The 1,105,919-nt window shown below is 50.0% G+C and overlaps 14 protein-coding genes, 3 long non-coding RNA genes and 1 pseudogene across 54 annotated transcripts; 8 read left to right on the forward strand and 10 right to left on the reverse strand.

The window, feature by feature from the left end:
• The first annotated feature begins 28,669 nt into the window (after nt 1-28,669).
• Nucleotides 28,670-57,363, forward strand: TNFSF8 (TNF superfamily member 8). Its single transcript, XM_087869427.1, has 4 exons — nt 28,670-29,142; nt 38,939-38,981; nt 52,034-52,105; nt 53,574-57,363. Exons 1-4 carry the CDS (start codon nt 29,005-29,007, stop codon nt 53,966-53,968), a joined length of 648 nt encoding a protein of 215 aa, XP_087725553.1. The 5' UTR covers nt 28,670-29,004; the 3' UTR covers nt 53,969-57,363.
• A 72,520-nt stretch (nt 57,364-129,883) lies between these two features.
• Nucleotides 129,884-150,604, forward strand: TNFSF15 (TNF superfamily member 15). Its single transcript, XM_045791083.2, has 5 exons — nt 129,884-129,941; nt 130,167-130,423; nt 141,105-141,147; nt 141,912-141,959; nt 145,238-150,604. Exons 1-5 carry the CDS (start codon nt 129,932-129,934, stop codon nt 145,690-145,692), a joined length of 813 nt encoding a protein of 270 aa, XP_045647039.2. The 5' UTR covers nt 129,884-129,931; the 3' UTR covers nt 145,693-150,604.
• Nucleotides 150,605-161,367: 10,763 nt separating this feature from the next.
• Nucleotides 161,368-164,999, reverse strand: LOC123788104 (uncharacterized). The gene is made up of 3 exons (XR_006778411.1): nt 164,861-164,999; nt 162,182-162,320; nt 161,368-161,945 (listed from the first exon to the last, which is right to left on the reverse strand). It is a non-coding gene; the product is annotated as an uncharacterized LOC123788104 (long non-coding RNA).
• A 67,063-nt stretch (nt 165,000-232,062) lies between these two features.
• On the forward strand, nt 232,063-235,011 carry TEX48 (testis expressed 48). The gene is made up of 3 exons (XM_045791170.2): nt 232,063-232,294; nt 233,534-233,662; nt 234,767-235,011. Exons 1-3 carry the CDS (start codon nt 232,063-232,065, stop codon nt 234,868-234,870), a joined length of 465 nt encoding a protein of 154 aa, XP_045647126.2. The 3' UTR covers nt 234,871-235,011.
• Nucleotides 235,012-246,269: 11,258 nt separating this feature from the next.
• Nucleotides 246,270-274,627, reverse strand: TMEM268 (transmembrane protein 268). 3 transcript variants are annotated; one of them, XM_045791085.2, is made up of 9 exons: nt 274,496-274,627; nt 269,939-270,126; nt 264,868-264,977; nt 262,074-262,181; nt 260,826-260,975; nt 257,213-257,323; nt 255,061-255,141; nt 253,741-253,926; nt 246,270-250,518 (listed from the first exon to the last, which is right to left on the reverse strand). In XM_045791085.2, the coding sequence occupies exons 2-9, from the start codon at nt 270,045-270,047 to the stop codon at nt 250,339-250,341; spliced, it is 1,035 nt and encodes a 344-aa protein (XP_045647041.2). In that variant the 5' UTR covers nt 270,048-270,126; nt 274,496-274,627; the 3' UTR covers nt 246,270-250,338. The 3 variants fall into 3 exon arrangements, with proteins under 3 accessions (XP_045647041.2, XP_087725555.1, XP_045647042.2); XM_087869429.1 differs by lacking the exon at nt 274,496-274,627 and adding an exon at nt 274,202-274,283; XM_045791086.2 differs by lacking the exon at nt 274,496-274,627 and adding an exon at nt 274,173-274,270.
• A 6,595-nt stretch (nt 274,628-281,222) lies between these two features.
• Nucleotides 281,223-290,515, reverse strand: ATP6V1G1 (ATPase H+ transporting V1 subunit G1). Its single transcript, XM_045791088.2, has 3 exons — nt 290,312-290,515; nt 286,217-286,317; nt 281,223-283,089 (listed from the first exon to the last, which is right to left on the reverse strand). Exons 1-3 carry the CDS (start codon nt 290,391-290,393, stop codon nt 282,916-282,918), a joined length of 357 nt encoding a protein of 118 aa, XP_045647044.1. The 5' UTR covers nt 290,394-290,515; the 3' UTR covers nt 281,223-282,915.
• Nucleotides 290,516-341,743: 51,228 nt separating this feature from the next.
• Nucleotides 341,744-428,685, forward strand: WHRN (whirlin). 5 transcript variants are annotated; one of them, XM_045791089.2, is made up of 13 exons: nt 341,744-343,150; nt 365,517-365,735; nt 375,415-375,540; nt 407,640-407,842; nt 408,901-408,937; nt 410,164-410,376; nt 411,161-411,370; nt 413,801-413,833; nt 423,057-423,128; nt 424,394-424,931; nt 426,697-426,878; nt 427,439-427,561; nt 427,821-428,685. In XM_045791089.2, exons 1-13 carry the CDS (start codon nt 342,533-342,535, stop codon nt 428,001-428,003), a joined length of 2,757 nt encoding a protein of 918 aa, XP_045647045.2. In that variant the 5' UTR covers nt 341,744-342,532; the 3' UTR covers nt 428,004-428,685. The 5 variants fall into 5 exon arrangements, with proteins under 5 accessions (XP_045647045.2, XP_045647046.2, XP_045647047.2 ...); XM_045791090.2 differs by having other exon boundaries at nt 426,700-426,878; XM_045791091.2 differs by lacking the exon at nt 413,801-413,833.
• Nucleotides 428,686-432,483: 3,798 nt separating this feature from the next.
• Nucleotides 432,484-485,373, forward strand: AKNA (AT-hook transcription factor). 4 transcript variants are annotated; one of them, XM_045791094.2, is made up of 23 exons: nt 432,484-432,527; nt 438,860-438,970; nt 447,026-447,400; nt 450,443-451,503; nt 453,255-453,329; nt 459,059-459,215; nt 459,914-460,056; nt 462,629-462,688; nt 464,603-464,730; nt 465,213-465,420; nt 466,938-467,092; nt 467,186-467,380; nt 468,249-468,495; nt 469,450-469,556; nt 470,311-470,522; nt 471,958-472,120; nt 475,277-475,453; nt 475,989-476,104; nt 476,731-476,877; nt 478,063-478,158; nt 479,722-479,838; nt 480,112-480,304; nt 484,067-485,373. In XM_045791094.2, exons 3-23 carry the CDS (start codon nt 447,079-447,081, stop codon nt 484,329-484,331), a joined length of 4,344 nt encoding a protein of 1,447 aa, XP_045647050.2. In that variant the 5' UTR covers nt 432,484-432,527; nt 438,860-438,970; nt 447,026-447,078; the 3' UTR covers nt 484,332-485,373. The 4 variants fall into 4 exon arrangements, with proteins under 4 accessions (XP_045647050.2, XP_087725558.1, XP_045647049.2 ...); XM_087869432.1 differs by lacking the exon at nt 432,484-432,527 and having other exon boundaries at nt 438,509-438,970; XM_045791093.2 differs by lacking the exons at nt 432,484-432,527; nt 438,860-438,970 and adding an exon at nt 441,861-442,068.
• A 1,705-nt stretch (nt 485,374-487,078) lies between these two features.
• On the reverse strand, nt 487,079-490,354 carry LOC123788037 (alpha-1-acid glycoprotein-like). The gene is made up of 6 exons (XM_045791097.2): nt 490,200-490,354; nt 489,652-489,794; nt 489,354-489,424; nt 488,473-488,580; nt 488,224-488,327; nt 487,079-487,256 (listed from the first exon to the last, which is right to left on the reverse strand). Exons 1-6 carry the CDS (start codon nt 490,311-490,313, stop codon nt 487,182-487,184), a joined length of 615 nt encoding a protein of 204 aa, XP_045647053.2. The 5' UTR covers nt 490,314-490,354; the 3' UTR covers nt 487,079-487,181.
• Nucleotides 490,355-496,038: 5,684 nt separating this feature from the next.
• LOC148108564 (microtubule organization protein AKNA-like) lies at nt 496,039-501,166 on the forward strand. Its single transcript, XM_087869433.1, has 2 exons — nt 496,039-496,065; nt 499,828-501,166. Exons 1-2 carry the CDS (start codon nt 496,043-496,045, stop codon nt 500,090-500,092), a joined length of 288 nt encoding a protein of 95 aa, XP_087725559.1. The 5' UTR covers nt 496,039-496,042; the 3' UTR covers nt 500,093-501,166.
• A 1,673-nt stretch (nt 501,167-502,839) lies between these two features.
• Nucleotides 502,840-506,124, reverse strand: ORM1 (orosomucoid 1). Its single transcript, XM_045791191.2, has 6 exons — nt 505,968-506,124; nt 505,420-505,562; nt 505,119-505,189; nt 504,236-504,343; nt 503,987-504,090; nt 502,840-503,020 (listed from the first exon to the last, which is right to left on the reverse strand). Exons 1-6 carry the CDS (start codon nt 506,079-506,081, stop codon nt 502,943-502,945), a joined length of 618 nt encoding a protein of 205 aa, XP_045647147.2. The 5' UTR covers nt 506,082-506,124; the 3' UTR covers nt 502,840-502,942.
• Nucleotides 506,125-514,238: 8,114 nt separating this feature from the next.
• Nucleotides 514,239-648,750, reverse strand: COL27A1 (collagen type XXVII alpha 1 chain). 6 transcript variants are annotated; one of them, XM_087869436.1, is made up of 62 exons: nt 648,643-648,750; nt 640,437-640,507; nt 635,474-637,203; nt 627,536-627,589; nt 623,477-623,530; nt 613,042-613,095; nt 611,548-611,601; nt 603,375-603,419; nt 602,709-602,762; nt 602,192-602,236; nt 599,350-599,403; nt 598,460-598,504; nt 590,096-590,149; nt 587,961-588,005; nt 580,664-580,717; nt 579,868-579,912; nt 576,479-576,532; nt 575,191-575,244; nt 574,517-574,570; nt 571,681-571,734; nt 571,464-571,517; nt 569,799-569,843; nt 568,480-568,533; nt 566,678-566,722; nt 562,036-562,089; nt 560,216-560,269; nt 559,925-559,978; nt 555,767-555,820; nt 550,777-550,830; nt 550,186-550,230; nt 550,059-550,103; nt 549,733-549,786; nt 548,656-548,709; nt 547,695-547,748; nt 546,791-546,871; nt 546,345-546,398; nt 546,040-546,093; nt 542,162-542,269; nt 537,542-537,595; nt 537,314-537,421; nt 536,268-536,321; nt 535,306-535,359; nt 531,874-531,930; nt 531,638-531,691; nt 531,038-531,091; nt 530,735-530,788; nt 529,928-529,981; nt 529,738-529,845; nt 529,131-529,238; nt 528,133-528,240; nt 526,049-526,102; nt 525,467-525,529; nt 525,022-525,075; nt 524,844-524,879; nt 524,695-524,712; nt 524,423-524,458; nt 524,115-524,141; nt 521,371-521,436; nt 520,721-520,889; nt 519,675-519,784; nt 517,646-517,864; nt 514,239-516,295 (listed from the first exon to the last, which is right to left on the reverse strand). In XM_087869436.1, exons 1-62 carry the CDS (start codon nt 648,696-648,698, stop codon nt 516,149-516,151), a joined length of 5,613 nt encoding a protein of 1,870 aa, XP_087725562.1. In that variant the 5' UTR covers nt 648,699-648,750; the 3' UTR covers nt 514,239-516,148. The 6 variants fall into 6 exon arrangements, with proteins under 6 accessions (XP_087725562.1, XP_087725561.1, XP_087725560.1 ...); XM_087869435.1 differs by lacking the exon at nt 648,643-648,750 and adding an exon at nt 646,514-646,605 and having other exon boundaries at nt 521,371-521,433; XM_087869434.1 differs by lacking the exon at nt 648,643-648,750 and adding an exon at nt 646,514-646,605.
• Nucleotides 648,751-654,907: 6,157 nt separating this feature from the next.
• On the reverse strand, nt 654,908-690,469 carry LOC148108565 (uncharacterized). Of its 3 annotated transcripts, none has more exons than XR_015727338.1 (4): nt 690,339-690,469; nt 685,865-685,974; nt 677,299-677,475; nt 654,908-655,934 (listed from the first exon to the last, which is right to left on the reverse strand). It is a non-coding gene; the product is annotated as an uncharacterized LOC148108565 (long non-coding RNA). The 3 variants fall into 3 exon arrangements; XR_015727337.1 differs by lacking the exon at nt 654,908-655,934 and adding an exon at nt 656,807-658,397; XR_015727336.1 differs by lacking the exon at nt 654,908-655,934 and having other exon boundaries at nt 677,015-677,475.
• Nucleotides 689,394-697,122, forward strand: KIF12 (kinesin family member 12). 7 transcript variants are annotated; one of them, XR_006778400.2, is made up of 19 exons: nt 689,395-689,977; nt 690,048-690,113; nt 690,208-690,286; nt 690,469-690,596; nt 690,704-690,779; nt 691,133-691,267; nt 691,414-691,549; nt 692,382-692,566; nt 692,654-692,801; nt 693,479-693,597; nt 693,680-693,784; nt 694,319-694,427; nt 694,511-694,601; nt 694,809-694,895; nt 695,268-695,358; nt 695,432-695,530; nt 696,082-696,182; nt 696,277-696,579; nt 696,700-696,774. XR_006778400.2 is itself a non-coding variant. In XM_045791100.2 (19 exons), the coding sequence occupies exons 1-19, from the start codon at nt 689,952-689,954 to the stop codon at nt 696,837-696,839; spliced, it is 2,040 nt and encodes a 679-aa protein (XP_045647056.1). In that variant the 5' UTR covers nt 689,396-689,951; the 3' UTR covers nt 696,840-697,122. The 7 variants fall into 7 exon arrangements, 6 of the variants coding, with proteins under 6 accessions (XP_045647059.1, XP_045647058.1, XP_045647056.1 ...); XM_045791100.2 differs by having other exon boundaries at nt 689,396-689,977; nt 696,277-696,395; nt 696,700-697,122; XM_045791105.2 differs by having other exon boundaries at nt 689,396-689,977; nt 692,382-692,473; nt 692,621-692,801; nt 696,277-696,395; nt 696,700-697,122.
• A 40-nt stretch (nt 697,123-697,162) lies between these two features.
• On the reverse strand, nt 697,163-704,290 carry LOC148108566 (uncharacterized). The gene is made up of 3 exons (XR_015727339.1): nt 703,374-704,290; nt 702,658-702,801; nt 697,163-701,858 (listed from the first exon to the last, which is right to left on the reverse strand). It is a non-coding gene; the product is annotated as an uncharacterized LOC148108566 (long non-coding RNA).
• Nucleotides 704,291-706,823: 2,533 nt separating this feature from the next.
• On the forward strand, nt 706,824-719,245 carry AMBP (alpha-1-microglobulin/bikunin precursor). The gene is made up of 10 exons (XM_045791106.2): nt 706,824-707,048; nt 708,268-708,410; nt 709,909-709,985; nt 710,832-710,948; nt 711,421-711,522; nt 712,227-712,273; nt 716,669-716,750; nt 717,751-717,918; nt 718,246-718,419; nt 719,103-719,245. Exons 1-10 carry the CDS (start codon nt 706,932-706,934, stop codon nt 719,132-719,134), a joined length of 1,059 nt encoding a protein of 352 aa, XP_045647062.2. The 5' UTR covers nt 706,824-706,931; the 3' UTR covers nt 719,135-719,245.
• Nucleotides 719,246-722,340: 3,095 nt separating this feature from the next.
• Nucleotides 722,341-900,080, reverse strand: ZNF618 (zinc finger protein 618). 16 transcript variants are annotated; one of them, XM_087869454.1, is made up of 17 exons: nt 899,969-900,080; nt 804,603-804,646; nt 786,792-787,051; nt 777,497-777,592; nt 774,072-774,149; nt 773,457-773,495; nt 768,468-768,557; nt 767,505-767,540; nt 767,335-767,412; nt 760,502-760,561; nt 759,871-759,960; nt 748,939-749,178; nt 744,935-745,018; nt 742,885-742,929; nt 741,880-741,957; nt 730,483-730,584; nt 722,341-729,831 (listed from the first exon to the last, which is right to left on the reverse strand). In XM_087869454.1, exons 1-17 carry the CDS (start codon nt 899,999-900,001, stop codon nt 728,315-728,317), a joined length of 2,970 nt encoding a protein of 989 aa, XP_087725580.1. In that variant the 5' UTR covers nt 900,002-900,080; the 3' UTR covers nt 722,341-728,314. The 16 variants fall into 16 exon arrangements, with proteins under 16 accessions (XP_087725580.1, XP_087725566.1, XP_087725565.1 ...); XM_087869440.1 differs by lacking the exon at nt 777,497-777,592 and having other exon boundaries at nt 744,935-745,015; XM_087869439.1 differs by lacking the exon at nt 777,497-777,592.
• Nucleotides 900,081-932,167: 32,087 nt separating this feature from the next.
• On the reverse strand, nt 932,168-932,594 carry LOC123788106 (small ribosomal subunit protein uS12 pseudogene; annotated as a pseudogene).
• Nucleotides 932,595-1,105,919: the final 173,325 nt, after the last annotated feature.

The raw sequence follows: 1,105,919 nt of genomic DNA on the forward strand, positions 1-1,105,919 counted from the left end.
AATCTTTAAAAAAATAAAAATAAAAAAAATAAAGGGAGTGTGAGTGAAGTCAGACACTAGGAGACTTAATGCCGAGATGAACCCAGTGGCCCTTTGGGGTCATAAACAAGTCCATGTCACACAGAGGATCACCAACTGTATTTTGTCTCAAGTCTCAAGGTCATTTGTCGGTTTCTGAGACGCTATGGCTATATCTTGAGGCAGGGCTTGTGGTTGAAGGGCATTCCCCAGCTAACAAGGAGACTGATTAAGTAGCTAACAAGAGATTAATATCTGAGATCTATTAGAAAATCATGCAAATCAACAAGAAACAGCTGCCCCCAATAGAAATATGGCAACAGGATGTGAAGTCAATTTCAGAAGGGAGAGCCTCAACAGCTCAGAAACTGATAAAATGTATTCAAAATCATCAGCGAGGAAAGAAACACAAATGACATTTTGGCCCCAGGAAAAATGATAAACATTTCACGCTAGCAACAACTATAACCTGTGTTTTAAAAACTTTGTCGGCAAAAGAGGTGGAGAAATTGGAATCCTATACACTGTTGGTGGGAATGTAAGATGGTGCAGCTGCTATGGAAACCAGTATGGAAGTTCCTCAAAACACTGAAAATAGGATGACTGTGGGATCCGGCAATTCCACTACTGGGTATCTATCCAAAAGAACTGAAATCAGGATCTCGAAGAAATAGCTGCACTCCCATGTTCACAGCGGCATTATTCACAATATCTAAGAGATGGAAACAATCTAAATGTCCACTGATGGATGATGAATGGAAGAAAAAAGTGGGGCGTGTGTGTGTGTGTGTGTATACACAATGGAATATTATAGCCTTACAAAGAAAGAAATCCTGCCATATGCAACAACATAGATTAATCTGGAGGACATGATGTTAAGGGAAATAAACCAGTCACAGAAGGATAAATACTGCATGATTCTACTCATATGAGGTATCTAGATGCAGAGGATAGGATGATGGTTGTCAGAGGTTGGGAGGAGGGGAAATGGGGGATCAAGTTTCAGTTGTGCAAGATGAGTCAGTCCTAGACACAGTGCCTATGGTGAGCAATACTATATTGTGCAGTTAGAGAATCTGTCCCATTTCACTGTAAGTGTTCTTATAAAATAACAGTAAGAATTACCCAAAGAGGCACAAGAAAACTTTTGGAGTAAAAAAAAAAAAAAAAAGAAGAAGAAAAGAAAAAAAAAAAAACTGGATCAGCAGGAATGTGAAAATACCAATGTCCCTGTGATGGGCCATCTTGGGGGACAAAGTATTACTATTTCACCCCATTACATAGACACATACCCAGCAATCTCTTTCCAGGCTATATATGCACAAGCAGTTCTCACACAGGTTCATCAGAGAACATGCCTGGGGATGTTTGTCTCTGGGGCTTTTTGGGGGGGGAGGGGGCAGGGGGAGGGGAGCAAGAAAGAGGAAGGGATGGAAAATAATTTTGATGGCCTTCCCTGGGACAATGGGTAGGTAAAAGTAGGTAGCTACACGCCATAAAATACCACAAATTATCAGGCAGGCGTTCAAAGGAATGGCTTAGATTATTGTCATAGCAACACAGATAGATCTTAAAAACATTGCCCTTCACTAACTGGAATTAAAATTGTTCAAAAGAAGTAAAATAAAATAAAAATATTGCCCTTGATGGGGGAAAAGGAAGGAAAACGAGAATGGATACATTTATGGAGATTCAAAATATGCACATATATTTTGAGAGGACGCATAGGAAGAAAGAGAGGGTCATAAACTTCAACAGCCTCTCTTTGGCCTCCCCTCCTCCCACACTCCCGGTGTGTCTATACTTTCCATGCCAACAGTACTGAATGCTAGTAGTTCCACCAGCTCAGCACGCTATTTCACTACTGTCTTAGCCCTCGTACCTGCTGCTCCTTCCCCCAGCCTTCCCCTGTGGCTCATGGGGGATGGGCACACCGAATCACCCTATCGAATCGTTAGAACTCAGAGCTCGCTACGTGGGGCGGGTATCGCTGCTCAGCAGACAGGGCTGACTTGAACTCAGTTTGGACACCCTCATCAGGCCTGCCCTGCATCTCCAACCTCCACCATCCCTTCCCAGGCTTTTTGCTCAATAACTCCAGGTTGTCGAGTACCTTCTAAATCCCCACTCCACGCTGCGGTCTAGCAGGCCCACAACTGATGGTGGCGATTCCGGGAGCTCAGTGCGGGAAGAGGATTGGAGGGATGAAAGCTCCGTATGCTGCGTTTCATTTCATCCCCACCCATTTTCTATAAGGTACGCCTTCTTCCAACGGCACCTGGTACCCACTTGTCCAGAGCGCCCCTGATTGGCTTCCTTCAAGAGTAAACCTCCCACGATGGGCCAGGCCATAGGAGCATGGATGTTGGCTGCTGTGGTTGGTGGGGGTGATCTAGAGGTCCCTTTGCTTAGACAGATTTTCAACCACTTTGCCTGTTTTAAGGCTCAACTTCATCTATTGCAAAGTCCCAGGGTCCAGAATCTTTTGGGGGCTCCAGAGTGTAACTCTCTTTGCTCTTCTGTGTTTGCCAGCTTACGAATCAGACTTCTTGGGGCTGCTAAAATCAGTTGGGCCCAGTTGTCCACCTGCTTTCCAGCTTCCAGTGTTCTTACCATCCCTTCCTCCCTCTTTTTGTCTTTGAGAGTTGATGCCCTACATTATGCTAAAAGCCCAGTCACTGCCATTTTTTTGGTGAGAGAACGGTGATAAACGAGTATGTTCAGTCTATCATCATTAACCCAAAGCAGCCCATTTTTACATAACTTCAATGATTTTTTTTTAAAGATTTTATTTACTTATTTGGCAGAGACAGCCAATGAGAGAGGGAACACAAGCAGGGGGAGTGGGAGAGGAAGAAGCAGGCTCATAGCGGAGGAGCCTGATGTGGGGCTCGATCCCAGAATGCCGGGATCACGCCCTGAGCCGAAGGCAGATGCTTAACGACTGTGCCATCCAGGCGCCCCTCTCACCTCTGGTTTGACTTCATTCCAGCCTTAGAGAATACAGAGGGAGATGGACCCCAGGGGAAAATCTGACATCGATATCTGAGTTACCGTGATTCAGAGAAGTTTCTGAGACATTTCAAGAGAATAGTTGAGAAGTCATGAGTAAAATATAATCTGTTTCCCCTCCCCCACAGGGCATTGCAACTCCCGCTTAACCCAACATATTCAGATTGCTACTAAGATTCTACTGTTCCAAAGATCCAAATCCTGAAATGTGAGTAATGTTCTCACTCCTGTGCCCAGCAGTGTGCAAAGCTTTTACATATATTATGTCAATTCATTTATAATGTACAACCTCCCGAGTTTTAACCTCCTTTTAAATATAAAGAAGCGAGGGCTCAGAAAGGATTAACAGTTGAGCAATGCCACACAGCTGGCAAATCAGGTTTAAACCCGTATCTATCCTGCGATATCTATGATCTTAACCAGCTGGCACACTGGCCCTATGACCACACAGAGGTAGGTTTCAAATAAACCAGTTCCCAGTTCAGACAGGACTGGGTCACTCCAAAAGCTGTTCAGAGTTTTGGGGTGCCCAGAGCACACTCCTGATCTCCCACTCAACAATCTTGTTTATCTAACACATTACTGCATGTCCTTTGAGACCCCGTATAGGGTCACTTCCTCTGGGAAGTCTTTCCCACCAGGTCCCAACGCTGAAGCAGTCACTTATTTTATTCTGCTGTTACTCAGTTACCTGTCTGCCTCTCCCAGGAACCTGTGAGCTCTTAGAAGGCAGGACTGACCTTATGGCTTGCCTGGCTAGCACCTAGGACAGGGCTAAGCACATAGGATATAGTTAGTAGTTGTTTGTTGCTTCAAAAAAGAAAGAATGAATGGATAGGTGGGTGGTGGGTGGATTTCAAAGGAAAGTGTTAGCAGCAAATATATGTCTCTAGTATTAATAGTTCAAGTGTTAATTAGGGCAAAACCGAAGTGATTTATCCGCAAACACTGGTGCCTAAGCCTGGTGAATCTTGCCTAGCTGTCTCTGAAATTCTCTATCATTCTGCCTGCTGCTTATCTCCCCCTTCTCTTCCTTCTCCTTCTCTCCCCATCCTCTCTCCCTTTCTCTCCCTCTTCCCTTTAAATGCCTACAAGACAGAATGGAAACCATACATGTAATATTTTCGTTTGTTGTAATACATGATTCAGATATAAATACTGTTCTCCGTTCTTAATTTCAAAATCCAGTGGATGGAACATTTTTGTAATCTCTAAAAATAAGATCCCAAACACAAACACCCACAACTCTCTCCCTTGTATTAAGAGCATACACTAAATTGATTCTTTCTTTCTTTCTTCTTTCTTTCTTTCTTTTTGGTGAGTCAGCGACTATCAATAGGAAAAAAATTATCCACCCTGTTCCATAGTAGGAATTTACATGATTTCAGTACCTATGAATCGCCAGCCATGTCTTAATCATATATGTATGCTAAGTTAATCATAGGTATAATATATAAATCATTAATTATATATATATGTATAATATATTATAATATATATTGATACAGCTGTATTCTTATATAATATATATTCCCCATTTTCTTACTTTCATTTATAGGGAGACGACTGAGACTCAGAGAGGTTAAATGACTGTCGAATTATCTATCACCCAGCAAGGAAGAGGAGGACGTGGGATTCAAACTCAAGGCCCTTGCTTTCTCACTGGATTAAACATTCTCTCTCATGCAAAGAGACCGTACTGGTAAAAGGAAGAGGAAATGCCCCGCAGCTAAAAACAAAAACCTAGGATTAAAGAACACTTTTTTCAAGGCGAATACCAGATCCTCAGCCATGGTTTTGTAAGAACGGGTGTAACGCTTGCTGACACTCTATGATTCAGTTCTGCCGTCTTACTCGGCTCTTTGCGAAATTAAACCACATTTTAGAAAAGGAAACAATATCGGACTGATAATAATTTCTGTTTGAAATCTGATCATTTAAAACAAAGGTGAAGACCAATGGAATGACATAGATTTTTATCTCACCTTCTAGTCACAGAAACGTTGAGTGTGAAAAACACTGAATTCCAAATTCCAGAAACAAAACTTTCTTTGCTGGCTCTGGAGGTTTCTCATGCTGTTTCACAACCTACATGCCCCACACCCCCACTCTCACGGCCTCTGCTTCCTCTTCCTCCCTCAGCCCATGCGGTGAACCCAAAGGCAAGTTACGGGGGGGGGGGGGGGACTCGGTGGATAGGAGCCAGGAGTCCTTCCCTGCACGCGGCACCCCTGCAAATCTCCAGAGGCCACCTTCCCGTGATTCTCTCAGGTTGCTCTGGGCTGAGCAAGCAAGGAGGAAACCAGGCAGGATGTTAGCCCTGCTTGGGTTCAGAGAATTGCTACTTGGCCATAGTTTTCTCTGGTTTGAACCAAAGAAGCAGGAAGGGTAGAAAGTGTTAGAGAAGAAAGTGTTCTCGGGGAAGCCATCAGAGTGAAAGCAGGTGGGGTCTGCGGGAGACCTCGGCTCTGGCCAAGGCCAAGTCGGCTGAAGCTACCAGGCCTCCCCTCCCACCCAGATGATGGGGAGTCTCGCAGTCTCAGCGTTCTTCGCTCACACCCCATTACTTTCCGATTGCATTTTGCACCTTCATGCTTAAGAAGTCACATGTCCCATTGAATGTGAGTCTTGCCCAAGGCCAAAGCTAAGCCTGTACTCTTCTGCTTCTGACAAAGTTTTAGAGTGAGTACAGTCTGTGGTTGAAGATGGACTATGGATTTAGACAGATTTGACTTCAAATTCTGGGTCTGTCTATCACCATGCATGTGCCTTGGTGCAAACCACAATCTTCCTTCATGGCACTCTCTCCTCTGACTTCCAGTGAGAATGACGCCCTGATCTAGGTCCTCGTTTCCTACTGGCATAGCCGACTGCCTGCTAAACACATCCACTCAGAAGTTCCTTCATGCCTCAAATATGAACAGACAAAACCATTATCTATTCTTCCCCCCACCCCCAAAATCCTTTGTACTGCTCTTTTGCTCGGCCCATGGAAGCCCAGTCATGTTCAGTCAGAACATAAACTCTGCTGGTTCTTCCTCCAGAGTTCTACAATGCACCCCTTCCTTCCTCACGAGTTCTCATCAGTTCATGGAATTTTATTCCCCCACCTGTGTACTCCTCTCAGACGAGCCCTTAAACCACAGCCAGAAAAATCCCCTTGACCAAAATACCCTTCCACCACCACCTCCACCACCATTGAAAACCCATCAGTGGCCTTCCAACCAAGAAAAGAGTACACACTCCTTGGCCTGGCACCCAAGCTCTTCGTAATCTGGGCTCCGCTTCTTCTTCCAGCATCATCTCGCAGGGCTTCCCCACCTAAGGCTTCTGCTCCCGTCAGCCCACTCACTCAATATGCGTGCATTGATTCCATTCACCGAGCATCGGCAGAAGGCCCCCTCTGAGCCAGGCATTAGGGACGCATGCGTGAACAAGCAGACACAAACTCTTCGCAGTGCAGTAGAGTAAGCAGACAAACGACCAACTGTGAACTCCTGGTTCAACTTGGTAGACTGACCACAGCATTTACATGTTTTCCTTCCCCCTACGAAATGGGCAAAAAAAAAAAAGTAAGATATAAGTGGACGACAAATTATAGTGAAATTTTGGAAGACAGGATATAGACAGACGAGCAGCAATCCACTTAGCAGAAGGCAGAAGACGTCAACGTAAAGGCCTAGAGACATGTATGCTGACCAAATTCCGTCTCGCACCTTGCCGAACACCTGGAAGGCGAGGTTCTCAGACACCTGATGCCCCAGAGAAACAAGAGGTAACACGTGAGGCTGCCTATCTGGACACAGGAGGATTAAGACCTTTAGATTGTCTCCTTGGTCCCACAGAGCCTGATGGCCACCCTGCGGGGAGAAGACAGAAGAGCTAGTGTCTGGAGAAAGGGTCAGAAGTAGCTCCAGACTCCCGCTCATTAAGCACAGGGCAGGACAGAGATGAGGCCTGGGCCTGAAAATGTTCGTACTGAGGGGCGTCCCCATGACATTTCAGGGCTGCCCTGACAAAAAGATGATCCTTTAAGTTCCTAGATGGGGGGCTGGGAGAGAGAAGAAGATCACATGCACGCATTTACAAAGAAACAGAGTTGCAATCAGGCATCTACCAGAAATTCTAGAAGCTGGAAAATAACTGGAGAAAGCCTCCCAAGTTCTGGGGAAGTTTTTATTCTCAAATCCATGCCTTCACGACACTACCAAAAACAGGGGGTGCATATAGACATTTTCAGACATAGTAAGACTCAGAAAACTAACCTCCCATACACCCTGTTTTTTGGGAAGTTACTTGAGAATGTCCTCTAGCTAAGCAAAGGAATAAAGCCAGAAAGAGGAAGATGCAGAGACCCAAGAAATAAGGGGTCCAAAACAGGAAAGCAGTGAAGGGAAATTCCAGGATGCTAGCAGGCAGGACATGAACAGAACAAGAAGTACAGACAGGCTCGGCATGGAGGCCTCCAGGACAGGAGATGCAGGAGGATAAAAATAGCACACATTAATATCTGAAATATTTTAGCATTGAGAATGGGGGGTTGCAAACTCCCACCCATGGACCAGATCCTGCTTGCCGCTGGCTTTCCTCCATAAGATTTTATTGGAACATGGCCACACCCATTCATTTCAGTCCTGCCACTAGCTCTGTTACATAGTGTCCTTGACTGAGTTCCCTCTGCAATAGCAGAGCTGAGTAATTGCAACAGACTGTCTAGACTGAAAAGTATAAAATTTTTACTATGGTACCCTTTGCAGAAAGATTTTGTCAACCCCTGTTTAAAAGGGAAAAAAAAAAAAAAATATATATATATATATATATATATATATATATATATATATATATATATATATGATCTGATTGAATAGGTTAAAAAAAAGATAAGAATAGGTATAGAAAGAAAAAAAAACACACAAAAAATGGGGGTAAAGAGCCCATTGTAAACTCAGGAAATACAAAGTTGTACAAGAGAAGAAATGATCCTAGGATACTACTTGAACTCTGAAGTGAATAATATTTGCATTATCGTAAAAACACACACTGATTCTGATTCATTCACAAATTATGATAGAAGTATTAAGGAAAAAGGAGAGGAGAACTGAGATGTACAAAAGGCCTAAATTGTCATCTCCTATAGCAGGAAGTCAACAGAAGTCTGACATTCATAAATCAAGAGATTAACAATATAAGCATGTTTGGTGGAAATACAGAGGCATATGCCATAAGAAATAATGAAAGAGTTAAAAGTAGTTTGTCTGGTGAGCAGGACAAAATGCAGTAGGGATTGGTAAGCAGGGCACTGATGTTTTCATCATAAATCTTGCAAAATCTTTTTTTTAAAACTGTGTATATGTATTATTTGTTGAAGTAATAATTTTTCAAAAATACACAATCTCAAAAATTACAAAAGACAGTAGAAGGTTAAATGCTAGCCAGCTAGCCAGTTTAAGTGAAAGAACCTCCCAGACAGAAGGACTAGCATGTGCAAAGGGCCAGGGGTAACACTAAGTATGATGATTTAAAGGAGTGACACTGGATGGGACCGGCTGAAGGGGAGAGTGTAGATATGGAAGGATTAAGAACCAAACTAGCAGAGACAGCAAGAAAGAGACGAGGATGTCACCATGAAACACCTCAAAGGCATTGCTCAATCGCGGGCTGATAATATCATCAATGGATTCACAAGACTGTGACCAATATTTGGAGCACATTTCTTCCTTTCATAAGGAAGATTTGTGCATAAAAAACAGACTCAAATCCATGACCTAACAAAAGAAGTTGCTGTACAATCAGAAAGTTGAGCCAGATGGTATCTGTTTCCTTCAAGATGCTATGTCAAGTTCTTCTAGAAGCAGCGAGGGGACCTCCCAATATCCCTGCCAGCTTTGGAAGTGACCTGCCTTTCTCAAGTAAACTCTTGCTCCCACACCTGCCTACTCCATCCCCTTAATCTTTCTTGGCATTCTGGATGCAAGATTCCCTTCAATCTCTTCGTGAGCTCCCATTTGCCACTCTTCCACCAAATCCAAAATCTTGGTCTTTGCCATCACTTGACTGACTACCTAAGTGCCCTGTTTTCCACTCCATTAGCATTCTGTTCCAGAGGTCGCAAAACAGACCTGGATCTTTCAAGGAAGGACCCAAGAGATGTTCTCTCCCTACCTTCATGAGGAAAATGGGCCCCAGGGAAAGAAATGATTTTCCCCAACATCAGGTAGCAAATTGAGGGCAGAATCAGGGTCACAATGTAGTTTGCATCACTTTTGGTTTGTGAGGGCCTCCCTTCAAGACTTCAGGGAAGACAGTATGGAGGTTCCTCAAGACGTTAAAAATAGGACCACCGTATGACCCAGCAATTGCCCTACTAGGTATTTATCCAAAGGATACAAACACAGTGATTCGAAGGGGCACCTGCACCCCAATGTTTATAGCGGCAGTGTCCACAATAGCCAAACTATGGGAAGAGTCCAGATGTCCATCGACAGATGAATGGATAATGAGGATGTGGTATATATACACAATGGAATATTATTCAGCCATCAAAAAGAATGAAATCTTGCCATTTGCAATGACATGGATGGAACTAGAGTGTATTATGCTAAGCGAAATAAGTCAGTCAGAGAAAGACAGATACCATATGATTTCACTCATATGTGGAATTTAAGAAACAAAACCAATGAACATAGGGGAAGGGAGGGAAAAATAAAATAAGATCAAAACAGAGAGGGAGACAAACCATGAGACCCTTAATTCTAGAAAACAAACTGAGGGTTGCTGGAGGGGAGGAGGGTAGCAGAGATGGGGTAACTGGGTGATGGGCATTAAGGGGGGCGCTTGATGGAATGAGCACTGGGTGTTATATGCAACTGATGAACCACTAAATTCCACCTCCGAAACTAATAATACACTGTATGTTAATTAAATTGAATTTAAATTTTAAAAAAAGAAAAGACTTCAAGTAAAAAAGCCACTGCACAACAGTAGGCAAGAGCCTGAGATTGGGAAATTCTCAAAGATGAATTTCCTCTTTTTCCCCCTCTCTCACAGAGAATTTTTTCTCTATTAAAGAAATAGCAATCCATATTTGGGGAAATGTGTTCTAGTTATATTTTACAATTCATGCGCTTGGGTTAATGTGTGCCCAGATGTAATTATTTTTTGTGAAATAGCTGTTAAGACTCTGCATATTAACTCCAACTCTTTTAGAAGTAGCAGGAAGCCTCCACGTTATTGTTGTTGACATTTGCTTGTAGGAACTCCTAAGAATTAATTACAGATTATTTCTATTGTGCTGGGATGAGACAGCCCTGAATTAATAATGTGTCCTAAACATTAATTCAGTCAGTGATTCTCAGTCATTTTGGTTTCAGAACTCCTTAGCCTTTCAGAAATTGAGGATCCCAAAAAACTTGTGTTTGTATGTGTTCATCAATAAATATTATTCAAAATAAAAACTGAGAAACTTGACTTATTCATTCATTTAAAATTACCAATAATAAATTACATGTTGACATAAATGATATTTCTGTTTTTAAAAAAAACACGATCTTTTCAAAAAATAGAAAAGTGGACTTGATTTTCCATTTTTGCAAATCTCTTTCATGCCTGGCTTAGTAAGAAGCAGCTAGAAAGTTACATCTGCTTCTTCATTCAATTTTTTGCAGACATCCCACGTCATGCAGCCTCTGGAAAACTCCACTTATACTCACCAGTGAATGAGCTTGAAAAAGGCCAAAAACCTCTTGGTATTGTGGTAAAAATAGCTTTGACCTCATTTCATGGACACGCTGGAAAGGTGCCAGGGATCCTCAGAGGGCCCTGGACCACATTTTAAGAACTGCTCGTTTAGGGGTGCCCGAGGGCTCAGTCAGTTATGCGTCTGCCTTCAACTCAGGTCATGATCCCGGGGTCCTGGGATCGAGGCCTGCATCAGGCTCCCTGCTTGGCGGGTAGCATGCTTCTCCCTCTCCCTCTGCCTGCTGCTCTCCCTGCTTGTGCTCTCTGTCAAATAAGTAAATAAAATCTTAAAAAAAAAAAAAAAAAGAGGACTGCTTATTTAATTAAAATTTAAAGAATGTATTTATTTATTCAAACGTTTGTGTTTTCACAGGACGGGTTTTACTAAATCTTCCCAACCAAACGGGGAGGAGATATGTTTCTATCCCATTACACATAAGAACGTGTTTGTTAGTAAAGACGTTGGTGAATTTGTTTTTAAACATTTAGGTGCATAAGCCATGATTCAGGGTCTGTGGGACTCGTTGGGTGGACACCCGATGGCCAAAGTGATGTCACGCAAAGGTGAGGGACTTACCTTACTAAGTAGCTCTTGAATGTTCATTGTGGACATCAGTCATTCATTCAATAGCTTACCCCAATTCTATATCATCTGTGTGACGTGTAGAGACCCATTTCAGGAAGCAGGTTATCTTATTTTGGTGCCTCCTATGTTCTCGTTTGTGCCATTTTTGAGGGGAAGGCGATGCCCTATACTTGGCGTCTGCTGAGGAAAACAATAGTGCGGACAACAGTCAGTGGAGCAAATGTCAACGCGCCCTTTGCTGAGCGCCGGGGTTGAGGGCGAAGAGGACTACAGCGAGGAGGGATGTGTATGGTATCAGGACTGAGGTTGGGCACTGGTTTCCAGTCCCTTTCTGTCACTTACTGTGATTTGGGCAAGTCACAGGACTCTGTGAGCCTCAGTATCTCTGTCAGTGAAATGGGGATGACAGTGCCAGCCTCCCAGGTGGCCGGGAAGTTCCTACGGGGTGATGCAGGGAAAGTACCTACCGCCGTGCCCGGTGCCCAGGGCGAGCTCTGGTAAGTGACAGTCCTGACCATGTGGATCATGGGAATAAGGGTGCAGCAACACCCCGATGTTGGCCCAGTGGTTGACTCAAGGACCCACACTGGGGCTACCAGGCAGAAGCCACAGCCTCCCTTCCCTTCCATGTTCTGGCTACAAGAGCCACCTTACAGATCCTCAGTCATGCCAGGCTCCTGCTGCCTCAACATTTTCCCGAATGCTATGCCCTCTGCCTGGAAGCACACGAGCCACCCCACGCTCAGTTCCCCGGTGTCCCTTGTGTTCCACAGCAAAGCTCTCCAGGTTTCCAGAGACTCCATAAACAACCAGGAAGATTTTCCTTGACACTCCTGCCCCGTCTCCTCAAGGACACGATCCACCCTGAACAAGCCACTTGATCAGCTAATCCGCTTACCCAGAAAGTGTGCACGAGGGCCGCCTTTCCCACACTGCCCCCCGTGGTTCGGGTTTGGTTTCCCTCTCTCCCCTGCTGTTTTTCTCCCTTAAATCTTGTTTGGGACCTTTGTTCATTAAAATGACTGATCTCTTCTGCCTACAAATAAAGAGCATGCTGGTAATTCATCAAGTTTCTCCACATAATTCTTGGACGTTACTCCGAAGGTGATGAGCCCTAGTGAGACTCCGTGACTTGCCCGAGGTCCCACGGGTCACGGAGCCGACCGCAAGCCCTCCGCGTCTCCCACATTCAGCGGCAAGCTAGCAATTAGCACAGTGCAATTCACTTTTGTTCTCAAGACTTCTGTTTTAGTCCATTGAAGACCCCTGGCTTTATTCCAGCGTACCGAGAATGGAAAGGGAACAGGTGAAGAGCGGCACATTTAAACCACAGCCATCATTTCAAAAATAAAACAGCTCCTGCTAAATTGATGAAACCACAGAGAGAGAACTGACTCTCCACAGCGGCTCCCACAGTGACTTGCTCATCGCTGCCTCACACCTTCCCCCTCAGACTGTCCAGCCCTGTCCTGTTATATTATGTTTTTAAGCCCACAACTGGGGCATCTGGGTGGCATTAAGTGTCCAGCTCTTGGTTTTGGCTCAGATGGTGATCTCAGCCTCATGAGATCGAGCCCCGCATTGGGCTCTGCACTTGGTGGGGAGTCTGCTTGAGATTCTCTCCCTCTTTCTCTGCCCCTCCCCCTGCTTGCTCACGCTCCCTCTAAAATAAATAAATAAATCATAAACCCCCCACAGCTCTAAACTTGCCATTCTTCCCAAAATCTCTAATGTCCCACCACTGCCCACAGCCTAAAATCTCAACTCCTTACCCTGATAATTTGCATCCTTCCGGCTGCCTCCCACTCCACCAAATTTCCCCTTCTCTCTGTGACTCCACCTCCTACCTACGAATTGCCAGGTAGCCCCCATGCAAGACTGTCTTGATGAAGGGAGCACAAGTTTCTTACCTCATTGGTACATAGACTAGCTACTTTGTTTTTTTGTTTGTTGGTTTTTTGGTTTTTTTAAATTTTTTATTATGTTAGTCACCATACAGTACATCCTTACTTTTTGATGCAGTGTTCCATGATTCATTGTTTGCGTATAACACCCAGTGCTCCATGCAATATGTGCCCTCCTTAATACCCATCACGGCCTACCCCAATCCCCCAACCCCCTCCCCTCTGAAGCCCTCAGTTTGTTTCCCAGAGTCCATAGTCTCTCGTCAGACCAGCTACTTTGAATAGCACTGCCTAATACAGTCGTCTTTCCCTGGAATGCCTTCCACCACCAAAGGTAAGATCTATCTATCCTTTAAAGCCCTACTCGCATGCTGCCACCTCCAGGAGGTCTTCCCTATTCATCTCCACTGAAAACAGTCTGCCATTGGCACTCCCTCTTATACTACTATCATGTCTTATATTAACATTCTATATACCCATATCCTAACTCTTCCAGTAGGCTACCTGGTGGAAGGGCTGTGCCTTATATGCCTCTATTTCTGCCTCCCTCTCCCCCAAAATCTGTACAGGTCCTGGCACACCGTAAGTGTCAATTAATGGCCTTAAGCAAATTAAAAGACTAATAGGTCTAATCTGATTACGACACTCCGCTGCCTAACCTCTTTCAGTGGCTTCCCCTGCACTCAGATTAAAGCCAAATTCCGGGGCGCCTGGGTGGCACAGCGGTTAAGCGTCTGCCTTCGGCTCAGGGCGTGATACCGGCGTTATGGGTTCGAGCCCCACATCAGGCTCCTCTGCTATGAGCCTGCTTCTTCCTCTTCTACTCCCCCTGCTTGTGTTCCCTCTCTCGCTGGCTGTCTCTATCTCTGTCACATAAATAAATAAAAATCTTTAAAAAAAATAAAATAAAATAAAGCCAAATTCCCTCACAGCAGCTAGAAAGCCAGGTATGACTATGTCTGTTCACTCCCCCAGCCTCACCTGGCACCACGTCTGCTCTGTGCCTACATGTATGTCTCTCCCGCATATGTCACTTGAACACATAAAATTCTTGCTGGCCTGGGGGCCTTCACACATGCTCTTCCCTCTTTCTAAAACCCGCTTCCTCCCATTCATTTTCTAGTCCATAATTTCTGACATTTCAGGTTTCAACCTAAAAGCCACATCCTCAAAAAGACCCTCTTGAGTGTAGTTTAGCCAGGGGCCTGGCAGGAAACAAATGTCACCTACCGAGTGGGGTAATATTTTAATAAAGACCCTAACTACAAAGGTACGGCCAGGGTTGAGGGACGCCAACAAAAGATAGCTCAGTACCCCATGGCTAGCCCCAGCAGGTGCCTAAGGCATGAGGGGAGGGAACAGGTACCGGAATCTGGAGACAGCAGGTGCAAGAAGAAGGTTACCTGACACAGTTGCTGGTCTTCACTAGAGGGTCACAACGGAGCAGTAAGATCTGTAGGAGCTAAGGAAGTGAACACCCCAGCCTCCTGCTTCTCCCACTGCCCCAGTGGCCAACCCCCAGCTGGAGCCCTTGAAGGCAGCCCAGCCAGGCCAGCATCCCAGGAGGGTGGGAAACGATGGGAAGGATGACAGAGCTACCCAGCATGCCCTCCATTCTCAGGAAGACCCTCCAGTTATCCTGCCTCCCAGCAACCTGCTCTTCTTCTCAGTATTCAATAAAACGTTCACTCTTTCATCTTTTTTGCTGACTGTCGACAAGCAGCTTCAAACTAGAAGTCCCATGGCCGTGAAGGCATGAGTCTTGTTGGACGTGCTCAGTGCAGCATTCCCAGAATCGATCCTATCGTCGGTGCCCGATAAATACTTGCCAAGGAACACACGGACGCGGAGATCGGTCAGACATAGTACCACGTGTTCTCGTACACGTACACATCTCAGTTTCAAAGGGAGAAACGTCCTCTACAGAATTAAGAAATGCCAGGAAATTTCACATCAAAGTCAATTCAATGAAAACAAAATGCTGCCTAGCATAGAAAATCAAACTCTAACTTCAAAAAAAAGCTGATCATTTTCTAAGAAGAGAAGAAAAAAGTCTTTCCTATTAACCTGCTGTGAAAACACTCTGAACCAGACTAGATAAGCTATCGCTGTAGTATACAAAATTGTCCTCTTCCCCAATCCACGTTGCAGATTTAAATAAGGTCAAGGCAAGCGGGATTCTTTCTTTCTTTTTTTTTTTTTTTTTAAGATTTTATTTATTTATTCGACAGATAGAGACAGCCAGCGAGAGAGGGAACACAAGCAGGGGGAGTGGGAGAGGAAGAAGCAGGCTCATAGCAGAGGAGCCTGATGTGGGGCTCGATCCCATAACGCCGGGATCACGCCCTGAGCCGAAGGCAGACGCCCAACCGCTGCGCCACCCAGGCACCCCAAGCGGGATTCTTTCTTAAACTCTGTTTCCAGCAACACCTCGGCAGCTCCCATACCTGATTTACAGTTGCAAGAGAAGGAAAGTGCTAGCAAACCCCCATCCCCTCCTCCGAGTCTTGGGTGTTAATGCATCTCCCCAAAGTCTCGATTTCTCTGAACTCTTGTGGTAACATTACGAGGAATATAGATACAAAACTTTTAAATCAAATTCAACATGAGTTTGTTTATGTGGTAAGTGTATTTTATAGAGAGTTGAATTCGATATCCAACCACAGATGTCTACATTTGCTTCTCTCCTCTGTCCCCTAACACATTCACACTTGGCTGAGGAGGGAGAAAGTCTTTTTCCTTACAGCGTGTTACACATTATGATTTCAAAGACTTCATCCTTCTCTCACTTCCTCAAATGGGTCTTGGCCATATTCTCCCCAACCACAGGACTTTCCTGTTTGCCGCTCCCTTTCACTGGAAGATGCATCCCTCTTTTCTCCAACTAATTCTGCAAAAATGGGCTAATATTTGGACCTAGATCACACCGTGGTTGTGAGGAATCGTTGCGGTAAGAGTATAATTAAGGTAGCGTACTTAAGACACGTAAAACAGCTCCTGGCACATAGCACCAGGTTTGTTTCTTTGTTTGTGTAATCTCTACACTCAACATGGGGCTCAAATTCACAACTCTAAGGTCAAAAGCCACACACTCCTGTGAATGAGCCAGCCAGGCACACCATGATCTTGATAAATGTAATCGTCATCATCATTAATGTTTACTTCCAAATTCATCTTCAGATCTGCTATCGAACATTACTTGCTCAGGAAGATTGTATGTCCCCCAGATTAGATCGGGTGTCCCAATCGTGCCCATTCATGTAACTGAGTACCTTCCCTTCATAGCACTAATTACAGTCCATAATTAGTGTGATTCAAATTATCATCAAAATAATATATATGTCCCCGACTAGGCCAAAACAAACAAACAAACAACTGTGAGAGTTTGTGCAGCAAGTGAATTTATTGGTCACCATTCTATCTCTAGTTTGTAGGAAAATCTTTCACACTTAGTGGTCAAAATGCATGTGAAGTGAGATGAACAGACATCATCTCCTTTTCTGACTGTGGCACAATCATCACCACCTCTTTCCATACATTTCCTTCATATTTATTCTTTTAAGAGCTGTAAAGGTAAATATTTGAGGAAACAGATGCATCAAGAAGCACATGACCAGAGATTCTAGTTTCCAGCATCACAGGTAGACCAGAAGCCAAGTATCCATATTTCCAAACATATAGTGTCTTGAGTACAAGGGGAAAATGGCAGAAGGTTTCTGTTATGCACTGAATGTTTGTCTCCTCCCCAAATTCATATGTTGATGCCCCTAATCCCTAATGTGAAGGTATTTGGAAATGAGGCTTCAGGAGGTAATTAGGTTTACATGAAGTCATGGGCTGGGTGGGGGAGGTCCTCATAATGGGATTAGTGCTCTTATAAGAAAAGACCCGAGAGCTTGCTCTCCTTCTCTTGGGCCATGTGAAGTACAGCAAGGAGGCAGCCATCCGCAACACAGGAAGGAACTCTCACCAGAACCCAACTATGGTAGTACCCCGATCTTGGACTTCCTAGCCTCCAGAGCTATAAGAAATAAATGTCTGCTGTTTAAGCCCCTTTATCTATGGCATTTTGTTATAGCAGACTGAATGGACTAATACAGTCTCCTATGGAGGACAGGAGTCAGGGGGATTCTCTGCTGTATTCAAGAGGCCCTCTTACTACAATTGTGAGAGCCAACTGTTAAAGCATAGTTCTGAGAGTGTGTGTGGAGAAAACGCTTCCATTCACCACACTATGGCTTCTTCCTAGACACATGGAAAAGCTGCATTTCCCAGCCTCCCCTGTTCTGGGATTGGGGTCATATGACTAGTTCTGGCCAGTAGAATTCAGGCAGCAGTGGTATAAGCCACTCAAAGGCCTGATCCATTGAATATTTCATGTGCAATCCTTCACATTGTCTTCCCTCTCCATAGCCAACTTGGAGGCCACAAAGGTTATCTATCCCCTGCTAGACCTCATGTAAGTGAGAAAAACATTTTTATTTTATTAAGTCCCTGATGTTTCAGGACTAAGTTGTTACTGCTACATATCCTAGTAGTATCCTGACTAATAGAAAGAGACAGAGTGGAAAACTAAAAAGAGAAATGAAGAAACCAAGAATTTGAGGCCCAACTCTGACATCATTATAGTATGACATCGGAAAGTCATCTCTCTGGATCTGAATTTTCATCCATGTTACTCAGACATGACTATATCACCATGGATGGCCCTTGATTTTTCATATTACCTGGAAACTGCACTCAGTGCTTCCTATATCCCTCTCTCCCACACTTATACCCAACTCTGAAAGTGATGGCAAAACACATTGTTTTACTAAAGAATTTGTTGGGTGATAAAATGGATTCTATCTGGAGTGACTGTATGTGCTTGCTAGGACAGTACCCATTTAGACCCGTTGTCCCCATGTAATTCAGTGTAATTATTAATATAAGAGAATTCTTTTTTTTTTTAAGATATTATTTATTTATTTGACAGAGAGAGAGACAGCCAGTGAGAGAGGGAACACAAGCAGGGGGAGTGGGAGAGGAAGAAGCAGGCTCCCAGTGGAGGAGGGAGCCCGATGCCGGGCTCGATCCCCGGACCCCGGAATCACACCCTGAGCCGAAGGCAGAAGCTTAACGACTGAGCCACCCAGGCGCCCTTATATAAGAGAATTCTTGACCTCTAGGGCATCCTGGCTTAAACAACAAAATTATAAGTTAAGCTAGTTATATTACACACAACATACAGCAACTCTTACCCAACATCTCTCTGTTGTTTACCCTCTACCCTGAGACTCCACCATCCCCCACACAGCTTCCCTGGAGTCCTTTGCTGGATCTTCTGCACCTAGCTCATTCGCTGAGAAAGAGCTCAGAGAAATATACCAACTCATAACTCCTCATCGTATTTCATTGCTCCAATCTAGTCGCATGGCTCCAACTTACCTGTAAGGGAGAAAGATTATTGTAGACTTCATGGTGATCTTATGTGCTCAGAAACAAAAACAAATAGGTAAGTATGAGTAAAGGTTTAACAAAATGCCTTCACCCTCTCTGTGGGGAAATGACTATGGCTTAACCTCAACACACTGTTCCCCGATAAAGGTGGGATGGTACGGCTAATGGCGAAAATGACTCCTAATTGATAAACAGCCTCTATGTGGGGCAAACTCTACGTGAACTGTGACTACCTGGTGGAAAGGCATAGATTTGGAACTTGGAGGCTGTGAAAACAGATATTAGTTCCAATGGCGCTTGGGGTTTTTAAACCAGAGTGGCCCCTATACCCAACTGTGTAGTTTCATTATGAGGACAACACCTGTGTTATTGGGGGAGAAGGAATATAGACCCTAGACTGCCACAAAGACACCCACTGAGGAGACTCATCTGGCACTGTGGTCTTGGCCTGCCATGTTTCCTCTGCTGTGTCTTTCCAAGTGGAGTGGACCACTGCAGTCACGTGGGTATGATTATCTACTCACTCTATGCAAAGTATGGCCCTTGGAGAGACAACATCAGCATTACCTGGAACTTGTTAGAAATGCAATCAGCTCCACCTCACACCTACTGAACCGGAATCCACATTTTCACGAGATCCCCAGGCAATTCTTCTGCATGAAGGTCGAGAGGTGGTGGTATAGATGAACCCAGGACCAGAACCACTGGTCACTCAGAATGGGCGTAACAGTGGACACAAGCCAATCTCTGCCACTCTTACTCATTCCCAGGTCAGAGCAATATTCATGTATATTTTCCTCTTGCTGTTTCTAATTTTCACTTATAGTGACAAAATTACTGATGTTCTTCAGAGGGCTCTGTAAGAGAGATTAAGTCTTTTTATTTTAAGTTACAATTAATCAATGAGCCTTCAGTCCCAATGCAGCAAAGAGGCTACGGCTTCCACAATGTTCTAAATGCGTTAAGTTTGAAGGATTATTTCCGCTCTCCAAACATGCTTATGAGGCTCCATCACATCAAAGCAAGAGAAAGAGGAAAGAAAGGCAAAGCCATGTGGCCTCAGGCATAGACGCCCATGAAGGCCAGCAGGGCTGGACCAGTTTTGTTCAGTCCACTTCTTCGAGGGGCATTCACAGGGAAACCAAAGGCAAGACCTCACAAGAGCAGCTCAGCTCCAAGAGCCCTTTGCCAAGCCACACCTGAGTGCCAAGCCCCTAAGGGCAGGGGACTCATCTCCTAAGGTTTTACCAAATGGACAGATGAGCCCCTTGGACGGATCCTCTATGCTCTCAGTTCCCATAGAGGTTTTCCAGTTTGTCTAGCTTTTCATCAGCTACGCTCACATTTTCTGATGTGAAGTACAGAATGGGATACCAGACAGCAACTTCACAGAGGAAGGAGAAAAGGGCACACAGGGCTGTGTCAACCACTCTGTGGGCTGGTTTCAGAGGGAGAAATTTAAATTCGTATATATTCCACATTCCCTGGAAAGAGGTAGTGAAAAGTAGTCCATGGTATTCAGACAAGGAAATAATAGATTTTCCTATGACCTATAGGAAACTACATATATTTAAAAAAGTAAACAACATTAGATGTCCAGTAGGATCCCAAGATACTACTTGGGGTCTCCCCTCTGGGTACAGATTCAGGGTTGTTTCTAGTACCTTCTGCATAGAAAGCGATACGTATTCATTATAAACAATTTGGGACAAACAAAAACATATAAGCAAAATTGCAACTGGAGGAGGGAACAGAAGAACAAAGGTAGGATAGGACAAGTGAGCGAAGAGGGCAGGAAAGAGCTTGGGAGGAGAGACAGAGGGAGAATGGAAAGGGGGAATGACGTCTTCGGTGGTTGGACCAGGAATGACGGCAGAGGAGTTCGGTCACCTAGATGGGTACGCAAGGGTTTCTGTAGCTAGATTAGTGTCTAACACTTCAAGTCAACAAAAGGAAGGACCCGATCCCTTCGACAAAGGTAAACCAAGTGCTCGCCACGCAGCAGGAGGTGTTCTAAGGTGTTTTAAACACAGTATCAATCTTTTCACCACCCTAAAAGGAAAAATAAATGATTGCTGTCCCATTGCCAATGACAAGTGACACGGGTGGCCAAGCAGACCCCCCTTCCAAAGCTTTCGAGCACTTACCTCACAGCGAGTGCTCAGCAGATGTTTGCTTGAGTAGAAGGAAGGGGGAGGGGAGGGATGTGAAGTCAGGCCTGTGTTTCCAGAACACTGCTCTGAACCCCTCTCCCCTTGTGCACACTCTTCTGGGGCTTCGCCTCCTGGCCATGTGCTTCACAACACAGTCTTCCATTCGTTAACACCTTTTGTGGGCCCTGTCACTGATGAGCCCCTACAGACGCTCACATTTCAGGCTCTCCTTCTGCCAATCACCCCCTTTCTTTGCACGGCTGAAAGTTTGATGCTAAGAAGGCAAGGTTAGGTTGGGACTTTTCTGTTCTTCTTCCCAGTAAAAATAACAACCGCAAAAAGTGAATTGGTGCATTTTCTTGTGGTTGACATGTTTTCTCCTCGGGTTGTTGCTTCACAACTGGAAATATGTGACATGGTACAGCCAAAGCACCTGCTTAATTTGAGATCATTTACTCTGGGGATAAATCGGGTTTTACTTCAAAAGCAGGATCCTTTGAGCTTCAAATTTCGTAGAAATAAAAACAAAAAAGCTAGCCCACTTTAAAGAGAAAAGAAAAGAAAAGGTCATTTCCTGATTTTGCTACCATCAGGAAAAAACACTTCAGGACATCCACGCCCAGCGAAGTCCATAAACCTAGCGCCCCCAGAGGGTCAGGCTTGCACTCTACTCGAAAGAAGTCTGAGTAACTCAGAAATGAGCCATTCTTCTCTTCAAACAAAACAGACCCCGAACGTCTGAAAAGTTTCCAAATTCTCTTTCTCCCTCCCGCCCCCCTCTTTTTCTATTTCTCCTTTTCTCCAAATAGCATTTGTTCATCAAATTCTTTGCCCACCAATTATGTTCCAAGAAGCCACAGATTTCCTTACACATCTACGTGTCACACTTTCTGTCTGCTTCTATTTGGAGACATGTGTGTGCGTGTATACTTAGGGGCAGGGAATGGACTCGGGAGAGGGATGGGAATTTGGGAATGGAAGGCAGCAAGAGGGGAGGCCGCCGGAGAGATCAGACCTTGGATCTATTCTCTGCAACAGGCTCCTATTTAGACCTCATTTATGCAAATGGCACGGAGTCTTAAAATGAATGGTGTTTCCCCCAACGTTATGGGCTTAAAGTGGATTTATTAGGTAAATGGACCATTTAAACATGTATTGGGAGCCTGCTAGGTGTGGACCCTTGCAAGCCATTTATTTACTCCAGGGACGTGCTGTGTTCTCAGGGTGATGACAGTGCCGCTGGGGAGACAGAGCCCTAGGTAGTCACCTGGAATACAGGTAATAGAATCTCATGGTATTTACAGCCACCTGCTCTGCAGTCAGACAGCCCTGGGTCAGAGTGCCAGCTCCATCGCTCAATACCAGAACGACCTTGGAAGAGCCATTTGACAGCTCGGAGCTTTAGTTTTCTCTATTGGCCAGAGGGGAATAAGAGCGCTCTCGGGGTGATGTACAAATTAAGTGAAACTGTGAATGTAATGTGCTTAGCACACAACGAGCTCATGCTCGTTAAATGTAGGTGGCGCTTGTAATCGTAAAACCGTTACTCTCATCACTATTGACTAGAGGTAGAAGTGTGCTCTGAAATCCTACAGAGGGATATATTTCTTCCGAAAGTCGGGGGTGGACGCTCAGAGCAGAGACAATATTTGAACAGCAACTTAAACAAACGTGCAGAATTGCCAGAGCAAGAGATGTCAGAAAGGGCGTTCGGTGTTGCGGTAAGGACGCTGCCTGCACGACACAGGGAGTCAGGGGAGGGATTAGCCGGCTAGGAGAGCAGCATACACAGGGCACCCGGAGTGGAGCTAGGTTTTTAGTGGGATCAGAGGCCGAAAATGAAGCTTAGGGGACGGCCAGGGAGGCCCTGCAAGGACATGGGACCTGGACTCCACAGGCAAGGACAGATGCTGGAAGATTTTAAACTGAAAGAGGAAGGGAGTGAAGCGACCTAGTAGAATTTGGGTGAGTTTTTACTTATTTAACCAGTGTACACATCAAAGATGTCACCGCCAGGAAGCCCCTCGGGGGAATGATCGATGAGATTGGGTTTTCTCACCATGCACATATAATGCCCTGAATTATCTGGCATTAATATCCATTACATTATATTGTATTTACATATTTAATTGTCCATCTGGCTCCCCTGATTGTAAGCTCCTCGAAGTCAGGGATGATGTCTGTGGTGTGTTCGTTGCTATAGCAACGGTGCCTAGCACACAGTAGTGCCCTCAGATGTCCAATGGGTGGCGTAGCATAGAACGTGTCATCCTGTCTCTTCTCCTCTATCTTTTACTGAGATGGAAGGACCTTTCCTCAGCTTTGCAAAAAAATGCAAATTCGCCTCTCTGATTGCCAAAGGAGTTCTTAAGGACCATGCAGCTTAAGAGTTTTCTAGTCCTTCAGCTGTCTTGGAAGGTCCTAGAAACCAGGAAAGTGATGCTCTTTTTTTTTTTTTTTTTGTCTTGAATCCTCCACTGCCCTAGTGTTTGCTCATCTTCATTTCTGCATCACTGAAAATCATAAGACTATATATTTTTTTAAATATTCCAGTATTTTCACTTGTTCGGATCGGTTCTCCTGATTCATTGCGATGCCATGCTTTAAATTCATAGATTACCACCAGCCATTTCATAATATGCTATGTATTTCAAAGCACCTGTACAAGCAGCAAAGGGTCCATTTCCCCTTTTGAACTCATCTGCTTTTCATGATCAAAGAGCGTTATGCAACCCGGTATGTTTTCTTCTTTGCCCTGGTTACCGAGAAGCTCAGAAGCATACATGCTGTCCTCAACCGCTGAACACCGTCGTCTGCCAGGGTGTGTTCATTTCTTAATCCTTAATCTCTCCCTTCACATCGTGGCTCCTACCTTGTGCCTTGTCTTAATGGCTTCCGTTCCTAGATATGTGTGCATCTATGTTAAGTTGCCTCAAAACCTTTTTAAAGGAGGCAGGAGTAGTGTGTGTGTCTGCACATTCATGTGATGCATATGTTCACATATCTGTACATGAATATTGCATATTATTTATGAACACACACATATGCGTAATGCGGAAAGCATATCCATCTACGTATTTCCCAGATCTCTTCTGCCAGCCTCTCTCTCAGCTCCTGGGTCCCCGCCAGTAGTCTGTTTGGTCACGCACAAACGAGGGCATCTAGCTCCCAAGAAAGGACCTTCTCACATGAAGACATGAGTTAGCGATAAAAATATACGTGTAGATTTGATGGAGGAGTCTGAGGAAACATATTTCTGTTCTTTTCTTCAAATCCCTTCTTTTGTAACCCTGCCTGAGCTGAGTTTATTTTAATATTCGAAATCAGGGGTAGAAAACTTTTTCCGGGGGCGCCTGGGTGGCTCAGCGGTTAAGCGTCTGCCTTCGGCTCAGAGCGTGATCCTGGCGTTCTGGGGTCAAGCCCCACATCAGGCTCCTCCGCTATGAGCCTGCTTCTTCCTCTCCCACTCCCCCTGCTTGTGTTCCCTCTCTCGCTGGCTGTCTCTCTCTCTGTCAAATAAATAAATAAAATCTTAAAAAAAAAAAAAAAGAAAAAAAACTTTCCGTAAAGGGCTAAATAGTCATATTTTAGATTTTTTGGGCCGCGGGTTCGGTCTCGGTTGCAACTATTCAGCTCTGCATTGTAATGCAAACACAGCCATAATGACGCATCAACAAATGAGCATTATTTGAATAAACCTTTATTTATAAAGTAGGTGGTGGGCTGATTTGGCCCATGACCAGAGTTTGCTGTGACCCAAACCTTCCCCATCCACTGTATCTGCGGTCACTAGACCCTCAGGGCAGTGTCACTCTGGCCAACACAATGTCCAATCTCCACAAGTCAGACTCTGCAAAACAGAGGGCTGTCCGGTGAATGGGACAAGACTCGTCCTGCATGTTTTATTGCTTGAAAATACCCTGGAGAAGTCTGCTTTTCTCTCACATATACCAATAGTTTTTAAAAATGTTTGTTTCTACCACATACAGTGTTCACCACAAGAGAACTTTAGATAAATATTATAAATATATCTCCACCTGCAACAGTATTTTTACAGCCTACAGCCATATTTGAGTTTAGAAAGTGGACCCAAACAAGAGACAGGAAAACGAGTCTTCATGCCAACAATCTCCAGCTACATGGCCCTGATCATAACTTTTCTACGCCTCAGTTTTCTCACCTACACAACGGGGATAGGACTTCACCTGCCCAAAGGCCAGAGCCTGGACCAGATGATCCCTTGCAGACTCTTTCTGGAATTTAGACAGACTATTTTCCTAAACCAAAGATTTCCAGATGGTTTCAGGAATTGCAATTCCCTGGGGTACTTGTTAAAACACAGATTGCTAGACCCCAACCTGATTGAGTAGGTCTAGGGTGGAGCGAAAGAATTTGCAGTGCCACCAAATTCTGTGAGTGCTGGCCCAGGGACCACTCTTTGGGTCTGTATGATAGAGATCTCACAGTCCTTTATACAGGGAAACAATGGCAGGGCAGTGGCAGGCCGTCCTACAGCTGGTTCCTCTTCATTTGTCCAAAATGCCGTTCCTTCTGAGAGATTAGATCTGTTTGCTCAGAGTCTCAGATGCTACAGCCACACCCCAGCAACTTATCTACAGGCTGATGGTGACTTTTGCAGGACCACGCTGGAACGCAAAGGCCAGTGGGCAGTCAGGTAAGCCCTAGAGGAGGACAGAGAAATTGGGGACCATTGAGAAGTGAGAGACAAATACACCATCACACAATTCCTTGGTATTAACCAACCTTCTAGAACCTTCTCTTTCCATTAACACAAAATCAACACAAGCATTGACTGAGGGTTGATCATACATGGGTCCAGAACCACATAGTGCAGGGTGGGAGGCAAGGAAGACTGCCCTCAGGAGCTCTCAGTCTTACAGGGAAGGCAACAGTCACATGTGTTCACACACTTGACAGAGGTCAAAACAAGTAGTTAATTGGATACAATATTGTGTGGCCATGACCATGGAGTGTTCTGGAGAGAGGACATCGGTGGGCTTGAAAGCCCTGGGCAGGCTTCTCTGGGAGATGAAAGCAGGCAGCAGGGCCAAGAAGGGTGAGGACAGCCTGGCAGGAAGTGAGGCTGTGCCTGGAATATTAGCAGGGAGGGGATAAGAATGTGCACAGGGAACTCCTAAGCATGACTTTACCCCTTCCCGTGTGAACTCTCTCAACTCATCTCCACTTCTCTGCCTCAGTTTCCTGGTTTGAGGAATAAGGGTTTTGAGCTAACTTGCAAGTTTGCAAGTTTTATTCCAGCCTGGAGAGACGCCAGGCCATTAAAAGGTATATGAGGGTGCTGGGCCCAGGCTTCCTCTTCATTGTCCTGTCTCTGCTTCAGCCAGAAAAGCTCTGCTTTCTTATGTTTCTACACTCACTGCACAGTTTCGCTTCCAGAAGGGATTTGAAAGTCACTCAACGAGAAACTCTGTAAAAGCTCTTTCCATTTGTATATCGGGTGACCGAATGGAAAAGAGAAAGTAGCCAGGTAGCACAAAGGATGGGACCACCACGCTGGTCAGGCTGGATCCCAGAGCGGCTAGGCAGCGAAAGGGCCTCAAACCAGTGGGGTGGGATGCAGGGAAGCTTGCGTGTGGAGGAGAGGCATATGGACAACAGTGAGATCGGGCCCACAGGCTGCTGGAGAAGCAAACGGATCTGAAAATCTCAACTGCTCAGAAGGTTCTGAGTAAAAACAAAGGGTGATTTTTTCCCCCTTGTCAGCCTTCCCTCTCAGGACATTGTACTATATGCAAAACGTGTAACTGTAAGACAAACATTTTTTTCCACTGCCCTTCTCAGCCCCGCGGGCCTTCAGGAAGACCTGCACTTCAAGCAAAGCCCTTTTATTTTTCAACACCCACAGCTTCCATTCCATAATCAGAAGTTTTCCACCTTCATCAAAGAGACTGAAGACAGAGGCCAAGGGAGCGCTGTGTTCTCAGCAGCGCTGGGCAGGTTACAGAGCCCCCCGCTACCCACTCACTGTCGGTGCCCACCACCGGACACAGCCTTCTCACCAGATCAGCTACGTACACACCCTGGAGGACACTGGTGTGCTTCCTTCCCACCTCAGTCACCAGACCAAAGGAACACGTGCACACACTTGTTCCAAAACTAAGCCTGACTTGGGGTCCAGGGGGCGTCTGCTTCCTTGACTGTAAAATATGTATACTTTATAGCACTCTAAGTAGCCCAGGAAAACAATTTACCTCTTGATGGCTCGTCCATCTCCAGGATCTGTGATTTTATGAATTCACTGAGAAGGAACGTTCAGACCAATCCCTAGAGTCTGACTCAACTCAGATGATGCTCGGCGGTCTGGGATCCCTGCAACTGCAGCAGGAGGAGGAATCCAAGCTTGGCTTTGGATACGGGACCTTTCCTTAGGAGGAGCTGGGATTTCTGCTGGCTCTCTGAGATACACTGCAACCAAAAGTGAGCAGAAAGACAGGGGAGAGCAGGCGCTACAGAGAATCGGGTACTTCCGAATGAAGATTCCAAAGACCTACATCTGGAGGCACCTAGCTCTGCAGTGATTCATATTTTAAATGGAGTGTTGAAATGGAGATCGTTAGTAACCAGAGATGTGACAACTCTGTCCCCTAGAGAATCTATCCTATCTGTCCAAATTCTAGACTGGGCCCAGGGGACCACTGGGAATGGTTAACCAGGATGGGAGAACACGTTTGCCAGGTCTACCCCATTCATGGAACACCCTTACTTGACTCTCATGTGAAAGGCACAGCGGCTGTCCATGCGTGGGGGGACAGGAGGGGCATAAGGACCTGCACGAGGTTCCAAGGCCAAGAGCGGGCAGGGCTGAGAGCAGACCTCAGGTTTTCCGCCTTCAAGCGCAGTGATGATTGAATGATTTATCACGGTGGGGAGGTGGGGGGGGGGCGTACAGGTATGGCTACGCACCCGGGTGATTTCATTGATCGACATTTGCCACTTGGGTCGAAACAGTTTTCATGCTCTCTGATCCTCAATTTTGCCATCCGTGGAAAGGAAATGTGAGCTGCGTCAGAGGGCAGAGGTGAGACCGGAGTGAGGCAAGGTGTAAAGCTTTCCTAGCACCAGCGCTGCACCTGAGATCAGCGGGCTTCAGCTGCGTCACACACACACACACACCCCTCACACCACGCATAAGACACACACAACATGCACCCCACACCACGTACGCGCAGCACACACGAGCCCACAGCCCACGCCCACCGCCCGTACACCGCACCGGCTCCGCACACAGAACACGCCCCCCACGTTCTGCACCCCCGCTCCCCCCCCCCGCCTCCCCCCAGGGCCCTTCCCCTTTTCTGGGAGTGTGCTGGCGAACCCAGGTTTCTCTGCAGGCTTGACACCCTCCCAATGCAGGCAGCAGGAATTTCTGTTGAAAAGATCAGTGTTTCCAGATTCCTGCTCTCTTTGAATTTGCCCCCACATTTCATTCTGCCGTGGGCTTGCCCTCTTGGGGGGACAAACTTCCATATTTGTGGGCTCTCCCTTCCCAGGTGGTTGGTAGCATCTCCAGTTTTCAGCAGAAGCGGATACGATCAGACAGAACCCTTCTGAGTCCTTAGAGCCCAGGCCGAGGACCCCAGCTTCTCCGAGGCCCCGCAAAGAGACATTTTCTGCCGAGGTCTTCTGAGCTGCAGGCCTCGCAAAAGAGAATATGCGGCTTCTCGAGCAGGAAGGCGTTTTGTGGCTGAGTCTAAATGAAACAGAAGTCGCTTTGTGCACACACACACGCACACACACACACACACACACACCCCAGAGTAGGGAAACCGTCACTTTCCTCCTCGCCCTCTGACATTAACCGCCTTCTCTGGAGCTACGGTTGCTCTGCGCTCAAATTCATCCCTGGCAATGAAAAATGCGCCTCTCCCCCACCCTTGCTGCCGCCTTTCGCCTCACGCCCCCAGAGAAGAGTTTCTTCGTGTGGCAGCCGGTGAAGGTTTTTTTCCACGTCACATGATCCAGGATGCAGGGGGAGAATCCTTCTTGGAACAGAGATGGGCCCAGAAGTGAATCAGATGAGGAGAGATAAGGTGTGCTGCGGGAAGGCTATATAAGACTGGACCGAGGGCTGCAGCAAGCACTCTCCCGAGGGGCCCCCTCGCAAGACACAGCCATGCATGTGCCAGCAGGCTCGGTCGCCGGCCACTTGGGAACCACGGGCCGTGGCTATTTCTACTTCACTACCACGGCGCTGGCTCTGTGTCTCGTCTTTGCCGTGGCCACCATCATGATGCTGGTAGTTCAGAAGACGGTAAGTGCACTTCTCCTCGCCTTCCCTTTCCGATTTCTACTCCGTTTTCCCCAGAGAGTGAGAGCCTTGAGAATAAACTAATAAAGTAGTGGAGACGGGGGGGGGGAAAAAAACCGGTACATACATCATGTAGGAAGAGGGAGAAAAGAAAGAGGAACTCGAGTCTCTGAAATAATTTGACTTTTAAGAGAAAAATGTGTTCAGCCATCATCTCAAAACTTTCCAGAACTCGCATGGGCCGGAAGAAGAGAGAGGAGCTGTGAGTATGAAGACACTAAGATTTAAATTTTGCTGGGCTGGAGATGGAGATGCGAATCAAAGAAGGAAGTGATAAGGAAATCTGATAACGGATTCGCACGACTCGTGACTATGTCTTCAAGGTCTTCGGACCAGATTCCAAGGCTCTCTATTCTCAGTCCAAACGTTGCTGAGATCTCTGGGGCCTCTGCTGTTGCCAAGAGCTTTCCCCACAAGGAGCTAAGCTCCAGTGGCCGAGGTGTATAAGGGAAGGAGCAGGACAGGAGCCCAGGCTTAGCTCCTTGGAGCTAGGTAAGCCTACAGGGCAAGTTGAAAACTTTCTCTTGAGCCACTGCTTGGAGGAGCTTAGGATGTGGGGAGGAACCTGGAGCATGGGGGCAGAACGTAGAAATGTTTTTAACACCTGTTCCCTCTGAGACTGCTCAGAATACTAGAACAGCAAGCAATCATGGGTACCCACCATAGAGGCAAACGGTCTCAGAAAATTTACTTTGCTTGGAGGAAATGGTAAGATTTGTTGCAAAAACAGAAGAGACAAAGGAGGACGCTTCTTCATATTTTAGGAAATTGGTGTTTACAGAGAATCCGGCCAGGGTGCATTTTGTAGAAAATACCATATTGATAGTATATATTGCTCATGGATTTTTTTTAATATTGTAAAGTTTTTGTTAATTTTGGTAATTTGAGAACTCAGTCCCTCTCCATGCCCTGCCAGACTGAGAATGTTTCTGTTTATTCCTTCAGAGCTCCCATTTTTTATTACAATCCTGCAGAATTTGTCCCGGTTTCCCTTCAGTTGTCTTAAGCTAAATGTTCTATACCTCATGGATTGCTGAAAAGAACTAGGCTTTAAAAGATTTTGGTATCTGTTTCTCAAGTGTCATCAGCTTTGAAATTTAAATGACGCTTTGAGGCTCATGTCTCCATAAAAGTGAAAGAAAAAGGAATTCCTAACATTCGATTTAGATAGTATAATTTATGAAATGCGTCCTCGAATGGGCTCGTCTACATCTGCTAAAAATAATACTCTTGGAAATATTCTAGGGTTTTTTGTTGTTGTTGTTTTTTTTTTGTAGAGGCTAGATAATTTTCATAATCCTAATTTGAAGTAAACCAGAAGTATATCATTTTTTAGCAATGGCCAAAGAAAAGAAATTGAAGTGGTCTTTAAGAAGTTTTTTGGTTAAATGTTGTCGCTAGAACTGCTAAGAAGGAGGGAAGGAAGGAAGGAAGGAAGGAAGGAAGGAAGGAAGGAAGGAAGGAAGGAAGGAAAGAAGGATGGAAGGAAGGAAGGTAGGTATCAGGGATGATGGTGAAATATAAAGCTGGAGAGAGCTCTAGAAGGGCCCTTATTCAAATCCATTCTTTCCAGGAAGGAACTAGAGTGGATCCTTCTGCCCCATTTTTGTATATGTGGAAAATCAGGAACAGAAAGGAGAAGGGGCTTGAACTAAGTCATCCTGAGAACGTGATGTCAAGGCAGTGCTTGACTGTTCTATGAGAACAGCACTCCCTTGGCCAGTACAGCCAGCCACAGAAGCACCCAGAACCTTTGTTCCTACTCTTCTCTCAGGAGCTTTATCTTCTCGCGCATCCATTTCCGTCACTTACTCCTCATGTTAGGGTATGAAAAGATTCACTTCACAATCTGATTGTATGGTTTGGTGGGCTGTGGTTTCTTCAGTCTGGCAGATATCAGTTACTTGATTAAAAGCTAAGGCTTGTAATACTAATTGTGATATTAAGTGTTCAGTGTTTTGCACCTATATCATTTCCAATAAATTATTCAAACATGAACAACTGCAAGAGTTATCCCCTAGAGTTATCAAGGAAGGCTTCCTGCAGGAAGAGGCAATGCAGACTGACTTTAGGAAAGGTAGAATTTAGATAAACCGAGAGACTCTAACAGGACCTCTGGTAGAGAATCAATGGGAGAGATCCAAGACACTTAAACTCGCATCCCAATTATCAAAAAATGGAAGGGGTCGATGGCTATATAGCACTCTGTGTGAGGTTGGAAGGGGACAGGGATATTAGTACCGTGAGAATGGTTTTACTGGCCTAAGAAGTCACAGTTCTAGGTAAGAAACACATGAACACAAAATTTAAAACAAGACCAGTCATAGTATATAAGTGTATAAGGAGTGTTGGCAGGTAGCCACATAGGGTTTCCATGACACCACAAGTTAAGGAGACCGAGTGTTTTCCCGGATTTAAGAAACACTTCACTGGAGATTAGAGTCCCAGACTGGCTTGAGAAATTTAAAGCAGGTGGGGAAGGGGAGTCAGAGGAGAGGGCACTCCTGGCCAATGGATCAGCATGAAAAAGCGATGGAGAAGAGAAGACACAGGGAAGTAGGAAAACCCACAAAGCTTATCTCGAGATTTGGCCTGAAGATCAAAAAACTCCAAGGTCAAACTCCTTGGGAGAGACAAAGAAGAAACTTAGGTTTCAATCTCCAGTATTTAAGGGGCATCTTCTGTGTGTGGGACATTGTTCTAAGCAATGAGCATAGAGCTTGAACAAAGCCAACAAAATTCCTGCTTTTGTGTTGCTTATAAAACTGATTGTCTAGTAATGTCTCCATAGTCCCTGTGGTGGTTTTTTTTAAATTTACATTTAAGCCAGTATATTTATTATAACATATTATAGTCATATGGTTTAAGAAAAGTAAAGAGTAAACATGGGAAAAGGAGTTAAAACTCACTCACACCCTGCCCACCCAACCACCAATCCCTCTTCCCTAAGATAACCACCATTAATAGACTCTTCCATGTCCTTCCAAAAACATGTGCGTCTGCGAATATATAGTACAGCATGTCATTATACTAGCCTCATGATTTTGCACCTTGCACGGTAAATCTTGGAGACCCTTCCATGGCAATACAGGAAAGTCTGTCTCATTCTTTGGAAGAGTCACATGATATTCTATTGTATAACTGCTCCATAATTTACTTTACCTGTGCCTAGTAAAGGACACTTCGATTTTTCTCTGGAAGTTTTACCCACTGTGCACATCTGCAGGTGTATCTGTGGGATAAATTCCTAGTGATGGGAATTGAATGTATATTTTTCACTTCAGTAAATATCGTCAGTCAGCCTGGAAAGAGATTGTACCAGTATACTCTCGAGTCAGTAAAAGGCCTACCAACAAGAGATACCTCTTCAAGTCCGTATGCAAAGACAGAAAACTGATTTAGTGTTAAGTAAATACAACAGAGGGCATGCATATGTGTCAGGATGAACCTTCGTGTATTTTGTACAGCAAAACAAATGAAAAACAAGGAGATGTATCTTACTCTTCCAGAAACGAAGGGTTATATGAGGAGATAGGCTGCAAGGTTGACGGTAGAGGTGTCATTTCAAAAGGCTCTGAAGTCTTCCATCTAAGGGCCAATGCTATACACCTAGGGACTGGGCGTATCCAATCCCTAAAGAGATTTATTTACATTCCAAAAGGTCAGAGCAAGGGCTCAGGATCTCAGGATCATTAGGTTTTCAAAAAGACCCTTTCTAGAAAGAGAAAGCATCTGCCTCTTTTCCCTTTATAAGAAAATACCTTAAAAAAAAAAAAAGTATCCTTCCAGTACCACTCTACCTTCCCCACCAAGAATGGACTTAGCATCCGGTTAGGTGTAGAGATTGTTGGTGGTGGTGGTTTGGAGTTTTGGTTTGCTTTTACGTTCAGATATAATATAGGGGTGAGTTGAAATGCCCCATGATGCTTCTCTCTACCCACACTACTTTCTCCAATGCATTCAATTCATCAATTAAAAAAAAAAAAAGAAAGAAAGACCACAGAAAGTCTTCAGGCAAACCCTGTGCTAGGGTAAGAAGGGAAGACCCGTGTGGACAGGGCAGGACCCCGTTTTCTGAAGATTCTCTAAGTAAGGCCCAAACACCCAAGAGCTTGAGTTCAGGGCAGAATGGCCCAGAGTGCCATCGGTGGGAGGGGAGGAAGAGTTTCTGCTTGGGATGAGGGCAGGGCTTGCAGAAGAGCTAGAACAGAAGCTGAGCCTCCTCCAAGAATTAGAAGTCTGTCTTACGCCTGAAGTTTTATTTTGAAAATTTTGAAACCTACAGAAAAGTAGGATGGTAAACACCCACATAGCCTTTCACCTAAATCGGCTGTGTTAACATTTTGCCCTATTTGTGTTCTTTTTATGTGAATGGCAGGAGGGTGCGGACGGCGTGGCCTTTTACCTGCCCTGTCTCAGCACCCATCTCCTCCTTACTGCAAGGCCATCATCACAGCCAAGATAGTCAATGTCAATTCAGTGATACCATCTAATAATAATGCACGGTCCATATATCAGTGCCCCTCCCCCGTCCAAAAATATCTTCTACAGCTGTTGTGCCTTGTTTTGATTGGGGATCCTGAATCACACAGCACATTTGGTTACGTCTGTTTCAATCTAGAACATTGCTATTTAAAGGGTGGCCCTGGGAGCTCGTTGGAAATGCAGAATCCCAGGCCCCATTCTAGACCAACTGAATAAAAATCTGCTCTTTAATTAGGTCCCTGGGTGACTCCTGTGCACACTAAAGTTTGAGAAGCAATCATCTAGCAATTTCCTCTGCCCTTTGTTGTTTGTTTCTCAGGACACTGACATTTTCAAGGGTCCGGGCCAGTGCGCTTATAGATTTGGCCAGGTTTTGGATTTGGCTTTGTGTTTGTCATGATTATATTCAGATGAAACTTTGTTTGGCAAGAATAGTACACAGGTAATGTCACATCTTGTTGCGAAACACCTAGAAGCGTGTCAGGTTGTCCCATTATTGGTGATGCTGTTTGGTTACTTGATTAAGGTGGTGACCACTGGTGAACTCTTTCTTCTTTCTTACTAATACGTAATCTATGGGGTAATACTTTAAAGACATAGGACTATCTCTCACGCAGCAGTTTGGGCATGCCTCAATGATCCTGGTCTGAATCAGGGAATGCACTGAGGGCTGAAGGATGATGATTGCCCAATCCTATCATTCTTTCTGAATTTATTAACTGGTATTCTTCAGTAGAGAAGAGCTCTCCATTGGAAGGATGGTGGCAGGTGATGCTGGGGCAGGGCTTTCCAGGCGAGGCAGAGAGTGAGCAGAGACACAGCCCTGAAGAAGGCAAGCCTGGGGGTCAGGAGAGGAGTGGGGCAGGCCAGGACAGAAGTCATCCCAGACTGCACAGGGAAACAGCAGGAAGCAGAGGTAGCTGGAAGAAGCATTGGTGGAGGTAGACAAGAGAGTAGGACGCTACGTCCATCAGCGGAGTAGAAAGAAGATTTCCGAAACCTATGTATGAGCCCAGCCTCCTGTAGCCAACCCCCCTCCCCCCATTCCTTCGGGAAGGAAGACCTCAGGTGTTCTGACGGCCTAATGAGTCATGTCGTTAAGTCCTTGCTACCCTAAGTGCAGTCCATGGCCCGGCAGCCCTGGCATCCTCTAAAAGCTTCTTAGACATGAGAAACCTAAGGGTCCATCCCAGACCTACCGAACCAGAGTCAGCATTTTAACAAGATCCCTAGTGGGAAAAGCACTGCTTTAAGCTACTCAGTCCAGTTCCCACTTGCACTAACCATACCAAAACAGAGGCTGCCAAAAAAAAAATTGTCTTTCTCCTGTGGATTTTCTGTGACCTCCATCCACTTTCTCATTGAGTCTCGGGAGAATTGTCTGCCCCAGCTTCAGCCTGCCTTGCTCCAGAAAGCCAGCGTAGCATGGCATGGAAGAGCATTGCCTTCCAAGTCGACACACTTGATTTGAATCTTTTCCCTACTCTTCACCATTTGTAGGACCTTCTGAAATCTCTAAGCCTTCATCAATCACTAACTCTTGGGGTAAAGACCAAATGAAATAATGCATGGAAAGCATTTAGCACCCTCGTGAAGAGCTTCCTCATGCTAGCTTGAAAGTAAGGGAAGCATTCCTGGCCCAAAGCTCCATGGCCCACCTTACGAGACAATGTGAGGCCAGCAGAGAAGGGGATATGGAATCTCCCTGGCATATTCCAAACATTAAATGCCTTTGGCCATTTTCAATCAGAAAGGACATCTTTGATCAAAAGCACATGTGGTACCTGATTGCTGCACAGCATCGCTCTGTGAGAGAAATGAGATTTTCAAGGTATTGGGGCAAATTAAGGATGTCCTCAGGATCAAGAGAGTCACCAAAATAGCTATCATTTTGAGCACTTGCCAGCACTTTACATACAATATCTTGTTGTCTCTGCAACAAGCCAGTGGAGGGAAGGATGATTCGCCCTCTAATCACAGTGACAAAAAGAAACAGGAGAACAGAGTCCTGAGCAGGGAACATGATTGGAACTGAGTCATTCCACCTGGGGACAAGTAGGTTAAACGTGACTGTTCCTCCCTCCATCCACAGATACATTGTTGGAAATACCCATCAGACACCTGGAGTCTGAAACGGAAGAAGTACAATGAAGGCAGTGTAGCTGGTTGTTAACCATGGAGATAAAGTTTCCTGAGCTACTCAATGGAGCTGAGAATGACAGCCTGGGAGGGTCCGTTAGCTTGGGTCTGTGTCTAGTCTATGTGCAACTGATCACAAAGCCAAGTCCCTGAGCAAGATGGTCCACGCTTCCCCAACCAGGACCCAGATCCCCAAGCAAGATTTGGGAGAGAATGCTAGGACGGGGAAGCACCTTGCCAAAGAGGAGTGGATGGACAGCATTAGAGAGTGTCTAGGGCATAAACAACTCCCAGCAAATTGTAAAAGTTACCATCTCTTTACACCCTGCCTGTCTACCTCCAAATGGAAGGGTTGCCAAAGGGAGGGGAGAATGAGCATCATCAACCTTGGCTTCCAGAGCTAGCATCTCTCTTGGGGCAGTGGAAAGAACACCAGAGAATTTCAATCCAGGATCTGCCACTGACTCATGACTGTCTCGACTTTCTCTTCTATTCAGTTAGCCTGATGGGCTAAAAGATGCCTAGGTTCCTCTCTGGCTCTGCTTCTCTGATCTTTTCTACCACGGGCAGCCAGGGGAGCTATGGCAACCTCGTCCCAGGAGCTCTCCAAAATAGGAATAATCACATTTCTGTCTTGGATGCCCTGGGCCCTGGGTGCAGGTTTAAGCCACAGACAGAATTCTTTCCTGTACTAAGACGTATTGTTTTTGACATGCTTCCGCCTAAAGTTAGGAAACCAGAAAGCCCTCAAATAACAGACAGAGGCCTCCTCTGACCCTGGTATAAATGAGGCCCTCCTCCCAGATATCCTCTCTTACAACCTCGCCACGTACGCAAAGTGTGTTCCATGGGCCAGAAGCCTCAGCAACACCTGGGAGCTTGTCAGAAATAGAGGCTCACAGGCTCCAGCCAAACCAGCTGAACCAGAATTTGCATTTTAACCCACTCCCCAGGTGATTCGCATAAGCGTTAGTTTAGAAGGGTTATCTTGGCACGCATTGCATGGTGCACTGGGTGTTTTACGCAGCTAACGAATCATGGAACTTTACATCGGAAACCAGGGATGTACTGTATGGTGACTAACATAATATAATAAAAAATATCATAATAAGAAAATAGAAGGGTTATCTTGAAGCACTCTCTTCCTTTACGGTCCTTGCCTCAACTTGCCATTCAATCATATATTTATTTGTATATTTTTAATGACTGCTTTAATGACTAAGCCGTAAAATCCACAGGATGTCTTCCGGTGACTAATGTGGTTCGGCACACACCAGACCAGGTACTCATTCAACAGGTGCTGAATGTCTGACTTTCTGGTGTTTCCCAGATGGCTCCTGCAGGCTGGGACGGCCCCCGGGGTTCTGCCGTGCCAGCCTTCTCTCACTCTCCCTGGACACTTTCCCGGGTGCCCAACGAATTCAACCGTCTTAGCAGCTCATTTAAACATAGATGTTTTTTTCCGTCCGTTTATTTGCCCATCACACTGATTGATGATCATACTTGGTAGTAAATTAGCTGTTCATTCGATTTCAAAATGCTCTCTACAGTCTCGCAGAGGCAACACGGAGGGGAATTTTGTGATGTCAGGTTTTCCTGTGAACTGTATGCGTAATTGAGAGACCACAAATGTATGGCGTTGTTACTTCGCTTAAGAGCTTTCAACTAAAGCAATAAAATCATAGACTATTAGAGCCGAGAGAGAAGGACCTTCCAAGCCAAGTACACTTCCTTTGCCCTGAAAAGCTGAAGGCCAAAAGTTTATACTGACTTCTGCCATCTCCAGAGCAGTGCTAGGCTAGGGCTTTGCTTTCAGGAGACTTCCCCAGTTCATTACAACATACTTGGGCTGGAGAAGAGATCCATTTATCAGAAAATGAGCCATCCGTGGAAGGCAAAGGGCAGAGCCCCCAGGGAAATGGTGGACTAGAAGGGAAACTCCAGATGGTCCTAGGTTTTGAGACAGAACACTTAGGAAGTAAGATGTGCACAGCTGCTAACTTTCTTTCTCTGAAAGAGGTTGGGGGGCTCTTTTCATCCACATCAGTGTCACACCCTCTTTAGGTCTTTATGAATATTTCAAGCCAGTGCATTACAGGAGACCCCAACCTAGACAAGTCAAAAGAGAAATAAGATACTCGATTCATTATTGGCAAGACACCTGAGGCGCGGCTCCATGGCTGAGGCGGGGAGAAGGGGGAGGGAGGCTAGGGGTGAGGTCGTCAGTCTCTGAGGGATTTGTGAGGGGTGAAGAACTGTGCCCATCTGCTTCTGTTGCCTCATTCCTCAGAGCACCCCAAAAAGAGCTCTGTATCAGCCCCTTCAATCCCCCAGGCTAGGAGGCCCCCCTTCAGAAGACAATCCACTTCTATCAACCTCTTACTTCTCTGTATAAATATTTATATATATATATATGTTTATTACAGAATAGATAATATGAAATAATGTGAATTTATAAATACATAATATTCCTTTGTTAAATAGTTATAAATATTTGGATATTATAATCATATATAAATTTGTAATAAAGTCATGAGGGCAGGGACCCGATTTCGTTATTTAACGTATCGTCACAACGTTTGGCATATAAACATTCAATTAATTCAGAATTTCCAACCACAGGAAAGAGAGAGATGTACCTTCCCAGGTGTGTTTACGCATACTTTCACTGTTTGATGAATCAAATATGGAAAAAAACCCACATATATTTATATATTACACTTGCTCGTTCTTTTGTTGACCAAAGGGGGGAAAATATCAAATGCAGAAGTGAAAACAAAAGCCCTGGACAGGGCGATAAGTTGTAGATTCTGGTCCCCGGAGCCGCCATAAACTTTTCCTTTGACCTGCTCGGCCCCCAGTTCCACACCTATGAAATGTGGATAGTAACCCTCAAATTAGGTTTCTGATAGGCAGGTTATGGAGCAAATGGTTGAGAAAGCCCAATGTAAACCGGGTCAGCGAATTAATTTTTTTTAAACTTAAGATTCCAGTGGAACACAAATTCTCAATTGCACAGCCCTTGGAGGGCAACCAAAATGGAAAAGAAAAAGACAAGTTCTTTCCATTGGATGACGATCTCACGCTGCTGCTTTTTTTCTTTCTTCTCTTCCAGGACTCCATTCCCAACCCACCGGGAAAGTTCCCCCTTAAAGGAGGTAAGATCTTGAAATTGGTAGTCAATGTATAGTAAATCATCCATGCAACATCATAGTGGATTAACGACCAGAAGCATCCTAGCAGTGCCGACAGAAAAGTGGGTGGAGGGGGCGCCTGGGTGGCACAGCGGTTAAAGCGTCTGCCTTCGGCTCAGGGCGTGATCCCAGCATTATGGGATCAAGCCCCACATCAGGCTCCTCCGCTATGAGCCTGTTTCTTCCTCTCCCACTCCCCCTGCTTGTGTTCCCTCTCTCGCTGGCTATCTCTGTCTCTGTCGAATAAATAAATAAAATCTTTAAAAAAAAAAAAGAAAGAAAGAAAAGTGGGTGGAGGCGAAGGTGGTGGCTGCTCGGAGCTGAGTGGGTGCTTCTAGATTCATCCAAGCAGCTCTCCTATTAATGAAAATTCCACCTGTGACATAGGCCATCACATGGACCCGGACAGGAATGCCAAGCAGCCTTGTGTTAAGAGCTTGAAATCTGGAGTCAGGCAAATGTGGGTATGAATCTTGGCTCCACATCCCACCTGGGAGCCTCAGTTTTTAACCTATAAAATGGGAAGAATACTACCTACCTCATGAAGGAATCGGAGAAGCCAATCAGATCTCATCCATAAATTGCTTGGCATGGCCACTGGTATATTGTAATCATTAAATAACTGGTAGTAGCCGAAATGCATAACGAAGGTAGAATTCTAAAAACAGACCTTCTCCTCACCCCCTACCTTTCCTACCATTGCAGTCACAGGTTAGCGCATCGTCCCTACAAGCCCCAGAGGGGTTACGCAGAGATAGCTTCACACTGAGGAGGAGAAACTTCGCGATCATCTGGTGAATGTTTTCCTTGCACAGAAGAGGGAAATTAAGAGCCAGTGAAGTGTCATGTCCAAGGTCATATGGAGCCAAACCCAGAACCCAGATGTCCTCATCTCTTATCCAATGCTTTTTTCCACCCCAGAACATGAGCCCATGTCTGTCCTATAAACTTTAGAACCTAGGTAACATCACAGCTAGATAACCAGACAGCTCAGAGAAAAAAGTAAAAAAAAAAAAAAAAAAAAAAGTGGAAAATGATGGGCACCCATCTAGAGACACCAGGGCGTCCGTGGGACACGGTGTCTGAACACAGCCCTGCATACCAGTAGCATCTCACTGGGAGCTTCCTTCAGGGAAGGAACGTTTAGCCAGTAGAAGCAAAAGCTGCAAACAGGCAAGCATTCTGGATCTTTCAAGAAAGACTAATAACTACAGCCTTGTAACAATATGTTAACCTTGGCTAGAATTACTTCACAAGTGACCTCAATTCCCATAATGCCTCTGTAGGGCAGAACCAGCCCTAGCCTCTGAAAACCAGCAGGCACAGCTGTGGATCCCTACACCTTTATTTCTAGAATGAGGTGAGAGGCTGGCTGTGACGCACAGAGCAGACAGAGTCTGAGACCCTATTATGGAAACAGCATAGGCTCTGGAGTCAGAACGTGTAACACATTGCGAAACACCCAGGCACACTGAGTCACTGTCATTTCTCCTTCTCCGCTCCCACCATTCCACCACCACATGCCCCCGGATCTTCCAAGTTAAGACCAGATCTTCTCATTTCTTGAGAGGGAGAGAGAGAGGCAGTCTCTAAGGGGAACGCGATTCAATGTCAAGGGTAGTTGTGATGAGGCAACGTGACCCCAGCCATTCTGGATCACAGTTCCCTCCTTCACAGGTCGCCAAGTGCCGGGTCTGGCCCTGCGCTGATGTTCTCCAGTCCAGAGTGAAATAGGGAAGAGAAGGACAAGGTAGCCCCTTCTTCCCATAGTCAATTATTTTTAAGGTAAGGGGCACTCCTTTCCTCTGAGAGTACATCCTTCCCACAAGCATAAAACTGTCCTTTCTTTTATGACATGGAGCCGGTATGGATGCCAGTTAAGTTCACGTGCTTTTTGTCCGAGTTATTCTGTTTTGTTTTAATGGGCACACGAGACAAAATCAAAAGCTGCCCACTCTATATTGGCCACGAATTTTCATTTGGGGGTGAATTTCTTTGGTCCATGAAGCCCAAAATTGTGGGAGCCAAGGACTAGGTCCCTCATCAAATCCCTTCTGGTCTTGGTCATTACCGTTGCACGACATGCATGAACCCAAAACCAACCTCAGCTGGCAATTCAGTTTCTGCGACCATGTTTTAGAAATGCTAATAGTAATCCCCACCAGGGCTGTGAAACTTTCCTTAAGGATCTTCCCATGCCTCCCCTGGGTTGATCTTCACCTCAGTCCTGCGAGTGAGCATTGTGGGGGTTAGTATTTCCATATTGCATGAGAAGCTGAGGTCCAAGCCCTCAAGGTGACTTGCCTGGGGTCACCCAAGGAGCTGACGGCAGAGCAGGCATCAGAATCCAGGCCCCCTCTCTGTTTCCTGCATGGCGTGCTTCAGCCATGAGATGTTCGTGGCCAGCTGTGATGTGCTCCCCGGCTGTCTCCTATTCGTAACGCACACCTGCCTTTCTCCTAACGTGGCCAACCGTAGGCACAGTTCTAGGGCGGGGTGGAAAGCATATCACCAAGGAGCAAGGCTCCAGAACGGATTTTCATGCCAGCAGGCCGTGTTTCTCTGGGCAGGCTTCCTCCTCTCTGGGCCTCATGTGTAACGTAGTAACAATGTACTAACATGAGATGAAAGGGAACTTCCAGCGTTGACACTTTATGATACTTCCATTCTTGGTTCACTCTGTCAATAGAGAAGAAAAAAAGTCTAACAGTAATCTCTGTCGCCACAGCCCCTTTCTGCAGGAAGCCCCTCTTACACAGATACAAGCAGCACATTGCCCCCTTTAAAAAGCCACTGCGAGACCTGGCAGAGGGGAGCCATCTCCCAGAAAGCCCTGGGAAGAGGCTCCAGAGGCAGCACGTGGTTTGTCACTGGGGTGGACAAGGCAGAAGCCAGGCACTTTCTAGGGAGCCCTCTGCCACGAGCGAAAGCGAACCCCACGCCATCAGCAGGAAGCCAGCAGCAGCCCGGAGCCCGGGAAGCAGGCCCACGCACACACACTGAGGCACCTTAACACGGGATGACACTTCACTGCAGGATAACCACAGGAAAACAAGCCTGTTTTGTCAGGAAAGGATTTCTTAGTCCCCACACAAGTCCCCACTCCAGCCAGGAGACCGGTCACCAGCAGACTGCCACCTCACACTCATTCCATGGTGCTGAGGACACAGGGGACCATTCTGGGGCTTCAGCAGGGACCGTGGGCCAGCAAGACCACAGGGAGGAGAACCCTGCCCCACCTCCATCTCCTCTCATCTAGAAAACAGAGTTAATAAGGACCCCCCCACAGAGCCACCACGAGGGTGACAAGGGACAGCAAACACGACCCTTGTCTGCTACCTGGCTGAGCTTATGTCCCTTGGACACAGAGTCTACTCTGTTCTTTCAACCCCAAATGAAATGACTCTGTCCCATCCCGCAGAGGGTGAGTGACCAAGGTCGGGCTCCAGGGAGAACCTGGGCTTCTGGGCTTCCTCTCCTCACTTGTTATTCCAATTTTCCACTTCTGCCACGTTTTGAATGTCACATGTGCTCATGTTATATGGCCTATCTGTCTAAATCACAGAACACAGGCCCCTTTGCCCTGATGCCACCAGAGCTCCAACAGCGCCCCACCTTTGTGTCAAGCCAAATGTGCCGTACGATTTAGGGTACGTAGCGGAGCTGGTAGGCCATTGCATCCCATCACAGGGACGATGCAAACTGAGTACTAGAACCCTCTGTTCTTGTAAGACCTCTGCCCCTCCAGCCACTGGGAATTTCTCAAGGGACAGCTTTCCACACTGGGACTCAGCCCTCTGCCCTGCGTACTAACCCACTCTCCTCCTACCTCTTTTTTTCTTCCCCATTTTCATTCCCTAGCCCCCCCTTCCTCACAAACTTGGTCTTTATTTCATAGAAAGGTTTTGGCCACCTTGATGTCAGACCCTGGCCTTCCCAATATCCCAACGAGTAAATGCCAGTCTTTCCCACACCAGAGGAATTCTGTAGACAACTTTTCAACCAGTTTTTCTTTTATTCCCTCATTACACATGTATGAGGCTCTGGAGGATGAAAATGGTGGACACTGATGGGCGCCCAACTTGTGCCAGGCCCCGGGCTGAGTGCCTCGAGACTCGGCCAGCAGTCCTCACGACATGCCCCAGGGATATTGCTGTGTTATAGGGACGGAACCGGGAGCACAGAGAGGTATACTGACTTGCCTAAGAGTGCACAGCTAGAAGGGAATGGGGCAAGACCTCAAACTGCAGGCCCACTCTCCTTGGAGCGCTTTTGCTCATCCAGGATTATATTGCCAGATGCTTAGTAAAACACCACTGCGCTTCCTTCCAGCGCCCCTCCTGGCTGGTTCTCCAAGGCTGGGCACCCTTCCAGCACTATGGCTTCCTCGACACCTGCTCCCACAGCTGTTTGTTTTCTTGTTACGGAGTTCTGCAACAGTGGGGGGGCATAAACAGCCCACGGTAGGGAATCTGGAAGCTGAATTTAAGCCCTACCTTTGTGGCTGAGGTGTCATGAGGCTGGAGGAGTCCTTCCTTCCCTCCCCACAGCCTCCTGTTAGAAGATGTTGGCCTTTCCTGTGCCCCAGGGTTCCCCTCGCCACAGCTTCCTAGAGGCCCTGAGGAAGGGGAAACAGTGGAGACAACGCATGTGGGTCCTGACAGCCCCTTTAGCACATTCCCTGCCCTCCTCTGAATACCCTCTCCAGAATCCAGTACCCAGCTGGAGACAGGGGCAAAGAGAGAGAACCGGGTTGGACTGTGGAATACCTACATTCCAGTCCTGGGACTTGAAGCGATGCCTTTTCCCTCTCAGGGGACAGGAGGGTCCTGTTATCTAAAATACCAAGAGTGAGGGGAGTGAGCCAGATGACCTCGCCCTGGCATGGATTTCGCTTTGAGTCTGAAATTCCCAGAATTAGACAAATGGACTATTGACAATTTTTACGTGGCTTGGCCGACTACCCTCCTCTCCACTCCCTCTGCTAAAAAGAAAACGCGGGCATTAAAAAACATCAAGTAAGGATGGCTCTTCATTGTACCTAGTGAACCCACCCCCACACAGACCATAAAACCCGCCGTTGAAGGCAAGGAAACTAAACCACCACGGAGGCCGGCTTCTCAGGGATCCCCAGCCATCCCCGCTGTCCTGTGGCTCTATGATCCAGGTGGTCACAGCCCCACCAGGACAGCACACCGGCAGCAGAAGAGGCAGGTAGAGAAGCAGCAGCTTCCCCCATCCCCTGGAACGACCGAAAACAGCAGAAACCTCACTTCTATCAGATAGATCGATCTGGTTCGCAATTGCCCAATTCACCCGTTGTCGTGCGCCTTTTTTTTTTTTTTTTTTAACTTTTCGCAACAAGAGGGGGTCCTTCTGCTCAGGGGGCAAATTGCTTTTCAGATAGTCACAGGCCTTAAACAGCCTATTTGCTTCTCCATTTACTTTAAACACACGCAAAGCCCACTCTCACCCTGACTTTTTCTTAAGGAAGAGCTAAGAGGAGTCGGGAATCTCTCCGTAAGAAATAAACTAGAAAATGGGCCACTCAGAATACAGTGGAGTCAAGACCTGCGGAGGCCATCCAGAGCGCTCAAGGGACCTGTGTGTAATCCCTACCCCTTCTGCCGAGGAAAGGGAGGGGGAAGAGAGGGGAGAGGTGGGGGAGGAGAGGAGAGGTGAGGGAGGAGAGGGGAGAGGTGGGGGAGGAGAGGGGAGAGGTGGGGGAGGAGAGGAGAGGGGTCGAGACAAGAGGAGAGGAGAGGAAAAAATATTCAGACCACTGGGAAACGTATTAAAATGTATACTTGAATTTAGCACGTACAAATTATAAGTCTCTAAATCTAGAAGAAACCCCCATCTTTCCAATACTTCAGGGAAGGAAAAAGGAAAGAAAAAGAGGTAGGGGAAGGAAGGAGGGACAGAGGGAGAAAAGGAAGGAGAGAGAGAAGGCAGGACTTGGATGATATATTTTACTCAAGCTCTCTGGACGCTTGAATTTCTACCAGCCCAGCAGCACAAGCCCTGGACCAGGGAACGGGAGCCAACCATCACCTAGCATCCTTTGGTTGGTGGGCACCAGGCTCATTGCTATGCATGATCTCATCTGATCTTCCAGGAATTCTTCAAGGGGGGAGGATTCGAAAAGGCTGAGTGACCTATGCAAAGCCATAGGACTTAGTAAAGCGGAAGAGGTGGAATGTGAACCCAAGCTTGTTTGATCCTAAGCCTAACTTCCCACACGTGCTGTCATACTCCTACACCTAGAGGAGCTAGGAGGTGTTTTTAAAAAATTATTTAAAATGTTAGCAGATTTCACCATGCGACTTCAGATTCAGTTTGCCTTTTGAATTATACACTTTATATGCTTCTTAACTACCCCCAATAATATCAATTCCACCTGCCTTTAGATTAAGTGAATTCCAAAAAGCCACCCAGAGAGTCAGATGGGTTGATCTTACATACTATAATACCTCACGATTGAAAAGACTCTAAATTCTAAAAAACTGTCAAGAAATTCAAATGAATTCCTGCTTGACCTCAGTTTGTATCTACTGGTCACTGTCTATGTGCTCAACACTGAGCATGCGGGGATGAGTTTTCCCCAAGTGCTGTTTGTAAATCCAGGGTCACCTCCCTGTCCTTTGTTTAACAAATAGCCCATCTGGGAGTCCTTCCGCCACTAGTTGGCTTTGTGGCATTGAGGAAATGGTCTAGTTGAAGCCAGCTGAAATGACCCTTAGGTTAAAGATTCACTTTGTGGGTTTTTTGTTTTTGTTTTGTTGTTTTGTTTTGTTTTTGGGGGGCTTTTTTTGTTTTTGGTTTTTTTTTTAAGATTTTATTTATTTATTTGACAGAGAGAGAGACAGCCAGCAAGAGAGGGAACACAAGCAGGGGGGAGTGGGAGAGGAAGATGCAGGCTCCCAGCATAGGAGCCTGACGTGGGACTCGATCCCAGAATGCCGGGATCACACCCTGAGCCAAAGGCAGACACTTAACGACTGAGCCACCCAGGCGCCCCTAAGATTCACTTTGATACTAAATTCTACTGATAATGGAGAGACTCTCCCCTAGATGTCACTGTTGGGACTTTCCTGGCTCTTCCGCCAGAGGAAGGGACTGCCAGGACCTTGATAGATGCAGTCATTAAGATAATTCCTCTCCTTCTTGGAAGGCTTAAAATATTTTCAGCAGATGGAAGGAGCATTCTACACACACTTCTGGAAGCCATCAGACAGCCTCAAGCATTTATGCACATAGTTGAGAAGCTTCCATCCATCAGATAGCGCCATGAGCTCTGCTTTCATAAGCATTTCGTCAGCCAGTTCACTCTGCCGAGCGGCATGGCTAAGCTGTCTACTGCAACAGGACAAGAGGAGTAGGGGAGGAAGGGACTACCATTTCCTGGATGTCTCCTCTAAGCTACACTCTGTGCTACACTGGCCACCTTTTACATCCATTGCATCTTTGCAACGATCATTCATTTAGGTTGATTATTATCATCGGACTTTACAGATGCAGTAACTGGGGGTCCATAAGGGGAAGGGACAGCTAAAAGCCTTGACCAGAGTCCAGATGCAATGTGTCTATCTTGTCCTAATATCAGCCTGGAAGGTGCCAGGCACTCTGACCACATACCATCTGGCCGGAGTCGTTGGCGTGGTTTGTTTTGCCACTGTGGGCATTGCTGCATCCTGATGGAAGCCCAGTCAAGGCTTATGACTTATGACTTGGCAGGGTTCAGCACATGGCCCTGAAGTCACCTGATGGCATTCTTTTGTGGGAGGGAGTCCAGAAGGCTCATTGGTGCTCTTTTCCCAGCACCTCTAGCTGTCTCGTCAGTTTTCAGCCCACTGTGTATGGTGGCTGCAAACCCACTTCTTCCTACATTTAACCCTTCCTCCTCCATGGAAAGACTAACAGAGGACAGAGCCCTGGGCCAGGAGTCAGGAGCCATGTGCTCTGGACCCAGCTGTGCCACAAATCTGCAGTGACATCGTGGGCCAGACCCTCAGTTCTTTTGGGCTCAATGTCCCCACTCGTAGAACAGGGTCTTGGTTAAGTTGGCATCAAATCGCCCTTTCAAGTCTAGCATTTTGAGATCCCAAGGCAGGGTGCAGTCTTCAGGTTGCCATTATGCTGCTTTCTAGAACATGATCTTTCTTTTCTTTTTTTTTTTTTTTCAAGATTTTATTTATTTGAGAGAGAGAGCATGAGCAGGGCAGTGGGGGGAGTTTGCAGAGGGAGAAGCAGACTCCCCACTGAGCAGGGAGCCCAATGCAGGGCTCCATCCCAGGACCCTGGGATCATGACCTGAGGCGAAGGCAGTAGCTTAACTGACTGAACCACCCAGGCGGCCCTAGACACGGTCTTTTCAACCACCTTAAGCAATATCTCTCTCTCCCTATCTCTCTTTTCTGTAAAACTGGCCAAGAGGGTTTCATTGGCACATACTTCTCTCCAGGCTGCCAAACAATGCCCAGAAAAATTCCATGATCCTAGAGGAGGCCAAGTTTGGGCTTATAAATCTTGCCCATCTAAAGGCCTCAGTCCTCAGAAAAATTCACAGAGCACTTAAGTTGTTTGAAAGATGAAATGCCCCATAGAAGGGGTAAGGTGTCCAGGCTGCGGTCCTACCTCTGTCGCTAATTCACGGGGTGACCTAGGACAAGTGTGCCATGGGGGTGACGTTGGGGAACACATGTGTTATATGTTTACTAAGCCTGGACAAGTAACCTCTCCAGGAACTTCCATTTCTACAAACCGGGCAAATCCTTACAAAATCAGGCTGTTCATGACTTAGATTGTCCCCAGATGTAAAATGTTCTGTTCTAGCACTGTAGGTGTCTAGAAATATCCTAGAAGGGCTAAAGCAACATGCCCACAAAGACAGACAGTTGGAACTGGGACTGACTTTCCCCTGCTGCAGCAAGCCTAGCTCTGTAGAGCTGAGTCTGCCCAGCCTGGTAGACTACACTAGAAGGGCCTTTCTAGGCCATCAAACCCACCCTGCTCTTCATCTAGCATCTAGCTAAGGGTTCCAGGGCCCAGAGAGGGGAAATTCCTAGATTCTAACTCCCAGACCACCAACTCAGACATGACTTGCAAACAGTTCTCATTTCCCCCACCTGAGTGGTCCGTGCTTCCAACTAAACCCCTCCAGACATCACATTCAGCTGGGAAGTGAGTGAAACAGGGGTGTTTTGCTCCCCATGCTCCCAGCATTCAAAATTCCAGGGACAGCACAGGCTTCCAGCTGCAGGTCGCACCACCTATTTGTAAATCCCTCCTTCCTGTCCTCCTAACCAAAAAAGAAAGTCGTATCATGGACTCTCAGGGTGACACGTGCTGGTGAAGTGCCCATCTGGCTCTTGGCAAGAACTCGTGACCCTCAAAACAGCCCAACACATCTTTGAATAGCACTAACTGGCCAAATGTTTGACTGCCAGCTCTGTGATTGACAGTGTGATGTGTGTCCTTAGAGGTCTTCCCGTTGACTCATCTGAGAAATGGGGACAAGGGCCATGTTCGTTATGAGCTGAGCGCGTCATCCCTTCAAACCTCCATGTAGAGCCGTGGTTTCTGGGCCCCACAGAGCAGGCTGCACCGCCTCCCTGCTGACAGCCTGTCAGATGCGAAAGGCCGACAACCGTGCCCTCCTCTGGGCTCCTCTCCACATTCAACCGCCCCCTTCCACCAACAGCTTCACCAGTGTCCCCTTCCAAGGCCCCTTCCCTCAGGCAGCTCCAGCAACGCCATTTTTGGAGAGGGTCGCCCATGTTTTTCCTTTTGCTTGAAACCATCTAAAAGATTCTTAAAGAAAAACTAAAATACACCTTGCCATTTGACTTCAGGAAATGCAGATGCTTCAGAATGAGGGTTGTTGTGTTTTTTGTTTTTTTTTTTTTTCCATCCTTGGGTTTCTCAGAATTGCAGCTGAGGTCAACCAACCAAACATACAAAGACCAAAGGGGAAAGGAAAAACAGAACCTGCATGTGTGAGAGGCAAGCCCAGGCTTGTACTTCTCCAGCCACCCACCTGTTTACGGAAGCTCACCTGACAGATGCCACCACAAGTGACATGATGTGAGGGGGCCTCCAGCCAATGAGCAGCACCTGTTCTTGGCATGACGTGTTGGCCTCAGCCCAGGGCATGAGTCCTCTCCTCCCGTTTAATCAACACTAACCTGAAGAACTATGGGGGAACGAGGCTAGTGTTATTCCAGCCCCAAGGGGAAAGGCAAGCCAAGCATCCCCATTCACCTCACTCATGCCAGAACTCAGCTGACATCCACGGAGGGAAGTAAGAGGGAGAGACGAGATGATTCAATTCAACAAACATTGACAGAGCATCTTCTGGGCTGAGCAGTGGGGATATATAAATAGTTGTCTCTGCCCTGAGGGCTTACGGTCTAACGGAGGAGGCAAACAGGCAAACAGAGGGAAGGTCAGAGATGACTTCCAGGCCATGCTTTAAATAAGGAATAACTTTCTCGGTGAAGGGGGGCTTCCAGGTGGAGAGGCAGATTAACACGCACCACGGCCCCCAAACACCAACATAGTCGTCAGCAATGGAACCGGGCCATTCGAGTCAGACAGCCTGGGTTTGAACCTCACTCTATCACTGACGAGCTGTGCAAATGTGAAGAAGTCATTAACCTTTTATTTTTTTTTTATTTTTTTTTAAAGATTTTATTTATTTATTCGACAGAGATAGAGACAGCCAGCGAGAGAGGGAACACAAGCAGGGGGAGTGGGAGAGGAAGAAGCAGGCTCATAGCCTGATGTGGGGCTCGATCCCATAACGCCAGGATCACGCCCTGAGCCGAAGGCAAACGCTTAACTGCTGTGCCACCCAGGCGCCCCAGTCATTAACCTTTTAAAGCCTTTGTTTCCTTATGTACAAGCCAGAAGTCACTGTAGTACCTTTTTCATGGGGTGGTTGTAAGAATTAAGGGAAAGACTGGATGGAGCATGCTTAACAGAGGACCCGGAAAATCGCCATCACTCAGTCTGCATTAGCTATTATTGTCATCTGCACTATTGCTACTACTATGGGGATTGGGAGTACGGGGGAAGGAGGGAAGGTGCGGGTGAGACTGGAGAATGCAGGAGGGACAGAACACTAGGGACCATGAACGCCCGTGGAGGATCTGGGCCCTGATCCAGCAGGCACCGCAAAGTCTGAAAGGGACTCCCAGCAAAGAAGATACATGGCCAGATATGCCTCGCTGCAATGTTTTCTGACTCGATGTTCCACACCTCCAAAAAGGGGAAGCTGGCCAGGGGGACTCTCCTAACAGCACTCACAGTGCCTGAGAAAATGAGCAGCCCTCATGTCCTAACTCTGAATCTAACACCTCAAGAGTGTGGGCTGTGGCTGGAACAGGCAGGACAAGAAGGCCAGGTAAAGAGATGGGATCCAGAAAACGGCAGCTGGTCTACCAGCCCTCATCACCAAGGAGACCTTTGCGCCAGAGCGTCTTTATGGGTTGAGGGCAGACAAGGATCAAAACCCCCCACTGCTTCTGCAGGGGTTGCCGCGAGCAGTGAGCTTGTTCAGACAGCAGAGGGAACTGTTCGCTTAACTTCTAACCTCTCCAAGTCTCCATGGGGAAGTGAGGAAGGCCAAGGCCGGGAGGGATTTGCTCAGGCCTGGGGCAGAGAGGCAAATGGGGAATATTGTGAGCCCAACAGATACCACTCGGAGATCCAGGGAGCAAACACATCAGCGTGTGGCTTCTTCAACCGAACGGGCCCATGGCTGCCTAGTCTCTGGATGGAATGAATGGTCACTCTGATGACATCATCAAAAAGATGTCAATGTCAGGTCTTAGATCTCCCAGTTTTATAGATAGGAAACCGACGTCCAAAGAGAAGAAGGAATTTACCCAGAGTAAGTTGAATTCATGAGTCACCGCAGGAAATGTATAACTTGGCTCTTTGCATATAAAATAGTTTCTATAATAAAAAGCTGCTAAGCCAGCATCACCAGTGAATATATTAAAAATATTTTTGTTTCTTAAATACCATAATGACATAAACACCGTCTTTCTCCCCCGCCAAGGAAGCTCCAGATAGCAGGCTTCCTGCTTAGGTGTCTTTAATCCTATATCCTCTTAAAATTGAGCCCAAGAATGTGTTTATCTCTACTGTCTAGCAAATGGCTTTGAGATGGAAAACTGGTCTCTGGAATCAGATAGACATGGGGGTGAATCCAATGTTACCGCCAACTTGCTTGACCTCGTGTCATTGACTCTGTCTAGGCATCAGGGCACCCACTTGGCAGAGTTATTCGGAGAATTCGAACAGCAGAAATTTGTAAAAGTGCACAGATTAGTATCTGGTGCTCTCTCAAAAGGAGGATAGCAGAATTACTATTGGTGGTGTCGTTCTGGCCACCACTGCCCGGCTGAGTGACGTGGAACAGTATACTGCATCTGTCCGGTGCCCAGGCTTTTCCCCATCTGTAAAAGGGACTTAATAATACCACTCTCGGGGCGCCTGGGTGGCACAGCGGTTAAGCGTCTGCCTTCGGCTCAGGGCGTGATCCCGGCGTTGTGGGATCGAGCCCCACATCAGGCTCCTCTGCTATGAGCCTGCTTCTTCCTCTCCCACTCCTCCTGCTTGTGTTCCCTCTCTCGCTGGCTGTCTCTATCTCTGTCAAATAAATAAATAAAATCTTAAAAAAATAATAATAATAATACCACTCTCATTGGGTTGCTGCAAGAGTGAAGTGAAGTAAGTCAAGGGACGGGAAGGGCGCCTGTTACCTAGGGGAGATCAGGTCATCTTTGCTTCCCTTCCCCCAACTTCCAGTCTTTGTGGAATCAACCCATTCCAAAGAATTCTAAAGGACCTGATAGCAAAATGAGAAATAAACCGGTTTCCTTTTAGGCCCCCAAATGGAAACAGAATACGAATTGTCTCCATCCAAGGGTCATGGAAAAGGATCCGGTGTCCCCAGTTCCCCAGAGCAGAGAAAGACATTTAATGTGTGATCTCCTTATTTTTAGGAAACTGCTCAGAGGACATCTCATGTATACTGGAAAAGGCTCCATTCAAGAAGTCATGGGCCTACCTCCAAGGTCAGTAACGAATCCAGGAACTCTAGCCACCTGAGGGTCACTTCCTGTGGCCTTTCGGAAACCTCTAAGCCAGAGGGGTCACAAGGAGAAGTCCCTGGTCAAATATGACCTGCAGATGTGGTCTCTAGCCTGCATGCTATTTTTTTTACAATTTGAGTTTAAAGACTTTAGGGGGAAAGGGGAGAGAGCCACAAGACTCCTCCTTCCTCAGCCCCCCTCACTTTTCTGTGTTGTCAACCTGGCCTCCAAAGGCATCTGTGTCTGAACCTCATGCCCCCTCTCTATTCAGCCACCTGCAAGCCTGGGGCCAAGTGCACAGTACTTTTCCGCACGAAAGAGAAGGAGGTTTTCAGTCTCTGCCTCTATCGGGTTATTCCCAAGGGAACCACAGACTTGCCTTGTCCCCGGATTGACAACTTAATGAACGCGCTCGCACATGGCCTGTTTGCGTATTGCAATATGTTCAGCCAAGAGGCCCCTTCTAAACGAAATAATGCGAGCCACTTAGTCTGGGAAAGCCGAGATACGGAGAGGATGGCCAAGATCCTCTGAATAGCTATTCTGCCCACTTTAAAAATTCAGTTTTGCAGCTGGATTAGTTCTCACTCTTCAATTGAATTGCAACGAGGTTTAAAGGGAAGGCAGGGAGGCAATTAAAGCGAAGGCCAGCTTTCCAGTTCTGAAAGGCAGCCTGACTAATCAGTGCCGATTTGCACTTGTTAGAACTCAGAGAGACTTGGCTTTCCACACGAACATGTCGGCTCACAGGGTCTGCCAATCCTCTGCTTCTCGAAAAATCCCAGCTGGGAAAAGCCCCTCACTGTACACCTGCGTAATCTACACAATTACGTTGGCTGCCCTTTCCAAGAGAGGAAGACATTAAAAAATGGAGACAATGAATTGGTAAAGGCTGCATGTTCATGTGAAGATCAACAGGCTGAGATTCTCCTGGACATCTTAAATTGGTTACTAACTGAACAAAACTGAGTATCCTATCTCAGATACTTGACGCAATGCCTACCCAATAGTAGTCCCTTAGTGATGGAGCATTGATCGATTGATTGATTGATAGAACATGATAGTCCAGAACTTTTGGGGAATATAGTCCAGGAGCTCACGGTCTGACAGGGGTAGTTAATAATTATAATAATAATAGAAAAATAGAATATAATAAATAAGTGGAAAGTGATTCTATAGGAGGTAGGAGTCCATCACCATGTGTGTTCTGACCCTCCAGCTTGAAGCATTAGAGAAAAGGAAGAGCGTGGTTTAGCCCCTGTGCCTTGAATATTAAGCAGCGTCTAGAAGAGTAACATGGAAGACGTTCCGGATGGTTGGAACAGCAGGCAATGTTATAGAAAACACAGGTCTCGAATGCAATGGGAAACCTTGAATAAAGCCTTCACACTTTCCGATCTGCACCTGACATATGCCCAATAATTCTGTCTTTTTGTCCTTCTCTTTCCAGTGTCAAAGCATATAAACAAATCCAAGTTGTCTTGGAACAAAGACGGCATTGTCCATGGAGTCAGATATCAGGATGGGAATCTGGTAATCCAGTTCCCAGGTTGGTATGTCATCATTTGCCAACTGCAGTTTCTCGTGAAATGCCCAGAACATTCTGTTGACCTGAAGTTGGAGCTTCTCATCAACAAAGACGTGAAAAAGCAGACGCTGGTGACAGTGTGTGAGTCTGGAGCGCGAACCAAAAACATATACCAAAATCTCTCTCAATTTTTGCTGGAACACCTCCAGGTCAACACCACCATATCAGTCAAGGTGGATAAATTCCAGTACGTGGACACAAACACCTTTCCTCTTGAGAACGTGTTGTCTATCTTCTTATATAGTAGTTCAGACTGAGCCATTTCTTCTGGCCTTCAGGAAGAAAACCACTCTCTACCATACAGTACTTCATCCATCCAAACACTTGGGCAAAAAGAAAACTCTAGACCAAGACTGAAACCACAGGGGTATTAAATAATATGCTTCTCCTTCTGTCTCTTGGGAAGATACAGCTCCAGGGTTTAAAAAAAAAAAACAAAACAGTTTTGAGTGATGTATCTTTTTCAAATAGAAGGCAGGGAAGCAAGACAATATGGTGGGAAAAGCCTTAATGAGTATCAGAAGGGATGGATTTATGTCTTGGCCCAACCACTAACTAACTCACTGTATGACCTGGAGCTATCCCTTTACCCTCCCTGGAACTCTGGATTCATGTCTGAAAAATGAAGGGGCTGGATTTGAATCTCTCCAAAATCTCTTCCATCTCAGAAGACCAGGATCTCTCATCCCAGACCTGTGAACTAAGATTCCAGGCAGTGTTCTAGAAGCCCCAACCGAAGGGAAGGCCCTCACCTCACACCAGTATAAATCTGATGGAACTAGTGGGGTCTGGCCACATGTCACCTCAACAAACAGAGTCAGAATTTGGAAATGGGATTCAGGGTACCTTGGCAAATGATGTGAACTGTGGGATCTAAACCGTGTAAAAGAAAGGACTGTGCAACTGACCATCCCAAATCTAAGAGGCCTCCTGGTATTTGGAAAACCATCTGACCGGGCTTGACTCCTTTCAAGTTAAGATTGACAATACATCGACGACAGACAGCTTCCGTTTCCTATAGGGAAGGGCTGTGTGTTCAGCAAGCACTCCGTCAGCACGCAGTGGTCATGGTGATGCCGCCATTTGGTCAGGGACCAGCTGCTGCCATTTCTCGCATGATCTCTCTCTCTGCTCCCTGCTTCAAATGCCTCTCAGGAAACCATTTCTGTGGAGGACCATTAAAGCGCCCAAATGTTGCTGATAAATGATGATGACCCTGCAAATGGTGAGGACTTCTGAACAATGGCAACCGTGAGATTTCTCTAGCTACAGCGACCTCCCTTTACATCCATCCATCATTTCCAAAGGAGCACCTTACCTGTTTAAAAAGCCATGGAGCTTGAAGTATAAAGCCCCAGAGTTTATGCGTCAGAAGCAAAAGGGACCCTTCACTGCCATGCGAAAGAATGGAGCAAAATTTGCATTTTTCTCCAAAAAGGTGGAGGGAAAAGAAAAATGTAGGAAATCAGGAAAGTTTGTCAGAGAAAGACTAGAAAAAATTTAAAAGAAGAAAAGAACAAAGAAACCCAGCAGTTTTGGTGTGGATGAGAAGGACTTGGGAAAACAAAATAGCTGGAGGAAAAATTGAAGTCCTTTTCTGAGCAGTGTGCTGTGTTAACCCCCTTCCAGGCCTCCTCTATGAAACAGTCAGTAAAATCTACATTTCTCCTAATGCTTTCTATGAGTAGATTCTTTGGGAGGAGTGGGCATTGGAAGAGGTGCTGAATTCAGCAAGCCAAGTACGTAAACACAGAGACAGGTTCCGAGGACCCAGACCTAGCAGGTGAGAGAGCACCTGGCATTTGAGCTATGGCCAGACTCTGAAGGACAAAGGAACCTTGCGTAAGCCAACTCGTGCATTCTTGGGGCGATATCTGCAATCTAAGCTCGTGTACACTAAGCAAGGTTTCTACTGTCTCATACTCATACTTGAGGAAGTTTCCATTCCTTCTCTGAGCAGAGGCACCTGACTTTTATACTTGACTGGTTCCTGCTCTCAGTCTCTCTCAAGCAATGCTCTGAAAGCAGACCGCTGAAGACACAGGGGGCACAGCATTTGAAGGAGTCCTGTAGCAAGACAAAGAAAGGAAAAGAGAATAATCGTTAGTAACGCAACTGAAGATAATAGGGTGTGGCTACGCTGGAAAGCTTAAAACCAGGTTCTGTTATTCCCTGAGGGTTAACCAACCCCTGGAAATGTGGTAGCGTCTATGCAAGTAAAATAAATAATTTTTCTAACTGGGAACTCAGGCTACCCGAAACATATGTCCCCTGGGGAAAAACCCGGAATTCGCTCTCTCTCTCTCTCTCTCACACACACACACACACACACCACAAAACACAGTATACTTGCAGAAAGTGTAGAGAAGGGCAATGTGTAAGTTGATAAGAAACAAGTCAGTGTAGACTAAATGTGTTCCTGCCCTTGGGGAATTCATAAGACTTTCTTTCTCCACATTTAGTAACGTTTTTTTCACCCCATCTGTCTATCACCCACTGATGCCTCCTTAACCTACCCTATTCCCTCTCAGAATTCCCCAGTCACACAAAGGTTGGCTCAGAGGAGGTCCCTGCACCCCCAGGAGAGTGGATAGCAGCAGTCTCTAAAGGGAGGAAATGCTGAAGAGAGTTGGGCAGAATTTACCAAACAGGAGAGCCTTCTGGAATCCCTGGAATACCACTGATTATTCTGACACTTACATTAAGAGCATTGCGAAGTCAGTCAGTGTCGTCTCTGGAAAGATGCTGATTGAGGAGCTAAGCCGGTGGTGGAATGCATGCCCCGCAGCGGGCAGAGACTTGTCAAGTGCTCACGTGTGGTTAGTGGCAGAGCTGGGATTTGAGCTGGCAGTGGGGCCCAGTCGCCTGACTCCCCCTCCATTATTTCCCACCCGGCTTTACTGCGCTCATCCTGTAGCCTGTCTGTAATTCTTTGGGTCACATCTTTACCCTTGTACTGGGGCGGTCCCCAGCATTCAGGGACTTCCTCTGTTCTTCTTTGTCCCCACTCAGATCCTCCAGGATTATCGTTTGAATATGAGACACAGATAGAATCTAGGTTCAGTACACGGTCAAATTACAGAAAAAGGCCGGGGTCCCCATATATAAAAGTTCGATCTCTCAGAAACTGAAGACACAATTTACAAATTAAAAGCTTATTGTTTTCATCTGAATGTATACATATATGTGTGTATATGTATTCATGTCTGTGCTTGTATATATCTGTATATGTATGTATGTACATGCATGTGTATTACATATAAACATGTGTGTACTGTGTGTATACACATGTGTGTACCTCTGTGTGTGTGAGTGTCCCCGCTTTCCTCTTGTAATTGTTTTCAGGTCATCTGCTTAACCTGCAGTCAGGGGAGGAAGCTTTATTCTTGCCGTGGGCATTGCAAAATGTATGTACAGTTGTATTTATTTTTAATTATGAGAACAACAGAAAATAATATTTCTCCCATGCCTCACTGCTAATTTAATAACTATTAATATTTTGCCATATTCGCTTCTGCTTCTTTTTAAAAATAAAACGCTGTAGATAGAGCAAAGCCTCACTCCTCCAAATCCATTTCCCTCCACCCTCCCCAGAGATAGCCACTGCCTGGAAGTTTGCCCAGCCCCTTCACTTACATAATTTCATACTTGTTTTCCCATAAGAATCTATAGTATAATTTTGTGTGGTTTTAACAATTTCAATAAATGAAACTTTTTTCAATAAATGATATCGTACTTCATATCACATTTTGTGACTTGAAATTTTTCAGGTAATGTAAATTTTTTGAGATATATACAGACTGACACCTGTTCAGATCTAGCACACTCATTTAACTGGGATATCCTATTTCATTTTTGAACATGCTGGACTGGCCATGCTCCTACAGGTGAACACCTTGTTTGCCTCCCGATTTTGCTACAATGAGCATATGTCCCTGTACAGGTCACACCCCTTGTTGCCATTTTTCTATATGCAGAAATACTCTTTGAAAATTATAACTAGTACCCTAAGGCTACTGGGTCACCCTCTGCTAGTGAGTCTAGACTACCCTCTGTGGTCACAGCTCACGAGCTGGAGCTTTGGAATCTAAAAAGCTCTTTCCATCGTTCTTAGAATTTCTTTGGCTCTGTACACGCATTCCACACACAAGTCCTGAGGGCCAGCCCCCGTGCCAGCTGCTGGTTTTTCCAAAGCATTCTGGGGCTTCCCTGGATCCAGTTCTCTCTCTGGAGAGCAAATGAAAAATACCAGAGTGCAGGAAGGATAAGCACAACCCCAGATGGAAAATTCTCCCCCAAGTCCAAATGTCTGTATTTCTAGGTGTCTATCCCCCACCTCTTTCTCTTCACACTCCAGGCTGTCTCCCTGGATGGCTTACTCAACTTCCCCTTGGCTTCAATGACATCTTCTTGTCAATGACTGTATAATCTAGATCTCCAGTTTTGATTGCTCCCAAAATGCAACCCCATATTTTCAGTAGCCACTGGGCTCTACCCAGGAGCTCTTTCTGAGATCTTGCAATGGAAGATTGGCCCTCCACATCTAGGGTAGTGACTTTCAAGTTTGTTTGTTTGTTAACCATGGCTCAGAGGAAGAAATGCTTTACTTTGCAAACAAAGATGTGTATATACACACACCCACACACCCACACACAAAATCCCTAATACAAAGGTTACATTAAGTAATACTTACGACTTGTGACTAAGAAAAAAATCTTGTCGTGACCACCTGAATTGATTTTCATGATGCTGTCATGAGTCACAACCCACAGTCTGCAAAGTACTGTCCTAGCGTGACTTTCCCTGCTCCAAAAGCTGGAAGGCTCAAAATATACTTTACTAATTCTCTGGCAGCTGGAGTCCTAGGGGTGTGTAGTCCAAGGGGGACAAGATTTTACACCGTTGTCCACTCTGCCAGCAAGCCCAGCCGTGGAGGTGTTTGGTTTCTCTGCAGGTGTCTTTGCAGAAGTTCCAGTGTCAGATACTAGGTTGGTAGGTGCGGTGAGCCTGGTGTAGGGACGGGAGCATCCATTCTGCTGACATGATCTGTTGCAGATTCGCAGTGGTTCTAGATCTGACAGCAGTAGCGGCTTCCTGATCACGGTGGTTTCCTGTTTGAAACAGCCGGGTTGTGGCTCTAAAGGGGCAGCTTCCTGATTGCAAGAGGATTGAAGAGACAGCAGCTACCCTAGCAGCCCCGTTGTGAGGGGTACATTAGAGGTCGCTCCTGAAAGCTCAGCCCGGATTCTGTTTCCTCAGCCCTCTCGGCGAGTCTGTAAGCCACCTGACACGCTGTGAGAAGTGCCTTCCTGCTAACAAGCTGGAGTGACATCCGTTCTCTGCAAACGATCCCTGATGGATACAAGCTCAACATTAAAACTGACTTCACAAGACTCATCCCAAGTTTGTCACTATCCCTACGTTCTAAATCTCAAGGACGATCTGAGTCTCTCATGACCCTTCTTTCCTATTTCCCATCCAATCAACACCTGTCCAGTTCACCCATTTCTTTTGTCCCCACCAGCACCATGTCACCTGTTACCATGTTGCCGTTGTTACCTCCTGACTCACAACCTGGATCCCGTCTTACCCCTTACAAACCCCACCCCTAGGTGGCACCACCGTCCTGGGTACTGATAACAATACCTTCCGCTTACCAAGCTCCCACAGGGTCTGCACTCTTCACATACTTGCTCACTCCCTCATTTAGTCTTTTTTTTTTTTTAAAGATTTTATTTATTTATTTGATAGAGATAGAGACAGCCAGTGAGAGAGAGAACACAAGCAGGGGGAGTGGGAGAGGAAGAAGCAGGCTCATAGCGGAAGAGCCCGATGTGGGGCTCGATCTCGTAACGCCGGGATCACGCCCTGAGCCGAAGGCAGACGCTTAACCGCTGTGCCACCCAGGCGCCCCTCCCTCATTTAGTCTTAAACAGCCTGGGAGGCAAGTACTGTCCTCCCCACATTCCAGACAGTGACATTGAGACTCTGAGACGTTGAGTGGCATGGCCAACATCACACAGCCAGTGGGAGCTAGAGCTGGAAGTCAAGCCCTGGTGTGTGACCATCCCCGCCCAACATTCCATTCTCCAACCACTATGGACCCAGCCTTCCTAAAATCTAAGCTCTCCCCCTCTCCATCAAGATCTTTCCTTCCTCTCTCGCTTCATGCCACCTCCCACCTTGGGCTTGATACTCAAATAACATTGAACTTCTCCCAGTTTCTCAAACCTTCCGTGCTCAGCCTTGCCACCTGGTGTTTGCAGGTGCTCTTCCTTCTGCCTGAAATATTCACTTCACTCTCTTTGCCTGGTTAACTCCTGCCATTGCCCTGATCTCCTTAAAGAAGTCTTCCTGATTCTTCTGGCCTCACCTGATTCCCTGCTGTCTTCTTCCCCATTTGTCCCATCCTTTAGTGCATGACGTTCTTCCCTCTGGCTCTCTCTATACTTCCTCTCCAGCATCCAAACTCCTGGAAGGCAGGAATCCTATCAATCTTATTCAGCACTGGGTCCTCACAGCCCGGCACAGCTCCCGGGACATAATAGCTGTTCAATAACTATTTCTTAAGTGAATACTCAAAGAAAATCTCTTTAAACATAGGCCACATTCGAGGAAAGACACCAAAGAAGCCATCCAAAAGAGAAAAAAAAAGGACTATGAATTCTTTAAAAAGTATAGAAATGTGAATTAAGCTACCTTTTTTCTTAGGAAAGTTTTTCAGCGCTCAGGAGAGTAAGACAGCTATTAAAGAAAAGGGAAATTTCCAGATGCCAGAACCCATCTGTGCCATCTGAGAATTTGGAACGGAAAACAACCAAACATTCACTTGGTTTGTTGAACCCCCTCTATGAGCTAGGTGTAGTATATTCGCTATATAATCTATCTCCCTCTTGTCTCTGTGAGACAGCTCTATGCAGTTCTAATCATTTGGTAGGTGGGGATACTCTCCCTAGAGTTCAAATGCAATTTTGGTGCACTTTAGAATCAACCGAAAGATTTCTTAATGCCCTGGTCCCCGGCGCAGAGCCCAGATCAATTAAATTAGAATCTCTAGGGTTAAAGCCCAGGCATCAGGATTATTTTAAGCTCCCAAACCTTAAGTTCAAGAGTCAGTGGTTTAAATCCTCATTATCCGTACTGCGTCCTGAACTCAGCAGCCCTGGCATCACCAGAGAGCTTGCTAAAAATACAGAATCTCACCTCTACCCAGACCTACTGAAACAAAATCGCCATTTTGATAAGATCTACAAGATGGAGATTCATGGACACCTAAAGCTTTGAGGGCTGCTGGTTCAGATGATTTTCCCTGGTAAGTGTAGATTTCTCTGACTCCATTATGCTTCCCTCTTTCCTCCCAGCTGACTTTGGGAAATGGATTCTCCCTCCCCTTCTACTCTTTATGCAAATATGAGGGTCTAGACACTACCAAAAGCATCATTAAGTCACCATGATGGTATTCTTTTGTAATTATCACTGAATTTTTAAAAATTGCTTTTGGTCCAGCTCTTTCCCTTGGGTATCTTGGGCAAGAGCTGGGACAAGACTGTAGCCAGGATGTTGAAAGCTTGGGATGTAGTCCAGAGGAGGGGATGTACTCTACTATGGCCAAGGAAAGAGAGAACCAAGTCTGGGGGTGGCGGATGGGAACGGATGGTTTGGAAACCTGAGTTTGAATCCTAGCTTGGGCAGTGATTAACATGGCTTCTTGATGAGTCACAGACACTCTCCAAATTTCCTCAACTGTAAAACAAGAAGCATAATCTTTTCCAAAGCTGTGGGAAGAACATACAATAAGCTTGAAAAGTATACAAATGGGGAGGTCTTTTATTAACTTCCGTATCTGCAAAGGAGTTTCGTGGCGGGAGAGAAGCAGGAAAACGCTCAAGGGTAAAGGTGAGAGGAATGATGTTTCCTCAGACTCACTGAAGCCGGCGCCATGGGCATCTAGAAAAACCAGCCATTGGACGAACAAAGGTGTTCATGAGGCAAATGCCCATGAATGCTTTCATGTTCTAGGGAAAACTAGCCTGGACAAGCCTGCATAAATATTTGAGAGATGGAACTACTGGGGGTCCCCTCCCTCCGTCTCCCTCAGGACAACACTGCTCACACGTTGGAGTGCTGGTGATTGGGTGTCTTTTCCCCACTTAGAGTGGAGCACCTAGAAGCAAGAATCCACTCTGAGCCCCAGCACCCAGGGCAGGTCTGACCCAGAGCCCGCACTCGGGAGATGCGTAGACGCCCTCGCAGCCAGGCAGGGAATTAGCGGCAGAGGGTATCCGTTAAACTGGTTAGGAACATGCCGAATGGGGGTCTGATCCAGCTTCGTCAACAAAAAAGCTCCAAGGGAAAACCAGCTGAAGTATTTCATCATTCCATTCCCACTGCTGCGGGCACAGAGAACATAACTGCCGTGACCTTTCTGGGTTTGCCTTCCGCTCTCGCAACTAGTTTCATTTTAACAGCTGGCCTGGCGCACTCAGCATCAGGCGCAGAACTAGTCAAGGGAAGAAAGGCCATGACCCGTCATGGGATTGACACATCGAGATGAGGAAAAAGCAAGAAAATGCTTGAGGAAGCTTAATTCCTACTGCCCAAATGACTTTCGTACCCTCAAATACAGCCGTCCACGGAATCTGACCTTTTCATTATCGCCCCTTCATCAACTCTGGTGTGTTTCCTTAAAAAGCTTCGTATTACATAAATAGATCTCACTGCTCACTCTGACCGAGGGCTTCCTTACCGGGTTCCGGGCATCATACTGAAGCCTTCAGTACTGTGGTCTGTTTCATCCTCGACACTGCCTTATGAGATCAAGATTTCCATTCCCGTGGTAGGAGGAAACGGAGGCTCGGAGAAATGCATGAACCTGTCTAAGGAGCTCAGAGGCCAGGATGTAAATGCCCACGGTCTGACTCCAGAGTCTCATCCCTAAGGACGTTGCGCGGCTCCCTCTGAAGCCACTTGCCTTTCACATGCGAATCCCTCTGTCTGCCTGGTCCTTGCCCTCCCTTCTCTGCTTGGTTAACCTGACCCCATTCATTAAATCTCAACTCAGACCTTTTTTCTCAAGAATCATTCCCAGGCTAAGTTAGGCATCCAATTTCTGCCTTGACATCCTCTCTTCTGTCTAAACACTTACCACCCTGTACCAAAATTGTTTGATTGTAAGAACAATGTTTACACGGAGTTCACTTTCTGCCGATATCTACAAAATAAAACGATTCTTGCTTCCAAATTATTTTGGTTTGATCCTGCACCATTCATGCCCTACTCTGGATACTGGATGGGATCTTGCTTTTTGGAGGCCAGCGACTCTCCACCCCTGAGCCTTCACACTGGCTGTTCCAGAAATACTGATTGCTTCTCCTCTTGGTTGCTGGCTCCACTAAGGAGAAAACCATGAACTTGATGATACCAATCACTTGAGGGCTAACTCCACATAGCTAAGATACATCTCACTCCCCAGTGAGATTTATTTAAGCCTTTCTGTGACTTAGGATCTTGGCCCAACTCTTCCTGGCCCCAGAGAGAGAAAGACGTATGAACACCCCCAACCCAAAGTGCCAACTCATTTCCTGCCCAGAATTAACCACTTCCCAAAACGAGTGAACATCAATTCCTTGCAGGGGAACCCCCCCACTCCCACCAGGCTGTCATCTTACCCAATGACCCCAACCTGACAATCACCCAATAGTCTGATATCGGTACCCTTTCCAAAATGTATGTGAATCATTCTTACCTACTACCACCTTGTTGTTGTGGGTCAGCTCTGACACACAGTGGGCATTTGACATATACTTGTTGAATAAATGAATGAGTGAATGAATACCATCTTAGATGTTGGTATAGTATTTTCAAGCTTACAAAATGATTATTTCAAGTGACATGAGAGAACTAAGCTGTGCACTCAGCTGGTATGGGGCAAAGCTGGGGTCCCCTGGCATTATGAATTCTTGTCCAGACTATACTATATTTTGGGGTCAGCAAACTATAGCCTCTGGGGTGTCTGCATGTTTTTGTAAATAAGGTTTTATTGGAACACAACTGTGTCCATTCATGTACTTACAGTCTAGGGCTGCTTTTGTGCTGTGATGACTACAAGTTAAGTAGTAGTGCCAGAATGCAGGACAGCCCCCATAGCCTGCAACACCTACAATGTTTACTATTTGGTCCTTTATAGAAAATGTTTGTGGACTCTGCTATATATTACTGATGGCTCCATATATGTTCAGATATACATACCTACATACCATACATCCTAAACTCATCCACAAAGAGAACTTTTGGCCCCTGCCTTTACTTGAACTTCTCAAGAGGTGAGAGGGGAATGTGAAGTGTTTTGGAATCATGCAGAGACCATGTCGGTAAGTGCTGAGTAAGAGGTTCTATGGACAAATGCATGGGCTTTGACCATTGTGGTATCTATCCTAACAATATGAAGAAGTGACACATTAAAAGAAGGTCTAGAGTCAAGTCCAACCAAAGGCAATGAGAAGGGATCACTTCCAATAAGAAGGGACAGAAGAACCACGAAAAACAGAATAATGTTAAAATCACAACTTGGACTTCTTAGCTCAAGGAAATTCCTGCACAATTATTATTATTATTATTATTATTATTATTATTATTATTATTATTATTAATCTTGATGATTAAAGCAGCCAGGAGCTTTCTAATATCAGAAGCTTAAATTAACCTTTGAGGACAAGAGTGTTTTTTGTTTTGTTTTGTTTTTAGAAAAAAAGACAAACCATGAGAGACTCTTGACTCTGGGAAACAAACTGAAGGTTGCAGAAGGGGAGATGGGTGGGGGGATGAGGTAACCAGGGTGATGGACATTAAGGAGGGCACGTGATTTGATGAGCACTGGGTGTTATATGCAACTGATGAATCACTGAACACTACATCAGAGACTAATGATGTACTGTAATTGAATATAAATTAAAAAAACACTAACTGACCTTTTAGTTACACAAAAACAAAGTAAAGATCATGTTTTTAATAAAAATGGTTTGAAATGTGAGGAACTGAGCTTCTTTACAATAATGAAAAGATTTTTAATGAAGATGTCTCTTTCTAAATTATAGATTCAGAATGTACTGCTCTAGGACAATTGTCCGCTCTTAGATTTCTCTGTTTTTCTTCCTTCAGCCTCCCAGGGGAGTTTGGAAGCAGAGACAACATGATAACTGGAGGGTCTTCCATTTACATTAGTAAAGGCGACTTAAGTGAACTTTCCTTGAATTATGGAACCTTCTTTATGGCTATTTTCTAGCCTGAATAATCTAGACTTCCAGAAATATACTACCAGGCATGGGATCCTATGCAAACATGGGGTGAAACCCAATATCGTGGATGGTAGAACACTGTAAGTTCCCCCAAAAGACCGGATACCATTATTCTTCTTCTTTGAATCACAAAGTAGGTACTTATGAAAAATTTGTTGATCTGAATAGAAGCTAAAATCACCTTTTAAAAAACTTGCTATGTTGAATTTTTCCCTTTTAGTTCAATATCTTTCCAGCTGAAGATGTTCTATCCAAATACTCATTAAATGAGCTGTATGTACATATATTTTTAAAATAATTAACTCCGGGCCCCTTTTAAATAAAAGATTAGCAAGAATAACATTCTGTTTGAGAAGACGTGGTATAGGGAACAATTGTGAAAGACTAAAATTTAGAGAGAGTACTGACTAGTTCATGAATTCAGATTATTTTAAGCTTTCATTGTCTCTTAGATTTTTTACCACCCTAAAATTGTAGAAAATTGATAGTAATGCAAATAATTCTCACCCATAAAGATTCAAATTGTGTCTCGTGCACTGTAACTGATTATCATTCTGTGGATATTGACCACTTTTGCAAGTTTTTCATCTATTTGTAACCCTGTCCCCTACCCAGGAACATCTATTAGCATCTCCAGGGAAATTTCTTTAATAAACATTGGTCTATACCCTTTTCTGCAGTTAATTCGACAATGCTAGATACACAAACACACACACACACACACACACACTCACACATGATAACAGTACGGATTTATAGTAGTCTAGTGGTTCAGCTACATTTAAGTAATATTTTTGTTGAAGAAATATGATTATTTTGGTATTGTAATCTGAATACTGAAATATGGAAGAAAGCTCAATGTTGCACTAAAAAGGAGATATTACTAGGCCCATCTTATTGATATAGAGAAATTGAGACTCAGAGATGGAAATCACCTAGCTAATAAATAAATGGAAAACCCAGGACTCCAATCCAGATTTTCAGCAAACTAGTTTTTATTCTACTTCTTGAAAGCCTTCTTCATCTCTTTCTCTGAATACTTAAAGAAAGTAAAATCTCTGTGTATTAGAGACACAACCATGATACCCAAAATATCACCACTTCAAAAAAGATCAGGCCAATGTTATTTCAGAAATACAGGTAGAGGGGTGCCTGGGTGGCTCAGTCGTTAAGTGTCTGCCTTCAGCTCAGGTCATAAACCCAGGGTCCTGGGATCAAGCCCCGCATTGGGCTCCCTGCTCAGCGGGAAGCCTGCTTCTCCCTCTCCCACTCCCCCTGCTTGTGTTCCCTCTCTCACTGTGTCTCTCTCTCTCAAATAAATAAAATCTTAAAAAAAAAAAGAAAGAAAGAAATACAGGTAGAAAAACAATCCCAATACTATGATTTTGCTGTGCTATTGCAGACAGTAAATTTGATTAGCGCAAAGGAAATTCGAGAAAAGTACAAGACTCAGATTTGCTTTTATAGAGCTTAAAAACTAATTTGGAAAATAAGCTGCACGTACCTAAAACATCCTGATTAAAGTATAAAATGATATATTGAAAAGCCCAACAAATGCAATAAAACCAGCTAATAATAATAAGGGCTACCATATAATCAGAGCTTACTCTGAACCAGACATTAGTGTAAGTGCTTTTACATTCAAATAACCCTTTTAATCTTCACAGGTATCCAATGAAGGTGGTCCTATTACTAGCTCCCACTTAAAGATATGGAAATGAAGCCCTGAGAGGTTTATTTACCTTAAGGCCTGTCTGGGAATGTCCAACTAAGGGATGGAAGCAGGGAGATCAGTAGGAGAAGGAAGGGAAGAGGGAAGGGGGGGTAAAGAGAACGGGGAATGAACCACGAGAGACTATGGACTCTGGGAAACAAACTGAAGGCTTCAGAGGGGAGGGGGGTGGGGGATTGGGATTGGCCAGTGATGGGTAGTAAGGAGGGCATGTATTGCATGGTGCACTGGGTGTTATACGCAAACAATGAATCATGGAACTTTACATCAAAAACTAGGGATGTACTGTAAAACTAAGGATGGTGACTAACATAGCATAATAAAAAATTATTAATAAAAAAGGGGATGGAACATCTGTAATAACTGTAAGATTTGGCTTTGCAGAGCCTCAACCATGGCGCATCAGAGGACGAGAGAGCTGTGCATACGTGGTGGTGCATATTCAGTGGTGAAATAGTAAACATTTGTCCACTGGTTGTTAACAAGGCAAGGAGGCCCATTATTGCCACTTCTATGCAATACTGAGCTGGAGTCCTAGCCAGAGCAATAAGGAAAGAAAAATATATATTTTTTTAATGTCTTTAAATGTTATTATTAAAATATTTTGATAGTATATGAAAGACACAACCATAAAAGAATGATAAATTGGCATTCATCTAAATTAAGAACTTCTGTTAATGAAAAGACTCCATTATGAAAGTGAGTAGAAAAGCCACAAATATTTGGGAAGACGTTTGCTATATATATACGACAAAGGACTCACACCCACAATATATAAAAACTTCCATAAGTCAACTGAGAAAACAAACCAATCTAATGGGCAAAAGAATGGAACAGGACTTCAGAAAAGAGAATATCTGTACGGCCAATAAGGATATGAAAAGTGTTTGATATCATTCATAGAGAAATGGAAATTAAAACCACCATGAGATACCATGGTACATGCACCAGAATTGCTAAAATTAGGGTGATGGACAATGTCAAGTGTTGATGATGGTGTGAAGCAACTGAAAATCTGATTACGGGGGGAAATGAAAGTGGTAACATCACATTGGAAAATTATTTGGCAATTATCTGCAAAAGTTAAACATATGTTTGTCCTATGATCCAACCATTCTACTCCTAGGCATAGTCAGTCCTACGAGAATTAAGGTCGTATGGTATGTCCAGAAAAAGACAGGTACATGAATACATCAGCTTTATTTGTAATAGTCCCAAAACAAAAATAACTCAAATGTCCTTCAACAGAAGGATGGATAAATAAATAGTGGTATACTCCTACAATGTGATCCTAGGCATCAACGAAGGGAAGAAAGGCTACTGCCACACAAATAATATGAATGAGCCTCAAAGACATTGCATTAAACAAAAAGAAGCCAGACACGAAAGAGTACATTTCACTTGATTGCAGTTGACGAAAGGAATGCATTCATGTATGACTGTATCAGAATTGGTGAACTAATGTTTGTGGATACAAGACAAAATAGAGTTTGTGGAGAGGAGGGGTAAGTATTGATTGATGCGGTATGAAAGAAACTTCTGGGGAGATGAGAATATTCTAAATCTGTCGTGAGTGATGGTTACACAGCTCATATGCATCTATGAAAACTCATCTAAGTGTTCAATTAAACTTTAGGCATTTTTACCACAAGTGAAAATTTTAATTAAATTTAGAAATATTTGTAGGGGCACCTGGGTGGCACAGCAGTTAAGCGTCTGCCTTCGGCTCAGGGCGTGATCCCGGCATTATGGGATCGAGCCCCACATCAGGCTCCTCCGCTATGAGCCTGCTTCTTCCTCTCCCACTCCCCCTGCTTGTGTTCCCTCTCTCGCTGGCTGTCTCTCTCTCTGTCAAATAAATAAATAAAATCTTTAAAAAAAAAAAAAGAAATATTTGTAGAAAGAAGAAAGGAAAAAAACCCACCTATTGTCATTTCAATCCCATCCCTGAAGATAACTCTAGTAATTATTTGATGTGTATTCTTTTCCCTGTGCTTACTCAGTGTTTTCTTTTTCTCTCTACTCATCTATTTACCTGCCATATTTCCTCACACTCAAATCTCTATCAGTTGTAAAGTGTGCCATCAATTTCTGTGCCACCAAGAAAGAAAGAAAGGAATACCACTATCAATTAAACTGTAACACACCACGCATTGTAAGATACATATTGAATTCAGAGACTAGAAAAAATGAAAATTTAAGTCTTAGAATTGGGGTTATACATATAAACATATATATCCACATATACACATAACCATATATATATATACGGCACATAATACATTTTCTTTTACAAAAATGCAATCATGCCATACATATTGGTTTGTGATTTACTTTTTTTGCTGAAGAACATAGCAAAGACATCCTTTCACAGCGGTGCTTGCAGATCTGTCCTTGCTGTCATTGTTCTTTATTCTTTTAAATAACACCTAGTGTTTTTTTGTAAAAAGGTAATTTTCAAACCATTTCTTCATTGATGAATACCTTGTTTGTGGCTTTTGTTATTTCAACAGACCTGCCATCAACATCCCTGAAAAATACATCACTAGCTACCTAAAATACAATGAGAATTTTTTAAAGATTTTATTTAGTTATTTATTTGAGAGAGAGAGAGAGTGAGAAAGAGTGGGGGAGGGGCAGAGGGAAAAGCAGACTCCCCACTGAGCGGGGAGCCAGACATGGGGCTTGATCCTGGACACCAGGACCATGACCTGAGCCAGAGGCAGACGCTTAACCAACTAAGCCACTCAGCTGCCCCATATAGATTAGATTCCTGGAAGTGGAATTTAATGTCAATGGATATGGGCATTTAAGATTTTAAGAGATCATAAACTATCATTCACAAATTTTAAACCAATTCACTCTCCACCCAATAGTGTAGAGTGGTGCCCACCTCCCTCAATTACACCAGCCATGAGTACAACCAATCTGTATTATTCTTGCTAATCTAAGGGGCATTATATGACCTTTCACTGACATTATATTTGACATTTAAAAATAACTTAGTCACATATCTATGCTAATACGAACTAGACTCTAGAAATATTGCCATATTAATGAAACATGCTTAAGCATAAGCTACTGACCACGCTGTAGAGAAGGCTTCTGTTTTGAAAAGCGGCTGGGATTGTGTAAGGTTTTCTATGGGGATTCATTGCCCTAAGAGTATCTGTCCTGTCATTAGCCTTTGCCGAGGAACATAGTTCTTGGTAGCATCTTAACACGCAGAAACCACATTCTGGAGCCAAGTCATTGCCATTTGGCTTTAGGGGATTTAACTAGGGACAGGTTACCCATTGTTGAGCCTACAGGATGTCTGGTTACCTATGTTTTGCAAGTTTGGCTGGGTATACATCTCTATGCTGCATCGTACACGTCCTAATCTCACTCAATCCCTCCCCAACAAACCCTTCCACTACAACCCTCTAAAAATCCTATGCTGGGGTCAGTAAATATCTGTAAATCATCAGCTTTTCTTCGTAAGTTCTTTTTGCCTTTTTGCCTTTGCTGAAATCTGGCTGTTCTCTGAGACATCATTTCTCCTATAGCCCCTTGAATGGAAGGTGCTTTACTCTCTCATACCCCACACCATCAGAGTCTTAAGATGGGGTTCCCCCATCTTGTTCCCCTTTCCTTCTTCCACACCCTTCCTCACCCTTACTCTTATAAAACACTCAGGCTCTGGTGAACTCACACCTCCCTCTTGTTATTATCTACTAACCTCTTAATCACCCCCTTAACCCTTCAAGACCTGAGCGCCCTACTGTTTTCCTCTTCACACCAATTCCTGTATCATTTTCACTGGTCTCAACATCCACACATGCACCTATCCAGCACTTTGGCCTCCTACACTCCTTTACCTTTTCCTCCCCTCTGTCTAGGCTACCCACCGCCATGGTCACAGCCTGGATTTTCCCACCAGCAGAAACTATATCATACGTAAAATATCAGTGTATACACCCCACACTCTGACCACCCTACCCCATCATTCCAAATCACATGTTCCACAGCAGCCCTCCTCCCCCCACCACAATTCTTTGACCTTATCCTTCAATCCCTACCATTTTCTCACCACCCTTTAGTCTCCTGACTTCCGTTCTTGCCCATGCTAGATTGCATGAACATTTGTTTTAATTACTTCCTGGCAAATCTACTCAACTTCCTTTCACATAGCGCCCTCCAGTATTCCGGCCCACACACACCAGCCATCCCTCTCTCTATGGTGTTCTCAAGAGATTTCTGGAGAAATCAATCACACAACTGAGCTGACAGGGTTCCCATGAATGTAATAGTCCCAGGTATCAGTGGGCTTTCACAACTGCCCAGAGGGCTGACCATCTTTCTCTCACAGGCTAACTTTCCCACTCACTGAGGTGAATAATTTCTCTCTCCTCATGCCTCCCACACCTCCTCCTCCATCCACAGTTTCCTCTGATGACCTTGCCTCATACTTAGTTGAGAAAAATACAAATTACCGGAAGCAAACCCCCTCAACTTCTCACCACCCATGCTCAAGCCTACAGTATTCGTGATCATTTTCTCCTTCTCTTAGCCTACCATGATGGGGGAAGTGTTCTCAAGCCTACTAAAGGTCAGCCCTCCTCTTGGGCTCTGAATTCCACCCTGGGCTTCTCTCTCAGCTTCCATAATACCTCACCTTTTTCTCCCACTTCACCACGATATTTTATTCAGTCGCCTGGTTGGATCCTCCTCACCTCCCTGAACTTATCATTCTTCAGAAGATCTTTCTCATCTCCCTCTATAGTCCTTCCTTCCATTATCTCTTCTATGACCATGGCTACAAGTGCCATCTAAATGCTATGACTACTAAATTTTTATCTCCACTCCAGATAACTCCTGTGAGATCCACTCTTACAAATTCAACTGACTAGTTAACAGATTCTCCCTGAATTTCAAATACAAAATGTACCAAACTCCTTCACATCTTCTATTCCCCACCCCACCTCCCATTCTCTAGACTTCTTCAGAGTTATCCCATCAACTCAGTCACCCTTTCACTGATATCCAACAACCAAGCAACAAACAAGGGGTTTGTTCTACCCACAATCCCCTAGTGCAAGCTTACACTTTTCCTCATTCTTCATCTCTACTATCAGCACTGTAATCAAACCATCATTCTCACCCGGATTACTAGAATAGGCTCCTGCCTGTTCTCACCTCCTCCTTGCTGCCTCCTCCCCACCCCTGATGCATCCTCCACTCCTGAAGAAGGATCATGTTGTGATGAACACTGGGTGTTATACATGACTAATGAATCACTGAACACTACATCAAAAACTAATGAGGTACTATACAGTGGCTAACTGAACAAAAGAAAAAAAAAAGAAAAAAAGAAAATTAAATGACAATGGAAAAATAAAAATAAAATAAAATAAAATGAAATAAAATAAAATAAAATAAAATAAAATAAAATAAAATAAAATTGGATCTGGCATGCCTGAGTGGCTCAGTCTGTTAAGCACCCAACTCTTGATTTCGGCTCAGGTCATGATCTCAAGGTTGTGAGATGGAGCCCTGCTTCTGGCTCCATGCTGGGCGTGGAGCCTGCTTAATGTTCTCTCTCTCCCTCTGCCCCTCCCCCTCTAAAAACAATAAAAATAAAAATAAAATAAAATAACAATTGGATCATGTTGGCTTATTGGTCTCTCTCTCTGTCTCTCTCTCTCTCTCTCTCACACACACACACACAAACACTTTAGGACCCACCACTAACTCATTAAACTTGGAATCTCCGGAACCTAGCTCAATACTGGCACTTAACAGGAGGACTATAAATATTGGTTAGATGAATCAATGAAGTGGAGCTATCAAGGAATTCTACGATCATCTGAAATCCAGGCACAGTGAGCTGAGAAATTTACAAAAGAACCAGAAACCAAAGCACACACGTAAAGGAAGGTAAGATCACAGGCAAGAAGTAGTAAATAATAAGAAAAATAGAAATCATCAGAATTAGAAAGTGTTTGGCATAGGCCCTTAACAGGCCCGATTATAATTAAAGAAAAATGTGTACATGGTAGCTGAAACAGCAGCAGTGGTCAAGTGCTGTTCTGGAAAGGTCCTGACCTTTCCAATACTTTCATGATGAGCCAATCTTTTAGGAGTCAGCTGTGTACTGAGATTCTACTCTTCCTGATTCTTATTCACGTCCTTATAGCAGGCTGAGGGATCTCCTGAGTTGCCTGAATTTGGGTTATCTATCCAAGTAGTACTCTAATATCATCTCCTGAATTGACCTGGGAGTGTCTCTGTTCTTACAACTGGAAAAATAACACACTGATAGAACCTATGTGGTCCCTCCTGGAGTGACTATTCTGTCTTGTTCAGAATTCTGTCCCTGGGGCCAACACACAGCAGGAACGTGGAAAGCATATGTCGAAATGAATTCAACTGACCAGAAAGCTCCAAGAAATTGATTAGTTCTGGATTTTTGTATGATTTCCCCCTTTCTCTTCAAATTAAAGAGGGAATAAATTCTGGCAAAGTTTATTTTGCAGCTGATGAAGATTTCACTGCAATGTATCCAAAAGTGAAGTCACTAGTAGAGTCTTCCTTGGACACAACCCAAACTCCAGGAGACTCTTAATGGGACGCATGTCAGGACTGCCCCCTATGTGCGACTACATGCCGGACAAGAGGACTTTTCTAGCAAGAACCGGTGACACCCATCACGTGCCCAAAGTGCCTCTCATTGCTACCTTCTGAAAGGGGCCTTAAACAATCACCTGTTGTTGTTGTCTTATAAAGGAGGAGACTGAAGTTCCTAAAACTGAACCAAGATATGCCCGCCAAATCAAGGCAAATGTAATGATTTGGGCTTTTCAATTCTCTCACCTCCAAATGTCTATCCTTTAACCTGTGGACTTTCAATCATGTCGCCGCACATTTTATGGAACCAGAGTGATGACCTGGAAGTGCAATGGGCGTTAGAACCAGAATTCCAATCACACATCTACTATTTTGCTTTGAGGCCTTAAACAAAGCCACTTAACCTGGCTAGTTTGTTTGGTCATCTGAGAAGTGGGTATAATTATGCCAACCTTGTAGTGTGTTTCAAACGATTACAGGTGATAGAGGGGAGGTCCTGCTGCTGGGCCCACAGTAGGGGCTCAATACTATGAGCAATTAGATATTCATTGTACAGTGGTAGGTGTCTTTCTCCAGCTTGACTGTAGAGCTTGAAGACAGCATAGTTCTTATTTTTCTAATTTCTTTATTTTCTACAATGTTAAGTGCTCAATAGCCAGATATGAATCATAGCTACTATACTGGACAGCCCAGGTCAATACTCTTTCTCTTTGAAGAAATTATTCGGGTCTTTTTAAGTCTAAAATATGGTGAGGTTCTGTTCTATAGATGCTTTCATAACTATTTGTTCTTTGTTTGTAGGATTCAATATACTTGTGCTAAACATAGCTTGTAAATTATGTTCACACTCTCCTTATCTTTACCTTTGTAACTGCTGGGTCTGCCCAAGTTCCAAAGAGGTGTAACAATTTCCCATTACAAATTTGATTGTCAGGGCCCTTCCTTCCTTTCTTCCTTTTCTTCTTCTCCAACTTCTTCTGCCTCTCCCAGTCCTTCTCCTTTCCCCCTCCTTCTCCTTTCCTCCTCCTCCTCCACCTCCCCCTCCCCCTCCTCCTCCACCTCCTTCCTCTTCTTCTTCTTCCTTGTATTTTCTGAAGATTTTGCTTCTTACATTTTAGTATTATGTTCTTTGGTGCATGACTATTCATGACAGTATATTCCCTTATGAACCACATACTCCATCATTATAAAGAGTTCCTTTTCGACCTGTTCAACATCTTTGGCCTTGAATTACACTTTCCTGCTATTAATACTGAGATCCTTCTGTATTATTTTGGATTGCCTTGGCTTGTATACCTCTGCTCAGTCTTATAATTTCAATTCTCCATGTTTCTTTATTTTAAATCTGTTCTCTGAATCTCTTTAAAGGGAGCTCAGTAGTGAATCTGTGGGCCTAGAGACTCTGATTAAAAAATCTTCTCTTCTATAACCACATTATCTATTGAGCTTTGAAGAACCATGAAGTTACTTAGCATATTCTTCTTAATAACATCAATTCCCCATATATTTATAGCATACTGCAACCTGAAAATCATATTTCATTTGTTATCCCCTTATACTTCACAACCACCTTTAAAATAGTAAAAGAAGATATTGTCACCCATGGTGACTCTGAGCATAAGGTACTACAAGTATTATAGTAATGGGTGTAAATTAGCCCAGGAATTTCTGGGACAAACAGACGAATTCAGTGGAGGAAGGTAGGTCAGGCAGACATGCAAATCAGGGGAACAGGGTGACGCCTGGACAGCTGTACTTTTGCTCTTTTTTTGTTAAGTATAAAGGTTTGGCCTTTTCTTCATTCAAAGAATATGTATTGACTACACTGTATACTAGGAACTATGTCAAGCGGTAGGAACACAAAGTTGCATAAGACACAATCGCTGCTCCATGGCATTCACAGTGTGGTTTAGTGGTTCTCAGATTTGGCTAATTAGCACCATTGACTAGAAAGAATTGTATTACAGATTCCCTTGGTCCCCTCCAGGCACACTCAGCAGTCAGAGGGCTAAAACTCAGAAATCTGTACGGGTTAAATCTGCACGGTCCCAGACGGAGTTGAGAACAGTGGACATGCAAGTAACACAAGAAACTATGGATACCCCTTAGCAATTCCTACAACATTTTTGCTTATACCATTTCATGTAATCCTCTTAGCAACACAGTGAGTCAGGGCTTGGTTATATTCACTTTATAAATGTGAAAATTGAGAAGAAAAGTGGTTTTCCAAAGCCACAGCCAGTGAATGACAAAGTTCAGCCTGGAACTAAAATTCATTTCTCCAACTTCTGTCATCTTTGCTCTCCACCCACATATCATGAAACCAGAGGAAAGAATGGTAGTACCAAATAAATTCACCTGTCTTTGCCTTAGGCTTTGCTTTTGGGGGGGGGCAAATTCGAATAGTAGATTCTTGGCAAGTAGCCCTTGATCATACACAAAGATATCAACTTATCGAAAATGTATGTCATTCACTTCCTGAACGTAAAGAAAGGACTCACACTTGTTTCTATCTGGAGACCTATAGACCACACTGCCAGAGCCACAGGCTGGGTGACAATCCTGCGAAAAAGAACACTTGCTTGAGTTCTCATATTCCAATATGTGGGTGAGTCACGTCACATACCACAAATGGAAGACATCTAGGATTTTACGTGCAGGTGCCTTGGGTCAGAAGTAGTGATTCACAAGGACAACTCATCTTTGGCTTTTCTGAGCCATAACCTCTGAGACTGAGGTCTGAACCCGTGTATTTTTAACAAAATGCCCTTAGGTAGTTCTGTGCATCCAGTCTAACCTGCCCATTCATAGATGCAGATCCTGAGTAGGGCTGACGGGGCAAGAGACCCTTTCAAGGACCCATGGGGAATAAGAAGCTGAACAACTAGAACCAGATCCCAAGTCTGGACTTCCAGCCCTGACACCTGGCAGCTGTGTCAGAGCTGTGCTGTTGCAGCGAACTCCCCACCACCACTGCTCCTCTCCAGAGGACTGTGCTGGGCAGGTGAGAAGTGGAAGGAAAAGACTAGAAAGCCTTGATTGTTGCCCTGCTCTAGGAAGCTGCCTCTGAGAGAACCCGAATGTCCTTTAACTCATGCCAACGGTTCAAACAGGAAGTTCGTACTCAGGAAATGATCGTAAAGTACAGTGCTGGTGGAGGGGGGGCGGGTAACCCTTCATCCAGAAACCTGTTCCCCGGCACAGATCTTGGACTCTACCTCTGTCTTTGTTTGACAGAATAAAATGCTGGTGGTTTGTCACCTGCTTTGACGCTTACCACCAGGTATGTTATTTTTCTTTAAAAACTCATCCTTAAAAAACATTTCCTTTCTCCTTTCCCTTAGGTGAACCAAGCCTAAATAATAACAGAATAGAAAGACAATAAATATGCATGAACAAAATGAAGCTAGAACAGTACCAAGGAAAGGAGAAAATACCCATGGGGACCAAAATTATAAGGGGAAAATAATGATATCTAATTTTTGTTGAAACCATAAGTGTATTATTTTATCTACTTGTCAGAACAACTTCATGAGACAGATATTATTATTATCTTTATTCCCATTTCATGAATGAAGAAGAGGGATTCCATGAGAATAATTCACAAGCCCAAGACAATACAACCCAACAGAGTATTGAATCAAGAAGGCCAAGCTTCAGATACTTTCTTTCTTCAGAGTATCAGGCAAGGTTTTCTGAATGAGAAGAGTGTTTTCTGGGTCCCTGAGCAGATCTTGTTCAATTTGGCCCACATAACAAATATAGTTCTTTCTAGATGTGGTAGAACCTTTATGAGCTAGGTGTCCTTTGTCTAGGAAGGTGCCCAAACGATGCCATGATAGAGTCTTATATTTTTGCAAGGTTCTAGCTAGAAGAGCTCAACAAACTAAAACACATCTTTCTTTGAACAGATGGGAAGCCAAGGCCCAGAGAAGGCAAGGGACTTGCCCAAAACCACACAGCAAGCCAGTGCCAGAGGCAGCTCAAAGTTCACATCTCCTGGTACCCAGTCCAGCTTACATGAGGAAAGACGGAGAGGGTGTGTAAACAGTAGAGCCAAGTGGCCTCTGAAACATCTTCTGGCTCTGCAACTTCCCAAAACTTGGAGTCCATGATTTCATAAACGGAAAAATACAAACACTTTCCGCAGTAAAAACAGAATTGATTTTCCTGTGGGATGAAACAGCACATGCTTTGCATTTACTCAGAAAGTTCTCAGTAACAATGACAATTCTAGTGTGATTTTGGTTTCTCTGCTTCCTCCCATAGGTTCCAGCTAAGTGGAACCAAGAGGATTATTTCCCACGTGGTCCCGGTGGGCTGCTCTTAACATTTGCTGTGACCTGAACAGATAGTGAGAGCCCAGAGTAACCGTATGTGTTCTTTTCTTTTTCTCCAAAGCAAGCTGTACCAGCCCTACCTATACCACCACCGGCGATCACACCCTTAGTTTGCAATGCCGTATTCTTAGCCTCTGAGAACAAGAAAAACACTGTTAATGGAGCCAGATGTGATTTTCTTGGCTGATTCTTGGCTATGAAGAATATGGTGCAATTGAAGGAACAGTTACGGACAGAAACTGCTCATAATTTCATTATGATTATTGTTAGTTATCTTCACTTTTATCCTTTTTAATTAAATTAGGTCACTGTGAATAAGCCTGAGCCATGGGTTGTTCTTGTTGTTGTTTTGTTTGTTTGTTTATTTGTTTGTTTGAGTTTCCCACTGTGCAGCTTTAGGATTGGAACCACTGGTAATGTGTTGAGTTATATTTCCCAAGCTTACCTGTAATAAAAAAAGAAGAGAAAGTCATCTGACATGACTTAGAGGCACAGAACTTCAGATCCGCCCCCCACATCAGTTTATCTTGGATGGAGCCCCGGAATTTGTGTCCTTAACAAGTATTTACAGATAATTCTTGTTACTTGGGAAAGTTTAGGATCGGGCAAGTTTGGGAAACACGGAATGATGGCATGGACTTTTAATCACACCCAAGAGACATTCGCTGACCAATAATTTAGAAGACATAGGAGCTTTCCATCAGTACAGAAGAAAACCCAGTCTTGGACCAGGAGTTCCCCACCATAAGCATCTTTCTGCATGGAGGCAGGCCCTTGCCCTTCCCTACATCCTATGCAGTGAGAAATGAATGACCTAACTCCACAAGCCTGCTCATCTCTTCCCCCACCGGCCTGCCCCCTTTCACTCAACTTGGCTGTCTTAAGTCTTCCTGTATTTCCTGGTTTAGGTCAAGTCCCAGAATCCCTTACCCTACCGTTCCACACAATTTATCCCTTCTCTGAGCCCCTGCTCATGAGAATGGCTAAAAGAGAATGGCTAATGGTGACATCTTAACTCCATTCACTAGGATTTGCTTAAAGATTCCACACAGGTGTCTTGCCGCCCTGGATTATAAGCTCCTGGGGGGCTGTGCAAAGACAAAAGTAGACCCTGAGTCTAGCTGCTAAAGGGAAATCTGAGGAATGAATGCCAAGGATTTCTTGCTCCTCATTGAACCCCCAGTGCTTAATCCAGGCCCTGGCACACAACAACTGTTAAATAAATACCCTTTGAATACATGAATAAATAAATGAATATATTTCAAATTAAATACTTCAGTACATACAGAGTTGAAATTAAGATCTTAGAAGTTAACCTAGATACAACTCATGATTTGGATTTGTTCTGGTCTTTCTATACCAGCTGTCCTCACACTCTTTGGTCTCAGAAACTCTCTTCATTCTTAAAAATTATGGAAGATCTTAAAGATTTTGTTTATGTGGGTTATACCCGTTGATACGGACTGTATTAAAAATTAAAACTGATCATTTAAGAATATTTATTTCTTCTAAAATAACAGTAATTAATCCACTATGTGTTAAAGGATTAATGTATTTTTTAAATACATTAATACATGTTAAATACATTAAAAATAATGTATTTTTATGAAAAGATAGCTATTTTTCCAAAACAAAAATAATTTAACGAGAAGAGAGGCACTATTTTACGTTTTGCACGTCTCTTTAATGTTCCACGTAATGGAAGTCACCTGGATTTTCAAGTCTGTTTCTGCATTCAACCTGTTGCCTCTGGAAAACTCCACTGTGCACTCATGAGAATATGAGAGTGACGAAGGGAAATGACATCTTAATATCATTATGGAACTAGTCTTGACCTCATGGCTCTCTGCTAGGGTCTTAGGGACCCCCAGGGATCCCCAGACCATACTTTGAGAACCATTGCTCCACACATTTCATTATACAAGTTCTACACACAGGAGGGAAAATTAATCAAAGGATCTGTTTAGCTCACTAGGATAAATCCTTCTCCACTAGCATTCATAGCAGAGAGATTCAAATGCATATTCTCATTAAATGACAAAAATATCGTAGATGATAAAATTCACAAAAAGCTTATCTTCATGAAACAGAATATTCATAGTGGCACCACGAAACCACAGATTCTGCAATGGCCCTTCTAATTTATACCTTATCATCTTTCTGCATTTTTTCCTGGGACTCCCGAAGCAGCAGGTGTTCTAGCAAGGAAAGCAAGTATGGCATAAAATGGTAAATGAATAGGATTGTTAATTTCCATAACTGTAGATGGAGCCCAAAGTTTTCACCATCTAGTGTTTCTCCTTTTTGTCCTCCTGTCCCTTACAGCCTCAGATTGTTGAAAAAGTAATTTATAATGAATGGCCTCGAACTGACTGCTTGTCTCCTTGGTAGTCAGTAAAAATATGGCTTAGAGCTCACCACAGAATGCAGGTTCAGAAATCTAACTGCCTGGGGTTTCTCCACTTACTAGCTGTGTGAATTAAAGCAAATTACTTAAGATCTCTTGCCTCAGTTTTCCCCCATCTAAGATGAAAATGATCATGGGACCTATCTCTTAGAAGTGTTAGTAGGATTAAATAAATTAATACATGTAGCGTGCTCAGAGTAGTGCATGACAAGTAGCAAATTGTCAGTAACTATTGGCTATTAGATATCTTTCAAATTTTCTTAGAAAGAACAAGTACATTTCTGTGGTGAACCTTCTACCCCATAATTTAGCATAATTTTTAAAGATTTGTTTGTCGTAGTAATTTTAAGGCTGAATTCATTTAAAATAGCCTTACCTTAAAAAGATCAATTAATTGAGGCACCATTATGGAGTCATATGCTAACAAATCAAAAAAGGGGCTAGAAAATCTATACTATTGATGTGGGATCAGGGAGTTAAGATGGCGGAGGAGTAGGGGACCCCTTTTTCAGCCGGTCCCCTGAGTCGAGCTGGATAGGTACCAGACCAGCCTGAACATCCACGGAATCAGCCTGAGACGCAGGAAGATGCATCTTGATCTCTACAAATGAACATCTCCAGCGCTGAGTATTGAGGTACGAAGCGGGGAGCCATGAATCCGCACACAGATGTCGGAAGATAAACTGAAGGAGGAGGGAGCCACAGCGTTCAGGCGCCGGGAAGCCGTAGCCACCTGCACGGGGGAGCAGGTGGACTCGCTGATGGCACCCACGAGAGAGCAGACTGAGACCGTGAGCCGGGAACGCACGCACCACCAGACTGAAATGGAGCTCCGGTGCGCTCACTGGATCCAGACTGAGACCGGGAGCTCTGGAGCGCGCGCAGGGCGGCTGGCGGCGTTAGAAACACAAAGGACAGAGACGCGCCGGCCCTGGAAGTGAGGGCAGGGACGCTGGGTGTGGGGCGCACATCCCGGGACGCTGCAGGGTTGAGCAGCACCAACAGAAACAGAGTTAAAGTGGCCAGAACATCAGTGGAGAACGGTCCGCGATCCCTCTGTTCTGAGACAGGCTGGGATTCAGCCACTGCTGCTCTGACTCTCAGAAGAGGCACAGCAAACCGCCAGGGAAAGCCACCAGAGAACAAAAGCCTGGAAACACCGGCTCACAGTGTGCCCATCCCCATCCCCCCTCGCAGGGGACATGGAGACTCTACCCAAACAGGGTTGCCTGAGTATCAGTGCGGCAGGCCCTTCCCCCAGAAGGCAGGCTGAAAAATCAAGAAGCCCACATCCCTAAGATCCCTATAAAACAAGGGCGCATGGCCTGGGTCCCGGTCAATAATTTGGGCTCTGGGAAACCCCGCAAACTCTCCTCATCAGAATGAGGAGAAGGAGAAGTCCCCCGCCCCAGCAAAGACAAGACAATGAGTCTGTGACCTCTGCCACAGAACTAATGGATATGGATATAACCAAATTATCAGAAATGGAATTCAGAGTAACAATGGTCAAGATGATGTGTAGACTTGAAAAAAGTATTAATGAAAATGTTAATGAGAATATAGAATCTCTAAGGGCGGAAATGAGGGCGAATCTGGCAGAAATTAAAAATTCTATGAGCCAAATGCGGTCAAAACTAGAGGCTCTGTCGGCCAGGGTGAATGAGGCAGAAGAACGTATCAGTGAATTGGAGGATGGGTTAGTAGAAGAGAAAGCTAAAATAGAATCTGGACTCAAAAAAATCCATTCTCATGAATGTAGGTTACGGGAGATTACTGACTCAATGAAACGTTCCAATGTCAGAATCATCGGCATCCCCAAGGGGGTGGAGAAAAACAGAGGTCTAGAAGAGATATTTGAACAAATTGTAGCTGAAAACTTCCCTAATCTAGCAAAGGAAACAAACATTCGGGTCCAAGAGGCAGAGAGGACCCCTCCCAAGCTCAACCACGACAAACCTACGCCACGTCACATCATAGTGCAATTCGCAAATATTAGATGCAAGGATACAGTATTGAAAGCGGCCAGGGCAAAGAAATTTCTCACGTACCAAGGCAAAGGTATCAGAATTATTTCAGACCTGTCTACACAGACTTGGAATGAGAGAAAGGGATGGGGGGGGGCATTTTTAAAGCTCTTTCAGAGAAAAACATGCAGCCAAGGATCCTTTATCCAGCAAGGCTGTCATTCAGAATTGATGGAGAGATAAAGACCTTCCAGAATCACCAGTCACTGACCGATTTCGTAACCATGAAACCAGCCCTACAGGAGATATTAAGGTGGGTTCTATAAAGGTAAAAAGGCCCCAAAGTGATACAGAACAGAAAGTCACAATTGATGGAAACAAAGACTTTACTGGCAACATGGCATCATTAAAATCATATCTCTCAATAGTCAGTCTCAATGTAAATGGCCTAAATGCCCCCCATAAAATGCCACAGGGTTGCAAATTGGATAAAAAGACATGACCCATCCATTTGCTGTCTACAAGAGACTCATTTTGAACCTAAAGATACATTCAGACTGAAAGTAAAGGGATGGAATACCATCTTTCATGCCAATGGACCTCAAAAGAAAGCTGGGTAGCAATTCTCATATCAGACAGATTGGATTTTAAACTAAAGACTATAGTTAGAGACACAGAAGGGCACTATATTTTTCTTAAAGGATGTATCCAACAAGTGGATATGACAATTATAAATATATATGCCCCCAACAGGGGAGGAGCAAGATACACAAGCCAACTCTTAACCAGAATAAAGAGACATATAGATAAAAATACATTAATAGCAGGGGATCTCAACACTCCACTATCAGCAATAAACAGAGTACCGGAGCAGAAAACCAACATAGAAACAAGAGCTTTGAATGCCATACTCGACGAGTTGGACCTCATAGATATATATAGAACACTACACCCCAGAACCAAAGAATACTCATTCTATTCTAATGCCCATGGAACATTCTCAAGAATAGACCATGTTCTAGTGCACAAAACAGGTCTCAACCGATACCAAAAGACTGAAATTATCCCCTGCATATTCTCAGACCACAATGCTCTGAAATTGGAACTCAACCACAAGGAAAAATTTGGAAGAAACTCAAACACTTGGAGACTGAGAACCATCCTGCTCAGGAGTGACTCGATAAACCAGGAAATCAAAAATCAACTTAAACAATTTATGGAGACCAACGAGAATGAAAACACAACAGTCCAAAACCTATGGGATACTGCAAAGGCAGTCCTAAGGGGAAAATACATAGCCATCCAAGCCTCACTCAAAAGAATAGAAAAATCTAAAATGCAGTTTTTATATTCTCACCTCAAGAAGCTGGAACAGCAACAGAGGGACAGGCCTAATCCACGCATGAGGAAGGAGTTGACCAAGATTAGAGCAGAAATCAATGAATTAGAAACTAGAAGTACAGTAGAGCAGATCAACAGGACTAGAAGCTGGTTCTTTGAGAGAATCAATAAAATTGACAAACCGCTGGCAAGACTTATCCAAAAGAATAGAGAAAGGACCCAAATTAATAAAATTATGAATGAAAAAGCAGAGGTCACGACCAACACCAAGGAAATTGGAAGGATTATTAGAAACTTTTATCAACAGCTATATGCCAATAAATTAAGCAATCTGGAAGAGATGGAGGCCTTCCTGGAAACCTATAAACTACCAAGACTGAAACAGGAAGAAATTGATTTTTTAAACAGGCCAATTAATTATGAAGAGATTGAGTCAGTGATGAACAACCTTCCAAATAACAAAACTCCAGGCCCGGATGGTTTTCCTGGGGAATTCTACCAAATATTCAAAGAAGAAATAATACCTATTCTCCTAAAGCTATTTCAGAAAATAGAAACAGAAGGAAAGCTACCAGACTCATTCTATGAGGCCAATATTACCTTCATCCCCAAACCAGGCAAAGACCCCATCAAAAAGGAGAATTACAGACCGATTTCCCTAATGAATATGGACGCCAAAATCCTCAACAAGATCCTAGCTAATAGAATCCAACAGTACATTAAAAGGATTATCCATCATGACCAAGTGGGATTCATCCCTGGGATGCAAGCGTGGTTCAACATTCGCAAATCTATCAGTGTCTTGGATTTTATCCAGAAAGAAAAATTCAAAAATCACATGATTCTCTCAATAGATGCAGAAAAAGCATTTGACAAAATACAGCGTCCTTTCCTGATTAAAACCCTTCAGAGTGTAGGGATAGAGGGTACATTCCTCAATCTCATAAAAACCATCTGTGAAAAGCCTACAGCAAATATCATTCTCAATGGGGAAAAGCTGGAAGCCTTTCCCTTAAGATCAGGAACACGACAAGGATGCCCACTCTTGCCACTATTATTCAACATAGTACTAGAAGTCCTTGCAACAGCAATCAGACAACAAAAAGGGATCAAAGGTATCCAAATCGGCAAAGAAGAAGTCAAAATGTCTCTCTTCGCAGATGACATGATACTCTATATGGAAAACCCAAAAGAATCCACTCCCAAACTATTAGAAGTTATAGAGCAATTCAGTAATGTGGTGGGATACAAAATCAATGCTCAGAAATCAGTTGCATTTCTATACATGAATAATGAGACTGAAGAAAGAGAAATTAGGGAATCCATCCCATTTACAATAGCACCAAAAACCATACGTTACCTTGGAATTAACTTAAATAGAGACGTAAAGGATCTTTATTCTAGAAACTATAAATCACTCTTGAAAGACATTGAAGAAGTCACAAAAAGATGGAAAAATATTCCATGCTCATGGATCAGAAGAACTAACATAGTTAAAATGCCCATGCTACCCAGAGCAATCTACACTTTCAATGCTATCCCGATCAAAATACCGAGGACATTTTTCAAAGAACTGGAACAAATAGTCCTTAAATTTGTATGGAACCAGAAAAGGCCCCGAATCACCAAGGAACTGTTGAAAAGGAAAAACAAAGCTGGGGGCATCACAATGCCAGATTTCGAGTTGTACTACAAAGCTGTGATCACAAAGACAGCATGGTACTGGCACAAAAACAGACACATAGACCAATGGAACAGAATAGAGAACCCAGAAATGGACCCTTGGCTCTTTGGGCAACTAATCTTTGATAAAGCAGGAAAAAACATCCGGTGGAAAAAAGACAGTCTCTTCAATAAATGGTGCTGGGAAAATTGGACAGCTACATGCAAAAGAATGAAACTTGACCGCTCTCTCACACCATACACAAAGATAAACTCCAAATGGACGAAAGACCTTGATGTGAGACAGGAATACATCAAAATCCTAGAGGAGAACATAGGCAGCAACCTCTATGACATTGGCCAAAGCAACCTTTTTAATGACATATCTCCAAAGGCAAGAGAAACAAAAGATAAAATGAACTTATGGGACTTCATCAAGATTAAAAGCTTCTGCACTGCCAAGGAAACAGTCAAAAAAACTAAGAGGCAGCCCACAGAATGGGAGAATATATTTGCAAATGATACTACAGATAAAAGACTGGTATCCAAGATCTACAAAGAACTTCTCAAACTCAATACACGAGAAACAAATAAACAAATCATAAAATGGGCAGAAGATATGAACAGACACTTTTCCAATGATGACATACAAATGGCTAACAGACACATGAAAAAATGTTCAAAATCATTAGCCATCAGGGAAATTCAAATCAAAACCACACTAAGATACCACCTTACGCCAGTTAAAACGGCAAAAATTGACAAGGGAGAAACAACAATTGCTGGAGAGGATGTGGAGAAAGGGGATCCCTCCTACACTGTTGGTGGGAATGCAAGTTGGTACAGCCACTCTGGAAAACAGTGTGGAGGTCCCTTAAAAAGTTAAAAATTGAGCTACCCTATGACCCAGGCATTGCACTACTGGGTATTTACCCCAAAGATACAGACGTAGTGAAGAGAAGGGCCATATGCACCCCAATGTTCATAGCAGCATTGTTCACAATAGCTAAATCATGGAAGGAACCGAGATGCCCTTCAACAGATGATTAAGAAGTTGTGGTCCATATATACAATGGAATATTACTCAGCCATCAGAAAGAACGAGTTCTCAACATTTGCTACAACATGGACGGCACTGGAGGAGATAATGCTAAGTGAAATAAGTCAAGCAGAGAAAGACAATTGTCATATGATTTCTCTCATCTATGGAACATAAGAACTAGGAAGATCGGTAGGGGAAGAAAGGGATAAAGAAAGGGGGGGTAATCAGAAGGGGGAATGAAGCATGAGAGACTATGGACTCTGAGAAACAAACTGAGGGCTTCAGAGGGGAGGGGGTGGGGGAATGGGATAGGCCGGTGATGGGGAGTAAGGAGGGCACATATTGCATGGTGCACTGGGTGTGATACGCAACTAATGAATCATCGAGCCTTACATCGGAAACCGGGGATGTACTGTATGGTGACTAACATAATATAATAAAAAAACATTAAAAAAAAAAGATCCAAATCCTGTGAGGGACATAAAATAAAAAGACAGGTTTTAGGGAAAAATCCGAAATGATGTAAAATTTCTGTTAAAAGCATATGATAGTATTAAATTTAGAGTCTGTTGTAAAAAAAAAAAAAAAGAAAGAAAGAAACCTGCATGTGGACGTTTATAGCAGCTTTATTCATAAGAGCCAAAAGTCAGAAGCAACCAAGACATTTTTCAGTAGGTGAATAGATAAATAAACCTACAACTGCTCTTAAAAAAAAAGAAAAAAGAAAAAGAAAATCTATACTATTACAAACTGTGGATAAATACTGCCTTCCCCAAAAGTTTCTGTGCTTACAGTAGCAATCAGCCTTGCTCTAGCAATTACTAAATGGCGATTAAATTTAAGTTAACCCTTGGGTTAATTGTGCACCAAGAGGAATTTTTTTTTTTTAAAGATTTTATTTATTTTTTTGACAGAGATAGAGACAGCCAGCGAGAGAGGGAACACAAGCAGGGGGAGTGGGAGAGGAAGAAGCAGGCTCATAGCAGAGGAGCCTGATGTGGGGCTTGATCCCATAACGCTGGGATCACGCCCTGAGCCGAAGGCAGACGCTTAACCGCTGTGCCACCCAGGCGCCCCACCAAGAGGAACTGTTAATGTCAAGCATTTACTGAGCACTAACAGATTCAACAAGCACGCATTGAACATCAGTCCACATCAACCCCAGAAGGTGAGGAGGACACCTCAGAGCAGCTTGGAGCAGACCAGAGTCCTGCCCTCAGGGACTGATGGAAAGCTCCATGTGTATGGAACAGCGATCCAAGAAAGATGTCCTAAATACTCAAGCACAAATAACAAAAATGCTCATGAAAGAGGAAAGAGAAGGTCATTCTGACTTAAGGAATCTGGGAAGACTTTGCCAAGGTGGTAGCTTTTGAGGTGGGTGTTGAAAGATGTGTGTGATTGCACCAAAAATGTGTGAGAGAAAGGGAAACCATGCTAGCAGAAAGCAAGAAGAGGCATGACAGACTGATCTAATAAGAGCGGAAGGCCGGAGTGAAACTGAATGGAGCAGGTCTTACATGCTAGGCCAAGAAGTCTACACTTCACTCAACAGGCAAAAAGGAGATGAGCAAGAATGGGTATAAAGCTATGTCATCCACACCTTGGTGTTTTATCATCGATTACTGCAGGATGGGTGTAATGGAAGGCACTAAGGGAGAGGAAACCAATTATGAAGCCATGACAACAGTCCAAAGGGAGAAGTGGTTGGAGCATTTGTGATGGGAAGAGGAAAGGAGGCTGTGACATATATTTTAAAAAAGAATCCAGACGACTGGGGACTAAGTAGATGTGTAGGTGGAAAGCTACCCTATGCTAGACCAGGGCTGGGTTACAAAAGAAAGAATTTTTGAGACATCTCCAAAAAGGCAAATCTGGAAAGTATATTGGACTGAGGAAAAGAAAGAACTCGAGATTACCTGATTCAGAGTAAAGGAATAGGGAAGGAAATAATCCCACTAGAAAAATAATAAGCAAAGAACTTTTACTGATCAATAAGAAAAAGGAATATACCAGTAAAAAAACGTGCCATGGATATGAACAAGCAATTCATAAAAGAAGAAATAAAAATGGTCAAGAAATATGGACGAAAATGCCCAGCTGAATTGAGAAGCAAACAAACACACAAGCTATCACTTTTTGCCTCTAAGATGTGCAAAACACAGAAAGAATGGTAAGACAGACTACATGACAGCATCCTTCCTTGCCAGCAAAACTCTAGACTTTTTTCTGTTATCCAGACTCTTCCAGTTAGTTCTATATTTCTAGGTCCTAACCCAGGCCTCCTCCCCCAGTAGAGAAGAACCTTGATTAGTCTGAGCCAAAATTGGTGATTCCATTTTCTGTTGGTGGTTGGCTTGAGAGGGGACATATATTTTAATTCTAGCTAATGATATGTGACAGAAACATGTTGAGATGGATGAGAAAGGTCTAAGAAATAGTTTCTTAGGGGCGCCTGGGTGGCTCAGTCGTTAAGCGTCTGCCTTCTGCTCAGGGTCCAGGGATCGAGCCCCGCATCGGGCTCCCTGCTCGGCAGGAAGCCTGCTTCTTCCTCTCCCATTCCCCGTGCTTGTGTTCCCTCTCTCATTGGCTGTCTCTCTCTCTGTCAAATAAATAAATGAAATCTCAAAAAAAAAAAAAAAAAGAAATAGTTTCTTAGAGCTTAAAAAGAGAGCTGAAAACATTTCAATCCCCATCCTATTTGCCCCTAGATGCCTGAGGATGCAATGGCTGGAGTTGCTGCAACTACACTGAGAAAATGAGGAGACAAAACAAATATATGAGAATGGCATGGAGGAACCTGGTATTTGCTGTTCAGCATCAGAATTAATCTATCTTGGAATCTTCTTATCTTGGGATATCTTGTTATGTAAGATTATTTTTCTGTTTTATTATTTAAGTCACTTTTATTTGGGGGTCTTAGTTTCTTGGAAAGCTATCAATATCGTTTGAGCTTCTGGTAACAACAAATTTCTACCTACAGAGGAGCTGCTTGATAAGTATTTGCCGAGTGAATGAATGAATGCCTGACGCCTAAGAGAATGACAGTGGAAAGTGCCCAGAGGGATCATAAACTTCAAGCTGGGAAGGTCTTGGAGATCCCATAGATTTTTTTAGTATGTTCAAATTCACCCAAGGAATCAGTGAGAAGATGGAAACTAGAACAGGTTTGGGACTTCTCCAGCCCATTCTCCATCTAACTCATCACTTTCCAAGAGTACTGCTCCCCAAGTCCTGGTTTTCATTTGGCATGGGCTGAGCCACATAAGGTTACAAAGCCAAGGGCTCCCCTCGTGGTACAAAGGATTGGCTTTTCGCCAAAGGATGCAATGACATGAATCCTGAGAGGGGATGGATCTCCACCCAGGAGAATTGAGAAAGTCCCCAAATCTGGTATGTGTAGGAGAATCCCCTCCGTCATTTTCCCTGGGTGTTGCAGTACAACGTGTGGCAGGAATCCAAGTGGGCAAGTTTGCTGGGAGTCGCCCTGTGGATTCCTCTTTCATCACATAAGTTTGTTCAAACTAGTCCTGCTCAAAGTTGTGGATTCCACTGGTGAGATCATGAGTGCATCCACTTTCTCTCACAGAAGCAGTTCTTTCTCATTCCTTCCAGATGAGGCATCTGCTCGTTTCTGTTGCTGCATCATTAATTCTCTTGGATTCTGCAACTGGACATGAAAAATGTTCTGTCTTCCCTCCAAATTTAAAATTCAAATGTTAGTTAACTACCAGGGAAAAAGAACACGACCTTATTTCATGCTGTAAGTGAAAATAAATTTTGTAAGATTAAAAAATCAGATCTTAGAAAACTATAAAAGCAGTAAGAAAAAATACAAATGAATATTCATAACATCTTAGAGTAGTGATATATTGTCTAAATATGGAACTTTTTAAAGTAGTAGCCCCAAAACAAAAGGGATAATAAATGGATTTGCTGTAAAAAAAAAAAAAATCTTTTTTTAACTTCTCCGGGGAGAACTGAAGTCTGGGGGCCAGGAGTGAGAATGAGAATAACTTGTCATTGTCCTCTTTTAAGTCTGTAGATTAGCTTTTGAAATAATAAAATAATAATTCAAAATTCTGAACTTCTATAGTCAAAAGAATAAGACACAAATAATATACCGAAAGGAAAATATATTTTGCGACATCTACCACAGACATAAGCTATTGTATTTAATATATGGAAAGCTAATAAATATTAATAATGCCAGGTAGCCTTTTGCTCAGAAATGGACTTTGCAGACAGAGAGCGGGTCAGTTCCAAGGCTGCCTCTTGCCAAATGTATGACTTGCCCCGTATTCTCTCTTTGCCTCTGTTGCTTTCTCTGAAAAATGAGGATAATGCTCTTCTGTGGTATAATAAGAAAAATATTTGGTCTTTGTTCCCAATTCCTGGCACAGAGCTCCTTAAAACCCTGCGTAATGAGGGTGATAGAAGCATCTTTTGTTCTAATGAGGCAACTCTTCGTGGGCCCCTCGATAGCTTCAGAATGGGAGCTGGTCCCTAAATAGACCAGGTCTTGATTAGAAGCTTGGACCTAGCAGCCCCGCCCTCCAGTCTTCAGGGAGGGGAGGGAGCTGGAGACAGGGTTAATCACCACCGGCCAATAAATTAATCAATCGCGCCTATAATGAAAACTCCTAAAGGACAGAGTTCTGAGAGCTTTAGAGCTGGCGGGCACATCAAGGTGCTGAGAGCCTAAAACACCCCCACTCCACAGGAACAGGGCTCCTGCACTCCAAACCCTTCTGAACCTTACCCTATGCACCCCTTCATCTGGCTGTTCACTTCTCTTTTTTTTATATAATTTTTTATTATATTACGTTAGTCACCATACAGTACATCCCTATTGATGTAAAGTTCCGTGATTCGTTACTTGAATATAACACCCAGTGCACCATGCAATCCGTGCCCTCCTTACCACCCATCACCAGTCTATCCCATTGCCCCACCCCCCACCCCCCGAAGCCCTCAGTTTGTTTCCCAGAGTCCATAGTCTCTCATGGTTCATTCCCCTTCTGGTTACCCCCCCCCTTTCTTCTTCCCTTTCTTCTCCTACCGATCTTCCTACTTCTTATGTTCCATAGATAAATCATATGATAATTGTCTTTCTCTGCTTGACTTATTTCGCTTAGCATTATCTCCTCCAGTGCCGTCCATGTTGCAGCAAATGTTGAGCTGTTCACTTCTATCCTTTATAATAAACCAGGAACTGTAAGTAAAGTGCTTTCCTGAGTTTTGTGAGCCGTTCTAGCAAACCATCCAACCCGAGGAGGTGGTATTGGGAACCCCCAATTACAGCGGGTCTATCAGTGACCCGATACTTGCGACTCGTGTCTGAAGTGAAGGCCGCCTTGTGGAACTGAGCTTTTAAACCTACTAAGTCTCATGCTGACTCGGGTGGCTAGTGTCAGATTTGAATCGCATTTTAGGACACCTCGTTGGTGACGAAAGTTAGAGAAGTAGTGTTGGAAAAGACACCACGTATCTGGTGCCAGAAGGAAAAAAGCCTCTTACCTGCCCCAGAGTTCTAAGAGAACTGATCTAAGACATTTATCAAATAGTGCGCCCCAATCAAATATTAGTATTATCATCGATAATTAGGAAAAAAGGTGAACCCAGCATTTGGAAAACAAAGATCATTAATAGATAAAGCAGGAAAGAAGAAAAGCAAATGATCAACCAACATAAATACGATGTAGAACTGATCCATTATCAGAGAAATGCATCTGAAAATAAGATACCATTTTCTACTCCCTTAATTGCCAAATAGTAAAAATAATGGAGAATGCCCAGCGCTGGCAAGAAGTCCCTTCAATGATAATACAGATGGTATGAACTTCCTCCATAGCAAAGAGACGAGATGTGTCAAAAATCTTAAAACTGATATGCATACTCTTTGACCCCACTGTTTTACTTTTGAGAATGTATTCTAAAGAAGGAACGAAAAACATAAACGTGCATAAATATTTCTCTGTAAAAATGCTCACTATGGCACTAGTCAAAACAGCAAAAAAGAAAAAGAAAAACCAGAAAGAAAAACATAGAAGCATTGGATAAATTATAATTCATCTGTAGTGCGGTGCAGCTGTTACAACAGCAATATTTATTAGCAGGAAAGATTGTCATGATACAGCGAGGGCTGGAAGGAAAGTGATGGAGCCGTTTATATAGTTTGCTAGCGTGGTCCAGCTCTGGTGGGGATCCCCCTCTGTGTCGAAGACTTAACCATATCTTCCCACGAGGGCCAGAGCTCTCTGGGATTCCTTCTATAAGAGCAATGATCCCATTCACAAGGCTCCACCTTCAGGACCCAATCACCCCCCAAAGCCCCCACACCCCCATATCATGACATTGGGGGTTAAGATTAAGGATTCCAACTTGAATTTTGGAGGGCCGCAAACATTCACGTGCACTGGAGATAAGTTCCCTCTAGAGGTTCCTTCACTCTTGTGAAGACTAAAGGTGCAAAGTTTTCTGTTTCATTAAACGTGCTACACACCCAGAGTCAGCCACTTAACTGGAAAGAGGAAAACCACAAGTACAATCTTCGGCAGAGCAGTACTTTGCCAAATGAAAAAGCAGCACGTAACACCGCTTCCTACCTCCTACATGCACATTCTTATTTCAGGGGATAAAAAGTCAGGGAGAGGGGAATAAAACGTGTACAGGAACCCAGCGTGGCATTCAAGGAGTCACGTCTGCTTGAAATCTCTCGGTCAAGAGAAAGAACCAAAGCCCTATGGAACTTTCCCGTGTATTTAACTTGAGCCTGGGGAGGGCTGCAGTTTATTCCTGTGGTTGAAACCCAGAGAATCATCTCACTTTACCTCTATGCCTAGCCCTTGACTGTCAACAATGTACCAGGCACGGTGAGAAAGAACCAAAGCCCTATGGAACCTTCCCGTGTATTTAACTTGAGCCTGGGGAGGACTGCAGTTTATTCCTGTGGTTGAAACCCAGAGAATCATCTCACTTTACCTCTATGCCTAGCCCTTGACTGTCAACAATGTACCAGGCACGGTGCCCAGCGGAGGCTCTCTCTCCAAGGAGCACCCTGGGGAAATTTGGGAGACTTTCAGAAACCTCCAGTTGCCAGCAACGGTCACTCATCTGTGACTTAGCCATTCAAAGATAATGAACGACAATCCAATCTACCGCTTTCTCAGCTCCAGGGGCGAACCTTGCTAGATGGTCTGCAGGCTTATCTCATTTCACCCTCACAACCACCTGGGCAGCGGGGTCTACTGCTGTGGTTGTGGTTACTGTTATCTCCACTTCAAGATGAAAAACCTGAGGCTCAGAGATGTCATTCAAGACCTCAAGCCCAGTGAGTGGCAGCCCTGGGATTCTTGTCACCTCCCCCGTCTCTCCTCTTTTGGGACACTGCTCCCCACCCCCAATCTATTTTCTGGTCTGCCTGAGTTATTTGCACGTCATTTAAGACCAGCTGGGCAGTTAAGGGCATCCAGAAAAAGCTTCTACGCCCCAGGGTCTTCAGGTTAAATTAAATACAGAGACAGGGTTGCCTCTCTCTGAATGTGCCACAGCCATACTGATTTCTAGGTTTTATGAGTATGGTTTTCTGTCCACCGAAAATACTCTTTATTCCCAGGCACACACGCGCACACACACACGTGCACACATATGCACATACGTGTGCCCTCACACACATGCACGCCAACGCCTCTTTCCCCTAATCCTACTCATCCTTCCGGTATCTCAGAGGTCAAGGGCTCTGAGAAAGCGTCCCTGTTAGGTGCATATAGCCCCCTGCCCAGAGGGCGGCATCTCTGCTTCGTAGCCCCCACACAAGGGCTTCCTTCCTATCACACTTCGCACTGGTTTGTCATTGCTTCCACATCCTGATTGCACTTTTTCAGGGCGGCGACTGTCTCATTGTCCCCTGGGTCAGAGCCAGTCACCTAACTGCTGTTCGATAAATAGTTGTTGAATCAGTGACTGCTCACCCTGCCTGCAGCCTTCTTGGCCTGTGCCCCTAGGCTATGGAAATAGTGAATTATGTGTTCCAACATCTTGTTTCAGCTTTGGCTGGTATTGTCTTAAAACCGGAGGCCCCATGCTTTTACGGCAGGAAATGAAGACTCCTTTTTTTTTTTTCGTATAATAATATTTTTTTATTATATTATGTTAGTCACCATACGGTACATCCCTGGTTTTTGATGTAAAGTTCCATGATTCATTAGTTGCGTATAACACCCAGTGCACCATGCAATACGTAATGGGTAGTAAGGAGGGCACAGAAATGAAGACTCCTGGAGGAATAAAAAGAAATTCTTGCCAGGAGTGCTTTTGAGAATGAAACGTGCTGGCTAGACCATATCGTGTTTCCAACAATTAGAAATAACTTGGGCTGGAGGGAAGCGTTAGTCAAGAGGAGAAAAGAAAGATCTTCCTGAAAATTAAAGCCCTGATCCCTATACAAAGTCACCATGAAAAGTTGTTTATTTATAGGAAAACTTCACATGAGCTACTCCCTCCACCACAATGGTTCAGTAGTCACCTTGACACTAAAACACTTTGTTCTCTTTGAGAAATTGTATTGACTCACCTTATGCTTGTTAAGAGAAATTACACTGACTTCTCATGCGTATAATAGTTAACTCATTGACTTAAGTTCGCACGTATCTGGTCTTATGTAATCTGAGCAGTATTTAAAATGGTTGAGAGTCTCTTTGTTCTTCCATATAAAGTTTATGTACCCTTGATATCACAGGGTGAAAATGCCACTTTCCTTCTGTGGTCTTCCTCCCCAAAACCCATAACGCTAGTCTAATCATGAGGAAAATGTCAGACAAACTCTGATTGGGGGGGTATTCCACAGAACATCTGACCGAGTCCCCTCAAAACTGTCAAGGTCATCAAAAACAAGAAAGCCCAAAAAAGTGTCATAGCCAAGAGAAGCCTAAGAAGACAAGATGACTAAATGTAATGGGAGACCCTGGATAGGACCCTGGAAGAGAAAGAGAACGTTAGATAAAAACTGAGGAAATCCAAATAGAATACGGACTTCAGCTGATAATATTGTAACAATATTGGTTCATTAATTATGATAAATGTATTAGTATTTATGTATGATAAATTAGTATGCTAATGTAGGATGTTAATAAAAGGGGGAAATTGGTAATAGGTATATGGGAGCTCTCTGTACTGGCTTTATAATTTTCCTGTAAATCTAAAACCATTCTAAAATTTCTAAAATAAAAGGCTTATTTTTAAAAAAACATGCAAAATCACAACTTCTTTCCATGATATGTCTTTTCTTTCCCCTTTCCTCCAAAATGAATGCTATCCTGTTTTTTTTTCTCTCCACTCTTTTTTCCTTTCTTTGCTTTAATAAACACAGTCCTCAAGCAACTCCTTCAAGTGGTCATGAAAATGGCTTGTAGCAGAAGGATGACAGCAGGGGAATATATATGGTAGATTGGTTGGATTCATGGTCCAATATTCGTGCATCCATATATTGTGTCCTTTGTCATGTGCTTCTTGGTTTATTTCCTCACCCCTTGAATCAGAGCTGGCCTAATTGCATGCTTTGGCTAAGGAGATGTTAGCAAACAGGATGCCATCAGAGACTTGAGAAAGGGCTTGAGCATTTCAAGTTGTTACTGTAATATCTACTGTTGCCATGTGACCTGGCCTGAGCTAGCTTGCTGGAGGATGAAAATCATGTGGAGTAGAACCGAGCGGAAGCACCCAGCCTTGATCAACTAAGAGTCGGCTTACTCCCAGACATGTGAGCAAGCTTATCCAAGATCAGCAGAGCTACTACCTGACTCACAGCTGACCACAAACGCATGAGCAAGCCCAGGCAAGATCAAGTGTAACGCAGATCATCTGAATCCCATTGACGCCTGAGCTAAAGAAATAGTCAGTGGTTGGTGGTTACACAGCATTTGTGTGGCAATAGAAGACTGATACAACACCCCACTAATACACACATTTTGGTCCATCTTAACTGGATAGAGATTTCTTGGTAGAGATGGGAAGAAAAATCTTAGGAACCCTTACCCCCAGAGGAAAAGGCCAATAGGACATCATGACTTAGCCTTTAATTACCAACTCCAGCTTCATCTCCGACCACTTCCAGCATTTATCCTTACTCTCAGTGATACCAGACTCCCTAAATGTCCCTACCAGTATGGGCAGTCACTCTTGCATAGTGATTAAGCTTGCCAGGCTCTCATGTCAGACTGTGTGGTTTCAACGCATGACCATTGATTTGCAAATTACCTGATTAGATCCTTCATATATAAAATGGTGACAATGATAGTACCTATCTCATAGGGTCGAGAGGTTCCAATGAGGTGTAAATTGCTTTGAACAGGGCCTGGTACATACAGTTTACCCTCAGTAAATGTTAACTAATAGTTTTTGTAACAGTAGTAATAGTAGTAGTAGTTGTAATAATACTAGCGGTGGCGGTGGTGGTGGTGGTGGTGGTGGTATTCTCAGACTAACCTGTCTACCCAGAATATTGAAAGGACTCTTCTTCACCTGGGTAATTTCTAATCCTCCTTCAAGACTCTTGCTATCTCCTCCAAGGAGACTTTCTTGGCCCTCGCACAACCAATCTTTTTGTCCTTCCTTTGCATGGTTAGGACCCAGTAATTTTCCCTTCCCCTTAGCCTTGGGACATGACTTTGAGATGATCTCTTTATGTAATTGCCTTTCCCTCTAGGCCATAAGTCTCTTGAGGACAGAATATCTACCTTGTTGGTCTCTGAGTAACCCAAATAACAGCTTCAGAGCTACGGGCATTACACCTCTTAAGATCTAGATGAGACCGTCTTGAACCTCCATCACCCATCTTGAGGAAAGCACGGGGACAATTCCCAGGGAAGTAGGAAGTTGAAACCTCGGAGTCCCAGCTTCTACCAACTGAGCCATTTCACTTTACACTTTGTCCTTTTATCTAATACACGCTTTCTCCCTTCCTTACAAGTTGGTGCAGATCTGGCATTTGACTAATCTTACTGGCAATGCATGCACTCACTTGGTACAGAAAGCCGACTTTATGAGAGGTTTATGGAGATGATAGGAGTGAAGGCGATATTACATCACAGCAGCCTAAGTGGGTTAGAATTCTATAGCGGGCAACCCTGATTTTCAAACAAATTCGTCAACTGCTACTTCTCTCCCAACAGCCTTTATCCCTCTTTTCTCTTCTCACCCCTCCATGCCCAAATTCCTGCTGATTTCTTATACATAATCTTTTTGCAAGCTTTTTTCCCTCATCTCTAACTAGACTGTTCGGGAAGGGCTCCCTCACCCCAGGTGATACTCCTTAAGGAGAGTTACCTTCCCTAGGGGGGAGTTTCAGGACTGGTTTTTAATGCTCTTCTGCTACTACCCAGCACAGCACCCAGCTCATGGCAGGTACCCGTAGGTATCAATTTCAGTCAAATTTTCAGGAGCCATGTAGATAGATTTGGGTAAGAAGGGACTCAGATAAGAGATATGAGACAGGCAATGAAGACCAAGCAATAGACTGAGAGTTTACTTATGATTCTTATAAGCTTTAGTCTTATTAACTCTTCATCATCAAAAGGGAAGACGTGTCATGTGTACCAAGTTACAGGCAATATAGAGCCATAGCTAAAAACTCTCTTTGGAGTCTAGATGACCTGGGATCAAATTCTGGCTCTGTAACGAACCATTACCATCACCAAATTATTTAACTTCTTTGAGCCCCAGTCTCTTTAGCCACAAAATGCAATTTACAGTACATAGGTCATGGTCTCGTTGGAAAAGATTAAATGAGATGTATGTAAAATGTCTCCATAGCCCTAGACCACAGTAAGCGTTGCATGAGTAGTATCTCTCATTTAATGAGGATATGGGGGCTTCATACATAGGAATCCTGGGAAAGAAGGAAATCCCAAGAGATACAATAGAGAGGCCCTAAGGTATCCATTATACCTAATCCATTAACGTCTCTCCTCAGCATCCAGATGGGGTTAGTAATGAAGCACCCTTGGCAGAAATGAGAAAATAGTTACTCAAATCATTTTCTGTGTTCCATGGCTCAGATGAGGCTCCCAGTTGAGAAAGTCTGGAATAGAGAGAGGGAGGACTGAGGAGCTTGATTCCCAGATACATGGTATAAGAAGGAGGGTTTCTTGGATATTGGAGGCCTGGAAGGAAAAGAATGATCTAGAACTTTAAAGAGTAGAAGACCTTTTTGATCTCCTCACCTGACTCTCTTTTATGGTTTCTCTTCTCTCAGAAATCACATCAAGGCCCCAGCTTCATGAAGGACCCACCATGTAGACTTATTTACCTTAATTCCAATTACAGTTATACATCACCGACTGGTGCTGTAGGGATTGAAAGAAGGTGCTCATTATACAACTTTTCACTTGGCTAATAACCTAATCATGTTTTCTAGAAAGCTTGGTGATTGCCATGTAAGTCAAATATAAGTGAGAGGCCCCATTTTTCCTTAAAAAATACCAATAAAAAATATAATTTTGGTCAAGATGAATCTATAACTTTTTAGGGATACACAAAAAAGATTCATAGTTCTGTTCACAATATTTATTATGACAATTAAGTTATACCAACACATCTAAAATAATCTCCCATATAAAATCCTACTCATGTGGAAAGACTGCTTTCTCCCACATGCATCTTCAACATCAGTGTCTTTGTCATCACTAGAGCCATTTTTTTGCGTTACCTAACTCAGTTTTCCGGAGCATATCATCAACACTTCTGCTTAAGGGCTATGAGTTAATCACGAATCATAGTCACGCAGCAAATGTAACCTTAGCAACAGTACCCATTTTCCAAACATTCAAAGATTTTGTTTTCATTGGTCTCCTGGTATGTATCTGTGATACTCAAAGCATAACCACTTAGTTCTATTGCTTATGAGGCCATCTGTTAAAAGCCCATTTGCACTTTCACCCATTGTCTACATTTGGAAAGCAGAACCCAAGAAAACTTTTTGAATCTGGGTTAGATTCTAACTACATCAGATGAGCTCAGTAAGCATCTGAACTTTGCATTGTTTGAGGTCATTTCCGATCTCAATTGTCTTCCTCCACCATTATATTGGTGATGGAGTAAAACACATTCTGAACGCATCCCATAATCTGTGATACTTAACAAGGAGAGGAGTTGAGGATGAAGAAACCCCCTTCCCTTAGGGGTAATCAGGGAGTGAGCGGGTAAAGACCTTGCCTTATATCGGGGTATACACACTTAACACGTTTTATAAAGTCTATTTCATCCTATGAATAGCACAAACACATAGCAATGGATTTTTGGTGTTACAAATTCTAAGTTGTTGAATCTTTACATTTAAAATAACACAAATTCTATATATTTTTTTACATCTTTACTTGAACAGTAAGTCCCCCCAACATCAGCCCCTCTCCCCATACACATCTCCATCTTCTTGTCTTGCCTTTTTGCTTTCTCATCCACTCAGGCAACACTGAAATTTATTTGTTCACTCAAGCAACACTTCATAAGCCCCTGTACTCCTTAGTATCTTATTAGCTCACAAATCTCAAAAGACAGACTGACCTCGTGTGGCCACAAGTCAATGGCGTGTGATGCAAATTCATTCTATGGTATTTACCATCTTCATTAAACTCAGTTATTTCTTGTTCTAATTTAAGTAGAGTTGAGTTGTTTCTCTTGCTTTCCAAACAGTGCTTAAATCAGGTTCCTTTATCAATCTCTTGACTTTTCAGATAGCTCTCAGCATGACCAAAAATGGAAAGGCTGCAATGAACCAGACATTGAAGGGGAATTCAGAACACTGGCCTGCCCTAGCAGAAAGTTCATGTCAGAAAATCGTAAGAGAGAATGTGCAACAAGAGAACCTGACCGGATATTTGGACATTACTTTTAAGCAATGGGAAGCCTCTGAATAATTTTTAGCTGATAAGAGACATTAAAAAAAAAAATCTACAGGCCATTTAACACGACAGTTAAAAACACAGTCTTTGGAATCAGAGAAAACATTATATTCAAAACCGGTTGCTTACCTTTTTCATGACACATCCCCAAAGGCAAGAGAAACAAAAGATAAAATGAATTTATGGGACTTCATCAGGATTAAAAGTTTCTGCACAGCCAAGGAAACAGTCAGAAAAACTAAGAGGCAGCCCACGGAATGGGAGAATATATTTGCAAATGACACTACAGATAAAGGACTGGTATCCAAGATCTACAAAGAACTTCTCAAACTCAATATGCGAGAAACAAATAAACAAATCAAAAAATGGGCAGAAGATATGAACAGACACTTTTCCAATGATGACATACAAATGGCTACCAGACACATGAAAAAAATGTTCAAAATCATTAGCCATCAAGGAAATTCAAATCAAAACCACACTGAGATACCACCTTATGCCAGTTAGAATGGCAAAAATAGACAAGGCAAGAAACAACAATTGTTGGAGAGGATGTGGAGAAAGGGGATCCCTCCTACATTGTTGGTGGGAATGCAAGTTGGTACAGCCACTCCAGAAAACAGTGTGGAGGTCCCTTAAAAAGTTAAAAATTGAGCTACCCTATGATCCAGCCATTGCACTACTGGGTGTTTACCCCAAAGATACAGACGTAGTGAAGAGAAGGGCCATATGCACCCCAATGTTCATAGCAGCAATGTCCACAATAGCTAAATCGTGGAAGGAGCCAAGATGCCCTTCAACAGATGACTGGATTAAGAAGTTGTGGTCCATATATACAATGGAATATCACTCAGCTATCAGAAAGAATGAGTTCTCAACATTTGCTACAACATGGACGGCACTGGAGGAGATAATGCTAAGTGAAATAAGTCAAGCAGAGAAAGACAACTATCATATGATTTCTCTCATCTATGGAACATAAGAACTAGGATGATCGGTAGGGGAAGAAAGGGATAAAGAAAGGGGGGTAATCAGAAGGGGGAATGAAACATGAGAGACTATGGACTATGAGAAACAAACTGAGGACCTCAGAGGGGAGGGGGGTGGGGGAATGGGATAGACCGGTAATGGGTAGTAAGCAGGGCACGTATTGCATGGTGCACTGGGTGTTATAGAGAACTAATGAATCATCGAGCCTTACATCGGAAACCGGGGATGTACTGTATGGTGACTAACATAATATAATAAAAATCATTAAAAAAAAAACCGGTTGCTTAATAACTATAGGATTTTAGACATCTCATTTCCTATAAACTTCTGTTATTTAGGTGAACATAATAATATACACTTCAGAGAGTCGTTCAGTGAAATTTAAAAGACAATGAATATACGATGCTTAGCATAGAACCTGGCATATAATAGGTGCTCAATAAACGGTAGCTGTCACGTCATATTACAAAGTCAAGTTTGGGTAAAGTTAATCTGTTAGAAGTGGGTATGCACGATGGATTAGAGGCAGGACATGATTATAATATACAGGAAGGTTGGGATAATGGCTTGGAATCCTACAAGATTTAGTGATTAAGAGGACAGATGGGACAAGACAGAGGACAGACAAAAGATGACCAAGACAGTTAGCCATCTAGCCGTCTAAACCAGGGAGTGTTAGTGCCTTCCAGAAGGAATGTTAGGACAGAGAGAGAAGAGAGGATAAAAGCACCAAAGATAACTCAGAGAGCCAAGCTAACAAGCTAAACAAGGGAACGTCAGCACTATTCTGAAGGAATGTCATGACAGGGAAAAGAAAAGGATAAACTTGCTTTTAGACACATTGAGTTTAAAATGATGGTTGTACAGCTAAGGACACGTTCACTAGGAAGTTGAAAACATGAAACTCTCAGGAGATAAGTCACAGTAAGAAAAAGAGACTTTGAAAAGTCTTCCATTGTCCACAAGGAGTCAGGTGCGGAGCGGGGCGGGGGGAGGGTGGGGGGAGACACCCGAACCACATCACATCGAGTCCATGGGGAAGGCAGTCTTACCCACTGATTTTATTCTGATTTTACCTCCTTCCCTGCTCAACTCAAAGCTCCAAGAGAACAGGGAGCCTGTGAACAGGAATGCTTAGCACTGAATCTCTAATGCCAAACTCAGGGTCAGGCACAGAGTAGGCTCTCCCAGAATATTGTTCTTCTAATCCATCATGCTTGAGATAATGAGAGACCACAGCAAGTTTGGGTTTGATACTAAGCATTTTATATTCATTGTCTTTCAAATCTACTCAACAACTCTTTGGGCTGTATACCATTATGTTGTTATTATGTTTGCCTAAATAACAGCAGCTTACACGGAAAGAGATGCCCAAGATTTTGCAGTTATTAAGTAATGAACTTGCTGCGGTCAATCTGATTATCTCATGCACTTCGGAAGCTCTAATCATCCCCTCCCATGTTTTTGGTTTGTGCAGACTAGGAAAATAAATTACTAGCAGGAAACATCTTTCAAAACAGAGTTTTGTCAGGCAGCAGAATTGTAGCATGGTAAGACCACCTCTGATGGGGAAGAGCTGAAGCTCTTTGTGGGCAGGGCTTTCAAAGGAGAGGGGGTAGATGCAATCAAAAGCAACACAAAAGTCAAGAATTCTGGAGGACAGAAAGGTGTGTGATTCCAGCAAATGCAAACAGCACCATTTGCCTGAATGATCAAAACAGGCCCATCTTTGGGGTGGGGTGGGGGAGGGGCTGTAGAAGAGGATCTGGCCATGTCCCTGATGGAAGGGAGAAGGACGCAGCCCGAGTTGGAAGACCAGTTTGGCTCAGACCGCACCTGCTTGTGCAGCCCCTCCCTGCCAGGCTGGGACTCTCCTTGCTCACGCCTCACCAGCTCTGCTGGGTACTTTCCTCTGTTTCATTTCTAGACTCCCAGCCTGCCATGTCCCAGTGCCCCTGCCACTCTCCTCATCCAGCTGGAATGAATGCCATCCTCCAGGCATGCTTTTCAAGTGGAATCACCACTCACCTCTCTTTACAAACAGCAAGAGGGAGAGAGAAGACAGCCATGGAAAGCCCAAAATTCAGGTAACTGAAAATCAACCACATTCGCATGAGACAGGTTTTCAAGACATTTCTACCACCATCATGACAGAGGGAATAACTCTAGCTGGCCTAAGGAAATCAACACGACAAAGATCAAAGCGGACTGCACCTCTTCTACCTGCCGAAGGGTTCTATTGTCTGTTTCAAGCCAAAATAGAGGCTTCAGAAAATATCCCCCTTAGGCAATTTGAGTGTGGCTATAGTCAAGCATTCAGAATGGTCTAACCTTGCCCTTGAAGAAGCAAAAACAAAACAAAACAAAAACCCCCAATTACTAACTTTGCTTCCCCTCCCCCAAAAGGAGGACAGAATAATAATAGATCAGATACCTCCCCTCTAACATCGAAATCTGTCCCACAGGGTATAGAAGGGACCCACCCTTGGGATTGGCTGGTCTACAGCAGAGGTGACTGCCAAAAATAGGGATTTGAACCACAAACCCAAATAGGAAACCACAATTTGAGGAAACCATGTACGTACATACCTTTCTCCTAGTCCTCTTGCCTGCTAGGGGAAACAATTTGCAGACAGGGTCCAGGGCTACTTTTCCTTCGCTGAAGCAGTGACCCATCTTGTCTTACAAGAAGGAAGAGGGACTTTTGCTAACTCCAAAGGCAGGGATTGCCAAGTCTGGGCAAGGCCTGCCGATGCAGGAGAGTGCGTGATTATCACCCAGTTTTCCGAGCGTTAGAACCTCAGAATATGTTCTGGGGAAGCACTGGAAAGGGGCCTCGCCAGGCCTAAAGTTGACCCCCTGCTGGTCTCTAAGTGCCTCAAAAGCAGGGATTTTATCTCTCCTGTCCCCTGCTGGATCCCAAGGCCCTGAGACAGTACCTGGCCCACAATATTCACTCAAAAAAAAATCAGTTGAATGAATGAATAGTTGCCTCGAGTTTGGTTTCTATCTCGAGTTTTGGTTTCTAAAGTAATCACTAAGAGTAGTGATTACTTTAAACAAAAGACACCTGGCATATCACTGGTCCACACCAACAAGAGAGCTTTCTGGAGGTGAGAACAGATGTGTAGGATGGTCCACAGAGTTCCAGTGACTTCCCTTTCCACTGGCATTTCAGAAAAAGCACCGATTTGGGGTCAGACAGACCTGGACTCAAAGCCTGGCCCTACCACTTTTTCTCTGGGTAAATTTGGGCAAGTCATTCCACTTCCCCGAGTTTGGGGTTTCCATCTGTTTCATGGGGACAGTAATACTTACTTTTATGGCTTTTGCGAGAATGAAACAGAATAGGGCATGTCAAATGTCTAATACAGTACCAAGCCCATAATAGGCATTAAAGGTCAGGGACAAATAGTGAGTGACTTCCCAATGTCTGTTATCTCTACCCCTTTCCAGACATCATTCTTCCTCTGCCCAGGTTCATGGCGGCAAGAAGGAAGACCACAGTGGGCATTCAGTATTCTACAGGTCCAATCACCACAAACCTTCATCTATGTTAGCCAGTGCCAGGCTCCTAAATGGTAAATGCAAGGGGAAAAGAGCCTTGATCTGTAGCTTTTGCCAATTTTCATGGTGTAAATAATGGCCCTGTGGCCAATTTCAAGCTGCCAATATGATGCCACTGAACACAGAGGGAGGAAGAGACGAGTAATAACACATCTAACATGCTATTTTCACCATTCCAATACAGTAGCTGTAAATAATCTCAATACAATAGATGTAAATAATAAGGAAATGATAGTAATAGTAAAAAGTAGTAAAATAATTAAAAAGTGATGCCTTCGATATTCCTTACCTTTGCTTTCATCATAATTCATTTGACTCTAAGTTTATATACTGTCCAATAATGGCGGTGTTTCACAACCAGCTTGCAGAATTCTTGAAAATTTAACAAACGAGCCGGGACGAGCTGGCCCCAGCACACCGCTGATTCTAGCCACGTCTGCCTGAGGGTCCGTGTCATCAGAATGGAGTCGGGCATATGCAGTAAGCTTGGACACTAAAAGACTCCAATGACAGAATGGGACTTCTCCAGAATTCAAGAAAGCTTTCACGGAGATAAATTCTCCTTGGACCTCCTCTAAAAACACCTCCAGGAGAAAGTAGCCCTCCTTTGGGGTCCTTCAATGAGAAGATCATTCAGTTCCCCATGTTCAGTGCAAGTCAGGACACAGGAATACCGGACACTTAACCTGTCAAGTTGGAGTGACGGAACAATGTTTGGAGAAAAGGGCCCAGGCCATCACCTGCCTCTGCTCCCACGTGACGGTGTAGCTTTGGGCAAGTGACTTCATCTCCCATAGCCTCGTTTTCATCATCTGCAGAATGGGGACAGCACCTACCTATACGTGTGGCTGATGAGATCGTGTATTCCAGTTGGCCTTGTGAACGGCGAAGCGTCATAAAAATGTGAGGCATCACTTCTATGTGGGGAATGATACAGAAACCTAGAGTCAGAAAGAGATGGGTGGGGAAGGGAGGAGGAAGGAGGTAGCCTATTTCAAGAAGACAATGGAAGAAACCAGGAAGAGGAGTTTTGGAGTAGGAGGAGGATAAGGGAAGTGGGCGAGAGAGGGCAGTGAGCAGCCCATTGCGTTTGTAGGCATTGCCTCAATGTTTGTCCAGCCCTCTAGTCACACTCACTATAGCCGGTTCTTCCTTATTTCTTAACAGTTCCTGTGTTCATCCTAAGACAAGGCTTTTACACCATCCCTACCACCAAGAATAGATTCTGACTTTCACAGTCTATACTCTGTGCCCTTCCTGCTCATAGGGACTCCTCATCGCGATGGAGCCATCTCAGCTGCACTGTTGGCCTTAGAATTCTCTGGCTTCCAGAGCTCTGTTTTGACTTAAAAAAAAAAAATCCTTTTTGAACTCAACCATCTTTCTGTCTCTGTCTGGCGTGGCGCTTGAAATACTGCTGAGCCTCAAATGAGAAAAAATGAAAATCGATTTTAATCAAGGCAAGGGCTCGCTTCTATAATGCCTGCATTAATCAGGCATTTTTTGGTACAAGGATTCTTATGATACTCTCTTTCAACGACTACATTTTCTGGCCAAGGAGGGATAGAAATGAGACAGATGGGATGATATTCGGCGCTGAGACTTTTCAGGAATGGGACAGGCTATTCAGGAAATGAATGTCGTCTCATGACAGGAGGGACCCAGAAGAGACTGGGCAATCTTTCAGTGAGCATGTTGCAGAGGTGTTGAGAGCACCCAATACAACGGCTTCTCAAGGTTCTTCCAATCCTGAGACTGTCTTGCCGCCATTCACATGCACCCTTCCTCAGCTCCCATCCTTCAAGTTTCACAGCAGAGTTTTTTTCACCCTTTGGCAGGGCTGTTGTTAACCGCCCCCCCCCAACACACCCAGCCAATAAAATTATAGGGAGTCTACAAAATGGTATTTCTCAGGAGGCCATTTCTTTCCCAGGGTGTCCCCAAATCCCAGCCATAGTTACACTCCTTAGTAGTCTTTGAGACCATCATAGAAACTCGGGTTCAGAAATATTTTACTTTATAGATAGGGAATCTGAGACCTGAGGATCTCCTCTTAATTTTATTTGTATCTGTCCTTCTATCCTATTTTGCTGGCTGCCTTAATCATCTCTCAGCTGGACAAGTGCACTAGGCTTCCAGTGGAGACCCTACTCCCAGACTCTCTCACCTCTGACTCACCCTCTGCACAGCTCTGGAATGATTGCTCTGAAATGCACGAGTGACTGTGTTCTTCCCCTGCCTACAGTTTTTCCAGGGCTTATCATTGTCCACTGGTACGAAAGTCTCAGTGAGTTTGGTTTACTGGGTGTTTATGATCTGTGGCCTCCCTTCTTCCCTGCTTTCTTCTCTATATAGCCTATGCTCTGATGGTACAAATCACAATTCGTTGACCAAAGACACCATGCAACCTCATGCCTCCACGCTTTGTGCAAGTTATTCTCTCCTTCGAGAACAGTGCCGCCTGACCCATCATCACTCCTACTCCACCTGGTAAAAACCTCTTCTCCTCTTAATCCCCATCTCAAACACCACCTCCCCTTGAATACCTTCCCAGAGCCACTCCAGCAGATTCAAACCCCTCTCCCTTATGCATTCCCATAGAATCTGGTACACCCTTCATCTCAGCAATCGTAACTCTCATCTTTCATTCATCGGTGTTACCTAGCTGCAGCTCCCAGAGCTGTGCAGGCTGAGTTACACTCATCTCTGTCACCCAGGGGCATAAAACAGTGCATAGATCTTTTAGAAATGACTTGTCCAAGGTCACCACACTTAAAGCGGTCAAAGGTGAACTAGTTCCTAATAAACTCCTTTCCTCTCTTGCTTTGCCTCAATCCCTCAGATCCGACTGCTTTGTTTACCTTTCCTCATTTTCCTTTCCACCCTTCTGTAACACGAACTGACCTGAACAACCCTAATTTTCACCTTTAAGCTTCCCTGATTGGGTCATCCAAAGCAGCACCACTAACATCTGTGCTACTTTCTCTGCCTCTCCATCTGGTTATCAACTATGATCCAAAACAAGCATATCTGGAGATTTTCCCAGAGAGAGATTTCGAAGAAAGGAAAAAGATTTCGAAAAGGAAAAAGAATTTTTTTCCAGAATACTTTCATATTCATTATTGAATTCAACCCTCCTCACATCCACTCATCCCACTTCATTTTCCAGACGAGTCAGTAATTCAGAGAGAATGGGGACTTACCCAAAGTTGCAAAGCTGGTCATAAGTAAGACTACAGATGGCTTCAGGGTCTCCCAGCATGAGCCCCCAAGGTTCTTGTCCATTCTCTAAGAACAGTCAATTCATTCATTCATTCATTCATTCATTCATTCATTCAGTTCCTATCATAAACAGGGCACTATTCTAGGTACTGAGGATACAGCAGTAAAAAAACTAAGTCTCTGTCCTCATGAAGTTTACTCTGTAGTCCCTGGTCTTATTTTTTATGAATCCATCTGAACGACAGGAAAGACTTATTTTTCAAAGAAGCCATGAGCAAAAGGAAGCACAATGAATACAGAATCAGGAAACCAAAAGAGAATTTGTCTCCAACTATTGTTCTAGGCCACACGACATTTACTGGTGCTTTATAAGGCAAGACTCTGCCTCCCCAGGAGAATTCCTCCAAGGAAGACAACTAGCTGGCTTGGCACAACTTTGGGAAAAAAGAGACAGAATTTGGCTGTAAAAACTTCACGTGGTAAAAGTCAAGGTATCCAATGTAAAAATAATCAAAACTCTTTTTCCTCCCAAATCACATTGATTTAGGAATGCACTGAATTTCAGCCCCTAAGAACCCAAACATGAACGGATTACCGTACAGGTGCTTATTCCCCCTGAATAAGCTTTAGCTCCTTTCATTCTCTCGTTGATTCACCTCCTGCCAATCACCGAGGGGCAAGAGAATAGGGCTAGAATAGGGTTAACCATACCAAGGCAGTCCTTGTCAACCAAAAGCTATGGTGGTACCACGTTATAGAAAATCTTATACCAGATCATAGAGAATACCTGCTGCTGAGTCCCTGTGTCAAAATAGGCAGTCCTTCCCCTTCCCTGGGCCTCAGTTTCTCTTGCTGAGAATAGTTGGACCTCAGTCCAAGGGGGCTCTATGGACTCTGATAAGTTAAATATTCCTGGAAGCCCCATTCACTTATTCAGCAGGCATTCACTGCACACTGGTTATCCCCTGGCACTGTGCCAAGTGATCAGGAGACTGAGGCAGACCCAGTCCCTACCTACACAGGCTGATTCTTCCACATTTGCCTCTGCAGTGTGCAATTCTCTCTCACGCACTTCTCTCGTGGATTGTTCATTCTGTTCCTTAATGCAACAACTATTTATTAATGCCTTCTGTACAAAGCATGGCCCTAGTGTACTGAGAATTCAAAACTGAGTCTGTTATGAGACCTCTTTCCAAGATGCTGAGAGTAGGAGGAGAACATATGTACACACCCAGTTCATCACCATCAGGGTAGAAAGGGATAAATGGATCGAAGAGACACAGCAAAAATGTCATGAAAGATCAGATCAGAGGAGAGCGACTTATGGGTCCACTGTGACTTAGCAAACATCTACTTAGCCCAAACTCAGCAGTGCTAAGTGCTTTTATAGACATGGCCTCTTTGGAGCTTCGCAATAACCACATTGCTGTCCCCAGGTTGCCAATAAGGAAACCGAGGCTCAGAGAACTTCAGTGTAACTTGGTCAAGACCAGAGAGCTATTAAGTGCTGGGATTCACACCCAAGTCTGTCTGCCTCCATCACCCCTGTTTTTATGCCTGTGAAGTTTCCTGTTTTATTACCAGGCATGTATTAGGGCCTACAATTTAGGCACCATGTTGAGCTCTCGAGATAAAGAATGAAGAGGAAATTGGCTTCCAGTCTCATCAGTTTGGTCTGAAAAAAATGTGACTCTGAGCCAAATTTTTCACACTTGCAGGCATGGCTTTGGAATGGAGAAATTCCATCAGATGTAGACAGGGTGGTGCAAAGCAGAGGAACAGAGACATGAAAGATTAAATGACGCAGAGGTTTCCAGAAAACTGTAATTCACAGGGGAGACCCAAGGAATAGAGGTTGGCTGAGTGCTTTGGAAGCAGGCCATGCACAGCTTTAATTAGATCTCACTGCAATTTGGCTGAAGACAAATCTGAAGCCCCTGAGGCCATATAGGGCGACAAGGAAGAGGGATGAATATGAGTCTGAATTAGAAATTCACGGGGGATAAGGGGTGCCTGGGTGGCTCAGTCATTAAGCGTCTGCCTTCAGCCCAGGGCCTGATCCCAGGGTCCTGGGATTGAGCCCCACATCAGGCTCCCTGCTCGGCAGGAAGCCTGCTTCTTCCTCTCCCACTCCCCCTGCTTGTGTTCCCTCTCTTGCTGGCTGTCTCTCTCTCTGTCAAATAAATAAAAATCTTAAAAAGAAAGAAAGAAAGAAAGAAAGAAAGAAAGAAAGAAAGAAAGAAAGAAAGAAAGAAAGAAAGAAAGAAAGAAAGAGTAAAGAAATTCACAGGGGATAAGCAAGAATTGACTCCAGTATCCTCAAGGCTGACTTGAACTCAGATGGTCCTCCAGGCACCAACCTCCAGGACAGGAAAAGATCTACTAATTAAGATGAAAATTTGGTTTATTTTAGTCTCAAAAGGTGAAAAGCATGCCTAGGGGAAGACTTGGGGCATCTGAGAGATTCTGACGCTCATTTATGGCTTGGAGTAACAGAGGGGTGAACATAGCCAAAGGGGCAAGAGCTCTGCCAGGGCATGAATGCAAATCTTGACTCTGCCTTTCCTCACTGTTGAGCTCCACAATGTCCTTCATCTCTCTCTGCCTCGATTTCTTTGGTGGAAAAAGGGAGAAATAATATTGACTTCCTTCACAGAGCTTTTGCAAAAGCAAGTGAAATTGCTGGCACCTGGGTGGCTCCGTCCGTGAAGCGTCTGCCTTCAGCTCAGGTCATGATCCCAGGGTCCTGGGATCGAGCCCCACATGGGGCTCCCTGCTCAGCGGGGAGTCTGCTTCTCCCTCTGCCCCTCTTCCCTGCTAGTGCTCTCTCTCTCACACACACACACACTCTCTCAAATAAATATATAAAGTCTTTAAAAAAAACAAGTAAGTGAAATTGTGTATGTGAATTGATTTAGCAGTTTGCCTACACCCCGTTAGCACGTAATAAATGGTAATTGACATTCAACTAACATGAGCAACTTGTGTGAAGAGGAAGACTGAGCAACTATTAGACGCTCAGTGAGCATCAGGTGCTGATCGAACATTATGTTCCTCAATCCTCACAATGGCTCTTCCAAAAGGGCACTAGCATCCTAATTAAGCACCCTAAGAAACTGAAGTTGAGGTTATGTTTTGCCTAATCTTTTCTTTTCCCCCCAGTGTCACTTCAGCCATTCATAACCTGGAGCCTGATTGCTTTGGGATTAACTCCTAACTCCACTACTTTAACCTTTGGTATTTAATGTAACTTTCTGTGTCTTCAGCTGAAACTCCGTTTTCCCATATACACTGCAGACCCTTTCCCCCCCGGTTGTGTAAAGAATTAATGAGATGACATACGTCACGTGATGCCAGCCCCCACTGACCATTCAGAAATGATGTTGCCCTGGTGGTGAATTTGCAGGGCTATGAAGTGGTGGAGCTGGAGTTTGGACCTATGTCCAAAGCTCAGGTTCTTTCCTCTAAATCACATGATGGGGAAGCAACCCCAGCATGCAACTCCGTGCCCAATGGTAGGCTAAATGACCTCCAAAGATGGGGAATTTCCCAAAGGGATCTAGCTGCTCCAAAAGTCTTTCTAAACCTATCTCAGTGCTTCAAATTCCTACTATTAGTTTCATTTCATTGGGGCAGAGCTCAGTGAAAAGCCCATGTTTCCCTTGAGAGGTAAGGTGAACATATTAGTTCTTGCTAATGTGTTATGAACCTCCTTTTGCATTTGACAGCTGTCACCAAGCTAAAAGCAGGATGCAGGAAGTAGAAAACCAAAGATATATGTTTTCAACAAAATAAACAGAAATATCAGGAAAAGCCTATAATAAAGACTTCCTCCATCGGTTGAACAGATGTGGGGGGTAGTCTCCCAGAGTGAGGCAACTCAGGGCAGGAGATAGAATATCAGAGTCCTAATCAAGAGACGTGGGTCAGAACTGAAACTGATAAGTAAGTTCTAGAGATGTGCTATACAGCATAGTGCCCGTAGCTAGCAGCACGGTGCTGTATGCCTTAAATTTGCTAAGAGGGTAGATCTTATGCTAAGTGTTCTTAACATTATTATTACTGTGGTGATTATAATTACAATAACAAAGGTGATGGAATGAAATGTTGGGACATTTCCGTGGCCTTGTTGGGGGTGATGATTTCTCAGCCCCAAACTCGTTGAGCTGTATACATGAAATATGTATAGGTTTTCACATGTCGATCATACTTCAATAAAGATTTCATTTCACTTCTTTTAGAGAGAGAGAGGTGCGAGGCGCGGGGCAGGGGGAAGGAAGAAGGTAAGCAAACTCCCCACTGTGCGTGGAGACAGATACAGGACTTGATCCCAATACCCTGAGATCATGACGTGAGCTGAAACCAAGAATCAGATGCTTAATCAACTGAGCCACCCAGGCAACCCCCAGATTTTAAAAAGAAAGAAAGAAACTTGGGTCAATAAGGTCTCTTAGTCTAACTCACTGGGTGGTCTTAGCTAAGTCTGTTCCCTCTTCCAGGCCTCAGTTTCCCCCTCTGTAACAAAGGGTTCAGATAAATATTCTTAAGCACTTTCCAGCACTGACAGTGTAAGCTACTGTAGAGCAGACGAGAGGAGACTGAATGAGGTAGGTCCTCCCTGGGGCATCTTGAGAAGCTCTAAGAAGACAGCTGGGTTGGCCTGTGGAGACAGGCCTTCCTGAGCAAGCAGGGGCCTGAATCTCATTGCCTGACTACAGATACCAGGCCATTAATCTCCATCCCATTTCCTGGACCACTCTTAAGACAGAAACTGAACTCAGAAGTATCCAAAACATTTTGGGCTTGCATTATTCTATTACTTTGGATGAGAAGAGAGGTCAAGTTGATTCCCCAAAGTCAAACATCTTAAAATTGAATTCACAGAGAACTTAGAAAAAAAAAAGTTTTGTCAATTGCAGAGCTGGAGATGAACTTCAAACCCACCCCTCACCCAGTGCTCCTTTGGCTTTGCCAGATAGACTCCAATTCTGATTCCTCCGAAGCCGTGGTTTTCCACCTAGGCCACTTTTGTCCACCTTTGTCCCAATAGGGGGCATCTGACAATGTCTGGAGACGTTTTGGTTGTCCTAGTTGAGGTGAGAGGAGCACTGCTCACAGCTGAGGTGAGTAGAGGCCAGGGGCGCTGCTAAACACCCCACAATGTGCAGAGTAACCCCCACCACAAAGACGTCCCTGGCCCAAAATATCAACAGTTCCATGACTGAGAAATCCCGCTCTAGCATACCAAAAGCGCTTCTGGCTTTTCAAGTTACGTCATCAGGAAGCTCCTTAAATAAATTCTTTAACGGCTCGGCTAAAAGTGACAGTGCAGGTCCTGCAGCTCCTGGTTCTTTGACTCTCTTCGTCAGACTTTAACATCACAAACAACAATATAGGCTCCTTGTCAAGGGCAAAAATGGTCTCTTCTCTACCTTAATGTCAAAGATAAAGTCACCCTGAGCCACATTTCTACCAAATCAGATAATCTTCCTGTTGAATTCCTGGAGATTCAAGATGGAAAGAGGGGCCAAGCCAGTTTCAGGACTGGCCGTGATCTATTCATGTCAGTTTCTCTATGTCACTGCCTTGGTGTCTTCACGCTTTCTCACACCTTCTCTCTGATTGAGGCAACACAGCATATCATTCATTGGTGCTACAAACACCTAGTACAACAAGGTTCATGCTGGGCACTGACGGGGGTTGCAGAAAAAGGCACATTTGCTGCCCTTAAAAAAAAAGATCGCCGTCTGGTGGGGGAAACAGACCTGTCCACGGATGCTCACAGCCCAGCAGAGTAATTGCCTTGGTGGGGAAGGTCCAGAAAGTGCTTGACCAGGGTTAGGGATGAGAGAAGGTTCCCAGAGGGGAATGAACTCTAGGCCAAGGCTTGCTGGAGTTACCGAGGCCAAAGCAAAAGCGGCAGTGCTCTGGAGCAGGCGAAAACATGTTCAGATGGCTAAGAGAAGGGAGGGCGTGGTGAGCGCCTTCCAGAAATTCTGAGTGGTTCAGTATGGCCGAAACTGAGAAATCGAAGGGAAGAGAGACCCACGGTGAGGATGAAGAGAAGCTGGAGCCCAGACAAGAAACGTTCCAGTGCCAGTAAAGAACCAGGGTTTCCTTCTGGGAAGGAGGAGGCAGAGACCCGGTCAGAGGCACAGCTGAGAAGGATCATTCCAGCCGCGCTGTCTGGACGGATTGTGAAGGTCAAGAGTGGAAGCAAAGAACATCTTTCGGCACCCAGGGGAGAAGTATGTTGACTGGGCCAGGGCGAGGCAGAGAGAGGGAGATACACAAACCAATGCATGGCAAGTGTAACGGCGGGCTCCTGGCTACCGCTTGGCTATGGGGAGTGAGGAGGGAGAAGTCAAGAATGACTACCAGAGACCTATCCTGGGTGACTGGGGCCACTAAGAAAGGGGACACAGTACGGAACAGATTAGGGGCAATGTGACTGTTTCAGTTCTGGTTGTACTGACTACAGATTTTCCCACAAACCACTCTCTCTGCTGGTCTGGAGCTTAAAAGAAAGCCCCAGACACCCAGGACAGTGTGGGACAGGGATGAGGTGATACACTGTGGCCTGAGGTTTCCATCCACCCCGGGAGCACGACGCCATACTCAGGGCTGCGGGGAAGGACTGAAAGACACGTCAGCAGTATTTTTCAGTGTCGTCCAGGGCGTTATTTAGCTGGAGAAGGACCTGGTGTGCCAGGCGTCTCTCTATCTCATTTTGTCCTCCAACAACTTGCAAGGTTGGTATTACCTTTGATTTAATGATGCAGAAATGATGCTCAGGGGGACATGGTGACCAGTTCATTACCGTGGAGTTGACTTTCCAAACAGGTCTGCTTGTTTCCAAGCCCTGTGTTCTCATTAAACCAACCATATCCTTTGCTCTTCAAAAGATCCCCTTGCATTTAGAAACCTTTAAAGTGGTGAGGCTCTGATGTTGGGAAAACAAGGGTTCACATCCCAGCTTCATCATTTATTAGTAACTCTGCATCCCCATTTGCAAAGCAGAAGACATTCATATCCATTGGATCCTTATCGGATGAGGGTCCACAGAGAGTCCAATATGGGAATCTCTTAGCACTGTGGCTGGCATTAAAAAGTACTCGATAAATGTGATCTTTATTATGCTTAAGTCGTCTTAGGTCAACGGTTCTCACCGAGGGCAATTTTGCTCTCCCCACCCCCAGGACCTCGGGCAATGTCTGGAAGCATTTTGGTTGTCACAACTTGGGAGAGAGGTACTCCTGGCATCCAGGGGGTAGAGGCCAGGGCTGCTGCTAAACATTCTGCAATGCACAGGGCAACAAAGGCTTACCTCCCCATCACGTCAATAATGCTAAGGTTGAGAAATCCTGCTCTAATCTAATATAAATTACCTAAAATGGGGTGGGATGAAATACATTCAATTATAAATGATCTAATCTCCCTTGTGCATTTCACAGAAGAAAAAATGGAAACCAGAAAGGGAAAGGGACTCATGTCCTGGAGAGGGCTTGGATGGAGAGGCAGAGGGCTCTGTCGACAGAGCTGGCTGTGTGTAGAAGCTTCCCTGCAAGAATGTCCCCATACCTTTCCTGCCACGCTGTTTTGGGGCAGTGTCTGGGGCAATTCCTTTCCAGCCTCTTCAAAAAGAGAAAGGGTGGTCCAGTGGGGCCTCAGTTGAGGGTGTCCTGGCTCAGTCACCATGGTGGCCGCAACCCCATCCAGCAGCGAGTGGCCCAATCAAAGGGAGGGATCAGGAATATCTGTTGCACAATGTGGCCAGGACTTTATGAGCCTTGTGTCATTGACTCTGCACAACACGTGGTCCTATTGTTGTCATCCCACTGGGGCTGACGGGGACACCAAGGCCTAAGGAGGGAACATGGTTCACGCATGGTTACACAACCGAGGGATAGTGGTGGTGCTCCCGGGTCCACACTGACCCATCTCTCAAGATTGTCACCAGCAAGGGCCTGGCCTGGGCCCTCAAACCCGCCATCCCCTCCACATTTATGGGAAGCTGAGTGAGCTTCTTCCAAATACATGATTTGAGTGTCACTAAAATCCCACTCAGCCGGAATCACCAGAAAGCACATTTCACTGGAATAGCCCCCTCTTTTGATACACAGACAAGAACCAGTGATCTGGGTGGGTGATCAGCCCACTTTGTTTTTCCGAAGATCGGGGAGGGGGTGTGAAGATCCTGAGATCACATAGCAAAGGTTGTGGCTGGTCTCCTGACTCCTGTGTGTTTCATATTTGGAAACAGAAAAGCAAAAGGAAAAACACCAACTCTGAAAGTTGCCTTCTCTAGGGTGGGCAGAAGCCTAACCTCTGGGCAGTTTCCTTCTGAGACAAAGATATTTGCATGAAGTGATTCCCCAAAAGATCTTGGGGAATAGATTTTCTTATCTCCTCCCTCTGCCAGCTAGAGCAAATGAGACTCTGGGTTGTTAAAATAGCGACTTAAAAGGGGTAAGTAAAACTGCAGAATGAAAAAGAAAAGCTATTTGCAGATTCCAAGCCCAAACATCAGTTTCAATTCTGCAAATTTTCAAGCCAGGACCTAAAGATCCACTTTCTTTTTTAAAGAAGAGAAGGGACACTTAACTGGTTCCCCAATATCCCTTTTGCAGCAGCCCCCTCTCGGGGAGAATGACATTGATTCATTCATTATTCCATAGCTCCCTTCATTCCCAAAGATATTTTGAGGCAACAATCAAAAGTACAACAATACTGGGGCGGGATGGGGAGGAAGGGACCAGAGTAACGGGCAAATGAGAGTTAGACAGGAAGATGAGCCTGGGAAGTTAGTAAGCAGCAATGAACAGTCCTTATAATGCGCTTCCTGGTCACCAAGCCAATGATGAACACCAGTCCATGACCAGGCTCACAACGCTCGTAAGAGAAAAATAAGATTTGTTGTGCAGGAGAAAAACAGATTTTTCCTGACGTGACGAAAAATAAACCTTTATTGTTTAAGACTCTGAGATTCGGGGGGGCTGTCTGTTGCAGCAACTATTATGACTTACTGACAGATCCCCATTCCTCCGCCACCACTCCCAGCCACCCCCTTCCCTTTGCAGGTGCTCAGCTAAGTGTCGAGTGAAGGAATGAGCACCAACTCAGTGTCGGGCTCTCTGATTTCCAGGTGCTGTCCTGTAATCTTACTATTAGGTCAGGATGTTCCACCTTTCATTCCTTAGACCAGAGTTTCTCGACCTTGGTCATACTGACGTCTGAGAGTGGGCAATCCTTTGTTGCAGCGAACTGTCCTGTGCTTCGTAGGATGTTTACCGGCATGCCTGGGACCCATGAGGTGCCAGTAACACCACCGCCCCCAGTTGTGACAACCAAAACCACCTCCAGCTCTGGCCAAATGTCCTGCAGTTGAGAATCACCATCCCCGACCTATGATCTAAAAGGACAAATTATATATCCCTCTCTTCCAGCAGCCCCTACCTGCCAACACCCCCCCCCCCCGCCGCCCCGCACATCCGAGACACAGACAGGGCAGCCATAATCAACATACCTGCTTAGAAAGAAGGGGGAACATACAATCCTGCCAGGCAGAATTTTGGAAGGCTCCTGCTCTGAGTGAGGGACTGTGAATCTCTTCTCAGGGCAGCTCATGCTTGTCCATTGTTCTCATGAGCTCTCGGTCCACCCTCTGGAAGCCATGACCTTCCTTAGACTCCTATGAAGTGGCTATTTGGTAGTACGCCCCCTTGGGCATAGTTTCCTTCGTCTACTTTCTATTCCTGGAAGGTTGACATCCCAAGGGTTGTTTTGAGCCTCAAAGATTTCCTACGGCGTCTTTCGCATTGTTTCACTCAATAGCAGAAGAGATTTCTAATCTATTTGCAGTGACTACGGCCAAAGTTCTTTTTAAGATCTAGTTCTTAATTCTGTCCTTTTCTTTGATTTTTCACTTCCTTGCTTCTCGTTCTCTTAAGCTAATGGCAGCTACCAGAAATCTATTTGGAAAAAATCAATGAAGGGGCTGCTCTTTTCATCTGATCTGTGCTCTGAGTCATTTTTCCAACTGAGAAACTCTACTAGGCTTTTGCCACTTAAAGCTTTCGTGAATCCCATCCCTTATTGTGTAGTGTCTAAAGCAGTTACGCTATCTCAAATTCAAGGCCTCACATTTATGGACTCTCTCTATTCTACTTAACTTCTGTTTACAATCCACCTAACAAGTCCCTGAGCCCATCTCACACCTGTAATACCCCACCAAATGCAGCCATGCTACCTACAACTCTCCTATCTCCGGTTTTCCTACCCCTTCCCGGTGGGATGGTGAGTTCCAGGAGGACAGAGTCTGCCGTTCCAGCTGTCCCAGGCAGCAACCGTGCAAATACCTTTGCCACGGCATGCCCTGGCCCTCATCTTTCAGTGTCAAGTTCAATTTCCCATTACCTGTCGCCTGATCCTCCAGCCAACATCATATATTTGATGCTTCTGTTTTGGAGCCCTTCACTCCTTGTCCCAATCTCTGCATCAAAATAATGAACAGTAGCTGTCAAAACAGACACAACCTAAAATTTCAGTAGAGCAACACCATAAAGGCGGATTTCTCACTTAGTCAAAGTCCGGTGACGATAGGCTTCCCTGTTTTGTTTCGGAGCCGCAGACAAGCCGATTGCTTCTAGATCCCAAGCAATCAAAGATAAGATTTTTAAAACCGCATCAGGGGTATCCCAAGACCCAGCAAACCCTGGTAGAAAGATCAAACTGGAAGTGTGTTTCCTCTCCCTCTCTCTCGTTAGTGGCCTTGGCAGACTGTAGCTATAATATGGAGTAGACCCATTCATGGGTACCATCGCCTGGTGCCCCCAGGACCATCACTTCCCTCAATTTTCTTGTCCAGTAATGGCTCTCAAATACCCAAAGGAATATCAATAAACTTGGGAGCCTCCACAAATAAAGGACTAGCTTAGTGAGAAAGCTGGAGACTGTAGTGTGGGAGAACCAGTTCTGGTGGACTGTGTCATTGTCCACAAATATTTGTTGCCCCTTCTTGGGCACAGAGTCCCCATCCCCACCTCTTGGACATAAGACTCTGGTCAATGCAACATGATTGACAGTGACGTGTGTCACTTCTGCTAGAAGCTTCCAGGACCAGCGCATGGAGACTCACATCCTCTTTCTTCGACTACCCATGGATCAACCATATTTTAGGTAGAGGCTGCTTGCTCGGCCTGGGTCCTGGGGTGAATGGGAATCAGAGCAGTGGTCCCAGCCTGCAGTGAATAGACAGAGTAAGCAAGTGACAAGGAAGCAAGAGTCTCTCTCTTTGGCCAAAATCTACTCAGGGTTTCTGTGAACTCTCTTCTCAACTAGGCTCTGACTTTTGAGCTTTGGGGTTTGTCTCTGCACTATCCCATCTTAGCAAGAAACCTGCCAAGTCAGTCTAGCCAGAATCCTCCTTCCTCTGCCTCTGATCACTTTTTATATTCAGTCAGGCTCTTATCCTGTATCATCTCCCAGGCCACGTGTGCTCACCCTGGCCTGCCTTCAGTAAGAATCCTGTTGGGTCAGTCTAGCCAAAATCCCCCTCATTCCTGATATTTCTTCTCAGTGATTTTCCATCCACTGATCTCCACCCTACTCCTTAGCTATATAGATTGCCCACTTGCCCAGGCTGTCCTCAGAGCCACGTGCAATGTCTGCAAGGCCCCACTGAAGCGGTCCCTACGTCCACCGGGACGGCTCCCTTTCAATAAAGTCTACCGTTCTTTAGCAAGTGTCCTGAATAATTACCTCTTTAACAGTTAGAATACTATTTTTTCTTTAACACAAGAACTCAACTTTGGTTCCTGAGAGTCTCTGAGATCCTGGGATCATCTGTTACTGTAGTAGTAACTTACTAATACCAGCGAAGGAGCTGCAGGTGACCCTGAAGAAGAGAGAACCCAGAGGGAACACGGTCATTGCCATCAAGCACCGGAAGAGCTCAGTGGAAAAGCAGCACTAGATTTGCTCGTGTGCTGCTCCCTAACTGGAAATCACAGGGAGGTAGCCCAGCCGAGGCAGAATGTTCTGGGGGTCACTATTGAGCCATTGGTCATTGAATGTAACTGTGGAGGTGCAAGCAGGTGGCTGGGAGGGGAGGATGGGATGGCTGAGGTGCCGTGATTATAGGGAAAGTCTATATCGCAGGTGACTTTTTACCCTGGAGTTTCCACCTGCCAGTCAGGAAAACACAGAAACCTAGCACCAGCCAGTCCATCAGCTAAGCCAAGGAACACATCCTCCCAGGGAGGCCCAAAGGGCCCTGCTGCAGTCCTTCTCAGGGAACCCACATGTACTTTCTCCATCAGATGCAGCCACCCATTGGGTGTTTGTGTCACTGTCCCCCTTCCTCTCTTTGTCTGTCGCTATCTCTCTATCTCTCTGACTCTTTCTCTCACTGCCCTGGTTTCCATGAGCCCCTAGATCTCCAGCGTGTTATCTCTCTGTGTCTCTTTCTCCTTTACGTTTGTGTATTTCTGCTTCCATCTCTGTCTCTCTGTGTCTATGCATCTCTTCTTCTTTCCCAGCCTCCCCTCTTTCCCTCCTCTGTGTGCCTTTCCTCCATCAATATACACTCTGATGTTTTGGATGAAAAATGGCCCCCATGAAACCAGTACTCACCATAGCCGGTACTCAAACCCTCAAACCATCTAGTTGCTCGGCCACATCTTTAGTCTCTGATTCTTTATTACAACTTCCTTCTCATCTCTAGAGTGGGGCTCCTCCCCTAACCAGGCATTATTCATCTCCAGCCTCAGAGTCTCCAGCGGAAAGCTTGTGCTCAACCTCTCCCTTGTAAATTTTAAAATCTGGTTCCAAAATCCGGCCCTGGTTCCAGGACAGTGCCTTGCCCTCCTTCCCCGCCTGAGCCCTCTGTCCCCCTCCAGAAACATTCCCCAGAAAGGTCATGACAAGGGTGTGGCCACTGTGAACTTTATTGGGTGCAAAGGGTGGAGGTTTAAAGACTCCGAATAGAATGTCCCAGGCCAGGGACACCCACCCTGGCCTGGGGAGCTGCCCAGCCCTCTGCCTCGCCATCATTCCTGCACCTCCCCCATGAAGTCCCCTGGGTGCCTTTGACGGCTCCCGCCTCACGCCTTGGCTCTTGCCCTGACCTCCACTGGCCACACCCTCTCTGGGTGGCACTGTGACAAGAGGGCAGAGAAAACAGAGCACAGGCCCAGGACTGTGGAATTCTGGGTTCAACTTCAGCTCTCAGTCTACCACTCTTTTTTTGGGTAATTCTGAGCATGTTGTATCACCCCTCTGTTGGCTGTTTCCTACTCTTAGACACTGAGTTAGAATGTCTACCTGGCATGGTTGCGTGAGAATCAAATAAGACCACGTACAGAAAGCTCCTGCTGTGCACCTGCGATAAAGACGGTGACCATGTAACATTTATTCCCATTCTATCTCTTCACCCAAACCCCAGCCCCCCCCCCATCTTCCAGGCTGACCTGCAGCTAGTAGGCAAAGGGACAACGATACTGACTACTTGCCACCAGTCTGCTCTGATGAGTCAGAAGGCACGTCGTTGGTCTTTATTTACTTTGAATATCCCCATCCCGCCACCACCCACCCCTCCCCACTCTCCATCCTCCCTTCTCCATCCATGACACCCACTCAGACCCCAAAAGGTCAGCACTCCCTCTTCTCTGAGCTCCCCTGGACCCCCCTTAACCATGATCATCTGTCTCCACCTTGAGACCCACTCCCTGGGCACCAACAACAAGGTGTGATGAGTGCACAGTGTTCCCCCAAACTTCATTTAGCATCCACTCTATGCCCTAAATTGGGGAGACTTGACAATGAAAAAGACATAGTGCCCACTCTTGTGATGTTTCCCGGCTAGTGGGCGGGAGAGCTGTGTAAATAAATCATGACAATGCAATGTGATAAGACTTCAGTAATTGAGGTATGGACTGGACACACGGAGAGGAGGGAGCTCTCCCTTGGCCTGGGGCTGTCAGTGGGAATGCCACTTCATAGCTTAGCCTTCTGCCCCTTTAGTTGACTCAATCGAGCACTAAGAGCCAGTACTGGCCATGTTGAGAGGTAAGGCTACAACCATGGACAAAAGAATAGGGGGTCTTCTATCTCAGATCTGGGTCACGTCTGTATCTTCAGTTTCCGGTTCAGTTTGGGCCACAGAGTAAGTACCTGGAGAGTGAGGGAATGCCCATGCTCACAGCCAGGCCTCATAACCTAGCAGCATTCTCAAAACTGAGTAACAACGTGAAAATCAGAAAAGGGAGAAGAAGCGCAAGAAACAGTGTGGTGGCTTGGCCCGGCCGAGACTTCTCGGGTTCCATTTTGCTTGCTCCAAACCTGTAAGCACTCTACCTGGTACACCTTTCTGCCTCCGCAGCCCCTTGCTTCACTCCTGGACCTTTAAAGCCAACCCTCTGTCCACCTGAGCACTCAGCTCCCAGCTGGAGTGTGCCTATCTCTCCAGAGACAGGGCTCCCCCTACTTTCTTACCCTAACCAAATAATCAAAAAGTACACCATCGTAACTTCAGGCCCTTTTAAGGAAGTGCTTATGAGCTCTAACAGTGGGGTCTGGTTCAAGACCTTATTTATCTGGCAACACCAGTTGCCTGGACCAAGAATCAGGAACATTAAAAAAATAATAAATAAATGAAGACTTTCCTCTGTGAAACAGACAAAACAGACACCCTGGAATCTATGTACTAATACTCATCCACGTGGTTTGTTGGAAAGTCTTATCAGGACCACACACAGCACTCACTGACTCTTATTTCTTGTCTGGTTTTGGATCTCAGAAGGACAGAACTGGGACCGTCATCATCCCTGGATCATGGCCCACTGTCATCATGGTCCGTGCTTGGCCTGCTTTTTATTTAACCAGTTAACTAGTTATAACATTATAAAGACCTACCAACCCACAACATAAAATGAAAGCCAGGATGTTGGGGTGTCGGGGTGGCTCAGTCGGTTGAGCATCTGTCTTCGGCTCAGGTCATGATCCTGGGGTCCTGGGGTCCTGGGGTGGAGTCCTGCATCAGGCTCTGTACTCAGTGGGGAGCCAGCTTCTCCCTCTGCTTCCCCCTACTTGTGCTCATGCTCGCTCTCTCAAATAAATAAATAAATAAATAAATAAATAAATAAATAAATAAATAAATAAAATATTAAAAAAAAAAAGTAAACCAGAAGGTTGAGGGATATCATATGACACCCCTTGAAACCCCTCACCACCTCCACTAAACTCCCCAGCTCAGAGTATCCACCATCCTGAGTCCTGTGTTTATCAAGGCTTACGTTTTCATTTGTCGTATCTGTATGTATGTGTGCGTGCGTGGGTACACATTCACGTGCATGCCTTATTTTTAGCTTGTTATAACCTTTGCTGTATATAATCTTTGGGAACTTACTTTTCTGCGTTATATCATTTTGCTAAGACTCATCCCTATTGAGGCGTGTTGCATTTCTCCATCACCGGGACGGCTGTAGAGCACGATGCCGTAGTCACCACCTTTCCTGGTGGAAGGCACCAGGTGTGCATCCAGGTTTTTGCTACCACGGCGACTGCTGTAACAAAGGTCCTCATAGGCGCCTCCTGTTGAACGCGTGCAAGAGTTCCTCTTGGGTATGTGCGTAGGAGGGGACGAATCGGCTCTAACGGGTGTGAGAATCTTGGTGACTCTAAAGGGCAGCTAGATCCTAAGCAAAGCAGAGAGAAAGAGAGCAACTAGGGAAAAAGGAAAAGAAGAGAAGATTCTAGAAGCCTGATTTGAGGGCGCACTCAGAGTAAGAGCAACTGCTGTTTGGGATTCAGTGGCGGCCAAGGACCCAGGCTCAGACTTAGCGATGTTCATGGTGGAAACCAGAATTATCCAGACACAGTGAAATCTGCTTTCATACCCCACTCAGTAATGTAAATGTTGTTGTTTTGGGAAAATACCCAATCCTGGCAGAGATGAGGTGATGGGTGGTCCCACCTCTACATAGGCAGGCCCTCAAACGTGTTCATAGCCTCTGTCCTAGAGATGTCCCTCCTGGGATCCCATTCAAGACCCACAATACAACAACAACAACAAAAGAGCTATGTTTTATTTCTAAATTGATAAGAAACAATCCAAATGCACTTTAAGTGGGAGTTGTTAAAATGAACTGTCGTACTTCCGTTTGAGAGAAGGTCTACACAGCACTGAACAACTTTATTCCTGGAATGTTACTATTCAGTGAGATGCGCAGAAATCGAAATGGGATATACAAGGTGATCCCTCGTTTGAAAACAAGAAAGAAAAGCATAGAATAATTAAATTGGAGAGAAATACTGTGAAAGGTCAATACCAGTTTCTAGATGGTTCAGACCAGAGGTCAGAAAACTACTGCCCGCGGGTGAAATCCAGCCAGTCCTGCTTTTGTACGTTCTTCACACTAAGAACAGTTTCCTGTCTGCAAATGGTTGTATAAACACCCATATGATACCATCAATCTTGCCCCTCGGTTCACAAATTCTGAAATACTGACCATCCGACCCTTTGGCAGAAGAAGTCTGCCAATCCCCAGTTTAGGGACTGTGGGTAATTGTTTTCCTCCCGCCCCCCCCCTTTTTTTTTTTGATTCCTAAAGTCAAAATATGTTCCTTTCATAACCGGGGGGGGGGGAGTTGTTTTAAAGTTGTGAATTATATTTTAGAAAGGTTTCCATTCAAAATGGTTGCATTTTTTTAGCTTGTCCCTTAGAAGGCTGTGGGCCAGTCATTGAAAAGTCTTTCATCAATAGTTCATCTGTCAAAAGAACCAGACAGGGGAGGCCCTGCCACCATCTACACCATTCCAGGAAGGTGGAATTGTGGCCTAGATTCGCACTCTTGCAGCAAGCATGTGAATGTTGCATAAGTCAAAACACGCTTGGATGTCCAGAAGTCATTACTGAAAAAAATAACCTTTTTTTCCCAATTTGGGAAGCAACAGGGAAAACGTCTGCCTCCCCCTCCAGCTGCCCTTGCTAATTATTCATTGCATATCCTGGGAAAATTGCCACACGGCACAGTCTGGAAAGGGGGTTACTCAGCAAACAAAGATATATGGAGATAGGTGGGAGGAGCAGCCAGGGTACAGAGAAGCACGAAGACCCTGAAAACATTAATGCCAGCAGTATCCTCAGCAATCACAAAGCTCAGCCCCTTGGTCCCATTTTACAGATGGGGAGAATGAGGCCTAAAGATAGAAATGATTTAGAGCCATTTCTGTCTTAGTGAGATCAAGAGTTGTAAAAGAAATCAACTCTAATAACCTCTCCAGTAATTGAATTACCTCTAAAATATCCCACATGACTAGTCATTGCCTACATTGACAGAGTCTTAAAACTGAGCTGAAACATGCTTCTCAGTGCTTTCCACTCATCAGCCTGTTTCAACTCTCTGGATGCCACACATTCCAAAATCCAAAAAGTCTTAAAAATCTGAAAGCTGTTATAACACACTTGGCAGCAAAAGCTAAGTTGAAAGGGTGCGGGCATGCGTGTAAGTGTGTGTGTGTGTGTGTGTGTGTGTGTGTGTGTGTGTGTGTGTGTGGTCCTTACCTACTCCACTTAGCATGAGTGTGTTGGGCTGCAGAAATATTTCTGTGTTTGATTACAGGACACCGTTTCAAACCCCACTAAGAGTATTATGTAATATAAGGCTTATGGAGGGGATTAGCAAGGTGAACCATATGAAATTATTATTATTATAGATCAAAAGGGTCAGATAATGGTGATAACATATAGCTCAGCTTCATGCTTTTCCAAAACCTGACACCAAAGATTTTGGATTAAGAAATTAAGGACCTGTAATAGAGAGGAATGCCCACCCGAGAGCCCTATGCGCTAGGTGCTGTGCCACGCGAGATTCTCAGATTAATTTTGCACCCAAGCCTCTGTCTAGGCCCCAGATTCATCATCCACTCCCTCCTTGTCATGACACCTGTGCTTGGTGGTCCTAAAGTCACCATCTTGATCTGAGCCCAGAAGCTTCCTTTGCTGTGTTCACTAATGGCATCTCCATCTTTCCGACGCTCCAATCAAGAACCTGGAACCCAGAATTTTCTCTTCTCTTTCCCTCTCACCTTACATCCAGCTGGATAAGAAATTATGTCTGCTTGGGGCACTTGGGTGGCTCAGTCAATTAAGCGTCTGCCTTCAGCTCAGGTCATGATCCTGGGTCCTGGAATCGGGCCCCGCCTTGGGCTCCCTGCTCAGCAGGAGGGCCTGCTTCTCCCTCTGTCTGCTGCTCCCCCTGCTTGTGCTGTCTCTCTGTCAAATAAATAAACAAAATCTTAAAAAAAAAAAAATTATGTCTGTTCTATTTCAAAATATATCTGGAACCCACCATTTCTCGTCACCCTCACCATCACCGCCTTGTCCAGTCCACCATCTTGCCTCACCTGGATGATTGCAGTTGTTTCCAAACCGGTCTCCCTGATTCCACCCTTCCTTCGGGCTACTCTCAACATAGCAGCCTGGATGAGCCTTATGAAGCGAAATCAGAACCTGCCACTCCTCTGCCCTACATGTGCCAGAGCCTCCCCACCACACCGAATGAGAAGCCAAGTCCTACCCATGCCCAGAAGCCCTGCAGGCCAGCCTCCTCCGATACTGCTCTGCCCTCATTGCTCCCGGCCTCCTCCCTCCTCATTGCTCCAGCCTTCCCGGCCATCCCGATGCTCCTGGAACACAGCCGCTTCAAAGCCAGGAGCAATCTGCTCCCCAGACACCCAAGGCTTCCCTCACCTGGGGTCTCCATTCAAGCATCTCCTCTTAGCAAAGGTGGGCTTTTCTGACCACCCTATGTTAAAATGTAACTAAAGTAATGCCTATCTCCCTGCACACTTAACTTACTGTATTTACTGGCCCTCTCAATCCACTAGAATATAATCATAACAATATGGATTGCTGTCTGCTCTTGTCACTGCCGGAAAGTACCTAGAAACCAGTACCTAGAACGGTACCCTGCACAGAGTTGGCACTCAAGCACAATAACTCATCCTTTATCTGTAAGCTATTTACCTTCTGCTTTGGAATCCACAGAGAAGCAAGAAGGAAGTGAGAAGTAACTTTTAGCTGCCAAAATAGATGTCCGTATCACCAAAGAGTTTACAGATGGCAAAAAAGTGCACAAAAAGAAGTTTGACATTGTTAGCCATTAGGGAAATGCAAAGTAAAACCGCAGTGAGATGTCACCATACACCAACCAGAAGGGCGAAAACGAGAAAGAGTGATAACCCCAAATGCTGGAGGGAAGATGCAGAGAGGATGTTGGCTTTTTCACACATTGCTAGTGGGAAGTAAAATGATACCACCACTCTAGAAAAGAGAGTATGGCAGTTCCCTACAAAACTAAGCAGGTGCCTACCGTAATGACCGAGCAATTTCGCTCTGGGCATTTACACTAGAAATGAAATGAAGGCGCATTCACACAAAAACCTGTGCACTAATATTCATAGCAGCTTTATTCATAGTAAGTCAATCTTGGAAACAACCCCAGAGTCCTTTAATGGGTGACCAGTTACACAAACTGTACTATATTCATACCACGGAATACCACTCGGCAATCAAAAGAAATGAGCTATTGATCATGCAATAATTTGGACGGACCTCAAGCAAATTATGCTGAGTGGGGAAAAAAGTCAATAACAAAAGGATACAGACTACATGATTCTATTTATATAACATGTGTGAAATAACATGATTATTGAAGTGGAAGGCAGACTGGTGGATGCCAAAGGTTAAGGGAGGAGGGACAGGAGGGCGGGAGCAGTGGTTATGAACTATAGCAGGACGGACCCCTGAGATGAAGCTTTCTGTGTCTTGACTGTGGTGACTGTCACACACATCTACACATGTGACACATGGTGCAGAACTAAATACATAGACACAGATGAGTGCATATAAAACTGGTAGAATCAGGGTATCAATGTCAATGTCAGTTTCCTGGTTGTGATGTTATGCTCTTGTTATGCAAAGCGTTGCCTTTGGGGAAAACTGAGTAAAGGTATACAGGATCTTTCTGTTCTGTTTCTTACAACTACACGTGAATCTACCACTATTTCAAATAGATGCTCATAGGGCCACGCCCTAAAGCTCTTACTCTCTTCTCATAGGACATTCCCCGGGCACAGACTCGGGATCCATTGACCCTTACTCGAAACAGAAGTATAACAAGCTTAGTTACCAGGTTTTGTAAAATGAGGAGGGTCTGCTGGAGTTCTCAAGATCACACAATTGAGGGACTAAATCCCAGATCTCCAGATCCCTAGTCTGGTGTCTTTCATGTTCCCCATTGTTTGAGGCCTTCTTTTATTGTGGCTGATGATACATACTTCTTCATGTGAACCCATACAGCTAACACTTCTAAGACCCTGGTTTGATTAAGCATACCAACGTTCTAAAAAAGAAATACAAGAATAAGAACACATTTGTCAATTCCTTCAAGATAATCAGATATTAAGTGTGATTGTGTGTTTAAAAGTTACAATGGCAAAGATTTAGGTTAGTCTTAAAGAAAAGTTTCTCACTATGTTTGTTAAACCAAGAATGGGTAACCAAGGGACATAAAAATCATCCTTTGCTGGATTCTTTGGAAATATGTTAGATGCTTATTTCAACAGATGTCTGTTAAGACCATCATTACATTGGGAGCTACACCATAGGGAAGGGATGGGACTTAGCACCTGCCCTCCTACATCTGATGATTTAATGGGGGTGATAGAAAAGTAGTCAGTCACAGTCTAGTATGAAATATTTGGTGATAGGGGAAGAATAGGAAGCTATAAAAACAAAGATGATGAGCATCTCACCCAATCTTGGAGGCAGGTGACAAAGGGAAGGTTTTAATACAAAGTTTTAAAATAGGAGAGCATGGCAATATGAAGGGGAAAGACTGGAAGGTGTCACAGTGGAGGAAACAGCATGTGCAACAGTGTAGCTAATCCATAATGCTTTTGGGAGAACTGCAGCTTGGGAAAGTCATAAGAGATGCGGCTGGACACTGGGGAGGGGTGACGTGGGCAAGGGACCAGGTCATGAAACACCTTTCCAAGTAGACCACAAGGCTCAGGCTGTGAAGTAAGCAGAAGCAGCAACTGAATGGAGGTGCGAGTGGGACTGGTTTCCACCACATGCCACAGGACATCCCTAAGCTTTCCTATTTCTGTTACCCATCTTTTTGCAGGGTCCTCTACTCTTCTCTGATGTCACCCTCCATAAACTTCAAGGCCTAGTTCCAACACCACCTCTTTCTCCAGGAAGCTTTCCCAACCCTTAACTGGAAAGGATGGCCTCTTCCTGGGCACACTGGGTGTGGGTATCCGTGTACGTGCACAATACAGCAGGACGTGCGGTGTAGTGCAATGGTTATGACACTCCGGAGCCGGCCGACCTGAGTCGCCATCCTATGGTCCTTATCTGTCAAGTGGGAATAATAAAATTACTACGTCAAAAGATTATCTCAGGATTGAAAAACTTCACTGATACATTTAACTCCCTTAGAATCGTGACTGGCACCGAGGAAATGCTTAATAAGTGTGACCCCCATACACACCCAACCGTGGACAAGGCCTATCGCTTGTGCTCCACCAACTTGGAACTAATCAGAGAGGAAAAGTCAACGTCCTTTCCTCATGGACAGTCACCTCTATGACCTCATGCTCTTTGCTTAGACAACTGGTCAACTCAGGCTAGGTATGCACTCTCCTTTCACAGGTGGGTGTATAGTAGAAGCAAGAACCCCACATAGTGATTGAGAGGAACTAGCCCATCCTCCTGGCTCCTCTGTCTTAATCCCTGGATGATCAAAGGCAAGTGCCTTCCCTTTCCAGAACTTCGGTATTCCCAGCTGCGCAAGGAGAATGAGGTCCTATGAAGCTCGAAAAGACAGAGGGCCTGGCAGCATTTTGCGAAGTGGTGATGCAAACATGATTTCTATTTCCCAGTCTGCAAGCCACACCACACACCTCCCCATCCTTCACTTTCACTTCCAGAAGCAGCACACTCCCCAGACTGGCTTGGCTGGCAGCTCTCCAGGGCAGGGACAGCTATATTTTAATTCGCCCTGCCCACTGACTTGATGGATTCTTTTTCTCCTCCTCCAGGGACTTTCCTAACTTCCTTCTGTAAACGAAGGAAGGAGCACATGAGGCACTGTATATAAATACGCTTGGGAAAGCTTTCTTCTTCTTCTTCTTCTTCTTCTTCTTTTTTTTTTTTTAAACCAAACTTGGTTTCTGTTGTAGGCGGTGCATTCCCTAGCAGGGCGGGGCCCAGTGTGTTGCGGGGGGGAGGGGAGCGGCCAGGGGGAGGAGTAGGCCCTGATTAACGCACCCACTGTGAGAGCTTTCTTCTATTTAATGGAGGGTCTCTCTGCCCAGGGGGAGTCAGAGCCAGCTCCCGGACCAGCAGGAGGATGGCCGAGAATCTGGGGCTGGGCTTCGGGGAAACAGCCAGTGTGGAAATGCTGCCCGAGGAAGGCCGATGCACGCCCAAGGCCAGAGCCAGGCTGGCAGCCAGGAGCGGTGCGTGCTGGGCTCTCACCTGCTGCCTGGTATCGCTCCCCATCCTGGCAGGACTCACCACCTACCTGCTCGTGGGCCAGCTCCGGGCCCAAGGAGATGCCTGTGTGTTCCAGGTAAGCACTGACCCGGGTTCTGTGGACCCGCTGCAGGCACTTGGCAGGCCCTGCAGCTCTGGGCAGACCCCTTGACCCAGAGGGCTCCCTGCTTCCCCATGCAAAGGAAGGGGCACGTGAGGGCTGGAGAGGTCCCGTTTGGTGTTGGTCCTCAGTAATTCCAGGGGATGAAGTTTTTAGATAATTATAATCATCATGTACTGATAATCTGGGAACATTCTTTTTCTTTAAAAAAATAGTAAACCTCCTTAAATTGCATGACTAACACGTCCTTGAAGAAAGTTAGAAAACACAGACAAGGAAAAGAAGATAATCATCATTACCCACAACCACATAGAAGTGACCACAATTGACATCTTGGGGTATATAATTCTGTATTTTTTACTAAGATGAGATTAGTTTGAGTCTCCAAATATGTTATGGTTTTATTTATTGCTAGGAAATTCGAAGCAGCGTGATGACATAGATGGTTATATTATAGTCCTGTATATGTGTGTGCTGTAATTTATGTAATCAACCCCCTTTCTTGGGTTTAGAAATATTCTCTTTCAGTGTTCTTGCCTGGTTGTCTATCTCTCAGATCTTGCTGGGGGCTCGGGGTAGAGGAGTTTAGTCAAAAATGAATATCAGGCATTGGGAAAACAATGGTGTCAAGCGGGGGTATAGGTATCAAGGGGAAACTTATTCTGGACTAGGGACATCAAAAATCTTAAAGACTGAAGACAGTGTCATTCAAATAATACCATGTTTGTTTATATATATGTATATACACACACACACACGTATATATTTGCATAGTCTGTGATGACTGATTTCACTTGAGTCCAAAGTATTAAATTCCAGAGGTGAAAACAGGCTTTTCAACTGGTTTACCAGGAAACCTGTCTTCTAAGCAATGCTGGCTGACTTCAAAGAGGAAACCCGAGGAAGAGCAAGCAAGCCATGGCTAATGTGTAACTCTCCCCACCCCCTCAGGGTCAGCAAACAGACCTTGACTCAGGCGGCAGCATCTGCAGCCGCATGCCATCATTCAGAAAACATAGAAATACTCAGACGACCCAGAAATGCCATTCATGTTAGAGAAGAAACTCCAGGCTTGGCAAGTGAGGCTGTGACCTCTAGGCCCCCATGGGGCTGATTCCTACGAGGCCAAACCACAGTGTCTAGTCGGTGTTCTGGGACTCTGTGCCTGAAAGAGAGAGTTACTCTTGAATGAGGCACTGAGTGGCCTCCAGTAACCTCAAGTCTTCTGGGTGCTAGAGGGGAACAGGGCCTCTGCCGAAAATGAGGTCTTGAGATCCCCTATTTCGGCAGATGCCAAAAAAAAACCCACCTTTCTTCCTCTAGAAGACCATCAGGCTTTGGAAGCACCTTGGGGTTAGCAACCGTGGGAGGCCAGGCACTGCCTGTTGGTGGTGGAACGCCACAGTCCAGAGGGGCCGGGGACTTGCCCTGCCAGGAGGAGAGCTGGAAACACGAGCTGTCACTAGACAGGAAGCCCCACGAGGGAAGGTATGGATGGCTGTCCTACCGTAGCTACTCAAGAAAGGAAAAGGCTGTGGAGCATCTGGAGACACTTCAAGCAATCTCCCCGGAGAGCGGAAGCGCAGAGAAGGTTAGCGTGGTGGTTTGTCCAGACTGCAGAACTTCTCGGTCATCCGAAGAAGAGAAAGGGAAACAGGGGGGAGGCAGGGCCACGTGTAGCAATCTGAGTCCTGAAAAGAAACACCCGGCCCTTCAAACAAGAGAGTTTAAAGAAGAACGTATAAAGAGCTTGACAAAGGTTCAAAGAAGAGTCTACGTGCTGAGAGGCAGACAGATGAAGGGAAACCGGAGAGCAGGAAGCATCCTGGGGTTAGCAATGGTGGGAAGCCAGTCATTGCCTCTTGGCCTGAAGGGCTAGATGGAGGGAACAGTTTTAGGGGAATCCAAGGAGAAGGAAAACGTAGGAGAGGGCTAGCCTGCCTACCAAACAGCAGGGAGGGCGCGGGAAGAAGGATGGGAGAACTGGCCACGCTCTTCTCCCTGTCTCTCATCCTACTGGCCAGACTGGAAGTCGGGCTCAAAAGCCAGGAAGCAAGTGTGCCCAGAAGTCAGCCTCAAGGGACACAGGGCAGGGCCAAGAAGGGCGAAGAGAGGGTCCAGTGGGCTAATGGAGGAGAACCAGCTCAGAAAAGTGGAAGCTAGGACTCAGGAGGGAAAGCTAAGTCACGGAGGAGAGCGTGAGTGGACATAACTGAAATATCGTGGCTCGCGGACATCTGAGTTTGAATCCCAGCTCCGCCACCCCTGGCTGGGTAAGAATAGGCATGTGGTTTCATTTCTTTGAACCTGTTTCCTTTTCTACCAAAAGAGGATGCTAATTTCAACACTCCGGCGGCGCTAATAAGGCAGGTGCAGGAGCAGGTAGTCTGATGGGAATGTGGGGAGAGTTATCACACACCTGGTTCCTGGGACGGGATCATCATGGTTACGCCAGGCAACCCCCGAAAAGCAACCACGATTGGGGTAGGAATGTTCCAGGTTTTTATCAGCAGCAACAAAACAGTTACCAGAACTTAAAAATACGTATCTATTTTATTTTTTTCTTGTATTATTTGATATGTTAGTCACCATACAGTACAGCATTAGTGTTTGATGTCATGTTCCCTGAGTCATCATTGGCATAGAATCACCCAGTGCTCCGTGTAGCTATTTGAAACTGGACCCTTCCTTCAGGGGTTGTGTAAGGAAATACTCAATGCGATAAAGTCCTTCCCCAGGTAAGCTTGCAGAGCGGCAATCAAAATCAGATTTGAAAAGGTTTGGAATAACTACCTTTAGGGGAAGTGTCCCTAAATACGGCATCAAAGAAATACAGCCTGGGACTCCATGCAGTGAGAGCCTTCAGCTGCCACCATTTCTAAAAAATGAAGCATCTCTATATGTAAGGAGGGAGAATTTATCTAAGCTATATCATTAAGTGGGGGAGGAAAAGGTATAACAGTATATAGAATCGGGGACATTCATTTTCTAAAAAAAAAAATACACATATAAATATGTGTGTGTATATATATATATTTTTTTTCACATTGATGAATGTGTTTATAAATGCATAGACTATCTCAGGAAAAGGATAAGAGATTGGTTGTCCTGCCAACACCTAGCTTGGGGAACTGGGTGACAGGTAAAAGAGAGAGACATTTTTAAACTTACCCTCTTTTGTACAAAACGTGTATGTTACATCTACAAAAAAAGAGAGAGAGAGAGATAGAAAATGTTTAAGGATCGTTAGACTCCTGGAGAATGTCAGGTAGATTCACGTGTTGGAAAAATCAGTTTGAAATCTGGCCTGGCCACTTCTTAGCCATGTTACGTAACCTCCCTGCGCCTCAGCTTCCTGATGTATGAAATGGAATACTTAGAAATTAAGTATTTAGAGTGTCTGGCAGGAGGCAGGAGATGAGTAAATGGTAACAATTATCATTGCAATGACTGAGGAGCTTCCCTGCCCATAGACATTACATCACACCCGACAACTTCTCCACCTGCCCTGGAATCTGCCATCACCAGGCCAGAGAGCAGGTTTGGGCGCTGGAGGGCTTTCTTGGTCTCTGATATTTGCGAGCTATTCCATGCCTCCTTCTCCACCCTGGTCTGAATGGTCAACCCACACTCCGATCCATTCTTTACCCAGCTGTGCTGGACCACGGCCTGGGCCTTCTTTGGGCCCTTAGTGGCTTCCCTTGCCCTCAGGCTGGGTGCATGGGCCCCACGCTGGCTCACAGGTGCCCGGAGAGCAGGCTCCGTCTTCCCCAGGCAGTGCTCTGGCACACACAGGGTCTGGAGTCCAGGCATGACACAATGCACCATGCCGACTCGGACCCCAGCCTGGGGCAGAGCAGGCCCCCAGTACCGTGCAATACGATGGCAGGGGTGCCATAGGAGACACTGCTTCCTCGGACTGCACCACCGCCCCAGCTCTGTCCTTCCCTTCCAGTGCAACTTCTGGAATCCCCACACGCTCTCCCCAGCTTCTCCTTGTTTCCCTGCAATCTCACTTCCACCCCTTCCTGAAAATCCCTGCAAGGCTCCTAGCCCTTGATCGCTGCTCGCCTCTCTCCTGCACACCTGCCCCTGAGACCCCCGCCCCCACCCCGGTCTCCATCCTGACCAACAGGACCCCATAGGGATGCCAGCGGAGGCTTCAGAGTTGTGCAGGCTTGAGGCAATGCCATGGCTCCACCTCCCCACAGTTGTGACCTTATAATAACTTATTAGGTACCAGACACCGTTCTAAGTGTCTTCATGCCTAGGGTTTTGAGAGGAGTGGATGAGATCATCTGTATGAAGCCCTTAGCCTAGAGTCTGGCATATATGCATGTGAGATACGTGTGCTGTTATTACTAAATACATCATCCGGGTTAGTCCTTGAAACCACACAACGAGGAAAGTGCTAATATTATCTCCATTTGAGAGATGAAGAGCTGAGGCTTAGAAAACCTAAGCCACGTGCCCAAAGTCACACTGAGTGTGACACTGGGATTCAAATGTTCCTCCTAAGCCCACCACGCTGGTCTGCCCATGGCATTAACCCAGCAAATCATTCACTGCTTCAGGTGGTCAGAAGCATTTAATAAGGATTCCCTGTCACATAGTTAAGTGCTCAATAAATGCAAATCTCCTTCCTCCCCTGGGGGCACCTCGCTGTCCCTGGCACACAGAAGTCACTCACTAAGTGTTAGCTGGGTGGAGAGAGAGAGGAAGGGATAGACAAGGTATCTGACCTCCTTAAGCCATCCACTCCTATCTGTCAAATGGGGAGGTGAACACACATTCTTCGTAGCCCGGTGCTGAGAATTCTGCAAGAGGATGTTGGCAAGCTATTGCCATGAAGTAGATGTTCAACACACATGGTTTCCCTGCTTGCTCCATCGTGGGTGTGAGCCTTTTCGTCTCACTCAGGCTGTTTCCTCTTTGGAAACGGGGACAGTTCTGACAATCCCCTTCCAGTGTTGTCTAGAGAAAACAAATAGACGGTGGAGATAGAAGTGCTTTGGACATTGCAAAACACAGAGCACTCAGTGGCTTTGCCCCTGCTCTAGCCTCCGAGAGTCCTGGCCAACTCACTCCGAAGCTCAGGCTGGGGGTGAAGGGCAGGAAGACCGGAACTGGTGAAGGTGCGTGGAGGCGGGGTGAGCCCTCTGTAGGCATGAGTCCCAAACAGCTGCAAGCTGGTGACTCTGGGATCCGTTCGTCCACCTGTTGAAATAAACACACACGGGGCGTCTGGGTGGCTCTGTCAGTTAAGCATCCAACTCTCGATTTCGGTGCAGCTCATGATCTCAGGGTCGTGAGATCAAACCCCGCCTTGGGCTCCAAGCTGGACGTGGAGCCTGTTTAAGATTCTCTCTCTCCCTCTCCCTCTGCTCCTCTCTTCCTCTCTCCCTCTCTAAAAATATATATATAAATAAACACACACATTACTCCGTGCCCAGCACTGGGAGGTCCCGGGTCCTCACCTGCCAGACCACACGCTGTCCGGCTATAAGAGGTCATCTCCCAGCCTGGTCTCCTTAATGAGGCCCAGCTGTCGACAGCAGTAACAAGGGTGGGTTTTGAAACGGATGGAGGGTACATTCCATTCCCTCAAGCCCTTTGCACGGGAAGGGGCAGCAGTCCAGAAGCCCGCCGTAGGTGGAGGAAGCCTCTTCTTTGGGGGAAGGAGGAGGCCATCCAGAGCTCCTAATCCAAACCAGCCGCTGGTCATAAAGAAACCCAAGGAAGGCTTCTGGGTCTCACCGAAGCGGTGAAACCAAAGGGGACTTATGCAGAACTGACAACATGCACCACAAACATTGAGCCCAAAGAAAGAAGGAAGGCGAATTGGATATGCATGTATGTGTGTGGTCTTCCTTAGGCATCACGATGCTTCTGGAAGGAAAGCATTATTGCCTGCCATCACTGATGAGGAGACAGTCTCACTGAGGTTAGGCAACATACCAAAGTCAGATCACTAAGAAACCCGAGGGCTGGGATTCCCACATTTGCTCGGCTGCCAATACCACATGCTCGGCTCTGCACCGCTCTGAACGTTGGGTGTGAAGCCCTGTCCAGTGAGTGTACCGGAAGGGTAATGAGTTGAAATGGCCTTGGAATAAAACAGTTCCAGGTTGGATTTATCCTTGTGCAAGTACAAACAGAGAGAAGCGAAAGCCAAAACCAAGAAGGCAATGGCCTGTGTATTTCTCCTAGAAGTGCTGGGAGGATGTTTTGGGTCATAAAACATTTATGTTTTTGCAATTGCGGCATTTATGACGGCAAGAAATGGCTCTCTCTTCCTGTTTATGTATATACTAGACAGTGGGTATGGGACATGGGAGAAAGGCTAAATGGGTCATTAGTTAAAATACACTCGAGGAATTTTTTTTCTGGGGAAATGCCAATAAGAAGATCTCAAAGATCATCTCGCTTCGGGTTCCATGGCCCATGGTGTGTACTCAGCTATTGTTTATGGGGTTCCTGATACAGGCCTAGGTCTGCACTTGGTCTGAAGGTTCAGATCCCAGACCCCATGTACTCTTTGACCTTTGGCTGACAAAGCCTCTGAAAGGGTGATGCCCTCCTTTGAGAGTAACTGGAGTGGTAGACGAGGAACACACATAAACCCCAGTATAGGCCCTGGTACCCGGGGAGCACTCAACTAGATAGCAGTCTCCCTCCCTCCATCCTTCTTTCTTCCCTGGTTGAAGTGGTAGAGTGATCCCAAAAATGTGTCAGGGATTACCAATCAGCATACCAAAAAAAAAAAAAAAGTGAGAAGAAGAAAAGAAAGAAACTCTAACAAGAGTGAAAAATCCCCTGACCTATAGAAACCAAGGGGTAAAAAGCACCAGCTTGCTTTGCTCGGGCTTACCAATGCTGGTAGCCACAGGCGCCCCACTATTCTACTAACAAGAATCCCCAGGGGCATACACATTTGCGTTTTCTGTCTCTGACTCCTGCCCAAAGCTCATAACCTTCAACAAACATTTCTGGACCCATGACTATGCACCAAGCAAAGCCTGATGAAAATTTGGAGTCGCCAGTAGCTAAAAGATTATGGCCATTTAACTCTTAAATTAATTTTTTTAAATGTAAACAAGAACTCAAAACTTGGCATGCATTCTAAAATATAAAAGATTTTTTTTTCTCAGTTTTTTGGGTTGCCAAACTCAGGCAAAAGTCACTGAGGCCAACCTGTCTCCATCTCCGGCTCTCTGTTCTACCAGTCTTTCCGACACGTGAGCATCCGTATGTTTTGCTGATTGGGTAAACCAGCAGAAGTGCCAGGCACTGTCTGAGGCACCAGAAATCTGGTGGCGAGCAAGAGACAGACCAGGTCATTGCCCATGGGCTGCTTGGATTGTACGAGAGAGCGAATAGCTCTGCTGCCAGTGGCCACCTGGAGAGCAGGCACTGAGCCAGCTCAAGCATGTTTTGTAAACCTTCCCCCCAAATAAGCTGCTAGTTCTTTGTCTCAAATCTCCTCTTCATTCATTCCTGCTTCCTGTCGCAAAAATCTTCCTCCCACGAAGAGGCATTATTAAGAGAGGCAGCAATGGAAGGCTTTACATGTTGTTCTTGGAAAGAGAGTCCCAGCTGATGTTCTTGGAGACTCTTGGACTGTTGAGGTCTTCGACACCTGCCGGCTGGCGTTATCACAAGCTCCGGACATAGAGCGGAGTCTAGGCCACTGAAATCCATAGACGTCCAACCACACGTGAAAATAACGGTATGGCCAAGTTATAGAAATCCAGCAGAGCGAAGAGGGAAATGTGTTCACGTCGCAGATGCGTGCTAATGACAATGAGACCCTGAGCCAAAGGGAATGCTCCAGTCTCTTAGCTGAGTGTTTGCTTAGACAAAAATAAGCCGCCGTTCAAGAAGGTGTCTCAGCAGAGGACTAAATGCAGCAGAAGGCCAGCCAGGACGCTACCATCTCATACGTAAGAGGATGCAACCGTGCTCTCCCCAGTTCTTCCCCTTCAGTTTTCTGCCTCACCAAAGACCAATTATCAGCTCTGATAACAGCAAGTAAGAAAATAGGCTACAGAATGAGCTCATTTCTAGGCTTCTTCTCTACCCCACCCCACCCCCAAAGCCTATTAAGGTTATTGATGCTGGACAAGTTGTTGCATCAGTGGGGTCGAGGTTTTCCAAAGCAACTGTACCCACGACCCTGTGTTAAATGAAAAGCAGAGATTCTCGTAGTTTCCCAGCTACTCCCGTGCTTTGTCGGGCCTCCCTACTCTTGCATAAGCTATTAGCCTTGTCTGGAAGGGTCATTACCTTTTATCACCTGGCTAAAACCTGTAGGACCTGTAAGACTCACTTCAGAGGTAATTTCCCCTGATTCCCCCACTTCTGGGCCGGGTTCCTGTTTTCTGAGCTCTGTGTTTCCCCTACTGTCACAGTGCATGGGACTGCTGGTACTCATCGACCCACCTCACCAGCCGGGGAGCTTATCTGGAAGTGAGAAGGTGCAATGGCTTAGGGCCAGGGATTCTAGAGTGGATTAGCCTGGGTTAAAATTCTACTTCTCCACTTTCCAGCTGTGGGACATTGGGCAAGTTACTTAACCTGACTGCCCCCCCTTTTCTTTTCTTTTCTTTTCTTTTCTTTTTTTTTTAAGATTTTATTTATTTATTTGACAGAGAGAGAGACAGCCAGCGAGAGAGGGAACATAAGCAGGGGGAGTGGGAGAGGAAGAAGCAGGCTCCCAGTGGAGGAGCCTGATGCGGGGCTCGATCCCATAATGCCAGGATCATGCCCTGAGCCAAATGCAGACGCTTAATGACTGAGCCACCCAGGCGCCCCTGCGCCCCCTTTTCAATATAAGGGTAGGAATAGCATCTACCTTAAGAGTTGTTGCGAAGCCGAAGGCGATGATGCGTGTGAAGGGCGAAGATAAGTATTTGGGCCTGTGTCTGGAAGGCCCTGGGGAGCCATTGAAGGTTTATGGACAGGAGGGCACATATTGCATGGTGCACTGGGTGTTATATGCAAGTAATGAATCATGGAACATTACATCAAAAACTAGGGATGTACTGTATGGTGACTAACATAACATAATAAAAATTATTATTAAAAAAAAAAAAAAGAAATGTGTCCCCATACAGAGATGCCTTAGAAAAAGCACTCTGAGAGCAGGTGGGGGAAATGATTTCAAGAAAAGGAGAACCAGATGCAAAAGGACCAGATAAGAGGCTAAGGGGAGAATCCAGGAGAACAGCATGCTGAGGCTGGGGGGCGGCGGGGAGGGGGAGGCACGAATGAGAAAATCTGCAAAATAGAAATGGCAGCTTGTGTTTGTGGGAGGAGAAAGCAGCAAGTTTCAAGCCTGGCAATTGAAGGCAAACAGTTGCCGTGCCAGTCACAGAATGAGGAAGTAGACAATGGAGAGAGGAGGGGGTCTGTCATTCAAAGACAAGATCTCTGCCCTCGGGGAGCCTTCCAGTGGAGGTTAGGTAGCGTGGCTTGGAACTAAAAAGAGCCTGGCAGTCTGGGCTTTAACGAGGTCACTGCTGTCACAGACCTGCTCACAGTCCTGCTGAGCAATGACACAGCTACACCCACATGAGCACACAGACACGTGTAGAGACATCCATGCACACAGCACCACACCAGAGACACATGCAGACACAAAACCACATCAGTTCCTACCTCCCCCACTGCCGGAGCTGTCTTCCGTCACACCCACACGGACACACAACTCCTCATTCACAAGTACGATCTCACACACACGCAGATTCCAAGATATAAAACTGGTGACATGAGGATCACTGTCCGTCAGGACTATGTAGTTACAAGGACCCGATCAGAAGACTCCGAGTCGAGTCAAAATCCTATCAGAGAAGGTTTTTTGGAAACCGTGAAATGTAAGGTGGTGATTTTATCCCTAAGCCAAGGACTTAGCTTCACTTAGCTTTGCTCCTGAGTTTGGTGTTCAGACATGGTGATTCCTTCATTTCTTATGCGTTCTTTGCCCTGACTCATACATCTGATTTGATCCTTATCTCAAACCTGGGAGCTATCTGAGGCTAAGCATGTTATTATTCTCATTTTTCAAATGAGGACAGCAGAGCTCAGAGAGGAAAGGGGTCTTGCTCAAGACCATATTGTTAATAAATGGTGACGGCAGGACTCAAATTTGGGTCTGTCTGCCTCCAAAGCACTTCCTCTTCCTCTCCCGTGTGGTATCAGAAATGGCTCACAAGCTGGGATGGCAAGGATGGGCGGGTCTCCATGTAGTGCACGGAGACAAGGGGCTGGTGGGAAGGAGAATGGAGCCCTTATTGCTTTGTCAGTATCAATTTTTAAAGCATGGTGGGAAAAAGAAAATAAAGCAAGTGCCATCATTTGTTCAAATAATAGAAGCTGTGACAGATGTCAGAGTGTCCTAGAACAGGACAGGGAAAGCTCTCAGGACAGAACTTCAAAGTTGAGCTTCCAAGGCAAGCATAGGAGAGAGAAGGAGGAAAGCGGAGCACTCGGGCACAGATTCCCCTCAAGCGAGCATTCTCATTGCCATGTCCCTCACCTCAGAGTGCCCAGGTGGGGTAGTAGCAGAATCCTAATCATGCCCTTGCTATGGGCAGCTGTGGAGTTGGGTGACAAAAGGACCACAGGTGGGCTGAATCATATCTTTCTTTTCCAATAGACTTCAAAAGGACAAGAGTTTGGATCTTCACATCAGCGATCGTGTAAGTGTGTTTGTATTTGTTGCCTTTTCTTGTGGGGAACAGAGCATTATCTACTAGTTTTGGTATGGGGAAGGTTCAGAGGGATGAAAATCCAAAGAAGAAGTAAGGTTGCTCCCCAGTCACTAAAAAGACAAAATGGCGCCGTGGCCAAGTGCATGGCCTATGGAGGTGATGATCTTTGGGCAAATAATGTCACCTGTCTCTGTCTGTTTTTACTTACCTGTACATTGGTTATAACGGTACCTACCTTCTTGGGTAGTGTGGAATCAAATCAGTGAATTCCTATAAAAGTATCCTAACAACACTAATCCTACCCACTCCCTACCCTATTTCATCCAGGGCATCCAGATGCTTCAGTGGATATTGCTAAAGGGACCTTGAATAAGGCCAAAGGCCAGTTTGCTCCCCCTGAAGCAGTAGCAGGGAGGGAAGGGCAATGTGAGTTCATTGAGCATAGACCTTCGCCAGGAATCATGCTGAGCACTCTCCATTCATGCTAGGAATGGATGTGCCCATCTTCGAAATGAGAAAACAGAGTCTTGGGCAGGTTGGAAACTTACCCAAAGTTACGGGCCAAGATACATTTGTGTTCAAGACTCTTTCTCCTTCTCTGTCCCTGGAAAAAGGACAACAATCCACAGTGGACCAAGCTGAAGGAGAGGAAAGTTTCTCTCCAGTTGCAGGCACCACACAACTCCAAAAATACTGTCTTCCCTCCAGCCACCCTCTGACTCACACAGAGCATCTCTCTCTTTACCTTACAGATGCATCTTCTGGAGCCGGTGGGGATAAGCCAAGGGCACACCTGACAGGTATTTCTCCTTGGTGTGTTTTCCAGGAGATCATGTATGGGCCATGGGCCCAAGATTTCTTTCAGAGGATTTGCCAAAGTTCATTCTAGTAGCTTAAACCGGAAACCACACACCTTGGTAATAGACTTCTCGTCTCAGTTGAAGGTTTCATATGTCTTCCTCCCTTAAGGGGTCCAAAGGCCCATGTCTCTTGGCATTTTCTTTCAGATTCTATCAGTCCTCTTCCTCTCTCTCCTGCCTCTTCTTTCACGCACGCCCTAAGTCATTCAGAAACAGCTTCCCTCAGATTCAGAGATTCATGTAATTCTGAGTCTGGTCAAAGATGAAAGATCCCCTGAGCTGTTAAATGTACCGAGTCCATCTGTACCCCGTTCAAGACGAAGTGACTGGACATTTGCATTCAGGTAGACATTCGCAAAGAATTTTTGTTGATGTGAAGAGGTGAAGAGTGGCCTCATAATATCACCAGCGGCCCAGTTTTCCAAGACTAGCATTGAAATTTCTGGCATCCGATGCCTGGACTTGCATATACGTCCAAGACTCCAGAGAAAAGAGCAAGACTGTGCACTAATATATGTGAAAAACCCATTGGAAAACCTAGGGAGTTAAAAGCAAGCATACTCTCCTGACCTATAAGAAAATTTGCAGCCCATGGGGGGATATCCCTGGGGCCCAAGACATGTGACTTACATGTGACCAAGAGGAAAGTGTTTATGGTGAATCCTGAGTGAGGGTTAGGACCAGACAGACACCAAGTCACTAATCACGTACCACTTGCCTTCAAGAATGGGAGAGACTGAGCAAGCTGGGCAGGAAAATCCTAACAATGGAGTGTGGGGATATCACCGCTCTTCCTCCTGAATGGCAGAGCTGGGGGGCGGGGCGGGGAGCTCCTCACGTGTACCAGGCACTGTGGTTGGCATTTTACAACCATGATCTCATGGAGTCTGCATATCATCCCAACAAGGGGGGGAAACTGAGGCTCTGACAAGTCACTTTTCCCAAGTCACATACATGACTCGGAAGAGTTGAGATTCGAGTCTGACTCTTAGACCTGTTCTGTTTCCATGACAACCCACTTCCTACCTTAACTCCCACTTGCTGCCGTGTTGACATAGCGAATTGCATACCAGTTCAATGAAACTCGCTTGGTCTAGATGTTTTTGCATCATCCCAGAGGATTTTTTTAATCTACTGCGTCATCCACAAAGAAGGAGTGGAGATGATCAGGGATGATTAATAAAAATGCCTTCCACAGATTTTGCAAAGAAGCAGTAGAGCTCTCCAGGGCCCGCTGAGTGCAGGGGACAGAGAGACCACGTGCATTCTGAATGTGTGTCATTGTGCAAAATAAGCCAGAGTCCAGTCGGCATCGGCAAAGATGCTTAAGAAAAATCCAGGAACCAGGTTTCTAGGCAGCCACTGGGTGTGAAAGTTGCTAAATATTTCCTTAAAGATAACCTATCCCTAAATGGTGGCTGATGGCACATATCAGGGATCGCTATGGCTTTTCAAAGCAGTCGTAGGAAATTAAAATATGTTTTTCTTTTCCTAAAACGTGTTAGTTTTACTGCAGATTATCTTATTTGAAATCAATGGTTTGGTTCTATTCATATTTTCTGCTATACACATACTTCATAAAAGCACTCATTTATATGTCCGAGTATATAACGTATATTTGTAAACAACGCAAACATAAGAACATATAAAAATGTATATGATAAAATAGGCTTATTTTTTAATCTGTCAAAATGAGAGATGCTGGTTTATTTGGGAAAAGTAAATACGTATTGAGTACTCACCATAGGCAGCCTCATGATAACAATGTCCATGTCTCTTCTATTCACTTGATCTTCCAAATGAGACTAGGAAAGGGCTTTATCTCCAGCTCACAGACAGGAAATCAAGACTCAGAAAGAAGGGACCTACATCACTGATTAAAAACATCACACGTGAACGTTACATCAAAAACTAGGGAAGTACTCTATGGTGACTAACATAATGTAATAAAAATATTATTTAAAAAATAAAATAAATAAAATTAAAAACAAAAAACATCACACACCATAGAGCTGAAGTGGCCCAAAGCCCCGGTCCTTTACACTCCACAAGCCAATTACATCAGCTTGTATTTTGGTGTCAGAGAAGCATTTCCAGAATGTTCTGGATCTCTGGTTCCAATATCTGTCCTGCATGTTGATTTTTTATTAATCACTCCTGAATGTCAATAACTTTGGACAGTATCAGTGCAGGGGAGCTACAGGGAACAACTGACTGCCTAAAATGTTCTCTCTTTGTGGTAGGATGTGTCTGAAACAACAGGCTAATGAAAGTGAACGCGGTTTAGAGATTATTCCTAATAGCTGGGGGCTTTATACACACCACCCCTTTTAATCCTTTCCACGGGTATTTTTATATTTAAAAAAAAAAGGAAAGATATGTCAAATGAAAAACAAATCCTGATTTAGTAAGGAGAGAGTTTGTGCAAAAGGATTATTGCAAAGTGGCAGAAAGGAGGAGGAAGACCAGTGGCAACAGGAAGAATGTTCTGGCCAGAAGCTCTGCGAGGATCTCAAGGGTAAAGCTAAAAGGGGTCTTCCTTTACAGAAAGGAGTAAACAAAGCTAGAAAGAACCAGGTGGGAAGAAGTGGGATAAAGCTTGGCATGTTAGCGTCAGAGAAGGTTTTACCCGAAGGCCAGCCTGTTCTCAGGAGAGACTGTCTGCTGGCCCAGGCTGAGGGTAGGCCAAAGCTCGGGGGCCCGGAGGCAGAAGAGAAGCTTAACCAAAGTTGGGTTCACAAGCGTTATGCCCCCATGGGTCTTGGGGACAGTGCAGTCCAGCTAATCATTTATGAGGCAGAGAGTCGTGATTTGGAAGCTCTGCCGGCTGGTCTTGTCAGAGGGACCCCAGGAGGGACATCCACCACAGTCACCCAAGTCATTTGGAGAAGAGGTTCATCGCGGTGGCCCGTTTTCCAAAACACACAAGAGTGAGATTTCTTAACCTCCCCTGTTTTCCAGGATCACAGAGCTCAGGTAAAATTCTAAATTATCAGGAAAGAAACAGGCTCAGAGAGGCAAAGTCATTTGCCCATAAGATGGTCCTCTCTGAACAAAAGCGTGTGTCCGCTTATGTCTCCTCCGCTCATTCCTCCTCAAGGACTTGTTAGCTGTTGGTTTTACTCAATCACTTTACTCTGAACATAATAGGAGACTCTTTATGACAAAGTCCCCAGGTTCTGACATGAGCAAATTAAACCTCTCTCTTGTCTTTGCAGTTGTCAGGCAAAGTCCCACACAGCCCTTGAAACATCAGTTTCCGGCTCTGCATTGGGAACATGAACTTGGCTTGGCCTTTACCAAGAACCGGATGAACTATACAAATAAATTCCTGGTGATCCCAGAGTCGGGAGACTACTTTGTTTACTCCCAGGTCACGTTCCGAGGGACCACATCTGAGTGTGGTGAAATCCGCCAAGGGAACCGACCGAACAAGCCAGACTCCATCATCGTGGTCATCACCAAGGTAACAGACAGCTACCCCGAGCCGACCCAGCTCCTAATGGGGACCAAGTCCGTGTGTGAAATAGGCAGCAACTGGTTCCAACCCATCTACCTAGGGGCCATGTTCTCCCTGCAGGAAGGGGACAAGCTGATGGTGAACGTCAGTGACATCTCTTTGGTGGATTACACGAAAGAAGATAAAACCTTCTTTGGAGCCTTCTTGCTATAGGAGCAAGGCGGGCATCCTCGTGTGAAGTCCTCTGCCTCTCAGTTCCTAATTTTCTTCACTCATATGTAATGATAACAAGGGTTTGTTTTGTTTTGTTTTGTTTTGAGCATTCCACAGAAACAGTGGCTTAGCTATGAAATTTGAGGCCCAAAATTTCATACTTTATATGCCTTACTGGTGAGACGCTTAACCAGAAAAGGGCAGAACAGAGCAGACATAGGACCGTGGTTGTCTGGAAAAGGGGTGAGTTTCTAAACACTGAGACACTGATCACCAAACGAATGGAGGTCTACTTGGAACATTTCCACCCCTCCGAACCACACGTTGGTCACCAGTGGGCCCAATTATTGTGTGATTTGATGAGACATTTGCTTCAGTTCAGGAGCCCTTGGACAAAATCCAAAGCCCTAGAAAATGGTGTAAACCCTAGAGCAAAATCCTTCATCAGTTTCTCCAAACACATACTTTAATGCCTTGTCTTAAAAAGAGAAGAAGAGAAGAGAAGAGAAGAGAAGAGAAGAGAAGAGAAGAGAAGAGAAAGAAGAGAAAAGAGTGCTGGTATTTCCCATGAACATTTAAAAGAAGGAAGGAAGGAAGGAAGGAAGGAAGGAAGGAAGGAAGGAAGGAAGGAAAGAAAGAAAAGAAAGAAAGAAAGAAAGAAAGAAAGAAAGAAAGAAAGAAAGAAAGAAAGAAAGAAAGAAAGAAAGATAAAGAGGGAAGGAAGGAAGGAAGGAAGGAAGGAAGGAAGGAAGGAAGGAAGAAATTGGTTTTCATGCCATCTATGGCAAATGAGAAAAGCAACCCCTCCTTTTATTATGTACACAGGCATGAGAACAAGCAGTGTTTCACGTGCATATCAAAAATAAAATACCCAGCACAGTTTTCCTGATCACCTTTTACATTCTGGGCACTACCTTAACCCAGAAGATACTAGGAAGAATAAGACAAACCCCATTCAAAACTTAAATGAATTCCACTCTGTGGCTCCTCGTCAAATATCACTCAATGGACTCAAGTCCAACATACTTGGACTAACTCCAAGTCCTAAAAAAATATCTCATCTGACACTAGTATGTAAGATTTCTGAAGCTCTCCTGACTGCACAAGATATCCAGCTGATTAGGTCACTCAAGAAACTCGAAGACAGATTTCTAGCCAACTAGACCAACTCTATAACAAACCAGATCGATGCCAAGAGACAGCAGACTTATTCTCCAGAAGAGGGGAAAACAGTCAATCACCAAATCTAGACAAGTTAACTTAGATCGGCTTCGAGGTGTAGCTCACAGTTTTATATGCAGAGTGTTATCTGGGTATTTTTCTCTTAAAATATTCAAGGGATTTCAGTATGGGATGAGCTAATCAGCCCGGCCCAGGCTTCTCCCCTGGAGGAGAGGCTGGACATTAAGAAGGTCCCTCCTGCACTTTAGTGACTTCATACTCTTTAATCTGCATGATTTTCCTGCGCTGATATGCCGAGGGTAGGAAGGGTATCTCTGCTCTTAGCCTCCGTTGACTGTCTATAAAGTAGGAATCCACCAACGTGTTTCCCAGGATCAAATGAGCTCATGGGGTGACACGTTCGCTCCGAGCATTCTGTGTAGTCAGAGAGCATGTCAGCATGACATGGGCAATGACCTCCAGCACGATGGCCCCTATGGTCAGTGCTGCCTGTTGCGGGAGACCTTCACGAATGGGTCTAAAAGCAAACTTGGCACCCAAATCACTCTAACCCTTGTTGCCAGGAGACTGCAGAGGCAGGAAGGTGTGTGATGGGGCTTCTGGGCAGGACGATTGGTCTAGTGGCACTCGATCCATATTTGTTGAGTTATATAAAATGAAAATTGATTTCTGGTTTCTCAGTGAGGAGATTAGGGCTCTAAAGCCTTCAGCTTCTCAGCAGTGAGCACAGGGCTCCTCGGGAGCAGAGGGAAGGGTGTGGTGACCTCCACCTGATTCAGAAGAGTCTTCATAAAGGAAGTGAAGCCTGAACGCGTCCTGAAAGAGGGTGGGTGGACAGCAGATGGCCTTGGGGAAAGGGCATCTGAGACGGAGGAATTACCCTTTACTTAAAGCAGAAAGGAAAGGTTTCTCAGTAACTATAAAACCAGCTTGATAAGACAATGCTCCTTCAACCTACTCCTAGAACAATGTTTGCTGGCAGATGGGGATAATTTTATCAACAACGCCAGTGTGCCTCCAGGATCAGAACTCACACCCCAGGGAGAAAATAAAATGCTGTCTGCATTTGCACGCACGCCAAACAGCGTGGGGCACGGAAGAGGTTGTGCGTGGAAGAGGCCAGAGTGACCCCACTCACCTTCTTCTCCACTAAACGGAACTCTTGTAACCAGGGGTCTTCAGACCTGTCCACTGCGCCTTAGGGCATCTGGCGGATTTGAAAGTTCATCCAAGAGATGAACTATTCTAAAAGCCTCGACCACTTGCGGAAACTCCCTGTCACGTATTTATTTTGCTCCTGTCATAAGCTTGTTTATTGAAAGGTGTATTGTGCTGAAGTTGTCCCAGGTGAATTTGTTCAGTCCTTCTATTGTGTACCGTTCAGAAAGGGCCAGCGGAGCGTGTCCAGTAGGACTCAAGTCAAAACTTCTGTGTCCTAGGCATTCTCTCCGTGGCCGAAATTAGTGCACTCGTTTTTAAAATGCAGTGAGGGAATGCTTAAGAACGCGCTGGTCTCCTAAAAGGAGTAAATGAGATGCAAAGATTTGCGAGGGAAGAAGGAGCATGCCTCCGTGCTTCAGAAAATAGTTCATTTAGGGGGAAAAGGCTTTGCTTGTCTGATGTCTCTCAAAAGGCTGAATTCAAATCAATTCCACATTTACTGGGTGCCTGCTCACGCTGGGGACACAAAGAAAGATTATTTTAGTCTCAGACGGGTTCACTCTAACTACTCAGCACCTCCACGGTCTGCAGACCCTTTCATTTATATTTGTAGTATTAGCTAACTAATTAGCTAACTTTAAGAACGTGGATACTTTCTCATTCGGAAAATGGGTGCCATCCGATGAAGGATGGTCATTAACAACATGATTCGTGCTTACGCTAAGTGGTTTTTTAAATAGCTACTCACAGAGTTTTCCATTAATAAAAGGGGACAAAATAAAGATCCCATTGCCTATAGTAAAATCCATTATTGAAGCCACACATGCAGAGGGTTATCGTCTGCTGGACTTGAGTTTGGCCATCAACCCCCTTGAAAATATTAGAACCTGTGGATGAGCCAGAGGTGTTTTGGAAAGCCCTCGTGCCTTCAGAGGAATTGCGGGAACTGTGATCCAAACGCATGAGGCTGCTAGCATGCTGACCCCGTGGAGCTACTCAGCAGAACGGCATTGCTTCAGCTACGAAAATTCCTCAATGTTTTGACTAGGGTACAGTAGGACTTTCACATCCTGAAAATGTCTGGTTCCATTCAACAACAGGGCAGACCAAGTCCCTTGGCTCCATTTCAACCTAAGCTACGTCATCCCAGAGGAAGTTCCACCTCCACGCTCGTCAATAACCCCTCTGGATTATACAAGGTTGCCTAGCTTACTGTACGCGAGGCATGGCCCTTGCCAACATTCTCTTGCAAGGTACTTTCCCCAGTCCTTCCCCAGTCATGTTCCGGTGATTGCGACACTGGGGATTAATTGTTCAGGAGAGGATTACTTATTATACTCTGCACCTTTGCAAAACACATGCAGTAGTCTTGTCGCAAGATTTCTTGCTCTCCCAGGGCTCAGAGTCCTGACAATGTATGGCCGTGTAGCAGAAATTTTTTTCAGTGTGCCCGTGCTCCTGGATGGTCCCAGTGATTGCATCATACTGGCAACTGGGACAATGCAGCCGATGGCTGACCCCTGAACCCTTCTGCTCTAATGGTGAAGGAGAGGGTGAATCAGAGCAGTCACACGTGCCCTGCCCCACGCTGACAACCATATTTAGAGCTTCCCAAGCTCTGAGGCAAATTTGCCCCCCATCCTTTCCATCGCCCCATTTTAAGAAGAAAATGGCAGCCCAGATGGAAGCTACTTGTTCAGGGCCACACAATGAGTTCATGGTGGATCTGGAGCTGAGATCCCGTCCTCCTGAATCATAATCCTGGGCTCCTCCAGTTACCCTCTGCAAATAGTATTTGTTTTAATAACTGTAGGAGAGATTGGAGGAAGACGTGAGAAGTATTATCAAATACCTATGGGGGATGTGGGAGGGGGGAGAGGTCTGCTTCCATGTCCCTTAGAGGAAAGCGCTAGGGCCAAGCTGCAGTCGACAAGGTCATCATTTCTGGCCCGATACCCCCAAAACAGAATGTCCCCAGATAGTGATTTCTCGGTCTCTAGATATATTGAAGCAAAGGGCTTATCTCAAGAGTTCTGGAGAAGCCATTCCGTCATTGAGGTGGCAGGAAGGAATAGAACCAAAGGATGTCCGAGGTCTTTTCCAGATCTATGATTATGTAGCCATCTCTGTATTTTTTTTAACATGGGCATTCTGAATTGTGTTCTCTTGGATCATGAAGAACCTGGCAGGCCTAGTCAAGAGTTCGGTGGCTCCCAGCCTACAAGTGGCTGCCATTTCCCACTGGTTCCGAGAGTGTCCCACACAGAGTGACTGTCTGATCTTGAACAATAGAGAACGCCATGGAACTTTACAACCAATGGGATCTACAGAGTTTATCTACTCCAGGTTACATCATTTTAATGATGAAGAAACCCGGGCTCAGGAAGATGACATAAATGGTCCAATGTCAGCCAGTAGCTGGTAGCAGTGTTGAGACAAGAATTCATAGCTCCTGACACCCAGCCCAGCAGTCTTTGCATTTCATCCATGAATCAGTTTTGTGGGTTTTGGTTGGTTTGGTTTGGGGTTTTTTGGTTTTGTTTTTTGTTTTTTTTTTGTTTTTTTTTTTTGAGCATTTGTCACATGACAGCACTTATCTAGATCCTGAAGAGCAAGACAAGAAGGAACATGACTGGCAAGTCCCACTCTCCTGTTGTGCACATTTCAGAGGAGGGAGAAACACATGTTAAGCAAATGAAGCAGGTGAATTTAATTAAATGACTTTGTTCATAAAGTCATTAAGGTATGTAACTGCCCCCGCTTTTGTTCCAGGGGTATACGGATTGAACAAATGTAGGTATTTATGTGGTTTTACTGGTAAACCCCGGGCGCTTTCATTGATTCTATGTTTTATGTTAAAACGTCACAATCCCAAGGTAAAGTGCATATTGTATGCTGTTGGGTACTGGTAACTGGTGATCGTCTTACGTCTTCGGGCACTACTGTGTGAATTCTAATCACTGTGAATGAAATGTTGTTTGTGTTCATGTATTTAACAGATGTAACTTAATAAATTGGCACCGAAAGCTGCAGAAACTTAATAATGAGGTCGATTCTTTTGTGAATCTGTTCGTTCAACTTTCTTTCTAGATGAAGACCTAAGGCTAACCTCTTGGGATTTTTTTTAAATGCATCTAGTTCTCCATGTACTTGAATGCAAAATGGCAACTGATCTTTCACAAGGTGTAATAAACCTTACAAAAATTGTGAAGTCCCACAAATTGTGCCACTCTGGTCAAATGGGGGGGAGGGAGACAAGGAATCCACTGAGCTTCCTCTATGAATTAGAAGATGCTGTGGGTAAGTGGTGTATTCAACAACCCTAAGAGAAAGAGAAAGAGAAGCCAGAGAGAGCTCTGTTAGTGCTTGACGGAGCCCGAATTTGGACCCAGGACACTCTGACACTGTATCCCACTGCCTCTTACAAAAACAGCAATCAGCAAGAATCAGAAAAGGGTTCAACTCAGCGATCTGTTTTCCAGAGCAGTCGCTGGAGTCCTCACTGAGACCCAGCCAATATTACGCTGGGACCATATTAAATTACCATTTCTGTGGGTCAAAAATAGTCACCTAGAAATTCCATCTGTTTCCAGCTAATCGTTGCAGGTAAAATCAGACATGGATTAGGGGCGAAGAATAAGGCTCTTCTCCAAACTTCAGTCTCAAAACTTTCCCTCCCAGCGGGAAAGCCTATGAATGTAGGGGTACCCCTGGGAAACTCAGTTCTCACATTAGACTTGCACTCACTTCTGGAAGTGATGAGGGCAAAACATGTTTTATTCTTATGGAGAGAAATGAATCATTTGCCCTCAGCTTATTAAAGGCCAAATATCTGCAAAAGTCTTCATGCCAGTTCTCCAGATGAGAAAAATCGTTTTGTCTAATCCAGCTCACCAAAGTCAACATTTTGAAGATTTTTTTTTTATTATTCGACAGAGATAGAGACAGCCAGCGAGAGAGGGAACACAAGCAGGGGGAGTGGGAGAGGAAGAAGCAGGCTCATAGCGAAGGAGTCTGATGTGGGGCTCGATCCCATAACGCTGGGATCACGCCCTGAGCCGAACCGCTGTGCCACCCAGGTGCCCCCAAAGTCAACATTTCAAATCAATTCTCAAAAGGACTCTCCATCTCCAGGAACTTGAGAGCGCAAGGACAAAACTAACCGATGGTTAAGATATTTTGACTGCCACCCCTGTTTCCACTGCTCGCACTCACCCACACACATACCATAATAACAATAATCAATAATAATAATTAGTAATAATAAGAATAATAATGCCCAAGGCTGGAATTGTAGGAAACAGTGGATCCAGAGTCAACAGGCCCGAGTTCCAGGCCCACATCTGCCAGCTGGCAAATTCGGAGGCCTTGGGCCAACCAACGACTTCATTTCTGTAGATCGCCGTTTCTTTCTCTGAGAATCCTGAGCAGAGGTGGAGGAAGGGAGCTAAAACCCCTTCCCTGATCAGTTTACAAACAGGTCTCAAGAATTCTGTGCTTGGGGCGCCTGGGTAGCGCAGTCGTTAAAGCGTCTGCCTTCGGCTCAGGGCGTGATCCCGGCGTTCTGGGATCGAGTCCCACATTGGGCTCCTCTGCTGGGAGCCTGCTTCTTCCTCTCTCACTCGCCTGCTGTGTTCCCTCTCTCGCTGGCTGTCTCTCTGTCATATAAATAAATAAAATCTTAAAAAAAAAAAAAGAATTCTGTGCTTATAATGCCTGACTTTCCAACGGGCTTCCCTTTTTCAGGAGGTAAGAGGGTTTCTCCAAGAGAAAGCAAAATTCCCCTTGCACCTTATGCTACAAAACTCTCCCACTGGCATGCGGGGAATTTTCACCCCATCAGGGCAGGACACAGAAAGGTAACTGGAATTGAGATGTAAAGTCCGAAGTTGGGGAATACAGTTCCATTTTGACAACGATCTCCATTCCCCCTCTGGCTTAGAATCGGGCTCAGGGGCACGCATTCGCCATTCCACGGAACCCAGCCTCCAACAGCAGCCTTAGGGGAGACATTTCCTGTGTTCTTACCTTATGTCAGACCCTGAGCTCAACTTCCTATAGTTCATCTTACTTCACAAATGCGATGGGATCACAGTCTCAGCCCATTTTACAGATAAGGGAAATGAGGCTTCCGAGATGAAATCCCCTTATCCAAATTACTCGGCTAAGCCACAATTTGAACCCAGGCAGAATAAAAGTGCCCAACGCTCGGAGTTTATTGTTAGCGGTAAATAACAATAGCTAACATTTGTTGGGCACTCAGAGTGCTGAATAGTTCCCCTGCACCATCTCCTTTAATCTTCAGTCAGAGCCTGGTTCCCTATCACAAGTCCGTAAAACTCATCTTCGCCCCCAGAGATTGGCATTCCTGAGAATGGGCCTCCAAATCCACAAAAGATGATGGGGTCTTTCATTCAACGCAATAACCAGAGACTGAACAATCACTTTCATCCCAGGAGGGATCCAAGGATGCTGTCCCTTCTTGAATGCCACGTGTCACCTGATGTCTCCTTGCTGGGACCTACGATAGGAACACTGGTGCTGCTCCTATCTCTTATCCACCCAACCTTACCCACGTGTGGGTATCACACCAGCCCCAGCTCCCAACAACAGGATCACTTGGGTAACTTCTCCACTGGCCCCAGGCCCTTTGCAATGTTGCCGTCCACCCAGGATGACCTCCAGGGCCCCATTTTGCCTTTGTGTGTATTCTCTATTCTGCTTTGTCAACCACAGAAAGATCTGGGCACCCACCATGTGCCAAGCGCCGTGCTAAGCATGTTGCAAACACACTTTCCTTTCAGTCTCACAGAACCCTGGAGAGTAGGCTATCATTATGGCTGTTCTCCAGATGCGGAATCTGAGGCTCAGTAAGGTACAGTGACTTGCTCAGAGCCACACAGCCAGCGTGATAAATCCAGGGCTGGCCCCATCGGCCAGTCTAATTTCAGCTTCTCATTCACCGTCTTGTTCTGCGTCTCTGCCTCTTGCTCATGGTGTGGGCTTGGGCAAGTCGTCTAACTTCTTCAGACCTCAGTGAGAATCCCTAAGTTCACTTCCAGCCTTAAGAGTCTAGGATCCCAGCCAAGCAATGCCAGAATTGTCCTCAGCCCCATGCTACAGATGAGTAACCAGAAATGTCATCATCCCCACACCCAGATGAGTAACGTCAGGTCTCACCTTTTCGGGGGACATCCTACCAAGAACCCTCTCCTTTCAGAGCTGTGCATTCATCCCAGGAGGACACGATGCACCATCACCAAAGCCTTTCCCGGTGAGCCCTGCCTGGACTTGCTCCCGAACAAAGCTGTTTGACCGGCTCCAGGTATATCTCCTGCTTTTCAGGGCAATAATTTTCAATTTTGACTGCACGTTGGTGGGTGTAAGAAATAGGGATAGATTTAAAGACCCCAATATCCCAAGCCATACCCTAGACTCATTAAATCAGAAACCTCAGTATTGGGAGACAAGCAACCATATTTTTTTGACACCCCCCCCCCGATAATTCCAATGTACAGCTAGAGTTGAGAACCAGAATTTTCAAAGCACTGGCATATGAAGCAAAGAGCAAGACCCCGAAGCTAGACGTATCTGCGCACTATTCTCAGTTCTAGGACATTCCAGCTGTGAGACCTCAGACAGCTGAGCTAGTTAACTGAGCCTTACTTTCCTCATCTGTAAAATGGGCATAATAGTGGACCATGCTTCCTGGTGCCCTGATGCGGTTAAAATCAGATAATGCCCATGAAGGTGCATGACCCCTGGTCGGTGCTCAGTAAATGGCCATTGTCATTCTGTCAGATGCCTGGATTAAGAGGATGTGGTCCATATATACAATGGAATATTACTCAGCCATCAGAAAGAACGATTACCCAACATTTGCAGCAACATGGACGGGACTGGAGAAGATTATGCTAAGTGAAATAAGTCAAGCAGAGAAAGACAACTATCATATGGTTTCTCTCATTTACGGAACATAAGAAATAGCAGGAAGATCAGTAGGAGAAGGAAGGGAAGAATGAAGGGGGAGTAAAGAGAAGGGGGAATGAACCATGAGAGACTGTGGACTCTGGGAAACAAACTGAAGGCTTCAGAGGGGAGGGGGGTAGGGGACTGGCATAGGCAGGTGATGGGTATTAAGGAGGGCACATATTGCATCGTGCACTGGGTGTTATATGCAAGTAATGAATCATGGAACATTGCATCAAAGACTAAGGATATACTGTATGGTGACTAACATAACATAATAAAAATTACTATAAAAAGAAAGAAAGAAAGAAAGAAAGAAAGAAAGAAAGAAAGAAAGAAAGAAAGAAAGAAAGAAAGAAAGAAAGAAAGAAAGAAAGAAAGAAAGTGAGCTGGAAATTCTGTTCTCTATATTTCTTCCCTTCCACATTTAAGGAAACAAAACCAAATCGTGGAAACGATAAGATCGTTTTAAAGGGGGGCAGGGTAAATGATGGGCTGGAGGCTTGGTTCATTCATTCATCAGTTGATATTCAATAAGCCACCTCAGTGCGTGGGCCCCTGCTGGGCGCTGGGAGCGAAACAGGCATAGCTATTGGGCTCCCCAAGCTCCCACACCATTGAGATGAAACTGTGAGGAGAGACAGTGAAGAAATTAACAAACCAGACCACATTTTGGTAAGTGACCCTAAAGGAAACAAACGAGGTGTGAAGACAGAAAACAGGGGGTTCACATTCCATATGGATGATTGTGTTTGTTTGGCTTAGTTGATATTTGGACCTGGGACTCTGCAGCACCATCGCTGACTGATAGCCACATGACTCACTCTGTGGGGACTGCTAATGACTGAGGCCTTCAGGGGCAAAGAACAGGACGGCTGAGAGCTGGCCAGCTGCCAGCTGTCCTGGAGCCAAAACCAAATGAGTTGCTCCTTGGACTCCTCCCGCATGGTTGGTGATAACTACCCTACCAGTCCCTCCCACTCCACTCCACGCCTTGGATGGGAAACATTTCTCCAGTAGCCACGGTGTGGCAGGGCGGGGGGGGGGTGTCCCAGAATCCCTCCTGGACTCCCTACTGTTTTTCTGGAATGATGCCTATCTACACTTTGCTTCCCTCTGTGCCAGGAACTTTCCCAGTTTTCATCCTTGCCCTGGGGAAAGCCATCTGCCACCGTTAGAAAAATCACCAGCATGTGTCCCTTCTCCCAAAAGTTCCATGGGGTGTAGGTGACAATACCCATTTTACAGAGAAGTAAACCGAGGCTCAGGGAGGAGACCATCATGCCCAAAGAGTCATCGGCATAAAGGGAGCCACCTTCGGTCAACCCCAGTACGTGTTCCCAGCCCCATGGTGCTGGGATGGAGGATGCAGTCCATGAGCAAAAGGTCAGAGACACCCAACTTTACACAGAGAAAGTAAATCCCTATACGTGCTTCTGGATTTGATGCAGGGCGAAACAGAAGAGTAAGGCCGCATTGCACAGGGACATTCTCATGTGTCCAGGATACTGTCCCTGTCCAGCAACACTTCAGAGCCCTGTGATCTTCTACCAAGTGTCCCAAGGCAGGACCTGGGGCCGTCTTACACTGGTCACACCCCATGAGCCCCGACATTTAATCACTAAGGCTGACCCCATCTTTTCTTCTTTATTTCAACAGCCTGCTCACAGGTCTCCCTGTCCCACGTGCAGCCCACTCCAGTCCGCCCACCACACAGCAGCCCGGGGGGTCTCTCGATAACAAATCAGATCGTATAGCTCTCCTGCTTTAAAATGCTTTAGCAGCTTCCTATCCCCTTTAGAGGGAAATTCAAGCTCCTGAACTTGGCCTCCAAGTCCCCTCTTGGTTCAGCCTCTCTCTGCTTCAGCTGGTGCCCTCTTCCCCTACGCTGTGGGCAGCGGTATGCGGATAAATGTTTAACAACCAGCTCTCCAAAATAAAGCCCTGATCTGTACCACTTGCCAGGATCCACGGTGTAGATATTTGCACCATGATCACGTCCAAGCAGCTGATGTATGGCCACTGAATGGGGGCTGGGTGGGGGGGAGATAGGCATTAGGACACCATTACATCATATTTCTACCCCACAGATACAGCAGAAATAAGGAACCACAAGAGGAAAGAGGATAGTAAAATGTAGTGACAATTAAGAAGTGACAAGTTTTGAGTATTTGTGACCTTTAATTATAGTATTACCTTTAATATAATGTATGTAAATGGAAGTTTATGTAATTTATTTATTTTTTATTTATTTATTTATTTATTTGACAGAGATAGAGACAGCCAGCGAGAGAGGGAACACAAGCAGGGGGAGTGGGAGAGGAAGAAGCAGACTCATAGCGGAGGAGCCTGATGTGGGGCTCGATCCCATAACGCCGGGATCACGCCCTGAGCCGAAGGCAGACGCTTAACGACTGCGCCACCCAGGCGCCCCTATGTAATTCATTTTTTAATCATGGCTGTGTTCAATGACTGGCTCACAAAAGTGCTGAAATTTAACATCCAGCTCTTGCAAACTGGTACAAGTTAGCTTCTGCCCCACTGGTTAACGCACTGCTTTTTCTCACTTCTTGGCCTACTTTTCAGTCTGGGGGGGAGCGCCTGCCTTCCCCCCTACTCAAGGGGAAGACTCAAGTGTCACTTCCTCTCTGGAGCCTTCCCTGGATGACCCCCGCACAGGGGCTCCCTCGGACCCACCCCAACTCCCTCCTCCATCACAGCTCACTGCTTTTCTCTCTTTCCCCCATGAGATGGTGTCTTATTCCCTCTTTGGAACTAGCATCAAGTGGAGCCTAATTAATGTTCATGGAATCAACTATTACACGTAGTCCCTTCCTAATAACGTTTGTTTTCCCATTCCCAACTGGAGATTATTTATTGTTTGTTATTTGTTATTATTAATTTTATTATCTGTTATTCATTGTTGTTATTATTTTTTATGATTATTTATTTCCAATCAGAAATTATTACAGGATTTATCCAATCCTGTCTCTCCTGGAGCATCTCACGCAGAGTGAACACATGCTTTACATGGGGGCAGGAAGCAGGTTAGGGAAAGTGGAGGGGGATGTTTCGAACCAAAATCCACAAAAGAAATTTTGATCATTTCTGTTTTGGCAGAAATAGAAGTTCAGATGCCACCTTCCTCCCCACTCCAGACCCACTCTCCCCAGAAAGAAGACAGGAGAGAAAGTCCGGACAGGAGGAAGCTCGAGCCACCAAGCGGCTCATCCCGGAGCCTGCTCTCGAACTGGTCCAGAGCGAACTGGGAGAGGGAACTCGAGCACCTGCCAGACCAGGCTCAGGAGGCCACTTTCCATTTGCTCAGTTTTTATTCAATTCTCAAAATAATATCCATTCAGAATTATTGCCCCCATCTCACAGCTGAATAAACTAAGGCTTGAAGAGGTCCTGGGACTCTTACAGGTCAGGAGCTTGGGAACTAAGATTTGAACTGAGGGCTGGCTGATTGCAAGAACCACGTTCTACAGCTTTCCGTGAGTCAATCACACCTCAACAAAGCAGGTTCTATGAAGGGCCCTTAATCACTATAACAAAACATGCTGCTCCTTTGTCCCATTCCTTCCAGAAGACAAGGGAAGGAGGAAGGAAGGAAGGAAGGAAGGAAGGAAGGAAAAGGAAAGGAAAAAGGTACTGGAAGGGAAGGAGGGAGAGGGAGGGAGGGGGAGGGAGGGGGAGGAAAGGGAAGGGAAGGGAAGGGAGGGAAGGGAGGGAAGAAAGGGGAGGGGAGGGGAGAAGGGAGGGGAGGGGAAGAGAAGGGACACTCACCATTATTGAAAACTGCCCCTGAGGCAGGTACCACACTAGGTGTTTCACCCTCATTACCCTTCCCTAGAAGGTGGGTATTATTACTCCCATTCTACTCGTGAGCAAACTGAGACCAGAGAGCTTAAGAAAACTGAGGAGGGCGGCGCATCTCACAAGCAGAACTCAGCTTGCAGAGGCCCCACCATTCTGACCTGCCGGTCTTCCAGCCCCACTTCTGCTTGCAGCCGCTCCCGGGAAAGGGCAGCAGTACAAATCAGTATCTGATATCAGCTCCAAAGAATGGGAATCAAGAACACGGTTGCTCCCGGAAGACAGGCTCAGCATCAGGATTATTCAAGGAGACAGGAAAGTAGCCCGTGATTGCATCAGACGGTACTCGAAGCAGTGCCCCGCGGCTTTGTGAAATGAAGAAGGAAGCTAAGAAGAGAGTACTGAAACACTTGCTGGACATTTCCCTGTGCTTCCCCAATAGTCCCCCCGAAACGAGTCCTGAAAGGTTAAATGTGGTTTCATCACAAGTGTGGGTGTCAATCTCAGACAGAAGAGAAGAAGTCATTCATACGCTCCTTTGGCCTTCTTTCCACAAAGGTATGTTACATGAACTCTGGGCCCCAGCGCAGAACCACAGAGGGAAGATGAGGCCCCAGGCAGCACAGCACAGAAGAGCCCAGACAGAAAGACCAGAGACCCGGGTTCTCCATACTGCTCTCCCAAGTGCCCTGAGCCGGGCCACACAACAAAGTCCCCTGTGCGTGGCACACAGCAGAAGGAGCCACGGGGCGGGGGGGTGGGCAGGAGCGGAGTGGAGATCTCAGAGGTCACACACTGCAGGCTTCCTTGGGGTTGTGACCAGCCAGAGGAGAAACAGATGACTAGAAACCCAGGCATTTGATCGTGACCCCAGAAAGGCCGTTTCGAGGAGGAGTCACACCGCACTCCGTGTGTCTCATCCTGACTGGCCCTTAGAACCAGTCTGGATAGGATCAAGCCTGCCAGGAAAAAGCCCACCACCACCACCAGCTCAACACCTTTCAAAGGAAGACCACAAAAATCCAGGCTCTCAACAGCATATAGCAGCTATGTATGCAACATACAATAAAAGATCACAAGACATGGGGGAGAAGATCAGGAAAAATGTGACACACAATCAGGAAGAAAAAGAAATCAATAGAAACATACCTAGAAATGGCAGAGTTGTTGGAATCAGGAGCCATGTCTTTAAAACAGCCTTTATAGATATGTTCACGGTTTTAAATGAAAACAGGGGGCATAATGAGTGAACGCCTAGGGACGCTTAGTAAATAACTGGCAGCTATGGAAACAATCAAAAGCAAATTCTAGCAACAAAAAACACCATATCAGAAATTTTAAAATTCACTGCATGGGCTAAACAGCCTACTGTACATTGCAGAACAAAAAAAAAAAAATGTCCCGATGAATTCAAAGACAGGTGAATAGAAATGATCCAAACTAAGGCTTACAGAGAAAAAAAAAATACTGAAGGAGAACGTTAGTGACCTGAGGGCAAAATCAAGTCCAGACTATGTTTCATTCGAGTCCCAGGAAGAGAGAAAAAAAAGGATTGGAAGCAGAAACAATACGTAGAGAAATAATAGCCAAAATTTGTAAAAGAAAAAAAAAAAAAACCAGGGACCCAAGAAACTCGATAAGTCACAAACAGGACACATTTAAAAAATTAAAAAAAAAAAAAAGGAAGAAAGAAAACCAAACAAAAGCTTATCATATTCTAATGAATGAAGAAAAGACAAATCTTTAAAAGCAGTCAGAGAGGGGCGCCTGGGTGGCTCAGTCCATTAAGCGTCTGTGTTCAGCTCAGGTCGTGATCCCAGGGTCCTGGGATCGAGTCCCGCATGGGGCTCCCTGCTCAGCGGGGAGCCTGCTTCTCCCTCTCTCTCCGCCTGCCACTCCCCCTACTTGTACTCACATGTGCGCCCGCTCTCTCTCTCTCTCAAATAAATAAGTACATATTTTTTAAAAAAGGAGTCAGAGAGAAAAGACATTACATTGAGGCCAACAATAACAGGAGTTGTATCCAGCTTCTCAACAGAGACAAGACAATAGAATAAAACCTTCAAACTGCAGAAGGAAAAAAAAATAGATTAACACACAATTCTATATTGAGTGAAACTCTCCTTCAAAAACGAAGGCAAAATAGAGACAAGATGGTGGCACGGGAGACAGGAGGACCGTGCAGTAGTCTAGACTTGTCGAGGAATGGAATAACTCATGCCTCTCTAGCCCTTTGCCTGACATCCTGGGCGATGAGAGAGAAGATTGTGATTTTACTGACACCCTCCCCCCTCAGAAGGGCAATTTCTTCCCGTTACTCATCCAGAAATAGCTTTGGCCTACCAAAAAGTTTTGAAAACTTTTTCTGGGAAAAAAATTTCTTTGGGAATCTTGTCAAAAGATAGACAAAAACGCATATTTCTTGGGGGGTGCTGAATGGAGAGAGAACGCACAGGAAACTTCCCATCGTTCTGCGTCCTACCTTGAGGGTAAGGAGAACATCTGGACAGGGTTCTCATTAAACCAGCGAAGTCAATGTGATACTGTCTCCATGATCAGAAGGCATGGTGAGAACTGAGTAAGGAGGATTCCCTTCTTAAAATACCCCAGAGAATTTCAGGAGGGGAATTTTCCTGTGATTGACAACTTATATCAACAAAAGGACCGATGGGCCTGATGTCCCATTAGGAGGCCAATGCATTGCATTCACTCATTCACCCAACCTTTGGAGAGCGCCCCCCTTGTGCCGGGCCGTGTTCTATCTGCGTTAGGCTACCGTACCATTAGAATATAAGCAGGGTCTCTGCTCTCAGGAAGCTTACACTTTTGGGGGGGGGTGGAGAATTTTTTTTTTAATATGACTGTGAATAATGTGCATGCTATGTGTGGGCAAGAGGAGCGATGGAGAGAGTAATGGGGGTGGGACCGAGACTTTAAACAGGGAGATGAGGAGGATGAGGATGATTTTGAAACAAATGAGAGGAAAAAAACCAAGTGGAAAGGATGTTGATGGCAAAGATTTTAATTGTATCCCTAAGAGTCATCAAATCTCCCCATCTGAAGTCGTAGAGCCTCTCGCGCCCAGGATAACCCCTCAGATGGACGAGGGCCTCTTCTTAATTCTATAGCGAATAAAGCACGAGTTGCAGAATTAGCAAATCCTGAAACTCGGAATGTGGATGCCTGGAACAAGGTGGTCTGGATTCCTTATAGTTTGGCACTCTCGGGCTGTCCAGAGGATGCCGGGGGCCCAGAGACCACCTAAAGGAGTCTACTGTTGTGTCCGATGGTCCATGAAGACCCCCCCCATCCACGTTTTTATCAGTAGTTATCCAAAGTTGTGCAGTTCATTGATTACCTCCTTAGTGAAGCTTTCCCTGATCACTTGCCGCAGAGCCCCCATCTCTCTCGTTTCCTCCAACGTGCCTTGTGGAGTCTACTTTTATGTGTTTCTAAGGCAGGGGCTACAGTTGCCTTTCACTGCTGGATCCCAGTGCCTGGAAGATAGTGGGTACGTAAGGGAAATGTATTGAATGAAGGAATACTCAACTGGGAAATCGCTTACTGAAAGGAAGAAATATAGGTTTAAGCATCCTTAAATATTTGCACAAAGTAGACTTTGAGTGACTCACTATAGTGAGTCAAAGACTTGACATTTTAAGTTGAAATTGAAGCATAAAAATATAAACATGCTTACGAAGGATATTAATTCTATTCCTGAGACATACTAACACTCTGAAACATATAACAATATTGCAGCTTAAACATCATCACAAAGAAAAGTCTTTAAAGCCAGAATACACCTACACTTACTCCTTAATAGACAAGCTTCCCATATGCTGAATTTTAAGCACACACGAATTTGATTTTGGTAGCCTTAAGAATTCAAATTTTCATCTAACTGAATAACCCCCGTGATAGAAAAGAGCTAAACTAAGAGCCGAGGAATATGATTTGAAATGAAAGTAAACCTCAGCTTTTGCAAAGCCTTCGTTAAGACGGAGAGACCAGAAAGAGTGTCCACACAGAACAGAGGAAACTTACAACGCATGGAGAACACAGGAGGCCCAGGAGCAAAGAACTGCAGGTTTTCTCGACATTTGTAAACACTTGGAGAGAGGACCGATACATGCACACACGTACAACACGCACATAAACCTGGGAGCCTCGAGATGTACGTTATCTCATAAACCAAATTTACAAAATTTACAAGCATTGCAAAACCGAAATCCCTAGACAATGAGGGTCCTTGAGGGTTTCTCCGTAAAGAAAAATTTCCGCACCAGTCCATTCGAAAGGAAAGAGTAAGCATCTTCCCAAATGAAGCCCCAAATGGTCAACAAAGAATAAACCTTGGGAGGTGGGGTTCAGCGTGACGAGGCGAGCAAGGCCTGGAATCGATCACTCCGGGCTTTGTGCTCTCTGTCCGGCTCCTGGCCCTGCTGAGTGACTGTGGGCACGCGACGTAGGGCCTGGGAGTTCCCCCAGGGGCACAAGCACGGGCTTCGCCCTCTTCATCAGCAAAACGAGGATGATAATGACACCTGTTCATTCACCTGTGATGAGCGTGACATGAGACCCCGCATCTCAACTGCTCAGCCCCCTCTCCATTCTCCATAGAATGTTACCTACTAATATTACTTTATCTCAGACTTCCTATTTCCGTGGGCCAAACACAAATGTTTTCATGCCCTTCTCCCCATTTCTGCAAAATATTTAAGAAGGAAAAGACAGAATTCTCTTGGGGGATATCAGCTCACAAACGGCTTGAGTCAGCTGTCACGGGCCAGCCTGCGTCCTTTTCTTCCTTTTCTGCTAATGTGAGCACATTTCTATCTTGTGCGGTCTGCCGTGTGGACTCGAGACCATCAAAGCAAGTTAATTTAAATGTTACTACAAGGGTGACACAAGAATCCTGGGGAGAGTGAGATAAGCTGCCAGCAGCTTCTCCAGCCAAAGACACAAGTTTCGTGAAATCAGTATTAACTCCTCAGCTCCCGCAACGAAGTAGGACTTCAGAAAAGGTGTTCATGGTCCTCTCCTGTGTTGGCTCCCAGCCCTCCCCCTACTCCCATTCCAGCGGCAGGCACACGACACACACACATTCACATGCAATTCACCCCCATGCACACACTGACATATACACACACAGTCACACAGTTTGGCCCCATGTGCGCACACACACACACAGACACACACACACACACACACACCATTCAACACCCTGTGTGCGTGTGGGCACACAGACACATGCAGAGACTCTGGATCCCTTTGCTCCTCCTCACAGGGGACCAGTCTCCCACACCGGTGGCTTCACTGTCCTACGCATTTGGAGAGGGGGCAGAGAGACCCCCACCTGGTCAGTCCTGTTGCATTTGCCCTCGCTTCGGAGGTTCAGAGCATACTATGAGCTGGTGCCAATCGAGTGGAAGAGTAAGACTAATTTGAAAGTTGGATCTAAGGGTCTTTGTCCTCAACCACAGCAATTCTGCTACAATAGAAGCCAGAGTTAGAATGGAGGGGCACAAGGGCGCCTGCGTGGCTTAATCAGTTAAGCATCCAACTCTTGCTTTTGGCTCAGATCACGATCTCAGGATCTCTTTCTCTCCTTAAGGTTCACTTTCTCTCCTCTCCCTCTGCTCCCCCGCCCACCCCCCACCCCACTCATGCTCTAGCACTCTCTCTCTCTCAAAAAAAAAAAAAAAAAAAGAATGGAGGGGCATAGCCCTTCTCCCCAGGGAGCTCTTTGTACCATGTTCCCAGGATATCTACTCACTTTGAAGCACTCAGAGCTCTCCCTACAACTCTTCCACAACTCAGTGCCTTTGCACAGGACAGTCCAAAGATCTAGAAAGCCTTCCCTCATCTTCCGCTCCCTGCCCATTCTCAGTCTCCTCTGTCTCACTCCTGCTCATTGTTTGGGACCAGATGAAATGTCCCTTCTTCCAGGAAGCCTTCTCTGACTCCACACATACCAGCTGGAGTAGCTTCCCCCTCTTGGCTGCCCTGCAGGGCTGAGCTCGCCCCTGGCACTTACCCACTGTGCTGTGTCACTTCCATTGGGCTCTTCTACTGGCCTGGGAGCTCGGTGAGAGCAGGGGTTGTGCTGGCTTCATCTGGGAGTCCCAGGGTCTGTCACGTGGCAGGAACCCACTGTTTATGTGTGTGTGTGTCTTGTTATTCACAAAGGTAAACAGGAAATGGGGAGCTACTGGTGCGTGACCACTTTCTGGCAGATTTGGTTCTGATGTGTTTGGACTGAAAAACAGGAGGATCTCAGGGCTAGAGATCCGGAGACACTGAGTGGCACCACCTGAGACCATCTCTGTGGGTTACAGCTTCAACTGTTTCATCTCTTTTTGAAGTCTAGCACCTAAATTTCACTTAGTGAACAGTTGTCTAGTGAGTAGATCAATGAATGAAGTGAGTAACGCTGCCAGGAAGTGAAGAACTCTATGGAAAGCCCTGGCCTATAGGAATAAGGTGTCCAGGGTTCCAGCTTTACTAGGGCCATGGGATTCACTGTTTGAACCTGGGCAAGTCCCCTCCCTTGCCTGACTCTTAGCCTTCCATCTGCACAATTAAAGGATTGGACCAGAACCCTGGTTCTCAAACTCTTTTCCACGGAGACCTGGGTGGTCATTGAGCACTTTCTTGGCCTCTGTGGAACAGGAGGGGACTCTGCACTACCTGGACATTGGGCTTCATAGACCACAGCAAGGAGTTTGGGGTAGATGAGGCTGAAGGGCCAGATCTTTGTAAGTAACCTAAAGGAGCAAGAAGCCCAGCCTGGTGGAATATGTCGAGAATTTTCCATGTCAACTGGAAAAAAGCCGAGGCTCTAAAAGGGGCAAAACTTAACAATCAAGGACAGTGTCCTTTGACACGTGGTTTTGAAGCCTTCCGTTATTTAGCTCACAAGAGAAGGTTCTCCCAGACGGCAGTGATAGCTTCAGGAACCAGGAGAAGGTGCTCTGTACCTACCTGTACCAGATTCAGGAAGAAGAGTGAAACCTTACGTCAGGGCCTGGTGTGGCTTTGGAAGCTCAGTCACTTCCCCCATTGAAAAGGTTAAAGAAGTTACCCAAGGCATTACGGAAGCTAAAAATTTTAAAGGACTTTTGGGTGAATGTACTAATTTATTTCCCTTGTAGGTGATAAAGGCATCCCAGCCCTCCCTCGCAGGAAATGAAATCTCCAAGGTATGGGGCTTGGAAATTCTACAATCATACACCAATATCAATATAGACCAGCTAAAAAAAGAGGGAAGCTTTTTTTCCCCTATTTGATTATTACTAAGGAACGTATGCGTGATCCTAAATTCAAGACGCAATGGGAAAATCATGGAGAGCTCCGTGTAAGAGGAGGGAAACACCCATTTCTGTCCAATGTCCCATTTCTGCAATAATTCTCTTCTGACCTGGAGGCTCAAACAAACACTTTCTGGCCAGGAACTCGGACTTTATCTCCCTCTCTCACGTGCTTCTTACAAGGTATAAATAGGACATAAACCACTAGCCCAGTGCCTGAAATGCAGTAGGGACTCAACAAAACAATGATAGTAACGTTCAGTTTCTGACATAATTTCTGAATTTAGCCATTCTGTTGCATTTATTTAATTGTAAGTTTCATTCCCACCTAAGTAGGAAAATTCACAATTAATAATGTATGATCATCATTTCCCAACTTGTAAACATCTGTTGCACCAGGAGAACCAACTGAGAGACACTCAATCATAGCAGCACACCAGAAACTTCGAAGAGGGGGCCAACATGCCGATTTTGGAAAGCCTGATAAATCAGGATCTCTAGAGTCAGGCTGGAGAGGTATTACTTTAAATCTTTCTATGTGGTGTGATTCAGTACCTCTGGTCTATTCCTTCTGGAGGGTAGAGTAGACTGACCCAGCAAACCAAACATGAATAATCCCATTCTCTCTCTTGAAACCCTCCAACGGTGTCCCATTGCAATTAGAGCCAAATCCCTACTGGGGGATTTGCTGATGTGGTCTACCAGGTCCTACATAACCAGGACCCCTCCTGCCTTTGACCACTATCCCTACCACCCTTCTCCAGGGATACCCAGGAACTTTGCACCGGATGCCCTCGTGCTCATTGTGTTTTTCCCAGAATTTTGTGTGGTTTGCTTCTTCCCATCGGTTATTCTTAGCTCAGATGTCACCTTCTTGAAGAGGCCGTCCCCAACCGTAGCAAGCCCGATCCCTACCCTGCTATTGCTACTTTCTCCCACTGTCCATGCACACCATGAAGCAGTGCCCCAAATCATGTGTGTTTGTTTTATTGTCTATCTCTCTCCACCCCCCCTTAGGATGTAGGCTCCTTGAGAGCAGAGACCCTGCATACATTGTTCATGATTATGGCCCGATGCCTGCAGAACACGGCGTGACGCAAGGTAGGCCCTCAACAAACACTGACTGAATAAATGAACTGAGGTCATTGGCCTCCTAAAATGATGTTAAGTCCATCGGTCCTCTCGGTGGATATGTCGTGAATCTCAGGGAAATTCCCCTCCTGAAATTCACTGGGTTATTTTAACAAGGGATTGGAAATCCTAATTACTCCGTTCACACAATGCTTAATGAAGCTGCTTTCAATTTATTCAATTAAAAACCTTTCTTTCCCTTGACCTTGCTGATTTAATAGCCTTAAACTCTAAGAAGTGAGAATAAAAAGGGCGGGGAAGGCACCTCAATAGCATTCTTTTTGATCCTATGCATCCACATTTCTCATATTGTATTTTCGGCGCAAGGTGCTGAATTCCCGGCTCCTAAAACTTCAAAGCAATAATTACACTGCAGGCGTGGGGTCCTCCCCAAGACCTATTGCACGTGCGTATTCCATAATGCAAACTCAGCAATTTGCTGAAGTAGGAAGACAGTGTATAGAGCCATGGGTTGAACATGTTAAGAGCAGAGCCTCTTTGTTTAAATGAAAGGTGAGATGCTTTGGAAATGAGACACTCAGGGGGCAGGACCCCAAGCCACTATGGCTCCTGCCTGTGAACACAGACCAGCAAGTGAGATCACGTGGGGGTTCTGCTGGTCATTCCACTGGGTGAGCAGGTGTGATGCAGGGGTCTCAGCCCACATGTCTTTTAAGAGTAGGAGCTGGAGGTGGCGCCCTCATTTCAAGGCACGGGTGTGCGTTATCCAGGCAACATGCCCAACAGTTGGAGGACAATGTCACTCAGCTGAAGGTACAGCAGTTCCACTTAGAGACAAAACCGGCTGTGATGAGCCATTGAGAGTCCTTCCAAAGCCTCTCCAGAGCCTCTCGGAGCTGTGCCTTCCAAAGGGGTTTTCGCAGTCTGCCTCTAAAACCTCACCCTGGTTAGAATGGGATTCCAGCAGGTGAAAACAGATAAAGCAGGGCTGCTCGGATGAAGTGAGGTGGGAGAAATTCCAAGAGCCTTCTCCCCCCTGCGCAGCCTCCCCGGCCTCTCTTCTGTCTAGAGCCTGAGTCCAGAGCGCTCTGTAAGGTGCATGTAAGGTGTGGCGCTTGCCACTGGGAGGGCTCCGCGAGATCACGTGACCAAACAGGCCCAACTTGTAGCTAGAGTTCAATCAAGGTGTGCCAGCCTGTTGGCGTAGGGCTGGGTTGGATCGTGAAGGATCTGTCGAGACAGAAAAACAGGCATTTCCGTGGCGGGATCATCAACGTGAAAAATACGGGAACGAAGAGAAGAGTCGATACTTAGGGAGGAAGATGACTTCGCTGGAGAGAGAGATTGGCCCACAGCAGGAAGGCCAGATAAGACAAAAGCAGCAGGTGGAGCTGGCTTGGACCTCCTGTGCCTGGCTTTATTCTGAGAGTTACAAGCATCCCCGAGGCTGTTAGGCAATCGGGGAGACCCCTTTCATCTAGTGTGCTTCCTGCCCTAGTGGTTTGCTGGTGTTTCTCCGTTTAATGGCATTTTATTTATTTCTGGCTCAAAGGGAGCAGAAAAAAATGAGGAAATGAAATAGAAGGATCCATGACTATTCATTTCAATTCGTATCTGTTAAGCGTGTATTACACATGGGACGTTATTAGGATATCCAATAACTAAATAATAATATCTGGACATTATTGCCAGAGACACCATCGTGAGTAGGACAGACAAGATCTGTGGTCTCATGGAAATAATATTCTAATGGGGGAAACCGGTAACAAGCCCCTCTCTACCTGGAGAGCTAAAATATGGGGGTGGAATCAGGAGTGGCTGGGGGGGGCAGAAAGGGACCAACTTCAGTTCATCAAAAGAGGGACAATTCTAGGTACAGAGAGTAACTCGCACAAAGGCTTTAAAGTGTGATGAGCTTGAATGGAGAAGGGGGGAAGCAAGGCAGTAAGAGATGAGGTCAGAGCGAAAAATAGGGGTCTGACCATGTAGGGCTCTGTATAAGGAGAAAGAGTAGGGCTTTAATCCACAGGCAATCAGAATCCATTATATGTAAGCAAGATAGTGGGGCGCCTGGGTGGCTCAGTCGGTTAAGAGTGTGCCTCTGGCTCAGGTGATGATCTCAGGGTCCTGAGATGGAGCCCCACATGGGGTTCCCTACTCAGTGGGGAGTCTGCTTCTCCTTCTCCCTCCTCCCCTTCCCGCTCCCTCTCCCTCTGCCTTTCGCCCATCCCCCCTACTTGTGTGTACTCTCTCCCTCTCTCTCAAATAAATAAATAAAATCTTTAATTGAAAAAAGGTAAGCAAGGGAGTGACATAATCTGAGTTATATTTTCAAAGAGCAATCTGCCTGCAGTTTAGAGAAGCGACTGCGGAGGTGAAAGAGTGGAAAGAAAAACACCAATTAGGGGATTGTTTGGATGATCAAGGCAACAAAATAGGGCTATAGTCTATAGATGTAGATTCGAAAGAAGTGGATTACTTTGGATTATGTTTTTCAAATAGATTTCACATGATTTAATACTGGAATGGGCATGGGGGTTGAGGGGAAGAGAGGAGTCAAGCTAACACCTAGTCGTCTGGGCTTTAGCATCTGGGTGGGTGTTGCTACCATTTACCAAAGTGAAGTCAACCGATGGAGGAATGGCGTTGGGTGTGGGGAGAATCCAGAGTTACACTTTCACCAAGTAAGTTTTGTGATGCCTTTTGAACAACCAGGTGGAGATATCAAACAAGGAATAAGCAATACAAATCTACAGTCCCGGGAGAAGTCAACACAAGCCAATACATTTGGGTACCATCAACACAGGGATATTTTTTATGGAAGTACAGTTGACTAGCCAGAGGTATTTTTCAAGCCATGGGCTAAGTGAGGTCACCTAGAAAAACTGCACAGATACAGATGAAGAAAGAGACCCAAGACCATCCTGAGACATCACAAGATTTAGAGGTTGAATAAAAAAAAAAAGCAAAGGAAACTAAGAAGTGTCAGCCGGTGAGGTAAAAGAAAATCCAGGGTGGGGGGGTCATAGAAGCCAAGAGAAAAGAGCTTTTTAAGAAGCAATACCGCTGGAGACCACACAAGGTAAGACCCAAGAAGTGACCACATGGGATTTGACAACTTGCAGACCATTGGTGCACTCGAGAAGCAGGGTTTCAGTATAGCGGTGCGCATCTGTTTCAGCTACCTATCATTGAGCAACAAGTCACCAAGTACTTTAAAAGAACAAGTTACCATTTCTCATGATTCTGCGGATTGACGGGCTGTTCCCCTGCACGTGGTGTCAAGGGTGAGCTGGGATGGTTCCAGTCATCTGGAATCAGTGGCTGGAACATCCAGCATGGTTCCCTCAATGGGTAGAATTTGATCCTGGCTGTTGGCTGGGAGCTCCATTTAGGCTGTGGACCAGAGAGGCTACACTTGGCTTAGGTTTCTCACAACAGCTCAATTCTGAGAAGCAGTGTCCCAAAGGGGACCAGGCCATGAGATCACCCAGGCAGAAGCCGCAGGGATTTTATGAGCTAGCCTCAGAAGTCATGGAGCACTGCTACAATCGGGTTCTACTGATGAAAGTAAGCCCAGAATCAAGGGAGGGGAAACAGACTATTCTTTCTTTCTTTTTTATTAAAGTATAGTTGACATACAACATTACATTAATTTCATGTATATAACACAGTGATTTGACAAGTCCGTCTGTCACCCTACAACACTGTTACAATACCATTGAATTATTCCCTATGCTCTACCTTTCATCCCATGACTTATTCATTCCATACCTGGAAGTCTGCACCTGCCACTCCCCTCCCCTCATTTAGTCCGTCCCCCCAACCCCTTCCCTCTGACAACCACCAGTTGGTTCTCTGTGTTTCTAGATTTCACCTTTCAATAGATTAGCATAGAATATGTAACTATATTTAATCTTCCATAGGACCATAGCCTGATGGAAGTACGTTGAGAGGGAAATTCGAGGTGGGGAAGGGGAGCAAGAAACCTCAGATAACTCATAATTGCCTACCCACAAACTCATGAACTTGGCTAAAACAAAACAAAACAAAACAAAACAAAACAAGGTCCTTATCCTGATCCTACTAGTAATCCCTCCAAGCTTACTCCAAGCTTAACTCCCAATTTACAACCTACCGGAGCTGAGAAATATGAAATTAGATAGGAATAAAAAACCAGAGGTGCCTGGGTGGCTCAGTCGGCTAAGCGTCTGCCTTCAGCTCAGGTCATGATCTCTGGGTCTTGGGATCAAGCCCCTTGTCTGGTTCCCTGCTCAGCAGGGAGTCTGCTTCCCCCTCTGCCCCTCCTCCACCCCCCACTCATGTGTGCACGTGCTCTCTCCCTCAAATAAAGAAAGTCTTTAAAAGAATCAAACAGTGAAAGTACTGGAAGAAAATAATGATAAAAGCATAGAAAGGTGGAGGTCTTCCTAAGAGCTCTGACAGTAGAAGCCAAGAAGTAAAAGACATTTGCACTAGATGAATATTAAAATTTCTGTAAATCAAAAAGTAGGATTTTAAAAATCACCAACAGTAACTAAACAAATAATAAAAAATAAATTAAGGGGCGCCTGGGTGGCACAGCGGGTAAGAGCCTGCCTTCAGCTCAGGGCGTGATCCCGGCGTTATGGGATCGAGCCCCACATCAGGCTCCTCCACTATGAGCCTGCTTCTTCCTCTCCCACTCCCCCTGCTTGTGTTGTCTCTCTCGCTGGCTGTCTCTATCTCTGTCGAATAAATAAATAAAATCTTTAAAAATAAATAAATAAATAAATATAAAAATAAAAAATAAATTAAAAATCAACCCAAAACTATGAAACTTAATAAAATCACTGATGAATTCTTAAAAATCAAGAAGAAAAACAAGCACCCCAATGGAAATGGGCAAAGGATATACACCCCCGCACACAAAAACCAAACAGCCAATAAATGGATAATAAAACATTGAAGCTTCGCTGGCAACAAAAAAAAAATGCAAAATAAATTGTTGAGACGGCATTTTCTGAAAATATAATGGGCAACTGGTTTTAAGTCATCACTTGAGGTAGGCAACTTTCAAGGAAAATGGCACCACCAGCTACTGCCAGAGAAAGTATGAACTGGAACATGCTTTTCAGGAGGAGAATTCAGCATTCCTTATCAAAATTCCCAGGTGGATACAGGGTACTATTGCTCTACAGATAGTTCTCCTTTATCATCAGGCCTTTGCCAGACCCCTTGCCCCCTCCGGGATTCCTTACCCCCTCACTCCATTGGTAGGAAAATCCTATTTGTCATTTAAAACCCAGCTCAGCTCTGAATTCCTCCCACAGGACTTCTGTAAACCTACCTCTCTCCCAGATGGGAGAAGCCACACCCTCGCATGTACTATCTCTGTACCTTTCTCAAGTCTGTGCTGCTGTCACGCTGCCATAGAATTCTCCACCTTTTAGCTGGGCCATCTCCCGCAAGTCTCTTAGATGACCCTCAAGCTCTTCATCTGGAAATGAAATTAATCCCTATTCTGCAGGGTTGTGGGAAAAATTCAGATACTCTCAATTTGCTGATATGTAAACAACAAATGACTGCTTTTCAAATTCTTGCTCTTGTTATACTCTGTCCAGCTCTCCCTTGCTGCTGGGTAATGGGCTTCCGGAAGCATGGTTCAATCCAACTCTATTCTGTTCAGTCACCTTAAATATTAAAAACAGTCTCATTTCTGTTATTATAGCTTGGTCCATTTATTTTTTCATTCCTATCTCATAAAATTCTCCTCCTCTTTTGCCCTCCAGCCCAGTCATGCTTGCCGTCCTGCCCAGTCATGCTTACCATCCCAGCAGCCTGGGGCTCAAGGAGTTGAATGTGGTTCCTGCTCAGCCCTTCCCTCTTCCCCGCCCCTCTGCCTCCGCTATTGGTGTGGGAAGGAGGGAGAAGGAAGGCGATGTCGTCCTCGCCCACCTATTGGTGGGGGGACTGTCTCCTTTCTTCAATGCTCATGACAACCATTCCCTTGTGTAAGCAAACACATGGGGATCTTTTGGGGTGAAGGTGGACCCCCTCCTTGCCAGATGTCTCTGCTTCTTGGTCCATCTGGTGAGGGACTGGCTGTTTCTCTCTGGGGGCCAGTGTTCAAATGCAGCCTGTTTTGTAAAGTCACTTGTGGCCGTTTGCAGGGCTCTCTGAGGACTTCCCTCTACCCAGCCCCTGGTGTGGGAACCTGGGTGAAGTTGACATCTTCTACTTCTCCCAACTCCCCCACCCCTAGGCAGCCTGTCCTACACCCTCTGTCTGCAGAAGCTTCTTCCCCCATCAGTCGTCCCCTTGGAAGAATCAGCAAGAAGATTTAAGCCCCAGGCACCTTCCTGGGGTCCACTTCACCCAAGGGAGACTCCTCTATCATTTCAGTGGGAGTGCAGCTCCCCACGCTTTTCTCACATCCACTGGCTCTCACCTTCCCCTTCTCCACCACCACCACCATCAGCTGTAGGGGATCGGGTTCTCTAAAGGTCCAGATGCTCAAAAGATTTCAGAAGTGAAATAATCAGCCCTCTCCAGTTTTGTGGGGACGGGAGGGGAGGGGAACAGATGTCAGGCTTTCCCAGTTTTTAGGAAGGAGAGAAACAAGTCAAACACCCCTCTGTGAGGAGGGGAAGAAGGGAGTGGAAAGTCCATGGAATCAGCGCTCTCCACCCCCACACTTCCCCTTCTCCTGGCTTTCTTTTTTTTTTCTTCTTTTTCTTTTTCTTTTAGAAATAGAGTACGTAAGCGGGGCGGGGCAGATGGAGAGGAAGAGAGAATCTGAAGCAAGCTCCACGCTCAGCACGGGGCTGCAGGCGGGGCTCAATCTCAAGACCCTGCGATCATGACCGGAGCCAAAACTGAGCTGATGCACAACCAGCTGAGCCACCCAGGCGTCCCCCCCCCCCCCCGGCGCTATGCCCCACGCCTTCACTTCTCGCTGGCAAAGGCCATCAAGCTTGCTCAGCCTCTGGCGCCTGAGCGCGCACAGCAAGTCTTTCACCAAGAATCAGACCTCCTTTAACCCGGATTCGGAGGAATCTATTAACTCACAGGACGCTGTCTCCACTGCAAACCCAGTCCTGTCTGGTAACCTCCAGAGACATGAAAATACGCAGTTGCAAACTAATCTGTTCCTTCAGAGAGAGAAAACAAGTACCTGACATGGTGTTAGAATATGTGGTAATCGACTCCAGTAGTTACAGGGGGCTCTTTCAGAAAAGAGACTGTATGTTGTTAAAGTCACTTCAGTTCATTCTATTATTGATTAAAGACCTTCTGTGGCCTAAATACGTGCTTAGCCGCTATCTCAAGGAGCTTCCGGCTAGTGGGGGAAATAACAAGGAACCAGAGGACGACAGGAAAGGAAGGAGTGAAGAGGGCATCACAGGCAAGTTTCCCAGTGGAACGGACAATGGAGCTCCTCCACCGAGGCTGAATAGGAGTTAGGCTAGTGGAGAGAGATTTAAGTAGAAGAGAGAGCCCAGGCAAAGGCCTGGAGGTGCGGGCAGACTGTGGTGTTTGCGGAACTGGAGGGGATTTAATATGATTGAGAGAAAAACACTGGGAATGGGGCAGGGGGGCTCAAGGGGCACAGAGACAGATGAGGCCAAAGACACAGCTGGAACCAGAGATGACAGGCACTATAGGCCTTTCTCTGAAGGGTCCTGGAGAGCCATGACTCTCCATGACTTAAAACAGGGAAAGAACCTGATAAAATTTCCAGTTTGGAAAGATTTCTCTGGCCTCACTCAGGAGAAAAAAACGGGTCGGGGACAAGATTGGAGTCAGAAAGATCTATTGGACTGCAGTTGTTGTCGTCCAGGGGAAGAGGTGACAGTGGCCTGGACTAACGCACTGTCAGAGCGATGGAGAGACGAGTGAAGACCAGAGAAATCAAGGCACATCCAGCAACCCCTGGCAACTGACAGAATGTAGTGGTTGAAAGAGAAGGAAGCAAGTATGATGCCCATGTTTCTGGCGTGAGTCACTGAGGGCACGACAGTGCTGCTCTCAAAGCTGGGTGACCCCAGCAGAAAACGGATTTGACTCAGAAGATAGGAAGGTGTTGTATTTAATAGCAGACATGGTTTGCATCCCTCTTTCAACAGCCCTGTAGGACAGATAACACTCTTTCCATCTCAGAAACGGAGATGCTAACACTCTGAGAGGTAAAAGGTCATAAAACCAGGAAGAAGAGGAAGTGGGGCAGAACTCCTCTTAACTCCGGGGGCCCAGAAGAGGAACAAGGGAACCCCAACAGGCCAAATTCCCAAGACCAACTTGGGGCTGACCATCGTTAATATCACCCTGGAAGCTCACTCTTCCTGTTTAAAGGAACAAAGGCAGAAAATCCAAGAGATATCACCCACAGTCATTTCTGTCTATTTCAAATTCCCCACCACACAGGGTTGGGTTCTGGATTTCGTTATCTCCACGGCACAATTCGCCAGCCCTTCACCCGCGGTTAAAATGGTCCCTGTACGTAGGGAGGTAACGTCAGGCAAAAGGTAGCATTTCCTCTTCTGGGAGAGTTGTCCCCACCTATTCCCTAGACACTACACACATCCATGGTTCCTTGGCTGCCACGGTCTTGGTGTCACTGCAGTGTCCACTCCCCTCATGTCTTCAAGCAATCATGCAAAAAGGAAGTCATGCGCCACCACAATTATTAACCACTTCTCTCTGCTCAGAGACAAGCCTGGTTCCACCCCTGCTATCTGACGTCTGTAACTTCTGGACTTCTGGAACATGCAGACCCCAACCTTCTCCCCTCCCAGCAGCCTCCAACAGTCAGCCATCGGATTTGTATCAGGTGTCATCTCTGAGCCAGTCATCATGTCCGGCACCATGGAAAGCTCAGTCATGAAGACTCATTATAAGCCAGGGCAGTTCTGCGTAGAAGACCCAAATTAAAGTGATAGATTAACAACACTGTTGAGCACCTGCTGGAGGCCAGGTACCGTGTTAGTGCTTTCCATATGGTAACTCATTCTATCCTCATAACAAGCCATGAAATAGAAATTATTTTCCACATTTTTTATATGGTGGGAGATGAAACTCAGTGTAGCAAAGACTGAGTAAACCTCAAATAAGCTCATTTCTCTTCTTCCTGTTCATACACATAGACTCCATTTCTCAAACTCCCTCGTAGGTATCACTGTGGGTATGAGTCATGACTGATAGAAGTTACACATGTCACTCCTGGACCTGGCCCATCAAAGCTCCATGTGATCCTTCATCTTCCCTCTTCTCTGTCACGTCCAGGAGAAGCCTGCAAGTCACGTGTAGAAGACAACTGAGACTCTTTTGGCCTGAGTCCTTGAATCACCCCGTGGAGCAGAATGCCCCCTCGTTGGACTTCAAGACAGTGAGAAAAAAAAGTTCTATTTTGATAAGCCACCCAAAGTTCAGGGATTTATCCATTCCCATAGCTAACTTTCGTTAATGAGTACAGTAGGCCTCAAACACAGCAAACCAACTGCACAAAGTCCACCAACTGGTTAGTGGTGGAGAACAGATTCCAAGAAAATATGGAAGATAAACCTGGAGAAAGCTGACCTGCCAGAAAGTAAGAAAATGCTCCAAGAAACGAAAGGCTGGAGGCATATCCAAGGGACATAGGAGCCAATGAAAAAGAGCTCCCCATGTCCAAAGTCGGGACAATTTTGAGCAACAAAATCAATTGGTAGTGTTGGATTTTTACCCCAAAGTATAAATAAATACTCACGAGTCCAGGCTGATGTAAATAAGTGAGTAAATAAACAAATGTGCAAGAATAGCTCAATCTCCTCTGACAAAGAATTCCAGAGAACTTGTGCAGTCGGCCCGCAAGGCAGTGCGGCATAACTCCATAACTCCATAACGTAAGTGTGGCCTGAGCTGAGTGACTTCCTTCCAGAAAGCAGAGTATGGAAAGGGGGTGGGAGGGAAGGATAACTTTGGAGGAGAGAGAAATCTGACAAACAACATCTCAGCCAGGGAATCCGGTTTAACATCACCAGTAGTAAGTTGTGTTGATGGGTTGTACCCTTATCAGGTGATGAAGACGGCATTCCGGCTCTGTGGTCTTCCTTCCCAAAACCCATAACTCCAGGCTAATCACGACATAAACATCAGGCAAATCCCAAGTGAAGGACATTCTATAAAATATCTGGCCTCAAAACTCTCTAGGTCATCAAAAACAAGGAAAGTCTGAGAAACTGTCACAGCTCAGAGGAGCCTTTAAGAAAAGAGAGAGAAAGAACCAGAAAAGCATTACATGTCATGTGGTATCCTCAGTGGAATTCTGGAACAACTAACCAAAAAAAGTACATGAGGGGAAACCTGAGGAATTTAAATGCATTGTGGACTTACTATTGTATCAATATGACTTCATGAGTTGGGACAAATTGTCAACAGAGGGAGAACTGTAGTACTATTTTTGCAGCTTTGCTGTAAATCTAAAGCTACTCTAAAATGAATACTTTTATTTTTTAAAAGATGAATTGAAGTTCATGAATAGAAGGAATAAACTGTCATATCTTCATACAATGGAATCCTAAGCAACAGTATAAAGGAACAGACTCTTGGTGAATGCTACAACATGGTTGTATCCGAAGGCTATTGTACTGAGTGAAAGAAGCCAACCATGAAAGAGTACGTACCGTGTGATCCATTTACCTGCCGTTCTAGGATAGGCAAAAATAACCTATGGCAATAAATGTCAAATCAGTGGATATTTGGGAATTACCAATAAGGGCAGAATCGACCAGGAAGGACATGAAGGAATTTTCTGGGTTGATGGAAATGTTTGGCGTCTTGATCTGCATTCGTCAAAGTTCCTTGAATGGCATGCTTAAGATCAGAATTAAGTATAGAGATCAAACATATATTATAAAGAAGTGTAAAAATATATTAAAATAATATGACATTTTAAATATATAAGATCAATGTAAAATATATATTCAAGGGTGAAAGGAAGGAAGAAAAAAGGGAGAGAGGGACGAAAGATGTTTTTGAAGACTAGAACATTTGGAGTACAAGGAAAATTAAAATTCTAATTCCTTTGCTTAGATAAAGCCATTTGTTTTTAAACTTTCAGACACATATATAACAAAAATAGGATCATTCTGCTGATACTGGTTTGTAGGCATTTTCTACATTAACAACGGACCTTGTAACTTACCCTTCAGTAACATGGCGCCTACTGGGACACAATGGCTTTGTATAGTGTAATGGTATTTTATAACCTGATAGATATGGCAAAAACTGCTAGCTGCCTCCTAAGGATTATTCCAAGGGGTACTTGGGCAGGGACAGTCTTGGGAAATCAGTGATCATCCACGTCCATTTGGAGACTCCTAAAACTGACCTGCTTGAGAATGGACCTTTGTCCAAGGCAAGGATTTGGGTTTACCTCTCCGGGTTCCCACGTTCCCTTTCAAAGTCACTTTTTTCCCCACCATACAATAGAAAGACACACTTTCATCCATCCTGAATATTGTTATTGATATGATGATGATGATGATGATGGAGGTTGTCAAAAGGGACAATTCAAAATATTTGTGTCAATGTTGAGATCATCAGTGAACCTAATGACTGAATAACAAATCTCTTTGCAAGTCAGGTGACTTCCAACTCTTGTTTTCAACAAAACTGAAGGAGTGAGCTGTTGGCTGATCAGTGATTAAAAATAATGTCTGATGGGGCGCCTGGGTGGTGCAATCGTTGGGCGTCTGCCTTCGGCTCAGGGCGTGATCCCAGCGTTCTGGGATCATCCCAGCGTTCTGGGAGGTTCCATCAGGCTCCTCCGCTAGAAGCCTCCTTCTTCCTCTCCCACTCCCCCTGCTTGTGTTCCCTCTCTCACTGGCTGTCTCTCTCTGTCAAATAAATAAATAAAATCTTTAAAAAAGTAATAATAATGTCTGATGATACGCCCCTATGTGGTTTTTGATATGCACCTCAGAAGAGTTCGGGGGATGCGAGCAGCATTGTTCTAGAATAACCCTTTCCATCTCTATTTATTTATGAAACAAGGTTTTCAATCCTTGAGTCAGTGAAAAAAAAATCAGAAATATAATTGAGAGCTATGCCTACTCTTCCTAGTACCAATAGTCATCCATAGTCATATAAATTAGTTTTTTAAAAAGCCTCATTACTCTGAAACCAATATAACCACATACGTTAGTTATACTTCAAATCAATCAATCAGCCTCATGTTATGTTTTATATTGCCAAAAACTATGCTATGTTTATATTACTTTTATCAATTGAATAGTATCTATAACTATAATGTTAATTCAAAGAAAAATTTTAGTAGAGTCTTATAGCCACGTGAAATTAAAAGTAAAATTTCTATTTCTATACGTACTGTTGTGGCTGAGAGGTAGCCTAAAAGTGATCAACGAAAGAAGTTCAAGCAGAAAACAATATGCCAGGAAAAATCTGTAAAGGAAGCGGAACAAGAAAAAAAGGGAGACTAGAAGATTTCCAACTGGTTAAGAGCTTGCCTATTTATTTTTCAGATGGAGGATAGTGGCTATCATATCACAGCGGTTTTTTTTGTTCCATTTTTTAAGGTGATACAATAGTTTTATTGTGTTGTGTAGATATAAAAATGGGCCAGAAATTGTCTCCTTCACATCCACAGACACCTGTGACTAAAAAATAAATAAATAAATAATTTCAGGGGCAATCTAAAAATGTGTATGGTGGTCAGTAAGTTTTCAAAATTCTTTTAAGGGATGTGTGAACACAAATGTTTGAAGACCCCAGGCCTACCCAATACACATTTTTTCTTCTTTCTTTTATTCCTTAAGCCAGATCTGCAGGCCATGTGCCGAGCTGAAAACCCACCTTCTGGTTCTCTTTGCACATACATTTGGCCAAGGGACTAACTACTAAGGACCTGCTCACTTTTGCCACGCCTCCCTTCCACATGGGGTGCAAACACACGGCTGGAGCTCCAGCAGCCACTTTGGACCTTGCGCAGAGAATAGCGGTGCCAAAGGACAAGGATGACTTAATCACCCCTCCACGCCAACCCCCAAATGCTACCCCTCCAGGTCTCTTTCAGGTAGAGAAAAATAAACCCATGCATGTTTAAGTCCCCGTTATTTGGGGTTTTCTGTTACACACGGCCAAATCTAATCCTGACTGGTAGCGTGGCTACAGCATGCTTCGTATAAGCAATCGACTGTTGAACATGTAGGTTTTCTCCAGATTTTGCTACTTATTATAACCGATACAGTGATCCCTGGCAGATGTACCTTCAAACACATTCATAGCTATTTTTCTAGGAGACAGTCTCGGAAGTTAATTCTGGGTGAAGAATGTTTTCATACATAGTGCAAATTTTTTCCCACGCAAAGGTTAATTTACACTCACATCAATAGCATTCAAGACTTCAGAATTCCACACGCCTCGTCACCAAGGGGAAGTCTTCTTCTGAAATATTGCGATTTGAAAGAAAGCGGAAAAAAGGCTCATTTGTACATTTGGTACTAAAAAAGTCAACATTTTTTCCTGTTTATCTGCCATTGGCTACTCTGTAGTTTTATTATTTTTAAAAATTAAGGAAAGGAGCCATGGGCGCTTCTGCTCCAGATCGAGGAGCTGTTGGAGAATGAGAGGCGAAGCTATGTGTGGACCCCTCCCCCCCATTCACTGAAAGCTCCGTGGCAGCGGTGAGGTTGTCTGTCTCAATCTTTATGCAGCGCCCGGCACACAGCAGGTGCTCACTAAATAATGGTTTCGTGTATAAAAGCCAGTCTCTTATGATACGACTTGGAGCCAGCAACTTCCTGCTCTGGCCTCCGTTTCTGGTTTATAAACTAACAGGATTGGATGAGTCTATGCCACGGTCTTTTCCAAGTTCAAGGACTTCTTATCTGGAGAGAACCAAATCGAAATAACACCCACAGAGTGTCAAGTGGGAAGGACTCCCTTTCTTCAGGGCTAAACCTACTGCCGGGGGGACCCGAGGCACAAGAAAATGAGAATTTAACATTCCTTCTTGTTCCATTTTAAAAGTGTGACAAAGGCAGTAAGAAACATCCAGAAAGTCCCTCCTCTCCTGAAATCGCCCTCTGAAGACCAGTGATAAACCCTAGCTCCAGCCCAATGCCTGTTGGAGCCCAGACACTGAGGCCAGAAGAGCCTGGATTTAATCAAGCAAAAATCTGTAAATGAGGGACGGTGATAGGGATCCCGCAGGATCAATTGAGATAAGGTGCCTGACTAGCACGTAGGAAGGGCTCGGTCACCAGTAAGTAGTCCCCGTGGGGACCCAGTCCCCAAGCCTCGTAACTGTCAGGCAGCTAAGGCCCTGGTTTTTTCCTAGAAAAGCCCCCGCAGTGGGATTGGTCACGGTTTCTGGCTACGTAATTTCAGACTCTCGCTCTCTGGCCCTCCTGGAGATTCTGAGAGTTTCCTGATCCCCTTTCAAAAATTCCTTTGCCACTTGGATGAGCCCAGGTAGATTCTGCTATCTGCAGGACCGGGACCGGGATAGCCCCCATCAGCCACTGCACTTGACAGATGTTTTGGTCTAAATCCCACAGGCAGAGCTTCGCTGGAAGGAAGTTTTAGTCTATCCATGCAGTTCAGGACCTGTTCTTGACTCTCCCTACTAAATTCACATTTTGCCCCAATCTTAATGTGTGCATTGTCTTCGGGGCTCAACAGAAGCGTCTCAGAAACAGAGGCGGCCTCTTGAAGTCCAGTGGGAAATGGCCAAAGGAGTGAGGGAGAATGAGGAGGAAAAGTCTGCGTCCACCCATGGAAACCCACGTGGGCCAAGTGGGACTCTGGGCCCCGTAATGTGGGAAGGTAGCATCTGGTCCAGGCAACTGATGTGAGATCAAAATGACAATAGATCTGAAGACCCCTTGTCGACCGTAGACCTAAGGGACCACTTCAGCAGTGTCTTTTTTCATCTACCTCCCCTGGAAAGCAGGAGCTGGGTCTCGTTCTTTCCTCTTCCAGGACACTTACCATAGTGAGCCGGTCTCTCCGCCCAGGGGCGCCGTCAAAACACGGGCCAGAGCGCCCTCTGGTGGACTTAAATGGAAAGGGCATGGTTTTTAAATGGGTTAGAAAGCTACGAAGACCGAACTCAGAATTCTGGAATTCCAGAAGTGGAAGGGAGTTTTGAGATCATTTAGTCTCACTTCCTTACTTACAGTTCGGACGATGACAAAAGGCCTAGGAGGGAGAGTGACTTGCCTGAGGTCATACCAAGAATGAACATCAGAGCCAGGGCCAGACTCCAGCCCCCCATGCCCATCCAGAGCCAAGGTCATGGTCTGCGACATGAAGCACCGAAGCCCTTCCTCACTGCTCGGTGTCCATGTGTCCCTGGACCCTTGGCACAGCTCAGCCATGCCATCAGGGGACTGGGGCATTTCCCCTCCCTGTTACACTGTCAAAAATTACATTACTTCTATTTAAAACCTACCATGTTAATGTTCTAATTTTGATACAAACAAACCTAGTTGTAACTATGGCAACTTCTTAGCACCTTAAGAAGAAAATACTCTCAGGCATGACTGGATAATTCAAAAAGAGAAGAACAGAAGGACGGATTTTTCCATGAGCTAGAGCCGTCCGTTATTTGAGACACCAGTCTCTCCCATGGGTGGTTGTCGCTAAAGGTATATCACAGTCCAGAGGAATTCAAAGCAAATCGCCTTCACGTGGACATAGCTACCAACCTGAGCATGACTGACATAGACCCACATTCAAATGGTGTCCTGGTAGCCAACTTAATAAACGCCAAAGGAAATTTCTAGAAGCCTTTGCGTTAGCCCCTGAATCTTTTTAGAACCTGGAAAGGCCATGGCAGAAGACCTCATCCAAGGTAAGTCTCAAATAAACCACCTGGCTCAGTCCCCAGAGACAGCAGGTGGAATCTGGAGGGAATCATTCCCCCCCCACACACACACCAGCTCCCAGCAGGTCACTGCCGGCCTTATAGGGTCACCGAGAGGGTTTAGTGGGCTTTACCCCAGGATCAGAAACACCACAAATGTGCAGCCTATTAGTCTCCCAAGAAGGAAGAGCATGAATATTTCTTTTATTCCTTGACAGGATCCTGAAGCTTGGCTTGATTCACTCCTCTGTTTCTTTATTATTATTACTCGACAATAACAATGTCTGATGTTGAGTGTTCACAGTACCACTCTTCCAAGAGGTTTGCATGGCTTACCTTAATCCCCACCAGAGCTCGATAAAGAAGGCGAAATTATCCCCATTTTACAGATGGAAAAGCGGAGCCTCAGAGAGGGGAAGTCACTTACCCAAGATCAAACAGTCCGTAAGTGGAAGAGTGAGAATTTGAAGCCGAGACCACCCGACTTCAGAGTCCTTACTCAGTCCCACACTGAAGACGATCTGGGCAGGTGTAGACCAACTTGGTCACCACCCTAAATCCCAGTAGGGAGTAGGACGTCGGTCAGGGGATGGAAGATCACAATCACAAAAGGTTCTGTTTGCCTCCCCAAGGCATCTCTAGACTGGCTGTTTACGCTCATGCTAAGCATGTTTGCCCTCACTCTGCCTCCTTCTAGCAACACAGGTGCATACGTGCAATCAAAGGCAAGAGAGGAAGTGACACCACCTTGGGGGCACATTTGGCGTTTCCTCCTTCTGAAGGCAATACGATGTTTTCAGAAAGAATGAAGGCTTTGGGGTAAGACAGACCTGGATTGGAAACCCCACTCTGCTGTCTCGGCTGCCTGTTTGTCCTTGGGGATTTATTCACTCCAGATCTCATTGTCCGCATCTTGGAAAATGTGGACAAGAACGTCAACAAGATACGGTCGTTGTGACAATTAATTCAGACCCATCTGTGAGTGTCCAGCAGTGGCCGGCAGGCACATAGTAGGCATTCAAGAAACGGTAGCAATTAGACCACCAGACTGCTTTCACTCTCCCGGGATAGGGAGAGGGGCAGCAGGTGTTTTGAAGGGATGTTTTGAGCCGTGAGGGTGCTCCAAAGATTCCTAGGATTGAGACAAGAAGGTGCCGGGGCTCACGGGCAGAAGACCCTGAGCGATCTGTAAATGTCTCTAGGCCACAAAAGCAGAGAGGAACAGCCCTGCGGCCACAGGCAGGCCCGGGTGCAAATTCTGACCCCTCTCAGCAGCCGTGCTACCTGGCAGCGAGCGGCTTAGCCTACCTGTGCCCTACTTTCCCAGCAGTAGGAGGGATAATGACAGCATCTCCATGATAGAGTTGTATGAGGCTTACCAAAGAGAGTCCAAAACCATAACAGTCACAGTGCTTAGCACGTAGCAAGGGCGTGAGAGAAGCCAGCTCTCGTTGGCCCCGTGCCGCCATGGGAAGCCCGACTCTGTGTGGCCATCTGGACTCATGCCTAGGCCCAGGTCCCGCCAGCGGGGCCCCTATCTTTCTCAAGCAGAAGGAACGTGTGCCATGTCACAACAGCCCTTGGACTTGGAGATCCTCAGCTCTGTGCGTAGGGGAGGAAGCCAGCACTCGTACAAAAGAACTCATGCAGCTTCTCAGGCAAGGCGAGGATTTGAACCAGGTTTTCTGCCTCCAATAGGCGGGGTTCTTTTCATAGCACGATCGTCCTATAGAAAAATCTTTCTACTGGGGAATCTGTGTCCTTGGAAGGAAAAGTTTGTTTTTTAGAAACGCACCACAGACGTTTGAAGTCAAGATCGGCAAGAAGGTAGATTTGCAAGTAGACCCCATAGGAATTTGACCTTGAAATAAGAGAACAGACTTTGGGATCTGGACGTGTTGCCAAACTGGGCCTCTGTTTCATCATCCGTAAAAGGAGCCCGTTGGACAACGTGACCTTGAAGGGACCTTTGGGAAGGGTTTGAACAATGTCAACCCCAGTGGCCTCATGTTTGTGCTGGATGGATGTTTAGCTAAATCTTTTTTAAATTATTGTGGACTTTATTGTATAGGTGCTTCCAAAATAACCAGGATAATCACTTGACTTTATGGGCAAAAAGGTACGAAATCTTCCTGAGGAAAAACAACCCCCAACCATCTCCCGCCTCATCCCGTGATACTCCCCGAATTTGTTTGTTCGGCGACATAATCTCTAACATCTAAAATTAGCACCCAAGCTTCCCCCTCTCCCACTCCATCATCCCTGAGAGGTTCTGTAGATTGGAGAATTAGCTCATAATGACAACGGAATAACTCATTTTAAAAATTGCAAACTGAGAATACAAGTTTCCTGCCTTATCTTTGGGCCTGAAAGGAAAATTCTGTCTGCCACCAAATAAAGGGGAAAAGCAATTATCTGAGATGAAAACCCCCAGGCCATCACTATGCTTCTGGAAGATGGAATTCATTGATCAGAGTCAAAGTTCCGAATCTAAGTGGAAAAAAATAAGGTCCCTGCATCATTAATTTCAATAGAATTTCAAATAATAGGATACAGCCAAGCAAAAATACAATGCAATCTAATGTTCCCTGTTCCCCGTTCCCTTAAGTCACCTGCTCTCAGGGTTCAGGCGGGCGGGAGGTGCGCTCACACTCAGAGCTGCTCAGAAGGCTTTCAAAGCCACTGGGCTTTCTTCTCTGTTAATTATGATAGATTTCAAATATTTAGAAAAAGGGAGAGAATCACACCAATAACTCTAACCCAGATTTAATAAGTGCGGACATTTTGCTGTATACACCACAGGGCGTTTTCGGGCCGTAAAATGTTACAGATACCACTGAAACTTCACGGCCCGGCCCACCTCCCATTCATTTTACTACTTCCCCAAAATCACCACTATTCTGATAGGGGGGCTCTGCCGCTCTGAGCAGCTTTTCATGAACATTCACACGAGTGTCCTGCTTTGTTTTTCTCCCTGTGGCAAACCAGTCGTAATAAAAATTGACCACTTTAATCACTGTGGGGCATAAAATTCAGTGTGCATTCACAGTGTTGGGTAACCATGACCACTATTCAAGTCCAGAACATTTCAGCCTCACAAAAGGAAACCTCGTCTCCTTTCAAGAGTCACTCCCTCCTCTCCCCAGCCCCTAGCAACCACAAGTCTTCTCGATACTTCTACAGATTGGCCTATGGTCGTAGGATTCTTCCACGAGGCATGGTGTTTTCAAAGCTCATCCGTATGGTAGCACATGTGAGCCCTCTGTTCTTTTTCATGGCTGAATAATATTCCCTTTTGTGGCTCTACCATGTTTCATGTGTCCGCTCATCTGTCGGTGGGCATTTTGGTTGCTTACCTCTCGGAGCGCGTTGCTGGGTCGTATGGTAACGCTACGTTTAACATTTTGAGGAATTGCCTACCTGTTTCCAAGACTCGGCAGGTTTTTTTATCGGTTTCCTTCTGCATCTGCCTTTTCAACTCACCATGATGTTTTGGAGAGTTTTTCCAATTTTATAGTAGGCTGTCGTTCATGCAGGTGCCATCGCGTGAGCAAAACCGTCCTCCACTTGCCATTCTCCTATTGCTGGATATTTCAGTTGCTCCCAGTTTTCCACTGCCATAGATCATGCTTCCATGAAGGGAGTTTCCAAGTGTTTAGTCTGTGGACCAGATCTGTAAAGCTAGAGACCCTCATGGACCCTCACTGTCCTCTTATAATTTGACAGCCCCCCAAGTCTCCTCGGGTCATGATTCTGGGTTGTGGGTGGACACCGAAAGTGAGCAAGCAGCAGGAACACACCAGACCACCCCCCAAAGTACCTTAAGCTCTCAGGACAGAGGGCAGTCAGTGTGTTATTGTTCCCAATTACTGGCTGTCCTCCTTGGAAGAGAATTATCCAGCCCCACTCATGGCTCTGTGACCTGCACATGTCCTCAGAGGAGGGTGGTCCAGGCCCTGTCCCCACCCCACCCCACCCCAGACAGCAGGTGTGGCTTATGTGACTGGTGTGGCCTTGGGCTGTGAGCAATGATGGTATAAGCAAGACAGGAGCAGGAGTTTGGGGAGCCGTCTGCTGCCTCTTCCTCGGCTGGAGGAATGGTACATCCCAGAGGAGGGCTGCTTCCTTGGCCTGGACCCCCAAATGAAGTCCAGGCACGTGGAGCAGAGCCACAACTGGCCCACAGGGACCTAGAGAGTGAGCAAGACAATCTTTCATGGGTGCAAGCCTTCAACATGGTAACGGTGTCCATCCCCGCAGAATAGCTTAGCATGAGCTAATGCAAAGGATCTCTTCCTTATCCCCATTCCACAGAATTCTCGGCAATTTTGACCTGAAGGTCCTCCTGTCTAATGTTTAAACCCTTGTACGCATCATTCCAATTAAAATGCATTTACCAAGTTTGGACCCTTGGGATTGCAAAACCCGGGACAACCATCCCCATAGCTAACGTTCATGGGAATCTGCTCTGGGCCAGGCACGCTTGTGCGGACAGCGTGTCATCTGTCTCCATGTCCCTCGAATGAGGCAAACATTGTCGTCATCCCCGTTTTATTGAGAAGGAAATTGACACTTCCAAGTATTAAGTGACTGTCCTTAGGTGACACTTGATGTAGCAAGAGGTCACTGGAAGGACTGCACCCAGCACTCCAGCTGGTCCAACCTCTAAGACACAGAGCTTGCCTCCCACAAGCTCCCAGATGCCTCGTGGAGAGAACGTCCTTCTGTCACGCCCGCTGTGTCTGTGCTGGGGACTTGGCAAAGGTAAGCAGGCAGACTGGCACAACTCTTACCCCAGGGGAGAAGACCACATAGGAGAAAAAACGTTTAATGCTAACTTCATTCCATGAATGTGAACTACCCAAATAGGCAAATCCATAGAGAAGAAAGCAGATCAAGGTGGGGGGTGGGGGAGGGCACTGGGAGTCAGGGGAACAGGGACGGGGGCTGAAGGTGGGTGCGCAGATGGTGAAAAATATCTGGAACCAGATCACGGTGGTGGCCGAGCAGCACTGTGAATGCACTAAATGTCACTAAGCGTAAATTTTATATTATGTGTATTTTATCACCATAAAAATAAAGCTACCTGTACAAATGTATGTAATTGCCTTGAGTCCTGTAGGGAAAGCGTTCAGGGAGCCATCAGGCCACCGGACAGGGAGGCTTGCCTTCATCTGGGGGATCAGGGACGCTTCTCAGGGGAACCCCGTCATCACCCCGCAGTGTCCTGAGTGCCTCAGTAGCGATGAGATGGGTCGACCCCGCAGACTGCGCCCCCTGAGTGCTGCAAACCTCCCTCCTTGCAGGGGCCACAATTCCTTAAGTATTTACTCATTTGCCCACTGGAAGCCGACTTATTCGTTCAGTCACCAGGTATATTTCGAGTGCAGAGCCTGTATAGACCCCAGACTCCCTGGTAAAACAACAAAGCCCCTGCCCTTTGGGGGGGGGGGCGTCGGAGCTTGTAGCTTAGAGGGGGCATGGCCGATGGGCCAGCAAGTCAGCGCCAGGCAGTGGTGAAGGGAGCAGAGGAAAGAAACAAAATGAGGCCAGGAGAGAAAGAAGAGGCGGGCCGCACGGATGCCTCTGCCCCGGGGGCAAAATGTAAAGGAAAAGGAATGAGCGGGGCTGCATCGAGGTGGGGGGGCCAGGCATTGAGCGCCTGGCACAGTGCCCTACACCGCTCTCTTGTACTGGGAAGGACGGGGGAAGGAGGAGCTGGTCCTGGAGCCCCAGGGTCTGGATTCTGGTCCCAGCTCTCTTTCCCTCTGCATTATGTCCTCGGGCAAATCCCGGCACCTCTCTGAGCCTCAGTATGCTCATCTGTGAAATGGGAGGGGCTGCCACCTCTATCGAGGAGCAGAAGCTCAGCGTTGCCCACGGGAGCCCACGGGGAGCCCCCTCCCCTTCCCAGGGGCCCTCAGCCCCTCTCCCGCAGGAGGAGGGCAGGAAGCCAGCAAAATGCATGTGAAGACCTCCCTGGGCCCCACCCCTGCTCCCCTGCCAGACTCACAGACTAGGCACTTAGAAGAAGGGGCTGTGGAGGGGCTTCCCTGCAGCTTTGCGGGGAGGAGGCTCACCTTTGCCAAACACCTGGCCTGATAGAAAGTTCTTTCATTGAGCTGACATTTGCTTCTTGGGGAGTCCACCCTCGGACTTTGTTCTACAGGGAACTCCACGGAACTCCGCCTCTCCCTAAGAAAGCCCAGAACTCGGGTGCCTGGGTGGCTCAGTCAGTTAAGCCTCTGCCTTTGGCTCAGGTCATGATCCTGGGGTCCTGCAATTGAGCCCCGGGTCGGGCTCCACGCTCAGCAGGGAGCCTGCTTGTCCCTCTCCCTCTGACCCTCCCCCACTCACTCATGCACGCGTGTGCTCTCTCTCTGCCAAATAAATAAAATCTTAAAAAAAAAGAAAAGAAAAGAAAAAAGAAAAAAAGAAAGCACAGAGCTTGGAGTCACACACCTGTGTCTGTAACAGAGCTTACAATCGTAAATGGCCCGTCTCTCTGTGTCGTGGAAGATGAAGATGATTCTGTTTTGTTATCCTTAGTATTATTGTAGATACTGTCTCCTGGGTGCTTATTATATGCCAGACAATGTTTTAAGTGTTTTGCTTGCCTTATTTCACTTAATTATCACAAACAGCATTATAAAGCAGCTACCATTATCTCTATTATACAGTGGAGGAAACTAATGCCCGAGGTCACACAGCAAGGGAGTGACAGAAACTGGGCAGGATAGAAGTGTCTGCCTCTCCAAGTCATCTCTGGAACATAGCTAACTTTTACTGAGCCCTGACTATGCTAAGCACTTATTTTAAGCAGAATAATGGCCCAGCAAAGAGGTCTGTGTCCTAATCCCTAGAACCTATGAATATGTTACTTTATTGTGGCAAAAGGGACTTTGTGGGTGTGATTAAGTTTAAGGACCTTGAGATGGGGGAGATCATCCTGGATTATCTGGGCTGAATCTGGATGACCAGCCTAATCCCTGGGGCCTTGAAAGCCAAGAATCCTTCCCAGCAGTGCTCAGAAGACATGACCATGGGGGAACAGGTACCCAATAAACAGAATCTCCCCTCTTCTCTTGCCTTATTACCATCTTATTTTGGATGCTTTATCATGACCATCAGAAGTCATTTCTTCATGAGGAGGTCTCACCAGCAGTCCAGGCCCCATCCATCAAGACTCTAAATTCACTGGTCTCAGATGCCGGCAGACGTTGAAGTTTTTAAAATCTGCCCAGGGATTCTAACAAGCAGGCAAGTGTTTGGATCACAGGTCTGTGGCCACAGCAGCCATGATCCAGGACTCAAGTTGTTGACTTTTCCTTCCAAACCTGAATCAATGCACTGAAATCAGGTGCAGACCAAATCTTCCTCCAAAATGTGTTCATGAGCAAGAAGCTTGCCTGGCATCTTCTCCCTCCCCATCCTCCCTCTCCAGCAGAAATTCTGCAGCAACACTGACAGGCTCCCAGTCCTGGACAGTCCCCTTTATTGACAGCAATCCCCAAATTACTAGAAGGGTCAAATCCTTGAAGCCACATCCCGAGTAAGCAGCACAACATGCACTTCGACTACTAAAGCATCTTCTATCAGAGGCTCTTTGCACCGTCCTTCCACATGCTTGCCCCGGGCTGACTCCAAGCACCCATGTTCCCGTTTTGCAGACGAAACTTGGACGCAGTGACAAAATGCTTTAGGAAAGCACAAGTGATGCCAGAAGTCAGCTCCGAACCCAAAGTCCTGCTCGTTCACTCCTGTGATCTCCCTCGGCAAGCTCCTTACCTCCCTGAGCCTCAGTTTCTCCATCGGAGGCCACTGACACAATCTAGAGGGTGAAGCAAATGTATGTTGAGACCTTGGGGGTAAATGGGAACAGAACTTGGCCTTGCAGCCTCGCCCCTCGCGGGCGGCCCTCCCTAAGACCAAGCACAAGGGTGGCTCTAAAGAACAAAGCTACGGATGTTTCTACGGCAGTTGGTTCCCAGGATGCCAGCACAGGTTCCCAGGCCTCACCCACAGGGTTCCTGATTCAATAGGTCCAGGACAGAGCCTGAGAATCTGCATTTCTAATCATTCCTGAGAGACGCCGATGCCACGGGTCCCCTGACCTGGGAACCACAGTTTACTGAACATCCTTTACGGCTTTCCTGAAAGCCCTTTGAGGACGTGGAGAAAGGAGATTGACAGCTCCTGACATACACCAAAGTTCCTAAAAATACACCAACATTCCTCCCTCCTGCAAAGTTCTCTTCTTCATGGTGTCTGCTCACAGGGTCCTGTTCCCCAGTCTTTCTCCTTGGTTCAAATTCTAGAACCTTTTCCCTCCCCCTACCCTGGAGATTTCCACCCTGTCCCTCCCCACAGCCCAGTGGGCAACGCCAACCAAGGGTGCTTCTTGCAAGATGGAGGAGGGATCACCGGGTCAGCAAGATTCCTTCCATTCCTTCCATCACTTTTGCTGTCTTGTACAACGTCACCTTCAGACCGTTCCAGTCCATAAAAGTGTGTGAGGCACATGGTGTGTATCAGACACTCACTGAGGGTCCAACTCCTGCCCTTGGTGAACTCATGTCTATGGCTTTCGGGGGACAGAGAGACACCTACCGTGCCGTGGCCATCTCTATGGTAGGATCGGCGGGGGCCCAGAAATGAGAAGAAAGTCAGGGTTCTCAGAGAAGACAGCATTTAGGCTGACACCTGAGGGATGAGTAGGAGGTGGTCAGGTAACGAGGCAGGAAGAGAAGCTTCCAAGCAAAGGGAAATGCATGTACAGAGGCCTTGAAACAAGACAGAAGGGTAGAATATTCAAGTTACTAAAACGAAGAGGTGAGACCTCCTATGGACCAGAAGAATGTGTGAGCGAAGAGCCTGGTTTCCGAACCCCGGGGAGGACGACCTGCACACATCAGACTGGGTTCTGTGAGGATGAAGATAGTAAACAAAGCGGGGTCGGCCGGGCCCGATGTCCAGGAAAAGGAAGACAAGGGGGAGCCACCCCAGACCGCCCTGAAGGTGCCTGGGTCTCCAGATCTCTCCGCACAGGGGGCCCCCCCCCATGGAAGGGCTCTCCCCTCCCTACCCCACCTGGAACAGGGGCCCATGGGGAGCTTCAGGGGCACAGACCCACCAGTCCTCCCAACAGTCCCAGGAGGGGGCTCTGTGAGTACAGCCTCCGGTGTGGATGACCACTGAGCACCCACAGGTCACACCACTTGTCCTAGGTCATACAACTGGTGATGATGAAGCCAAGACTTCCATCCCAGCAGGCTGGCTTCAGGGGTGTGTTCTCCGAATCGCTTTGCCTTAGCGGCTCTGGAGATGAAGAACCAATTTCCGACAAGCATGGCTACAGGGAACAAAGTGCCCCTCCAGGCCCCAGACTGCCCAGACCACGTAGGGGGTGCGTTCTCACGCTTGACATTGGGTGTGTATCTATACCATTCTTTCTGAGCTGGTCGGTGTGACTCAGTTCTGGAGACACCTGGCTCATGCTCTCCCACTTGCCCCTGTGTTGGGGGGCAAGCCGGGGCAGCTCCATAAGCCTCCACGTCCCCATTTGTAAAGTGAAGAGATGGTGGTACTTGCCCTGCGGGGCTGCTGCGTACAGCACCAGGGACGCACCTGGCACAGGGGCAGAGCCCCGTCAAGGGCGGCTGGTGATTTCCATTCTCGGTGGGCTGACCCTGGGGGTTCTGAACTCACAGAGCTGAGGGCCGCCAGACCCCAAGATGGAGATCTCCCCAGGATACCTGCCACTTTGTGGGCCCTGGTCTGGTTGTCAGCAGGTCTCCCAGGCAACCTCGTGAGGCCCATTCGTCTCACACTCCTGCCTTCTCTGCATACCCCCCGGGTTTAGAAACCCTGTTCCCAACTCAGGAAATAACAGATGTTGGCAAGCATGCGGAGAAAGGGGAACCCTCTCACACTGCTGGTGGGAAGGCAAGCTGGTGCGGCCACTCTGGAAAACAGCGTGGAGGCTCCTCAAGATGTCAAAAATAGAGCTACCCTATGACCCAGCAATTGCACTACTAGGTATTTACCCAAAGGATACAAACATGGTGACCCAAATGGGCGCCTGCACCCCAATGTTTATAGCAGCAGTGTCCACAATAGCCAAACTATGGAAAGAGCCCAGCTATCCATCGACAGATGAATGGATAGAGAAGAGGTGGTCTATATATACAATGGAATATTACTCGGCCATCAAAAAGAATGAAGTCTTGCCATTTGCAGCAACATCAATGGAACTAGAGGCTATTATGCTAAGTGAAATAAGTCAGAGAAAAACAAATACCATAGGATTTCACTCACATGTGGAACTTACGAAACAAAACAGATGAACATAGGGGAAGGGAAGGAAAAATATGATAAGATGAAAACAGAGAGGGAGACAAACTAAGAGTTGCGAAGTCTAGGAAACAAACTGAAGGTTGCTAGAGAGCAGGTGGGTGGGGGGTGGGGTAACAGGTGATGGGCATTAGGGAGGGCACGTGATGTAATGAGCACTGGGTGGTATATGCAAGTGATGAATCACTAAATTCTACCTCCGAAACTAAAAAAAAAAAAAAAAGACCCCTGTTCCCCAAAATGCCTGTGACAACCGAAGGCGACCAGGTATCTGAGCTTTTGCCGGGACCGCCATGGCAGAGTACCACAGAGCGGGGGCTTAAACGACATTTATTTCCCTACAGTTCTGGAGACCAGAAGTCCAAGATCGAGCTGTCAGCATGGTTGGCTTCTTCTGAGGAAGGAACCCTCTCCTCACCTTGCAAATGGCCATCTTCTCCCTGTGTCCTCACACGGTCTTCCCTCTGAGTGTCTGTGTCCTAACTTCCGCTTCCTCTAAGGACACCAATCATACTGAATGAGGGCCCACCCTAATGACCTCACTCTAAATTAATTATCTCTTTTTAAGCCCTATCTTTAAAGCCATAATCTGAGGTACTGGGGGTGCGGACTTTGACACATGAATTTCGGAGGGGATGCAACTCAGCCCAGAACATTGGGTCATGAAGCACCTGGGGCAGTGCTTGGCATTTGTAGGCACTCAAGGTGTGGTACCAAAGGTGAGGGTGATGATAGAGACAATAACTCCCTCCAGACTGGGAACCACTGAGACAGGGTGACAAGCCGCAGCTCAGGAGCCATGGGGAAGTCCTTCCGGGTCAATGGGAGTCCTCGGAGTTGGGAGGCCGTGCACCTAATGACTTTGTGCACCCATTGACTTTGGAGTCAGAGCCACGTAGGGGTTCGGACCCTCATGACAGCACTCAGCAGCTGAAGACCTTGAGCAAGTCATCCCACGTAGCTAAGCCTCGACTTCCCCTCGTGTGTCAAGGGGACACCTGACAAGAGCCTGACAGGGAGAGGGGCCCCGGGCACAGGCTTTCATCCATCTGTAAGCAGGAAGAGGGGTCTGGCCGTGTACCCATCACGACCATGGGCAAGCCCCTCTCAGGGGTTCAGTCTCTGCAGCTCTTGACTGGGAATAATGATCCCAGCCTCACGGGGTTGTCGTGAGGTGGAAATGAGTCAAGGTGTGTGAAAGCACTTTGTCAACTACAGAGGGTTCTGTACAGGTCAGCTGCTAGCCTCCTTTGCGGACGCATCGCCTCCGAGGTCTTCGTGAGAGGGTGCTCACACCCACGCACCCGCTTCCAAGAAAAAACACAAGAGGTGGGGGCCGCGTGGTTTCGTCCCTCATGACTCACAGAGGCCACTCCTGCCGGCTATTCAAATCCTGTGGCTAGAGCAGTTGTGCATTCTGACTCTTCAACCAAGTTTGCTAACCACTCCCGAGGGCTGCACCTCACGCCCACTCTTCTCTGGTCCAGAGGGAGGGAGTGGAGGCCAAGGTGACAGAGAAATTTATCCCAAGGCCATGCGACCATCGCAGGGGAGGGGTGCCAACCATGTGACAGCGAAGCCGGAAGGGGGCATGAATCTTCTGGTCCGGGAGTGGAGGCTCGTCTCTGACAGCAGGAGGTCCACATAGAAAAGTCCAGAAGGTGGCAGGGGATGCTGGGTAGGGATGGGGTGGGGGGGATGATAAATGGGGATATCACCTGTGGTGAGGCTAGAATTGCAGAAATGAGAGTCAGAGGACAGAAAAGAGAAGAAAGAGAGGGAACAGGAGAAGAGGAGGGGAAGGACAGGGAGTGAAGGGGGAAATCTCAGAGAACACGGACATTCTGGATCTTAGGAAGAAAGGGGGCCAACGCGTTGATAGGTGAAGCAGCCCAGGACCAGAAGAGCAGAGCCATGAGGGGCTGGAAGGGGTCTCAGCTCTGGCACGGGAACGAAGACCCCAGGCTGGGCGGCTGAAAGAACCGAAGTGTGTTTTCTCACAGCTCTGGAAGCCAGTCGTCTGCGGTCAGGGTGCCAGCATGGTGGGGTTCTGGGGAGGGCTCCCCTCCCAGCTGGCGGACGGGCCACCTTCTCACTGTGTCCTCGTGTGGTGGAGGTGGGGGCATCTCTTCTCATAAGGACACTAAGGCAATTGGACCAAGGCTCCACCCTTACCAAGCAGATAACCTAATCCCCCACCCCCCGCCAATGGGCCTGGCTCCAAATACAGTCACACTGGGGTTAGGGCTTCAATATATCAGTGGGGTGTGAAGGGGGGACACCATTCAGTCCGTAGCAGGAGGGCAGAGGTGACATCAAAGAGGGACGCTGGCCTCCCAGGTGGGAGGTCAGAAGACACGCCACCAAGAGTGGCACCTGATAGCAAGAGTCCTGTGTCCAGACCTGCCTCTGCGCCTCCAGGCGGATGGACTGGACAAGACCCTTCCCCTCCCTGGTCTGTTTCCAGGTAGCTACGTTGCAGGAGGGGACCCTATTCTCCAAGATGCCCGGGATCCTATCAGGCTGTCACGTAAGGGGTGAGTGACTCTGGGGCTCAAAGAAGAATCCGATAGTTTTCAAACAGGCCCATTCAAGGCAAAAAGAAGGAAAGCGATGTAGTACAAAGGTTAGACTTGAGAGCTTCCTTAAAAGCGAGGGCGTCTGTCTCAGCTGGGCCCTGGAGGCCACTGGGAGAAGTCGCCTCTCGGAGGCTCTGTGCTTTGAGAGAGGCGGTGTGGGACGCTGCATTTCCCCACCCACCCAACTCCTCACTGCAAAACTGGTGGTGATTAACTTTAGATTAATTTTAAGAGCCATCATCTTCTCAAAAAAAGGTTTGGCTTCAGAGCAAACCCTGAGGCCCTTTTCTTTGCATGTTTAATTAGGGGAAGGCTGTTTGCCTGATGTGATTCTGTGGGTCTCAGGCTGTCATGCATCCCTCAGAGTCTGTCTGGAGCCCATGATGAGAGGCCCAGGCCATGGAAGGGCTCCCAGCGATGGGAGAGATGGGGCGGGGAGGGCTGAGGTTGGGGGAAGCAGTGAGGTCAGAAGGAGCACAGAAGAAGGGCATTTAACTGAGCCAGTAGGTGGGGGGAGGGAAGCAGGCCTGGAGGAGGTGATATCTGAGTTGGGAACTCAAGGCGGAGTTTTACAGGTGAGAGTATGAGGAGGGGAGGGCAGCCTTCTAAGCAAAAGCCCAGGAGTGAGAGAAAAGCTCATGCATTTGAGCTTGTCCCTGGTTCAGAGAGGAAGAGGGGACAGGCTGGCAGTGCCAACACTCCAAGAATTTGGAAGTTCTATGGGAAAGAGTGGACTCTTTCCTGAGGGCAATGGGGAGCCACTGAAAGTTTGAGCAGGAGAGCAGCTTGATCTGACTTGGTTTGTTCTTTCCTTTGCACATTTTGAGGAAGTGGGACTTGGACCTTGATGCAGGCAACATACTGCTGTTCTTCGTCCACCTTTTCAAAGGCCCCCCTGCTCTGTGTCCTCCACCGATTTACTTTTTGTTGAGGCAATAGATTTTTACTGTTTGGTTTCACCCAGCCTTCGAGGCACACATGAAATGAAATTACAACAGTTGCTTTGCGGAATGTAATGAAGAGCAAAAATTACCTAGCCCATGTTATAAAGCCGTTATAACCTTGATGCTTAAACCTGATAGGGATGGCACCATACAATAAAACGTAAGACACATTTAAATATGGCCCTAGACGTTCTCAAAATCTTTGATGAAATGCTCTGCAACTTGAATTCGGCAACGTGGACAATATCTTATGGTCAAGTATTACCACAAACATATTCCTCCAGATAATCCATTCATGGAATTTAGCTGTTATGAGCTGTACTGGGTCTCCCTCACCCCAAAAATTCACATGTCGAAGCCCTAACCCCCAGGACCTCAGAATGTGACTGTATGTAGAGATAGGATCCTTTACAGAGATAATTAAGCTAAAATAACGGTAGGTCCTAATCTTGGATTTCTGACCTCCAAAATTATGAGAAAATAAATGTCTGTCGTTCAGGTCACCCGGCCTGTGGTGCTTGGCAATACCCCGGCAAACTAACATAGCACCACAGGGAAAGAGCGAAGTAGAAAATCCATAGAAACCGGTCGGCAAATACAGTATAAGCGGTTAGTAAAATTCAACCCCTCTTTGAAAACTTTCTTTGAAGGGTAATGTACTCACGGGAAAGCGTGCAAATCCTTAGCCTACAGTCAATGAATTTTCTTTTTTTTTATAATAATTTTTTATTATGTTATGTTAGTCACCATATCCAGGACCGCCTTAGTTTTTGATGGAGTGTTCCATGATTCGGTGAATTTTCATCCACCACACACACACCTCTGTGACCAGCACCTGGCTCAGGAAACAGAAGGAGCAAGCATCCCAACGGCCTCCTCGTGCCCCCTTCAAAATCAGCGGGCCTGTTAGCTTCTGACTTGTTTCCCCCGCAAATTCACACGCTGAAGCCCTCACCACCAGTATTGCTGCATTTGGAAATAGGGCCTTTAAGAAGGTAATTAATGTTCCATGAGGTCATAACATAGGGCCCTAATCCAATAGGACTGGTGTCCTTATAAGAGGAAGAAGAAGGGACACCAGGGAGGCATGCATCAGAGAAAAGGCCACGTGAACAGAGCAGGAAGGAGGCCATCTGCAAACCCCGAACGTCTCAGGAGAAATCAAACCTGCCAACACCTTCATCTTGGACTTCTAGCCTCCAGAAGTACGAGCAAATAAATTTCTACTGTTGAACCCGCCCAGTCTGTGCTATTTGGTTATGACAACCTAAGAAGACTCATACATACAACGCCTCCCTCCTGTTTTATTTTTTACTGCTTTTTAGCATCGCCCCCACTTGATATATACCTAACTCTTTAAAATAACGACCTACAGTGGCATGAGGAGGAGGGTAATAAAAAGAACAGTGCCTGGTACACCATCAGCTCAGAATAAGCATTAACTTATATATCGTAGTCTTGAGCAAACAAAGCAAGACACAGAATGGATTTAGGGGCATGTAAAGCCCAGGTGTGCGTGTCCTGGTAAAAATGTGCACGCCTATGTTTTCAATTCGCCTACACAGCCTTTGCAAAGATAGCATTCAAAGCTAACTGTGTTCTCATTGATTTCTAATTTTTTTTTAAGATTTTATTTATTTATTTGACAGAGATGGAGACAGCCAGCGAGAGAGGGAACACAAGCAGGGGGAGTGGGAGAGGAAGAAGCAGGCTCATAGCAGAGGAGCCTGATGTGGGGCTCGATCCCAGAACGCCATGATCACGCCCTGAGCCGAAGGCAGACGCTTAACCGCTGTGCCACCCAGGCGCCCCTCTAATTTTTTTTTTAATAATTCTTACAATTGTTTCAAATCTACCCATGCTGGTGTATGTAGAACTGGTCTGTGGATTCTGGCCGCCACGTACTGTTTTCTTACATGCTTGCGCCATATGTGACTTTTCCGTTCCCCCCAGCGGTGCGCCCCGAAGAGCCGCAGTCATCCTGCCACCAAAGGCAATGCTGCGGGGAATATGTCTGAACATGTCCCCTTGAGGAGCTGTGCAGAGCGCTTGAGTGCTTGCCCGTGCCTACGGACACACCACTTTGTCCACGTTCTGCCTGGTGGCTCTCCCCAGCCATAACATCGGTCTACACCCCACCCATAGCGTGCCGGAGTCCCAGCTTCCCCACATTCCCGGGCACGCTTGACTTTATCCAACTCTCTCTGTTTGCCAGACCAGGGAGTGTAACGTAACAGGTCACTGTTGTGTTGATTTGTATTTAATCCTTAGGGACTTTGAGAGACTCTTCATAGGTTTATGAGCCATGAGGCTTCCCTTCTCTGTGAATTGCTTGTTTGTCAATGTTCTGTTGGGTTCCTTGTCTTCTCCTTAACAACTGATAGGACTTCCTGAATATTCTGGGTTTTAGTCACATGTAGGTTGAGCTGTGACGTCTATGACGCTTGCCTACAGCAGGGTTTCGCAATCTCAGCGCTATTGACATTTTGGCCAGATCCTTCTCCATCGGGGCTTTGTCCTCTGCGTTGAAGGATGTTTACCAACACGACATGCCAGTAGCAACCCCCACCAGCTGTGACGACCAAAATATCTCTCTAGATACTGCCAAACGTCCTGGGGTAGGGGACAAAATCACCCCCTGTTGAGTACCACCGATCTGTAGGGTGTCTCTCCATTGGACGCTGATCCCATTGATTAGAAACCCATAATTTTGATTTAAAAAAATAAAATTCATTCATTTTTCATGTTATACTTTGTATTTTGTGGGTTTTGTTTGAAAAGACTTCGTCACTCTCAGGTTATAAAAACCTTCCCCTACATTTATCCAATCCGCTTTATTGTTTAACTTTTTTTTTTTTAATTTATTTATTTGACAGAGATAGAGACAGCCAGCGAGAGAGGGAACACAAGCAGGGGGAGTGGGAGAGGAAGAAGCAGGCTCATAGCGGAAGAGCCTGATGTGGGGCTCGATCCCATAACGCTGGGATCGCGCCCTGAGCCGAAGGCAGACGCTTAACCGCTGTGCCACCCAGGCGCCCCTATTGTTTAACTTTTGACATTTAAGTCTTTAATTTATTAGGAGCCCACATTTGTTTTCCAGCTAAAGTAATGATCCCGTTTTATTCTGATATATGTCGTCAGCCAGTTTTCTAAAACCATCTAGAAGTCATTGGAAGCTTTGCTGTTGCTCTGTGGTGCTGTGTTTGTTACGTGTCAAGCTCCCTTCTAGGTGTGGTCTGTCTCTGGCTCTCTGCCCTCTTCCGTTGGTCTGTTTCCCTGTCCTTCCATCAGAATCATGTAATTCTATACCATGACTTTTTAATATATTTTAATATCTAAGAGACAGGTCCCTCCTCTTTTTAAAAGTTGACTCAGCTATCTGCAGACCTTTATACTTTTTAATTTCAGGATAAGTTTGTCAAGTGTCTCAATGTATCTGTCTGGAATTCTGACTGCAATTGCATCAAACTTAGAGATCAATTCAAAGAGAACTAACATCTGTACAATGTTGCATTATTCCATCCTGAATATGGGATAGCTCTCCATTTATTCAAAACTTCCTTTTCTGTCCTTTAGTTAAATTCAAAGTTTTCTACCACAGAGGACTTGTTTATTCCCTGACAAATGAGTCCCTGGGTATTTTGATAGCTCCTGTGAATGACATCATCCTTTCCATTTTATTTTTTTGTTGGTATTTGCTGGTATGGAGACACTCTATAGATTTTTAGTTGTTGATCTTGGGTCTGGTGACCTTGCTAACTCCTCTTATTAGTTTTAAAAGAGGGTCTGGGGGCGCCTGAGTGGCTCAGTCGTTAAGCGTCTGCCTTCGGCTCAGGGCGTGATCCCAGCATTCTGGGATCGAGTCCCACATCAGGCCCCTCCGCTGAGAGCCTGCTTCTTCCTCTCCCACTCCCCCTGCTTGTGTACCCTCTCTCGCTGGCTGTCTCTCTCTCTCTGTCAAATAAATAAATAAAATCTTTAAAAAAAAAAAAAAAAAAGAGGGTCTGCTGGTTCAGTTGGATTTCTTCGGAGATGATCACAACACTCTGTCCTTATTCCCAGCTGTGGGGACAGCTTTGGTGACGACTGGACCCCTGCATGGGATCGGCAGTAGCCCAGGCTCACACTTCAGGTTATGGCCCTTCAGTTCCTACTCACCAGCTCAGCGTGGTTTCTTGGGTGCCACCCTGTCAGGGGAGGAGGACACAAAGAATCACACAAAACAAGTTTTGAGCAGTGACATCACAGAAGCAAGGACAGCCATGGATTCTTTGGGCTCTTGAGCAGAACTCGCCCCTTACACCTTACACCTAAGAGGGTCCCTAAGATTCCTAGCCATTTGGGGGGTAGCACAGAGCCACCAGGGGGAGATAGGGAACCTCCTGCAAGGAGGGCTCATGCAATTCATTCAAAGAAATTATAAACAACCCACGTGTCCATCCACAGAAGAACAAATAAATAAATTATGGTACGTCCCCGTGGTGAAATACTATACAGCAGCGAAAAATGGGGTGAACGAAGGGGTTCCTTTGTAAAATATCATGTTAGGTGAAAACCAAAATTGCAGAAAAACAGACACAGCGTGACATAATTTAATAGAGTTTAAAAGCCCACAAAGCAATGCAGCACAGATTAATGCACGCTGGGGCAGTAAGATGGAGGAGAAAGGACGGGGGCCGATAAAGACCTTATTCCAGGAACTGGTTTCTTGTTGGGTGAAGAGGTGGTGGGGAAGACATAATAGAGAAGAGATACCCAGGGGTTTCCACAAGATTGGGAATGTTTGTTTCTTCGGAGAGGTTGGGGACGCCCGTCTCCCATGATTCTTAAGGCCCTTTGCCTTTAAGATAGATTTCCTAATGATTTCCTGTGACCATGTTTAGTCCCAAAGCTGAAAACACAAATCACAGTTATCGTATTTGTGAGCAAATCTGTCTCCCCGGCTGAGGCGTGCACACACACGCCCTTGAGACCAGACCCACCCAGCTAGAGGTGTCCCCAGGTCCCCAGGCCCGTGGGTTTGGGAGTCATTCTGTTACACAGAAGCAGAAAAACAATGACAAGGAAGCACTGAGTATGCTTGAGCAAAGAAGGGACACCGTGGAAGTGGGATTTTTACCAGGCTACCTTGTGGCCCCCAAAGACCAAAGATCTAAATTTATTTGTGATCTGCAAAGCCGTCGGTGGTTAGCACACACACCCAGAAGAGCCCGCAGCCCCAGACTTCGTGGGCGGGCCAGGAGCAAATTAGTAATTTCAGTGAGGCCACCATGTTTGGTGAACTCTGCACTTTTTTCCATCAAATCTACTTGTCTCAAAGGGACACCTCCCTGAGGACAAAACGTAGACCTCGGGCTGCTCTGCAAAGCTCCAGAACCGAGTTGGTCATAGGGAAAGGGCAGCTGATCTATGCTGCTTCCAAGGAAGTGAGGAGACTGGCCCCATCCCGACCAGGAGACACCCTGCGGCCATAAAGGACCAAGTGGCCAAGAACGGAACCACACACCCCTAACCTTGCAGCCTGGTAAGACACTACTCCAAGTTTGCGGCCCCATTTACCATCTTCAACCCCTGCTTTCCACGGAGTACGGAGGTGAGGGGTGGGGTCGTGGGGGCCAAAGGGACGCTTTTGAAGCCACACCCTTCAGGGAAAAGACAAAGCGTTGGGCAAAGGAAGCAGTCCTTTTCCCCCTAGGCTGTAGTTTCCAAAGCTGATTCAAAAACAAAGCTTGCTGCCAGGTAGAAAATGGGCTTTTCCCTAGAATAAGCTCTCGAAATTGTTCACCAATTGAGCTCTCGGGTAGAGGGAGAGGACAAGGTTGGTGAAAGAGACAGGTTCAGTCCCCTGGATGGGAAATGTGTGTGTCTTCCTCCCCATGTGCTCTTAGGAGCTCAGCTCGTGCCCAGGGCAGGGAGACTTCGCTGGTTGGGATCAGAGGCCTCCAAGCGAAGTCTCACTCCCCCATTTTGGGGGGTGGAGTAGAGAAGAAGGGTCAACCATGTGTGGGCACAGGTCATACTGTAAGAAGAAAAAAATGCCCTCCCCCCAACAACAGCAAAAAGGGCTTTGCGAGAGCTGTTGTTGGTTGACACAGATCAAAACTGAAAGGGCAGAGGAAGCCAGAACCTCCTTCATTCAATGCAGATGGAACAGCTGAGGTCCAGAAGAGGGAAGGCATGGAGCCAAGGTCACACAAAGATTATGGGTGGAGCTCAGAACAGAAGCCAGGGACCCCCCTGGAAGGGGAACCCACCATGAAGTGTTTGGGTCTTCGGTTCAGAGGGAGAATGAATGGGAGGGGGGTGAAGAGCTGTGCAGCTAGGGGTTAGCCCCTGCCGCCAACCCTGTCGGGGCCGGCCGGCCCAGGTCACACAAGAGGCTGGGGAGGGAAGAGGACTAGAGGACAGGTGCTGGCCCACCCGACAGACCACGTGCTCAGGAGCAGCGTCCGGGTCTCTGGGAACGGAGCTCTCGCACGTCTGGGCGCACCAGGGACTTCCCCAGAAGCTGGGCCTGGGGATGAATCAGGTTAGAAATATGGTGGGCGCACCACTTGAAAAAGAAGGGGTCCTGGGCTGAATGAAAAGGCAGAGAAAGGCAGCAGGGGGCGTGGCTCAGCACGGAGAGACCTGAGGTAAATCCCAGCTCTGCCCCTTCCAGGGGCATGGCCTCAGGCCTGCACGCCCCGAAGCTTCCAGTTCCTTCTCTCCAAAATGGAGACCATAAATACGCATCTTGCAGTGCGCTAACGGTATAGAAGGGCTTAATAAATGTTATTAGCTCCTGAACCCTGAGCTAAACAGAGAGCCCCATGCACAGGCACACACATCATCTACAAGACTTGGGGCTGTTTTCCGACCATCCCTGCAGCTGCCTTCATACATACGGGTCTTCTGATGATAGATGCTCTGGACACACCTTCAGTCTGGACCAAATCTGGCTCTCCAGTGGACCAGACCAAATCTCAGTGGGTTGTGGAATCAAGACACCCCAGGCTCTCCTTATCCCCTCATTTCCACCATCCGTGGCTGTGCCAATGACGGCACAGAAGACCGCAGGCAAGAGCATGGGTTCTGGAGTCAGGCAGTGCTGGGTTCGAATCCTGCCCCCGCCTCAAACTGGCTGATACACTTGGCCAAGTGCCCACATCTCTAAGGCTTAATTTCCTTTTCTGTAAAACAGCAATAACAACAAAGACCTATTTTGCAGAGTTGCCGTAAAGCTTGAAAGAGAAGTTATCAAAGCACGGCCGGCCAACATCCGCTGTGGTTGCTGCCGGGAATACCGGACGCCACGCATTCAGGGCAGGTGGCCAATGTGGTGAGTCTTAGAAATTCGGCCTGGGCTGTGTAGTAGTGTGCGGTCCTGAGCAAGTCACCGAGCTCCCTGAGCCTCCGTTTCCCTCCTATGCACGACAGACACAATGCTGCCCAGATCCCAGAAGGCATCTGCAAAATCCAGCTAACACAATGGAAATAAAAGCAGTTAGAAGACTGTGTGGCCTGACTCCATCCAAGGAGGATTATCACTCAGATGTGACAGGACATCTGTAATGCGAAAATGCTTTCATCCCACAATTACCCGGCATGTGGGCAGAAAAAGAGATGAAAATTAGTAATGAGAAAGCTAAGAGGAAATCAGAGGATTTCAAAACCTTCTAATGACATAAAAATTCACTTGAAGTAGGACATCAGAATGTCATCTGAACTGTTTCGGGTTGTTATCGTTCTCTTTCCGCTGAGATTTTTTGTTTATTTTCCAAGAACGTTTGTCTTTTCTCTCAAGTTACTAAACACTATCAACATTCCATTTAAGAGCTTCGATAAGAACAATCATCCATATGATTTGTCAGAAGCCAAAATAAAACCGTACGAGACAATGTACACAGGGTCATTCTAGAACAGCCCTGGCCGCTCCCAAGAACGCGATGAGGCATTCCAGAGCCCCTTGAAAGCGTCAGTTCCAGAAGTGTGCTGTCTATCCTAGGTCTTGAAAAGTGGCAGGGAGCAGGATGCCCTGCCTTCCTTTCGGCCTCTCAACAACCCAAGAAGGTCGGTGAGTTAGGATTCAGTAGCACCGTCTTAGTGTTGACCCAAAGGAGTCTCAGAGGAGTGAAGTGACTTGCCCAAGGTCACCCTGGGGATGAATAGAAATGAATACTTGTGTCCCTAAAGGGCTGGTTCCATGGGCCTCCAAGCAGGAAGCCACGAGTGCCAGTCCCCACACAAAATCCCCTACTCAGGGAGGAATTCAAGACCTCAGTCTCCTACTGGAGAGTGAATGTGACTCAGTCCCCCCGGCCCGACTCCCCCACTTCCGACCTCCCCACACACACAGAGCGGCCCTGCTGACCGCAACTGGGGCTTCTGACACCTGCACCAGGTGGGCAGGCCTGGCCGTGACTGGAAAGCCAGAAGGTTCTGCCCCACAGTTTCCAGGATCTGACGTGTCTGCCCGCTGCTCACCTGCCGCTCTCCCCAGACCTTGCCAGCAGGTTTACGGTAAAGTCATCTTCTGTCGCTTCCAGCCCCAGGCCCTGTTTAGTCATGTCCCCTCCCATTTCCCTTTGATATGGGAATACAGAGATCCCAGAAATGGGGGACACCACTGGCATTTTCTGAGCCCCACGAGGCCCTGTACATCTAAGCTACCAGCACCCCCAGACTTCTAAGAGTGGGGAAAAAACCCAGAGGCTATCTAATCCAGGGGTGGGCACACTTTCTCTGTAAAGGGCCAAAGAATAAGTATGTCAGGTTTGGTGGGTCACATCCATCCTCCATGGCATATTCTTCTGTTTTATTTTTTAAAAACCCTTTAAGACTATAAAAATCGGGGCGCCTGGGTGGCACAGCAGTTAAGCGTCTGCCTTCGGCTCAGGGCGTGATCCCGGCGTTAAGGGATCGAGCCCACATCAGGCTCTTCCGCTATGAGCCTGCTTCTTCCTCTCCCACTCCCTCTGCTTGTGTTCCCTCTCTCGCTGGCTGTCTCTATCTCTGTCAAATAAATAAATAAAATCTTAAAAAAAAAAAAAAAGACTATAAAAATCATTCTCACTCAGGGCTACACACAAGCAGGCCCGTGGCAGAATTAGGCCCCAAGGCCATGGGCTGTGATCTCTGATTCATCCAACCCTCCCATTGCACAGATAGAAAAACTGAGGTCCAAAGAGTTTACAGTTCATTTGTCCAAGGTCACTCAGCGATAACAACTGTCACTCATCCTCAGATCTGACTCCCGGGCCACTCTGCCTCTAGAATTAAAAATACTTCATTTTATTCTATTTCTTCAAAAATTTGTTAACCTCTAGTTTTTAACCAAAATACTTGATTAATTGCATTTTTGATATTTAACAGTACAAATGCTGTGCATGAACACAACAGAAGAAAAACATGTTATTTAAAGTCAAAACTAGCTGTGGCTGTCTCTGCCTTCCAAAGACAAACAAAGACATTCCTATCAGGACGCCTGGGTGGCTCAGTCAGTTAAGCGTCTGCCTTCGGCTCAGGTCATGATCCCGGGGTCCTGGGGTGGAGCCCCAGGTCACATCGGGCTCCCTGCTTAGTCCGCTTCTTCCTCTGCCCCTCCCCTGCTTGTGCTCGCTTGCTCTCTCTCTCTCACATACTCGCTCTGTCAAATAAATACATAAAATCTTTAAAAAAAAAAAAATTCCTATCAGAGGAAGGATAGATCTCTGCAGTGCCCTCTTCTCTGGCCGAGCTGGTAGGGAGAAAGGATAGGCTGACATTTCAAAGCCTGTCTTGGTCCCTTGCACCAGTGAAAAGGTGTGGGGGGTGTTGAAGAAGACTGCCATTGCTCTGCTGTCTTTGTGCAAAGGGAGACCCCCCAGGCCTACATTGTTCTACTTAATAAAAGGAGAATTAGGGGGCTCAGGGGTGGGGGTCCTGAGAATGGGTACCAAGAGGGAGTTAGAGGAGAAGTGGGACAGCAGAGGGATGTGAAAATGTGGTGCAGACAGAATGGTAAGATCGGGGATGTCTGATGTTAGCACTGAAGGACTGGCATTAATAGCATCTCACCCCCGCTTCACACCCCTCGAAACTCTCCTGGGGGTGCTGCCCACAAAAGCCTTCCCGTTGTTGTTTGAGCAGATTGAAGGCGAGTGGCCAGGGAGAGTGGGTATGAGGGCAGCACGCCCAGAGGCAACCCAAGGACTGAAGGAACACATCCAGCAGAGCTAATCTCAGGGGAGATAGCAGGGAAATATGAGCCTCTCCTCACCCCAGAATTGCGTGCTCAATATCCTTTCCCCTTTCTTCTTACCGTCAGAACCCCAGTCCTGTTGGGGGGGTACCAAGTGCCCGACCCTGTTCAAGATGGTCCATTTCCTAGAAGGAACCAACACGGCCAGCACCACCACGTTCTGTCTTTCTTCCTTCTCCGCACACACACACACACACACACACACACACACACACACACACACACGAGATCTACGGTGCAAAAGCCATCTTCTTTATTGAATTTTGATTAATCTAAATCTCAATAGCTACTTTCGGGCAGGAGCTTCCTTATCGGACAGCGGGGCTCGAATCATAGGATCCCTGACCCTCATTAGAAGCCGCGTACCCCCAAACTCGTTGGGTAAGAAAGATAAATCCCTAATTTTTAGGTCACTGTAAATGGAGTTTTCTGGAACCTGCAGCCAAATGCCTTCTAACCGGGAGAGACTGGGAGAGCCCCAGAGCTCCCACTGTCCCAGGAGCATTGTCTCCAAGCCATCAACTCCATTGTATTTGCATCTCAAAGGACATCAGCTAACATCAGGGTAGGAGAATATCCCACACAGAAGGGAAGGGTGGAATGGTGCCCTTCCCCCCTCACTCAGATTCTCTCTTTGACCAAAGACACGAAGGCCTAAACAGCCAAGGGTGGGGGAAGCTGGCAGCCTGGGATGGAAATGAATATGGAGGGAGAGGTACAGGGAGGCCGCTGGTGACGCTTGGATCGTTCACCTGGGGCAGGTCACTTCCTCTCTCTGAAGCTCATATCCCTCCGGTGTAAAGTGGAGGATAATCCCATTCTTCCTGCCTAGCTCAAGGCAATAATTTGTAGGGCCCAACTTGGAAGGGTTAGAAATACATTTCATACACAGAAAAGTGCTGGTGAGGACATCACGCTTCTAGAAGGACATTCCTGGAAGGACTGGAGGCCTCATAAAGTTCCAGCATCTGGTTTGAGACACAGGAGCACCTAACGTCCTGGTCTGGGGGGCTCTTCAGGCCCAGATTTCCATCTTTTAAGTTGGAGAGAGTTCCACCAGGCTCTCTAAGGGCCAGAGAGGAGATGCGGGGTGGCCTGGAGCTGGAAGAGTCCAGTTCTTATAAGCAAGTTCTGCAAAGGCACAAGGCACCCACCCCTTGAGGGACCGTGTCAGGAGGTCCCCGGAATGACCGCAGCTCAGTACCCGCAGACAGGTGTGACCTAACAATCCTGATCGCTGCCCCACGGGAGGGATTTACAGCCTCCCAGCCATGATGGGTCCGATCTGAACACAGAGTAGGTACGAGATTAGCAAGGTTTCATGGGTATCTTCCAAGTGGAGAGCTAGGAAGAAGGGATCCCCTCCCAGGGAACACAGAGAGAGAAATCCAGAGGGGGGCAGAGTATTTGTGGAAAAGAGTTTAGACCAGAAAAACATCTTCTCGGCGGAAAGTATAGAGAAAGGCTTCCATATGCCCCCTTCAGCCCTTACCTACCAACAATGCCAAAGAGACCAGTGCCATAGTTAGCTCCCTGTTGTTTAAGGACAATCCCCCTTTTTAGGAGACATCATCATGACTCTCACAGAAATATAAAATCAACACGTATCAAAGATTCTGTTTAGCTCATTAATTAGTGAGGGAGCCAGCGGGATGCCACGAGGGGATTACAGAATCACGTATGCACAAACAAGGAGAAATGCTGCAGTGAAATCACAGAAAGACACACAACTGGCTTATTCCACAGGGGGTGTGGGAACCCAGTTGTATTTCCACGGTGGGGGAAAAAATCCTTTGTCTATCCCTGGATAAGAACCTTCCGCTTTGCTCCCTGTTACCTACAACTTAGTCTTGAAATAGTTCAAAGGTAATGAAAGGCACGGAGGCCTCAAAGACACCTCGTTTTCCACTGAAGGCACTTAGTCATGTTCTCGGGCCAGGTCAGAGTCCCGCACCCTCTGCCCTTGAGCGTCTAGGCCGTACCTCTCAGAGACATGGGTGGGATCGGCCCTCGCAATGGATGCCAATGTTCCAGGAAGTTCGGGCTGGGCTCTGGAGCTGGGAGACGGGCTGTAAGCAGTGAGGCTGTGCAGCATAGGATTCGCTCAAAGAGACCAAATACTAAGGACTTTATCTGCTAGAAGCAGACACGGAGGCCCAGAGAAGGAAGGGTTTTTCCCAAAGACAGAGCAGGAATGACACTTTATCATTACCACATATACTTTTTAAGGCAGAAGGGCTGGAAAAAGGAGATGCCAGGGGGCCACTCCTGCCCCCTAACCTCAGGAAGGTGACCACAGAAGCCCACCCCCACTCCTTCCCCATGTTCTTTCCATCCCTGAATCATATTTGCAAAACAGGGGTGATAATAATCCTCCCTCCCCGTGCTGGGGTGATGTGAGGTTTAAAGGGCATGATTTAGATAAAATGCCTCCTAGCAAGCCCTGCTCCCCCGGAGTCATTTCCTTTCCCCCTCCTGAGTGGCCCTGTGACCCCAAGGCAGTGACAGGGGTCATTCTGCTTTCACTCCCCCAAGGGGTTGCAACAAAACAGAAAGACTACAGCTTCTTGCCTGGGATGAGTCACACGCTCCTTTCTGGCCCAGATTCAATTAGACTGGAACGGCCTCGGGCTACCACCGCATTTCCTGTGCCAAGCTGGCCCATTAAAATCAATTTCGAGGAAAACAAACAAAAAGAAGCAAGCACACAAAAAAGTAAGTGTAACAGCGGCTCCCAGCAGGAGGGGCTCAAGGGCGGGGGTCAGACGGTGGGTGGTAGAGCAGCAGTGGGACCCAGAGCCCCGAGGAATCGTCCCCTCCCCACCCCTGGCACAGGGAACCCGCAAACAGAGACACTGAGTTTGTTTCCCAGCAGGCTAAAGTCGGCATGACCTTCAAACAGCCCGCAAGGCAGGGCTCTGTGCGTCTTCTGGGTCCTGATATGACTGAGCTTCCGTCACATAACCGTGTTGTGAGCAACTCGGGCTCCGTTCTCTGCCACAGTCTCGATTTCGGGGCATCCCTGATTTCCCTCTGAAGAGGCCCCCGCTAGAAAGTGGTGGGGTTTTGTTTTGTTTTTTTCCAACACGCACACTCACACCAATGGGCAACGGGGCCTTTCCCCTTCTCTGGGAGGAAAAGTGGGCAAAAAGCATCAAAGTCAGACAGGGAGGGACCCCCAAAGCTTCGGGGATCCAGCCCGCTGACTTCTGTGGGGTAACCAGAAAACCCAGTGCGGGCAGAATCCTGGTTCTTCCAGGACTGATCAAAACACAGACCTCGGAGGAAGGCCCTTCACATCTCTCCTGACACTTCAGAGATTACAGACCAGTTTCTTGTCCCGTTGGAGAAAATCTGACCCTCTTATGCCAGATGAGGAACTGGGACACACAGCTAAGCCAGGACTAGAACCCATGTCTGTAGCGATGGGGAAGTAAGGCCAGAGAAGGAAAACAACCCACCCAAGGACACATAGTAGGTAGTCAGCAGGGCTGGGATTGGAAACTGTGTCCATCCCAGCTCAAAGCTCTTTGCATTCCACCACCTTGCCTCTCTCCTTGGAGATGTCTAACCATTGAAACTCTATCTCTGGCACCATGGACATTGCTTCTTGGCTCAACCAGGAAAATAGATTTCCTTTCAGGTGAATGGGTCGGCAATGGCTGCCTGGAGCTCCTTGTCGAGAAGACCATGGGTGGACCTGAGCTCAGCAGGGGAGAGGACACTTGCTGGTCCATGTCTGCCATCAGTATTAAAGGTAGATTGGTCACTCTCAAGTCCCTGTCCCTATCCAGATTCTATTCCCTCTCCCTTTTCTCCTGCGTTGAGTGGCATTACTGTAGGCAGACCATGAAAATGGCAGAAACAGGCCAATCTGGAGCTCAGTCTACTCCCTGAGGTTGACAATAAGGCACATGGTGAGAGCGGCCATCTTTAGAAGAATTCCAATCGCTCTTGGAAAAATCTAATTTTACCGCTTGAGTCCATAGCTACCCTGGGAGGGGAATGGCTCCCCAGTGCCTCCCACTGTGGGAATTTAACATATTTCTCTGTAGTGGAGTGGATGGCTACTCCCAATTCTTCCCCGCCTTGTAATTATTATTAGGACTGCATATTCTTTTTGCCTTGTGACTTGACACTACCTCTGAGTAGAAAAAGTAAAGTAAGCATCCAAGCCCATCAACACCGGACTTGGCCTCGAGACTTATTTTAGCCGATGGGCCATGGGTGGAAATGACAGTGTGCCCATTCCAAACAACAACCTTAAGAGGCATCATGTGCTTCTGCTCACATCTCTTGGACCCCTGCTGTTCACCACGATAAGAGTTTACCCCAAGTAGTTTCTGCCCCTTCAGTTCATGTCCCTAGAATGAAGACATGGGAAACTGACCCAAACTGACCCCCTTCCTAGTGCAAAGCCCTGTTGATCCAAGCTAAGCCCAACAGAGCCACATGGACAGAGCAAATCCATAAGAAAAAGATAAGTGATTATAAGCCACGGATGGGGGGAGGGTATTTGTTACGCAGCCTTATCAAGCAAAAATAATAATATAACACAGACGTTATTTACGTTATTCCATCTAAAACGTTATCTTGAAATTTATTTTTTTAAAAGATTTATTTATTTATTTGAGAGAGAGAGAGCACTAGGAGAAAAGCAGACTCCCCGCTGAGCAGGGAGCCCAATGCGGGGCTCGATCCCAGGACTCCAGGATCATGACCGCAGCCAAAGGCAGAAGCTTAAGGACTGAGCCACCCAGGTGCCCCTAATCTCGAAATTTAACCAATATTTTCATATTATGTAATATAGACAAGTGGACACATTTTTTTTTATTTATATAGGTTGTAAATTGACACCATGGCCCCTCGCTGCACGTCAGTCTCTTATGAACTTGGGCAAAATAAGTCTGCTCCCAAGACTGATCACCACTCAGGAGATCTTCGGGGGTCCAAACCAGGGCCAAGAACCAGGGATATGAAGACAGGATTCGCATATAAGAGGACAAACAGAAGTCTACTCACTGCTGAGATATTATGAACAGCAAAGGGCTTGAGGAATGATGCGAGTACAGAGGAACGAAGTTCTGAGATACCAAGGGTGGGCCATATTTCTAAGAGGTGAGAAAGAGTTCGAGCTTCCCTTGCAATCGCAGAATGCTTTGAACACAATTTTACATGTATCCTCAACTTACGAAGTTGATTAGAATTTGAGCTGCTTCCAGCTTGCTGCTCTGCTTAAAGCCAGTACGAGAGCCAGGGCCTTTCCTGTTCAGCCCGTGTCTGGTCCCCTGGGGTGATGGCTACATGGAGAGCAGTCCTAGCAGTGCGGAGACTGAAGGCAAAAAAGGTAAAGTGATTCTCTGTGGAGAATGAGAAAGCGATGTGAGGTTAGGGTCTCTAAAGTCTCACTCCAAACTCCAGTACCCCGGATGCCTCCCAAACCAATACTCTGGAGGTACTCATTTTCATCCTATTTAGAAGAACACAAACTAGACGTAAAGAAATCATTGCGAGTCGTGATCCCAGAGGCGTGCCCAATGCTGGCCACCATCAGCAAGTGAGACCGGGACTACTGCTTCTCTCCGAAAACGAAAGACTCCAGCTGCAAGGCTTTGACTCAAGAAATTAGCAGGTGCGTCTCCTGTATCAGAAGGCATCATTCTGCCCACAGGCGTCATCGTCCCATTTGAATCAAAGCGACAGGACCGGAGTCCCTGGGCCCCACTTCTCCTAAGATCTCTCTGCCCTCTGATCAAAGGAGCTTTGGGGCACTCCCGGGAGCCCTTCCATCTCACAGCTGTCCGCGCTGGGTGCTGACACCTTCAATCTCATTCCCGCCCTGAATTCATAATAACGTGAAGTCACAAACCATGCACCAAGGCAAAGAAGGCATCTCTTCGATATTCCAGGACAAGCCACGGAGGAAAGGGCTAAAAAGATTGAGACGGAATGAGACAGGCCCTGGATCTAGTTAACAAACTTACAGGGGTGAGGCTGAATGTGCTCCGGTAAAGAGCAAATGAAATACCTTTTGTTCCACTTTCCCCTGGGGCAACATTCTATGACATCGTTTTCTCTCTTCAGAAAGCAGACGGAGAAATATGTTTTGAATTAGTGCTTCTAGGAACTGGCAAGTCACCATTTAAAGGGACGTGACCTGTGTAGGATGGAAGGACGTGATCTGAAGCAATGTGCAGGGAGCCAAGAGGAGGATCCAGTGTTCCAGGTGGTCCCCTGAGACTTGGGCAAGTCTCTTTCCTCTCCGGGTCCTCAGTCTTCCCCAGAACTTGAGGGTTGGGGGAGGATTGGAAAAGCCCAGCTCAAGCATTCAGAATTCAGCTCCTCAGAAATTGCCCTGTTTTGGGTGCCCTTGACCTTGACCCTGAAAAACCAGCAGGATCTGCCAGCGCCAGAGGAATGGGATCTAATTCTGTTTGCATTTAAACCAACTAAGCAAACAAAGCATTTACTTTGTGTTGAAGATTCAGGAAAACCGCCAGAATCACTTCTACGACAGAAGGAAAATCACCAAGAGTGTTCATCCTAACACCGTCAAAACAAATTAAATTTTTCCCCGACTTTGAGGAAAACATGGTCACGCTTAACTGCTAAATCTCTTACATCGACTATTATGAAATTTAAAATCATTAATTTTCACATTAATGATGTTTTGCTTTAATTTCCACACTAACCATCATTTTATGACTTGAATTTTTACTCCAGGCATCATTTTATGACTTACACAAATATTTAAGCATTACTGTGAAAGTATTTGAAGCAACTAATGATAAAGGATCTTCAATACATATAATAGAAAACTAAATTACCAGATTTATTACCATTGGAGGAATGTTCATCTTCTTGAAGAATATATTATCAGGGGCCACCTGGGTGGCTCAACAGTTGAGTGTCCAACCCTATTTCAGCTCAGATCGTGATCTCAGGGTTGCGAGATCGAGCCCCACGTCAGGCTCTGTGCTCGGAGCAGAGTCTGCTTGTCCCTCTCTCCCTGTTCCTTCCCCCACCCCCTGCTCTCTCTCAAATAAATAAATAAATAAATAAATAAATAAATAAATAAATAAATAAATTTTTTAAGAGCATATTATCAGGAGCTCGAACATGAAGACTGAGAGAAAATATATTTTTTGTAGCCTCCTCGCTTGCTGACAAGTGCTATGTTACTTAGAAATTGCCCAAGAGAAGCTCATATTTGTGGTGTTATTTTTTCTGACTTGGCAGAGGCCACACTGAAACCCAGGTCCCTTGCTTCCTAGTTCAGTTCTCAGGCCACGGCACAACTGTCTTCGTGTTATGAATTAGCTCTCTCTGAAAAGGCTTCTTGTCTCCAAAATAGGACTCTTCCCAACCACTAGGTAAAGCTTGTGAAGCCTTTCATAATGACTCACGCAGAAGCAAAGATTCCCCAGCCCAGAAGCAAGTCATAATATAAACACCCCACAGCCTGGGGCTGTGGCAAAGCTCCAGTCCCGGTGTGCCATGGGCAGTCCCCAAACCAAGATGGCCCCAGCATGGCTAAGCCCAGAGAGCACGAGAGACTTAGGTAAATGCCCTCTGGTGCCTCCTTTGCCCTTATCATGGACACAGTGAAGAGAACTTCCTCTCCCTGTCTGCCTTTTTTCTCTCTCTCTTTCCATCCATCCTTCTTTCCCTTCAGTTGTCTGTCTGTCATAGATTGGACCCATTAAGGCCCCAATTCTCACCCCATCCTATGCCCATACCTTTGCCATGTATTAGTGAAGCGCTCCCCCACTCTGTCCTTGGCTCCTACCCTGATACTTGCTTTGGCCAATGGGACGTTAGACATGTCACAGCAAAGGCAAGAAAAATTACCTTCACGTTTTCACTCATTATTTGTGGTCTCTTCCACAAGCGTGGGCTAGCCTGGGATAGGAGAGACACGTGAAGCAGAGTCAAGTCACCCCAGCTACAAAGTCATGGCCACCCTTGATCCTCCAGTAGCCAGCCAACTCCCCAGACGTGTGACCGGCCCAGCCACTTTCAACAGAGCTGACTAGCTGACCACCCAGGCATGATAAGAAACAGGCATTGTCAGAAGCTACTGAGGTTTTGTGGTTATTTATTACTCTGTACTACTGTGGCAATAAATAGCTGATACAAGTTCCAGCAACGTTTCCCAGTGTCTTCTACGTCCTGGGCTGACTTCTGAACAATAGGGGAAAATCAGCTGTGGCTCTTCCTCCAGATCCCAGGCTCCTGGAAAACACACAGAGCACCTTGCTATCTAGGAGACCTTGTCCCACCATCCCTAGCAGAACTCCCAAGACCTAACTAACCTCCGTCCTCTTACCAACAAGAAAACTGATCTGAAGGCAGAATGAGGTAGTGGAATCTCATTAAAGACAAGGCAGGTGCAATTGACAAAGCATTTTAAAGGAAATAACAGCTGTTAAACACACAGGGTTTTATTCTCCCACGTAAAAAGCCCAGAGGTGGGCACTGAGGGGATTGTATAATGTTCTGCAAAGCCATCCAGGATCCTTAACTGGATGCTCTACCATCCTCCACATGGCTTCTGCCTCATAATCCATAACAGCTGCTCAAGCTCCAGCTGTTACCTCCACAGTCCAGCCAGCAGGATGGAGGAAGGGCACAAGAATGTTTCCAGAAGTCACACAGGACACCACCACTTATATGTCATTGGCCAGCACTTTGTCTCATGGCCACCTCTACTGCAAAGAAGACTGGAAGTGAAGTCTTCTTTCCAGACAGCTCCACACCTAGTCATACACTGGAGCTTCTATTATCAAGAGGGAAGTGGAGGATGGAAATTGGGAAACAATCAGTAGTTTCTGCTACAGGTACAAACAGGCTGTAGATCAAAAAGACCTAGGTCCATACAGGCAGCTCAACCAGGGGCTCAACCGCTAATCTTGGGAAAATGCTTTCCTCCTTTGGGCCCCAACATCCCAACCTACATCTTGGGGCAAGCGAGACAGTAGGTCTGCATGGCCTCTTTAGTCCCTTCTAGCTCTTTCCTTTCCAGGATCATAGAGTGAAGATTCTGAAGGGGATGGCCTTCCATCAGATGCCGACAGAGGTACACCTGTGTATACACGCAGGTGACATTTCCCCTTCAGTCTGAACGCATTTATGGACCAAAAAGGCGAGCATCAAGCACCAATTTGCGTCAGACATAGAGAGAAAGCTACTTGAGCTCTCTCGTGGCTGCTTTTCAAGTTATATGGAAGTGGCTGTCTTGGGAGCCTAGAAGCTTCTTGGCTGGCCTGAGCCATAACTTTTGTCCGAAAACAAAAATCTGATTATGCTGTTCAACTCCTGCCCTGGACTCAGTACAGGGAAGCTGTGTGACTCGAAAAGATTTGAGAAGGGAGCAGTCAGACATGCAAAATGCAGCCACGCGATGTTTATGTGGCCCTGTTTGGAGAGAGAAGAGAGAAAAATACATTTTAATTTACCACCATCAAATTATATAGCCTATATGTGCACTTTATAGGGAAGAAACCTTTGCTCAGAGTCTAATTAAGGCCTTCTACAAGTGTTATAAAGCCTTACAATTCTGTGATTAAACTACCTACTCCCTTGTGGGCTGGGACAATATCTCAAGGCTTTCAAACTTTATAGAGTAAAAGTGTCTTCCATCTAATATACATAAAAAGAGCTTCTTTCAAAAAAATACCTAGATCCATGGGCTTTGTCTTTACCTACCTGGAAATCATCGTTACTGGATTTGTGGCCAAAGTTATTACACTTTTATAAATCAGACTCATTGAATTTCCAACTCCGAAATCCTCTTACTTTGAGATTCCAGTATTTATCTCTCCCCTTGGGAGAAAAAAATAAATCCAGAATGGCCCTGAAACACAGGACCACAGAACATTCCGTCTGCTGTGAAATTCATGGTTGTCCTGAATTTCGTATGAAATGTCCAAATACCAAAAACAAAATGGCAACATTAGGTATGGAATGTTGACCCAGAACTTTGAGTTCAACGTCTCAAAGAATCCTTTAAAAACTCAAAGAGGGGCGCCTGGGTAGCGCAGTCGTTAAGGCGTCTGCCTTCGGCTCAGGGCGTGATCCTGGCGATCGGGGATCGAGTCCCACATCAGGCTCCTCTGCTGTGAGCCTGCTTCTTCCTCTCCCACTCCCCCTGCTGTGTTCCCTCTCTCGCTGGCTGTCTCTCTCTGTCAAATAAATAAATAAAATCTTTAAAAAAAAAAAAAAAACTCAAAGAGGTATTATGGTCTCATTTATAGGCATGGACATTGAAGCTCAGAGAAGCCACATAACACGTCCAAGGTCGCACAGCCGACATGCAGCTGAGCTGGGATCTCATCCTAGGTAGTGGCTCCGAACAAAGCACCGAGTACAGTCCCTGGCACACGGTTAAGACTCATAAATGTTCCTATTATGCCAACTCTCCATGAAATGATTCTTGCCTATATTTGGGCAAGGTGGTCCCAAGGTGGGCTCTAACCCCGTTGTCATGCTGACTTTTGTGGGAGAAGTCACTCTCCTGTGGGGTACCAGCCCCCCACCAACCTACCCAAACCAGAGGATTTGTCTTAGGTTGTTGGTTTCTGAGAATGTTACATTTCACTTTTTAGGGTTTCATCAGAACAGTCTTAAGAATTCATCTCTTCCATATCCCCAGGGAGCTAACAAACCATCTTGGAAATCAGGTAGAACGTTAAGTGAAGAATCATCATGAAAGGGGTGGAACTTCTCGGTGGTCTCGAACCTTCCTTCACCAAGAGCAGCTTCTAATGCATCCAGTGAGACCACTGATGAAGCACATTCAGGCGGTCAGATGTTCGAAATGGGAAAGGTGCTGCATGTTGCATGCCTATTACCGGACAGAGAAAGTCCTAGAAAAATGGGTGTGGAGACACCAGTAGATAAGTCCACTGACTTGGAAACCTTGAATCTCCTTCTTGACTGTTTCTAAAAATGTTTTTTCTGCAAGGATTTGGTGTTTGCCTTACAGTCCCCCGATAACTTACTACCATGTGAGAGGATGTTTTCTCACCTCCCCTCTGTTCACTTCTTTCAAGCAGCAAGGCAACAAGAAAGAGAGATTCTTACTCAAACCAGTTCTATTTATCCACCGTCCCCCATGTATAGATGGCACCGTGCTGGGATCTGTGTGTAATACAAGGAGATATAATCAACGGTATTGCTGTTCAGAGGAAAAGCTTGCCCATTTATCCCTCAGTCTAGTTACCCCATTCCCTCTGGGTCAGTAAAATGATGGAGCTTTGTGAGCATAAAAGCTCACAGAGGGAGCACAAGGATGTGGGTGGCCCCAGAGAGGCAGCCTGGTGTGACACCAGGGAGGGCACAGACGCCCTTCCAAAACACAGCACACAGAGCAGGGCAACAAGCAACTTCAAACACACAGGTCTTCTCGCCCTGGGCAAGGTGGGAATTGTGGCTGCCATCTTAGACATGACCAAAGGAGACACAGAGAAGGGAAGTGATTTGCCCTGAGGGGAAGAGCAGAAGTGTGACTCCACCTAAGTGAGTAATCTTTGGGCCCATGGACCTCCCAGATGACTTGGTGTTAAGGGGGAAACATCCTTGGAAGGAATGGGGGAAGCCCACGTTTTGTCTCTGCTTTCTATGCTGCCCTACACGCCCCATGGCTCCTCCATCTCTGCCCACTCTCCTAGAAGAGGAGGGAGGAAGACTATAACTCAGCACCAAGAGGGATTGCCCACCAGGCTTCCTGAGAAATTATCTGTCACTGCTGCACAGCGCCTCAGGTGAGAGAGACTTGCCGGGGGCATGCACCCCCTCTTCGGAAGCTCTGGCCTCTCAGTGGCGGCCCCCAAAGGCCCAGAATGAAGCCCTCTGTCTCTGCACCACAGTAAATCCTGCCACTGTGAAGTTTCACTGTAATAAAGAGATGATTCAGGAATGACTCAGAGAAACCATAGAATTTCAGAGACGTTCTCCTGGACCCGAGCAGGTACAGTGATACGAGCTTCTCTTCCTCCTCCAGCCTTTGTACTTGGTGTCAGATCTGAGTAATAAGTGATATATTAAATGACTGGTGACAGTCCTTACCCTTCCTTCCTCCCCACCCCCACCACACTCAGAAGCCCGCCAGCATGACAGAATTTCAATACCAAAACCTTCACCGAGAACAGTGAAACTTTTCTTCTCTTCATTTTCCCACAAGTCTCAAAATGATACTGGAAATTTTTTTTCTTTGTCTCCAGTGTAATCGAAAAATATGTTTTTATTTAGAAGCAATCCAAAAGTCAAGCCTATTTTTAGAATGTGAATTTACAGAGGATTTTTCCAAATGGTTCTTAAGTATCGATTGTGTAAGAGCTACAAAAGGGTTTTATTCGTGACAATCACCTTGGGGCTTTGGAGGGGGCCCAGGGGTTAGGATTCCTGGAAATTGAGAAGCCTAAATCCTTTGAGAGAATAAACCAAATTTCCAGCTCGAAAAGTATGGACAAGAGATGAGTTCACATTCAAAACGACGCTCTTCCACGAGCGCGGTAGAAGGGAAACATAAATTCGTCCCATAATGTTTATTATGTGGGTCACAGTCCTAAACTCCATGTAGTCACACAGCGTCATGCCTCCACTTCTTATCTCCACCAGCATGTTCTTAATCTTCTGCTTTAAACCATCTTATTCTTTTACACTAAAGAAATGTATCATCACTACCATCAGTGGAAAAGTTCCACACAAAAATAAAGATAACAGAAGCAAAATAAGGTGCTTAAATTCTGGTCTGATGTCGTCGTCTGCCAAAGACTCTGAGCCTATAGGCTGTTTTCTTTTTGTTGAAAAGGGAGATCAGGGGCACCTGGGTGGCTCAGTCGTTAAGGGTCTGCCTTCGGCTCAGGGCGTGATCCCGGCGTTACGGGATCGAGCCCCACATCAGGCTCCTCCGCTGGGAGCCTGCTTCTTCCTCTCCCACTCCCCCTGCTTGTGTTCCCTCTCTCGCTGGCTGTCTCTCTCTCTGTCAAATAAATAAATAAAATCTTTTTTTTAAAAAAAAAGGGAGATTAGCAACAGTTTATAGGCCTTACAGAGCGGGTAGCATCAACAGAAATCTCTCCCTTCGTGTAATTGAAAGGACTACAAAGGTATGATTTCTCTTATGTGTGGAAACTAAAAAATAAAACTAAATAAGCTCATGGGTATAAAGAACAGATGGGTGGTTGCCAGAGATGAGGGGTGTGGGGGGCTTGCAAAATGGGTGAGAGGGGTCCGAAGGTATAGCCTTCCAGTGATAAAATACGTAAGTCATGCAAGGCCATGTGGTTATTAGAGTTAAGGACACCGTATTGCATATTTGAAAGTTGCTAAGAGAGTAAATCTTAAAAGCTCTCATCACCAAAAAACACATTTTTGTAACTACTCACGGTGACAAATGGTAACTAGACTTACGGTGGTCATCATTTTCCAGTGCAGACGGCTATCAAATCTTTATGTTGTACACCCGAAACTCATATAGTGCTACTTGTCATTTATACCTCCATAAAAATAAATAAAAAGAAAAGCAAAAGGATTAAAAAGGTATTCTCTCTCCCATGCTGGGATTTAGTGCTACGTAATATCACGTCCATGCTCAACTTCACATCATCCTACTTCCCACCAGGGGACTGTGCCCTCACTTTGGGAAAATATCGTGGGAATGCCCACACCTATAGCAGACGTCCTGAGGACTCTAAATGATCAGAGCTCTTATTCAAACAGAAGTAAACTTAAAAGAAGGTGGAGAGACATCTCAGTCTGTCCTCTCATGTGGACAGTACTTTGTGTATGTAAAGACCTCATAAGCTGTGTCTCACTTAACCACAGCTGTGTGCAAGCCACCCCAGAAGTCAGTGGCGATAGTCACTTATCACCATTGCCTTGTGTGTGAGTTGCATGGGGGTTAACCGATCTCAGGTGGGCTTAGCTGGGGTGCACATCTGGAGTGACCCTTATCTATGTCTCTCATCCTCCTCCTGGACTAATGGGCTAATGGGGCCATGTTCTTTTGTGTCAATGACAGAAGAGGAAGAGCAGAAGTGGCTTGAAATTCTACTACTGTCCCTTTTGCCCACAAATCATTGACCAAAGCAAGTCATTTGGTCAAGTCCAAAATCAAAAGCAAGGAAATAATACTCTGCCCATCTTGGTGCTGTGGCAAAGGTATGACCATAGGCAGGAGTAAAGAATTGGAAGCAACAATGACATCTACCACACTCCATACCTCACTTAACCTTTCTGGAAATCTTCATTTGACCGTCCCTTACAATACCAACTGTAACATGCTCAGAAGTAAATTTAAGTGCCTACATTTATGGTCAACTGATTCTCCGCAAGAGTGCCAAGACCATTGAATGGGGAAAGAACAGTCTTTTCAACAAAAGGTGCTGGGATCACTGGATATCCCCATGTCAAACAATGAAGTTGGACCCCTACCTCACACCAAATACAAAAATTAATTCCAAATGGATTAAAGACCTATGTGTAAGAGTTAAAACTATATAACTCCTAGAAGAAAATATAGGAGTAAATCCTCATGACCTTAGGTTAGGTGGTTGGTTAGGTATGACATCAAAACACAAGTGACAAAAGAAAAAAATAATTAAATTGAATTTCATCAAAATTAAAACCTTTTGTGCTTCAAAGGACACTACCAAGACAGTGAAAAGAACAATCAACCAAATGTGAGCAATATTTATACATTAGATACCTGATAATGGTCTAGTAACCAGAATATGTAGAGAACTCTTTTTTTTTTTTTTTAAGATTTTATTTATTTATTCGACAGAGACAGAGACAGCCAGCGAGAGAGGGAACACAAGCAGGGGGAGTGGGAGAGGAAGAAGCAGGCTCATAGCAGAAGAGCCTGATGTGGGGCTCGATCCCAGATCGCCGGGATCACGCCCTGAGCCGAAGGCACACGCTTAACTGCCGTGCCACCCAGGCGCCCCAAGAATATGTAGAGAACTCTTAAAACTCAATCCAACTATGAAATGGGCCAAGGATTTTAATAGATATTCCTCCAAACAAGATAAACAAATGGCCAATATATACATGAAAAGATGCTCAACATCATTAGTCAGTAGGAAAACCCAAGTCAAACTATAACGAGATACTACCTCATACCCACTAGGATGGCTAAAATAAAACAGACAACGACAAGTATTGCCAAGGATGTAAAGTGAATGGAACCCTCATACATTTCTGGAAGCACTACAAAACGGTACAGCCACTCTGGAAACAGGTGGGCAGTTTCTCGAAATGCTAAACATAGAGTCACTGTATGACTCAGCAATTTCACTTCCAGGTATATATATATACATGTGTATACATCAGATATATACATATCTCCAAGAATTGTGCATAGAGATACATAGATATGTAGAGATAGAGATATCTCCAAGAAAAATGATAACACGCCAATTAAAAGACTTGCACGCAAGTAAGTACTCATAGCAGCATTATTCACGGAGCCAAAAGGTGGAAACGACGCAAATGTCCATCAACAGGTGAATAGATAAAATATGATATATTAATATAAGGGAACATTATTTGACAAAAGAAATGAAGGACTGCTACATGTCACGATATGGATGAATCTTGAAAAGGGTTATGATAAGTGAAAGAAACCAGACACAGAAGACTACATATTGTAGGATTCCATTTCTATGAAATGTCCAGAATAGGCAGATTCGTAGAGACAGAAAGTAGATTCGTAGTTGCCAGGGGCTGGAAGGAAGGGGAACAGAGAGTGACTACTAATGGGTATGGAGTTCCTTTTGGGGTGATTGAAATATTGAGGAATTAGACAGTGGTGATAGTGGCATGACTCTATGAGTGTAATAAAAACTGAATTTTCTAGAAGTGTGAATTTTGTGGTATATGAGTTATATCTCAATAAAGCTGTCATTTTTTTTTTTAAGATTTTATTTATTTATGTGACAGAGAGACAGCCAGCGAGAGAGGGAACACAGCAGGGGAGAGGGAGAAGGAGCAGGCTCCCAGCGGAGGAGCCCGATGTGGGACTCGATCCCGGAACGCCAGGATCACGCCCTGAGCCGAAGGCAGACGCTTAACGACTGCGCTACCCAGGTGCCCCAAAGCTGTCATTTTAAACATGAGTTTAAAAAACAATCCAGTTAGAAAATGGGCAAAAGGCACCAAGAGACATTTTACCAAAGAAAGTGCGTGGGGAACTAGCAAGCACAGTAGAAGATATCCCGAATCATTAGCCATTAGAAAAATGCATATTCGATTCACGATGAGATACCAACACACACCTGGCTAAGTGGCAAAAACAAAAAATAGTGGGAGGAAAAAACCCACTTGAGGAGACGCAGAAAAATAGGATCACTTGTACATTGCCGTTAGGAATGAAAAATGGGACAGTCACTCTGGAAAATAATTTGGCACTTCCTTTTAAAACTAAAACTGGGTTTACCATACAATCCAGCGATAACACTCTGCGGCATTGAACCCACCGAAATGAAAACTTATTTTCACATGGACACTAAGTCCTTGAGTGTTCATAGTAGCTTCGTTTGTGACAAAGACCAGAAACCACTTAAACATCTCTCGAGGCGTGAATGGTTAAACACACTGTGGTCCGTCTGGACCAAGGGTTATGACTCAGCAATTCTAAGGAATGAACGACTAAGACAGACGGTGACTTGGATGAACTTCAAATTATGCCGAGTGAGAAAAAACCCAGCAACCTCAGAAAGATACATACATGTTTCCACTTATGTAACATTCATGAAATGACATAATTATAGAAATGGAGCAGGATGGGTGGTTTCCAGGGATTAGAGATGGTGGGGAGAGAGGGGGGTGTGACAAGGAAGGGGTAATACACAGGAGCCTTGCGGTGACAGTAGTTAAGTGTCTTGATTGTGGTGCAGTCACATGAACCACACATGTAATGAAATTACACACAGCAGTGCACGAGCGCACACGCCAATGCATGTGTAACTGGTATACTTTGAGTCCGCTCTGTGAATTGTAACAATGTTCATTTCCTAGTTTTGAAACTGTTTGTGAGGCAAGATGTTAACATTGGGTGAAGGGTTCACAGGACCTCTCTGCCCGTTTTTTGACAACTTCCTACAAATTTGTAATTATTTTCCAAACGAACGTCTTTAAAAGCCTGAATCTGTCCTCATCCAAAATGGTAATCCTCTTGCTGAATTCTCCCATTTTATATCCACAGAAGCGAAAGCCAGACACAAAGGCATCCGCCCATCCTCCTCCTCATCCTTCCCTCTCAATGTGAAATAATAATAGTGACAAGGAAAAGAATAAAGCAATGTTTATTGAGTGCTTCCTTTCTACCCTTCTACTTCTAGCATGCATGGCTGAATTTATTCCTCATACCAACTCTGTTGCCTTTAAAAGCATCCCATTTTAAAGGTAAGGAAATGAGGGGTCCGGGGCTAATAACCGTGGCCAATAACCATGGCCAAAGTCTTACAGCAAGAAGACAGGCCTCTCACCTGGTGGTCCGACTCCATTGCCCAGGAGCTATGAAATCACCGGATTCAACACCCACCCCCTCAATGCCGGCCAGTGTCCTAGTTCAAGATTTCATGATTCTCTGCCTGGACCAAGAATCCGTACAGGAGCCTGCTGACTAGTCTCCTACCCCAGACTCAAAGGGAAGGAAGCAACCATACCCTATATCCTTGAAGGGTAAGTGACCCCAAACAGAAGACAATCCCCCAGTTTCTCGTGCAAAGAGGCCTTAGAGTATTTTTGCCCATTTGCATAGATAAATGTTCACTATGGGTGAAATAACTAAGTTCTATTTATAGGGACCCAATACGGTATGCGTTTACAATGGCGTATTACATAAAACACGCGGGTTTGGACATACCGCTATCCTCGCCCCCTTCCTGAACCAATTCCATCTACATGCTTCACAGACAACTTCAACATCAGCCGTCATCGAACACAGCTCTCCAAAGTATGTTCTCTCAATCTCTTACTTGAAAAATAGTGCTTTTGAACCCATTTATGGTGCTGTCCTTGAAAAGCTAAAAGGACTCATTCATACAACATCAAGAAAATGTAGGTTTTTTACCTTTGCTCTGTAGGTCAGTGGTTCTCAGCGCGGAAGGAGAATTAAAATCTCTGTAGGTCAGTGGTTCTCAGCCCTGAAGGGGAATTAAAATCGTATTGTATTTAAAAAGACAAGGAAAGGTCAAAAAAGTCATACCGTATTATAAACTTCAAAGCTGCTAAGACTGGATCTTCATCGTTCTCAGAGCAAAAAGGAAATGATAATTAGGTAGTTCGGTAAAGGTGTTTGCTACAGCTCCTGTGGTAATAATACTGGAATATATTCATGTGTCAAACAACACGTTATAGACCTCGAGCTTACACAATGTTATATGTCAACTGTATCTCAACTTTTTAAATTGAGGGCCTCACCTGGGAAGCTTTAAAAACTATCAGTGCCCATATAGTGAGCTTACCGGTGTGGAGAGGACACGGGGTTACCCCATTATTTCAAGTTCCTCTCGCGATTCCAAGCGCGGCCTGGGCTGAGAACCACTTGTTTACGGGCATAGAGATCTCTGCAACGTAATTCTGTGGTTCTCAGTCTTGCTTATACACAAGAATCGCCTGGAAAGTTGTATAAAAATCCCGAAGCCCAAGCACCACTCCACTGCCCCCCAAAACTCTAATTCAGTTAGGCCTCAGGGCATGCTTACATTTCAAAAACACCTCTCTGCAGCCAGAGTTGAGAACTTCCGACGTGGCCACTTACGAGTATTGCTTTCTCAGTGAGGCTCAAAAGACTGTGTTACCCACCATCAAATACTTATGACGGGAAGGTCACATCCCCCTCCCACCTCAGCCCCTGCCCCACTGACCCCATGACTGCAGAACCGTGTGGAATGGCTTTGCTGTCTTCTGTTTCCTGGGTTATCAGGTGAGCTTTATAAGCATCCAAACAGAGCACGGATGGAGAATGCTTTCACCTAATTTGGCTTCCCCAAATAGTGCCCGGTTTCTCCTAAATAAAGGAATCGAAAAGGCACCCCTTAAGGTGAGAGATTTTGTGAGATCTCGAATATAAATGCTCCTCTTACCTGAAAGACACTGGGAAGATGTCCCTTTATTTTTGCACGTATTATTAACAACTATTTCTTGAGCCCTTACTCTACGTAGGCACCATGTTAAACGTCTTATATCTACCTGATCTCACTTATTCCTAAAAGTATATCTAGGACATGTGATCAGCATTATTTCCATTTTGCAGCGTTGAAAACCGAGAGGCGAAGTCCGTTTGCCCAGAGACAGAAGGGGCACCCGGATCTTTTGTATCCAGCACTGTTCTGCCCCCTTCTGGCCCGGCCTGCCTCGAGATGCTTCCACAGGAAGCACAAGGACTTCTGTTCCAGTGCCCGGATGGACACCACAGCGGAGAGCATGGCATCCTGGACAGAGGAAAGGACCCCTGGAGAGAGGATCCACGGTCCTCCCCCCTCCTCCCTGATGTTGTGCTCCAGGCAAACCCCTCTGCCCCCAACATTCCCTGATTCCCTGGCTCTGTGACATCACTGCCTCCTCTCTGCTCTGCCAGCTGTGGGTGAGTGAGCCTCAGAGGTTAGACCTGAGAGCAGGAGGGGGTATTTTTTTCTGTACTTAAGGGGACAATGTGTCCATCACTCCTGGACACCTTTGCCATAGGAAGCAGACACCGCCCCTAAATTGCCTTGACCCCACCGTTTCTGTCTCTGGGCCCCAGTCTCCCGACCTGTGTTGGATGAGGCCTAGGGGCTCCTCCAGCTCCACAAGTCTTCCTGTTGGACCTCGTTGGGTCTTCCTTGGTCTGGCCCAAGTGCTGTGGGTCACTGAAGACCTGAGCCTCACAGCCCACTGGGCAGAACCCAAGGGCCCTTTTCTTTGGCTCCTGTCTCCATCTAGAGGCGGGCAGTGGTAGTGCAAGAAACATTGCCCCTTCTCCACCCTCCCCCACCCCCATCCCAGCCAGCGCCAACTCAGCGTCGTTGTCAGCATCAGCGTTTACGTTTATGAAGCTTTTGCAATGTACCAGGCAGCTGTGCTAAGCACTTTCCATCATTCATCCTCGCAGCCACCTTCTAGGGTAGATGCTATTATCGTCATCCTTGTTTTACATACGAAAAAAACTGAGCCTTAAGGAAGTAAAAGTCTTGTCAATTTCATAACTTAATAAGTGGTAGATCCTTAAGAATTATCCCCCAAAGAATGTGCCTGTAACTGCTACTCGACCTCCTTTGAGAGGCTTTCCATTTCTGGAGAGAGCTCAAAAGTCCAAAACTCTTTGCTACGAAGACTTAAAGGAGAAAGCATTTGTGCTTCCCCTTTTTCTCACAAAATTGCTGGCTGGAGTAAAGGTATGGAAAACATTGATGCTAGACTCAGACAAACCTACCTTTAAACTGCACTGCTCATATGGAGCAATCTCCGGGCTATTTGCATCTCTGTGAGCTGCTGTAGAGAAAGAGACCTCCCCTCAATGTGTCAGCTGGGAAAGGGTACCTACCCTACCGTTGTGTATCTCTTCCTTTCAGGAGAACAGTCACTAAGGCAAAGTTTCATTAATGAGTTTAAAACAGGTTCTGGAGATTAGCCATTAACCGTGGTTACAGAGCAATCGGTCTTTACTTAGGAGAGTGGGAACTTCTCTCTCCTTCTCAGCCTCCCCCTTTTGGTCCTCCCTCAACCAAAGCTGCGGGAGAGACCCTCAGGGATTGCACGTGTGTTCAACCACTGTTCTCCACTTTCCTTGAAGACACGGTTTCCCTTTCCACCTACAGTGATCTCAGATTCAGTCCGAGCATCAGCCAGCCTGATGTCTTTCGGTTTTATCTTTGAATCATCTGTGGAGCTGTATGTGGGGCCAGTGGCCCCATAAGATCCTTTGAATCTCTGGACAGCAGCCACTAAATGACTGTGAGGCGAACAATATTCATTAAAAAATAATAATAATAAAAGATTTTAATTATTAGATTAAATAATTAGATTAATTAAAAGAAGGGTCTGGAAGGCACTCCAGGATCATAATCCACAGTTTCCCAAGCGTGACCGAGAAAATAAATTTCAAATGATTCCATGTCTACTTTAGATGGCCAGATTGCCTTTTCTTAGGGCTTAGAAACCTCACCTGGGGCATTAATTGAGGTTCGTCATGAAGTGCTAGCAAAGGTGCGTCCTCTCTCTGATCAGCCAAAATAAAATCCAAAGGCATTCTATTATCCATAATTACTTGAGCTAAGATTTCAATTGGTTGGTGTGGGCTGTCTGATTTGCTATGTCAGCCAAGGTGTGAGAAAAGGAGAAAGCTTGGGTTGTCCAGCTCCTATGGAGGACCCTCCGTCCGCAGAAGTCTGGTCTACCTTTTGGTATTTGATAGCCCCAGGAAGGGTTTCATTCCTTCCAATGCCGTGTGAGACAACATAGTCTGCTGGGGGTGTTGGGGAGTTGTACACGTGGAATGGTCCATGTGTCAGTCACACAGAAGACTCCCGGTTCTAGCTGGCATTAAAGAGTCTGATTTCCACCTAAGAAACAAATCATGTCGACAAGCAGTATTGTCTATCTCAACAATTCCTCTTGAGCGTTTAGAGGAAGGGTAGGAATGTGTTGAGTGCTAAGATCTCCTCAGAGTGGCATCACTGGACAGATTTGAGACAAGAGTTCTTCCAATGGTTTTTTTTTTTTTAATTAAAAAATTTTATTTATTTATTTGACAGAGAGAGAGACAGCCAGCCAGAGAGGGACCATGAGCAGGGGGAGCGGGAAAGGAAGAAGCAGGCTCCCAGCAGAGGAGCCTGATGCGGGGCTCGATCCCAGAACGCCAAGATCACACCCTAAGCCGAAGGCAGACGCTTAACGACTGAGCCACCCAGGCGCCCCTCGATGGTTTTCTGCTCGCAGTAAATATAAGGGTCCTTATCAACAGGCTTCATATTCTTTATGGACAGAGGAGTTTGGGTTCTGTTTTTATTTCAGAAGCCAACTGTTTTCTCCAAGAGGCCATTTCTGGTTAATTTTGGAGGACTCTTTGAAAACGATGAGGAGATCTAAGTCGGCATATCCCATTCCAATTTATTTTATCTAAGTTCCCTAGTTTAGGTCTGAGCCTTTCGCAAAGCGAGAAGGAAAGGCTCCCTTTACTTAAGCTGTTGGTCTGCCCTAGAATTTCTTTGAAAGTGTCCTGAAGTCTATTAAATCTCCCAGTAATTCATCTTAACATAAGAGAAAGCCATCATAAGCCATAAGAGAAAGACTTTTGAAATAGGTTTACATGGTACATTTCCTATTTTTCTTCTCAAATCCACTTTTTTGAATTACGTGTGGATGGGTTGTTTAAATCTTCTGGCTTTTTCCATCCTGCTGCTCTTAAACATTTCCCCCCCTCATTGAAGGTCAACCATTAAGTGAAGCGATTGGTACAAATTCAATGGTCAATAAGAGTGAGAATAACTAACGGAATCCTGAATTTAATACAGCTGCTTTCTGTCATTCTGAAATTTGGGATGATTCTAAATCTTTGCCCTTCGACTCCATTGTTGCCCAGGGTTTGAATTCAACCTCTGTGCACTCACCCCCTGGTATAGGAGTTTTGGGGGATATTGCACAATGTTGATTGTACTTTTCTACAGAAATGAAGGGAGTTTAGTTAGGCAGTCACGGGAAGAAATAGAAAGAGTGTAAGTGGGTGGTAACGATAAAGCTGGGTGGAGAGAGAAAAAGAGATGTAGGTTTCAGAAGGTTTGAGTAGGAGTACTTTTTTATTTTCTTTCTGAGGCCAGAACACACCAATCAAAGACGCTCTCTCTCTACTGAATATTTGGTGTTTTTGTCTTTTCTTTTGTCTAGAGTCCCTCTGAAATCTCTTATTTTTGACATTAAAGGTTTGCCATCGTGCCCATTATTCCAAGTCATCTGGTGAAATTTTTCCATTTATTAATATACGCACAGACACGAAGGGACATATAGTGAGAAGGTACATACGAAGCAGGAGTTTTTCCAGGAAGAGGCAGCAACTTTAATGTGGGTGAGACCATGGCAAACAGGAGAGGATACACCACAGTTGACACAGTGATGTGTGGTGTCTTGAATTCCGTGGCCTGTGAGAGCCTAGAAGAAGCCATCTGATCAATAACCTGCAAATCACTCACTCCAGAATACGGGCTGAGGAAAGTGACCTTTCATTATGTTAACAAGACGGAACAGGTGTTCAGGAAGGTTTGGAGGGACCCAAGGCAGAGTTTTAGCAATTACCTTTATACACACTGATCACCACCCAGCAGACCTCCCACTGGTAGTGCTCAGGGCTGACCTGTGGTGAGAGCTTGTCAGACCTACGCTTCCATTCCTTCCTTACGAAACACTTCCTTCTACATTCAACATACGGGAGGCAATCTGGAACCAAGCAAAACCCCGCGAGGCAAGAATTTACATAAGGGAAATTGAAACTAAAGCAAGCAGCAGAAAAAGCATATTAATGGCAAGCATATTTGCTAAACGGTGCATCTCCAAAACAAAAGAACTCATTGCCTTATATAAATGTCTATCTGTTTATCAATCCTAAGAAGATAAGCAAGTTCATGAAAGAGAGCTCAAGGAAAGACGTCAGAGCTCAAATCGTGTCAAAATCTCACTTGGCAGCAAATCCCGAAGACTGATGGAAATGGGGGTTCACTGGACCCACAGAAGACCCCTTGGGTCCAAGGATCCCACAAAATGGGGACATTCATATGTGTCTAGTCTGCTGGGTGTATCTAGCCACTATATAGAAACTGTGCTATTATCGAATAGCGTTTGCGCCGGAAGTTAAAGGTTTTGTATTAATTTAAAAGATCAAGGGTAAAAGAAGCAAAGAGATCAGTTAGGAAGCTATTGTTCTAATTCAGACAAGAGATAATGGTGGCTTGGACCAGGGGAGAGCAGTAGAGAAATTGAGAAACAGGTGTCCATGAGTGAGGCAGCTCACATAGTGAATTGGGTCTTAGGAGGGACATCAGCCAAATACCATGATAAGAATTTCCTAAAAGGGGGTCTTGCCACAGAAAGGGGAGTGAGAATAGGAAGTATCCAGAGACAAGGAGTTTGGGACTAAAACAAGTTTTTATAATTCTGGACCATCAGAACCAGAAAGATCCCTGAAGACACCATCTAGCCTAACCTCCTCTAATACTGATAAGGTTCCTGAGACACAGAGATACACATGGACTTACCCGCAGCCAGTCAGCAAGTTGGTGGCAGAACCAGGACCTCAACCTGCAAGACTGTGCTTCACTGCCATGTTCTCCTGGAACCTGGACCAGCTGGAATATTCTGGAGCCAACGAACCACATGGAGGGAAGGGAAAGGGAATGGAGTGACTATTGACTGGGCGTTTCTTACGTGCCAAGCAGCACGGGGGTGACTTTTCATATATTTAACCCTTTACTTCTATAAGTAGGCACTTCATTCCCACTTTGCCCATGAAAAGAGTGAGGTTCGAGAAGGTTAAGGAGTCTATCCAAGAATACGCACCTAGAAATGGGGCAGAACACAGATCGATCTAAAAACTGAGCGTGTCTGCATGCATTTTGGCATGAGCTGGGATTTTGCGGTCGGGGGATTCTCTCTAGAGTGTGAGCTCAGGTAAAGGACTAGCATTTTTCATCCACAGTCTTATGTTTATTTAGCAAACAGTCCTGCTCAGGGAACTGGGTTCAAATTCAAGATCATCGGATTCAACAAGGCACCCCGACAGGCAAAGCTGGCAGAGTAAAGGCTTCGACTCCTCTCCATGGGTAAGAAAATTCTGTGTAGAATGGGAAAAATAGTTTTAAGAGAGGGCAACCTAGACAGAAGGGCCTGGGTCTGCTGGCCATGGGGAGCTATGCAAGATTTGGGAGCGGGGAAGGCTATTCTATCTTGGGAGAGGCTGACCCAGTATGACCCCCATCACGGTGAATGTCCAGTGGCCCCCATTCCTTTACCTCCTACAGCAGCCCACCAGAACCTGGCCTCGAAGGTCTTCTGTTTATGCTGCAGAGACTGTGAGGGACCCCATGCCGCAGATGACTCCAAGGTCCCCAGTCACACCCGAGAGCATCAGCCATGGACCTGCAGTAGGTAGCAGACAAGCACGCCCCGCCTGGCCTCTCTAGACCTCGTTGTGTTCATCCCCCCTCTGCTGAGATAGCCTCCCATTTCCTTCAGCTTTTGAGTGATAATTCCAACCTAAAATCAGCTGGGAGCCTCCAAACCCAAACCGATAAACGATAGGCAGGGAGACCAGTGAGGTGGCTGGCACAGTCCTATGAGGAGACGGAGCAGTTCAACAGCAGGAGAAAAATTCTCATGGCAGATTTTGCCAGAAATCCATCGTGGGGGTCTTTCAAATACTTCCCCTGTAAATAATTTCACAATAAAAACCCAGAACCTTCAAAATGTCAATCCCTTTTTCCAAGATAATAACCATGATAGTGACTGAGCCCCTATTACATGCAAGGCCCTGTCTAGGCATTAGGGACCCAGCTGTGATCAGGTAAGTCCCCCACTGTTTTAGAGCGGATGCAGGCGAACAGTGATATTATTTGATCCCTACAACGGCTCTAAGAAGGGGACATGATTACCCAAAATGGATGCGTCCTGTTGTGGCTCTGAAAACAGGCATGGGAGGGGAGTGACTTGCTGCAGCCGGGCATCTAGGAAAGGACAGAGCTGTTCATTACAGGACACAGCCCAGTCTGCTGTTATACTTTCAAGAACTTAGAAGTCTATATAAAAACAAAGTCTTATATACAACCGTGTTCACCATTACGGTATTTATGCAGTGAAAACAATCTAAACACCCAAAAAAAAAGAATATTGGTTAAATGACTCTCGAATTACCTGCAAAACAGAATATCATACAACCATTACTTCTTAAAACTTAGTGACCGGAGAAAAATGTTTCTGATGTATCATCTACGAAAAAAATAGAATGCCTACGTGACACACAGGATATAATGGGCTGTGAAAAAATATGCGTAAGAAAAGATGGGAACTGTGATCACATCTGAAGGGATGGGTGTTTGGGGCTTTCTAGTCCTACTTCATACTCTTCACTATTTTGCAGCTTTTCCGTAATGGATATGCACTCATATTTATAAACAGACGAAAGGGTAAACTTTATGTTTGGAAAGAATATATGTAGTTTGAACCCAGCACGTGCATATGAGGGGAAATGCTCAGAAGACTGGAGGAGGGAGACCCAGGGGGTCCCCACCCCCTAATAACCACCACTGGCCTGCGTGCAACACACCTTCGCCTCCGTCCCCTCTCCTGAGCCTCCCCACCTGATGGTGTGGAATTATCACCACCAGGCTTGCAGAAGAAAGAGCTGGCCAGCAAGAATTCCAAAGATGCTAGCAAAGCCTCCCGCTTGCCTCTGGGACAACCTCTGATCCAACCAGAAAAGAGAGCCTCCTCCACCAGCAACAATGAGTACGAGGGTGAGTCCCGAACTGGGGTCCTAACACTGACCAGGAACCCCCATGGTCCAGATGATGAAATCCCACTGATATCTGAGCTAAGCCAAGTGGGGTGACAGGAGAGACGGGACCACTCCCACCAGGAAGCTACAGTCCTATTCTAGAACACGCGGGAGCGATTCCAGGAGCCTGAGACCTGCCTGCCTGACCTCCCGAGCTAGGAAATACGTGAGGAGTGGCAGGTCTGGGAGGAAGGAACACACATCCGGCTTCTCTTCTAAGCTCATGCCTGCTCTGGCCACCAGAGGGTAAGTCCCAGGAGGACAGCTGTGTTCCCCTAAATCCAGCCAGGTGCATGGCAAGTAAACAATGCCACAACATGCCTGTGGACTAGAGTCGAGTTCAGCTGGGGGCAAAACACCTCAGGGGCATGGAGGAAGGACAGGAGCCGGGTCCAGGAAGAAGAAATGCCACCACAGGGCTGCGCACCGACCAAGCCTGGGTGACCTGGCTTAGCTCACGAGCACCCCGGGGGGCCGGCTGCTGGGCGCTAAGGACCAGCCCAGCCCAGACATCTCAGAATTCTCAAAACAGCTACACCCTCCTTGCAGACAGAACCTCACACAAAGCCCAATTGCAGTAAAAGACCAGAGGGGTCCTGCTGGACGTGAAAAGAGGGTAGGGCCTGGGAGCCCCACAAGCTCCGCCCCTCCCTCCCTCCCTCCTGCCTCCCAAGCCCCACAGGGCTCCGTGGAACACAGTTTAATTACCCACCTCCCATTGTACAGAGAAGACTGAGGCCCCCCGGGGGAAGGGGCTTTCCAAGGTGCACCGGGAAGGAAGGTTAGGGTTAGAACCAGGATGGGCCCATTTCTCTCACTTTCCAGGCCACTGCTCTTTGCCAGTCACCTGCTCAGCTCTGAACGCACTGATGAAGTACAAACACGGAACCTATTGGCATGTCCCTGTCACAGAGGACTTCCGAGTCCTGGTCTGGGGTCCGCATGGTTCACCCGGCATTCCAGAATCTGATCGTGATCAGGGGTAGAGGTGACCAGGGTGGTCCATCCAAGCCCGATGCAGAGGTTCCACCCAGCATCATAATTTCTTCCTTTCTTCCTTTAGGACGGAATACACGTGTTTGCCCAAGAGGTTTTTACAAGAGAAACCTAAACCGCTACTCTCAGGACCACTGGCCATTCCAGCCATGCCACATTGGGAGACCCTGAGCATTCTAGTCCACAGCTCCCAGGCAGGCCTCCAGGGCTGCACGCTGCTGGAGGGGCTCCGGGAGGAGGGGGGCAGGGAGCAGGGGCCATGAAGACAGATTCATAAATTCCCCCGGAGGAAGAGAAGACGTCTGAGCCACCTCTGTGCCACCAGCAAGAATCCCTTCAGCTCCTGAAAAAGCACTGTCGGGGGAGCTGCCTCCAATTAAAGCCCTTGGTGAAATCACAGGACCGTGTCTCCTCTTCCCCCTCCTCCTCACCAGGAAGCAGCTCTTCCAAACGCCTTACTGGTTTTAAATACATTGTCACGTCTAACTAACTTAAAACAAAAATTTCAAGCCTTCTGGATAGACTTGTTCGTTTTGAAATCATATATTTTTAAAGATTTTATTTATTTATTTGAGAGAGGGAGAGATAGCAGGAGCAGAGGGGCAGAGGGAGAAGCAGACTCCCCACTGAGCAGGGAGCCCGATGGGGGGGTTCGACAGGGGACTCGATCCCAGAATCCAGGGATCATGACCTGAGCTGAAGGCAGACACTTAACCCACTGAGCCACCAGGCGTCCCTGTTTTCAAGTCATCTTGAACTTAGTGAAGAGTTGCGATCCGACAAAGAACCCCTATTTGCCCTTTACCCAGATTCCACAATTGTTCCCATCTCCCCGCCATGTTCTACCCTGTCTTTTCTCTCTTCCTGTTATTTTTCTGAACCACTTGAGCCTGAATGGTGCACATCAGCTCCCATTACCCCTGAATACTTCAATGCGCATTTCCTAGGAGCAACGATATTCTCTTACATAACTTCAGCACAGTTCTCGAAAACACGAAATTCAACACGGATATACTATCCTCATCAATTGCCCCCAAATGTCTTCCAGCTGCTTTGATGCCTGGTGCCGGATCGAATTCCAGCATCATGAGTTCCATGGCATGTCCCCTCAGGGTTTTCTAATCTGGAGCAATTCCGTCCTCCATGAGTTTCACATTTCTGAAGCATACAGGCATGATTGTCTTATAAGGCGTCCCTCAATTTGTGTTTACCTTAAGATGCCAGTTTTGCATGTTCGGCAGGAAGACCACAGACGTGACACCGTATCCTCCCCAGTGTATCAGGTCAGGGACACGTGGTGGAGGTAGGTCCTGCCATTGGCAACATTATAGATCACTTCAAGGTGCTTTTGCTGCCGGGTTTCTCCACTGCAAATTACTATCTTTCCCCTTTGGAATGAATGAGTCATTTGGGGAGGGACTTTGTGAATATCCCATTGCTCATCAAACTTTCATGAGTTTAAGTGTCTAGAACCCCCCTGAGAAGAACATGCCAGCTGGCATATTATTCTAAAAAGGGTAAGAGTTACATGAGGCAGAACCACCGAGCTGATCTGATGGGCATGGTGGAGACCATGGCATCATGGACAGAGGAAGAGAGAGGACCCACGGTCCTCCCTCCCTCCTCCCCGACATTGTGCTCCAGGCAAACCGCTCTGCCCGCAACATTCCCTGGTTCCCTGGCTCTGTGACATCACAGCCTCCTCTCTGCTCTGCCAGCTGTGGGTGAGTGAGCCTCAGAGGTTAGACCTGAGAGCAGGAGGGGGTATTTTTTTCTGTACTTAAGGGGACAATGTGTCCATCACTCCTGGACACCTTTGCCATAGGAAGCAGACACCGCCCCTAAATTGCCTTGACCCCACCGTTTCTGTCTCTGGGCCCCAGTCTCCCGACCTGTGTTGGATGAGGCCTAGGGGCTCCTCCAGCTCCACAAGTCTTCCTGTTGGACCTCGTTGGGTCTTCCTTGGTCTGGCCCAAGTGCTGTGGGTCACTGAAGACCTGAGCCTCACAGCCCACTGGGCAGAACCCAAGGGCCCTTTTCTTTGGCTCCTGTCTCCATCTAGAGGCGGGCAGTGGTAGTGCAACAAACCTGGCACCCACCCCGCCCCAGCCAGCGTCTGTCCTGCATCATCCTCCAAACCCCCAACTCCCCCCCCCCCCCCGGTTATTAAACACTTACCACATGCCAGACACTGGCCTAAGCACTTCACATCTTTACACCACCCAATCCTCATACAACATTCTGGGGTAGGTTTTACCATCCCCATTTTGCAGATAGGAAAGCTGAAGTTCAGGGAGGTTAAATTGCTCTAAAAGACACAGCAAGGTACAGCAAGGATTACATCCCAAGTTATGGCAGTAATGAAAGGTACACTCTTGACTGCTACACCGCTCTTCCAAGCTTCAGGGGAGCCTTCCGTTTAAAAGCCACCTGCTCTCAACTTTCCAGAGAGAAGAAGATGTTTCTGAACATCTCTCCGCTCCTGGAAGTGCCAAGGTGAGGCCCTGGACAGCACAGGCTCGGGGACCAGACAAAACTATGTTAAAATCCCAGCAGCTCCTCTTGGCTGCGAGACCTGAGAGGCACGTTCATGGGGTTCCATTCCACCATCGGAAAAGTTAAATGAGCTCAGAGATGTCAAAAGACCTGCCCAAGAAGCTCAATGAAGGTCGGTGTCCTGGACGTTCTGGCTGTTTCTCTCGCCCTGTTAACTCCAAGACTGAAGTCACCGGAGACAATGAGGTAGGTACAAAACCAGGATGCTTCTATCCACTCCTATGAGCAGGGAGTAAGACGTCTGTCAGCGGAAGGGAGAGCAAGGATAATAGTGTGTATATTGTCCAACAGTCAGGGGGGCTCGAGTGTTTCTCAGGCCACACTGAGAGGGCACCTAACGCCGTGCAAAGCCCTGTGCCCAGCGCTGGGGTCGAAAGGTGAATTGGACACATCCCTCCTCTTTGAGAGGGGGAATCTGTCACTCATGTTCGCTGCCATACCCCTCACCTAGTGCCTGGCACCAGCAGTCCTCAATAAATATACACGGAACAAATTTTTAGAATCACGGATTGGAGTCGAGACTCTCACAACTAAGCAGGCAGGGAAAATAGCATCCATTCAACCAATATTTATTGAGCACCTGCTATGGTGTTATGCAAAGACAGGCAATGGCCATGACCCAGGGAAGCCCGGCGGTCTGTGGGAGCACAAGAGAGGCCCCCAATTCCTCCCAGGTGGAAGAGAAGGCTTCCAGGAGGGAGCAGCTCCTGGACTGAGTCTCCAGTGGGAGGGGTGAGGGAGTGAGAACATGGAGGTGGGGGAACGGCATGTGCAAAGGCACAGTGGTGACACACTGAGAGCAAGGGGCGAGGCTGGGAGGGAATGAGGCTGGCAGAGATGGCAGGGCCAGACCACCAAGTAGTTCCAAGTGGTAGAACAGGGAGGGCTCGAGGCAGAGGATGATGATGGGATTGGCAGTGGAGGCAGATAGGCTTGCAGGTGAGCCAGGGGCCAGCGGGGAAGCTGTGGTCATGGGGGTCCCAGCAAGGGCAGAGGCTGGAGGGTGGCAGGCAGTGCAGGAGATATTTGAGGTAGAATCACAATGCCTTGATGAATGACAGAATGTGGAAGGAAGGGGAGGCAGGGGCCAGGAGGAGAGGAGGATCCCCTCCTCTGACTCCAGACACAAAATGAACACTGGGACTTCATACCAGTATAGGGGACATGGGAGGGAAAGAAATAGATTCTTTAGGGGGAATAGGGGAATAAATAGGGAGAATTAAATAGGGGAGACAGGCTTAAATAGGGGGAGAAGGTCTCACAAGAAAAGGTGACCTTTAGGCCAAGCCTTGGAGGAGGGGAGGGATGAGTTCATGGATCTCCAGGGAAGAACATCCCAGGCCGAAGGTGCAGTTGGAACAGAGAGAAGGGGAGGGTGGAAGGAGACAGCAAGGGAGGGGTGGGTGAAGGTAGTGCTGAGATTATGGATTTTTTCAAGGGAGGCCCAGGGAAGGACTTCAGCTCTGATTCTACGTGATATGGCACGGGGAGACTCTGAGCAGAGGTATGACATGACGTGACTTACATGCTAAGAGGATTCTGCTGAGTTGACAGTAACAAAGACCAGGGTGGAGGGAGCACGGAGACCAGTTCGGAGGCCATTCCAATGACCCGGTGAGACATGGTGGTGGCTGGGAGAGGTGGGAAGCCAGTGCCCAAGGGGGATGCCCTGCAGTGAACCCAATGTGCAGGGAGTGAAGAGAGCCGCCATGATGGAAATTCCCCAGCGTGGGGTTTTGGCCCCAGGGAAAGGGCAATGAGAGCAGGAGAGGGCCAGAGGACTAGAAAAGAGAAAGAAGTTTGGGAATAAGACAAGGATGTACAACCTTGGGTCATCAGAGCTTGGAAGTATCCTTGGAAAAATGGTGCAGCCCAACCACTGCCTGTTAGATGGGAGCCTAGGCCCAGAGACAGACATGGATAAGTCCAAAGCCATACAGCAAGTTAGTGGCAGAGCCAGGACTTGAACCAACAAGGTTGAGCTGAGTTATCAGCTGATCTGCTGGCTCAGCAAGGCACCCCACAGGTAAAGACTGGCAGAGCAGAGGCTTCCAAGTCCTTTCCATGGGTAAGACAACTGTGGACAGAAGAGGAAGCCCTGGTCAGAAGTAGGCTCATGTAGGCCAGTCTGGACGTGCTGGCCACAGGGAGCTACAGGAGGTTTGGGAGGGGAAGGGGCATGATAGCTTGGGAGAGGCTGGCCCTGTATGACCCAGCGCTTAAATAACAATGGGCTTCTGGGATTGGGGCTGCAGAGCCAGACGCCCCAATGCCCTTTCCTCTTCCCACGGCCCACCAAGACATGGCGTCAAAGATCTTCTGTTGTTGCTGCCAGGCTGGCGAGGCGTCCTCTACTACTGTTGTCTCACGTAATCCAAGGATATCCCAGCAGTATGCGCCACGGTCCTTCAGTAGGTAGCTGGCAAGAACGCCGGAATTCCCTCTCCGGGCTCTGGGATCCCCAGCCACCCCCAGCTGGGACACATCAGATTTCTTTCCCTCTTTTGGGGGTGTGGGACGAGTCGCTCAAGCCCGTAACAGTGTAGCCTAATGATTATTTATTCGATATGAGATATTAGTTAAGATCACTGGTATTGGTCCTACATCCTAAATTCTGCCTCAGCCACTTCCCGAACTTGAGCATGTCACTGAACCTCTCTCTCTGAGCTTCCACATCCTTTTTTACAAACTGGGGGATAATGATAGTACATTACCTACCTTTCAGGTCGTAGGGAGGACAACATGAGGCAACCTATAGACGTGCCTAGAATATGGCCCCGCGTGGAGAAGGCATTCAGCAGACGCTGACTATAAATGCGTTTTGTTCAGGACTAGCAAGGTTACGCTGATGTAACAAGTAAACTACAAAATCTCACTCGCTTAACCCGGTTTGGGGCATCTTTCTAAACTTTTTTTTTTAAAGCCATCAATAACATGAGCAGTCCCCAGTTGGGATGTGACCGAGACTGTTTATTCCCATATAATTCAAAGCCTTTTTCGAGGATCAACATTGTCCTTCACTCTTTCAGATCTGAATGCAGATTCTCGCAAGAATGGTTTCCAAAAGAGATGCGCACAGCACCCCGCCAACAACCGGATGCTGAAAGCATGCACTCTTGGGAGACCCTGAGCATTCTAGTCAGCAGCCTCCATGCTGTGCGGCTGCTGAGCGGCTCCCCCGGGAGGAAGAGCGCTGTGAGCAGGAGCTATGAAGGCGGATTCAGAAACTCCCCTGGAGGAGGAGAAGACGTCTGAGCCACCCCTGTGCCACCAGTAAGAGTCACTGCAGCCATGCCGCGGGAGGAGCTGCGTCCAATTAAAGTCTCTGGTTGCATCACAGGACTGTGTCCTTCCTCCTTTCCCTTCCCCGCTCCCGCCCTGCTTCTGAGATTCCTTTGAATGTGGAGCCATTAGAACCTGGCATCTCTCGTAAAGAAATGCGGTTTAATCATTCTCAGGTGTTCTCAGTCACTCCTAACCAACCTAAGGAGGATGCGCTTAGGAGAGGCTGGCGAGTGTGACAGGTGGCTCTAAAGGGATGCTGTCATAAATGGCTAGAGCTTGAGGGCACAATCCTCATCTGCTGTGGGACACCACTTGGTGCTCAGGGCTGCAGTGAACAGTGGGGCGGGTGTGCACGACTCTGCGACCGACCAGGAGCCCTACACTGATGCAACACACCACCGGTGGAGAGGGACAGGGATGTTTGCGGAAACATGAGTCATACGCCGGAGACCCCACGTGGCTCCAGCTTTAGCCCGCGAACCAGGCACGGAGGCGTATCAGCTCAACATAATAGGACAATGTGGGGGTGCAAAAGAACGGGACACACGTGGCAACCAACATGGGGGCTTGGGGAAGGCTTCCTGGAAGAGATGGTTGCTTGAGTTTTCTGAGCGTTGAAAGGGAAGTCAGCAAGCAGACAGGAGGGGGTATGGTATTCCAGGAGGGGAAGCAAAAGCAACGAAGTTGGTTGGGGCGCCTGGGTGGCACAGCGGTTAAGCGTCTGCCTTCGGCTCAGGGCATGATCCCGGCATTATGGGACCGAGCCCCACATCAGGCTCCTCCACTGTGAGCCTGCTTCTTCCTCTCCCACTCCCCCTGCTTGTGTTCCCTCTCTCGCTGGCTGTCTCTTTCTCTGTCAAATAAATAAATAAAATCTTTAAAAAAAAAAAAAAGCAACGAAGTTGGAAAACAGAGGCACAATGTGGTGGGGGGGCGAGGGTAGTGAACTTCCACGTTTGATATGACTAAAGTGAAATTGTGAGCCAGGGTGTGGTGAGAGGTGAGCGGGGCAGAGGATTGTGAAAAGCTCCAGATCCTGGGAAGGAGGTTGGACCATACCCTGAAGGTGATGGGGGCACCACAGATGAGTTTCAGGCAACAGAATGACATCGTCCTGCTTCTGATTTTTGCAATATGAACCCAGAGAGTTGTTAAGAAGGCAACTTCTCCTACTAGCTCTCCCTGTGCCGCCCCTTACCACAGAAAAGAGAGGAAGAAAGAAAAAGGATGTCTTATGCCATAGCACTGTCGAATAAAACTCACACCTGCAACGGAAAGCCCATCCTGGCTGCGATTTGAAGGATGTGGAATTTGAAGGAGGGTGTAAATTCTGGTATGTCGCTGATTCTTCTAAGTGCTTTATAAATATCCACTCACGTAGCATGACCCAACAAAGTTTGACAATTACGGCACTGGTTTTAGAGTGGGAAACCAAGACACAGAGAGCTTCTAGAAGTCTCTGAAGCTTACACTAAAAGCAGTGGCTGAGCTAAACCTTGAACCCAGGAAGCCTGATTCTGGAGTTGACACCCTATAACCAACCAGTTATGCTGCCCTTCACAATGATGGGAGAGGGACATCCGGTTATTGCTCTTGGCTCCCAAATGGACAATTTATTGCCTGCCCTTCAAACAGGGAGCTGGGCCCTGGAAATCTTTTTCCTTTGGCAACTGGTGCAATGTTAAGCTTTGTCAGTAGGAGGCGCTGGAGACACGGGGGGAAGAAGGGCTTTCCCTCCTGGTTCTGGTGCACTCATCTTAGCAGGCCCCTGCAGCCCATGCAGTTCCTCCAATCATCTGGTTTTGGTAGTGCACGTGGCTTCCCGAGCACCCAGTTCCCGCTGTGCAGAAGCTTCTCCAACATCAGGCTCCTGCAGTGTAGACAACTTTCCAGCACCCAGATCCTGCATGGTGGTAGGTAGTACTTGGCAGGCCAACGGCTTCTCCCAGTGCCCATCAACAAACTGGGAAGTACCTCCATCTCTCTGTGATAGCTTTCCCTGGCACCTTAAAGTGCAGATTTCTAGAACATTCTATCAACACGGCAGCTCAGAGATTTCTCTGCACCCAATAAGCCACAGCTATGTCCATCCCAACAAGGTCCAGATTTCAGCTGGGGATGGGGTGTGGAGGGATCGTCCTTGGGGGTTCTATCTCCACCCGAGGGGTGGTGTCTGCTCCTTCCATGTGTTCTTCTATATTCTTTGGCATCTCTTTACTTCTTACTTACCAACCCATTATTCAACTTCCCTGTTACACTTAATCATTCTTTCTATCAAACTTCTCATATTCAAATGACCATGTAGTTTTTGCCTTCTGATTGGACCTGGACTGACACAAACAGCTCAGGAGAGGCGTCCGGGGTCTGAACTATGACAGCAGCCCCGGGACGGAGAGGAGAGCCCCGCGTTACAATAGCTTTCTCAGGCAAAGTCGGCCAGTTCCTAACTCAGAACCACACAGAGAAGAAGATTCTGGGAAAGGAGGTTCTTGACTTCTTCTGCCACTTGGAGAACCGAGAAGGGGGGTGGGCTTGGGGCCAAGTTGACAACACACAGATCGTTTCATCTTGGGCTAGGTTAAGCTGCTGGAGCCTATGGGATGCCTAGGGGGCCAGCACCAGAAGGAGGCTGGAAATATGTAGCCGGAAAGGGTAAAGGAACAATGGCTGGAAGGAAGCAAGAGGGCTTGCTAATTGCGTGTGCGTTATCAGTTCACAGGCTCAAGTGCCTCTTCCACTCAGGGGACCCCTCCCCAGCAGCGTCGGTCAGGTGGAGAGAAAATACACTCCCCCGGAGCCTCTTTATCCTCGGTCCTCGTCTGCTGCCAGCTGTCACACTGCACGCCCGGGACCCCCCCACTCCGACCCAGATTCTTCTCATTCTATGCCTTCCTCCCTACCTCCCATGCCAAGGGCCCACTTTCCTTCCCCAGGGAGCCCCCATGCTCCTGATGTGCTGGAACCGCTTCCCATAAGCGCTTCCTGCAGCAGGTGCTCTGCCCGTAAAAGATGCTCCTGAAATGTCACTTCCTGCTCTGACCATTTAGAAGCCTCTCCGCAGAGGGATGAGAAGAGGCTCACTTCTTATGAACTTGTCAGGGGTTCTTGGCCTCGGGGTGATCCTTTCTTTGAAGGATTTTCAAATAATAACAGTAAAAATAATAACAGAAGCCACAATTGGACTTGACCTCTGACTAAGGCAGACTAGTTTGTATCAGACCAAGCCTCCTGCTAAGCAGTTTAAAAAGCTGTAGTTTGGGGGTTTTTGTTGTTGTGCTTTTGGGGGGTTTTCTTAAATCTGTTTGAATGCATCTGAAAGCTCCTAGTGCAGTGAGGACTTGGACCCACATCCTGGAGAGAAAGGAAGTGCAGAGGGATGAAACGCACATTGAGGTCTGACCGCCTCGAGGCACCTGCCAATTCCTGAGCAGGGTCTAAGAGGCTGAAAAACTGGAGGGAACTTTCAACAGACTCACAGCACGGGGTAACAAAAATTGGAAGCTGAGGGCTCACCCTGAAGGAGGAATTCACCCTGAAGGAAGAGTCCGGGATTTAAAAAGTTCAAAACAACAACAAAAACAAAAACAAAAACAGATTTTCGGTTAAAACCCCTGAAAGGGGAAGTCAGAGCTATCCAGAAATAGACCGGGCCTCACTAGGACTGAAGCCCAGAGTCAAATCTATCCCAACCCTCCTTTCTCAGAAGCAAAAGTAAATCCACTCTAAAGGAATATCTAGAGTTTTGTATATCTCTTCAATTGTTCACTTTTTGAAAAGAGCCTAACATTCAATCAAAAGATACCAAGAACACTGGAAGATAAGAAAGACCAACTGACTGAAAAGCAAAAGAAATACATCTAACAGGACCAGAAACTGCAGTCAGCAAACATGCCCTTTAACGTATTGAAGAAAACAGGCGATGAGACGGGTAAATTTCATCCGAACACTGTAACCTGTATTAAAAACTCAATTAAACATTTTAGGACTGGATCCCAGGCAAGCTGAAATGAAGAACTCAATCGAAAGGATTAACAACCGATTGTAACACAAACGAGGGCAGGAGGAATGAAGTAGAACGTATCAGTAGCAAACGTTCAGACTCTATCAAGAACCAAAAAGCATGGGAAACGCAAAGAGCCATCGAGATGCAGAGAAAGGGTGTTCGACACAAGGCATGAGAGCCTCAGAGGGAGATGAGGGAGAAGGGGGTAGAAGCTGTGTCAGGGATTCCGGATGCGCCGAGGAGCCCAAGCAGGAGAAGCGGAAAGGAAGCCACGCCTGGATTCAGGAACCACACCTGCCAAAGCCCCCGGCAGAGAGCAGACCCAAACAGCAAACACAAACAAGAAAAGCCAAGGCCATCTTCCAAAGTTGGTGTGGTTGTGAGGTTTCTTTGACCCAAAGTTTTAAAGAAAATAGCTGTAGTGCCCTAGAATTCTTGACGCACCAAAAATAGATTGCAAAATTCGAGAAAAAACCGAGGCTTTTCGGCAAAAATTCCACCTGTCACCCGAGGGTCTGTATGGGAAGGAAAATACCAAAGGTAGTTCGAAATGTACTGAATGCTCTCCTGGACTAAAGAAAAATTCCAAAGGTAGTTCCAGGAAAAGGAGAATCGTCATGGATAAATGTGCGGAAATGCAGGAAGAAACAAAAAGTAAGACAAAGGTAACAGAGTAACAAAAAGTAAACATGGGGGGCGCCTGGGTGGCACAGCGGTTGAGCGTCTGCCTTCTGCTCAGGGCGTGATCCCGGCGTTATGGGATCGAGCCCCGCATCAGGCTCCTCCGCTATGAGCCTGCTTCTTCCTCTCCCACTCCCCCTGCTTGTGTTCCTTCTCTCGCTGGCTGTCTCTATCTCTGTCGAATAAGTAAATAAAATCTTAAAAGAAAAAAAAAGGAAACATGGAGATGAATCTAAATGAGTGCTGGATATATAAAGCAGGGATAATGGTGTCTATTGTGGTTTAAGATAGAGAATTGAGGGGCTCCTGCGTGGCTCAGTTGGTTAAGCGTCTGCCTTCGGGTCAGGTCACGATCCCAGGGTCCTGGGATGGAGCCCTACCCTCTGCTGCTCCCCCTGCTTGGGCTCTCTTGCTCTCTCTGTCAAATAAATAAATAAAATCTTTAAAAAGAGAGAGAGAGAATTAAAACCCATGATAACTGTATAACAGGCAGATGGTGAAAGGGCTCGAAGGTCTTTGGATTGTCCAGAAGGCGGTAGATGTGCTGTTTTGGACTTAAGTCAAGGATGCACGCCTACTCTAGGGTACCACTAAACGTGAAGAACGCATACCTCCTATGCTACCAGAGGAGAGACTGCAAAAAGCAAACAAAAAATCTCAATGCAAAAGAAGGCAAAAAAAAAAAAAAGGGGGGGGGGAACACAGAAAAGGAGAACTAATGGGAAACTAAGATGGTACATGCAAACCCAAATCTATCTAACGTATCCGCAAATAGAGACAGAATGCAAATGTATCTAACATAGCCTAAGGAATATTCCAGTTAAAAAGCAGAGAATTGGGGTGCCTGGGTAACTCAGTCGGTTGGGTGTCTGCCTTCAGCCCAGGTCATGATCCCAGAGTCCTGGGATCGAGCCCCACAACGGGCTCCCTGCTTGGTGGGGCGTCTGCTTCTCCCTCCCCCTCTGCTCCTCCACCCCCCCCACTTGTGCTCTCTCGCTCGCTCTCTCAAATAAATAAAATCTTCACAAAAAAAAAGAGAGAGAGAGAGAGAGAACTGATTCTTTTTAATTCCACATGTCCACAGGAGGGGAGTCTTAAATACAAAAACACAGATAAATTGAAAGTAAAAAGACGAACAAATATATACTGTATAATCCCTAATCCAAAGAAAGCTAATGTGTCAGAGTAGATTGTAAGGCGATAATCTAATAGAGATAAGGAGGGACATTTCATAAAGATGAAAGGGCCAACCCATTGGGAAGTTTTAACAATTCTAAGTTTGTCTGCGTGCGACAACAGAGGAAAATTGTCAGAAGTGAACTAAGATAAGTTCACACAATTCACAGAAGCCAAAAAGTAGAAACAACCCAGCTGAATGAAGAAGGATAAACAAAATGGGATATATCCATGTAATGGAATATTATTCAGGAATAATAAGGAATTAATAATTAATCATAAGGAATAATGATACACGCTACGACATAGAGGCATCTTGAAAATATTATGTTACTGCTAGAAAAACCTGACACAAAAGGACATACACTATATGATTCCATTTATATTCCATTATAGGGGAGAGGGGGGATAGGTAGTGACTGCTAATGGGTATGGGGTTTGGGGGGGAGGGGTGAAGGTGGTGAAAATGTTCTAGAATTCAATAGCTGTGATGGTCATGAAATCCTGTGAATATACTGAAAACCACTGACTGTATACTTCAAAATGGTGAGTTTTGGGGGTTGCCTGGGTGGCTCAGTCGGTTAAGTGTCAGACTCTTGGTTTGGGCTCAGGTGGTGATCTCAGGGTCGTGAGCTCAAGCCCTGCGCCGGGCTCCTCGCTCAGCATGGAGTCTGCTTGGGATTCTTTCCCTCTGCCCCTCCCCTCACTCACATGCACACACACTCCCTCTCTCTTCTGGAATAAATAAATAAATCTTTAAAACAGTGAGCTTTATGCTATGTGAATTACATCTCAATTTTTTTTAAAACAACGTAATAAAAAAATGTGTCAGAAGTAAAAGGCAAAACAGAACATCTACAATCATACTTGGAGATTTTCCTCCCTCAGTCACTGGTAGAACAAACAACCCGGAATGGGTAAGGATGCAGATGTGACAACGCAGGTCTAAGCCGGCACTAACAGACACCGGGAGCAAACAGCACGCAGCAGCTGCAGAGAAATGCGGTCATGGATGGAGCCCTGACTTTGGACCATACTATGGACCAGACCTTGTACTTCCCAAGCAACACCTCAGTGAATCCCCTATTCTCATACCCTCCCTATGGGTGGGGAAGTGGAGGCACAGGAGGAATGGAGAGGGGGAGCTTTTGGCCCAAAGTCACCAGCTTGCTGCAACACTGTCTCCCGGTACTGAATTTCAGAGAGATTGCACTAGAAGCTTTATTCACATAAACACACCCCACGGTGCTGGAGTAACTGAGGTCTGATGCAGACCGAATAAACATTAATTGTTAATGACCTACTACATCAATAAATATATATCCTGGGCATCTGTGGTATACAAGACATAGTGAGAGATTTAATATATATATATACATACATATATATACCAACAATTTATTGTGCTCTTACTCAAGCTTGCAACTCAAAGCTGCAAGTACTTTACATTTAATCTTCACAGTACCTGCCAAGGAGGTACTCTTATCCTCATTCCACATGTGAGGAGTGACACCCGAGGATGGGAAGGACGCTGCTCCAAGGCGCAGAACCTGGATCTGAGTCAGTCTAGAATCCACGCTCTGAGCCACGCCCTCCACTCCCACGTCAAGACACAGCAGGGCCCGCACCGCCCCCGTGCCTGTCCTGGGCACACATCCTTCAAGCAAAGCGCGTGTCCATTTATGGATTCCGATCCTCACACAACCCTGGGAGGTAGGCAAGGCAGCGATCACAGAATTTTCTAAATGAGGAAACCAAGGGGCAGACGCAGAGGAAGCAGGTGGGGGCACACCTGAATGCTCCGCCCACCAGGTGAGACCAGCAGAAACTCTGGAGAGGAAAGGCAGGAAAGAACACCTCCAGGAGGGTCTGTAAGTAAGCCCTGAAATGGAAGAACAGCTGCTCTGTCATTTAACAGACACATTTTTATTCTCTTACAAGACTTAGCAGGGTTTTACGGGGGGATGATAAAGACCGGCTTCTGCAGACCCCGTTCCCAGCCCGCATGTCCCCTGTGGCAGGTGAGAAGGGCACGACTGCCTCCGTGGGTTACTCCTACTGCACAGAGCTGCCCTCAGAGAAATGGCTAAAGAGAAACGTCGTAAAGTGCCCATTCCCAAGGGTGGGTCTACGTGCACCATTTCTCTTCTCTGGCTCAGAGAAAGCAAATGGTCAGACTGGTCTCTTACACGGCAAGTCACCCACATGATTACCTTTCATGTTCACCAGAGCCACTTATAAAGGAGTAAACTGGCCCTCAGACAGGGTGAGTGGCGTAGCCAACGGCCGTGCTTCTAGAAAGTAGCGTATCTGGGATGAGAAGCCAGGTCTCCCGCTCCCTAGACCCGTGTTCTGTCCAAAGGCCCATAGGTCTGGGACACCTCGGTCACACAAGGCTAGAGGACCTTCTGCACGTAGATACAAATGTAACAGATAGGCCAAGGGCTAGACTGGAACAGAAAAAGCCAGAACTTTGGCTTTGGAAGAGCAATCAAGAATCATCCAACCTGTCTACTATATACCCATTAATATAGAGGAGTAAACTGAGGACTGACCAAAAGCTGTGCAGCTGAAAATGTCAGTCAGGACCAGAACCCAGGTCTGGGCCAACCTCAGCATTCAACTGATAGAGAGGGCAATCTGCAAACGTTACTACGTAGATGACAAAGCACTCGATCCACCGGATGTGTTTTTCCTTAGCAGGTCCAGGCCATGCACAAAAATTATATGGTGAGATCTCTGGCCTTCAGGAGTTTAGTCTAGCTGAAAAAACACACGTGTGCACAGGAAAACAGAATAACATAAAAATTCAATAAAGGCAGCAGCTACGTTAAGAATTTAAAGGAGGCAGAGAAGCAGGGCATGTTCTATGTGGAAAGGCTTCCTGAAGGAGGGCAAGTAAAGCTGGGCTTTGAAGCATGCACAGGAGTTCAACGGACGCAATGGAATAGACATGTTAGTCCAGGAAAGAGTTTCAACTTAGCAAGAAGTTTTGTGGGAGATGAAGCTAAAACTACAGATGAGGGCTGGGTCCTGGAGGCTGGGGAAGCCTCTGCCTGCCAGGGCAGGTCTTCTGGATTTGGGCCTATGGAATAATTGGTCTTCAAACTTGCTCAGGAGCAGAGAACCCAGAAGCCCCCGAGCTCTTCATGGAACGCCACGAGTGACAGATCGATTCATTCCAGGACAGTGTTAGTGTCAGGAAACAGAGGACTGTGGCCCTAGGCCTGAACGAGGAAACCACAACCACAAGCACGCATGCCTTTAAACAAAACACATCCTCGGAGCAGACAGAACCGATCTTTTCCAAAGAGTTCCATCGTCAGTGACATGCTGTTGGTCTCTTTCTTCTGTCCCCTGGAAGTCTGTGTGCTAGCAAACAACACGGGGGTTTTCATAGAATGTAGGGCAGGAGAAACTTAAAAGTGGAGAACATTCTGAGAATTGACTTCCTTCCCTCAGATTAGGACTCCTAGAGGCCCATAGCAATGCTACAGAGAGCAGAGTCCTCTCCAAGGCTCAGTTTCCCCATCTGACATGAAGCAGTTGAGGATGCAAGCATCACCTGAGACCAAGCTTTGGACACATGGTTGGCCCAGTAGGGTCCTCTTCACATTTCCTGGGCTCTCCAAACCATGAAAGGCATACGAGTGCAGCCTTCCATCCATGCCCCGGTTCTAAACAACACTGAGAGTACCACCTCGGCAAGCAGCAGCTTCTGAAAAGGCCAGGGGTCAGCATGGGATGTCAACAGGCATTTCTGGGCAGAGTCCTGGAGTGAGCACGATACCCCTGCTGCTGACGTGACTGACACTCTTCAGAGCGCTCCCAGATGCTTCTCTCCTCACCTGGGGCTCGCCTTCAGCCGGCTGGGGCTCCTAGCCTTCCGGATGTCTCACCTCGAGTCTTGCAGGAAGCCGGGTGCCTTCCTCCCAAGGTCACCTGGCCAGGAAGGGGCAACACCCAGTGCCCAGGATATGGGCTTCTATGAGCTGGCAGGGGCAGGGAATCCCCGCAGAGTCTGTGTGTCGTGTCCCCACTGCCTGGGGGAGCTGCGAGGTCACCAGGAGCCGGATGTAGTAGCCGCCAAATACTGCCAGCAGCTGCTGGGCCATCTCCTGGAAGAGGCAGGGGAGCAGAGTGAGGGCCACCGAGAAGCATCGAATGCACGAGGGCAAAGCCAAGCAGTCCTCACAGCCTTGGACCAGCAGTGAGGCTCGCTGGGAAGAACCCTGCCAGCTCCTCGCCTGGGGCTCTTGGGAGACACCTGGACTGGTCGGGACCCCCAGCTCCGCTACTCACCCGGTGGGGTGCCTGCAGCCTCAGCTTCCCCACCTCCAAGATGGGTGACCTACCTAATCAGAAGCAATAAGAATAACCACAAAAAAGCTGCGGAGCCTCAAAGCACCAGAGAAGTGACCACTGACTTATACCAACCAATCACACGCATACGCGCACTGTTTCCAGCTTCAAATGACTGTGAGACTTTAAAGTGCATGGGGCGGGGGCGCGCCTGGGTGGCTCAGTTGTTAAGCGTCTGCCTTCGGCTCAGGGCGTGATCCTGGATCGCTGGGATCGAGCCCCACATCAGGCTCCTCCACTGGGAGCCTGCTTCTTCCTCTCCCACTCCCCCTGCTTGTGTTCCCTCTCTCGCTGACTATCTCTCTGTCAAATAAATAAATAAAATCTCTAAAAAATAAATAAATAAAGTGCATGGGGTCAAAGTAATGCATTTGAAGAAAATCATTAGTAAATAGGGGTGGGGTGAGCAGATCATCCCCATGATGGTAGGATCCTTCAAGTCATACCAGGCACCTGCTGGATTTCTCGAGACAAGTACTCCTACCGTAGTTAAGAGTCTGCTTTTAAAAAGCAGATCTTTCACAAGAAAGACAAATATCGTATATATATCTACTTATATGAAGGAGGTAGTAGTAAATTCAGAGAGACGAAAAGTAGAATGGGGCTGGGGGAAGAGGAAAAGGGGGATCGTGTTTCGTGGGTATGGAGTTCTGGTTTGGGAAAATGAAAAGGTTCTGGGGATGTCTGATGTGGATGGTCACAAAACAATGCAAATGCACTTCAGGGCCCTGAATTGTGCATTTATTTAGAAATGGTCACGGTGGCAAATTTTCTATTATATCTATTTTACCGTAATGAAAAAAAAATTTTTAACAGTAAAAAAAAAAAAGAATTTAAAAAACTGGATTTAATGCATGCTCTTATTAACCCATTTGGTCTCTAAAGTTCCATTTGTTGGACTGGCAGTTGGGATTCCAGACGAAAGGCTTCGGTCCCGTCGGCGTGGCACTGAGCCTTTTTCACAATCCCGGCGTCCATGTGAATGTAATACAGTTAGGTGCGGGCCACATGAGGCTGTTCACGTCAGGGGAGTCAGCGATTGAGAACAGGCTTCCAAATCCAAGGGGCGGAGTGGGCACTTCCGCTGGGCACCCCATGACACCCCCTGACAAGTCACTCCCCCTTGCTGCGCCCTTTTCTTCGACAGTAAAAGAGAGAAAATCACAGCACCTACTTGGTCTAGCTGGAGGGAGGACTAAAGGAACTAATCCATAGAAGCCCCCCACCCCGCGCTCAGTGTCCCCGATACCATCATCATTATCGTTATTCTAGAAAGCAGACACTCCACCTAGCTCTGGAGGGTTGGTGCTTTCTTGGAGTCACTCCTGGTGCTAGAAAAATACTGAAAACCTCAAGTAGTCTCCTACTCCCTAACTCAGATTGGTCTCCTGGCCAATCTACTCTAAAATCAAGCGTGTAAGAAGCAAAGAACTATGGCAAGAGAATTGTACTTAGAATTCGCAGGGCTGGCTTCCGCCTGTGGCTAGGCTATATTCTCCCTTGCTCCGTGACCTGGGGCAGGTCAGCTGACCTCTTGGAAGCTTATTTCACCCGACCAGGAAGAAGGAAAAATAATCCACACCCAGGAGGGTATGCCGACGGATTTTATGTATGATAAGAACTCTGTTCCAGGGTACGAGGGGGTAACTATTTCTCTGTCTTACACAGGCGCTGGTTTCCTATTGAAATATAACCATCTGTCTGGCCCATGCTGAGACTCGGGCACTGAATATATCTCCCCTAAGTTATAGAGGACAGATACTTTAAAAACATCTGCACACACACTTGATATTCATGACAGGATACTGTATTACCATCGGTTTGAATGAGTTTGAAAAAATAATTTTTAAAAACCCATCAGATTTAACAGGCCAGGTCACATAAACCCGGGCATGCCATAATAAAGTACACGACCTTATCAATCTTTTCTGTTCTTTAAAAAAAAGCCAGTGGGGGCACCTGGGTGGCTCAGTCAGGTCAGCGTCTGCCTTTGGCTCAGGTCATGATCTCAGGATCCTGGGATCGAGCCCCCACATCAGGCTCCCCGCTCAGTGGGCAGCCTGCTTCTCCCTCTCCCTCTGCCCCTCCCGCTGCTTGTGCGCTCGATGTCTCTCTCCCAAATAAATAAACAAAATCTTTTAAAAAATAAAATAAATTAAATAAACACAATTAAAATTAAAATAAAGTGTGGGATTCAAGTGAAGAGATTAATATATTTATCATTTTCTCTTTTGATGAGTCCCATTTGCCGGACCCTCTTACTCCCCACCAAGGCAAAAGGGAAAATCTGGGCTGGTTTGGGCCTTTAATCCCCAAATCGTTTGGCTGAAAAGAAAATGCAGGTGTGTCCTCACATCACAGAACGCCTGAGGTCACCCCCTGGGTGCATGTCTCCCAGACAGTGAGTCTGTTCTCATGGAGGACACAAGCTGAAAAAGCACATTATCAGATATCTGGTCTACCAGCACTTAGTCACCCCCCACAGAGAGCTTGGGTGGCAGGACGGGACAGAGCTCTGGGGCTGGGGGCACTGGAATTCAACAGAAATGCATGTAAGATTTATATATCCGACCGCAGTTTAAGTAGACGGATGGATAGATGACAGAATGATTGAAAAACAGATTTTAAAAATGACCCAAATATTCATGAACATGTTTATGGCTAGGTAGACTACGACCCATCAACAGCAACTAGATATCCCATGGAACTACCAAAAAGAATATCCAAGATATTAAAACATGGGGGAGAAAAACCGGGAAGTAGAAACTATTCCTATAAACTACTCCTATAAACTGTTTTTTGAAGTGCTAGAGTATAGGAAAAAAAATATCGAAAACTAGTAGGCTAGAAGATTTGTCCGGCCTCGACCCACTCAGTGAAGTCATGGCCCCTGGGATTTACAGCCTGAGGCCCCACACGGACTCCACACAAGCGTCCTGGGGGGGAAGGCGGCCCTGACCAGCCCCGGCGCCCCTTACCTCTGGCTCAGCCTCGGGAACAAGCTGGCGAAGCTCGGCCTGCATGAGGGGCCTCTCCTCGGAGTCAGGGCCGCCGGGCAGGAGAGGGGCTTCCTCCAACAGGTCCTCAGGCCCCTCGGCTGTCTCGGGGCTCACCCCGGTTTCCATGACAACACAGAGCTGGCTCAATCTGCTTCTCAGCAAGGACTGCAAAAGAGAGAGGGGACGCGGACGGTGTCCCGAGTTGGGAGTCCAGTTGGAGGCTGAGTCACTGCCTGGGCTGTAGACCCACAGAGGGCGGAGGGACCCACCCACAGACTCAGATGCTGACCTCAGGAGAATCTGGAACCACATTCGAGAAGTCAGATAATTGCCTACAAAATTCTCTACAGTCTCTGAGAGCTTCCCAAACACTTTTCCTTCCACGCTCTCCTTTGCTCTTCAAAGCAGCCTGGGTCACGGGCGTCTGGAGCTCTACCTTGCAGATGAGCAAAGCGCAAAGGCTTTGCCCAAAGCCACACAGGATGAATGAGCTGGGATCGGGCTCAACCACAATCCTGACCTCAAGACCCACGACAGCACTTTCAGGGCCCAGGGAAAGGCTGATCCCAGGGAAGGAGCCCAGGGCTCGGAGACAGGAGGGCTGCGCTCCAAACCCGGCCTCACCAACTGGCCCCGTGGCTGCCTTTGGGGCGGGGGGGGGGCACAGGACTTCTCAGAGGCTCAGTGTCCTGCTGTGTGGGTGTGTGAGATCAGAGCAAGAACACCCCGATCATAAACGGTAGGAAGGCACTTCAAACAAGTGAAAGTCGTCTAAAGACCTGGTACTGCCCTCTGCCAGAATCATTATTAGGATTATTATTATTAATTGTTAATATAATTGTTATCAATAAATTGCATGCACACTCTAGGAAATGTGGAAAATGTAATTAGTTGAAACGGAGACTAATAGAAATCTAGTTAAGGGGGCGCCTGGGTGGCACAGCGGTTAAGCGTCTGCCTTCGGCTCAGGGCGTGATCCCGGCGTTATGGGATCGAGCCCCACATCAGGCTCCTCCGCTATGAGCCTGCTTCTTCCTCTCCCACTCCCCCTGCTTGTGTTCCCTCTCTCGCTGGCTGTCTCTATCTCTGTCGAATAAATAAATAAAATCTTAAAAAAAAAAAAAAAAAGAAGAAATCTAGTTAAGAAGTAACAATTCCCTAGGCAGAAACAACCACTGATTCCACGTAGGCATTCTTCCTTCCTTTCCGTAGACATTTTTCCAACCTTAAGGACATACGATCTGTACAATTTGGCCTCCTGGATTATTTTTGCTTGTTTTTTCACTTATGCTGCCTTACCTCTTGGCTCGTCTTCATCTCTTGAATGTGGTCACACAGAAACCGCACACAGTCCTCCAGGTCGAAGTAGACAAACCAGAGCTGGGGAGAGAAGCCATGACGATGGAGGCTCGAGGCCAGCCCGACCTTGAACTCTCCGTCCCTGACACTACCTTCCACCTCCTGCCTCCTCGCTGGAGGTCCGCCCTTCCGGGGATGAGCACATTTATGCCAGTCTCTGGTGGCGCCGTGCCACCGCCCTCTCTCCCGGAGTCCTCATACGCGGCACAGACTCCCTTGTACGGCTGGTAGAAACATGGCTTTGCCTGCGCATTTGGAAAATGCCAAACGCTGTTCCAAATGGCTGCAGCCTACTTGCTCCAAGTCACTGAGCATCCCAGAGAAACGCCAAACCATCCTGGACATCATGTGTCCATCTGGGGCGATCACCTTCCTCCTCGGGGACTGGGGTGCCCTGCGGTCTGGAACCCCGCAGGCAGATGAGTGAAACCCTCAGTCACCCACCCCCACTGCTCACGGCCAGGCGGGAGGAGATGCAACTTGGGTGCTCCGGGAGGAGGGGAGTGGGGTAAATTTTTACCTCACCATTACTCCCCTTCCTCCTCAATCACAACAGGTCCCCAGAAGGTCAGGTGAAGCACAGCCAGGCCGGAACCCTCCTCGTTCACGCATTACATCTTGTTGGGTCCATACCTGCCACACGTCACAGCTGAAGTTCTGTGAGGACCTGGTGGCCCACGCCTCATGCCTCCAACCACTTCCTCTGGATCCCAGACCTCCATGCTCCCAGTGACTGACCCATGAGACCCAGGGTGGCATCCCTCTTGATGACCACTCTCTCCCATTGTCTCCGCCCCAAGGGAAGCTTTTTAAGATGAATTTCTTTTTGGCTTTTTATTACGAAATTTTCCAAACACATACAAAGTGGAGCAAATGAAGTCATTGACTTCCGGCTTCCCATCAGCTTGGATCAATGGTTCTCAGGTCATGGCTACTCTTGTTTCCTCATGACTCACCCCGGACACCTCCACCCCCACCCCCACCCCTACCCATCCCCGATGCTGCAAAAGAAAATCCAAGATACTCTATCAGCCCATCCTAAGACACTGCTCTGAAACTGAACTTATATTTTTAGTTATTTATTTCAAAAGAGAGCCTCAATTATTTTAAAGGATGCATCTGTTCATTAATGATCCATCTGTCCATGCGTTCAGCTAACACTGGCCAAGGCACTCCCATGTGCCAATCCATAAAAAGGATTTGGGAAAATATGAGGCTCAAAGGACCCCCAGATTCCAGGAGCTCCCAATCTGTGACGTCACACTTGAACGCCACAAATCTCGTGATGTCACTGAGTTCAACACACACATACACACACGGTGTCATGCAAGATCCCCTTCTGCCCTACCCCATCTCGGGTGTGCTAGACCCCGTAACACAGGGGTCCACGCATGTCTGTGCCCTGCTGCTGCCTCAGGACCTAGAACAGGGCCTGGCACATACGAGGCTCTCGAGAACTATTTGTAGGATGAACAGGTCACGTGCACAAGGAGGTTCTTCCCAGGCCCCACCCACATGCCCACCCCTGGGCTCCAACCAGGCGAGGGGGGTCGGTGAGAAGGCAGATGTGGCGCTGAGATCCAGCAATCCCAGCTGGCAGAGGCCAGCCAGGATCAGGAGACCTATGACCTGTGTCCCAGACCCCCTGTGTGACCTCATATTTGTCACTTCAGATCTCCCCAGTGCACTTGGAACAAAGAAAATGACTGAGCCAGGTGGACAAAGCCTCAGGGTCTGACCTGCCTCTCCAGGAACCTTGCGTGGGCCCCTTAGTGCCCTTGAAAGGAGGGCCTGGCCCAGAGGAGGCCCCCTCTGTTTGCTGAATAAATGCTGAATGAGAGGCATGGCTTAGACGGTCTCCAAGCTTCCTTCCAGCCCTTGCCATGTGCAGCTCCTAGACTGCAGGTCACCACCCAGAGATGGGTCTCCAGGAAGAAATGCTGGATCAGGGAGAAAGGGCAGGGCTATCCACGCTTGCCTCATTAGCAGACCCCAAGAGAACGTGTAGACTGGGGGATCCTGGGGCTCCCTCTTCCCATCAACCCAGCCCTAATGCGGGCCCCCAAGCCAAGCTCACTCCCAGACACAGTACCTGAATCACGCTCTGGCAGCCCTCCACCGTGTCCGTCACCCCCAGCAGCACCCGGTGTTTCAGGAGCGCTCCGTTGGCAGCCGCCAGCCTAAGGTCCGTGTTGCTGTTGGCCTATAAGACAAACACCAGTCTCGTGGCCAGATCTCCACGCTGCCAGGAAGCTCCTGGGCCCTGAGCAATACCCACTCTCTGTCCCGCCTCCAGACACCATGGGGCAATCCTGATCTTCGAGACATAGCCATCACCTCCCCCATAAAACGGGATTGCAAGGCTTTGGGGACAATAAATTCATTAGTGTCAGATAGAACCGGGTTGAAGCCCAGCCCTGCTACTTCCCAGCCGTGTGGCCCTGGACTAGTTATGCTCCTTCCCCGAGTCTTGCTTTCTTCAGTTGTAGAATAAGGAGAAAGGGTGTCCCTGCTTCCTAGGAACGTGGTGAGCTTGAACTTGACTGTGTGTGTGAAGCTCTCAACCCAGCGACCGGGACACAGTCCAGTGCGCTGAGAGACATCTGGGGATCTGGGAATCCATCTCCCCTCTTTCCTACCCAAACCAATCAGACGCCATGGATCTAGCTGGCTAAGCAGATGCTAATAAGCAGGCCGGGGGGGGGGGGGGGCGGGGGGTGTCGGGACCCAAAGTGCTGGTTTGGGGTAGAGGCCCCATAAGGATTTAGAGACACAACTAGATGATGACCCCATCAAGGACAATCAGTCCCCAGGAGGGCAGGACTCCTGCAGGGAGCTTCTGAGAATGCGAGAAGGCCCTGTGGTTGTCACAGGGATGGGACGGGCAATGCGGCACTTAGGGACAGGGACTAGGGATGCCTTCCGCTGAAGGCCATGTCCCACGAGAGACGGTCCCGCACTCGGAAGAGCAGTCTTCCACCCTACCCGGACTCCAGGTTCCCCACCAGGTGTGAACACAGGTGAAAAATCTACTTACGATTCTGAGCGGCCAACCCAGCTCCATTGGACATAGAAACCTAAAGTGTTTTTTTTATTTTTTAAATGGGTCTAAAATATACAGAATTTTCCAGGGATGCCATGACTATGAAAACATGGGGTGATTACATTATGTTTTGCCTGGAGCCTTAGTGAGGGTTGGGCACCCTTTCCGAAACCTGTGCCACCGGGAGTTCAGGCCCTGGCTCTGCCTCTCACCACCTGATAACCTTGGCCGAATTACCCCCACCTCTCCGTCTCCATGTCCTCATCTCTGAAAGAGGAGAAAAACGCCCTCACGATAAGGATGAAATGAGCCAACCCATTAGAACGCCTGGAAGAATGAACATGCAATGCCCATCAGCTCATGGTATCAGTTCAACGATGATACTGAGTCAAAAATATCGTTTTCCCCTGTGCCTCGTTGGCTACAAATGAGTATTTTGAGGAACTTCCCACATGCTATAGCAACGTGCTTTTACTCCATCCGCGATACAAGGCGGGGTCTTGTGTGCCTTCACAGACCTTCCAATCTTGAGGAGGGCTAATGACGCCCCGAACAAGGGGAAAACAAGGCAGTGCGTGCAAAATGCTGAGGCTCTCAAGGATGCTGTGGTACAAGTAGGACAGGGAGAGGGACAATGGTGGTCAGGAAGGGGGTGCTGCAAGTTCCCGAGTGATGAAGGATTCAAGCAGGAAGAAATCCTTGAGCTGAGGCAAGACCCCAGAAGGCTGTGTGACCACAGACTGGTTACTTAACCTCTCTGAGCTTTGGCTTCCCCACTGGCAAACAGAGTCAATAACCCTAACAGTTAATACTTACTGAGCCTTTACATTATACCAGATACTATTATAAGTACTTTGCACATATTAAGTCATTTGATTCTCCCAATAATCTTATTTTTTTTAATGTAATAAATTTTACAAATTTAAATAAATTTCAAATTTTTTTTAAATGTAATAAGCTCTACGCCCAAAGTGGGGCTTGAACTCACAACCACGAGATCAAGAGTCGCATGCTCTACCGACTGAGCCAGCCAGGCGCCCTGTGGGAGCTACTATTACTATCCCATTTTACAGATGAGGAAACAAAGGCTCCAAGGGGTGAAGTAATAACTTACCCCAGCTTACAGAGCTAGCCAACGGCAGAAGTATTCTGCCTTCTTGTCTGGTTGGGGGCCATAGGCAGCAGGTGCCAAACACAGAGCACGCAGTAGGTGCTCGTTAAATGGTGGTCATTATTAGGAGTGAAAGAGCCTCAGGTTCCCTGAACGAGCAAATACTGATGACAGGAGGGTCACTGCACACCCAGGGCCTCCGTGCTGCACCTATGAGTAAAGACACGGGGTCTTCATCTCTGTGCCATGAATACCAGCTGAACGAGGGAGGCAGAGAAGAGGGCGGATGGCCACCGCGGGCATTCTCGGAACGGCGCACATGACATCTGCAGCCTTGAAGCCCCCAACAAGTGCCAGGTAGTTCCCTGGCTCTCGCTAAGGCAGGATACTTCGCTATTTCCCCTCGCCGAGAGAAGTTTCTTGCTGCAGGGGCAGTCAGCTTAGTTTATTTTTTATATGCCAAGCACAAGAGCCAGGAAAGCTTCAACCGAGCCCCAGGGCAGCATTCTTTCGTCAGCCTTGTCGCAAAGCCCAACAAAGATCTTTTCAGGATGATTAAGCCATAAAGTTCCTAGCTGTCCCTGTGGGCACAGGAACTAAGCAGAATTCCTACGCCAAACTCTGACCACATTTCCCAGCATCCCTCTCCTCCCGAGTGGGGCAAGAAGGGATCTCCAAGCCCAACTCTGGGCCAGGGGCTAGGGGAGTTCCTAAGCAGCTGGGAAGACAGCAAAGGTATGGCAGGTGGAGTAATGGATAGGGGCCTGAGTCCTACGCCCCAGAACGTGTGACCATTTGTGGTACACGGCAAAGGGGAATTAAGGTGGTAGGTAGAATTCACGTGGCTAATTAGATGACCTTAAAAAAGGGGAGTTTGTCCCAGGTGATCCTGGCAGCTCAGCGCAATCACAAGAGGCCTTAAAAGTGGAAGAAGGAGCCAAAGAGTCAGAGTCAAAGATGTGGGAAGAACGAGACCCTCCATTTCTGGCTTGGAAGATGGACAAAAGAGTCATTAGCCAGAGAATGCAGAGGGGGCCTCCAGGCACTGGAAGAGGCAGGGAACACATTCTCCCCCAGAGGTTCCAGAAAGGACGCAGCCCTGAAGTACAGAACTCTAAGATAATACATGGCGTTGTTTTAAGCCACTATGTTTCTGAGACGTTGTCATCGGAGACGGCGGCCATCTGCAGACCGCCAACGCAGTCGAATACTGACTGAGACCATGACCTGGGATCTAAGTGCCAGCTCGGCCATTCTTAGCGTGCAAGGGCTCGGTAAACCCCAAGTGCCCTCCTCCCCCGTCCCAGACTCTCTCAAAACACAGCTCACTTCCAGAAAAACAACCCCCAGGGATTAGACAAGGAAAAACAGAGAGGAATTAATCACACATGTGATTCCATTTCTTTTAGTCACTGGGCACAAGGGCCCGCATGAATTGTCATGGTTCGGGAAATTCTCTGAGGCAGGGAAAAGAGAAAGATGGGATCTGGGAGTCTCCTGCCAGCGCACCCTTTCTGGAGGGAAAATGGCTGGGGTCTCCGGACAGCTCACCTTCCTCTGGTGTCTCTCGAAGATGAGTACGAGGGTCAGGGTCAGGCTCATGGCCGCCAGGGTCACGAGGAGCACACCCACCCAGTGGTTCCCCAGGGCAAACATCTGGCTGGTGGAGTAGATGTTGGCCCACACCACCACATAGAAAACCTGCAAGAAACAGAGAAAGAGCACGATCAGGAATGCCGGTGCTCGACCGAAGCCCTCCATTCAAAGGGAGACACCCTTCGGACACGTCTGACGCCCTCCTCGGAGACCAAGAGCTCACAGGGCCAGGAACGGACAGATCGGGGTCTGTGAGGAGGAGCCCTTGTTCCTTGTCCATAAGCAACAGTAGAGGAAAGGGGTCAGGAGAGTTCCTCCGAATCCTTGCTTACCCTGATTTTAGATAAAGCAGAAGAGGGCAGGGGGCCCGGGAGCGAGATAAATTTGAGTCAGAAACCCACACTGATCCTTCAACAGCTATGTGTGGCCTTGGACAAGCTATTAACAACACTCTGAGCCTCAGTTTCCTCATCTGTAAAATGGGGATAATACCTGCTTCACAGGTTGTTATAAGGGTTAATCGGACGCGTGTAACAGCCTAGCACTTGTTAGAGAATTAACAAACGCCAGTGGCCATTCCCTTCCCTTCCCTTCCCTGGCAGCAGACGTGGGAGTCAAGAGTGCTACTGGGCCCTGCGTACGTACAGAGAAGCGGCAGATCAGAGTGGGTAAGAGCACAGGTGCTAAAACCTGACTGCCTGGGTTCAAATACTGGCTCTGACATATGTATCTACGTATGTATGTGTATGTGTGTGTATGTATATATATGCAGATACGGGTGTTTATATGCATGTATCTTCTTACATATATATACACACACATACACGTACATGTTTATACACACTCATGTATGTATGATTAGAGCTGAAATGGACCCATCTGTTGAACAGATGAAGGAACCAAGTCCCAGAGAGAAGACAAGTCTTAACCAAAGCCAGACACTGAGTTCAAAGTCTCAGTGGTGGGTCCTTCGATTCCCAATCCCAAGCTCTGTCCTTAATAAGCTCGGCCTCTCGTCCTTTACACGGGGATCTGGTTACGACTCTCTCTCACCGATTTCCTTACCCCGCATCCAGGCCCGTGGGTACTGCTCCATCCCAGGCAGCTGGACCACCAGCCACAGGCTCCAGAACACAATGCCAAATTCAGCCGTGCCACAGAGGGCCGCAGCAGGGTCTGCGCGCAGCCCCCCTCCCTCCTTACCACAGCAAAGGCCAGCCGCATTGGCCTGGAGTTGTAGATGATGTATCTTCTCACTTGGGGCTCCAAGAGGGCGCTCTCGGCCAAGCTCCTGTATTGGTCGGCAGGGACCTGCTTGGCCGTGCGAGGGAAAGAGACCAATCAGCCATGGAGAACCACTCCCACCTCCTTCCTGCACGCAAGCAAGTCACTTCCAGTTCATGTGACCGTCAGGTGGAAGGGGGATCAGGCTCAGTCCAGACTACCCCGGGAGGCAGAATGAGTAGCTCAGAGCACTCAGACTGGCGAACACAGGATGCAGCCCTCAGCTCAGGGAAGGCTGGGTGCCACTGGGGAGGTGGGACAACTTGAGATCCAGAAGGACAGCCTTGGGGGGGGATCCTGCAGGCTCAGGGCTTCACGGCAGACCCATGATAACCTATCGGTTAAGGCACAGGCCCTAAAATGGCAAAAACTGACAAGGCAGGAAACAACAATTGCTGGAGAGGATGTGGAGAAAGGGGATCCCTCCTACACTGTTGGTGGGAATGCAAGTTGGTACAGCCGCTCCGGAAAACAGTGTGGAGGTCCCTTAAAAAGTTAAAAATTGAGCTACCCTATGACCCAGCCATTGCACTACTGGGTATTTACCCCAAAGATACAGACGTAGTGAAGAGAAGGGCCATATGCACCCCAATGTTCATAGCAGCATTGTCCACAATAGCTAAATCGTGGAAGGAACCGAGATGCCCTTCAACAGATGACTGGATTAAGAAGTTGTGGTCCATATATACAATGGAATATTACTCAGCTATCAGAAAGAACGAGTTCTCAACATTTGCTGCAACATGGACAGCACTGGAGGAGATAATGCTAAGTGAAATAAGTCAAGCAGAGAAAGACAATTATCATATGATTTCTCTCATCTATGGAACATAAGAACGAGGAAGATCGGTAGGGGAAGAAAGGGATAAAGAAAGGGGGGGTAATCAGAAGGGGGAGTGAAGCATGAGAGACTACGGACTCTGAGAAACAAACTGAGGGCTTCAGAGGGGAGGGGGGTGAGGGAATGGGATGGGCTGGTGATGGGTAGTAAGGAGGGCACGTATTGCATGGTGCACTGGGTGTTATACGCAACTAATGAATCATCGAGCTTTACATCAGAAACCAGGGAGGTACTGTATGGTGACTAACATAATATAATAAAAAAACATTAAAAAAAAAAAAAAGGCACAGGCCCTAGAGTCAGTAGCCTGGGTCCGAACCTTGGCCCTTCTATTCATGGGCCATGTGACCTGGAGCAAGGAACCCCACTTCTCTGAGCCTCACGGTCCTCCTCTGCATAATGAGGGTAATAAGAATACCTACCTTGTAGGGGTGGCTTGCGTATTAAATACCATACCACAGATACAAGTCTAACACATAGACTGTAAAGTAAGTGTATGTATAACGTGTACATATATATGGACATTTGGGGGGACCTTTGTTCTGCCTACCCCAGCGGTTATGTGTTACTTTGACAGATGTGTGTATAGAAAACTGGCATCTTCCTGCCCCAGAAAAAATGTCATAGCCCATAAAGACCCTACAAGAGCGGACTGCGAAAGAAAACAGAATTTAACCATTAAAGAGGATGTTCAGGAACACGGCAGAATAATACGTAAATTGTTCCCCACTTAAGAAAACCCCATCTGCAGGCAACAGTTGAAGAAAAATGTTCTTTTGGACAAAGGCTGAAAGGGACTGCAGGATGATAAACCAGCCACTGCCGCTGGTGTGGGGTTAGGACCGCCGATTTGCAAAGTTTCCCTTTAAATGGTGAGATGTTGATTGAAACAGGAATGCAATTCCGTTTGGAAGACGTGAACTCTAAAATCTTCAGAGTAACATCAGCAGGGTCTTTCCCCTCCATAACTGGTCCCCCCAGGCGGTGCAGGGGAGGGCCTGGCGACGTGGGGGGGCTTCGGGAACAGAGACCACCACCCCTAGCGCTACTCTATAACCACAGCGACACCTACACTGCATAGCACGTGTCCCACGTGCCAGACAGATACCAACTACTCCTCAAGCACTGTTTCCTTCCCCTTCCCAAACCCCTAGGTTATTGGTGTGAATACTGCCCTCATTTTATAAAGGCTGGTGCTGCCGCTCAGAGAGGTGAAGTCACCTGCTGAAAGTCACACAGGCAGGAAGCAGGGCTGAGAAGCCTGTGCCTCAAATCACTATGCTTGAAAGCACGGCATTACCATCGAATGAATTCAGGCGCTTTTCCTTTGAATATACAGTTCCCTCTCCTGGAATGCCCTTCCTCCGGTCTACCCAGCAAACTCCTATTTTCCCTTCAAGACCCCAGATTAAGCATCTGCTCCGCCATGACGCCTTCCGAACCAGCGCTCCCCCCGGGTGAGTTCATCATTTTCTCCCGTGAATGGCTTCAGCGCCTTGTACCGTCCTCTACGGCGGCGTTGAGGTCCTGCTGTCCTGATTTACGCGGCGAGAGGCCATCTCCCGTGCTGGGCTCTACGAGCAGTGTGAGCACCTGTGCCGGGTCCTGGTCACCCCCATGGTACCTAGCGCCCGGCTCAGAGCCTGGCAAAGGATGGGCGCCCCGGAACACGTGTCTGTTCGGTGAAGTAACTGAGAGGAGGGGATCTCTGTGATATGTCTTCCTTCCCGCCCCCTACCCTAGGGAGCCCAGAGTCGGTGTCGAATGAGTATTTTGTGAACAACTGGATGAAAAGATGGATGAACGGGCAGACGGGTGGGTGGACAGAAGGAAGGCAAAATGGCAGAGGGGCTCAGTGAAATCAGCACTCACCTGAATGCCCCAGGTCTGCAGTTGCTCCTCGGCAGCGCCCAGATCGAAGGAGATGGGGGCACAGGTATTGTCGATCCGGAGAACCGTGAGGACCTGGCCGTTGCGGAGCTCTGAAAGCACACCAGAAGCCTCACCTGGCTGGTGGGAACTACTGTGGACGAGCCCCGAGCCTGACGGCATCCCCTCCTCTGGCCGCGAGACCCTTCTCAAGGCAAGGAGGGGCAGGGTGGCCCCCTCATGGCAAGGAGGGGCATGGTGGCGGCCCTTGAATCCCTGTGCGGGAAGCGCTGAACTTGACAAGAAACCCCTGCAGAGGCAGCACTGGGACCAGAGCGCGGAGGCCATCCGACACAAGGCCAGACCAGAGAAGGAAGAACTTGCCAAGGAGAGCTGTCCACACGAAGAGCGGGAGGTAGCGAGCTCCCCATCACACAACAGACCTAAACAGAGACTGGACAACAACTACATGGAGAAGGTGACGGATCAGACACTTGTATGATCACCGCAAAGGAAGCTCACCCAAATATTACACTCCCGGTGGGCTCAGTCCGACTGGGGTAGGCAGAACGATGAACCCCCAAAGATGTCCCCGCTGTACTCCCCAGAGTCTGTGACCACGTTACCTTACACGGCAAAGGACAGCGGAGGTTACAGATGGAATCCAGGTTGCTAATCAGCTGGCCTGAAATTGGGAGATTCTCCTGGATTGTCGGGGGGGGGGGGATGTAATCACAAGGGTCTTTAAAAGCGCAGGAGGAAGGCGACCAGAGCAGGCGGCGGGAGCAACGTGATGGGGAGAAGCAAAGCACAGCGATGGAACCCTGCTGCCTCGGGAGGGGAAGGAGGGTTCACGGGCGAGGAGCGTGTGCGGCCTCCAGAAGCTGGAAAAGGAAACAGACTCTCCCCCGGCTCCTGTAGGAGAGCAGACCTGCCGACACGCGGACCAGGGCTGCAGCACAGGGACGCGAGTCACACTGCCAACCTCCAGAACTGTGAGAAGTCGGATCTGTGTTTCGGGGGCCACGATGTGGCTGGCAATTTGTTACAACAGCCACACAAAACACGGGTTTACTGGTGACCCCGGCCCCAGGGTATCTGCAACTCACTCAACATTTCAAAAGCACCAATTGAATGAAGCCTAACCTCCACAAACAGGCCACATCCACGGAGCCCGGCCACAATGGCTATCAAAACTCTCCCCACAGGACCAAGAGAAGGCAAGAGGCCAGACCAGTGAGGTCGGCTGGGGTGAAAGCCCTGGACTGAAACCCCCTCAGGCCCAGGGAGGACCGGCCACGGAATGAAGCCACATCTACCTTCAGTTCTGAATAGAGAGACTCTGGACAGAAGGATCGAGATCTCCTTCCACCACAGCCTGAGGCCCTGCGAGCCGCAAGTCAGGGCAGCAGCCACCACGGGGCTAGGGGTGGGTGGAGGCGGGGGGAAGCCAGTGTTCGGCCCTGCAAGGCTGGGGACTGGCTGTGCTGGCACATTTTCTGTGGGCAAGGCTCAGAAGATAAAGCAGGACGGAAGAGATCAACCATAAATGTGTTATCTGCTGGCCCAAACCTGTCCCCTCAGAGGCTAGCTCTGGGCAATACCTGGGTCTTTAAAGCAAAATGACTAGTCCTGCCTGCCTGGGAATTCCTGGCCCACCCACACTCCCTACCCCTTCACGCAGCCCCTCTCTGGGCCCTGCCAACAGGGGGCATTTCTCAATACCACGCACCTCCTGGCATGTCCACCACAAGCCCAGGCCAGGCTACCTTCCCCTTCCCCTTGCACCCTTGTGGTGGCCTCCTCATTGGTGTCTCCACACCTACTCCTCCCGCCTACAATGCACTCTGCACATAGCGGCCAGCACTCAAACTGGAGGACATTGATCCTCTGGGTAAAGAACTTCCAATAGCTTTTTGGGGCTCTACGGACAAAAACCAACCTCCTTACCACACTCTCCCAGCCCTTAGGACAACCACCAGCCTCCTGCTTGGGCCATTCAGTTCTGTGTCTCGCCACACCAGCCTCCTTTGTTCTGGGAACATGCAGTGCTCTCTCCTACCCCGGGGCCTTTGCATATGCCATTCCCTTTCCCTAGAACACTTCCACCGGACTTCACACACTGAAATCCTACTCTTCATGGGTATCCCAACTCATTAACCACCTCCTTGGAACTGCTCGTCTCATTAGAGATAAGTACGTATATATGCAATTATTTGCTTACATATGTATTTACTTCATTGATTAAAGTCTATCTTCCCCACCAGACTATGTATTCCCATACTGGTTCTACTCATCGCCTTATCCCCTGAGCCGGGTTGCATACAGTAGGCACTAAATAAATGTCTGACACATAAATGTGTCAGGGGCTCTGTGGATAGGACAGAACTCTGGTCCCCAACTCCAATAGGGTTCTTTTTTTATGCCCTGGGGTATCGCCTATGAGCTCAAGGGTGACAGAGCATTCGACCCCAAAAAGAGCTTTATTTGCTTTCCTCTTTCTTTTTTTTTAAAGGTCTTCGCAAGAGGTGAGGGGTGTGGAGGCAAGGTGGCGAAGCAGGGAAAGCACAAGCTAGATAGCTTTAGGATTCAAAGTGTAGCCCAGCCTCTCACTCACACAGGAGCTTTGAAGTAGTGACCTGAATCTCTGGCCGGCGTCCTCACCTGCAGGGGAGTCATATCCACCACAGAGGACTTTACAGAGAAGTAAGAGGATGAAAATAAAGGCTTGGCGCAACGTAACTGGTCACTATTCCTGCCAATTTAAAAAGCCAGCTTGTCAGGGGGCGCCTGGGGGGCACAGTCATTGAGCGTCTGCCTTCAGCTCAGGGCGTGATCCCGGCGTTATGGGATCGAGCCCCACATCAGGCTCTTCTGCTATGAGCCTGCTTCTTCCTCTCCCACTCCCCCTGCTTGTGTTCCCTCTCTCGCTGGCTGTCTCTATCTCTGTCAAATAAATAAATAAAATCTTTAAAAAAAAAAAAAAAGCCAGCTTGTCAGGACTCAAAAGTTACAAGAAAGCAATCCGTGCGTGAATTTAGTCGCATGGATTTAGTTGTTTGTTCTTACCCTCCCACACCTGCTCTAGGAAGGGCTTAAGGGGACTTCGTCAAAGTAAAATAGGACAAGATAACATCATAAAATGAGATTTAAAAAAAGCAAATGAGAGAAACTGGACAAAAAGAAAGGCAGAAAGAAGACAGAATCAGATAAAATAAGAAGAGCTTCCAGGTGCTGAGCCCTCCGCAGGCTCCAGGCACGGAGCTTGGGCTGCATGGGCCCAATCTCGTTTCATCCTCTGAGAGCCCTCAAAGCTGGACACCAGTGTCACGGAAAAGGGAACGCAGCCTCTGAAAGGCGAACAGACCTGCCCAAAGTTACCAGGGGAAATGAAAGTCAGAAAGAGAAGCAGCTGGAGCCCAGGCCGTGCCCAAAACGCAGGCAGTCAGGCCAGGCGGGGCCCCAGATGAGTTCTGCATTTCACGGCATAGAACAGAAAACCCACATGGACCAGGGAGGGCACCAGGACTGCGAAACATCAACTGCTCCCCTAGCCTGGCTCTTTGCACCCCGAGAAACGTGCCTGCCCCAGCAACGCGAAGACTTTTTGCCTTGTCTTTGTTTGCCTTTCAAACCAAGCTCCTGGATTCTTGACAATAATCTCTCTCATCTGTTCCTTAGAGTGGGAACAGCAAGTCTCCACTTAGAGATACTTTTTTTACACCTAGATAAGAAAAAGAACTTGAAAAGCTACCAAAGAAGTGGGCACGCACACACATGTGCATGTGTGTGCTTGTGTGTGTGCGTGTGTGTGTGTGCGTGTGCGCACGCGTGTGTGGCAGGGAGCAACTTTCTACAAAGGAGCAAGAACTGGCTTGCCAAAAACCAGTGGAGCAATGTCTTCAAGTTCTAAAGCAAATTATTTCATCCCATTTTATGTGTGTGCACACGCATGTGCGTGGGTGTGCACGTGTGTGGGTATGTAAACTGCTTTCCCAATACCAGCAGTAGTAAAAGAGACCCTTGTTTTTTTGACAGAGAGAGACACTGCCAGAGAGCACAAGCAGGGGCAGTGGGAGAGGGAGAAGCAGGCCTCCCCCCTCCCCCAAGCAGGGAGCCCGCTGCAGGGCTTGATCCCAGGACTCTGGGATCACGACCCAAGCCGAAGGTAGACACTTATTGACTGAGCCACCCAGGCGCCCCGAAATCCTTGTTTTCAGGTAGTCAAGTTTCAAATCATCTAAGTAACCAGCCACAATTCAATATGCCTACACCCAGCCGCCCATTCATTCTGTTCACTCAACAAAATACTTACTGAGCGTCTACTATGGGCCAAGCCTGTGCCAGGAGCTGCAGATGCAGGGATGAACAAGACAACACAGAGCCCCTGCTCTCATGGAGCTGACACTCTAGTGGGGAAGCTGGACATTCAACACTTTATGACACAGGTCGTTATTTCATTACAGACTACGATAAGTGCTGTGGGGAGAAGCAGGACTATATCAGAGAGTCCTGACTTAGGATTCCCCAAGGAACGGATATCTGAACTGAGCTCTGAAGCAGGATTAGAAACTAATCAGAGGAATGGAGGCAAGGAAAGAGTATGACAAGCAGAAGAAACAGTAGATGCAAAGGCCCTGAGGCAGGACAGCATGCCAGGAACGGAGAAGAGGGGCAGCAGGAGCCACTAAGGCAGCCCTCGCAAGCTGGTGATTGACAGATCTTCACACTAAGCCTTGTGGGAAACACCGAAGCAGAAAGCGACATGGTCTGTTCTGCATTTTTAAAAGCTCTCTCTAAATGCCATATAAATGGAAGAGGCAAGGAGGCGAGATCAGCTAGGAAGATTCGGTGGCAGGGGTCCAAGCAGAAGGTGACAGAGACTAGGTCTAACAAGATGGGGATAGAGAGAATGGGTAGAAATGACAGACTGGCCTGCAACTGTATCCCAAAGTGCCCACCCCTAGCCAAAGGCCGTTCTCTGCCCTCCACTCCCCTCCCTTCCATTGTGTTATGTGAGTCCAGCTCCCCATCCTGGGGAGAGGGGAAGGGGAAAAAGGGGTCATGACCTTACCTTGCCCCCAGCCCGGAGGACTCCCTCCAGGCAAGGCACTCCAGCCAGGAGAGGAGGTGGACAATGGGCTGGGTGCCCCGCTGGGGCCCGCTTGTGGGTCACAGGCCATAGCAGAGAGCCAGCTGGGCTCTACTTCCCCTTCTTGGAGCTGTGGTTCATTCTGGAGCGGCCAACGCAGCTCTGCTTGCCTTCGGAAAACAGCACAAGAAAGAACTTCAGGCCTGGGCAGGCTGGGCTCGTTGGCCTCTCCAAGGCCAAAGTCATCCCAAGGCCAGAGAGAGCCACAGAGCATCCTTCCACTGCCTTTGCTCTTTCCGTCATGCTGAGGGACATTCTCAGGAGTGAAGAAGAAGAAAGAAAACCCTCCTCCAACGGCGAACTGAAAACTTCCCTCTGGTCTTGGGTCTTCTCCAGCTCAGACACATCCAGGCACTCACCAGGAACTCATGAACCGAGCAGGCCCTTCTCCCAGGCATCTGGGATTTCCGTTCCCTTACCGAGAGCGCCCCACGCACCCCAGGCAACCAGGTGCAGGACCACTATATTCATCACGGGAAGCCTTGTTTATGCAAAGGATCTCAAAGAGCTTCCCAGAAGACATTACAAAATACAAATGAAAAACAATCAGCATGGTGGGGAATACAGATTACAAAAACAATAATAATAATAACAACAACAACCACGAAGGACAAAAATACTCAGCTATTCAGGCAATCAGGGTCCCTAGCAGAGGCAGCGGAAGTCTCTGCTGAAGAGCATGGGCTCCAGGTTTGGACTAATCAGCGTGAACAACACTTCTACTAGCTACCAGTTATGTAAACTTGGGCAAGTGGTTTAGCTTCCACGAGATTTAGCTCCCTATTCTCAAACGATGGCATCTTCCCCACAAGGCGGCTACAGAGAATCAGTGGGCCGATATATACAAAGCACAGACAACGGCAAGTGCAACAAAGGAGGCATCCTGCAAATACTGGCTTTCGCTGTTGCTGTTTAGAGGTTTGGCACAGTGGCCATGCCTGAGCCAAGAATTTGGTTTGGAGCTTCCAGGTGGCCAAAGCAAAAAGAGAAATACTGTCAGTGACGCAGAAGTGGTTCCTGTTATCTATAAGGAGACAAGAAACAGGGGGGTGAGGAAAGCAATGCATCTTCCGGGCATCTAGCTCCAAAAGACCTTGGAAATGCTTTTTCCAAAGCCCTGGGAGCTGGGTCAGTGACAGCGCAGTGGACATGATCAGGACCCTGAGACACTCGTCCGTAAAGTGGAAATGTCCTTCATGGGGATTTTCTTGATGCCCAAGTGGAGTCTCCAGTGCCACACACTCTGGCTGGAGCCTGCACACTTATTCTTTCTGTTACGTGTCCACCTAGGGCCCTGAGAATCACCCGTCGCCAAGGAAAACCATGCCTGAGCCGCTGGGATGACACGCCAGCCTGGCTGACCGTCTTGGTGGAAAGTGCAGTAGAACTGGGTTTTGCTGCCGTGGTTCCCAATGCTGGTTGAAAACAAGTGTCCAGTCGGCCCACATCTGCTCGGTTCCAAGCTGGCCCGAGGGCTGACCGCCACTGCGCCGGTCCCCTACCAAGGGGAGCCTGACTCTCATTGCCCCACTGCCCTCCATTTCTCCTTTAAAAAGGACCGGCTACACAATTTGTGGGGCCCAGTGCATAATGAAAATGTGGGGTCCCTTGTTCAAAAATGTGGAGAATTTCAAGATGATGACAGCAGAGCATTCCACCAGGAGACGGGGCGGCTTTCTAAGTGGGGAGCCCGTGTGACCGAGCAGCTGCAGGCACCTGGAGCCCGCTGTGACTTTAAGCTCCAGAAGATCGCTTGGGAGCCCCCACCACCAACCACGAACACACAAAAATGAGCCGTTGGCTACCAAGTATCGCACACCTGCCCCCGTACCCGGCTCTGGGGCCAGAAAGCAACAAAATGTTATGAAAAAGCAAGGACTCGAACACCAAAGAGCCTGGATCTGAATCCCTGCTCAGCCCTCCACACGCTCTGTGGCAAGGTACTTAACTCCCTGAGCCTTGCTGTCTGTAAAACAGCTTCAGGGAGTCCCACCCAGCACAGGGGTCGCAGGGATAACGGAAGGAGACACAGGGATGATATCCAGGACCCTGCTCACCCAACAGGCCTCTTGCCTCAGAAGGAGAGAAAACTGAGAGTCAAAGATGTAAAGAAACCAGCTCATGGTGGGGTGGCTGGGAGGTATAGGGCTAAGAGGGGAACCCAGGCCAAGTGGCTCCAGAGTCCAAGTCCATAATTCCTAGACCCTGAGCCTCAGGACCCAGGTCTGGCTGTCTCTGAGCCTGTTCTTTAAGCCACCTTTAAAAAAAAAAAAGAAAGAAAGAAAGAAAAAAGAGTGGGTTGAGGTAGGCCACCTCTCCCAGGTGTCACATACAGCAAACCCCTGCTGGCTTCTGAGATCCCCTCTCCCCCTCCCCTGGCCCAAGGCCTGCCCAAAGCAGGCATTCCCAAATACTGCTGAACATTCACCAGTCAGCACCACCCCTTCCTTCCTCTTAGCTTGCACCCCCAAGAGGCATAAAAGCAACAACAGCCCAAGAAAGGCTGCCCTGCAGTTGGCAATCTCAACAATCTCAGAAGCCCTTCCCTGCCTCCTCTGCTCGCCTCCTGGGCCCACGAGGCAAATATAATCCTTAGGCCCATTTCCCAGACAAGAAAACCCAGTTTTCCCAGACATCCCAGGGGTGTCGTAGCTAGCAGCCTGCAGCCCAGAGAAGCTGTACTGGAGTCCCAGAGAGGCCCGTGGGACCCAAGAGCCCACCCTCCCTCCCCTCCTCCAGGCAGGAGGGACCACCCACAAGTTGGAGCTGCCCAGATATCTCCCCCCCCGCCCCCCGTGAAAGTTTCTGTGAGTTGCAAAATCCCACAACTAGGCATCATCTCGGAGAAGAAATCCCAGCACCCCAGTTGGCGCAATTAGCCTCCTGCAAAGTCTCGACCGGAATTCATTCATTCATCTGAAATAACGAGTCATGGTTAAAAAGCACCTGTACAGTCCTGCTGTTTCCCACCCGTGTCATCTGGAGCAAGTTACTTAACTCTCTCTGCCTTGGTTTCTTTACATGTAAAGGGAGATAATACGGTAACCGAGGCTAGAACAGTTCACGCATGTAAATCACTCAGAGCAGCACTGGACAAACAGCAATCACCCAAGGAATATGGTTGTTACTATTTTTACTCCACAAACATTCCCTAAGAACCTTGAAGTGCTAGGCCCTGTGCTTTCTCAACTCAAACGCCAAAAACAAAATCTAAAGTCCTCAGTCAAAAAATAAATAAACAATAAAGTCCTTGGTCAGCCCTCCCTGCCGCGGATCCCATCTGGTGGGAAAGATGAACTCAGAAAAAGAGAAAAAAGAGACAATGACCAAACAAGGCAGTAGGTGGGAGCAGGCAGTACCCTGGGGTGGGAGAAAGGCTTTGCAAAGGTGTCAGTGAGAGAAGGGACTGCCAAGTAGAGAGAGGTACAGACCAGAGGCGAGGATGGGCCCAATGAGGGCCCTCTGCACTCACCCTGCAGCCGCTGGTCCAACCTGGAGGCTGCAAAGGGTGGAAGGGGGGTTGGCAACACTGGCCTCGGGCGGATGTGGACCCATCACCTTCCAGTGTGTCCTGGGCCCACCATTCTGCTCAGCCCTGCACCAGCCCCAGGGGACTTGGGAGACAGAACCAGACACCGGGGTGGAGGCAGAGCCAGCAAGAGAACACAGCCCTGAGGCTCCTGCAACTAACTGGTCATCCACTCCCCGGTTTCCTTAGTTTCCTTTGCTGATTCTGCATTTTAACCAGACCTTCCAGTCATGCTTCTTTTTTAATTAGCTGGTGAGCCCCTGCAAAGGAAGATATCCATAAGGCCCTGAGCAAAGGTCTCCATTTCTGGAGACGGAATGCCCGATCTCCCCAGGAACCGTGTGCCTCACTGGGATGGACGTGCGAGAGAGAGCAAGAAAGATCTTACAGTTTTCAAAAATCAGGTTTTGTTTTTGTTCAGTTGGAAAGCCCCAACAAAAAGCCATACGAGGGCCAGTCACAGAAGTTTTAGGGAGGAAAAGCCTTGAAAGACAATGGGTCCTAGCTCTCCATTTTGCAGATGAGGAAATTAAGACCCAGAAATGAAAGTGAACTACCCAAGGTCAAAGAGCCAGCCCAGGACAGAGTCCGAGCGGAACAGGGTTCATTCGGGATGTCCCACCACACCTGGCCTTGGCCTTGGGCAGCTGTCTCACCCCAGTCTCTGCCTTCAAGTCCTCTCCGGAGTCTGCTGCCCCGGGGCTCCTTCTCCCCGGAAATCCCCTCCCCCAGCCCCCGGCCCCGGCGCCCCAGGAGCCGCCCGAGAGCCGCTCCCACGCCCGACACGCACGGGAACACGGCCCCAGGCGCACGGACACCCGGGCCGCGCCGGCACCGCCGACCCCAGGCCGGGAGGGGACGCCCAGGCGGCCGCGCCGCTCCAATCTGGGCTCGCAGCCGCCCGTGCCCGCGCAGCCACCGGGAGCGCGCCCCGAGCCGCGCACACTCACCGCCCGCGCGGCCGCCGCCGCCGCCGCCGCCGCCTCCCGGGGACGCGGAAGGTCGGGGCCGCCGCAGCCCCTCCGCGCCGCAGCCTCCTGCGCCCGCGCCCCGCCCCGCCCGCCGCGCTCCCGGGTCCCGCCCCCGGCCGGGCCGCCTCGCGCCGTCACCCCACCGGGAGGGGCCGCCCGCCGGGCTCCTGGGGCCCAGAGGGAAACCTGCTCCCTTGCATCAGCCGGGCGCCCTCGGGGCCGCCGGGAAGCGCCTCCGCGCCCGCCGACCACGTGCACGCCCCTGGGGCCCGCGGGCACCCGAGCCGCCCCTCCCGAGCCTCCGCACCTGGGGTCTCCCGCCCGTCTAACACAGGCGGGGCAGCCGGCGGAGGCGGCGGTCTGGGGACCAGAAACTTCTCAGGGACTTGCTCTTTAATGAAAAATCCTCCTTGCATCACGATAAAGAGCGTCAGGCTACCTGAGCTCCAAGCCAATTCTGACCGCTTTTCGGATCATCCCCAATCAGGTCGTTCACCTCTCGGTGTCAACAGAACCATTTCACGGGACTGTGTAAAGCTCTAATGTCTGTCTGTATGACGTGTTCACAACCGCCAGACACAGGATAGCTGCTCCCGCGACGTTGGCTGCCGCGCCCACCTGCACCACTTGGGACTCAGAGGGGTCTACCGGGAAAAGTGCCCCTCTCCACCCACGCCCCGGGAACACGCGAACCTTGGGTATTTTTCCATGGTTTCCTGGCATTCACCTCATGCCAGAACACTCCGCTCTGCCTCCCTTCTAAGGGGTCCATAAACCTCCACGTATTGTAGGAAGGCGCTTTCTTTCCTGGAGGACACACGGCGTTCCCGCTGGCTCCCAGGCCTGGCTAGGATGGTCAGAACCACAGTGCTGCTACATGCCACAGCCTGCGTTTCTGCAAGTGGACTTGCTGAGTCAGAATGGGTGCATTTTTAATTTCAACAGATGTTGCCAAATTGCTGGGGGCCTCTGAGGCCACAGGACTTGGTTGGCTGTGGCCCAGCCAGAGGCAGAGGTGACGTGCTTGGGGGCAGCGAGCAGTGATTGAGGAAGAGAGCGGCAGATCCCGTCCAGGTGCCCTCATTCACCAGGCAAGTGAGGATCCAGGCAGGAGGTAACTAGAGATGAAGTTCATTCGTTTATTCAGCAACAGAGGACACTGGGTGCCTGCTAAGTGCCAGGCATTGTACTGGGCAGCAGCGAACATGTGAGTAAAGATCGCTATTTATGTGTCTGATTTCCTAAAACATGATTTGGGGGCGTGGGAGCAAGAGCCCTGTGGGATACTGGAGCTTTACTAACTGCTGATGGGACACCGAAAGGGATCTTTTGACCGGTGTGTGGCCCCGTCGCGCCCATCCAAATCCCACCTCTCCGGCAAGGCCTACCTCCTCCATGAAGCGGGATAGCGTCCTCCTGCCTCTCCTGCCAGGCGACCTTGACTCCGCATTCTCACGGCATCAGTCCCTTAAGAACTTCCGTGCGGACACATCCGTCTCCTTTGCTGGGGAGGCACAGCAGACGTGGGCCTTTGGAACTGGCCGTCCAGGCTCCATCACTCACTGGCATGTGAACTTGCACAGTTGGGCTCACCCCTCTGAGCTTCTGTTCCTTCCTTAATGGAAGGAGAACGATATCTGCTCAACCGAGTGATGGGAAGACTTAAAGGATGAAGTACGGGACAGAAAGTCTTCGGGGAAGTGAGCTGCACCCTGGGACAGCCAGGCAAAGCGCCTCTCGCATCTCTGAGATTTCAGCACCCGGGAAGTCCTGGCACCAGGGCATGAAGGAGTAGGGGCCCCCCCACAAATAGAGAAAGGTGAAGAAAATCCAGGAAACGGCGAGTAAAATCTAGTCAAGCTCTCTGAGGAGCAGGCCTCAGTAGCAATATCTTGATGGGTTCTCTAGGCTCTATGTGGTGAGCCCAAGCCCGGCCCTGCCCCAGCCTACCCTGGGCTCATGTTTACCCGCTCTCCCCCCAACCCCAACCCCAAAACTCCCTAAGTTCCAAGAACACAGAGCACTTCTCAGTTCCTCCTAAACCCCATGCCCTCTCTCACTTCCAGTTCTCAGCAGTTGCCATCCCTCTCCATCTGGAAAGGAGCCCCAAACCCCATTCCACCTCAACACCTGACTGGTGGACACATCCTCAGGTCTCAGGGGAAAGGGCCCTTCTTCTGGGAACCCGTTCCTGTCCCAGGCCCCGGCCAGTACCCTCCCCCACCCCCGTTCTCATAGTCATCCTTGTTTAGCCTACAGACACACCGAGCATGTGATGTGGTCATTGTTCAATGTCCCCTTCCCCAGAAAAGAAGAAACCTTCGGTGCATAGGGCTGCTTCTGCCTCGGCTCCCAGCCGTCCCCTGACGCCCGGCCCTCAGGGTCTGCCACACGCATCTGAAGTAGTGAATGAAGAGCTGTGAATGAAATCATCAGGGCTTCAGCTACAGATAAATCCAATAACCACGGGCCCCAGCCAAAGCCACCATTACTCAGCAGTTGCACCATCTGTCCTGCCGTGTTTGCAAGGGTTACAGACGCGTGTCTGAGGGCTGCTGCCGACTCTGCCAACCTGGATGCAGCGAGAAGGAATGAAGCTCTTCCCAGCCTGGCAGAATCTTCAAGTGTGGCAGCAGATGGGACCCGGGGGGCCTCAGAGCCGCTGGGTGAGTGCGAGTGAAAAAACAAAGCAGAGGAATTAGATCTTGTTTTTGAAACTGGGCTGCGTGTTATATAGATTTACTGACTTCCTGACTCTTTTAGAAAGAGAGCACTTAAGATGCTGCCATGGCCTGTACAGTTTGAACTAAATCACACAGAGATTCGGGTCGGGAAGCCAGGCAGACCCGGGTTCAAGTCCAGGTTGTGCCACTATTGGTTCTGCGACCCTGGGCGAGCGACTTTATCGCTGCGCGCCTCAGTTTCCTAATGTGTAAATGGGAATAATACCTGATCTCAGAGAGACAGTGGGAGAATTCAATTGTGTATACAAAACGCCGGGAATTTTTCCTGGTATAAAATTGATGCTAGTAAATGTGAGCTATTTTTAAAATTATTTCCAAAGCATGCCTGGCAGAATTTTCCTTGGCTAACGACTCCATTACGTTGATTTGAAATCTCGGATGCCGCGTTGCAGTGAGCTCTCCACTACGAGATCTACACAATATAGGTCAACAGCATGTGGGTGCTTAGACGAAACACACAGCTGTCCTTGTCAGGAGGTGTGCGGGCAATAAGACCAGTCACATGCTGTTTGTCGGGAAACCGGGTCAAAACCAGAAGAAATACTCTGAATTCCTGTCAGGAAGGCCTGGGGTGTCAGGCATCTGTTTTCTACACTGCGCGCAGGAAAGCAAAAGCCGTGGATGGGTACAAAGAGAATAAAAGAGGGCGAGCTCACATCTGGTTGGGAGAGGGGGGAGCAGCTGAGTACTCAGGCTTTAAACTAGAGAGCTCCACCCTCTGGTCTTTTAACCTTGAAAACCGCACAACAGTAGCCAACCCAGTCAGGTTCTTGGAACAACCAGCCTGGCTTCGCCCCTAATCTTATCTTCAGCTGCGGCCACATGTTCCAGAATGCTGCCACTATACCCTTTGTAAGTTACTTTCGAGTAGGAGAAAAGGGGGGGCTGTGTGCCCCCGGCCCTCCAAGCTCAGCCATCCCCCTCACTCATCCCCTCCAAACACAGGGAGCTATGGCCTTGAACTGACATTTGACCCACAAGCCAGTGTCATTTGAAGTTTTTCAAAAGCCAGAGATGATAGATGTTGACATGATCTGGCAGCTTCCTCTCCCGGAACCACTGGCCAAATCTTTCAGTAAAGACTGTGCCTCTCCTGCCTCTTAAGAGCAGCCTCCACAGGGGAAGGGGAGTGGAAGGGAGCAAAACTGGAGCCGCCTGCCTGTGTGGAAGCTCTTTCAGTAATTTCAGGGCCACTGAAGTGGTAGATCAGTTGACAGGAGAAAAACACTCTGAGACCTGCCAGATTGTCCCTGAAGGAGAGAAAAAGTACAAAAGGTGAAAGATGAGGAGCAAGCCAGACTCATCCAAGCAGGTCCTTTTCATCGAGCGGCTCCCACTGACTTCTGGTAGCATCAGTCTCCTGGCGTGGAAGGCCAAATGTGCCAAGAACGTTAGCTACAGGCTTTGAAGCTTTGGGAGGCTGAGTACTCCACCCACCATAGTCCTGGGAATGAGCCTCGGGGCAGAGCAGGGTTTTTCCCTTGCAGCCTTCAGGCTGATCCCATTGGACTTGATGCCCACTCTGTCACTTCCTTGCTCTGTGACCTTGGAGCCTTCTAGAAGCCTCTCTGGGCCTCAGCTTTCCCATGCATGGAAGTGGGATCCACAGCCTAAACTGCAGGGCTGTTGTATGTTGACCTAAGGGCCTGGAACACAGGCTCCCTCACTTGAAGCACGCAGAGATTCCACACGACAAACTGCCTCACCTTTCAGAAACTCAGTGGGAGGGAGCAGAACGTGGGAATGGCACATCTTCAGGGAATTTGTAGATATTACACGTAAGGTCTGACTTTCTAGAAGCCATTTTACGCCTTCTATCAAGAACTTAAGTAGGTCTGAGCTGCGACACCAGACAGAACGGTCAAAGAGTTTCTGTGCTTGTGATGGGCAATGCTGAGGGCATCCTTCTCTCTAGACAATGGGTTCACATGACACGAAACTGCCCGGAGGAGGGGCGCCTGGCTGGCTCAGTCAGTAGAGCATGCGACTTTTGACCTCAGGGTCATGATTTCAAGCCTCATGCTGGGCAGGGAGCCTACTTAAAACTTAAAAAAAGAAATTGCCCAGAGGAGCAATTAATCTAGGATGTGAGAGATGTAAAGAGAAAAGGATCACATAGGTGAGAAGCGTCAAAGGGGAGACCCACCTGCTCGGCGCCGAGCGCAGGCAGTGGTGAAACAGATGCTGGGCTAGACCGCCTGTCGCAGTCTTGGCTCCAGCTCTGCTCATCCTTGCAACCTCCCTGCGTCATAGCCTGCAAAACGAAGTTGCTATGAGGATTAGTTAACAGCCGTGCAGTTCTCAGAACATCAGCCAGCACGGAGAAAGCTGTTAACAACCGCAGCAGACATTCTTGACTCACCGAATATCCAAATATCCCTGGGCTCTCCCTTCTTAGACTCCTTGCAGTTAGGTCGGTTCATGTGACCCATGCTGGTCAATGGGCTCAGAACAAATGTCACATGTCATTTCAGGACTGAAGCGTGTAAGAGCTGGTGCCTGTTTGCCAACCTGTCCTTTCCCTGCCTCTGCCATCATGGAAACCACGTGCTAAGATGGTAGAGCGGCAAAGTGGAAGTAAACTGAGTCACTGACACTGCAGGAGGACACCTGCCTGGAGTCACCAAACTTGTATCCAACATTGTAAGAAATAAACCTTTACTACACCACTGGGATTTCAGTGTATTCTATCCTGACCAATAACAGCTAGTATTAAACATGTAAATCAAGGATGATTAAGAGGGGAAAAGGACAAGTTTTAGAAAATTAGGAAACATCTGCTGAGTACCTGGGATGTTCCAGGACTCATGGGTGGTACTTTTGTTTTTAAGAATTCTGTTGTTGCTGCAGGAGAGTGGTTCTTAACTGGGGAGTGGTCAGGGCACATCTGACAATGGAGGTATTTTTGGTTGTCACAGCTGAAGGGATACTACTGGCATCCAGTGGGTAGAGGCCAGGGACACTGCTGAAGGACCCTGTAAAGCAAGAGCACAAAAAGCAACCCTCCCGTTGCAGCCCAGACCTTGTCTTCTGAGATGAAAGACCAGTACCAGTTTCTTGTATCTTCTGTATACACAAGTACAGGCATGTGAATATCCTTTTCTTAGGCTCAATGGGAACAAATCACACACTCTTCTACATACATATGTATCTTGGAGTTCATTCCATGTCAGAACCAACATCATCTGCCTTAGTGGTCGAAGAAACAAACAGATGCTAGGTTCTCGTGTCAGGCCATAATGGAAGGCCCTCCCCAAGGGAGATTTTAAAACATCGTAGTCCTGGTCCCACTTCCAGAGACGGATTCAACTGGCCTAGGACACAAACACCCACTCTTTTCCCTGAGGACCATCAAACTTGAAGGCTAGAACTAATCCCCCCATCTGTGCTCTGGCCCCTGCAGCCTCCAGACACCTCAGGGATCTCATTCCACCCAGGTGTTCTCCGGTCTCGCTCCCTCTATTCCCTCCCCTACCCACATTTAAACATGTTCTCACCTCCCTTCAACCACCTCCACCATCCGCCACTACTGCCACTCTTCCTGCCTTCCCTTCACAGCCAAGTCTCTCCACTCACTCGACCTTCCATTTACTCTTCAGACCACTTAGCTTCCTCTCCCCAGATCACCAAGCTCTTTTCCGGCCTTATCTTTCCTCTCAACTGACCCTAGATCACACTTCTGAAGTACTTCCTTATGTTGCTTCTTCAACCTTACCACCATTCAGCTGGTTGGCTGGAAGTGAACAACCAGGCGGAATGTACGGAAGTACAGCCCTATGCACCCAGGATGAAAATACTGGTGGCAACCACGTTAGATGCCGCGGCTAAACTGGTGAATGCAGGCCTTGCTTCTTCACGGTCCTCCGGTTTGGGAAATCTGTATTTGCAGGAGGCAGAGATGGGAGTTTGCTGCACTCAGCAACACCAGGAGTCAAGTCCTAACAAAACTGGGTACAGTGTGGAACACTTTAAGGGGGAGAGGTTTATTAGATATCCAAACCAAAATAGCAAATACGCAATTGAAAACATCATCTATAGAGCTCAGGAGAGAGAAGCTGATACAAACTTGGGTCTTCAACAGAGATGGTATTTAAAGCCATGAAAAGAATGTGGGTTTCAATAAGGGAATGAGCGTAGACAAGTCCAAGAACAAATCCCTGGGAAAAGGTTAGAACTAAAGCAAGAGACAGAGGCGCAAAGTAACACATCACTGCAGAGCGAAGCTAAGAAAGTGGTTCAAGAAGAACTGGTCAACCCCGTCGAACAGGACTGAACGTCAAGTGGCAAGACTGGACCTCTCGATCTGGCCAGCACTGCTAACCTTGACACGTGCTTTCAGTGGAGTGGCAAGCCCGACTGGAGTGCTTTCACAGTCAAAACTGGAAAAGCTCATGTGGAAAACTCTTTTGAGGAATCATACTATAAAAAGGAACAGTAACTAGAGACGGACATGGCCTGAAAATAAAAAGGAACAGTAACTAGAGACGGACATGGCCTGAGACCCATCCTGAGTCTCATAAAATGTGATTTTTTTTTGAAGGGCATCTAATACTCTACTTTTTCAGAACAAGCAAGGAAATCCCACAGTGTTCTCTTGCAACTGTTTCTATCTACTAGAAATTATTTTGCAGACTTTCGGCTAATAGTCACAAAGCATTTCACTCTTAAGAGCTAGTGTGAAGTTCCTATAGGTATTACACATACCATTTAGCCCACCAGGGAGGAAATATGCTCGGTAAACTTGCGCAAGGCCGCCCCAGTCCAGGGTGCTCTAGAGAAAAGGCAAACTGCAGACTTACTACTGGTTGGATGCTGTTTTTCAAACCGACTGTTGGGTGAAATCACAAGTGATTTCCTTCCTGCTAAGATACATACCACGAATATTTTCTAAATATGTATGCACAAATGCGTATGTGCTACATGTGCTAATTTAATTTCCTAAGTAAAGTTCCGCAAAACATCTGGGTCAAAGTGCACTCTGCATTATCAAAAAGGATGAACCAGAGCGGGGGAAATGCATGACAAAGTCTTTACTTTTAAATGATTATCAGTACACCAAGTAATAACATGTAACAAGTTCTTGAATTCTATCATCTAATAATTTTGATTAAGAGTAACTAAAAGCAGCCTGAACAATATATACTAGTATTTGTTGTTCTACCCTTAGCCAGAAAGGACTATTTTAAGGCTGGCTGCTGCTTCGCACAAGTTACAAATAACTATTTACTACTTTTTCATAGATAAAGCCCCTGACCTTCAAGAAAGCTTTAGGGAAAAAAAATATTTAATCCCTTTCTTTCTTTAAACAATATGTTTTGTTCTTGTTTTTTGTTTTTTTTTTTTACTACATCTAAGAAAGAAAAAGTACTGATATATATGTTGCTTGAGCTACAAGGCAGAGGAAAACCGACAACGCATACACAGTAAATTTCTAAGACATATGAGGTAAAAGGAGAAAATCTTTGGGTAGGCTCTACGTTTGTACAAAGCAGCTAGACTTGTTATTCTCCAAAAGTGACGGGATCTACTACATAATATACAGAAATAACTTAATGCCTTTTCACAAGGATGTAACTACTCAAGCTTTGCTGAAGCTTCGTATTCCATGAAGGCATCTAAAATGCCAATCCGCACGCAGAGCTGCTCCTTCCTCCCCTATCCATTTATGCGGTAGTTTTCGTGGATTTCTGGCCGGATGTCACAGACAAAGGCCAGGAGGTTATCCAGGACTTCATCCCTGTTCTGCTGGAAGTACTTCTGGAGGATGGTCATCTTCTCCTGGGTCTCCTTCTCCACTTCAGTGCTGCAGCTGCCGTGGGATCCCAGAGCCTGGAGTCGGGGGCAAGGACACACAGGGAAGGTCAGGTCGGCACTCTGGCTGGCCAGCTTCCTTAGTTCTGGAGAAACCCAGTCTCCCCAGTGAATACAAATAATCAGCAACGGACAATGGAACCTTGTGACTGAAGAGCATGTGGGAAGGTGGTGTTCCCGGTTAATGGCAACAAAAACTGAGGCAATCGCTTTGGTGACCAACCTTCAACCATCTATCAAAAGGTAAACTGCACGGCATTTCCATGACTCAGAAATTACCCCGGAGAGCAATATATTCGCTCTCTCTAGAGTCTAATGTATAGCCTAACCGAAGACTGGAATGAACCCAAAGAGCCAACACCGAGGACTGGTTAAACAAATTATGGTGCATCTATACCAGAGAACATTCTCAGCCGTAAACAAAGATAAAGGAGATGTGTGCAGCGAGACGGAATGAACTGTAAAATATGCAGTTTTAGGGGAAAAAGCAAGATATAAAATGGTGTCAGTGTGGTTAGTAAATGTGTTTCCTTGTGTGGTTTTAAAAAGGAGAGATAAATGGTGGTATATATTTAAAAAAAAAACAAAAACCTCTTAAAAAAATAAACACAAAGGATGCAATTTTGGAGGAACACACAGTTTCACCGCTACCGGTCCATGCTCTAGCTCTTACATTCAGCAGCAGATTCACCAGTATTATGACTACAGGCATCTATTCTTTCAAATATAAATATTCGAGCAGAATATGCAGCAACTATTAATAGTGACAGTTTCTGCGGAGGACTGCAGGTCTGGGTGGGAGGGAGACTAACTTCATTGCTGCCCTATTTTACTGCTTGAATTTTTTGCCGTATTCATGTCTTACCCTTTCAATCTCCATTCACAATTTAACACACACTGACGGATAAATTTTATTCTATCCTCAGTCTTCACAGTATGGCCAGCTTTCTGTCAAGTTTATGCCTACTTTGTTAGAATGATTTTTTTTTTTTTAATCACTATAAGCCCTTTATTAACAGGTCAGTAACAAAGGGAGAAAGCTGTAAAAATACTTTTCTTGGAGGCCCTGGAGGGGCAGGCACTGTCAGAACTTACCAGGCAAGGGAAGGCAATCCAGCCAGGGGCTGAACGGAGGTCAGGGCCCTTCTAGGGAGCAGCTGACCCAGGGCGCTGAAAGGGGGGATGGCTTGGACCTCAGGCAGGGACTGTGCAAACGCTGAGGCCACTCAGCGAGTGATGGGGTGAGGGATTCCCGGAGGAGGCCCAGAGCACCCTGTTCCCCTACATGGCACACACGTGTGTCCTCGTGAGAGCCAGCCAGCGCCTACATGCAGCTTACAGACAGAAAGCAGAAGGAGGGGTCCCCCGGCAGGATTGGGGGTGGGGAGGGCTCATCCCAGAGCCTGAGGAAAGAGCTTAGGGAAGTCTTCCTATCAGGGTCTTGAAGACAAAACTTTTGTGTGTCTGACCCCCTCTATCTTCTAACCTGCTCTTGCCCCTTTCCGTATGTATTAACTATATCCCTCCCTAGCTGTCCACACACAACAGTGCGCAAGAAGAAAGCCTTCTCTCGCAGGTCACCTCGTCCTCCATAACCGGTACGGAGGCCACCACTCCCCTTGGGGAACATGCAAAGATTCTAACCCACGTTTCCTCAATTCAACCTTAGGACTCTTCCTACTTTATTGTAACTGTTCATATTGGCAAAATAGAGGGGCACGTTAGCTCAGTTGCTAATTCTTATTTTTAAAGGTTCAAAACCCTACTGGGAGTGAGGGGCAGGGGACGGGGGACACTGCCTCTGTTCTGTGAATATAAACTGTATGTCAGGCCTCAGTCAGTTGTGTCCAAGCTAAAGGGGTTACACTGAACACTGCTAGGAAACCTCAGAGCTCATGCTTGCACCCACAGCACCGCTCCTATCTCTACAAGCAACTGCAGCATCGACGTGCAAATAAGCCGAGGCAGCTGCCCTGACGAGAGGGCTTCCACACTGTTTTGTGGGCAATCTGACGGCTGACAGCACCAATCTCCCCAGTTCAAGAGTCAGAGATGTTTCAAGTTTTAACAGCACCGGGACAGTCCAGTGCAAAGATGAAGGACACTTTTGCTACTTACTGCAACGAGGGAGGCATGTGCCTTTAATCACAGGACTTGGGCCTGGGAGGGCGTGTGCCTGGAACCAGTGAAGGTTACAAGGGAGAACTTGAGAATGAAGCCCACAAAGACAGGGGCAGAATTGAGAGATGGACATAATGTCCTGAGAGCATTACTGAAGCTCCTGGATCAAAATAAAGTTAACCTTTCACCTGGGTCTTTAATTACATAAGCCAATGAATTCCATTTTGTGTAAAACCAGTTTGAATTGTTTTCTGTCACCTGTATCCAAGAGTCCTGCTAGAGTTTCTTTTCTCTGTGAAGCCCTCCTCCATCCTTTCCCCCTTCCAGAATTCCTGCTTCGTGATCTGTTGTTGCACTCTTATCGCACACATCTGCTGCGAAGTGTCTCCACCATACTGGGTGGGCTCCTGCTGATGGAGGTTATGACCACCACAGCCCTTCTCACGGCTGTGGGTCTGCACGACTATCCTTTTATTACTGAGTCTCCCTGACCATCAGACTGTTTAAGCTAAGCTCCATGAGGCAGGGACCGTGTCTATTTCTGTTCACAGCTCATCCCCTGGCATCTGGCACAGGTTAACAAGTTCAATACACATTTGTGAAATGACTAAGTGAAGGCTAGGACTCAAAGTTAGTTAAAAACTGATTATCTAGGGGCGCCTGGGTGGCACAGCGGTTAAGCATCTGCCTTCGGCTCAAGGCGTGATCTCGGCGTTATGGGATTGAGCCCCACATCAGGCTCCTCCGCTATGAGCCTGCTTCTTCCTCTCCCACTCCCCATGCTTGTGCTCCCTCTCTCGCTGGCTGTCTCTATCTCTGTCAAATAAATAAATAAAATCTTTAAAAAAAAAAAAACAACTGATTATATAGGAGACTCAGCCTGGACATCCAATAGCCAAATTTTCAAATTTCAACCAGAATCACAACCTCCAAGCTCTGTTGTATATTTTGAGAGCCTGGGGAAACGGGAAGAGGAGGAAAGCCTCAGGAAACTAAAGCAGTAATGAATATAAACCGGGCCCACCGCAGCTTCCTTGGCCTTGAACTCCTTCTCTCTTTGCAGGCGGTATTGTTCAATTTCAGCCTGAGCTTCTTCTTTGGCCTGCTTCAGCCTCCGGTTCTTTCCTGTTTTCAAAGGAAAAAGCTACATCAAGAAGTGGTTAAAAGACAAGGAGAAGAGGAAGCAGAGACTGAGATGGTAAATTCTAACAGTAAACAAGAAAAAAAAGTTTTAAAGGTACAGTCCCAAGAGACACACACAGGAAAGAGGGAATTCAGAGCTAACTGACAATATAGGTTCCTGCCTCCTCCAGGCTGTACTTAATTAGGAAGTGACTAGGTAAAGAGGACCATCTTCCATAACTACAGAACGTAAATGATGGACACATTCTGGAATGTGTCAGAATATTCTCTCACTCTCCACTATTAAGAACCAAGACAAAATGAGGGACATTAGCCATCTGGAGAACTCTTCCTCTTCCTAAGAAGTAAACACCTAGTGGAGCTCTGCTTAGAAGCTGAGCAAGGAGACTAATATGCTCCCAAGGGACATCAACCTAAAATGTAACTAATGAAACAGATGATGTAATATTGGAAACTAAAAACCATGCCTGTGCACAAGAAAGTAAGTAATGAAAGGGTTCTGGGAAGGAATCCTGAATGGGGAGCACTGGATGGTTAAGACTGCACAAGCATCTAAGAAGTGAGGAGACACAGGTCCTCTGGTTTCTTGAAGAGAATAAACATACAGCTGAAAAAACTCTCTAGATGCCATCAGAGCCTGTATGAAAACAGACCATGAGACCAACCAGCACATATTCTTTTCTTTGAATCTTTGCTCACTGATCAAACCTCTGATACCCAAATTGCGGGGGGAAAGGGGGAAGAGTCTTAGATGATCAACCTGGGCATTTATCTAATTTAGAGCATAAGACATCCTGCATCTAAAAGTAAGCTTTGTTAGACATCACTGTATATCAATTTCCCAAATCCCACTCAACCCACGTGGATGAATGAAACGGAATCTGACCTCCCACTTGCTAATGCAGAACAGGATCTGGATGTATAATGACCCCACGACATCAACACTCCATGATGTCTCTGGTAAAGCAATCAGAGCATCCAGAGACTATTTCTGCAAGTGTATTTTACTCCAGTCTTATTCAGGGCCTACTGCTGTCCACGTGAGCCTACTTCTACCCCTGTCCTCCACATGCCATCCCCTCCTCACCATCTATATTCAAAGCCGTATTTCAAAGCCAAAGATCTTTTCCAAACCAACAATATACAAATGATATTTATGGCTCAAATATTATGCTAGCTCCACATAATTTCACAATACCACTCTCCTCGTCACTCCCAACTACCACAGGTCTCTGAATTAAGATAAAATCACTCTCTGCCCGTCACATATCTTCAAAGTTCAATTCTGACAGACTTCTCTGAAAACCAAAAATATATATTTGAACAGAAAATCATGTTTCTTTTAAACCTTATTTTTCAGGGAGTCAATATTTTGTTTTACTCCATTGAAATAAACTGTAACACAATTAAGTTTTACGGTCCAAAACAATGATTTCATGAAAAACGTAGGTTGGACCATTTTGTCACATCATGCACTGCCTCTTCCCAATTCTTAACGGGCAAGTTAACCATAACCACAGATCAAGAAAAGTAGTGATTCTTTTCAAACTGTAGTTCTTGTCAATACTTCTGTTCCTAATTTCTGCAAATTCTGAAATGTATACCAGCCATAAACTCACTCCTTTAAAACAGATTCATTCAGTAAATATGGAATAGCTATCTGAGATATACAAGACCATGCACCAAGCTTGATGAGACAAGGAAAAATGTAAAATGTGATCCCTACCTCCAAGACACTCAGAATTATTTTTTTTAAATGATGTCAGTTCTTTTTTTTTTTTTTTTAAAGGATTTTATTTATTTATTCGAAAGAGAGAGCAAAGCAGGGAGAGTAGCAGGCAAAGGGGAGAGGGAGAAGCAGGCTCCCCGCTGAGCAGGGAGCCCAATGTGGGGCTCGATCCCAGGACCCTGGGATCATGACCTGAGCTGAAGGCAGATGCTTAACGACTGAGCCACCCAGGCGCCCCACTCAGAATTATTCTCACCATATTCCAAGTATTTGTTCCTGCACCTCCCCCAAATAATCTCACATGGTTCCTAAACGGACACAACTTCTGTTACTAATGAGCCATCACAGGACAAACTCTGATAAGTCATTATGGAAATACTTTATCAAGAGCACGATGAGAAATAGTCTATGAAGAACACAGAACTTTCCAGTCACCAGAGCAAGAATAAAAGGCTTGTTCCCATCTCCAGCTCCCTCAAAGAAAGCTTTTCCTATGAAACACAGAGCATCACACAGCCCCTAATCCAGAAAGTACAAGAGCCATGCTTGAAATCTACCTGGGTGTGGGATAAGTGTAAGACTTAAATACAGGAGAAGCACCAAGGAATCACTAAGATTAATAGTTCTTGCTATTTTATCCTTGCATGGAAAAAGAGACCTCTAGGCCACTGTGCTGCTTCCCAGGGTATGGTCAAATCATTTCTCGAAACCTCATTTCACCCATCTGTATAATAGGGATAGAAATACCTATCTCGCCAGATGGGGAAATGAATACATACAGCTGAATTACACACAGTCCCTGTAATCCAGGAGTTTAGTCTAGTGACTGCGCCATATAAAGAACCAAGTTATTGCACAGCGATGACAGACATAAGCTCTTAGGAAGGACTCCTGGCCTAGCCCGAGAGAAGGACAAGGCGGGGAAGGCTTCCTGGAAGAACTGCTTGCTGCCTACATTTTGAGATCTGAAGGGCGACTAAGTGTTAGAGAAAAGACAGTGGAAACTAGGGAAAAGCACTTCCAAGCAGAGAAAAGAGCTGTGCAAAGCCTTGCAGGTGAAATAAGGCATCACGGTGGTTCAGGATACCTGGAGGAGAGAACCTAAAAATGAGGTAAGCGAAGAATGCCCGATCCAAAAAACGCTGCCTACACCCTATGAAGGAATCTGGCCTTCATTCTGCCGGCACTAAACGTTTGTTGACTGTAAAGGGGGTGGGGAAGTCCTACTTGCATCCCAGGAGAGGGGGGGGCTCTGACTGAAGTGAGGAGAATGGACCTCAAGGAGGAGGCGGCTTTCTCCCACTCACCAGTCTAGATTAGATTCACGTGAAGTTCTTGAGCAACCTTACATTTCTCAACTCTAGCCCTCCTGGCACCTGCAACTAACCCACCCAGTATCTGCCTCCTTCACTGGGATCTGAATACCGTGCTGATAGAGACACTGGTGCAAGGCGTCTGGCACATATTAACCGCATTTTTAAAAAAAATTTTTTTTTTAAAGAAACTAACGAATCGGGCTGGTACCTGAGCCTCAGAAAATCTAGTGTCCCGGACTAAGATGCTAGCTGTAAGGATAGGGGAAAGTGAACAGCCATAAACACCCTGACGACCGACTAAACGTGGCGAACAAGAGAAGGAGACGTGGCAAAGAGAACTCTGTTTCTAGACTGAGCAACAGCGTGGATGGTAGCTCTGTACACTGAGAGCAAGCCAAAGGAGCAAGCGACGGGGAAAGACGACGAGTTCCGTTTAAACAGCCCACGTCACAAGCCTCCCAGGCCCCAAGAAGGTCATCCACCTACTATTGTTTCCTCGCCCTATCTACTGCCCCGCATCGCAGCTTCCAGACGACCTAAAAGCCTTCCGAGGGCGCCCGGGTGGCACAGCGGTTAGGCGTCTGCCTTCAGCTCAGGGCGTGATCCCGGCGTTATGGGATGTTATGGGATCGAGCCCCACATCAGGATCCTCCGATATGAGCCTGCTTCTTCCTCTCCCACTCCCCCTGCTTGTGTTCCCTCTCTCGCTGGCTGTCTCTATCCTGTCGAATGAATAAATAAAATCTTTAAAAAAAAAAAAGCCTTTCGGAGCCTCAGATCCAGAGAGCTTACAGACACACAAGCTTCCGCGACTGTCACCACCCCCTCCACACGGCAGTTTTGGGGGCCTCATCCACCTCCCACCTCCCGCGCGGCCTGGCCGCATTCTCCGCACCCGCGCCACGCCTGGTCGCCCCACCCCGAAACTCACGTTTGCGGGCCTCCGACACCTTCTCGGCAGCCCGCTTCTCGGCCTGCAGCAGCTGCTGAATGCCCTGCGACTGGCTGGCCATGGCGGCGGCGACTCTAAGGCCGAGAGAAGCGGCCTAAATCGGTTCGAGCGGGTGCCTCGGGTCAGCTGACCCAGCCGCCCAGGATCTGCGCCTGCGCCGTGAGCCGGCGCCCCGCCCACCGTCACGTGACGACCGCAGCGCCGCGTCAGCTGATTGCACTCGGCGTCTGGTGACTCGAGCGGGAAGGGGAGGGGCGGGGATGGAGGGGCAGAGCTTCGCGGCTGCGCCTGCGCAGGATCTGTCTTCTGTCTTCCACCCCACCCCACTCAGCCTCGTTCTCCTTGAATGGCGCCTGTACCTTGGCTGGTTCCGTTGCTGTGGCCGCACTGCCACGTCGTTATTGCTGTAATCCCTCATTTTGCAACATGCCCGCATTAAGGTCGGGAGAGAAGGAGTCAGGCCAAAACACAAATAGCTTCCCCGATTTTGCACTCTGTTTTACTCTCTCCCCCCCTTTCTGGAATGTTCCTTGACGCTTAAATGTATTAGGAGGCACGTTAGGAAAATTCTTACCAGGCACGGGGGATAGAGGTGGATTGGGAATAAGGTACGTGGAGACAGATCTGCCATTAATCTGCCGTGTCATTTGGGGGAGGATGCTTTCCCTCTCTGTACTCCAGTTCAGGGTCGAGTTGGACTGTTTTCCATAAATATTTGATGAATGCCTGCTATGATCCTACACCACTGTTGATACTGAGGAAATAGCAGAGAGCAAGACAAAGTCCCTGGTAGAGTGCATGGTTGATGGACCAAAAAAAAAAAAAAAAATGCAAACTGATAAAGTAATGAAGGAAAAATGCAGAGCACTGTAAGAAGAGGGGGATATGGAGGTGCCTGTGAAGGCTTTTCCACATAAGTGGCATTTAAAATGAGATCAACAGAGTAAGAAGTTAGCCAGGAAAAGATAGTGGGGGATAGTGGGGAGTTAGGGTTGATTAGTGGAAAAGGACCAGCACGTGGGGATTTGGGGGAAGCAATTTGGCACAGAGATATCCCCGAGCACAAATAGGTAGATAGGAAGCCAGTAGTTAAGTTTACAATATGACAGGTACTGCCCTAAACACTTGACTTGCTCCTGACAACAACTCTATTTTTTTTTATAATGATTTTTTATTATATTACGTTAGTCACCGTACAGTACATCCCCGGTACATCCGATGTAAGGCTTGATGATTCATTAGTTGTGTATAACAACCAGTGCACCATGCAATACGTGCCCTCCTTACTACCCATCACTGACCTATCCCATTCCCCCACCCCCCTCCCCTCTGTAGCCCTCAGTTTGTTTCTCATAGTCCATAGTCTCTCATGTTTCATTCCCCCTTCTGATTACCCCCCCTTTCTTTATCCCTTTCTTCCCCTACTGATCATTCTAGTTCTTATGTTCCATAGATGAGAGAAATCATATGATAGTTGTCTTTCTCTGCTTGACTTATTTCACTTAGCATTATCTCCTCCAGTGCCGTCCATGTTGTAGCAAATGTTGAGAACTCGTTCTTTCTGATAGCTGAGTAATATTCCATTGTATATATGGACCACAACTTCTTAATCCAGTCATCTGTTGAAAGGCATCGCGGCTCCTTCCACGATTTAGCTATTGTGGACATTGCTGCTATGAACATTGGTGTGCATATGGCCCTTCTCTTTACTACGTCTGTATCTTTGGGGTAAACACCCAGTAGTGCAATGGCTGGATCATAGGGTAGCTCAATTTTTAACTTTTTAAGGGACCTCCACACTGTTTTCCAGAGTGGCTGTACCAACTTGCATTCCCACCAACAATGTAGGAGGGATCCCCTTTCTCCACATCCTCTCCAACAATTGTTGTTTCTTGCCTCCTGACAGCAACTCTAAAGTCATGTTATTAACTCCTTTCTATAATAACCAAACTGAAGCTCAGGGAGGTTAAGTTAACTTGCCCAAAGTCACTACTCCCCTATTAACTGTTAGATGGAGTCTTTGAATGGAGCCAGGCTTGCAAAGTGAAACATCTGATCCACTGTGCCCTTCTGCAAGAATCTTGTGGACTATGGGAAGGACCAGATGGTCTCCTGGAGTCCGCCAAGCACTGGGAACAAAGTAATGCCAGACCATTTTGAAAGAAATATCTCTGCCGCCGTCAAGGAGAAGCCTCATTCAGGGCTCAGGACATTTTCCTTTGATGGATGTTGGAGGTGGGGGTTGGTAAGAAGGCTGAAATCCAGAACACCTATTCTTTCCTTATAAAAGAACCAGTGCTTGACTAGTCTCTGGGACTTTAAGCTCAGTCAAGGATTTCCTGGGAAGATTTGTCGTTTTCAGTAGTCTATGAAAATGTAATTTATCCAATCAATCAACAGAGGACAACACATACTTCTAAGAGTGGCAAAAGGATTAAGAGATGATGGTAGCTAAAAAGTGGAAATAGCCCAAACGCCCATCAACTGATGAATAGATAAACAAAATGTGGCATATCCACACAATGGAATATTATTTGATCACACACAGGAGTAAAGTACTGACACATGCGGCAGTATGGATGGTAACATTATGCTAAGTGAAAAAATGCAGGCACAAAAGAGCATATGTTGTGCCGTTCCACTGATGCGAAATGTTCAAAATAGGCAAATCTATAGACACTGAAAGTAAGTTCGTGGCTAGCCAGGAGCTGGGGGAGAGGGAAGGAGGAGTGATGGCTAACTGGTATGGGGTTTCTTTTTGGGATCATGGAAATGTGACGGAATGAGGTAGCGATGACGGTTGCACATCTCGTCAATGAAAATACTTAAAATACCAAATTGCCAACTTTAAAAGGGTGGATGGCACAGTATGTGAACTGTGTCACTTATGAAAAGAGAGAGATGAGGAGGAGGATGGATGTGAAGCCCTAGCACAGTTTCTAGTGTGTAGTAAATGCCAGGAAATGGAAGCGGATGTTTTTATCTGGCTGGGGGCTAATTGTTTAATTTACAAATGTGGTCCTCCATTTAACAAAAGCCTTCACATTAGGGCTCCTCTAACAGCCAGCTTCCTGAAAGCCTCGAAATATCTACACATTCCAGACTTTTTTCTCTTTTGTTTCTTTCTTTCTTTCTCTCTTTCTCTTTCCCTTTCTTTCTTTTTTTTTTTTCTTGCAACATTTCAAGAGTTTATTGTATAAAGAGAGCAATACTAGACAAGCCATCCTCTGAAATTTTCAGACTGGTTTGTATTTTCTGGTTATCTGAGTGGGTGTTAGTTGTCAGAACTTGGGTACTCTGGGGAAATGTCCCAAAATAACTAGGAAATGAGGTGAAGCAATTGCTCTTCAAGGGAAGCCTTGAAGTCTTGAGCCTGCCATCCAGAGCAAAGATTCACCAAGTCATCTGAAGGATCCAGAGTGGATCCCAGTTTTGTACCCCTGATGAGTGAAAGTATTAGCACATCTAAGAAAATCCTGCCCATTCGAGGATGTGTGGCTTTTCAAACACACGAAGGAAACAAGGTGAAGGAGCACTGGTGACCTTCACAGGTCCCAGGTCAGCAGTGACTCAGGGAGGTGGGGCCTCTCATTGTCTTGTTTAAGAAACCAGGCAGCTGGGTTCAAACCCAGCTCTGTCCATTACTTGCTGGGTGACCTTGAGCAGATTGCTTCAGCTCTGTGAGCCTCAGACTCCTCATATGTTAAAAATGGAGTTAATAATCATGTAATAGGGGGCGCCTGGATGGCTCAGTCCTTAAGCGTCTGCCTTCGGCTCAGGGCGTGATCCCAGAGTCCTGCGATCGAGCCCCGCATCGGGCTCCCTGCTCTGCTGGGAGCCTGCTTCTTCCTCTCCCACTCCCCCTGCTTGTGTTCCCTCTCTCGCTGGCTGTCTCTCTCTGTCAAATAAATAAAATCTTAAAAAAAAAAATCATGTAATAGGGTAATTGTGAAGGTTAAATTAGTTAATACATGTAACTAGCTTAGCATATACTCACTACTCCTAATAACATAGGCATCTCAATCCCTGTGATAGTTACTTCTCAAAGAAAAATAATCAATGGGCCTCTTACTTTTATCTATCAACCTAGTGTACTTAGGGAATGAAAATTGCCTCAGACCAAGTGAGCCCGAGAGAGACTTTGCAGGGCCAGCTCTATGGTGGAACAGGTTGTTCACTGCACAAGGAAGTGAGACCACGCGAGAATCCAGCCCCTGCCACACCTACTGTACCCAGAGGAAGCCCCTTTCATTCGAAGACTCCCTGTGGCCAAGTAGTAGTACCCTTAACAAAATCTAGGGCGGGGCAGGGGCGGGGCGGGGGGGGGGGGAGGCGTCTGACTTGCCCCATGGGAAATTCATAAAGGAAGTAAATGCCCCAGCCCCACTCCCAACCCCACCTAAGGCCTCCTATGAGACAGCTTCTTAGCCTCCGTATATACATTTTCCACATTGGAAAGCTGATGATTAATAGTTAACCCTTACTCTTCCTTGATTTATACTGAAAATAATTCTAAAGCGACTAAGATGACATTCTCAAATCCTCCTGGTGTTACATAATATTTATCCTCCAATGAACCCAGTTATCTGTGTTGCTGTGGTAGTGACAGAGTTCAGGACACACCAACCCAAAATATGGCACCTTGACATATTGAATATTTTAAACTGAAAGAATTTGAGAATCAGCAGGTGCAGGAAGGACTCTTTGACCCTCCCCTGAAGCAGGTCATGAGACCCTCATGTGAGAAATGCCCTCCCTATATCCAGAAGAAAGGAACATCCTTATCTCCAAGACCCCAAGAGGCTTCGAGAGGAGTCAGGACAAAGAGGCCTCGCTAAGTTTCCTCCAGTTTCCTACTCTTAGCTTATACCTCTTTTGTCCTAACATATTTTCCATGACTTTCCACTCTTTATCAAACCTAGTGTAAAAACACTCAGGTTTAAGTGATGAGGGAACAGAAGGCAAGCTGAGGACAAAGCAGAAGCTGACACCCCACAACCCCCCTCCCCATCGGATATTCATGACATTCTTTATGCTATTCCTGGCTGCCCTAAAGCTAAGGAAAGGAAAAACAGTTAATTTACAGAGATCACAATCCGGCAAGACCTGAGTCTCCCTCAGCTTAGAAATGTCTTAGCAGAGAAAGACAACTATCATATGATTTCTCTCATCTATGGAACATAAGAACTAGGAAGATCGGTAGGGGAAGAAAGGGATAAAGAAAGGGGGGGTAATCAGAAGGGGGAATGAAGCATGAGAGACTATGGACTCTGAGAAACAAACTGAGGGCTTCAGAGGGGAGGGGGGTGGGGGAATGGGATAGACCGGTGATGGGTAGTAAGGAGGGCACGTATTGCATGGTGCACTGGGTGTTATACACAACTAATGAATCATTGAGCCTTACATCAGAAACTGGGGATGTACTGTATGGTGACTAACATAATATAATAAAAAATCATTAAAAAAAAGAATAATTAAAAAAAGAAATGTCTTAGCAATTTACAAGAACAAAGCATTTCTATCAATAACCTAGCTTCCAGAAGGGAATGTCAATACAATTAAATGTCCTTACAATCTGCAGCCCATTGACAGATACTTGAAGCGGGCAAAGTGTAACGTTCCTTCAGGAAGCTCCCAACTATCTTACTGTTAATGCCTTATTAGAAGGGAAAACAACCTTAACTTGACAATGGCAAGGCCTCTGGTATTCTGTGAGTCTTCTTTAACATATGAAAATCCTTTTGAAACCTCCCTTTTTCCTTACCTCCCCCAACCCCATAGTATGTGATCAGCCACCCCTTACAATCCTGGGAAGCAGCTCTTTCTGCCCACGGGTCCTGTCCCCGTGCTGTAATAATCCACCTTTTTGTACCAAAGACATCTCAAGAATTCTTTCGTGGTTTCGAACCATAACGTCTTTCCTTGGTCATAAGCACTTCCTCTCGTCTTCATTTCCTTATGAAGGCTCCCATGCCACATAGAACTTACCTTAAATAATCTGGATGCTTTTCTCTTGTAAACCTGTCTTTTATTATAAAGACCCAGCCAAAAACCTAAGTTGGGTAGAAGGAAGATATTTTTCCTCCCTTACAATAGCATTTACTTGCTATTTCCAGCTCTTCACAGACACAGATCGAGAATCTGCCGGGGTAACATTTATTCCTCTGCTTTTCTGGAGCTAAGAAGCATGTCTGGAAAGTGGATCAAGGAACAAAGCATGGCAAATTATCCTAGAAATTAATTACAAATGAGTCCGAACAAAATCACGAGCAAAGAGATATGAATCGTGACACTTCATTCATCCATTCATTCATTTGAAAATGTTTATTGAGCACCTGGTCTGTGCCAGCCTTCAGCAAGCTACTGAATATGAGCCAAACAGACACATTCCTTGCCTTCTGGAGCTTGGAGTTCATGGGGAAGACGGCCAAACAGAAATGCCCACCAATGAATACATAATATTTAACTGAGTTCAGTGTTCTGCAGTTGGGCTCTCCAATGTGGGAGCCACCAGCCACATGTGGCTCTTGAGAAATTGAAATGTGGCTAGTTTTAATTGAAATGTGTTCTCAGTATAAAATACATACCAGATTTCAAAGGCTTTGTATCACAACAATGTAAAGCATCTCATTAATTATTTTTATTGATTATAAGCAGATGATAATATTTTAGATACACTGGGATGAATAAAATGTCTTCTTAAAATTAATTTGACCACCTCCTACCCATTAGGATGGCTACTCTAAAAAATAACGAGTGTTAGCAAGGATGAGAAGAAATGAGAACACTTGTGTGTTGTTGGTGGTGGGAAGAAAAAATGGTGCAGGTGGTGTGGACATATGTCCGGCAGCTTGTCCAAAAAGTGAAAAGTGAACTTATCATATGATCCAGCAATCCTATGTCTGGGTATATATCCCACAGGAATGGAAAGCAGGGTCTTGAAGAAATATTTGTACATCCACATTCATAGGAGCGCTATTCGTAATAGTCAAAATGGGGAAGCAACTCAAACGTCCCGGCATAGATAAACAAACCATACCATGGAATGTTCTTTAGCCTTACAAAGAAGGAAATGCTGCTCCGCTACACCAAGGAGGACACTTGAAGACATTATTCAGTGAAATAAGTCAGTAAAAAAGACAAATACTATGTGATTCCACTTACCTGAGGTGCTTAGAGTCCTCAAACTCCTAGAGACAGAAAGTAGGGTGGTGTTTGCCAGAGGCTGGCGGAGAGGGGAATGGGGAGTCGTTTAATGGGGAGAGAGTTTTGGTTTTGCAAAATGGAAAAGTTCTGCAGATTGGTTGAGCCACGATGTGGATGGGCTCAACGCTGCGGAGCTGTGCACTTGACGATGGCTCAGGTGGTATGTTTTATGTTACGTACATTTCACCATAGTTAAGAATTACAAAATTAAAACACAAAAATCTTGAAATTTTTTTTTACTTTTTTCAAATATGCTAATAGGAAAGTTTAGTATACTCATGTGGCTCGCGTTGTATTTCTATTGGTGCTGCTCGAAAGGAAAAGAATTTTGATCTCCATGGATTTTTGTTTTTAGGAAAAAGAATAACCATTCATTAAAGAGTTATAGAAGACTTATTTGCTCAAAATTTAATAGTGTTTCACATATCGTGTTTGTGAAACAATTTCTATTATAATGTCTATAAGCCAAAATTTCAACAGATCACAGATTTATGTAACAGTCACTTGTCAAACACACAGTTGGTAACCTTGAGGGGAAAATACATCAAAGGCATATGTTCAGTTATGTAAGTTCTTATTGTACATATAGCATGGAAGATACATTTATTTATCACTTTTTGCATATTCTAGAAGACACTCAAATGAAGATAAGTCACTTCAAAGTAGTTGATAAACTTCTGGTGGTCGAGGGATCTCCAGGGGGTTTTAACTAAGGAATCTGATCTGGAATCCGAAGAGGAAGAAGTAACCAGACAAGCCTGAAGTGTCTATACTGGCGTGGGGTTGAGGTCAGGAGGGCTGGAGAGCTTTCAAGGTGGAGAAAACAACTCGACTAGGGCAACAGTTTTTGGGCAGAAGAGAGCGTAGAACATTCCAGAAACAGCAATGAAGGCTGGAATGCATGGATGGAAAGGTAGAAGGCTCTGAGGTGAGGCCAGAGGAGCACGGAGGGCAGGAGACAGATCAGGTGGGGCCTGGAGGCCTTGCTCAGGACTTCGAACTTTATCTCAACAACAGCAGAGAGGGGACAAGGATGCATCTGTCTTTGGAAAAGATTGCTCTTGCTGCATCTGTCTGTATATGTGTGAGTAGTTTTGTTTTTACTTATTTACTTATTTATTTTGAAGACTTTATTTTTAAGTAATCTCCACACCCAACGTGGGGCTTGCACTCACAACCCAATGACCCTCCTCCAACTGAGGCAGCCAGGCACCCCTGTTTTTATTTTTTAAACAAATGAGGCATAATATGTAATTAAATGTAGTGTAATGTTTATATTTTTTCGTGAAATTGACAATGTTAAATAATGAGTCCTGTGGTCCTGGAAGACACCAGCCGTTTGGAAATCTCCCTAACCTTTGTTTTCCAAAATCCCCCCGTCCTTGTGTATTCCTAGAAATGGCTTACCCAAAAGAACCACTCTTCCCCTTGTAATTTAGATAAGAGTCCCTGTACTCGTTGTCATGACTACCACAAATTCACAGATGACTCTCGTTTACCTGTGACAAAACTGAACACAGATGACCCTCCCACTTCCCATTCTTTGCCTCACCAGTGATTAAGATTAGAATTGTTTGTCCCTCCAAAACCAGCCAGACACAAAGATAAACATTTCCTGTTCAGCTGGCCGAGACTTCCTCTGATTGCAAAACAATTCTAGCTCGACATCACCCTACCTGGACCCTGTCTATTCGTCCCTTCAGGTCTAAGGTAAAGCCACCCTGCCAAGACACTTTGATCTTCACGCCTGGATGGCTCTCTCTGTTGTGATAACTTGAACAAAAATATCTTCTTAGTTCCCCTGTGCATTTTGTCTCTGACCAGACCTTTCCGATAAACATTCATCCACCAGAACTTCTTGGTTTGGAAACTATGGTCTTATGTACCCTTCTGTACAATGCAGCAAGGATGGATTCAACTCAGTTGAACGCACCATTCATTGAACATCTTCTATGTGCAAAGCACTTTGTGAGGCTCTGGATTGTGGGATGAATAAATCTGCCAGGAGCAATATACAATTACCTCCTAAGTAAATAGTTATCACCACAATTTTCATTGAGCACTTCCAACGACCTTTTGAAAATGATACCCTCAAGGGGTGTTTGGGTGGCTCAGTTGGTTAAGTGGTTGCCTTCAACTCAGATCATGATCTCAGGGTCCTGGGATCGAGCCCCGCATCGGGCTGCCTACTCAGTGAGGAGTCTGCCTGGCCCTCTGCCTGGCCCTCTGTTCGTATGCGCATGCTCTCTCTCTCTCTCAAATAAATAAATAAAACCTTTTTAAAAAAGATTTCTCTTTTTTAAAAAGATTTTATTTATTTGTCAGAGAGAGTGAGCACACAAGCAGAGGGAGAAGCAGGCTCCCTGATGATCAAGGAGCCTGATGTGGGACCCCATCCCAGGACTCTGGGATCATGACCTGAGCCAAAGGCAGATGCTTAACCAACTGAGCCACCCAGGCTCCCATAAATAAAATCTTAAAAAAAAAAAAAAAAAAAAAAAACCGGGGATGTACTGTATGGTGACTAACATAATATAATAAAAAATCATTTAAAAAAAAAAAGGAAAATTATATCCTCAGATAGGCATTATTATCTGTTTTCTTAGCTTCTGTTTTCTCTTCTGTGAAATGAAAATAACAGTGCAATCCTACAGGAATGTGGCAGGGGTGGGGTTGGGTGGTCAATGAGATAACACATGAAATGTTAGCCTGTTATTATGGACTATGTTGGAAAACAGTTTTGTCTTCTGGCAGGAGAAGTCATTGTCTACAAGAAGAACCTCGATCACATTCAGTGTCTGTCACTCTCGAAACTCAGTTATGAGCCAGTGGCCAGAGGCAGATCCTTGCCCACAGGTCACCATGCCTTTGCTCATATAACCCTGCAACCCTGGTCTAGCAGAAGCTGTCATTGCCCCCACCCAGTTCCCCGTGACCTTTAAGGGGGCTCTAGCTCATTTCCAGCAGTCAGTATCTGCATCTCTCAGCCTGAAGATCTTTGTCTTTTCCAGAATTGAGGAATATGGCTCTTCCCAGCTGAAAGTGACCAGGAATTGACATCCCCAGGGAGCAGCCCTCACCCGGTGACGCTGGGGAGCTGGTGTATAAATACCCCCTACTCCTTGACCTTTGAGAGGAATAATTCTGAGGCAAATGTTTTGTGTTGGGTTTTCCCCAGGGAATTAACTCCAGTCTCCCACTGCAGTAGCCAGCTCAATAATGCACCTCCCCTTCCTTGGGTCCCTTCTGCCCTTCCCTACCAGTCTGCCCTGTACCTTCCCAATGAAACCTTGTGCTCCAATCATTGCTTCAGGGTCTGCTTCCCAGAGGACCCACACTAACCATTAGGTTCAACTGATGAGATAAAGATTGAGCCTTGATCGTAGACAGCCACCGATCTTTGGCCAGAATGCCACTCTGCACATGATTAGGATTTAGTAAAGCCACCTGATTCTTTTTCTCAGGGAGCAGAGAAGAAACTAAAGGAGGAAAAAGGAGACAGCCACAGATGGGAACAGCGGCCTGTGGCATCCTGAGGGAGGCTGGTGGCGGCTCTGCCACCCCCAGTGATGCACTTCCCTGGGTTTGCGCATATCTCTGCGCAGTTTATGCCGACTTCCGCCACCTGAGTCAAAGTGTGGTGCTCCTCACAGTTCCAGGAAGTCCGATTCACGCAGACCTCAGGGTCAGATGGACCCGAGTTCAGATCTGTTCTGTGTGGTCTTCAGCAAATGGACTAGGGCCTCTGAGCCTCAGTTTCCTTAGTTTTGCCTGGGATGATACTAGCCCTCTTGCAGGTTTTCGCGAGGGTTAGAGAAACAGATGCGGAGCAAGCTGGTACATAGTTCATTGTCGGTAAACACGGCTTCGCCCCTTACCTGAGATCTTCTGCAGGTATTGGCAGCTACAAATAGTTCCTGTCCTCTGGTCACCATGGCGACCCTAGACGAGCTCATAAATTTCCTCTAATGAAGCTGAGATATTTTCACTTTTCCCTGCTGTGCCTGTCTGTGTCTTGGATAGATTAAGAAGTCCCAGAGGAGTCACATTTTAGAGTTTGCAGTCTGGCCATTTATAATCCACATCGTCTATTGTGATATGGGCAAAACAGTCAAATAGGAAAAGCAGAAAAGGTTCGATTTAGTCTTCCCTGAGCACGAAGGGGCCTCTGTATTTTAGATGGTTCAGGGACATCTAGAGCGTGGGAATAAGAACAATTGTTGGTTGGTTTTAGAAAGAAGAGCAGCCTTTAGCCAGTTGGTGTCATTCAAGAGGCCACCAAGCTAGCTGCCTGCCTTGACGCCTTCCACTCTACCTTTCCTTGGGGTTTATAAATCATTTCGGTTCCTCTTGAGTACCTGATCATAGCAGGTCCTGAGCTAAGCAGGAGGATCCCAGATATGAAACTGGCCCGGACCTGCCCTGAGGAGCTCACCATCCGCGACACCATTTTCCTTCTTGATAAGATGAAGGCATTGGACCAAGTGATTTTTTTTTAAATTTTTATTTATTTATTTGACAGAGAGAGAGAGAGACAGCCAGCGAGAGAGGGAACACAGCAGGGGGAGTGGGAGAGGAAGAAGCAGGCTCCCAGCGGAGGAGCCCGATGTGGGACTTGATCACCGAACACCGGGATCATGCCCTGAGCCGAAGGCAGGCGCTTAATGACTGTGCCACTCAGGCACCCCGGACCAAGTGATTTTTAAATCCCTTCTCATCTTAAAATTCTGTGATTTCTTATGACTCTGAGGGCAGTTCGAGGAGGAAGCCCTGTGAAGAGAGGCTTTACTGGAAGGTGAAGAAAAGGATGGGAAATAACAGAAATATCAGGGGTTTGCGAAGAATCTAAAATATTACCAGAATCTTTCCCTAAGTTCAAAAGACTATCACATGAGTGGGACCCTAGCATGTGAATGAGCCGCCTGCACTGCTGAGATTCGGAATGTCTGGCTAGACATCCGTAGTCAGCTCGGCTTTAACCTTTGTTTTGAAATGTGAATTTGTCCCAATGCCAGTGAGACATTGGAGAATAATTTGAGCATAATACAAATATTTATTTCATCCACAAGAAACACTGGGTGAAGGCAGAACTCTGCACCCTCCTGAACCAACTTTGTGGCATCAAACACAAATCTGGACCGAGACAAGGAGACACTCTATTTGAAGGGTTTTTGCAAGAGTGAAGGAGGAACAATTGCGCTAGGGAAGACACTCCCACTGTGAGGCCTGCAAGACTTTCAAAAATTTAAGCAAAAGGATTTTTCTTTTATGGAGAGAAGTAGTCAAGGCCCGAAAGAACCAAGCATGGAGAGAAGGATGAAAGGCTGGCGTGATCACTCAGAGTAGCCCAGAGGATGTCAGCCTACACTCAGGAGGACCCAGAGGAGGGGCTGTATGCTGGTTCAGGTTGAGAGTGGGCCAATAAGGCTCGGGACCGGGGGGAGGAGAGAAAGCTTAACCAAAGTTTGGTTAACAAGCATTGTGTTCCGACTGATCGGTGGGACAAAACAACTCAGCTAACCATTTTCAAGGTGAAAAAAGGGAATTTGGAGGGTCTGTGTCTGGCCTTACCATAGGTCAACAAGAGGTCATCTGTGAGTCTTACCTAAGTCACATGGGAAGATGGTTCTCTGCAGTGTGCTGTTTCTGGAACACAAAAAGGAGAACCTTTTCTAGTCTTCCCTGTTTTCCAGGATCATAGGACTCTAGTTAAATTCGACATTGTCAGTAGGATTACGCAAAACGCACACATACGTACACCTCAAATGTCACCAGCTGCCTGAGTTCTTCCCCGGATCTGGGGTTACAGCTGTCTCTCTGACTTCAGATAACCCCCTCCCACCACTTCACCATAACTCACAAGCTGTAACCTTCCCCCACTTGTACAAGCAAATCTCAGGTCTTTCTCAAGGTAAGGGGCCGCGTGTATTGTGCTATTGATTCTTAACAATTTAATATGTGCAAGATTGTGACATCATCTGTATTAAGTTCCTTTCTTTTCTTTTCTTTCTTTCTTTTTTTTTTTTTTTTTTTTTAGTATGTTACTGAAAAGTTCTTGAGTGTGGTGCCCTAAGTCCGTTTTCCCCATCAGCCCTGTGGTTCGTCATTGCACAGTTTCACATCACACAAAGATTTTTCAAGAGCTCACGTCGTGTTAGAGCAGAACGGACCGTATTGGCAATGGGTCCAAGGAGCTTCCTAGGAGGGTAAGCACCCAGAGCAATGCTCTGGAGTGAATGAAGCACATTCCAGGGAATGCGGTTCTCGCACATTCTCTGTGGGCAGACTCAGTGGTGCTGCACTCCACCCGGGGCCGTGAAGCTTGTCTTGACCCAAGACAGTTGGGTCGGGTGGGGGCTGAGGTCCAGAGCTTGCTCTGCCGGCCAAGCCCAGGGCTCTGTCTGCTCAGAGGGAGTTCCCTGAAAAAGCAGGAAGGAGAGTGTGAAAAAGCAGGAGGAGTTTTTAATTGCATTTGGAATTGGAGTGAGTTAATTAAATGAACACAATTGTATCTTAAGCACCAAAATGAGACCCTACTAATAATGTAAAGAAGGGCTTCCAAACCCATGGAGTGAATTCCTAGCGTTCTCAAACTGTTCCCAAGAAGATGATATTTATTCATCACTCGTGGCCCCAAGCAACTGGCCAGGAGCTCTGACTGCCCCAGACCCCACCCAGCCTGCTCTGAGGATTCAGGGGACCCAGTGTCCCTGCACCTTCCGAGTCCAGTGTGCCACGGACAGCTTTGACCCAAAGAGAAGGTAAAATCGAAGAATCTCACCACAGCGTAATCAGAGGCTCCTGCACTCTGGGGCCTTCAGAACTTCACGTTCACACCTCTTCATCGGCTGTTTCTTTGTGTCCTCTATAAGAAACAGCAATAACATTAAGGATAGCATTTTCTGGAGTTTTGTGAGTCATTCTAGCAAATTAAAAAACCTGAAGGGGAAGAACTTGTGAGAGAGAGTTCCTGAATTTGTAGCCAAGCCAAATAAAAGGGGGGGTAACCTGGGGCCCCCAGACTTGTCACTGGTGTCTGAAGTGAGGCAATCTCATGGGACTGAATGCTGAAAACTATGTGGTCTAGCTCTGGGTAGTTCGTGTCAGAATAAGATTGAAATGTTGGACACCCAGCTGCTGTCTGAGGAGCAGACACAGCCATTTCAAGGTTTAATTTTAGCCCCCTCTAGAAGACCTACAGTCTCAGACAAATGGTTTGGGACTGATTTGAGCGACAAATGCCGAAGTGAAAATTGCCCCTCCCCCTCAACAATAGCGGCAGTGATCCTGGGCCACGTGCCTCCCTGATAGGCATCAGAGCTGCCATATTGTACCCCTCCCCGGGCACCATTCACCGTGTTTCATGGGAAGGTGTGGACCCCCTCTTCTTTAGCTCCTAGGAAGGAGGAACTCAGGACCACATTTCTGGCCCCCTCTCTGTCTGATCACTCCCGACTCTGCATCTCTTAATGATTTGCTTTTCCCCTGGTCAGGCAGTACATGAGAAGTTTTGCAAACCAGCCGGTTAAGTAGATGTCTAACTGTGCAACAAAATGCCAGTGTCCTTTGTTGCAGACATCCCAGCTGGAGTCCTGTGCTTGTCTTAATCTGCAGGCAGGAACGAGAGGGTCTCCCTGCCTGAATGCTACACTATTCACAAGGCCAACCACCTCCACCTCCCTCAGTCCCCTTCTTCTCTCTCGTGGGGAGGGTGTGGATCCATCCCATCTTAGTAACATTTGTGGGGCCTTGCACGCTCTGAGGAGGACATGTATCAACTATCATGGCAAGTGACATGGCTAACACATCTGCCCCAGAACCCTGCTGCTCACAGGAAGGGGGCTGAAGCTAACCAGGCCTCTGTTCCTAAGCACGTGTGAGACTCCACAGGGGCCTCCAAGAAACATGAGCTGAGATGTCACTGCGCGCTGGGATCCTGCATTAAAAATCGAATTACCCATTCGTTCATACACATAGTTGTGTGTTCCATCAACAACTATTTATGGAGCAAGTGTCTGTGTTAGGCACTGGTCATTTCAATCTACTCTAATGAAAGAGAAGGAAGAGGCAATCTTTTCGACCTGGCCCGAGGGTATTGCCTACTTTCAGCCTTTCTCCATCCCTCCCTTCATCTCCAGCTAGAGTAGATCACCTCCTTCTCTGAGCCCCGGTGGTAGACCAGATTCATACCCTAATAGAGACCTAAGACTTGAGGGCTTCACTTTCAGCCTTTAGGAATTTGTTTTGGCTACAAGTAATAGAAATCCCATCCAGACGTGGTGAAAGGCATGCAGACACTGACTACTGTACCTAATAAGATGAGGAGTCTGAGAATTCAGGGCAGGTCAGAGGTCCAGTGAAATCCTTCAAGACCCCAGTCTCTTCCTAACTTTTAGTTCCTCCTGCTTAAGTTGTTAGAGATTTTTTTTGTTTGTTTGTTGTTCTTCATTTTCACGTTCATCATCTCAAGGTCACACTATGGCCATTACAAGTGTAAGTCCTCATACCAACGTCCCAAAGAAGAAGGAAAGGACACAAGCAAAAATCCTTTTCCTTCTGAGGCTCTGCCTTTTTTCTAGGAAATGAGGGCCACAAGCAGACCTTCCCTCTGATCTCTTTGACCAGAAACATTCAGAAAGAGGGATGGAATTGCCATGGCTGCCTTAGATATATGGTGACTCACCCTGGGGCTGGGGAGGGATATCTCCCCAGGGAAGGAGGCAGAGGATAGGGAATGGCCACTGGGCTCTGAAGCCAGCCAACCTTGACCATGTATTTTCCTTTGCTGGTTATTCCTTCAGGGCCCGTGCCTCCATAATGCCAACACCCTTCTTGCAGACATCCAAAATGGTGGACCCTCCTCTCTTCTGTCTCCCAGGAATACTGCACTTCCCATAAGGAGCTGGGTAGTACTTGATTAATGTTTGTAAGTAAATGACAACTAAAAAGAAAAAAAGAAAGTTTGGTTTTAGGGAGGGTACGGGAAGAAGAATTTGGAAGGAATGCGTTTCATAGACTTGGTGAACAAATAGAACCCATAGGCCAGGAGTGCTTTGCCAGGAAACCATGACTGAGTGTCAGGGAGTTCCATGAACCCCTGACATTGTATGACATATTTGCATAAATGTGTATATGAATTTTGGGTGGGGTGTGTCCACAATTTCTATGGAATCCTGAAAGCTTCTGCAACCACCAAAAGACTTGGAAGCCCCACCTTCGATGGCCTGTGATGACACTCTCCAATCCGCCCTGGGCCTACCAGGAGCCAGCATCCTACGGTGAACTGGAACCTGACTGGAAAGAGCAGCCAGGACGCCCCTGGATTCCTACAACCTCTTCTCCAGGTCACAGACTCCATCTGTTCTATTTTTAAGAGGCCAGTCCAAATGGTGCTATTATCCCGTCTTCTAGCACAGCCTGGAAAGAGTCTCTCACCGTGACTCACCACCATCCTCCCCTGAATGATGGTCTGTGAGCTCCATTGCTCACCCTTGCTGACACATTGGACTGGAAAGAGCAGACTCTAAGTGGCTGTGCGGTATATGGAAGACTGAGGGCAGGGGCAGAGGGAGGACGGTGGGGTGGAGGTACAGCCAGTACCCACCCTCCAGATTTACCCTACCTGTTCGCAGGGAACGGAAATTTCTAGCTTCTGGAGGCTGGTGAGCTACCCGTTAAGTTCCAAGCAGCCTCTGCATGGCCCAAAGCTCGTATGTGGGAGTGGGGAACTAAAAGAAGCCCCTCTCCTCCCCTCCCTCTGTGCGCAGCTCCTTCCCACCGATCAGGACAGAGAACAGGCCATTGCTGAGTCCGCTTTGGGAGGCCGGGGAGCTAACTGGAGGGTAGCACCCCACCCCCATAATTCAGAGTAAGACCAGACCCGGGAGAGTTTCCCCTGTTCAGCCTCCCTGGTTTGCACCCTGGTTAAGCCCTGAACTTGTTATGTGATCCTGGGACACATGTCTGGTTCTCGGCTGGTTTCCTTAAAGAGAAAGTTACAGGGCTGGTTTTTACTGTTGTTTCCAACAGCCTCTGATCCCATGAGGTCCCTCTGGGAGGGTTCCAGTGAGGATCCTGAGAGGTCAGGAGGAGATGCACCTTGGAGGACTACAGGAGGCCCCGGGGAAGAGGAAAGAGACAGACCCTGGCCTCTGGACTTCTCATTCCTATGGTTTTCCAACCAGGCTGCTCTCTCCAATCGGAGAGCTTTGGGCATATCAGGATTGCTTACCCCTTACCTACTGACTCAGAATCTTGCGGAGGATGAGACCAGCACCTGGGCTTTTAGAAAGCTCTCCATGAAATTCAGAAGCAGTTGGTGTTGGGGATCCAAGATCTGAGCCAATCCCAATATACTGCTGACCGTCCCTTTCTAGCCACTCCACTGCCTGCACTGGAGATGCCCATTTGAGGGGCGGTCCCCACTTCGAAAGGAAAGAAAAAGCCTTCTGAAGCCAGGAATCTCTCAGAACAATGGGGTTCAGACCTCAGCCAGGTCCTCTGAGGGCCACACATCTCCTGCTTCCAGCTACTCCAAGCCCACCCAGCCCACGCACATCTGTTGCCCTGCACTGCCAGTCCCCCCCGAGAGGCATCATTCCCAGACCCCCAAGTGTATCAAGACCCTGAGTGGAAATACGTCTGTCGTTTAGCTGGTGATAGACACAATACCAAGAACAGCGTACTTATCATCACTGCAGATAGCAGACAGCTGAGATGGTGTGGGGAAGGGAAGGCTTCAGAAGCGGGCTGGGTGGTGGTTGCCTAGGGAAAAACCAGTATCAGCTGGAATTGTTTAGTTATCATGGCAGAGTCTATGTGGTTTCAGGGGAAAAAAAAGAAAAGGTATTTATTAGCATTCATGGAACAGCCCAGCGTTCTATCTGATTCAATGTCATAAGGAATCTTTCTCCGGCTCCTGATTCTGCTTTCCTCTACTGGGCCTTCGGTCTCGGCCAGGCCTGCCCAATATGGCGACAGGGATGGTCCCTGTGGCTCCAGGTGGAAGGGCTACTGGCTTAGCCACTCCAGGGAAAGAATTCCTCCTTGTCCTAGAACACCCAGCAACAGACTGAGAGTGGGATCTCATTGGCAGGTGTGTCATCTGGACACGTCAGAACAAAGCACAGTGGCCAGGCCTGGTGCCGAAAGGTGAGGTCAGCTCCACTCAAACCACGGGCAGAAGGGCAATGGCTTCTTAAAGGAAAATCAGGGTGCTGTTATTCAAAAAGGGGGGGCCAGATGCTGGGAAGGCACTCAGGAGCAGGAACGAAGAGCGTATGCTCTGCCTTCTCTCACATGCAGAGCTCGTTTCTACTATAGATTTTTCTAGATGGTTATTTCTTTACTCTTCCCCACTGGCAATGTGCTCTGGGTGTATCACCTTGACACTAGTGACTCGACACCTACTGTCTAGGAGGTGCTTAATAAATCCTAGTAGAGTGGTGTAAATAACACAGAACCAGGATTTAAGAATCCTGGGGTTTTGTCTTGATCCTGTCCCTAACTTGTATGTAAACTTTGACCAGTGCCTTCTTCTCCTTGGGCCTCTTTCTGATATACCAGATGAGGGGTCAGCAAACTTTCTTTGTAGAGCACCAGAGAGTAAATATTTTAGGCTTTGTGAGCCACAGGGTTCCCAGCTACTCAGCCCTGCCATGAAAGCACAAAAGCAGAAAAAGGCCATATGTGAGTGAACGGGCACTGCTGTGTTCCAATGGCATTCGATTTACAAAAACAGGTGGTGGCCCACATTTGGCTATCTAGCCATAGTTTGGCACCTCTCTCATACCTGATTTTTTTCTGTCCTTTCCCGATGGCTGTGTGACAGTCCACTCAAATATTCAGCAGCTTAAAATAACAGCGAGCATTTCTTTTGCCTGTGAACCTGTGATCTGGGAGACTTGTCCGGTATCCCTCCTCTCTGCTCTGGGCAGTTTCAGCAGAAGAAGCTCCACGGAGCCTGGAGGAGCCATTTCCAAGACAGCTCACTCACATGCTTGGCAAGCTGGTGCTGGCCGTCGGCTGGGAACTCCTGGGGGGCAGTTGGCCAGGGGCTTGATACCGTTTGCTGGGGGCTTCTTCATGGGCTGCTTGGACCCCAAAAGTTGTTCTCATCCAACAGATGGGAAAGTAGAAACTGTCAGAGTCTCAAGGCTCAAGTTCAGAAGCTGGCACAGTGGTGGACTCTTGGTCAAGTAGTCACAGAGCCCACCCAGATTCAAGTGGAGGACACACAGTGACCTCTTCTCAGTAGGAGGAATGTCCAAGAATTTACAGCCATTTACAATCTACCCTAGTGAACTCCAAGGGCTCTGCTAGTTCGGATGTCTCGTTTCTTGAAGGCTTAGGCTGACCCTGGATTCCAGGAATAATTGTCCAGTTCCCTAAACTGATTCTGTAAGAGCATCACCATCCCTCATACCTGAATCCCTCAGGTCCTTCCACCTTTATAATGTGCCGGCAATATCTCCGTCTTCTCCATCCCCGCCGCCACCACTCGGAGCAGCCTGAATGTTGCAGTGGCTTCTGAACTTGCCTCTTGGTTCCCAGGCTATCCATATCTGCTTCCAGAATTATCCCCCTAAAGCACTCCTCTAGTGCTCCCTAGTCAAAATCGTCAGTGACTCCCTCCTACCACACTAGGTCCCCCTTCCTTTTCCAGCCTTACTTCTGAATACTTCTTCCAGGCTGGAAAGTCACATCTTTTGTCTGAAATTTCCAATTCTCTCTTCCATCCTTCTTACTATTGAAATGTAACCCAGCCTTTTAGAGCCAACTTCTGAAAGCCCCCTGATGCTTTTCCTAATCCTCGGACTCTAATCTCATAGTTCTTATCATACGGCACAGGATGTTCACGATCTAGCCCTCGCCTACTTGTCTCTGTGTTGCTGTCAAATCTCTGTCCTTGGGTGAGCCTCCCCCATCCCATTATATCACACACCTCAGTCGCTCTGAATTATTTGGAATCTCGGAAAAGATTGAGCCTTTTGTTGCCTTGGGAACTTCACCTGTGTTCTTTCCTCTTCCTAGAACGCCCTCCTTACTCTGTCCAATGGAGACTCAGCTGTAATGCCACCACCTCCATGAAGGCTTCCCTCAATCCCTTCCTCCCCTCCCAACTGGTTAGGATGCCCTTACTTTTCACCCAGGGACCCCAGGGCTTCCCTTGGCCACGGCAACTATCACACCGTGCTCATGGCACCTTTACAGAAATGTCTGTTTTCTACTAGACTCTGATCTCTTAGAGGGTAGAAATTTGGGCTTTTTTTTTTTTCTCATAATGCCAATGCCTGGCACACAGCCTGGCATATAGTTGGCATTAAGCAAGTGTTTATTGGGTGGATAAATGTTTGCTCGTTACTTTTTAGACAATTTTGAAAAACAGACTAACAAATCTTGAAAATCAAATAACACACTGGGGAAAAAGACCAAACAGTCGTTATAGATATAGTAAGGAGCTAATATATCTATATGACGGAGATCCTTTAAAAGCCAATAAGGAAAAACTTAACCTCTGGAGAACATTAGGCTAAAAACACCAACAGAAAATAATAAACACAAATGGCCAATAAGCATATGGAAAAAGTGTCCCACAAAGCCTTTCAAATTAAACAGTAAACCATTTTATGTTTCATATTAGTAAACACAAAAAGTGGCAATACTTGGTTGGAATGAGATTATGAGGAAGGGAGTATTTTCCTTCCCTGCTGGTGGAATATTCTTAGGCTCATTTTCACATGTTCTACAAGTCTTTCAAATGCGCAGCCCCTCATAACCAACCGTTCTACTTCTAGAATTTTAATTCCAAGCAGCTAATTAATAATCCATGTGCATCTTCACATACAGGTCCCATTAATTCCTCAGTATTTTCAGACGGATCGCTCTACCTCTGAGAACAGACCATCATACCAACTGAGGGCCAAGAGCAGAAAGTCCCCGAGTTTGGTGGTGGTTCGATTATTGGACACCGGCCTGGGGGAAGCATTTCTAGGGTTGCTATAATAAAGTTGGTCATGATTTATAGAGGGTCAAGAATTCTATCATCGGCCGTGCCAGTTGGAAAACACTCAGCAATTACTTGAAAGATCAGTTTGGGAGGGGAATTCCGGCTTGGCAACTGGAAAGGAAAAGTATTTATTGAGCACCTTCTATGTGCCAAGAAGTTACTTATATGACTTCATTTTAGCTTTTCTTGGGCACCCACGATTATCTTATTTTACTGATAGAAAAACTAAGAGTGTAAGGAGGAAAACTAAGATATGAACCAGGCATGTCCCACTCCAAAGCCCATGAAAATTGCCCCTGGAATAATCCTGCAGAATTTTTCACCCTTGGACATATTGTTCATTGTTTATGCGAAGGAGATAGAGCATAAATCTTCTGGTTGTTCTTCATTAAATTGCACTGAGTGAAATATTGTACGACAGCCACGTTCAGCAGCCTCAAATCATCTCCCAGGTACAGAATAAGAACCTATCATTCAAATGGGAAGGAAATAATCTGATTCTGAGCAGGACAGAGTGGAACAGGCACTGAATGGATTCTCACTGGGGGCATTTTCTTTAAAGCAAGTTCTCAATAAGATACCTGAATATTTTGTGATAATTGACTGGGGACAGACTGCCCTGCCCTGGGAGCTTGGAGGTTCCTCTGAAATTATTCATTTTTGCACATTCTGTCAAATAAACACGCAAGCCCCAAATGTGCATTTGCATTCACACCATAAGCAAATAATGATTGTTTGGCTGATGCCTCACACCTCCACCCGAGCCATATGTGTGGGGTTTTCTTGCCTCCGAGGAGCCCAGTGATGGATATACAGATCCTGGACGGGGGTCTAGGACTGGGGTCTGCAGCAAAGAGGAGGGACAAGAAAATATTGACTAGTTAGAAATGACTTATGGGGTCTCTTGTTTTATTGTTATTATTTTTTTTAAAGATTTTATTTATTTATTCGACAGAGATAGAGACAGCCAGCGAGAAAGGGAACACAAGCAGGGGGAGTGGGAGAGGAAGAAGCAGGCTCATAGCGGAAGAGCCTGATGTGGGGCTCGATCCCATAACGCCGGGATCACGCCCTGAGCTGAAGGCAGACGCTCAACCGCTGTGCCACCCAGGCGCCCCTGTTTTATTGTTATTATTGTTGGGGGGGGGATTGGTTTAATTCAGTTCAACTTGCAAAAAATACTTCAATTTGGTTTGTTGGAGGTTCAACAAATACATGTTGTCAATTTGGTTTTGTTTTTGTTTTTTAAACTTGTTTAGGTTTGTTTCTGCTTGCTGTAAGCTCAGATACCTGCAGACATACACCCAGCAACAGAGCCAAGGAATATCACTGCAACCATTCACGATAAAGTCGAATGTTACCACTCACATCAGCTGTCTTCTTTCATCCTCTTGATATTCCTGCCTAGCCCCATTCTACAGATGGGGAGTTTACTGAAAAAGATAGTTAACTGACTTGCAGCTTGTCTAATATAGCCAGTGATTCTCAGTCTCCTTGTGGGAGAAGATGCCTTTGAAAACTGGAGTTTGGGGCAGGCCACCTGGGGGGAAAAGACTTAAAATGCCCGAGTGGGAGAGCATTCTAGAGCATCATTAAAGGTAGCAGTTACCACACTGCTTCCTGAAAGGCACCACGCCCTGCAACTATGCCCCTCACCATCTTTAGTGCCTTGACCGTGCCCCATAGATATTCTAGCCCCGCATCGTCCAATATGGCAGCCACCAGCCACATGCGGCCATTGAGCGCTTGAAATGCGGCCGTTCTGAATTGAGCTGTGCCGTCAGTGTAAAATACACACAGGATTTTGAAAATTTAGTACAAAAGAAGGAAGGCAAAATATCTCAAAAATAATGTTTTCTATCGGTTGCATGTTGAAATAACATTCTGAATGTATTTGGTTAAATAAAATATTAAAACTTCTGTTCATATGGCTACCAGAAAAGTTAAAATTACATATATTATTCACGTCATATTTCTGTTGGACTGTGCTGCTCTGGAGGTCAAGTTCTCCCATGTTCCAGAAAATACAGAACACCTCATTAGAGCCGGCTTGATGTTGCACTTTGCTTTTTACCTGTACCAGGGCAGTGCGAGGGACCAGGTTCCTGACGACCTCACAGGATTCAAGACAAATCCTGAGCAAGGAAAATGGGTACTTTAGTTTACCTGCTAAAGATGTACAGCCATGAATCAGTGGCATAAACCCAGAACGCAACGCATCCCAGCCCCTTTCCAGTTTGGAAATCATTCTTTCCACGGTGCTTTTTTAAAATTCCAATTTAGGGGAATTTGCATCCTTTCAAATTTTGCATGCAGTATGAAAGCTTAATGAATACATTTTTTTTAAAGATTGTATTTATTTATTTGACAGAGAGAGAGAGAGACAGCCAGCGAGAGAGGGAACACAAGCAGGGGGAGTGGGAGAGGAAGAAGCAGGCTCCCAGCGGAACAGGGAACCCAATGCGGGGCTCGATCCCAGGACCCTGGAATCAGGCCCTGGACCAAAGGCAGACGCTTAAAGACTGAACCACCCAGGCGCCCAGTAATGAATATGTTTTATATCACACCATTTAGAGTTCACAAAATTCAGATTTACTCGGAGTACGGGGAGAGGCGTGTCCTGATCCACCCTGCGTCTCATAACCAGTGTCCCACCGACAGAGAATACAGAGTAGCAACTTTTCTCAGTGATAACTAAAACTTTTTTTTACATAGTGATTAAGGCTTTACTCCAAACAGGGAGAGAGAATCCAGTGGTTGAGAAATCCTAAATTAGTCAGGACAGGAGCAGGGCAGGAAACAGGGCAGAGAACCCTTCGCACCCTCAGTCTAATGTATAATAAATAGCTCCAGTGTTCTGCATGTGAGCTTAGCGCCCCTGATGGGGAAGGGACCTCAGAAGTCTCAGGGTGGCCCTCCACCCCATGCAGGAGTCTCCTTGGCCTCAAGTTCAATAGCAGCCATGAGGCTTCTATTGGAACCTCTCTCATAATGGAAAGCCCCCTCCTACTCCAGGAAGCCAGGTGGTTAGGTTTGGGGGTTTGTTTCTGTTTTTAAGATTTTATGTATTTATTTATTTGACAGAGAGAGAGACAGAGAGCGAGAGAGGGAACACAAGCGGGGAGAGTGGGAGAGGAAGAAGCAGGCTCCCAGTGGAGGAGCCCGATATGGGGCTCGATCCCAGGACTCTGGGATCCCGCCCTGAGCTGAAGGCAGACGCTTAAGGACTGAGCCACCCAGGCGCCCCTGGTGGTTTGTTTTTAACAGCCCTGGCTGCGTGAAGTTCATGCTTATGATGAAAAATGTGGTCAGATATTCCCTCTGCAGTGAACTAAATGAGATCTACGATTCGGAGCAACCCCCCTACCCCAACAAGGATGAATTTGAACGCAGGCTTAGCTATTTATGTGTTTGCATGCCTCATAACCAATATTCAGCACCAGTCGCTTCATTTAAAAAAAAAAGGCAGGGGGGCAGTGAGAAGACTGAGATGAGTTGTTGTAAAGAGAAGGGAGGGGGGAAAATGCTAATGCTGCATGCGTGCTGGTCTATTCGGCTCGATTCGGAGGACCTACTTCTTTAAAACAGGCAGGGGCTGCCTTCCAAGTGCCCAGCAAGCTCTTGCTTTCACAAAGATGCATTGGCAATTCCTCAGCCCTGCTCTCATTTGGGCATTTACAAATTGATTTGTTCCCATGTTTCCAGGTACAGAAGGTAGGCGGCTGAGTAATGATCCATGGGTGAGGACTGGGAGTCCAGGGTGGGCTTTGTACAGACAGGTAGAGGTGCAGAGTGAGAGGGGGTGACCCAGAGACGCGCGGGAGAGCGGAGGCTGTGCCCATGGCATCTACTGGCTTCAAGTCAACAGCAAAAAACATAGAGAATGGGACAGAAAGAGCACTGGAGTTGGAGTCAGCCAGACCTGGGTATAAATCCTAGCTCTGTCACTTACCCGCTGTGTGGCCTTGGAGAAGTCCCGTCATCCGTTTGATTCTCTTTCATCTATAAAATGGGAGTAACAGTAGTTACCTTGCTGTATAAAGCAGTACTTCAGTGTTTAGCATCGGGAGCCAGATGGCAATTTATGAGCTGTATGACCTTTGGAAACTTGTTTCGTAGCAGATTTATGGAGGCATGATTGATATGTAATAAGCGACACGTGTTCAAAGTGTACAGTTTTACGAGATGTGACACGCATAAACACCCGTGAAGCCGTCACCACGGCCAAGACAGCGAACACATCCATCCCTCTGAGTTTCCCGATGCCCCTCCCGCCGCCCAGTGCCCTCACCTCCAGGGAACCAGCCCCTGCTTTCCGCCCTACACATCAGGTTGCGATTTTTGTTGTTGTTGTTTAGTTTTGAATCATTTCGATTGTTATGTCACCAAATTCATTAATCTCTGACGTCTAATGTTCCGTGAATCTCATCTGATGTATTTTTATCCCTGACGTGGCAGTTTTCATCTCTAGAGCCTCAGTTTGGGTATTTGGGCTTTTAAAAATATCTTCCTCGTATCGAGCCTGACGTGGGGCTCCATCTCACAACCCTGAGATCACGACCCTGAGATCATGACCTGAGCCAAAATCAAGAGTCCGACACTTCAAATCGGCTGAGCCATCCTGGCACCCCTCGTCCTTGTATCTATTTAACCTGTCTGATTGTCTGATCCTTCCTCTGGCTTCCAGAACATATGAAATAAAGTTATAATGACTATTTTCCTGTCCTTATCTGCTAATTCTATCATCGATGCCATTTCTGGGTCAGGTGTGATTGATTTTTCTCCTTATTTTGCTGCTCGTGGGTAGTTGGTCATTTCTTTCCCGGATGCCAGACATTGTAAATTTTACCTTGTCGTGTGCTGGACTGTATTGTATTAAACAAACAAACAAACACGTTTGAATAGATCCTATTTTAATTTAGTACACTTATAACTGCAAATGATAAAATGTGGTTTGTTTGGGTTTTTTTGTTTTTTTACTTTTTACACATTTAGTCCATCCACTTAAACATTTTCTCTGGCTAGGTCACTGATACATACTTCTAAAATGTATCTTCGAGCTGTTTTTCTGGGATGTGGTTCTTTTTTTTTTTTTTTTTAAGATTTTATTTATTTATTTGACAGAGAGAGAGACAGCCAGCGAGAGAGGGAACACAAGCAGGGGAGTGGGAGAGGAAGAAGCAGGCTCATAGCAGAGGAGCCTGATGTGGGGCTCGATCCCATAACGCCGGGATCACGCCCTGAGCCGAAGGCAGACGCTTAACCGCTGTGCCACCCAGGCGCCCCTGGGCTGTGGTTCTGTTACTGGGAAGCAGTTTGATCCTTGGAGAGCTTCCTTTTAAGTCTCCCTCGGCAGGGCTAGAGCAGTCTCTAGTCTAGTGCTAATTTTCCCCACCGCCGAGGCAATACCCTTCCCAGTGCTCGAGCCAGCCCCACACATGATGAGAGTTTCCCACGCTGGTGGTGGGGACCAGGCTCTAGTCCCAGTCCTCGGTGAGCTCTCAGCAAGCCATGTTTCCTCTTATTCTCTTGGGTGGGTCTTTCCTTCCTTGGACTCGGTTTCTTCACACGCAAGCAATGCTCAGTGAACCGGATACTCGTGAGTGACCGTTGGCAGAGCGCCAGAGTTGTCTGTCTACAAAGCAACCCTCTCTGGGGCTCTGCCCTGCAGACCCAAGCCTACCTTGACTTCCTTGGACTCCCGGTGCCGCGTCCTCAACTCGAGAATGTGCTGGGCTCTGCTCAGGTCCCCGTATCTGCACTGTGGACTGGAAACTCTCCAGGCAGCGAGCTGGAGCCTGCCTAAGTCTCGCCTCATTTGCTTCCCATCTCTCAGGGCCCACTGTCCTTCGTTCACGGAGAGCCAATGTTTTGAGAGCTGTCGCTTGGTTTTTTCAGTTATTTCAAGAAGGAGAGTAAATCTGATGCCTGTCTGCTATTCCAGTTTGGCCCGAAATAGACGCCAGGATATCTATGCATTTAAATTCTCTACGACTCCAATTCCTCACCTGTAAAATGAGAATAAGAATAGTGCATATGTCACAGAGCTGCTGTGAGAATTAAATGCACGAATACTTGAATTTAATGCATAGTCATTGCTCAGTAAGCAGAGGCTGCCATTGCTGGGATTGTTGCTGGCGGCGGTTATTATTAGTATTACTGTGAATCTGTAGACGGGTTTCTGGGATCTGTGAAACTCCTGAGTTTCAAACGCAGGACGCGACACTTCATTGGCGTTAAATATTTGTATCTTTCCTATTCTACCCCAGCCCTCTCCAGCACCTAACTCCTCATCCTCTTACTTTGGAGCAGGCTAAGAATGACCTTTGAGATCTTTAACAGCCATAATTTCTATGCCTCAGAGATCTAATTGATATTCTCATTGAGCAAATTAGCATTTGCAGCAAACACACTTCACTCCAGATTTATTATGCTCCCTAAATTAATGTAACAAGGATAGTCTGAAGAGCAAACCAGAGTTTAATTCATAGGAGTCTGGAGGTCAGTCTCTGAGTTCGCTGGAGGAATTCAAGGCAGGAAAAGAAAAAGCCGATTCCAACCCTTGCCAGGCTGCCCATCTGGGCAAATGGGACAGAGAACCCAGCTTTCAAAAAAAAAAAAAAAAAAAAGAAAGAAAAGAAACAAGCTATTTGGGATATGCAGTTGAATCAAAAGCTATGGTGACCCCAGCCCCTCAGTCCCCTTGATCTCCCCCTCCTGGCCTTCCTTCCATGTTGATGTTTTTGGGGTCAGACGCGAGGTTCCTAACGCTTCATGGACCAGACATCTGACTGGGTCCTCCTGGAGGCCTGGGGAAAGCCAGCACGTGAGACAGGTGACAATCTGAACAAGTAGGACATGCTCCAGGGCAGCGTCTGGCAAAGTCTACGTCTCAGTCTTCCCGTGAGACCTCCCCCCACCACCTGCTTCCACCACCAGAAATACGGGCTGCTCTCGCTTTTCCATCTGCCCAGGTGGGGCGGAGACTTCCGTCTCCACAGCTTACTCACGCCCCAGCCAGTCTCCTAAGAAGCAGGAGCCCCCTTGTACTGCTTTATCTTAAGAAAAGGAGTTCTATGTCAAGAACGAAAATCCTCACGCTCGCAGTGACGACTTGGTCCACCGGTTTCTATCATCGTACTCGCAGTTCATTAACAAACTGGCATTTGCTGTTTTCTCATCTCTGAAAGCAGGATAATTGCGAAGAGAATTTTCACAAATATCCATGCACTAAAAAGGATGAAGTCTGGTCCCAAAGAGTGTATTAGGGTTGATGGGGTATGAAAGGATCCATGAGGTTCAGGGAGCATGTCTACCCTTCAACCTAGGGCCATAGTTGAGGGCCTGCATCGATTCTTTTATTCAACAGTTATTAAGGGAAGGTCTGAGATAATCTCCTCTTCTCAGAGGGCTGCAGTTCAATGGGGGATATAAGACAAATACATAAATGATCGGAACTCACGGTGGAAAATGCTTAGGGCTCAGAATATTAGTTGTGAAGATTTGGAACTTTGGAGTCAGACCCGGGTTTAACCTACTGGTTTTGTCCTTGATGAACTGTGTGTCCTTGGGCAAGTCATTTGATTTCCTGAGGCATCGTATTTCCCATGGTTTCCTCTTTGGTAAATTAGAGATAAGAGAGCAGTTGTGTCAATCAAACAAGGTGAGATATGTAAAGTGCTTAGAACACCGCTCCGAGTCACCTAATATTATTAATTGTTTTTCCAGTCCAAAGGAGGACGAGATCTTTTTATTTTTTTTTTAAAGATTTTATTTATTTGACAGAGAGAGACAGCCAGCGAGAGAGGGAACACAAGCAGGGGGAGTGGGAGAGGAAGAAGCAGGCTCATAGCAGAAGAGCCTGATGTGGGGCTCGATCCCATAACGCCAGGATCACGCCCTGAGCCGAAGGCAGACGCTTAACCGCTGTGCCACCCAGGCGCCCCAGGAGGACAAGATCTTAAAACAGTTTCCCATAGGGGGTGGCAGCCACTTGGTGGCTCCCCTGGATTGGGAGAGAGGGTGGGGTTTGGGAAGCTGAGAATTCTGCTTCTACTCCCTGCAGCTTTCAGGGAAAATTCAGAATGGTTCTACTTCCATCTGGAGGCCAGAGCAGTCTTGGTGCGGGTTACACAAGCTCTGTGTTCACAGCTTTTTCTTGCCTTACGCTCCTTGACAATTTCATTTGCTCTTGGAGTTTGAACTCCCACCCTGAGATTTCATATCTCTGGACAAGACAGCTTGTCCCAAACACAGTGTTCCCCTCTCTGTGGCTGCAAACTCACTTATGATGCCATCATCTTTCCTGGGATCGAAGCTGGGAAACTTACTGACAGCCTTGGTAGTTCCTCTGTGTCCTTTCTCTTGCCCATTCTGCCATGCTGACCCCATACAATCAAGTCTTGTCAGTTTCATCTGCTAAGGAGTTCCTGAATCCATGCACACAGCCACGGTCCTCTGCGGGTCATCATGCCCCTTCCCTGATGGGCTGCTGCAGCCTCCCCCTGGTGCCTCTGCTATTGGCCTTGCCCCTTGTCAACCCATTCGCCACGCTGTGGTGAGGACGCACGAAATCCACCTGTGGGTCTGTCCTGCTGCGGAGTCTTCCATGGTTCTCTATCCAACCTTCTTCCTAATAACCTTATGTTCTTCCCCATTCTTCTTTTCTAATAGATCCCAATTTTGCTTGGGGCAGCCATACGCTCAGTTAAAAATCTTACTTTCCAGTCTTCCTTGAAGCTTGCGACCAGGTTCTGGTCAAGATGTAAGCAAAAGTCTATGGGCTGGGCTTCTAGGGACTTCCTGATAAAAAGGAAGGGATTCAACCGGTACAAAGCACCTTTTTCTCTTCCCTCTTTCTGTCTGGCGCACAAACTGATGCCTGTGGGAGCAGTCATCCTGACCCCAGGAGGATGAAAGCCATCCGGTAAGGTTGGTAGAGCAGGAAGCCAGAGGAAGCCTATTGGCTCGATGACTTCCTGGACAAACCGCAGTCACCCGGGACCCCCCAGCTCCAGATTTCTTGTTATGCAAAGAAAAGAAATCTCTATTTGGTTAAGTAACTGCATCTCAGTTCCTGTTAGGAAGTCGGACTCGGCCTTAACTAATCTACTGTCCCATCAACTAGAGGAGAAGTCTGCAAACTTGAGTGAGCGTCCAAATTGCTGGGGCATCTGATAGAAATTCAGGGTGTGAACCCCACCCCACTAGATTCCATTCTAAGTGGATCTGCAGTGGGGGTCTGCAACTGGTATTTACCGATGTTCCATGTAGAACAATTAGAAAAACCCCAAATCCTGGAAATTACACTTAGATGGTTAAGGAAAGAAACACGTGGATTTCGTGTTTATAAGGAATTTTATGAGCTGGCCTCTAAAACTTCTCCGGTCTCCTCTCTGGCCATTCCCACTTCTGTCCGTGCCCAGAACTTACCATTTGGTGACTTGACTTGTGCCATTTCCATGTCTGTGAAGCTCTTGCCACCCTCTGGACCTGGGCCTTTCCCAGACAACAGAGTAGCTTAGGTATCACTTGGGAAGCCTTCCCGAACCCTCTGACTGTGCTTGTTGTCAATCACTGAGGAGCCCTTGAAACGTTCTGGATGGAGAGAAAGTTTCAGAAAGTGGGGAGAGAAGAAATGGGAGGATTTGCATGCCCACCTGCTCCCACTGCTCTGGCTTAAATGTGGAGGTAGGAGGGTGGGAATTATAAATTACATTGGTTTTAGTTTCAGCCCTTCTTTTATAATAACTCCTGGAGATGGGCATCTGCAGCCGGAGTGGAATGCCTGCCTCCGAAAATTATTAATTTTAGTGGGCTGTTCTCTCCTTTTCATTTTTCATTTACATTTGGACAGTCAGAGGCAACACCAAGCATAATAGAAGCAATCAGATAGGCTCCAGTGGAAACCAGGAACATCTAATTAAATCCTTATATTTGCAGGTCTAGTTCTCAAGGGAGGACAAAACATGTGACTAGCTTGATATCTATAGAGTGCATTCATTCATTCAATATGCATTCACTCATTTATTCACTGCCTCACTCTGCACTGACAAGATTCTCTTGGTTACAAATAAAAGAAATACAACTCAAGCTGTGTTAAGTCAGACAAAGGGAATTCATTGGCTCCTGTACCTGGACAGTCCAAGAGTTCAACTGGTTTCCCACACTGGGGGCTTAAATGATGTCCCCAAATATGTCCTCTTCCTGTTCCTTCTTCTTCTCTCCCCATTTTCCCTTTTCCTTTCTCCTGCCTCTCTTCTTCCCGTCCTTCAATCAGGCTCTTTCCTTGCGGCAAGTAAAGGAGCCTCCAGCAGCTTCAAATAAACATTCCAGCAGTTTAGCAACTCAGGGAAGAGAGGTTGTCTACCGCTAGAATGAACCAAAAAGTCCCAAGGTGAACTCTAATCTGGCTTGTGTTATATGTCCTTGCTTGAAACCAATTTCTGTGGCCAAAAGTTTGGAATAGTCTGATTAGCTTGGCCTGGGATGCATGGCCAGGGTAGAGAATGTGAGGGGTCAAGTTCAGCCCCACCTGTCACAGGGAATGTATACAGGATACTGAAGAGACCAACAAATTCCACCATCCCATCCATCCAACAATCCATCTATTCACCCATTCATTCATCCACCCATCCATCCATCCTTCCATCCATCCACTCATGCACCCATCCATCCACCACCCATCCTTCCATCCACCCACCCATCCATCCTTCCATCCATCCACTCATGCAACCATCCATCCACCACCCATCCTTCCATCCACCCACCCATCCATCCTTCCATCCATCCACTCATGCACCCATCCATCCACCACCCATCCTTCCATCCACCCACCCATCCATCCTTCCATCCATCCACTCATGCAACCATCCATCCACCACCCATCCTTCCATCCACCCACCCATCCATCCTTCCATCCATCTACTCATGCAACCATCCATCCACCACCCATCCTTCCATCCACCCACCCATCCATCCTTCCATCCATCCACTCATGCACCCATCCATCCACCACCCATCCTTCCATCCACCCACCCATCCATCCTTCCATCCATCCACTCATGCAACCATCCATCCACCACCCATCCTTCCATCCATCCACTCATGCATCCTTCCATCCATCCACTCATGCAACCATCCAACCACCACCCATCCTTCCATCCACCCACCCATCCATCCTTCCATCCATCTACTCATGCAACCATCCATCCACCACCCATCCATCCTTCCATCCATCCACTCATGCACCCATCCATCCACCACCCATCCTTCCATCCACCCACCCATTCATCCTTCCATCCATCCACTCATGCAACCATCCATCCACCACCCATCCTTCCATCCATCCACTCATGCATCCTTCCATCCATCCACTAATGCAACCATCCATCCACCACCCATCCTTCCATTCATCCACTCATCCTTCCATCCTTCCATCCATCCACTCATGCAACCATCCATCCACCACCCATCCTTCCATTCATCCACTCATCCTTCCATCTTTCCATCCATCTAACAAGCATTTTGTTAGTGCATCTAACAAGCTTGTTCATCTAACAAGCATTTGTTAGAGCCTTTTCTATGCTTGGCACTGTACAGGCACTCATGCCGGGTCATCTACCACACAGCTAATGGGCAGGAGCAGGCCTTAGCACAAAGCTTAGCCCAAAGTAGGTGTTCAGTGTTTGAATGGGTTAATAGATGACCCGAGTCTTAAGCCTGGGTCCCTAGGATGATAGTGCCCCTGATGTAAAATGAGAATGTGGACAGGAAAAATGGCTCTGGGGTGAAGGGGCTATACCAAGCAGAGTGCTTAAGTGTCTCATGTTGCCCCCATAATGGATGGTGCCCCTCCTCTCCCCTGGTGGCAGGAGAGCCGGGCAAGGATGGGAATTCTCTGCTGCTCTGAACTGCCTGTCTCAGAGATTGGGGACTGAGGCAATTATTCTGAGCCATCAAATGAATAAATATTTTGGAATGAAAGTCAGCAGGGAGATGTGATGGGATTTAAATGCTGATATAATATGCTGGGCTGCTTTCAGGAGCCATAGTCATGGGCAGGACTGGGATTAGGCAGGCAAGAGTCCACCAGCCAGGGCACTCACACACCAGTAACCAGGGTCCTCATTCCCTTCCCCTCTTTCAGGGGATGCTCCCAGGGAAGGGAAGGACACTCTGCCCCGCTCTCGTTTGGGCTGTTATGTCCACCAGCATTTGGATCGTATCGGTGGATACTCTGTGTATCCACCAATGATGGGAATTCGCCTGGACTTTGCTGTAAGAACATCCATCACGATGCTTGCCACCCAGCATTAAATAAACATTAGCCCCACAGGCCGAATGGGTCGGAGCTCACAGTTAGCTGTAGAACAGGATTTTTCGAGCATTCTCAATTTTCAGCGAATTCATCTTTTGTTTGATTGTTAATTCACTCATAAATTTCTTTCTTCCGTCATTCATTCACCCAACAAACACTGGGGAGGTATATTATTAATACTGCACCTAGACCACTTCTTACTGTTTCTGTGCCCTATAGCTCACACCTTTGACTCTTGCCAGGCCTGTCCTGGGGAATGTACATCCTCCCCGTTCCCAGGGTGCCTTTACCCAGGCGCTGCAGAGCTCAGAAGTCAGAAAGCCCCAGATCCTGACTCTACTCAAGAAAACTGTGGATGCAACTTATACTCCAGCGGCCCAATGGGATCAGGCTGAAGCTGTCTGGGAGGGATTTTGTCTGAAATCACATTCCTGCCCAGAAGGCTGGCGGTAGGGTGAAGCAAGTGACATAGTGGGGCACAGAATTTAAGGGGACACTCACTCTGAGGTGCCTGTACCAACCTCCACATTTTTGCATCCTGGGTACCTCACTCAGCTCCCCTGGCCCTCGCCCTGCTTGCTGGCCCTCCTCCTCCTCCCGGTCTGCATCCCCTACTTCTCTACAGAGTTCCCGGGGAGCATTTCCATGATACCCACGTGTCTACGCATCTTCCTCTTGGGGTCTGTGTATGGAAGCTTGACCAAAGTCGACTAAGTGCTGTGTGCTGGAAACCGTCTGATATGCACGAGAAGGCACGTGACCTGGTCTCTGCCCTCCTGGGGCTCACCTTTCCGGGGGACCACATGGCGCAAGGCCCTCTCTCCGCAAATAACCGTGCCGGCGCTGGGTGTAGTCCAGAGGAAGGGAGAAGCACACCCAAGCACTCTGTTTGCCGGCTTCGGTGGCCTTGTTACTTAAAGCTGCCCAGGCCGCTGCTTTAAGGAGGATCACAGCATATGAAAAATTAAAACACTTTTTAAAAATAATTGGCTTTGTACAGTCAATTGCTGCAGACCTGCACGGATTTGCATGCTTTAAAGGCAAAGAGATTTGTTCTTTTTTTTTTTTTTAAGATTTTATTTATTTGACAGAGAGACAGCCAGCGAGAGAGGGAATACAAGCAGGGGGAGTGGGAGAGGAAGAAGCAGGCTCCCAGCGGAGTGGGGAGCCCGATGCGGGGCTCGATCCCAGGACCCTGGGATGGCGCCCTGAGCTGAAGGCAGACGCTTAATGACGGAGCCACCCAGGCCCCCCAAAGAGATTTGTTGTTAATGAACTCATCGTGCCGTATTTGGATTTGAGGTGAGTGCAATCCCAGCGGTAGGGGGACACGTGCCTCTTGTCCCCAAAGTGCCTTAGTGTAGAGATAGGGTGTGAGGCCAAGGTGTTCTGAAGCCTCCACGCAGAGGAACCAGGGAGTCAACAAAGGGATTTCAGTCTTGGAGTGAGCCCTAGGGGGTCCCCAAATTCAACCTGGTAGTGAGTGGAATGGTGTCCCCCCAAATCCATGTCTACCCGGAACCTGAGCAGCAAATCAGAGCCACGGACGGACTGGGCATCAAGAAATCGCACAAAGTGAGGCGCCTGGGTGGCACAGCGGTTAAGCGTCTGCCTTCGGCTCAGGGCGTGATCCCGGCGTTATGGGATCGAGCCCCACATCAGGTTCCTATGCTATGGGCCTGCTTCTTCCTCTCCCACTCCCCCTGCTTGTGTTCCCTCTCTCGCTGGCTGTCTCTATCTCTGTCAAATAAATGAATGAATAAAATCTTTAAAAAAAAAAAAAGAAAAGAAATCGCACAAAGTGACAACTGACTCGCAATCCGCACGTGCTGCCTGCCAGCCTCTGACTAACTCTTTATGACAAGGCAGAAAAACAGAAAGAGGCATAAAGTTCCCACCGATGTGGGGAACTAAGAGGGACCTTCAAATTAAGGCCAGAGTCTGCAAGGAGCTGACACTAATTCGGGGCTATTGGTGCAGGGGAACTGGGTAAAACCTACCCCAGGCTTAGGTGCAAGGTGTACCCTCCTTTCTGTCGAGGCGGGAGAGAGGAGCCCCTCCAGCCCGGGGACCCTGTTAAAATGCAGGTTCTGATGCAGCAGGTGGGGGGTGAGGCTACATCTCCACGGAGCCTCCAAGGTGATGCCGACGCAACTGGACCACATCTGGGCTTCGAGGCTGTCTTAGAACGAGGCGCTGCTCCTGGGAGGAAGATCCAATCACCGCTGATGGGCTGCTCACCGGGGCTAGTCTGCTGGACCCCGGCAGCTGAACTGAAGTGGTGGTCAGCTGTTTTGTATTTACTGTCCACAACATCGGATGGCCCTTCGTGCAGGAGAACGCACCCACCTTCCCCACGACTTGCTCAGGCCAGGGAGCTGTGGCTGGTGGTACGACTGCTGAGCAAGGCTTTTGGAGCAGCGCATGCTCCTTGGTCCCTCGGCCGTACGATGGGCTGTGCCGGTTACAGTCCCAGACCCACGCAGCTCTACTCTGCTCTTCTGTGCCAGCTCTTTAGCGAGTGGTTCCCTTTGGTTCCGCCGTTTACTATGATTGAACGTTTGTGTCCTTGCCCAAATTCATATGTTGAAACCTTAACCCCCAATGTGATGAAATTGGGAGGTGGGGGGAGGGGGGTCTTTGGGAGGTAAATAGGGTTAGGTTAGGTTCTGAGAGTGGAACCTTTTTATAAAAAGAGAAAGAGAGACAAGATCTGGCTTTCTCTGCCATGTGAGGACACAGCAGGGAGGTGGCCCTCACCAAGACCCCGACCGTACTGGCACCCTGATCTCAGCCTTCCAGCCTCCAGGACTGCGAGAAGTACATGTCTGGGGCCTGAGCCACTTGGTTCGTGTCATCGGGTGATCGCAGCCCTGGCTAAGCCAGCAGCAGTGGGCACTGGGGGAGGCTACAAGGCTGGGGGAGGGGAGAAGACTTCTCCTTGTGCCTGTTCGCCTGCTGATCTGCCTGCTGTCACAGCAGTAGCCCTTGGTCCTGCACGAGCCACTGCTCCGTTTCCAGGTGTTCTCGTCCTCCCAGAGCCAGGCCCACTGCGCCCCTGGTGAGGTGCCTGCCGGCGGCAGCTGCGCCCACTTTCTGGGGTTCTGCACACCAGTTCTGTGCTGTTCGCTTTGGGGCAGCTAGGCTCTGATGACTCCAAGCCTTCCGTTTGGTCCCCCAGACCCGGGGTGGTCTTTCTCTGCTCTCTGCAGGGCTGTCTGCATCACCCCATAGTTCCCTGTGATTTGTCAGTCCTCCGGCACTTATGAGCATGGCTCCCTGTATTAAATTCTCTCTGTTCAAACAACAGAGCTGTTTCTGTTTCCCTGACCCTGATGTCCCAGATGGGAGCTGTTCTGGGAGCCTTGATCCTGCCATGATGATGCAGCAGGGTCTCGGCCAACCTGCAGTAGACACGTGGTCTGAGCAAGAAATAAACCTGGGTGCTGCAGCCCGTCAAGATTTCTGGGGTCGTACTTTTATTTTTAAGGTTTTATTTACTTATTTGACAGAGAGAGTGAGAGAGCACAAGCATAAGGAGCAGCAAAGGGAGAGGGAGAAGCAGACTCTCCATTGAGCTGGGATCCCAATGTGGGACTCGATCCCAGGACCCCGGGATCATGACCTGAGCCGAAGGCAGATGCTGAACCAACGGAGCCACCCAGGCGCCCCTGGGGTCATTCTTGCAGGCAGCACAATCTAGCCTGTCCTGACTAACACAGAAGCCGTGAAGTCACATCGTCCTCCAGCCGGGCTCCTAGGCGAGGAGTGTCTCACAGCGCCCGGGGGCGCAGAGAACGGCACCCACAGCAAGCTACATGCTCTGGCAATTTTACAAATGCCCCAAAGTCTGGGCAGATCTTGCTGTGTTTGAAACTCAGCAAAAGAGAAAAGCCTGGAGTTGAAGCATGAATATTTTATTATATAAGCATTTTTGTAAATAAATAAGGAAGAGACAAATAGCCCGATGGAAAAATGACCTAAAGTTCATATGGGAAGATGTTCAATTTTACCAGTAATGAATCACAATTTCAAGTATGTAATCAAAAATGCCAATCAGCCAAAAATTCACGTATGTCATGCCATCGTTCTAAGTTGAATGCTGACCCCCCGCAACCCTGCAAGAGGGGGTTATACTGCAGCCCTAACCCCCGGTACTTCAGAATATGATCTTGTTTGCAAATAGGGTCGTTGCAGATGTACTTGGTTGATGAGGTCTTACTGCTCCAGGATGGGTCCCTGATCCACTATGACTGGTGTCCATCTAATAAGATGGTCATACGAAGACAGAGACCCAGGGAGAAAGCCATGGGATGACAAGGCTGGAGACTAGAGTTATGCTGTGCAAGCCGAGGAACACAGACGACTACCAGCAAACTGCCAGAAGCCAGGAAGAGGAGGGACCATCCCTCTGCAGTTTTCGGAGGGAGGGCGGTCCTGCCAACACCTCGATTTGGGACGTTAGCCTTCAGAACTGTGACACAATAAATTTCTGTTATTTTCCACAGTACTGTTTGAGGTACTTCGTAAGAACAGCCCTAGGAAACTAATAAAACCATTTGTTATTTTTCATATTGGAAAAGAAGAAATTACCCAGGGCTTAGTAGAATGTTGATGAGGGGTGAGGCGCAGGCGTTCTTACGCATGGCTGATGCGAGACCAGACTTGCAGTTACTTTTGATGGGTCAGTTGCCAAAATGTATCAGTAGCAGCCTTAAAAATATTTATATTGCTTTTGACCTGGCAGTTATAGTTCTACAAATTTATCTGAAGAACCAAGGAGACAAACAGATGATTACAGCTGTGTTGATAATAGCTGTAATTATCAAGGAAAGTTAAAAATAACCAGTGTGTACAACAATGGGGGATTGATTAAATAACTCATTGTATATTCTCTGCAGTCATTAAGGATGAGCATGGAGATTTATATGAATTTTCATAAAAAGGGATGTATGACATATCATTGGAATGGTAGAGAAATTTAAATGATAAAACACATATGTCAGATGATCCTGGTTTTCGTAGGAAATTATGTATGTATTTATACACATATACACACGCAAAGAAAAATGTCTGCAGGGTTTAGTAAAGCACTTGGCAATTGGTAGACACCGTGTAAACATCTATTGAATAAATTAATGACTAATTAAATGAATAAAAGTTATAAACCAAAATGTTAACATTAGTTTTCTATACGTGGTGAAATTATGGGTGATGGTTTTTTTTAATGTTTTTGTTTTTGAATTATAACTATTTTCTCATTTTTATACAATAAGCATGCATTATAACTATAATAAGGGGGAAAAACCCCTTTCAGTTCTGCCACGAACTTCTTTTCTGATCTGGGCCCCTACAACCCCAAGACTGCTCTCCTGCCTCAGTCCCCAGAAGAAGTGAGGGGCTGGTGCGATGACCCTCGGAACCTTCCCCAGGGGTCTGGTGGAGGAGGGGAGGCATGGAAGTCTTCACAGAAGAGGAAACGGGAATGAAACCGAACCGAGAACGGAAAGCTTCTGCATGAGGTCGATGCAAGCAGGTAGGTGGGGGAGCCGCCGGCCGTAAATCCTGCTGGAGCCTCAGAGGCCGATGGGAGGCCCAGGCAGAGAGAGCTTGCCCAAACCCCGTCGGCTTCACTGGGCCTGAAGCCGCAGCACATCTGAATCCTGGTTTAGAAAAAGCCGGCAAAGAAACAAAGCAAACAAGAGCAAAGAAGGAGCGAAAAGTTACACGTATACATGTTAGCTTAGAAGGCCCCCAAGGCTGTAAAATTCCAAGGCTCCGTGTAGCCACTTTGGAAACAGTCTAGCAGCTCTTGGAAAGGTTTAACGCAGAGCTACCATAGGACCCAGAAATCCTACTCCTGAAAGAAGTGGAAACGTGTGTCCACACAAAAGCCTGTACGTGAATGCTCAACACAGCTTGCTCATGACAGCCAGGAGTGGAGACAACCCACTCATTCCTCTACTGATGCATGGGTAAGCAAAGTGTAGTGTGGCCGTGCGGTGGAATATTGCTCAGCCACGGAGAGGAACGGAGAGCTGATACATGCTATCGCCTGGGGGAACCTTGAAAACGTTATGCTAAGTGAGAGAAGCCAGTCAAAGGAGGCCGAGTGTGGGGCACCTGAGTGGCTCAGTTGGTTAAGCATCCGCCTTCAGCTCGGGTCATGATCCCAGGGGCCTGGGATCCAGTCCCGCGTCGGGCTCCTTGTTCAGGGGGGAGTCTGCTTCTCCCTCTCCCTCTGCCTGCTGCTCTTCCTGCTTGTGCTCTCTCTCTCTCTCTCTCTCGCTGACAATAAAGAAATAAAATCCTTAAAAAAAGAAAACATTTTAAAAAAGAGGCCAAATATTATATAATTCCGTTTCTATGAAAGGTCCAGGACAAGCAAGTCTCTAGAGACAGAAGGTAGGCTGGTGGCTGCCTAGGGCACAGGGGACAGTAGATTGGGGGGTTAATGGCCAAAGAGTATGGAGTTCTTTTTGGGGTGATCAAATATGTTCCAAAATTGACTGCAGGGACGATTCACAATTTTGCAAATGTATTTACAACTATTGAATTGTTCACTTTAAGTGGGTGAGTTGAATGGCATATGAATAATACTTCAATAAAGCTATTGTTAAAAAGAAAAGAAAAGAAAAGAAACAGAATAAAGCTTCTAAGGTTGCCTTTTTCTCATCCATGTCATCAGTTCATCCTGCAGGCAAGTGTGACGTTAGCGGCCATATATTAGGGACGTCCCCTACACCCAGCACGGGTGTTAACCATGGCGCAGAGCTAAAGGACACGAGACGGGCAGCTCAGTCGCTCCTTTCACTGCAGCCAACAGCCGGCAAACCAACAGACATGAAACGAAGTCACGCTAGCTCATGCACCACCAGCCGACCCTCCCATTGACCTCTCGTACAGGAAGAGCCCAGCAGAGATGAGCCAAGCTGGGCCAGGCTAGAAGAACTGCCCAGCTGACCCACACAAGTGTGAGCTAAATCAGTGATTGTTGGTTAAGGTGCTGCATTTTGGGATGATTCGTTACGCAGCAGAAACTAACTGACACACTTTGGGTACAGATGAGTGAGAGTTCCTCCAGGGAATATATCAAGCTTTAGAGCTGCTAGATTTGGCATATCTTCAAGTGTACTAGATATTTCCAAGTACTTCCCATGGTGGTCGTGCCTGTTTACACCCCACTAGCCCTGTAGGCGGGATCCTCTTGTACCACAGTCTTGTGAATACTTGGTAGTGCCAGATATTTTGATTTTTGCCAACGTGGCAGGTATGAAAGGGTATCTTGTTGTTTCAATATGCAATTCTCCAATCACATTTCTTTTCTGAAGTTAATTGGTTGAGTGGGGTTTCTGTCAGACTTGTATTTTCCACCTTCTTGATGGGGTAAACCCCGAGTCATCCTTTCAGATGCATGAAAAAGTTAGGCTTCGCTTCCAGATTGCCCTCCACAATGCTTTACACCTGCTTCTCCTTTATGACTCAGCTCAGCACTGACTCCTCCAGCAAGCCTTCCTGACATCCAGCCCCACGTTGGGTTAGGTGGCCTTCTGTGCCGCATTTGCCTTCCTCTGCTTAATTGCCCACGTCACTGTACTCTCATTGTCTAACCCCCCTTCTGGAGCAGGGGTCAGGGGACCAGGGAGCCAGCACACAGGCCTCTCTTTCTAGGACCCAGCCCATCAGTCCAGTGCTGGGCTGGTTGTTGTCTTTAGGGCTTACAGAATGTTTCCAAGTTCATAATCTGATTTTGATTTAATAATAATAATAATAATAATAATAATAATAAGTATAGGGGTGCCTGGCTGGCTCAGTCAGTGGAGCATGTGGCTCTTGATCTCAGGGTTGTAAGTTCAAGCCCCACATTGGGTGAAGAGATTACTTAAAATTGAAATTTTTTAAAAGATAAATATATTAATAACTACATTGATTTTATATTTTGAAATGCATCAACTTCAGGTAATTATTATTAACCATGGGTATTAATTTCCTAGGGCTGCTTGGTAGATTACTGCAAACTGGGTGGCTTGGAACAACAGAAATTGATTCTCACACGGTTTTGGAGACCAGAATTCACAAGTGTGCGAGAGTACGAGCCCCAAGTTATGAATCCATAATTTTGAGATATTTGCATCAGTGATTTTGATGACCATGCCCACCACCGACAGCACCTAACACATGGTCAATAAGTCAATGTTGAAAATGGGTCAGTTGTCCCTGAGATTCCTTGGCCAACGACCGTTTCAGCCCATGGTCAGGTCTTCCTGGCCTCGTCACCCACAAGGAAAGAAGAATGACCCTGGCTTATTCCGACAAGCAGAAACAATGGCACAAAGCCTTCTCCATAGGACCCACAGAGGCCCCCACAATTCCTCTGGGCCGCCCTGCCCAACCTCCTCACTGTTGGGTAAAAGGCCTTCATTTCCTACAACTCTAAAATCAGAATGATGTGATTCTGAGACATAACTGCAATCTCCTTCTTGCTACAGGGCCTTTTAATTAGGCATCGAAAGCCCTGGAGATCATTCTGCTCCCTTGTAATGGTGTGTTCTGGAAAATTACTGCCATTGGATTAAATTAAAGAAAGGTTATTCAGCTGCTTTGTTAGCCATATTTCAGTGGCATTGGGATCCCATCAGGCATGGTGTTGCTGGTATTGTTAGAGTGAGGAGTGAACGATGTCCTTCTGGAAGATGTATGATGGGACAAACCGGTTCTCATGGAAGAGCTAGAATATGAGAGGCTGAGTAATCACACCTGCAGCTGGAGCATGGACATTTTCACCTTCGAAGGCGGAGGAAGGCGTATCTAACGTTAGCTGAGAATATACTATTATGTAATGAATTGCGTTCCCCCCCCCCCGCCATTTCCTATGTTGAAGTCCCAACCCCCAGCACCTCAGACAAACCATATTTGGAGATTAGGTCTTTAAAAAGGTAATTAAGTTAAAATGAAATCTTCAGGGTGGGCCCTAATCCAATATGATTTGTGCCCTCGTAAGAGGAGGAAATTCGGCAGACATGCCCAGAGAGACAGAGGGAAGACCACGGCGAGACACAGGGAGAAGGTGGCCATCTGCAAACTCAGTAGAAAGGCCTCAGAAGAAACTAACCCTGCTGACACCTTGGTCTCAGACTTCCAGCCTCCAGGACTGTGAGAGAATACATTTCTGTTGTTTAAGCCCCCCGTGGTCCTCTGTTATGGCAGCCCTGACAGACTAACACACTCATCCCAGAGGAGTGCTTGGTGTGTAATTGCATTTGGTTCTCACTACACTTACTTGTTTAAGGTCTTACCGGTAGGCAAGTGGCAGTGCCAGGATTTGAACCCAGGTCAGTGTGATTATGAAGCCTGCCACACATGACCAAGCTGCACCAAACTGAGGCGAGGAGAAAAGCCAGTCATTGGCTCACAGGAAGTTTAAAAGTTCCTTCCAACATAAACAGTTAACGGCTTGGGACGCCATGGAGGCTCAGACATATTTTGAGCAGACTCTGGTGTCTATCATGCTCTTAAAAGGCTGCCACTCTCCCCGAAGATTCTTTATGAAATACAAGTGCTTCTATAAATCTCCGAGAACGGTTAGAAAAGATGCTGGCTGCTCCTCCAGGAAGAATCGGAAGTCACACCTACAAACTGATGGCTCTCTGCTGTTTTTAGAATACAGTCAAAAGTGCTCAGCCCACCATCCCATGTCTGTCATGATTCGCGGCTGCCCACCTTCTCTCCAGCTAGATCTCTGGCCACATGCTTGCTGGGTCCAGCTATGCAGAACTTCCTTGCAGTTCCCTGAACGATTTGTAGTCTTTCCTGCCTTCGTGTCTTTGTCTATGCTGTTCCTTCTGCCCAGAGTGTCCTTTCTACCTTGTCCACCAGGTGACCCACCCCCCTCATCCTTCAAGTGTCACCCTTCAAATGTCCCCTCTTTCAGGAAACCTTGACCTCCCCTGGAAGAAGTAGAGGCTTCCTTCTCTGCACATCTGTTATCCTTTGTCCATTTTCTGTGTGGCAGACACACCCTACAGTGACTTGTGCAGTGAGTCACATCCTTATATAGTCAACCCACCTTCCACTTGGGCAGGACCGGGGACTTGCTTCTAAACTATGGTATGAGACAAAAGTGACAGGATGTCACTCCCTTGATTAGGTTACTTTATGTGACAGAGAGGATGGGATGGCACTCTTAAGATTACCTTACATTATGGAAGACTCCATCTTGGCAGACTAGAGAGAGAGAGATGTCCTTGTTGGCTCTGAAGAAGTCCATTGCCATGTGTGGACCACGTGGCAAAAAAACTGTGCCTGGCTTCCAGGATGAAAAAAATGGCCCCCCAGCCAACAGCCAGCAAAAAGGTGGGACCTTCAGTCATACTGTAACAAGAAATGAACTCTGCCATTGACTGAATTTGGAAGTGAATGCTTCCCTGGTCAAGCCTTCAAATGAGAACATAGCCCTGCCAATACACTGATTGCAGTCTTGTGAAATACTGAGCCAGGGGAACCACCTAACCCATGCCCAGACGCCTGACCCATGGAAACTATGAGGTAATAAATGTGTATTTTTTAAGCCATCAAGTTTGTAATAATTTGTTACACAGCAATAGATAACTGATATACTCTATTACAACACAGAGCCAGTATTACTCGTCACGTGTTATTCCCAACTAGATGGGAGGCATGAGAACAAGGACAAGACGTCAGCACTTTCAGCCCCCTTACAGTGCCTGACACACAGTAGGCACTCGAAACATGTTTGTTGATTGAATAAATGACTATGATCTTTAAGGTTCTGCCCGGCTCTAAAAAAAGTCCCTACAATTCCAGGATGTTGAAACTCCATTTATTGTTACCTTCATAGAAGGTCAATGAGGATATCAAATTTCCAAGGAATAAAGAAGAATGCAGAGAGCAAGCATTCTTCTGTAACAGTTATAGATTCTTTGACACAATTTGCCAAGCATTTGGACACACCGGGCCCTGTAAATGTAATAACGATGTCTGCCGAGTGTCTTTGAAGATGGTCAAAGTCAAAGGCAAAATCACAAAGCCTGCTGAAAGGCAGCTAGGACCATTAGCTGCTATTTGAAACCCGGAGGCAAAGAGACATTATGAGCCTCAAACCAGTCAGAGGAAGAGTCATCAGTCAGCCAGGGAGCCAGGGACGGAATTCTAAATCTAAGTCTGCCCAGAACCCCAGGAAGCTCTTCCTGCTTCCCCCTCGTCCTTGCCTCCCCCTCCCTTCTCCTCCTCTGCCGTAGAAACAAAAACACTGTTCTTAGAGTTAGAAAGGCTTAGAGATCATTGCCTCCAAGCCCCTCATTGTACAGATGGGAAGACTGAGGCCTGGAGAGGAAGGACTTGGCCAACAGTATACAGAAAGTCCTGGGAATAGCATTCTTTTTTCAGAATCCCCTGAAGACTGGAGTTAAAAATAAAAACAAAACAGGGGCGCCTGGGTGGCACAGCGGTTAAGCGTCTGCCTTCGGCTCAGGGCGTGATCCCGGCGTTACGGGATCAAGCCCCACATCAGGCTCCTCCGCTATGAGCCTGCTTCTTCCTCTCCCACTCCCCCTGCTTGTGTTCCCTCCCTCACTGGCTGTCTCTATCCTGTCGAATAAATAAATAAAAATCTTTAAAACAAAACAAAACAAAACAAAACAAAACAAAAAGCCTCCTTGAGGATCAGCGAGGACATGAAGCAATTAACCAGAAATTTAGCCACCTCATTATTTAAAAAAAAAAAAAAAGAAGTCTTACAGGATCCATACAGATAAGCAAAACTAAGTTATTTTCTCAAAGCAATTTTTTTTAAGATTTATTTATTTTAGAGAGAGAGTGCACACAAGAGGGAGGGGCAGAGGGAGAGGGAGAGAGAATCTCCAGCAGATTCCACACTGAGCTCGGAGCACGACATGGGGCTCCATCTCAGAACCCTGAGATCATGACCTGAGCCGAAACCAAGACTCAGTTGCTCAACTGACTGCCCCACCCAGGTGCCCCTCGAAGCAATTCTTGTAGCAGCGCAGAGCTGCCCTGGTCCCAGGCACAACGCTACGTGCTTTACCTGCATTATTTCCATTAACTTCCCAACCATTACTCTTTTATAGCCCTTTTTATAGCTCTTTTTTTTAATGAATAAAGAAACTGAGGCTCAGAGAGGTGATGCAGTTCCTCCAAGCTTACATAACCAGGAATTATTTCACCAAGTCTGTCCGCAGTCCGGATATCACTTTACGCTGATGCCAAAAAGCCTGAGAAGCTGAGGCTCAGAGAAAGAGATACCGGCTGGGGAGCCTTGCCTGGGACCCTAACATCAGAGCTCACCATTAGCATGTTTGAGGCTCACAACACAACAGCTCCTGACTGTCAGCTCCAGGAGGGCAGGAACCCTGGTGGTCTTGTTCCTGCTGAAAGTCTAGAACGTTGCCTGGCAGAATGGAGGAGGAGCTAAGTCAGGCTGAATGATGAATGAACGCATGGAGTGAATGCATGAATGGATGTCCCAGTTAACCATGCTGATGTGTACATGGTGAGGATGTGTCCTCTGGGAGCTTCTCTAATCTGTGCCAGCTGATACGTGGAGTGAATATCCGGGTGTAACCCATATATAATCCTCTGATTAAAGCAGCTCTTCTCTATGTAGCAATCGGATTACAGCATGGCATGCCTGATAAGGTCACTTCCACGGCTCTGCCTCTTTCTAGCCACAAATTGGCTCCCTGAAATTTATTATTGCCATCGTTATCATTTGTTATTTCCCCCAAAGCGATATGAGAGAAGTCAGCATCATTCCCACCTATCTTGATGCCAGGTGCAGAGAGGGCGCGTTTGGGTTAGTACTGTGGGCAGTTAACAGTACAGACTTTGGGAGAACTGCCTCATAGCTCGGACACAGCTTTCTTATCCGTAAAGTAGGGGTCATAATAATATCCATTTCACAGGATTATTGTGAGGATTAAAGACACGATGCCTGTAAAGTGCTTAGCCCTTTCATTGCAAGCTCTCAGTACATTTTCCCTTTAGCTAATAATGAGCCCGTGAGGGGCACCACCGGCGCCCCGTGGGACTGTGGATAAGACAGCAACCTTCTCTGGCCCTTGATTGTCCCATCTGTAACACAAGAGCGGGAGAGGGAGGGAATCAAGGATGCATTCAGCAACTAATTACTGAGCAGTTACTGTGTGTTTGCCCTGGGGCTGAGCACCGACGCAGAGAGATCAAGGAGTCCATGGCCCTGTTCTTGGGGGGCTCCCGTGTGGTAAGAACTTTAACCAAGATGGATGCAAGCCTTGTGGGAACACCTGGTACTTGCCAGGTAGGGTGATAAGGGCTGCGCATTCATGAACTCAGTCAATCATAATGCTGATGACAACGCCACCGTCCCCATTTTACAGGCAAAGGGCACAGAGGCACCTAAGACCTCCATGAGTTGCCCAAGTGAATATCCAAGACGGGTTTGAAACCTGGAGATCAATTCTATGCTCTAGCACCCTCCTAGCACAAATATCACAAAATTCTTTGTGACTATGAGACAGACTCTTTGGAGATTTTGCCAAGAGCAAGATAAACGCAGGTATCCCCCGCTTTTCAAAAGTTTGCATTACGTCACCTCACTTTTACAGAAGACCTACGCTGGCATCTGTTTTCGCTAACCCAAAGAAATTCGAAGAGGATTTTGCTTTTAGGGGAGGGAAAAAAAAAGGCAAAAAGCAAGCATAGCATATTCAGGGTTTGTTTTGCGGGGAGCTGTTTGCTACAAAGGCAGTGCATCCCCTCCCCCCCGCCCCCAGCAGCGAGCGCGGCCCCGCCCCCCCGCCAAGCTCCTTCCCCGGAAACCGCTCTCTGCATCTCAGGATCAAGCCAGCACAGCTCTGAGCTGGGTCTGTGAGCAACTGTGCTTGATCTGGACTTACTTTGTGCATCCGTTAGCAAGATGTGTCCTAAGGTAACAAAACAGCCTGGGAGAAGTTATTTCTGGGGTCTGAGGATGCTCAAAAGTTTTTCCATAGTAATGAATGTTCATTGCTTCTTTGCTTTACGCCGGTTCAGCCTCCAAAAGGTTTCACTGGAACGCTCTACTTTTGGATGGGGGCGGGGTGTCTGTACCTGTATCCTCTTTTCCAGATGTTTTGCTCTTTCTCTTTTTCTCGCCTCTCTCTTATCTCCCTGCACTTTCATCAATATTGTCTGCGTTGTCTACCAGTCATCGAGGTGAACATTTCCCTTTTCTCTGCTGATAGTATCCCCACTGACATTGTGGGGAAGAGATAGGCTGTGGGCCTGGAGCGGACGTGATCACTCCAAAGCTGGGAGATACGACTCCCTCCGACACCCTGCGTCTGATTGCTTTGAGCCTCTGCCTCCGTGTCCGGGCTGGGATCCCAATCCTCTCCACCCCCATCTCTCTCAATGAGGCGTTCTTTATTAAACACACCCGCACGCGTTCTCCCCTCCACCAAACGTCAGCTTACCAACTGGGAATCATTAGTATGTGGCTCTGACGTTCCCAGCCCAACCTTCAAGGAAATGTGGTCTTCATACCATTCCCATCTGGGGCCTTTTAGCATCTTTGAACTAAGCATTTGGGAGGCTGTGCAGCATAGTGGTTGAGCAAGAACTCTGGAGCCAGACTGCCTGGGTTCAAATCCCAACTCTTCCATTAACTACTGCTGCAATCTTGGGGACCGTTACGTCCCTATGTCCTGATTTTTCTGTTTTACCAGGATGATGATGGTGATGATGACAATGATGGTGGTGGTGGTTGTACCTGTCTTTATAGAATAATTGGGAGGATTGAATGAGTTAAAATACAAGTGTTTAAAATGGTGTCTGGCACTCAAGAAACATTAGCTGTATTTTTCTCTATGTCCCGAAGGAAATGCATCTTTTTTTTTTTTTAAAGATTTTATTTACTTATTTGACAGAGAGAGAGAGAGAGCCAGCAAGAGAGGGAACACAAGCAGGGGAGTAGAAGAGGAAGAAGCAGGCTCCCAGCAGAGGAGCCGGATGTGGGGCTTGATCCCAGGACTCCAGAATCACGCCCTGAGCCGAAGGCAGACGCTTAACGACTGAGCCATCCAGGCGCCCCCTGAAGGAAATGCATCTTAAATGAAATTACTCTCTAGGGCTTTCTACAGATACATTCCAGTGGATAAGAGGAAAGGGGAGGAGTTCCAAATGACTATGCAATAGAAAAAGGCTTTTTAAGATTGCCGTAAAAAAGAGGAGAAAAGAACTGACACCTTCACACTATTCTAAGAGTTGCTGTGTGTTTTCATTTACTGGACAGGACGTGGTGCTTGCAACTGTCCTTTGGGGACACAGGAAAGGTTTAGAAACTATTTTACAGATGAGAAGGGAAGCCATTTGTTATGGGGCACTCCACTAGTAAACAGACATTCCAGACTGGAATAATGATTTATTTCCTAATATCCAGAGTGCATTGAATACAATTCACTCTTCCCTCTGTCTTTCAACTGCTCCAGTGTCTTCAAGGTTCCAGAAAGTTCCATAAGAGAAGGGCATTGATTCGCCAGAGTTGGGGAACAGTAACGAACTGTCAAAAGTGACTTTGGTGAAGCCAGCCCAGGGAAGCCGCCGCATACACGGGAGAATAATACTTCCCTTCTGAAGAGGGCAGTATGCAACCAAGGCCAGGTCTGCTCACTGAGCCAGGGCTTCCTTCCAGGTCTGGAAGGCCAGAGGCAGTGTAGCCCTCAGGAGCCCAGGCATCTTGGGTTTCCAAGAGCTTATTTCTGAACGACAAACACATCTTCCGACATGAAATAGGATTCTTGAGGTTTGAGCCCCAGAGGGTACACAGTGCAAACTGATACTAACGCGGTTATGCAAGAGGGATGGAGGAAGCCCCAATGAGTTCTTTTTCCATGGTCTTGTACTTGTCTGCGCCCCTCCCTAGAAACTGGCCTCTATGAAATTAAAAGATAGCATGGCATCCCAGATGGTCTCTGATGTTTGCAGAAGAAAGTGTTTTTTTGTCTACTAAGATGTGTGTGTGATGTAGTTTCCACTGCCTGAAGCAAAATACCTTTTCGCAAGCATCCTTGCACAGAGAGAAAGTTGGGAATGGGGATCTTAGCTCCTAGGTGCATTTATCAAGCCAATCACAGTAATTATAATTAGAACCACAAACTAAGTGAAAGCCGAGCATGAAATACATTTGCAGGCAACTTGAACTGCATATAATTAAGCCCTGCTTGGTGTCATTTTGAGACATGCCATTAGTATATTTGGGGGGGTGGGGGAGATTGATTTTTTAAAAATCTAAATACCTTTGGCTTGTTACATCAAAGGCTTCAATGGCAGTTAAAAGGAGGAAGAACAATACACATCATTAACTGCTAAACTTCGGGCTGTGAGAGATATGTCCAAAGGTAGCTTAACAGGTTATTTAAAACACTCCGTCAAATACGTTCATTGGATATTAATTTAACCTAGATCTGTCATGGGGAAGTGAATAAGAGGCTTGAAGATTGGGGGTGGGGGGAATATAGCTTTGACTCCCAGCCTCAGCTTTGGGCATGCAGTAAGCTAACAGTGTGGAAAATCCTTCTGTGATTACCCAATGCCCAGAAAAGAAAGCCCATTCTCCTTAGGGGGATCTCTGTTCAGGTGTTCCCTCTTTGATTAAGTCCTTCCAATTTTCCCCTCCCCTAAACCTGGGCTCTCTCAGCCATCACAACATCTACCACACTGGTTTTTAACTTTATTTATTCATGTGGTCTTTCTCCCCTGCGAAACAGTGACCTCCTTGAGGTCAGCATTTCACTGTTTCTTAAGATTTTATTTATTTATTTTTCAGAGAAACAGAGAGAACGAGCACAAGCAGGGGGAGCAGCAGGCAGAGGGAGAAGCAGGCTCCCCCCCTTCCAAGGAGCCTGATGAGGGATTCAATCCCAGGACCCTGGAATCATGACCTGAGCCGAAGGCAGATGCTTACCGGACTGAGCCTCCCAGGTGTCCCGCGATTTCATATTTTTAACCAGTGTCTCCTTTGAATTGAGATCATATTTGGGGCAGTGTGGTGGGAGAGAAGAGCTCTAGGCCACACCTTGGAATATCTTCCCATTTCGTCTTGGGATGGGAAGGCACAGAATACTTTTCTCCCCAACCCCTTACATAAATTTAAAAAAAATTTATTTTGAGATAGTTGTAGATTGACATGAAGTTGTAAGCAATAATACACAGAAATCCCCTGTTCTTCCCCTGTTGACAAGATCACAACCAGTACGCTAACACTGATACACAATCACCCCCCTCATTCACATACACTCACCCGCTTGTGTATGCGTGCATGTGGGCTGTGTACACTCATATTTCTCAAAGCGGCTTTCCCGCCTATCAGGCAGGGGTCCAGCGAGCCCCTCGCGCGGGAGGTGGCTCCAGCAGGCTCGTATGTATCTCTTGCACCCAGTAGGTGCCCAACGATCGTCCATATAAACACTTGAACTCGTACGTCAGGGCGTGCAAGAGAGGAGCGCAGTGTGTCAAGGTAGAAAACCGAGCCTGGAGCGTTTACCATTTTAGGGGCAAAAAGTTGGCTATTTTCCCCCACAACTGTGAATTGGCTGGCCGGCTAATTGCTCCAAAGCGGTCCTGAGGCTTGGGCTTCGATCGCAAAAGAGCATAGGCTTGGAGCCCACCGCATCTCAACTCTTAGCTGGAGAAGTGGGGAGAGGGCTCGCAGTGCCCCCGTAGCTCCTCCCACCCCAACCCCCACTTTCACCCCTTTCTTCCCCTGGGCTGGACTGTTTCACCCCGTCTCCAGGCAACCGCCAGGCGCTAGGCGGGACGTCATTTCCTGAAGAGCCCGTAGGGGGGAGGGGGAGAGAGGGGGAGGGGCAGGGGGCGGGGCCAAGTCTGGGCAGGCGACGGCGACGGCGTCGGAACTCGCTGGAAGATCTGCCCCGGGCAGCTCAACAGTTCGCAAAGTGCCGGCTCGCGGCCGCGCGGCTCCGTCTGCGCCCAGGCGGCGCAGGAGCGCGGGGGTCCCGGGGCTGCTGCATCCCCGGACATGCCCCGCAGCCCCTGGCGGACGCCCGCGCGGTTCCACCCGCTGCGGTTCGGGGGGCTCTGGGACTAGAGCTCCCCCTACCCCAACTTATGACTTTGGGGTCCCCCAGCCCAAGAGGAACGGGCGGCCCGGCTGGGGGAGCCCCGGGCATGGTGTGACGGGGCGGTCCGCCTTGCTGCGCCCCCCACTCCAGACACCCGCCGTCTCTGTGCCCTCCAGAATGTAGCTGCTCTCTCCGCGTCTCTCCCCCCACCCCCCCGGACTCCAGCCGCAGTCTCCGCGACCTCCGGGCTCCAGCAGCCAACTCCTGGTCCCCCGGGACCCTGTCGCTGTCTCCGCTTTGCCTGGACTCCGGCCGCCGTCTCCTTGTCCTCCCGACTCCAGCCGCCGTCTTTGCACCCCTCGGACTCCAGGATCTCGACTCCTCCGTCTTTACGCGTCCGGGACTCCAGCGGCGGTCTCCGCGATCCCCCCGGGATTCTGCCACTGTTTCCTCGCCCCCCCCCCCCCCACGAAACACAGACTCCGGCAGCGGTCTCCGCGCTCCCCGGGCTCCGGCTGTCGCGCCGGTACCGGCGAGCGCAGCCGCTGCCCCTCCGCGCGCCCCACGTCCGTCCGGGCCTCGGCGGGGAGATGAACGCGCCGCTGGACGGCCTGTCGGTGAGCTCGTCCTCCACCGGCTCGCTGGGCTCGGCGGCCGGGGCGGGCGGCGGTGGGGGCGCGGGGCTGCGGCTGCTGTCTGCCAACGTGCGCCAGCTGCACCAGGCGCTGACGGCGCTGCTGAGCGAGGCGGAGCGGGAGCAGTTCACGCACTGCCTGAACGCGTACCACGCGCGCCGCAACGTCTTCGACCTGGTGCGCACCCTGCGCGTGCTGCTGGACAGCCCGGTCAAGCGGCGCCTGCTGCCCATGCTGCGTCTGGTCATCCCGCGCTCCGACCAGCTGCTCTTCGACCAGTACACCGCCGAGGGCCTCTACCTGCCCGCCACCACCCCCTACCGGCAGCCCGCCTGGGGCGGCCCCGACGGCGCGGGGCCGGGGGAGGTGCGCCTGGTGAGCCTGCGGCGCGCCAAGGCCCACGAGGGCTTGGGCTTCAGCATCCGCGGGGGCTCGGAGCATGGCGTGGGCATCTACGTGTCGCTGGTGGAGCCAGGCTCCCTGGCCGAGAAGGAAGGGCTGCGAGTCGGGGACCAGATTCTGCGTGTGAACGACAAATCCCTGGCCCGGGTGACCCACGCTGAGGCTGTCAAGGTAAGGCTGTGGTTTGGGGACGAGTACAGGACAGAGTGACAGGAGCTCTGCCTGTGTGTGTGTCCTTAAGGCAAATCTCCTAATCTTTCTGGGCCCCATTTTTCTTAAAAAAATGTTTCTTAAAGTCAGGAATATCTAGGTTTTGTTTTGTTTTGTTTTTTTTAGCAAATAGGTACCGGCAATGCGCACGAGGTGGTGGGCCAAACAGATTTGGACCCTGCTTTCGTGGGGGCATAAAGGCTAGCAGTGCGTGGGAGACAGACATTACCGGATACTCCGGCAAATGCGTGATTACAAAGTGTGAAAAGGCATAGGGATTCTTAGGGGCATTAAAAAAAAAAAAGGTAAGGTCTCCTCTTGGCTTAGGGTTAGTCATCAGTGGGTGGTCTCCGCTTCTGCTGTTGTTATTCTCGTTGTTCAGTCGGGTTTTGCCCCTGAAAGAAAGTTTTGTCAGCACCAGCGTGCCCCAGAGAGGCTGTGCTGGAGATCCACAGAGCTCCAACCTGACTCTGCTGTTCAGGTATCAGGCTGTGTATTCTGGGACCGACACTTTTCCTCTCCAAACCTCTGGATCTCCACTAGGAAAATGGGGCAACTGGACCTGCCAAGTGTCCCTAACCTTGTTGGAAGGAAGGCCCCTGCCTCAATGTCAGAAATAAATCCTCCAACCCCTTGAGAGTAGCTGCACTTTTTGTGTCTGTTAATTGAGAAAAATAACCTCATGACTGCAATCTCCTAGGGATTTAATCAAGCTGTTTAAAGCGGTTCCGTGTTTGCTAATCTCACGCCTAGGGCTGTTGAAAACCAGTTGGAGTCTGAGATGGATAGTGTTTGGTGTACATGTGGATTCGAGAATCCCTTGAAGGTGTTTACACACACACACACACACACACACACACACACACACACACTCTACCTTTGCCCACCTTTGTATAGGAAGTGAAGAATTTTGGGGGAGAAAACAGTGACCTACTCAGCTTGCGTGGGGTAAAGGCTTCCTCGGGGTTTAGGGTGCCCTGTGACCCAGCTTCTCACCACCACACCCTTTGCCCCTGCCTTTGGGTCCTCCTCAGTGCAGGTGACTGGGGCACCGGCTGAGGGCCTGCTGGCTGCTGGGAAGTAGTCAGGCAGCAGAGGTCCAGGGCTACTTCCTGTGTCCTCGTCGGTGACCCGTGGTCAGGTGTGTATCGAGCCCATTTCCTGACTGTTCACTTGGGGCACAACCATCTTCTCCCTGATTCTCGCTTTCCTTGTTTCGTTGCCAACCCTTCCGCCTGCTGCCCCTTGAAAATTTCAGACACTTCTCTGCTGTTTCTGGGCAAAGCCTGATGGGTTTATATTGTTCGGAGAGGGGAGGGTGTAGCAGACAAAGGCTCTTGGGGATTTCCATGCACCTGCCCTCCTCTCTGTCTCCTCTCCCCACATCAGTCTTTCCCCCTTCTCTGACATTCCATGTATTTATAAAGAAATAGTCCATTAGCCTTTGGCCCTAAAAGGTCTGGAGTTCCCAGATGATAAATTTATACGCAAAAGATACTTGATCCAGATGGTCAATTATAATTGTGGATTCAATTTTAGTGGCAATTTTTAAAGACTTGTGTAACTCACTCATCACAAGGTGACAGACTTGGAAAGGCCTCAGGTACCCTGGACTTTAAAAGCACGGGCCCTCCCGGCGGTCTGCATCCCAGTGTGGGGCGTGCCCAGAGGCTGGAGCTGCCGGGCTCTGAGCTAAACCTGAACTCTCGGTGGTGTGTTTCCTGAGCACCCAAAGGAGCAGAGCTGCCTTCGGATGTGTGCGGGAGCTCCGTGAGCGGAGCAGCCCCCTGGGTCCCTGACTATCGCTTTCCCCACGGAGGGGTCGGCAAAGGCAGAATGACCTCCTGCCTTGGGTGCCCCCCTTCCGGCCAACGCCAGACACAACCTGCCCGGAATGCACCCCTTTGGAACCTTCCGAAGCAACAGGCAAAATGAAAACTGCTTTGTGTCACCTTAACTCCGTGGGGAAAGGGGAACAGTTTAGAAGAACACCTGGGGCTGTTGACACGTCTCCACAAAGTTAAGGGCATTAAGTCCCCGAACCGCAAGCCAAGAGAGGCCCCAGCTTCTCTACTGGTTACAAACTACCCTTAAACCAGGATTTTCTCCACTTACAGCGCTGTAGGGCACTGCGTCAGAGATCTTATGGATTTTAACCGAACTTCCAGACTTTAGTCAAATACCACCAGTTTTTCTGCGCCATAGACCACACTGCATTCAGTACGAGACCTGTTTTCTTTCTCCTTCGGTGTTATTTTGTTTGTTAATTTATTCGTTTGTTTGTTTATTTCCTCCCCCAGCTTTCTGGAAGTAGAACCGGCAAATGAAAATTGTGTGTGATTAGGGTGTATGGTGCGATGATTTGTGCTAGTCGTCCATGATAAAAAGGTGACCACAGTCAAGCTAGTTATCCATCACCTCACAGAGTTATTTTATTTTTGTGGCAAGAACACTCGCTTAGCAAATTTCAAGCAAACAGTACAGAATTATCAATTGTCGTCACCATGCTGGGTCTTGGAGCCCCAGAACTTACTCATTTTGTAATTGAAAGTCTGTACCCTTTGACCAACATTTTCCTGTTTTCCTTCCCCCCTGGCCTCTGGCAACCACTGTTCTGCTCTTTGCTTCTGTGAATTAGACTTTTTTAGATTCCACGTAGAAGTGAGATCAGCTGGCATTTTTTTTATGGGTCTGGCTTATTTCACTTAGTATAACGTCCTCCAGGTTCATCCATGCTGTCGCGAAGGGCAGAATTTCCTTCCTTTTTTGTGTGGCCGAATAATATACCACTGCGCGCGCGTGCGTGTGTGTGTGTGTGTGTGTGTGTGTGTCCTTTTTCTGTTCATCTGTCAATATACACTTAGGTTGTTTCTGTGTTTTGGCTCTTGAGATGTGTTTTCAATCTTAAAACCTTTATTTTTCTCCTGCAGGTAGAAAGAGGGGGAAAAGATCCTTTGAGCATCCTGAAGGAGAGAGAGAGAGAGAGAGAGAGAGAGAGAGAGAGTGTGTGTGTGTGTGTGTGTGTGTTTGCATAATAAAAAGAAAATTAAATTTTAGGAATCAAGTTACTTAAGAGTTCATGAATCAGAGAGGGTCACCTCCTTCCAAGGAATAGAGAAGATTGAACATAGAAAGTTTTTTTTCCACTTCTCTCTCTCTTTCTCTCTCTCACAAATCAAGTATCCATTGTTGCTCAGAGCAGTTCAGCGAGGATTCTATTCCTCTCTCCAGGGGGCTCCCATCCTTCTCTTGAAGCCTATTTGCTAAATCATCAGTGACAGGTCCAGGTAAGGCAAGCCATTTACTATTTGCAATTACATTGAAATGTTTGATTTTTGAAAAATCTCTCTTGAATGAACAGGAGCCAAACTAATAATAAAAAAAAAAAAAGGAGACCTTTCGGAGGTTTTCAGCCAAAAAGCGTTGGTAAATTAGCCAGGAAGCCCACAGACCAGGGATGCTGCATTGGGCTCTGCCACATGTTGGCTGTGTGACCTTGGGCCAGTCACTGACCCTCTCTGTGCCCTCGGGTGGCTGGGCCAGCAGCTGCCCAGGGTCCCTTCCGGGCTCAGACAATCTGCGATTTGCTCAGTGTGTACTACCCAGAAGGCGTTTAGGGTGTCTAATCCGGTGTCTTCTTGTTCTTTTGGAATTGATTTCATTTAAGGCAGAGTTAGGAAAGTTGGCTGAGGATTGGGAGACGAGAATCTTGGCACACCTGTGTAGCCTCCTACTAATTCAGGAATTTGACGGGTTACACACTGAACTGATGAGAACTTGATTCCTCTCCCTCGACCCCAGAACACCAGCCCTGGTGCCGCTCCAGAGTAAATGAGAAGACGACCACAGGATTGTGGCATGCACAGCACTGCCCTGGGAGCGCTCAAAACGGCAGTCACTTACCCGCTTGCCCCCCGAATCCCTAATTCTGTGGGTGGCAGGCTGCGGGTAGCCGGGTGCTACTGGGATGTGTGTGTGGTTGTGTGTTTCATCTCGATAAAAATGAAATGGCTTCATTACAATCTCAGCATCCCCCCTGAACCCCCTGCCCTGGGTTCCTCCAAGGGGCATATTAGAATTTGAAATGTTCCAGAAGTTAAAAACGGCGGCCGGCCGTTTCATTTAATTAGCGTCATCACACCCTCCCCTTCTGCGTAATAACCCGCAAAGAAGCTGTCCATATTCAAATAAGTCATTGCATTTAGTCCAGCACATTCTAAACGACGCATTTGTCATTTTCCCATTGTACGTGGTTAGCTGAAGCCATTATAAATTATTACCACTTCTAACTTTGTATCTGGAAATGCAGCTTCTCCCCCTGGTGTTATTACTGTTTTCCAATTTGGAAGCCATGGGTAATGTGTTCCTGGGGACGCACAGACTTTCCTCTGTGGCTCTTCCTCTTTCTTGGGTCCTGTGGGTCTTGTCGGCAATGACGTGTTGAAAGCTCACTCGTAATGAACTCTGTTGAATAGATGTTTGCTTGCTGGATCCAGAGTGCAGTGAGAAGGTCCATTTCTTTAATTTAATCTTATTTATTTACATGGCCCAAGCTGATACTCAAGGTTTTAGACAATTACAGTGCCCAGGTAGGACAAAATCCTCTTGCAACGGGTTAGTTCTCCTTCAGATGAAGGAAGCGTTTTGTAGGCTGGAAGAGAATGCCGTTATCTTTTTTTTAGGAGTTAGGATATTATTATTAGAAGATTCCTGCCTCTTGGCTTTAAGCTGGACACGAACGACATACAGAATTACCCCAGCGCTAGCTGCTTGTTTTCCTGTCACCTCCCTCTTGCGACAGACCTGGCGTTGTTTATTACCTGCCATAGATTCATCATCTCGATGGGGCGGCAAAGATAAGTATGATCCTTTAACCCCCGACTAATTGGATTTTGTGTGTGTGGTTGCTTCCCACCTCTGCCATGCGGCACCCAGCCTGTATGCACCTGTCAAGTGCACGCCACCCCTCACACGCCTGTCTGCTCATGCGCCCAGCACATGTGCGTCTCCTCCGAGTCATAATCCGCCCCCCAACCCCCCCCTGCCCCGCCCTGCAAAGGGCTTTGCACTGAAGCAGGCGTCCATGGGGGATTAGGCTCCAACTGGCTTTCCAGCAAGGTTCTTTTATGACCTGGAAGAGCAGCATTTGGTCTCCACTGCTCAGGGACCCCAGACTAGTGCCCGGCAAGGACCAAAGAATTTGATTAGAAGGAATGACATTTAACGGCTCGAGGTGGTTGGAGGTTGAAATACAAATCTTTCAAAACCTATTCTTTTTTCTCCTTTTTTTTTTTTTTTAAAACCCCCGAGCAAGAATCGGATGTTAACAGGGAGCTCACACAGGCTTCTAATTGTGCCCCAGGGTGGGGGGCTGCTTTTTAGAGATTCCTGTGCTGCAGACATTTCATTTGACTTTTACGGCAAGGCAGGTGGCAAAGGGTGCCAAGAACAGGAATCAGACCATTTGTTTCCTGTGCACTCCTGGCGGCCGCTGCGGGAGGCAGCACCATGGGGCCAGTGCACTTGTGTTTGAACTTTGCTTTGCTAGAACGCTACCGGGAAGAGAGGAGGCTGGCGTCAGCGAGTGAGCACCCCCTCTGTGCCAGGTGCTTTCTCCTTCCCAGGGGAGGCGGGGAGGCCAGGAAGGTCAGGCTCCAGGAGGAGAAATTGACCAGCCCAGGGTCACCATGGGGATTTGAAGCGAAGTGGCCCTTCTGCCCTACCACGTGCCTGGAACCCAGCCCTAGCCGTTATGCAGCCAGCCTCCTGGAAGACAGAGCCAGGCCCCCCGCTGGAAGGCAAGCAGCCGTCGTACTTCGTGCCTGACATTTGGGAGCCTTTGAGGAACCATCCACAGACTTCATTTTATTAAGTGGGAGTCTGGAGCCCATGCATCAACGGCAGGTGGCATGTTTGAGCCCAGCCTGTCCTTGCGGGAGCCATTTATCCATGCAAGGTCTGAGCGGCACTTAGCGCCCCCAGGCCTGTGGCTGGTACTCAGAATTCAGAGACGAACGGTCGATGGCCCCTGCCCTTTGGGGAGTCACAGGGGTGGGGGGCACAGACCCACCTGGGGCCACAGGTCACCAAGGGTTTCAAGCGCTGTAACATCCACAGGCGTCCATATCCCTGCTACCCTTTCCCCAAAGCAGGCTCCCACACCATCCCCTTGTCCTGCTGTAATTTCCTTTAGCGCCGTGGCCACTACGAGAAGGACATGTCACCGTGTTCGTTTGTCGTGTGCCTTCCCCACTCCAGACAAGCTTCACGAAAACCAAGATTTGGTCTGCGTGCCTCCCTCACCTACCCCAGCACCTGGCACACAGTAGGTGCTTTAATAAATAAATTTTTGCCAAATGTATGGAAAGATCTTGCATCCAGTGCAGTGCTGGCGAGTTCAGGATTCCTTGGTTCCTCAGTGTGATATCCGAAGAAAATCCATGTAGTTGCAAGACAGTGGGTGATTGGAGAAAACAAAAAATCAAGGAATGCCATAGTCTCTAACGTATGCTTTACCGCGAAGCTGACGGTGTGGCTGTGAGCAGATCACGTGACATCTCTGGATGCCTCAGTCTTTGGAGCTGTGAAATGGGCATAGCCATATCCCCACTTGCCTTTCCCGGGGTGGGTATGGAATCGTATGACTTAGTAGGTACAAAAACATTTGGTAAATAGGAAACCCTATACGACTACTTCAGTGAAAGACCTTAAAACAAAAACAAAAACATGTGGTCTGTGCCTGGGTGGGCAAGAGCTTTTCCCATCCTCTGCGGCTCAGGCCACCCTACGAGAGCACTTTGGTTAGTTCATTTGTTGCTTTGCTCTTAATTTTAAAACCACATTCCCAGAAGTGGGTTATTTCTGCAGCCTGTGTCTGCGATTCCAAAATAGAATCATTTATGCATTCTGAAGCAATCAATGAACCAATTTTGGGTGAGATATATCTTCTGGCTTTTTGTTAAAAAAAAAAAAAAAAAAAACAGAAATAAAACCCAGCACTGTTCAGGTTTCAAGAAGCCCTAGCATTTCAGGTAGAGGCCAAGTTCCTGCTAATCACGCGTACGTTTAAAAGCTGCTTTATTCTTTACGGAGAATGCACAAGTGAATTTCTTTTTTCTCCTTTTCCAGCCCCAACCCCTTTACCTCCTTCCCCTTTGAGAATTTGTGTTCCTTCTGCTAAATTGGCTGTGGCTTTGCTTCAGTGGCAGCCAGTTTCGTAGTTATTTTTCCTCTCTACCTGAATTTTCGTCATCTCAGCATCCTCTCAACTTCGAATGCAAAGCAAATATTTCAGCCTCCCCTAAACCAGTCCCAAGATGTCTTCTTCACCAGATTCTAAAGCTGCAGGTTATGGGGAGGAACCCAGCAAAGGGGCAGCTAAAAGGGTGTTTCCAAGTACTCTAGAAATGGTGATGCAGAAATGTAGCTTGCCTGCGAATTAACAAGCTCCCAGGCAAGTCTCCCATCACACCGAGGTTTGGGGAGCACCGCCTTCCTTTGGGATTTGCCCCCATCCCCAGCATTTATCCACAGACAGACTTGACTGGAGAGGTGGACCCAGCCGGTCCGTCCACAGGTGCAAGGACAGCTGATAGGTTGGACAATCCAGGGAAGAGAGGTCGGTACCCAAGAGGTTAGAGATGGCTTTTGGAGATGGACCTGCGGTCATTTGACTGTGTTACTTGGCCGTGACCTTGAGCAGCTCCCTTAGCCTCTCTGTGCCGCAGACCGCCTCACCTTGAACTTGGCGCCTAGCCCACATGAACAGATTATGGTTGCTGTCGCACATGAAAAGTTTGAGAAATACGGCCACGGAGGCCCCACTGCAGGCATGGTGATGAAAAATGTTATCGACTGCATCCTTCTGGCTTTGAAAGTCTTCTGTTGTGCCTGCTTAGTCTAAAAAAAGAAAAAAAGGTGCCTTTGGAAGAAAAGACTGGGGCTCAGGGCCCTCTTGACGCATCGTAGCTGCTTGAATTGCAGAGTCATTTACTAAATGTGGTCAATATCCTCACATAGACAGAGTTTCTTTCAAAATGTAATTGCCCCCATTTGGGTTTTGGCATCTGCATTTTCTTTTGTTTTACAGTGATAATAAAGCCCGGGGATCGGGTGGAATTGTGTGTCCCGACCTCCCTTAAAAATGTGGGGCAGGTGCGTGGCTCAGAGAGCAGTGTGTGGCAGTGTGGTTCCCAGATCAGCTGCCTCTCTGTCCTTGTTCCCCAGCATCCTTCCCTGCTGGGCTCCTCAGGGGCCTTGATGAGAAGGGAGAGAAGGTGGCTGTTTTTCCAGAACCCATTAAAGCAATTAATGCAGGTTGAAAGTGGTGATTTGACAATATGGTATCTGTACTTTAAAAAAAACCAAACCCTGGAATATATTTGTACCACATCTGAAATGGTGTGTGAGGGTTCATTAAGAGGTTTCTGATTAAGAAAAGAGAAGAAAAGGGGTCCAGCTTTCAGAAACTCCCTTCCCATGCCGGTGCGGAAGCGGGGAAGTCTGGGGCAGGGTCTGCCTTCCTCCATTTCCATCCTCCGGGCCTGTGGAGGCTGTGGTGTCCTGCGGCGGGTCTGAGCCCAGAGGGACCTTCCTCCTTGCTCCATCTCTCCTGCTGCCTCCTCTTTCTCCTTAGGGGGCCCCAAGCCTATCCCAGCTTCTCCCAAATTCTCTTAAACCCTCTCCTCCCTCCACGAGTTCTTCCCACCCCTAGGGTTTAAGTCAAGATGTTCCATTTGTCCCCACATCCCTTCCTGTCTTCCTTGCTGTCTCTGAACAGGACCTGGGCCTCCTTTTAGTGTCTTTATTTATTTATTTTTTAATTTGTATTTTCAGCTCTTCCCCAGTATTAGGAAAAGCATTTATTTGCCTTGAAAGTCCTGGCTCCTTTCTGACCCTCTGAAAATACCTCATCCTCTTGCCCACAAATCGTGGACATTGCCCGAGTTAGTAACCTTGACCTGCTCTCCTCCCTACAGTCTCCCCACTGCGGACTGCACCAGCGTCCGGCCAGCTTAGACCCTCCAGGCCCGATCCCTCCCCAGCACATCCCAGACTACACTTCCCCCGTCCCTGCCATTGGAGGCCGAAGTGCAGCGGCCTTTTGGCTGTCTGTCTCCCTTCTTGCTTATCTGCCCACCAGTCCATTCAGAGTCCTGGAGGGAGGGCACGCTTTCGAAATTTGTCTCTCATCAAGCGCTGCCCTGCCCTGCACTGGAGCTGAGAGCCTTCAGGGCAGAAGCTGAGCTCCTGAACCTGGCGTTGAGGCTGCCCATGGTCTGATCCCCTTCTATCTGCAGACCGTCCTTTTCTCCGGCTGTTCCCCGAGTGCCATCCACACTTGACCAGACAGGCAGCATGCCCTCCTCTGAAAGGTGGCTCTGTGTCCCTGCATCTGTCGACAGCTGCGCCCCCGTGAGGCCAGCCCCCCCGTGGATCGTCCAGTCCACCATCTGCAGGAACCCCTCTCGTCTCCCCCAAGACTCCGTCAGCCTAGTGACCCTGCTTCACTTGTTGTGACACAGATTACACATCTCCGAGTGTTTCCTTGAATTGTTCTGTGGCCGGTAATAACTTCTGTATTGAGGGCTTACAGGAATCCCGATGGCATTCTCAGGACTTTCCGTGTATGAAGTCACTTGACCCTCACACTAGCCCAACAGGTTCAAAGTCGGTACCCCGCCTTTCTTGCTCCGTTGTGCAAAAAATCGCAAAGAGTTTGTCACTTGCCTGCTGTCACAAAGATGGAAAGTGGCAGAGCCAGGAATTAAAACCAAGTTTTGTTGACTTGAGGGGATGTGTCTGTCACTCCAATGCCAGAGAGAGGCGGCAGCCCGTGATGCCACAGCCTGGGCTCCCGAGCCAGGGGCTTTGTGTTCAAAGCCTGGCTCTCCCACTGTGCACCTGTGGGGCCTTGAACAAACTCCTTGACCTCTCTGATTCTCATGCCTCTTCGATAGCGTTGTCATGGGAATAATAGTCAGACGGTAGGCAAGTTTCTTAACTTCCCTATTCAATTTCCTCGTCTCTAAAACAGGGATACTGATGGCCATACAGGTGACCTTGAAAGCACTGGAGGCATGTATTGATTTGAATATTTCATGATTCCCTGCTATATTCACACAGCCGTGCTGGGGTCTTTTCCCTGCCAGATAAGACTCTTCGTGGTATAAAATATATAGCACCTGAGATGCTTCAAAGCTTGTAATACTGAGCCCACGAATAAATACGGCCCCCATGGACGGGCTTCTCTGTGCCACCAGGAGCTCTGCGAGGGCTTGTCGCAAATCTCCCCACCAACTCTTCGGCGCAGCCCCCCGGGGAGAGGAGGCCGAGCATTGGGAAGAGGAAGTGACCGAAGTGACCGGCCTCCAGTACACAGGGCGGAGGTGGCAGGGCTGGGATTTGAACTCGCGATCTTCTTGCCTCCGAACTGTGTGCGCATTGCCACCTTCTGGTGGGTGTGCAGCCTAGCACCGCGCTGGCCGGAGCCTTGTGTCAGTAAATGTACATTTCCTCTCCGATGTTTTTTTTCTTGATGGAAATGGCGTTGCAGCCAATTTGATCAGAAAACCCACGAGGGAGCAGACAGCCCGGGCCACGCCCCCCTGCCTTTTCCTGGGTGAGCTCTGGGCATCTTATTGACTAGACTTCAAGTACCGAGGCGGCACCGGGCACTGTTGGCCTTCCCCCCCCCCTTCTCCCTCTCTTATCTCTCTTGCCACGCCCCGGCCTTTGTCAGGATTGTACTTTGCGTGTAGTCTCTGGAAATTCCCTAAATAGATTAACCGTGACCTCAACTCCACCCCCATAAGGATAAACCCGTAACTTAGGAAATCGCTCATTGATTGGCGGAGGCGGGGAATCTGTTGTCTGTCTCCCGGGCCTGTATAAAGGGCCGGTGGTCGTCAACATCATTACAGAGTGGACAAAGGAAGGGCCATTTGGTGAGGAGCAGAGGAGTCCGCTTGCGCATTTAAAATAAAATGTGTGTGCGCGCGTGTGCGTTAATGACTCGAGAGAGATGGGCTCAATTTAGAGAACTCGGAAACCCCAGGAAAACACAAAGGAGAAAGACCCCCCCTCCCCAATCGTCGATGGTCTGCTCCGCCCAGAAATGATCACTGTTGACAATTTGCGTCTTTCCGTCCCCCATGTGCCTACGTATGTAAATTCCTACTGGGAATTTTCTACAGAACTGCTGTTCTGAACATAGTTTTTGAGCCTGTCTCACCAAACAGTGGATCCTAACTCTTTTCCGACCCTGATAAATGTTTCTAGGACATGGTTTTTCATGATGGCATCATGGCCAAGGGGCACATGATTTATTCGACTAATTTCTTCTTCTTGGACAGTTTGCTTTTTAAATGTGAGCCACATTGCTGCTTTAGACAATGTGTCCTGGCACATTAATCTGTAAGCATGTCTCTAAAAATTCCTTGGGCTGTCTTTCTAGAGGTGGCATTGGCTCTGGGCATAGGCAGATTTCTAAGGCTTGGGTAACTGTTGCCAGATTGTTCTTGGGGAAGAGTTTGCTATTTTATAGCCCCCTCTACCCATGTTAGTGGTGTGTGTGATGCTTCCCCCAGCCTTGCCAACACGGGATATTAGATTTCTTTTCCATTTTTGCTGATCTGATAGACAAAAAAGTATCCTATTTTAATTTGCATAATTTAAATAGTGAAGTTGAACTCTTTTGCATGTTTATTATTTCTGTAGCTGTATATACCTATAGTCAATGTGTAATAAATAGCATGTAGCAGAATGTTATATATATATATCATCTATAATACATTATTCTACGTGTGTTTGATATATATACATTTATTTATTTTTGATGTGTAACTTATTGATGTCCTATGCCCATTTAACCACAAGAGGGTTATATTTCCACGTCCTTGTGGATCTATCAACCTTTTTCTTTAAGAGATGGTTGTTGGGAGTAGCTGTTAGGTCGTTGATTGATCCACCTGGAATTCAGATCCTTCAGTCCGAGTTAAACTGGAGGCCTCTCCCTTGTTAACGGAATGCACAGAAAGTGATGAAGGACAGGAATGTTAAGTGTGCTCGAGGAGAATACACCCCATCTGTGTATCCACTCTTGGACCGAGAAGATGTTGATATATAATCAGATTTTTCTGATGGATGGCTGTGCCGTAAACACTGGTTCTAGATGACAACAGCTCCATTGGAAACCCATCGAGGCTCATCTTGAGCGATTATAGTTATGACTCCTCGAATCTTGTTAGTTCTTCCCAAAAGAAAAAAAAGACTAAAGAGACTGAATTTAAAAGATCATTTGTAAGGCAATTTACTTAAATTATAAGAGACTAAAAGCCAGGCTTAGTGGATAATTGAAGAATTGCATTAAAAAGGAATCAATATCTTTCTGGAATCTGCTCTGTCCTCATCTTCTGAGTTCTCTTGCAAAGGGATGGCCACTCTGTCACTGTCTTGCAAATTTCTCATAGCATTATCCCCAAGGACAACGTTTTCTTTCTCCCTTTGATCCTTCACGTTTTTTCCTTTTCCCACAGCCTTAACTCACCACGACATTTAGGAGCAAAGATACCAGAGATCAGGGGCTTTTAAAATGTCAGGCCCCTGTTCCAGCCTCTGGGATCCTGGTGTTCCCAGCACTGGAGCAAAGGCTTCCTTCTTTGTACCGAGCCTTTGGAGAAGGTCAAACTCATAAAGAAAGGACAGTGGAGGGAATGAAGAGTTGGTTTTTTGAAATCTACTTTGTAAGGCTCCAATTAAAGGCAAATTGAAACATTTAAAAAAAAAGACTCAAAAGAGGAACAGAAGATGTCGATTACTCCTCCATCCTAACTAGCGATCGTTTCTCTGCCCTGTCCCCTGGCGTTTGTTTCTGTGCGTTCGCAGTCCTTGGTGTTTGGATCGCCTGCTTCTGTTTATTTTTGCTTCATGCATATGTGGAGCTCCATCTCGGGGAAGGGGACTGCTCTGTGCTCCAAACTGGTTTCCCTGTGGATGTAGCCACTTAAAGGGGTGAGGTGGCCACAAAGAGCCAGAGCAGGAGGGCCACACGGTGGCAAGCTTTGCCCCAGATCCTGGCCTCCTGATGGGCACACGGCTGTCAGGGACACCAACATGAAGCCCCCGTTCTTTGAGACACAGTGAGTTCTCAGCATATCACTACCTGCTTACGTCAACATTCCAGTAGAATATAAACTAGCACTTTTTGGACTTTTATTTAAGGGGATGTTTTTAAATGACATGATTCTTAGACCAAAATCAGAAGCAGTAAAGTATTTCCGGGGAGTGGAAGGAGAGAGCAGGATGAGAAAGCAAGAGTTATTGCCCAAGCATCTATGAAAAATATCTCTGCCTCCAACTCCACATCTAAGGTGTCTGATCCTTGAGATGTACTTCGGCATTCATTCATTCGCTTGGCAGTTGTTTTCCTGAGCTCCTCCTATGTGATTGGTGTGATTTAACATCCTCTTCGAACTTTACATATCCTATTTACTTACTTGTTAATATATTTGTGATCAGTATTTCTTCCTACTTCAGAAATAATTGAGTGACTTAACCTAGAAAGTACATCACGAAAAAGGCACAGAGCTCAGAAACCATATTGGAAAGTGTGTATAGGTGTGTGTGTTGCCATTAATAGGAATTATAGTTCATATTTAAGTGGAGTTGTGAGCTTCCTAGCACCCGAGGCAAAAAGGGAAATTCGCATGGTTTAGATTGTACTAGAGAATTCAGTGGTATTTCAGGAGAGATAAAATTCTTTACTGGCAGTTTTTAAAAGGAAGGCAACCAATTTTAGGAGGAAGGCAATTTCAATCGCATTTCTTCATCGTCTCTCATTTTATGTCGAATTACCCACGATCTCTGGTCTTTCATATTTGTTGACACATCTGTGACCACAATAGAAATCCCCTGACTTCTCTATCTACTGAGAAGGATATAAGTAAAATAATCACTGTATACGTATGTTGAGATATGTACTTTCAGGGATAGGGAGCAGCACGTGCAAATAACTTGGAGCATTTGGTACTGTAAGGAAGGGCCAGTGGTAGGGACAGGAGATGAGGCTGGCCAGGCAGCAGGGCAGCCGCACAGGCCTGAGACACACTGCAAGGAGTTCACATTTTACATCAGAAGCCATGGGAGCATTTGGGCAGGGAGGGGACGGGGTCCACCTGCATTTTAAAAGAATGTCCTAGCTGCACAGCAGAGACTGATTTTAGAGGCTGGCAAGCTGTTGCCATCAGTGGTCCCTGTAAGAGGTAATTAACACAGATAAAAATGTGATGCAGAGGGAAGGAGCTCTGAAGACAGGGCTAATTTGGGCTTTACTTTCTCCTGACATTAAAATACGTCCCTGGGGCAGAGAGTCCACACCATTAATGTCTGTTCTTCTTCAAAGTGGGGCTGAATGGGGAGGGTCTTTCTAGCCCTTGTGGCTGAACCTAGCACCAGCTCAGGGTTCAAGAGCTCGGGGGGCGGGGGGAGGGGGCTCACCTGTTTACTGTCTGTAAGTCCTACGTCCCCTTTTCTGTGAGGCCAAGACAGAGGGTTGCCCTTGTGTATTGGAACCCCCTTTCATTGCTGGTGAAAGAAGCACGAGTTTGGAAAGGCCAAGATTCAAATCCAAGCCCTGCCTCTTACCCTCTTTCTAGAGTCTCTTGCCTCATCTGGGCAATGGGAAGAATAAAATGTGTGGTCATTTATATTAGCCGCCATGTGTTGGGCACCTGTTGGCCACCATCCCGAGTGCAAGACGCTGGGTGTACATTATCCTGTCAGTCCTCATTTTGTCCCCACAGTAACTCTCTAAGAGTAGGCTTTAGTAGCCCCATTTAACAGGTGGTAAAGCCGAGGCAACTTGTCTAAAGTCTCATAGGCAGGAAGAGATAGAACTTTGTTTGGGAATGGCTTTCTAGTGAATATACCTTTCACTGAAAAACTCTTGGGGGGGATCCTCACCCTAAGTAAGATACCTTTTAATTTGGTGCTTTGCAATTCTCTGATTTCCATGCAGTTGGAACATAGAGTCAAGGTTTGCCTACAACTAAGATTTCTGGAGCCCGTGGAAGAAGGTATAAAGGAGGGTGGATCCCTATACCTGAGTGAGCGTTGCTCTCGGAAAAGGCATTGGAAAGCCCCCACCCAGTCCCATCCACAGTGCTGTGGATGAGGGAATTAGGCCTTGTATAGGCACGGGTGTCATAGTGCTGCCCCCTGCAGGTGGTTATAGGAACTACAACGGGGGGACAAAGTTGCTTATGAAAAAAGATGCATTTTCTGCTGCCTTACGAATTCCACTTATCTCTGATCTAGAGAATTCGACCACGTGTGCGTCAAGATGCATGAAAAGGTATGCTATCGTAGCTTCGTTTGCAGTGACGAAAACCAAGAAACCATCTAAATGTCCGACAATAGAGGAGTGGGAATTCAGTGATGGGGGTGTGTCTCTGCCAGGGAGAGCGCCATAGCGCGCAAAGAAATGAACTGAATGCCATTGAACTGGTGAGCAAGGATCTTCAAAATGCATCTTTTTAGCTGGAAAAAACATGGTGATGAAAATGTGAAGTGTGAGTCAATTTATGTAAAGATCAGACAACAGTAGTTTTGTATATGTGCACCCACATATTTCTAAAATGCATAGAACATTCCGGAAGGACAGACAGTTGTTAACATGGATGGTGGGTTGAGACTTCTACTCTGGGTTCTCTATCATATTCATACTTAACCCTTTTGCAGCTCTTACCTGTGTTCCAGGCATTAAATGCTTTATGCAGATAAACTAATTTAATCCTCACAACCACCCTGTGATAGAATATTGCTCCTAACCCACCTTACGCCTGTGAAACTGGGGCTGGGACTAGTCACTTGCCCAAGGTTGCCGTTGGCAGGTGGCAGAGCTGGGATGGGAGTCTCAGTAGCCCGGCTCCAGAACTGTAGCTCCCAGCCACTCTTTTGCTTCTCTCACCAAATCCCACGTGCACCTGCGGTGTGTGTGCTCACATGAGTGTGGAGAAGCATGGGGCGCTGACCTAAGGCTGCCTGAGCCCTGGTCGAGGGCACTGATCTTTCTGCAGCCTCATTTGAACAGATTCCCTCGGAGCTGCCTGGCGTTTAGAAAGCTCAATAAATATCCTGTTGGGAGAGATTATAAAGAAAACAGAACATGCACCATGCCTCAAGGAACACATCTTGTAGTCTAGAGACAGGATGTATGAAGCTGATGCAGAGACTAGTATACATGGCAATGAAAACATAGAAGTGTGCTGGGTGCTCTTGGAGATGGAGAGTCAGTTGCAATCCAGGAAGGCTTCCTGCAGGTGGTGGGAATGGTCTGAATGTCAAAGGCAGGGCAGATGTGAGGAAGTGTGGATTAAAGGGAGGAAGGATGTTTTTGAAGATGAGGACATTGTAAGAGAGGCTAGAGTTGCTTCTGTATTTGTGTCCATGTAGATTAGAGCTTTAGAGAATTCTGGGGCTTGGGTTTGGGAGAAGGAGCTGGTAGACTCAGGAAGGAAATTCACATTTAGTACTATTGCGTGCGAGATGCTATATACTATACATAGGCAGTCTACATGATCTTTTTTTATTTGAGTTTGAATAACCTCTACACCCAACGTGGGGCTCGAACTCACAACCCCGAGATCAAGAGTTGCACGCTTCTCCAACTGAGCCAGCCGAGTGCCCCTAGGTTATCTTTTTTTTTTTTTTTAAAGATTATTTATTTATTTATTTGACAGAGACAGCCAGCGAGAGAGGGAACACAAGCAGGGGGAGTAGGATAGGAAGAAACAGGCTCCCAGCGGAGGAGCCTGATGCGGGGCTCGATCCCAGAATGCTGGGATCACGCCCTGAGCTGAAGGCAGACGCCCAACGACTGGGCCACCCAGGCGCCCTGCCCCTAGGTTATCTTAATAATGCTTACATCAGTTGCATTTTAAATGCAGAAACAGGCACAGAGAGGTTAGGTAATTTGCTGTGTCACACAGCAAGTCAACAGCAGAATCAGGATTGGTGCCCAGTAGGTCTGAGCCGGAAGCCCCTGCTGGGCAAGGCGGGGGGGGGGGGGGGGGGATCAGGAAGCGCATCCTCCTTTCCTCTCTTCGGGATCACTAACCTGAACCTGGGTCTCAGACGGGCTGAACATCTGTTCCTGAGAAGAGAAAACCTTGGCCCTCGAAGTTTGTGTCCTGAAATAAACTGGATGAGTCACCACGATGAGCCTTTCCCTGAGACTTCGGAATGCGCCCTTCGTGCACACCCCTGAGGACGGGAGCCTGGTAGTCCTGCGACCTCGTGGTCCACTGCACACTTGCGCTTCAGTGCGTGTTCTCGAACATAGGAGCATCCGTGCGTCTGCCGTGTGAACACGCAACGCCCCGCCCCCTTCACGCTCTGGCCGTCTCCCGTCGCTGTCTGTGCCCTCTGCGGAGCCGAGAATCCCGTCGCCTGGGCTGTGATTTGGGGGCTTGGTAGTCGGCTCTGAAGAGCTGAGTGAGGCAAATTTGCCTCCTGAGAGCATTAATCCAAGTAGCAAGTTATTAAGTTTGAAGACATACACATATAATTTACATTTCCATAATCATAACACGTTGCTGCGACAGTCCTCCGCCTGATGGCTGGTATCCGAGCCACGCCGTCTGCCGGGTCAGATCGAGACTTCAGGATCTGACTCCGTGGTACGCACGCAAGCCCTAGGTCAAGTTTTACCAGCTAACGCACGGTAACAAGCGTGGGAGCTTAGTGGTTTGATGACCGCTCCGCCTCCAGTGGGCTCTCCCCAGATCTCATGTTGTTTCCTTTCTAGCCACGGCCCCCTGAATTCTCCGGTGATAGGCACTGTGCCGTATAGGGCCCCTCTGCCTAAAGAGAGAGGGGAATTACAGTCTTCCTTCTACAGGAGAGAAGCAGATGAACAGAGAGGGTTAGTAACCTGTGTGAGGTGGCACAGCTCATAAGCAGTTGGGTCAGGAGACTGGCTGGTTGTGCGGGCTGCCACACAGGAGACAGGCAAGGGTGACAGTCACCAGCTTGCACAAGTAGAGCGCCCACGTTGCTTTAAGGTGGGTGTCGGATGTGGTTTTCCCCGCGCAGACAGCTGCCTGCAAGGAGCAGAGCCGAGCAGCCACGGTCCCATTGGAGGAATGTCCGTCTCCCCAGCTGTTGGGTCCCTGGGGAGGTCCGCGGCTGCCGGTGATAATGCTGAGTTGTGTGTGCCTCCTGCCGCACTTTGGATGCTCCGTCTGTCCTTCCAGTGTTGGTCCCTTCCGGCTGACAGGGAGCTTCGGAGTCCCCGGGCTCAGGATCTGGTTCGAGGACTTGTAGCAGCCTCAGCCCGCACACTCTTGAGAACGCACTCCCGGAGGGCTGCCTGGACCCCATCCCTGTGTATCCCAAAGCCCCTGATCTCTCTGCTGCCGTGACTCATGACGGTCCGGTGGGTAAATTCGGCCTTTCCTTCTAGATGGAGCCACTAACCAGAAGACACTGAAGTTTCCTATTGGGGCAGGACCTCAGCATTTAGTAAGTTCAAGCCGCTCGTTGCCGGTTGGCAAAACCGAGGCCCAGCGAGAGGAGGATGTAGCCCCGGGCCAGCCAGCGAGCCGGCGGCGCAGCGGGGACATGCCTGGGCCTCTGTTTCACAGCCAGAGTTCTTTCGGGTTTCCTCTGCCGCTTCAGCTGCGTGCTATCGGGAGGCTCGCTCTGGCCAGAGAAGCTGCTGGTTCTTCTGAGAAACGAATGGCCGAATGGTCAGGTGCACCTGAGGCACCCTGGCGCCCCAGTCTGGGGTGACCGTGCGTGTGCAGAGCTGGGGCAGGCCGAGCAGGGGAGCACGCGTCGGCCAGCTCTTTCTAGGAATTCACTTCTCTGTTCAAAGCCACTCTTTCAAAAAGCAAGTGGCTATTTGGAAAACTGGACACAAAAAAGCAGTAAGAAGACAGACACGAGCTTCTTGGACCCTCCTCGGCCTCCCTGTCTTCCCCACGTGACATACGCACGTATTAGCTGAAAAGGGGTGGGTGGAGCTGTTGGTGCTGTATCTCTCGGCCCCCGCACCCCTGCACCCCTGCACCCCGGCCGGATTCTGAGAGCCTGCTCTGGGGCAGCAAGTGCTGCTTCGGGAATCTTGGGTTTGTTCGGTTTGGGATGGTGATATTCTTGCTCTCCAGGACCCCACTGGAAGCCCCACATTTACCCAAAATGCCAACCTCAGAGTTCTAGGAGGGTCTCCACTTGAGCGGCTGTCAGATCTTCTGGCCCCTCAGTCTTGTGATGGGGAAGCCGACGTGCACAGGGGAGGGGGCTTGCCCAGGGCGGGCCTCCTGTGTGTCCTTGGCTGTGCTCTTCATCCTCATTCCCTCTCTGTCCCTTCCCACGTGGGGCTCCCACGGTCCCCTTCTGTAAGATACGGGAGGCGGGCAGCGCGTGGGAGACTCGGTGACCTCTCAGGCCCTCCCCAGCGCCCGCTCTCCGTGGTCTTCTCACTCACCTCCTCTCCGTTCTCAAGGTTGCTGCTGGCCTATTTATAGAACCAACCGGGAGAATTTGCTCTGGCCAGCAAGACAGAATACAAACCGCGCTCTCCGCCACCGCCTTCTTGTGTGACTGCTTGGACGAGGCTTTCCTGCACCCGGTTTCCCTTCTCAGTGCAGGCACTCCAGGAAGAGAGGCGAGCGGGCTCGGCTACCCGTTGAGCTCCTACTGTGTGCAAAGACTCCGGACCTCCTGCGAGTGGTCTCCTGGAACCCCCACCGCCCTGAGAAGGGGGTATTATTCTTTCACGGAGCTGCTTTGAGACGGGAAGCGCCGGCCCCGGGACTCACAACTCACAGGGGACAGAAGTACGGCTCACGTGCAGTTCTGCCTCCATCCACCGTTCCTGTTCTTTCTACTTGGTTCCTCTGCTCCTGATTCTGGCGTCGCCAGGCTTTTCTGAGACCTGCCAGGGGAAGCCGCGTCTCTCACCGGCTGCAGGTGCCACGAGGATGTGCCCACTTGCTCTCCCCAGGCCCGGCACACAGTAGGCCCTCAAGTCAACCGTTGTCGAGTGAATGGCGGGGCTCAGGCTTACAATCTGTCGAGGGAGGGAGCAGGGAAGAAGCAGGCCAGTGGGACCGGCCTCCAGCCAGCAGTGCCCTCACGGAAGAGGGAGCCCTGGGCCCGGAAGAGGGGTCAGAAGGCACAGGGTGGGGGGGCCTCACAGGTTTCTTAAGGCTGCTCCTGCCCTGCGGCCCCCTTCCCTGTTGGCTCCCCCAGAGGCCTGCTTGCTCGCTGGCCTCTCCATCCTGCCCCTCAAACTTCACACAGATGTTCTCTTCCCAGCTGTCCTACCAGGGGGAGTCCCGGGGACTTGCCAAAAGAGCACCAGTTCTCCCTCTGCTCATCTTCTCAGAAATCTTCTGTAAAAGCAGCTTTTGGAGAGCTGCCATATTCTCATTGTCCTTCCACTGGGGACTGGCATTTAGCTGTAGAATCGAGGGGCCGACACTTCCCGGCTTACCCTTCCTCCTCCGGGAGAGGCTCAGACCTCCAGCCGGGGCTCCCCACTGTGGGGGGAAGCTCTTCCCTTGGCTCCTTTTGTCTGTCCAAAGTACTAGGGAGTCAGGGGAATGCAGTCCAGGGCACATCCGGGCAAGCCTGGGGGACTCAGAGAGCTAGGTCCTCCCCTCCCCCCTTTTGAGGCATATTCTTGTTTTCTGAAGCTAAAAGCAGTGTATCCTCATTCTGGAATGTTTGGAAAATATTGACAAACAGGAAGAACAAAATAATAGTCACGCATAAACCTGCCACCCAGAGAGAGGCCCTGTTGGCCTGTTGGCACATCACGCCCCAGCTTTGTTTTGTTTTGTTCTTTTCTGGGTGATTTTTATCTTAACGTCACTGAGATCGTACTGGAAGATACGATTTACATCCTTTTGACCCCACCGCACAGTACAGCATATCACAGACCCGCGGCGTTACGTACTCCTCGTAATCGGTTATAAATGTGATTTTAACGGCAGCGTGGGCTTTGTGTGGGCAGGCTCCAGCCCCCCCAGTTGCAGGATTTGCTATGAATCCTCGCGCTAAGTGACTGTCCCTCGATAAACGGCGTCATTTCAGCTCCAGGTGCCCTGGAGGAAAGTGATGTGGCCAAGCTCCGCGTCCACCCCGGGCAGAAACTTTGGGCTCACCTCTCCTCGCAGGGCTTCCGTCCCCAGGCTGGAAAACACAGAATAACTCAAAATCAGTTGGTATGGAAAAGGAACCCCACACCCCCAGGGTAGGCAGGCGATTTCCATCTATTTCTTCATCTGAATCATGGACCTCTCCCAACGAGATTGGATTCCATGAGGATTTCAGGAGGAGACGAAGCATGCCAGGTGCAGAGCAGAGGGTGTGACACAGACAGGCTCTTTATAAATGTCCGGCTATCATTATCAGTCATTTCAGCTCTTGACTCTCTTGTCGGGGTCACTAAGGCCACCCCCGGGTTCTGCGAGGGCTCACAGGTTCGGTGTATAGCTGTACTTGTGGCTAAGACTGATGAGGCGAGGGGCGCCTGGGTGGCTCAGTCGGTTAAGCATCTGCCTTCATCTCAGGTCATGATCCCAGGGTGCTGGGATCGAGTTCCGCATCGGGCTCCCTGCTTGGTGGGGAGTCTGCTTCTCCCTCTCCCTCTGCCCCGCGCCCCTTGTGCTCTCACGCTCTTTCTCTCTCAAATAAATAAAATCTTAAAAAAAAGATTTATGATAGCAAAAGAATACCCAGCAAAATGAGCACAGGGAACGGGTGCAGGGGGCAATGTGTGTAGGAAACCAGACACAAGCTTCTGAGTCTCCCTTTGCTGCAGGATGAGCCCAGGATAAGCTGGGAAATGTTGTCCACCAGGGATGCTCCTTCGAGAATTAGTGCCAGGGTTTTTATTGGGGTCTGGTCACATAGGTCTCCTCCGCCTGGACCTACATTCCAGACCCCCACATAGTTTGCACAAGGAACCGAGGCACGGTAAGCCACCCTTCCCAATCAGGGAATGGGAGGAGCACTCAGAATCCAGGCTCCCAGATGGCAGCCAAGCAGGCCTTCCTATAAGGATGCGGTCTGAGGCCTGCTGTGTTAACTCTTCTCTGCACGGCTGTGCCGAGAGGTCATATTTCTTATGTTTGGACCACTTCAAGATTGGGATGGGCAGGATGTCCTTGTTTCCATAGGACAAAAATTGAGGCCTAGAGAAAATAAAAGGCGGGGGAGGGGGGACTCAGGGGCTGGCCTGAGAGAAGTAAGTTCTGGGTACTGGGAGGGTAGTCCCTGCTAATCCCTGTATCCCCCCCCCCTTCTTTCTCTCTAGGCTCTGAAGGGCTCGAAGAAGCTGGTGCTGTCCGTGTACTCAGCGGGGCGTGTCCCTGGGGGCTATGTCGCCAACCACATCTACACCTGGGTGGACCCCCAGGGCCGCAGCATCTCCCCGCCCTCAGGCCTGCCCCAGGCCCACGGCGGCACCCTGAGGCAGCGCGAGGGGGACTCAAGGAGCACCCTGCATCTCCTGCAAAGCGGGGATGAGAAAAAGGTGAGCTGCCGGGCCTTGGCCTCGGCAGGCCGGTGAAGGGCAGGAGGCTGGCGGGGGAGGCTGGTCCCCCAAGACCCCATTCTCCCTGCCAGACCCGAACAGGGACGCTTCTTAGGGGCTAGACAAAGGGGCTGGGTTCTTTTGGGGTACTGTCCTTCTCTCAAGGCCCTACCGAAGGGTTTCATCTTGTTTTCTTTTCTTTTTGACCCATGCAACGTATATTCTGATACAGGCTAAGATCCTGCAACCAAAGAGCCCAAAGACTATGACTTAAATAAGAGCATTTATTTCTCTCTGACCCAGAGCAGAGGAGACAAAGGGGGCTGGAGTGACAGCTGTGCTCCGTATTACTCTGGGGCCCACCCTCACCCCCATCAATATTCCCTGGGCTCTTGCCCCTTCTGATGGTTTAAGCTGTGCCACACCAGGTCCCCATTCTAGCCCCTGGAGTGCAAAAGGGAGGAGAGACAGCTCAGAGCTCCTCTTTAAATTCAACATGATTCAACTTCTCCGTGGTCCAGACCCAGGCGCACGGCCGCATGTAGCGGCCCGGACTCCGGGCTCCGCAGGGAACCGCTGCAGCTGTGTGTGTCCTGGGTTGTCAAGAACAGGCACAGGTGCTGGTCACCTTGTAGCAAGTGAGAATTGACCGGTGTGGGCAGTTCCAGAACCGAAGCAGCGGAGCTCAGGGTGCGCCTCCCAGGGGAAAGGGATTTCCACCTGTCAGCTCTCTGCCTCTTTCCAGGGCTGGGCGCTTTGGTGGCCAGAACCACCAACACTGGAGCGGGTGGCAGCAGGCTTGTGGTCGCCCGAAGGCCGGGGGGGGGGCATCAAAGCCCTCCACCCCTCATATCGTGACTTTCAGTTAAAAAAAAAAAAAGAGCGAGAGCGAGAGACCGGGAGATGCTTCCCCCGAGTTTTGAAGTGTTGCCGCAGGTGCTGTTTGCCTTGCACCCCGTGGTTGCTCCGGAGCCCAGATAGTGTAAGTCCTGCCCACGGCTCTCCCGGTGTTTTAGGACCTCGACTCCGGCACCGACAGCCCCGAGGCCCCGTGGCTTGGGGCTCCGGGCCAAGGCCTGTCGTCTGGAGACTCTTGCTCGGCTCTCCTTTCCCGGCCGTTTAGCGTGCTTCGTGCTCTTTGCACAGACGTCAGTCTGCAGGCAGCGGCTTCAGTGCTGGGCGAGAAGTGCAGGGAGCCCGTTGGCAGACCGCCCAGCATTCTTTGTGGGGGCAGCGCTGGGGGGGGGCGCAGAGGTGGGCTAGGACCCCCTCCCCGCCAGGCGATCCGTGTTGCTTCGCAGCAGGTCTCGAGCCAGCACGGCTGCCTGAGGTGCGGAGTCATTTTCAAGGCCAACCTTCCAGGGTTGGGCAGGGAACTGGCTTTATCTTTCCCTCGAGCCTCTTCCCTGCATGAGGCGTGGTGCTGATGGGTGCTGGGCACGGTGCTTACAACATCTTGGTGAATCGTCACCGCCGCCCAGCGGGGTAGCTGCCCTCGTCCACATTTCAAAGCCCAGGAATCCGAGAGAGACTCAGGGCACTGTGGCCACTAGGACCCTTTCCACGGGTCACCCCGGTCACCCCGTACTTAGTACTTAGTGAGCACCTGTAGTGCGCTGGACGCTGTGATGGGAGGGAGGAATAGAGAAATGGACAAGAGAGGTGAGGTCCTGCTGTGGAGAAGCTTCTGGTGAGTTTGGAGGTCACGGGAGGAGTGAGACCATAATCCAGAAAGGAGCACGAGTGAGCAGGATCATTAAGGTGGTGAAGAGTGATGGAAGGAAGTAAAATCCGGAGACAGGTGGAGGGTGATGGAGAGGGAGGCATTGCTTCAGATGAGGTGGTCAGGGAGGGCGTCTCTGAGGAGATGACTTCTGAGCTGAGACCTGGGAAGGAAGAAGGAGTTGCCATGCACTCTGGGGGCTGAAAAATCCCAGGCAGCAAGGACAGCATGTGCAAAGGCCCTGAGGTGGGAACCAGCTCATGTCCTCAAGGCTTAGCAAGAAGGGCCCTGTGGCTGGAACTGAATGGGTGGGAGGGCTGGGAGGAGATAAGGTGCCCTCTAGGAGTCTTAGAATAACTTATGTAGGAATATGGAAGGAAGAGGCTTAGAGAATTGTGCTCCAGAGAGGACCAGAGACCTCAGGAGGCAGGAAATCCCTTGGACCACACCAGCATGGCCTTCACAGATCTCACAGCTCCAGATAAGCTTCTGCCCTCTCTTCTGTTCTTCTTCCTGCTGGATGCAGCCTGGAAACCCCCATTTCCTGTTGTGAGGGGTGTGGGGAAATCTCCCTGGGGCCTGCACTTCTGTTCCCTGGGCCTGGAGCTTGGTGGGCCCTGACTCTCTTCTCTCTGTTGTCCTGGAATTGTCTAATATTCCAAGTCACCACGACCAGACTCCCAGGCTTCCCATGCCAACCTTCAACACTCCTATCCCAACTCCAGTGGACACACACCTTCTAGGGACAGAGTGCCCAGGGCAGTAGTGATGGAAACATCATCACACATCGCAAAACGACTTGGGAAAAGCACCCGACGCTGTCCACTGAAGCTGGTCCTAGCGTTGCTGCCGTTGCTAGGAACGCTGTTCTCCACGCTGAAGGGCGGGAGCCATCCCGTGCGGCTGAAGGAAGGAACAGAAGGGAAGAACGATGTAACTCTCTGGGAATCAGACCCAGCTGCTCTCAAGTTACGGTCACGTCCTCAGAGGCGAAGAGGGACAGGGTGCAGCACGGCTCACTGCTCTGGGTCTCAGTCTGGATTGCCCCTCAGCCTCCACAGATGCAACTGGAATAAACATCATTGTGGGGGGTTACGCGGGATAGCGTCAGTATGACAGGGAGGGTGAGACACCAGAGCCGGGCTGCCTGGATTCAAATCCCCGCTCCGCCGCTTGCCCACTGTGTGACCTTGGACAAGTGGCATAACTGCTCTGAGCCTCGGTCTCCTCTGCAAACTGGAGACAATGGTAGGGACCACTCTCCCCACCACTAAGTGCCGCGGCGGTATGGTTGTTGGTTCTGTGCCCTGCTACACTCGCAGTGCCTGGATCAGTGCCTGGCACAGCATAGGCGCTCAGTATTTATTACATGAGTGACTGAACTAAAACGAAAGCACCTTGCCAACAGCCCGGGGCGTGGTAGCAGCTCAGTAAATGCTTGCTGGGTGTGAATCCGAGTCCTGTGTGATCAGACCCTCACACAGGGCTCTTTGCAAAGTTACAGAGGAGGATGTGGCCATCTGTTTCCCCAGTTGGCATTGTTGTGGGGGTCTGAAGCGCTGCGACCGTGTGCCCTTGGGGGGCTGCTGCCCTACCCGTCGCTCTCCAGGGAGGAAAGGCACGTTCTCCGTCTCTGTCACCTCTCCTTCACCCACAAGGGAGGGGAGGCTCATCCAAGCTCAGCAGGAGTCAGACCTTCCTCTTTGGGGTTCTTTCCTGGTTAGTTGGGGCTGATGGGGGTGGAGCCCCCCCGGGGCCGTCCCCGCTGGGAAACCTGGAACAATGGCTTAGGGGCAAGGTGGTAGAATGCCAGTGCTCTGGGGTTTCTTTTAAATTGTGGCCAAACACACATCACATAAAATGTCTCCTCTTCACCGTTCCAAGTGGTACCAAGGTCAGTGGCATGAAGTGCGTGCCTACTGCTCTGTGACCCCATCTCCAGGACGCTTTTGCTCCTGCCCAACTCAAACCCATTAAAGGACAGTCGCCCTGCCTGCCTTCCTCTCTTCAGCCCCTGCCAGCCACCAGTCTACTGTGTCTCTCCGAATTGGACCACTCCGGGTACCTCGCATGAGTGGAGAGACGGTATGTTGTCTTTTTCTGACTCGTTTACTCCATTTTGCCTTCACGACCCCCGAGTTCCTCCAGGTTGTAGCACGTGGCGAGATTTCTTTCCTTTTTAAGGCCGATAAGGTTCCGCTGAACGGAGGGACCGCATTTTGTTCGCCTGGGGGGTCTCATCCTTCCGGCTCTCGTGGATAATGCTGTGTTTGTGGCTGTACACGTATTTCTCGGGGACCCTGCTTTCAGTCCTTTTGGGGAAATACCCAGAAAGGACGTGGCTGTACCGATATAGGTCCCCACCCCCCCCCCCCCCCGCCCCAGCGCACGAGGGTTCCAGTTTCTGCACAGCCTTGTCAACACTTGGTATTTTCTGGGGATTGTTTGCTTTGATGTAGCCATCCTAAGGGGTGCGAGGTGGTGTGAGTTTTCCCCAGTCTTCACGTCAGACTTAGTGCCGCAGCAGAACAGTGACGGTGCCCAACAGCACGCAGCCGGGAGGGGTGGCGTTCAGGGGCAAGGCCAGATCTGTCTCTTTCCAAGCCCTCTGTCCTGACAAGACCCTGTGCCGCCTCCCCAGCGTGAGGAGCCCAGAGGAGGCAAGCCGAGGTGCCCCAAGGTCCGATGTGAGGCATGCTTGTAAAAGGGACGGGGAGGGTGCTGTGGTATACAGAGGAGGGAGATCCTGCCAGCTAGAGAGTAGGGAAGGCTTCCTGGAGGAGGTAGCCTTTGGAATTTGGCTACATGGCAGTGGCAGGAGCAGTGGTCAGGCAGAGGGAAAGCTGTGGCAGTGGGAGGGAGGTTAGGAAAAACTAGATGGGTCTTGGACACCCTCCCCCCCACTGGTGTCATGTGAGAGTTAACAGTTGGAGCACAGAGTGCGGGGCTGGAGTGGCGGGCTGGGAGTGTGTGCGCCGGGGACACATTTTCCTGTAGGCGGCTTGGACTTACTGAGTGTCCTCCTGGCTGGCAAGGGAACAACGGTGACATCGATTCCAGGTCTGCAAAGACCTTTACAAGAGGAGGAAGAGAAAGGGGTGCTATAAGCTCACCTTCAAGGGCGGTGGGACTGGTTGCGGTAAAGGGAAAACCAGAAGAGCCCCTGGAGCTAATCATGATGTTATCATGATGTTTCTGGTTCTTGACGATGAACCTCAAAGGTGGGAAATAGACCTTGGGGGAAGGTTCCAGTTCCTGATGGCCTTCTGTCTGTGTGGATGTTTGGAGTGAGATTGTTCTGGAGCTGGGGGCAGGGGGCAAGCACATTCTTTCGAATGGCCTTCAAAGGCTTATATTCCTCTGTGTGTGTGTGTGTGTGTATGTGTGTGTGTGTGTGTGTGTGTTCAAATAAGTGATGTATAGTATATAGTAAATGGGATACACAAGAAAAGTCATGGGGACGGTGTATGAGTGGAATAATTCTAGGGAGGGCCAGGGAGGGCCTCATTGAGAAGATGACATAAGATCTGAGGTCCATGAAGGAGTCATCGTGCATATATCCATCCTGCCTGGGGCTGAATGTCCAGGCTACAGGACGCCTTGAGGAGTGGGGTTAGGTGGCCCCAGATATGGTTTGTTGGTGAGTCTGTCCTTCCTCTTGTTGGCTTTTGTCTTTGGCTTGTTGCTTCATAGCTGCAGAATGGCAACTGCTGCTCCTGCCATTACAGCTGTGTCCAAAGCAGAGTGGAAGCGGGGCAGGCAGGCAGAAGGCCCTTCTCATCCTGTGCCTATGCCTCTTTCTTCTCTGAGGGGAGAATCGCTCCCAGCATCCATCAGCAGACGTCCTCCATCATGTCCGTTGGCTAGAACTGGCCCAGATTACCCATGTCCCTGGCAGAGGGGAATGGAGTTGACCCAGACTGACTTCATCTTCGGGGGCTGCTCTGTTGCTTCCTGGATAGGGTCAGGGTTCTAGAGCAAGGCAGGAAGGCAGGGGGGCGGCAGTGCCTGTCCCAGGTATGTTGTTCAATTTTCAATTTACTGACGGGGAAAACTGAGAATCAGAGAAGTGGGCCCTGCCCCCTGGTTTCTCAGGAGTAAAGTGCAGACTCAGGATTTGAACCCGGGGCTGTGAGGAGGCAGCACAGCATGCTGGTTAAATGCCTAGGCTGGCCAGCTGCTGACCGTGTGGCCTTGGCCATGTCATTTCACCCCTCCTGCCTCAGTGTCCTCATCAGGAAAATGGGCATAATAGTAGAAACCACAAAGGAAGGGAAAGGATTAAATGGGGTAATGCAACCAGTGCCTGGGATTCAGGAAATAGTACGTTTAGTGACTAATTAATGAGTTGTTCATATTATCGGTGGGAGTGGCGTTCTCGCTGTGCAGCTCAGTGCCCTTTCCCATAGGTGAATTTCTTTCCTGCCAAACGCTGGTTGAATTCCAGCAAGTGACTGAGGCAGATTACCCCGTGGTTGATAGGACTGTTATTACAGCTCTGTGATACAGGCTCCATTTGACTCCCATGTAACGGATTTACGGGGAGGTGGTGGGGAGGCGGGGAGGTTTGTTTCCATCCTCAGTGTTCCGAGGGGGCTGCCGCAGACAGCCGCTGCCATCTGGCTGTCGTGGGGCTCCTCTTGGCTCTCTCCTCCCAGAATCTTCTGGGCTTGGAGCTGGAGAGCCCAGGTCGGGGAGGGGAGGGACTGACTCCAAGCCACCCCATGAGCTGGGCTGGAGCCTTGGCGTGTGGACCCCAGGCCCTGAAGGCAGAGCATGGAGGAAGGGATGCATTCTGCTGGCAGGGGATCCGGGTGGGAGCTGCACACGCCGTCCTCAGCCAGTCTCCTGAAGGTCCGAGCCCTGCCTCCCCCACCCCTACCCCACCACCGTCTCAAGGTGCACACCCTCTCCTGAAGGATCTCCAGGAAGCAGTCCCCTCTGTGGGCCAGTAGTCTTCCTAAAATCCGAATGAATCTGAGCAGGTCTCTCTTTTGCCTCAAGCCCAAGCTTCTCGGCCTGGCTCATGGCCCTGCACTGGCTTATCTTGTCCCCTCCCCGCCTTGCTTTAGTCACACAGAACCCTGTGGGACTCCTGGGGGCTGTGCTCTATCCAGGTTCTGAGCTTTTGCACTCCTTCCTGCCCCCAGAATACTTGTCTTCCCTCCCCCTTTCCCTGGCTGACCCCCTAGGCCTTCACAGCTTGGAGGTCATATTTCAGGGATACTCTGCCTGAGGTCGGGCTCCCCAGAATGGACTCTGAGACCAAGATTTCCCTGAGGAGGTCTCTAGGGGAGTGCCTGTGGTAGACAGAATGATGACCCGAGACTCCCACCGCCTCTTCCCTGAAGCCTGGGAAGATGCCCCCTTCCGTGGCCAAAGACACTTTGCCGAGGTGGGTAAGTTCAGGCTCTTGAGATGGAGAGGGTCTCCTGTATTCTCTAGGTGGGCCCAGTGCAGTCACAGGGGAGGCAGGAGGGAACGAGTCAGAAAAAGGGGGTGTCCTGCCCAGAGCAGAGAGAGGTGGGAAGGTGCTGCCCCACTGGCTTTGAAGTTAGAAGAAGGGGTCATGAGCCAAAGGCAGGTGGTCTCTGGAAGCTAGGAAAGGCAAGGAAACATTCCCCCCTCAGGAGCCTCTGGAAGGAATGCTGTCTTGTCGACTCACTTTGGACTTCTGATCTCCAGAACTCGTAACAATAAATCTGAGCTGTTTGAAGCCATTAAGTGTGTGGCCATTTATCTCCACAGCAGGGCAGTGCTCTGGGTTCAGCGCTGGTAATGGGGCATGGGCGACACGGGGCTAGGCCGGGGGCGCAGTGGCTGTGATGCCAGCCCCGCCCAGGCCTCGGCCGGTCCCACGGCAGCGCTGGGGGTGTGCTGGGCCTGCAGGGTTGTCCTGAATTGAGGCAGGGGTGGGGCTTTCGCCTGCCCTCTTCTCCCGGTCCCTGGATGTGAGCTGTTCTGGGGGGAGGCAGCTCCTGGCAGGGACTCAGCCGTGAGCGACCAGCCGCCACCACTCCCCGTCCTGGGGACGGGGACCCCATCCCATGCTCCTGTGATCCTGTGCCCAGCACGAGGCCTGGCCCAGACTGGGGGCCAGGTGAGCGAGTGGAGCGAACAGCAGCCACAGCTCAACTGCACGGCCCGACTCAGCCTTTGAGGCAGCAGCCTTGGGAAGGACCCCTCGGCCTTCTTTCCAGGGCACCCCTGTCTGTGCAAGCGAGCCTCAGGGCTGGTCGGCAAGGGCCACCGGGAAGATAAGACCAACAGCCAGCGTTTTCTGAGTGCCTCCGCTGTGCAGGACACAATGCCAGGCGCTCCAAGTGTGCGGACCCCTCGCCTCTAACAATGATGCAGTAAAGTGGTGTGAGTGCACTCCCTGTCTTCGTGGAGGATAAGAGAGGCCTCCGCACGGGGTAGCACACCCAGCTAGTGTTGCTGCTGCGATGACCCTCCAGCTGTTTGGCTCCGGAGCCTGCACCCGTAACCAGCACACTGTCACCCCCTGGGGGCCCAGACCCGCGCATGCTAGCAAACAGGGCGGGCCTCGAACCCACGTCACCTCGCAGCTGTCCAGGCCGCGGTGCTGTGCTGGGCCGGGAGGGGCAGATCACAAGGGCTGGGTTGTCTAGCCCGTCCTCAGAGCCTGCCGTTTCCAGCACGTCCATCTCGCCGACACTTCTGGGGGATCATTCCCAAGTGCCCCCTGAGAGCGTCGTGGACCTCATAGATGCTCTCCTTTCTGATGTGGTCTTCCTGTCGGACGAGCAAACCCAGAGCCGACTCTGGCCTGAAGGGGCTGGGGCCACCCCCAGAGCCTGCGGTCCTAGAACCCAGCGCCCAAGAGGCACTCGGTCTGTTGGGCTCTCTCCGGGCCACCGTCCGCCAGCCTGCAGGAGTCAGCCGTGGCTGTGCGGCCTTGTCTGGTTTTGTCACCTGCAAAATGGAGCCAACTGTGGCTAACGTTTATCAAGATTCGCTGTGCGCCGGAAACTAGCCTGTGGTCATCTCTTAATGTGACCCTTTCCGTAGGTCTCTTATAAGTCTATTTTTTATAAGCTTATTTTCATCCTCCTTTTGTAGGTGAGGAGGCTGAGGCACAGAGAGATTAAGTAACTTGCCCGAGGTCACACAGCGGGCTCCCCCATCGGGCAGTTTGACTCCTGTTCACCCTCCAGTCTCATCAGAGATGTCACCTTCTCTGGGAAGCCCCCCAACCACCACCCTCGCCCCCAGCCAGGGCCTTGCACCTTCTGTGCATCGTCGTGGCCCCTGAGCCACCCCGTCACGCTCTGATCACACTGTCCTGTTCTGCTTCCTGGTCTCTGTGCCCTTCTGCTGAGACCCTCGGGAGCAGGACTGGGTCTGGGTCGTCTCTTGGTCCCCTGGCCCAGCCCTGGGCCCTCACTCGGCAGGTGCTCCCTGTGTTTCTAGAAGGAAGGACAGCTGAGGCCACACTGCCGAGGGCTGCTGGGATGGGTGGCAGAGCAGAAGACTCCTGGGGGAAGCAGGGGACCTCTGGCTGGTGGGAGATCCCCAGGGAGGCGGAGTGGACTTAGCCTTGACCCTAAGGAAGATGGAAGGTGAAGGAGCCTGGGGCCAGGGCGGGTTCCCCCTGGCTGACTGGTGTGGTGAAGGGCAGCTGGGGGTCTGTGGTCCCCACAGTGTGGAGCACATGTGGAGAGTCGTGTCACTCTAGGGATCTCTAGAGGTCACCTCCTTCATCACCTTTCTTTTCCTGTACTTACAGCTGTGGCCCCAGGAGGGAGAGGGACTTCCCCAAAGTCACTCAGCAAGTTGGAGGCAGAGCTGGGGCAGGGGATCTGGAATGTTCCAGGCCTGAATCGGTGTGCCCTTTGGGGTATACCAAGGACTTCAGAGCCTGCTGTGCTGCCCCCCACAACATTCTTGTCACCCTCCAGGCCCTCAAATAGCAATCTCTTGTCCCTCCTGCAGGTGAACCTGGTGCTTGGGGACGGCCGGTCCCTGGGCCTCACAATCCGCGGGGGAGCCGAGTACGGCCTGGGCATTTACGTCACCGGCGTGGACCCGGGCTCAGAAGCGGAAAGCAGCGGACTCAAGGTGAGCGGCCCAACTCCCACGGGAGGGGATGGGTGCCAGGGCTGCATGCGCGGGGCCAAGGAATGGAAGGAGCTGTGTGTGGAGCTCTTTGCAGCTGATTTCGCTCAGACCTGCTGCGGGGCAGTCAGCACCCACCCGCTTTGAGGACTGGTCACTGCTGGGAGCCCCCCTGGCTGGGGAGCCCCCCTGGCTGCATGCCTCCAATTCGCATCCGAGAGCAAGCAGTAGGGGCCGTCCCCCGACCTCCCGAGCCCATCTCCCAGCAGTCCTTGGAGCAGGGCAGCCTCCCACGTGGGGCCGCAGGCCAGCTGAGCTCTCTGTGACTACTGTTTTGCCAGCAGTGCCGGGGGCTTCAGTGGCCCCGACCTCAGGTTTATGGTGGAGCACGGAGAAGGAGGCGCGGAGAAAGCGGGAGCTGGCTTGGGCTTGTACCCCACAGCTGCCGGCTGCCAGTCCATCAGGGCAACCCACGATGACTGAAATAGTATCGTTAGCACGTGCTTTAGAGAAGGCTAGCTGTGTGCCAGGTCCGGGGAGTTGACTTCACACATATGTCATTAAACCCTCAGGCTGCCCCTTGCGGGGGGTTGGCTGTGACCCGCATTTTCCAGTTGGTGAGGTGGACATGTAGAGAAGGTGAAAGTGACTTGCCAAGGTCACACTGCTGACGTTGCAGAGCAGGACTGAGCCCAGGCCGTGTCTGTTCCACAGCCCATGGCCTTAGCCGCCACGCTGTACCGCCCCGCTGCTAGAACTTGCTCGGGGCTTTGGGGGGGTGGTGACAGGGAGCGAGGCAGGGACAAGGACCTTGGGCCCAGGAGACAGATCAGCTAAATAAATGGCAGTGTGTGTTTGGGCTAAATCCTGATGGCAGGAAAGCCAGGGCAGCAGCGATGGGAGTGGTGACCTTGGGCCAGGTGGCATCGGAGCCTACCTTGCAGAATGAGACGGGTTGGGGGTAGAGGGGCTGGGGAGGAAGAGGGTGTCCCTGAGGGGGCCAGAAGGTTTGACCGTGGGTAACCACATGGCCGGGGAACGAAACACGGATTGTCTTCGTAGCAGAGGGCCTTGAACGCCCCACTAATGTGGGGGCACCTGATTTTCAATGCAGAGGAGAAGAAAAGGCCATGAAAAGGTCAAGGGCAGAGCAGAGTGGTGCTTAGGAGATGCCCTGTGCTGTGTCGTGGTGTCTGGGTGGGAGTGGTCGACAGAGGGGGCATCTGTCAGCTTCTTTTAGGACATACGATGCAGCTGGAAGAGCTCTGAGTTTGGAGTCCGGAAGACTGGGTTCGACTCCCAGCTTTGCTGTGTTTGCTTTCATAGCTGGGTGACCCTGGAGAGCCCCTGCACCTGTCCACGCTTCCCTGCCCTTGCGCAGATAAGCATCGTAAATAACACGTCTTTCTCAGGATTGTTGAAAGGATGAAAGGAGGAACGAGCTGATGATGACATTAATAATAAAGGTTTAATTTATTGAGTGTCGCTGTTAGGGACGGAATGCTTGTGTCCCCCACATTCATCTGTGGAATCCCTAACCCCCCCAACATCATGGCCTTAGGTCATGAGGGTGGAGCCTTGCAAATGGGATTCGTGTCCTTCTTAGAGGGTCCCCCACAGAGCTCCTTCCCCACAAGTGGGGACGCAAGAAGTGGGCAGTCTGCAGCCGGCAAGAGGGTCCCCACCAGAACCTGACCATGTTGACCCCTGGCCCCAGACTTCCAGCCTCTAGACCTGCGAGAAAGAAATATATGCTGGTGATAAGCCACCATTCTGCTCAATAGCCTGAGACAGGCTCCTCTTTCTGCTTTATGCCATTAAACCTCACACCCACACACCCCATGAGAGCGGCTTCTCGGGTGAGCCCATTTTACAGGTGCAGCAGCTGAGACCCAGAGCGTCATACAGCTAGTACGAGGCAAAGCTGGGATTCCCACACGGGGATCGGGATTCTGGTTCTAGAACCATGCTCGGCACCTGGCCAGCTGGGCTGATGGTAGCAGCTCCACAAACATTGAATGGGTCTGGTTGATTCTGAAACGCCCCCGGGTCCCCAGAGCGCATGCCGTGTTCTCAGGTAAAGACGACACCTCGAAGGGACTCCCGGGAGGAAACAATCTCCCAGTAGCCTGTGCACCCATTTTATTTAAGAAGCTCATTATTTTTAGATTTAATTTTAGATTTACTGAGAAGTCACAAAAGGATTTCCCATTTATCCTTCATCCAGCTTCTCCTAATATCAACATCATATGTAATAACCACGGTACGTCTGTCGAGGCCGAGAAACTGATGTTGGTACCATGCTATTCAACAAACCCACACTTTCTTCAAGGTCACCAGTTTTTCTGCTAATGTGGTCTATTTTATTCAGCCTACCACATTGCATTTGGCCTGTGGGCAGTTTTAATTCCATTTATTTCCCACTCACCCCCAATTTCAAAAAAGATGAGTGACAGCTTCTCAGCACCGAACAAAGATTTTTTTAAAATAATGAATGAGTGAGGAGATTGGGGAGAAGGTATAGGGGGGCTGAGAGAAAAGAGTTGAAGCCAAGGTGAGGGTCTTTCCCAGAACACTCACTAAAGGCAGGACAGAGATTTGGCCCTGAGCTTCCTGGCAGCCAGTTCAAAGAGGGAAGCAGGTCAGAGATGTCCGTGAGATGAAAACAGATCACCTGTGCTTGAGAAGCCTGGTTATTCCTCTTCCTGAGGCCTAAGAGCAGTTTTCCTCTCTCGCAGAGAGAATGCTGTGTGATGACGTGACAGGAAACGTATGAGCACATTCCATACTTTGTCCCCCTTCACCTGCAGGCCCCCATAGCCACAGAGAGACGCCGAAACAGGTAGCCCACCGGCAGGTGTTTTATGAGGAGGGAAGGGCGGAAGGAGAGTGGGAAGGCGGGAGGGAGGGGACATTACATAATGACAGTGAGTGTCCATGGCTGCCCCTCCTTCCCTTCCTTCGTTTAAATCAGCAAGTATATGCTAAGGATGCCTGTGTGTCAGACACAGTGCTCACCCCGTGGCTTCTGAGCTGAGCAAGACAGATGGAGTCTCTGATCTCTAGGAGCTTACTTTCTAGTGGGAAGATGGGGCGGGGCGGGGTGGAATTACTCAATTGTTTAATTACAATCAGGATAAGTAACAAGAGGGCAAAGCACATGGAACTGTGTGGGTGGAGATCGGCTCTGATCTTGGATATCTGGGAAGGCTTCCTGGAGGAAGAAACATTTCAGTTGAAATTTGAAAGAAGGGAAGAAAATTACTGATGTGAAGGAGGAAATGAGTATTCCAGGCAGAAAGAATAGCAAACGCTTAAGTAAATGGTGTGAAATGTGCCCGGAGGCAGAGGAAGGCCCGTGTGGTTGAGTGCAGAGGGCCAGGTGGGGAGAAGGGGCCAGATGATGCTGACAGAGTGAACAGAGCCCGATCACCCAGGGTGTGCGATTCACCCAACACCGTGCAGCCGTGAAAAGATGATGTTCAGAATCCGCAGTTAGTGACGGAAGGATGTCCAAGGTCTATTATTAAGTGGGGAACACAGGCTGCAAAACCGCTGACCTAAGAGGATCTCACTCAGACCGTAGATGTGTGTAAAAATATGCGCAGAGAACGGGAGAAACAGCCACACGGCCCAGTTACCGACATGTCAGCTGGTTATCCGAAGGCGGTAAGACCGGGGGCGAGTTCCACTGTTCTTTACATCCCCGCGCGGGCTCTCGATGGTGCGAATACTACTTTTATAAGCATGAAAGCAGCCACAGTAGGGCCATGCCCGTTTTGAAACAAGGCAGCAGAAAAATAATTCCGTGGAAGTTTTCCAGTCACTTCAGCTTGCTACCCGGTGGCAGGCAAGTCAGAGGCTTTATTTGCTCAGAAAATGCCCACCTCCGGAACAGGCCTTTCCTGCCTGGGTCCCCGCCACAGTAAAGCACTTTACATTCGCTGCCACCACCTCACGTCCCCCCTCCAAGTTCCCTCGAATGTGCTAGCACCTGCCCACACTCGCTCGGGCCTCCAGGACTGATGAATTCCGTGTATTGCCAATGCACTGTCAGGAATCAGGCAGAATGACATGAAATAAAGGGGCCTGGCTTGGTGGGTGGCGGAGCCAAGAACAGGCTTTATTTGTCAATAGGGCTCCTTGCTGCTGTGCAGAGCTTTCCCGGGGTGGAAACGCTGCCTCCTCTCTGCCTGGCCTCCATCTGCTCACTCCGCTTCTGAGGCCAGGGGCGGGCAAGTCAAGTACCAGGGGGAGAGGCTCTCAGGAGGAGGTCAGGCACTTCCCAGCGCTTACCCTGGGGGTGGCCGGGGTGGAGCTCGGAGCCATCCCACCCTCCCGGCAGGGGCTAACTCCCCCTTCAGCACTTACCTTTAGACCTCTCTTGTTCCTTTGCACCTACCTCCCCCCCACCCCCAGCTTCTAGCCCCCACCGCAGAACGGACCATAAAACCCTATTTGTTCCTTTGAGGACAGCCAGATCGACTGGCAGTTAAAATAATAATAATGATGGCAGTTGCTATTTATTAAGCAGTTATTATGAATCAGGCACTGCGCTCGACCCCGTAGGATACACTCCTACGTAGTCCTCCCGGTAGCCCCATGGTGGGCATCAAGAGTGCAGTTTAATAGATGAACAACTGAGGCTCAGAGACGGGCAGTAACTTGGTCAGGGTCACACAGGGATCTGGGGCCCTGGCCCCTCAGGCCCTGCAGAGGCCACGTGCTTTGCTGTCGCCTCCCTAGTGCCCTAGCTTGACCAGATAACGGAAGAATGCAGAGAGAGGAAATGAAGGACGTGTGTCCTTCTCAGAAGTCACCAAGCTTCTCAAGCCCAGTGCAGTTGTCTGGAGGCTGCCTGGCCGCACAGCCTTCACCCCTGAGGTCAGGCCAGGGTGGGAGGCCCATGTCGTTGCCGCCGGTAGGAGTAGGCTGCCATCCTGGCTGGGGTTCCTCTGGCAGGATCTCTCTTCCCAAAGTGTGTCACGTTTTGGGTCATCACTCCAATGCTTGTGGCTGTGGGACACGTGTCTCGTGCGGCTTCGGTGTCTCCGTGGCTAGGGACAGCCTGCTGCTTTGCAGACCTGCCCTGTAGGCTGGGCTTTGCCGGAGCCCACACCGAGTGTCGGCTGCACTGGGGAAGCCGCATGGGCTGGGGTGGCCCCTCCTCGGACAGGCCTTGCCAGTGTCTGTTCTCCCGACTCTCCCTCTCCAGACTGGGCTTGGGCGGCACCCCTTTGACGAGCACCCACCAATAGCAAGCAGGTGATCTACCCGCGTCACCCCTGGACCCTCGCCACAGCTCGGGGTGGGGGGGAGCGAGAACTCTTTCATCCCTTCGTAAATTGGGAGTATTTATTTCACGACTCTCTCTGTGGAGCAGAGCCTGCTCGTTCTTTAAACACTTCGTCTCCCCGCCCATGACAGAGGCTGGCACACAGGTGTTTAGGAAATATTTCTTCAATGAAGGAGTGAGTGTGGCCGAGGAAGGCCCTGAACCAGATCTTTTGACCCCAAAGCTCCTATCTTGACCGCTAGTTTCATTTGTGTTCTGGCCTGAACACAGCACAGAGCCTGCATTTTTTTTTTTTAAAGGATCAGATCCCACTAGGAAGTGTTCGTGGTCTTCACACTCGCCTGGGATGTGGGCTGAGCAGTCAGACCCTTTCCGTCCGAGAGGCTTGCCTTTGTGTTGAAGGAGTCGAGTAACAGCCATGGCCCACGGTGGGGTCTGCTCATCACAGGGGTCCCATGGGCATCAGGTGGCAGGAACCCATCTATGCGGACAGATTGCAGCCCCCAACTTTCCATTTTATACATGGGGATGCTGAGAGCCAGCAGGAGGGGAAGGGACCGGCTGAGGGTCATGGAGAGGTAGGCCGGGACCCCCGCACAGAACCCCTACCTACATCATTGGGCAGTTTGGCCTTGCCAGCTGACTATGTCCCCGTGCTTCCCTGCAATAGTTCTGCTGGGAGAGAAGAATGAGCGTGCCAAACTCTCCAAGGCTGCTTCCTGCTTATTCTTGGGGGGGGGGAGGGGGAAGGGGCATGGCTACTACGCAGTACCTGTTTGATAAGGATCCTCTAAGGGTATTTTTTTTTTAAAGATTTTATTTATTTATTTGACAGAGATAGAGATAGCCAGCGAGAGAGGGAACACAAGCAGGGGGAGTGGGAGAGGAAGAAGCAGGCTCATAGCAGAGGAGCCTGATGTGGGGCTCGATCCCACAACGCTGGGATCACGCCCTGAGTGGAAGGCAGACGCTTAACCGCTGTGCCACCCAGGCGCCCCCCTAAGGGTATTTTTATTTGTGATGGTGGCTGATTTTTACGGCAGTCCAAATGAGATAGGAAAAAATTGAATATTCATATTTATGTAATTACTGACAGTTGAAAAAATCTTAGATAATTAGGGCACATTACAATAATTCTCAGCCTATAAATTCTACAACTTAGATGAATAGACCAATTTCTTGAAAGATGTAAACTATGAACACTCAGAAATATAGAAAAACCTGGAGTTCTGTGTACGTGTCAGAACACTTGAATTTGTATTCAAAAACCGTCCAAAGTAGAAAACTCAGGTCTGAATGCTTTCACTAATGAACCTTTTTGAACAGTTAAGGGAAAAAAAGTACTATGCCGTCTCTTCCTGGAAATAAAAGATGAGACAATGCGGGCCGCCTGTGTGGCTCGGTCGGTTGGGGGTCCAGCTCTTGGTTTCAGCTCAGGTCATGGTCTCAGGGTTGTGAGATCGAACCCTGCATTGGGCTCTGTGCCCAGCAGGGAGTCTGCTTGAGATTCTCTCTCTCCCTCTCTCTCAGCCCCTCCGCCCCACTTACTCTCTCTCATAAACAAATAAATCCCCCCCCCAAAAAAAAAAAAAAAAAAGAGACCGTGCTTCCCAGCCCATTTTGTGAGGCCAACGCCATGTAATACCATGACCAAACACATGCATTACAAGAAAACCACTGACCACTACCCTTCAGGATATGTTGAGTGCAAAAAATACTCAACAAAATATTAGCAAATCAAATTCAGTCTATAAAAGGGATATCTACCATGACCAAGTGGGGATTCGTTTATCCAAGGAATGCAAGGCTTCATTGACGTGTGAAAATCAATGTTATTAGCAGACTAAAGGGAAAAAAAATATGCACGGAAAAAACATTTAACTAAGTTCGATGTCCAGTTACGATAAAAACTCTCAGCACACCAGGAATCAAAGGGAACTTCCTTGCCTCGATGACGGGCATATCCGCACAAACCTCCAGCTAAACGTACTAGTGGTGAGAATCAGCTCGTAAGCATCTACCACAAAGCTATCTTCTAAGAGAGAAAAAGGCTTTCTACTAAGTGCTTTCTTCTAAGATTGAAACGAGGCAAAAATGTCTTCTCTCACCACTCCCATTCGGTATCATTCAAGAAGTTGTCATCAGTGCAGTGAGTCAATAAACAGAAATAAAAGGCACACAGATATGGAAAGAAGACATGCGACCCTATTTACAAAGACTGATCGTCTATGTGGGAATTTCCAAAGAATCTCCAAAAAAGCTCCTAGAACCAATAAAATGAATTTAGCAAGGTGGAATGAAAGAAAGTCAGCCTACAAGGGGCGCCTGGGTGGCATAGCAGTTAAGCGTCTGCCTTCGGCTCAGGGCGTGATCCCGGCGTTCTGGGATCGAGCCCCACATCAGGCTCCTCTGCTATGAGCCTGCTTCTTCCTCTCCCACTCCCCCTGCTTGTGTTCCCTCTCTCGCTGGCTGTCTCTCTCTTTGTCAAATAAATAAATAAATAAATAAATAATCTTAAAAAAAAAAAAAAAAGAAAGTCAGCCTACAAAAATCCGTTGTATTTCTGTAAGCTGACAATGAATTACTGGGATTCAGAATTCATAAATACAGTTTAGGGTAGCACCCGAACGTCCTCGGGTATACATTACAAAACACGTGTCATATTTGTACGCTGACAAGTGCAAAACAAAAAAGACGTAAATAAATGGAGAGAGACACTGTGTTCGTGGACAGGAAGGCTCCGTGTGATTGAGATGTCAGGTCTCTCTCATTTGATCCGGATTCAGTGCAATCCCCATTTCCAATTCTGGTAGGCTTTTTTGTGGATATTTACAAGCTGATTCTGAGCCCTCAAATGGACAGACGGAGAAACTAGGGAAACCAAAACAATTCTCAAGCAAAGAGCGCTGTTGGAGATCTTGCTCCCTGACGCCGGAACTTACTGTAAGGCTGCATTAAGCAAGGTGGTGCAGGCAGTATTAGAGGACAGACACATCGATCAACGGGCCAGAGGAGTGAGGCCGGAAATAAACCTACGCAAATACATTTAGCTGATTCTTGCAGAAGCGCAAAGGTAATTCAATGGAGAGAGGATAGTCCTCTCAACAAACGGTGCTGGGACAGTTGGATGTCTGTGTGCAAACAAACGAACCTTTACCCAAACCTCCGCACCTTCCGTGAAAATGATCTCAAAATGGAGAAGATAAAGCCAGACGACTTCTAGGGGAATACGCAGGAGAAAATCCGTGCCACCCGGAGAAAGAGTATTTAGATAGAACATCAGAGGCAAGATCCATCAAAGAAAAATTCACAAATGGGATTTTATCAAAATTAAAAACTTGCGCTCTGCGGGAGACACTTTCAAGAGAGCGGAAAGACAAGCCACAAAGTTGGAGAAGAAAATGGGTTCTAATCGCGTTTTTGACAAAGGACTTGCTTCAAGAATTTGTGAAGGATTCTCAGAATGGGCAGCAGACGTGGGAGACGGTTCTGTACGGAACTGCAGTGCTGGGCACGTGGCTCCGTGCACTGGTCGAAACCCACAGAACCGTACGCCGAAGGCTGGATTTTACTGTATGTAAATTTTTAAAAATCAGCCAGGCTGTGGGGGGTATAGACGGAGTGCAGACTGAGCCAAACGAAGACAAAGGAATCTGTGTCCCCGAGGATTCACACCACCACACTGAGAGAGAGTGGAGAAGAAAGGCACTCGGCTAAGTAATGTTGGAAAACATTGTTTTGACCGATGTTGTAAGGCGAAAGACAAAGAGAACTATACACAAACACCGTATTCCAGGTGGCGGTTTTGGTTGTTTTTTATTTTTTTTCTCAAAAGCATATGGGGGCACCTGGGTGGCTCAGTTGGTTAAGCGTCTGGCTCTTGATTTTGGCTCAGGTCGTGATCTCGGTGTCATGAGATCGAGCCCCGCGTTCGGGTCAGCACAGAATGTGGAGCTGGCTTGAGATTCTCTCTCTCTCTCTCTCTCTCCCTCTCCCTTTGCCCTTCCCCCGCCCCCCCAAAAAGCATATGGATTAGGAATTCTGAAACTATTTCATTTGTGCACTAGGGTTAAAAAGCTAAGCAACTATGTTTCACATGAGGCGAGCCAAGTTCTCACTTTCAGAAAACATTACAAGTAAGGGAAGTAGGAAATAAACCTTGTGGGACTGAATCAAAGGTATCGATATGGACACATTTATCAAAAAAAGAGACAATATATATATGTGTGTGCATGCAGGTAAATAGACACAGACATATAGCTGTATGTGTATATGGGTGATTTAACACATGTATAGTTCTTTGCTCTATTCATGGAGAAGGGTGGGAAGCAGGGACACCCCACCTAGTGCCCAGATCTTAATTTCCAAATACTATTTTATAAATAAAAGGAGCCTGGGGGTGGGGAGCGGAGATTGGGGGTGGGGGACATGGCTCCTGGGTGGCTCAGTGGGTTAAGACTTCGGCTCAGGTCATGATCCCAGGGTCCTGGGATCAAGCCCCACATTGGGCTCCCTGCTCAGCCAGGAGCCTGCTTCTCCCTCTCCCTCCGCCATTCCCCCCACCCCTGCTTGTGCTCTCTCTCTCTAATAAATAAAATCTTAAAAAAAAAAAAAAAGACCAGAAGTCTTCGTAAAAATGGTGATTCCAGGTCTTGGGCAGGGAAGGTCCGAGAGGAGCCCGGGGCATCCTGTGGTAGGTCCCACAAAGCAAGAATGTGCTGCGGGAGGGATCACCGAACCCATCAGCCTATCAGAAGAGCTCCCGGTGGCCAGAGAATGCAGGAAACAGCCATGCATCCTACTAATGTAATTACGTAAAGAACGAAATAAATAGACGAGGGAGAAGCAACAACTCTTCCCTAAGGAAAAATTCCCATTAATAAACAAGAAGGAATAAGCGAGGAAGAAATCGCCATTAAAACATTACATTATAGTAACAGTTGCCACAGGCAAGATGTGCCCGTGGGTGTTCAACGGCGGGCAGAGGTTTAGACAGAAACAGGATCTAAAAAAAAAATTTGATTGCATAGTGTGAAAACTATCTCTACTAATATATCTTCTATCTGTAAAGATAGACTCCTGGCAGATACCACCTTGGCTACATGAAATACGTGTTTTTAAAAAATCTTTACCTTTTCTTTCTTTGCTAGTAAACGTAGTTGTAGAAAAGTCAAGTCATACCCCGAGTCGGTTGCGGTGACAGCCCGTCCTCCCGTCGTCCGGCCCCGGAACATGACGACAGTCAGCAGCGCGCATGTCTTTCCCGACCTTTTTCTGTCTGGCCTGTGGTACCCACAGTGTCTCAGCGACTCTTCTTGTTCGTTCTGTTCCTTTGATGACCCAACTATCAGCTTTTTAGAAGATTGCTTCCCTTTTTAGTTCAAAACCTGACATCTCTGATTGATCAGATTTTGAGGAAGTTGCTGCCATTTCAGAGCACTGAGATGGGCCTCCCGAAAATCCAAGCACAAACATGGAGCAAAGTGTATTTTAGCGCTCTTGTTATGATTGCTTTTTAGGACTGTGATTGAATGCCTTGTGTTCTCTCTTCTTCTGCCGGAGAGAGGGGAAACACGCCAAGGAGAAAGGGCAGAGTGTCTCCTGAGTGCACCTGTTTTCTCGTCTTCCTTGAGTGGGGTCTGTAGAGAGCCCTGTTGGCTGGATCCCGCGCCCCCAGCCCCGCACCCCAGGGCGCCGTGGGTCTCTCGTGTTGTTGGAGCACTGCCGGCAATGGAGTGGGTGCCAGGTGCTGGCGGGATGCATGTGACACAGCCCCTGGATCTGGGTCCCCTGTGTGCTCTGCGTGGAGATTGTGTTGAACGGGCAGAGTGGGCGTGAGCGACAGCTGACAGCAGAGACTCCCGGTGCCCATGGGAGAGAAATGGTGACAGCCAGCATCCACAGAATGAATATTCTAGGCCCGGCACCCCACACAGTGAATTTTATATTCCAACGAATCCCAAAACAGCCCCTGCAGTAAGTCCATGCTGGAATCATCCTTTACAGAAAGATGAGTAAACGGAGGCTCCAAGAGGTCGTCACTTGCTCAAGGTCACACAGCAAGGAAGTGGTAGAACTGGGCTGGGGATTGGCTCCAGAACTCGCCCGTGAGCTTCTCCACCCTTGAACCCTGGATCTGTGTGATGGCGGCCGGGCACTCAGCCCTTCCAGCTCCTGCCCAGGTTCTCAGCCATCAGCACATTAGCGACACCTGCCCAGGGTTTCCACACGCTGTGCTTTTGGACTTGGAACCTGGGGGAGGCTTCTGGCTGTTCAGAATCCGTTTAAGTAAAAGCGGGCTGAAAATGGCAGGAGGTGCGGCAACCTGAGGTTTAGTAATAATCATAATAGGGGACAATAATCATAGAAGGAAGGAAGTTAGGGCAGAGCAGTCTTCTGGCTCTTTCTACTTGACAGTAATAATCATAGTAATCACCAGCGCTTGGGGGAGTGCCCCCTTTGGGCCAACCAGGGTGCACAGTGAGTGCTGTGCCTACGCTGAGTCCGACCCTGTAGGAGGCACTAGTAGCACCCCCATTTCAGAGACAGGCAGCTGAGGCCCAGAGAGGTTAAGTAACATGGCCAAGGTCACACAGCTAGGAGGTGAAGGAGCTGGTATTGGAACTCAGGCAGGACTGGCGCTTAGTCATAGCAGTCCCATTTCCACCCTTCCCTCCCCTCCAGCCAACCCTGGAGGCTCTTACAGGACTTCAAGAGGTTGTCCCCTACGACGTGGTTCTCGGGCAAACTGGGGGAGGAGCACAGGACAGAGTGTTATTTCTACAGTCTGCATAATAACAACGGTCCGAGAGTAGTTGCCTAGTGACCACTCATGGTGGACCCAGTCCATTCTGGGTGCTTTCTGAGTCATGCTGTTCTGTCCCAATTGTCATCATCCCCGGTTTTTTGCACGAAGGAACCCGAGGCTTGGTGAGATTGAGCAGCCCGCCCCACAGCACGCTCTTAACTGGCAGAGAATGGGTGATTCAGACTCGGGGCCCACGGAGGCCACGTGGTCACCTCTGCACACTGTTGCCAACAGCGTGGCCGAGCGCAGAAGTCTGAAGGTCTGGGATTGATAGCGCAGGTCTGCTTGGATGTCGGGAAGGGCTTTGTCACCTTTCTCTGCCTCCAGATTCTCTGTCACTGATCTGCAGTCGGCTCTTTCGGCTCCCAAGGACAGATGATCAATATCTTGCCTCCTAGTGCCGTGTCATGAGCACGGCGGTGCAAGTGTTTGTACTCACATGGTTGCAACCCGGCTCCGCAAGAAAGAATACTTAGCTGAGCTGGGATTGCTGAGCAGTGTCTGTCATGGGTCAGGAAGGGGGACCCGTGGCCCAGATGATTGGATGCACGCTGCCCCCAAGTGAGGGCATGGGTCTACCTCCATTTTTAAGATTATTTAAAAAAGAACTTATAGCTACAGCCGTACTTCAGCATGAAAGTGTGATTTGGGGGGAAATTAATCATAGCAATAGCAAACACTCTCATATCCACGGTGCACCAAGCTCTGACATCATTACCAAACCATGTCACGTGGTGGCTCGATGCAACCACGCTGGAGTCAGAGTTACTGGCTGTGTCGCTCTCTCTCCCTGGACTCTGCTCCCTCATCTGCAAAGCTGGGATAATAATACCTCTTGGGCCGTTGGGAGGACAGAGCCAGAGAATCTTTATAAAGCACGTAACACAAATAAAAGTATTCAATAAACACAGGCTTTAACAATTATTTCTCGTTTTCAGTCTAACCGTGCATTAGTTCTGTTTGTGGATGAGAAAAATGAGGCTGTAAAAGTCAGAGTGATTTGCGAGGAAGGGGCTGGTCAAGGTCACGGGCCCCGCCCTCTCCTCTGACCCCCGGTGACGCGATGTCCACCGTGGGCTGCCTCCCAAGCGAAGGACCGGTCTTGCGTGGCCTCTTCGGGATGGAATAACCCCAAGGCTGTTCCTTCCGGTTCCTCAGTGTCATGCCAGCCTTGGCGCCCCCAGGACCCGCTTGGGAGGAACAGTGGCAGAGCAGCCCCTCATTGCTGTGGGGACTTGAAAGTCCCCTGACTCTTTCAGCAAGAAGCGGGATAACAACTTTCATGTGATTGCTGAGCTCCAACTTAAAGGACTGGCTTTAATTCCCTTCCAGAGCCTTTCCTCAGGGCTGCCTCTCCCTCAGGGGCACAGCGGCCGCCTCACGATCCTGGGCAGGGGTCCACCAGCTGTGTGCAGCTCAAAGTGGGTATCTTGCTTCCCTTCCCAGCACTGTGGGAGAGAAAGTGTGCTTCCTGTAGGTTCCAGGCTTTCTTGCTCGTGAGCATGCGTGCCGTCTCCCTATCAAGCAATCAAATAAAATAAAATAAATAAAATAAAATAAATAAAATAAAATAAAATAAATACCACCAGCACCTGTGCCCTTAGTCCTGTATTGTCAGGATGCAGCGAGCTAATGCGTGTGAAGCCCAGTACCTAGCACATGATAATCTCCCCCAAAACGGTAGCTCTAATTGTGTGGGTGATTTTCACTCACCCTGCAAGTGTGGTTGCTGATGGGGGAGACTGGGCTGTGCTGGCCTCTGAAACTCTCCAGCAGCTGATGAAGCTGGGCTGAGGCCCATCTTCCCCAAGGAGCCGGGAGGTGATGCTTTCCCGAGAACCCAGCCCATCCCAGGTAGCTGTTCCAGCCTCTCCGGCTGACAGCGCCACGTTCTCCACCCTCCCTCAAGATGCGCTCTTAGCTGGGTTCGTGACCTGGCCTCCGAAGGGGTGCTTAATAAATTGCAAACATTGAAGTTGCCTGGTCTTTGAAGGGGCCCCCGCTAGGGCAGTAATTGCTCCCAGGCAGGCTACTGTCGAAAAGAGAAACACTTAGTTTCTTCAGGGAGGCCTATTAGGGCAGGAGCCCCGCTGCGGCTTGCCCTGGTCGCAGGATAAGGTGAGCGTGTTCATTCAAGTACCCAGCCCGCCCCGCCCCCCCGAGCTGCCCTGTCCCCCGGAGGGAGAGATGGCCAGCAGGGCCTGGCTGCAGGTCTCCTAATCTCACATTTCCAGCTGGTTGAGGGAAGGGCCTGGAGTTGCTGAGTGGCAGCTGACTGACAAGGGAGGGTCATTAGTGGCCCCTCTGGCCTCCCACATGCCGTGCCAAGTTCAGTGCCTGCACCTCGAGAATGTGCGTGGTTTGCTGGCTCTGAGGTCAGCATGCTCCCCCATTTCATAGGGGAAGTAAGATCAGTGGGCATCTCCCAGCCCCTGCGTGGCATAGGGCCCAGGGGGAAGGCTTGGAGAGAGGTCAGTAACCATACTGGGCGGTGCTTCAGGCACTTGACCGTGCACACGAATCATCAGGGTCTTTTTCCAGTGCAGAATATGATTCAGCATGGGTTGCGGTTATTACCCCTGCATAACCACGCAGAACCAGGACATGTGCGTAAGCCACGGTGCTGCTCACCCCCACTGAGGGCCAGGAAGTGGACAGGGCACAGCAGGGCACATGGCAGCCCCATGACGTCTCAGGCCACAGCCAGAACGCTCAAAGTCTGGGCGTGGGAGCCATTAGAAGGCTCTTTTCCTTTCGTGTCTGGAGGTTGGTGTGGGCTGCTGGCTGGGGTCCCCATTCTTCTCTGCGAGGGCCTCCCTATGCCATCTTCCCACAGAGCTAATTCGGGCTTCCTCCAAGCATGGTGGCTCACGCGGGGTGTCTAGGGGCCCAGGTCCTGGGAGAGAAGCAGGTCAAACTGTATTCTTTCTATGCCCCAACCTCAAAAGGCATCAAGCAGCGCTCAGCTGGGCTCTGTTGTTCAGGGCGGGCACAAGCCCATGCAAGTTCACAGGGGAGGCAGTCACTCTCACTTCCTGATTAGTTTCCTAGGGCTGCTCACATGATCACAAACTTCGAGCCTTAAAACCACATAAAGTTTTTCTCTCGCACTCCTAGAGGCCAGAAGTTGCAAACCGAGGTGTGTCAGCAGAGTCGCACTGCCTCCCAGCGCTCTGGGGAGAACCCTCCCTTGCCTTTTGCAGCTTCTGGGGGGTCCTGGCCTCCTAGGTGTGTGACTGCACCCCTCCAGGGTCTGCGTCCGTCTTCACATGTCACATGGTCTTCCCGCAGGTGTCCCTGTGTCTCTGTGTCCTAGCTGTCCCTCTGCTTCCCCTTCTAAGGGTCCCAGTCCTCAGATTTGCGGCCCACCCCAAATCCAAGAATATCTCATCTTGAGATCCTTAATCACATCTGCAGAGACCCTGTTTCCAAATAAGGTGACATGTTCACGCGTACTAGGGGTTAAGGCCTGGGCATATCTTTTGGGGGCACCATCCATGCCAGCCTCCTGATGGGGAGGGGCAAGGTTCTGAGAGAGGGCACCGGATGTAGAAATTGCTGTGGCCATGGGGGGGGGGCGAGTGCAGTATGCCCCAGCAGATTTGGGGTGGAGCCTGGGAAGCTGCATTCCTCACAAGCTCCTATCCTAGGTTGTGGGGATCCATGGCCAACACACGGAGCGCAGAGATGCACAGTGCCGCTCGCCAATTGCCGACAGGCTAGTGAGGAAGAAGGAAATGTTAAATACAGCAAACTAACTACCATGCTGTGAACACCGACACTACCCCACACTAGAGCACGTCCCGTGCACCGCTCTGGTGGCTTGCGTGTCTGAGCTCCTTTCACCCTCGCAGCAACCTTATGATAAGGATTCTTACCCTTGCTCACAGATGTGATGCTCAGAGAGGTTAAACGACTTGCCCAAGGTCACACAGCCAGGAAGTGGTGAAGTCAGGACTTGAACCCAGGCAGGCTGACTCAGATTCCTCGTAGTTACCACCACGCTACCCTCCCTGCACTTGGGAGCTGGGAGGGGGTCATCAGTCCAGGGGGGGAGGACAAGCTGTGGCCGCAGAGAGAACCCTCCCACTCCACCTCGGTCCTGCTGGGCGTTCACTAGGTCAACATTGACTTGCTAAGTGCGTGTGCGAGTACCTGACATGCGAGCAGAAACCCAAAGACTCCCGTGCAGAGTGTGCGGTCTGGCTAGGGTGTTGACTGCGGGAGACGAGGCCGGGCAGACAAGTGTAGGAAGGGGTCTTCGGGGAGGGACCAGCAGGAGCAAAGCACAGAGATCTGGGCTGGTGTGCTGGGGGAAGGAGGAGCTGACAGAAAGGAGAGGTGGGGCGGGGCTGGGGCGCGGGGTAAGGCTCCAGCAGCTTTTCGCAGACCTCAGCAGTTGGCTAGACAAACCGAGAGGTGCACTTGGATTGAACGTATTACATCCAAAATCAAGGAGCTGTTTGCTGTAAAGCAGACGAGAAGAAGGCCCGAGCTTTCAGAGGGTTGGGTGTCCCCAGACCCACACAGGGCTATGTGCTGGTGCTATTACCCCAAATCCTTTGGGGAACATTGTTGGTTTTTTGTGTTTTTTTTTGTTTTTTTTTTTTGTTTTAGTTTTCTTCTCTCTTCTTCCCCCCCCCGCCCCCCAGCTACTGGAATAATAGATTCAACACATGACACGCACACACCCAGATGTGGAAACCAGGACCGGATGTCCTACCCCCTTAGGACGGCCTTTACTAGCATCTTTTATTTCTTTAAACAGAATTCACATACCATAAAATCCACCCTCTTAAAGTGTACAAAGCTGTGGGTTTCAGTATGTTCACGCGGTTGTACAACGAACACCACTGTCCAGTTCCAGAACATTTCCATCATCCCCCTCAAAAAAAGTCCTGGGGCACCTGGGCACAGCTCAGTCAGTGAAGCATCTGCCTTTGGCTCAGGTCATGGTCTCAGGGTCCTGGGATCAAGCCCAAGTCCGGCTCTCTGCTCAGCGGGGAGTCTGCTTCTCCCTTTCACTCTGTGCTTGTTCTCTCTCTCTCTCTCTCTCTCAAGTAAATAAAATCTTAAAAAAAAAAAATCCTATACCCATTAAGCAGTCATTCCCCATTTCTGATTCTGTAGATTTGCCTATTTGGGACATTTCACATCAATGAATCATAACGATGTGGCCCTTGTGTCTGGCTCACTTAGCATAATGTTGTAGCACATCTCAGTAAATGCCTTTTTTATGGCTGAATAATATTCTGATGTGCGGCGGAAGCACATTTGTCTGTCCACGCACTGGTCAGTGGACACTCGGATTGCCTCCATTGGTTTGCATCTCGATGCAGTTTCCTTCATCCCTTTCCCTGTACGCTTCTCACAGTCGATATTAACATGGCACGTACGACTGTGCATCCTGTATTTTTCACTTGCATTTCCCCCACGCAATTAGGCACTTCCCAGAAGCGCAATTTGTAATAGCTGCATGATAATATTCCATCCTGTGGCTGAATTATAATTTACCTAACCATTCCCTTGAAGTCAGCTGTGTAGTTGTTTCCAATTGAAATAAGGTTTTAAAAGGAGCAACAAATGAGAGAAACCTCAGAGGATTGTTCCAGAAAAGCTTAAACCGCCTCCAAGCCTATCTGTGCCAGCAGGCTGCTGAGCTCAGTGGGGGAACGGGAATGATTTATCCCGAATTGCTAAGAGACATGGATTGGACTGGGTGATATAATGAAGATTCTTCTCCAGGGTTGCAGAGCAGGCTTGCCAAGGGCCCAGCACATTCTTCCCCAGGCGCCCAAATGTCAAGGGAGATGTTATGTCATGCCCGTCACCCCCCACCTGGCCCCCGCCCCATAATTTTTACTTTTCTTTTTAGGATTGTTTTTCTTTCTTCCCTCAACAATATGGTCTTCCCATACTATCTCGAAAGCACAGAAAGTGAATAAAGAGCTTGAAATGAAAATTGCTTTCCTTATCTAACCTGAGAATGATTCCAGAATATCAAGGACTTGTTTTTAATTTCTGAATACGTCTAGTGAAATAACGAGATCAGGTTTTATCCTTTGGAAACTTAATTTCTCTAATTAGCAGAAAACCTTCGAGTTTGGCTGTTCCTGGTACATTTCCTTTGAGCATCTCCCAAATAAAAGGGAAAACACTTTTTAATTGAGATGTGACTGACATGTAACATTGCATACGTTTAAGGCGTACAACATTTCAGGAAAAAAAAAATCACCTGGACTTCACGACTCAGAGGCGCCTCATGTGAACATTTTGGCATATTCCTTCCCTGCCCCTTTATAATAGAGTTGAAGACCCCAAGAGATGGCAGCGTTAAGATAATTTCTAAAGCCTGGATTCAAAAGTAAAGCACGTCCGCTGGGGAAGATGGAGAAAATCCCACACTTCAAGGAAAAACCACTGCAACAATTTGGGTACCCGCCCTTCTGGAGCGTTCCCGCTCTCACGGATAAAAGTAGTTCTGCAAAACTGGGATCGGATTATTTGCTTTCCCCACCCTCCGTGACGGTGGAGCATTAAGATTCTCTGTGTCAGGAAAACCTTTGCAGAACAGTAGGTACGGAGTGGCGTTTATGGGATCTTGTTTTTGTGTTTTTTAGAAGGGAAACATACTGGTCAATCCCTAGTTACATGGATGGAGAGAAGGCGTGGGGGAATGCGCAAGACACCGTCATTGATGATTACTTTTTTTTTTTTTTTAAAGATTTTATTTGTTTGACAGAGAGAGAGAGAGAGAGACAGCCAGCGAGAGAGGGAACACAAGCAGGGGGAGCGGGAGAGGAAGAAGCAGGCTCCCAGCGGAGGAGCCCTATGCGGGGCTCGATCCCAGAACGCTGGGATCACGCCCTCAGCCGAAGGCAGACGCTTAACGACTGCGCCACCCAGGCGCCCCTGATGATTGATTACTTTCTAGTCTCAGTCTGAGAGCCTGAGATGGGGTTTTAAGGGTAGGGGCTTTAGGGAGCACAATTTGTACAGTTTTTATATACCCCCCCTTTTTTTTTTTTTTTACTGTTTGACTCTTTCCACTCTGTGGTTTTGTAATTTTTAAGAGGTTTCACTGGAAAAAATTAAAAATATTCTACAACATTGTTCTCTGTGGTTTTACGCTCTCACTGTATAGATCTACCATGTGGTATTTGATGGATTCCTAGACATTTAGGAGGGCGTCCGAATTATTTTTCTTTTTTTGGTAATTTTTATGTTTTGCGTAGCCACGATGACTTTCTTGGGGTTAATTCCTAGATGTAAAGCTGCAAAGGTTTTGCACCATTTTGTCAAATATTTCTTAGCGAGTTTGAACCAAGGTGCCTCCAGTTGGCAAAGTGCCAGATGCCCTGTTAACCCTTCTTCACCCAGCCAGGGCGGTAGAAACCTTTCAGTGTTCAGTTCTCTTTGGCTGAGTGCCTGCCGTGTATCGAGCACCAGCCATGTCGTAGGCAGAATAAAGGGCCCCAAGGATGTCTACATCCCAATCCCCAGAGTTTGTGACTATGTTGGGTTACATGACAAAGGGGAATTACGATGGCTCATCCGCTGACCTTCAGATAGAAGGGGAGGGATCCTGGATTATTCAGGTGGGCCCAATGGAGTCACAAGAGTCCTTTAAAGTTGGGAGGAAATCAGAAGAGAGAACAGAGAGATGGCCATGGGAGAAGGACTTGGCTGGAAGAGGCTGGCTCTGGAGGCGGAGGAATGGGGCCGCCAGCCAAGGAGTGGGGGTGGCCTCTAGAAGCTGGAAAAAGCAAGGAAATGGACTGTGCCCTCAAGTGTCCAGGAAGAAAGGAAGCCCTGCTGACGTCTTGATCTTAGCCCAGTGAGATCCATGTCGGACTTCTCGAGAACTGTAGGATACTAAATGTGTTCTTTTAAGCCCCTAAGTTGGGGGTAATTTTTTCACCTGTAATTTGTGTAGGAAACGAATACAGTGCATACCGCGTCCCCGACACCCAGCATCATGCTGGCCCTTAGGAGATGCTTGGCTCTCGTCCAGATGGTTCGGTGTTTACTCATTTGCCCAATCTTAGAAGACACAAAAGTGGTCTTCGCATTGCCCCGTGAGTGCCCCTGTGCAAAGCAAACCTAGGTAGAGTTTCTGCTATTTCTGCAGTTCCTTTTACCTCTAAACCGAGGGGTTCTAGGCAAAGGACTGTGTTACTTGGGTCATTTCTTTTTCCTCCTCCGCGGGGTTCTCTTATCCATTCGACACGGGTTCATTTTTTCTGCAGGCATTCAATAGGGTTTCTCCCACCTTTGTTGCTTTAATTTTACTTTTTGAGTAACTGAAACATCAAAGCTGTACCCCAAGAGGTATGCTCAGAGTACCCCTTCTCCCCCCCCTTCCCTCCTACTCGTTCCCACCCGCTCCTGGGAGGTCACCAACTCAACCAGGCTGTTCCGTTGCTGTGTCTTTGTGCAAAAATAGGCAGATACCTACATAACGTCCTTCTTTCTTATCCGAAAGGTGGGATGCTACAGAGGTTCTTTTGCACCTAGGTTTTCCCAAAATTGCTTATCCTGGCAATCCCTGCCTGTCAGTGCCCGGGAATCTCTGTCATTCTTTTCCACAGCTGCATCGCTCCCCCGCCCTCCCGCACCCCTGTGCGACTGCACCTGTTGCCTCATTCAGCCGCTCTCCTCTGTACCTGCCCTTAGGCTGTTTTCAGTATTTTACAATGACAAACAACGCTGCAAGAATAACTATACGCATAGGTCTTTTCTTACTTTTGAAAGTGTTTCTTCAGGGTACAGTTCTAGAAGTGGAATTTCTGGGTCAGACAGTAAATACATATATATGTTTGTTGGCTGGCGTTCAGTTGCAGTCGTGCTGCTCCACCGGCATTCCCACAGCTCACCGGACAGGTGCTGTCAGGTTTTTAACTGTTTCCAGTCCCATAGGCGAGAGATGGTTTTTTTTTTTTTAAGGTTTTGATTTTATTTATTTATTTGACCGAGCAAGAGAACGCATGCGCGAACCCAATCAGGGGGAGTGGCAGGCAGAGGGAGAGGGAGAAGCAGACTCCCATCAGAGCGAGGAGCCCCATGCGGGACTTGATCCCAGGACCCCGGGATCATGACCTGAGCTGAAGGCAGACGCCTAGCCGACTGAGCCACCCAGGCGCCCCCAAGAGATGGTATCTTGTCGTAGCTTTGTCCTGCAGTTTTCTTTGTAAGTGACGTTGAACATCTTTTTCTCATAGGACTAAGGACCATTTTTATTATCTGTAACTTGTTCAGTTCTTCCATTATCTTTTTGCGATCGGAATTTTGGATTTTTTTTCCTCTAAAATTTAAGAATTCTTAATATATTAGGGCTAATTAGTCCTTTATCTGTGATCTATATTACAGATTTTTTTTTCTCCCTGGTTGTTGTTTTCTTTTGACTTCTGAAGTGTTTTTTCTTTCCGTGTGAAAGTTGTTTTTTTAGTCATTTGGTTTAATTATCAGTCCTTTTGTGAAATCTGAGTTCTCTTTAAAAAACTTTTCCTTAATCCCAAGATATAGAAGATTGTACCCATTTTTTTCCTCTAATACTCTTAAGTACATTTTCCCTCTAGAGCTCTGATCTGTTTGGCATTGATTCTTGTGTAGGGTATGAGATATAGATCCGGTTTGATCTCTTTTCCAATGGCAACGTACTTATCCCTGTACTATGTATTAAAAAACCCAGCTTTGCCGTGGAGATTTGCAATGTCACTTTTATCATATACTCCATCCCTGTGTGTCCATGGAACTATTTCTGGTCTGTTCTGCTGTCTGTTTCTCTAGTCATGAGTCTGTGCCCTACCATCCGAATTATAGAGACTTAGAGCAGACTTTCGTATCTGGTACGTCTTCTTGTAGCCGTTCTGTATCAGGGTTTTCATAGCCATTTTTGTATTTTGATTTTTTAAACGATTTTATTTATTTATTTGACACAGAGAGAGAGAGAGAGAGCACAAGCAGGGGTTGCTGCAGAGGGAGAGGGAGAAGCAGGCTCCCCACTGAGCAGGGAGCCCAACACGGGGCTCGATCCCAGGACACCGGGATCGTGACCTGAGCCAAAGGCAGACGCTTAAGCAACTGAGCCACCCAGGAGCCCCTTGATTTTTTTACTGTAAAAAACAATTAATAGATTCAAATTTAGAGCAATTTCAGATTAACAGAAAGACTGAGCAGAAAGTATGGAGTTCCTGTATGCCTCTTTCCACCCACACCCCCCCCCCAGCCCTTCCCACAACCGGTCCCCCTATTATTAACGTCTTAGGTGTGGCACATTTATTACAATGCTGAGCCAATATTGGTCGTACTTTTGGTGTTGTACACATTTCATGGGTTTTAACAAATGCGTGATGCCAGGCATTCACCATCAGAGTCTCAGACAGAGGAGTTCCCCTGCCCGGAAAATCCCCCGTGCTTCCCTTAGCATCCCTCCCTCCTTCTCTGCACCCCTGGCAACTCGGATCTTTATCTGTCTCCATGGTTTGCCTCTCCCTGAATGTCCTAGGGTTGGAATGTACAGTGCGTAGCCTTTTCACAGTTATACACACAGAAGGTTCCTGTAGGTTTATTTTTTCACATGGACTTTGATATCCGCTTATCCAACAAAAAAGTTGGTGTCTTCACTGGGATAATGTTCAGTTTCAGCTGAGCGAGAACTGACATCCTAAGGATGCTGAATCCTTTCCAGGAACAGGGGAGTTTTTTTCTCCCTGTCAAGTTCGTTTTGAGTGTTTCAGGTTCTCGTCACCTAGGTGTTGCATGCTTCTTGTTACATTTCTTTTTAAGTATCTCCTCTCTTCTGCTGCTCCTATACACGGGGCCTCCCCTGCGGGCACATCTTCTGGCCGGTCACTGCTCCAGTGTGTGTGTGAAGGCTGGGGGCTTGAACTTGACAACTCTTGATTCTTGCCGGTCTGCGGAGTGGCCCCAAGCAGGGGATAAGGCTGGGTCCTGGGAGGCCTTGGGCCTGTGACATCTCAAGTCCTCACCCCGTGTTCTGTCTTCCAAAATGAGGGACTGAGTAAGTGTGCGCCGTCTCCCAGAGCGTAATTCCAGCCGAAACCGAGTGGTGATTCGTATTTTTACCTCTTTGCCTTCCATTTGATTGAAAAAAAATGGGACGTTCTTTCCCTGCCACGGTGTACAGGCTCGGGCTGCAAGCACCCAGCTCTCTACGTGCCCAGGTCTTGTCAAACTCAACCTTTACAGAAATGGGACGTGTCTCCTGCCTGTGTGCAGAAATCGGAAGGGGCCAGGGGACTAGCCTGCTTGTGTGTATACGTGCTCGGCGTTCACTGAACTGTTTACTCACTTGTTCACTGAGGCTGTCAGGCATTTGTTGGCCTCTCATATGCCATGCAAGGCGGATGCAGCTCACTGGCCCTGAACTCAGTGCTTCCAGCCCAGCATGATGTCAAGCCATGGTAAGAGCTGTGGGGTGTGCTGCCACAGTGCTCTGGGTGGGGACCAGATACACCTGCCTTGGAGGGGGTAATCAAAGAAGCCTTCTTGGAGGAAGCGTCAATTGAGCTGAGATCTGAAGGTCAAATAGGAGTCATCCCGGTAAGGAATGGAGGGAAAAATCTTTTGGGCAGAGAAACAGCATATGCAAAGGCCCTGAGGTGGCCAAAGGCTCCATCTGTTCCTAGAACTGAGAGAGAACAAGTGTGGATGGATCAGAAAATGCTGGGGGAGAAAAGTGTGAGATGGATTACCAAGGTAAGACCCCTCCCAGGCTAGATTAAGGAGCTTAGAGATCAGTGAGGAGTTTTAAGGAAGGTATGACAAGGTCAGATTTGCAGTTTAAACTGATCCCGTTGTGGGTGCCTGGGTGGTTCAGTCGGTTAAGCGGCTGCCTTTGGCTCAGGTCATGATCCCAGCGTCCTGGGATCTAGTCCTGCATTGGGCCTCCCTGCTCAGCGGGGAGCCTGCTTCTCCCTCTCTCTCTCTGCCCCTCCCCCTCTGCTCATGCTCTCTCTCTCTCTCTCTCTCACTTTCTCTTTCAAATAAATAAAATCTTTAAAAAAAGTTAAAATTGGTCCCTTTGCTACATAGGGAGGTATATTAGTTAGGGTTGTCCAGAGAAACAGAACAAGAGAGGTAGGTAGGTAGTAATGAAATTTATTATAGAGGAGTTGACCCATGTGATTCTGGGGACAGAGAAGTCCTACCCTCTGCCATCGGCAAGCTGGAAACCCAGGAAAGCTGGTGGTGTAATTCAGTCCAAGTCCAAAGGCCTGAACCAGGGGAGCCGATTATGTAAGTACAAGAGTGAAGGCTCAAAAATCGGGGGCTGGTGATGTAAATCTTGGCCTGAGTCCTAAGGCCTGAGAACCAGCAGCACTGCCTTCCAGCGGCAGGAGAAGATAAGGTCTCTCCACTTGAGCAGAGAGAGTGGATTCAGCCTTCCTCTGCCGTCTGGTTCTCCTCAGGCCCTGAACCTTCCTTACTCAGTCGACCAATTCAGATGCTAATCTCTTCCTGAACACCCTCACAGACACTGCCAGAAAGAATGATTTCTCAGCTCTGTGGGCATCCGTTAGCCCGGTCAAGCCGACACCTAAAGTTACCCATCAGAGAAGTGTGTTGGAGAGAATGCTGAGGGTGGGAGCAGGGAGGCGGGTTAGCGGCCATGACAGCGGTCCAGGCGAGGGTCCTCGGTGGCCAGGACCCAGGTGCATGAGTGGAGACGGAGGACAGTGAATGGATTAGAGACTGTTCCGGAAGGGAGGGTGATGGGCCTGGTAGGCTTGGAGGTTTGGGGATTGAGCACTGGGGTGGGAGCCCTGGAGAATGTCAACACCAGCGTGGAGAGCTGTCCCATTCAATATGGCAGCCACCACACTCATGCACCTATGGAAATGTATTTTTAATTTTATGTAAATTCTAAATTCAGTTAATTTAAATTTAAATAACACTGGCTACTGTGTCAGACAGTACAGATAGAGAATATTTGCATTATTGTAGGAAATTCTTTCGGACACAGCTGTTTGCAAGTGCCTTTAAGTATCTGAGTGAAAATGTTGAGTGGACAAATGTAAGTGTGGGGCTCAGAATAGCAGCTGGGCTAGGTTCAGATCCTGCGGTGCAACGTGCTTGCTGGGTGTGCTTGGACAAGTGACTTCACCTCCCCGAGTCTCGCTACCCTCATCTAGAAAATAGCGTATTCCATCCCGTGCCTCGTGCGGTGCTGCGTAAGCCTAGAGCTCAATTGTGGGAGGTGGCTGGCCCTGAGAGGCACTCAGTGGGGGTGGGTCTGACCTTTGTTATTGCTCTGATGTGTTTACTTGGACAAAAAGAACCCCAGAGAGGCTTCTCTGCCCTCACTCTGACTTTGATGCAGAGTAGGACCGTGGGCAAATCCTTTCAAGTATCTGGCCTCAGTTGTCCGGTTGGTGATGTGGGTGTTAGAGCAGCCCCTCCTGGCAGGCTGGCCCACGTCCCCAAGAGAATAAGCAAGTACGGACAGCGGCTGAGCTAGTGTCACAAGAAGGAACCAGAAGGAGGTGGGGGACCTACCAGAAGTCAGCATGCATCAGCTTTGCCAGTTCCGTCCGTGGTATTTCTGGTGGGATCTTGCCTTGTAAGCCAGAGGCTAGTGTGAAGAGCTCACCCCAGCCCAGCCCGTGCCCCCATTTGGCTTCAGGAGACTTCTCACCATTTATCTTGATCCTCTTTTTTTTTTTTTTAATATGGACGAGGTTTACTGACTTCTGAACTGTTGGGAAAAACTAATGTCTCATTAAAACTGCATTGCTCACTTGTACCAACCCCCCCCCAAAAGCCTATTAAAGTTTCATACCTGACATGGAAGACTATTAAAGATTCATAATTGCAATAAAATCCTTTAGTAGAATTTGAATTTTCATCGTGGTAATGCTACAGTCAGCGGGATCCTCATTTGGGGAAGCTGCAAAAGCCATTTCAGTAAAGACTGGGGAAGGCGGCGAAGAAGGCCCTGAAGGTGCTCCCATCGGGGTCGTTGCCCAGCGGCTGGCACTGGGGCCCGTGTCCCGAGGGGCTGGACTCCCGTCTCCCAGCTCAGCGTGCGGATCGAGTTGTTGGCAAGTTTCTCTCCTGGCTACCTCTGGGAAGGGAGCTCTGAGCTAACCGCCATCCTGCCACAGGTTCTTTAGGCTCATTTGTTTTCAGTTCCCTTCACCAGGCAGGAATAGAGCACCTACTGTGTGCACGACCCGAAGCCTGAAGACAGAAGGATAGGCTGGTTTTCCTTAAAGGAGTTGTGCCTGGCTCGAGCAGGGGCTTTGCAGGCTGGGAGAACGATGGCTACAGCCCAGCTCCGGTCACTTCGCTTCCTGGCCTCAGTCTCCTCATCTGTAAAATGGGGTGTAGGTGTGGTCAAGATGTGGCTCAGAGGAGGGGTCACTTCAGCCATGTAGGCATGGCTTCTCAAAAATGCAGCTAGCATTTATTGAGCACTTACTGGATGCTGTAGATACCGTTTTACCTGCTTCATATGTGTCCATTCAGTAAATGTCCATCGAGCACCCTACTATGTGCCAGAAGCTGTTTCAGGCGCTGGGGCTGCAGTGGAGAGTTTATTAAGTCATTCAGTCCTCAAACCCACAAGAGTAGGCACTGATGCTATCCCCATTTTCCAGGGAAGGCGACTCAGGCACAGAGAGGGTAGGGCAGTTACCCAAGGCCACACAGCTGGGATTAGACCCCGTGGGCGACTCCTCTGTCTGTGTTCCTGACCTCACGCCGCATGCCCTGTCACTTAGTCTGTGTCACTCTGTAGCACTTGGTGGCCTTATTCCGTTTTGAGGGAAGATATGCTTAGAACAGTACATTTGTTTTCCTCGAGAGTCTCGGGGAGTAAGAGGGGACCACCCCATCGAGGTGGGTCACTCCCAAGTCTGCCAACACTCCGTGCTGCTTGCCCCTCAGGGCTCCTGTGCCTGTCTCACACCCAGAGAGCGTGAACTCCCGCTTCCAGGGGGTTGGCCACGGTCGGGGGAAACCAGTGTCCTGTCCTTGTTGAGGTCTCTTTGTGCCCTCCTCAAGCCTGTCACTTGATGGGCTGTGGATGACAGAGGAGTTTAAGGCATCTTTCCTCTGCCTTAAAATAAAGGGCGTTCCCGTGGTCCGCCCCCAGCTCCCCCATCACTGGTGATAAACAGGGTGCCCGTGGTGATAAATAAAATAAAGCCACCTTTATTCGTTTATCTTTCTGTGTCCTCCCCATCGGCATCCGGTTTGCAAGCTGAGCAATATTAGACACTCGATCACACTGCGTGTGTCTCTCCTTTCTCCAGGGGGTCGTGTCCTGCTGAGCTCGGGCTGGCGTGGGTGTCTTCTTGCTCAGAGCAAGAGCCTCAGAGCCTGGGCTTTGCCAGGGCTTCGCTCCGTGGCCTTAGACACGTCCCCGTGCGGTCTGGGCCTCAGTCTCCCCGTCCGTAGGAGACTTTGGAAGACCCTGGCGCCATAGCATCTTTGTCTTCCCACTTGGTGCCTTGTTTACCCACATTGTCTAACTCAGGACTAGCTTCAGAGCAAGGAACAAACACATCGAACTCTTCGTCTTGGGGGGGAAGAGCCCAATCAAGCCCTTTAAACATGGCCACCTCCAGCTTCACATTGCCCAGACCCAGGGAAAGGGGCAGGTGGGAGGTGGCGAGGATGGGTGTCTCCGTTCTCTTCACTATTTACTGAATGTCTCCTGCGGGCCAGGACACGCCGGGATAAAGGAGGCAGCAGCGCGAAGAATGTGCAAACAGCCGGGCTCCAATGCTGGCTCTATTTTTCCCATCCTGTGTGACCTTGAGTAAGTCACCTGACATCTCGGAACCTGTCCCCTCCGTTTGGAAGGGAAGCGAATGAAAAGCCGTCAGAATGCTTTTATGTGCCAGTGGTCCCATTGGATCCTCGTGGCCTCCCAGGCCTTGCTGGTAACATCAAACCCATTTTACAGACAGGACACTGAGACTCGGAGTGTACCCAAGAGCAGTGTAGGGCCACACCACTCCTATTGCACGGCTGTCTGGCTTCGGAGCCAGGGGCTTCTTTCTGCTGCACCGTAGGGACGGGACTCCACACACTGCGGGCCACACAGGGCTCTGAGCAGCTGGGAAGATGCCAGGTTTGTTGGAAGGGGCTTGTGGACTCTCAGTGGTGGTGAGCGTGCAGCCCCCTGTGCTGACAGGGTCTTCGGACCTGGGAAGCTTTCCGGCGAGCAGAGGATGTGAAGAGAACGGATGTGAGGCGTGGGAGCATCTCAGACCCACTCGGTCTGTGGGAGGCTGTCTGGGGGCTTGAAGCCAACCCTGTCTAGAACTTGGGTTTTAAAACAGACGCTGGTTGGGGCGCCTGGGTGGCACAGCGGTTAAGCGTCTGCCTTCGGCTCAGGGCGTGATTCCAGCGTTGTGGGATCGAGCCCCACATCAGGCTCCTCTACTATGAGCCTGCTTCTTCCTCTCCCACTCCCCCTGCTTGTGTTCCCTCTCTCGCTGGCTGTCTCTATCTCTGTTGAATAAATAAATAAAATCTTTAAAAAAATAAAATAAAAAAAAATAAAACAGACGCTGGAAGAACAAGAAAGACAGAAGAAGATTGGAAGGAGATTGAGAAGATGGGCTCACGTCCCCCCATCCAGGACGGGTTTCCCAAACGCGACTCCCTTTTCACACCTGTTCCCCTGGTGGGCTGCCCACAGACCCCACGCCGCCTCCCACAAATCCAGTAGAGATGTATTTATTCAGCAGGTGTGAAGGGAAATGACGACTAGCTCAGCGACCTTGTGACTTCAGGGCCGTTAATGCTGAGCACGGGGCTGGAGTAATTCACAGCGGGTCATTCACGGCACTGCGTAAATGACAGGTGCCAGGCTCAGGGCCAGGGAGAATAACGGGGGAGTTTGAACACCACTGTGCTAAATCAGGGCCCACCCCAAAAAACCATTGTCCCCCCATCCCCCCATTACTGACACCGTACCCAGGGTTGTCAGATTTAGCGAATCAAAATACAGGATGTCCTTTTATATTTAAGTTGCAGATAAGCAAGGGATTCTTACAGTAGCGTCCCTACTTGCCGGGCAGTATTTGAGATGTTCCCCGCCAAGCCTCTCCAGAGGGCCAGGTAGATGCTTGTGGAATTGAGTCGTCCCTCCCCTGGCTCCCCCCACCCCCCGGAACCTGGAGGGAGAGGCTCGCGCCCAAAAGGATGCCCTGACGTATCCGGTCTCTCAGATGCTAGTTCCTTTAATTAAACTGTTGGGATGGAAATAAAGTGTGTGGGGAAGATTAAAATTGATTCCCTTAGCTTAACAAAAGCCAAAGCTCTTGAGAATGATACTTAAGGAAGCGGAGCCCTCGAGCAGATGGGAAGTGCAGGCTGGGCCGGGGGGCTGCGGGGTGGCGGGGTGGGCTCATGCTGGCCAGAGGGCAGAGGTGGAACCACTGGCACACGGGAGGCCGTGTCGTGACGTGGGTGCAGGGGGGCCCGGCAGGAGGGGCCGTCCGCCCTCAGCAAGGTCCGTGTGCCCACGGAAGTCCTTCGTCACAGCCCTGCAGCTCCATACCGGGGAGGCCAGGATGGGGCTGCCGAGGCAGGGTGGGAAGTACAAAACCCATACCTTCATGCACAAGCACTTACGGAGCACTGGCTGTGTGCCAGGCCCAGCCGCTGAAGTTCTCAGGAGCCTGGGTTCTCAACAAGGGAGCTCAATGAGGCGGCAGGCGAGAATTGTAGGTATCGCTGTTAGCCCTGGGAAACAGATGCTGATGACCGGAGACATTTGGAGGAGGGCAATCCTGGGCTAGCACCATTTTTACACCTGAGGAAACTGAGGCACAAGAGCTTTTGGGAGGTTTGCTTGAGCTCATGTGGCACGAAAGTAGCAGAGTCAGGATTTGAACCAGGTCTGATGTCTTTGAAACCCTTAACCTCCTGTATTGTTGAGGGGGGTGGTCACTGAGGTTTTGAAGCAGGGAAGGATGTCACGCAAACAAAACGTTGAGGGAAAGTCGATCAGGTGCCAGGTCTGAGGCCGGTTTAGAGGTTAATACACGGGGAAGGGGTGCTGGCTCAGGAACCGCTGTGTGAGGAGGAGACCCAGGTTGGGGGGCCACCAGGGATGGAGGGAGGTGAAGATTGGGTGAGAGCGGCTGATGGGTTACCAGGAGAATAAAGGCAGAGTTGATGATGGGGCGAGTTTTCAGATCTGGGTGCTGAGGGCAGGGCTAGGGAGCGATGGCAGGCTGATGGCTTTGAACATGCTGGGTTTGAAGCCATGCCATGTGTCCCCAGGCAGAGCTCCTGACGACAGCTCAGTAGGAGAAAGCATGAGGGCCTTGGGGCCATGCTGACCTGGGTCTCTCTCCTAGCTGTCCTCTTCACTGGCTCTGTGACCGCAAACTGTTTACTTAATCTCTCTGAGCCTCCGTTTTCTCTCTGGCGGAGTGGAGAGCAAGGATACCACCTTTGCAGGATGTTGAGGATATCAAATAAGGGAAAAAAATACGTAAAGGGATGAACAAGGTGCTCAGCATGCAGTCGGCATCTGGTAAATAGTGGCATGAAATTTGGGGCCCCAGGCTAGTGTCATGTGTTGGTCCCCACTGGGCTGCGGCGGAGATGGTCCTGGTGCTAGGAACAGGTGTCTGACTTTTCATTCATGCGATGGATTTTTGTTGAATTCCCACTGTGTGCCGGGCCCTGGGGACGCAGTGTGGGAAAACCCAATTACAGCGCAAATTTGAGCCCACTCTCGAGTGCGGTGGCACGAGAGCAGGAGCGGGGCTGTCTTGCCCAGCACGGCAGCCCAGCACGGAGCAGGGCACCTGCTCGGTGTGCAGTAAACATTGCATGGGCTCGCGGAGGCAAATGTGCTGCGGGACTTCTCAGAGCACCTTCAAGCTGGTGCAGAGGGGAGATGCAAAGTCTGAGTTTCCTTTTGCTTTCTGTACCGGAAACTCCCCTACCTGCAGGCAAGGCCTTAAAGGAAAGACGAGAAACTGGGGACCAGGGTTCTGATTCTCCGACTGGTCATCAGGTCTTCTTTTATCCTCTCTTTCTTCCAAATTCCCCCCGTGGCTCACCTTTTCCAAACTCCGCTTTGAAAAATGCTGGGAAAACCCCCTGGGGGTTGATCCTGAGCCATCAGCAGGCTGGGAAGCTGGGGAGAAGGAAAAGCAGGCGGGGACGATTGGCATTATGAAGCTGCCCTGCAAGGCCACGGCGGGGAGCAGCCCCGGGCAGCCCCTTCCCCTCCGCGGGCTCAGCGCCCCCTCCAGGAAGAGCAAGGAAGAGAAGCAGCGGACCCTACCGAGCAGAAGGGCACTGGGAGTCTGTCAGACGCCCCAACTCACTTTTGGGCATCGTCCCTTCCAGCTCTTGGAATTCTGTCACAGGTTTATTTTTATGGGAAGGCTACTTTTTTTCCTTTTTTTTTTTAAATCCTTTCACTTAAAAAAAAGTGTTTTTACATTACAAAATAGAACTGCCTGTTTGTTGCAAGAATCCAAGCGATATGTTATTGCCTTAATGGGAGGCTAGTTTTCTCACTTATTGCTTCTTTCTTGAGGTAAAGAAAATGTTGTTTGTATTTTAAGGGATTATGTGCATGCTTGGGGTAAAAATCTCAACCCCGTAGAAGCGTAAAAGGGAAATCATGGAAGCATGCCTTCGTGTCTCTCACCTCGCCCTTCCCCCCCCGCCACCCCTAACCAGGCCTCTGAGGTGGCTGTTGTCATCTAGATAAGGGGACCTTGGTGAATCTTGGTGTAGACCCATCTCTCTAAACCACTGCTAGGTTGAGGGGAGGTGGCCCTTCCTAGTGACAAGAGCATAGCTGAGTCTCAGGATTGGAAGGTTGGCTCTGCCATTGACTTGCTGTGTGACCCTCAAGCATCCTCATAACCTCTCTGAGCCTCAGTAACCTCCTCGGCAAGCTGGCATCAGGGCTCTGAAGCCCCGGGCATGGGTCGGTGTCCTGCGCGCAGCCCAGGTGACTGTGTTGTTTGGCGGTCTCGGCAGGTTGGGGACCAGATTCTGGAGGTGAACGGACAGAGCTTTCTCAACATCCTGCACGATGAAGCGGTCAAGCTGCTCAAGTCTTCCCAGCACCTCATCCTGACGGTGAAGGACGTCGGGAGGCTGCCCCATGCCCGCACCACTGTGGACGAGACCAAGTGGATTGCCAGTTCCCGGATTGGGGACACCACCACGAACTCGGCAGGGTCTGGCTGCACTCCTCACTCTGGGCCCAGGACCACAGGACCATTTCTGAAAGCCAGTGATGCCCCCTCCCGTCCCTTCACCACACCCTGATCTGTAACAGTCCTGAGAGCCTGGGTTCCCCATACCAAGGTCCTTTGCATTTGCGGGCATGACCTTGGGCACATCCTTTCTCCTCTCCCGGTCTGTTTCCCATGGAAAGCTGAACTGCATAATCCCCCTCTCTCATTCTTTATTTATCTCAGGCAAATCACTGACCTTAATTTTGGGCCATTAGTTGTTTTGTCTGAAAAGTGGGGATCATCGCCCCTGCCCCCATCCAACTCTGGGAGTGAGGACCCTGTGAGTTACCCGGAGAAAGGGTCCTGGGAGTCATAAGGTGACTATAGTTGCCGATGGCTGAATAGTTGCTGAGAGTGTCATGTGTCACCTTTGGATTTCCAACAGGAGTCTCAGCCTGGTTGGTTGGCCTCCCAGGCCAGATCCACCCAGAACATCTCTCCCTTTCTTCCCTCCTTCTCTCTTGCCTCCCTTCCTTTCCACCAGCACAGTATCATAAATGTTTCAGTTAGCTACCAACATTTAAAAAGGCATCAGGTTTCCCATGGAAAAAAACAAGCAGACCTGGATTTCTGGCTGCTTCTTTAAAATAAGGAATTCCGGGGGCTCGGGGGCATGTTTTTTCATGAGATTGGGATGGAGCTGAGCTGCACCTGTGAGTTGCCTCCCTGGGTCTCCGGTTCACCCCTATCTTCCCCCTCCCTGGGTTTGGCCTGACCCTGAGGCCATGGGTTATTGTCTCCTCTCCTTGTGTTACCTTCCTGGTCCTGTAGGGTTGGAAACGAGTCAGGAGTCCACCTTGCATGGGTTGAGAAGCGCTGCCCACATGGTCGATTGGGAGGCCGGAAGCTGCTCAGCTGTCCAGGGGTCACGTTCCTTGAGTAGCCCCAGCGAGTGGAGGCCAGGGCTCTCTCCTCCTGCTCCAAATCCACTTCCCCCTGGCTCGCGCCTGTCCAAACTGCTCAATCACACAGCTGAACACGTTTGTCTTTCTCCGTAGGTTTCTTGGGGATCTTCCCACAGAAGGGACAAACAAGGTAGGGCGCTCTCCATCCATGGCTATCTTTGGCTTCTTCACGCATCCCCATGGCGGGGGGCGGGAGGTGGGAGGGGGAGCTCCAGGCCTGGCAGGGTGTGCAGAGCCTCTCACGTGCATGATCTCATGCCTGTCCGTCCATCCTCCATTCCACCCACACACGTCTGTGAGCGCCACCAGGTTCTGAGTGCCACCAGGTTCTGGGCACCACCCCCAGCACCGGGGATGATGGCGCTGAACAGAACCGATCAGATCCCTGCCCTCCCGGAGATTATGCCTAGTGACGGAGACGCACGGAAAAACAAACGTGCCCGCATATCTAATCACTGAAGACGTTTGGCGCCATCGGGCCCGGTGCTGGATAGCACGCGAGAGAGGAACAGATGGGACATCGGATTTAGGTGGGGTGAGAGACAGAGGGGAGGGCGAAGTCTCCCTGAGTTGGTGACACGATGCTTGGGCTGCGTGCTGAATGGTAAACAGAAGTAGCCACGTCGGAGTCTGGTGTAGGGGCAGGAAGGGGTGGTCTAGTCGCAGGGCGCAGCACGTGCCAGAGCCCCGCGGTGGCAAGGAGAGCGCGAGGGGGTGTGGCGAGCGAGCAGGAGGTGGGAACAGAGTGACAACAGGTGGGGTCACCGGATCACGTGGGGCTTTGTGGGTCACCTAAGAGGTTTGGCTTCTAACCTAAAAGTGGGATAGTATGCAAGGGCTTAAGCAGGGGAGCAAGACGAGGAGATGCGTGTTTTTACAAGATGGTTTCAGCAGCTCTGCGTAAGTGATCGGGGAGGCAGCGGGGATGACAGGGGACACCTGACGGCGTCTTAGCCACAGCTCCGATGGTGCCAGTGGCAGTGGCGGGGAGGGGAAGGGGGTGTATGCACATCTGCGCTCTATCTCGGAAATAAAGTTACTATTATCCCCGATTTACCAAGGGAGATCCTGAAACCTGGAGAATAAATTGGAAACCATAATAAAATCGCTCAACTCTGAACGGTGACAGGATCTGATGAGATGACATGTAAAAGTGCTGTGTAGGGCATGAAGCCCTTTGCGACTGCACGAGGCCGCACCGTCTGAGAACGGACCTGTATCTCTCCTGCAGGGGCACCGTGTAGGCCAAGGCCACGGAGGACCCCCCCACCCCTGCACTGCGGTCACTGGCATCGCCCGGCCACGTGGCCCCAGAGCCATTCAGAATTCCCGGCCCTCTGTCTTCCTGTCTTTCAGCTGGTATTCTGCAAGGGGCCAGTGGGCTCCCAGGTGACCCTGAGCAGCCTGGGGAACCAGACGCGCCTGCTGCTGGACGAGCAGGCGCGTCACCTGCTGAACGAGCAGGAACGTGCCACCATGGCCTACTATCTGGAGGAGTACCGCGGCGGCAGCGTCTCCGTGGAGGCCCTGGTCATGGCCCTGTTCGAGCTGCTCAACACCCACGCCAAGGTGCCCCGTACCCCTCCTCGGGCAAGGCAGTGGCTCCCGAGGGCTCTGCATCCTCCCAGCCTCCCTCTGTCCCCCACTCCTTTCCCGAGAACCCGCAAAGAACTGGGTGGAAATGGCCCCGGGGCAGAGACTAGTGACCGAGGCGGCCGCTTGTCCCAGGGAAGGCAGCCCAGAGACTCCTGGGGAAATAGTCAGTTAACGTCCCCTGTGATGCGGGCCCTAACCAAGCGGCTGTCCTTGCTGAGCATACATTTAGAATCATCTGGATTTCTCTTCAAAAGCCATGCCCGGGCCCCGCCCCAGGCTGGTGGATTCCACACATCTGCGGGTGGGAGCCGGCCGCAAGCCCCCAGGGGCTGGCAGCTTTGAGAACCCTGCTCCAGAGGAGGTCTGGGGGTCCCGACGCTGCCTGAAGGAAGAAGGGATTAAACCCAGGAGCGGTTGCATGTGGGAAGGTTTAACAGAGGAAACGCGATTTGGAGAGAAGTAGGGAAGGGCATTCTAGGTGGGAGGGACCAGCACGGGCTTCCTGGTGTGTTTGGGGAGCTGCGTCGTGCGTGCTTGCTAAGACACCGGCGAGGACGAGGTGAGAGGGAAGCAGGTGTCAGGTGAGCCCGGCCCAGCATCCGGGCTGTGGCGCTTGGACTTCCCCTACGACAGTGGGGAGCCACAGGGGGTTAAGGAGGGAGAGGCCAGCAGTCAGGTTTGCATTTGGAGTAGCAGGGGATGGGTCCCCCCTGCTGTTGGAACTCCGGCTGAGTGCCCTGTTTGTCCCCATCCCCAGTTCTCGCTCCTGTCTGAGGTGAGAGGCACCATCTCCCCCCAAGACCTGGACCGCTTCGACCACCTGGTGCTGAGGCGGGAGATCGAGTCCATGAAGGCACGGCAGCCCCCAGGCCCTGGGGCCGGCGATGCCTACTCCATGGTCTCCTGCAGTGACACAGGCTCCTCCACAGGCAGCCACGGCACCTCCACCACCGTCAGCTCGGCCAGGGTGAGCTGCCCCTGCTCCTGGCTTGATGGCCAGCGGGGGTGGGGCGTCAAGATCTGGCTTTGCAGTGACATGGATCTAGGTGTGACTGTCAGTGCCACCCCTTACCAGGTCTGTCCCTTGCCTTTCTGAGCTTCAGTTTCTTCCCTTGGAAAAACCTCTTCGTTGTTGAATGCCTGATGTGTGCCCAAGCAAGGCTCTGGGAGGTGGCAGAGGTGGCCCTGCCTCTTGGGCTCACAGTCTGCAGGGGGGGGGGGGCGGGCTCGGGGAGAAAGGTGAAAAACACGGGTAATGAAACAAATAGAAAAAATAGTACCAGTCTGTGGGGGATCCCACCAGAAACCATGGCAGTACATTCATGGGGGTCGCCGTGATGGGATCTTCCCCGAGACACACCCTCTTGTCTTTGGAGCCCACCCTGACTTTCTTCCAGACTCGCCAGCCTCCCCAGAAAAGCATTCGGTCCATTCTGGGCTCTGCCCCTGGGATGTTCAGAGGCAAATTCATCCCAGGAGACCTTTGCAAGGAAGGAGCAAAGGCAATGCCTTGCTGCTTGGTATGGGACCCGGTTATCCCCTTCCGTGTGGCAGGAAGAGCCCGGGCTGGAGGTCAGGAGAGCTGGCGTGGCTCACACTCTCCTTTCCTGTCTTTAGATCTCTCATCAGCGCTCTCCTGGGGAAAGGGCAGGGGAAAGCCGCATTTCTCAAGCCCTGCTGTTCCCAGATGCTGAACTGGGAGTTCTTACAGGTGGAATCTCTGTAGACTTGGGACAGATGCAGGTCGCTGTCCCGCTGGAGGGGCAGAGCTGGGGGGTGCGGTGATGTCCAAGGCTGCACGCCGGGGGTTAGTAGGCACAGAAGAGCTTGCAGCCAGCAGGAAATAGCCCTGGGGCAGCGCCCTTTCCTTTGCGGACTGCACATCCCAGTGTAGCTTTTGTTTCTTTTTAGCTCTGGGGATCTGAGTTTCTGGGGAACTTCTATGCCTCTGCCTTCCACCCCTACCCTTCTGAGTCAGCTTCCTCCGCAGGAGTCCTTGTCCCCTCCTGGGGGGACCAGGAAGCTGCCAGGCATTCCTCTAGGGCTCTGGCTGCGGTGGCCAACGGTGGTGGCCATGTCATGCTTCGGGACAAGCAGATCACTTCTGGGGCAGGGAAGAGGGTGTTCCCCACTGGGGCTGTGTGTTTGGCCCTGTGCACGTGCTTTGATGTGGTTCCCAGGTGATGAGCTGACTTCAGGTTGCAGGGACCTGGCCCGAGGGGCCATTTCTCTCTGGGTTTTGCTCCCTTGAGGTTGGCCTTGGTAATGCCCATGTGGGGCTTCAGGAGCCGTGAGCCATTGCTCTGAAACCTGGGGGATTGCGGCTTGTAATTCTGGGATGGTCCCTTGAAAGTCGGGAGGAGAGATCCAGTGAGGGGGATGGGGTATGTTCTAGCCTGGGGGCAGAAGATGTCAGTTTAAGCCCCGGCTTCTCTGGGCCTCAGTTTCCCATGAGTAGAATGGCCTAAAGTCTTTGCCCGAGGCTCTGATGGCAGTCAGGGTATCTATTATGTCCAGCTCAGCACTGGCCTGCCATGGCCTTGCCCAACCCAGGGGTCTCCCCCAAGCCTGAGAAGTGCTGGTCCCCACCAGTCTCGGCCTCATGCCTCACTGTCCAGTGCCTCAGTTTCCCCACTTGCACTGGGGCAATGATGCTGCTATGCCCAGCTTGCTGGGAGGATTAAATGAGGAGTAACGTCCCTTTTGGCACCAGCATCCCAGAAATACTGTCCAGACCTCGAGAGGAGGTGAAGCCTCTGCTCTTACTTCCCCCAACCTGGCTGGAGAAAACCGCCTTGAGGATTTGCATCCAGGGCCTTGCAGACACTTGGAGGCTTCTGGAAAGTACTGGGTTGAGGATCTGCTACCCCCCTTCACTCTTATCCTGCCTCCAGCGCCCTCACATGCACAGCCTGGGGCTCCATCCCTCAGACTCAGAGCTTCGCTGCCGGCACAAGGCTTGGGTCTCTCTGCAATGCAGGTTTTCTCTGATCCAGTCTTCTGAACAAGGGCCTCCTTCAGGCTCTGCCTTCCATTAGCAGGTGTGAGCTTGGACAAGTCACTTCTCTGCTTCAGGCCTCTGTTTTCCCACCTGCCAAATGGGAGTGACGATCGCAGCCTCGCCTGCTGGCACGTCCCAGGGTTTCCTTCCAGAGGCAGTTAGGATGAAGGAGTGCTAGTTGTGGCAACAGGACCTTTTCTTCGAGCCTCCGGTATCCCTGCCGCAAGCAGCTAGAGGAAGCAGAAGAGGGGTTTTAGAGCACTGTGTTCATGTTGCCTTCTCTGTGTGTGTGCATGCGTGCGTGTGTGGCAGAGGGGTGGCTGCTGTGCCCACCGCATCCCTCATATTTATTTGATGTATTTTCCTTTTTGCCTTTTGCCCACCCTTCCTCCCCAGGAGCGGCTGCTGTGGCTTATAGACCTGATGGAGGTACCGTCCTTCCTGCCAGGTGGGGCCGTGGGAGTCCCTTAGCCGGGGTGGAGGTGTGGGGCGTGGCCCTTCCTGCCACCCCCTTATGTCTGCCCCCCAGCCCTGGTGGGAACTGGGATTCTTCTTGGTGCTCACTGTCTCTCCTGTTGGCCAGTCCATCAGGTTTCCTCAGGCTTTGGGGCGAGGATGCTCTCTGCTTAAACCTCAGCCCTGCCACTTCCTTGCTGTGTGACCTCAGAAAGGGGTTTTACCTCTCTGAGCTCAGTTTTAGGATCTGTAAGTTAAGGATGATAATTTCTGTACCGTGGAGCTTTTGAGAGACCTCTTGTCTTTTCATATGCTATAAACTCTGTCTGGAGTGTTCTCTTTCCCACTTCTCATGGCCTATCTGTCTCCTCCGTGGGCATCTGCCCTACGCTCACATGCCACCTCTTCCCAGAAGACTTCCTTGATTCTCTGACTTCCCTATGGCTCCTCCAGGCCCCCTGAGTGTCCCATTTTCGTGACTCTTGTCTCATTATATTCTAATAATGTGTACAAGCCTGGCTACTCCCCCTGACCACAGCAGCGATTGTGTCTGGCGTCACCAATGAATCCCTCGTGGCCAGCACAGAACCTGGCCCATATTAACAACTGGGGCCTTTCTTAATCATCATCATTGTTGGCATTTGTCGAGAGTTCTTCGTGGCATTGCGATAATGCTTTCCAGTCGTATCTCCTTTGACCTTCCCAGTAACAGAAGTGGCAGGTGGTGCCATGATCCCCACTGCACAGAAAAGTCAGAGAGAGAAGTGACTTGGTCCAGGTCACTCAGCTAGTGACTGGTGGAGTGAGGATTCGGTGTTTATCTACTCACACCAAGTGCCAGGCACTGGTCTGCGACCCCAGCACATGTCCATGAGCTTTTACTGCAATGATGCTGAACCCCCAAACCTATGTTCCTTTCTTGTGACCCAAATCCTGTCCCTCCTGGAGCTCACCTGCTTTCCTGACTGTTCAAACGCCTGTCACATGGTTCTCACCTCTTCTGAGTTTGTCTTCCCTGGTAAACAGGAGGGACCAGGGACCAGGCAGGGACCACGTCTTTCTCCTGTCTGTCTGCCCAGTGCCAGCCCAGGCTTTGGAAGTGAGTTGGGGCCCAGGAAATGTGGAGCAGAAACTGAAATGAATCCGCCCTCCCTGGCCACTCAGGGTTATCTTCTAACATCCCAGCCTTCTAACCATCTACCTCCCACATGGTAGGAAAGTGTCTTTTGCTCGGGCAGAGTGGCAGGCGGCTGGCTCTCGTGACCCAGATGCCCCAGACGGTTGCTCCAAATGGAGCCAGTTTCCGTTTAGCCCAATTTCTGCGGGCCAGGCTGTGCAGTTAGCAATCGCAGGTTAAACGTGGCTCATTCTGCAGCCATTTTCCCTTAAACCAGACAGAATCGATCAAAGGAGATCAGATGCAGCCTTCCCCCATTGACAAATTGTGTTTCTTTTCCATGTGTCTAATAGAGAGCCAGCCCTGGGATTTTTCCTGCCTCCAAACAATGTCATTGCCCTGCCATGGGGACGTCAGCCCGGAGAGCGGAGCAGAAGCAAGGCCTGTCTGCTCTTCCTGAGTTCTTCATGGGGCTGGCTGGGGCTGGCTCTCCCAAGTGGTAGCCATGTCACCTTGGGCAGGTGACTTTTGGAGCCTCAGTTTCCGCATCTGTCCACTAGGCGATAAGACCAGTCATCTGTGGGTTGTCGTGAAAACTCAGTGAGCTCAGTAGTGGATTTGCAGGTGGGGTACTTGGGATTCTGTGGATACTGTAAAGGCTGGCAAAGGGCACTACAGAGGATTTCAGGGGAAAGGGGGTTGTAGAGGCCAAGGCCAGCCTTGTACATACGAAGCAGGTGCCAGGGAGGTCCCGGGTGGCACTGGGACTGCCCCGCCTTAACCTCAGCCCCTTTCTGCCTGGAATTGAGAGGTTTGTACTATAAGCCTCTCATGTGCCTGGGAAGGGGCTCCCTGGGTCCGCCAAAGGATGCTGGGGTGGAAGCCCTGACTCTAGAAGCCTTACTGTCCGTGTCCCCATGTAGTATGGTGAGAAGTGGATGCTGGATGGGACTGTCAGCGCTTTGCTCCCCTGTGGCCTCTGTGCTTTCCTCCTCATCGGAGGAGGAAAAGTCCTGGTGCAAAAGGAGGGTGGAGAAGCTCAGGCCTGTCTCAGGCCCTTCCGGCTGCAGGACCCCTAACTGTGAAGGTAGCTCTTCGCAGAAACAGGGAGCAAACGATCAGAGGACCTTCTCCCACCTACTGTGTTGTGCGTTTGGTCCAGCCTGGATGGGTTTAGAGGGTCCTCTGCTGGGCAAGCCCACCCTCAGTGGGGGAGCAGGAAGGAGCCCAAGTATTGACTCCATCAGCCAAGCATTCACTGAGCACCCCTCCCTGCCCCCATCCCCGGCTCTGCTGACAGAGAGGTGCCCCAACGACAGCACCTGCTGCCCGGAAGCTTAGCAAGTCCTGTCAGGGAGGCAGCCTCAGATCAAATCACCTACGTAATTCTCGCCCTGAGAAGTGGGTCGAGGACTGGGGCCCTGACTGATTGATGCAGGGTGTCAGGGAGGAGATGTTTGAGCTGAGATCTGAAGTCATTGGCATCAGCCTGGCAATCCACAAGGCAAGGAGCTGAGGGGGCCAGATTGGCACGTGCAAAGGCCCTGAGCTCAAGGTTTATGGGCCCTGGAAGGAACTGTGGGAGGTCAGGAGCGCCCGAATGTCAGGGAGGAAGGGGGCAGGGTGCGGGGTTAGCACCAGGAGGCACCGGGGACTTGGGCTTAATCCTGAAACGGTGGAACACCAGTGAGGGTCTCCAGGCAGGAAGTGACGTGATTTTGTTTGCATCTTTTAAGATGCTTCCCCTGTGTGTGGAGAGAGCTCAGAGGTGCGGGAGATGGGGACACGGCGGGGCTATACTGAGGTCCGGGTATACAGGTCTGTCATTGGGCAGACTGGCTCTGCAGCCCCCGTCCCAGGAAGCTGCTCGGTGCCCAGCTGGGGGCACGGCCAGGCTGGAGTTCGTTTTTCTGCTTGAGGAGAGTAGCCCATTCCCCCCTCAGAGGCCTCGGCACGAGCGCCCTGCACCCTCAGAACCATAAATTCCTCAGGGACGTCTGCGAGCCTCGGTTTGCTGCAGCTTGGCCTCAGCCCGCGTCTGAAATAAGCAACAATCCTCCCCATGTGGGGACTTGGGAGTGCTGGAAGCTGTTTCCAGCAAACAGAAGCAAGTCCACGGAGGCCAGCCCTGCCCCTCCGGCGCCTGCACTCTCCTGGTTATAAAACAGAGGGGTCAGACTAAGCATTGACGTAAGACGGGGGTCTTTACCTTTCCTGTGCCATGAGCCCCTCTGGCTGGCTGGCAAGCCCTGGCCCCCCTTCTCAAAAGCACAGCCTTAGGTGTTTAAAAGCAAATATGTACGGGTTACCAAAAACCTCAAGTCATAGAGCGGAATGCCATTTTCGGAATACCAAACCAAATCGTAAACCGTGCCTTTCTTGACCAGCACGCACAACAGCAAAGTCTGACGGCGGGTCAGTGAGGCTGTGAGTGTGAAGCCGGCATGAGCACAAGTGGGGTTTTGTGGCATCTGCGACAACCGGGATGTGATGGGAAAGCTCTGGGGCCTCAGTTGGTGACAGTGTCTATGGCACCGACGATTCTGCTGGGTCACGTCGCCTCCACTTATAAGGAAGGAAATGTTCCATATGGGTTGGAGGTTCATGCAAAGAGAGAAGCAGTGTTTTCCCCTTAGCTGGGTTCTTGGGTCACCGCCTCCCTCGTGGAGCCCTGCTTCCCTGAGGGCCCTTCCAGCCCTGACCTGGAGATTCCGGGTCACGCTCTCTGTCCACGGAACAAAGTCCTCTTCCTGAGATCATTGGGAGGGTGATGCATGGGGGCAGAAAGTGGCACGTTCTGTCTGTGCCACACAGGCCTCCTGAGGACCTCTGTGCTTTGGTGGGCAAACATGGTGGCAGGAGTGGACAGATGGTAAAAGTGCCCAGAGCCAGCCAGGAGCTGGGCCGTTCCCATGGTCTCGGCCACGCGAGTGAGTGTGGGTTCCAGCCCTCTGTTTGGGGATCCACACCCCTCTGCCCTTCCCTATCAGCTTCCAGACTTCCCGCCCCACCCCTTGCTTAGAAAGCCCCAGAGCAGGGCCATCCTGTCTCCACCAGCATGGCCATCAGCCCAGGGTCTGGCTCCATGATCCTTTTGGACCCCCAGTCCTGTCCCCTTCACTCCAGGCAACCCCATTACCCCCCAGGAATGCCAGGACTCTGGCTCAACCCAACTGGTTCCCTCCCCCACCCCGACTTTCCTGGGGTGATGGCTTCTGTCTGCCAGCTCCAGCTCTTTCCTCTTTCCTTGCTCTCCACCTCTCCCTCCTGTCTTCCTTCTCTTCCTTCTCTCTTACTTCCACTCCCCTCTCTACTTTCCATCCTCTGTCCCTCCCCCTGGCCTCGGGCAGAAGTCTCAGCCAGTGGTGACCTTCCAGAACTTTTGTGACTCAGAGTCTCCATTTCCCATCTACAGAGGGGGAAGGCCCCCTAGCCTCAGGCCTCTGGTTCGTTTAGGGGCAGAGCTGGGGAGAGCCTGTTGTCCTGACATCAGAGCAAAGAAGTCAGAAGAACAAAGAGCTGAAAATAGCACCTTTATGTAAGAGCCTTCCCTTGTAATGAGGGGATGAAGGAGGAGATACCAGGGAATTGGGCTGGGGGAGGGGGGAGGGAGAGGAGCGCCTCGTTTTGCTGAGGTGACACCTGGGCCAGCATCATCGTTTCCAGAATCACGAGTCCACCTGGCAGAGGTCAGCACGGGTGACTGCCCTCCATGATTTCGTTGTGTTTTGGCCGCACACTTCCCTCAGACCGGACTGCTGGGATATCCGGGCCCTGACAGGGCCAACTCCGACAAAAAGAAGTTCTTTTCTCTGAGAGGAAAGGGAATTTTCTGAACCGTCACTGATTTGAGGAGGAAGGAGATGGGGGGAGCAGCAGGTCCGGAGGGCGTCCTGGCTCTTGAGACTAGCAGTCTGAATAACAGTCAGACCTTGAATACGGCTCTGCTTCCCGCCTCATCTTTGCTGTGTGACCTTGGGCAGGTGGCCTTCCCTCTCTGAGCCTCAGTGACCTCAGCTGTCGAACAGATGAAGGGCCCCCTGTAGCAGGACTAATTGAGCCACGGAGTCTAAACCTCAGTGGGTGCAGGAAGAGGGGGCCCTGAGCCGCCGGCGGGGCGCAATGAGGAGGCCAGGGGGCGCGGGCTGGCTCCTGCACGAGCTCTGACCTTGATCTTCCTCTCGAAGCCCGTTCCTCGAGCGTTTCTGCTGACACGTCCCCGGGGTTTGTAGCCTGCTGTCGCTAGCTATTTCAGACGCACAAGGAACATGGCTTGGGGACTCGGGGCTTCTGAGCGTCTGGATCGGGCAGATGGAGTCTGGCAGGGCCGGGCTCTGACCCGTCTGCTGTTTGCTCCACTTCAGGCCTTCCTCCCAGGGCTGGATATGTACTCCCCCCGCCCCTGCATCCTCACCCTCCCGACTTTCCATCCCTGCCTTACCCGTTGGCTCCAGGATGCTATTCATAGTGAGGAGGGGCTGAGGCCAGGGGCCAGCGATGGCTCTATTGTTTCATGTCAACGAGGGGCGCTCCCAGGGAGCTCTGGTTCCTACGATCTCGGGGCCCTATCCCATTCTGGGGTCAGGGCAGTGCTGCCTGGCTTTGAGACCACCCCTGCCTGGTCCGCTGTAAAATGTCCGTGTGGTCTTGGACAGGTCACTTCCCTCTCTGAGTGTAAACGTAAAAGCTGGGAAAGAGGGAGGATCCCTGGGCCTGCCCCATTGGAGAGTCAGATGAGATCATGTGAGCAAAACGCCCGGCAGAGGGCCTGGTGCGTCCTGCCCAGCGGTAGTCAGTTCTTCGCTGTACCTCTGAGAGCAAGTCACACCTGCTCTGTGGTCTGTGGCAAAGTCATGCTTGTGTTGTTGGGGCCCTGGATCCTTCCTCTCTCCCTCCCGGGGACCCAGTTACCACCGCCGGCCGCATCAGTGGTCCTGAGTCCGAGTGTATGGGCACCTACTATGTGCATGGCCCTCTGCGGGGTGTTGGGGACGCAGTGACCTGCGCACCACTTATCCCTGCGAGCCAAGGCTGCCTGATACATGCTTGTTGGCCAAAGCTCCCAGTACCAGAACAGGGCAGAATCCCATGGCTTTGGTCCCACCTTGGACTGTCACCTGAGCCCCACAGTGGCCTGCAGGTTGAATCCAGGGACAGGCGGCAGTGGCTGTGTCTGAGTGTGGCCGAGACCCCTCCAGCCTTTGCCGGAGACACCTCCTCGCAGGCCTCTGATCCCTCTCGGCACCTGCTGCAGAGGCCGGGGCTGTCACCGCCAAGTCTGGGGAGGGAATCACTGCACGCACCAGCCCTGCCCCGCCATTCGACTCTGGGCGGGCGGTGGTGCCCCGCTGCCTATTTCCAGGGAGCACTGGACTCATCCTGGTTTGGGAGGAGGGAGACGGCTGTTTCCTTTCGGCCAAAGTGTCCACATGGGCCCCGGGGGTGGGGGCATTTGCAGCCGTGAGGTGGCGGGGGCAGATTCGCCGGGTCGCAAGCTTCTGATAAGGACTGTTGCCTGCCCTCGTGTATTTGTGCCAGGCCCTGTTCTGCACACTTTTTAAGTGTTAATACATCAGCCCCATGAGACAGGGACTGCCGTTACCCCATGCTGCAGATGAGGAAAGCAGCACAGAGCCAATCAGTGATTGGCCATGAGTGGCAGAGCTGGGTGTGGTGCCCCTTACTCAGTGGCTGGGAGGGCAGCCCTATCACCCCCACCCCAAGGATCCCCTGCTGTCTTTGCAGCCCTGAGGCCGCAGCAGCGTCTTCCCTGTGCAGGGGACGAGGTTGGAGACAGTCGGGATGCTGAAGTTTGCATGGCAGCCTCAGCTTTGTTGGTCAAATGAGGCAGGTGTCCCAGCCTGACGTCACGGGACCAGATAAAGAGGACTGGGTACGAAAGGCTCCGAGCCGGGAGGGCCGAGTGCCTCCTTGGAGGGTTCCCACGACTTCGTGATTACGTGCCCTTTGCCTGCCCAGAATGGTCGAGGCTCCAGGAGCGTCATTCGAGATGGGGATCAGTGTGGAGTGGCCTGGCAGCCTGTGCCCCAGGGAGTCTGGCATCAGGGGGCCCCTCCATCCCTACCCACTGCCTTCACCCGAATCCAAGCCACTGTGACTGTTCTCCACGATGATCTGCAGGAGCGGCCTTGCCTAATTCTCTGCCTCCTGGGGCCTCCTCCATGCCAGCCAGAGTGATTGATGAGTTCATTCAGCCCTCGATTCATTTGCTTAGTAAATATTTATCAAGCAGCAACAGTCCTAAACACTGAGGATAGAGTAGGAACCAGGTGGTCACAAGTCCTGCCTTTGAGGAGTTTTTATCCTAATGAGAGAGACAAACAAGAAGCAAATTGATAATATAACATCACGTGGTGGTAAATTTATACAGAAAAATGAAGCATGGTCAGGGGTTAGACAGAGGGGTAGGGGTGGGGAGGGGTGCTGTTTTAGACAGGGCTGGTCCAGGAAGGCCTCAGTGGAGGTCAGCGCTAAATGAAGTGGGGGAGTGAGTCTGTGAGGGCAGGGAGAACAGTGAGTGCCAAGGCCCTGGGGTAGGAACCATCCCATCCTATTGGAGGAGTTAGCAAGAAGGGGCCCAGTCACAAGACACAATGAGTGCAGACTTTGGAATTTTCTCCAGGGAAAATGGAAAGACCCTGGAGGGTTAGGAGTTGGAAAGAGATATTGTCTGACTTATGTTTCAAGGATTACATCCTGGCTGCTGGGTGAAGGAAGTGACTGGTGTAAAGGAGAAAAATAAAGCAGGGCCGGGGGTAGGGGTGGCGATTTTAGGTGGTGTCATCAGGATAGACTTCTCGGAGGAGGTGATATTTAGGGAAGGTCTTGAAGGAGGTAAGAACGGAGCATGCATTGTGGATAGCTGAACGGGAGCATGTTCCAGGCAGAGGGAGCAGCCAGCGTGAAGGCCCTGACATGCCTGCATTGTTCCGGGGCAGCTGGAGAGGAAGTGAGTAAAGGGAATCTTCATAGAAGACAAACTTGACCACATCGCCATGGCAACCCACTGCCCTCAGCCTCAAGTCCCAGCAGCTCCATGCTTGAGTCACATGGCACTGCTTGAAGATTCTCATACCTCCTTCCTGCTTTATGTATGCCCTGCCCTCTGAAACACCGTCATTCCCTCCTTTGCCCAACTCACCCCCAAGACTCAACTTTAAGCCATGCTCCCTACTCCAGGAAGCCTTCCTTGATAACCCCTCCCCAGCTGCTTCTACGCCTGTAACTCCTCACTGTGCACAGTCTCCTCCTTGCTTGCTTGTGTCGAACCCACTTCCTCTAGGCTCCTGAGGGCAGGGGTGGTGTCTCACCTCCTCTGTGGCCCCAGGCCGGCATCTGTCCAGCACTGAGACTGCTCACTATGGATGGCTGCACTTGAGACGTGAGCCAGGGGTTGGTGGTGGAGGCTCGTTGCCATCCTGGGCTCTGTGGGGTGGAGAAATGGCTCCCCTGAGCCCTCAAGAGAGCTCCTTGAGAGAGGGGCGCTGCTCAGCCTCCCAGGGACAGCCTGCGGATGACCTAACGGCAGCTCAGTGTCACTTGAGGGAGTTTGAGGCTTCTTCCACTGAGTTAGAGAAGGAAGCAAGAAACGGGCATTTTTGCATTTTTGCAAAAGAAGGTTTCTTTAAACCTTAACCACCTGCCTCACAATTAAAACCATTAAATTAAAAAGAGAGAGCCTACCTCTCACTTGCATCCTGCCATTGTCACACCTTCCTGGGCTTCTGTCCAAGAGGACCTTTGGGTTTTGGAAGGCGCCGAGCGTGTGGAACATGGCACCCAGAGCCCAGCTTTGGGAGTGCCCAGGCCAGAGCCACCCCACAGAGAGTTGAGGGGACGCCTGGAAAGCCTCAAAGAAAAATTGATTTCAAAACGACCGGCAGGAAAATTGACATTAATTTTAATGTGTAAATCTCCCAAGAGCGGGGAATGTCTGGACAAGCAGAAACCACAAGAAGGTGTCACGGGACGCATCATGCATTCTGGTATCTCAGAGGGCAAACTGCTTTTCCCTTCTCAGTTTATATTTGCTCACATTGCTTTCTTCTCCGTTTCTAGAACACTCTGGACCTGGAGGAAACTGGTGAGGCTGTCCAGGGCAATATGAACACCCTCCCAGATGTTTCCCTGGTAAGACCCTCTCTGGCTCTTTCCCTGAGTTTTGCCCTCCCTAGTCTGCTTGAAGCCGGGGGTGGGGGCTGGCTAGCTCCTCAGTGAGAGCCACAAGGAGGGGACAGAGGCCCTCAGACCCGGCCCCAGGCCTGTGCACAAGGCGTTGCTCAGCTCTTTCCAGCGGGAACAGACTGTTTTCGCTCCTTCTGGGGATTTCAGGCAGGGAGTCAGGCTGTTTGCTGAGTGGGTGTTACTTTTGATACCTTATCTGAACGTTATCACAACAACTACTGACACGAGGAGTGTGTGAACTCCCTGCAGAGGCCATAGGACCGCACCGGAAATGGACCTTAGATGTGACCTTGGACCCCTATGTGCACATCCACAGGCCGGGCAGCGTCACTGTCACTATGACCCAAATAACTTCTGAATGGCCTGGACTCGAGCCAGCTGCCTGGGTTCAAATCCCACCTCTGCCACTGACTGTGTGACTCTGGGCAAGTTTCTTAACCTCTCTGTGCCTCGGTTTTCCCCTCTGTAGCATGGGGATAAGAATAGTGTACCTACCCACCAGTTTGTGGCAAGGGGGAAGTTAGTCCATGTAAGTAAAGCATTTGGGACAGGGCACTGTCATCAGACCTTTCAAGCGCCGGATGTTGGCCTAGGCAGAGGGGAAATAGCAGTGACCGTATCTGTCACTACGGCTCACCACGCACCTGCTGGACGGCAGGCACCTGCAAACACATGCCCACGGGGCTCCTCACGTCCCCACACCCCCGCTGGGCAGGTGCGGGTTTCCCACTGCCCAGAGAGGCGCTCCGAGAGGCGCCGTGCCTTGCCCAGGACTGCACAGCCCCCACTCCCATGTGACTGTCCCCTCTGTCCATTCTCTCTCCCTCCAGTCCCGCACATCTCCTCTCTCTAGTAGCCACGATCATCTTCTAAAAAGAAAAGCCAAAGAAATGCTTTTTGTGTTTTTCCATTCTCCACAGCCACCTCTAATTAAGTCTTGTTCCCTGTGACAAGCCCTGGCGGATGCCAAGAACTTCAATTCCCACAGGTAACGATGCCATCGCCGGAGACGACCGCCAGGATGCCGACGCTTATCAGCTGCTGAGATGGGGGAGCAGTTTTCCACTGGGGTGTTGCATTATTCAGAGCAGCGTGGCCGAGAGCTGATAGAGCGGGACAGAATTCCAGCCGCGGCCTGGGCCGCTCGGGACTCCCCTCTACCAGCCACCATGGGCTCTGACTCCTTCTACTCCTGTTGGGTCTTTTGGCAGGATGATGTCAAAGCCACCTCCGAGGGGCTGCCGAGCTGCAAGCCGCCGCCTCCCCCACCGCCTCTGGCCCAAGGCCACAACCGCCTGCCTGCCCAGCCCAGAAAGCCAGGGAGAGAGGACCTCCAGCCGCCGTCCTCCGCGTCTTCCCACTCGGGCATCGTCTTCTCAGCCCCCAGGAACCGCAGCCCACCGGCGGGCACTGCGCCCACCCCAGGGGCCTCCTCAGCACAAGACTCGCCCTCCTCCCCCATCTATGCCTCCATCTCCCCTGCCAACCCCGGCTCCAAGAGGCCGCTGGACGCCCACCTGGCCCTGGTCACCCAGCACCCCATCGGCCCCTTCCCGCGCGTCCAGTCGCCCCCGCACCTGAAAAGCCCCCCTGCAGAGGCCACGCTGGCGGGGGGCTGCCTCCCACCATCCTCCCCCTCCAGCCGGCCAGACGTGACAGGCACCAACCAGCACTTTGTCATGGTGGAGGTGCACCGGCCAGACAGCGAGCCGGACGTGAACGAAGTGAGGGCGCTGCCCCAGACACGCAGTGAGTACTGGCCGCCCCCGCCTGGGCTGGGCTCGGGCGCCCCCTGAGTGGTCTTGGGGGCATCCAGGCCGCTTCAGGCTGATCTGCCCATCGACATAGTTAGAGTGGAAGCATGTACAGGGTCCGAGTGCCCCGGGGAACAGGGTCCTGAGCCCGTGTGGATGCGGGTGTGAGCCCTCATTCTGCCACTTAGCTGTGTGACCACGACAAGCTGTGGGAGGAGATTCAGTGACAGCCCCGCTGGGTCGCTGGGAGGGTTGGGCTCTCCCTCCAGCGCCCCCAGTCCTGGCCACCTTGCAGTCTCCATCTCCCCGGTGAGACCAGGCTCCTTGAGGACAGGGGTGGCCTCTGTGATTGCTGTCCCCAGGGCCTGGCACAAGGCAAGTGCTGGGGGGAAAGGCGAGTATGGAAAGTACTGTCCCTCGACCCCAGGAGGTCTCCAGATCTGGGGGAGGGGGCGCTGCAGGGTCGGAGGGCAGGCTTGACCTCGCAGACACCTGGGACGAGGCTGCGGCCCCAGAGTTTCCAGAGTCCAGGCTGAGGAGGATGGCAGCGTAAAGCCTGAAACCTTGGCGGCCTCTGGATCTGGCTCACACTCTGGCTCTCGAGCTCCTCCCTCCCCTTAGCAGGTTGGGTGCATTGTGCTGGGTTCTGGTGCCATCTTGTGGCTAAAGCGATGTATCGGTCCAGCGAACCGAGTGCCTGCTGTATGCGAAACAGTGGGCGGGCTAGGATGCAGAGTGCAGGGACCCCAGGCTCAGGAGCTCGGCGAGGGAAGGCAGCTGAGGGGACAGCAGGCAGGATGTGGTGAGAGACACCGGAGGTATCACCTGGCCCTGAGCCCAACACAACAAAAATTAAAGCTGTCTGTCGTGCACAGTTTCCTGTGCACCAGATACGTTCTAGGGGCCCTGCCTCTCTGAGCAACTCATCTCAGCCTCCCAACAGTCCTGTGGGGCTGGTACTGTTGTCCCCCATTCTACAGATGAAAGAACTGAGTCACAGAAGGTGCCTGTGGAACAGTCTAGAGCAAGTGTGCTCTCTTGTGGGCCTCACACCACACATCGTATCTAATTAAGTCTTTATGCTAGCTTCTCCACGGGCATCAGTGCTCCCGGAGGCTCAGAGGCCCAGAGGCTGTGTAGCTCACCTGGGGTTGCTCGAGCCAGGCAGAGAGGATTCAGACCTGACCTGCTGGTCTCTAGAGGGTCTCCGATTCAGGGGCCCAGCCATCACACACACAGCAGAGCAGCTCGGAGCTGACTGGCAAACGAGGCTGTGTGCCCACCACTCAGCTCAGGCCAGTGGGGTTGTGGAGGGTACAGACCAGGCATGGCAAACCTTCCCTTGTTTTATTGAGAAGCTAGAAGTTTAATTTTTATGTGAAATACCCTAATTTGAATGTGTGAGTTGAGCATTAAAATTTGACAGTTGGAGAAAATAATAATCAGAACCCACATCCGTGGGCTGGGTTTGCCTCCTGACCTCTGTTTTCATCATTACGCCATGGGCCGAGAACTGGGTGGGGTCAGAGCAGAGGTCTTGGTGGCCTTGAGGCCAGCCCCGGGTGGAAGGGCAGGTCTCAGTGGTAGAAAGGTGGTAGGGAGTCTCCCTCCCTCCAGCCCTGTGATCCCTTCATTCCTCCCTAGTCCATGCCTGGGGAATCTCTACAGCCTTCCAGTCTGCAGCTCCATCATCTCCTCCAGGAAGCCCTCCCTGACCCCAGCGGTATAAACCACCACTCTCCTCCCGTTCCCCCTCCCAGCAGCCTCCACGCTCTCCCAGCTCTCGGACAGTGGGCAGACCCTGAGCGAGGACAGCGGCGTGGACGCCGGTGAGGCAGAAGCCAGCGCCCCGGGCCGAGGCAGACAGATGGCATCCACCAAGAGCAGGAGTAGCAAGGAGCCACCTCGAAACGAGAGGACCACAGAGGGGGCCACCAAACCGGTGAGCGAGGAGGATGGGATACAGAGGACTAAGTGGAGGGCAGGGCCCCCCAGGTGGAGCACAGGAGGTCCCCAAGCAGGGTTCAGCTTGACAAGTGACCACCACGGGGAGGAAGTGAGCCCCCACCGCTGGAGGGGTGTGGGTCCCCAGAGTGAACACTGTATCAGGAGTCTGGAGGCCCAGGTTAGGTCCCACCTTTACCACTGACATTGACAAGCCAAGCTCTAAAAGTTGGTCTTGAGGGTCTCCCAGCTCAGGTCTGAGTTGGCATGCTGGCTAAGGCAGTCAGGCCTGGGTCCGAGTCCTAGTACCACCACCAGGCAGCCTTGGGCTGGCCCTTTAACCTCCTGAGCCTCGGGAGTTTTTGTAGCGATTAGAGAGCTGGCAACACCAGTTCTTAGCTTAGTGCTAACATACTGGCGGCTCCCAGCCCAGGGCTGGAGTCTGAGCCCTTTTGACCCAGCGGCATGTCATGGCCAGTCCAGCCTCCCCCCCCCACCTCCAGCCAGGCCCGTCCACTGACAAGGCCTCAGGCACTAGTCTCCTGCTCACACCCACAGCCTGGACTCCTGGAGCCCACATCCACCCTCGTCCGCGTGAAGAAGAGTGCGGCCACCCTGGGCATTGCCATCGAGGGCGGCGCCAACACCCGCCAGCCCCTGCCTCGGATCGTCACGATTCAGGTACACCTCCGCGGGCCCCACTTGACCCCTGAGGGCCCCTCTCTCAGCATCCCCAGGGTTCCGCCCCCTTCCAGATGACCTGCCACCAGAGGCACACCCAGACCCTTTGCCCTCCCTGAGCCTGTTTTCCTCCAGGGCATCGGACACCCAGATTGCAGCCTGCTTGGCGGTGTTGGGCCTGGCCCGGTGGGCGTCTAAGGCAGGCCAGCCTCACCCTCGGCTGCCTCGAGTGCCCCTGCCCTGTGTCTCGCCCCTGCAGCGAGGCGGTTCGGCCCACAACTGTGGGCAGCTCAAGGTGGGCCACGTGATCCTGGAAGTGAATGGGCTGACACTCCGGGGCAAGGAGCATCGGGAGGCGGCCCGGATCATCGCAGAGGCCTTCAAGACCAAGGAGCGAGACTACATCGACTTTCTGGTCACCGAGTTCAACGTGATGCTCTAGAGGCTGTGGCCTGGAGGCCTCCTGCTGCTGCCCAGTCCCTGGCCCCGGTCCCTCTTCCCTCCTGGCACTATTAAGCTCCTGGAGGGCCGGGGCTGCATAGCCAGGGTAGCAGGAAGACATCCCCCCACTCTTTCCCGGCCCGCTGGCCCAGAACCAGGAGAAGAAAGCCGGGTGAGGCAAACAGAAGGCCAGGTCGGGATCCGGTGCCATGCCTGGGGTATGCAGTAGGCGCTCAGTATAAGCAGTGGGTGTTGGGAAAGAGAGAAAGTCCACCTGAGGCCTGCTAGGGCCTGGCCCCTGGGTTGGATAGAGGCACTGTGCCCCGTCCCCCGTCAGCTAGGACCTGGCCCCATCCTCAGATGTCTGAGCCTTTATCTGGATTGAGGCCACATGAGAATTGGTGGACACGGCTCCCAGCCCAGGGGGCATCGCGCAGGACCTTTAGTGCCACAAATAAACATCAAGCACCCCCCATTCACCCCCCTTTCTTCCTGGCTCCTTGTCCCCCCATAGTATTTATTATTTATTTCCTCTCTCGTCACCCCTAGGGACCCCAAGACCCCAGCTTCCCACCCCACCCGCAGCCTATCCCAGAGGCCTTGCAGGGGACCAGCGATGTCAGTGTATTTATATACAGAGCTTATGACTTTAATTTTTCAATAAAGAAACCTGAACAAGGTTAGGGTCCAGTGTGCTGTGTGGCCTGCCTTTGTGGCTGGGATTTCGATTGCTAGACCTGAAGAGGGGTGGGTAGAACAGAGCCATGCATACCACCAGCCTCTCCCCCTGCCGTTCGTGGCTCCACGTGGGACGCACAGCAGGGATACAGGGGCACCTGGGCCACACCCGCATCTTGGAGCACCTTACTTGAAGGTCGTTCACAGAAAATACTTTGAAATTAAAACACACAGGTATGTTCTGGGGCCGAATGCACAATGTGCATGGATGTGTTCAGACACAGGGAGGTGGCCTGCCTTAGGGGGGTCCCAGAAGCGGACTCTGACGAGGATCCGTACGCAGGTGATTCATGAAGGCAACGCTCCCACAGTAGACCAGTAAGGGAGTGGAGAAATCAGGAGGGGAAAAAGGAGGAAGCCAAGCAGGGGGCGGATTTCAGGCAAAGTCCTGGGATGGTGGCTGCAGCCTGAGCCCACAGGGGGCCCTGGAGTCAAAGTGGGCCCAGAGTCATTCCCACTCAGGGCAAGGGGACAGGACTTTCATGCTGTCGGCCTTTGGATAAGGCCTGGGGAGGGGAAGGGGGAGAGAGGCAGTAAATTCCCAGTCACATTCCCATTCTTCACCTGTGCAGGTCAAGCTGTTCCAGGAGCCAAGGGCAGTGGGTGTTAGAAGCAAAAACACATGGTTGGTTGGGGGGGTGGGGGGCGGCGCGCAGGGAAGGAAGGAGGCAAAAAAAAATGGTCTGCTACACAGCCCCAGTTCCGGTTTCCTTCAACCCCGGGTTTCTGTGGGACAAGAAGACTTGGGGAAGTCCTGCTTTGTCTAGCCTTGTGTTCAGAGGTCAGCCACAGGGGGGTTAGGGGCAGCTGAAGCCACAGACCTGGACCAGATCTTGCTTTTAGCTGCCCCTGTCCCCTTCCCAGCCCAAGGAGACCACCTGAGGCCAGGGCCCGGGATTCCACTTGATCTCCGAAGCAGCCAGTATCCCTGAAGCCCTAGCCCCTCCTGCGGGGACTCTATATGCCTCTCCCCCGTCCTAATACCCCTGCAGGGAATAACTCCCACCTGGCTGTCCCCCCACTCCCCTCCCCCAATCTCCTGGCATCAGAGGCCAAATCCTGCGTGGTCATGGGCCCGTGATCTCACCCTTCTAGGCCCCAATTCCCCATCTGGAAAATGGGGTGTGGTAGGCCGAATAAGGACCTTAAAGATAGCCAGGTTCCTGCAACTTGTGGATGTTCCCTTATATGGCGAAGGGACTTTGCCTGTGGGATTAAGGCATTTAGATGGGAAGGTTGAGCTGGATTTTCTGAGCGGTGCCCCATGTAATCCCAAGGGTCCTTGTAAGAGGGAGGCAGAGGGAGATTTGACGAGGAGGGGGGAACGATGTTGCGGGTAAGGAAGTGGAGGTTGGGCTGTGCTCTGAAGATGGAGGGAGGGACCAGCAGCCCAGGAATAAGGGTAGCTACTAGACACTGAAAAAGTCAGGGAAAGAGATTCTCCCCTTGGAGCCCGCAGAAGGAAACTGCCCTCCTGACACCTTGAGGGCAGGCCGGTGAGACTGGCTTTGGACTTTGACCTCTCTTTGTAAGAGAGCAAATGAGTGCTGTTTGAAGCCAGGAACTGGTGATAATTTGTTACAACCACCCCAGGAAACAAATGCAGTGGGGATACTGCTGCTTGCCTCTGATGGAGGTCGGGATGCTGGGCGTGGGCCCCAGGAACCAGGCTCAGAGTCAGGTTCAAAGTCAGCCCCAGAAAGACCATGACAGCCTGGATGATGGTGACAGTGAACCAAGGGCCCTCTGGCCTTAGAAATGCCACAACTTTTGCAGTCTCAAGTCCTGAGACTTGCTCTGAACTGAGAGGTTTTCGTCTATCGCCAGCCCACAGTGAATTTCAGCCCAGCTGCTGACCCGCTCTGTGAACTCTGGGCAGGTCATGACCTCGTGACCATCCGTGCCTTGAACCAGCCCACTCTCCACAAGGTCCAACTCCAGGAGACAAGAGAGCTCCCAGCAGCTGCTGCCCCCTGCCCCAAGTTTGAACTCTGAAAAAGTAGGACAAGAATGAGTTTCTGGAGCTGTCCTTTTAGAATTCTTGGGCCCCACTCTGGGGCTGTGGCCCATTGGGCGTTAGGGTCCCCCACCCAGTGGAATTTTAAACAAACTTCAAAAAAATTCCTTTGCCAGTGGGCTTTGAAAGGTCAAGTTTCTTGCCCAAAGTTGCATAGCTAATGGAAGGTAGAGGCCAAATTTGGACCCATGGCTGCTTGAGGTCCATATCATAAAGCCAAGGACAAGCATGTGTCCTGCTGTCTTCTGAAGGGATCCAATTCCATGGGTTAAGGCAACTTTGAATAATGGAGGAGGGAGGGGTCAAAGGTCCACTCTGGCCACCTGTACCTGTGGCCCTCACATCTTTATTCATGATGCCAGAATTAGGGCAGGGGGCGGTGTGGGGACGGTACTGCTGGAGAGTCTCAGGGTCTGCTGGTAGATGAAGAAGGCAGGAAGAGGGTGAGTTTTTGGCCTGAGCCAGGGCCTGCCCAAGCAAGTGCTGACTTGCCCTTCAAATTACCTGCAGCCCACTCTTCTTGGGAGAAAACAGGGTGAGGGATAGAATAGCCCAAAGTGAGGAGTACAAGGATAGAGAACAAGGCCCCGCTCAAAGGGTCCACGCTTCAGAGTCTGACATCCAGAATCAAATTCCACCTCTACTATTTCCTGGCTGTGTGATCTTGGGCAAGTCACTTAACCTCTCTGAGCCTCAGTTTCACCATCATTAAACGGAGGGCATAGTATTCATCTAGCTTGTAGGTTATGATAAGGATTTCCTAAAATGTTTGCCGCTGGCACAGTGAACAGAAGTTGCTGCTGTGATTATCACTGGGTGCCTGTAGGAGCCTCGGGCCTCCTGCGGAGCCAGAAAGAGCCTTCTGCCAGGGGGATAGAGACACACACACAACACAGCCGGTCGCAGGTCCTCAGGGAAAATCCTTCCTGTCTTGGGGCCTGTCTACCCTCTTGTGAAGTTGGGTTGGTGGGAGAGCTCTTGAAGTGAGCGCCCTTGGTTTCTTTCTTCTGGGCTTGCCGCTATGTTCACTTTATCCCCTCCCCTCAGCAGCTCTGTGAGGCTGGCCTCAGGGATCCCATTTACCTGAAGTTCAGTGGCAGACCTGGGGCGGGAGCCGAGGTCAGTTTGACATTTTACACCGCCATCCAAGGTGAGCGCTCGGTGGACAACGGATCATTTCTGTCCTGCACTCACCGCGCGACTCTGGGCAAGCTCTTGTCCCCCTGGAGACCTGAGTTTTCCCGCTTGCTAATAGTGATATGCGCTAGAATGGATGTGGAGGGCAGTGCCAATACCTACGTACCGCACGGGAGAGGACGGAGCACAGGACGAGCTTCCAACAGTTCTTGACACATAGGAGCTCAAGAAAAGTTTATTAAGATTCTCATTACTGTTACGAAGCAGTCCGCTTCCCCTACAAACGTGTGGCTTCTTCCTCACCGCGGCTCCGTGCGACCTTGCACAAGTGTCTTAGCTCTGGGCCTCACACTCCTTTCTGCACTCTGGCGGGTTCCAGAAGGGACACGAAATCTCCCAGATGCTTTTCAGTGCTGGGGCCGAGTCCGAGTCCCTGGGGGCGGGCCGCAGGCGGCCGCCTCTCAGCGATTGGTGGAGCTTCCCGAGGCCCCGCCTCCCGGGGCCCTCCCCGCCCGTCACAGGCCCGCCTCGGGGATTAAGCAAAAAGTCACCGCCCCGCCCCGCGCCGGGATTGGAGGCCTTTGTTTGCCGCTCAACTCCAGGAAACCACAGGCGCGCGGCCACAGCCAGCAGGTGAGGCGCGGGGAGGGGCTCGCAGTGGGTCCCGGACGGGTGCCGGCCCCTCGCTGGGTCTCAGTTTCTCGGCCTGGGGAATGGGGAGGAGAGTGGACAGCGCCGATGGGCTCCGATCCACAGGGTCTGCGCTGCTTTCGGCCTCTCCCACGTGGAAACCCCACGCGCATGGGAAGGAGACGGATCGCCACTCCCGGAATGGGAGGGAGCCCTGGACGCGCGATCAGTGTCCAGTCCTAACCCCGCCGGCTGCGGGGTTCCTCAGTGTCCACCTTCGGCCTCAGTCTCCACCTCCGCACAATGGGGGCGTTGGCTTCTCTCCCTCTTTCTCTCCAGCTGGGGCGGGTCTCAGGGCGGGGAGGGGTCCCCAGGGAATCCGGGGGTGGTCCTTGGCGGGGCCTCGGGCTGTGTTTGGGTTGGAGGTGTGGCCCGGGTAGCTGTGGTTACCGGGGAGGTGGGACTTCTCTGTCCTGGGATTTGTGCGAGGTTGGTTCACCCGGCAACAACCCGTGTAGCCTGACAACTCGGAACCGCACAGCCTCCCCGGACGCCTAACGCAAGTTTCTTTTCCTCTTTTTGGCAGGGGGAGGGAGGGAGAACAAGGGCCAGCAGTGAGGGTGGACAGCTCCGACAGTGGTAGGAACTGGAATGGACTCAGAAATCAGGGCAACCTTTCTTGGTACACAGACGGGGAGACTGAGGCCCAGAGAAGGGGCGCGTCTTGCCCGAAGCGCGCAGCAGGGCAGGCGCAGAGTTGGCCTCTCCCCAGTGTGATGCGGCTGCTGGCGCTGGCGCTGGCGGCGTGACATCTTGGACGAGACTTTTCCCGGCTCCTTTCGCCGCTTTTGTTGAAAGCCATGACAGGTTGGAGAGGATCATTACCTACGTTTCAAAAGCTTCTGCTTCTCAGTGATAAAGTTGGAAAGGAAAGTTGTTGATAACAAACCCGGGCTATTTTGGAGGGGAGAGGAGTTGCTGAGACAGGTTGCAGAGAAAAGAGACATTGTTTCTGACCTCTAGAACAGAAGGAGAAGAAATTTTGGAAACCAAAGCATGACGGACTGAGGTTAGACACGTATAGGGACTTCCCAAGAGACTTTTCCAGGCACCATCTCTGGAGTTCGTGGGTTTTATTTTTTGGCTGTTGGTTTTGTTTTGTCAAGAAAACAGAATCTCTGCCCATCTCTTTGAGGGGGCCTAAGTCCGGCGTAGGGGTATGGACCCCATGGTGTTTTGGGTACTTTCTGAGTTTATTCTCAAAGGCGGTCTCCGTTCTTCTGCGGGAGGAGAAGGTGCCCACGTGGGGCCTTCGCCTCCCAAAGTCCAGTGGTTTGCATTTGAAACATGTGATGTGGGCCCTTCTTGCGAGGGGATTTCATCAGCTCCCACCAGCCCGCACATCCCGCAGAAGCGCCAGGGTTGGGGTTAGCAGCGAGGCTGGGGTGTGGGGGGGGATGTTCCCGCCCACTGCTGCTGTCATGCTGAGAGCGTATTTTGGAAACTCCTGCCTGCCAAGGACGTTTCAATTTCCCCCCAGGAGGGGGGAAGAAAGGCTTTTTAAAGCATCCAACTGAATGACCAGGCAGATGCCAGGTCCTTTTCACGTTTCCTCAGCCCTGGGCGGTGGGACATATCTGGGCATGGGGAGTTAGAAGACCTTGGTTTGAATTCCCAGCCCAGCTTGCCTTCTGAACACCTCAGTTTTCCCCTCTGTAAAATGGGCATGGTAACACCCACCCCAGTGCGGCTTTAAGGCTGAAGTGAGGTGGAATCACAGAAAGTTTCATTCAGCCCGTATTCCAAGTTTGGAGAGGAGGAATCTCGGCCCCAGAGAAAGGAAGTCACGATAGCATTGACACCAGTTATTGGTTATTGCTTGCTGTATTCTAGCCATGGCGCCAAGGGTTTTCCTGCAGTGACTGAGGTCTGGGAGGGCAGGAGTTTTTGTCACCAGTCACCTACCCGGTGCCCAGTGTGGAGCCCTGCACAGAGCAGGTGTTGAGTGCGCTCTTTGATCTCCTAGATTCTAGCATTTAGTGTTCACATTGTTGCCAGGAAGTGGGTCCTGTTATTGTCCTCATTGAACACAGGAGAAGCCTGAGGTTCAGAGAGTTTAAGTCACTCACCTGAGGTCACACAGCTTTGCATGGGGGTTAGTTCGTCCTTACTTTGGGGCGCGTCATCTTGTGAGAGCTGATCGATCGTGTGCCTCTCTTTCCAGTGCCGTGCTAGTGATATCACATTGGTAGCTTGAAATTGGCCATAATACGGGTATTTACACTATGGAAATCAGCAAATCGGGCCGCAAATCGGGCGTTTTCTTTCCTTTCCTTTTCTTTTTTAAGAGAGCTGCATGTGAAGGGTGTTGTGGGCTGGAAGGCCAGCATTGCTCTGCATGGCAGCCAGGAAATGGAGGGTTTCTGGCAGTGCCGGAGCCCCAGGGGTGCCAGGCCAGAAGGCCCACACCCCACTGCAGCTCCCCAGAAGTGTGGGATTTGGGGAAGGAAACCTTTGTGAGAGGGGGCTCCTACTCTGTAACGTGAGTCATGCAGCACAGCAGCCGTCCGACTTGGGGGCATGTCAGTGTGAGCCTGAATTCCAGGCCAAAGTGTCTGGCCTTTAACCTGAAAGTGACAACAGCCATCCATGCTCTTTAAGCAGGGAAAGGCTTGATCAGAATGATGCTCTGGGAAGATTTCTCCAGCAGCGGGTGCTCAGGGCATGGGAGGCTGAGCCAGGGGTGGAGCGACTGGGAAGAGGCACAGGCTGACCTGGGAGCCAGGAGGAGGCTAACAGCGCCCCTCCTGTGTTTTCTGAGTCCCTCCTGTGTGCTGCGCATGCGCGCACACCCGTGGGAGCACATTGTCGCCTTACTTTACAGGCACTGCCCTGAGAAAAGGGTTACCCTCTGGAGGTGAGGAGATCAGAGGGTTTAGAAGAGCTGCCAGATCTGGACCCAGGCCTTTCTGCCTCAGCCCCTTACATTTTAAATTCCTGCGTCCCTCCTTCATTGCAGCATACAATCCCAACTCTAGTTGGCCAGGCAAAGTCCAGTTCAGTTGTCAAGGGTGACCCCTTGCTCCCAGGCCTGGTCCTCCACCAGCCCCTAGACCCTTGCCAGCATTCCCTATTCTGGGGGAGAGGCTGGTGATCGGGGCCAGAGTGGGATGCCCAGCTGGCAGTCTTCTCGGAATCTTGAGTCCACAGCCAAGGACCAGGGACCAGGAAGGGCCTCAGGGGCCAGGAGGCTGCACTCAGCCCCCCTAGGTCAAGGATTCATTTGGAGGATGATGCTTTACTTGTGGGTGCATACCCAACTCTACCTGTAATGTGCTGTGTGACTCTGGGCAAGTCGTATATCCTCTCTGGGCTTTTCCTTGTCTGTTAAATGCCTGATGGTGAGGATCCAATCAGACAACACATGCCGTACCCCAAATGTGAAGAGTGGCTAGGGCTAAGATCTCTTCCTTTCCCTTTTGTGATTTTCATACGTTCCCACATGTTGCATAATGGCTCTGTGTGCAAAAAAGAGCACATAGTATCAGAGTTTAGAAAGAGGAAGAGATCAAGTGTGGGAAGGGAATTACAGAATGTCACAGAGCGTCAACGCTCCAAAGGGCCTCAAAGGGCCTAAGCACTCTCCTGACTTGCACAGGCAGGGAAACTGAGGTGGGGCATGCCCAGGGTCTCGTCGGAACAAAACACCACACAGGTGTGCAGTGGGGACTTTTGCTTATTTTGCTTGTTGTTGTTTTCTTAAGAATAGTAAATACTAGGGGCACCTGGGTGGCTCAGTCGGTTAAGCTGCCAACTCACAATTTCAGCTCAGGTCATGATCTCAGGGTCATGATCTCAGGGTCATGAGATCGAGCCCCACGTCGGGCCCTGAGCTCAGCTAAGAGTCTGCTTGAGATTCTGCTTGACATTCCCTCCGCCCCTCCCCCTGCTCACGTGCTCTCCCCCCTCCTCACATAAATAAAGTCTTTTTAAAAAATCAGGATCTTAAAAAAAAGAATAGTAAATATTCATTTTACTCCTTTTGTAAAGCAGCTGTTATTTTTAGAAAATACACGTAGGGAAAAAGTAGACTTGCCTATAATTGTATTACTTGCTATATTGTGACCATCCGGGAACATCTCTCCGTCTCCCTTCTCGCTCCCTCCCTCGTTCCTTCCCTTCCTCCCTATTTTACTGTTTTGTTTTTTCTTTAAGGGATTCAAACTGGATAGAGATTATTTTATAACTGGCTCGTTCCCTCAGCATGTCACCTTTTTCCACATCACTGCGTCTTCTGCCACTTTGGGACTAGTAAGAGCTGCGTAAAATCCCTTCGAGTGGAGCTACCATAGTTGATTTCCACGACCCCGTTACTGGACACTGAGATTGCTTCCAATCTTTTCACGTACCGCAAGGTTCAGTCGCAAATGATTAAGACCGTACTGTCTAGATTCAGACAGCTTGGTTCAAAGTGAGCTTCCTCTCCTGTGAGATGGGGATACTAATTCCTGCCTCCTTGGATTGGCACGAGGATTAAATAATGACATCCGAATCCGTGGAAAGGCCTGATGTAATAGGTGCACAGTAAAGTTTTTCTTGCATGTGAGCAATGCATTCCTGGCATACACGCATTTTTTTGGCTGGATTCTTCCCTTGGAGCGTGAGTTGTGGGTGTCTATGTGTGCAAGAGTGTGTGCGTGTGTGTGTTTTCCTCCATATGGCCACATCCTCCTCGTAACCCATGTTTTGGTTGGCTGAGGAAGGCCTGCCTCCTCTCCTCCTTCACTGTTCAGGCTGCAGACATGGTGTCGATCTGGACTGGTGAACCCTGGAGTCGTTTGGGGGGCACAGGAAAGAGGGTCACAGGGAAATTCTCCACTTGGGAGAGCTAGCCATCCCTTTTTCTGTGCAAGACCCAAAGCGAGGGCTGTGGCTGATATTAGGGAAGCTCAGAGCCAGGAAAATTAAACTCAGGCCTGCAGGGAGCAGGCCATATGGGTGTTTCATGGATCTGGCCAAAGTCGTGTATTCATGAGCTCTGTGCCAGCTGGGCTGTGGGCCAGGACTTTAGGTGCGTAGTCTCATTTATCATCCCAATGATTCTGTGAAGTCGGTATTACCCCTCGTTTTACAGAAAAAGAATCTGGGGTTCAGAGAGGTTAAGCAGCCTGCTCAAGGCCACACAGCTTTCCCAAAGAGAACCTGGAGGTCTCTGCCCACGAAACACCTGATCCATAGACCCCTGTACCGTGTAGCCTCCCATCACCCTGGCATTTCCACCTGTGTTGGCAAGTGGAATCCAAGAACACAGGAGACTGCGCACTAGAAGGTCATTTCTGATAGCCTCAGAGATAATCTCATTAAGCCCCAAGGCTCCAAAGCTAAGAGCACGGAAGGCACGGAAGGCACGTGTTCATTCTCACTCAGGCTATAACTTGGGTCTGCACTTCCCTGGTGCTTCTTGGCCAGCTCCTGCAATCCTCCCCTGCCCCCCAGATTCCCTGTGGATTTTAACTACAGGGTAAAATCAGCAACGTGGGCCAGAAGGAGTGGACGACCTTAGGGAGGGTTTTCATTTCTTTCAAGGAAGGGACTCCCATGAATTCTGAAGTTGCCAGCCCCTGCTTCCCCCCTACCCGCCATGGCTGGGTAGCCTCATGCCCCCCCCCCCGTCCCCCTGGGCCCCAGGTCGTTGTGTTCAGGGCACATGATGCCAAAAAAGCAGTGCCCATCCCGGTCCCGGGCCATGTCCTGGGCTGCACCAGAAGGCTTGAAGAAAGGCAGACCTACGTTCCATTCTTGTTACCGTGCTGGGCACTTAGGTGGGGCTCAAGAGGACATGTGGAGGGAGGCCGGAGGGGATGGCTGAGTGGTGGGCAGGGGGAGAGTGGGTGAGGATAGCCTTCATGGTGCTGGAGCGTCAGGACCCAGGGGCTAGAGAGAAGGAGTGGCTGAAGGCTCGCTGGGCCCCTGTGGTCAGGACGGCAGGGTTGTGCGGATGCAGCAGGATGTGGGCGTGCTTCTGGTTAAAGGACTCAAGCCTGGGGGCCAGAGGATTTTGTTATTGTTTGTTTTCATTTTGTTGGGTGACCAGGAACTAATCCCTTCCCCATCTCCCGGCCTCAGTTTCCTTACCCGTAAACGCGATCGCACTCCTGTTCTGCCTACTTCCCAAGGCTGTTCTTAAAGCATCTAGTACAAGGACCAGAAAGCAGTTTAGGAAAGCCCCTGCAAGGCTCTGTATGGAACCAGAGCTTCATTATCGAGTTAGAACATTGCTTAGTGACTTGCAATTAGCCGGTAATAAGCTGCACTCCCAATTTTATCACACGCAGGTATTAATTCTCTCTGCTGGCTCCGTGGCGTGAGCACCGAGCATTGTCATCAAGAGGTGGATCTTCGTATGCTTCGACCTCCACTGGCACGCACCTGCTTTGTGCCTGCAGGCAAGTCTCTCGGGGCCTCTGTTTACCCACCGTAAAATGGGGACGTCATACCAGCCTGCCTGGGTTGCGAGGGCCACAGCCAGGCTTGGGCGACTGGTTAGAGTCCGTAGATGATCTAGCATGTGTTTGCTGGGCGTCCGCTGTGTGGCAGGCGCTGTGCTGGGCACTGGGGGTAGAACGGTGAACACTTCAGAGCTCCCAACTGCCAGAAAGACAGACCCAAGGTCTAATTCCCAGTCGATCCCCGAGGAGGGCCCGTGGGGCTGAGGTCTTCAGGTCCCCTGGAAGTTCCCAGGGAGAAGAAGTGGGGTTGGGTGATGTGAGGGGGGGGGAGCACCGTGCATTTGTCCTGGGAACAGCAGGGAGCGCCGTGAGGAGGGTGGAGAGTAGGGGAGAGGCTGGAGCAGCGCCTTCTTCATGGTCTTCCTCAGAGCAGTGGGCAGGATCGGAGGGTTGCAAGCCCAGAGGGACCATGTTTGCACGCTTCTGTTTTGGAACCAGCCCTGGGGTGCAGTGGGATGAACAGATTGGAGGGACCTCAGAGCTTCCCGGGAGAGGCCGTTGCAGGGGCCGTGAGTGGATACAGAGGTGGGGCGGGTTCTGGTGAGATTAAGGAGTCGATGATGGATTGTTTATGGGGTGTAAGGGAGAGGGAAAGGTCCAGAATGACGGTAGGTTCTGGCTTACGCACCTGGGCAAGAGATGGACCAAACTAGGGAGGGGTGGGTTTGGAGGGTGGCGATGTTGTGAGGTCACTTTGGGACTCCTTGCTTTGGTTGAGGATGATTTCGCCTGTGGGTGGCGTTGGTGTGCCAGGAGGGGGTACAGCACAAGCAAAGGCAGGGAGGAGGGTTGGTAAGGCCTGGAGGGCAGGGGGCAAGGAGATGCTCGGGAGGCTGTCTTCTCTGGTGTTAGGCGGCTGCCCCTAAGATGGGTTTGGGGTTATCCAGGGGCCGTGGGGCGTGCCTGGCAGCGGCAGCCACCTGGCACTGATGGGTTGATGGCGGTGCTGCCTGGGTTAATGACCAGGGAGGGAGGGTGAGTGAGTGACAGGCCCGTCAGGGGAGCCCGCCCCTCGCACAATGGCCCACATGGTTACCAGAGCTGGCAGGGAGGGGCCTCATTAGGGTTTGGCTCTGCTCCATGTTGGGCTGGGGGCTGCCAGTAGAGCCTGGCCGCCCAGATGTGGGTAGAGGCAGGCAGTGGGGAAGGAGGAGTGAGTTGACTGCTGGGATGAGGGCACCTGGTTCTAGCCCCTGGCTTTGCCAGATACTCACAAGCTGACCTTGAGAAAAGCTGTCCATTCACTCACTCATGTTCCAGGCCCGCAGCTCTGCGCGTTGCAGGCGTGACCTCATGGAATCGTGGCAGCAGCCCTGGGGGATGGCTCCCCTTCTTATCCCTGTTTTACAGATGATCAAACAGGCTTAGAGCCAGGAAGCCTCCAAGGTCACAGAGCTAGCAAGAGGTGGGGCTGGGATTGGAACCCAGGTCTACACTGACTCAGGATCCATTTTCCTCTCCTACACGGCTCGTTTCCAAACCTGGCTGCTCGTCAGAATTGCCTGGAGGGCTTTTTAGACAGTACAGAGGCCAGAGTTTCCGTTTTCTTTTTGTTTCCTGATTCAGAACCCCTGGATCCTCTGTAGGGCCAGTGTGAGGGGTCACATATATGGCGGGGGTGGGGGGGGCCCAGACCCTGAGCCTGCCCCTCCACCCCTGCACCTGCCTCTCCCTCTTGGTTCGCTCTGCTCTGGGTACACAGCCTTGCTGTTCTCAGGGAAAGCCCAGCTGGTTCCCACCTTGCCCTTTGCACTTGCCCTTCCAGAAGACTCTGCTGCCAGCTCTTCCTGTGGCTCGCTCCTGCCCTTCTCTTCCTTCGGTCTCTTGTTCGAATGTTACCTTCTCACAGAGACCTTCCTTGCCAACCCCAAACCCTCCTCTCCAACCCACTACTCTCTGACCCACAGATTCTCGACCTGGGCCACATGTCCCAATCACCTGGGACTCTTTACAGTTGCTAAGGCCCAGAGACTGATTCTGTTGGTCTGGGTGAACCTCAGGCATCAGAAAAAGGAGCCTGGCATGTGGATCGCCACTCCATCCCACCCTTCTGGGTCTTGTCCATACCTCTGTCCACGTTTGGTTTATTGCCCTGTGTTTCTGTTGAGAGTGGAGCAAGGACTTGGCCTATCTTGTACCTTGCCTTGTTCCCAACACCTCGGCAAGCTCCCAGCGGGGTAGCTCAGCAGTGCCTATCGAATGAGTGAATGGGATGAGGGAAGCTTGGGAAAAGGTAGCTTGCCCTCTGATAAGTCCTGGGGACAACAGGAGAAATTCAGCTCATCAGTCAATCCCCCACCGCCAGTGCTGCCGACAAAATCCCACAGTAGCTACAGGCCCAGCTTGGGGTGAGGACAGTGGGTGGGGTGGCAGGGATTGCTGCAGCCTCCCTAAGATGTTGGGTTGCAGGATGGCAGACAGGACAGAAGTCAGAGCCGGAAGCATCCGGTCTGAGCTCCCATTGTACCATGGGCACCAAGGCCTGGTCAGGGAGGGAGCCTCAGCCCAGGCCATGCCCTAGAGGGTAGAGGCTGCAGAAAAAGCTCCTAGAAGGTGGAAGCTGCTGGAGGCCTCCTTCCAGGCTTAGCATGCTGTGTGACTTTGGCCACGCCTCTGACCTTCTCTGGACTTCAGTCTCCTCAATCCGTCCTTCGGCCCAGATGGTCCCGATCCCCGACGTTGGGAGTCCCTGCAAGTCCTTCCCTGGGCAGCCAGACCCGCAGAGGGCCTACAAGGGGTTAAGCTCCTCCTGCTGACTCTCAGTCTGCACAGAGACAAACCCCCTCCTTCTGACAAACACTTGTAGGAAATCAGGCCGGGCGCTTCCTGCCCAGGCGAGGCGGCCTCAGCCGCAGCAGGGGCGGGGAGAGGTGGGGAGCGATGCTTGTCTGTGAGCCGCGGCTCGGGCTGGCAGAGCGGCCTGGAGGCGGGCCAGGGCGCCATGGAGTCAGGGGGCTCCCCAGGTTTGGAACAAAGACCTCACAGGCAGGTCCCCTGAGCCTGGGCCCGCAGGATGGTGGTGGAGCCCGAGAGAGGTAAGGGCGTGAGGCGGGCGGGGAGGCCGCCTTCCCTCTGGACTGGCCAGTCACAGACTCTCTGGGACGGTCAGGGCAGCTGGACCAGCCCAGCCAGGAAGTTACAGCTGTGGCAGCTGTTACTACTTCTCTCGCAGCTTAGGGAGTCTGGCCCCCGGGGCAGGGGTGGATTTTCGGGGCATTTCCTCAAGCTTCCGGGCGCTGGATCCCAGTCCAAGCTCTGATTCTGAGCTCTGTGGACCTGGACACGCGCTGGTCCCTCTCTGTGCCTGAGGCGTCCTCATCAGCACATGGAGAGCTGGTCCTCGGGCTGCTAAGGGGTCTCAAAGATGATGCTCGGATGAGGGGCAGGCCAGGAGGCAGCAGGGGGTCCCCCACTAGAGAGCAGGCCGCCTCTGCTGCATGTAAGGACCCCAAGGGGAGCAGACAGCCAGCTCTTCGGGCCAGTGGGGCTAGAGTCCGCAGCAGCCTGGGCACCTTTCCTCTTTCTCCTCGGCCTCTGATGTTGGGAGACAGCTGGGGGCGGGAGGGGTACATCCGGAGAGGGGAGCGCCTGGGGCTTCCTCCAGGGACTAATTTTTGGCGGGAACCCCTTGAGAACAGGAGGTCTGTGCCCAGCCAGCTGCTCCGGGAGGGCAGCCGAGTTTGGGGCTCTGAGCTCAGCCTTTCTGGAGGGGCCCAGTCACTTGCTGCGGGGAATCTCCCTTCCCCTTCCTCGCGTCCTCCCCATACGTCTGATGGACTTGGTTTCAGTGTCATGGTCCCCGGGTTTGAATCCCCCAGCTGCACTTCCTGTCCCCAAGGTCTTGTGAGAGCCAGCCAGCCACCTCTCTAGGAGATGTCAGGGTTGAGGTGGGAGCCGGGAGGGGGGGCCCCTGCATAGCCCCGGCTGGATTGGGAGGGGCATCATAAGGCTTGGGGAGGCAAAGCTAGGCTGCATGGCTGCAGTTGGCATGGGACAACCTGAGAGACTGAGCCACAAAGACAAGGGTCCTCCTTTTTAGAGTAGCTGAGGGGGGCAGAGAAGCCCTGTGTGTGTGTGGTGGGGGCAGACCCACTTGGGAACCAGAGAAAGAGATCAGAAGGGGCTCGTAGTCCCTTGAGAGAGCTGGGGGCAGGGCCAGTGGGGGGAGAGGGGGAGAGGAGAGGAGCCATACAAGAGGAGGGAGTGGTCGGTGCTTCCCAGTGAGGCTGGTTTCTCCAAGGCAGGCAGGGACCCTGACCCTGACAGCCCAGCGCCTGAGGGGATTTAGTGCTCACAGGGTTTTTTTGGGTTCAGCCCCCAGTTCCTATGGCTAGGGCCTTCACCCTGCAGCTGTCATGAAGGCTGACTGGAGCAACCCAGCCTTTGACTGCCATTCGAGAACCCCTGCCTATAGCTATCTGTGAAGTTCCATTCATCCTTTCAGACCTCTGTGCCTTTGCCTATGCTGTTCCCTCTGCCTGGAATGCCCTTCCCCATTCGTTGCCCAGCTGAATGCTTCCTTCATATAACCCTCGTTACTGTTACCCACCACCCCGAGTAGAAACTTTGGGATGCTTTGGCCCGTTTCAGGATTCCTCATGTCTTCAAGAGTGCTTGGCACACAGCAGAAGGTCATGGGTTTTTTTAAAGTTAATTTGTACCCACTGGGTGTTCAGTATACATCTTCGTGACTCTGTGGTGGGCCCTCAGGATGGAGGAGGGAGGTGTGAAGCTGTCGCCCTCAGGAGCCATGGTCAACCGGGAACCTCAAAGTTCATTCGGCTCCCCCCCGCCCCCCAGCCCACACTCGAGGGGCAGTAACTCCTTGCAGAAGCCAGAGCAGGGGGTGCTTTCCCCACCTTGCAGTGCGGGGACTTTCAGCACAGCCGTGGACGAAGAAGCAAGAGCTCCAGGCCTGGAACCTCGTCTCCACGCACCCGGCGACTTCTCTTTCTCGGCCGCCCGGCGAGGCCGTGTCCTCATCCCGGCCTGAGGTGGCCGTGTGATTGGCACCCGAGTGTGTGTGCTGACTGACCCACGGGCTGGCAGGCTGGGGCCGGGCTCCGTGGCACCGAGGGCCATGGCTTGCCCGGAAGCCAGCGGCCTTGCTCTGGAGAGGCTCGCAGGTGTCGGGGCCTGGGGAGCATGCGCACAACTCCAGCTCAAGACCGCAGCTGCCTCTGCCTCGCCCTGGGTTTCAGCGAGGACTGAGTCATCCCAGGAGACAGGATGTTCCTCTTTGCGCACCCAGGGGTCCCTGTGATTGGGCAGCCGGCTTTGCGGCAGGGCTCGAAAAAAGCCCTTTAAAAAGTCAAAAAACCACATGCCGCCCCAGCCCCTTCCTCAGTGGGGATTTCAGGAAGAGAAAAGCAGTGGCCCTTGTTAGCACGTCCCACACCTCCCCAAGCAGCAGGGCCCAGAAGGCCTCGCCGCCCCAAAGGGTGGGCCTCACCTGGGGTGTTCGCTAAATGCAGATTCCTGGGCCCTATCCCAGGGCCACTGAGTCTGGCTCTCTCCGGGTTGACCTAGGAATCTCAAGAACCCTCAAGCTATAAAGGCCCCTGGCGGGGATTCCCGAGAGGGGTGCAGGCCGTCAGAGGGTATGGGAAGCAAGGATTAGAGCTTCCCCTTAAAAGATTTATTTAATGTTGCATCTTTTAAAAAAACTTTGGGGGGATATATTTTTCCGAATACGTGTATTTTCTCTAATACATCAGCGTGAAGGTGCACATACGTAAAGGTATCAGGCTATCTGGAGAGAGAGAGCGTGCGAGCAAATACATGTTTCTGATGAGTGTTGTGACAGAAAATTGGAGATTACTGGCCCAAATGAATAGTTTCAGGTCTTGCTCTGTCACTAAGCAGCTGGGAGCTTATGGCCAAGTCACTGTTCCATGCCAGGCTTCAGTTTTCTCTTCTGAAAAATACTTTTCCTGTGACCCGCTTCCCCGTGTGGGGTGAGGGCAGATGGAGAACGCGCAGACGGGCACGGAGCGGGCACAGCGTCTGGGGTGGGGGTGGGGAGGCCCACAGGGTGATCTGGAGGCAGTTCTGGGGGTGGGGGAGAGGAAGATGGGACACAGGAGAGGGGATGAGGCCCCCCGAGGCCTGCTGCGGGCACAGGGGCTGCAGCCAGAGACCGTGCAGTGTGGTTCCCTCCCTGTCCCTACTCCAGCCCTTGAGAAGGCTGCAGGCTTTCTTGTGATGCGCTGTTCCCCGGGGAACTTTCTGTCCAGAAATAGTTGCCTGCTGACTTTTCTCAACCGTATAAATCAAGGCTCTGACCAAACCGCAAGTGCTCGCGAGGCTGCAGGGACGCAGACCTGTCTGTCCTCCAGGGAGGCCTAGGATTATAGACACCGTCTCTCCACAGCATGGGGGGAAGAGCTCGGGGCCTAGGCTCTGAGGTGACCTGTCACCCCAGCCTTGTCTTGCCCGATGGGTGGCTTTGGGCATGGGCCTGCTACTGTCTGGGCCTCAGTTTTCCCACCTGCAGAGTCAGGCTTTTGTATGAGCTAACCCGGAGCTGCTAGGGGTGTGGGGGGGGGCGGGGGGGGGGACCATGCCGCTGCTCTGTCAGCTGGGTGCTTGGGGACTGTTGGCCGAAGCACGGGGCTGGGAAAGAAAGGCAAGGGGAGATGAGAGAGAGAGAAAGAAAGGAGGGAAAGGAGGGGACGATAGAAGGAAGATAGAAGGAAGACTCCCTCTTCTGGCTCCCTCTCCCGAAGCAGTCAGAAACTTCTAAGCAGCAGCTCTGGTGTGCTGTCCTGAGCGTGGGATGCACGGAACGGACCTGAGAGGCCCTCCTGCCTCTGGTCACCACCACCTCTCCTTGCCCACGCTCTGCTCTCGGAGCCCCCAGGCCCTGCCCCAACCCCACAGCTGTCGGGGACACGACTGCCCTGTTGCCCCTTCTTACCTCCATGGTGCCTGGGGTGCCCCTGCCTGGACTTGCTCTCTCTCTCTTTTTTTTTAATTTAGGTGAAATTCACATACCATAAAATTAACAATTTCAAAAAGGGACATTTATTTAGTAGATGTGTAGTGTTGTACAACCGCCGCCTGTATCCCGTTCCGAAACATTTGCATGGCCCTGAAAGGGAACCTCATGGCCGTGGAGCAGTCTCTTCCCATTCCGCCCGCCCCCAGCCCCTGGGAAGTGCGTCTGCTTTCCATCTCAATGGATTTCCCTATTCTGGGTATTTCGTAGAAATGGAATCCTACTGTATGTGACCTTCTGTGCCTCACCTAATGTTGTTCAGATTCATCCTTGTGGTGGCGAGTGCCAGCCCTTCTCTCCTTTCGATGGCCGAGCACTGTGACGTTGGACGTGTACCCCACAGTGTTTATCCACTCACCCGTCGATCGACATTTGGGCCGTTTCCCCCTTTGAGCTGTTGCGAATAGTGCTGCTCTGAACGTGCGTGTACGTGTATTGGTTTGAGTTCCTGTTTTTAATTATTTGGAGTACTGGAATGTTCTTTTCACCCCCCCCCCAAGTCTGCATTCTTACCGAGGGGGGTCAGGGAAGGTTCCCAGAGGAAGTGGCTCCTGGACTAAGCCTTGCCTGCTTCCTAGGCCTGCCGTGTCCCCCCCCAGTCCCCCTGTGCTTCCCTGTCGTGCTCCCCTTGATTGGTAGTCGCTGACTGTTTGCTCCCTCCTGGGCTCTCTGTGTCCTGGCACCCACGCCTGGAGCCTGGGACACAGTGACCGTCGCTCACACACACGGAACTCTTGCCGGGGCTGGCCTCCGCCTCCTAACGCTGTATCGCAAGTAATTTACACAAGTCTTGAAGGAGAGAGGAATTATTTTCCTGGTTTTGCTATAGAGATCGAAGGTGCTGTGACTCGCCCCAGGTCACACAGCTTCAAGCGGTGGGAGCCAGGAGCAGCCCTGGGGCTGTCTGATTCCAGCGCTCCTGTTGGTAACCTGCTTGGAAGCTGGGAGGGGACTGGAGGAGTGATGCTGTCCCTTGATTGTGTCCACCACAGGCGGCAGGCAGGATGGCCGGTACTGAGAGAAGCTAGCGGTGACTCACGTGCCCATGGTGGCAGCTCTGTCTCCTGAAGATGAAGTGGCCCAGGTGAAGCGCAGGCTAGGCCCGATGGCCAGCTCCAGGACGGAGGTGCGCTGGGCCGAGCTGGGCCCGGGAAGGGGACCCCAGCGGCGGCGCTGGGCCTGGCCTGAAGAGGAAAAGGATGCCGAGCGGAGTGGCGGGAAAGAGGGGGCCTTTCCCAGTGCCACCAGCCCCGAGCTCCTGGAGGACTTTCGGCTGGCCCAGCAGCACCTTCAACCGCTGGAGTGGGACCCGGACCCGCAGGCTGATGAACGCCAGGATTCCGAATCGGGAGAGTCTGTGGGAGTGGGTGAGACTGACCCCCCAACCCCACCCCACAGGGGACTGAACATCCCACCTTCTGGTGGGAGGTGGGGGAGTGGAAGGTGTTTTAGTGATTTTTTAAAATTAAAATCCGTAAAGCCTATAATTTAAAAATTTAAATGATGTGAATTACATAAGTAGTAATGTTCATTGCAGAGAAATCAGCAAATTTAAGCAAAAAGAGAAAAATTACTTACTATCCAGATAACTGCTCTTTTCCATATGTAAATATGCAAATGTAATATGCATATGGAACAGCACTCTGAAACCATAGGGTAACCTGCTTTTTGTAACTTGATAGACACGCACACGTTCCCAGCTCGTCATATATCCCGCCACAAGTCATTCCTAATGCATGCAAAGCAATTCCAGGGGGTGGATATTCTGTAATTTGGGGGCCAATCTCTTGCTATTATAAATAATGCAGAGATGAATATCATTAGTACATCTTTGCACGTGTGATTTGATAATAACCTTGGTCATTTAAACTGCTTGGTCCCAGGGTTATGCCCATTTTTAAGATTTTCTAAAAATCCCAATTAGCAATGACAATGCTGCCATGCCTTATTTTCTAAAATGAGTGTTTCCTTTGCATGGAGACCAGCTCAGACTAAATTCCGAGTTTTGCTGAGAAGTCCCTTGTCTCTGAATTTTGGTTTGCCCATCTGTGAAATGGGAGCAGTAATACCACTGAGAATAGCACGATAACGTGGTGTCGGTTGCACTTACAACATGAACGAAACGCCCCGACTTCGGGTTCTGTGAATCAGGCAGGCCCCCGTGGATGGTGGAGAAGGCATTAGGCTGGTAGCAGACTGTGCCATGACCCAAAGTTCTTTATGCCAGGTCTGCTTAAAGTGGGGCTCCCACTCAGGAGCCACTTCCAGCCCGTCAGGGAGAGGTGACTGGCATACAGTGGGAGGAGAGGGCAAAGGCATCCCTTCCTAAGGTCACATGGTAACCCCTGGCTATGACATAATAGCCGCTGCCAATGTCCTTTGCCCTTACTGTGTGCCAGGCTCAGGGCTGAGCAGGGCACAGGCTGTGTCTCCTTCCCTCCTCACCATCTTCTGCCAGGTAGAAGAGACTAGCCTCCAGTCCAAGTAAGTGTTGCCAAAGAGGTCAGCAACTGGCCCATGGGCCCCAGGAAGGGATCAGAGGGGCCAAGATTGAACCCAAGGCTCCCTGGCTCCAAAGCCTGCTTTCCTCACCTTGCTGCATGACCCCCAGCCGCAGAGACTAACTCACCAGCATGGCTGGGACCTTGGTCCTAAGTCCAGGATTACTGTGAGCCACTGCACGGTCTTTGGCAAGTTACTTAACCTCTCTGGGCTTCACGTGTGCTGCTGTAAACAAGGGAGACTTGCCGTAGGAGTTGGAGGATGTAGAGGTGACAGGGGAAAGGCCATGGGGGAGCAGAGGGTGATACAAGGGTGATGACAAAGGTGTATCTCCCAGAGCGGAGAGTCTGTGTTTGATGGTCCCACACGTGTCTCATGAAACTTTGGATCTACCCCAGAGGCTGACATAGGTTCTAGGACAAAGTAGGTGCTCAATAAACATTGACTGCATGGATGATACACGGACGCATGCATGAATGGGTGGGTGGGTGGATAGGGGGATGGATGGGTGAGTGGGTGGGTGGATAGGTGGACGGATAGATGGATGGGCAGATGGATAGATGGATGGCTAGGTGGGTGAGTGGGTGGGTGGATGGGTGGATAGATAGAGGAAGGGAGAAAGGGGTGGATGGTTGCATAGATGGAGGAAGGGGGACAGGGGTGGATGGTTGCATAGATGAATGAGTGGGTGATGGATAGGTGAGGGGGTGGTGAATAGGTGGACGGATAGATGGATGGGCGGATGGATAGATGGATGGCTAGGTGGGTGAGTGGTGATTGAGAGATGAGTGGGTGGTAGACAGGTGGATGGATAGATGATTGAAAGGATGGATGGTTGAATCAATAGGGAATGGGTGATGGATGGGTAAGTGGTTGGAAGGATAGTGAATGGATGGGTAAATGGATATTTTTTGACCATATTGTCCTCCCTCCTTCCCTTCTTTCCTTCTTTCCATTCAGTCAACAAATATTGAGCACTTCCTCTGCAAATACAAATACTCTGCCCCCATGGAGATTTCAGTGTAGTGGGGGAGAAAAATACTAATGAAACGATCATGTAAACAAATGGAAAACAGGAGCTATGATAAGTGTATTAAGAGGTATTCGGTCCTATGAAAACCAATAAAAGGGAGAATCTGACCTAGTTAGGAGATCTGAGATTTCCCTGATGAGGTCAAGGTTGAGCTAATGTCTGAAGGACAGTTAGGAGTTAACTAGGCAAAGGGAGGGAGAGAGGACCCTGGCAGAGAGATCAGTGTGGGCAAAGGCCCTGTGGTTGGAGCAATGTGGCATGGCTAGAGCAGGGAGAGACTGAGGGGGACCATAGGAAAGAGATGGATTAGGAGAGCTAATGGGGTCTGGAGACAGGGATCTTAGGACCATACTCTGTCCAGGGAACAGGAAGGTATTGCTGAGTCTTCAGGCGGAGGATGAGGGGTGAGGATTAAGGAGATCATTAGGTGGCTACTGCAGTGGTCCGGGAAAGAGAGAATGTTGGCTAGAGCAAAGGTAGGTATTAAGAGCACTAGGTCAGTTTGAGAGCTCTGTAGGAGGTGATCGTGACAGGATCAGGGGGCAGAATGGATTATGGGGATTGGGTGGGGGTGGGGGGTGGGGGGTAGATGGTCAAGGTGCTGACCAAGCTTCTGGCTTGTGCAACTGGATGGGACGGTGTTCCCATTTGCTGAGACAGGAAATACTGAGGGGACAGCCAGGTTTGAGGACCAGGTTGGAGGACTCGAGACAACTAGAGGAGGTGCAAGGTAAGTACTTGGCCATACAGGGGCGATCACTGGGATTCTTGCCATCACTACAGAATGAGGAAATGAAAGCCCAGAGGGGTGAAATGACTCAGGTCACAGTGAGTCCAGACCTGGTATATCCTGAGCCATGACCTGTCTTTCCAGAGTTTGAAGTGGAGGATGTGGACAGCCCAGAAAATTCCAACTTGCCCCTCAACTGGCTCCCCCAGCAGGATCCTCACCTGGCCATGACTGAAGAGGAGCCGGATGAAGCCCTTGGAGGTCCTAAGGTGGAGGAAGCTGGAGAGAGTGCCCCAAGATTGGAGTATGAGACTGGTCTCAGCTCAGGGGGCAATGGAAACACCAACCCCATGGCTCTAGGGTGGAGTCAGGACACAGGCTGGGTGTCCTCTGGCAAACAAGCCAATGGAGACAAGCTTCCAGAACATTCTGAGGACAACCCAACTGTTGACCTCAGCTCTGTAAGATCCTGGAGCAGTGGGACCATGAGCCTCGACCACCCCAATGACAGCCTTGATTCTACCTGGGAAGGAGAAATGGATGTCTCCCAGCCCGTTGCCCTGGCAGAAACATTACCACAGAGCTCCAGTCACCACCTCCTAACCCCAAACACCAGAACTGGAGGAAGTGTTGCTCTGGCAACCCCCACGGAATTCCAGGACTCCTCAGCACCCCAGGCCCAGAGCCTCCAGTGTCCGGCAGATAAGTGGAAAGAAAGTACCAGCCTTTCCCACCCTCAGTTGGGGGACCAAGCCTGGAAACGGACACGGACATCACCTAAACCACTCCCTTCTCGATTCACCGGCTCCATCAGCCCCCCGAATCCACCTAGGCCAGGCCGCCAAGACAGGCTGCCACCCAAGCAGGGAGCCACTCTGGCTGGCCACTCATCTTCTGATGCCTCCAAGTACGGGCGGGGGCAGCTGAACTACCCACTCCCTGATTTCTCCAAGGTGGGACCCCGGGTGAGGTTCCCCAAAGATGAGAGCTACCACCCCCCCAAGGCCAGGAGCCACAGCAGGCAGCCTCGGGGCCCTGCCAGGCCGCTGATCTTCAAATCGCCTGCTGAGATTGTACAGGAAGTGCTGTTAAGCAGCGGAGAAACCTGCCCGGCCCGGGACCCACCTCCTACACACCCCATCACCAGGGTACCCCAAGAATTTCAGACGCCTGAGCAAGCCACCAAGCTGGTCCATCAGCTCCAGGTAAGCTGGACCCATGTCTATAGGCATGTCACCAAGGCACCTGTTGGCCCAGAGTTCGAGGCAGTTTGGGTAGGAAGTCTTAAGACTGGGCCAGGAATCCCCTGCTGGTAGAGCGAGGGTTGTCCCCGAGCTGGGAACATAGCCCTAAACCCTTTGCCCAAAAAGAGCAGTGCTTACACTCACGGCCCAAGGAGAATCCGCGTGTTTGTTTTTAACTTCTGCTGGGAGAAATTCAAAACATACAGAAGACAGAAAACGGTATAATGAACCCCCGTGTACCTGCCACCCAGCCCCCAGCAACCTTTTTCACCTATGGCCTCATCTCTTCCCCCACTCACCGTACTGGAATGTTTTGAAGCAAATTGCAGGCCTCAAATCATCTTACCCAGAAATATTTTAGTGTGTATGTCTAAAGATAAGGACTCGCTCCGAAACGTCACGATCCCATTAACATACCTAAAAGCCAACACCAATTCCTTAATATTCTCCGTATCCAGTCCATGTTCAGATCTCCCCTGTGTCTCATAAATGGCTTGTTTATTTCAGTTGGTTTGAATCACGTCCAAACACAGCTCATCTATTGCATGTGATCCATGTCCCTTTCAAGTCTCCCCCATCCCACCCCTATTTTTTTCAGATCTCTTTCTTCCTTTTAGTTTATTTGTTAAGGAAACCAGCCCTGTGCTGGAGGGTCTCCCACATTCTGGAGTTTGCTCACACACCATCTCATATCTCTTCCTATGTTCTACCGTCCTCTCCTTGTCCTGTATGTTGTCAGTCTGGAGCTCGAAGCTTTTTGGGTTGCAACCATCTGTTTATTTCCCCTCCAGACCACCCACTCCATGCGGGTAGGGATTTTTTTTTTTTTTTTTTTTTTTTGGCAAGAGCATGTCACGGGTGGTTCGTTGAGGAGGCACGGGATGCTTGCTCGTCTCTCATTGGTGATGTCAGTGGCCACCGATGGCCGTGGCCTTGATCCAGTCCTCCCTTTGGGGGTGACAAAGCGGTAGTGTCCTAATGCGATCATTCCTTCTGCATTTACTTGCTGGAAATCTTCTATAAAGTAAAACTTTCCCTCATCGACTATTTGGTGACCAAGGTCTTGTTCATGTGGGAAGCACAGGAGAAATGCTTGAGTCTGTCCTTCTAATTACCAGTCTGCAGAGCACTGTTCCCCGACATCCTTCAAAGGCGGCAGGTGCCGTCTGTTTTTGCCTTTGTCCTGTCGTGACTTGTTGGATGAAGCTGTTCAGTTTTGTTTAGGGCAAGTAGAGACTCTGAGTACATGTGATTGTGATTTCCGAGTCTTCTATGGGACCCTTGGATGATTCATTCCATCTGCCATTAAAAAAACCCACGTAGGAACACATGGTCCTCCAGCGCTGGGAGGAGAGCAGTGGGGCAGACGGATGTGGGCCTCAGCCCACAGAGCCGACAGACGCACAGGGAATTAGGACGGATGAGCAGACAGGTGCAGTCCTCTGTGACAGGGGTCATGCATCAAGGTAAACCAGCCCAGAGGCCCTCATCCCTGATGTACTGTCAGCGACGTTAGCAGGCTGTCCTGCCGCCTCTCCCACTCAGAATTTGGCCACGGGGGGCGTGGTTTGCACGCGAGCCTGAGGGGGTCTGCTCAGCTCCCACCTCTGAGCTCTTACACTCTGAGGAACCCTTTGGGGGGTGGGCTCCCGTGAGGGGTCTCACGGTGAGGGGCGTGGGCGCATGACCGTGCTGCTCTCCCTCTCCTGCAGGAGGACTACCACAGGCTCCTCACCAAGTACGCGGAGGCCGAGAACACCATTGACCAGCTGCGCCTTGGGGCCAAGGTACCGGCTGGGGCAGGGTGGAGGTGGGGGCCTGGCCCCTGCAAGATGACACTGCCCCGCAGTCTTTGCTCCTGCCTCCTGAGACTCCAGGGATACAAGAACCCAATCCTCAGTCTACCCCGGGGTCCCTCTCTGGCCCCGGGCATTGACCTTGCCCCTCTGCGCTCCATCTCCTTTATCACTGATGAGCTGTGATGTCCTTGAATCCAGGATTTTCACCAGAGCAGCTCTGGAGTCAGACCAGTTGGGCTCTGCTCCTGGCTCCATTGCTGACCAGCCGTGTGACCCCAAGCAAGTTTCTTGGGCTCTCTGACCCTCAAGGGAGTAGCACAGAGTTTCTGCTCAGCTCCTGGTGCTTATTTCCTGGGCCTGATCCTTCCCGAATGTCTCATGCACAGCCTCCCCCCTCACCCCCTGACTGAATGTCCAGTATGTAGCAGAGGGAGTGAGGAGGGGGAAACCCATCCACACCCATCCTGCTCAGCCCCCACCCTGACTGAGGAGGAGTCTGTGAATTCTCACTTGAGACCTTCCCCTTTCTGGGGGTGAGGCAGGAAGTGGGGCCTGTTGCAGCCCCTCGTGGCTTCCTGCTTCCCCTCCCCCGCTCTTGCCCCATCAGGCCACAGTGGAGGAGGGGGTAGGAGCTGAGGTGCAGAGATGCAGACCTTCCCTCTCCCTTGCCTGCTCTCTCAGGGCCCCCGCCTGGCCTGTCCCTGTCATGTTCCAGGACCCCTCCCCAGCCACAGGCTGCCCTCAAGCCTCCAGAGGCACTTCTGTGAAGTGTCTCCGAGGCAGCCCTGATAAGAAAACGGAGGAGGTCCTGTTCTGGAAGCAGTTGTCCTATGTTCCCACGCCCATCAGGACGCAGGCTGGTCCCTTCCATCCTGGCCTCCTAGGGCCCGTCGGCAAAAAGGGTTAATCAGACCTTCCTCCTGGGAGCCAGTGGGTTCCCTCTGATGTCTTAAGGCTCCCTTTAGCTCTCTGAGCTAAGGAACCAGAGTCAGGGTGGAAGGGCAGGGGAAGGTGGGGAGGACCTAGGTGGGGCTTGGTGAGGCTTCCCCCCTGGGGGAACCATGCCCACATGGCTGCAAGCTCCTAGAAGCTCCAGGGAGAAAGGAACTGGCCATTAAATCCAAACTCTCAGCTCCCCCATCTAACAAATTGGAAACTGGGTCCTTAGGAGGGGCAGAGGCTGCCAGAGTTCAAGGTCAGGGGCAAAGCCTTGGAGCACCTCCTCCCTCCCTCTTCTCCTTGCTTCCTCCTCTACTCACTTTAGAGAGTGAGTCAGTATATGGAAAGCACTTACCAGGGCTTGGCAAATACTTCCGAAGAGATGGGGACTATTTTTCTTTTGAATATTATTAATATGAAGGTGTTTATTGGGTGCCCAAGCTGGTGTGGGCAGGGACGGACACCATGGGAGCACAGCTGTGGTGCCTCCTGTCATGGGTGCTCCCCCAACCCAGTGGGGACCCGAAGTCTCCCCACGGGCGGTCACCTTGTCCTGCCTGATGACCCAGACTCACCTCTGGTGTGTGAGAGGAGCATAGGAGGGAAAGTGGGAGAGGCTGGGAATGGTTCAGTACCAGCTCACCCACTCTCACTACTTTATGGAAAAATGACTCCTTAGTTTGGGGGTTCTCCTCAAGAGAAGGGTGAGCACAGGTCAGCTAGACTCTTCCAGAAGCAGGATGATTCTCCCCTGGTCCCCAGTCTCACAGCTGCCCTGGTGGGGCTTACCGTCCTGGTGGGCTGAAGAGGACACGGAGCCCCATTGGGGAGGTGATGGCACGGTCCCACGGGGCCTGGGGGGTTCCGGCTTCCCGCTGGACTCTTCACCCTGTCCCCAGCTCTAGAGACTGTACCCTGAAGACTCAGGAGACCCCAGTGCGGCTTCCTGCTCAGAGCCCTTGCCGGGGAGGCCAGTTCATGGAGGCAGAAGTGTTACTGCTCCCTCAGACTAAGCCAGCGCAAGTGGACTCCCCAGGGACCTGCTGAGCTCACCCACTTCCCCCCCCCCACTCTGCTCAGAGCTCAAGGGGAGGGGTCGACCCATGTGGGAGAGAGCCAGGCTAGGGCGTTGCCCTCAGGACACCCAGGCCAGCCCAGTAGTGGGTGGGCAGCAATGGGCAGGGACCCGAGAGAAAGGAACTGGCATGTACTGAGTGGTAAAAAGGCCCCAGGCTAAGTATTACTAGGGTGAGCAGGATTTGGGCTCTGGTGCTGGGCATGTGGCAGAGGCACAGGGACAAGGCAGAAGGACAATGTTATAGTGACAATAACAGCAGTGATAGTGATGTTTACTGAACACTTTCCTGAGTTATTTACCGCTGGGGAAACCGAGGCATGGGGAAGCTAAGAAATTTGCCCATCGCTCAGCAAGCAGGTACCAGAGCTGGGGTTTGAGCCCAGCAGTCTGGCTCATAAGCCCACTATTAACCTCACCATCTCTAGCAGAACCAGACTAGGCAATGGTGGGTCCTGCAGCTGGGGAGGCTGGCGGGGAGTCCCAAGGCCTGGCCTGGGGGTGCCCCTGGAACCAGACTGGGGGTAGGGGCAGGGAGCCAGGGCTGCTCAGGAGTCCCTGCCAGGCTCTCTTCTCTCCCCCAGCTCAGCGCCAGAGTTGATGGTGATCTCACTGATTTGCTGCCTTGCTGTCACCTCCCCCCAGCTGCTGTCCCTGGGCTCAGCTGCAGGGGCATCTGGAGGGGCTGAGGAGACCAGAAGCTACCCCAGAAAGGGGGGGGGGGCACATAAACCTGCCTTTCCTCAAATGTGTGTTCTGCTGACCACTCCTTGGTCCAGGAGCCCCTGATGGAGGTGGGAGGCGGGGTGGGGGGGAGCATGGAGGTTAGTCTTCAGAGGAGTTGGGGGAAACATTTCCTATTCTCTCCACTCTCCCCCTCCTCGCCCCATTCATAAAGCCCATTAGCATTTTAAAGGCTGTGAGCAACCCATCTGTGCAAAGACTAGTCAGTTACTTAACCCCCTGTTTCCCACACTTGCTGGTCTACTGTTCACTGATTAACCCCGCTGAGGGAGCTAATCTAGCCTCCGGGAGCTCCACAGGACACCCTGGCTTAAAAGGAGCACCCTGGGGTACTGGAGTGGGTGCTGGCTGTGTCCAGACACAGATCCTGAGAGGGCGGGGCCTAAGCAGCTTCAAATTACCCACACTCACCCCAGTTCCCCCTTCCCAGGCCTCTACAAGGAATTTTGGCCCCTCTGCTGAAACAGTTCCCATTCCTGTTGCTCCCCAGGTTGGGCCTTGGTGGGCTGGGTGTGAGGCTGGGGGAGGGGCAGGGTGGGGCAGGGGACACATGCTGGAGGGCTGGGTCTTCCCCAGATTTGGGTCACCATGGGAGGAAAGGGGTGCTAGTGGGAAAGCCCCCACAGGCGGGTCTGAGCAGATGGCAGAGAGGATTATTAAAATCCAGCTATGTTCTCATCAGAGGCCGCATCTGAAGGAGGGGGAGGCACTGGGGGCCAGGCCATGCTGGGCCATTGTCCCTCACTTTGGAGTAAATTTTTCTACCACAGCCAGGACGTGAAGAGCAGCTTAAGCAGGGAGAGGCTGCCCGCCTGGGGGCTAGGGAGCTCTGTCTATCAGGCATGCCCTAAACTGCCAAGGTCAGGACCTTGGGGCAGCAGGGAGCAGTAAGATAAGCTGCCTGACCAGCTGGGGGACACTGAGGCACTACAGGGGAATAGCTTTTCCAGGGACCTGCCTCCACGATGGCCGCATAAATGACAATGGTGATAATGGTGATGTGATGATGATGGAGAGAACGATGATGATGGTGATGGTGATAATGATAGTGATGGTGATGATGGTGATGGTGATGATGGTGATGATGGTGATGGTGATGGTGATGGTGATGATGGTGATGGTGATGGTGATGGTGATGATGGTGATGGTGATGGTGATGATGGTGATGATGGTGATGGTGATGGTGATGATGGTGATGGTGATGGTGATGATGGTGATGGTGATGGTGATGATGGTGATGGTGATGATGGTGGTGATGGTGATGGTGATGATGGTGGTGATGGTGATGGTGATGATGGTGATGATGGTGATGGTGATGATGGTGATGATGGTGATGATGGTGATGGTGATGATGGTGATGGTGGTGATGGTGATGATGATGGTGATGATGGTGATGGTGATGATGGTGATGATGATGATGATGATGGTGATGGTGATGATGGTGATGATGATGATGGTGATGGTGATGATGGTGGTGATGGTGATGGTGATGATGGTGATGATGGTGATGGTGATGATGGTGATGATGGTGATGGTGATGATGGTGATGGTGGTGATGGTGATGGTGGTGATGATGGTGATGGTGATGATGGTGATGATGGTGATGGTGTTGGTGTTGGTGATGATGGTGATGGTGATGGTGATGGTGATGATGGTGGTGATGGTGATGGTGGTGATAATGGTGATGGCAGTGATGGTGATGGTGTTAATGGTGATGGTGATAATGATGATGGTATTGATGGTGATGGTGATGATGGTGATTGTGGTGATGGTGATGATGGTGATGATGGCGATGGTGATGATGGTGATTTTGGTGATGGTGATGATGGTGATGATGGCGATGGTGATGATGGTGATGATGGCAATGGTGGTGATGGTGATGATGGTGATGGTGGTGATGGTGATGGTGATAATGGAGATGGTGATGATGGTAATGGTGATGTGTAAAGATGGCAACAGCAATAATAATGGGGATGATGAATACGAGGGTGGTGGCTTCTGTTTATTGAGCACTCACTTTGTGCACAGAGAAGTTAGTTAAATCCCCTGTTCTAGGACTCAAAAGTGGCCCGCGGTAAAGCCCACTGGTGAACATTTTCAGCTTTGTGGGCCATACAGGTGCTGCGGTAATGACTCAACGCCGCCGTGCTTGCATGAAAGACCGCAGACAATGCACAAGCAAGCATAGCTGTGTCCACTAGAACAGTATTGACAAAAACAGACCGTAGTTGGCCAAGCCCTGCGCTGGCCCACCATCCCTACACCAGTCTCCTCTACTCTTGGGCTTCACATGGTCGTCCTTGGCCATGAGCCTGATTCCAGACTTCTCCCTCACACCCTGGGCTGTTTACCACTTGAAATCCACCCTCAAATGATGGAGACCCGCTACAGCTGAGAGATTAGTTTGTTCCCTTGTTGGTTTCCTCACTCATTCAAACAGCCATCAATTGCTGTTATTATCAATGGGATAATTATGATTGAAATGTTTTTATTAATAATAAATACTATATGATTATAATTATACTTGCTGTATGTTAAACACATTAATTATAATTGTGGTTACATTATAAATTATGATAACAAATATTATTAAAAATGATTAATATGGAAAACCATAGTCTTTAGGGTCACAACAGGGTTATAATCTCAGCCCAAGGATTTATAACTGGAGATTTTGAGTGAGTGACTTAACCAAAGTCTTAGTTTCCTCTTCTGTAAAATGGGGATGATAGTCCCTGCCCTGCTTCCCCTTCAGGACTGCCAGAAAGAGAGGATGAAAGGGCCTGTAAGTCCTTGGCCTGATGTTTGGCCCCCACCCAAGGGCTCCACTAAAGGTGGTATTAATTCTTACAAGCCATGTTTGTTGAGTGCCTAAGTGATGGTGTGAATGAAGGGGAGGCCTGTTGGGGGTTCGCCCCAAGCCTGACTTGGCTGTGCTCATGCCTCCCCTCCCGGACAGGTGAACCTGTACTCGGACCCGCCCCAGCCCAGCCACAGCATCCACACAGGGATGGTGCCCCAGGGGACCAAGGTCTTGTCCTTCACCATCCCACAGCCCCACTCTGTGGTGCGGTGGTCAGGCTCTGCTGAAACCCCACAGACCTCTGGGGCCTCAGGTGAGTCTGGGAGAAGAAATGGGACTGCAGGGCCTTTTGCCTGTGATTCCACTCCAGGGGCACTTGGTTCCCCTTGGGTGACACTGGCTTCAGGCCAGGGGAGGGAGGGAGATGAGGCCCTTCTCTGGGACCTTCGACGTGAAGAAGGCAGATGGAGATGGGGACAGCGTCTTGCCTAGAGCCAGAGCAGGCTGGAGAAGGCCCTAGCTCTGCGCTTGGCAGTTGGGTGACCTCAGGCACATTACAGAACAGAGAGGACTGTCACTATGGAGCCCACGTGGGGCCCAGGCTCTGCGCCAAGGCTTGCCATGTGCGATCCCAGTTAATCCCCACATCAGCTCCACTGAAAGTCAAGGAGAGGCGAGGACATGCTGAATGTCACATGCCACAAGGGAAGGGGGAGGGTGGGGATTTGAACCCACGACTTTCTGAGTTAAAGCCTGAAACACTGACTGGGAAACCAGAGGCCTGTCTTGGCCCCAGCTGTGCGTTCTAGGGCAGATCCAGACCTCGTTCTCCCCCATACCGGGGGCCGACATCACCCAGCCCGCATCCTGGGGCCCCTGTGAAGACAGTGTGATCGCCATGTGACAGTTGTAGCTTGATGATGGCGGGTGTGGTTCTGAGGTTCGGTGCTAATCCCTCAGCCCCAGGAAGGACAGTCCTTGGCCCCAGTGTTGAGTGGTTGTGCATTCCAGGGTGGCCATCAGCTCAAGGAGACCTGAGCCCCTCCTTGTCTGCCCCAGCGTGGCTTCTGGAGAACCCAGGCATCGCCCAGGACCAGCCCTCCGCAGAGCGGACCCAGGAGTTGGCCTCTCAGGCCAGCCGGTTCCTGGACAAGGTGAGGGGAAGCCCAGCTTTGCCCAGGGGACACACAACTCACCTGGAGAAAGTGGAGCCTGTGCCTGCTTGAGGGAGACGCTCTCCGCAAGGCTTACTTTTTCCTCCCTGCTGAACAAAACTTGGCCATCTCGAAAACAGGAGCCTCTGCCCCGTGTAGAGGCCGCTCGGTCTAGAGCCGCCTCCTTGTCACTCGGCACTGGGTTTCACTCCCTTTTTTGACATCGGGTCTCATCCAACTCCCTCCAGCTATGCTTGAAAGTATCTCCTGGGTCACCTCCCCAGGGGAGACTCTCAGCCCTTCCAGGATTCAGGAAGGATAACAGAACCTCCCCTCTACCTGTTCCTCTTCAGGATAAATCACCCCACTTTCTTAGTTCATTCATTACAGACATCCATTCTCAGTCACTTCTCAAAGGGCCTTTATATTTTCACCAAACAGTCCAAGTCACTGTGAGTTGTTTGCAGGTCTATTTATAGCTATACCCTTGGCCTTCTGCCAAAAGCGCTTTAAAGCTGCTGAGAAAATCCTTGCATTATAACCACCTTCTAAAGACGGAAGTAAGGAAACTGGGGGGCAAAGGGGAAGTAAGGGTAGAAAAAACTAGAGTGAACTAGTATGAAATGAATAAACAAAATGTCCTATTGGATGCTGAACGCTTTGAGCTTCCTAGCTGCCAGTGCAACAAGGGAAATGAAACAGGTACATATATTACTGTGTCCATAAAAAAATTCCTTCAGAGTAATACCATTATTTATTTATTTATTTATTTATTTATGGTAACAGTTTTACTGAGATAGAATTCACATGTCATCCAATTTACTCCTTTAAAGTTACTGCTTCAGTGGGTCTTACTATATTCACAGTCATCCCCACAGTCGGCCTTGGAACATTTTCATCACCCAATAAGAGACTCCATCCCCATGAAGGGGTCGCTCCTCATTGCCTCTGTCTCAGTCCCTGGCAGCCACTCGCCTACTTTCTGTCTCCACGGGTTTGCCCCTTCTGGACATTTCACTTAGAGTCCTCTAATACTCGTCCTTTTGCGTGTGGCTTCTCTCCGGGAGCAGACTGTCTTCACGCAGGTATCGTAGTAACATGAACAAGCACTTTATCCTGTGTAATCCCCACCAGTCTGAGTCCCGTCACAGAGGGATGTGGCTTCTTGTCCTGTGTGTTACAAAGCAAAGCCAAGGTCATCACCATGAGCAGGAGCTGGGGCACAGCTGACCCCTGATGACCCCGAGCTGTGTTGTTTGCACAAGAGCCACAGGTCATGTGGCCCCTGAGTACTTGCCATGTGGCCAGTCCAAACTGGGACGTTCTGTCAGCGGGAAACACGCTGGGTCGCAAAGACTTAATGCAACCACAGAATATAAAATAGCTCATTCATAATTTTTACATTGATTACATGTCAAAATAATAGTTTAGGGTCACAAAATGTATTATTAAAATTAGTTCACCTGTTCCTTTTTTACATTTTAAATACGGCTACTAGGAAATTTTATTTTATAGAAAATTTTAAATTGCATATGTAACTTGCATTACATTTCTATTATTTATATATATATACACATATATATATGTTATGGAATCTCATTGTATTATATAAATTTTGATATTCTGTTTTGGCACTAACCTAGAGCTTTCCTAGAAATCCCAGAAAGCCCCAAATCACCTTTGCCCTGTTTTTCGTAGTTAAAAGTTTTTTTGTGAAGGTCATAGATGCACGTGGTAAAGACCCTCACATAGTACAAAGGGCATATTCATGGAAAAGTCGGTTTTCCCTCACTTGCCCTTCTGTTTCATGCAAAAATGTTCAACACACACACATGGTCACGTAAGTATGTGTGCTACGTTGTACCTTGACTTTTTTAATATCCTAAAGTTGACTATTTTTGGGTAGGCAATGGATTCACTTCGTTCAAAGATCAAAAGACATATGTAATTGAAAGGCTTCCTCCCCTCCCTGTCTCCCACCGCGCCCTCCACCCAGTTCTCTGCCCCAGAAGCAATGAATGGTTCAGTTTCTTGCATCCTTCTAGAAGGCATTTATAATATACAGGCAAACGTATTTATATTTTTCCTTTTTTATTCCCTCGATATTTTGTACAGACGGTAGCATCTTATAAAGACTGGCCTGTCCGTGGACTTGACACTGGAAAGTAGGTCTTCCTTTATTCAGGAGCACGTGCACATGCCGCTTCCTCCTCTTGGTGGCTGCGTACTGTTCCACGGACAAGCTTTTAGATTGTTTCCCACTGCCCCCAGCTATGCTGCAGTGAGCACTCCTGTCTCGTAGGCCTTCGTGCACACGAGGGAGTGTGCTTTGCTCTCAGTGAATTCTGGGAGGCTTTACTTTGATAGTTCCAAAGTTGCCAATGCTGAGGCCCGGGATGGAGCCAATTTCTGGCACCCGCCTTTCCGTGCTTGGCAGAAAACCTACATCCTGAGGCGGGACCCAGTTCCTGCTGCCAAAGCGTGAATGTGACTGAGTGTGAGGGGCCTGAGGGACCCATCTTCCAGGGTCTGGATTCATGGAGCATGTTTCCTTTCCCCTCCCAACGTCCAGGTGGAGTCCTTCGCAGGACTGATGCAGGCTGGACAGCTGACGCCCCAGGACCAGCTCAAGGTACTGCCCACTGCAGGAGATGCCCTTGGAGCTGCCAGACGACGGCTCTGTCTCCCACAGCGGAGTCTCTGAAGCCTCGTCTGCCGCAAGACAGGCCAGAGAATCCCAGACACACTGTCTCCTTTGAGAGCAAACAGCCCCTGCTTAGCCTGCCATGGTCACGGTCATGATATCACAGGATTGCCACTCCTTAGGCACTGACGGTGGTGTGCCAGGCCCCGTAGCAAGCCTCTCATGCACACGGTTTCATTTTCTCGTAGAAAGCCGGTAAGGCAGTTACAGTCGTCACCCCCATTTAACTGGAATGGAATGGGGAAGCCCAGACAGGGAACGTGAAGGCCACACAGCTGGTAGGCAGCAGAGCCCAGATCCAGGTCTGTCTGATTCCCAGTTCCTGGGTGGTCCCACTGGCCTGCAGTGCTTCCCATGGACTATCCTGCTTCTCGGCCGCCAGAAGAAGACTTTCTCTTTTCTTTACTCTTCTTTATGATACAAGTAATTGCCCAATATTTGAAAACCAAGGGGAAAACGGGGGGAGACTTAATCTAACCATTATTGGCTTACTTCCTTTTGAACTTTGGTATTTCTAGGTAAACTGTAGCCCTATATAAAATCTAGATTTCTGCTGCCTCAGCCAGGACCCTGGGAAGGAGCAGGTGGAGCTCTCAAAGCTGGGAGTGAGGGGTCAACGAAGGGGCTGGTAGAAGGGCTGTGGGCAGGATCCGGGCATGTGACAACGAACTGGGAAGCCCAGACACTGACTGTTCTCTCCCATGGGGGCAGGACAGATCCCATGGGAAGCCAGCAGGTGGGGTGTCCAGCTGTCAAGGGAGGCACAGAACAGGGTGGGGAGAAGAGCTCAGTGGGTGGGGTGGAGAGGGGCAAATGCAACACACTTGGTTTGTAAAAAAATACTTTATTTTCACTATGTCATGACTCTGTTCCTAATCACTGTGTTAACATGTAGACATCATCCTTTTTCTAATTGCAAAATGCGTGCTATGTGTTATATTATCTCATTGAGAAGATGGGCAAGGACCTTGAACATCAAAAACCATTCCTTTCCTTCCCCTCTATCTTAATTCCCCCATATGCGGGAAGGTCGAGAGCTGTTGGAAGATCAAGCTTGCCCGGGAACTAGACTCTAGGTTGCCCTTGAACTCAGTCTGCCGTCTGCACGGAATGAGTGGGATGGGGGTGATAATAAGCCGGGCATGATGATCCATCCTCCCATAGTCTAGCCATCTGTTCGCTATCACCACATTTGCTCTGGAGGCCTGACATCATTGTTAGGCCCATGAGCGCTGAAGCTAGAGGACCCGGGTTCAAATCCCGACTACAACTTGCTTGCTCACTGTGTGACCTTCACCAACTTAAATAACTTCTCTGTGCCTCAGTTCCTCCTCTTTAAATGAAGATGATAAATGACCCCTCTAATTCGGATTGTTGGAAATTAAATGAATAACGCGAAGTGTTTTAGCGTTGAGCCTCGGTGCTCAGTAGATTTTAGCTATTGTTATCCGTAGTGTGGTGGTGATAAGACCATCTATCCTGAGAGTCTATAAGGATTCGGGAACAGAGTGACTCATGTTCCCAGATCCACAGTTTTGAAAAGAAGCATGAGGATCCGTGGTCTCTCAAGTACTGGGTCTTGGTGGGGACAGAGTGATGGCATGTTTGACACCAGGAGCATCAGGGAACATCTCAGAACTTGCAGCTCTACCCAGGAGAGACTGGCGCTCTCTGGAGCTTTTGCCAAGGCTCTAAGCTGTGCCTCCACCTTGCTAGTCTGATGGCAGAGGCTAGACTGGGGCGGTAGGTTTTAGAGAGTCCTAACTCCAGCCTTGCAGGGACTTGGGGGCCCAGAGCCCAGGGGGGCTGTGCACTCAGTCCTCCTGGCCTGGTCTGTTTCAGGTCTTCCAGCGCCTCAAGGCTGCCCACGCAGCCCTGGAGGAGGAGTACCTGAAGGCCTGCAGGGAGCAGCAGCTGGCCCAGCAGCTTGCCGGCTCCCAGGGGACACCTGGAAAATTCGATCCTGGCAGGTACATGCTGGGGAGGGAGGCCCCTGGTTCCCTTGGTCGCCAGGAAGGGTCACTTCGTCCTCATACTTCATCCGCTACAGGAACAGGGAGAAATCCTGCCCTGGTAGCAGCATATCCAGGTGGGGGAGCGCCTGAAGGCTGAGATCTGTGTCCTTTTGGACTCACTGCAGTGAGACGTGACCTTGGAGATGAGCCCGGAAAGCACTCACCAGAGTGGGGAACCAAGGCCAGAGGGGGAAGGGATTGACTCAAGGTCCCACATCCTGCTGGTGGCAGAGGGGGACTCAGGCAGAGGCCTCCTGGTTCCCAGTGGAGTCCCTTTTCACCTTGTTTTGTCGAGTTCTCCACATAATCCAAATTAGGACGTTGAGTGGACCCTCGGTCGGCATTCTCTGGGGTTTCTGCTCTCAAGCACGGCCTCCCGGCCCTGCCCAATGTGGCTGCTGTCACAGGCTCTGGGTGCTGATGTCTCCCCGTTGCAGGGAGCTAGAGGAGGAGATATTCCAGCTGGGAATTCGCCTGGAAGAGCTGAAGGACCGCATGGACCAGAACCAGCAGGAGCCAGAGCGAGTCGGGTCAGACTCCACTCCAGACAGCCCCCCAGCCTCGCCCTCCCTGCACCAGCCAGCCTGCCTGCCTTCTCCTTCAGGACAAGCCCCCGCCCCTGCTGGCCAGACCCTCTGCCCTCAGGTACCTCTTGGCCCAGCCGTCCTGGACCATCCTTTCCTTCTCTTCTCCGCTAATTGACTTCCTCACTACATCCTTGTGAAATACGTACCAAATGCCAGCACCCATGTCTCATGGTGGAAATTCAGTGGGAAACAAACAGAAACAGGTGGCCTCTACCCCCATGGAGTTTTCTGTCCAGCCAGACTAATTCTATTTTGCTCAGGGCTCCAAAGGAGAATTATGGGGCTCTAGGAGAGTGGGTAACAGGGTAACATGACCGACTTTAGAGGGCCAGAGAAACGTTCCTTGAGGAAGAAATGTTTTCATGGGATCAGAGGGTGAGTGGGAATTGCTTCACGCAGAAGAAGAGAAGCCGTGCAGCAGGGGAAACAGCCTGTGCAAAGGCCCTGTGGTTGGAGTATGGACTGTGACGGGGCAGATGTCTGAGAGCTGTGGCCGGAGCGCAGGCAGGGGCCCCATGCTGTCAGGGCTTGCGAGTCCCGGCAAGGGCTTGTCCTTAAACTCTGCATGGGTTTTTCAGCAGGGGTGTTAAAAGAGGGTGTGCAGTTAGGTGGGGTGGGGCAGGGCAGATGGAGAGATGTGTATGGACCTGAGAGAGGAGTAGAAGGCCCGTTTGCCCCTACCTGCCACGGTGGTGAGAGGAAGGGGGGAAGGGATGGCCTCTAGCGTCCCAGGGGACTATTCAGTCCAGGGGACTATTCACAGATCCGGAGACACTAGACAAGGGCCTGCGCAGAAGGGACTTTGTAGAAGTCTCTCCGGCCCACGTCACAAGCCCCTGGGAGACGATCACTGTTTGCGTGGCATATAGTTGAGCAGAGTGAGGGGACAGTGGTCACACCGGTGACAGCAGGGGAATCTCTAGACCTTGCTGCCCATGCTGCACAGACGTGTGTGTTGGGGACGGAGCAAGAGGAAGGGGCAGCATGGCAGGTGAGGTGGGGGCTGACGGTGGGCTGGGCGCGGCGGAGCCCTTGGCGTCCCCAGGGTGGGGGGAAGCTCTCGCACTGGGGAAAGCTCCCCCAGGTGCTGTCTCATGCACTAATGGGTGAAAACCTGAGTGCATCATCTTGAGGGGCTCCCATGCTCCCGCAGGGGAGGTGTTTTGGGGGTTCGGGGTCCATACTGGAATGCAGCGAATGAGGAGAAATGCTTCTGGCGGGAAATCTGGGTTTAAATCTCAGCTCTGGCCCTCGCTTCTGTTGTATGCTGGGGCAAATCATTTGAGCTTCAGTTTCCCATCTGTCAATGGGCTGTGGTAGCCGTCCGGGCTGGGCTTATGGAGAAGTGCTGTCTGAGCGGCGCCTGGCGGGGAGCAGATATGCAGTTAAGGGCAGTCAGTGCTGAAGATCGCACCACCCCGTCCCTACGCTCTGCCCACGCCTGAGGGCGATGGGGTTCGGGAGTCTAACCTATTACTCTTCGGCTCCCAGCATGGGCCTGGTGTACGGTAGGTCCCTACAGGGTGGTGTTTGCTTATCTGCTGAATCTCTGTCCCTCTGGCTTTCTGGCCCCAGCCTGATGCCGCCAGCGCGGGCCCCTGCGCGTCGCACGTGAATGTGGAGCTTAGTGCAGCCAGCAGTGAGGGGGACAGTAGGCCCCCGGGCCTCCCAGCAGCACTCAGGCACAAGGAGCTACAGGTGGAGCAGGGTTTCCACGGCCTCCTAGAGCGGTGAGTACCAGGAGGATGGCCAGGGTGTCGGGCCCAGGGAGCAGATCTCGGCTGCCCTCTGGGGCAGGGGTCATGCTCCTTTGTGTTCCCCAGGTACCTCAGCGTCAAGTCCCTTCCAGAAGCCATGCAGATGGAGGAGGAGGGGGAGGGGGAGGAGGAGGAAGATGGTCAAGGCCATATAGTGGAAGTTGATGGCCCGGCTCCAGCTCCAGGAAACTCTGAGGCCACCAGGATCCCCAGAAGGCAGCTTCCGGCCCCGGCTGAAAGAAGTCACAGGGCCCCCCTCAAGTATGTCTGTGAGCCTCCCCCACTCGTCCCTGAACCAACCCTGAAGCCACAGGGGTGGTAAGGGTCCTAGTGAGCGAGATGACTCTTTACCGCTTAGAAATGGTTTTCCCGATCTGTTGCTCTCGTCTCTCCAAGCCCTGGGACGAATCCACCATGGAGACCTCTGGCAGTGATTCTGGGTGGGGCGGGCATGGTTTTTGGTGGGACACAGGCGGCCTTAGATACAATTACTCTCCTTTTCAGTCTCAGACCTTCCAAGTGCATCAAGGGGAAAGTTTCAGTGCCATTACATCCTCAGTGCCTCTCTTGATCTTCCTTTAAAAGGAAAGAGAGAAAGAAAGAAAGAAAGAAAGAAAGAAAGAAGAAATGAGCAGGCCTCGGGCCCAGAGCCTTTGGCAGACGACAGGATCTATTGAGAATAGAATAAGACTGTTTTCATGTGTCTTCTGTTTATGTCTAAAGTTAGTTTCTATTTGTCACACGAAATACTGATCTTCCATGTCTAAGGATGACATAAGCCTTTGAGGAGATTGAAGTTTCTGGAAGGGGCTGAAGTAGGGAAGATAGGAGGCAAATTTCTGGGCGGCTGAGAAATGAAACCATAGCTCATTTGTTCGCACGCTGTTGCCCCTGTGGTGTGTTGGACGGGTTTTGTTGGCCATCCCCACTTGACATATGAGAAGAGTAAAGTTCAGAGAGGGGTAGTGCTTTGCCCAAGGTCACACGGCTAGAAGATGACAAGACCAGGGTGGGCCACCGGTGGTGTCTGGCACCTGAGCTTGTGTCCCAGACAGTATGACTCCCAGGACAGGGCTGGACAGCCCCTGCCAGGGCTCAGAGTCACTGTGTCTCTCCCCCTGCCTGCCAGGGAGACTGTGGAGCCGGTGGGGTCTGTGAAGCCAGCAGGCTTCCACACATCCGCGGCCAGAGAGGGGTCCCTCCGGGGCCTGGACAAAGCCGACGCTGCTCCTCCAGGCCCCAGCAGGCCACCCCACCCTCGGGGCACCAAGATCGCGGGATCACACCGGAGTAGTCTGACCAGCCTAGAGGGAAGTGGCATCTCTGAACAACTTCCACAGAAGTCTCTGCACCAAGCTGGGGGGCCCCACCCAGAGGTAAGCATGCACCTGGGGTGGGATCTCCTGGAGAGTTCTGGCCCCCAGCCTTTGCTCACACCCTTCCAGAATGCCTGCTGCTCCCAGTCCTTGCCAGTTAGAGTTCTGCCCAACATTCAGGGCTTATGCCCAGTGCCACCTCTTGCTGTCACTCCACCTACTCCTGTCCCCCTACCAGGAGCTCTTGCTTGTCCTCTGAGAGCTTGTGGCCCACTGTCTGCATTTCTCTGAGCCTGCTGAGCACAGATGGGGGCCGGGACAGTCTTTGACCGCATAGCCTGTTTGTGACATTAGAGCAGCAATTTTTAAACTGTTGCAGGAGTCACAGATCACTATGGAAGTGTCACTTATGCTATGGATCGTCCCATAGAACAACGCGTATACATGTGTGTACACACACACACACACACACCTGTAGTCTTAATGACCCTGTAGTAAGAAATCTGCACGAGACCATGAACTTGTTGAGGGCAGACACCTGTGTTGCCTGATCGTGTTCTTCGTGGTGTTGAGGAGGGGTGCACGTTGGATGAATTTTGTTCTCCCGATTCATTGGGCCGGGGCATTCTGCAGTCAGACAGGACCCTGGCATTCCAGGCCCGAGGGGGGAGACCTGTGGAAGCGTGACTCCCATGCCCAGGATGAGACCGCTTTCTCCTTCCTTCTCCTTCCCCTCTTCCTCAGCTCAGCAAATCTGCCACAGGATCTCTCCCGAGGGCCTCAGGGAAGCAGGACTTGCTCAGGGTCCTCTCAGGGCGTGGAGTCCCTGCCGTTGGCCTGCTGCTGGTCCTGAGCGCCTGAGGACCCTCACACAGGGGCCTGGCTGCTGGGAGCTGGGCCAGCCTCCCAGCCTGCGAGCCTCTGGAATGTGAGGCCCAGGCCCGGACTGGGAAAGGGCTTCCCAGCTTGCCTCAGGCACATTCCTGAGACTTAAAGGGACACCGCCTCTTTCAGGAGTCCTGGATGGCGTCCCCAGAGACAGACAGTGGCTTTGTGGGCTCAGAAACCAGCAGAGTGTCGCCCCTCACCCAAACACCAGAGCACCGACTCTCCCACATCAGGTACCCCCGGACCCCCCCCTTCCCCATCAGCATCGCACATGGAGCAGTAGCCTGGGAATCAAAGTGCCATGAGCTCCAGGGCAGGGGTCAATGGTCTGGGCATTCTCAGAGCCCTCACCTCATCCCCCAACCAGGGTTCCTTGCCCCCACCTTATGGATAGAGGGGAACCAAGGTTCCGAGAGGGAAAGTGACTAGCCCAGCGTCACTCAGGCAGTCAGCAACGGCCCGGGGCAAAAGTATCTTTTGAGCAAATGAATGAGTGAATGGAGAACGAAGATGTACAGGAGTGTGGTGGGAGGTGAGGGCCAAGGATAAAGGGCAGTCAGGGGGACAACCTGGGATGAGACGGGCCCGGAACCCCAAGGCAAGGACTGAGGAGGGGCCTCTGGTGAAGGGTGGACTGACGAGCCGCTATGTGGAATGACAGCCTCCAAAGCTGGTACGGCGCCCCGTAGGAGGCCTGCCCGGCCACCCAGGGCTGCGTGGGAAGAAAGGATTAGAAATTCTGTTGCTCTGTATATTTTCTAAAAATGAACTTGAGCTTTATAATCTTGCATCTGTGGGGAGGCAGGTGCCCAGCTCTGCCGTTTAGACAGAAATGCACGTATAATTGGGTGCACCCTCAGAAACCCTGTGCGTGCAGGGGTGCCAAGACTCAAGGTCAGAAGCTCACTAGCTTAACATGTGGAAGGGCTCGGAGGCCAGGGCCTGTCCGTGCGATCTCAACACGTCTCTCCCTCCACGCTCCCTCAGCACTGCGGGAACATTGGCCCAGCCTTTCAGTTCATCTGAGCACCGGGATGCAGCCTCGCACCCCCAGACCAGGGGTCCTCCAGTCCCCAGAAGAGCCACGGAGCCCAGCACACCCAGGAGCCGAGCCCAGAGGCGACCCTCGGGCCGGGCCAGTCCTCTGTGGCAGAGGGCAGCGAGCTTCCCCGCAGGGCGGGCGCTGGTGGCCGAGACGGGTGAGTGGACGCATCTGGGTTGGCCTGAACCGGGAGTGGCTGGATGGCATGGACTGAAAAATCAAACCAATAAAAAATTTCATTCCCCATTAGGATACAAAATATCCTACGGGTTCATGGCGGGCACATTTGAAACTACAGGGAAAAGAGAAATAATATGCCAAAAACCATCGCAGCCACATTTGGGGGTCGAACCCGTGGGCTGTCCTCCGTGCCCGTGTGTGTGTTTACTTGGATACACCGGAAACGGAAATGGGATGTAGTATCTATGTGAGTGTTTAGTAACCTCCTTTGACTAACATGATGTCCTGAATACCTCCATGTCTTTAAGTCCTGTGATTTCAGTTTTAAACCTTTAAAAAGATGCACATAAGCTTTTTCCTGAAATTAAACATACAAGAAAGAACATCATTTGATGAATTTTCACAAAATGAACACAGACCAACAAACCGAGTGTGATAAGAACCTCAGCTCCTCCCTGTCACCCCTCGCCCCTCCAAAGGCTCTTTCCAAGGCTCATCATTGAAAACTTTTAAAGTTAAACTTTAATTAAAAGTTCGATCAATTATAGATTCACATGTAGTCGTAAGACATCATCCAGGGAGATCCCATGTGCCCTTCACCCGGTTTCCCCCAGAGATAACATCTTGCAAAACCGTGGTGCAGATTTTGACCAGGACCCCTCCTGTTGCCCCTTTATGGACACATTACGTCCATGCCCCTCCTCCCTGCACGCCCTCCTTAACTCATGGTGACCTTCAGTCTTCGGTCTGTCCTCTCTTTCTGTAATTTCATCATTCCAAGAATGTCCTGTAAATGGAATGATGGAAATGATTTTGGGGTTGACTTTTTCACTTAGTCTATCTCTGTAGATTCATCTAGATTGTTCCCTGTATCGATAGTCTGTTCCTTTTTCTATTATTGATTAGTGTTCCAAGGGCTCCTTGGGTGAATGCATAGGCCAGATGAGTGGTATTTAACCTCTGATTGCCTTTGAGAGGCTAAAGTTTTGAGTCCTCTCCCCAGAAGCATGCACACAAGGCAAAGGTGTGATTATCATTTTAGGGGGACACAGGGGCTCTGGAGCCAGTCCCTGAACAACATGGTGATGCATGGCAGAGTCTGGGGAGCGGTCCATGTGAGGAGCAAGTCCTCATTATAGGGGAATGTTCGAGAAGACTCACATCTGATGCTGAATGGATTGATGGTGGGGGAGTCTAGGTAGAAACAGCTCTGCAGGCCCAGCTCTGCGCTCCAAGCTCCCAGCAATGACCACATCTTCGGGGTCTGAGGTCAGTGGGACAGTGACCTCATTGGAAACTTCAATTATGACCTCAGCCGGCACTGTCTCTGCCCATGACCTCTACCCGCAGAAATTCGTGCTGGGAAGATCCTATCCGGGTAAACTCACCTTGGTCTCTTTCTGCCTCCCTAGAGGTCCCTGGCTCAGAGTTCGAGGGGCGAAAGCGGATTTCCGAACAGCTCCCTCCAAGTGCGACAATCAGCCCCCCGCCCACTCTGGCCCCTGCAGCCGCCACTCTGCCCCATGGAGCAGCAGAGAGCGCCCACACCTTCCTCCTCACCAGGACAGGGCGAGAGTAAGTGGGACCAGCACAGAGAGGGGACGGTGAGGCCCGGGGGAGGCTGGGGCTTGCTCAGCAGTAATGCCCGGTGGTGGCCGTGCAGGGGCCCTCGGACCCTGCCTCCCAGCTCCGAGCCGCTCCGTGAAACCTCGGTGATGCTAACTTTGAGGACACTTCCCCAGCCAGTGGGAAATGACCTAGGGGTTCACCTTCCTGGTGCTGAGACCTGGCTCCCTGCCCCCCCAGTATTTCTCTTCCAAGGCTGGTCTACACTGCCCGGGGGGTTGATTTTCAGCAGTTGCTGCTGTCATTGTATGAACTGAGGAGGGGCTGGTCCTCGATTCTCTTCTTTTTAATCCAGGCACCATTGTTCTGTTAAGAAAGTTGCTCTTTGCTCCTTGAACAGAAGTGGGAAAATAGGGTGGCCAGCCCTGTTACCTCTCCTTTGAGTTGCTTTTGGCCAATAATCAATCCCATGCCTTTGTTGCATGGGGGTTATCTGTCCCAGGTGCATGGGGAAGGCTGCTCTGTGGGACCCCTTCGGAGGCCTCTGGGCCTGTGCCATCACGGGCCTGTCATGTTCCCTGTTTGCAAAGGCGGGTGACGGGCTGGCGTTTGGCTTCCGGGCCGGGGTTTAATAAGTGTGCTCCCGCTGTCTCCTGTTGCACCGGTGGTGGAATCCAGCTCACATGTCAGTGATACAGTAGGCCCTGGGGATACGATAGTGGACAAGACTGTCCTTGGCCTAGGAAGGCTCGCCGCCGCCTTGTAGGATGAACAAAGAAACACATGGTCATACTCCCCAGTCCAAGTGCAGTGGCAGCAGAGGCTCCGAGGACTGTGGGAACACAGACAAGGGACATGAGGCCCAGTCAGAGGCTTCAGGGAGGGCTTCCCGGAGGAAGGGGTATCTCAGCTGAGACCAGAAGGAAGGGAGATGGAAGAGTGTTCCTGGCAGGGGAAAGAGCATGTGCAAAGGCCTCTACGGGTGAGAGAGCACCCACCACCTTTGCAGAGCCAAGCACTCATTTTAGCCGGGTCCCCGAGCGTGAGTGCAGTGGTGAGCGCTGAGCCGTGGAGAGGGAGCCCAGGAGACCTGGGGGGGCCTCGGAGGGCCTCAAACACCATGGTGAGAGATTTGGATGTGGCTCAGCTCAGAGAAATGAGTTCACGGAGTATTCCTGAATGCATATAGCTGCAGCTGAGGATGAAGAGGGGAATTTTAAACAGGAGTGGCAAGGTCAGGTTCACGTTTTAGAAGTTCTCTGGCCACTAGCTGGGTGAGAAGGAGGCAAGGTGGGGAGACTGCCAAGAAGGCCGCTTCCCCAGGACAGACAGGATGGGGACAGTCAGCAGGAATGGGGGTACATTTGAAAAGAGACACTCAGGCATTGGGCCCATAGGACTTGGGAGCTGGTTAACTTTTGGGGGCATTCAGGGAGGGAGAATAGTCTCGAATGAGCCAGACTTCTGGCTGGCCAACCAGTTGGACACTGATACAGAGACGGGGAACTCAGCAGGGGAAAAAGTTTGCAGGGAAAGACAAACTGGAAATGCCAGCTGGCTCTCAGTCACTCAAGAATCAAGTCAGGAAGACTGAGATCCTGATAGAAACGCCCAGAGGGGGCAAGCGACACCCCAGTGGGTGTTCTGAGTCCCAGGCCCTCACTCCGCCACCTTTGCCTCCCACAGTTGCCTTCCAGTCCTGCAGGAGTGAACTGGTGACGTGAGCTCTCGCTCTCCTGCAGACACCCTGCTGTTGGCCTTGGAAACCCCAACAAACGTCTCCCTGGGGATTGCCAGGAGACCCAGCTGCCCTGGACACACACTGCCCGGGGCCTAGCTAGAGAGCTCTCAGCTCCCTCAGACACACGCTGAGAGCTGCAGGTGGCCCCAGGAGACACTCATCCTCCAGTCGAGGGCCACCAAGCAAGAAGTAACCCCGAGGGGGGCCCCGCGCGAGAAGCTGGCCCAAGGAGGACATGGAGCGTCGGCAGGAGCCCAGGCCGTGCCGAGCCCAGACTCTGACGCTCTGTGTGTAGGGGGTTTCTGTGTAGGGCTGTGGGGGAGGACTGTCTGCCCCGATGCCAGCGTCCGAATGCCGTGTGTCAGATGAGACTCTGAGATTCGGGTGCTGGCTGCACAGAGATGCGAACAGTACTTACTCCATAGAAGAGAGCGGCTCGTTGAGATACTTGCCAGGAGGAGGCTAGGCTGTGTTTGGGGGTCCCCGCAGATTCCAGCAGCCTTGCAGAGAGCGCCCTGCACCTCCAGCCTGCTCACGTCCAAGCGTCTTCTGCCACTGGCAGACAGATGGGCTTGAACAATCGGGGCAATGTTCAGGGGAAGCCAGGAGGGATGGGCTGAGTGAGTGTGTGAAGGCGCCAGGCCTGGGCTGTTAGTTAGCGTTTCTACACACAGCGGTAAACGAGTCAAGGACGGCGGGATCTGGGTGGCCCAGTCGGTTAAGCATCTGCCTTCAGCTAGGGTCCTGATCCCGGGATCCTGGGATCAAGCCCTGCAGCGGGCTCCTTGCTTCTCCCTTTACCTGCTGCTGTCCCTGCTTGTGCTCTCTCTCTGTCAAATACATAAATATTAGGAAGGAAGGAAGGAAGGGAGGGAGGGAGGGAAGGAGGGAAGAAAGAAAGAAAGAAAGAAAGAAAGAAAGAAAGAAAGAAAGAAAGAAAGAAAGAAAGAAAGAAAAAGAAAAGAAAAGAAAAAAGAAAAGAAAAGAAAAGAAAAGAAAAGAAAAAAAGAAAAGAAAGAAAAGGATGGAAGGCAGCCCAGGCAGGTCAGAATGCAGATTTTAAAGTGGACCTTCGGCAATGCCTTCTTCATTCTGCATCCTCCCCTCGATCTTGACAATGTGCCTCTGGTGTTTCAGAAGAGCTACCAGAGACCCTGCACAGCAGAGTGGGGGTGGGTTGGGTGAACCTCGAAGGATGTGCTGCTTTACCCACCAAATGTACAGGGATGTGAACTCGTAAGTGTGGAGATAGGTAGCAAGAAAAAAGGACACACGAGGAAGTTCCAGAATCAGTTCACGGCAGAGCTGGACCTGGGGCCCGCAGGAAAGGGACAAGCCTGGGGCATCGGGGAGGCCCTCTGGGGGTGGCCGCAGCTCAGGGCATTGTACATGCGCTCTTTGTTTCTGTCCCATCTCCACCCCAGCCAGGCCATCCGAGAGCTGCAAGAGGAGGTCTCCCGTCTCCGTCTGCGACTGGAAGACAGCCTGCACCAGCCAGCCCAGGGCAGCCCGGCGCGCCCGGCCTCCACCCTCAACCGCCCCGCCCGGGCCCGGGCCCGGCCAGCCGATGCCTCAGCTTCCTGGGGCTCCCACTATGGCAGGTGGGTGACCCCAAAACGCTCGCCCTTGTGCCCTGGTGCCAGTGGCAGTAGGGAGACTTGGCTGCCTCGGGGGCTCTCCACGCATGGGAACTCACAGCCCTCTCCTACTCTGACAGTTCTTACCGTGTAATATTTGATGCATCAAATATCTAAGCATGACCTGAACTCACCACCCACGTGAAGAGCCGAGCGTTCCCGGGATGTCCACCCGCTACTCCTTAGCTGGTCATCTCTGATGACTCTAAAATCAGCTCAGTGTTTGTTTCTAAGTGTTTCTATGGAAGGGCACTAAGCACGTTTTCATGCACGTTGTCTCGTTAATCCTTCCTGTAACGCTCCAAGGTAGTTGCTGTTATTATCCCCACTTGACAGATGAGGAAACGGAGGGTCACAGAGGCTCTCTGCGAGCACGACTCACAGTCTTTGATTGTGACTTCCGTGCTTTCCTCTGGGTTGGCTTGCTGGCTGATCATCTTGAAAGTCTGCATAAAACGTCATCCACTGACCTCGTCCCTCTCTCGCTCCTTTTTGCTAGTAAATCCACAGAGAGATTGTCTGGTGAGCCTGCAGGTGGGGAGCGAGCGGAGCCCACAGGAAGGCGGCGAGCCAGGTCTTCCTCAGTGCCTCGGGAGGTGCCCCAACTGTCCCTGAGTAAGTGACCACCTGCCTGGACTGGTTCCTGGAGGCTAGAGTCTGGGCCTGTGAGGTCAGTGGTCAGGGACCGTAACAATAGCCTTAGAAGGAGCCTTATCATAGTTCGCTGAAATACAATGCACTTCCAGTGATAGCCACTGTATGTCACGTGTTCTAAGGTTTCTAGAAGGGCTTTGTAGGGACCTCATCTCCATCTTCACTGCAAGTGGGGCATATCCCCCACATTCTGCAGATGAGGACGCCAGAGCCCGGAAGTGCAGGGGAATGGCCTGAAGGGGAAGGGGATGGGTTCATCCCACCTCGCTCCTTCCTGGCTGTGGGTGACCTTGGCCAGGTCGTTTACCTGCTCTGTGCAGTTAAAGGGACCGCTAACTCTGCAGTGATAAATAATAGTAGCTACGTGCTGGCATGGCTGTGAGGGTGCGTGCACGGCCTCCACGGCGGGTCCGGCCCAGCGCTTGGCACAAGGTCAGGGGTCCACATGTGTCGGCTGAGAGTACGAAGGGACAGATGTAGGATTAAAACCTGAGCTCCGCCCCAAAGCCTGAATTTAGGATTGGCTCACTCCCCGAGCTCTGCCAACCTCCCCTACCCCGTTTGCTGCCCCTCTTTTTCTACCCCAGGTTCCGAATCTGAGCCAACCTCCCCCCAACTGTTCTCTGAGAAGAGCCGGACCACCAAGGACAGTGCCCAGTCAGCACGGGACGGAACGAGAGGAGCCGGCAGCACCAGGCGGCTAGACAGGGTCACGTTCCAGGGCCAGTACACAGGTGGGCTGCGGGGCCTGGCCCAGCCCGCAGGGAGGACTCCTGTCATGGAAGTCCATGCGCCTTTGAAATATGATCATTTCTGTGAATTCCGTGACACAGGGAGCACCAGGGAGTGCCGCCTCTGTGACTCCATTCATTCATCCGCCAAACAGTCTCTGATGCCTGCCGGTGCCAGGGCCCACGGTTGCTTCTGGGGAAGCCCCATTAGCTGGTCAGTCACAGAGGGTTATGAAGCACCTACTGTGTGCAGGGTGGACACCAAATCACTTACCCCTGGCCTCCCTTCAGGTCTGATGCCCCAAGGTGCCCCTGTGTCTTAAGAACTAGGCCCCCAGCACGTAGTAAGACCTCAGATGACACACAGTAGGAATTTGGAGTGCTTAACATTAAAATAGGACATGGCTCCAACTTTCATGAATCTGACTGCATAGCAGACAATAACAAATAAGCGATTAAGTGTGTAAGTTACAGTAAGTAAATTACAGGTATGGCTCTCACCCATGCCAGCCCGGGAGGGAGGGCAGTTCACTGCAGACCCATAGGGCTGGGTGCAGGAGACCAGGGAGGAAGTGAAAGATGCGTGTCTACCCGGATGGAGCTGACAGAGTGAGGGGTTAGAAGTGGGAACAGTGGGCCGGTCCGGGGGCCCCCGAGGTAACACGCACACAGCATAGGAAGTGGGAAGCCCGCAAGGCATGGGGGAGAAAAAAGAGATGCGATCAGGCCACATTCTAAAGGTCTTATTTGAGACTCAGGGAGGGTCGAGGCAGCAGATGACAGGTCTGGGTAAAGACCCAAGCATCTGCCCAACTTGCTAACAACCTGGGCACGTTCCATCTGCCGGGTGCCAGGCAGAGCCCCACACGGGCACGGCCCCACTCAGCCCTTCCAACACGCCTATGAGACCCGTACTGTGACGGTCCCCATTTCACAGCCACTCGGAGCGCGGGGAGAAGACACAGCTGACCTCGTGCCCAAGCCATTCCAATGCCCCCCGGCAAGTGGGGGTCTAGGGCTGGGCAGCACTGTTTGTCCTTGCTTATCCTGTCCTCCAGGCCTGCTTCCCCCTGACGGAGCTCGGCTCTGTTGGTTGCTTCTGCATGTCAGGGAGAGGAGACAGAGCCTCCCCGACCCTCCCCAGTTCTCCGAACATGCAGAGAGCTGACTGTCTGGTTTCTTCCCCAGGCCAGGAGTACTGTGTTCTGACCCCCAAGACGGCCCCAAGAGGCAGTGGCGCAATCCCCTGTCCCAATTGCCGACACGCCAGGACCCAGGACTCAGGTGAGGGACGCTACCTGGAGAAGTGGTCAGTGTGCAGAGGCTGTGACTTCTCCCTTTAGGAAAGGGTGCAGGACGTGGGCCTGTCCTGAGCTCCGTGGCGGGTCAAGAGACAGACAAGGGAGTGGGATTGTGGGGGGCTCCTCAGCCCTCCCAGTGTGTCCTGCCCTCACACCTGTGCCTCCAGGTGCTGCTGCCTGATGCCACCTTCCTTGACGATGACTTGGAGAAACCCTGGACATGACTTAAGTCCGATAAGGGGGTGGAGGTGGGGCCAGGCCATGATGATTATGTCCTATCTTCCCTCCATCCTCCTTCCACTCTGCATCCTTCCCCCAGACCCAACAGGGAAGAGTCATAGGGAGAGCAGTGGCCAGAGAATATATAGCCCTGAGTGCTAGTCCCAGTCCTGCCACTGCCTTGCTGTGTGACCTTAGGCAAGTTCCTTAACTTCTCTGAGCCTCAGGCTTCACATCCCTAATGAAAGGATTGGAGATGGTCCTAAGGCCCTTTCAAGCAATGATGATGATGATGGAGTTGTCACTTTTTAAACCCCCACTGTATACAGAGCATCATGCTAAGGGATTTACAAACATTAATCCTCACAACCCTATGAAATAGGCTTTCTCCATTTTATTATTATGCCTATTTCACAGGTGAGGAAACTGAGGCTCAGAGAGGTTAAGTAACTTATCCAAGGGCACACAGCTTACTAGTGGGAGAGCCAGGACTTGAACCCAGGTCGTTGTGACTCCAGAGCTCTGGCTCTTCACCATTATGTTGCTTTGCCTTTGCTCGAGTCCCAGCAGGCTTCCCTGTTCTTTTGTTCATTGATTCATTCATTGATTCATCCATTCACTCACTCATTGAGCACCTTCCCATACCGAGCCGTGGACGAAGCAGACACTGATGAACCAGCGGTCTGAGCGGGGCTCGGAGAGCACAGGTGGGGCCGGGGAGCCTGTAACTCAGCACTGCGGGTGGGAGGCCTTCCAGCTGAGCTGAGGCTTGAAAGAGAAGTGGGCCAACCTGGAATGCCACCAGGTGACCTATTGAGGATTTGCTGGGGAAGAGAACAAGGTTGCCGACCCTCCCCCTGCTCCCTTAGGCTTCCACTGACCCCCTGGTGCCTGAGGGGCTACTGTGGGCCACTCCCACATGGACAATGGGCCTGTCTCAGTGCGGAGGAAGGGCTGTAGGTTCAGGGGCTGCATTCGGGAGAGCCCGGGCTTGGGCTCAGACTGAGCACTGCCAGTTTCCTACTCGGACATTTTGGCAAATCATTCACGCTCTTGAGCCTCAGTTTTCCGGTCTGTAAAATGGGGGAGTGATGTAGGAACTAGCCCGGTGGCTTGTTGGATTTGATAAAAGAATGCACAAAGGCCCTCAGCAGAAGGCCTGGTTCCTTATATGCTGACCCTCGCTGTCACAGTCCCGAGGGGAGGCTGCTTGTCACCTCTGCGGGGACCCCAGGGGGACGGTTGGTGCTGACGGACGTCTGCTTGGGGCTCCAGGCCCAGTAATCCAGACATAATCCTCTCCTGACATCTCTTCCTCCTCTTCTAGGTGGTTCTGTTACCAGGGACCCACCGGGACCTTCCCGCACTGATCCCCAGCGATGCCCCCTGTGTGGTCGAGTCGGGCCCCCCCCAGCGATGGATGGCCCAGACTCAGCCACCTCGGGTAGGGACAGACGCTCACTCTCTTCTCCCAGATAGACCCCCAGCTCTCCTTTATGGGGGTTTGGGGCCGCAGGGGCTGTTTCCCTGGGGTGACAACTCTCCCAGCCTGGGACAGAGTGAGCTGGGCAGAGAATTTGTTTCCCAAAGCCAGGCACTCCTGGCGTGGCCAGTCCACTGTCCAGCCGTCACAGGACATGGGCTGGGGGGACCGCCAGTTCTCGGCTAGGTCTTCCCAAGTGATCAGACTGTCCTCTCTGGTGTCCCTCCCTCCCAGGGCCAGAAAAGGCTGCCACCAGAAGAAACACACACACGGCCTCCAGCCCCACGCAGCGGACCAAGCGCGCGGGGTCGCCGGCCCGGCCGCCCCCTGGACTGTGGTATCTGGCGGCGGCGCCCCCAGCACCAGCCCCTCCCGCGTTTGCCTACGTCTCCTCGGTTCCCATCATGCCTTATCCGTCAGCCACCGTGTAAGAACCTTTCTCTCTCTTCCTCCCTGCCTGTCTCACTCCAGAATTCACGGTCAGACCCGTGTCACGCAGCTGAGAACCCGGGCGCCCCGTACCCCTGTGGTTCCCCCACGTGTATAATGTGCAGAGCAGGCTGGACACTCGTGTAGTCACTCAACAAACCCCAAATGCTCGCTGCATACCGGGGAGACAGCTTGCCGGTGGGGGGCCCGCAGTGAGGAGCCCAGCAGAGGGCCCTGTGCTCTAGGAGCTCACAGGGAAGGCGCCTGGGAAGCTTCCCGTTTCCTTGTGGGACTTCCCGGCAGGCTGCTAGGTGCACACTCACTGTCTCCTAATGGGCGTTCTTTTTGAGAACAGTTCTAGACGTATAGAGAAATGGAGCAGATAGTACAGACGCACACAGCTTCCCTCATTCTTCACATCTTACACTAATAGGGCACATTTGACAGTGAGCCAATATTAATACATTATTACTAACTAAAGCCCACAGCTTATTCGGGTTTCCACAGTTTTTACCTGAACCTTTTCTGCTCCGGGATCCCACCCAGGAGGCCACATAGGTGCCCCTGGGTTGTCATGGGTCCTTAGGCCCCTCTTGGCTGTGACCGTCTCTCAGACTTTGCTGGTGTCTGAGGGCCTTGAGCTCTGAGGAGGGCGGGTCAGGCCGATGGCAGGAGGAGCTCTTCCTTTTCCCGTGGATTTGGATCTAACATCCGCAAGAGAGCAAAGACTTGAGCAGTGGGGGCAGAAGTGGTTCAGGGTGTGGACTCCGAGCTGCGCTGGAATCCCGACTGCCACTTCCTGCTGCCGCAGCCTCAGTAAAGCTACTGCCTCTCTGGGCCTCAGTTTTCCCCATCTGGTAAATGGGGTAATAGTCTCGACCGGGGACGGTTGTGCGAGGATTAAATGAGGCGCGAGGCCAGACGCAGGTGAGATGTGTGCGGAACGTGTGGGGCGGTGCCGGCAGCCGCTCGCTGCCCGATAAAAGGGCGGCATTGTCCTCACAGCCGAGAGCGCTACGGGGCAGCACTGTCGTTAGGAAGAAGAAAAATGAGAAAAGGCGGCTTCAACAGGACAGGAAGGTGCAGGGGGAGAAATAGCCCTGAACCCTGAAATTAGATCTGTCATCCCGTCCCGACGATCAGCAGCTAGTGCTATGCCTCAGTTTCCCTCAGTGGGAAATGAGTTGGTCGGGAGACCGTCAGAAGCCTGTGTCTGTGGCAGCAAGAGGCCAGAGTCGCTGTGCGGGCTGCGCTTGCTGGGAGCGGAGGCACCAGGAGCCATCCAGCCCCCGTCCCCGTAAGGTCTCGGGCCTGCGACGTGGGTTCTGGCTGCCCTTGGCGGACGCCGGGAACATTCTGCCCCGTCAGCTGCCGGAGGCCGGACTGCATGCTCAGGCCCAGCAGAGGGGCTGGAGGCACCTGCCTGTGCTCCCGGTCAAGGGCAGGAGAGGTTTCCCTGGAATTTGGTGGCCCAGGATAAAGCTGCGAGTGTCTGCGGTAGGCAGGGGTCTCTCTGCTTCTGAGGCTGTTCCATACCCTTCCAGGCTCAGACCTGTGGACAGACCTAACCAGGTTGCTGCCCAGGCCTGGCCAGGCCATAGGGAAGGGGAAAGGCCCTGAGCTGTAGTGCCCACAGACCTGGCCGGTGGTAGCCATGGAACCTTGGGTGTGGGGGGGGGTGGTTGCTTTGTTCCCAGTCTGTGCCTCAGTTTTTTCGTCTGTGAAATGGGTTGTGGTAAGAATGAAATGAACGAATGCATGGAAAGCCCACAGTATCTAGAAGCTGGCCGGGAACCATAGTACTTCCAATGCTTCCAGAATTTGGGCTGATGATGCTCTGAAGTTTCTCCAGCTGTCATCAGTGAGACTGAGCATGCTCACTGACAGGCCAGGGGGCCCTTTAGAAAGTTTATGGGCCTGTGCTGCCCCCTGCTGGCCAGCTGCCTTATAGCCCCTGCACCAAAGGCTTGGTAGCTAGGAAGGTTTTCTGATTTGATTCTGTTTGGGTGGGGGGGGGGGGGCTGTAGCTTCTGCCTTAGGGGGAGTTTTAAGTCCCTTTGGGGCCAAGCGGGTTATCAAATGATTAGAAGGTAGGGTGTGTGGAAACCCTGTAGTTAGACCGGATAGTCCCTGAAGGAGGGAATTGGATTCAAGAATCCTGTTCATTGGGTTCAGATGGTATAAACTGGCATCTCCTGGTTGCTGATTAAGGAGCTCTGGGCGTGAGCGCAGCGCTGGCCCTGGCAGCTCTCTGACGCTGAGCTGACATTTACAGAGGCACTTGGAGTGCCAGGCAGCAGACAGAGCTTTTCCCCGGAATGTTCCTATGGGATCTATCCTGGGAGGTGGCTAAGTGTGGAATTTTCAGGTGGGGGGACAGTCCTTGAAGGGTGCAGTGCCCTGGCCAGGGTCCTGCGGCCACCCCGCGGAATGGCTAGGATTTGGGGCATGCCTCCTGCATCACTTTGCCTCTCTGAGCTTCTCTTGCTCGTCCATGAAATCAGCATGACTGTAGCCAGCGAATAACCAAGCTAAGCGCTGGTACAGAAAACACTGAACTCAGAGCCAGGCACCCGGGACCCAGGATGCAGTGGCATCTCCGGGTTAGGCACCGCCTCTGTTTGAGGAGCTGCCAGACCGGTTCCCAAAGTGCTTGCACCGTTGAACGTTCCCACCAGCGCTGTGGGAGCCTTCGGATTTCTCCAGATCCTCACCAACATCTGTCTTCGGGCTTCAGTCATCCAGTGGTGGCCAAGCGCACGACATGGCATCCCCTGTGGTTTTCAGTTGCGTTTTCCTGATGGCCCAATGCTGTTGAGCATCTTTTCACGTGCTTGGTGTCCATTTGCATATCTTCTTGGGCGAGACCTCTATTCTGATCCCAGCAAAGCCCTCTCTTCCCTCCTATGCTGTGCACAAATGTGGGTCAGAAGAAGGGGGGAGCAAGAATAAGACCAGAGTACAGTTTGCCAAGCAAGATGCCAGTGACAGGCTCCGGCCAAGTCCTCCTAACCTTATCCCGCTTCATTTAGGCCAGACCCTCTCTCTCCGTGTCTCCTCCACTCGCTTTCTTCTCCACACCCTCTTCCTGCCGGTTGCTGGTTTGGCGACGCTAGCTGTGCGCTGTAGTGAGTCCCTGGAGAAATCCATGCTGCAGCTCATGGCTCCTACCACATCCTCCCCAGCACGTTAAATGATACCCCACATCCCTGTAGGGCCGGGCCAGGAAGGACACCCTTCCACTTGCTGCACTGGAGGAGTGAAACCAGACCCCCCCACTCCTACAGAGTCCCAATAACAATCACGTCTCTTCACTGCGCCACACTTGGCCAATGGCCCCATGTTATGTTTCCGGTGAAGGGGGTTTCCTCCTGACCTGGGGTGATGCTGGTCTCCCTGCGATCTGGCTCTCAGGTTAGAAGCCCCAAGAAGGCAGCCGGTTCCCAGTGTAACCCCAGGGCCAGGCGCACTGGCTACCACATAGTGTAGGATCGAACAATATTTACTGAGTACACGGGGGAGATTGAGCTAACCGTTTTTGGGGACCTGATCTGGGTCAGGCCCCCCTGTTTCTCATCCTTCATCCTTCCACCACATCTCTCAAGTCGCTGTTTATGATTCCCATTTTAGAGCTGAGGACACTGAGCCCCCAAGCGTCGGGGCCAGGGACCAGCCGGGGCTTAGAACGGGGTGCATTCCAAGCCTGGTGCTCTGCTCAGCCCTCTGCGCGGTCCGTGAACGCAGCTCCCTCTCCCCTCAGGTATTACGTGCCTCCAGGACCTACCTCCGCTTGCTCGGCCCAGCCAGCCCCCGCCGAGTGGCCCCCCATGGCCCCCTCGCGACCGGCCAGGGCGCCCCGGCCCTCCATCCAGCTGCACCTGGAGGACCTGGAGGAGCTCAACAAGGCCCTGACCCGAGCCGTCCAGGCCGCCGAGAGCATCCGCTCCACCACCAAGCACATGAGCCGCTCCCTGTCTGCCGACCTGCGCCAGGCCCGAAGCCTGCGCGGCTCCTGCCTCTTCTGACGTCACTGGGGCTCCGAACCAGCTGGTGGGGGCAGGTGGGCAGGCGGTCTGCAGCTGTCCCCCGGGCCAGGAGTCAGCTGGAGCCACTCGGGAAGGCCCCATAGACCCCTCCTGAGAGGTCTCCTTCCAGCACGGGCCCTGCCTGCTCAGCGTCTTCAAAGCACAAGGGGTGTTGGCGGCTCATCGAGAGAAGGAACTTTCAGGGGCCCAGCCCCCACAGGAAGTGCTGGGCCCGAGGCCCCCTTCTGCCCAGATGCGGTCTCTGGGGGTCTCCTGGTCCTGCACTGTCCACCTCTGGCTAATAATATGTTTTTCAGATACAGATGGACAGATTTTTTTTTAAACGGAGTTTTCCTGGTCTTAGATCTAACCTCCGAGGCCCAATAAGCAGGGCTAGGGCCAGGGTCTCCGGGGCAAAGGTGTCTCCTCACCGGTGAGCAGCCGCTCTGGAGTCGGCCTCTCTGGGAAGGACACGGCTGGGCACTTTCCTCCTAGTGACCGATGGCCAGTAGGGCACGTTGGGGCCATGGAAATGTCAAGATGTCGAGCCCCTGCATGACGTGCGCCCAGCAGTCCGTGGCTGGAGAGGCCTTTCCCATGGGCCTGCTGGGAAGGGAGACCCCCGGCGAGGGCCCAGGAAGCTGTCCACCATGGTCCCTCTCTGTACCTCCTCCCGACAGCCCCAGTGCTGTCCCCGGGATGCCTGTGGGATTTGGCTTGTGGCCAGCTACCTGCCAGGCCCCGCTGGGCAGCGGGAAGCCAGCCCGTGTTCTGTTCCCCTCCTCGTAGCAGCGTGTACCTCAGCTTTTCTGGGATGTGTATGCATCAGTGATATTTGTATATTTGAGGTGTTTAAAAATCTATTTTCGTGAAGAATGAATATTGATCTTTTACAAAAAGAAGAAAAGAAAAAAAAACAACATTCCCAAGGCTGCCCACATCTGTGGTGTGTGTCATCGACTTGTGGTTTCTTAACTCCAGTGTGTGGGGTGGAAGATTCGATGAGGAGCCGAACCCTTCCTGCGGGGACCTTGCCCGTTTCCTGACTTTCTCTGCCTTCCTGTGCTGGCTTCTGTTTCTCCAACCTTCCCCCCTCCCTGTGTCAGGACCTGGAGCTTTTGCCTGGCGGGGCTGCCTGGCCAAGCCCCTCCTTGCTGAGGTCAGAGCTGTTAGGAGACACACAGCAGATCTGTGTCTGCCAAAGCACGAGCCTGGACTCTCTTTCCAGTGCTCCGTTTAGTAGCAAACAGCAACACCGGTCACCCTTTACGGAGCACCCACTAGACGCCGATCCCTGCGCTCGGTGCTCAGCACAGGGGCTCACACAGGGCACAGCCCGGCCTCCGGGCCCCCCGCCATGTGCCCCCTTTGGCGATGAGAGACGGAGGTTCTAGAGGGCTCTCTGCCCCACCTCACGATGTCTGACTCTGAAGTCTGTGTTGTTACCGCCGCCCGCTGCGGCTTCCCTTGCCTTTTTCTTCAGCCCCCCCTCACCCCCCACACTTGCCCCTCCTGCCCCCCGGGACCCGTTTTGATTTCATTTTTCAGCGGGTCTTTGTCAGTGGAGTGAAAATGGCAGTTCGCTGAGAAGGGACGATTTCTGGTGGGTTCTGAGCCTCCAGGTCCACCCAGTCCTGGGTGCCAGGAGGCTCTTCCAGGGAGATGAGGAGGGGAAGGGGGAGCCAAGGGTGCGGCGGTGCTGGGCGTGGGCCCAGGGCAGTGTCCCCAGCCTCAGTGCCCTGGGCGCGGTGTGGCTCCAGCTTTGAGCTAAGGATGCTGCCTCCTGGGTCTGTGCGGACTGGCTCTTGGGACGGCGGTGGCGCGTGAGCCACGGGACGGGGCGTCAGGACCAGGGCGATGACCCCGTCACTCTGGATGGCTTAGGCCGCTCCGGCACGGAATTGCCTCAGCAATGTGGCCCCACTTTCGGCCACCTGAGTGGTGCGGCTTCCCTCCCCTGCCGGTAACTCTCGTAGCCGCCGGGTGTGTAAGGAGCCGGCCTTCCTTGCTGGACTCCCGGTTTCGGGGGCTCCGTTTTCTCCATGCCTCGAAACAGGCCTGCCTCCGATGTGGCCCCATCTCCAGGGCTTCAAACATATTTGCAAGATGGCTGGTTTCTAGGGGCCGACCTCCCCCCAGGGATGTCCTTGTGGGCATCAGATGGGCACCCCGAGAACACTCCCTGGAGACACACAGCCCCTCTGGCCTCGGCCCCGAGGCCTCTCCCCGTCCTGCCCCTGCGGAGACAGCCTCCTCTTGCCAGGATGCTCGCTGCAGCCTCTGCAAGACTCTGCCTCCAGGCCGGCCCCTCCCAACGCTCTCCCCAGATGGCAGGGTGATGTCTGAGGTGAGGTCCTCAAGCTTGGCACCACACACCCAGGTCTCCCCCCGCCCCCATTTACCTGACCTCCTCCCAGGGCTCTGCCTCAATGTTTCTCAAACACATCCTCTCTGATCCTCGGCTTGCAGCTGGAGACCAGGTATTTTCCGCTCCATATCTTTCTAGACTGGTTCAGATGCCCCTTCCAGGAAGCCTTCCCAGACTTCCACTGCAGAAGGAACCTCCCCCGTGCTGGGCTCCCACAGCATTGTGTGCCTATCATCATCCCAGATGTGGTGGCTGTGACAGCGGGGGCTCTTCTCACCAGGGACACGGGCTTAGCCACTGATCAGCCAGGGCTCGGCTCAGGCCAGGCTTCCACATGCATGAATGCATGAGGGACAGAATGAGCAAACGACCACCTGCCTCCTGTTTCACATGCAGAAGCTTTATTGATGCACCTGAGATGAAAACGTGATGTGCAAAGGGTGGGCGTAGTGCTGACGACGGGCCCCCAAGTCCCCGAGGTCCTAACCCAGTGCTGTGTCTCCCTCCTCCTTCTGCCTTTCTTCCTTGTGCTGCTTATCCAGGGGTCCACACAGATCCTGGCAGACAGAGAGAGGGGAGCACGATGATGGGAGGCGCTCTTGTTGGGGGAAGGGTGCAATGAGCTCCAGACTCTGGCGCAATGCATTTTCCCTCCCTGAACCTCAACCTCTTCACCTCCGAATGGGGGCTCGAGGCTGTACGAACAACTGGTGTTTACTGAGATCTCGCCAAGCCCCTAGGTTGATCTGGATTCCTCATAGCCATAGTGCGGATGGTGAAACTGAGGTTCAGGGGGGCCATGTGGCCTGTCCATGGTCCCCAGCTCTTAGACGGGGGGGGGCAGGCTACAGGCCAGGGGCCAAGTGGTGCTGTATGCCCAGTCCTTCCCCGCAGCTCCCAGGAGGGGGAATGGGAGGTGGTTTATGCCACTGGTGGTCACGAGAGACGGCCTCAGGTGGCCAACGGAGACCTTTTTACTTTAATAATAATAAAAAGAATGTATGTCATGTATATCTAAAAAGGTATAGCCCGCTCATCAGCTCTGTGATTTCAGCTGTTATTGCATAGGACACGACCGAGGAAAGCCTCTCCCTGAACACTGGTTGAACAGAAAGTATTAAGGAGATTATTATATAGGTAATTCTCAGTTATAGCAAAAAACAGGGTGGTGGTCCTGGACTTGCGGGCAATTTGGGTGATGCAAAAAACCACAACAGGGACTCCCTACCCACGGGTGTCAGTCGTCTGGGGTGTGGCCGGCAGGTGTAAAGGATCATTATCCTTGTGTGTTTCTCTGTCAAGTTCCCACTGCCACCCTGTCCCTGCTGTTCCTCCTCCCTCGCCGTCCTCCCTGTTTCCCCGGGACTTTTCCCCCCTGGGCTCTCATCCCGTGGGCCCCTAGGGAGCTCAGCTGTCCCTGCAGGGAGACAGGCGCTTAAAGACAGGATGTCCCGCCTCGCTGTGCAGCCATGGCCGCTCTCCCTGTCTGGGCCTCCGGGGCTGCCTAGTCCTCCTTGCCTTCACCTTTTTCGCATCGGTGTAACTGATCTCTGACTTCTGCATGCCGATGCACGTGATGGCTTCGTGGAACACTCTCATTTGCTCCTCGGTCACTTCTGGCTTGTCAGCTGCAGGAGGGAGTAAGGGGGCTGGGTGAGCATGCCTGGGCCGAGCTGGGACGCCGGGGAAGGTGGGGGCTCTGGGGGCCCAGCCGCAGGGCACGAGGTCTGCTGCGTGAGGCCTGGCTGGGGTGGACGTTGCAGGGGTGCTTACTATAGAAGGACAGTCCCTTGTTCTGCTCATCTTTCAGGGAGTGGCCAAACATGAAGATCCCGGGATCCTTGGTGAGCAGGAGTTCGGCAAATTGTTCTTCGCCTGACTCTGGAGATAAAACCTCTGGGTGAGACCACACAGCACAATGGTCCCGGTCACAGGCAAGGAACCCTGGGTGTGCCCATGGCCCCGCAGCAGTCAGCAAAGGCCAGGGGTTCACCTGGGCCATGCGACCCTCGCTCCTACTGTGTGGCAGGCCCTGCGCTGAGATGTGCAATCGTAGGAGCCTCACGTGGACTGTGGCTGTCAGGGCCTTTCTCCCCATTTTCCTGATGAGGAAAGTGGAACCAGACAGGAGCCTCAGGGCTGCCCAGGCTGCTCGTTTCATCCCATCGGCATTTGTATGCTCCTACCATGTGCTCTCTCCGGGGTGATGGCCGGACAGGAGGGAGTCACTGTCTCCCTACATAGACTGCCCCGCTCAGATCCCAAAGGAGAAAGAGTAGTTGAGAGAGGCAGGACTGCAGCCAGCCTTGGCTTTGAATTCTAGCTCTAATTACAGGCTGTGTGACTTCAGGGAAACTACTTAACATCTCTGTTTCTCTGTTTTCTCAGCCGATCCCAAATGTCCTCTAAGGTTGTGAGTCTTAAGTGGGTTAATTCGAGTAAAGTACTTCAAACAGTGCCTGGCACTTAGAGCTCAAGTCTGTGGGCAGGTAGTACTGATTATTTCAAGTGCGGAGACACGGGGACCTGGGAAATGTACGAAGAGGGCCTATCCTGTGTTCTCTGTGCTTCACCCCAGCACCGCCCCTTAGGCTAGCCCACCCGCATGTCCCCATGACACACCCCAGTCCTCCCGCCTGAGGGCTGGTCCTCACCGTATTTGGACAGGGTCCCATTCTCCCGCTGGACCTTCAGATAGCTGGAGTTATAGACGCACTTGTCCCCACTAAAGCCAGACAGAAGAGGCAGAAAAACAGGAAGATCATGGAGGAGAAGTGGACAACCACTGGTCTCTATCATTGAGGGGCAAGAGTTGGTGGTGACTAGTCCGCCCTCCCCATTCCATGGATGAAAAGGCTGAGGCCAGGAGGAAGGAGGGACTTGCTCAAGGTTTTCGAGCAGCTGGGAACAGAAGCCTGGGGCTGGGGATGAGCTAGCATGTGGGAGTCTTACATGGTTTGGTAGTCTCTGAGCAGTACTATGTCATTGGTATGGTTGGGCTCCATGTAAAAGAAGCCTGCTTGGAGCGTTCCAGCAATCTGATTGACCTCCGGGTTATGGAAGGCCGAGGCGATACAAAACCACTTGCCAGAGATCTGGGAAGAAGCCAAGAGCTGATGATAGAGACCGGGAGCCGAATGCCCCTGTTAGCCAGCCAGGTAGATGCCCCCTCCTTTCTGCACACAGGGGCACTGGCGCCCCAGGTCGAGGAGTGGACGTGCAGGAACTCGCTCTGAGGATCAGTCCCTCCCCCAGCCGCTGGCTGGCCCCTCCTTGCCCCGTACAGAATGCCCCCTCTGGGGGACCCTGCAAGGAGGCTGCTGCGTTTGGAAGCAGAAGACTGCCGGCAGAGCCTGGTCAGAATGTCACCCCAGGACCCAGGAGAGAAAAGGGCAGAATCAGGCAGAATCAGGCAAGGAGGCCAACCACAAGCCAGCGGGAGAAAGGGAAGCCCAGGGAAGGAGGCAGGAGCCCGTGGCACTCAGGGGCTGGGGACGCACCTGGTCCAGGGTGGCGTTGGTGATGGGCTCCGCCGTGAGGTTGGCACACACCGGGCTCTGGGCGTCCAGCAGGGGAAGGAGGCTCAGGGCGGCAAGGGTCCAGGACAGTGCCATGGCCGGATGGAGAGGCACCTGGACTCAGGCAGAACTGGTGGCTGGAGGGTACAGTGACCTTTATATCGAGCCGTGGGCGGAGCCCTGGAGCCCCTTATGACGCAATCCGATGAGCGCTTGCGAAATGCCTTGCACAAATCCTTCCCTCCTTCCCCCAAAGCCGGCTCTAGCTAAGGCCTCCAAGCCTGGGTCTAATCAGAACTCTGACCGGAAGGGCTACAAGGGCCCTGTGGTCTGGCTGTTCAAGGCCAAGGTGCTGTGGGCTCGAGTGGTATTATTAAACGTGTAGATTTCCACAGAGGGGTCTCTAAGCAAGCTCTGAGGGTTTTTTTGTTTTGGAGTTTTTTGTTTAGTTTTATTTTAAAGATTATTTATGTATTTATTTATTTGAGTCACAGCAAGAGACAGCGAGAGCGGGTGGGAGAGGCAGAGGGAGAGGGAGAAGCAGGCTCTCCACTGAGCATGGAGCCCGATGCAGGGCTGGACCCCAGGATGCTGGGATCATGACCTGAGCTGAAGGCAGGCACTTAACCGACTGAGCCACCCAGGCGCCCCAGTTTGGTTTCGTTTTGTTTTAAAAGCTCTCATGTTTTTTTTACCCAATTTGTGTCCCACTGAACATCCAGACTTGAGTGAGAGCCAAGCATAAATCAAATGCTGAAGGCTATTTAGACAGCTCCCTGGCCTGGTGGGGCGGGGGTCGGGGATGGGTGGAGGAGGGATCCAGGGTGGGGGTGAAGGAGAAACATGGATTCTCTTCCAGCTGAGTGTGGTAACCACTGTGGTAGAATGAAAGTCCATTGGGGGAGGGGGGCGCCAACCCTGTCCCCGAGGCAGGAATGCTTCCAAAAGGAAGAGGCGTCAAAGTTATATGTCCATTTCCAGTAAAGTTAGTATTACATGAACTGGCTCCCAACATTTAAAACAAGAAATCATGTGCCCGTGGTCTCCACCCCGTGCCACGGGAGCAGGAGGGTGGCCTCTCTTCTCACCAGGAGCTCCCCAGCCCCGGACGGCACCCAGCACTGCAGATGAGGGCTGCCGGGCCCGCGAGCATTTCCACCGACCGGGCAGACCTTTAGCCCTATGAATAAGTACTTCCAAAGAGTCTTCTTATGTTACGCTTACGGCTTTGTATCCTTATTCATTTCATATATTTCGAGTCATTTGTCATGTTTCCGTGTGGTTAGCGGTTGTAACTGCAAAGGACGCGTACCCCTATCTTGCTATTCCTACATCCCACATACTTAATCATGCCCTCTTTTCATATCTGCAGCATTTTATTTTATATTTCCAGCTTTATAGAAATACAATTGCCTTTTTAAAATCATCTTGCCATTCAAGAGAAACAAAAACCTGTCACGGACAAGACTACAATGTTATTCAAAATAGCCCCAAACTAGAAACAGTTCAAATGCCCGTCATCAGGAAAATGGAAAAACACATTGTGGCATTTTCATAAAGGGACTATGACTTAGCAGTAAAAACCAACCAGCTACTGGTATATGAGACAACACGAATGAATCTCCAAAACATTCTGCTGAGCAAACGAGGCCAGACTTAATCAAGCTCATACTGTAGGGTTCCATTTATAGAACATTCTAGAACCGCCAAAAAACGAATCGAGAATGGCAGAAATCAACCCGTGGTTGCTTAGGGGCAGTCTGACTGCCAGAGGCTGTAAGAGCCCTTTCTGAAGTCGATGGCAGGACTCCACGTTTCCACTGCAGGGGGGGTTATGCACGTGATGTACATTTGTGAAAACTCATTGAACCGTAGACCTGAAATGTGTGCGTTTTATTGTATGCCAATTATACCTCAATTAAGTTGATTTAAAGAAAGGAACCTCTGTCCCCAAACAGAGAAGACAAAACATATGAGAAATCAAAACACACGAACGCTCTTTAATGTGGTGACAATTGGGCGACGCACAGATGCGTCTCCTTCTCCACATCCTTGTCAGAGTGGAATTCCCTTTCCTCTTTGTTTGTTTTTTTTTTTTTTGTTTTTTTGTTTTTTGGCTCTCACTTAGTGGTTTGGATTGTCATTGCTCTAATTCGAGTCTTGAGAAAAGGACGGGCTCATCTGCAGGGAAGAGTGGACGCGAGAGAGCGTGTGGCGCATGAAGGACCTGGGGTCCGTGTGACTGGCAGTGGGATTCTGTGGGAGGGACGGGGGCCGATGCTGAAGAGCTTGGCGGGAACCGAGCCTGCAGGGCACGGAAGCCGGGCTGGGAGTCTGCAGTGGACCCTGCAGGTATTAGGAGAAATGGAAAGATTTTCAGTGGGGTGGGAGATGCATAGTCAGATTTGCTCTTTAGAAAGATCCCTCTGTCTGCAGTGGGGAAGGTGGGGTGGTGTCAGGGTAGGGGACCGGCTTGGAGAGGAGTCGGAGGCTGTCGCAGTGGCCCCGGTGTGAGACCATGGGACTGCGGACAGACTGGAGACACTGCTTATCTCAAGGAGAAGCTGATTGTTACATGGAGACAGCACCACCATCACCCTGGGCTATCGGGGCTTCTGCCCAGAGCTCAGAGCTTTAGAGGCTCTCGCAGATCACACACACACACACACACACACACACACACACACGTGTGCACACACATACTTTATTAAATAACACAGATGCACGACTGTCACTTGGGATCTGGTCTCTGGTACTGGCACAAAGTGACCCACAGCCCTAAACACCCTGCTTCACAACCGACTCTGGTCTGGCCCCAGGTAAGCAACTCTTCCTCTCACACCGGATCCTTGAATCACATTCCGTGGCCCCACGTGTAGTGAGGGGCATAGAGAGAAATGAACGCTTGCTCTTACAGCCAGTAAATGGAACGCCTCTCCTCCGGAGGGAGGGGTCTTCCCTGTGGCACAGGTGCCCCTGGAGGTCTCCCTCTCCTCCCAAGTGGCTCTCCAAGGAGATCCTTCAAGTGCACCCAACACTCCCCCAACACAGTACAATTTTCTCTGTCTTCTTACATTTCAAGGATTCTTTAGTACCTCTGTGGATCGAGGGTCTGACAGCCCTCCCAACCCTGCCCCTCCATCTGGCCCAGGCCCAGTGTCACAAGAATTTTGGCAGGAAATAGGATGAAACGTTTCACACTCACCAGGGCTCTTGCTCACAGTAGGTGTGCAAGACGTCGTAGCTACCGTTATTTTGAAAGGTGCTCATTATTGGGTTGAACCACATGAAACTGCATTTTATAGACCAGTCGAATATCATTCAGTGTCAGATGATTCGCCCCGCTACTACAGAACCATAGCTCGGTCTATGGTAGCAAGCAGGGAAGGCCTTAGCACCCCCATTTTGCAGAGGGAGAAACTGAGACCCAGAGAGAAGGAATGACCCACCCAAGTCTATGTCCCAGTCAGGAAGGTAGGACTGGAATCCACCTGCCAGCCTCTCCCCTTCTTGCTTGCCCCCCCCCCCTTTCCCGGCACAGGGCAGCTGGTCATTGGTGCATTGGTGGCTTGATTCATTGTGGACAGAGCAAACACAGGATTGGCCCCACTGGGAAGTCCATTCTGGCTGTTCCCTGACACTCGGTTGTGCAACGGGAGACTGGGAACCACAGCGGCTGCCAGGGCAGGATAGGGCAGGGGACACATGCAAGAGCACTGGGCCTTCCCCAGATTTGGGTCACCATGGGAGGAAAGGGGTGCTAGTGGGAAAGCCCCCACAGGCGGGTCTGAGCAGATGGCAGAGAGGATTATTAAAATCCAGCTATGTTCTCATCAGAGGCCGCATCTGAAGGAGGGGGAGGCACTGGGGGCCAGGCCATGCTGGGCCATTGTCCCTCACTTTGGAGTAGATTTTTCTGCCACAGCCATCACGTGAAGAGCAGCTTAAGCAGGGAGAGGCTGCCCGCCTGGGGGCTAGGGAGCTCTGTCTGTCAGGCATGCCCTAAACTGCCAAAGTCAGGACCTTGGGGCAGCAGGGAGCAGTAAGATAAGCTGCCTGACCATCTGGGGGGCACTGAGGCACCACAGGGAAATAGCTTTCCCAGGGACCTGCCTCCACGATGGCTGCATAAATGACAATGGTGATAATGGTGATGTGATGATGATGGAGAGAACGATGATGATGGTGATGATGGTGATGATGGTGATGGTGATGATGGTGATGATGGTGATGATGGTGATGGTGATGATGGTGATGTTGGTGATGGTGATGATGGTGATGATGGTGATGGTGATGATGGTGATGGTGATGATGGTGATGGTGATGATGGTGATGATGGTGGTGATGGTGGTGATGGTGATGATGGTGATGATGGTGATGGTGATGATGGTGATGGTGATGATGGTGATGATGGTGATGATGGCGATTGTGGTGATGGTGATGATGGTGGTGATGATGGTGGTGATGGTGATGGTGATAATGGAGATGGTGATGACGGTGATAGTGGTGATGGTGATGATGGCGATGATGGTGATGGTGACAGTGGTGATGGTGGTGATGGTGACAGTGGTGATGGTGGTGATGGTGACAGTGGTGATGGTGGTAATGGTGATGATGATGGTGATGGTGATGATGGTGATGGTGGTGATGGAGATGGTGGTGATGGTGATGGTGGTGATGGTGGTGATGGTGATGATGGTGATGGTGATGATGGTGATGGTGATGATGGTGATGATGGTGATGATGGTGATGGTGATGATGGTGATGGTGATGATGGTGATGATGGTGATGATGTCGGTGATGATGGTGATGGTGATGATGGTGGTGATGGTGATAGTGATGATGGTGACGATGGTGATGATGGTGATGGTGACAGTGGTGATGGTGGTGATGGTGACAGTGGTGATGGTGGTGATGGTGACAGTGGTGATGGTGGTAATGGTGATGATGATGGTGATGGTGATGATGGTGATGGTGGTGATGGAGATGGTGGTGATGGTGATGGTGGTGATGGTGGTGATGGTGATGGTGATGATGGTGATGGTGATGATGGTGATGGTGATGATGGAGATGGTGGTGATGGTGGTGATGGTGATGGTGATGGTGATGATGATGATGATGGAGATGGTGGTGATGGTGATGTGTAAAGATGGCAACAGCAATAATAATGGGGATGATGAATACGAGGGTGGTGGCTTCTGTTTATTGAGAACTCACTTTGTGCACAGAGAAGTTAGTTAAATCCCCTGTTCTAGGACTCAAAAATGGCCAGCGGTAAAGCCTACTGGTGAATATTTTGAGCTTTGTGGGCCATACAGGCGCTGCAGTAATGACTCAACGCCGCCGTGCTCGCATGAAAGACCACAGACAATGCACAAGCAAGCATAGCTGTGTCCACTAGAACAGTATTGACAAAAACAGACCGTAGTTGGCCAAGCCCTGCACTGGCCCACCATCCCTACACCAGTCTCTTCTACTCTTGGGCTTCACATGGTCATCCTTGGCCATGGGCCTGATTCCAGACTTCTCCCTCACACCCTGGGCTGTTTACCACTTGAAATCCACCCTCAAATGATGCAGAACCACAATAGATGAGAGGTTAGCTAGGTCTTCCCAAGTGATCAGACTGTCCTCTCTGGTGTCCCTCCCTCCCAGGGCCAGAAAAGGCTGCCACCAGGAGAAACACATGCACGGCCTCCGGACCCACGCAGCGGACCAAGCACGCGGGGTCGCCGGCCCAGCCGCCCCCTGGACTGTGGTATCTGGCGGCGGCGCCCCCAGCACCAGCCCCTCCTGCGTTTGCCTACGTCTCCTTGGTTCCCATCATGCCTTATCCGTCAGCCACCGTGTAAGAATCTTTCTTTCTCTTCCTCCTTGCCTGTCTCACTCGCTTCAGAATTCACGGTCAGACCTGTGTCACGCAGCTGAGAACCCGGGCGCCCCGTACCCCTGTGGTTCCCCCACGTGTATAATGTGCAGAGCAGGCTGGACACTCGTGTAGTCACTCAACAAACCCCAAATGCTCGCTGCATACCGGGGAGACAGCTTGCCGGTGGGGGGCCCGCAGTGAGGAGCCCAGCAGAGGGCCCTGTGCTCTAGGAGCTCACAGGGAAGGCGCCTGGGAAGCTTCCCGTTTCCTTGTGGGACTTCCCGGCAGGCTGCTAGGTGCACACTCACTGTCTCCTAATGGGCGTTCTTTTTGAGAACAGTTCTAGACGTATAGAGAAATGGAGCAGATAGTACAGACGCACACAGCTTCCCTCATTCTTCACATCTTACACTAATAGGGCACATTTGACAGTGAGCCAATATTAATACATTATTACTAACTAAAGCCCACAGCTTATTCGGGTTTCCACAGTTTTTACCTGAACCTTTTCTGCTCCGGGATCCCACCCAGGAGGCCACATAGGTGCCCCTGGGTTGTCATGGGTCCTTAGGCCCCTCTTGGCTGTGACCGTCTCTCAGACTTTGCTGGTGTCTGAGGGCCTTGAGCTCTGAGGAGGACGGGTCAGGCCGATGGCAGGAGGAGCTCTTCCTTTTCCCGTGGATTTGGATCTAACATCCGCAAGAGAGCAAAGACTTGAGCAGTGGGGGCAGAAGTGGTTCAGGGTGTGGACTCCGAGCTGCGCTGGAATCCCGACTGCCACTTCCTGCTGCCGCAGCCTCAGTAAAGCTACTGCCTCTCTGGGCCTCAGTTTTCCCCATCTGGTAAATGGGGTAATAGTCTCGACCGGGGACGGTTGTGCGAGGATTAAATGAGGCGCGAGGCCAGACGCAGGTGAGATGTGTGCGGAACGTGTGGGGCGGTGCCGGCAGCCGCTCGCTGCCCGATAAAAGGGCGGCGTTGTCCTCACAGCGAGAGCGCTACGGGGCAGCACTGTCGTTAGGAAGAAGAAAAATGAGAAAAGGCGGCTTCAACAGGACAGGAAGGTGCAGGGGGAGAAATAGCCCTGAACCCTGAAATTAGATCTGTCATCCCGTCCCGACGATCAGCAGCTAGTGCTATGCCTCAGTTTCCCTCAGTGGGAAATGAGTTGGTCGGGAGACCGTCAGAAGCCTGTGTCTGTGGCAGCAAGAGGCCAGAGTCGCTGTGCGGGCTGCGCTTGCTGGGAGCGGAGGCACCAGGAGCCATCCAGCCCCCGTCCCCGTAAGGTCTCGGGCCTGCGACGTGGGTTCTGGCTGCCCTTGGCGGACGCCGGGAACATTCTGCCCCGTCAGCTGCCGGAGGCCGGACTGCATGCTCAGGCCCAGCAGAGGGGCTGGAGGCACCTGCCTGTGCTCCCGGTCAAGGGCAGGAGAGGTTTCCCTGGAATTTGGTGGCCCAGGATAAAGCTGCGAGTGTCTGCGGTAGGCAGGGGTCTCTCTGCTTCTGAGGCTGTTCCATACCCTTCCAGGCTCAGACCTGTGGACAGACCTAACCAGGTTGCTGCCCAGGCCTGGCCAGGCCATAGGGAAGGGGAAAGGCCCTGAGCTGTAGTGCCCACAGACCTGGCCGGTGGTAGCCATGGAACCTTAGGTGGGAGGGTGGTTGCTTTGTTCCCAGTCTGTGCCTCAGTTTTTTCCTCTGTGAAATGGGTTGTGGTAAGGATGAAATGAACGAATGCATGGAAAGCCCACAGTATCTAGAAGCTGGCCGGGAACCATAGTACTTCCAATGCTTCCAGAATTTGGGCTGATGATGCCCTGAAATTTCTCCAGCTGTCATCAGTGAGACTGAGCATGCTCACTGACAGGCCAGGGGGCCCTTTAGAAAGTTTATGGGCCTGTGCTGCCCCCTGCTGGCCAGCTGCCTTATAGCCCCTGCACCAAAGGCTTGGTAGCTAGGAAGGTTTTCTGATTTGATTCTGTTTGGGTGGAGGGGGGGGGGGCTGTAGCTTCTGCCTTAGGGGGAGTTTTAAGTCCCTTTGGGGCCAAGCGGGTTATCAAATGATTAGAAGGTAGGGTGTGTGGAAACCCTGTAGTTAGACCGGATAGTCCCTGAAGGAGGGAATTGGATTCAAGAATCCTGTTCATTGGGTTCAGATGGTATAAACTGGCATCTCCTGGTTGCTGATTAAGGAGCTCTGGGCGTGAGCGCAGCGCTGGCCCTGGCAGCTCTCTGACGCTGAGCTGACATTTACAGAGGCACTTGGAGTGCCAGGCAGCAGACAGAGCTTTTCCCCGGAATGTTCCTATGGGATCTATCCTGGGAGGTGGCTAAGTGTGGAATTTTCAGGTGGGGGGACAGTCCTTGAAGGGTGCAGTGCCCTGGCCAGGGTCCTGCGGCCACCCCGCGGAATGGCTAGGATTTGGGGCATGCCTCCTGCATCACTTTGCCTCTCTGAGCTTCTCTTGCTCGTCCATGAAATCAGCATGACTGTAGCCAGCGAATAACCAAGCTAAGTGCTGGTACAGAAAACACTGAACTCAGAGCCAGGCACCCGGGACCCAGGATGCAGTGGCATCTCCGGGTTAGGCACCGCCTCTGTTTGAGGAGCTGCCAGACCGGTTCCCAAAGTGCTTGCACCGTTGAACGTTCCCACCAGCGCTGTGGGAGCCTTCGGATTTCTCCAGATCCTCACCAACATCTGTCTTCGGGCTTCAGTCATCCAGTGGTGGCCAAGCGCACGACATGGCATCCCCTGTGGTTTTCAGTTGCGTTTTCCTGATGGCCCAATGCTGTTGAGCATCTTTTCACGTGCTTGGTGTCCATTTGCATATCTTCTTGGGCGAGACCTCTATTCTGATCCCAGCAAAGCCCTCTCTTCCCTCCTATGCTGTGCACAAATGTGGGTCAGAAGAAGGGGGGAGCAAGAATAAGACCAGAGTACAGTTTGCCAAGCAAGATGCCAGTGACAGGCTCCGGCCAAGTCCTCCTAACCTTATCCCGCTTCATTTAGGCCAGACCCTCTCTCTCCGTGTCTCCTCCACTCGCTTTCTTCTCCACACCCTCTTCCTGCCGGTTGCTGGTTTGGCGACGCTAGCTGTGCGCTGTAGTGAGTCCCTGGAGAAATCCATGCTGCAGCTCATGGCTCCTACCACATCCTCCCCAGCACGTTAAATGATACCCCACATCCCTGTAGGGCCGGGCCAGGAAGGACACCCTTCCACTTGCTGCACTGGAGGAGTGAAACCAGACCCCCCCACTCCTACAGAGTCCCAATAACAATCACGTCTCTTCACTGCGCCACACTTGGCCAATGGCCCCATGTTATGTTTCCGGTGAAGGGGGTTTCCTCCTGACCTGGGGTGATGCTGGTCTCCCTGCGATCTGGCTCTCAGGTTAGAAGCCCCAAGAAGGCAGCCGGTTCCCAGTGTAACCCCAGGGCCAGGCGCACTGGCTACCACATAGTGTAGGATCGAACAATATTTACTGAGTACACGGGGGAGATTGAGCTAACCGTTTTTGGGGACCTGATCTGGGTCAGGCCCCCCTGTTTCTCATCCTTCATCCTTCCACCACATCTCTCAAGTCGCTGTTTATGATTCCCATTTTAGAGCTGAGGACACTGAGCCCCCAAGCGTCGGGGCCAGGGACCAGCCGGGGCTTAGAACGGGGTGCATTCCAAGCCTGGTGCTCTGCTCAGCCCTCTGCGCGGTCCGTGAACGCAGCTCCCTCTCCCCTCAGGTATTACGTGCCTCCAGGACCTACCTCCGCTTGCTCGGCCCAGCCAGCCCCCGCCGAGTGGCCCCCCATGGCCCCCTCGCGACCGGCCAGGGCGCCCCGGCCCTCCATCCAGCTGCACCTGGAGGACCTGGAGGAGCTCAACAAGGCCCTGACCCGAGCCGTCCAGGCCGCCGAGAGCATCCGCTCCACCACCAAGCACATGAGCCGCTCCCTGTCTGCCGACCTGCGCCAGGCCCGAAGCCTGCGCGGCTCCTGCCTCTTCTGACGTCACTGGGGCTCCGAACCAGCTGGTGGGGGCAGGTGGGCAGGCGGTCTGCAGCTGTCCCCCGGGCCAGGAGTCAGCTGGAGCCACTCGGGAAGGCCCCATAGACCCCTCCTGAGAGGTCTCCTTCCAGCACGGGCCCTGCCTGCTCAGCGTCTTCAAAGCACAAGGGGTGTTGGCGGCTCATCGAGAGAAGGAACTTTCAGGGGCCCAGCCCCCACAGGAAGTGCTGGGCCCGAGGCCCCCTTCTGCCCAGATGCGGTCTCTGGGGGTCTCCTGGTCCTGCACTGTCCACCTCTGGCTAATAATATGTTTTTCAGATACAGATGGACAGATTTTTTTTTAAACGGAGTTTTCCTGGTCTTAGATCTAACCTCCGAGGCCCAATAAGCAGGGCTAGGGCCAGGGTCTCCGGGGCAAAGGTGTCTCCTCACCAGTGAGCAGCCGCTCTGGAGTCGGCCTCTCTGGGAAGGACACGGCTGGGCACTTTCCTCCTAGTGACCGATGGCCAGTAGGGCACGTTGGGGCCATGGAAATGTCAAGATGTCGAGCCCCTGCATGACGTGCGCCCAGCAGTCCGTGGCTGGAGAGGCCTTTCCCATGGGCCTGCTGGGAAGGGAGACCCCCGGCGAGGGCCCAGGAAGCTGTCCACCATGGTCCCTCTCTGTACCTCCTCCCGACAGCCCCAGTGCTGTCCCCGGGATGCCTGTGGGATTTGGCTTGTGGCCAGCTACCTGCCAGGCCCCGCTGGGCAGCGGGAAGCCAGCCCGTGTTCTGTTCCCCTCCTCGTAGCAGCGTGTACCTCAGCTTTTCTGGGATGTGTATGCATCAGTGATATTTGTATATTTGAGGTGTTTAAAAATCTATTTTCGTGAAGAATGAATATTGATCTTTTACAAAAAGAAGAAAAGAAAAAAAAACAACATTCCCAAGGCTGCCCACATCTGTGGTGTGTGTCATCGACTTGTGGTTTCTTAACTCCAGTGTGTGGGGTGGAAGATTCGATGAGGAGCCGAACCCTTCCTGCGGGGACCTTGCCCGTTTCCTGACTTTCTCTGCCTTCCTGTGCTGGCTTCTGTTTCTCCAACCTTCCCCCCTCCCTGTGTCAGGACCTGGAGCTTTTGCCTGGCGGGGCTGCCTGGCCAAGCCCCTCCTTGCTGAGGTCAGAGCTGTTAGGAGACACACAGCAGATCTGTGTCTGCCAAAGCACGAGCCTGGACTCTCTTTCCAGTGCTCCGTTTAGTAGCAAACAGCAACACCGGTCACCCTTTACGGAGCACCCACTAGACGCCGATCCCTGCGCTCGGTGCTCAGCACAGGGGCTCACACAGGGCACAGCCCGGCCTCCGGGCCCCCCGCCATGTGCCCCCTTTGGCGATGAGAGACGGAGGTTCTAGAGGGCTCTCTGCCCCACCTCACGATGTCTGACTCTGAAGTCTGTGTTGTTACCGCCGCCCGCTGCGGCTTCCCTTGCCTTTTTCTTCAGCCCCCCCTCACCCCCCACACTTGCCCCTCCTGCCCCCCGGGACCCGTTTTGATTTCATTTTTCAGCGGGTCTTTGTCAGTGGAGTGAAAATGGCAGTTCGCTGAGAAGGGACGATTTCTGGTGGGTTCTGAGCCTCCAGGTCCACCCAGTCCTGGGTGCCAGGAGGCTCTTCCAGGGAGATGAGGAGGGGAAGGGGGAGCCAAGGGTGCGGCGGTGCTGGGCGTGGGCCCAGGGCAGTGTCCCCAGCCTCAGTGCCCTGGGCGCGGTGTGGCTCCAGCTTTGAGCTAAGGATGCTGCCTCCTGGGTCTGTGCGGACTGGCTCTTGGGACGGCGGTGGCGCGTGAGCCACGGGACGGGGCGTCAGGACCAGGGCGATGACCCCGTCACTCTGGATGGCTTAGGCCGCTCCGGCACGGAATTGCCTCAGCAATGTGGCCCCACTTTCGGCCACCTGAGTGGTGCGGCTTCCCTCCCCTGCCGGTAACTCTCGTAGCCGCCGGGTGTGTAAGGAGCCGGCCTTCCTTGCTGGACTCCCGGTTTCGGGGGCTCCGTTTTCTCCATGCCTCGAAACAGGCCTGCCTCCGATGTGGCCCCATCTCCAGGGTTTCAAACATATTTGCAAGATGGCTGGTTTCTAGGGGCCGACCTCCCCCCAGGGATGTCCTTGTGGGCATCAGATGGGCACCCCGAGAACACTCCCTGGAGACACACAGCCCCTCTGGCCTCGGCCCCGAGGCCTCTCCCCGTCCTGCCCCTGCGGAGACAGCCTCCTCTTGCCAGGATGCTCGCTGCAGCCTCTGCAAGACTCTGCCTCCAGGCCGGCCCCTCCCAACGCGCTCCCCAGATGGCAGGGCGATGTCTGAGGTGAGGTCCTCAAGCTTGGCACCACACACCCAGGTCTCCCCCCGCCCCCATTCACCTGACCTCCTCCCAGGGCTCTGCCTCAATGTTTCTCAAACACATCCTCTCTGATCCTCGGCTTGCAGCTGGAGACCAGGTATTTTCCGCTCCATATCTTTCTAGACTGGTTCAGATGCCCCTTCCAGGAAGCCTTCCCAGACTTCCACTGCAGAAGGAACCTCCCCCGTGCTGGGCTCCCACAGCATTGTGTGCCTATCATCATCCCAGATGTGGTGGCTGTGACAGCGGGGGCTCTTCTCACCAGGGACACGGGCTTAGCCACTGATCAGCCAGGGCTCGGCTCAGGCCAGGCTTCCACATGCATGAATGCATGAGGGACAGAATGAGCAAACGACCACCTGCCTCCTGTTTCACATGCAGAAGCTTTATTGATGCACCTGAGACGAAAACGTGATGTGCAAAGGGTGGGCGTAGTGCTGACGACGGGCCCCCAAGTCCCCGAGGTCCTAACCCAGTGCTGTGTCTCCCTCCTTCTCCTTCTGCCTTTCTTCCTTGTGCTGCTTATCCAGGGGTCCACACAGATCCTGGCAGACAGAGAGAGGGGAGCACGATGATGGGAGGCGCTCTTGTTGGGGGAAGGGTGCAATGAGCTCCAGACTCTGGCGCAATGCATTTTCCCTCCCTGAACCTCAACCTCTTCACCTCCGAATGGGGGCTCGAGGCTGTACGAACAACTGGTGTTTACTGAGATCTCGCCAAGCCCCTAGGTTGATCTGGATTCCTCATAGCCATCGTGCGGATGGTGAAACTGAGGTTCAGGGGGGCCATGTGGCCTGTCCATGGTCCCCAGCTCTTAGACGGGGGCGGCAGGCTACAGGCCAGGGGCCAAGTGGTGCTGTATGCCCAGTCCTTCCCCGCAGCTCCCAGGAGGGGAGACGGGAGGTGGTTTATGCCACTGGTGGTCACGAGAGACGGCCTCAGGTGGCCAACGGAGACCTTTTTACTTTAATAATAATAAAAAGAATGTATGTCATGTATATCCAAAAAGGTATAGCCCGCTCATCAGCTCTGTGATTTCAGCTGTTATTGCATAGGACACGACCGAGGAAAGCCTCTCCCTGAACACTGGTTGAACAGAAAGTATTAAGGAGATTATTATATAGGTAATTCTCAGTTATAGCAAAAAACAGGGTGGTGGTCCTGGACTTGCGGGCAATTTGGGTGATGCAAAAAACCACAACAGGGACTCCCCACCCACGGGTGTCAGTCGTCTGGGGTGTGGCCGGCAGGTGTAAAGGATCATTATCCTTGTGTGTTTCTCTGTCAAGTTCCCACTGCCACCCTGTCCCTGCTGTTCCTCCTCCCTCGCCGTCCTCCCTGTTTCCCCGGGACTTTTCCCCCCTGGGCTCTCATCCCGTGGGCCCCTAGGGAGCTCAGCTGTCCCTGCAGGGAGACAGGCGCTTAAAGACAGGATGTCCCGCCTCGCTGTGCAGCCATGGCCGCTCTCCCTGTCTGGGCCTCCGGGGCTGCCTAGTCCTCCTTGCCTTCACCTTTTTCGCATCGGTGTAACTGATCTCTGACTTCTGCATGCCGATGCACGTGATGGCTTCGTGGAACACTCTCATTTGCTCCTCGGTCACTTCTGGCTTGTCAGCTGCAGGAGGGAGTAAGGGGGCTGGGTGAGCATGCCTGGGCCGAGCTGGGACGCCGGGGAAGGTGGGGGCTCTGGGGGCCCAGCCGCAGGGCACGAGGTCTGCTGCGTGAGGCCTGGCTGGGGTGGACGTTGCAGGGGTGCTTACTATAGAAGGACAGTCCCTTGTTCGGCTCATCTTTCAGGGCGAAGCCAAGCATGAAGATCTTGGGATCCTTGGTGAGCAGGAGTTCGGCAAATTGTTCTTTTCCGTACTCTGGAGAAGAAAACCTCTGGGTGAGACCACACAGCACAATGGTCCCGGTCACAGGCAAGGAACCCTGGGTGTGCCCATGGCCCCGCAGCAGTCAGCAAAGGCCAGGGGTTCACCTGGGCCATGCGACCCTCGCTCCTACTGTGTGGCAGGCCCTGCGCTGAGATGTGCAATCGTAGGAGCCTCACGTGGACTGTGGCTGTCAGGGCCTTTCTCCCCATTTTCCTGATGAGGAAAGTGGAGCCAGACAGGAGCCTCAGGGCTGCCCAGGCTGCTCGTTTCATCCCATCGGCATTTGTATGCTCCTACCGTGTGCCCTCTCCGGGGTGGTGGCGGGACAGGAGGGGAGTCACTGTCTGCCTGACATAGACTGCCCCGCTCAGATCCCAAAGGAGAAAGAGTAGTTGAGAGAGGCAGGACTGCAGCCAGCCTTGGCTTTGAATTCTAGCTCTAATTATAGGCTGTGTGACTTCAGGGAAACTACTTGACATCTCTGTTTCTGTTTTCTCAGCCGATCCCAAATGTCCTCTAAGGTTGTGAGTCTTAAGTGGGTTAATTCGAGTAAAGTACTTCAAACAGTGCCTGGCACTTAGAGCTCAAGTCTGTGGGCAGTTAGTACTGATTATTTCAAGTGCGGAGACACGGGGACCTGGGAAATGTATGAAGAGGGCCTGTCCTGTGTTCTCTGTGCTTCACCCCAGCACCGCCCCTTAAGGCTGGCCCACCCACAAGTCCCCATGACACACCCCAGTCCTCCCGCCTGAGGGCTGGTCCTCACCGTATTTGGACAGGGTCCCATTCTCCCGCTGGACCTTCAGATAACTGGAGTTATAGACGCACTTGTCCCCACTATAGCCAGACAGAAGAGGCAGAAAAACAGGAAGATCGTGGAGAAGAAGAAGTGGACAACCACTGGTCATTATCATTGAGGGGCAAGAGTTGGTGGTGACTAGTCCGCCCTCCCCATTCCATGGATGAAAAGGCTGAGGCCAGGAGGAAGGAGGGACTTGCTCAAGGTTTTCGAGCAGCTGGGAACAGAAGCCTGGGGCTGGGGATGAGCTAGCATGTGGGGGTCTTACATGGTTAGGTACTCTTTGAGCAGTATTTTGTCATCGGTATGGTTGGGAGCAAAGTAAAAGAAGGCTGCATGGATCGTTCTAGACGACTGGTTGAACTCCGGGTTGTTGAAGGCCGAGGCGATATAAAACCACTTGCCAGAGATCTGGGAAGAAGCCAAGAGCTGATGATAGAGACCGGGAGCCGAATGCCCCTGTTAGCCAGCCAGGTAGATGCCCCCTCCTTTCTGCACACAGGGGCACTGGCGCCCCAGGTCGAGGAGTGGACGTGCAGGAACTCGCTCTGAGGATCAGTCCCTCCCCCAGCCGCTGGCTGGCCCCTCCTTGCCCCGTACAGAATGCCCCCTCTGGGGGACCCTGCAAGGAGGCTGCTGCGTTTGGAAGCAGAAGACTGCCGGCAGAGCCTGGTCAGAATGTCACCCCAGGACCCAGGAGAGAAAAGGGCAGAATCAGGCAGAATCAGGCAAGGAGGCCAACCACAAGCCAGCGGGAGAAAGGGAAGCCCAGGGAAGGAGGCAGCTGCCCGTGGCGCTCAGGGGCCGGGGACGAACCTGGTCCAGGGTGGCGTTGGTGATGGGCTCCGCCGTGAGGTTGGCACACACCAGGCTCTGGGCGTCCAGCAGGGGAAGGAGGCTCAGGGCGGCAAGGGCCCAGGACAGCGCCATGGCCGGATGGAGAGGCACCTGGACTCAGGCAGAACTGGTGGCTGGAGGGTACAGTGACCTTTATATCGAGCCGTGGGCGGAGCCCTGGAGCCCCCTTATGACGCAATCCGATGAGCGCTTGCGAAATGCCTTGCACAAATCCTTCCCTCCTTCCCCCAAAGCCGGCTCTAGCTAAGGCCTCCAAGCCTGGGTCTAATCAGAACTCTGACCGGAAGGGCTACAAGGGCCCCGAGGTCTGGCTGTTCAAGGCCAAGGTGCTGTGGGCTCGAGTGGTATTATTAAACGTGTAGATTTCCACAGAGGGGCCTCTAAGCAAGCTCTGAGGGTTTTTTTGTTTTGGAGTTTTTTGTTTTGTTTTACTGTAAAGAAAGGCTTCAGAGGGGAGGGGGTGGGGGAATGGGATAGACCGGTGATGGGGAGTAAGGAGGGCACGTATTGCATGGTGCACTGGGTGTGATACGCAACTAATGAATCATCGAACTTTACATCAAAAGCCAGGGATGTACTGTATGGTGACTAACATAATATAATAAAAAAACATTAAAATAAAAAAAAGATTATTTATGTATTTATTTGAGTCAGAGCAAGAGAGAGCGAGAGCGGGTGGGAGAGGCAGAGGGAGAGGGAGAAGTAGGCTCTCCACTGAGCAGGGAGCCCGATGCAGGGCTGGACCCCAAGATGCTGGGATCATGACCTGAGCTGAAGGCAGACACTTAACCGACTGAGCCACCCAGGCGCTCCGGTTTTGTTTTGTTTTGTTTTGTTTTAAAAGCTCTCATGTTTTTTTTTACCCAATTTGTGTCCCACTGAACATCCAGACTTGAGTGAGAGCCAAGCATAAATCAAATGCTGAAGGCTATTTAGACAGCTCCCCGGCTTGGTGGGGCGGGGGTCGGGGATGGGTGGAGGAGGGGTCCAGGGTGGGGGTGAAGGAGAAACATGGATTCTCTTCCAGCTGAGTGTGGTAACCACTGTGGTAGAATGAAAGTCCATTGGGGGAGGGGGGGCGCCAACCCTGTCCCCGAGGCAGGAATGCATCCAAAAGGAAGAGGCGTCAAAGTTATATGTCCATTTCCGGTAAAGATAGTATTACGTGAACTTGCTCCCAACATCTAAAGCAAGAAATTATTTGCCCGTGGTCTCCACCCCGTGCCACGGGAGCAGGAGGGTGGCCTCTCTTCTCACCAGGAGCTCCCCAGCCCCGGACGGCGCCCAGCACTGCAGATGAGGGCTGCCGGGCCCGCGAGCATTTCCACCGACCGGGCAGACCTTTAGCCCTATGAATAAGTACTTCCAAAGAGTCTTCTTATGTTACGCTTACGGCTTTGTATCCTTATTCATTTCATATATTTCGAGTCATTTGTCATGTTTCCGTGTGGTTAGCGGTTGTAATTGCAAAGGACGCGTACCCCTATCTTGCTATTCCTACATCCCACATACTTAATCATGCCCTCTTTTCATATCTGCAGCATTTTATTTTATATTTCCAGCTTTATAGAAATACAATTGCCTTTTTAAAATCATCTTGCCATTCAAGAGAAACAAAAACCTGTCACGGACAAGACTACAATGTTATTCAAAATAGCCCCAAAACAGAAACAGTTCAAATGCCCGTCATCAGGAAAATGGAAAAACACATTGTGGCATTTTCATAAAGGGACTATGACTTAGCAGTAAAAACCAACCAGCTACTGGTATATGAGACAACACGAATGAATCTCTAAAACATTCTGCTGAGCAAACGAGGCCAGACTTAATCAAGCTCATACTGTAGGGTTCCATTTATAGAATGTTCTAGAACCGCCAAAAAACGAATCGAGAATGGCAGAAATCAACCCGTGGTTGCTTAGGGGCAGTCTGACTGCCAGGGGCTGTAAGAGCCCTTTCTGAAGTCGATGGCAGGACTCCACATTTCCACTGCAGGGGGGGTTATGCACGTGATGTACATTTGTGAAAACTCATTGAACCGTAGACCTGAAATGTGTGCGTTTTATTGTATGCCAATTATACCTCAATTAAGTTGATTTAAAGAAAGGAACCTCTGTCCTCAAACAGAGAAGACAAAACATATGAGAAATCAAAACACACGAACGCTCTTTAATGTGGTGACAATTGGGCGACGCACAGATGCGTCTCCTTCTCCACATCCTTGTCAGAGTGGAATTCCCTTTCCTCTTTGTTTGTTTTTTTTTTTGTTTGTTTGTTTTGTTTTTTGGCGCTCACTTAGTGGTTTGGATTGTCATTGCTCTAATTCGAGTCTTGAGAAAAGGACGGGCTCATCTGCAGGGAAGAGTGGACGCGAGAGAGCGTGTGGCGCATGAAGGACCTGGGGTCCGTGTGACTGGCAGTGGGATTCTGTGGGAGGGACGGGGGCCGATGCTGGAGAGCTTGGCGGGAACCGAGCCTGCAGGGCACGGAAGCCGGGCTGGGAGTCTGCAGTGGACCCTGCAGGTATTAGGAGAAATGGAAAGATTTTCAGTGGGGTGGGAGATGCATAGTCAGATTTGCTCTTTAGAAAGATCCCTCTGTCTGCAGTGGGGAAGGTGGGGTGGTGTCAGGGTAGGGGACCGGCTTGGAGAGGAGTCGGAGGCTGTCGCAGTGGCCCCGGTGTGAGACCATGGGACTGCGGACAGACTGGAGACACTGCTTATCTCAAGGAGAAGCTGATTGTTACATGGAGACAGCACCACCATCACCTTGGGCTATCGGGGCCCCATGCGTGGTGAGGGGCATAGAGAGAAATGAATGCTTGCTCTTACAGCCAGTAAATGGAACACCTCTCCTCCGGAGGGAGGGGTCCTCCCTGTGGCGCAGGTGCCCCTGGAGGTCTCCCTCTCCTCCCAAGTGGCTCTCCAAGGAGATCCTTCAAGTGCACCCAGCACTCGCCCGACATAGTACAATTTTCTCCGTCTTCTTATATTTCAAGGATGCTTTAGTACCGCTGTGGATCGAGGGTCTGACAGCCCTCCCAACCCTGCCGCTCCATCTGGCCCAGGCCCAGTGTCACGAGAAGTGTGGCGGAAATAGAATGAAAAGCAATCAGGGTCATGCAGGATGGTGGTGAAATAGTGTCCTGGCTCGACCACCTGCTAGCTGTGTGACCCTGGTCAAGTTACTTAGCTTTTCTGTGCCTCAATTACCCCATCTATAAAACGGAGATATGGAGAGTAGCTACTTTATCAAGTCGTTAAGCGGATTAAACCAATTCACACTTGTAACGTGCTTGTTAAATGAAACACTCTTGTTTCTAAGATTCTACCAGCCAGGAGAACCATCACCATCCGTTTAACTTCAAGCTGGGATGGGGAGAAAAACAGACGGACTCCTGCCTTACGTAAATACTTCTGGGATGGCAGGTTACTTTCCACATCTAAAGACATCAAAATACAAAAATATGTGGCTAGTAGGTTCGAGGAAACAAGATACTTTTTCCATTGGATGGATAAGGAAACAGAGAGGTCAGGTGAAAGGTGAGGTCTGGATCATCAGGGGACAGCACCCATTAGGAAGGCCCCGTCTTCCGAGAAAGCCACCGTATCCGTGTTTCTTCATCGAGGCCAGGTCTCAGCTCTGCGTCAGGTGACTACTGTGCAGTCTTCTGCATGAATGGCCATGAACAGTACGTGGGCAGAGCCAACGATCCTAGTCGGGAACTTTGTGTCTGGGCTGACGAAACACTCAAAGACTTGCCCGTGTTCAGATCGTGTTTTGTGATCTTGGCCAATTTATGTAACCTCTTTGAACTTGGCCTCCCTCATCGGAAGAGCTGGCGTAGTAACACGTGTCTCAGGAGGGTTGTGCAGGAGATGAAAACGTGTCACACTCACCGGGGCTCTTGCTCACAGTAAGTGTGCAAGACGCCGTAGCTGCCGTTATTTTGAAAGATGCTCATTATTGGGTTGAACCACATGAAACTGCATTTTATAGGCCAGTCGACTATCATTCAGTGTCAGACGATTCGCCCCGCTATTACAGAACGGTAGCTCAGTCTATGGTAGCAAGCAGGGAAGGCCTTAGCACCCCCATTTTGCAGAGGGAGAAACTGAGACCCAGAGAGAAGGAATGACCCACCCAAGTCCACGTCCCGGTCAGGAAGCTGGGACTGGAATCCACCTGCCAGCCTGTCCCCTTCTTTCTTGCCCCCCACTCCTTTTCCCAGCACAGGGCAGCTGGTCATTGGTGCAGGGGGACTGTCCGTGGCGGTGGCTTGATTCATTGTGGACAGAGCAAACACAGGATTGGCCCCACTGGGAAGTCCACTCTGCCTATTTCCTAACACTCAGTTGTGCAACGAGAGACTGGGAACCATAGTGGCTGCCGGCCCCCAAAGAGCTGTGTTCTGCTCCCCGACACCCTCCTACCTGCCCCTGCTGGGAAGGCGCTGGCCCAGCTTCAGAGGCCTCACTGGCCAGCTCCCAGAGGCCCTCCTGGAATGCCGACTGAGAGTTGTGAGTGCCACGGTTTCCACATAACCATCCTTCTCTTCCCCTCTGACCCTTCTTCCTGACCCTGTCACCCCCTCCAGGCTTCAGAGCCCTGCAGAGGCTGCCGACGCCTCTGGAGCTCTGACGCAGTCCTCTTTCCTGCCCTCCAGCTCAGCCAGCTGCCTCCTGGACAGCTCCACGGTGCCCCACTGTGGCTCAGACCCACCTCGGCCAACAGAACCGGACCCCGCTGTCCTGCGCAGCCTGCTGCGGCTTGTCCTATGCCCAGCCCAGGACCCCGTCACGTCATTTTGAAGAGCAAGTATACCGTTCCCCAAATAGGCAGTCCTCCCTTTACTTCCCAGCCTTGGCAGGTGCTGTTCCTTCTCTTCCCGATGTCCTTCCTCACCTGGCAAACCTTCATTCATCCTCTATCAGCCTCAGCTTGGGATGGTTACTTTTATGTGTCAAGTTAACTGGGCCGTGGGGTACCCAGATATTCGGTCAAACATGCTAGGCGTAGCTGTGAGGGTGTTTTTAGATGAGACTAACATTTGAATGCATAACCTGAGTAAAACACATTGCTTCCCCCGAACCCACCAAGTGTGGGTGGGCCTCATCTAATCTGTCGAAGACTTAAGTAACATTAAAGGTCTGAGTAAGAGAATTCCTCCTGCCTGACTGGTGGCGATGGATACCAGTCTTTTCCTGCCTTTAGGCGTGAACTGAAACATTGGTTCTTGCTGGCTCCCCAGCCTGCCAGGCTTTACACTGGAATGATACCATCTGCTCTCCTGCGTCTTGAATGGGCCAACTCACTCTGCAGATCTCAGGACTTGCCAGCAATCACAATCGTGTGAGCCAGTTCCTTACACACACACGCACGCACACGCACGCACGCACGTACACACACACACCCTATTGGTTCTGTTTCTCTGGAGACCCTGATTAATACGGAGTGTCACCCCCTGACTATTCTGTGCTGGGATGGCATCGGTCACACTCTCCTTTTGCTCCCCGCACCCCCAGCCCACCCAGTCTGGTCTCCTGCTCCTGGGTTTCCTAACCCTTAACCATGCAAGGTCCAACTCCACCAGTGGCCTCCAGCAGACTCAGAGCCCCTCAGACGCCCTGTCACACCTGTCTCTGGAACTCCAGTGCCCGCATAAGGCTTGGCACAGGGAAGGGGCTGCTGAGACATGCATGTCAAGGAAATGTTCCAGAGAAGGGAAGGGGCTGCTGAGACATGCATGTCAAGGAAATGTTCCAGAGAAGGGAAGGGGCTGCTGAGACATGCATGTCAAGGAAAAATGTTCCAGCGAGCATCGTTCAACAAGTTTGAGCGCCTCCAACATGCTGTGCTCTGTGGCGACAGCGGAGGACAAGATCCATCCTCTGCCCTCACAGAGCTTCCTGTGGGGACAACAGACGCCTGAAGGGCTGGATCTTCCGCTCTGCAGAGCTGGAGGTGTGATCCAACGGCGGGGCCAACTTTCTGGGGGTGACAGCAGGGGGCAGACCTCAGGAAAGGATTCAACTGAAGCAAGCCATTCTGTCTCCCTTTCATTTCTGATTTATTTTCAAAGAAATGAAAGAACATTCTTATCTCATTTCCAAGGCATCCCCCCTCCCCCCAGTTTTGGAAACCATTTTCCAGATTTAGGAAATAGCGCAGGGCCCCAATTCTTGGGACTTGAGCATGCCCTAGAATCCCTGGGAAGGCTTAATAAAACGTAGATCGCTGGGCGCCAAACCGGGAGTTTGTGATTCAGTAGGTTTGGACTGGGGCTGAAAATGTGCATTCGTGCCCTGCTCCCAGGTGCTGCTGGCTCTGCTAATCCCAGGGGGTCACTCTGAGACTCCCCCTGTCAGCAGTCTTGGGTTTGAATTGAGGCTTCGCCCTGGCCTCGGCAGGTGAGCTCGGGCACTTCCCTGGGCTTTAGTTACCTTCTACATAAAATGCCAGGGTGTGTCTGCGACATGGGAATCTCCAAGCCCTTCCAGACCACGAATTCTAGCCTCTGTGGCTGGGACTCTTCAAGCCACGGCAGAGCGGTAGCACCCGGTGCTTGCTGCCTGGGGCAGGTGCAGGGTGCGGGGAGGGGTGGGGAGACCCGGCTGCATGTGCACTGATGACCTGGAAAACCTGGAAACTTCTAGCAAAGTGTTAAAACTAAATAAAATTCCGGCTATAAATTCAACTGCTAATGATTTGTTCTTTCTCCTAGAGGAGAAGGGCAGAAAGGCTCTGGTTCGTTCAAGGTCCCAGGGTGGAAGGACCAAGCTAAGAAAGGAAGAACTCTGAATCAAGGGTCGGAAGATATGGGTTCCAGGTCCAGCAGGTATAAATGTGTCCTAATATGTCCCAGATATCGCATGGGGGCATAACTATGCTAAAAAAAGTAGCTAGTGTGTATCTGAAATTCAAACATCTGAGTGGTCCTGTTTATGTATTTGCTAAATCTGGCTAACTATCTCTCAGATTGTCACTCCGTCCCAGGCACGTGCTGTCGTGGCCTCTCTCAAGAAGGTAAGAAATGCTGTTATTGAAGCAGTGTCCACAAGCATCTCCAGATGGAAACAACCCAAGTGGCCGTCAGTGGATGAACGGATAATCAAAATACGGTACCTCCAAACTGTAGAATATTATCGAGTCATAAAAAGGAAGGAAGTACTGTATGGGTACATGTCACAAGGATGAATCTTGAAATCATGTTACCCGAAAGATGGTCATATATTGTGAGCTTTCGGGGTGGGGGGCGGCGAGCAGGGAGCAGACATTGAATGGACTGAACTTTCCCATCCGCAAAACAGGATTCTGTTGATGTGAGATAGGATTCTTTTTATGTGAAATGCCCGCAGTAGGCAAAGTCGGACAGCAGATTGGTGGTTCTCCAGGGGCTTGGGCAGAGGGGAGTGGGGAGCGACTGCTTCCCAGGTATGGAGTTTCCTTTTGGGGTGATGAGAATGTTCTGGAACTCGATGGTGGCACAGGTTGTACATGGTGACTCTACTAAATGTCATGACTGGTTAAGTCTTCTGTGTATGTTACTCCGCTAAAAAAAAGAAAAAGGAATTGCTCATGTTAACCTTGAAATACCTTCTCCCTATGTGTCACGGGTCGCACTGTGTCCCGCAAAAAGATATGTTGAAGTCTCAGGATGGGAAGTGGTCTTACGTGGAAATAGGGGCTTTGCAGACGTAGTCAAGTTGAGATGAGCTCATTAGGGTGGGTCCTCATCCAATAGGACTGGTGTCCTTATAAAAAGATGGGAACATGGAGCCGCACAGGGTGAAAGAAGGTCACGTGCGTCCAGAGGCAGAGAGACTGCGGTGTCCCAGCTAGAAGCCGAGGAATGCCTGGGGCCACTGGAAGCTGACCGAGGTGAGGAACCTCTCCTAGAAGCATCAGGGGGATGGTGGGGCTGCCACCACTCGGATTTCAGACTTCCAGCCTCCGAAACTGGGACAGCAGGCATTTCTGCGGTTTTAAGCCTCCGGGTCCGTGGTACTGTTACAGCAACCCTACGAAACCAATATGCCATGGGACCTGGATCCCCCACACCTTTAGCAACCCCTCCCCCGCTCTGGTGCCATATCTCCCCCTACTCACCTCCTTTGGGGGAAGCAGCAACCTGTGAGCATCTTCTCTCCCCACCATCCCTCATCCCCCAGCCCGGCCAGAAACCTCCCTTTGGGCTTTTCAAAGAAGCACACGGCCACGGATGCATCATTCCATTGCCTCATTTTTAAATATTTATTTAAAATCCAGAAGGGAAAAGGAGAAACAGAACCCACTGGGGTCTTAACACACTGACATGTGGACAGACATACACGAGGACAGCAGAAAATCCCAAGAACGAGACAGAGGCCAGGTGGAGACTGGCGGCGGGGTTGGGGGGGGGGGGGAGCGAGGGCTGAGATGAGGCCCGAGCCGCTACAACACACTTCCGTGGGGAGTGTCTGGGCTGGGGCGGGAGGGCGAGGCGTTCAGGAAGTGTCTGCGGGGAAGATGGGCCGGACTGAGGTATTAAATAATGAAAATCAAATCCAATTCCCAAAGAGACACTTTAGAGGAAAAAAAAAAAAGACACAAATAGACGTTCACATAAAATTTCCCCTTCTAGAAAAATAATTCCATACTTAAAATCACCTCAAAATACAAGCTGGGTGCTGACTGGTTCTCTGATAGAGGACAGCTCAGATGACCCTGACTCTCCCCATCAGGCTGAACCCCGAGGTCCCCAGAATTATTCTTTCTCCTCAGCCCACATTTACACTTGGAGCTAATGACGCCAGGTTTCTAGAGGATTTAATGACGATGGAAAAGCAAGAGTGATGGCCACATCTTGGAAGGGACAAGCTCCTGGAAGGGAGAATCTTAGGGAATAGTATGGCGCCTCGTAAGATGGCTCCAAATTCATATTCTACCTCCAAGGCCAGCGCCAACCCAACACCGCTCTTAAAACTGGTTTCTTCAAGGTCAAGGCTTCTCCCATGACTTTCCAGTCTAGATCCCAACTTCCAGGACAGGCCTAACTTCCCTCCAGGGCCATGATAGTCCAAGCCCAAATCCTTCATGCTCAGGCCTCCTCCTGCCTTAAGAGGACAAACATTTCAAAATCCATAAATTAAAAGATCAATATTTCTGCTTCTGTTTCTGGTAGGTTTTTTTTCTTTTCCTTTTTTTTTTTTTTCTTCTTCTTCTTCCTTTTTTTTTTTTTTTTTTGGCTTTGCTTTTTTTTTTTTTTTTCCTTTTTTCCTTGCCCTCCCCCCACTCAGTCGATTACCTGATGAGCACAAAGGTGATCCTAGGAACATTTTTAGATTCTCCAAACTTTGTCATTTGGAGGAGAGAGTAAAATGTGGATAATACCCCACATCAAAATGGTTCTTCAAAGACTGTGGCAAAAATGGTAGCACCTTCAGAATCTTAAATAGGCTTTTTTTTTTTTCCTTAAAAAAATCACATACACTACGAGACAATTGCGAGCACCAGCGATTTCACAGTGGGAGGTAGCTAGCATGGGTACCCCCAGCCCCAAGGGTCCGCCGCCCCCTCTCGGCCTCCACCGCTTCCCACCCCCTGGCTGCTCCTTCTCTCACCTCTTTCCCAGGTGAAAAAATAGTAATGCACCTTCTTTGTGTTTGCTTAAATAAAATATATATACTTCTTTCTTTCCTTTTCTCCTTTTTCATGTCTCCTCTCCAATATTGCACATCGAAGCTCCCTGGCAGGGACCAGCTGGCGAGATGCCCGTTCCCCTCAAGCTGGCTGGAACGTGGGGCTCTTTGGGCAGGAAGCTGGGGAGGGCAGGGGGTGGCCGCAGAGCTGGGAGACGGGCCGCGGGGCTCAGGCGGGTTGCAGGCCCAGCTCGTGCTGGCTGGCTCTTTGGTTGGTCTTTGGGGCTGAGCTGGGATCAGTTGGTCCCGGGGATACTCAGTTCCCTGCCACCCCCCCCCTTCTCCAGCCACTTCTACCGGGCAGACAACAGCTGGGGTCTACCCGAGGATCCTTGGGCAGGTGAGCGGCCTCTCCCGGGTCTGCCCCTGCCCCTAGGTCTCCTCCTTTTGCCTCCTCCTCCTCTTCCCTCCCCCTCGAGGCCTCGAGGAGCCAGGAGGTCAGAGGTCAGAGGTCAGAGGTCAGAGGAAGCACGCAGGTCCAACTTCGAGGCGGTACTGCTTCCCTGATGAGGCAGGAGGAAGGTTGTCCACGCTAACAATGGGCAGCTGCTGGGGGTCCTGGGTCCGGAAGGTGAAAAGCGTCTGATGCCAGCGGCCATCCTGGACCTGAGAGGAGAAGGAAAGGGGGACACACAAAACCATCACAACCCTCATCACCTACGTGTGCGTGTCCCCATCAGCTTTCTCACCGTTTGTAAAGGACACATGGCATTTTCTGTAGCAAAGACCTGTATTCGTCCACTTAGATTGCTTCTACTATGTCTATTCGGTAAGGAATGCGGTAACCAGTATCCCTGCAGCTAAACTTCTGTGCACGCTCCTCTCGTCTGCCTAGAACAAATTCTAGAAGCAGCTGCGTGGAACGATACGTTTCTGAGGCTTTGCATATACGTTGGGTGTACGGGCACACCTCGTTCTACTGCCCTGCACGTCCCTGAGCTTCCCAGATGCTGTGGTTTTGATCAAGTCAAAGTTAGTGGTGATCCTGCATCGAGCAAGTGTCAGTGTCACTGTTCCAACAGCATTTGCTCACTCCGCGTCTGGGTCATATTTTGATAATTCTCGCAACATTTCAAATGTTTTCAGCATTTTCGCATTTGTTTTGGCGGCCTCTGCTCTGTGATTATGACTCATTGAAAAGCTCAGATGATGGTTAGCATTTTTTATCGGTGACGTATTTTTTCATTAAGATATGGACATTGTTTTTTTTAGGCATGTTGCTATTACACTCTTAATAGACGACAATATAATGTAAACATAACTCCTTTATGCACTGGGAAACCAAAAAATTAATCAGACTTACTTTATTGCAATAGTCACGTTATTGCAGTGGTCTGGAACCAAACCCACGATATCTCTGAGGTATCCCTGTATTTATACAGCTGCTGTCCCGAAAGCCTCTACCAATTTTTTTCCAGATAGCTTTGTGCAAGACTGTCGGTTTCCCCACATCCTCACTAACACTGTGTATTACTAGTTTTGTTTAACCTTGTGAAACTAGTTTTTTGGACAACTTTCTGACTCCCTCTCCACCAACAACCCACGCCTTCTTAGGTATTTAAAAATAACCAAAAACGTTAACAGAAGAAATTAGCCTGGCCAGGGCGGGGGCAGAGAGAAGAGAAATACATTCTTCGACAAGCAGCCTTGCAAGTAAGTACAACACTTATCAGCTGTGGAATTTTTATCAGCCGATCTTCTCTCAGAAGTTTCCCAGAGAGGATAGTGAATAAAAGGGATTTTATAAAACTGTTGTAATAAAATTATTACACAAAGATAAAAATTATGTGTATTTACCAATATTAGACTAACACCATGTTAGCCCTATATGATATAATATACTCATGCGATATACCAGTAGGCATTACACTGACTGTTATATACTATTTTATAATAAAAACACATCTTTTCAACTTGTCCGTGCATGAGGGACCTATGAGGGGCCCCAGGGGTTACCTTGCAGCCATCCATTGAAACTTCCGGCCTGAACTGACCCCCTGCTTCAAAGATCTGCCCGTTCCAGGCCCGGAAGCGCACAGCCCGCTTGGCCGGGGTCTGCCCCGTGCCCTCCTGCCACACGGTCATGTTAAGGCAATGGATGGTGATATGCTGTGTCACCTCAGAGCTTAGCAGGTGCAGGAAGTTCATCTGGACCCGGCTGACAGCAAACTCGACCTGTGGCAGAGACGCAGAAGTGAGGTAGGGGCAGGCCGGCTGCCCAAGGCTCTCAGAAACCCTCCCCTCTCTCTGCAGGGCGCAGGGAGGAGCTCTTTCCTGGTAAGCATTTCCCAGCTTCGCTCCCAGACATGGGCGCACTTGAGACACAGGGCAACTAAGGTCTGTGTGAACTGGTCCACAGCCAAGGAGTAACAAGGAAGGGAGAGCGCCAAGGCCTGCCTGACCGCAAAGCCAGATCGATGAGGGTCCTAAGTCACCCGATCCACCCCCCACTGCATGGGTGTGTGGGAGTGGGGGTTGTCTTTGGAGCTGAGTGGGGATCCCAGAGCCCAGAGGGGAAGAGGAACTAGCCCAAGATTGAGAGGCTCTTCAAGTGCAGGAGAAATGGAAAGTGACCTCCCCACCCTTTCCAAGTCCCAAGATGCCAGAAATGGCAGTGACCTCCAGCAAGGATGGCATTTATGGCTTCAGTGGGTGCCCTGAAAGCCCGGACGGTTGGTTTGTCTTTGTGTAATACAAGCGCTTGACTGAAGCTCTGATTGCCTAGGCAGCCGCTCCAAAGCCGCTATCTCGAAGAAATGCTTTGCCAGCCACGGACTAGAGGAAGAGGCCGGCCGCCTCCCTGAGAGCCTACTTTGTTTTAGACTTCAAGATTCCCAAAGCTGGCCATCTGGGCCGCTTGTTTTTTCTCTTCCTGTGCTTTAAATTCCTGCTCTTATGTTTTAAATTCACCAATTAAGAGTGAGCCCAGGAAGCCCTAAGCCCCTCACCCTGGACCCCGATAAAAGCAGAACCCCAGGCCCCCACACACTTGTGTGCTCTCTCTCTCTCTCCCAGCATCCTGGCTGGGTGGCCCCCGGTGTGCTGTGCAATTTCCAGGTCCTATAGGTAGCAAACCTTTATTTTTTCAAAGTTTCTTGGTAATGAAGGGCATCTTGTGATCATGTAACCACAGGGCTGGTCCAGCCCCCAAGTTGGTTATTTTATGGGCTGAGACCAGTACAAAATGGTGGTCATTGTTCCTGATAGGGATGGTGACCCGGAAGGACAGTGAGGCCACCCATGCAGGTGCCAACACTGGCCTCACCCCTCTGCCAGGTGAGTTTGGCTTCAAGTCAGAGTCAGAGGGGGAAAGGGCCTGGCGGGGGGGGGGGGGCGGTCACTGGTGAGGCTACTGTGTTTCCTGGTAAATCCCAGTGCCTGACACAGTGTCTGGCATATGGTAAGAACCCAGCAAGGCCTGCTGACCGGCTGGCCCACGTAGAGCTTCCCAAACCCCGGGTCTGACCCAGTCAGCCTCAGGCACCTTCTGCAGCCTCCCCAGGAGGCCTGATGGGTCTCTGGGTCCCCACCTCCCTAGAGGCAGGTGGGCTCCTCTCCCTGGAGCCTGAATCCTCCCATACGGAGGACTGGCCACCCCAGCAGACCCACAATCCCCCGTGGGGTACCCCGGGCAGGGGAGCTGTGGCACCCCACAGCCGCCGGCCGCCCTGGCTTGCTGGTGAGCTGCCCTGAGCCACCTCAAGCGCTCAGCCCAGAGACAGGCCCGTGGAAAGCAGGCATTTGAGCATTAGCGAGAACCTGCATGCGCACCTCGGGCGCCATGACCTAGTTCGTACTGATGGCTCCTGGTCCTCTAAGCCCGGCCAGCCTGGCTAACTATGCTATTCTAGATATTTGGCGAGGGTCCCAAAGAAGCCACGCAGAGGACAGTCAAGGCTCAGACCAAAACTCGGGTGGGCGGTGACCCAGGGCCCGGTGGGCGTAGAGAGGGCCAGTCGGCGGCCGATAGGGAGCCGACAGGTACCTTGGAGGCCGTGATGGGCTTGAGACACGTTTGTCCACCATGGGTGAAGTTGCAGGAAACTTCGATGGTGTCAGACGAGCAGCCGAGGTTCGGATCCACCCAGTAGGTGCCTGCAGGCGGAGTGGAGGGGGGATGGTACATGTATGTGCGGGGGAGGGAGCCCAGCGCCTGGTTCAGCAGGTGGACCCTGAACCTCGGGACCCACTGAGCCCCAGTCGGGCCTGAAGTTGGGAAAGGGAGCAGAAAAGGATTCTAGGAGCCACAGAGATGGAAGGAAATGCTCTGGGCAGAGCTCACAGCTGGCAGAGCCCCGGAGGGGCCAAGTGGCTGAGCGCTTGCCCACGCGGCTACTGTGAAGGGTCCATTTTACAGAGGGGGCAGCCGAGGCCTGAGAGAGGCTGAATCACTAGCCCAAAGGATTTAGGGCTCATCTAGCTGAATGGGTTCTCCCCCAAGGCTAGTGATCCTCCCAGGGCTTGCTGGGGGAGGAGGGGAACCAGGCCTCCACCCCACCCGCTAGACACCTCTGCTGGCATCTGGTTTCCCCCCGGGGCTTCCAAGGGAGCCAAAGACCCCACAGCCGAAAGAGTGGGACAACCAGCCACTGGTCCACCTTCTTGTCAGTGGAGGGAAGTGGTGTGGACAGAAAAGGGGGAAATCCTGGCTCTCAGGGCATCAATGACAGCCCCCTCCCAACCCACCCAGTCCCCTGTCTCCTCCTGGCCCTTGGGGCCTTGTCCTGCCAAAGCTCTTGTCTCCTTGCACTGAAATGGTCGTCCCCAGCTTGCAGATCTGTGGCCTCTGAAAGGGTAAAACCACTCGTCCCCACCCCATGAGGCACAAGGTCTGCCATATTGCGAGGCTCAGTGACCGTTGAGCAGATAAGGGACTACCTCATGTGCCTGCCTCCCCAAGGATGGAAACTTGGCCCCAATGAACTAAGACTTGAATGCTCCCTCTCCCCACCCCTCCCGGAACTCCCCTGCCCCGCCTGCTCCACCCCTGGGGCAGGAAGCCCCCTCTTCAGACCCCACTGGCCCTCGTACCATCCACCATCTTCTGCTCACAATCCATGAGGTCCCGGCAGACCCGGGCGGGGTTCTCTTTGGTGCCCAGGGGCGTCTTAATGCTCTGGATGAGGTTGCTGAGGTAGTGTAAGGTTTTAAAGATCTCCCCTCCCTGGTCCAGCACCAGCCGGTCCGGATGGTTGTAACCCTGTCGCGAAGAGAGAGGGAGGCCACCGGCCGCCTGAGGTCTTGGCCTGGCCCAAGGGTCTTAGCCTCCATGGCCCCAAGTTCCCGCTACTCAGGAGACGTCCCTGAGTTCCTAGGGGCGTGATGGGGCTCCCTCCACTTGACAGATAAGGAAACTGGGGGCCAGGAACGGGGTGGGGGCTGCCACGAGAGGGTACAGGACACTGGGCTGTGGACTCAAATCCCGCAAATCCCCCCACGTCTTTCCACTGACCACCGCCGGGATGGAAGGAAGACAACGGGCTCTTGCAGGCTGCCCTCTCCCTGGACTGTGAATCCTCAGAGAGCTGACGCAGCTTCCACTTTGCCCAGCCTCCCGCTCAGGGAACCAAGAAGCCATGGCAATCTTGGGGCAGGCCACTTGGAGGCCACTGACCACACGTGAGCCAGCCTTTCTGTCTCCCCCAGGAAGGGATCCCATATGGGCAGGGGTCTCGGGGTACCTCTGCTTTCAGTGCTCCATTTGTGTCCATCCACGTCTGGAAAGCTGTTCCCAGGTCATCTTGCTGCTGTGCCAAGAGAAGACAGGGTGTGTATCCTGTCCCCTCCCTCCCAGGATGCCCCCGGACTCACTGAGAGGGAGACCCAGGGTCTGAGCACAAGCTCTCCCACCCACTTTCCTGGGTGGGATCGTGGCCAAGTCACCTGCCTTCTGTGCAACTCTCTGTCCTTCCTCCACTTACAAAGAGAGTCAGAGCTGATCCTTCCACTCCCTTTCTCCAGGCACTTCCATAGCTCTCCCCTGCCTGCAAGATTAAGTCCAAACTCCTCCATGTGGTTATAAGACCTGGCCCGAGTGCTGTGGCCTCTGGCCCAGCCTCTCCTCTCTGGGCCACATATGCTCGATGCACCAGACACACTATCGGACTGCTAAGTTGCTAAGCACCATGCTCTATCTGGCCACAGGGCCTTTGCACATGCTGCTCCCTTTGCCTGGAACGTTCTTCTTTCCCTCCAATGCTCCACCTGCCTATCTCCTCTTCCAGTGGTTCTCAATCAGGGACAATGTTGTGCTGTAGGGGACATTTGGTTATATCTAGAGACTTCTTGGCTGTCACAGCTGGAGGAGGGGGCAGGACATCTAGTAGGTAGAGGCCAGGGATACTGCCAAACATCCTACAATCACACGCAACAAAGAATCATCTGTTCCCCAAACATCCACGAGTGCTGCAGTTGAGAAACCCTGCCCTATACTCATCCTACAGATGTCCGCTTCGGGGGGCACTCTCTCCTGGTGCTCTCGCCCCCAGGCTGGGGGGCGGCCCCTTGCTCTTGTGTAACTCTGTCTCACACCTGCACCTCCAGCCCTAGCACAGGGCTTGCCAGAAGCGGTCTGGCTGTGCAGACAGTGACAGGGAGACTCTGATGTTGAGTAAAGCCCAAGAGGTCCAGAGCCCCGACTCGAGAGGGATTTCCCAAGTTCCATCTCAGCCTTGCTGCTCGCTCACTGCAGGATCTGGGCAGTTGCTTACCCGTCTCTCTGCGTCCGTGTCCTGAGAATGGGCATGACAGTAACACTCTCAGAACCACGAGGGAAAGAAATGAGCTCATCCAGGAGGAGCGCGCCTAACAGTGTCCGCCTATCACACGCACTGTATCTGCTACCGTGCAAAAAATTCAAAATCCTCGCATTTTCCTTTTTTTACAGGGAAAGCATTTTTTTTCTGGATCTTTTCCCTTTCCCTTAGCTGTCCGGCTTCCCTAGTGATGAGAAGGGCTAGAGAAGGTGTGGAGGGGAGGCCAGGGCCGACAGTTCATTTTCGTGGACGATACCTGGCTTGGCGGGGGGTGGGGAGGGATGGGGGTGTCGGATAGTGAGAAGCTGAGAGATGAGAAGAGCAGAGAATCTGAGTGGCTCATGACCCAAGGGCTCCTGCCCCCCCACCATTGTGAGGGGGACAGGGCCGGGGGGGAGGGGATGCTGTCAGGGCCTGACTGTAACCCTCAGCCAGTGCCGTACTAACATGGGGAGGGAGCCCTGGGGGGGGGGGCGGCTTGGGAGGAGCCATACTTTCAGGCAGGTACCCACCAGGGAGGAACGCAGCCTCCCTCCTCCAGTCTGCTCCCTTGCCCTGACCCTCTTTGGACTCAGAATCTGAGATGAAGAGACCCTGTGATACTGTGATTTATAAGAAATGGAGATTTGGTCTTTGACTCTCTTCCTGGCACCCGAACACTTAAAACCTGATAAAAGTCTCTTGTCATGTTAATGAGGGGACTCTGGGAAAGCCCCTAGGTAACCCACGGAAACACCCTTGTGACAGGTGGGTTGGAACCTTAGTCCCGACCCCCCCCCTGCACCTCCGGGGTGGGGAGAAGGCATAGAGGTTGAATCAATCACTCACGGCCAATGATTTCATCCTTCACGCTTACACATTGAGGCCTCCATGAAAACCCAAAAGGCTGGTGTTCAGAGAGCTTCCCAGTTGGTGACCGCGTGATGTAGGGAGAGTGGCCATCTGGAGAGGGCTACGGGGCTCTGAGCCCCTGCCTCCCACCTAGCCCTGTGCCTGTCTTCCATCTGGCTGTTACCGAGTTATTGTCATTTTTTAAAATAATAAACTGGCAATCTAGTAAGTAAAATGTTTCTCTGATCTGTGAGTTGCTCTAGCACATTAATTGACGCCGATGGGGGCATGGGAACCTCTGGTTTATAGCCAGTCGGCCAGGAGCGCAGGTGACAAGCTGGCATCTGGGGTGGGCAGGACGGGGAATGAGGCCCGTAGGACTGGGAAGCTGCGGGGTCTAATGCTCTGCCCGGTGCACAGTGTCAGAACTGAGTCGAACTGTAGGACACCCAGCTGGTGTCCCACAGGTGCTCTTCGGTATGGGGGACACCCAACCCCAAGCTGAGATTGACAGCAGAACCTATTTAGACCCTGGCCAATCAGCTGGTCTGTACCGAGGACGCTGACAGGACCTGGAGCCCAGCCGCTGCAGCATCTTCCCGGCTTCACAGTCGGGGACACAACCTGCCTACAACTGGGGTTCCCCACCCTCTGGCTCAGGGCTCCGTCTGCAGCTGCAGAGTCCCGGGTCCGGGATGGAAGGCCACAAGCACATGGGTGTCCCTGGGCCTAGCTTAGGGGTCTAGCTATTGTGACCCAGAAAGAGGTCAGCTGCCAACTACCCCCTGCCCTCCCAGACCTTAACCCAAAAAAGCAAAAGAGAACATTCTCCAACTTACAAAGTGATTAGGGCTCCCTGGCGGACCCTGCAAAAGAAGAGGATCAGTCACTACTTGAGAGGGACGGGGTGCGGGGGCCCGAGGGGCTGTCAGGAGGGGCCGTCCAGGCACGAGAGGACGTGCAAAGCTGGTCTCTGCTCGTCTAGAGGCCCGGTCCTGCCAGGGCTGCTCTATGCTCTCCTAGAGTCTGGGGAAGCTCGTGAGGTCAGGGCCAAGACAAGCACCTGCCGGCAAAGCCCTGGGTCTCATTCAAAGGAGCTCCGCCTCCTGCCTTGGAGTTCCTGGGGGCACTGTGCACGAGTACCTACCGGTGGGCCAGGCCGCCCTCTGGGACCAGGAGGACCCTGGAGGAAGAGAAGAACAGTGAGGCCCTGGTCAAAGGCCTTCCATCTTTCCCACCCCAGGCCTCCTCGAGACCCAGGGACAGTGGTGCCTCCAGCACAGAGGGGAACCGATGTGATGACTGAGGTCCAGAGGGAAAGAACACGCCTGAGGACTTCAGTGGTCATGGGCAGGGGAACCCAGAGCACCCATCCTGCCCTACTCCCCCAAACCAGCCCCCATACCCCAGCCCACTCACCCTCGGACCTTGCAATCCCTGGAAGAGGACAGAAGCACAGAGAGACAGTCAGGGGATCAGGCTGAGCCTTGCCTGCCATCATCCCCCAACCCCTCCCATCCCCCCCCCAACCATTGCAGCACTGCCCTCCCCCCAGCCCATCAACTCACCAAGTCCCCTCGGCTTCCTTTGTCACCCTTTGGACCCTGCAATAAATCACGGCCCCATAAGAGAGGACTCAGAGAGGAAGTTCTATTTCCAAGATGGGGAAACTGAGGCTCAGGCTGGCTCTGGGTCACAGAGACAAACTGGCCCCCGCAGTCTTTCTGGCTAGCCCCCTACACATACCGGGCGTCCCGAAGGTCCCAGGATTCCAAGGGGCCCAATGATGCCTTCCTTTCCCTGAAGGAGAGAGAAAGGTTTATGTGTCCTCATCCCAGGGTCTGGGGAACAGAGTCACAGGGACAGGAGAGGAGATGGCAGTCTGAGTGTCCCATGGCAATGGAAGGGAGACTTCCTCGAGCCGGGACCAGGCAATGCTCGCTCTGGGCCTCCCCTGCGTGCCTTGAGGGCGCTATGAGGGGGGAGGGGAGCAGGTGAAAGGGGGAGGGTGGCAGCCCCGCTAGCAGGACCGGCAGAAGCAAGGGGATGGCAATGGCAACGGAGGCTGTGGACAGAGGGGGCTCAAGCGTGAAGGAGCAGAAGGAGAAGGGCATGCATCCACCCAGCTGACGGCTGGCCAGCCTTGGCCTGGGTGACTGTCCCCGCTAGGACAGGGCAGGAGAGGACTCACCATCAAGCCAGGGGGCCCCCGAGGGCCCTGGATGCCTTTCAAGCCAATGTCTCCAGGGGGGCCCTGTGGGAGGCAGAGGAAGGGCTGTGTGCGTCTAGGGGCCCCTGGGTCGGGGCTGCAGCAGCTCCATGACCCCTGAGGGCTGGCCAAACTTTGCCCTCCCTGTCAAGAGAGGCCTTACCTGAGAGGTTCCAGGAAGAGTAACGAACGTCCACGATTATTAAGCAGGTACTAGCATGCCGGCTCTGTGCTACACGGCTGAGAGCCTCTGCTCTTACTTCACTGCTCCAACAACCCTCTATGCTTATCATACCCATTTTATAGATGATAATACTGAGGCCTGCAGCTACAAAGTAACTTGTCTAATGCACAGATCAGGAAAACTGGGGAGGTGGGCCAAGAACCCAGGCCCGCTGGCATGTGAGTTCTGGGGAACCAGGATGTTCCTGCTTGATTCTGGTAGCTCTCCAGCCCACATTGTAAGTGCTCAAGAAATCTTTGTTGAGTGAATACATGGATAAACGAACAAAGAGGTGGACGGATGGAACCCCAACAGGAACAGTGTGGAGTGGGGATTTGTACCTTGGGTCCGAAGAGGCCCGCCATTCCTGGGAAGCCCATCTCGCCAGAGTCACCCTGCGGGGAGAGCGAAATGAGATGGGGCGAGTGGGGCCAGGACAAGGATGCCCAGCCGATCACCCAGGACCTCGGCGCCTGCCTCCTCCCATGGACATCAGCGACTCCAGGTAATCAGATGAGTGTGGACGGCTCACATACTAGACACCGGTCAGCCTGGGCTCCGAGGGGCAGGAGCCTATGCCTGTCGCATGAGACAGTGGAGGCCAGCTCAGGGATTCCATGAGGAACGCTCTAGAACACTTAGGACCTCCTGTCCCAGGTCTTCAAGGAAGAGAATGAAAAGACACGAAGACTCTTCCTACCCATCACAAAGGCTCTGTTAAGGACTGCGTCCCTCAGAATCAGCCTATTGGCTGTAGGCCTCTATGTGCCAGGGGCTCTGCACGGACCAGAACGCATGTGGGTTCCTACTTCCGCCCGGGGAAGGCACGCCCTGTTCACAGATGAGAACACTGAGGCTCAGAGAGAGCAGGACCTTGCTCCTATTCACATGGATGCCATTGCGGGCAGTGATCGGGTGTGAACGATTCTGGACGCCCGGATTAGGTGGCAGGGGCATGCTTAACTTTGAAAGAAACTGCCCAGCTAGTTTCCAAAGCGGCCGTACGTTTTACTTTCCTACGAGCAGAGGAGGGGCGTTCCAGGTGTTCCACATCCTTGCCAACACTTGGTCTGCTCGGTCTTTTAAAATGTTTACCGTTCTGGGGCGCCTGGGTGGCTCAGTCTGTGACATGTCTGACTTCAGCTCAGGTCATGATCCCGGGGTCCTGGGATCGAGCCCCTCGGGCTCCCTGCTCAGCAGGGAGTCTGCTTCTCCCTCTGCCCCTCCCCCTACTTGTGCTCCCTCTTTCTCTGCTATTATAAATAGTATTGCTTTTTAGATTTCAAGTTCTGATGGTGCCTAGTGTATAGAGACACAGTTCCTTTGTGCATCTTGAGCGGATGTCCTGCCGTCTTGCTGTATTCACTGGTTCTAGTAGCTTTACTGTGGATTGGATTGTCTCTCTAGACAATACTTTCATCTACAAATGAAAAGATTCACTTCTTCTTTTTTGATATGAATGCCTTTTCTTTATTTTTCATTCCTTATGGCATCGTCTGGAACTGCCAGCACAACGTCGAATAGAAGCAGTGAAAACACATATCTTCCACTCGTTTCTGCTTCTTGGAAAAAACAAACGTACGTTCAGCCATTCACTATTAAGTATGATGCTAGCTGACTGTTTTTCAGGAATGCCCTTTTCCCAGCTGAGGAAGCTCCTTTTCCATACCAAGTTTGCCGAGCGCTTTTAGCAGACATGGGGTTGCATTTTGCCAAATGCTTTTCTTGCATCCACTGGGAAGATCAAATGGGTTTTCTTTCTCAGTTTGTTAATATGGTGAATTATACTGACTTATTTTCAAGTGGTATACCATCCTTGCATTCCTGGGATAAACCTCAGTTGGTCTTGACGTACCGTCTTTCTTCTACATCCTTAGATTGGTTTTTCTAAAACCGTGTTGAGAATTTCTGTATCTATATTTCTGCGGTACATTGGTGCTTTCTTGCAATGTCTTCTGTCCAGCTTTGAAATCAGGGTAATGCTGGATTCACAGAATATGCCGGCAAGTATTCCTTCCACTTCAATTTTCTGGAAGAGTTTTTGCAGAATCAGTATCACCTCTTCCCTTAACTTTTACTGGAATTCTCCAGTGAAGTCCTCTGAGCCTCGAGTTTTCCACGTGAGATGCGTTTTAAACCACAGACTGAATTTCTTTACTAGATATGAGGCTATTTGGGGATCAGCTCGTGATCCACCACCTGTCCTCGTTCTGAAGGGACCGCTCAGGTTTCATGCCTCGGCCTCCTCCCTCCCCTCCGCCCCACTCCGGGGAGGCAGAGGAGTATCTGGTGCTCAGAGAGGGTGTCGCTCTGCCCTCGTCACAGAGCAGGCAGGAGGCTTCCGGGCCTGTGTGCGCATGTGTGAACATGAGTGTTTGTGGGCATGCGAGTGCGAGAACATCTGTATTCCCTGGGGCTCACTCACCGGCCGGCCTTTGGATCCTGGCTCCCCCTGGCTCCCGGGAAGCCCGGTTCCACCCGCTGTCCCTCGTTTGCCAGGAGGACCCACCTGCCCGGGTAACCCACTTTCACCCTTAAAAAAACAAAACAAAACAAAACACACCAAAATGACCAGAGGGGAAAATGGTTCTAGGGGAGGGGGTGGGGGGGGCTAGGAGAGACAGAATAGTGATGCCACAGGGTCAGCTGACATCTCAGGATGCTGGGGCTCAGATGCAGGCCTGATGGGGGCTCAGAACCTTAGCCTCCTTAAGAGGACAGCCTCTTTTCTTCTCTGGAATTCAAGCTCCACATTCCTCTCCACTCTCCCACCCTGCCTCTCTTCTTCACTGTTTCCTCCCAGCAGACCATGAAGTTCCCACCCACCCCCCACCTCTGCTCCCGCCCTTCCTCCTGTCTGGGATGCCACCTGTCTTTCTCCCCACATTTAAATCCTCCCTGGGACAAGGCCCCCTCTCCCCCTGCCTGCCGTTCCCACAGAAGGTTCCAGCCTCTCCCCAACTAAACCTCGCGCTTGGGGAGGGCCAGAGGAGCCATGTCTGATTCATTCATCTCAATCTTCCCTTCTGTGTGCAGCCCTGGGCTCAGACTGACTCATGGCTGCCTCCCCCACCGCTCAGGGAAACTTGCTAAAAAGATGCCTTTTGGAAGAGGGTCCTGGAGGCAAGCAACAGCTACTGTTCCACAAATGGCCACAAGAGGGCGCCCAAGGACAACTCAATAACCAGTCGCCTGTTTTAAAGGCCTGGTAGGGCCCGGGATTTCTAGCTGCCTGGATAAACTTTCCTGTAAGTCAGGTTCAAGTTTGGGGCAGGGACCCCTGAGAAATGTCAGTGCCATGGACTCCATTTTCACAGAGGCCAGGACACGGGTGCCCATGTCAGCATTATAATCAATGTCACGGCAGTTAGTACCAAGGTTGAAGGGGTGGAAGGCTGCCAAGTCGATTAACAGGTGTCTGACCTTGAATCCTGGGGGCCCCTGTGCTCCAGGCAAGCCGGCCACACCTGGATTTCCTCTCTTCCCAGCAGGGCCCATGGGGCCAGGGTCCCCATCGTCTCCCTGCTCCCCCTGTAAAGAAAGAGGGCAAAGGAGGACCTCTCATGTTTCAGGAAAAAAAGGCAGCCCGGGGGCAGGATGTCTCATAGTCCCGATGAACTCTGGGTAGAACTGGAGAGGAGGAGGTCAGACCCCAGGAGGGAGGTCATCCTGCCTGTGCATGAGGATGGGGGGGGGGTGACACCAGTGAAACATGAGACCTGCGGATTTGTAAGTGGGGAGGAGGAGGGACCTTACAACCAGAAGTTCCACCCCCCCCCCCAGGCAGGGGAGGGCCTTCTGGGTCCAGGCATGAGTAGTTAGAAGGGCCACATTCCCAGGTCCCCAGGGATAAGGCGACTGCCCATGCAGGAAACTTCTGGATATGTTGGTTCTGCCCCTTCCAAGTTTCCAAACCTGCTTCTCCTGGCCCATGGCCTATGGCAGAACCACCCCCTGCCCAGACCCCAACACACACAACACACCTTGTCTCAAAGGGAGACACCATCTGTTAACCCCAAGTCCTGCTCACCTGCTGTCCTGCTTGACCATCCCTGCCAGGAAACCCATCTGGTCCTGTGACACCCTCGGGGCCCTGTCTCCCCACCACGCCCCGAGGCCCTGGCAGCCCCTGCAGGCCCTGGGGATATAAAAGAAGCTGATGAGGGCCTCTGTGGAGGGCAGGGAGGCAGGCGGGAGGGGACCGGTTGCGGATCACTCACCTGAATCCCCCTTCGTCCTGGTGCCCCAGCTTTGCCTTGCTTTCCCTTTGGTCCCTGAAATATCAAAGGACACGTGACAGAGGCTGCCTGGAGGAGGGACAGAACCCTAGGAGCTCTGGAAGGGGGTCTGAAAGGAGCATGGGCTCCTGTGTGGCCCGGCCCTGCCCCTCCCCCTCTTGGGTCTCAGCATCTGAATCTGCAAATGGGTCCAAGCACCCTGGCCCGGAAGCCCCGGCGCAGGGCAGGCCTTGGAACCTGCTGGTGTTGTCCCCACCCCTGCTCTGGGCCCTGTGCCCCCACTGGCTCCCTCTGCTGGCGGGGCTCTGGGCACTGGCAGTTTCCTAGGGGGAGCCTGGGCCCATGGCTGGCTGGGCTTCAGGATCCTTTGATTCTCAAGAGTGAGGCTATATCCCTGTGGGGGTGAGGGGAGATGGTGTGCGGGTGAAGGAGACACAGCTGGGGGAGGCCGAGGGCATGAAGACAGCCCTGGCTCAAGCTCAGGGGAGGCAGACACAGGGCTCTGGGTGCAAGGTGGGAAAGTCCTCGACCGCCCCTCAGTTCCCACCATCATCATCCCTGTCCACCCCTCCCTCCTTCCTCCGGACCTTTGCCTCTCCAAATTTTCTTCTGCAGTGGCTCTCGACTGCCCTGGGTTCAAATCCCACAGGTGGGATTTGTTGGCCCCACAGGTGGTCCCCTTCCTGGAGGCCCTGCGGGGTGCCCGCCAGCCCAGCCTCCTACTTGCTTGGTGCCTGGATGGGGGTATCCGCCCTTCCCAGGGTCCCCGGTGGACCTCAGCCCCCGTACCTCTTCCCCTTTCGATCCTTTGGGTCCCAGCCGCCCCCGGGGTCCCGGATGTCCCTGCAAACCAAGGTGAGAGGATGCAAAGCGGCCCCAGGATTCTCTCCCGGGGAGGCTGGCCAGTGTCCGCCTAGAGGGGGAGGGGCGGGAGGGGTTTGGGGCTGCAGGCTCTGGGGGTGCCCCCAGCATCAGGGCAGGAGAAACCAGAGTAGACCGCCCCAGGCCCTCCTGCACGGAAGGTCCCTTCCCTCCCCCACTGCTGCCCACCCACCTGGGGCAGGAGGGGGATGGGACGGGGGCACCACTCACGGGAAGGCCCTGCTGGCCTGGATCTCCACGCAGGCCTTGCACACCCTCCTGTCCCTGGAAGCCAAGGAGAGACCGGTGAGGGGGCCCAGCCTGGAGTGGCCAGGGGCCGGGGCAACTTCGGACCCGGAGGAGCCCCCGAACCCTTGCTCTTCCTATCCGTGTGTCACTGTCCCCATCTCAGATTGCTCATCTGCGAAGCTGCAAAATGATGACCCTGGCAGCAAGGATGGAGCAGGGGAGGAGAGGGGAGGGGAATGGAGGGGAGGGGTGGAGCCTGATGGGGGCCCTGTGCTCACTCAGCGGTTTCTTGCTTCTGTCCGGAGAGCTGTATCTGGCCAAAAACGGGGAGACTGAGGCCCTGTGAGGAGGGGGTCTCTCTCCCCAACCTCACCCTCTCCCTCCAGCCCTCCCCTTGCCGGCATGAATTCCGGCCTGAGCCCTCTTTCGGGGGGTCTGTGCTGCAAGCTGGACACGAATGGTGGGAGGGAGGGCTTGTCTCCTGGCGAAGGCTGTTTTCCTGCCAGGGGGCCGGTGAGTGGGGAGGGCTGCCGTGGCACGCCATGTGTGGCGCTGCCATTGGGTAGGAGCTGTGATACTTACAGGGTATCCAGGGTCCCCTGGCTCCCCGCGGTCTCCTCGATCGCCTACGGGGCCCTGAGTGACAAGGACGGCAACATTAAGTATGGGCTATCAGGTCTTTCCCTGGACGCCCCCTCGGATGCTTGCAGCAGCCTCACCCCTGCTCAGCCTCGCCCTCCCCACAGCAGGAATCTAGAGCTCCAGGAATCTAGGGCTCCACCTTGGCGGTGGCCCAGGGGACAGAAAAGGGGGCTTACCCGATCTCCAGGTGGCCCAGGGGGCCCCTCGGCTTTGCCATCCTCACCCTGCTCTCCCTGTGGACACAACCAGCTTTAGGACACACTTCTGGCTCCTGGCGCATGTGGGGAATTCCAGACGCTCCACACAGAGTGGAAAGGGCCTTCATCATGTACTTAGAGACTAAGGCCGGAGAGGGAACGGGCAGACCAGGGCCTTTACCCAGGGCTCTGGGACCAGGCAGTGCTCTTCACTGCCCCCTGCTGGACACCTCCGCGCAGGTGAGACCGCTGGGACACCCAGGCAGCTCAGAGCAGAGATCTTGGTCACACCCAGCTTTGGACAGGACTGGCTGCTCGGACCCTCCACAGGTCCCTTCCCATCTCGGAGCTCTTTTTTCTCAGCTGGGGAATGGGGCTGAGGTGGGGTGAAGGGACGATGGCGATACCCAGGGGGAAGTGGTGGGGATTCTGGAAAATGATGCAAAAAGTCCCTGCGTGGTGCTCAGCATGGAGCGACAATAATTCCGACAGCTGGTGGGCACAGGCACTCACTGAATATTTCCAACAACCCTCTGAAGCAGGTGATGGTATGCTCCCCATTTTACGGAGGAGGACACTGAGGCACAGAGAGGCCATGTGGGCTGCCCCATGGTTCAGCCCTGAAAAAGAGTCGCTTTCTCCCATCTTTGCTGGAATAAAGTGGGCAGAGAGCCAGCTTTAACGGGAGCCTTCTATCCTGGATGGGAGCCCCAGAAGCAGACCCCAGGTTGCACTCAGCTGTGGGCCAGTTTGGAAGTCTTGTCCATAAGACAGATTGCTATCTGTGAAACAGCATCGTGTTGCCCTGCAGAGCTGTTCTTGGGACCCAGGGCAGAGAGCTCGCTACCACCCACATAGTAGGGGCTCAGGTGGCCATGGACTTGGCTGTTGTTGCCAATAACGGCAGGGACGATGTGTAGTGTGGATGTAGTCCGAGGGATTGCAGGAGGAGTAGGGGTTAGGGGGGAGGTCCTTGAGCCCTGGCAGGCCACCCTGGGCCCTGGGCCACCAGCAAGACAGGAGGCTGGAGGCCGCATGCCAGCTACAGGGAAGGTGTAATCAGAGCAAGTGGCAGAGCCCCAGGGCGCAGAATGTTCCAGCTCCAGACAACCGGTGTCACCTCCCATGGGGGTGCATTCTGGGCAGGAGGCTCAAGTGGGGGCACCCCGGGCCCCCTGACTGTTGGCGGGGATGGAGGGGGATGCCCGAGAGGCAGGAGAGGGAGCCATCCCTGGGGCCGGAGCCCGTCCCGGGCCCAAATCAGTCCCGAGGGCTGGCAGCTCTAGTGCCTTGGCCCAGAGCCTCTGTGGCTCCTGTGGCCAGAGACCAAAAGCAGGAGGGACTTGGCCCGAGGCTTAGAACCAGTTGTATCCAAGGGGGTGGCCCAGGGAGTGGGGATTCCCTCTCTTCCCTGACCCCTCTCTATGGCTCTTTGTCCCAAGTCTCAGTCCCACCATGGAGGGAGACAGCTGGACGGGGGCGTTTTGGAGAAGGGGGCCGTGTTTACTGAGTGTATTGTGTGAGGCAGACGCTTCCGGGAGGTGTTCCATAGAATCTATACAGCATTCCTATGCTGCTGTGACTATCGGCCCATTTTACAGATGAGGAAACTGAGGCCCCGGGAAAGAAGGGTCTTAGTCAAGGCCACACAGAAATTGAGGGGTGGTGTGAACCGAAAACCAGCTATACAGATCTCCCCCACTCTCCCCACATTGTGGCTATAGTTCGGGGATGCATTTTTAGCACCAGGAAGCTGGTGGAGGCCCCCTTCTCCTTGTTCCCAGAGTCTCATTGCCAATCCCTCCAGACACCACCTTTGTAGACACACATGCCCCATGGGAAATTCACCCGCTGCGCAGCGTGTCAACTCATCGAAGTGCCCGTTTCCGGTTAGGGACGCACAGGCTGACATCAAAGTGTGCGTCCTGGTCCTGCCACCTTCCCACTGGTCCTGGCCTCGTCCTTAAGCATCCTGGAGACTCAGTTTCCCCATCTGTCATGTGGGACACTGACACCTCCTGCGGAGGGCCGTGATGGTGGTTGTGCTTGGGGGTCTCCCTTGGGAACCCCACCCCCACCCCAGCACCCTCCGGCTTGTGCCTGGCTCTTCACCCTTGCCTCTAGTTTCACCCTTGAGTTCTCTCGGGCACCCTTCTGCAGCCCCCAGCTCGGGGCCGAGGAAACATCACATAATCATTACACATCCGTAAATACCTGTCAGAGCCGGATGCACGAGTGAGCGAATCTACTCCTGACCGCTAAGAAAGGGCCTGTGGCTGACATATATGTGAGGTCCTGCTTAGCCTCGCATTCCTGAGGTACCCACCCACTTAACGGAGGGGGTACTCAAGGCTCAGGGAACCCGGGGGTCCCACCCAAGGCCCCAGCAGACTTAGGGCAGCTTTAGGGTTAGGTCTCATTCTCAGCAGCCACAGGAACTGAGCCTGGGGCTGCAGGTGGCTGGGGGTGGCAGGAGGCGTCCCCCTGTTTCAGGGTCCATGTTAACCCCTCCTGCGCCAGCTATGGCCGACTGAGGGCCAAGGGGGGGACTTGGGGTACTGAGCGGTACTTCCCGCAGCTTCCTGGGGGATGTCGGAGCCCACTGATGGCAGAGCTCTTCTTCTCCAAGCAGGAGGAAGGGACCAGTTGGACAGCAAGTCAGGCCAGAGTGATTCACACGGCAGTGGGGTGTAGTTAGTGGGTAGCTGGGGCAGCTCACGGATGGGAGGGCTGGGGAGGTGGGGGGAGGCAAGGAGACAGCAGGGAGGAGGGAGGCAAGAATAGGGAGGCTCAGAGCTGCTAAGGTAGGACTCAAAGGCCTGGGTCCAGAGCCAGTTTGGTGCTGCCTGGGAAGGTGACCTGGAGCCACTATCTTGGCCCGCTGGCCCCACGTGCCCACCTGCACCATGCGGCAGGGCACAACCATCAGCAAGCTGCCTTCTAGCAATTTCTCTCCTCCACCGAAGCTGGAGCCAAGCGGTGGGGTGTGGCCGTGCCCTCCCTCTACCTCAGTGGCTCCTTCCTGGCTGGGTGAGGCTGGCCTCGCCACCCCGTCCTAAGCCCTGCGCTGGCCCTCGCTGGGGGAGCTCGTCCTGAGCAAGGCTTCAATGCCCACATTCACACTGATGATGGGGTTGCAGTTCTCGTCAGTACATGACCAGAGTCCATCTGCCCTGCTCGACTGGAAGCGCCAGGCGGGCAGGAACTGTGGTTGTGTTCCAGTGCCCGGCATGGACCCGACACGCAGTCCATCTGTGTTGAATGTAGGTCTAACGGCTCCTGGCCAGCCGCGGTGTGAGCAGCAGTGAGCCACCGTGAACTTCTGCACTACCCCAGCCCCAGTGCCCCAGGGGCTGGCTCCTGCCCGCCCGCACGGGAGGGAGCGGCTGCTTCGCAGGACGGAGCACTCACCTTTTCGCCCTTTGGTCCAGGAGGTCCGAGGGGGCCCATGATGCCTTTGTGTCCCTGCAGGAAACAAGATGGCAAGAGGTGAGAGCATGGGGGAGTGAGGGCTCGAGAGGCACAGTGCTGAAGGCCAGCAACTCAGAGATGGAGACCCTGGGCTGTGAGTCTGGGCCCTGGCTCTGCCCCAGCTCGCTGTTTGACTCTGAGCCCGCCCTGTGCCTCTCTGGGCCCTGGCCTCCCAGACACACCTCTCAGGGGTGGGCCCGTTTGGATCGTACCCCAGCCTGGAGCAGACCTGGGGCCAGATCTCGGAGAGCCAGTGTGTCCCCTGGGGCAGGGGCAGGGGCAGGGGCAGGGGCAAAATGCTGGCCTCAGCCGACTTCCCCAGGCTATGGCAGGAAGCATACAGGCACGTTCCTCCTTTGGGCTCCCAGTGCCCCCTCTCCAGTTCCCATGTCCTCTGCCCTGTCCCTCTTCTGTCCTCTTCTCCCCGCTGTGCCTCCCCAGACACTGGATCCCACCTTCAAACTCAACAAGCTGTCATTAGCCTCCCCAAGCCTCAGTTTCCCTTTCTGAGCTCGCCCGGAGCCTCTCTGAGGACTAGTCGCCCAACTCTATCACATGAGTTTGGCTTAGCCGCCTCTGAGAGGGGTGCCAGCTTGGCTGCAAAAGCGAGGTGGGGCTCGTCCCTTCCACAAACAGCTGGCATGACGCCCAGACAGGACACATGCGTGGCACCCACCACGGGAAGGAAGGACTCAGCGAGGGCACGTGGAAGGGGAGGGTGTTTCTGTCTGCCCACCCCTGCTCTAGGGGCTCAGGTGCTCCCTGGGCCCGGGGAGACCAGGGATCTTCGGTGGCCCAACGACCATCCTCAATGAGGAGGTGGTAGGGGCAGAGGCCGAGGCCTGCCTGGGTCCCCACCTGCAGGACAGAATTCCAGGAGTGGGGAGGTGAGATTTTCTTACATCGTAACCAGCCAGTCCCGGTTCTCCTTGGGCCCCCATCCGTCCTGGAGCACCCTAGGACAAGAGCACACGCACGTTAGTACAGGTGTGGTTCTCAAGCAGTGACCTGGGCACTGGCTCCGGCCGCATTCAGCCCCACCGACCGGCACGTCTGTGGCCCAGAACCCAAGCTGCAGAGCTCCTCCCTGAGCTCCCCTCCTCCCTCCAGCCCTTCCTTCTCCCAGCTCCAGGGGTTCGTGCGACCCAGTGGCTAAAACATCTTCACTTTCGCGAGCCAATTTTAAACAGAAGCACTAGAGGAAGTTAAATTATATGAACTTACAGTTAAATCAATTCTATTAAACATGATGACAAATAATCAAAACTCCTCCCTTCCTAATAATTTTGCTCCATTTTATTGTTACCTAGGCTCCAGCTTATTGCCATCTATTGAATGCATGTGGTGGAACCAGCAGATGACGGACACTCCTGTGCGTCTCCTCCCCAGTGAGCAGATGGCAGGGAATCAGCCACGGTGGGAGCATTCACACCACGGATGCCGGCAGCTCAGAGATGCCTCGACTGCCTGCCTCCCGCCTGCTTCCTCCCTCTGCAGCCCGCAGACCCCTGGGGCCCTCCTTCAGGGCAGGCCAGCAAGAGGCTGCAACAGCCTCAGTCACCCAGGGACCTGCAGCCTGATCCTTGCGAACTTATTTCCAGTGGGAAAACTTCTTGTTCCATAGAAACTCTCCCGAGGGGCGGGTCCCCTCGCCCCACCCTAGAATGGGTGCTTATTCATCTGGGTCTGTAAAGGGCTTCGGAAGACCCAAGAGCACCCTTCAAACGGTCAGAAATACTTGGCGCTGTGGGTACTTTTCCAGGGAGAGAGGCGACAGCTTCTACAGGGTCCCCAAGGGATCTGTGATGCAAGAGAAGCGGCCAGGACAAGGGACAGCCAAAGGTTTGGCTGAGAGGGGGAGCGGGCGATACCTCTCTTTCTTCGATTGCCCCTCCACCCCTGCTCTGTGCCTGCCCACCCCACCCCACCCCACCCCGAGAGTTCTCACCGTTGGGCCCAGGCTGCCCCGGGACCCTTTAGGGCCTGGGGTGCCAGGGGGTCCGGGGTCTCCGGGGACGCCCATCTCACCCAGCTGTCCTTGGTAGCCCTTGGCACCCTGCAGCGGGAGGAGAGACAGGCTGTCACCAGGCCCCAGCAGGAGGCAGAGGGAGAGGTGGGGATGGGGGAGGGGAGGAGGGCCTGGGAAGATCACGGCCGCAGAAGGAGGGGAGCTCACCTTGGCTCCGGTCCGGCCCTTCTCGCCTTGCTTCCCTGGTTTTCCTTCGGGACCCTAAGCGGGAGAAGGAGGGAAGAAGGGTGAGAAATGAGAGGGACCTGAGGCAGAGCCACAGGGCATAGGGAGCGCCAGCCCAGGAGCTGTGAGGGCAAACTGCCCGGGTTCCAAGCTCACCCTGCGCTCAGTATCCCCCGGGACCCTGTGACGTGCGAACTTCCTGGGACGGAAGGCTTTGTCTGCAAAGTGGGGACACAGGTCCTGTTTGCCTCACAGGGTTGAGGAGTCAACCCCGGGATGGGGGCGGCCTCTCAGGCTCCCCAGGTGCCTGGCCCATAGTAAGTGCTGGACACATCCCTCTTCCACGGCAACTGCTACGCGCCCAGCCTGTCCCAGTGCGAGCAGCTCTCGGCACTGCCCCGTGCCACACACTGTTCCAGCCCCCCAGCCCCCGCGAGCCTGAGGCCCAATCAAGACCTGCTCCCACAGGTGGTGACCGCTGGGCTTCCCAAAGGTGAAGCGACTTGCCCAGAACCCCGATTCAACTGTGGATCTGTCTGACTCCATGCCCGGGGCTCCCGGTGCCCACTGAGAATGTGAGGCAGGCAGGTGAGGTCCTCCCTCATCTCTGAGATGCCATGGGGCGCTTCTGACCAGCCCGAGGCTGTGTCCCGCTGACAGGGGCTCCCCCCTTGGGGATGGGGGCTGGAGGGGCTCCTCCTAGTGGGGCATTGTGTAGGGAAGGTCTGCCGCCCTCCCCCACTCTCCCACTGGGGTACCCAGGCCACTCCCTCCCAAGGCTGCTCTGGCCCTCCCTCAAGGGGCATCCCTTTGCTCTCCCTTGCCCTGCTCTTGTCAGGGCCACTCAGTGGGGTGAGTGAGTGCGTATAAGCGTACATGTGTGAACATAAGACAGATAAGAGAGGAAAAGAAAGGGAGAGAAGAGAATCCCAACCCTGAGCCACACTGGGTTGGGATGTAGGGGGTAAGGCAGGCAGTGTTTCTGGTCTGGAAAGGACATGCTGATGGTCCCCTGAGGACAGTCTCCTCAAGACCCAAACCTCAAAGGGATCTGGGAAGAACATCTATGGTTTTGGCAAGCACTAAAGAGCTAGTTCGATTCAATCCCTTTGGCTGCATTAACAGAGGTACGTGCTGTAGGATGAGGGAGGTGATGTCCCCACCTTGGAATAGGAGGAGGCACTGACTAACTGTGATGGAGGGAAGGCAGGAAGATGGGATCTTAGAGGAGCCAGGAAACACATGGGCTAACCCAGAAGCACTCTGCAGATGTCTGCAACTCTCCTGAGCCAGGGGCGGCTGTGTTCTCTTGGCGGGGGGGGGGGGGGGGGGGGGCGGTGTCAGTGGATGGAAATTACAGGGAGGCCAGCTTTGAATCAACACAAGGACAAAGCATGGCAAAAGTGGACTGGAGAAGATGATTCTCTATCCCCAAGGGCAGTGCCAATTAGACCACCCTGGGGCCCTCAGGAAGGAGGGAGTGGAGGTCCTGGAAGGGCCAAGTGAAGACTGCCCTGCATTCTGGTGCTTAAGTCCTCATGTGACACTGGACAACCCCTTCCCTTCCGTGTGCCTCAGTTTCCCTGCCTCTCATATGTAGGTCTTGAACTAACTGTCCCGTCTGTGGCCCCTTGTCACATAGGGCTACTGAGCACTTGAAAGGTGGTGACTGCTATGGAGGAACCAGATTCTTAATTCAATCTAATTTTAATTAACTTAAAATTCAATTTAAATACGGACAATTCAGTTATCGTTAAAACTTTTACGTGTGTTTGGATCAACTTGGAGATATAAATCTACATTTTCAGCTATATATTTTATGAAATATAAACACAGATCAAGTATTTCCAATGAAAATTTAGCATCTGAATGGAGATGTGCTGTAAGAGTAAATTACACATCAGATTTCATAGATTTAGTACAAAAAAATGCAAAATCCCTGATTAATGATTTTTACATTGATTACATGTTGGAAATGTTCTTATTTTGGCTATATTGAGCTAAATAAAATATACTATTAAAATTTATTTCATCCACCTCTTTTTACATTTTGAAAATGTGAGTACCAAAAAAATTTATTTTATTTATTTAAAGATTTTATTTATTTATTTGTCAGAGAGAGTGGAGAAGCAGGAGGGGCGGCAGGCGAGGGAGAAGCAGGCTCTCTGCTGAGCAGGCAGCCTGATGTGGGACTTGATCCCAGGACCCTGGGAACATGACCTGAGCTGAAGGCAGACGCTTCACTGACTGAGCCACCCAGGCTTCCCTAAAAATTTTAAATTACACAGGTAGCTCGTCTTCTGTCTCTATCAACAGCACTGAACTAGACCATGTCCCAGTCTTTGTCTCCCCCAGTAATAAAATAGTCCCAACCAATAGGGCTTCCACCGCGGGCTAGGCACTATGTCTGCGTTCTGTGTCATGCCTCCCCTAGTTCTGGCCACGGGGCTGGGAGGAAGGGGTTATTTATTCCATTTAAGAACCAAAGACACAGGCACAGTGAGATGAAGACACTACCCACAGGTCACCTCGCCAGTTTCGAGTGAGACGTGGGTCCTCAGTGGGGGGGGCACCCCCGGTCCCAGGCTGGTCATAGCTGGGCAATCGTACAATCATGATACAGGGGCTGGTGGAATTTGTCAGTAGGCTGAGGTGATTGCTATGGCTGATCCCTTGTCAGAAGGAGAAATGAGTCAGCACTGAAGAATTCAGCACAGGGCCAGGACGCCAGGAGTCTCCCCCAGGACAGGGCGGCTGGCCACTTGTTCTGACAGGCCCCCTCCAGCTGGTAGCATCCCTGATGGTGTGGGAAATCCTGAGTAAGGGCTGGAGAACGCAGTGGGGTGAGGCTGTGGGGCCAGAATGAAGGCTTTTACTGGGCCCCCATCCATAAGGATATATTTCTGGAAAGGCTCTGATGGCTCATAAAATTCTATTTTTAAATCCTCCACTGTTTCTTGGCCAGAGTGGGAGATACTTGTCCTGTAGCCCTGATGCCAAAGAGACTCAAATACAAGCCTCTCACCACCTCTGTCACCCAACACACACTCAGTCTGGCCCCACTGAACCTCTTTCCAGTTCCAGTATATGAAAATTGGCAGATATGGCAAAACATGGACATAACTCTGCTGCCACCACCACTGCCCCCACCCCCATGGGCACTGTCACTACCACTGCCACCACTGCCACTGCCATCACCATCACCATCATTGCCACCATCAACATCCCCACCATCCCCACCATCTCTACCACCATCACCACTATCACCTCCACCATCACTATCACCACCCTCACTAATACCATCACCTCCACCATCTCCACCATCACCATGTCCACCATCATCACCATCACCACCACCATCATCATCACCACCATCACCATCTCCACCATCATCACCATCTCTACCATCATCACACCATCATCACCACCATCTCCACCATCATCACCATCTGCACCACCATCTCTACCACCACATCACCTCCACCATCACCATCACCACCCTTACTAATACCATCACCTCCAACATCACCACCATCACCATCCCCACCATTATCGCCACCATCGTCACCACCATCTCCACCATCATCACTACCACCACCATCACTAATATCATCACCTCCACCATCATCATCGTCATTATCATCACCATCACCACCCATCTCCACCACCATCACTATCACCACCATCAACACCACCATCTCCACCATCATCACCATCATCACCATCACCACCATCTCTACCATCATCATCATCACCACCATCATCATGTCCACCATCATCACTACCATCTCCACTATCATCACCATTACCACCACCACCATCACCATCTCTACCAACACCACCATCATCATCAATATCATCATCATCTCTACCTCCACCCAACCATCATTATTACCACCACTATCACCACTACCACCAGCTTCCAGTCATTTCCTCCTTCAGCTTCATAAAGATGATATTTATTTTCTGGCATGTTCTAGAAAGCACTTTCCTTTCCAAAGTCTCATTGACTCTTTAAAGATAAGAAAACCAAGGCTCACAGAGAGGCAGCAGTGATCTGCCTAAGGTCACACAGACCGTGGGTTCTCGAGCCAGAACTCAACCTTTGGACTCTAGGCCCACGGCTATTTCTGCTGCACATTGCCGCCCATTCCATGGCCATGATACTCAAGAGTTTACTAAGAAAGAGCCCCTGGAATGTTGGAATGCATTCCTTCCAAATCCTTCATCGTACCAAGAGTGTGACCCAGAGAGGGCAGCAGCAAGTTCCTAGTGGGGGATCGCGGCCAGCTAAGTCCCCCTGCTAAATTCAGCGTGGCTGAATATGGGACAAGGTCAGCCCGGCCAGGCTTGTGGAGGCTATGGAAGCCAGACTGAGGAGTGTGGTGCTAGTCTAAGGGCACTCAGGAGCCAAGGGAGGGCTAGGCAGGGGAGGGACATGGGCAGACTGTTCTTGGGAAACTCCCAGGTGGAGGAAGGACCACAGCGGAAGACCCTCAGGTGGCTGCCATCAAAAGACCTCCTGTCCAGCTGCCTGGACAGGCGTGGGCGGTATGCATCCCCAGACGCCCCCAGTGCTGGCACGAAGCCAGGCACACTCACCCGGATGCCAGTGATGCCAGGGGGGCCGGGGGGCCCGTCCTCGCCCATCAGTCCCTCTTGGCCTTTGTCGCCACGTTCGCCATCAGGCCCAGGGTCACCCCTGTCCCCCTAAGTTGGAAGGGCATGAAGAGGGGGGAGAGAGAGAGAGAGAGAGAATAAATTAGTCCCTCAGCCCATCAGAGGCGCTACACGTCAGGGCTCCATTTGGATGTCCACAGCCAAGCAGCCCCTGGATTCCCCCGATGGTTCCCGGAGCCACCAAAAGGGTCAGGGTGGCACGGCCTGGCTGGCGCAGGAATACCCCCGACATGGTACCCGGGCCAGGGAGAAAGTCACTCAGGAAACGCAGAACCCTGACCACTCCTGCACCCCAGAGTTCACAGGAAGGGGGCAGCTGTGGGAGACTCCGGCTCTTTCTCCCCAACACTGATGCCATGGAGAGCACACGAGTCTTAAGACGCTGAAGGAAATTTTAAAAAAGAAAATCAATTCACCCAATCCTGCCTCTCAGAACCAACTCCATTTTTCTGAGCTGCCTTTTCCACCCTTGCTTACGTGAAAAGAGCTGACAGTAATAGTAATAACAAGTCAGAGCTCATGGTTTCCATTGCTGGGTACCAGGCTCCCAGTGGCAGGAAGCTGGTTCGCAGTACGTGAAACTTTAAAGGCACAATCCCAACCGCACTGCTTGGTTTCATCTTGTTTTATTTCGGTTTTTTGCTATCTGACTCTATCGCGAACACCATCGCCCGTTGCTGTCTGCTCGGCATGGCTGTCGTTCTCGCCGGCAGCAGAGAAAGTCCTCGTCCGGTGGACGGCAGTAAACACTGACCCAGCACCTGCCACGTCCAGGCCACATCCTGGCAGGCTGGGCTGAGCCAGGCTGTGGGCAGAGCAGGGGTGACGGGTGCAGCATGGGCAGCGGCCACGGAGGGACAGGGTGGCGCCTGTCAGAGGGTCACCTCCATCGGGGCTGGCGGGCCCGGCGGGGCTCGTGGCTAGCCTGCAAGCGGCTGAGCTGGGACCGTTCAGAGAGACCCGTGGGAAAGGGGATGAAGTCATGGACAGGAGGAAGGGGTGGGCGGGGGAGCAGGCTGGGAGAAGGGGAGCGTGTCTCTGCCAGTTCTGCTTCCCGGCGCCACACTTTCCAAGGAGCGCTGATAACCTGGTGTGGGTCCAGGAGAACGATCGGGGTGCAGAGGACATGAAGCCTCGGCCTGGGCTCCGGGCACAGGACGCTGGTGCAGGGGCCTCTTGGGGTGGTTTCTAGCTCAGCTGGGGAGGCGGGGGGGAGACTCCCCAGGGACGAGGGGTCCAGAGATGGCATGGATAAGGGAGGGACACTCCAAGCTGAGCTGTGGGCCAGCGCAGAGCAGATCTGGGCACCAGGAGAGGGTCAGACAGGTTGGTGTGAGATCCCTTCCTGCTGAGATTCTCAGACTCCAAGTGTAGCCTGGCAGGGAGACGGGGTGCTGCCCTCATGGCCCTGCTGCAGACCCCGGCTCCAGGATCCCTCTTCGGGCTTCTCATCCCTGGCCCCTGCTCTGCTAGCTCTCCAAGGCAGGCAGCCTGTTCCAGGTGGCTGGGCTGCTCTTGAGACAGGGGCCCCAGCCTGGCACCCGCAGGGGCTCTGGCTCCAGGGACCAGGCAGACCCCCCCCATAGCCTGGGGTAGACTTTGCAACAGCACATGGAAGTCAGCGGCAGAGCACATGTGAGACCCTAGGGTTCGGGTGCCTTCGGAGTCCAAGGTTCTCTGCGCAGGGGACAATACCTCCCTCACTCCTGGGGTTATGCTACTTAAATTCGAATCTTGCTGCCACCTCTCCATGGCTGCGTGACCCTCAGCAAGTTTCCTCATTTGTAAAATTAGCAGCAAAGGGTTACTATGGGGATTGAAAGAGCTAATCCACGTAAGTAGCTTAGCAGCACGTCTGGCACATGAGTTCTGGACAAAGGTTAGTCTTCCTAGGAGTAACCCCCACCATCACCACCACCATCTGCTGGGTGCCAGCAAACTCAGCAGAGATCATCAGCAGAAAAGCACTCGACAAACTATGACGTGCGGTGTGTGTCCGAGAGGTGATTTTCACCATGAAGGTGATTCTTGGACGAACAGAGTGAAGAGAGCAGACTGTCTCCTGGGTTTCATGAGGGACCAGAGAAGATCAGCGCTGGGCATTTGCCACAACTACTCTGGCGCAAGGTCTGGTAGAACTGGCTTTGAAAGGAGTGGAAGAGGAGGAAGAAGCCAGCACTGAGAGAGCAGGAAAGAAGGCGTGAGACACTCACGCCTGGAAGCCCCTCCTCCCGTCCCACCTCAGCACGATTCCGAGGTGTCCTGCCAGAAACGGAAGAGGCCCCCGCACTGTGACTCAGTTTCCCCATCTGTCAAGTGGGGACAGGAATGAACCTAGCTCCCAGGGCGGCTGGGAGGATTACCCGGGTTCATTCATGTAAAGCTCTTAAGGCAGGTGGTGCAAGCACGGGGTGAGCACACAGAGCATTTTAGCTAGAATGTTCTTCAGTGTCACTGCAATTCGAGCAGGCTTTGGGCAAAGGGTGTGGAGGGGCTCTCAGGTGCTCCGGGTCTCCCCAGCCAGGACCCAGTTATACCCTAGGATGCAGCCAAGTTGGAGAGGAGAGGAGGCAGACAGATGGCAGACAGGGGGCGCTCTCGGCCTTGCAAGAAAAACCCAGGGCAGATGGGGAGCCCGCCAAGGGCCTGGCCCGGAGGCATCCTGGTAGATGGGGAAGCCAGGACCCAGGGCAGCTATGGGGATGGGGCGGTGGGGGTGGGGGATGGGGAATTGAGGGCTGCTTATCTGAGGTCACTTGGAGAGTGCATGGGTGACAGGAGGGAATTCTGGGATGTGGCACTTGGGCTCCTGGGCTGAGGAGCTGACTCAGTGTGACAGGTCAGCCCCAGGGAGAGCCCATCTACTACTGTGCCAGGGCGGGGCCAGGGCTGGCAGCCAGGGACAGGCCTGGGCTAGACATGGAGCTGGTAAGTCGGAGAGCGATGCCTGCCGGCCCCAGGGTTCCGGGGAGCCCTGGCGCCTCCTGAAAGTGCCAGCACCTGTGGCTGACTGAGGAATCTATGGGACATGGCAGGGCAGAGTTAGGCGTACACACTCGGGTGCCAGTGAGCCCCGGGTTTGAATGTTAGATTCTCCACTCACAGCCATAGACTCTGAATGAGAGCACCTCTGCCTCCTTCTGAGCCTCAGTCTCCTCACCTTTAGAATGGGTGCACGGTATAGAGAGGTAGCCGATGCTTGGGTCTTGGCTATGCCAATTACTAGCTGTGTGTCCTTGGACAAGTTGCTTAACCTCTCTGGGTCTCAGTTTCTTCATTTAAAGACTGAACTTACCTCGTAGCATTAATTGGCATGTTACATAACACAAAGGGCTTTAGCGTAGTCCCTGATACAACCGTGACTAGTCCACCAAAAATAGTGGCTCACAGGTCGTGGGTGGCGATCATGATTTTCCTGATCTTTTAGGATGTTTGGAAGATAAGAGACATCGAAGCTGCTGGCTCTGGGTCTAGCAGAGAGTGGGGTGCTTAGGTACTACCCTTAACCAAGAGAAGCTGTAGTTTTGAGGAGAAGGGTAGCAGTGAGGAGTGGAAGGTTGGATGGCTCCTAGTCCCATCTAAGCAGGGCAGGAGGCAGCGGTGGGCAGGGTGGTGGCGGGGAGGGGGTGCTGGACGAGCTACTTGCAATAGGAGCTAGAGGTCTGCTCTTGGAGTTTCATGGGAGCACAGTGCTTCTGGGAGAAAGCTGAGGTCTTGGAGGGGAGGGGGCTGGGGGCAGAGGTAGAAGGCAGTTCCAGAACACCCCCCCTCCCCAGACCCTACAGCAGCAGCACACTTACCTTCAGCCCATCGGGCCCTGCAGGGCCACTGTCACCCTCGAGGCCCGGCTCTCCCTGGAAAGAGTGGTGGGGAAAGATGGGGAGACATTCCTGGGGAAGGGGCCCAATGTGTTTTTACTTCCTTCCCCTCCCCGGGGCAGGTCCCCAAGCTCCTATCTCCGGGCAGTAGGGCCCTCGAGCGCCCGGCACACAGCAGGCGCCTGGTAACAGGGGCTGAATTAGTGAGTGAGCAGGGGGGTTGGGGTGCCCACTCCCAAGTGCCCCTCAGGTGGCTTTCCAGGAAGAATGAATTTGTTTCGACTTACCCGCTGCCCAATGAGGCCCTGCTCCCCAGGGGTGCCCAGAGGCCCAAGGTCACCCTAGGAGAAGCCAAACGCAAGTCCATGGGGGTGGGTAGGGCCAGTCCCAGCCCTCGCCTCACCTCCCTGTCCTCACCAGCTCTCATTTGGGTGGGGAGCTGGGGAAGCCCCTCCTTCCCAAGGACCAAAGCGACACTGTAAAATGCCAACCAGAGCCCCTGCTCCACGCCAGCCCCGGCCGTGTCGGGACCGCCGCGAACACCACCGCCACCGAGCTCACATTTACACAGCACTGCTCTAAGGGCCTCTCGATTTCACACTGAAACCTCACAACAGCCCTGCCAGAGAAGGGAGCTGCTTTTACAAACGGAGAAACCAAGGGACCACGCACGGGGGTTACGTAACTAGCCCAAGCCCATGAGGCTAAGAAGGGACAGAGTCAGGATCCAAACCTGGGTAGTTTGGCTCCAGGGAGGACCAGTGCAGGGTTGGCAACTCTGTGGCTGACCACCGTCTTTACTCTCCCTGAGAGCCTTGGAGAGAAACCCAAAGGAGGAAGAGGCCCTAAATGAGCCAGAAAAAATGTCATCTGCCCCCCAGAAGATCACCACACGGGGGTTTCTAAACTAGGCTCCCTCTGCGCTGACATCTGGTTGGGGGGGGCCAGGAGGAGGTGGAGTGCTGAGCCCCCAGCCTTGCCCCAACCAGGAGCATCCCATTTCTGTTTTATATATGGGGCGGTTTTCTGCATTGTTGGAGCAAAGGTTTCTGGAACTAAGCCAACAACTGAAGTCCCAGGGCTGGTCCAAGTCCCTCCGAATGGCAGGGAGGCTCAGGCACAGCTGGGGATGGGGTGTCTGCCTCTGGTCCCAGACCCTGGCGGCTCCCCCAGGCCCTGCCTAGCAAGGCCCCCAGGCTGCCAGCATGGCTCGTGGGCTCTGGGCCCTGCGTAGGGAGCTGCGTCCTCTCCCACAGCAGAGCAGGGCGAGCGCTCTCCCCAGAGCCCAGGCATCAATGGGCGCCTGTTTCCCTGCAGGTAATGAGGGGCTCGGGGGCTGAAATGCAGATGGTATCTCGGGAGGCCAGGAGGTATGGCCGCCTGGGCGTGGGGCAGGTGCCAGGGAAAACACCGCTGGGCAGGGGGCAGGGGGCAGGGGCGGGGGGGGGGTGGTGCAGGGGCTCTGGGCCAGCGGGGCCCACCACTGCGGCCGTAGCCAGGACCCGCTCCCTAGCCAGGAACACAGAGAACTCATTATCCCCACACAAGAAAGGCCCGTTTCTCTTCCGTGGGGAGGACATGGCTGCCAGCTGGGAGCTGGTTACAACAAGTCAGTTTTCTCTTGCATCCTGCCTTACCTTCATCCCGGCTTCCCCAGGAAGGCCCGGTTCTCCTACCGCACCGGGGGGCCCCTGCAAGAAAATGCCATCGGTCCCTCCTACAGCAAGGGCTGGCCTCGATTGTAAGGGAGGAGACAACTTAGGCAGGCCCAGAGAGGGCAAGGAATGTGCCTGAGCTCACACAGCAGGAGAGACACAGGGCTGGGAGCAGGCTGTGGCCTTCCCGGAGCTTGGAGCTGGGACCACAGGGAGGGTGGTGGTTGGGCCCGGGGTGCCGAGCCCTGGGGCTGCTCAGCGGCTGCTGGAGCCTTCTCCTTCCCCACGAGTGTGGTTTACCACATTAGGAGCCCCTTGGCGAGCAGAGGGAGGAAAGAGCATGATTCACATAACAACAGGGGAGGACGCCAAGCAAGGCTGTATTCAGCGCTGACAGATCCCCGTCCTTCACTCGTCCTTCACTCGGAAGCTGGGCCAGGATGACGAGGGTGGGAAGGGGTCCGAGTTCTCACCATCGGCATGGCTATAGCCCCTGCACAAACCCTGCAGCTCAGCTTCCTCCCCTGGATAAGGCAGCGGGGGGTCTGAGGCCCCTCTAGAGCTCCTGGCTGCATGACCTCAAAAGGGCTTCTTCTTAAGTCAAACCTCAGTGGGGTGCCGAGGGGAAGTCCCAGCAGGGGTGGGGGGTGGGGGCACTGCTACTTCCCTTGGTGCCACGAAAGAGGCACTGCCAACCCGCTTGAGGGTCCTGGCACCCCTGCATGCCGTGCGCTGCCCCTGGAACCGGGAGCCCAGCTCCTCGCCCTATGCCATTAGGGTGGATCTGCCCTCCCACCAGGGGGGTCTACCCTTCGGTTTCTGCGGACACAGGACACGACCATCTCCCAGGCCAGGCCAGGGACCCCCCTGCAGAAGAGGGCTGCGAGGGGCTAATATCTCCCCGGCAACATCATGGGACAAACAAGGGGTCCTCAGCGCTTACCTTGGGTCCCATCTCTCCCGGAGGGCCAAGTGGCCCCTGGGGTCCCTGAGGGCCCTGTAAGACAGACACATGATAGTTTTGAGAAGGCAGACTGGGCCCTCTCTGGGGCCTGAGGTCCAATAAAGCAGTCTGGAGGGGGAGGTGAGGGAGAGGATCCCCAGAACCTAGGGCTCTGCGGCCACACACCCCCCACCTGCCGTGCAGAGGACCCTGCAGCTCCCACCTCACCACCGGCCTCCTGCCACCCCCTCCTGCCATCTGCACTCTCTCCTGCTCCTCTGCCTCAAACCCGGGGGGCCCTCCCCCACTCAGAAACCTTCCAGCTCTTCCGAGCAGCCTCGCTCACTCTTCTCCCTCTGCCTGGGTGCCCTTCTACCTGGGATCCACATCTGGAAGCCCCCACCCTACTCCTGGCCAATTCACTGTTCAAAGTGGCCTCTCCTTGGGCCTAAAGATGTGGGACTTTAGCAAGGCCCTGGGGGTGGGGGGTGGGAGAAGCCTCCTGTCCTTCCAGGGATCCCTCCTCCTATGCCCCTCGAGGCTGTCCTCTCCAGTTCCTCTCCAGCAGTACCACTCCACTGCCTCCTCACGGGGCGCCCTGACCCTTGGGCCGTGCCCCAAACCCATCCTTCCAGAGAGACCCTCCTGAAGGGTTATCTCAGTTTCAAACCCCTCATTGGCTCCTGTCCAGACTCTGCAATTCCCATCCTCCCTCCCTTGGAGACCTGAATACTCTGTTCCCTCAGCTTTTCACTGGGCTACGCACCCTGTATACGTTTCCTCATTTCATCTTTACAACAGGATGGCATGGTAGGGACAATTATTACCATTTACTGGCAAGAAAACTAGGCTGGAGGGCAAGCGAGCTTAGACTCCAACCCAGAGCTCCCGAGCTCCCTGGCCAGTGCCCTCTCTACCCTCCTCCCCCCAGGCCTGTCCCCTCAGGGTAGCAGAGCCCTGGCCCTGTCCCTCTCCAACCTCCCTCTTGGATGACCACGTCCCCCACACCCAGGCCGTGGCATCTGACGCCGGCCTGCCAGAGGCAAAGAGGCAAAAGAGGGAGGAGAGAGCACTTACCGGTTCTCCTGGGAGGCCCTTGGTGCCTGGGGGGCCTGAGGGACCCGGGATGCCCTGTGGAGAGGAACAGAGGTGACCTGGGTCCCTCCATGGCCTCCTTCACCCTGCTCGGAAGTCTTTGCAGCGTGTGAGGGTCCCACCCCTACCCTCCGCCATGTGACCAATGGGGAGACTGAGTCTCAGGGGAAGGAGGCAGGCTGGAGGGTCTTCAGTGCAGAGGGGGCAGCCAGAACCTTTGGGGGTTCCACCGCAGGGTGGGGACTTGGTAACATGGCTCTTAGCTCCCGGCAAAGCCCCACGGAATTTCCGGAACTGGTGCTACTTACGGGGAAGCCTCGCACGCCCGAGTGCCCGCGCTCACCAGCCGCACCCTGGAAGCACATTTGGGGTCATTAGAGGCACGTATCGCCAAGCAGGGAGCGGGGAGGGGCTGGCGGCCTTGGCCTGACATACCTGCTGCCCGGGCTGGCCCGCTCTGCCCTGCGGTCCTGAAGGGCCCTGCAGGAAGCGAAGCGCGTGAGGCTGGGAGAGGTGCTTAGGAGGACCCTCCACGGACACAGGACCCACACCCCACGGGAGATGGAAGGAACCTGTGTCATCACCGATCCACCCCTCTTCCCGTCGTGCTGGTGGGCAAACTGAGGCCTGGCAAGGGGAGTGGCTGGCCATAGTCACCATCTGCTCTGGAGAAGCAAGGACCCCTCACTCGTGCTGGGAGTAGAAGCAATCTCAGCTCCTGGGGGCTCTGGAGGGGGCAGGGGCCCCAGGGAAGGGGCCAGAGGGCCCCTGAGGCTCCTTCCCACTCTCTCTTCCTCCTGCCTCCTCTGGCTCCCTCTTATGCACTACTCTCTCTCTCTGTGCTCTTTCTCCCCCGTCCCCAGGCTCAGGCTCCAGGGCCAGGAGGAGTGGCCCATGAGCTCCCAGCCTCTCCTGTACTCCCTGCCGCCCCCAGGGGCTTGGCTCCAAGGAACATCTGTCCCTTGGTTCCCGGATTCCTGACCCTGCAGGGGAGGCATGAGGAAGGGCAGGCCGTGGGGTTGGTACCTTCAGGCCCCTGGACCCCTGCTCCCCGGCTGGTCCATCTGGTCCTCGGGGGCCCTGGAATAGGAAAAAGGGACTAGCACGGTGGACAGCAGGGGTCTCCCTCGGGCTGGGAACCAGGAGGGCAGGGCTGCCCAGAGCCTCAGGCCTCTCCCGGCACAAGCCTGGGGCTCCCTTCTCCTCCCACTGCCCGTGCACCCCCACCCTGAGGCGGGTCACCCGTGCGCAGCGTGCCTGCTGAGACGGCGAGGCACGGAGGGACTCCGGAGAGGCCCTGTTGTTCTGGAATAGGGCTGGTGGTGCACGGAAGACCCTGTTTAAAGAGACGTTGGAGGTCAGGCGGCCAACGCACTTCACAGTCATGCAGGCTGAGGGCTGGACACATGCGGCCAAGTCCCCACAGTCAGCCCTTCAGCCTCGGCCGCTGCGTCCTCTTCCCTGAGCACACATGGGGCAGAAACTGGTGTCTGAGCCACAACCCCTGGGGGGACCCTGACAGCAAAGGACCCAGGGAGGGTCTGCTTGTGGCCAGGTGTGCAGAGCGGCCTCCTTCAGCCAGATGTGTGAGTTAGGCTGGCCCTGCTCACAGAGGAAGAGCTGACGTGTGGAGGGGCAAACACGGGGCAGGGGTCAGGCGGCCGTTCCGTGGAGACCCCACATCACCGCCCGAGGCAAGCCCTTCCCCCACTGCACAGAGGGGAACACTGAGGCCCAGCCAAGGGAAGTGGCTTGTCTAAGGTCCCTTAGCACATTAGTGGGTGTATCCCCTCCAGGGTTCTACCCACTGGCCCATGTGATCCCCTTACGGGGACTCCCACAGAGACACAGATGGGACGGGGTCCTCCGGAAAAGGCTGCACAGAGAACAGTGTGGTGTTTATCCCGCAGGGAATCAGAGAGGTCGTGTGGGGGAGACGAAGAGGGTCTCGTGCGGGAGGCTGGCCCACTCTGGCCTGGGAGTGTGAGGGCCAGCCACAAAAGGGGGCTGGGAACATGTCCGGGGTTGGGGCGGGGATGAGTGACAAGAAAAACAGCATGAAGAAATCATTTAAAAATTGAGCAAGGAAATTTTTAATTAATAATTGAGCCAGAAAAAGCAACAATTTTCTTATCAGCTGCCTGGGGCTCCCACAGCCTTGAATAGTGTCTCATGGATTCAGTAAACCCAGGACAGGCGACCACGCTGAGCCTCAGTTATCTTGTCTCTGAAATGGGGATGAGACTCTCTCCCTTAAGGCGGGAGATAACGCACACAGGCAGTTCGGCACTGGCCTCTAGTAAGCGCTCTCAGCAGCTCGCTCTGCCACAGCAGGCATCAGGCTCGCCAGGGCCAGGGACACAGAGGAACGGCCTGGAAGAGCTGGATTCCGTCCCTTCCCGGGAACAGGCAGCTTAGAGCCAGCTACAGAGAACCAGAGCAGGGTTTCCATAGACCCAACACAACACAGGGTTAGAAGCTGCAGGTGCCAGTCCTTGTTCTGCTGCTGGATTGCTGTGTGGCCCCAGGCAAGCCCCTTCCCCTCTCTGGGCCTCTCTCTCTCAGACGGACACTGTCAGACCAGGTGTTAGACTTTCCGCCCCTCATTCATGGACAGGTGCCTGGTGGAGATGGAGCCAGACTGAGGTGGGGACATCCCAGGTCTTAGGAGCTGGGACAAAGGCTGGGCCCTCTGGAGAGATGGCTTCTGGCCCCTGGCCTCTGTCTCTAGCCGAGGCATAAACCTCCCTGGAAAGGGATCGCTCCGGACTGCAGCGGAGGCCCAGAGGTGTTGAGGGTTTGGTGTGAATCTCACAGCACCCAGTGATCCCAGGAATCCAGGCCTTTCTGAGAGAAAGTTCATGTGATCTATGATAACAGTGGCAGCAACAGCAGCAACAGCAATGATACTAAAAGTTATTATCCTTATTTTGCCATAAGGAAACAGCCTATGGTCACGCTGCTGGGAAGTGGAGAAGCCAGAATTTAAACCCAACTCAGCCAGATGCCCATTTCTTTCACCACGACCTGTCACTGCTTATCAGTGTGGGAGTGAGCTCCCCGTCATGAAGGTGTGCAAGTCAGGGACTAGAAAAGCCTGCCATGAAGGCTGTGCCCTGGAGCAGGACGTTGAAGACAAAGTCTAAGATCCCTGGTACCTGGGCGATTGCAATCCTTCGGGAGACCAGAGAACTCAGGGAGAAGCTGGCACTGGTTGGGGGAAATAGGGCCAGCCTTTGCTGTCTGGAGGGAAGAGGAGGCAACGGAGCCCCAACCACCCTTGCTCCCTGGCTCCCCAGGGCAGGGACAGGAGCAGGGCAGCCGCACACGCTAACCCTTGCTCTGCAGCTCGTCCTGAGTCCCGAGGGTCCCCCAGCCCTGTGGCTTCCCTCTCCAAGTGAACACAGGCCAGCCAACCCTGCTGGAGACAGGCCTGGGTTTCCAGCAGAACCATATGTCTGTTCTCTCATAGCCAGTCCCCAGGAAGATGCTCGCAGTCAAAGCCGGAGCTAACTTTCAGCCAGGCTGGGACAGAGAAGCTGGTCAATTGCAGCTCTTGTGACAAAGGGATGGGTGCTCACCATGGGCAAGGTGCTTGCCAAGGGATTGAATCCCATGGCCATCCAGAGAGGTCGATTCTATGGTTCGCCCATTTTACAGAGGAAAACTAGAGGCCCAGAGAGAGGGAGACAGCGGCTCAAGGGCAAAGAGGAAGAGCCATGATTCGAAGCCAGGTCTGCTGAGCTCTTAGCCTCATTCATAGGAGCAGAGTCCAGTGTCAGGCATGTGAATCTCAGAAACCCCACGGCTCCCTCAAAGCGGTTGGTGGAGGGAGATAGTGGAGTCTCCCAGGTAACAGGCTTTTAGACATTGTCTTCTCCAATACCATGTCCCAGGGCAGAGCCTTCATGGCAGGCTTCTCTAGTCCCTGACTTGCACACCCCCACTGATGGGGAGCTCACTCCCACATTGATAAGCAGTGAGTGGTGGTGGTAAAGAAACACGGGCATCCAGCTTATGGGAGTTCAAATTCTGGGTCCTTACCGCCTCCTCCTAATGTCATCCACTAAGTCTTAGAGAAGTTAAGAAACTGGCCTGAGGTCCCAGAACTGGTAACTGGGAAGGCGGAGACTTGCCCCTGTCTGACCCCAGAACCCCCACTCTTTCAGCTGAGGCCTATGGACCCAGACCCTGTCAGCAGTTCTACCAAGAGCCGAGGGCCTGAGGCCCCATCTTGTCCCCTCTTGCACATCAGCAGAGACACAGGCAGGGCCTTGTACATTCCCTATGACACATATGGGGAAACTGAGGCTCCGACCGAGGCAAGGTCTTGCTAAGATCACTTGGCAGGCCAGTTGCTACATGGGGGCCTGCCCAGAACTGAGCTCTTTTGCAGGCACGATGGATGCCCCTCTAGGTATCCTCCGCTGCGAAGTGGCTAATGGTGGGCTATTAGGCCGGGGACCCAGGGGGCCGATCCCACAGGTTTTGCATTCCTGCCAAACGCAGCAGTGGGGAGAAGCTCATGTTCCTGACGCTTCTCTCCCGGCCCTGGAAACGTTTGATGTGGTTGGGAGCCTGGGTTTCCTCAAGCAGGACACACATTCTTGGAGCTGCCGCTGGGAAGGGGCGCTGGAGACAGCTGGAGGAAGCTCGGTGAGTCGAGGACCTGAATCTCCAGCTCATCCGGCTCCTGGGGCAGGAGGCCACGTGTACAGGGTCGCTGTGGAACTGGCTGCCAGTGGGCCTGGGTCCACTTGCAGAGACCCAGGACATGGCAGTGGGAGGGGCCCTGCTGGGCCAGAGGAATGCCTCTTAATCCCCCCTCTCCCGGCTGACTGCTGGCCATCTGGTTTGGGGGAAAATTTAAAACCACTTGAAATGCAGCCAGGAGGAGACTAATCACAGATCCCCCGTCAGGAGCTTGAATATCAAGCGTGGGCCGTTGGCCTACCTGTGCCATCGCGGTTCCCTTCTACAAGGCTGCCTGGCCCAGCACCCGCACACTGGTTGGGGGCAGAAAACCACTCCACCAGCCCTCCCCACACGACTGAAAATGAGCCTACATTCGCTATGCAAAAGAGCCAGATTACCTGGGTTCAAATCCCAGCTCTGCCACTTTCTAACTGTGCAACCTGAGACAACTGACTTAACCTCTCTGTGCCTTAGTTTCCTTGTGTGTAAAATGGAACAAAGCCTAACACCTTCTTTATAGAGTACTGCTGAAGATTAAATGAGTTACATATGTGATAGACAGCACCTGACACATAGTAAGTACCAGTGATTACCTCTGGCAACTGTGCTGAGCCCAGCCCTTGCTTAAAATCCTCTCTGGCTCCCCACTACCCTGGGAGCACAGCCCATAGGCCTAACTGTGGCTCGTGGGTTTGCCACCTGCTAATTCTTGGTCTCATCCCTCTCCCCTGACCCTCTGTGGAACCAACGGAGATCCCTAAACATGTCACGCCTTCTCTCCCCTTAGGGCTTTCCCTTGCCTGGAACCTGGCACAGGCTCCAGGACCCTCCCCTCCCTGAAGCATGATCTGATACCCTGTCCAGCTCCCCAGCTGCTTGTGCTTCCCCCTCCATGTGCCCATGACCTGATACTATCTCTTTGACCTACTTGATTGAGCCATGAGGGCTGGGAGGGGTCATGCCTCTCCCATTCTCTCATGGTACCTACAGAGCCACCAACAGTGGCTGGCACACAGTCAGTGCTAAATAAATGCTGGTTGAATGAATGAATGAACGAACAGATGAAGGGACAAAACACTGGTATCACAGAACCTGTCTGTACCCACGGGATGGCAAGGCCTGGTGTTCAGAAATGGGCCGGAAAACACAAGCTGGAAAAGGGGTGTCAGGCTGACAGCCAAGCCCAGGATGAGCCTGGAACCCTGCCTGATGCCATGAAAATCACAGGTCTCAGGGTTGGGCAGGGGGCAAGAAGCAGGAGGTAGTCTCTGTCAGGTGGCCTCGGCCAGTGCCAGCCTCCCCAGGGCTGGGCCCCACTTACCCGGCGTCCCTTTGCTCCCCTCATGCCTGGTGGGCCTCGAGATCCTGGAGGACCCTGTGGGGAGGAGAAAAAGTTTGGAGAAGCCTCCTTTCTGGTAGCAAGGGCAACAGGGAAGGCTAGGAGTGTGGGGAAAAAGCCTGGCTGCACATAGAAGGAAAAGCTGTCCCACTGGAAGAAGCAGCCCATGGGCTCTAACCCTCAGCACAAGTCCGTGCCCTGGGTTCACTGTGGTGGCCCTCCACCTCTCCCAGGAAGCTGGTAGTGAGAAGAAGTCTCCCTGGATGGATGGGCCATTTTCTTCTGTATCTCAAAATCAACAACCAGAAGCTACCGTGACATTCTTGACCCCTTTTGAGAATATGGCTGCCCATGTGCGGTCCCCAGCCCTGACCCTCCCCACCACCTGACAGCTGTCCAGAGGGCTCTGACCAGGGCAGAAAAAGCCCTGGGGTACAGCGGGAAGCAGCAGACCACAGCCCTGAGGGAAGGGAGGCGGAGGGAGAAGGGAAAATTCCTGGCGCAGGGAAGCCTGCCCGGTAGTTATCTCGGTTTGCTGCAGGAATGACAAGAGGCAAGGGAGAGGCAGGGAGACAGGGAAGGATGACACAGGGTTGCCTTTGTTCTTTGAACTCAACACCAGCACAGCACAGGCCCATGACCAGAATCGAGGGATCTGTTGGAGAAACTAGGAACGATCTAACAATGGAAGAGGGCAGAGGGGAGAAGGGGGAAAAGAGGAAGTGGGCTGCCTCATGCCTGATCTGCCTTCCCGGTTCGGGCCCCAGCTGCATCCCCCAAGCAGCGACTGCACCCCTGGCCGGCCAGGACCCCTCCAGGAGCCTCTCAGCTCAGCGGAGAGTCTCAGACTGGGCGTGCTCCTTGTACAAGCCAGAGGCGGCTCATCCCTTCCAAATACCAAGGAGAGGCCCAGCTCCATTTGGGGCCTCGGGAAAAACTTGCTGTCCCTTTTCTCTCTCCCCATGGCCTGGAGGGGTGCAGACCCTCAGTGAGCTACTGCTGCCGGGCTGATGTATGGGGCTGGGCTGGACCTGCCCCTTGTCAGCAGAGCACGCGGGGCGTGGACCCACACTGGGCCCAATAAGAAGGCAGATCTGACTCCCGGATGGCAGAGGACAGGAAGATTGGGGGAGACCAAGCCATTTTATAGCAGGATCTCGGACTGCAGAAGGCATGCAATGCGTCACTGGGAAATTTCAGGAGCCAAGTCTTGACTTTGAGGCAGTAGAATCGAGCCCTCAAAAGAACAGACTGCTTCCTCAGAGAACCAGGTTCAAATCCCGACTCTGCCGCTTCCTAATTCTGTGACCTTGGTGAGTGATTTCAACTTTGTGGGCCTCAGTTTCCTCATCTATGAAATGGGGTGAGAAGAATCCCTAACTCCTGGAGCTGCGGGGGAGATGAAATGACAGGGAAAGTCCTCGGTAAAGGGTAGCTCTCAGCTCTCTCAATGTGGGAGGGGTCAGAGATGGGAGGTCTGACTGGTCCCCAATCCCCCAGGCCATGAGCATATAATGATCTCAGCTGGCCTCGCTGGGCTGTAGGCAAAGTGGGAAACTGCTCGTCAGACGTGAACAGTGTCATCAGCAATGTCACCTTAATGGTAGTCGTCTTACAGGAATAGTGGTAATTAACCCATCTATTAAATAGTAATTATTACTACCGCTGGTCATTAAACACTTAGTACATGCAGACAGTTGGCTAAGCATGACGTCATGCACTGATATCATTGATTTCGCACAGTAATCTCATCATGCAGGGCGTTCTACGCTGCCCTACAGATGGGGAAGTGGAGGCGCAGAGAAGCTGCGAATACTGCCAACAATCACCCAGCTGGTAAGTGGCCAGGACTTGACTCCCATGTGTCTGATTCTGAAGTCAGATTTTTGGACCTTGGAGCTCCGCTGCTTCCCCAGCAGCACCAGGGCAGCTGGCTGGCCAGAAGGAGCCCCCAGAGGTCCCACCACCAGCCCCATACTGCAGCAGCAGCAGGGCAACGGCAACCCTGGGGGCTGAAAGCAGCACGTAACTGATTTCACTCAGTCTGAGCCAACCTCCAGAGCAGTGGGAAGTGCCAAGGACACAGCGAGGAGGAGGTCAGTGGAGCCCCGGAGGGAGGGGATTCAGAGGAGGCCAGGAGCTTCCTTCCATGCACTGGCTTGGATGGCCCCACTGTTTTCCCATCTCCCAGCAGCCTTCCATTTTGTCCCAGCAACTCCATTCCAGGCTTTCCTCCTCCCACTGGACAGATGGAGAGACTGAGGCCCGGAGAGGCTGAGGTCCAGGGGCCCGAGAGCTACAGTTTGATGATGGACCCTCGCCTGGGCATCTCCCACACTGACGGGTCCCCAGTCACTGCCTCTCCAGGAGCATCTGCTGGCCCCTGGGACTTGGGTCCTATGAACACTGGGGAGGGAGATGGGACAGCAGCCTTCAGGCTGGGTGGGCTTAGACCCTCAGATCATAGGTCGGGCCCCTCAGCCCACCAACCAGCCCGTCCAGCCCCAGGCCAGTAGGGGGTTCTCACTCCTCATTAACAGGGGGACATATGCATCAGGAGCCTGGAGTGCGGGCTCTCACCTCCCCTCTGCACTTGGAGTTTTCTACCTCATCCGAAGGATTACAGGGGACGGACAGAGCCACCTGCAGCTCAGCACCTGTCTTGGGATGATGGGTACTTGTATCCAGGCTTCTCACCCCTGGCTAGTCCCTCCATCTTCCTCCTCAGCACCTAGCACTGCCTGGCACATAGTAGGTGCTTGGGACAGTTCTGTTAATGAGTGAGAGGGTGTTTATACTTGGCGCTCCCACTAGACAGAATCTTAAAAGCAGATGTATTTCTTTTTTTTTTTTTTTAAGATTTTATTTGAGACAGAGAGAGAGAGAGAGAGACCACAAGTGGGGGAGAGGGACAGAGAGAGAGGAAGAGCGAGAAGCAGACTCCCCACTGAGCAGGCTGCCAGACGTGGGGCTCAATCCCAGGACCCTGAGATCATGACCTGAGCCACAGGCAGATGCTTAACCAACCGAGCCACCCAGGCACCCCAGGAGGTGTCCTTCTTATCATTCCTGAACCTTCAGGGCTGAGCATAGGCCCAGGACACAGCAGGTGCACAGAAAATCTGGGAACTGAGCTGGCTTTGCTTGCCTCATTGGCCCAGAGAACTGGTGTGTGCATGCTTCCGCTGGATTCAAACCCTCCAAGGCTCCCATGTCCTCCCTCATCAGAGTCCAGGCAGTCCCTCAGTCTGGCCTTTGGAGGGACCTGGGCTGCCTGAACTCATCTTCCCCCAGTCCTGCCCTGGGATCCTGCCTGGCCTGGTCCCCTTCCTCCATACCCTTTCCACCTGCCCAAAGCCCACCTCTCCACCTCCCCAGAGGGGGTTCCCAGCCCTGAGCCCGAGCCTTGGCTGAAGTGAGAGCCCCTCCCGGTCTCCATCCTCCATCGGCAGAGACAGAGGGAACAGAAGCTGCAAGGGCTCAAGATGAGAGCCACTCGCCCGCCCCCAATCCCACCCTCGGGAGAGTAGATGGGGTTCTCCCCACTTTGGCTACCCTGCCTCTCCCACCCCTCCCAGGCTTGGGATCCTCAGGAATGCCCCTGGTTCCTTAGTCATCACAAGAAGTCCAGGACCCCTGTGTCCTCACCCCTGTGCTCAGCCCAGGTGTCCCCAGCATTTCCCGTTGTCCCCCCTACACTTCCTCCAGAGCAGGGGTCATTTATGTATCGGGCTGTCTCTCCCCCAAATGCCAGAACAGAAGCTCCTAAAGGGCAGGGCTGTTTTCTGCCCTGCTGATGGCCGTACCCCCGGCTCCTGGAGCGGCTCCAGGCACACATGGCTGGGTACTTCCCGAGTGAATGAACAAAGCAACAACGGTGCCTTGACCAAGATGCTCTCGTGCTGGGAGCATCGCTGTGCCATGACCATGAGCTGCCTGGTTTCATCCAACCCATGGGACCACGCTATCACGACCACGACTATGTTCTGTGTTTCAGATGAGCAAAATTTAGGTTCTGAGAAGTTCAATGATTATCCTGGCAATACAGAGCTGGGATTCAAACCCAGGTCTGTCTGGCCCTGAGACCTGGCCTCCTCACTACTACTGGACAGTGGGTTTGAGCTCAAGGGCTTTGCTTACCGGGGGTCCGGGCTCTCCGGGGGTCCCAACGGCACCGGGAGTTCCAGGATGACCCTACCAAGAACGAGATGAGAGAAAAGGAATCAGCCGAAGCAGGTGTCTCTTCCTCCTTCCGCCTAGGCTGGCCCGGCCCCGGCCCCAGCCCGGGGCCTCAAGGGCAGCGGCCGGGCCTCTTGGAGGGAGGAGCCGGTCTTCCTGAATGCCCGGGTTATAAGGGAGTGGGCAGAGGAGAGCAGAGCAGTCACCACCCCTGTGACAGGAGAGGGCAAGGGGCACACACTTGCTCCTTACCATTGATCCCTTGGGTCCGGGTGCGCCTGGGGGTCCCATCATGCCCCGATCACCCTGTGATGGAGACAGCAAGGCGGGGAGGTCATGGCTGTGGGGTGGCTCCATGGGGGGCAGGTGCAGAGGCCTTCCAGAGGCCAAAGAGGGAGGGGTAGAGATTTATCCAAAGTCTACAGTCACATTACCCAAGGTGGTGACAGGGGAAGGTTGTTGGGATTTCACTCTGCAGAAGCCAGGAACCCAGTAAGCCCTGAAAGGTCTCAGTGTCCGTTGTGGCACGTCCCCCAGTGGGCTGCACTTAGGCAAGAGTGGTCCTGATCAGGGATGAGCTAATGACATTGTCCCCTTTGATGCTGACCCACATCACGTGGTCCTCAATGGGCCTGGCATCCCCTGGGCTGGGCTTGCTGAGGCACAGAAGACAAAAGAAGGCCCTCTTGCTCTCCCTATCCCCTGCCCAGACAGAGATGAAATGCTGGAGCGTCTGAGAAGGAACTCCTTTCCTCGTGACCCATCCAGACCGACCGGGGCAGAGATGGTGGGCGTAGGAGACAGAGACGGCTGAAGGAACGGGCTCTGGGTTTGAATCCTGCCTTTGCTTTTGTGAGGCTCTGTGTTTTGTACCCACAGACACAAATCACCAACACAGACACAAACAAGTAAGTGCAGTGAGGGCGCGGGACTCGGTGCCAAGGCCCTGCAGCAGGGGATCTGAGCCAGCAGGTGCAGGGGAGTGGTGGGGGCCTGCTTGACCCGAGACAGCTGAGGGATAACTCACCTAGGCAAAGAGGGAGGAGGGCCGGGAGGAGGAGGAGGGGTGCACCTGGCCAGGGGGAGGGGGCAGCACGAGCAGTGGTTTGTAGGTGAGGAGGGACACGGAACATTTGAGCAATAAAGAAGGCCAGAGTTGGTTTGATATTGCACAATAGTTGTGCAAGATGTGACCATCGGCGGCCACAGGGAGAAGGGTACACAGGACCTTTCTGTACTGTTTTTTGCAATATCTTGTGACTCTATAATTACTTCAAAATAAAAAGTTAAAAAGAAATAAGGAAGAGGAGAACATAGGGAAGGTGGAGGAGGAGAAGGAGGAGGTGGGGGTGTGGCCAGAGGGTCTGGGATGCGGAGTGATGAGAAGTAAGGCACAGGAAGAGCCCGGAAAGGAAAGTGGGGCTGGACTGGGGCAGAGGCTTCCTCTCTCTGGCCCTCGGTTTCTCCATCTATCCAGTGGGCGTGATATCGGCTCCCCAGAAGGCCAGCTTGCCGATCAGAGAAGCCCCTGAAAGGAAGCAGGCCCCCTCCAGAGCCCACGGTGGGAAGGCACGGGGGGGGGGGCTTGTGGGCTGTGAGCTGACACGAGGTAAAGCGCGGCCTCGGCACTGAACCTGATTCACATCCCAGCTCTGTCACTTCCTTTCTGGGTGACTTTGATGCCACCTCCCCAATTTGAGCCTTGGTTATCTGGTCTGTAAAACAGCTGCTGGGGGCTTCCTGAGGCAGCCTAAGGCACTGTGCCAATTTAAAAACGATGGCTCTTCCGCTCCCTTCTGTCGCCCACCCCTGTGAGGGCCCATGTCACGTGCGTGAGCTGGTTGTCACACGGGAGTCTGACTACACATAGCAGTGCTGACAGGAGGGCAGGGCGGAGCCCCAGGGGATGCTGGGAAAGGGGACCATGGCTCTTTAAGGGTCTGGAATGCTAGGAAAGCAAAGAGAAGCCAGAAGAAAGAAGACTGAAAGCCCCAGGGCAACTGGCCCCTTCATCTTCTTAAAATCTCCACCACAAGTTCTAGCTGTTCTGTATTCTCCCCAGCCTAACTTACCTTTTCTCCCCCGATCCCTGGCTCCCCGACCAGACCAATGAATCCCAGAAGTCCCTAGAAGAAACATGCACGAAAAGCAAGAAAAAAAAGGAAGCTGCGTGAATTCGGGGATGTGCAACACACCTGCCTCTCCCAGTCTCTGGAGCTCCTGGCCTGTGCCTCCTGCCCCATGCCTGGTAATCAGGCAGGCGTGGGGTGCCACGGAGGAGAGCTGCCTCTCTCCAGGCACTGTCCTGACTTCCCTCACTCCACCAGATGGTTCTGATTTCGGAGCCAAGCGGTGGGGCCGCTGCCAGCATCCCTGGGAGCGCCACACATTCTTCCCGCGCCAGAAGCAGGCTGGGAGGCGGCCATGTTTGGGGGGCGGGCTGTGGGGGGGGGAGCAGGAATGGCCCTTAAGCTGTGCTGGGAAGAGCCCTGCCTGTTAGAAATCTGTCCCCATCTTTCAGGGCTGCTTCAAAGAGAGAAACAAACCGGCTCGCCCGCATGGAAACAGTATCACGGCCTCCGCCAAAAGACTTGATTCCAACGTGGGAAGTGGAGGCCTTTATACTGTCTTGTGAAAGGCTTCCTCTCCTTTCTGAAGGGCACACACACACTCACACTGTGGTTCCTGTTGCTCTTTTTAACTCCACTGGGTGATAACTTGCCTCTGTGTTCCAGGGGCTCTTCTAGGCGGCTGCCGGCCTCGCTGGGCCGGAGGAGTTACGCACGCACCCATGGGGCGAGGCCCAACGGCCTGGAGCAGACACTCAGGAGAGCAGACAGTTCCCTGTCCAGGCCGCACGCTCTTCCCTGCTACGGAAGATCGGAGCAGAGGGCGGTCTTGTGCGGTCTGGAGGTGCAAAAATGGCTTTGGGAGAACTCAGGGCTGTAGCCGAGAGTTCCCGGGAGATTCAGGAAAGACGGAGGGCGGAGTGGCTCTGTCCCATCCGATCTGCTCCCTGTCCCCTAACTGGGTCCAGAAAGGAATGAGACCTCGAAGCTCAGCGGACACAGGTCAGAGGTGGCCGGCCTGTCCAGCTAGAGGGAAAACACGGTGCCCATTTCCAAAGGGTTAGCTCTGTGGATCTCAGAGACCGTTTTCAAGTGGCAGCTCCGGCCACGACCGAGTGTGTCTTGTGCTGTGGCCTGGGATTCAACTCTGTGGCTCCAAGGCCTATGCACCTGTCCCTCCACTCCAGGGCCTCCACAGCGTGTGGCCCTGAGCAGGGCACAGATCCCCCTGCACCCCCGCACCATTGCCATGCTGTGGAGGTCCTGGTTCCCTGGGTTCAGAGACACTTCAGGGCTGAAGTCCGACGTGAGAGGGATAAGGTACAAGGCATGAGGTCCCCACTAGTAAGTCCCAGGCAATAACCAAGTATTTGGCTTTTGCAACAACTCACTTTAAAAAAAACAATGAGAGCGTTTTCAGGGTGACAGCAATATTCATAACAACAGCTGGCACTTACTGAGAGCCAAGCGCTGCACCTGACACTTCTTCTGGCATCATCACTCAGTCTTTAGGTTTGGAGACCCTGGGCAAGTCACAGAGCCTCTCCGAGCCTTACCATCTGCAGAGGGTGGCACTTTCGAGAAAGGTCTCTCCCTATCTCCCGGGGATTGTTGTGAGTCTTGAAGATAATGCATGGCACATGTAGGCACTCAACAAATGTTAGCTCCCTCCCATCCCGTTCTAATTTATTTTAAAAGGGCATAGGGTTAAGACAGAGGCCCGAGCGCCCCACAAGGGAGCACTCAGACATTTAGAGGATGCCGAGCGACAGGAATAAAAACGGCTCTGTTAAAAGGCCCCTGCCTGACTGGCCCAGAGAAACAGAAATTTCATAGCTACTTTAAATTTATGAGTTGTTGGGTCCTGGAAGGCAGGCGGGTCATAAACCTCAAACAAGAAGCCAAACAGGATCCTAATGAATAAGGGCCATACAGTGAGTGCCCCATTTCCCCACCCCGGCCCCCAGGACACCCATGGGGCGCTGTCCCAGAAGATCCTGGCAGGCCCGTCCTGCAGGTGGAGATGAGGCTGACCGGGAAGCCAGCCCCGGAGGCCCAGGGCTTCCACCTGGGGGAGGGGGTGGAGAAGCAGCTCTGACCACTGCGGGCACAGCTGGCTCCTCTCAAGCCGGCACGAGGACACAGGACACGGGGGAGGAGGCAGCTCGGTCACCTACAACGGGCACTGCACAGGCAGGATCTGAGTCCCCGATTTTGGGAAGGGGGCTTCCCTGGTCCTCCCGCTGTCTACAGATAAAGGGCTGTTGTCTGCTTATGTCTGCTCTTCTCCCTCCTTCCTTCCCTTCCCTCGTATGCCATTCTGCGTGGCACTGGGGGTACAAGTGGGAATAAGAGAGCTGGGGGTCCTCTAGCAGAACAGGCATCTCAGGGGTGTTTGCACGCCCAGCCTCTCCCTGGATAGAGGGAGCTTCTTCCAGGCCAGGCCCAGGCCTGTGATCATGTCTGTGTCCCCAGCACCTAGGACAGGGCCTGCTGGCAAGCCCTCTGCACTCTCACTAGCTGTTACAAAACGGCAAGGGCTCAGGAGGCAAAGAATTATCCAGTCCCTCCAGGGCAGATCTTGGGAATCCAGCAGCGCTGAGGGTTTTCAACCTTGGCTCTGACACTTGTGTTGCTGTCCGGGAGATCTTGTCAAGTGCCCTAACTTCTCAGAGCCTTCCTTTCCTCATTCGTGAAATGGGGATACTAACTACCACCCTGGGGCTGCTGAGGGAAGGGCAGACAGGTACCAGAGCCTGGTACCTAACAGGAGCCGATCGATGGAGCTGACACTGCCATCCTAGGGAGGACCACTGATGCTGCCATGATTAAGAGAGGTCTGCCCCTTCCCACATGGGTAGGAAGCCAACGGACAGCTGGTGTGGCACCCCTGCGTGCCTGTTGGCAGACACAGGGCTCAGGCTCTGCCTCACTGTTCAGACAGGCCTCTCTTTCCAGCTGTGGTCCCAGCGAGCCAGGCAGCAGACTGGGGGCTCCGCCGACCAGGCAGGCCTGCAGCTGCTCCGGACCAGCCGTCCGCTCCTCCGGGCCCCAGCTTTGCGGCGACCTTACCAGGTCATCCTTGTTAATCAGATTGCCAACATGGGCTAGGATCCAGGGGTCCTCAACTGGGGTTTCTGGAAGGCCCCGTGGGTGGAATTCAGGGGGTCCCTGAACTTGAAGAGGAAAAAGAAAATCACAACTTTTATTTTCACTGACCTCGAACTGAAATTTAGCATTTCCCTCAAATCTGAGTGTAGGCAACAAACCCACGGTACCTGTTACTGTCCCAGATAGTTACATGTCACATTACAGTCATTGTCACAGAGATTTCAAAATATGTCACTAAGGCCTGTCACTGCTTCAAAAGTGAGGTCGTTATTAGACCTGCTGCTGGATCTCATCATTTAATGCATTAATAAGCCTACCTATGAGTAGGTCACATTTAACACACTTTCATAATTGTATTTCAATATAATGGATTTTCTTTGTAATCCTTCATTTTGCATGTCATGCATTTAAAAACTCTATTCTGAGAAGGGGTCCGTGGGCTTCGCCAGCCTGCCAAAGGGTCCAAGGCACTGAAAAGTTAGGACCCCAGGACAGAGCACTTTGCAAGGACCCTTCGTGTCCCGACGTTCTAGGATTCTGAGGATCTATTTCCCGAGGGCCCTTACCATCAGCATAACTATGAAATTAAATTTGCTGATCGCATGGCCTTTTTTTCCAATCAGGAAATATATCCAGGCCGCGACAGCCCTTCCAAACTCCCGGGCTTCCCACAGAATGCGCTCAAATGACACTGGAAAGGTTTCAAAAATCCAGTCCGCCCCCTGCTTTAATTCCTTTCTTCCCCCCAACAGATGTTGCAGGCCTGGTGAGGAAGCCCATCGTGCGCGACTCTCACGCCATTGATGGCGTTTCTCAGCCGAGGCAGATTCTTCTGGGTCTCCAGGATGAGGCGGCCCCTTGCAGGGTTCAGGGGGCTTCTTTAAGGGAGGGGAGGAGATTGCTACCTTTCAACCTGACGTCCAAGCCCCAGGTTAAGCTTTCTGGCGGTGCTGGGCTGTCTGCACCTCGCCCCCAGCACTCACAGCTGCTTCTCGGGAGCACCGAGGGCCCTGGGCCTCAATAATGTAGGTCGTGATTCTCAAACCTCCTTTTTCATGATGACTTGCAACCTCCTCTCCACTCCAGACCTCGGCCTGACTTCCCAACTAGCCAGAGCCACTGGTTTGAATTTCACTTTCCTTGTAGGTTAGGGTGGCCGGGACCAGGAGCCCCTGGGAGGTGGTTATGCTTTGGTCTTCAGGGGCCCTATCTGTAGATGGAACACAGCTGGGGATTCTTGAAGGCTCTTCCAGATGTCATGTTCTGGGAACAAAGTCATGTCACCCCTCTGGGCAAATGCTCCAAAAACATCCACAGAGCCAGGCCCTGGGACTGTGATTCATGGCTTTCTCATTCAGTGACTTCTCCCCGACAGTCAATGACCATCTCAATGAAATGGGGGACGAGCTAACCGACCCCAGGAGCTAGTGTGGGAATGAAAGGGGGATGCGTGTGGAGCGTTTTACCAAAGGGCCTGGCACACAGTAAGAGCTCGATAAAGAGTCCTCGTGTTCGGAGACCAGTATTGACTTACCTGCTCACCCACGGGCCCTGGCCGTCCAGGGTCGCCTGGCTCCCCCTGCAAAGAAAAGAGGAGGATCGCTTGGGATGGATGATGGGAGTCTAGCTCCCCCTCCCCAGGGAACACACCCAGGTAATCAGCCTTAGTCCCCACCAGGGAAGGACAGGAACCTCAACTCCAGAGTCTGGCCTTGTAGACCTCCAACTAATGGCAGAAACGATGGGATGCAGACAGAACCTCTGACCCCAGACACGGCCCCAGCTGCCCGTGCCCTCTGAGTGGCCCTTGGCAGATGACTTGGTATCCTCCGGTCTGTATCTCATTTGGGCTGTTCATCAACCCATTGCATTTTGTGGAGGTGGCAACTAAAGCTCAGAGAGGCAAGGAGACATGCTCAAGGCCACACAGCAAGCTAGAGGCAGGGCTAGAATTGGAACCTTGGTCCGACTCATTGAAATACCCATTCCTACTGGATCAGGCTGCCCACTGACAGAAAGAGCAGGGAACAGGGAGTCAGGGCCCTTGGATCCTAGACCCTCACCCACCAGAGCTCTGCCGCCAGCTCCCCACATGACTGGCGAGCCTTGTCTCTGCTCCGGGCTCAGCCTCCCCAGCTATAAATAAGGGAAATCAGACTCATTTGTCTCGTAGGCTATTTCCAGCTCTCACGCTTGGTGGCCTCTCGTAGAGCCTTGTCTGCCAGTTTTATCCCGTGCTGGGGTGGCTCCTACTCCTTAGGCAGCCGCGGCCGCCCTGGTCTCCCTGCAGCGTGAGCCAGAGAGAGGCGAGCGGCCCCGTGGGATAAATCCACCCAGACTATGTCACCGCGCCCACCACAGAAACCCAGCTGGTATCTGAGGGAGTGAGACCGAGACCTCAGGGGGCAGGACAAGGGCTAAACTAGCCAAACTAGCCAGGAGCTTGGCTCACAGATGGATGCGGCTCACCACAATCAGGGTCCGAGCCTCATCCTTCCCTCCAGTGCCTCCCCTAGACCTCACGCTCGTGGGAACCAGAGGGGCCAGACAGACGCATGGGCCATGTCTGCTGAGCGGAGGGGGACGTGGATGTCCTGGGCTACCCTGGCTCTGCCCTCACCCTCGTGTGTCTGCCCAGCTGTAAACGTGGCCCAACACTCTCTGTCCAGGACAGTTTGGAAAATCCAACCCACAAGAGGAGTCCTTGGAAAGCCACTAAGTGAGGTGAGGCTGCCCATGGGCCAAGGGTCATCACTTTTCTACCCAGGCCAGTTCTTTTTTGATAAGTTAAAAAGAAAAAAAAAAACTGTTACCAAATGTAATATATGACTACACATCATGGGGAAAAGCTAGAGGCCCACAAAAGAAAACGGAAATGTCCTCTACTCCCACCACCCGGAGAGAGCCCCCATCCACACTGCAGCCTCTGCTCTGAGCATGCAAGACCACGGGGCAACAGGTCCTCGCAACAGGCTCGTCCCTCCATCTGGAATCTGCTTCCTACTACGGCCACACCGCCACCTCCACACACACGGGCGTTCTCCCGTCTTGTAAACTCTTCCACTATACCGTCTTCGGTGGCTGTATTGCATCCCATTACTTGAACTCTACCCCACTGTTGGACATTGAGGTTCTGCTCATTTTTTCCTGTTACCAATATGTTATGATAAATGGGGACCATTGACCCCCTTTCCACAACTGCCCCTGGGATTGGGGTTCTTCCTGGGGCCCTCATTTGCTGGCTCCCCCTTTCTTCTCTTCCCCACTTGTTACACACACACACACACACACACACACCACACAAACCCAAGCCCAGTCACTTCCAGGTCCCCTCACCTTCATGCCATCTGGTCCGGGCCGGCCAGGAAACCCCTTCCTGCCAGGCTGGCCCTGCAACAGAGAGAGGTGAGTGAGGGGGGCTAGGCGGGGCGGGGGGGGGGCATGTTGCCATGGTCCCAGCCCTGGCCCAGAGGAGGGCTGCAATGCCCCACGGGGGTAGGGGGGAAGGGATGCAGAGCCTGGAGGGCCCCAGGCTACCGGCCAGTCTGGAGATGCAGGGGTGGGGGGTGGGGGGTCTCCAGCTGTGTGACCTCAGGGAAGTCTCCCCTCCCAGGCCAGTCCTGTTCATAAACGGGGATATTGAAAGCTGCTCTCAAGGAATGAGGAAGAGGAAGGAACTGGACAGAAGATACAAGGCCCAGAGGAAATGGGAGGGTTTATGCCAGTGGTTTTCAAAGTGTGGCCTGGGGATCACTGTGGTCCCTGGGGCCCTCTCAGGAGATTCATGACATCAGAACCAGGTTCACAATAACACTAAGACGTGGTTTTCCTGTGTCTCTCTCATTCTCATGAGTGTACGCGGAGTTTTCCAGAGGCTACATGACATGTGGTATCGTCAACAGATTGAATGCAGAAGCAGATGGGAGAATCCAGCTGACTTCTATTAAATCAGACATTAAAGAGATTTGCAAAAACGGTAAAACAATGCCACTCTTTTCATTAGATTATTTTGCTTTGGAAAATATAGCTGGTTGGTTGTTTTGTGTTGTTTTGTTGTAAAACTATTATTTTTGTGAACATGAAATGGGGTTATTATTACTTCAAATAAATTAACAAATTCATTTAAAAGTTTTCAGTTTTAATCACTAATATCCACAGGGGGAACCCACACAAAGAACAGCATTTTGGGTCCACAATCTTTTTTTTTTTTTTAAGAGGGTAAACAGGCCCCAAGACCAAAATATTTGTGCACTGCTGGTTTATGCCCTCCCTGGCATGGGCCTTGTGGGAGCCGACTAGGAGCAGAGCAGTGGGGAGGGCGCAAGGTGAGGTTCTGGGCTATGAGACACGGGGATAAACCCCTTGCTCTTTGAGTCTGATGGCCGTGGGTGAGACAAGGACCAGCAATGGCACTCTGGTGGAGACTCAAGTGCATGGAAGCGGACGTAAAGCCCAGCACGTGGCAGCTGGGCAAGCACAGCTGGTCAGTTTCCTGCCTCTTGTCTCTGTCCTTTGCGTCTGTTCTAGTCCCTTCTCTGGCTGGCCCAAGGCTCCTGCTGAGGACTTCTCTGCAAAGCGCCACCTGGGTGTTGCCTATGTGCACACAGCGGGCTCAGGAAGGACAAATCCCACCTCCCCAGGGCCATGGCACTCACCTCTAAGCCAGGGGCCCCAGGTGGCCCCATGTGTCCCTCATCTCCCTAAAGTTGGGAGACACAAGAGAGGAAAAAGGAGAAATTAATCCAGTGAGGGTCTCAGAGAACTTGACCTGTAAGGAGGCAAAGGCGTGGACAGAGGAGAGCCCTCCTGGACCAAGAGAAATGGTACGCCTGGTCCCCCCCACCCCTGGGCCCCCACCCAGGCCACAAAGGGACTTCCACATGAAGGGGGCTCCCAGTGTCGTCTGAATGTGACAGGCCAGGGTGTGTGGCAGAGCTGGGCAGAAAGTCAAACCCCATCATACGCTGTGGATACAGAGCTGCGACTGCAGCTCAAAGATACGAGCTCTATTCTGAGCGCCACCATTGATTCAGTGGCAGACCTTAACCTCCCGGTGCCTCAGTTTCCCCATCTGTAAAATGGTGCCAAACGGAGAGGACCATCCTAAAGTATGACGACTAGCCTAAGCTGAGTTCCTAGAGGACAGCCATGAGGCCCCATCCACTACTCTGTCACAGACATCATTCAGGATGGGTGTGCAGTGCCTCATGGATGTGTGGGGCAGTAGAGGTGGGGGTAAGGGCCGTGAGAGAGGGAGGAGATGGAGACGTGAACGAATGTAGGGGTGGATGAATGAATCAATGCGGACATGAGCAAGTGGCAGGCTCTCGGGTGGTAATGTGGGTGTAGACAGAGGCACGTGGCTGGCGCCTTCCCTCCCTCCTCGCCCCTCCCTTTCCACTCTGGGCCCTCCCGCAGGCCAGGGCAGCCTCCAAAGTGGCCCCTCTGGCATGCCAGGCCTAACCCAGAGCCCCCCTCTGGGGCCACCCCCCAACCCAGCTTCCAGGAAAGCAGCCCCACGTGGCCGCTGGCAGAGCCAGCGCTGGGACCCCGCCAGACCCAGAACCAGCCTGCAAAGGGATCCATGTTGGCTGGATGCCTGCCTGTGGTTGTGGTGAGTCCGGGCCTCCTGTGCCCTCAGCTGGGGCTGTCTGTGTGTCACGGGGGCCTTGGGATCTGAGCCTAGGGGGGTGGTGGGGGGCCTCAGGCATAGGCAAGATCCGGGGCCAGCCCGTGGGGTGCCCAACAGGCTCCCCCCCAGAGAACTTCTCAATCCCTCTCAGTGTGAATGAGGAAATATGCAAATCCCCACCCTGCCACTTCCTAGCTCTTCAGGTCCTGTCCTTCTTGGGGATGCCCCCGGGCAGCTTCCAGGAGCACACAGTTAACAGCATAGGGTCTCGGTCATGGGCTTCGGGCTCAAGCAGACCTGGATTTGAATCCTGACCCTGCCTGCCACTGCCATGGGACCCATCACAGTGTCTTTACCCCAAGTCTCAGGGCCTCACCTTCTACTCTCCCACACCCACACCCCAGGAAACGGCTACAGGCAGGAGCAGTGGTCTCCAGAGAGAAAAGCCCTGGGTGGAGGACGCAGCGAAGGCAAAGAGTCACCTGCCAGACAGGCCAGGCCAGAGAAAGACCTTGGCAGGGTCACAGGGTAGGGGCTGTAAAGGATGAGCTGGAGGGCCAGCCTGAGGCGGCCCGGGGAGTGGTGTCCTGGCTGAAGGGCCCTGGCCCCCAGCGGAGGCCTCTAGGACCCAGGATGGAGCAGGCAGGGCTGCAGGGGACAGGCAGGGGACAGGGCCAGACGGTCTCACCTCGGGCCCCAGCTGCCCACGGGGTCCCGGCAGGCCTCGAGCTCCAGGCTTACCCTGGTGAGAAGGGAACAGAGAGAGGTCTCAGAGGCGGCATCTCCACGTCCATCAGAGGCTGGCAAGACCCCCAACAATTCCAAGCCAGGCAGCCAGCCCCAGAGACCTGTGGCTTCCTCAGAGCAGGGAGCTTCAACCCTAGCGACCCTGGGCAGAGACTCACCTTCATGCCTTCTGGGCCGTTGTCCCCAGGGGGGCCAATGTCTCCAGGGAATCCCTGAGGGGAAGCAGAGAGCAGGGGTCACCCATGAGTGAAGGGAAGTGCTAAGAGCATCAGTCTTGGAGGGAGATCAACTCAGGTTTCTGTCCCTTCCTCCGTGGGATGGGACCCCCAGGCAGGTCCGTCTGGACCCTACAGTCCTCTGTTTTAGAACAGGGATCTCAGTAATAGCCCGTACCTCTCGGAGAGTTGCTGAGAACATTAAATGAGATAATGAGAAAATACTTAACACAGGAACAAGCGCACATACACAGAAGGTTATATAACCCAGAATTTCCCAAGTCCTGCTCCTGCAGCCACCAGAGCCCCAAAGCCAGCCCTCCTCTGCTCCGAGAAATGGCAGCCTTTGAATGCAGTGATCCTGCAGAGATGAGGCTGTTCCAGGTTTGCTACAACTTTGAAGGGCTTGCAAAACGCTGGTCTAATGCAGCTCAGCTCCTCCCCTCCGAAGCTGGAATGCCCCCTGCATCCTGGCCGCGTGTGCTGGACTCTGCCCCACACCACCAAGGGGGGCTCGCTGCTCCCTGACCAAGCCTGTTCCCGACCGCTGGCCGTGCAGTGGAGGCTTCTTCCTGACATAGGGCAGAACCCCCCCCCTTTCCTCTTGACAACCTCGCACTGCCCCGTAGGACCGCACAAAGCACAGGGGGTGGGAGTCCTTCTTTCCACAGTGGTCTTTGCACAATTTGGAGACCAGTTTTCCCCACCCCAGAGGCCTGCCCATTGCTGTTCCTTCAGTGGCTTCTACTCTAGGGCCCAGGGTGCCTCAGTCTTGCCACCTCTAGTCGGTCAGCTTCCACTGTTGGCAATCACTAGGATGCCGGTGCTTCTCTGGGTGTGAACAGACCAGCAGAGGCCAGCACAGAGAACATCCCCTTCCTTGTTGTAGGTGTAATACCTCTGTTAATTCATCCTAGCGCCGCATTCACTTGTAGGGAAGCCCCACTACTCCCTTAGTTTCCTGACAACTAGAAACCAAAATCTTCTTATATGAATCCCTGAGTCCAAAATGCTTCCTCCCATGTTGCCTCCATAAGTGGCTTTTTCCCTTCCTCTCTGATCTTTTGGTGACTCCCATTAAATTCCAGCTCAAACATCCTCTCACACTTCTTACTAGCAAAGGCAAGAATGGGTCTGGATTTTGAGCTAACGCAGAAAGCCAAAGCTACCACATCTTTTTCTTCAAATCAAGAGGCTCAAAGTCCTGTTCTGCCACCAACGCACTGTGTGACCCCGGGCAGGTTCCTGAGCATCTCTGGGCCTTGGCTTGCTCATCGGCAAAACGGTGACGACAACATCACCTTACAGGGCTGTTTGGAGGCTTGAAGGGAATAATGCAAGCCAAGTGCTTAGTTCAGCACCTGGTAAGTGCTCATTAAAAATCCTACATCCAAAAGGATGCAAGGCGGGAGCCACGCCGCCCACCCCCCCACGCCGACCCCCCCCCCCCCCAGGCATGGTCTCAGAAGGAGCAGAGACCCAGGAAGGCGCTGACACGGTCTTCAGCTTCTGTCTTCTCTGGACACGGAGTTAGCCAATCCGAACAGAACACAAAGATGGGAGAGGCAGACCCCGGATCTGTCCAGGGACCCGGGAGAGAACCAAAGCAGAGCTTATCGCTACAGGTAGCAGTGACGCTGAGGAAGGCACTTCACTGTGCTGTGACTCAGTTTCCTTATCTGTAACACGGTGGCGGTATGACATCCCTCACACGGGAGTGGTGGCATTTCAACACATTCTCATCCCGAAGATACCGCACAGCCTGCTGACACGAGGGGGGGCCCAATAAATGTGAGGCAGCGTCGTTCCACCCTCAGTGGCCGGACTGCCGGGAAACCTGGACTGTTAGAAAAGTCTCCTTCCACAGCGGCCAGGGGAAGGAATCGAGGCCACGGAAGAGAGGCCAACTCCATTCGTCTAAAGATAGGACGGTGTCACGGCCAAAGTCAACACAGTGGGAAGTCAGAACTTGGAGCTTGCAGGAAACTATCCCTCATCTATCTGGGTGATACCAGCAGTGATCTTTGGAAGGGTCTGGAGAACCCGGCAGAGCGAGACTTGTGCAAGACGAGGAGGTACATGTGTGTATACACAATGGGGCCTAGACCCCCAGAGAGCCCGGGCGCTGAGGATCCCAGGCAGATGGCAGCCCCGTTCTTCAGAGATGATCCCTCTTGGATGGACAGCAGGGGGAGAGCCCAACCGGCTGCCTCATCCCTCGCGTGGGAGCTGTCAATGCTGCCCAGAGACAGGAGACCTGTGCTAAGTCTCGCGCGCATCAGAACCTCTCAGGCAAGTTGCGCTCATTGCTAAATCATCCTTCATGATTTCTCATTCTCCATTCAAACACCGGAATTTTCATGTTTGCCTCTTGCTCCCCATTCCTTGGAACCTGGAGCCCTGAACTTTTTCCAGGGGGAGTGTGGGTGTTTGGAAAAGCTCCAGGGCTCAGGCTAGAGAAACAGGAGCTCCTGCTAAGGGGGCAGGCCCAAGTGCAGAGGGCTTTCCTGATGTTTTTTCTGGAAACTATAAAGGTGACTACAAAGCGAGGGAGGGTCTCCGAGGCCGGCTTCTGTCCCACTGCCACTGAAAGCCGCCAGGGACACAGAGGCAGACAAGGAAAGGTCTCCGATCTCAGAATTTCTATTCTCGGCCCCACCTCTCGTTTGCTGCGTGGCCTCAGGTACATACCCCCTCCTCCCAGTCTCTGGATCTCCGTTTCCCAAGGACCACACCCAGTCCCGATTGTAGCCGGACTCAGAAATACGGCCTCACATACCTCGGGTCCAGGAGGCCCAGGAAACCCAAGGGATCCCTTGTCTCCAACTTTGCCCTGGGGAAGAGAAGAGATGACAGTGGAAGAAGGGGTAAGCGAGGGCCTACCTTCCATCATCCTTTGTATTAGTCCCCTGGCTGTGGGTGGCTGGAAAAACTCAGACGCATATGAATGAGATCTCCCTAGATAATCAGGAGCTACTGTTCCCACCCCCCTCCTACACTTACAGCCATGGGATCCTGGGCAAGACACTTCATCTTGGAGAAGCTCAGTTTCTCCATCTGTAAGATGGGAGGGATAATAATACTCTAGCCCTTGGGGTGGCTGGCAGGCTTCAAAGAAGTATGGGGTGGGAAGGAGCTGATACATCGTAACATTCAAGAAATACATGTTATTAATGCTACTGCTGTTTTCAAGGCTTTGGGAGCCCCAGATCTTGATTCTCCCCAGAACTCTGACAGTGACCGAGGCCTCTCTCTGACGCTGGGTAAGTTCCTGCCCCTCTGGGCCTCAGTAACCTCCTCTGTAGAAAAGGTGACTCTCATTCCTGTCCTGCTCTGCGTGGCTCCCAGGCAGCTGCCGGAGGAAATGCGGTCCAGGATATGACCGTGTCTCTGGCCACATTTCATGACTGAAGAGTACGAGGTTTGGGGGGCGTGAGAGCAAAAGGTACTTACCAGAGGCCCAGGCTTCCCCCGTGCACCTGGGAACCCTGGCAATCCCTGGCTCCCCTGGAAAAGACCAAGCGCAGGCTGGGCTTAGTAAGGAACAGAAATGGCCAGGTAAACAGCTGCTCAGCCATCCTTGCCCGCCAGGGGCCTAGAGAACACCCGCCTTCGGGGAAGATGAGCTCCCCCGTCACTTTCCCTGCCTGCAGGTTCCAGCTGGGCAGCCCTGAGGGCTGGGCCTCAGGGATACAAAGGTGACACAGCAGGCCCTGTCCTCACCAAGTCATCCTGGAACCTGGGACCCTGGGGGGGGGGGGGCTCCCAGCGAGCACAGCAGTGCCCTTTATGCCTGAGGAACTCTGGAGACTGGGGCCCAGCAGGGGAAGCAGCCAGGCCCGCATGGCTCGCAATGCATGGCTCGCAATCTGGAGACACCGAGGCTGGGTCGGGACAGGCCAGCCAGGAGGGAGGGAAGAGGAAGAGGGAGAGTGAGCCAACATCTGGGCCTTGTTGACTGACTGGGAGAGGTCCAGATGTGGCCACATGGTGCCGGACACAGGCAAAGAGGAGCCGGCCTCGGCAAGCTGCCTTGGTTCATCCGTCAGTCAGTAAGGCCGGTTACTCACTCACTTACTCAAACATGTCCTAAATGTTCACTGTTCTGTGCAGGCCTCTGAGCTGAGCAATGCCAGGGCAGTCTGCGGCAATATCCTTAGGGAGCTGGTGGAGTACAAGTCCCCCTCAACCAGGTGCTGCCACAGATGACAGACAGACAGGCTGCTCGGGGCCCACGGAGAGGGAAGTGGCCACTGTCCAAGCAGGTGGAAGAAATGGCATCTGAGCAGGGTTCTGAAGAATGGGGCCGTGCAGAGACTGAATGGAGGGCGTGCCAGGCCAGGCAGCAGTGTGAGGGGCAGAGGGCCCTTCGGTGGAGCACGGGGCTGTGAGGGCAAGGGACAGGAACTGGGTCCGAGGGGCTTGCTCACTGGGGTCCTGGGTGCTGGGGTGAGGAGCCAGGACTTCACTCTGGGAGTAGTAGGGAGCCATGGATGGTTTGTGAGCACAGAGCAGAGCTTTGTGGCAGAGAGGAAGACAGAGTGGGAGAGAAGGGGCAGGGGGCCTGACGGTAAGTCAGGAGGCTGTTGTCAAGGCCAGGGAAGACATGGTGATGGGGGACTGAGACTGGAGAAGATAGGGTTATGTGGAAGGAAGCCATTTTGCAGGGGGGTCCCGGCCCATGAGGGACCAGAGAAGAACAGGGCGGGGACGGGGGAGGGGGTGAATCCACTGCAATTACCTTGTCTCCTTGGAATCCAGTATCTCCTGACACACCTGGAACCCCTTGTTCACCCTAAATGCACATCAGCAAAGAACGTTACAATGGAGACCACGGTGGGTTCCGGAAGCCTCCCCACTTCCAGACCCACTGGCACGGTACAGCTTGGCTGAGGCTGTTCCCAGAGTGGACCTGACCAGCAGCAGTCTTGTGAGAGTAAAGGGCAGGCCCCGGGGAAGCTTGGCTGGGGAAAGCAGGTCCTGGGGGGCATGGAGTCGGCCTCGCCGCACACCTGCTTGGGGTTGCTCAGGTAGCTGGAAATGCCACTGACAGAAGCCACGTTGCCTGGCCTTTCCTGGACAGCTGACACTTGCACATCAAAGGAACTGTTTCTAGATCCTTCAACGTCTTCATCATCAGCTTCATGTCACACGTGGGCAGCTGCAGCCTGTACAGTGCCCTCCCCCCCATCACAGAGGGTTCTGAGCGTTCGCATCTGTTGCTTGGCATTTTTCACCACCACGCTGGGAACTGTCCCTTCTTCTTTCTGTGGGAGTCTCTATGCCGGCCATCAGCTTGGGGCCACTTCTAATTAGCTGCCTGTAATCAGCTATAGCATGAGAAACCAGCTCGCCTGGCTGGCTAAGACTATGTGTAAACAGCGAGTAAACAGGTCTCGAGTTAGTTCCGAGTGTTTTCTTTCCTAAGGTGACACAGATTCTGGCTGTCAGGGGTCTCTTCTGGTCCCTCCCTATTTTCAGCCACATCCTGGTAAACGAGCTGTCGGAGAACCCCACGGAAAGACGGTTCTTCTTCCAGCTGGAGTCCCATCGCGCAGCCCTCATCCTCTCCAGCTTGCCATGTTGGACATTCCCAACGGCACCCTGGCCCCAGCATTCCAAAAACATTCACAGCCCCGGGAGCAGTCAGAAGGATGGGGAGGAGACCCAGGAAGAATGGAGACTCTTAGAGAACCCACACCGTGCAGCTAAGGCCATGAGCCGGCAAAAAAAAACTTCCTTGGTAAAACAAAAGCCAAAATTAAAATAGCTAAATAAATAAATAAACAGCTTAAAAACAAAACAAAACCAAAAAAACAAAACAAAACAAAAAAAACTTCCTTTGGTTTTTCCAACCTGGAAAACCCTGTACAATATCCCAAAGGTTTGGGAGCCAAGATAGTTTTTGGCGTGTTTTTTTTTTTTTTCGGGGTGTGTGGGTGTGTGTGTGTGTGTGTGTGTGTGTGTGTGTGTGTGTTTAATGTCCAAAGGAGGAGCAAAGGAGATTTAAAAAAAAAAAAAAATTTAAAAAGACACCTAAGAAATCAGGACAACGGATTTGGGCTGGAGCAGGAGTCTTGGTTCCAGAACGCTCCTCCACGCAGGAAGACGGAGCCAAGTGGTTGTAAGTGGGACCACGGCCAGGCCGGGTCATGGAAAATCTGGGATTCTAGGCAGGACCAGAGAACATGAAGGGATGGCTCACCCCAGGGGAGCGCCGGGGGTGGGGGCAGAGGGGCCCATCACAACCTCACTCTCCGCAACATTAACACCCCTCCCCAGCCAAAGGGGCAGAAAAGAAAGTCCTTTTTCTTTTCTTCTTCTTTTTTTCAACCCCAAAGACTTATTTGATTTTCTTCAAAACTATGGGCAGGAAAACAATTTCCTCCACTTCTTTTTTTTTTTTCCAGAGCTTTCACATCTCGAAATGAGCCAGGCACCAGCAGTCAGCAAGCCAGCCGAGTTCCATGTAACACACGTTTATTTCCATGTTCCTGAAGGACCAGTGAGCGGGAGGCCAGCTCTGCAGAGGGGCCTATAAAAAACTCAATGCCTACACCCCCCCGCCCCCCCACTTCCTTTCTCCCTTGCACATGACTTCAACATTTCCAGAGCGCTGATGTCTCAAACCCCAGAGCAAACAGGTAGCTGTGGGGGAGAGCCCCCGCCTCAGACAGAAAGCCCCTCCATCTCTAGGGGAAGGCCACAGAAGAGGGGGCTTAGCAGCCCGAGGGGCAGGGCCAGAGGCGGAGCAGGGGAGCCGCGGTGGGGGGGGGTTGCAGCCAGAGGCCTGGGGTTCGGGCAGGGGACAGTGAGGAGGTAGAAGAGGTGGAAGCAGATGGAAAAAGCACAGCACCCCTGGCTACCTAGGGGTGGGGTGGGTAGGACATCTGGGTGTGCCCACTGCAGGCCCCCATCTTCCCTTTTCTAAGAGTCCAAGGGCCGAGTTTCCTTTGATGCATCTCTTCGAACTCTCTGGGGCTGTTTACCCAGCCGTGAAATGGAGGTGCTGGAGAAGGTGACCTCCAAGGGCCTTATCAGCTCTGCCCTCCCGCCCTAGCTCTGCTTCGTGGTCGAGGGCTCTGGAGGCACAAGCCTGACTTCACAGCCTGACGCTCCTTACTGACAGTGTGCGCCCCAGGCAAGCTTCCTAGCTCCCAGAGGCTTGGAGGGGGGACGGGGGTGGTGGTGAGTCCCCACAGGGCACTCACATGGTGCCCAGCCCTGACACCTGCTCCTGTTGCTCAGGTTTTATGAGGAGCGGAGCTATCTGAAGACAGGTGCACGGGGACCCCGCCCGCGGGAGCGGCACTCAGCAGCTCCGACCCGTGGAAACTTGGATGCGGCTCGAAAGCCCTCCCACACCGCTTTGGGGAGCCCGGTTCGTAGCACAGGGAATGCGGCCCCCAGCCCTTCACGTCTCTGTCCCTCGGATACCGCACGACAGGGCCAGGTGCTGCCCTGCTCTGGGCCCCGGGGATCCCACCGACCCGCGTCCAACTGCGGTCTGGCACAGGGTGAGCGCAGCAGCAGGACTGTGCGGAGGACACGTGGCACGGGTGGCCTCCCCATGGCAACTGGGAGGAAAGCGGGTCAGGGGCTCAGAGGCCTGGGCCAGCTTTTCTGTTGCACACTCAGACCACGTGCTCTCTGGGGGTGGGTTCCCAGGTCTAACTGGGGCGGTTTATGTGGATTTGTTTCTTCCTGTGGCTGGGAGAGGTCTCTGGCCCCCACGCCATACCTGCCTGCTGCGGGGCCTGTCATTTGGGCAACACTACCCCCTCCACCCCCACACCCCCGGCTTTGGCCTCCAAGTCCAGATGCTGGCCCCAGCTTTGCTCTCCGAATTCAGAGAACTGCCTTGCCTTGCCTTGCCCCCAACCTGTGCCTCAACAGCCCCCCATGCTCTACCTTCCAAGGTCTGCACGCCCCAGACCACCTGCCTAGGCTCCACCTAGTTACAAGAAAGAAGCCGGGGAACACAGATTTAGGGGGGCCAAAGGGGAGACAGGAGGAGTGCGGGGGAGTGGACCTGGTGAGAGAGCAGCAACAGCGTTGGGGGGGTTGGGGGGGCAGAGGGTGGTTCGCATGCAGATAAAACACAGTGCAACAAGGCAGTATTCAGATCACCTTATCACCTTTCAGTCCGGGCTCCCCCACGTTCCCCATCAGTCCCTGCAAGACAAAGGCCAGATCCTGCTGGGAGGGGGGAGGGGCTCAAAGCCACGGAAGCTGAGCGCCCTGCCCAACTCCCACTGGCTTGCTGCACCCACCCGGTGCTCGATGCCCCACCCAGCGCTCAGTTTTCTCATCCGTGAAAGGGGACAATGACCCCCCCAGCTCGGAGGGCCACGGTGTGGACCGAAGGAGCAGGAGAAGGGGCAGCTGACTCCTGAGCCATGGCACTCTGAACACATCCAGGGGAGAAGGCAACTCATGGGGACAGATGGGTTCCAGGAGCATTGGCCCCTGCATGTTGGCCACACGGGATCGCCCCCCAGAATGAGGTCCTAGCAGTTTGGGTCCATCTTTTTCCTGCATGCTCATCCCACCCAGGGACGTACCAAGCTCACTGGTTTGCTGCTACAGTTTCTCTGTCCCCGGTGATGCGCCGCCGCCCCCCCGCCCCCCGCCCTTGGCCTTCCAGTGCCCTGACATCTGGAACAACACGAACTCATGCTCAGCTCAAGGACTGCTGTCCAAGAAACATGTCAGCCATAACTGACCTACGGATGATGCCTGGCTCTCAGGCCCGGCAAGAAGTGAGCTCCTGAGCTGCCAGCTCCCACCCCAGCACCCCTCGGAGGCCCCGCCCTCCCCTCCCCCCACACCGTGCCCGGGCACACTTCCCTCTGGGCTGCCATGGGTCAAGGGGGGGGGTGCCTGGCTGGGACGAGACCCGGATTCAGGGATGACTCTTGTTTACCTTCACGCCCTTGGGTCCTGGATAGCCAATCGGACCCAGTGCTCCCATGTCGCCCTGGCAGGAGAAAGAGAAGAGGACATGGTGAGAGGTGACTCCCAGGAATCTGGCCTGGGAGAGATGATCCCCAACGTCCCCTAGCCTGGGCTTCTGAGGACACAACCCCACTGGCTCTGTCAGACCAGCTGGTCTCGTCTCTCCTCTGCTGCTCGCTCTTTGTGTGGGGCGGCTAACGTCTCCGTGCCTCAGTTTCCCCGTCTAAAACAGGGATCAGTACTAGGTAACTCCTAGAGTTGCTTCAGGAAGAACTGACTTACGGGTACAAAGTACTTGGCACAGTCTGGAGGCATTTGGGTTGTCCCAGCTGAAGGGGCTCTACTGGCATATCGTGGGTGAAGGCCCCACAACACAGAATGATCTGTGCCCATAGTGCTGAGGTGAGAAGCCTGGTCGAGAATGAAGGGGGTGCTGGGTCCTCTCTGCACAAGCCCACCCTCTTCCCCTCACAGGTCCTCAGCTCCTGCCTGCCCCTACCGCTACCACCTCGAGCCGTGGCCATAACGGTAAGCCCACGCCCAGAGACAGGGAGCCCCCGAAAATGCTCTCTTCTCCCCCCTTTCCATCTGCTGTGACTCGTCAAAGTGTCTGGCTGCTATGTGCACTCAAACAATGTGCTTGACCTGTCTGGGCCTCAGTTTCCCACGTCCCTGCATCGGGCTCCATGCGGTTCCCTGGCAAGTGCTCGGAAGCTCTGGAGGAAGGCCAGCTGCCCCCAGGCTTCCTGCAGGAACTGCCCGGAGATGTCTCCATCGCATTCCTGCCCAACTGTCACAGAAGGGCCGACGGACCCAAGGAGACAGATGGAGGGATGTCAAGTTCACAGACGGTGGCGTGGTCTACTGGGGCACTGTCAAGTCCCACCCCCAGCCCCTGCCACGGCTCAGATCAGCTGACGCAGACACTGGAGTCTGGCCACGGCCCTGCCAGGGAGGGGCTGTGTGACCTTGAGGAAAATCCTTGCCCTCCCTGGACCTCAGGATCCCCACCTGATTAGGTCAAACCAAACCCAGCCGGACCTCTGCCAAGAAATGGTGCTTTCAGCTCCATCACGTAATCTTCTCCTGAAGGAAGGAAGGTCCCAGCAGGTGCCAAGACTCACACAAACGACACAGCCTCCTAGGCGTGGAGCTCAGCCCCTACCTGCCTCCACCCGAGGACTCCTCACAACAGCCCCTGGAGATTCACCTCCTACCGTCCCCATTTTACAGATGGGGAAACTGAGGCTCCGTAAGGTTAGGACTGGCTGGAGCTGGGATTCACACCAGGCAGTCCGACCCCAGAGCTTCTAGGCAATCCTGAAGTCGTCTTGGGAGAAGAGGGAGAGAGGGGAGTGAAAAGGCCAGGAACACTGGCCGGGAGAGATTGGGGTCCGAGGAAAAGCCAGCCCTTCAGAGAAGTGTACCTCCCTCGGCCATGCCGGCTGCTGCTTTTCTCCCTCTCTTTTCCTGGATGAAGGGTGCCAGGGGTGGCCTGCCCAGAGTTCCCCGTGATCCACAAATAAACAGAGGAGGCTCTCCTGGCACAGTTGGCTCCCGCTGGGGCCCGGGCTGTGGGCAGGGGACCAGTCAGCAGCTCCAGGAACACAGGCTCCTTCTTCCCACTGCAGGCCCAACGGTGGCTTGTGTGGGGACTGAATTCAATGCGGGCCTGACACCTGGGGCCCCCGGGGAGCCACAGCAACACCACACTTGCCGCCCCTGCAGGCAATTCCAAGAAAGTCTGTGTGTGGTGGGGGGCGGGGACTTGCATGGGTATCCAACCCCAAGGGGCAAGGAATCCGTGGAAAAGGGACTCTGGCTGCAGGGCACACGGGGAGAAGGTGCCGGCTTGCTTAAGGCAGGCCTTTCCCATGTTGGCAGCACCCCAACGCTGGTCTCTAAAAGCACTCGGGGGAGGAACAGAGAAAATTCCAGGCTGTCCCCCCCCCCCCGCCCCAGTACAGCCCACAGAGCACCACTTGGCTCCGCGCTAGACACCCTTGTGGGCAGCCTGGCTGAGCGACACACAGCATGTCATGTCCTCACAGGAACGAACAATGAGTAATGCCCTGAATCTGGATCATGTTCCCACTTTTCCCTAAGCTCCCAGACACCGCTCTAAGCATCGTGCCCTTCATCTTGCTGACTTTCACCAAAACACAACCAACCCCGTCTGCAACCGTTTACAGAACTCCTACTGTGTCCCAGACACCACGTTCGGGACTTCAGGGTCCCGTCTACCGCTGTTAACGGGAGCTCACGCGGGGCCCCGGCTGGAACGTGCAGTTCTGGCCCTCACCAGCTGTTCATGGTAACCCCACGAGGCCCATCTTGCAGAGGAGAAACCTGAGGCTTAGAGAGAGGTGAAGTCATTCACCCAAGACTAAGCAACCAACAGGGGACGTGGGCAGGATGAGAACCCAGGGCTGGCTGGCTGGCTGGCCTGGTGGTCTGTGCTCACAGCCCTGACCTGACTGTGCTTACTCCAATAAAGGACCCTGGGATGCCTTTCTCTTTGCTCTCACTCACAAGTGACGGGGCACGAGGACACACTTGATTCAGGAAGAGGCATGAGCTCTGCTCCTCCGGCAAATGCCCACAGGTGTCCTAGTAGGGTCTGCCGGGGACCCCAGCAAGAAAACCTGGGAGACGGAGCTCCCAGCACCCACCCATCATGGCAGACACGCTGGCAGGCCCTCCTACCACCCCTCACACACGTCTTCCCTTCCTGCCCTGCCGTTCCTCTGCAGCTGTGACATCCCTGCCCACGGGTTCCCATACCCAGAATGTTCCGCCCTGTGCTTGCATTGTTCACACACAGTCATCCTTCTGCCAAAGTGCCAACACCCCTTCCCTGACCCCACGGGCCAGGTCAGGCCCCTGCGGTCAGGCCTCACAGCCCTTGCCACACTGGCAACCATTTATGTGTGTGTCTATGTGGCCACTGCCTGCCCCCCGCCCCCGCGGAGGTGCTCGCTCAGAGTGGCTTAACAACCGGGTAAAAAAGAAACCTACTCACGCTCTCATTTACAAACCCTCTAGGGAGAGATCTCGCCTCCGTGTTCCTAGAACTGCCTTTGAAGGCCACGAGGCCTCTTTCCAGAAACTCTGATAGGGATCAGTGGCTTGGGGGCAGGGACGTGGGGGCTGTGGCCGGTCCTGGCTCCTGTGTGGTCCTAATAAGCACTATCTCTCACACAGAACAGCCCCTGGCGCAGTCCACAGTCTTACACATCTACTGTCTCCATTCTCGTGTCTCCAGAAGTCACACAGAGCTGCGTGTGTGATGCCGTGGTGAAGTCCGTGACCTACGGACACAGGCCCAGGTCCAGCTTTTTGCTGTGTGACCTTGAGCAGGTGTTTCAGCCTCTCTGTGCCTCGGTTCCCTTGATTGTACCATGGTAATCCCACTTCTTACCCTCAGGGGCTTGCTATGATCATTAAATACTTAGCACAAGGCCTGGCACACAAGGGGTCAGCTAGTGAGTCCCCTAATCTTGCTTCATCACAAGGAAACAAAGCCAGATGATGGTCAACTGGGGGATTGACAATATGGCGGGCCCATCCACTCTACCCCACAGGCTGGGTTTTGGCCAGACCACATATTCTTTGGGTCTCATTAGGCCCACGGAGGAGCCAAAATTCCCTCTCTGTCACTCAAAATAAAAAAGACAGAAATCTTCTTTGTCGGGCGGATTCTGGAATCAGGCACACTTTTCTTGAGGGCCAGAGAGTTTCTGTTACTCAAAGGGGGCTGTTCTGAGGCGGTCTCCCCTCAGAGGCTGCAGGGGTCCACCAGGAGCTTATTGGGATCCCGGTCACACGGACCTGAGTTGCAAGTCCTAGCCAGTGACCTCAGGCCCCAGCCTCCCTGTCGGGGTGACTGGCCTGCGGCCTCACGTATCTCAAGGCTTCCGCAGCCTAGTGCACGTCAAGCGTACACAAAACAGAGAGACGCCCCATAAACTTTAGCCTGTCTCCTCACCCCCTTCCTCATGCCTGCAAGGACCTAGGGGGGAGGGGAGGGTGACAGGGGAAGTTCTGGCTTCGGTCTGCATGCAAACTGCTTCAGCTGACTAGACAGAGGCATTGAATAAACCTGAACGGCCACTAAAATGATTATCAGTCTGTGGAATCCCCATTTGCTCTGCCAAAAACCCACATCCTCTGGGAAACCAGAGGTGACTCATTATCCCTCTTCCCCTTTAGCTCCCGGTTAGAAAATTCCTTTTCTCTCCAACTCTCTGGGGAGGCCACTATGCTTCCTACGCCCCAACCCCCCACCCCACAAGGGTACAGAAGCTGCTGTTGCCAAAAATCCAGGGCGGGAGGGCGTCCTTGGGTGAGAGAAGGTTCTCGTTCGGGAGCGCTGGGGATTTGGCCAGGTCAGGTCCGTGCTTGGGACCCCCACCAGCAGCACCACAGGAGGAAGGGAACCAGCGGAGGGAATTTTAAAACAGGGACAGTGAGGCTGAACGTGGCAGAGAAAGACACAGGGCAAGGGGGAACCACGAGGAGGCCCAGATCAGCAGTTTGGAAAGGGACACCATGAGGGGGAGCACAGTCTGAGGAATATGTAGGAACACCCCAGCGCAGGCCCTTCAGAAGCGGGGCAGCGGGAGGAGGGTCCTGGACTAGGAGCTGGAGGACATGACTTTCGGTCCTGCCTCCATCTTCTCCTGCCTCGTGGGTGATCTTGACCAGGGGCCTCAGTTTTCCCATCTGCCAAATGGGATTCTCCTAAGAGCTCCTGTGACTAGGGCTGCCAGGTTGAGCAAATGAAAATACAGTCTGCCCAGCTAAATTCAAATGTCAGATAAACACCGAGGGATATTTTAGTATAAATGTGTTCTAAATATTGCATCTGAAATTCAAATTTCACTGGGCGTGCTGTATTTTTTCTGCCAACCCTCGCTGTGGAAAGCAAAGAGGAACAGAGGTAGGAAAGAGCTTTGTGAAGAGTCAGGAGGGCCAAGGGCATCGTCCAAGTCTCCACAGCCTGCATTCGTTTGGCCAAATAATATTCTTGCTCCTCTCAGGACCCAACTGAGTGGACACCAGGACAATGACAAAGAGAAACACGCGCCAAAGGTGAAAGCTGGGATATGTACACATCCCTTCAGGAGAGCATTTAGCCTGAAGAAGGAGCCTTGGCAAGGACAGACAGCGACCATCTTTTCATCTCGAACAGCCTCTCCCAGGGGCAAGGGAATGACTGGGGCTCAGTAGGCAGGAACACTGCCCAGAGCAAGAGCTCTGTAGAATGGCCTGGGCTCCCCCCAGGAAAGAGTGTCCAACGCCAGGCTGTTCGAGCTGGGGTGTCATCACCGTGTGACCAGAATGTTCCGGAAGGCATCCCTGTGAGCTTAGAGGAGACAGGGCTACAAGATCTTGGGGGTCCTCATAAACTGGGGTTCTCTAACTCTCGTTGTGGATATTCCTTTTCCAAAGCATCTAGGTCGGTGTCTTGTGTCAAAGAAGATACCCAGCAAAGTCCTGCTGAATGGACATCGGGGACAACAAATGCACAACTCATAGTGGGCACTTCACTGTCCCCAGCCAAGGAGACGTCACTCATCGGTCACAGCCCCTGTCTCCCACTAAGTTCCAACGGGACTTTAAAATCTTTCTCCACACAGCAGTCCAGAGGACTGCTACCACGCATAACACACACGTGTGTGTGTGTGTGTGAACTAACAATGACTATTATTAGTAGGACTAGCACTTCTTGAGTCCCTACTGTGTGCGAAGCACTTCCTATGTACTAATTTCTTTAAATCTTCACAACAAAAGTCTGAGTTGGGTACTACTAATATCCCCATTTTATAGATGAAGAAAGTGAGACACGGGGAGGTTAAGAAATTTGCTCAGAATCCGAATCCAACTCGTGATAGTCCTAGGATCCGGCCCCAGCTGGTCTGGTGGCAGGGACCGCCCCCTGAGCCACGGGACCGCACCGGACTGTGTGCAACCGTGGTCCCCACCAGAGCGGGCACAATGATCTCATCTCATGGAGGGGCTCCTGAGGCCACAGCTGAAGGGCTCAGAACCCGGAGGAGGCGAGGCTGGGGTGCAGACACGGGTGGATCGGACCCTTCGCCGCTCCCCACCCAGGTTCCGCACTCACCCGCCTGAGCAGGAGCACTTGGCCGCTGGGGACCGCTGGGTCCTCTTGCCAGGACCGGCCTCCCCTAAACAATGGGGTCCCTGAATCCGCTGGGGTCTTCTCCAGCCTCCCTCTGAACAGAATTTCTCGGCACAGTTGCTGGAGTGCCAAACCGGGGAACCGCCTACTTCTGTCCCTCCATAGCTCCCTAGACTCAAGCCCCACGAGGAATGACCAGAGGACAGAGCAAAGGGGGCATGAGACCCTGGGGAAAGCTCCTAGAGTCATTTCCCAGGCCTGGACAGCTCAACGGCTCTTGTGGCCAAACCCGAGGTCAAGGCCCCACTCTGAGGGCCCAGCAGGAGGCCCTGGTTTTGGCTCGGGGAACCACTCCACAAGGCCTGCCCCAACCTGGATGGAGTCAGAGGTCTGCCTGCCCCCGCCTCCCTGTGTACAGGCCTCTCTCACTCCCAGGCATGTCAGGAGATGATAGCAATGATTAACCTAACGATATTTTCCTCTCATTGCACACTTACTAAATGCTAGACCCTGGGCCAAGGACTGCACGCGTAAGGCCTCAGCTAATGCTCACAACCACCCCCAGAGTACTCCATCATCACCCCCATCTTACAGATGAGGAACTAAGGCTCAGAGAGGGTTAGTGACTTCACCCAGGTCACACAGTCAGGATGGGGCAGAGCTGTGACTTGAGCTCAGGTGGTCTGGCTCCGGTCAGCGCTGTGAAGGAAAGGACGAGGAAGACGGCCCGACATGACCCAAAGCCTCAGCTCCTCGGCCAGCCACTTCCTTCCTCCTAGACCGGAAGCACCTCGCCCGTGAATGGGCGTGCGATCTCCTGCCTAGACCTCCTTGCAGGGCGGTGGACAGGCAGCAGGTGTGAAAGCACATCCACATGCTCATGCTCCAAGCACCTGTCCTCATTTAACTAATGAAGAAAGGGGCTCAGAGAAGGTGGGCGATCCACCTGAGGCCACACAGCAGGGCTTTCTCCCTCTGCCCCCTGGCCAGACCGATATATCCGGCTCCCCCAGCTCCTCCTGGGGTATGATGAGAGAGGGACCTTTCCATCAGGACTCGTCACTTGCTCCCCACACCCTGCTCCTTGCCCCCACCACCCAGGCATCTGTGTACTTACAATGAGGCCGGGGACTCCTCGGGGCCCTGGCAGGCCCAGTTCTCCCTGCAAATAGGAAGAGAGCAAAGCGGTTACTTGCCCTGTCTCCCTCCCGGACTGCTCCCTCCACGCTATCCCCCTATGGGCATCTGGTGGAGTCCTCTGGAGCTGACCATTCCTTGTGCCTAATTAGTGGCTCTCGGGGCCTGGCCTCAAATTTGGGCCAGACCCTTCCCCCTTTGCCCTCGGCTTTCCACTTCTGTAACATGGGGAGGCTGGATTTCCAGCCCTAGTATTTTCCACTTGTAAGTGTGAAAGAAGAGGCGGAATCCTGATCAGGGCAATAAAGAGGGGCCGGGTGCCTGGCTCAGCTCTCACTTCGCCCTCACTTTATAGGTGGCAACACCGAGGCCCAAGAGTTACATATGTGCCCAAGGTCAAGTGCCAGGAAATAACAGTGGCGAGGGCTCCAAGCTGAGATGTGGCTGTGCGTGGCATGGGCAGCTTTCCATCTCCTCATCTCTAAAAACGGACCTTCCATTGCTTGCACCCGAAAAGATGGGTAGAGGGGTCTGGATCAAGTTTAAGATGCAAAGGCATGAGTAAAAATGGGGGGGTTCTAGAAATGCCGATTATCGATGAGAATGGCCAGCACCCTCCACGTGTTTGTCTTGCTTCATGTAGGCCCAGGCAGGAGGCCATCACTACAGCCACCCAGAAGAAGAGGACGGGAGAAGCAGCCTTGGCTTTAAAATGAGGGAAGCGAGGCCCAGGGAAAGGAAGTGACTTGTCCAAGGTCACTCAACAACTGCGTGGCCAAGCCAGGGCCACTCATCAGGCCCTCTTCCCGCTCCCCCAGGACCTGAGGGTAAAGACGCCGCTGCCCCTCCCCAAGGAGGCTTCGGGGATGCCATCACATATTATAACGCCCGATCCGATAACTGATATACCGAAGGAGAGGCTCCGATTTTTCACCTCTGTGCCTTTGCAGGTGACCTTCCCTCCGCATGGAATGTCCCCTCACCTCTCATCCCAATCCAAAGTCACCTTCCCCAGGAGTCTCCCTGCTCCTCTATTCCCTCCTCCACAGCACCCGGGGCCTTTGGCCCCACACATCTCACTCTGCCTGGTACGATGGGCCCGAGAGACAGCCGTGAGCTCCCTGAGGGCAGCGATGTGCCCGCTGTGACCTACTCCTTACAACCGCCCCATCCAGGGAACACCTGCCGTGAGCTGACCACCTTCCCACCCTCTCCCATTTCATTCTTACGCCAGCCCTCTGGGGCCGGCATTCGGGCCCCGGAGTTCCAGAGAGGGAGACTGAGATTCGGAGAGGGGAACCGACGTGTCCAAGCGACACAGCAGGATTCAAACCCAAGTCCACCCGGCTCTGAGACCAGGACTTAAGCCCCCAGGGGAGTTGGGGTTAGCCCAAGTGGGGTCAGGCTCAGGGAACATTTGTGGAATTGAAATGACTACACCATCAGGGACGGATCGTGGATCCAGCAATCCCCTTTACAGAAAGCAGACCTGGCCACAGCTGCTTAGGTGGGAAGGCCCAAGAGAGATGGGGGAACATGGCAGGTGTTCCAAAGAGCTCTGGACTTAGTCTGCTCCCCTGGGACCGAGCACAAGCTTCCTCTCCGGCCTGAGCCTGGAACAGGAAGGGAAAGGCGGGCTCAGCACCTCAGGGCAGGCTGACCTGGCTCCTCAAGGACAGGCCTCTGATTATTTACAAACTCTATAAACACGCCTGTGCTTAAGATTTCTTTAGAACTCAGCTCTTCTCTCCACACAGGGCCTGCAAACCATCTACTCCCCCAGGGCGCTGCTGTCCCATAAACATTGCTGAGGCTTTGTGAGATGGTAGTAGCCCTGGCTTCCCCAGTGGGGAGTGACCCATGAACCTTCCTGAGTCCTTGGGGATGCGGCAGGATCTGCGGCTTTAGAACCAGGGGCTCAATGGGACTGGAGGGCTTTCCTGGGCATGGGGCGAGGGCCCATAGGACACCCACAGCAGATAGGAGCCTGGGTTTCAGAGGTGGCAGGGCCAGGATTTGACCCAACCTGTCTGACCCCAAAGCCTGGATGCCTCAAACCTGCTGTGTGTTTGCTCTGGAATCTCTTTCCTGCTCCCTAAGACTTGAAATACTCACAGGGTTTCCATCCAGTCCAGGAGGACCTCTTTCCCCAAAGTCTCCAGGAAACCCCTGAAGGCATGAGAGAGAAGAAACAGCGGTAGGTGAGTGTTTATACCTGTGGGGCGGCTTCCATCCAAACCCCCAGGGGCACACAAGGACATGTCCACGCAGTCTCACTCCTTGGTTCTGGGATCTGGGCAGGCGGTGGGGTCCCCAGTCACGCGGTGCCCTCAACAAACACCTCCATGTGAAGAACTTCTCAGGGACCGGCTCCTGGGGAGGAGCCCACAGCTAGGGAGCCCTTTTCTTATCAACATAGAATCTAAGAAGAAATGAGTGCCTGGCTCCGCAGCATGGACATACCCCCCCCCCCCCAAATCTGAGACCCGGACCACGAAGGCGGGAAGAATGAGAGCTGAGGTCAGGAAGCCGAGTCTAGGCCTGAACCAGCAGCTGACTTGCTGAGCATTCTAAGGACATCGCTTTCCCCGTGGGCCTCAGTTTCCCCACTAGTCGAAGAAGGGAAGGCCTCTGCAGCATTTTCCAGCTCAGACCTTCCGCGGCTGTGACATGCTCTTCAAAAGCCACCCTATGCAGTCACAATCCCCATTTTTACAGGTAAACAAAGCCAGACTCTGGAAGGGTAAATGTCAAAGCTATGCGAGGTCACACGGTTGGTGACTATCAGCCCCGCTGACAGAGGTAAGTTTCAGCAGCCCAGAGAGAGGCCAGGCCACCCGGCCCAGGCAGGTCTGGCCCCCTCATCCCATCCCTGACCCCCACTCCATACTCTCTGGGGAGACAGGCAGCTGGAAAAACATCAGCTGTGGGGACACCTCTGGGGACCAGGGTAGGGGTAGGGGGCAAGTCCACTTCACTTCAAAAGGAAAAGAAAGTCCTCAAGCTTGGAATTTAGGGAAACCTGTTCTTCTCCCCTGCTTGAATTCGAATTGTTGTTTTTCCAGGGAAATTTAATAAAAAACACAGCCCATGTTTTTCTGACCAAATGGATGCCTGAGCTGTTCAGTACAGATTCCTTGCAGAGAATAATTTGTGTCTGGTTTCTAACCCAACTAGGGGAAGCCAGGGAATGGATTAAACCTAAGAACAAACCCCAAACAATGACGTCTGTCCTGGCTGAGCAAAGAGTCCTTGAGATGTGTGTGCACCTAAGCCTTTGTCCTTGCCCTGTCCAGCTGTCCTATTCTCTTCAGATCCCTCCTCTGTCGGGGAGCCCTCTTGGATCAGAAGGGAAGGGCTTGGCATTCATCCCGCTGGAGGTATGGCTTCATTCAGACACCCAAAGGAGGACATGAGGACCGAAAAATGAGATTCAGACCAAGCCAGTCACTTTACATGCAAAACTTCATTTGCCTTTGACATCTACCCTTGAGGGAAAGGTTATCAGTCCCATTTAACCGATGGGGAAACTGAGGCTCAGAGAGGCAACATCACTTGGTTAGGCAAAACAAAAAAGAAAAACAAGTCTGTGGCAGAGCTGAACCCAGGTCCCCACCCCTCTGAACCCCGTCTAGTTTGTATGAGCTGCACACGGGCAGATCATGGCACGTAGAAGCTGCTAGAATGTGTGTTCAGCTGGTTTCAGAGAGTGGCAAGGGTGTGTGTGTGTGTCTACAGGCCCATCTCCAGGTCAAGTCTTTGTGGGGGTACATCTGATTCTATCTAAGATTCCTCTCTCTGCATACTTCGGGTCCCCCCGGCAAATTTCAGCCTCCCCCCAATCCAGCCCCCCTTTGTCAAGCTGTAAGGGAGATCCCTCTCCCCTCCTGGGACCGGAGGCATCGGCTGGGTGGACTGTAGTCAGAGGAGCCTTCTGAAGGCATTGCGCTTCTGCCTTCATCTCTGGAGGCTGGGGTTAGGGGCCTGGCAGGAGATGAGGACCATCCATCAGGGTACAAGGCCAAAGCTGTCCAGCCAGGCACCTGGCCAACTCCACATGGGCAGGACTCAGGAAGTCTGCACTCTGCTCGCCAAGTCCAGTGTCTGGAGACTAGCTTTGGCTCACCTCCAGACTGGCTGTATGACCTTGGGCAGACCCTTGCTTGACCCACTGTCCTGCTCAGGCTGGGGGAGGGGGCTGTTCTCTAAGAACACTTGTCCCAACCCCTAGACGAGGCCTGGAAGGAAGGAGCCTCTTCCCCTACACACAGGAATGCCACCCAGCCTGGGGCAAGATGAGGACCTTGACACCATCCCCCAGGCACACATCCTGGCTGCAATGCCCAATAGACTCACACTAAGCAGCCCCCAGGCAGTACCAAACCCATGGGTCTGCACTCAGAGGCCACTTCAGGCTGGCTCAAGGACTCCCCTTAGGCCCAGCTGCTGGGCCAGCCTCCCCCATGAAGCTTTGGAAGCAGGGCAATCCGATGCCAGTCCTGGCTCCACCACCCATGGGCCTCTCCAAGCCTCAGTTTGCTCTGCTGTACAATGGGGCGTACAAACAGGATGAGCTGAGGTGTCCCTTGCCAGCAGCAGCAACGTGAAGGCACATCTCTGGGGCATAAGCAAGGGAGAGACCATCAGAAAGATCAAAATCCCAAAGGCAGGCACTTCTGCAGACAAAAGAGCCCAAAGATAGCCAGTGGCCGATAACAGCAGCATAAGAACAAAGACAGTAAGAGCAAACTCCAGCAGCCCAATGAGATGAGTAATTAAGAGCATAATGGCTGAAAAAAAGACAGGAGCTTTAAAAGTGCTGGAACAAATCTGCGATTGGAACAATCTCTAAGATAGAAAGACCCTAGCTGTTCTTGACAATCCACACCTCATTGCACCAGTGGGGAGACTGAGGCCCAGAGCGTACTCAAGGCCCCATTACCCACTAGCCTACATCCCCCCTCCACTGCTGGAGAAATATCTCATTTCCGGCACTTGCCCCGGGGCCCCGATGCTTGGACCTTCTGGATCTCAGAGAGGCAGCCGCCAGGCTGGACGTGTGGCCCTACTTGCCTCCCACTCTGCTTCCCTCTGTTTGGCCGTATCTCGTCGTGCATGGAGTGCAGTCCCGGCCCGGCCAGCAGCGGGACCCTCCTCCGCGGGCCTCCGCTCCCGGCTGCAGCAGGCTGGCCCGAGGCCCAAGGAATGAGCTCGGCGCCCTGCCGGGGCCCCAGCCACGTGGTGTCTCCACTTCCCCAGGTCGGGGCCCCCGGGAAACTGGACGCCTTGTACTTTGAGCAGAACAAGGGCCAGGAGGAGACAGAATCAGGCTCCGGGACGGGACTCCAAATCCTGTCTTAGCTACAGCAGTTCAGAGAAATAGATGTGAAGAGAAAGCGGGCCTTGTCACCACATCCACAGCAGGATGCCAAGGTCCGAGGAGGCCGCTGAGGGCCACCTCAGCCACTCCCCTGCCTCTGGGCGGGGTCAACCCCATCCGTCTGCCTCTGGAAGGTAGGCTAGAGAGGCAGAGCAGGCATGAAGCCTCCAGGCTCAGAAGTCCCGCTCACGCCTCGAAGGCTCAGCTCCCTGACCTACGAAATGGTCCGTCCTGCCAACTCCCCTAGCAGAGCTGGGCCGAAGGAGTGAGATGTCGTAATGCAGCCCCGGAATGCTCTACTGAGCCAGGGCATGCTAGCTCCGGTTTACATCAACAGTGGGGATACAGAATAACCTCTCAGAAGAGCCCGCAGAAGGATCTGGGGGGGCGGTTTACAGTGTTGAGATTCTCCACAGTCAGGAAATTCCTGTGCAAGCCTAACCTGCATCCCTCCTGCCGTACTTGCAGGAGAAAAGCTGTAGTCCTTTCTAGAACACATATGCACTCTGAGTGTGCTGACGTAGAAAGACCCCTGGAGGTCACGATGCTGAGCGTGTTTTCACCCTGCCCATTTGGAATCCACTAGGGAGCCCCCCCAGGAAGAGTCACCTCAGGGAACAATGAGGAGATAGGTAGGTCAAGTTCTCACCAGGATCCCAGGGTCACCAACAGCCCTGGGAAGCTCTAGCCCAAGTATGGGACATGGGGGACCATACCCCACCTCTCACAGCATCACCACTGTGAAAAGCTTTCATCTGTCTTGGTCTCAGTTTCCCCACCTGGAAACACGAGACCTCTGTCACTTAGCTCCCTGTTCCCCACAGTCTGAGAATTGGAAAGGGCCCTGAAACTCAAATGCACCATGGTAGAAGCTCTTCCCACCCCCGATGGGCGTGGGGCCTTGGGCAAGTCCCAGTTGTCCCCGAGCCACACACCGAGGGAGTGGGAGCCAGGGTTGGGCCTTTCCAGCTGTAACCTTGAGGGTCTGCCGGCCTGACTCACTACGCAAGACCAGCCTTGCAGGCCCGGCCAGAGGCCACAAGACACGCTGTGAGCAGTGGCCGGCCTTGCCAGGCATTCCAGCGGGCTTGATAGTAAGTTCACAGAGTGCCCGCCCAACAAGAGGATTCACTGTCACATCTTCCTAACTTCTGGGAGGGACCCTTGTCCCAGCTGCGAGTGTCACTGTGCCATGCCCAGAACAAGCCAGGACAGCCCAGGAGAAACCCCTTTGGCTCCAGCCAAGTTTGCAACATCTTATATCTGGACCCCTCCTCAGAAAACCACAACACACTTTTCATTCTAGCAGATGTGCGGAGATGAGAGCGTTAGCCTAAGCTTTCCTTTGGAGCTAAAAATAGGAGCACAGAGAGAAGTGTAAGGTAAAAAGGAAGCAAGCGTCCTGGGGTTGAGTCCTAACTCTGCCATCAACTTGCTGTGTGACTTTGGCAAAATTACTAGCCTCTCTGAGCTCTGTCTGCCTATCTGTCTGACAGAGAGGTCGGGCCAGCTCATCACTAAAGTTCCTGCAGCTCTGATATGCTCTGACCTCTAGCATCTCCTTCAGGACCCCATCAGCGAAAGATTCCCACACCCTCCTTCCTGACCTGATGCTAGGAGGCCGCGTGCACGAGCCTGAAGTTCTGCTTGCTGGAGAGAGATGAACTACAGCAGAATCATCACCGGCCCTGCCAGAAATGAGGCCAGCTGCGATCTGGCATAAGGGAATTCAGCTCATTCTTCCGACATTTCCTCTTGTTAATAAATGCCTAGAAATTGCCTGGCCCAAACCCTCACAAGAGCACATTTGCAGAAGGAGCGCCCCCCGCCCCCCAGCCCCCCAGCCAGATCAAGGGCTCAGGAGTATTGGCAACAGGGGGATGGCCCCAAAGACCGCTTAGGGAACGTGTGGGCCGAGGACGTGGCAGACTGAGGCCTGGCATGGGCAGAGACAAAGCCATAGGGGGACTTGGTGACACCAAGTCTTGCTCTATACACTGTCATATCCAGTGCAGCCCTTGCCCATTTGCTGGCCATGGCAGCTGGACCGGGGCCAAGGGGACTTTCACGGCCCTCGGGGGTATTGTGTGGCCCCAGGATTGTTTTGCTGAAGAAGGGGGATTCCTCCCACCCATGCCTGACACCGCAGTGCCAGGCAACACCCCCATCATGAAAGACAGGGCAGAATCTTAGGAAGTTAAAGGCAAGGAACAAGGAAACAGAAATGAATTGTCAGTTACAGGGGTTCGGGTCTGGTGAGGCCCCCAGAGGGTGTCTGAGCAAATGGCTTTGACTGGGTCTTGGTTTCCGAGGCTGGAAAACAGGTGTAGTCCATCTCACCTTGGAGAATCAGCGCGAGAATCCTATGTACTTCAGATGCCATGAGAGCAAAAGGGCCTCAATAAATATTGCTCTTGGAGGGTATGTTTTGGCTACAAGTGCTATCCCCAGCACCTGGCACCTGGTAGGTGTCCAGTAAATTCTTGTGGAACGGAAAATGAGTGGTCTCATCTCACGCGCAGATAGCAAAATGGCGCCGAGCACCTCAGACTGAGCGGGCGCTGCCTTCCTGGCCACAGCTCCAAGGAGCAAACAAGTACGTGGCAGGCAAAAGGCAGATGAAGAGGCCACTGGAAGGGGGAAAAAGGGGGAGGTGGAAGAGGAAAGCTGGAGCCTGGCCACGAGAGGAAGTCCTTGTGGCAGCAGGGTGGAGAAGAAGCCATCATGCCCGGGCTTTCCAAGCACTTCCCTCCTCCGTGCTCACGAGACTCTAGAATCCATTTGCTCAAGAGCTACACTCTGGGGCAAGAGGCGAAAACTCTGGCTGCTGTGTTTCAACCCAACAATGACCCTCAGAAGCCTCAAGACCTTGGCTACGTCATTCAGCCCCCGAGCCTCCATGTCCTCATCTGTAAAGAGGCAATGCCCGGTACTCTGGCAGCCTCCCAGGATAGAGTCTGAGCAAATCCCTCATGGGTGGGCTCTGGAGGCTGATTTGGCTGAGGGGATGGCGCCAAGCTGAGATCATCTCAGGAAGTTACCTGCCCCTCCCCTGCACCTTAGACTTCGGGGAAAACAGGTCCAGAGAGGTGAAGCCATTGGCTCAAAGTGACACAGCACAGACAGCCTCAGCCACCCATTAAACTACAAACAGGAATAATGACTGCTCCTATTTATCGAGCACTTACTATGTGACAAGCAGAATGACCCCATGAGCTAAAAGCTATTATCCCCATTTCTCACAGGGGAAAACTATAATTCAGAGGCTTTGAGCCAACAATGCCCCAGGGCCTTTGCACCTACTACCTCCTCAACCTGGAAAGCTCTTCTCCAGATAGCCACAGGGCTCCCATTCTCACCTCATTAAGGTTTCTCAAGAAGTAAGGAAGATTCCTGAATACCTCAAGCACTCACTGTCTCCTTACTCCACTCTATCTTAATACTCAGCACCATCTGACATTCATTCACTCACGCTCATTCCCTTGTTCATTGTCTATCTGCCCATGAAAATGGAAACTTTGTCTTGCTCACTGCTCAGCACTAAGCATAGTGCCTGGCCCACAGTATACACTCAATATTCACTGGATGGACGGACGGATGGATGAATGGATGGATGGATGGATGGATGGATGCGTCTCCTTGCCCAAGGTCACCTGGCTCGAGGAGCAGATCTAGATGCCAGCCCAGCCCTCACAGTTGCCAGGTCCTTGCCCTGAAGCCAGAAGCATTCAGTGCTACTCCTTGCCCAGATCCAGGTGTCAGGGGTTAGACGCCCCAGGCACAGAGGGGCTGTCAGCCACAGAAAGGTCTAGTCTGAGGGTGAGGTGCCCCTCTGGTCCTTGAGACCAGGACCTGGATCTTGCTTTTCTTTGCATACCACACTTGGCCCCATAGGCCCAGACCCATACACTATAATAGGTAAGATGCCCCGATCACGCATGTCAACCCCAGAATCACAGACAAGCCCCTTTCTGGGCACCGCTGAGTGCTCCTGGCCCCCTTCCAGATACCTCTCAAGTTCCAAACTCCCCCACAGTCCCTTCCCCATCAACCACCAGCAGAGGAAAGACCAGACCCCAAGCTGACGATGCTTCCAAGTCTAGGGGTTAACCTGTGGACAGCCGCATGGGACCTTAAGCCACCAACGGAGGTCAGGCCCGAAAGAAATATGCCTCCATTATAGTCTGGGGTCTCCCTCCGCTGGCAGCAAGGGTGCTGGACATATCACCGCAGGCGGGGGGGGGGGGTGTCTCAGCTTCCCCTTGTGAGTAATGAGAGCATCGGAATTAATGTCTCGCCCACCAGGTGAAGATTCTGGGGCATCTGTTTCTACGACATTATTGCCAGTCAGTGAATCTGAGATCTTGATCCACCATTGAGATCAGAAGCCCTGCAGGCGAATGGCGGTGTTAGAATCTCGGCTCCCTTGTTGACTGTGAAACTGTGGGCAAGTGACTTAACCTCTCTGTGCCTTGGCTTTCTCTTCCTGCCCTGCAGATGCCCAAGGAGGAGGAAAGCAATCTCTGCCACACTGGAGAGTTATGGGTGAAGCTGGTGAACCTGGGGTTATGGCCAGCCCCTCTTGGGGGTCATACCTGCCCTGGGCCTACTCACATGCCCCACCGCCCTCTGGCCTGGCAGGTGCACATGTGCACATGTGACTCTGGTCACCCCCAGACAACACAGAGACTGAGGGTTTTCAGAGATAGGAGCCCAGACCTGGGTCTAGCCCTGATCCCCCAGTCCAAGCAGGCCCATGGACACTACTGACCCAGACAATAGAAGCCCCTGGACGCAGGACCGCACAGCAGAGCAAGTATTACACACACACACACACACACACACACACACACACACACACACAGAGGAGCCATCCCAGAGGGGCACAGAGCCACAGCAGGCCCCAGCTCCAGCCAACAGCCGCCGGTCAGTGTCCTGGTCGGGATAAGCCCGCATGCTGGCTCACACACTCAGAGCAGAGCGACGGCCGAGCGGACAGAAGCAGAGAACGCCCGGGCTGCAGGTGCATGGGGCGGCGGGGCCCCCGGGACGTCAGATTCACCCATAGAGTCTGCATAATAGACACGGAAAATCTTTACCGGCCTACCCATCTTGCCCCTCTTGCCAGGAACACCAGGCAGGCCCTGTAGGGGAGAGACAGGGAAGAGGTCAGGACAGGATTCCTCAGGGGACAGCCAGCGCTGCCCCAAACCAGCCCCAGGGCCACCCACAAGAGGAAGTCGCAGAGGGCCTAGCGCACAGGTCACACCCAGTAGGTGCCAGTTACGTGCCCATCACGTGCATGGTCCTTGCGCTCTGCAGTGGACCTGAGCTGGGGAAACGCCTAGGAGAGTGCCCAGTGTCCCTGGTACTCAGCAGGTGCTCTCCCAAGGTCCTCCCTATCCAGCTTGTCGATGAGGTTACGAGTGAGTTCCCCAATGTGGGCTCAGGCTGGGAGGGGACAGGGAGGAAGAGGCCCTTGGGCCGCGGGGTCTTCGCCGTTATACCACAGGTAAAAGTGGCTGGAGGCAGCAGGTAAGCAAATTAGCATGGTTGTGTTCAATAACACTTTATAAAAACACTTTATAAAAAGATGACTTGCAGACACTTGATCTGAAATATAAAGTGGGCCCATTTCTCATTTGCTGAAAGCCCTCTGAAGCTATCCATGCTCTCAGAATCCAGTCCCCTTCCTGATCTGGGCCCTGAGCGCCCATGTCACTTCGCCCAGGTGCCCCCTCCAAGCTCATCTCCTATCATTCCTGCCTTGCGCTCAGAGCTTTGATGGCATACCCTGTTACACGTGCCAAGTTACCGTACTTCCCTGACTTTGTACCCCCTATCCCTTAAGTCTGCAAGGGGTCTGCCTTGACCCTGTGGCAGACTCCTATTCAACTCAAGGGCACCTCATCCAGGAGGGACTCCTGGACTTCTTCAGGCGGAAGGGGTGGGGAGGTAGGTGGGAGGTAAACAAAGAAAGCCTACTCACTCGCTCTCCATCGGACCCTGGCAGGCCGAAGAGCCCTGGGAGTCCAATGTAGCCCTAGGAAAGAGCAGGTAGGGGGTCAGAGGGACCGAGTAGTGGGGTGTGGCTGGCCCGACCCGTCCCAGTCCCCCTCGCTGCCCTCCCACACCCAGGCTCCTCTTCTTCGCTGGTGGCAGCAGCAGCTCTGGCGGCTCCTCGATGACACAGGCCTTGAGGCAAGTGTATATGCCCATGGACTGCATGGTGCTGGCTTCCACGATGTAGTCCAAAGGCACATACCCTCACGCCAGGGAAGGGCGCGGGCGCTCTTGGGGGGGAGGCCCGCCCCGCACCAGGGCTCCTGGACCTGCAGGAAGGAAGCTCTCGGCTGGGTTAGATGCTAGAGGGGCACCAGGTTCCACCTGCTCTGAAGGATGCTGCCAGGGGCCCATGGCTTCCACGATGCCTCCTCCTAGGCCACAAAGGCCCTGAAAATGGGGCTCACATCCACCCACAGCTGTCTGAACGCCAGCAGCAAAAGCACCTGCCCCTCTGGCACGCGTTCGCCTCTGCATTCAACCCCCCCAGCGACACCGCGGACTGGCCGTCCACTCCCCCGCCACACAGACACGGAAACCAAGGCTCTGGAGATAAAGCGACACAAGTAGTCGAGGCAGAGCTGGGAGTCCACTGCCCTCAAATGCACCTGACTTTCTGCCTCCAAGTTGTGCCCGCCACCGGGCATGCCCTTCCCACCCCAGCGACGGCACAGCCATCCCCTCCAAGCCCAGCTCCAATGCCCTCGCCTCTGGCCAGCAGAACCCGTCCCTTCCCTCCACCCACGCACCATATTGGCTCCTCCGTTAATAGGATTTACCACTTTCTCTGATGTATCTTCCATTATCTGTGTCCATGTTTCATGTCCTCATTAGCCTGGGAACTGCTCAAGGGCAGGGACCTAGCCCAGAGCTCCTATCGTTCCCTGCGCTCTCTAGATGATTGTGGAATGCTTTAAGAATAACGCTCACAAAAGTTAACATTTACTGAGCACAAACTGCGTGCCAGGCCCGGTTCTCAGGGCTTCCCGTGCATTCAAGCATCTGCTGTGTCCCCACTACAGCCCCGGAAGCAGGGTATTATCAGTCAGCCCCCTGTAAGGGTGAGAACACCTAGGCCCAGAAGTGAAGTGACTTGCCCAGGGTCATACGGCTGGATCACGGTCAAACTGGTATTGGAATTCGAGTCAACTGACTCCAGGGCAGGCCTCCTAACCACTCAACTACACTGCCTCCCACGAACTAGCAACCAGTGCAGGCTCACAGCCCTCTCTCCCTCCTTAGCAGGTCAAGAAGTCATTGCGCCTTCTCAGTGTCCAGTGCGATGAACGTCTTTCACTGTAACGAGGGACACTGATCCTGCCAACCAGGGCTTATATTCCAGATTTACAGATGAGAAAAATGGGCTCAGAGAGGTCCAGCAACTTGCCCGCCATCCCACAGCTAGTTAAGGGCACAGCAGGTCTTAAAGCCAGTTGCCCTAATTCCAAAGCCCACGCTCTACCACTTTCCCAACGACGAGGCTGGTGGTGGCAGGGGCGGGAGGGCGGCTTGAATGATTCCAGCTCCCCCAGGCTGCTCAGGGCCCTGTGACCCAGAGAGGAGGGTGCTGGGGCCAGAGCAACTCTGGCCCACATGTGGTCTGAAGATGCCATCAGCATGGCCACCAGCAAGCAGCCCCAGATGTCAGCAGCATGCCTCTGGGGCCACAGCTGGTGGGAAGAGCCGGATACAGGACAGCAGCCTCCCCAGCCCCTGCATGACATCGCCACTGTCATCATCACCAACATCATCGCATCTCGAGAAAACTTGCCCACCCACCTCCTTGCCCACCTCCCAGACGCTCTAACGGCCACATGTCAGCTGCAGGGCTTAAGGCCCAGACTGGGGCCGTAAATAGCTTTGGCTCGGATGTGGAGGACACGTCACAGCTGACCTGGCCTGACCGAGGGCTGTGTGACCCACTTGCTGGGCATGCTTTGAGAGGCAGCAAGGCCGGCCCTCAGGACACCTGAGTCCGCATCCCAGCTCCACCTTAGACGTGCAGAGCGAGCCACGGCTGTCCGGTCCCCGCCTGAATCCAGTTTCCTTGTGTGTAGACAACGGGATTCCACCACATTATCTCTTAGACTTTCAAACTCTATCTACCCCCATTTGGTGCACCCAGAATCTTCTCCACCACCCACCTCCCCACTTGGGAGCCCCTCTTCAGCAGTACTTGCTTCCAAATTCTTGGTATCCCCATAACCATGTCGGAGGTAGGAAAAGACCTCACTCCCATTGTAAAGATGGGGAAACTGAGGCTGCTGGCTACTCAGGGTTTGCTCCACCAGAGGAAGAGCAGACGCTCCACCAGCCTCCCGGCCTGAGCAACACCACCCATCAGCCACCCCTGCTCTCTAAAAAGGGTAGGGAGGGGAGCAGGAGAGAGGCCTCTGAGGATTGTAACGGCAGGCAAAGCAGCCCTGACTTAGGTCCCCTAGCACTTGGGATGTGCTGGGGGCCACGGCAAGCAAACGCCTGACCACGGCAGCCAGGCCATGGCTGAACACCCAACAGAACTTTTGCCGCCCAGGCCGCCAGGCATGGACACCAAGCCGGCTTACCTGGCTCAAGGATCCCCCATCGCCTGCCCACCCTGCTGCCCCTTTGCTCTCCAAAGAGCACTCAGGTGGGAGGGCAGATGTGCCGCCCCCTGCCAGATGCTGTATAGAGACCCTGCACACCTCACCTCCCACCAGGCCCGTTCGGGGGACAGGTAATGACCACCCAGGGCCCCACCTGAGTGGCACTTGCCAAGGCCCACTTACCCGGCTGCCTTTGGGGCCAGGGTCTCCTACCGGTCCAGGTAACCCCTGAAACATAAAAGACAGAGGGGCAAGGACATAGGGAAACATTCTCCCTGCTGCCAACAACCCAGGGAAAGTCCTGTCTCCTCGGGGCCTCAGCTGCCCCCTCTGTAGAAAGGGAGTGGGGTTAGACCTGCAGTCTTTACACTGAGGACCCCACTCTGCCCCAGAGTCCTGGGGGAGTGGACGGGGGTGGGGGTGGGGAGGGGGAAGGAGAGACTAAGTGGGAGGAGCCTCTGAAGCCCCACCCCCACAGCGCCAGAAGACTTTCTTCTGCTGCCTCCCGAGCATCCTGTGCCCTACTGCCCTCAAACAGAGGGTTCCTTGGTCCAGCCCCCTGAATAGCCCTTTCTTTGGGGCCCACCCAGCGGGCACAGCTCCTCGGCCCCCAGCCTGCTGCTTCCCTCTGCCTGGGGGGCACCCGTGGCCATCTCCACACCACCATGGCCACCGAGCTTCCAGAAGCCATATACTGCACCTGCCTGCCAGGGTAACCTTTGGCCCCTGGGCTGCCCTCAGGTCCTGGCCGCCCCTGTAAAGGAATGAAGAGAAACATAAGGGAAGAGGAGACCCTGCCCAGCTCTGGGTCTGGGGGCCGGTGGGGGACCGGGGCTCACTCACAATGGACAAAGAAAAGGGCAGGAATGCGAGCTGAATGGGGAGGAAGGGGAAGCCACGGGCCTGCTGGGCCCCCAGCCCACCCCTCTGTGAAACCGGTCCGACCAGCTTAGAAGGACAAACCAAGCCCCCTTTGCTGGCCGCCCAGGACTGAGAAAGCTCTGAGAAGCCCTGGCTGGCTCTCCCACGCTGGCAGGGGCTGCTATTTGACTTGGGCCAGTACAGCCCAGATTCCTGCAAACCCCGTGGCGGCGTGCATAATATCCCCTAACATCGTCCGGAACAGGCCAGCTATTCATGGCTCTGACTGCAGTTGAGTGGCTCATGCCAACGCCAGGTCGGCGTGGACTCCAGCTCTTTCAGGCAGATGGGGCTGGCAGAGAGGTGGGGTAGGCTCGGGGCCCCCCGCAGTGTGGGAGGTACTAGGGTTCACTGGTGGAATGGAGCCCAGGGGAGGAGGCCAGGGGCAGAGAGGGGTGGAGCAGGGGGAGTGCAAGCAGGGCAGGGCTGAGGCCGAGGCCCTCACCTGTTCTCCGGGGTGCCCCGCCGGTCCAGGATAGCCCTTGTATCCCTGTGGGGGGTGATGGGGGGAAGAAAAGGCATCAGGCCAGGAAGGCCTCTGGGCCTTTGGATCAGGAGGCAGAGGCCCAGCCGCCCTGCCTGCCTTTTCAGCACCGCATGCTCTGTGGACGGCAGGCGGGGAGTGTGTGTTCAGTGACCACTCGCTGAATGGACACAAGGCCGTCAGGGTTGGCACCTGCTATGGCTTCTTCTGCCTCCGATGGCGCGCAGACCAGAAGTCATCAGGAGAGCTGCTCACTCCTCCCACAGCGCTTGTGAGCTGCACGGGGAGACAGCCCCCCCTCGGCAGAGTAACGCTGTATCCCAACCATTCCTTCCAAATCCAGACAGGGGTGAGCCCATCCGAAGCAGGGGCAGAGTGAGTTCTCAAGGGATGGGTGGACCAATTAGGACCTTCAGGTCTGGGATGTGATGCTGGGATCCGTGTCAAGACCTGCTCCTTCTCATAAACCCCCGTCAGAAAAGATCTCACCCGTACCGACCAAGTACATCGACCACAACAGTGGCCTCCCTTCCTCTCACTGGTCCCAGCCCCCATTCCACGGAGGAACAGGCCACTCAAATGTCTGATTGAGAAGTACTCTGGCCACAAGCCAGTACCAACCCTGACCCTCTGTCCCCACGGCCCAACCACCAGGTCTCTAGGTGAAGAGAATCGAACCAGTGTGTGCTTACCCATGGCCCTAGGGACGACCACCAGAGCCGTTTCCTAAGACTTAGGGGCTCTCCGAAGGGAAACCCGGGACTTCAAACTTCCATCAGCTCAGGGCAGCTGTGAACTAAGACCAGGCAGGGGCGGCCCCACAGATCTCTGTTAGACCCCCGGCACAGAGAGCCCAGGGCTTGGCTCTGACACCGTCCCTCACCTACCGTGCAACTCTGGTGGGATTCCCCCCTTCTCTGGACCTCAGCTGAGGGCACGAGAACTCTCAGGCCCCCTCGGCTCTGGTGTTTGCGAACTCCGAAGTTCTACGGCTCCCCCGGAGCGCGATAAACAAGACGATGCCTGTAGACCCCCTCTGTGTACTGCTGTTGACCCGAGACCACACCTGCATGACCCCCTCGCCCCCCCCCGAGACGCCAGCCAGAGAGGTGTGTGTTGGGGGGAGGGGTGGAATTATCATCTGCACTTTACGGAGGAGAAAACAGAGTCTCAGAGAACTCACTCCAAGCCCCACCGCTAAGTAGCAGTGGGCTCCCACTCACCGCCGGGTCCTTCTGGCACCTGAGGCCACACAGAGAGCCCTGCCGACATTCCAGGCACAGTCACCGTTCACGCATGTCCACAAACACACACCGGCACACGCACTCAGCACCCCCCGCGGACCCCCAGGAAGCAGGACTCTTAATGATAAACAGCAGTGTCGGTTGGATCCAAGAGGTCTGGGGAGTTTACAAGCATTCCTTCTGCACCTACTCATACCTCAGGACCGCTCGGCGATATGATTACATCTCACACGCGGGGCCCGCGAGACTGATGCAACGTGGCTTGTGAGTGTCTTCTACCTGGGGGGGTACGTTCTTTTCCCCAGGGAGCAAACCGAGGCGGAGGCCACAGCCGGGGGCTCGCACATGGAGTGGCTGAGACCTCTTGTGTCAGGCTGACCTGGAACTATCCTGCTTTGCCTACTGGATGGCTGTGTGATCTGAGGCCACTGGTGTCACCTCGCTGAGCCCTGGCTTCCTCTTTCGTAAATGGAAATAGAAGGACTGGCACATGGGTCACATGATATAATGTGTGCAAAGCACCTAGCACAGTACCCAGCATTAAATTCAGGGGCCCCGTGAAGACCTGCTGCTGTCACCATCGTGACCTTCATAGTTCATTCATTCATTCAACAAACACTTACTGAACTTTTATGTGCCAGCACCATTCCAGGCCTGGGATGAATGAGAAGACAACATCCTTTAGCCTTAATGGAGTTGACAGTCTAATTAAGGAGATATAAAAACAAATAAATATAAAAGGTAATGTCTGGGGGAGGGGGAAATGGGGAGTCATTGTTTTCGTGGGTGTAGAGCTTCAGTTTTGCAAGATGGGAAAGTTCTGGAGATGCCTTGCACCATGAGGATGTGAATGTGCTTAGCACTGCTGACCGTGCCTTTAAACACAGTTAAGATGGTAAATTTTATGTTGTGTGGTTTTTGCCGTAATTAAAAGTTAAAATTTTGAAAATGGTGACTGTGCGGTAGTGACCAGAGCTACAATGAAAAGTGAGCAGAGTCAGAGGACAGAGAGAGGCCGTGTTGGGGAGGGGTGGCAGCTGTGGCTGGGTAGCTGGGCAGGTGCTCTGAGGAGACAAATGACGGGAGCCTGAAACAGGGCTGGCCCTCTGGGAAAGGCATTCCCAGCAGAGGGAACAGTAGGTGCAGAAGCCCTGAGGCAAGAACCCTCTCAGGTGGGTTTGATGAAGACCTAGGCCCCTGTGACGGGAGCAGAATGAGCGAGGGGTGAGGCAGAGAGGGGTGGGTGGTTAAGAAGAAGCCAGAAGCCAGAGAAAGGGGACCAGGGAGCCCCTGAGCATCACCAGCTCCTTTGGCTTCGCCTGCAGTCAGGAAGGAATCTGCTGGAAACCAAGGCTCCAGCAGAGAAGTGTTGCCAGGGAGATCCAAGAAGATTTTAAGTAAACCCTTTACTCAGGACACAGGAAAAAGGAAATGCATTATCTTCAGGGATAGGGACAGTAGCCGGCCCTTTGCCTGGCCTGGTCCTAGAACTTTAAATAGACATATCAGCTCATCAACTCTTTGCGATCCCCTAGCAGGTAGGAGTTACCATACACAGTGCCAGACGAGGAAACAGAGGCTCAGAGAGGTAAAGAGACTTTCCTGAGGCTACACAGCTCTCCAGGGGCAAGGCCAGGGTGTGACTCCAGTCCTTAAACCCTAACCACCCAATCACGGGATAAGACATACTTGAGGCCCAAGGCCCACGTAGAAGAGCCACAGGGCCACACAGGGAAAGACCCCCTTACAGACCTTCCTCCCCAGGACAGAGTGTCTGGCTCAGTACAGCATTTCCAGGGCAGAGGACCGTCACAGAACCCTGGAGTATCTGAGCCATCAATCTGCCCACTTTTCTCATTGGACAGACTTACCAGGGGGAAGGGACTTGCCCAAGGTCACTTAGCAAGTTATGGCCAAGACCAGGCTATTCCCCAGGACTCTAGACCCCCGGGCTGTGCTTTGTCCAACAGGCCACGATTCCTAGGTCTATCCCAAACAGTGGACCTTGAAGGGTCTTGCACGTTGCTGTGAACTACCCACTTCTCCTGGCTGGCTGAGAGCAGCAGAGGCTGAGCGAGGCCAAGGCGTGGGGGGGAAAGTGGGGGGAGGTTCCTATGCTCCCTGGAAGTACCTTAACAGTGTTTACCAAGCTGGGGCCAGCCAAATAGCTTCAAATGACAGGGCCCCAGGACCTGGAAGAATCTAAACCATTATCTTCTCCTGGGCCCCAGCAATTACGGGGTGAGTACTAACCGCAAGGTGGACCCACGGGCAGTGATTTCCCGCCTGTGTGATCGGTGCCTGACTGGTGCTAGGGGAGAGCAGACGCTTCAGGGGAGCTCCAGGGACCACAGAGTCTGTAAGGGGCCTCTGGCTGCCCAGCAGGCGGGTCTCCACAGGACCCGTGTTTATAATAGAACTCGGTCTATATTTTGGTTTGGGAGCCAGATTAATCATTGCTTACAATGCACAAGGAGAAACCAGACATCACCTCACTGTTGCTGCAGACAGCCTCCCCGTCGGCCGGGATGCTATTTGGGCTTTGGGCAGGGAGCGTGGGGGGGGGGGGTCCTGTTCTTGCCTGGGGGTCCTGGGGAGCAATGTGTGCCTAGACCTCAGCCGTTCCCCTAGCTCCACCTCAGTGTGCAAGGCCCCAGTTTCTCTTGCAGTAACACGGAACTTACCACGCTTGCTGAGCGCTCCATGAGACCCCCTAAACTTCTCGACCACCTCCACAGCCCATCGGGGGCAGTCAGCAGGACAGAGAGCCCCATTTGACAGAAAGGATCAGTGAGGAAGAAACAGGCCAGGAGGCTGTGACTCATTACATGATACTGGCCAAGTCCCTCCTCCTCTCTGGACCTCAGTTTTCCCTGTTGGCCTCTCAAAGCATTGTGTCGGTTCAGAAATTGTAGGGATCAGAAATGTGTGGTCTGTCCAAAAGTGCAGTCCATCATGACGCAGCCAGGCACCTGCCATCAAGCTCTGCTCAGTGGGTACCTGGGACAGGTCGGGCAGGAACACATCATTTCTGTCTGGCTCATTCATTCAAACAATTGTTCATTCATTCAACTAAGGTTTGCTGAACCCCAGACATGACCCTGTGTTAAGCATGAAGAATACACTGGTGAACACAACAAACTCATTCCCTACCTTCTAGAAGGTAACACATATTAAGTGGAATGAAGGAGAAGCATTGCATGCTAAGACAGTGTAGATAGCCAACCGGAAGTTGTGGCATTGTAAACAGGCTCGAAGGAGGGGCCAGGTTGGACAGCAGAGCTCAGAAACGGCGGTGGGCCTAGGCCCCAGAAGCCCAGGGCAGCCCAGCAGCAGGGGAGCCTGGAGAAGGTTCTAGGTAGGGGCTCTGCATGGAAGTGGCCAACTCAGGTGGCACAAGGAGGGCCTGTGGGCAGGGTGAGGGTTGCAAAAAGGAGCTGGGAAGAAGTTTCAACTGGAGTCCCAATTTCATTCCATTAGTCATGTCTACGTGGGGCAATGTGTTAAGAAGGATTCTGAGGTCACATCAGGGCTTGACAGGAAAGATCAATGAGTGGTGTCTGCCACAGGCAGGGGAGGAGGGAGGTATGCGACAGGACAGATGCCTGTGTCCCGCACTGTGCTAAGCGCCTCATAAGGAGACAAGGGTGAACGGGGCCTCTGTGCACTTGTTCCAGCTGACAAATGCGCCAAGGACACCAGACAGTCTCCCGCCAGCCGAATGCTCGGAGTCCTGGAAAGGCTAAGAAGGTGGGCCGGGTGATCAGGGGAAGAAGGTGTGACTTTTGCCTGGAGGTTGCTGGGAGGGCGCTCTTGGAGAAGATGGTGTTGGAGAGTAGAATTGAGGGACAGATGCGTGCAGATGAGCGTGGAAGATCATGCCGGGGGAGGGCACAGCATAAGCAAACGCAGGGAGACAGGAAGGCCCAGGACGGAGGGGGGCTTCCGTACCACAGTTTCTCAGCCCGGGGCTCTACTGACACCGTGGGCCGGGTTAGTCTTTGCTGAGGAGGGGAGGCTGTCCTGAGCATTGTGGGAAGTTTAACAGCATCTCTGGCTTCTACCTGTTAGAAGCTGGTGGCCCCCCTCTCCCAGCTGTGATGGCCAAAAATGTCTCCAGACATTGCTCACTGTTCCCTGGGGGGCAAAATCACCCCCAGCTGGGAAGCACGGCTCTAAGGAGAGAAGGCAAGGTGGTCGGCCCAGGGACAGCACAGGATTCCACCCGCCCGAAGTGCAAATAGGATTCTGGTAGCCTTCTTGGCTAGTGGAAGGTGGTTAGCTGGTAACTAGGCAAGATGACTGATGGTCCCACATGGGCAAGACCTTCAGTGCTTTTCCTTCATGATCGTGATCATTCATTCATTCAACAAACATGCATGCAGTGCCTACAAGTGCCAGCCCCATGCTAGTGCTGGGGCTAGAACATCTCATGTCACCCAACCTCTCCCTGTATCCCAACTGAGGCTCAGTGAGATGAGGCCACTTGCCCAAGCTCACACGGCAGGAGAGGGGACAGAGCTGGGTTCCATCCAGGTCTGTCCGGCCTGTTCTGTGCGCCTGCCCAGCCCTTGGGAGTTGGCTTGGCAAAGGCCCTCAGCAAACATCGCAGATGGATGGCAGACAAATGAACCTTCTCAGCCGGAGAGGCTCTTTTTTTCCCACTTAACGGGGCCTCTCTTATTTGAAAAGCTGTCTCAATCAGCGTTGTGCAGAGAAAGGGCTTGAAGGCCAGAGACCTGGATTCAAATTCCAACTCTGCAGCTTAGCAATTCTGGAAGGTATTTCATGAAACCAGTGGTTCTCAGTCTCGGCTGCACAAGAGAATCTTGTACCTGGGTCCCACTCACACTAACGGGACCAGAGTCCCTGCCCACAGCCCCCAGCCGGTTCTAATGCACAGTGAGGCAGGGGCGGGGGCACGGGGAGCACAACGACAGAACTCCGTCTCCACGAGGCCCTCGATAAGCTCGTTGGCCTTTAACACCAGTGTCAGCACTGGTGACCTGGGCGAGCCTGGGACCTACGTGCTTATTTGCTGAACAACTGGAAGAATGAACGAATGAACGAATGAATGAATGAGGTCAATTTGAGCCTCGGTTTTCTCAGCTGTAAAACAGGCGTAATAGTGCTTTAACTCTTGGAGGTTCTTGTGAGGAAACAATGTGACAAAGGACAGTCACTCCTTGCGTCACCTCTAATTGGCCATGGGAACCCTCATGGGAACCCTCACAACCAAAACTCCCTTTCTCCCGCCTATTTTTGTCCATTTTCCATTTGTCCTTCTATTTTTTTTTTTTAAGATTTTATTTATTTATTTGACAGAGATAGAGACAGCCAGCGAGAGAGGGAACACAAGCAGGGGGAGTGGGAGAGGAAGAAGCAGGCTCATAGCGGAAGAGCCTGATGCGGGGCTCGATCCCATCACGCCGGGAACACGCCCTGAGCCGAAGGCAGACGCTTAACCGCTGTGCCACCCAGGCGCCCCTGTCCTTCTATTTTTACTGTTTTTCTTTTTATTATCTGTCGCCCCACCACGCGCACAAGAATGTGAGTTCCAGGGGGACAGGGATTTTTGTCTATTTACTCAGCTCCACACCTTGCCTCCTGCCTGGCACATGATAAGCGTTCCATCACTTCTGTCGAATAAATGAATGAATAGGATTATTGGTGTCATGCTGAGGTGACACCCCAATCCGACGGGCTAGTGAGCAAAGAGGATGCTGACTTCACCTCTCACCCACTGACGTCCCCTCTCTCCCAAGGCTCCCCACACGAGACGATGCAGAGAAGCCACGGAAGAGCATCAGGGCAAAGTGGCCGCTGTTGTCACCGAAGAGGCTCATGGGAGGAGAGGGTGCTTACAAACAGTGATGATTCCAGTACCATTCTACCCGATTGGTCCTCCTCCCCGGCCCTCACGACTGGTCAGGGGTCCCGGCCTTGGGACCTGAGCCCCGCCATGCTCTGCCCATTGGCCTGCCACGGACAAACTCCTGCATGTTTGCCTGAGCTGGGGTCCGGGGCCACTGTGTAAATGCCTTTTTCAGTTTCCTAACTACACAGAGACTCTGCCTTAGTTGGGAAAAGATGCTTCTCCCTTCTCAGGTGAGCTGGTCCCTCTTGGATGGGGGCTCTGGGCCTCCCTGGACATCTGCTGAGAGCAGAGAGCCCTGGACCCCTGGCAGGAGCAGGTCTAGTCTGCTTTTCCCATCTCCTGCCACCTCTACTAGACTCCCACCCCCACGCAGAGCGAGACCACCACGGGCTGCTTTATGAGCCGGTACTGGAAAGAGACTTTTCCACTCACACCTCATCCATCAGAAAGTGCTGGAGCACGGAGGGGAAGTGAGTGGGGAGAGGGAGTCCCTGTGTTCTCTGAGCCAGAAAATCCCATGTTTCCTCAGCTCACAGACAGCCACAGACTCCTGTCTGGGTCTGGCCTCTTCAGATTTATGCTCTGGCCATGGAGGGTGGAGAAGGAGATCCAGGAGACCTCATGCTCCAAGTGCCACAGGGACCCTCAGAGCAAGGACAACATGGAGCCAGGAGACACTACATCTGTTCAGACAAGAACCAGATGGCCCAGAGAGCAGGGGGGCTGCAGCCACAGCAGGGAGCCAGGGCGCAAGCCGAAGACGTGGCCTAGTAGCCCTAGGCCGATACACCTCCTGGAATCCCCACCAGCAATCCTGCAGAACGCAATCGACCCTTGGCCTGCACGGTCTTCCCCACCCCCACCCCCATTTCCTGAACACCTACTATGCACAGGCCCTGTGCTAGGCTCCGTAGGGAGAGCACCAACCAGATTCGCACGGTCTGGTTGGTGAAATAACCAAGCTAGACAGAAAGCGCACTGGACAAGGCAAAGCACTGAAAGCAAGGTGTACCTTTCGTCCAAGAGGTCCTGGATTCCCAGAGAGCCCAGGCAAGCCCACGTCGCCCTGCAAAACACAGACGAAGGGGTGAGGCGGGGGGAACAGGAGCAGAGACGCTCATGAAATGGCAGGCGTGTCCTCGCACGGCCAACTGTCTGCAAACGGGACTCCTGGAGGCCCAGAGGGCAGCCGAGTGGTTGGGCACCCAGCCCCTCCCCGCTAACCCAGTCACTCCATTTGATCTATTTTATACCCCGGACGTTGGCACAGGATATCAAGTAAGGAACGGGGTCTGCTGTTAAAACCGTGTTTGAAAACCACTGCCCCTCGGGACACACAACTTGTCTGCCTCGTTCTAGTCCGCTCTCTCTCTCTTTGCATTCCTGAGACACCTTCCCTTCTGCCCACTCCTCATCCTCGCTGGGCATGGTGGGCAGTAGGGGGCATTTCTGCTTTGAGACCTGAGAACGGACAACACAGGAGCAAGAGAGAAGCCCAGGCTCTTGGACTTTGTCAGGCCTGGATACAAACCTGCTCTGGACCTGACCAGCTCTGTGACCTCCAGCAAGCCACCTGCCTCTGAGGCCTCTCTGCTATCTCATCTGCAAGCTGGGCCCGTCTGTCCTGTGTTACAAGGTCTCGACGAGGAGCACGTGGGCATTTATATGAATGCTTACACCTAGTAAATGTTTGCTGCGTGAAAAAAATGTGAGGATGTGAAGGAATGAGCCACCTATATCTTGGGGAAATCAAAGGGGGCTGTGTCTTCTATGTGCCCAAGCACAGGAGGCCAGGTTGAGAAGCAGTGTTGTCTGTCAGGAGGGTTCTTGGGCTCATGCCCAGAATGAGCCAGACAGACTCGAGTGTTCCGTCCAGGATATGTATGTTTGAGAGCTGGGGGTCTTACTTAGAGTCTGGGTTTCCCTGTTCCTACCTGTCCTGTGCTCCTTCCAGGCCCCTTAATCAGTGTATGGGGGGATGCTTCGGGGATGGACGAAGTCCTCTGGCCTAAGTGTTCTTTTTTTCCTCGAGAAACTTCTGGTCCCGTAGCCCTTCAGAGTTAGAGAGCCCTGAATCTCTGGCCCGATCCCTTCCCATCTCCTAGAAATCCACAGACCTGTCTGCTCAAATTAACCTCAGAGGGGATTTTGAATGTTTGTTGGAAGCTTCCTGGGTGTATGCTAGCAAAAAGCTTCTGGATGCCAAGGGTCACCTAGAGGGCCCAACAGAAACGCAGGACATTACACAAAAGGTCACTCACCAACGGTGGGTCCGCAGGCAAAATCTTTTGTCAGTCTTATTGGTTGCACCCCCAAAGAAAGTACAGGGAATGACTTTGGGTTTGGCACGGGCTGAAGGACTTCAAGGAAAGCACCCAACCACACTCCTCCCTGGCTACTTTGTCACCTCCTGCCTCTGACACACAGTGTCTTCTGCTGGGGCACGGTGGTTTCCCTACTGTCCACTCCCCCACTTCCCTCGATGCTGGGGTCCCTGGAAACCTACCTTCACCCCATCGAGGGCCTTTCCTGGTGAGAGCCCTGGGTCCCCTTTCTGTCCCTGAAAGAAAAACAATTCTTTCTAGAATCATCTAGAGAGGCTATCTCCCCACAACCTCTGCTCAAAGTCCTATCCCCTGCTAAAATGCCCTCCCGCCCATCCCCCCCGCTCACACACCTCCAGGGGGGTCTTCTCCAGTTCCGTTCCTCCCTGCACTAACACCTTCCATAGCTCCCCACTGACTTCATGAGGACACCTCCAAACTCCTCCTTCCGTGACCCTTGTCCTCTATCATCTGGTCCCACCCACCCTCTGCAAACCACTTTCCAGTCGCCAAACTCACAGACAGGGTCCCTCTGTTCCTCGCCAGACCACAGCCCATCGTTAGCAACGCCCTGCACTTCCCTGCTGCCAGGTCCTGGCTCAGGCTGTCACCCCCGCCTAGAAAACCATTCCTCAAGCAGCATTCACCAAACCATAGACATTCTTCAAGATGCAGCTTGAATGTGTCCTCCTGACCAGCCGGCAGAGCTCTGATGACCAGTCCTTGCATGTGCGTGTGGCTAGGACTGCCCCCTGACTTGTTCCCCTGGGCTCTCAGAGCGTTTCTGAGAGACACATCAAAGAAGCATGTCCGATTCTTCTTGAATTTCTAGTATGCTCACCTCACTGTTCTCTATTTACTGAGGGTCTGTGCGGTAACACCACTACGTCTGCGCACAGCCCCTCACAGTGTGCAATACCCTGGTCTCATGAGATTCTCACAGCCTGATGAAGCAGGCAAGGGAAGTGTTATTACCCCCACACACACATCTGGGGAAACTGAGGCTAGGAGGAGGAAAGGGACGGCCTGAGGCCCCAAGCTGAGGCCCTGGCAGAGCTAAGACAGACCCCTGAGGTCCGTGTTCAGGGATGTCCTGGGACCCGATGAGTTACAATAGGCAGTAAATAGGGGAAAAACCAAGAAGCAGTGGGTTCCCCGTCAGAGACAAGCAGCCTTTGTGCCCAGCATATGGGAGGGTCCCCGTCGCAAGGGTCCTGGCTCTCCGAGCATGAGGCTCAGGGAGAGGACCTGTGGGTACACCAGCTGCGTCTCTTACAGGGCTGCACAGTGCTCCCGGCTGCCAGCCCACTCCTCGGGCCCCACATGGCTCAGTTACTCAGAAAACAGTCCTTTGGAGAGTCAGTCCACCCTGGTGTCACCTTCCAAGAACCCCTGATCTCTGCCCTCATGCTCGCTCCCACGCTCCCTCCCCAAGCTGGGCCCTGACTCAGAAGTCCTGGGGTGAAGGCATGGAATCCCAGAGGGACCTCGGGCAAGTCACTTCACTTCTCTGAGCCTCCATTTCCTAGCCTTAAAATGGGGGCTGCACAGCACACACACGCACACACAGACACGGGCACACACATGTGTGAGGGCACACGCACACCTACTCACACCTACACATACATGCACATATTCACATGCAGGCGTGTGCATACACATTCTCTCACACATAGGTGCACACACATGGGCACAATCACACATACACACGGGTGCGTGCAAACACACACAAGCATGCGGGTGCACACACACGTGCACATGGGTACGTGCTCACACACATACACATGCACACGGGTGCATGCTAACACACGCACGCACATGGGTGTTTGCTCACATGCACATCGGTGCATGTACACACACATGCACATGGGTGAGTGCACATGGGTGCATGCTCACACACGCGCACACAGGTGCATGCTCACACACACATGCACATGGGTGCATGCAAACACACACATGCACACGGGTACATGCTCACACGCACGTCGGTGCATGCACACACACATGCACACAGGTGAATGCTCACACACACACACACACACACGTACACACATCCATCATCATCTTAGGTTTCTTGGCAAGAAGCCAGTGAGATAATGGATGCGTCGCAAGGGAGAGGTGGTTTGGCCAACTTTAATTAGTTCCCATTTCGTTCCTTTCTTTGTCAGAACCCGGCCCTTCCAAATCCTGGCTCAGCTGCTCTCCACAAGAAGTCACTACATTCCAACGGGACAGAGCCTGAAAGAGGGCAGGTCCTTCAGAGCCACCTACACCATGTCCAACACTGTGTCCACTCGTCCTCTCAACACCCACTGGCTGCAACTCAGAACCGAGCTGCAGGTTCCGAGAGGCCAGGTCACTGCCTGGGGTGACACGCAGATAAGAGGCAAGGTCTTCCCATGTCTGGCTAGTGCCCACTCGGTCTGACTTCGAAGCACTCATTTACTCCTTTATGAATGAGAAGCCTGGATGCTTCTCCAGCACTCCCTCTGACCAGATGACAGCTGCCCCAGGCGAGAGACCAGCCCCTCCTTGTTGGAACACCAACTGTCTGTCCACCTGGGCCCCTCCAGGTCACTTCTGCAGAACCCAGCCTCTGAGATCTACCACCTCGCCCTGGCCACCCCTCACACACATCTCAGCTACCCACAAGCCCTGCTCCGATGCCTTTTATGTCCACAGTGCAAGTGCAAAGCCAGGCTCAGGGCTACCAAGGATTCCAATGGCCAAAAAAGGACAACAGCTTCTTCCCACTCCACCCTTGCCCACCTCGGTCTGCAGCAGCTGGGCTTGAAACACATTCAGGGGTGGGCCTTCGTGTATCCTGTTCTGTCGTTTTATAAAAGGGGAAACTGAGACCCCAAAAGATGATGGACTTGCTCCCTTGTCCGGGTTCCTTACCTGAGCCGTTTTCATTATTTATGGATTTCTCTCTGCATTCGTAGCAGCCAGCACAGTGCCGGCGATGTAATCCCTGCCCAAGTACAATAGCCACAAGTATAGATATATATTGAACATCTACTCTGAGCCAAGCTTTGGGGTGAATACAGAGAATACCGCAGGGGGAACATGACACAGTTCATGCTCATGGGGGATTCTCAAAAGAGAAACCAGACTGGGTGCTTTTCTGAGCCCTGGACACATGAATCTGTGGGGTAGCAACAATCACCATCCCATTTCACAAATGAGGAAACTAAGGCACAGAGAGGCTAAGTCACTTATCCACGGTCATGCAATTTGTAAATGGGACTTAGACTCAGGCAGTCTGGTTTCAGAGCCCAAGCTCTTTACATTTCAGTACACTACAGATCAAGAACTACCATCCAATGATAAGTGGAGTGAGGAGTATATCAGGGAGAACTTGACCCAGACTGAGGGGAAATCCCTGAAGGGAGTTCCAGCTAAGCTAAGGCTGGAGGAAGACAAGGAGGGAGGCAGATGAACTTTCAACTCCAGAGATGCTCGAGGCACCCCTAGTCAGGTGAAGGTGGAAAACTATATGTCTTCCCAGCCAGACTCCTACAGATACCCCAGTGAGAAATAGAAAGAATATATAAAGTCTAATTAATTGCTTACACATTGGTTAGAACAAGAACCTGGTTGCCAACCCAGCTCTCCACCCAACAAGCCTGTGCAACCCTGGGCAAGCCCCTTTCCCTGTCCGCATAGGGAATAGTACTTCTTCTGGACTAGTTAACAGAACCTCTGGGAACTAGAAGACAGATGGGAAAGTATATCCTCAACCATAAATGCTACAAATATAGTGGGAGTGGGGACTATGTTGAGCTCCTTTTCTGCAGGTAGGGTTGGGAAGCAGAGGAATAGAGGGCTCTGAGTGGCTGAGGTCTAGAGAGGGACTGACACAAAGGAGGAACACATCATGAAGGACTGGGAAATTCTGGGCCAGAAGTCCCCTGTGTAAGTCATCTCTAATCCAAGTACCCAGCACAGGGCCTGGTCCAGAGGAGGCATCATAAAATATTTCACAAATGAGCAAATGAATGAATAGACTCTCAAAAGACAACTCTAAGGCTGGGATTGGCTCAGACCGGCTTCCTCTGAAGATAACCTGGGCCTCCCACTACCACTATGTCATGTGTTTAGAAGTTCCAGCCAATGCAATAGGGCAAGAAAAACAAATGAGACAACTAGCCTTTGAGGAAAAGCAGACAAAAGTATGTCCTTTTTTGCAAACAATATGAGGACCTGTCTAGAAAATACAGGAGAACTAACTGAAATACTGTTAAAAATCAATAAAATCATACAGTACAGGGTGTGGTTACAAAATAAACACAAAAAGTACAAAAATACAGAAGTCAACAGTCCTCGTCAGTAGCTGACAGCCAGCTAGAAAATTGGGGAAAATATTGCACTCATAACAGCAACAAAAATATAAAATTTCTAAGCATACCAGAGCTGTGCAGGTCTTATGCAATAAAAGCTATAAAAGTTTACTAAGAGATGTTTAAAAAACTCAACCACATGAGAAGACATGCCCTGGTTTTAGATCGGAAAATGTAATATTTTAAAGCTGTTAATTCTTCACAAATTAATATACACTATTACAATACAATTGTATTGTATTGTATCTAATTGTATCTAATACAATTCCAATAAAAATCCCAAGGAAATGACTGAGATGGGCATTAAGTTCATCTGACAGAACAGACAGAAATATTTTAAAAGAACAAGAGGAGAAGACACGTAAAGATCATAGATGTCATATAAAACAATATCTTATCACAAAATAAATAAAGAGAGCAATGAAACATATTTAAATGGCCAGGAATAGACTCGACTCTATCATATAATAATCGGTAGAGTCAAGATTATTTAATAAATGGTTAACCATGGGGGAAAAAAATAAAGTTACAGCCCCATCTCGTACCCACCCCCCCATGGAGATTAATACCAGATGGTTTAAAATCTTTAAGAATACAAATGACACTATGAAATGACTAGGAATATAAATGAATACCTATCTGATCATGTGGTGGGAAAGAAATGTCTAAATATAAAAGTGAAGAACAATAAATTTTACATATGGGGGGCGCCTGGATGGCACAGCGGTTAAGCGTCTGCCTTCGGCTCAGGGCGTGATCCCGGCGTTATGGGATGGAGCCCCACATCAGGCTCCTCCGCTATGAGCCTGCTTCTTCCTCTCCCACTCCCCCTGCTTGTGTTCCCTCTCTCGCTGGCTGTCTCTATCTCTGTCGAATAAATAAATAAAATCTTAAAAAAAATAAAAATAAAAAAAATAAATTTTACATATGGGTGGAACCCTCTCCAAACTATCTGACGTAAGTTCCTAATAAGTAAGTGTTGGCTGTTATCATTGGTCCAAAAAAAATAGATAGAACTTTTATTTGTGAATATCATCATGAATACTCTTAATAGGCCAACAGCCAAACTGGAATATACTCATAAGGTGGAGGAAGCCTGTGTGATCTTAATATGTAAATATCAATAACTGTACAAATCCATAACGAAAGACAGCATCCCAACCCCCCAGATAAACAAATTCATCAATGATAAAGTACAAATGGAAAACAGATGTAAGAAAAGCACTCTTCTTCTAGATGGCCAATGAACTGAAGTGAAAGCCATAAATTGTCTTTTTAAAATCTCCTCCTCTGATGCCAGCAACAGCATGGATTGGCTCCATCTTTCTAGAAGGCAATTGCTAATAAAACAAGTAAACCCATAAAGCACTTACGTGCAGGGCATATTTTAAATCATTCATATATATGTACGTGCGTGCCTGTACGTGTGTATACACCTATATCTTGGCGTCTGTATGCATGCACTTTGAATAATAGGTTATATATGTATATGCTAACATATACATTATGTTACATGTATGTTAACATATATTAATATATGTTAAGAAATAAAAATTTTGATTTTGATTAAATATATATTATTTATATATAACTCATAATATATACATACTCAAATATATATATACACATATATATTATATATATATTACTTAATCTACAGAGGAAGCTGATAGAGCTATGGAGCGAAATTGGCTTGTAGCTAAAAGTACATGTAGGCTTTGGAGTTAGGCAGTAGAGGGTTCAAATCCTGTCTCTGCCACTTATCAGAAATATGACCCTGGGCCAGTTACTTAGCCACTTAGACCTTAGTTTTTTCATCTGTAAAATGGGGGTGATAACATCTGCCCTGCAAAGTGTGTTAGCTCTTGGCCAGTCCCTGGCCCAGTCCCCAAAATGCACTCAGTGCTTATCACTGGGCAGGGCCAGCTTACTTTCTTCTTGATACTTTCTAGACTATTCCACATATTCCTTAATGAGCATGCCCTACCTCTGTCATCGGAGGAAGGGGAAAAGCAGGCTGGGGTCTGAGAATCCTGCCGGCTTTCTCCACCTCAGCCCCCACCAGCTCCCAGCCGCCACCTGGCTCACCAAGGCTGCTCCTTCCTGCCAGCCTATCTCCCCCCGACCCCTCCCCGCTGCCTGAGGGCCCCTAATAACCCTGGGTAATTCACTGGACACTGAGCAGGCCACACCAGGGATGGAGCAGCCGCCAGCCCACAAGCGTGGGGCCGGGCACCTTATCCTCTGGCGTGGGCAGCCCTGGTTTTCCCGCACAGCCGGAGCCCCACTGCCTCTGGCCCAGAGCCCCTCACTGGCCCACGGCCCTGCATCCCCCCTGACTGCACCATGGTAAGCATCAGCCTCCCCAGCGGGCAGCTCTAGACCTCCTCGCTGGCTCCCGGCCGGGCCCCGCTCCTCAAGCTGCCCGAGTGGCCTCTGCAGACGTCATCCAATTGTATCACCTCTGCTAAAAACCTTTACATGTCTTCCCACTGCTGCTTGGACAAAGTCCAAAAGCCTTACCACCGCCTACCAGGCCTGCTGCCTGACCAGGCCTCCTCCTGCCCCTGTGCCTTGTCACCTGCTGTATTTCGACCTCAGTTTAACCCATCTGCCCTCTGGCAAGGTGCCCCTCACCTCCCAGACCAGCCCAATCCCCACCATGTTAGGCACCCGAGCACCCCGTGCCTCTCGTGTGGAGCCAGGATGGTGACATAATTCTGCCTTTATCAATGTGATCAGCTTGTTTCCACGGGAGCAGGGACTGTCCTTGCTGGGGCCCCAAAACAGGGCCAACACCTTGCCCGTGCTGACAGCTGACCCTTCCTTCCGCAGGCCAATGCCGCTCTAAGTGACTCAGTGACTCCTTGTGACAACTCGAGGGGGCCGCGACGCTTCCCATCCATTTTCTAGATGAGGAAACTGAGGCACAGAAAACTGAAATAATGTCCCCAGAGTCACGGAACTCGGACGTGACAGAGCTGGGGTTGGAACTTCAATCATTTGGCTCCAGAGTCTGTGCTCTTAACCTCTGCCCTTTCCTGCAGTAGCAAGTGTGGGTCGGTTGGCGACATGAATCAATCCAGTGACTCAACACTGGGCCTCCAAGGTCAGCCAATGCTGTCCTCCCAGGGGGCTGGCTTCTCTGCCTCATTCTCAAAGCCCTTGATCTTGACCCCATGTGGGAGCTGACCCTCCCTCTTCTTGATGGATCTGAACATGGGGTGTACCGTCTATGGCAGGTGGGTAAGGCCTTGGGGTCTAGGGGAGGCAGGTCACGAGGTAACAGCCCCGACAAGTGTCTTCCGCAGGCAAACCCAAGGACCCCGAAGACAGTCCTGCCAGTGCTGGTCACGGCCAGTAACCCAGGCAAGTCACCTTGGCATCTTTATGACCTCAAGTCCTTCATTCGGTCCTCCTCCCCTTCTTTATCCTCCTCAATCCGCTGGTCTCCCCCACCCCTCAGTCTTTATCCCACATGCCCATAAGCCCGCGAGGGCTCCATAACCTCACCGAAGCAGAGTGCACAGCGACCCATCCAGACAAAGGGCGGCCTCCCTGCCCCCCGGGCAGACCCTCCTGTTTGGCTGATTTCTCCATCAACCACACATAGTAGGTGCTCAGTAAACATTTGCTGGCTGAGGGAGATGACTGGATGGGGGGCCCGTGAGTGGCTCTAGAAGCCAACATCATGTGCGAGAGGAGGAGCCAGCCCAGGGCCTGGGGGAGGCCAGCCCTCCAATCCCACCAGGTCACCTCCCAGGCCCAAGGGGGATCTGGGACACGGGGAGGACCCTCTCCCCAGAATCACACCCTCTGTGCAGGTGCATAACATGGTCTTCCAACCTCAGCTCAGTCAGGAATTCCACCCCGGGAGAGCCTCTGCTTTCACCTTGTCCTGGCCACATCCCAGATCAAGGGTAGCCCAGGACTCGAGCCCAGCAAACTGGGGTCTCCCACCCAACTGGCCTGTCCTGGGGCCACCTCTGCTCACCCCTGGGCTGCAGGCCAGGTGTCGGGCAAAGGGCATAGCTTCTCCCCTTGGAGTTTAATGCAAGCGCTATTGGAAGAAGCACGCTCCCATCGCAGTGTCTTTTCTGGAACCCGCACCCTTATCTGTTAGACCCAGAAGCAGGTGGGAGTCCTGTCCAGGAGACCCCACGTCCACACGCCCCAGCTACACGTGGCAGCAGCAGGAGGAGTCACCTGCCAGGTACAAGCCTCCCCCGCCACCCCCAGAGCTGCTTCTCAAAATGGAGGGAGAAGCAGCTGAGGGCCCCCCCCCCCCTCCTGCCTCCGCACATCTGTTGGCAGGATGGGGGTAGGCTGCGGGCCAGACCGGGGCTGCTGTGGGCCTGGGACTGGGGCCCTGCCGTGTGGGGCCAGCATGGGCTGGAGAAGGAGCCAGTGGAGCATCTGCTGCCACAGAACCAAGGGATCAATCTGGAAGCTGGAGGGAGTGGAAAAGAATGGGCAGGAGCAGGAGGGAGCGGGAAGGACCGGCCAGTCCCCGAGCAGACCAAGAAAGGCGTGTTCCTGAGCAAACCTGGCAATTCCAAACAGCTGAGGATTCTCAGCCCCATGAGGTACCCGTGGCCGGGGAGGCCCGAGGCCCATGGAGAGCAGAGGTCTCCAAGGGGGCTCCCTCTTTCTGCCGGGCCCACAGGGGCAGGTCCTGCAGCCATTTCCTAGACGGCGTCTGCACGGGCCCAAGCCTTAGTGTCCCTATCTGTTTATGGGTACAGTATCTCCACCCATTTCTTTAGGTCTTTGTGGGGATCGAATGAAAACAAGCTACACAGAGTGCGTGCATGGGGAGTAGGGCCCACAGTAAGGCCCAACATATGGCCGATTATTATTGTCCGCGTTTGCCCAGGAAGACCGCTATGCTATCAAACACTGCACTATTCGCCTTGTTAAAACCAGAGCACTTCCAGGCACTTGGTAGCCACGGGGCACGTGAGGCTTCTGTGCTTGCTCTGCAAGGAAGGACCCCGGCCCAGCCCTGGCCGTGTGTCCCAAACTCCCAGACAAGCTGGTGGGCACCAGAGCTGGCCTTTGGAGGCTGCATGACCTGGGGACCAGTCGGCTAATGGCTCTTTCCTTAAGCCACTCCATCTGCACAACGTGCTTAGCAAAGGATGACCTTGGGCCTGGCTACCCTGGTTACCCTACAGAGGACAGGCTGGGCCGGGCAGTGTCCTAACCACGGGCCCCTCTGCCCTCCCTCCGGGCCTGCTTCACACTCCTTCAGCACAGCCCCTGCTCTCTTGGCTTCCCCGACCTTGCAACTGCCCTCCTCCTGTGTCTCCAGCCATACCTGGAGACTTTTCCCCATGACCTAAATGTTGCTGGCCTGGCACACTTTTTGGCGCTCTGGCTACTCAACTCCAAGCGCAGCCCTGGACAGCCCTGTTCGCTGCCGGAGCTCCAGGAACAGACCGAGGCGCTCCGGGGCTGGGGGTTCCCAGCAGGCATCAGGGCACTGTTCTCTCTGGTCTCTGTGGTCTCATCGGAAAGTTAACTGGAGCATTCCAAGAGGGTTCCGAGGGGCAGGGGGCATCTCTGTGCTGTTGTCTCCACCCCCCAAGGCTCATCTCCAGCTCAGCGCTCTGCAGAGCTTCGGAATCTCTGCCCATGCATTGTCTCCACCTGGCAGGGCTCCCAGTTCCCAAACGAACATCCTTGCCTTCCTTCTCTGGGGTGCCCCGGTTGGGTCACCAAGGCTAACACCAGGGTGTCACTGGTCTCTTGTCTCTCACCCATGACTGTGTCCTCCCCCCCCCCCCACATTGTGAATGCATCTGCTTTCCCTCCTTCCACACCCCTAAGCTGGCTGGGCTAGGCTCATCCCTCCCCCGTAACCCCCTGCCAGGTCTCCCTTCCTCTGCTCTGGTCCCCACCTCCAGTCCACATCCACACCCAGCTATCATTCCCAAACATGACCATGTCCCTCCCCAGCTCAAAAGATGACATGCCTAAATTTCCATCCCTAGTCCGACATTCAACGACTTCCCTATTTAGCAGCAAATGACCCTTCTTTCCTGCTTTCCTTTGAGGGCTCTAGGTTCCAACGGCCTTTCTCTCCCTAATCCCCCCCAACAAGCAGTTCCACTCCCAGGTCCTGTGTCACCGCCTGGCACTTGGGGGGCACTCACGGAGTGCCTGTGGCACTGAGGCCTTCCCACCAGGAGCCCCTTGGAAGCACCCCAAACGTAGCCCCAATCCCAGTACCTCCATGGCCCTACCTCCAGACCCCACAGCAAATACTCACTTTGGCTCCAGGAGGGCCGGGGAGGCCTGGATTTCCATAAGGCCCAGGAGGACCCTGAAAGGGAGAAGAAACAAAAGTGAGGGAAAACGGGGGTCACTCCGCTTCCCGCAGCAATGCCTTCCCCCCGCTGGGTCTTCTCACCTAGCCAAGTCTCAGCAGGACCGTCATGGCGGCCTACTTTTAGGGAGGGCCCCCTCGCTGCCCGGCCCTGCATTAAACACCTGCCATTATTATCTCATTTTACTCTACTAACCCACGAGGCAGGGCTGTTATTATTCCTCTTTTGAAGATGGAGCCGGTGCTCAGAGAGGCTGAGAACTTTCTCAGAGCACTCAGCAGCTCAGGGGCGGAGCTAGAGGTCAACCTCAGATGTGTGACTTCGGAACACAAGCCCTCAACCTCTGAATTTTACTTTTACTGCCTCCTGGCTCTCTCCCCTCTCCGGCGCAGCAGCCCTTCCCAGGCTGGCTCCCTGGGCTCAAAGCGCCCTTAGCTACTTGCTTCCCTCCACGGCTTCTCATCACGTTTGCCTGTGCCATTCCCATCATCTGGCGTGCCTTTCCCACCCACCCCCTCCAGCTGCCACCCACCCCGTCCTTCGAGGCCTGGCTCCCATGCCACCTCTCCTGGGGATCTTCTAGGACTTCTGCCTAAAGGCACCGCTCCCTTTTGACTCCAATGGGCCTGTGGTGTGAGCCTTTGGAGTTGAGAGCCCAGTGAAGGAAGGCCTTGGCGTCTTCTGAACAAAGATGCCTCCCTCCTGTGGCCACAGCCCAGCCAGAGAGCTCTCCCTTAGGTTCCTAAGAGCTCTGAGCTGACAGGTCCTCCAGGACCTGTGTGCCTTGGAGCAGCTAGGAAGACTGGGCCCAGGGAGTCGAAGAGTCTTGGCCAAGTCACACAGCAGAGAGGTGGCCAAGTGAGGGCTGGGACGCAGGCCTGTTGGCTTCAGGTCCAGGGCTTATTCATGGCACTAGATTTTCCCAGGTCCTATCTGAATCCTGTAGAACAGCTGGCCCCTGTTATGTCCACTTTCTCCGGCAAGGGCCCTGGGGTAGGGTCTTGCAGCCAGTAACATAAACAGAGCCCAAAGAGTCGGGTAATTCCTGAGAGTTTTTGTGCAGCAGGAATCATCTGGGGCATTGGGGGTGGGGAGAGGAGCCTGGAGAAGCCCGGTGGTGCCCCTCCACACCAGCTTCTAGACACACTGCCCTTGTCCCTGGCCCCTCTTGACTCATCTGGCTAGCTGTGTATGAACTTGCTTCCTTCCTCCCTCTCTGAGGCCAACTTTCCAGCTGCAGCCTGTCACATTCCAACGAAGGCACCTCCCCCTTCCTCGATGCCTGAACAGGGACCCTCCCCTTCTCCAAACACATCAAAAAGGAACAGTGTTCAGAAGCTCACTCGGCCTGGGGAACTGAGAACGGTGTCACTGGTGACCCTCCCCCTAAAATAACCCACTCTGCTACCCTCTCCAGCATTCCACCGAACACTGTCTCCCGGCACATGGGTGTGACCTGGAACCAGCCGTGAGCAAACCCCTGCCCCAGCCTTGCTGTCCCCAACAGTCCTATGAGTAACTAGGACCCCCAGTGGTTTCTAAGGAATCTGGAAGACCTGAGATGCTCACCCCAGGCCAGGCTCAGAACTCAGATGGAATTGGACATAAGTTGGGTAGGCGTGTTTGAGGAGGGGCCCTTGACCAGCACTCCAGAAACAGGCATGGGCTGTGGGAGGCCAAGGGTGGCCAAGGGTGGCTACCTTCTCCCCGGTTGTGCCCCCAGCTGCCCCGAAGATGGCGGGCTGGAGCGCTCGGCTACCCCATCTGCGGCGTGTGGAAGTGGGGGCTTCCTGCTTCCCCACCCCCACCTCCCCATCCCTCTCCAGCCACTGCTTTGCAAAGAAAAGGAGCACATAGTTGACTGGGAGCCAAGCAGACCAGTTCTATAAATCTGCAGCCCAGAAAGCCGGGTATGGGGAGGGCCCAGGGATTCCCCAACATCCTTCCATGGGCTGGGGAACTATGCGGAGGTGGGCAGGGGCACGCCACTGCGCTTTGGGTGACCTCAGGTAAGGCCCTGCCATTCCCTGAGCCCCAGAGCCATCATTCGTGCAGAGAGGAGCTGGGATGGTCTACTTTCCACATTCTACTATCTCTGGAATTTTATGATCTATGGAATTTCCAGCCTAGAAACGGGATGATGGCGGGGAGGTGAGGGGGGTGGGGGAGCACACAGAAAGCCTGAGAAGGCTGTTGGGAGAGTCATTCCCTCACTCATGGAATTTCATAGCTGGGAGGAACCTTGGAAATACGTTTCCAAGGAAATGCCTTGGAAAATCCTGAGCAGACCCCATATAGATGGGAAACTGAGGCCCAGAGAAGGGAAGGGATTTGCCTAAGATCACACAGCTTCTGGGGGGAAATGCTGTTGGCTTCCAGACTAGAACTCTTAAGCAACCATTGGCCCGGCACCGGCTGTGAGCAGGGCACTCTGCTAGGCATGTGTGAGAAAGAGAAAGAAACAGGGCCTGGCTCTGGCCCAGAGGGGCTCGTTTGGGTAGAGAGAGAAATCAGCACAATAGATGGTTAAGATCATAGGTTCTGGGGTCAGACCGTCTGGGTTCAATCCTAGCGCCGACACAGACACTCTGGTTGACTGTCTCCAAAGTAGCCGAACCTTTCTGAGCCTCAGTTTCCTCGCCTGCAATGTGGGGACAACATCGGAGACTCTTTCTCGGGACAGCTGGGCTGGTGGGATGAGATCTCGTGCACCCAGCTCTGCCAACAGAGTCCAGCAGTCTGCGCGAGCTTCAGGAAAGTGATCCGTGCCGTCCAGAGCAGCAGAGAAGCTGCTGCAGGCACTCGGAGAAGGGGCAGTCATCAGAAAACGAGGTGGCATTTGATCTCAGCAGGGGATGGAAGAGGAGCTTGCAAAGAAGGGCACACCAGGTCAGGTCAAGAGGCCGGCCCCAGCAAAAGTGCAGAGGAGGCATCTGGACGGGCAAGGTGCCTGCTAAGTCAGAGGGCCTCATCCCGGTCCCTGGCTGCAAGCTCCTGTGGCCAGCAGTAGCCCTGGTACCTCCGAGGTCCCCAGTTCTGGGTATGTGCTCCATGGAGACTGGAGCCAGGAGGAAATGCCGCTTCAGACAGCAGATTCCAGAGCCCTGGGCCCAGAGAGCACAGGGCCAGGTCTGGAGTAATTGCATAACCAGAACCATCCGCTGGGCTCCGAGCTAAAAATATGCCCCAGGCAGCTGTCTCTGCCAGAGCCTTGCCAGGCACCCAGCGTGGGAAAGGCTGATTCAGCCTGGGCACAGGTGCGAGGCGTCATGGGGCTGAGTCCTTTTGGGAAAGGGACAGATTTGCGTCCAAGAGGACCCCCAGGGGTGCCGGCATATGGTTCAGAGCCTGCCTTCCCATCCTGGCTCTTCTGTTTCCTCTGTGTTCGGTTTTCTCATCCCCAAAATGAGAATGATTATCCTGGCCCACGGCGGGGAAGGGGCTCAAACAAAGCAGCATCACATGCGTGCGAGGTGTAACAGAGTTCTTTTCCACACCAAGGCTCAGGCTAGCTCCTCTCAGCCACTGCGGCCCTGCGAAGCCACCCTCCCGCCTCTGACCAAACCTCTCAGCACGGGGAGCTCCCCCCTACCTTGCCCGTGTCGGCATCCCCACCCCAGGATGGCCCTGCGGAGTTGGGAAGAGGGCTACAAGGGTCGTGTCCTCCCAGGCCAGCTTTTTTTCCTGGACAAACGCTGAAACCCATCAGCTCAGGAGATGTGGTCGGCAGAAACCCCTTCTCTACTCCAGGCTGCCAAGGGTGATACCCGCCATGAACACCTGAGACCCCTGTAAGAGGTCGTTGCTGTTCCTATGCCATGCCCATCCACACAGCACCCCCAAAGGGCCCTAAGTCCACTTCAACGGACCAAGTGGAAAATGGGGACCATGAGGGGCAGGAAACAGCCTGAGGACACACGGTAAGGCTGGAACTTCAGGGGCAGTGGGACATAGGCCAAAGAGCCAACCAGACCCCCAAAGGACAGCATGTGATCACTTACCCGAGGCCCCCGTGCACCAGGGGGTCCAGGGAGCCCAGGCAGCCCAGGGGGACCCTGAAGGAAAGAGCAAGAAGACAGCGTCAGTGCCAAGGGGCAGCAGGGAATGGGTTCAAGCAGTCGTTCCCCACGCCCGGCCAGAGCTCTGGGCACGGACTCTCTGCGGCTGAGAAGAGGGGTTCTGAGGTCCCTGCCTAAGGAACTCATGCTTTTGGGGGCTTCCAGGCCTTTGCAGCTGCTGTTTCTTGGTCTTTGAAGTTTTCACCTTTTATTACTCAGCCAACTTACCCAGGGTGCCACCTCCTCCAGGAAGCCTTCCTTGATCCCTCCCCCAGATTAAGTCAAGTCCCCTCTTCCCATTTTTCATTTATATATTATTTAGGGAATTGCCCGCCCTAAAGCCTGTCTCTCCCACGAGACCATGGTCTCCTCAAAGGAACTAATTCTCTCTCTCCAGGGCTCAGCTAAATGTTTGATAAGATAAAACAGCAAGAGACCTCAGAGCTCAGCCAAGTTCTCTGCAGAGCCGGAGCAGAGAAGGGATTTGTCCAAGGTCACACCAAGCATCTTTACACGGTGGAGAGGCAGTGCAGCATAAAGAGTACAGGCAAAAGCTTTTGCATCAGACAGGCCTGGGTTCAAAGCCCATGCTGCCACTCACCAGCTGGGTTTGGGCAAGTTCTTTAGCCAGCCTGTGCCTATAAAATGGGGGCAATAACACCCTCTTCACAGCACTGTCACAAGGATGAAATGAGATGGTTAACATTTAACACAGTGACTGGGGTCTAATCATCACTCAAAGGTTCCATCTCTCCCAGTGGTCACAGCCTGGTCCAACTGTCATCACTGCTCCCTGAGAACCTGCAGCAGCCCCGTCATTGGTCTCCCCACCTCCACCGTCTCTCCTCTCCTGTTCTCCTCCACACGGCCTTGTTCATCTTCCCAAGGCACTCCGCTGCTCAACGACACTCAATGGCTCCCTATTTCCCAGAGAAGAAAGGCCTAACCCTGCAGCATGGAAGGGAGGCAGCCAAGTAGACTTACTAAATGGAGGGCTAACCTTTGTTCACATCCTAGTTTTGCCACTTAATAGCTGGAGACTTTGTGTAAGCATTTCAGCCTGAGTGTCCACTGCGCCCGGTCCCCTTGGGTTCAAAAGCCACTGCCCCATCCCCCCTGAAGGCATAAATGAGGATTAACTGAGTGCCTGATGTGAAGAACTGAACACGGAGCCTTCGAAGGAAGCCTGGCTTTCGAGGATGTGTGAGGCCTGGGGAATTCATTTGTTTCAAATAACCATCAACGAGATTCCAGGTTTCCTGCCCGGAGTTAAAATCAGTGTTGAAAACCCAGTACGGGTTGGCTGGTAATTAATCCAGATCTCACGCTGGGCAGCCTCGGTTCACAGTTCTGGCCTGTGAACACCACGTGCTTGCTCGTCCATGAATAAAGATCAGAAGAGAGATCCAGACAGGCAGATATGGGCACCAAGGCCCCAGGGGCACTGGAAAGAGCCTGGGGTGGGGGTGGCAAGTCCCAGACACCTCTGAGCCTCCAGGGACCTCTGGCCAAATTGGCAGCTGTCTTCCTTCCATGCAGAGCCTGGGGGCTGGGTGGATGTTTCTACTCTTCTGTCTCTAGTTCTCAGGTCTTCCTGCAGGGATTCAAGGCCAGGCTCCTCTCCGCTCCTCCCCAGGGAGCAGCAGAGTGTGGTTTAAGACTGGGGACCTGGGTTCACGCTGGGCACCCCCCACTTATGAGCTGGGTGGCTCTGGGCACGCTACTTCGGTTCTCCAAGCCTTCATCCTTGAAGTGTCAAATGAGGATATGACGGCCCCTAGCCGACAGATAATCTATAAAAAGTGCTAATCCTGGCACACAGTTCACGCCCAAAAAGTTAGCTGTTGTTTCTGTTAAGCAAGCTGCTGGAGGCTCTCCAACTCAGAATTTTAAACCACCCTCCTTGGCATGGGCTTTGCAGGAAGAGCAAAGATTTCCCTTTCCAGAAGGCCCTCCCTAGCCCTGTTCTTCCAGGTGACCCAGAATTAAAGGGAAATGCAGGGGCTCAGGCGAAGCATGACTATAGGTAGTATCATTACCCCGCCTTTTTAGTAGATGAAAAACCTAAGGGAACCTCAGAGCAGCAAAGCGACTTGCCCAAGGCCACACAGCTAACAGGCGGAACCTGGATTCAGTCCAGGACATTTGATTTGCTCTCCTCCCCTGGACAGCTTCCACGCAGAGTCTTGGCTAGGTATGTCCTGACTCGGTGTGCAACCTTGGCTAAGGCCCTTCCCCTCTGCAGGCATCTGTGGAATGAGCATCCCGGAACCTTCCTGACACGGGGCCCTTCCTGCATTGCAGGGTGGCCGTGACGTCCTTCTCCGGTTATCTGGCAGGAGAGGAAAGGAGGACACCATGCCCATCTCACAGAGAGGAAGGCTGAGGCCCAGCGAGGCAGGGCTCGTGCAGGGCTCGTGCAGGGCTCCAGGGAGGGGACAGTCTCCGGGAGGTATAGCTCCCTCGGGGACCCAGTAGGGCAGCCGCCGTGGAGGCCTGGACACTCCCTCTTGGCATTTCTTCTGCCCCAGAAACAGGGGCATCCAGGCTGGGAGTCTGACCTCACCCACAACATCTGCAGAGCAGACTCTAAGTGCCAGTTGGGACCCACGGCCCAGCCTGGTGATGTCAGTCCACAGCCCGGCTCCGTGTCATGGCAGCCCAGCCCCCAGCTGCAGGCCCAGCCAGGCTCTCCTCTACCAACCCTGGGCCGGGGCTACCCGGTTGCCCAGCCTAACCCTTCCCCATTCAGGACTTACTTTGTCCGTGGGCAATGAGGGTGGGCGCCCCCTGCCCCCTCTCGCCTGATTCGAGACCCTGCCTATTCTCCACGCAGTGGAAAAACGCTGCCATTTCTTTCCAGGGCCTGAAGCCTGAGCGGGTGACTCTGGGATGATTCACGAGGGCCGGGGTGGGATTTTCCACTCCACGCTGCAAACAACGGGGCCTCTGAGAGGGCCCAGAGCAAAGGGGGAGGGGAGCGGGGGCCACGGGCCTGCCTGGGGGAGGAGAAGGAGGCCCGGGCTCCGGGGCTCACACAAACAGAGCCATGGAAACAAACACGAGGCCGCTCTGGGCTTCCCCCGGGGGTCCTGGCCTCCGACAGCCGGACCTAGGGGAACCCCGTCCCACGGAACAAGTCCATGCTTGTGTCCAGCTGCAACAGCCCGCCTGCCAAGCCTTGCAGAGAGAAGTAAGTCCTGGCTGGCACGGCCCCGGGGCAGCAAGCAGAGAGGTTCCACAGGCCGAGGGTCTGGGAGACCTGAGTCCAGGCCCGCGTGTGCTTCTAACTGCCGGTGACCCTGTGCTAGGACTCTTCGGTCTCTGGGCCTCTGCTCGGTGCCGGAGGCTTGATGGGGAGAAGCAGGAGACTTCAAAGGGCCCTCCCAGTTCTGACCATCTGAGAGCACCGTTATTCCCAAGAATTAGAGCCTTTTCCCCCAGTCTCCGTCCTAGGGAAGGACCTCCCAGCCAGGGCTCCTCCATGTGGCTTTACGCAGATTACATCATCTCCCCACGCCTCCAGCCCTCAGTTTGTCCAGCTGCAAAATGGGGATACAACACCTGGCTTCCAAGATAATGTATGCGGGTGCAGGTTAGCCCCACTTGCTCCCCCGATCTATTGTAGGCCCTGGGAACCCAGCCTACAGGCTGCAGTCTCACGCTTTCTTGCTCTCTGCTTCTGGCTGGGTCTGGCCAATGGGAGGTCCCAGCAAGAGACCGAAAGGTGCACAGAGTGAGTGGGCGGGGTATTCTCTCCCTGCCCGGTGGGGGAACTACTGACTACTGTTCACACTTTAACTCCCACTGGGTTCTGGTCACACATCCTCTCCGCTTATAACTTCAGGTCAGACCTGTGTGCTTTGCCAGCCCCGCTGCTTCCTTTGATGCCGCCCACGCCTCTGCAAACAGCCCCTGCCTTGAACTCCCCTCAGTTACCTTGTCCCCCACGTGAAGCTGCAGGATACAGCACGCAAACTGCTTAGCGCAAAGCCCGGCACATAGTAGGAGCTCAAAAGCACACGCTAAAGACAAAGCAAAACAGCCCTCGTTCTCCTGGGTTCTGGACGATAACTAGGGTAAGGGGTGAATTTCTCAAGATCTAGCCCCGATTCATAACCACCAACAGTATGAAGGCCCTCCTGGGTCCAGACACGCCGGTCCTCCTAATGCAGCGATACCCCCATCTCAACCATCAGCATGTCAGTAAACAGCCACAACCAACCACTGGAACCAGGTTCTAATGCTGGGTGCTTATGTCCCTCATCTCAATCCACACAACAACTCTGGAAACGTACATAGTACCATATCCCCATTTTACAAAGGTAGAAACAAAGGCTCAGAGAGGTTAGGTGACTTGCCAAAGGTCACACAGCACCTGGCCTCTAGAAGGCACTCAATCCACATTTGCTGACAGCATGAAAGGATGGCTGGTTAAGGGATTGGTTCAAACCCAGGTCACTCCAAATGCAAAGTCTGTGCCCCGTTACCCTCCACGCGGCCTCCTGACCCACCAGCAGCAGACATCTGTGTAACCTCAAGGAGCCTGGCCTGGGAGTCAAGACAACCTTTTTTTCTGTGAAGGTCACATTCTTTCATTCATTTCACAGACAGTCACAGAGCATCTGCTGCAGGCCAGGCCCTCATCCGGGTCTCCCTGAGGTGACGCTTGCAAAAAGTGCAAGCGAGTGCAAATGCCAGCGGCCTGATCATGAATAAATAAGGCCTTGACTCGCCTCCTTCCAGGCGTGGGGCTTCTGTGCAGCTTCTGTGCAGTCTCTGTGAACCGCAGCCTCCCTGCCCCTCCTCACCCGGGGCCCGGCTCAGCTTTTCCATGCTCCCCCCGCTGCCGGGGCTCCCACAGAGCTCCCTCGCTCCGTGGCTACAACTGCCGGCAGGCCCGGGGCCCAGAGCTGTCTCCGCCTCTGCCAGTCCGTCTGCTGCCCCTCGGGACCGCGCGGAACCCGTCAGACCCAGCCGCAGCACCCCTCTCTGGCTCTGAAAGGAGGTCCCACTTACTTCTGGGGAGGGAGCTCTTCCAAAGCTGTCGGAGAGGGGAGACAGCCCTGGGGAGAGGAAAGAAGTTCCCAAAGTCACCCAGCAAAAACAGATCTCCAAGGGGCCTTGGAGATCACCCAACTCGCTTCCTCACAGGAGATGGGAGCTATTCTTAACTTACAGTCTGCAGAAACCAAGGCTTAGGGTGGCTCAGGGCCACAAAGCTAGTAAGGGGTGGGGTCAGAATCGGAACCCAGGTCTGCATGTCCCCAGACGGGGAACAATTAAGCCCCCAACCCAGGGCAGCACAGCTTCTGCTCTGCTGGGACTAGATCCTAAATGTGTCTGGGGGTCGGAGGCAGATAAGAGGAGACAGAAGGAGCCGCAGCCCTTGTCACTGCCGCTCAGAGATCCCACTTCCGTATGGGACTTCTGGGCTCTGCCGAAATATAAATGACCAGTTTGCCACCTGCCACGTGGTGGGCTGGACAAGGCTTCTCCAAGTGTTTTGGGTTCCTATTGGAGTGAGGCTAGGTTCCAAGCTGAGGGAGGGTGGGATTAGGGGACAGGTTGGGACAGGAGGCAGGTTGCTACCCAAGCAGACTGATGTCCTCCCTCTTGCCCTCGGCCCTCCAGGGCTGGAGGAGTAGGGAGAGCCCATGGCCTCTCTGGACATCAGACACCCAGAGTCGTACCCCAGTCCCTGCAAGAACATGCTAGGTGCCCTTGGCCAAGTCTTTTGTCCCTCTAGCCACCATCCCCTCATCTGTGGAGCAGGGATCAGCGTACTCATTCAGCCCTCCTGAACCAGGTCCTGGGAGGTCCTAAAGGAAGGTTCCACTCATGCAACTCATAAATCTGGTAGGTATAGAAACAACCGATTCTTAAGATATTGAGATCTTCCTTTGAGGCCAAGGACATGGCCTGACACATCTTTGAAGCCACTAGCCTTCCGGCCCTGAGTCTTAAAGTCTCAGAGTGGACACTCAGGGGAGTGGAATGGAATGTGCCAGTCTTGGCATCTGGAGCTGGGGCATAAACTTCAACTCCACCTCCCATGCGCTGTGTGCCCTTGGGCAAGTCCTGGCCCTTTCTGGGCACACTCCCTAGGCTCCTCACCTGCCTAGTGGGGAGGGTCGAATGGAATGATCCCTAAGCACCCATCTACTGAACAGGTTGACTTCAGCACATTCTTTGATCACGGGGAAGCTCAAGAAGAGGATCTGGAGTGAGGCCTCACCGCTGCTGACCCACATCGCCTGGTACGTGGCCCGGACATCCGACAGGCCCAAAAGCAGATTCTATACCCTAAAAAAATCGCCCCTGTTCCAGTTGTGCTGGTTTGGACATGGCTGTCCTCTCTCCACACCACACACAGCCTGAGGAGGCAGGGTTGACCTCCACTGGATGGGGTGGAGACCCTGAGCTGCACACCCTCTCTCGGGGGAGACAATTCATCCCCTTTTAAACCCATGGCCAGTAAGCCCAGTACCCACACAGCTTGGGAAGCTGAGCTGTCAGGGGTCAGAGGCAGCCGGTGCCTGAGTCAGGCTGGGCAGCCTGGAGGGGTGAGAAGGGGTCCTTCTTTTCTCCACTCCCAACCTCCTGCCCTGACAATTTCAGAGTATAGGACTTGAGCAGAGCGTTGACATAATTGCAAAGCAATGCATACAATTTCCATAAGTTCTACAATATGGTTATAATAAAAACGGGCTCTCAGTCCCCTTGGAGACAGGCTGAATAAATATTATTCCTAATGATTATTAAAACTCATTAAGTGTGTTTGTAAGGCCTGGGAATTCCCAGCATCTGCCACCGTCTCCACATTGTAGGGAGCCTAACCTCAAACACAGAGCCTGGAGGGAAACCCAGCCTCAGGGAGGTGAAAACCACACGGTGGTCATCTCCAAGGCAGGAGAACAGAGCTGAGGCCTGAGCTTTCTGGAAACTCCATCCCCTCCACTCCCCGCCCGGAGGAATTGGCCTCCAGCTGCAGAAAGGTCGTTGCCCCTGGAGACAGTCCCAGGCATGCTGGAGGCACCGGGCCTGAGAACATCTTCTGCACGTGGAATGTTCTTTCTCCTTTCCTTGACTGTTCAGGCCCACCCTGACCCCCCTCACCCCAAACTCTTCTACAGGGGCCACAAATCAAACATCTATAGGAGCGGGGCAGGTAAAATACACAGGGGAAAGGACTGGGTTGGAAGGCCAGACTGGGAGATGTGGGGACACACGGGAGGAGGACTGTCCTGTCTAAAGGGGCAGATCTGACCGGGCCGCAGGCCAGGGGCTACTGCATCTGTCCCCCTTCCAAGAGAAGCTGGTCACCAGGTCTTTCATAAGAAATCTCTCACATTTTTAAAATGTTAGTAACTTATTAAATATTTTTAAACAATGCTGCAAGTGCCAAACAAAACATGTTCAGGACTACCCATGTGTGACCTTCGTCCAGCGCTCCCAGACTAGCTGGTGGGCTGGAGGAGCTCTCCGCCAGGAGTCAGGAGAGCTAAACTCTGGGGACCGCATGACCTAGGGGCCAGTCAGCTAGAGGTTTTCCTTAAGCCACTTGACCTTCGCAGTTGGGTTAGCAAAGAACAACCTGGGGCCTGGGCCCGCCCAAGCCTGGGGGTGGTCTTCACCGGGTGCTGGCCAGCAAACCCAAGGCTGCCCCGGTGCACCATGGATCACAGCAGAGCGGGCAATCGAGAGCCCAGCGGAGGTAGAACAGGGGACCTGCATGCGAGTTGACACGTGCCCATAACCACCTCCCTGCTCTGAGTTGCTTCTCCGGCCCTGCCCTAATGCCAGGAGTAGCCACTTGCCCTGACTGCCCCTGCCACCCCCTTGAGCCCCAAGCCACATGCACCCCTCACCCCATCTTACCGGCAAACCACAGTCGCCCTTGGGCCCTGGAGGTCCCATCAGCCACGGAAAAGGCGTGGGTCCCGCCAGGTGGAAGAAGGAATAGCTATGACTCGTGGGCCAGGGGCTGGAGGACAGGAATCGCGCTGGGGCCAATGCTGGGGCCGGGGTGGTTGGCCGGCTGGGCCGGGACTGTCTGGGGCTGGGCCTGGTTGTCAGATCATTCAACGGGATATCCCTGGCTGCCTTCCCAGGTCTGAGGGGGACGGGCTTCCGGGGGTTGCTCTTGGGTCTGGCTTTCTTTGTGGCTTCTGATCCAGAGGGTTTCTTGCTTCTGGTGGGGGCTGAGCCAGGAGCAAGGGTGGGAGGCATCGTCGTGGCTGCTGGGGTAATCCTGGTAGAGCCAGGACGGGGGACAGGTGGCAGGGACAACACAGTGGGTCGGGGAGGTCTGTGGGTGCCAGCGCGGGCAGGGGCTGCCTCACTGGCATGACTGGTCATCTTGGCCTCAGTCTGGCCGGCTGGGGGAAAAGGCTTTTTGGAGGAGCCAGTGGCCAGAAGTGGGGGCCGAGCGCTGGGTAGCGGAGGTCTGGGCGTCACCGGGGTCCTCTGGATCGGCTTCACTGAGGGGCGGGGGGCTTTGGCAGGAAGTGGGTGGGAAGTGGGGGGCACTGGCTTCTTGGTGGGTGGGGCTGATGTTGTGAAGGAGGGCTGAGCTGCCTTCTGGGTGGGGCGGGGGTTTTTGACAGGGCCTCCTGAAGGAGAAGGGGCTGAAAGCCTGGCTGGGTGACTTTTGGGGATCTCGGTGGCTGCGCCCTTCCGCAATGGCCGGACAGCTGTGGTGGAGCTGGCCGGAGAGGCCAGGGGCACGGGCGGGAGCACGCCACTGGCTGACAGCCTGGCAGGTGGCAGCGGGATCCGGGTTGGGCCCCCTGCTGCTGCGCGCCGGCGAGGGTCTGTGGGGCTAGTCCTCAGGGGCTTGGCGGGTGTGGCAGGCACCGCAGTCCCCCTGGAGTCCCTGCTTGCTGGCCATGACCCCAGGGCTGGCGCGGCAGTGGTCAGGTTCTCCAGGCCTCGCAGGGCAAGGTCGGTCTGGAAGGTGAAGGTTGTGCCAGAGTCTCGGGGAAGGAGGGGTCCCAGCCGAGGTCGGTATGTGTCGGCCTGTCCACACTGCTTCCTCAGGTGGGTACAGTAATTGTGAGCGACCTGCGTCACAGGGTAAATGCTGAACTGGCACAGGGCCCCTTCGAACTGGACCGCGTGTGGGTTCATCTTCCCAAAGAGGAAGGAGCCCTCGGGGTCGAGGGCTGGGTCCTTGTGGAAAGGCAGCGGGACGGGCACCCGGCGCTGCCCGCACGCCGTCACCAGGGTGGCAGTGCGGCCCCGGAGCTCCAGGGCCAGGTGATGCCAGCGCCCGTCGTGCACGTCGAGGTCAAAGGCCACGGAGCGCCGAGGCCCCAGGTGGAGGACCGCGCGGCCGGGGAGAAACTGCAGGCCCAGCTGCAGCTTGCGTTTCCGGCTGCGCACGGCGAAGAGGAAGGCATGGTTCACCCGGTGGGAGCAGAGGCTCAGCACCAGCGCCAGCTCCGTGCCCAGGGCGGCGGGAATGACGGCGGCTGTGGGGGCCTGGAGCCGGGTCCGTTGCGTAAAGATGAAGCCCGAATGGAACGGAATGACCCCCGGGGGCGGGGGGCTCCGGCCACCCCCTGCCTTCGTCCAGCTGAGGCCCAGCCGCTGGAGGACGTCCACATCTGCAGAGGGAGGGCAGAGGGGGAGAGGGCAAGGTCAGGGCCTGCTCCCACCCCAGCCCCCTCCAGGTGCACAGACGGGGAGGACAGTCCACCCACAGCTACCCCCCTCCCGGGGCCCCACACTGGGGACCGGGAGCCTGGAGTCAGAACCAGTCCTCTGTCTGGGTGAATGACCCTGCATGGACTCGTGTACGACACAGACCCCCAGAGCCAGACTTCCTGAGTTCACGTGTGACTTTAATGCCTCCGTGTCCTCATCTATTAAATGGGATGACAGTAGTCCCAAACTCAGAAGGCCGTCGCGAGGAGTAAATGAGCTACCATGCTTGAAAACAAGGGCCTGGCACCCAATAAGCACGTGCAAATGACAGCCGTTCATACCAAAGATAATGACCATCACCAGATGCTAACACTGGGCATTCAGGCTGCCTCTCATGACATGTTTCCCCTTCTCTCTGTCTCAAAAGCCATCTCCTCCAGGAAGCAGTCCCATGAGTGAGGGAGCAGGGTGACAGGAGTGGACGGGTCACAGGAGCTCGGTAAGGACGTCCAGCAGGCCTGACTGGTTTGACCGCCTTCAGGAACCTCCCCAGCCCGCTCCCCACCCCCAGGTCTCCCTGAGGCCAGAGCTGACTGGGGGAGCTGTTGTCTGCACAGAAGGAAGAGGACATGTCCAATGACTCTCCCCCACCCTGCGCAGCTTTGGACGGAGCAGAGGAAGCGATCAAGGCATCCCTGCGACCTCTGTCCTCTGGTGAAGCATTTGGACGTCGACTGCAGCCTGGCCAGGTCACATCCGCCCGGTAATTACATTGGTGGGGCTCGCCAGAGCCAAAGGAGGGCTTTCAGCGTGTTTATGGAAAGGCTTCCCGACCTTGCCTCTCGCCGGGTCATTCGACCTCCTTCAGCTGGCCGAGCGGCCAGTGTCTGCAGGATCCAGCTCCGGAGCTCCAACTCCAAAAGAAGAGGCTGCCTCTGGAACTGGGGTCTGGCTGGGATCCTCAGCTCCCTCCCACCATCCCCCACCCCCCCGGGCCCAGCAACCTAGGCCCCGAGCGTGGTATGTGGGGTCCACATGGGGCTGGATTGCACTTAGCCCTCAGCCGGCAGCTGGGAGGTGGACGCACAGATGCATGGATGGACAGATAGATGGGCTGGGAGAAAACGAGTGCCATACACAGCAGGCTCTGGAGCCAGAAGGCCGGACTTCAGAGCCAGACAAAGCCACCTGGGAGTCTGGACTCCGAGCCTCCGTTTCCTCGGCTGTAAAACAGGGTGGTGAAGAGCGCCAACATCATAGGGCTCTTAGCCATCCTTGCCATCCTTGTCCAGACACCTCTGGGCAAGTCTCCTCCTGACCCCTGAGCCTCGGTTTCCCTGCCTGTAAGACGAGCGAAACCGGACGTGGAGGCAGCCACAAAGTGCTAACGATGAGGTAAGAAGACCGCAGTCGCAGCCTGCCCTTTCGGGCTGGCTTGGCTTGGAGACCTGCCTTCCTCCCTAAGGATCTGCCGGCCTTCATTTCATTTCGAGTTCCTCCTTTCTCCCACCTCCGTCTGTTCTGCGCTAAGCTAACCGAAACCACTGCTCGAAGATTCTCTCGGTAGTGTATTCCGCACGTTTTCATCGCGGAAACGCTCCTATTAGCACAAACTACTACTCACGAAAAACAGCTTCTAAGGGAGGAGGCACTTGCTGGCGAAGAGGGAGGACAAGAAGCCACCTCTCCCTCCCCTCATCCCACCTCGGCGGCCCCCAGAGCCCCCCACTCCCGGCCTGCACGGCTGCAGCTTATGGCCGCTTCTAGTTGCCGGGCCAGGCTCCAACCAGCGACCGTCCTCTGCAGGTGGGTTTCAAAGCTGACACCAGCCAGTCTCCAGGCCTCCCCCCCAGAGACGGTCTCCAGGGCAGGGGCAAAGCCCCACACTCCGGCACCCAGAGCTGGCGGAGGCGGTCATCTTACGGCGGCCTCTGACCAGCGTGGGCTCCACGGGGGATGGAGAAGGACTGCTCTTGCCCAAGCGTGCAGGTAAATAATATCATTAACAGCAATAATAAGCCCTGGTATTTATTAAGCCCTTCCGATGTGCCAAGTGCCTCATGTGTTCTGTCTCACCCGATTCTCTCCATCATCTCTAAAGAAGATACTGCTTATTATCCCCTCCTTTACAGAGGAGGGTCAGAAAAGTTCACTATAGGAACTAGCCCAAGGTCGCACAGCCTATAATACAAGGCACAGCCAGGACTTGAACCCAGGCCACCTGGCTCCAGGGTCTCTGTTCTTAACACTCGGCTATCCTGAGCTGGAGCCCCTCAGACTCGTTGGAAAGTGGGGTGGAGACACATCCAGAATCCAGGGGCGAGGAGCTAGGGGACAGGGGAATGAATGCAGCCCGACGCCAAGCTGGAAGGACCCCTGCCAGCTGGCCTCAGCAAGATCCCTTTATTACATAAACCTGGCTCTACACAGCTCCGGCCTCTCCCCAACACCCCCCGCCCCCCATTGCCTGACTCAGGACTCTGGACAGCTGTTCACCTACTTTGTGGGGGAAACAGCAAGCTCGGAAAATATGACATTTGCACAAAATGTTGCCGGGCAGCCGGAGTCTCTTCCGGGCATGGCCCTCCCCTCCCAGGGACCCAATCCCTGCCGGCGGCCAGGTCAGGCCACAGGGGCTCTGGGAGTGCCCGGCTGCCCGCCCCGGCACACGGGCGAGCGTGGAGGAGGGGAAGAGCCGCTATTTTAGGAGGCCTTGTGGCTGCTTGACAAACAGATGTGGGAGAGGTTTCACTTTCCCGGGGCGGCTGTGTAGCCAGCCCACCGCCGCTCTGGCCCCCTGGCCGGGTCCTCGGGGATGGCAGGGAAGAAAAGGATCTCACGGGAAGGGGAGGAAGCCGTGGCCTTCATGCCTCCTCTCAACAGATCTTGGTATAACCACTGGACAAATCAGGACGACTGAGGCTTACTGAACAAGCGGCCCCCGTAGGAAAGAAAGGGTCACCTCCTACGCTTCTGCACTGAGCCCTTCCTGCCCCTTACAAAACATCAGATGTCACTCTTCCCAGCCTGGAGAGAATTTGCCAATGATGGGCTCCATTCTACTGATAGAAAAACTGAGGCACTGAGTTCTAATTAGGGGCATGGCTGTCTCCTAGCCTTGAGTTCTCAGGTCTCTTCTGCCCTCCCTTGTCCCCCCCCCCCAACCCCCTGCACAAAGAGAAGAGAGGATTACCTTCAGGAGCTCCTTGGGTGGAGGCCAGGTGACAGGTGAATGAGACTAAGATCCAGGTGAAGAGAAACCCCCTAGAGACGGGAAGACACAAGCAGAGGCGGCATCAGCTTCCACCCTGGGGCCCAGATCTGGCTGGGGACTGGAAGGAAATCACCCAGTCCCCGCCTCCCCCAGCCCCAGCCAGGTTCCCCTGCGGGAAGCGGAGGCCAGGTGCAGACTCTAGGACCCCACAGGGTAGCCCACGCTCCAGGGGTTTCCAGGCGCAACCTCTAGAGGCAGGACCTGCTCACACAGCACACGTCACAAGTACAACATTGCTTTTCACAGATGGATAAACCAGAGTCACAGGGCGGAGAACAGTGGGCGGGAAGCCTTGCCGTGCGTGTCAGGAGACCCGGGGTCCAGCTTCAAATCTGCCGCTGACGCACTGGGCCACAAGGGGCCAGCCCCTCCCCGTCTCTGGGCCTCAGTGTCCCCATCTGTACTCAGGATCCTGAGGCCCAGTGAGTGGCAAAGCCAGGACTGAAAGGTCAGTGGGAAGACCAGACTGGTCCGCTTGGATGACGGACATCCTCAAAGGACAAAAGCCATGAGAACTCCCTCTCTAGACACGAGGGGGAGGGGGAGGAGGCCCCTTAACCAGGACCAGCACGTGCTAAGGAAGCTGCCTACCTGGCTTCATGCTGATGGAGAAAGAGAGGAGAGAAAACAGGACACAATGGGGAGTCAGACAGACCCAGGTGCAAACCTGGCCCTGTTGCTTACCAGCTGTGTGACCCTGGATGAGTCACTCAGCCTCCCTGAGCCTGCCTCCTGCCCGGCCGACACTCCCTATCTTACCAGCCAGGCGTGAGGATGAAATGAGCTCATGCATGTTAAGGGCTCGGCCTGGTGCCAGCCGTAGAAGAGCTCCTTAGGCATCACTGCTGCCCCTGAACTCTGGGGCCCGGAAGGGTTAATGCTCTGCTCGGTGGCTCTTGCCAAGACGGGCAGAAGCAGTGATCCGATTTCACCTTCCTGTGGGAGCAGCCATGGGCGACACCCGAAGCCACCCGGGGCATCTGATCCCTGAGCGGGCAGAGGGGAGGGCGGCACGTGGCCAAAGACGGCCGGCCGGCCGGGATGCAGGCAGAGAGAGCCGAGACGGGCGGGCGGTGCGGGCTAAGGCTGGGATGCACAGGCCCCGGATCCATTTCCAAGAGGAAAGCTAGAATGCTGTGCTTCTGGGGAATCACGTAATCCAGGAAACCCATCTGCCGGAATTGATGTCTGGCGCCCCGCGTTCTTCCCAGCTCCTTGGGTGCCCTGAAAAACCAGCTCACACCCTCTTGTTTAATGGCAATTATTCCAACTTAATTGCAATTATAATCAATAGCGATCCTGATAGGCACTGTGGAAGGCATTGGTGGTTATCTACCCACAGCCGTCCCCCTGCCCTTCTTTGCTCAGGGAGGCACGGACTTCAGAGGATACTGAACGAATCTGGGTAAGTCTAAGCCAATCTTGGGAATTCCATCTGCCATGCCAGTGACTGGTTTAGGTATGCATACGTGACCCAAACATGGTCAATAAGATATGAGGGATGCCTCTTAGGGTCCCTGGGAAAGTATTTCAAAGGGACCGAGAGAAGGTTTTCTTCTAGCCTTTGTATGTTATTGAATGGGGATGCGCTGCTGCTGCAGCCATTTTGTGCCCATGAGGTTCACAAGCTCCATGAGCACGTGAGGCTGACAGAATGGAAAAACAGTGGATGTTTGATGATACTTGAGATGCTGAATTAGTCATCCCCACCACTGCTTTTCCTTTAGACCTCTTGATATCGGAGATAATAGCTCCCTTCGTGTAAGCCATGTCCAATCGGGTCTTCAGTTACTTGCAGCATAAGGCAAAGTAGCTGCACTAGCAATCAGATGCTGATGGCGGTCCCTCGAAAGCCTCCTCCGGCATCTGGGCTTTGCACGCGCTACTCCCAAGTGCTCCTGACACCACTCTTTTGCCTGGTCAGTTCCCACACACGCATTAGAGTCCAGCTTGGGCGTCCCCTCCCACAGCCCACAGCACGTACCTCACCACAGCAGATATCCCACATGAGCCCATTGCCTATTTTCCTACTTCCCTTTCTAGAACAAGTCCCTGAAGGGTAGGAACCACATCTGTCTTGTTCACGTGTATTCCCAGCACCTGGCACTCATGTCATAAACGTTCAGTGTATCTTTATAGAAGAAATGAATGGTACCTGGTATTACAGGACTCTGGACTTCAAAAGCATCTCGCCAAAGGCCCTCGCTACCTCTGACTTCTTTCCAGGGCTGCTCCTGGAACATCCTGAGCTCCCCCTCATCTCCAATCTGCTGCCGCTGCTGTGAAAATGCCCTTTCTCACGGGGCCAGTCCTCCCTGCCACCACGGGCCTCGCCTCCGGCTCACCACTAGCAATGACTAAAGGTCAGAGCACCTAGCTGCCCCGGCGTTGCCTGGGGAGAAGAGCAGAGGCTGGCCCTGCCGGCATGACCTGCCCACTCGAAGCCCATGGCAGCCTCATCAGCCCTGAAAAGAAATGACAGGAGGCTTCATTTGATGTGACAAAAACTGAGGCTTAGGGAGGTCAGGTACCTCTTCAAGGCCACCCTGGGAAGGCTCTGGGGTCATAATTCTTCAGAACTATTTCCCACACGCACCAGGTAGACACTCCAGGAAACTGGAGCCAGATCCACTGCGGAAGAGCTGCATCCCAGTCCCGGCAATTCCCAAAGCACAACTAAACAGCTAACTGCATACCAAAGGCTCTGAGAAGTCCTGCAATGAAGACATGGACAGGGCTTTCTGTCCATCAGCAGTCCCCAGACTTAGAGGACCAGTGAACTCCTTTTTCCTGAGAACGTCTCCTCAGAAGACACTGCCCCTCACTTCCCAGTGTCCCAACAACCTCGTTTCTGTCCCACTTCCTTCCATCCTCTCTTCCCAGCCCCTTCCAGGCACAAGCCCTCACTCTTTGAGTGTCTCGCTGTATGCTATCACATCCGCCCTGCTTAGGATGCTTCCCAAGCTGATAAAGAGAGGCCAGGTGGAGAGCAGAAGCCGTTAGAAGCATACATGCCCTTACTCAATTTTTCTGGCTGTAGTTATGCCAAGGTGATCACTCTGGAGAGAATAAGGATACACTCGGGGGAAATATTTTTAATCCCTGACAGTCATGAGAAAGAAGACCCACAGGAGCGATGGGATCAGAATCTTTGCTTCAATTAAGCTTCCCAACACCATGGTTTCTAGCTGAAGCATTTCAGCCCTGAAGGCCTGTTACCAACATATTTGCCCCTCCATTCGTTCACCTGGACAAATGCAACTGACCTCTCCGACCTGAATTCTGTGTGCACTCGACTCACACCCCGCCGAGGTAGGGGTGGGAATATAGAGCAGGAGAAGGTCCTCTGAGATCATCTAGAGGCCAGATTCTAGTCCCATCCCCTCACTGTGGAGATGGGCAACTGAGGCCCAGAGAGGGGAAGTGATTTGTCTAAAGCCACACAGCATGTCAGTGACCCCCATCATCTGACTCAACTACTTAGCAAACAGTCCTTTCCACTTGACTTGTCTCTCGTGGAGAAGAAATTGGACACTTACAGGGACTTCCTATTTGCCAGAGACCAGAGTCCAGCCTTTACCAACAGGAACGGAGATACAGTCCAGGGAGCCAACAAGCCCTCTAAGCAAGCTCCAGGCCTGGAAAGTTGGCTCCCGGAGGGAGGCCCTGCCGGTTCTTTTGCTCCCGTTCCAACGCTGTTTAGGCTACTGCTAATAATGTTTAGTGCCTGTGTTGGCTCAGCACTTTGTTCTTCCCGACTTCTGTTTTCACCACTGACTCGTGGGTCTTGGCTCGGTGAACCCAGGGCTCCAGAATGTCGGGACAACCAGAGCCCAGGGACCACAGCAGGCAGGAGGCAGCTGAGATGACTGCAACCTACGTATGCGTCAGGGAACCTGACCCTGGAGGCACAGCCTGGCCACACAGCCCTTCAGGAAGGGAACCCAGGTGTTCCTACCCCTGAAAAGGGCCCTCTGCCAGAACACCAAATGTGGCTACTGCGGGACCCCTAGGCTGCCAGACTACAGCTGGTATGCTTGGAGTTTCCTTCACCCTGGTTACCTGGGAACACACAGGATCCTAAGACACCCATACCAACTTGAACATCCACCAAGAACTCGGAGCTGAGACCCAGGGCACACACCAGGGAAGCAGCCCTGTGGACTCCAGGCTTGGCTGTGCACTCACGGGACAAGCTGGGCAGGCAGCTGGCCTGAGAACAGCAGAACAGCAAAGGGGGATGGACCTGTCCCACCTGACCAGCCAGGCCACCGTGTGCCCAGACAGCCGCACCCAGGCTCCTCTCTTCACACCTGATACCTCTTCCCTGGGAACACAGACAGGTCATCTGTCTGGACAGGATGCAGCCCAGAATTTTCCAGTTGACTCACATGTCCATTCAAGATGAAGTGAATAATAATACAAATAACAGCGGCCCTTTATTGACCACTTACTACACGCCAGGCACTGTTCTAAGCCCTATACGAGCATGGTCCTCCGTGAGTCCTCACTAAACCTTGCGAGCTGAGAATGAAGCTGCCCGTTTTGTGGATCAGAAAGAAGGGAAGCACAGAGGCAAGCCCACGGCAATCAGGAGTCACACTGATCGCGGGGCTCCGCCCGCCCTCCAACCTGCCGCCCGCCTGGGAGTGCCCTGCCTCCCCCAGAAGTGGTCAGTCCTCCAACACAACGGGTCATGCGCTCCAGTGCACCGGGCCAGGCTGTGGCGTACCGAGAGGGTCCCCTGGACACAGAGCGGGGGAAGGAGAATATGCCACCAAAGTAACAGGCAGAATGTGCTCAGGGACGGGGAGTGGGTGACAGAGGGAGGGCAGCCCACCAGCCAGTGCACCCCACCAGGGGAGCTGATGGCCGTGGAGGTGAGACCTGAGGGGCAGCAGGGCACGTGAAAGCACCAGGAAGGGGAGCATCCCAAGGCCAGGGAGGACAGGGAAGGAGCGAAGAGGCCAGCAATGTGCTCCGTAGCATCACGGAGCCTGGTCTGGGAGACGTAAAGAAGAGCAAGGCTGGTAGGCACACCAGGACCGGAGGGCACAGGACCTGGGCAGTGCTGTGGTGAGGGAGGCAGCGAGACAGGACAAGGCAGAGGCTGGGCCTCAAAGTGGCTTGACTGCCCATTTGCCCAAAGCTCGGGCCCCACTGTGGGGTGCTCGCCTGGCACCACTTTTCTGCCCAACCACTGGCATCTGCCTTGCCTGGCACAGGGTCTTCTGGAGAAAATGAGTCAGCAGTGTGCTTACTGGTGCTGTGTGTGTGTGTGTGTGTGTGTGTGTGTGTGTGTGTGTGTTGTGGTGGGGGGTGGGGGAATCTCAGCCAGCCAGCTTTTTCCAAGACACGGGAAAGAAGGGGGGGCATCATCCCCCTAATTCCAGCTCAGAGGGGGCAGGGCATGGTGGCGTAGGGCGGAGCTACAGCCCTGACCAGCCTCTGGGGAATGTCCTCTGCTTCTGGGGGCAGGATGCAAAGGGAGCAAGTTCTGTGCTTCTCTGGGCAGCAAGCATGAGCCACAGTGCCGAGGGCCCTCAGGGCTGCTCCCGTCCTTGCTCACTCCCACACACACCCACACTCAGTGACTCGCTCTTGCACACACTCACTCTTTACAACTACTCCACCAGCCCCTGGGTCCCAGCTCTGCCACAGTCCCTCCTCGGAGATTCCCTGCCCCTCCCTGGCCCCCAGTCTCTGCCTCTGTGCCATGACTTGGTGATCTTCTGGGCCCTTTCTATTCTGACATGCTGGCTCTCACTTTTTCTCTCACACACGAAAAATGACAGGAACTGAGACCTCCCCCCCCAAGGCCCCAGAAAAGCAGGGAAACACTGAAAGACGCACAGACCCAAACAGACTGACACACACGCGGAGACTTCCAGAAGCAGGGGACGTGCAAAGCCACACAAACGCTGAGACAGGAGCAGAAGCCGAGACCCGGAGACCTAGACGCTTGCGGATAGTTTCACAAGAACAGACTGACTTACAAGCTCGGGACCTGTAGACACCGACACCGGAACACACCGAGACAGGCAGAAACGGAGCCCCTTCCTCCCCCAAGCATCCCCAAAGCCCCGTCCGCCCCCAACCCGCCGCCCCAGGCGCCACCACCCACCCCCAACCCCGACCCCAGGGCTGGCTCTGCACAGACCCTCCCCAGCGCGGCCCCCGCCCCAACGCGATCGCGGAGCCGGGCCAGCGGGGCAGGGCAGGCAGCGCTCGCCAAGCCTCGCCGCGCCGGGGGCGCAGCCCGCGTTAACCCTTGGCGGCCCGCCTCAAAGGGGCGCAGGAAGGGGCAGGAAGCCGACATTCCGGGGAAGCGTCCGGCGCGGCAGGGAACCCCAGCCCTCCCCCGGGCTGGAGCAGCAGGAAGCTGGGGAGGGGGCGTCCCCGAGCTCGTACTCACCCCCCGCGCGCCGCCGCCGCCGCCGCTGTGCCTCGGGCCCCCCGCGCCGATCCCGCTCCCATGGCGGGCCCCTACTTCATGCTCCCGAGCCCGGGGGGCAAGTGTGGGCGCGCCCCATGGGGCCGCCAGCCCCCCGCCCCGCCGCGCCAGGCCGGCTCAGAGCGCGCGGCCCCCACGCCCCCAGCGCAGCCCCGCGCCCAGGGGCGCCCGAGCAGGCAGGCAGCGGGGCCGGGGCCCCGCGGGCGCCCGCGCCAGGCCCATGGTCCCAGGAGTCCCGGCGCCGCGCTCGCCCCTGCCTCGCTCTTTTTCTGCTTCCACCGAAAAGGAAGAAGAAGCAGGCAAAAAGAGAGATGATCAAACTTTTGGAGGCGGGCTGCTGGCGGTCCCCGGAGGCAGAGCGAGGCCGGGCGAGGGCGCGCGGAGGGCGGTGGAAGCTGCCTCCCCGCCGGCCTGGGGGAGGAGAGGAAAAGGAAGGATTTGGGGGAAATGAAGGCGATTTAAAGTCTCGGCCCGCGGTGGCTCTCCACCTTCTCTCCTCCCCGCGCCGAGCCGCCCTCTGCTGCCCCATGCTGCCCCCTGCCGGCCGCAGCCGGTCACACAGCCTCGGCCGGCCCACCGCAGCCCCGCAGAGACACCCCCACCTCCGCCCCCCCCCGGTAAAAATGGGGAAACTGAGATCCACAAAGAGGAAAGAGACGGCCAAAGCTGCACAGCAGGGCGACCACAGTTCGGAGATTTGGGACTTCTGGCTTGTGAGACTGGGGGGTGGGGGAGTGGGGGGAGGTCCCCGAGCTGGGGGGGGGGGCGAGATAGGAGAAAGGGGACAGATACTACTACTGAAAGGAATCCAGTGTTCCGGGGACAGATCTGGGACCAGCACTCAGTATCTAGACTCCGACAACAGCGACAATCAGTGTCCTACCACACATAGACACACACACTCACCCCTTTCCCCAGATTCAGAGCGCCCTGGAGAACAGACTTCCCTGGGCACATAGTGGGTGGACTTGCTAAACGTTGGTCACCCTCTTCCCTTTCCTGTCCATTCAGTAAGAAATGGTAGCTTAACACCCCCCAAACACACACACCCTCAGGAGGCGACCAAAGCCTCCCTCGGATCCCCGGCTGGAGCGCACAACTGCACACACCTTGACCCTGTCGCAAACGCCCCGCAAATTCGCACAACCACAACCCCAGTCCGAGCCCAGGCATTAGAAGTCCCCTCCACCTCCGCCTCCGCGATTTGTTCACTGGTGCATACACATTCCCACACACATCCACCCTTACCCCAAACTCAGACATACACTCACACTCATTCACATGCAAGTTCGGCCACGCACTCCTCCTGAGCTCACACAAACACACCCTGGGGTTTCTGGACTCGAATGCAACTCGGACTCCACACACGCAGACGCATGCACACTGGTACTTACACGCACACAAATGCACACTAGCCTCTCCACATCCCCCCCAACGCACACTCCCACATACACACCTCACACACCCTCACGTTCATACACACCCCACATACACACCCCAAGTGCACACACGCGGGCGCACCCCTACTTGCACACAGCTCTCCGCTACTGCCCACCGCAAGCGAGCACAAACGCATTCACTCCCCACACGTGCACCCCCCTCCCCGTACGCGCGCAACTTTATGCACACACACCGCTACCCCCAGAGCTCCAGGAGCCCCAAGGCACTTACTGGGTCCCTAGCTGCGAGGCTGGACGGTCGGTCCTTCCTCGGGCGCCTAACGGCATTTGTATTCATGGGTCCCCGCAGCCCCGGGCGCGGGCGCGGGGGCGGGGGTGCGGGGTCCCCTTCCCTAAACTGGGCGCGGGCGCTCGGAGCGCAGCGGCACCGGGAGGGGCATGGGCGCGCGGGGCTGCGCCGCCGGCCCGGTCCGCCTGCGCTCGAACGTCGTCCGCTCTGCGTCCTCGGGCTCCGGCGCGGGCTCCGGGCGCGGGCGCGGGGGGCGGCTCATAGGTGCTGGGGCCGCGGCGCCCGCCGGGCCTTTTGAAGTCTCCGCTGGGGGCGGGGAGGGGGCGCTGAAGGCGGCCTTTTAAACCGTGGCTGCACGCGGGCTCGGTGGAGCAAGGTGTCTGGTTTCAGCAAACTTTAGGAAAAGTCCCAAGCCGGAGCGGAGGGGAGGGGGGGCGGTGGAGGTAGCGGGGGAGCCAAGCCAGAAAGAAAAAGAAGCGGCATAGCTCTGCACTGCTTCCTGCAGGGGGCAGAGCACCCATGGCGGCCAGGAGGGCCTCCCGGCCCGGTGCTGGGGAACCCGCAGATGGCTGGGTGGCGCGTGGAACCTCCCCATTCCCGCACCCCCACGTGGAACTGGAGTTCTTAACCTCCACGTGGACGAGCCCCAGGGGGTGCAGGAACACCCCAAAAGTGCACAGAGGGTGCATGTTTGAGCATTCTTCTGGGTGAGAGGGGCCACGGGTTCTCCTCAGGGTTTCGGAAGTCCCTAGCCCGGGAAGGTGGAGAACTCCCAGTTCAATCGCAGCTCGCGGTTTTTGGAGCCCCATACCTTGTGCTAGGTAGATCCTGTTCTTATTGATGGGTTTTGGGGCGGATTTGTTTTGTTTTGTTTTTGATATGTTGTTCATGATGGATTTTTTTGCATTAGTTTTGACATTTTAAAAGTATTGCATTATACACAACTAATGAATCGCTGAACACTACATCAAAAACTATATGTTGGCTAATTGAACATAATAAATATATATATATATTTTAAGTATTGCATTAAAATATTATGTATCTTGATTAGTTAGGGGTCTTTTGGCACCCCCTTAATTCTAAAACTCTACTACTTAGAGTTATTTGGGGTCCCAAAATCCCAAAAGGATTTTGCAACCTTTCTCACCTCCCCCTAGCCAGGTGCCGCATGTGCTAAGGGTCACCGCTATTGGCAGGCCTGCTATCAACATTTACAGACAAGAAAGCTGAGATTTCTGCCTTCCTGACATCACCAAGCTGGTAGCTAGTGGAGGTGGGATTTGAACCCAGGTGGTCTGATTCCTGTCTTCTGCAGCGAAGCATAATGATCCAAACGTTAGCCTTCAACGGGTTCTGAGCAGACCCTTGTCAGCACCCCGAGCTCCGTGGTCTGGCCCAAAGCCCCAGTGTCTCTGATGCCTGGACCCAGGCTCTGGACAAGCTGGGCTACTTCCAGGCCTTGTCCGGGCTGCTTCCTCCCAGGTTCCCTCCCCGCCCCCCTTCGCTGCCTGTCTTTCTAGAGCAGCTCAAGCCCTGCCCCACACCCAAGTTATAGCGCACATCACATGGTGTTGTCATTGTCAGATGCATCTCTGTGTCCCCACACCCAGCATGGAGCCTGGGACACAATAGAGGCTCAAACCATTAATAATTATAAATGAGTTCCTTTAACTTCTCCAGTGTGCAAACCCCTGTACAAAACTGAGGGAAGAGGGTCTGCGGCTCTGGGAGGGAAGACAAAGAACTTGGCACACGATCCCGCTCCCTGGGCTCACACACGTTTGTAACGTGGGCAGAAGGCATGCTCAGCAGCTTGGGGCAGGGACGAGAGCCTGCACGGGAGACGTCAGACACTGCCATGCAGTCACATGAAGATAAGACAAGGGGAATGTGATAATTGCTACCGATGAATTGAACTGTCAAACAGAACTAAGGGATGGAGAGAAACCAGAGAATCCTCCCAGGAGGAGGTGGCCTTTGGCTCCTGAAGGGTATGTTGAATTATCATGGAGCCATGGGGGAAGACAATTCAAATGGAAGAGTTGCCAAAAGGCCAGGAGCGTGGGAATGGATTTCAGGCAGGTTTTGAACGGGGGAGGGGGGTGCAGAGTGGAGAAGTTATCCAACTCCTTCCCCTGCACTGTGTGGGTGTTGTCCCGTGACTCACTGGCCACGAAGCCATTTCCAGGCAAGGGGATGCATTTCCTCAAAGGTCAGGCAGGGGGTCAGTGGCTGAGCACCAAGGCCTTTCCAAATCTCACTTCCAAATCCTAGTGTGCAATGTTGAGCCCCAGGGACCCCTGCTCCTCGAAGGGCTGCTGCAAAGACCCATGGGAAACCCCTTAGGGCCCATAGAGATCGATAGTATCTTCTTCCACAGCCTCACTCTGTCCGTGTGTAAACTTGGTGCATCACACATGATCATCTGCGTGGGTCCTTGAGCTTGTGAGTGTGAGAGTGGTGTTCAACGCTAATCCAATTCGGGAAGTAATTCTTGAGGGCTAACTGTGCTTTGCTAGGTTGGGAGGGAAAGGAGACTCGCGGTCTTCCAGGAGCTCATGGTCAGCTGGAAAGAGAAGTCATAGACATCGATAAGAATTCTTGGGAGGGGACCTTGCTTCCTGCCTCTGCTGCCACGTCACACCCAGTCTCTCTGCCAAGTAGGTTCCCGGCACCACACCAGTGATTGGGGAAACAGTTCTGTTCGAGGTTGGGTCCAGAAGGCACTGAGATATTGCCTAGTCTGTGAACAGGAAAGGGCACTCCCCAGCCAGCCAGAACTGGGTCATCTCTGTGGGGCAGAAGGCAATGAGACTAGGAACTGGGTGGACAGTGACTGCCAGGCCCAGGTGACATTTCAGGCACAAGTAAAGGAATAGGAATTCCTGGCCTGGTGGGGACCCAGGGACCACATAGTCTACCCCCTGCCCAAGCAGGTCAGCCAGGGACCCATTGCTCTCCAAAGCGCATCTGCCTTGAGACAAACTGTTCATCTGAAAAGCCTTATGGGTGGACACATAGTAGGTCCTCCATAAACGGTCGTGAATGTATCACTAGGGAAGTCTTAGCCCACAGAACAGAGAGCTGCACACTGCCCAGGTATCAAACCCCATCGATCTATCCACCCAGCTTTCTCTGGGAACCCACTGTGCACCAGCCAGTGCTTCCCGCTCTCCAGTGGGCCTGGTGGAGGCAACCAGCAAGGAGACAGGCAGAAAATGTGGTGCCGAAAGTCTTGCCTCGAGTCATACTTGCCTAACTGGCCTGCAGAACCGGGAGGAGAGCTCAGATCCCAATTTCCCCAATGCCCTGCCCTGCGGGCCACACCAGGATGGGGCTTTCTCTCATATTTGGGCCCCGCACAGCACATAGCCTAGGATGTGTGCACGCAATACATATCTGATAAGAGTATCATTTAAAAGAGTCATTCATTCCCAGGTCACTCCGCCAATCAGGAGAGACTATCGTGCATGAAGCCCTGAGCGGGACACTGGTCGCAGCAGCTACGCGTTGTCACCCATGGCAGTGAGCAGATCCCATTGCCGTGTTGACTTCCCGACACGAGTGCGGAGCGCAGTGCCTGGTACACGGGAGGTATTCCATAAATGCTAAGTGAAAGATGGAACGATTGAAGGAATGACTACATGAGAGTAAAGTTGGCCAGATTATGCCTAAGAGATGAGCTCTCCTGCCACCTGTTTCCTCTCCTGCATCATGACGCTTGTCCACCCACAAATACTCGTAGGGCGTGTGTCACGCGTGACTTCAGGTGTGCAGACACGCTAATCCAGGCCTGCCTCACTCCTGCTGTTTTGCCAGCAGCTGGGATAAAGCGTTTCACTGAAGGGAATTGAATTGAACACCAGGCTGGAGGGAGAGGCACCTTCCGATAGTGTTCCCTCCCTCTGCCCCCCTCCCGGGCAGTCCCAGCCCAGTCCCTCTCTCCAGAGGAGGTGGCTGGAGCCACGCTGGCTGTTATCATGACCTACCTATCTCCCAGGGCTTGGGCTTTGCCTATGGGGTCACATCACTCCAGCCCCGTGACTGCCAAGACCCCCCAAACAATCATTCCACCAAGATGAAAGAAAGCTGAGGCCAGGGCAGCTCCTGGGCCACCATCCAGGAAGGCACGTCCTCTGGGCGTGTGATCCCATTGTCTGGGCAGCTCAGACCATCTCCGGGCCTTTCTTCCCCAACCTCAGTCTGACTTTATTTCCTCATGCCTGGGCCAGTGGGGGAGGCCAGTGAGATACCCAAATTCCACTTCGTAGTGCTGATACTGACCCACATGTGGGGGGCCCAAAAGAAATTCAAGCCTGGAAGAGCCCCGAGAGCTGCCTAGCCTAAATTCCCCATTTTACAGGTGGGGAAACTGAGGCTCATAGACAGGATGTGCGACTTTCTATGGGGGAGTTGGGGTGAGAAGTCAGGCCTCCCATGTGGATGTCTACCCATGGAGAGTCAAAACTATCTTCTCCTTCAATCCATTCAGCCAACCTTGAAAGAATTAGACCTATTTTCCAGATGTGAGAGCTATGACAAGTTAAGAGCTCTGGACTCTCCCTGAGAATGTGTCTGGAACCATTGACTTTACCAAACAGGCTACTAGTGACGGGTTCTGGGCCACCCCCGTAGCTGAGAGTGAAAACAAAGCCGCTAACGAGTTCAGAGAGCTCTGGGCCTTCATTCCTGTGACATCCTCTCCCTGGAACGTCCTTCTTCACTGCCCCTCTTGTCTCCCCAGGCTGTATCACGGCCTTCCCCTCCTCCTGCCTGGCACTTAGAGTGCCAGGTCCCATCAGGGTATATATCTATCTGCCTTGTACGCCTATGCAACTGGACCGCCTCAAGGTCATGGCTGTATATTATCTTTGTAGAATCCCCAGGGGCACACTGAGTGCTCGCCCACAGTAGGCTCTCAGTAAGTGTGGGATGAATGAGGAAGGAAAAAAAGGAGGGCCAAGGGAAGGAGGGAAGAAGGGAGGGCGTAGAGGCAGAGCTGAGAGCTGGACCCTCATCCCAGGACATCCCCATGATGTGGCGGACACCATTGCTTCGTCCTTGCTTCAACCACCATCCAAGCAGCCTCATCCCTCAGTGAAGACTGTGTCCTCCCAAGCCTCAAGGACTGACTCCTGCTTAGACTAAGCCCACCATGAGGGGCTCCTGGCCAGGGAGTGGTTTGGGTGTGGACACAGATACAGACCAGCCACTGAGGCATGAGAGGAATTAGATAAGCTTGGGCCTTCTGGGAAAATTTTACTCACTTTTTCAAGTAGACACACTCCAGCGATATACCCCATTTTTCTTTCTGAACATTGTGGAGTGAGGACGTGCTGTTGGAGAGGCTGCAGTCATCTTGCCACAGCGAGGTGACAATGAGGTCCACGGCCAATGGACTGAGGATGACAGAGAGAAGAGGAACCAGGGCCTTCAAGACATTATTGAGATGCTCGATCACTTGGGGTCCCCCCTTTCTCAAAACGAGAGTGTGTCTCCTTGGCAAGGCCATTTTTAGCCCCTGAAGGTGTCCTAGCTGATGTAGCAGAGGAACAGGAACTCTGGTCTGTACCAGACAAACCAGGGGATGGCAATGACATGACAGCAATAACCCCCTCCTCCCACACAGCCCCAAACAACTCCATTGCTAGTTTCAACACAACAGCCCCATGAGACAGGGCAGATATCTGCACCTCTAGTTTGGAGATGAAGAACCAAATCCCAAAGGGGAAGGGACTTGCCCAAGCTCACCCAGAAGTAAGGACAGAATCAGGGTTACCGCATGGGGGGGGGGTGGAGTCAGGGGGAGGTCGCTTCCTAGCCCAGGGAGCGGCCAGTCAGAGCCAGCTGGTGAGGGGAACCCCTCCTCCCCCATCCCCCTATCACTCCCTCAACCCCCCACCCCCGCCAAGTCAATTTCAACAAGCTAGAAATTTGTCCAGTCCAACCCCAGTTCCACGATGTCTTCAGGCGGCACACCAGCCATCAGACCCAGACAGCTGTGATGGAGGGTCATCATTTCCCCGCCACCAGCTAAAATCTGCACTCTAAGAGCCTAGCTCTCTCGGTACCCCATGCCCAGACCACGTGATGTGGTCCATTCCTGCTCGCATGTAGTTCCAGGGCAAGTGGGCTAATGCAATATCTTCGGATGATCTTCCTTGTCCCAAAGTGAGGACAGAGGAGCAGCACACACGCACCACTCCCCCGTCCAAAAAAAAAAAAAAAAAAAAAAAAACCCAGTTCTGTAAAGAGCTCTTTACATGTATCTCCAAGGACCATCACGTCAAAGCCCCTTTTATAATGGCTATTGAGAACAACAATTCTGAAGTCAGCTAAAGCCTGACGCTATGGCTGAAATCACTCTGAAAGGAAGAGCCCCACCCCCTAAGGCATCCTTTCTCCAGACTTAGCCGTCTTATTTCCTCTAACCACTGCTCATCTGGTACCTATTTCATATCTTCCAGCATTGTCTTTTCCAAAAGCATTTCAGTTTTTCAGTTACCTAACTCCTGCCAGTGACTGCAGCAAAGCTCAATGGTTCAGGTGGCATCTGACTAGCACAGAGTTAAGCAGAACTATCACCTCCCTCCATATATATTCTATGCTCCTGTTAATACAACCTGTGTGCATGTTTGCTCTTTCGGCAATTATACCACAATGTTCGCACTAAGCTGATGACCATCAAGAACCTCTAAGATTTTCTCATGTGCCTCCTCCGGGGCAATAAACTTTTTTTCCTACTGAGTGGAGCCCTGGATAAGTATGGTCCATTTTTTCAGCTTATCTGAATTGTTGCTTGTTAGATACGCTTCTCTCGTCTTTGATGAAGGATCTGTGACTGCAGGACATTGACCACTAGTCATACTGATGGCCATAATGATTCATGGTGTTGCTCTGTACCCGTGGGTCTAAGGCACTTCCGCGTGGTTAGTACCAAACTGTCAGCATTGTTTATGGATAGCAGTGAGTCTAATACCTGGTCTTGGTGAGATCCTCAGAAGGCTCTGCCATCGGCACTGGTTTCGCAGCAGGAATATGCCTGTGTGACCAACCAGGGATAAGAAAGCCCGGCTAAGTCTCGATTTTGAGCTCCCTGGCTTTGAGGTGTTCTGTGGTCGGTCCCTGATCCGAGAGCAGAAGTGCAGCCTGATATCACCCTTGGAAGAGGTGACAGCTGGAGTTCATAGTTGGCCTCTCCAGATCCCTTGCTTTGAGGCAGCCTTTGGCTGAGAAGAACATTCTTACTTTAGTGAATTCACTCTGTAACCCTGCAGAGAACAGATAGGAGTCCTGTGATTCTTCTTCAGCCATCAAACCCTGTCTAACTGCTGTCATTCGTGCAGGACCCCACTGTAGGCACAGACCTTTGCTCAGGGACAAGGGACACAGTGGTAGTAGTAGGTCTGCTCTAGCGGGTCATCAGAGATGGGTAAGTACCACTCTTCTCTCCTAGGGACACGCAATTTTGTCATGGAGGGTTATTTTTCCATATTTTCTGTAGGTTTTCAATCAGATTCTTATGTGGGGGTCTTGCCTAGCTAGATATCTGGGGATGGTTGAGATTTGATATGAACCCCAGGCCCCCCCAGCACCGGAAGCTGGCTGCACACTGTGGCCATGTTGAAACCCTGGGGCTCGTGTCTGAGCACTGCCTTATGGTAGCCCTGTGGGACCTCGTGGACTCCCTCTTCCCTTCTGTGAACTCATCTGTGAACTTGGGGGTGATGAGCACGTGCCTCTGTGGTGACGCCCTTTCTCCCGACCGCATCAGTCCTTGTGAGGTGAGCCATCCGGTTAAATCCAGCTGGTCTTGGCTTCATGCTCCCCCCAAGCTCATGGGGTGTTCTGCAGTTGCATTGGGCTGCACGAGCCTGCCCCTTCTTTCTTGCTGCCCTTGCTCACAGCAAATTCCAGTTCAAATCCCTAGCTGGGTGGTTTGGGGTATACCAGTTAACCTCTTTGTAACCACTTTTCTTTTTTTTTTTTAATTATTATTTTTTTAAGATTTTATTTATTTATTTGACAGAGAGAGACAGCCAGCGAGAGAGGGAACACAAGCAGGGGGAGTGGGAGAGAAAGAAGCAGGCTCCCAGCGGAGCAGGGAGCCCGATGTGGGGCTCGATCCCAGGACCCTGGGATCACGCCCTGGGCTGAAGGCAGACGCTTAACAACTGAGCCACCCAGGCGCCCCTGTAACCACTTTTCTCCACCTGCTGCATTGTGATAACAGCAGCATCCTCGTCTTTTATGTTGGTACAAAACTACTACCTACCTTGTGCTTCTGATCTGAGAATTGAATGAACTTATGTGTATAAAGCACTTAGGACAGTATCTGGCACACGGTAAAGGTACAAGCCATGTAAGTTGCATTTATTACTATAATTATTTTTTTATATTCTCAGATAGTTTGGGTGCCAGTGACTTTGTAATAAAACACACTCTTGAAATGAGAAGGATGTGGAACCGTGGCCTTGGGCTTTTCTTTTCCCAGCGCAAGAATCGCTCTGAGAATCCTGTTTGCTTTTGACGCTCTCGTGTCCCAGCGAATTCCGGGAGGTCACCCGGAGGCTTGGATCCCTGTCCCTGCGCACAGAGGACCAGGGCAAAGAGCACCTCGCGATAAGCAGGTTTGGTCTCCCAGGTTGGGAATGTGAGGCCCAGGGAATCAGGCAGCCCCCATCCACGCAGCGAGTCAGGACCAAAATCTCTTCTCCCCGGGGACACATGCGAGCAGCTCCTACCTCCTCCTACTGGCTCGTGAGAGCAGATGGTTCAATTTTCAGGAAATTCTGTGTGCCATTAAGCCATCATTAAGAATTAAATTGCATAAACTTATGATTGAATAAATTATATTGAAAATACAAGTAATAAATACTCAAAACTCATCTCTTTCTAGTTATCTTACTCCATGTTACTACTACCTGTGGTCTTGAGGTTATTTATTTCTATTTTAAGTAGATGGTCGAGGGGCCATACAATGGTGCGTTATGGAACATCTCTCCTCAACTCAGCGTTCAGTAACATCACATAAATAGCTTGCAGTCGGCCATGGTGCTTTGCAACAACGGGGATGGGTCTAGAGGGTATCATGTCAATCAGAGGAAGACAATTACCCTAGGATCTCACTCCTCTGTGGAATTTAAGAAACAAAACAGAGGAACATAGGCGAAGGGAGGGAAAACTAAAGCAAGGCGAAATCAGAGAGGGAGACAAACCATAAGAGACTCTAAATCATAGGAAACAAACTGAGGGTTGCTGGAGGGGAGGTGGGTGGGAGGAGGGGGTAACTGGATGATGGACGTAAGGAGGGCACTTGAGGTAATGAGTCCTGGGCGTTAGAGAAGACTGATGAATCACTGAACTCTCCCTCTGAAACTGATAATACACTGTATGTTAATTAACTGAATTTAAAGAAATTAAATAAAAAGAGGACATTGGCCGTGGTGGAATATTTGGCAAATGCTGTACATCAGAGCTCTTACTGCGTAGAGATCCCGTTAGGAAGCATTTACTAGCTCACCATGGCCGTCTCTTACCTGGTCTGGTAGGCAGGACACTGCAGAAGTAGGGAGCACGGCCCTCTTATAGGTCTACAGTCGTGTCCTAGAGCAAAGACCCCGATCTGGCTCAATCTCAGGACACCACGCGGTGCTGCAACTTTCTCTGCCTTCTTGAACCTTCCTTCTCCGGCAACATCTCCCATTCCAGCTACACTCAGCTCCTCGTAGTTCCTTGAAAACAATGCACACACACCCCCCATTCCTCTGGTGTTTTGCATACTGAGTTTCTTATTTGCAGGGACGTTCTTTCTCTCCTTTTCTAGATTCTTATTCTGGAAAACGCAAAAGGCGTCTCCTCTGGGAAACCTTTCCTGAAGGTCCTCCCACTGCCAGTGCAGGCTGGATATAATGATGTGTTGATAAATATTTAACAAGCAGCTCTCAGAAAGGGTGGGGGAAAACCTTGATTTTTAGTGTCTGCCAGTTACCATGGTGTAAATATTCCCATCACGACCAATGTCAACCAACCAACACGCAGTCCCGAGCAAGAAGCTGGGAAGAGACATGCAAGCCGATAGGAGTCCAGTCCAGCACACCGCCAGCTGGCTGAGATGCTTGCCTTGTCTGTCCACGGCAGCCCACATACATCCCCCAGAACACGGTGCCAAGCCAAGCGATATTGGAGCCCGAGGCAAAAGGAAAAATCACTAATATTGATCCTGGCTTCATTGAAAAGTTTTATCTTTTGTTCGTCCATGCTTTTCTGGCATTAATTTTGAGTTTTAAGAAGTACTGCGATACATTACTAATAATCTTGATAACTGAGTTCTCTTGGCAGTGCATTAAATTTTGTTCCCACAGTGAGTACCTCACTCATCCTTCCCTAGTGCCGGCCCTGACGTAATAACCCATACCACACTGCTATAATTACTGTGGGCATGGATGTCTCCTCTACCAGACTGTGAGCCTGGGGCACAGGAATTCATTTCTGTGTTCCTAAAACTTGGCACACAGTGGGTGCTCGATGACTATTGTCCAGCAAGGCCGAGGACAGATAGATGGATAGATCGATCTCTTAGTTCCTTTGCCCACAAAATAAGAGGATGAAAGACAAATTCTGCTCTTCCCTAGGGGCAGGTTTTGAGTTTTTAAGTTTCCGTTCTCCCCCCTCAATAAAGATGACCCCTTCCCTTGACCTGGTGAGCCAGTCCCTGGGCCAGGCATTTCCACCAAGACCAATCTGCAGATGTCTCCAGCCTGGGGCAGCAAGAGAAGGAAGTTGAATCTGAAAAAGCAGAGACTGTACTGGGACCAAGGGTGGGAAGTCAGAGAGACAGCTGTCTTAGATCCCAGGAGGGACTTTCTATTGGTTTGTGTCAGCTCCAGAGTTCCTGCCTCTGGACACATCCCAGAAGACTGTCATTTGGCCGGGTCAACAGAAAGGAGATCCAAGCAGTAAATACTTCAGGATGACTTCCAGCTCTACAGTTTGATGGGTCATCTGCCATCTGAGGGCACCAGGGCTTGTTCCCATGCCTAGTCCCTTCCTTACCCCGAGGAGCACCGGAAAGGTTTTCCAGACGTACCCCCACGCTGGCTTCTCAGGCATCTCACTGGACCCCAGTCGGGGTGGAGATGGGAATTAAATGGTTCTATTTCCATAAGATTGGCCATAGCCTTCCGTTTTTTCAACACTTTATATGTGCTGGGCCCACAACAAGGGGCTTCGTGCACGTGAACACATTGATGACCCACAAACCCCAAAGGCAGGCATCATTCTACCCATTTTACAGGCACAAAACAGAGAGGTTGGCAACCTGCCCAAGGAGACACAATTGGTAAGTGATGGAACTGAAATTTTAACCTAGAACCATCTGATTCTAACAGTCCATGATCTTTTTTTTTTTTTAAGATTTTTAATTTATTTATTTGACAGAGAGAGACAGCCAGTGAGAGAGGGAACACAAGCAGGGGGAGTGGGAGAGGAAGAAGCAGGCTCCCTGCGGAGGAGCCCGATGTGGGGCTCGATCCCGCAACGCCGGGATCACGCCCTGAGCCGGAGGCAGACGCTTAACGACTGCGCTACCCAGGCGCCCCTAAGAGTCCATGATCTTAACCACATCCAGGCAAAGAAAGGAAGTTTCTAAGATAGACCCCTTTGGAGCACTGGTGCCTATGAAAGTAAAAAGGTGGGAGGTGGGGGAATGGGCAGTTGTAGCCAGTTTCGTCCTTCCTCTGACCTGGTCTTGTTAGGCTTCAGACATGCTCCCTGATCTTCCAGCCCACCCATCACAGAAGCCCCCATGGCCTTCTACCCACCACCATATCCCCCCTTTCCTCCAGTCTCCAAGGAGGAGCTATGTGTTCCCAAAAGAGGATTCTCCAGCTCAAGGACTCATATATTCACATTTCCACAGGGCAGGAGGGGGCGGGGGGAGTGGAACTAGTGGTGAGCGTCTCTCATCAGGCTCCATACACACATTATCCATTCTTCCCACCCCACGTCAAGGGGCAGGTGCTTTCCCATCTTCAGTTTTAAAGGCCCGCATTGCCCAATATGGCAGTCACTGGCCACATGTGGCTCTTCAATAAATTTAAGTTGCATAAAATAGAAGATTTATATTCAGTTCCTCAGTCATACGAGCCAACTCTCAAGCATTCATGGCCACATGCAGCCGGGGGCTACTGTATTGGGCGGGGTGGATATAGAACATTCCCAGCCTCAAAGAAAGTTCTATTGGACAGCACTGTATCGAGGGAAATGGGGACTCTGAGAATGACTCGCTGAAGCCACACAGCGAGTTGTAAACAGAACTGGGATGGGACCCATATTTCTTGCTTCCCAAGCCTCTACTCCCAGAGCCTGGAATATATTTGCCACTGCCTGGCCCCAGAACAAGGAGGATTGTTTGCCTGGGATGGTAGGTCAGCTTGGGAAACCAAATAAGACATCAGAAGACTGTGGGTGAATACCAAAGTGGAGAAAAGGAGCCAGCTGTTCTTGAGGGCTATTTTTATCCTGCCCAGATATCCTGGGGAGCTGCCCCCACTCCCCTTAAAGCTATTTTTATCTGAGAGCTGGAATCAGAATGCTGTCTCCTTGGATGGATGGAGGGTTCCACTGACACATCAAAATTCTAGCATCGGGACTTCCCTCTTGCTTGACCATTTCCAAGCAGGGCCATACCCCTTCTCTAATGCCATTCTCATACCAGTTGGGGAGGCCTGCACAACAGACGGCGAGTGCAAGCCCCAAATCACAGATGGGGATAACCGAGGCCTGGATGGGCACAGTGAGCTGTTTCAGCCGCTGTGCATGGGAGAGCTGGGATTTAAACACAGGCAGAGACAGGTCCCTCCTTTTGAGTGGGTGGTGGATTTTACGCGAGGGGTATCTGCTGAGTGAAGGAAAAACAGCCCAAATTTGTTGCTGAACCCCACAACACCCCTTGATGGATGAATGGGCAAGTTGCTCAACGTCTTTGAGCTTCTCTTCCCTGGGCCATGATACGGGGAATCTAATCTTTTTCTTGCCTCCTCCGTGGTCTTGCTGGGAATCTGGCCAATGAGAAAGCTTTTGTGAAATGGGAAAACACCCAGTGCCCAGAAAAGATGATTTATTACCATTATCATCACCAGCAGCAGCAGCAATGAAATCTGTAATTGTGTGCAGCCTCCTTCCCTTCCCCTTCCTTAGGCCTCAGTTTCCCCGCCTTGAAACCTGAGCAGTTTGGCCCGGAGGATGTCCATGGGGCCTTCCTTCCAGCTCCGGCTTGCCATTTCTATGACCCATTCATTCAGTCAACAAGTGTTTATTGAGTTCGAGCAGCCTGACACGGTGGGGAAATGAAGGACTGGCATCTCCAGAAGGCTCTCTGCCCAGGCTGTGTCAGCCACATACGCAAATTTCCTTGTGTTTTCAAAAGGCAAATTATGGGAAACATGTTATTCACTCTAACACACTCGCCCCATCTCTCAGGGAAAAAAAAAAATCCCTCCAACCCCACCAAGAACTAAGCTAACAGAGGACAGAAACCCACCCTTGTTCCTCTGGGCACCTTTCCAGAAGCTCACGTCCCTGTTGAGAAAGGGGAAACTGTATGCGGCCGTGTCTCTCTGGGGCTGCTGCAGGCCTTGTAAACAACCTGTGTTTGCCCCAGCTCCCTCCATCCTAAGAGCATAGCTATAGCCAAGGAAAAAAACAGCCCTGTTCTATGCCTGCCTGTCCCCAGAGTGAGGAAAATTGTCCATAAATATTTTTATCTTCATGGTCACCAAGGGAGCTGAGAGGAAAGCTTTGATTCTTCAAGCCCCGGGACCACTCCCTTCCTCTAGGGACCCCGTGGTCAAAGCTGACTTGGGTGTCCCTCTCCCACCCCCAAATTACAGGCTGCTGCCCATGCTGCCTGCCCCAAGGAGGTGGTGGGATTAGAAGCAGGACCACACTGGACACCATGGCCAGCCCCGGAGCTGTTGGAATCGCCTCTCCCAGCCAGCTGGTTTCCTGCCAGGAGCCGGGCGGTTAAGGCACAGGAAGGCATGGAGGGTGGGGAGAGGGTCCCAGGGCTGGGGCAGAGAGAGGCCCAAGGTTGACATCTGGATTTTCAGTGGCCTTGCTCTTCTCAGGGCTCTTATAGAGGAGGCCCCGCGAGGACCACTGACCTGGGAAGTCGTTTACAGCAAAGTAGATCCTTGGAGGTCAGAGGACTTTAAAGACCCAAAGAAAGAATGGCTAATCGTTGATTTTCAAACTCTGATAGTCACTGACAAAAGACATTCAGGGTCAGGAAGTACAACCCAGAACTCCTAAAAGCATCCTACACAGAAGCCTCCTGTGTTCTGCTGCCTCGCTCTAAAACTCATTGCCTATCTGAAGCAGAATGCTACCTTCTGGAACTTTCGAAAAGGGAACACTGTACCAGGGAATACATCAGATTCCCTTAAGGGTCTAAGGGTCATCCGAGTGCAAGGTTCTATGATTCTGAGGTTCTAGATCGCCTGAGCCATAAAATGTTGTGCCGAAAGCGCCAGACTTTTAATGTGTTTTGATGCCAGGGCTTGAGGCTCTAAAATCCTGGAATCCTACCTGGCACTGACTTTTGGCTTCTATGATTCTACGTTTCTGAGGCGAGGATTTCTGTGATCCTTCAGTTCTGTGACCTACTTCGGGACACACAAGGACCTCACACAAGGGGCCCTTCATTCCCAGCAGTGATTACATTCCCAACAGTGATGGCCTGTGGGGCGAGCTGACCATTCCTCCATCTGGGAAGGACAGCATTCCATGGCCGGAGCCTCCTGGAGCTTAGCTTGCCTTCTGACCTTTTCCTGACCATATGCTCACTTGGACCCCTCTTCCTCCCACATAGCCCCGCCCAGTCCCTCTCGGTCCCCGTCACCAGGTGCAGGCAAGGATGCTGAGGCCAGGGAGCCCGTACCCTGCTTCCCCATCAGCGCCCACTCCCATAGGTTGAGAGAAAGGGAGGCAGTGAATATGTTTGCTCACGTAGTATGAGCCCCAGGGACTCATAATTGGAGAAACCAGAGAAGGTGGGTTTGTCTCCGGACCCAGTGCGAACCAGCACCAGAGTGGCCATATCTGGGTGACTGAAAATTCCCATCAGCCTCAATATATGGCCTGCCATGGGCTTCCTTTGCTGGAAGTCACATCTGTCGGAGATGTTCCTTTAGCATGAAGGTCTCCTGAAAGACCTCGCTAGCTGGGGGGGCGGGGAGGGAGGCTTGGCTCCTCTCTCATTGTCCTACTCATTTATTCAACATGCACGAAGGCTAAATCTCTGTCCGCAACTCAGGGCATAAGAAAGAGGACCTTCTTTTGTTTTCTTTGAATAAACTAAAACCCAACTTCAAGTCTACGTGCTATCACGTTGGCAGGAAATTCAGTGTTTGTCATTACTGAGGCTCCCTTACATCCCCATGGATCCATGGTTCTGGTCATGCAAAGGTCCTGGGGTCCTATGAAAAATAACACATTCTCTGAGGTCTCTCTGTCCTGCTCTCATCTGTGGCCACTCAGGTACTCATTGTCTCATAGTACCAGATGTCCCTTTACAACCAATGACCTGGTGTCATGCTTTGAACATATGAAGCTGAGACACCAATGTGTTGGGCCCAGCCTCCCTAAAGATACCCTGGAGCAAACCTCTTGGGGGCTTTAGCTGTCTCCCACCAACTTGAGGACTCACTAATACCAACGTTCACCTCCTCCTTGCCTTCAGAGACACTCGCCTCTTCCCTTTCCCTCTGGGGCCCACGGCCTCATCCCCTCTCTAAGCTCACACAGGACTTAACATCAAGCACCTTGGCTTTCAGCTTTTCCAAAACTCCAGCGACCAGAACATCCTGAGGGCCGACCACGCCCTTGAACCGGGGACAGGGGAGGAAGTACACAGACCAGAGCGCAGATTAGTACCTCACAAGCCCGTTGTCCCACACACACTTACTTGCCCCGATCTTGGGAGATTCACTGGAGCAGCTGGCTGACTCTTGGCTGACAAAGCCAAGTAACACCCTGGGGGAACGGGGCACGGCATGGTTATGGCTGTGGGGTCAGTGAGGAAGTTCCCTGTGGGAAGTGAAAGCTGGGTGTGGCAGGTTGGGGGGATGGGGTTCGGAGAGGAGTACTTGGGGAGGACTGATTGCTTCAGTGCAGTGCTTCCTGGGTCCTGGAAAGGGTCCTGAGAACCTCTGAGGGGAGAGAACAGCTACACCTTACAAGGAGGCATCTGGGAGCCGCGTAAAAAGTACCCGGCTTGGAATCTGGAGCCCTGACCCTGCCCTGGATCTTGTGAGACTTTGAATGAGTCTGTCTACCACCCCTCCACCCACACCTTGGCTCTCCATCGGAAAACATGAGCATTGGTTTTCCCCTCCTGTAGGGCCAGGTCCTGAGTAGCTTGTGCTGATGACTGCGTATCTCCAGCTGGGGGTCCAGAAGCATCCCCGACCTTGGTCTCCATTGAACCCCTCCTGCCATCTTGAATCCAGCTGGCCGAGGGCCGCTATCTAAGTGGAGCCTGGTCTGGGATCACGGCTCCAGGACGGTGGGGGACGGCGTGGGGCACAAGCCCGTTAGAAGCGGCTGCATCTCTGCATACACAACAGAATATTACTTAACAGTGAGAAAGAAGGAAATCCTGCCATTTGTGACCATGTGAATGAATCTGGAGGGCGTTGTGCTGAGTGAAGTAAGTCAGGGAAAGACAATACTGTATTATCTCACTTATACGTAGAAGCCAGCGCTCAGAACTCGTAGAAAGAGAGAACAGATTGGTGGTTGCCAGAGGGGAGAGGGAGGGGGTGGTGGAAATGAGTGCAGGTGGTCAAAAGGTATAAACTTCGAACTAGAAGATGAGTAAGTCTGGGGAGGTCATGTCAGTGCGGAGACTGTAGTTAAAATGCTCTACTGTATATTTGAAAGTTGAAAAGAGTAAATCTTAAGAGTTCTCATCACACACACACGCACACACACGCACACACACAAATTGTAGCTGTGGGAGGTGATGAGTATGTTTACTGAGCTTATCATGGTCATCGATTTGCAACATATACGGACAGCAAATCATGACTCTCTACACCTTAACCTTATAGAACGCTGTGTGTTGATCATATCTCAGTAAGATTGGGGAAGAAAAAGTGGCTGCATCTCCTGGCTCCTTTTTCCCCCGATGCAAGGGCCAGGCAGTACACCCCTGCTCTCCACACACGCATGCGTGCACACACACACGCGCGCACACACACACACACACACACGCATCCACACGCACACGTAGCCTGGCCCTCTGGGGGGAACGTGCATGCCTAGCAAGGAGGTCAGCTAAGGAGGCGATGCTCCCGAGCCCAGAAGGCCGGCATCAGGTGTCTTGGCCCCACGGGCAGCGAGCCCTTGGGAGCCCGATCACCCGTCCCTGCCTGTGCTCCCAGCGGCCGGGCCACGCGGGGTCAGGCCCAGCTGGGGCACTAACGGGAAAGGAGAGAAAGAGGGAGAGAGACCGAGAAATGGAGGCAGAACAAGACAGAGAGAGGCGGAATTCGAGAGATTCTGAGACAGAAAGGAAACCGGAAGCAAGAAGAGAGGCAGAGAGAAGCCAGAGTCAGACAGAAGAAGAGAGAGGAACACGAACAAAGATAGAAAGTGAGCAAGACAGATGGCCCTGAGAGAAAGATGTGCTGGAAGGGGAAGAGAGGGAGAGACCGCAAGAGGAGAGCAAGACGGGGGCACAGAAACTGACACAGGCAGGGAGACTGGAAGGGAAAGGGAGAGAGAGGTGGACAAGGAGAGGCAGGAGGACACAGTCACAGATGGGCACCTACGCACCGTACCGGCCCAGCCGCGTGTGTGCACACACGTGCACACAGTCACGCACGCACCATCACACCCTCGGCTACAAGCGCACAGTCACACCCAGTGACACACACACGCACGTGCACGCACACAGAGCCACGCATACCCAGTCCCACAGTATAGTCACACACACCAAGGACAGGCCAGGAGAGGAGCCAGAAGACGCGGGGACTGAACCTCTAGCCAGGGGCGCCCTTCACACTCACCAAACCCCCGCGGCTCCCAGAAGCCCCTCGGAAGCCCCCAGATGCTGCAGACCCAGGAGGCCCAGATCAGCTCACTGCAGTGGGCCCCCATTACCTGCGGCGCAGTCTCAAAGTCACCAAGTCTGCTGGCCTGCTCCAGAGTAGTGCCCTCGGAGGCCAGGGTCTGATATGCGGGTCCCCAAGGCTGCTGGGGGCCGTGCACCCGAGCCGCAGAGCCCACAGCCTCTCACTTCGCCCTCCCTCTCCCACTGCCCTCACGGCCCCGCTCCCCTCCATGCTTTCTCAGTAAACCACACACAGCCACACACCTGACTCTCTCTCTCTCTCTCTCAGACTCCGCTTCTCAAGACCCTGGCCAAAGGCGCTCACCTCTCAGCTTCAGTTCTTTCTGAAAATAGGGATAATCAGACTTACTCCTGAGATTTGTTCTGATAAGTAAATGAAAGGAGATATGCAAATCACTTGATATTTGCCTATCGGGGGCCTGCCTCGTGTGAGCCCTTGATAAATGCTTTTTGTTGTTGCCAGTACCACCATCACCATCACCCACACGGTCACCACCACCATCGCCACCACAGAGGGGTGTGGGGAAGTGGGGAGACAGGCCAGGCGGGTCCCTCTGGCTCCGGCTGTCTCCCACCAACTTCCTGACCGTCTGTGCAACTCCCCGTAGGTCTTCCCAGCTGCCCCAGGGACACCACAAACGCAAGCCGTGCGAAACTGAACTGTCGCCTGCCTTACCCCCACTTACTCCCCTGCCAGTGTTCCTCTCCTACCTCCAGCCCCCACAGAGGAGAAACGTTTTGTCATTTATTGACATTTCTGAGGACGAGGACAGGGCCTGGAGAAGAGGTGATACTCAGTGCATGTGCACTGAATGAATGAATGAATGAATGACTGGAGCACGTACACGGGACACATCAACAAGGAAGGACATAACCTGCCCAAGAACACACCAAACACGGTGAAAAGGAACCCAGACCCAGGCTTCCTTTTCTCCCAGCCTTCCACAGGTAAAGCAGGCAGAAGGAGGGCCGATGGGCCAGCCTCAGGCAGAGTCTCGGGGCCCTTCAGTCTCCTCCTGCCAAGTGCCCAGCCTCCCAGTGATGGAAATAGTGAGCCGCACCAGTGGAGGCCCGTGGACGCTCCCGGGCTCTCCTAGGAAGCTGCTGGGACGTTTCCAGCCACCGCCCGCATAGTCAGCCCCAGCAGGCGTAGGGAGGCTCCCTGCGGGAGGGGAGGCGTCTCCTGCGGTCCTTGGGGCCGCCTGCTGCTGGACCTCACCCTGCTGGGTTCCAGGACTGGGGCTCTGGGCCACTTCCCATGGCGCAGGCGGGAAGACGGGGGCCCATGGGCTCTCCCAAGGTCACCCCATGGGTTGGCGCAGTGCTTGGTCGACCACATGTCCTCAAGTCAGAAATGGGGGCTGCAGTAGCTGCGAATATTCCCTCAGCCCCTTCTCCACCCCCAGCACCGTGCTCGGCCCAGGGAGCCAGTCCTCGGCGGAGGTCTTATGACCGCGATTTTTAATAGAGGGGCCATGGGGCCTAGCCAGGCTGTGCGACTCAGTCAAGGTCACACGGATTCAAGTTCAGGCCGCAGCCCTGCAGAGTTCTGACATCTCCCGGAGTCAGCTGGGACGCAGGCCCTGCTCCCTGAGGATCTGGCCCTTGCCCTGGGGGGCCCGGGCGCAGGTACCCAGCCCGCACCCACCGGCCCTCAAAGCCCCTTTCATGGGCCTGCTCCACACCCCACTGGGGAGGCCAGACAAAACCGCTAGTGTTGGGATTATTTTTCTATTTCCAGATGGATCTGTTTGCTGGCTCCATCCAGGGCCTCCCATCACTGCGTGGGGGCTGGGGGCCCAGCGCCAGGTTCCTATTAGAATGAGGCAGCAGGAAAAAAAGGCAACCCAGTGCAGCGCCTCACAGAGTTCTGGGCTGTTCTACCAGGGCAGCCTAGGAGGAATATTCCCGGGGCATTTAAGGGGGCCTGGCAGTCAGGCGGGCCACGAGGAAAAAAGAATTCTTTAAAAAAATTTTTTTTCAAGGAAGCTCTTAAATGTCTCATTTTGGGCTGGGGGCCAGCACGGAGTCCCCAGGTGATCTGCGTAGCTGAGCTGGGCTCTCTACTTCTGCTGAGCTGAGGACAATATTTTAAAATTCAATCAGGCAGTCCTTCGTTTCACCCACATTTTCTGAGCACCTACTATTGTCAGATTGTGCCCCGCACCCAGGGGAAACAAAGGTTTTGACGGAGCCCGGGGTCTAGCGGGGAGAAGGGCGTTAGCCAGATAATCACACACGTGAATGGAAACTTAATGCCGTGACAAAGTGCTTTGGAAAAAAAGGCCCAGATACAGACCATGCCAGGCTTTTTTTTTTTTAATCACCCAATCTAAACAAACTCATTTTTCAAAAGAAGAAAAATCATTCCAGAGAGGGACAGAGACTCTTGGGTACCCAAAGAAGGTACCAGGGCCAGAGCTGTACCCACCGCCTTTGGCCAGGCCATGGCAGAACAGTATGGATGACAATGGGATTCTGGCAGCCTTGTCCCCGATATTGGGGCGCTCCGTGGAGAAGATCGGAGTATGAGGGAACTCACCGAACACCGTGATCAAAGCCAAATGTATGAGAGAGTTATCGCCAGAGCTCATTAAGTCTGTCTATCTGTTAATGGGAACGTGACTCATTACTGTTACAAGAAAATCGCAGTCCCATCCCGCTCTTGGTCTCCCATGCCCAGGAACAAAGTCAACAGACGTAGACAAGCCAGTGTATGGCTGGGTGGGATGCTGGGGTGGGGAGACTGCGTAACAGTCCATGTGGTCTGGGTGGCCTCAGGGGAAACTCCCGAGGGAGATTTCAGAGCACACCCAAAAGGAGGTTGTCCAGGTTCAAAAGAGCCAAAGGGTAAAAGCAGCAGGTGGTAAAGAACCAGTTCTGGGGCGGAGGGCACAGGGGAGGGGGGAAGGGGCAGCACAGGCAGAAATCAATGACTCCTTGGCAGAGGCTTGTGGGGAAACTTCTTGGGCCTGTCAGGGGACTGGACCAGAATCCAGGGCCAAATGAGGTCTACAGATGTTGTCACACTCAGGATCCTGGCAGGAGACTGCACGCTAAAGGGGTCAACTGAGAGAGCATTTACTGCCCCAGGCAAAAAAGACCAAGTAGCTTATAAATAATGATACTGCTACTACCGATAATAACCAAGAAGATTAGAACCAAACTTCTCAGTGCAAACGTTCAAAGCAAGGCATCCCCAGAGGAGTAGGCAGGGTTTGGGGAACCGGTCAGGGCTGGAGAAGTCCCTGGGGCTGGGGACAGGGAGAAGCCTCTGCCATCCCAGCCTAAGGGGCTGGGGGAGGGAATGAGTTAGCAGAGCCAGACAGGGCGGGGCGGATAGGGAGCAAACACCCCACTTTCTCTCCCACCCCTGCCCTCCGATCAGCAGGGGCCTCCCACAGACCAAACCCGTTCAGAAGTTAGGGGGCGAGGGAGCCATAATGGAACCATCCAGCCTGTAGAGGTCAGCTGCCTGGGGCAAAGGGCAGGACAAGGAAGGGCAGAGAGTCGATGGAGGACCCAAGATGGAGGGGAGAATAACAAGAGTAGGTGTCTTTTGATTGGTTGTCCAAAGGTGACCACCTTTTTAAAAAAATGCCTAGGGTGTAGGGCATGCAGTCTCCGCTTGGCCCCGCCCAACTGCCTTACAGTTCAGTTGGCCCCAATCTGTCCCCAGCGGACTCCTATGGGCATTTGAGTATGTGACCCCGAAAAGAGGAACTCAGACGTGCCTGCCAAGCCCCCTCTGACTTCTCTTTTCTTAGAAGAAAGTCACTCGTTCAACATGTCCTGAGCCCCAGCTCTGTGTTAGGGCCCTGCTGGGGTCCTGGGGACCCAGTGACTGCGAACGCAGACCTGTTTTTAACCTCAGGGAGCTTACCGTCTTTTTTTTTTTTTTAAATCTTTGTTTCTTGAGGCTAATTCGGGAGCTTACAGTCTGATGGGGAGACATGAATTTCTGCATTGAATAAATATCTGGGAGGCACGGTTAGCTGTTGGGGATACAGCAGCAAGCCTCGATTCTCTTGACCTCCGGTGGGCTCTCTTTTTGTGACCCATGGCCCACCCTTGACTTGCAGACATCCTTTCGCAGACTCCACTAAGTAAAGTCTTACCGAGGCCTGGACAAGTACACTTTCTCATGAGGGTAAATAGAGCCAGTGCGGAACAGGGTGGCATGTGTTCCCGGGGCGCCTGCTTCTGGGACTGGATAGCCCCCAGGCCTGCACAGCCACCCACCTGGGGCCCAGTCAAAGCTTTCTCTCCTTTGCCGCTGCAGCCGGGGAAGTGGGAGGAGCCCCGGTCCTGCCCTTCAGGAAGGAGCAGGAGAAAACTTGTCTCTGCGCCCCAGGGTCAGCGCCAGCATTCCAGCACACGGCACGGGACCCGGCACATCGAAGATGCTCAGTGAATAACCCCCGAGTAAAGGAAAGAAAGAAAGAGTTTCCTCTGTGACGTACAACAAAGATGATGAAAAACACAGGCTCTTGTGTCTCCAGCCTGGTTTTCGAATCTTAGTTTGGCCTGTTACCGATTTACTGCAAGTCAGGCTACGTTTCTGAGCCTCAGCTTCCTCATCTGTAAAATGGGGATCATCGAACCAAGTTCTAGATTAGTGGGAGAGTTAAACAGGATGGTCTCCAGAGAGGGCTGATGCTGATGGTGAGGAAGATGACGGCGGCTGGCACATCTCAGCCCCCAGCACATGCCAGGCACAGCTCTGAGACCCCTCTAAGAATCAGTGTGTTCTGTCCTCACAACGCTAGAGAGCTATTACGGATGAGGCTCCCGAGGCACAGAGAGGTGAGGTAACTCGCCAAAGGTCACACAGTTGATAACGGAGCAGCGGGTCCTATGGGGCCTTGCCTGTCCCTGAGAGGCACCCTGCAGAGCCCAGCACGCAGAAAGAACTCATTAATGGGCCAGGGCTCTGTCTGTTGGCAGCAGTCTTCTCTCCCCCACTGCGCAGGGCTTGGCCCGTAGGGGTGTTGCCTGGGCGGGGGTGGCACCCATAATACTGTCACTCTTGTTCTGCCCTTTAATGGTGTAAGAATGCTCTCAAGGTCAGGCTGCCTGGGGTTGAATCCTGGCGCCACCATTTACCGGCCCTGAGCCTCAGTTTCCCTGACAGTCGGTGGGGAGAATTCAGGCTGCACAACGTGAAATAGAGTAGTAGCTGAGAGCTTAGGGATGTTAGCCAGCCTTGTCGTCATCCAGCCGGTTTCCTAATGGGCCCCTGGTTCTGCAGGCACCAGGCCACCCTCCCGGGCAAAGAACAGTTAACCGAGCTCTTTCTAGTGACAGGCAACTTCACTCCCATCTCAGAGGCGCAGAGGCGAATGCCATTGTAGAGGTGAGGCTGGAATGCAAGATGGGCCCTGGGCCACGTGCTCTCCAGCAAAGAGCTTCCCCCAAATTCTTTCTTCTGCTGCCCCTTCCAGAGCAGTGGTTACCGATACGGTGAAACAAGATCGGCCTCCGGTGGGACTGGGGTTGGGAGCGTGTTGGGAGCGGGTGGGTTGAGGGGGTGTAATACAGTCCCTCTCAATGTCCATCCCAGACAACACTGAATGCGCCCTTTGACTTCCCCAGAGGCCCAGAGAGGTTAAGGTCCCAGGCTGGTATCACACAGCTTATCTGGCAGCCAGCTGGACTTTCTGAACCTGGAGGTCCCTAATTCTGAAATTCTGTGACACCCCCGAACCCAGCCCAGCCTGAGGGCCCCTCCTGGGGGAAGCAGGGGCAATGATGGGGGTTCCTGGAGCTTTTCACATGAGTCTTGGACAGGGAGCCAGGCCGGAGCCTCCAGTGTGGGAAGGGTGGGGAGCCATCAGAAAGCAGGATCGAGTACCAGGCCCTGCTCCTTTGGCTCCCTTGGGAGGATCAATCGCTCAGAGGAGGGGAGGAGGACTGGGGTTCCACGGATGGAAGGCACTGGAAAGCCGTTTCCCCAGTGCAGGCCGTGGGCTCTCCCAGCCTCATTCCCCTTTGCTCTCTCTACCTTGCTTCTTGCTGTGGCCCTCTCTGTCTCGCCGCCTCTGTGTCTCTGTCCCTATCTCTGCCTGCCTTGCTCTGCATGGCTCTGTCTCTGTTTCTCTCTCTCTCTCTTGTTCCTTGTGTCTCTATATCTTGTCTCCCTGATTCACCCCCTTTCTTTCCTTTCAGCCTCTCTCCCTGTATCTTTCTGTGTCTGCCCCTCCTTTGCTCTGACTCTGCATCTCTCTCTCTCTGTTATGCAAGATCTTGCGCCCCTGTCCTATTTCTCTCTCGTTTCTGTCTCTCCTCCTCTCCCTCCCCTTCTGCCTTCACTGTCTCCCCTCTGCCCTGTCATCCAGTTCACGTGGGTGGAGGTAACAGACCTGGGGGAGGAGAGTGTCACGGCAGGGCTGGCCCTGGGGAGGGGAAGGCAGGGCAATGGACAAGAGGCTACTGCAAAGGTCCAGGCAAGAGTCTGCAAGGTCTGAGCCCCGTGAAAGCTACAGGGTGAGGCGGACAGGATGGCTGTGAGAAAGATGGCAAGGAGGGGCCACGGTAATGTTACAGGGCCTGGGAGAGGGCCAGAGTTCAGGAAAACTTCCGGGAGGGGAGATGAGAAAGGGTGCCTCAGCACAGACATTTGCAAGGGGACTATTTAGGCTGAACTTCGGGCCTGTCCAGGGGAACAGGCCTGTCAGTGGGTGGACAAGAAGGGGCAGATGCTGAGACTTGGAGTTTCAGCTGGGGCCACCTTGGGGAGAGCATTGAATGCCGACCAAGAGTCTGGACTTCAGCTCATGGAGTGCTGGCTTTTTATGTGAATGTGATGAAACTCTGGAACTCTCCCCAGACAAATGTATATGCCCAATGTTTGGCATCCAGGGCAAGGCTTCTGGGGCACTCGGAAGTTTCTCCATGAATCACAAACACCCCGGGATAAGAAGCCGGTTCCAGCCCCTGGGGAGCCATTGAGGGTTTTCGAACTGAAGAGATGGCAGACTTTCATAATGTGAATCTACGGAGGTGTGGCTTTAATTATCAGGCATAGAGACTTCTAGCAGCCTGGCCCCCAGGGTCCGAGGCTTCTCAGAGTGTCCTCTGTTTCCTGGAGACCTTGCAGAGCTGCTTGGACCTAATGCAAAGGAGCAAGTCTGAGCCCTGAGCAAGGGTGGCCACAGCCCTGGATACCCAGCCTCAGGGGGAGGCGCTGAGGCCCTTTCCTCACTGTTCTGAAGGACTGTTGGTCCTAAGCCCCTGGGCCTGACCCAAGAGGACCAGCTAGGCCTTCACGGCCTTTTGGACGATCAGCCTGGGGGCCTGAGACAGTACCCTTGCTCCGCCAGGCTCAGCCCAGCCCAGCCCTTTCCCTCCCACCCATACACTCACCCCCCTCCTGCCCTGTGTGCCCCGTGTTGAGTCTCTACCCCCTCAGACAGTATCTAGCAAGGTGGGGAGCAGCCCCAGGGTGGGTGCTGTCCTTGCCCTGCCAGCTGGGCCCGCCTGGACTTTGCTGCAGTAACCTCAGTCCTCCGGTCCCACACCCACTGTGCAGCTGGGGAATCTGAGTCCTGGAGAGCACCAAGACTTGCCTAATTATTCTCCAGCAAGCTGGTGACCCGGGAAGGCCACCCGACTTCCAGCCTTCCGCTTCCTCTGCCTGTGTTCAAAGGCTGGTCCTCCAGCTCCTGCCCCTCAGCCTGGACCCACTGACCCCAAAGCCTAGGTCCTGTCCCAGCCATGCCCCCCGCTCAGGCTGTCCTAGCCCACTGCAGCAGAAATCACTGGCACTGCTGTAGCTGCCATTCATCGGGTGCCTACCCGGCACCAGACCCTGGATATCAGGCAATCTCCCTGGCGACCTGCCATGTAGGCGACAGTGTCATCTCATTGTGCAGATGAGGACGTTGAGGCTCAGGGAGGTTAAGGAGCTGACCTGTGGTCATCCTGATAGTAACTGACAGAGCCAAGATTGGGACCCAGATGTGGCCAACTGCAGAACCCTGGCCTTTCTTCTGTACTCTATCCCTTTCTCTTCCAGTCACCCAAAAGGGGCAGCAGACTGGCTGGCCTAGAAGCCCAGGAGACCCAGGAATCTGTCCCAGAGGCTAGATGTGCAGGCACACACCTGGCTCCCAGAAGAGCAGCCTGGGAGGCCCGCAGCTGCTCCCTTTCCATTAGCAGAAGGACCAGAGGGGAGCATGAGATGTCCTGGTCTCCAAGGTTTCAGCTCTTCCATTGACTGTGGCCTCCTCGGCTCCCCTCCTTGGCTGTGCCCCTGTCTCCCCCTCTCCACCTGGGGGAGTTGGGCTCAAGGCTCCTGGAGGGCCATGCCAGCCTGAGTGCCCGCGATTCCTTGGCTGAAGGGAGATGTCTCGGTGCCCTCTGGGCAGAAGCCTTGCCAAGCAGAGGGTTTGGCATGCCATCTTTGCCTGCTCTGTTCGAGGGTGACTGTCTTATTCCAGCAAGGAGCCACCCCCCGGGTGGCCCACTCCAAACCCCAGTGACTCACTTACAGAGTGAGGGGCAGGCAGGCGGGAGCTGCCTCTGTGGCTCTTGGCGTCAGCCTGAGCCCACGGGCCCACGAGCCCACGCCGGGCGGGAACTTGTATCAACCACCGGCCCCTATAAATCGCAGGGCTAGGACAAGGTGGGGCTGTAGGCAGCCCTCGGAGAGAAAGCTCAGCCTGTGTGCTCTGGGGAGGTGACCCGGGGGGACCCTGGGCCACTGCTTGGGGCGTTAATGAGAGCTCCAGCTGGTACCACCCTCAACCACTAGCTGACGCTGACACAGCATTTCGGCGGGGAGAGAGAGAGTGTGTGTGTTCCAAGGCTAGCAAGGGCTCAGTTTTTCCGATCCGGAAAAATCCATTCAAAGAAAGGAAAATTAAGGATGAGGAGCCGAAGATAGTCCGATTCATGTTTCCTCAGGCTGCGCCTTGAATGGTTCACAGAAGATGATCTCCCTCGATGTCTAACTGGGGGGACCCAGGCTCAAAGAAGGCCGGGCCCCATGGGCTGGAATAGACATGTGACCTCTCACCTCCCAGGCCCGAGATCTGACCATTCTGCTGTCCTGCACGCCTCAGCCAGAAGGCAGCTCTGCCTTTGGCCCCAGTGGAATGTGCACCCTGACTCTCTGACCCGGATTTGGGCTCAAGGTCTTCCCATCTGTGAGACCACAGCATTAACAGGTATTTTTACCAGGAGGCACCCCAGATAGGGCACCCACAGCCCTGCCTTCAGTGGGCTTATCATCCTTTTCAGAAGACGGGGCAGTTTGGAAGTGAATCCAGGAAAATGATGCTTGCTCGGTATTTACGATGCCCAAGAGAGGCACAGTCCTGTTCGAAGGGCTTTTCATGGCTTAACTCATTCAATCCTCATGACAACCCATAAAATATTGTCTGGGACTTATTTTACAAAGGAGAAAACCGAGGCACCCAGAGGTTAAGTAACTTCCTCTCAATCCCATAGCTAGAGAGCTGTGTAGAAAGGCAGCCTGGTTCTTGAGTCCACACCACCAAAGAAGACATCGTGTGGCACGTGTGAGTACCTCGTCTGTGCCAGGAACCATCTTCAGCATTGGGGGCCCAGTGATGGAAAGAATAGACATGGGGCTTCCCTCAAGAAACTTGTCATTCTTCCTTCATTCACTCATCTATCCATCCATCCATCCATCCATCCATTCATCCATCCATTCATTCATCCATCCATTCATCCATCCATCCATCACCCATCTATCCATCCATCCATCCATCCATTCATTCATCCATCCATTCATCATTCCATCCATCATCCATCTATCCATCCATCCATCCATCATCCATCCATCATCTATCCAACCTCCATCCATCATCCATCCATCCTCCATCCATCATCATCCATCCATCCATCATCCATCCATCCATCCATCCATCCATCCATCCATCCATCCATCATTTATCCATCCTCCATCCATCATCCATCCATCCTCCATCCATCCATCCATCATCCATCCATCCTCCATCCATCATCCATCCATCCATCCATCCATCATCTATCCAACCTCCATCCATCCATCCATCAATCCTCCATCCATCATCATCCATTCATCCATCATCCATCCATCCATCCATCCATCCATCCATCCATCCATCCATCCATCATTTATCCATTCATCCATCCATCATCCATCCATCCATCCATCCATCCTCCATCCATCATCCATCCATCCATCCATCCATCCATCTCCCATCTAACCACCCATCCATCATCCATCCACCCATCCATCCACTCACCCATCATCCATCAATTGATAAATCAATCATCCATCTATCCATCATCCCTCTGTGTCTATTTTTACTCACTACTGTATCCCCCATGCTCAGCACAGTGCCTGGCACACAACAAATCCTGAACTAATATTTGCTGAAGGACTGAAGAAATGAAGACAGATTGGGGCCCTAAGAGCTCTGAGTTCAAATCCCTTACCCTCTCCCAGTCACGGCGCCATGGGTAATAAACACTGCCCTGCTCACCTCACGGGATTCTTGAGAGGCCCCGATGGTTGAGCAGGCAAATGCTTGCAAACGGTTAGAGGTTGAGCGGACGCAGTCAGCCATCAAGCTGCTGAGCGGCGATGCAGGCGCCGAGGCCTCAGAGCTGTGTCTCTCTCGGGTCTGGCTGGTGAGACCTGTCAGACGCTTCCCCTCAGCCTGCCAAGAGGCCCAAAAAGGAAAGGAAATTGACATTTAATGAGCATCCATGATGTGCCAGGGCCTTCACACACTTTAACCCTCTCTACTCTTTTCTTGGACAGATCAAAGGAATGGAAGCCCAGAGAGGGCGGTCATTTGCCCAAGGTCACACAGCCAGCGAGAAGCGGAGCCTAGGTTTGAACCCTGGTCTGTGAGCCCCAAAGACTGTGCTGGGGACCATACCCAACACCACCTTCCCTTAAAGGGTTGCTGCCGACTTCCTCTTTCCAAATCTCCTCAAGTCCCCACTGTTCAAAGTCGCACAGCAAGCTCCTGGCAGAGCCTTTTAAAAAATGTTTCCATCTAGTTTTTGCATTGATTATTTCCTTTCTGCTTTATAGGAATTTTCCCCCCTTTTTATATGCAAAGAAAAGCCAATGTAAATGTTCTCCCCACACACGAGTTAACCCTCGTCTGACAGAGGCAGGTTCTGCACCGCTGTCTGGGGAGCGAGTGGAAGGTCAGCCGCTCGCTACAGCTTTCTGCAGGCCCTTTTCACAGACCCTTGCAAAGGTTCACACACATGTGTGGCTGTGCGATCTAATGCCATCGGTGGCAAAAGCCCCTGATCCCCCAATTTCCCAGCTTCCTACGACCCTCAGCGCAGGCCAGACTTCTAGGACCCAAGCAGAAACCACCCTCCGGCACCGAGAGCCCAGGAAACGGTCTTCCTGGAGCCCCTACCCTTGTGCCACAGGCTGGGACAGAAAAGAAATCCCATAGCTGCTGTTCCTGGGCCACCCACCGAGGGCCTGGCACAGCTCTGGGCACCTCACCGACATCCTCTCGTTGAGTCTTCTCTATGGGAGGGGCTGGTCTTGATGACCCCATTTTACAATGGAAACAGAAGGTGTGGCTCAGAAAGTTAAAGCCACTTGCCTGGGGCTACACAGCTGGCCAGGGGCAAACTGGCTTCAGGCAGGACCCTCGCTTATAAGTTGCTTTCAGTCCAGGGCTAAAAAATAAGACATGGTGAATGTGAAACGGACAGGGGGCCTCCTCTGTGCCAGGCGCCATGCTCAGCCCCGGGGCCCTGATCCAACAAGAAAGCGGGAGAGGCAAGTCCCAGTTCTGCTGAAGACTTGGCTGAGTGACCTTGGGGGGTTACTCTCCTTCTCGGAGCACAGCGTTTGTCCTATGTGACATGAGCGGATTGACCATCTCAGTCTCTTGTGCTCTTTCTCATGTGCAGTTTGAGAAACAATTCGCACGACAGAATTTAACAGCTGAGGGGAAGCTGAGCGTTGGGGAACAGCACTGAGTGACTCCTCCTGCTGCAGAGAACCCATTACCAGCCCCCCAAGGGGCCAAACTCCCGGAGGAGTTAGGGTACCCTGCAGCCTTGCTCTGCTCCCGTCCCCCATCACCGAGTTGGGGGCCAAACTGAGGCATCACAAGCTCTGGGCCAGACACCGAGGGAGGAAGGGAGGGCACCAGGCCTTCCGCACTGGTGGACGGGACTCTCTCTGAGCTCCCCTCCCCGGCGGCTCCTCCCCGCTGCCCTTCTCCCTGAGCAGCCCCCGGCCCCACGCCCCAGCGCCCCGTGCCCCCAGCCCCTGCCCCCTCCACGCAGGCTCCTCCTGGACTCGGCTCCAGCTCCGGCAGGCCGGCCATCTATAAGGCTCCACCTCACCCCTTTAAATTCTATTTTTTCAAACCACATTCTTGAACTTGGCAGATAACGTGGCAGCCCGACAAGAGCCCTATTTACTCGGAGAGCCGTGAATGGGCCCTTTATAACAAGCTTCATTAATATTTCTACCTATTGGCCAGCTCTGCGTTTCCTCCCCCTATACAAACAGATTCTCCACACAGAAAGACTTTTCAAACGCTCTTGTTGACTTTCCCCAAACAGGGAGGGCAGCCTGGCCGGCTGGGCTGTGTGAGTGCGTGTGAGTGTGTGTGTGTGTGCAGGGGAGGGGGCGGCCGTGGGTGTGCGGCCGCCCGGCCGGGTGCAGGAAGGAAAGAGGCCCGCTATTCACGGGCCGGGGGGGCGGCCGGGTGAGCTCAGGTATGCCGGGCCTCACAAAGGCACACTGAGCCCGGCCTGCGTCGTGAATTCCAGAGTCCTGGCCCAGGGAGGTGGACGTTCCCTTCTCAGCCCCTGCTGCCTGGCCGGGTGACCCTGGGCAAGTCCCTTATTCACGCCGCGCCTCCCTGGCCTCCTTTGTCCATCGGGTCTACACCTCACGGCTCAAAGTGTGGTCCATGCACCAGCAGCAGCAGCAGCAGCGGCCCCCCAGGGTTGGTGAGAAGCGCAGACTCTCTGCCCAGATCTGTCCTTGAATCTGCATTTGAAGATTCTGGGGGCGATGCGTGTGCGCGAGAAGGTTTCAGAAGTATCCGATGTGCCTCCCGTGCCCCTCCACCGCCATCGGGGCCGTCACAGGCCTCAACCGTCCTCGAGCAGGCAAAACAAGGCTGTGGGGCTCTGTGCTTTGTGACCCCAGGCGCGGCCCGTGGTGGGTGCTCAGGAAGGAAGCGAATAAACAGACAAGTACATTGTCCGAGTCTGCAGGCTCGTGCTAGTGACAGAAATTCGTCCTCTTCGGCCTATGAGACATTGTGAAGAACAGTCCATTCCGTTGTTCAGAAGGTCACAGGGCTTCGGAAGGGAGCTTCTAATGTCGCAATGGATGGGGTGAGCTCCCTGTCCTCTGGAGATAGGCAAGCAGAAACGGGAGGACATGTGAGGACAGCTGGAGAAGGCTCTGAGTGCGTGTGTGAGGGACATGCCTCTGGGCCGAGGAAGAAACTGGAGGGAGCGTGGTGTCATCACTGCGGCCATGGAGGCGCCTTTGGAGCGAGGCAGGGCTGAGTTCCAATGCTGACGGTGCAGTGGGGACGCGGGCGAGTGCCTTCCTTTCCCTTTCATTCGTTCGTGGGATAAACATTTATTCTAGATGTCAGACTCTCTGCTGGAGCTCAGGACATGATGGTCAATAAAAGAGACTTTGCCCTTGACTTCACAGGGGAGAGACACAATCAACAAATACATTTCTAAAAAATACAAAATGCTGGAAAGGAAATAAAGGAGGGTGACAGAGACAAGGTATATATGGGGGTGGGAGGAACCTATTAGGGGAATCAGGAAAGACATCACTGAAAGGTGACTTTTTAAATTGAAACCTGAGGACAGAGGAGCCAGCCATGTGAGGACCTGAAGGAAGAGTACTCCCAGCAGCAGGAACAGCATGTGCAAAGGTCCTGAGGCAGAAAATACTTGATGCTTTGAAGGGAGGTCAATGTGGCAACAGCATTCTTCATACAAGAGGGAGAGGGGCCTGTGGGGGTGGTAATTTCCACCTTGCACCCGCGGGGAGGGAGGACGGCACAAAGTAGGTGCTCGGAGCATAACATGTTTGCTCTTACCTGATTTTCAGCCTCCTGCATCAGGCTGCGTCAGGCCCCTATCGGAACAGCTACCTGCTCTTTCTATCTATCTCTCAGGAGCAGCAGGGGTAGTGCCTCAGCCTGGGCCATGGCCCAGGGCAGGGTCAGCTGAGCTGGAGGGGGTTGAATGAGCTGTCTGTGTACATCTTGGCTATCTACCTCATACCTTTTTGGGGAGGGGGTGGCCTGCCCTCTCCTGGGACACTTGCCCAGCTTTGGCTAGCCTAGGTGGCTTGGACAGATCCCTGACCCCCTGCTTAGCTCTCAGCAGCCAAAGGCCAGACCCTTTTGGGAGCACAGAGTCCTCTGGCCAGCCCACACCCCACTCCCTGGCCAGCCTTTAAGTACCAGGCTGGAAATAACCAGTGCTCTCCGCCCCTGGGGGCTGTGGGCTCGCCCACCACAGGGGCCGAGGTGGCTGGGCATAGTGGGGCAGGAGTGCTGTCCCAGAGAGGCCTTTTGGATTCCTACAGCTGGGAGGCCCCTTCGCTCGGGCTGCAGCTGGGGAGGGGGGCATGCCAAATTGGTTCAAATCCTAGATTTGTCACTGACTCCCCAGGAGCCCTTCAAAAGCTGCCTTAGCAATTTGAGCTTCATGTGTTTTTTTATCTATAAAATGGAGTTGGGGCAGCTGGGTGGCCCAGTTGGCTAAGCATCTGACTCTTGATTTCAGCTCCAGTCATGATCTCAGGGTCAAGAGATCAAGCCCCGCATCGGGGCTCTGCGCTCAGGGGGGAGCCTGCTTAAGATTCTCTCTCTGCCTCTCCCTCTGCCCCTCCTCCTGCTTGTACTCTCTCTCTCTCAAATAAATAAATACAATCTTTAAAAAAATAAAATAAAATGGAGTCGCTCACCCTGTCCAAGGGTTACTGAGAGAATTAAACAAATTGTAACTGTAAATTTAATGTGTAAAGGACAGTGCACATCGAAGAGTTCGTGGTTGGGGGGAGCAGTTCGTGTTGTACTCCAGGTCATGCAAAGACAGTTCTGGTGGCTGGCCCCTGCTCCACCTCCGGATAGACCACAGCACTTCTGAGAGCCTCAGTTTCCCCACTTGTAATCCGGGTCCTTGTCCCTGCCTCAAAAGGTTGTTAGGATCTAATTGATTCAAACAACATATGTATTGAGCTCCTACTGTGTGCATTGCTTGTGGCATTCTAGACATCTCGCGCGGGTTAGGTGTTCCTTCCTTCTTCGACTTCAGGGAATCTTTTCCTGAGGACTCCAGAGAATCCAAGGACGTGCTCAGAAAACCAGACAAAGGATAGAGGGGGAGAAGGATTCTGGGTCTCCGGCGTGGGCCCCGTAGTCAGGTTGCTGGTCAAACACCTGCTTCGTTCTCTTCCTGTCCTTACGACTTGGGGCAAGTTACTTAGCTTTCGCAAGCCTCACTGTCTCCAGTGGAGACAAGGACAACCACAGAAGTCTATTGCGATGATTAAACTACATCAAAGGACACCTCAGTCCTTGGCCCGTTGTAATTTGTAATGTCTGCGGCTATTAGAAGGATCAGCCAATAAATACCCGTAGGAAGAGCAGCCGTATAATAGTAGTAGTATAGATGCCAGTAGCAGCCGTAGTAGCGATGGTGGGAGTAGAAGTAATAGGAGGAGTGGTAGTAGAAGGACCACCAGCAGAAGTACTGGCCGTAGTAGTAGTTAGAGGTGCTAGTCCTAGTAGCAGTAGCAGGAGTAACGGTACAACGAATACCAGTGGTGGGGGTGGTAAGAAGTAATAGTAATAGTAGTCGTGGAAGTACCAGCGGTGTTACTAGTAGTAGAAGTACTAGTTATACTAGTCAGTAGTGGTGACAATAGAAGTACTAGTAGTAGACATACTAGTAGGACGGCAGCGCTAGTATTGCCCAAGTGGGCACACGCACCATGGGCAAGGTAAAGCTGCGAGAATACGGCCCCTTTAAATGCCGGGAAGCAGGGGCAGGGTCCGCTCGTGGAGAGGGGAAAGGAGAGGGGTCCACACAGATGGAGCTAGCAAGAAGAAATGAAGGGGTGCAAAACCCTAGAAACTGGTACAAATCAAATCCTTCTGGTCTTGGTGACAACATGACTGTCTCTGGGACAGTCTTGGGGTTACAGGGGCTGCATTCCCCCGGCCGTACCCAGCTTCCCCCAGGGAGGCAGGGACAGCGTTTGCTCCCAGCTATCCCAGAGCCCTGGAGCAAGCAAGGTCTTGGGTGCCTCGGGTCCCCTGTCCTCCTCACTTACACACAGGGACACTGAGGCTCTGGGGGTGAGTGTGGTGGGGGCAGGGCTGCTGTCGTCCCTGGGTAACAGAACAGGGATGATGACGTACACTTGGGAACTTGCTTTCTTTGCTCCAGCAGGACCAGCTTTGAGGGCTTGGCTTATGTGGAAGCCCCGGCTCCATGGCCCAGCTTCTCAGCTGCCAGAGGGGCGAGTCAGCAGCGGGGCCTGGCACCCACCCAGGCCTTGGGAACTCAGTGTCCTCTGTGATGATACAGTGGGTGGGGCTTCCTAGGAAGAGCCCGAAGTATCACAAGAACGGGGCAACGGGGCATCCCCAGGCTGTGCTCGTCCAGAAGAGTGAGTAAAGACAAGTTCATAGCCAGGACTGTTGCCCAGACTTCCATGGAAGCTTCTGTCTTCTGGCAGTTCGGAGTATAATCCTACCAAGCTTCTTGGCCTTCGATTCTAGTAAGCAAGAGCTTACTCTTCAACTTGCTCCACCCCGGGCTTTTGCTCATGCCATTCCTTTTGTCTGACATGCTCTTCTTCTCCCTTCTTTCTGCCCCAATTTCTACCCATCTTTTAAAGCTGGTCCCATTGCCACCTCCTCCAGGAAGCCTTCCCAGATTCCCCAGCCCTTGCTTTCTGGTCAGGATTCACTTTCCTTGCCTGTGCTCCCACGCCGTTTGGTTCCAGGTGCTGAGTGTTCAGTTTAACAGGCATGCCCTGAGCACCTACTTGGATTCACTGATCAGTCCATGCCCTCAGAAAGCTCTCAAGGTCTCTGACGCAGACAGATGTTGACACCCCAACCCCACCTTAGCCAAATGGGTAAAGGTCATGGGGTTGGTAGGTCTGGGAGGCTGCCTGAGAGAGGACGCAGCCTCTGTGTTCATAACCAAATGACGCTGTGGATTGTTAGCACCTAGTTTGCGACCCAGCACATAGTAGGTGCTTTGGGTATGCTTAGTTAATATTCAAACTGAACATGCAGGTGCTCACACATTGGCTAGCTCCCTGTCACCTGTATGGAAGAAAGGAGGGAGGAAAAGTCTGGAAAACTCTTAATGGATCCCCATAGGCCTTGCAGGCAGGGCCTGTGAGCAGTTCTGCTCTGTTTGGCCTAGGAATTCTCAGTGGATTCCAAGCTAGAAATGAAAAAAGGGAATCTGAGGACCGCAGTGACACGGCTCATTGGGAAGTTTGGTCCCAAGAGAAAGGGTATACCAGAAAAAGCTAACACAAGGTCTCAAAATGCCCATCACCACCCAAGAAAGCACTATCAGTATATAGAGCCCAACACACACGCTAGATGGAATGACTTTGGTCATTGAGAAAAATCCAAAGCAGAGCCGTCGACCCTGCCGTGCATTAGAATAATCTGGGGTGCTCCGAAACCACTGATGCTCGGGGCCCCACCTGCAAACCAATTAATCAGAATCTTGGGGAGGGGGAGGAGGGGGGATTCTTATGCCAGGGGTGGAGCTCCACTGCCTTCAAGTCGCACTCAACACTCCCCAGGGAAGAAGGCAGGGCAGTGTGAAAGCCAATATGGGAGCGTGTTTCCGCAGAGATGATTGAACTAGGGCAAGTTGTGTACTTAAAAGGTCAACTTCAGTTATCCAAGCTAAGCTTTGCAGAACAGCTCACAGAAGGAAGCTGTGGAGAGCAGAGGACAGGACACAGGCTCTGGAGACCAACAGATCCCCACTACACCACTTAGTGGATGTGACCTTGGCAAGTTTCTGAACATCCCCGAGCCTCAGTTTCATCATCTGTAAAATGGGGACATTCCCAGCGGCAGTCCCAGAGGGTTGCTTTCAATTTGAATTATAAAATGAAGTAGAAAAAGTGTCCGGTGCCCAACAAATATTAATCCCAACCCTCTGACCCAGAAGGTTCCAGACACAAAGCATCGTTGTGCAACAGATGGTTCTTAACACCCTCTAACATTCTTACGTATCAACATTACTGTTTTTAGATGAAAACATCCAGCTCATAGGTAAGTCATTCCTGGCTGAAGCTGACTTGGGGCAAGCTGTTTATATTTTTAGGAAGAAGAGCTGAGAACCTGGAAACAGCAGAGTTTCAACAACCCTGGGCCCTTGCATTTCACAACTACCCCTAGGAGCTCATCTTCACCAAAAGACAAAGCTCAGCTTCAGGATGCTTCATCTCCTCTTGCTGGACCCTCATGTCTTCATCAGACAGACAGTTAGTGGGTGTGTCTCTGTGCCTGGCCCTATGCTGGGCATTGAGATGGGCCCCCTATCCTCACCAAGCTCCTTGTCTAGCAGGAAGCCGGGCACGGCTGCCAGTACCCACCATACCCAGCGAGAGAAGCCATGCGAGGTTTCAGAGGAGAGGAGGCTGGTATTTAAAGGGAGAAAGTAGTGGCCTGGGGGTGCCAGTAGTGTTTCTATGACTCTCTGTACCTCGATCTAAAATCACTGTTCCTCACCGTGCCCGTACCAGCCCCCCTTCGATTTTCCCATCTGTAGATGGGGCAGGGGACCAGATAGAAGTCAATGCAATAATCCCTTAAGGTTCCTGCTTTGGACAATTTTGTGGAATGAGTCCCATGGCCCACATTCACGTTTTAATTAAAGATTACATCAAGCCCTGTTTGGAAAATTTCACAACAAGCCTTGGACCCATCTGGCTTTTCCTCCACTGGGGGGTGAGGGTTACAAGAGGAACAATGAAAGATGAGTGTCATGTGATAAAAGGAGAACTTTCTTCCTCACCATCTTCTTCCTCGTCTCTGTTCCACCTCCATCCTGTGCGAAGCCGTCCTGCAGGGTGTGAGCCCCAGACTGGGCTCGGCCTCTTCCCACCAGGGCCTCAGTCTCTGCACCTGACAAATGGGAACAAGCCCTCCATGAAATGTGTTGGACAGAGCAGAGGGCGTTGGCACTGGGTTTCCAGGGGCCCAGAGGAGACTGTCCCCCACCATCTGGGAATTCTAAACTTGTAGCAGATGGTTGGGTCCGAGAGGCCAGCTTGGCTGGGGCTAAGAGAATGTCACCCAGCTTCTGGGCACATCTGAGAGCAGCTTTGTGGCAGGAGCTGATGATCTCCATGATAAATGGGCCCTAAATGAATCCTTACATCATAAAGTTGAGTGTTTGTGGTTAGTCCTGTGAGGAAGGGAGACAGGGAGGTTAGGGAGGGATGCGGGGGTGCACCCAGCAGCCTGCCCACCAGCATCCCTTCCTCCCTCCCGGCTCCTTCCCTTCCTTCCACCAATATTTGCTGAGCTCCTCCTGTGTGCGGGGCCCTGTGCTGGCTCACAGACCACAGGAATGAAGCTGACATAGTCCCCACCCCCCAAAAGACAGGAGGCACAATCCAATGTGATCGGTCCTGTAAGAGAGGGAAGCCCAGGAGGCTGGGGACACGGGGACCCCAGCCTGACCTGGGGGGTAGGGGCCAGGGGAAGGCTTTCTACGATACAGCTTGCGGGACAAGCCCACCAGGTAGAAGTAAGCGCTCTGGCAGAGAGAATAGCAGGGGCGAAGGCTTAGAGGAGTCAAAGAGAACCAGAGGGAAGCTTTGGGCTAGAGTACAGGCTGCACAGGTGAAGGGTGGGGGGTAGAGGAGAGGGACAGCCAGAGGGGTCAATAGGAGACAGAGCCCGAATGGCCTTAAGTCCCAGCCTAGGTAGCTCAGACCTTATTCTGAGGCCCCAGGGAGTCAGGGTAGAGCTTGGATGTCTAGGGGGATGTCTAGGGCTGAAGTGGGAGCAGGGATGTGTGGAGGAGGGTCCCTGATGGCTCAACATGGCTTTTATTCACTCCCCCGGGGAGCGCTTCTTGAGGGCCTGCTCGAGCCTCTCCATAGCACCAGGCTGGCTAGTCCCTCCATAGGGCACAGGCTAGGAGAAAACTGTAAGCAAAGAGCCCGGCCTCCCTTGACAAAACTCCTTTGTGATGAGCCCTGGGGCCATGGTGGCGCAGTGCTCTGCTGCCCTCTAGTGAGGTCTGGAGATGCACCCCTACCGGGGCACGCCAGCTTGTAAAATACTGTTTCCTCCGGACACCTTCTTCCCTCCTCCCCTCCCTGGACCACGGGAGTCCCACTGCTCCCGGGGAACAGGTGCAGTTGGGGAATAGAGGACAGGCCCAGGACAGGGTGAGGAGGGGAGGGGGACACAGAGGGACTCAGCCCCATGGGTTGTGTCTTTAACTTTCTCAAGTGAATAGACAGAGATGGTGTTGACTCCTATCTCTATCGTGATGGTCACAGTCATGACGATGGCGGAACGGCGGCAGTGGGGGCAGGGACTGCTATTTCTGTAGCTACTGGTGGTGAGGGTAGAATTGGGGTGATGGTGGTGATGGGATTACAGTGATGGGAATGAGGACAAGGATGGAGGTAGGGACAGTGGTAGTGGGGACAGAGGTGGTGGCTAGTAGGGCTGCTTTCCTTGTCCCTGTCCTTGGAGCGTACATTCAGCTCTCGTAGGCTCGCACCTAGGAAGGGGGAGTTTGGATCACGGGACAGGCACACGTTTAGCCCTACCAGATAAAGCCAAATCGTTTTCAGAACACGGTTGTCTTTACACTCCTACTTGCAACATGTGGGGGTTCCAGCTGCCCCACATCCCCACAAACACTTAGCATTGTCTGCTTTGTCCGCTCCTGTAGCTCTCACATGCCCTCAAGCCTGGCACACAGAGGACGCTTAATAATAAATCTGCTGACAGAATTCACAATTTGAGGGTAGCCGATGTCCTCACTCGCTGTTAAAGAACAGAACCAGAACTTCGCTCTTGCTTGCGGACATCCAGCCACGTACACGTTCTGACCCAGGTTGCCGAAGTCACGCCAGACAGCCCATCACACCCCATCACGCACATACCCCTCGTCTTGGCATTTTTCTCACCCCTTCCGTGTGGCTCATCTCGGTCCAGTTTGAAGAGGGACCTCGATTTGGCTAAACCAAAGCACACAACGATGCGAACGAGTGGTAGTCCTTAACCTTTTTAGGGACATTTAAAGGAGCAATCGGCTCTCTTGCTGGGTCTACAGCTGAAAAAGGCAAGCTGCCGTCACAGACAGCACCCAGACCCGCAGCAGGTCACGGCTCCGGGTTTTATTGAGTTCCGCCACTCACGGCTGCTTTCCCCTTAGACAACCGCCCCTGCCTGCCTCTCTTTCCTTCCATTTTGTCATCTGCAAAACAGGGATAGTAATTCTTGTCCTATCCACCTCAAGGATTTTTTTTTAAACATAACCGATTAGAGAACTTCACAGTTGAAAGAAATCTTGGAGATCATCTAGGGACATTAATTTTGCTTTCAGATAATTCTTTACAATTTATGAATCCCTTTCAATTTCACGGTCTCATTGAAAGCTCAGGACAACTAGGTGACATCATTCATCTCTTCTTATAGGAAGGAAATAGGTTAAGAGAGGGGGAATGACTTGCCCCAGTGGCAGGGCTGGGGGCAGTGGCTCTTTGCTCTGCCTAACTCTCCCTATAGATTCAGCTAGAAGGCCCTAAGACCAAAAGGTTAACTGGCTCTTGCTTGTACTCCTCCAGTGCACGGGGAGCCCACTGCCACCCATGTTAAGCCTGTCTCTGTTTGGGTGGCTCTGATAGTTGGCTCTCATTTGTGGTGGTAGAGAGCACGTTGCACTGAAAGGAGGGGTGATCATTAAGGCTGTCATCCTACTGTGTGTCGGGGAGAGGAGAAAATATTCAGAGAATATACAGAGACAGCCAGAACGGTAATAATAATATCTATCTGATAGTGTCACTTCCCTGTTTGTAACCCTTCCATGGCTTCCTGGTTCCCTGAAGAGGGAGGCCAGACTCCTGTATGTACCCTCCATGAGCTTGGTCCAGTCTCAAACCACCTCTACGTGGCTCACACATTTCCCCACCCCACCCAGCCTTCCTGCAATGTGTTCCCTCTGCCAAGACCACCCATCCCTACCACCCTCACTTCTCTGTTCCTACAGGGCTCTGAACTACGCCCCCGACCCACCCAATCCCTGCACACTAGACTGTTTTTACTTGTGTCCTGAACTAAGACTATGGGATTCCTTTGCCCTGGTGCCCAGCATGGAGCCTGTCCCTGAACGGGTGATTGCCCCACCCCAGCACCTTCGCAGATAGCTCTGCTGCTCCTGATAGCCAGACCAGGAGAGGGTTAAACAACTGCCCGGCCTTAGATCAGCCTTGGCATTGGAGAAGCAGGTGGCCCAATGTTTAACCAGATTCTTCCTGGGCCTTTTGTCAGCTCGGCTCAGGAAATCAATTCAGCCAGGTCTTCTGAGAGCTGAAACCTGGGCCCCTCTCACCCCTTTAGGCGCACCCCCTTCCTGGGCCCTGGGTTGCCAAGTAGCTGGAGCTGCCAGGGTGGGGAAGCGGGAGTGGGGGGGATGGGGGAGGTAAGATTACAAAGCTGGAGGAGGCTTAGGAAGGGTCTGGTCCATGCTCTGCCCAGGCTTGCTGCACGGCCCTGGTTGAGCGTTTCCCATCCCCGCCTCCCTATCCCCATCTGTGTACGGAGGAGGCTGGTCTCGGTGGTCCCTCCTGATAGGAATGGGCAAGAGCTAGGGCTCCTCAGACTCCAGAACCCCCTAGCTAGGGGTCCCTTTGCTGGAGACCTTTTTCCACCAGAGGTGGGGGTGGGTAAATCTTTAACTAGCTCGCCCTGGGGAGGCTGGAGCCTTTCCGGATGGATGGCTGCCTGAGAAGGGGGAAAGGGGGTGGGGGATGTAAGGTGTGTATAGCCAGTCCCAGTGTGGTGGAAAAGGGAGGGTAGTGGAGAGAGAAAGGAACGAGACTCGGGCGGAGCTAACTCCGTGTGCAAAGCAGGACATGGAGGAACGCGGGTCTCCCGACGGGTAAGCACACAATCTGGGAGGTTCGAGGAGCCTCTGGGCTCAGGGATGGTAACTCCCGTTCCTGCCACAGGGACCCCGCGCGGAGCCTGGAGCAGGGACCAGAGGGGCCAGAAACGCCCATCCAGGTGGTGCTCAGGTAGGTATAGGTTGGTTGAGGTGGGGGGGGGCAAGCAAGCACAGGACCGATGGCGACAACGGGAGGGACCATCCGCCTTCCCAACGGACCCCAGGGTTCGTCCCATGAGCGCCGCCGAGTTGCGTCGAGGGGAACAGAGCGCGCTGCACTGCTCGGGGACCCGGACTCTGCAAGTGAGGAACCCCCTCCCCCCTCCAACCCCAACTCCCCCCCCCCCAAACCTACCTGGAGGCCCCTCCGTCCCTTTCCCGGGTCAACTTTGTCCCAGGCCCCAGCCTCCCCCACAACCCCCTCAGCCCCGCCCCCAGGCCCCGCTCCCAGCGTGCCCCGCCCCGTCTGCCGCCCCCTCCCCCAGGTGAGCCCCCCGGGCGGCGGCCCTGACGTGGCGTTCCGCTTCGGCGCCGTGCTGGACGGGGCGCGCACGCAGGAGGACGTGTTCCGGGCGTGCGGCGTGCGGCGCCTGGGCGAGCTGGCGCTGCGCGGGTGAGTGAGGCCCCGGTGACGGCCCCCCACCCCGGCCCCCAGCCTGCCCCCTCCCCCCACCCCAGCCGCCCGCCGCCTGCGTCCAGCCGCGCCCCTGCCGCCCGCAGCTTCTCCTGCACTGTCTTCACCTTCGGCCAGACGGGCTCCGGGAAGACCTACACCCTGACCGGGCCTCCTCCGCAGGTGGGCCGGCCGCAGGTGGAGCGCGGCGGGGGTGGGGCGCACACTTCCAGGGGGGAGGGGCCTTCGTGCCGCCCAGCCCCAGTTATTTGCAGACAGGGAAACTGAGGACCCGAGAGGTGAAGGCGCCTGCCCGATAGGGAGCCACTTGTAGCCGCTTTACTTAGTAGCTGTCCGTTTCTTCATCTGTAAACGGAAGTGATAGTTCCGACCGAGGAGTACCTGCCATGTTCTACGGGAACTTGGCGCAGTTCCGGCGCGCAGTAGGGCAGACCCCTACAAAGGGTAGTTAGGACTGTTACTTTGTGCTGGCATGATCATGGTCCAGCCCTTGGCTCAGCTGTTTCTGCCCCCAGGGCGAGGGTGTGCCCGTACCCCCCAACCTAGCTGGCATCATGCAGAGGACCTTTACCTGGCTGTTAGACCGGGTGCAGCACCTGGGCGCTCCTGTTACCCTCCGTGCCTCCTATTTGGAGATCTACAACGAGCAGGTGGGGGACTGAGATGAACAGACATTTCTCTCCACGGAGCACGGGTCAAGGGACAGAAGAGGCTGGGGGACTGTTGTCGGTAAGGGCTGGGGGTGGATGGAGCGTGGGCTCAGGGCCCCTTCCCTCCCCCACCACCCTTATCTCAGGTTCGAGACCTTCTGAGCGTGGGCTCTCCCCGGCCCCTCCCTGTTCGCTGGAACAAGACCCGGGGCTTCTATGTGGAGCAGCTGCGGGTGGTGGAGTTTGGGAGTCTGGGGGCCCTGATGGAACTTCTGCAGATGGGTGCGTGCTACTTCAGGGGTGCTTTGGGGTGTGGGGACGCCCATTCCTTAGCTGTTCACTGACGGTGCACTCGGAGCCCCTGGCTGGAGCTGTGGCTTGAGATACTCTGTGGGAGAAAAGGGCCAGCAAACCAACAATTCAGACATAGCCCAGGGATGGTCACCCCACCCCACCCCATGCCAGGCTTGTAGATTCTGCTGTCCACACTCTTGGAATCCTGATGATGGGGTCATGATTGGGTCGGGTGGGGTCAGGGTCATGGTCTCTCCAGCCCAGGGCTTCTGCCTTGGTCAGGCCTCATCTTTGCCCCCTGAGGAGGTCTCCCCACCTCAAGGCTCTCCCCTTTCAGTCTGTTCCCCTGCATGCAGCGAACCACAACCCTCTTCCTCTCCAGACGCCCAGACCCTTCTAGTTTCTCAAAGGTAAAGGTCAGACCTCTTAGGCTAGCCTGTGATGTCCTTGCATTCCAGCCTCATTCATTCATCAAATATTTATTGAGCACTCCCCTCACGACAGGCACTGGGGACACTGGGACTCTGGGTTCTGGCCCCAAAGTTGTGCCCAGAATTGAGCTTTCTGAGTTTCTCTCTCTCCCCAGGGCAACAGGAGAGAGGTTCATAAAACATGAATCTGACTGACATCCCTCTGCTCAGTACTCTTCATCTTCCTTTCACATGTCCGTGCAAGAGGCAGACCCAGCCGCCCCTCCTTCCCCTTTCCTGCCTCCGTGCCTTTGCACAGCTGGCCCCTCTCCCATGAAGCGATTCTTTTACTTTATCGGTGACCACCTGCTCGTCCTATCAGGTCCATCTCCTGCCGTTTTCCCCTCTAGGTCTTAGCCGCCGACGGAGCTCGGCTCACACCCTGAACCAGGCCTCCAGCCGAAGCCATGCCCTGCTCACGCTCTACGTCAGCCGTCAAACTGTGAGTGTCCCCACGTGGGGAAGGAGCTGGCCCAGGGCCACCCAGCCAGGGTCTGCCTCTGGATGTAGAAAGCGACTTGGGTCTGTGCCGGAGGTAATGGTGTAAATCGTTGGCTTTGTGACTCTGGTGGGGACAGCCCCTCCCGAGTCCCTGTCGAGCCCTGGTCCCCCTGCCCCACAGATACCTCCAGGGGACTCCGGGGAGCCCCCCGTGGGGGGGAAGCTGTGCTTTGTAGACCTGGCTGGCAGTGAGAAGGTGGCAGCCACGGGATCCCGCGGGGAACTGATGCTTGAGGCGAACAGCATCAACCGGAGCCTGCTGGCCCTGGGTGAGACGGGGGGCCGGCCGCACGGGCTTCCCGTGTCCCTCCCCTGAGCCTGACCCAGAGCTGTCTCCAGTGGGGGAAACCAGAGGAGTTGTAGGGCGGGGAGTCAAGAGCTGTGACCCAGGAGCCACTCGCCTCCTCCTGGCCTCACCGTGCTGTTGACTGGTGCCTCCTTTCTTAGACCTTTACGAGTCTGTAAACACGGAGGGTTTATAAGGGTACGTTTTCATTGGAGAGGTAGAAGCCCTCAAGTGCAGACAGAGAATGAGCCCTCAGACTCTGTCCCATGTGCAGTTGGGAAGACTGAGGCCCAGTGAGGGGAAGGGAGGTGACCTTCTTCCCACCCCCACCCCAGGTCACTGGGCCTTGAGGTCTCTTCCTCTGTGGTGTGTGGGGGGAGATTTTCAGGGAACTCTTCTTCGTATCCTGAGCCCCTGCTGAGTGCAAGGTTCAGGGATGGTCAGCTTCTTTGGTGGCCCTGGGGATCAGGGGTGGACAAGGCCAGCTCTGCCCTCAGGAACCTCAGTCTGGTGGTAGAGACTGGTCTGACCAAGTAACCAGATCTTGTCGAAGAGGGGTCTTCGAGTCACACAGGCCTGGCTGGAGATCTCAGCTCTGCCTGGACCAGCTGGGTGGCCTTGAGCAAGAGCTGTGACCTTGCTGGCCTTGTCCCCACCCAGGTCACTGCATCTCCCTGTTGCTGGACCCACAGCGGAAGCAGAGCCACATCCCCTTCCGGGACAGCAAGCTCACCAAGCTGCTGGCAGACTCGCTGGGGGGACGCGGGGTCACCCTCATGGTACCTGGGAGAGGCTGGCAGGGAGGGATGGCTCCTGATGGTGGGGTCCCAGAGAGGAGCACTCAGGGGCAGTCCTCCCCAGGTGGCCTGCGTGTCCCCTTCAGCCCAGTGCCTTCCTGAGACTCTCAGCACCCTGCGATACGCAAGCCGAGCCCAGCGGGTCACCACTCGGCCACAGGCCCCCAAGGTGAAATGGGGGGACACACAGGCAGAGGGGATAGTTGGGGATCACGCAGTAGTTGGAGCCTGAGTTGGTGTCACAGGAAGTCTGGGACTGAGTCAGAGTTGGGATTAGAGTCAGAGTCCTGGTGATGGGGTCATGGTCAGGGTTAGGGCATGTCTAGGGGTATGATCTGATTTGGGATGTGACTCAGGGTATAGCCAGGGTCCCAACTGGTACCATGATTAAGTCTGAGTTGAGTTGGGGTCTGACGTAGTGTCTCGTTTAGAGTCAGAATCTGGGCCAAGGTTTGAACAGAACAGAATTTAAGGTTGGACTTGGAGCAGGGTCCAGCCTAGAGGAGGCCCTCCAGGCATACAGCTTTGATACCATTAGGATGGGGTGCCGCCTCCAGGCGCATGTAGCCTTGTGCCAGGATGCGAGGCTGGCCATCGAAGCATGGGCTGGATTTTAGGCTCTACTCACCCACCCCCAGAAGCCCTTGTGCAGTGCACAACGTGTACAGCTGTAAGCAGCAGCCCTGGGCCTCTTTTTCTGCAGTCGCCTTCGCCTATGGCAAAGCAACCCCAGCGTTTGGAGATTGAGATATTGCACCTCCAGGAGGAGAACCGTTGTCTGCGGTCCCAACTGGGGCAAATAGACCCCAAGGGTATGAGCTTCCTGGAGGCGGGGGTAGGGTAAGGATAGGGTCTGGGGCTCCTGTGGACCCAGCCATCTTCCCTTTCCCTGCAGCCTCAAGGCTCAGTGGGGCTCGGGTGGCCTGGGCCCAGCGGAACCTCTATGGGATGCTACAGGAGTTCATGCTGGAGAATGAGAGGCTCAGGTAGGGCCCGTCTCAGCCAGGGGGACTCTGTGCCCCATCCCTCCCCTCTGGGCTGCTCTGCCAGGCTGCCCTGCTCCCTAGTCTCTGGCTACCCTTCCATCCCCCCTTGCCTCGTGGGGCTCAGACTCCAACGCAAAGGGGAGGGCTAACTGATACCCCCCCGGTAGCTCTGCCTCCTGTCACCTGCCTGGGGCCTGCTCTTCCCAGGAAAGGACAGAGCCAGCTGCAGAGTAGCCGGGCCCGGGCCCAGGATGAGCAGCGCGTCCTGGCCCAGCAGGTCCAGGAGCTGGAGCGGTGAGCATGGCTGCCAGCCGGGAGGCAGGCCTCGGGACAGAGGGCAGGTGGGAGAGGGTGGCTCAGTGAAATGGTCAAGAGTCTAACCTCTGGACGCAGACCACCTGGGTTCACATGTCAGCTCTGCCACCTACTAGCTGTGTGACCTTGGGTGAGTCATTTTACTTCTCCCTGCCTGGGCTTCCTCTTCTATAAACCGGGGATAACACAGTGCCTACTTTATAGGGCGGTTGTAGAGTTGGGATTGAACGAGTTCGTACGTAAAGTCTTGAGAACAGTACCTGGCATGTAGCAGGTGCTCCCTGAGTGTTTAAGAGGCCAGCCTGGTGTTGGTTTGTGGGCTGTCAGCACAGACCCCACTGTTCTTTCCAGGCGCCTCCTCTGTGCCTGCTACCGTCACCAGCCACACCCTGGCCCAGCCCCATCGTGTCCCTGTGTGATGGCGCCGCCTCCTCCGTGCCACGTGAGTCTCTGCCCAGCCGGGGAGGGTGAGGGGCAGGACCAGCACGACCAGCTTCTGACATGCGCTCTTGCAGGCCCTGCCACCCCTCTGCTCCTGCTGCCACCTGTGCCCCCTGTGCCGAGCGCCACTGGCCCCCTGGGCCTGCGCATGTAGGGAGCTGCACCTGCCCCAGGTAGGAGAGGCGGAGCGGGGGTGAGCAAAGGGGGAAGAGCTGGAGAGTTTGATCCAGGGGGTCAGCAGCCTGGGAGGCTCCAGGGTTCCAGGGTCCCAGGCTGGCTTATGGGGTGAGGGGCTCGCTTTGGGCTCCTGCCCAGGGTTCGGAAAGTCTGGTTCGCTCGCCTCCCCATCCTGCCTTCTTTCAGGAACTCATGGAGCCACTCGCTTATTCATTCGTCCACTCACACATGACTCATTTATGTCTTCACTTACTCATGTGCTCATTCACTGGCTCGGTGGCGCTCCCCTAAGCTCCCAGCTTTGTGCCAGCCCCTTTCTGGGCGCAGAGAATTCCAACAGAGACCAGACATGGTTCCTGCCCTCGGGGGCATTCCAGGGGCTACCTGCTGCCCACAGAAAAAGGGACCAAGACCCTGCGCTTTTATGTCCTCCTGATATTCTTGGTGGCCCGCGGGGGCAGGTGCGGCAGAGATGGTGGTGGCACCAGGAAGGGGGGGGGCACGTAGAGGCAGGGTCACCCAGTGTGGGCTCTGGTCTTTCCTGCAGGTGTTTGGCCCTAAGGCCCCAGGGGGCGTGCCCCTGTCTGCCCAGCCCCCACCCTGGGCACCCCCATGCGACCCTGGCTCTGCCAAGTGTCCGAGAGAGAGGTGGGCTGGCCCTGGGGCACCGGGACAGGGGAGGAGGGGGCTGGGCCTGGGACTCGAAGGCTCACTTCCCACTACCCACCTCACCCCGGTCCAGGAGTCCTAGCGACTGGTCTCAGACCCGAGTCCTGGCAGAGATGCTGATGGAGGAGAAGGTGGTACCCTCTGCACCCCCCCTGCCCGTGGGGCCCCCGGACACGTCACCAGTGCTGCGAGGTGAAGGAGAGAGGGAGGGGTTTTTTGTGATCTTGGGCCAGAACCCACCCTCTCCAGGCGTTAGTCTTCCCATCTCTGAAATAGGCTATGTGTTGAGAGACTCGTAAGATCTTTCCAGGTCCCAAACTCGGAATTCTCTTCCCGGGGCCGCCTGTACGTCCCGATGTGCGCAGGAGCCCACGGTGTATGTTGAGGGGGAGGGGGACCACCGAGGCTTCCCCGGAGGGCGTTGGGACACGGATGGGTCTGGGCGGGGAGGGGCCCAAGGGGGCGCAGGCCTCGAGACTCACCTTGTGCTCCTCAGGTGGGGCTGCAGTTCCAAACCTGGCCCGGAGACTGGAGGCCCTCAGAGACCAAATTGGCAGCTCCCTGCGTCGCGGCCGGAGCCAGCCACCCCCCAGCGAGGCTACACGGAGCCCCAGCCGAGTCCTCCCTCCCTGCTGAGGGCAAGGCAGAAACCGGGAGGCCACCGCGTGACCTTGGTCTGGGCTCTGTGCTCCCGGGCTTCAGTCCCCCCATCTGCTCAACGGGGACAGCAGCTGCCCGCTCCCCTCTGCAGCGGCGCCGGGCACGGGGTAGTTCCTGAGGGCTGCGGGTAGGGCGGGTGGGCAGGTGGGGGGAGCAGAGGGAGGCTGCCGCCCCGGACGGTGAGAGATGAGACTGCATTCGGGAGAAGCCAGGCCGCGGGTGATGAAGTAGACGAATAAAGAGAGGTGTCGGCTCCCAGTGTGGCGGGGCCTGTCTCCGGCGGGCATCAGGCACTTCTGCGCGGAGGCACCCCGGGGACGAGGGGCTCTCGGGGGGGCCCGAGGAGGAGGCCGGGACTCTCGGCGGAGGTGCGTGCCCCCGCTGATCAGGAATAGTCCGGGGTGCCATCTCCTTCGTAGAGGGTACAAGCGTTAACGGAGCAACTACCACACGCACCAGGGCAGACGTGGGGGAATCAGCGCGAGCGTCTGGGTGCGGGAGCGGGAGGGAGACTGGTTCCAGCTCGCCGTCTGTGCCCGCTGCAGGGGCCCTGGTGCCGGAGGGGTCGTGAGGTCTGAGTTCTGATGCCACAGGCTTGCCGGGACCTTGGGCAGGCCTTGAACCCTCCCTGGATCACTTCCTCGTATTCAGCCAATTAGATGGGGGTGAGGCTCCTTTCTGTGGGGTTCAAGTGAGGGTCAGGAGGTGAAGAATATCAGGATGCCGGTAGGATGCAGTGGGTCTGCAGTTAGGGGAAGTCCAGATGGGACATGAGAAATTGGGGGTGCCAGTGGGAGGCTCTTGTTAGAGAAGGAGCCACGAGACTCATCTAACTCTTCCATTTTATAGTTAGGGAAACTGAGACCCACAGGGCTCGTTCCTGCCTTTGTTCGCTCATTCGTTCATTCAACACTCCTGGCATCGACGCAAACCAGGGGGGTGAACAGGACTGACAAGGGATACGCTGGCTTTGCCCAGGAAGCTCACACTGGCCGGGTATTGAAAGGCAAGACGTGTGACTGAGCATTCGGGGTGTTCAACAGCGGAGACTTAGCAGAAGGAAGCAGAGCCCGGCACGTGGGGTAATGACCAGACGACACAGGCCACCGGGCTCGGCAGGGTGGGCTGTGGTTAGGTCCGCAGACTGAACCACACATGTGCAGATCTCACCTCCTCACTTAACCGTGAGTGATCCTGGGCAAATGACTTCGCTGCTCCGATCCTGAGTCCTCTCCTCTCAGGATGGATACGATAGTAATACCCCTCACTGGCCAGTTGTGGGGATTAAATCCACTTGTAGATGGAAAGAGTGCAGCACAAGGCTTTGCTGGTTGCAGACAAGTTAGCCAAAAGCAACTTTCAGCCAATATGACCATTTGATGAAATCGATGATCTGGGTTCAAAAAAAATTCATTCCACAAATCCCTATGGAGAACCCACTTTGGGCCAGCATTGAACAAAATCTAAGAATCCTTACTGTCCCCAAACACAGACAAAAAAAAAAAAAAACAAAACAAAACAAGAAAAAGGGCAGAATAGAGGGAACTCGGTGATAAATGCCATGGAGCAAAATCTAGCAGGGAGGTCCATCTGCCAGGGCGGGTGCAATTCAGAATAGGGGGCATCAGGAAAGGTCTCATGCAGGTGACATTCACGCAGAGACCAGAAGGAGCGGAGGAGGGTGAACCTGGTTAATGCCATAAAGTCGTTTTTTCCTACTCTGAGTAATTGTGGTGCCACCTGGGCTCCGGTGGCTCGGCAGGCTTGAGCCTGGGCCCCTCCCCTCCCCAGAGCCCTTCTCTCTCTTTCACGCTATGGGGGCCCTGCTTGCTGGGTGGTCCCCAGCCCCCGGTGGGAAAGGCCCCTGGCTCTGAGTGTGAGAGCTTTCCTCAGCTGCCTTGGGAGGGTGGACAGGGACCACCCAGGGGGACCCTGGCTATTGCTGGTTCATTTCGTGTTTGGATGATTCCTTCTTCCGCTGGAGCCAGCCACGATTTTCCAGTTTCCTAGTTCCAGCTCAGCAAAACCCCCACTTACTTTCCCAGAGATAGACTCAAGGAGACCAGTCTCTGGCACCCCATCCACTAGGCCATGTGTCCATCTCCGGGTCAACACCCTTGCTCTAGAACTGCCCCTTTCCCAGAATCCTGAAACCCTGGCAGAATTCCAGAGGACCCCAGTAATGTGTCAAGACTTTTCGAGTCCAGTGGTCCTTACTGAAAGCTTGAGGACTCCAGAGGGCACTTCTGGAGCCCTGAAAGCTATAGGGCTTCTGAGGATGCTGGAATCTGGGGGCCGTTCTCTGGCCCCTTGAAGTGGGGTGGTCACCCTCCAGCACTGTCAAGCTTAGAAGGCCTCTGATCAGAATTGAGGGAAGCTCTAGGAAATCCTGGAGCACTGTAGGCATTTTCCAGAATCCCAGATCCTTAAGTGATTTCTCAGAAATTTTAAAACTGTGTGTAGAAATTGGGAAGGATTCTCTGGACTCTCTACCTGGGGAGGGAGATGTTCAGCAGAGCTTGGAAGGCCATCCACGAGTTTCTAGAATGCTGGCAAATCTAGAGATGAATCTAGATGTCGAGAGCCCTGGCTGAATTCTCCAGATCGTTGGGGACCCTCCGCCTCAGCCAGTGCAGGAACAGGAGTATGGCCGGAAGCATCACTGTAGGACACACGCTTGAGGAAGAGCACGCCTGAGTGTCCTTGTCCTTCTTTTGAGGTCTCCTCTGGGCGATCCACCCCAAGATAGACCCCACCAGGTGCAGACAGCGTGAGAGAGTGTGAGGACCCCCGTGCCAAGAAGTCTCACTCCCGTCTCTGTCTGCTCTGGCCACACCTGCCTTCTTTCACCTCCCAGACGGGTCCTGCCTTCTCTCGGGGTCTTTCTTCCCTCTGTCTAATGACACATTTGCCCCAGATTCCTATTCGGTTTATACGCAGCAGGTTGATTGCAGCCCCTCTGAGGGATACCCCTCTGTGTTCTTTTAGATGGTGTCTTCTGTCATCGTGTCCTTGTCGAGCTTCCTGACTCCCCTTTATTTTAATGGTGGGGCAGCGTGGTGCGTGTCGAGTGGTGGGGCGGGGGCTTGCTGTGAAGCGAGGAGCAGCAGTCCCCGGAAGGTGTGAGCAGGTGGCACTGTAGTTAGCAGGGGCGGAGTCACGCGCCGGGGCTCGAAGCCTGCCCTGCAGCCCACCGCCTGTGGGAGCCCCTCGAGGCCCGCCCAGGCCGGCCAGCAAGGAAGACCTGTGAAAGTGGGCCAGGGTGTCGGCCTCAGGAGCCTTCACGTAGCCCACGCTGTGACCACACGGTCTCGCACTCATAACCCCTTTACTAGGTCCCTCTGGAAGGCCGGGCCTGCTTTGCTGGCTGTCAGGCTGGAGGTCTGGGTGGTCTCCAGGCTTCGGAACGTTGGGCAGACGCACCCCCTCTCTCGGCCTCAGTCTGTCCCGACTTACGGCTGTGGGAGCCTGTGCGAGGCACTTAACCTCTCTGAACCTCAGGCTCTTCCTCTGTAAAGTGGGGATAAGGTTGGTTTATCCTGTGAGAAGTCAGTGAGCGCTCATAGAGGGTATGAGATGAGGGTTAAAAGTGACTCCACAGGGGCACCTGGGTGGCTCAGTCGTTAAGTGTCTGCCTTAGGCCCGCGGGAAGCCTGCTTCTCTCTCTCCCACTCCCCCTGCTTGTGTTCCCTCTCTCGCTGTCTCTCTCTCTCTGTCAAATAAATAAAATCTTAAAAAAAAAAAAAAGTGACTCCACATAAACCGTTGAAGACACAGCCTGGCCCCTGGTCTGTGCTGCATAAATGCTAATCGGTATTACTGTTGTTATTATGAATAATGGAAGCTCTCAGCACACGCGTGCCATGTGCCTGTCCTTGCAGGAGAGGACCTGTGTCGATACCTGCTTTCCAGTCATTTCAGACCAGATAGCCTCTCTGCCGGCTCCTTCCTACGGTGACTCTTCGAACGTGGATTCTTGCGGGGAGAGAGTGGCCATCCAGGACTGTTGCCCGGTGCAAGAGCCAGGGAAGAGTCCCCGCTGCTCTGCCAGGGCTCATTGAGAGACATTCATTTGTCTCCATTGAAGAAGGGCCCGGGGGGACTTTCCAAAAAGTCTGGCTTGCCTCGAGGTTTTGGAAAAGAGCTATTTTAGTCCATCTAAGGACATTGGGTGATATCAGCTCGGTCAGCCAAGAGTCAGGGCAGGTCCCTGGAGGTCCTGCTTTAATGGACAGATAAGACCAGCCTGCAAAGAGCAGGAAAATGCCTGTGTCCTCTTCCTGGACACAGGCCGGTCTTTGGAAGGTTACTCCTTTGGGAAAACCCCCTCCTTCAGTGGTACGAAGGGAGCCAGATGGGCCACAAGCTCTGTCCCTTGGATCTCAAGGACACTCAGCTCCAGAGTGTCTCGCTTTGCAAGCTGCTTCTCCAGGCCAAGCCTGCCTCTCCCACAGTCGGGAAGTGAGACTGACAACATCCAAGGGCGCTCTTCGCTCCGCTGTCTTCAAGGAGCGAGAACGTGACCTGTCCTTCATCATTTCATTCCTCCACACCCCGTGGGCTCCTCTTAACCCCATTTAACAGAGGGAAGAACTCAGATCCAGAAAGGGGAAGTCACTTAGGATCACATAGGAAGGGGGCACAGCAGTGACTGGTCCCGGGTCTGTCCGGGTGCAAAGTTCAACCGCTTGACCATCACTCTGCTAAATGAAGCTCCAGAGTCCTCCCGGCCATGGCACACGGACTAATTCAAAAGTGGGGACACAAGGAAACGCCACCGCTGAGCAGTCTCTTTGCTTTTTGGACTGTGTCCTTGAGCGTTCCAATCATGTACTAAGCATTATTTAAGGACTTAGAGCAGTGATTCCAATCTTCCAGCCTCCCTCAGCTGCCTTCTAGTTGGGTGGTCCTTCTCCGGGTCTGACCTACATTCTCCTTCGCAGTTCTAAGTCCATTGGTGTGTGTTCACTGAGCACCTGCTAAATGCCCGGCATACTGCTGGGCCCCATGGAGGAGGAGATGGGTTAGGTCTTGGTGTGGCAGGCACGGAGCATGCTGTTGGCTGGGGAAGGGAGACGCAGGCACGTGTGAGCCTGGCTCCTGCAGGGAGGAGGCTGGTAGAGGGAAATGACCCGCCCCCTGCTCCAGGTGTCTGAAAGAACAGGGCCCAAGGTCCCGTTTAGGAGGGGACAGGGCCTGGGAGGTCAGCAGAGTGATGCAGGTGTCAGGGAGACCAATCCGAGTTCAAATCACGACTCATTGCCTGGATGACCTTTGACACCTGTTCACTTGAGCTCTTAGCCTCATTTTCCTTATCCGTAATACAGAGCAAAAGTTGTAGTAAAGGGATGGAGCCTTAACAGGGGGACTCCGTAAGATGTGCTTATGGGGCGCCCGGCCTGGGGCCCGGCACACAGTAGGAACTGAATCCAGCTTAGTGGCCTAGAGCAGTGGCAGCCAAGTCTGGTTCACTGAGGGAATCTTTCAGGAAACTTTCCAACAGGGCCCCATCTAAGCATCCAGCTCTGTAGCTAGGTGGGGGATAGGCAAAGTAGAGGCGAATGTTCTAGGGAATCCCAGGGGATTTGAAGCAGTCTTGGGGTAAGGAAGGCCGGGTTCTAGCGCTGGTTCTACCACTTCTCAGGGCCTTTGCTCCCGGCCTCGGGCTCCTGGTCTATGTGGAGCCATCTGAGTGAACCTGGACAGTCTTTCTAGAAGTTCTTTGCTGCCCTCTAGTGGACATGGGCACTCTCACCTCCCGGCAGCGTATTTCCTGCCTGTCTGGAGCCCTTACCTGGGACCCCAGGCTACGTGCCTGTGAGGACGCAGGTCTCTCCACTGCATACACTTGGGGAGCACGGAGGACGTTCACAGGTGTCCCTCACTGAGCGCTCATATCAGCCATATCCAGTGAGCTACGTTACCGTCATTTGCAGGCCTACATGAGGAAGGTGAGATCAGGGAAGGAAAAGCCCCCCCCCCCCCCAACGGTCACCCGGCAAATCACAAGGGCTTGGGGCTCAAGGCTGTCGGTGGCCTAGCTCTTTGGGATGGGTGGGGAAGAAGGACAGCCTAGAAACCACTGAGCAGTGAGAAGGTCCCCTCTCCCGGGTGCTGCCCACCTCCTCTCACCCTGAGTGGGCAGGTGACACTCTGAGTCCAGGCGAACTGAGCAGTCAGCTGTCTGGGGCAAGGCCTGGGGCTGGATACCTCCTCGTGGGGAAGGAAGGTCCCCCTGCCATCCCCTTCCATCATTAGCGCAGGAAGGCCTGAACCCTGACCATGCCCTCGGGTCTGAGTCCCACCCAGTGTCCTCGATGTCCCTGTTGGTCCTTCCTTCTTCCTGGAGAACTTTGCAGGGAGTTGTTTTCTGGCCCTCACTTCCATTCCCTCTTCGTGGATCTCTCCCGACTATAAATCTGGCCGGCCATTCCCTTCTGAAAACCCACCAGCACTCCCCATACACTCCAGATTCACGAGCAGAGCCTTCAGCCGGCATCACAGGCCTACCTGCTGGGCCTCGGCCCCCTCCTCAGTGTTGCTCTTGCCACTGGCCTCCCCCTCCGAGCTCCAGCTCCACGGTTTGGATGGTTGGGTGCTTTGGCTGGTTGGGTTTTGCTTTCCAGATGCATCTTTGTGTCTCTGCCTCCTCTGTGGCTCCACGGGTGCTGTCCCTCGGTCCAGAGCACCCTGTCCTCCCTCCACGGGCCCCCTTGCACTTTTGTCTAGTGAACTCCTCAGCGGGTTAGATTCCCCTCCCCTGACTCTGCTCCCCCATCACTGCAGTGACCATCTGTCTTACCATCTTCTCCTCCCCCCCAGCCCCCCACCCCGGGGAGTGAACTCTAGGAGGTCCTTCCTGTGCTCCATCGTACCCCCAGCACCAAGCACAGAGTGCAAGCCTGGTGAATAAATGAGTGAATGAATGAATAAGTGTGGGAGCAAGCCTGGGCCCTAGAGTCAGGCTGATGTGGCCCCCAGCTCAGCTGTAAGCTGGGTGACTTGAACAAGTCCTGTTCCCTCCCTGAGCACCCAAGTGTTCCTCTGAAAATGACCCTCCATTCCTGCTGTGCCTCCTGCATGGGTAGGCCCTCCCCCTCCTCCTGGACTGGTTCCGGAGGTGGCCAGTTCCTGTGGACTCTTGAGCCCTGGGTACCCCCAGGAGGGCAGGGGCCCCAGAGCCTCCACCCTCCCACCCTGATGGCCAGAGGGAAAAGAGGGGTCAGTATCCCCAGACTATGAATGACCTTGCATCCTGTGGTCCAGGGTTAATTTTTTAAAAACAGCTCAAAGTCCAGGTGGGCTTTGGAAGAGTTGCTCTCTCTGTTTGCCCTGGTTAATCATCTCAGGAAAGCAAACATCCCTGGAGGCAGGCAAAGAGACCAACATCCAGGTGTCTGCCCTCCCCCCGGGAGAGGCCGTGTGGCTGAATGAACATCCTGTCCAAAAGAGGCCAGTATCTGTCTTTACCCCTCTGTGGCCCGGCCTTCCCGTGGGGCCAGTGGGGTTGACATCCCTAGGGCAGAGCTGTGGGGAAGAGCAGAGGAGCCATCATGGGGCCATGGGCAAGCTTCAGAGGAGGGCTCTATTCCTACTGAGTCATGGTGGGTTTTTCACGCTCATAGCAGCTCGGTTTCTCCGGACAGACCTGGAGTTCATCACCAGATAGGACAGTGGAGAGTTTAGAGAGCACTGACCCACTGCCTCACTTGACCTCTTGGCAGACAGAACAGGGACTGTTATCTTCAGTTTACAGATGAGGAAAGTGGGCTTCAGAGAGGGAAAGTCCTCTGCAAAGTTAGTGGAAAAGAAGTCAGGCCTTCTGGCTCCCAGTTCTCTGAACACCTCAAGTTAGACTTCTTACTACCACCACTAACCAAACCATGGAAGACCGAGAAACCTTGTGAACAGGAGGGAAGGTAATTGTCCCAGAAATCTAAGCCGAAATGGTTGGTGTGATAAAACTTGTAACATGGCTTTGAGCTTCCTGGCGGCCAAAGCAAAAAGGAAATGCTGTCAGTAGCCAAGCTGCTGGTGATGGAGCAAAGGAAACACTCACTTAGGAATAGAGACATATTTGTTCCTGATACTGATGAAAGACGAAGTATCAGGTGGCTCCTACAGAGAGACGTGACGCACATTTGCAGGTGTTGGTGGCGGGAGGGGAGGGACGCCTGGATTCTCACACGAACATGGGTCTTGCTTTTGGAACCCACTATCTGAAGGGGGCATGCCCAGCAGGGGGCCTTCTCTGAGTCTGGAATGTTCCATGTCAAGAACAGGGACGAAGTAAGGACAACGGCTCTGACTGCTGGAAAAGGGAGCTTCATAGAGAGGGCCAACAGTAGCACTGGCAGGATTTTGAGCTTTGGAGACAAACAGAACTAGGTTTTCAAAAATTCTCATGGAAATTGCTTAATGAACAGTATACAGTTTCCTAAGCCTGCCGTTAACGAAGCGTCACAACTGGGAGGCTGAGAACAACAGAAGTGTATTCTCTCACAGTTTTGGAGGTTAGAAGTCCAACACCAGACTGTCCGTGGGCCCACAGGCTTGAAGTTTCTAAAAAAGAACCCTCACTTGCCTCTTCCTACCAGCTTTCCTTGGCGCTCCTCGACTTGTAGCTGACGCCCATCTCTGTGCCGGGCTTCACGTGGCCGTCTTCCCTGTGCGTCCCTCTGCGTCTGTGTGTCCGAGTCTCCCTCCCCTTTCTCTTACTGAGACACCAGGCGTTAGATGTAGGGCCCACCCTCATCCAGTATGACCTCACCGTAGCTCAGAGCCTCTGCAAATGAGGTCACATTGAGGTCCCGGGTGCACACGAATTTTGCGGGGGACACTACGTTCAACCCACCGCAGACACAGTCACCTCTTACCACGTGCCAGACGCTGCCCTAGTGCTTTGCAAAGCGTAGTGCCCGTGACCGCACAACAGCACTGTGAACCAGCAGCCGGCGTCCCCATTCACTGATGAGGAAGCCCAGGCACTGGGAGGAGGCGTCACTCGCCCCAGGCCAGCACGGGATGCAGTCTGGCCCCGGAGTCTGAGTTCTCAGCCGCCACCCACTGCCACCGGTCCCAGCAGCTCTGCTTTCCAGCAGGGAGCCCCCGGGCAAGGCACCCTACCTCTCAGAGACTCAAGTCCCCTGTCTTTATTTTCTATATTTCTCAAAGATTGTATTTATTTACGAGAGTGCGCGCGCAGGAGTTGGGGAAGGGGCAGAGGCAGAGGCAGAAGCAGGCTCTGTGTTGAGCAGGGGCTCGACGCGGGACTTGATCCCAGAGTCCAGGATCATGACCTGAGCCAAAGGCAGGTGCTTCACGGACTGAGGCAGCCCTCAAGTGCCCTGTCTTTAAAGGGGAAAATAGCACCTACTTTCCAGGGTCGTTGTAGGGGCTGGATCCAGTTCTGTGGCATGTGTAGTGTTGGCACGGAGCCGGCACAGAGCAGGTGCTCGGGGAACAGAAGCTGCTGTGGAAATCATCATTATTATTCCTACTATTATTTGCTAGGGCTACAGAAGCCAGGGGTCAGAGAGGGAAGTCGGGGGACAGGAAGCCCCGGTTCTCTTCTGGGCTGTGCCTTTAGGCCCCCCTGCGGTCTCTGCGATGTCGTTTTTTCTCCCTGGGCCTCCGTGCTCTCATGTGAGGAAGGGGCCTGATCAGGCTCGGTCTGCTGGCCCCCGGAGTGTGAGGTCCAGGTGGGTGACCCAGCGGGAAAGGTGACAGGCTGCTCATCTCCTCCTGTGGCAGGTGGGCAGTCTGTGGGGAGCCAGTCTGGGGCCTGAACCCAGCCCTGGGCTGCCCCCAGGCCAGCCTATGTTTGGCCAGTGCCGCCCTGACCCTTTGGGACCACTGACCCCGGGCAGGACACCACGAGGGATCGATCAGACCTGGCCTTGGGGCCCTGATTGGTTCAGGCTGAGCAGGACAAATACCAAGGTCACCTACAAGCTGCTGGCCCCCTCCCCAGTCTCAGTTCGCAGCTGCTGCGGGCAGAGAGGTGGTGGCTCCTCTGTCCCCAGACCGGGCCTGTGAGTGACACCCGAGACAGAAGACCCCAGAACCATGTGGCGTCTCAGGGCTGCGTTTCTGCTGCTGACTGCCTGCCTGGCCGTGAGTGCCAGTCCCGTGCTGATACCGCCCGACGACATCCAAACGCAAGAGAACTTCGACATCTCTCGGGTAAGGCTGGCCTCTCTGGTGGCGATGGCCGGCTGTCCGAGCAGCTGGGCCTTGCAGGGGGCAGGTCTCCCAATCTGGAACTCAGGGCTGGGTCCCTCAGGGCCCTTCCTGCTCGGACCATTCAGGGTTTGCTGAAGCTCTGACGCTAAGACCTGCCATTCTGCGGGCCTCTTGTCTGGCCATCTCACGTGTGACCTGCCCTCCTGGACTGCGGGGGGCTCTATGCCTCCAGTTACAGACTACAGCCCACCCAGGGAATGCTCCTACAGCCCCTTCGCAGTGCTTAGCTTCTCGTGACTTCCTGCCTCCCCCTCCCCAGCCCTTCAGCTTTCGGCCACTTCCCTTTCCCCGCAACCCATTACCATCCTGGGTGCTCTGCCCTTGCGGGCCTAGCTGTGGACAGAGCCCCCGGGTGGCACAGGGAAGACATGGAATACTGGGGAGAAGAGAAGCAGGACAGAGATCAGGCTGGTGGGATTAAGAGGGCTGGGCAGGCGATGTGTGGGGGAGCCCCAGCAATACCTTCCAGACCCCGCTCTGTCCCCAGCACCTGGGTGACCTTGAACAGGACCTCGGCCACACGGGGCTCAGTCTCCACATCAGTATGAGGGGCTCTCAGAGCCTTCTAGCTGGGGGTTTTGTTTACGCTTGGAGACAAGCAGGGGTTGTGGGTGGAGGGGCACAGTGGAGGGTCCTGTGGTGGTCTGGGATGGCGAAGGGTCGAGGCTTGCTGGCTCGTTCCTTGGGGTATGAGGGCTTTTTCAACTCTGCCATGTGGCCAGGAGACAGAGGTAGTAGGCTTGTCCTGTGTTAATTCAAGGAGGGAAGATTCTTTCTAGCACGGAGCTAGGGGCTGCGTGCGAGGTACTGAGCTCCCTGTCCCTGGAGGAGTGAGAGACAGCTCTGGGGAGCAGTGGTCGAGGATGACCTTCAACCTTGGGGATCTGGGCCTCATCCCGGCAAGCAGCACAGACCCTGTACCTGGCAGAGTAAGGCCTTCCATGGAGTGGGCTGGGACCCCCATCTGCAACCCCTTCCTAGGCTTGCCGTGATGATGGAAATTCCACCGTTAGGCCCCGTCCGTCCTGGGAGCCGCGTGGCTCCAGTTAGCTATGGGACGTTCCAGCTTCTCGCTGAGAGGAGGGAGGGGAGCAGGTGTCTGCAAATCGTCCCTGCGTCTGAGGCAAATCCAGATCCTGAGCTTGTGGTTGCCTCCTAGATGTACGGGAAATGGTTTCACGTGGCCATGGGCTCCACCTGCCCGTGGCTGAAGAAGTTCATGGACAGGATGTCCATGAGCACGCTGGTGCTGGGCGAGGGGGCGACAGACGGGGAGATCAGCGTGACCAGCACGCAGTGGCGGTGAGTAAGGGGATGGGGTGGGAGGGGCGAGAGAGGCCAGGGCCCGCCTGCCACCCCCGCCGGCTTGGGCCACCGCCCTGTCCTGGAGAGAGGCCATCTCTCCTGCCAGTCCTTGCCGCTGTGCTCAGGTCCCTCGGCCACCCTCCACCAGGGCACGCCTTTTGAACTGTCCCCTCAGCGCCTCCCGGCTAGCGCCCCAACACATGCCTATTTCAAAGCCTGCTCTCGATCCTTGGGTGTCCCTCAGCTCAGTCAGGGCCCTTCTGAGCCCCCGGCCCCAACCTGGAAACCTGGGTGGGAGGCAGGTGCTGAGACTCCTCCCTCTGCTGCCACAGGCCGCTCAATCCGGTGTCAAGCCCTGTCCTTTATAGTCCTAAATCTCTCCACACTGTCCGCTTCTCCCTTCTGTACCATCCCCGCCGCGGCCCGAGCCACCTGCCTCTCTCTCCTGGTGGTCTACAGCAGCCTGTCTACACTTCCCACCTCTAATCTCAAACCTTTTCAGCAAACAAAAGACTTCGTGAAAACTCGACTCTGCTTGAACCTTTCCATAGCTCCCTATGGCCCTTGGGAATAAAATTCCCTTCCGGGCCCCTCCCAGCACTCACCATGTACTCTGTGACCCACACAAGTAGACCTTCTTTCAGTTCCTGGAACCCTCCAGTGTTTCACACCTGATGTTCCTTCTACTGGGAAAATCTCCCGTCATCTCCCTGGGCTAATTCCTATGGAACCTTTAGGACTCAGGTTCTATGTCACTTCTTCCAGGAAGCCCTCCCTGACTACCCGCCCCCCCAACAACCAGGGTTCAGGTTACATGTCTTCCTTTGTGGTCTTGGAGCACCTCAGGCTTTTCCCTGTATGGCAGTTATTGAAGTGACTGCATCCGTCTCTGGCCTGCCCCTGGGCCCCACTCAGTTGTGAGGTCTGTGAGCAGACAAGAGTCCACCTTGCCCTCCTCTGTATCGTCAGCATGTAGCACAGTGCCTAGCACTTAGGAGTTGTTTGATAAATGTAAATAAGATAATTAACCGTCATTGTAACCACAGCTGGTATGCTCGTAGTGCTTACTGTAAGCTGTTTAATAGCATCTCATTGGATCCTCACAACGACCACGTAAGGCTTCATTATCCCCATTTCACAGATGAGGGAACTGGGGCCAGAGAGACACAGGGTAATAACCGCATCAGAGCATTCACTCATCACCCTCCCCTCCCCGTGCGTCAGTCTGATGTGACTTGGGGAAGGAAGCTGATGTTTAGTGCTGGCTTTGCCAAGGGGATGGCATGGACTAGTCCCTTTTTTCTCTGTCCCTCTGTTCCTTCATATGTGAATGGGTCCCCTAGGACTGGGGTGAGGCTTAAACAAGACATTTGGGAGTGTTACTTTCCAAATTACAAAAAGAAAAAAAAAAGTGGAAAGGACCCTGCAGGAGAGTGGGTGTCAGGACCTCGGTCTCTGCTAGCGGTTACCTTTCTTCTGGTCTGCACATCTCCAGGAGAGGCGCCTGTGAGGAGATCTCCGGGGCTTATGAGAAGACCAGCACCAACGGAAAGTTCCTCTATCATAAACCCAGTGAGTTGAGTTGCAGGTGTTCGCCGCAGTTCTGCCCTTTGCTGAAAAAGACCTTGATGTGTCTTAAGCTCTTTCTTTCTGCCTTGGCGCTCTCTGCCCCTGAAGCCTTCCCTCCCATTTTTGAGATGTCCTCTCAGCTTCCTGTATATTCCTCCTCTTCCTTCTCGTCCTCGTCCTTTGCCCTCTTTCCTCCTCTCTCTCGTGCACTCGTGAGCATCCAGAATGAGAGGGACGTGGCTGAATTCTGAGGATAGCATCAAGATGTCGTCAGCCCTCGTGGTGGGCATCCGTGATCAGCTGGTGAAAACTCGCTAAGCATCTCCCATGTGCAGCACGCAGGGGGCTAAGTGACAGAGGGACTGGGACGTGAATTCGTTCATTCATCCAGCAGATGTTTATCGAATATGCTCTGTGTGTCAGACAGTTGTATTAGTGTTTGAATATATGAATGTTTGGGTAGATGGGTGGTTGGATAAAAAACAGGGAGAGAAGCAGCAATCGAATGAGTGAATTTACCGTTCATCGGTAAACGAATGTAGGTATGGGTGGAGGTGAGTGAGTTAATCAGTCATCTGATAGATCAGTTGATAGACTGATGGAGGGAGAAAGGAAGGAGGAAGAGAAGGTTAAGGGAGGAAGGAAAGAAGTGGATGGATTTATGGTTTGATGTATGGAGAGGGTGGGTGGATGGAATGATGGTGGATGAATTAATGATAAATATATGGGGGAGACGGATGGATGGACAGAAGGATGAATAGATGATGTGTGGGGGAACAGATGAAGGACCTCAGGCTAGAAGAGCCTTCTGACCACTGATGCCTTTGGCTTCCTGCATCCCCCATGCAGAATGGAACATGACCATGGAGTTCTATGTGGTCCATACCAACTATGATGAGTACGCCATCTTTCTGACCAGGAAAACCAGCCGCCACCACGGGCCCACCATTACTGCCAAGCTCTATGGTAAAGGCTTGGAGTTAGATAAGCCTGCAGGAGTTGGGGGTGGGAGGGTCTGTGATTTAGGGACAGTGGAGTTTTGCTTAGGAGTTTTGCTTTATCCTTCTGAGAAAACTCCAGTTATGGGAAAGGTGGAAACATTTACTCTCCCTGGTGGAAGAGGTAGAGCTCAGTCTCCCATCTGAGGTACAATCCTTTTGGTCTTTAAAATTCTAGACCCAGAGAATTCCAGAGCTTCCCAGCCCTTAGCAGAACCAGCAGAAAGAGCCATGTGTGGGGATTTGGGGGGACCTGGGTGGGAGCCTGGGAGGGACACCTCTTCCTCGTGTGAGCCAATCTTTCCATAAGTGTTTTGAAGAGATCACACTGAGCTGATAGTTTTCAACATCTTAATGAAAATCCCCTGAGCAAAATAATTCCCGGCCTTGCCAGCCCAGGCACCCACGGTTCTAGGCATTTTCTCTGTTTCCCATTGCAGGGCGACAGCGACAGCTTCGAGAAAGCCTGCTGGAGGAGTTCAGGGAGCTTGCCTTGGGTGTGGGCATCCCTGAGGACTCCATCTTCACTATGGCCGACAAAGGTAAATGCAGCCCCACCCCGCCTCACACTTCTGTCCCCTCCTCATTCTTCACAGCCCTCAGAGAACACCTTCCCAGCCCCATCTGCCTACAACCCTCTGAGATAAGTAGGGTTATAGTCCCCCCCCCCCTTTACAGAGAAGACAGCTAGGCCCCCATATTTGCTCCAGGTCACACAGCACGTATCTGCAGGACATATGGTGGAACCAATTCCGCGTTCCCCCTAGTGTCACCTGTTTAAGTGAGGTGATACCCAGAATCCATAGGTACCTCTTAGGGGGCCATTCAGTGTTGGTGTTGTGAGTGTGGGCTCCGGAGTTAGCATACTGAGGTGCAAGTGGAGCTGGGGGACTTCCGGCTAGTCCAACTTCCAGAGCCTTGTTCTCCTCATCTGTAAAATGGGGGATGGTAATGCCTCCCTTAGAATTGCTGTGAGGAGTCAATGAAATAAAGCCTTTGAACACGCTAGCGCTGCGCCTAGTGTCCAGTGAGCGCTCTGCACGTTAGCCATCGCCGTTCTTGTGACGGCGCAGCCCCCGCCTGTCCCTTCTCCAGGGAACGGCCTTCAGCAAACCACGGGAGCGGCGCCATTCCCGAGTGGGTTAATGCCCAAGGCCGTTCCCGGCTCGGTGCCCACCTGGCACACATAATTGGCATCGTGAAAGAAAGCAGCCCTCTTACTCGCCTCTCTCCTGTCCTGACCTAGGTGAGTGTGTCCCTGGGGAGCAGGAACCGGAGCCCTCTCCGCACAGGGTGAGCACCGCGTCCCCCCACTTCGTCCCCACCCGCCTGCTGGGTTCTCGCTGCCCTTGCTTAGGTCCTGCTGCGGTGGGGGGGTGGGGTCACTGAGAGAGGTCGAGAGAAGGCAGTGACAGGCGCGGGGCCTTGACGCCAGACCCCCCCCCCCAGGGCTCAATCCCAGATCTACTTGCTGTTCCATCCAGACTTGCCTTTCCTCCTCTGTGCGACGAGGTAGTTACCCTCACCTTCCATGCACCAGAATTCAGGGACGTGTTGGCAAAGTTCTTAGCACGGTACTGCCTACAACCAGTGGACTACTGAGTGATGAATGACGATACTCAGTACTCAATGAAAAAAAAGATAACGTCAGCTGACCTCTAAAAAAACAGTAAAGCGAGAGCAAGAGGCCTCAGCCAGCTCGCCTCTCCCTATCCTGCCTTTTGATTTTTTAGGCTTCCTCGCTCTTGGTTTGTCTGCCTTTACCGTATCGATGAAGCTTCCTTCGTTTTCTTCGGTGATAATCTGGAAGCTATGTATCCTAATAGAGCCCGCTCTTGTAGGGCACACAACCAAGTGGTGTTTCCAGGGAGGGTTCTGGGGGTTTCAGTCCCTGAATTCTTCCCTGTTTGGGAGAGCTCTCCTTCGCACTGAGTGGCATTTCGCTTGGGCGTCAGAGTCCTGGGCCGGGCTGCCTTCCCCTCAGAATGTCGTCTGCGCAGCTCCATTGTTCTTCAGCACTAATTCGGCTCTGGGAAAGCCCGAGGCCAGTCTGGTATTTCTCCTTGTAAGCAATTTGTTTCTTGTGCCCAGATGCCTGGACAGACTTTATCCTTGAAGATATCTTCTTTTATATATTTTTTTTTTTTTTAAGTAGGCTCTAAGCCCGACGTGGGGCTTGAACTCACGACCCTGAGATCACGAATAGCCTGCTCTGCCGACTGGGCCAGCCCGGCGCCCTGCAGTCGGCATCCTAACTAGGACGTGTCTTGGTGTTGAGAATTCCGTATCCGAGTTTTCTGGGATACAGGGCGCTCCTTCCATCCACAGACTACATTCTTCCTGTTTTAGGGGACTCTCTCGCACTCTGTGGAATTCATCTTGCATTCCCTTTTTGGGGTTTGCTACGTCGGGAACACCTGCTCTCTCATCCCGGAGCGTCTCTGTCTTCCACGCACGCTCGGCGCTCTCACGTTGCTCTCGCCTGTACTCACGGGGGTTGTCACTCGCCGGCCTTGTGGGCCGGCCATTCCATTTAGCAGCTTCGATTCTGTTCCGTGGTATTTCTGACTTGCTCACTCGCTCTGAATGTACGTTGTCTTGGTTCCCAATTTGTTTCTCAGGCCTGAGTTCTCGCTTGTGTTGTCTACCAGTTTTGTCTTGGAGTCTTGTTTTAGAAATACCCGTTTTAAGTAATTCTACAGCTCGAGGCCGCTGAGGAGTTGCCTTCTGCTTGTTGAGTTACAGTCTCTTCTAGGTGATGTCATGGGTGGGGATTCCTAGAGCCACACCTGTGGAAGGGAAGGGGCGAAGGGAGGGTTGAGCAGAAGCAGCAGAGCTGTGATGTGGCCACGATGCCTCAGCCAACCCTGTGGACACTCTAGAACCGGGAGGGCCCTTTGGAGTTGTGCCATGAGGGCACCAAGGGGTGGGGTCTTTACACCCTTACCTCGATCAGTCTGGGGAGGAAGCATGACCTCGAGTGAGAGGGGTCCCATTAGCTGAGGCGGTCTCCAACAGGGGCGGACAGCTCCGTCTGGGAATGTAAGTCCATTCCTGAGGGGACATCTAGGCAGTTCATGACAGGGGACACCATAGTCAGGTTGTCTCTGGTTCAGGCTATGTACTCCTTCATTTCAGAATGGGTCTGGACAGTCCCTCTACCATTTCTTTTTCTCTTGCTCCTGCTTAGTTTTTAAGCTGTCTGTTCTGATATGGTGGGGTGGCGGTTCATTAACTCCTTGACCCTTTCCCCACTAAAATTGAGCCGAGTGCCCTCCACCCCAGCTGGGTATTTTGTGTTCCATCTACTTTTCCGAAGTCCAAGGAAAGGGTGGGAACGGGCAGGGGCAGAGCTTTCCTCAGGTGCGCCATCTTGGTTGGAATACCCTTGCTTGCTTTTTCTCTTCTGAAGAACTTTTAAATGCCCTATGCGGGGTTCATTCCACCCGCTTGGGGCAGTGACGTCTGTCAACACCCCCAGTGCATTAGATCATGTAGCCCCAGAACCTCCATCTAGAGTCAGCCTCTAGTCTGCCTTCCTCTTTTCTTCCTAGACGCCATCTTCACCGCTTCTCTGTCAGAAGAGGAGAAAGATAGGGTCCCTCAATTTCCTTCTCTCGGGACTTGGGAACCTTAGGGGAGAATTACCAGCAATTTGATGACCATCCTGTTCAGCTCCAGAACACTTGATTTCTTTCCTTCATCAACAGTTTTACTTTTTGCTTTAAACTAAGCCCCTTTCCAGGGCTCAGTGATGCTGAGGAACACTTGGAGATTGATATTCTGAATTCATTTTTCGCTGTTAGGTATTGGAAAAGGCAATTTGAAATGAAATTTCAATCTGACATCTTAATCCAGATCCCGACGGATCTCTCTCTCTTTATCACCATCAAGAACGAAACCGTAACAGGTGACTCCCCTTGCAAAAAAAGAGAAATGGAGCACACTTCCATTTCTTCCTTCCGGGCTTCCCCTGCCTCTGTGGATGAAATCTGAGATCGATGTTTGTATTTTCCACCTTTTGTTTTGAGAATCACTTTTAACATTTACAGTAAGTTTTATGAGCGTCGTAACAATCATTTAACCTCAACTCTCTATTTGATTGGCTTTTCTTTGCTATCACGTCACCTGCTTTCTTGCACTTCGAGTCCCTTCTCAGTCAGTGCGAATATATATATATATTGTAAGATCGTAAGTAATCTCTACACCCCACGGGGAGGTCAAACTCACAACCCCAAGATCAAGAGTTGTACGTTCTACCGACTGAGCCCCCAGCCAGGTGCCCTGGAATATTCGGGGGCTAAAAAGAAAAGTAGTTTTCTTCTGGATAAACATGGGTGGAAAACTACTGGATCCTTGCAGGTGTGAAAATGCCTTTCTATTACACGGTCAACGGCTTGGATGAGGAGAGAATCCTGGGGTTACCACCTTTCCCCTCGTATAACCCTCAGATGCTGTTACTTACTCCAAGGGCCACGAGCTCTTTATCCTTGACTCTAGGCAATGTCTAGGTGGGGCTCTTCACTAATTTTGCCTCATTCCCTTTGATCCCTATTTATAATTGGATAACTCAAGTCTTCAGAAAAGTTTTCTTCTATTATTTCTATATTGATCGCCTCTCCTTCTAGAATTCCTATTATGTGAATTTACTGCTTATAATCACTAACCTGCAGTTTATTTTCTCTGATGTGTGGTTCAACAAAATCCTTTCCACATCCAGTAACTTTCTACGTCTTTCATTCCGTTCATTTCCATAACCTTTGGACCCTGTGATATCGATGCGGTGTTATCTTGAATTTCACTGACGGTTTACATTTTCTCCTGGTTCTTACGGTCACCCTGTGTGTAGTGGAGAGATTTCTCTGGCTCAACCCGATTCTTTTGAGCAGCTGCGTTATTTAAATCGTTCCGTGATCTCTTTTCCTTCGCCTGCACCAAGGCAGGCCTGTGTGCTACCAGCGTGACAGTGGGGTCCCTGAGCACAGCTTTGAAGCTGCACCTTAAGAGGCGAAGGGCAACGTGGAAGGTTACTAGAGATGTACTTTCAGATTGGGGCTCCCCCACGGGCAGGAAGGCTGGCTGTGGGCCGGCAGTCTCCCAGCTCATCCCTCCTCTCACGGCCCTGGGATCCTGCCTCCGTGGGCTCTACACTCAGGGAGCCTTTTGCCAGCTTCGGCACCCTGCCCTGCTCTTCAGCCCCCACTGCCACAGCTAGAAGTGTTAGGGGCATCTTGGGGCCCTTCTCCATACTGTCCAGGTGGCTTTTCCTTTGCAAATAGCTAACAACGATGGTCTGGTCAGCCTTTCCTGCAAATGAGTCCTACCCATACTCCGCCGTGTAGAAATGCTTTCACGTTTCCAGCCTGGCAATGCTGCCCTTCCCTGGTTTCCAGTTCAGACATCCCCCCCCCCATTATTTTATTCCTTCGGACATTTCAGCTAGAATTTGGCCCCAGAGGTATTGTTCTACTCCACGGTTCTGATTTTCCTTTCAGACTAAAAACCTGTCCTGTGATGCCCATCCTGGGATTTAGGTTGACACTGGGGAGAACAGTCCATTAACCAGTGTAGTTACTATGTGTCTGTCTACACCCTGATTCCCCTAGCAAATGGTTTATATACTCCAGGGGTACCGGTGAGCAAGAGTGGCAAGGTCCCCGCAATAGCCTCTCTTTCTCTCCCCCATAGAGAGCCCGGCGGGCTGTCCTGCCACAGGAGGAGGAAGGATCAGGGACCGGGCAACTAGTAACGGATTTCAACAAGAAGGAAGGTAACAGTCGCTCACTTTTGCACCCCCTTCTGGCATACTCGAGAGAGGAAGAGCCCATGGGTGGTTCACCCGGGGCTGCCCTCACCACCACAAAGTCTGTTTGGGACAAATAAGGCAAATCAGGCCCTCTGTGCAGTGCCCAGGGTTGCGGGGGTGGCCCCTGGGCTCAGGAACTCGTAGCTCCAGGAGAAGCAAGTTCTGGCCCTGTCTGTACCACTGTGTGGCTTCCCAGCCTTGGTTTCTCCCTCTCTGCGGTGGGACAACAGCCTGCTGTGCTCCCCATCAGGGCTTTTGTGGGAGCAAGCTGGAGAAGGGCGTGTGGATGCTCTGTGTGGCTGACAGTGTTCACGACAGACTCACCAAGCTGCTCGGCAAACACTGAGCCCTGCTCCACCCTGGGGAGGGTGCTGGGGTCACGGAGACAAACCCGTCTTTTTGGAACTTGTGGTGTAGTAGGGGAGACAGGCAGGGAAGAAAGTGATGGACCCAAAAGGGAGGGTTAGCTAAAGGGTTGGGGGAGCTCAGGATGGAGGGGGAAGGGGATCGAGGAGTACTTCCTAGATGAAAGGGGATTCCTGCTCTGGCCAGGTGTCCGGGGAGGGTTCCGCAGAGGACGACGCTGCAGGGGCAGGACTTCCGTGGAGAGGTCAGGCTGGCCGGCTGGGTGCTGGTGAATGCAGCGGCCGCTGCTATTAGCACAGTCTCCGGCCGGACTAGACCGACACTGGGGTGGTGAGTCTGTGGCTTGCTGGGGTATAAAGCCGAACAGGCACTGATTCTGGAGTCCAGCAGACACATCATGGTTTTGAATCTCAGGGCTGTGTGATCCCGGGCAAGTCAGTTTACCTCTCAGAGTCCATCTCCTCATCTACAAAACGAGTTGACCATCCTTCCTCTTAGTGCGGAGGGGAAAACTAACGAGATGGCGTGTGGTAGCCATCGAGCCTGGTGACAGGCACACAGTAAGGACTCAGTGGGTGCTGCCCTTCTGTCCCCCCAGATTCCTGCCAGCTGGGCCACGCAGAAGGCCCCTGCCTGGGGATGGTCATGAGGTTTTTCTATAATGGTTCCTCCATGGCCTGTGAGACCTTCCAATATGGTGGCTGCCTGGGCAACGGGAACAACTTCGCCTCAGAGAAGGAGTGTCTGCAGACCTGTCGGACTGTGGGTAAGTGCGGGCCCCTCGCCTCTGCGCACGCTGCACCCCCAGCCCTGTCCTCCCAGCAGGCCACCTGCAGGGTGGACAGGGAGCTGCGAGAGGACGTGCCAGGGCTGGAATTCTGGGGAAAGTTTCCTGAAGTCACAGGAACTGCACACTTGGACGTGGGTGACCCAGGCCGAGGTGCTGCTTTTCATGGGCCCCAGGCTCCCAGTGCTGGAGGAGCTGGGTGTTGTAGGGGAGCGGGCGCCCTGGTTCAAGCCCTGTGCTGCGTGTCCCGAGGGTCAGCCAGGCGTAATGGCTGCTCATGCTGCGCCCCTGCCCCCCATCCCACAGCGGCCTGCAACCTCCCCATCGTCCGCGGCCCCTGCCGAGGCTACCACAAGCTCTGGGCATTTGACGCTGCCCAGGGGAAGTGCGTCCCCTTCATCTACGGGGGCTGCCAAGGCAACGGCAACAAGTTCTACTCGGAGAAGGAGTGCAAGGAGTACTGCGGGGTCCCCAGCAGCGGTAGGCGGCCCTGCAGCGTGCCCCTGGGGTCTGGGTGGGAGAGCCCCGGGAGGAGGTGGGGGTCTGGAGAAGGTAGTTCTGGAACCTACTGGGTGACCGGCCCACCCACTCTCCACTCTCCGGGCCTGTTGCCCATCTGTAAAATGGGGCTAAACCCCAGACCTTCTCCCAGCTACGATGCTGCCCTGGGGAGGCACTGGCCAGACGCAGGAGCCTGGCCACGCCGGGCCCGAATTCTGGTGCTGCTGCATGCGGGCTGGCCACGTTGGGCGAGTGCCAGCTTGAGCCTCAGTTTTTACTTCCGTAAAGTGGAACAGTACCCACCCGGCAGACGAGGCTTCGGACTCGGCTGATGGCAGCCTAACACTGAGGGGGAGGCGGGAACGCTAACAGGAATAGCCTTCCAGGGGACAGCAGCCATCTGATCCCTGTGCCTTATCTCCCCCCTGGGAAAAGGGCACTTGGAAGCAATCAGAAGAGGCTAAAACCCAGATCATTCTGCAGAATGTGTTTTGGCGATACCCAGTCATAGTCATTCCACGAGCACAAGTTTCTGGCCTCAAGTTCAGGTCCCAAGTCAGCCCCAGCTGCCCTCACGAGGCATCCCCATCCCCTGGCTGACCCCATCCATGGAGCCCTGGGCACACCCCGCGCCTCCTCCCTGAGCTTGTGTGTGTCCGCAGGAGACAAGGAGCTGCTGCACTCATTCAGTTGATGGGACCAGAGGCCAGAAGAGCACAGGCCACAGGGTGGCAGGGAGGCTGTGGGCCGGCGCCTGTCCCAGCGGCCAGGTTCAAAATAAAAACCCAATTGTAGACTCCTGAAATTCCATGTCGTGACTGTTCATTGTCCTCGTAACAAGGTAGCAGGGAGAGGGGGAGACAAAGCTGGGGATGGGGGGCACGAGTAACCCCAGCTTCCCCCAGAAATGAAAAATGTGCTGAAAATGTAACAGAACTGTCTCTGGAACATGAAATTGGCTAAGCAAATTATGAGACCCAAATCACAGTTCTCTTTACTCCACAGTAATACAAAATGGGACTGTTTTTATTAAAGCCAGAAAAGAAGGGAAAAACCTCTAGGTACTTGTTTCTGGGAGAGGTTTGACTGGGGTCATCAGCTGCCCAGGGTCAGAAGAGAGGACTGTGCCCGCATGTGCCCAGGCCCCGGGCCGGTCAAGGCCAGTGACCCAGAGCGCCTGAAGCCAATTCGCATCCTTGGCCGCACCAGTGCCCACGCCGGCATCTTACTCGGGTCACAGCCATGTCCCAGCACCAGCTGCCAGGGGATGAAAGGCCTTGGGCTGTTTCCCCATGAGGCCCTCAAGAACCCATCTCCTGGGATCCTCACTCTGGTCCTTTGCCCTGGAAGAAGAATGTTCACTGACCTTCACATGGTGTCTGGGACCGGTGAGGCACTGGAGCAGGGCCGGAAGCCCTCAGCCTGGCCTGGCTTGTCCTCCCTTGAGGAAGAGAATAGGCAGATTCTCCACGGTGGCTCGGTCACCAACTTAGCCTCAGAACACGACTCCACGAGCTTCCAGCTGAGACAGGATTTACGAACAACTGATTTAAGAATCCCTCTTGCTGAGTCCATCCACCCAGAACCCGGAGAGGTGCTGCTGCTGCTGTGGGGTAAACCCCAGCTTTGTGTCTTCTGAAGTGGCAAGCCGAGCCAGCGCACCGCTCTGCGGAGCGGCCAGCGTGCTAAGGGCTGCCGCCTAACTCAGTCAAGGGTCCCTCTCAGGCCGTTAGCCCATCTGCTTGACAGACTCATCAGGAAGGAAGGAGGGAGGGCATGAATCCAGAGGCAAGGACTTGGGCTCTAGAAAGTTCTGCAGCCCCCTTAGCCAGAACACAGAAAGAGCTCCCGCTTCTCCCCAGAAGTCCCAAGCCTGGAGCTTCCAGATTCCAACAGAGAGGACGGTCCTGAGCAACAGTGTGTGCTCACGGCCAGGACTCCCTGGGCAGGAGTGGGTGGGCCAGGGGCAGGGACACAGGGGACTGGTCAGGGAGAAGAGCCAGGCCCTTCAGTCTGAAGGTCAGCACGTCCTACGTCCATACCTTGCTCCCCGCCCCCCACACGTGCCTCATACCCCCGGGCTGGCCACTTACCGTGCTCCGTAGAGGACTAGTCTGAAGTGACCTGAAGGACAAATGTCTCAGGTGGGAACCAGCTGCAGCTGGGAGATGGGATGCTGGCTCAGGAGGTATTTTTTATAGTTCTGAACTCACCATTTAAAAATGGGCCTTCCATTAAAAAAAACATAAGGTTTCTTGATTCTCTTGACACACGTGCTGGCAGCCAAGCCGAGAGGGTCCCTCTGGCCAGGGCCTCCCCTGCGGTTCCCCCACTGGCCTGCCGCCCGGCCAGGCCCTGGAGACAAGACAGGTGGGGTCGAAGCACATCTGTGACCCCGAGTCCGGAGCCTAGGATGCTCACCCGAGAGGCTGCCCTGAAGACTCGACGTGGTTCTGAAGTCTTCTCACCTTAAATTTTCTCGTAAAGATACCGGTCACAGTTATAAAATCGATGTGGCTGCTTAGTGACGACACATGCTTCTTAAAAACTTTAAACACCCAGAGGCTGCCCTCGGCGGTAGGAAGGCTCTGGGCCACGCGCTTGGTCTTCCAGGATGGCGACGTGCCAGGCTTGGGGGAGGCCTCTCCCAGCTGCAGCAGACTCCTGACTTGTGCTAGACCACATGGAAACTCCTCGAGGAAACGTCAGTCACCCGCTCCTGGCAACGTCCCCAGGGTACTCGTCATAGGAAACTCCCACGGGATGGTCCCGAGGGCAGGGCTGATGCCCCCCGGGAGGGGGGTCCAGCTCGGCAGCCTGTTGGCGATGCTCCCCATGCAGTTTGGTGGGACTTGTTCGGCCAATCCACGTAACACGTCCTCTTCGGGGACAGCGCCCCGTCACCTGGTTGAGGCCAGGAGAAAGCACGACAGCGTCTGCCCTTGAACACACTGACAGCAGCACGCTCGCACGCTTCTGGCCCACTCAGGCCACTGCTCGCCTTCTGGGGGCCTCACCTCTCCTTCGACTTGTCCTCAGCTTGACTCGAAGCACTGATGTGCGTGTGTCGGGGGTGTGAGGCTCCGGGTGAGACCTGCCGAAGTCCACCCAGGCTGGTACGTGTTTGGAGCCACAGATGCCATCGGGAATCTGGCAAAGCCGCAGACAGTCTTCCCCAGATGGAGGGTGACACAACACAGTCACACGTGTCACCCAAGGCTGCTGGGTACAGGGTCACCAGGGGCGAGAGGCACACCAGCAACCATGGACAAGGCAAACTAGGATGTGTCCCTGCGACCCTGGACATGTAGGACTCAGATTTCGCTCCTCCTCCTTCCATGGGACGATGGTCCATAAGCAAGGCCCACAGGGGCCGTATCACTGATCATACGTGGGCCGAGCTGGCTCTGGCTGGTGCCGGACGTGTCAACTCAACCGAGGCGTTGACGTCCCGGACCTTGGTGTGTCCCCTCGGCACAGACTCCGGCTCTGTCGCGCCTGGGGGTCCTGCCTCCCGTCCATCTCTACTCGCCAGTGCCCCCGCTCCTCACCGGATGACATGGCCCAACGCCAAACCCAAGAAACAACACCATACACCGCCATCTTCCTAAACGTTGTTTTATTGTAAAACCATAAATACAACACTGACATGAAATCATTTAAGTAACTGACTCTCTCTAACCATTAAAAGGATGTCTTTTTGCCGTGGCATCAACCAACTGGGAAATAATGTTGCAAGAATTCGGGGGGTGGGGGTGGACTCTGGGCTAGGGCTTTTGGTGATTTAAGGAACCAAGTGGAACCTTCCTCTTCTTCCTGGGAATGGCCCACTTTGGGACAAGAACAGACAGGTAAAAACAGCAACATTTAAACAGCTCAGTTTTAAATTTTATTACTCTGTAAAAATCTTTTTTTTTTTTTTTTCCTGTTCCTTTCCTCCATTTGACATCAGAAAAAGTTTTTAAACATCACGAAACTGATTTGGCTGTAAATGGAGATACGGAACCAAAACAAAGTGAAACGAAAAACCCAAAGGACAAACAGAAAACCCTAAATAAACCCTCAAGTGTGGTCTCGGGGGTTACAGATCACAAGAACCGTCAACCCAACCCCCACGCAGCGCGACCCCCCGCAGGGCTGTTGGATCCATACCAACGACACAGGAGACCGCAAGCAACGTCTTTTGTTAATTAACACAGCAAGGGTGACACTAGGTAACTTTTTTTTAAATACAGTACATGGTACACAGGGCCCCAAGATGGCCCCTGGATAAACCCCTCGTGGAGACTGGAGCCAAGCACTGGCTGTTTATAAAAATATTGTGTTGCTACAAAAGTATAAATTAATGCTACCGGTATTAAGAAATATTAAACACATAAAACTTATAAGGATTAAGAAAAATATTCATTAATACCTGTAGAAAACTCTGGCCTAAAAAAGATATTTTTTTTGTGTTTGTTTTTTTGTAAATTTTTTTTTTTGTATTTTTTTTTTAAGATGACTTGAGTTTCTTGCACTCGGAGAGAGAGACACAGTCAGATGTGCCTATGGTATTGCCTAGAATGTCGTTAACTACTGAGAAAGGACGGGGGTGGGGGGGTGCACGCACGTGGTTACTGAGCGGGGGCGCGGGGGACGGGGGCACCAAGGCTTTCTCAAGATTTACCTGATGTGAAAGAATCACGGATGTGAAGTTTGCGGGGAAAAGAAAAAGGCAGGATCAGGAAACAACTGAAAATAATTTACGCTTTTTAAAAAATATCTCTGCTTCGGGGTGGTCGTACAAAATGATTTCCTGATGCTTGGGGTCTGAACGGCCCCGGCCGCGCCGCCCGGCGGGTCCTCTCTCTCCTGGCTGGCGAGTCCCAGCCCCACGCCAGTCCACGAGCTGGCGCGCCGCCCGGGAGCCCGGCCGCCCTGGCCGGGCGGGAGGCAGGGCCCCAGGCGGGGACCGGCTGGCACCTGGGTTGTGGGAGGAGGCTTCCGTCCGGCTGGTCTCAGAGCCCACGGTCTCGGCCAACCCGGACTGCAGGAAGCGCCACAGGGATCCCAGGCCCCTGAGGTTGCGGACAAGGCTGGGCTGTGCCCCTTAAGGAACTTTGGTTCGAAGAGTCAAGGTGCCCAGTGGGGACGCGCGGGGGGGTAGGACCCTCGAGGGTCCCGATGCTGACGCCCAGCTGCAGACCTAGCAAATCCTTCTCTGTACAGGAGCTGGATCTTGAAAGCGACCCGCGTGGCGGCGGCGGGGACATGAATAGAGCCAACAGTGACCTCAGTGAGGGTCTTCGCCCTCATCAAAGCGGCAGCAGGTGCCTCCTCACACAGAAACCACGGGGCCCCCCAGCGACAGACGGGCCTCTACTGACCACGATCCCCAAACCCAAACGAGAGAGGAAGACAAACAGGACGACGACGACAGAAGCCTCCAGAAAACCCTGAAGAGGGGAACCCGGGAGGGAAACTAAGAGGAAAACAACACCGTATCATTGGTTCACCATAACTGGCCTAGCAAACATTAGCCACAGTGAAGAGAGGGGCGGGCCCGGCTGGATGCGGGCGCTGGGGTGGCGCCGGCGGGGCTGAGACAGGGGCCCCCGCCTACCGTCTCCGGGGAACCGGCCGAGCCGCACTCAGCCTCACTGTTCCATCCAAACCAGCAGCCTTTCTAGGTGCTCCCCGTCGGGTACACCCCAGGGAAACCGGTGCTGCCACCGTTCTCAAGGCCAAGGGCAAAGCTGTGAACTCACCCCAGCTCAACGGGGCAGGGGGCAGCCGCCCGCCATGCCCTGGGCGCCTCCTCTTCCCGTCTCTGCAAGCGCATGTATCATGATGACAACATCCAGGTACCGTCCCCTTCCGGGCGTTGCTCACAGGCCCTTCCTCCTCCATCCGCAGCCTAGCTTCACTTCAAACCTTTCTCGGGAACATGTGGCCCGCGAGAGTGCGTGCTGTGTCCCTGACGTCTCTCCAGGTGCCCCCTGCCGAGGAGTCTAGTTCGAGTCCGGGCAGGAGCAGGTGGCCTCGGGCAAGCACCGGGGACTCCCGGAGGCAGAGGTTCGGCTTCACAGTGGAAAACACACCTTGCAGAGTTTTTCCCTGGTGTTTCTTCAAAGTGCAGGAGATAAAGGAGGAAACTCAAGGGGAGAACACTTGCCAGCTTACAGACCAGGTGTAAAAAAAAAAAGTCCTTGCTCGGACTGTTCTCTCCTCACCAGGAAACCTTTGTACCCTTTTCCCAAGACGCCAAGCCCGAGGCTGTCAGGTGGGATAGTGGCAAAGGCCCCCACTCCGGGACCCAGCAGCAGCTTTGCTCAGGTGGCCCTTCCGTTTCGTTTCCTGGTTTCTAATCACTCTCTGAGGCTGGCTGGTGGGCCCAGGCCCAAACAGGGAGACCGGTGTTGGGACAAGCACATCCATGCCCAGGTTACTCAGATCGAGCACCCATGAGGCTGCAGTCCTTGGCCCGAGCTTTGGTGGGGAAGCCAACGGACGTCAGATGAGGGGAGAATACCCCGCAGGATGGAGGTGGGCTCTCTCCATCTCCCCTCTGGGGTTCACGTTACGTCCAAACAAGACCACTTCTGTCCTGGGAATCACATGGCTTGAGGCAGGTTATGTCCAAGTCAGCAGAAGACCACACTGAGCTGCCGAGAACAGGACAGAAATGGCCCTATTTCCCGGCCTGCCGGCAACCAAGGGCCTGTGGTGGAAAGTCCCATCACGGTCACAGAACAGGGGAGCAGAAGACAAAATCCTTCTCAAGGTCAGTGCCAGGGGAGGTGTCAGATGAACTGGGAGAGTCTACCTCAATCCTTTGGCTAAACTAGAATTTGGATAAGGTGGATATTGCTGGAAATGAGGGGCCAGTGGCTGGACCTGTGGGATCTTTGGGTTTTCCTACGCTGGTCACTGCAGCCGGATTTGCACTACAGGAACCGCCTGCGCAAGGAAGTGGACTGAAAGGGCACCTTGATACAGCCTTTCCTGTTGGTGACCCCAGTTTCAGGAGGAACCAGTGGCTGCAAGAGACAAAGTGACTACCTGCCGCCTTGGTGCCGTATCTGGATGAGGCAGCCCCCGGAGAAAGCTTTCAGAGCGCCTGGCGGCAGCAACCTTACACCTGCAGGGTGAGCTGAGCCCGAGGGGTCGAATGGAGGCGGGAAGGAAGAACAGAACGGGGGTGACACATACGACTCGACACCTCGAGTGCAATTAACTAGACTTACGCGGACTTTCGTTCTGGAGGGCAGCCAGCCCTGCGTTCCGAAGAGGATGCGGAGCGCTCTGAACGCGTATCCGGGCTCGGTCTCTGATGGCTTTGCAAGAAAGTGAAATGTCTGGCCCACTACTGGGGCAACGCCAGAACAGCTCTGCTCTCAGCAGAGGGACGACGGGCTCCGAGGCGCTGTTCCCACCAACCACACACAGTGGGCGGCTCTGGTCCTCCCCGTGTGGCGGAAAGTGCCGAGTCGCGGGCCCTTCCCCAGCAGCAAAGGACAGCTGGTGGCCTTTGGCCGCGGGCATGTCACTTAGCTGCCCTGCAGCCACCTTCTGGAATGTCCACAAAGATCGGATCAGAAAGTTCGTGGATGCTCCCACGCTCTCTAGAAAGTGACATGAGGTGACCGTCCAGTGCAGATGGAGGCTCTCCTGGTGGTGTGACCCCGGCTGGAAACGTGGGGGAAATACCTAGAACTTCTCCAGGAGAGGTGACGGCACACTGGTTCCTGAGACCACGGCGTGCTGGAGCGAAGGTGCGAACGGCCCATGTGGATGCGTTTCAGTACGTCCAGGACTCGGAGGGAAAAGCTGGGTTAGTTCTCACGAGGCGACGCGAGCAGGCTTGGCCCCCAGGGACACCGTTGGGTCTATGATCCTAAGCCTTCTCGAGTTTTTGAACCAACCTGACTTCCCGATCTGCTACGGACCCGGGGAGGGGGGCTGCTGTACAGTGCTTTTTGGAGTCGAGGTATCTCACTGCTAAGTAATGCTTTATTACCAGGAAGGGATGGAGTGGACTTCGTCAACCCTCATGATGGTGAAACGTGCCTTGGCAAAGAGCCCTCCATGATGGCGGCCATTCTTAGCCTGAAGCCCTGGGTGCAACCATCTATCCCACAGCCATGGCCACCGGCGGGACATGAGACCGCCAGGACATTCCTCATGGGGGTGGGGGTGGAGTGCTGACCCTGACAGAACCTCTTGGGAGGGCAAAGGGGCCACCCTCTTGGCATCTGGACCGAGTGTGCAGACCCTAAATTGCTCACGGAGAGAAAAGCCATCTTTCACAGCCTCAAATTACATGTGGCCTGATGCCACTCCACCCTCAAGACATCAACCGTTTGGCCCCCAAGGCACCATGCTCAACTACTGTCCTGGAAGGAGGGCCGAGGCTCACGTGGTCCGGGACCCCCACGGCCGTGGGTCTGAGGTGCGACGGACGTGAACACGGATGGACTCGGGAGTCCCTGCTGGGCTGGAAGTGTCAGTGACGTGGCGAGTAGTGTAATGCACTCTGGGTATAGAAGTCAGACATTCGCGGTACCAGACACAGCGAACCAGGAGGGCGGGGCTTCCGCGTACATTCAGGAGAACTCCTAAGCCACATGCTTCCCTATGGCTTCCACCGAACCCCACATCTGTGAAACCTGCGACTCCAGCCCCACTCCTGGTTTCCAAACAGCAACGCCAAGTTCGTGGTCTTGGCTGTTCGAATACATGAACATGGGACTGTACAGGGAGGGCTAATAAAAACCTTAGGATGCTGAAGATCCCACTGAGATGAGCTAGTTTACAGTGTGATTTGAGGAACAAAAAGGGCAACTGAAAGAAAAACAAAAACAAAAACAAAAACAAAAAACCAAAGAACAAAAAAACAAAACCTCCAAAACATAAGTTATAGACATTCAGTGCCTCCTAGCAGAGTCTAAAATCAGATTTGGGGAAGAAAAAAAAAAAAAGTAAAAACTGCTAAAATATTAGGAAAACAATTATTAAGGAGTGGAGACAGCATCTATACTTCTTTAAAAAATGTCTTTTTTTTTCTATCTTATATTAAAAAGCAAAAGGTCAGCTTTATATTCTTAAAGTCTCCTTTCCTGATTTGGGGAGATAGATAGGTGTGTTTCTAAGGCGGCTGCCCCGGGAGCCCCAAGGGTATCTCGGCAGCAACAGCGCAATGCCCTGAAGGTGAACGAGAACAAAGTCCAGTGCAGACACTGTCCATCTGATGCAGTCTGGAGAATCCATGGCAGAGCAGCCGGGGAGGGGTGAGTGCACGAGGGTCAGGAGGGCTCGGGGCAGGGGGGTGGGGTGGGGCGGGGGGGGGGGGGAGAAGAGGGAAGGGCCAGGGGGTCGAGGACAGAGAGCGTCAAGTCACTTCAGATCTCAGCTGCCTGAACATTTTACCACATCAGCTTTCTACCGATCTGCACACCTGAAAACGGAGTCTTTTAAGCCCCCTCACTGAGAAAAGGAGGTGAAGTGTCTTCCCTCTTTCCCACTCAGCTTTCCTGACACACCCAGTAATGCACAGGCGCCACGAGCAGGCGTGTGCACGCACCAGGGCTGTGTGTGTGTGCGCATGCGTGCGCGAGGCTGCGGGGGCCACGCGGGCGAGCCCTGGGCCCCCCGTGCCACACACGCACGGCCCGCGCACTCGGCCACGTCCGCACCTCGCATGCACACACGCACACACACACACGCTGAAAAAGCACTTAAGTTTCCAGGGGGGCATTTATAATGAGGTCCACAGTGTTTAGAACTTAAATTCCTTTTTCTTTGTTTGCGACAGTGTTGTGTGTGTGTGTATTTTTTTTTTCCCAATGTTTCTCTTCTCTTTTTCTCTTTTCTTCCTTCCTACCGTCCCCAAGTCTTAAAGCATGTTGGATTTCAGAAACATGAGTTTGTTCATATCTTCCGGACTCAGCAGTCGCCTCCTTTTGATCAGAAGTGCTTGCTCACACATATTTACACACCCGCTCCTGGCCCCCACGGCCGGAACCGCGAGCAGCCAGAAGGCCAGCTTGGCGAGTTTCGTGTGCTTCTGGGTAACGCACGACCAGTACTGGAAGAGATCGGGGGTGGCCTGGAAGAGGGGCTCCTGCAGGTAATCGTACACTTCGTTCTTCCCGAGCCGATCATCTTCCTGAGCTGCGGGGTGCTCGCCCGCGGCAGAGCGGGGCTTCTTGGCGGTGGGCTCGAAGTCGGCCTCCTCGGTCCAGGACTCCTTGACCTCGTTGATGAGCTCGCACACCTTGCCGATGATCTCCTCGTGCTGGTAGGGCGGCACGGGCCGCAGCTTCTGCTGCGGGTCCAGGATCATGGCCACCTTATGCGCCGGGTGCACCTTGAAGTTCTCCTTGAGCGCCTCGAGGAAGAGGTGGCACAGCTTGCTGACGGTGCCCGCGTCGTTGGCCTTGGCCGTGAACAGCTTCTCCAGCCTGACGTAGGTGGGCAGCACGAGCTGCAGGGTGGGCTGGCTCTCATGGCTCAGCTCGATGACCGCCTGCTTGACGGGCGTCAGGATGGCCGCCAGGTTGCTGAGCAGGTGCTTATTGAGGCTTTGGATGAGATTCAGCTTCTTGGCGCGGCTGTAGAACTCGCAGATCTGCTCGTAGCGCTCGTGCACCAGCAGCAGCGAGTCCGTGACCGAGTTCCAGCAGGGCGGCGGCGAGGTCTCCTCCAGCGAGCCGAAGGTCTCCTTGGCCAGGCCCGTGGAGCCTGCCAGGTCCTCGCACACGTTGAGCAGCTCGATGACCTCGTGCATGCTGCGGGCCTGCAGCGTCCGCTTGCTCAGCACGCTCTGCACCACCGAGTTCAAGGCACAGGCTGAGCAGCGAAGGCACATGCCGGCCTTGGAGAAGGCGGACGCGCTCACCCGGCAGTCGGTCACGTACACTGTCCTGATCTCCGACATCACGAACTCCGACAGCACGTTCTGCACCCAGTGATGCACCAGGTCGCCGCTGTCGCGAATGTCCGCACCCTTCACGCCCAGCACGTAGCTCTTGATGTGGTTGCCCTCGGCCTGGTAGGCCGTGAGGATGTAGCACGAGTCGGGGCCGACGCTCTGCGAGTGGCAGGTGACCCCGATGCCCAGACAGGCGTTGCTGCCCAAGGCGCACGTCACCTTCACCTTCACCTGGTTGTACATACGCGGCAGGTGCTTCAGCGCCAGCGTGTTGAAGTTGCCCAGGATCTCCGTGACGGAGAAGGCCCCGTAGCGGGCGCCGCTGTCCACCAGCGTCTGGGCCAGCTTCAGGAACTCCTTCCCGCTCACCACACTCAGTGCGCCCAGGTCGGCGCACATGACCCGCAGCAGCCGCTCTGCGATATTCTGCCGCTCCTTCTCGGGGATCATGCTGTTGGGTGTTAAACCACTGGTCATGGCTGGCAGAGGACACAAAGAGAGATGTAATTACACCTGGCAGGTGAGGGGCCTTCATCGGGCCGCAGCCTACTATGCTAAGCAGTGGTATTAGAAACTAGGAGGCTTCATCTTGCACACAAACTGGTGGTGCTTCTGGTATTTAACATGTGAGTCGCACAGAAATAACATTCTAGGATTGATTAGTAATGCCTGCCACGAGCACGGGACTAGACTACAGTGGGACGTATGCAACACACTTGCTGCACGTGTCATTCACCTAGACTTCTGAAGCCAACTAGTCTAACTTCGTCCTCGATATAGGAACTGCCTCTAAGAAAGGAATCGCTAGTGAATAAAATACATGAGGCCACAGCAACAGGAAAGAGAAGCCAACAGAAACTGACGAGTGGATTCCAGTTCTGACTCTCACTAAGTATGTATGCTCTGACCACGGAAAGGTCAGCTCCTCTCCCCGGGCTGCCTTCTACCCGTCCACTGAGGTCACAATTCCCACAGATGAAGTCTTAGGTGTATAAGAGCTTCGAACATGGTCTCGCATCATTAAGAGAGGCACAGGGGGTGGGATGGGAGGCGGGGGCGTGGAGCTGGGGCTAGAGGTGCACGGGGCGGACCTCTGCAGGCCCCCAGGCTCTGGGCTGGGAGAGACCTACTGTTGTTGGCGCTGTTCCTCTGGGCCTGGGGTTTCCACTTCTCTTCTACAACAGCAGAGGGCGATCGGGACTGGTTGGAGGCGATGTTGTTCTCGTTGTCCGCTGCAGGCACAAAGGGGACAGCGTGTGACCCTGAGGTGCAAGAGGCCTGCCAACTCACAAGACGAGAACGACAGCATGGCGGGTGAAGCCCGAACAAGGCTCCTAGGACTTGGGCCTGGGTCTAGACCCCGGCTTCTGCTCAGACGATCATCCTATGCTTGCAAAGCCTCAATTATGTCACTTGAAAAAATGAAGATGAGCACATGGATGGGACACACGTGCCGGAAGGATCAACAAGAGAAAATGCAGGGAAAGCCCAGAGCACAGGAAGCGCGCAGTGGGTGGGAACCGCTGTCCCCGAGTCGATCTGGGAGGCCCCACACCCACACACAACCCCATGTTCTAGCTCCGAAATGGGCGAGGGGTGCCAGTTACAGCTGGTGGCCTAAGAGACCTCATCTTCTCACTTTTCTCAAGTGTGCTTTTTCTTTTCAGTTTATACTAAAAATTTAATTAAAGGAACAAAACCAAACCAAAGCCCTATGTGATACTAAGTTCTCAGCCCCTCTCCCTGTCAGATATGGAAACTGAAGCCCAGATGTAGAAAAGGATTGCCCTGGATCACACAAAAGAACCAAAGGCAGGGCTGGGACAGACAACCCAGGTCCCCTGATTCCTAATGCTTCCTCCATGCATTTCCCTCACTTCTGTTTATGCATATGCAACTATATCAAAATGGTACATGCCTGGCACACGGGTGGCCCAGTCCAGGCTCTCTGTGGCTCAACCGAACACCTGACTCTTGATTTCAGCTCAGGTCGTGATCTCAGGGTCATGGGATTGAGCCCTGTGTCGGGAGCGTGGATCCCGCTTAAGATTCTTTCTCCCTCTCTCTCTGCCCCTCCCTGCCCCCAGCCCGCACTATCTCTCTATTGCTCTCTCTCAAATAGACAGACAGATAAAATAGCACATGCTTCTTCTCCTTCCTTCACCACTACTCCTTGCCATTTTTACAGAATCATTTTGGAGTAGAAACGGTCTGAGTAACGTGCTTGTCGTGACCAATGACCACACAGTCTTCCGTCGGATGATACGCCATGGGGCTGCTGAACCACACACTGAGTGCAGAGTTTCCGGGCTGTTTCCAGTATTACTGTTCTGCTATGAACCTACCTGCCTAATATTCTACTATCATTTCTCTGTGCTTTTGTTCTTGTTGTGGGTTTATTTCCCTGAGACGTCATCTTACAGGTAGAATCACAAATGCAAGGAGATGGACGGGCCAGTGACACTTGCACAGGGTTGCCAGCATTTTCCATTCTTCTCAGTTCAAGGCATCAGGCCTTGGAGGCCCAGGCCACAGTTATCATACCAAGAGAAGAGGCTTCCCCAGTATCTACATGTTCAGCCCTGCAAGGCTAATTTAGAAACTCCAGGAAAAAATGAAAACAAAACACCCACTCCCAAAAACAAAGCAACAAAAACAACACAAAAGAAACTCTAGGACATCCACTCAAAGGAACACATTACAATCACTAGGAAAGGCGGTTGCACAGACCGTAATAACACGGGAAGATGCATTATGCAAAGTAAGATCTCATCACAATTTTATACGGATTTCTTATTTGTATTTTAGACTTGCAAGTCAAATAACAAACGAATCTATGCAACAAAAATAGATTGGGGGCGGAGAGACGGACTTTCACTTCCACCAATTGCCTATCATGATACCACTGTTTTCGGACAGGTAATCCCAGGTCCCAGGTCTGATCCCAGAAAAAGGAGAACGAATGCGGTTTAAGTAATACGATTGGCCCAGCTGGCCTGAAAGCAGTTTGCAGCCTGCAGCCCAGGGATAGGGAACAGAGCCCAGTGGTTTTGCTGATTTTTGAAGAGGCAGAAGCCAATGTTTAGGGAAGCGGAAGGGAGCTAAAATGTATAGGGAAAGTACCAGAGAGAAGGGAGTTACATAAAGAAAGGGCTCTGGAGACCTTCAGTAGGGTTTCCAGAAGTCTGCTGAATACTTGCCTACCCAAGCACGGGGTTAAATGCCACAAGACTGGGTAAGGAATCACGAGAAAGCAGGAAGTGGGGGAGGGGAGGAAATAAATTTGTACTCCCTCAACCAGAAAGGAGAGACCACAACGCATAAGGAATTGGGTAGGGTTCCCTCACTTTGGGGCAAAATTAACAACAGATTAAGGGCTGCACTAGACCTGCCCCAATACATTTTTCTTTTTTAAGATTTTATTTATTTACGTGAGAGAGAGAGAGAGAGAAAACGAGCAGGAAGGGGCAGAGGGAGAGGGAGAAGCAGACTCCCTGCTGAGCAGGGAGCAAGGAGGAGCAATTCTCAGGACCCTGGGATCATGACCTGAGCCGAAGGCAGACGCTTAACCGACTGAGCCCCCCAGGCGCCACTCGCCACAATGCAACTTAAGAGTAAGCCTCCAAAGTATCGAGGTGGTCCTCTGTACCTAAACGGTAACCCAGAACAAAGTTCAATGCTTTTACAGAACCTAGCACCTAACAATACAAAAATTCACAATGTTAATTATGCGATAAAAAAGTGATCAGGCATTCAAAATAGTAGGAAAATATGACCTATCAACCAAGAGAAAAACCAATCAATAGAAACAGAGCCACAAAGGCCAGACACGACGGAACTATCCAGTAAGGTGCTTACAGCAGCGGTTACGAATACCAGAAATATGCTCCAAGACATGAAGGGAAACACGAATACCATCAGGAGAGAAACAGAAGATGTGAAAAACCCAAAACTAACCAATCTCAGGTGGAACTTGTAGCTATAAAAATGAATTGTCTAGGGAAACAACACACTGTATGGGATAAAAGATCGGATGACACAGAAGAAAAAAATCAGTGGAGAAAGAGCAAGAAAACTACCTACACCCAACATGAAAAACAAAAAAGGGTAAAAGGCAGAAGATAATGAACAGCGCATGGACACTATCAGACCGTTTCATATTCACATAACTGGAGTCCCAGGAAAAGGAGGTAAGGCAGCAAAAGATGTCCGAAAAAATGGCCAGAATTTTTCCAAACTGGATTAAAAGTTCAAAGCCAGATTCAAAAAGCTCAACTGACTCCAAGCAGAATAAACATAAAGAAAATACCATCGAGGCACAGCATCATGACAAAACTGTTGAAAACCACTGAAAAGAGAAACTCGTAAGAGGAGCCAGAGAGGGGGAGAAATTATGCACAAATGCACAACAGTAAAAACGACGACAGGCCTGGAGGCAACAGAACAAAGTGTCAACCGAAAGGATCAACCCCAAATTCTAAATCCAAGGATAATATCCTTCACAATGAAGATGAAATCACGATTTCTGAGATAAAAAAAATTCAAAAAATCAGACCTGCGCTCTAGGAAATATAAAAGGAATTTCGTCAGGTCTTAGCAAAGTGACGGCAAGTAAGAATCTAAATCTACAAAAAGAAGAATGCTGGAAACTACACATGTGGGTAAACGTTCCCTCACTTTTAAACTCTTTAAAAGATAAATGACTTCTCATTGGAAAATAGTAACAACGAACTGCAGTAATAATATGTATGGTAAACTGTAGGACAAGAGTATCATAGAAACCAGGTGGGGAAAGAGCAGATGCTGCTGAAAGTTTCTCACACAGTATGGAAGGTGGGCTAATACCATCTGAAGGCAGAACTGACAAGAAATATATAGTTCAAAACCCAAATAAACCACAAAAAAGAAAACAAAGAGTTGGCTTGATGAATGGAGATAAAAATGCAATCATAAATTCTCAATCCAAAATGAGGCAGAAAAATGAGAGAAAGAGGAACAAAGAAGAAATGAGATGATTAGGAACAAACAGCAAGATGGTAGGTTTAAACACAATAATATTAAAATTACATTAAATATAAATGGTCTCCACATTCCAAATAAAAGTTAGAGATTGTCATACTTAGTAAAAAGGAAAGACTCTACCATATGTTATCTGTAAGGAACCTATTTAAATACGAAGACAGGGTAAAAGGCTAAATAAAGATATATCCTACAAATGGTAGAGAAGAAAGCTAGTGATGTTTGCAAGAGTATTACAGAAAAATTGACCTCAGGACAAGAAATATTATCAGGGGTAACAAGAGACCCTATACCATGACACCAGGGTCAAAATACCAAGAATGACATAATAATCCTAAACCTGTACATATCCAAACACATGAAGCAAAAGCTGAAACAAGAAGTAGACAAATCTACAACTATAACTGGGGATTTCAACTCTCTTCTCTGAGTAATTGTTAGTTAGAAATGAAGGGAAAGGACTGAACATAAATGAACAGAGTGGACAAGATCAAGCAGCCTAATACACATATGACTGGGTTTCCAGAAAAAGGAGGTAGGCAGAAATACAGTGAAATCACATAAATGGTCTCTGACCATAACTGAATTAAAAATTAGAAATCAGTAACAAATAGGAAAAAAAAAACCTGCAACTCTTTGAATAATAAATATCACGCTTCTAAAATCACACGGATCAAAAAATATCAGGGAAATTAGAAAATGGTTTGAACTTAACATTAAAACATAACCTTCCAGAATCTGTGGGATCCATCTAAAACAGGGCATATTTATAGCATTAAATAACTACATTAGAAAAGAATACAGGTTTAAAATCAGTAGTATAAGCTTCCACCATAAGAGAGATCTAAAGAGGAAGAGTAAATTGAGTCTAAAGTAAGCAGAAGAAAGGAAATCATACAGCTAAAAGCAGAAATGAATAAAACAGAAAATAAACACAATAGAGAAAATAATGAAACTAAAAGCTGATTCTTTGTAGAGATGAAGAAAAATGATAAACCTCTAGCCAAAAAGATTAAAAAAAGAAAAAGGACACAAACTATCAGTATCAAGAATGACAGAAGGGAACATCACTACACGCTACAGTTATTAGAGGGGTTAAAAATGATTCGACCCCTTAAATGAGGCAAATACCCTAAAAGAGGCAAAGGAAAGTCCACTCCAGAAGAAAGAGAGAACCTGAAATAGTCCCGTATCTGTTACAAAAATTGAGTTCATAGTTAAATAACCAGTCACAAAGAAAAATCCCATATGGGTTCACTGGAGAATCTGACCAAATATTTGAGGAAGAACTAATACAAATTCTACAACAAATTATTCCAGAAAATAGATGAGGGAAGAACATCTCTCATTTTATGAGGCTGGCATTACTCTGATCCAAAACCAGAGAAAAACACTGCAGGAGAAGAAACTACAAACCAACACCCCTCATAAACACACACATGAACAGCCTAACCAAATATTAGCAAGCTCAACACTGTAATATATTAAAAAATAACACATGGTCACTAGGTGGAATTTACCCCAGAAATGTAAGTTGAGGTTAAAAAAAGAAATCCAATCAGTGCAATTTCCTACAAGAGAAAAGAAGAAGAAAATGATCTCCATGGATGTAAGTACACATTGAAATGTGACAAAATTCAGCGGCGCCCGGGTGGCTCAGTCGGTTAGGTGTCCGACTCGATTTTGGCTCAGGTCATGATCTCAGGGTTGTGGGATCGACTCTGTGCTCAGCAGGGGTGTCTGCTTGAGATTCTCTCCCCCACCCCATGAGTGCTTTCTCTCTGAAATAAATAAAGCTTTTTTTTTTAATGTGACAAAATTCAATAGTCACAAACTCTTAGCCAACTAGGAAGAGAAGGAAATTTCCTGGATCTGATAAAGGAAATCGAAAAAAAACTTGAGTCTGCCGACTTGACAGAAACAAAAAAGCCTTTAAGGAAACACTGTGAACAACAATATTCCAACAAATCACATAACCCGGATGAAGGAAACAAATCCTTAGAAAAACACGAACTACCAAAACCAATCTGAGAAACGGAACATCTGAACAGACCTATAGAAGACTGAGTTAGTATTCAAAACACTTCGCACAAAAAGGCAGAAAAGCAAAGTCCAGATTCTGATGGCTTCATTAGTGAATTCTACTCATATGTTAAAGGAACTCTTCGCAAAGTCTTCCCAAAAAGAGAAGAGGAGGGAACGTTCCACAATTTATTTCATGAGGCGAACATTACTCTGATACCCAAATCAGACAAAGAAATTACAAGAAGAGAAGCCGCAGGCCACCATCTCTTAGGACTACATCACACTTAATGGTTAAACACTGAAAGCTTTCCCCCTAAGATCAGGAACGAGACAAGAATATCCATTCTCACCTCTTTTATTCAATGTGTATTAGCGATTCTAGCCAGGGCAAGGAGGAAAAAATAGTAGTAATTTTAAAAATCATCCAGATTGCAGTGGAAAAAGTAAAATGATCTCTATTTGCAGATGACACGGTTGTGTACATAAACAATCTTATGGAATGTGCACACACACAAAACTATTAGAACTGATAAGGTGAGCAAGGTTGCAGGAAACAAGATCAACGTATATGAAAAAGAAATCAATTGTATTTCTTTATACTAGCAAACGAACACCCCAAAAGTTTAATTAAGAAAATAATTCCATTTTGTAATAGAATCCAAAAGAATAAAACAGTTAGGAATAAGTGCAAGATTTGTACACTGAAAACTAAAAACATGGTTGAAACAACTCAAAGAAGACTTCAATAAATGGAAAGACATTCCATGTTCATAGACTGGAGAATTTAATCTTGTCAAAATAGCAATACTCCCCAAATTAATCTAGATTCAACACGATCCCTATCAAAATCCTTGATGGCTTTTTAACAGAAATTAACAAGCCGTGTCTAAAATTCATGTGGAAATTCAAAAGATACAGAATAGGCAAGACGATCTTCAAAAAGAACAAAGTTGGAGGGCTCACACTTTGATTTCAAAACTACTGCAAAGCTACATACCAATCAAGACAGTGCGGTACTTGCGTGAGGACATACAGATTAATGGGACAGAATTCAGATTTCAGAAATAAACCCTCACACTTAGAGACAATTGATTTTTGACAAGGGTGCCAGGACAATTTAATGGGTGAAAGGATAGTCTTTTCAAAACATGGTGATGGGACAACTGGATATCTGCAAGCAAAAGAATAAAGCAGGAGCCCTCCCTTGATACCTCATATAAAAATTAATTCAAAATGCATCCTAAATGTAAAAGCTAAAACTCTGGTTTCTTCGATAAGACACCAACAGCACACATGAAAGAAGAAAAAGTAGATGGACTTCACCAAAATTTAAAATTTCTGCACTTTTCAAAGGCCAGCATCTAGAAAGTAAAAAGACAATCCACAAAATGGGAGAAAATATTTGCGAATACAGATCTATAGAGGTCTTGTATCTAGAATATGCAAAGAACACTTATAATTCAACAATAAAAAGACAAAAAAAAAATTTAAAATGGGCAAAGGATCTAAACAGAGATTTCTCCAAGGGAGGTATTCAGATGGCCAATAAGCCCAAGACAAGATGTTCGATGTCATTAGTCATCAGGAATATGCAAATCAGAATCATAATGAAATACCCCTTGGCACACACTAGGATGGCTATTAACAAAAAGTTAAATCACAGCAAGGATCTCGAACAGGTGGGGAGAAATCGCACCCCTCATACCCTGTTCGTGGTAACGGAAAAATGGTACAAGCCCCTTGCAGAAAACACCTGGCAATTCCCAATTAAATGTGAGTTATCGTGTTACCCAGAATTTCCACTCCCAGGTGTGCACCCAATGGAGTTAAAAACCTGTCCACACAATAACGTGTACTTGAACGTTCACAGCAGGGGTGTTCGTAATAGCCCCAAACTGGAGATAACTTAAATGCCCAACCGGTGACAGGATAAACTGTGGCATATCCAAACACTGGTGTACTGCCCGAAATAAAAAGGAGTCACTGGTATCACAGAACATGGATTCATCTCGAAAGTATACTGAGAGAAGCCAGACACGAAAAACTAATACCATGTAATTCCATGTATGTAAAATTCCAGTGGAAAGTGGCTTGCCAGCGCTGGGCTCGGGGAGGGGACGGGCCACAAAGAGGCAGAAGGGGACTTTTGGGGTGGATGGTCATGGTACACATTTTGACTGTGATGATTAGATGACTATCAGTTGTCAAAATGATCGAACTGCACTCCTTAAACTGGTGAATTCCACGTACGTAAAATCGTATCTTCATAAATCCCATTTTAAAATGAATGAAAAGAAGCCCGCGACAAGAGTACCGACAGTGGTTAGCTGGGAGCAGAGGTCCCAGCTTACACTTCATTTCCTAACTTCTCCGCAGGTTCCCGATTTCTTTCAATGAATGGAAATCACATTTAAAATGGGAAGCACATGTTCTAAAATGGAAACCAGCCGCCGCTCGTGTTGACTTTCTCCACCAGCGTACAGGGGTTTGAAGGCTCTGCCATGGTTGTGGGGTGTGAGCTTGAGCGAGTCACTCCAACTTTCTGGGCCTCAGTTCCCCTCCTTAGCCCAAATGCTGGGGCGGGGCAAGCTGCAGGGTGATTCCCTCACCCTTTCTGCAGGACCTGGAATGGAGAGGACTCGGCCTAGCAGTGGCGAACAATGTCTAGTTATTAGTTGACTCAGACAACTTTTTTCTCCGTATCCCACTGAGGCTGCTCCTGACATGGGTGAAGTACTTGGTAAATGCCCCGTGAAAAGGCTTGATTTATGGCTTGAGCTGAGAATAAAGTTTACTCGGTGTGGCTACGCCCTCAGCACCACAGGCAAACACGCACAGTTGCCTCGGCAAAGCTGGGGTCAAGGCCACCTCGTGCGGAGGGACCACTGCAGGAAGGAGAAAGCAGCTGTTCCTGATAGAGGATGGGAAAAGCGGCACCTGTTGTTGTTCAGTATCCGAGCCTGACTGTACCACGACCCTCAATATGTGACATGCGTCATCTCCGGACCCCTCGCCCAGCCTGTGAGAGCGCTGACGGGCCCACTTCACAGATGAGAAGCTGGAGGCCCAGAGAGGTGAGGCGGCTCCAAGGGAAGGCCTGGCGCCCTGCAAGAGCTCAAATGATGTCACATCCTTTTGACAAGCTCTGCAACTTTGGGCCAGTGATTATGTTCTGTGAGCCTCAGTTTCTTCATCCATATAATGGGGATGAGAATGTCAGCTTGTTCAGGAGATGGAATGACACAGCCTCGTCTGACCCGTAGTAATTGCTCACTAAATGTTAGCGATCTCTGGTATTACTACTGCCAACACGTACTCTGGAACTGTCACCAGGGGCAAGACAAATTTTCCTACAGCACAGAAAAGAAGTTTATTAGGGGGAATTACCCTGTGCCATTCAGCAGCCTCTTAATGAGATTGGTGTTATTTGAGGCTGATCCCCCTTATCAGCGACACTGTGAACTGCACAGATCATGACGCTTAATTTTTCTCTATGGAGTCAATCCTTTAATCCCGACTCAGCCTGGCTGGGATTCAGGCTGGCTCTGCACCGGATTGCCAGCGAGGCATTCTCTGCCAGCAGCGGACCAGAACAAAGCGGCCCAAAGCTCTCCCTAGAAAACAAGTCGGAGGCCTGGGCGCCATGGGGCCACCAGGGGCACAGCCTGGATTTGCATTTTAATAGCCTCCACCCAACAGCCTGAGGATGGGGAAGCACAAGCACCCAGACTCTTCCCTAATCAGCCTCAGCTTCCAGAAGCTGGCAGGGGGGCAGGTGGAGGGTCCGGGTTTCAGAGGAGGAGGAGTCAGCAGACGCTGGACTGTGTGTGGGACGCTCGGGTCCAAGAGGTGTGCCCGTCACTGGTTCTCACAGGGCCAAGTCTGAACGCCTTCAGGGGGCACTCAAGGCCTTCGTGGTGACGGATGGTTGACGGCCAAAGCAAGCAGGACGGGGGAGGCACGTGAAGACTTTAGCAGGAGGGCAGCCGGACATCACAGGTCTTTGAGATGGAGAAGGATCAGAGAGGGGGGACACGTTTCCTGCCCGGGGCCACCGCGGCCTGGAGGCAACACCAGAGTTTGGAGCTCACACGTCCTGGCTGCCAGTCTGGCTCTGCTCTGATTTTAATGAATTCATTAGAAATAAATAATAGCCCCCCCCCAAAGAGCACGTGACTGAGCGCCTAGGGGACAGCGCCCCCCAATGAATGCACGCCGAAGCAGGGATCAGAAGGACGCAATGAAGGAAGAGGGGTCGCACTCACGGAACAGTCCCTGGCCTAAACGAGTCTAGTTCTGTGCCACTCTGTGCGGGTCAGGCCAGCGTCAAGAGGGGCACGAGCAGTAACAGTCATCATCGCGGGCACGGCAGCGACCACCGTTCCTGCATGTCAGGCACTTGCTTCCCCCCACTTCCAATGCTTCCCTCCCACCCCCAAGAGGCCTCAGAGGGAGAGGTGGCAAGAATGGCTAGCTGCCTCCCCCCAGGTTCCCGTTTCTCTTGACAGTGTGTTGGCCTGTCCCTGGACAGTGGCGCTGGCCTGCTCCCCACCCCTGGAATCTGGGCACACAGGACACGTGTCACTGGTGATCCAAAGTGGTCAAGGAGGAAGTGTGTTTCTCTCCCAGCCGCCCAGTCCGAGAGAGGGAGGCTCTGAGGAGCCACGGTAAGGAAGGTGCTTTGGTCACCGTGTTCAAGGCCAGCCAGCCAGGCCACCTGCACTAAGCCGTGCTGTGACCACAGAAGTGAGTGATTATGTTATGCCACTCGGAATTTGGGGTTTATCTGCTAGAGCACATAGCATCTGCCTCACTGAAGCAGACACTGGACCAGAAGTGGGGTGCTGTGAAAAAACCCTAAAAACGGGGGGCGTGGCTTTGAAGGCAGGATGGTTTAGAGGAGGGCGCTAATAGCACAAGCTTGGAAGGCGGCAGAACAGCTAACAAAAGGGTCACCTAGACAGCAAGCCACCAGCCGGCAACTCGCCACCGGTGGTTCTCCACATCCTCCCTAGACGCACGGCGGGGCCGAGGACGTGCCGCAGATGCCAATGCCAGGCCCCGCCTCAGACCTACAGACCCCGACGTCAGGGCGCGGCCCGGGCGTGCTCAGTTTGAAGACTGCCGCCGGCACGGCTGGGACAGCGGATGCGCCCCTGCTTGGAGACGGGCTTGGGCCCAGGCTGCCCTGGAGGATGCCTCCCCCCTCCCAGCTGCCTCCGCTCACCGAGATCTCAAGGCACACGCCCCTGCCCCCTGGACGTCCTTCCTGGTCAGCTCCTCCGCGGCCTTCAGGCTGGCCACTAGAGCCACGACCTTCAGGGAGCCTTCTTCAGCTCCCCCCCTCTCTAACTGGGCTCCCACCACCCTCTCCAGCACAGACCTCCCCCGTGGGGTCCCAGGGCCCCCTGAGCGCATTTCCTGAGGAAGAGGGGCCTCCGGGAAGGCTCTGGGGTGGGGGCGGGGCACGCGGGTTCCCTTACCTGCGTGGGACTGCATGTGCTCCAGCAGGTTGTTGTAGAACTGGAACTGGATCCCACAGGCACCGCAGGTGTATGGTTCTGGGCCGGGAGGGGGAGACACGAGGCAGCTGTGTTAGAGGCAGAAGGACCCCGGACGCCCGGGAACTGGGGCTCTGGGCCCAGCCTGTCTGCCCCTGTCACTAACTGCTGAGGGAGAGGCTTGGGGGCGGGGGGAGGACCTGCAGATGAAGAGACCGTCTAATTCCATCCAGCAGACATTTATTGAGTGCTTACTGTGTGCCAGGCACTGTTCTGGGCACTGGGGAGGGCGAGGGGGGCAACACTAACGGACCAAGTGCTCTCCTGGGGCAGAGACCACGTGCCGCCTGCGGACGCACAGACATCCCCGCCAAGGAACAATACACGAGTGTACGAAGGACACGAGCACCAGGTGAAGAGAATAGAGGGCAGTAAAGGGAGCAGGGAATAAGCCAGAGAGAGAGAGAAGGGCAGGAAGCGGGGAAGGCCACAGAAAGGCGAGAGGACACAGGACAGGTGAGGACAGGGAAGACAGAGCGGGCGGGATAGGACCATGTGTGCAGGTGGACCTTCCACGTCTGTGTCCCCAACACTCAAGTCAGTGCCCAGCATGGGGGAAAGTGGAAGGAAGAGGAAAGAAGGGGACCGAAAAGGGAGTAACGAAGAGACGCAAGGGGAGGTTGAGGTGGGCTTGGAGGAGGTGTCCTGAGGCTGCCCCCGAGAGTAGCAACGGGAGGGCCTGGGTTCCTGCTAGGGCCAGACGGTGGGTGGGGGGAGGCTGCCTGTGCTCAGGGCTCTGCCTCGTCCCCTGTCCGGACTCCCCCTCCCACCTGGGGCCAGGCCCTCCTCCTGCCTCCACTGGCTGCCAGGTCTGCCTAGGGGTGGCCCAAGGGCAGGCGCTCTGGGGAGGTCCTGAGCAGGTGGCCAGCTGAGTTCACTCCCTGCTCTGCCTTGCCCTCTCCAGCCCCCCGTGGGACCGTCACTTACTCTGTAGGAGAGGGAAAGGATTGGAAATCAGGGGACTTGCAGTTTCTGCAAAAGAGAAACAGTTTAGCTAAGTCTCTTTCCGTTCTGGTGCTCTGAGATGACTGTCATTACTTCCGTTCTCAGGAAGCAGTAAGCCATCGGGGCTCTCGGAGGAGGAAGATCTGAGAGCCAGACTCAGATTCTGGGCTGGCGCCGGGGCACCGGACAGGGCCAGATCAGCCAGGGCCATGCCTCTAGGACACCCTCAACTCTCAGAAAGTGAGCCCACAGAGCTCTAGTGAGGAAATGTCCAAGTGCGGCTGCCGCCTCAGGAGAGGGAGCTGGCAGCTGCTTCTAGATCCTGGCACCGGACACCGGAGCAGCCACGGGGAGGGCTGTGCTGTGAGTTCTGCTTCCTGGCCTTGTCAGGTGAGCCTCAAAGGCAGAAGGCAGCAGGGGAGGACCAGAGGGACCGGGACCGGGGTCCTGACCCCATAAATCACAGGCTGGGGACCTGGGGCCATGACCAACCTCTCCTGGGCCTCAGTTTCCTCATCCAGAAAATGGGCTAACAATACCAGTGACACCCCACCCCCGCCCCGGGGCTGGGGTAAGGACGGAAACAGGTAAGACACACACAGCTCTGAACACAGGCCAGGCACATAGTAAGCGCTCAATAAATGGTGGCTGCCGGCAGCGGCACTTTACACTGTCCTCCCCAGTCCGAGTAGCAGCCCCGGAGGACCGAGGGGCAGGGGGTACAGCCTGGCTGCTGAGGGAAAGGCTCCCGGGGAAACAGTGGTTCCAGTCCCACCTTTACCGCCTCCTGTGTGGCCTCGGGCAAGTCACTCCATTGCTCTTAGCACCACCTCTTGGAGACTGGGTTACATTTCTCAAAAGGGTGAGCAGCCTGGAAAAGCCGGCATGCTCTCTACGGTTAACGGCGTTACACGGACATTCTCATGCCCCCCCCCCCCCCCGCCCCGCACACCTCCCTCGCTTCTCCTCGGGGTACTCCATGTAGCACTAGGTTTACTTAAAACCACCACCACCAGCAGCACCACGGGCACATGAATGCGTCACCTCCGTGGGCCCTCGCTGGCTGCCCCCCGCCACAGGGACGTGTGTGTGAGCCCCACTTGACAGCGCGGGAGAAATGAAGAGGCTGGCCCCCGTCACCAGCTCGTAGATGCTGTGGCCGGGGTTCCCACTTCGGCTCCAGATCAAGGCCGGAGCTCAGTGTACTGGGCAGAAGCCTCCACGTTTCACAAAGGCCCCGCTTACTGGGACCCCCATCTGTACCTAGGTGGTAGCCAGCACCTGATGTGCGGAGTTAACTGAAGCTGCAGGAGAAAGCGAGAAGGTACCCTACCCTAACGTGACCCAGCTATCAGAACTGTGTTCCCATCTTGCCCTGGTGTCACTGTGCAGACTGGCTTGCTGTGCCTTTTTCGGACAGGCCCTCAGGGCCCTGCTAGGTGAGCCGAGGATCCGACCGGGGAGAGTGGCCTTCAGCAGCTCTGTTTTGAGGTACGCCAGGGCAGCCGCCAGGGGGCGCGCAAACACCACCGGGAACCTCAGCTAAGCCTCCTTGGGCAGGCAGGGGCTGGAAGAGAACTTTTGGATGGCCTCTGGTCCAAAGTGGGGCCACAACTCGGGGTCTCTGGCTCTTGGGCTACAGTTCTGTCTATTGCACCCCCTTTGCCTGTCCTGGAAAGAAACTGGCTGCAAGGTTTACTCGACAAACATAGCAATAGCTCTCTTACTTCTCCAGGGCCATCTGAGTCAAGACCGCAGGCTATCAGGAGGGCGAGTTCCTCTCTCCATGTGGAAGAGACAAAGACCAGCAGTCCCCGAGATGCCCCTGAGGCCCAGAGGCAGGTCCCTGGAAGAAAACTTCCTTCCCACTTCTGCCTGGCCCTGGCTCCCTCCTAATTCCCTGCCCGCCGTGTCCTCCCGGGAACACCATCATGTACCAGGAAGAGCCCAGCCCAGAGCGCCCGCCGCCACCACCACGGGTAGGAGCGCGTGGAGGCCACGGCACAGGGTGGTAATCACAGGGCACACTCACCGCTGGAGTTTTGGGAACTGCTATTTGTCTCTTCAAAGTGGTTTTGTGCTTTGCCTTCTACTCTCCGACTGAAAGCGCTTTCTGCTGGGTGGGGACAGGAGAGAGCGAGAAAACACCGGTGACTGGTTAGCACTACCAGCGCCAAAGGCAAGGGCATGCCACAGGTGACTTCGAGGCCTATGCTGGGGAACCTGTACTGCGAGGCGCTCCAGGACCCCAAACCAGACCCCCAGCGCCTCGGGCTCACCAGAGTTGCCTGATACCTTGTCAGGGCCCCCAAGAGATCCCCCTCACAGTGCCCAGCGTGGGTGGAGGGCCAGGCACAGGGTCACGCGTGTGTGACCTGAATGCCCAGATGGAATCCAGCCGAGTGGGCGGATGGCAAATAGCTCTGGGGCTCCCATCTTTGGCTCCTAAGGGGCCACATTTGTGACACTAAGTCATTCGGACTTGCCATCCACTACTTCCTTGGCCAGAATCTGCTGCCACAGGCTCCACCAAGGAGCAGGGAGGGTGACAGTTTTCTGGTGGTGGCGCTGACGGAGCAGGACGGCCAGACAGCGGATTCCAGCTCCACAGGCCGAGGGGTCCCTGGGTGGCAGGGAGGGCATCCTGGGAGAGGCGATGAACAGGCAGAGCCGGGCAGCCCCACACCCTGGGAGCCCAAAGACCAGAGGAGGTCTGCTCAAAGCTCATCCGGGGGAAGGGCCTGGCTCCTTAAAGGGATTCTGGGGCATCTCCACTCAGAGGTGGCATCTTCCTGGTGCTATGTGAGGAGACTGGATCCGGCCGGGGGGAACAGAGCAGTTGAGTTCCCAGCCCCGCCCCCACCTGCAGAAGGTACTGAGACAGAGTATCTGAGCTCAAAGGCAGCGTTGCTTTTCCCGGTTGCTCTGGGCACAATGGGGCCACGGCTGCTCCAGGAGATAAAGGCATCCGAGAGCAAGTCCAGGGGGGATGAGCCGCTGACCCAGTCCCTTTTAAGGGGAAACAACTCGCACTAGGGTATCAAAGGCTCCGGGCGGTTCAACCAGAAGGAGACCCATTTAGCTTCATGTGACCCAGCCTTCCCAAATATATTTAGCCGCCAAAGCCCATTTTTAAAAATTCCTTAGTATCCCTCAAAAATGGTGATTCCCGGAACCCACTTTGGGAAATGCCACTGTCACCCAGCCCACCCTACACCAGAAGGGCAAGTGCTCAGACTGTGGGCAACGGGAAAAGAAGGCTCCTACAGATAAATAATATGTTTGGTCCATTATAGTGATGTTGAGACTGATTAGCTGGTTAAAGTGGTGAGTAGAATTTTCTATTGATATTTTTTGTTTGATTACAAAACGCATATGTACTTAGTTCAGAAAACTTCAAAAATGCAAAAGGAAAATCATTGTAATTTCACTACACAGAAATATTGTTAATGTTTTATGTATATCCTTAAGCAATCTTCTATTGTTTAACGTATAGTTATTCCAACTTTTTGCTAATTAAAATTTTTGCTTTTGTAAATAGCCCAGTAGTGAACATCATTGTCCCTCTTCAAATCTTTGTCCTAATTTTTAAAAATTATTTTTGTAGGATTTCTAAAATGTCACTTTTTGATTAAAAAGTATTAACTTTAAAAAAAAAAAAAAAAAGACGTCTCCTACAGGCCCTGCTCCAGGCCCGGGCTCCCGACCCCACAATGCCTCCTGACACCGAGGCTGATGATAACATCGCAAGAAGACCCGCTCTTCGAAATGTGTCTGAAAATGCCTGGGCTGACAGCGAGAGACACACTGGCCCACCTCAAGGCACCATCTGTAAATCAGCAAAGAAATTCTTTGTCCTCAATTCTTTGTCTGGGGTTGGGGGGGGGGGGGAAACCCTCTCATTTACTGAGCACCTACTATGTGCCAGGCATGGTCCGCACACCTTACCCCTGTGGTCGCCCACAGTCCTCCCAATAGTGCTGTGAGAGCCACACTGTCATTCCCAGTCTACAGGCGAAAAGACAGGAAGGTGAAGCGCCCAGTTCCGCAGCTGGGTGTACTCCCAGCCCATCGCACGGCAGGATGAGGAGAGGTCGTTCCTGGGGCAGGTGCAGTCTCTTGAAAAAGGTCTGGGGTAGGGAAGTGACTCCTTTCTCCATCTCAATCCCTGTGCGTTCCTTCAATGTTTACCCATCTGTGCAGGCGTTCCATGCAGCCTAACCGACATCTCAGTAGAACTTAGCACCACAGAGCTTACAGACTCCTACGATTAGTCCCCTTCTGCTCAGCTGACGATGCAGACTTGGAACAGCTATCCCTGCATCAGCACCTTGGGCTGAAAAGCCGGGGGTGGCACCGCGGCGGGGAGTGCCGCGTGTAGACACGCTCATACCCACGGAGCACGGCCTGCTGGCAGGAAGGGGGCAAGGACAACTTCCAGCTCTGACACGCAGGGCCCTGCTCACCCCCTGCTGTCCTCTGCCCTGTGACCCCCACCACAAGCCTTCCAGGTCACAGGCCTCAGAGGCGCTGAGGTCTGAGAGCTGCCACAGACCACATGCCCTCTGCAGGCAATTTCCTGCACCACACTGTCAACGTACAAGCTCCCAGCCACAAGGTCAAGAGTAAAAGCAAGAGCTGAAAGCCAGGATCCCGTTATTTAGTTGAGTCAATATCTACTATCAATGAGTCCACGGTGACCAGTCTGTTTCCAACCAATGTAGGACTACTGTTGCAAAAACGCAACGGCTCTTGGCTTTTCTCAGCGCAGTGCCTGAAAAATCATTACCTTCAAGGTTGACTGACCACTTACTTCTCTTTTGGAAGACCTAAGCACAACAAACTTAACCTCAAACATTTTTAAGTACCAAATCTTTGCCCAAAACTAGGCTCCTGAACCACAGGGTAAAGGCGAGCACAACCAATTGCTTGGCTATGGGGCTGGTCCAATCTACTGGTTCCCTTAACTCAGGTCTCAGTTTGATCGCCTGTATATTTACCTGATGGCTCTGGGGCTCCTGAGGGCAATGAAAGGACCACAGTCCCACAGGACAACATCATCACTCTTTCCTCACCCCACACACTCCGGCAGGCAGCCCCAGGCTCAGTCCACCCAGATCTGAATCAGGAGTCCTGACATCAGTTTTCCTGGGCACAGCAGCTGCTGTGTCCCTCTCGCTGCCTGCTCCCCTCCTGCAGCCACAGCCCCTTTCTGCACAGACTCCGAACACACTGGAGCTGGTGTCCACTGGTTTCCTGCTGGGCTAGGGCCCGTGGACGGGCTTCACGGGTAGTACCAGACAGGGGGAGGCTAAGAGAACCGAGCTCCTGTTTCACGGGGAGCAGCTCTTCCTAGAAATGAGTTTTTAGATTGGGTTTTTCAGGAAGACGGGGGATGCAAACTCATGCCAAAAAGGTCCAGGCAGGTGATGTAAATGGATGAACGGGACTGGATGTAAGACAGACGACAGCGTGATCACAATGAGAAATGACACCTGCCATGCGGTCACTGTGTTGGGCAGGCAGGAGGGAGTGGGGAGGACCACGAAATACGGGCCAGTATGTGCTCTGTTCAAGGGGGCTGCTGTGGCCCAGCCCCAAGCCAACTGCTGCCCTCCAGGAAAGTGGGCCCAGCACTGCCAGAGCGGACTTTCCAACGTCAGCGAGAACTCAAACATCTTACACAAAATCTCCTCATGCTCAAATGTCGGCAGTTAATTTAAAAAAAAATCTTAACTCCTTAGGCTATGACTTGGGAAAAAGTACTCTCCTGCTTTAAAAAAAAAAAAAAAGTTTGCAAACCATCAGGTACAAACCCTCTGATTTAGGGTAAAAAAACCTAGGCTCAGAGGGGCTAGGTGGCTCGCCACGGTGAGAGCCAGCTATAGCGGCACAGCCGGGACCCAGATCTGTCCCAGAGAACTACAGGACCTCCACTCGCTCTTGCAAGGGAACAGTGACCCCAGGCACAGCTGTGGCAGGTGGGAGCGGGGTGGGGAGTGGAGGAAATGTGAGCATAACATAGGCCATCGGTACCTGCGGTTGCCTTGCTTGCCGGAGATCCCGAGTTTGGAGTGCGGAACGTCTGGGTTTGGGTGGCTGGAGGGGTGCGGTGTAAGAGCGTGGCGCATCGGACCACGGAGGCCGGAGCTTTTTTCCCCGACTGGTTCGTCTGGGTCTTCGCTGCCACGAAGCGCGGAGACGGGGAGACCTCCGGATGCGAACACTCAGAGCCCGTGTCTGGATCGTCCGGTGGCTCCCACCCGGGGGCAGTACCTGAGAGGGTCACGCTCTCAGTCCCCGTGGGCCCTCGGAGTTAGCCGAGCGAGTGGTCTCTTGGGCCACAGAACACCATGCTCAAGGGTCAAAACCTCTTCTTGGTCCATAGAGAGCAAAGGCTCTCACTCACACTCAGAGCCTAAGAAAGTCCAGGATTCTAGAACCTTCCCCAGCTTCTCCTTGAGGGAAGCCCGATTGTCAACTAACACTCAGAGGTTCTTGAAGGCCACTGACCAGCTAGCTCACTGAGAGGGTCACCCCTAACCCTCGACCAGCCCAGGCTCTCAGTGTCTAAGAACACAGCCTATGACTTACACTTGGGACACCTGAATGAGTCAACCCAGGCCCAAGAGCATTTTCTAGAACATTGGCTCTGAAGCCTCTTTTGCTTCCAAGACAGGCTGGCTCAGAAGGACAGAAAGCAGACAGGCAGGGACATGCCAGGGTTGACCGGTGGCGGTGGGGAAAAGCAGAGGGGCTCCATGTAGCCCCAGGGTTTTAGGGGAAGAGGTGCTTAGTATTAGGACTTGCTGCTCTCAGGGACAGCGCTGAAGTCTACGCTGCTGCTTTCACCGAAGTCAGCGCAGCAGTTCCCCAGTGGCGTCTGCGTAAGTCTGGGTCACCATTTCCCAGACCCCCTGCCTCCCTCCCCTGAGTCATCTGCAGAAGCTGGAGTCGCTGAGAACTGGGGGCTGACACCCAGGTGGTCTGCACCTCTGGCAGTCCTGGGCGGGCAGCACTCCCGCCTCCTTCACACTGTCTGGGACCCTAAACCACCAGCGGGGGCCAAGCCCTGAACCTGGCCACACTCCCACGTTCAACACAAAACAGGAGGGGGCAGTGGTCTTCTGGCTCAACTGCAACTCTCCCCCGGAAGGCGAAAAGGGGACTAGGCAGCATGGGAAGGGGCCCCTTCGGTGCCATGAAGGGGCTCATGGATCTCAGGAGCCGGTCACATCTCGAGGGCACCAACTTGACAAGCAGGGTCTGGCTGAGCACTGAGCAGCCCAAGGACACCGCCGCTGCTCCCCTGCCTCTGGGAGTGGAAGAGGGGCCTCGTTATACCCTTGGGCCCAGGACCGTGTCCCTGCTCGGCATTAGACACTCACCCACTGCTTTCAGAGCAAAAAAAAAAAAAGTCACTTCCTGACCCTCCACCTTTGGCCATTCCTGGCAGTGATGAGAAGCCCAGGCCTAGAGAGGCAGGAAGCAGGGCTCTGCCCAAGGTCACACAGGGGAACCCACTCTTCAGTGCTATGTTCACCAGCCTGAGACACTGAGACCAGCTCAGAGGACTCGGCTGCCCCTGCCCTGTCCTCTTGGGGGGGGTACCCCTTCCTCCATTCACAGTGGTGGCCAGATGCCAGGAGCTGGGGGACACTCTGGTCACAGCCCCCTTAAGCAAGCCCTGACCCGCCCCACCAGCCCCAGGAGGAGTCCCCAAGGCCACTATCCGCAGAGGTTACAAGTGTCCCTCACTGTCTCAACTCCCATTCTCTGGATTCTGGCTTTCTTAATCAGAAACTAGAGAGGTCTGAATGGGGAAGGACACTTCCACATGTTCCCTCCCTATCTATTTCTATTTTGGAGCCAAGGACCCTGGAGGTCCCTGGAGACCAATCAAAAGGGCGGCTTGTCTCACAATTTCTAAATACTTTTAGCCACAGAACAACCTCCACATCGAACTCCATGGCATGTGTCCGAGTCCCCCACTACCTCCCTGAAGCACAGTTTGGGGACCAGGTGTGGAGCAAGATGAGCCCGCCTCCAGATGCCAGGTCCCTCCCCTTCAGTCTCTGTGGTCATGGCCTCTTTACTTCCCCTCTCTTGACCTTAGGTCCCTCACCCCTGCCCCTTTTGTCCACCAAGAAAAGCAGGCATCCCACCTCTGTGTGACCAGCCTCACAGGGATTCTGTGGGAACCCAGGAAAATCCCAGGAGTACCTTGAATGGTCCACAGTTCTTCACATGTAAGCAGCTACTACTGACTTTTGATGGTAAGGAAACCGAGGCCCAGAACATTTAGCCAGTTTAGGGCCACACGGCAAGTCCGTGTCAGGAAAAGACAGGAGCTCAAGCTTGCCAGTGACCTGAGGGGGCCTCTGCATAAGGCCATGTGGTCCCCTCTGGCATCACCCCACACATCCCAGGAACCCGGGCACAAGGGACAGAGAATTTCTGAGCAATACTGAGCACGTGGCTTTTGTTCTTAAGCCCCAGACTCGGCCCTGAAGGATGGTTTCTAGGAGACCCTCCAGATCATTTCTTTCCAGGGTCTACAATTCCTGATGTCAAAATCCTGGCATTTGTGGGAGAGCCCCTCCCTCCCTGTGGCAGGCAGCTCAGGGACACCCACGAAGCACGATACAAGAAATCTTCAGGTACCTGGCCTGGGACCAGCTCGCTTCTTGCCTCTCCCATTCTCTAGCACCCTCTCTCTTCCAAGCCTTGTGGCCTTTACACATATTATTTCTTCTGCTGGAATGATCTTCTCTCCAGTTTTTGCCTGGGTAACTCGTGCTGGTCCAACACACCTCCACTTAAGCATCACTTGGTCTGGTACCCTTCCCTGGACCTCCCCTGGTCAGGTATCTTTCGGTCCCCTCTCCTCGTCTCTTCCAAGAACTGATCACCACCCACAATGACACACGCTGTGATCTTTTGATTGGGGTCTCTTCCCCCATGAGCCTGAACGCTCTGTGAGGGCAGACCATGCCAGTTAGGCCCAACCACGCACTCAGGACCTAGCACCTTCCCCGACACGCAGAAGTACTCCACAGGAGTGGCGGAATCAGAGAAGCAATGCATGAATGGCCAGAAAAGCAAAACTCAACCACTTAAGCAGAGCGTGTCAAAGACAGGATGCCCGAGAGGAGACACGAGAAACTGTCTCACGTGTTACCCTCTCATCAGCCCCACAGGTGTATCTAAGGCAGACGGGCACGCAGAGCTCAGAGAGGTACAGACACCACTCCAGGGTCACAGAGCAGGTAGGGACGGAGCAGGATGCACGTGCCAGACCCCTAACTCCTTTCACACAACGGTCTGCTCCATCTGTGGACCTTCTCACATGGAATGTTATCAGGCTGGAATTCCTACCCGAGTTCCCACCAGGAAAAGAAGAGTGAGCTTCAGACAGACTGACTGCCCTTATAAAGAACATACACGAGATGTTTACATCTAAGAGATATTTAAATATAAGAGAGCATGAGGGCTCTCCTTCCTGTAAAGCTGAAATTCAACTGGAGCAAAAAAAAAAAAATTCAGAGAATATAAGGATTCGGGGAAAGTAACCACACAGCTGAGAGCATTGAAAGGCTAGGGGGTCTCCCTGAAACCTTCACAAGGCAGAGGAGGGTGAAGATGCATTCGAGGCAAATGGAAAGAGCGTGCTCCAAGGCTGGAGGCGGGAATGCGCGGGAGCTGCAGCGCAAGGAGTCTCATTCGGGAATGCCTCCTTGTGGATTTTCATCTTAGGAAGAGAACTGGAGAATTTACTCTTCTGGCCATCGTGGAGTCCCCGGGGTAGGACTAAGCCCCTCTCCAGATTCAACTATAAAGCTGGACAAAATACACAGAACAACAGTTTTCAGACTTTGAACAGCAGGCAATGCAAGGCTGTGATTCACAAGGGAAGACCTGATGTGAGATCACTCCAGTTTCTGCCTGGAGACCTTCTGGCCCACAGCACGGGGGTGAGGCAAAGAAGCACTGCAGGTTGGCTGATTGGAGAAGACAATGGTCAGAGTTCAGGGCTTCTGAGGTGGCTGGAATTAGCAGGATAGAATAATGAAGAGGAGGGAAGTTTAAAGGGGGGGAAAAAAAGGAACTATAGAAATGTGCAGAGGGACCCCCTTAAAGTCTTTGGCTGGATGCCAAACTGATTTGTACAGAAGGAGCCTCTGAAAAGTCTAGCAGGTAACCGCTGCCGGGGGCTGTGAGCCGAGCAAGGATTCAGAAGTCTCACAAGATTAGGAGATGTCGGAGTTCCCATCTGCCAGAGAAGACAGACCTTGTTGAACACCTCAAGCGTTTATTTTGGGACCCAGAAAGGCCAGGCCTTAGAAGGCTTACTCTAACCCTAGAATGAGAACTGCTGGAGACCCACCGTAACAGTTTAAAAACAAACCTTTGAAGCATGAAGCTGATCTGTAAGTAAAGTAACTGCCCGCCATAACAAAATCCAACACTTTTCAAAGGAAGATAACAAAATCCAGATGCTCAGAGAAACATCGCAATGTGCAGCACAGAAGAAAAAATTACTTGTGAGGCGAAGCAGGAAAACATGACTAATAAGAGAAAAGTACCAATCAACAGAGACATACAGAAATGACATGGACAATGGAATCTGACGACCTTAAAACAGCTTTGATGAATATGCTCAAAGATTTAAAGGATAATATGAACACAATGAAAAAAGAAATGCTATAAAAAGAAACTAAACGGAAATTACAGAGATGAAAAATAGGATAGCTAAAATGAAAATTTCACTTGATGGATTTTTCTAATAAAACAGATTGTATACTAAAGGAGAAAAGAACAGCAAACTTGAAGACAAGGTACTAGAAACTACCCAAATTGAAGCTCAAAGGGAAAACAGGGCTGATAAACTAAAGGGAACTTCACCACCAAATGGTTTAGCACATATGCAAATAAAGTCTCAACAGCAGAAAAAAGAGAGATTGGGCAATAAGAACATTTGCAGAAATACTGGCTGGAATTTTCCAAATCTGATGAAAAATATAAATCCACTGAACCAAGAAACTCAATGAACCCCAACCAGGATAAACACAAAGAAAACTATGCACCATAATCAAACTGCTAAAAAAACCAGTAACACAGAGATATATTTAAAATCACCCAAACAAAAAAGACACATTAAATATAGAACAATCAGAATGATCTCTGACCTCTCACCAGAAACAACATAAACCAGAAGACAAAAGAATGTCATTTTTAAAGTGCTGAAAGAGGGGCGCCTGGGTGGCACAGCGGTTAAGCGCCTGCCTTCAGCTCAGGGCGTGATCCCGGTGTTCTGGGATCGAGCCCCACATCAGGCTCCTCCGCTATGAGCCTGCTTCTTCCTCTCCCACTCCCCCCGCTTGTGTTCCCTCTCTCGCTGGCTGTCTCTATCTCTGTCAAATAAATAAATAAAATCTTTAAAAAAAAAATAAAATAAAATAAAGTGCTGAAAGAAAAACTTCCCAACCTAGAATTTCATATCCAGAGAAAACATCCATCAAAAGAACAGGCGAAATAAAAACATCTTCAGTTAAACAAATCTTTCACCAACAGACCTGTAATGTAAGTGTTAAAGGAAGCTCTTCGAGGAATAAGGGAAAATGGTAATAGATGGAATTCAGATTCATGCAAAGAAGGAAAAGTACAGGAAGTGGTAAATATATTAGAAAATAAAAAGGCATTTTCTCATTTCTTAGTTAATAAATGAGTGGTTAAAGCAAAAAGAATAACTGTTGGGTTTATAACTCATGGACGCATAGACGTATTAAGAACAGCACAAAGGACAGAGAGTAGTAAATGGAAGTGCACTGTTACAAGGTTGCTAGATTATGTGTGATGTTACGAATTAAATTCATGGTAGATTGCAATACATTAAAGATGTATATTATAAACCAGAAAATAACCACTAAAAAAAAGAGGTATAGCTAGAAAGCTAATGAAGGAATTTTTTTTAAGTTTTCAATTAATATTAAAGAAGGCAAGAAAGGAAAAAATAATGAACAACAAGATGAGATGGGACAAATAGAACAAGACAAAATGCACAAAATACAAAAAAAATATGAAATACAAAAATTCAACAGTTTCAATAAATATTATTATTAAATGTAAATGGATTAAACATTTCATTTAAAAGACAGGGATTACCAGACTAGAGAAAAGGGTGAGAACCAACTATATGCACACACTTCAAATAGACAGAGAAAGATCATATGAAAAAGATCAAAAGAAATATACCATGTAAATACAAATCCTAATAAAGGTGTAGTAGCTCTATTAATATCAGATAAAGCCGACTTCAGGACAACAGCTATTACCTGTTAAATAAGGAAATTAAGAACTAAAGAGATAAATAAAGGTATTTAACAATTTTAAAAGGGTCATCAAGACATCATGATCCTAAGTGTGTGCACCTAAAACCAAGTTCCATGTACACAAATCAAAAACTGACAGAACTAAAGGGAGAAACAACATATCCAGAATTACAGTTGTCGATTGTAATACCTGTCTCTCAGTACTTGATAGAACAAGCACATTTTTTTTTAAAGCCTGAAAAGGTAGAGAGATTTTAACATTATTCTTAACCAGCTTCACCTAATTGACACTACACTCAGGGAATACTCTTCCCAACTCATTCTAAGAGGCCAGTTTTACCCTGATACTCAACTTACATTATAAACGAGAAAAGTACACTACTAGCTGGAATGCAAAATGGCATAACCACTCTGAAAAAGTGTAGCTGTTTCTTAACAAGTTAAATGTACACCTATCATATGATCCAACTATTCCACTCCTGGGTGTTTACTCAAGATTAATGAAAGCAGCTGCCCATACCAGGACTTGTACACAAACGTTCAGAGCAGCTTTATTTGTATTAGCTCCAAACCAGAAACCACCCAAATGTCCGTCCACAAGTGAATAAAGCAAACTGTGGTATGTGTATCTATGCAATGGAATACTACTACTTATCAATTAAAGGGAATGAACTACTGATACCTGCAACCATGGATGGATCTTAAAACCATCATGGTGAATAAAAGAAGCCAGACCCCCACAAACACAAACAAAAAGGGTACATACCATAAGATGCTATATATCCAATATTCTAGAAAACGTAAACTAATCTATAATAACAGAAAGCAGACAGTGTCTGCCTGGGGATGGGGAAGTGGTAAGTAAGGATTATAAATGAACACAAAAAACTTCAGAGTGATGGATGTGCATAATTTCATGAGTGCATACATAGGTCAAAACTTATTAAACTGTACACTTTAAATACAGGCACTTTATTGTATGACAGTATGCCTCAATACTGTTTTAAAATACCTCACCAGAAATATTTATTTTCTTGATTATGACCACCATCAACAGACCATTGATATTCATGGGGCATGGCTAATTCTAGGATTGCAGTTCCCTAGCCTTGAGAAGTTAGTTTTGGGAGTGATATTAAGAACCAGGTAAAATCCTGGGGTATTTTAGATAGAAGTGATCAGAAAGTATGTTCTTGAAAGCAAATAACAACAAACTACCCTAGGTCTTAGAGTAATTTAGATGCCTTTCCAAGAAAAAGAAGTTTCAAAGAAGAAAGTCACTCCCCAGGCAAAGAGGACACATCCTAACATTGTAAATTTCTTCAGTTCATTTCATAGTTGGGACTCCCTGATCGTTTTAATGTGTTTTAATAAAGTATAGGCATGGTGATTTATTTAAGAACAGTGACAAGGGTGCCTAAGGGGCTTAGTTGGTTAAGCATCTGCCTTTCGCTCAGGTCATGATCCCAGGGTCCTGGGATGGAGCCCCATATCAGGCTCTTTGCTTGGCAGGGAGCCTGCTTCTCCCTCTGCCTGCAAGGCTAATAAATAAATAAAATCTTAAAAAAAAAAAAAAAAAAAAAAAAAGAACAATGACAACAACAAATCAATCCATGTAATATACCATATTACCAGAATAAAAGAATCACAGAATCCTCCAACAGGTGGAGGAAAAAAACATAAAACAGTGATATATGACAGAAACTTTCAGTAAACTAGGAATAAAAGGTAACCTCCTCAACTGATAAAGGGTATTTATAAAAACCTACTTCAGCTAATGTAATACTTAATGATGAAAATGATCACTCTTCACGGTGAAAAACTGAACCCTATGATTAGGATAAAGGCAGAAATACTCAATTCTACTATTCAACATTGTACTGGAATGTCCTAACCAGTATAGCAAGATGGAAAAAATAATAATACAGACTGGAAAGAAAGAAGTAGAACTATCTTTATTAGTGAATGACACCAGTATATACAAGGAAAATCCTAAGAAATTGACCAAAAAAAGCTATTAGGACTAGTAAGTGAACTTAGCAAAATTTCAGGACACAATTATCAATAAACAAAAACAGTGTTTTATGTAATACCAACAAATAACTGGAAAACTAAAAATCACACAGTAGCAAAAACCATAAAATACTTAAGAGATAATTTCATGAAATATGTGCAAGACCTCTACTCTAAAAAGTATAAACTATTGCTGAGAGAAAAAGACCTGATTACTTGGAGATATATACCATATTCATGGACTGGAATACCCAGTATTATTATATCTGTTCTCTCTAAATAGATTCAGGGTAAACCTAAACAGAATCCCAGTTGGATTTTTTGTGGAAACTGGAAATCAGAAATTTCCCTAATATTTATATGGAAGAGCAAAGTTCCTAAAATTGACAAATATTCCTTTTTTTTTTTTTTAAGATTTATTTATTTATTTATTTGACAGAAAGAGAGAGAGAGGGGGACACAAACATGGGGGAGCTGGAGAGGGAGAAGCAGGCTCCCCGCCGAGCAGGGAGCCCAATGCGGGGCTCGATCCCAGGACACTGGGATCATGACCTGAGCCAAAGGCAGATGCCTAACGACTGAGCCACCCAGGTGCCCCAACAAATATTCTTTTAAAAGAGCAAAGCTGAAAAACCAAGAGTACCTGAATTTAAGATTTACTATAAAACTCCAGTAAATGAGACCATACTGGCATAAACATAGACAAATAGATTGACAGAACAGAAATAAACTCATATATACTTACACATGCAACTGATTTTCAGAAAAGGTTGCAATGCAATGGGGAAAGGACAACTCTTTTAACAAATGATGGAACAAAGAGACAGATCTCCACATGGGATAAAATGAATCTCAACTCCTACCTCTCACCATCCACGAAATTAACTTGAAAAGATCACAGACCTAAATCCAAAGGCTAAAATTATAAGGCTTCTAAAAGATAATTAAGGAGAATATCTTCACAGTCTTGAGGTAGCCAAGATATTCTGGGTAGGACCCAGAAAGCACTAACCATAGGGGGAAAAATGGGTAAATTAAACTCTATCAAAATAAAAACAAAACATTTACCAAAAGATACTGTATGAAAATCAAAGGGCACGCTGAAGATGGCGAGAAAATATTCACGGTATATGCATATAAGACCTGGAGATCCAGAATATATATAAAGAGCTCTCACAACTTAATAATATAAACACCGCAACCACAAAATGGGCAAAAGACGTTAGACAATCTCCAGAGTAAAATATACAAATGGCCGATATGCAGATGAAAAAGTGCTCAACGTCATGAGTCATCAAGAAAATACAAATTAACACCACAGTGACCACTACGTGCTCCCGGGAATAGCTAGAATTAAATAGCCCATCACCTCCAAATGGCGGCAAGAATGTGGAGCAAGTGGAACTCCCCCAGATGGCTGCTACAGCCATTCTGGAAAATGGTTTCTAAGTTCTTACAAAGTTAAACATACTCTCCCCTATGACCTAGCAATTTTAATTTAAATACTCCCTGGTATTTATCCAAGAAAAATAAACGCATATGCCCTCAAAAAGCCTCCCACGAACACTTTCATAGCAGCTTCATTCCTAAGAGCCTAAAATGGGAAACAACCCAAACAAACAAGCAAATGGCTAAACCAACTGAGGTAGTTTCCTAACACGGAATATTGCTCAGCAGTCAAAAAGAATGAACTGTTACATACAACAACGTGTAGGAGTCAAAAACGCTTTGCTACGTGAAAGCAGCCAGACACAAGAGTATTATTATACGACTCCATCTGTAAGGACTTCTGCAGTCAGTGTTAAGTTCTTCCAAATACTCTCATCAGACCCAGGGTCCTCAAGCCCGAGCCGTGGGTACCACGTGAAACGGTCAGGTCCAGCCCCTAACCCCACACAGAATCCAGCGGCATACAAGGCTCCAGATCCGAAGGCCACTGGAGGGAATGTTTCAGCCTCGGCAAACCAATCCTCTGTTGGATCTAGCCTAAATCTCTCATACCCTCCTTGTCCACATAGCTGGGGATCGAAGGATGGAGCCCCCTCAGGCACCCAGGAGGGAAGCTGGGAACTCAGTAGTAAGAGGAGAATGGAAGGCTGGGATGTCCCACAGGACGGGCCCTTCGAGCTCTTTTCTTCCAGGCCAAGGAAGAAGGAAGAGATTGAGGAACAGAGACAGGATGGGGCCTGCCCAAGGTCATGCAACCCTGTGAGCCAGCTGATTAAAACCTAGGGCTTCCGAGTCTTGGATTAGTACCCCTTCTAGCTTTCTCCCCCTTCCACCACCGAGGGCAAAGAGGCAGCTGTCTCGTCTAGTGGGCCAGGACTTAGCTGCATCACGTGGCACTGGCTCTGAGGAACCACGTGATTCGGGGGTGCTTAGAGGTGAGGACAGGACCACCGAAGGACGTGAATAGCGATGCCCACCCGGAGTCTACGGAGGGCAAATCAGGCTTTCCTGGCTGAAGGATGGGGCTTTCCCAGCTATTCCAGCTACTGCAGTAAGGTGCCCCAGGTCAGACGCATGCCCGGGCCAAGCTCCCCTTTGCGTTCACCCTCCCCTCCCTAGGGCTGGCTCACCCCTTCCCCAACTCCTCCAGCCCCCAACCAGAGAAGGTACTCACTGATGGGGGCGTGTAAGGCCACGTGCTCCTGGTAGGGTGTGTAGTACTTGTACTGCTTTCCGCAGAATTCACAGGTGTAATTGCCAGTTTCTGTCCAAGAAGAGGAAAGTGTGCGAATGGGTGCCTGACTCCTGTCGAGAAGCAGCAGCATGCTCCCTCCCCTCCAACTCCCCCTCATCCTGGGACCAACTACAATCAGGAACCCACTGGAGTCAGGCCGCCTGGGTTCAAATCCCAGCTCCTCCATGTCCAGCTGTGTGACCTTGGGCAAATCTCTTAACCTCTCTGTGCCTCAGTCTTCCTATCTGTAAACGGGGGTAATAATAGGACCACCTTCTAGGATTGCTGCGAGGATTAAATTTATATGTCAAGTGCTTAGAACAGTACCTGGCACACACTGTTTCTCCAACACTCCACCCCCAGGACCTGGTGCTCGGGAAATGTGTGGACCCGAGTTGACTGACCCCCCAGTGCCAAGCTCAGGCTCAGCCCCTTCGTGAGCCCTAACCTCTGCAATGGCCACACTTGGGTCCCCTCATCTCCAGGACCTTTCCCGCCCCCAAGCACCCCACTCCCCCCAGCAGGAGGGGGTCACGTCTTCCTCTCAGGTCCCACCAGACTTTATCTTTACCTCTCTTTTGGCACTGCCTAACTTCTTTCTTCTTAAAAATTTCTGATGTAATATTGTTCACTGGGGGAAAATTATAAAATACTGATAAATACAAATACAAAATTTAAAGAGTAAGAGAAATTTCAATCATCTGTCACCCCCAAACAAAAGAGTAGCAGCTACCCCCTTGGGGTGGAGTGTGCAACCTTGCCATCCGCCCCGGGCCCCACCCCTCACTCCCATCTCATCTGGAGCGGGCTTCTCTCCCTGACATCATCTGTCTGGCTCCGATGGGCCTTGAATTAGCCAGCCCTCATCCATATCCTCTTTGTAACCTGGTGTATTCAATCGACAATACTTTGTGGACATCTTGCTCGATCAATAAACATCGATCCCCTACTGCATTTATTGGCTGCACGGTTCCCACCGGACTTTGAAATCTGCGGAGCCTGTCTCCTACCAGGGGACGTTTGGATTGTTTCAAAATTTTTCTCTTACAAAAAAAAAAAAAGAAAAATGCTGTGATCCACATCCCTGTAGAAATATTTGCCCATTTGCTCATTATTTTTCATATCGCTGCAAAATAAAGATTATTGTGCATAATCACTGCTCGTTATTTCCTCAGGATAAATTAAGGGTATACATTTTTAAGGCTTTTGATAACCACAGCACCAACTACATATCAAAAGGTTGGGCCAATTTTCATCCCAATCAGAAAGGTGTGCCTTATAGGGGGAACTACACTGCAATGCTGCTTTCATTTTCCATTTGAGTTCTAAGGAAATGGACTATTTTTCATATTTAAATAACTATAGTTTTTCTTTTGTGACTTTCCCGTCTGTGTTCACAGCCTATGGAAACATAGGTATATTTATTTACCTTTTTTTCATTGCAAGAACTCCATAGATGAAGGACATCAACAATTTTGTTCTATATGTTGCAAGTTATTTTTTTTCTCAGTTTTTTTAATCCTGTGTATGATTTTTCTCTCAATATAGACCTAAAACCTTTCTGTAACTTTTATAACTGATTCACGAACACTGGAAAAGATCCATTGTTTGCTGTTCATAGGCTTCCAGGTTGTTAGATCAACTGTATTAATCATACTATTCAAACCCTGTATGATCCTGTTTGTCTACCTTCCATTGCGTCGTCCTTCCAAATTTATTTTGTTTATTTCGATGCAATGTGGTCTGATGCATATAAACAAGGCTCATGAGATCAAAATCGTCACTTTTAACCGTAGCCTTCAGAACACGACAGTATTTTCTAACACAGTGCTTCTCAAAGCTGTGGTCCCTGGACCAGCAGCGTGAGCGTCACCTGACAATTGGTTAGAAATGCAAGTTCTCAAGACTTATCCAAGACACACTGAAAGCAAAGTTCTAGGACCAGGATCCAGGAACCTGTGTCTTAACAGGCCCCCTAGAACAATCTGACGCCCGGGAGAGTGGAAGGATCACCTGCTCAGATATTTCATGACACTGTTGTGTTAGGTGGCCTGACATTAGTAATTAATTCTTGATCATCCATAAGAGCCTCCTTTCTCCTTGCTTGCATGTGCCTAAAAACACTTCCCTAAATCTTCTTGGGAAAATTCACTAAAAAAGATACTTCAGTAAATGCTGGGCAAAAGCAATCATGGTTCCTGCCTTCACAGAGCTTACGGTCTGGAAAAGGGGACGGAAAACTCCAATAATCACACAAACTTAAAAAAACTGCAACCACAATGGGTGTTCTTAAAGGAGACACTTAGCGAGCTATGAAAATAGCAGCAGGGAATTCAATTTAGTTAAGGAAGCAAGAGGGAGCTCCCTGAGAAAGAGGAAAAGACGAAGAATTAACGAGGTGTGTGTCTAATAAACCATTATTTCTAATTAACTTGAGAGCCTCTGTCTTCTAATGAAAGAGATTATGCCATTTGCTTTTATTGCTATAATTGACTTGGTTTTACTTGTCTTGTGGGTTTTATTTTCATATTCCACCCTTTCTGGTTTGTTTCCTTCGTTTTCAGTTGTTTTGATGCATGAAATCTCTTCTCTGCCTTTGCATTGTTCTCTGATATTCCATTATTTTCCAATATTCTCTTTTGTTTGCTTCCATAGCATGTGAGACACATCTGTCTGTTACAGTTAACAGAAAATGACATTTTCAAGTCTATTACCACTGACAAAAGTAGCTTCACTCCGTGCTTCTCAAACTTTAGCAGGTTTAAGAATCATCCAGAAAGGCAGTTACTACACAGATTGCTGGGCTCCGCCCCAGAGATTCTGATTCCGTGGAATCAGAGCCTAAGAATGTACATTTCTTTTTTTTTTTTTTCTTAATTTATTTATTTGACAGAGACAGCCAGCGAGAGAGGGAACACAAGCAGGGGAGTGGGAGAGGAAGAAGCAGGCTCCTAGTGGAGGAGCCTGACGTGGGGCTCGATCCCAGAACGCTGGGATCATGCCCTGAGCCAAAGGCAGACGCTTAACGACTGCGCCACCCAGGCGCCCCAAGAATGTACATTTCTGATAAGCTTTCAGGAGATGGTACTGCTGCTGGTCTGGGGCCCACACTATGGGAAGGACTGGTTTAACCTACTCTCCCATATCCTTCACCTAGTCCTTCGTTCTCGTGTTCTTATGAATCATTTTTAATACTGTAGAATGATCTTTGTCTTCCGCATTCAATTTTGTCATCAGATTCATATTTTAAACTTACTTCTAGTTTATCTGGTCTTAACATTGGACACAAGTCCTCCTATGCTATGAAGTCATTCCTCACAACTGGAGTGTATTTTGTCAATTTTTTGAAGATGGATAGTACATGGGAAAAATAGTGTATTTTCAAGTCCTCCTTTTCCCTTTACTCATAAATTACAGTCTGTCTAGATATAAAATTCTTAAGCTGTAATCTATGTTTCCCTTCAAAACATATTCCATTATCTTTGGCATTTAGTACTATACAGAAGTCTGAGGCAAGTCCCCCTTGGATTCATCTGTTAATAATTAATTGGCTTTTCTTATGCCTAGATGCCTGCGTATTTTTTCCTTTATAGTTTTAAAGAGTCACAAAGATCTACTGAGTTAAGGGTCTCTTCATATTGAGGTAGATTACACTCCAATCATCTGTCATCCCCTGACATACAGTGAGCCCTTACATCAGCATACATGGGTCTGCCTGTAGCACATTTTTCTTCTATTGTATCTTTGGAATGTTGCTTCTGTCCCACTGGTAACAATTATCTGGAACTGGATCCCTAGGCTCCATATTTAGCTTGTTTTCCTCTTGTTCTCTTGATCTGTTCAGGTTTCTCCTCCCCATAATTAATTCCATTTCTGCAGATCAACTCTGCTCTTTACTATGCACAATGTAGGTTTTAATTCTACTTTGTTTCTCTGCAGTCCACCACCTCACTCCTTTCTCTGTCTCTTCATTTTATCCCACTGCTGTGTCACCGTACAACTTCAGGCTCCTCTCTCACAGGGGTCATGCTATGGACTGAACTGTGACCTCACCCCACCCCCAAAGTCAACTGTTGGCGCCCCACCTCCCCATGTGATGGTGTTTGGACATGGGGCCTGTGGTAGGTAACTGGGCTGAGATGAGGTCATGAGGATGGGGCTCTCATGACTGGTTTAGTGCCCTTGTAACAACAGGCACCAGGGAGCTTGCCTGCATGGGTCTCCCACCACGTGAGGGCACAAACAGAAGGTGGCCATCTGCAAGTCAGGAAGAAGGTTCTCACCAGAACCTGACCATGCTGGCACCTTGACCTTGGACTTCCAGCCTCCAGAACGCTGAGAAAATGAAGTTGTTTATGCCATCCAGTCCAGTAGTTTGTTATGACAGTCCAAGCAGACTAAGAGAAGTCATATTTTCTTATATTCAGTTGCGGCTGTCAAACAGAATTTTCTTCTAGATTTTGTAGTAGGTCATTTTCAGAGGTGTGCTTTTCCTCCGAGTCTCCTAAATTCTGTCTGTCTTGTTAGGTGGATTTTTATAGTTATAGTTTCATACTTTGTGTTTTTGGGGGTTTTTTTGGTGATTTAAAAAATTTTTCAAGTTACTCTTCCTTTAGCCACATATAACAATCGAGCGAACTATAGATGCAGACTTACTGTTTTCAGTAGACGTGAGCGAACTGTTCTCGAGCCCCCCATTATCATGGCAGTAAATCATCATGGCAGAAAATCATCATGGCAGACCACTATCACGGTAGTAATTCTCGATCTGCAGCTGGAGAGCAGGCTGACGCGCAGGAGCCCTGGGACCAACTTTCTCCTTCTAGAAGGATTCTTCTGCTGTCATGGCTCCAGCTTCCTTCTCCCTAAGGGCCTAATCCCCCAATTTGCTCAAATGATGTGGATGTGGACGGTGCACTTCCCAGCATGCACTGCTTCTGGGGTTTTCCTCTTCCTGGACCCACAAAGCTCTACTTGCGGCAAAAGTCCCTTCGTGGGGCTCTGGGCCTCTACCGGCTCCTCTTACTCTACACCTTGTCATTTGTAGGGTTCTGTGACCTTGGCCTGCTTGAAACCCAAGACGCAGCATTCTTATCTCACAAGGCAGCTACAGAGTGGTAACAGGAGATGCTCCCACTATGCCAGCAGTCTCAGTTCCACGATGTCAAGCTGGGAGCATGCAGGGAGCCAAACCCAGTTGCGTTTTCTCAATGCAATTCCCAATTGCTTCTGGTGTGTGACAGTTCCTCCCAGATCCTAGCACTGGTCGTCTGTCAACTCAGTTACTGACAGAGTAAGTTTCATCCAGTTCCGTATCTTCCTGGGCAATAGGTACTACTGATTTAATGCCTTCCACGCATGTGTTAAGGACTACACTCATTCTCTTGCGAATATAACCTCATCCAATCTCCACGACAATCCTGAGAGGTGAGTTTTCTTGTCATCAGCCCATTCTCGGAGTTAAGGAGACTGTGGATTAGGGAGATTATAAAGCACGTAGGACGACTTGCAGGTATTAAGTGTAGAGCTGGGGTTCACAGATGGGACGCTGTAAAGCTCCCACTCTTGGCCATTTCTTGATGACATCACTCACTTGTTACGCCCTGAATACAAGCCAGGGGCTGGGCTAGTCCGTTCCTGCATGCATCCTCCACGGGCCTTTCGGAACCGAGAGATGTTCTCGTTCCCAACTTAAAGACGAGGCAAAGGACACTGAGAAGGGGGGTAAGTAGCCAGTCGACTGGTGATGCCACCATTCAAACCTGGGCCTGATTCCAATCCTCTTTTCCTCATGATGATGCTAAGGATGGAAGGGCAGGCCGTGCTAGCCAGGGGCAGCTGGCCGGTAAGTTCTGAGATGGCAGGTGACAGATCCCGCTGCCCCCGTCCTGTATCTGTCTACGATCGTCCACCGTAGAACAGGTCTCATTCACAGGTGGGTTTCACCACAGTTTAACTTTTGGCAGTTTAGTGTTGAGGCCTTCGTTACTTTCTTCCAGAGAAGAACAACTAGGACGTACGCACAGTAAACGCATGACAAGCGCTGTGCTAACTGCTTCATGGATACTGTTCCAGTCCCGGTCTCCTGAATGCTTAAGAGTCCAAAGGAGGCAATGAATCACCCGCTACCACGAAGGAGGAAGGAGGGAGGAAACGGACTGGAGGACCCAGTCAACGCCTTCCGAAACCGGGGCCAAGCTCTGCCCTGTGAGAAGCACCTCCGGCATCGCTGTTTTTCCTGCCCGGAGATTTGCTCACGCATTCATTCAATGTTTGGGTGCGCATTTTTGCAAGCTGCCTAAAATCCTTACTGTAATGAGGCAGAGTCAACAAAGGTCTTTTCTTGCTGGGTGGTAAGCAAGCGAGAAGAGGAGGAATGCAAATCCTAAAGGGCTGGACTAGACACCTCTCACTGGCTGACTCTACCCAATCCACTCTTCTAGAAACAGCCAAAATGGACTGACTTCCTAAAATGTAAATCTGATCAAGTCCCTTCCCCACTTGGTAAACTCTCCAGCTCGTTTCCCTCAGAAAGAAGTCTCGATGCCTTCCTCTGGCATTCAAGGCTCTCTAAGACCCGAACGCAGAAACTGATTGGCCTTTCCATTCCCTAGAACAAGAGCTGCTCTCCTACCTTCACCCCGTGATGTAAGAGCTCATTCCCCACTCTGGTCCCCAATGCAGAAGCCTCCCCGATTCCCAAGGCTGGTCAGGCGCCTTCCCGGCCCCCACGGCTCCCTGAGGTTATGCTGTGACTAGCTGCGCGCTGACCTACTGCCCCCCTCCTGTGCCAAGCACCCAAGGGCAGGGCCACAACTGCCCCACCCATGGCTGTGTCCTCCCCACACGCCACGCAAGGCTGCTGCGAACAGGCAGGTGGCAGGTGTGGCTCCTACCCTCAGGGGTTTCATGGGACAAGGACAGAATGTCCACGTGGCCCCCTTGGACAGCTTCATTTGCCGATGAACCCCTTCATTTGCGGATGATGACAACAAGAGTTATTTTCCGAGCACCTATTATGTACCAGGCACTGTGCTAATAGGTGATTTACATTCACGATCTCATTTAATCCCCCAACAAACCTTCGGGGAAATGCAGTCCTCACTGACAGGTGAGGAGCCGAGGCTCAGGACGGCTAACAGACTACCAGGGCACCAAGCATGTGCTACATTCACTGCCCTGACCTTGACCCTGTGCTGTTCTGCTGCTCCTCAAAAGTGGAAGTCCTAAGACTGGCCCATTTGACAGGTGGGCAAAGTGAGGTATAAGGAAGCCAGGCGCCAGTACCACTGTTACAGGATGAGTGATGTCACCCCCTTCCAATGGCAAGACTCACCCCGCCACCCGCAGCCAGCCCCCAGCTGACTCCCCACCCAGCCCACCCCCAGAGAGAGGCCCGCATACTTGGCCCAATTTTCTGGAATGGTTCCGGGGGTTCCTCCTTCACCTCGTCAGTGGCCACAACACCTTGGTCGAAGGGGTCTGTGGGAGAATACACAGCCCTTAGAGCCCTGGTAACCAGGTCTTGGGAGCCCAGCCGGGGACAGGGAGGTGGGCAGTCACCAAGGACTTACCTGCCCGATTCTCGGGGGCCCCTTCCACACTAAACACTGCGCCCAGGCGGGAGGCAGCAGCCGCAGAAGGAAAGAAGCAAACAGGAGCCCTGTTAGTCCCTGCCCACGGCTGCCTCTGCCCAATGCTCCCAGCCTCTGTCCCGGAGAGGTTGCCTCTGGGACCCAGGAGAGCCGCCGTGGCCAGTGTGGACACCCCAGAAAACCAGGGGCCAGAGGAGGGCGCATCCCCACCAGGATGCAGCCTGAGCCTCCATTCCTCATCCTCCCCGTGGGCTAGGGCCCAACCTGGAGGAGGGCAGATGCCATCTGCCTGGCCTGTCTCTGGATCCTGGCAGCAACTCAAGGGGCCAGGACAGGAGAAAAAGAGGAAGAGACCAGTTGGGAGAAAAAGAGGGGATAAGAAGAACGACAAGCCAGTGGCACTGGGTGGCAGGGCCTGGCTGTCACAGCTTGTGACGGGCCAGGGTGCGGGGCTAGAGAAGGAGCCCCCTCCATCCTTTCCAGGTCCAAGACCCTATTTCTAGGATTGAGATTCTAAAAATAAATTACCTAAATTTATTGTTCTAATTTCTAACTCTATAACCTAAGACACTAAAATACCATCATTCATTTTAAAAAACTGGTTTAATTTCATCAGAGCATGTGAATACTCAGTATGAAATCGTAAAATGCATCGACATGAAATTGCTGAAATTCGACGGATTCTGACCTACAAAAATGGCAATTTCACTTGGGTTACCCTAATCAGAAGAATATATGGACTATGACGGGGACCTTCTCTCTTCCAGAATCCCCAAGGGTCAGTCACTCCCCTCGTGGTCTGACTGCTGCCTGACCTTCCTCTGGGGCGGAGGAGAGGGGACAATGGACCGGGAGGGGGGAGGGGCCAGACGAGCAGCCCTGGCGGTGGGGGCGCTCCTCTTCGTGCAACACTCCTCCCTGGGAGCGAGGGGCCTGACTCACCATCCACGGCGTGCAGGTCCCGGTGCTCCTGGAAACAGCTATAGTACTTGTACTTCTTCCCACAGATGTCACACGTGTACCTGAAATTATCTGTGGGGGATGGAAAGACACATGCAGTTACCAGGACTTCGGTCACTTGCGCTAGGGCATTTTGGCGGGGGGAGGGGGGGCTCCTCTGCCTTAGGAACCAACAAAGGACCAGCCCACACCGGCCCCAACTGGTGACCCAGGGACAGTCAGTCCTGGGAGTGTTAAGGGTTCTCCACGCAAGGAGATAGGAGAGCCCTGAAGCAACCTGCAAACCCACCTCCAATCCCACTCCCAAGGGCCCGGCCCCACCTCCCTCCCTGAGGTCACGTGAGCGTCACCATCATGGCAGCCGCCGCTTCCTGGGCGCTGCAAGTGCAAGCGGCCGGGAGGGGCACTTCCTCTGCCTCTCCTGTTAGTCCTTGTGACTGAGGCAGGAAGCAGTAACCCACTGAACACCTGTGCAGACTGAGGGTCAGAAGGGACCCGTCCCAAGCCCCACCACCACTAGGAGGGCCTGTGGTAGGCAGCTCCCCAATGACCCTGGCCTCCTGGCGTTCACACCCAATGTGATCCCTTCGCTTTAAGCCTGAGCTGGACCTAGTGACTGGTTTCTAATGAAGGGAATGTGATAAAGTGATGGGATGTCATTTCTGAGATTCGGTTACAAAAGACCGTGACTTTCAGTCTCGCTCACACCGTCTCGCTCTTGTGAGCTGCCCCAGAGAGAGCACCCTATGTCAGCCTCTGGTGAACAGCCAGTGGGGAAGTGAGGCCCTCAGTCCCACAGCTTGGGAAGAACCCAGCCTGCTAACAGCCACGTGAGTGTGGAAGCAGCTCCCTCCCTGGCTGAGCCTTGAGAGGAGGCCACAGCCCTGGCCAACACCTCCCCTGCCTCAGGACACCCACAGCCCAAGGACCCTGGGAAGCCACACCCATGGTCTGACCACACAAACGGAGATAACCAACGTTGGTTTAAAGTCATTCGGTTTGGGAAAAACGTGTTACACAGCCATAGCTAACGAAAACAGGGCCAGATTTTGAATGATCCCTGGGGCTATCCAAATTCTGAGGCCGGACTCACCCAGGACACTGCTCTCACCACTCACTAGCATGGACCTCCCGTGTGTACTCCTTGGGCAGATCTAGGGATGGCCCATTCACTCCCATCTCCCTGACGAGGGCCCGCACAGGGAGACTGAATGGCTTGCTCAAGGCTGCACAGTGGGGCAAGGAATAATCAAGATTCAAAGAGTCGCTTAACTCCATGGCATAGCTACGTCAGGGCACATGACCCTTCTCCGTCTGCACAAGCCTCCTTCCACTGAGGACAGAGGCACCAGCCTTCTGGCCCTTCTGCTCCTCCCCAGCACTCAAACACAGGATTTGACGAGACTCCCTCCATCCCAAGGTTGCAACGCCAGGCAATTCTACGGGAAGTTTTCTGGTCCCTGCTTAGCCAAACTTAGGGGCACAGATGACATCAGCCTTCTCCTTGCCTCTGCCCCCACTTCTTCCACTGCACCTGCAGGCTCTCAAAGTCCCCTGGCAGATGCCAGGGCCATAGAGACTAAATGGTCCCCAAGCTAGGCGCACACAGCATCAGCACACACAGTACTTCTGAGGGTCTGGGGACCCGGCATGCCACCATCCCACCAGGCCCTGCCACCTCCATGCCCACACCTGAACCAGCCAGGCAGTGGTGGGGGGAGATGAGGGAGTATGGAGGAGGAGAGGCCTGGTCCTGCTCTGCCTCACACAGACTGCCAGCAAGTGCTGACCCCACCTCAGAATTCAGCTTCCCTTCTTTTCCCCCTAATTTGGGGGGATAGGAGGGTGGTACGGAGCTGATTCCCATGGCCTCTTCCAGGCTGGCCATTCTAGGATTCCAAGCCTGGCTTAGCTTCAATCCAGCCTAGACAATAACCTCTCCCCTCCCCACACCACCCCATCATGTCCCACCTGGACCATCATTCTCTCTTGGATACCAGGGAACACAGGTGAAGAAGTCAAGGCCGTCCAAGGTCTGGGTCCAGACGGGGCCTTGGCCCTGCAATGCCTCTGCCCTGCTGGCCAGCGCTGGTCGCCGTCCACAGCTGCCGGCAGCCCTTCTCCCAACTCTGCTCACACAGGCCCTCCCACCACCTCCAAGAAAACGAGAACCCCCAGCTTTCTGACTGAGAAGCGCCATCGCCCTGCCCTGCAGAACCCAACCCACTTCTCCTTCTCAGGGCCGACAGGGACCACACTCCCGGGCCCACGTAAAGCAGGAGCAGATCAGGACAAGAGTTAGCCCCAAAGGAAGAAAGGCAAAATGATTTTCGGTCAGTGAAACTACATTTTCAGAGCCTCCAAGAGAGCTCAGGATCTCTAGCAATGGCACTGCGAATCGGTCTGGGGACACGGGCTCAGAGTCAGGCTGCCTGACCAACCCGGCTCGGCCACCAACCAGAGTGACTAACGTTGCACACACTTCCTAATCTCTGCACCTCGGTCTTCTCATCTGCGAAATGGAAGTGACTGTTCCTTCCTCTCCCAGAGTTGTAATAAAGAATGAGCGAGTGCAATGCCTAACAGACACCAAATACTCGGTAAATGTTATCCAATACTGTTTTGGAAAGGGAATCGATGTAACAGCAGCAAGAGAACTGGACGTGGAGTTAATCTTTTATTTTCTTAGCTAAGAGATGTGTGAGGGGGTATATATATATGCCTCCTTTCCGGACTGTACAACTTTTCTAACAACTAAATGAAAGACCCTGGACTAGAAGGTGGGAGGCCTGGTTTCTAGGCCCACCTCCATCACTTAACAAGTTGCGGGAGTTCTCTCTGGGACTCAGTGCCCTCATCTGCAAAATGGGTAGGCTGGACGTGGTATTCTCGACACAACGCTTTTGGCTCCAGGACTCCATGGTCAGGCTCCTGGCACGAGGCTGGTGTGTGAGGACGCCGGGCTCTCGGAGCAGGCACTGCTGGCTTGGGTCAGAGTAGGGGTGCAGGACTGAGAATAAAATAAAGCACAGTGGCCGTGGGGAGAAAACTCCCTAGGGAGGAAGGCAAAAGTGATGGAAAAACTAAAAATACCCCCAGTGACAGAGTCCTCTATACCCAGGGGACCTCCGGGAACCATGGAAGCCAGATGGAACACAATGGATCATTGAGGGGCTGCCGGAGAGGCCAGGAGCCCAGAATAGCCAAGGAAGGAAAGATAAATAGAGAAGATCTTTAAATGTGTGGCTGACCACAGGCAAACCATGGGAGCCGGAAGAGAAAGAAGCTTCTGAAGGAGAAGGGAGCCAGGGGTCAGGGGCCAGGCTCGGGCAGAGCTCGAGGAGGAGGGAAAGGCCTACACCACCTCCTATAGGGCCAGGGTCCTCAGGCAGGTGTCTGGCCTACCTAAGCCTCAGAATGTCTAGAAAATGGAAGCTTAGCCTCGGCCCTTCTTGCGTCTCGCATGACGTGGGAATCCAAAGAGAGAGTGGATGGGAAAGGGCCTCAGAAGAAATGCTTTTTGGACCTAGTGCGATTACGGCCCTGCGTTAGCCCACACAGCTCCTCAATCTGCTTTGTTTCGGACTTTTTCTTGGGGGTGGGGGAGTCATGTTTAGTATTTTTGAAAACCTTTTATGGCAGCAAGAACAGGGGCTGACAAACTATGGCCTGCCCACCCTCTGTTTTGGCGACAAATTCGTTTCCTTATCATCTCTGGCTGTGCCGACGCTACCTGGCAGAGCTGAGCGGTGGGGACAGAGATATCGGGCCTGCAAACTCTTAAATATTGACTACCTGGTCCCTACAAAAGAGTCTGCGGACCCCAACGCAGAAAACTGTCCAGCTCCTTCAATTTTCATAAACCAGAAGTACCTGTGTCATCAGCACCCAGAAACCCCTTCCCAAGGGTAACCACAATTTCTTCCAGCACGAATCACTTTCCCGGTTTTGTACTTCCTGGACACAGATCTTAGAGGAGGGGCTCTCGTGTTGGACTCCTTTTGCTAACGTTCTGTCTGTGGGTAACCCACATGGCTGGGTGCGGCCATACATCATTCCTTCTCATGCTTCACGTGAACAAACCACGACTGATCGGTCCATTCACCTAACGCTAGGCACTCGGGTGGTTTCTGGTTTGGCGCTGTTACAAACGGTGCTGCTAAGAATATCCTAGTTCCCGGGTGCCTGGGTGGCTCAGTCAGCTGAGTGTCTGCCTTCAGCTCAGGTCCTGATCCTGGGGTCCTGAGATCGAGCCCTGCATCGAGCTCCCAGCTCCCTGCTCAGTGGGGAGTCTGCTTCTCTCTGCCCCTTCCCCATAGTTGTGCCCACACACGTGCGCTCTCAAATAAATAAATAAAATCTTAAGAAGAGAAAAACGAATATCCACTTCCCATCTCTTGGTGGACACGTGCACACGGTTCTGCTGGGGATACACCTGCGAGTGGAATGGCTGGGTTCTGGAGCTCAGGTGCGCCGGGCGGGGAGAGGTTCCACCCCAGCCTACACCCATCTGGCTTCTTCTGAGGCCCGGGGGTTTAGATCTGGGGGCAAGGCAAGCAGAACACTGTCCTCAGACGGCAAGGCCCTGTGCGGCAGGCTGGGGTAGCGCACCCAGAGATGAGTGCCCATGGGCGCTCATGAGATAAGCCCCGGAAGTAGCATTTCCCAAACATCAGCCCTGAGCTTGCCAGTGAGGGGCCCTGAGAAGTCTACCACAAAGAAACATGTTCATCTTAGCAGAACTCAAGGCCTCCCCAGGTTCCTGGGCCACAGAACTCATTACTGTCAGAACACCTAGTGGCTTCCCCAGGACGTGTGCCACAAACACGCTTCGGGAGAGGCTATTCTGAGGTACCCCACTACAATGTCATGAAGACCCTCTGGCCCCAAAGCCTGAACCACAGCAAAGTGTCTCCCACAGGCCCCTGGGGACAGTCCTGAGAGGGCCAAGAGCAAGGGGAAGACACTCACTGCCTTGGGAGGCTCCTTCCCCGGAGGTGGCTTCGGTGTCTGCAAGAGAGAAAACGAGAAGGAAGTGAGCGGACTGGACCCATGGCGGAGCTGATGGCAAAGTGCACGAGGAGCGGGGACAGACGGTGACCCCACCACCGCGTGCCCAGGACGCTCTGTGCCCATTCACAGCCATTCCCTGTACCCCCTGCTGTCACTCAGGCCCGGACCCACTGCCCTTCCTCCCTGGAACCATCTGTCCTGCCCCCTCAGCCTCATCTTCGGAACAGAGACAGCGCCCCGCCCCCACTCCCGGGGCTGCCATGAGGAGCACACAAGATGACGTGTGAGCACCTTCCCGCAGGAGCCACTGATGCATCCTGGGAGGATGCAGGCCCGTGTGGAGCAGGCAGGGGCACAGGTGGCCGAAGCCTGGTGGCATGTCCTCCCAAACCCCCAGCGGCCCTATGTGCTCTCCCAAGTCAAGGGGGCCTCTTCCCTCCACCTGGGTCTCTATCCCACTGCAGACAGAGGGAGAGGACTGGATCTCTGGTGGGGGGGTCCTGGGGACATCTACAAGCCAGGCAGAGAATGGGGAGGTGCAGCCCTCGGCTCTGCCTCAGGGACGCCACTGACCTCGGTGCGCCCGGACGTGGGTCTGGAAACAGTTGTAATACTTGTATTTCTTGCCACAGATTCCACACTCATAGGATCCTGGAAAACAGGAAAGGAAGGGACAGGTCAGTCAGTACCCAACGTGTGCAACTATGAGGTTCCAGGACCCACAGTGATGGCCCCAAGTATCAGGAACTCCACGATAAGGGGGCAGGGGTCATCCAGTGGGCTGCCTTAGCCCCGGTAAGCAGAGAGGCAGCAAGGACCAGCAGACATGGCGCCGAGCTGGAAGTCAGGAGCCCAGGATCTAGTTCCAAGTTTTTGCCCCAACTCTAAGTGACCTTGGGCAAGTCACTTCCCATCTCTGGGCCTCAGTTTCCAAATCTGTAAGACGAAGAAGACAACTCTTTCTTATACTTATTCCTTGAGAGGAAAAAGGAAATGAACATAAAAGTGCTCTTTCAAAATAAGGAATAAACTGCATCCATGGAAGGAAATCAACATGCATTCGAGTAACTTCTACCTCTCCTCCTTGCCAAGATGGGACAGAGGTTAAGAGGATAGTCTCTGAACCAGATGGAACAGACTCCCGTCCCTGTTCTGCCACTTACCAGCATCGCAACCTAGGTAATTCCCTTAGACACATTAAGCCTCAGTCTGCTCATCTGTCAAATGGGGCTACAAATGCCTACCTCACAGGGTGGCCCTATAGCCCCCCTAGAAATGCCCAGCCTTATTAGAGATGTGCCCTACAGGGAGATCACACACCCCCGCCCCCCGCAGTCTGCTGAGCAGCTTTCTTCTTCTCTCAGACATGCAGAGACCGACATGGTGTAACTGCCTGACCCCAGCCCTCTTGCTGGGCCTTCTCCCAGGAGCTGGGACTGAAATGGCTGAGTTCCCAGTAGGCATTTCAGACAGGTCAAGGCGGAGCCCACCCATGCAGAGCACACACGAAAGGCCCACGGCAGGAAGCCAAGCAGAGCCCGTCGGACCCAGCCAGGCAGGGGCCCCAGGCGTGGAGGCCTGCTACCACCCGAGTCTGAGCTGCGCCCTTCCTAACAGAATGGCCAGGAAGCTCACACCGATGCAGAGGCCCTCACCCCACGCCAGGGTCAGTGCACTGGAATGGCGGGAGCTAGGGGCCTAGGAATCTGCCTCTTTCAAGAGGGTCCCTCAGGGGATTCTGAGCAGACCAGCAACCAGGTTCGGGAACCACTGATCTTAGAGTAAGACCTGGGAGGGGATCTCAGCGCTACCATTTACTGGCTGGGCCTCAGTTTCCTTACAGGAAAGAGGCGGATCATGCAACAGCACCCAGGTGAAGACAGGCTTGCTCCCGCCACGAGCCCAGGTGTTCAGTGAGCGCCCACATCACCAGCTACTACCGCCTTCAGCCTCCTCTGGGGGCAGAGGCCTGATCTACTGGGTGCGAACTTCAGGTATCAGATTAAGTCTGAGGAGCACTGAGCATGGAGTCGGGCCGTCCACTCAGCTCTGCCACGGCCCCCAGCTGACCTCAGGCACATCCCTTTTCCGGTCCGAGCCTCAGCGGCCTCACCTGCAAACCAGGACGGGACTCCTTCGTCTCATGACTGAGGTTAGGATTAACAAGACACAGCCCAGGAGCCGGATGCCACACAGGTGGCCTCGCCGCCGTACCACCGTGGGTCGTAACAGGGACGCTGTCATCCCAACACCAGCGTGGAACCGAGCAGCCTGTTATCCAGTGGTTTTGTGCGTGTAACCCTTGTCTCACAGAGGAAGATATAAATATGGGGAGGGCAAAGATCAGACTGTATTTCTTTGTCTTTAGCCCCGTGACTGACACACAACAGGGGCGCGATAAATTCACGGTGTCCGGCTGTTCTTCTCCTCTGTCACCGAGTCATAACGGCCCCGACCCCTCCCTGTGCCTCTACCCACTCTCCAGTGGTTTCTGCCAATCGCCCTTCAACCAACTGAGGATTTGTGGAGCGTCTTCAATGTGCCTGGCACCAGAGCCCCAACCATGAGCAAGTCCGTGAGCGATCACTGCCCTCTGTGATAGGAGGCAGACAGCCCACTAGGCCAGGGGAAGGCAGGGCGACGGGGTCACGACAGTGACATACCGAACCTCGTGGGCACAGTGCAGGACCCTGACACAGCCACGGCGAGGGGCTAAAGTCAGGGGGATGAACAGGCAGGAGAGGCGAAAGGAAAGGGGCAGACGGAGGGGAAGGGACCCCGGGGAAGGCAGAATCTCCCCCGAGAAGACTAGAGACCACAGCCGGGGATGAGGCAAAACTTGGTTCAGATTTGACCCACTTCCCGATGAAGTCTCTGTGCCCCAGCCCTGCCCCCTCTCTGCCACAGATCTGGGCCTCAGGTTCTCCACTACATTCCATGATCTAAGGACTTTCTCAAACTGCGTAATAACTGCAGGCTGCAATAGGTCCCCCCACTTGCCCACCCACTTCATCCTGTGGATAGGCAGGCCAGGTCCCTACCGGCTTTCTGGGATTTTCCCTCAACCCACAGAGTGCGCTGAGGATCCTTGAAGCCTTGCTCCCAGATCTCAACCCCCCACCAGAGTCACAGGGGACGTGGTCTTCAGTCTTGCACCCTCTCCTGGCTCCCCAGGGCAGAGTGGGAGCCCTGGCCCCATGCATGGAGTCTTAGGACTGCGTTCAAGGTCCTGCTGTCTCCTCACTGCCATTCACCCTAAGAGCCCAGGTGCTCTGTCTGCAGGGGGGCTGGATGCGCAGGCAGCTGGGGGCTGCGGCGTGGGAGTGGCAGCCCCACAGTGCGGTGGTGTCAGCACACCTGAGTTCAAATCTTGGCTCACCACCTAGGCAGCCAGGGGCCCTGGACAAATCATGGGAACACTCATCCCCTCAGGCTTCCCCTCTAAACAAAGGAAAATGGTACCCACTTCGGCAGGGGAGGGTTGTGAGCAGTAATACTGTGCCTTATACCTAGTACAAAGCCAGCACTCAGGACAGCATAGCTGCTGTTACTATCAGCATTTTCCAGAGTTCTTTAGAACCCAACTTCCTAAACGCAGCCTGGGAAAGAAAGACCCATGATCAAGCTGGTGGGAGGCATGGCCGTCTTGGGAAAGCACGGTGCAGGGAGAACTTGAGGAGAGGTCCTATAGGAACCTTGTTTAACCCCAGCTCTTCCAACACGCTTGGCCACAGAACTCCCTTAGAGCCCTGGCTCGTTTCAAAGCTGCAGTCCATAGCAGGCGCTGCCGGAATGGTCCTGATGTTCCAGACTTCCCGATTTGTACACGCTGTCATCCCTCCAATGGCCAAGTCCTCCAGGACCCTGGCAGGCTCAGATTTGCTGTCCTGCGGCAGCGACGGGGAAGAGGAGCATGGCCCCTCATGGCCCTGTCCGGCCGTGCCCCCACCCGCATGCCGGCCCTGACCAGATCCTCCTGCCCCTCGGCCCTCACGTACCAGATGCATATCTCAACGCTTGGTCAAAAATCCAGGTCCCTGAATAGCGGCTTCGCACAGATCCACTGTGGGGGCTGCTTTCGGGCGCTTTTCCATCTGAATTAAGTAAGAAATCAGAAAGAGCCCTTCAAGTTGGGGGTGCCTGGGAGGTGCGGGAAGGAAAGAGGTCACCTGAGCTGGCAGGGCCTTGGCTTCTCCGTTTGCACACAGAAGGACAACCAAGATCATGCGGTCTATTTTCACTGAAGTACTTGTCCTGGCTGGGGGGGGGGGGGGGCATCCGTACCTCCCCTGGGAGGCTGGGCTATGGCAGAAAGCAGCAGCCACAGGCCCAAATCCCCCTGAAGTTTTATGTTTTCTCTGTATTCTAACTTGTGACATATATAACATAAAAGTATCCATTGTAGGGCTCTAACATTTCTCCCCAAAAACCTTCCAGCAAAACGACCCTCTAGGGAGGCTATGCCCTGCCTATGCTACGGCCTTGCCCCTCCCCCCACCACCCCATCCACTGCATACCCCGGTGTGGTGCAGGGGGGCACTTCCTGGTACCCACATCTGACTCCCTGCCGGGCATGCTTCCTCACTCTGCGGGGCTAACTACCCCTGTGTCCTCTGTCACCACCACTGCCAACTAAGTGCCAGGTGCCTAACGCACTTCAATCGAGCCTCTCATTTGTCTCTGTGCAGGGCTGGCCTCCGAGCCTGACGCACAGGTGAGGAAGCAGAAGCTGGCCAGTGTGCAGCCATGTGCCCAGCAGACACAGGCGATTATCAGCCCCATTTCTCAGATGAGGTAAGAAAGTACTGCAGGGACCACACAGACGGCCACGAGCGGCTCAGATCGGCGGTGATCCGGAGCCTGTGACTGCCACACCCCTGGGAAAGGACCAAGGAGAGCTGGTGCTTGTTAACATTTACCATCCACTGGGTGCACCAGGTCTCATTCCCGTCCTCCATCCTCCCAGAAGTCCTGGTGTGCTTGGGACAACTCCAAACCCAGTTCACCGAGTGAATGTTCTAGGGCCCAGGTGGTGCAGGGTGGGCTACTCAGCTAGTGGCTGGCCGGCCTTCAGAGCCATCCCGCTGCCACCATACCACGTCACCTCTGGATGTCAAGGGAGCTCTGGCTTCCCCTTCAGTCCCAGGGCTCCCCCTAGTGCCCTAGGGCAGACGACCCCCTTCCTCCCACACTTGCCCCACCACATCCGGTCCCACCGCAGAACTCCCAGAGTCCCCTATCCTCTCTCCCGGCTGCTGGGGGCAGCTGACAAGAGCATGCCAGCACACGGGGGCCAAGCCTCTTCCTCTTCCCAACCCGGTCACCAGTGACACAAAAATCCACAGGCATTGAGTAACAGAACCTGTCTAGCATTTTCTGGAAGCACTTGGCTGAGAGCCTGGCTTAGCTCCCTCCCGGAGAGGGCGGGACAGAGCAGGTGAGGCCAGCTGGGACCAGGGGGCTCTAGTTCCTGAGGCCACGGAGGGAAGAAGCAGGGAAGGCTCCGGCAGGCAAAGCTGCCCCTGAGGACAAGGAATGAGGGCAGCAAGCCTCGGCTCTACCATCTGCGCCCAGCTAGCTCCAGACAAGCCAGACACCTTTCTAGATACAGAGAATGCAATGAGGCAGAAATCCGGAGCAGGTGAATGAGAAGAAAAACACAAGAAGGTGAGGGGTGCCGAGGAGCACCGAGCGCTCTGCGTTCCAGGACCCAGCAGGAGCAAGGCCCGGAGCCTGCTGGTGGACAAGGGAGCCGGAGAGGTAAATCACGGACAAGTGGCTTTCCTGAGGCTCTCAGGGCTTGGACTCAGACCAAACGTCCTTGGGACCAGGGTCTTCTGAGTAGAGTACAAATGGCCTGGGGATACGTGGGCACAGGCAGTTTTAAGAGAATCAATACCCCAATCATCAACTTTCAAATACATTCTTCCCTAAAATCAATGTGCTGGAGATATGGCGGTGGGCAGGGAGGCCGGACTCAGCTCAATCTCCTTCCCACTTGTCCCCTCACCCCCACCCTGACACGTTACAAGCAAAACGATTCCTTCACCCCCTCCCAATCCCACCACGGTGCTCCCCATGGGGGCTGTCCATCTCACGGCTCCAAGCTAAGAGGTGATCCCAACTATCGGAGTGAACCTCCAATACTCCAATATTGGAGTGATTTCCAATTCTTTACTCTCAACGAAACTGAAGAAGATTCTAATGGAGTTGTCAGCAGAGAGACCATTACAAACAGCATCTGATGACAGACCCCATGCGATTTTCAGCACACGACTTGGAAAGAGTTCTAAAAATTGAGTGACGCTCAAAACTCCATCTATCCCTGGTTCCTTACCTACATGATTAAGCTTTCTTAGTACTTACAAGTATGGAAACCAAAACACAGGAGTTAAATTAATGCTGAATCTTGTCTCATTCAACAATGAAAAATACTAATTCACAGAAACAGGAGCCAATGGAAAAAGAAACAAAGCTCCATTTCATTAAGAGGTGTGTTTTCAATAATTGTTTGTTTTTACATTTACTGTTTATCTAAATTTGTTTTTGACAAACTGTATATTAATAATAACTCGATCTGGGGGAAAAATGTTTTAAAAAGTAGAGTTTTATGAGCCCGAGAAATTTTGTAGAAATTTCTATTTCAATTTACGTACATCTTGTTGTGGGAGAAGATTATAAAACAGTGATCAATAAAAAACTCTCAGGCATAAAAAATATATTACATTAGGATAAAATCCTGTGAGGGAAGTGGACTGGAAATATGAGTTCAAGGAGAGAAAAGGAAAGATGTAAAATTTCTGTTAACGATGAGCCTGTTCGCATGTTTTTAAAATGGATGATGGCTGGTATTAAATAGCAGTGGCTTTGGATTCTCTCCGATACATTTAAAACAGTGGTTTCACAGTTACAGTTCCAAAATGACACTTTTTTTTTTTAACACAATACTCCAGAAATTAGATCCTTTACAATTATTTAAACTCTGGATAAAAATGTGAGACGTCAATTCAAAAATATGAAAGAATATGAAATTTTTCTCAAAATTCTTTTAGGAGGTGATGAACACAAGCCGCTGGCCTTTCGGGTTCCTAGCACTCCGGATGTAACTCCAGATGTGTCAATGTCCTGAGGCTCCAGCTAATTCTGTCTCCCTGCGTAAAAGCGCGTTCATACCTGTTACCTCCCTCTGCCCCCAACAAGCCTCCTGGAAAGACAGGCAGATGTTCTTACACCCACTGATCGATGAAGACAGTATGGCTCAGAGAGGTTAAGGGGCCTGGCCCAGACTCCACCACGGCACAGATCCTGGGTCTCCTGGATTTACAGCCCAGGGGCCCTTTCCCGTGCAGCCTCTCCATGCAGGACCCCTTCCCACCCTGAACCACCCGACGAAGGGCCAGCAGCGGAGAGAAGACGTGCCTGGGAGGGTAGCCAGAACCCCTCCTTCCCAGGCGGCTGCAGCAAGAAGCGGAGTGTTGGCTCTGGCAGGCTCGGGTGCAAAGCCCTGCCAACCGCCCCCTGCAACAGGAAACTCTCAGCTGGCACGACGCAGCAGGACCCGGCCCCTCCGCCGCCGGCGTCTGTCACAGACCCAAATCCACATGGCCGGGTCTGAATGGCTGCCCGCCCTGCCGCGGCTCCTTCCAGAGCTGCGGCCGAGCCCCCGCCTCGCGGCCCTGCGCCTCCCCCGTGGGCAGTCCTGCGGGTGTGGAAACACCTCTCCCCCGCAGGGCTCGAAGCTCACTGCCTAGAAACATCCGAGTACTCCTCCATCTCATCCTTGACTCTGCCTCCTGCACCCCGTCCGGTGATTTCCAAGGCAGAACTCACTCCCTCACAGGCCTGTATCCGGTTCCCAACAGTTCCCACAGTCGCGAAGGCCTTCCTTTCACGGAGCTGAAATCCCCGGTGACGCCCGTGTATCGGCCGGGGCTCTGCAGAATGCGTCCACCCCTTCCCCTCCCGCTCAAAAGCTTCAGGTTGTGAATACTTCAGTCCCATCATCTCCCTGGCACCCCGACCACTGGCCCCCACCCCCAAGTCTCTTCCTCCCCAGGACAAAGAGCCCTTAGCTCTTCCATGGGGCTCCTCCCCACACTAAGAGTGAACTCTCCGGAAATAAGCTGGTTGGCCCACGCCCCACATCTGAGGAGGAGCCCCGCTGGGTTGGTTGCTCCCTCCAGGGGCTCCTGTACCACCGGTCCCCCGGCACTTGCCACTCTCCCTGGGCTCCCCTCATGGGTCAGCTCCCCAGGACTAAGGACCGATGGTCGCACCGTCCAGAGAAGAGCATGCCCTACTTGGTAGTACCTGCTGACCCCCGTGATGAGATCTGAGCATCCTTCTCTCTCCGAACCAGGAAATGCTTCCAGGTCCTGCCTTGTCTTCACCATCTGGGACAAGAATGGCAAGCAGGTTTCCACCTCCTCTTTTTCAACCCTGCTGAGCAGCAGTGACGTCTTGGTGTGCTGTGTTGAGAAGGCCTCGGGCGTACTGTGGCCGTCCGCAGTGATCAGTTAGCGATGCCTGCCATCGAGTGTGGGAGGAGGCGTACCAACGGTGGCGCCCTGCGTCTAGCACTCCTCGTGGCGTTCTGGAAACCTCAAGCGTGGCTCCACCACTCCTCGGAGCTCCTGTGCAGAGTCCCCCACGCAGCTTGTCAGGTGGACACAGGCATCCGTGACCTCACTTCTTCTCACTTCTGGTTTTACCCAACACAGTCAGCAAGTTGGATATTATCTCGGGTCTTCTTGCAGAAAACCCCTGAGTTTCCCCCACACTGGCTCCAATGGCAGTGACATTCTTTCCAAGAGCGGGAGACCTTCTTAGCACAGACTTCTGGGCAACCGGGACACAGCAGTCAGCACTGCAAGCTTGGCAACCAGCCTCCCAGGCACTGATGGCCCTCCCGCCTCTCCCGGCCTGAGAAGCTGCCAAATGCCATCCGCGGGTCCAAGCCCCAGGTCCTCCACGGGAAGTGCGTCGGATGAGGTCGGTGCCACGGGGAACACTGCTTGACGGCCGCTACAGGGCCAGTGAGGACCTGGGGTGGGGACGAGGAGGATGGAGCCTGGAGGAAGGGCAAACGGGAGGTTCCCGCCTGGCGCAGCACCGAGTGACCATCAGGAACACGGTTCTCAGTAACAGAGGCCGGCTCTGAGGCCTGAGCGTGGCTGGGTGAGCGGGGCACTCTGGAAGCCCTCAGCTGCACAGAACCTCACGCTTCTCTGCCAAGCGGCTCGGGAACGAGTTCATTAACACCGCGCCACCGGGCCACTGTGGCACGAGTGCATTTCAAGGGACTGCTCTAAACAGCACTGGGCCCCTGGCCAGATCCCTGGAAGTGCTTTCCTTCCTGTGTTCCTTCCAGGTGGGAAGGGGTCACTGTGAGGCGGACCGGCCCTTCATGAAGTGGGAGAAAACGTCATACTTGCTATGAGCAAGAGCCCCTCTTTTCCTTTCTGTTGGCCCCTCTATAAAATGAGGGGATAGGGGGCATCAAATCCATAGCATATAGAGCCCCACTGCCCATTTCCACATCCATGGCAGACACTGATAATCATGCCACCCCTTTAGAATCTTTGACACAGAACCCCTAATAAACAGCAGCAATTACTTGGACTTGGCCCACAAGATAAAACCTACTTGCCATCCTGAGATTAGATGACTTTGAAGGCTCCATTCTTAACATTGATTTTCTTTTTTTTTTTTTTTTAATGCTTTTCTTTCCTGGTACCGAGGCCAGGCCAAATTTCTCTGAGCCTGACCCCTGGCAGAAACTATACCCTCAAGGAGGAAGGTGTGCTTTGATGGATGCAAGATGAGCCTCGATAACTCGCAGGGAATGTCCAGACCCTGCTTCGGTCCAGGCTCCAAAATGGCGGCCCCACTCCCCCTTGCCACTGTGCTTTACTCCTTTTTCATTCAGGAGTCTGCCAAGGTTACTTAGAAATGTCACAACATACTCAAAGTCTCTGGCTTCGAGGGAGGCAGCACGAGGAGGAGCTCCAGGGACGGGGACAGGTTGCCCTGTTCAGTGAGACAACGGAGGCTCAATTAGAGCCCACGTCTTGACACCTCACCCAGCATCAACTTCTTCCACAGCCCATTTTTTCTCTACATCACCCTGGCTTATTTCTTAGGCTTTAGAAAAATGCAGAAACTATTACTAGTCTTCCCCCTTGAAGAGGTACTTGAAAGAGGTACTCTTCCTCCTTGAAGAGCAATGCTAATACTACTGATAAAAGCTCATCGTTTACCAAGTACAACGCTGAGTGCTTTACATACGCCATCTTACTGAATCTTCACATGACCCCGTGAACTGGCAATTGTGAGAACTGAGGCACAGGGAGCTCAAGTAGCCTGCCTGAGGTCCAACAGCTATGACAGCAGAGAGCCTGGGTTCGCTCCCAGACTGAGGACCCGAGCTCACGCTCTCTGCACAATGCTGCTCTCTTCCACCGCCTCTTTTGATCTGCACACTCGTGAGGTGGGCAGGACAGGGAGCCTCGCTGAGCAGAAGACGACACTAAGGCCCCGCAGAGCCAAGGACCCTGCTGCCGAGCAGCAGCTGAGCTGGAAACCAGCGTCCGTGGTTGGCATGAGGCCCTGCAGCCTCTCACTGTGCAGGCAGCTGGCCCAGGGAGGACTCCCCCCCAGCGTTTCCCTAGCACGGCTGCTCTAGGCCTTCTCCACCGAATCCCGACTGCTGGCTCCATCCCCAGATTCAGATTCAACTCCCCTTCACCGGGCAACTCCTGGCAAAGAGGCATAAATAGCTACTGGGCCCAATGAGTCTTAAAACACACACCGCGAAGTGAGCAAGGGCACGTCCTCTCTTGGGTTAGTGGACACATCCCTAGAGGCTAACACGGTCCTTGGCCGCGGGGAGTGAATACTGATGGAGGAAGGCCAGACGTGGGCTCCTGAAAAGGCTCTGCTTCCGCTGGGCACTGGGCTAAGTTACTCATGCTCCACCCCAAGTTCTGCTGGTTCATCCCAGTTCTGCCACGTGGGAGGACGGCACTTCCTGGCCACCTGCGGTTGGGTGGGACCATGTGACTAACGTGGCCAATGACAGGGAAGGGACTTAGCTCATCTGCCCTCTGGGCTGCAGCAGGTAATCCCAATGTGAGTCCCTCTAGAGCTTTCTTTCCCTCTATCCCTTGCCGGCAGCATTTCATGTAACGGCTGCTTTTCACCTGGGTCCAGAGCAGAGCCCCCAGATGACCCACAACGGACATGTAGTGTAACGAAGAAAGAAACCTTTGTGGCTTTGAGCGACCAAGATCTCGTTACTTTCAGGATCTTCTGTGACTGGGGCATAACCTAGCCCCATCCTGACAGTTATGGCTCCGATGTCGATACTGCTCCCTGGAAGCTGGTATCTTGCTAGACACTGTAGGGTGGGAGCAGCGAACCCGGAGACACGGATCAGACAAGTTCTGATGTGCCAGCCTCCAGGGGCTCCTAGTCTCGTGGCAGAGGCAGGCACGGACAAGGCCCCTCTAATCTAAAACAGATAATGGGAAGTACCCAAGTGAGGGGCAAGGGAGAAACAGACCACGCTGACCGGAAGAGATTCAAGGGGGCTTCTGGGAGGTGGCAGTACTGGAGCTGGCCTTGAAAGATGGGCTGGATCTGTACGTGTGGACATGGGCAAAGGCATTCCAGGGAGAGGGAAGAGCATGAGCCAGGGGCAAGAAATGCTCTGGAAAGGCAGAGTGTGCCGGAATAAAAGGTCCGAGAAGATCATAAATAAGAAATAGGGATCCGGTTATACAGGATCTTGATACTAAGGCCTTGACCCTCGACACAGTGGGGAATCCCAAGTTTATACTCAGCGAATGACATGGTCAATGACTTGTTTTTGCCAAGCCCCTGGCAGCCAGAGCGGAGGGCGGGTGAGGGCAGAGACACACAAAGGCATGGCGGTCGGAGGGATGCCACAATGACCCAGCCGGGGCTGAGGGTGCACAGGAACGGCCCAGAACAGCCAGGAAAGGGAGCACGAGGCTGACTCCCAGCAGCTGGGAAGAGGGGGCAAAAGGACTTGAGTGTCAACCTGGGGACCCAGACACAGGGGAACCTCCACACGGGGCCCCTCATGCCGCACATGGGACATGAGCCCGCGAGTCTGGACGAAGTGAGCCAGAGCTGGACCAGGAAGGACAGGGAGACGGGAGGGAGGTGGCAGCGTGTCTAAGAAACGCGGAGGACCATGCGGATGGGGACAGACCAGGCAAGGCCTTGACGCCAGGGTGAGGCATGCGGACTTTATTTTACAGACCCGGGGTTGCACACCTGTGGCCACGGAATGACTCTGACCCACAGACAGGTTTTGTTTGGCAGATTTCAATAGTCGAATTAGTCGCCAACATTTAAAACCAAAAGAATTTACATCGAATGTCTCACTTCTGGTACGTGGCATGTCCAGAGAGCCGGCCACATGGAGCCTGCCCCACCTAGTTACAGGGCAGCAGAGGACTGAGCCCCTCTGTGTACACACTGGGCCTTGGGAGCATGTGAGTTTGTGACCTTGGTAGGGGTGCAGGCAGCCCGAGGAATTTTTAAGAAGCTTGTTTCCACAGAGCTCCTCTGAGCCTGACCCAGCCCAAAAGGGGTAGGGGGAGGTGCTGGTCTGCCACCGATCTGATCCCGCCTGGGCACCTGCGCCAAGCAGGACCAGCACTGGGAACTGCCTGCAGGAGCCCGAGGTAAAGCCAAGGATGACAGGGGCGTCTGGGTGGCACAGCGGTTAAGCGTCTGCCTTTGGCTCAGGGCGTGATCCCGGCGTTATGGGATCGAGCCCCACATCAGGCTCCTCTGCTATGAGCCTGCTTCTTCCTCTCCCACTCCCCCTGCTTGTGGCCCCTCTCTTGCTGGCTGTCTCTATCTCTGTCGAATAAATAAATAAAATCTTAAAAAAAAAAAAAAAAAGCCAAGGATGACAAAATGCAGACAGGCATTTAAGACAACAAGCGATGTGGCTGTGCCAGACCCACCCGGGGGGCATGGGAGCCCCACGGCATGAGGGATTCACCACACCTACAGAAAGTTCCAGGCATCTGACCAAAACAAAGTCTTAAAACACAGACAGGGCTCTGGCACGTCAGGTGGAAAGGAAAGAGGTCCAGGCTAGGACTGTACAAGCAAAGGCAAGTTTAAGGAGCCTAGGTCCTTCCCTGAGGGCAGAGGGGAGCCACCGAAGGCCCTCTCAGCCAGGGAGAGGCAGGACCCTGACCCCGTGCCCGGCCCTGGTCCCAGCCCCGACCCTCTCAGGCAGGTACTCACCAAGGGTCTGCTGGTTGCGGACACCACCGATCACCACGCAGATCTCAGCGGGCACATCGCCTGTCCCGTCCTTGCTGACCGCCTTCTTCTCCTCCTTGGTCTCCCCCTGCCAGATCACCTCCTGGATGTAGTCATCGGGTAGCTCCGTCTTCACCTTCACCTCCGTCATCGTTCCCTGCTCGGCACTCAGCGAGGCCTCGGCCGGCGCGGGCTCTGGCCCCTCCACCTTGGTGCTCTTCTGGCTGCGCTTCAAGCGCTCCCTGGCGGAGAAGAGAGTGTGCTCGGTGCGGACCCCATGCCAGCCCCCAGACCCCGCTGGGAACCCACCAGCCCAGGGGGTTGCAAAATGGTTAGCTACAGACCCATTTGTCCATGAACCTCACCTTGAAGCATGCCGCCCCATGGCAGCCCCTCCCGGCAGCCCCTCGGGGTCGTCCTGGGAACCCAGTGTGCGCAGAGGAACACAGTGGGAAAATCACAGGGCTAGTACGGCTCCCGCTCCACCCATTTTACAGATAGGGAAGCTGGGCTGTAAAGAGGTCTAAATGTGCCCAGTAACTCTTGTAACTGGAGTTACGAAAGACCTCCCAGGGCCGCTCTGGGTGACTGGAATCAGCTCTTCTCAATCAATGTGCATATAAATCAGCTGAGAATCTCAGTAAAATACAGACTCTGGCTCCAAAGGTCTGGGGTTTAGCCTGACATTCTGCTTTTCTAACAAGTACCCAGCCAAGGCCGGGGCTGCTCGTCTCCAGTCTGCGCTCTGAGCAGCAAGGGTTCAAGTGATGTGTACAAAGTGCCTAGTGCTGTTCCCTTCCCTCCCTGGCAGAAGAGCTGGAGATTTCATCCAAGCTCCCCGCTGTTCCCATCTGACAGATGGGCGACTACAAGCCAAAAGCCCCACTCAGACCAACACTCTGGCCTCCAGGTAGGTCTTCAAGCATCAGAAGACATCCTTAAGGTCGTGAGCTCAGTGCTGAGGTGGGCAGGGTCGAGGTTACTGAGCCTCCCTTATGAGGGGCCCACCACGGCCCAGAGCAGAGCTGGGACTTGCCCAGCGCCACACAGAAGACTGGGGGCAGGCCATGGCATGGAGCCAGGTCCCTGCCATCTCTCGAACAGACGGTTCGGTGGGACTCTCTGTGTTATCATAAGGGCCCCCTCATCCTTCTGGCAGGAGGAATCATCATCATCACTCCCGTCTCTGAGGTACAGAAGCCAAGGTGTGCAAGAACGGGGAGATCACATCACGGTCCAGCCTGAGGATGCCACCCCGTCACATCCAGTCCTCTCTGCGGCGTCAGAGAAGCCTGGACGGCACTTTAAAGCCCAGACTCAAGGCACACTCAGGTAGGACCCAATAGCATACCAACGGGAGCTTTGTGGAGGTGCCAGGCTGGGAGGTGGGGACCCAGGTTCTGTGGGCTTGCTGTGGGACTTAGGACAAGACCTTGCTCTTCTCTGGGCTTCGGCGGCTCCATCTGTCACAAAGTGCATGAATTTGGTCATAGTCAGGGTCCCTCCCAGCTCTGAACTTGCTCTTGGGGTTGAGGAATTGAGGAAAGAGAGGAGGAGGGTCCCAGCTAATGAGGAGGGAGCAAAGAGAAGGCACTGGGGAAGTGTCATGACCTAAATTGTGTCCCCCCACCTCCCCAGTTTGTACGGTGAAGACTTAAACCCCACCACGACTCTAGCTGGAGACAGGTCTTTAAGAGATAATGAAGGTTAAATAAGGTCAGAAAGGTAGAACCCTAATCTGATGGGCTGTGGCCTTAGAGGACAGGAAGAGAGAGCTCTCTCTGTCTCACCGCCATGGGAGGGCACGAAGAGAAGGTGGCTGTCTGCGAGAGGGTTCTCACCGGAAACCAACTACACCGGCACCCCGATCTCACACCCCCACCCTCCAGCACCGTGGGACATGCCCTTACCCGAGCCACTCCGTCTGCGGTCTTTCCTTACAGCAGCCCGGGCTCATCCACAGGACTCGGGCAGCTGGAGTGAAGAGGCAGGCTAGCGGGAAACCAGCCAGGAGCCAGGGCCGTCCCGCCAGCCACCTCCTTGCTGGGTGACCTAAGCCAGCTGCCTAACCTCTGAGCCCCAGTTTTCCCATCTGCAAAACGAGGCTAACAGGACTGTCAGGGAGATTTGAACCAACTGACAGAACACGCAGCACAGCGGCTGGCCTGTAACAGCTAACGAGACACGGCCACCACCACTATTAATAATGACAAACTGTTACGGCATCTTGAGCGCTCCGTGGGCCCAGGGACGCCTCCTCCTGATGTGTCTGCCACACTGGGGCCTACCTGACACCGTCTGAGCATTTGCCCTTCTCCGCATCGGGAAACATAAATCAGGATGGTTCAATCGCCTCTGTGTTCATATCTTCTACTGATTTAAGAAGGCCTGAAGTCGCTTGCTATGTACCGGGACTGTTCTAACATACTGTTCTGACTCTTTTCATCTCAGGGACAACCGGGGAGGAAGTCCTAGGATTATCTGTCTTACAGATAAGGAAACAGAGACCCTGAAGAGGAGAAATAACTTGATCAAAGTCACATAGGTAGGAAGACATGGGACCAAACCGGGATACAGGCATTTTGGTTCTAAGCCACAGTGCACTGCAGAGAAGGGAGAAAACTGCAGAGGGAAGCCGGCCCACTTGACCCTGGGGCAGCCCCCACATCACCTACTCTTGACCTTCCACAACCAAAACAGACTCAGAACCAAGGTGCTAGTGGGGAAGCAGGGGGAAGGCAGACTACCTGATTTTTCTGGCTGCTGCTTCCTCCGAGGGGGCTGTCTTGAGCTAGAACCCCTTGCTGAGGACCAGAGCCCCCTGGAAAAGGAGCAAGCCTACCCATCCCCCGAGTTAGAGTCATCGGAGGGCCAAAGAGCCTCTTAGCTCAGTGAACCCCAGGAGCCACAGGACCAGCGGGTCTGAGAAGTACGAGGGGACAGCTATGGCTTCAGGGAAGGAGGACAACCCACCAGCCAGCCAGCCACAGAAGGGGACATCCTGGGGGTGGAGGTCTCCCTGGCACTGGGGCACCAGAGCCGAGGTGGGCAGACAGCCTGGCAGGAACGGGATGAGATGAACCCAGACGGAAGGTTCTGAAGTCGGATGGTCCCATGGCCAATCTCAGAACTGCCACTCTCAAGCTGTGGGTTCCTGTGCAAGTGACTCCAATCCCCCTTCCACGCCTCAGTCTTCACATCCATACAATGGGGACAAACACAGCAGCTGCCCCACAGCACTATGATGCAGAGAGACAAGGCAATGTCTGCAAGGGACCCTGAATGGTGGCCCCAGTGGAGACGTTTACACATATCTACCGTCTCATACAGGGTGCAGGGGAGGGAATCATGCAGAGGACTCAGGGGAAGGGCCTGACATAGTCCAGACGTCACTGCGGGGGCCGTGGAAGTACATCAACAGGGGTTCGAATCCCATCACTATCACATCCTGGCTGGTGACCCTGAGTGAGCTGGGAGCCCCATATCCACTCAAAAGGTCTCGTGAAGATCAAGAGCAATGTAAATCCAGGACCTCATCTAGAGCGACTCACAGAGCAGAGACGCCCAGGTCGATGGCAGCTGCTGACGGTTACTGAAACTGCTGCTCCCTGCCCGAGACCACGCGGATGCTAACAAGCAGTCCTGCTAGTCCTGAGGCTCACTGGGCACAGCGGTGGAGCGCAGGGACCCCGTCGGAGCCTGAATGCCAGCCCGCAAGTCTCGGTGGGGCTGCTGGGCAGGCAGGCAGCGAGGGCTCGCCCTGGCTTGGCCCTGGCTGGTCCTGACCCGGACTGCACAAAGGGTTAAGCCGCAAGGAAGGGTAGATGTGCTTCCAGGACAGCAAAGAGGCTCCTGGAGACAAAGGGTCCAACCTGCCTGTGTTCCCCACAACTGAGGTCACAAGGAGGGAAGGGAACAGAACAGTCTCTCCGCCTAGAATACTGTCAACCCCCTTTCTTCACAGCCGACATTCAGCAGCTGAGCCTGAGGTCTACGAGCATTTGCCCATCCCACCTGAACAGCCTCAGTGTCCCTTCCTGCTCCCAAGGACCCCACCCCCAGCATCATGACGTCCTGGTGGGAGGGAGGAGTTGTTGGAATCCGACAGGCTGGGCATCCACACACCCTGCGACCTTGGGCTAGACTCCATCTCTGAGCCTCAGTTCCCTTGTCTGTTCAAGAAGGACCGTGATCCTTGCCAGCATGGGGGTGGGAGATAAGCCAGGGAGCTGGGCAGAGTGGATTTCCAGGGATGGCAGCTGCCATTATGACAATGTCATCGATTCATGAGGACCCCCCCACCTCTGGGAAGCCTTCCCTGCTTGCTCGAGGTGGTGTTAGACCCCCTCTCTGAACACCCATCTGGCCCCCACAGGAGACTCTTACACTGGAAGCCACGTGAACCCCCCTGTCGCCCACAGGCACTCCTTTAAATGGGACACCCCCTGGCCTTGGCAGCGCCAAGGACACTGGCAACCTCTCTTCTCCCGGCTTCATGCTTTAGATTTATGAGCCCAAATGTTGCTTTTCTCGGGTGCTTTGCATTTAATTAGGTGTCCTAATAACAATGGGATCACTGAAGTACTTATATCACTTTGAATTAGGGGTGTAGCATCTTCTAACTTCTTTAAAAAAATTTTTTTTCATATATCATTTTTTAAAATAGAGCTCATTATTTTAATTATATCCATTTAAATGTACAGTGGAGCCCTTGGATATTCTCAGCACGAATCATTAGGTATATTAGTGAAAAAGCACTCGGAATCTATCTACATGCTGACACTCCATAATCTATTCTATTTGTGTCACTGTAAAATAGATTTATATATAGATAACTACAAAATAGTTGCTCAAGATATGCTATGAATTTTATATTTAACCTGAGTCACACTTCAACATAAAATCTAAAGTCAGGCACTAAAAGGATATCTCTCTGTAAGTATGTATCGTCTGTGGCCACTGGTTACTGCTCATGCCAGAATCCCAAGAGAGAAGCCAGACCGAGTGGGTCCCTGCCCAAGGAGTTCCCCAAGAACGCAGACCCTTCGTGAAGGCAATGATTCTCAAATTGTGTTCCTTGAAGGCCCAGAGGTTCTGTGCACAGCAGTGACCCAGAAGTACCCAGGAGGCCTGAATAAAGAGGATGGCATTGAGTGGGGCTCCAAGACCCCTACTCTCTGATTTTAGCCTAATGTATGTATAAATGGGCTTCTTTCTCCCTGTAGTGGGTTAAATGGTGCCCCCCTACCCAAGACATGCCCACGTCCTAATCCCCAGAACCTATGAACATGACCTTATTTGGCAAAGGCTCCTTGCAGATGTATTTCATTTCAGGATCTTAAGATGAGATCACCGTGAATTACCTAGGTGGGCCCTAAATGCAATGACAAGGGTCCTTAAAAGAGAAGCACAGGGGATAGGACGGACAAAACAGGGGACAAGGCAGAGAAGGGGAGAAGGCAACATGACCACAGAGGCAGAGACTGGAACGATGCAGCCACAGGTCGAGGAATGCTATGGCCACAGAAGCTGGAAGAGGCAAAGAACAGAGTCTCCCCCAGAGCCTCCAAAACTGAGCGAGAACAAGCTTCCGGTTTAAGCCTCCCAGTTTGTGGCAATTTGTTACAGAAGCTACGGGAAACTACTATGCGGCGGTGAGGTTTGCAAGCTGCTGCTCTCTACTACCCTCCCTTTTCTTTTGCTTTCTTCTTCCTCATCCCCAATGCTGTGCACAGCCCATCCAATGTGCCTGCACAGCCTGCCTAGGAAAGTTTCAGAAGCACATCTCTTCCTCTGGGTTTTACCAGATGGTTCTTCAACTGCTTCGACCTACCCCGGCCCATCTGGCATTCATGAGAGCCCTGGAGCCAGATGCAGAAACTGAAGCCCAAAAACTGGGCCCAAGTCTGTCTGGTTCACATCCACAGCCCAGCCCAGGCATGAGTCCTGGGGCACGGCAGGAACTCAATCAACGTTGTGAATGGAGGGCATGCCCAAGGTCACACGACTTCCATTGACCAGAAACAATTTTTCTGACTCCTATCCTGGTGCTGTTCCCACTAAACCGGACAGCCTAAGACAGTGCAACCAAACAACGTTATCAGTGGATTTGGGGCCCAAAGACAAATGCCACTGCTGGCCATGAAGGATGAAGAGTCCTAGAACACCATGTGGCCAGGAGTCAGACAGCTCTGTCTCTGGGTGTAATTTGTCCATCATGCCACCAAAAATGCTAATGCTTGAAGCTCTACCAAGTCACAGTAGTGACGGGGGTTCTCAGCACGCTGGACGTCATCGTGCCCTTGCCTAACTCGGTTTTCCCATCCGCATGACAGGTGCGCTGGAATCTACAGCTGTGGCAGAGGCCAGACCTCTACCCAGCGGCGTGTGCGTACCTCCCTGCACAGGCCAGGGAGCAGTGCCTCCACCTGTACCCCAGGGCTCGGCCTGAAGACCACCCCACGTCCTGCAAAGGCTCCTGCTTACTCACTCTAGCACTTCAGCCACCTGAAACAATGTTAAGGGTGGTGGAAAAGCTCTAATCACAGTGTGTAAATAATGGCTCGGTTAACTCCCGCTAGAATAAAACTTCATTAAAAGCCTCCACTCATTAGGAATGAGGGTTAAGTAGCCTCAAGCTGAGCTTAAATACACTCTACGTGGATGCATGGACTCACGGGCTGTTGAAGGAACTTAAGCCATGACCTCAGGGGCCGCACGTACCCTGCTGCGGAGGCTGACTGCTGACCAAGTCCTCCAACGCTACCCATGTGCCCACCTACCGATGATCTAAGTGCTGCAAATGCTTCTTACCTATTCACAGGTGTCAGCAGGCCCCTCCTCGGCAATGCTTCCAAGACCTTGAGGTTTTTGCCTCCCCCATTCCGCCAGGGCTGCTCTGCCCAAGGCTTCCCGTGACCTCCATGCTCCTAGAGCCTATGGTCCCTTCTCATCCTTGGCAACCTCGTCCTCTGTCGGCAGCCTCAGATAATCCTCCCTCTCCCCTCTGTCCAACTCTTTGCTCCCTTGGCTCTGTGCTCAGCTGGTGGCCTCCTACCTTCTGCCCCCTTCGCCGTCTCCTGCTGACTCCTCTTCGCCAATTCTTCACCCTTACACGCTGACATGCCCCAAGGATCAGTTCTAGAACCTCTTCTATCTTTATCCACACTCACTCCCTAAGCAAGCTCATCCAGACTCGGGCTTTTAAATATTAACGATGTGATGATGAATCCCAAATTCTCTCTCCAGCTTGGACCTCCCCTTGAACTCCAGCCCTACACACACAGCTGCCGGCTAGACACCTCCTCCTGGATGCCCAAGAAGCACCCGTATTTAACAGGCCCTAACTGAGCTATTGCTACACCCCTTCCCCAAGTCCAGACTACAATCCTGACTCCTATCCCAGTGCTCTTCCCGCTAAGCCCTGCAGTCCACGACACCACAATCAAATAACCACAGGCTTCTCGATTTCAGTTAGGAGCAATTCTAACCCTCCAGCTTCTCAGGGCTAGACTCTGGAACGAACCTGTCTTCCGTCCCCCTCACTCCGTACTAATGAGTCTACTGGCAAATCCTGTCAACTCCACCTGCAAGGTATGTCCAGAACCTCACCACTCCTTACCAGCCCCTGGTTCCAGCTGTCTTCCCTGCCTCCTGTCTTATTGTCAACCACACAGCCAGTCTCTGGCTCCTACCCCTGCCCAAAGCCCCAAAGTCAATGTTCAAAAGAGCAGCCTGGGTGACCCTGTTAAAGCAAGCCAGGTCATGTCACCCCTAGGCCCCAAAACCCATTATGGTCCCACACCTCACCCACAGCAGCAGCTAGAGCCCTGGCCCTGACCCCCAGGGCTCCCTGGGACACACCCCAGGAGCCCGCTGGCCTCCTCTGCTAACACACTTCCTTGCTGGCCACACCAGTGACCCAGCTGTGCCCTGAGCACACGGCGCCTGGGGCCTCTGCCCTTGCTCCTTCCTCTGCCCCTCCCGGCTGCCCTCATGGTCAGTCCTCACTCAAACACCCCAGAGCCAGTGGAGACATTCTGGCTGCTCGACCTAAACCACCGTGCGGCTGACCCCGGCCCTGCCCACACATCGCCCCGTTCCCGGCTTTACTTGTGCTGCTCACTATTCACCCTACGTTTATCTACCACGTTACCACTCATCCTCTTCACCGTCTGTCTCCCCAGCTGGAACGTGAGCTCCGGGAGGACAAGGACTTTCTCTTGTCCATTCCCTGTCATATCCCAGCACCCACAGCTGCACCTGGCACACGGACGGCCATCAGTAGACGCCTATTCACTGAAGGAGCAAAGCCATGAGTCCTGGAAAGGGTGGTGCCAGCGCAGCCTTCGGGGCGTCTCTCTGTCCCCTCCCAACCCACGAAGAACGTCGATGGTTTAACTGCGTCAGTTAATGTTCAGAACCGAAGACGGCATGGCCCACCCCCTGGCCCTCGGTATCACATGGCCAGGAGATGTTGAACGGGAGCCACATTCTGAACAGAGAAGCTTATTCCAGAAGGGCTACACTCTCATCTTACTTCTCTCCAGCAGGAATTTTCTCAGATGTAATGTGCTCTTCTTTCCTCCTGAAATGCCAGAACAGGGTAGCCGGGGATGCTCTGACACCAACTCTTTTTCTTCTCCAGCTTCGCTGAGACAGTATTAACACGTCACGATACGAAAGGTGAAGGTGCACGATGTAAAAGCATCTGGAAACTCCCGAGGACGCAGGCCCGCTACGATGAACATCACTCGGCAGATGCGGGCCCTCGGGGCCCAGGACGGGGTGCTGAGCTCCCAAGGTGGCTGCTGTCTCTGACACCCATCCATCCGGGAGCCTGCAGCCTCATCCCCGTGGTTTCTGGGAATGCCCTCCTCTGCTTCCCACGGGCTCCTGCTCCGAATCTGCCCTCTGATTCCATGTGGTTGACAGAGACCTCCAGGGCCGAAGGCCCTACCCCACTGTTTATGTATCCCCATGCCTGGCCCCTAGCAGACGGCAGCTAACGTCTGCTGAACGACACACACAGAGAACAAGCAGAGGTGCATACATCAGCACGAAGGTGGAGGTGACTATGGCAATGAGGGGATGAGGACAAGAGCAGCTATGGCGTTCTGAGCAGCCATGCCGTGCCAGGCACGGTGCTTCACCCCACATCCACGCACCACCCCGCTGGATGCCTGATAGATGCTAAGCAGTTCTGCTTTAAGACAGGAAAACTGAGGATTAGAGACACAGAGTGACTTTTTCATGGTCACACAGCTTTCTACTGACAGAAAGATACGCATGCAGACGTGCCCGGCCCCAAAACCTGGGCTTTCCATCATTTGGATGATTTGTTTTCCCTTCTCAAAAGGAGAGATGATTAAAAACACAAAAACACTTGTTTTTTGAATGAATGAACAAAGTCATGATTAATCAACCAGAAACTCCCAAGAGAAAGGGAACATACACCCTCGTCTCCTCCTGTATCCTCAGCATCCAGACGGCACGGGGCACATGCTCGACACTTAACACAGTAACAGAGAAATGGGATAAAACTAAGGAATCAGGGGCTGCACGTCTGCTACAGAGAAAGGGTCTGGGCTTTATGCTCACTGTCGACCTCTAACTCTCCTTGACGCGTTCCAAAATGGCTGCCGTGTGCAGACGTGTCCTGTGGACACAGAGTCTCCTGGTTTTAGGGACAAGGACAGGAATCGTAACAGGGAGAAAGGCTACAGCTTCCACCAGCCTGGAAGGACTGAGAGAGAGAGAACCTACAGTGAAACCCCACTTTCCACAAACCCCGGAAACGGGGCCTGTGTCTGTATTTACTATTCCAGCCGTGTTTCAAATCTCCACATCATCACCCATGCCTTCATAACCCTCAGAATTATCTGCACTTCCATTTGTCATGTATCACTGATATATTTTAATAAATAGTCAAGTAGAAAAGATGAGATTAATAGATTAAAACTATTAACCTATTAAACAACTCTTAACAGTCTAGAAATTCAAAATAACCTACAATGCATAAATATATCATTAGTTTGAGATAATTCTTAGGCACTTAATTTTCTTCAGTGTATGTTGTCAGTCAGCCACGACGCCAGGTAATACTGCAGTTCAGAAAGGCAGCGTGAAGATTTAAATATTAAGAGTTAATTCCCTGGTTAATTTAAACCTAAAATAGAGAAAAGCAGGAGTCTTGAGCGACGCTGTCAAGTCACAAACTCCGACACTTAGCAGGATGGGACCCTCCGGGTAAATCTGGGAACTTCACTTATGGGTGTCACGGCATAAGGAAGGTTGGCCCGGGTCGTTAAGAAGAATTACCGTTAACAGCATTTTAAAGAGACATAGCATCTTCGTTTTCCAGCGGGGGTAGCAGGGGGGCAGTTCGGACTCCTTGGCAAGGTGCACAGCCCTCTCAATACTCACTGTGTTGAGTGGCTCCCCTCACCCCACGGTGACGACGCTGCAGACTCAGTTCTCACCCAGACAGAATTCCCTCGACCGGCAGGTGGGGAAGGGGAGGCCCCCACGGGGACCCTGACCACCATCCTGCAGAGATCCTCTGCGGCACCCACAGGGTCCCATGCAGATCCCACAGTGCAGCCAAGTCAACCAGGGGAGACTGAGGCGGTCCCAAAGCTGGTCCTCACGCTAGCTGATGTGACGGCAGAGAAGAAAGACTCTCCCTCTGCCACCAACATGATTTCCTACTGAGGCTGTGACTTCACTACTATCCCCCCACGCCCCTCTCTGACACCCAGCACCTCTGGCCACTGTCTCCTGGCAATGAAAGGTAAAGAAGCTCCCCAAGAGGACCCACTCCGCTCCCAACATCCTGCCCACACTGCCGGCCTGCCAACGTGTCCCTGACACAGTCCAGGTCCTTCCTGAGTGTCTGGTGGTGAGCAACTAGATGCCCGGCTGTTCCAAGTTTCCTCACCTACCCACACCCCCCTCTCCACGCACGTGAGCCAGGGGAGTGACCACGCACCACTAAGGGATGTTTAGGAGATCTGAGGGCTGAGATGTGCATAAGGCAGACAGCCCGGCTCCATGCACAGAGTGGGGCTCCGTCAGTGTTCAGTTCTTTTCTTCTGTCCTTCCCAACCACTTGCCAGACAAAAATGTGGAAAGTCTGGTCAAACTATGAAAAACATCAGCTCTCAGGCCATGGACGGAGTACTCCTAAATGAACACAGAGGGGCATGGCCACCCCCCCACCCCCACCCCCAGTGCAGCAGCAATGAGGAGGCGGACGAGGACACAAGCTGCAGCCAAGTCCCCGCAGGATGGGCAGGTGGGAGCGATCAGGAAGCTGGGTCTGGAGCCTACTGACGCGGGGAAGCACCACACTCTGCATGGAAAGCCGGAAGAAGCGTAAGCTAAGGGTGAGGATCTTTCTCTTCCATTAGCAGAGCTGGACAGAGGATGAGGCTGTGGAAGTTTCCTGACTTATCTTCCTGGAGGAAGGGCCTTTGGCGTCAAGGGCCTCCACAAGCAGCCAGGTTGGTTCATCCTGTTACCATTCTCAAGACTGTGCTTCTTCAGAACAAGGCAAGACTTCCAAGTGCCTTGAATGGTGAAGAACAAGACGCACAACAACGTTCTCAGTGGGCTCAGGGAGCACAGGGGAGAGACAGCTGCTGGGTGCATGTACTGAGCAAAGGTTCCCTAGGGGCCCCAGTCACCTCCCTCGGGTGGACCACGCCAAGCTTGAGAGCCACAGGGCCATTTGGCAAACATGATTCACCAGTTTTGATGTGCATTAGTTTGCATTTCTGTGGCTGCCTCCGGAGGGCAAACCGAAGAATGTGCCTGAATTTTCAAGAATCCGCCATATCTGCAGAGTCTAGGTTTAACAGTAATTGATTGAGCAGAGAGGAAACTCAGCCCACCAAAAAAGCACTGGCCCCCCAGGGAATGAGTATATGACCCAGAGTCAGCCTGCGATTTATGATTTTTGTGGCCCAACTTTGTCCAAAGTTCAGTAAGCTGAGACTCTATGTTTCCGGAAATCAAATCTGAGCTCCCATAACAGCAACATAAACCTAGAGTCAAGATAAAGACGCGCCCTGGCTAGAATATACCCAGAATTCTTAAATAATTCATTCTGCTAATACCGTACTGGTCACTGACCACCATCGAGCCTACTGCTACTGCAAGCTTTCCTAACAATGAAATCAATTTGTTTAGGGCTACTTTTATTTTACTGCTGAAAACCAAAATGCTAAACAACAAGATATTCTTTAAAAAATAATTATGCAGCTGCACACATGGTGATCAGATTAAGTAAGAGCCCACCCGTGAAAAATCTTGGCTTGAAGGACAAGACTTGGCTAGGCCCAAAGCTATTTTACTCTGCATGTGACCTTGGACAAGCCCATTCCTCAATTTCCTCTGGGGAGGGGGGGTAGCATCACAACCTCAGAGGGCCACTGGGGGGACCAAGGGAGATCTGTGCATGATCCTACATGACACAGTAACTGGATCGGGGTAGGCTTTCCACCCCCACCCTCGTCCCTGACTCCAGTCCTCTCTCCAGTGTCCAGACTCAAAAAGAAATCAATCGCCATCCCACTGCTATCTCCTCCTAGGAAGGGAATCCAGCATGGTGGTGATAAAAAGATAAACGTTTATTGAACACCTACTATGGGCCAGGCACTGTGCTAAGGGTATGCACTATTACCATTATTATTACACTTTATCCTCACTGACAACACTATGAGGAAAGGCCTAATATTCCCATTTTACAGATGAGGACACTGAGGTCAGATAAGTAGCCCAAGATCACACAACCAGGCAGTGGATAGCCCCAGGATCTGAACCCAGGCAGTCTGGGCTCCTCAACACTGTGCTAATAAGCTGCCTGGCCCTTAGTGGGGCTAGAGAGGAGGCAAGGTAGAAATCTTGCAGACCAGCCACGGAGAAGCTTGCATTTTTAGATGGAGAACTCACAAAACGCTTTGCTGAACCGAATTCCTCGGACCTGAAAAGTTAATGGCCTTTCGGAAATTCACTTCCAAGCCAACTTTCTGAGGTCCTGCTTGTCCTGAACCCTTGGCAACATCTCTTTAATCTTGCCCCTTGCAGTTTATTCACCTCCTGGCAGCCGGTATGATCCTTTTGAAACCAAATCATATCATGCCAGTCCTCTCTGCTCAAAATCCCCAGCAGCTCCCTGTATCTCATGTAGGGTAAAAGTCAAGGTCTTGACGCTAGCCCCCAGAGCCCTATCGGTCACATCAGCCTCCTTGCTGTAACTCCAACACAATGTACACATTCCTGCCCCAGGGCCTTTGCACCTATTGTTCTCTCTGCCTGGATGTGTTTCTCCCAAATGACTGCTTGGCTCAGCCCCTCATTTCCTTCAGATCCATGTTCAAATGTCTCCTTCTGGTGATGCACTACGCCTTCTGGATCTCCCAATCCCCCACCCTGCTTCCCCCTACAACCTCGCAGCACTGTTTATCTTATGACACACCATGCATTTTACGTATTGATTACACCTCTTCCACGCTTACTAGAATATGAGCTCCATGAGATTTCAGTTTTGTTCACTGCTGTATCTCCAGCACCCAAGTCAGATCCTAGCACTCAGTAGGCGCTAGGTACTTGTGGAATGAGATTTGGTCTTATCACTCCCCCAACCCACCCCAAATCTGTCTACAACACCCTGATGGCTTGTTAGGCGACTGGTCCACACAGCAAACAAATGAGTCCCTTAACCTCTTCTATCCCTGGTTGCCTTATCTCCAAAATGAGTCAGTTACTCCAGATTATCTATAGAGCCCTAACAGCTCTGAAAACCTTCAACTGACAAAAAAAGGCAGAATTCTTCATTACCACAAGCCTGTAGCTACATTTACTTAATTATAAAAACTGCACTTCCTTTAGAATGTTCCCGAGTTAAGGCCCCACAGCCCCCGCGCCTCTCAGCATAAGTGAGGCTTGGCTGCCGTTGTGCTCTGTGATTTGTAACCTGCACACCAAGTCAGCATTAACCTCAAGTGCTGGGATCACTGGTCCTGTAAAATCGACCCAGGCTGGGTTACAGAGAAGGAAACCAAACCACATTCGGTTGTTTCTTAGGATCAGAAACACCACCTCTCCTTGTCCCCCTCAATTTAACACCAATTCCTTAGCAGTCCGTGTGTTGGTTTTGGGGCTCAGCCAGAGGCCCTCTGGAGAAGTAACAAAATTAGGTGTTCTGGGCCAAAAGACAAGCGCTGGGAAGAAAGCAGACCCCAGCGTAACAACCAAGTGGAGTGGAGGCCTGCGTCAGAGGCCCGTGGGGGACGGGGGGGGGGGGGGGGGTCCTTCAAGGTCATTCCCGGCCAGGGTCGCAGAGCCTCACGCTGACCTCAGAGAGCCCCGCACCTGTGTTTCTCCATCTGGAACAGGGACTAAATGCATCTAACGCTCTACAAAGTCCCAACATGTCTAAACGCCACAGGGCCAAGGCCAGGGTCAAATTCACAAGTGGCCTCAGCTTAGGCCCCCACCTTAGTGTTCTCTTGACATGTAATGCGTTAATTCACTTCTCAGACTGAACGCTGGGTCACGATACAATAATACTGTGTTTGGTTTCTCAAAGACGCTCTATTAGCTTTAATTACAGAATCAATATAAACTCAGTTGTTGAGCTTCTTCGAGGTCCCTGCCTTCTTGACGAGCCCCTAGCCGATGGCTCAATCTCCGGCCCCTCACAGACTCCTCTAACATCTGTTAACTGAAAACTTCATCCCGAGAAGGGGGAGGGCACAGCGGTTAAGCATACACATCAAAGAAGTCAGACCTGGGTAGGCATCCTGGCTCTATCACTCACTTTCAACTGGGCAGCCTGAGGCCCGTACACATCTCTGTGCCTCAGCTTCCCCACCTGTAAAGTGGGAATGAGTACCTCCCTTCATAGGGCTGTTATAAAGATAACAGTAAACTAAATCACTTAGCTCAGAGCCTGACACAGAAGTGCTGACTGAATGGTAGTCATTATTACTAGAAATTTCTTCTTTACATCTCAAGTCAGACACAACCCTAAGACTTGGGCTGGCCCTTCCTGGTGCATATTCTGGCACCGTGGTGGTAACACAGGGGCTCCATCACTGAGTGTGTGCAAACCTAGGCGAGTCAGGCAGGGCAAAGAGATGACACAGAGACCATCCTCCCCTCCTCTGACCAGGGCAGGCATCGCTAATCTATCCCTGCACTGTTCTCACTCTGACTGCAGCCTGTGGCTGGTAAGACTCAGTTCAGAACTCCAGGCAGCCACTACCACCATGGAGGAATCTGCCTGCTATCTTCTGACCTGGTGTGGGGGAAATTCACGCAATAGAAAGTAAGGGCAAGGACCACCCCCTGCATGAGAGGCATGAGAAACAGAGGGAGGTCTGTCTCTGTCCACTTCTGTAGACACTCGAGTGTCTGCTGGATGACCACGTTAGTCCCGAATCCATGGCAGCAGGTGCTCAATGAACACGGAGGACAGTGGGAGAGGCTGGCCAGACCCTCACTCAAACACAGCACTGGTGAATAGAGAAAGCACCCTGTATTGGCAGGTTCAAGGCCTCACACAGCCCCTTATTCACCACATGACCCTGAGCAGGGCCGTCCCTCCCCATGTATCCAATGAGAGGGTGGGACTAGATGAACCCCAACGGCCCTTCCAGTCCTGACATTCCAATCCAGGGAGCACTTCCAGGCACCCCCAGTCTAGGGACTCTCACAGCCCCCACAGACCACAGCCTCACGTACTGCTCTTAACACAAAACCCCATGACCAGGGGCCTGGGCGACAGACACAAGGCACTGGGCAGCTGCTGGCCCCACGCATCCCTGCCAGCATTCACTGGTCCAAGCCTGGCGGCCCACTCCTCTATTCCAGCCCACACTCCTGGCTCCTACATCATCCCCACTTCTCCTTCTATCCCATTCAGGGTATCCGTCCCATTAACACTGAGGACCCGCTAGAGGTTTCTGCCCATGGATCTGCCACCCTAAGGGGAGAGGCAGAGAAAATTACACAAACACGTGGAATAAAGAAAGCGTGAAGAGCCTAGGAGGAGCACAGGCCCTTCAAGGAGAAGTGCAGGGAAGGTTTCTCTGAGGGCAGGATGGGGTCAAGACGTGAAGGAAGATCAGAGAAAGAACATTCCAGACAAAAGGAACAGCAGCTGCAAAGGCTCTCGGCAACAGCCAGTTGAGGCAAGGGGCTGGCAAACCCTGGACTGTGTATTTATGTCTTATCGACGGTGCTTTCACATGCACTGGCAGAGCAGAGAGGTCGCCACAGAGACCTATGGCCTTCAAAGCGCAAAACAGATCCTATCTGGCCCTTTACAGGTAAAGCTGCTCAACCCCTGGTTTAGAGTGTTAGATACACAGAGAGAAGGTCAGGGCAGCTAAGAGAGACTGAGCAAGAGGGAGACTGACACATGAGGAGGTGGGGGGGGGGGAGCCAGGCTGTGCTGGATGGGGTGGGTCACAATGACCTCCAGGCTGGCATCTCCGCCTCCACTCTGTCCACCTCCAATCCACCCTGCGGAGGGTTCCCCAGGTGATCTTCCCAAAACACACAAACATGTTACTCTTTCTCAAATAGCAATGGCTCCCCCATGGTTTCCCAAAGCATGTTCCAAGGGACACTCGCTCCACACCCAAACTTCGATGAAAGGGTTCCATGGTTAAGCAAGTTTGAGAAACATGGCATTCTCATCTCAGACGTCCTCGAGCACACACACTCGCCCACAAAAGACTAAGAAGCCCCTCAGCAAATAAATTTGTCTAACTTTGTTTAACCTACTGTCCTTCAAAAACTTGCTTGGCCGCAAACTTCTTTTTTCCCCACAAAAATCTCCCAACATTCTAAAGAACTAGTGTTCATGGGCTACAGGGCAAATTCCTGTGCCCGGCATTCCTGCTCGGACCCCACCCCCAGTAGGTAATCCTCGAGCCAGGTCCTGATTTCGCGCACACGTGTGTGTGTGTGTGTGTGTGTGTGTGTGTGTGTGTGTTTGTGTGTGTGTGTGTGTGTGTGTGGCCTGGAGTACCATCTCTGGTCTGTCCCTTGCCTTCCTCCTGCCTCCAATGCCCCCAGTAAAGGTCATTTGGCTGTTCCAGCTCTGGCCTCCCTGAGGCAATGGCAGGAGCGGCACTCACATTTACCAAGTGCCTGCCTGTGCCTCTGGTGGCAGACGTCCACTGCAGGGGCCTATCCAGAGTCTCTTCCTGCCTTCTTCAGTAATGACAGCCCAGCTTTCCTTTAGGGGCCAACCCCCATCTCCGGCCAGCTCCCAGGGTGAGGACACAGCCCTGGTCTGGCGAAGCAGAGTATTCCTTCCCCTGGGTGGTGAGGGGTGACTCCCCCTTCTACCTGAGAGGCGACTGGTTCAGGGAGATGAGCACTGGACGCAAGCTGGGCCAATGAGTTCCAGACCAGGACGAGTCAGGCTGCTATGGAGTTCACAACACAGCAGCCGAGATGGGATTCAAGCCCGGCCCTCCTGGCCGCTCTCGCACTTCACCTCTAATTTACTCCCGACCTGAGGGCCCAAAGGCCTGTTCAGGATCTCGTCATCTCTGGTGCGTTCATGGCTGCTCAGAGAGGGTACCGGGAGGGCTGGGAGGTGCTGCCCATAACCGCACAACCTCCGCGGAGTATCCATACTTCTCAGCCAAGGAAGCTGGCCTGGCCCACCCATCCCCTCTCAGGGGAAAGGGAGGACCAGAGACAGGTGGCTGTTGGTGGTGAAATGGGGAGAGGGAGGGGTCCGACTGGGAGCAAGGGAAGGGAGTGTACCTGCTCGTGGTGCTTTTCCTTCCAGCTGCACTGGCTCCGTCAGCCTGCAAAAGAAACCCAAAACACCTCCATCAGCCAAGGAGGGAAACCCGGATCCTACCTACTGTCACCCCACCAAGCTCCCCCTCAACACCCGCCTTCAGACAGAGGGGAGAACTGGCACAAGCCCCTGCTCCATTCTTGCAGGTTGGGAAAATCTGCCCCTAGTGGTAAGAGGGAGTCGGGACACCCCCACCCCCTCACCCCCCACCCCCGGAATTTGCTTGGCCCTTTAAATCCAGCTGAGCACCCATTGCCAACACAAACCCAGCAACCACAGGGCCCTGGGGACTCAGTGAAAAGTAAGTAACCAGCTAAATCTGAGATTGAATTGCACCATTTTTATTTTCATCTGGGATTTCCAATAAAACAGTAGCCGCAGATTTATTCCTACCAACCGGAGGGAGAATATCCTATTATGTTAAAATATTCTGTCCCCCAACCCTACTAGCAGGGAGAGACAAGAGAGTGCCGGTTCTTAATCGCTTTTATTTGGGGTTGGGGAGGGGGGATGGGGAGATAAGGCTGACCAAATGAAAATTTCAGAAATCATAAAATTCTGGTTCAGATGGAGAGACTGAGGCCCGGGGCCAGGAGGGAGCTGCCTGAAGTCTCGGAGGACTGAATGACAAACACCTGGAGTTCCTGACCCCCCCCCCCCAGGCCAGTGCTGGGGGGACCTCCGCTGCAGCGGCTGAAGTAGGCTGTAGACATGGAAAGAATGCGGGTCGTAGATGCATTCCCTGGCGTTGTCAAAGCATTTATAACAACAGTAATCACAGTTAGAATAATGCAGGTTCCAAACTCTGGCACACACGTGTTTCCAAACTGAGAATCTTTCCAAGTTTAGAAAGGTCATGTAGCGCATGTGTTCCATATTTTGAAACAACCCTGGCAGGGTCTGGAGAGCCCCCCACCTATCCCGCCCCCTCCCCCAGATTCAAGCACAGTGATATTTCCACAGTGAAATTCATGCAGTCAGCCCTATGGAGGATCAACAAAGACAGAACTACTCTCTTCTCCCTTCAGGTCAAGTCCTGCCACCTCACCAGTTATAAGAAATCGTTTTGTTTTCAAGTTTTTTGAATTCAGGGTTGCGGACCTAAAATTCAAACGACAGCAGCTACCTTTTGACCGTATGTTTACGAGAAGTTGCAAACCAGATGGCGGACTTCAAACAGTCAATATAGAAAAATAAGAGGATTTCACCCAAAGAAGGCCAGATTTCAGCATGTGAAAGCAGCACTCAGTCCCACATGACCACAGTCAGCTACAGCTGCCATTCCTGCTTCTCCACAGTCCCCACTGCTCCCTCTTGCCCTATACCCAGCCCTCCAAGCTGGCTCCCAGGGGTATCCAGACTCTCTCCCCCAGCTAACCTCCCGTGGGGTGCCAGTGTATGCACATTTAACACTTCCTATCCGACCCTCCTCCTGATGGGTCCCCCAACACACATACACAAGATCCCCGTTTTACAAGTGAGGCAAGGAGAGTCAAAGAATGTTAAGTCATTCATCCAACATCCCACAGCTACAAGCCCAGGTCTGGGTCACTTCAGTGCCCACCTCCCTCAGCTCTGGAATATTTTCTCTCCCACCAACATTCAGAAGAGCCAATCGGGAAGTGAGGTAAACCCACACAGCCCCCACCGCCCACATGAGGGAAATGCAAAGATGAAGGACAAATAAGGAGGTAGAAATGTGAGGCCTGGGAGGGAAAAATTAATGGGATGCTGGTGTATTATTTCAGTGGCAGAAACAAGAAAGCGGAAAATGGTTTGCATATCATTTCACTGGGAGCAAAAGAACAGGATCAATTACAGCCTCCTTCCGACATCTTGCATTCCTCAAAACTTCTGTGGAAAGTGAATGGGAAGAAGTTGTTTTAATCTTCATATCGTAAGAGGCAGAAGGGGTGGAAATTCTGCCCCCGAGAGCTTAAAAAAATTGTAAAATCCCAAATGATCTCTCATCTTTCAGACTCAACTCAGGGCACGTTATTTCTAGCATTTCGCACATATTTTCGTTTTTGTTTTTTGTTGTTGTCCTTTTCCTTCCCAGTTTCACCCAGAGTCAACCACATGTGGACAGTGAACATGGGGCTGGGTAGAAGAAAAGATGCTCTGTCTCTGGCACACCTGGTCATCTCCACCTACGTTTCCCTTTTATTTTGTTTGTGATCTTTGTGCTTCTTGCCACCAGTGGCAATGCTCAATTTTGTTTTCCACCAGTTTTTATAAAACAAAGACAAAATGCTAAAAATGTTCAAACAGTTGTCCAAACATGGAGCGCCTGGGTAGCGCAGTTGTTAAAGCGTCTGCCTTCGGCTCAGGGCGTGATCCTGGCGTTCCCGGATCGAGTCCCACATCGGGCTCCTCCGCTGGGAGCCTGCTTCTTCCTCTCCCACCCCCCCCCCCCCGCTTGTGTTCCCTCTCTCGCTGGCTGTCTCTCTGTCACATAAATAAATAAAATCTTTAAAAAAAAAAAAAAAAACAGTTGTCCAAACAAATCCTTGCACAGAAACTCGGGCAGAGCAACAAGAGAAATGGAGCCGCTGGCAGGAGGAGCACCCGCTGGGCACGTGTGACGCGCCCAGTGACCAGCGGGTCCGCGGAGCTGATATGGGTGGGCATATAGGCGGATGACATGCGCAGGTGAGAGATGTCCGAGACAGCATGTGTCCGTATCACAGCTCCCGTCGATCACGGCACATCGGCCTGGCTGAGCCCAGACCCACTGTAACGGAGGGACAGCCCCACAGGCCCTCCCCAGCCCCGTGGAAGCCCACAGTGCCGAGCGCACTGACCCTGAGTTGTAGAGATCCGTGAGATGCCAGGCCAGCTTTGTCCGCGTCCTCGCAGCTACCTACAGCTTGAATTAAGCTGACCCTCTGACATAGCCATTTTCCAAATACCAGCAATTTCCTATGATTCAACCTAAACCACAAACTCACCTTACCCAGTGTAACCTGACCTGATCCCCGATTTGAACTGAAGTTAAACAGCACACAGTGTAGCATCAGATAGACGGTCTTGCGTTTGGAGCCCTGGTCCTGCCGTTTCCTAGCTGTAGGATTCTTGGCAAACCACCTGCACTCTCAAGGCCTTGGTGTTCCCACGTGCAAAATGGCAATATGCCAATCCCCGGACGGATCTCGTGGGACCAGCGAGGTAACGTGTGTAAAAGTACCCAGCAGGGACTCAGTTCCGATCGCACAACAGATGAGTGAGAGGCACGGCTGACCTTGCACTGCCCCAGGGGTCTCCCCAGCCTGTCTCAGGGTATGATCTGAATCCCATGCTGCAGGTCGGCGTCTCATGAGTGTCCACCAGACCCCACGGCGCTGAGGCTTCTTCCAAAGGGCTGGTCGAAATGACCTCCAATACAGTGGTAAAGCTGACGTCCTAAGCACAGGCCAGCTCTGGGTTAACCGCTGAAGCACTGCCACTCTACTGTGGCTGCCACCGGCCTGTGTGCTCTGCCCGGCTCTGTGTGGGTCTCACCGTGGGCAGGCTCCTGCCTTTCCCCGGACCTGAGCTTCTCACTGGCAAAAACGGGACGGGAAGCCTGAGAGTTAAATCAGGTCATCTCCTGCTGCCCTCCATCTCTGGGACTGTATGTGGAGCTGACCCAACCTTAACCAAACCCTGCTAGGGCAAGTGACATGGGGCGGGGCACAGTGGGCCCACGAGAGACCCTCCTCCTCAGGCTTACAAGGGGGGGGGGCGCGGGTAACAGGCATCCATTGCGCCCACCCCCCCCCCGCTCTCTATAAGGGCACCTGCCCCCCTTTGTCAGCCCCATCCATTCCTTCTACACCAGTTTCTCCGTAGGACCCGGGCAAAGCTATTTTTGGTTTCATTCGACCCTCCTCTTCCCTCCCAAATGAATGTTAAGTTGTTCTTTTCCATTCTCTTATTAAGGATTTTCTTGGAAAGAAAATATTATTCCAAACCCAGAAATTTTATTTCTGAATTTGTGCAAATGTAAGTTGTAGGACATTAGCTGCATTTCACATTTTGTGCAAATGGCAGAAACAGGCAATTCGTGTGCTACGGGATGGGGGCTGGCCAACGATTTCGATAAAATAAACCCTTTTTTAATTTAAATGCTAATGCACTGAATTAAAATTTAATAACTGAGGAAATTGAAAAGCCGAGCAGGAATATTGGAAATAAATCCAAGCAGAAACAGCTGAAATTAAAAATTCTAGAGAGTGGGAGGATAGCAGCTAAGCTGTCTTATATGATTACATTTTTTTTTTTTTTCAGAATGAAGCAAAAAAAAAAAAAATCCTATCTCTCGCTGGCTCTAGGGCAGTAAATCCACAGTGCTGTGATTTATTGCTCAATTTTCCTGAGGGAAAAAGGCTTTCTTTCATGCTGAAATATTTCATAAATTTCAAGCCAGCATAAATTCTTAATTTAAAAGTTATGGAGGTCACATTTAGTGCACTGGTACGGTTCCAAAATCTTAAAGGAATAGCAGCGACCAAAAAAAAAAAAAAAGAGAGAAAGAAAAAAAAAAAAGGCAAAAAGGAGGGGTAGAATTTACTCCTTTTTTTTTCTTTTTTTCATTTTGGTTTTAATTCACGAGTTGAAATTTCATTATTAAAGATTCCTCCTGGATGGATGGAACCCAAGCACATAGGGAACTGGTATGTGTTTGGAAATCTGTGCAAAAGATGAAGAGATAAAGATTTAATTCAATTATAAAAAGGCTTTTTTTTTTTTTTTTTTTTTTTTTAAAGCCACTTGAGGAATTCTGGTAAAAATTTCCTCCCTTCACTGCCCGGGAAGGGGTGAGGGTGGGGGAGGGTGGCCAATGTAATTGCTTCTCTTAGATCTCCAATCTTTTGTGCACACTGATATATTCATTTGTTATACAGCTGTTCAGCGGCGGAAAGAATGCTGGGGCGCCCATAATTCTAAGCAAATCAATCAAAAATTAATGATTTGTCATGCTTGCACAATGGAGGAAAACAGCTCCATGGGTCCTGGCTGCCTGATCTCGAAGAATGAAATGCCTTTCTGCGATAAGAGAACCGAGCCAGAGGCACGGCGAGGCTGATGTGTCACTGCAAATGTGGGTGCTCATGGTCCCCTGAGCTCCGAGAGGATGGAGGAGGGCCACCATCTTGGAGAGGGCATCTCCAAGATGGTGCCTCTGCCAGTCAATCCCAGGACAGACCTAGTGAAGCACAATTCCATGGTGGTGTAATTAGGATCTTGCCTTCTCCTTCCCCCACTGGAAATTGCTTCCTCTTGGGGGACATCAGTGACTCCCCCATCTCCCCCATCAGATTTGATGTGTCCCCGTTCACTGTTCCCCCAACACTCCTAACCCGCCACCACCAGCACTTTTCACCAACTCCATGGGATGGGGACCACAGTTCCCCAAACACCTACGTCCCCTCAGACCACGTGCTCCTCCTGGATGAAGACCACATCCCACACATGGCCATGACCCCAGCACCCAGCACGGGGCCTGGCATGCAGCAAATATTCAGCAAGTAGGGCTGAATCCCTATTATTAATAATTAATTATTATTTCTCGGGAAACACGGATAACGAAGTTGCTTAGATGAATAATGAACTACACTGGCAACCAGGATGAAATTAACAACTGATCCTAAGTAATCGATCACTCCTTTGATCATTCAACAAATATTCCTTGAAAGCCTACTGTGCTCAGCTCTGGAAGGACAACCTCAAACCCACTGGTGGACAATTCCAAATCCCCAACATTTCCTGCTTCTTGGCTTCTCTTCACCCTTGGAAGGGAAGAGTGAATGTGAACCCACGAGATAAGTTCCCTGCATGCTCAAATGCCTTTCAGGTCCTGTATTCTTTCTGAAGTCATATGAATGTTATATTCACAAGTAATCAAATGCACATTACTCCAAACTATGCCTGTGTACGTCATACATACATTATGTTTGAATATAAAAATACTGTTTTATATTACCAACAGGTACCACTGACCCTGTAGGAAGATGCTCAGCGTCAGCAGGGAGGGAGGCCAAGGGCAATCACCTGGAGGCCTGCAGGAGGCACCGCACCGGTGGGATGCACCTGCCAGAGCGCCCCCCCCCCCCCCCCCGCCGCCAAGAGGATCACTCAGTCTCCCACTATTTACTGAGGATGGGAGGACAGTGGGTCCCAAACAACTGGAGCCTCAGTTACATACCTCTTTCCTTCCCAACAGCCAATGGATCCCCAAAATTTAACTCCAACTTTCTGTCTGTCCCATTGAGGCACAAGACTCAAATCAGGGGAAGTCATTCACTCATCCCAAAAGTATCTGATGAGCTCCTTCTATGCATCAGACATTGTTCGAGGCAGTTGGGATAGATCCCTGCCCTCACAGCGATTATACTCAAGTTGGGGGAGACAGCAGCATTAGGTGGAATAAATCAGTAAAATATATCCTATGCTAGAATCTCACCAGTTCTGTGAGGGGAAAACAGAGAAGGGGAAGGGCAATGAGAGCGCAGGGGCAAGGGAGGAGCCACAGGCTGCAATTTTAAGTCAGGCAATCAGAGCATTAGGCAAACAATGGAAGGTAAGGGAGTCGGTGTCTGGGGAAAAGGGAATGACCAGTGCAAGGACCCAGGGGCGGGCAGGAGTGTGCCTGCTGTGCTCTGCCAACAGCAAGGATGTCATGAGTGAGGAGGAGAAGGAGAGAGGTAAGGGAGGCTGGCCCACGCAGGCAACCACCCAGAGGGGCCAAGTGACCTGCGCAAGGTCACACAGAAGGTCAGTGGTTTGGCCAGGGCTCACACATCTTCTCACCCAAGTCAATGGCCGTTTCCTCTACACGCTGGGCCCCTGGTGTCCAGAAGAAACAAGTCAAACCTGGCCCCAAACAATGGAGGTGAACTTTGCCTACTGAACCATCAGGCCCCAACTTGAGCACAGGCCGCCCCTACTTTTGTTCACCAGGTGTTCTTGAAAAACACCTATTACGGGCGACTCTGCCAATGCCAAACAATAGCTTTACACGGTACAAAGAGGATCCCACTCCCAGGAAACTAAATATATTATAAATTCCCTAATTAGACCCTGCTTCTTAGATCACCTTCGGTGATATGATTCTAGCATGCGGTGCTTGGTTTTTAATTCTGTATTTGCTTTCCACCCGGACGTGGTTACTCAAAGCCGCAGACGGCTCAAGGGTCCAAGCTGAAGACGGGGCTGCTGGAGAAGAGTTAAAAGAAGGAGGTATTTCAATGGATATTCGTACCTTGCACAGGAGATGTGTGATTCTGAGAAAGGCCATGGGGAGGACTCAGACGCAGTTCCTCGTCATTCACCCAGACACTACCTATCAAGTGCCTACTGTGTGCTGGACACCGGAGTTGTTACTGGGAACACAATAGCAGCAAGAACAGTGGGGGAGATGGGCAGTGATTACTTAATTATTTCCACGCTATCAATTTATAATTACCAACTGAGATACATGCTCTCAAGAGGAGGGCCTAGACTCCACAAGCATCTTTGACAACAGGATCCAGTGGGACTGCAGGGTTGGGAAGAGCCTCCCCGAGGGAGGGATGCTGGAACAGGGCCCACGGAGCTCCTGCTCAACACGGGGGGAATGTACGGTCTAGATGCAAATGAAGCTAATACAAGCTGGGTGCCAGGGAGCAAAGAGAAGGGTACCATCTTGCCCAGCAGGGAAGCCTGGGTCCCTGAAACCTGCAAGGCCGCAGCCTTCTCTGAAGGCCTTGACCTCTGGAGGAAGGGACCAGCCCACTGATGGGTCCAGGCGCTGATCAGACCCCAGACCAGAGCCTGGAGGCCAAGGGAGGCCCAGACATATCATCAACTGGCCAAGTTTCCAACTATGAGGGAAAACCAAGGGAAATGACCAGGGTCTTTATTCCTCTTGGTTACGATGCCCCTCTGCTCCTCCCTAAGCCCTTACTGTCTGAGGTCAAGTGTCAAGAAATAAATCAGGTTTCCTAGGGATGGAACCAGCATGGTTCTGTCGGTTTCAAAGCCATTTCCAGGTACAGGCAGAACCCTCCCTCTTTGGTGGACAGCCAGCCAGACTGGAGCAGGACCTTAAGGCTGATATAGTCATCACCACCACCATGGTCACATCCATCTCTGTCGTACCATCAACAGCTGGTGATTACAGAGCACCTGCAAGCCAGGCACAGGACTGTGAGCCTCACGCCAAGGCTCCCAGGGCTGCCCTAAAGGCTTGTGCACCTCTTGAAGAAACCGCCGGCGCCAGGACAGAGGCAGGGAGCCCAGCATGGAGGCCGCCATCACCTTCCAGGGAAGAGATGGCAATGGTTGGGGACAGCAGTGGAGAGAAAGCTCTAGAACAAAGGGCTACTGGGAGCACCAAGGATCACCTAAGACAGCGTGTGAGGAGCACCGGGGCAGAACTGGCATGCAGTAGTCACTCAATAAATCGCAGGTTTAGAAACAGACAAATAATGGCAGCTGCTGAGAAACTCCTGTCTGTCTTAGACTGTGCGCAGAGGACGAGGTCTCCTCCAGGCACAGACCTGGACATCCGGGAGACACAGAAGTGAAAGATGAAGCTACCTCCATGCCCGGGGCTTGACTCGGGGCCCTGAGCAGGACGGCGGCGTCCTGACCTCAGGCAGGAGGGGCGGCAGCCTCCCACAGGCTGCCATGCCTGACCTGCTGCCCAGACCCCAAGCCTCGTTCTCACCTCCAGCTCGGCTGGAGCCCACAGCGCACATGCGGATTTACACGGCCCATGAGAAGTCCTGGGTGTTCCGTGCATGTAAATTCTATTCGCCCAGCTGCACTGCATCACAACGGGGTCTAAGGCTGCATCCAAAAGGGTGAGGCTGTTCCTGGGGTCAGGTCCAGCAAGGTTATTGGTTTGGGTTTTGCTTTTTAATTTTTTATATTAAAATAAATCTAACAGAGTTCCAGAGAAACTATGAGAAGTTCCCTTCTACCTCTCACCCAACACATGAAGGGCTTCATGCAAGGGCAAAACATGGTCAGAATTGTGTCTGCAAAAGGGCTGCTGAAGGGCCTCCAACAGGGAGAATACTAGCAGCCCTGGAGCAGCCAGCATCTACTGAGCTCCTCCTGTATGCCAGGCCTGGGCTCAGGCATTGGGTACACCGCCTCATTGAATCTCCTCAATCACCCTGGGTGGCAGGGACGGTCCCCAGTCCTGCAGTCCAAGTCGGGTCCCAGAGGCTTGCAGAGTGAAATGACCGGCTGGAAAGAGGCTCAGCCAGGTCTCCAACCCAGCCGCTCTGATTCCAAGTCGTGTTCTCAAACCCGAAGCCATGCTGCCTCCAAGACCCGGCGGAGTGACCTTGGCAAGTGACTTTCCCATCTTTAAGAGTGGACACGCTCCTCTGCGTGCATAAATGCTGCTCTGTTTGTTTTCTTTTCCAAAAAGAAATGCGTCTCGGTTCTTTACAGTCACACAGTTAATCTCTCAATTTACAAAAGAGCAAGTCATGTGACTGGATTCCACAAAAATTCTCTCTCCAGGTTTATGATTTTACAGAAAACTCCAGGGAAAACCGCCTGGAGCGAGTTAAAACCAGATCAGCCATAAACCATGTCCTGGTACAGCCTCACCAAGCCAAGACTCAGATTACTCATTAAATATGTGATAAATATTCGCTTCAGATCAGCAGGAAGTGGGGGGGGGGGGGTAAAAAAAAAGAAAAACTCTTTTGCTTCACAAGGGGGGAAAAAATCCCTATTATAAATAGAGAAAGTTGCGATCTCTAAATTAGGGAACCTGGAATCGGGGGGATGGGGTTTTTAAGTCACCCCCTTAGGTATTTTCAAGTAGGGCAGTAAAGAAAAAGGCTACTCCTCAAGTCTCTTCAAGGAGATCAAAGGAAAGGGCCTGGGCCTCCTGTGACCATGGCCACAGTGACGCTAGCAAGCCCAGACAGGGAAAAGCAGCAACCTTCCCATGCCAGGAGACCCCTTCCTCTGCCTGCTGGCACAGGCAGATTCTGCCCCCCGTCTGCCCACCTGCCCAGGGAGGCTGCCGGACGGACCACCTCTCAGAGACCTTCCAGCTCGGCCATCTGGAGTCAGGCACCCTGGGCTCAAATTCTGCCCGGTGATGTTTCAGGAAACAGCACCTCTCAGCCTCAGTTTCCCCCGATGTAAAAGGGAGGAAAAAATCCCCATGAAACACAACTGCTGGGTGGATACAAAGGTAGAAAGTCCGTGACATGCTCAGCGAGCGCTAACAAGGCTACGTGAGCCACAGATCTGGAGGAGGTCGGCATGATTACCCTGATGGTGGTGAGTAAAATTAATACATTTAAAAAACGAAGAAACCCAAACATAGTCTGATCCCTCCGGCGGGATTTACTCAGCACAGTATCTCTCCACATAGAATCTGGAGCGGGATGGCCGGGGTTCAAGCCCACCACTTACGAGCCATGTGACACTGGGGAGGTCACTGAACCCTCTGAGACTTAGTTTCTTCACCTGTCAAAGGGGGATAATGATAGTACGCCCTGCACAAGGTTACGTAGGGCTGAATCAGTTAACCTATATAAAGCTCTCAAAACAATGCCAGGTGCATAGTAAATGCTCTATAGTTATAATTAAAATGATTTCTCATTTATTGAACTTTAGCTATATAATTACCACTTATTAAAATTCAGGCAAGTCCTGTTTTCCTGAGCCTCAGTTTCCCTACCTATAAATTGGAGGATTTTGACCAGGTGGGTTCTGAGGACCCTCCTAAGTCCTGAAATTTGCTGATTCTTGCGTTTCTACTGTCTTTGACCACGCTGCCTCACCGCCCAGACTGTGGCGTGCACGGAGAGGCTGGATCCCAGGCCCTGCCCCACAAAGACTTCCCTGACCACAGGGACAACTCCTGGAGCACCAAGGGCAGGCCCGAGTGCACCTAGAAACATACCACCCTCTGTAGCTTTGTTCCCAGCCATACTGCAACATTTCCATGAGGGCGGCTAACTTTTTAGGGCTTCTCCGTGGCTCCACAGCACCCAGAGCTACGCTGCATACAGAAGGGGCTTAACAAAGGTCAGTCGATTGGTTTAAAACCTAAAGGAACTTGCTGCCAATATTTAGAGAACCATGGGGATGAATGCGGTCTAGGGAATCATCCAGTCCCAGAATGGCCAACGGGTTGTACTTTCAGTGCCAGGTCTAATCAATCATTAGTGGCCCCCCAGGCAATGCGTTGAAAAGGATTCCCGGGCCACATGAGAGCTCAGCTAGAGAGAGTGCTGTGATTGATTATTGATGTCCACAGTGAGCACGGTAAAGTTGGGGATGGTAACATGCTTGCTCCCCCTAACCACTCCGGTATCCTCCCTTTATAGAGAAACCCAGGTCTCCTGGCCCCCAAAGCACCCTTTATCCAGTCACCACATTCCCATTTGCAAAAACATTCCTATATGAAAGAGGAGCTGTGTGGCCTTTTAAAATTCAGGGTAAAGGGACACCAAAGACAACAGAAGACCAGAGACAAAAGAAATCCACAAGGGGGGGGGTGAACCTGCATAAAACATTGGACTTACTTGGGTTGTGAAACAAGACTAATTACAGAAGGGCAAAGGAGTGCTCCAAGAAAGACTTTACTCTTTTTAAAGAAAGAAAAGTCTGGAACACTCGCTCAAAGTAGAAATCTTACAAATTCCTATTGCAAAATAACTCCTGGTCAGCCAACCACACTCTCTATAAATATATCACAAGATCAACAGCCCAGGCAAATGGGGGAGGGGGAGAATGACTGCATGAATTTTTTAAAAGTCAAAATAGTCCCTTTCGTAGTTGGAAAGGAAGGAGTTCACCCATTTCCCTACAAAATGAGAGGCCCAGGAAGAAAAGAAAGATTTTAATTCCTCACGTTCCAAGGGGTGCCTACTGAGAAATCTACACAGCCATATTCTTTTGAAATTATTCTACCATTCTGTTTTCTTTGCAGGGGGGAAAAAATCTGGTACCCTGAATTCATCAGGGCATCCATGATCTTGTAACAGCTCCCATGGTATTATTCAGAGTGGGAACAGCCAAATGCTCTAATGGGCCTGATCCAGGATGCCCTGGCAGGGTCTGGACCGGAAAAAGAGAAGCCAATCCAGGCATTTAAAATGGAAGCGATTTAATATAGGGATTTGAGGACACAGGTGATGAACGGGCTGAGATCAAACAGGGGAAAGGAAGGCAACCAAGGACTAGCCTGGAGAGAGAAAGGGAAGAGATGGTGTTACCAGAAGTTGCGGCCGTTCCGCAGGGGCTGCCCAATGGGAGTGGATCCCAGAGGCAGCTTATACCGAAACACTGCGAGAGGCAAGAATGAGTGGGGACAAATACCCTGGGCTGGTCCCTTCTTCCCACCTTGCAGTCTCCCTGCTGGGCATCCTTCCGGCTCAGCTACTTGAAGGCCAGAGGGCAAGAGCACCAGGGAAATGCAGGTCCTCGTCAATCAGAGCACGGCAGTGGAAAGACAGGGACGGAGCTCAGGTCAATCCAGCAGCTGAGCAGCTCAGATCAGGAAGCTCCTGGAGGACACGACCACTTGGTAGCAATGTCCTGCGCAGCTCACCAGGGGGTCCCCGAGTCTAAGCTTCCCCGTAAGCGCTGTAACTTCCTCACGGTCAGGACCGTCTTCCCCTGAACTGGGTCATCTTCTGCCCCAGCCAGCAGAGTCACGGCTCAGACCTGAAGGGACCCCGGAAGACTGAGAAATGGACTTCTGGCCACCCAGTCCCAGTCTCCTAACACATGGGATGTTTGCATGGCCTTCCAGCATACTTTTGCTTCCGGCCTTTGCTCAGAATCTACAAGGGACAGCAAATTCATAATGTGAAGGCTACTTGTTTCCAACCCATCAGTCAGAAGACCCCAGCACCGAGGAGATACTCCAGAAGCATCTCCTGACCAGACTGGGAAGACTATGTTTATGGGGGTCATGAGTGGAGGCTCCGTGGTACCAAAGTCTGATGCCAGCTAGCGGGTTGAGATGGAAATGCTCCTAGGGCTCCAGAACTTTCCCCCTTCAGGACCTCTACTCCAGACTCCAGATCCACACTAAAACTTCGTGGTGGTCTTTTTTGAACCTTGTCATGAAAGAAAAGAGTGTTCCTGTCCTACAAGGTACAGACTCAACCCTACGAACCTCTCCACCCTGGCTGTTGCTAAAGGCTTGGTTTCAAACTACATTGTGCAAATAAAGCTTTTCCCTTCACTGACAGCTCCATTCCCACCTCCCCCCAGCCACAGGACCAATCTCCCTCTCCTGTTTTCTTAAAGCACTTACTGCCTGGGCCATTCAAATCGTATTGATCAACTGGCTGGTACAGTCAGTCATCTTTTTATGGCCTGTCTTCCAAGTGGGAGCATACATCTTCTTTGGGTAGAGGCTGTGCCTCTGGGTTCCCCAGTGCCCAACACATGGCCCAGCACGGAGAGCACATCAACATGGCATCCTTAACGGGGAAAATGGCTCAGGTTCCCAGAAGCCTGCTTCTGGGGTGAGGCAGGAATAACACAGTCTATTAGTGCCCCACATCTGTTCAGTGATCGGCAGGACTTTTACACCCATTACTTCATTTAATTCTTTACAAAGTTGGAGTCATGATTTCCATTTCAGAGCAGAGGCAGCAGAGGCAGCAGAGGTGAAAGGACTTTGCCCAAAGTCAGTAGTTGCTGGCAGGGCTGAGATTCAAACCCATGACTTCTTCCAAGACAAACAGCTAGTTTCTTCCCCCTCCTGGCTCTCGTCTCCCTTTCCAAGATTCCCTGTCTTGCTTCTCTTTCCTGAAATGAATTGATTTAATGAAATCATTAAGTGATAAAAAGAGTTAATAATTGTGAAGGCACTTAGAACAGTGCCTGGCACAAAGTGCTCTGTGAGGAATGGCTTCATTGTCATGGTCATTTCTCCATCACCGTAAAACTCAATTCAAGAAGTCAACCCACCAGAACACCAGCAGTTAGCAAACCTCACAGCCAAAAGCAGCAGAATATGGAAAATGCCCATATTTCATTAAAACGGGCAAATTACAGAATGTCAAATGACTTATCAGTTAAGAAGAGACATTTAAAGATATCATACAATTCTCAGAAGTCTACCCAAAGCACGGCCCTCCTTGTACCAGATAACCACCAACACTTTATTCAAAATCAGGCCAGATTCTCCCTTCCTAACTGACCTCTTGGAGAACACCTTCAGTGCACAAACTACAGTACTTTCTCATCAGTGCACGATGTTTTGAGCCAGAAGGCCTGACATACAAAGGAAAAACAAAGGCCCAGAGTGGACGTAACATGTCCAAGTCCATGTATGTCTGAATACAATGTACAAGGCCCTTTCATGAGTGCCAGACTTAGTGCTCCCTCGCTGGGTCCAGTGTGGGGCTCTGCAATCATGGGGCTGAATATGTATTTTTGCTGAGGCACAGAAAGATTAATATTCCAGTTTCCAGCTCATGACCTGGCCCAAAGTCTTCGGGCCAATAAAACAAGTCAGCAGCTACCAGGCTCAGCGAAGACAGAAGGCAGCACTGTGTCATGTCAAGTTTCCCAAATAGCGTTTTTCTACAAGAATCTCCAAAGCAGCTGTGTGCCCTCAGCTGTCACATCCACTGCTCTCTCTGTCTAATTGTGACTTGCCACTGTCACAACTGTGTTGCCAACTCTCATCTCCTTTGACCTAGTAATCCACTTTGGTGAACAAATTCTATGAATATTGTACAAAAGGAGGAAAGAGATTCATGCACAAAGATGTCCACTGCATTATTTATAATAAAAACTGGGGAACAACCTATACGCACAACGTAAAAAAGTCTCTACTTACGAGGCAATCAGAATGGATGTTCGCGAACAGTGGAGAGCTACATGAAAAATGCTCGGGCATTATGGTGAAATGACAAGCACAGAATCAAAACTCTCTGTGTAACTTTGTATAAGCCAACTCCCAAAGCACTTGCTCTGAATGGCTCAGAAATTCTTCCTCCTTCCTGCTTAGCTTTCTATCATCACTGCTTTTGAGGAAAAACTCATTGTACTTTAACGGGGGCTGCACGTCTACAAAGCAAGGTACCAGGAAAAGGTGATTTCCTGGGATGCCACCCTTCTCCAAAATGAAGACGTGTGACTCTGCAAAGACATCCTTTTACAGTCTGTGGTCGACGAGGAGGGCACTTGAGTAGACTTGGTGGCTGAACCCACCTATACACCCATCCACGGCAAAGTTCAGCACTGCGGGCATTCCAGCTCCCCCTGGGAGCTGCCCGAGATGGCCTGCAGAGTTCGTTCAAGTGCTAAGATGTTCTCTACCAAACTCTGGGGGAAGGTAATCTTCAGCTGACCGCCCTTTTCATAGAGGAGCCCCTGACAGTGAGGTTTTTCTACTGCACACAGCTGCACCCACAACAATTACGCGACTGCGACTGAGTATAGAGATGCTATTATGGGTCAGCAACTCCAAGAGGCTCGTTAAATACGTTTGAACTCCTCCAACACCCTCAATTAACTAGCAATTAGTCATCTACTTTACAACTGGAGCAACTGAAGTCCTGACAAGTGCAGGGACTTGCCATGATCGGGAAGTGGAGCCCCCAAGTGAGAATGTTCAGAGACGAGCCGTCCAACCGCATGGCACAGTATGAAATGTGAATGGAGGTCAGATACCTTTAGTAAGCCATCTTGTTTTATCCTCACCACGTAACTGTGCGGTGAAGAATACTGCTGCCATTTTTCTGGGTCTTCCCCGAGTTCCTAATACTGTTGTGATTTTATAGATAAAGAGACAGGCTCAGAGAAGCCACCTGACCAAAATCACACAGCTGGTAAGCAACAGGGCCAGTATTTGACATCAAGCTTTTCTGGTCCCAAAGCCCACACACTCGGCCATCCTGCCACACCTAACGCCGTCAAAAGGAAACAAAATGAGAGAGCTATAAGGAGTCAGACTAGACACCACAATATAAGGAAGCATGTCCAGAGGCACAGAGGTTGCCCAGAAGTGGTGGGCTCCCATGGACAGTGTGCCGTCAGAGGGTAGACAGCCACATGGTGAAAAAATAATCAGTGGTTATGAGGAAAAGGATGGGTGAGCTCCTAGGGAGATGGGGGTGACGGGGAATGAAAGAGGTGGTGCTCTTTGCCAAGAGATTCCAGTTCCGGATTCTTCTGGAAGATCCAGCCCTTCACTTCTTCAGACCGGCCCTAATTACCTAGCTTTTTTTTGTCCTCCGTATGTAAGGGCCGCCATCTTTTAGTGAAACGTTGCGGACCAAATATTTCATTTCCTTTATTCCCCTCTTCCTGGCTTCACAAGTGTAGTAAAAAGTTAATGAATCTATAAATTGCTCACTGGCTTAAAATGAAAAAAAAAAACAGTTAATGGAAATTTTAATGAAAACGCCCCATCCGCATAACTGATGGCAAACCCAGGCCCAGAATGCCTGGCACTGCATGGCCCAAACCAAGTGCCATGAAAGCTTGAAAACATTTCCTGGAAGAAAGTATATCAGAATGGGAAAGGAAGAAGTAAAATAGTCTCTACTCGCAGATGACATGTTTTATATAGAGAAAATCCTGAAGACTCAACCAAAACACTATTAGCTCTGATCAATGAATTCAGTAAAGTTGCAGGATATAAAATTAACACACAAAAATCAGTAGCATTTCTGTACACTCACAACAAATTTTCTGAAAAAGAAAAGAAATCAATCCCATTTCTAATAGCATCAAAAACAATAAAACACTTAGGAATAAATTTAACTAAGGCACGGAAAGAGCTCTACTCTGAAAACTACAAGACCTTGATGAAAGAAATCCAAGAACACACAAATAAATGGAAAGGTATCCTGTGTTCATGGACTGGAAGAATTAATGTTAAAACGTCAATTTTATTACCAAAAGCATTTTATGGATTCAATGCAATCCCTATCAAAACTCCAATGACGTTTTAATAGAAGTAGAAAAAACACTTCCAAATTTTACATGGAACCACAAAAGATCCCAAATAGCCAAAGGAATGCTGAGAAAAAAGAACAAAGCAGGAGACATCAACTTCCTGGTTCCAAGCTATACTATAAAGCTACAGTCAACAAACAGTGTATTACCAGCATTAAACAAACAAACAGAGCCATGGAACGATATCGAGAGTCCAGAAATAAACCCAAGGATGTACGGTCAACTAATACTTAACAAGGGAGCCAAAAATACTGAAGAATGGAGAAAACACAGTCTTTTCAATAAGTGGTGCCAGGATAAACGGATATTCACACACAAAATAATGAAACTAAACCTATACCTTATACCACCCACAAAAATTAACTCAACATGGATTTGATTTATTATTTTTTTTAAAGATTTTATTTATTTACCTGACGGACAGAGACAGCCAGCGAGAGAGGGAACACAAGCAGGGGGAGTGGGAGAGGAAGAAGCGGGCTCCCAGCGGAGGAGCCTGATGTGGGGCTCGATCCCAGAACGCTGGGATCACGCCCTGAGCTGAAGGCAGATGCTTAACAACTGAGCTACCCAGGCGCCCCAAACATGGATTTGATTTAAAAGCAAGACCTAAAACCATGAAACTTCTAGAAGAAAACATATATAGGATAGAAATAAAGCTCTTTGAAATGGGTCTTTGTAATGATTTTTTTGGACCGGATACATAAAGCACAAGCAACAAAATAAAAAGTAAACAAAGTGGGACAATATCAAACAAGAAAGCTTCAAAACAGCAACAGAAATCAACAAGGTGAAAAAAGACAACCTACAGAATGGGGAAAAATATCTGCAGAACATACATCTGATAAGGAGTTAATATCCAAGATACATAAAGAACTCCTACAACTCAACAGCAAAAACGTAAATAAAAAAATAACCCAATTAAAAAATCGGCAAAGGACCTACAGAGACATTTCTCCAAAGAAGATATGCAAAAGGCCAAGGGGTCCATGAAAAGATGCTCAACATCACGAGTCATCAGGGAAAGGCACATTAGAACAACAACGAGCTATCACCCCACACCTGTTAGAATGGCCAATATCGAAAAAGACAAGAGATAACAAGTGCTGGTGGAGATGTGGAGAAAAAGGAGCCCTTGTACACTGCTGGTGTGAATGTGAATTGGCACCACCTCTACGGAAAACAGTATGGAAATTCCTCAAAAAATTAAAAATGGAACCACCGTATCATCGAGCAATTCCACTTTGGGCAACTTATCCGAAGGAAATGAAAACATTAACTTGAAAAGACACCTGCACCCATGTCACTGCAGCACTATTGACAATCGCCAAGACATGGAAACAACCTAAGTCCAGCGATGGATGAATGGGTAAAGAAGTTGTGGAGGATGCACACCATGGAATATTATCTGACCATAAAAAATGAGGAAATCTTACCATTTATGACAACATGGATGGACCTAGATGGTATTATGCTAAGTGAAATAAGTTAGAGAAAGACAAATACTGTATGATTTCATTTATATGTGCAATCTGAAAGAGAGAGAGAGAAGAAAGGGAGGGAGGAAGAAAGGAAGGGGAAGAGAAGAGAAAGAACCAAAATCATAGAAAAAGAGATCCGACTCTTGGTTACCGGAGGTGGAGGGGGGGGGGAGAAGGAATTGGAGGAAGATGGCCAAAAGGTCCCAACTTGCAGTTATAAGATAAAGAAGGCCTAGGGATAGAAGACCCAGCACGAGGATTATAGCTAACAATGCGGCATGGTATACAGGAAGGTCAAGAGAAAAAATCCTCAGAGTTCCCATCAGAAAAGAAACAGATTCTTTTCCTTTTGTTCTTTTTCTCTTTATTGTATCTATGAGAGCAGATAGATTTAGCTGAACCTACCGTGGTCATCATTCCATAGTATGCATAAACCAAACTGTCACGCTGTATGTCATGGATTATACAGTGACATACGTCAACCATCTCTCAATAAAACTCGGGGGGGGGTGTGGGGAGAATGGGAAAAGAATCAAGAGGAAAGTGGGGTTCCACGCTCATGGACGTCTGAAAAATGAGAAAGTCCCCAGGCTTCGAAGTGGCATCGTGAGTGACATCTACCCTAAAGGAAATATCGTCAGCAAGTTCGATCAGCACACTGGGAAACCCCAGTTTGAGAAAAAGAAGTGGCACGGGCCCACACTGTTCTGCGGCATGAAGCCAAAGCTCAGGACTCAGCTCCCAAGATTGAAAAAAGTCGTGACAACTGAAAAGCCACCACATATTGCTGGGATTCTCAAGAGGAGAATCCCATCATCGACATAGGGTTGCCCAAGCTCCCTTCCTCTGAAATGCTAGAGTTGACAGGAGAGGGTATTGTATATTCGGGGAAAAGGCCCCCAGGCCATCCAGGTTCACACCCCCATTCAAAAGTACTGCTCCAATGTCTGTGCTATGTCAGGCACTGAGCTAGACCATTTACAGATTTTGTTTCTGATACGCCCCCTACAACATGGAGTATAATATGACCATCCTCACTTCAAGCTGGTAAGGAAAAGGAGGCTCAGAGAAGTCAAGTGACCACCTCGAAGTCACACAGCAAGTCCTTCCCCATCCAAAGCCTCCAAAACGAGACCTCCGGCCTCCATTCAAGGCCCTCCAATCCAACGACGCCCACCTGGAGCCTATGTGGTCTTTCTAAGATACAAGCCTGACCCTCACCTTCTCCTCTTTAGGCCCTTCCCAGACTCCCCTCTTCTTGCCAAGGTAAACACCATGCTCTGTCTCAGCCTTCATTACCTAACGTTTCGGCCACACCAACGCTTCTGTCCCCCCACTCCCTTGCTCACCACCTGCTCACTCTCTTCCCCATCCACCCAGTCCCATCCTAGAATCACTTCCACCAGGAAACTTCTTGACATCCCCAGCTACCCTCCTCTACCTCCCTCCCATCTCCACCCAGCTCCCCAAGGCAGGGTTGGAGCCCCTCTGATGTACCCTCTGCCCAGTGGTCCCACTGCTCAACTACCTGCCGGCCTGCCTCCTTCCCCAGGCCGTGGGCAGTCCCAAGGGGGGGGACCCAGGCCTCTTGACCCAGCATGGGGCCTGGTCCGGAAGAGACCCGGGAAACCCTGAGAATGGGCAGGGTGGCAGGAGGTGTCTCCCTGCGGCATCCTTGTCACACGACACCCTCAAACCCTGGGACCAGGTCCAGCTCTGCCCAGCCTTTCCCAGCCTCCCCGAGGAACAATCGCCTGGACCTGCGGCCATAACACTTCCTCTAACGCTTTCAATCCCCTCGCTGTTTGCTCCTCCCTCAGGGGCTCTACCAGGATAAACGTGGTTGAGACCACAGAGTCCGAGACACGAGGACCAGGAGCAGCAGACAGAGCCAGAGAGCCACAGCATGGGAACAAGAGTGCCACAAGCACAAGAGTGGGGACGGGCCTGCATTTGTCCTATGGCCGGTCCAGCCCAATGGCAAAGCGAGCCGCACGCAGACACCAGCCCGCCAGCACCCGGGGCCCTCGAAGAACTGCACAGGGACAAGAAATACCTGGAAACTGTAACAGCTGCTTTTAGTTTCCAGAGATTTTTTGAAGCCTCTTTCTCTTTGTTTTTCCCCTAAACCAGTTACAATTAGCATTGAGGGATATAATTACGTTGTTAGTCTAATTGCCTGTTTGAAGCAGGATCTACGGGGGTTTAATGGAAGATTTGAGGGGGAGGGCAGATAAAATAAAAAGTCGGGATAATCACAGAAGAGCTGTGTCATGTGACTCTCCTCCCAGGTAGAGACGAGGCCTGAACTGCGTCAGAGGCCAGGGAATTGTGTCCTGCGCCAACTCCCTCGCCCGACGGGGCGGGGAACGGAGCTACCGGGCGGTGGCGCGACTTCACTGGAAATTGATTTTGGAGACGCTGACCTAATTAATCAGGAAACGATCTTAGAAAGGCCCTCGGATGCGGAGCCTTTGCACTATTATTGTCAGTGACACACTTACACATCGGCGGGCAGTGTCTTCCCAGGTGGAGCAAGCGTGGTGGCAGCTGCCAGGGCAGCTGCGGAGCCCGAGACCTGCCTGTCGCTAGGGGACAGTGGGCCTGTGCAGGAGACACAACTCAGAGGGAGGGTCCTGGGGACACAACTCAGAGGGAGGCAGCTCTGAGCTCGGGAGGAAGAGGAACATTCTCCTCCAGGGGATGAGGACTATGGAGAGGTGAGCACCTCAACAACAGAGGCATTCAAGGGGGACGAACTTGCGGTGAGGATGCAGAGGAACCAGCCGTGAGGAAGAACCCACTGCCTCGGAGGGGCTCTACAAACAGCTCCTGTCTCCAGACCACAGAGACAAAGGGGGTGTGGAGGAAGAGTGAGGAGAGAAAGTCCTCTTCATGTCGGAGGACACCTCCTGCCTTCCAGCACTGACCCCCCGAGTTATGGGCCTTCCACTCTGAAGACCAGCCCTTGCATCTGCGTGGCAATGGAAACGTTCCTTCTCTAATTGCTTTTTTCCAAATACAGGCAGCAATTTGCAGTAACCAGAAGCTACTTCCATATGGGACAAGTAAAGCTCCGATGGGTTAAGTCAAGAGCAAGGCACTCCCACCACGATGGCCTTGCTGTTCCAGGGCCTTCTCCACCATCCCATTCAATACAAGTACACGTCTGGCCTGGAGACCGAGGAGCCTGCATTCAAACCCCATCTCTGCCACCGTGAAGTTCAGAGAACAGGCAGAGATCAACTGCCCCCCAGTCCTTCAGCTGCCCACCATGGGGAGAAGGGGGGGAAGAGGATCACCTCACAGCATCCCCCCAGTTCCAAAACGCAGGACAGCAGGATGCTTCCCTACCAACCCGGGAAGTACAGAGATAGTAACTGCACCAGACAGGACTGACCCTGCTTACATGCCTCCTAAAGCTGCTGCCCCTGGTACCACCACAAAGCCAGGGACTCCCATCTGCTCACCCCAGTCTGGTTGGCTCCTAGCACAAGGCCTGGCATGTGGTGGACACCAAAACTATGTGGATGGATAAATGCCACAGAGTGGGCATTTAACTGGCCACTACCAGGTGGGTCTGTCTGATGAAATGACACATGTCCTTTTAATCCAGTAAGCTTGGGTCTGAAACATCCCAGCCTCAGGGTCGGAGAAGGCGGCCTCCAGATTCCTTCCAGAACCTTCCACATACTATGGCCACATGCGTCCTCTGATCTGAGAATGGCATAGCTGTGAAGCCTGGGTGTCCTCAGCAATTCTCTTTAAGTGTGAAGTGTGAGGATCTGGGTTTCCAGACAAAGACAGACACTCAGACGCCATGGAGTTGGGCAAGGCAGCCCCTGCTTCCCGCCCATGCCGCGCCTTCTAACGGACTTGTGCCTAAACTGTCATATTTCAAATCTCGGGGCTGCCTGGGAGAAATGAGTTCTACCGGGTTTTCTGCATTTTCCCCATTCAGGGTTGACAATGGCCATGGAGTGTGCTTGAGGCCCTCAGTACAAAGGGAGCGAAAATTCCGCTGCGCCATTTATGAGGCTGCACCACACATACGACCCGGAGCAGAAAGACTCATTGAAATCCAATAAAGATGAGGGGCGGGGGGAGGCTCCTCTGTTCCTGGAGGCCCACGGCACCTCCTTCCACACAATCTACTTGGCTCCGCCATCGACTGAGGGGAAAACAAGCTGCCATTCTGACGCTGTCAAGAGCAACAAGATGGCAACTAAGGGGACTTCCTGGACTCGCCCTTCTCCCCCACATTCCTCGAGGCCTTCAATTTAAAGGCCTTCAGAAGTCTGAGGCAGCTGTGGTTTTCTTGGGAGGGAGCGGGGGGGGGGGGGAGTAAAATTTATTTATAATGAAACACTGAAATTGAGCCGTGGACTTTTCTTCTAATGGAGAAAATCACTGGCTGTTTTCCCTTCTGAAAGGCCGGGAGACCTCGTACCTGTGCAGAAGCCTCCATGTCAGGGCCGGCTGCGGCCACACAGGGCAGCCAGGGAGACGTGGAAGGCCCACGCAGGGTCTCCCAAGGGCCTCACCCCGAACTTCAGAACAGAAGCCAGAGCTCTCTGTTCAGTTCAGCATGTGGCCATGGAAATTGGAAGGTTCTAGAAGGAGCCTACGTGTCAAGCCCTGTGCTGGACCTCGACGGACACCTCAAGGAACCTGCTATCTAGGAGGGCCAAGACGGCGTCACATGGAACTCACGTCGGTGCCGTTCGTAAACTCCAGTCACTGGAACTACCCGAGCGTTCACTAGGTGTACAGCCCGTGCAGTACTTTATACACATCACCTCTTTTAATCCTCACAGTATTGCTGTGGGGTGTACTCTGTACCTCAACCGTCCACAGAAACGGAGAATGACTGAGATTAAGTTTCTCGTTCAAGCAGAGGAGCCCAGGTTCAAACCCAGCTCTGATTCCCAAATTCCCGAGATGATCCCAACCAACCAGTGGTTTTAGGATTCCCTAAAAGCCCCAGGACAGATTCTTTGTCAGGAGAGCCAAATGGGGATGAGCTTGCTCCCTCCCTCCCTCCCTCCCTTCCACAAAGCTGCCCTGAGCCCCTCCTCTGAATCCGGCACTCTAACCCTCATGATCTGAGGGAAGACAGGTGTGGAAAACAGCAGGCCTCCACCTGGAAGGAGAGTGAGGGGAGACGCCACCAATGGAATCCTCAACACAGAACCGAGACTTGAGAACCACAGCCAGCCAGGAGGAAGCAGGCCTTCCCAGAGCCCTGCACAACACAACAAACAGGCTGCAGGGAAGCACTGGGTGAGGCCCATCTCTGGAAACAAGCGACTCCTGGCCATAAAGCCTGGAGTGCAAAATGGCGCCTGGGAAGGCTCCCCCGCATAACCCACCACCGCGCTGGGCTCCCCTTGGGTTCTGTGAATACAGGTGAGTGTGCGGGCGTGAGACCCCAGCCTGCACACAGCACAGAAGCACCCACTCCGCCACCCACCGGGCCCCCACACACCCTGGCAAGGGGTATTCTCACACCCCGCCCCAGAGAGGAGGAAATGAAACTCACGCATCCTCACTCCTTGGCCTACAATCGGTAGAGATGGAAGAGGCTCTGGTGAGATTAACATCCCAGCCTGCCCCCACCTCGCGTAAGTAATTACACACTAGGTCAGGTCTGCAGTCCCTCCCTGCAGGTACCACGTCTGCAATCAGGGGAATGAAGGTGGGGCGTCTTGAAGGAGCAAAGGGCTGCCTGTCTCTGTGAACTCACATGAAATCCCAGGACTCCCTGTTTCCTCGGAAAACAGTTTCTAGACTTGTCACCTATAAATTGCCTGAATCTTTCTTTTTTAGAAGGTTTCCCCTTCCTTCGCTAATTGCTTCCACTGCCTTTTGCTCCATAAATTTAATTAACCTGCTATGTGACCTTGGGTTAGGCAAGCCACCACCCCTCTCCAAACTCAGTTTCCTTCTCTGTAAAATGAGAGAGGAAACCTCTCGCAGCCCTGACAGCTCAACCATCCCAGGATTCCGTGACCCTGATGTTCCTGGCTGCTTTGGCCTGGAGCTTCCCAGAGCACCTGGGCCATCCTGCTCTGACCGGCCCCCGGCCCAGGGTCAGTGGCGCTAGCTCTCAGGGCCTTGCGTTATCCTAGATGAAAAGACAGGACAGCCTAACTTGGCACAGTCCCCTCTGTCCCTGACGGACCCCCAAAGCTCAAATTTGCCTCTAGCATTTCAGCGGAGCTGCCAGTCCCTGGGTATAGGAGAAACTCCAGATCAGGGGCTGGATCAAGAGCATAAGCGTGAGGCTGAAATTGTAATAATAATAACTGACATTTATATCACGCCTTTCATCCCCAAATCCCAAATTAATTAACTTTTTACGAGACATTTTTAAACTAGTGCCATTTAATAAAATTCTATTAGGAGAAGTCTTTTTTTTTCCCCCAGCCCTATATTTTTATTAACAGCCACCAAAAATATAATTTACAGCCAACCTAAAGCCAGTCAAGAGAGAGACAGGGAGTGGCTGGTTCTGCCGGTGAGGAAGCAGGAGATCTAGCACAGGCCACGGGGGCCGACCGCCCGGCCTCACTGTTAGGGGTCTGGGTCCTCTGGGGCGGGGGGGATGGGGACTCTACAAGACTGACTCTCAGCCCCATACCATTCATCTCCTATTTATTGATCACCTACACTCCGCAGCCGCTGTGGGAGCTGCTGTGCATAAATCAAGCGCACAAAGCACTCCGGTCCGTGCATTCTTGGGGCGCACAACCTGATGGGGTAGAGAACCGTGAAACAGTGTCTCACTGGTGACTAGGCCACTGCAATTGTGCTAGGTGCTGAGACGAGAGAGACCCTGCTCTTCCCCACCCCCCACCCCACAGCATCAAACAGGGAACATAATCTAGCCTGGAGCTGGGGACCTGGAGGGGGGTGGCAGGAAAGACCTCCCTGAACAACTGATTTTTACCCTGAAAAAAAATGGCTTGGTGTAAGCTAGGCAAAACGTGGGGGGCAGAGGGAGGGGGCACAATCCAGCCAATGGGAACAGGATGTGTGAGCCCCAGAGGCTGGAAGGTGTGTGGCATGTCTGGGGAAGGAAAGGAAAGCCAGTCTGGCAGGGCCGGTGGCGGGGGACGCGCAAGGTGGGGTTGGAGAGATGGTCAGGCTGGTAGAGCCCCATCCTGAGGAGAATGGAGAGCTGAGCAAGGCTCCAGCAGAGCAGACGGGTGATCGAATGCGTCGTTTTAATTAACTGGGTCACAGCTGACCTGTATGCTCTTTTGTCTGTAGAATATCACCTTTTGATGTGCACCTGTTACATGTGCACCGTCCAATACGCTTGCCACCAGCCACGCGGGACTGCTGAGCATTGGAGACGTGGCTAACCCACAGGAGATGCGCTGTGCATGGAAAATACACACCGATTTTGAACACGTGTGAAATTAAAAAAACAGGTACGATGGATTAACCGAATTTTTATATTGGCTACATGTTGAAATGATAAACATTGGAGATACTGGGTTTGAGAACACATTAACATTAATTTCACCTGTTTCTTTTTCCTTTTTTTTTTTTTTTTTAACCGTGGCTACTAGAAAATTTCAGGTCACATAGGTGGCTTGCATTCTACTTCTGCTGGACATCTCCGTGTTATGTATTTAAAAACAAAGGACTTGAAATAAAATATTGATTCCTCTACTTTGGGGGAAAGATGAGCATTCACAGCTATTGTGGCTAGGTTAAGCCCAAGAGTGTATATCCGTTCTTCAACGAACCAGGAGAGGAGGGTGGAAAAGGGTAGGATTTCCACATGGGATCAGAACTGTGCAGGGCAGGAGAAGGGGCAAGAGGAAGCCAAAGTTCTAAGCGGCAAACCAGCCCCAACTATCACTCTCATTCCCCATCCCCATTAGTTAAGGGGGGGGGAGGGGAGTTAAAAGAAAAAACCCTAAAAACCCAAAACTCTTTTGACTCCCACTCCCTGTGACACAGGGAAGCGAGGTCAGGGGAAGATCAAGGTTCTCCAGAGTCACCTGGACTCTTTTTCAGAATTCACGGCCAAGCTCCCTTTCCTGACATTGACAATGACAGTTGAGGCTAGGTCGGGGGGGGGGGGGGGGGGCCTAGGTCCCTCTTCATCCTCTAAACAGGTTTCACAAACAAGTGGCCTGGAATGGGTTTTTTTTGGGGGGGGGGTGCGCTCACATTTTTTAAAAAAAATTTACAATTAGTTGCCATAATTTGAAATTTAGGAAATTTAACATAAAACTCCAGATTTAGAGCTTCTCTTTAAAGATTTTTTTTTTTTTTTTTTTTATGTGAGAGACAGCCAGCGAGAGAGGGAACACAGCAGGGGAGTGGGAGAGGAAGAAGCAGGCTCCCAGTGGAGGAGCCCGACGTGGAACTCGATCCTGGAACGCCGGGATCACGCCCTGAGCCGAAGGCAGACGCTTAACGACTGAGCTACCCAGGCGCCCCGAGAGTTTCTCTTTAAAAAAAAAAAAAACAAAAACAAAAACAGAAGATCTGGCCACGCTGGGCCTATGTTCTGACATGACCACAGGGGCTCCCGGTCCTGCTGCACGCAGGTCCACACCCTGCCCCATTGCACCTGCATTCTCGCCGGTATCAAGCTGCTGAGCACATCACACGTGCTTTGGAACCTCTGGACGTCGTGCGGTAACTGTTGTCCAGAATACCCTTCCCTCTCACGTCCGTGGTCAGCTCCTTATCTGACACTGTTCTCCCAGCCTCAGGCTCTTCCGAACCCTCCAGTTCTCCTGGGGGGCGGGGGGGGGCAGAGTTTGCGCTTACCATACGCTACTGCAATTAATTCATGCCCATCTCGCTTCCTCCACTGGATGCAGAGCCATTTGAGGGCAAGAATCACATCCTGCCTTGCTCCCCTGTCCCATCAGCGCCAGGCAGAAAAGACACTCAAGAATGTTTGCTTTTGCGAACCATGCCAAGAGGAGTGAATACATGTTGGAAAAAAATCACACCCTACCCTTGCCTCCTCCCCAATCGAACTTCTTCTGGTGATGTTTCTAGATACGGTTCTGGGACAGTCATCAACCTGGTGAAACCAACCTAGAACTAAACGAATTATACTTTCACTAATTACCTTAGAGGCCAAAAAAAGTCATTAGAAGTTGAAAATTACATGGAGTCTGGAGTGACTTTGAACCCATGTAACCACCCTAAATAGCTCTTTCTGTTGAGCAAACAAGAATTTCTTGATTGCCCTTTTTGAAGTTGCCAGGGCCCTGTCTTGTTGCTATTAAAATGAAGTTTCACAATGGTCCTAAACCAGTTCTTCCCGTTTTCTTGAAAGAATGGACTGTCATTCAGCCACAAATAAAATCTTTAATAAAACAGCAAATGGAAGGGGACCTGCCCAGCAAAGGGAGAAGCAATCATTTCTCCGTGTTGGAAAAATGGAGCACTGACTCACCGACTGTTCCGCAAGCATTTCCTGAGCGACTACTACACGCGAGACCCGGCGATGCACGGGTGAGCACAGCCCAGCAGAGCGGCAAGAGTCACAAAGGGACATCAGATGGCACGCGGGATCACGCATGAGGGCATTTGACTTTCCAGTTACGCCATCGACAAGAGCACAGGGATGCAAGTGTTCCAGTCCATTCTCCTCTTTAGCAAGTGAAAGGCTTTTTGAACCCCTGGGACATCAATCAGGAAGACAAAATACAATGGAAAACAGAAGAGACTTAAGATTCGGACGTTGAGGGAAATGATCTTGCAAGCCATTCCTCTGTGTGATATTTAAAAAAAAAAAAAAAAAAGGATAACTGTACCTAAAAACTTATCAAGCTCCATCATCTTGAGAAGGGAGAATGAGGTCTGGCCTGGACATCCCACTCAAGAGCCCACCCCTTCTTCTCTGTCTCTGATACCTCCAAGGGTTACAGAAAGAGAAGCTCCCATTCCTGATGACTTACTCCGAGCCAGACACTGGGCGACGCGTTCTGCTACCTGTCTACCTCATCTCCCAAACACCCCATGGGCAGGAGCAGTTCTCATGTGTCTCTTCCAGATGGCTTGGGGGAGGTCGACCAGCTGTCCAGCTGCATGCGCATCCCACACAATCTGGTCGCCATGGCCTCAGTGGATACCCACACTGACCTGATATTCACTCATCTCTCCAGAGGCAAGAACAGAACAGAAATAAAGGCTGGAGTCTTCAGAGCACAAGAGCCAAGTGCTGAGGAGGAGAAACGAAACAAGACACCCAGGCACCCGCTGATCCCATTTCCTAGCTCCAAGAACAAGGGGAATCCTAAATGCTCCCACAGAGGGGAAGAACACCCGTAGCAGAGCAGCAAGACGGTCTAGCCTTATACTGCTCATCTGCACGGGCCAGAAGAATGCAGAAGCGACAAGGCTCTGAGAAAATGGGCCTTGAACCTAGAACCCAACTGCAAACCAACCCATCATTCAAGCGTGAGGAAAAGCAATGACCTCTTCAAGATACAGGCATTCTACTGCCACCCCAGCACCTTTTCTGAAAAACGTTAAGGAAAATGAATACAAAGACGACTTGCAAGAGAATTTAAAAAGGAAGAGAAAGAAACCCAACAAAACAGAGAGACGTCTAAACAGGGAACACAGAGCTGTGAAGTTCCAGGCGGCTGTTACGAAATACCCAAAAACAGAATGCATATTTCCTTAAGCTGGAAATATCATATTAACCAAGAACGGCTTATGAAGAGAAGAGGACAAGGAACGTGTAAGTGCATTTAAGGGCCAAATATTTGGGGGAGGGGCGCCTGGGTGGCACAGCGGTTAAGCGCTTGCCTTCGGCTCAGGGCGTGATCCCGGCGTTACGGGATCGAGCCCCACATCAGGCTCCTCTGCTGTGAGCCTGCTTCTTCCTCTCCCACTCCCCCTGCTTGTGTTCCCTCTCTCGCTGGCTGTCTCTATCTCTGTCAAATAAATAAATAAAATCTTAAAAAAAAACAAAAAAACAAAAACACAAATATTTGGGGGAGGAGGGGCAAGGATGGGGGGAGGGGCTTGGGGGTAATTAGAGATACTAATTAATTCCTGCCCAAGCTTAAATGTGTGTTAAAAATTTAAGCATAAGAAATGACAAATAAGGTCATGACTTCTAAATCAAAAGGGGGAGGGGGCAAACAGCAGAAGCAGAATTAAAAAAGTAGAAATAAGGAAAAGGGATAACTAAAGAAAACTTCGGCGATCCGACAGTAAGAAGGAAAAAATGTCACGGAAAACCAAAAGCAAAATAAGGTGGCAGAAAGAAGCTGAAACTCAGGGGTGCCTGGGTGGCTAGGTCGGTTAAGCATCGGGCTCCCTGCTCAGTGGGGAGTCTGCTTCTCCCTCTGCTCCTCCTCTCTGCTTGTGTTCTCACTCTCTCTCAAATTAATTAGTTAATTTTTAAAAAAGAAGTTGAAACTTAGGGCGCCTACGTAGCTCAGTCGGTTAAGCATCTGCCTTCGGTTCAGGTCATGATCTCAGGGTCCTGGGATTGAGTCTCGCAGTGGGCTCCCTGTTCCGCAAGAAGCCTGCTTCCCCCTCTCCCTCTGACACACACACACACACTCTCTCATGAATAAATAAATAAAATCTTTAAAAAAAAAAAAAGAGGTTGAAACTTTAACAAGCAATCACAGTAAATATGGGTGGTATATAAATCCCCCCATTAAAAACCAGAGTATCACAAATAGGAGCAGGGAGAGGGGAATGCAGGGTAGGCCAGGAGCTGAAACAAAGAGACCCAGAAAGGCTAAAAGCAGAAGGAAGAAGATGCAAGATGTTACCAATGAGGAAGATGGACAGTGGACATGTGGGAGCTCTCCGTTATTGATCTGCAACTCTGCTCCCTGTGAAGTCTTCAACTGTTTCAAAACAGGAAGTTTCTCTCTCTTTTAAGATTTTATTTATTCATTCATTCATTTATTTATGGAGGAGGGGAAAGAGAAAATATGAGCAGGGGGGAGGGGCAGAGGGGAGGGAGAGACAGAACCTCAAGGAGACCCACACTGAGCACAGAACCCAATGTGGGCTCAACCTCACGACCCTAAGATCATGACCTGAGCTGAAACTAAGAGCTGGACGCTTAACTGACTAAGCCACCCAGGCGCCCCTCAAAACAGCAAGTTTTTCAAAAAACAAGGGATTCACAAAATGACACCAAGGCACATGTCAATAAAAAGCAGAAATGACAACAGACTTCAAGAAAAAAAAGTAAGAGAGAACTACAAAGGACAAAAAGTTTAATGGATATAAAGTTCAACCACCAAAAGGATATGCAGTAATGACCTTTCACATAGCCCTAAAATACATGGAGCAAAAACTGCTGAAAATACAAAGAGAAATGGAAAAAAAAACTGGTTATAAGAGGAGACTGCAGCATACTTCCCCAAAATGGGCACGTCATGAGGATTTAAAAAAAAAAAAAAAAAGTAGGAAAGAAAAAGAAAAAGAGAGGCAATAAAGGACTTGAAAAACACAATCTGCCAATTTGATATATTTTTATACGTACTTATAAGACAATGCACATCTTTTCAAAAATCCATGGAACAATCACAAACTGATCACGTGATTGGCCACAAAGAAAACCACAATAATTTTTTTAAATTAGAAATTACACAGGCCATATTCTCTGACCACGAAGCAATAAAACTAAAAATTAAACAGAAAGAACCACAAAAAGTTTAACCACTTGGAAATGGAACCCAAAGGTTATTTAGAGTAGTATTTTTTTTTAAGAAATTAAAACAAACTGCAGACTGTTTAAAAAAATGAACAATGAAAGCACTATATAGCAAAGCCCATGGGATACTTCCAAAGCAGTCACTCAAAAAAGAAAGGAAGAAGAAAAAAATCAAAATAAACCGAAAGTAGAAAATGAGCAAAAATAATGAGAAGCTAAAGAAACAGAAACAAAAGACCAGATAATAAAAGAGCAAGTCCTTTGAAACTACTAATAAAACAGCCAAGCCTACCCCTCTACACCCATGTGCCCAGCCAAGAAAATTAAAAATAAATTTAAAGTATTAAGAAATGAAAAGATGGCTATAAACTACAGAATCAGAAGGGACAAAGGGAAAGAGGCAGAAAGGAATACTTTATATATTTTAAATTTTATATTTATTTTTAATGCACACAAAATAAATCAGTTTCTAAATAATAAAAATTACCCAAAACTGACTCAAGAGGAAATAGAAAACCTGACTAGATCAATAATCAGAGGGAGAAATCTGAATTATAAAGTTACTGGGAATGTTCAAATAATTTTACTGGCAAATTCTACAAATCCTCAAGAAACAGATTACATCTATGTTCTCTAAATTGTTGGGGGAGGGGAGCATTTAATTCTTGCTACGAAGCCAACATACTTGCCCTATTAACACTGGGTGAGGATAGGGACACCTGGGTGGCTCAGTTGGTTAAGTACCTGCCTTTGGCTCAGGTCGTGATCCCAGGGTCCTGGGACTGAGTCCCACATCAGGCTCCCTGCTCAGCAGGAACGTGCTTCTCCCCCTGCCTGCTGCTCCCCCTGCCTGTGCGCGTGCATGCGCTCTCTCTCTCTCCCTCTGACAAATAAATAAACTCCTAAAAGAAAACAAAACAAAACTGGGTAAGGATAATTTAAAAGATAGAAAACTGTAGATAAATTTTATGTAAATATAGATGCAAAATTCCTACATCAATGTTAGCAAATAAGAGATGGCACTAAATTACAAAAGTAATCAACTCCAAAAATAAACATCAACCTACATCTTCTGGGCACTGTGAGATTAAAAAAAAAAAATTATATAACTTACTAGGAATTTTTTAAAACCTCTGTAAAGGGTTCTCTCTCAAAACCCCTCCTCAATCTTAATATAATGCTATAACCCACTTAAAGTTAGGAATGATCAAGAATGCTCAATACCGGATCACTCAAAATTATTCTGGAAATCTTAGTCGATGTAGAAAGAATGGAAAAAAGAAAAAAGGAGTAGAATTACTGGAAGAGACAAACCTGTTATTCTCTGCAGATATGATTATCTACATTAAAAACTCCAAGAGAATCAACTGAAAAACTATTAAAAGAGAATTCAGCAAAGCAGATACAGGATAAATGCATCCATGGCTTTCCTACACACCAATAGTAATCAGTTAGAAAACGTAATGGGAGGAAGAATCCCATTCTCCTGAGCAACACAAGTCATAAAACACCAAGAAGAAACCTAATATAGTTAGAAAGTATAGTAATGAAAACAGCTGGAAAAATGGCACAGAATTAAGTAAACTGTCCAATTTAAGACAATAAGGTGTCCAGAGGCAGACCCACGTATACCTGAGCACTCGGAAAACTGTAAATGCGTCATTTCGGATCAGTAGGAAAAGGACGGACGTATTCAGTAAGTAACAGCGCCTTGTGGTTTGATGCACTGAGGAGGCCAGAGCATCACTTCTGAGTATTCCTGCAAAAAATACACTTAACCTGTACCTACTCATAAGGAAACACCAGACAGACCCAAAGGGAGGGTCATTCTATAAAATAACTGGCCCACACTCAAGAAAAAAAGACAAAGAAAAAAAAAAGTCAAGGTCACAAACGACAAACACGGAAGAACTAATTCAGATGCAGAGACTAAAGAGAAAGAACAAGTGAATGCAGCTAGTGATCCGGGGTTTTCTCTTCTTGTAAAGAACGTTACTGGGACAGATGGTGAAACAGGAATAAGGTCTGTAGATGCGCCAGCAGTATTCATCCGTGTGGAGCTCCCGATTTTGACCACTGCACTGTGGTTATGTAAGTGAACGTCCTTGTTTTTAGGAAATACATTCTGGAGTACGGAGGGGTAAAGGATAGCATACTTGCAATTTTGTCTCAAATGGTTTAGGAAAGGAATTACACAGAAAGAGCTGTCTCTCTATATATACAACTAAGAGTGTTGCTGGGGGCAGGAAAGAGGAAGGGAATGTGGAAAATGTTATCATTTGGAGAATCAGGGTGAACGTGATATAGGAATTCTTTGTACTATTCTTACAACTTCTCTGTAAGCCTGAAATTATGTCAAAATAAGTTTTTAAAAAGGAAAATGTGAGTTGCAAGATCCCTTGGGACAGCTGTGGTTTCATCCATATATAGCATTATTAGAAAACATGTCTTAGAATTATAAACCCCAAATTCTGGATTGTTGTTACCTCTGGAGGGGGAGGAGACTGAGCCTGGGGAAGGGGATTTCAACCCTCTGTAAAGTTTTATTAAATAAGATCAGATGTGGCAAAAACGAATAAATAAAATTTATAAATAAGAGACACCTGGAAAAATACACAAAAATAAATGCCAGATGGATTAAATAGCTAAATAGGAAAGCAAAACACTAAAAAAATACTAATATGAAAGAATTTTTAAAGTAATATTAGAAGAGGTATTTCTAAGCATCTTCAGAAAACAGAAAGTAAAACAATGACAAGAAATATTATTTACCAATATGCCAGGTTCTGTTCCAAGCATTTTATATACATATTATCTCAACTGATCCTTGTAACAACCCAGTGATATATAGGTTCTATTACTCCCAGTACATAGATGAGATTCAGAAAGAACCTTTAGCCGCAGGCCTAAGACACCTCCCAGACTCCAAGTTCGGCACTAATCCCCAACCTTCTATGCTGCTTATAACATAAAGTACCCAGTTCTTTGAAACTTCCACAGAGCAAACAGAAAATAATCTATGAGCATCCAGATTCTAGAAGGTTCTAGAAGATTCCCATTTGCTCTTTCAATAAATATTTACTACTCACTTTAAAAAAAAATCTTTTTTTGGCACCATAGTAGACACTTCACTTATTTATTCCTCATGCCATCATGAGTAGCTTTCTCTATATCTATTTTCAAGCTGAGATAACAGAAGCTTAGTCCCCCTGGGGGCGGGGGGTGAGTTACTCAAGGTAGCAGCTGGGTCAGGCTGAGCTGGGATTTGAACCCAGAGCCTGGTCTCTCACCACGAAGCTGCAACACCTTTTCTACTGCTCAATGTGCCAAGCTCTGCAAGAAGCTTCCCTGGGAGCAGGAGAAAGATCCCACTTTGTGGTTTCAAGCCAACAACCTCCTCCCCTGGGGCGTGGGAAAGAACAGGCCCAATCAGTTTTCTGCTGCAGCAGCTGGCCCTCCAGGTGACGGTGTGCACAGAGCTGCAAGAATGAATGTGAGCCATGAAGCAAACATTTGTTGAGCAGCTATTATGTGCCAGGTCCTGGGGACACAGTGGGGAATAACAGAAAACTTCACCCCATCCTCAAAGAGCCTGCAGTCCAGAGAACTGAATATCCAGCCATCCCAGCTAAGGATGAAACCAATTTAGACTGGGGATAGGGGAAGAAGGGAGTTAAGGAGGCTTCACAGAGGCCCCCCTTCACCCTTTCTTTTTTCAGAAGCAAAAGAGGCTCAGAAAAAATTATTTGTTCAAAGGTCACACAGCCAGGCAGTAGAGCTCAAATTCAAGGTTTCCAATGCCAGTCCGGGGGCGGCGCTCCTTCTCTGGGGTGAAACCACACAAAGACACACTCAGGGCACAGCGCTAGGTGTTCCCAGGGCCAGGTAGAGAGCAGGCATCCCTGTGAATAATTCTCATCCCAATGCAGACTCATGGGAAGCTGGCCAGCGGGCACTGGCTTGGCCTCTCCTGGACCTGCCCCTTGATTGGGGGGCTCCCACTCTGGCTCCTAAAATGGCAGGCTAAACCTTGGCCAGGTGCTCTACTCAGTGAGCCTGTTGCAGGGGGCCAGAGTGTAGTCTGGGACGAAGGGTCCCTCTGCTTCCACAGGGGCACTGGCCTAAAAGGTCAGAGCAGCAGCCCCTGCCAGTCTCTCGGTCCCAGAGCCTGAGCCACACAGAGCAGCTTTCCAGCAGGCAGGGGAGCTGGCCATGGCCCCCCACCAGCTACGGGGCCTCCAGCTGGACCACCCGCATTCCCTGTCATCCCTGACCCGCCCACCGGCCTGGTGACCATTCATAAACTCAGGCCCTAGGTCTAGGGCCAACTTGGGGAGGGCTCCTGACCATCATTCAACCACTGTGAGCCCCATTCTCCTCCTCAGCCTGCCACAGCTCCTTCACAGAGCTGCCGTGGCAAATGAGCTTAGAAAGCATAAAGGGCTGTACAAATAGGATACCCCGGCAGCCCCCAGCCTCTCCATGCTGCGGCCAAGGCCAAGCATGTCCTCGGGCGCAAGGTCTCCCTGACTCCTCACGTCTGCCTGGAACACACACAGCTCAGGAATTAGCGTAATCCAGCTTGTCTCGTGATCCGCCCCTTTGCTCTGTGCCTAAAGACCGGTGCTTAACCAACAGGCCAGAAGGCACATGACCAAAAGGATGTAGCCCCTTCCAAGAGACCCTGGGAGGCTGTGTTCTCATTCCAGCAATCGCATTTGGGGGAACACATCTGCAAATCCTCCTTCTCATTTAAGGATGGTTCTGCTTTGGTGCAAAGAGCCACCAGTCTTTGGGTGCTTACCATAAACCACGCCTGGGCTCAAGCATGCTCCACGCACTCTGCCCATTTAATCCCTGCAGTCGATGGAGCAGGCTGGCGCCATCATCTTGCTCACTTTTCAGACACCAAGGAGTCCCCTGCCCCATGGCAAACACTGGTGGCAGAGGAGAGCCTGGGGTGGGCTTCCCTGGCCTGGGGGTGTACTCCCCACTACTCTGCCACCTCCGGAGCCTTTCTCCTCTAGCCTCCCTTGAAAATGAGAGCAGTGCTGAGGCACAAGGCCCAGGCAACCCCTTCCACCAGCCCTCCTGTGGCATCAGCTGCAGATATTGCACACTGAAGAGTTTAGCCCCCCCCCCCCCCTCACTGTCCTTCCCTCCACCGTGACTGTCTTCACTTTCGGCAATATGAACAGCTCGTGTGACCCTGGCCACTCAGTTCTTTAATCTCCTTCCTGCCAGTGGCCTTCCTGTCACCCCCCCCCCCACACACACACACACACACCAGTTCCACCACGCAGTCTCATGTTCACACCTGGACCCTGCCCTCGCCAAGGACCCACCACCCCAACAATCTCAATCTTGAGTACCCTGGAACCTTCCACCATGCCTGCCCCAGTGGGCCCTCCAACCCAACACTCCAGCTTCCTCTCCCACTGCCCCCCATTGCTATCCTACTTCAGCTGAGACCAGCCCCATTGCCATCCCCACCCCCGCCCCGGTGTCACCTGTCAACTCCCCAGCTCTGCTACCCTTTCACTCCCTGGCAAAACCCAAGTCAACTCCTTGTCTACCTCGCGCTGGAGGAACGTACGCTACCGCGCGGACTGTCTCACTTTAAATTTATGACCACAAACCTCAAGTGGGCCCTTAGTACAGCCCAACCATTTCCCTCCTCAATTCGCTCTCCTAGATGAGTATTTGAGACTTTCCCCTTTCTCCTCAAACCTCAAACAACCTGCTCTCTGCTGACGGCTACTTTCCCTGAGAAAATACAAGTGAAGAGAAGAAAGAACTGACCCTCTCCCCCGCCCAACACACACCCCAAATCCAACAGGTTACTCCTGCTGTACCGAGTCCCTCTTCCTGCCGGTCACACTGCCCAACTGTACCCGCCCCCCGAGCCCAATGTCCCAGGAGGGTGCTGGGTCCCATCCCCTCTTCCCAGCCCGAGGTCACTGCTCTGGCAAGTCCCCGGCCTCTCCCCTGCAACACCGCTTTCCCTCCACTGCTGCATCCTTCCCAGGACAAGAACAGAAGGCTGTGCCAGCCCAGGGACAGGGCTCTGTCCACACCTGTCCATGCTTGAGGTCCCCTCCAAGCCCCCATTCTGATTCCCCTCCACTCCAGATGGCCACCCCTGTTCTCCAACAGCACAAAGTCACTCTCCCCAAGGTCACCAGCAACCCACCCTCTTGCTTCCACACCCCGTGGGCAATCCTCCACCATCACCGTGGTCAACACACTTGATCTCGCCTTCCTTCGCGAAACTCCCTCCTTCTGGTTTTGAGGACCCCTCACCTCCTGCTCCCCTCCCACTGCGGCCCCATCTCTTAGCTGGGTGTCCTGTCTCTTCCTGAGTCAGGGGCTTGCGCTGGGACCCCTGTCTACCCACACGTACATCCGAGGTGACCGCAGCGAGTCCCAGAGTGGAATGCCACCTACGGGCTGATGATTCACTGACTTGTCTACTCCAGCCTGGCCTCTGATACCCAACTTCCTACTTCTCTCAGAGGCGTCTAACTTCGCATGTGTAAAGGTTCCCATTTCCCACCCACCCCACCAGCACCCGTTCCTCCCTGGACCTCCACCCCATCTGGGAGAGGTGCCACCAGGGCTCTGGCCAGCATCCGGGCTGTAGCCCCGACTCCTGCCGCCTTCCCCACACTCTCAATTCAAACCAGCAGTAGGTCCCTGGGTGGACCCCCCCTCCCAGCCAGCATCACCTCTCCTCTCCCCTGGACTACCCCAACCAGCTCTTTCATTATTTTTCTCCTTAGCAGCCAGGATCCTTTAAAAATATCCATCAGTTCTGGTCAACACCCCTGTACAAAACCTTCTAAAATCCTCCCCCGTTCCCAGCGCCCTCCAAGACCTTCCAGGATCTAGTCTGCCTCATCTCACTTGGCCCTTCACTCCCCCCTTCCAGCCACCCCGGCCTTTTACTATTCCAACACATCAAGTCCATTCCTACCCCAGCGCCTTTGCTCTCACAATTCCCTCCACCTAAAATGCCTTTCCCTTTCCCCACCAAGCACAAGACAGGTTTCCTCATTTCATTCCAGCCTCTGTCTGTCAGTGGCCTTTCCTGAGTTCCAATCTCAAACAGCCCTCCAGCCCATTCCCTGTCTTTGACCACTATATCCCAAGTGTGTTTCCTTTATCTTCATGGCACTTAACATGACCTAAATTCCATTACTTATCTAGTTGCTCAGCCCCTGTGAGGGCAGGGGCCTTCTCTTACTCACTACTGTATTCCCAATGCCCACAACAGTTCCTGGCCCATAGTAGGCAATCTGTAAATATGTGCTGAAGAAATGAATCCACAAATGAACAAACCACTCACTACACTAACTAGCTTTCCATCTGCCAGGGAGTGCAAAATAGCACCGTCCAGGAGAAATGTAATATGAATCCTATCTGTGATTTTACATCTTCTAGTAGCCTCATTTTAAAAAGCAAATTTAATTTTATTAACATATTTTTTACATAACACGACATACCCGAAATGTTATTTCAACATATAAATATTGAGAGAATTACTAAGGGCGTATTTTACTCTTTCCTATCAAGTCTTTGAATCTGCTGTGTATTTTACACTTACGGCAGGTCTCAACTTGGACCAGCCACAGTTCAAGGGCTCAACGGCCACCTGTGGTGAGGGACTACTGTACCAGCCAGCACAGATCTAAAACACGAATCTGACCAGGCGGCTCCTGAACCCCAACCGTGCCCTGACACCTCACCGCTCTCCAGATAAAGTCCCAACTCCTCCACCGGGCCTGAAAAGCCTCCGCGGACCTGCCCGCTGAGCTCTCAACAGCTCCCGGTCCCGAGAGCACCCTCGAATCTCTGAATGTGCCAACTGCTCACCTGCCCCTGAGCCTTCTGCCTCAAAGGCTCCTTCCCTATGCATCTGAAGACCTCCTCCTCAATCTACAACACCCCTTCGGCCAGCACGCCTTTACTGATGCCCTAAGCTTGGGAGCAGTGCCCTCCTCTGGGCCTCCACCTTTCCATCTCCCCAAACTGTGTGCTCCCCTACGGCAGGGACCACCTTGGTCATCTGTGCTGAGCACACCGTAGGTGCTCTGTAATTACTTGCTGAATTAATGAGTAAAGAAGGCTCCCCTCCCGTCCCCATCAGGCCATAACCCATCCCCACTTCTGCTCACTCTCTCTCTGTCTCCCTGCCCTTACTCACTAAACAAAAATAGACACAGTTCTGTTCCCAACTCTGCAACCTTCCCTATTCCTTCCAAATCCAATCATTTTCCTAGAATTTTATCCTAGGAGAGCAAAATTCCATACTTCCCCCAGGATTCTGATTTGGGGGAAATGACGACCATGCATTTTTTTTTTTTTAGAAAATTTTATTTATTTATTCATGAGAGACAGAGAGAGAGAGGCAGAGGGAGAAGGAGAAGCAGGCTCCCCGCAGAGCAGGGAGCCCAGTGCGGAACTCAATCCCAGGATCCTGGGATCATGACCTGAGCCACCCGTCACAAGAGAAAGACAAGAAGTCTGCGCAAGGAAGGCAAGGCTCAGAGCCTTCTCTGCTTGTGGACACCTTCAGGTCAAGCTTTGATGGGCAGAAATGTAGACATGTTCTTGCACTCACCTAACTCACCCAACAAACACTAACGAGCATTTCTTCTTTGCGGGCACAACGCCAGGTGCTAGAAAACAGGGCGGAAACTGCACCTGAGTTTATTTCCCTAAAATGGCAATAATTTCTTGTCCATTTAAGGACCAATCTGCTGCTTTTGAATAGGCTTCGAAGAGAAGAGAAAAGGATACCCCTGACCCTAGAGTTCACCACCATACTCAGTGCATGTCCAAAATTACAAGCATTTTAAAGGAGCTCGCAAATAGAACTGAGATAACGATTTAAGCTAACTGTAGTTTTAAATGTATAAACCTTATGAGCAAACAAAACATGTACGATGCTTTTCCTCCCCCTAAATAACTTAAGTGATATCCTATTTAAGAAAATAAACAAAAGATAACCCTGACATATAGTTCCGTTTCCACCGCCCCCCCAATTTTGTTTTCCAAAAGGAAGGCAGTTTCCCCACGTTTTGGCTTCAGAACCTACAGAGAGCAGGTAGCACTGGGTGTCCTCTGCAAACAAGGTTGAATGAATGAAGACCTGGTTTATCCCACCCACACGTAGAAGCCCCCGTGAGCCAGGCCTGGTATCAGAGGAAATGCCTTTTTTTTTTTTTTTTTTTAAAAACACACTCATCCTGGGAAGAAAAGTCCAAGATAAACACACTCTGGGTCACTGGTTATTCATTTGCCCTCACGTGACTGCCATTCCCACTGTTCCTACTAGGAAGCCATTTTATTATTTAACCGCATCAACAAAGACAAAGCTGGCATCTGGAAATACTCCCATAAAACACACTCACTACCGAATCACTCCCTCATCTCTGGTGAAGCATCCACTCAGGATGGTGTTATTCTCCGAAGAGCACAGAGCGCTGGATAAGCTTCCACCCCCCCGCCCCACTGTAGAGCTGGAAAAACTGAGGCCCAGAGAGCACAGCTTTGACCTGAATGCAAGACGTCTGGCCCTGCTTGGTTCACTCATTCTGTCCGTGTCCCCCCCACCCCGTGAGAGGCAAGAGTACCACGCATCACAGACTGTGGCCGGCCTGGCCAGGCCAAGCAGGGCCAAGCGGGAAGGGGGAAGGCAGCAAGCATGATGATATGCCCAGACCCTGGCTGCACCCCCGTCTCCTGGAGAACTGAAGGGTGCCAAGAGCCCCCCAGCACCATCAGGAAAGAAGAGAATGCCAAAATCCACCCAGTGAGGCCTTCTGGTTTCAGCTCTCCTATGCAAAGGGCACAAAAGTCACCACTCAGTTCTCACAAGAAAAGAGCTAAAGAAACTGCAAATCAACTTTTCTTTCATTGGAGAACCGAGGTCACAGAGCAAACGGCCTGTGAAAACCAGAGCGAGGCAAACACAGAGAAACAGAGCTTACTGGGGACTAGGGCAGAGACGCTGGAGCTCGTAAGCTAGTCAGCTAGCGATGGGTAGGAACACTTAAACTGTAACTGCTTGGTTGCCAGAAGCGTGGCATGGACTAGCTGGAGAGTTACCCACTCCTTGGAACCCAGTCTTAAGGGAGCCACCATGCTCTGTGGGAAAACCCAGCAGGTTTGGGCTTCCATGTGGAGGGGTGGAGGGGGAGAGGGGAAAGCAACCAGTTCGAAAGAGCACAGAGCTTTCTGTCCTCGAGAACAAAAGCCTGTCCTCAAGAGTGAACACTTTATCATAGGCTTATCTGAGCTGGGGGAGAAGTACCTGGACACCTGTCCTTGGAGCCTTCCCTGTCTCACATAAAGAGGCGGGGGGAAGAAAAGGCTCAGAAATGCTTCCACAAGTCACATCCCAGGGACTCAAGCCCTCAGAAAAACCCTGAGCCGTCATCCTAAGAGTACAGACCAACTCCTCTCCCTGATATCCCAGCACCACGCCGGAAAGACTGGAGCCTAACCACAGTGCCTTACCACTGAGAGCTGCATGGCACACATTCTACTGAAGAAGGGGTTCTTAGGGAAACCCCAAGACAACAGGAAAATGGAGGACCAGGAGGCAGCGGAAGCCCCCAACACCTATACCCATAGCTGCTTAACGTATGTTAAACGTGGCCCAGGCATGTAACAGCCACAGACACACGATGCTTCACAGTAAGATCCTCACAGCCTCAGTTCTATTGCTAATTTCATGTCTGGCTTTCAACAAAAACTTACCAGCCATGCTAAAAGGCAAGAAGAAAACCAAAACAAAACAAAACCCCAGTCTGGAGAGATGAAGCAAGCATCACAACCAGACTCAGGTATGACACAGATTATGGAACATGACTTAAAATAACTGTGATTAATAGAGTAAGGGCCCTAATGGAAAAATCAGACAACATGCAAGAACAGATGGGTAGCATACATGAGAGATGGAAACTCTAAGGGGGGGGAGGGGAGGAAATTCTAGAAGTCAAATACGCAGCAACAGAAATGAAGAATGTTCTTGATGGGCTCCTCAGCAGACTGACCACAGCACAGGAGAGAATCACTAAGTAGGAAGACAGGTCAACAGAACTACACAGAAATACAGGGAGATTAAAGAATGAGAGGATATGAGCTTCCGGTTTCTGCTTCGACATGCGAAGAGCTTGGAGGCCATCGCGCCCATCTTCACCACAAGAAACACACGGGACCAACCAAAAATCAACCAGCTGCATTAGTTCTATCAGACCTGAGGTCACAGGGCAAACCACTGCACCCAAAACTGCATAGAAGGGTAACTGAAGAGACTCGCCACGAGCGGAAGCTACCCCGGGAGCCAGGGACTGCAGGAACACTTGGGGCAGTTGCTAGAGACTGAGCTTGAGAGAAGAAAACCCCCCTGGGTGTCCAACTCTCTCCTGAGTGTCACCTCTGAGAGCCTCAGCAGCTTCTCAGGATTTTAGGAGGAGAGAAATATCCCCCACCCCAGCCCTGCTCCAGAGGGAGCGGGGAGAGAAAGTAAAGATTTTGAAATGCACCCAGAGTATTCTGTTCTACTCAACAAAGGCCTGCCCTCATGGGAGACGATTTACCAGAGTCTAACCAAAAGGGGGGAAACAGAAAATCAGACAAGCAGTTATGAACGTCAAAATGCAGGGACACAGGCCCACGAAATCACTCAGAACTCATCATCAAATTCTAAAATGCTTCTCAGACACCAACGGCTACAGAAAATGTTAACACAGCCTAACTCCTCACCAGATAAACATAAAACCTTGAAGGAAATGATTACCTCGGTTCCTATTACTAGATGTATCATCTGGGGCTTCCAAATTTCAAAAACCTAGAAGGCAAGCAAAAAGGCAAACAACCCAGTCTGAAGAGACACAGCAGCATCACAACCAGACTCGGGCAGGACGCAGACTTTGGAATTATCAAGCCGGAAACTTAAAATAACTATGATATGCTAATGGAAAGGTGAACAAAATGCAAAAACAGATAGTAATGTAAGCAGAGGGATGGAAACTCCACAGTTAGAACAGGTGTACAATTATAAAAAGGTGTAACACATACCTAATGGGAATACCAGAAAGAGGGAGGAGGAAAAAAGGAACAGAAGAAATACCTGAAATAGTAACGGCTGAGAACTGTCCAAAGTTAATGACTAACGCCAAACCACAGATCCAGGAAGATCAGAGAGCCCCAAGCAGAATAACCAAAAAAATTGGTTATTTTGAAATAATATGATACATATGAAATAATATGATACAAATAATAGGAAAACATATTTTCAAGCTGCAGAAAAATCAAAAGACAAAGAGGAAATCTTGACAAAGCCAGAGCGGGGGAAAAAAGTTTACCTACAGAGGAACAAGGATAAGAACTACATTAGATTTCTCTTCGAAAACCATGCAAGCAAGAAGACAGTGGGACAAAATATTTGAAGCGCTCGAAGAAAAGAAAAAAACACCAGCCCAGAAATCTATATCCAGTCATGTTCTCCTTCAAACATGAAGGAGAAAGAAATATGAAATTTGAGGTAATTGGTTACCAGAACTGGCCTGCAAGAAATGTAAACGTTCTTCAGAAAGAAGGAGAATGACACAGATCAGAAATTCAACCTACATTAGGAAATGAATAGTATTGGAGATGGAAATAATGAAAGTAAAATGAAATCCTCTGTGTTTCTCCTTAATTCACTTAATAGATAACAGCATATTCAAAATAGTAATAGCAACAATATACTAGGTGATCACAGCTTATAGGTAAGTGAAATGAGTTGACAGCAATGTTACAAGGGAGATTACCTGTGAAGCAGTAGAGTGTTATTTGAAAATGGATTCACTGTAAACGTATATTGCAAAGCCTAGGGCAATCACTAAAGGAAACTTTTTGAAGAACTGAGATGCTGGGGCGCCTGGGTGGCTCAGTCGGTTAAGGGCAGCTCTTGATTTCAGCTCAGGTCATGATCTCAGGGCCCTGGGATTGAGCCCCACATCAGGCTCTACGCTCGGTGGGGAGTCTGCTTGAGATTCTCTCCCCCTCCCTCGCCCCTCGTCCTGCTCACACACACACACACACACACACACTCTCTCTCTCTGTCTCTCTCTCAAATAAATAAATCTTAAAAAAAAAAAAAAGAACTGAGATGCTTTGAGAGGGGAGAAAATAGAATCATATAAAATGCTCAAAACCAGAGAAGGCAGAAAAAAAATGGCAGACAAAGAAGAACAAGGACAACAAACAGAAAACAGTTCCAAATGTGACAGATATTAACACAACTATATCAATAATCACTTTAAATGTGAATGCTCTAAATACACCAATTAAAAGAAAGAGACCAGAGTATATTAAAGAAGAAAAGCAAGATCTAACTATATACTAGTTACCAAAAAAAAAAAAAAAAAAAAATCCATTCTAAATACAGAAATACAGATATTTGGATTAAAAGTAAACATATGGAGAAAGATAAACCATGCTAATACTAAGTAAAAGAAATCTAGAGTAACTATATTAATTTCAAAGTAGAAATCAGAACAAGAAAAACTGTCAGAGATAAAGAGTGGCATTACCCAATGACAAAGGGGCCAATTCTCCAAGATATAACAATCTTTTATGTGTACGCACCTCACAACGCAGCATCTAAGTATGTGAGGCAAAAACTGATGAACTGCAAGGAAGAACAGACAAATCCACCATCAATATCCTCTTACCAATAACTGACAGATCCAGCAAGCAGAAAATCAGTAAGGATATAGTTAAACTGAACAGCTCCATCAATCAACCGAATCAAACTGACATTTATAGAGTACTTCATCAGACAACAGCGAATACACTTTCTTCTCAAGCTCACATGGAACATTCAACCAAGACAGATCACATTCTAAGCCATAAAACACACCTTAACAAGCTTTAAAAAAGAAAAACCATACAAAATACGCTCTCAGATCACAATGGTTTTAACTAGAAATAAGTAACAGAAAAATTGTAGCTAAATTTCAAACTATCTGCTGGGCGTATTGCTGGAGAACTCCAAAATATTTGAAAACTAAACAACACACTTCCAATAACACAATGATCAAAGCAGAAGTCTCATGAGAAACAAAATATTTTGAACTAAAATGAAATGAAAATATAATTATCAAAATTTGTGGGAAGCAGTGAATGCAGTGCTTAGAGGGAATTGTTAACACTGAATACATATATCAGAAAAGCCAGACAAATCTAAAATCAATCACCTATACACCTACCTTAGAGAACCAGAGAAAGAAAAGCAATCAGAAGAAAATAAATAATAAAAACTAGAGCAGAAACCAATGAAATTCCAAACTGGAAATCAATAGAGGAAATTAATGAAACCAAAACAGGTTGTTTGAAAAGATCAGTAAAACTGATAAACCTCTAGCCAGGCTAACCAAGATAAAAAAACAAAACACAAATTAATATCAGAAGTAGAGAAGAAGCCATCACAACTGATCCCGTGGACATTAAAAGGATAATAAAGGAATACTATGAACAACTTTTTGCCTACAAATTTGGTAACTTAGAGGAAATAGACCAATTCCTTGAAAGATATGATCTACTAAAACTCACATAAGGAGAAACAGATCACCTAAATATGCCCGTATATATAAAAGAAACTGAATCAACCATTTAAAACTTTTCGACAAAGAAAGCACCAATATAGTTGGTTCTGGCAAATTCTAACAACCACTTAAGGACAAAACAATACCAGTTCTCTACAATCACCTCCCGGAAATATAAGCAAACACTTCCTAAATTGTTATATGAGGCCAGCGTTACTCTAATACCGAAAGCAGATAAAGACATAAAAAGAAAACCACTAATATCTCTCCTGAACACTGATAGATAAATCATCAACAAAATATAGCAAATCCAATCCCACAATGTATAAAAAGAAGTGTACACCATAACCAAATGAGATTTATTCCAGACATGCAAGGCTGGCTCAACATTTGAAAATCAATTCACATAATCCATCATATCAACAGGCTGAAGAAGAAAAATCACATTACCATATCAAAAGATATACGTTTGACAAGATCCAATACCCATTCATGATAGAAACTCTCAGAAAGCTAGGAATAAAGGGGAACCTCCTCAATTTGATAACAGAATGTGTACAAAAAAAACAAAACAAAACAAAACAAAACAAAACTATAGCAAACATCACACTTAATGGTGAGAAACTAAATGCCTTCTCCCAATATCGGGAACAAGGCAAGGATGTTCCCTTCTCACTACTCTTTTTCAACATTGTATCAAAGTCCTAGCTAATGCAATAAGACAAGAAAATACAGGGCAGACAGATTGAGAAGGAAGAAATAAAACTGTGAATAAATATGATCATCTATATAGAAAATCCTAAAGAATCAATTAAAAAGAAAAACTGGAACAAGTGCCATTAGGAAGGTTGTAGGATACAAAGTTAATATAAAAAACCTAATTGCTTTCATATATACCAACAATGAATAACTGGAATTTAAAATTAAAAATGCAATATGACTTATACCAGCATCAAAAAAAAGGATTATTTTGCTACAACTCTGACAAAATATTTTGTACAGGCTATATAAAGAAAACTACAAAACTGCTGAAAGAAATTAAAGATCTAAATAAATGGAGAAATATTCCATTTCATGGAAGAAGACTCAATATTGTTCAAATGTCAATTCTTGCCAACTTGATCTATAAAATCAAGCCAATCCCAATCAAAATTCCAGCAAGTTATTTTGTGAGTATCAACAAGCTGGTGCTCAAGTTTACATGGAAAAGAAAAAAGACCTAGAGTAGCCAGCACAATACTGAAGAAAAACAAAGTCAACTTACACTACTGCCTTTGAGACTTACTGTAAAGCTGTGATAATCAAGACTAAGGCATTTTCAACAGAGAAGACAAACAGATCAATAGAACAGAACAGAGAGCTTAGAAAAAGACCCGCACAAATACAGTCAACTAGTCTTTGGGAAAAGGCAATTAAATGGAGAAAGGACAATCTTTTCAACAAATGGTGCTAAAACTGGGCATCCACTTGCAAAAACCCCTCTCAGGCTTATCCCTGGTTCCCCAGCATACAGATGTCAATCACTACGACTTTCTTTGGGCAGGATGTGTCAGCTCTCCCAGCAGCTGCCAATTTAACCTTCCCTCTTGGCCCACCCAGCGTGTTTCATGCCCAACCACTCCTGAGTCCAGTCAAAATTTCCCAGAGTCCATGGCAACTTTCACTATCAATTCCAGGCCTTTTCCTCAATCCCATTTCCACCGCAGTATCTTCCCTTCCTTTAGTCTACATAAATTGCATCCTGGAGGAACTGTATCTGGTTTTTGGTCTCTGACTCCTCCCTAGCATGGTCCACATAGTAGGCACTCAAAAAACACTTCCTAAATGAATAAACTTTTAAGTTATGTACATGGCATATGTCTACTGAGTACCTACATCAATATATCAAATATCAACACTCAGAGTGATTATCTCTGGGTGGGAAGGTTATGGGTGATTTTGGTTTTTTATTCCTTTTTTGCTCATCTGGACTTCCTAACTGTTCAAAAGTGAACATGAATTACTTTTGATAATAAAAATAATAATAGAAGCAAAAAAAAAAAAAAGGCAAGAAAACACAACATAAGAAAGGTCAGGTTTATACAAAGGAAACACCAGGAGTGATGATTCACTACACAGAAGGCACTTTGGGCTTTGTATAGGCTTTGTCATAAAAAATCTTTTATGCGAGGAGTAGTCCAAAAAAGGATTTGATTTGCAGAAAACTTTTCAGGATGGTGTGAGGTTCAAAAAGTCCCATTTCCCCCAAGGAGAACGAAGAAGCTGTTCCTTCTTCCTTCCTTCTAGTCTCCTCTCATCAAGGGAGGTCACAGCATATTCCCAGTTCATCAGTTCTGAGCTCACTGACTCCTGACCCCAACAGCCTCTGGGGGTTTCTCTTTCAGATGAGGGAGTTTTGGAGCTCCGGAAAAAGAGACTGGATTCTCAGCTGCTATAACCAGGAAGGGGCCTTCAACCAACTGGAGAGAGACAGCCTCAGCCTGACAAGTGAAGAAAGGCCACGGCAATTCTCTGGATCTCTGGCTTCAGAGCAGAACCTGTGTGTGTCACACTAACCCGATCTGAAAGATGAGGAAACAGACCAGAGAGGTGAAGTAATTTCCCTACAGTCCCCCAGCTATTCAGTGGAAGAAATAAGACTCAAGATTCCAAGCCTGGTCCAACAGATGCTAAATTTTCACAATAAATGAAGCTTTATGTTCAAGTCACTCTTTAAAATGCAAAGGAACTGAGCGTCTGATGTGTGCCAGGTTCTGAGTCAAAGCCACCAACGAAAAAGCCACTGTCCCTGCACCACTGAGGTTTACATGCTAGCAAGGGAAACCCATCACACAACCCGCAATAACACACAACTGACTTCCGCCTGTGCAGCGGGCTGCCCAGGTGGAGTCTATGCTCCCAGCCAGGTGGAATACAAACGCACGGCTAACTAGCCACGTGGCAACCCACAGACAGCTGCACTGCTAACTCTTACTAATACCACCACAAACTGTCACGGTCATGGCTCTTCCCATGTACCAGGCACCGTGAGTGCCTTCATACCCAGTATTTTCCTCAGTCCTCATGTCACCATCCTATGGTGTGAGCTCATTTTCCCCCATTTTACAGGCAAGTAAGTTGACTCTTGAAAGTAAGTGAAAAATCAAGAACTACTTCTCTTACAGTACCTTCTCCTGGCACAGCAGAGAATTTCCCCCAGCACGGGCTGCACCCCGCAGGACCCCATGACCCACCCCCCCATCACACACACACACACACATGCACACGCACACACACGCACGTGCTTGCATGCAAACATCATGGCTGGAGAACGTCCTGGCCTCCAAGGAGCTCCACACTGATGTCTTCGCTTGAGGCAAAATTCTCAGGGACCACGAGGTGAGTTCTGCACCACCATGGCAACTGATTGAGCGAGGCCTGTCAGGAACATGGGGATACCAAGGGCTCCGAGAGGAGAGTGTAGGCCTGGGAGCTCTTCTTTCAGCAGAGCTTCTCCATTCTGGGCCCAGGAGCTTCGGGGGCCCCCAGGCCAGGGCCCCACTGGCCCAACTCCAACCAGATGTCAGGCCCCTGCCCAGTCCAGATGGGACAGGACCCTGGCCACAGGCCCTTAGCACCCTCGCTGACTCAGATCTCGGTAAGACAGGGCGGCTGGGGTGATGGTAAGGCTCCGGCCCAGCTCTGCCACCGACTGACTGTACACACTTCCCCGGGCCCTCCCTCGCTGCAGCGGCGGACACACGGGCTCCTGGCTGGCTCTGCTCCCTGTCAGCAGAGCAAGCACAGAGCCTCAGTCTCCTGATCAGTAACATGGAGACGATGAGAGCACCTGCTTCCTGGAGCTGTCCTCAGAAAGAAATACATATATAGTATGGACAAGGGGTGCCTCCTACACACCCCTGGATTCCCACGACGACAGCACTCAGCCTACCTACTGAACAACTGAATAGGTCTGTTTACCTGTAAGCCCCACAGGGCAGGGGACTTGCTGTTTAGTTCGGCCCCGTGCCTAGAACAGGTAAACAGAAGGCACTCAATCAACACTTCTCGGAGGGACGGATAAATGATGGAAAAGAATGCTAGAATGGGACCCTATTCTGGGCTACTGGTACCTTGGGGGGTTTGGATATGCTGAGTGCTAAGCTGGGCAACCCAGGCTGGGCAAAATGCTTGGCTCAGCTGATGGCTACATCCCCAGGCTGAGCAAACCGGCCTCCAGCAGCCATCACCAGAGACGACAGCAGGCTCCCCGTCCTTGACAGCTGGTCTTCTAACACCTGTTGGAATCTCTCCAGCCCCTGCCCCAGTAAGTACCACATAGTAAGTGCTCAGTAAACACAGGTTCGAGGTAAGCTCCCGCTGCTCTCTCTCCCTCCCAGGTGCCTGTTCCAAGCAAAGGCAGCTCCTCCTCCTTCTCCGTCAGCCACACAAATATTTGCTGCTGCCCCCTACCCAGGAGACGCCTGCAGTGTTCAGGTGTCCCCTGCAGCTCCACCCAAGTACTGCGACTTTCTTTTTCTAATGTTCAACACTTCCAGGAACCCTCAGCACTATGAAAAGGCAGTCACCCCCCCTTTTTCCGGGCCTCAGTTTCCTCTTCTGCAAACTGGGACAGGCATGCTTGCCTGGCCCACTTTCTAGGACCACCGTGCAGAATCAGTGAGAAAGCAGATGCCAATGAACTGCTGAATCAAGGAGGTATCAGTATCCCTAACTCCCGATTGGTTAAGGACTCCACCTCGAGAAGGCTCCACCTAGAGAAGGGGCCGGTGCCATTCTCGGAGGACACCAGCATCAGCAACCCAGCAGCCAGCCAGGCCTCTCTTGACTATGAAAAGGCTACCACTCGCCAAGTGTGCTCCTGGCACAACAGTCTGCCAGAACGGATGGCAAGAGAGCCTGGCAGCCAGGCTGCCTCTTCAGGGGCGCACACACACAATTCGGCTCATAAATAAAAATCTGATTATCCCAGGCTTTTCCAAAGCCTATGTGACTGAGTTTTAATCTTTCGTAAAGAAAAATTCATAAAATATTCAAGCGAAGCCTGCATGTATCGAGAGACCAGAAGTGGCTCTCAGCAGCCCCCAGCCACAGACATGCCAACGGGGGCCCCAGGACCTCTGCCATCAACCACCGGAGAGCATCTTGTCCGCTGCGGCTGGTGTTCAACCAAGTCATTAGCAGTGAGCAAGGCCGGCTCTTCCAGCTCCAGCTAACTCTCCCGCCAGCCTATTCTCTTTGGATACTCTCCACGCTCCTGGCTCTTTCTACTCTAGGAGACTGGGGATGCCCTGGGCTCCTTTTCAGACTGTCCATGCTGCAAATAGGCTGAAAGGGACAAAACAGGACTGTCAAATCTCTAAGGCGCACAAGGAGAGGAAACAGGGAAAAGACGCTCTCCTTCTAGAACTAATTCAGGCTCACCAGGAGGAGGTGAGTTCAAGTATGAACTTCAGCCTCTGTAAGCTGGCCTAAGCAATCTTCCTTTCTAGGATTCATTCACTCATCCAAAACTTATCTGCTGTGACCCTACTATGTGCCAGACACTGTAAGCACTAGGAGTGTAACAAAGTGAGGGACACAGACAAGAACCCTTTGCCTCCTCCATGGAGTTAAGGGTTGACTCCAGAGACGGGGCAGGGATGGCGCAAGAGGAACCCGGAATATCTCATAAAGTATAAGAAAGACGCTCAGAAAGAATGATGGGGACTTGTCAAAAGGACAGAGGAACCTGCACCACAGGGCTACCACTGGCCAAACCCTGGAATGATCCGAGTGACAAAATGACAGTGATGAATTACAGCCCATAAAATAAATAGCCAGGAATCTAAACAGATGTAAATAAGCGAATACGTGAATAAATGGGGTTCTTTCTACAGTTGTTCTTTCTACAGAATTCAAATTAATAACTGTAAAAGGAACGACGCGAACAGGAAATCACCATCTGGCAAACAGCACGGTAATACCTGTTGCAGGCAAGAACCATCCATGGATGCTAAAACCAGTGGACAAAAGGTACGATGAGAAGAGATTTGCACAGTTGCAAAGTCCCTCCCCACAAAATGCTTATTCATGCAAAGAGTAAGGGAGGAGACACCAGACAGGCACCACCCTCAAGTGTCCGAAGTTAACACCACCAGTGGTTAAGTCACAGAAACATTCGCTATCCCCTGCTGGGATGCTCCGAAGAAAGCGTCACTCCTGCTGGGGTCCTACCACCAGAAATGCACAGCCCTAATCAGCGATCCAGCAAACATCCCACACATCCCAAGGGGCATTCTACGAAATAACCAGGGAGGACTCTTTAAAGGGTTAAGGACATGGAGTTCAAACAACGGCCAAGGATCTGTCCCAGGCTGGCAGAGACCAAGCAGACAATGCAACCCAATGCAACATGGGATCCTGGATTGGATCCTGGGCCAGAAAAAAAGGCCATCAGTGAGACCACTGGCAAAATGTGAATAAGGTCTGTAGATTAGTTCACAGTATTGCATTACTATTAATTTCCTGTATGGATATCAATGTCCTAGTATAATGGGGTCATGATACTATGGTTGTATAAGGTGTTAACACTTGAGAAAGCTGAGTGAAGAGGAGATGGAAACACTTTGTGCTATTTTTGCAAATTTTTTATGTCTGAAATTCTTTCCAAATGAAAACTTGAAAAAGAAATCTTTAAGCCCTACCTTCACAACGTTTACATTTTTGGGAAGAGTGGGGGGAGATAAAGGAAGTTTAATTAGGAAAAAAAAAAAAAGTAAATTACATACTGTTAGATGGTAATATACTATGGAGAAAAACAGAACAAAAAAGGAGGATGGGATGGCAAAAGGTGTCATTTTAAACAACTTGGCCAGAGAAGACTTGCTGAGGACATATCAAAGTGAAGGAATGAGCAAAGATAACAACGGAGGAATGCATTCTGCCCAGAGAAATAGTAAGTGCAAAGGCCCTGAGGTTGCAGTACCCGGTGTGACAAAGGGGAAAGAAGGCCAGAGTAAACCGGGGCAGCCTCTCAGCTCCAGCCCGGCTTCCAGCGGAGCCAAGCCACCTCATTCTAACCTCCTGAACAAGCTGCCAGATCAGCTCCCTGAAGGTAAGACAGAGTCACATCCCAGACGAGATTAAGTCCTAAGGCAGCACATAAACATGAAACTTTACAGTTTAAACTGCCAACCCACTAGTCCTTAGGAAGGCACCATGCTGGAGAGACTGTCTTCCCATTTTTCTAGAATTCCAACGGCCTCGAGAGCTGGAACAGAGCAACGCTTCTTTGGTGGAGCACCAGACGAAGATGCTGGCTTGCGTCAAGGGACCGTGTTGTACAGAAGACACACATCTTGCACCGTGACAGTCGTCGTCAGCCAGGCAAGGTGCTCTCATGGTGAGGGACCAGAGAACAGCAGTTCTCACCTCCTGGTTGTCTCACCCCGGGGGCACCTGCCGCCTGCACAATTCCTATTCTCCACAGTCAAATACCCATCTGGTAAGATACTGTGATACCCATTCCTCAAATGATGTCCCTGCTTCAACACCTCCACAGGGGACAGTTTCCCGGCTAGCCTGACCGGTACACTTCACTTCTATAACCAAACAACAGCGGACATATGCTGATGACAAGAGAACTGCACGGTGAATTCACCGTTTGGCTTCTCTTCCGTGAATTTTCTGCTGGCACCTGCTAGCTCCTATCTGCAACCGAGCTCATCATTGGTACCACGAAGGAACAAACAGCAAGGAGCACCAGCAGAAGGACCCAGAACCAACTAATCCTGTCTCCATTGTCAGCCTGCCTCGTTTTCTGGGCCTGGTTCGTGGCTGTGATTTTTATTGCAGCCATATAACACGGTCATATTTTCTGCTAGTAAAATTGTCCCTGGGTCATACAATGGAATCAAATTGATCAATATTTCATGGTGCTGTTACAAAAAAAGCTTCCTGGCGTCCCTGTGCCTCCCCCCAACATCACAATATACACCCACGTCTGAGAATGGCCCATCTTCACTGGTACAAGAAGACAGTACCACCTCCTTCCAAGGCTGCCACAAAGACAAACGTGATAAATACCAACCACGTACCTTCATTCACTCACTCGGCAAATATTTAATAAGCATTTACTATGTCGGGCCCTTGCTGGGAGCTGAGGACACAGTGATGAGCAAGAGATAGACTGTGTCCTCATGGGGCCTAAGGCCTGGTCATATTCGTTTCCGTGGTTAGCAAAATTCTCCACCCGGTTTTCAGGGTCCTCCACAAGGACACCTAGTATCTGTCTGTCCATCTGTCCAGACAACCATCTGCATCTCTCTCTGTTCCTCCCTCTTCCCCCCTCCACATACTCTTTACATCCCACCACTCCTCATATATTCTCTGTTCAAGTAGACCACCTGCTATTTTCAGTCTTCCTCAAAAGATATTTTTAAGCATCGTGAAATATCATTTGCATATAAAACCTCTGCTAATTATAATCTTTCTACCTCTTTATTAGCGCCCGGGATAGCCTCTCCTTTCCCTTCCGCCTTTCTCAATGTTAACCACACCACAAAGTCACACGCCTCCTCTGGCAGGTGTCCCTGACTCCCCCGAGCCCCACCAGTACCCCCCCAGCCTTTCCCCAGACACACACGTTGGCATCCCCAAAGTGCAAAGGGAGCCCAGAGCCTGACCTCTCGGGAGTTGGCCTCCCCCTCCATCTCGTCTGACAACAGCAGGTCAGAATCCTCTGCCCCCGTCCAGCACAGGACAGGCAGGGCAGAAGCCCCGGGTGACCCATGCAAGGATGGGGCTCCACAATGGCCCCAGGGCAGGCAGCCAGCTCTGGGAGGCAGGGCCGCGGGTCTCAGCACCAAGTTCCAGCCCCTCGCACACAGCCCGGTGCATAGCAGGTGCTCCATCAATAACAGCTGGTGGGTGTTGAAAGTGCCCATCCCTGAAAGTTTTGCTGAAAAGGCAGAGGTTGTCCTCTAAGGCCGATGGAGAGGAAATGGGTGATTATATGAGAACTGTGCAACTAAAAGACTGAGGAGAATTGTTCTTAGAAAGGCAGGGGTGTAGCTGCAACAGGTCAGGGGCCGCGCAGGTGACTCCCACTTGTAAACCAGGCTGGGGGCCAGGGGTGGGAAGATAAGGAGCTGCTCGCCCTCACCTGTTCACCTGTTCCCGCTGATTGCTGCCAGTGGGAACGGTCACCCGCCGCCACCCGCGGGTCTGGGCCATCAAAACAAGTGGGAAGATGGGACTTCTTGCAGTATCGTGGCCAGTGTTTGATCTCTGGTGTAGAGAGCCTCTGCTCAAACACTCCTCCCCCCTCCCCAGCCCATCTTGTTTACACTGGTTGTGAACAGAAAAGGTGTTTTCATAATTAGCATGTGTTTGTATTCCAAGAGGAGCTTTTGAAAGAATTAAAAATAGACTGATTCCTTACACACCTTCCAGTTCTTCCCCCCGGAAGATCTTGTTTACATGAGCATTTCCCTTCGCAAACCTTCCTTTCAAAAGGTCAGCTGCAGTTCACAAATTCTGAAACTGGCAGCTCCGAATTACTGGGATTTTGTAGCGCTCACCAAGACAGCTTCCAAGCTATAGCAAGGGTTCCTCAGCCGAGGGCTCTGAGGTGGGGGAAGACGGATCTCCCCCCACCCCCGCCCCCTGCAAGTCCTACAGCTAAAGGGCTCTCCAGGGAGACCCCCAAGTAGGGCAGATTCCCTGTCTTGAGGACCTGGCTACTGAGGGCTCCTGGAAGCCAGAGAGGCTCCTAGAACTTAGCAGGCCTCCCGGATCCCAAAATAAACATGGACTCTGGTTTAAGAAAACCCCACTTTGGGGACGTAGTCACCACCTTGCTAAGGGCCGGTTTATCCGATTTACAGAGTGTTCTCAGGACAGAAAGCAACCACGCTAAAAGGCAGCGCTCCCCGAGGGGCACAGTCAAGTGCCTGCTTACTTCTCTTCCCCTTAGCCAGCAGGTCATGGAACAAAAGATGTGCTTGGAGAGGGAGAGAATGGCTGGGCTGGGGGAGGCTGGGTCGACAAAATTAATCTCCCTTCTTTACGGAGGGACTTTTCAGAGCCTGTAAAGGTCCAGTGGCCACTACGGATGTCTAAGACACAGTATGCTCCGCTTACAGGTCTACCTGCTGTTACACTCCTGCCCTCCCTCCCTTCTGGCCCTCGCCCTGCGGAGCACCCACAGAACACCCTGCCTTAGCCACCTCTCAGAGATGAGGGGAACGAGCCTCGCTTATAGGACTTTAAGGCTCTTGCCTATAAGCCAGAGCTGGTTAATGACCCAGGCTGGCCTACTGGTTTGGCTGAACAAGATGTGGTGTGGCGTAAGAATGGTAACCCCAGCGGCCACGCGCCGAGGAGCAATTCCTGCTGAATTCCCCACCTGCTCTCACTGCAAACGAACGCTTACATACCTCCAGGGACCGGGATAGCGCCCTCTCTTTCGGGTTCCTCGCGGCTGGATACTGGCCAGAGAAAAAGAGTATGTATGGTGTTCTCGTTCCCAAGACTGCAATGTCGCATGCTGCCGAGTTTGGCCAGGGGATGCAGCTTTATGTTAAAGACATCTGCGGAAGAAAGCAGTCGACCACAGGGACTTTGAGGCATGGCAGTCCTGAATTCGTATCTCAACTCCACCAGTTACTCGTGGGAGGTCGCTCTGATCCTGGGAGCTGCCGTACCTTCCCCTGGAAAAGCAGGGATATCACACCCAGCGAGGGGGGGGGGTGCACGAGAAACGGCACAGCTGTTAGGTGAGATCCGCTCCGTTCACTCCCATCTCCAGAGCTCGCACCTCCCCTTTGGCTCACCTGTCCTCACAGCCGCCTCAAGAAACTGCCCAAATGAACTTGATACGAACGAAAGGCGGAGACCAGGAAACACGTCTGCAGTAACAGCTGCCCTTGACCAGAAGGGACTGGAAAATCCTACTAACTCGGCTGCCAAAGGGTGTTCAAGAGCCAGTCCGTCATTTAACTGAACAGATGGGGAAACTGAGGCCCATGGGTAATGGGATCTGCCTCAGCACACACAGCAGGTCGGCAGGGGCACCAGACAGGGCCTCTACCACCATCAGTCCCTCCTTTGGTGCACCCCGCTCCCGGAGGTGGGTGGGGGGACGAGGGGAAAACTCGAGGAAGGTGATGCAGCATCCCCAAACCCTCATCACGTTCCACCGGGTTTTTAATAGACTTTAACAATTTACTGACACCAGCGGAGCTTATGAAGTAGTTTAATTGAATTAATTAGGCAGTCAGGACTTACTCCTGAGTTCCCCCTTTGGCTCCGGGGAGGCTGTGCCAGCCGCCTGCTTAACCCCTTGCATCCTAGAGAGGCTATCACTCGCTCTCGCTTACAACAGCTCACTGCAGACTTCACGGGCTGCGTTCCTCAAGTGGCTCTCAGCCCAGGCCCACCTGGAAGCCAACACGGAGCTCGTGTCCACACCCGGCTTCTGCCTGCCCTCCGTGGTCGGAACACTTAGACTGAGGAGCTCCTCCTGGGTGGGTGAGTGCTGCCCCGTCCTGCAGCCTTCCCGGGTCACAGGGGCAGCAAGGGGAGGAGTAGACGATGCCCCAGCGTGGGAACTGCCCACTGGCCTGGCCCAGGCCATGGCCACCTCTGCCCCCTCCCCATCTCCTTAGCCTCCACTTCCCTCTCCACAACGGAGAGGCTGGAAGATGCCCTTCTAAGTGTGCCCCAGACACCCCGGGCACCCCCTCACCACTGAGTCAGGGTCTGGGGGCGCCCCCAGTTGCCATAGCGCCCACCAGGCACACGCTAAGGTACAGAAGAGTCTGGTGATCACTGAGATTCTGGAAGAAAAAGTCTGGGACACAATCCAAAACAGGAAAACCAACTCACTTATAAGATACGCTTCACAGCGTTATTTATAATAAGGGAAAAAGAGAAACAGCAGAATATCCCCCGAACAGGGCACCGCTGGGCAGGGCAGGATACTGCCACTTCACCAACACCATCCACCAAAGCCGCGGGGTTGACCAGAAGGCTGGGAAACGCCAATCTCAGAAGGGCAAGCTTTTTTTCCTTTTTCTTTTAAGCAGGAGAGAATTCTAACTGTTGCACCTACTGCTTAAAACACACACACACACACACACACACACTCACACTCACACACACAATAATTGAAAGGAAAAGGATCAAAACGTCCCAGGTGCGAGCTAGGGATCTACAGGTGGATTTTCTTTCTTCCTCATACTTTTCTGTATTTTCCCAACTTTTTCTATAAAGAGCATTTGCTACTTTAAATAATGAAGTAAAACAAGCTGTTTTAAACAAAACACAGATTCTGCGAGAAGACACTGCTTGGAAGGCAGAAGGTGGCAATTTGCTCAGCATGTGCGCTGGTCCCTCCCGCCTGAGCTCTTGCTGGCTGGGACACCAGTGGCCGTGGGCACAGTGGGTGTGAAGGGAGGGAGGATGGACAGATGGATGGAGGGAAGCGGTTTCCCGTAAACCACTCTATGAAACGGCATATAACTGGATGAAGTATTTAAGTTAAAACGTAATGGTGAGAGAGACAACGACCCTGAAGAGCCAGACCCAAGAGAAAGGAGAATTCATCTGTGCCCACGAAGACGTCCTGTCCAGTCCTGCACACACTCCCAACTTCTCCTTTGCACCCCTGGCAGAGACACGGTTATCAGGCCAGCAAAAAGTCAGTTTCCAGAAACTTCTGAATCCCTGAAGCTCGGGCAGCAAGTCCGCTCCAGCTGGCTTGTGGTAAGTGGACGCAGAAAGAATCGATAGTTACAAAGCAGAGGCCAGGTGAGCAAACACTAGGTGTGGGCCAGAAGCTAGTTGGGCAGGACGCTCCCCCACTCAGAGGCCGTGACGGGGACTTACCCCACAGCCTCTCTGGTGTGTGGCCTGAGAAGCCATCACACGTGCACCCTGTAGGAAGACGACATGCACTAGTGCAGAGGTGGGAAGTCATGGGTGTATCTAGGACTGCCGCTTAGTACGGCAGGGACAAGGAGGCAGCAGGAGGGTGGTGATGACGTCCTAAAGCCAGGCTGGGCCGTGAGTACCACGAGGGCAGGGTATGGGATGGAAGCATCCCCTGACCAAGCACCAGGGGCTAGTGAGGCTGGACCAGCGGGGGAAAGGGAAGGAACAGTCCCCCTCTGCTGCACCCAGGCCTCCGGGCCAGCAAGACCCAGGGAGAAAAGCATGTTACCAACCTGAGTGTGACAGCACACAGCGCCACAAGGGCAGGGAAGAGCGGCCCGCGGGGCTCTGGGACAGCCAAGTTCGCCTGTCTCAGGAAAAGTCCATGAGCAGCCAAGTGGGGGACAAGGACGAGGAATCATCCTGACCACCGGAGCATTCCCCTTCGTCACCCCCGCACTGTCTCCGCACCCGCTGTCAAGGTGTAACCAGGTCCAGGTGCAGGGACAGGTGCACACAGAGCTCTTGGCCCCTGAACTCCAAGCAAGAGCTAACAAACCCTCTACCCTGGGCCATGGGCACCGCCTGCCCAGGACATGCTTCAGTGTCCCTTTCACACCACACCGCAACATGTGAGAGGACCATCACATCCGACCGGCTCCTTTCCCAAACAAGGTACGTCAAGGTCAGAGAGGAGAGTGTCCCTGTGCAGTCCCACAGCAGCAGAGGGGCAGTGCTGCACCTCGAACCCCACATTCCTTGACTCCCAGCCCAGCTCAGCGGGGACTGGGCCCTTCGGGACTCCCTGGCTTAACGGGACAAACAGTGATTGATCCAGGGGCTTGCTGGGTACCATGAAATCCTACAGTAGTGGATCAGAAAAGAGAACTAACACAGGGTAATGAGTTCCCTGTCCCTAGAGGAGTTCAAGCAGAGTCCAGACAGATGATCACTTGGCAGGAATGACGCTTAAGAGACTGAAGAACAAGGCCTGGGTTTGGCGGTGAGGAGGGGAACAACTCTGACATCTCACCCTTACCAGGATACCTCAGGATTCTTTCCCAGTGAGGCAGGCCAGTGTCTGGTAAGATCCAGGAGATGAGTCTGAACAAGGTCTTCCAACTGGGTTCCCCTCCTCCAGCCAGCCTCTGGGGCAACCCAGGAGTGGCCAGGCAGGTGGGACCCGTTTCCTCAGGACCGACCTCCCTGTCACCCAGGGAAGTCCCAGCGCGCAGGCCCCACATGCTTTCAAGGGCCCACAAAAATACTTTAATTTCTTTTAAAATCAGAATAAAGAAACTGAACTCTTAGGTCAGAGGAAATGTTGAACATATAATATTAATATACTCATCTTTACACCAATGCGGTCATAAGACATAATTTTTAATAGTTTTTATGGAGGAAGGAGCCCACAAAGGCAAAAGTGCCTACGGCTCACAAAAGTCATATCATGGTCCTCCCTCCCCGATTAAAAAAAAATTGCTTTTATCTATTCAATATACTGAGTTCCTATATAAGACTTCATTTATAAAAGGGTTCTTTGCCTAGAAAGATTTTTTGAAATCTCGTAGCAGGTGAAAATCATGTTTTTCACTCCAAAGTTTTAGGGTCTTGACTTACGAACAGATGAAATACGGTGTCATAGTAGTTAACTGAGCTTTTCCGAGCCAAAAGTCTCCATTTCTTTGACACATCTGCGCCTTCCTGCTCTCATGACCAATCCTGACACGTCACTGGCGCACTCACTGTTTGTCAGTAAAGAAATGTAGGCACACTGTGAGTTATCCTTCCTTTCCAGGCTATTTCCAATGTCCATCTTGAAACATGGAAAGTGCCAGATGGAAAAAAAATGCTGCTGACCTCTTCAGAAAGGGATCACCCCAGGTTCCCAATGGTGACACCTTCTTTATTCTGGAAGGAGCAATTCAAATCGGAGGGAGGGAAATCCTGCAAACTGGATGAACTCATTAAACGGTCCCATCAGGACAAAGGAGAATCCTTTAAAGAAAGACCTAGCCAAGGAAAACTCAGCTAGTTCAAGGACGGTCCTCTAAGTGAGGCTCTCAGCACACGGCGTGTGTCAGCAATGCTGGGGGAGCCGGTTAGAAGCTCAGACTGGTGATGCCCCCCCCCGAGACTCGGAGCCAGCCGGTCTGATGAGGGGGTCTGCATCTGCTGGCCACTCTGGTGTCAGAGGTCCCGGACCTCCCTCGGAGAAGTGCTCATCTGCTAACAATGAAAGATGGGGTTTAGGGCATCCCCAGACTGCTGCGCCTTTTATTCTAGGTGCCAGTGACTGGATAAGGCATAACCTCGTGGGGCCTCTCATTCAGTAAGTGGCCTCAGAAGTGGAATGGGCACAGCGTGGTGGGCTTCTCTCCCGACATGCAACACACACACACACACACACACACACACACACAAATACTCCTCTGCTCTCCCAGCCTTAAACGCCCCGGGACAGCTCATCCCCACCTTGGGGCTGAAGAACTAGGGCTCCAGCACTGAAAAACCAGGGGGCCTGATATCTCCCCCAGTCTTCTCAGCCTCAACAGGGTCCAGTTCTAGGCGATTCCACCCCCACGGAGGGAGTGACAGCCAGGAAGCCTCACCTGCACGAGGTGGTAAGAGAAAACAGCTGATGGCCAGAACCCAGGACAGAATGCCACTGTCAAACCAAGGACAGAGAAATGGGCCCTTCTGTTTCTGCCTCTTCAGCATCCCTTCTTCTAATACGGAACTACCTTGTCCTTTCCAGAACCCACAATCCGAGTGGCTTCAATGGGCTGTCCCCAATTCCAGGAGGAGACTTAAATGACCCACATCCAGTCCAAAGAACACACTCTCTTGCCACCAAGACTGGCTCAGGGATGACCCTGTGACCCGAGCTGGGCCAATGGGAGCCTTTCCTGGGCCTTTTCGGTTGAAATTCTTAGGAAACAGGCACTCTCTTTCCACTGGAGTTCAAAATCAGCCTGGAGATGCTACTGCCATTTCCGCCATCACCTGGGGAGGGCTTGCGTTAAGAGTAAGTCAACACCAGGCAAGAGGAGCTGAGAGATGGGGAGCAATGCATTTCTAATAACCTCCTCTAAGTATCTGGGTCCAGCCCTGAACTCTCCGGTAGGCACTCCAGTGAATGTCCCTTTGGGCTTCAGCAAGTTTGAGATGAGTTTCTGTCACGTGCATCCAAAGGAATCTTGACTAAAATGGATGGACTGTTGTATGAAACGGCCGATTTGGTTTAAAGGCAGAAAGAATCTTCGCTTTGCTGGGAATTAGCTGTGTGACACTGGCCGAACCACCCCACCTCTCTGTTTCCATTTCATCCCAAGCTCCCACGGGTTGTGGTAGAGAATTAAACTATATCACAGTGACTACAGGAAGCACTTGAGACACTTCTTAGCATCCGTAGGTGCTCAACAGATGTCAGGAAAGAAAGTAGTAGCCTAACAGAAGATTCTCCCCCAGGCATCCCTGCTTGCTAAGGAAAAAATATTAGTCCTACAGGGCCCAGCCTGAGAACAGCTTGGCAGAGCAAAATGGCCATCAGAGACCCAAGTCAAAAGAGGAACTGCTAGGAGAAGCCCTTTCTTAAGAGCCATAACCCTTGGCACGTTGCCAACTCTTTACAGCGCTCAAAGCAATTTCCTATCATCGTCTACCCCCACAACCTCTGCTATTAGAATGAGATTCTCCAAAGCACAGTGGCACAGCCCTTTACAAAGGCCAATTTGGCAGTACCGTTAAAATGTAGGATCTCTGACCCCAAGAAGCCTCTTCCAACATGCTATCTTCCAAAAGTACCCTCATAAATGCAAAATAATATTGATGTAGTGGCTTCTAGGGATGACAGGGCAAGAGGGACCTGATTTATCCCCCACCTCAAACCACCAAGTAACTGGACAAACATGCCAAACAATGATCTCGAACCACTGGACAAGCGGCCACACAGGACAGTAATCCCTGAGAGAGGAAAAGCAAACAAGGTGGGTCCCACGACTGTCCCAGCAGACTACCTGGAGCATTTCTAGGCTGCAGTGCAGGGAAGGGGACCCCAAGCAGAGTTCAGGGGACTGCCCTTGAGTTGGGGGCAGAGTCTGGAACTGTGCAGGGCAAAGAGACAGCAATATGCAGGGCAGAGAGTCAGAGAAGGCCGAGGTGCCCAGAGAACATGCTCAAATTCTTCAGTTGCTTTTGTACTAATCAGCACATGCGCGTAAGGAAACCACCTGAGGCTGGGCCAAGAACCACCAGAAAGAACCCAGTAGGGGCGCCTGGGTGGCACAGCGGTTAAGCGTCTGCCTTCGGCTCAGGGCGTGATCCCGGCGTTACGGGATCGAGCCCCACATCAGGCTCCTCCGCTATGAGCCTGCTTCTTCCTCTCCCACTCCCCCTGCTTGTGTTCCCTCTCTCACTGGCTGTCTCTATCTCTGTCAAATAAATAAATAAAATCTTTAAAAAAAAAAAAAAAAAGAAAAGAAAGAACCCAGTAGAACAAGTCTCAGAGCTCACACAGGGCTAAGAAGAGTTCACATTCCCAACAGCCAAAGTGGGGAAATATAATAACTAATGGCATCGGGTTGAGTACTTGGGAAGGTATGGCCTCAAAAAGGGGGGGAAATTAGCTCTAGACCAGGGCCAAACAGCCAATATTTTAGGCTCTGTGGGTCACTATGGAATCAAAGCAGCCGCAGACAAGAAATAAAGGAATGAACACAGCTGTGTTCTAATAAAATTTTATTTACAAAAATAGGGCCAGACTTACTCCATCTACAGTGCGTCAAACCCTGCTCTACTCTACGGACTGCTCAGGTGGTCCTACATAATTTGGCTGCTCTGGTAGCCAAAACAATGGCTCCCCACCAGTATCTCCACAACCGAATCCCCAGCACCTGTAGATGTTAGGGTACAGGCAAATGGAATTAAGCTTGCTAATCAGATGACCTTGAGATGGGGAGATGATCCTGGATTATGTGGGTGGGCACAGTGTAAGGGTCCTTCTAAGTAGAAGACGGAACCAGAGACAAGGCAGGAGGACTGTGCCCAACACTGCTGGCTTTGAAGATGCAGAGATGGAGCCACGGCCCAGGGAATTCAGGCAGCCTCTAGCTGGAAAAAGAAACAGATCCTCCCCTAGAGCTTCCAGAAGGAACGCAGCCTTGCCAACACCTTGACTTCATTCAGCCCAGTGAAATCCATCATGGACTTCCAGTCTCCAGAATTATAAGATATTAAATTCACATGTTTTTCAGCCACTACGTGTGTGGTTGTTACGGCAACAATCAGGAAACAAGGACAAGAGCAATAACAGAATAAAGCACAAAAATATTTAAAGGAATACTGAAATATTCATCACTGAACAACGCAAAATTCACTATGTCTGTCAATCAAAAATTACTAGCAAGAAAGAAGCAGGAAAACTCATTAGTAGGAAGAGACCCAGAAATGACATAGATGATGGACTCGAAGGGCATTAAAAGAGCTATCATAAATGTACCCCATAAACTCAAGAAGGGAGGAAAAACAGGAGCATGTCAGAAAGAGACACAGGAGACATAAAGAAGACCCAGATCAAACTTCCAGAGATGAAAAATGTAATGCCTGGGATGAAGACCAGATTAGATACTGAAGAAGAAAAGACTGATGAACTTGAAGACATCACAACAGAAACTGTTAACAATGAAACACAGAGAAAAAAAGATGGACAAAAATAAGCTGGGCATCGATGAGCTGTGGGACGACGTCAAAAGGCCTAATATATACGCAACTGGAGTTACGAAGAAAGAGCAGAGAAGGTGAGAAAAGGTTATTTGAAGAAATAATGGCCAGAAGTTTCTAATCTGGCACAAACTATAAACCCACAGAACCCAGACGCTCAATGAATCCCAAGCAGAACAAACACAAAGAAAACCACTCTCAAGCATGTCACAATCAAAATGCTTAGAATCAGAGATAAAAAGAACACCTAAAAAGCTGTCAGAAATTTTAAAACATACAGAGGAACAAAATAAGAATTACAGCCACCTCCTCACCAAAAACATTAAACAGAAGACAGCAGAGCAACATCTTAAAAGTGATGAAAGGAAAAAAAAAAAAAATCAACCCAGAATTCGAGAGGTAGCAAAAATACCTGTCAAAAATAAAGAAGTACAAAACCTAAAGGAATTCATCACCAGCAGACCAAACCACAAGTGCTGGTTCTCTGATTATAACAGCCAGAAAACTGGTTCTCTGATTATAACACCCAAAATACCCAGTAGAAGGGGACTAGTGACATAAACTACGGTAGATCCTTTTTTTGAAAAAAAAAAAAAAAAGATTTCATTTATTTATTTGACAGAGAGAGAGAGAACACAAGCAGGGGGAAGGGCAGAGGGAGAAGCAGACTCCCAGCTGAGCAGGGAGCCTGATGTGGGGCTCAACCCCAGGACCCTGAGATCATGACCCCAGCCGAAGGCAGACACTTCACTGACTGAGCCACCCAGGTGCCCCACTACTATAGATCCTTAAAATGGAATAGGGAGCATTGATAAAAATTGAAGTACGTGTACTGGGGCTACCAGGAAACGAACAGCCCTATGACATCCTACTAAGTGAGCAAAGCTAAGCTGTAAAACTATATGAATGGTTCACATTCGAGCCTGTAAGTGGATAAGGAAAGCCCTAGCATGACATACTCCACTGTCACCAGAGTGCTTGCCTACTGGACATGGGGCTTAGGAGGATGGGGAGCAACGTTAAGGGGCTCTTTACATTTCATTCTTTATACTACTTACTTCTAGGTCACCTGAATTGTTTTCAAAGAGCAGCTATTTGTATGATTTCAAGTTAAAAGTATAAAAGAAACGAAGAGAGGTCCTTAGCTGGGAATTCAAGGCAAGCCCAAGAGACAGTCAACTTCTTGACTGCCTAAGTACTATTTACGATTTATTCAATTTGGGGTATGAAAACATCTATTCCTTTTGCTTCTTTCAAACATCCTTGACTTCATTCTGTCCCAAACTCCACAGCTGGGTACACATCATAACAAAGGTCTCACAGAGCTCCACCTGGGAGCATGGAACAAGGACGCTCGCCACAGCTTTATTTGGGGTGGGGGAAGTTGAGGCCTGGTTTTCCATCACTGAGAGGTGGAAGGGTAAAATCCACCCAGCAGCTCAAACTAACATAATGGAGTTCAAACCCTTAGAGCTGAGGGTCAAAAGCGAGAAACAGAAGGAGATCTGGACACTTTTTGACATGTATACAAAACAACAGCACGCCACACTTTGCAAGAACACATATAAACAAAAAGATGCATGTTAAATTTATAGAATACTGGTGACGGCAGAGGAGCAGAGCCAGGAGAGTGGATGGGATAAAAAGAAATAACTAAATGAAGCAAGGAGGGATTGTAATGCGCCAAAAAGGATCACACCCCCAAAACTGAGTATATTAACTTAACCTGCTACACCTAAGATTAAAAGAAAGGGGGGGAGGAGGCGTGACACAACAGGTGACATGTGACTGCGTTGCCAGTTGCTTTACATGTATTAATTTATTTACTCTTCACTATTAACTCACTCATAAGGTTCTCGAATCTCCAACTCAGAAAGAGGAAAGGGAGACACAGAGAGGTGCAGCCATTTGCCCAAGGTCACACAGGGAGGAAGCAGCAGAGGCAAGACTGGAATCCAAAATGGCCGGCTCCAGAGCCTATGCTCTTCACCCCCACTAGGCAGCTCTGACTCTACCTACCCTACCTGCAATGAGAAAACGGAAGCTCGGCCTTTTCTCAGATTCCAGGAAATGAGAATCAGAGCCTGTATTACACCTTACCAGACCACTTTATGCGGAAGCAAAACAGGCCCCCAAAAAGGCACACGGGAGCCACCCTGAAGCCAAGACAGCAGCTCCTCCCTGCTGTGTCCCACTGCCTAGGACTAGCTGGAAACATGAAGAAATGAAACCAAACCAAAATAATCTGAAGAACAGTAACGTGGAACAAAAGACATGAAAGGTTAAAGACCAAGGGAGGGACAGGAGAGAAGACAAAATTTGTTTCCAGGTCCGTGCCCCAGCCCTGAAGACGACAAGGGGCCTGGGATGCGGCACTAGAAGGCGGCACTTCTGAACTACAAGGCCCCAGGAGAGCCCTGCACCCCGGCTGGGCCCGCCACTCAGCCGGGATGGGGACTCCCCGGCCAGGGAACCAGGGACTCTGCGGGCCCGAGTTCGTCACGTCCCGGAAAAGCCCGTGAAGCCCTGGCACGGGCGCTGATGTATCAGCTAATGTTTCATTCAAGTTGTCAGCATTTTGTTAGAGCCAATTCAGTGGGTAATTAAGGAAAAAGTTGGGACCAGATGGGGAAGCAGATGCTAGCTCAGCCACAAGAACAGTTCCCTGCAAGTGTCTGCGAAAGCGCCGGGCTGGCCAAGTCCGCCAGAGAAGGGCTGAAGCGGCGGCCCAGGCAGGAGTGGGAGAACGGCGGGGCCCATTTTAAAGATGAAGAAACTGAGGCCCAGAGAGGTCAGGGGACTGGGGCCTGCTGGAAGGATGGCAGATAATGGGAATGAAAAGAATGAAAAGAAAACCAGAAGACTGAAAAAAAGGGGGGTGGATTCTACTGTGAGGCAGAACTGGAGACAAGGCAGGACCCCGGCAAGCGGAACAAAGGACCTCCAGAAATAGGGGAGAGGGTTCCAGCCCGGGTCCCAGGCTTGCCTCTGCCACCTCCCTCAGATAAGCCACTTTTCCTCCCTGGGCCTCAGTTTACTCATCTGTAAAATAGAGGGAAAGATCCCTGTACAGCCCACTCAAATAATAAAGCTAACTACCGTGCACAAGTGCTGGGGCCGGGAGTTGGAATGCCTGCTTCCCTAGTTGCCAAATGTGTGACTTACTTCGCTCAGCCTCGATCTCTCCATCTGTACAATGGGAGTAACAGTACATACCTCACAGGTACGCTGTGAGGACTTAATGACTTAATGAGATTCCGAACAGCACAAGGCACAGCATAAATGCTCAGATGACAACCCCCACGACTGCTACTGTGGAGCCAATAAACAATGACCGCTAGACATTCCTGGAGCTAGCTAGAAATAAATACTGACGTTTCAATGTTAAATGAAAAAGGCAGGATATAAAACTGTATGCACTGTGATGATAGCTCTATTACACAAAGGATAAAAGGACACCTAGAAAAAAGACAAAGTTAACAGAGAAACGCGAATCGTCACTGTAAAATGGTAAAATGATGGATTTACTTATTTCCCCGATTCTCTAGATTTCAAAATTTTAATGTATGAATATCCCGCTTTATAACAGAAAGGAGGAGTTGAATACACAGAGTTGGAAATGTTGGGGAAATGCTGGGGCTTTCTCCCTCGGTTCCTCATTTCTAACGCCAGCAGAACAGAACGAAAAAAAGACCAAAGGCAGTGGTAAGCTAATCTGACAGTGAACCCCTGACCTGCAAAGGGGTGAAAGAGGAGAGTCCTATGCGGCAGATGGTACAGGGACCACCAAAGCCTCCTCCCTTCCCCACTCCCAGACAACGACTAGGGGAATATAAAAATAGAAGGCACTACTTATATAAAAGTCTAGTCCAGGTAAACCAGTCTAAGGTGAAGATAATCAGCACAGCCGTGGCCTCTGGGCAAGGAGGTGGCAACGGGACAAAGGACCCAAGGAAACATTCTGGGAGCTGGAAATGTTCCACGTGGCAACTAGGGTATCAGTTACACGGGTACATCCGTTCATCCAAACCTTCAGCTATGACTGTCCATTTCACTTACGTAAGTCTTCCTCAAACAGCTATAATCATATAGTAACCGGGACTCCTGGGTGCCTTAGTCGGGTGAGCGTCAGATCTCGATTTCGGTTCAGGTCATCATCTCAAGGGCATGGGATCGAGCCCAGCGCTGGGCTCCGCACTGGGCATCTCGTCCACTTGTCCTTCTCCCTCTGCTCCTCTCCCCGACTCACACTCGCTCGCACGCTCTCTCTCTCTCAAATAAATAAAATCTTTAAAAACCGGTATGATCACCACCACCATCACGAGTGAGAAGAGTGGGGGGAGGGGGAGGTAGTAAAGGAACAGGACACGGTGAAGGCTGCTGAAGCATCATGGGACGTGCTGGGGCGCTACACGACCTTGCTCACTCGACACTTCTGAAATCCTCCATAGTCTCTGTTTTAAGGAGGAGGAAAACAGTTACAGTGGCTTCTCAAAAAAACTACACGTGCGATCCACTGTATGACCCAGCAACTCCGCCAGGCGGTATCGACCCCGAAGAACCGAAAGCAGGATCTGGAAGAGATGGTAGCCGACTCGGGCTCAGGGCAGCATTATCCCCGACAGCTCAAACGCAGAGGCGGCCCAAGCGTCCCCCGCCGGAGGCGTGGATGACAAAATGCGCAGGGGCCCACGGTGGATGGCGACACAGCCTTAAGGAAGGAGATTCCGCGTGCTATGGCACAGAAGAGCCCGAGGACACCCTGCTAAGTGACATGCGCCAGTCACAAAGAGACAAAACTTGGGTGATTCCACTTGGAGGAGGCACTTTGGAGGGTCGAATTCATAGACAAAAAGTAGAATGGCGGTGGCTGCGGGCGGGCGGGGGGGATGGGGCGCTCTTTAGGGAGAGCTTCCCAGATGAACCAGTTCAGCACCCGGGTGGCAGTCATGCACGCGTACTTAACGCACCTGCACGGTACACACAAAAATGGTGAAGATGATCACTTTTATGTTACCTACTGCATTTTAACATAATTAAAAACTTAAAAAAGAAAAAAAAAGAGGTCCTAAAATCAAGGAGGGGATTTCACATACAAGCCACCCACCGAGGGATTTCTGCCAGACGGTAGGGAGGAGAGGACACATCGAAGGGCATCACGATGAACCGCCCTGCAGCTGCCCTCCCTGAGACTCTGACACAGAACTGGTAAGATGAAAACCAAACTTGGCGGGGACCTGGGGGGCAACGGGACCTACAGGGACCTCCGTCTGTGGAATCCCAGACAGCCCAGGGGTGGCTTGGCTTCTTCCACCTTCTAACTCAACCCTGACCCCATCGGGAAAGAATCCCGGCACAGACCACTGGGCACTTCACGGTGCGGCCTTACTAAACCACATAATGGAACCCAGACTGGGAAAGCCTACAGCCCCAGCGCCACCCCTCACCCTGGGGCAGCTGTATGGCCCACCCATCGTGTACAACATTTGGCCCACCCCTTTCAACTCAAGACGTGAGGAGGCATGAGCTACTGGTATCACTGTAGGGTCTACACCATACCCTTCCTTATTTAGAAGGAATAAATGAAGCGAGCGGGGGGGAGGGCAAATGAAACAAAACTGTGTAACAACAAAAGGGGGCTAAGCACCCTATTCAAGATTCAGAGAAGGAACGTGTAAAAACAGTTTTACTCTGGGAAGCTAAAATAAATTTGAGACAAACTCTCCTTCGCACTCAACAAAACTAAAGAAAACAAGAACAGAGGCAAATGAAGGGATAGATCAAGGAATTCAGGAGAGTGCAAGGAATTAAATAAGGGCACAAAATTTCAACCAGCATCAGGAGCAGTGACTGGCAAAACCGAGCACAGAAAACTAAGTCGTGGGGCGCCTGGGTGGCACAGCGGTTGGGCGTTTGCCTTCGGCTCAGGGCGTGATCCCGGCGTTATGGGATCGAGCCCCACATCAGGCTCCTCCGCTATGAGCCTGCTTCTTCCTCTCCCGCTCCCCCTGCTGTGTAGCCCTCTCTCACTGGCTGTCTCTATCTCTGTCGAATAAATAAATAAAATCTTTAGAAAAAAAAAAGAACACGTAAGTCGTCGTGCAAAGGAGACACCTGAGAAGCACCTGAAAACCTCGAAAGAAAGAGAGGCTCAGGGACACCTGGGGGGCTCAGTCAGTTAAGCATCTACCTTCAGCTCAGGTCATGATCCCAGGGTCCTGCTGGGGGGGGGGGGGGTCTGCTTCCCCCTCCCCCCACCCCACTTGTGCACACGCACGCTCTCTCTAATAAATAAATAAAATCTTAAAAAACAAAGAGAGAGAGAGAGAGGCTCAAATACTCAACACAAGAAAAAATATATATTACATATATAAAGATATATACGGGTAACTCCCATTCCAAAAAGAAATGAGCCCAGTGGGGCACATGCAACAAAAATGTTCCTATTCTTTTTTTTTTTTTTAAGATTTTTATTTATTCATTCGACAGAGAGAGAGACAGCCAGCGAGAGAGGGAACACAAGCAGGGGGAGTGGGAGAGGAAGAAGCAGGCTCATAGCGGAAGAGCCTGATGTGGGGCTCGATCCCATAACGCCGGGATCACGCCCTGAGCCGAAGGCAGACGCCTAACCGCTGTGCCACCCAGGAGCCCCAAAAATGTTCCTATTCTTAAGAGCTAAATCTGTGGACAAAGTACATTCCATGCACCTTAGCAAACTAATGAAAAGACACCAAAACCTGGACACTGCTTGGAATACCCCTTGAATTTCAAGGGGGAAAAAGAATGCTGTGGGCATTCAGGAAGGCTGTGGGTGGGAGGATGGGGGAGTCAACCATGAAAATAAAATGTCATGTGGCCTCCAAATTATCCAATATTAACCACATAAGACTACAGCACATCTACAGGGTACTGAGTGATAAAATACGTAACCCAAAAATGCTCTATTCATCCAAGCTGCCATTCACATGAGAAAGCGTCAAAAATACCTTCTTAGTTATATAAGTACCTAGAAAAAAGAAAACTATAATTAGATGAAAGAAGCTTTAAAAAAACTACATTAGGTATAATAATAAATATAACTGGGGGTAAGCTCCATATTAAAAGACACAGACACTCAGACTCCGAGTTTTTAAATATAAAAAACTACACGCTATCTGAAAGAAAGGCAGTGATTTTTAAAGGGCACAGAAAGGTTAAAAGTGAAAAGTAAAATAAAAAGTTAAACGTAGAATTACACCAGGTAGATTCCAACAACAGAAAGCAGAAAGTGCTTTATAAAAATCACTAGAATTAAAGATGAAATCGGGAAATGCTTTACAAAAATTAGGAAAACTACAACTGAAAGCAGAAAGCATGTAACAGGTCGAGGACCTATTTTTACAGATTAGGAGGACAACCGTAATAAAATGTTAGCAGGCAGGTATATATTTCTGTTAAATAACCTAGCTATAAAATATATAAACTAGAAACAGCCAACAGTAAAACCAAAAGAAACATTATATTATTGGAAGACATTAACAGATTCTCAAATTCTTGAAATAATAAATGGAAAAACAGTATTATTAGGGCTCTATAGGGAATCTAAAAAATGTGATTAATGTCGATGATACACGGAACTGAGAAATATATATATATACGTAGCAAACAATAAACCCCAAAGGGGAAATTGCTTATGTTGCAAGCAAATCAAACATTTATACAAACTAATATTTTAAAAAAGGAATCCAAAACTTTCCATGAATCACTAAGACCAAAACTATTATTGGCAACATTCTCTCACAATAAACTAAAAATGAATGTAAACAGTAGTGTAAAAAAAGGGAATCACTAAAATTTAAAGTATACTTTTAATAACCTTTAGACTAAAGGGAACATCAAAACAAAAACTACAGAATATTTAGGAGAGAGAAGAGTTACAATACTTCACAGCAGGATTATGGGATGTGACCAAAAATGTACTCAGAGGAAAATTCATTGATTAAATACTTTTACTACTAAACAGAGAAAAATAAAGAGCTAAGGATTCAATTTTTTAAAAAATCTAAAGGCAGAAGGCTGGATTTAACATAAACATAACAATGTGGAAATGTTTTAAGTAGTTAGAATTGACAAATACCTCCAAAGCGTTAAGAGGTGGGTACAAAAATAATAAATAGGCCTGGATATTAGTATTCAACCAAAAAATACAGAAAAAATACATCACAAGAAAATCAGAGTAGAAAATATAACCAGAGGACATTTTTTAAGGTTATATTCTGTTCTATGCAAATATGGCTCAAATTCTTGATAAGTTCCTAAGAAAATATAAATAACCGAAACTATATTCAACAAGAGCAAAACAACTGAGGAAAGGATTACAGTGGAAAATCCTCATCTCCCAAAGCATAACAAGACAGAGAGTTTTAAAGGCGAGTCCTTTTAAACTTTCAAAAGATAGATAATTCCCGTGCGATAGAAATCATTCCTGGCAGGGGCTACAAATAAACATCTGGCATGTAAGCTTAAACCCTCATTTCCTACACTCGTACAAAACACTAAATTGTTTACACATGACAGGACCTCAGAATCCTTCTCAACACAACAATCTCAGCAGCTACTACCAATAGGTACACAATTATTTATCTACCTTGTTCCAGATCCCTGAAAATGATGGGAAGCGTCCCAATTTATAACCCACTCCACTAGCATAATCCCCATTCTAAAAATGACCAAAACAGCACGCTAAAAATAAAACCGGACAATCTCACTAAGGAATATGGACACAAAACACTGCAAAATGGATCTGAGGTGTATTAAAATAATGAAACACCATGAACAAAATGGGTTCCTTCCGGGATGGTTTAATATTAAGAAATCTATTAATACAATTCATCACAGCAACAGATCAAAGTAAGAAAACCATATGACCATCTGGGTACATAATGAAAAGGTATTTGTTTAAAATTCATCATCCTGGGGCGCCTGGGTGGCACAGCGGTTAAGCGTCTGCCTTCGGCTCAGGGCATGATCCTGGAGTTATGGGATCAAGCCCCACATCAGGCTCCTCCACTATGAGCCTGCTTCTTCCTCTCCTACTCCCCCTGCTTGTGTTCCCTCTCTCGCTGGCTGTCTCTATCTCTGTGAATAAATAAATGAAATCTTTAAAAATAAAATAAAATAAAATAAAATAAAATAAAATAAAATAAAATAAAATAAAATAAAATAAAATAAAATTCATCATCCTTTCCCCCCCTCTTATTATTAAATAGTTTTACAGTGGGGTAGGGGATGATTCACACTCCATTATTGCAAAAAAAATTCAAACACAGAAAAGTGAAAAATCACTCTTAAATCATACCACTCACCTCCATCTTGAAAAATAAAAGTAAAAAAAAAAAAAAAAAAAAACACTGGGCAACTCAGAAGATGCTTAGTGATAAAGAACATGTATCAGAGGCCAAAAAAAAACTTCATACTTAATTAGAAAATGCTAGAATTCTTCCCACTAAAAGAAGAAATAAGACAATACAAGAATACTTGTTATCCCTATTATTCAAACTGCCCAGAAGGCCTAGTCGACATATAAGGAAAAAAAAAAAAGGACAATGCTGTAAAAGAAAGGAAATTAGTATTATCTGCATACATTATCATCTATCTAAAAACCACAAGAAACCACTGGAATTAAGAAGACAATAAGTTATCCACTAACAAAACAACCACATAAAAACCCGTAGCTTTTCTAAGTACTTGAATTAATTAGGGAAAATACACAATAAAGGAAATTATCTCACTTACAGTCAAAAATATCAAATGCTCAGGAATATACTTTAAAATAAATGTCCAAAACTTATCTGGAAAACCTTACTGTGGGTCACGTAAGGGAACATGAATGAAGAAAGAGACAGACCACCTCACTGGGCAGAAAAACATAATATTGTGAGAATGTCCTTCCTACTCAATTCAATGCATACATTTAATACAATTACCATCACAACATAATTTTTTCCTTTAAAAATGATTCTCGTGTTCATCTGGTTGAGTATGTGTGAGACTAATGAAAGTTTTGAAAACAGAATAATGGGGAGCGGGGTTTACCAAATAGTACAATATTTTAAAAGCAAAATTAACCAAAACAGGGTGGTCCTGGAACTTAAGTTAACACATAGCTGCATTGTTGAGTCTGTTTCTGGACTATAAGCTATTAAAATCGATCTGCCTGGATAGGACTATGCCAGGTCCACCTTCACTTACTTACTGGAGCTTTAAGGATCTTAATATACGCATTTAGAAAACACGGGCTCAGATCCACCCGTCTCTTGGTCACAGGACTGGACAGCCAATTACTCAATCCTTTGTAACCCTTCAAATGACCCAGCCATGGATTAAGTGGAACCCACGAAGCCATCCAGCTCAGGAGCAGCAAATGTGAGCGAGGTCACCACCCCACTGCCTTCCCCATGGCAGACATCACTAATCAATCTCAGCATCTTTCCCACGATGGCCTATCCATGGAATCAATAACCGACCACAGCTGGAATTCATAAGGAAACCCCTCCATCATCTCTAAAGTCCAATCCCTTCATTTTATGGGTGAATGAATTCTTATTCTCATGACAATTTTGCAAGGTAGAGCAGAAGGAGCTCATTATCTCATATTCTAGACAACAGGGTTTCCAAGAGGGAAAATGATACCCTAAACTCAGCCCAGGCCTGATAAGGGGCAGAACTGTCAACACAAGGCCTCTTGCATCCAACCCTACAGTCCTTCCCCCTTCTATGTCCTCCTATACCCCAAACAGACTCAGACATAGGACTAGTGAGCCCACACAAAGTTCCACGTTCTGTGCAAGGGGAAAAAAAAAAAAAAAAAAGGCATTCAGATGGAACTGGCCAGTTAACCCTTACATAGGACTTACTATGTGTCAAGCACTGGGCTAGTGCTTTAACTATTAACCCCGCTAATTCTCACTCTGCTCATTCTGACGCTGAGAAGAGACTAATTTGCCCAGAGTCACGTGGCCTGAAAGAGGCAGATATGGGTTTGCATCCCGGAAGGCTGGCTACAAAGGGGACATCCTTAGCCACTCTGCTGTCCTGCTTCTCAGAGCAGCAATCCAGTGAGTGTTTTTCCCCGGGGCATCGTGCACCACAGCGCTCAGACCCACGCTGCGCACTCCTGCCAGACCTCGTTACTGGGCTTTGGTAAAACTACACTGTAAAGAACATCTTCATATATAAAATATTTTGATATTTTAAAATCCTCTCCTTTGGATGTATTCCCAAAGTGAGATGATTGGTAGTAAGATATGGGAACTTCTATTGATTTGGAAAATATAGTACACTCTTTAAAAAGTGTGTTTTTTGGGGTGCTTGGATGGCTCAGTCGGTTGAGCGTCTGCCTTCGATTCAGGTCATGATCCCAGAGTCCTGGGATGCAGCCCTGCATCAGGCTCCCTGCTCAGTGGGGAGCCTGCTTCCCTTCCCTCTACCCCTACCCCTGCTCCCGCGCTTGCTTTCTCTCTCTCTCTCTCTGCCAAATAAATAAATAAATAAAACCTTTTTTTAAATTGAATAAGTAAGTGTGGGGTTTTTTGGACTCACTTTGTTATTATGAAAGAGGTTCGTGTTCCATGAAGAAAAATTTGTATATGCAAAAGACAAACAAAAAAACAAAACACAAAACACCATAACCCTGTGCCTCTCCAAGATCATCTCCACTAATGGTTTTCTTCCCTGGGACTCCTCGGAACCCCTAAGACATCTAGTCGCTTGTGGAAAGCTGCTCCAAGCCCATCACCAAGATCAGTTCTCCCGTCCAGGAGCTCCCCAGCTGCCTGCTTCATGCGCTCACATCTTAAATGGGAAGTTACAAAGGTCAATATTCATCCTGAGGATGGGGGAGCCAAGCAGGCAGGACATTTCTGATCTGCTCCTTTCCTGCTAGACAGGAGGGGTCAAGGGGCTCTAGGTTCCACCTGCTCAGGACACCTGGTAGGTCCTGGCAGGAGAACCTGGAAGACCCATTGTTGGTATGATTTGCTGCTGCCCAGCAGGGCACAGGCCCTGCAGAGGTCAGTTCTGTCTGGATACCAGGAGGCAGGAGTGAGACCGCTCTACAAAAGCACTTTGCAGAGTAAAAGCACTGTTCTGACCTGAGGCCAGATTACCAAAGACTCACTTTCTTCCTCTAACTTCCCCTATCTGCTATCTTTCCCCTCTAAATCCCCCACCACCCCGCACCCCTTCAGAGACAAGAGTTCTGATTAACTGAACATTCTGGTTGGCCCACATAAAGGATAACCACATTCAGGCAGAATTTTATGACTCACCAGCTTTGAAAGAATTTGATTTATAAAATACTCAACGCTAAAAAAAATCACCGAAGTTCATCTTTCTTTGATGACTCATACTAGTTCATTGGCCCAGAATGCTCTGTTCCCTCCCTTCTCTCCCACAGACTCACTTTTAGACCCTCAAATCCTATCTGTCCTTCAAAGCCACACTCGAATACCACTTCCTCCAGGAAGTTGCCCTGGATTCTCTTTACCAGGATTCATCTTTCCCTCCACTAAAAACCCTCAGCAACCAGTCTTAGAACACAGAACACTTTTTATAGCACATTATATATGGCTGTGAACAGAATCCATATTGATTTAACACCCTGGCACCTATCAAGGGTCGCCACCCATAATTAGGACAAATATTTAATAGCTAAATAAATTCAGAAGGTGTTTAAGATCTTGAAAGAAAAAGGATCATCGCCCAAATATGGTTGATCAGCATAAATGCAGAAAAACAAGTTATTAGAGAATTCTGGCTAATAAAATGAGATCAAAAATATTTACTGAAAAATTAATACTTCTATAAGTAAATAATGTAAGAACAGACATGAAATTAACAGAGCTCATCTTGAAGAGGTATGCAATTATGAAGTCTTTTCTTTTGTGCATATATATTCTAGGTTTCCTCATTGAATACAAACCCCTCTCATAATAATACACTCAATGAAACATTTTTTTAAAGAATTTACTATATTTCTTTTCCAAATCAACAGAGGATCCCAAAGCCTACTACCAATAATTAGTCCAAAAGGGTTAGGATATACAGAAATGTGTCAAACTAATATCTACCCTTGATCCAGTAATCTCTCTTCGGGAATATATATCCAAAGGAGATGGCTTTAAAATATCAGAATATCTTATTTATGAAATTGTGGAACTTTTTCCTGTTCCACATTCTTCCCTGGGACTCCTTGGAACCCCTGAGACCATTAACCCCTTAATCCATTACAGTGGAACTTTATAAAAGAGAAAAATTAGTACCAACCTAAATGTGAAACAATAGAGTATGGGTTAAATAAACTCTGTTCATTCTTTTCTGTGAATATTATGCAGTCTTTAAAAATGACAATTAGGAAGACAAAGTAAAGATGGTGGAAGGAAAAGGCAGGAGGGAAAACTAATACATTATGAGTCAAATAATAAAAATATGCTTATAAAATAACTGGAAGGAAATACACCGAAATTTTAGTAGTGACTACAAGAGACTTATTTAACATAGTCTTTTCATTTCCTTATTTTCTGATTTCTCTGTAATATCATTAGGTTACTTTAATTATTTAAAAATTAACTGATTAAAACAAATATTAGCATATATCTCACTGCAACCAGGGACTAATCCATTTAGGAATATCTGTTTCGAATAAGCCATGACGACTGTTTCCCATGCACTTCAGCGAGAATTTACTAGCGCCCCTCTGTGCCAGAGCACGTATGGTCCCCGGGGAAAGCGATCCAGGCATCCACGAGAGCCCGCGTGCTGTTAAAGGAACTCCGCAGACTTGGAAGTCGGACTCAGGCTCCAGTCTCTGCTCTGCCACTTCCCAGATGTGGTGAACAAGGGCACCAATTAGCTACTCCCTACAGCAAGCGATCTGACCTCACTGAACTTCAGCGTCTGTACCGTCTGTACCGATAGAGGCCAGCCTGCATAACAAAGAGAGTCCACCCAGCAAAAAAACCCGCGAGAAAGCAAGCCCAACCGGGAGAGTAACACACACGGCAACATACATGCTATTTCATGCGTCAGTTCTTAAGAGAGGATTCTGGTACTCAAGTGCATCTAAAGTGACCGCATTCAAACAGTGTTATACCTGTACGCCTAGCGAATATCAGAGAGTCCAGAAGAGACCTAAGTATACATCAATTTACTATAAGGTAAAGATGGCATTTCAAATCCAGGAGGAAAATACGGATTTTTCGGTTACTGGTGTGTAAGCAAGCAGCTAGCCCTTTGGGGGGAAAAAAAACAAACAACAACAGAGCCTGATCTCTATGTCCCTCCTCTAAAGCAAATATATTCCGGAGAGATGAGCAATGTAAATGTAAGAAAACAAAAGCTGTATAAAGTAACAGAAGAAACAGGGATGAATGCTTTTTAAATTCTTTTTTTATTTCCAGGTATTTTATCTTATAAACAATTACGAGCACTCATGTACATCTCACATGGTATACAGACACACCTATTTTTCTGTGTACGTTCCTAGAAAACAAACTGTTGCTCGTGAGGGAAAATAATGCTCAACTTTGGTTTTTTTTCCCCATCTTAGCTATTTTTAAGTGTACCGTTCAGGAGTGCTAAGTATATTCACAGAGTTGTGCAAGAGATCACTAGAACTTTTTCATCTTGCAAAACTGAAACTCTATATCCCCTGAACAACAACTCCCCATTTTCCCCTTCTCTGGCAACCACCATTCTACTTTCTGTTTCTGTGAGTTCCGACTACTTTCGATGTCTCATGTGTGTGTAATCACATAGTATTTGTCTTCTTGGGATTGGCTGATTTCACTTAGCACAGTATCTTCAAGGTTTACCCATATTGTATCATGTGATAGGATTTCCTTTTTTAAGGCTGAATAATATTCCATTTTAGGTACAGTCCACATTTTGTTTATCCATTCATCCATCAATGAACATAGGGGTTACTTCCACCTCTTGACTATTGCAAATAACACTGCAATGAACATCGGTGCATAATTATCTCTTTGAGATCCTGCTTCAAATTCTTTGGGATAGTTACCCAGTAACAGGAGTGCCAGATCATATAATTCTATTTTTAATTTTTCGAGAAACCACCATACTGTTTTCCATAGCAGCTGCACCAACAGTACACAGGGTTCCAAATTTTCCACACCAACACTTACTTTCTGGGTTTTTTTCTTTTTATAGTGACTATCCTAATGGGTGTGAGGGGATATCTCATTGTGGTTTTAAATTGCATTTCTCAAATGATCAGTGCTGTTGAGTATAAATATACTCATATTTATACCCATATGCTTGTTGGCCATCTGTATATATCTTCTCTGGGAAAATGTTCAAGTCCTCTGCCCATTTTTTAAAAATCAGGTTATTTGGTTTTTTGTTGTTGAATTGTAGGGGATTCTTTATATATTCTGGAAACTAACCCTTTATCAGATATAAGATTTGCAAATATTTTCTTCCATTCTGTAGGCTGCCTTTTCGCTATAAATTCTTAATGTGGGCGTCTTTTTAACTGCAACACCAAAATATATATATGTGTATATATATACGTATATATATATATATATATGTATATATATATATATACGTATATATATACACATATATATATAGTCAGAATCCAAAACACAAAAATGGAAGCATTTTAAAAGTAAACATTTTAGGGGTGCCTGGGTGGCTCAGTCAGTTGAGTGTCTGCCTTCAGCTCAGGTCATGATCTCAGGGTCCTGGGATCGAGCCCCACATCAGGCTCTCTGCTCAGCGGGGAGCCTGCTTCTCCCTTTCCCTCTGCTTGCTGCTCCCCTTGCTTGTGAGGGCAGATGAGTGCGTGCGCTCTCTCTCTGTCATATTAACTGATTTTTTTTTAAAGTAAACATTTTATTCAACCACTTCAAAACAACACTTAAAAAAAAAGTCTAGTGGGGGCGTCTGGGTGGCTCAGTCGTTGGGCATCTGCCTTCGGCTCGGGGCGTGATCCCATCGTTCTGGGATCAAGCCCCACATCACGCTCCTCCGCTAGGAGACTGCTTCTTCCTCTCCCACTCCCCCTGCTTGTGTTCCCTCTCTAGCTAGCTGTCGTTTTCTCTCCGTCAAATAAACAAATAAAATCTTAAAAAAAAAAAAAAAAAAGTCTAGAAAAGAATACTTGGAATCTGAATAGCAGAGAGTCAATATCTCTAAAATCCAAAGAGCTTTTTAAAAAAATAAAGGAAAAGATAAATAAATACCCCTGGAGAAAAACAGGCAAAACACTTGAACAGGCAACTCACAAAAGAAGAAATGCAAGTGGCTAATTAAAGTGTACCAAGCAATGTTCAACCTCATTAGTTTGCCCATCAGGACATCAACCATTAAAAAGAGTGGCAACAGAAGGTGAGGGCCACAATGTACAGACTGAGCACTCCCAATCTCTTAGCAGAAAGGTAAAGTGCTATCAGCTGCGGGATGCGACTATGCTATGATTCAGCAATCGGCCTTTTAGAGCGTGATGATAAAGAGATCACCACACAAGCCAGAAACCCGGTGTGTCAAAAGATTAGAAATAACCAAAATCCAATAGGGCACCGAGTTTGGGGACAGATATACAGTAGAAATACAACGTAGTCAATAAAATAATAATGAAGATCTCTCTTTACTGATGCAGAAAGATATCCAGGAGTTTAAAAAGAAAAAAGAAAGCAGACGCTGAACAGCATGTAGAATATAATCCCATTTGAATAAAACTGTAATCATATATATTTAAATATGCGGAGAGATGACTTAAATAATGTTCATCAAATGTGAACAGTGGTTGTCTCTGGGTGGTAGGATTTGGGGTGATTTTTTTAAAGAACAATCCTATTTTTTCTGTACTGCTTTAATGTTCTTGTAATGAATATATCATTTTTATAATCGGGGGGGAAAAGAACCTGTTTTCACTTGAAAGAAAAACAAAGACGAGAATCAGTTCTTGGACACCAATCTCACACTTAGAAACCAGAATGGAGACAGTCTGGGACAGTGGAAACTGCTAAGTCCTGAGTTCGAATTCTCCCTCTGACACTAATGACCTGAATGACCCTGGGCAAGTTATTTAGCTTTGCTGTGCCCTGCTTTCCCCACCTGTAAAACAGACACGATGAAAATTCTATGTCATGGAGTTATCTGGAGGACAAAGAAATTAATACTGAGTAAGCTCTCAATAATTATTAGTTTCATTCTTCCCTTTAAGCTCATCACTGACAGCACCCTAGTTGTACCTGGCCCGTATTAGGTAATCAGAATGTGTCAGGTGACTTGAATGGGGTAGATGGATGGATGAACAGAGAGTCATAAGGAGAACACATATCTGAAGGACAGAAAGATTATACGGATGAACGGGTGGGTGGACAGAGGAGGGAGAGGTGAATAGCTAGACAGATGGACTGATGGGTAGACAGACGGTATGGCAGCTTGTATTTTCCAAAGATGACCACACCAATATACATCCCCTCCTACATGTTCAATATGATGTTGACAGAACTCCATAGGGAGGTGGGGCTTATGTCTCTCTTCTTGAAATGGGGCATATCTCTGTAACCGCCTCAACCTGCAGATTGAGGTCGAAGTTACACGACGTAACTTCTGACACTAAATCATAAAAGGAGACACTGGGTCTGCTTGGCTCTGTCTCCGCTGGGACATGTGCCTTGGAAGACTCAAGTTACCATACAGAAGTCAGGCCATGTATGAAGCTTCCATGCTAGAAAGACCCCATGAGATGGATGGATGGATGGATGGATGGATGGATGGATGGATGGATGCCCAAGGAACTCCAAGTGTTCAAGTCTTTAAACCCTGGCACCAGACAGGAGAGTGAGGAAGACTTTAAGATGACCCTCGCCACCGCATGACCACAATCAGAGAGAGACCCTAAACCAGACCAACAAACTGAGCTACTCCCAAATTCCTGACCCACAGAAACCATGAGAGACAATAAGTAGTGTTGTATTAAGCCACTAAGTTTTGAGCTGACTTGTTACACAGCACTAAGTATCTGATAAAGATGGTAAGAGTAGTTCGAGGCTGAATGCTCACTTCTCTATTGGGAGCCCTGGAAATCAGCAACACCTTGTGCTCAGTTTCAGGTCTGGTACACTTCTCTTGTCTGTTCCAACAGCCTCCTGCTTACCTTCCTATTCCAAGCCTTTTTCACTTCTGCTATTTGTACTTCCAAAAGCCAGCCCTCTAAGCTCTGACTTGGATTAACTGCCCCCCTGCCCCTGAACAAACTAACAGAACATGCTTGCTGAGCAACTAGTCCAAGCCCTGACTGCATAAGAGGGGAAACTGAGGCTCAAAGAGAGAAAGAAATTACCCGAGACTCTGGCTGAGTTAGAAGCAGGGCTCAGACTACAGACTGTGGTTCCTACCCTGAAGCCCAGAGTTATTTAGGTATCCCCGAGTGTGAGTCCTGCCTCCACTGCTTACTGCCAGCGACGGGAGTCCCATCAGGGCAGCCAGCATCACCGCAGGCCCTGGCCAGGACGTGCCAGAGCTCTTGGCTCCAAGCATACCTTACATCTGTCTGGGCATAAATTTGCATTCTGAATCCAGGAGGCCCCGGTTCCAAGTATGTCAAATGTAATTAATTACAGCAAACCTTCTGCAACTGTTTTCAAACGCAGTATTAAAGGCTCTGTGCACATGAAACACACAAGCCACTGGCCCGCTGAGGAGCGCAGGGAGCTGGGGAATGGGGGGCCTGGGAGGCCCAGATCCAGGCCCCACCAAATGGGGAGGGCAAGTTCCCGAGACACTGGGGTCCACTTCGGCCCCGCAGTGAAGGGGAGGGAATCCGAGGGAGCTGGGTTCGAGTCCTAGACAATCACCAGTGCCACAACTCGGACAAGTAACTCCACCTTCCTCAACTGTAAGCAAGAATGGTTAAGATTCTGCAGCTCACCTACATCGAAAACCGGGGATGTACTGTATGGTGACTAACATAATATAATAAAAAATCATTATTAATTAAAAAAAAAAAAAAAAAAAAAAAAAAAAAAAAAAAGATTCTGCAGCTCAAACGGCTATTGTGAGCCTCGTCCCTGGCAGGCATCTGAATTTGAAGCCAACCACCCTTACCAGCTTCCACCTCTGATTCTCAACTCCCGCATATTCTAAATAAATAAATAAACAACCAACCCTGCTCTCCAGGGTGACTGTATTAACTGAGATAATAGAAGTTAAATGGTAAGTCCAGCGCCTGGCATATAAGAAGCACTTGGCAAATGTGCAATAATTACTGTACTTCAAGGCAGAAAAACTCTATTTTGCAAAAATCAAGTGAGATAAATAAGGATGCTCAACTTCAGCCTTTCGACAGAAACAAATCCTGAGCAGAACAAGTTTGTAAGGTTGAATTTCCAACACAGGGCTCAAACTCCTTTCAAAACACTAACAGCAAGAGAAAGTAGGCTAAAAGTTTGAGACCTGTGTTCAAATCTAGCTTTGTCGTTCACCACCCTCCCTACCCACCCTCTACGCTGGACCCCCCACCCCACTGGGGCTAGTTGAGCCCACCCAGACCAGGTTGGAGATCAGGGGAGCCCCACCCTGCCACGCTGTCTACAGCAGTGTGCCCTTTGGGTCTTCAGAAGCTTTACTTCCCAGACCTGCACATGGAGCAGACATGACTTAGCAAGAGAATGGCATGTGGCCCCTCAGGACCCAAAATCCATAGCCCCTAATGTGACCCGGGTTTAAGCCCAAACCAGCCCTGAACTACACTCTGATTCATAAACCCTGGTTAAACCCCAGAGACTAAATAGACTGGAATTTTTTGGCAAGCGGGGAGATTGGCAGGGGTAATCTTTTAGATTTGTTGTTGCTTGTCTTATTAGATTTACTTTCCTCCAAAGTGCTTAATTAATGTTTAGGGGAACGGATAAGCAAGGTGGAAAACAGTTCACTTTTTTTCTTCCTAAATTACCAATCTCTTTCTAAATTCCCTCCATTTAACCACCTACTTATGCTGATGTCTATACCACTACATCAGCCTTCTTCTCAATCCCTCAATCTCAACCTTCTCAAGCTTCTCTGAATCTTGAATTCTTCACCAGCGACCTGATGAAGCAAGCTGCTGTGTGACCCTGAGAAAGCCGCTCTCCCTCTCTGGTTGGGGGGGGGGTGGATTTTTGGGTCAGCCTTGTCCAGCAGAAATGTAATACAAGCCACACAGGTAATTTCAAATTTTCTAGCAGCCACGTTGTTTAAAAAAAAAAAAAAAGTGAAATTGATTTTAATAATTATTTTGTTGAACCCATATATAAAATGCTATCATTTTAACTTGTAATCAGTATTTTAAAAATTATTACTGAAATCTTTTACAACCTTTTTTTCCTACAAAGCCTTCAAAATCCGGTATGGATTTTACATTTCTAGGGAGACACATTTCAACTGCTCGAAAGCCACAGGCGGCCAGTGGCTACCAATACGCACTGGACGGCATAGGCATAGATATCTCTACAAACCTTTTTTAGCTCTGGACTCCCCAGATCCAAAAAGATGACTAGCCTCACAACAAATTCCACTTCCAGCCAGAAGCCCCCAGGGAAGTTAGCCTCCCCTGGGGCCTCATTCCAGGCCAGTTTCAGTTTTCTTTCAGATCAGTTTCACTTTCTGCTTTTCCAGTATATATTACAAGAAACGCCCACATAAACACTCTTAAATTTTTAGTTATTTTTCCCAGTTGATGAAATTAAAAAAAAAAAAATCTCCAGTATCCAAAAATGTATCTATTCTCTGGGCATTCTAAATGCCCTGGCTATGTCCACTTACCTTACAAAACTCAGAACCCAAAATAAAACAAAACGCAAACTCTCCACAAAATTTCACCTGATAAAAATTCCCATCCTTAATTCACTTCAAAAATGTTGGGACTGGTGGGAATTTGTCCCGCGGAGGCTCAAACCTGAGCGATAGAATGGCTAGCCTCTGGGGCGTGCTGTCTTGGACAATAACACATCCAGCAGCTCCCCGAAACAGCTTCTGACTTTGAATGTCCCCAGCAAACCGCCAGCGGGGGGCTTGCCCAGGGACACTCCCGGGCCTCCTCCACTTTGCAGGACTCATTTCCACCCATGGGGGTTTCCTCCCCCCGCCCCCGGATCCCCCGACTCCTCCAGGACTAGGGCAGCCCCCAGGGAATCGAAGATTCCGTCCCTGACACAGCTCACTTCGCTAGAAAGCGGGTTTTCCTGGGTTTTCTCCAGCAGGCTGGGGCGCCAAGCATCACCTGACTCCATTTATTCTCTTTAGCTCATATATGAAGCCTCCTTCTGCTGTGTCAGCCAAAATATTTATATTATTTTTCTGTGGACTCAATACTATCCTCACCTCGGCCTCCCTCCTTTCCTTTTTAAGAAAAGAAAGGAGTCGTTGCCAACTGTTTCCCCAGTTCTTCGCTGTTTGTGAAGCACTTCTGTATCTATTAACTCACATGATTCTTGCAGGAAGCCCGGCAGGGATATGCGAGTGGACTGTTCTCCCACTTAGCGGATAAACAAACAGAGGCTCAGCGCCCAGTGCCTTCCGGGGCTGGGCAGGTCACATACGTGATTGAAACGTGGGAACCGACTGGAATGGAAAGAACTTACCCCGTTCAAGGCCTACAAATCCCAAACTTTTTAAACCTTTGGCCGGCATATAATATGAAACAAGCTAAGGGACAAACTCGCCTGGTGGGCACCCATCTGTGACTCTGAGTTTACCTAATCTCCCAACAGGGCACTTAAAATTAGTGACTACCGATAGTTAGAAAAATCCATATGTAAAAAAATAACACCTATGTAGGGCTTCCGGTCTAAAAAGCATTTTCAAAATCAATCAATCAATCAATCAATCAATCAATAAATAGGGGCACTTGGGTGGCTTAGTTGGTTAAGCGTCTGCCTTCGGCTCAGGTCATGGTCCCAGGGTCCTGGGATTGAGTCCCGCATCAGGCTCCCTGCTCGGCGGGGAGTCTGCTTCTCCCTCTGCCCCTCACCCAGCTCTCACGCTCTCTCTCAAATAAAGTCTTTTTAAAAAGATAAAATAAATGAATAAATAAGCATTTTCAAATACCTCCCCCCTCATTCGATTCTTGTGGAGGACGATTTCCGTCCCATTTCCCAGATGTAGAAATCAGGATTCTGAGGGGCTGAGCGACTCATCTGTGGTCTTAAAAGTGGGCTAACAGCAAATATGTTGCAAACCCAGGTTATGGTCCAGGAACCCGAGGGCCTGCCTTGCCCCTCTGCCATGTCATCCACCCCAGGAGTGAGGGAGGGACACTGCCCAACCCAGTGGCCCAGCCACCAGCATCTCCCCCTTTGAAATCTGATCACGCCGGGATCAGGCAAAGAAGCAGGTCACCCAGCCCTGCTTTGATGACAACCCCAAGGGTATCTAATTATAACAGGGAGGGAAGGGAGGAGTCAGAATCCTCTCACTATTTCTCAAGACCAAATTAACTTTAATTTCTTTTGACACGGCGTATGCGCAAATCATAGGAAAAGCATTGGTGGAGGACTTAGGAAATCTGAGGCTTGAAGTTCTACCTCTGACTGGTCACTGAGGTTTTGGGCAAGGAACTCTACCTCCCTTCCCGTGTGTGTGTGTGTGTGTGTGTGTGTGTGTGTGTGTGTGTGTGTGTGTGTGTGTGTGTGTGTGTGTAACTACACCAGGAACGACACACTGGCTTCATGTCCCATGCTAAACTCAACTGACTGGTTGCATCATACTCTGAGGTCACTGGCCAGACTCAATGGAAAAGACTGCCAAGATCGATTAGCAATGTCTGCCACAGGCTTGAAAATGGGGGGCAGCGGTATGTATGTATTACTTATTCACCATCCCTGGACTAGATGATGTACAAGTAACATGCTGCAAGTGAAAGCACTTGCCCTCTCTGCCCTTTACAAAGCTTTCTTCTTACTGTCCCTCCCAACTTTGTACAAGAACCCAATGCTGAGGTCCCATCCATCCCCACCATCCCCGTCATCCCCACTTTACACTAAGGAAATCAAAGTGCAGGGCAATGAAGAACTTTGGCAAAGATCACAAAATGATTAAGCAGCAGAGCAGAGAGGGAGCCAAGCCTTATCCCTTCAACTTCGATCGACCTGTACGTTCTACCCTTGGAAATGTCAAGCTGGTGTTTCACTCTTGGTGGGACACTAAGCCTCCCTCCCACGGGCTTCTTACACGTTTTAGAGAAGGGACATAGCAAAGTTATGAAACCCACCCAAAGACAAGGAAGGCAAGGGGTACTAATTTAAAGTTCCAGATGCTTCTTCCTGAGGCCAAATCCTGCCCTCACTGCACGTGTAGAGAAGCCAAGCCCAGAGCTAAGTGAGGTAAACAAGAGCAGAACTGGCAGCCCCTCATGTCACAGCCCACCCCACCAGGAATCTGACACTCTGCCTCAATTCCAAGATGCCTTCGACTGTCAAGCACACCGTGGGTTTTAGAACAGCGTTTGGTGGAGAAGAAAATAAGAGGAAACATGTACTGTAAGACACAACCCAACTTCAAAAATATGAATATGTGGGAACATGACCATCAAGAAACTACGGTCTCCCTCAGACTGGGATCCTGTGCTCACTTGCTGGGCTGGACCCTAAGTGTTAACAGTGACAGTGTTTTATAAAGCTTACAGGAAAAAAATTAAGCAAATGAACAGAATGTTCTCAGTATTCTCCCATAGATTTTCCTTGAATCTCTGGCATCTGCAAACCATAACCTGACCAAAGATGGGGTCTGATTGGACATCGAATCACACACATTCAGCAGCTACTCATGTAAGGTGCTCCAGGTCTTCTAGAGACAGCCCCGATAGCCCGTTCCTGGGCCCCTGACCGAGACAACCAGCTCCCAGAGCAAACACACGGTACTATCCAGCCCCTTGTACTCTAGGTTTTCCCCATTTCCATCTCTTGAGAAATGCTGAGACCATTTGCCACACCTGTCAATCAGCCATCTGGATGATGACCCGGCCTGGCCCCTCATCCATTTTAAAGAAATAGTTTATACAAGAGGAGTGAAGGGGGTGGGAAACTCTTTTAAAACTCCCCAAGATGTGTCAAGTCAAAGGAGTGTTATCCCCATCCAAGGAGTCCCCTCTGATTGATTACTCCAGCTCTAAGAAAAAAAATGTGCTTAGGGCTCCCTGGTAAAACAGTGCTTCTGACCAAACGGCCAAACCCAAACTGGTCACCTACTCTTCACTAGACTCAAATCTGACTGATCTGAGCGATTTCCAAGAATCAAATTAAGTCATCAAATATGCATTGAGCTGCTGCTGTGTGCCAGACCCCAAAATGAATAAGCCATGCTCTCTGCCCTCAAGGAGCTCGCAAGCTGGCTGGAGAGAGAAATGCAAACAAGCAACTCTCATCGGTGGGCCCACAGTATGTGGGAAGCACTGCAGGGTGGGCACGGATGAACTCGACCTGGGGCGGTGGGGGGGCTACACAGAACAGGACATGCAGGTGGTTTGAGCGGGGGGGGGGGGGGGGGTCTGGTGCCTCAGAGCAGAGATGAAGGAAGGGCCCTAGAGACAGGAGGCCCAGGGGGAGCAGAATTCTGCTCGAAGGTACATAGTTCACCCAGGATTAAGATTTATCCCTCTTAAAGACTGTGCCACAGGCTTTGAAACAAATCGAAATATTCAGAGGAGCTAGAGCACCCCCGGAATGAAAGCATGAAGAACACTCTGACAAGAAAGATGTGTACGCGTTAAGGTCCAAGAGACGTCTCATCCCGGTCTGCTTGAGGGCAACCACCAAAAAAGTGGACGATTTCTGATGTTACCTAACTCCATCTGATTAAAGATAAGCCCCCAGGTTTCCAGAATACCAAAATTGTGGTCACTGCAACTCAATCTCCCCCAACAGAGACCCGCCGGCCACTGGGTCAAAAGGTAACTAACACGTGTTGACCGCCTTGGAAGGCCCACCTTCCAAGCACTGGCTGAGTCTTTCCCCATGTGCCGCTTCATTTAATTATAAATCAGCCCGTCAAGGTCAAGTTTATTAGCCCCCTTTTTCCAGACACAGAAGCTGTGACTCCAAACCACAAGTGTCTTTCCCAACGCAAAGCTAACCAAGCCATGGGCCTGGATTCCAAACACCAGTCTGCTTGACCTCAAATCCCACTTTCCATTTCACCAACTGGGCGGAGGTCTATGCTTCTGACCTAAGGCCCTGAGGCCCATCCAGGGGTGGGGATTCTCGGGTGGTCCCATGTTCAGTTCAGACACGGATCCCACGGACAGACCATCTTTCCCCACAATGTCCTCCCTCCTCTCAGATCCCAACCCTGGTCCTTCCCACCTGCTGTCTTCCAACATCTTCATCCTTCTTGAGGCCATACTTTATTTAAAACCCACCGCCTGCACCTGCTCTTCTCGACTTCAAGGGCACACATGCTGAGACACATCATCCCGGGGTTTCCAGCCATCATTTGTCATGTTGAACTAAAGCGTGCTGGCCTGATCCTGGCAGAAGACTGCTCGGGGACAAATAAAGAAGGGGTGTGGACCACTGCAGCCAGAAGAGGTTCAACGGTGGAACTCTTCACCACTACAGGCTGAGCATCTAGGGCTCAGGAAGGAAGTCCCACCAACAAAACCAAGAGCTTTGAAAGATGTGTCACCAACCTTCCGAGGCCACCCCGTAACGACTAGATGGAACACTGGTCTTACCCTGTCTTACCCTGTGCTGTCCAAGACGGAAGCCACGAGCCACATGTGGCTACTGAGCACATGAAATGTGGCTAGTCAAAAAACACTTACTAGCTCCCAAAGAAAGAATATAAAATATCACGGTAGCAATTCTTTATACGAATGAGATACTGAAAAGGATGGTATGTTGTGGATATACTGGGTTAAATAAATTACATTATTAAAATTAATTCCACCTGTTTACTTTCTTTAGGCGTCACCAGAAAGCTTAACATTGGGTGTGTGGCTCACACTTGTGACTCAAATTCTATTTCCACTGGACAGTGCCGGTCTGACACTTGTAACAGATGAGGAGACAAAGAGCAATTCGGGAGTTTCTAGGAAGCGCACACACCAAAATACAGACGCTCGCAGAGTCCCGTTAAAATTTAAATACAGCGCAAACACAAAGGCTTAAGACCAGAAAAACTCCTATGGCAATTTGAAGTAAAAGTGAGGGAGAAAAAGTAAGTGTGGCTGCTCACTCTCCTACCAAGACAGGTACTCCAGGCTTCTTTAAAAATCTCCTTTCCGGCAAGAGAAAGCGGCAGAGACGCTGCCTCCGCTCTAGCACCTGTCTTTCTAGGCTTCTCCAAGGCCAACAAGCTGGGGTGCGTGCCTGACCGCCATGCAGCTGAGACTTCTTCCCAGGTGGCCCGGAAGGCCGGCTCAGCCAGGAGACAAACCATGTGGCACAGGACACCTACTCCACAGGGTTCACGTCCAAGTCCGCTGGGATAATAAGTGAGAAAAGAAGAGTCTAAGTGGGAAAGTGCGGGGTATTTGCAGCATATCAAGGTGGGTCACGAGTCCAGTACCTTGCCAACTCCTTTAACAGTGGCTCACGGTAGGAATTACATTTATCGTGCACACGGATCGGCGAATGGAAATAAAACAAAAGTTTCATGAGACAACACTTATCTTCCATACTGTGCTGTGCCTCTGCTCTTTTGTGTCCTTCTATGTTCTATTCCGTTCTTTTTTCTTTTTTGATGCTGTGAGCCACTAAGTTGATTTTACAGTGGTCATGATCCACAACCTAGCCCTGAGTATGGTGAATAAGAGGTGTAGTCCTCGCCCTGTGATGCACACTGCACCCCTCTCTCCAGAACCCAGGCATCCGGATGTGACCTCAGAATCCTTCTCAACACAGTACTCTAGGCAGCTACAGCCAATCACTTGAAGTCAGAATCAGAGATGAAACCTACTTATTATTATCCTTCTTCAGATCCAAAGCTCTCAAAAACTGAGGCTCAGAAGTTAAGAGTGATTTGCCCAAGGTCATACAGCAAGACCTTGGGTGAACTAGGGCTCCTGCAGACCCACAAAGCCACTTCACTTTACATCACCCTCTGGTGATACAACTGACCCCAAAAATAACAAGAGCATGGAAAAATTCTAAATTTTCACCACGACCATGAAAAGTCATCCAGTAAAACACGGCATGGGAAGTTCTCATCACTCCACCAAGGAGAAGACACGAGGATTCTGAGGTCAGAGGTAGCAGTATGCCAAAAGCCGAGTCAAAGGTGGGGGGGGGGGGTGTTGTATGTGACAACGGAGGAGTTTTTAAACTCTGTTTCTCAAATGAAACAAACCATTGGCTGTTTATTTTCTAGAACCAGGGAGAGGTCAGCCTTACACTGACCAGCCATCTTTGTTGCTTTTCTTCTGCAAAAGCAAGAGCCCTTGTTCAAGTTCACCTCTGTGCAGGGCTGAAAGTATAAGCAAACCCTTTTTCCTAGCTTGGTCCAAAGTCAAGCTATAAAGCAGGCCCTTGAAATTTCAAACCTTATTAGAAAAAAAAAAAGAAAGAAAGAAAAAAAAAAACCTCCTTAGGCAGAAAAGCAAAACATTAAGTAATAAGAGTCTCTACTGTGAAACAGTATAAATGATCTTTCACCAAAATAACTCAGCCCATCATCAAATTACCACCCCTCAAGTCCAATTTGCCAGATTTTTTGCCCAATATTATAAGAGAGTTTGGTGAACAGACATAGGCTAATAAAAATGAGCTCATATATCCATTTCTGGTCACACTTCCATCAAAAATAGGAGGTGAGAGAGGCCAAGGCCTAGGTCAGAACTCAGTCCTGGGAGACGCCAATAGAAACAAAAGAGAACTGACCCCGCCCCCAACAGTACCATCATGCACCTCCATTTCCTTTACAACAAACATGATCAGAATAACCAATTTTTTTTTTTTTATAAAAGGAAAAAACAAGTCTACAAAACAGAAATGATTTTCAATTCCTCGCCAGGGGTTCCCTTGAAACCACAGACAACACAACGAAATTTCAGCAGAATGGAATTGAAGGAATCTGAGTTGTCAGGAGACCCAGGACACACAAAGGGACTTGCTGCAATATTTTTATTCCTTGCACCAAAAATAACCTGTTATCTACAGCCCTGACTTTTTCTCCGATGCCCAGTAGGGGTGTCCACCTACCCCTCCCCAGCCCAGGGCAGAGCTCCCCTCCATCACTTGCTAAACTCAGGCCTACTGTCTCATGAGGCCTCCAGGGCCCTTGGAAATTACAAATTCTTTGACCGTCCTAAGCATCGGCCTAAATAATTCAACAGAAAAAAAAATTTTTTTTAATTATGCTACTTTAAAAAAAAAAAAAAACACCCTCATTCCAAATATGTCAGAATGTGGCCAGTCAGCCCTGAAGGATTTCGTTACTAAAAAAATAAAATCTCCCAAATGCAATGGTGATGATGGGAAATGTCGAACCTCTGCCACTGTCAAACATATTTCACAGAATTCGCATCCCCTCAGAAATTTGAATCCCCACAAAACGGGGTGGGAATCCATGAACTGGGGCCACCATTTTTTCCAAGACCAGCTGGTAGCTAGCGAAAGGAACACAGGGTTTCCTGTCCTAGCCCCGTCAACCCCCTAGACCCACCATCAACCCCCACACAAGGTCCCACCAAGATCCCACCCTGCCAATGCTAACAGTATCCCCCCCTCCTCTGAACAGAAAAATTAAAACTTTTTTTTTTTTGGTTCAAAATCTCCAACAAGTTCAACCAGATACTAATTCATCACAAATAACCCTTCAACTTTGGGTGGGTACCTTATTTTCCTCTGTTAAATTTCAATTCAGTCAATATTTGTCTTCTAAGAAAAAAATTTTTTTGTTTTCACCTTCATTTGATTTCATCTTAAGGCCGAAAAAACTACACCAAATACTGTTTGCATTTGTGCTTTCATGTTCCAAGAGCAAGTACCTTTGGGTTTGGCTTTTCTGTCTATTTTCATTTTTTTTCCTTTAAAAAAAATTAAATTTTGATGCTAGAATCAGCCGAATTGGTGTTTTACCCCATTTTTTCAGCAAACTTAAGTGTTCCACTAGAGAAGATGGATCAGAATCAGAATTTTCATCTCCTCTCTGTCCTCCCTTCTTTTATCTTTCCTTCTTAAGTCAGTAAAATTTGTGTTTTTTTATATCACAGACCCCCCCCCAAAATGATCAAAGCGAATGGATTTTCTTTTCCCCTTTGAAAGTAGTCAAATTTGTGAAAAATACCAAATGCAAATGAACTACCAACCCCACATCACAATCAAAGAGGCCTAAAACCAATCTGGATTTTTAAAAAATAATAAATTTTTCAAATTGGAAGAGTAAGCAAGCACAGAGAAGGAAAAATTCTCTCCTACCAAGGATTCTTCAACCCTTGTCTTTATCAACTGATTCAGTTGCATATCATAAAAAATGAGCTTCTCTGAATCCACTGTTAGTTTTTTCATAATAATGTTAATTATGCATATCTTATTTTAATGGCGGTCTCTCCTACAAATCTGTGGGCTACTCAATTTGTATAATGAAATGAATTTACATTTTTTTCACTGAATATTGTTCAAAAAAGGTTCCTGACATTTTCTGGATAAAACAACAACAAAAAAAGAAATGCCTAAACCTTTCAGGAAACAAAATCAGTAAATAGTCTTAATTATCCCATCAAAACAAAAAACAAAAAGAAAAAAAAAAAACAACACAAAACCCAACAAATGCAGGGAAAAAATACAGATTTCACTCTAACTTTTCCAGTTTCTGTTTTTCTTTAGAACCTTGGGATTTAAATGCAGTAAAATGTTAAATGCAAAATTAGAAAAAAAAAAAAAAAACCTACAATTTTTGGGTGTGTCCAAAGCCAACATTTTAGGATCTATTTTCTCTCTTAAATCCTTCCCTCTTGAAAACAGAAAAACTTTAAACATTGCCAAATGGTGAAATTAGTCTTTTCTGCCCGCTGGGCTAAACAAGTTCCAAATTACAATGAAGTACAATTTCTAATTGCTTCATAAAGCCAATTCTCCCAGTTTTCTCTAAACTCAACAATTTCCTTCCTTTCCTCATTCCAATTAGTTTTTTTGTCAAACTAAAATGAGTTAGGAAGCCAAATTGACTTCGGTTTTAGGAGGCTTTCTGCTTTCTCCCCCTCAAAAACTGAATTCATTCAAATTCCAGCTTAATTTTCATTTACATATTATCTGGATTTGGCTTCAGAAATAAAAATTGTCTCCATGCTCCCGGAAAGATCAAAGTGAAAATTTTCACACCAAAAAAGAAAAAAAAAGAATCCTTTCCCCCACCACTGCCTTATAGTGCAAACTTTTGAAAAAATAAGAAATAAAAAATATTTCTTTTCAATTTTAATTTCTTTTTTTATTTACAAAATAGTATCCTCTAGGTGGCGTCGTTTTAATGGGAAAAAACTGCCGTTTGAAGAAAAATTAGAAAAAAAAATTGAGAAAGAGAAATATGGCCTAAAAAAAAAAAAGATTGTTGCAAAGATGGGGGGCCAGAGGGGAAAGACCTCCCGGGGGTCATCAGGGACCCCGAGCGCAGAGGGGGTCAGGGGAAAATTGCAAATTTGGGGGGGAGGGGGGGAGAGCTGGAAGGGGTTGCATTTTTGCAAAATGTGAATTGTCCAAACTGAAATGGCTGCTCTGTTCTCTCGCCGCTTTGTTTTCTGGGCTCCGGTCCGAGCCCGGGGCTGGAGGGGGCGCTGGGTGGGGGCCCGAAGAGACCCCCGCGTCACCCCCAGCCTCCTCACGCCCCGCGGCGCCCGGGGGGGCTCCCCAGACCCCGACCCCCCGGTTTGCGCCCACAAAAAGCCCGCAAACGTGCCCAGGCACTTTGCATTTTGCAAATCTTGCAATGAAGTGGCGCAGCGCCCCGGGCCCCGGCCCCCCGGGGTCCCCCGCGCGGTGCATGCCCCCGGCCCCCCGTCGTACCTGCGGAGCCGCCGCGCCGCCCGGCTGGTTCATGGGTCCGTGCGGGAGGAGGCGGCCCCGGCGCGTCCTGCTCCTCCCGGGCCGGGCTGCTTGTGCGCGCACAATGCCGCCGCCGCCGCCGCCGCCGCTGCCGCCGCCGCCGCCGCTCCCTCCTCCGCCCGCCCCGCTCAGGCCGGGGGGGCGGGGGCGCTGGGGGCGCGCGGGGGGGGCGCCCGGCCCTCGCCCCCACCCCCGGCCCGCACCGGCCGCCGCCGCCGCTGCCGCCGCCGAGCCGCCCCTCACGGGGCCGCCGCCGCCCCCCGCCGCCCTGCCCGCCCCCGGGCCGGCCTCGCCGCGCGGCCCGCGAGCTCCGGGCCTCGGCCTCGGCCTCCGCGCCGCCGGCCTCCGCGCCGCACACAAAGCCGGCCGGCCCCCGGGCGCGCCGCTCCGGCCCGCCCGCCAGCCCCCGGGCCGCGGCGCCGCCGCCCCCCAAACTTTCCCGCGCCGCGCACTGCCCTCCCCGCGCCCCCCGCGCCCGCCCCCCGGCGCCCCTCTGCTCGCACCCCGCTCGCCAGCCCCTCGCAAAGGTCATGTTCGCGGTGGAAAAAAAGTTTGGGGAGCCGCCTCTTGGCGGAACACAAGGGGTTAATGGGAACTCTTCTGCTCCCCCCACCCACCCCCCAAAAATCAGATTGATTTTTTAAATAAAGTTTGAAGAGCTGGCCTTATGGAGGAGTCGCGAGGCTCAGTGGGCATGTTCCTCTTGCCCCTGCCTGCCCCCTCTTCCAAAAAAAAAAAAAATCTAATGTCATTTAAAAATAAAAGTTTGAAGAACCAGCCCTGGGTCAGACAAGAGGGGTTAAGGGGACTCTTTTTAGCCCCCCCAATCAGATGGATTTTTAAAATAAATATTTAAGGAGCTGCTTTTATGTGAAATGCGGGATGAAGAAAATATTTGTCTACCTTTGTCAACATTTTTTCTAAAAGAACAGATTTATATTAAAAATAAAAGTTTAAAAAACTGGCCCTGGGTGAGGGAGACACTAGGGGTTAAAGGTTAAGGGGGGCTAGCCCCCCCTCCTATATCCCCCAATCAATTTGATATTAAGAAGAAAAATTTGAGAAACTCTTTTCTATGTGAAATAAATGAACAAGATTATTTCTATCCAACACTCTAAAATATGAGATTTATTTTTTTTAATTTGAGGAACTGCCTCCCTATGACTTGAGAAGTTCTAATCGGGATTTTTTTTTTTTTCCTGTCCTCACCTCCCAAAAATATCTATTTTTTTTTTTTTAATTAAAAGTGTGAAGGATCTAGCCCATAACAACACAAGAAGGATTACTGGATCCATCCCACATTTCCCACAGATGACTGATTTTTTAGAATAAAAATTTGAAGAACTGCCCATATGAGATGAGAGAAATCTTTCTTTACCCCTCCTAAGAGAAAAATGTAAGGATACTTTTTTAAAAAATGAACACACTGGAAATTAAGAGTAAACAGATATCCTTCCTCTGTTCCCACCTTAAAAAATCAAAACAAATTTTTTTCTAATGTTCAAATAGTTGGATCAATAGGAGATAGGAAGAGGGGTTTTTTCCCAGAAATTTTTTCCCTGCACCCCTCAGAAAAATTTATTATTTTTTAGAATGTCGGGAAACTAAGGAACGGTATAGGAAAATACTCTCTCTCCCTGTAGAAGGAAAATATGGGAATATAACCCTACATAAGAGGCAAAGAATTAAGAGACGCAACTCTTCCCCAGACCAAACACACAAATGAAGTTAAAAGGGATCTTCCAACCATTCCCTCCTCTGTAAAACGTTGGAGTCATTAAAAATAAAAAGTGGCCATTTCCCTCCAGCCAGCCTGGCAAGTGTGTCCCTGGCAGAGATGTGGCAGGCTCTGCCAAGGATGTTAGGGCAGGCACTGAGCGAAGCAGGTCAGCCTGTGGAGTCTGGCAGAATTGGGCTCCCATGAGCCCTGGGCATATGTGATGGCCAGGCAACCCCCTGCCCGCCTGCCCCTCATCCACCATGTGGCTGAGGCCTTGTTACCCAGAGAGATGCTCCAGGTTTGATGGCTCTCTGGTTTCAGCCGTGTGTGAAGGTTCCTGGGCACCTGCCTCAAAGCCAGGCCACCTCCTCTACCCCGTGGAGCCAAGCCTATCTTTAGGCCCTGAGGTCCAAAGAAATTGGACCCGAAAGATACTGAGTCTCAGTCCCCGTGGCTCAAAGCTGTAGGGTACCAAAGGTAAAAAATAAACCCTGCCCTGTCAATGTGGAAAACACATGCAGGAAGTTTTCACTGAGCACTAAGTATGTGCTAGGCATGTTCTGTCTAGTAAGGCAGTCACACCGTAAAGAAGAGGATTGCTGGCAGCAGCCCTTCTGGAACTTTAGCAACTCACCCAGGAGGGCCTGTTTGAACACAAATATATTGGGCCCCACCCCAGAGTTTCTGATTCAGTCAGGAGTAGGAACTGAGAATTTGCATTTTCTAACAAGTTCCCAGGTGATTCTGATGCTGTTGGTCTAAGGTCCACACTGTTTAAACCATCGCAAAATGGTGCCAAGAGCACAATGCACAGGTGCAAGAGACAGAGGACGGACTTAAACCAACCCCGGGCAGGGGTCCGCAAAGACTCCAGGAGAAATAACATCCACCTGGAAGGGTGGGTGGAAGCATCCCTCCTCTCCCGCTCTTAATCAGATGGCAGCCTCTCTCTAGATCAAGGATCCTTAAATCCTTGGATAGGTTTGGGGATCCATAACTAAGCGATTTTATATCTTAAGCAAATCTATGTCTCTATGTGCATTTGGGGAAAGAAAATCTATGTCTTTTACCAATTTCTCAAAAAGGTCAGTGACCCCAACCTAGAATGATCTGCAACCTAGAATGATTTCCAGGTGGAGGTGCCTGGATAATTATCATGGGTCTTTCTCAGCTTTCTCTTTCTGGAATCACTGCAAGCCCTTTCTGCTTCTCTACTAAGCACAGGCCACAGGAATTGGGCTTCCTCTTCCATTAGCACATCCCGACAGAGAGCCTCCAGCGCATTCAACACCACCTAGAGAGGCATGTCCTCAACAAGGGTCCCAGGTCTGGAGGGTCTGTCCCTTCTTCACTCTGTCCCTGCTGGGCCATGAAGGGTATGCTAAGTACACAAAGATTGAGCTTGATGCCTTCCTGACAAAATCCAGTTTCTAAATGAACACACACATTTCCCAACCAATAGTGGAAACGACCCAGTCACCCAGAGCTGTGATCTGTCCCCACTCTGGAGGTTAACGAAGGGTAGACTCACCACAGGCAGGGGTCTAGGAAGAGGGAAGGACAGAGAGAGGAGCTAAAGTATGTAGTGAGATCCAAGGGGGTAAACCCCAACCTGCTCAATGATGGAACAGGCACCATAAAATCACAGAGAAGGAATGGAATGGCCGTGGGTCATAGCTGCTGAAGAACAAACGTATACCTTAGGTAGTAACTTAGTCCAGTGGGGACTCCAAGGCTTACCCATCCTCTAAGGGCCCATCTTTCAATTACGACCACGTGTTCACCAGTTTCTGAAAACTTCTGACCCTGTCCGTGTCCCCTCCACTGCCTTCCAAATCAGCATACATATAGCATATACATATATACATATGTATACGTGTGTGTGTGACATATATAATACCTATATAGCATAATTATCAAGAGCCCAGGCTGTGGAGTCAGCCGCCTGACTTCTGAGTCTGGCTTCGACCCTCACATACTCCATGATCTTAAGCAGACAACGCAGCCTCTCCCTGCCGCCAGTCCCCCTCCTTCAAATGGCGCTGATTGTAGCACCTGCCGCATAGGTACACTCTGAGGATGAAATGCGAGAAGACGTGTAAAGCTTCTAGAAAGTACCTCGTATAAACGGAGCACCCCATACACGTGCTCCATTGGAATCACAGAGATGTGTTTCTCACCTCTGCCACTGACTAGCTCTATGGCCCTGGGCTCCTGGCGTAATCTCTACACCTTAGTTTCCATCTCTATAAAATGGGGTTCCCAAAACCTACCAGCCTTATCAACACTCTTTTAGTTGTAACCAGTAGAAATGAAATGATGCTAAACTTAAAAAGAGGGGGAGGGGGTGTTTTGTTAAGTTGGAAGGTAGATCCTGGCGCCCAAGGGCAGGAGATGAAATGAAGCCTTGAGAGGATTTGGAGCCAGGAACTAGAAAGTCATCAGGAACAGGGCTTGCTTTCTCCCTCATTCTGGGGCACAGGTTTCTTTCTTTTCTTTTTTCTCTTTTCTTTTTTCTTTTCTCTTGTCTTTTCTTCTTCCTTCCTTCCTCCCTTCCTCCCTTCCTTCCTTCCTTTTTTTAAATATTATTCCCTGAGTGTATTTTTCTATAGGGGGAGAGGAAGAAGCAGGCTCCCCACTGAGCAGGGATGCTGACGACGCAGGGCTTGATCCCAGGACCCCGGGATCATGACCTGAGCCAAAGGCAGACCCTTAACCGACTGAGCCATCAGGCGCCCCTTAGGGCCACACGTTTCTTGGCATTGCAACGTCATTTTCTCTGTCTCTCTCCCTCCCTCCCTCCTTTCCTCCTTGCCAATCTCCAGGTGGGTACTCTCTGCGTCTCTGAGCACATAGTCAAAATGGCTGCCCCACAGTCCTCTAGGTGTGAACAGTTGCTAACCAAGTATCTCTGTGCTTCAATCCAAATCCTCTGGGCAGAGAATGCGATTGGCCAGGCTTGGCTAGATGCCACCAGGAGCCAATCACCTATGACCAAAAGGAGCAGGATCACATGATGCCCGTAAACTTCTGAGACCCATCCCTGAGGGAAGGGGTGTGGTGGGTGGGCAGACCCCTCACATGTTGAACCTCTTAGAAGACTGTGAGGATTTGCTGAGCTTAGGAGTGTAACAGTGCCCAGCACAGGGCCTGACACACAGACACACTCAAAAGGCGTGCTTCCTCCTGCTAGAGTCTGGAGACATTTGAGATAACCAGGGGTTGAGGATAGCGAGATTTTGTCAGGTGTCAAGCTTTTGTCACAGGCTGCTGAGGGGAACAAGGAGACAGGAATTGCCCCAGAAGTGACCTTTGGGTCCCAAACAGAACCTGAGGCCTGGCTAAAATTTTGTGGGTAGAGTTTGGTGGAAAAGATCATTTCAGGGTGAAACAGTAGGTTCTCAAGGGTGTGGAATAGAAGGAAGGCAGGGAATTCACAAAATGGTGTCTTCTTCCCCAAACCAGGTTTCTTTTTTTAAGCCTAAGCAATGAAGGAAGTACTCTTTGTAACAGCCAAGCCAGGAGACTCCAGCTCCCCAAGTCTGTACTCAGTGGAAGAAAACCACACAATCCAGTCTCAGAAAGTCTCTTAGCAATTTACAAAACAAGATGGCAGCATTTTCAAACTCGACCCACTACTTCTCTGGAGTGGGCAGGGAAGGCACAATCACCCCCATTTTAAAGACGAGGAATTTGAGGCTCAAGTCCTTGGCCAAATCAGTCAGTGGCACCCAGGCCTGACTCTCAAGCAGTGCTCTCCCCATCGTGCCCCTCACTGCCCTCTGTGGAACTTTCTGGTGAATGGAATCAAAATCAACAGATTCTTTAAATCACTGTGCCCTGGTGCTAGAATTTTCCTCTTTTCCTTCCTTTCATACTCCTCTCACCTCTCCCTCAAGTTGGGAAGATGTGGCAGCAATTTACTTCCTCAAGAGAGGTCCTTGCAAACCATGGAGAAGTCTCCGGAGAGAAAGGTATCCGAGGCCTTGACAGTACCCCAGGGTGGTTAAGTCCAGGATACAAAACTAGAAAGAAGGAGGACCCAGCACAAGAGACCAGTGAATGAAAAGAGAAAGATCAAGCTGATGGCCCAGGCCAAGAATCAGAATCAAGGCCAAACATGAGTGGTCCAACCCCGGATTCAATAGCAAAAAGGTCATTATGTATCTACAACGTCCGGCATGTTTCATAAACCTGTTCCATGGAGCCTGCCATCCCGTGACGCCTAGAGATAGTCCAGCATCCTAGGGAAGATCTCACCCTGTCTCTGCAGTCAGACCTGTGTAGGAATCCCCGCCCTACACTCACCAGATTGTGACCTTAGCCACCATACAAGCCTCAGTTTCTTCATCTGTAAAATGGGCAAAATAAGGTACCTCATATAGAATGTTATTTAAAGGATTAACTTGTGTATGGTGACTAACATAATATAATAAAAAATCATTAAAAAAAATAAAGGATTAACTTGTGTTATGCCCTAAACACATGGTAGTTATTGTTCTAGTCCTGGCCCATTTCCACTTTATCATATATAAGGAAATGCAGGCACTGGGTGGGGGGGCAGGTGGAGTCACCCGCATGTGAGCGGGGTTATCCAGCCAAGAAAGGAACAAAGTCGGCTTTGGAGGCAGCTGCCCCAAGTCCAGTAGGGAAGCCCCCGGATATGGCATCGATCCTGATTTCAGTTTGCTGGATTTCAGAATGGAGAAAGACCCAGGCCAAGCTGGCAGAAGCTGGTTCGTTTCTTCTCCTAATGCCATCTGGAGGACCCCAAGGAGGCTTAAATCTGTCCTTTCTGCCACGCAGGGATTAGCTAACGCTGTGATGTGGTGTGGGGTCCAGCTCTGGATTCAGACCGCACTAGGCTCAAACCCCAGCTCAGCTCCTTTCCAGCCACGTGAGCTTTAGCGCCTCACACTCCTATCTCTGAGCCTCTGTTTCCCGAGCTGCTAAATGGGAGTAGCGACAGATAAACCCATGTTTTCCAGGAAGATTAGAAAAACCAATGAACACCAGCACACAGCAGGGATCCTAGAGATTAGTGATGATGACCACGACGATACGATCTCCAGACTTGTTTCTGCACAACTGTCCAGAGGGTGGGACATGTCTGTGATGACAGCTCAGCCATGACACCATCCAGTTACACTCCTCCGGTCTCTCCGTTAACAGATGAGGACAGGGAGGCACAGAAGGTCAATGGAATGTACTTTCACCAGCAAACGGACACACGGACCTGATGTGCCTCCTGATGTGAGGCACCGCGAAGAACCAACCGTGCTTACATCGAGCTCCTGCCAAAAATGCATAACCCAAATCTAATCGGGAGGAAACATCAGACAAACCCAGATTGAGGGGCATTCTGCAAAACAACTGGCCTGTATTTTTCAATAATGTCAACGCTATGAAAGACAAAGAAAGGCTGAGGAACGGTTTCAAATTAAGGGAGACTAAAGAAATATGACAACTAAAAAAAAAAAAAAAAAGAAATATGACAACTAAAGGCAAAGAGTGATCTGGAATTGGACCCTCGAGCAGAGTGAAAAAAATATTGCTCTAAAGAACATTGTGGGGACGATTGGTGGAATCTGAATATGGCAGGCTATTAGGTAATAGTATTTGCGCTAAATTTCCGAATTGATAAATGGTCTGTGGTTGTATAAGAGACATTATACAACGATAGAACATTTATTTAACACAAGAATATATTCTTGCCCTTAGAAAGTACACACTTCTTTTGTAAAGGATGATGTGATGTCCGCAGCTCACACATGGTTCAGGAAAACAAATTTTGTATCTATCTACCTATCTATCCATCCATCTCTGCATGCCTATATATGCATATAGACCATACATCTCTGAGATAAAGCATTAATATACGACCGCATATTAATAATTAAGGAATCTGGGTAAAGACGATACAAGAGTTCCTTGTACTCTCCTCGCAACCGTTCACAGAACTTTGAAGCTATTTCAAAATAAAAAATTAAGAAAAGTCATATATCTGAAATGTCTGAAAAAGCCAGAAGCCTACACTATAATTACGTTCATCACAATGAACTCTTTTTTCATTGTATGTTTGACAACAAAATTTCACTCATTGATCACTGGTTGGTCCACATCGAAACCTGCTGATTATTTTTTTCTAACAACATGAGTTTTCTTTTGTGACCATTATTCCTGCCATGTCCAATTTTCCCAGGCAAATTCTGTGATCTAAATTTTGTCAAACAGATTTAGGGTCTTCCATCAATTTTTAGTCAATAACAATGTTTACTCTGTGCAGAATCGATCTTTGTCCGTTTTCTCCCCCGTTGCTTATTTCTACTAAGTAAAAATTTTTTTCCAATTTCTGTGATTTTCAGTGTTATCAAAAAGATTTAATTCTTCAAACAGGTTTTTTGGGTTTTTTCCAAAATTAATTTTACCACATGTGGTTTAGTGGGATTCTCAACCCTGGCTGGGCATCTCAGTCACCTGGGGGGCTTGGGAACAAGACAGGTTTCCCAACCTCTAAGCCCAGCAACCCCAAGATTCTGAATCAACAGGTCTGGGGTGGGACCCAAATATCTATATATTTTTTAAAGATTTTATTTATTTATTCGACAGAGATAGCGACAGCCAGCGAGAGAGGGAACACAAGCAGGGGGAGTGGGAGAGGAAGAAGCAGGCTCCTAGCGGAGGAGCCTGATGTGGGGCTCGATCCCATAACGCCGGGATCACGCCCTGAGCCGAAGGCAGACGCTTAACCACTGTGCCACCCAGGCGCCCCCCAAATATCTATATTTTTAACTGACCCACCTCCCAAATTTTTAGCAGTCACTGGCCCACCACATGGTGTGGTGCCCCACTTGCCTTGTATGATCGTTAGTACAATAATTAAACTCTCTGGGCTGGCTATCCTCATTTCTATATTCCACTTCCCTCACTTGACTATGAGGTTCATGGGGAGAGGGAACAAACTGATGGTTTCTGAATGGCCTGCCCAGTCCATTACTTGTTCAGTTAGGCGGAGAAAATATTAACTGCATTATTGCCGGCTCAACCCAAACTTTGACTTTCAGCATCAAGAGAAGGAACTTCTTTTTCTTACTGTAGTAAATGTCTATACTGTGAAATGTACCCTTTTAACCATTTTAAGGGTGCAGCTCAGTGACATTAAGTGCATACACACTGCTGTGGGACCAGCACCCCTGTTCATCTCCAGGACACTAACTGCCCCTTCCCCTCTCCCCCAGCCCCCAGTAACCTCCCTTCTACTTTCTGTCTCTGCGAATTGAACAATGCTGTTACTTCATCTAAGTGGTATCATACAGTGCTTGTCTTTTTGTGTCTGGCTCGCTTCACGTAGCATGATGTTCATTCACGATATAGCACATGTCAGAACCGCACTCCTTTTTCTTTTTTTTTTTTTAAAGATTTTATTTAGGGGCGCCTGGGTAGCTCAGTCGTTAGGCGTCTGCCTTTGGCTCAGGTCATGATCCCAGGGTTGTGGGATCAAGCCCCACATCTGGCTCCCTGTTCAGTGGGGAGCCTGCTTCTCCCTCTTCCTCTGCTGCTCCCCAGGCTTGTGTTCTCTCTCTCTCTCTCTCGATATCTGTCAAATTAATAAATTTAAAAAATCTTAAAAAAAATAAAATAAAATAAAGGTTTTTAAAAAATAAAATAAAATAAAGGTTTTATTTATTTATTTGAGAGAGAGAGAGAGAGGGAAAGCAGGAGCAGGGGGAGTGGCAGGCAGAGGGAGAGGGAGAAGTAGGCTCCCCACTGAGCAGGGAGCCCGATGTGGGACTCGACCCCAGGATCCCGGGATCATGACCTGAGCTGAAGGCAGACGCTTAACCAACTGAGCCACCCAGGTGTCCCCAGAATGATATTCCTTTTTCCGGTTGAATAATATTCCCCTGTATGGATGTACCACTTCTATTTATTCATTTTCACCTTTCGGTGGATGTTTGGGTAGTTTCTACCTTTTGGTGATTGTGAATAATGCCACGATGAACCTGGGTGTCCACGTATCTATTCCAGTCCTTGCTTTCGTGTCGTTTGGATATACACCCAGAAGTACAAGCATTATATGGCAATCCTTTGTTAATTCTTTGAGGAACTGCCATAATATTTTCTACAGTAGCTGAAGAAGAAACATTTTGTAAAGCTGCTTTGGGATGCCTGGGTGGCTCAGTCAGTTAAGCATCCAACTCTTGATTTCAGCTCAGGTCATGATCTCAGGGTTGTGGGACCAAGCCCCACATTGAGTTCTGTGTTGTGCATGGATTCTCTCTCTCCCTCTGCCCTCCCTACCCCCACCCTCCACCCACATGCTCTCTCCAAAAAATAAAAAAAATAATAAAATAATAAAGGTAGAACAGTGATTAATCCTTTCTGACATTTATCCCAAGTCTACTGAGAAACAAAATCCATACATCTATCTTTAGCAACCTCAGAGGATCATGGGATGCTCGTTTCCCCTTTTGTTCTGTGGCAGGCTGATCACATTAAAAGCCACAGCTCGGCACACCTCTCTGCACCTACCCCTCGTTGTCACGTGACTTTGCAGTTCTTCTCACCCAAAAGGTGAAGTCTATTTCCTGATCCCTGGAGTCTGGATCTGACTGTGTGACCTCCTCTGGCCAATGGGATGTTAGCAAATTTCACCTAAGCAGAGGCCTTAAAAGTGTTTGTGCAACTGAGTGCACACTTGCTCTTACACTTCTGCCTTCAACCATGAGAATGTGCCCAAGCTAGCCTACTGGAAGAACAGGACATGGTCACCCCAGCTGACCACCAGATGTGGGAGTCCTGAACCAACAGCAAGCCACCCCCCTGTGCCCCCCGCCCAGAGTGTGACAGAGCCCAGAGGAGATTAGCAGAATCATCTAGAGTAAACCCCCAAGCCACAGACCCATGAGTGAAATGGATGCAGATGGTTTTATATCCTGAGCTTTGGAGCAGTTTGTTACACAGCAGTACTGGGGCAACAGATAACTGATACATCTCCCCTCCTCCTCAGTCAACTGCTACAGTTCCTGCATTGTCAAAGGGTGAGGAGATGACCGAGTTTTCCAACTTCACAGAGCTTACGTGACAGGCAAATGCCAGAACTGGAAGTTGCCAGTTACACTCTAAAGGCTGACTTGTCTTCTCTCTTAAAGTTTACCCTCCTCTAGTTTATTGGGAAAGAGAGCTCTGGAGAGCATCTGTTCTCCCTTGCCCCTCACTCTAGGGACGGGATCTCAGTGTTCCTTGGAGAACAAGTCTTCTGCCATGCTTAGTCTATGTATTCTGGGTGGAGTTGCTCTATTCCCCCCCTGAGTGCCACCACCAAAGACCCAGGCCTGGCCAATCAATGTATGCCATACTCTTGGCCCCAAGATGGCTCAAGGATGGTCACATGGCAGGCCAAGCTCATGAGATTCAGTTTCAAGAACATGAACGCAAAGTTTCTTTTTCCATTGAGATTATTGGGAGGTATAGTTTAAGTCTAGAGGAGTCAGAGACTACCACGTGGAAAAAGCTTGCCTATATATGGCTAACGAAGACAAAAGCAAAGCCCAGAGATGAGAAGAAACAGAGCCCTGATTACACAGTTAGAACCCCTAGATCCGGTCATGCCTAAAGTTGTATTTCTTTGAATTTTTAGTTACACGAGTCAATAACATTGTTAATCTGAGTAAGGCCTCTGTCCCTTGTCACTGAAAAAAAAATGATTTTTTTCCCCATTTCTCCTGGTTCACTCCCCAACTGCATTGTTCCTCATCACCACGGGCTCCTCTAGAGTGCTCTTAGCCCCACTGCTGTGAAGAACCACTGTGCTTACCACTGCTGGTCACCACCTGGGATCCAGGAGAAGTCCATCCTGTAGAGTGATATCTCTTCTGAGCAGGCTCCTTTGCCCCAAACGGCTCTGATTTATGCCTGTTGTCCCAGCATGATTACTAACAGCACTCCCTTGCACTGCTGATAGTGTCATCATTTAGATAATAAATTATATGGTTCCCTTTAGCAGGCCACACTTCTTTTTATTGTGCCAACCCTTTCTTTACTCTCCCTTGCCCCCCACATAAAGCTGAACAGGAGTTTCAGACTTTACCAAAAGCCTGAAATCTAGCACAGGAGGTATGGCAGAATCCGAAGATGGCTACAACAATGTCTGCCATCCCATAAGTTCTTCTACAATGTGACCTCGCCTCTCCCTCAAGAGCTGGAGTCTGATTCTCTTCCCTTTGGATTTGGGCTTGTGACTGCTTCCTCTAGTAGACCACTGTGGAAGTGACGTTGAGTGACTGAAGCGTGGAAGACAAAGTAGCTTCCATCTTATTCATGAGAATGCTCATCCTTGGAGCCCTGCGCCATCATGGAGGTAGTCCAACGTCCTTGGAGCTGCCACACTGTCAGGAAGCTAAGCCACACTGAGAGGCCAGTATAGCCTCTCCAGTAGGCAGCCTGACAGACTAGACTCTAAGATGGCACCCAGCTCTTGGTATTCATACCCTCGCATCAACCCTTCCCCTTGAGTGAGAGTGAGACTTGCTTCTAATCAGTAGAAGACCACAAAGGGGATGGGTTTCCAGAGGCAGTTTTGTTACAGAAGACGGTAACCTCTGGCTGGCTGGCAAGACTCTCCACATTGCTGGTTTCAAAGAAGGGAGCTCCACACGGCAAGGAACGGAGGAAGACCTCCAGTCAACAGCCACTCAGGAACCTGAGCCTCGGTCCAACAACCCAAAAAGAATGGAGTCCTACAAACAACCTTGTGAGTGAACTTGAAAGTGGATTCTTCCCCTTGCTGGCAGCCTCATGAGAGACGCAAAAGCAGATTCCTCACCCACAAAAATTGTGAGAAAATGAATGCACGTTGAGAATTATCTCTCTGTGCGCCCAAATTTTTATTTCAATAATTTGGAATGGAAATCCTTCCCGGCCTCTTAAACAATGGCTAACATCATTCCTGCTTCCTTTCCAGATATCTCACATCAAGCACTGCCCCAAACCCTAGGAAGATGAACTGAGCTGGGGGCACCTGGGTGGCTCAGTCAGTTAATCGTCTGCCTTCAGCTCAGGTCATGGTCTCGGGGTCCTGGGATCGAGCGCTGCATTGGGCTCAATTGTGCAGCAGGGAGCCTTGTTTCTCTCTCTCCTGCTCCCCCTGCTTGTGTTCTCTCTCTCTCTCTCTCTGTGTGTCAAAAAAATAAATAAATTCTTTAAAAAAAAAAAAAAGATGAACTGAGCTGAAGATATTTGCACAATAGAGTGAGTTTTTCAAAGGAAACCATTATTTTTCCAGATTTTTGAGAGCTGTTGAGTATGCATTCGGTTCTTTAGAAGCCATTATTTGACTCTATGAAATGAGAAACAGCCTTCGATGATCCAAATGTATCCTTCCTACCAAAAGACAAATGTAATCCCCAGAAGTCCCCCAGGACTCGCTAGCCTGTGGGTATAAATGAGGTCACACTTTATTTATTTATTTAACAAATACTTTCCAAGGGCTTGTAATGAGCTATTCTAAGCGCATTATAACCATCAGTCCTTGCGACAACTGGATGAGGTAGGTACTATTTATTACCCTCTCTGTTTTATAAAGGAGTAAACTGAGGCACAAGGAGGTAAAGTAACTTGCCGAGGAACATAGAGCTCCTACGTGCATCTGGGTTTTGGACCCAGAAGTCTCAGCCCAAAGCCTCTACTTGTAGTTACTTTGCTACCCTGAATCTCCCTGATTTGGACCCCCCACCTGCATGAATGGCAGAAGCATCTGAAACTCCATGGTAAGGTTCCCTCCTTCCTCTAATGATCATGGTTTCCAGAGTCCTTGCAGGACTCCCTATGGGAGGCATCCCAGGTGGGCTCAGTGTTCCCATGGCTACTGTTTCCGGAGGGCCAGTCTGCCACTAGCTTATTCTATCAGCTATCAATTACCACAGGACCACGTAACAAAGAGCCCAGGACTCAGTGGCTTCAAGTAATAAGCAGGAATTCAGTTCACAATGCTGGTCACTAGAAAGGTTCTTCTGATCTTGGCTGGGCGTGTTCACATGGCTGGGGTTGGCTGGCTGGCTCTCAGCTGACCTGTGCTGGGCCATGGCTGGGACAGCTAGGGACCACCTGACCCTGGTCCACACACTTCTCACCCTCCAGCAGGCTAGCCCGGGCTCGTTCATCTGACAACACCAGAGGAGAAAAGCAGATAAGCCCAACTGTACAAGCACATTTCCAGCTCCTGTTTAAATCCCACTGTGAGCATCCCATTGGCCAAAGCAAGTCATGCCGCTGGGAACAGAGTTCAAGCAGGAGAAGGCTGTACAGGGCCTGGATACAGGGAAGGGTCCAGAACTGGGTCATTAATGCAATCAATGTACTACACTGACCACCAATTTTCTTTCTTCTCCAAAAATGTCAGAACAAAATTAAATTTCGAAGTAAAAAACCATTCAGATAAAGCTGCCCAAGACGCCATAAATTAAAGTTGTGCTCTGAGAGATGGGAAAGAAGGGAACCAAACCAGGGGCAATGGGCACAAATGGTTTCTTCATGAAGGGAAAACAGCAGCATTCCTCTGTATCAATAGGAAATGAAACCGAGAATTCAGAACTCAGCCGGGGAGGCCCACATTCTGGTGGCAAAGGGGCAGTCGGCAGGGTAGGCATTGTGCAGGCCTGGTGTCTGAGCAATAACGTTAGCACAAAAGTCACATTGGAGCAGGCCTACAGCAAAATTGACTCAGTTAGCAACTTCTTAGCATATCAATGTCTTATTTTGTTTCTCAGGCAGAAAGCTCAAATATTGGCTTGCCTGATTCAAAATTGGCCCGTAGGCCACCCCAGTTTTTCCAAGAGAGTATAAATGAATGTATACTTTATTCCCATTCCTGGAAAGCAGGAGCTGTCATTTTCTGGGCTCACACACCCTGCACATAGCGTGGTTCTAATTCTTTCTCAGAGAAACGGAGGAGCTCTGTTAGACAGCCAAACTGATCTCTAAACCCACAGTTCCAGGGTCCCTTTCTTCTATTGCAAGAGTGCACCAGAAATATCAGCCTCCCTGAGGTGGCGAAAGTCAAGCCCTGTGGAGAAAGCAACTGATGCTTTTTTGGAAATATGTGAGAAGACTCGGCGGATGGTAAAACTTACCAAAAAGAACCCAACGGAAGAGCCTGGAGCATTCCGCTTTTTTATTACAGAGACATCAGGACATGACAATGGAGGGAGAAACAGAAGCCAATCAAGCAGGTCCCCCTTCCCAGACTCTGTCAGAGCTGGGAGGAACCTCCACAGACCTCTGAATCCTTTCTGGGTATACTGTTTGCCACACGCCAGGTGTTTTTCACGCATTACCTCAATGATTCTTCAAGAGTGTACACGTCCCCATTTTCCAGAAGAGGAAATGGAGGCACAAAGCTTCAGTAAGTTGCCCAAGTCACACAGAACGTTAGTGTGGAGGCACTCTGACTCCAGAACCAGTCCTCGTAGATATGACCCTAGGAAAGCTCCCACTTGGGGTGCCCTTCAGATGCCATCAAGCCTTGTGCCTTCAAATGAGGCGGCAGATCCACTGGGGATACGATTTCCAAGTAGTCGACACAGAGTTTCATGAAAATCCATGTCTAGGCTCTTAACCTCCGTATGTACGATTTCTACCATGGACCTGCTTGAGAACTTTGCTGAGAAAGCACGGACCTGGTTCTCCGTCCCCACCTTCCCTTTCTCAGCTGCCCTTCTCCATCCGACAAAAGTGCATCTCTTAGCCATCTGTATCTCACCGTGGAGCACTGCCCTCGGTGGACCACTCTGGGTTGGGGGCAGGGAGGAGAGGGCACCAAACGGAAGGATGATTCCAAAAACTGGGGACCAGAAGTTCCTTTACCCAAGACCTCACAAACTTAGAAGAGACAAACTTCTATTACTTTTACTGCTTAACAATTATAGACATTTTGATCAACCACATCCTAAAATTAACTGAGAAACATGCTTATTAACCCATAATGCCTGATGATCACTGAAAACAGAAATTTTAAAATTTCCACCTATAAATGTATTTTTGATTTAGAGACAATACAAGATGATCCATATGAGACTTATAAGCAGAAAATGCATTACGTTCCTGTAAAATTCTGTGGGAAAGTGGAATAGAACAAGTGATTTAAAGGAGGAAAAGGTGGGGTGCCTGGGTGGCTCAGTCATTGAGCATCTGCCTTCAGCTCAGGGCATGATCCCAGCGTTCTGGGATCGAGCCCCACATCAGGCTCCTCCACTGGGAGCCTGCTTCTTCCTCTCCCACTCCCCCTGCTTGTGTTCCCTCTCTCGCTGGCTGTCTCTCTGTCAAATGAATAAATAAAATCTTCAAAAAATAATAATAATAAAGGAGAAAAAGGAACATCGCAAACTTTCTATAGCTCTTAAGAGTTTGTCTTGGGGCGCCTGCGAGGCTCAGTAAATGAAGCATCTGCCCTCAGTTCAGGTCATGATCCCAGGGTCCTGCGATCGAGTCGCTCCCCCTGCTTGGTCGCGCTCTCTCTTTACAACTATTTGAAACCATGAGGACAAATTTTTTATCTATATGATTATGTGATTTTTCAGAATTCTTCTCGAGGTACTGGAGCAAAAACAAGCAAAAAAACCCACGAAGTCCTCTGAGTTTGCCCAACCTCTCTTGCCACAGATGAGGCATTTGCAATCCAAAGAGTAGAAAGGATTTACCGAAGGTCACGGAGCAGAACGGTACCTGAGCTAGGACCAAAACAAAAGCCTCAGGACTCCTAATACCGCCCGGTTTTCCTTATCAATGCTGACTTCCTGTGTCATTCAGAGCCCCAGCAGGTCCCAGGATTTGAAAGCAATGAAAGGCAGGAAAGTTAATCACTTGTCTACTTAACAGAGGGGAGGGAAGGGTCAAGGGAAAGCCACAGGGGCTGGCGAAGTACCAAGGGCTAGCAAAGGTGCAAAGCCACTTCCACCCCTGGGCTGAAGGGACAAAGAGAGAGAGAGCTTACCTGGGCTCTGCGGGACCTGTAGCTGGAGGACAGGGGTACCACGAGGAGGAACCTGTCTTAAGTAGAGGGTCAGGATCTCTGGCACGCCACAACTCGCAGGGACAGAGCTGGGGGATAAAGGCCCTGATCTCTGTCTCCTCCCTCATGGCTTTCCCGTTCGTTCCTTTCATTGGTCCAATCTCTCAGAAGCCAGAGGGCAAGGGAGCTGGTTGACACGTTCCTTAGAGGTCAGCCTCCAGGGCACAGAGCAAGACGGAGGAGGGTGGAGAGTGGGTCAGGGGGAGTGGCCAGAAAATGTCCGCCAAGCTTTCCATTATGAACTTGACATTTGTATTTAAACAAAAAGATTAGGCTTCCCAGTCAAGGTAAGCTGCAGCACAATAAAGAGATCTGTCCCCAGAAGAACCCCAGAGCCGATGTTCATGAGGCAGGAGGAATTTCAGGGGTGTTGAGAAGGGTTTTGTTTTTCATTTTGTAACTATGATACACCCGAGAGCTACTTATTTTAATACTATAATTTTTTTGGCATCTGCTTTCATTGGAAACTGATCTTTATTTCTCTAACAATTGCCTTGTTAAATCTCCATTCCTGGATGCTTTCACAGATCACCACAAGCTCCAACTCAAACCCAAGAGTTGAGGGAAAGTCTGAGAAAAGGAATGCAAATGGACATTTTAAACAGAATTATATTACTAAAGATAACAATATAAATTTTTAATAGTCATCTATTAAAGACAGATTAATCCTGCTATAATTAGATTGAAAGAATGCATGCAATTGCCATAATCCAAAATGCTATAAATTTAAATCACCTTTCTAGACAACCTGTGATCTTGGGCTAGAAAGAGCAGCGCCACCTAGGGGCAGGGAGCGCCAATGACCTAATGCCCTTTGACCTGCGCTTTTCCGGCTCACAAGTAAGGCTATCAAAGTGGGTGTGGTGGAGTCAGAGGGAGATAAGGTGATAACAGTGGGGGAGTGAGGAGGGTTACTCTTACCCACAATCCCCCCCAAAGGCAGGCAGCTGCGTGATGCAGAAAGGAAGACCCAGGTTCTAGTTCAGGTAGCTGTTGACTCATACGGTATAACCTTGGTCAACGTCCTTCTCTGAATCCAAGTTTCCTCACTTGTAAATATTCGTCTCCAATATTTCTTATACCTCAATTGCCTTAGCTCTAAAACTAGAATGATAAAGACAAACTTTTTACAGGATTGTCTTGGGCACCAAATACAGCTAATACTTGAGGGGAAAAAACCTGTCAGGTCCTAAGCCAACATAATGGAGGTCACATGGTGTGGTACAGAAAACACATGGTCAGGATCAGTTTACTAGTATAAACTGTAGCCTCAAATTTAGACATTTGGCTATGGCCATGTAAGGAGATGAAGACATAAATATTTGAAGAAATAATGGCAGAAAACTCCAAATTTGAGGAAAATTTTAATTTAGACAGCCCAGAGACTAAATGAACCCCCAGTGGAATAAATACAAAGGATCCATACCTAGACATGTCTGAGTCCAACTGCAGAAAGACAAAGACAAAGGGAACATCTTGAAAGCAGAGAGAAAAATGATTCAGCACATACAAGAAAACAATCAATACTTTCAATTACTAACTTTCCATGTGAAATAATGGAGACTAGAAGGACATATTAAAAGCACTGGAAGAAAAAAAACCCTGTCAACCAAGAATCCTATATTAAATAAAACTACCCTTCAAAAGTGAAAGCTAAATAAAGACATTCTCAGATTAAAGAAAAAATAGCTGAGAGAATTCATGGCAATCAGGCTGCCTTACCAGATACTATAAAAGTCCTTCAGGCCCAAAGGAATTGACACCAGATGGTAATTTGAATCTACAGGAAGAAATAAGAACTATCAGAAATGATAAGTATGTAATAAGAGTTAAAATAAGAGAATTAATTTGAGAATCTATTTTATTCTTTTAATGTTTCAAAAAGACATAAAATTGTATAATTTTCTAAAACAATTGTATAAATTGTATAAATTTGTTATATAAAACAATATTAACACTGTATTGTTATATATAACATATATACAAAATAACACGTACATATAAAACAATAATAGCGTAAAGGAAAAAGTAGGAATGGAGCAAAGTTTCTATATTTTGCCAAAATTAAGTTGATATTAATTTTAAGTACGCTACGATAAATTAACATGCGTATTAAATTCCTAAAGCCACCAAAAAGAAAATAACTAAAAAAATATATAGGAGTTAAAATAGCACACAGAAATATTTAATACAAGATATGAACTAAAGCAGAAACAGAAGAACAAATAGATAACAGAGCCATAGAAAACAAATTACAGAATGGCAAATGTAAATCGTCCAATCACTTCAATTAAAAGGACGACATTGGGGGCACCTGCGTGGCTCAGTCCGTTGAGCCTCTAACTCTTGATTTCTGGCTTGGGCCGTGATCTCAGGGTCGTAGGATCAAGCCCTGAGCCGGGCTCTGGGCTCAGCACGGAGTCTGCTTGGGATTCTCTGTCTCCTTCTCCCTCTGCCCCTCCCCCAGCTTGTACTCTCTAAATTAATTAATTAATTAATTAATTAATTAAAATCTTTTAAAAGGAAGAGATTGTCAGATCATGATCCAACCACATGCTCTCTATAAGAAACATACAAAACTATGGCATGCACACAGTAACCAAAAGAGAGCTGGAATGGCAACATTAATATCATAAAAACAGACTTTACAATAAGAAATATTACCAGAGTTAAAAAAGGACATTTCACAATAATATAGGAAAATGCAACAGTTACATAGGTACCTTGTAACACGCCTCATAATACATGAAACAAAACTGACAGAATTGAAAGGAAAAACAGACAAGTCAGCAACAATAGTTGGAGAATTCGATACCATGCAAGGCCCAACCCATGCACTTGGGAACCTTTACCCCAACGCTAGCTCCTAACCACCAGGAGCCCCCCCAAACCAGTCTCCTTTCCTTGCCCTTCTGAGGTTCTTTTATGTACCATTTGGCAACCTTCCCTGGTCTCTCCAGAAAGCCTCATGATGTAAGTAATAAACCTTTCCCTACCCTTGTTGGTGCACGTGTAGCAACATCAGATTTGAATGTAATAATCCTCAACAAAATACTAGCAAAGTGAATTCAGCAGCACTGTTAAAGTATTACACACCGTGACTAAGTGGGTTTTATTTCAGAAAAGCAAGGTTGGTTCAATACACAGATGTCAATCAATATGATGCATCTTATTAATAGAATAAAAAGAAAACAAGCACATAACCATCTCAATAGACACAGAAAAATCACCTGACAAAAATCTAACAACTGCTCATGATAAAAATGCAACAAACTAGGAAAATAGAGACATCTGTAAAAAAAATCCACTATTAACATCTTACTTAATGATGAAAGACTGAACGCTTTATCCTTAAGATCAGAAAGAACGGAAGGATATCTGCTCTCACACCACTTCAGCATTGTACAGGAAGTTTCCGCCAAGTGCAGTAGGCAAACCAACAACAAACAAAACCAACAACAACATACAAATTGAAAAGGAAAAGATAAAATCACAGATGACACGATCCTTTATGTGTACAACCCCAAGGAATCCACAAAAGAGCTGCAACAGCTAAGAAACAAGTTGAGAAAGGTCACAGGATACAAGTTTAATGTGTGCAAACATTAATTATATTTCCATAAACTAGCAACAAACCATCTAATTAAGTGATTCCATTCACAATGAAAAAGAATAAAATAGTAATAAATTTCACAAAAGAAGTGCTAGACATGGAGACTACAAACTACAAAACATTTCTGAGGGAAATTCAAGAAGAACTAAAATTGGGAAATATCCAATGTTCATGGATTGGGAAATTCAGTATTGTCATCAATTTTCCCCAAATTGATCTATAAATCTGTTCTCTTTCTGAGGAGCTTGCTTAAGCCCTTTGAGTCTGTTTCCTCATCTGCAAAATGGACACAATAATCCTTTCCTCATGAAGTGGTTGTGAGGATTAAAGGAGCTAATGTATGTCAGGTGATTAGCATAGTATGTGGCACAGAATAAGGGGAGAAATAAGGAGAGATATATTAAACAGGAGGAGAAAGACAGGGATATCCAGATGGCACTTCTGATGGAGGTATGAGCTATTTTAAGGACTTGTCTGTGTTTCTGTTTCAATTTTGATCACAACTTTTGCTTTTGCTAAATTTTATCAGACTATTTTCAATTCCCATTTCAAAGAGCCCATATAATCTGTACAACCAAGCTAAAGTTACACCAGTTGGCTAAGAAACTCATGTCTGAGACAAAGATAGTATCCCAGACCACTTTTGGGTTGACATCCAAAGAAACTTTCTTACTGAGAGGTTGGGCACTGAATTCTTTTGCAGGAATGTTCATGTGTTCAACGACATCTGTTGAGCACCTACTATGTACCAGAGACTGCAAATATAGCCACGAAAAAGAACTTTTCCACCACAGAGCTCACCGTCTAGAGAGGGGGGCCAATGATAAACAGATAAATAAAAATATAAAAATATTGTCGTATAAATATAAAATAAATATAAAAGCAAACGTCGCATAGTGTGATAAGTGTTATGGGGAAACACAAAGCAGGGTGAAGATACAGAAAGATACGGGGTGCTATTTTAGCCAGGGGGACCAGGAAGGTCCTCTGAGGAGACATTTCATCAGAGACCAGACAGAAGTGAGGGAACCAACCACCTTCATGGTTATTTTCATTTTTAAAAGGTGGTATTCTGTGATCAAATAAATTTGGAAAATGCAAATTCAAGGTGAGTTGACAGGTCCCTTCCTAAGCCTCTTTCAGGGGTTTTATTGTGCCAACTGGCCACGAACGTCTCCAGGAGGGAAATATGGCTTGCACCCCCTCCCCACGTTTCTGAGCATGGCACCCTCTATCCCAGAGTCGGGTGCAGAGCCACCACTGCACCGGGCAGGGAAACACCGGACTGGGAGCCTCAGAGGATGGGAAACAGTGATCCTTCCCAGCTGGTGGTGTGGTTTTGCTGGAAGCAGGCGCTGGCATTCTAACACCCCGGCACGCTGTGCTCCGGGTTCCTAAGCCACACGAGGGTGATGGCAGGCTTCCAGCCAAGATGCATCTGTTTCCTGAAGAGAAGGGGAGCCCGCGTCTGCCAGCTCTTCTGAGGGAGCCTATTCACTGGTACCCCCAGTGTGTGGTGGCTGAGCTGAAGTTAGCAAATGGAAAACACGCGGCACTGAAGACCAGCCCAGCTTCACCAGCTGCTGATGGTGCAAAGACAGCTGTGCCTCGGAAACTTAAGGCAAGGGAATGGGGGGAATCCCTCTTCTCAGAACTTCCTTTTTTTTTTTTTTTTTTTTCAAAGGCTCACCTCTTCCTCCAAGAAAACATGTGGCTGGAGGGAAGGAGGGACCTGGGAGTCCTGATGGCCACAGCAGGTGCACTGGGTGACCTTCGCCAAGTCACATCTCCTCGGGGTCTCGGTAGCCTTGTCGGTGGAACGGGAGGTCTCAAGTCTCCCCATGATGCAAGTGTATGGGGAATGGCAGGGAGTGGTGGGGCCTCAGGCAGTTCTTCAGTCTGACCAGAGAGATGCCATCTAATAAGTATAATAACCACGAGGAAAATGACAGCAACAAGGGCAACTCCACGACTGAGCTCAAGTCTGTGATCTTTATAAACATTATTTCACATGAAATCAAAACTATTCTGTGAGGTATGCACTATTATTAGCCCCAAGTTTACAGGTGAGGAAGTAGGCTCAGAGAGGGAAAGTCAGTTGCCCAAGGTCACACAGCGTCTAAGTGGGTGAATTGTTATATGATCCCCAAATCCTATGCTCTTGGAGTACTCTGTCCTAATCCTTGGCTTGCCTCTCTCGGTGAGGGAGCCAGGTGGAAGAAGTAGGAGGAAGGCAGCCAGCTCTTTCTCAGCCCCTGCCAAAGCCTCAGTCACTCTGGCTTCTCACCAGTCACAGAAAAGGGTTTGCCAGCTGCTGGTGGGCACTACTTGGGCAGAAAAAGCAGGTTAGGGTTAGGACGTGCCAGGCATGGAGACAAGCCTTGTTGCTCGATGAGCACTTGTTGAACGAGTGAAGGGTATTGGGAACAGGGCCTCAGCTACACGCCAGGTAGCTTCCTGGGCAGATCGAAGGTAGAGTCTGATGGAAGATACAGGTCCGTCAGCAGTTAATCATGTGGATGATGGATCACTGGGCTGTGTTCTGAGCAATGGGGTTGGTGGGGATGGAAGTTGCGAGTGGTCAACGAGGCGTGGCCATGTTCGCTCTTCTCAGGGGCACAGTGGGATCTAAAGAGGAGTGGTGGTCAGTCATCAGCGAAACCGAGAAGGGAACCAGAGAGGCGAGTGGGCAGTTTGGAGCCCATGCGCTCTAGGACTGGTGTCTGACTCCCTCGCAGAGGAGATAGAAGCCTGGATCCATGAGATGGGGCAGCTCAACACACAGATGCTCCTGACTGTCTGGGGTCTGGGGCTTTCGAGGGAGTTTTCCTCCAGCCCAAGGAAGACGCACATGGGCTCCAGCTCCCCAGACACCAGAGAGCTTGGCAGTCTTCTCTCCCCGTACATTTACACCATTTATAACAGCCAACAACAGAGTCTTCCAGAGCCTGGGCCAGTCCTTCACGATCCATCCCCTGGATTTCCCCCCAGTGGAGCTGACAGATAGTGGGTATCTGAGGAATTAAAGACCAAACTTTGTTGGGTGGCAGCCTAAGCATGATTTAAAAGAAATACTATTGGCCAAAGTCATCCATGTCTAGTGTTGAAAACATCAGCAAAAACAGCACAAGTAAAATCGTTTTTAAGCCTCCCACTAAAGCTAATGAGTCTTAGTATCTTATTGTACAACCTGACAAATACTTTCTACACTTATATATAATATAGATATGTAAATAATACACTTTTAAAAACAATGAAATCAGATTCTATGTGCTGCCTGGGATGGTACTTTTACAGTTGTACCATGAACCTGTCTCCAAGTCAATAAATATGTATTTATAACATTTTAATGATAGTGTAATATTTCATCACATGAATATGCCATACCCTTACGATATGGTACTTATGATATATGGTATATAAGTGCCAAACCCTTATTCTATGGTATATATATAAATATTCCAAACCTTTATTATTGACCATTTAGGTTGTTTCTGATATTTTCATTGACAGAGACAATATTGTGAAGAGCTTTTTTTTTTTTTTAGATTTTATTTATTTATTGGACAGAGAGAGACACAGAGAGATAGGGAACACCAGCAGGGGGAGTGGGAGAGGGTGAAGCAGGCTTCCCGCTGAGCAGGGACCCTGATGCGGGGCTCCATCCCAGGACCCTGGGATCACGCCCTGAGCCGAAGGCAGACGCCTAACGACTGAGCCACCCAGGTGCCCCTGTGAAGAGCTTCTTAAACATTCCTGGTTATGAACTTTCCTGAATATTTCTTTAAATGGAATTGCTGGGGTGCCCTGGTGGTCGAGTCAGTTAAGCATCTGCCTTCAGCTCAGGTTAAGATCTCAGGGTCCTGGGACCAAGTCCCCCATTGGGTTCCTTGTTTAGCAGGGAGCCTGCTTCTCCCTCTGCCTTCCGCTCCCCCTGCTTGGTCTCTCTCTCAAAAAAAAAATAACTTTTAAAAAAATAAAATATATGTAATTGCTGCATCAGAATTATGAACATTTGCAGAATTCACCTAAATACTTCCAAATCCACCTCCACTCCATCCCAAACCATTGTTTCAGCTTACGTTTTCTTTTCTCCACACACTAACCAGTGGATACCATGATTTATTTTAACTCTTGACCAGTGTGGGAGGTGAAAACTGATACCTTGTTCTTATGTTCAGTCTTCGATACAATCCTATTGGGCATCTTTTCTTGTGCTTTCTGGCCACTCCTCTTTATTCATAAATCTGCTATAGCTGTCCATGCTTCTACGGGAATGTGCGAGTTTTTCTTATTGATCTTTGGGTCTTTGTTTTTTACACTATTCATTATTTTTATGCAATTTTTAAATTATTGTGTGGTCGAACCTTTTTTTCCCCTATGCTTAGAAGAGCTTTTCTATTTCAAGATTATGTAAATATTTCTCTACATTTTTGTCTAATTGGTCTGAATATCTCCCTGATATTTAAATCTTTGACTCTACTGGGATTTGTTTTGGTGTATGATATGAGCTGGGCATCTGTTTTATTTTCCAAAATGACTACCCAATTGTACCACCATTTATTGAATAACCCTCTTTTTCCTTTGAATTTGAGATGTCCCCTATGCTACATACTAAATTGGTATACACCTGGGGTGTTCTGGGACTTTCTATTGTTTCAATAATGTGCCTATTTATTCTAGTCTCAAAACTACATTATCTTCACACTGCAAATTTTTAAAAAAGATTTTATTTATTTATTTGGCAGAGAGAGTGATAGAGCACAGTCAAAGGGCGCAACAGAGGGAGAGGAAGAAGCAGGCTCGCCGAAGCGGGGCTCCATCCCAGGACCCTGAGATCATGACCTGAGCCGAAGGCAGACACTTCACTGCTTAACTGACAGAGCCACCCAGGTGCCCCGATACTACAGACTTTTAATACATATTAACCTTTACTCAAACAGACCCAACATTCCCCTCCTGTTCTTTTCTTCCAGATTTTGTTTTGCTCTTCTTGCATATTTGTTTTTTTAATCAAATTTAGTTCTCTATAAACTCTTTTTTTAAATTTTTTTTAAAGATTTTATTTATTTATTTGACAGAGAGAGAGAGACAGCCAGTGAGAGGGGGAACACAAGCAGGGGGAGTGGGAGAGGTAGAAGCAGGCCCCGGGATCACGCCCTGAGCGGAAGGCAGACGCTTAACAACTGAACCACCCAGGCGCCCCTCTATAAACTCTTTAAAAGTAATTTTATCAAGTTCAAAATTAATAACATTGTTTTAACAGAGGTATGTTAAATACACAAATTAACTTGGGGCGAGTTACAGTATTGAACCCTCTCATTTAGGATAATGATACAGCTTCTTTTATGTCCCCAGTCAAGTTCTGTTCTTCGTCTATGTTCTGCATGTATTTATTCGGTTTGAGTGGTCCTTGCTGTCCACAAAAGGTATACAGATGTAGATCAATGTACACGTTGATCCACAGACACACAGGCACATGCGCATTTTTATTTTGCAATAGATGTTTCTTACCAAATGCCCGAAGTACTCTGAATTTTTTTGTTTTAATTTCTCGGCTTTCGTATGTCAGTACATCACCACCAAAGAGTGATGATTCTAACCCGCCATCTGAAATATTTATAATTCTCAGCAGCGCTGATATTCCGTGGTAGTTACCAGTATGATGTACCCACCTTTAAACGTGGAAATACTTCCCTACCAGTTGGTAAGGAGTGTACCCATCACAGCAAGGTACACACAGCAATACCAGTTAACGCTAGAGATTCCAGTGTGACTCCATTAGTTCAAGCCAACGGCTGTAGCATCTGACAAGTGCTGGGCCGTGGGCGTCCCATCGGAGTGACGTCTGAACCATTTGCGTAGCATTCTCTGTCAGTCTGGCCGGTTTCACCGAACGCAGAAAGACTTCAAGGCACATGCTCTGAGAAGCGCTCCGTCCTTTAGGGCAGTGGTTCTCAGCCTGTGGGTTGGTGACCTCTGCAGGTCTCTGAGACCCTTTCAGGAATCTGTGAGGACAAAACTTCTAATGATACCAACACATCATTGGCCTTTTCCGCTCTTTCCCTCATGCGTGTGAGTGGAGTTTTCCAGAGGCTACGTGATGCGTAGCCTAAACGCATCAGATTGAACCCAGAAGCGGACCTCGGCATCCAGCTGAATTCTATTAAGCCAGACATTAAAGAGATTTGCAAAAATGTAAAATAATGGTGGAACCCTTCTATTTTTTTTTAATTTTGGAAAACAATTGTTTTCATAAAATATTTTATGTTAACCTTCACCAGGTTATTACTGTTATTTTTAACTGAATAAATACAAAAAGTGAAAAGTTCTCGGTTGTAACTTCTAATAGTGTAAGTATCGGAGAGATGTCACCCACATAAACAAAAGAGGGAAGGCTGCCCTAACTCATTTTTTACTCTGTAAAAGGGTCCTGAGACCAAAAAGTTTGAAAGCTGCTGTTTGGGGAGAATTCATGATTTATTATTATGCCCAAATTATGTAATTGCCCCTCCTCTAAATATTTCAGTTTTTACTTTCATTTTACAGTTAGTGTGCTATAATTCTTTGTGGAAGTCGTCACGGTGCAGTATTCTGATGTTTATAAACTTAATACTAAAATATTCAAAATGAAACCCAGAGTGAAGATACAGTAGAGTCTGGATACGTTTCTTCATGTTCTCTTAAAATATTATAACCATGACTCTTCCGACTGTGGAAGACCAAAGAAGAAATGATATTAATAATGAAACGCCCTTGGAAGAGCTTCTGATAACTAAATGGAAACCAAAACCCAGGACAGCTTTTGATACTGCATAAGAAACAGAGCAAAATAAAATGAAGAAGTTGTGGGAATGGCATGAAAACAACTCAGTTATTCCAATAAAAATAACCTGAGCGACCTCAGTTAGCCTGTAGATGTTGCTCAGATGACCAGCGAGCAACACTTGTATACAATTAAACGTTGGGACTGAGATACTTTCATCAAATGGCAATTATGTTGCGTTAAAACTCATGGTTTAAATAAAGAAAAGTTTCTCTCCTCAACGAGGAAAATTATGAGTGTTATAAATCCGTTCCACATAAAAAACAGTGGCAATAACAAAACCTTCTGAAAAAACATATCACAATATTGATAAAGCAAATGAAAAGCATCTAGAAAATACCATCCGTATGGTTGAAACTAACTGAACATTGTCAAAGATAAAATATTTAATAGAACTTTTAAAAAGAGCACCAGCAATGTGGGTTTATCATAGCACTCTAAATTTATGGACTTGTTTGTTGCAAAATATTTATCTGCCGGTATGAGAAAACAAGCTTTTGGAAAACGTATAAATCAAGGCAGTAAAATTTCAATCATTATTGATGAAGCTTCAACTGTTTCATATAAACTAGTTTTAATAATTTACTTAAAATGTGAAATTCAAGACTTTGAAGATAATTTAAAGGTTTTTGTTGATCTCATGGAACAGGAAAGAACAACATCTGAAATAATTTATCAAAATTTGTTGTTGACACACGAGAAAAATGGTTTCAATGAGAAATATTTTCATGAAAACCTTATTGGGTTTTATACAAACAGTGCCTGTGGATAGCAAGGGACAGAGTCTGCAGTTTCAGCCAAAATTTAGGAAAATTTTTGAATGTTTTAATTTGGCACTGTCCAAGTCACTGAATTCAATTATCCTTGAATGATGCAATAAAATACATAAAGTAAGTAAGTAATAATAAATGTTTTCTTAATTTATTACCATACAATATGTAATGTCAGGAAAAATTTATAATACGTCTGAAGATTCGGGTATTGAGACCATGAAAATTAGAATGGTTGGCCAGAATGCCAGGATTACAAAAACAGTTTGAAATTCATTTCAAGTTTATCAATTGAACAAAAATTGTGTCATGAAGCAAATGGTTAACAATTACTCTTTTTTAAAAAGGGATTTTACTTTAAGGTAATTCATTCATTAAAACATCCATGGTGTATTTAGCTTAATAGAAAGTTTTACTCAGTATAAAGGACAGTTAATGCCCCCAAATTAAAAATGTTTAAATATATAAAACTAAAGAAAAATGGAGATTTTATAGAAAAACTCTTTTAAATAAGATAAAGTATTACTTCAAAGAGAAAATGCATTAAATTCATAAATTATCAGAAATATATTTGTTGTTTAACAACAAAAGTAAAAGTAATAATATTTCAATTTCATTTACCTTATTTTTCTTTAATAAACTGTGTTCTTTAATTTTATTAAAATTAAAATTAATTTATTATTAATAATTTATTAAATTATTAATCTTGCTTTGGCCATTATTTGACAAAAAATAGTGCTTATGAAGCTCATGGATTAAAAGTAAATGAAGAGTAATAAATGATTTTTATAATTAAATACAGCATTATAACAAACAAGTTTGTGGCTAATTTATAATAGAAATTAAACATAGAAAATCCCAAATATTTTCTAGGCTAAAAAAAATTCAGCAGAAGCTGAGAAATGAGTCACAACTGTGTACAATATTTTGGACCTTAAAGAGACATGATTTTAGGGGCACCCGGGTGGCTCAGTCGGTTAAGCACCTGCCTCGGGCTCACTTGATGATCCTGGGTCCTAGGATGGAGCCCTGCCTGGGGCTCCCTGCTCATCGAGGAGCCTGCTTCTCACTCTCCCTCTACCCCGCCCCCCTGCTTATTCTCTCTCTCATAAACAAATAAAATCTTAAAAAAAAAAAGAAGACATGCTTTTAACCAAGTCACTCACTGACTACCAATTAATGGTAAACTGCTTAAAGAATTTGGTGCAATTCATGCGTCAGACTGTAGCTCAGAAAGAGCATCGTTTAATTAGGATGCCTATGTTTTACAAAATTGCACCAACAGTTTCTAAAAATCAGCAAATGATTTGGAAATTATTAGAATGATCTATCTGATAAAAAAAATTCACCTATAACCTCTATTAATTGGCAACTTTAGATCTCAGTTTCCTTAGAAAGCAAAAGGGGCTAAATTTTAATGTTTTCAATGAACATACTGGTTTATATTACTATCTCCTTGTTAAATATTTTAGATATTGCCCATGCTTTTGGTACAGTTTATCATCTAATTGTGTTAGGAAGCACTTATATAATGAAGTTAAGTAACATCGATGGTAGAGAGCCTTGTCTTCTTTCTGATTTTAATTACAGTGTTTCTAGTGCTATGTCATTAAACATAATGCTGACATTTTATTTGATATAGATTAAAAAAATAAAATTGTGTAAGTATTATTTCTGGTATGTAAAGAGTTTAATATGGTTTCCCATCTTTGACATTAATATGATTAGTTATAATAGTGGATTTTTAATATTGAATTGACCTTCTATTCTCATAATGAGCCCTATTTGGTGGTGGTATATTATTTTTTTTAATGTACATCTGGATCCAATCATGCTTTTATTTTTTTTAAAGAAATTTTATATCCATAACCCAAAGCAGGACTGGTTATTAGTTTTCTTTTCTATGAATGTGTATGTTTTATCAGACTTGAGTTTGAAAGATCTACTCATGAAGCAATATAGATTTAATGCCTTTTTGGTACAATTTTCTGACAACCATCTTGAATTCAACTATGATTTGTAGTCTAGACACATTTTCTATTTCTTTTTGAGTCTGTTTGGGGGTACATATTTGCATAAAATAATCTAGTTCATTCAAATTTTTAATTTTTGAAGCATAGAGCATTTTCTAATTTCTATGTAATATGGACTTACAAATAACATTTTTCCCTCTAGATTTTTGAATCAAACTGCCTTATTATTCCTAATACTGTAAATTTTTGTATTGAGATATAATTCACGTATCATAAAATTCACCCTTTTAAAGCGAACCATTCACTGATTTTTTTAAAAGATTTTATTTATTTATTTGACACAGAGAGACAGCCAGCGAGAGACGGAACACAAGCAGGGGGAGTGGGAGAGGAAGAAGCAGGCTCCCAGCAGAGTAGGGAGCCTGATGCCGGGCTCGATCCCAGGACTCTGGGATCACGCCCTGAGCCAAAGGCAGACGCTTAATGACTGAGCCACTCAGGAGCCCCCACTGATTTTTTTTTAAGATTTTATTTATTCATTTGAGAGAGACAGAGCACAAGCAGGGGGAGAGGCAGAAGCAGACTCCCCACTGAGCTGGGAGCCTGACATGGGGCTCGATCCCAGAACCTGGAGATCATGACCTAGGCCAAAGGCAGATGCCCAACCATCTGAGCCACTCAGACACCCCTGATTTTTAATATAGTCACAGGTTTTACAAGCATTGCCACTATGTAATTCCAGACTATTTTCATCACTCCAAAAAGAGATCTGGCACCCATTAAGCTGTCACTCCCCATTGTCCCCTCCCCCTCAGCCCCTGGCAACACTGATACACTTTCTGTCTCTATGGATTTGTCTAATCTGGACATTTCATATAAATGGGATCACCCAATATGCGGCCTTTCATGTCTGGCTTCTTTCTTTCTTTTTTTTCTTTTTTTTTAAGATTTTATTTATTTATTCGACAGAGATAGAGACAGCCAGCGAGAGAGGGAACACAAGCAGGGGGAGTGGGAGAGGAAGAAGCAGGCTCATAGCGGAAGAGCCTGATGTGGGACTTGATCCCAGAACGCCAGGATCACGCCCTGAGCCAAAGGCAGACGCTTAACCGCTATGCCACCCAGGCGCCCCTGTCTGGCTTCTTTCATTCAGCATAATATTTTCAAGATTCATCCACATTGTAAAATGTTATCAGTATTTTATTCCTTTTCGTGACCGAATAATATTCACCCGTGATGAGTGTTTGGGCTGTTTCCATTTTCTGGCTATTATGAACAATCCTGAACATTCATGTACAGGTTTTTTTGTGTGAACACACGTTTTCAATTCTCTTGGGCATATACCTAGAGATGGAATTGCTGGCTGGTATGGTAACTCTATGCTTATCCTTTTGAGGAATTACCAAACTGGTTTTCAAAATGGCTTTACCGTTATACACTACTTTCAGCAGTGTACAAGAGTTCCAACTTTTCCGCATCCTTGCTAATGCTTTTTATTGTCTATCTTCTATTTTACGGTCATCCTGGCAGGTGTGGAGTGGTATCTCATTGTAGTTTTTATTTATAATTCCCTAAAACATATATTCTTTGGAGAAATGCCTATTCACATCCTTTGCCTATTGGGTTATCTTCAATTGAGTTGTCTTTTTATTTTTTTTTAAGTTTATTTTTTTTTTTCAGTAATCTCTGCATCCAGTGTGGGGCATGAACTCACAACCTGAAATCAAGAGTTGCACAATCCACCAACTGAGCCAGCCAGGTACCCCTGTCTTCTTATTGTTAAGTTGTAGAGTTCTTTATATATTCTGGATACAAGTCAGTTATCAGATACATGATTATCTTATGATTTGCAAATATGTTCTCCCATCTTGTGGGTTGCCTTTTCAATTTCTTGATAGTGTTTTTTGAAGCATACAGTTTAAGAATTTTTTTGGGGGGGCGCCTGGGTGGCACGGCGGTTAGGCGTCTGCCTTCAGCTCAGGGCGTGATCCCGGCGTTATGGGATCGAGCCCCACATCAGGCTCCTCTGCTGTGAGCCTGCTTCTTCCTCTCCCACTCCCCCTGCTTGTGTTCCCTCTCTCGCTGGCTGTCTCTATCTCTGTCGAATAAATAAATAAAATCTTTAAAAAAAAAAAAAGAATTTTTTTTGGAATATGGAAATTGATCACTATCCTGTTATCACCATCAAAACTTACGATCGTGATGTTTTCTTCTTGCCTTTGTACAAGGCCAAGAGAGACACTGGCTACTTTGACAACCATAAGTGAACTCCAGGAACGTCACCTACAGCATGACCTCTGTGATCAAAGCGAGCAATCAGAACTTCATCATTTTCCTCACTAAAATTCAAACAACCATCATTGAGTACAAAGGCTGTGATTTTCTTGCCATTCTTGATCCGTTGGACCCTGACATGCTTCCTGATGGCAGAATCTGTCTGTTTGGGTTCTCTCCCTACTTTTTCCAGCACGATTCCCTTTGTATGGAAGGTGCCTCCAAAAGGGTTGGCCTTCAAGGCTGTGCCCAAATGGGCTTTCTTGTACTTTATCATGCCACTTCTGATCTTGTCGGTGGCCACAGAGCTTCCTGGCCGTACAAACACCTTGACACTTGCCCATCCTGCCAGCACCAGGGGACTGACAAAAGAGGAAGTTTTAAATTTTGATAACATTTATGATTTTTCCCCTTTGGTTGTTTGAGCTTTAGATGTCATATCTAAGAAAACAATGTTTAATTTAAAAATCACAGCAATTCAAACTTAGTTTTCTTCTAAGAGTTTTATAATTTTAGCCTCTGTTTTACCTTTGATTCACTTTCTGAAGTAGATCTATATGGTATGAAGTAGGGCTCCAACTTTATTCTCATGGATGTGGATAGCCAGTCATTCCTGTATCATTTATTGAAAAGACTATTCTTTCCTCATTGAAGTTTCTTGGCACCTTATGGGAAATCAGTTGACCATAGGTGTATGGGTTTATTTCTGGAAGCTCAAAAATTTTTTTTTCAAGGTTGTATTTATTTATTTATTTGACAGAGAGAGAGAGAGAGCCCAAGCAAGGGGAGCAGCAGGCAGATGGAGAGGGAGAGAGCTCCCTGCTCAGCCAGGGAGCCTGACGTGGGACTTGATCCCAGGACCCTTGGATCATAACCTGAGCCGAAGGCAGATACGTAACTGACTGAGCCACCCAGGCACCCTTGGACTCTCAAATCTATATGTCTCTTCTTATGCCATTACCACAATGTCTTGATTACTGCCGCTTTGTACTAAGTTTTAAAATTGGAAAGTTGGAGTCTTCCAACTTTGTTTTTCCTTTACAGTGTTGTTTTGGCTATTCTTAGCCCCTTGTATTTTCATGTGAATTTTAGGATCAGCTTGTGAATTTCTGAAGAAATAAAAAAGACAGCTGAAATTTTAATGCAATGTCAGAGATTTTTCAAAGCCCAATGCATATCTCATTCCCCAGGTTCTTTTATTCAGCTCTTTTTGTTTTATCTATTGTTTGGTCCAACTATTTTCTACCGCCTCAGGGAGCCAGGAAGTTAAAAAATTGCCTGTAATTGTTTTTGACAAACACCTCGAGGGAAAAGTTTCCTTGCACTGGGCAAGCACTGAATCAGGTCAAAGATAGCTTTGAACATGGAGATTTCCAAGGACTCACCAGATGGGGCAGATCATGAAAACTGACTGGGAATAAGGCTTTGAAGGAGGTATAGTACTGTTCTGCTCCATCTATTAGCCACCAGGCTACTGGTTTTTACCCCAAAGGCAGACTGTTAGTTTTCAAGACTACTGCAGAGCTGGAGAATGGAAGATCAGATTAAAGCAATTAAAATACCACGAAGTTTTCTGTTCTTACTGGGATTCAGCTGTTTTTCTCAAACAAACACTTCCCACATAACTGCAAGCCTTTGCTTAATTTCCAGAGTTCTGAAAAAGTTGATTCCGACTTTTGCCAGTTTTCTCATTGTTTTTATGAAGGAGAGAATTTCTGGATGTCCTTCCCTTGCCATTTTCATTGACATCACCCAAATAATGTTAATTTAGCTTTTCTTTTTTTCTCTCTCTTTCTTTCTTGATTAGTTTGGCCAGAACTTTGTCTTATTTTTACTATTTTTTAAAACCAAATGTAGGCTTTATTAATTCTTGGTTTCCTTTTTTTCCAATTTATCAACTTTATCCTTATTAATTCTTTTATCTTTCTTCAGAAAAATTCAGTAAATTTCCTTTTCACTTTCTGAAATGTTTAGTTCATTTATTTTGATTCTTCTTTGTTTCATAGTAAATAACATTAAAAGTTATGAATTATCCTCTGAGCATCTCATAAGTTTGATACAGTCTTATCATAATTATTTTCCAGCCTGTAGTTGCAGTGTTATTTTCTTTTTGACTTAAGCTTTATTTATGAGGGTATTTTTAATTTTCCAAGTGATGTTTATTTATTATTTTGCAATCCATTTCTTATTTTATTGCATTGCAGTATGTGAATGTATCAGTGAAATCCGACTTCTATAGGATTAATTTTTTTCTTGGTAACCTATGAGGTCATCAATTTAAAAACTGTTCTGAGAATAATGTATGCATAGAATATTCTATTCATTTTTCTCTCTCTCATCTATCATAATTAAATATAATATTCAGTTCCTCTATTTCCTTCTTTGATCTATCAAAGACTGAGAATTGTTTCTTTTAAATCAATTTTATTGATTTAAAAAAAACTAATTTGTGTATAAATTACATACCTTAAAATGTACTCATTTTAAGTGTACATTTTGATTAGTGCAGCCCATGCTCCAGTCAAGATAGAGAACATTTCCATCATTCCAAAAAGTTTCCTTGTGGCCTTTCCAATTCAACCTCTTCCCTCTCCCCTCAAAGTTGGTCTCAGACTGAAACTCTTCTGTTTCTTGTTACCAGAAATTAGATTTGCCTCTTCAGAACTTCATATAAGGGGCCAAATAGAGATTATACTCTTCCGTGTCTGATTTCTTTGGTTAACATAATATTTTGAGATTCATCCAAGTAGTTGCTAGATCACTAGTTCATTCCTCTTCGTTGCTGAGGTGTGCTCCATTGTATGGATATACCACAACTTGTTTATCCACTCAACAGTTAACGGGCATTTGGATTTTCTCCAGTTTGGGCTACTACGATGAAAGCTGCTATAAATATTTGTGTACGAGTCTTCATGTGACATATAATTTCATTTCTCTGGCTTGTATTTTAAGTGAAGAGTTAACTTCACAAGAAACTGGTGAACTTCTTTTCCATAGTGGCTACGCATTTTACATTGTCATCAGGAATATGGGAGTTTCAGTGGTTCCACATCCTCACTGATAGCAGTGTTTTAACATTTGGGCCATTAAAGTCAATGTGCAGTGATATCTCACTGTGGTTTTGATTTCCATTTCCCAGATGATTGATGATATTTGTGCATTAACACTTTATACATCTTTTGTGAAATCATCTGTTTCAATCTTTGCCCATTTTAAAAGTTGGTTTTTTTCCCTTTTATACTTGAGTTGTGAGAATTTTTTTACATATTCTTTTCGTTTTTTTTTTTTTTAAAGTAGGCTCCACACCCAACATGTGGCTTGAACTCATGACCCTGAGATTAAGAGTTGCATGCTCTACCAACTGCGCCAGACAGGCGCTCCTCTTTATATATTCTTGATACAAGTTTCTTGTCTGATACAGGTCTTGATTACTAGCTATATGTCTTGAAACTTGATAAATGGATTCATTCCACTTTCTTTTTCAAAACTTTCAGCTATTCTAGTTTCTTTGCCTGTTCATATAAATTTTTAAAAAGTCTTGGGTACATCTACAAGATCTTATTGGAATTTTGATAGAAATTTCATTAAGCCTATATATCAGTTTGGGGGAGAATTGATATTTTACTATGTTAAGTCTTCCAACACATGAACATAATATGTCTTTCCACTTATTTAGACCTTCTTTGATTTCTTTCATTAACATTTTATAGTTTTCAGGATACAAATCTTGTATATGTTTTGTTAGATTTACACCTAAGTATGTGATTTTGTTTTGAGCAATTATAAGTGGTATTGCATTTTAAATTTTGGTGTTCATGTGTTTATTGTTAATATTTAGAAATGCAATTGATTGAGACACTTGGGTGGTGCAGTCAGATAAGCATCCAACTCTTGGTTTCGGCTCAGGTTGTGATCTCAGGGTTGTGAGACTGAGCCCCTCGTGAGGCTCTGTGCTCAGCATGGAGTCTGCTGGAGATTTTCTCTTCCTCTCCCTCTGCCCCTCCTGTTTGTGCTCTCTCTCAAATAAATAAATAAATCTCTAAGAAAAAAGAAATGCAATTGATTAACAATTTTTTATCTTAGAACTTATGATCTTGCTGAGCTCACTTATTAATTCCAGTACTTTTTTGTAGATTCCTTGGGACTTTCTACATAAACAATTATGTCATCTGTAACCAGGACAGTTTTCCTTCTTTCTTTCTTTCTTTCTTTCTTTCTCTTTCTTTCTTTCTTTCTTTCTTTCTTTCTTTCTTTCTTTCTTTCTTTCTTTCTGATTGGTATCCTTTTTATTTTTTTCTTGTCTTATTGCACTGGTTAGAGCTTCCAGCACTAAGTTGAGTAGGACTGATATAGCAGATCCCCTTCCCTTTTCCCCAGACTTAGACAAAAAGCATTTATTCTTCATCATCAAGTATAATGTTGGCAGCAATTTTTTTTTTTTTGTAGATGTGCTTTATCAAATTGAGGAGATTCTCCTATTCCTATTTTTCTGAAAGTTTTAGTCATGGATGGGTGTTGAATTTTGTTAAATGCTTTTCTTGCATCACTTGATACAATCATGTGATTTTCTTTCTTTCGTCCATTAGTATAGTGGATCACATTGATTGACCTTTAAATATTGCATCAGCCTTTCATTTTTAAAATAAATTCCTCTTGATCATGGCAACTAATTCTTTTAATACATTGCTAAATTCTATTTGTTAATATATTTTAAGAAATTGTATGCCTATATTGATGAGGGATATCAGTCTCTAGTTTTCTTTCTTTTTCTTTTTCTTTTTCTTTTTCTTTTCCTTTCTTTCTTTCTTTCTTTCTTTCTTTCTTTCTTTCTTCCTTTCTTTCTTCTTCTTTGTCTGGTTTTAGTAGAAGAGTAAAACTGTCTTCATAAAATGCATTTGAAGTGTCCCCTTCTTTTCTATTTTCTGGAAGAGATTCTGTTAAATTTGTGTTAAATGTTTATGTTTGCTAGAATTCTCCAGTGAAGCTCTCTGGGCCTGATGATTTATTTGGGAGGATTTTTATTTTATTTTATTTTTTAAGATTTTATTTATTTATTGGTCAGAGAGAGAGATAGCATGCACAAGAAGGGGGGAGCAGCAGAGGGAGAGGGAGAAGCAGGCTCTTCACTGAGCAGGGAGCATGATGTGGGGCTCAATCCCAGGACTCTGGGATCATGACCTGAGCCGAAGGCAGAGCTTAACCAATGAGCTACCCAGGCTCCCTGGAGGAATTTTTAGATTACAAATTAAATTTCTTATAAATTAGGGTATTCAAATTATCTACTTAATATTGGGTTGTGGTAGTTTGTGTTTTTCAAAGAATTTAGTCCATTCCATCTATATTTTCAAATTTGTGTGTAGAGTCGTTTTTAGTATTCCCTTAAAACTCTTGATTTCTGCAGTCTGTAGTGATTCCTCCCGTTTTCTTGCTGATACTGCTGTATATGCCGTCTCTCTCTTTTTTTGTTAGTATTGCTAGATATTTCTCAACTATATTGATCTTTTCAAAGAATGAGCTCTTTGTTTCATTTATTGTCTCTACTGTTTTTCATTTTAAAATTTCATTGATTTGTGTTCTTATATTTATTATTTCCTTCCTTCTTGCTTTGGTTTTGTTCCCCCTCCCCCCCCAGATTCTTGATGGGTGAGCTTAGATGATTGATTTAGGACTTTTCATCTTTTTTTTTTTAAGTAGGCTCCATACCCAATGTGGAGCCCATTGTGGGGCTCTAACTCATGACCCTGAGATCAAGACCTGAGCTGAGATCAAGAGTCAGATGCTTAACTGAATGAGCCACCCAGGCATCCCCCTTTCCTCTTTTCTAATGTATGCATTTACTGTAATAAATTTTCCTCTTAGGACTTCTCTAGTTGTGTCTCACAAATTTTGATAAGTTGTAATTTCACTTTCATTCACTTCAATGGTTGGTGTGGGGTTTTTTTGGTTTTTTTTTGGTTTTTTTTTTTTTTTGTATTTTTTTTTAATTTTCCTTGAAACTGCCTCTCTGATTCATGGGTTATTCAGACGTCATTTAGTGTTGTTAGTTTCCAAGATTTTGGAGGTTTCCCTGTTGCATCTCTGTTACAGACTTCTAGTTTGATTCCATGTGGTTGGAGAACACATGATATTTCTTTTATGGCCCAAAATATGGTCTATCTTGATATATGTCCTGTAGGCACTTGAAGAGAATGTGTGTTCTTCTCTTATTGGGTAGAATGTTCTATAAATGTTAATTAAATACTGTTGGTTGTTGGTGGTGTTGAGTTCTTCCACATATTTGCTGATTTTCTGTCTAGCTGTTCTACCAATTGTTGAGAGAGGAGTGTGGAAGTCTCCAAATGTAACTGTGGGTTTTTCTATTTCATCTTTAAGTTCTACCAGTTTTTGCTTCACGTTTTGCAGCTTTATATTTTGGTGCATACAGATTAAGGATTGCTGTGTCTCCTTTGTGGATTTGTTTTTTATCATTATATAATGTCTTTGTCTCTGATAACTTTTGTTCCTCTAAAGCCTCCTTTACTTGATATTAATATAGCCATTCCTGTTCTATTTTGATTAGCGTTTGCGTGATATAGCTTTTCATAACTTTTTACTTTCAACTTGTGTTTATCACTATATTTGAAATGGTTTTCTTGTAGTTTGGTCATGTCTTTTAATCTATTCTGTCAATATCTGTCTCTTAATTGGTATATTTAGGCTGTTTACATGTAATGGGATTATGGATATATTACAGCTTAAGTTTCCGATTTTATTTTTCTGTTTTCTGTTTGTTCTGTTTTTCATACCTCTGTTTTCTATTTCCTATCATTTCTGGGTTACTTGAACATTTTTAGAAATCCATCTTGGCTTATCTATCGTGTTGTCTATAGTGTATATCTTTGTATAGATTTTTAGTGGCTGCTGTATTACTTAGATACCTATAGGTATTTTATATATTATATCTACTATAGATAGATGATAGATAGATAGATAGATAGATAGATAGATAGATAGATAGATAGATAGATTTAGATGTATCTTATCACAGTGTACTGGTTTTCTCATCTTACCAGTTCAAAACCTTACTTCCCTTTATGTCCCTTTATCCTCCCCTATTTATATATCATCATCAGATATACTTCCTCTACATAAAATTCAAGGCATATCAAACAGTGCTATAATTTTTCTTCAGCCATCAAACATAATTTAGAAGATTCAACAGAAGGGTAGTCTCTTGTATTTACCCATATTTTTGCCTACTGTGTTCTTTATTCCTTCCAGATGTTCTGAGATTCCTTTTTTTATTGTTTCCTTTCTGCTTAGAGAAATTTCTTTAGCCTTTCTTTTAGTGTAAATTCTCTAGCAACAAATTTTCTTAGTTTTCCTTCATCTGAAAATATCTTGATTTATCCTTCATTCCTGAAGGATATTTTCTCTGGATATAGGATTCTGAGTTGATAATTCTTTTCTTTGACCACTTGAAAAATACTGTGTCACTTCCTCTGGCCTGTGTGGTTTCTGGTAATAACCTCTTTGTCATCCTAATTGTTTTCCCTAGATAAGGTGTCATTTCTCTTTTACTGCTTTCAAGTCGTTTTTTGTTTTCTTTCTTTTGTCTTTACTTTTCAGAAATTTGACTGTGAAACTCTTGGTGTGGATTTCCTTGGGTTTTGTTTAGGGTTCCCTAAAGCTTTTTGAATCTGAAAATTTATATCTTTTGCCAAACTGGGCATTTTTCAGCCTTTTTTTTTTTTAAGTACTTTTTCAGCTCTGACCTCTTTCTTTTCCCCTTCTGTCACTTTGGTGACACAAATACTATATTTTTTGTTACAGCCTCACAGGTTGCTTAGGCTTTATTTTCTTTTTTCATGTATTTTTCTCTCTGTTGTTCAGGCTGGATAATTTCAATTGTTGTGCCTTCCAGTTTCCTGATTTTTTTTTTCTCCCGTATCCTCTCCATTCCACTCTTGAGCCTACCCATTGAGTCCTTTATTTTGGTTATTGGATTTTTCAGTTGAACATTTCCATTTGGTCTTCTTTATGCCTTCCATTTCTTTGCTTAGACTTTCTGCTTCTTTGCTGGAAATCCCTAGTTTTTCATTTGTTTCAAGCATGGTTGTAATTGCTCATTGGAGCATTTTTCTGATGACTGCTTTACAATTTTCATCAGCTCTAGCATCTTTGCCATCTCAGTGTAGGCATATACTGATTATGATTTCTCATTCATTTGGAGAGCTTCCTGTTTCCTGGTACGATGAGTGATTTTTTATTAAAAGCTGGACATTCTAGGCATATGATGAAACCTGCATGTTACTTAAACTGCATGTTTTGCCTGGTTTACTCTGACACTGCCTCGATCCTGCCAGGTAATGGTAGTCATCCGAATTTCCTACTCAGCCTCTGTTGACACCCAAGGTGGAGCACTCTTCATTACTGTTGGGCTGCATGGGAATTCCAGATTCCCACTAGGCCTCTGCTAATACCTTCCTGGCTGGAAGAGTGAGAGATGCCTTCTTCCTGCTCCCCCATGGCCTCTGTTGGTACTACAGGAAGGGATGGCCCTGTTCTTGCTGAGTGGTGAAAGACCTCGCTTTCCACTCAGCTTCCTCTGACACCATCCTACTATGAGATGTATCTCATCACTTCCCGGTGGGGGTGGAAGTCTGGGCTTCCCAATGGTATCCCCTGATGCAAGAGAGGGATGCCTCTTTATCACCCAGCAGGGATGAAAGTCCATCTTGGCCTTCTCTGACACCATCCTGGTGGAAGTATTGGGGTGCCTCATTACAGCTGGACAAGGGTAGAAGAGTCTAAGCTCTCCACTTGACCTTCCCTAGACTGTGTTACCATGGGGCCCCAGATTTTTCTTTGGTGTTGGGATTCAGTAAAACAGTTAATTTCTAAAAGTTTTCCATCCTCCTAGGCTGCCCTTTTCCTGGTCCTTTGGCTAGAGGAAGAGAGCTTTTTGCTTTGACCTTTTTTTTGCCTGCCTCCATTGGTGTCTCCACGTGGCCACCTACTCCCGCACCCAGTCTCGGATCGATGAGGCAGAAAGAAAACGGAGGGAACCCACTGCTCTCTTATCCTTTGAATCTGACATCCCTTGCCAGTCTGAAACTTTTCAGAGTTTTCTGACTTAAAAAAACCAAAAAACCCAAACTCGAATTTTCTGATTTAATGATTCAAGAGAATCTCAAAATAAAACAAAAAGATTTCTCATGGAATTTGACAACAAGCATTTAAAAAATTATTTTGAGGGGTACTTGCGTGGCCCAGTCAGCTGAGCAGCCAACTCTTGACTTCGACTCAGGTCATGATCTCAGGGCCGTGAGATTGAGCCCCAAGTCGGGCTCTGTGCTGGGCATGGAGTCTTCTTAAGATTCTCTCTCTTTCCCACTCTCTCTGTCCCTCTCCCCACCACACACACACACACACACACACACACACACACACACACAATTTCTCTCTCTCTCAAAATAATAATAATAATAATAGTAATAGTAATAATATAGGCAAAATAGCAAAGGATATTCTGAAAAAGGCAATAATAAAAGATGACATTTAAATAAGTCCTTAAAGAACAATAACTGAAATCGTGTGGTACTAGAGCAAATTAGATCTACAACTTGATGAAACCAAAGGTCCCAAAACCAGTGATGACATAAGAGAATTTAATATATGAAAAGGATGTTACAAAAATGATAGGAAAAGGGAACACCATGGAGTAAAGGAATTGGACAGCGGGCAAGCAGAGAAATTAGTTTAGATGTACACCTAAAAATAAAGTCCAGATTTAGAAGGGAGCAATTAAAAAATATAGAAGACCCAGTGAGATATACGATGGTGTATTTATCATGTATACATGATGTCCAGGGGTTTTAGTTATATTTAATGGAAAAAATAAGAAAAACTCCATCTATCCCATCTTCTCCATCTTTTACATACTCTTGTTTCATTCTGGATAGTTTCTATTGTCATGTCTTCAACTCCGTTACGCTTTCCTATACAAGGTCAAATGTGCTGTTAATCCCAACCACTGTACGTTTTATCCAAGATATTGTAATTTTCATCTCTAGAATGTTGTTTTGGGTCATTTTTTTATATCTACTGTGTCTGCACTTAACTTACTCTACCTTTTCTAGCTTCTTGAACATATGAAACACAGTTATAATACTGTTTTAATGTTCTTGCTTACTCATCCATATCATTTCTAGGTCAGTTTCAATTGACTGATTTTTCTCTTCTTTATTGCTTATATTTTTAGATTTCTTTACATTATTGGTAATTTTTAAAAGGTTTTATTTATTTATTTTTAAGTAATCTCTACATCCAATGGGGAGCTCAAACTCATGACCCCAAGAGAGTCACAGGCTCTTCTGACTGAGCCAGCCAGGCACCCCCATGATTGGGAATTTTTTTTTTTTTTAACTCCGACTTGCCTGAACTCAGTTGCCTCATGTATTCTGTTCAGTTTTCTAGATATTTATGGCAGGAGGGCTAGTCTGATTCCCATTATTCCATCATGACCAGAAATGAAAGGGTGGGTAGTGTTTGTAAAGCCTCTCATTGTGAATGTTTGTTCTGTATATTGTGATGTCATGTTATTTAGTGCCCAAAGTTCATGACATCATAAATGAGAATTTTACTTTTATCAAAGCAATTTAGTCCTATCTTATTTAAAATTTTGGTTTGAATTTAACTTTTGTTCTTTTTTAAAAAATTTAAATTCAATTAGTCAACTTTAGTTTCAGATGTAATGTTCAGTAATTTATCAGTTGTGTATAACACCCAGTGCTCATCACATCACGTGCCCTCCTTAAGGCCCATCACCCAATTACCCCATCCCCCCATCAACCTCCCTTCCAGCAACACTGTTTGTTTCCTAGAGTTAAGAATTTCTTTTTTTAAAAATAGAAAGTATATATACTTTTTGTTTGAGAGAGAGAGAGAGAGCACGTAAAGGGAGAGTGAGAGGGAGAAGCAGACTCCCCACTGAGCAGAGAGCCTGATGTGGGACTCCATCTCCAGACTCCGAGACCACAACCCGAGCCATAGGCAGACACTTAACTGAGCCACCCAGACACCCAAGAATTTAACTTTTTATAATAATATTGTCCCTGTATTTTGCAGACTAACATTTGCCTTTTATCTTTTTACCCATTCTTTTACTTAAAACATTGTTTTGAGTTTGCTTTTAGAATTAATATGATAATCTTTGTCTTTTGATAGAGAAGTTTGAACTGTTGATCTATTTATTGTGATGACTAATATAGTCTTAATTCTGTCATTGTTTTTTTTACACTTTTTCTTATTTTCTTTCTGTATTTGGTTATATTGTTCATATTTTTCATTTTCTCATTTTCTACTCCTTTGGAAGTTACATGTATTTTCTTATTTTTATTTTGGTGGGTCCTATTTTTAAAACTTAAGTTCTATTAATCTTTGACTCCTTTCCTGCTTGTTTGACATTTGGAAATTTCACCAGGATATGTCTAGATGTATACTCTTTTAATTTTACCTGCTCTTGGTGGTTGCTTTTCTCTCAAACTGTTATCACCACTTACAGATTTACTCTGATGTTTTGCTCATCTTCTTTCATTTCACTATGCTTCTCTCAGAATTCTAGGAGATTTTCTTTTTTTAACAGCCAATTTGAATTATTAACTCCGTTTTCTTCAATGTTTAATATGCTCTTCACTGCCCCTACTACATTTAAAAATTCTGTGATCATGATTTTTCATCTTAAAGTAAAACCGTCTTATCTCAGATGACTACCTTTTCATAAATACATTTTCTAATCTCATGGAAAATATGTTTTATATTTAAAAATTTTCCTTCTGTTTCTTGGAGTAAGTCTGCTTTATAGGGGAACATTTGTTCAGATTATATGTCTGATTTAATTTCAGGTAAAAGTAACAATTTGATGCTTGTCCTATTTTATTTACCCTTTGGAGACAGGTCCAAGTTTGCAGAGAGGAGGAGGAGCAAGTTCAGTTCTTTTTATCTCAGACATGGAGAAAGAGACATTCAAATTTCTGAAGGTTTGGTTGGCTAGTCGGGGCATTCAATTTACCACATGGTGTGGGTTATAACCATTTGTAAGGCAGTCATTTGGTAGGGAAGCTCCCTCCTCTGCGGAACATCTCCTTTCACCCTCTCTGGGTATGGGCATGGGCAGACACAGTAACTCAAGCCATTCTTGGGATCGAGATTAGCTCTCTTCTCACTGCCTCTTGACTCACCCTCAATGCGAACCCCTAATTCTATGCATCTGGATGAAGTCTCAGGTCCAGATGCCAGCAGGGATAGGAAAAGGTCTCTACTAAAGGGCCCCATAGAGCAGGGACATTCAGGGGTCAATCAAGCATATCTTGCTTTTAGTATTTGAGTTAGCGGGGGACACAGACTTTTCCTCGAACCAGTCTGACTATCCATCTCAACTTAGTGTACCACCTTTTAGTGCACCTCAGGGAAAAATAGGGCAAATGTTGTAGCCAAGTGCCTTGAGTATGGGCCTGCAGCAGTTCCTAAAATCTTTTGATTTGCCTCTCTTGACCACCATGTGGTCCTTCATAGCCACGATTTGCTCAGAATTTAAGGGTTTTCAAGCTTGCTTGTATTTGCTTCTTCGGTAGCTCTTTTTTTTTTTTTTTTTTTTTTTTTTGGTCCCATCCATCCATCCATCCACCCATCTGATACTTATTGAGCAGTTACTATGTGCCAAATACTGTTCTGGATGTGTAAGATTCAGTGGTGAAAGAAGACAGAAGTGGATCTTGCATTCTAGAGGAAGGTTCCATTACATGATGTGAGGACTTGAACTCCCTCAATCCGAGCTCATTTATATCACATTACTTCAAAATATCTTTGTATTTCAGCAATGATATAGATGTTTTGAATGCTTTTTGAGTTTGATAGGATTTGGGGAAGTAGAAGCACATACCATGTTTATAAAGTCTAAGAATCATCCAGGAAAGAAGAAAGAGGAAAAAAGAAAGAGAAAGGGGAGATAGGGAACTAACAGTTTATCATAGAAGTTTCAAGGGCCCTACTTGTCTCAGATAGCTCATGTGCACAGTTAGACAAAGGTGAAGGTCCTGGATTTGAGTGGCAGCCCCATTTGTCTCTACAATCCCTCCCTATCTCATATTCTACTCTAGTACGATGCCCTCTCCATCGTTGGCATAAAGCTTTTCCTGTATTACATTAAGGGCAATTAAAAAAATAAATGTATCGTTCACCATCATTTTTGTAATAAAAATTATACAATTTCATTTTACTTTTTAATTTAGCATCCATAATCATTTTAAAATTTTCATCATTTTTGTTTTAATGGCCATATATTATTCCATTATATTGATTCCTCAAATTGTTTAGCTGTCCCCTGTCCTTTCTTTTACTATTTATAGGGTTCTCCTTTTGCACTACCACTATTCATAAATGGTGTGATGAAAGTCTTGAGGAGCTTTGTTCCTAAAATTTATTTCATGAGTATGAATTTCCAGAAAAAAGGCAATTAGGTCAAAAAGTATTGATGTTGTGGGGCTCTTGTTAGATATTTTAAATCACTTTTCAAAAGGGACCAGCAATGTGGCAATTTTCCTGAAACCTCATCAACATTAGTTTGCTTTTAAAAATCAGTTTCATACCAATTTGATCATTTTGTAGACAAAAACTGGGGCATATTTTATGCCTATTGATCATTCGTCCTTGCGTTTACTATTTCTATCTCATTTTCAGTGAATTGTTTGGTCATGTCATCTGCTCATTTATTTGGCTTTGGGGTGTTCTTACATATTTTAATATACTCTATTCTGTCTAGATGAGGTATTCTCAATCTTGGGACCACAGAGAGCCCTAGGAAGACCTCCAGCCCCATACAAGTATACCTACGATTTACGTGTGTCTGTGTCTACGTATGTGTAGGTCTGCATGTGTCGATGTGAATGTGTGTGTGTTCCTGTGTGTGTTCGTATGTATGTGTATGTATGCATGTGTACATATATATGTGAAAAGGTCCTAAGTTTCTTTAGATTCTCAAAAACATCAAATTTTTAAAAATAGTTAAGAGCCCATTTGATAGCAATCTTCTCCTTAATATACTCCTTTTCTTTTTCTTTTAGTTTGTGTTTACACACATCTAGCATTGTGATACAGCATACTCTATCATTTTTCCTCTTTGAATCTCTATTCTTCTATCTTGGCCTATTATGATTATTTCTTAGATAGGATAAATATACCATTGTATACTCACTGGGTCTTCTATAGTTTTTTATTGATCCCTTCTAAACCTGGGATTTATTTTTAGGTATACATCTAAACTAATATCCCTGCTTGTCTACTGTCCAACCCCTTTATTCCATGGTGTTTCTTTTCCCTAGCATTTTGTGACATCCTTCCTACATGCTAAATTCTCTTTTGTCATAGTCTGCTTTTGGACCTTTGGTTTTATCAAGTTACAGATCGAATTTGCTCTAGTACTACTTTATTTCAGTTATTGTTTATTAATGACTTATTTATTTTTAAGATTTTATTTATTTTAGAGGGGGGAGGAGCAAAGGGAAAGGGAGAGACAGAGAATCTTAAGCAGGCTCTGCACTCAGCATGGAGCCTGACCCAGGGCTCACTCTCACAACCTTGAGATCAAGACCTGAGCCGAAATCAAGAGTCACGTGTTTAACAAACTGAGCCACCCAGGTGCCCCTCAAAATTATTTTTAAATGTGTGTTATCAAATTCTGTAAGAAATCCTTTTGTATTATTCTGAGATTATCTTGAATCACTAAATGAGAAAATTAGAGTATTTCTACTTTCTGTTGAGAAACGTGATTATTTTTCTATTCAGATTTTCTACTATGCTTTCCAGGAAAATTTTGAAATTTTTTGTGTCCCATGTTTATGTCTGAGTATTTAATTAGTTATATTTGATTATGAATTGGATCTCATTCTTTAATTTGTTTCCTGTCTTGTCTTTGCATTTAGTTAAGAAAGCTATTGATTTTGAAAATACTTCTCATGTAACCATAGCTAACCAGTTATTGAACTTTTGTATTACTGCTAATGGTAGTTTAGATGAGATTTTTAAAGGCTATAATTATATCATCTGAGAATGAAGCTTTCTATCTTTCTAATAACTATTCTTATGGTTTCTTTTTCATGTCTTATTACATCAGCCAGATTTATCAATATGATATTAAATAATAATGGTGATAGAGCGCTTATTTATTTTGTTCCCTTTTCTAATGGGAAAATCTCTAATGTTTTTCCATTAAAAAGGATGTTGGCTTGGTTTTAAATAGATCCTTATTATGTTAAGGAAGTGTCATTCTATTCCTATTTTTAAAAATGTTTTGACATCTATTGAAATGCATTTTTTGGCATCCGTTAGGATGAGCATATGGTTTGTATTATTTAATCTATTGATCTGATGTGTTGTATTAATAGATACCCTTGTGCTGAACTTTCTTTGCATTTCTGGAGAAACCCTTTGCGGTTATGGTGTTTTAGTCCCTTAATGTGCTGCCGAACACTATTTGCTGGGACCGTACTCGCAAATGATATCGGATCCTGTTTCCTTTAAGAAAAAAGTCCATATCACAGCTTAAAATCAGGACTCCATTTGCCTTGCAAAATGAATTAGCAGTTTTTTTTAAACCATTTTTCCTATGTTAGAGAATAATTTATGTAACATGGAAATGCACTCTCCTGTAAAATTTGGATAGATTTCTCTAGAGACTTCAGGGTTGATCCAAATGTCCTGTTCAGGGGTGGGGTGGGCCATTGTTTAATGAATTTCTCATTCTGTTAGAGTTTTCCTTGTTTGCTGATCTAACTTACATTTCTTGCTGTATCAGTTGGATTATTTTATATGTTTGTCACCTATTGTCTGTTTAATTGATAATTTAAGATACATTTGCTGGGGCACCTGGGTGCCCCAGCGCATTAAGCATCTGCCTTCGGCTCAGGTCGTGATTACGGGTCCTGGGATGGAGCCCCACATACATCCATCTGGCCCCTTGCTCAGTGGAGAGCCTGCTTTTCCTTCTCCCTCTGCCTGCCACTCCCCCTGCTTGTGCGCTCTGACTCTCTTTCTGTCAAATAAATAAATAAAATATTTTTAAAAAAATAAAAAATAAAGTAAATTTGCTAAAGAATTATGTACAATGCCTCCCCCCCTCAAAATTTTTAATCTGTTAGCTCTGTCACTGTAATCACTTCCTCATTTCTGATTTCATTTGAGCCTTTTTTCTTGATTATATTTGCTAGAGGTTGGTCTATTTTATTAGCTCTCTCAAAGAATCAGCTTTTGGTTTTATTTACTGATTCTACCATTCTTGTGTTTCCTAATTTGTTTATTCCTGCTATTATCTTTCTTTCCTGCCTACTATTGTCCTTTGAGTTTGTGTGTGCGGTGGGGGTGGGACAGGGAAATCTGTTTTCCAAGATCTAAAGCAGTAAGTGTAGGTCTTTTTTTTTTTTTTTTTGTAATTTACAAAGCATCTAAGTTGGAATTTACCCCCTTGTACTAACCGAGTTGCTTCTCATGATCTTAACATGCCGTGTTTCGGACCCGTGTCTGTCAGTCCAATGCATGATGTGATAGGAACTTGTAGTAGGCGGTGGTGTCAGGGCAGGGGCGGGATCTGACCCAAACATGAACCCTTGCTGGGATTCTTTTATGTCTGCCTGTGTCCCCTTCGCCATCTTGGGCTCCATAGGTGGCTGACTGTTTGTGTTCATGTGTTTATAAGACGAAAAACCTTTTCCAAAAAGAGAGTGATGCAGTGTGGGACACTTCATTATTAATAAAAACAGGGGCGCCTGGGTGGCTCAGTCGTTAAGCGTCTGCCTTCAGCTCAGGGTGTGATCCCAGCGTTCTGGGATCGAGTCCCACGTCAGGCTCCTCCGCTGGGAGCCTGCTTCTTCCTCTCCCACTCCCCCTGCTTGTGTTCCCTCTCTCGCTGGCTGTCTCTATCTCTGTCAAATGAATAAATAAAATCTTTAAAAAAAAAAAAACCAGTTTCTAACACCTGCAGGGGTGCTTAACTGGGGGTGTATAGTGTACAGAGCTCAAGAGGTTTGTAAATTTGAATGGGGGAAAAACTATGTTTATTTTTCTTTACTTTCACTAATTTTGTAACAGAAACATAGCATTTCCTCCCCTTTGAATGTAGGCAACAAACCACAGTCACATTAGCAGTACAATGCTGTGCTACCTATAAAAATCACAGATGTTTTTCTATCACAATACAGTAGCTGCAGACATCTCGAAGTATCATTTAGGGTCATCCTTATTTCAGAATCATGTTAGCTGTTAGATCTGTTGTTGTTAGACCTATTGTTATTTAATGCATTAATAAAGCAACATATCTGTTACTATTTTCCACATTTGTTCTTTTAATACGTTGAAAATGGTATTTCAATATAATTGATTTTCTTTGCACTCTTATAAAATATTTTCATCAAAAAATCATAGGCACTTAAATATATATACAATATTTCCATTTGGAAACATAATTCTGAGAAGGGATCCAAGGGCTCCCCAGGTCTACTTTCTGTCCTGTAGTTTCATACGAAAGCCCAGGCATTTGTGTTGACCTTTACAAAACTTAATCGCTTGTGCCATCTTGCTTGACCAACCCATTTTACAGATGAGGAAATGGAGGCTCTGAGCTGTTAGCACGACTATTCACGGCTGCAGCACTCGTTGATGACAGTTGTTAAGAGTTAAACTCAGCTCCTCTGACTCCCAGTTAACTGCTCAGCCCACTTCCTGGCAACGCTTCCCGTAAATTTAAATTTTCTCTACTCATATGTGTAATGCACTGATTGTGGGAATTTTTCTTCATTTTCGATATTACTCTATTCGTGTTTTAAATGGGACACCCAAATATGCTTGAGGCTTTTCTAGGTAATGGAGATGACGCCCACCAATCTTCTGCTTTAACCCGGTATGTCTCCCCTGTGTTCCGGGAAAAAATCTACAAATCTGGAAAATTCTCCCTTTGATCCATCTTTGTTCGCAGTCATAATCCTTCCCACTGAAACTTTTCTTTCATGGAAAGAAAGAAAAAAATAACTTATCACTGTTCATGCATTTGTTGAAAAATTTTAGTTGAACACCTACTATGCACCAGCCACTTCGACTGTGGCGACAGGTCTGGTGTAGAACAGAGAAGACAGCCCAGATGTCCACCAGCATTAGAATGGGTAGGTGAATTGTAATACAGACGCAAAATTTACTACCGCCCAGCACAAAAATGCATTAACTATAGCCCACATGCAAAACAAGGATACATTTAAAAGACATAATCTTGATTTAAAGATGGCATACCCACAAAGTACATATGGTATGATTCCATATTTATAAATTTCAAAAACGGGGAAAAAAAATCTATTATTTTGGAATGTCTGTTCCGGGAGGGAGTAAAACTATGAAAAATAAAAACAGAGAGAAACAAACAGCTGCCTGTCAAGAAGCAGGAATGGTTGGTTGAGCATGGAGAGGCCTGAGGGGTGGCGATGAAGGTGGTTCACTTTATGTCTTCACCTCCACATTTATGTGTCATGCACTCTCTGTATGTGTGTTTTACTTCACACACACAAAAAAAGGTTTAAAATTTCAGGCAAGAAGAAGGAAAAGTAAAATAAAATAAAGGAAGAGGAGAAGGAGGAAGAGGAGGAGGAGAAGAAGAAAGAAGAAAGAAGAAGAAAGAAGGGGGAACTCCAGAAGATTCTACCCACGACTACGAACATTTTGGGTGTATTCTCCCCGCCACTTTCCCTCTGTGCCCATACTGCTTTCCTTAACAAAGTGAGCTCACACTGAAATAAAATTTTGATTTCTCATATTGTTCCCTTATCAAAGATTCTTACCCTCCCTTCCCCCAGGCGCCCTCCCGCCAGCCTAGCCCACGGGGCGGGCGCTGGATGGTGGAGACGCCCTTCGTCAAGGCAAGTGAAAGGACCCGCGCCGGACGTGCAAGTCGCTGAACTTGCTGCCGACCAGCCGCCGCTGAGACTCGATGCCAACCTGAGCCCCCACTCTTAAACCTTACGGAGCAACAGCCTTGGACCACTGTCCCGCTTTACAGATGGAGGGGAAGCGGACCAGAGAGCGAAGTGACTCGCCCAAGGGCACGGAGCACGCAGGTCTGTGGCCCAGCGGGCACCCCCTTCTCCCGCCTCGCTGAGCCCCTCTTCCGCGCCCCCCATTTACCCATCCTAAAATAAGATCACTCCTCCCCCAACACCCAGTCCTGCTTCTCCAGGGCATCAGGTCGGCTCCCCAGCGCCGGAGCGGGGCAGGCACCCCCGCGGGGAGGGAGCGGGGCTGGCTCCGGGCTCCCGAAGCAGCTGATTGCACCATCACTCACGCCCTGTCAGGTCTTATTGCTCCAACATCCCCTAAATGACAAAGTTGGATTCATTAAGTGTAAATTCAATCAAACTTGAGAGTGAGAGAGAAAATAAAAGTGACTCGGAGGAAGAGAAATGGAAGCGCTGGTAAGCGATTGTTACTTTTGTTGGGAGAAGGGGTCCGCGGCCCTGAGCTCCAGGCAGCACGAGGCCGCCGTTAGGCAAGTGTCAGGGCGGCGGGGCTGGAGCTGGTTCAAGTCTCACCCGCGGCACTTGCTAGCTGGGAGGCCTGGGGCAAGCGGCGTCACCTCCCTGAGCCTCCACCCTCTCATCTGTGGGTGGGGTGCAGGCAACCCCGTGGGACTGTATCCAGGAGAAAGTGGCTTGGCCCATGCGATCAGACTATTACTTAATGAAAGGAAGGCGGTTACCAGACCTTTCCCGCTGCTGAGGACGCAAATGGCCCCAAGTCGAAATCTACGAGTAGGCGCGTGCTGGGGCAGCTTGCGGTGGGGGTGGGGGGGGGTGTCAGCTTGCAGATGTGAAGGCAGCAAAGGGCAGGAGATAGAAAGGGCAGTTGGAATCCCCCTCAGATGGGCTTCTCAGACCTGAAAGACCGTGATGCATAAGATGAAACCCCTTTTACATCAGGCATTTTGGGTAGCAGACACATGCACATGTGTGTTTGTGTATATAAAACCGGAACAATGAATACAACGTTTAGCTGTACTATGACAGATATATGCTAGTATTTCTAAAATTCTTTTCTTCTAAACACCCACTAAACAGATTTCATGACCTACTTATGATGGTGTTGGCCAAGGTCACATAGCAAGCTCGAGGTAAAACTGGGGCCGGAACCAGACTTCCTGGCCTCTAGTCCATCCGGGGTGCCTTCAATCACCTCTCCCTGGCCGGTGTCCAGTTCAGGCTGGGTGAGTACACCATCCCGATGAGTACAACCTAGGAAGCCGTGGAAGGTGGCAGACAGTGAAGGTGGATGGGACTGGGAATCGCCCAGGCTGGAGCAATAAACTTCATGGCAAAGCACATAGCATTTGGACCCACTAGGAACCTAGTAAATGGGGGCTGAAGGATGGAAGATATTCAGAGACCTACCCCCCTTGGCCTGGGGTATGATTCTGGTTCTGCCACTTCTGCACTTCTACTCTTTGGGCTTCACTGTTGCCTTTCTGGCTGTGTGTATGGGGTGGGGGTGAAGGGGTTCCACATACTTGGTGAGGAAGGGTTAATAGGCATCCCACAGGCCGCTTTGAAGCACTGCCACCTACCGGTCACTCCTTCTCATTACATCCCCGAGGGCTCTACCTTGGAATAGTCACTCCATAATGCTTGGTCCTTTCCACAGCCCACCCACTTCGCCGCAAGTTCTTGAGTCCTCAGAGCAACCCTGTGAGAAAAGCTGATATCCTTATATTTATCTTATCGAGGAATTTAGGGGTCAGAGAGGTTAAGTGACTCACCCAGGGACACACAGGATTTGCACAGGGATGCCCTGATTCTCAGTTCAGGGCTCCTTCTGCCCATACTGGGTAATGACCCCCAGGACCCCCAGCACAGTGGTGCAGGGGTGCAGATTTCTTTTTTTTTTTTTTTAAGATTTTAAGATTTTTTAAAGATTTTTTAAAAGATTTTATTTATTTGACAGAGAGAGAAACAGCCAGTGAGAGAGGGAACACAAGCAGGGGGAGTGGGAGAGGAAGAAGCAGGCTCTCAGCGGAGGAGCCTGATGTGGGGCTCGATCCCAGGACCCTGGGATCACGCCCTGAGCCGAAGGCAGATGCTTAACGACTGAGCCACCCAGGTGCCCCAGGGGTGCAGATTTCTGACTGATCAGAGGGGAGGGGAGGACAGGACAGCTTATTTGGGCAGTGAGTGCCAGGAAACACTGTCAGGGGTGGTACATTTCATCCTGGCTAGCCTGTCTTGCTTTGTGCACTCCAAGAACCTAGACAGAGGACTGATTCCAAAGCAATGTCATCTGGCTTCATTCTGTTTGAGGTGGTTTGGGGATGTGACAACTTCCAGGTTAATTTGGTCCATGCAGACAGCTGAACTGTCCAGGTTAGACCCTGGCAGAGTCTGATTTCATTTTTTTTCACAATGTAATAAGCAAACAGAGGTGGCATGGTATGACAGCTAAGAGGCGGATTCTTGTAATAGTCCCTGGGTTCAAATCCTATCTCTGCCATTTTACTTGCCACATGACCTTGGGCCAATTACTCAGTTTCTTCATCTGTAAAATGGGGATACCAGGAGTACTTTATCTCACCGGCTGTTGTATGAATAAAAGGAGCTAATGTATATAAAGCATTAGAGAGTAACTGAACTGTGATAGGCACTTAATAAATATTAAATATTTTTATAAGACTTGAGGAGTTTGAGTTACACTGACCTGGATTAAAATCCCAACTTTCTCACTCATTCTGCAAACTTGGGTAGTCCTCCCCCTTTCTGGGTCTTCCCTACCTGGACCACCCTGCTGGGCCGTTTGCTGACGCCCGTGACCACTGTGTGGTGACCACATCACAGTCGAAGCCCACACTCAAGGTCAGCTTGGCTGTGGGTTCCCTGGTGTGCAGGAGGGGCGGGTGGGCTGGGACACATCTGCTCCCTCGGCTAGAATTACGCTCGTCTATTTTTCCCCCTTGGAACTATTTTATGCAGCAAGGTCAAGCAAGCAGGACTACAAATCAATTTAAACAAAAGCGCTGAGGCAGGTACCCTTGAACTCCGGTGACTTAAAATAGCCTCGTCGTCATCCTTAGCCAAACACCCAGTACCTGAGTTCACTTAGCCTGTCATCACCAACTAATAAACCATCCCCCTCGTGGAAACCGACCAGAATGAAACCTTTGACTCAAAGTGGATGCGAGGCCTGCTTGGATTAATGGGGCTGCCCCTGCCTCCCCCTCTGTTCCCGGGATTGCTAGAGAGGTTGATGCATTCTTAGGGAAATGAATATTTTATTCATTAATATCAGGGAAGACCAGCCCAGCCGTCTTAATAACCACTCTGGCTGCTCGGTGAGTAGCCAAGCATAGCACAGCCTCCTTCGTGGAATGCCTCAAAGTCCTACCTTAGGAGCTAGGTAGAATTGTTTGAAGAGGGGTGGGGGTGGGGGGAAGAGTGGGGAGTGTTTGTTGCAAAAGGAAAGAAAATGAGGGGCGCCTGGGTGGCTCAGCTGTTAAGCATCTGCCTTCGGCTCAGGGCGTGATCCCAGGGTCCTGGGATCGAGCCCCACATCAGGCTCCTCCGCTGGGAGCCTGCTTCTTCCTCTCCCACTCCCCCTGCCTGTGTTCCCTCTCTCGCTGGCTGTCTCTCTGTCAAATAAATAAATAAATCTTCTTTTAAAAAAAGGAAAGAAAATTAACACTTTGCACTTAACTGTGGGCCTAGCCCTGTGCTAGGAGCTTTAAATGCAACAATTCATTTCTTCTCTACAATTACCCTCTATGGTAGATGTTTTGACACCAGCTTTTAAAATAACAGCTTTATTGAGGGCTAATTCACATACCATCTGTACTAGTCGGGGTCTCCAGAGAAACAGAACCAATAGGATATATAGATATAAATATAGATCTATAGATCTATAGCTATATATATGTATAACATATATATAAATATATATTTCTAAGAGAAATATAAAAAGGTTTATTATAAGGAACTGGCTCCCGTGATTATGGAGGCTAAGTCCCCCAATCTGTGAGTTGCAAGCTGCAGGGCCGGGAGAGCCGGTGGTGTAATTTCAGCCCCATTCTGAAGGCCTGAGAACGAGCAGCAGCAACAGTGTAAGTCCTGGTCCAAGGGCAGCAGGAGATGGGTGTCTCAGCTCAAGCGGTCAGGCAGAGAGAGAGAATTCAACCTTCTTCCGCCTCTTTGTTCTATCCAGACCCTCCATGGGGGGCGGGCGATGATACCCATCCAGGCTGGGAAGGGCAGTCTGCCTCCGTCAGTGCACGCATGCAAATGCTAATCTCTCCCAGAAACACCCTCACCGATACACCAGAATCGCGCTTACGATACTGGGCACCTTGTGTCCTAGTCCCGCTGACACATACAATTAACCATCACACCATCAAGTCACCTTTTTTGAAGCAAACAGGTCAGTGGCTTTAGTACATTTACCAAGTTGTGCAACCCTACCATGCCTACTTCCAGAACATTGCAGCACCCCACAAAGAAATCCCACATCCATGGTCCCTCCCCGTTCCCCCTCCCCCCAGCCCCTGGCAACCACTAATCTACCTGTCTACATGGCGCTGTAAAATCCAGACATGTCATGTAAAGGGAATCACATCATATGTGGCCGTTAGCGACTGGTGTCTCTCACTTAGCATGTGATGTTTTCAAAGTTCATCCATGTGGTAGCATGAATCAGTATTTTATTCCTTTTTATGGGTTAATAATATTCAATTTCATGGCTATAACACATCTCGTTTATCCAACCTTCAGTGGATGGACATTTGGGCAGTTTCCACTTTCTGCCTATTACGAAAAATGCTGCTATGAACATTCACATATGCATTTTTGTGTGGACATCTGCTTTCAATTCTCTTGAAATTGGGAGTAGACGTGCTGGGGGTGCAAGGGCTGGGGCATGCGGTCACTCTGTGTTTCACTTTTGGAGAACTGCCCCACTGCCTCCCTGTGTAGCTATACCATCTTTCTCCCACCAGCCACACGGGAAGGCTCCATTCCCTTCCCGTCTTCAACAACGCTTGTTAGCACCCATCTTTTTGACTGTAGCAACCCTAGAGGATGCGAAATCGGATCTCACTGTGCTTTGATTTGCATTTCTCTAATGACTAATGATGTCGAGCATCTCTCTATGTGCTCATTGGCCACTGGCATGTCCTCTTTTGAGGATGTGCGCATTTGAGAAATGTGTATTTCAAGTCTTTTGATATCTGATTTAAAAATCCAATTTTAATTGGGTTATTTATCTTTTTATTGTTGAACCATAAGATTTCTTTATATGTTCCCATATCAGATACGTGATTTGCACATAGTTTCTCCCATTCTCTCTGTAACTTTCTTGATGATGTCCATTGAGGCACAAAAGTTTCTAATTTTGATGAGGTCCAAATTATTTTCCTTTTGTCATTGATGTTTTTGATGCCATATCTAAGAAATCATTGCCTAATCTAAGGTCGTGAAGATTTACATTTATGTTTTCTTCGAGGATCTTTATAGTTTTAGCACATACATTCAGATCTATGGTCCATTTTCAGTTAATTTTGGAATAATGTGTGAGATAGGGGGTCCAACGTCATTTTTTTTTTTTTTTACATGTGGATGGCCAGTTGTCCCAACGCCATTTATCCAAAGACTAGTCTTGCCCCGTTTCATTGTCTCGGCACCTTAGTTGAAAAGTCAGTTGGCCATAGATGTATGAATTTATTTCTGCACTCTCGGTTCTATGGTATTGATTTATATGTTTCTCCTTGTGCCAGGACCCCACTGTCTTGATTACCGTAGCTTTGTAGAAAGTTTTGACATTGGGAAGTTGTAGTTGAAGTTGTGAGCTCTCTGACTTTATTATTCTTTTTCCAGATTGTTTTGGCTGTTCTCAGTTCCTTGCATTTCCATATGAGTTTTCGGGTTGGCTTATCAATTTTTTTTTAAAGATTTTATTTATTTCTTTGTCAGAGAGGGAGAGAGCACAGGCAGGGGGAGCAGCAAGCAGAGGGAGAAGCAGGCTCCCCTCAAGCCTGATGCGGGACTCAATCCCAGGACCCTGGGATCATGACCTGAGCTGAAGGCAGACACTTAACCATCCGAGCCACCCACGCGTCCCGGCTTATCAATTTCTGAAGAAAAGGCCATTGGGATTTTGCAGAGATTGCATTAAATATGTGTCTCAGTTGATGAGTATTACCATCTTATCAGTAGTAAGTCTTCCACGAACACAGGACGTCTACATTTATTTAGGTCTTCTTTAGTTTCTTTCAAAAATGTTTTGCGGTTTTTAGTGTACAGGTCTTGTACTTCTTTTGTTAAATGTATTCCTAAGTATTTCATTCATTTTGAAGCTATTGTAAGTGAAACTGTTTCCCTGATTTTCTTTTTGGACTGTTTATTGCTAGTATACAGAAATACAGCTGATTTTTGTATATTAATCGTGTACATTAATCCTGCAACGTTGCCACTGACACTATTTTACAGCTGAGAAAACAGAAGACCAGAAGGCGTGAGTGACTGATTTAAGATTACATGGTTTTTTGTCTTTCCAATCTCTTTTTCTTTGCAAAACCCCTTTTCCTGGCTGCATGGAAATCCCGCTCAGTCTGTATATCAGGCTCATTCTAGCTCACCTGGGGATGGGCTCTGGCCATCTTTTCCATCACTCATGAAACCCTGCTGCGGAATAAAGTCACTATAGAGGAGACCACAGCTAAGAGTTGGGGAGAAAAAAGAGAGTTCTGTCATCATCATTGAGCGCCTGGATCCAGCTACACCTAAAGCCAGTTCCTTTAGGTTTTTGGATACATTAGCTAATTGTTTTTTTAGCTTGAGATCATTTCAGTTGGGTTTCTCTCTCATGTTACATTCTTTTGGTGAAAAGAATCCTGACTTCTACAGCTGTTAAAGGGCAGAGTATGGGTTTGACACCAGGCCTATATGATTCCAAAGTTGTACTCACTCCACTGTCCCTGCATTGCCCCTTCCAGACACTGAAACTGGTTGGATGAATGTTTGAGTGGCTTCCAGGGAGAAGTGGAGCTTGCAGTAGATAAGGAACATGGAGACTGGAGTTCAAGATCCCTAAGACATGCAACTGTGAGGAAAGGCTCAGGAAGCCAGGCACAAGGACAGCTGGGGTCAAAGGCAGACCTCAGATCTTCCCACCTGTGGGGTCTTGGCCAGTCTCAGTCTCTCTGAGGCATAGTTTCCTGGGATCAGACACCTTTTTCTGGTTGTTTTTCAGGCCTATCTCGGGCACAAAGGCCCCCAAAGAGATCAGGACAGCCCCTGAAAAGCACCTGCCAAGAGAGGTGTTCGAGACCAGAAGGGCAGATGATCCTGGCCATTGTATAGATGGGGAAACTGAGGCTGGACAGGGTTCAGTGACTTATTTAGAGACTCTCATCTCCTGAAAGACTGAGTGGAGCCTAGGTCTTATGTCTTTGTGCCTAATATTCTCACAGTAAACCAGGGGAGGCAGTGGTGCCTCCTTGGGATTTGCCTGGGGCCTGAGATTTCCCATAATCCAATTAATAAATTGTCCAAGATGGAGGGCCAGCTCCCAATTAGTCCTCCTCCCTCCCTGGTGCCTCTCTGAGCTTTGTGGGTAGCAACTCCCTGGAAAGAGAAGAGAAGCCCCCACCCCGCAAGCTCCCTCCTTGGGAATGAGGGGTCTAGAAATTAGCTGATTCTTGATAAGCCCTAATTATAAATTAGGTCTTATTATCTGTGGCTCCTGAAACTACGCTGGATGAATTAAAACTCTAGGAAAAGGAATATTTCAATTAACCATATGAACTCAGGTAATTGCCTACCGAGGAAAAGCCCTTACAAACGAGTCCTGGAGCAGTTACGAGGACATCAGAAGGGGAAGGCCGGAGCCAAGGCGTGCGTGGTCTGCGCGAGCCAGAAATGAGGGGCGGGCCCCTCGGAGGCAAACATTTTCTAAGGACGCATCCTGGAAATTGGTAGGACCTGCAGATGCCTTGCCGCCAGCCCCCGGGGTTTGGAATCAAAGAGGGTTGCGGTCCTTTCTCTGCCATCTATTGCTCTGAGACTCTGTGCCTCAGTTTCCTCACCTGAAAACGGGCAGGTCACAGCAAATGATGAATACAAAAGGGTTTCGGCAGCTAGAGAGTGTGTCACGCACACCAGGCATTATGGTTTGGGTGCAGTTAGATGCCCGGCAAAGGGGAAGAGAGAACAAGGGAGAAGGGGCTGGAAGATTCTGTTTTAACTGACTTCAGGAGGCAGGAAGGGTGATTTTCTGTTGATGTTCATTCATTCCCTCCTCCCACCAACGTTTCAGGGACGCCACCCACATGCCAGGCGGGCACTGAGCCGGGAAGTTCAGGGCACGGAGCGTGTTGGAGTCAAGTGTGTAGGGAGAGAGACGGGAAGGCGACCAGGCAGGGCGCTCAAGGACAGGGTCTACCGGCAGCCGCCCTCCGTGAGGATATATGGGATGAGGGACACTGAAGCCCACGATGGCCCTGGGGCCCCTTGAACAAAACAAAGGTCAGCGTGAAGTCACGGAGATTGTTCCCCAAAAGAAGCCATACTTTCCCTTCCAGTGTATACACACAGCCAGCAAGCCACCGAGAGTCCTAAACTTTCTGTGGGGAATTCCAGAAACCCTTGAAGTAGTTCCAACCCACCCCTCCCCCCCCCACGTGGGCTCGAATCTGATTCCTGAGGTCTAGAAGGAGGTGGAGATGCTGATCCTATGACAAGCTCACTCCTTGCTGCAGACACAGAGGGACTTACTCCCCCGAGTCCTTCCTAGCTCTCCTGACCACTTTCTTTAAGAAGGCACATCAGCGAAGTGACAAGTCTGAAGTTGAGAATTACGTTCAGGAAGATTCAGCGTGAAGCGTATGCAATGACTCCGAAGAGCCTACAGGAATGAGTGACCAGAAATGAGCAGAACGGATGAGTCGTCGGAGAGGAGTGCATTTTCTGCTAGCAGGAAGGTGCCACTAAAATCCTGTAAATTGGTGATAAATTCCCCTTATAACCTTCCTTGTCACTCTTGCTAAAAGATGTTCCAGTGCAGGTCGCCTACACAAATCTCTGTACCTCAAAAATACTAATCCCTTCTCTAATGTTGGAATCCCCTTTATAGCTCAGGAGTTTACAAGCAAGGCTTGAATACCACCAGCAACGGGGGACTCACTACCTCAAAAAGTAGTTCAGTCCGTTACCAGATGGTTGTCGTCATCATAAAGTTCCTATTTACAGTGGACTGAAACCTCACTCTTGCTACATCGGTGGGGAAGGCGATAGGGCCAGGATTGTTGCTGGATGAAGGTAGGAAAGTCCTTCCTATCCAGTGAAGGAAACCTGACCTTCCTCTTATTTGCTGGTGCAACCAAACATTTAATTATAAAAGCTTCTCCAAGGCAATAGATGTTAAAAATTAAGATGAATACACTCATTTTGGCCAATAGCACAAACTGCTATTACTCTGAAAGTCCCAATTCATTACTGTATATTGTAACGGAACATTAACACTCGCATAACGACCTCGGGACCTGTCTCGCATGCACAATCAGTACGCCCTGCCCAGTCTCCCTTATACCCAGGAAAGAAAGGAAAAAAACCCAGATGCCCACAGAAAATTGCCTTTCCAGCGGAAACATTAACAGACCTTTAATTACAGGAGCTCACCATGCGCGGGCTGATGCCACAGCTCGATTCCTGGGCCCAGCCCAGTGATGGAGGGGCAGGGGAGGGAGGCAGGGGAGAAGCTGGGGGCCCCGGGTTCTCCAGATCTCCTGACCCACCTGAATGCCTTTCTGCTGCTGTGTTTCCTGCACCCGCTAGGGACTGCCTCAGTCTCCCCGCCCAGAGTGCCTGGGAGAGCTGGCTAAAAGTCAGGCAGGCATCCAGGGACCGGTCTCCATGGAGCCACCCTCCACGCCAGGAACATCCAGGTACCTTGGAGACAAAGAGCAGCTCTCAAGTGGACCCTGTCATCCTCTACTTGAAAACCTTTAATGGTTCCCATCGCCCTTGGGATAAAATCCCAAATCCTGACAGAGGCCCACAGGCGGTGTGGTTCAGTCCCAGACTAGCTCTCTGGGCTCTTCCTCTTCCCTTCCTACCACTCTGGACTATCTTCTCTGTCTCTCTAAACTCTTCCCTGACACAGGGCTCTCGCACATGCTGTTCCCCCCATGCCGTTCCTCTCATTTCTGGGCTGGCTAATTCCCCCTCCCTTGTCAGATCTCAGCTCAGAGGTTCCCGTCAATGGGGGAGCTGGAGTGATGGGGACGCAGGAATGGCCATGTTTCTCTCCAACCCGCTCTAAGTCAAGGCCTGTTCATCTCATCAAGTCAGCTGGGTGGCCAGAGAGCCCAGTCCTCTCAAACAGGAATTTTCTTAAAAGCACAGAAACATAACCTCATGCCCATCCTAATTTGTTAATGCAATGAACTTGTAAACAGCCATGAGAGGAGGTCCTCCTCCATCCCTGCTCCACCGCGCTGTGGCCAGGACATGGGCCTGTGGTCTCAGCTTATTTATTTTTTTAAGATCTTATTTATTCATTATTCATTTGAGAGAAGGAGAGAGAGAGAGACAGGGAGCACATTCAGGGGGAGCGGCAGAGGCAGAGGGAAAGCAGGCTCCCCACTGAGCAAGGAGCCCAATGCGGGGCTCGATCCCAGGACCCAGGGATCATGACCCAAGCCGAAGGCAGATGCTTAACCCACCGAACCACCCAGCCGCCCCCAAGAGCTTATTTTGTTTTAGGTGGGACAATATCCTGAAACAGAAATGAGTATTTTAGAATAGAATTTCCATTTACCACTTGACCTTTCCCTCATTTCAGTCACCGAGGCTCGGATTCTGCAGAGTATGACCCCCCAGCAGGTAATGAAGCCAACATCGTAGGTGGCAGTTCTAATGGAAAGATCAGGAGTGGTGGCTGGAAAACCCCCAAAATGGGTGGGACACAAACCAATGGGTCCTGGGCTTCACATCCCAGGGGAAGCCTTAGAGCACTGCTGGATCCCCAGAGAGCAAGCGGGACCTCAACTTTCTCCCGGAGGCCCCTGCACCCAGCCAGGTGTGCCAAAGGGGGCACAAAAGACAGCACCTTAAGGGTCCCTATAGAGGGGACATGGAGGTAACTCGGTGGCCCCTGGTATGGGGCCACGGCTAAGGATGGGGTGAACTGGTGGCTGTCCCTTAACACTACATAAGGCCTTGGAACTTACAAACAGCCTCAGAAAAAGAGGGTGTAGGGAACTGACAGGGGCTCAAAGGAGGAATTAAAGTCAGTGATAAAAAATATTAACATATATATTTTTGCTACCACATCCATTATGATATTATGATATCGATTTTAAATCAGGGGAAATAGGCGCACCTGGGTGGCTCAGTCGTTTAAGCATCTGCCTTGGCCCACTCGTGATCCCAGGGTCCCAGCTGGAATCACTCCACGCTGCAGTGGTAAACTGGGGCACGGAGAAGAGGTGACTTGTCCAGGGCATATGGCTACAAAATGGCAGAGATGAGACCCTGTGCTATTCCCTGGGCCTCCCCTGATGGCCTCCCTTGGTAGGACGGTGAACGGAGCGTGGTGGTTCCCAGTCCACATGCTGGAGCCAGAGTCCCCAGGTTCAAGTCTCAGCACTGGTGTTTGCTGGTGGTATGACCTTGGGCAAGTCGCTTAACCTCCCCAGGCCTCCATTTCCCCTGATTTATTTATTTTTTTTAAGATTTTACTATTTATTTATTTATTTGAGAGAGAGCACAATCAGGGGGAGCAGCAGAGGGAGAGGGAGAAGTAGGCTCTCTCGCTGAGCAGGGAGCCCAATGCAGGACTCGATCCCAGGACTCTGGGATCATGACCTGAGCCGAAGGCAGACACTTAACTGACTGAGCCACCCAGGCATCCCTAGAATTAGTTTTTGATAAATAGTGGTTATTAATACTTACAGTGATAGTGTTTCTGGGTGTAAAGGCCCCCTGTAAACTGCACAGAGCTCCTAGGGCACGACCATGGAATCTTAGGTCTGGGTTGCAATCGGAGTGACCAGCTCCCCGGTTTGCCAGGGACTGTCCTGGTTTGGCACTGAAAATCTCATGTCCCTGAACACCCCTCACTCCCAAGCACATCAGGCCAGCCCAGCCCGCTGTGAGCCCTGCTCCTTTCTCACTGTGTGACTGGGCCGGTCACTTTACCTCTCAGAGCCCATTTCAGCAGCATTAGTCTTGACTGGGAACTTGCTAGTAATGCAGATGTCCTACCCCAGTGTCCTACCCCAGACCAACGGAATCAGAAACTCTGGGGCTGTTTTACAGGGTTTTCCAAACCCCTCTGGTGAGCGTGATGTCTGCTAAATCCGTGAGTCACTGTAACAAAGCCCCCCACAGAGGGTAGGAGGTCCCATCAGACGACAAGCACCTGGCATGCTGTGAGTACTCGGTGGCCAGTGGCCGTCACCACTGTCATTACAAGGAAGGTGGTGGAACCACTGATGTGGGGGAGGAATGTGAACAGTCGGGTCCTCAGGCCCCCAAACTGCTTTCCAACCACGAGCCTGATAGATAGTTGCGTTTTGCCATCTGAATACTGGGTGAACTTCCTGCCTTCAGAAAGCTCACTTCTCTCATTGCCATTTAGACATGAAGGGGTTACAGGCTGATTCAGTGCCTCCTAGCTGAGGGCTAAAGGCGTTTGTGGACCTGGCCCTCTTTCACCTCCGTGGGTCACGGTGGGTACAGTGATACTGATGCCAGCCACCGTGCGATGGATGGGTACCATGGATGAGGGGCTGTGTAATCATCGGGGGCTGGGGTCTGCCTCTGCCCGCCATGGAATTCCCCAGACCAGCACAATGCCCAGCATCAGATCAGTGTTTGATATGTAACAGTTAAATACACGACTGAATTTCCTGTGCACATAATACCTGCCATCTTACTTAATTCTCATGGTACCTCCATGAATTACATATAATCCTCACTCCCCATTTTGTAGACGAGGAGACAGCACAGAAAGCTGGTACAACTTGCCCAAAGCCTCCCAGCTGTGAGAAGCAGGCCTCGGAGTCAGAGCCTAATTTTCCTCTGTGCGACGCCTGCTTTCGAGAAGGTACTATGGATGTGTTGGGCTCGGCACAAAGTCCACGTCCTGAGATGCCTTCTTTGATTCCTTGACTCTTGCCCTGATCACACATGTCATAGCCCCTTCTTTGGTCCTCCCAAGGCTGGCACCGCCTTGCCTTTGTTTATGCCTCTGTCCAGTTTAGTTTCTGTAAGGCCGATCTGTTTATCTCTGCCACTGAATCCTTCGTGAAAGTTTGCTGGATGACGGATGAACCTGGAGGTTCCAGGAATGGGCTGGAGCTCTGGTCGGGGGGCAGGAAGTGAGCACTCACTGCCTAGCTTCACTAAAGCAAAAGTGAATTGAAATCTGGCAAACAAGGGAAAGGTCATGGGGCACTGAGCTCCCAAGCTCACCTTAAGATGTTCTCAAAAATCACACCGTGGTACCTGGTCCTACCTTTTGGGCTTGGCTCTTCCGGAAGACATCAAAGCTGAGGCCAAAACTGGCTCCCTTGCCTAACACTACATTTGCTTGCTGTGCTCCCAATAATATATTGCTTCACCCAGGACTTTTTAAAACAATGAAAATGTAAAATTAAAGGACCCAGCTACAAGGAAAAAGACGAATGATCAGGACTGATAAATTTGATTTAGTATCCATTTCTAAGTAAATGGGGGAGTGTCGACATTACCCAGAGCACCCTGAATACAGATTCTTCTCTCCCAGGATTTCAAGGAACAGAAGTTGAACAGCCCCCACCAACCGTTGGTTGATTTAAAGGTTTCCCAATTTGTAAACAAATATATTTAGAAAAAGACCCCCAGTGGGAGAACTAAGTCAAATTCCTTTTGTCAAGGAAACTGTTGTCAGACATATTTTTCCTTGAATTTCCAAAGCCAGACTCTTAACCTTGGCTATCAAGATAGAGTAGCTATAAAAAAACATGAATGTTAATTTTGAAAAATCCCAACCTCGCCATCCTTGGGGAAGTTGGATTTGCCAGAACCACTTTTTCCCTTGTGTCACGGTTGTTACTACACATGTGTTCTTTATCCTTCTCTCTAGATTGTCAGCCCCTCGAGGGAAGAGTCCATTAAGCATCTTCATCCTTCATCTTTCATCCTCCACATTCCCTAGTGCTCCCTGAGTTCCACGTGCAGCAGCAGGGGCGAGCTGGTGGCCCCTGCCAGAGCAGAGTGGGTACCAGGGTTAAATGGGAGAGTCTACCCTCACCCCTGCCCACACACCTGGCAAAGGAAGGTTAGCTTGTGTTTGGTGATGGGGAGAGTTGGGGTGACCAGCCATCCTGGTCTGCTGGGGACTGAGAGGTTCCCAGGATGGATAGTCCTGGGTGATCCAAGTCCTAGGGATGGCGATGATTCCTGAGTACGGATGACTTGTCAGGAATGGCGCTGGGTAATTTATGTGGATTATTTTACTTAAATGCCACAACAACACTGTGGGGTGGCCGTGATGCTCTCATTTTACAGGGGCAGAAATGAGAGCTTTGTCACATCCCTTCAGCCGCTAGCTCCTTACCCCTTAGAATACTGATCTTTAAACAAAGAAACAACTTATTTATTGTTTCACTGCACTGTGCTAAGTTGAATGCCTCTCCTCCTGTGGATTCTTCACTCCTCTCTGCAGCCACACTCTTACCATGTGACTTGGGCTTGGCCATGTGACTTGCTTTGACCAATAGCATGTGGACAGAAGTATCCTACCAGAGCCAATCCCAGGTGTTCCTTGCATGTTTCTGCTCATCCTCCTGAGCCTCTCCCAACCCCATGAGAAGCGCCTACCCTGGCCCATCTGCTGGTCTGAGAAGCTGGGAGATACACGGAGCAGACCTGCCTAGCCGAGTCCCATGCTTGCCGTGAGAAGAGATGCCCAGACAAGCCCAACCTAGATCAGCCAAACCCCCGCTGACCAGCAGATGGGTAAGTGTTAAAGAATAATTCTTCCAAAGCACCTGAGTCTTGAGGTTACACAGCTCTAGCTAACTGATGTATCCACCCACCTTCCATAATGGTGGGGGGGATGAGCAGATTTTATTGCTGAAGGTGTCTGATGAGCTAAGCTTATGCCTTAAGTCTGGCTAAGGATTCCAAGTTGCTCGGGTTTTAATTTAGGGGACTGTTGCTAATCCTTTCAGGGATATTTCTAAAGGGTTAGAAGGGAAGCGGAAGCAGGATGCTTACTGTGGGCCCGGGGCGGTGCGCAGTGCCTTCAGTTGTTTCTTGCTTCCGACAACTGACGTGAGCTTGCTGCTAGCCCTGAGCTAGCCCGTCCCTCTCTGGTCTCTGTGTCCCCTTGGCTAGCTAGTTTTGGCACTGACTGTGAACTTTGCCAGGCAGCACAGAGCGGTTGTATGTGAGGTGGTTTTGTACAACGGTTTTGGAGCCAGCCTGGGTTTCTACTCTCCTGCCTGCTCTGTGAGCTGTGTGAGCTTGAGCAAGCTGCTTCACCTCTCTGATCTCAGTTCTCCTCTCTGCAAGAGTCACTGTGAACCCCTGAATGCAGTAACACAGCGATGGGCCTGGCACGGGGAGGCCCTCGATCTGTGGTGTTTGTTATTACTAACGCAGTACAACTGGTTAGTCTCCTGAAATCAGTCATCTCGAAATAGCAATCAGTTACTTTGAACAGAGTAAATATTTTTCTTCTTCTGCATCATTTCAAGCATTCCCTCCTTAATTTTACAGTTGCACTTACAAAAGAGTTATTTACAGAGCAGAGGGACAGGATGGGCTGCCTCGTCGAAACGGCTTCACAAATTCCCTCTGCTTCCTGTTAAGATATTAGCGCCCAGTAATTGTTGCTCTATATAAATGTGGAGCCTCGGCGGCAAACGCGCACCCTGTAGTAATTGTGAGTTGTCTTGACGCTAATTACATAGGGGAGCCTGTTTAATTGCCAGTTAAATTGACTGTGTGTGTTTTCTCTAATCTGTGTTTCCGGGCAAGCTGGATGACATCAGCTCCTTGTTGGACTAAGCCTGAATCTGGAAGACCCGAAGAGGCCGCTGCAGGGGGGAAAAGTAAGGCCAGTGGAGGGCCGGTGGGGAATGGCAGCCAACAACAATGGGACTGTGTATGGTTCATGGGAGCCAGCCTGGGTCTCCTGGGATTGAGGAAAGGAAGCCGATCTGGAGGAAAATCGAGGTTGGGCCGCACAGGGCAGGCCGCTCATCAGCTAAGTCCCACCTGATGGCATCCAGATCAGCCACAGCGTTGCTGTGCAGGCTGCACCTGCTTGCTCCCCTCCAGGCCTCGGCTGATGCTGGTCCTTCTACCTGGAGAAAGGGTCTCAGACCTTGGTCCCCCACCCTTCTATTCTAACTCCACATCTGTAGTGACATTTAATACCACCTTTTCCATGAAGACTTTCTTGATTTCCCAGTTGGGAGAAAGGATCCTTCCTTTCTGGTCCAAATGTCCAGAACTTCTCTGTATCCTCCTGAGTCCATGCCCACTTTCCTCCTTGTATTTGAACTAGTGGAGAACCAAAATTTGAGCTCCCTGAAGACAGGTCATGCCTCCTACAGAGTAAGTGCTAAGCAACCTGAGGCAGGAATCCGGAGAGAGGAGGGAGACTGGAAGAGGTAGAGGAGGAGGTGGAAGGGGAGGGGGAGAAGGAGGAGAGGTGGCAAAGGAAGAAAGAAAAATTGGGGAGTAAGAATAGCAACTCATACTTCTTTGTGGTGTGTGTGTGTGTGTGTGTGTGTGTGTGTGTGTGTGTGTTCATGCACTGAGCACTGTCCTAAGTACTCCATCTGTGTTAATTCATTTAATCTGCTCCACAATCCTGAAGTAGGTTCCATTATCATCCCCATTTCACAGATTGAGAGAACTGAGGACTTTGAGAAGCTAGACAACTTGTTAACAGAGCTTAAGTGGTAGATCCAGGACTACCTGGGAGCTTTCAACTCCAGGGCTGAGCTATCTTGAAAGAAGGAAGGGAGGGCGGGAAGAGAGAGGCTGGGAGGGAGGGAGGAAGGGAGAGGAGGAGAGCTGAATTCCATAGCATGAGTTCTCCTGATGTTTAAAAACCTCTCCAGCCTTCCACACACGCTTTCTCCTTAGCTCAAAAGCTAAATTAGAGTGGATTGCACTCTCCTCACTTTAGTAATTTAGATAAAAGTAAAATTTTGTCTGAGAGCAGAAGCAATTATAGCGCGGGTTTTGTGATTAACTTGATTAACACTGTTTCACTCTAAAAATGATCCCCCCTCCCTTTGCTGGTGTACTGTAATCAGAGCCCCGTCTTTCAACTGCGCTACAGCTGCTCTCTCTCCCCCCACTCCCCAAAAAGGATTTTGACATAAATACTTATTAGGGAGAACTCTAGGCTCTGGCTGGAACAGTTGAGCAGGAAGGAGGAAAACGTCTCTCCCCCCATTAGCATCTGTAGCCAGTTAAAAGGCTGTCGCCCGCTACCCCTGGTTACTGACAAAGATCCCAATTATGCGGCAATGAAATATACATACGTGATACAGGAGGGCTTATACATTTTTAATTTTTTTTCAAAGAGAAAACGTTCAGAGCAAACTCTAATTAGAGATTTCGGTTCTTTAAGAGGAAAATGATATGTGGTTTCAAGAAAGATTATTTGGGGTTATCGGTGGGCAATTGTGAATCCTTCCAATCCCAGGGCTCTGCTCCTGAGCAAGGGACTGGAGCCAACTGGGCGACTGGGCGGTTGGGTGGTTATGGAAATGCTGAGGTCTTTGAGATTTGAATCCCAGGTGGGTCTGGGGTTTGGGCGCCTACTCCCCTGGGACACTCCTCTGGGATCCTGGCTCTCACACTCCTCTCTGTTCCCCTGGTTCTGAGCCCAGCTTCCTAGCAGCCCTGCCCAGATCTTCCTGATCGGTAGGGTAGCAGGTGCTACTTCCAAATCCCCCCTTTCAGCCAGGTGATCCCCAGAATCCTCTCGTTTAACCAAACCTACCAGCCTAGAGGTAGGATTTGCAATTACCTTCATGGTGGCAGATAAAGAAATGAGCTCCAAGAGCTCAGGTCACTTGGCCAAGGCCACACAGTGCTCAGTGGTGGAGCTGGATTTGAACCCCTGCACTCGGACTCCAGAGCCTCAGCTTACACTCCTGGCTGTGCAGACATATGGAGAATCAGAGTGTTAAGGCTCAGAGGGACCGTGGAGAGGATGGGCCACCCCACTCAGCAGAAGAGGAAACTGAGGGCCCAGAAGGGGAAGGGACTTGTGTAGGGCCACAGAGCCTCCAGTCTGAGGTAGGCTGGGCAGCCTGGCTCCCCAGGCCCTCTACTCACTTCTGGGGTCAGACCAGCTCTGTCCAGCATTCCTCTGTACTGACCTGTATGAACTGAATTTTGTCCCCCCCCCACCCCGTCCCAAGTTCATATGTTGAAGTCCTAACCCCCAATAGGACTGTATTTGGAGATAGGGTCTTTAAGGAGGTGATTAAGTTAAATGAGGTCATGAGGGTGGGGCCCTACTCCAATAGGACCAGTGTCCCTATAAGAAGAGGAAGGGACTTGAAAAGTGTGCACATATAGAGAAAAGGCCATGTGAGGACAGAGCGAGAAGGTGGCCACCTTGCAAGCCAGAAACCAACACTGCTGACACCTGGATCTTGGACTTCTGGCCTCCAGAGATGCAAGGAAGGGAGTTTCCGTTGCAGCCCCCACTCCCCCGCCATCTGTGGCATTCTGTACGGCAGCCCGGGATGACTCAGACAGTGGCTAAGACTCGCCAGCTTTAGTGTCTGTGCTTGGCCTGGGTCAGAGCAAACAGAGGAGGGGACTCCTTTTCCTGGAACTCACAGGCTTTTCCTAGAGATGTGTTTGCCACGGCTGGCTTCTGGACCATCTCTAAAATCTTTTCAGACCCTCTGACACCACAGTGTGCACAGAAGTCCCAAACGTCCCAACTCCCCCCGTCCGTGTCTCTGCTTATCTAGAGCTTCTCATTGAGATCGAGTTTCTGCACGTTTCATGTCATTGATGGGCTCAGATTTTTCAGTCTATCTTGCTCTCCCATGGACCCTCCGTGCAGGCAATCACATCTGGAAACGTAGAGCCTTCTCTCTGTCTTCTCACCCCATGCACCGTGGCGGGTTCTCCCGGGGAAGGCAAAGCAGAAGTGACGTTAGGACGTATCACTGAGAGGAGCTCTGGGGCTACACTGGATTCAGATCCCAGCTCAGCCCCCTTGTCAGTTTGGTGGTCGCCAGCAGGTTCACCTACCTCTCTGGGCCTCAGTTTCCCCATCTGAAACGTGAGGATGGCAATAATTGTACAGACCTAATAGGACTGGAGTTAAGTCAGGTTATTCGTTGAAGGCACACAGACCAGAGCACGGAGTCAGCTCTCCACAGTAGCGTGGTTATCCTCACTCCATGCGTGCCCAGCCTGAGTCGTATGAATTGGACTTTCTGCAGGGTACAGCTGGTCACGTACCTGCAGTTTCATGTGTTCCAACCTCATATCTATCGAGCACTCCATAGACATTAGATGCTGTACTTGACAGACGCCACCTGGGTAAGCACACGCGGATAGGGACGCCCAGAGAGGGCCAGGCTGCAGCTGGCAGAGAGCAGAGCAGGGATTCAAACCCAGGCCTCCTGGTTCTCAGGCTCCTGGACACACAGACATCCCCCACAGCCCGAGCCACGTCTCTGAGCCCCACGGCCAGCTCTTCTCTCCTGCGCCTCCCTCGTCCTGCCCAGATGGAGGCAGCCCGCCAGGCTGCAGGTTGAGAGACGGGGCTGGCAGAATTCATCCTCTTCCTCTCTGTCCCACCGTCCCAGAGGGGCCCACAGGGGTCCATCTCTGCCACCAGGGCCCTCCGGCCTCATCGGCCCCCTCCCATCCAGCCCTCAGCTGGCCTCCTGATTTCCCATCCTGTGCCACCAGCCTCCTTCCTGCCTTTCCTGGGGCGGGCTCGGGCCTGGCACCACTCCAGAACGGCTTAATCAGAATAAATCCTGAGAAAGCACATGTATTATTTATTCCAGCAAAGGTTAAATAATTTGATGAATTTCTCAGGACGCTGCCGGAATGCTGATGGCCTCTTGGAAAAAAAACAAAAAACAAAAAACCCACACACATACAAACACAAACAACAACAAAAAACCCAACACATTTCTCTCCACACACACACATATGCACGCAGCAGCTACTGTCACTTGCCCCATGTCACTTGCCCCATGTTGGCTCATGCAGGAGACAGGGTGGGCAGCCCTCAGTGCCACAAGCGCAGGGGCCCCCGGAGAGGACATAGATTTTCCTTCTCGCTGACTGGTGATGACAGCTCCGCCCCCCGGCCCCTCTGGCATGATGCATTCTCTGGAGCTGACTATGCCTTTGATTCTGCAAATGGCCAAGGAAAGCCTATTGATTTACTGGCCCAGATGACGGCCTTGGCTGAAACGTATTTGTTTACGGAGCTCCTGGTACTCGAGGCTCTGGAACGTTGAGATCAAGCAAGGGACTTTCAGGGACACAGGAGAGCATGGGGAGAAGCTCCTACCTGGGGACTGCGGGTGACCGGGCCCATCTTGCCCAAGGCCTCCACGGCAGGTTGGCTCACCTAAGCTGAGTGGGGAGGCCAGACACAGAGGCAAGCTGGAGCAGGTAGCGGGTATCCCCTGTTCTCATTCTCCTCCTCCCCTCCTCCTCCCCCTAATCCTCCACCTGGCTCCCAGGGTGGCTGCCATCCACCTACCACTTACATGTGCCAAGCGTGGGGCTGAGTGTTTTATGAACATCATGTCCTGAAATCCTCCCAACAGCCCGGGTGAGCTGGGCACTTGCATTTAAATCTCCATTTAAGAGATAAATAGTCCCTGAGAGGTTCAGTGAGTTGCCAAAGGGCAGGGAACCATCAGGGAGAGCCAGGCTTCTCGCTGCCTCTCTGGGCACCAGGCCTGCACTCTCCGCAGGGGGAAGGAATGAGGGTTCTGGAGGCAGGGGACCGACGGGGAGAGCCTGTTCTTACACGGGCACCCTGTGCCTGTAAAATGAAGATGCTCCTCGGCCCTGCCACCCGGGGTTGGGGCGAGGACGGCGTGGGTCCATGTCATGAATGGTGCTCCCTTGACCGGCCCTGCTTTCGCTGCCCTGCTCAAACTAGCGACCACACCCCGCAAACTCCACACATCGTCTTCGTCACATGGATTCATCCAGTCCTTAATTCCCAAACCCATCTTACAGACCAGGAAAGAGAAGAGCTAGAGAGGTCTGGTGGAGGTTCGCCAGTTTCAAAGCACCCGCAGGGAGTCAGCAGAAGTGGGGTGGAGGGTGTGTGGTCCTTGGGCTGCATAGACCTCGACAGGAGTCGTGGCTCCGGCCAATTTGTGGCAGAAGCAGGGGGCCTGAAGTTCTAGCTCTCTGACCTTTCATTTCTCTTCAGGGGAAAAATGGGGACAATACAACTTTTTTTTTTTCTTTTTAAGATTTATTTTATTTATTTGACAGAGAGAGACAGCCAGCGAGAGAGGGAACACAAGCAGGGGGAGTGGGAGAGGAAGAAGCAGGCTCCCAGCAGAAGAGCCTGACGTGGGGCTCGATCCCAGAACTCCGGGATCACGCCCTGAGCCGAAGGCAGACGCTTAACGACTGAGCCACCCAGGCGCCCCGACAATACAATCTTTGTCACAGAGTTGTTCCTTCTGTGGACCCGGCACTGGGCTAAACACTGCACAGGCGTTTCAGACTTGACCTTGTCACATGTGGATGTCCCGCCATGCCTAGGGTGTGGTACTCAGCAGGTGGCCGCCACTACCCTCCTGCTGCACCGTCCTCCTGGCCCGCCCAAGTCTGCCACCCTAAAAGACAGCTCTCTCCCTCTGCCTCCTTGCTTCTTTGGGCCCAGCCTCCTGTTTAACCTCCTTACTCCTCCCCACCATTGCCCTCCCCAACACCCACCAAAATAAACTTTGCTCTCATTTCCTACCCCAGCATTGCCCTTTAACTTTTCTTCTGCTTGTCCGGCCCTCTGGACCTGCCGGTGGAGACTGCTCTTTGGTCTGGAGCCTACTGTCCTCAGAGACACTGCCTTCTGTCCCACTTTGTTTAGTGCTCTGTTCCTTGGTGGAGGACGGATGTGTCTTCCTTCGGTTTGCCTGGGTGGGGCAGGGGTTGGGGGTGGAGGTCAATGGACACTCTGAACCCACTGAGCTTCTGAGGATAGAGTGTAGAGGCTTCAGAAGCCTCCCCCAGACTGAGTGCTCCTCCAAGGCAGGCATGGGGCTCACTTCTCTGTTTCTGACAGCTCTTCAGGGACCCAGTACACAGTAGGTGTCCAGAAAATGTTTGCCAAGCCCCAAGCCAAGCCTGGACCCAGGGTCCCCAGCATGGTTCCCACAGCTCTTAATCTTTCCAAACAACATCCTGCCCTGAGCACAGGGGATGTGATTTATAGAATTAGAAGCCAACATTGGAGTCATTTCAGAATGTGGTTGTTCAGTGTATTCGTGTTAGTCACAAATACTTCTGAGAGCCGCCTCGTAGGGCGGAACTGAATGTTAATCCACTGGTCATGCGGTCACAGCTTCAGCTCACTGAGAAGCATCCAGATTATTTGATGCCTGCAGAGGCTTCTTCTCCATGATCTCAGTCATTCATGAAAGGTGAGAAGAAATGATGGAAAAGCTACCAAGATGGATATGGAACTGTTACCAGAACAGTGTTGATCTATGGGCATTGCTTCTAACTCTGGGTGAATAACATGTATACCCAGCTTTCCACCCATCCATCCATCCATCCACCCACCCATCCATTCACTCATCAATCCATCTATCCGTCCATCCACCCATCCACCCATTTATCCATCTAACCATCTATCCAGCCATCCAGCCACCAACAAGATGAATGATGGATCAACCACAGTCCCTCCTTGCCACAATGCATTGACCTTAATGCTTCGAAAGGATTATAAGTCCCTTGTGTTAGGCTGGGCTTCCATAACAAAATTCCACAGATTCATTGGCTTAAACAACAGATCAACTTTCTCATGGTTCTGGGGGCTGGAAGTGTGAGATCAGGGTTCCAGCATGGTTGAGTTCTGTCTTCTCTTCCTGGCTTGTGGGCGGCCACCTTCTTTGTGGGCTCACATGGCCTTTCCTCAGTGCGTGTGCACGAAGAGACAGATCTCTTTCCCTTCCTCTTCTTATAAGGCCATCATCCCATCAGGTTAGGACCTCACCCTTATGGCCTCATCTAACCTTGATTGCCTCCTAAAAATCCTATCTCTGAGTTCAGTCATGTTGGGGATTAGGGCTCCAACATGAACTTGGGGGAACACAATTCAAACCACTGCAACCCTCAAGGACAGGAATATCTTATTGAGCCCTCTCCTCCCACACTCATAGACAATGAAAAAAAAGTATCTTCTAGTCTACTATTTGGCCTTGACCAACTCTAACCCAAATATAATGGGAAGTAAGAAGCACGGGCTGGAATATTTGGCATCAAGCAGGTATGGATTTAATTCCAGGCTCTGCCTCTCAGCTGCATAAGAGACAACATTTAATCTCTCAGCACCTAGTTTGTCCATCTGTAAAATGGGGCTAATTATAATACCTGTTTCATAAGATGAGATCCTTTATGTCAAGTGCACAGCATAGCTTCTGGAACAGAGTAGGCATTTAACAACTGGCAAAGCTGACTATTAGGAGGGGGTCCATGTGCAAGAAAGAGCATTTTGTAAAGGTGAGAGGCAGCTGAGTATGGTGATTAAGGGAGTGAGCTCTAAAGCCAGGCTCCCGGAGTTTAAATCCTGGCTTTGCCTCTTCTTGTTGAGCGACCTATGGCCCGTGCCTCAGTTTCCTTATCTGGAAATACGGAGCCACTAACGGCAGCTTATCTCACGAGAATGGTATGACTTAATCCCTCCAAGTTCTTAAGGCAGTCAAAATTTAAAATATTGGCTATGATGATCTGAGAACCAAGGAATTGTGGCTAATCTCCAGGGGGCAACATTGCTTCCCCTCAGATGCACTTTGTTAATTTGCGATAATTTTTATTAACTTACACCGCTTGCTGGTGTGAGACATGGGGTGCTCCCTGAGCCGTGTCCCATGTATTCCCTCCCCCTGCGCCTCACCCGGACGAGCACTGCCTGGACCAGGAGTACTGGCCCCGGGGCAGACCCCCTAACTGCCCCGGATCCCACTAGATCCAGTGGGCCAGGCCCCAGTGGGAAGATATGATTGGAGAGACTGCATGCTGTTCCCCCTTTTTAATTACTGCTTCCTTAATTGAGTCACAAGTGGTGTTTGTGTTGCCATCAAACCCACGAGGACCTTGTTGTTTATGTGAATGGCTCTCAGTGGAGTGACAGCTCTGAAATGTGAGATGTTCTGTTCGTACCAGTTCTAACAACGTGGCGGGTGTCGGCTACACATTTTCTTCTTAACACAAGGCCTGGGAGCTCATAAAAGGGGCTGTTCTTCCCTTTGCAAAGAATGACATGAAACAGAACGGAACCCTAGTGTCACAGGACCCTGGAACCATGGGACACTGGAGCCATGGAACCTTAGAGTCTTTGAGCCATGGAAGGGCTCCCACCTGCTGTTCGGAGGCTCTAGAGATGGTGAGCTTTGGCTCTTCTAAGGCAGCTCCTTCCCTGCTGAGACCACAGGCTGTTGGGAAGATCTCCCTTGCTCATTAAGCTTCTTTCCGCATTTCACTGACACTAGCTGAGTCTTCTGGAATAGTCTATCTGGAGGGACAGTTGAAATGGGAGACAGTTGGAGGGGGCCAGGACACTATGAGACTCAGACTGTTAAGTCAGCAGCTGTATGTCGGACCTACTGGGGGCTGGGCTTGTGCTGGCAGCTGCAGAGAGGACCAAAGGAGGTTCCACCAGGGCTCTGTCCTTGCGAAATCCCCACGAGCTAGCAAGGGCCACACCCACGGAGCAATGGCAGTGGTACTTGAGAGAATGAAGAATGGGGTCTACACGTAACCAGGAAAGGAAGTCAGGGAAGGCTTCCTGAAGGAGGAAGGGATATAGTGTGAACTGGACCATGAGGGATGAGCACAGTGAGGAAGGGTAGGGAACAGGAGGAGCAAAGGAAACAGGCAATGTCTCTAACCCTCAGTGGGTCACATGCAGCCACATCCCCTGCACTGTCCCCTCACACACCCCCTGAGACCCTGGCCGGCCACCAGGCCAGGAGGAGGCTGTGTCTGTGGCGCTTCCCACTTATTTATTTATTTTTTCGGTTTATGAAAAGATAATTCAGGAGACATTATTTCAATCAGACCCCTACGCAGTTTAGGAATGCTAATGCTTCCTCTATTAAAAAGGTGTGGAATAATTAGGATGCTGATGAAGACTGGGGGCGAACTCTGGAGAAATCCATTACCCAGTGCTCAAGGCTTTTCCCGTCCCCTCCGTATCCCCGAGTGACAAATTAACACGAAACAGAACAACGGCTGCTAACACTTAGGGCACATTTAGCTCGGATTGGAAGCTAGGATTTTCAGAAAATGAAGATTTTCATGGCTCAACCTTGGAACAATTTGGGATCGCAGAAAGAGCCAGAAGAGAGTGTGCAGTGTCAAGACCAAAGGCCAGGGAAGGCACGCAGCCTCAAGGCCATGGGACCAGCACTGGATTTGGGAAAGAGGTCTGGGTTTTCATCCTGTAGACTTGCAGTGTGACCTTGGGGGTACCACAACCTTCTATTCGGGGACAGCGAAAGAGAGCCTCACTGGGGGGAAGAAACAGGGAAGGCTTCAAAAAACATAAAAATAATAGTAATTAACATTCACGGAACACTTCTTATGAGCCGGACATTATTCAAAGGGTTACCTGTATTAATTCATTTAACCCTCCCTATAGTCTACTGGAGGTAGGTACTGGTATTATCCCCATTTTACAGATGAAGAAATTGAGGCACAGGGCACATAAGTGACATGGGACGTGGCAGAACAGAAATGGGAACTCAGACATAACTATGAGCAGTGTTGTAGCCAGAACTGGGAATCCCCAGCACGGGGGGTGCGGCGCAGCCCATGAAAGGCCTTCCAAATCAGGTGCTATGGGTTGAGTGAGCCCACCCCAAAGACGCTGAAGTCCTAACCCCAATACCTGTGCATGTGATTCTTTGGAAAATGGGTCTTTGAAGATGATCAGGTTAAGGTGAAGTCGCGAGGGCAGGCCCTCACTCAATATGACCGGTGCCCTTGTGAAAAGGGGAAATTTGGCCACAGAGACAGACACACACAGAGGGTGAGGTGAGACAGAGGGAGAATGCTAGCATCTACCAGCTGAGGCTTGCCCGAGACTCCTGGAAGCTAGGAGAAAGGGCAGAACATGCTCCCTCCTCACCCCTGGAAGGAACCAACCTTTCTAGCTCACTTTGATCTTGGATGGACTTCCCAGGGACCCGCGCGATAGGCAGCTAGTGCAGATTTCTGAGCAAGGGAATCACATGGAATTGGCGTTTTAAAAAGATTACTCCAGTGGCATGGAGACCCAGGATCTGGAAGGGTGGAAAGGTGGGGGCATGAGAAGAGCTACCACCATCCTGTGTGAGACGGTGTGAGAACCAGCTGGGGGCTGTGTGGGGACCGTGGGGGTGGGAGCAGGAATCGTGGCATCGTCAACAGGAAAGGGATAGTGCCCCCCTTTCAGGTCTGCAGTGATAATGACATTAAATAACTGTATTCACTAAATCAACTGCCCGCTTTCATCGCTTCATCCCCAGGGAAGACTGAAATGCTCTGAGTTAATATCTAAAAGAAAAAAAAATGGAATTCAGGGATCAAACAACTTTTTTGATGAGGGAAGTGTTATTTCTACCAAGCTAAGACATCAAAGCCTGTGAATGGCGCTTTTTAGGTAATATTAAAGTGGGCTCTAAATAATGTTTGAATATTCCTCTGCTTTTCCCCAGGGATCACAGTAGTCTATCCTAGAGGAAAAGCACCAGTGACGCCCCAAGCCAGCCTGCTCGCCAGGGGACCAGTGGGCTTCCCTGGAATGCAGCCCTTGTGTAGCTATGGCTGAAACTGCAGCCTGAGCATTAAAATTCCTTGTTTTAGGCATAACACGCATTTCTGTAGATTACATTGGCTAAAAGCCTGACAAATAATTCAACTATTCTGACAGCTCTATTCACTTAGATGGCCCTTGCATTAGGAGATATATCTGCATTTTGACAAAGTCACCTATCAAGTGAGTTTCTGAAAAGCACATTTCATTTCCTCATTGATTCCTATTATTAAATGGTAAAATAACTTTCCAATCTACTTGTAACAGTTAGCTTCTGCTGTGTAACAAACCACCCCAAGACCTAGCAGCTCATAACAACACCATTTTATTATTGCTCATGAATTTGTGGGCCAACAGGACAATTCTGTAGTCAGCTGGTGGGTTGGCTGAGGGTCGGTGGGTCTGATTGGCCTTATTCACATATGGGCTAGCGTTGAGTACGGGAAACTAGCCACCTGTCTCTGCCCATCCAGTAGACGAGGACAGGCTTGCTCACATGGCCCTCGTTTCAGAGTCCCAAGTATATTTTGCAAGTCTCTGCTTGTGCCATATTTGTGAATACCCCATTAGCCAAAGCAAATCACATAACCACACCCAGTTCCCACCTGGAATAGAGATTCTGCCTCTAGAAGAGAGGAGAGGTAATGTCACTTGGCAGGTGGGTATGCTCACAGGGATGGGAGAAGTTTGGGCCAATCTTATGCAATCTACCATCCTCTTTCTCCTTGTAAAAATAAAGGAGGCTAGCATATGTTAACTTACTCTGGGCCAGCAAGGTTCTTTATAAGTTAGATCTCATTTAACCAGAGAAATTATGTAACTTAAGGTCACACACCTAGTCATCACTGGAGCCAAGATTCAGCCTCAGGACTGCCAGAGCCTAAATCTTAGACTATTCATTTCTGTCTCCCAGTTTGTGGAGTTGAATTTATCACTTTTGGGTTCTTAGAGCACATTATTCAACTCTTTGTTATATTTTAGTTTCTGTTCTATTTTCTCCACTGTTAGTCATCCAATCTCCATTTGCCTACCCCCAGTGACAGGGAGCTCACTACCTATCTGGACAATCTACTTTGAATTGAAAGCTCAATCTATTACAAGCTTCTTTAAAATCAAAATGAGATGCTAAAAATCCTGGGTGCGAATGAGGGGAGTTGACAAAGTTTTGCGTAAGTTTTCTTTTCTGTTCTGATATCTACAGTTTATCTTTCTGAGCTGCCTGGTTCTGTAATTGTGGTTATCTTTGTTTGCGTTATTTGGAAAATGCAATTTGCATGGAAAGAACTGACACAGGAAACTTTTGATTAACTAGGTGAGGATTTTTTTTCCTTAAAGAAAAGAAAGATAAGAAAACAAATGTTTAAAAAGGCTTATTTATAAAACAGGAACAATGATAATCATCTATCTGGAACTCCTGGGGCCATTCACTTGTGGTCGTCTCTGACAGTATGCTTTCTGGGAAGGAAGGGGGATGTGTGCAGGAGATGATGTTCAAGGAATCATTCATTCATTCATCCATCATTCATTCATCAAACATGAATAGAGGTTACTATATTCAAGACACTCTGTTGGGTAAACGAGAGAGTATACGAATTATACACAGCCCTTACTCAAGGCTTTCCAGAGCCTAGAAGGGGAATAAGGCAGATGAATCTGGCCTGAGGACAAAGGTGCCAGGGGCTTCTTAAAGGTACCAAGGGCAGCAGGGGCTCAGAGGAGGATGTGATTACATTGAAGGGGATCATTTCTGGGTCCTTCCCCTTCATCTGAAGGCAGGAAACTGCTCATTACACCATGCATGAAATTATTAAACCTGGCTCTTGAGGACTACCCTTCTCTGAAAGCCCCTCCAACAACACACACATACACACACACACACACACACACAATGTGAAATCTCAAAAGTCAAGGCTGTTCCATGCAAATTCAAAACTCAAAAAGACCCAGAGATGAGTGACCCTGTGGTCAGCCTCCAGTGGACGGAAGGAGTGGCTCTGGGTGGTGGAGATGTCGGGAAAATCAGTCCCAGAGCCGGGGCGCTCCGTAGGCCGCTTCGACTTCCTCCCTGCGATGGTTTCAGATGTTCTCTCAATAAAAATTACCACTGGGCAAACACAAATAAACTTAACGGATTTAACTGACAGAGTTAAACAAGCAGAAGATAGGATTTCTCTTAATGAGAATAAACTACTTGCATATGAAAAAGATTTAAACCTGAGGCTCCAATAACTCGCCAGAAACTTGGAACAGATTCACAGAATTGGACGGGGAGGGGGGAGCCCAGCAGGCAGGAAAACGCCGTCTGGAAGGTGGGTGCTGCTGAAGGACAAGGCCACACGGCGGGAGGCAGAGTGGGAAAGCCACGGACTGTGGGAAATGGGCCTGTGTGGGCTCCAGCCCCAGCCACTGACTGGCGGACCGGGAGATACCAGTAAAGGGTTTCAGCAGGAGGGGATTAACTGAAGTCTGTGCCTTTGAAAGATCACTCTGCTCCCCTCCACAAGGGGAGGCGAGGAAACGGGTCAGAAGGGGGTTGTCAGGCTGGGAGGTGATCCAGTTTCAAGCTTAAGAGTAATGTCAGAACCTGGCCACTGCCACTGGCTGGCTGGTGAACTTGGCTCTTACCTTATCACTTGGCGCTTTAGAGAACAACGCCTCCCTAGCAGGGTTTGGGTAAGGATTCTAGGAGGTAAGGCTCATGTGTTATTTATTTTAACAAATATTTCCCGAGAACCTGCCACGGGCCAGGTACTGTTCACAGCCCTGAGGATGCAGTAGTGAACACGACTGATACATCCCCCTTGGGGCGCCTGGCTGGCTCAGTCGGGTAAGCGTCTGCCTTTAGCTCAGGTCATGATCCCAGGGTCCTGGGATGGAGCCCCACATCGGGCTCTTTGATCAGTGGGGAGCCTACTTCTTCCTCTGTCTCCTGCTCCCCCTGGTTGTCCCCTGCCCCAACAAATAAATAAATAAAATCTTTAAAACAAAAAAAAACGACTGATACAGCCCCACTCTTGCACAGTTATGTTCTCATGGACCTTAGATTCTAATGCAATTGTCTGAACTTTTTGTTGGCAATGAACAGACACCCAACTTGCTCAGGGAAGGACTGGTTCTGATGGTTCAGTGTATCCTGAGGTAGCCCCCTGAAGCCGAGGAAGAGCTGTAGGGACCAGGGTCTTGGCATCTGGAACTGAGGACTGGATTCTGAACCACCAGCTGCCCCTCTGCGTGTGAACCTTGTCTCTGCCTTTCTGCATGTTGGCTTCTTTCTCTCCCAGCACAGAGACGCCTTCTCACTGGGGTGGGGACCTGGCCACCAGCAGCCCCAGCTTCCCAAGCCCACAAAAGAAAGTGCTTCTGGCTCCCAGCTTCTGCATAGCAATCCCAGAGAAGGTCCCTCTAGACCCTGCTTGGGTCACCTTCCCTCACTCTAGAACGAATTAGTGATCGCTGCCAGGAGGATGGAGAAGCAGGATTGGCCAGTGGGGGAGGTTTGCTGCGTACCGTGATCAGTGGTTCCTCCAGAAACACGTGGAGAGGAGAAGGACTGTTCCCCCAAGAGAAGGGAAGCAAGGGGACCAAAACAGCGGACGTCCTCCCATGAAGAGCACTCCCCAGGATCCTTGTGATAAGGGGGAGCTTGGAGAGGTGGTCGTCCTCAGGAAGCACTGGGAGAAAACCCAGGGTGTCTCTATCTGTTTTGCTAATGGGAAAACTAAGGCCCAGAGGAGCAAAGGGCCAATCTTAGAAACGGGGATGCAGTCTTCTTCGGAAAATCAGTCTGTACCCTCGGATGTTCCTCTTTAACCAGCTGAGTTACCTGCAGACAGCTGCCAACCACTGGATTTCTGCATCTCAACCCCAGATGGGGCAGCTGATAGCCCCTGGGGAAACTCACGTGGCCGCCACAGGATGTCAGAGGACAAGTACAGCACACACATACAGGGCAAAAACTGAGTCCTGGCAGCCGCAGCTGAGTCTGGTCCACAGATGTGTTGTTTGGCTCATCCAATGTTTGCAAAGAGTTGCGCCAACATTTAATAATTGGAAGATCTTACATTAAAAATGCAGATTTCTGGCTTCTCTTGAAAAAAAGTCGGGAGATCTGACAGCAGCAGATCTGCATTCCCACATGGCAGCAATCAGCTGGCACCGAGGAGCGACGGTCCTTTTAGATGGGACCTATGCCCACCGCTGCTCCCCACAGTCCCCACCACGCCCTCTCGTCCCTGCCGCTGAGGCCAAGACGCAGGCACCGTTTCTCCACTGTGCTTGCCCTGTCGTCTTCCTATAGGGGAGAAATGTATCTCTCCACTCATTTCTCTTTCAGAACGGAAAATCAAATAGCATCAAGGGGGTCGAGCGATGTTTCCTACACCCAGCGTACTTCTATTCCTGGCCCCTCTAGGCGTTTCAGCTTGTGAATACTGTTGTATGGGATTATTACTTTTATTGGGTTATTATTTCCCAACCAAGAGAACAACAACAGGCAGGCATGGCAGTAACCTTCCTAGAAATAATAATAGCAAGCACTTTCTCAGCCTTCTATGCCAGACACCATTGTAACCCTTTACATACAGCACTTCAGTGAATCCTCAAAACAACCCTATAAAATGGGTGCTATGAGTCTTCTCATTTATAAATGGGGAAACCGAAGCACAGAGAGGGTAAGTAACTTGCCCAAGGTATGCATTGCAGGGGTTGGAACCCACAGCCCCTGGCCCCAGAGTCCAGGCTCTCAACCAGAAATTCTACCAAGATTACTGGTGGGAGCTCCTGGGTGGTTCAGTCAGTTAAACGTCTGACTCTTGGTTTCAGCTCAGGTTGGGATCGAGCCCCAACTCTGCTTGAGAGTCTCTCTTTCTCTAAAATAAATAAATCTTAAAAAAAAAAAAAGATTGCTGGTGCATGTGTGTGTGGGTGGACACAGACTGTGTGTTCCTGCACGTATACGCAGTGTGAGTCGTAACGCTGCGGGTTGTACGGATCGGTCCACAGGATGGCCGCATAGCAAGGACCCAGATACCATGGAATTGAGGACGGGATTCTGCTCTGGAGAGTGGAATGGCTGGAGCTTAGTCATGTGTCTACTGCTCATTTGGGCAATCGCCCCATCACCGTGGGCTTCCAGTGCTCCATCTCTATCATCAGGGGAAGGCTTTGGATTAAATGATCTCTAAATAGTCTCTTGGCTCTACTGTTCTGTGATTCTCTGACTTTCTCTCCTCTCTTTCCAACTGTTACCCAGGGATGAGCCGTGGCCAAGTCGGAGCCATGTGTTGGCTTGGAAAAGGCAGGGAAGCTTTACCCAAGCTGGCGGCCCCATTCAGGCTGTGCCAGGGACCAGAGTATGCCATTCACTATAGGGGAGTCCTGCCATTGCAAATTCTTAGCAGCTGGAGCCCCGTGACAGCCTGCCAAACTTCCAGCTGGCTTGCCAACTTCTCCCATGGGATTCTCTCGGAAAACTGGAAGATATGTTCCTTAGCTACTTGGCTTCTGGTTACATGGAATTTTCCGGATTTTGAAAGAGTGATGGCCTGGCAGCCTGGAGACCTGAAACGTACTTCTGGCCCTTGCAGAGTGCCCTCAGGACCTGTCGGGGCTCTCATTCCCCTTCGAGACTTGCCCCCTTTGAGCCTGTTTCCTCACCTCCCTTGCATTAGCAATCTCAGAGTGCTTTACAGGAAAAAGGGATAATTGACGTCATTTGCACAGAAGCCAATTTCCCCTTAATCTGGCTGGGACCATGGACTACAGAGAGACCTCCACAGAGTGAGGAAGGGTGACTCCGGGGGGTTGGAGCCTTAGGCCCCCTGCTAGACCTTGCGGGCGAGACAGGAGTGAGGAAGGCTGGATTCCTGCTACCCCCAACCTCGAAGAGGGCAAAGTGAGCCCCACCCCCAAGATACCTACCCTCTACTCCCTAGCACCTGTGAACATGTTAGGTTATAATGGCAAAAGGGACTTTCAAAGTACGGCAATGATCCTGCATTATTCAGGGGCCTGAATCTAGCCACAGGCGCCCTTACAAGTGAGAACTCTCGCTGGCTGGACTTGGAGAGATGCAACAGAGGGAGAGAGAGAGATTGGCAGCATTGCTGGAGGGAACCACATGGAAAGGAGCCACAAGGAATGCGGGCAGCCTCTGGCAGCAAAGACCCAGCCCCAGGAGGCAGCCAGCGAGGAAACGGGGACTCAGTCCTACAGCCACAATGAACTGAATTCTGCCAACAACCCGAATGGGCTCAGAAGCATAGGCTGCCCTGGAGCTTCCAGAAGAGAGCCCAGCCCAGCCGCCACCAGGGGAGCCCTCCAGCTGGAGACCCAGGTGGGTACTGCGTGCAGCCCTCTGGCCCCCAGAACTGTGCAGTAAGGAACGGCCGTGCTTTTCAGCGGCTCAGTCTGCGGTACTCTCTTACATCAGCTCTAGAAGGTGGTACCGACCTCCTGTCACAGGTTGAGACCCATGAGAGAGACGATGGCAGCAATGGCCTTGTGAGGTTCTGACTGGGTGGGGAAGTGGGCTCGGAAAAGGACAGCAAGGGCCACTGGCTTACTGGAGCCCACGACTCAGGAAGCAGAGCTGGGGACCAAAGAGCAAGGGCAGCTCCCTCTATGGGGGGGTTTGCCCAGTCCCCAGACCACGTCAGTGCCATGGAGAGCCTCTGGGGACTCGAATGAACCTGTTCAGCAGACAGCAAGGGGTGTACCACGGGAGAGCAAATCCTTAGATGCCGGAAGAATCCCTGGGATCATGAGTATTCCAGGGATCGATACCCCTCTTCAATGAACATGATAAATGATTGCACTAATATTTCATATTTTCCCTCTTACAGATTTCCTTCATGGCTGAAGGGCCATAGAGTCAAAGTCAGAAATGTAAATGGCCAGAAACAGAGGCTGTTTGGAGGATGCAATTCTTCCTTGTACTCACAAAACAATGATAAATTGGGTCCCTCCGCCAGTTCCTCCTGTGTTATATTTTATCCCCACCCCACCCCCCCACCCCACCCCCCCACCCCACCCCCCACCCCCGTGTCTAGGCTGAAAGGGCCTTAAAAGAACAGGGCGGGTACCGACTTCTCTGCTGACTCAGCATCTATCTCACACCCACGGTGTGCTTGGCACTCTGCAAGGGAGGAAGAAGTGGGAGAAGGACATTTTGAAAATCATGGTGAAACTGAGGCTTGTGCCTGAACAGGGGACTGCCACTGACCTGACCTCATCATGACCGGTTTTGTCCTCAAGTAGATTAGCAAAGATCAAAACAACCGTGCCGTCCTAGCATTCCTACATTCCCAGTCCTGTTCCTGTCCCCGGGCTTGCACTTCCCTACTCGGACCCTCGGCTCTAGTTGAAATCTGATCTGTTATAGTCTCAGTCTACAGTCTTTGAAAGTCTCAGCATGGTCCTCGCCCTTACACTCTGCGATTTGCCTTCCAGGAATTGATCTCTTATTTTTTTAATAAGGATTTTATTTATTTTTTTGAGAGAGAGAGCACAAGCAGGGGGAGTGGCAGGGAGAGGGAGAAGTGGACTCCCCCTGAGCAGGGAGCCTGATGTGGGGCTCGATGCCAGGACCCTGGGATCACGACCTGAGCCGAAGGCAGACGCTTCCGTGACTGGGCCAGCCAGGTGCCACTAGGAGTCGATCTTTTAGAAAGAATGATGGATGTGTGCAATGATGCGTGTCCAAAGTAACTCATCACAGGTTGAAAACCACCTGGATACCCACCGATAGAAAACTGGTTACACAAATGACCATGTACCCATAACACAGATTATCTATGTGCCCGTTCAAAATAATGTAGATCCATGTCTATTGTTAGGGAAACAGAGTCATCCTGCAATGCCAGAAGGAATCCAGTCTACAAAATAATACACCAGCATCAGTTTTCCAAGACCTAATGGAGATTTACCCGCAGCTGAGAACCTCTCCAGGATAGTAAATCGGAAATCTTCCCTCCATAAAGAAACCTCTATAAATATGTTCCAGTTCAGAATATCCAATGCATCTATGGTCGTCAAGCACCTGAAATTTTCAGTTTTCTCAGAATTTTAAAGACATCTGATACCCAGGCACAGTTTTAAAGAATCCCGTCTCCAAAATATAAAGGAAGGGCTCTAAGCTGAGTCTGCAAAGCCACGGGACAAGAGCACAACCATACTGCCAAGAATCTGGAAGGAGGAAGCATCCTTCCCTCTGGCTTCGGAGTTTATCAATGAGAGGAAGAGAAAGGCAAGAGGTGTCGGGATCTCTGGCAGAGGAAAAGCCACAGACGAATGTGTCCCCAGACTAAGTGCATCTTTGGGGAAGACAATAGACTCAATTAAGAACCAGACTCAAAAAAGTACGCAAATTTCCCAAACAAAACATAATTGAGATGAGACCTGATCCCATAAATAACCCACCGTAATTAGAACATATCAACAGTTCCTATTAAAGAAACATCAGGCAGTCAGTATTGGAAGTCTGGGAAAATTGAGTTCTTAATTAAATTCTCATCAGAATTACGAGTCCCCATATCTTCCACATCCCATTTCCCCAAACCTCAAGCGTAGGTGCATCAGGAAGTGGCTCGGTTCCGTGTCATCACATGAAATGAATTCTTCCCCCCATCAATCCTAACAAGGACCGACACAGAGGCACTGGGTCCTATCCTTGAAACACTACACTTTAGAGAAATCTGGCTGAATCTCAGTATTCCCAAAGAGGAGCGATGCACGCAGTCATCTTAAAAAAAAAAAAAGTTTGTCTTCTCTTAATTACACTCCTTTTACTCAACACCCCACCTTGGTTCCCTAATGTCTATAGAGTATAGTAGGAATTCCTAGAACTGGAAATTCCAAGGACTTCGCCTCTCTCTCCCTTGTTCCCTAAACATGGCTCATTCTTCATTGCCCCCCCTTTTTTTCTGATTGAGTCTCCTTAGCCTGGAATGTTTTTTCATTCTCTGCCCATCAAAATCTTACTAAGATCCCACTGACCTTGACTTATCAAGGTCACCTGGCATGTCCACTCTTCAGCCCCTCTGAGCAGCATTCGGCCTGGGGTCCACTTGATCCTTCTAGAGAGACTCCCTAGGTCTGTGACTGCGTTCCCTCTCGGTTTTCTTCCCCTTTCTCTCCTGAGGCTCCTTTTACGCTCTTCCTCCCCTCGCCTAATCTAAAAAGCTGTGGTTCCCTGGATTCTCTCCCTGTCACTGACTCAGTGGTATCCCCCCACACCCCGTCTCTATGTCCATGACTCCCCCGGCTTGATGGGTAGGAGTGGGAGGCATGGGTGTGAGGTGTGCTCACTGCTCCGAGGATATCACTGCCTCTGGACCTTCTCAGTCGACAGATCAAAGGAACATATGGGTGTTTCCTAACCCAGGTAAACACATATATCTGTAACTTTTTCAGTACATAACCGTCTGTATCTATGTTAAGCTGACCATGAGTTAATATGGATCTTGTCTTTATTGTATTGTTCTAGACTTGACTTCGGAACCAAGTTCAAGGTAGAAAGGAGCAGGTGTCGGGCATCCGTTTGCCGTTGCAGATTTGAGCAGAGATGGGCTAGAGAGCAGCTTCAGGACTCAGCGGAGGTGGCCTCCTGCTGGGAGCATAGCGAGCATGTTTCTGAATCCAATGTGTTTCCGGCAGTGACAGGAGCAGCAGCTCCCTTGGTGGCCTAGTTCTGCCACGTGGCTCTGGCCGTTGTTTCTCCACACCTGTGCTGGGCTTCGTTCCCCCCATTAACTGTGCAACAAAGCTCTTTCCGCTTACAACTGGCAGGAAAAGGATTTTTTTTTTTTAATGATTTTTTATTATATTATGTTAGTCACCATACAGTACATCCCCGGTTTCCGATGTAAGGCTCGATGATTCATTAGTTGTGTATAACACCCAGTGCACCATGCAATACGTGCCCTCCTTACTACCCATCACCGGTCTACCCCATTCCCCCACCCCCCTCCCCTCTGAAGTCCTCAGTTTGTTTCTCATAGTCCATAGTCTCTCATGTTTCATTCCCCCTTCTGATTATCCCCCCCTTTCTTTATCCCTTTCTTCCCCTACCGATCTTCCTAGTTCTTATGTTCCATAGATGAGAGAAATCATATGATAGTTGTCTTTCTCTGCTTGACTTATTTCACCTAGCATTATCTCCTCCAGTGCTGTCCATGTTGTAGCAAATGTTGAGAACTCGTTCTTTCTGATAGCTGAGTAATATTCCATTGTATATATGGACCACAACTTCTTAATCCAGTCATCTGTTGAAGGGCATCTCGGCTCCTTCCACAATTTCGCTATTGTGGACAATGCTGCTATGAACATTGGGGTGCATATGGCCCTTCTCTTCACTATGTCTGTATCTTTGGGGTAAATACCCAGTAGTGCAATGGCTGGATCATAGGGTAGCTCAATTTTTAACTTTTTAAGGGACCTCCACACTGTTTTCCAGAGTGGCTGTACCAACTTGCATTCCCACCAACAATGTAGGAGGGATCCCCTTTCTCCACATCCTCTCCAACAATTGTTGTTTCTTGCCTTGTCTATTTTTGCCATTCTAACTGGCGTAAGGTGGTATCTCAGTGTGGTTTTGATTTGAATTTCCTTGATGGCTAATGATTTTGAACATTTTTTCATGTGTCTGTTAGCCATTTGTATGTCTTCATTGGAAAAGTGTCTGTTCATATCTTCTGCCCATTTTTTTGATTTGTTTATTTGTTTCTCGTGTATTGAGTTTGAGAAGTTCTTTGTAGATCTTGGATACCAGTCCTTTATCTGTAGTGTCATTTGCAAATATATTCTCCCATTCCGTGGGCTGCCTCTTAGTTTTTCTGACTGTTTCCTTGGATGTGCAGAAACTTTTAATCTTGATGAAGTCCCATAAGTTCATTTTATCTTTTGTTTCTCTTGCCTTTGGGGATGTGTCATGAAAAAGGTTGCTTTGGCCGATGTCGTAGAGGTTGTTGCCTATGTTCTCCTCTAGAATTTTGATGGATTCCTGTCTCACATCGAGGTCTTTCATCCATTTGGAGTTTATTTTTGTGTATGGTGTGAGATAGTGGTCAAGTTTCATTCTCTTGCATGTAGCTGTCCAATTTTCCCAGCACCATTTATTGAAGAGACTGTCTTTTTCCCACCGGATGTTTTTTCCTGCTCTATCAAATATTAGTTGCCCAAAGAGCCGAGGGTCCATTTCTGGGCTCTCTATTCTGTTCCATTGGTCTATGTGTCTGTTTTTATGCCAGTACCATGCTGTCTTTGTGATCACAGCTTTGTAGTACAGCTCGAAATCCGGCATTGTGATGCCCCCAGCTTTGTTTTTCCTTTTCAACAGTTCCTTGGAGATTCGGGGCCTTTTCTGTTTCCATACAAATTTAAGGACTGTTTGTTCCAGTTCTTTGAAAAATGTCCTTGGTATTTTGATCGGGATAGCATTGAAAGTGTAGATTGCTCTGGGTAGCATGGACATTTTAACTATGTTAATTCTTCCGATCCATGAGCATGGAATATCTTTCCATCTTTTTATGTCTTCCTCAATGTCTTTCAAGAGTGATTTATAGTTTCTAGAATATAGGTCCTTTACGTCTCTGGTTAAGTTAATTCCAAGGTAACGTATGGTTTTTGGTGCTATTGTAAATGGGATGGATTCCCTAATTTCTCTTTCTTCGGTCTCGTTATTCGTGTATAGAAATGCAACTGATTTCTGAGCATTTATTTTGTATCCTGCCACGTTACTGAATTGCTCTATAACTTCTAATAGTTTGGGAGTGGCTTCTTTTGGGTTTTCCATATAGAGTATCATGTCATCTGCAAAGAGAGACATTTTGACTTCTTCTTTGCCAATTTGAATACCTTTGATCCCTTTTTGTCGTCTGATTGCTGTTGCAAGGACTTCTAGTACTATGTTGAATAATAGTGGCGAGAGTGGGCATCCTTGTCGAGTTCCTGATCTTAAGGGAAAGGCTTCCAGCTTTTCCCCATTGAGAATAATATTTGCAGTAGGCTTTTCATAGATGGCTTTTATGAGATTGAGAAATGTACCTTCTATTCCTACACTCTGAAGGGTTTTAATCAGGAAAGGATGCTGTATTTTGTCAAATGCTTTTTCGGCATCGATTTAGAGGATCATATGGTTCCTGAGTCTTTTCTTGTTGATATGATGTATCACGCTGATTGATTTGCGAATATTGAACCACGCTTGCATCCCAGGTATGAATCCCACTTGATCGTGATGGATAATCCTTTTAATGTACTGTTGGATTCTATTAGCAAGTATCTTGTTGAGGATTTTGGCGTCCATATTCATTAGGGAAATCGGCCTGTAATTCTCCTTTTTGATGGGGTCTTTGCCTGGTTTGGGGATCAAGGTAATATTGGCCTCATAAAATGAGTTTGGTAGCTTTCCTTCTGTTTCTATTTTTTGAAATAGCTTTAGGAGAATAGGTATTATTTCTTCTTTGAATGTTTGGTAGAATTCCCCAGGAAAACCGTCCGGGCCTGGAGTTTTGTTATTTGGAAGGTTGTTTATCACTGACTCAATTTCTTCATAATTAATTGGCCTGTTTAAGGAATCAATTTCTTCAGGAAAAGGATTTTATTCTCTGCAGCAGAACCATGACAGACACACTTTGGGAAGCATGGAAAGGAGATGCTACGCCCTTCACTGTATTTAAAGCCAGGTCTTTTTTAGGTCTAAGAGAGCCTGGAGAAGGTGCTGTTACTGAATGACATCATCAGTGTAACGAATGTACTTGAACGACTGGCTAAAAGACTGAGACGATTTAAACTGGCCAGCCTCAGTTTCCTTAACTATAAAATGGGAATGATAATGTTGGTTTCCGAGGGTTGTTGTAAGTCCTAGATGAAACAATGAACACTTAACCCGGGATCTGGCCTGGAGCAGGTGCTCAGTAAAACCTTCAGCACTCTTAGGTGTTAATAATTTGGCCATTTTATTCATTTTTGGTTGCTTTATTTATAATGGTCCTGAATAAAATTTCTGGATGGTCAAAAAAAATGGTGAAATTTTTACAATATTATTAAATTTTTTTTTTTAAGATTTTATTTATTTATGTGACAGAGAGAGACAGCCAGCGAGAGAGGGAACACAGCAGGGGGAGTGGGAGAGGAAGAAGCAGGCTCTCAGCGGAGGAGCCCGAGGTGGGGCTAGATCCCACAATGCCGGGATCACGCCCTGAGCCGAAGGCAGACACTTAACCGCTGTGCCACCCAGGCGCCCCTAATTTTTTTTTTTTTAATCAAGGATGTCAACTAGAAAAAAAAAAAATGGAGCGTATTTGTGAAGGTGGGATCAATCCTCCAGCGGTCAAATCTTTGGCAGGAGAGCTCTAATCAAAGCCACTGCAAAATATGAGGACGGCAGCGACTACTGTATCAGCCACTAACGGTATTTTGCCTAGAAGTGTTTTCCACTCAAGTTTTTCAGTGTGTTGGTGAGGCTTTTTTTTTTTTAAAGCAACTTTTGCCAAAAATAGCATTGTTTGATTCATCAACTTCTTTGACAAATATGTAATGAAACAGGAAGTAACTTTGAAAGCCCTCTTAACTGCACTGCTACACATTTGTTTAAGCTGCGTTGGGGGAGGGTGCTAGATTGAAGACACTGAAAGAATACTGGGTCCACCCCCAGAATCTCAGGAGGTTCAGAGCGCGTGCAGCCCGGAGCAGCGCCCCGGATCAGAAGGGGTCCACGAAGACATTACCAACCTAGCGGCCACACAGACTCTGTGGCTTGTGCAACTGACCCCAGCGACATGGGGTATGCCCCGAGACACTGGGTATTGCTGTGGTGCCCCTGCCACTTGCCATGCTGAATTTCCACCAAGTCTCTAATTCTTTATATTGCTGGTTTCTAACTCAACATCTGGGGTTATACAGGTGAACACCAGAAGCTGGGGAGCCTACCTCTACCCCAGCTGCAGGGGAGGCTAGGAAAGTGAGTTTGTGCCACTCATCCTTTTACAGCAAGAGGTGGCCTCCATCTCATAAAGAAGAAAACTCTCCAGCTACGTACAACAGGATGTGGAGTGCACTTAGAGCCCCAAAGTGAGGACGCAGAGTTAGCACTACGCAATCCGGATTCTAAAGAGTCAGGAACAATTGGGGCAGGGCACCCCAATCGGGGATTATTTGAGAGGCTGCTGAGCACATTCTGCCCCATGCACATCTAAGCAGACATGGAAGCTGGAGGGAGAGGCAATAGTGAACTATCCACAGGAAGGACAGTGTATTTCCCGTCTCTGTGCACTCTTTGGGGGAGAACAGGGTGCCACTCTTTCGTCCCCAAGGCAGGTGACACGGAAGGGCTCCAAGCAATTCGCTCATAGAGATTGAGGGTGCATGCAAAAGACAGGTACCTCAGGCCCCTGTTGGCGTTTACTCAGCAGAAGACTTGTTCATCTGCCCTTTGGTCCTATTTGAGCAGGAAGAAGAGAAGAGAAGGTAGGGTGGAGAGAGAGAGCAAAGTTTCTAGGTCATGTGGATGCTGACCAGGGTCTTGCCATCTTGCCAGGACCCCACTCAAAAGATCTGCCCGCCAGTCAAGGGACCCAGGCAGAGGCAGGAGGTTGTGGGGTGGGGGTGGGGGAGCCGAGGGCCAAAGGGATCACCCTGGAGCTGGATCTGAAGCATCTGGGGCACACCCACAGGAAGCCCTGCGCTGTGTGCACCTGCTGCCCAAAAGGCATTGACCTTCAGCAGGGCTGGCTGGAGAAGCTGGAACGGCCAGCTGAGACAGGACCGAGCCAAAACAACTAAGTAAAGAGAGCATTCTTCCATGTCCCGTTCTCCTCGCAGCCCACAGCACCAGAGGCATCAGGTCCAAGAAGGGGGAGTAGGAGGAAATCTAGACCCTTCTCCTCCACGCTGTGATGCTGGAACATGAGAACAAGGAAGCAGATCGCATGGCCCAGTTGGGGTCCACAGGCCACAGGTCTGGCTGCTGGCAGGTGGGGGAAAGAGGGCTTGGACATGGGCTTGGACCTGACTGACTTCTGACGGCCACAAGGGCCCCAAAAGCCAAGGGCGCTTTCTGAGATGCCAGTAAGGGATTTGCCAAGGGGTGGGGGCTCCTCATGGGGGAAAATAAACCCACTGCCCATCCATGGTCCTACAGATTCACACTGCTCCATACACCAGTTACAGACCGGGAGAGCTTCAGATACTGGAAGACAAAATGAATGAAAACTGCCCCCTACAGTCTCAAATAGTTAGCTTGCTCTATGGACAGACGTCAGAATAAAGGGAGTGGGGATAAACCCTTTGGAAATGTGGTTCACAGATATTTAATTTCTAAAAATATCCAGCAGGTTTTTTTCAGGCTGGTCCCTCTCAGACAACTGTACTGCAAACCAAATTATCTACCTCCCAAGACAGGTCTGAGAACTAGATGAGAAAGTTGATGATGGGGAAGAATATCACACGTTGAAAATGACAGCATTCATGGAAAATGAGAGACCCTCCCAGGCCCTCGGCACCAGTGAGATTGCCTCAGCAGAAATGTGCTCTGCTGAGCGTTGCCCCGAGATAGAAAAGGACCAATGAGACGAGTGATCTGTCCTCTCAACAGGATGAGGCTGTCATCGAGAATTTTCTTTTTTTTTTTTCCTAACATTTACCTAAGTAATCTCTACACCCAATGTGGGGCTCGACACATGACCCTGAGATCAAGAGCCACTCCCTCTACTGACTGAGCCAGCCAGGCACCCCCGAGAATTTTCTAAGGTCATCCTGAGAACACTGACTATACCATGCACCTTTCTACCACTTTCTGAGGCTCTTCCCTGGCAAATCGCCGATGGGGCTTACAAAAGGAAAATTAAAAATCTTTGAATCCACATATTCACCCAAGTCTGGATTCTTAAAATACTGTAACTCAGAGAAGACCACTGGCCTGGAGTCTAACCTGAGGGGGTGCCATCACACTTCCAGGCAGTCCCCTTTCCCTGGCCGTGCCGGGCTCGGGCTGTCGAGGGCACTGCTCCCATGCTTGGGTTTTAGAGTCACACAGGCTTGACTAGGAGTCCTGCTTGGCCACTTTCTACCCAGATGACTTTGGGTGCAAGTTACTTAATCTCTCCGCACAGAAGAACAGCTGGCAAGCTCTCAGCATGGTAAGTGGCAAAGAAGTGTCCAGTAACCAGCAGGTACATTTTTTAAAAAGATTTATTTATTTATTTGAGAGAGAGAGCACGCACATATGCAATTGGGAGTGCGGGGCGTGGGGAGGAGCAGAGGGAGAGGGAGAAGCCAACTCCCCGCTGAGCAGGACCCTGAGATCATGACCTGAGCCAAAGGCAAAGGCTTAACCAACTGAGCCACCCAGGCCTCCATTCAAAGACAAGGAACCAGAGGCCCTGAGAGGTCAAGATCATCCAGCTACAAACCCTTCTGGTCCGTCCCAAGGAACTTTCCTTGGTGCAGTGCCTTTCCCTCTGGGCTGTGTGGGGATCTTTGCCACCCCTGCCAGGCCCTGTTCCAAAATTTGTAAAGTCAAAGGTGATCCTTTGGTCAAAATTTACCAAACGCTTCCCTTTGCATGTCTGAGATGTTAAACCTCAGCTCCCCCCTTCTCTTGAACATTCATTTCTTTCCTGCAAATAAGCAAAACACAGTCTTTTCCTTGAAATTCTGCATGTTCAGCGGGATATTTTTGGGCACTGAGGTGGATTGTAATGCAAATGCCCTTGATTTTCTTGGGACTCTCTTTCTCTTGTGAATTTCAGTGAGTGATAGGCCCCCTTGAAATAAATGTGCTTTTGATAGATGAAAATTCCCTTTTCCCTCATGAAATGTGCTTGGCAGCAGAGACTTCCATTTGGTGGAATTTGCTTAATAACACAGTGTCATGCAGGGCTCCGCTGAGCAGACCTGTAAGAGGACGTGAGGACCCAGGGCTGGGACCCGGAGAGGGCCCTTGGAACAGGGTCTGGAGCTAGAAACTGGGTTCTCCCCATCAACTGAGAGCCAGGAACCGGCGTCACCTGGAGGTAGAGGTGATTAAAGGGGTACAAAGCACACACTTAGGGTCAAGGTTAGCAAAGCGGGGAGAGGGATACAGATGAGTAGAACACGGGAGTAGGAGATACCAGGGTAGTTTTATTCCACCCTCTGCGTGGAAGCCACAAGAGCCACAAGACTTTGCACCATACACGCTTATCTGTCAGAGCCCTTGCTGGACAGCCACCTGCGGCCATCAACACTGCAGTCCTTGGGGGTATGAGCAGCATCGTGTGGTGGTCTTCGGCTCCCCAGAGAAAGCTGCTTAGGATCTGTCACAGGGCCAATGCCTTCGAGCATCATGGGTGTCTCACAGGGTCGTCATAGTCAAGGCACTTGGGGGACACTGGCTCGGAGAGGAAAAGGCAGAGCTGGGTTGAGGGGAGACTGCAGGGAGACAGCTTTCAGCTCGTTATAAGGAGGAATTCTCTCCTGGTCAGAGCAACGCAGGCTGTCAAGGAGAGAGGAGCTGCCCGTCACCAGAGGTATTCAACCTCAAGCAGGGCTCCTTGTGCAGCGCGGGGGTTGGACAAGCTCACCAGTGAGATCCCGTCTGCATCAGGTCCTGCCTGGCCACATCACGCTCCTGTGGAACACTGTTCCACAGCTCCCCATGGCACTCGAGGTCACAATCTGGCTCCTGCCAGCGCCTCCAAGCCTCTCTGTGACCTGGGCCCAGCCTCCTCTTCTCATCTCACCACAGTGCCAGCTCGCCGGGTTCCATCTTGAGGCCCCGGAAATCATCTCAGATGCTCCATTCCCTCTGGCACCTGGACAGTGAGTCCTTTGTCTGTTATTCTCACCTTCCTCTGTCTTTCCCCTGGTTAACTCCTGCCCATCCTTCAAGTCCCCTCCTCCTGGAAGCCCCCTGCCCTCTGCCCTGAGAATGGATTCGGTGCCCCCTCTGGACTTCCACGGCTCCTGTCCTTCCCATTTCATAACACTTCACACACTGCTCTGTAAGTGACTCAAACACTGGGAGCAATCAGCAGGCAGGGAAACGTCTGTCTGTCCATCTTTGAATCCCCAGTGCCCAGCACCCTGCCTGGCACCTAGTGAATGCTCAATGCAAGCCTACTGATTTTGAAGGGGCTGAATGTCTGCAATCACTCTCCCCCCCGCCCCTTTTGGTCAGACCTTAGGCTGCCTGGCAGAATGCAGGGATTTGGTTTTCATGGCTGACTTTGGAACACTGGGGCCTGAAGTTTAATTAAATTTTTTTAATTTTTAAAAATTAAAAAAATTTCCCCATATTCATCCTATGAGTAGGAAGATTTTTTAGAAGGTTAATTGAGGCAAAAATAGAGAACATCTGTCTTTTGCTCCCAGAGAGAAGACAGCATCCCCTCCACAGAGGCAGAGCTGCTAATGAACAGAGCGCTTAGCGTGGAGAGACCAGGACTCTAATTCCGGCTCCTCCATTAACCTGCTGTGTGACCTTGGGCTAACTGCCTACTCTCTCTGGGCATCATTCATTTGCAAATATTTATTGCAGTCCTACCATGTTCCCAGCACTTTGAAAGTTACGAGGTAGAGAGACGTTATTGAACACATTCACAATCCTTGCCCTCTGGGGATTTACAATCTAGTGGAGAGAAAGACAATACATCAGCAAAGGACCAAAAAATAAATATCTAAATATAAATTGTGATAAGAGCTACAAAGGAACTGAATAATGTAGAGTAGCAGAATAATGGAGGTGAGTATGGAAGAAATCTACTTAGATGCTGAAGAGATGATATTTAAGTCTGAAGGATACGAAAAAAAGCCAATGATGGAATGTTCCAAGCAGATGGGTAATGACAGGTGCAATGGTCCTGAGGCATAGATAATTAGGAAAGAGAGGAGAGGCGCCTAGGAGGGTTAGTTGGTTGGACATCTGGCTCTTGGTTTCGGCTAAGGTCATGATCTCAGGGTGGTGAGATCAAGCCCTGAGCCAGGCGCCATGCTGGGCGTGGAGTCTGCTTAGGATTCTCTCTCTCTCTCTGTCTCTCAAAGGAAAAAAAGAGGAGATTGATGGGCCTGCAGAATAATGGGTCAGGAGGAATCTCCTCATGTGTGAAATGAGTGTGGTAATGTTTGCATGAGCCACCTTAACAAGTGGCAAGTCGTGGGTCAGATTTTTCCCAGTACCAAGCACATAATAGTTGCTCAATAAATATCAGTTGAATGAATAAATGAATGATCTAGTAGTGCTTCCTTTGCAAGAATGAAAATATTTGAATTGGCAATTATCAGCCCATTAGGACCATTCATGACATTCATCAGTAATTTTCAAAGGTTGTATTTGGCCTTCAGGATTCCCAAGGATAAGAACAGATGCTTGAATTAAAATTTGTCTATACATTCTCCTAAAAACTTTACAGAACAAAAAGGAGAGCAGATAAAATTACTCTTTGCCCATGTCTATGGCATAACCACAAGTCAGAAAATACTGGAAGCTTCAGTTTATTTGTAAGTGGGAAAATAAACATCTGCATCCAGTAGCGTTGAACCACAGCAGAGTGTAATTCTAGGCAGAGTCTGCGTGGAATAGAGACCAGGGCAGCAAGGTCCTAGAGTGATAGAACCCAGATGACATCAACCAGATCTCAGTTCCAAAAGGGAGGTATTTCTCCATCCTGAGTAAGAAAGCACCACTAAGAATGGGTCTGAGTCCTGGCAGATTAAATATTAGCTGTGGAAAGTCAAAAGGGGAGATCCATGAAGTGGGACATCCAGAGAAGCAGCAGCCTTAAGTGACTGCTTCCAGGAAGAGGAAAGATTCTTGGAAAGGAGAGTATAACTTGGCTTCGTAGTAGTGAAAAGAAAGAAAAAATAACCCCAAATACTCCAACACGACACTAGCGAAGAATCAGACTAAGTCAGATAAAGAAGACCCGCTTTATTAAAGAATCTGCCTTTATCTGTGGTAACAAAGGAAGGGAAACTTCAAACCCAGAATCAAACAAGCCACTCAAACTCCTCCATCCTCTCTTTATGCTTCCCTGGTAGGAAGGTCCAACCTAAAGAAATAACAATAAACATTGTAAAAACCCCCAGAATCCACACTAAGTTTAAAAAGAAATTAGAAAATGAGAATCAGAACTTTTTAGCCAACAAACACACACATATATAAATACATGACCTGGAGAAAAACTGTAACACAACACTTCGTAGGAGCTAAATATAATTCAACAAGAAATGTTAGGGACTAAAGATCAACATTTTTTAAAGTTCAAAACTAGGAAAAGGAATGGTATAAGTAACAGGAAGGCAGAAAACGGAAGCTGGCTAAATGCACGAAATAAATGGAAAGAAAAGTTAAAATCACATGAGAAAAAAAATTAAATTGTGAGGTATCCAAGGAAAAACAGATGCAACCAAGTAGATGGCAATGAAGAGAATCAAGAAAATAAAACCAAAAGAAAGGGTTTTAAGGATCAGAGAGACAGTTATAGATACAGAACATAAGCAAAGACCAATATGTGTATAATTGGGGTTTTTTAACTAGAAAGAGAAAACAATGAACAGAACTCTCCATTAAAACCGTAATTCAAGAAAACTTCCTGAAATAAAACAAGACATAAATTTACATATCAAAAAGCCTCCCTGTTTGCCTGGGGAAACTGACCCAGAACAGCGAACACCAAGTCCTATCTTAATAAAAATATTAGATGTTCAAGGAAAAGAAAATATCTTCTGAGCCTTCAGACATGGAGAGCAAGGGAAAAAATTAATCTTGGCATCATATTTCTCAATAAGAACATATAAAACTAGTCATCAATGGAAGAACTTATTCAAGAAACTGAAGTATAGAAAATCATGGAAGAAAGGAATTTGATATCCGGTCATCTGTTCTTCTCTATTAAGACTAAGAAAAATAGTTCTACATATGCGAAGACTCACACAATACTGTATTCATGAGTCTTTCCCGAGGAATCTACCAGAGGAAGGACTTCATCCAACCCAGAGATGATTAGAGAAACGCTGGTCCAAAGACTGATTTTGATCATTGGATTATTCAACCACAGATCTGTGACTAAAACTTAGATTTCCACAAATGCAGAAAAACAGTATGCAAACATCACCTGTTCTGAGAACAATGAACTAAAAAGGGGAAAGGAGAGAGGAAAAACAAATAGAATTAGTTCATTATTGCTCCATAGCGAATGAATAGCATTTGAAGCTAATACCCAAATAGTAGAAAACACAAGGAAAAGGTTGGGGGGTAAGGGCACTAAATGAAGGCGTTAGTGAGGACCAAACCACTGAAACCACAGTCCTTTCTAAACACCAAAAGAAACACAAACACGAAATAAAACAGAGATGTTTAAGAAAATAGAGTCCACCTCAAAAGAAAGCTGGGGTATGGGGCGCCTGGGTGGCACAGCGGTTAAGCGTCTGCCTTCAGCTCAGGGCATGATCCCGGCGTTATGGGATCGAGCCCCACATCAGGCTCCTCTGCTATGAGCCTGCTTCTTCCTCTCCCACTCCCCCTGCTTGTGTTCCCTCTCTCGCTGGCTGTCTCTATCTCTGTCAAATAAATAGATAAAATCTTTAAAAAAAAAAAAAAAGCTGGGGTAGCAATTCTCATATCAGACAGATTAGATTTTAAACTAAAGACTGTTGTTAGAGATACAGAAGGACACTATATCATTCTTAAAGGATGTGTATAACAAGTGGATATGACAATTATAAATATATATGCCCCCAGCAGGGGAGCAGCAAGATACACAAGCCAACTCTTAACCAGAATAAAGAGACATATAGATAAAAATACATTAATAGTAGGGGACCTCAACACTCCACTATCAGCAACAGACAGATCACCTAAGCAGAAAATCAACAAAGAAACAAGAGCTTTGAATGATATACTGGACCAGATGGACCTCACAGATACATACAGAACACTACACCCCAGAACAACAGAATACTCATTCTTTTCGAATGCACATGGAACTTTCTCCAGAATAGACCATATACTGGGTCCCAAAACAGGTCTCAACTGATACCAAAAGACTGAGATTATTCCCTACATATTCTCAGACCACAATGCTTTGCAACTGGAACTCAATCACAAGGAAAAATTTGGAAGAAACTCAAACACTTGGAAACTAAGAACCATCCTGCTCAAGAATGATTGGGTAAACCAGGAAATTAAAAGTCAGTTTAAACAATTTTTGGAGACCAATGAAAATGAAAACACATCAGTCCAAAACCTATGGGACACTGCAAAGGCGGTCCTAAGGGGAAAATACATAGCCATCTAAGCCTCACTCGAAAGAGCAGAAAAATCTAAAATGCAGTTCTTATATTCTCACCTCAAGAAACTGGAGCTGGAACAGAACAGGCCTAACCCACACACGAGAAGGCAGGTGATCAAGATTAGAGCAGAGATCAATGAATTAGAAACCAGGAGCACAGTAGAGCAGATCAACAGAACTAGAAGCTGGTTCTTTGAAAGAATAAATAAGATTGATAAGCCACTGGCCAGACTTATTCAAAAGAATAGAGAAAGGACCCAAATTAATAAAATTATGAATGAAAGGGGAGAGATCACAACCAACACCAATGAAATAGGAAGGATCATTAGAAACTTTTATCAACAGCTTTATGCCAATAAATTAAACGACCTGGAAGAAATGGATGCCTTCCTGGAAACCTATAAACTACCAAGACTGAAACAGGAAGAAATTGATTATTTATTTATTTATTTATTTATTTTAAAAGATTTTATTTATTTATTTGACAGAGACAGCCAGCGAGAGAGGGAACACAAGCAGGGGGAGTGGGAGAGGAAGAAGCAGGCTCCCAGCAGAGGAACCTGATGCGGGGCTCGATCCCAGAACACCAGGATCACGCCCTGAGCCGAAGGCAGATGCTTAAAGACTGAGCCACCCAGGCGCCCCGAGATATCGATTATTTAAACAGACCGATTAATTATGAAGAGATTGAAGCAGTGATCAAAAACCTTCCCCAAAACAAGAGTCCAGGGCCTGACGGATTCCCCGGGGAATTCTACCAAACATTCAAAGAAGAAATAATACCTATTCTCCTAAAGCTGTTTCAAGAAATAGAAACAGAAGGAAAGCTACCAAACTCATTCTATGAGGCCAGTATTACCTTGTTCCCCAAACCAGGCAAAGACCCCATCAAAAAAGAGAATTACAGACTGATTTCCCTGATGAATATGGACGCCAAAATTCTCAAAAAGATCCTAGCTAATAGGATCCAAAAGTACATGAAAAGGATTATCCATAATGACCAAGTGGGATTCATCCCTGGGATGCAAGCATGGTTCAACATTCGCAAATCGATCAGTGTGAGGGTTCATATCAACAAGAAAAGAGTCAAGAACCATATGATTCTCTCAATTGATGCAGAAAAAGCATTTGACAAAATACAGCATCCTTTCCTGATTAAAACCCTTCAGAGTGTAGGGATAGAGGGTACATTCCTCAATCTCATAAAAACCATCTACGAAAAGCCTACAGCAAATATCATTCTCAATGGGGAAAAGCTGGAAGCCTTTCCCTTAAGATCAGGAACACGACAAGGATGCCCACTCTCGTCACTATTATTCAACATAGTACTAGAAGTCCTTGCAACAGCAATCAGACAACAAAAAGGGATCAAACATATCCAAATCGGCAAAGAAGTCAAACTGTCTCTCTTTGCAGTGACATGATACTCTATATGGAAAACCCAAAAAACTCCACCCCAAATTACTAGAACTTATACAGCAATTCAGTAATGTGGCAGGATACAAAATCAATGCTCAGAAATCAGTTGCATTTCTATACACAAACAATGAGACTGAAGAAAGAGAAATTAGGGAATCCATTCCATTTACAATAGCACCAAAAATCATATGTTATCTCGGAATTAACTTAACCAGAGAGGTAAAGGGTCTATATTCTAGATACTACAGATCACTCTTGAAAGACATTGAAGAAGACACAAAAAGATGGAAAAATATTCCATGCTCATGGATTGGAAGAATAAACATAGCTGAAATGTCTATGCTACCCAGAGCAATCTACACTTTCAATGCCATCCCAAAGTACCAATGACATTTTTCAAAGAACTGGAACAAACAGCCCTTAAATTTGTGTGGAACCAGAAAAGGCCCCTAATCGCCAAGGAATTGTTGAATAGGAAAAACAAAGCTGGGGGCATCACGTTGCAGGACTTCAAGCTGTACTACAAAGCTGTGATCACAAAGACAGCATGGTACTGGCACAAAAACAGACACATAGACCAATGGAACAGAATAGAGAACCCAGAAATGGACCCTCAGCTCTTTGGGCAACTAATCTTTGACAAAGCAGGAAAAAACATCCAGTGGAAAAAAGACAGTCTCTTCAATAAATGGTGCTGGGAAAATTGAACAGCTATATGCAAAAGAATGAAACTTGACCACTCTCTCACACCATACACAAAGATAAACTCCAAATGGATGAAAGACCTCGATATGAGACAGGAATCCATCTAGAACATAGGTTGTAACCTCTTTGACATCAGCCACAGCAACTTTTTCATGACACATCTCCAAAGGCAAGAGAAACAAAAGAAAAAATGAACTTGTGGGACTTCATCAAGATAAAAAGCTTCTGCACAGCCAAGGAAACAGTCAAAAAAACTAAGAGGCAGCCCACGGAATGGGAGAAGATATTTGCAAATGACACTACAGATAGAGGCGCCTGGGTGGCTCAGTCGTTAAGTATCTGCCTTCGGCTCAGGGCGTGATCCCGGCGTTATGGGATTGAGCCCCACATCAGGCTCCTCTGCTGGAAGCCTGTTTCTTCCTCTCCCACTACCCCTGCTTGTGTTCCCTCTCTCACTAGCTGTCTCTCGCTGTTGAATGAATAAATAAATAAAAATCTTTTTAAAAAAATGACACTACAGATAAAAGACTAGTATCCAAGATCTACAAAGAACTTCTCAAACTCAATACACGGGAAACAAATAATCAAATCAAAAAATGGGCAGAAGATATGAATAGACACTTTTCCAATGAAGACATACAAATGGCTAACAGACACATGAAAAAATGTTCAAAATCATTAGCCATCAAGGAAATTCAAATCAAAACCACCTCGAGATACCACCTTACACCAGTTAGAATGGCAAAAATTGACAAGGCAGGAAACAACAAACGTTGAAGAGGATGTGGAGAAAGGGGATCCCTCTTACACTGTTGGTGGGAATGCAAGTTGGTACAGCCACTTTGGAAAACAGTGTGGAGGTCCCTTAAAAAGTTAAAAATTGAGCTACTCTATGATCCAGCAATTGCACTACTGGGTATTTACCCCAAAGACACAGACGTAGTGAAGAGAAGGGCCATATGCACCCCAATGTTCATAGCAGCATTGTCCACAATAGCTAAATTGTGGAAGGAGCCGAGATGCCCTTCAACAGATGACTGGATTAAGAAGAGGTGGTCCTTAGGGGCGCCTGGGTGGCTCAGTCGTTAAGAAGAGGTGGTCCTTATATACAATGGAATATTACTCAGCCATCAAAAAGAACGATTACACAACACTTGCAGCAACGTGGACAGGACTGGAGGAGATTATGCTAAGTGAAATAAGTCAAGCAGAGAAAGACAATTATCATATGGTTTCACTCATTTATGGAACATAAGAAATAGGAAGATCGGTAGGAGAAGGAAGGGAAGAATGAAGGGGGGCTAAACAGAAGGGGGAATGAACCATGAGAGACTGTGGACTCTGGGAAACAAACTGAGGGCTTCAGAGGGGAGGGGGTGGGGGATTGGGATAGGCCAGTGATAGGTATTAAGGAGGGCACATACTGCATGGTGCACTGGGTGTTATACGCAAATAATGAATCATGGAACATTGCATCAAAAACTGGGGATGTACTGTATGGTGACTAATACGACAAAATAAAAATTATTTAAAAAAAAAGACGACGACCAGGGGGAAAAATAAAAAGAAAAGAAAAGAAGAGTCCATAGCAAAAGATACATAATAAATATAACATCAAATAAGAGAACTGAGTCTAAAATTAAATCCTATCAATAAATGTAGATAGGCTTAATTCATTGTATTAGTCAGGTTTCTCCAGAGAAACAGACTTAATAGCATATATGTCAAAATATAGAAAAAGATTTATTACAAGGGATAGGCTCCTGTGATCATGGGGGCTGAGAAGTCATGTGACGATATGTCATCTGTAGGCTGGATGCCCAGGAAAGTCGATGGTGTAGTTCCAGCCTGAACCCCACATCCTGAGAACTAAGGGAGCCAATGTTGTAAGTGCCAGTCTAGGTTCGAAGCCCCAAGAACTGGAGCTTTGACGTCTGAAGGCAGGAGAAGATGGATGTCTCAGTTCAAGCAGAGAGAGAATTTGCCCTTCATCCAACTTTTTGTTCTCTTCAGGCCCTTAACAGATCGGATGCTGTCCACCTGCACTGGGGAGGGCATCTCCTTTACTCAGTCTACTAACTCAAATACTAATCTCTTCTGGAAACACCCTCATAGGCATACAGAAATAATGTTTCACCAGGTCACTGGGCATCCTTTAGCTCAGTCGACAAGTAAAATTAATGATTGATTACAAGTACTTCTATCTTCATCTGTTCAGATTGCTATAACCTGAATAACAGAGACTAGGTGCCTTTTAAACAACAGAAATTTATTTCTCACATTTGTAGAGGCTGGCAAGTCCAAGATCAATGTGCCAACAGATTCAGTGTCTGGTAAGGGTTTCCTGGTTCATAGATGGCCATCTTCTCATTATATCCTCATATGCCAGAAAAGGCAAGGGAGCTCTCAGGGGTCTCCTTTATAAAGATACCGATCCCATTCACAAGAGCTCCACCCCAATCACCTCTCAAAAGTCCCCCCTCCTAATACCATCACATCTGGGATTAAGTTTCAACATGTGGATCTTGAGGGGACACAAGCATTTGGTCCATAGCACTTAGCTACTAGAAGAAAAAGATGTTCAGATCGCCTTACAGACAAACAGACTTGCAAGTAAGTGCTTCAGGAAAGCTAAACATAAAGGAGTGGGCCAAAGTGTGCCAGGCAAAAAGAAAACTGGTACTCTGATCTAAAACAAGCTAAATAGGGGTGCCTGGGTGGCTCAGTCGTTAAGCGTCTGCCTGTGGCTCAGTCGTTAAGCATCTGCCTTTGGCTCAGGGCATGATCCCGGAGTCCTGAGATCGAGCCCCACATCAGGCTCCACCGCTGGGAGCCTGCTTCTTCCTCTCCCACTCCCCCTGCTTGTGTTCCCTCTCTCGCTGGCTGTCTCTCTCTGTGTCAAATAAATAAATAAATAAAATCTTAAAAAAAATAAAAAATAAAACAAGCTAAATAAAATTCAGGCTAAAGAAATTAAGGGAGACGAAGCAGAACACTTGATAACGTTACAGGCTCCAGTGCAAATTGAAGATGTAACCGTTGTGAATATCACCGCATCAAATACCGCACGGCCGTCTCCATAAAGCAGGCACTGCAGGAGATGCAAAGTGGAATGTACAGGAACCACTAATGAAGAGAGATTTCAGCACATCACTCTCACTCCAAGAAAGATGAAGTGGACAAAAGATAAAGATGGATAGAACTCCTAAGCAACATTAATCAATAAAGTAGATCTGATGTATAGCCATCAAAATGTATACCCTGATTGATAACCGAGAATATGCCTTCTTCTCAAGTTCACATGAAACATTCACAAAAATGAACATTACATTAGGTCACAACAGAGTCCTTAGTAAGTTCCATAAAAAATAAAAGCACACAGGTTAACAGATATACAACCAAGCCATGAGAAATAGGCAGAAAGAACAAATAAACAAAATAAGGTTATAATACCAAAGAAATCGCTATTGAGAGAGAAGAAATTCTTAAGGTCTCATTGCAGGATTGTATGCAAAGACATTTTAAAGCCTAGACGAAAAAGACAATTTTCTAGGAAAAGTGCCATTTACTAAAATTGACACAAATGAGGGCAGCTTATATAGATCAATTTTCACAACAAAGTTATGAAGGAACTAACTCCATAAAATTTCCAGGCCCAGATGTTGTCTACCATTGCTTTGAAAATTAGATAACCCCAATGCCACTTAAACTGTTCCAAACAACAGAAAGAAGAATGCAACCTCCTGAATTTTTTGCATAAAGTGAAAATGGTATCTAAACCTGACAAATACTGGGCAAAAAAGAAATCTGCAGACCAACCTCAACCTTATCAATGACCATAAAAAAGTCCCAAATAGAATTTTATTAACAGATCCAACAGCACATTTAAAACAATATATATAACCACATTTTATTACAACAATTCAAGGATGGTTCAATATTAGGAAATAAATACAATTCTAAACATTAATAATTCTAATAATAAAAATAATATGATCGTCCCCATAGATGTTCTTCTCAGGTAAGACAACTTACTCCATCCAAAGGTAATATAAACTCAGTCAATCACAGTAAAAATACTAGCATTTTTCTTTTTTCTGGAAAAAGACAACTTGATTTTAAAATTCATATGGAAACAAGCAAGAGCATCCAGAAAAACACCAAAACCTTAGAGCAACAGCAGGGGGAATCCATTTCCTTAGATATGAAAACATGTAAGAAAGCCTCTGAGATTAAAATAACATGGTATTGACACATAATTTGACAGAAACATCAATGGAATGGGATTAAAAGACCAGAAATAGCCCCATTACCAATGGAAAGTTAGTGCTATTAAAGAAGGAATCTCATCCTCGGAGAAATAGGGACATTTAAGGTAAATGATACAAGACAACTAGACAGTCAGTTGGGAACACATAAAATTGGATCCTCACATCATACTTAGACGAATTCATGGGTGGATGGAGAAGTGGATGGAAGGACAGATATGTGATTAGGCACATGGAGTAAAATGGGAGTGGTAGAATCTACGTGCTATGTAATGGGTGTTCACTGGAAGAATCTTTCAAATTTTCCAGATGCTTAAAATTTTCATAATATACGTTAGGGGAAAATGGAGTTTTGTTTTGTTTTTTTTTTAAGGCATGGGAGTTGGCTCGAAGGAGCTCCCATTTGCCAAATTAGGACAATCCAAGCATCATAACCAATAATGAAAGTAATGGATTATAACAGAATGCATGAATTTAAAAACCCATGAATCCTTAGTGAATACGGAGACAGACTCAGATGCCAACACTGAATGTGACCATCACTCCAATTCCTTACTTTGAAACTTGGTATTGCAAAGGAAAGCACTAAGCCCTACTTGATCCGTTTAGGAAGATCTATAGTCTATGCCAACTAGTTCAGGGTAAATAAAAGGGGTAGAGGAAAGAGCTAAGTTATACTGGAAGGAAACAATAAGAAAAGTTCAAAATGCAGCACATTCTATAAGACAGAGGCCACAGATTTCCAAAAGTCGATAAAGGCCTGTACGTGAGAGTCGTTTCAGATTAAAAGAGACAGAAGAGCTGAAACAGTCAAATGCAATACATGAATTTTGAGTGGTTCTTGGTTGAGGGGAAACTATAAAAGATATTTTGGGGACAACTGGGGAATTTTAGTGAAGTCTGGATATTGGATTACAATATAAAAGTAATGTTCAGTTCTTGGGTGCAAAATGGCATTTGGTTATAGATTTCTTATTTTTAGGTATATGAGGGGCATTGTATCTTCTACCTCCTTCAAGTGCTACAGCCAAAAGAAAAAAAAAAGATGTTTATATAGATCTCGAGAGACAAACAGATATGTAAGTAATGGATGAACGGGTGTACAGATAGAGCTAGGCTGATAGACAAAGTATATATAGACAGATGTTAACAACTATGGAATCTAAGTCACGAGTATGCAGGTGTTTCGAACACAGCTGTGCAGTTAGATACATAAATATTGCCTAAAACTCAGATTTCATGGTTACTGAAGTCCTATGTGCCGGGCCCACTGCTCGGCACTCTTACATATATACGTTTGTACTTAATCCTCATTAATGCCCAATTAGATAGGAATTTCTCTATTTTGTAAGTAAATGAGACTACCAATTCGTCACTAGTGTCACAAAGTGTAACTCAAACCCACATCTGTCTGACCTCAAGGTCCAAAGTTTGCTAAGCTGCAGCCTTATCCACAAAGGAACCAGACAAAGTTAGGAAGGCAGAAACTTAAACACAACTCAAGAAAATCATATAGAAAATATTAAATTAAAATATTAAATTAAAATCACCCCAAGTCTCTTCCAAGTATTCTTCCAAGTATTCCCAACAGAGGGCCTGGAGTGAGCAGAGGCAAGAGGACTAGAAACGGGGTATGCCTTTGAACAGCGGTTGTTCCTGGCTTTGGGAATGTGTTGGAAGAGAGAAGCTGAGCTAGAAAGGATAGTTGGGCCAACTCATGGCAGGTCTTGAATGCCATGCTGAGAATCGTGGGCTTTCTTTGGTTGGCAATAGGGAGCCATGGAAGGTTTGTACACAGGCGAAGGACATGGCCAGATGGTGATATGTTCACTGCTTTCTTCCTCCCCAGGGGGAGACCATACTAAAACAAACACAAACAAATGAAACCTAAGAAGGAACTGGAAAAAATTTTTGATGTTTTATTTATGAACTGAGCATTGGTCAAGTGAAGAAAAAAAAAACCCACCTTAACAAGATTAAAAATTGATGTACGAAGAACCACTCAGTGGCTTGTAATAGCCCTTAGTAGAGAGGGAAAAAATGAAAAGCTATTTCATAAAAGATTGAAACTCCAGGGTACTCAAGGTTTAAGTGCAGGCAGAAAGCTCTCTTGGCACCATGGCTCTTAAATAAATGGAGTGTTTCTAGGATGGGAAGGCTTCATGGGGAGTAGACATTTTCTGTGCTGGTTGGGGCCCTGGCCATTGTCCCAGGGCATCGGGAACCTCCAACCTTGGGGAGGACCCTCCTACACTCTCACCACACCACTGGGCCAGAGGCCAAGGTTGGGGAGTCTTTCAGACTTGGAAAGGCCAAAATGGCCCCAGCACCCTCCATCTGGTTCTTTGAATCCACCCTCATCATTCCCATCAAGGGATTACCTGCATTTTCTTCTCAAACAAAAAAGCAAACAAAGCATTTATTATTCAATTATTTCTGACCACAAAACTAACACGTGTTCACTGGTAATTTGGAAAATAGGAAAAGGTACAAAGAAGAAAATAAAAGTCACTAATCACTTTCCCATCCAGAGACAGCTAGTTATGTACCTTTAACAAAATGTAACGCTATTGAATGTGCTATTTGGTAATGTCCTTTCTTCACCTAATAATATGTTATAAAATTTTACTCATGTAAATGAATAATCCTCTGTGATACCATTTAAAATCACAATTTTACGGGCACAGGGGTGGCTCAGTCAGTTGAGCATCCAGCTTTTGATTTCAGCTCAGGTCACGATCTTAGGGATCATGAGATCGAGCCCCACCTCAGGCTCTGCACTCAGTATGGACTCAGCTTGATTCTCTTTCCTTCTCCCTCTGCTCCCCCTGTTCATGCTCTCTCAAATAAATAAATAAATCTTAAAAAAAAAAAAGAAGAAGAAGAAAGAAAGAAAAGAAAATCACAATTTTACTAATCCCCTTTTGTTAGACATTTGATTTGTTTCCATTTTTTTCTTTTTAAACTACAGGTCGCCCTTGAACAACATGGGGGTTAGAGGCACCAACCCACCATGCAGTCAAAAATCCAAGAATAATTTTTAATTCCCCCAAGGCATAACTACTAATAGCCTACTGTTGACCAGAAGCCTTACGGATAACATTGACAGTCAATTAATGCATTTTTGAATGTTCTATGTATTATATACTGTGTTCTCACAATAAACTAAGGTAGAGAAAAGGAAATATTAACAAAATCATAAGGAAGAGAAAATACATTCATACTACTGTACTGTATTTATCAAACAAAATCTGCATATAAGTGGACCCACAGTTCAGACCCATGTTGTTCAAGGGCCAATTGTATGCCCAATGTTACAACAGACACCCTTGAACACAAATCTTTTTGTGTCAATTCATAGAAAAATAACTTTTAAGCTGAAAAAGCCCATGGTTTTCCCTCTCTGTGAGTCATGGTGTCTTGTAACTCCCCATCTAAGGGGGAGGCCTAGATACCACCCAGAGTATAGATCAAGGATGTCATCGCTCAACTTCAAATCAAACTAGAGTTTTGAGGAAGATAGTAGCTTTGAAAGACAGGCTTTGTTGAGAAAGATTAAAGTCTTTACATACTAAATGTTTCTTTACGATCAAGAACAGAGCCTGGAGGTGTCAGATTTTTGAATTTTTTCATAGTCATATCATAGAAGATGATGGGTATCAATGAGGTAAGTTCGCATCAGAGGGAGAGGGGAAGGGGAGGAAAGAAGTGGAGAGAGAGGAATTATACGGACTATGGATGAGAGACTCAAGTGTCCTGGCTCCATTTAGCCTACGGGATGAACTACAGAATCTGGAGATTAAATAGTATTGGGGCCAAAATGCAGGGGGTGTGGTACCAGGTAGAGCCATTGGAGTGGGGACGTGGTTAACAGGGGAAAATGGCAGGACTTCCCGGAAACAACCATGAAGCATTTCCAGAACACTGTCCCCTGTATTGATGTGCCTTGTCCTTCCTGTTCTTGAAGTCACTGTCCTTACCTCTTTTTGAGATTTAATTGACATGTAACACTGTGTAAATTTAAGGTGTGTATATATTGATTTGACACATTGGTACTGCAATGTGATTGCCGTTGTAGTGTTAGCTAACGCCTCTGCGGTGAACCTCGTAATTATCATTTCTTTTAGTCCTTAGCTGTTAAGGTGCCCGGATGGATGTTATTCAGGGTCTGAGTTCTCGACACTGGAAATACATTCACCACTAGCTTAAGGACTTGATGCGTTCCTTGCCACTGGACACAACGACCACGGGAAAGAATGGAGAGAAGCAGCTTCTTCTTGAGCAGTGATGAGAAACTCACTGCCCCCCAGAGAAGCGTACTTCATCTTTGCTTATAACAAAATGTTCTTGCTTAACATTAGGGGCTTTCCATCATGGCTCTATCCCTGTGTTCTAGATAAAGTTTCACAAATATGGTTTATCTCATATGTCAACTTCATTCAATTGGTGGAGAGAGTTTGAGGCCCTGTGTTGAGAAGGATTCGGAGGTTTGGTCTGGCTCTCTAGGAAAATGTCTATGATCAGTTAGTGTTGTTTGCCACAGACTTGAGACCAGTGTGGTGGCACTGGGGCCAGTTACCTGCCATCCTTGCTCTAAAGCCGCATCAAATAAAGATAATCTGCCTTTTACAGACTAGTCCTGCAGTTATGGAAGACTGGGCTTATTTTCATCCTGCCCTCTGTTGTTCAGGTTCAACATCCCTGGATTTTCCCTCGTCCCCTCAGTGACATGGTTTCCAGACTCCTTGTTAGCACGGGACAGTCTATTTTTGCCTCCCCTGCCCCCATAAAATGGGGCACACAGAAACAAACATACTCAAGCCTTAATACAGACTTCACACACTCATTGAGCATTTATGAGTGCCCGCCATGTTCCAGATTCTCTCGTTGGCACAGTGTGAACAAAGAGACTGCTGCCCTGACCTGTTTCTGCGTGGTGTGGCCAGGGAGGGTTGCAAGAGATGACCACCTGTCCTCCTTTGGTCACGAGGAGTCTGTTAAAACATCTGGAATTGCTATCTGCTGAAACCCCTTAGGCCTTTGCATGCCTGCTACTGGGGAGCTCCGTCACCCTGACTGGGGACCTCTACACTGGGGTTGGAACTCGGGACAGGACATCCCTTCTGTCTCTGTCAACTCCATCTGACTCAGTTTGACCCCTCTCTCCTGGCCGTTGAGGTTTCTCTGACTCAACATTGCCACTCCTCATGTGTGTTCTCAGGCCAGTCCTCGTGGAAACAAAGGGGCCAGATGGGGCTCCAATTTCCAGCAAGATGGAAAAGCAAAGCCAGCCCCACCACGAGAGGGGCCTCACTGCAGAGCGGACGCTTCGTCATCCCTGGCCGTCTCATGCACTGGCTTCCTCCCTCAGGGTCCAGCGAAGTTGGGAACCCACAAGCATGTGATACATTCCACATTCATCAGAGAGTTATTGCACATCTGCTGTGTGCCAGGCGTACGTGTGAGTGTACAACATCCTAGCCCTTGTGGAGCTTACATCCCAGTGGGGGTGGTGGGGTGGGGAGACAGACAAGAAACCTAGTAAAGTATATAGTGCATTCGAAGGCAATGAGGACGTGGGGAAAGAAAATGCTGTTTAGAAATGGGCACGACGATGGATGGATTGCAGCATTCAATATGGCGGTCGGGTGGGCATTATTGAGAAGGTGACACCGGAGCAGAGGCTTGAAAGAGGCAAGGGGGTGAGTCATGCAGATATATGGGTGAAAGGCAGAGGAAAACAGCAAGGTCAGTGTGGCTGAAGCAAAGCAAGCGCCGCAGAGGAGGCTGGTCGTAAGGAAGTAAGGTCAGGAAGGCAATGGGGGCGGATCCTGGAGGGTGTGTGGTCCATGTGAAGATCTGGCTTCTTCCTGTGGGGAGATGGGCACCCATGCTGGGAGTGCTGGGATCTGCCGTAGGTGTTTAAGAGGAAAGGGTGGAAGAGGAGACTAAGTCGGGGTGACCGGAAATGGCGTCCAAGGTCACACAGAAAGTAGGGGACAGAAACAGGAAGGGGACCAGTTCTCCCTAGTGCTGCTGCCCAGGGCTCTTCACCCCGTGCCCCTGCTACACCAGGCACCCCCTGGGGGCCGACAGTCCAACAGCCCAGCGGGTCAGAGGATCCTCAAGCCAGTCCCCAAACCCCGAGTGAGGCTGTCATGAAGACATGGCGAGAGCAGCTCTGTGATTACAGCCTTAATTTTACTCTGATTCAACACAGCTCTCCCCTCCGGCATGATTAGTCAGGTACCATTACCATTTTGTAATGAGATTAATGAGAGAATTCATTCAGAAGTCATTATCTTACCTAATAATGACCTTACTGATTGCTGTATCTCCTTCAACTAGGTTACTGATTTTGATGAAAATATAATAAATATAGCTTGCAGCACCTGGAAATTTGTTCTCTGCCTGGAATAGTTCTGAGGTGAAGACTTATTTTTAAGAATTTCTTGAAAGTGATTAAATATTTTGGTTCTCCTGAGGCGGTATTTCTGTGTTTTCACAGATGACATTTTTGAAATGTATGAAATATTTGATGATAAAATATTTAATAAGCCTGGCGTTCATATTTTTCAGACATCTGTTTCTACTTTGAGACTGTCTGAATGTGATTTTACATGAAATTTCTATTTGCATGTTGTGTTGGTTTAAGAAAAGGGCTGTGCAATGCATGACATACGCATCTCATAAAATAATGAATGCCCGCGCCTCGCAGTCCAGAAGATATTGTACAAGAAGCGTTGTGGTCTGCATATTAAAATGCATCTAAGCAAATCATTAAATAAAAACAGAACCATTTCCGGGGGGGTAATAACGCAACTCAACTTTGATTAATTGAGAACCTACTAGGTACGGAGGTATTCTAGAGCGTAAGGGATTAATCTGACATGAGGTTTGTCCTCAAGATTCAGGTTGAGTAAAGGTTGCTTGAGCTCCCACACAGCGCCTGCTGTTTTTAGACACGTCATTTCATGTACAAGATAGGGCGGTATAAGGACGTAGGTTTCTGGACTCAAATATAAGGGTTTTGAAGGCTGCTTTATTTCTTGGTCATTGTGTCTCCTTGGGCAAGTCCCTTAATGTCTCAGTGCCTCAGTTTCAAGATCTGTAAAATGGGGACAGTAATTTGATTTGTTGTATGGATGAATAACAGAATGAGAAAACAGATTCTAAGGGGTTAAAAGACTTTCTCAAAATCCCAAGTCTAACGGGTAGTGAAGCTGGGAGTCCCAGCCCCTCTGACTTCAAGCTTCGAGGCCATTCTATTGCGACATCCTGTCTCTTATCCCTGAAGTTCAACCTTGTTGTGAAAACAAAACAAACTCCAATTCTGGGACTTGGTGAAAGCTTTTATGCGATTTTCATAAATCTAAATAGTTATTGTATGATACCCTCTCCACTCCCTGTTCATCTTTTTTTTTTTTTTAAGATTTTATTTATTTGACAGGGACAGCCAGCAGAGAGGGAACACAAGCAGGGGGAGTGGGAGAGGAAGAAGCAGGCTCCCAGTGGAGGAGCCCGATGTGGGACTCGATCCCGGAACGCCGGGATCACGCCCTGAGCCGAAGGCAGCCGCTTAACGACTGTGCTACCCAGGCGCCCTTCACTCCCTGTTCATCTTAATCCGCGTGTCACCTGTAAAGATGGATGAATAATTTGGAAGCTTGATTGATGTGGGTTTTGCCTTATGACTTTCCTCGAAGTTAATGGGAGCCATGCGGTCCCAGATCCATGAATCACCCCAGTTGGAAATGCTCCATTAGAAGGAAAAAGAACAAAAGATCAGAATGCTGGGGAAACAGCCACACTTGGGGCTAAAAAACTCAGGGTAATAAAAGTTGGCATTTGGAAGTATGGTAGGAGTGCAGCGAGCACTGGAGCTGGAGTCAGATCTGGTCCCAACCGTGCCACCATTCTTTCTGTGGAATCCTGAACGCAAGTCATTTCTCCTCGAGCCTCAGGTTCCTCAGCTTTCCCGTGGGATTGAGGAATTGCAACATCACTGAGTGTGATCGAGGGCCCCCTAGGTGTCAGGCTTACTCTGAGTGCCTCACGTACACGATCTCATTCAATCTCCACAAGGACCTTCTGAAGCATCATTAGCCACATTTTGCAGATGATGAATCTGAAGCACAGAGAGGTTAAGGAACTTGCCCAAGGCCACCCAGCTTGAAAGTAGCAGGGGCAGGATTTGAATATAGGTGGGCAGACTCTGGAGCCCTGGCCCATAGCCTCTACTATATACTGTCTTGTGGGTATTAAAGGGCTTTGGGCACAAGGGAGGCCTGCTGTTACCATTAGCTACCATCCACGGTATCCTAATTCAGGTTCTTAATGAAAAGGGGAGCTCCAAGAAAATGAAAAGGAATGACATTGCATAACAGTGGAAGACAACTCAGGGAACAAGGGCGGCATCCACAAGCATCAGCAAGCTTCCTGGTTGTCCAGCTAGGGAAAGAGGAACAGACGAGATGGAGCAAAGTCTGGGAGAACGGCCCTGCAGGAAACATGTATGAAAATAAGTAAGAGTCAAAGCTCTACATAGATATGGATCTGCCTTCGTCCTTGAGTTTATCTGCCCACCCCCCATGCAAAACCGAATGGGAAAACTTCTGGACGCACGAGCATGTAAAGCCTTGCTATTCAAAAGCTGCTACGTCAACCAATAGTGACATCACTCAGGGCTGCTTGGAAATGCAGACTCTTGGGCCCCAGTGCCAAGGCCTACTGAATGAGAACCTGCATTTCCACGAGACCCCCGGGTGATTCCTTTGCACGCTATAGCTGGAGAGGCCTTTCTCTAAAGCCCCGTGTTGACAAGTCGGGGGATCACGCTGCCAATCCAAAGGTGGAAACTGGTGACCCAGGAAGCAGGCTCAGTGTGAGAGATGCCTAGTCTGTGTTTACTCAAAGTCAAAGGACACAAAGTCATGGAAATTAAGCCACGGAGAGTAGACACACACACACACACACACACACACACACACACACACACGGGGGTGAGGCTAGGGTAAGCTCTGGAGTTCTTATCGGGGTAATAAGTCTGACGGCAGTCGCCCAACAGGAATCAGACTGAGTGGGATCTCATCGAAACCCTGACACCGCTGCCCTGTGAAACTTCGGAGAAAGCCAGAGTAAGGAGTGGACAGCTGGACAAGTGCCCGGGGCACAAATCCATGAGGGAAGCTAACAGATCACTAGAATAAACTGGTGAGCTAGAACAGGGTTCCACTTCCATCCAAGTACACAGCGCCCTCCAGTGGAAAGCAAGGATAACGCGTTCTCCCCAAGCCCGGCTGTCTTCAGGGTTCAGGTCACCATGGCCTGCAACTCTGCAAAGGTCTGTTTCCCAGAGTTGGACGGTTTACGGGAAACAAGTGGCTTGTTTCATTCTCTAAATATAAAACCCTTTAAGATACCTGCCAGGGAGTTGTACAGTTCAGCAAATTACAAAAGAAAACTGAAACGTGTAAGAACCACAGGATAGTGGGAATGTTTGGCAGGTGTTTCTTAGAACATTGATACCACTTCTGCCCAAGGAGGCAAGTGAGTAAGTGAATTTCTTTTTCTGCACAATTTCTGCACAGTCTCTCCTTGCCCTCTTGAAAGAGATGCTAGACGACTCGTTAAGGACATTTGTTTGAAAGGTTACCAACTACACCGCCAGCCTGAACCACTTGTGGCCCTTAATCCCTCTGTTCCCCACCCTGTCCTTCCCTCCTCGTGGGTAGTAGGAGGCTCAAGGGAAAATGTAGATTTCAAGAAAGTAGGCAAAGTGCCTCACACCTTCAAATCCAACGCAGGAACATCGCGTGGGGAAGAGTCAAGAATGTCCCCGGGCAGCATCACCGGCTGCTGTTCCTCAATGAACCGTCACAGTAAAGAAACTTGGCTGAACACAAGACAGGCACAAAGGAGCGACAAACATGAGCCAAAACACCCAAGCCTTTAGACCAAACTGCCATGAGTCTTTCAATAAATACTTGAGTAGCAGTGCCGGGAAGGGGGAGATATTTTATTTAATGTCTCCCTCCAAGGGCTTACAGGCTACTAGAGCTAATGACGAAAAGCCAGAGTCTGGAACTAGACAGACTTGGCTGCAAAATTCTCTGCCACCTAACATCTGTGTGAGCCTCGTAAGTCATGGTGCTTCTCGCAGTGTTGGTTCCTGGTCTGTAACGTGGCAAAATAGGGCCTCTCGTCAGAGACTGCTAGGGGGAAAACTCCATTCCTCTTACCTCACATTCCCATGGGGATGGAACCCCAGGGGAGCAACGCTCTGGCCTCTTGCCCCACGCCTTCCCCTTCCGCCCCACAGAGGAAGAATGAGCCACTGGATGTGGGGCCTTTGGACCATGCTTCTCAGCGGGTGGAGCTAATTCACTGAAAGGCTGTGAGACTGGGGCATGGTTTCCTGTGTTGCCCCCCTGCTCCACGCTAGTGCCAGGCCGGAATGCTGAGAACGTGGGTGACTCTGAAGTCCTAACTTAGCCCCTGGTGGGCTGTTTAAGGTCCCTAGGGGAAAAGTGGAGTGCAGTAAGCTCTGTGACCACAGAGAGGAAGCCATGCTGTCCGGCTGATCAGTAAAAAGCTCACGATGATCTCCAGTCACCAGTCTCTGGAATCCTGTTTCCATTTGGTCCTCGTTTTGGAGGGAAAGAGACAAGTGTTTTTATTGAACCGCTAAAAACCCAGTAAGGGCATCATGGGAAGAAAACGAGGTACCTATATCAAGTATCCACTTCTAATAGGACATCAGTAAAAGATGACTGTAGTCACTGTGGCCCCATCAGTGCTCACAGAGGAGGCTTTATATTTACACCTGAGGGAGAGTAATGTTACCATATAGGAGTCCATGAGGACATCAACATATACATTGAGCCTCGGGAGATGAGCGATATCAGGGTATTTAGACAGAAGACTTACGGGAATAAAGCTACGGATGTTCTGTTTCCTCAACATGGCTTGCCATCTATCCGTCTTTGACGTCGCCTTCTCCCTTATTGGACTTCCTTATGGTCAAGTTCATCTCAGCCCTCCCTTGCAGCTGGCTGTGACCGTGTGAGTCAGTTCTGGCTAATGGGATGCAAGCAAAGGTGACGTATGCAACCTCTTGGTCATGCCCTTGAAACGGGAAGACCTGCCCTTCCTGCTAACCTCCATTTCGGAGGGCTCATCCCTGCTTTTCCTCCTGTTGCCCCCCACAGAACAGTGGCACTGAGCCATCCTGGACAGTGAGGACAAAGGATGTGTCTTCAAGATGTAGAAAAATCTAGAAGGAATCTGCATTACGGACAACTTTGTAAATCAGGGCCTCTGTACCAACGAGGTCTTTTAGGTGGAAAACTGCTAACTACTATGTGATGTAAGCTCCTGTTAGCTGGTCCATTCATATACTGCTAGAATGATCCTACCCGGTACTAGCTGCCTATCACTCACTGGTATATGAGGAAAGGCCTCGGGAGGAAGGAAAAGCAGGGATGCATCTCCAGGTAGAGGGCACAACATAGATACAGGCATGGAAGCTGGAAGAATTCTCAGACCTGCAAGTAGCTGGGTGTGTCTGGGATCAAGTTCAGGGTAGAAGGAGAATGGATAAGAATAAGGCAAAAGGCTAGCAGAGTTCAGAGCCAGCAGAGCCTTTTACGAACTTGACGGATTTGGACTTTGACACTGAAATCATGGAAGTGTTTATACAAGTGAATTATAAAGACAATGCTTGTCCCAACAGGCAGGGAGTTGGAAGTCAGATTAGAGCCTTCATCAGGGGTCTCCTTATCCCCCAGGACAGAATCGCCCACCTGCCCCTGGAGACACATCCCACCGCCTTCTGCAAGATCCACCCCTTCACAGAGAGAACCTACAGACCAAAGAGGAGGTTTGATTTCAGCTGCTTGTTAAGAAGAGTTTTCCCCCGAACTATGTCTGCCACTCCTCTACGTCTCAACACTAAAATAAATGAATTTCTGGACCCTTCAGAGCTCTCTCCCTAGCCGATTATTATTTTCATTTCTAGAACACTGGGTTGATCCGTAAAAAGCCAATGGGAAATTTCCAAATAAAGCCATTCATTGTTTCCTCATTGTTGGGCCATCCACCCTCTGGAGAAGTTTGTTCTTCAACCTTCAGCTGTCACTGGAGGCAGGTATTCCTTCTCTTCTAGAATCCCCTCAGGGCCTAGGACAACAAGTTTGCACCCCACAGAAATTCGATAAAACTTGCTCAAATTGGATCAGGCTAGTCTATGCCTTAAACTTCTAGGTAGTGAAGTTTTATCCAACTGGGCATTAGAGTTTTTCATCCAGGTTCATATATATGCCTATAAATATTATAATTGGATGGAATCATGGTTTTTCTGGGAATTACTTCTACCCTCCACAGAGCCACTTCTTCACCCTCATAAAACATGCTTGACGAAAGAAAAAGAAAAGTTCCCTGTTACGGTGATTGGTGCCTTATGTCCGTGTTTCCCTAGAAAGCAAAATCAAGATAGATGCTTGGTGTAGTTATACGATTTGAAAGCAGCAACGGTAGTTTTGTCAGAGAAACAGACTTGGGAGTACTGCCCCCAGTGTGCGGGCTTACCATAGGTATGTACTGTCATTTTTAATCACTTTAGGCTAATTTCCTCATCTATCAGGGCAGAGAGTCAATAGATACTGTCTCAGGTTGAAAAATAGTTTAAAATTTTAAATGATGGCAGACCTTTCACAATGTCGAGTCGAGATGACATCGTTCATTACACCTCGTCTCCCCCTACACCCCTCAGCCCTCTTGCTCCGAAACCACAGCAACAATAGAGATAGAGAAAATTAAAAAGACATAGTCCAGCTCAAACACAAGAAGCATGAAACATGAAAAGTAGGAGGGGGGCCATCACATGACTCTCCAGGGCTCCAGGCTGGGAAGCGAGCAGAGGGAGAGGGAATGTGGATCCTAGGATGGGGGCAGGAGTAACAGACCCCAACAGGAGATGGGGCACTGGACCCACTGGGTCTGACTGGGTACCCTCCCCTCTTAAAAGGAAGCTGCCAAAGTCTGTGGACAGCTTCCAGGGGTTACATCCTATGAAACTGCAAGCTTAGGGAGACCGAGGAAGGACAGAGCCTTACAGGAGGACCTCAGTCAAGCTGCTGACTTGGTGAGATCTGCCGTATGCCCAGAGTTATGTCTGTGCTAGAGTCCCGGGCTGCTAATACAAGAGCTTCGACTCTGTTCTGCTCCTAAGGGTTCTAGGGAACTAAGGGTCCCAAGGAATTGGGTAGAGAGCGCCATGTAACTGCCAGATAGGGAGGAATGCAGGGAGAGTAAAAGAGATCTCCTACTTAAGATGAGCCTGGAAACCAAAATTCAAAAGCCAGGTGAACAAGTAGTATTGGCAAAAATGGCAGAGTAAGAACTTCCAAAGATTCTCTTTCATAGAAACAAGAATACTGAAAAAAAAATTCAGAATCCACTTTTTCAGAACTCTGGAAGTGAATCAAAGGCTTGCAGCAACATTTCTTCCAGAAAAACAGCTAAACGTTGGTAAAGACAGCAAGTGTTGTGGCATTTTAATTTGCCCTATTCCTGTCTCATGCCACCCAGCTCCATGGTAGCCCTGAAAATCAACAGCCCAACATCACAGTAAAAGCCAACACCCTGATGGCCACCAGAGGAGCAGAACAGAGTCAAAGCTCCATCAAATTCCAGAGATTTGGGGCTCCTGGGTGGCTCAGTCGGTTGAGTGTCCACCTTCGGCTCAGGCCATAATCTCAGGGTCCTGAGATCTAGTCCTGCATCAGGCTCCCTGCTCAGTGGGGACCCTGCTTCTCCCTCTCCCTCTCCCTCTGACACTCCCCCCACTTGAGTGCACGCTCTCTCTCCCAAATAAACAAATTATATTTTTTAAAAAAAATTTTTTAAAGAGTGTCTTTCTATGACCCGACTCATAGCTCACATAGCACTGAGGATAGCCACCAACCTAGATGTCTCTGCTCCACTGAGCCATCATTCCAGAGGGAGGGCGAAACACAGATGTTTTCCCCAGATGTACCATTTACTACCCACTGACCTTTGCGTCAAGAAGAAGTGTGAAATTGAAGAGAAGAGGAGAATGCAAAGAAAATGATGAACGCAGGAGTTGATAAAAGATGGTAGCAAATTTAATTATCGACGGCATAATAATCATCATGCCATTTCCTGTATTTGGACAGAAGAGAAACTGAAGACCCAGACTGTGGTCACAAGGAAGTTTGGTTAATGGATGTGGGAAAATTGTGCCAACATCTCAAACTGCTCCACAGAGGAGCAGGCATACTGAGTGACTTCAGATTGCATGAGAGTAATTAGTCATGAAATACACACATTCATTTAAAGATAACTGCCAAAGGAATATAAATAAAATCTAAGCTTCCTAATCAGCCAGGACAAAAAAGAGGAAGAGGTACAGAAAACTTTATTAGCTCAACAGAAGTCAGGAAAGAAGAAAAAGAAACAAAGAAAAATAATAAAAATGTTTAAAGATGGACATTAAGTCCCCAGACCGGGGATCGAGTAAGTATAAACAGGGTGTGTTGACATTAACACCAGAGACTATCAGATTTCACTGAAAGAAAAATAACAATGGTTTTGACCACTTAAAGTTTTTCATAATTTTCATCCCTTAACTTTAGACAAATCTTCAGCAACCAATATTGCTTTTTTGCAGAAATGTTTATTTGAAGTTCCGTTCTGTTTCTTTCTCTGTTGTTAAATTAAAGCATAATTAGATTCAATGATTTCAATTTTACACTAGCATGGACAGTATAAAGTTCTCATAAAATTGTTTATATCTTTCTTTTCTCTTTTTCTTCCCTGCTTCTTCCCTCCTCCTTTCTTTCTGGGCAAATTCACAGGCAGAGGCTGAAATGGTCAGATGTAACCATATGTTGCCTGGTCTTGTGCGAAGCTGTGACATTTGCACTGGGCCAATCTGGAAGTAAGACCCAAACATACTCTGGGTCTATCATTAAGAATTCCACTCATTCCAGGGGCACCTGGGTGGCTCAGTCAGTTAAGCATCTGCCTTCAGCTCAGGTCATGATCCTGGGGTCCTGGGGCTCTCTGCTCAGCGGAGAGCCTGCTTCTCCCTCTCCCTCTGCTGCTCCCCCTGCTTGTGCTCTGTGTCAAATAAATAAATAAAATCTTAAAAAAAAAAAAAAAAGAATTCCATTCATTCCAAAGGATTTGTGAGCTGAGTAGACATTGCTGGCAATTTGGTAGGAGAAATAGAGACAGTGCTCATTGCACACTATAGCACGAACAGGTCAATAAGCCCCATCAGACGCCCCCCAGCCAAGTCCTCCTACAGCACCAACTAGGAAGGACCACTATTTCCCTGGACGCTTCCCTTTCCTCTCAATCTTCTCAGCCTCTGACTCTAGCTCCCTACCTCCTGTACTCTCAGCCTCTTTCCCTTTCTCATGAAGGGCAGCCCAGCTCTGCTGCTGCCCCTCCCCTTATTCTTGTACCCACCACCCCACTTAGCCAAGTTACTAAGGACGCTCCCAGTACCAGGATGCCTTCTCATTAGAAAGTAGCAAAGACTATGAATACCAATTGACCTCTTTCCTTCCACTTAAGAAATGGCTTAAGTGATTATCGACGATAGCGAAACTATGGAGAGAGCACAAATCCATCAGCTGATGAATAGATAAAGAAGATGTGGTATATACATACACAACGGAATATTGCTCAGCCATCGAAAAGAATGAAATCCTGCCATGTGTAACGACATGGAAGGAACTAGAGAGGATAATGCTGAGTGAAATACGTCAGTCAGAGAAAGACAAATACCATACGATCTCACTCAGGTGTGGAATTTAAGAAACAAAACAGATGAACACATGGGAAGGGGGAAGAGAAAAAAAGGAGAGAGGGAAACAAGCCGAAAGTGACTTAATGATAGAGAACAAACTGAGAGTTGAAGGAGGGAGGTGGGTGGGGGGATGGGCTAGCTGGGGGATGGGCATTAAGGAGGGCACCTGTCATGAGGAGCGCTGGGTGGTGTATGTAGTTGACGAATCACTGAATTCTATTCCTGAAACCAATACTGCACTGCATGTTCACTACCTAGAATTTACAAAATAAATACATACATACATACTAAAATAGAATAAAAACCTCTTTCAAAAAAAAAGAAATGGCTTAAGTGAACATAAAACTTAAAAGTTCATCTTTGGTGTCTTCAATGGACCATATCGCTGAAAGAAAAATCCAAACAAGCTACTTAGATGTCTTCTTTCAGACAAACGGAGAGAGGGAGGAAGACAATAACGTTAAAGAGAATTTTGAGTAAAAAATTCCGCCACTCTAGTACAGCATTACTGTTACTGTTGTTGTTATGGTTGTTATTACTATGTTGCAATTTCCCTTAAAGTTCCACACGCTTTACATCACCTTTAAATTCACCTGTGGTCAGTTCCCTGAGACGAATTCACCTACAATGGGACCCTGGGTTAAACCCACTGAGCGTCTTATTCTTTCTTTCCATCTTTTTAGCATCTTACACCGATTCAATCATCTGCATTCCATAAATGATACTTTCATCCTTCAGGAAATCCATCCGTGTCTTGCTTGACCCCGTAACTTTGGTGATGGAATTCTAGTGAAGGAGCAAGATGGAGGTGGTTTGACAGTTGATTGTACTTGGTGTCTTGGGTACCATTGAAAAGTGTGTTAGAAATATTAAATTCTGAAGAAAGGGTCTTTAACAAACAGCCTAACAAGTCCTTAAATTATTCAAAAGTAGATTAAAAAGGAACGAATTCCACACACAAGAATAAAAACAATCCCATAATCAAGGATGGTGCGAATGTTTAAAATACCTCTTCAAAATATGAAATTATTCAAAAGGACCCTTAGACAGTGGGTAACAAATACTTAACATGTCAAAAAATGATAAAATGAAAAGGAGGATGATAATGGAATAGACACAAAACACCTAAAGGCAGAGGGGTGAATTTTCAGGGAACTGGTTATTAGACGTATCGATAATGAGGCCAAGTGGTTTGCAGAGATTCCGTCTGTTACCGTTTCAACCAAGTTGCGATCTGAATATTCATTTTGTGCTCTATTTCCTCTTCGTTTCACATTATAACTAAAGCATTTTCTTCTTTGTCGCCATTCTTTATAAAATTAATTGCTATTTCAACGACATTTTTTTTCTGATTATAAAGGTAATATGTGTTCATTATAGAAAGTCGAAAACTACATAAAAGCATAAACGAGAAAACAAAAATCAGCTCTAATCCCATCATCAGGAAATAACCATTGCTTTGTTTCAATGAGCATCATGTGGTCTTGGTGGCGTTGGGGAGGGGGCTGAATGCGTGCAATCACTATTTCTAATGTCAGTTTGTGATTCTGTCCTAAGTTATTCTGTAATTCTATCAGTTACTTCCAGTTTGTGGCTTGTTTTTTTCACTTCTGCCTTTTCCCTCTACAGATAACACAGTAACTTTCTGCTTTTGTTGAATTTTTCCCCGGGGGGGGAGAGGAGTGGAATATTCCTACGTGTTAGATTATAGAATCAAAGGTTCTTATTATGTAAAATTTCAACACCCCTCACCGCAATTGCTCAAAAGAGAAGGCTGAGGCCCAAAGAGGAGAAAGAGCTTGTCTAAGGTTCTCTAATCTTTGAGAAGCCCAGGACCCAGGTCTCCCAGCTCCCGTGGTTTTGAACCACTCCGCCATTTAGGATGGCAAGACATTCCAGATATGGAGACTCCATTGTTCTTGGAGGCCATTCCGTTTGTCATTCTTCTCTCTAATGAAAGAGACTATAAAAGTTTTCTAATAACCAAATCCTTCACAATGAACTGTTGGAAGGCTCTGAAGTCTCACCCTGGGGCAAGACATTTACTAGACTAAAATAAATCTCTGCAAAGCCTTTACAGGAGCCTTAAAAACCAATTCTGCAACAAAATGCTTGTTTTTATTATAAACTGAGTTTTTATTATCAGCACGAATGCAAACCGTGCTGCTGACACGGTAAACATAAGGCATATGAGTCGTCATAAATATTCACACACCTTTGGCAGAAGCCATTGTTACCTGGAGTGACGGCTCTGGCCAGATTCTGCCGGGCACTCCCGGGAAAACGGAGGACTGGAAATGGGAGGCCGCCCCTGCTCCCCCCACGCCCCTGCAGGAAAGGGCAGAGGGGGACAAAGACGGTGGTGGCCCCATCGCTGAAGGCCTGGGTGGCTGCTCTGTGAGAAACACGAAAGGCCTGGACAGAGGGGCCCTGTCTATGCAGGGCGCACAGGTGCGGGGAAGGATAAGACGGGCAGCTGGACACCACGGCCCCATCCACCCCACCTCTGCTTTGCTTCTATTGCAATAAAATTCACCATTTTAAAGTGTATCATTCAGTAGTGTGCAGCACAATCACCATGTTGTGCAACCATCAGCTCTACTTCCCAAATATTTTTGTCACCCAGAGGGAAACCCTGCAGTCACTAAGCCTCACTCCCTGTGCCCCCATCCTCCCCTTATCCTGCCCTTGGCATCCACTAGTCTGCTTCCCGTCTCTACGGACTTGCCTATGCTCGACATTCCGTATTCATGGAATCATACACTATGTGACCTTCTGGGTCTGGCTTCATTCACTCGCCATCATGGCTTCAAGGTTCATCCATGTTGTAGCAGGTGTCAGAACCTGACTCCTCTTCACGGCTGAGTAATATTCCATCATGGGGGGCTCTCCCACATCTTGTTCATGCATTCACCAGCTGGTAGACATTTGGGTTGATTTTCCCGTCTGGCCATTGTGCATAGTACTGCACTGAGTGAACACAGGTCCGCGTTGTGTTTCACTACCTTTTCCAATTCTTTCGGATCTGTTCCCAGGAGGGCACTTGCTGGGTCATGCGGAGTTCTGTGTTGGGCTTTTTGAGGAACGGCTCCACTCCTTTCCACAGGGGCTGCATCATCTGACATTTCAACCGGCCGTGTACGAAGGTTCCGATTTCTCTACATGCCCGCCAACGCTTGTCATGTTCTATTGTGACTATAATTCTCACTCGGTCAAGTGTAAAGTCGGCTCTCCTGGTGGTTTTGCATTTCCTTAATAACTAATGATGTTGAGCATTTTCCAGGGGCTCCCTGACCTCTTGTAGACCTTCTATGGAGAAATGTCTTTTCAAGGCCTTTGCTCATTTTTTAATCGGGTCTCTTTGTTGTTGGGTTTTAAGAGTTCCTGGTATACTCTAGATACACTTTTCTTAACAGATATATGATTTGTAAGTATTTTCTCCCACTCCACATGTGGTTTTCTACCTTCTTGATAGTGAACTCTGATACACAAAAGCTTTTAATTTTGATGAAGGTCCAACTTACCTATTTTTTTCTTTTGTTGCTTCTGCTTTTGATGTCATAACTACAATTCATCACCGAATTCAAGGTCATGGGGATTTACACCTATGTTCTCTGCTAAGAGCAGTATAGTTTTAGCTTTTTCATTTAGGTCTTTGATCTATTTTAATTTTTGTATGTGGCACGAAAAAGGGTCTAAGTTGATTCTGTCACATTTTGCAACTTAATTGTCCCAACACCTTTGGTTGAAGAGACTCTTTTTTCCTTCTTTGCATGGTCTTGGCATCCTTGTCAAAATCAACCAACCACAGGGGCGCCTGGGTGGCTCAGTCATTAAGCATCTGCCTTCGGCTCGGGGCGTGATCCCAGGGTCCTGGGATCGAGCCCCACATCGGACTCCCTGCTCCACTGGGAGCCTGCGTCTTCCTCTCCCACTCCCCCTGCTTGTGCTCCCTCTCTTGCTGGCTGTCTGTCAAATAAATAAAAATAAAATATTTTTTTTTAAAAATCAACCGACCACAGATTTGTTGGTTTATTTCTGGACTCTCAATTCTATTCCATTGATTTATACAGGCATTTTTTTACCAGCAACACACTGTAGATTCCTGAAGCTTTGAAATAAGCTTTGAAATTGGGAAATACGAGTTCTCTGACTTTGTTCTTTTTCAAAACTGTGTCTGCTAGTCAGGATCTCTTGCAATTGTATATGAATTTGAGGATTAACTTTTCTATTTTTTGCAAAAAAAGGCCAGTGGGAATTTGATAGGGATTGCATTGAATCAGTAGATCATTTTAAGAAGTGTTGACATCTTAACACTATTAAATTTTCCAATCCGTGAACAAGGGATATCTTTCCATTTATTTGGATCTTTTACATTTTCTCTCAGCAACGTTTTATAGTCTTCAGTGTACCAAGTTTTGCACCTCTTTGGTTAAATTTACTTCTAAATATTTTATTCCTCTTGATGATATTTTAAATGGAATTATTTTCTTAATTTTCTTTGTAGGTTATTCACTGCTAGCACATAGAAATGCAACTGATTTCTGCATGTCAATCTTTTATTCTATAACATTGCTGATTTCATTTATTAGCAGTAATAATTTTTTGTTGATTCTTTAAAATTTTCTCTAAGATCATGTCATCTGAGAACAGAAAAAATTATACTTTTTCCTTTTCAATCTGGATGCCTCTTTTATTTTTTTAAGATTTTATTTATTTATTTGTCAGAGAGAGACAGAGCACAAGCAGGGGGAGCAGCAGGCAGAGGGAGAAGCAGGCTCCCTGCTGAGCAAAGAGCCCAATGCGGGACTTGATCTCAAGACCCTTGGATCATGACCGGAGCCAGAGGCAGACGCTTAACCAACTGAGCCACCCAAACAATCCCATGGATGCCTCTTAATTCATTTAAGAAATTGCTCCAATGGCCCTAGCCATTAACTGTTGAATGGAAATGCTAAACATGGGCATTCTTCTCCTGTTCCTGATCATAGCGGAAAGGCTTTCCGTCCTTCCCCCCTAAGTGTAATGGTAGTTGTGGGGTTTTCACAAATGCTCTTTGTCATGCTGAGGACACTCCCTTCTTTCCCCAGTTTGTTGCATGTTTTTATCATGAACGCCCTAGTTCTTATTCACTCATTTCACAGCACCTACTAGCTGTCGAGGTATCCTGTGTTTTGTGCTGGGAAGTGACAGTTGTGGTGCCTTCTCGTTCCCCACTCACATTGACACGGGGGAGATGAGCAGAATGGAAGGTACCTGAACAATAGAAAAACGCGAAGGCATCTACCCCCGTCTAAGTAAGAGCAGGGGTGTCTCCATTTGGGTCCCTTGAAAGCAGAGCCTGAAGCGAGGACTTGGGAGCAGGGAGTTTATTTGGGTGGTGATCCCAGGATGCAGGAGTGAGGGCATGGGGATCTTAGACAAGGAAAGAAGGAAAGCCACTGAAGGTCTGGAATTGGGGCGGGTACATTTGGGGGTAACCAGGGCTCAATTCAAGGGGATGCTCTGAGAAACTGTTCAGAACATGGCTCAGAATTGTCCTTCCAAAGGATGGGAGGGGGGGCCAAAAAGTCAGAGGGCCCCCGCAGGCCCTCGAGGTGGAAGCCTGGCCCAGTGGTGGGGGCAGTGTCCTCAGGAAGTGCCCTCCCACATTACGGCTGCAGGTGCAGGGGGTGGGGGTGTGGGGGGTGAGGCGAGGTGGCTGGAAGACTAACAGCGTTTCCTATAAGGAGTCAGGGGAGCTCTCCAGAAGGAAAGTAACGATGGCATCAAGAAAGTGGAGAGAAATGAGCTGGACAGCGTAGGCAGGGGAGATCATGCGGGACTCTGGACACTGTTCTGAGGGGGAACCACGAAGGATGGAGTTTCAGCCTGGAAGGGCTGTGATGGGCTCGAAGCTTTTGACTGATGTCTCTGGTCGAGGCACAGAGAAAGGACAGAAGGGAGGCCAAAGTGGAAGCAGAGGTAGCCAGTCAGAGGCTGCCGCGAAGCTCCAGGCCCGGGGTAGCAGCTGATGGACTGCACAGGGCGGGGAGGCAGAGGAAGTCACGGGTACCACCCCCAGTTTTGGGCCTTGGCAGTAGGGTTTCCAGGGGTGTCGCTCATGAGGACCGAGAATCCAGAAGAAGACCAACGTGATGAAGTCCGCTTGGGACCAGCAGCAGTGGAGGTAGCCTGGGGAAGCTCCAAGGGGGAGGAGGGTCCCCACAAGACAGCTCTCCAGCCTCATCTTGCCACCCCTGAGAGCCGAGCCAAGCCGGTGTGCTTTCCTTCTCAGTAGGGATGCAAGAAACCTTTGTGGATTGAATAAATGACCCACTGACAGCTGGCCCTCCAAGCTACCTTGCTCCCTTTGTTCTGTTCCCTTCCCTTCTTTCTTCCCCTTAACGGTTTATCTGGCCCCTTCCATCAAGAGCCACCTACTCCAGGAGCCGCCACCTCTGGGGTCAGTCTGCAGACCAGTGAGCAGGAACCATGAGGAGCCCGGGGGGGGGGGGGGGGATGGCACATGTGTGGCTGCTTCATCAGGAGGCAGCCTTCGGGGTGCAGAACGGATTTATGCACTCCCCTGGCCTAGACACAGCATTGATGGAGGGCCTCCAGAGCAAGGCCCAGGCCGTAAGGAAACCTCTGAGGAAAAGGCCAGACACACTCAGCTGATCGGGGAGCACGGAGCCCTCTGGCTGGGACCATTTCCTGTGTGCCCGCCCAAGCATGAGCCTAGGTGATGGCAGCCTGGAAGCCAACAGGCCCTGCCAAGGTGGCTGGAACTGGAACGGAGCAGGCAGTTGCCTGTGATGTGGGTCAGGGTGTCAGACGCAGAAGCCGGGAGGGGGCCAAGAAGGATGAAGCAGGCATCCCTGCTCTCAACTCAGGAGCACGCCGTGACGGGGGGCAGGAACAGCAGCGCAGATGCCCTGCCAGGTTGCCAGGCCTAACGCATGCCTTCTCGGCTCCCTTTCCCCACGGTACCCCATACACTTCACGCGGAAGTCCCACAGCCCTGCCTTTGCTTCCACAGAACTACCCCCGTGATGCGTTTCCCCGTTCTGTCTGCCCATCCCCAGCCTCCTGCACGCTGGCAGCCTGAGTCAAGGAGATGTTCAGTCCTTACTGGTTGCTTCGATTCGGGGCCTCTTCCTCCGGGGAGCCCTCCCTGCCTCTTCCTGCCTCTCCCAACCTCCCCTCCTGGGGGCACCTGTAGTCCTTCATCTGAGGCAGCCGGTAGAGAATAGAGACTGAAAGGCCAGACTCTGGGTTCAGCCTCTGGTTCCACACTTAAGAGCAGTGAGCGTCGCAGCAAATGACTCACCCTCTCGTGCCTCGGCTTTCTCACCTGTTAGCGGTGTTAATAGTAGCTTCTATGCCGCAGAGCTGTTGGGGGCTAAAGTGGGCAGTGCCTGCGAAGTGTGAGCCTAGAGCCTGGCAAGCGGAAGGCCTAGCAGCCACTGTCACTTGGAAAGTCCACATTCCCTGGACTTTGCTCTGATGTGTGTGTGTGCACGTGTGACAGAGGTCCTCTTTCCGACAACAGTGGGTTCCTCGAGGAAATGCAAACAGTCTATGCTTCCAGTGCAGTTTATAAATAAACTCAGCCTGTGTGTTGCCTTTGGAGACGCTCAAGTGGGGCTCACTCCTCACCTGGCCTGAGGGAGAGCCAGGCTTGCAGACCTCTCGGCCCAGGCCGTCCTGCGCCCCGCGTACCCAAGTCAGGGGCTCTCAGGAGGCTTACCAGCTAATCCTCTCTGGGGGTGCTCTTGTCCCTTTGCTTCCCTTAGGCAATTTAATCAGCATGCAACACGAAGCGGCCGAAGGGCAGGGACCGGGTCCTACACACCCCGCAGCGCCCCCTGCAGGGGTTGGAAGGAAGCTGGCCAGGTTAAGCACTACCCGCGGGCCATCCTGAGCGTTTTTTGTACATGCTCTCTAACGCTCGCAGGGGCCTCTCGACGTGATGTTATTCCCTCCACTTGCGAGATGAACAATCTGAGCCTTGTGAGGTTCCACAATCAGCCTAACCTCATCTTGGCACCAGGGGTGGCAGGAGGGAGTCCCCAGCCCAAAGGTGTGGCACCCGAGAACCCCCAGGGCAGCGCTGGGCACACAGTAGGTGCTAATATTTACTTGCCAGGGGAGGGGTGGGCTCCTCTAGCCGTCCTCTTCGACCCGCCCATTGCCCCATCCTAACAGTAGCTGTGAAACTCTTAAAAACATGTTATTTGAAAGAGTCTTTAGAAGGGGTTCCTTTAGATGCAGATCTTGTACCCGCAGAGGAATTCCTGCTGGGTACCAGCCGGTGCAGTGGGAAAGGACTCCCTGCAGATACCCCACATGTGGACCCTGGGAGACAGAGATGCGGCTGCGCGGGGCACCCCAACCAACTACTCTGCGCAGAGAGAGGAGCCTTTCCCCACCCAGGACAGAGGAAAGGCAACAAGTATTGAAATGAGGCTATAGAGACTGTCCCCTCATTTTCAATCCCCTATTAGTTTCCTCTTTCTTAGACGCTAAGTCCCTTAACCCTTCAGAGATTGTATAAACCCCCAGGTGATAACCTCTGTCATAGGTAAACTCGTGGGCCTGAGTGATGAAGACCTTGGACTAACTAAGAGCCTGTCAGGCTTGGATTTGAATCTACCTGACGGCCCTGTGAGCTTTAACAAGTTATCCCACTGGACTGGGCCTCAGTTTCTACATCCGTAAAATGGGGATAATGGAGCCCATTTACGCGGTTCCACGAGCGATAAAATGAGATACTGTCTGCAGAGTGGAAGGAAGTGGTGGTGTATCGCCCAGCCTCCTCCCTGCAGTTGGGGGTGCTCATGTTCCTGGGGCGCAGGGAGAATTGCCGGCTGATGGTTCTCAGCTCAGACTCTCTGAGAATATGTCCCTCCTGGGGGCAGCATGTAGCCAGTGATTGGTCTATGCAGGAGGATGAAGGCCAGCATCCTTGCCTTGACTCCAAAGGAACAAGAGTCATCCCAGCTTCAGAGCTGCCCACGAGAGGGGCTGAGGCTCAGTTTCTCTGTCTGCTTCCTGCTATTTTCCTCCTCCCCCAAGGCTCTGTTTCCCAGAGCACTCCCCATAAACCATACACATGCGCTGCTCCCGCTCGGAATTTGTCTCTGTGTGTGATGGTTAATCTCACGTGTCAACCTAGCTATGGCACCCAGGAAGTTGGTCAAACACCAGTCTGGATATATTCATTATGGTATTTTTTAGATGAGATTAGTATTTAAATCAGTGGACTGTGAGTAAAGCAAATTCCCCTCCATAATGGGGGTGAGCCTCATAAAATCAGTGGAAGGCTTTAAGAAAAAACAGACTGAGATTCCAGGAAAAGGGTATTCTGCCCCCAGACTGTCTTCAGACTTGGGCTGTAGCATTAGTCTTCCTTGGGGTTGCAGCCTCTGACTTCCCCTGCAAATTTTGGACGTGTCAGTCTCCATAACCTAGTGAACCAATTCCTTAAAATATATCTGTCTATATCTATATATATATTGCCTGTGTACACGCGCACACACACACACACACACACACACACACACACACCCTACTGGTTCTGTTTCCCTGGAGAACCCTGACTAACACACCCTGGATCCCACCCTGAGACTTAAAAGTGCCTGTGGGTAGTACTCCCTAGATGGTCATTTAAATTAATTCACCGAAGAGTTGAGGGGGTATCTGCACCTTGTAAGTGGGGACCCCATCTCCACAGTCTCCATCAGCTCCCACACCCTATGGATCCACGCAGATGCTCCTGGCTAGGCTGAAATGAGACACCTGCGTAAGACTCAAGATCCTTAACTCAGGCTCCCTGCAACGAGACGAACTTTGGGGGAAGACTTTGTATCTGGACACTCTAACTCATGTTTTCCCTTTGATTTCCTTTCTGGGACTGTATTTTGACATTAGCCTGTGTTAAATAAAAATGGTTCATGACAAATGAAAATTTTTCTCCCAAGTACAGTTGGGTAAGCAGCCGCCTTCCCGCCTGGGGAACATCTGATCACCATCACTGGGTTTCAGTGTCTACAATAGTTTCCTATAAATAGACGTTAAAAAAGACATACCCTAAGTCTTCCTCTGCAGTTATGATTATGAACATCTGTTCGTGTTTACAGAGGACCCAGATTAAGTTAGAAAATGTCAGAGCAAAGAATGTACAAGAAAACACCCACACCCTTCAGCTTTTGCTTTCATCCACAAATGTGCTGGGATACTCAGAGCACGGCACTCCTCGTGGGGTGAGTTCACGATCGTGAAAGCATGAAACCCACACGCCAAAGGGGCCCGTGACACCAGCGGTCCTCAACACAGCATCTTTTCAGGAGAAGGAGGCTGGCTTTGGAAGGCTGGCCCTTCACCAGAACTTCGGTGCACCCCGATACACAAACCTCACCCAGGAGCACCTTCCAACATCTTCAACCTCCCGAAGCAAAAGAGGCCAGGTTCTGGGGGAGCCCGCGCCCCAGAAAAGGCTGAGCTGGCTTGGAAGAAAATTGTGGCCTCTGTCAAATGATGTCATCTGGTCCAGCTGCTCTGACGCATGTTACTAATATTTTGAGGTTAATCTTGGTATGCCTGATCAGCTTCTGGCAGAGGTCTCCCTTTCTATTTATTGATTTAATTTTTATTTTGTCAAGAGGAAAGGAAAGTGGATTCTCAGAACAATTTGGCCTGAAAGCTAGTTCATGCTGCCTGGGTTTTCCTGGTGGCTGATGGGCAGCCTGTGGACGAGGTACGTCTTTGGAGGCCGGTGGGAGTTTGTGTCTTCGTCAAAAACCCTTCTCACAAAGACGTTTCTATTGTATGACCATGAAACCGCAGGGCATTTCCTTATCTGTGTTCATCTCTTTTATCTCAGCAGTTACGCCCCTTTCTCATTTTGTTTGTGTCCTTTCTTCCTTTGATTAGATTTGCCGGAGTTTGTATACGAGATCATTCTTTTTAAAGAGCCTGCTCTGGGTTTTGTTTATCAATTCCAAAGCCTTTGTTGTTGTTGTTGTTCTCCAATTTATTTAACCTCCATCTTTATTATTTTATTATTCTTACTATTTTCCTTCGGGTTGTTTCTGTTCCTTTTCTAAAGTCAGTAAACTTGGCTGCTTTTCTGTTTTCGATAGTAACGTTGTTTAAAGTTGCGACTCTCCCTATAAATACCCTATAAATATCTGCATCCTGCAAAATCATCTATTTACCATTTTGATTGGCCTAGATGTGTTTTTACAGAGACGTGAGATCGTTTAGGGGAAAAATCATGATAAGCAACAAAACAATCAAACAAAAAAGGAAAAACCTGAAATCACTCTCATTTCCCAGAGAGGTATGTTGGTATTTTAGCACACATTTTCTAGATTTTTAAAAAAAATCTTCACAAAATGGCGTCACACTTAACACCATTTTGCAGTATGCAAAAAATATGCTTAATTTATCTAAGTAATAAAATTAGAACATCTTTCTTTGTCATTATATTAGATTTACACTATCGATTTTAATAGCAGTCAAGGATTTATTCCGTGGTGCAGATATTCCATAATTTACATTACCAATGGCCTATTATTAGACATTTAGACTGTTTTCACTTATTTTATCATCATAAAACACACACACACGCTGCACTATATATTCTTGTCGCGGATATTTGCAGACCTCGGTGATTATTTCCTCCGGAGAAGGGAGTAGTGACAGACTCGTTGGCTCAAGGGGTAAGTACGGCTTAAACTTTTTGATGCTTCACCTTTCGTTTTTTCCCCCAGAACAGCTGTATGTTTCATTTTGGACTATTGGTGGGGGAGAAATGGTGATTTTAACCTGAATTTATCTTATTAGATTTTTTAATTATTTTATTATTAGCAAATTATGAATATCTTAATACAATTATTGGCCCCTTGTCTTTTTTGGACTGCCCTTTTCTCTCCCTGACCCTTTTTTTCTTTATTCTCATTAATCTGCAAAGGCTTTTTCCTCTTTGTCATATTTATTACAAATATCTTGGCCGTTGTATTGTTACGCATTCAAATTCACTTAGGTAGTCTGCCCTACGGAATTTTAAAAGTTCTACTCAGTTAAATATATCAAACTTTTTCCTTTCACGGTTTTCATCTTTGCACCTGTTTCGAGAGATCTTACACAGTGAACATCAAGTTATTACTCATTTGTTATGATTTACTTGTTTATATTTAAAAGTTACAAGCAGGTGGGATTTATTTCAGTGTGTGATATAGAAGCCGATTTTATTTTTTCCCCTATAGCCAGTTGGTCTCAGTCGTGCCCCATCCTTTCCCCTTGGAAATGCCCTTGTCATATAAAAGAATCTGCACAGATACACACAGAATCACACCCTTACATCTTTCCATTTTTGCAACATTGTCCCTTATTCACAGAATCAGCTGCAGGTCACCGCAGAGGCAGAAAGGGCTAGCCCTGGACCCATTTTGCCAACACTCAAGCCTGGTCCCCTGCCAAATGCACGGACCTGAGCAAGTCACTTAAATTCTGAACTCTGGTTCCTCAAGGGTGGTTGTGAGGATTAAGGAAGAGGATGCGGACAGAGTTCCTGGCTTGGTACCTGGCACTTTCCAGGACTGGATAATGTGGACCTGACTGCTGTTGACACAGACATACCAGTGGACGTCAGCCCAGCACCCTCTCGCCCCTCTTGGTAAACTTGGCTTCATCTCCCAAAGCGGATAGGAAGACGGAACTGTGCAAACTCAGAGCCCACTCAAGATTCCAGCATGCTCCAGGGCGTCCCTGCTGATCTTGACCACTCACACCACTTATGAAGGTCTGTCCCTGCTTAGAGTTCCAGCCCCGGCCCCATTAGATTTCCCCCACAGCACTGATAAGCACAGACTTTCCTAAGTCCAGGAAGTGGGGGGACCGAGAAGGCGGGCATATAAGCAGAGCAAAAGGCCTCCCCACTCGGACTGCTGGTCAGGCTCCCCACCGTGGTCCCTCGACTTCTTCACTGCCCTCTCTGCACCTCCCCCCTCCCCCACTCTTTTCCCAACCCCCAGAATCCAAACCAAAAATGCCTCGTATGCCACCAACATCGCAGCGCCCCCATTCCCGACACCCCAGCTCCCGACAAGCCCACACCCACGGGCTCTCCTCCCCAAGTGGACCCCACAGGGCGTGTGCCCAAACAAGACCGTGCCCTCCCTAAGAGGGGTTCGTGCCAGCTGCTGAGATGCTGGAGTCGTCTTCATCTTGTTGTGTTCCTACTACTACCGTTGCTCATAATAATGACAGCACCCGCAGTGAGTCAAGGCTCGCTGTGAGCCGGGCGCACGCTCCGCATTATGTCTTTCAAAGTTCACAACAATTCTGCAAGGCAGCCAATGGGCGGGGGTGTTATGGGAGGGATGTGATTGGGGTTCAGAGAACATGAGCGAGACTGGATGGGGTCACAGGGAAGTATCGGTGGGGGCTCTGCGTGTACAGATGCCTGACTCCAAAACCCAGGCTCTTAGACCCGCACACCTGCCTTTTTAAAGCTCTTGATAGGTATTTCTTTTTTTTTTTTTTTAAAGATTTTATTTATTTATTTGACAGAGATAGAGACAGCCAGAGAGAGAGGGAACACAAGCAGGGGGAGTGGGAGAGGAAGAAGCAGGCTCATAGTGGAGGAGCCTGATGTGGGGCTCGATCCCGTAACGCCGGGATCACGCCCTGAGCCGAAGGCAGACGCTTAACCGCTGTGCCACCCAGGCGCCCCTCTTGATAGATATTTCTAACTTGCCCATCTGGAAGTTTCTACCAGCTTGCTGGTTTCTGGCAGGGGAATCACAGGATCCCATGTGTGTGAAAGAAAGATCCTACTGCCTACAGTAAGAGGGTAGAGGGATCACCTTGCCCACCATTATGCCTGGCCCAGGACTCTGCAGGGCATGGATTGGGGCAGCATTGTTTCTCTTCTGCCCTGAGTTTGCATCTCTATAAAATGGGGCTTGGGCTCTCTGCTTTCATACCACTACATCCTGACAGTGACGTAAAAGTTAAGTGCACGTGCTGAGTAACAGCCCTCGGAGAAAGTTAGGCAGGTGTCCTTATATCCACTTCATAACTGGAGGGACAGTGAGGTACAGAGAGGTTAGGTGACCAGGAAGGTCTGCACAGCAGGTCTCTGGGGGAGCTGCGGTAACATTCTGGACCTCTCAACACCGGGACTGGTGACACCCGCTGAGCCACATTACTTCCAGCTACCTGTTCTCACAGCCCCTTAGGGATCCCCTGAGTCTCTGTTCAGGTCTGTGTTTTGGGGGGACTGAATTGCCCAGACCCTCGCAAGCCTTACATGGTCAGGATCTGGGCCGGTCACTAGATCCTCAAAACCACTTTGTGAGAGGGTAGTTGACATCCCTTACATGGGGGCTGCTCTACCCACAGCCAAGACTCACGGCCCACAACCCCTGCTGGGGAGTACAGGTGGGTGCTCCTTTGTGCAGGACCAACTCTGATTGGTCCAGGGAGCCACTCGGCCCACAGAGGGCCCACTCATAGATTGGCCACCTATGATGCAGTGGACCCTGAAGTTCCCTGCACACATCAATGCATGCATGCATTCTCCCATTTTTCCTGTTGACATCCTACCTGCCCCTCAGAACCCATTACAACTACCCCTCTTCCAGGAATTCCTCCCTGACCTCCTACACAGGGTTGTCTCTCCCTCTTCATCCCACAGCTTACTCCCCTACCCTGAATGCTGGGTCATCTCTGTCTTTGGCTCCCTAGCAATGACAGGACAGGACCTGGGCTATATTCATGTCCGAGAACCCAGCACCCGGAGCTTTGCAGGTTACAGACTACCCTCAAGTCCATTCTCTCTCTGTCTGTAACACTGCCCAGGAGCAAGCAGGGCAGAGACCCATCCCATCTCACAGGAGGAGTGGTGCCAGCCAGGCCCAGCCCACACTGGCCTCATTAAAAAGTTCTGTTTCCTGGACTTGACTTTGCAATGCAGATTTCATGCAAACGCTGGGCAGTGAGTGACTCCAAATAAATATTTACAGGTTTGTGAAGTGTTGCAATGAGCCCACAGATCCCTGCATAAAGAGACCTCATGAACACCAATGAAGTCACACTTGTCGCACCCAGAGTCCCTGCCTGCCAGCACCAGGGCCATCCCTCCCAGGGTGAGTTCCCGCTGAATATATTCACATGCAGCAGGCCAGGCGCCATCAGCTTGCGCTCCCAGGCAGGGGCCAGTTGGACACCCCACGTGACCACTAAGCCAGCAGAGCAAGAGAGGGGAGGGACATTCCGGGTCTTGGAGAAAGCTTGTGGCAGGCACTTTCTCGCTCGCTGGGGAGACCTGGAACTGGGGTTCTGACCAGGTTGCAACTGGACCCCTCCCCTAGTCTTTTGTCCTCTCTGTGAATCAGTCAGGATGCAGTAACAATTCCCAAATCTCTTTTTCTGACACTACAAATGTTTATTTCTTGCTCCTGAAAATCCACCGTGGTCCCAGGGAAGGGACTCTGTGCGATACAATCACTGTGGCAGAGGAAGAGAGAAGCCAGGAAACCGCACTGGGATCACAGTGGCCTGAAACTGCCACGCGGCACTCCCACCCATGCTGCGTACGCCAGAAATAGTTACGGGATCCTGACACCGGCCAGAGAGCTGGGGAGTTTCCTGTACGCCAAGGAGAAAAGGGCATCTGGACATTCGTAATGTCCATTATACGCTTTCCAGGGACCCAAACATTGTGGATCTTTCCATTTCCCCTCCATTCTTAAAGATACTCTTTGGGCAGGGGGGGGGGTGCCTGGGTGGCTCAGTTGGTTAAGTATCCACCTTTGGCTCAGGTCATGATCCCAGGGTCCTGGGATGGAGCCCAGTGTCCCTGTCCCTCTGCCCCTCTCCCCTACCCATGTACACGCTCTCTAATAAATAAGTAAAATCTTAAAAAGAAAAAGATACTCATTTGGGGACATGCATTAGTCAGCCCCTGATGCGCTAACGCTACATAACAAACCATTTCAAAGCACAGTGGTTTATAACAATAAGCATTTACTTCTCTTGCTCACAAGTCTGTAGAATGACTGCCATGGCTGTGCCCCAGGTTCCAGGCTGGCCTGGCCTGGCTGCGGGCACTGAGTTGGATTCAATCTGTTCCTTGGACCAGCAGCTGCTCTACGTGTATTCTTATCTTGGTGGGTCAGAGGAGCACAAGAGGCCAGACCACGCAGCACATTTAAGGCCTCTGCACACATCACATCTGCTAAGAGTCCGTTGGCCAAACCCAAAGTCAGGGATGGGGAGGTGTCCGCCATGAAACCATGGTCAGCATGAGGATGGATAGTTCTCTTAAGGGGAAAAGCAAAGATTTGGGAACAATGATCCAATCCCCGTGAGAGCTCTTTGGGGGAAGCCATGGTGGTTGGAATCCCAGCTCTACCCTGACCAAGCCTCTCCACCCTTCTGTGCTTCCCCAGCAGCCACTTCTATAAATGGGGCTAATACCTTTCTCTCAGATTTCCCTTGTGATGCAATCATCACAAATTAACAGTTGAGTTCCCATCACATGCCAAGCACCAGGGGAAATGTTCTGTGTCCACCAATAGCTCTCCAGCCCTTGAGGGCTCCATTCCCCCCATCACTCACACATCTGTGTGGATTCGTGTGTGGAGTGGATCCCAACGGAGACTAGATTTGGGACCTGGGAGCCCAGGGATCTACCAGAGCAGAGGGAAGGGTGCTGAAAGGAAAGCAAGAAGAGACCTGAAGGTCAACGTCACCAACTTCACAGATCCTGTGACTGCCGCCCTAAGGGATTTGGAAAGGCTGAGGGTTCAGGGTGTGGCATGGCCTACGCCTCCCTTCTCACTCTCGCTCAGGCATTCTTTCCTCCAACAAATGTTGACTGAATGCCAGCCTTTCACTAGGCTCTAAGGATGGGGAAACTGAGGCACAGAGCGATTTCCCTCCCTTCCCTGTTCTTACTAAATGTGCAGTGTGTATTAGTCAGGGTTCTCCGGAGAAACAGAACCAGTAGGTGATATAAATATGAGAGACAGAGAGAGAGATTTAGCATAAGGAATTGGCTCAAGTGATTATGGAAATGGAGGAGTCCCACAATCTGTAGTCAGCAAGCTGGAGACCCAGGAGAGCCAAGGGTATAAGTTCCATTGCCAAGCCAGCAGGCTCAAAACCCAAGAAAATCAATTTTAGTTCAAGGCCAAAAGTAAAAAAGGGAAAGAAAATCCCATGTCCCAGCTCAGTCAGTCAGGCGCAAAGAGTTCCCTTTTACTCAAGGAGGGTCAGCCTTCTTGTTCTATTCATCCCTTCAACAGATTAGATGAGGCCCACCCACATTAGGGAGGGCAATCTGCTCTACTCAGTCTACCAATTTATATGTTATACTCATCCAGAAACATCCTCAAAGATACAGCAGAATAATATTTGACCAAATACCTGGCTTCCGTGGCCAGTCAGGTTGACACACAACATGAACCACACAGAGCTTAACAAGGAAGAAAGAAACCGAAGGAGAAAATACAAGTGGGACAAGGATAACAGAGAAGAATCAGGCTCTGAGGGGTGTTTGCCTGGCGTGACAATACTTTGTGCTTGAATGATCGAAGAAGAAGCAGAGACACTCAGCGGGGTTCCCGGCATCCATGAGCAGGGGAAGGGGGCATTTTTGGAGCTGGGAGCTGGAGAACTTTCTCTCAGCCCATGAATTACACAATGATGATCACGGCCATCAAGCTATGGTGCTTGGAGTGGAAGGCAGTAATATTAAGATTTCCCACTGAAATTGAAATTCTTACAGGTAGAAAAATTTGACTTAATGTGGCCGATCTGTGAGAAGAGTTTCAAGATTCAATGGCAATATTGGTCACCTCAAGGAAGGGTCCTGAGAGTCAGGTTTTGCCAGTCCTTGGCTTTTTTTTTTTTTTTTTTTTAAGATTACCAGGTTTCTTTTCATCTGTTTTTTAAAAAACTAATTCATTTCATCCTCACAACAATTCTCCAAAGGAGGGATTAGTATTTCCATTCCTTTTTTTCAGAGAAGACACTGAGGGGTTAAATAACCAGCCCAACTTCCCACAGCCAGGCAGCGGGCCTCAGGGTTTACACTCCAACACCAAACCAGTGTCTCACCTGGTTTTGTCCACCCGAATTTCAGTGTCTTTTCTCAACAGCCGGGTGACCTGTGCCTTCCAGAGGACCCCCTCCAGGGGGACCTTCTAAACCAGACTGGGTTAATGGGATCTGCAACGATCCACATTCATTCGGCTACCCACTCCCTTATGTGAACAGCCCAGTGCTGAACACATACACGGGGGAGGGAGGTACCTGCCTTCAAGGACTCCCCAGATTCCTGACATTCCACACCTCCACCTTCCTTCCTTTGGCTGAAGGACTCAAGGCCACTTTGCAGTTAGGTCTAACCAGCTGCAGCAAGGTGACCCCAAATCACAGGCTCGACCGCCATGGCTCTGTTTTGCATCTGAGCACCTGCTTCAGTTTTTCTGGAACAAGAATGGGCTTGAGGTCCTCTTGGTTAAGGGTAAACCAATATTTGCTCTTGACTTTGCAAAAGGGAGGGGATCCAGTCTGCCAGTCCCAGCCGTGCCTGGCAGAGGTCAGGAGAAGGTGACTTTTCCATTAAAAGCCCAGCTCATGTTTTATGTATTTCGAAAGAGCCACAATTTGAACTTAATTCCTCCTCCTTTTAAGAAAAGAACCCCAAAGTTAGTATTTAAAATGTCACATGCAGCCAGCGGCCTCAGTGGGTCACGGAGGGCTGGACGATTTATACTGGGAAGTAATAAAATTGACGCCGAATGACTTCAAGACCCCGAGAGCTGCCGAAGAGGTCGGGAAGAGAACATCTGAAAAACCAAACCATGAATAAATCTTAGGAAAGCTGAGAGCAGAGCTTTCAAGAAAGGAAGCTGGTAAATAGACTGAATTTTAACTTTGAATCCACATTATGAGGGTTAGCGAAAGGCAGCGACCCTTAGGCTGACAGCGAATTGTGGAGGGTCGCTGTGTGCTTGAAGCCCCTCACCAAGGTCACCTCACCTGGGGCGGTGTCCTTATTGGCCAACAAGACCCCACAGAGACCCTGAGCGACAGAGCTAGCGAGAGGCAAAGCTGGCGTTTGAGACCAAATCTGCCTGGATTCATGCAACAAGGGACTTGGAATAGGGCTGGGTACTCGAGAAGCCGCTAGAACCATGCCGGCTGTGACTATTATTACTATTTATTACTACTAGTTATTACTTCAAAGCCTAAAGCCATAAGCTTTCGGGCCCCGTGGGTCTCATGTTGTGATCCGTTCAAAAACACACTCTTCCAAAAGTGACCTCGTGCTTCTGGAAAGTCAGCTGGTGTGTTGGCACAAGTGGAATGCGGCAGAAGCTGTTACCCATCACCGACGAATCCCCCTCCCATGCCCCCCCCCCCCACCACATGGAGTCATAGCTTTGGATTGCCCCTCTTGTCTTGCAATTGCTTTATCTACCAATATGTGTGCACACCTTCCCCTATGGGTCCCCAGAGCGGGCGCCTCCGGACGCCCTGGCCACGGCTGGCTGCAGGTTGAGGACTCCGGCAGCCCCGGGGCCAGGAAAGACGACCCAGGCCGTGATGGATTTTGTGCGGCTTATCATCTCTGCCCATAACCAAACCTAATTATTACCATCCTTCAAATTAATTCCCTCTGAGATGGAGCAATTTGGCCCTGAAGTTTGAGCGTTTCTGTGAACCGACTCCGGGCTCGCGTGCACACACGAGGGCGTGGAGGGCTGGGCCACTCCGTTTTGTTGTGTTCTGGTCTGTTCTGTTTTGTTTAAGCGTCTACACCCCCAGAGCAACTCTTTTGCAATTTCTTATTGCACAGATCCTCCACTTCAGCCCTGCTCAGCCCATCCCGCCCCTCCCCAACCTTTCACTTCCCCATGGAATCCCCTCGAAGCCTGCTGCTGCTCCCAACCCGGGCTGCACGTGTGAACCACCCAGAGAGCTTTTGAAAACTCCTGAGGCCTGAGCAGAGCTCCAGCCCAATTAAACCAGCACTCTGGGGGCAGGGCCTGGGCATCTGGGGTTCTAAAGCTCTGCAGGTGACCCCAGTGTGCGACCGGTAGGAAACACTGGTCTAACACCAATTCTAAACCAGCCCTTAATGTTCTGTGCGCGACCTCTAATTTCACCTGCTCCCACCCTAACATACACACACCCCACAATTATTTTTCTTTTTAATAAAAACCTTACCTCTATTTGTTCTTTTTGGAAAAGGTAATAGAGGCAATAGTGTAAGAATACAAGAGTACGAGGAAAAGTCTTCCTCCCACCCAGTCACCCTGCCCCCTGCCACTGCCACCCCCCTCCCCTCCCCAGAGGGAAAGGCCCCCCATCCTCTTTTTGGGGGCACCGTGACTGAGGGAATGGCAGAATTTTGGGGTCACAGAGATCCGGGTTTGAGTCCTGCCTCTGCCATTGATTTCCCATAGGACCTTGAATTAGTCATTTCAGCTCTCCAGTCCTGTTTCCTGTCCATAAAGGGGAGGCAACACCTCCTGCCTCTGGAAGATGGGAAGGAGGATTAAGGAGGCATTTGGGGTCTCCGTGGCAGCCTAGCAAATGATCCCAACACTTAAGAAAAACAAGCATTCTCTCTGCTCATGGTTCTGCGGGCCAGGAATTCAGGCCTGGGTTGTCCTGGTCCCCGAGGTGTCCCCTGGGGTCATTCTCCTGGCTGGTGGCTGGGCTGGACTAAGAAGACCCAAGACAGCTCCCCTCATGTGACTGACCCATTGGGGCCCCTCGACATGGCCCTTCCCCTGGTGACCAGCTCCATGGCGTCTGGGGGTCAGACACAGATGGCCCTCCACAAGGTGCTGCTAATCTCTTAAAGCCAAGGATCAAAACCCACATGGTCCCCCCAGATTCAAGGGGAGAAGAAATCCACATCAAGTCTTGATGGGCAAGTGGTACAGTCATGCCGCAAGAGAGCACGTGGGCCGGAATATTGCCGCAATATCCTTGGAATCACTCAGGAGGAGTGAATGCAGTGTGCCTGGCACGTGGCAGGTGCCCAACAAATGCTAGTTCCCATTTCTCCTAGCACACAGCTCTTCAGCCTTTGACACCATTCATTGTTTAGATATGTCCTTTCTGTTCCATCCCCAGTGCCTGGCCGAGAGCCTGGCACAGAACAGACATCTAGTGAATGTTTCTACAGAACCTCAGAGGTGGCTGTGAGGCCACCATTCACCCAGTCCTGTGGGGACGACTGGGGTGGATTCCTAAAATGCCAACTCATGAGATTCCCCCTCCCTGACATCACGCCACCCTCTTACCTGCTGGCCTCGCTGGTCTGCTGTGTCCACAGCCTGACACGTCCTCCTTGTCTCTTCTCATCACAGTGTCTTCCTGTCCAGGTTCTCTACGTTGGCCATCAGGAAACAACTTAAAGTCACCTTGTGCCCAAAGACTCCTAAGCAGGAAGACAAAGCACATCTCTGTTTGAGCACCTGCTACGGCGTGGGCTCTCCGCCAGGCACTGAGTAAGGATGAGACTGAGAGGGGATTTGGTGACCGGGCCAAGCAAGGTCTCCAGTGCCCTGTAAAGGGTTGGAGCTTCATTCTCCAGGCAAAAGGGAACCCTTGTGGGCATTTCTGGGAGAAGAGAGACATAATGAGACAAACAGGCATCTGGGCAGCACGAGATGAACAGACGGCAAAGACATGAGGTCTCACCGCGCACCGTCTTGGTGGTCCGAGCTCTGAAACCTGGACAGTCAGAGCAAGGCCATCCACTCCAAAACCCCCTCCCTGCAGACAGGGAGACTGAGGCCTGCGAGGGGAAGGGGCCTGCCCACAGTGGGGACCACGGGCCCCTGGCCATGCAGCTGGATTCCAGAGGATATGTCTGCGAGGCGTGTATCTGACATTGAGAAATGTCTTCACAGCGTAGGGGGTAATGATTGATAGGTCTGATGAATGCATCCCCATTATTATTGAAATTTATACACAGTCTACCAATCGAAGACTCTTTCCGTGCATCTCATTTCGCATTCACAGCTGTTGTTTTTTCAGCTGGGAACCTGGGAGTCTGGCCCCTGGATTGACAAAGCTGAAATCTGGGGGCACCTTCCAGAAAGCAAATTCTGCACATAAGGGCCCTTTTGGAAACTGCCCTCTGCCACTAATTCGCAAGGGGCCCCGGGCAAGGTGGCTTCTGAACAGGAGCCATGTTCTAGGCAGATGAAGCTGGTCGTGCACGAGATGATCCAGCCCAGAGCCTCACACAGCCAAGAAGGCTCTGGTTCCCTCTGACGACTCATTCAGTTGCTCACTGACAGATATTTTGAATACCCACTATTTGCCAGGTGCTCCAGTGGGTGCTAAGGATATAGGAAAATCACCACAGACAAGGATTCTGCTCTCCTGTGCCTTATGGTGATGCACAGCAGACACACTGTAAGGGACACAAATCAACAAAGCAAAATAAAAATACACACAGCTCGCGATAAGAGCCATGACGGAAATGAGCAGAGTGCTGTGAGATGCACGCACTGGGAAGAGCGATTTGGTGTGGTCTGGTGTGGGGGTGTCATTGCATGAACACTCCTGAGCCCTAAGACATGCCGGGCCCCGGGCTGAGCCTTTATATGCCACTCAATAGAGCTGATCCAAGATTGCAAAGGGACAAGGGACGTCCAGAGCCAGACATGGCACGGGGCAGACATCAGCATTCACCAATCTGCAGGCTCACCTAGGTGGTGTCTCCACAAACGCAGATGTTCTCTGTTCAGGGTTCTAACTCCACTATGTTCTAGGGCCTGAGACACCCTGCTTAGCCCTTCGGAGCCTCAGTGTCCTCACCTGTACGATGACGGTTATGATAGGACGGTCCTCACAGGGTCGCTGTTGTGAGGATTAGAATATTTAGTACACAATAAAGGCTTAGACCAGTGCGTGGTGCCTGGTCTTAGCTACTATTACTCAGTCCCACATCCTTGGACGGGGCTGTCACTGGCTTTGAGGGTCTTTTGGGTGGAGCTGGCTGAGGGGAAAGGGTGCCAGGTGGAGGCCTGTCTTTGGTTGGGGTCCCCCGGAGGCACAGCCAGAGGCCAGGATTTGCACATAAGTTGCTTACTGGGGAGGTGAAGGGGATACCGCTGGGATGTGCAGAAGCGAGCGGGGAAGGCCGCCAGGGAAGGGTGTGTGATCATGCCCGTGTGCGCTGTGGGGAACTGGGGCTTAGTCGCCATGGGGCACTCCGGAGCCAGCAAAGTCCACAGCCTTAAACTTACCCCACGAAAGGGCAAGGGAGCGGGGGTATTGATACACTAGCTCTCCCTCATTGACTGAGGAAGAGGTGGTACCAGAAGAGGTGGTGTAAGGGGCAGAGAGCATGAATTTTCAGCAAGACTATTGTCCCTCCTGGCTTGCAAAGTAGGCCCTGCCAACCTCAGAAAACCCTCCGAGAAGCCAAGGAGGTCTCAGAAGTTGGGACACAGGCACCGCAGCGGCCCAGATGTGCGGACATGGATGGGCTCCAACAGATCCTGGTGCAAAGGTGCAGCGTGAGGAGAGACGCAGTCAGGCAAGCATGGGGACCCGCAGGGCATTAGCCTCCAGGAGCTGAAGGAGACCAGTGGGCGATACAACGCCATGCTGACCCCAGAACAGAGGGGGCCTTGAATGCCTGGCTAAGGAATCGGGACTCCATTCTGTATGCAGCAGGCAGCCCCCCGAGGTGTTTGATGCAAAGCTGTACTATAGATAAGAAACAACTAAATCATTGAGGTTGGGATGCCTGGCTGGCTCTGTCGGTTAAGCGACTGCCTTCGGGGTCCTGGGATCGAGTCCCGCATCGGGCTCCTTGCTCAGCGGGGAGCCTGCTTCTCCCTCTGCCTGTTCTGTCACTCGCCCTGCTTGTGCTCTCTCTCTGACAAATAAATAAACTCTTAAAAAAAAAATCACTGAGACTGTGGGTCTACCCCACTTCCACATGCTCCCAGAAGCTGCTGACCCTGTTCCTGCTATGCTCCTGCCACAGACCAGAAAGATGGGCCAGCCGAGGTTTCCTAAAGACACAAACTCTACGGACGGCGTAGGAGGAATCCTCCACCAAACCCCCTGCGTGGGGGAAGATGCCCCCCCCCGGGACATTCTCAAGTTAGAGCAGAGTCCATCACCACCTCCCAAGGATGGTAATGGGACTGAAGAGTCAGATGTCCAAGTCTGGCCCAGAGCTGGTTTCCTGAACACAACAGTCCAAGGGCTGCCCACAGAGTTTCTTTGCCCCTCACCCTGGCCACCCCATCCTTCCTCTGAACAAATGTCAATGACTAGAGACTGTTTGAAAGACGGCCGTACCGCTAGTGTTCTCAAGACATGTAGGTCTCGGCCTGACCCTGGCACCGCCAGAGCGGGACCGAGGAGGAAGAGAGCTGTGCTCCCTTTGAGCGCCCATAGACACTGCGCTCAATTGTCTCCATCACCTGGCAGGAAAGAGGGTGTCACCTCCATTATCCAGAGCTAAAAATGCAGGCTACAAGAAGCTACTTAGAAGTTTGTCTTAGCTAAGAGCAGAACTGGGATTATAACTGGGGGGCTTCGAATACTCTAGATTAAGGAGTCCAGACTTATAAAAGTCGTGTGGTCAAGTACAAAAAAGGTGATTCGAACAGAGTGGGAATCCGCCTACAGAAGAGGCCTCGCCATGGGATGGACTTGAGGTGAAGGAGGGGAAGGAAACGGGCCCCAAAGTTCCCCAAGTCCTGACCGTTTACAACACCACCGTTTATAGACAAGACGCCAAGTTGGGAGAGGCAAGCAAGGGACACACTGTTGGAAAGGAATGTCTGCGCATGACCCAGCCGGCCGTCGGCAGCAACGCCTAGGAGAAAATGCAGGATGCCAACACTGTTATTAAAAGAGATATTTTGCCGACATGAGTAAATCAGAGCCTGGGAAGAGTGACAGAAGGGGAGGCCAGGGGGTGAGGAGCGGGCGCGCCGCTCGGGAAGCCCAGGCCCTGCTCCTGAGCTCCCAGAGGCAGCAAAAGGGATCCTTGCCCCATTCTGGACGTCCATGTGTGTGCATACGTGTGTGTGGCGTGTCAACTCACACATGTCTGTGTGTGTCCATGGGGGGTGCGACAGTGTAGGTGCTTACACACATATATATGCGAGTTTATGTCTGTGTGCATGTGCGACTATGAGCTTGCACTAATCTACTGTGAGGTGTGCGTGCGTGCATGGGAGTGTGTGCACATGTCCATGTGTGCACGCGCACCTGTGTGTATGTTCACAAGCACATGTGCATTCCTGCACATTTGAGGGCAGGTCGCTATTGTGTCGTTCTTCCCCTCCCTCGGACAATGCAAGTGGCAAATCAGTGCCCAGAGACAGGGCACTCATCTCATAGTCTTGGCACTTAGTAGGTGCTAATATTTTAAGTCAGGCCTAAAGACTTGGGTTCTTGCCCTGAGCACTCGCGGTCTGAGCCCCCAAAGAAGTGAAGAGTTTAGGAGCAGGAGTTGAGGATAGGGATCCATTGTCTGCGGGCGGAATGGGAACCGATTTCCTTCACTTGTCTTCCCTGTCCTGATTCCTGCTCTCACCTCATCCCAGCCCCGCTGCCCCTCCCCTCTTCTCTCCTCCCCTGCTTTGCTCCAGGATTCACCCTTCCCTCCTCAGGACCTTCGACAGGTGCTCTCTGATTCTAAAGCACTCACTCTCCACACTTCCTTCTCTGTGACCCCCAACCCCCAAACTTCACCTCCCTCCTTTCCACTCATACCACTGGTCTCTACACATCACCTCTTCCTGGAAGCCTTCACTGTCCCATGGTTGCATTTGTTTCTACTTTTTTTTTTTTTTTAAGCAGCTCTGTCGATATATTCACATACACACAATCCACTCATTTAAAGTGTCTGATTCGGTGGGCTCAGTGTATTCACACGGTTGTGCTACAATCTAATTTTAAGACATTTTCGTCCCATCAAAATAAATCCCATAACCATTAAAGATCACACCCATTCCCTCTTCCCCCAAACACACACCTGTTTTCTGTCTATGGATTTGCCAATTCTGGGCATTTCATATCGGTGGAATCATACAATATGTGGTCTTTTGTGACCATTTTCTTTCACTTAGCCTAATGTTTTCAAAACTCATCCATGCTGTCAAATGTATCAATACTTTATCCTTTTTACTGGCAAATAACATTTGGCATGAAGTGTGGACGTACCACATCGCATTTAGCCCTTCCTCGGTTGGTGGATATTTGGGCTGTTTCCATCCACTCTGGCAATACGAATAACGCTGCTATGAACGTTTGTGGACAAGTTTTTCTATGAACGTAGGTTTTCAGTTCTCTTGGGAATATATGTAAGCACGGAACTGCTGGGTCCTACGGTAACTCTGGGTTCAACTTTCTGAGAAACTGCAAAACTGTTTTCCATGGTGGCTGCAGCATTTACGTTCCCACCGGCAACCTAGGATGAACGCACGCCGTCCACACCCTCGCCGTCCACACCATTGCCGTCCACACCCTCGCCGTCACTGGGGAGGGTCTGACTTGGATCCGGCCACCCTAGTAGGCGCGCGGTACGATCCCGGCGTGGTTTGGACTTGCATTCTCTGCTAACCAATGATGCTCAGCATCTTTGCATGTGCTTATTGCCATTTGTAGATCTTCTCTGGAGAAACATCTGTTCAAATGCTTCGCCCATTTTTTTCAGTTGTTTGTCTTTTTGTTGTTGCGTTGTAAGAGGGCTTCACACCCTTCTGAATTCTATGCCATTAACAACATATGATTTGCAAACATTTTCTCCCACTCTGTGAGTTTTCACTTTCTTGATGGTGGCCTTTGAAGCACAAGAAATTTTCATCTTGATATTACCCAATTTACCTTTTTTTTTTTTTTTTGCTTGTGCTTTGTGTCATTTCTAGGAAAACTACTACCTAACCCATGGTCATGAAAATTCACTCCTATGATTTCTTCCAAAAGGTTTATAGTTTTAGTTCTTACAGTTAGGTCAATGATCCAGTCTCAGCATTCCACGGATATTTACTGAGCAGCTACTGTGGGCCAGCTACCGATCTAGGGCTGGGGACACCTCAATGCATCAGGGAGCCAAGCGGTCAACCTCCGGTCCTTGAAGAGCTGCCCTCCAGGAAAGGAAACAGATAATAACCAAGAAAACAAACAAGACGGTGTGAGCTGGTATTGAGCCCTAAGTAATGAAATCACCCGGCGTATTCAGGAATTCAGGGCAGCTCCAGGAGCCAGGAGCCCTGAAGCAGGTGTTAGGGGCCTCAGTGGGAGATGAGATCATGGGTGCTGGCCCAAAGGGCTTTCCTAATTCTTATCTTATTTACAAATGGCAGACTGAGGCCCAAGGAGGTGAGACAAGGTGTCCAGCTCTGCACAGTGAGGCAGCCACGGTACCCAAAGAGAACTTCTAGTTCCTATAGGTCTGACTTGCACCGCTCCCCTGTAGTTGGGAGTCAGGTTGTCGCTGGAGGAACAAAGCGTTCTCTCCACAGCAAGGTTTGTGTTTCTATCCTAGCACGACGGGGAGAAAGTAGCAGGAAACGCTGTGAGAGTACCTGTACAGTGTCTTGCATTAAGTACTAAACCCCTCTCAGATTAGATAATTCACGGTGATTTTTACGGGCAATCCCCTCACTGTGCACGGTTCTGCTTTAAGACGGGCTATTGGGCCTGCAGGTTTGATAAGATAGTATCTCAGTTAATCCATTTCTCTGTTGGGCTCTGCGGAAACTTCTCCTCTAATCTTCATTATCTCCTACCATGTGCTTTTGTTGGGACTTGAGGGGACCAGATTCACCCCAAGGGCCTCCATGCAGCTCTAAGAAGTGGAGATAAAATTGAGACCTCTGCCTGTCGGGGCCCGGTGGGCTAGGGCTCACCTCAATTGTCATCAGTTGGACTCTCAGGTTCCCAGGCCATAGAGAAATTCCGTAGCCTGACACACTTTCCCTTTTGAGGTGGGGAGATCTGTGGCTACTTTCTGGGACCCTCTTGGCCATGGGAAAAAACAAAAACCCAACTGTTAGTCTGCCACAGGGGCTCTATGCCAAGAATCAGCATTTCGGGATTTTAACAGTAATTAGAGAGGTCTCCGTTGCAGACTATCTGGCAGGTCACCTCTGACCCTGTCCCCAGCGAGAGGGAGAATCAGCCTACCATGATTGGGGGGACCCCTCCCTGCTGGTGGAGGCAGCACTCCACCAGGAATCAGGAGACCGGGGTCATGTGTCATGACATAAGTCACGCACCTTCTCTGGGTCTCAGTGTTTCTGTGTAAGACGTTGCAGATCTGGCTTGGCCGGTGTGTAGGCTCTAGGGTGCCTTTGGGGGGATCGGAGGAGAGATTTACTTCCCAGCTGAGATCATCTCTGTATGTTTAGATCTCCCAAGACCACCCCAGCTGCCACTAGCCACACGTGGCTTTTTAAATGTAAATGGATTGAAATTAAGCGAAATTTAAAATACAGGATTTCCGTTGGTTAGCAATACTGCAAGCGCTCCGTGGCGACACGGGACAACAATGGTGCTGGACCATTGATTGAGTTCCACTCTCCATCCCAGATAGCGCTTCCTCAACCACACTGAGTGTGACTTGCTCCTCATCTTGTCAAAGAAAATGTCCTTGTTTCCTTCTTCTCAATGAGAAAACTGGCCTGAAAAGCCAAGTAATTTACCCCGAGTTACTCCAAGGGCACAGTGGCAGCCAGACAGAGCCGGGCACTTCTAGTCTCCAGGTGCTGAGACCGAGGCTTGAGGCTCAGTCTCCCCACTGGAGCCCCCAGGGACCTGCAAGGCAGGTCCTTCCCACAGCTGGTCCTGGGCTTTATAAGGAACGCTTTCTGTCTGGGAAAAGGACAAAACAAGAGAAAATGCATGCTTTTGCAGTGATGCAAATGAAAATTTCCAATTTGCTAGTCAAAAGCATGTCCCTGTTTAGAGATAAGAGTAAATTTGAGTCTTTGTTATGAGTGATTAATTCATTACAATGTAGTCTCCTTGCAGTATCCAACGCCACTGCTTGGTTTGGGAAGCCAGAGTACCTGGTGGGAGGAACTGCCAATCCCCAAATAGTGTGTCCCTGTCACAGTGTCGGGGCCTGTCTTATTAGGTCAGAAAAATGAGGGACGCGTTCAATGAAGCAGCCTTCTCACCAACATCTTCACACAAAGCACTGGACAGGGTGGGTGTCAGGAGACCCGGGCCCTGAGCCTTTCAATTTAATTTAATAAGAATTTATTGTTGTTCGGAAAGTTGCTAGCCAGGGGAGCAAAATGGGTTTCAGCTTTCATGCCGGCTCTGATTGATTGATAGTTAAGGGCCCACAGTCCTAGCTCAGGAAGGCTTCTGAGGACACCAAGAGGCTCAGGGGGCAAGAACACCCTGATTGATTATTCATGCCTCTGCTGGGGCCCCAGAGAGGGGAGGGGCCACGTCCCACAGTAAACAGAGGTAAATAATAATGAGGGTATGCATAGTAATCATAGGACTGACAATAAAACCTTCCCCGTCAGGTCGTTGGGAATATCAGGTAAGATTATGGATGTGAAGGTGCTTTGTGACCTGGACAGATGGCTTCATGATATCTGGCCTCTTGTTAATATTTCGACTGTGAATCCTGATTTCCCTGTTCCTGCTACTTGATCCTTTGTGCTAGATGTGAGGCCTTACAAGCCTGGAGTGGGGCCACGTGGAACGAGACCCAGGGATCAACGCACATGCCTACATTCATTCCTGCATTCGGCATCTCCCGCTCCCTTCACTCATTCAGGACATATTTCGAAAGGTCCTCTCAGATCTAGGTCCTGGCACCAAGACCATCCAGATGTCTGTCTCCTCCGAGCTCCCAGAACAGTTGACCTCTGGACTTGATCTTCAGGAAAAGGAGACGATTTGGTTTCCACCCAGGCTCGTGGCCCCTCAGAGTCTCGGGTGCTGGTTAACAGCCACCCTGCCAGGACCCCTGGGGGAAGATGCCAAGCTCCAGTGGGGACTGCATGGTTTATTTGGTTGGTGATCCTAGGAAGCATTGCCAAAGGGCAGGGACAGGCCTCAGGGAAGCGAACGAAGCCAGTTCAGCGGGGCATTCATGAACAGGTTTCTACTGTGGGTGAGTGGGGCTCCCCACAGCGAGGCAATGACAGGAAGCATATAGAAAGGCCTCCGAGCTGCCCCATCCCAGGGAGAGGAAGTCTGGGTACATGTTCACCAGCTCCCATCCATCCGTGGTTGAGGGCTCCTCCCTGGCTATTCCGGCTACCCCCGTAGGCAGGCCAAGTTTGCCCCCGTAGCCAAAGAAAGCAGCAGGGCAGAGTCGCGGGTGTTGGGTTAGGAAGCCTGGGGTCTGTACAGATCTGGTGGGTGCCCACAGGCCATGGGCAGGGTACCCAGAGCATCGTCTCCCTCCCTAAGCAGTTGAGGTCAGCAGCAGCATTTAAAGATCATCTGATCAGCCCTCTCATTACCCGACTGGGGGAAACAAAGTTCAGAGAAGGTAGGAGACACACCAATTTAAATAGCAGGCTAACGGCAATGGTAAAACCCTAATAATGCCAGTTCCCCTGTCACGGGAGCCAGGCACAATGGAAGGGGCTTTGCACACGTAGCTCTAAGCCTTGTGTTACTGTTCCATTTTACAGTTAAGAAAACTGGACTCTGAGAGGTGGTGTACCCAAGGACACCAAGCATAAACGGCAGAAACAGAATTTAAACCCAGAATTTAAAACCAGGTCTGTAGCCTGGGATCTGTTCACCACTCTGCAGAGCCAGAGGACTTTCCAGGGCTCCTTCAGAGCCCAGAGTCCTGCCCACTGCCCCAGGTAGTCAGCACTGGAGGGGGGGGGGGCACCCTCTAGGTCAAGGGCCTCAAAATGAAGCTGTTTTAAACTCCCTCCAGAGCTCAGAGCTGGCCCACCCCCGGGAGATCTCTGGCTTCTCCTACCAGCTATGCCTCATCCTCAGAGGAATAGCCTGGAGAGAAGGCAAAAGTCGGTGAGGAGCCAAGACCAACAGGAGAGCAAAATGGGGAATCCCAGGGAGCTTGACATCACCAAGGAGCTGCGGAAGGAATCAGTTACCCATCTGCAAACAGGAAGATGCTAACAACAGGAAAGGGTTAAAGGGCACTGCACGCACTGGTTAATCTTCTAAACACTTCAAATGGATGAACGCACTGAATTATCAAATTAACCACAGTGGGTACCATTAACACCATCCCCACTTCACCTAGGAGGAAACTGAGGCACAGAAAAACGGAATGACTAGCCCCAGGTCATTGGGTCCCGATACTAGAATCCGAGAGGTTTGATTGCAAATCTGTCCTTTTAACCACTCCAGGCGAGGAAAGACCCCAACGTGAGTCCCCTTCCCCAATACAGAGCTCCCTAATCCGAGCTCACCAAGTGGTTTTGGCAAGCACTCACTCGTTCTCAGGGGTAAGTACTATTGCGGTCTCCATAGTTTTCTAGAGGACACAGATCAGAGAGGGGCCAAGGTCAACAGTAAGTCAGGTGTAGAGCCAAGTGTCGAGGCCCCCCAGTCACGCACTCTCTGGTTGGGGGGAGCTTCGAGCTCAGAGGAGCGTCGGGCGGGGAGCGGGCGCGGGCTGCGCTGGGGGGAGCGGGGGGGGGGGGGGGGCGCCTCGCCTCCGAGCCCACCCCCGGCCCCCGCAGGGCCCTGCGCCCCGGCAGCGTTGACTAGGCAGTTTGCGAGCTACGGTGCTGCCCCGGAGCGGAGTCCGCGCGCCCCCGCGCAGCCTGGGGACGTCCCCAGTGGCATCTGCCCGCGGCGGCGAGGGCGAGCGCCCTCAGGGAGAGTTCCTAAGGGAGCCTGGGGCAGGAGGGATAATTGTAGAGGGTCCCTCGGGGCCAGAGAAGCCAGCGGGTGGTTGGGGAGTAGAGGGGAGGGAGCAGGGGGAGGAGAGCGCAGGGAGGTGTGGAGGACCGGGCACAGAATTACTGGAAGCAGGAAAGCACAAGGATCCGCTCTGGAACCCAGCATGATTCCCTGAACCCCCCACATGTGTCTATAAGCCATATTTCTCACTCTACCTAGCCACCCTCCCCAACACACCGGAAGAGCAAGAAAGCCCCCACACGAGGAAGCAGGGGAAGGGGGAGACAGAAAACCCACAGAAAGGACCCCAAGAGGCCTCCTGGTCCAGTCCCACCCTGCTCAGAAGGAGAAACTGAGACCCCAGGAGGAGGGCCCCAGGGAGCAAGGCCTGGCTGGAGGGTTAGTCCTTTGGGAATCCATGCGCAGGGCCAAGTCCCAGGGCCCCCTCTCCCTCCTCCTCCACTTCCTTACCCTTCTCCCTCCCCCCCCTCACCTCCCTATCCCCAGCTGATGCGGACGTTCTAAGAGGGATTGTCCTAGTCTCTGCCTGTGAGGAGCCCCCGGTTTTCCCACTACCCCCAAGGACTCTCCTTTTCAACTCCTGCCTCAGTCCCTATAGGAGGGGTTGGTTTTGGAAAGCCTCCGTGGGTGTCTCAGCCCAGCCCCCAAGCCCCGCCTCGGGTGGGACAGGTTGGGGAAGAAAAGGAAGGCGCCTGAGCAGGCCTGGGGTGGCGGGGGAGTGCTCCCCAGGCACACGGAGACCTGGCTCCCAGCCTCAGCGCCCCCAAGTTCCCAAGGACTCTGAGCTCCCTCACCTCCATCAGGGACCACCACCACCCCTGCTGCCGTGCAGGGGAGCCCACATTCCCAGAAGAGCCTGCAAGATTGAGTCCTACCTCCTTCGCCTTTCCTCCCTTCTTCCTCACTGCTCAGGTCCAAGTGCATCACTCTTTCCGGTCCCCTAATTTCCTTGTTGCTATCTCGTTGCCTCTTGACCCCACACATTTGCACCTGCTGTACCCTCCACCTGGAATGCCTCCCACGGTGATTGCAAATTAAACATGTCTGAGCACCCCCTCCCTGCTTCAGGCAGAGTAGGGCTTGGGCCCGTCTGCGGGTTTCATAGCAGGGCCTCTCCAACCAGCCAGGACCCCTGGGCGACGCTGGAAGGTTCCGTGGAATCAGAGCCACCTGGGTTCTCTTAAGCAACCCAGTTCCCAGGCCCAAGGGCTGAGGCTTTCTGCAGGCTCCTTTGCAGGGCTGGGGAGGGAGAAAGGAGATATTAAGGAAATTGGCACATCTTTGGGCCCTTGTCTTTACGGCTAGGGTTTTTCTTTTGAGTTTATTAGGATGTGTTATTACACAAGAAATCCCTGTTTAATACAGAATGCAAAGCAAGAACAGGCCAAAAGGAAGAGAAAAAACTCCCCACACCCTCAGCACCCAGAGATAAAGAGCACTGAGGTTTTGGTGTGGAGGCTTCCAGAGTATTCTGTGCATACATGTATGTATGGTGGGTGTGACTTTGACTCCAGAAACTCCAGGTGCAAGAAGTATCACAGCGCCTTGTTTTTCTAGAATGAAAACAAAAGCTTACTCCAGGCCCTGTCTCACCTGCAGCCTTGTGCCTGTGGGATGTGAGACCCCAAGCTTCCTTCTCTGTGTCTCCACAGCCACCTCCAGTCCGGCCCACTCAGCAGAGTCCTGGGCACTCCTCTGCTGGAGCCCCGTGGATGGCTCTCTGTTCCCCACCAGGCCAGGGGTGGGGGGGGGATGCTGGCCCTGGCCATGCCCACGTGGGATGGCCCCAGCCTCCTCCACATCGCCCACCCGCCCTGTTCCCTCCACTCTGCCCAGAGAGCCTCCCTTCAAACACCTCCACACATGCCCTTCCCTCTGCCTGAAACACTCTTCTCTTGAAGCACTGTCACCCGTGGTAGGTCACATCTGAGGACAGGGCCCGCGTCTCACTGCTCCATCCCCAGGGCCCCGCAGGAACGGGGCATAGAGCAGGCCTGCAGTCTTTCCTGAATGAATGAACAGGCGGTGGTCCCTTTGTGAGTATGTGGATTCCCACACGTGACACCCTAGACGAAATGTCCCTTCACTCCTCTCTGCGCCTCACCTCCACATTCAGTCCATCGGCGAATGCCCTAGACTGTGGCTCAGCACCAAGCGCCAAATCCACCCTCTCTCTGTCCGCCCCTCCCTCCCCAGTCAGAGCCCCTGTCCTCCCTCCTAGCAACAGCCTCCCCCCCCACCCCATGGTCTCCCCTCTTCCTCTCTTGGCCTCCCCCATACAGATTCTTCTCCCCAAAGATAAAAAGAACAGCCAGGCGTCCTTTTAAAATATGTCATTCAGATTCCGCTGTGATCCCACTTAAAGCTCCCCTAGTGGGCTTCCCACTTTGCTTCAAGCAGCATCCAACTGGCTTCTGGCGGCTTCCCCAGCCCCAGGGGTCTTCACCGACCCCTTCTCTGGCCCCTCTCCCACCCCACACTGCCCCATGGCTCTGCTTCAGCCACGCTGGCCTTTGGGCCTTCTCCAAACATGATCAGCTGGTTCCCACCCTGGAGCCCTGGCACTTGCCCCTCCCTGGCCCGGCGAGCTGCTCCCCAGATCTCCACAGGCCTCAGCTCAGATATCACCTCCAGGGAGAGGCTGATCTGGCCGCGTGTCACCCTGTTTTATTGTCATCACAGCACCGATCATTTACCTACATCTTTGACGAGACTGTGTGTCTGCCGCCCCTCACCCCTCTGCCAGGGACCCTGCCCCGTCGGCTCACCGCTGGACCCCCAGCACCTCCACCGGCTGGGGCATAGTAGGTGCTCAATACCCATCTGTCAAGTGACTGGAAGGCATGTGCTTATGCCGCTTGTACATCTGTTTGGAGTTGGCAGTGTAGACCCAGATGTGTTATTTTCCCTTGTTAATTACTGCAGAGTAATTATAGTAAGAAGTGTAAGTACAGAATGCATTAATGGGCGAAAACATAAAAGATTTCATGCACTGGCTCACCGAACACTGGAACCAAACACTGGAACCAGACATGAGCCTCGTGGTAGCCTGCTAGAGTTCTCACGTGGGTCATTTCCTCCTGGGTCCGGAGCCTGAGGCCTAACCTGCCCCTGCTTTCCTCCCCTTCTCTGGAAAATCACTCCCAAGCCTGTCTGTGCCTCAGTAGAGAGAGTGGTGGGGCTGGGGGATCCCAGGCCCTTCTGGGGTTAAAATCTAGCTTCTGCGTGTCCCCGAAGAGCTGGGGAGAAGGGGTGATGTTGGGTAGATGAGTTAACTTCTCTGAGCCTGTGTTTCCATCTGTAAAATGGGGATAGTGACAGCTCCCTCCCAGGATTGTTGTGGGTTCTCAAAGAGAAACGTATGCAAAGTGCTTCTCAGGGGGTTCAGCCACATTGACTCCCTTCTGTCCCTCCCTCCTCAGTGTCAGAGAGAAGACACGCTCCCCACTTTCTCACCTCAGGCCCTTGTGACTCTCTTCTTCAAAAGAAATGTCACCTTGCTTTGCCCTCCCCTGCTCTGAAAAACCAGGCTGACTTTGACAAGGTAGGTTTAAAAAAAATGCCTTTAATATGGTTGTTGCAGACCCAGAGTTTGGAAAGGGGGTGGGAGGCCCATATCTTCCTGAAGGAACTCCCAGATGTACAACCAGCTGTGCAGCTTACAGCAGCCTGTTTATGTCTCTGCTCACCCCAGACACACACACACACACACACACACACACACACACACTCACACACACACACACAAATTCATTCACACGCACGCACGCACACGCGCGCTCTGGCTCGCTCACACCCAGGCAGAGAGAGAACCACAAACGCCCCCAGGAGTGCAAATGGCTGGGAGGATGAGATTTGAGAGGCTCTAATAACAAGGGGAAGAGAAAGAGGCTAATTTCAAATGTTAAGTGTCGGGGAAGCAGGGTCACTGCTGAGATTCTAGAACCTGCTCTTGGGCCCTTTACAGCTGAGGAGTGAATCTCCGGCTGGAGTTTTGCGTCCTGATGACCCTGAGCGCCCTCTTGTGGCCATCATCGGTAGCAGCAGGCTTTCCAACTTGTCCTGCCGACTGCTTCCTTTCCTTCTTAAAAAGTACTATTTAATTCAGTGCCACAATTCTTATGAATATGCTACCCCCAAATAAACACTTTGCTGTTTTCCAGAGCATTGAACAATGATGATCCAATCTCACTATTGATCCTACCTTTAAAAACATAAACATTTATTTTGCTTTTTGAAAATTATTATAGGGGCACCAGGGCGGCTCAGATGGTTGGGCGTCCGCCTTCAGCTCAGGTCATGATCTCGGGTCCTGGGATCAAGCCCCGCGTGGGGCTCTCTGATCAGCAGGGAGTCTGCTTCTCCCTCTGCCTCTGCCCCTCTGCCCGTATACGCTCCTCTCTCTTTCTCAAATAAATAAAATCTTTTAAAAAATAAAATAAAAATAAATAAAAACCATTATATAAAATTTTCAAAACACTGAAAAGCACAAAGAAAAAGACAAAACTCAAGAGTAAGCATTTCTAACTACAACACAGCCAGCTGGAGAAAGGAAAGAGGTTACTGTCCTGGTTCACCAGGGGTTCATCCAGAAAGCATTTCGGCAAAACATCTTGCCGCTCCGAGCTCAGTTCCCAGCTCTTGAAGAAGGGTGGGCATCTGGTGACTCAGTCCAAGCTGTTGATCCCACAACTGACATCTCTTTCTGAGCTCCTTTCTTCCCTCCCACGGAGACCCCTGTGCAGTTAGCTCAGCGGAGAAATGAGCTCGGGAGTGTCGGGCTCATTCATTCATTCCACACTGTTTATTGACCATCTATTTTGGGCAACACTGTTTATGGACCATCTATTTTGGGCCAGACCCCATGCTGGCTCCTAGACATACAGAGAACATGGTCCCTGACGCTCAGAACTCATGGTCTAGACTGAACGCAGATAATCCCGCGCTGACAAAGGTGCACTTTGATGAGGGGGAGGAACAAGGTGCTCCGGGAACCTGGAGGCTAATCCTGGCTCCACCCGCCCCGGCTATGTGACCCCAGCCCCTCTGAACCTCAGTTCCCACATCTGTAGAGTGATAATAGCACCGACCTCATTAAATTATGGTGCAGACTGAACAGAAACAAAGACACAGAGAAATCACTTGCTAAATGCTACTTCTCTTCGTCTACACCGTTGTCATTCTTTATGATGGGGAGAGGCAACTTGACCACACCCCCGGATGCCTGCTGGACTTCTGGGAAAATCACATCTGTAGTTGGTGTTGGAAAGGATCCTAGGCATCGTGCTGCTAAGCCCCTTTATTTCAGACGCTAGGGCCCAGAGAAGGGAGGGAAGAGACCGAGGTGACACAGCAGATCTGGAGACGCACCGTGCTTGGTGCTTCAGATCACAGCCTCTGGAGGGAGAAACCTGTGTCTGAACCCAGGGCTCCACAGCGTGCTGGCGTGGGCAGATCAGGTCAACTCTCCCTCTGTACCTCCATCTGTAAAATGGGCGTAACCACCACCTTCGTCCCAGGGCTCATGGGAGAGCTACACGAACTGACTCCCAATCCAGTGTTCCATCTGCTATTCCTAGAATTTACATAGCATAGAATTTTAGGAAAGCAATGTTTCATCCTGACTCTGCACAACTTGCATCCAGAATTCATGGGTTAGGACTTGGCTCAAAATCTTCCCAAAATGTAAAGGCCTCTGGGTGGGAGCCTTGGGTGAGAGGAAGCAAGCTCTTATTCCAGACAGCCTAGGGGTGAATTATGATCACAGAGTTAAGATCAAAGCAGTACCACCTCCCCACCCCCCCCCAGATGACCTCACTCCATCGACGTCACCTGGCTGGGTCATAATTTAAGAAAATAGGCAGCGCCTTGGTCACTGATGGTCCGTTGCCTCTCTGGACATGCCCAAGATAAATTATAATGGTTTAAGGTCAAACACAAAATGCCAACAATTGCATCAAAACATCAGATTAAGTAAAAATAAACACAAGCAAACATTAGAATAAGTTAGCATCTGGGTGAACTATTGTTAACGGTGGTCAGCCCTCCGCATTTCCTCTTTTCTTTCAAAAATAGCTATGTGCCCAGAAGCCTTTCAGGGGTCACCCAGATAGAAAAGAAATCCCCAGAGATTGGTTGCAAATTCCAGTTTATCCATTTCTCCTTCTATATCACAATGGAAAATCACCAAGGCCACATGGAGATCTGTAATGATTTTCTGTACACTCATGTAAACAAAAGAACATAGAATTTTCCTTTTCTTCCCAGTAGAGTGTTTTATGTCTTATTTTCCTAGTTCATAGAAAGTGTTAAGATCATTGAGGGGGGTTGTTGGAATGACTTGAAATCAAACACACAATATTAAAGAACTATTTGGAGAAGAAAGAAGCCTGTTGAAAGGGCTGTTATTTGTTGTGAGGCCAGTTGTTTTATTTCATTATGAGGTTTTAGTGTTTTTGTGAAGCAAGTGAAAGAGGGAAGGGAGAGGTGGAAAGTTTCAGAAAGGGAAGGATGCCAGGCGCTGGTGGAGGGCAGGTGCACCCACTTTAGGTGGGTAAGGCTGTTTATATTCTAAAATGGTTAGCTGAGAGACCATTTTCACATTTTCAACGTGAGCTGCGTAATTGCCCACAGCCTGAGGACTCTGTGCGGCGTGGCAGGCCACGTGTGGACAGACTCACCTTTCAGCTCAAACTAAGATCTCTCTCCCACACTGCCATTACTGGCAGGTGACCCCGTGCAAGTCATTTTACCCCCATGAGCCTCAGTTTCCTTGTCAGCAAAGTGTGATGTTTATTATCACAATACTGTTTGAGAAGCACCTAGAACAGGGCCTGAGACTTCAGTTCATGCTGCCCACCCCCGCACTATCGCTGTCCACATTTTCTGACAAATAGCGTCTTACTTGCTCCTCCGAACCATCTGAGGTCCTCAGAGTTGAAATCCTTGTTCCTATTTTCTGTCCCCTGAAGGGCGGGTGCCTTTGAGGGGTGCCTGGAGGGTTCAGTCGCTTGTGCCTCTGGCTCTTGATTTCGGCTCAGGTCATGATCTCAGGGTTGTGGGATTGAGCCCGGTGTCAGGCTCTGGGCTCAGCAAGGAGTCAGCTTGAGAATTCTCTCTCTCCCTCTCCCTCTGCCCCTTCCCCCTGCTCTCGAGCTATAAATTAGTTAATTGAATTTAAAAAAAAAAAAAAAGAAGAAGAGCATGGGTGTCTTGAAAGGACAGGGAGACCTGGGCTCTGGTCCCAGCTCTGCCAAGTGATGCCCTCACGCGACGACATCTTGTCTATGATTTTATGTCTGTCTGTGTACCGAGTTTCCCCGTCTGTGCCCACCCACTGCCCTGGTCACTGCATGAGCCACATCCTGGACACGGAAAGAACTTACCAGATTCTGTCCACTCAGCATGGTCCCCATACTTTAGGGAACAGCTTGGGGGCCACAAGAGCACCCAAGGACATCCACAGAGGACAGTCTGATCAAGAAAGCAGGCAGCTTCCCTAAGCCGCAAGCTGTGGGCCATAATTTTGTAAGGTGGCCTTCCCCCTCATCGTCTCATTTGTCTTCCCATGTCCCAGTTTGCCTCTTTCCCCACGGGACAGGCCCAGCTGCTCACATCAGCAGGGCTGAGCTCAGGGAGAGGTCACGGAACATGACTGATGTGGCCGGAGGTGTGACGTCTGTATGCAACTCGGGCCCAGGAGCCCCATGGAGAGCATGGGAGCTCCCAGCTCTCTTGATCTCAAGCGTCTGAGTTCACTACAGCCTCCCAAATCTTGGTGCTCTGCAGCCAGGTTTGCAAGAAAGAAAAAGAAGGAAGGAAGGAGGGAGGGAGGAAGGAAATTCAAGATCAAGGGGGAAAGGCTGTGGAAGAGCCATGTGCAGCGAAGCAGGTGACCATGGCTCCGGTGCCTGCTCTGCCTGGGTGACCGTGACTATGACCTCAACTTCCGCATCTGTACAACAGGAGGTTGAACGGAGTTGGTGTTTCTCGAAGTCTACTTCAAAGAACATCATTTCGTATTCCGGAGGTCCAGTAACTCCGGGAAACACTGCATGTCTTACCTGCTTGGGGTGATGCCTGTTAGTATATTAAAGGCTCTGAGAAATCCTGCAGAAAAGAAAACTCCTCGACCTCCTTACTAGACTATAAGCCCCAAGCAGGGTTTTTGTCTGTTTGGGGTTTGGTTTTAGATGTGCTCCCAGGCCCTAAAACACTGGCACACCTGCTCTTTCCAGATGTATTTGCTCACAGAATCTTTTATTATTTTAATTTTTATTATTTTTATTTTATTTCTCTGCATGCCCCTACATCCCTGGAAGGTGGCCCTCCCAGGATCACACTGACTGGAGTCTAAGGCGGTGACTGGGCCCCGCTGGGATGCGCCAAGCCTGGCTCGGATCAGAACTTCTGAGCTGCCCGGAGATTCACGAGCGGCTGTGTGGTTGTTACTTTCAGCCGCTTCATTTTGGGGTGATTTGCCGCATTGCAATAGATAACTGAGAGAGAGATAGGGTCAGAACTCTGCTGGTGGACCACCTTCCTTCCTTCATTTCTGTTTTTGGGGCTCCCCCCCCAAATCCCCGCTGTGGGTGTAGGCTAGGGATTTCCAGCTACCTTGGGGCCACAAGGCAGCCGCGGGGGATGATGGGGCCTGGCGGAGGCGGTGCTGAGCTTTCTCCGCTGCCCTGGGACTGCCCACCTCCAAGTATCCCTGAGACAAAGGACACCTTTTCCTTATTCCAACCTGAGACAGGGTTTGTATTAATAAATTATCTTGCTCGCTCAAGCTAGATTGAGCTGGATTTCGGATCGTCCCCAAAACAACCCTGTACTGTGTTCCTGTTCACGGATTCCTTTTTTGGTTTCGTAGCTTTATAAACACAGTTCTTATTAAATGGCAGGTTTATTAAATGCAGTTTTTCATGGCTACTTCTGGTGACCGTTAAGGCCACAGGCAAGAGGGCCCCCTCGGTTTGGGGCCATGGGGAGACAATGCTGTGATGTTCACTGTGTGGAAGTTGCACACTTCGGAATCTTCTCGGGGAGGAAAAGTAACACATGTTATCCCAGAGACCGTCGAAGGGTCAGGAGGCAACTCTGGGTCTCCTATTTCTTGCATAAAAGGTGGGACCTCCTTGTGACCAGGCAGTAGCCTGGCCTGCCCTGCAGAGCAGAGAAGCAAAACATTTCCCACAAAGGCTGGGCTCTTCGAATCCCCCACTGTTTCTTCCAAAAGGCCACGTGACTGGTGGTTTTATTTTAATCATCTGTTCTTTAGTTCACTGGGAAATTTTCTCTGTATGCCCCAGAGTAGGAGCTGAGAAAACCTCTGTCAGGTGAAGGAAGGAGCAGAAGAGTTGAGGACTGTGCCCTCCCCTTCTCCCTCTCTCCCTGTCCCTCCTCTCCCTTGCCCTCTCCCTCCATCCTCTCCTTCTCTCTCTCCCTGTCCCTCCTCTTCCCTCCCCACTCCCTTCTTTCTTTCTTCCTCCCTCTCCCTCCACCTCTCTCCCTCTCTTCATCTCCCTTATTCTCCCCATCCCTCCACCTCTTCCTCCCCCTCCCTCTCTCCCCCCACTGTTTTGTGACACCCTCTTTCTCTACCATTCTCATCTTCCCCTCCCTCTCAGGAAGCTGAGAAACAGGATGAGCCCCAGCCCCGTGGCTAGGTGATTACCCATGCTTCTGAGAGCTGAAGATGACTCACTCGCCCATCAGAGATTCATCAGACCCCACCCTATGCTCAGAGCAAGTGAAGCCTGGGGGATGGGGTGGGTAGATGGGCAGCAGGATGGAGCTCCTGCCTCAGAGAAGCCCCCAGTCTGGCAGGAACATAGGTGTGCACAGATGATGACAGCCCAGTGAGTTCCTCAGTGGGGCACACAGGGCTGTGGCAGTCCAAGAGAGCAGCGCCAGACCCAGTCCACAGGGGAGCCAGGATGGTCTCCCAGAATAAATCAAGAGTACTTGCTGCTTCTCAGTTAAGCAGGACTTCACGAGAAAGAAGCCCTTCCAAGAGAAAGAGAGACCATCTGGTGATGCATGTCCAGCTTGCCCAGTGATGCCAAGGGCTACTTGTGGTCCAGAGGGACTGGAAAGCCGGTGTGAGGAGAGCAGCAGCCACAGAGGGTGGCTAGGTGCTGAGCGCAGACAGGCTGACATCCCTGCTAACAGCCTTTAAAGAGAGACCTTCTTCTACCTACAGTGCAATCTCAGGGAGGGATGCTGATCGGCCCACTTTGGTCCGTCTACCCATCCCTGGGTCAGGGGAGGAAGCAGTGGTTTTCAAAAGTGGACACCTTCTGGGGCGCCTGGGTGGCACAGCGGTTAAGCGTCTGCCTTCGGCTCAGGGCGTGATCCCGGCGTTATGGGATTGAGCCCCACATCGGGCTCCTCCGCTATGAGCCTGCTTCTTCCTCTCCCACTCCCCCTGCTTGTGTTCCCTCTCTCACTGGCTGTCTCTATCCTGTCAAATAAATAAATAAAATCTTTAAAAGAAAAACAAAAAAAACAAAAGTGGACACCTTCTAGAACCACTTGGAGCATTCTTAAAAATCCCAATGCTCAAGCCATACCACAGACCAAACCCTAACATCTGGGGGTGCCCTACCTGAACCACACCAAGTGAGAAAGGGACAGCTCCCTGAAGACAAGGACCATGGGGATTAGGGAAGGAAAGCTGGGTTGACCAGATGCCGCCCCCCCCCCCCACCACAAGGCCAGCTGGAGGGCCAATGGTAGGAATGGAGCTGCAGAGCCCAACAGGACGGGCAGCTCATGGGCAGAGAGGGAGCTGGCCTATGCTTTCCATCCTGCTGGGAGGGCGCCTGGCCTTCTCTTCCCACCCTGGGGGATGGCTGGGATGCAGCGTGGAGCCCTGGAGGGGTAGGGAGGAACTGCAAGCCCAGACCTGGCTCTACCCCAATGCATGCCACGCTGCCCCTCTCCTGGCCTCAGTTTCCCTGCCACCATTAAGCCTCGTCCAACACCTACAATGACTCTTGCTCTTTCTAGCTGGGCCCAGCCCCTCCAGGCTGGGTCTGCTTCCCAGTGTATAGAAGGATACTACACATCTCCCCCTCCCCACCCACTAGCCCAGACAGTGACCCCGATTAAATCACAGACAAATGGATAGGGACAAATTGTAAGGACAGGAGCAAAATAGCCTAGCAAATGCTTTGGGGAAAAAATTCAAATTCAGTGTCATTGGAAAGTAATATTTATGCCAATCATTAACCGAACAGCAGTGATAGGTCAGGGCACCCAGGTTTCCTTTAATAGGGGTGAAAAGGGATGAAACCAGTGAGCTGGCAGACCTCAGAGAGGGCCAGGAGGTCTGGCCCTGCAGGCTTTTGTCTTAGGTGCTCCTCGCCAAACCACACTGGCATTTTGGGGAGTCCTGGGGCGGGCGGGGGTGGGGCTCTTGGCCTGACCTTTTATAACCTTGCTAGGCAGAGAGAACAGATCCTTTTGCTGATGGGGAAGGGCTGAGGGGTCGGGACCATCAGCAGCAGGCCAAGCTGACACCATTTGTTATTTAAATTAACCATCAGGCCCCTCTGCTTCCTCCACCCAAAGGGGCACCTCACAAACGTTGTTGTAATTAGCCAGAGGAAAACTGGGCATGAGAAGCCTGTGTTGTTGGAGCATTTGTCTTGTTTCTATCTAACAGGACCTAACAAGGTCATCGTGGTGTGGAAATCAAGAAACATAAATGGGTGCTTCAAGGGAAACTGCAGAGAAAACAATTGCCATGGAGATGAGTTTGTGTGTATGAAAAGGCGAGCCTCCAGCCTCAGAGCCTCGTGGTGAAAGATCTCCCTTCCCCGCCTGTCTGCCGCGGAAACACTAATCGTACCTTCCAGCCTGGCACCTCAAGCTTTATTTTTTATCTTAATAAAGTCTCGGCTTTCAGATCAAGATCCAGAATTAGAGGCACCTGGCTGGCTGGGTCGGTAGAGCGTGCGACTCTTGATCCAAGTCAGGGTAGTGAGTTCAAGCCCCACGTTGGGTGGAGAGATTACTTTAAAAAAAAAATAAATGAAAGATGCAGAATTAGGGACGCCTGGGTGGCTCAGTGGGTTAAGCACCTGCCTTCAGCTCAGGTCATGATCTCAGGAGTCCTGGGATCAAGTCCTGCATCAGGATCCCTGCTCAGCGGGGAGTCCGCTTCTCCCTCTCCCTCTACTGCTCCCCCTGCTTGTACTCTTTCACTCTCTGTGTCAAATAAATGAATAAAATCTTAAAAAAAAAAAAAAGATGCAGAATTAGGTGGCCCGACCCTGGTCCCCTCTATTGTATCACTCCCGTGGACAACGAGCTGTGGCTTTGCAGATTCATTCTAGAAAGCCACAGACCTCACACTGTCACCCCCAGGGAATGAATGCCTCAAAAGAGAACTTTTTCATTCTTTGGGAGACGTTATTCCTTCCGAGAACTCCTGGTGTCTCCCCAGAATGACGCCAGACCAGACGTCCTCTCCAACGATGCAAGCTCATTGGTTCCCCTCATTGTTCATCAATTGGTTGATGGGTTTGCATCTGTTTACAGGACTGCCTTGGAGACAGGGCTGGAGGGGGGTGTGGGGATGCCTCAAGAAGCCAGGCAGGCTTGGTCCTTCCATGGGGGAGATGCTGACATTCAGGGGGGGGACTCAGAATGAACGAGGACCCACAACCGGAAAGAAGGCTGTGGATGAAAAGCAAGCACACAGATAGGACTGGATAGGACGGAACGGGGGTGGTCAGGACGCCCAGACCCCCAAGGGGAAAGTGATGGGTCAGCCAAGCCACCCCCGATGAGAAGGAAGGGATGGAAGGGCGTGCTGGCCGAGCAAGCAGGGTGTGGAGAGGCCCTGAGTGTGGTGTGCTCCCTGAAACGTGGGAGAGGAAGAGGGAGAAAAACAGGGGCTGGTTCTTGTAGGGTCTCGCAGGCATGAGCTTTTGGACTTCATCTCGAGAATGGCGAGGGATGATGAATGCATTTTCAGGGAAGAGACACCGGCAGTCTTGCTCTTGCCAGACACCCTTTTGGTTCCAGGATAAGTGGCTTGTAGGGAGTAGATGCTGGGGGACTCTGCATCTTTTTGGATACTCAGCTGTTATGTCAGTCTATTTGGCGACTTTGGAGTAGAATAAAGGAGGTGGATCACAAAACATCAACTGGAAAAATGGAGAAGTGTTATACAAATTAAGGAATCTCGGGTGACATCCAGCTTGAGTCAAAAGGAAATGGGTAAGTCAGGAGGACACCAGGTGTAACAAACAACCCCAATGTGTCAATGGCAAAAACGCAATCGACGCTTCATTTTGCTCATTCAACTGTCCAGCAGGGGTGTTTCTGGTTATAAAACTTTCCTGGGTGTCTCTCCTCCAAGAGGTGACTCGGGGACCTGATCTCCTTCTCAACTGGGGCTCTGTGGGATCCCCTGCAACCCACCAGCAGATAGGGTAAGAACATAGGAAACCACGCAGGGAGATTTTTGTGGATCAGGCCCGCGAGTGAAATGTATCACTTCCATCTACATTCCATCGGCCAGAACCCTACAGCTGGTAGCATCTGACTTGAAGGAAATGCAGGCAAACCATGAGCCAGGAGAAAAGGGAAATCGTTGGAAGGAAATCCAGCCCACGTTTGCCACCGAGGAGCCCCTTCTGGGAAACTGAGACCCCCGAGAGGAAAACTCATTTGCATATGGTCACCCATCAAGTTGGTGAGAGGAAGGAGACCAGAATCCTAAAATCTTGATTCTGAGGTCACACCACTTTCCCCTTCGTTGCAATTGACATATTTATCAATGTAGGGTGGTGTCATGCCACTCTGAAGTGCAAGGTAATCGGAAATCAATCCAGCAGCTTTTCTCAGGGCCTGCTGTTTGCGATCGGTAGAGAGATCGATGACAAACAGGTGATTTTCCACCTTCCAGCTGCCCACGATTTCCCAAGCGGAGTGGAGCGTGTGCCAGGGGCCCTCGGAGGAGAAAAGAAATGGCTCCCAGTTCCTTGAAGGAGACAAGTGTGCTCTCAGCCTCAGAGGACAGGGAGGGTTTTACTTTTGCTTCTGTTTTCTTGTCTTTTCACTCGTACTGGCCGTGCGTGCAGAGAGCAGGTACCGAAACCCATCTCCTTGCTCCGGGCATGTTCTCACTGTGGAGGACCCTTTCCATGGGCTTGTTTTTGTTCTTTAACTTTTTTTTCTTCCTTCATCCCTGCTTCCCGTTCCCTTCTCTTCCCCTTCTCTCGTAGGCAACCTCACTAACGTAGCTGATACATGTTCTCAAACGTGCATGAGTCCTTACAGAACACGTCGTGCTGCTCTGTGTTTGTAGATGCTTTTAATGAACATGACCATTCCGTGTTATAGCTCTCAGTCTGGTTCTTTTCTTCCTTTTTGTTCCCCCTGCTCACCACCAAGGTGCATTCAGGGATGTGTGGTGGTGTCTCGAACTGCACACAATATTCCGTGGTGAGAATACACCACATTTTTCTCATCTGTTTCCCCAGGGATGGACACCTGGGTGTGGCCTCCGAGTCCCCGGCCCTCCAAACTCTGCTGAGTGGCAGGGCATGGGGGGTTTCCCTTGTCCTCTGAGCTGTCTCTGAGATAGACAGCCAGGAGCGGTCTCGTGGGGTCACGGGTAAAGACTTCATTGCCTTAACTGTGGGCAAATGGTTTTCCAAAGGCCAGGGCCCCACAGCCCAAATGGCGCCTCGGTGTGAACTAGGAAAAGCGGCCCCTCCTGGCTAGCAGGCAGGTGGTGATTTGTGTGAATGGGGGCGCTGGGGGGAGGCTCCCCTTACTTCTGGCAGAACCAGCCCTAGGCCAGGGGCTTGACATCAGGGAAAGCCTGGCTTTCAGGATGCCCTTGGCCCCTCCACTCACGGCCACCATGCTATGTCCTCAGCATCCCTGGGAACAGCCCCCAACAGCAGGGCCCCAGCAAGCCTTCCTCTCTTGTCCCTGCATCCTTGGTGTCCCCTGCTTAAGTGCCGCCATTCTGAAGTGGAGGAGGGGCTGCCATATGGAGTTTTCACTTGCACATCTCGGATGTTAGCGCACGGGCGCTTCTCTTCACGAGCTGCTGGCCGTTTGACCCTCTGCCTCAGGAGCTCCCCGGTCTTCTGCTTTGGCATCCACCTGCCCCCTTTGTCTCCGCTCTCCTGTGCCAGCCAGAAATCCCTAATTTCGATGGTGTCCAACCTAGCCGTGTTTGGCCCCATGGTTTGCGCCTTTTTGGTCTTGGTTGGGAAGGCTTTTCCAACACCGCCTCCCAATCAGAAACCTAGGATCCGTCGATTTTCTTCTATTCCCTGCAGGGTGTTTATATCTTTAACCTGTTTGCCGTTCATGGGGGGGCGTGGCAGGCCAGCTTTCCACACACTAAGGATCGGTCCTGCCCCACCGCCTCGTGCACCTCCCTCCCGTCCATGCCTGTTGAGTCGGCCCCACTGTCTAGGGACTTTTCTAGATCTTTCCCTGTGGCTCTGAAGTTTGCCTCAACAGCAAGCAGAAACGGGGAAGGGGCTCCCCCTGCGGAGCAGAGCACACAAGCTATACCCACAAGACCCGGAACATTCTGCCCCCTCCTCTTCACGTCACCACCTTGTGAGCAAAACTTCACCTCCTCGGAGAAATGGTCCAGGTCCCCGACGTAAGAAGCCCCATCTCTCCATATCACAGACCTTTCTCACATCCATATGTAACACATATGAGTTTGTAATTTGAAGGGAGCTTGCTTATCTATAGTCTGTTTCCCTCACCAGTCAGCAAACTCTTCGAGGACAGAAGCTTGGTCTTTCTTAAGTGGTGCCCAGCACACAAGGCCCACAGCTGGAGCTCTCACTCAATGAGTGCTTAGGCTCTATGCAAAGCACTTTGCCTCTATCGGTTTATTCACCCCCTCCTCATCAATACCAACCTTATCAATAGGTACTGCTATTACCTCCATTGTATATATAGGGAAACTGGGGCACAGAGAGGTTCAGTGACTCGTCTAAGACCACACAGCTGCAAAGTAGAGGAGTTTGGTTTTGAACTCAGACAATCTGGCTCTAGAGTTCACGTTCACATCCACAGGTAGCCCACTTCTCCATACACCCCAGAGATGGAGAATGAATGGCAGAATTAATAAATGCAGGGGAGAAAAGGGGAGGGTGGGCCGAATGATTACAACAGCATCAGAAAACACACTTGGGCACAGCTACTTTTTCCAAGTGATTATGCTCCTAATGAGAGTTATTTTTCCTCTAAGATGATGATTTTCATAAATTATGGAAAATTCTTTGGCCATTGCTTTTTATGTTATGGCCTAGGGTGGAGCACAGGGGGGTGATGAATGACTTTTTAAATTCCTTCACGTTGAATTCTCTAAGACAAGACCGCATGTAGAATCTATAATTAATTATTATTCACACTTAATATAGTTAGATAATGTGAACACATACTTTCCATTAATTTATGTGGCTGACTCCTCATCATTTTCCCATAGGTATATTTCACTGATTTCTCAAGTTATTAAAAATTAAAATTTATATTAGGGAATTAGAGGAGCCTGGTGTCCCTATACCTATTTTTAGTCTAAAGTCACAAGCTGGGTGGGGGGTTTCTAGCAACTGCTTCCTTTGGACAATTTTACACTAAAATGGGGAGGTGCATTTATTCTTTGACTTGTTAATTCCTTAAATGTTAATTCTCAACTACTTTGGCAGTGCTGGGTTTTATGTGCCTGGGGGTGGGGGGGGTCTCTGTTTCTAGTAACCCTGGCAAGAAACGAGCTAATGAGTGCTATCAAGAGGGCTAGGCATTGAGGGTGTCTGGGCTTGCCTGGGGTTGGGGGCAGAATAGGAAACTTCTAAGCTGGCCTGTGAAGGGAGAGGAGTTGGACAGATGGAAGAGAGAAAGAAAAGGTTGCTGGGGCACAGGAACAACATGTGCGAAATATAAGAAGCAAGAAAAGGTAGGACAAACAGTTCCCTGGTGGGGGTGGGGGGGCAAACAAGAGGTGGTGGGAGTGAGTGCTGGAGAGGGGTAGGGGCCAGGGTCATCATAAGCAGAATATTGAAAAAAAAAAAAGAGGATGGTACTTTCCAGAAGCCTTAATATGGGATTCTGGAGACTCAGGTCATCACAGGGCCTTAAGCTCATTCACTGATTTTTTTTTTTAATTTATTTATTATTATTATTTTTTAAGTAAGCTCTGCGCTCAATGTGGGGTTCAAACTCATGACCCCAAGGTCAAGAGTCACATGCTCCACTGACTGAGCCCACCAGGTGTCCTTCATTCACCCATTCTGAAGATGAGAAAATGAAGCCCACCTGTTTATTACGTTTATTTTCTTTTAAATATTCTCTACACCCAACGTGGGGCTCAAACTCACAACCCTGAGATCAAGAGTCGCATGCTCTTCTGACTGAGCCAGCCGGGCACCCCTAAAGCCCAACTGTTTAAAAACAAAAACAAGAACTTTCCAGATCAACTAACTTCATCCCTGCCCAAATATCTGGCACCAAGATGGTCCATATGGCAGAGGCATTTATATTCCAGGTCCTGGATACACTTCAAGGGGACTTGCAAGCAGGTGTGACTTTGTGGAAAGCTGCCCCGTACCCTTCCCACTGCCCAAGCCACCAGGAAGCTCTGCAGGTAGAACTTTTCGGATCAGAGAAACACAGGTACTGGTTACAACACAACCAGAGCCACCCCTCATTTGCATATTCTGCATAACTTTGCATAAAGCATTGACAGGTCTCCGAGCCTGCAAAAGAAAACTAATTAGAGCAGCATCTTGCCCTGGTATCCAGACTTCACATCTAAGTGAAGGGGAGGAGGCATCTTTGTCCCCCCAACAGCTCACTCAGGCATTGCTATGGGGGCTGGTTTAGGGTACTAGCACGAGAAGCTGGATTCAAATCCTAACTCCGCTACTTACTATTTGGGTAACTTTGGGCAAATCATCTCACCCTGAAACTCGGTAATCAGGGGCCACCAATCCTAAATGTGCACAGCAGTGGGCAGAGTCACATGCGTGAGTGTGTCTACCATGTCTGCCACAATGTCCAACACACATTCAACACTCAACAGATATTGAAGAACGTGGGTCTGATGCAGATGCAGCAAAATTTTCCACGAATATTCATTGCCAAAAACATGTGGATCGCACTTCTGAGCTGACTCCTTTATACCTCCCAGAACAGAAAAACCTATCCCTAGGGGCGCCTGGGTGGCACAGTCGTTAAGCGTCTGTCTTCGGCTCAGGGCATGATCCCGGTGCTCTGGGATCGAGCCCCACATCAGGCTCCTCCGCTAGGAGCCTGCTTCTCCCTCTCCCACTCCCCCTGCTTGTGTTCCCTCTCTCGCTGGCTGTCTCTCTCTCTGTCAAATAAATAAATAAAATCTTTAAAAAAAAAAAAAAACCTACCCCTAAAATAGAAGGGAAATCCCAGGTTCCCAGAAAATGACCTTCCACTGACAAGGTCATGGTATCCGAAACTTCGTACTGAAAATCAAATCCAACCTGGCATGAAAACTCGAAGCCCAGACCAGGGAAGTGAAAATCAGGGGCTGGAACCCAGATTTCCCAACTTCCTGCTGGAGTTCCCGCAACTGTCCCACGTGCACCTGGATTTAGGACAATTTTTTCCCCCTCTTCTCGCTGTCCTCAGGATTTCAGCCCCGTAGGGATAAATCTGGCTGGAGTTTCCAAAGATCAATGCTGCTTCCGATACTCTCTCCCTGCGGCAAGCTCACGACATATTTTTTCACAAGTAATAATTAGCGACAGAAATATCTGACCTACTTACAACTCCACAAATACACACATTTGGCGGCTTCCACATCAGCTCCGAGGCCGTCAGAAGGAGCCTGTTTGGGAATAGCTTTTTTTAACCTGGTTAAATGACAATTCCACAGTGGGCAGTTCGGGATGCTAATTTCTGCCCACCTTAACGTGCGACGCTGGCTCTGCCCCCTGCACTCCACCACCTCCCCGTCGAGGCGGCATTCAGACCCTAAAGCTGGTGATTATTTTTACATTCTGTTCCCACGAGCAAAGGAGGATTGAGTTTCTGTCTTTGGAAAGACAGATTATGCATTAGTCTTTTCAGATTTCTAAAGCAATTTAGGCAACGTGGTTTTTTTTTTTTTTTAATGCTACACAAAACAAAGAAGGGTAGTTTAGTAAATGTCCAGCTCTATGATGTTGGTTCTGCTCTTGCATTTTCTAAACACAGACTTTGAGGCTTCGGGCGGAGCCTTCTACCTGTTACCACTGTTCCCATGTACCGCGACCAGAAGTCCCCTCTTTTTCCTTTGCCCGCAAATGCTTTCCTGGATTCTGCAATGTTCTTAATAAAATGGCACTAACAGGACATGTGGTCCTGGGGCAGGCCAAGGCCAGAGCTGAAGGGTTTGGTTCAGAGTCCTGGGATATTCTAGAGCTGCCTGGCTGGAGAAGGTGGGCCCTTCTGACTGTCCTTCCCAGGAGCCCAGTGGGTCTCGTTGTCGGGATTAGGTCTCCAGGGGTCGTTCATATAGTGCTGCCTCCTAGTGGACGCTCGGCTCAGGTAGGTTCTCCCGCAGGGCCTGAGGGCCTGCTCCTGGGCCCTGGAGACTGGGAATAAGACCTGCCCCTCAGAGTCCAGTGCAAGAAGGGATGCCAGCGTCTCTGGAACTCAACTGGATCCAGGAGGCATGGAGGGCATGAACGGATGAAAGAACGCAGCACGGGGCCGGGGTGGGGGACCTGGTCCAGTGAGGGACATCGGAGACGGGTTCCTGGAAAAGATGCCCCTGAGCCCTATCATAGTCTCCTCCAGGTAGAGATGGGGTGGGAAGGGCAAGGCCATTGAGTCCAAGGGAGCAGCTTGTGTGAAGGCACAGAGGTCTGTGGAGAGCGTGGTGCATTGAGGAAGGCGCACCAAGTCCAAGGGCAGCGCGGGGAACTAAGGCTGGAGAGGAGGGCATGATGGGATCGAGAGAACTTCGGGAAGCATATTAAGGGACCCAGACCCTAACTTGAGGACAATGGGGAGGCGATAAGTTGCTCTAAGAAGGGAGTCATATGAATCAGCTTGGGTTTTTAAGATTATTTTTAAGTAATGTCTACACCCAATGTGGGACTCAAACTTACAACCCCAAGATCAAGAGTCCCATGGCCTATGGACTGAGGTAGCCAGGCACCTCTCAGCTTGGGTTTTTAAAAGAACACTTCATATGGGGCGCCTGGGTGGCTCCGTTAAGCGTCTGCCTTCGGCTCAGGGCATGATCCCAGGGTCCTGGGACTGCGCTCCGCATCAGGCTCCCTGCTCCGCTGGGAGCCTGCTTCTTCCTCTCCCACTCCCCCTGCTTGTGTTCCCTCTCTCGCTGGCTGTCTCTCTGTCAAATAAATAAATAAAATTAAAAAAAAACAACAACACTTCATAAGTACAAAGAGCCATCTGCAAGAGAAAAACAGGAAGACGCTTCACACCCTCCCCTTTCCCCACCTCCCCATCCCCTGACTCAGGGCCCCTGCCAGCCAGGACAGGAGGACCTGTCCTCTACAGCCTTCAAACATTGAAGAGGAGAACGTTGGTAAGGAGGCAGCTCTTCTGAGACATCGAGTCCTGTGTGGGGCAACAGAGGGAGGCATGAGAAAGTGTCCATGGCAGTGCCCTCAGCGGGGACAATTCTGCCAACCTACGTCACTCAGAGTGACGGAGAAGCCGATGATGGAGGTGACAGGCAAGTCACAAAGACACTACGTGAAAACCTGTCAGAAACGGGAAACTGGACTGCTGTGTGCAAACACGCACTTGCCCTCCTGCTGGGGGACCAGAGGTGCGGCTGCCCAGCCCCTTGGAGAAAGAGCAGATCTGCCATCCAGCCTCACTCAAGGACGAGCAAGGGGGTAAAACCAACATGCAAGTTATGAGAAAAGCGACTGCGGGGCGCCGGGGTGGTACAGTCGTTTAAGCAGTTAAGCGTTTGACTCTCGGTTTCAGCTCAGGTCATGAGTGTGTAGGGCTCCGCATTCAGTGGGGAGTCTGCTTCAGAGTCTCTCTCCCTCTCCCCCTGCCCCTCCTGCTCATGCTCTCTCTCTCTCTCTCAAATAAAAATTTAAAAAAAAGCAACTGTACTTTTTCTTATGAGAAACGGGTTCGTGCCCAGGAGTTGAGCAAACTTTCAAAAATGACCCGCCAAAGGTCATTTCAGGCATCCTCATGGAGCCCAAGACGGGAGGGAGCCGCTGAAAAATGACAAGATGAGATGCAAATGGGGGGGGTGCATGAGATGCATGTTGTGTGTTGGGGGGGGGGGTGGCAAGGGAGCCGAGAGCATGATGGCAGGACCCACATCACCCTTAAACAGTAAACAGAAAACAGCAGCACAGACACGATCATGGAATGGGTGGTTTGGAGGAAGAACACAGAAGAAAAAGACAAATAAATAAAAATCACAATTGATAAAATGATCGTTTCAGAAAAATGGGGAGGAAGAGACAAGCAATGAATAAAAAACATGATGTTCGTGAACAAGGACCTAGAAATGAAACAAACTCTATCATTGACGAGGCAACACAAAGAAACCTCTTCTGAGCTGCGGAAACAACTGTGTGTACACATCAAAAGGACCCAGGACGTTCTAGGTGATGTCATGGCAACATTTTCAAAGCAGAAAGCAAGGAAAAGTCCTAAGAAGTATCCAGGTAGAAAGGCAGCTGCATACCGTGGGGAGGGGGATGGAGAACCACAAGAATTATCTGCGATTCTAAATGCCGATAAGATAGGAGCTCATGTTTGCACAGATGGTGTTGGGCTACAGACTTAACCCTGCCTTTAAGATCTCTTCCAAGGTGCTGTAAGGACACGTACTTGATGGCTGCTCTTTGCCAAATGGCATCCCTTATGGACATCCTCCTCTGTGTTCACTGAGTCACCACCCGTCCACCCTCCCACGCCCAGAGGTAGATGCCTGGGGTGCCTGTCACTTCCCAACCATCCCAAACGGTGCTACTCTGGATGAGGATTTCTCCAGGTTGTAAAGTCAGGAGGGGTTTGCTGGTTCCAGACGGTTCTCCAGAACGGCCATGCTATTTGTCTTTGTTTATATCTATGGCTGCCCTCCCCGACCACTCCCCCCAACTGTTGGTACGCAATGGCTGTTTCCCACATTTGTTCCTACATTTAATACCATCCAACTTGCTACTTTGCTAATCTACTTGGTGGGTTTGGGTTTTTTTTTTTTTTAAGATTTTGTTTATTTATTTATTTGAGAGCGAGAGAGCACGAGCAGGAGGGACAGAGGGAAACAGAGAGGGAGAATTTCATGCAGATTCCATGCTGAGCACAGAGCCCAACCTGGGGCTCCATCTCACAACTCATGACCTGAGCTGAAACCAAGAGTCAGATGCTCGACCAACTAAGCCACCCAGACACCCCCGAGTGGTGTTGGTTTTTGTTTTTTAAATATTTTATTTATTGATTTGACAGAGAGAGAGCAAGAGAACACAAGCGGGGGGAGCAGCAGAGGGAGAGGGAGAAGCAGGCTCCCACTGAGCAGGGAGCCCAACGGGGAGCTTGATCCCAGGACCCTGGGATCATACCTGAGCCAAAGGCAGATGCTTAACGACTGAGCCCCCCAGACACCCGTGGGTGGCGGTGTTTACATGTCTACTTCTTGAACGTCACTTGAGCCCAAACACTTATTATACTTATGTGCAAGGGATCCAGTTTCTATGTTCGGACATCGCCTGGTCATCTCTTTGTGTAAAGATTTAAGTGGCCTCAACGCAGCCACTGCTTACATTTGGCTGGAATACAAGCCCGTAGCCTGTGTCTGCCGCTTCCCTTATGCCCCAGCTCGTGTGGAAAGGCCAGGACCCGACTGCAGGGACGAACTCGGAGGCCCAAGCAGCCAGGTCACAGGATCACGGCAGACAGGAACACCCAGGGCATGGGGGTCCCTTGGCTCAAAAACGACAATCATACAGTAGTTCCAAAGGACATTTCCCCCAGTTACGGTGATTTAGTCTTCAATCACATCACGTGTGAACACTCCATCCCAGGCGGGCAGGTACCTGCTGCCAAAGGGATTGTGGGCACCTCTTTCTGCTTACTTGTACTTTCGAAACTGTCTATACTAAACCTACATTACTTGTGTACTTCTTAAGAGTTAAAACCAATGAAAAGATCCTGTTCAGGGTACCCATCACAGGGTCCCGCCTCCCGGCCCGCTCATTTTAAGGGGATTCACGGGTGTCCCCTCATTCTTCTTCATGGCCTCATCACTGCCCGCGTGCAGCTCTGCGAACCTGTTTACTCTCGGCCTCCCTGACCACCCCCTGCCCCACCCCCCCAACAGCAATTCCGTCTGCTGTCATCCCCGGCCCTATCTCAGCGCCTTGAAACTGGAAATAGCACATAATGCATGTCACAGAACAATAAAAAATTAACTCCTGGTCAGATATCAGAGAAGATGTCCTTGCTCCTTGCCAGGCCTTTAAAAACCCTAAATGCTTCTCTTCACAAGGCAGTGAGAGAAAGATTCAGAACTCCGAGAGGGAGAGGCTAGGGGTTGAAAGCGATCGACTCAAAACAGTACCAAATCATCATCCCAGGTCTTCAGGCCCCCACCACTGAGGTTTCTCTCATGGTTTTCAAAGTTCTGGCTGCAGAGATGGCCCCTCCCCCGCTACAGATTAGGTGGCCTGGGAAAGCAAGGAGTTCAGCCCTGGCCCAGCTCCCAAACTACACTGAGGAACAAGGGGACCTGCCCCCTCTTACATGGAGGTCATGACACACCCACTCATAACTTTCGCCTTTTGGGGGCAATTAGAGAGGAGGTCTCCCTTTGTCTCCTAATAAAAGTAATACCAAGCAAGCAATAACTTAGAGCCAGATTAAAAGATGGTGAAAAAAACCTCATGCTTTGTTCTCTTTCCTGGTTAAAACTTTGATCTCTTGGGATGCACAGGGCCCAGGGCCCCCTGGTGACAGTTTATCAGGCTTCTTTTCCTCCTGCTGCCAGCCTTCTCTCCTCCTCCCCTCCCCCCTTCCTCCCTTCCTTCTCCCTCACTCCTCGACTCATTGAACACCTGTCTGTGCTAGAGGCCACATGAGGTCCCCAGATACCAAGCTGAGCACCGCAAAATCTTCCCCAAAGGACTCACAGAGAAGGAGGGTGGCAGGTGCCCCAAGCAGAGGAAAGAGCACTGTGAAGGCCTGGAGGTGAGAGGAGACAAGAAGGGGTTAGGGGGTAGTGGGGACAGTGGGGACCCCCACCCTGTTCCAGGCCCCACAAATCACCCACAGCATTTGGCAAAACCAAACGCTCCAGAGTGGGCAAGGCTCCAGGATGGCTGAGTTTCCCAGAATGCTGCCATCTGGGAAGTGGCCACAAGGTGGCAGCAGAGGATCAGTGGGGGTCATCGGATCAGGCCCACCGTCTGCAGACATCCCAGGAGCCCTGGTGATCAGGCTGTGGCTACACCTGTGCCAGGCCCTGGGGCAAGGCAGTTCCTGCCCCAGCAGGAAGAGGGGGTCAGAGTCAGGGTGTGAGAAGTGCATGTGCGTGTGCAGGCATGCGTACATGTGTGGACGTCTGTGTGTACATTATGTTCGGGTGCACGTGTGGGCATGGCTATATGTATTGTATGCACACGTATGTATGTAGCCACGTCCATGCGTGTGTACGTGTGGGGGTGTGCATATGAGTTCATGTGTATACATAGGCGTGGATGTGTCTATGTGCGCATATACACGGGCACCTGTACGTGGTCACGCACATATGCATACGTTTTAGCGAAGAATGCTGCTCAGCCTAGCAAGAATCCCCCTCCCCTTGATATCCACTAAGTTCTCCGCCTGCCTTTAGCAAGAATCCTGTTAGGTCAGTTCAGCAAGCCCTTCCCTACCTTCCTCCTCTTAGTCATTTCCCATCCACTGACACCCCCCTCTGCTCCTTGCTATAAATCCCCTGCCGTCTTTGCTGTATTCAGAGTTAAGCCCAGCCTCTCTCCCCTATCGCACTAGTCTTAAATAAACTCTTTACTAGTCTAGCAAGGGTCAGAAAAACTGTTCCTTAACAAAGCAAGAGCAGAGTGGAGTGATTGAGGGGAAATTGGAGGAAAGGAAGTGGTGGGTGGAGGGGAGCAGACCATGTGATTCCAAAACTCACCTTGGGCTTCACCCTCTGAGTCTTTACCCATGTCCCCTGGCTGTCCCTGCCCCTTGCACCTGGACGCCTGCAACAGCCCTCATCTCGTCTCCCTGGTTCAGGTCTCACTGCCTGCCCCCCACCCACCCACCCCTTCACTCTGCAGCCAGAGACTCTTCCAAAGCCCTGACCTGACCTTGTCCTTCCCTTGCAGGGCCCCCAGCCCACAGGCAGCCCAGGAGCCTGTAGTGAGCATTACTTTTTCACCCTCCAGCAGCCACGCACCCCATCCCCCCTGTTTCTGCCCCTCCCACAGAATTGTGCATCCAAATCTTACACATTTCTCTAGGCCCAGCCCACCCCTCACCTCTGAGAAGCCTTCCCTGACTCTCTGCACCCTGAGCCCCTCATCTACCTTCTTAGCAGGGTGGGTTTTCTCCCCCATGGGTGGACCCATCAGGTTCCCTGAGGACAGGGGCCATCCATGGCACCCTCTCCTCCCCAGGCTCTCCAAGCTGTGGGACAGGACACCACTCAGCCATCCTGGATGGTTTGGAGACAAGGGACCAGCCAGGATGGGCTCTTCTGATCCTTCTTGGCTAGGGAAGGAGGGGAAGGTGGCCTAGGAAGGTGGCCCTGGATTTGTGGCCACCATCGCTGGAGCCTTGGATGTCAAAACTCCTACAGTTTGTGTAGCATGGTACTAAGGAGACAGGTTCCGGAGCCAAACCACCTGGGTTCAAGTCCTGGTTCCATCATTTTGCAGCTAAGTGACCTTGGGCAAGTTACCTAGCGTCTCTGTGTTGTTTCCTGCTCTGCAAGGTGGGATAACAATAGGGTTGTTGTCAGGATAAAATGAGCTAACACACATGTAAGGAAAACTGAGTTTGGCACCTGGCACGGAGCTGGGGCTTATATAGCTATCAGCTGTGATCATTACAACCAGACTCAAATCCAGCAGTGTCTGTGTGACCTTGGACAAGTCAGTTAACACCTGGGCCATCAACGTGCTGATCACACACACATACACACACACTCTGTGTGTTCATGGCATTTACTGTCTTTCCTCCTCCTGGCAGACCTAAATGGACACTCCACTGGGGCAGAAAGTTCACTAGTGAAGAAGCAGCTCCCAGCAAAGCCCTTGGCAAATAATAGGTACTTGATGAATATTTTCCAGATAAATGAGCAGATGTGGGCTTTCTTCATGATCAAATGGGCCATAATGTCCCCCGTCTCACAGGGCTGCTGTCAGTGGTAACAGCACAGGGAAAGCACCCCAGGCAGTTTCCTCCATGGGGCAGCAGGGCCTGGGGCTGTCATCTTAGAAGTGGACACCAGGGGGCAGCACAGGACCAAGTCACTTAGGCCACACCTAGCCCGTGCCCAGGGAAGCTGGAAGAGGGACTTTCTGAGAGAAGGGGAGAAGGGGGGGAGCTGGACACCTTTAAACTCCACCCCCCATGCCCGGGCTGTCAGGGAGCCTCTCACAGGTCTGTTCACACACATCCCTCCTTCCTTCACCAAACCTTGATTGGGTCACAGAAAGGTGGACAGATTGTCACTTGCTCACAGCCTAGAGAGGAGACAGTCTCTGAACAAGTAGTAATTAAAGTAATGACTTTAATTAAAGTAATTAAGGCAAACAAATGTGTGCTCTGAAAGCGGCATGTGGGATGTTTTGAACACAAATGACCCTGTGTTTCAGGCTGAGATGTGCCCAATAAGCAAGAGTTAAGCAGGTAAAGAGGGAAGCCGGTGAGCAGTGAGCCGTAAGCACTGTTAGGCAGGGACAGCCTGTGCAAAGGCCCTGGGGCAGGAAAAAGCAGAGCTCTTTAATCTTTGGCGCAGAGAAAGGAAGAGACTCCCTGAGGTCGCACAGTGAGAAGCAGAGCCAGGGCTGGAGCCCAGGCTTTCTGGCTCCCAGTCCGGGGCTCCTTCCCTCACCCCTGGTTTCCCTTTCAACAAGCTCATCTTTGATGCAGCAGCAGCAGCTGTGCTGGAGGCAGAGGAATTTTGGCCCTGCTACGGCCCGACCCCACTTCCCTAGTATATGAGCTGATAAGAGATTTTCATTCTGATGTCTAGACTAAGACAATGACCAAACATCCTGTAGCAGATTGGCTGACAAGAGCCTATATTTGGGGAAAGGGGCGGCCCTCTCTGTGATCGTGTCGCAGTGGCCCTCAGCCAGGGCAAGGGGATGGCTGGGGGCTGGCAGAGCTGAGCTCAGAGATTCCTAGAGGGGTGAGGGCATCGGCTTGGGTCAGAGACGCGTGGGAAGTGTCTGCCAAGACTGACCCTCCTCTAGATGGGCATTCCAGGGAGCCTTGGCCAGGGACAGGGCAACCCTGCTTCATCCGCTGGTAGAGATAAGGCTGTACTGGAAACAAAACAATTCCTAAATCCAAGAGGCTTAAAGCCACAAAGACGCATTTCTCACTCATACAGAGCCCACCCCGGGTGCAGGCAGGACCTGTGCAGGCTCCGCAGGACCCTGCCTGGCAACTTGGGAAGAGAGCTAGGGAAGCGGAGCATCCGTGGTTAAATGCCTCCACCTGGTGGCCGCAGCGAGGCACGTGGCCACGCACAGCTTCAAGATGATGGCTCTGGGCAGCCATCCCATGGGCCAGAAGAGACCAAGGACGAGCAGTACGGATGTCCGGCCACCAGCAGGGGATGGACGGTCAGAGGTGCCTGGGAAGCCACAGCTGGGGCCAGCCCTCACTTAGCTGAACATTCCAGAAAGACTGGGGAGGGACAGCCTGCCGTGGGCCGTCATGTCATATTTACTGAGCACTGACTGCCAGCCCAGTGCCCCACAGGCATCACGATATTTAATCCCCACAGCCCCGCCGTCGGTGGGTACTAATGTCCTCTCCCATTCTACAGATGAGGAAGCCGAGGGACAGAACGCTTTAAGCAACTTGGCCAAGTGTGTGGATGCCAGAGCGAAACGTCCCACCCAGGCATCCAACCTGCAGAAAGGATTCTGTAGGCACGGTTTGCATAATAAGTGAGACTCAGAATAGAAGATGGGTGAAGAGGATATTTAAGACATTTTTTCTGTCACAGGATAGAAGTCTTAAGTCTTCTAAGTCTGTTTTTCTCTCAGAGAGATTCCAGTAAGGATTTGTGGCTTTTCAGTGCCTTTTTTTTATTTTGAAAATGTTCTAACCCACTGAATGGTTGAGGCAATACCCTTCACCGAGATCACCTCTGAGTGTGCGTGAGTCTGTCTCTGTCTCTCCCTCTCCACACACACATACTTCACTTTTGCCAAACTACCCAAAAGGAAGGTGGGACATCATGACACCTCATCCCCAAACACTTCAGGGCACATCTCCCCAGAAGGACGACATTCCCCTCCCCAACCACACACCAGCGCCACACCAACGATAACCAGCATTAATGAGGACACATCACCCAACGTCACCCAAAGTGCACGCTCATGTTTCCCCGGTGGCCTCCCACACGTGGTTCATGGCTCTCTTTCCTAGTCCAAGATCCAGTCAAGCATCATGTATGGCATTGGGCGGTTATATGGCCCCCACTCTGTTCCTCATGCTACTAGACCCTTTGAAGAACCCAGGCCAGACGCCCTGCAGAATGTCCCACGGGATTCCCACGTTAGCCTCAGGCCAAGCGTCTCCAGCAAGAGAGGTATCTCAGCATGGCCAAGGACCAGCCTGATGGTCCATGTAGGCGGTCACTGCCAGGCCTCCCAGTACCAAAGTACACTCCCCTCTGTAGTTAACAAGTAATCTTTGGGGTGACACTTTAAGGCTGATGGTACCCTGTTACCCAACACCTCCCACCTTTGGCCCTAGCCCGTACCGATGATTCTTGCCTGCGTCACTCATCATGCTGGAGGCTATAATATGTTCATCTTCTAGTTCTTCAGACAGACAGAGTTTCCCCCAGTTTCTTGGGGATGCAGCACCGCTGAGCCTGGTGTCAGGCATCCAGTGCTCTCCAGCTCACACTGATGGAAGGTGCAGGGAGGGTGGGTAGGTGCAGTGGGTCGGAAGAGGCTGGCAGCAGCCCCAGTTCCATTCCTAAACAGCTGTGGGGTCCAAGGGTGACCTTGAACCAGCAGCATCAGCTCACCTGGGAGACGCCTGGAAATGCAGGTTCATGAGCCGGAACCTGCATCCAGCAAACTCCCCCTGGGGATCTGTGTTCCCCGGGACTGTCTGTCAGCAATGGCCTGAGGAACACCCTGAGCCTTGCTGAGCCCCAGCCTTCCCAGGTGAGACCATGGGTCTGGCTTTGTCAGAAAAGCAGATTCTAGCACCTGCCCGGGGCAGAAGGTGGTGATGACTACCACTTCTAAGGACAGAAAATGAGCTCAGACACTTCACCAAGATTTCTGAATGGTAAGTCTGTAATAAATAAGAAGAGCGGTTTTGGCCAAAGAAGGGGTCGGTGGGGGGGGGGGGCGCCTTAATCAGAAATTTGATCTTATTGGGTTGACCTGTGTAGTCACGGGACCACACAAACTTTCTCCCTAAAGTTTCTCTCCTATAGAAAGAGAATGGGACAGGCACCAGCAGGGGGGTGGCGGTAGAGGCTGGGAGGGAGCAGAGCAGGGCAGGGAAGAGGCTGCCCTCGGCCTGGGGTCTCTCCAGTCTGGTGCTTCACCCTCAGTCTGTACGCCATACTGTCCTTCTGTTTCAGAATGTATCCGTGTTTGCTTCAGTATGTTCAAAAATGACTTGAGTGGCCATCAGAAGATAGTAAGCTTCCTACCTGATTGACCCCCTGTCCCTTGTCCCATGGTGCAGCCCCAGGACCCAGCGGTTGGTAGAGTCTGTGAAGCAGGCATGCTGAGGTCACCCTACACCTGCCTGAGGGCCCGCCCACAGCCGCAGGAGGGCGGCGGGGGGCGGGGGGGACTCAGATTTGTCCGGAGTCGCACCTGGAGATGGTTTCACACAGTCCTCACCTGTGTCCAGTGCTTGACTTTGCAAAGGTCTCACTTCCAACCACCTCTCCCAGCAGGTTTTACACAAGCCCCATGGGCCCTGCAGGGGTTAAGAACATACCCATCCCACAGATGAGAAAACTAAGGCCAAGAGAAGCAAAACAACTCACCCAAGATTACACAGCAAGTCACTGGCGGACTCGATGTGGCGTGGGCTCAGGTGTTCTCATTCCCAGAGCAACGAATCTTCTGCTGGCCTGTCCCAGGACTCTCGTCCCTTCCCCCATGAGGTCCACGCAAAGGGCTCCCAGGCTCCTCTCAGGCTGCCAGGACCAGAGAGAGGCCGGTTCCCTCCTGCCTGGCGCAGGGCAGTGCCAGCCTCAGGGCCGAGGCTCTTGGGCAGCAGGAGCCAGGTGAGGGGGCTGCTCGGCGATCCGTCAGCTCTCGGAGCAAGGCAGCAGCAGATGGGCCCATTTCCAGGAGGGATCTCGACAAGGAGTCAGGTGGGGGGTACTTTCTCACAAGCCGAGCTAACCTGCCCCAGGAAGTAGTGAGCTTCCTGTCTGGGAGTGGTCCAAGCAGAGGCTGGCTGAGCTCACCGTGCAACATGGATGCCGAAAAGGATCTAGGGCCAAGCACCATGTTGAATCTCGGAAGCCCCTTCCATTAGGAAGCCGAAGCAAGCCTCAGTGCTTCGATCCTTGCCGTCATTTTCAGCTGCCCCATGAGGGGTGGTGGAAGACCTCAGAGCCGAAGGCCATACCTGCTGTTCCCACATGGTCTGGCAGAGCGAGCAGTGGTTTCCTGGGGAGGAGATGACAACAGAACTAGAAGTCAAGAAACCTCCAAGCAATCCCACAGCTCTGTGGATGCTGTGTGTCGTTGAGCAAGTCACTGCACCTCTCTGAGCCGTCAACTCCCTTCCAGGCAGTGATAATACTGCTCTATCTCAGAGGGCTGGCTTTGGAAGCTCTGGAGGAATGGACAAGAGACCAGATTTCAAAATATACTCTCTGCTGTCTAGAAGACCTTAGTATACTATGACCCCATTTTTCAGATGGAAAAACTAAGGCCCAGAGAAAAGCAGTAGCTTGCCAACGTCAAACAGCATGTCAGAGACAGACTCAGGACTTGAACCCGGGATTCCCAGTTGCAGTGCAGAGCTTTCTCTCTCACAAGACCCCACGAGCAGGGTCACCAAAGAAGGCAGGCTCTCCTCTCCCCTGGGGATGTGTCCCTTTGCCAGGAAATGGTTTAGGAGCCCATTGTGGCCTTGGAGCAGGAGCTAGCCTGACTGAACAGGTGATGCGGGCTATCTTTCCCCTTCCTAGAACGGTGGGGTGTCTCTTCTGGAAAACCTCATGGCTCTGAGGCCCACACTCAGGCCAGACCAGAAAGATGTCCACAAGTACCTTGCTGGAGGAAGGCTGGGGACCGCAAGCATCCTCCTAATCTGTGTAACATGTCCTAGTTCACAGAGTGCTGGGTGACCTTGGACAAGTCCCTGCCATCCGTCAGTTTTCCCCATCTGTAAATTGAACCAGACGTTGGGTTCAATCTCTAATTCCCTTTGGCTCAGAACCAGCTCTGGTGTATGCAATGAAAAGGAAGATTTAATCTCTTTCTTAAACCAGACAGATTAAAATATTTGGCTCTGAGGCAGCTTTGTTCTATGTTCAGTCCCCCCTTGGCTCTGAAAACCGAGCATCCTCCCAGGCTCAAGGGCTCCTCCAGCTCCCCTCACCCCTGGCACCAGGCCAGATACGCCCCGGGCACATCTGCTTCCACTCAGCGTCCTCAGCCGGCTGCCCTGCCAAGGACTTGGCACATAGCCTCTTCGGGTCTCAGGGGCCTGGAGAGGCGGCTGGGACCCAATTACGGGAGAGACAAAGGCCCCTGACAGGGCAGCTCTTGCAGCTCTCACGAGGCCCTCCCCACCCTGAACCAGCAGCCAAGGCTGCCCTTGGCTCAGACCCAGGCAGCCAGGGGGGCAGTCGCTGAGTGATTGGGGGGAGAGCAGCTCGTGGGGACAAGGAGATGCTAAGACAGGCCTCGGGTGGTTTACTCAGACACTGACCCTATGGGGCCAAGGGCAGGGAAGGAGGGCAGGACCCAGAGGTCTGGTCCAGGCCCTGGGTGCCGGAAGGAGGACTGAGGGGCAGCCTGGGCCTGGTGGTGGATGAGGGCATCGGCTTAGACCTCAAATCTAAGACCTCAGTCACGCCCCTCACCCTCTCTGGTTCCTCATCTGTAACATGGGATGGTGATGTCACCAAGTCATACAGCCACTGTGAGCATTGAATAAGCCAAGATCCACAAAATATCTTACGCATAGTACATGCCAAGTGAATTGTAGTTGTTATTATTATTGCTAGTACCAGTATTGACATTAACGATGCAGAGGACGAGGAAGGTCCCAGTTCAACATCGCACTTCTAATACGCTGCCCCAAATGGGGAGTTGGACAGGCTTGCCCCTTGGGCCGCAACACGGGGACAGAGCAGGAGATCCCACAGAGACTCAGTGGGTAGAATCAGACCCAGGAGGCAGAGGCTGGCCCGTTCCACTGAGGCCCACTCCCCCACCCCCGCAGCCTCAGCGCACTTCAACCCCACAGGGGTTCAGGACACGCAGGCTCTGATCTTTCAGTTCTGAAACTCTAGAGGTCCTCCCTCACAGGGTGGCCTTTAATCTATTTTAAGAGCGAAGGACACTGCGCATCCCCTGGGGCAGAATGGCCTGACCCTCCGTGCAGGGCAGTGTGACTTCCAGCGGGGGCATGGCCACCGAGGTCCGCCAGTGTTCAGCCTGTCCTGTGAACCTCATTCCTAATGGCAAGGGCAGCCTTGGGGCTCGGGCTAAGTGTGGGAGCCACTTTCTGTAGGACCCTCCTTCTGGGATGTGGCAGCTCAGGGAAGGGGACTGACCTCCCAGGGGCACATGTCCTCCTTTCTCCAAAAACGCAGCCCTGATGGGTCATTAGTTGATGGACAAATATTTCCTGAGCACTTTCCATGTGCCAAGCCCTGGGCTGAGCCTGGAGGCACAAAGGGCGCACAGATGTGGTCCCTGCCTCCCGCCAAGTCCTGGGACCACACACACAAAAATAAGAGGATGACAGGTTGTGCTGGGGGCTGTGAAGGAAGCAGACCAGGGCTGTCCCTGAAAAGAACTGGGGGAGGACCTCTGCCCCCCAGGATGGTCAGGGGAAGGTATCCAAGGAAAAGGCAGAGTATAAGAAGGTACTAGACAGAAAGAAGGGGCAGGGATGCAGATGCCCCCATTTTGCTCCTTTCTCTGTGTCTAGACTTTGCCCTGAGACATTACAGTTCTTCTCACTCGAAAGACAAAGTTATTTCCCCACCCTTGACCGTGGACTTGGCCGTGGACTTGCTTTAGCAATAGACCATTAGGAGTCTTGACCAGAGCAGAGGCTTGAAAATGTGCTTGCAGGTGCCTACCTTCCTTTGGGCTTCTGCCTTCACCCCTAGCATGGCTGCTAGAGAGGTGGGAGAGGCACATGGAGGAGATCTGAGGGGTCTCAGCCATCCCAGCCAATGCCAGCCTAGAGCAGCCAACAGCCCTTGGATTGCCAGTGTGTGAGGGAGCCTGACCAAGACCAGCAGAGCCACCAGATAATCCACAGCTCACAGGATCCCCTGCTCACCCATGATGCATGAGTGAGCCCAACCAAGATCAACCAAGTCCCACCCAGACCAGCAGAACCATTTGGCTGACGCACTGGTTCCTAAGAAATCATGAATGGTTCTTGTTTTAAGACACTAGGTTGGGGGGTGGTTTGGTACCCAGCAATAGTTAACTGATATAGGGAAGTGCATTCCTGGCAGTGGGAACCGCATTTGCAAAGGCTCAGAGGCAAGAGAGAGCTTTGTGGATTGAGAGAAACAGAAAAGGTCAGCATGGCTGGAATGCAGTGAGAAACCAGGAAGGAGAGAGAAAATGAGATCCAGGAAGCGGACAGGGTTGGGTCAGGAGGCAGGGCTTTGAAAGCTATGGTAGGTGCTTGCGTATTTTCATAAGCAAAGTGGGAGCCAGTGGAAGGTTTTATGTTGGGGAAGCAAGGGCAAGGAAATCATCTGATGCATTTACTATAAGAACTCCCTCTGGCCATCCTGGGGAAATGCATTGGAAGGAGCATTTGTGGAAGTAGAGGGCTATTTACATACACATTTGTCAAAACATACATTTAAATGGATAGGTTTTATTGTAAGCTATATATCAATAAATCTGCTTTTTAAAAGCATTCTTTAAATAAACCATTTGTGGAAGGCAGGTAGAACGGAAGAGTCAACAGCATTCACTAATCATAACTCCAGCATTTACTGAGGACCTATGATGTGCCAAGGTCCTGTGAGAACTTTGTGGGGAAGGCAGACAGACCATGCTTTCAAGGAGCTTGCAAAATTGTTGCCAGGGAGGTTGGTGTCATAGAGACTAGGTGGAATCCTGTCATATTCAAACACTGGTTCTAAAGTCAGCATGTAAAAACACTGGTCGTTAAATCATCCTTGAAAATCCTTTACAGAGGTCCCATGTTGGAGAACAATATTCTAGAACATCTCTCAGTACAGCCATCACAGCCAGTTTCCCTCCAGCATGGATCTGACTGCAGTTTCACTGATTACATGCAAGATGAGATAACTGGCTTGCTGGGGTTTGTTGAACACATGTTTTCAAACACCAGATTCACACCCAGCCTGGAAAGATTCTCAAGCCTTGAGTGGCTTGTGGGAACTGATACCTTCAGGGAGAACCAGGGGTTGGGGCCGGGGTGGGTAGACACATAAACACCTATACTCCAGTGCTAAGTGCTGTGAAGGATGGGTGCAGAAGTTCAGAGGGGTGTGTCTGTGTGTGTTAGCAGAATTTGAAAAGTTGATTCTAAAATGCATATAGAGGGGCGCCTGGGTGGCTCAGTTGGTTAAGCATCTGCCTTCAGCTTGGGTTGTGATCCCGGGAGTCCTGAGACTGAGCCCCCACATAGAGCCCCTGCATTGGGCTCCCTGCTCAGCAGCGAGTCTGCTTCTCCCTCTCCCTCTGCCTCTCCTCCTGCTGGTACGTGCTCTCTGTCTCTTGTGCTCACTCACCCTCTCTCTCTTAAATAAAATCTTTAAAAGATGCATATGGAAATTCAAAGGGAAAAGACACTTTAAAAAAATGTTTTTTTTTTTTAAGTAATCTCTTCAACCAAACCGGGGCTTAAACTCACAATCCCAACATCAAGAGTCACATGCTCTTATGACTGAGCCTACCAGGTGCCCCAGGACAAGATACTCTTAGAGAAGAGTAACAAGATGGAAGACTTGCTCTACCAGCTGTCAAGACTTAGTATAAAGGTATAGCACAGGGACACCTGGGTGGCAGAGACAGTTAAGATTCCGACTCTTGATTTCAGCCCAGATAGTGATCTCAAGGTCATGAGATCAAGCCCCACATTGGGATACCCGCTCAGTGCAGAGCCTGCTTGAGACTGTCTGCCCCTCCCTCGAGCACCCGCTCTCTCTCTCAAAAAAATTAATAAATTGTTAAAAAAGAAAAAAGCTACAGAATAGTAAAGAAAAGCTACAGAAAGGTGTGATGTTGGTACAAGAATGAACACACGGTCCAATGAAACAGAATCTAGAAACAGACCCAGGCACAGGTGGACACTTGATTTATGACAACGGGCATGTAAGTGAGGAAAGAACATTGTTTTCAACAAGTGATCCTGAGTGTATTGGATATTCACGTGGAAGAAAAAAATGGACTTCGATCTCTGCCTCACGCCATACCAAAAAAACACAAAAAACAAAAAATCCAAGCCCATGTAGGTTGCAGATCTAAACATGAAAAGCAACTATAAAGTTTTTAAAACATGTTATGAACCGAAGGTAGGGAAGGATTTCTTAACAAGCACTAAACATAAAGGAAAAGTTTGATACACTTCATTACATTAAAATTTCCCATGTCTGGTCACCAAAACACGCAATTAAGGGAGTGAAAACACAAAACTCAGGGTGGGGGAGAGGATATTCACAACACATATCCGACAAAGAACTCGTGTCCAGAATAAATTCCAATAATCAAGAAGTAAAAGAAACAACAAAAGTCTTGGAAAGATACCTCCCAGAAAAGGAAATCCAAATGGCTAATAACAGCATGAAATGCTGCTCAAGCTTATGGGTCAAGAGGGAAATGCAAATGTAGACCAGGAGATGCAGTAATATACCCACCAGGGGGGCCAAAATTTAAAATCCGGCACTAGCAGGTGTCGGCAAGGCTGCGGAGCAACGGAATTCTCATTCACAGCTAAGGGAGCGTAAGTTGCTACAAACACTTTAGAAAATAGTTCGGCATTACTTAATAAAATTGATGCAGTGTATACCTTCTGACCCAATGGTTCCACTCCTAGGTATACACCCTAAAATTTGAAGGCATGGGTGCTTTAGGAGGCAAAAGCGAAAGTTCACAGCAGTACAGTTAAACTCTAATGAATAAATAAATGGTGTCACACAACAGAATATTCTATCTACAGTAAAAGCAAATGAACTGCCATCACACGCCCCACATGCGTGAGCCTCACAAACATAATATTGAGCCAAAGAAGCCAAACACATATAAAAAAAATATGCAGTATGATTCTGGGCTCATAAATCTCCAAAAATGGGCAACATTAAACTCCATGGTTTAGGATGCCTATGTAGATAGCAAAACTATAAAATAAAGCAAGACAATGATCAAAAAACAAGGTCGTAGCTAACTCTCGTGGGGAGAGTTCTTGTTGCAGACTATGTTCTTTATCTTGACCTGGGTGGTAGTTAAGTGGGTGCTGGCTTGAACATTATTTTTTAAACCATGCACATACTTTATGCACTTTCCTATATGCGTAAAATATTCCAGACTAAAAATTCATAAGCAAAGTCAGACAAGAAAGAAAGCAATAAGAGATGTGCGGATGAGAGAGAAGTTGTGCCTGAGGAAATCAGGGGGGACTTCATGGAAGAGGGGGTTCGCTCAGCAGATGCATACTGAGATGCATACTCCGTTCTAGACCCTGAGATGACCAAAGTGATCGAACACACAGGCTCTCTGCCCTTGTAGGATTTACATTCCAGGGAGGGAGGCAGATAGGAATCATACAAACACACTATAAATGCTTAATTTACAGACCATGGTAATGACCTTGAGGGTGAAGCCCTTATGCTGTGTGAGGTGCCATCTGAGCTGAGATCTGAAGGGTGAGTATGGGTTGCTCAGGAATGGTGGGTGAGAGAATTTGGAGGGCCAGTGAAGGTTCTCAAGAGGCTAGTTGGCCCCAAAGAGCTCCTGAAAAGCTCTTGTAGCCACATGCAGAGAACCAGTGAGGAAGTAGCATGAGATGAGTAGCCTGGAGAGGATATATGAACAGGGCTTTGAAGGTTGAATAGGAGTTCATCAGGCAGAAACTGTAAAATCCTCGAAGGCTGGGATCCTAGGTCTCGCTTACCTATGCCCAGTCCATAGTTGCACTTGGTAAATACATGATTTCTCTAGGAAAGTGGAAAGCCAGAGAAGAGAAGAATTTAGAGGTTACCAAACTGAGGCCACAGAGAAATGGGGGTGCAGCACGTTCGGGGCTGGGGAAGGGAGTTTCCTTAGCATCCTGGGCTCGATCTCCTCCAGCAGCAGCTTTAGTGAGCTGATGAAGTCACCGACAGAGGGAGGAGGGAGCTAGAAAGGAAAACGCCAAGAGAAAAGCCATCTGCTCCTGGAAGCAGCTGATGCCCCACCCCACCCCCAAACCCCAGGGTCTCATGAGAGTGACAACAGCAGGGCCCCGGGGCACTGGAGCCAGACGCACTGAGAGTGAGCAGCCGCGGCTGCGGCGGCCTCGGGAATCTGGTCGTTAGCGGGCAGCTGAGGGAGTCATGCTGTCTCCCCTGTGTTTACTTGGCTTCACTGAGGGGCTGGAAATTTGATCTCCATGGGGACTGTGCCTGGTCAGCCCCAGCCCAGAGTCTCCGGCAGAGCCCTGGCCTCTCAGAGCTGCTCAGAGGAAGAAGATGTCCTATTATCTGGAGAAAGTGAGACCAGAGAGCAAAGCAGAGACAGGACTTGCCCAGTCACAAATCGAGTAAAAGGAGCCCCCATTTTGTGGGGGTGCTATGATGCGTCAAGCCCTGGGCTAAATGCTCTATGTATAACATGCCTACAAAGAAAGTTTTTTTTTTTTTAAGATTTTATTTATTTATTCGACAGAGATAGAGACAGCCAGCGAGAGAGGGAACACAAGCAGGGGGAGTGGGAGAGGAAGAAGCAGGCTCATAGCAGAGGAGCCTGATGTGGGGCTCGATCCCATAACGCCGGGATCACGCCCTGAGCCGAAGGCAGACGCTTAACCGCTGTGCCACCCAGGCGCCCCAAGAAAGTGTTCTTGTTTAATAGTTGGGGAAATGGAGCCTCAGAGAGGGCAAGTAACTTGTCCAAGGTCACACAGAGCTGGAGCTGGGTTGGAGTCCAGATATGCCCAATTCCAAAGCCAGTGCTCCTAACCATTCCACCCTCCTGCTTCCAACAGCCATTCACTATACAACTGGGACGTGAAAACCCAGGCACTCCAGTGAGGGGCTCCAAGTAGATCCCCACCTACTGCGAAGCTCCCTCTGTGACCGATCCTGGAGCTAGGGACATCTGTCCTCACCTAGCCTGACCACCTTCCCACCTCTGAGTGCCCTCTCTGATCCCACCTTTCTCAAGAACCTGCATCCTTAACGAGGCTTCTTGCTGCCTTGAATGCCTATGGAATGGGTCTACAGACTTTGAGTCTCCAACAGCAGAAATTCCTCCTCTGAACCAGCCACAGAGGGTAAAACCAGGAGGATGGGGTCTGGCCTGTTGTCCCTAGAACCCCCACCATGTGGCACAGGGCCTGGCAGAGAGGGAATGAGAAAGGCCCCAGTTTGGGCATCCAGCGTGGACATCTGTGGCACACTGGGGAAAGCCAGGCCAACCCCTGACAGCTGTGTGGCCCTGAAAATGGGGTACAGCCTCTCTGAGCCCACCCCCTCTCCATGAAATAGGAACTTTAAATACTATGTTCTCCATGTGCTCCCTAATCTGTTGCATACAAAGTGCTTAGCATCCAGCAAGCGCTCAATACATATTATGTCCTGGGTTTGAACTTTGTTTTTACTTCTGACTGGTTTTTAGACCCCTTCCAGCGATGTGCTACACATTTCTGAGAAACGGACCATGTACCCATTGCCAAGACACCCAACACAGTACCAGGAATATGGCTGATACTAAGAACACTGTTGATCTGAAAGCTTATCTTCCCCATTCTTCTCCGTTTTTTGCTCAGTTCCTGGGGATTTCTGTAAGCCGTGTTGAACCTGTTTACAACTTCCAACTGAATCCCATATGGAGTAAGAGACTCTAGTGACTGCTTTATTCGGTGGAACTGAGTGTCTAACCTGAATCCTTCTTGCTGTAATTCCAGTCCATTTTCTCACACTCAGCCCTGAGGTGATGGGAACAGCTGTTCTTTTTCCTCCGTGAGGTCACTGCCCTAAGCAGGAAGAAAGCAGCCCCCACCCCCACCCCAACCCAAGAATGTCCCCGGTACCTTTCCTACCGGAAATTTCTGCACCGTATTGCTTTCCTTTTCTTTGATGCAATAATGTTTCTTTGGATCAGTCATTCACCCACCAGGCCTTTTAGGGGAATACTCCTGCCCTTTCCCAGCTTGGGGAATTCCAAGGAATTCCAGTCAGGCATCCAGGACCCTGCCCCCCCCCGCAGGAGCCCAGCCCAGGCCACTTCCAGAGAGAAAGGGAAGAAAAGATGATGGGAAAGAAGGTCGCCCGATGAGTTAGTGGCACAGCAGCTTAGCGACTCATGCTCTCCTACTCCCAGACCACCAGACCCGCCTGTGGGGCTCTCACTCCCCGTCTGCGGAGGCCGCGTACCCTCTGGCCAGCCCCAGGGAACAGAAGTCAGGCTTGCTGTATCAAGAACGTCAGGGACACAGTGGTCGCCAAGCCTCCCGCCCTCCCGTCGACTTCCTCCTGGAATTTTGCACCCATATCCTGTGTTCGCACCTGTGACCTTGAGTGCAGACTGTCCCTTGTGAGGTGACCTCACCAGTAAGGCTGGGGCTCTTGGTGAGGGAAATAAAGCAATGTTGGTTCAGCACGCACACGTACACACACACATACACACGTGTGCACACCACCTCTGTGTGTGTTAAGGGCCACAGTGGCCTCTTGGGTCTGCAGGCTTTCTTAGCACCCCCTGGCCCTCAAACCTCATGACCCAGGTCTGGAAACTCACCAGTAAATTCCCTCAACCCTTCCCAAGGCCTGAAACTAGTCACAGAATTGAATCCTAGAGCGAGGACCCCTCTGTGCTCCTGCCCAGGGCAGCGACCCCCTACCAGTTTGCCTAGGGATGGGGAGCTTATGACCTGTCAAGGCACCTCACCCCACCTCAGGCCCTGGAGGCTGCCCAGAGGAGCGCCAGGAGCTGGGCTCTGGGGTCAGAGAGACCTGAGTTCTAACCCTGACTTCAAGGCTGTCTGGCTGTGGGGCCTCGAGGGAAGTTGCTTTACCTCTCTGTGCCTCCACTTTTCATCTGCACAGCGGGGAGCTAAATATTTGCCCAATGGAACTGGTATAAGGACGAAAGGAGAGAACATACGGGAACCCAAATGTCAGCCGCAGTCTCCCTGTCCCCGAAGGTACTGAACGTGTGACTATCATCATGACAGCCACAGCTATCTACTGAGAAATGGATGCCATGGACTGCGCTCCGTGCCCTGTGTGGATTATACTGCCCACTCTTCACAACGAGCTCCGCGGGGAGAACTGACATTGCCCCCACTTTACAGATGAGCAAGAGAAATGTGTGTAACTTGCCAAGGCCACGCAGCTAACGGGAACCGATAACCTGCTTGTGTAACCCCCGTCACATGCGACTGTCCAAACCTGCCGTGTGTCGGTAAATGGTCAACAAATGCCAGTCGTCCTTGAGATTAGAATTACTGGACTGCCACGAGCCCCTTGCTCCCAGTCCGAAGCCCTCCCCAGGATTTCGACACAAGAGGTTTTCTTTCTCGTGGTTTCTCTGCCTCTCATCTCCAACCTGCTCCGAGTGAACTCGGTGGGGATGATGCAGGAGCCCCGGGAATGCTGTCTCAGTTCCTTGGTGCGTCTGCTGGGAGCGACACCCAGCCCCTTCCTCCACTACCAGGAAAAACCCACTCCCCCAAGGCCTCTGTGGGAGTGCTCTAGATTTAGCTGAAGAAGGAATGTGGGAAAATGTTTACACTGCAGAATACAACTTTGTATTGAACATTTGACATCCCCATTTTAAAGCATCCTTTTTTCCCCAATTCCACACCCCTAAGAATTTTGCCCTGCTCAGCTGGCCTCGTGGGGCCCCTGCCTCCCAAGGACCCAGCATTCTGCCCCCTGAGGGTCTCTACCACCCTCTTTCCCGTCTTACCTCTTCTCCAGGGTCCCAATTCCAGCCTGTTAGGAACAGGAATCCTGCTGCCTCCAGCCCTTAATCCCAAACTTCCCACAGTGACCCCCACCACGGGGCCTCCCATGAACCAGAGCCACCCCCTCGTACAGGGCAATGCGGCCTTTGATGCCTTCTTTATTCCTTGACACCGTGCCTGATGCTCCGTGGGCTCAGAGATAATTATAATAGCACGAGAAAATTCTTCCTCAAATTAAGCAGCAACATGCTTTTTTTTCCCCGTTAATGATCCTAAAATATCAAAAGTCTCAAACCTTGAAAAATTATCTTATCCAGAATTCCTCAATGAGACATGACCTGACCTCACTGTGCGGGACTGTCCTGTGCATTGCAGGACATTTAGAATCCCTGGCTTTCTCCCACTCTATGCCAGCAGCACCCCACCTCCGTCTCTGTGACAACCCAAAATGCCCCCCCATTTCCCAAGCTGCCATCTCTCCCTCACACACACCTGTATACACACACACACACACACACACACACGGTAGAGAAGCACTCCTCCCATTTCACATGAAGGGTAGCAGAAAGGTCACCCCACAATATGCTTCTTTGGTCTATCGATTATTTCCAGCTGCCGTTACCTGAAAAGCAACAGATATTGGAAAGGCTTTCTCTGAACCCCCCATTTGCCTAAAGACAAGTCCTCCTAAAGGAACTCAACTGTCCTAGATCCCTGGTGTGTGAGGGGGGCTTGACTCTAGACAAGGGGATGCCACCCACAGACACAGAGTGTCACAAACTCTCACACCTCCCACCTATTCTTCTAAGAGCCCATTCGTCTTTTCTAAAAACCACTTCCTCTCCCCTAGAGGCCTCTAGCCCCCTCTCCTCTTTCCTTAGTAAGATGGCGCTTAAGACTAAATTCTAAGATGGGGGGTTACTCTTCCTGGAACTCTCCCCCGTATCCATGAGGTATATATGGAAATAAACTGCTGCTTGGTTTTCTCTTGTAAATCCGTCTTTCGTCTCAGTTGAGAACTCAGAAGTGTAGAGGGAAAATTATGGGTCCTCCCTACATCCGCATGGGCTCAGGAGGCCCCAAGAGGCAGCTGGCTGTGCCTGAGATCCCAGGGCAAGTGAGGCAGGGGTGCAGGACTCCTGCCCCGGGGTCGGCAAGGGGGGGGGGCCAGGACAACTGCCCCCTCACTTATCCCTCATTTCCTCGTGCTCCAGGTCTCTGCAAACCCAATTCCTTGGCTCTCCCTGGAAGGGCCAGGAGAGTGCCAGGCAGACACCAGCAGAAAAAAACCTCAGCATCTCATATTTTGAGGACTCCACGGATTCTGCCTGGTTCCCAGTAAACCAGAAACATCGACGTCAAGTGAGGTTAGCATGGAGCTCTGCCTGAGAAAGGCTGAGCCAGCCAGACCTCTCCCTGGCAGCTCTCCGGAGAGGCAGCAATCCTTCCCAGAGCCTGGCCCCCTCCAGCCTGGCAGCGGGGCTCCTGCTGTCAGCTGCTCAGCGATGGAGGGTGGGGGACAGAAGGGGGGATTTCCAGAATCTAAAAACCAAACGTGCCAGCAAGTCATGCTTTCCAGACATGAGGACCCACAGGCCAAACACACAGTTCCAGTCGCTGCCAGAGACAGTGCCTGGGGGCGATGGGGGCAGAGGGCAGGCCCAAGGAGAAGGGCGTGACCTTGACTGCACCCCTGACTGTGCACAGAGCACCTCTACTCACGCTCTAAAGGCTCTGAATGAATCGTCAGGAAGACCCTGCAGGGTAAGCCACCGCACCCCCATTCCCCAGATGGGGAGACAGAGACTCCAAGGCAGGCCTGTCCCTCACAGAGGTCTGCACATCAGCCCCTTACTAGCTTTGTGACCCAGGACATGCACTCTAATGGCTCTGGGCTCTAGTTTCCCCTTCTGGACCATCAGGAGGGCAATGGCTGCCCCTAGCAGCCCCGTGAGGCTAAATGAGGCACACGCTCGTTGCAGTGGGTGAAGCCCTGGCTCGCAGGGGCTGCTGGAAATGAAGCTATTGGAGCCAAAGCCCTGGCTCGCAGGGGCTGCTGGAAATGAAGCTATTGGAGCCAGCAGGTTGAACAGGCTGGGGGGGCGGGTGATGGGATCAAAAACAGAACTTGATTTTTGTGTCTCCCTTTCTCTTTGAAATGCACCCGATGGGGGCGATGCTGGGTCAGAGCAACTTTTCCGCTTGGCCCTAGGTAAGGACAGTCCTTCTGAGAAAATCATGAAAATGAGAATGCCCAGACCCAAGTAGAATTTTCTGGTCCAGAAATAGGGGCAGTAGTTAGCATCTTCTCTCCTCACAGCCACAGCCCACAGTCCAGGCTGCAGTTTGAACGCAGCCAAGGTTTGAGCAGTAGTGAGGGAAGAGAACAAAAGGAAGGAACGGGGAACTTCTCAGCCAGCTGCTTCTGCGTGAGGCTCTCTGAGCCAGAAGCTGCCTTTCTTCTGGGCAATCTCATGTGGGTTTCTGAGGCTCCTGCTTGGGCTAGGGCTCTCCCTCTGCCATCCTGCACAGAGTCACCCCTCCAGCCCCACCCCATGAAGGCTCCTCCCCTTTCCAGAAGATGCTCTTGGGTGGGTATTGGAAGGGCTGCAGGTCAGCTCTCCTGGCCCACAGAGGCTTCAGGGAACACCCTCTGGGAGAAGGGACACTCATCCCTGACTCAGTGCCCTCCCTTCCCTGACAGAGGCTACCGGCACTTTCTCCAGTCCCCAGGGACCCCCAACTTCAGGGAATGCATGTCAAGCTCTCTCCAGCTGGTTCATTAAGGGGCAGGAGGTGGAAGCCTCCTCACACCACTGCCTCCCTCATGCCCCAGCGGCCACCACAAAACCTTTCTTCAAAGAAGTGTCTCACAAATCTTCTCTCCCTTTCCCCTTTCCCAATGGTTTATATTCAAGGGTCAGGGCGTTCTCTGCCCAGTGTCTTGCAAATTCCATATTGCATGACCTAGCCCAGCCTTCCTGGGCTCTGATACATTTTTTTTTAATTTTATTTTTTTATCTGTCAGAGAGAGAGAGAGCACAAGCGGGGGGAGCGGCGGGCAGAGGGAGAAGCAGGCTCCCCACTGAGCAAGGAGCCTGATGCGGGACTCGAGCCCAGGACCCTGGGATCATGACTAGAGCTAAAGTCAGATGCTCAACCCTCTGAGCCACCCAGATGCCCCTAAATCCAACTTTAAATCAATAAAGGAATATATGTTCATTGCAGAAAATTCAAACAAACTTAAAGAAAAAGAATGAAAACCACCTATAATTCCACCCACAGAGACAAATGCTATAAAAATGTCAAGTCTTGGGCTATGTGTCCTAGAGGAAGAGGGGTAGAGGGCTGGGGCTTTAGGACCAGAGAGGAAGGAAGAGAGGGAGGGGTGAGGAGGGGAATGGAGAGGAGCGTGGAGGGGGTGGCTTTGAGGAGGTCCAGGGAGGCTGAACCCCAAACATATCCCACTCCCCCAAACCCCCCCATACCCCTAAGGAAGCACCAAACAGGCTAGATTGAAGAGAACCTGAAAGGCCCACCTCCCCTGCCAGTGAGCACAGAGAGCAACAAGCCCCAAAGTGACTGAGACTGAATTTCCCGCTGGTCCAGTGGACCAGGGTCTGAGTCAGCTCTATGGTCATTTAAAAAATGGAGAGAGACATGACATTTCTGACATGTCTGAGTTTGTGGTTGCGTATCTGCACCCCTACTGTCTAACAGTTTTTAGAAATTGTGGCCTGTCTAGATTGTAGCACACACTACACTAGATTATGTACCTGGTGTTATCCCTTTAATAACTCCTGAGCATTCTCTTCTATCATTGAAGGTGCTTTTAATTAACTTCCTGAGATATAATTCACATAACATAAAATTCACCATTTAAAACATACAATTCAAGGGACGCCTGGCAGGCTCAGTGGGTAGAACACGTGACTCTTGATCCCCCGGTTGTGAGTTCGAGTCCCACGTTGGGGGTAGAGTTTACTTAAAAAAATTTTTTTTTGTAAATACTAAAGTGTATCGTCCAGTGGCTTTTGGTGTATTTGGTAGGTTGTACAGCTATCACTACTATCTACTTCCAGAACATTTCCATCTTCCCCAAAAGAAATTTGTTCCTATTAGCCGTCAGTCCCTCTCCCTACATCCTGACAACCACCAATCTACTTTCTATCTGTGGATTTGCCGTTCTGGATAGGTCGTTATCAATGGAATCGCGTCTGGCTTCTTTCTCTTAGCATGTTTTCAAAGCTCATCCGTGTTGCGGCGTGCATCCTGGCTGACTGTTATTCCATTGCATGGATTTACCATGTTTTGTTTATCCCCTCAATAGCTGAGGGACATTTGGATGTTTCGCCTCTCAGATATGATGAAGATTCACATACAATATATGTGAACATTCATATACAAGAGTTTTGTGTGGACAAATGTTTTCATTTCTCTTGGCTATATACCTAGGAGCTGAATTGCTGGGTCATATGGTAATTCTATGTTTAGCTCTTTGAGAAACTGCCAGACTGTTTTCCACAGCGGCCACACCATTTCACATTCCCATCAGCAATGTTTGAGAATTCCAATTTCTCCACATCCTCACCAACACTGCTTATTTCCCCCTCACTCTTTTTTTTTTCCTTTAAATTATAGCCATTCTAGTGAGTGCGAAGTAGTACCTCATTATGGTTTTGATTTGTATTTCCCTAATGACTAAGGATGTTGGGTATGAATATGCTTTGAAACAGTGATTTAGGTGACCATGTAAATTCCATGGTAGATTACTAAATGTATTTTCCATTGGCTATTCTTGAATATTCAAGTTGCTTCATTTTCCTAATTCACTCATACATATAACCCTTTGTATATTGTAATTATCTCTGCTTCAACCTCATTCATTCATTCATTCATTCATTCATTCATTCATTCAGCAGCTATTACTAAGCCAGGCCCTCTCCAGGTGCTTCTGCACAGCACTGAACACAACAGGATCAATCCCTGCTTTCCTGAAGCTTAGGTCTAGTGATTTAGTAAACAGTCCTGCAGGGAAGTCTATCATCAGGAAGCCTAATGAGTATGATTAAGGAAATGCACAGGGGACGAGTGTGTCACTCAGAGTGGGAGGCCAGGCAGGGCCTGAGGAGGGGGACTTAGTCAGCAGTGGGCTGCAAGCAGAGGACAATCTGGGATTTTTTTAAGATTTTTTTTTAAGGTTTTATTTCTTTATTTTACAGACAGAGAGAGAGAGCACAGCAAGGGGAGCGGCAGGCAGAGGGAGAGGAAGAAGCAGGCTTTCTGCTGAGCGGGGAGCCCCATGTGGGGCTCGATCCCAGGACCCCGGCATCATGACCCAAGCTGAAGGCAGATGCCCAACTGACTGAGCCACCCAGGCACATCCATCTATCTATCTATCATCTATCTATCATCTATCTATCTATCTATCTATCATCTATCTATCTATATTTTTTAAGTAATCTCCACACCAGTGTGGGGATTGAATTCACAAACCTGAGATCAAGAGTCTGATGCTCCACTGGCTGAGCCAACCAGGTGCCTTAAGAAGAGCATTCTAGATAGAAAAGGCTTTGCTGGATTCCTGTCTCACATTTAGGTCTTTCATCCATTTTGAGTTTATCTTTATGCTTGGTGTAAGAGAATGCTCCATTTTCATTCTTCTGCATGTGGCTTTCCAATTTTCCCAGCACCATTTGTTGAAGAGACTGTCTTTTTTCCATTGGATATTCTTTCCTGCTTTGTCGAAGATTAGGTGACCATAGAGTTGAGGGTCCATTTCTAGACTCTCTATTCTGTCCCACTCATCTATTCTTCTGTGTCTGTTCTCGTGCCAGTACCAGACTGTCTTGATGATCACAGCTTTGTAATAGAGCTTGAAGTTAGGCATTGTGATGCCCCAACTTTGGTTTTCGTTTTCAACATTCCCCTGGCTATTCAGGGTCTTTTCTGGCTCCACACAAATTTTAGGATGGTTTGTTCCAGCTCTGTGAAAAATGTCGATGGTATTTTGATAGGGATTTGACTCTGGGAAACAAACCAAGGGTTGTGGAAGGGGAGGCGGGGAGGGGGAATGGGGTAACTGGGTGACGAGCATTAAACAGGGCACGTGATGTGATGAGCACTGGGTGTTATAGACAACTGATGAATCACTGAACACCTGAGTCATCTGAAACTAATGATGTAATATGTTAGCTAATTGAATTTAAATTTTAAAAAATTTAAAAAATTTTTTAATTTTTAAAAAGGCTTTGATTATTTCAGGAACTGACAGAAGACCTGAGTGACTGGGTGGGTGTGAGGAGAGAAGGGGCTGGGGGTGGGACAGTGGGCCTTTGATCCACAGGCAGCGGCAGGATGGCTAAATCTGCAGACAAGTATTTTCTTTTCAATGTGTCATTTAAAATAGCAAAGGAGGGGTCCTGGGTGGCTCAGGTGGTTGGGTGTCTGCCTTCGGTTCGGGTCATGATGCTGGGGTCCTGGGATCTAACCTCGGTTCTCTGCTCAATGGGGAGCCTGCTTCTCCCTCTGCCCCTCCCTGCCCCTCTCCCTGCTTGTGCTCTCTCTCTCTCTCTGTCCCATAAATAAATAAAATCTTTAAAAAAAAAAGTAAAAAAAATAAAAAATGAAAATAAAATAGCAAAAGAGAGGGGCACCCTGCCGGCTTGGTCAGTAGCACGAGACTCCTGACCTCAGCGCTGTGAGTCTGAGCCCTATGTTGGGTGTAGAGATTACTTAAAACTAAAATCTTAAAAAAAAAAAAAAATACTGGGGGTGGCTGAGTGGCTCAGTTGGTTAAGCATTTAACTCTTGATTTTGGCTCAGGTCATGATCTCAGGGTCATGAGATCCAGCCCGTGTCAGGCTCTGCTCTGAGCGTGGAGCCTGCTTAAAATTCTCTCTTTCCCTCTGCCTCTGCCCCTCCACCCCCATTCACGCACTTGCTCTCTCTCCAAAAAAAAAAAAAAAAAAAAACCACCACCAAAGCAAAAGCAAAGGAGAGGTGACAAGAAGGAAGGAGTGGGGGAGAGAGGGTTTCTGAAGACAGCACACTTAAATGCAGGGACTCTTGCCCTAGATGTCCCTGTACGAGCCAGGCTGAGTGACACCCAGGTGCCCAGCCACCTCCATCACCTGCCGGCTCCGCGTCCCATCTGAGCACTTGCACGTGGCCACCAACACCACACTGCATGATCCTCCCACGGGGCCAGAGCTGCCTGGACCAAAGTGGGTGTTTGACCTAAGAGCAGCCACTCTTGAAGTTGGCTGGTGGCCTGACAAGTGGCCTGTTACGGTTTAATAAGAAAATAAACATTTGGTCTTTGTTCCTGGTTCCTGGCACAGAGGTCCTAAATCCCTTGGAGCTGACTGTCCTTTGTATGCTAATGAGACAACTTGCAGTGGGCCCCTGGATAGGCTCAGGATGGAGGCTGGCTCGTCCCACGGCCACTCCAACTTCCTGGGAGGGGAGAGAGGCTGGAGATGGAATTCGATCTCCCATGACCAGGGATTAAATCTATCGTGCCTACATAACGCAACTTCTAGAACAAGCCCGACACAGGGTTTGGAAAGCTTCTGGGTTGGTGAATATGAACTTGCTGGGAGAGAGGCGAGCCTGCAGATGGCAGGAAACTGTGCCATCCCACCCACCAACCACCAAGTTTCGTCCTGGGCATCTCTCTCTTCCCACTGCCTGCCTGTGAGTCTCATCCTCTCTAATAACTCAGTAATACTAAGCGAAGCACGTCCCTGAGTTTGGGACTGGCATCTGAAGTGGGGACAGTCTTGTGGGACTGAGCCCCAAACCTGTGGGGTCTGCACTCCCTCCATGGGTTAGCCAATTCATGACTGAATTGTTGGACACCCTGTTGGTGTGAAAGATTCAGAGCCCGTGTAGAGGAGTTCCTTTAATCCGGGTCGGCGACTTCCAAGTCACGCAAGTCCTCTCTGTGGGGGTCACTGAGAGCAAGTTGGGAGTGAGAGCCGGAGCTGAGAGATACCCAAAGGGAGGCAAAGGGAAGTCACAGGGCTGCAGAGGGCTTGAGCTCCCAGGAGCCGTGGAAGAAACCCGTGGGGGAGGCAGAAACAACAGAAACCATGAGACAGCGCGGACAGGCCAGGAGGCGACAGTGGCAGGTGGAGGATGCTGCAAAGAGGGACAGAGCAGCCTTCACGGGCTGACGCTAGAGAAGGATACTGGAGAAGACAAAGCACCCCAATCTGAATGACTCTCCCCTTCTCCAACGAGCTCGCCAGCCCCCGCGGCCCCCAGCCCGCTGCAGGGAACCGTCTGTTCTCCTGATCTCCCCGTGCATGCCGCATGCTGGAGGTGCCCTGGCAGTATCCCTGCTCTGTACACACATCTCATGTTCCAGGCACAGGTGCCCCATTTTGCAGAGGGGGAGCTTGGAAGCGGGAGAAAGCTCTATAGAAAGGCATTGAAACTCCTCAGCCTGCGCGACGCAGCAGCTACTGAGAACAGGGGGTGCTGGTAGGGGGTGCACAGGGAGGGCAGTGGGTGCCGCTCAGACACAGGAGCCAGGAAGCCCAGATTGGACTCTGAATCACAGTAGGACCTGAATGGATCCTGCGCCCCCTCCCTACAGTTTCCCCGTCTGTGAAAGTAGCTGACTTCTGCGTCCCATCCCAGCGAGACTATTTGGTGAGTCCAGGACACGAGAGGCAAAAATCATCTTTAAAAAAAACCAAAAAAAAAACCCTGGAATCTTAAAAATCCAATAAGCCAATAAATATTGTCATCAGTTGTTTAAGAAATACAGCATTACAAAATTTAAGATGATCACTACAATTTTATTTTTAAAATCTGAAATGAAATATTGCCTAAGATCAGGGTATTTGAAATACTGGCTCCAAGTGCTGGTGGGAAGAGAGAGGTCATGTCTGCTGGTGAATGTCCATCGCTACACCAAAAGGGCATCTTCCACTCTAAGATCAAAAGAGCCCTCGGTTTGAATCCCTCAACATCCCAGAATGTTCAGAAGGGTCCAAGATTCCAAAAGTGCTCCAGATTTTAACATTCCAAAAGTTAGAAAATTTCCAAGATTTCAAGACTTCTGAAGATCCCGAAAGCTCTCACATTGCCAAGATTCTCGAAGTTTCAAAGGCCTCATCCTAAAAGCCCCCCCCCCCCAACCACTTTGGGCCCACGTGGGATCTGGCCTGAGAAACCTGAAAGGAGCAGGGTTGCCATCTTTATCTCCTGCTCTTTCTCCAGCCAGCGGAGGCGGCCATCCCCTTTGGGCATGGCTATCCCTGAGGGTCAGTGGAGGGGAAGTGTTTTCTGAGTTCAGAAGGGTCTTCATGATTCCTGAACAGCATGAGCTGGACCTTGGTCCTTCTCCGTGTCCCTCTGAGCCCTCACTGTTCTTCCTGTCCCTCGGGGCCCCTAATCCTTCTCTAGGAAAGGACAGTATTGGAGGGGGCCCTGGGCCCCCAAGTCCCACCTCCTCATTTATTCCAAAGTGCTCTGCCCTCAGGTGCTCATGCAGTAAGGAACCCAGAAAGGGATTTTAGCAGCGCAGTGACATGGCCTGGCTTGACTCCTTTTTGGGGGGATCTGAGGTCCTGGCCTACCTTTACTGCCCCCTACCCTGCTAGCTGCACCCAGGTCCCATCCCAAGGATGTCAG

The sequence above is a fragment of the Ursus americanus genome, chromosome 18 (assembly GCF_024610735.1).
Source record: "Ursus americanus isolate L20-20 chromosome 18, mUrsAme1.1.p, whole genome shotgun sequence".
Lineage (NCBI taxonomy): Eukaryota > Metazoa > Chordata > Mammalia > Carnivora > Ursidae > Ursus > Ursus americanus.

What these genes read in the sequence shown, in the direction of transcription:
- TEX48 (XM_045791170.2), top strand. Translation starts at nt 232,063, where the DNA reads ATGCAAGATTTGGGAGCGGGGAAGGCTATTCTATCTTGGGAGAGGCTG. An exon ending in GCATCAGCCATGGACCTGCA is followed by an intron (nt 232,295 to 233,533) that starts GTAGGTAGCAGA and finishes TATCACCACCAG; the next exon opens with GCTTGCAGAAGAAAGAGCTG. An exon ending in CAGCAACAATGAGTACGAGG is followed by an intron (nt 233,663 to 234,766) that starts GTGAGTCCCGAA and finishes TTCTTCCTTTAG; the next exon opens with GACGGAATACACGTGTTTGC.
- ATP6V1G1 (XM_045791088.2), bottom strand. Translation starts at nt 290,393, where the DNA reads ATGGCCAGCCAGTCGCAGGGCATTCAGCAGCTGCTGCAGGCCGAGAAG. An exon ending in GGTGTCGGAGGCCCGCAAAC is followed by an intron (nt 286,318 to 290,311) that starts GTGAGTTTCGGG and finishes CTTTGAAAACAG; the next exon opens with GAAAGAACCGGAGGCTGAAG. An exon ending in TCAAGGCCAAGGAAGCTGCG is followed by an intron (nt 283,090 to 286,216) that starts GTGGGCCCGGTT and finishes CCCCGACTCCAG; the next exon opens with GCTCTGGGATCCCACGGCAG.
- KIF12 (XM_045791100.2), top strand. Translation starts at nt 689,952, where the DNA reads ATGGAGGAACGCGGGTCTCCCGACGG. An exon ending in GACGCGGGGTCACCCTCATG is followed by an intron (nt 693,598 to 693,679) that starts GTACCTGGGAGA and finishes AGTCCTCCCCAG; the next exon opens with GTGGCCTGCGTGTCCCCTTC. An exon ending in CGCCGCCTCCTCCGTGCCAC is followed by an intron (nt 695,359 to 695,431) that starts GTGAGTCTCTGC and finishes GCGCTCTTGCAG; the next exon opens with GCCCTGCCACCCCTCTGCTC.
- AKNA (XM_045791094.2), top strand. Translation starts at nt 447,079, where the DNA reads ATGGTGGCAGCTCTGTCTCCTGAAGATGAAGTGGCCCAGGTGAAGCGC. An exon ending in ACAGACCTCTGGGGCCTCAG is followed by an intron (nt 459,216 to 459,913) that starts GTGAGTCTGGGA and finishes TGTGCATTCCAG; the next exon opens with GGTGGCCATCAGCTCAAGGA. An exon ending in CCAGCCGGTTCCTGGACAAG is followed by an intron (nt 460,057 to 462,628) that starts GTGAGGGGAAGC and finishes CCCAACGTCCAG; the next exon opens with GTGGAGTCCTTCGCAGGACT.
- WHRN (XM_045791089.2), top strand. Translation starts at nt 342,533, where the DNA reads ATGAACGCGCCGCTGGACGGCCTGTCGGTGAGCTCGTCCTCCACCGGC. An exon ending in AAAGCGGGGATGAGAAAAAG is followed by an intron (nt 365,736 to 375,414) that starts GTGAGCTGCCGG and finishes TCCCTCCTGCAG; the next exon opens with GTGAACCTGGTGCTTGGGGA. An exon ending in CCACAGAAGGGACAAACAAG is followed by an intron (nt 408,938 to 410,163) that starts GTAGGGCGCTCT and finishes CCTGTCTTTCAG; the next exon opens with CTGGTATTCTGCAAGGGGCC.
- TNFSF15 (XM_045791083.2), top strand. An exon ending in GAGATGCCTGTGTGTTCCAG is followed by an intron (nt 130,424 to 141,104) that starts GTAAGCACTGAC and finishes CTTTTCCAATAG; the next exon opens with ACTTCAAAAGGACAAGAGTT. An exon ending in ATCTTCACATCAGCGATCGT is followed by an intron (nt 141,148 to 141,911) that starts GTAAGTGTGTTT and finishes TTTACCTTACAG; the next exon opens with ATGCATCTTCTGGAGCCGGT.
- TMEM268 (XM_045791085.2), bottom strand. Translation starts at nt 270,047, where the DNA reads ATGGCCTGTGACCCACAAGCGGGCCCCAGCGGGGCACCCAGCCCATTG. An exon ending in TCGAGAGACACCAGAGGAAG is followed by an intron (nt 257,324 to 260,825) that starts GTGAGCTGTCCG and finishes TTTGTCTTATAG; the next exon opens with GCCAACAGCAACACGGACCT. An exon ending in GCTGCCAGAGCGTGATTCAG is followed by an intron (nt 255,142 to 257,212) that starts GTACTGTGTCTG and finishes TTCTCTCCCCAG; the next exon opens with CTCTGGTTTGTCTACTTCGA.
- ZNF618 (XM_087869454.1), bottom strand. Translation starts at nt 900,001, where the DNA reads ATGAACCAGCCGGGCGGCGCGGCGGCTCCGCAG. An exon ending in ATTCCAGAAAATTGGGCCAA is followed by an intron (nt 760,562 to 767,334) that starts GTATGCGGGCCT and finishes ATTTTCCCCCAG; the next exon opens with TGAACAATATTACATCAGAA. An exon ending in GGCAAGCAAGGCAACCGCAG is followed by an intron (nt 745,019 to 748,938) that starts GTACCGATGGCC and finishes GTCCCCACCCAG; the next exon opens with CAGAAAGCGCTTTCAGTCGG.
- LOC123788037 (XM_045791097.2), bottom strand. Translation starts at nt 490,313, where the DNA reads ATGGCACTGTCCTGGACCCTTGCCGCCCTGAGCCTCCTTCCCCTGCTG. An exon ending in CCAACGCCACCCTGGACCAG is followed by an intron (nt 489,795 to 490,199) that starts GTGCGTCCCCAG and finishes GCTTCTTCCCAG; the next exon opens with ATCTCTGGCAAGTGGTTTTG. An exon ending in CAAGGGACTGTCCTTCTATA is followed by an intron (nt 488,328 to 488,472) that starts GTAAGCACCCCT and finishes TCCCTCCTGCAG; the next exon opens with CTGACAAGCCAGAAGTGACC.
- AMBP (XM_045791106.2), top strand. Translation starts at nt 706,932, where the DNA reads ATGTGGCGTCTCAGGGCTGCGTTTCTGCTGCTGACTGCCTGCCTGGCC. An exon ending in AGAACTTCGACATCTCTCGG is followed by an intron (nt 707,049 to 708,267) that starts GTAAGGCTGGCC and finishes GTTGCCTCCTAG; the next exon opens with ATGTACGGGAAATGGTTTCA. An exon ending in CATTACTGCCAAGCTCTATG is followed by an intron (nt 710,949 to 711,420) that starts GTAAAGGCTTGG and finishes TTCCCATTGCAG; the next exon opens with GGCGACAGCGACAGCTTCGA.
- ORM1 (XM_045791191.2), bottom strand. Translation starts at nt 506,081, where the DNA reads ATGGCGCTGTCCTGGGCCCTTGCCGCCCTGAGCCTCCTTCCCCTGCTG. An exon ending in CAAGGGACTGTCCTTCTATA is followed by an intron (nt 504,091 to 504,235) that starts GTAAGCACCCCT and finishes TCCCTCCTGCAG; the next exon opens with CTGACAAGCCAGAAGTGACC. An exon ending in GTTACACCGATGCGAAAAAG is followed by an intron (nt 503,021 to 503,986) that starts GTGAAGGCAAGG and finishes TCTGTCTGCCAG; the next exon opens with GATCTGTGTGGACCCCTGGA.
- COL27A1 (XM_087869434.1), bottom strand. Translation starts at nt 646,590, where the DNA reads ATGCTTGGGGGAGGAAGGGGCTCCGTTTCTGCCTGTCTCGGTGTGTTC. An exon ending in CTGGGGCCCCTGGCTTAGAG is followed by an intron (nt 568,534 to 569,798) that starts GTGAGTGCCATG and finishes TCTCTGTTGCAG; the next exon opens with GGCCAGCCTGGCAGGAAGGG. An exon ending in AGCCCATCACGGCCTCCAAG is followed by an intron (nt 517,865 to 519,674) that starts GTACCTGTCGGC and finishes TCTCTGCCACAG; the next exon opens with GTCGAGTTTGCTGTCAGCCG.
- LOC148108564 (XM_087869433.1), top strand. Translation starts at nt 496,043, where the DNA reads ATGCCTTATCCGTCAGCCACCGT. An exon ending in CCTTATCCGTCAGCCACCGT is followed by an intron (nt 496,066 to 499,827) that starts GTAAGAATCTTT and finishes CTCTCCCCTCAG; the next exon opens with GTATTACGTGCCTCCAGGAC.
- TNFSF8 (XM_087869427.1), top strand. Translation starts at nt 29,005, where the DNA reads ATGCATGTGCCAGCAGGCTCGGTCGCCGGCCACTTGGGAACCACGGGC. An exon ending in TGCTGGTAGTTCAGAAGACG is followed by an intron (nt 29,143 to 38,938) that starts GTAAGTGCACTT and finishes CTTCTCTTCCAG; the next exon opens with GACTCCATTCCCAACCCACC. An exon ending in GTCATGGGCCTACCTCCAAG is followed by an intron (nt 52,106 to 53,573) that starts GTCAGTAACGAA and finishes TTCTCTTTCCAG; the next exon opens with TGTCAAAGCATATAAACAAA.